The 1,153,433-nt window shown below is 38.1% G+C and overlaps 2 protein-coding genes across 11 annotated transcripts; both read left to right on the forward strand.

The window, feature by feature from the left end:
• The first annotated feature begins 92,404 nt into the window (after positions 1-92,404).
• Positions 92,405-809,952, forward strand: Dgkb (diacylglycerol kinase beta). 5 transcript variants are annotated; one of them, XM_037210503.1, is made up of 26 exons: positions 92,405-92,617; positions 177,530-177,785; positions 263,956-264,032; positions 267,030-267,050; positions 275,067-275,220; positions 293,360-293,500; positions 299,385-299,434; positions 302,662-302,736; positions 306,177-306,296; positions 314,755-314,872; positions 317,299-317,387; positions 317,466-317,582; positions 325,458-325,556; positions 348,212-348,247; positions 355,138-355,254; positions 365,404-365,477; positions 371,806-371,880; positions 392,751-392,836; positions 394,376-394,465; positions 409,471-409,631; positions 523,192-523,256; positions 631,376-631,466; positions 638,315-638,510; positions 775,614-775,734; positions 777,345-777,405; positions 806,357-806,464. In XM_037210503.1, the coding sequence occupies exons 2-26, from the start codon at positions 177,716-177,718 to the stop codon at positions 806,462-806,464; spliced, it is 2,412 nt and encodes an 803-aa protein (XP_037066398.1). In that variant the 5' UTR covers positions 92,405-92,617; positions 177,530-177,715. The 5 variants fall into 5 exon arrangements, with proteins under 5 accessions (XP_037066398.1, XP_037066397.1, XP_037066399.1 ...); XM_037210502.1 differs by lacking the exon at positions 92,405-92,617 and adding an exon at positions 92,679-93,153 and having other exon boundaries at positions 806,357-809,952; XM_028872289.2 differs by lacking the exon at positions 92,405-92,617 and adding an exon at positions 92,716-93,153 and having other exon boundaries at positions 348,215-348,247; positions 806,357-808,210.
• A 147,124-nt stretch (positions 809,953-957,076) lies between these two features.
• Etv1 (ETS variant transcription factor 1) lies at positions 957,077-1,047,588 on the forward strand. Of its 6 annotated transcripts, none has more exons than XM_037210505.1 (13): positions 957,077-957,139; positions 959,148-959,279; positions 960,083-960,170; positions 961,477-961,524; positions 971,424-971,477; positions 1,004,899-1,005,028; positions 1,007,793-1,007,981; positions 1,011,777-1,012,024; positions 1,028,495-1,028,563; positions 1,030,573-1,030,641; positions 1,034,558-1,034,727; positions 1,038,963-1,039,064; positions 1,042,790-1,047,588. In XM_037210505.1, the coding sequence occupies exons 2-13, from the start codon at positions 959,235-959,237 to the stop codon at positions 1,043,009-1,043,011; spliced, it is 1,434 nt and encodes a 477-aa protein (XP_037066400.1). In that variant the 5' UTR covers positions 957,077-957,139; positions 959,148-959,234; the 3' UTR covers positions 1,043,012-1,047,588. The 6 variants fall into 6 exon arrangements, with proteins under 6 accessions (XP_037066400.1, XP_028728117.1, XP_028728118.1 ...); XM_028872284.2 differs by lacking the exon at positions 957,077-957,139 and adding an exon at positions 957,967-958,725; XM_028872285.2 differs by lacking the exon at positions 957,077-957,139 and adding an exon at positions 958,785-959,020.
• Positions 1,047,589-1,153,433: the final 105,845 nt, after the last annotated feature.

The raw sequence follows: 1,153,433 nt of genomic DNA on the forward strand, positions 1-1,153,433 counted from the left end.
AAAAATCGGAATAACTTCCTGTATCTTATCAGACCACCATGCCTTAAAGTTAGACCTCAACAACAACAAAAATTATAGAAAACCCACAAACTCATGGAAACTGAATAATGCCCACCTGAAACATCAATGGGTCAAGGAAGAAATAAAGAAAGAAATTAAAGAGTTCCTAGAATTCAATGAAAATGAAAGTACAACATACCCAACCTTATGGGATACTATGAAAGCAGTACTAAGAGGAAAATTCATAGCTCTAAATGCACACATGAAGAAGATGGAGCAATCCCATACCAATGAATTAACAGCACAACTGAAAGCTCTAGAACAAAAAGAAACAAACTCACCCAGGAGAAATAGACGCCAGGAAATAATCAAATTGAGGGCTGAAATCAACGAAATAGAAAACAAGAGAACAATACAAAAAATCAATGAAACAAAGAGTTGGTTCTTTGAAAAAATCAACAAGACAGACAAACCCCTAGCCAAATTAACCAAAAGGCAAAGAGAGAGCACCCAAATTCACAAAATCAGAAATGAAAAGGGAGACATAACAACAGACAATGAGGAAATCCAGAGAATCATCAGATCCTACTTCAAAAACCTGTACTCCACAAAAATGGAAAACCAGGAAGAAATGGACAATTTTCTGGATAAATACCACATACCAAAATTAAATCAAGACCAGATAAACCATTTAAATAGACCAATAACCCCTAAAGAAATAGAAACAGTCATCAAAATTCTCCCAACCAAAAAAAGCCGAGGACCAGATGGTTTCAGTGCAGAATTCTACCAGACTTTCAAAGAAGAAGTAATACCAATACTCTTCAAAGTGTTCCACACAATAGAAACAGAAGGAACACTACCAAACTCTTTTTATGAGGCTACAATTACCCTGATACCCAAACCACACAAAGATGCAACAAAGAAAGAGAACTACAGACCAATCTCCCTCATGAACATTGATGCAAAAATACTCAGCAAAATATTGGCAAACCGAATCCAAGAATACATCAAAACAATCATCCATCACGACCAAGTAGGATTCATCCCAGGGATGCAAGAATGGTTCAACATACGAAAATCAGTCAATGTAATACACCATATAAACAAACTGAAAGAAAAAAAACACATGATCATCTCGTTTGATGCTGAAAAAGCCTTTGACAAAATCCAACACCTCTTCATGATAAAGGTCTTACAAAGATCAGGAATACAAGGAACATTTCTAAACATAATAAAAGCAATTTCTAGCAAGCCAACAGCAAACATCAAATTAAATGGAGAGAAACTCAAAGCGATACCACTAAATTCAGGAACAAGACAAGGCTGTCCACTCTCCCCATATTTATTCAATATAGTACTAGAAGTTCTAGCTAGAGCAATAAGACAACAAAAGGAGATCAAAGGGATACAAATTGGCAAGGAAGAAGTCAAATTTCACTATTTGCAGATGATATGATAGTATACATAAGTGACCCCAAAAACTCTACCAGGGAACTCCTACAGCTGATAAACTCCTTCAGTAAAGTGGCAGGATACAAGATCAACTCAAATAAATCAGTAGCCCTCCTATACACAAATGATAAAAGGGCTGAGAAAGAAGTCAGAGAAACATCACCCTTTACAATAGCCACAAATAATATAAAATACCTTGGGATAACACTAACTAAACAAGTGAAGGACCTTTTTGATAAGAACTTTAAATCTCTAAAGAAAGATATTGAAGAAGATATTAGAAAATGGAAGGATCTCCCATGCTCATGGATAGGTAGGATTAACATAGTAAAAATGGCAATCTTACCAAAAGCAATCTACAGATTCAATGCAATCCCTATCAAAATCCCAACACAATTCTTCACAGACTTGGAAAGAAAAATACTCAACTTTATATGGAAAAACAAAAGACCCAGGATAGCTAAAAGAATTCTATACGATAAAGCAACCCTTGGAGGCATCACCATCCCTGACCTCAAACTCTACTATAGAGCTATAGTAATAAAAACAGCTTGGTACTGGTATAAAAACCGACATACGGACCAATGGAATAGAATTGAAGACCCTGACATTAATCCATACACATATGAACACCTGGTTTTTGACAAAGGAGCCAAAACTATACAATGGAAAAAAGAAAGTATCTTCAACAAATGGTGCTGGCATAACTGGATGTCAATATGTAAAAGATTACAAATAGATCCATATCTGTCACCATGCACAAAACTCAAGTCCAAGTGGATCAAAGACCTAAACATAAATCCAGTTACACTAAACTTAATAGAAAAGAAAATAGGAAGCACTCTTGAACGCGTTGGCACCGGAGACCATTTCCTAAATAAAACACCAACAGCACAGACCCTGAGCACAACAATTAATAAATGGGACCTCTCGATACTGAGAAGCTTTTGCAGGGCAAAAGACATAGTCAATAAGACAAAAAGACAGCCAACAGAATGGGAAAAGATCTTCACCAACCCCACATCTGACAGAGGATTGATCTCCACAATATATAAAGAACTCAAGAAACTAGACATCAAAGTACTGAACAGTCCAATTAAAAAATGGGCTAAAGAGCTAAACAGAGAATTCACAAAACAAGAACTACAAATGGCTGAAAGATATTTAAAGAAATGCTCGACATCCTTAATCATCAGAGAAATGCAAATCAAAACGTCTCTGAGATACCACCTTACACCTGTTAGAATGGCTACGATCAAATACACCAATGACAACCAATGTTGGAGAGGATGTAGAGCAAAGGGAACACTCCTCCACTGTTGGTGGGAATGTAAACTTGTTCAACCACTGTGGAAATCAGTATGGCGGTTTCTCAGAAAATTAGGAATCGAACTACCTCAAGACCCAGCCATCCCACTCTTGGGCATATACCCAAGGAATGCTGATTCATACCATAAAGATACATGCTCAGCTATGTTCATAGCAGCACTATTTGTAATAGCCAGAACCTGGAAACAACCTAGATGCCCATCAATGGAAGAATGGATGAAAAAAATGTGGTACATATACACAATGGAGTACTTACTACTCAGCAGAGAAAAACAATGAAAGCATGAAATTTGCAGGCAAATGGATGGAACTAGAAAAAATCATCCTGAGTGAGGTAACCCAAACCCAGAAAGACAGTCATGGTATGTACTCACTCATAGGTGGATTCTAGATATAAAATAAAGAACAATCAGACCACAACCCATAGAACCATAGAGGCTATATATATAGCATGGAGGTCCCTAGGACAACTGTGGCTTATAATAAATTTCAGTTTTACTCAAGTATTGAAAAAAAAATAGCCAAATGAATGGAAACACATGAACTATGAACCAAAGGTTGAGGGGCCCCCAGCTGGATCAGGCCCTCTGAATAGGTGAGACAGTTGATTGGCTTGGTCAGTTTGGGAGGCAACTAGGCAGTGGGACCAAGTCCTGTGCTCATTGCATGAGTTGGCTGTTTGAAACCTGGAGCTTATGCAGGGACACTTGGCTCAGTCTGGGAGGAAGGGACTGGACCTGCCTGGACTGAGTCTACCAGGTTGATCGCAGTCCTCATGGGAGGACTTGTCCTGGAGGAGGTGGGAATGGGGATAAGCTGGGGGTAAGGGAGGGGTGGGAGGGGGGAGAATAGGGAACCCATGGCTGATATGTAGAACTGAATGGTATTGTAAAATAATATATATATATATATATATATATATATATATATATATATATATATATATATATAAAGCAATCATAGACAATACTCAAATCAATCAGCACTGGTATATCCCCCCCAAAAAAAGGAAAATTATCTACTCATATTCATCTTTTACATATTAAATAGAATAATTTAGAAGAAAAGAAGTATAATGCTTAGTGTGTTAAAGACATAACCTGAAGTTAATGTTCTGCTTCCTGTGATCAGTTCCGGTTGTAGATCTTTTGCCATTTTTCCTTTCTTCACTGTCCATGGACTCTCCTAGCTCTGACAAATAGTGTGGAATTTCAGACATCCTTTCACAAAGAGAAGACTTTTTCAACTACATTACAAATTTTCCTTTTTATCTCAATAACTACAGTGATCACAGTTTGAGATAAACAAGGACTCAGGTGCATTCTTGGGAATGGTTCAGCTGAGGACTTCTAAGTCAATGGACCCTACCATGGCTCCTCTCAAGATTAAATCCCCATAAAGCATGCTATTCTGATATTGTAAGTAAGCCTTAGCATGCTAAAGTTTAAGGAACTAGGTTTACTTCAAAAATTCACAGCTACACTCACTGTGAAAGTACAACACAGTATAACTACTTCAATGGAATACTTTTTAACTAATTGAAAATTATCATAGCAGTACTTGCCTTATGTAGTACGAATAGGCAATGTGGCACATGTCCTAAAATGCATGAATTCTTTTAGAAATTGTAAAGTTGTTTATTAGCACATTGGCACACTCAAAACAGAGCAGTAACAACAAATATAAAATATTTTTACCTTTGTTTTTCAGAAAACATTATCAAGATTTTTCATCTTAAAATGAGAGATCTCCCACATGGCCGGTGAGAATGCTTTTCTTTATAGTAGCTAGTCACTCTTTGTAAATTCAGCTACAGGGACAATAGCATCCCACAGGTCCTGATTATCTTCCCAAGTGCTGTGGGGCTTAATGAAGTCATAAAATCAGACGCCTATGGACATTGTAGAATGTCAGCAGAGAATGGAAACTGAACAGGACTAAGTGAACATCTGTCTATAGATAAGTCAAAATAGGATTCTACCTTTCCACAATCTATTTAAAGACTCTAGGGAATAGAGAATAAATAATAGCTTTGGGCCGTGAGACAAGAAACAGGCTACATAACAAGTGTATCTCTAGTCTCAAGCAGAATAAGCTATGCTTTTCAACCCGATGTTTGCTTCACAGGGTGTTCTATAAGTTCCCAGTTCTCATGTCTTATTGAGAAATCTATTTGACTTTAAAATTCATTTTAAATATCTGCAAGGGGTCATTTCACCCTTTTCCAGTTAGCATTTTTCCTTAGTGGTAGAACTCAGAGAGAATACAAGAGAAACAGATGCCCAAAATGTATGGATGTATTAAAATAAAATGTATTAGAGCATAATAACTACAGTCTTTCATTAGGAGATAATTTGTTGCCTAGTCATTTGAGTCACAATGATAACATAATTCCTTAGATTCTCTTGTCTTCTTCATGAAGTAATAGGCATCATCTTTATGGGCCTGTGGACTGCACTGGAGCAGGAAATAGGCTATTTAAGATCAACATGTATGTGATATTTAGAAACTGAATGAAGCAATAAACAAAATATGAAACTATCATAAATCACTGCTTTACACTTTATTATCTCAAATAAATCAAATGGCAACCATTTCATGTGCAAACCAAATGTGTTGGCAGCTTCTGAATTGATGCTGATGCACATCCACAAGAAGCCGGTTAAAATTGTTCCCTCTGTCCATGCAGTAGCAATTGCATGTTCGATGGAAATCATTTAATAGCTGCTGTTTTTGGTACACCACTTGTTTCAGGCAGCTCCCCACCAATTTTGAGGAAGAAAAAGAACAAAATTAGAACTGAACTGTTATGCCATTGACAAAATAATAAGTAGGAACCCAAATAAAATATGCTGAAATCACAGAGGCATGAGCTATCTGGTACAGGATTCAGTTTGCTGCATCTCAGTGTAACCCAGTGCAATATTTCAAAGATTAAACATAGACCAGAGAAGTGACATGGACATATTTCAACTATCTTTTTCTAAATAATTCTTTAACATTGTTTATTTTCTCAATGGTCAAATAAAAGAAAAAGAGCTAAATATATTATGGCACCCCCAAGTGGGTGAGGATAACTCCATTAGAGTAGATACTGAAGTAGGCTGCTTTGGGACTAATGCAACAGCATTTCAAGTGGCTGGGATTTGTCTGGTTCACAGCAGAGCCCTTCCCCAGTACTTACTCCCCAGCAAAGAGTAAGCTCTCCACTGGTTCATGCTTCAGTTAGGGGAAACTCTAAGGGGTCATGACAGTACATCCCAATCATCAGATAAATCTGCCCACCTGCTCTCTCTCTGTCTATCCCGTTCCTCAAAACAGGGCCTCTGTCTCTATCTGTCATCTGTTTCTGTTTCTCTCCCTCTCTTTCTCTCTCTCTTTACTTCCTCCTTTCTCCCTCTAACTCCTCTCTGAAGAGCTTTACCCAATACATCAACTCTCTATAAATGTCTACCTCACATTTAGCCTCCTCAAGTGCCTGACCTTGACATTGGCATCCACCTTAATTAATTATATCAAGACTGCACACATTATAACAGGAAATTGGAAATGCTATGCATTTTTTCATTACTTTGTCATCATTTTATTAAAACTTTGCCCATTTGTCTTAAATTTCCTCCAAAGCTTTCCCTTTATTTCCAACTACATTGTTGATCAAATTCTGATCACATCAGGAGTACAGGAAACTGAGTATTTTTTCCTAGATGATAAAAATCATGATTTAATAAGGACAACGGAATTTGAAAGGTCACTGAATCCAATTCGAGTTCTAGTTTCAAAAGCCAATAGACTATGAAAATTCTATTCAGTCCTCCAAATTAGCATTAGTCATCCCAATTCAATGACATCTCTGCCTGACAGTACACTCAAATTTATGTTCCCAGACCTTGAGCCACTAGAAGATTAAGTTTAGAAGAAATAAAGATTTATATCAGGAATATTGCCTAATTTTAATTGCATACAAATAATATGTATTTTTCTGCTGCACATAAGTATGAATAAGACAAACGGTTTCACTAGGTATTGATCACACAGAGGCTGAGTTGAACTGAAGGGTCCAAACTTGTATAAGTCACATGCTATGTGCCAGAGTGGACGTGACTGTACAGCTGGGCTCTGTGAGGCCCTTCTTCTTTCCCTAGTAGACTTCAGGTTTGCCACAGAAAATTTCCTTAGCACAGAAGCTCAGGCTTGCCCATACTTTGATAACTCAACATAGAATTAAAAAAGTTTTACTTTTGCCAATATCATCAATAAAAGTTGTCACAGGTCACCAAAATTTAAAAGGAGATCTAAGAGACTCCACCTATTCTAAAGAGTGCCAAAGCATGTGGGGCTGTACTTAATTTGGACAAGAATGTTATATATTCAGGAAAATACTTTAAATTTTATTTTAGCAACTTATATAAACCTTGGTTTTGAAGCTAAAATGGATTGTTGAGTGAGATTTTTTAAAACAAGATAATTATTTTTCTGTTAATATCTTTTATGCAAAGACATTTTTAAGCTTAGAATCACATTATAGATTAATGCGGGCACTAAAACAAAGTAATATATCTAAGTGACTAATTAAACTATCGGGCTCTTTAGAAATCTCTTACTTATTAATGAAAACATCAATTTTATGTTCAACATGCTAAAAACCATAAATTAAGAGTTACTAATTTGTAATGTGATTTAGTTAAATAATCTGTTATAAACTATGTAATTGAAACTAAATTACATCTGAAATTTTTTAAGTTAAAAGTCACTGTTTCTTTAGGTAAATTTTATTAAGATTTCATGGGTGCAGCTTCTGTATCATATATCCAAGATACTATCTTATATCAGACATCCTGGTTCTCTAGCTCTTTCAACCTCTTTCCTTCTGTAAAGTTCTCTGAGCATTCAAGTTGACATGCAAACATGGATGAAGAAATCTCACAGAACCATATCCCTATGTGAAAAACTGTCCACAATTAATGGCTGCTGTGAAAGGGAGAATCAATCTTCTCTAAGAAGGAGCTCTGTGATAGATAATCCAGTCCCAATTGGTCAGCCTTAAACATGTAAGTGGGCTGGGGACATAGAGTGCAAAAAGGGGAAAGAGAAATAAACACCAGTGTCCATCACTGTTCTCTGTTTCTTTAAGAAGATTGGAAGGGGAATATTTTCCTTTAAAAGTTTCATTGCTAGGAGTCTTAGCTGGGATCACCCTTTTAGATCACTGGGAATTTGCCTGGTAGCAGGTTTCTACCGGACCCTGAAATGTTCCTCCCATTCCAGTACTCTTCCCCTCCATCTACCCCCAAACCCGATCCTCAATTCCCATCTCCAACCCCCATCCCCAGTTGACCAGGAGATCTGTTCTGTTTCTCCTTCCCAGTGGAAGCTCCCCCATCCCCGACCTTGGGCCCTAAGTAGCCTGAACATGTCATCTCCTGTGATCAGGTTGTTAATTACCTCAATTTTCATCAGAGAGCCTTCATCCAGTAACTGATGGAAACAGATACAGAGACCCACAGCCAAACTAAGAGGGAGAAAGGACTGTAGCAGCCAGAGAAGGTCAAGGACATCACAAGAAAATCCACCCACAGAAAAAAGTATCATGGCTCATAGGAACTCAGAGTCTGAACCAACAACTCGGGAGCCTGCATGGGACCGACCTAGGCTCTTGATATATATGTGACAGTTGTGTAGCTTAGTCTACTTGTGGGACTACTAACAATGGGAGCAGGGGTTGTCCTTATTGCTTTGGCTGGCTCCTGGGAACCGATTCCTCATACTGGATTGATTTTCCCAACCTTAGTACAAGGGGAGGTGGTTAGTCTTACTGCAACTTGATATGCTATGTTTTCTTTATAACCAGAGAAAGCCTGTCTCTTTCTGAAGAGAAACAGAGAAGTGGATCGGAGGCAGGAGGAGGGGGGTGAGGGAATGGGAGAAAGGAGGGAGGGAAAACTTCAGTCAAGATGTAAAATAAATAAATTAATTAAATAAAAATTTCATTGCTTTTATTTATTTGTGTATTTTCATATGCCATGGTGCAGATGCGAAGGCCAGAAGAAACTTGCAGTATTCAAAGCTGCAACATTAAATAAACTCAACAGTGTATATGTGTGGATGTGTAGGGGTGTGTGGTATAAAAATAGTAATTATAGAAGAAAAGGTACTGAGTTAGAAAGAGAACTTGGGATGGGAGGACACAGTAAGAGTTAGGACAAGGAGAGGGAGTTGAAAATATGTAAGCCACGGGGTCTGTTTACCTGGGCAAGGGTGTGCCAAACTTGACCAGCCACAGTGAAGGAAGTATTTATTGAGAATATTCCCATAAGAACACTTAAAGAGTCATACACATGCCTTAAAAAAAATCTTTTATGAATGTTGCCTTGTACAAGGACTAAGAAAAGGCTGGACTATCAAAATAATTGGGAAGTCTGTGACATTTCTCTTATAAATTGACCTTTCTTCAGTAGAGAAGGCAGGAGAAAATGCAATGACGGTACATTAGAGAAATGCCAAGTGTTCTTTTCCCTGGAAGCCTTGGAGCCGTTTGTCTTCAGTTTGGAAAGGGAGATGATCTGAATGGAGTTAAAGGCTGCAGCTCGCTTTTGACAGGAATGTGCATCCAAGAGACTGAGTGAGTCATGATCCAAATGAAGGTGAAGTGCCTGGCAGGGTATGAGATTTGCATGATGTGCAACCAGGGGGTGGGAAGGTTGAATAGTTGATGCAAAGTACAGGTACATTCTGAACACATTTCCCTCAGATGTAGCCCACTCAGTGCAACAGCCTATCTCTAAGATGTGGGATGGAAACACTGAGGTTTGAGATCAGACCTCTCATGCTGTTATCAAGTTTTATATGTATTAAACCACAGTCTCAAGTTTTTGGTAGAAATCAATTTAATGTTGGAACTTAATCTCATGTACTTCAGTGCCAGTGATGTTGTCTTTTAAATGGAGACTGAAAAGAACTGACTGTAGCAGCCACCCATCAGTTCTGTTCCTGACTTACGGGAGTGGAGTAAGACGCTCTCAGTAGGCTTTTCCCCCTTTTCTTTTCAATGTATTCTTTCAATTTCTAGGTGCCTGACTTGCCACATTCTGTATTTGCTCGAATACAGTTATTTTTCCTTCTTTTCTTTTTGTTTCTTTGTAGTAGTGAAGAGACAGAACTAAGAGGAAGTAGAAGGTAAGTTTCTTGTAGGAACGTACGCTCTGTTTGATTACTTATTGATAGGCTTGTTTATAGGAAAATAGACTTTACTGAGAAAGAAAAAAATCCATATTTAGTTATTAAACAGCCTAAAGAACATTTAGTAGCTAATCCTTTAAATTATCTCTGATGCTTTAGATAACTGAAACAAAAATATTGGTACAGCTGTTACATAAAACTGTTTTTTAAAACAAAGCTTTTCTTTGATTTATATATTTGTAAATTGTTAAGAGCTAGTGTTTCTCAATTTCCCACTTTATAATTTTCTTCTTAAATTATTACCAAAAAACCCCCACAAAACCTAGAGCATTTGAATGGCATATGCCAAGTTTAAGGATGGGTATCTCCATTTCAGTTAAGCATTATATAAGAATTACGTGAGTATATTGAAACTACTTTGAGCCTACAAGTATGTGTTATCACAAATTATTAAAGGCCTTATCCTGTACTTCTCATAAAACAAAAACACAGTTTGACTACAGACTCGCAGGCTATCAGATTTGGTTGGCATCTCACATTGTCTCTAACACTCTGTCTGTGACAAAGCTCGCTCGGCTGAGCAGACTCCTCACCTAACGCAGGAGTTGAATCAGTGAGAAGTTCTTCAACTGTTGACCATATCCAGTGTATTTATCCTCACAAACATTTCCTTCTTGTCTCCAGATAGCACAGATGGCACTGTCCCAAGGAGTAAAAGAAAAAAAAAAATGGAACAGAACAGATTTTATTTTGTATTTGCTGTGCTGAAAATTCAAAACCAAGTATTCGTGAGGGCCAACTTACCTCTGTTTGCCTCCCTGCCTTCCTGTTCTGAGCCTTAACATCTTAATTAATCATGCGTTTGAGCATCTCGGGGCTGGACGCTATAGCTTGAGAGCTGGGGTTTGGTGTTAGGAGGAACAGGGAAACCAGTAGAAAGGTTGCAAAGCAGAGACCTAAGCTTTATTCGTTTAGCTAACAGTACAGTGGTTTGTTCTATTTTGTCCATAATAAATGTGCACACTAATATGGAAATAGCATTATTTTGATCAGGTTTCCATAGTACTTCCTGAATTAGATAAGGTGTCTTAGAGTTTCTATTGTTGTGAAGAGGCATCATGACCATGGTAACTCTTAAAGAGAAAACATTTAGTTGGGGTGGCTCACTTAAAGGTTCAGAGGTTCAGTCTATTAGCATCATGGCAGGGCACATGGCACCATACAGGCAGCCATGGTGCTGGCTACATCTTGCAGTTAACAGGAAGTTGACTGACACACTGGGCAGTATCCTGAGCATAGGAACTCTCAAAGGCTGTCCCCACAGTGACACACTTCCTCCATCAAGGCCACACCTCCTAATAGTGCCACTCCCTTTGTGGGCCATTGTCCTCCAGAACACCACTTAAGAGAAGCTAAATGTCTTTACCCACAAAATATAAAGGGCTGGGCAGAAAAACCACACATTTGTCCATAGGCAAGTCTAAGGTAGCACATTCCCAATTCTGGCCCTGATAGAAATAACTTGGGAGCTTCTCAAGCTGAGAATTCTGGAGCCCTAGCCACCTGGAGCAAACCTTCCCTGTGATTCAGATATGTGTTAGAATGTGAAGTACATCAAACAGCTTTTCCAACTTGGGGATATGTGTGTGCACAGAAGTTGCTTTTACTCTATGCGCTGACTCACAAGCTCATGCTGTCAGTCAGTATCTGCAATCCCCAACATGCCCACAGTAAAGGGAAAGAGCAGATTGTGAGGCACATGAGGTGTGGCCCAGATAGTTACCATGTTTCTCGTGTGACTTTGGAGAGGAAGTCCACAGTATAGTCACACCTAACTGCAGTGGGCTGAGAAACATACCGTAGAAGAACAATAATGCCCAGGGGCCACAATCAAAGGCAGAGGGAAACTGTTATGGGAATGTTGTCTGTGTTGTGGTCCGATGTCCAATGGAGCTGAGCATTTGGTTTGAGAGTTGGAGTTCACATTCAGCTGGTCAGAATGGATCATGGAGTTCACTGGCAGACTCAGGACAAGAGAAAGAAAGGCCCTTGGAAGAGGAAGAGGAAGGGAAGTGGACACTGGTGCTATCATGGTCGCTTGCAATTATCTCAGGTTTTTATCTTTAATATTTGTTGCCAAGTTTTATTTTATAATAAATGATAAAAGAAATTGCCATAGGAAGCCAGGTGTGTTAATGCACACCTGTAATCCTGGCACTTGGAAGACCCGAGTTGGGAGGATCACTGAATCCAGCCTGACTACCTAGAAAGTTTCAGGAAAGAGTAGGCAGCAGATTGAGACTACCCCAAAAACAAAACAAAACAAACAACAACAACAACAAAAAAAAACCCTGAGGAGAGCTGGCTCAGGGTTTAAGGAAATGTACTGTTGTTAATGCATAGCTCTTCAGAGAATCAGAGTTCCGTTCCCACCATCCATGTTGGACTGCTCACAAGTTCTTATAACTCCAGCTCTGGGTGTCTGATACCCTCTGCTGGCCTCTGAGGGCACTGCACTCACATGCACATATTCACACAGATACATATAGTTAAAAATAAATCTAGCCGGGCAGTGGTGGCGCATGCCTTTAATCCCAGCACTTGGGAGGCAGAGCCAGGCGGATCTCTGTGAGTTCGAGGCCAGCCTGGGCTACCAAGTGAGTTCCAGGAAAAGGCGCAAACCTACACAGAGAAACCCTGTCTCGAAAAACCAAAAAAATAAAAATAAAAATAAAAATAAATAAATAAATAAATAAATAAATCTAAAAATAAAGATAGAAAGAGAAGGAGAGAGAGGCAGAGAGGAAAGAAGGAGAGAGTGGTTAGTACAGGACAAAGGAAAAAAACAAAAGATAAGGGATTTTGTGGATCGTTGGTTGATAGTGTTTGGCATGATTACATGTTTATATTGTAACAATTGGTTTGCAAAGATGTGTTTTGTTCAGTTTTTCTTGCATTCTCATTGCCATTGTATTAATTTAGTTACTTTCTCTTTGTCTCTGACATTGTTCAAGAGGATAATATCACAAAAATTGAAGTTTAAGAAAGCAGGAACAGTTGGTGGTATTAGAAGCTGCTGAAAATGAATTACATGGAGAGTAATGTGCTCTAAATTTGTTATGTTAGAGGCCATTAGCATCTGTAGGAAGGAGACTGTCATGTTACAGAAGGTATGCTGATATAATGTCTTAGGAAGTCAGAAAAAGAACAGAGTAAATTAGTGTGATTTTTAGAAGATCAGCTGTAGAGTGGAAGAATGATAGGGTGTGGTGATATTGTGTTCCCCAATATATCGAGCACCTCAAATAAATTTATCTGGGGTCAGAGAACAGAACAGCAAATAAATTTATCTGGGGTCAGAGAACAGAACAGCCACTAGACAGACATAGAGGCCAGAAAATGGTGGCACTCACACCTTTAATCCTAGCATCCCAGAGGCAGAGATCAGTCTGGATCCCTGAGTTCAAAGCCACACTGGAAACAGCTAGGCATGGTAACAAGAGCCTTTAATCTCAGGAAGTGATGGCCAGAAGCAGAAAGGTATATAAGGCGTGAGGACCAGAAACTAGAAGCTTTTGGCAGGATAAGTTTTCAGGCTTTCAAGAAGCAGTTCAGCTGAGATCCATTTGGATAAGGATACAGAGGCTTACAGTCTGAGGAAACAGGATCAGCTGAGGAATTGGAAAGGTGAGGAAGTTGTGGATTGTTCTGCTTCTCTGATCTTCCAGTGTTGACCCCAGTACCTGGCCCAGGTTTGTTTTTATTAATAAAACCTTTTAAGATTCATGATACAATAGGGCTAAGTGTGGAAAGAGCTGGAGCAGAGGCCTGAGAATAATTACACCTTGTAAAATATGGCTGATGAGGTGCAGCTGAATATTCAGGAAAGGCAGGTTGAGGTTTAATGGACTCCAAACATACATATAGGATGAGAGAGAAAGGTAACAAAAATTTGGGAGACACTTGGGGCTAGAAAAAATACAAGCAGTCCTTACGATAATTGAGTCAGAACGTTTACCGAATAACTGAGGAGTTACTGAGCGGTGATAGACAGTATGGTAAATCATTTGAATAAACCTACCTAAACCCAAGGGAGCCACATATTCATATTACTGTAGTTATTTGGATGCTAAAATGTCCTAACCTATGCATATTAGAATTTCTCTCACTACTGTCTTTTCACTGTAAAAAAGTAATAATAATTCCCCTTTCTGCAGGAAGGAAAGCTAAGATTTCTGCAGGAAGGAAAGCTAAGATATTCTCTTTTGCCCAAACCTGCCTGATGAATCTGTATAAGGTATTCTCTAGTCAGTTTGTTTATAACAAATGCAGACCTTTATAGATTTCAGTAACCTCTCAAGTCTTCAAAGGTTCTCATGGGAGGCTTCAAGAACTGACATCTTTTTATTGGAATTACAGGAAATTCTAAAAGGAAACCCATCAAATGAACCAGTGTTCAGGTTTATAAAAAGATTATTAAGAATACTGCTTATGTACTTTAACATTCAGATTCAGTAATAAGGAGTGAAACCAAAATATGAATTTCTCAATAATTAAGCATCTAATTTAAAAAATAAAAACTCAAAGTGCTTACTTATTGTAGTGTGATCTGTAAACTCATACAGAGCCATGCTATACCGCTTCACAGTATGGATGTTTTAACTATCTCTGCATATGTGCTTTGTGGTGTGTGAATGTGTAGAGTACATATTCCCATGTGCACATATGGAGACAGGAGTCAACATTGATGCCTATCTCTGTTATCCTCTACTCTTTGGGGACAAAACATTTCATTGAACCAGGAGCTCCATAGCTAGCCAGCCAGCCTCTGAGGTCTGCCATTTTTCTTTATTCCCAGTGCTGTCCTCATAGATTACCAGCCAGTTTTTTAATGTGGATGCTGAGGTAAGAACCTAGAACCTCATCTATCTATCTGTCTATCTATCTATCTATCTATCTATCTATCTATCTATCTATCTATCTATCTATCTAATATATATCCACTTAGCTTTCATCTCTCATCTATCACACGTTCTACCCACTCGAGAGAACATTTGTTAGGAGAATTAGCATGCATGATTGCAGCAGCAGAGAAGTTACAGTGGCATGAGGTTCTGCAGGATGGAAACTCCGAACTATGGGAACATTGCTTAGTCCAAGTCAAAAGCATTCACAGAAAAACTAACAATGTGAGTCTCAGTTGAAAACCAAAGTCTTGAGATTCTAGAGTTCTAATACCAAGTGCAGCAGGAATAGGGTCTATACCATATGTCTTAGTCTGTTCTTTCTTTTTATTAAAAAAAAAAAAACTACCTGAAACTGTGTAATTTGTTAAGAGTTGAGCTTTATGTGGGAGTACCTAGTTTCAGAAATCAAGAAGAAAAGAGCCTAGAGCTGGTATTTGATCAGCATCTGGTTAGGTGCTAGGTGCTGCTGGCTCCATGATATAGCTTGGCAGGAAGTGTCACATGACAAAACACACTAAGAAGGTTAATGTAGCCTTTCTTCCTTTGACTGTAAAGACAGGAATGGCCTCATGGGAGTCCCAGTGCTCATTACCTTATCTAACATTAGTTACCCTCACAAGGCTTTCCTGCAAGTAGAATTAACATTTGGGGGCTAAGTCACCAATAAAAGATTATTTTTGATAGGGTCTACATTCAAACCACAGCAGCAGTTGACTTTCCAGTTTAGACATGGAAGATTTAGGCTAACATATTCAAGGAGGATCAGGGTGGGGAGGTACAGTGAGAGAGGGAGTCCCAAGAATTTGTTGACATCATTAGGGGCAACAAATGAAACAGTTCGTGTGGGCTAGAGGTCACAGTAAGGATTGGACTGTTAATCTGGTTAAAGAGATCACTATCTATAAGGGTTGGGCAGAGGAAGTACACTTTGTATTTTTTTCCTTTTATTGAAAATAGTTTTGTTTTTTTTACCTAATACAATCCTAATTACAGTTTCCCCTCCCTCAACAACTCTCACTTCCTCCATAACTCTCCTCCCATCCCAGTCCACTCTCTCATTAGAAAACAAACAGGCTTCTAAGGGATGATAATACAATAAAATAGAATAGGATGAATCAAAACTAACACATTGGAATTAGATACCAAAAAATAAAAAATAAAAACAAAAAACAGAAAGAAAGTGCCCAAGAGAAGACACAAGAAACAGGGACACACTTGTTCACACACTTGCAAATCCCATAAACACTCTAAAATGGAAGCCATACTGTACACACATAGAACCTGAGGCAGACCTGTGCTGGCCCTGTGCATGCTGCTTCAGTCTCTGTGAGTTCATATGTGCTTTGATCATGTTGATTTAGAGGGCTTTGTTTTCTTGGTAGCCTCCATCTCCTCTGGTTCTTATACTCTTTCTGCCTCCTCTTCTACAGGGTTCCCTGCCCTGAGAGGAGGAATTTAATGGAAACAACCCATTTAGGAATGAGTGTTCCAAGGTCTTTCTTTCTCTGCATAATATTTGGAAGTGGGTCTCTATATTAGAAACACAATTTTTGTTTCAATTATGAAATGATTATTTTAGTTGTGATGTACAATGCATTCCCTTGAAGATGAATTAAAATAGAAAACTAGTTACAAGAATGTTTTATTTTGTTTTATTGTTTTATTTTATTATTAAAGACATTTTTGAAGGGAAGATGGTGTAGCCACTCTGGAAATTAATATGTAGAATACTCAAAAAACTCCTACATATAAAAATCCTACATATGACCCAGTTATACCTCTCCTCAGCATGCGATCAAATGACAGATATCCTGCTCCACAGATATTTGCTTGGAGTTCATTGTGCCCTATTCACCAAAGCTAAGAAATGGAAACACCCTGAATGTTCTTCAACAGATGGGTGAATAGTGAAAATGTGGTACATATGCACAATGAAATATATATAATGTAATACTATTTAGCTGTAAAGAAAAATAAAATCATGAAATCTGCAGGTAAATGGATAGACCTAGAAAAGACTATATTGAGTAAATTAACTCTGACTCAGGAAGACAAATGAAGCATATTCCCTCTTAACTATGGTTTCTAACTACAAATCCTCAGAGGTGAATATCCAGCATGGATTAACCACAGGAAGTAACAAAGTATAGATCAGTGGTTCTCAACCTGTGGGTCAAGACCCGTCCTTTCACAGAGGTCACCTAAGACCATCAAAAACACAGTTATTTATATTATGATTCATAACAGCAGCAAAATTACAGTTACAAAATAGTAACAAAAATAATTTTATGGTTGGGGTTCACAACCACATGAAGAACTGTATTAAAGGATCACAGCATTAGAAAGGTTGAGAACCACTGGTATGGAGGGGCCATGATGGGGGGAGGGGTCTTGGGAGGTTACTAGTGGGATATAAATGATAAGAAGTAAAAAACAGAATAATTGAGAATGGGCTCCAACTGGGGTGGGAAGGGAGATCAGTACAGAAAAAAGGAAAGGCTGCATTGTGGAATAATCCTCTTGTACACTGTAAAGATATGCCACTCGAATTGTTTTAATAAAATGCTGATTGGCCAGTAGCCAAGCAGGAAGTATGGGTGGGGTGACCAAACTGAGAATGCTGGGGAGGAGAAGGGTGGTGTTAGGAGTAGCCAACCAGACACAGAGGGAACAGGAGATAAATCTGCCATGCTCATGAAGGTACCACCATGTGGTAAAGCATAAATAGAAATATGGGTTAATTTAAGTGTAAGAGTTAGCTAGTAACAAGCCCTAGCTATTGACCAAACATTTGTAAGTAGTATTAAGCCTCCAAGCAATTATTTGGGAACTGGCTGCCAGGTATTTGGAAACAGGTGGGCAGGAGAGAAATGTCTGATTATAAGGCTGAGGAACAAATAACACCAGGACTGTTTGATAAAGTTCCAAGGAATAATATTACTTTATAATATACCTAAAATTATAACATGTATGTAAAATTAACCAACTTGGGATGACCAAGTTCCCCCCCAAAACCGTGAGCTAACATAACAAAAAACCCAGCACCAAGCATAAGAAATCTTTCAAATGGTTGGTCAGGGTAGTCAAAGTGGCTCCCAAAACAGTATAGATTATCAGTGTAGATGTAGTCCTTGACTGCCTCTCAGAAGTGGGCAACCTGCTATTGAAAAATAGATTGTACACTTAGGGTGAAGAACTCACATGATTCAAGTTGGACCTGACCTTCAAGCCTCTTTGCTGTGGTCTTGCTTCCATGGTTTCAGAAAATACCATCCAAGCTGGTAAAGAAGGGAAATAATTACATAATACTACCCAGCTGCTTTACCTATGAATCACAATAATTACCAACATGGACAATATATATAAAGATTCAATAAGTGGCAGTCACATGGCTTGAGAACTAACACCTGTCTAATTGTACTTATAACCCACTCAATAGGAGGGAAATAATACATGGTACTGGATACTTAGCTTCCTGGGGCCAATGAAGGCATAAACCTTAGAAAGGAGTTTACTACTACCACTGTGCTAGAACAGCATGATTTCTAACTATATTTTAAATTGTATTCTTATACCCAAAGGATACACACACACACACACACACACACACATTTATATATGTGTATGTGTGTGTGTCTACTACCTTCAATAAAGAGGCGTCTCTTTACAGCAAATAGAGACCATCACAGAAAAGCAAAGCTGGAAACAAGAGCAAAGGTAGACACAATGCAGAGATAACCCGGTCTTGTGGAGTCTAGCCCCAGTGGATATATCTGCAGTGCAGGTAGGTCCTTCATGCTTCTCAGGGAACATCCAGGGAAAGGGGACAGAAAGACAGTAAGAATCATAACAGTAGAAAATCTGCTGTGAGGCAGTCTCTTGTAGAAATGGTTGCACAAACAAGACTAGAACAAATGCAATGTCCATGGACATGCCAATGTGGAAGGGGAAAGTTTTGCAAGGTCCCACCCCTAGATAAATAACTACAGGCAACTAAAGACTTCTGGAAGAAGGAGAATTAGCATCTCCAGGGAATGAGTGCATCATTAAGTTTCCCATGCAGAATGATCAGACTTTGTCTTAGTTGTGGTTGATGTGCAATGATGAAAAAACATGACCAAAAGCAAGTTGGAGAGGGCAGGGTTTATTTGGCTTACACTTCCATATCACTGTTCATCACTGAAGGAAGTCAGGACAGGAACTCATACATGGCTGCAACCTGAAGGCAGGAGCTACTGCATAGGCCATAGAGCAGTGATCCTTACTGGCTTGCTCATCATGGTTTACTCAGCCTGCTTTGTTATGAATCCCATGACCGCCAATCCAAGGATGGTACCAGACACAATGGACTGGGCCCTCCCACATTAATCACTAATGAAGAAATTACTTCCAACCGGATCTTATGGAGGCATTTTCTCAACTGAGGTTCCCTCCTTTCAGATAACCCTAGCTTTCATCAAATTGACATGAAACTAGCCAACACAGCCTTGAAACTGTGTACATACAACTAACAAAAGGACTCAGTGGGTTGTATTCATATATGTTTGTGCATGTACATATTTGTGTGTGTATGCAACAACAATAATAAAAAAGAGGCTGTCAGCATGAAAGGGAACGTATAAAGGGAAGAGGAAAGTGATGTAATTGTACTTCAATTAATTTTTTAAAAAATGAAGCTTTAAAAATCAATGTAAAAGATATTTTGGTACAGAGAATGAGAGAGGCTGGATAATTGTGAGTATTCTGGACCTATTTTGAAGTTTTCTCAAGAGATTTTTAAATGTGAATCTGATAACCATAGGACATTCATGATGACTAGTCCTGCCTCCTCACCCTAGAAAATTGTTTGCATAAGGTCCTGAGTGCAAACTGTGACAGAAGCCGAACCCCAGTGGTTTATTAGGATCAATGCAGTTTGACATCATCATTTGAAATCATACAGTGAAACAGATCATTGGATAGAGGAATCTAGGTCTTATTGAGGATCCTAAGGCAGCAAAATGAACTCCAAATTGTCAGTGTACGGAGTCTTTTTAGGTCCATCAAAGAAGAACAGGTCATTGAATGAAGTTTTTTATATCCTTCACAAAAGTAATAAAAGAATATGCGTGCTTTATTTTTATCTAAACTGCAATGTGTTTTTACATTTAGATACATCATGTTATTTTCATCAATAGACCTTACCAGAATTATGATTTGTGTCATTATATAAATTTTCATAGGTCATGAACTCACATGCCTCCAAACACATTTGCTGAGTTTAAATTACCTTGCTTACTACAGAAGCCATCTAATAGATCTCTCCCACCTCCATCCAAACCTTCATTCACCATCATAATTATTAATGATGATTCTGATGTATACAGACTCACCTCACTTACTTAATGGTGGTTATCTTATTACATCTTTTACACAAATTTCAGTTTTTGAACACAATATTCTATTCCAATACCTTTTTACTTCTTCAGTGTATGTAGCTCTGGTTCAATATTAGCTGTGTTTGGTCTCAGTTGTAGTGGTTGGGGACAAAGCAAAGCTCTCTCTCTATAAGATTCTGAATTTGAAATTCAAATTCTAAAATAATAAGTGTTCATGTTCGTATATTTTAAGGTTTTTAGTCCAGTAGTATTTCTTAATTGATAAGAATTGATGTAGGAATTGTCCATAATTTAAATAATTCTTTATTGCTACGTTTAGTAGTCAAATGTGCATTTATAAATGTAATCTGTAAATAAATACTTCAAAGTGATATTACTAGGGTAAAGAAATTTACATTTATCTGGCACATTTTATCAAATTATTACTTATACCACATATAAATATGTTTTCAGTTGTCCTTGGTTGGTCTTTTAATTATCTTTAACATGTATTGGCCTTAGGTGGCTGATGGGTGACTACCATAGGAAGTCAACCTGTTTGGTTCTGTGCTACCTGCCAGCAATAAAAAAAAAAATTAGTCTACCTTCAGTAAAGCATCTCAAAATGAAATCTGTAAATTAAAGTCACCTGCCTCTGAAGGGACACACACCTGGTTTATACAGGCACTAGTCTGGAAGAACCGGAGCACGTCACAGCAATAGCTGACTGCACCTGCTCCTCTTGGGTGGCTTCTCATGTCAATGTGCTTTTATTGACCAGGCTTCTAAAACGTATGCAAAGGTCCTGAAATCCTGGATGTCTTGAGAGTTGAAAATACCTTTCACCTAGATGGGCATAATCTTGGCTGTGCCTCGATGACCCCACCTCACACACACATAAGATTAGAAAGGATCACCTGCACTTAACTATGCTGCATGAGGCAAGACCTTCAGGGATCATCCTCTGAATCATTTCACTGATCCACACTGGTGAGAAAGCCTTTCATTTATGCAGTTAAAATCTCTGATCAAAAATTCACCAGGAAGTCTAATTGGAAGGAATGTTTTTACATGAAAACATAAAATCAGTAAAAAAAAATGAAATGTATGCAATGAAGAGGGCTGTAACAAGACATTTAAAAACACCAGCATCTGGATATCCATCAGTGCCAAAACCATGGCATTCGCTTCACCCAGAGATAGTTCAGAGTGGGCAGATCACAAAGGCAATGTATGTATAGGGATGCTCTTTTATGGCAAAATTGAAGAAGGAGCTTCAAAATAAGTGGGAGAAAATAATATGAAATATGCCTGGAGATACTAGTGCAAATTTATTTCAATAACACATCTGAACTCATGTCTCAAAATTGGACATATGCCCATATCTAGAGAAGACTGTGGCAGAACCTCCATGCAGATGTGTAGCATCAAGAGCCATACCCCCCCTTCTGTGGTAAAACACCCTTTCACATGTACACATGACAGCTGTAGAGAGAATCTGCCATGAAACAGTCTTCTCAACCTGTGCATCATATCTGATCATGAGAAAGAGGAAACAAAGTCAAAGGAAAACCATCTCCTACTACACATCATCTAAATGGACCTATCCCTTCTCCAAAAAGCAAGAATAAAGATTATCCCTGTCTGAAAATGGGCACTGATCTGTTCTGATGTCAGCAACCATAGCACATATCCACAGATAAATGCCAGGTCATTTTGTCTAAAAAACTAAATCCAATGAGCTCAGTTATCTTATAATCATATTTCTCAGCATAAGGATATTTGGTAGGAGAAAATGACAGGATCTTGACTGCCATGGATGCCCCAGGGCTGCTGACAAAAGCAGGACTGCTGCTCTCTGTGCTGTGCTTCACATCAGTAAGCAAATGGTGCTGGCCATCTACCAGGGCCTCCTAGCAAGCCACAGAGGGAGTCACAATCTCTTTGCTTCCATGCCAAGTTTCCCACTCTTCCTTGGGTCATAAACTAGCACCTCCCAAAATCAGGAAGGCTACTGAGCCCTTCTTGATACAGGACAGAGCTAAACTTGGGTCTGTGTCATTATCTACCTGGAGAAAGATGTGGCTGACTCTATCCTCAGACTCTCTTGTCTGCAGCCACATGTAGGAAGGACCCCTTGGGTATGTGAGTACCATGATATTAACTAAATAAGCAGCAATGAGAGTTACAGATTGTCCAATGGCCCGCCTTCCCATAGGTGATATAACTCAGTGGAATGTTGCTATTCTCCAATCCTTTATCATGTCCATGATAAAGGACAGGACTTGAAGGCAGTACTATTGGCCAAACTTCTAGTGGTCATCTTGTCCCTGTGTGGCCTACTCAATGTATTGCTCATCTGCACAATTTATAAATTTTTATGTCTTTATCTAAGAGGTTACCCTTGAGTAATAAACCTTGTGAACCTCCCACTTAACAGATATACCAAATATATAATAAAGCAAAGTCACCTGTGTCTCAACATGCTAAAACCAAAGTACATGGCTGTACCGGGACAACCTTTATCTGAATTATTTAAGTTCCAGACATTATCTCTCAAAACATGCTTCAGTGCTCAGAATTCCAGCACTGGACTTTTTGAAGACACATGTAATGGAAGCTTCATTTGCCTAGTAGAGTACAGATAACTGGTTTACTTGAGAGATCTAACAAACTCCTCCAAGAACTCTTAACGTAAATTACAAAATAACCATTAGATTCCTCAGTGATTCTCTGTCTTGCCCAAGAATTTTAAATCTATTAATTCAAGGCTCTTTGGCTGCATGTCTCACAGGAACATCAAAATGCCCTCCTATTCCATTTCCTTCATTTAAAGTATGTGTGTTGGGATGGGGGGGGGGTTCCTCACACCTGTGATCATAAAGATTCATTACATATTTGGTCCGTTAATAACACATCCTCCTGAGGATATTTAGTCCTATCTCCACTCCATAAGTTATTATACCAGAAGTAAGGCAAGGACTCCTTTGGACCCATTAAGTAAGGGTTTCCCCATGGTTCAGGAGCTTGATAACCTGATATAGAAGCCATTTGAGATGAATCATCCTCTAATCAAAATACCTTCTTCAATATTTGGGTTATAAAATGTGTGGCTGATCCAGGGTTGCCTTCTAGGTCCTTTTTAGTAAATTAAAGTTAATTTTTAAGTTCATCACATTGTGGGCAATCAAGAAATGAAACAGAAAGATCCATTTAATAAACAAAATAGAAGTACCATTCTGAGATAACAAGGAAATTGACACTGTGTCCCATAACGATGGAATGAGATAACCCAATGCTTGGTGATCACAGTGTGGGATAATCAACACTGAACAGTAGGGTCCTGTCAAATGCAGCCACACACTAGGCTGCTGGCTGCTGACTTTGTTACTACTGCTCTGGATGCTCCCAATGCTTTGCAGTTCACAGCTCAAACTTTCCAAGTCAGCCATTGTTTCCACATTGCAAACGCAGACCTTCACATTCCAGGGAATTTGGCTAGCCCTTGCAACTACTGGACTTATCTGGGACACCAGTAACTGTAATAAAGCCATTCAGCTAAATTTGTGGACCTGCCCACAGGCTAACACTGGTCTCCAGGCATGGGTATTTTTATTGATAAATTGTGTGGCATGTCTCGAATGAGAGGCACCTACCCCTGATCAGATTGTTAAACCACACTGCGGCAGATCCTCTCTCATCACCCATCTGGCCCCACCTGGGATTGCAGAGGGCTTTCCGGTGCAGCCACCCCTAAGTTATGCTTTGATTGTGTCACTCCTGCCCTGAGCCACACTGTGCTGCTTCGGACATAGTCGTCGGGCAAATTAAACCAATATCAAAATGTCAATGTCTCTTTTCTTAACTGTGCACCAAGTAAATCTTGACTTAAAAAAGAAAAAACAAAAACACTTAAAGCAAAAGCTTCTAGGCTCAGTTTTGCCATCATCAGTTTTCTATTTTCTTTTTCTTATTTCGAGACAGGGTTTCTCTGTGTAGTTTTGGTTCCTGTCCTGAATCTTGCTCTGTGGACCAGGCTGGCCTCGAACTCACAGAGATATGCCCGACTCTGCCTCACGAGTGCTGGGATTAAAGGCGTGTGCCACACCGCCTAGCTTGCCATCAACATCTTTAAGAGGCTCAGTGTCAATACCAAGAAAGAGGACCCACACCACCTCTACTGTATATACACTTTAAAGGTTTTCCAAGGGGCTGGGCATGTGGCTTGTTTGGTTAAGTACTTGCCTGGCATGCCCAAAGTCTGTAAACAAGGCAGGGCTGTGCACACCTGAACCACAGCACTGAGTAGACTGAGACAATAGAATCCGAAGCCTACATACTGAGTTTGAGGCCAGCCTGAACTACATGAGAGCCCATTCTCAACATATGAAATAATACCGCAGCTGTAAATTATGACTACATGGTCCTGGACAAGTACGTTGCCCTGGAGACAATATCGCCTCAGATAATATCACACCACAGCCAGGTCTCATAATGAAAGATGGCTTCATCATCCATTCTGGATACAACTTCACTCCAAACCCTGTGACCACCACACAGTCAGCACCCTGGGGGTCTCTTCTCTGAGGCTTCCAAGTGGGACAGAGATGTTATTATCTTTTTGCCATTGATAGCAGGGATTCTCTAATATTCCCAACTTAGTCTATTATCCTATGTACTTTGGTGAGTAAAAGAAAATATAGAAAACTACTACTTTCTGTGCTATTCTGAGAACTGAAGAACCTTGAAGTGCTGAACACTGGACCTCTCTCTTCTAAACTTTCTCCTGCTCTTCTTACCAACACTGTCTTCTCCACTTCTCTGCGACTGTGACAAGAACACATAATTCTCCATGTTGAACACAGAAAATGTCAGCAGTCTTTATGCAAGTCTAACTCAACTGTCAATTCGTATCTTTCAACAATGAAGAGTTACCTTAGCACAAGGTATACAGCAATGTAAGATCATTTCCTCTGAAACTGGTCACATTGAAAATAATTAACAACTTATCCACAATGTTGTCTTTCTGGATGTTTGTCAATTATGTAGAACATTTACGGACTAGTCACAAGGAGTCGCAAAGATGCCTCACTTCTATGTGTTGGCTTCTTTTCTCTGCACTTTCCTGAGGAATGTGTACTCTATCCTCTAAAACTCTCTGTTGTGGTTTGATGCTTGAATTTTCAATATAATTGAACTTAAAACCAGTGTCAAAACAATAAGGATGTCAATAAACATAGATTTTTGTTGTTGTTGTGATCTGAGTTCAAGCTCTGTCTTGATGCCAGTCAGCTGTACACGACTGCCAGCTCTGTTTAGCAGTTTCATGTCTGTCTCTCTGTCAATGTCCTCCCATAAAATAGTTTCTCTTTGCACCTTACGAATGTTGGTGTCAATTCAACTGTAAAGCAATTAGAGAAATGTCTTAGCCCTACCCGAAATTTTCTAAAGTGTTAGATTCATCACAACTCAAAAGAGTCACATTGTTAAAAAGAAAGATAATATGACATTTCTACTTCAATACATTCAAGTAACCTAAATGTCAAAGGAAGATTATATTTCTTAGATATTGATTTATCAAAAAGTTCTTTGGCTTAGTATTTCTGTTTTATTCTTGTTTAAATAGGTCTTATCTGCTTCTTTGAAACTCAATATCTTTTTCTTTATTTTCCTTCTCCTATGGGAGTGTGTAGGTATGATATGTGTGCATAGGGAGGGTACGGGACATAAGGAAGTCAGAGGACAACTTTTACTTTTGCTTCTACCTTACCTGGAGGTAAGGTCTGGGGCTTGAGCTGAGGTCTTCCTGTTTGCACAGCATCCAGTTCTTCTGAGGAGTCGAGCCATGTTAATAGTCCTCATCAGTTTTGTAAACCGAATTATTTAAAACAATAGTTGGTAGATAAATAATTTCATTAAAATAATTGAAAATTTCAATTAAAAATTGAATTTTAAAATTAATTTTCTAGCCAAGGGTTGTGGTACTCCTCTAATCCCAGTTCCCAGGAGGCAGGGTCAGGAGGATCTCTGTGAGTTATAGATTAGCATGGTTGACATAGTGAGTTCCAGATAAGCCAAAGATGCCTAGTGAGATCCTGTCTCAGTCACACTTCAATGTCTCTGTGCATAATGTGGCTACTTGCTGCCATGCTGGCCCATTCAACAAAGATCTACTTCATAGCAGAAGTCCTGATGCCAGTAGCCATGTTGGAGGACAACAGGTGAGGATCGAGGTTCAGGGTGTCAGCCCACCAGGAGGCAACCTTCTGGTGTATAGTTCTCGGGTAGGCAAAACCCCTGAGACCACAGACCACAGAATGTCTTCTGCTCCTGCTGTTCTTTGCATGGTTGCTGTTACTATCTTTTCCTAATATCTGGCATGGCAGAATTGGGTGTGGGAAAATTCTCCACTGCCTGTAAGGTAATGTGTTTATCTCATGGAAACTTCCTGTTTTACTGGACAGTTTTGCCTGCAAATTATTATGAAGATGACTTTCTCCCTAAGCTGTACAGTCTAATTGATAATAATGTTAGCTTATATAGAGCTTTGATGAATAAATATATATACAACAGTATGTTTCACAGCTAAAGACCTATGACTTTCACCTTAGGAGCTGCTTTAGATCACAGCTCAGGTTCATAATTCAGAGAACAATTGAATTCCCTGGGAGGTAGGCTGGTCTTAATTCTCTTAATGCTAAAAAGATGCAGTTTTTGGTGTGCATCATTTGGTTGAAATAAACCTCGTAATAACTTCAGATTTGATAAAGTGTTTTGACAATAACTTTAAAATGAAATAACCACAGAAAAACAATCTAATGTATGTAGGATACATAGATGAGGTTAAAAATACAAAGCAGCCCAACTATTAAGATTGGTTGTTGGTCAAAGGTGATTAACTCCTGCCCATTCCTGCCCTCAATCTCTTGCTGTAAGAAACAATTGATAAATGATTATACACTATGAAGATCTAAATTATAGCCGACTGATTGTCTTTTATGTACAAAAGTTTAAGTTTATGATTCCTTTATAATTCCTTGTAAGATTAACTTTCAAAATAAACAGTAGAATTCTTTCTTGGTAGCCTTGGCATGTGGCCTACCAGCAAGGGAGTTGGCTGTAAAAAGATGCTTTCTGTCTACTCATGCTCTGTTGATCTCTAATAAGTTACTTAGATGTAAATGTATATGGGATAGTGGGATGTCTTCATTTTTAAGCATGTAAGGGAGAAGAATAACATGCTACCTGTACTCTGTAGGAATTTAACAAAATCACTGTACAGGCTAGAGATTGGAATGAACAGATGTTTTTCAGAAGTACCTTGACCTTAAAGTATCCTTGTGTAAAACAATGGTTGTTTTACTGAGGAGGCCTTGCGACCATCTCATGAGCTTGGTCACAAGACACTTCAGACACACCTGGGTCTTGTTTCATTGTGTATTGCACATGATACATAATAAAGGACTAGATAGAGTCATGGAGGCATGCAATGCTACCCTTCAGCAAGACACATAAATTAAGGTTAGGGACCCTGGAATGAGGAAATACTTTATATAACAATCTATAAATACACTCTTGTATAGCTGATCAGCCACCAATAGCCAGCCAAATCCAAACCAGCCGGGTCCAGCCCAGTCAGTACACCAGAAGAGATGGATGAATAAACAAGGAAATGATCAAAAGAATGTGAGTGTCTCTTTCCTAATCCCCTCAGAGAGAAAAGGTCTTTGCCAGTGCCTTGGATTCCCTCCAAGCCCTGAGCTATCTAGAGGCAGGTCCAGTAGACAACAATATCCTTTACTCTGAGATTTCTACAATGTGAGCTTAGGAATGTTCTCAGGTGCTTGTAGCTTTGCTTATTGAAAAGAGTTTGTGTAGTGTATCATAAGTAATTTAGGGAAATATTGGTTAATCAATGAGACAGGACAGTCTGGAAGAAAGCAATGGAAAATGAGAACCAAAATATAGCTAAGAGTTAGTGCTGTAGCTAAAGAGTAGAACATTTTACTTGATTTTGTGAAGCAGGAGTTTCAATGTCCATTGTTGGAGACAGTTGACAGAGAAATTCTCGGAGTAGGGGCAAGCATATAACTAGAAAATTCATTTTCCTAAGATAAAGAAGGTGGTTATATATATTTATAATAAAAGATTTAGTGACATTGGTATTTATGACCCCCTGTGTGTGGAGAGGGACTTGTGTATACTAACAATGCAGTGTATCTGCAGATTTGTGTGAACAGGTGTTCACATGAGTGGAGGCTGGAGGTCAAAGTTGTGCCCAGATCGTGACCCCCAGAGAGACCACCGAGTACAAGCGTACCAGAATGCAAAAGCAAGGTTTATTTCTGTTACAAGTCGTGACAGGGAACTCATCTCAAGCACTCACTGGCAGGGAGGAGTTACTCTTTCCTGGGGAAGTTAGTTTTTATAGGCAAAACCCACACAATTTCTTAGAGGGGAGGGGGTTAGTACAGGTCCATCCTTCATTGGTCCAGTTTTTCCCAGGCCTGGACTTTGTCTTATTTCAGCTTATCTGTTTGCCCTGTCAGGAGTTTTACAACCCATCTCTGGGGTCTGGTCATGTTATCTCCAGAGAGGATTATCTCATGGTTAATCGGTCACCACCAGACATCCTGACTTTGTTCTTTTGAAAACACCTGACTTCACCCTCTCCATGAAGGGAAAACTGACTCAGTTCTGTTTATTTTAAGATATCTCTTCCCTCAGCTCTTCTGGGTTTTTAGGAGAACTGTGTCTGGGCCTTTGGTGGAGATCTTTCAAAAGTCAGGTATCTTTTCCAGTCACTCTGCACCTCATATTTGAGACAAGGTCTCTCATTTATTTATTTTATCAGCAAAGGTACATAACCATGGATTTCACTTTCACTTTTCTAGATGTTTTTTTCCTTAGTAAATGTTTCCTAATACAAAAATGCAAACAAAGTAACTATCTGTTTTTCACAACATAGAAAAGCCTCCTTGGATGTGCCTACAAATGTGCCTACAAACTCATAAGACAGCACTACAGAACAAGCATGTCCATTGAGAAGTCCATCTTTGGTGACTGGATCTTGTGATGTAGTTTGCCAAACTGAAGCATGACAAAATTCACTGGTGTAGAGACATGACCACAGTATTATATTTTAGTTCAACACGTTATAAGCTCATCTATAACATATAAGGAAAGTTTTCAAAGTGTGGTGGTGCATTTTATTCCAGCACTCCAGAGGCAGGAGCAGGTGGGTCTCTGTGAGCTCAATGCTAGCCTGGTCTACAGAGCACCTTCCAGGACAACCAGAGATGTATAACAGAGAGAGCATGTCTCAGGAGGAGAAGGAGAAAGAGGAAAAGGAAAGAAAACAAAAAAAAAAGACAGACAGATGGACAGATAGAAAGGAAGGAATGAAGGAAGGAAGAAGGAAGGGTGTTAACGTGAGAATGTTCAATCCTGAGACAGCCTAGGTGTTCAGTCCTGTGTTTTAGCTCAGAGTGTCCTTGAACTAGGTCTGCGCACTGCATGGCATTTGTAGATTAATCATTCTGAAAGAATCATTTGCATATGGCATAGGTTATCTGACATGTGCTTTACGGAAACGAATTGTGCATGTTTATCAGTTAGTTGTATAGTCGCCCTCCCCTCTCCCTCTACTGGTCAAATGGACTGTGTGGTCTTCATTTGTTTATTCTGGCCCAGTCTTCAAATGCATCATATACACACAAAATTGTAATTTATTAAAAGTCTTGGAGCAGAAGAAATGGCTCGATGATGAAGAGCCCTTGTTGCTCTTGTGGAGGACTGGAGTTGATTCCAATCATCCAAGTGATGCAGCTCACAACCACCTGTTACTCTGGGTTCAGGGAATCTGATGCCTCTTTCTGGCCTCTGTAAATATACATATACATGTGCATATAGTCACACACAGACACCCACATGCACATAAGTTAGGAATATAAAATAAAATCATTCAAAAGAAGTCTTGCCTAAATGACACAATCGTCTCTCCTCCTTGTTCTACTTCACAGAACTTAGACTCAGGAGACAAAGTCATCTACTGTGTTCTTGTTACTGCTCTCCTAAGTTTGTTTCAATCCTCAGCTGTGCTCACTCAGAGGTATGTCATGCAAAAGTGGATTTGTGTAGGAGAAATGTGGGCTTTGAGTTGACAATCTCTGTTATGTTCTCCATCACTGTGTAGAATTCTGTACTCCCTGGGTGTCTCCTGAACTGCAGTTACAGGCATCACTCTAGAATAAACCACTCAGATCTCTACTGTTTAGACCAGACTGCTGCCTTCTATAAGGCAGAAGTCCAAAGCAAACTCTCTGGAGGATTTCAAGCCTTCACTTACTTACTTTGCTTTAGTGATAATCTTATGCTGATCTAGGAATGGCTTGATCAGCCTGCTCTCACTTTCTGGGGGACATCGGTAAGACATACTCTGGACTTTGGTTGCCTAGCATTAAAATAGTGTTATATATCCTGGGATTATGTGAAGTTGAAAAGTTAAAATATGCAAAAGGCCCTGACAAATTGTACTCCAAGAATGCTCATTCCATCCATTTTCCTGGGAAGACAGGTGGGGAACATCATGATCATGTGCTATACTCAAATACGTACAAGGTGGCCATCCTGTCTTGCTGAATTTAGTTTCCAGCTCAGAATTCCTAGCAGTTGAAGACAAAAGCTGCTGTTCTGTCTGTCTGTCTGTCTGTCTGTCTGTCTCTCTCTCTCTCTCTCTCTCTCTCTCTCTCTCTCTCTTTCTCTCTCACACACACACACACACACACACACACACACACACACACACACACACAAGTTAATATCTACTGAGTATTTAGAGCTTCCTGTTTGCATGTGTGCAAAGCATGGACAGCCTCCCAAGGTCTCCATCCTTAATGACTCTCCTCCCCCTGAAGTTATCAATAACCCATAGTTCCTCAGCTAGGAATGGGAACCCTGAGCTCCTCCCAGCCATGCTGAGTATTTGTCTGACTTGATCTTGTACAAGTACCTGCTCTCCCAGCTGCTGGGAGTTTGTGTGGGCAACAGTCCTGTCACATCACCACAGACAGTCACTACCTCTGGCTCTTAGAATCTTTCTGCTCTCTCTTCCAGGATGATCATAAAACATTGGATTTAAGGGGTGTGACATAGAGATTCCATGTAAAGCTAAGTGTTCCATAGTCTCATTATCGGCACATTTACTGGTTATCTGTAAATTAATAGCCATCATTAATCGCTTGTCTGATGAACATTGAGAGACTCACTGATCTCTTCAGTATGGCTATTGTGTATGGTCATGTCTACGTCACTCTTTCTGAAGGAAACAAAAGGAACGGCAATGATACTTTTCAGTAAATTTAAAAGAATGATCAATGAAGTGAATAGTTAATTGAAAGTAATCCAACTAAAGTTTACATACTTTATCTTCTATAAGTTGGCATCTTGAAAACAAATCAGAAAATCTTTAAGACATGAACTTTTACTGATCTAGAATTCAGGAATAATAATGCATGCTCTGCACTCTATTTTCATCAAAATTAATTATGCTTAGCAGACAGGGGCCTGTTCTCTGTTCAAGTTCACGTATCCATGAAGACCATCACAGCCTTTTCCACATGTGGCACAGTCAGCCCAGACACAGGTCTCCAGGAGGGAAAGAGAAAACTATATCCCCAAATTTCAGCGTGAGTTCACATAATAGCCAACACCCATGGTTCATTTTAAAATGTTCTTAGTTATTCAAATAATTGTTTATGCATTGTTTTTTATTTCATTCATGAATATAATGTATTTTAAATTATATCTATCCTTACCCTACAGCCTCTTCCAGAATTTTCCTCACAACCCTGTGGAACTTCATTTCTTCTTTTTTTCTCTTTCTTTTCTTCCTTCCTTCCTTCTTTCCTTCCTTCCTCCCTCTCTCCTTCCCTTCCTTCCTTTCTTCCTTTTCTTTTTCCTCCCTTCTTTTCCTCCTGCCTTCCTCCTCTTCTTTTAATAACCTAGATCTAATTAGTTGTGTCCACAATCCCCTATGTGGAAAGTGTCATTCACTGGCCTACGATCAATCTACATTGGGCCACATTGCTGAAGAAAATAAATTCTCTAATTTTTAAATTTTTTTTCTAGAAAATTCAGTTATACCATGGTTTGGTATTAAAAAACAGTTTTTAAATTAATCATTTAAACTATAAAAATGATGATCATATTTCTCTTTCATTCTTGAAGTGCTGATGACATAAAAACGTAGGATGCCTGCTGGAGAGATTCTGCCAATGTTATTTCATTGTTTATCATGATGCCAGCAAGCACGGCCTGAGTAAGTGGTAACTGAACCACTGAACGCAGAATATTTGGCACTTCAATAACAGCCTTTGGCATAAAGGGTGGTGACGGGGAACGTTTTGCCAAAGTTGTGTAGGATGGAATCTAGCATGTGGAACTATCATCGAAAAATCATTCTAGGACTCCAAAAAAATATTTAAAAGGATTTAAAAATAATTAAAATGAGCTCTTGTTGACAGAAAAGCTTTAGTATTTGGCAAAGGCACTTGAGAGAAAAATTCTGCTTCACCACCAGTTAACCATGATTTCTTGGCCATGTTCACCAGTGTCTTGATCATCCCTCGGGCACTTGTGTTGTATCCACATTTCTAGATGTATGTCTCCATCAATTAATCCAATGCCCCTGGCAGCTACTTGACTCCCGTTCACTAGCATATTAAATAGCATATTTTACAGTGTTTCAAAAAATATATACCAGGAATCAGTGCTGATTTTTTTTTTCAGATAAATCCCTGTGCTGATTACCAAGAAGCACTTTGATGTAGCTGTCACTACGACAACTTATGACAAGAACTAGTTGCTGGAAGCTACCTAGTAAAAGAAAATGTCATCTGTATTTCTCAATAAAAATGAGACACATAGGACCAGTGCTTTCATACCTAAATTAGCATAAGAATGGTAAAGGAATGTTAAATCACCACTGGACAAAGAAACACCTCAGGCTAATGAGTCTCTTAAGGTAAGACTTGGATAATTGAAAAATGTATATTGGAATTTTTGGTCAATTAGAAAGGAAAACATTATTTTATAATCATAATATAATAAACTATTTAAGGATATAAGCAGCTCTTTGTTTGTTTATTTCTGCTTTGTGTTTATAACCTACAACTCAGTGAGAGCCATAAGCAGTTTATCTATGTAACCATGCTCCAGAATCTACTGGAAGGTTCTTAGGGGAAGCAACATTTGATTCACTCTTTGTATTTTTAGTGCATTGCATAATTTTTAATTTTCAGCTTTTTAAGATAGAAGTGAGTCATCCACTTGTACTGTTCCATTTTTAATTAAACAAGGACTTAAAGTCTTTTTTTTTTTCCCTAACTTTAAAAATAACTCTAACCTCACGTGTTTTCTGTCCCTTCCCCCCAGGGGTGTCCTACAGAGAAGAAATGCAAAGCTGCTGGAGGCCTGGGAAGCTTCTGCTAGTCTCTCAACACCATTCATTTGCACGTGAACCCTGCCAATACTCTTGGATAATTTATGCTCCATTTTGTGCTTGTTTAGGTTTGTTCAGTAGAGTGTCAGTATTCTGACATTTGCTGTGTAAGAACAGTGTCACCACACGATTCGGCACAGAACGGTTGACAAATGGCAATTTTCCCAGTTATATTTGCCTTTCAGTTTGATCGGAGGCAAATCTGAAACTCTTAGTGGGATTCCTTCTCCGGAGACTTTGTATCGGAGGTTACGATGTACATCACCTGTTTCCATCTTAAAATTCGAATCCTCCTTTGAGAAATTATGAGACCACTACATTCATATATGAATATAGGTTGGAATCACAGCCAAGGTCACTTGGATCCTTTTCCAACTTAGTAGACCCACAAACATAATGTAAAGATGATCATGTTTTTTCCTTCAAAATATATCAGTTAGCATTAGAGACACTGAAAGAAAAACAAAATATTCTTTCTGAAAAATGAGGTATTCTGAGTATATTATTTAATATAAAATGTCAAGAATGTTTTCAGTATTGGGCAAATACACCTATAACAAATGAGAAAAAAATGCAAAATGAAAATTGGAAAATAGCTTAAATTCTCCCCAGTAACTGATATGATCAGATACCTTAGTACTCAATCTATATTTTATTCTATCATTCTATTTTAAAGCTCAGCTAGGCATAGCGTGGCTATTTATTTTAATTAAATAATATTTCTCATATCCTATCATCTATAAAAAGAAGAGGTAAATTTAATTGCAATGAAGAATATTTTGGAAATACCTAAAGAGAATTCACAGAAAAGGTTATATATGAATAAACATAGATACAAACAAGGAAAAAAATGGTCAAATGTCTGCTGGCTATGCAGGCGCTTCAAGAAGGATATGGACTTCAATTTCCAGTGAAAATATTTAAAAATCCATTGCAGAGACATTTGTTTTCTGAGGTATAGTTTCCTTACCAGTCATAGCCTCTACACTAAAATAAGTCTTTAAGAGACCACATTGCATCTCTCACGCAGACGACACACGCACACACCACACCTCTTTACCACCATCCACCTAACCTATTTCACAACCTATATTACAAGCAATATTTATGACTAGAGTAAGTATTCTAGAATGGCTTTGGTGAGAGCTATGTCCCAATATAAAGTGGCCTGAAGCAATGCCCCCCAAGTTGCAAGTTTAGGCATTGCTCTGACTTTACAAAGTAAATAAATGAAAACTCTGATCTGTCCTGGGATCCCCACATGCACTAAGGCCTTTGCTGAGCTTAGCGCTCATGGCTGTTTCTTTTCCTTCACACTTTTCTCCCTGAGTAAGCCTAATTGGCATCAGGAGTGTTTATTTTAAACTCCATTGACTCTGTTAAACAGTAAATAATGTGGAATATTGGCCAGATACTTTTACTCGGCTACAAATCTTGAACTGAATAATCATTTAAAAGTTACTATATTTAACACCCACAAAGGGTTCAATGTCTTGTGGTTAAGGTTTTCTGCCAAATACTCACCACAAGCTCTGTGTGGATGGTACTCAGAAGTGATAAAGGAGGTAGAAATCTGTTGTGCAATGTGAGTGAGTCCCTCCCCTGACCCTGCTGACATCCCAGAGCTCAGTGAACCTAAGACACCTTGAAGTCTATTTATTTATGATAATTGTTCTTTTGATGAGCCCAGGCATTCTCCCACCTCTGAAATACACAGGTCCTATTTACTTGCTATCACCATCTGTCAGGATACATTTGAGTTGAACAAAGCCGAAAAAAGACTAATCCCACCTGCAGATGCTGCGCAACCGAGAAATTAATCCCAACAAAGAAAAGCATCATGGAGTGAGCATAGGCACAGCGCTCTTTTCATTGTGGCATAATCGTTTACCTCACTTGACTCCCTGGGAAAAGGAAAGAAAATTCTAGTTATTTTCCAAGCAAATCTACATTTGAAACTTCACTGTAGGACTTGACATAAAAAGAGATGGAAATCCCTGTGGTATCTTCTCGCTTTTGTTCTAGCATTTGCTGTTCTCTGAACTCCAGTCATGCCTGGGGTCCATGACCAGGGGGATGTCTGGCTTAAGCTTGGGAAGAAGTTTCAGGAATGCGCTGTCTGTTCTTGGGCTCCAGACTGACTGACACCTTTGTTAAAACAAGAGAAACGTGAATGCAACGGCTTTGGGTGAAGGCAAAGGCCAGGAAAACAGGCACTTTGGAGGAGTGTGCGGGCATGTGTGAAGCTAATTCACCTGCCTTGCCTTTGTGGTTGATGAAATGATGGTGTTTTGAGGATGATTTGTAACCTGCTGGCCTTTTTCTCCTGTACGTCATTCATTCAACTTTCCCTCGAGCTATCGATCTTTTATTTTCATGAATACCCTGAACTCCCCTTTGCTGATCATGTTAGTTTTATGACTACTGTGTCGTTTCTCATTGCCCTGTGGTATTTCTCCAGCATCTGTCACCTGTTGGAACTGTCTCATTTGTTTGATACATTGTTTCTTTCCCTCCCAGGAGTGTGAATTGAAGGAGAAAAGGAAATTCTATGTGTGGTTCAACGATGCAGCAATAATCCTCATCATGCCTAAGGGGTTGCAGGCATGCTGAGATGGTGCATGGAGGGTTAACCACCGGCAGCAACAGCTAATTTTTACAAAATACGAAGATGTTTGATTAATAAATGAAAGAGTGAATGATTAAAGTCACACTGTGGAATTTATTGAAATTAATTGGACCCAGATTGTGTCACATAATGATCTATTTATTGCTTCCCCGATTTTTGCTTTAACTTAGCTCAGATTTTCCTAAAGCTAGAGGGTATTTGCAATAAATTCCTCTCTACTGCTCCCTAGGCACATGCTGCTTAGAGATAGATCACCGTCTCTTTCTGCAAGATCTGAAAATATTAAGCGACTATCCCCCTACATTGATTTATGATTCATGGAGCCTGAGAGAGAGCTGCTGTGCCACCAGGCTTTAACATTTGGGATCTCTGGAATCATCACCTGCTGCTCAAGCCGAGGCTGTTTTGTAAGCTGTTTTCCAAACAGCATGAAGCTAGGCATGGCAATTAACACTCAAAGTCATTTCCACAAACTGGAAAACACATCAAGAGAAACAAATGGCTAAAACAAACTACAGCTGTACAAAAATTAACGGAATCCCTTGTATTTGAATTTTTCAAAAATGCTAATACCTACTAACACTCAGAACAATAGTTTTGATATCAAAACAAAGCATACCATGGTACTTGCTTATTATAAATGTAAGGTAAATGTGATAAAAGCATGAAATTTCGTGTGCTATATATGGATTGACTCCAATCCCAGGGAGATAATACAATTTGCTTTCATTTGCATAGGACCAGCTTAATTTATACCATGATTTGTTCCCATAAAGCACCTAACACTCACCATGGAAGATGTTTCAGTAAAAACAAGGAAGCACCCTTGGTAAGCTGGCTGGAAATTCTCTGCAGTTGGCCTTAGGGCTTCATGACAATTCAAGCCCCTGGCAAGTCTAAATTCTGATTATCAGATAAATTCCTCCAGAATTGATGTCCCAAAATAGAAGTCCAAGAAGATGAGTAAGGAAAAACTGTAACACTCTTGCTATTTCCTATCTTCAAGGATAGAATCAAGGATACTTTCCCCACTAAGAGCTTTCCTGAGGACCTTACACTGTCATCTTTAAAACCTGCACAAACCAGTGAATTATCTTCACCATGGACACAAGCAACGGCAGATGTAGCTTGATTCAAATACTCACACACACAATCATTCAGCTATCACTTAAGCTGGGCATAGTGGCACAGCCCTATAACCCCAGCATTTGGAGCCTGAGAGAGGAAGCCTACAAGTTCAAGACTAACCTGGACTGTACAGCAAGATTCTATCTCAAAAGAAAAAACAATTTGAATAGAATATCCTAAGGCCTAAGGTTAGGAACTCACTTAAAAACGCTGCTCATGTGGGGCAACGGAGAGGCAGCTCAGGGTCTAAGAGCTCTCTCTTGCTGCTCTTCCAGTTGTAAGGGCACCATGTCCAGCTGACTGACAAGGGTTCAGTGACCCAGTCCACTGAACCCTTGTCCAGTTCTCAGTATCCACAAGGTACACTTACAACTGCCTGTAACGCTAGCCTCAGGGGCTGACACCTTCCTCTGTGCCCTGCAGGCACTGTGTGTACATCATGCACAGACATGCATGCATGCAAAACACCCACACATGTAAAATAAGATGTATATTAAAAAAATATTACTCCCATTATGTCCAGGCTTTCTTTTGGGCCACCAATCAGCTTCCAAATCATGACAGGAGACTTACTGTTAGTTGTGAATGCTCGGCCGTACTGTTTGCTTGTCCACTGGCTCTTATAACTTAAATCAACCTGTTTCTCTTCATTTATGTTTTGCCTCGGGTCTTTTTAACTTTTTTTCACTCTATATGGCTACTTTCACTGCTTGCTCTGTGTCTGTCTGTCTGTCTGACCCAGGCCTCTCCCTCTCTTTCTCCCTTGTTCTCTCCTCTCAAGACTATATTCTTCTTACTGCTCATTCTCTCTGCCTGCCAGCCCCACCTATCCCTCTTCTGCCTGGCTATTGGCCATTTCGCTTTTTATTAGACCAATCAGGTGCCTTAGGCCGGCAAGGTGAAATGATAGCACATCTTTACACAATGGAGCAAGTGCAGCATAAACAAATGTAACTTGTTGTGCCCAGATCGTAACCCCCAGAGAGACCACCAAGGACGCGCATACCAGAATGCAAAAGCAAGGTTTATCTGTTACAAGTCATGACAGGGAACTCAACTCAAGCCATCTCAAGTGAGGCAGAGAAGAGTTATTCTTTCTTGGGGAAGTTAGTTTTTATAGGCAAAACCCATAAAATTTCTTAGAGGGGAGGGGCTTAGTACGTGTCCATCCTTGATTGGTCCAATTTTTCCCGAGCCTGGACTTTATCTTATTCTAGCTTATCTGTTTGCCCTATCAGGAGTTTTACAACTCCTCCGGGGTCTGGTCATGTTATCTCCAGAGAGGGGCATCTCTTGGTTAATTGGTTACCATCAGACATCCTGACTCTGTTCTTTTGTTCCTGGGGCTGGCGCCATCATTTCTGGGGACTTGAAACTGGCCTGGGTCTATCCATATTGAGATATCTTTGTCTAAGGCCCCCTTTTTGAGACAATAGAGTGAGGGTCTTGTTGTGCCTAGATCACATCCCCAAAGCTGCCACTGGAGACTTTGGGTACAGAATGCAAAAGTAAGGTGTTTTCTAAGTTTACAAGCCTCCAGGGAGGCTCTTCCAAATCTCTCACTCACAGCAGGGAGATTGGAAGGAGCGCTCCCCTTTCTTTGTGAGGCTAGTTCTTAAAGGCACAGACCATATAATTTATTTTAACCCGCCTCCCTTTTTAGTCTTTTGGTCGAATATCCTGACTGTGTTTTCCAAAGTCCCTGTAGCAGATACAGCCACCTGGGGAAAAGGGGTCTAAGTTCTTATCTACACTTAGGAATCCTGGTTTAAGCTTCTCTTTGTCTGTAGGGGATAGAGTGTGTGTGGGGTGGGGGTTTACTGAGGTGTCACATAACTCACCTTTACCCAGCTAAAGTAATATTCCACAACACCTTACGTTTGTTACTTTTTAGCTGAAAATGGGCTTAAAGTAGAAACTGATCATAAGTAAATGGAAGTATCTTTGTTTTATTCTTACACTAGAGTACTCTTTTTAAAAGGGAGAAAAGAGAAAAAGGATCAACCATGTTACAAACAAAGCAAAATAGAAAGATGTTTGTGGAGACATGCACGCCCCCCCCCCCCTCTGAGTTAAGCAGAGGAGGGCAGAAGTAGCTCACAGTGGAGTCACAGCTGTGGGCAGTGGCTGCCCTATCTCATCCTCTCCCCTGTAGGGCTGGCCTCAGATGTAGGCTAACACCACAGTCCTCCTTGTTAGTAGAATGAGCTGAGTCTTTTGACCTCAGCTAGTTCTCCCCCACCCTCCCCTCTGGCTCTTCATGGCCTTTAGTGTGATGGTTATCTAGGTAAATCCTTGGGTAGAATTCATTAGTCTAATACACTTTACTGGCTTTTTAGCATTTTAAAGAAGATTGTTTTCCAATAAAGTGAATTCATGTTTCTTCAATTCAATTACATTTTGGGGAAAAAAAATCTGAAACTAAGTCAATCAAAAGCTCATCTTCTTCTTAATTACAGCAGTCATTCTTCTTTAAAAAGCCAAACTTATGCTTTTAAAGTGAGAAAATACTTGTGACATAGATGAAATAGTTTGTTTACATTACATAGGAGTTATTTTAATCCTTTTAGACTTTTTTCCAGCACATATGGAGTAATTTTTCATTAGAAAATGCTCTCATCTTTCATGTAAAAAATAAATATGCGGTGAACCAGCTGAAGCTCCAGTCTAAAACAAAACGATAAAATTAATTCGGTGATTTGAGTCAGTGATCAGAAACACCATTGGATTGATTCATTCCAAATAACTGTCTCAATTTGGCAACGGTTTACAATGAACAGAATGTGTCAGGATCTGTCCTGAAAAGCATTGCTTCTGCAGAACAGTCCCTCTTAAGGATGAACCCAGACGTCACTCTTCCATCACTTAATTTCTAGATGTTCTACAGTGGAATTTTTTCTCATACATTTTAGTGAAATTCTGTTATTAATGGGAGAATGCATTTTTGTCTCCTCTGATTCTCAACTGTCTACCCAGCATCTCTTTATTCTAATTGACCAAAAGGAGGAGAGAGAGAGAGACAGAGAGAGACAGAGACAGAGACGAGAGAGAGATAGAGAGACAGAGAGGGAAGGAGCAAGGGAGGGAGGGAGAGAGGGAGGGAGGGAGGGAGAGAGAGAGAGAGAAAGAGAGAGAGAGAGAGAGAGAGAGAGAGAGAGAGAGAGAGAGAGAGAGAGAGAGAGAGAAGGAAGGTTATTAGAGTGCCTGAGTGTATTATGGAATGGAGCCAAGCAAAAATTCCAAAGGCATTGGTCATGGGTCAGTGTGTTTCAGTGGAAGCTGCACAGGCTGGCAGCAAACATTATCTATTGGCTGTCCTCCTCAAAACACCAGCCAGGGCAACCATATTAAGTCCTTTCTTGAATAAGGAGCATGATAACAATCCATTGTAATTTTACCTGTGGGGATTGTTACACTTTATCCAGTAAGCATTTTCTATATGATTTTGTATGTGTGGCGTGACTGTGAGGCACTAGACAGCCTTTTAAGACCAAATGCTTCCAGCAAGGGCTTGCCCACTTGGGACACAATTTTAAAATCGAAATTGGATTTTACTCATCGTTTGTAGGAAACAGAAGGGAGCTGTCAGCATGGAATGCCACCCTAAAATGTTCACAGAGGAAGGAGACTATGGCCAGCAAATAGAGTTGGTGAGGTAATAGCAGTGCTGGCAGCAATATGGAGGCTTGGGATGATGGGAGACAATATAATCCAAAGAGGAACCAGGAATGGCTGTTTTGAATATGTTTATATATAAGTTGGAAATGGTTTTCAGTACCTAGGCCTGCTGCCAGATAGTGGAGAACATGGCAGAGCTGAATGTGACTTTGGATGAGAAAACATTTTCATGACATTCTATATTTTTCTTTATGTCGGATCTACATAAACTTATCAAACCATGCATAGTAGAAATAACATCACTCGGTTTTGTTCCATTTCTATGACAAATATAAACCACCACTCTTGTGTAATCAAGAGATAAATATTTTTATGCAGCTTATTTGTTTTATTTAATGTTTATTTTAATTTTTAGAGGAAATATTTTTAGAAGCCATGCCATAAAGAGTGCTCAAGTTTCTGTAAGCAATCTTCACAAGATGTCTTTAAACCATAAAGCCTACTTGGCCAAAGTTTCTCATGTAAAGAGGTGTGCTGAGCTGTAATTTGGCAAGTTACCTACTGATCTGAGCTCACACTTAAGGGTTGATTTCCACTACCAGCTTCCATCTGTTGCCTACATGCTTATTAGAGTGTGTTTATTCTTCAAATATTATTGTCTCCTAAATAGCTTCAACACTAACCCTGTCGCCTCTAAACCTACACAAATCCCCACTGCTGGGAGAGCTCTGTGTGTGGAACATCTGAATTCTATGTCTCTAAAACCAGCTTTGCTCTCTGCAGGCTCACTGCTTACCTCCCAGTCCTCTCCACTTCCCAGAGGAAGTTACTGTGAACAGATTGTGAAAAGGGGCATGGTCGGAAACCACCACTTCTTTTGCTATGCTACCCACTGCTTTCAACTACCCAATCCATAACCTTGCTGTATGCATACAATATCTGTTTATGTTTTCCAAGTTGTATCCATACTGAGATCATGTGAGCCAACATTTCCTCTTAGGCAGAATTCCTAGCCACTGCTCCAGCTACATAACCACACATGCGCTGTCCAGTAGCCAAGCAAGAACGAGGCTTAGTCATCCCAGGGCCTTATGTCCTATATAATCCATATGCTATGTGATCATGTAATCTGTGCCCATGAGTGATGTAGCTATGTAAACCCACATACACATGTGTGTGGGGAATCTATAAAAGCGTGTCCCACATATCCCTCCCTCCCTCTTCCTGCACGATCATTTCCATAGGACTAAGCACTTCCTTTCTGTTCTCCTTCTCCTAATAAACTCTTATTGTGGGTTTTGTTGCACCTTGTGGCTTTTCTCTCACAGTAAACATCGCTGCTTAATGAATAACCTTGCTTGTGCCGCTTAATAAATAACACTCTTACTTATGTTAGTCTGTCTAGTATCTCTCACTGGCAACTAACAGATTCTGAATGCAGTAAAAGCCTATCATGTCCTTAAGTATGACAGATTTGGCTCAAAAAGTTATACTGCTTGCCTTCTATTTTTTTTAATAGCTAATATTTTCATGTTTATTTCTGCTACATCTTTGCCATCAAGCTCTCTTAAAAATGAAAATAAATTCTTTTCATTTCTCTGTAGGTTAATCAACTCCTATTTACCAAATTTCATCTAAATTCAAATTAATTTCAATATAAAATGCAAGTGTTTTTTCCCTGATCTTAGCTAGGTAGTATAAAAACCCACTCCTGTGTTTTACTATTTATTCAAAATGTTTATAATTCTTCAAAATATCTTGTAGTTTTGTCAATCTATGCCTCAACATCATTTCCTTTTTGCCTTAATCTTATTTTTAACTCAATCATGTTCATTTTCTCAAGTATTTATGAGGCATTTCATCTGATGTAAAATCTCTTCCTACCCTCTAATTTTTAGTTTTCCCCAAATATAACAAATCATTATCATTGTGGTTTTTAAATGTAACTTTATTAAGAACAAATATTCCTATGTGGGTATACATAGACACTTTATAATTTTATTTTTTTTAGCTTTGTATCTGACTAATTTTAGTAAGTAGTATTCCATGGCAATGTCTATATGCTATGTAGGTAAAGTCAGTTGGCTAATGTGCCTGGGCTGTGGTGTATTTTGTTAAGATTCATCAAGTCTACTTAGAGAAAGTCTACTGTTACTGCAGAAAAGCCCTGATAATTCCAAAAGTAATTTGAATGAGGAAACAGTAGATATTAAAACCAGGAGGTCTGACAATCTGCATGGAGACTGAAATTGCCTCTATCACTTCCTACGATACCAGATATTTTTCAAACAATTGTCTTGGAGTTTTAGTAAATTAGCTAATTCTAAAAAATCTGACATGTCAACTCTATATATGTGGGTTTTGATACAGCTTTAAATATACATTCAGACTCTTTTTTTCTTAAAGAGGTTAAAAATTTAAATGCTCACATATTTGTTAATTTGTTTGGAATTTATAGACTAAATTTTCTAAGTTCTATCTGTTTCAGTAGCTTTTACTGTGGCTAGTTGATAAGTTACTTCAATTGACAGTTAATGGAAACTTACACCAAGTTAGAAGGAATGAAATAGACTAGACATCTATCAACTTTCCCTAGGTAATACATTAGTCATCATTTTTGTAGGAACTGAAAGCACAATTGTATGTTTGTATATTTATATGTTTTCACACAAAGTGCTTAGCAGAGAAATGAAATTTTTCCATGAGATTTCCCTATTAGTAATCTCCTGAGAGGGCACAGGAGGAAGCTCTGAGCAAGAAAAATCATCAAAGGCCCATTTCATGAATTTTTAAAGATAGAACTATGAAAAAAACAAACAACAACAAAAAAAAAAAGAGCGAGAGCGAGAGCGAGAGCGAGAGCGAGAGCGAGAGCGAGAGAGAGAGAGAGAGAGAGAGAGAGAGAGAGAGAGAGAGAGAGAGGGAATCTTGGGAGGTCACATTGAAAGATGAGACCCTAGCACATGGGTGGGTCAGTGATTCCCCTGGGTTCATCAAGATGGATATTGGAGAAAAGGAAGAAATCCTGCAAAGAACAGTGTGTATGAGAAGTGCAGAGCTGAAGGACTCAAATGGCCCATTCTCTGATCCAGCCACTCTGAAGAACCAGGATAATAAACATCTGGCTGAAGCTGACATCATTGGAATGACTGTCTCAGCAACCATTAGGAAGGTGTGTTACAAATGGGCAGTCAGGAGATTTAATGTTTGATAAAAATAATAAAACAAAAAGAAAATGAAAAGTCACTTGAAATATTTGCTCATTAGCCTTGTAGGTACTATCATGTTTCTGTTCACACATACACATTCACACAGGAATCCATTCATACGTATATATTTATGTTTTTATATATAACTTTATTTTCAATAAACATTAATAAAATTTGTGAAAGCACACAGATAGTTGTTTCATTGTATTTCTTTTGCTTTGTGGTTTTGTGTGGGTTTTTGTTTGTTTCATTTTGTTTTAATTTGAGCTAGGACCTTCTCTACTACGTAGCCCACATTAGTCTCCAGCCTCCAAAACCCTGGGATTAAATAGTCCTGAAACATCACTCTTGGCTTACAGTTGAGTGAGGGGAAACAAAAAAGATATTTGATTAATCAGAATCATCATGGAAGGTTTCTGTTTCTAAACACAAATATCCAGCCTGTACCCTAGAAAGAACAACTTTCTTCACAATCTAGCACTTCGGGTGATTTTGAATTTTGCAGAGGGCAGTTGGTGTATGGCTTTGTCAACTTATGCGCTGTTGCTATTTTAATTCTTAGATGGAAAGCACATGCAATTTCTCTCAAATTCTGCTGCAGAAGTAAGGAATGTCGGTAAGTACAGCTATTCTGAAGTTTCAAGGCAACTATCTACTTCTGACACTGTTGAGACAGGAGACTGTATGAGCTCAGATACAGACACAAGCAGGAATCTGCCTGATGTTTTGATGATCTACAAATAAATACCCAGGAGCCAAAGGACTGCAGGCTTCTGTGTGAGGAACAAGTGAAGTCCTGAGTGATTGTATGTTATGACTGGAGCTATACCAAAGACCAATGCCTCAGACCCACAGGAGTGGCAAAGTGTTCCCTAGGTGGGTCTCAGAGGCATGTCTGGTCTGAGTGAGCATGTTCACAGTTGGTCCAGAAAATGTCCACCACAGCTTTCTCCCTTGGATGTTCATGGTCTGAAGATGGCTCCGATATAAAGACTGCTCCTACTGAGAGGAGCCAAACCTGTCTCCTTGTTTGCCTATGTGTGGTAACTGCTTCCTTATTCAGCTGTGTACCAGAAAGCACATCTCCTTGTTCAGCTGTGTGCAATAATGCTGTCTCCCAGTTCAACTGTACATAATAAACCTGCTAAGCTTTTGGGAGACTGTAGGTTCCCATTTCATGAACCCAGACCACCAGATCCCAGCTCTTTCTGTCCATGTATCTGTGTATGCCAGTCCTTTCTCTACTTCTTCAGTGTCTTCAGTCAGGGTTCTGGACCCAAGCTGTGTAAGAACACAGCATTCCTGTCAAGTTCATAAATTCTGTCAATCCGAACAGACAGGACAAGGTCATAAGTTTTGGCAGTTTTAGATATGAAATTTCATTGTTTTTGAGACTGAGATTTCAAAAATATATAAACACCATCCTGCATTATATATCAAATCTAAGTGGTCATGTGCTTGCATCATGGACAAACAGTTTACTTAGTTTGTCATTCCTTGAGCTAGTGTTACTAGGAGATAAACTCTTTGTCCGACGAAATCTTGATGCCCTATGACCCCTGTGTAGGAGAGACCAAGGCTTGGGTTTAAAAGTGCTAGAAATTTTAATCTGTTCTTATTTCCTATTTAAAAGGGGGGCATGGGAGAATAAGAAGTTTCTATAGGAAGTCAGGTGGTGGTGGCACACGCGTTTAATCCCAGCACTCGGGAGGCAGAGCCAGATGGATCTCTGTGAGTTCGAGGCCAGACTGGTCTACAGAGTGAGATCCAAGACAGGCTCCAAAGCTAAACAGAGAAACCCTGTTTTGAAAAATAAAACAAAACAAAACAAAAAAGAAGTTTCTAAAGGAGAAACGTTCAGACTATAGATTGGTTATTAAAGCAAATTCATGAGCCCAACAGATAAGTGAAAAAGAACAATTGGCATTTATATAGAATCATGTATAGAGAAAGAATGGCTGGAATTTCATCTCATAATTTGTTCATCAGGAGTAAATCTTGGCTCAGAAGTTGTGGTGAACTGGGGTTCACTCACTGGAAACTTTCCTCATAACACTCTTCGGCACTGTGAAAGTGTCCTTCTTTGCAGCTCTATAATTCTGCTTCATGTTGTATTTGAGATACATCAGCCTAGTAAAAAAGAGGGCATCTTGACCATGTGATAAAAGTCACAGAGCCAGGGCCATTAAGAATAATCCCAAATGATTTATTTCTAAAGTGCATGAGGCTGATTTTTATGAGCCATGGGTTTCTACAAGGGAATGTATTAGTAAAGATAGATTTGGAAATTAATATTCTGCCCAATACATTTTATTAATTTAAAGTAAATTTTGTGCATTTAAATATTCAAAACAATGCAAACTAAGAGAAAACATTTTCAAAATCCAGTAAAATTTGAGGAAAAGAGGAAACAAAGCAAACAAAAACAAACTAGTGGATATAGGTCAAAGAAAGAATGGTAGAATAAGGAAAGAGGCTAGAAAAGTAATTTTTTAACAGAATGCATATTAAAGAATCTTCATTGTCATTGATCCCTAGTCAAAACTTACAGTAAGATTAATGTCACAAAGACTGGAATTTCTGGAATAAACATGAGTCCAATAAGCTGTAATATCATAAATCTCTAAATTGGGGTGCTATGTTCATCCATGTTTGTTCTGGGCCATTCTGTCTGAGACTCTAGGTAATGAAACATTTACCAATGGCTCAAAGTGCCTCAATTAGGCAGGCAAGAGAAGTATGTGTTGTGATAAGTTATAGAATCTTATAGAAAAGATAGATTCATAATGCTATATAAGGAACCCATATTGATTTTAGGATGGATGCAGAATAATCTGCTATGTGACACTGGTACAAGAATCCCTCCCTCAGATGGATGAAATAGTGTCACGTGAAGTGTGGAGGGAAATTATCACTATCATGGTCAATCTATTCCTTTACTAGATTTCCTCTGACTTCATTATATAAGACGATTTTGTAGCCTCTGTTCCTCAAATTGCAATATGTAGGTGTTTAGATTTATATTTTCTATTTACATTTGTCTTCCCTATAGTAATTCATAAGGATACTTCTAAAGTGCACTTTATTTGAAAATAATAAAGTTCTTAGGTTAATCTTAGAAAATACCTAGAAAATTAAGTCAGAAGATTGTTTAAAGATCTAGTATATGCAAACATTTTTGATCCATTCTAAAATAACAAGACAAATGCTGGTTGCCGTAAGAACTACAGTACATAAAATTGTAGCTAGAGTTTTCCAGCCTGGCCCACAGTCAGGACAAATCTCTGTCACCCACCAGTCCCACAGCCACTCAGACCCAGCCAAGTAAACAAAGAGACTTATATTTCTTACAAACTGTATGGCCATGGCAGGCTTCTTGCTATCTGTTCTTATATCTTAAATTAATCCATTCCCACAAATCTATACCCTGCCACACGGCTCGTGGCTTACCGGCATCTTTTCATGCTGCTTGTCAGGGTGGCAGCTGGCATTGACTCCTTCTGCCTTCCTGTTCTTTCTTTTCTCCTCTCTGTTAGTCCTGCCTATACTTCCTGCCTAGCCACTGGCCAATCAGGTTTTATTTATTGACCAATCAGAGCAATTTGACATACAGACCATCCCCCAGCACAGCCAAGTGCAGACCATCTCAGACACCTGCACTCAGGCCCATGGTCCTAATCATCCCCTATGTGGACCTGCTGGGTAAAGCCATAAGGAACCCAAGAAGGGCTCCCACAGGACATACAGAACATCTCACAGCATAAAAGTCTCAAGGTTAGGAATGCCCACAGCCTTTCCACAGGAGCAGGGTTTTACACACAGCACCCATATCAGGTGGCCTCACAACTGCCTGCACTCCAGCTCCAGAGGATCCTAAGACCCTTTTATGGCTTCCACAGGCACCTGCACACATGTGGGCATACACAGACACAGACAGATAAACATGGACACATAAAAACAAAACAAAAAAAACAAAACAAAACAAAAAAACACATTTCTTTCTAGAAAGCCTAAAGTAAAAAATAAACTGGAGTCATTTAAAAAAAATCTGAGGCCTTTGCTCTTGGTTCTCACGCCAGTGCTCTGATATACCCTATGGTCTTTAGGCACATACTAAAGAGCAGCGTAGTAGTCTACAAAGTTAAGGAAACACTTTTGGTGCACTACAGTATTTGAACCATGTTTTTCTCATGGATCTTCAGAGCTTATAGGAACAACTGAGGAAAGTTGAGAGTGGGATCTTCCTTACCATCAGGGCACGTAAGCAAAGAAAGGACTAGAGAAGAATGGGACTCCCAAAGAAGCAGCTTCAAACTCCCCAAGGCTAATTTCTACAAGCTATCTTCCAAGTGCTTGTCACAGGCTGGTTAAACAAAACCAGAATAGCTGCTCAGAGTCACCAAGCTTGAGTAAACTGATGACAAAAACCATGTCATCTGTAGCCTTTCCTGGTACAAAGCAAAAAGAACTTCAAAAGGTAAACTCATGGTAACAGTTGTGGTTAGCTATCTTCCATCCCAGACACCAAGCCACTCTAGACTGCCACTAACTGAACAGTTAATCCAGTAATAACTGAAATGTGGTTAACTATTTCCTCCTCAGTTGACTCAAGTAGGTACAGCACAGTTGTCATGCCCAAGGCTAATGCAGAATGTTCTTCTGATGCCTCTGTCAATCAAACCCTCAACGGACAGCCTTGACCCACCCAGTTCCTGTTCTTCCCCAGCTTACCCTCTTCCAAGCTGTGTTAACCTCCCTTTGCACTTTATTCATTAAGATCCCCTTTGCTCTTTCTATTGTGGGATGTTTTGATAAGACTCGGACACTACTAAGACTTGCTGTAAAGTTAAACCTTGAATCAGAGGTCGGAGCTAGTGACTAGCTGACCAAAACTGTCCATAAGGAAGCCAGCAATTTGGATAGAGAAGATGCACAGGAAGGAAAGGGTAGACTTGAGTTTGGAACCTCTTTTTTGGCTCTTGGACACCAGAAGAGAACTGTCTCTTGTAGTTGCAGTGTCTCCGGCCAAAGATCAAGGTCAGCTAGTTGCTAATTCAACCTCTCTGAGCTAGCAGGTTTTCACCCGAGCCTTTGACTCCTTACTCTTATTAATAAATAGAATGAGAGAGACTCTGGGCACAGTACCAGAAGCTTGCCAGGCAGCAGCCTGAGTGGCCAGTGGGGGCACTGACTGGGGCCATGGAGCTGCAGATGATAATTAAAATATCAGTAGATTCATGTGCAGCCACTAAGCCAACAGAAAACATCACTTATGGCTCTTTTTCTGGGAAGGTGTCCTGACCTTATCTGCCTCATCCAACTACAAAGGTCCCAAGTTATATTCTCTTATATTTGAATTTAGAAAGCAAATTGGTCTCTAAGAGGCACAAAAAGGTGGCTCTTCAACTTGTGAATCAGACCTATGGTAACAAGTGACCGGTGATAAACTTTGTCTTCTCTGTGAAAAAGATATAAAAATGATCAATTTGTGGAGAAGCTGTGAAGGAAGAGAAAAGATGAAAATCGACTCACTATGCCTGAAGGAAACTCTGGATGTTTCTTAGTCATATGATAAATATATATGTATATTTATTCACATATTCCTATGCCCATAGTAACTTTCATATGCAGTGGGAAAATATTTTGGGTAAATAGATTTAAAGTGAGGGGGAAATACTGGAGCAAACTACTTTTTCTCTTTCAGTGAAAACAAATGCTATACTGCATAACTTTCCATCCCCCCACCCACCCATGGAAGCATTACCATTACCTCTCCAGACCTGAAGTGTTTAAATAGCTCAGTTGACCAGTGACATCTCCTAGTCTGACATGATGCAGTTACTTAGCTAGCAGGACAGGAGTGTGGTTACTAGGTTGCAAAAGAGTCATGCTGTCCTCAGTGAACTCAAGGGCTGTGAGCACCCAATCAGTTTCCTCCTCCAAATCCCTAATTAAAAAATATTTACTTCAAGAGCTAGAGCTGGGGGTGCATTTGGTTGTAGATCATGTCCTGAGCACTCATGAGCTTGTGCTTAATATGTACAGTGTTCAACCCCTGCAAAGCAAGAGAGAAGGAAAAAGTGATGAAGGAGGGAGGGAGGCAGGGAGGAAGGCAGGGAACTGAATCATAGTGGTGGATAGAATTAAAAAGAGCATATAACTCCTCTCCCAGAACAAATACCCTAAAAGAACCCCCCCCCCTCTCTCTCTCTCTCACACACACACACACACACACACACACACACGGTTTTCAAAAACCTATGTGTAATAAAATCCATAATCCAGGTTTAAACTCAGTTTGTCTATACCAATATCTTTTATATAAACTATGAGAAAATGTAAATGAAATAAAGCTATAAAATATTTAAAAGCTTGACAATAAATATATTCATTTCATGAAAAATTTACAACATTTTACTGACTAATATAAGATTTGAGAAGATATGAAGATAGTCAATATTGCTAAGTGAGAAGACATGTTGGTAAAGATTTCAGGCTTCAACTAGCTCCTGTTGATCTACATTCACTAAAATTCCAAATAAAATAGAATTATGAAAGCAACATCAATGACTATTCAACCCCATCACAAGGATGAATTATAAGAATAATTTCCAGAATGGAACTATGGATTTATGTGGTCAGATTTTTCTTTTGTTTCTGATACAAATCTAGATGAAGTGCTCAGAGATAACTTTGGGCATTTCCTTCTGCATAGATCTTAAGCTCCTCTAAAGTTCCCTGCTCAGGTAGTCAGACTACTGGGGGAAGAGCAAGAACCCCCCCAGAAGAGGAGTAGATAACATCCTAGCTGCATCCAGCTGGGTGCCCACTAGGTACCAGGATTCTTACCTTTTGACAATAGTTGTATTTCAATGTAAGAATCTGCACAAAATGGCTAAGAATGTGCATAACACTCCTGTGGGCATAAATAATGAAACTAGAAAAAAATAAGACAATGGGAATATTGATTAATTAGGGAAGTCATTTTGGGGCATCTGGTAATAAAACTCATCTATAATGGAAAAAGTCAGGCATGTTTGGCTTCAATTACTGGAAATGAAATTTCTTGAAGCGGATCCTTCCTTCCTGTCCCTTTTCCCACTTTTCCTTTTCCTTTTTGGTAATTTATGAGAGTCAGTGTAGTGTGTGAGGATGTGTGTGGGTGCGCATGCAGGGGTATGCATGCTCAGAGTGAGGTTGGTGATGGATTTAATCAGGAAACCTCACCCAATAAGATACAATCGATTCCTCCTGTTAACTCTTTCCGTTTCTCTAAAATCATACCACCATGTTTTACGTAAATGGTCTTGACAGGAAAGACTGTCCTCACGAGAACAGGAGAAGCTTCCAGAGGTCCTCTTAGCTGCATAGAAGAGTTGGACTGCTCGAAGAGAAGAAATGCCTACTGCTGTTAGGCTGCTGCAGTCATGGGCAGGAACCTGATGCCAGACATGACTGGATGATTTAACTCTCTCGAGTGGATGAAGCCATAATCGTTTAAATAATAAAAGGAAAAAAATAGATCTTGTTTAAAGCTTTCTAACTAATGCATCTAAGGGCTGAGTAGAAGGCTCAGTAAGTAAAGTGCTTGTCCTAAGAACGATGGCTGCTTTTTATCTCCACATTGGACATTTAAAAAAACAGGCATGCTGCTACACATTTACCATCTCAGGGCAGGGCACACAGAGACAGAAGGATGCCTGACACTCTCTGCCAGCCAGCCTAGCCTGTGTGGTAAGTACAAGTCCTGTGCCAGATGCTGTTGCAAAAAAAAGAAGAAAGGACATACGGTGGCTAAGAAATCATCTGAAGTTGACCTCTGACCTCTGTGTGTGTACACATGTGCATTTGTGTACAGACATGCGTCTGTACACACAGAAACACATACACATACATACACGTACATATATAAATCATTGCCTTTGAATTATGTATACAACATAACAAATTCTACAGTGAAACACTGCATAAACAGTTATTATTAACTAAGCAATATTTTTTTTGAAAATAATTGTAAATCAATACTTTTAAAATGTATGCTTTGATAGGCTATAGAGTGTGAATTATACTTTACATTTCACTGTATGTTTTCATTTTACTTACATGTCTCCATTAAAATTTCATAAATAGACCACTAACATTAATTGTCAACTATTTATTAATAGGCAAACACATATATTAAGTTTTGGGCAAGGATTTAAAACCCATAATATAGACATAATAATATGAACAATAGTACATTCTATGAATCTCATAAAAAATAAGGGATTACCATGTAAGATGTATGATGATATGGAATATAAGGACTGATTTAAATTATTACATGATAATAGCTACTCAGGGAATACATGCACATGGCTCTATTCATTTTGCTAGACAGTTTTCTGAAAACTCTTCCTTAATAATCCTGGTTAGAATTAATCTCAATCTTTTCCCAATGTTCTTTTGCACAGTAATATCACATTTTATCTTGTGTTATATTTGCTTACACAAAAGATGTCTCCAATACTCAATCATACTATACTTCCCTCTCACGGCAACACAAAATGATTCTTTATATAGATTACAGTAGCGTTCTAAATCTCTCTTCTTGGAATATATATTTACAGAAATCTCCCAAAGCTTTTCTCTTAACTTCCACATATTTGCTGTGGTAATGGTGCCTGCACTCACATACACATGCACCATGTACACACGAGCACAATAATAATAAAAATAATTGTATATGTCTTATTCATATCTTCATTTCCTTTTAATTTATAGTTAACAAATAAAGAAGTATTGGTTCTTTCTGTACGTGATATCAAAAAGCAAATGCACATATGCATGTCCTGTCACCATAAAATAGAAGAGTATTTTACTGTGTGGTATAAGAACTAACATACTTGCCTAGGCAATTGCAATCTCCTGTTAGTCTCGTTTCGCCACGGTTTTTCTCATAGTTTATTCTCAACTCTGTTGCTGGAGTCATTGCTCAGCATGCATATGTAGTCACACTGCTCCTCGGCTAGCTCTATTTATAAACTTCCTTTGACAGAGCACTCAGAATTTGGGATTGCTTAGAAAGCTTTCCATGCTTTTTCTTCTTGTCTATAGCCTCATCTCATTTTTCTCTACTTGACTGTTAATGAAGTCCTACAGGGTTCCATATCTCCGAGCTCAAAAGCCAAAATGGTCTCTGTCTTCAGCAAGAGACTCTCCTTCAGGTCAAACCATAGACATCAGTTGCCAAGTTATTGCAATTCATATTCTTAGCACAGGGTGAACGTTTCAGCATGCATGTGGGGAAGTCGATGTGCAGTCAACATTTTTCATTGTGCAAGGAGAACCATGCATCCTTCCCTTCCCATCTCGGAATAAATTCGGGAACTCATAATGGTTACATGGAAACAATTCTCAAATTAGAGAAGTATTAAAATTATATGTAGAGGATTCAGTAAAATGGAGACTGTTGGGCTCCACCAAGATTATCTTACTTAGTCAGTCTGGAAAGCTATGAAACATTTCGGTGGGTTTCTTATCAGTTCCCAGATGAGGCTGCTCCTGTGGGTCCAGGGACCACACTTGAAGAACCAGTGCTTTTAAGAATCTCACAACAGGATTATGGGAGTGGGACTTAGACATGGGCAAATGTGAGATCCTATGAGGTAATTTCTGCTCCTATCCAAGTTTGAGACATACTGTGAGCTGGCATATATGTTCTCACCTTAGACCATGGAGTATTGTCTAACTGGCTCATTAAAGTTTGTGAATATGTGGTTGTTTGGCTATTTGATATTTCTTTTATAAAGCTATTTATCTCATGAGTTAATAAGAACATATTAACATCTTTCTCAACTTCACGCAAAAAGAGACACTCAGTGGCTTTTTTTTTTTTTTTTTTTTTTTTTTTGAGACAAGGTTCTCACTATATAGCTTGGGATGGACTGGAATTACATATACCAGGTAGGCCTTGAACTAACAAACATCCACCTGCTTCTGGCTCCCAAGTGCTGAGATTACTGACATGTGTCACCATGTCAGCTTTGGTAAACTTTCCTTTTTATTAAATCACTGAAATAATGGAATGTAGAGGAGGATGAATTGGTGAATAATTGAAAATTCAAATATTTAGTGTTCACAAATTATGTTCTTGTGAGACATAAAAAGTCATTCTGTTGAAATGATAGGTGAGAGGTAGAGTGATGGAAACTGATGGAATGGTAGAAAGTAGAGACAATAACTCAAGGCAGACTTTCAGGTTGAAGTAATGTCCAAGGTGACAAAATAATAATGTTTGCAATTAAGTTTTTCTTTTAAAGGCAATAATTTCATCTATGATATGTACTGAATAGAAAAGACTAGAAATAATAGATACATTGTTACTGGCAGAAACTGTGCTGATGCTATGAGGTGCTTATGTTATAGAAATGAAATCGAAGACAGAAATAGAAGCTTGACCTTGAAGGAACGAAAAGCGATCTCTTACTGGAACCTCACAGGCTGAAAGAGTCTACAGTGCTAAGATGAACTAATGTATAGATGAAAATGAAAAGACTACTTTTCAAAAGGGCTGGTTTTCTCTTTCACAATATTAGGTAATAGGAATTAGAAACACAACTGTATTTTTATTTTTAATAAACTTCATTTTTAATAGTTTCATGTTTGCCAAGTGAAGAGAAAGTCCCCATGTACTCACTCAGCACTTCCCCTCCCCTCAATTCTGTCATTAGCATGGCCTGTTGGCACAGTGCGCTGCTCATGGCTGATGAGATGACATCAACATCGCTGCGCTATCAGCCGAAGCACACAGTGCATCCTGAAGCTGGCTCTGCGCTGTTCATTCTACGGGGTTTGACAGATGTATGGTGACTCATATCCAGCATTACGGTGTCATGTAGAATAGTTGGGCTGTTCTAAAGATTCTCTGTTGTTCACCTACTCATCGTCCTTCCCCCACCCCACCCGTGGGCATCTGGCGTCCACTGATATTTTCATTGTTTCCATAGCTTTGCCTTTTTTAGAATGTCACACAAATTGAATCATTCAATATGTAGCCTTTTTCTGATTGGCTTCTTTCTCCTGACAATATGTAATTTAAGGTTCTCCCATCACATCTCATTTGAAATCTCATTTATTTTGCCATAGTTTATCCATTTACCTTTCTAAGCACATCAAATTCATTTTCAAGTATTGACAACTGTGAATGAAAGGGCCATAAACATTTGTATATAAATTTCTGAGTGGAATAGAAATGGGAAGAGCAGAAAATGCGCACATTTTTGAAATGTTTCATAGCCTTCAGAAAAGTTGATGAACTCTTTGGTGAACCTTCATGGTTGATCTCCTATTGTACCTAATAAATAATCTAAGCTATTATGAGAAAGTATATTTATAAAAAAAATAGGATATGCAGTGTCTGGTGCTACCCTTTACTTCAGCCATTCACTGAGGTTATAGAATACATGCCTATGGACAGAGGGGCTAAAAAGGAATTCAGGCACATCACACATACACATACACACACACCTCTCCAGTATTATTTGATTGTTTTAAGCTATTCATATATGCAAACTTGGAAGAATACTTTTGTTCTACAGGTAGTATTATTCATATTTACTAATGATAATATAATTACATTAAGTTGACTGTTGAGTTCTCAGTATAATCTCATTACTTTTATATAAGGGTTCCAGGTTAATATATGTATACTTTGAATATATGTTTTACCAAGTCAAAGAACAACTTTTCAGAAACAAGTATACATGTTAACAATAATTCAACCAGAAAAGAGTGAATGCCAGAAATATAAATTAGAAGATTCATAAGAGAACAGTTTTGTTTTTCCCATTTCTATATAAAGGACTTTGTTTTACAAGCAAAGTAACAAATGGCTTAAAACAATCCCCTTGTTGCTAGGCTCTCAGATACCTAACAGCCCTTATGATTTTTAAGTTTAAGCATAACAGACTGAAATGTTATAAAGATGCTTAGTGAAAAGATGACTCATCACAAAAATGAGGATTTCTTTCCTTAACAGAAGTCCTTGATATTGTATACAACAGACATAACTTTCCCTTTTAGATTTCTTCCTCTCAACCTTTAAAGCCACAACCTTAAGATCCCAATTAATCTTATACACCCACATATGCATGTGTGCACGCGCACACACACACACACACACACACTCACTCACTCAAACTCATACTGAATAAATAAATAAATAAATAAATATAAAAAAGTTTAAAAATATATCCCCCAAAGATGTCTTGATTATAGATTATGCCTCTTATAGACAAAAGTTTCACTTATTCTGCCTGTATGTTTTAGATATAACAAAGAATCATTTGTGTCATACACTCCAGGGAGTGTAACAAAGGCAGATTCACAATAAAGAATTTGGTTCAAATACTAGAGGAGTCAAATAGTGCAGACACCATGAGAAACAAACGAGAAGGGAGCAGAGAAATGAAATCTCAGAACATCTGCAAGCTATTCCTGTTTCATTGTTTAGTAGCTGAGTTGAGGCAGGTCACACCCACTTCACAGTTCCAGTTCAACGTTGGAAGACAGAGGAGTCCGATGCTTCTGTGTGTGTATGTGTGCCATTCGAAGTGTTGGTGGGGATCCTGCTATTGAATTGTATTACAATTTTAAATTTTTTTCATTTAATATGTGGTATTTATTTGTGTTGGGTGGATGGGGGGATTCAGTTAGAACCAAAGATGATAGTCATCTGGATGCAGAGAAACAATGTTAGTATTAAAGCAAGTAAGGTATTTGCCTAAATAATGTGGTACTTAGGAAATAGAATCCATCAATATTTCATTTATTGAACACCCCCTACTCCCTGCCTATTGTTCCGTTTCTGCCCTAAAATTTTGCTGGAGATCTCTTAGACATCAGAGAAATACTAATCAAATTCACGGAGATTCTACCTCACCTTGGTCAAATAGAAGTCATTAGGAAGATAAGCAACAACGTAAAACAAGAGAAAGAAAGAACATGGATTTGAGTGGACAGGGAGGAGGAGAAGATCTAGAAGGAGTTGTAGAGGGGAAAAATATAGTCAAGTATACTGCATGAAAAATATTTTAATTAAAAAGAACAATTTTTAGTGAGGATGTGGGAGGAAGAAACCCTTATGTGCTGCTGGTGAGAATATAAATTAATACAATCACAATGGAAATCAATGTGGAAGTCCCTCCAGAAACTAAAAATATAACTATCATATGACCTAGCTATATCATTCATAGGAAAATAAATACCCAAAGGAGTCTAAATTAACATTTAACAGTGATACCTGAGAATTTATGTTTATTGCTGTACTATTTACAATTTATATATAGTAGCAATTGAATTTTCAGTCAAAAGGATGATGAAATGGTAGCATTGAACTTGCCTGAAAATGGACAGAACTGGAGACCATCATGTTAAGTAAACTAAACCACACTCAGGAAGACAAATATTACTTATGTCTCATGCGAAGAACCTATATTTAAAAAAATATGTATCATGTAAGAGAAGAAGGGGGACTATTTGGAAGAGGAAACAGACTAGAGTGGGGAGTGAGGACCATAGTAATGAAGGTGTGGTGGTTTGAATAGAACTGGTCCCCATGGGCCCATAGGGAGTGGCACTATTAGGAGGTGTGGCTTTGGGGAGTAGGTGTGGCTTTGTAGGAGGAAATGTGTCACTGAGATGGGCTTTAAGGTCTCAGATGCTCAAGCCAGGCCCAGTGTGGCGTTCCCTCTTCCTTCTACCCACCAAGCCTGACTTAAGACTCCCAGTCTTTCTCTAGCACCATGTCTGCCTGCATGTTGCCATGATTTCTGCCATGATGACAATGGACTAAACCTCTGAACTGCAAGGCAGCCCTAATTAAATGCTTTCCTTTACAAGAATTGCCATAGAAATGGTGTCTCTTCACAACAATAGAAACTCTAATGAAGACAAGGATATAAATTAGAATGGAGTATATGTTACACATATATGAAAAATGTTTTAGTTGTTTTGCTATTACTGTGGTAAGACACTATGACCAAGGATATTTATAAAATAAAGTTTATTTGGGTCTCAGAGTTTCAGAGGGTTAGTCTATAACCATCATGGCATGGCAGACTGTCATGTCACTGGAGCAGTTATCTAGGCATTCTCATCTTGAGACACAAATGCAATGCAGAGAAAGCTAGCTGGGAATGATCCTAGACTTTTGAAAACTCAAAGCCCATCTCCAGGGACAGATCTCATCTAAGTAGTCCATACCTACTAGTCCTTCCTAAACTATTCTGACAACTGGGGACCAAATATTCAATACATGAGCCTGGGGTGTGTGTGGGGGGGGCATTACCATTCAAACTATCAGAGAAAGTGTTATATTGAAGACTATCATTTCTATAATGAATAAAAGAAATAAGAAAAAAGAAGAAAGTGTCTTATATGTTAAATATTTAATAAAAATTCAATTTATTGTATATGTAATGAAAATATTTAACTTCTAAGCAGTGTGTAATATTAGTATTCAGTATTTTTCCTGTAATTTCAAGGTTTTATTTTAGATAATTTTATTTTAGATAATTCCTGATAGAGAAAACTAAAAATAATGTTGTAAGTTAGTGCTGAACGCTGTCCATTTGATATGCTGCTGTCTGATTCTGTGTCGTTCTGTCTGTATTTACATCTAAATTACACATTTTGTATTGGCTTGTGTCCCAGCTCTTCACAATAATCATTAACTCATCATTTCAATATATAATTTTAAAATATTGTACCTGAATTTGAGAATTTCATACTTGCAGTAGATTTTTTCATATATCTGGTTGATACAATTATCCTAAACTATTATTGAAATGCTCATCTGTGTTTGAAACATTATGTTGGCTAAGAATTTGAGGGCAATTTTGTCAGTGTTTTTCATAAGACAGGCCGAAGATAGATTTGTCATGTACTTCACGGCATATGGTTGAGAAATTTCTCACTGAGCATCAGAGAAATCCTACATCCAAGCACTGAATAGGAATACTCAATCACTGATTTTAGGTCAGACTGAGGCCTGCAATTAGATAGTTTTATGACTGCTCTGTATATAGACTGGCCCTCAGGAAAGCGCTGAGGCATGGTTCTTCACATGGCTCTCTGATGGACCGAACACAGTAACCTTTGCCTCGATGCCAATCTAGAAAAGAAGAGAATCATGTTTCAGTTCCTCCTCCTCCTTCTCTTTTGGACTAGAGTGACTGATTTGCAAATATGTGATGTTGTTTAGGACACAATTAGTTCGATTTGTAATCATTCCTGTTGACCATTCCCTACTAAGTTCTGTTGACCTGTAATTTGAGAGTAAACAAGTGCCAATACATCTTCATGAAAAAGAAAAAAAAAAACATGAAACAAAAGAACCTAATTGTTCCATTTATATGGAGTGCTGAAATCACTGTCCACAGCGTAGCAACAGATTTATTGTCTTCTAACAAAAGTCTTATTTCAGAAACATTATTTAAAGATAGTGTAACAAACTGTCAAGTATCAATGATAATTTTCAATGGCCTTAAATTTTAAAAAATAGAATTTTGCCTTCTAATCCACATGTATATACAAAAACTAAAATAGAATTAATCAATGTCTTTAATTTTTGTAGAAACACAGCACTTGAAAAGTTTGATGAGCTGGGCATAGTGGCCTTTACCTGTAATCCCAGCACCTAAGAGGCAGAAGCAGAGGCTGGAGGATTGTGTGCATTCTGTACCAGCCAGGACTACATAGTGGGGCATTGCCTAAAAATGTTTTTAGTATTTTTCATTGGGAATTGCTTTGCTGTATGCATGTATACATTTTCATGTTTGTGTACACAGATGCCTGAGAAGCCAGAAGTTGGCACTGGATATTTGCATCTGCCTATTTTTCAAAATAATTTTTAGGTTATAATATAATTACCTCATTTCTCCCTTTCCTCCAAATCCTCTCTAGACCCTCTCCTTGCTTTCTCTCACATTCAAGACCTCCTTTTTCATTAAATGCTGTATTCCTAAATACATAGATACAGCCTGCCTATGTTCTGAGACAGCATTCACTGAGTGAACCAGACAACCTGGACAGAGTGCCCGAAGCACGTCTTTTTGTTTCTTCTTCCTAGTTCTTGAATCACATGCACACACAACACACATGCATTTTACATGAGTGCTGCAGATCACATTGCTGCCTGAGCCATTTCACCAGCCCGTAGAGGTGATTTTGTATTCTTGTCAAGATAGAGTCAAAATTAAATGTACCTTATTGTAAAATACATATTTTATTATATATGTTGGTCTTTTCCTTTAAAGATGTCTTTATAAATTTTATGTTATGACCTGAGACAATGCATCTGGAAGTTTTACTTAGTTGATTTTGCTAGAAAATTCAGTGCTAATTAATTACCTGTTCTTACCAGTCTATCTCACAGGCCTGCAGAAACCTAATTGTTTCAGGCTCTCTTTCTTTTTTGTTTTGTCTCTTTGATAACTTTGTCTAAAATTATAGCCAGAAGCCCTTTCTGAGACTTTTTTAAAAAATAGGCAAAGCTTAGATGTTTCTTCAGCATTTGGTGTTTTGTATGTTCTGAAGATCTGGACATGCTAAATGGCCATACTTCTTCAGTTCACTCTTGCATGGATGTGTGCTTAAACATGTCTGCTTGTTTGTATCTTTGAGTGTTTGTTTATAAATGTTGATATGTATCAGAACAAAAAAAAAAAAAAAAAAAAGGAAAAGGCCACAGAGGAAGTTCAGACTGGGAAGCTTCAGGACATCACATTGCATTATATCCTTTCATCTTACAACTACACTTTTGGAGTTGGTATAATCATCCTTTCATTTTCATGTGTGTAGAGAGATACACATAGTAATGTTATTAGATGAAGAACAATGCACTCAGTTAGAACTCAAGCCATATGCACATGTTAGTATGATTGTCTAGTGCCTAGGACTAAATTACCCATTGTTGCAAGCCCTAGATGGATAAATGACTGGATTCCTATATATTCGTGAATGCATGATTGACACCATCCTTTTAAAGAATACTCTATTTCCATAGAAACTTAACTACAGTCAGAGTTTGGATGCTTATAAAATTGAGCTGTTTTTAGAAACATAGAAAATGCTTTTATCCATCTAATTTTTAATCAATGAAAGAAATCGGCAGACCAACAAACTGATAATATTCATGTGATGATAGTTATGAATATATGCTAGATAATAAATTATATACATATATACACATATGTACATATATTTCTGGTAAATGTAAATCAATCAGATCAGTACTTAAAATACTTCAATAGGGAGTCAATAGAACTAACTACTAACCAGAACGAGAAATTTTTAAATGAATTTCCGTAAGAGTGAATTCTAATTTTTCAGTAAGACCTTAAATATTTTTTAAAGTCAAAACTTGGTTATGAGGTCTGTAAGTTTCGCAAACTAATGTAAGTCATGAGCCATCCACCACTGATCCAGGTTCTTTACTGAACACAGTCCTGAATTTTAGATTTTAATTAAACCGTGCATTTGATCTTTTTTGTTGTTTTGTTTTTTTGTTTTTTGTTTTTCTAGACAGGCTTTCTCTGTGTAGTTCTGGTGCCTGTCCTGGGTCTCACTCTGTAGACCAGGCTGTCCTTGAACTCACAGAGATCTGCCTGGCTCTGCCTCCCAAGTGCTGGGATTAAATGTGTGCACCACCACTGCCTGGTGCATTTGACCTTCCTTAAATAACTTTAAATAAGCTTAAAGATATCTAAGAACACATGAATTCTGATTGTGCTAAGATGTCCTCTACAATTCTGGACAAGTGTCCTGTATCTACTCTGTTACTCCTTGAATGCCTTTGGTTCTTATGCGATTTGTTTTTTCAGAATCTGAGTATTTCATTCAGATAGATTTAAATATTGGAAATACTTTCTTTTCTTTTCTTTCTTTTTTCTTTGATAAAGGGTTTCTCTGTGCAGCCTTGGTTCTCCTGGAACTCTCTTTGTAGATCACCCTGCCCTCAAACTTGAAGATCTGCCTGCCTCTGCCTCCAAAGTGCTGGAATTAAAGGCATGTGCTACAATGGCCTTCATGGAAGCATTTTCTTATTATTAAGATTAACAGTAAGGTATTTGTAACATGGAGTTTCTTATCATTTCACAGACCACTAAATAGTTATACATTATCAAAAGCAAGTAAAAATGATGCTGATAATATGGAAACACATTAGAACTCACAGAAAAAGGCCTGACCTATTAATATATATAACACCCTGTGAAAACTACCTGTGTGGTATGCCTCTGCCTGATCAATACAGAATTAAATGCATGACGTAGCTGAAGGGATGGCTCAGTGGTTAAGGGCACATGCTGCTTTTACACAAGACCCGTATTTAGTCCCAAGTTCCAGGTAGGACAGCTCGCTGTCACCTACAACTCCAGTAGCGCTGTTCCAGGGGATGAAAACCTCTGACTGCCACAAACACGGACACTCCTGTGCATTTACCCACACACATGAACATAATTAAAAAATAGAATATGATCTGAGTTACAGGCATGCCTGGGTTACATTCTGAGACCCTTTCACATGCAAATCAAAGGGGTTGCTGGATGTCTGTTTGTTTGTTTGTTTTTGTTGTTTTTTTAAATAAAAGGTAATGAATAAAATACTCTTCAGAAACTCCCAGTAAGTAAAATAGTTTAAAAGCACAGAATATAAATATTTTAATACATATTTTGGACCTGAAAACTTTAATATCTGGTGAAGGAGGCAGACTAAGACGTTCATGCACAATGCAAGAAGTACACTTAGCTATGTCTAGAAGTTTGAATTTATCTTCTCAGAAACAATGAATAAAATGGATTTCTCTATATTAAATGTCATTCTGTGCTCTCGTGCAACACTGCTCCAAGTTTCAGCATGCTTGGAGAGAACATGGAGACCAGAGTAAAACATTCAACAGGAGCGCATGGGAAGGAGCAAGGGAACTATGAGGCTTGAATGAGAATCTAGCTCTGGTGCTAACGGAAGGCATAGACGGTGCTGAGCGCCCACACTGGCCATCCTTAGGCTAACGTGCAATCCCAGACTCAGCCGTCTCCCATGGCCAGTCTTCTTTTATCCATTTCCATTTGCAATCATAACAACAACATTGTAGGTGAATCGCATTTAACCAAGACCTGTAAGTCCTAAAAAGCATTACAGAATTTACTCTAGAGATGCCCATCTGCCACTTCACTGATCCTTGCTGATGTACCTGCTAGAAGCTCCCAAAGCTAGTCTTCATGGCTATCCTTTGCATTCTGCTCCTGTGATGAGGATTCTTCTCCATTTAGATTTAATGCTTTCAGGGATGGTCTTCATCCAGTTTGGTCTGTTTTCCACACACCTCATCAGTTTGCTCTTTTCTTGTTTGTACAGTCCTTTTCTCTGTGTGACCTCACCTGCCTCTGACAATGAATTCCATCTAGCTTGTCTCTAAGGAGAAATGAAATAAAATGAATCACGCTTGTTATTGTCTCCGCCAGACCATCTCTGTTCCTCCTAATTGCTTTTTATTTAAAAATTTACACCATGTCTGTTATGCTCATTTACTCCTTCCTATTTATTACTCAGGTTTTGGTCTTTGATCCTGAACAAGCAGTAAATTGTCTCAAAAACTCTTTTTAGCTAACAGCTGAAATCCTTGGGTGTTTTCTTCCACAGTCACAGTACCTCAGCTTCTGTCAGAGTCGCCGTTAAACTTTCCCTTCTCTCGCCTCTCAGTTCCTTGATATCTGGGCATTCTCTAAATCTGCTATCTCCATTTCTGCTTCTTCCATAACATTTCTTTGTCTGCTTCAATATCACGAGTATCTTCCATGTATTGCTCCTTGAGCACGTTGTCTTCATGCTACTCTTTAGACATCCATTGAATGGGTAGATAGAAATCAGAGTCTCTTCCTTACTCCAGAACTGTGTTTCTAGTGAGTGCTTAGAGACCCTAACCTATTTCTAGGCTGGTGACTCAATCAAACCAACTAATGTTCCCTGGCAAAACCCATTGATGCGTCTTTGCTTGTATTAAGAACATTGGCTTTCTGCTTATCAGCAATGTTAAAAAGAGCAAGGGCAATACAAACAAGCAGAAAATGTTCTTTGTTGTGTAAACTCAAGGCTCTGGAAAGGGCACTCACTTCCCTTTTTCCTTGCTCAGTCTTCTGGGAAGCTTATGTAAGAAGTATTTTTCTATGGAATATGATGTCTTTGAGATCTTTAGAGACAGGGCAGTAGGAGTGAAGGAAGGAGGAACCCAGAACTAGAGAAGGGTTGGTCGAATGAGAAGGAGAAGGAGAGGGAGAAGGAGAGGGAAAGGAGAGGGCTGGAACCACAAAAGGAGATGAAAGAGAGGGCCCGGGAAAAGCTGCAGAGAACACAGCAACAGAAAACATTATTTGCCTCTTGTATACCCAGATTCATGAAGCTAAAACATGTCTTATAGAAAACAGGGAACATTCTTCATGGTATGTACATGGTGTAGTAGTCAGTTGTCAACCCGACACAACCTAGAGTCACCTGGAAAGCCCGGCTCATTGAAGGATTTTCTAGAGCCCATTGGCCAGTGAGCATGTCTATGGGAGATTATTGTCATTCTGTTCATTAATGTGCAGAGACTCACCCAGTGTCAGTGTCAATCTTCTCCAGGCAGAGTGTCCTGCACTGTTTACTAATGGAGAAGGGATGTGAGTACAACCATTCACGCATTTATTGCTGTCTGTTTCTGATTGTGAGAGTGATGTCATCAACTCTCCAGCTCCAGACTCCATGGCCTCCTTCGATGATAGGTGGTACCCAAGAATTGTGAGCCAAATAAATCCCTTCACTTCTAAGTTGCTGCTATCAGAGTATATTGTCGTAGTAATAGGAAATAGAACTAGTACACATGATATATTCATGAAAATATTCCTTGTTTTCCATCTCTTTATGCAATTATTGCTGTTGTTTGGGTTTGGTATAACCTGTTAGTAGATAACCAATGGAAAGATTCAGTAAAAGTTTTCAGTAAAAATTGTATGTGATGAGTTCATTAAAATATTTTCACTTGCCAGGCAGTGGTAGCACCTGCCGTTAATCCTAGCACTCGGGAGGCAGAGGCTGGTGGATCTCTGTGAGTTCAAGGCCAGCCTGGGCTACAGAGAGTTCCAAGAAAGGCTCCAAAACTACACAGAGAAACCCTGTCTCAAAAAATTTTTTTTCACTTAATCCACACCCTGAAACCTGAGCTCTGTTCTCAAGGCTCATTGAGACTCTTTATTTGTTCAGACTTCTAGTTTGCTGTGCTGCTGTTGCTATAAAACACATTGTGATTTTTCTTCTCTATAAATAGCTTGCTGGGACATCAATATTATGTGTTTTCACAATAAACATTGTCTTCTTTGCTACTAAATCCCTTTAAAAACAACCAGAGTTCTCTGGTTGATAATCTTCCAAAGGCTCTTTAAACTGAGATGCCATTTTCAGACTCATTAGAGCAAACGAAGACATGTAACAGGAACCTGCCACTCATCATCAGCTGGTACTCTGAGGAAAAAGCAGGCCCTTGAATGTTTTCCTGCCCAATAACACTCAAATTGGATCTAAGGCTTATCTCTGTGTCCCTAATGTGCTTTTAGAACCACAAGCGTCCAGATGTAACATCAAACTGTAGGTAAAATTATAACTGAAAAGAAATTTAGTTACATGGGCTTCTTCATGTTTATTTCAGTCACTGGTACAAATATATTGAATCTAAGCAGCAGCTGCAAAGATGTCAAATACAGATCAATATACCACATGGAGCTTTGCAACACATTAAGGAATCGATTGCAAAGGGCATTCTTTATTGTAATCACTTGGCTTTAACTGTCTTTCATCTGCTTTAAGTAGTGTTAATTCTGAAACATATCTCTCAATGCATAATAATTTTGCATGGTAAAATTAATGCATCTTAACTAATTATATCACTTCCGACTTTCTTCCCTCTAGTCCCTTCAACATTCCCCCCCTCCATTCCCACCCATGTCTCCCTCCCCCTCTCAAAGTAGTAGCCATTTTTTTTTGGTTATTGTTTTATATGTGTGTATGTATGTATACATATATATATATATGTATGAATATATGTATATGTACGTACACAAATTTATAAAAACAAACTGCTCAGTCCATTTTTGGTGGTAGTGTATGTATGATTTCAAGGCTGACCACATATTTTGGATAATCAGTTGGAAGGTTCATCCCCGAAAGAGGCTAATTCTTCCTCTTTCAGCAGGCAGGGGCGGGGGGAGCACTATTTGTATCATCATTGTTTGGGTTTTGTTTATGTAGCCACTTCTAGCAGACACAGTCTAACAGCAGACTTCCTGGTATTTTGGCTCTTACAGTCTTTCCACCCTACTCTCCTACCGTGTTCCCTGAGCCACAGATGCAGGAGCTGCTGCAGATGTGTCCACTGGGGCTGGGCTCCTCATAGCCTGGTGATCTCTCCATTGTGTTGAGCTGTGGTTTCCAGGGATGTTTTCCATTTGCTATTAGGAGAAGCTTCTCTGATGAGTAGTGATGGCTTCACTTACCTATGGGCATGAGGATGAGACTCAGATTGTAGTTAGGGATTGCGCTTGTCTATCAAAATAAGGGTAGTAGATTTGCTTCTAAATCCATGGCTTCACTAGTCCCAGTAGTTGGCTAAGTTTCCGGCACCAGACATGATTTCCATCCTGCTGAGTAGGCCTGATGTCCAGTCAGCTGTTCATTGTCATCATGTGAGTGCCCCTTTACAGATATCCTGCCCTGCTGGTCACTGTTGCCATTCATAGGGGTCACAGCTGGATAAGGCTATTAATTGCTTCCCTCCCTTAGAAGCATACATAGTAATTTTTCATACTATGTAAGCTAGACCATAGAAACAAGACTTTCAGGTTAGATCCAGCAGGAATCACATGAATCTTGTATCCTAAGTGTGTAGTGTCTTCAGCAATAGGAGTGTACCTTTAACCTTTTGGGAGGCAGCCAAGAGCACCAGCAATGGTCTACATCGTTTTGCGAGTTATAGTTTCCTGACCAATCACTCAAAAGGTTTCCTGTGCCTGGTACTGGGGTTTTTGTCAATGTATGGTTTTTATGGTGAGCATTGTCAGCCCACTTGGCATGCATGACTTTATTTAATACCAATCTGTAGATATATTAACACAGGTTTGTGTATTAAACCATACGTGTATATGTATTGTGAATAGTTTAGGTAAAAATAAATAGGATTCCTTGAGGTTTCATCTGACAGCCTTGGTGTTATTTTCTCTTCCTCCCTCCTTTTCCTTCTGTATCACTCTCCCTCCCCTTCCCTAAGTGGATCTCTGCTCCTTTCCCTGTTTTTCTTTTCCCTATTTATATTGCCTATATCCTGCTATTTTCCTCTCAAACTCCATGCTATGGATCCTTTATACTTTCCTGCCTTCTACAGTTACTCCATGTTTTATACTCACATCTGAAGACTAAGAACTAGGAACCTCAGATTAGAGACAACATTCGGTATTTGTCTTCGGGGTCTTGGGTAACTCACTCAGAATGATCCTTTCTGGGTCCATCTATTTACCTTCAAATGCCATCTCACTTTTCTTTATAGCTACGTAGTATTCCATTGTGTCTATGCAGCATTTTTCATTGTCCTTTCACTTGTTGAAGGGTGTTTGGTTTCTTTCTACTTCCTAGTTGTGAATAAGGTACAATGAACATTGTCAAGCAAGCGTCTGTAGGGTAGGATGCCAGATCCTTTGGGTATATGCCAAAGAGTGGCATAGTTGGGTCATATGGTAGATTTCTTTCTAGTTTTTTGAAGATTCTCCATACTGATTCCCAGAGTGGTTGACCAGTTTGCGTTCCCACAGAAAGTGAACAAGGCTTTTCCTTTCCTCCAAATCTGGCCAGCACTTGTTGTCAGTTGTTTTGGTTAACTTATCAGTTCTGAATGCAGGATGACCCATATCTCTCACTCTGCACCTAAAATTAACTCCAAATGCATCAAATAACTCGATTTGGGACCAGAAATGCTAAAACTATCAGAACAAAACATAGGTAGCACTCTATAAAATATACAGGTAGGAAAGTACTTTCTGAACAGGACTTCATTTCTCTAGGAATTAAAGTGAACAATGACTTCATAAAACCAAAAAGCTTACGTAAAGCAAAGGAAACAGCAATGGAAGGAAGAAGAAACCCACAGAATGAAACAGACTCTTTGCCAGCTCTACATTTGACAGAGGATTAATATCAATATTTTGTTAATGAATTAATATCAAAGAACTTAAAGAACAATCAAAGAAGCAAATGGCCCAATTAAAAACTGGGCTAGGGGCCTAAATAGAGAGTTCTCCAAAGAAGAAATAAAAATAGCCAAGAAATAACTCAAAAAGTGTTCATGATGCCCAGCAATTAGGGAGAAAACTTTGTGCATTGGAAAGCATGCTATCGACACATTTACAAAATCAAAGCTTTATGGAATACTGACAATAAGATCACTTAATTTTGAAAATCTGTATTTAGTGGTTTCCTACAATTTATAGCTTCTGTAACTTGATGTCTTCTACCAGCACATGTATAATCTTTTAAGGCTTAGGTCCAAAATGAAGATTGAGAGTAAATGAATAAAACTGATTTTTAATTCAATGAGCTCATGATTGGCGGCTGTGTGCTCAGCATTTCTGCACCCAGAGACTTAACAACCCTGCAATTCTTCTGATTCTTGCTTGGTCTCATGTCATAATTTTAGTTTTATATTATAAATGCTTATTTATAATATCAGTATCCAAATGGATAAGGTTTATCTTTAAGGTGACTTCTCTCTGGTCAGCTAAATTTATGAAACAGCTCATTTTAGATATTAGTGGTATCAAGAGAGAATATTATTTTCTCAGTGATCAAAAAAAATGAGATTATTCGTGGCATTATTCATGAAGCATTGAGTCTACCTTATCAAACTTGGAACTGATAGGTAATTCAATGTGTCCTTTCTCCTGGGGCCTCTAACCATCTGCAGATAGCAAAAACAATGGATGCATATTCAGTTCCATAGATTTTCGCTATGCTATGGAAAAACATGACAGCTGGCAGGATGTCCCTTTTCTGCAGAATCAGGACAGATGCCAGAGAGAAACTACTGGGATATCACGTAGGTCGGGACACAGCTTTCCGACGTCTTTGCTTACATGTCATTATGATCATAAAGAAGTAAAGAAAAAGAAATATCTTGTGATTTTTCCAACATCAACTGGACAGGGGCACTTCTGGAACTTTTGAGAGTTAGATATTTGTACTCACTTAAATATTAATCATCATGGAAGAGGAACAAGACAAAGTACAGAAACTTAGAAATGTATGTTCTGACAAAGCTAATCTCTGCTTTTCTGATTAAAGGTATTAAATTAATTCATATATTCATAAGACCTGTATTGCTTTTCTATCTTTGTATATATTCATTTAGGCAATTCTATTGATCAATGACCATTTAACATTTGGGATGTGCAGACAATAATGAGGTAACATTTCTAAACTGGGGGAGCTTGTGGGTGAGACAATTAGCACAGCAATAGTTATGTGGAGAAAGAGGCCGACTGCTGTGATCTTGAGAGAGATACAAATGCAAATGGGAAACAAATTCCAACCACTCTTCACTTAAAGGTACCGTGGGCTATATTCTAAGACGCACAAAACACAAGCATTTAGCATAATGAAAAAAGTCTTTTTGAATCAAATTAGAAAGAGAAACTAAGGATTGATAGATGTAATATACCAATGAAAAAGGAGAAACAGGATTGTACTCTGGGGCTGTAAAATATCTTGTTGTGATGACCAAAATGAAAAATTTTAATGTGTTCTGGTGACAGAGGCAAATCTAATAGAAGACAATTGGTGATGCTTGAGCAGCAGATGGATCTAGAAGCAAAGGTTTATCTTAAATGGAGGAAGCTGTCATAGATAGTGTGCCCCTGCCTGTGCTAGAATCACCAGTTTTATAATATACTCTTTTATACTGGGGATAGACATCTGCAAACTCATTCTATTAGGAGTGTCTTACCATTTAGGGCTTAATGACTTGAGACTGTTAGGTCAGAAGAGCAGATAAGGGCCTCTCTCCTGTCTCCAGCTGCAGCATGCTTCTAGCAAGAGCATACAGTAATAGCTTGTTAGCAGCTGTTTCTTCTAGAACTAGAACAAAGACATAGCACTTCCAAGGTGGCACAAGAATAAAGTTCTGATGACTTTGCTCCCACTGACTCCACTCTACACCTCCAGCTGAATCACCCTTGATCCTACACCAACTATGTGGTCAACACAGGAGTTCAGCTAAAGTTCTATTTTCTGATGATACCCCTAGCTCTGGAGCCTTGGATCTTGTAGTCAGTTTTTGTGGTTCTCATGTTTTGTTTTGGTTTTGGTTTGCCTTTCTAATATGAGTTGTTTTTATGTTAAATGACCTGTATTGAGAATTTCTGGATTAATTTCTTTTTATTAACTGTACCTTGTCTGATAAGGAGCACATTGAAAGATTTGTCCAATAAGATTGGCATAAAACATAGTACTTTACTAAGTATAATACTGTGGGTTTTTTTTTTGTAGGACTAATATATGATAATCAGGAAGAATTTTTTTTGAAGGTCTACTGGTGATTCATGTAAAAATATGATAGGACTTGGTTTTAACAATAGACAAGTCATAGGTAACATTTAAAGAACAGCTCAGCAACTTGTTGTATACAAATCTAGCTAACAGTGAGCTGGAACACTCCCCAAATTAATTCAGCCTGTGTTAATCAGTGTCTGGAAATGTTTGACTTTGAATGAACAGGGAAATAATATGAAGAAAGGGACTACAGCTCAATAGTAGAGACCTTGCCTAACATGCACAAAGACTGGGATTCAATTCACACCACTATAAGATAATAAATAGTAAATGTTTAGGATCAAATAATTGTTTTCAATTGGACAAAGAAAATACCATTTCTCTGCTCATTATTATGAAATGCTAATGGATTAAGTAATCTGAGAATTTCTTATTAACTTGAATATCAGGAGTAATTGTAGGTATTTAGATAGTTAATATTCTATTGTTGTTGTTTTGTTTCTAATTTTTTTAGATAAGGTCTCATGTGTCCTACTGGCCTCAACATGCTATGCAGCTGAATTGATCTTGAACTTCTGATCCTCCTACTTCATCTTGAGACTCTTTATTTCAACATTTTATATTTATCCAAGTCACCTATGCACTACCAATAATAGTCACTTACAATATATTTATTAAGGGAATTAATCTATATATTATATTGTCTACATTTTTATTAACAGTTGCATGAAAAAAGATGATTTAAAATAGATATTTGTTCCCAAGTTGAAAGGACTTCTGCAAGAAAATCTTACTCATTGTTCAAATTCCAGTCTATTCTATTAACTGGCCTTGTGGTGACATCTAGAGCAAGCACTCTGGGGATATATTTATAGGACCAATCTTGCTTTCTCACAGACTGACTCAGAACTGGTGAGAAGATGCCTCCAAAAATCAAGTACACAGTCTAGTTCTTGTACATTGACTATGTACAGGGATCTTAAGCTCAAAGATTTTATAGTGAATTTTGGAGACAAATATTTAGGAAAAGGTAAAATATAAAATGTGAATCAGCTACTGTTAGTTTATATATTTTGAAAAATCTTGAATTCTTTCTGCATTTTCTCTATGAAATAATACAGCTTGAGGAGAAAGAAGAATAATTAAGGCAAGACATGTTATTTTACTTCAGACAAAGCTGGAGGGCAGCATATCCTTGTAAAAGAAGATAAAATATCATTTCAAGGTAGTGTTTGAGGACTTTTTAACCATGATATTTATGTTTCATACTGCAATATTTGTGTAGGAGTTTGCAGTACTTTCTTATGGTTTAAAGTATTGTCATCTAGAGAACTGAAGGAAAACAAGCTAGCTGGCCTTCTTCCTGCACAGATTAGTTACACGTTAAAGATATGTACAGGGTACAGTGGACTGGGTATTCTAACACACCTACTTAGAGAAAGCAAACACAGTGTTCGATAAATGTTTCAACTTTGAAATACTAAACTGGAAATAAGATTAGCATTTAGTGGTCCAAAGGAGATAAGAAAAGCAGGAGCAGAGTGAGCAGAGCCCTGAGCTGGCTTCTCTGTCCTGAGGGCATTTGTCAAAACAGGTGGACGTGATGCTTCTTCTAACCAGGAGAAAGGAGGATAGACACTGTGCTGCCTGTCCCTCTTTGCATGCAACCAAAACCCACGAGGTCTGAGTCATCACTGGAAGTTAGAAGGAGAAATATCCACCCAGGTTTTCCAATCACAGGAACTTGAAGAAAAACTTCCTGTCTTGAAGCATGGTACGTGCTGTAGGAAGAGAAGAAAGACGCACCATGGGGAATTTGTAATGTTCAGAAGGTCCTGCATGTCTGCAGGCAGCATTCCCATTCATTGGGAGGTGGAAAACAGAAAACCCCAAACTGATCAATTTACTTTGGAAAAAAATCAAGTAAAAACAAAACAAAACAAATAGAAAACGAGAAATACAGAACTTCAGGCACTGTGACAATATACAGTACTGTAGTCACAGATTGTCCCACTCACAACTTTAAAAAACAAACAATAGTAACAACACCCTCATCCCTCCCCAATAAAACCGGAACATAATGAGACGATGAGGATGAGGAGAGAGAGGAGAGAGAGAGAGAGAGAGAGAGAGAGAGAGAGAGAGAGAGAGAAAGAGAGAGAGAGAGAGAGAGGAGACGTTCTGGAATACCTGAAAAATGGATGAAAAGAAGACAGGCTGTCTAGCTACAAATATAAATATTCCAACATACAATCAAACATTACATATTTTATCATGAATATAATAACTAAGTGAGAAAAGAAAGTCATTAAATGCCTGTACCAAAACAACCAAATTTTCTAGATGCTCTAGCTTGGATTAAAGGGTCCCTTCAAAGGCTCATGTGTCAAAGCCTTAGTCCTGTGGAGTGGTAGTTTTGAGAGATGACGAGGCCACAGGCGTCCTTATCAATGGATGCATTCATTCACAGTGCATGGGCATGTAGAAGTAGGGCTGGCTTGGTGACAGGCCATGGAGGCTTGCCTTTGCGTGCGGGCGTGCGTGTGTGTTATCTGTTGCTCCCTCTTCCTGCTTTGTGGCTGCAGGAGATCAGAATGATGGAACTACATGCTAAAAACATGGAACCAGGTATCTATGGACAAGAGATCTTTTCCCTCTTAAACTGTTTACTTCTGATATTTAGTCACAGTTGAATGACACAGATATGGTAATTATCAGATTGCATGCCTGTTATATCAGTTCTTGATAGGCTAAAACAGAAAGGAACGAAAGTCCTAGGCAAGCCAGTCTTGCTTATATAATGAACTTGAAACTAGCCTGCCCTGTATCATACCATGCCTCAAAATACAAAAATACAAATAACATTGTATGACTGAGCAGGCTGTACTTACATATTTAGGAATATGTACACATAATGATTAAAGAATAAGAGTCCATGATTTGAGAGGGATAGAGAGAGGAGTGTATATGAGAGAGAATGGAGAGAAGGGGAAAGGGTAACAACTATGCTATATTTTAATTTAAAAACTAAAACTGAAAATACTTTAAAATACAAAAATGAAATAAAAATTATGAAGTCAGTTGAAACCAGTGGGAGGAAAATGTATGAAATATAATGCAGGAATCACTTGAGTTTGAACTCAGCAAGCTAAAATCTGAGGATCTTCTTCAACTTGATACAGAATATACACGAAAGCTTACAGCTCATGTATAGTGCTGAAATACTAAAGGTCCAGGATGAGAAAAAAATCTTTTCTCTTTACTCCTATTCAACAAGATATTGGAACTCCTAGACACTTCAATGCAGTAGGGAAAAGAAATAAAATGCATACAAAATAAAACTACCCCATTATGCAGAATATATGAGTGACTACAAGAAAAAAAATCATGAAATCTAAAACATAAACAAATAAGCAGAATTCTAGAGCAATGCATAAATTTTTTCAAGGTTTAACGAACTGAGATTAAAGCACACTTAACTTGCTTCTGTAAGTACTAATAATGAACATGAGTTAAAATTAAAAGCAGCATCATTTGTAATTGTTTTAACAAAAATGTAATTATAAAAATATTTTGTAATTACTTCTCCAATTAGTTTTTTCCTCCAAATTCTATTCCTTATACTCAACTCTACACATACTTTTTTCTCCACTAAGCATCAGAGGGCACACATCACTTAAGAAAGACGCTTTAATCCCCATCTCCATGTGAGCATGTCTTCTGAAGTAATGTGGCTTCATGCAAGTGAATGGAGCAGTCCTATGAAAGGTCATAAAAGTTCCCAAATTTTGTTTTCCTGTTTGTAAACATTTTCCTGTATTTTTAAAAATTACATTGTGTCTGTGTAGAGGTGTGGGCATTCCCAGTGCACACAAGGTGGTAAGAGGACAGCTTGCAGGAACTGCTATCTGGGTTCTGGGGATGGAATTCAGATTGTCAGGTATGGCCCCCTTGCTCTTGAGTCAGCCCTAGACAGCTTTTGAAAATTCTTGCTCTATTTCAAGTAATGAATGGCTTTTTGTCATATGAGTTAAACAACTAGAACATGTTGAGGGGTGAAGGAACCAAGATTAAAATCAGACATAGTGTGTTGCTGTGAAAGTGACCTTTAAAAATGAAAATTTAAATATGGGAGTTTATTGCAGTTATACTTACAATATTTACAATGTTTCAATTTTTTAAATATGGTTGACACAGTTGTCTGTGATTTAGTTTTTGGCTTCAGTCCCTGGATTCCCCAATACAGTAGTTTAATATTTTCAGAACCATTGTACTAAATATGCTGTGTAGAGAGGCCAGACAGTTTTGTTGTAAGGGGTCTATTCAGAGATGTCGTAGCATCCGAACTCAACCCACTTATACAAATGTCACTGCTTGTCCACTGGCTGTGACAAAGAAGGCATCTTTAGGCTTTGTAAATACCCTCTGGGTCATAAAATAATCCTTTGTGATTCAAAAACACTATGTTACTTAGTCATAACTTTCTCATTTAGACTACATTATCTTCTATTTCTAATCTCAGTTTGAAATAGACATCATGCTTCCTTATTATCCAACCACCTTAAAAATAGTGTGATCTTACAGAAAAATTCATCAAATACCATGGAAGTTACCCATGCTCTCACTTCGCATCCTTTCGGCACACATATATTAGGGTCATGCATGTTATATATTCAATAGATCCATGATTGTTGATACAGTCATTGTTACAGAAATCCTCCTGCCTCAGTGCCAATGTGCTTGAATTACAAGTGTGAGGCAGCACTCTCAGATTTCTATGTGTCGTATTTCTGTATCTTTTTTTATACAGTGTCTGTTTGGGTCATTTTTTAGTTGGGTTATTTCCTTCTGATGAATTATAAGAGTTCTTTGTGGCTTTTAAATTCAAGTGCTTTATTGTGTCTTTAAAACACTTATTTTAATAGTTTTATTTATGTGTGTGTGCATCATCTGGGTGTATGAATGGGTACATTGCTGCGGATGTTTATAGAGACCAGATGAGGGCACCAGTTGCCTTGGAGTGGGAGTCACAGGCGCTCTTAAGTCGCCTGGTGCAGGTTCTGGAAGCCAAACAGCGAGCATTCTAACTACTGAGCCATCTCGCTAACCCCCAAGTTGTAAATATTTATCGCTAACATCTTTTCATTTTCCTAAAAATGACTTTCAAAGAAGAATTTTAAAATCAGACTATGTTTTCTTTCTTGGGTAATGCTCTGAGCAATGTATATCAAAGCTCACAGCCAAATATAAGTCACCTTGATTTTTAACTTATTTTACCTTCTACATATTTTATAATTTTGTGTTCTTTGTCTATGTATTTTATTTATTTTGAATTAAGTTTTGTGAAAGGTACAAAGAGTGTCTAGATTTATTCATATATGCATGTATCCATGCTTGCTTTGGCCACATTGTTGGAAATTATCTTTTACCCACTGGATTGCCTTACATCTTTCTCAAGGAGATACTGACTATATTTCAGTGAGTGCATTTCTGGATGCCTTATTTGATTTGTTTGTTTGTTTTGTTTTTACTGTCCTTTGCCATGCTATCTGGATACTCCTACTGTATAATGTCTTAAAGTCACCCAAAGCCAACTTCCAATTATGTGCACCTTTCCTATTGCTCAATAGTCTGCATCTATTATTGTCATGTTCATAAATACTTAAGAACCATCTCATCAGCATCCACAGAATAACTTGCCAGAGTTTTCTTCATCTTGAAGATTTCATTCCTCAGCTCTAGGAATTAAATTGGGAAGAACTGACTGTTATAAAAATATTGTATTCCTATCCTCAAATGTATTTCCATTTATAGAGATCTCTGATTTCATTTATTAGAGATTTATAGTTTTCATACATATCGTATACATAGTTTTTTTAGTGACTTAGCTAAGAATTTGATTTAGTCATTCAAATGATGATGTGTTATAAAATTCATATTCTAATTTTTTCACTGATGGTTAAATACAAAGCAATTGTTTATTTTATATTTACATATAATTAATGCACATAGATAATTTATGTATTGAATATAATTCATGTAGCATACATTTTACATTTGTATATATCATAGATGTATATGTGTGTAGAAAGGTCTGTGTCCTGTAACTTGGCCTTGTTTAGTGCACCTGCTTGTCTGATCCAGGAGGATTCATTTTGTCAATTCTTTGAGATTTCTATCCAGACAGTCATGTAACTACAAATAAAAATTTAAATTTATATCCCAGTTGTTTTGTCTAGGAACTTCAATACAGTCTTGAATAGTTGTGATAAGAGGAAATGTCCATCTGCTTACTACTGATTGTGATAAGGGATGATGCCCGCTGTAGCAGTACCAAGTTAAAGGTATTCTCTACTCACAGCGGCAGAAGTGTTTTTAATTTTATTGTTACTCTGATTTCCAAATACCTTTTACAGGTTATTTCAGATTTACATTGCTCTACTTTATCTAGCCTCTTAAGATGGAAGTTTAGATGGCAAATTTTAGATCAATCTTGTAGTGATATTGTGTTCCCCAAAATATTGTGCACCCTAATAAACTTATCTGGGGTCAGAGAACAGAACAGCCACTAGATACAGAGGTCAGAAAATGGTGGCGCACACACCTTTAATCCTAGCATTCCAGAGTCAGAGATCCCTCTGGATCTCTGTGAGTTCAAAGCCACACTGGAAACAGCCAGGCATAGTGACTCACGCCTTTAATCCCAGGAAGTGATGGCAGAAAGATATATAAGGCATGAGGACCAGGAACTAGAGCTGGTTAAGCTTTTAGGCTTTTGAGCAGCAGTTCAGCTGAGACCCATTTGGAGGAGGACTCAGAGGCTTCCAGTCTGAGGAAATAGGGTCAGCTGAGGAATTGGCAGGTGAGGTGGCTGTGGCTTGTTCTGCTTCTCTGATCTTCTAGCATTCACCCCAATACCTGGCTTCAGGTTTGTTTTATTAATAAGAAATTTTAAGATTCATGATCATGAAAAGAAGACATATTTTGTGATTTTGGACAAGTCTGTTAGAGATGTCAATTAGGTAGGTTTAGCTGATAGGTGGTAAGAATCAATTCAGTTATACTGTTGCTGATTTTCTGCCTGTCAGCTGTCGATGACTGTTAGAAGACTGTTAGATCCCCAAACTCTAATTGATTTCCTAAGTCTCTTTGTGCTCTGTATTTGCCTCATGAATTTTACTGCTCTGTTAGGAGGTACATGCTAGGACTGTTGCTCCTCATCTTCCTCCAATGGCCTTTTCTTTTTTATCAGTTCTATTTATACTTATAAACATACTCTGTTGTGTGTGTGTGTGTGTGTGTGTGTGTGTTTGTAGTTTTTATTTATTTTCATTTTGTTTTGGCATTTTTTGTTTTAGTAATTTTCTTTAGTTTGATTTTGCTTTATGGGTTTTTGTTTGGGGTTTTGGTGTTCTGCTTTGCTTTTTGTTTTTTATTGTTTTATTTGTTTTTAAGAGAGAAAGAACATTAAGTTGGTAGGTGGGGAAGATATGGAAGGAGCTGTGGAAAAGAATAATATTAAAACATATTATATAAAAATTTGTAATAAAATTTTAAAAATATAATTAGATAAAGGTTCAATGAAAATGAGAGAAGAGAATACAAAGAAAAATTTATAAGAAGTAATTCAAAGGTTACACAGCAGTTAGAAAAGTATGGTAGATGCCAATCTCAACTAACACCCATTTGAATGTGGCTAGTCTAAACACATAGGAGGATTACAGACAAAGCTTCAAAGTAAATAAATAAGTTAATAATAGATATGTTGTGACCAAGAAGGCCTCTCTAAGTATAAAGACTTGGGTTAATAAGTATAAAGAGAAAAGAACATTCCAACCAATAACTAATCAGAATAGCACTAAATTAAGTGTATTAGATTAAGACACAGTATATACGTCAAAGTGAAGAAATTCATAAAATGATAAAAATGCATTTGTTATGATATAATCTGATAGAGAATGACTTAGAGATAAGACAGAAAGAGCGAGATGAAATATTTGATTTTACAATAGCTGGAGCATGAACATCGTGAGAATGAATAAACAGACAAGCATTCAATACCAGTTGCCAACATCCTGTAACCCTTGAATGTCTGTTTCCCCTTTTTCTTGCTTGTTTTGTGTTCAATTTCAAGTGTACCCTTCTGTGATATCTTTAAGCCCTCCAAATCCCTTGTCTCTGCTCAGGCTATTGATGAGGCTCTAGTAACCATCTTCATTTCTATTGCAGCATTAAGAATTTGGTTTTCTAGGACTTTTTTAACTTCCTTAGAGCCTTCCTCTTTCTCTTTACATTACTCGTTCTTCTTAAATGCTCTCTGCTTTTTCACTGTAGCCTTTAATATTAATCATTGTTATATTTTTACTTAATAATGGTTTTGTTCTGTAAAACGAATATGTAATAAATCTAGTGCCACAGACCTATAATCCCATCCACTCCAGTGCCTGAAGTAGGGAGATCTCAATCTCAAAGGCAGCCTAATGTAATTACAGTAATAATAGTAATGGCTCTTCCCAAAATATGATTTAAAATTGGGACTGTAGTGTACTTGTGTAGCACAAGTGTTGCTGAGCAAACAAGTAAGAAGACACAAATAAAGATGTTGTGTCTTATAATAAAACTGAGGTAGCCAGGCTTTAATGTCATAATTTATGCAATATAGCTAGGTCCTGGTCTTGTACTATTGAGTATTTGCCTTATTGTAGTTGCTGGAGGATTAGGTTTCTGCATAATCCTAAGAAGTCAGGTATTTGAATGGCAGTAATAATCAGATCAATCATTATTTTAAATTGTTGCTATATCCAGAGTCCCCCAAAGACCATCAAGAGACCAAATCTGATACAAAAGCAAATAGTCTTTTTATTGTTGTGAGTTAACTCAGGTCTCTGCAGCAGCAAAGCAGGGAAGATCCTGAGTAGCAATGGGGCAGGGTTTTTATAGGGAGTAAAGCAAGGGGGAGTCTTGGGGTCTACAGAGTACATAGGAACAGATTCAGAATTATTTATGCAAGTGGCAATCATGTTAGTAACTTTTAATTGGCTAGGGTTAGTTGGGGGTTACATTTACTTGTTTTGGGGCAGGCCTGGACAAGTCCCAGGCTTTGTCCTTGAGCTGCTGTAGAGACTGGTTGGCCAAGCACATACTGACTGTGGGGGCTAGTTCAGTGGCCCAGGCTTGATGCATCCTACTTCCCTGTCCCTGATGACAAGGACATCAGTGGTTAATTTGTTCATGGCCCTCTCAGAAACTGTTTGCTCAGTCTCAGGAAACTAAAATTTAGGTCTGATCACTGAGAGAAGACTGAGTAGCCTGTTATGGCATCTGCTTGGTCCTTTTACTGTGTCTTCCAAGGAAAGGACATGAGCTGAGTACAGAGTGATGTGTTGCTGTTTGCAAGGCAAAGCAAGGAAGAGTTACAAGACAGAAAAGATACCTTGACTAGGGTATGACAGAAAATGACATACAGTTGTAGAAGACTTGCTGATCCATGGTTCTAGAACATTGTGTGTGAGAGTGAAGTTGAGCATGCTGTGTAAGATCACATTTCTTGTTGAAGTGAAGGGTAATGTCTTCTTTCTGAGTGAGAAGGCTGAACAAAGTGAAAACCAAGATGTCAGAAGGAAATGAGATTCAATAATTAACTTTGAAAAATTAAATAAGTCCAGTGCTTTAAAGTATTGAGGGACAACTTAAACAAAAAAGGATGTTCTGACAAGACAATATGAAAAATTGTCTATAAGTAGGCCAGGCAGGAAGTAGCTTCAATTACTGCCCTAAAAAGAGGCTGGGCCCACTATTGATACAGAAAAATGACTGATTGTGAATGAAGCATTTTGACGAATTTCAACAACAGTATTTATCCCTGACACAGGCATCCAAAGAAGTTGCTTCTCTTGTTGCTGTCACAAAATATCTGCAAAATCAACTTAAGGAAGGATTTATTTTGGTTCACAGTTTGAGACCACAGCCTATTATGGCAGGAAAGCATGGCTTCAGGAGCAGGAGTCAGCTGGTCACACAGTATCCACACTCAGGAAGCATGGCTTCAGGAGCAGGAGTCAGCTGGTCACACTGTATCCACACTCAGGAAGCATGGCTTCAGGAGTCAGCTGGTCACACTGTATCCACACTCAGGAAGCATGGCTTCAGGAGTCAGCTGGTCACACTGTATCCACACTCAGGAAGCATGGCTTCAGGAGCAGGAGTCAGCTGGTCACACTGTATCCACACGCAGGAAGCATGACTTCAGGAGCAGGAGTCAGCTGGTCACATTGTATCCATGTTTAGAAAGTAGAGATAAATGATCATCCCTTATCAGCTCACTTTCTCCTCTTTCATTCCCTCTGGGACCCAAGCCCAGATGCTTCGCAGATTTAGGTGGGCATACCCACCTCAATTAGCCCAAACTAGAAGCTCTATCATGGACATTCCATAAAAGTGCACTCTTCTGTGAGTCTAAGACCTGTCAAGTTAACAATCAATATTAACCTTTATGATACCAGTTTAGTCTGAAGGAACATTGAATAATTTATGACTGACTATATGTAACATTAAATACTTTTTATTTAACTCAATTAAAAGTCTTGACTTCTCTAATAATCTCTTTGGCAATGCTTTTTAACCTGTTTTACTGGTTATCACCTTTCTTCTATTATATTACTAGATGAATCACCGTAACCATTCAATCAAGAAGCCCATTCTTCTTAGGAAAACGAAATGGTCAGTTGTTGCTATGTTAAATTGCTAATGTTATTGCTTACAAATTGAGTAGATTTCTATTATTTAGTATAGAATTTTATCACTCAACAAACAGAATAGTTAAAAGGTTGAAAGATTTCACATATGTTAGTCCCATTAGAAGTGCTGCATAAAAATATCTGGGGGTGGATCTGTTGTGCCCTATAGTGTTGAAGCTCACCCCTCTCTGTCTCTCTGTCTCTCTATCTCTCTATCTCTCTCTCCCTCCCTCCCTCTCCCTCTCTCTCTCTCTCTGGAGAGAGGATCTCTCTGTGTAGCTTTAGAGCCTGTCCTGGAACTTGGTCTGTAGACCAGGCTGACCTTGAACTCACAGAAATCTGACCACCTCTGCCTTCTGAATGCTAGGATATATTTTGAACTTAACTAGGATGTCTCAGCTTTACTCAATCTATTTCTTCTGGGATTTGTATACTGTTTAAGTGAAATAGAATACTTCAATATCTAATTATGTAAAAATGTGAAGAAATGCATATGAGAGAATTCTCTATCAATTCAACATCATTGTCCTTTCATTTGAGATTGAATGACTCACAGTACTCCTGCAAATGGCTGCCTGTTCCTGGCCCTAGATCTTTTTGCTCCCAAGAACAAGTGAAGGCCTACATCTTACTCACACAGTGTTTGGATAAAAATAAAGAAAAACAACAGATTTACCAATTGTTCATCAATTTGTTAGTTTAATTGAGATATGGATAATTGAAAGATCATCTGTTAGATACTGATCTAAATATTAATGAACAGCGAAGGGATTCTCACAGCCCTGTCCTTTGTATGTCTTGCAGATTAGTGTGACTAGCAATTGTCAAAATGCATCAAATACATTATAAATTAATTCTCCTATGATCAATGAAAGAAAAATTTAAAATACAAATTCTTGAATTCTAACATTTGGTTATAAATTTTACAACCTTTTCACTGAAATCCTGAAATAGTTCAGCATTTGGACAGATCCCAACAAAAGCAAGCTAATACTGTGTGAATTTGGACAATATTTCTTATTCCATGCATTTTTCAAGTACCTAAATAGAGACAAGATATGGCCATTGATTGCACAATGAGTTTACAGTAAAGCTGAAGAAATTCATAGATAAACTGCTAAGTATAACAATATAGTGAAATTTAATATATATACCTATATAATATGTTATATATGTGTATGTATTATAAATCCAACATAATTAAGATTAAAATTAATGTAGTTTTAAAATTATTTAATTATTAATGTGTTGTATGATATTTTGTTTGTGTTTTGACAAATAAAGTTTGGCTGGAGATCAGAGGGTGGAGCTAGCAACTAGTTAACCATAGAGGCCAGATAGTGGTGGCTCACATCTTTAATTCCAGCACTTGGGAGAAGGAAGCAGAAAGATCAAGAGTTCAAGGCCACCGGGAGCTACATAAGATTGAACCAGTTTAAATGAGAAACAGCCGCAGAGGTGCGCACACCTTTGGTCACAGCACTTGGGATCTCATGCTTTTGATTGCAGCACATGGGAGGCTCATACCTTTAACCCAAGCACTTGGGAGGCTCATGCTTGTAATTCCATCATCGGGAGATGGAGACAGAAATGTAAGGCAGGTGGAGACAGGATTACCCCCATTCAGTTTGCGGATTCATAGAGGTAAGAAGTCTCTGGCTGCTGCTCTATTTCTCTGATTTTTCAGCTTTCACCTTTGATGCCTGACTCCGTTTTTTTATTGTTAAGATGAAATAGGACTTTATCATGCTTTATTAAGTTTATTTCTACATAGTTATTTATTAGTTTTAAAGGAAGCATATTAGACACAAACTATAAGTTGTAATGAATATGTATATACTTGGAATAGATTATAACAAGAAAAAATGTAAAAAAAAACTTTCAATATGGAGCTTAGTAATGACATTAAGTTGTGTTTAACTTTGCATGTACCTGGCACATATACCAAAACATGCATATGGCACACATGGTAATATTAAATGGTCTTATAGATTGTACTAAGAACTTTATTTTAGTTCTTTTAAAGCTAATATAGATACTCAAGTTACATTTTTTGTTGCTGTGATAAAATATCCTTTTATTTTAAACCATGATAAACTGTTCCTGCAAACTGTGAACCAACAAAAATCTTTGTTGGTTCACAGTTTGCAGGAACAGTTTATCATGGTGGAGAAATCAGGGAGGTAGGAACATCACAGTCAGGAGAAAGAGAGTGATGGATGTTTGTGTTAAACTAATTTTTCCCTCTTCATTAATATGCATTCTAGGATTACAGCCTATAGAATAGCACCGTCTCAACTAATCTGATAATCTCCCACGTATATGCTCAGAGGACTGTCTCCCAGGTGATTCTGTATCTCAATAAGTTGATAATTGAGATTAGCCATCATAATAAATCATTGACATTCCAAGTGTTACTAAATTGTATATTGATTTAACATTGGTTAAAACAGTGCATGTCATATTGCCTTAGCCATTCTAATCTCAGATTCAAATTGTTAGAAGTAGAGAGGTAATATGGCTCAGCTGTTAGAGTACTGAAACCAGATAATGGAGTGTCTTTGGCTCATATGCAAATTCAATGTTTTCAAATAAGTTAGTTATATCCTCTGTTATTCTGCTTCTTTATTTGAATGGGCTTAGTACGTATCATATAAGATACTTGCATATTTAAGTGATATGACATTTGTTAATTCTCTTGGTTATTAGCTTTGTCAAAAATAAAATAGTTTTATTGGACAAAATATGACAAAATATTTTTCCAGTCTTTAAAAGCTTTCCTTGGGCCAGGAGTGGTGGTGTACATCTTTAATTCCAGCTCTTAGGAGGAAGAGACAGGCAGATCTCTGTGAGTCTGAGGCCAGCCTGGTCTACAAAGTGAGCCCCCAGGACAGCCAGGGCTACCCAATAAGAAACAAACAAACAAAAAGACTTTTCTTGCAAGAACTCTTTGAAATAAAAATAAAAACCACAAGTATTAGTATATACACATAAATTTATGTTTTTGTATGAAGCTATAATTGTGATAATATAGTATAAGGGGATCCCATAGTAACCGTTCTGCAGTTCCCCAGTCCTGGTGATCTCCACTGAAAGAATTCAGACAAGACACACAGGACAAAGACTAGAAGACAGGGTTTTCTGAAGAGCAAAGTGGGGCATGCTCAAGGGATGGGCAATGGCCAAGGTAAAGGAACATGCTCCCAAGAGGTAAGCGTGGGTAATATCCAGGGAGACCACTGTTTTAAACATGTTTCCTACATTTGTAGGATACACAGTTCCCTGAGGGGCATTTCTCTGTCCAGATAACTGGCATGCTTCTTTAGATTAACCTTTAAGGTTATGAACAATGATATGTCTTTCTCTTTACCATAAAGCCTTGGTAATACTTTTAATATCTTTAGGGAAGTCATTTCTCTACTTAAAGCAAGAGGACAGACTCAAATCTCACCCTATAGACTTCAAATCAAATCCTGCACTTTTAGTCCTTGGTTTTACCAGCTGCTAGTTACGAGAGAGATCCATACACAGTGAACTTCAAGCCTGTCAATATCCCAATAGCTAGCAACACAATGGGCAACAGTTGTTTGTCCCTGTTTTGAACTACTATTCATGTGAAAGTGATTACATGATTTTGTCTTTCATAAAAATATTTAAACTGGGAAATCTTTTTAGGCTAAATCATTCAAGACAATATTATCTTTGAATACATGCCATATAAGTTGAGAGGAAAAGTAACTGTTTTTTTTTTAAAATATAATTATCCATTGTGTTATTTAGTCTTATTTTCCAAGACATGTAATAATGACTATTTGAAGACTTAAAATGGCATCTTAGTTAGGCAAACCATTTGAGCATCAGCCTGCACATATGTATTATTAAACAAAGTATCAAAATTAAACCTATTAATTGCATTTAATTGCTTAATGTGTATGCTCACACATGAACTCTCTCTCTCTCTCTCTCTCTCTCTCTCTCTCACACACACACACACACACACACACACACACACACACACACACACCATAGCATGCATGTAAAGGTCAGAGGACAACTTGTAGGAATTTATTCTCTCTTTCCACTATTTGGGTTCAGGATATCAAACTCAAATCTTTGTGTTCTCCAGCTTTGAAAAATACTTTTATTTTCATTTCTACAAATAATTAAATTCTATCCACAATACTTCAAGATGAGCTATATAACAGAATTTCAATAACGTAACATATATGTTATTGGTATTGATAAGAATAAAAAACTATAAATAACATAGCAACAAGTAGTAGACTATAATTTACAAAGCCCCTCATTCAAGCAATCCTTTTTATGTTGTTCTTTTAATATGTCATTTTAAAATTGGTTATAATACATGGACAAAAATTATTCACTGTAGGATCAAATGAACGGGTTTTAACAGACATTGCTGTGTGGGTCACATAGATAATTAAGCTTTTCCTTGGTCAACTCTTCAGGCTGGAGGCAGAGAAATTTCACAATAAAAAGTCATCACAAAGAACAGTTGAGTTCAGTTTTAAGTGATTTAATTGAGCCTAAAATGAGGTTTCCTTTTGCAAGCACATTTTATTATCTTAATATCCGTATTTATCTCCCAGCCAGAAGAGACTGAGCAGGTTAATTGAAGAAATGTATTCTGTTTTCTGCAAGTACCTTCAAGGACAAACACTATGCAGATGGCTGATTTTTAACAGTGAGGATAATGATAATAAATTCTGTTATGAAATTTGCACGATCATACTGTATCTATGATTTCAGCAATGTGCTATTCAACCTAACATCAAACCAAACTGCTTGCCTATTGGCTTTGAAGGACTATCACTTGTGGCTGTCAGCCCTGCTGCACATGTTCAGGCTCCTCCTTTCAGCTCATCCATCTTTCTTGTAGTTAGAGAAATCTTTGTTTCAATTCAGTAAAAAAAATTCAGTAACTGTAAAAGATACTACAAAATGCTGTTCAAGGTCTGAACTCAAAAAAATTCTGCATTTTTGCTTAAAGTGTTCTTCTTTAAGCTATAAACATTGCTGTTCAGATGTAATCATTTAAATAGTTTAAAAATAATGTGTTTATTTGATTTAAATTTATAGGTGGTATTTTAACTTAGGTATTAATTATCCAGAAACAATCTGTTCCTTAAAAAAAAATGACATTTAGGATTATTATTTGGTTCTATTGAATTTCAATGCAATTTAAAATTTGAATAATGTCTGGTATAGAACAGTGAACAATGTGAACATATTTCTGTAAATCTTTTAAAGCATCAGAAATTTAGAACATCAGAGAGGGTGAGAGGATTCCTTCAAGAGAATCAGCACAGCACAGTGTTGTAAAACCCACTTCTCCGATTTCTTAGAAGACAATAAAGACAGTCATCCCAGAATATGAATGCCTTGTCTTTGTTATCAACTACTGACCTCAGGAATAAAGTTATGGCATGCAATATAAAATATAGGCACTTTCAGGAACTCTATGTGGACGTCCATTGTTAAATCAATTACATTGTGCTCTACATCCATCATGGAGACAGCCAATAAATGGCTAGACTGTATTACAGCCTGGTAATTTTCCACATAAAAGTTCAATTGCAGAATTACAATTTCTCTGTCTTAGATTTCCCATTTCATGCTCCAAATCCTCTTTTGCTGCATTTTCTGCAGATCCTTAATTATGTACCTAGCTTAGGATTTTTCATACTGTGTGTGCCTATGAAAGTTTGACTGAATGGCTTCTTCATTAATTTGTGTTACTGATTATTCCTGCTCAGGTAACTCTACAACACTAATTACCTTCTTTGAAACAGAGGAAATAACTTTTTGAATCTGATTTAAAGAGAACTGTGCTTTTGTTCCTAAATGAGTCATTTAGATTCTGTGATCTGTACTCAGTTATAAATTCATTTATAAATAAGTAAATTAAAAGTTATTTGAGTCAAGTACCCAAATATTTAACCTTAGAAATGATGCTTTGAATGAAGAGATGGTGCACTGGTCATGAAAACCACTATCCCATGTGTGTATGTACATGCATACGTGTTTCCATGTGTATGTGACATGATCTACTTGTATCATGTGCCTTGGATTCTCCAGCCACAGTTTTATGGGACACATGCTATAGTGCTTCTGTTTATAACTTCACAAGCAAAAGTATGAAAAAGACAACTTTCTCAAGGCCACATCTCCTTGACCTAGTTGGGACTTGAGGTACCTGCAGTTTTCTCAAGGCCACATCTCCTTGACCTAGTTGGGACTTGAAGCATCTGCTGTTTGGTGTCACAGTGGGAAGATCGGTGACATGGCTTTCCAGCTGCAGGTGGTGGTCATCCACTCTGTTACCGTCTTCTGCTGTAAAAGATGAGAATCAGATTAGGTGAGGTCTAAGGGCCCATTCAAATCTAATATGTGAAGGTCGTTGTTCTTTTAAAAATGAACACAATAGAATGAAATCTTTTCTGTACCCCTCCTAACCTCCCAACCTATATACAGTATTCATAGATTTGAAACTAATGAAAAAGTTCTCAGGAGAGTGTTCAATTTAGAAAGTAGTTCTTCTCACAGTTCAAGTCAAAGTTAATAAGACTCAAATTGAGTGACTAAGAATTTGAAGAATTTGATTTTTCTGAACTTGAATCATTCAAAGTTGCATATAAGAATACATTTGTTTATTGAATCTATATCCTTTAAAAGTTGACCTTATAACGAGCTGAACTGTTTCTTTTTCCACTTTTTTTAAAGATATAATTAACATGTCATGTCATTTCTAAGCATTAATTAAAGCTCATACCGTTTTAGGAATACAGGCCCATTCAGAAGTTGTAAGGAGTTGCTTCTCTGAAGCCTCTTTAGTCCAGCCTCCTCAGACTGGACAGAGCTTTGGGAAGCAGTGGGTGAAGGAGGCTCTATAGGCTTTGTGGGATAAGAATATCTTGATTTTAGCCATTTGTCCCTGTGCTTTTTCCAATCATGATCTCAATATCTCTAGCTGAGAAGCCCCCATGGAACTGGATCAGGCCCTCTGGATAAGTGAAACCGTCCATGAGCTTGAACTGTTTGGGAGGCCCCCAGGCAGTGGGACTGGGATCTGTCCTTGGTGCATGGGCTGGCTTTTTGGAACCTAGGGCCTATGCTGAGATACTTTGCTCAGCCTCGGTGCAGGGAGTAGGGGACTGGACCTGCCTCAATTGAATGTACCAGGCTGGGTTGACTCCCCAGGGGAGACCCTGCCTTGGAGGATTGGGGGGAAGGCTGTGAGGTAGGAGGAAGGAGGACAGGGGAATCCATGGCTGACATGTAAAATTAAATTAATTATAAAATAAAAATATTTATATAAAAAAGAATGTCTTGATTTTAGTTCCTTGCTGATCTGGGGGTGAGATTCTAGGAAATTTATTAATTGTATTTGTGGAGGAGAAACTCATTTCTGAGGAGTCTTGAGGGGCAGATATTAATCACACTGTGCTGTGGAGTTTGTGAGTGATAGATCTGAAAGGATACTTGGAGGCCATGCCAAGTGAGTCACATCATTATAGTGCTACATGTATGTACAAGCAAAATGAAGACAGGAAGAGTCCAAATATCTGCATCTTGCTGCCATAAATTATTTTATTTACCCCTGTTTTATTTATTCATAACCTATTGACTCTGGATAGCCATGCTGTAAACCTTTTGACAGATGTAGCAATATATAAGGAAACTATACACACAATGTCTTTTGGTTTTCTTTTTGGTTGTTTTGATTTGTTTGTTTGTTTGTTTACACAATGTTGGCTTTCCTCCAAGAAAGGAGCATTGTTAGTGACTTCAGACTGAGCTGTCACAGGTTGACAGTGAAAGAGATTCAGACAAAGTTTAAGATTGCTTCATTCTAGCTGCTGAGGTAACTATGTCAACAAATCTTTTGCCACATCAGCATCAGGACCTGAGTTTAGGTCCCTGGGATCTATATCAGAAGCTTAGTGAGGGTCATGTCTATCACCACAGAAACAGGAGGACCACTGGTCCACTGAGGCAAGGCGGCCTGGTCAGAGCTCCAGGCTCCTGAGTGACTTGCCTAGAGCAATAGAGGAAGACACTCAATACTGACTCCTAGCCTCCACCCTCATGTGTACATATCTGCATAAGCACTTACACACACACACACACACACACACACACACACACACACACACACAGACATACACACCTAAAAACCAGGATTTTTTGATGTGCCATTTTTAAAAAAATGAATATTTACAAGGCAGTTTTTTATTTTTTTCTCACTAGCTTTAGATTTACTAATTACATAAAGATACTCATGAAGATTTTCATTTAAATCTAATCACAGAAACATGTTAAAGAGAGTCCTGTGAAGCAGTGATTTCAAGTTTTCTTACAAAATGAAAAGTCCTCTAATTGTAAGCGGCAGAACTGAGGATCAGTACTCAGTCCTCTGCTGAAGATTCCCTTCCTCCATCACCAAGCTCTGAATTTGGTCAGAAGTTCTGTTATTTGTTTTTAAATCTCAGCAATGCTGTCAGCAATTTTTTAAAAAAGTACTTAACTAGATTTTAATAGTTGTTACAATTATTTCAATATCTTGCGTCACTTCCATTTTGACCAAGATCAGATGTTAGCATTCAAATGAAAAAAAATTAAATGAAAAATAAATAAATAAAAAATATATAAAATTGAAAAAAATTATTGCTTTTCCTAAAATTTAGATTTCAAAATAAGAGTAAAGGCTAAAACAGAATTGCAAGTGTTAAGTAGTGGTGATAGTTTCTGATCCCAGTCTTTTGGAGACCAAAGCAGGAAGACCATGAGCTGGAAGACCAGGAGCTGGATGACCAGGAGCTAGAAGACCACTATCTAGAAGACTGACCATGAGTTGGAAGATAGACCATGAGCCGGAAGACTAAGAACTAGAAGACAGACCATGAGCCAGAAGACCATGAGCTGAAAGACAGACCATGAGCTGGAAGACCACGAGCTGGAAGATAGACTATAAACTGGAAGACTACAAGCTGGTAGACAGACCATGAGCTGGAAGACCACGAGCAGGAAGACAGACCATGAGCTGGAAGACCATGAGCAGGAAGACAGACCAGGAGCTAGAAGACTATGAACTGGAAGACCATAAGCAGGAAGATAGACCTGGAGCTGGAAGACTGTTAGCTGAAAGACTACACACTGGACTTTTCAGATGCTGGAATATTTGTTAGAGTGAGTTTGAAATGAAATAGACTTTCTCATCAGAATGTGTTTCTCAGAGGTGGAGATTAATCCCTTATATTGTCTGCACTACATATGCGTGAAACTTTAGAATTTACTTTTTGCATTTTAATGATTTGGTTTTTTTATGTGCTACTTAGCACTTCCTCACAAAAAAAGCCATGAAAGGGTGAAATGTGGTATCATATTTTTATTAAAATTTTATACTTAAAATTTCTTAGTATGGTATATGATTTTTCAAATAAAGTATTGATATTTTATTTTCACTATAATTATAGTAAAGTCTGTTTTTTTGTAAATTGATACCTATTAAATAATTGATAAATGCTTTGTTCATTAATTAGTCCTTGTTTATCTAACAGCTATAACTTTCTGATATAAAACAAATCAAGAGAAGATACATTATTAATTCTTTAGGCTTCTTTTTCCTTCTTTTGGATTTGTTATATTTCCAGGGTTTGACTTTTTCATGTTTCTATCTATCTTGTTTAACCTTGATTATATAAGCCCTATGATAGAGTTAAATATGACAGATATGAAAAAGCATTCATAGCAAGGCAGAAATGGTTAAATATAATGCATTACAAATAAAATTAAAAAGATGTAGTTATTTTTAACTCAGACAACTGAAAGCAAACAATAGAGTATAAGTACTGTTCATTAAACGGGTGTGTGTGTGTGTGTGTGTGTTATTCATTATTTCTGATCTATTATAAAACTATAATGTGAACACAACTATTGCTAGATCAAATGATGTTGGACATTAAGATGCTGCTAATCATTTGGGAAGAATGTCTGTAACTTCTGCTGGCTAATAATTTTCATATCATTGTAAATTGAAGACAAATAAGGGCAGTGAGTGAATAAGCAAGGAGAGAAAGTGTGTATCCACAGAAATAACAGGTAGGCTTCACCAACGTTTGCATCTTACAAACTGATGCTAGTATGTTGAAACCACAGTGGATATCCTGCCAGGAGGCTGAGAACCATCACAACACATTCATCAGTGTAACCCTCATTGGAGGAAGTGAACATGCACCTTAATTGCTAGCAGGTTTTGCACACATTGGATCATGTAACTAGATGATATATATATATATATTACCCAATACATTACTTTTAGCACATTATCTGTGTCCTGGTTGGTTACAATTGCATACCATTTTTCTTCTTCATCCCCTGCCTTTGTAGTTGATCCTCATTCATCTTCCATTCACCTGCTCTCAGTCACCAAGCAGGAATGAAGCAACAGAGAGCATTAAATGGATGAGGGGAGTGGGCAATCACCCAGCAGCCAGAGTATACACTTGAGTAATAAGGAGAGGGGAGACAGGCATCAGATTTCTGGTGGAGGGGAAAATGTACACTAAATGACAGCAATTGCAGACAATCCAGCTAGAAGTCTCAATAACAGCTACTAACGCCTGCATTGTCTCCCCCACCGTCTGATCATAACTCAGCCAGCAGTTAAACAGCTGGGAAGCCCTGTCTGCCTATCTTATTTCCCCCGTGCTCAACAGCTATACTAGCAACAGCAGCCTCAGCAGCCAGGCAGGGCTGTAGCTTGCAGCCACGCAGACCGCCGCCTCACCACCACACACACATTGCACACACTTCCCGAATCAACGCGTTCTCACACAAATCCTGGACCAAGAGAGATGAGAGAAGAGCCTTAGGCACGGACAACAGGTATTTCCTCTCTGACAAATTCAGTTTCATTCCTGATGCCTAGTGGTTTGCATAAGGAAACAAGCCTTTGCAATACCTAGCCTGTGCGAAAGACCAGAGGACTGGAGGTGGCCTCGGTAGAGGAGGGTGAAGTGGGAGGAGTGAGATGTGGGGAAGAGGAGATGCCAAAATTGACTTTCAGGCTCCGGAAGCCTACAGCTCTCAGCCTCCGCTGTTTTTGAGTTGCAAATGATCTGGGAGTGGTGGGTTGCAAGCAGCCCGTGACATTGCCTGGAAGAAGACTTCCATCTTTCAGTCACTAGTTCCAACGGGCCGTGTGTTCTGGAAGCGGGTGGCAGCGGGGAGGAGGATGCTCTGAGCAGAGTTCTTGAAGCTCCGCTCTTGGGGGAAGCCGGGCTGTGTGGGAGCCTTCTGACTGAGCAGAGTGCGTGTGAATTGGAAAGGATCCTGAGAGCTGGCTGGTCCCAGTTCCTCTCCGGAAAAGCTGTCGCTCTCGCTTCCGAGATGCGCCTAGCCTTCGCCTGCATCACGCTGCAGTAAGTTCAACTCAGCACGGTTGGTTGGCAGTTTGAGTGGCCTCTGGGTATGTGGTGCGGGGGAAGGGAAGCCGAGAAGAAATGGCGAGGAAAGTTAGGGAAGCAGAGCTTCGGCTTCTCCATGCAAATCTGAAAGCATGTGCTAGTTATTAGTCGCCTTACTGTTATCTGCGGCAGGGAACCTAATGTTAGGTGAGTCTGGGCAAAAGTGCTCAGTTAATTGTGATTACAGGCAAGGAGACTGGCGAGTGAGTGTGATCCCCTGAAAGTTACTGATGAGATGGCAGGTTGCCTGTGGGGGTGGATGGAGAGGAATCATAGAAGCCGGCTTCGATTTTTAAATGGCCCGTTTGTCCTAAATTTCATTCCAGATTCATTTTCTGATTTGTCAACAAACAAGCAAACAAAACAAGCATGTCTTTTATTTACTTTTACAATATTAAAATTAAACGTGAACTTGATCTATAGCTAGCTTCGTAGTGACAGTCTGATCGACACTGATGATATGATAAACATTCAAATTCTTCCCAGTGGGTGGGGTGGAGTCTCCCAGGTTCTTATTGCTACAATTATCCCCACTGCCTGGTTAGTATGATTTGAAATCTTCGTGATTTCCAAGGGATAATTTTCACATAGATGTCATTGTACTTAGCTACTTAGCAGGACTGTGTTCACTGGAAGAAGAAAATGAAGGCTTAAGAACTTTCAAAAACAACTCCAGCCTGTTTGTTCAAACTGCAGATAACCAACTCTTAAAAATAGGTCAGCAAGGGCTAGCCCATTGTAAAGCAAATTACCAAATAAACAAAATGTTGGCAGGATACTAAAGGTCTTTTCTAAAAGGGAAACTAGAAATAATGAACTTAAAACAGTGGGCTTATCTGGCCAGTTTCACTCTCATGGAAAACCACCCCCAATTTTTCAAATGACAGAAACAAACAGAAAGGAGAAATAAACGAATCTCTTAATTAGAACGGGTATGTTAGACTTAGTTGGAGGATCAGTGGAGAAATGACTGTTTCACTATACTGTACTCCAGGAACAATTATAGTTACAGCAGAAGTTTCCTAAAACAGGCTCCAGGACTCCGGGATCTTCAAATAGACACTTGCACTTATACTATCATGGGTTTTTTTTTTTTTTTTATAGGTCAAAGTCATTTCAAACTTTTGAGGCAAATTCTGTGGCCAGACATGACTTGCACCTGTTAGCCTACCCAGTTCTGAAACAGGAGGATTCTCATAAATATGAGACCAGACAGAGTTACACAAGGAGTTTCAGATTATGAAGTGAGACCCTGTCTAAAACTGAGAAAGAGACGACAATTGCTGTAATTGCTGTGAAATGAATGTAACTCTGAAACCCTCTATCACAAGATAAGAGGAAATCCAGGGCTGCAGCTATCCTGCCATTTTAGTTTACAATTTTCTGACTCTGCCTAAACCATCCAATCTATTTCCAAATAAGACAAGCCAAGGAGTAACCAGAGTTGTTTTGTTTAATCATCCACTCACCTCAGAAATCTCTAGATATAAGAGTTCACTTAGTAATGTGGCATTTTTGTTGAAATAACCAATTATTTTAGGCAACCATTCTGCCTATAAAATTTTTTCATGCATAATCCCTAAATGTAACTCTGTGAATTAGTGAGTAACATGTGATCCAGGGAATGTGTTTGTCTTGTGAAGGCAAGTAAACCTTTTACACAGCAATGAGAGAAAGAGAGAGAGAGAGAGACAGAGACAGAGAGACAAAGAGTGAGACAGAGAGACAGAGAGAGACAGAGAGAGATGGAGGGGGAGAAACATCCATACACAAATTAAAATATACTGCTCTGAGTTTCCAAGCGGTTCCATAATACTCTAAAGACACTGAGTGCTTGGAGTTAGACATTCAGCCAACTGAAGGAAAACCAGGCTAAGAACTTGCAGCCATTTATCAAGAGTTCTTCAAAGACAGGAGCTTATTAGAGCCGAGTCATAGCAATGTGTTTTTTTCATACTTCAGGGTGTTGTCATACTGCAAGAAGAGGAGGTACTGTACCTGGGAAGAGGATTGTCAAAATTACTTTGCAGCGAAATTATTTTAATGTTTAAAGCATTAGTCAATTTGTTGGGACAGTGTCTGAAGTAGGCAAGGAGCTTGTGACTCATGCTTTCCTGAGAATGCTGTTGGAAGAAATAGCCGGAGTCAGAAATCTCAAAGTTAGTAGCAGTTCTCTGAGTCTAAATCTGCCTGCTAATAATGACTGAGGTCATGCATGGCTAGAGAAGCCATTCTAATATTATCCTTTCCTGGCTAGCTTCAGGATCTGAGCTGTATTTGTATATGCACAACAGCGACAGAATTCCCTTAGGAGTCATACCTCTAGCCCAGAGCACCGCTGCACACAGGAAGCTCCAGGCAGAGCCGGGAAGAAGATTGTTCCCCTTTCTGTAGAATTTTTTCTATCATGAAACGTTGACATGAAATTTAACCTCAAGGAAGAGTTCTGAGTACTTGTTCATCATTGGGTATTAGAAGGAAGTAAAGTACTTGAAAGCTTCTTGCATTCTTACCAAGTACGGTTTCTTACCACGTGAAGAAAGGGCAATTGACAATTACTACAAATTCAGTAACTGCAAATAAAGCACTTACAATATGTTGTCTTATTTATGGTTCAAAAGCTATAGGCAGAAGATATTTGCTACCGTTTAAGATAAATATGACCCAATACTGAACTTATAAAGAGAATATGTTAAGAAAACACAGTTGACAATGGTAGACTAGGATAGCCTCCCTGGTGTGACTCACCTTCCTAGTCACTTTGTTACCTGTTCTATTAGGAAAGAACTCTGCTGTGGATCAGGTGCCCAAGTGCATCATTTTGTAGGCACTGTTATTTGGACTTACTTGAGAAATCATTCTAGGTAAGAGAGATTACCTTGTTCTCTTTATACTCAAGATAGGAATAACGAAAATTGGAATCTCAGTTGACCCCAAGTCCAAAGCTTGGCATAGCCACCATTTCAATTGCTGGCTTTACAAACTGTAGAAATGAAACTGGGGTTGATGCCAGGAAAAAAGATGATGGGGCTAATAAGGGAGGAAATAATTTGAAAGTTCCAAGAAGGAAGTACTCCCCAGGAGGCTGCTGTAAAAATATGTGTACCTGTTTTGTTCTGTGAGATGTGGAGATATGAGTTCTTTGGGCCGTGTTTGGGGTAGAGACCTTCAAAGTCAAGGACAAAGCAGAGACTCAAACATCTCCTTATAAAGTTTAATTATAAAATTAGATTGGGCTTACCTTTGGGCAATCCTTATGTATTTTTTTAAAAGAGAAAAAAAAGATAAAGCAATATGATGGGGAAGATCCAGATAATGAGATAAAAAAGTGCATGGAAATGCCGTTGGATTTTGCATAATCATTTCTTGAAAAATTGCCAGGAAAGCTAAAGACCATCTTTAACTAGGGAGGATTAGACCAAAGTGGTCAGGTGTGAATGAGCCTAACCTGGTTAATGCCACTTATCTTCTTCTCAAGACAAACACTAACAAGAATAAAATGAAAATGTTATAGGCTTAGAGCCAAACAATATTTTAGGGTTGGTCTTTCTTAGCATGCTGAATTTAAACGGCAGAATTTTATTTTTCTTTAAGGATTATCTGAGTCAACAACTTGAAATGAAGGACTTGCCTTTTAACAGGAAGTTTGCATTGCATTGTAAATTCAAAACACAGAGTTATTGACTCAGTTATTTTTGACTGGCAGCCGCCAATCAGCCAACCACTCTAAATATAAGGACCAAAAGCTATTAACTTAAAATCAGAAAGTGTAAGAATGTGCTCTATAAACAGGGTCCATGCTACAGAGCTGTTCTCACACACATGTGTAATGAAGGAGGTTTGCAAACATATATTCTTGGTCTTGCTTCATTCTTTTGTCATTTGTAACATTTCTATTTGAGGATGGACACTGAGTGTTGAGAGCTGACTTTTAAATAATTATTAACATTGGCTTCCTTGCACATTGGTTTTCACTCTCTTATGACTTAAAGATAATGTTAGCGGAGTGAGTGTATTGTGTGCTTACTACATGATGGTACTTTTACAAGTCTCATACATTTAAATCTTGACAATACCCTTAACTTGACAATCTTCCTTCCCATTATATAAAGGGAAAACTGAAGGATGACAGGGTCAAGTGACTTTTTTACAGTCACAAATTGGTAGATGTAGACCAGAGCTTTAAATCTAGACAGTCTAGCTCTGGAAACCATGCTTTTAAACAAAAAGTTGCAAGCTCACTAACTGCCTGGGCTTAGTATAACCTGGCAGAGTTTACACCATTTCTAACCTCTTTTGTTTCATTTGCTCCTCTGTCTGCAATTTGTTTCTTGACACTCAAACTCCTCTTGGCTTTCCTACACACTGAAGTGTTTCCCTTCAAGATGAATCTTTATGCTTTAAACTTCTCCTGGAGATTCTGTCTGGATTCTAACCACTGGCTCCACAGTATGTGAGGTTACTCCAACTTGTTCTTTCCTCATTGGTAAAGGTGAGCATTTTCCAGTTTCTGTGTTGAGGACCGGAGCCAAGGCCTACTGGTTTATTTCTGAAACATCAGTGCTTTGCAGAACACAGTTTTGGAGAATAGTCAGCACTTTATCTAATCAACTGAATCCAACCCCTTGAATAATAGGGAGACCCACTTATATAATAATTAGAATCAATGTCCTTCTCAACAAATCAAAGAATTGTATTTCAAAAGCTAGGTATAAAGTCTTGAGCCAGAGTAATATTGTGATAGGTAGAACTCATAAAAATACTATAAAATCATTCAAAACACATTTACTACCCTCTATATTTTAGATTGTGAATCTATTTTGCAAAATTCTTGGGATTTGAAGTGTGTTTCATTTTTTGGGGGGTATTTCTAGGCATCAGTATTATGTCTTGGGGGATGAGAGTCATATCAAAGCAAAAAATTCATTTTTTATTTACAATTTGTACAAGTAGCTTGAAGGCTAGTTTCCATGGTATTTTCTGTATGACTGTATTTTGACTTTATGTGTTATTTGAAGTTAGTTGTGGAATTCTCTGTTTCTTGTCTGTACTTAGAAAGCTTTTAATTCAGGGGCATTTAAGATTTCTTATTATATATTTATTATAGCGGGGATAACATTAATATGAAAAATGCATGTATTATTATCAAAACACATAATACGAATATTCATTGATATCTAATTTCTGGGTTTGCAGTATTAAGTTATCTTTAGACAGAAAATAAAAACAAATTTCATAATAAGAGAAGTATAAAATGTTAGTAGTTTGAAGTTGTAAAACAATTCATGGTAGTAATATGGTAGTAGTAGCATGTTATAATTCATTTATTTGGAGACAGGTTCTCAAATAGCCCAAGGTGGTCTCAAACTCATTATGTAGCTGAAGATGACATTAAATGTTCATGTTCAATATTCCTCACTCCGCTTTCTACATATTGACATTATATGTGTGTGCTACCACATCTGGCATGATTTGGTGCTGGGAATGAAACCCAGGGCTTCTTGAAGAGTAAGCAAGCAGTCTACTGGTTGAGCTACATCCCCAGCCAAAAACAAAGTGATGATATTGTTTTATATCTTCTTTTTATTAAAGAAAAACACCTTACATGGTTTTAATTTAAGCATGACTACCTATTGTTCAGTCATTCTACAAGCAGACTTTGCATTCTTCAGTATCACCAAAGAAGAAACTATAGTTAACAGAGGGAAAAATCAGTCTTCAATCTGTCTTCCAAAGAAGTGTGTTCAGTTCTTGGAATAATTTAATTCTACTTTTAATGAGGTTATTGTAAGCTTTTCTTTACATACTTAAATTCCATAATGATGTGAATTGGCCATAGCATGTGACTTTTCAAATAGAAGACTTATTTAACAGTACCTTCTGAGGTCAAATCATTTAATATTATTCTTCTCTAATCCCCATAAATCAGTTATCACATAAAAATTTTAATCAGTAGGAGGACAAGTGGGAAGAAAAGTGTGTTAGCTATTTAAATATCTTTAGAGTTTCATTAACTGAGTAATCACAGTATGATGCTCCCCTTAGCAAAGCAGCTGGACCTTGCTTTATAATTTATTTCCTTTGCCTTTAGATAATTCCACATTTTGATTGTTCATGATGAGATAGAAATATAGATAATGATTTGGAAAAAATCAACTGCACATAAAATTGCTCAATATGCAAAGACTCTAATTTGAATTTTGTTTCATTTACTTCTTATGTATTGTGAAATACCATTAAACGCTTCTAACTGCATTAAAAATGCCTGCCAGGACTCAAATCCTTAATACTTGATTAAACTTTAGTCTATTATTTAAATGCTATGGCTTAGATTTTTTTATACATCAGGCATGATGAAAAATGAAATCAATTTCATATAAATATGTGCTTTAATCGTGTATGATGATGCTCTTAAAAAGAAAATTCATAATAAACAATATTAAAAAACGTTAGACTGTAGAGATGGCTCAGGAGGAAAAGTGCTGTTGTATCCCCTCCAAAGCCCAAGTTTGGATCCCCAGAACCCACACACAAGCTAGCCATGGTGCTTTGCCTCTGTAATCCCAGTGCTATGGGCTATGGAGACAATAGGGTCCCAGGAGCTCCCTGGCCAGGCTGTCCGGCTGGCTGAATCAGTTAGCTCTAGGTTCAGAAAGAAATAGAAAAAAAAAAAAAAAAAAACAATCTGAAAAATAAAAAGGTGGAGAGCTATAGAGAAGACACCTGAAGTCAGCTTCTGGCCCCCATACCCACACAGATGTGCACACATCCATGCCAAGCATATAAAGCACACATATTTATAGCACATATATGCCATATACACAACCTCACACACATTCATAAACACACACACACACACACACACACACACACACACACACACACACACACACACATTAGCTACTTCTAGTCCCAGATGACTTGGAACCTTATTTCTGATATATTAAGGAAAATATTCTAAAAGGACTCTAAATGTTGACATTCCTTATTTTTGTTTTATAGTAATGAATTCATTTACTGACACTTGTAAAGCTGTTTATTATCTTAAGCTTTTTTTCCTAGATTGTCTTCATTATTATTTTACCAAAAAGGATTTTCTTGAATTGTTTAAAAAGAGGTTACTGATAATATAGATAAATCAGAAATGAACTGTAAACTCCCCAAGAGGAGTAAATGACACAGTTAAACATTAGAAATTTTAACATTTTTACACCATTCCTAAAACCACAATGAGAAGTCTTTCATTTTTTTTAGAACTCTGAAAACACTGTCATAATATCCATTTATACTAATCAACATAGAGCAATACAGAGAGCATTCTGTTTTCCTCTATGTTGATTCACCTGCTTTTTTTTTTCTATGTGTACCTCTTGTGTGAGGAAATCTATTACTGCCTAGTGGACAGCCTTTGAGTTATATGAACTAGAAGGAATGGAGTGTCCGATGGGAAACCATCACAGACTCCTTGACCTGAAGACGAAACCTGAAGCAGAAAAGATGAGTTTGTGGTTTTTTCAGCCACTTGTTTTGCTGACACAGAGAACATAAGGAAGTGTTGTTTCCTTGGCTTTTCACCAAGACTCCCCTTTGCTGGCTAATGAAAGTAGAGCTGGAGAATTCTCACTCATCCTGCCTTTCTGCAAGTGAATTTTGGATTCTATAACCAGTCCCCAGCTACTTGTGGGAAGATTAAGAGTCATTTAAATGAAGTTACTAAGATTGTCACCTCAAGAGACAGACACATTAACACCGTGCTCCTATATCTGATGCTGTTTTTCAGCCATTGATAGATTTCCTTTGTGAAGCATCCTGCTGGGGTCAGCAAAGGATGAGTCAGGAAATCCGAGAAATCCCTACAGTGTTCAAAGTTACCCTCACTGCAGTGACTGGGAAGGGCTCAAGGAAACATATTGAGTAATAAGCCAAGTACACAATTTGCTCCCACAGTCTTGCTTTGATGGAAACCAAGAGCTGATACTGACCACAGGGGAGCCACGTCCATGGGAAGACCTGGTCGCAAGAACCCTTAGCCTCCGTCCCTCACCCCTGCTTGTCCCAGTCCCTTGTGTTGTCTTCCATTTCAACTCTACTGTGTGCAGCTTCCAGCGATCATGGGAGGTAACAGTGAGTTCAAGAGGTCATGCCTAACCTGACGTGGTCATCAGACCAAGGCTGATGCATTCAGAGTTAACCATCTTCTCAGAACACAACATTTTCATTCAGTTCAAAACATGACTCCCACATTACCTTTCTTTTCCCTTTAGATTATAGAATTATTCAGCTTTGGGCAGCTCTGAAAGAATAGGAAAATACAAGTACTTAATGTTGCTTAGTAACTTCTCTCGTCTGTCATTTTGGGCTGCACATTAACAACTGTAACTTCCCCACACTTGTCCCAAATTACTAGAATCAAGAAAGCACACAAGCTGATGAGTCACTTTGCTATCATGTTGTTCTTAATAAGAGAGCTGAATATCAGGATGGGTGTTCTATTGTTACATAAGGTTGTTTGTCGCAGCATATGTTAGAACTTTCTCTTTGCGAAATAGAGGTTCCTGCCTGTCACCTGTTAACAAAGGCTCAGCATAAAAACCATTCAGAGGACAACTGTTACTATTTGTTTAAGGCGGTGTTCCTCAACCTGTGAGTCACGACCACTTTGGGATAGAACAACCATTTCACAGGGCTCACCTAAAACCATCAGAAAACACAGATATTTACATTAAATTCATAACAGTAGCAAAATTCCACTTACAAAGAAGCAGTGCAAATAATTCTATGTTTGGGGGTCACCATAACAGGAGGAGCTGAATTAAGAGGTTGCAGCATTAGGAAGGTGAGAACCCCTGGCAAAGTCTCCGGTTTGGAATGTGCTCTATACAAACCCACAGACACTCTGAAACAGCGGACTAAGGTTCGATCTTCAGTTGGAAATCTCGTCTTGTATCTATTGATGTGGCTTTCATCCAAGCTGCCTGGATGCCTGCTTGGTGGAAAATTAGATACTTAACATAGAGATTGTATCTGCATAAGGTTACTTAAAAAATATCTTAAATTTGACTATAATATATTTTTATGATTTAACCAGTGGCCTTTGATTCTGAACATTAGTGACAGTGTTAAACACAACCAAGTATCTGTTACATTTGGTGTACTTTTCATTTCTTAGCAGCACCACATTGATCAGAATATACCAAAGTCACACTGAAACAGTTCTTCTGATACAGTATGTATTAGAGATTTGAAAAGAAACTTCCCTAGTTGTTTAATCACAGAATATCTCATTCTGGGAACATACATTAAAATGTCTTTGAAAATTAGAACACAGTTAGGAAGTACTGATCTATTAGCATTCAATTATTCATTTAAAATATTTTAGCACCTACCATACATCAGAGTAGATGGTTCTGGAAACAAACTTATAACCATAACCTGACCTTGACACTGTGGAGCTCCTAAATAGGGATGTAGAAGGAGACACATGGGTGCAGAAATTAGCGGAGTTCAAGCTGTGTGAAGTAATGTGTGTAGGCATCTGTAGTATAGAGTCATGGAGAGAGAAGACTAATACATTAATGAGATTAATATGATCTGAGTTGAGTCTTGAGGAGAGAATATGAGTTCATTCAAAAAAAGGACAAGGGCACTTATAAAGAAATAGCTAGTGATTATTTTTCTCTTATTCCCTATGAATACCAGCATAATAAAATGAATTTCCATCATTTAGGCAAGCATAATTCTTTAGTGAACAGTGACCTATAATGAACAAAGAGATGAGAACAGCAAACCACAAAAGAGAAATTCATTTGTTTATGTGGTTGGTAATTGAAACATTTGGCATAGATCAGGATATCTGGGAAACAAAATGAATAAAGATAATATTAAGAAAAAATTAGGTACATTTTAATATCTTTGTAATAGACTGTCTTGCAAAGAGTGAAAATGTGTTGTCACAGAGATGAAAAACCACACCAGAAATGAGTGGCATTAAAGGCCAGGTAACAATGTCCTGTAATAATAGCAAAGTGATTGCCTTTGTTAGATGTTACTGAGTGTTAAGTGAGACAGGACTGAAAAAATATCAGTCAAATTTAAACAGAGAGAGTTTCCTGCTGATCTAAAGGTGTAAAGTCATGGGGTGGAAATCAAAGCCCAGAAGAAATGTGCTGAGTGAGTAGGAGTTCAGGAGAGAGAAGCAACATGACTCATTCCAAATGTCTATCCATGAAAGCTTGAAGAAAGAACTGTTTCTTGAGAATAAGTGGGTTTGCAGAAACTCTTATCTTCCTGAAATGGAATCATTTGTAGTATATTTACATATCCACGATAAGATGAGCATGAAGGAAATCATTTAGAAGAGAAGGACATTTAATGGATGTCTAGGGTTATGGTACTGATTTTTAAAACTATGACATACAGGGCTGGAGAGATGGCTCAGAGGTTAAGAGCACTGACTGCTCTTCCAGAGGTCTTGAGTTCAATTCCCAGCACCCACATGGTGGCTCACAACCATCTGTAATGAGATCTGGTGCCCTCTTCTGTATACACAATAATTAAATAAATCTTAAAAAAAAAAAAGAGTTCTCTTAAAAAAAAAAAACTATGACATACAGATATTGTTTGTCTTTCACAAGGGGAAACATTCCCTGTAAATAAAAGGCAAGCGCAGGTCACAATCAGCACATCAACTTGAAGGCATTTTTGGAATTTTAATTTTCCTGCTAGAGTTTTAATAAATTGGAAAACGTTTGAAATTCTGGAAGGTTAGAGAAGACACATAGCATGGTCATAGAGGACACTCTTTGAGTGGGTTATCAAGAATTTATAGAGCAAGTCAGCTCAGTTCCCTGGGAAGAGGCATGGGAAATGAAATGAGTTGATCTATGTTGTTTTATTTTATTTTTCCTTGACTTTAAAAGGCTGCACCTACCCAGCAGGACCACTGGCATCTTTCTTGTTTTCCTTTCTGATCTGGAAATCTGAAGGGCTGTGTTCTTCATCCACATCCCTTCTCAGCACAAGAACTGGTTACAGTGTATAGACTGGGAAGCCAATTGCTCGGGCAGACACAATCTCTGCACTGACTTCCTTCTTCATTGTGTGTTAACCACTCAGATTTGGAATCATGAAACAAAGGACTGCCTATACTCTGTGTCCTACCCTCCAAGACCAGTGCTTCCAACCCTTCTTTCCTTCCACTCACCACCCAAACAAGACCCAGCAGACAGCTTCAATCTCTGTCTCTCCAGATCTTTATTTCTTGTGCTCCTTTTCTTCCATTTTACATTTGGCGAAACCTTCTCAACTGCGCATCCGCGCATCCGAGCGTTCCGCCTTCGCCTCTTCTCTGCGGTGACTGAATGCTGTGCTCCAATCAGAGCTGTGAAAACTGGTGCCCTAATAGATTTGGGATCACTCTTCCTCCCTCAGTTCCTCTTCTGAGCACCCATGCTGTGTTTTCTTTTCCACTCTCGCCTGCAGCGCCTGATAACCCCCTGCCACACCTGAAGTTAATGTTTCATTGAAACCAAAACTATTTTAACGGTGTTCTCTCCACACTATGTTTATTTTGTTCTTAACATTTGAACATCTAAGTTAAATTTTGATTATAACTGGAAAATTGCCGTTATCCACTGTGGTTTAATCTTATTTTCTGCCTGGCTCTGTGTTCCTTGAGTCTTGGGTGCTGGTGCTCTATGGCTACTCTTTCACTTTATTTGAACCCCTGCTGTGCCTGCCAGTTTTTAAATATACAAAGAACAAAACTCAAAGCTTCTTCAATAATTAGAAAAGTTCATGGCACAAACTAGGCGTCTAATACGTACTGAGTTAAATGCTGTGTCAATTTGGACGTCCCTTTATCGGCAATGTTTAAATTGTCTCACTCTGTGGACCAGGCTAGCCTCGAACTCACAGACACCCTCTGCCTCTCGAGTGCTGGGATTAAAGGCGTGCACCGCTGCCACCTGAAATTGCTTTGTCTGGGACAAATTGTAATTGTTTCTCTGGGACAACAATATTTTCACCCTTCAGTCTGCTTCTGAAAGTGTGTCACTTATATTTCTCCCACTTGATACTGAAAGTACTAAGTGTGTTGTTTATTGTAGAGATATCGAATCATACTTTGCGCCTTTGAGCAAATGAGATTATTTTTAGTTTGAGTAAGTAAAATGATTACAGACTTATGTCAATATGTTTAACTACTTAAGTTAGATGTAGTCATTAAGTTAGGTGTGTGTGGGTATCAATGTGTATGTGTGTGTGTACATGTGTATGTGGATGCATGCACTTGTGAGTTCTGTTCCCAAGGAAAGCTGTCAGCTTTGTGTTTTCACGAGGTTTCTCACTGGGTCCTTGGACTTAGAATTAGGCTAGTCTGGCTGGTCAGTGAACCCTAGAGAACCTCAGTCTTTCCCTCTTTAGTGCTAGGATTGTGTATACCACCACATCCAGCTTGTCTTTCGGGGTTGTGGGGATCAAAGTCAGGGCTTCTTACTTGTCTGGATAGCACTTTACAAAAGGAGCTGTCTCTAGCGGTGTGTGTGTGTGTGTGTGTGTGTGTGTGTGTGTGTGTGTGTGTGTGTGTGTGTTTGTGTGTTGGGTGTATTGGTGTTCAGATTGTGAACTTGAATATAAAAATATTCTTCCATAATTTTACCTAAATAATATAAATAAGGTTAGCTGTGACCTAAAAAGGGTATAATTAGTCAATTTTTGGAATTCAGTGTAGTATTGTCCTCATTATTTTATCTGTGATATTTAAAGAATATAACTTTACAAGGAAATGAAAATTATATGAAATGCAAAAACTCTTAGACTACAATATCTTGTAAGATTTATAGTTAGGTAAATCATGGTAAACTGAGGTGGTGTGTGTGTTTGGTTTTAGGTGTTACTGAGAGAGGCAGCCAATGCATTTCAGTATGATAAAGAGGACAATGATGGAAATACAGTTTGAAGCTTGGATAAGTGACTTTCTTGATAGTACAATTGAAGGTCACTTTTAGTCTGGTCAGAATCCCCTCTCTCCCATGTTCTTCAGATACCTCTCATTTGGCATTTTTCCCCCACAAGTAGAATTTTACTTCCTTATTTTAGGATTCTTTTCTTTCCATTTCTGTTAGTTGCTAAGTGATTGAATATAAACGATGATTTGATTCCTGTGAAGACTTATTTTCTTTTTCCCCTGAATAATGAATACAATATTGCTAGCCTATTATTGCCTAGTAGTGCTTGTTCCTGGCTGATGAGTAACCCCAGCTTTCTAAATGGAGCAGCAGCAGTGTGTTCCCTGAGCTGGTTCAGGTCTCTGTGGTGGTGAAGGTTGCCCATAGCCAACCCCACTACACTGAAAGTACTATGAGGTAAGACACAGAGTGTTTTTATTTAGAGCAACAGAGTTCCCCAAAGGAAAGGTGCAGACATGAGGACCTCCCGTTCAGATGGCTCCAGATGCTCCAACTGCCAACATCTGCATCGTGATGGCTAAGAGGATCCCCACCTCTGCACAGGAGGCCAGTAGTACTGAACTGTGAAAGCAACCTCTTGTGGAAAGAGGCAAGGCCTCAGGGAGGATCTTCTCACTTGCATTCCTCATCTTGTGTTTATTCTTTGAAAGGCTTATTTGGTAGTTTGCTAGTGAATCACACTGAATGCTAAACAAGCCGAGTCATGGGCCTCCTCCTTGCCAGTGCTAACACCCAAACCAGCCCTTTGTTCTGACTGGTTTATAGAGTCAAAGATGAGAATGCCTTTGCTGAGCCAGCTCATGGATTCATTGCATGACCAGTGAGCAAGGGGGCCATGAGCAGTGCCTGGCCCTACTTCTCTGGTGCTCCTCTCCATTCGAGCTGTCCTCACCGAGGTGCAAACCATCTAATCTTGTTCATCTTTCCCAGATCATCATGACGGGAAACATGCCTCCAAACTGGCCCTGGTACACTTGTTCTCCCCAACTTGATGGTTAAATGAGAGGATCTACACCACTGGCTACATGTAGGCAACCTTGACGCTTAACTTCATGCTAATATTCTGCCTTCAGTTTTTAGAGGAATGAGGACAAAGAGGACAACTTGAAGAGTCAACAAGCTTTCTCTTTAGATTCCTTAGGTTTTTTTATCTGCATCCCAAGTCACATTGTACTGCCAGTGACTTTTTCATTTCTTGGTTTCCTTGAACTAACAAATAAGAAAGGTTGACATTATAATTTGACTATAACCGCTGAACAAAATGTAATGGATTCTAAACAATGCTCTGTCCTTGTGTGTTTCACAGGCAAGTCTCCTTATTCACACAGAGATGCAAATAGATCCTTTAAGATTTAAGACACAAAAAAAGAGGAGGACGTGTGTGGGATGATGGAGGAAATTCCTGCAGTAGTTTGTAGGAGTAAAAGAACTAACATGTTAGGAATTGCATTCACTGTAACATGATGATGTTGGGGTCTCTAGTCTGTGTCTCCCCTCATTCTTTAGCTAAATATCATCTACTGTCTGTATGTTAACTTCTCCCTAAATGCATTCATAATTACCTAATTATCAAATATGCTTGCCTATTATCAATTCTTCTAGTTTACTATTTTTGGGTAGCTTTACTTCTTTTTGCAATTTTAAACTTCTTTGTCCTTGTTAAGATAGCATTACCCTAATATTGTTTTAGTTAAACAGTTCAAAGTATTTAATAAAAAAAAAATCACTTGAGAAGCTGTGAAAAAATATATACATAAACAATTTCTTGTCAGACTGAGGCTTCAGTTTAATGAGAGTGATGGACATTAATTATCTGTGAACTATTTTAGCAACGATTTTTTAAACGTGTGTGTGCATGAGAAGTGTGGATGCCCTTGCGCCTCGTCCAGTCCGTTGTTCTCTCCTTCTGCCCTGCAGGGGTTCCAGTTTGCAGGGAGGAGAGGTGAGTGTCTTCACCCACGGTGCCAACTCACCAGGTCTAACAAAAACATTTGGCTGATGTACTGACTGGCAGCTTTTGTTCTAGGCACCAGAACTGCTGCTGAAATAGTATACTCACGAATTTTGGTTTTCTTGGAAGGGGTAGAAATGACACATTAAGAATGTAGCAGGATTTTATGCACACATTCACTTATGTGACTGTGTAATGCAGACTTGATGAGATAAAGAAAAAAGTAAAGGCAAGGAGAAAAAGTGCAGAAGGGTGAGTGCTGTTTTCAATAATGTGCCATTTTAGATTCATTTAAAACTATCAAGCAGTCTACAAACAACTGACATTGGAAATGCCTCTGAGCTATTTACGTGCCATTAAAGCAGCAGTAGGCTGTGAGGCTAAAGGAGGGGATTTGTTGAGAATAGAATTGTGGAAGCACATGTAGACCTGGAAGCTGTAGTGATCACACAGGAACAGGGCAGAAAGAGAAGTTCAGTGCTGAGGCCAGTACAAGACATCCCTAAATGAATGAGTTAATTACATGTGTGGTTTTGCCTGTGACCGTGGTGTGTGTTAATGTGCACAGGCATGGTATGTGTTAGAGACCGGAGGACGGCGATGGGGACTTGGTTCTCACTCCCTGTGCTGCTTGGGTCTTGTATTGCTTGTAGTATTAAGGCAACTCCATGTAGTTCAAAGGGAGGTGTATTTTGTGGGGTAACTTGCAAGTAAAGGGATAGGTTACAGGGTCCAGGAAAGGTGTGGTGCAGTCCACCGGTGTTCTCTGGAGAACTCTGCTTGGTCTACCTCCAGTGTCCGGGATCCAGGAACCAAGAAAGCAAGCACATCCGGATCTCGGGTCTTAAGGGCTCCTGTCTCAGCCCTGCCTCATAGGCATGACAGTTACTGGAAGCCTCAATAGGGGTAGTACTTCCAGGTCAAAGCTGGAACAGCTCCCCACTACAGACTTTCTTACTGCTTCGGACTTGGTGGTGCGTGCTCTAGGCCAGCTGGCTCAGGGACTTCTGGGCAATTTCCCATCTTGCCTTAGAAGAACTGAGATTACAGATGTGCACAACCATGTCAGTTTCTTACATGTGTTCAAGGGATCAAACACATACTGCAGACTTTCGTGGCAACTGCTTTTACCTATTGAGCCATCTGCAGGATCTCCTCACAATAGAAAAGAGGCTGAGATGTGTTCCAAGGTGAGAAGGAAGAAAGAGTCTGAAAATCTGCCACCCTAGACGCCAAGTCACTGTTTCAAGAAGGAAGACTGGCGAGATGTGTAGTTTGCTGCTTAGAAGACAAGGCTATGGGTCGGCTATGGGGTAGGCAAAAATAGTCTTTGCTGACCGGAAAGGGCTGTTTCAGTACAGTAGTGAAATAACCAACAGACAGAAATGGATTAATTCTGAATGATTAGCACTGAAGTGGAGAAGAAACAAATAGGAAAAGTCATATAAGTAAAATAGAAAACACACTGGAAATGTCTCAATATGCCTGGTCCAGAGAGTTTCAAGACTTGGAAGTGACCATAAACTGAGCTCGGAAGGATGTTCCAATATTAGCTAGCTATGTGATAATGAACAGAGAGGTATGTAAAGAGAGGTCAGTGCCAGGCAAACTTGAGAGCTCAGGGGAGCCCATACTGACTGGAGTGGGCAGCCATGAGAGTAAGTGGGTGTCAGACGGTACGGAGCTACATTGTCTTTAACTTCAGAGCATCGTGGATGAGTGAGGAATTAAGAGGCATTCCAATATGTGGCCATGTAATGCAGATGTGATGAGATTACACTAGCTTTTGTGAACAGAGTGACCTCTAGGTCAGCCAGATGGGAGCTGGAGATCAGTCAGGAAGCCACTGCTGCAATAAAGGGGAGTGATCACTTTTTTCTGGCTTTCAGGAAAATCCGGTAAACAGAAAGATACATAGTAGTGAAATTTATGAAGGGCAGTTTGGCAGGGTTTATGACAGTGAGTGTGTGTGTGTGTGTGTGTGTGTGTGTGTGTGTGTGTGTGTGTGTGTGAGAGAGAGAGAGAGGGGGGGGGAGCGAGCGCGAGCATGCCTGCTCACATGCTCAAGTGCACTATGGAGGCTAGAAGACTTCATCACTACCCTTTCTGCCTTACTCCTTTGGGATTGCGTCACCCACTAAACCCTGAAGCTCACTTGAGCTGGCTAGGCTTCTTAGCTAGGGAGCTCACAATCTCACAGGTAAACAAGGCCAAGACGAACTTTTTGTTTTGTTTCTACATGAGTGCAGGATTCAAACCCAGATCCTTATTCTTTCTGTGCGTTTCTTAGCCATTGAGCAACCTTTTCAGCTTCATAGTTGGTTCTAAGTTTTGTGAGGGTAATGGATTTTATTTAAATATGTCTGAGAGACTTCTGGGCGTCTTCTAGACTTTTCTGCCTATGTCCTCGAGATGCGAAGGATTGGCTCAGAACTGAGATTGTTAGGTCCTTGCAAATTCTCCTTCTACTATGTGGGTGCCACTCATCTTGGAATGTCCCCTCTTCCTGCACGTTCCCAGTCTCCAGAGTAGCTGTCTCACTCTCTATCACGTGACTTTCCCTTTCTTCTCTGTGGCCCTGTCCTTTCCACTTCGACCCGTCACGGGCAGTCTTAGACTCTAATTTCCTTCAATTCCCTTGACTTCTACACTCTCGGTTTCTAGTCTCGACATCTGCAAACCATTCTTGGCCTGATCCATTGTTTTCCATTCTTAGTTCATTTTTTCAAGAGGAGGTTCTATTTCCTCTCTTCTTACTAAACACGTTGTATATTTTCTTTGGTCTGACATTCAGACAAATAAAAACCCATTTCCCCGTGATTTTCCTTCATCTAGTCACAGCTGTCAGCACAGAGCCCCAAAGCTACATGTTTTAAATCCTACATTTAAGTCCTCGCTGATTGTATGATTCAGATTGACTTATTTAATCACCATTTTCTCATTTTCATGTAAGATTAAATAGAACAATACATTTACTGGGGCATTTTAAAGCCCAAACTCATAGAGCTGTTTTCAAGCACTACCTGGAATGACGCTGGTGTGAGTGGGTGTGTTTTTCGGTTCAGTTCTGCTGCCTCCCACTCATCCCCATCCACGCACACAGGTCTGCCTGACTACTGGCTGAGTACACCTGATAGCTCCCTCTCTGTGCACTTTCCTACTCTTTGTATTCAACTGCTGAGAAGAATTTCCATTTTTGGAGGACTTCCTAACAACACAGTCTCTTCCATGTAAATTCTTTTCCGTTTCCAGGAATAGCTCTCTCTCTCTCTCTCTCTCTCTCTCTCTCTCTCTCTCTCTCTCTAGGAAAAGAACTTTTGTTCTTAACTTTCTCTGGCCCCAAATCTAGATGTTGTTATCCTACTTTGATGCCTGTTGACATATGGTTCATAAGCTCCATAATAAGCACATCTGTACCTGTGGTGCACAGGGATCCATGAGTCTAAGGGAGAATCTCTGTAGCACTCACTTATTCATGGCTGAGAATGATGACTGCCTGAAAGTGGACCGTCCTTCCTACACCTGCAGCTTCTCTTTCCCTTCCCACACAGACTGGCTTGGGTTCCACATTCAGTCAAGGGACATCCAGTGACCTGGCCTAGATCTTTTTCTTAGGGACAGCACCTTTCAGGTCAGAATTCTTCCATACTGAGGAGGGCTGAAGCTCTTTGTCCTGTGCTCTCAGGAACTCCTGACAGTTTTCTAACTAAGCCCTTGTGGCTCAAATGTCACTGCTTTTGTGTTCCAAGTCCTTATGTTTTTCTTCCTCTCCATTTTACATAATTACAAGGAAGCATTTTTAGGACAGGTGGTGAACTAGCAGCTTCATACTGTTCTGTGCAGAGAGACTCAATAATTGAATTCTTTAAAATGGCACAAAGAGGAATATTTAATATCTTTTCTGTTTTCTGCCTAATTTTCTCCAGTCTGAGTTCTCCTGAGCAATGGCCTTAAGGGCATGAACTGAATTTTTTTTGGTTGTTCTGAAATCATGAATCAGGACTGATCCTCATTTTATTCATGGCTATCCTTAGTAATTTACAGAGCCTGCAAGGAGGGTTTATTTTTCCCCACTGAAAGCTTCAGGGATGTTTTTGTCAAGATTGGAGAATGTGCTCCAGGAGCAGAGTGATAAATTGAGTGCTGCCTCAGAAAAAGTCAGGCTGTCAGGGAACATATTTATCTCCGTCCAGGAAGCAGAGCAGGCTAAGTGCAGATCTTTGAAAAGCTGAGTGAAAACTTTCTCAGGTAAGGGAGGTCAATGTGACACGGCGTTCTGCTTATTCATAACTTGTTGGCTGCCTGGATGTGACGAGCACACTGAAGTCCACGTCCACTCAGACACAAGTTTTATTTCTTCCTTGTGCTAGTGTGTTAAAAAGAAAAGATGGCGGATCTTAATGGGACATAAGATTCTGATGTGCTAGCCACAGAAAGTAACGGTAGGACTTAATACAGGATTGCTGGTTTGTATAAAAGGTGAAGGAGTCCTTAACTTTAAGGCAGGTGCTGAGTGGGCAAGAGATAAGGCAGATTCAGAATAAGAGAATGAGAAATATGTTCCTTATAAAGCAACTTTAATTGTGGTTACAATCAAACATTTCACTAACAATATTTCTTCCAAGAAAACATGCTTTTATGCTCGCAATAAGAGGTTTCGTTTTCATGTGCAGAGGCGCTGGGCGGCAAAGCCTGGCCCTACGCATGTTAGGTGAGGGCTACATTGCTGGGTGACTTTCACTGAATCTTCCAGTCTTCATAAAACCTCAGCCCCAGGGCGGGCCAGTAAGTGAGGAAGCTCAGCAGGGACTTGCCACCCGCGCTGATGCCCTGGCTAATCCTCTGAACGCACATATTGGAAGGAGAGAACCGGAGCCTGTAACTTGACCTTTGACCTCTGCATGAGGGCTGAGGCAAGCACATACTGCTCCTTCACACTGCCCACTAAATAAAGGTGGGGAATGAAAAACTTCAGTCACTCTCATCCAACCAGCTCTCAGATATTTAAGGTCCATGTTTTATGTGCAATATAAAAAGGGAATTTAAAATAGGAATATTTCCTTTTTATCTACACCTGCTCTACCGACATCCCTCTTGTGACTCCTATTGTAAGAGGAAGATTTAGTCCTTCCATGGGATACAAAACTTTAGAGAATATGAAACTTTTTTGGAGCAAGCCTCATCAGCTACCCATTCTCACTCTTCTCCTTCTCTCTCAAGACTGAGAACCATGTCCACATTCTATTTATACCATTTTTTTTTTCATTCAAACTATACTTCTCTCTCTAAAAAGTCATACAACTTGAGATTATCAAGATCTCTTGCTAGGGACATGCCCAGTAAAGTGGATTTCAAAGAGAATCTGGTGAAGGAGCCAGAGAGATTGCTCATTATGTAAAGCTGCCTGATGCTAGAGCTGATGCCCTGAGTAGGATACCACTTCCCACACGGTGAAAGAAAAGGAGCAAATATGGGAAGCTGTCCTCTGACCTGGACATGTGCCCTGTGGCAGCTGGGTGCCCCTTCCCAGATATTCCCATCCCTAACTTCCTCTGACATAAAATGTAATACTGAATGAAAAGGAAAACTTGCATTTCAGGGAATAGAAGATACATTCAGTTCACTGGGAACTTCAGTTCTTTGTATATTTTTTCCCTGCTCAGTTAATGAAATAAGGTACCAGTAGTCAGCAATGATTAAAATGAAATTAGAATGTGTGAGTTTGAGAGTTAGCAAACAGATACAAATTAGCCACAAGACACAGGAGCGGTGAATGGAACACAAGGGAGTAAATGACGATCTTTGAGTAACGTAGAAATTATACACACACACACACACACATGTATATGTATATATATACATATATATATATATATCAGAAGTTATTTAAATTTCTTTTAGAAATAAACCATTTAAAATTCTCTCAGAAAATGATTGGCATTTTTTTTTCTTGTTCAATTTTCTACAAGTTAACCATTTACTCTATGAGACTGAAACATATAAGATCGATAGTAATTTAGCGGTGGATCAAGATCCACATTCCTAGAATATGGGAAAATTTCCAAACAGCATCTGCTGTTCAGCAGCCAGTACCAGACGGAAATGATACCCAGAGAGCCACTGGCCTGTTTTCAAATGCTAATAAATGTTTATGATTTTGTTGTTTGCACACTAAGCTGCCTGTCTCCTCTCTAGAAACTCTAAGAACTTTATTTTGACAGCTTTATTACGTAGAATAATTGAATTATTCTTAAGCTTACTTTTATTTAAAATTTCTTTTGTAAAATACATTTTGATCATACCCCCCCACTTCCCTAGATCCTCTTTTTATCCATACCAATCTAACTTTTTCCTCTTTCTCTCTCTGTGACTCTTAAACCACCCCCCCTCCAAAATGGAAATCAAAGTAGATGACAACAAAAAGGAACTTCTAAGATTTAAAAATATCAGAATTAAAAGCTCCCATAACACAAAACAAAACTATAGAGACCGTTTTCTTTTGGTCAACTAATTCACCAATAAAAAGACACAGGTGCTGTGGATATCACTCTATGTAAATAAAACACTGATGGCCAATGACCAGGCAGGAGGTAGGTGGGACAAGGAGAGAGGAGAATGCTGGGAAGCGGAAGGCTGGGGGAGAGACACTGCAGCCACCGCCAGGACAAGCAACATGTAGAGACTCTGGTAAGCCACCAGCCACGTGGCAAGGTATAGATTTATAGAAATGGGTTAATTTAAGATATAAGAACAGTTAGCAAGAAGCCTGCCACGGCCATACAGTTTGTAAGCAATATAAGTCTCTGTGTTTACTTGGTTGGGTCTGAGCAGCTGTGGGACTGGCGGGTGACAAAGATTTGTCCTGACTGTAGGCAAGGCAGGAAAACTCTAGCTACACACAGGCTAACAGATTAAATTAGAAATCAGGACCAATCTTTCTGCTGCACCCAAAAAACATGCCCCACCATCAAGGACAGATATTGTGTTAGGGTAAAGGAAGGAAAAGGTATTCCAAGAAAATGAAATCAAGTGTGCAGGGGTAGCTATTTAAGTCTCTTAAATAAAAAAAGAAAAAAAAAAGACTTCAAACAAAAATAAATCTGAAGAGATGGGGAAGGTACTTCATATGTGTTAAAGGAAAAATCCATCAAAAGGATGTGATGATTCTGTTTATCCACCAATCACAAGGGCACCCAAGTTCACAAAAGAAACACTGTTATCCTAAAATCACACATTAACCCTCGCACAGTAATAGTGGGAACTTCAATACACTCTTCCCAGTAGACAGACCAGCCAGACAAAAATAAACAGAGAAATTCTGGAGTTAAATAATGACACTTCTATAGAACATTGTGCCCAAATGCTAAAGAATACACTTTGCTCTCACCCTCTTGAACTTTCTCCAAAATCAGTCCCAAATTAGAACACAAAGCAAGTCTTATCAGTTATAAACAAAAAATGAAGTAACAACCTGCTTCCGATCTGAGCACTGTGGATTGAAGCTGGGTATCAACAATCACTGACATTCTAATCAGGTCACCAGCCTTGTATTATACTTAATACAAGAAGCAGCTCATTCTGGACCATTTCATTCACATTATGAGATCTCAAAAAGATTTTTAGAAACGTAAATATCGAAACAGAAACAAACAGGACTGGTGACTCGCAACTGAGAATTATTCAGTAATATGAAAGCTCTAGGCATTCCTTAAAAAAGGTAGTTTTTTATTGTGTGTGTGTGTGTGTGTGTGTGTGTGTGTGTGTGTGTGTGTGTGTGTACTCATGTGTTGGCACACAAATTCCATGGCACATATATGGAGATCAGATGACAACTTGCAAGAGCTAACTCTCGCCTTCCACCGCGTGTGTCCTAGGGATCAAATTCAGGTCATCGGGCTTGGCGGCAAGCGGCTTTACCTACTGAGCTGTATCATTGATCCAAAGAATCTAAATATTATTTACATGATGAACTAGATAATTATTCATTACATGAAATTTTGTAAAACTAGAGTCCTCTAATGAGAGAAAGCAAGGATCGGATGTACAACTAATTTGCATTGTTACTTTGAGCACCTGTAGAGAACTTCAACTCATTTAAATGTCTTATATAATGTGATTATTTCAGTAGAATTAATTTACTGTTGAGAAAAAAAAATGAATATTATACTTGAATTTCTTTTCAGCTATAGGTGCCGTTAATATAGATATTTTCTTTCTTAAAAATGGTAGTTGATTTTATATATATATATATATATATATATATATATATATATATATATATATGCAGCATCATTGGAAGAGTGCTTGAGTTTTATATATTACTTATTCCAGATATGGAAAAAAGTAGCCACTAGAGCAAAACCTTATTATTATTATTATTATTATTATTATTATTATTATCATTATGGTTTTTTGAGAGAGGGTTTCTCTGTGTAGCTTTGAGCTTTTCCTTGAACTCACTTGGTAGCCCAGGCTGGCCTCGAACTCAGAGATCTGCCTGGCTTTGCCTCCCGAGTGCTGGGATTAAAGGTATGCGTCACCACCACCCTGGCTGCAAAACCATATTAAATGTACAAAAATTTACATGGAACAAGTATTAATTTATGAGATCCTGACATGCTAAGGTATAAACATTTTTAATACATGAAGAAAAAAGTAGATGCTTCCAGTTTGGGGAACAAGATCCCACATGAAATGATAGAAACAGAGAAGAAATCTATCTCTTTCTAGCAATATGTACTCGACTGTATTACTATATTCGTTTCCAAGCACAGAATAAATTTCATATTATTTCAATAGATATGCTTTGTCCAACAACATAGACATGACAGGAAAATAGAAAAGATACTCAACATTTCAGCTGCTGAATATTTTGAAAATATATTAATACAGATTATTTGTAATTCTTTAGGAATAGTAAAGAATACCATTACTAACAGTGGTGGTTTACCATTTCATATGTATTACTGTTTTGCTGAAACTGTTTCTAGAATCTGCGTGCTATTTTTGCTTGTCTGGTAACCTGATGCAACTGGATTTTAATTTATTATGATCAAATAACTACTTGGACTTTTGAGCACAAAGCTATAATGATTCATAGCATTTATTTTGTTAGTAGTGCTTAAATAGAATTGAATAGGTTTTTGAAGCTAATAGAATGATCTGGGGATCTTTTGATTGGCATCCCTTTTACTAGCACATGTGAGACTCATAAGTTCAATAATAGAAAATCAAGTTTAGTTTATAAGATATTTTAATGGATCATACCATGTAAATTAGAAATATCTACTAATAGAACATTTTATGCCCTAGGAAAAAATAGTGCTTAAAACTGTTCTATCAGCTGGGCGGTGGTGGCGATGCACACCTTTAATCCTAGCACTTGGGAGGCAGAGGCAGGCGGTTCTCTGTGAGTTCTAGGCCAGCCTGGGCTACAGAGTGAGTTCTAGGAAAGGGGTAAAGCTACACAAAGAAACCCTGTCTCGAAAAACCAAAATAATAATAATAATAATAATAATAAATAAATTAAAAATAAAAATTAAAAATAAACCTGTTCTATCAACTTAAGTTATTCAGTACAGTATATAGCTTGGTGATTGACAGGCTTTGAGCTGTATGGGGTGGACTACAGATCATCTACAATGAGAGTAAGAAAAAGTAAATGATTTTACTCTATATCCCCATTTATGGAAGAAAAACAATGAAGACAAAAAGAGGAAGTAGAAATTTGGGGGGGGGTTAGTTATTATTAGCATGGCTTTTTTTTCTTGCAAATTTCAAAGATTTGTATGTGCAAAAGAACATGAAGTTTTTGATTGTCTTTATTTATGTGTATACACACCTATTTTATCAATAATTTATTATTTTTCTTTCTGTTTTGCGGTAATCACAAATATCAGTTTAGTTAGAATGAAAATCTATTGCCCTTCTCTAAAAATTTTGTTACAAATAAAAGTTACGTTTTAAACATATACTCACATAAAATATTATAATAGAAAATATACAAGATGGAAATTAGCCCCTAAAAGCTAGGAGTTTGATTTAATTTTTCCCAAAGATGATTTAATCCTACAAGTCATATTTTCAAAAACCTCAAGAGACTGTTGTTGGTAGAACTCTGCATTATGGAGAATTATTTAATCATTTCCTAGGAAAACTTTAAATTGTACAGCGAGCTTGGTGAATAAACATATGTGTTAAGCATCTGTTGCAAGCTCGGTTCTCTGGGAACTTGTCAAAACAAAACTTACATATACATTCTAAACCACCACCATGCAAATCAGACAAGCCACGCACAGCAGCGAGGCAAGTGTGATACTGGAGTCACTGCCCAGAGCTTTGCAAAGGAAATTGGACTTAAAATCAGAAAGAAGAATTGTCCAAATTCCAAGTTATAGCTGCCTATCACATGTACCTCCTTGGAACAAGGCACACAGTTCTGAAACTTCCTTAGCAGCATCAGCTAGGCAAGAGCTTTATAATTAACTGTGGTCTCATTGATTCTTTATATCTTTGCTTATTAGTCTAAAACTAATAAGTTTATTTTAAGTATCTTTGTAGTCCTTTGTACATAAAATAGAAAAGGAAAATTGAAAACACTGATTAGTTCTTTCCTAAACCAGAAATTTGGTGAGATATCATGGTTGAATGGAACATAGTGCTTGAAAATGTAATTCAGAATATAGTTAGAGCCTGAACTAGCCTTCTCTTGTGATCAGACTATCCCAGTTGTCATCAGAGAGCCTTCATCCCGTAACTAATGGAAACAGACACAGAGAACCACAGCAAAACATTAGGTCGAGCTTGGGGAATCCTGCTGAAGATGGGGAGGAAGGATTGAAGGAGCCAGAGGGGTCAAGGACATCACAAGAAAACTTAAAGAAACTAACCCAGTTCATAGGAACTCACAGAGTCTGAACTAACAACCATGGAGCCTGTGTGGAACTGACCTAGGTCCTCTACATATATGTGACAGTTGTGTAGCTTGGTCTATTTGTGGGACTCCTAACACTGGGAGTAGAGGCTGTCCGCAATGCTTTCTCTGGTTCTTGGGGATGTCTTTTTCATACTGGATTGCCTTGCCCAGCCTTAATACAAGGGGAGGTGCTTAGTCTTACTCCAGCTTGATATGCCACTCTTGGTTGATGGGAGATGGGAGGCCTGCCCCTTTCTGAACAGAACCTGAAGAGGAGTGGATTTAGGGGGCAGGGGAAGTTGGGGATTAAATGGGAGGAGAGGAGGGAGGAGAAACTACAGTCAGAATGCAAAATAATTAAATTAAACAAAAAATGAAAAAGAACAAAATATAGCTAGCTTTTAAACTGTGATTAGTTTTACATGAATATTTACAAATATTTCTACTGCATATCCATAAGCTCAACTAACAGCCAATCATAAAATGTGTGTACTGCTCAAGGAGATAACTAGACATTTATGTCACTAAATAACAATAAAGTGAATGATGTGATTTTAATATTATTTAGAAAAATGAAAGTATAGGAAGGCAGGGTTGTGTTGATTTGAACTTGAGGCAGCCTAATTAAAATAATGTCAAACTAACACTAAGTAGGCACAACTGCATAGGAAGCATTGAAACCTGAGACCTGAGAAGGCAAACAGTTAAAGATAGTTGATTGGATTCTAGCTTCACTTGCCTTAGCCAAACTGAGGGCAAAGCAGTTACAAAATGTTTGCTATTTACTAAGCCAATCCTTCTGGTATATTAGCAGAAAGAATTTCTTTTTTATCCTTACCTGACCTCTTCAATGGACTCATGAAAATTCAATACACATGCATAAAAAAAATTTATATGATTTCAAAAAGTCTTTATTTTCAACCAGAATGATGGTGGTTTTAATAATTTCATTTTATCTACTTTTATCAGTTAATAAATAAGCAAATGAATAAATACAAAAATATGCTATATTGAATTCTACTTGACAAAATAATTTTTATTTGACCAATCATGGCAGATTGATGTATTTTATATAGGTAGGGCATGGACACCTATGTCACTTCGAAAGTCATGATGATTTCTACAAAACAATATTCTTCTAGATATTAATCTCTGAGTAGACATAAAAAGCATATATCTTTTGAAAGCAGGGGATAGTATTTGGTTATCTAGAAGTATGCTACAGAAGGTTATGATCTGGTTATGCCTGGGTTAGAAAACAAAGGAGACAGTGCCCATTTCCTACTCACTTGCCACTTAGTAAACAGAACTTTTGGAGTTTTTGTGGTTTGTTGAAAAATAGTCAAGGGTCTGTAATGGTCTTTATTCACAACTTTATTTATCCTCACTGCATGCAACATATCTGTGACCAATAGTGCCCAAGCTTACTCTACATGAAACTTGTAGAGGTAGCTTCATTTCTCCATAGTTACATCCCTTAATATATCTATTAAGCCATCATTACTATATCTGTTTTTTATTTTATTTTTCACTTTCCCATCTCCCACTCAACCTGATCCCTTCCATTGCTGTTCCCACCTGGTCCCAGTCTACCCATACATTTTATTCTATTTTCCTTTTACAGGAAGAACCATGCATCCCCACAGACTCCTCATCTTTACCTAACCCCACGGTCTATGGATTGTAGCTTGTTTATCATTTATTTAATGGCTAATGTCCACATATAAGTGAATACATATAATATTTGTCTTTCTGGGTCTGAGTTACCTTACTCAGGATGATTTTCTCTAGTTTATCCATTTGCATACAAATTTTATGATGTCACTTTTTTCAACAGCTGAGTACCAACTTTTGTTTATCCATTCTTCTGTTAAGGAACATCTAGGTTGTTTCCAGTTTCTGGCTATTGGAATAAAACTACAATAAACATGGTTGAACAAGTGTCCTTGTAGTAGAATGGAGCGTACTTTGTTATATGCCCAAGAGTGGTACAGCTGGGCCCTGAGGTAGATCAATTCTCATCTTTCTAATGAACCTCCATATTGATTTCCATAGTGTCTGTACAAGTTTGCATTGCCACCAGCAGTGGGGGAGTGTTCCTCTTGCACCACATCCTCCCCAGAATGATCTGTCACTTGTGTTATTAATCTTAGCCATTCTGATATGCATAAGATGGAATTTCCAAGTCATTTTGATTTGTATTTCCTTGATGACTAAATATGTTGAGCAATTCTTTAAGTGTTTCTCAGCCATTTGAGATTCCTCTATTGATAATTCTGTTTAGATCTGTACCCCATTTTTAATTGGATTATGTGGTTTATTGATGTCTAGTTTCTTGAATTCTTTATATAATTTTGGATATTAGTCTTCTATCAAACGTGGAGTTGATAAAAATTATTCTGTAGGATGACAGTTTGTCTGATGTTATATAATATTTTTGTGTGTGTTTTGGCAAATAACGCTTGCCTGGAGATCAGAGGGCAGAGCTAGCCACTAGTTTACCACAGACACCAGGCAGTGGTGGCTCACACCTTTAGTACCAGCACTTGGGAGGCTCACGCCTTTGATCCCAGTGCAATAGGGAGGTGGAGATAGGCTCTGGGGCCCACTTTCCATCTGAGGATTCGTAGAGGTAAGAAGTGGCAGCTGTTCTGTTTCTCTGATCTTTAAGGTTATCACCCTGATATTTGACTCTTGGTTTTTATTGATAAGACTAATCAGGATCATGCTTCAGATTGACAGTGTTCTTTGCCTTACAGAACCCATACAATTCCATTTATAAATTGCTGTTCTTAGTGCCTGTGCTGTCGGTGTTATGTTCAGGAGGTTGTCTCCTGTGCCTGTACATTCCAGGCTAATCCCTACTTTTTCTTCTATCTCATTTTTTAGTATCTGCCTTTATGTTGAGGTCTGTGACCTACTCGGACTTGAGTCTTGTGCAGGGTGATAAATATGGATTTACTTGCAGTCTTCTACATATAGACATCCAGTTTGACCAGCACCATTTGCTAAAGGTGCTTTCTTTTTTCTATTGTATAATTTGGCTTCTTTGTAGGAAACCAGGTGTCCATATGCATTTAGATTTGCCTGGGTTTTCAATTTGATTCCATTGATAAACTTGTTTGCTTTTTAATTCCAATACCATGGTTTATATTGCTATAGTTCTGAAGTACAACTTGAAATCAGGGCTAGTGGGTGATACCTCCCACAGTTCTTTTATTGTTCATATGAAGTTGAGTTTTACTTTCAAGGTCTGTAAAAAATTGTGTTGGGATTTTGATGGGGATTGCACTGAATCTGTATTGCCATTATAACTATGTTATTCCTACTGATCCATGAGCATAAGAGGTCTTTCCATCTTCTGATATCTTTTTCAATTTCTTTTTTCAAAAACTTGAAGTTTATGTCATACAATTCTTTCACTTGCTTGATTAGATTTTCTTCAAGATATTTTATATCATTTGAGGCTAGTGTGAAAGGTGTTATTTTCCTGATTTCTTTCTCAGTCCATTTGTCATTTGTATATAGGAGAGCTACTGATTTATTCAGTTATTCTTAGATTGTGCCACTTCACTGAAAGTGTTTATCAGCTGTAAGAGTTTCCTGGAATTTTTAGGATCACTTATGTACACTATCCTATAATCTATAAAAGATAGTTTGACTTATTGGTTTCCAGTTTATATTCTTTTGATCTTCTGTTGTCTTACTAATCTAGCTAAAATTTCAAGTACTATAATGAATAGATATTGAGAGGGTGGACAACCTTGTCTTGTTCCTGATTTTAGTGGAATTGTTTTGAGTTTTTCCTCATTTAATTTGATGTTGGCTATAGGCTTGTAATTTCCTTTTATAATGTTTAGGTATTTCCCTTGTATCACTAATATCTCCAGGACTTTTGTTAAGAAAGGGTGTTAAATTTTGTCAAAGACTTTTTCTGTATCTAATGAGATGATCATGTGTTGTCTTTATTTCAGTTTGTTTATATGGTAAATTACATTTACTGGTTTTCATATATTGAAATATCCCTGTGTTTCTGAGATAAATCCTACTTGATAATGGTGGATGATCTTTTTAATGTATTCTTCAATTGGGTTTATGAGTATTATTTTCTATAAGTATTATTCATGTTATATATTAGTTTGTAAGTATTATTTGGTTTGTAAGAATATTTTTTGCATCTATTTCCATAAGAGAAATTGGTCTGTAATTATTTTTATTGAGTCTTAATGTAGTTTGGATATGAAAGTAACTGTGGCCTCATAAAATGAATTGTGCAATGCTCCTTATGTTTCTATTTTGTGGAATAATTTGGAGAAATATTGGCATTAATTCTTTGAAAGTCTGATAGAATTCTGTGCAAAAAACCATCTAGCCCTGAGCTCTCTTTGGTTGGGAGACATTTAGTGATTGTTTCTATATCATGAGGGGTTATAGGTATATTTAAACTGTTTAACTTGATTTAATTTTAGTAAGTGGTACCTATCGAGAAAATTATCCATTTCCTTCAGATTTCCTGGTTTGGTTTGATCTCAGACCTCACTTTGATTATTTCTTGTAATCTTCTCTTGCTTACTTCTATTTGTTCTAGAGATTTCAGGTGTGCTGATAAGTTGCTAGAATGAGATCTCTCCAATTTTTTTTTTTTTTTTATGTAATCCCTTAGTGCTATGGACATTCCTCGTAGCATCACTTTTATTGTGCCCCTTACATTTGAGTATGCTTTGTATTCGCTCTCACTGACTTCTAGAAAGGCTTATTTCTTTCTTGACCTGTTTTTCACTCAGTAGAGAGTTGTTCAGTTTCTGTGAGTTGGTAAGCTTTCTGTTGTTGATATCCATCTTTAATCTGTGGTGGACTTATATGATGCAGAGTTATTTCAGTTTTCTTTCATCTATTGAGACTTGATTAGTGTCTGAGTATATGGTCAATTTTGGAGAAAGTTCTGTGAGGTGCAGATAGGAAGATATTTTGTTTTGTGTTTGGGTGAAATGTTCTGTAAATATGTTAGGTCTGTTAGGTTTATTATATCTGTTTGCTCTAGTGTTTATCTGTTTAGTTTTTGTCTGGTTGTTCATGGGGGAAAGTAGGATATTGAAGTCTCCCGCCATCATGTGTGGGGAGGCCAGTATGTGATTTAAGCTGAAGAAGTGTTTCTTTTACAAAAGTTGGTGCCCGTGAGTTTGGGGAATAAATGTTAAGAATTGAAATTTTATATTGGTGGATTTTTCCTTTGATGAGTATGTAATGTCCTTCCCTGTGTGGTTTTATTTGAAGTCTATTTTCTTGGATATTAAAATGGTTACACCAGCTTGGTTCTTAGGTCCATTTGCTTGATATATCTTTTTCTAAGTCTTTACCATGAGGTAATGTCTATCTTTGATGTTGAGGTGAGCTTCTTGGATGCAGAAGAAGGATGGATTCTGTTTGTGCATCCATCCTGTTAGCCTGTGTCTTTTTACTGGAGATTGAAAACACTGATACTGAGAGATATCAATAAACAATGACAATTGATTGCTGTTATTTTGTTGTTCTTGGTGGTGGTGGTGGTGGTGTGTGTACGTGTTTGTTTATGTGTGTTTCTCTTTTTTTTTTTTTTTTTTTTTTTTGCTGGTGTGAAATTATTTATTTCCTGTGTTTTCATGGGTGTGGGTATTAGGCTTGAATTTTCCTCCTAACAATTTCTCTAAGGCTGGATGTGTAGATATTATTTAAATTTTACTTCATCATGGAATATCTGATTTTCTTCCATATGTGGTGATTGAAAGCTTTCCTGTGTATAGTATTCTGTAGATATTATTTAAATTTTACTTCATCATGGAATATCTGATTTTCTTCCATATGTGGTGATTGAAAGCTTTCCTGTGTATAGTATTCATCTATGGATATCTGTAGCACATCTATCCAGGTTCTTCTGGCATTTAGAGTCTCCAATGAGGTTAGGTATAATTTTAATATTCTTCCTTTGTTCTGTATGTTTAGTGTTTTGATTATTATGAGGCAGGAGGACTTTTTTTTCTAGTCTAGTCTATTTGGGTTAAAGTAAGTTTCTTGTACCTTATAAGAATGTGCTTCTTTAGATAAGGAAAGTTCTATGGTTTTGTTGAAAATATTTTCTGGACCTTTGAGCTGGGATTCTTTACCTTCTTTTATTTTTATTATTTTTAGGTTTTGTCCTTTCGTGGTGTCCCACATTTCCTGGATGTTTTGTGTCAGGAACTTTTTAGATTATCATTTTCTTTGACCGATGTATCTATTTCTTCTATGGTATCGTCAAGTGCCTGAGATTTCCTCTTCCATCTCTTGTATTATGTGGTTCAAGTTTGCCTCTGTAGGTACTGTTTAAATTCACAAATTTTTCATCTCCAGAATTCTCTCAATCTCAGTTTTTTTTTTTTTAATTGTTCCATTTCCATTTTCTGGTCTTGGGACGTTTCATTCAGCTGTTTGTTTTTTTCTTAATTTTCTTTGAAGGATTTATTTATTTCCTCTAATTGTTTGTGCTTTCCTTGATTTCTTTAAGGTATTTATTCATTTCCTCTTTAAGGACCTCTATCATCTCCATATAGTTGGTTTTAAGGTCTTTTTCTTGTGCTTCAGCTATGTTGGAATATTCAGGCCTGCTGTGGTAGGATGGCTGGGCTCTGGTGGAGACATGTTGCCCAGACAGTTACTGATTGCATTTTATTCTGGTGAGTAGGCATCTGGGTGTGGTATTATTATAGGTCAAGGTGCTGATTTCTGGGTCTGTCTTTGTTGCATGGGTGTTTTTTTTTCCTTTGGGTTTCTGTTTCCTCTGTGGATTTTCAGAGAGTGTGATGGTTGTGTGTTGCCTGTTTTACTGATATGCTCAACAGTTTTGTTCACAGAGAATGCCTGCTGGTGTTTGAGACTGGGATGCAGTGAAGAGTGTGTGTGTGTGGCGGGGGGTTAGGAGGAGAAGGTCTGTGGGATCTACAGGAGGTGTGGGCAGGGGAGGGAGGCTGCAGCAGGGGTTCTGTTGCAGAGCTAGGGAGGAGACTCAGGGATTGGGTCTATGGGAGCAGAGAGAGAGGAGAAGGTCTGCAGGCCGCCTACCTGGTTTTCGGATGCTATCTTATACTTCATTTGCAATCTCTGTATCTCAGAGACTTCATCTTAGTCTCATCCCATGGCACAGTTCAGTCTAAGAAAATGACTTTTCCTTTTTCATTCATCCATTCTTTCTCTTTTTGTGTGCTTCTTTGTTTGTTTGTTTTTCAAAACAGGGTTGGAAAAACCCTGGCTCTCCTGGAACTCAGATTCACTGAGTTTGACTGCTTCCCAAGTGCAGGGATTAAAGATGTGCATTTCCGGTACTGGGCTTAACTATTGCAGTGTGTGTGTGTGTGTGTGTGTGTGTGTGTGTGTGTGTGTGTGTGTGTGTGTATAAGAAGAAAAACCCCTTACTCTGTAAAGATTCTATAGGATTATCCAAAAATCTAATTGTTGGATTTTTTTTCTTTCTTCTCTTAAAAGCTGGTAAAGAGAAAAAAGGAATTGTGTAAGGTAAAATATTGCAAAGTTATTTTTTCCATCTCCTTTGGAAAAACAACTTTAAAATGTACATGTAGGAGATTGTGTCATCCAAGGCTTTGCAAGGCATCTAATAATAAATCTATGTGGGGGGCTGTAGAGCAGAGCCTTGAAGCTCAGGGTACAATAAATTCTGTCACACTTGTTACTTTTGGAGTAGCTACTGAATAAAAAAAGGAATGTTTCAGACGAATCGAAGCTTTTGTAGCAATATTTCTCTACTTCTACCAGTTTTTCTGCATACAGGCAGCATATTAACTATTCCATTGTTTGTATGTTTTATATAGAAACCCAATTATAAGCTACAGGACACTATAAAATAATAGTATTTATTAATATCATCTCATTGTGAGATTTTGTACATAGAAAAATTGAGATTCTCACGGTTTATTAACCTGTGATTATGTTACTCTAAATGAACGCAAATTTATGTTATTATCTTATTTACTTATTTTTTGAGAGGTGTGTGTGTGTGTGTGTGTGTGTGTGTGTGTGTGTGTGTGTGTGCCACAGCCTGTGTGTGGAGTTCAGAAGATGACTGGATAACTTCACGAGATCCATGTTTTTCCATCATGGCTATTCTGGGGATTGAGCTTGCTTGTCAGAGTTGGCTGTAAGCATTCTTACCACTGAGCCATCTCACAGGCATTTATTTATTATTATTTATCTTAGTGAGCTTAATTTAAAGTATGGACTCTGCACTGTCTCACTTGCTAAGCTGTTAACTAGCTTCTCTCCAAACACTTTCATTATGGTAAATGGATGTCTACTTAAATAAGTGAGGTCAGTGTGGCACAGTAAATCCTGAGTAAAGAGAGAAGTCTCGGGCAACCAAAGAGCTTGAGGTTCCACAGACACACACACTAGCCTTTTACCCGAGAGCTGGAGATCCAACCTCAGGTCTTCGGTCTTGCGTGGCAGGCACTGTTTTGACTGACCCCATTTCCTCAGACCTCACATTAAATTTTGCATCAGATTCTCTCCCTAAACCTTGGGCTCAGTGACTGACCGACTGCCTAGCTGGCATACGCAAGGTATCCTTCTGCCTTTGCTTCCGAAGCTCTGAGATGACACATGTGAACCATCACGCCAAGGTTTGTTTTGTTTTATTTTGTTTTAATGTGGGTGGTAGGGATTGAACTCAGGTCCTTAGCAAGCAATTTACCAATTCAATCATCTACCTGGCCCCTTATTCTTGATTGATAAAATTATTATATCATCTTTAGAATAAAGTTTTTGTGCAATGATTTATTAAAAGTTGTTTATTGTAATATAGACAAGAGACAAGGACAATTACTGAATTGGACATATATTTCTTTAAAATAAAAAAGCTGAAGAATACTTAAATAGTTGTCACTCAATTTAACAGTACTTGTAATAGTGCATCTCTTGTACCCAGAGTCCCGAAAAGACCAAGAGGACCAAAGCCAATGTAAAAGCAGAGTCTTTTTATTGCGAGTTAACTCGGGACTCTCCTTCCTCCTGATGCAGCAGCAGAGCAGGAGAGACCCTGAGTAGCAATGGTAGCAATGGGGCAGGTTTGTTTTGTTTTTGTTTTTTTTTGTTTTTATTTTTTTCAAGACAGGGTTTCTCTGTGTAGCTTTGCGCCTCTCCTGGAGCTCACTTGGTAGCCCAGGCTGGCCTCGAACTCACAGAGATCCGCCTGCGTCTGCCTCCCGAGTGCTGGGATTAAAGGCATGCACCACCAACGCCCGGCTTTGGGCAGGGTTTTTAAAGTAAGTGGGGCTTGGGGTCTACAGACTACATAGGAACAGACTCAGGACTGGTTTATGCGAGTGGAAATCATGTTAATAACTTTTAATTGGCTAGGGTTAGTTGGGGGTTACAGTTATTCGTTTTGGGGCAGGCCTGGACAAGTCGCAGGCTTTGTCTTTCAGCTGCCATGGAGGCTGGCTGGCCTAGCACATACTACTTGTGGGGGCTGACTCAGTGGCCCAGCTGTCACTACTCATACACGTGTAGCTCCAAGTTGATGAGGAGTCCCAGACAGTAAACAATTGTCTGAACCTTGAGCAGTCAAAGTACGTGCAGAAAGGGAGTTTCTGCAAGGACTATGTCTTTTGTTCATGGCCCTCCCAGAAACTGCTTGCTCAAGTCTCAGGAAACTGAAATTGAGACCTGATCTCTAAGAGAAGACTGAGCAGCCTGTTATGGCGTCTGCTTGATCCTTTCAGATCTAGATGTTGGATGGAGATGGCAACTGGTTGGAAATATCAGAATTGAAATTTATCTGTAAATTGTACATGCATATAATTCACCACAAATCATGTTATGTGATGATATGTATATTAGGTGAATATAGCTCTCTAGTAAGATAATATTAAAGATAACTGATATTAAGTTGGTCATTTTTATATTTATTCCTTCCATGTGAATCTTTATGTTTCAAAACCATACTTGTACATCAGGCTTGGTGGACAGGCCTGTAATTCCAGCTACTTGGGTGGCTGAGGTAGTGAGTTTAAGGTAAACCTATGTAAGACCTTATGTCAAGTTTTAAAATATTTCCTTTTTAAAAGAAGTAGAATTGTGCTAATCTGGCATTTGTATCATAGATTCGAACTCTAGTACTTACCACATCCCAAAGAAAAAAGAACCCTAAAATAGTCATCCCTCCCCATCAAAAGTAGGTATACTGTCAAAAATATTAAGTTGTTTGACCTTCTGTCATATGCCCTATAGCTGAGTGGCATTCTAATTTATCATTCTTACTCTTCTCCTGCCTCGTTCACTTCCATGGTGACCAATGTATAGGAAATGAAACCATTATATATTTCAATTATGTGATAGTAATTAGGACATTAGTATGGTGTTAATAATTAGGCTATTATCCAGATTAAGAAATAATGGGGAAATGTCTATTTGCCCTTCACCTGTTGAACAAGCAACATTGGGCGACAGTGAAAGAGTGTTTTAATGGACAACTACTGTGGTAAAAGAAAAGATGCTGTCCATAATCTCCTGTTTGCCAGAGTTATTATCAAACAAGAATCAATGGTTCCTGGACCAGTGAGCTAGCTCAGCATCTACAAGTGTTTGTCCCACATGCCTGGCAACCTGAGTTCCATGCCTGGAACCAGTGGTAGAAGGAGAGAACCATCTTTAGAAAGCTGTCCTCTGAAAACCACATGAACACTATCATGCACACACACACACACACACACACACACACACACACTCACACTCCAACCCCCTAACCACACATACCTCGCATGTCACACACAGAAACCACAAACACAACTGCCCAAATACACCCCACCATGTCTCCCTCACATACCCAGAATGTACATAAAAATATACACCACGCCTCCCCTATATGTGCACAGAAAGATAAATTCTTCTTAGTTACCTGCCACTTTGGAAGAGCCTGTTTCTTAGCCAGAATGCTTTTCTTATCATTCAGTTCTCATTTCCTTTGTTCTTCCTTGGACATGATTCAACCATTTGATTAGTTATAAGTTCCACATTGGAATTAATGTTTTATGATGTCAATAAACTAGCCAATAAATACTCAAGTTTTTACTCTTAATTATGAAATAAAATGGACAATTATTACCTGTTTCATATTGGCTCACATTCTTAAGTAGGACAAGCTTTTCAGATAAATATTTGTTTTACAAAAATGTGAATATTTGAGAAGTCAGGCATCCTTTCCTGTGAATCATGAGTGAGACCAAAATGGCATCTTAGAGAAGGGAACCTAAAAAGGAAATAATTATCTAACATCAAGATTACTTAACATCAAAAAGATTAGAAAGTTGCAGTTTCAGAATTTTTGTGGCAACTTGAGATTTTCTAGAAGTTGTAATGGTAACACAACTGTGCTGTACAAAGGTTCACTCACAGATTACATTATTCACTCAGCCAACATTTCCATAGCTCCAATGCTAAGTCAGGCTGCTCACTGGGCATTGAGAGCACAGTATCTTGTGGCTGAACACTGCTGTGCAGTTCCCTTTTGCAAAGTGAGCATTGGTCAGTGGGTTTCACCATATTCACTGACATCAATCATCTATTAGTATTTACATGAAGTGTTGTATGGGAGGGATTCTGTAGCTGCCTCTGGGCTCAACAGCAAAATACTATAGTATCTAAAACTGTGACTGTGAGTGTTGGGCAGTCAGATAGATGTTAGTGGTAGCCAGTATAATATATATTCGTTATTTTGACTCCATTACATGACTTTTGAGTTTAGAAGTAGCATTTTGTAAAGTGGTATATTTATGTAGCAAGCAGTGTGATTAGATTCATGGCTGATTATTGGTTATATTAAATCCAGAAATAAATTAATAAATTATAATAATTCTTCTTCTTCATCTTCCTCTTTTTCTCTTTCTCCTCCTCCCCTTCTTCCTCCCCCTCCCCCTTCTCCTCCTCCTTTTTCTTCTTCAAAAACAAGAGCTTGTTTTTCTATCTAGTGACTCATCATTCTGCTCTTTGCTTTGCAAAGATCTTAGGGAGGTTCAGAATCTTGAGAATCACACTCCTGTCTCCATGATGTCTTTTTTTAAAAAAAATCCTCAGACATTACAATTCAAATTTCCAAAGGTTAAATGTCAAACAACTAAATGAGTAAATATAAAATTTCATTTTGATAGTGAACAGCTAATATCTGTGTCATAAAACCCACCTTTATATCTCCCCATATATGTAGCCGAATTTCTAAGTGGTCTTATTAAATAAAATTTCTAAGTGGGAGCCAAATATAGAGCTGAAAGCCTTAGACATCAGGGAAATAGTGAGAGCCACCAACCAACCTTACCTCACCAGCTCTGCAACTTCCAAAATGCCACAACTTCCTATCTACCCAGGCTTTTATTGCCTTGCTGTTCTGCCCTATCATTGGCTCTTAGCCCAGCTACCTCACTTCCTTGCCTGTCTGTACAGACCTCCAGGTCTCTATGGTTGGTCCTGGGATTAAAGGCGTGTGTTACCACGCTTGGCTCTGTTCCTTAGTGTGGCCTTGAACACACAGAGACCCTGCCTGTCAAGTGATCAGATTAAGGACGTGTGCTACCACTGCCTGACTTCTGTGTTTATTTAAAACAGCTTGCTATTTCCTCTGATCTCCAGGCAAACTTTATTTATTAACATACAAATAAAATATCACCACACATATATGCCACGTAGCATAGAATTATGGTAATATTTTCATAAGATCTAGGCAGTGTGGAGCTCATTAAATACCTGCTAACAATCTGATGAATGAGTGATCTATGTGTTTCTAAAGTGTTTTCCAACATTGAAAACATTCATGAGAAATAATTTTAACACATCACAGTAGATCTGCATTCTAGGTGACAGTGGCGTAACAAAAACCTTGACCTATTAGCATGTCTCAAAAAACAATGAGAATTCACAAATTAGTAATGAACTTAGCAGGATGGATCGTGATAGCTGAAGACTGACCTCTCCCCTTCCCTTATCTGGCTCCCAAATTTGAGCCTCTGTAAACTGGAAAGCACATTCTGCTGTTCCATTGTGCAGCAGAGTGACGGCAGTGAACAGCCATGTGTTGGATACTTCCACACTTCCAAAAGAATGGATTGCAAAGGTTTTCATCCCAGAGGAATGGTAAGCAGACAAAATGAAGGATTTGCTTATTGAACCATTTGACATATGACATTTTACCTCATAAATGTAGACAATTATCCTGTCAGATTAAAACAAAATAATTTCATAATAACAAGATCAAGTTTGTTAGTCTTTACTAGTTTCCAATAATTAAACAAAGAAGATAATAACTTTTTACAGGTGGTAAGGAGATTATCTTGAGCAAACTCAAAATTATTTTCTGAAGCATTGATTTATTAATTCTTGTTGGAGTACATGGCAATGCAAATTTCAGGAAGTGACAAGATAGAACAGGCAGAGGGGTAGACGGGACACCTCGTGTGGAGTCTATACTAGCTGGAGAGATGAGGCTGCCAGTTGGGATGCACCCTTACATGTGCAGTGAGACGGAAAGCTCTGGGAATGTTTAGAGGGCTCTTTCACCTTGGTGAGAGCAGAAGCCACAGATGTGAATGACAAGTCAAGGAAAAGGTTACTAAATCCTGAAGAAATGCATCATGGCAGGAAATCTCAATATTCAAGATGATAAAAGAAGAAAGTTTCCTACAGGAGAATTCTTAAAGTCAAGAATACAAACAGTTAATATCTTCTGAATCATATACTAGATGTGCTAGATAACTGGATATCAGTGACTAATATTTCCTTTATTATTGATTAGTTCTATGTATGTATGTTTTAACCCATATAGATACTAAGCAAAATAACACACACACATAAACATGCACACACAGTATCATTACTTAAAAGGATAAATTAGTTTTGGAACAAAGAAATATACATTGGGTGTGTAAATAAAAGAGTTCTTTTAATTGTTCATATGTTCCAGTGTGGAGGAGGCCTTACTATGGAACATAAGCTTACCTAAAACTTCTTTTATGTAGCTTATCCTGGCTGGCAACTTACTAAGTAATCTAGGATGGCTTGTAACTTACTATACAGCCTAAGATGTCCTCAAGTTTGGGAGATACATGTTCCTGCCTTCCTTGTGCTGAGATTACAGTCGTGCGACACAGTACCTTGAATGACCTATTTTTATGGAATTAAATAAGAAGAAACTTTCAGAAAATTTTATTTAAGGCAAAATTGATCATTTCCATTTTTTTTTAGTTTTTGAGATGATAAAGTAATTACATCATATTTGCCCTTCTTCCCTTCTTTCCAACTCTAGCATGTGCTCCACCCCCCCCCACTCCCTTCTGCTTACTAACAACAACACAGACTCTAGGCATGAGAAGCCATTTTTTGAGTCAGAGTTGCCCCAGAGATTCCAAACATTATAGGTAGGCTATTGCTATTGCCCTGGGCTATCTGAAGGAGGTGGAAGATACGCCCTTATTGCTAATGACACTATCCATTTCAAACACAGAGCACAGAGGACCTTGAGCTGGATCTGACCTGAAATGCTCCCCATTGAGGACTAGCTTTCCAAGTACCAGAAGGTACTTCCAAAGCGGGGAGGTGGGGGGGACACGACAACAGGGGACGGGGGGGGGGGAACGGGACAGGGACAGGACACCAATAGTCCTACCAAACTATAATTATTATTTTCAGGAGGAAACAATGAGTCTTTCTTTGTCCCTCCAACCAGCTCCCAAATAATGAGACACATGGCTGTTCACTGCCGTCACTCTGCTGCACAATGGAACAGCAGAATGTGCTTTCCAGTTTACAGAGGCTCAAATTTGGGAGCCAGATAAGGGAAGGGGAGAGGTCAGTCTTCAGCTATCACGATCCATCCTGCTAAGTTCATTACTAATTTGTGAATTCTCATTGTTTTTTGAGACATGCTAATAGGTCAAGGTTTTTGTTACGCCACTGTCACCTAGAATGACCTATAATGAGACTTATAACACTCCCAAATTACAGAGACTTATTATTGATTATAAAAGCTTGGCCTACAGCTTAGGCTTGTTCCTGACTAGCTCTTATAGTTTAAATTAACCCATTTCTATTAAGCTACATTTTACCATGTGCCTATTTACCTTTTTTTCATTCTGTATGTCAGACTCCCTCCAGGTCTCATTGGCATCTCCCCTGTTTCTCAATTATCTCCTCCTACTCCCATTCAATACCCAGAAATCCCACCTCTACCTTCTACCTAGCTATTGGCCATTCAGTTTTTTATTACACCAATCACAACAAATATATCTTCACACAGCGTATGAATAGCCCACAACAGAAAGCACTTAGTTTCTTGTTATGAGTTAGTATATTTAAATATGAACATTAATAATACTATGATACGTCATAAAAACTTAAATATTTTCCTCAGAAATGATATTTCCTATTTGGAGGGATAGGTACTTACTTATAAATTTCTAACAACTTAAGTATAATATAAAGGGAAACATTAAAATTTTAAAATTGAAAAGAAATCTCTGGATGTGGTGGCATACATAGGTAATCCTTGCACTTGAGGAGACTGAAGCAGAAAAATTTTAAGTTCCTGGCCAGCCTGAAATACATAGAGAACTTGATCTCATTCAATCAATCAATCAGAAATTAAATACAACCTATCAAAACTATAAGACAAAATAAGTAAGGTTTAATTATTTAATCATATCCAACACAGGATCTCAAAAATCTCCAAAGTGCTGTATGAAACAATGTTGTTTTAAGCTTTATTTTCTGTGCACTCTATCTGTTGTTTAGATTTTCTCCACCAATTGTGATGAGAAACGCATTTTTTCTTTGTAGGTAATATTTCCTTAGGCACTCTGCTTCTTCATCCTCGCAGACTTGGTTATTTTAGACTCTGTCGTGGTGGGGTAGCATTCTTCACATCTATTCATAAGAATTCTGTCAACATTTAGATTATAATATCCAGAAGGGCCATCCGTCCAGTTTGATAAAGATGTTCTATCTTTACCTCCAGCACAAACAAGCATGAGGGGTGCTTCTTCCAAATGCCACTGGGGGACTGTTTTATGTCATCATCTTCCCTGAGGAATTTGAGATTTGCATCCATGCAAGGAAGCATGGAACTTAGAATTTACTAACACTAACCAAGCATTAACTATACAAAAGGGACTATGCTAGATTTTGAAGCCTGTGGAGGAGGGTCCTGTTACCCTGGAACTATACTTCCAAGGTAAATTTACCTTGTCTTCCTTTTTCCAAAAACCAAGAATGGGTAATTGGAGAAGTTGAAGGGGGAACATTCTCTCATGAAAAGTATGATGATGGAGAGAATTAGCAGAAGGAGGAGGACAAAGGATTGGGATGAATGTAGAGTCGGAGCTGATTCAGGCAGGTGTGGAAAGCATAACATCGTGAAGTGAGGCCAAGGTGACGAAAGGGAAAGTGTATCAGAGATGCCGCTTCTTTATGCAGCCACGAAACACTCCATAAAGCTCATATATCAGTGTGAGATTAGTCCAGGAGCCTCCTAGGTAGCTCAGAGCCAGAGGAAGTAGGACCAGTTAGTTATGTGGAGAGATGTTAGGATCCAGGTCCTCTGACTCTCCAGCTCATTGTTCTGTTACTGTATCATCATGCACAGATTTTGAAATCAGCAGTAAGTCCTGTGGGCCACACTTGAAAAAGACTGGAGCATCTACTGTTGATGCTACCTTAGGATGGTTCTAACCCCTGTGGCTGGACTTTTGATTTATTGTTTTGTCATATATTTAGCTTATAATTAGACATCCACTAAAAGTTTGATTCTTATTTTTGTTTTGTTTTATCTTTTCTTGTGGGTTGAAGTCAGGAGTATAATACAAGTGAGCCGTTTCTCATCCCAGGGTGTTCTTTTATTCATTTTAGGGAGTTATATTTCCTGTGCCCTTTCAGTATTATTTATAAAGATGATTCTCAAAGGAGTAAACACCCTGAGTTGGTTCTATATTCTATTAAAAGCAGAATAGAAAATATAATTCATAAGGGATTTGTATGTAGGTTATTTAATTTAATTTTTAATAATTTATAAATATTTAGAGCTTTATTATTTTTACCTTCAAGATTTAGCAAATGACTTTTAAAAATATAATGCTCCAGTTTCAGAAAACACAAAGTGAGCGTTTAAATTTAAGGAGTCATTTAACAAGTACCATTTTCACTTAAAGAAATAAATTAAATATAATATATGTAAGCAAAATATTAGATTAAAATATTTTATACACTGTTGGATATTAGGTCTTTAAATACTTGAGTCATTAAATAGGTAATACTTCAGAAAAAAATTAATTAGAAAACCAATATTGTTTAAAACACTTCCTAAAAAAATGTGTGTGAGTGTGTGAAGACCTGGACCACTTTCTTTCGATGAATCGATGATCCTGGAATAAGATCACCAGCACAGTCCAGCCAGCTTCATCATTTTAAGAGCTAAGAAGCACCAGCCTCCCTTACGGTGCCGCATAATGCTTTAAGCCTGGGAATTGCTTTCTGTGAGCGCTGTGCTGCGCTGCGCTGTGCTGTTCTGTGCTGTGCTGGAGACTCAGCAGATCCTCTGTCACCATGCTGCAGCTTCTCTCACCACGTTCTCACAACAGTGACAAACTCTCTGCGTATTGAAGGATGTCTCCTGAGAACACCTCCACTTAACTCCTTCTGAAAGATGCTGTTCATTATTTTATCGTCCATATATGCTAACCATCATCGTTAAAGTCACTTAGAGATTCTACTTGCTGACATTTTAGAACTTTGACTGGTATAGCTAGAAAAAATTAATACTAGTACATAATGCATTCTCTCTTTGTCATCCAAAAATATTATTTACTACCAACAAATGATTAGAAGTTATCTTTTTAAGGAAACTCTTCAGAAGATCTAAACTAGTGAGAAATTGGGACGTCTAATTAGGCTGAATTGTATTTGAGAACAATTACTATCTTTTTGGCAGTCGCCAGACAGGAACCACAGAAAGAAAACAAACCTCATTCTTGAAAGTGATTAAAATCTGTGTCCATTTAGTGCAGAGTTTTGCGTAGTGTTTTCCAGTTATATTTGAAGGTCATCACAGGATTTCACTGACAACTCTCAGTTGACTTTCTAGAACAAAGTTGTTTGGTGTCAATTTTATTTTAAATTATGTACTTTTCCAAGGAAGAGTCAAATAAATTGAAAACTTAGGAACCATTGGTAATCCAGCCTTAGATGAACTTACCTCAAGTACCTGACATTAATCACATTTCCACTTTGCTATGAGATAGTTTCAGTAGAATAGTTAAGCTGTTCCTAACACTAACAAAGGCTAACTGCTATCTATAAATATAAACGTTTTCTATGTGTCAGAGGCTTATTACAAAACCTAGTCATGAATATAGAGCACCTTATTCCCTTCACATAACTCACTACCATATCAATAAAGACCCACTTATAGTCATGAATATAGATCATCTTCTTCCCTTCATATACCTCACTACCATATCAATAAAGACTCATTTATTGAAGTCCCTTCACTGCTGTGCATCACATCAAGGTGTCATAAAAATTACATGAAATACCAAAAGACATACAAACAAGTAATGTAAAAGAACTAAGTTCTAAACAAGATCGCTGAGAAGATTCCAGGGATTAAAATACACACATTTAAACCTTACCACACTCTGTTTGTGTAGTTCAACAGCTATTGGCTTGGCTTCCGGGAGACAACACCATGTGCAGTTACAGACTGTGACAGCAATCTTAAGTCATTCAAAGAGCACTCTATACTTCAATCCAGTACCTTTAGTGGGAACACTTTTATAATTTAAATGGAAATCTGGTCATAAAGACTTTGTCTTCTGCCAAGAGCTCTTGATGAGAGAAAGCTCATAGAGCAGGAACAATTTCCATACCACATCATAGCTGAAATTCTTTAAACTCATGCATTTTGGAACTCAATGATGTACACATGGCAAGGTAAAATCATTTAATATCCATTTCTCAATTTTTTCTTTATGAAGTAATTGATTTACTTTGATCACTTTTCAATGCCCATTCTTAATGTAGGAAAAAACAAACTCCTAAGAATATTATCTAGATGTAGTAGTAGGCACAAATTGATGGTGACATCATTTACAACCTTAATTAGGATGTTTTCAATAGAGGTTTCAAAAACGATGCTTGATGGATATGCTCTTCAGGATTAAAGGGACAAAGGAATTCAAATAACAGTTCACACTCTCCAAGTCAATCTTCACTTGCTTATTCACCAGAAACATGGTGGAAATTATTTCCAAACCTCATTGTATTTTACACTTTATCTTAATGTATATTGACAAGTCATAAGAAAATATTTAAAATCACAAAACATTGAATTTCGTTCATAAATAACTCACAATAAGGAGAATGTACTCCCACAGAGTACAACATTCAAATTTAACAACAAATCTGTTGCTATTTTTTTCTTTTGCAAATTCTGTATTTCTACAGAATGATTAAGTTTGCAAAACAATGTTTCATGAAGATCAATTATAGTCTCAGAGGAAGTCAAGGAAATGTTGCTTCTTTGATTACTTGACAGTTCAGAGTTAAGAAAGAAAACAAAGGAAGAATGTGAAAGGGAGTGAGGGATAGATAGAGAGAGAAAGGAAGGAAGAAGAAAAGAAGGAAGAAAGAAAGAAAGAAAAGAAGGAAGGAAGAAGGAAGAAAGAGGAAGGAAGGAAGGAAGGGAGGGAGGGAAGGAGGAAGAGAGAGAGAGAGAGAGAGAGAGAGAGAGAGAGAGAGAGAGAGAGAGAGAGAGAGAGAGAGAGAAGATAAAGGGAAAAGGCTGATCTGACCTATTGAGGAACATCCTTCTCCATCCAACTTCACTTTAGAAACCATGTCAGAAAAGTAGAATTACCTACTTAAAGTATTTCTAGAAACCAAACAAACAACCAAGACTTTTTACTTGCTGACACTTGTCCTTGTAAAATGAAGAGGAAAAATATTAAAAGGAAATTAGGACTTTTTCAAACAAACAAAAAGTTAAGGCTATTTGTTGTTGATAGACACATATTGCAAGACTTGTTACAGAAAGTCTTCTGATAGAAAAAAAAGTCAAATAATGAAGGCCAGAAGCTCTACAAAAAGGAAGAATATCAAAGAAAGCAGATGTGAAGTTAAAACAAAAACTTACATTGCCATTGACTTGAAAGATAACATGTTCAAATTATTAGCAATGGTGAACTTACTTGTGTGGACTAATTAATTAATCACTTATGCATAAACAGGTCTGCTTATGTGCAAGTAAAATGAATAACAGCAATAATGCAGGTATATAAAAGTAAAAGGAACTACTGCAAAGAGCAGAGGAAGTTAGGAATATTTTCTTGTAAGTGCTACTATCACTTGTGACTCAGCATATTGACTTGGACCAGTTGTAAATGCATATGCGAAATTCTAATGCATCAATGAGAAAAAAGTTTTAATGAGTGTCATTGGTATATAGAATCAAAAAATGGACAGATAAGACTGCAAGAGGCAGGAAATGTGTGTGTGGAAATTACAAACTGGTACAAAAATAGTAGTGGCAAATGGAAAACAGAAAACAAAGACATTAATCCTATTATGTCAATAACCAGTTTGCACATCTGTGGCATACATGCAACAATTAAAAGTCAGGAGTTGTCATAGTTATCAGAGCCCTGAGGTCAATTATGCATTATTGATGAAAACCCACTTTAAATATAGAGATACAGAAATCAAAAGTAAAGGTATAGAAAAATACACCATGATAATTGTAATAAAAATATCATAGGAAAAACTCTGTGTGCTTTGGAAAGAGAAGACTTCAAGGCAAGAAAATTATTACACACAAAACAAGTTATCACACATAAAAATTATCACGCATTAAAAACTTAACCGAGGGGTTAACTCCCCATAAAAATCGCATATTGTGTATACCTAGCAAAACAGCAGTAAGCGTCATCAGATACAATAAAACTGTAAAGAAAATAGTGACTCTATCATTGGAGATCATCTTTGTCAAAAATGGGAGACGCCATCATGCAGAAAACCAGAAGGACAGAGTTGAACTCAGCAACAACCTAATCAGCTGTGCACAGATGGTAGCTACAGACTGCTTTATCCAATAACAGCAAAACCACAGCCTTCTCAGGCTGACATAGAACACTCAACAACTTAAATCATACTATGACTCATTAAACAAACCTATACAAATTCCAATAAATAAAAATTGTACCAGGCTTTTTCTTTTGGGCCAGCAACCAGCTCCCAAATCATGACACCTCCGTGTATCTTTTAGTTATTGATGTCTAGCTTATTTCCTTCAATTCCATGGTAGCCTGACAGCAAACACTATATGATTTTCTATTGTGGAATATTATTTTAACTAAGCAAAGATGTGTTTCATTTGTTTATAGTTCAGAATATTACTTAATATTAGTTATGAATGCTCGGCCTAAATTAGGCTCATTTCTGGCAAGATTTTATAACTTAAATTAACCTGTTTCTCTTTATCTATCTTTGCTTCAGAGCTTTTTTTCTTTTCTTTATGTATGTCTTACTCTCCTGCTTCCTCCAGTGTCTGTCCATCTGTCTGTTGGCCACATGCCTTCTGGTTCCAGGCATGTTCCCCTCTTCCTCCCGCCTTCTTATCTCCTTTTCCCGACTCTCTCGAGCCTAGATTTCTCCTCTTACTTATTTCTCTGCCTAGCTATTGGTCATTCAACTCTTTATTAGACCAATCAAGTGCCTTAGGCAGGAAAGGTGAAACAAACACATCTTTACATAATTATACACACATCCTTACATCATTAAACAAATGTTGCATAAACAAATGTAACACACCTTTACACAGATAAATTAATATTCTGAAGCATAAACAAATGAAACACATCTTTCCTAGCTAAAATAATATTCCAAAATAGAAAATCATACGTTTGCTGGCATGTCACCATGGAATTGAAGAAACTAAACTAGACATCAATAACTAAAAGAAAACTGGAAAAATAATCCCAAAATAGGAGTGATTAGACAATACATTAGCCAAATAAGTATCAAAAGGAATTTTAAAATGTCCTGAATTTAAATGAAAATAAAAATTCAAATTACCAGCTGCTTTGAAAGCTGAGGCAGGATGAACACAAATTCAACGTTAGACTAAGCAACATAATCAGAATGTTTCAAATTTGTAAAGAGCAACAATATTCAATATGAAGATATAACTAAGTGGTTAGAGCTCATGCCTAGAGTATGTCATACCTTGTCTTCAATCTCATCACTAGAATAAATAAATAAACAAAAAAGGCAAAAAAAAAAAAAAAAAAAACCACATCAAAATTAAAGCAAAAATCAATGAAATAGAAAGTAGAAAACTGTTGGAGGAAACAAAAAGAACCAAAAAAATCAATTAAATCAATAAGTTTGTAGTCAGGCTTATTATGAAGAGGGCATGGGGTATTAATAAAACAAACAAAAAAACTTTTTTATTTTATTTTTCCCACTATAGGGAATGGCCTCTAAAAAGCTAGTTCATGTACCTGGAATTGGTCCTAGTCCCATTGCCAGGGGCCCCACAAACAGATCAAGCCACACACTGTCACCCACATTTAGAGAGCCTAGTGGGGTCCCATGCAGGCTCCTCAGCTGTCAGTTAGAGTCCATGAGCTCCCACTAGCTTGGGTCCACTGTGGTTTTCCACACCATGATCTTGACCTATGCCTTGTTCCTATAATCCCTCCTCGTGCTCTTCAACTGAAGTTAGGATCTTGGCCAAGTGCTTGGCTGCGGGTTGCAGAAAATACTCTTGCAGGCAGTAAAAGAACGTGAAATGAATAATGAGAACAGTTTAATACCCAGGAATTTATAAGACACAGCATGATGATGGTAATTGTGATTATCACCTTGATTGAAGTAGAACTCTCAGAGGCATTAGTATAGCTTACTTTGGGGTGTTTTTCTGAAGTCATTCTAGAGAGGATTAACTGAGAAGAAGAGCTTGTCTGAATGCGGGCAGCATCATCTCAAAGTTGGTGAGGTGCTCAACTGAGGAAGGAAAAGGGACAGAGAACAATCCATGTACCATCATAGTAGATCATGTCATCTATATAGAAGACTGAATGAGAAAACACACACACACACACACACACACACACACACACACGGCTAATAAACAATTGTAACACAACTAAATGGTTGGGGGCAACATGAAAAATCCATGACTTTCTTATATACCAGTGGAAGATATGGAATGTGAAACTGAAAACACAACATAATTAACATCTGCATCACAAATGAAAGGAAACACTTGGCATAAATCTAAGAAAATATGTAATGCAATGCTAGATTTGGTGATGGTGTGTGTGTGTGTGTGTATTATATTTAAAAACTATAAAATACAGATGTATGATAATAAACCTACCAAACAAATGTATGAATAGTTGTATTCATGAATAGGAAGAGTAAATACTATTAAGATGTCAATTCTTCTCAACTTGAACTATAATCTCACGCCAGTTCCAATAAAAAACACAAAAAGTTTATGGTTTGAATCACAAATGTTCCCAGAAATTACAAGTGTTAAGTCCTTGTTTGCCAGATGTTAGACTTCTAAGAAGTGAGGACTTTGGCTTAATCAATGGATAAATAATTTGACAGATTTATAATATTCATAACAGTAGTACTGGGGCATGTTGAAGAACTAAGAAGCAAGGCCAAGTTGAAGAAAGTAGGTCCCTGGGATCAAGATGTCTTCGTTATAGTTTTATTGTTGTGAAGAGACACCATGACTACAGCAACTCTTATAAAGGAAAACATTTAATTGTGGCTGGCTTACAGTTCAGAGGTTTAGTCCATTATTGTCATAGCAGGAAGCATGGTGGCATGCAGGTAGACAAGGTATTGGAGAAAGAGCCGAGAGTTCTATATCTAAATCTGCAGGCCGCAGAAAGAGACATCAATGCCTACCTCCACAGAGACACACTTCCTGCAACAAGGCCACATCTACTCCAACAAAGCCACACCTCCTAAGAGTGCAACTCCTTGTGGGCCAAGCATTCAATCACATGAGTGTATGGGGGCCATTCCTGTTCAAACCACCACTCTAGGAACAAACTCCCATAGTGCATAGCATGTGAAACTATGAGGATGAAGTCAAACATAAACAGAGCACTCCAGGACATTAGAAATGCTAAGAATGCCACAAAAGGAAAGCTGTGGGTCAAGAGTAGAGACAGCAAATAAAGCAGCTATGTGTACTGCCGCTAGCAAGCCCATGGTGGTGAGGCTTCCCAAGACATTTAGAGCTCACATATGCTCACTGTCTTCTCTAGATATCAGGAATGAAGTGGCAGGATTTAACATTTGCCTTTCTGGGATTTGCTCTGGCTTGGGTCCCATCCCTCATAACTATGAGTCATTTCTCTCTGTTGGAGTAGGAATATTCACCATGCATCTTTGTCTGCTGTACTTTTCCCTCTATGCCATGTTGTTCTGTCTCAAAACCAGTCTAGAAACACAAAGGCAAAGTTCTTAACTGAAACCATAATAATTAAGACAGTGGCTTTGTTAAAACAGCAGAAAGATGGATTGCTGAAGCAGATTAAGGAGTCCATAGAAGGAAATAATAATAGTAAACTGATCTCTGACAGAGAAACAGGAAGTCTAATGGAGCAAAGATAATTTCACCAACAAATAGAACAGGCAGACATAGACACTAAAAAAAAAAATGAACAAACAGCAAAGAAGAAGGAGAAGAAGGAGGAGGAGGAGAAGAAGCAGTGAATCTAAAAACATACATTACATCATTTTCCAACTTAGCTCAAAATAGATCACACACAAAACTTACAAAGCATATAGAAATTAATGTAGGAGAATATCCACATTAGTTGGGTATGACAATAACTTTTTGGTCACATAAAAAGCATAGTTCATGGAAGAAATAATTGATCAACTTCATCTCATTAAAATTTAAAAATTAGATTCTACGGGTGTTACTAAAGAATTATAGTAAAATTCATATACATTTGAAAAATGTTACAAAATATACATATGGCTAAAAGACTTTTATCCAAACTGTACAATCAATTTTTAAAACTCAACAACAACAACAAAAAAAAACAAAAAAGACAATTGAAATATGACAGATAGGTCACAAAAGAGATGTACAGATGTCTGAGAAGAATAAGATAAGATGCTCAATTTTCCATGTCATGAAAAAGATGAAAAATTAAAACAATGAGCTATTACAATACAAATAATTCCAGTGATCAAAAGTAAAAACACTGAGAATATAACATGCTAGAGAATGTATGATATAACAGAAAGGTTCATCCATCTTGGTGGGAAAAACTTACTGCCATGTTGAAAATATTTTGTTTAACATATATATGGTCCATTACGTGTGCTGATTCATATTTACTCAGAGGGAAAGAAAACTTTGTTAACACAAAAACTTGAATACAGATGTTTATGGCAGCTTTGTAACAATGTCCAGTAAATTGTAAGCCATTAATGTCTCTTTCAGGAGAGGAATGGGTTGATGAACCATGATGCAATTCATGGCATCTCATTATTTTTTTTTAGTTACCAGAAGGTGAAAAAAACAGGGAGGAATCTTATACACATCAAAATATGTGAAAGAGGCCAATCTGAAAGGGTTACATACTGTAGTACTACAACTATGTGACTCGATGGAAGACAAAATATGGACACAATAAAAGAATGTGTATTTCCCAGAGGGCAAAGGGATGGATAAGTAGAGCAAAGGTGACAGTCCATGCATTGGAACTCCTCTATCTGTGATAGAAAAATCGTCTTAGTCAGAGTTTCTATTTTTGTGAAGAGACACTATGACCACGGCAGTTCTTATAAAGGAAAACATTTAATTGGGGCTGGCTTACAGTTTGAGAGTTTGAGTCTATCATTGTCATGAAAAGAAGCATGGTAGCATGCAGGCAGACATGATGTTTGAGAAGGAGCTGAGAGTTCTACACCTTGATCTGTATGTAGCAGAAGGAGATTGAGACACACTGGCCAGACTTGAGCTTCTGAGACTTGAAATCCTGCCTTCAGTGACCCACCCCTTTCAACAAGTCCACCCTTACTCTAATGAGGCCACACCTCCTCTTAACCGTGCCACTCCAATGAGACAGGCATTCAAACACATGAGTCCATGGGGGCCACTCCTGTTCAAACCACCACAACAATAAAGGATAAATGGCATTGTACATCTGCACCATCCTGTAGAATGTATACAGTCAATCTTACTACATACTGCGGTCTTTGAATAATTGTGCTATGTTAGTGTAGACTTAGCAACTGTGCCCAATTTAACACTCAAACAGAAGATGGGAACATTGTGGGAATGTGTGTGTGTGTACTATAGCAGATGATAAATGAGATTTGTAACTCTTAATTTTTTTTGTTAGTGAACTTTGAGTGGCTATAAAGAAGACAAAAGTTCTTTAAAAATTATGTGCTTACCGAACCCAGACTCTTCTACCCGGGAAGTAATTCTCCCAGCAACACTTCTTATTTCGTCTCCACCAACTTAACTCTGTTGATGCTTACACAGTCTGTGTCAACAGGAACACCTTATTGTTTTATCTCAACACTAGAGCTGCATTTATATTCCACATCTATGAATTCTTTTTTATTTTTTGTGCTGTCTCCCCACTTTTCCTCTCAATTTCCATTTTAATTTCTGATTCTCTTTTGACTCAACACAATCTCATTGAGTAGTCATCACAGAAATGTGCAGATTGCTCTGGGACCGTTGGCTTTCACTAGGTACTCTACCCTGTGTTTATTCCTCTTCAGTGTATATGATTTTCACAGGTCATCCCCTAGATCTTAGGTCACATGCAGAAGACATCTCAGACTTCTGGTAACAAAACAGAAGAAAAGCTGAACAGAATAAAAACAGAAAATCACTACTTCCTTAGAGCTGAAGACACTCTATAAGGTAAAGGTGAGAAGGTTCTACAAGAATCCAGATGTCAGGTGATGCCAGTGCTTTCTGCTCTCTGCTTCCTTATCCTTTGGGGTGTGGGGAGTCTCAGCCACATATTTACACTATTATGAACTGTCATGCCATCCTCAGAATGATGGTCTGTATACTTATAAATCATGAACCAAAGTAAATCCATCTTCCCTGAAATTGCTTACATCTGGTATTTCCACAGCAGTAAAAATAATTACATAATTTAGAAAATTGGAGCTGGGTAGTGGGATCATTATTGTAGTAGACTTGACTGAGTGGTCTATAGCCCTTGGGAACACTTTGGGAGAAGAGCCCGAAGAGTTTGGAGTTCTCAAAAGCTATAAGTTTAATGGGCCATCCTGGTAGAAAATCAGAAGCCAGAATGCTCATAGAAAAACAGTAAAACTTGTGCTCATGAGGTTTCAGAAGAGAATGAGTGTTCTACCATGTACTGGGCCAGAGGTTGTCATGTTACCTCTTTCAAAGACTCTGGCTATATTCTGACTGTATCCTAAAAATTAAACTGAGGCTTACTTCAAAACAAATGTGTTAACTTGTTTGGTGAATGAGATTTCAAGACAGTATAAAGATCAGGCTTTGGAATGATCACTGCTTACTGCTTTCAGTCAGGTTTACAGGAAGAGAGAGCAGAAAAATATGAAAAATGAGCAGTTTGGAGAGTAAAAGCACTGGAGAAAGTATAAAAATAAATGAGTCAGAGACAGCCTAAGGACATGTAATTGTCCAATAAATCAGTGTAGCTAGAGGCTGGAGAGACAGCTCAAGAATTAGGAGCACTTGCTGCTCTTGCAGAGAACCAGGGTTGGAGTCCCATCACCTGCATGGTGGTTCACGACTATCTGTAACTCCAGTTACAGAGAATCTGTCACTCTCTGCTGACACCCTTGGGCACCAGACATACATGTGTACACGTACATACATGCAGATAAAACACTATACACATTAAATGAAAGAAACAAGTCTTTGAAAATCAGTGTAAGTAAAGAGAACCCAAGAACGCTGCCCTGACACCATAGGAAAGGTGACTTGTAGGCAAGTTATCAACCGTGAAGAGATCCAGGGAATAACAAACTACTTGAAAACTTTTTAGTTGAAAAAAGATTGGCTAAACAAAGGGAGCCTCCAGGTCATGTTGTTCTACCAGGGTCACATAGGGAAGTATGTTCCCATCCTTTGCAGCAAAGGTACACAGAGAGAACCGTAGCTGGCTGCAAGGAAGGAAGGCTATATATCATGTTGGCTGAGGAATTTGGGACTCTCTACATGGTGCTCATTTTGTAGACATGGAAAATGCAAGAGTTACAGGCTCACAGATAATGTCCTATTCTGCCTTCTATTACTGTGAACAAACAACACGACTCCAAACAAATTGAGGGAAAAAATAGTTTATTTGGCTTACAGATGACAGTCCATATCATTGAGGGGAGCCAAGGCAGAAACTCAAGGCAGGATCCTGTAGGGAAGAATTGAAGCAGAAGGGACACTGTTTACTGGCTTGATCCCCATTCCTTGCTCACCTTGCTTTCTTTTGCAATCCAGGACTACATGTGGGTGGGAATGGTCCATAATCAATCATTAACCAAGAAAATGCCCACACTGACCTGCCCACAGGACAATCTGATGGAACCAGTTCTTCAATTAAGATTCTTTCTTCCCCGATATGTCTAGATTTGTGTCCATTTCATAAAAACCAATGAGCACAGATAGTAACATCAGGTTTTCTAAAGCCACAGAGGCAAAGGCAATGTGCCACGGTGTGGATATAAATATTATCAAATTGGCAGGCTCTAGAATAATCCAGCAGAAAAGCTTGTGGGTGTGACTGTGAGGGATTATTCTAATTAGGCTAATTAAGTGGGAAGACTCACATCAACTGTGGGCAGCATTGTCTGATATGATGAAATCCTGGACTGAATTTACGGAAGAAAGCGAGCTGAGCATCAGAAGTCATCACACTCTTGTTCCTGACTGTGGGATCCATGACCCACGTGACACATCTGACTGCCCCAGCACCTGAAGCCAAGACTTCCTGTGAGATTCATGACCACTTGCTCCAAGTACCTGGTGCCAAGACTTCCTCACTATGATGGGCCGTAACCTCAAACCTTGAGCCAAAATAAAACTCTTTCCTCCCTAAATTGCTTTTGCCAGTGTATGTCATTGCAGCTACAGGAAGAGTAACAGAGACAAGCATGTTGAGACTCCTTTATGTAGCTTCTGGGGGTTGCGTATGAAGCTGTGAAGGTTAAGATTAATTGTGGAGCCCTAGGATATTAGTAATGCTACATATGTAGGATGCTTTTCAAGGAAAGCTACAGACACTGACCGAAAGAAGTTATTCTAAAAGAGAGGTCACATGTGCCACGGGCAAAAGACTAGAGAGATGAGGAGCCTCTTGGAACCCAGGTAATTTTATCACGAGTTATAACTGCTGGCCCTAGGGCTTCTGGGTTTGCTATTATCTGTCCTGAGTTTCAGTCTTACTGTGTTCTGACTTTTCCCCTGCTATTTCTCACTCCTTCAATTTTAGAATAGAAAACTTGAATCTGTCATTGTGTATTGGGAGCATGAAACCTGTATTTTGATTTTATAGGTGCTCACAGTTAAGACAATGTCTTAAGTTTCAGAGGAAACCTTAGGGTTTTGGACAGTATTGATATTGTTAAGGGTGAGGACATTTTGAATTGGATTGAATGCTTCTTGCATTATGAGATGGCCATGAGTCTATAGGAACCAGGCTGGGGTTAATTATGGATTACAATGATGTGTTTATATATCAGAATGGTAAAGGGTGGACTTCTGATGGTTAATTTTGATTGCCATGCTGACTGGTTAATAATGCCTATGGCATTAGTAAGGCAGTTCTAGAGACATTTCTAGAAAGGACTGATGAGCTGAAAGTGGAAGACCAAACCTAAATGTGTGTAGACTTGTCTTATGTGATGGGGATCCAGATCAATTAAAGAGAAAAAGGAAATCCACCAGAGCACAAGCACTTCTTGCTCTCTGCTTCCCGATCTTTGCGGATGTAAAGATTTCCAGCTGCAAGTTCTGCACCAATAATTCTGCCCTTCTTCCTCTGCCATCATAAACTGTGTTTTCTTAAGCTGGGAGCCAAAACAAATCCTCCCCTTAAAAAAGAAACAAAAAGTTATGTCATCAAACAATCTAGGCGCTGTGGGGAGAGCTGAGGCACAGTCGATGTTCCCAGCATCGCTTGCTATATCCACTTGGCAACAAAACCAAGAAAAAGGGATAGAAAAATTGAAATTTGAGGATGACTAAATATGGACCGAATCTCCAGATATCACTAATCTAACCTATTTTCCATTAAATTTATTCATCCTTAACCTGAACCCAAATCTATTTTTTCTAGAATCCCATTAGCAGAATTGACATTTAGAGAAGTCATGCTCGGCCTCCACTTAGTTAGCCAATAAATAGGTCATCGGTTCTTTCTAGTTTTAACTCTGGAATATCTCCAAAATTGCCATTTTCCCTCTCTACTGATGTGGCCTTTGAAAACCTGTCTTTTCCTGATATAATTCTAATTACGACCCATGCAAATATGCTTGCTAGAAGCTCTGTGTCCCACCCTTCCATGTGCCAGCAGAAGTTGGTTTGTATTATAAATAAAATAATGCAATTTTCAGGTATTTTATTTAAATAGTTCTCTCTCACCTAAGAAATATAAAACATCAACTTGAATTGTGGTTTCACTTATCATCATCATCATCATCATATCATTGTTCATAGCATCTGCTCTCTATGATTAATTGTCTCCTAATGTCTCCAGCTGTTAAACATTTCTCTGTCTTTATTACATATCATTTTGATAGTTATTCAATTTCTAATGCTTTACAGCATTCAGATCAAATGACTGCTTTCTCTGAAGTATCTTTCAGATAGCTGTTTCTTAACATTTGAAAATAACCCATAATTCTATTTAGGTTAATCTCTCTGCATTTTAAATGTGTGTTCATACACCCCATTTCAAATATTCCAAATTTTCAACCTCAACTAGTATTTTCTTTTACTGTGTTGAACTAGAATATGGGCATATGTTAAGCTTATTTTTTTTTTAGATTCGACATCAGTGTTTACTAATAAGGCATGGCACAATTCTAGTTTTCTCATCATCCCCAGAATAATCCAAACTGGCTGGGCTGAGTGTGCTCCTATTCGAATATGTGTGACATATAGACTCTCTTTTTAGCATGATTTAATGAGCAGTGAAAATTCCTACAGTAATGTATCTGTATAAAATATTGTGTAGACTCTAAATGGTCTAGAATAACTCTGGAAGCAAACTAAATTGCTTGAAAAATCCTCAAGTAATTACAATTTTGCAGTCAATGTTCTCCCATTTTCTACTTAGATTTTCCTAAACTTAGCAAGTTCCAACTATAACATAGTCTCACCACAAAAAGTAGGTTGACACTGAAATGTATACATTATTTGCCATGCATGAAACTCTTTATAATGTATTCAGAAATCAAAATACTAACATGTAACAAATATGTATATATAATTAGTTACTCATTCACAAAAATTCAACTATTTAAATTCATATTATAATATTCTATTTTTATTTATATATAAAGATGTAGTATATTTCCTTTCATTTTGAGCTTGTGATCTTTTTTCCTCATACATCAGCTACACATTTTAGAATTAAGAAAAAAGTTAAGTTTTCCACATTTTAAATAACTTTAATACAGATTTTATTGCTTCATATTTTACCACAATTAAAAGATCTGACCAGAATCTTTTGAATTGTCAATGATGAAATATTTGTAAGATAGAATATTCATAGTATGAGGTACAAATGACGACTACTTAGTATGAAACATTATATTTAGAAAATTTGAAAGAAAATATAAAATCTAAGTGGTTTGAACATACAGTTCACACATACAAATGCAAACACACACACCACATGCAACATATATGTACATACATGCATATAAACACACACGCACATACACACAAAAATTGCAAACATTTAGAACACATTCCATCACAGATCTGGAAATTTAAAGACGTAATTTAAAGACATATAACTTTTTGGCATTCTGGATCATTAAAATAATATACATTTAAAATTGTTAAAAATACTGAACATTTAACTTGGGCTCACACCATGACTGAATCTGTAATTTTAAATTAATTGCTAATTTTTTAAGAAAATACTTTTTTAGTACTACATATAATGAATTCAAGAGAAATCACAGGAAAAGAATTTAAAAGTCAATGAAGTGTTTTGTAATGTGTAGAATACATTTCATTCTGTAAGAAAATGTAACTGAAATGGAACCCAAATATTCAAAAATGGCCAAGTAGAATTGAGACAAAACTACTTTATTTATAACAGACTGTAAAACAAAGAAATTATTTACACAATGACATAATATGGTTCCCTTTGTCTTCTTTTTCACCTTTTTTTTTTTTTTGGAAAAAATCTGGTATCTTAATGTAAACATTAAACATTTAGTCTACATAGAAAATTTCTACCAGATTGTGGTAGGTGCAATTGGTTGAGAGCAGAGTAATAAATGTGTGTTGTGAGAATACTAGATTGAATATATTTATCTTTTCTTTTCAATGTTCTTGACTTTAAATTTGAAATACTATTATATCCACAGAGTTGCTATTATCACTACATAGAAATATACCTAAGTTACAGACTGCACTTAACTGTGAGCGCTTGCTGCTGCACGAACATGAGAAACAAAATTCAAATCCCCAGGACTTGTACCAAAGCCCAGCATGCCCTTCTGCTCCCATAGTGTCAAGCACTGGGGGACAGCCACAGGAGGACCCCAGTGTTTCCTATCCAGTCTGTAACCGAAATGGTGACTTGGGGTTAAGTGAATGACCCTGACTAATGAGACATAGATGGAGGGCATCAATGTAGCTATATCAATCAAACCATCACACTGCACACCTTGAACAGACTGTTGACCATTAGCAGGAATTTTCAAAGTATACACTCATTCTCACACGGTGTTGTCTACATGAAGCTGTTCAAATCTCTCCCTCTAACTGTACAATAGTAACAATGTCCTCAAGAACAGATTCAAGTGAAATCAGCTTATGAATTTTTTTCAACACAGCACAGAGCTGCAAAAACCATAGACAACTGTAAAAGCATCCAGTTCATTTCTTCTACTTAATATTCTGCCACTGGTACACATTTTAGAAATTATTTTATTTTCTTTTGTACTGTTACAAAGAGAGAATTAAACAGTAGTTTGTGGGGAAAAAACACAAATTAATATTTTACATTTTATAGTATTTCCTTTCTTGTGCCTTTTTTTTTTTTTTTAGTAAAATTCACAAAATGACACACTGGAACTATATGCACATAAAAATGAGTAGGTAATGGGAAACATACATTAGATTGAATTATTTTTATTTGAGTTTAAATTTGTTTTAAGAAGTGTTTACATTACAAAATAGACCATGCATTGTAAAGCATAGAATTTTTTTTTCTTTTATTTTACAATACAATTCAGTTCTTCATATCAGCCACGGATTCCCTTGTTCTCCCCCCTCCTGCCCCCCTCTCCTTTCCCCAGCCCACCCCCCATTCCCACCTCCTTCAGATCAAGGTCTCCCCCGAGGACTGAGATCAACCTGGTAGACTCAGTCCAGGAAGGTCCAGTCCCCTCCTCCCAGGCTGAGCCAAGCGACCCTGCATAAGCCCCAGGTTTCAAACAGCCAACTCATGCAATGAGCACAGGACCTGGTCCCACTGCCTGGATGCTTCCCAAACAGATCAAACCAATCAACTGTCTCACCCATTCAGAGGACCTGATCCAGTTCGGGGCCCCTTAGCCATTGGTTCATAGTTCATGTTTGGCTATTCGTTTGGCTATTTGTCCCTGTGCTTTATCCAACCTTGGTTTCAACAATTCTCGCTCATGTAAACCCTCCTCTTTCTCGCTAATTAGACTCCCGGAACTTCACCCGGGGCCTAGCCATGGATCTCTGCATCTAGATCCCTCAGTCGTTGGATGGGGTTTCTAGCACAACAATTAGGGTGTTTGGCCATCACCATCACCAGAGTAGGTCAGTTTGGGCTGTCTCTCGATCATTGCCAGCAGTCTATTGTGGGGGTATCTTTGTGGATTTCTGTGGGCCTCTCTAGCATGTTGCTTCTTCCTATTCTCATGTGGTCTTCATTTACCATGGTCTCCTATTCCTTGTTCTTCCTCTCTGTTCTTGATCCAGCTGGGATCTCCCACTCCCCCAAGCTCTCTTTCCCTCGACCCTCGCCCTTCATTACCCCCACTCATGTCCAGGCTGTTCATGTACATCTCATCCATTTCTCCGTCATTGGGCGGTCCCCATGTCTTTCTTGGGGTCCTGTTTTCCAGGTAGCCTCCCTGGTGATGTGAGTAGCAGTCCAGTCATCCTTGTTCCACATCTAGTATCCTCCTATGAGTGAATACATACCATGTTTGTCTTTCTGAGCCTAGGTTACCTCACTCAGGATGATTTTTTTCTAGATCCATCCATTTGCCTGCAAACCTCATGATGTCATTGTTTTTCTCTGCTGAGTAGTATTCCATTGTGTATATGTACCACATTTTATTTATCGGGCATCTAGGTTGTTTCCAGGTTTTGGCTATTACAAACAATGCTGATATGAACATAGCTGAGCAAGTGCTCTTGTGGTATGATTGAGCATTCATTGGGTATATGCCCAAGAGTGGTATAGCTGGATCTTGGGGGAGATTGATTCCCAATTTTCTAAGAAAGCGCCATATTGATTTCCAAAATGGTTTGTACAAGCTTGCATTCCCACAAGCAGTGGAGGAGAGTTCCCCTAGCTCCACATCCTTTCCAGCATAAGGCGTCTTCAGTGTTTTTGATCTTAGCCACTCTGACAGGCATAAGGTGGTATCTCGGAGTTGTTTTGATTTGCATTTCCCTGATGATTAGGGATGTTGAGCAATTCCTTAAATGTCTTTCAGCCATTTGAGTTTCCTCTGTTGAGAATTTCCTGTTTAGTTCTATAGCCCATTTCTTAATTGGACTGCTGGGCATTTTGATGTCTAATTTCTTGAGTTCCTTATATATTCTGGATATCAGTCCTCTGTCAGATTGGTGAAGACCTTTTCCCATTCTGTAGGCTGTGGCTTTGCTTTGTTGACCATATCCTTTGCTCTACAAAAGCTTCTCAGTTTCAAGAGGTCCCATTGATTGATTGTTTCTCTCAGTATCTGAAAGCATAGAATTTATATCTTGTAAAAAACCTGCTCCTTTATAGATTTGCAATTGAAGACATTTGTAAGGTTGTATGCCTTAAGATATCAAAAGTTATAAAATGAAAGCAAATATAGATATATTTTAAATATAACTAAAGCTGTTCTTTGTAGTAAAAATATATAGATTTAGTGAATTACCTGACATATTGTTGCAAAACATCACTTAAGTATCAAAATACAACATTTCTCTTCCATTGATTGAATACTAAATGAAATTGTTTCTTTTTTTCATTTTATTGGTGGCAATGAGAAATAACTAAGCAACATCAGATTGGTACTTTTAAATGCTTTTGATCACATGCAAAAATTTGTGCTTCTTGGCATGAGGAACAATTTTGGCTGGTGCTGAGTCTAATCCATCAGGTGCCCAATGTGTGTACTGAATGTGGCCCAATAGCCTAAGACACCCTTGGCTTTGACACACCAGTTTAGGACAAGAGGTGAGGGAAAAACAGGAACACATTTGTTAAAACATGGAAAGTTTATAGTTGAAGTCCTAGAGGACATGCTGCCTTAAGAGAATATAATGTTCTCCTTCAACAACCTGGTAGAAAAGTGAAGGAGGGAATTTGTGCATTGTAATATCAGTAATGAAGATCAGAGAAAGGCACTACTTCTGGGTGTCTTTCTCAGCTATGCAGTTTATACTGTTGCTTCTTTTCCTGTCCTTACCCCTCAATTTCCTTTATGTTCTTATCACTTATCGACCTCTCACAACAAGGTCCCTATACTCCAGCTCCCTTGGTGAAGTGTAAGAGGTCAAGACCATTCTTCTTTCTCATGAGTTATGCCATCGGCTTCTGACTGAATAAACTTGTGTGCAATGAAATAATGGCAAAATACTGTGGCTGCTTCCACATACAATGAGGAAAAATTGCTGATACTACTAGCAAGAACACCTGCCCTTTATTCTGCATCCCTTTTCACTTCATCCTCTTCCAAATACCCACTCCCCTTGTCCAGTATCAATCCTTCTTCCCAGACTTTGGTTTCCTGTTCCTGATGTCCACCAACAGCACACACATTCTGCCTGGGTCATTTCATAGTTACTGTTGCCGGCAATGACTTCATGTGTTTCATCCTCCTGATGAACAAGTAGTTCAAGGTCAAACTCTTATTGCATTTCCTTTCATAGCTTTTCCTAATCTCCCCAGTCAGAGTCACACCTCAGCACTAAGCTTCGGAAGTGCTGTATTATTCATCAACTGCCTTCTGGAAAGATGAATGTGGTTAAGTCTGCCTTTGAGGATGTACTGAGATCATAGAAACCTGGGACCACTGTTAATTATCTTGTTTTTCCCCAGAGCCTGTGACAGGGATAGCTACTTGCCACTAGATGAGTGCTTGGCGGGGGTGTCTCTATCCTGTCTATCAGTTCTAGTTTTGATATATTGTCTTGATGACTCCCTTAATTTACTTTCTCTCTATGTTGTTGAGATTGCCTTATGTCACTCTTCCTGTGCTTTGCTCTCCTTTATTCTTTCTCTCCCTTTACACCTTTATCTGCTGCCATTTGACACCACAACAGAGTTACAGCCCACATTTTAAGCTGCAGTCTAATGATAACACGTATTCTCCAGGCCAAGAAAGGATATTGCTTTGGAAGCTGCCATTCATTTAACCCATCATGCTCACTTGTGCTCCTCAGGGAGTATCTAATCTCTACAGAGCACACTATTTCTTACATGCATCATCCACTGCCTTCACATATGTTGCTTCTGTACACAAATGCGTTATTTTTTTTCAGGAAAAATTAATATCCTAAACAAACACCAGAACATTATAATCAAGCGTGTTCTTTGTGCATTGCCTTTGCTGTCTAAATCCTTTCATATACAGTCATTTTGAACATGGAGATCTGTTGTGGAAATCTAGTTTAACCAAGAAACACAAACAACTGCAGTTCTAGCTATTTATAGTGAAGAAGAATCTTACTGAGCCAATCAAAACAGCAACAGGCCCTGTGGTGTAGTCCCTGGCTCTGTCTGTAGAGCAGAGCTGTGCTGATTATTGGAAATCAGTTTTATTTTTACATGCCAATTCCTCTCCAGAGTCCTGATGATTTACGTGTATTTTGTGGGAAATGTTGTTATATGTAACAGAGGCAGGAGTCTCAATCATAACTAAAATTTGGTATCCTATAATGTTAGTTGCAAGATGTCAAACAGTTACCTACATAGTTAAACAGTAAATTCACATTAAACACATTTTTCTAGCCTCTCTTTCTTTTTTTTATTATTATATTTTAAAATAAGATATAATTATGTCACGGCCCCCTTCCCTTTGCTCCATCTAGCTTCTGCCATATACCTTGTACCTCACTCCCTTTCGAAATGATGGCTTCTTTTTCTTGGACTACTGTTGTTACAAAGCTCTTGCTCTCTTCCCTCCCCACTCTCCATTCCTTCATTTCTCTCTTTCTGTCGTCTTTTTTCATATCTTGAGACTCATTCTCACTATGTAGCACAGGCTACCTTAAAAATTACTCATGATATTCCTGTTTTAGCCTCCCAAGATAAACTACTTTTCTTTCGTTCCTTCCTTTCTTCATTCGTTCCTTCCTTTCTTTTCTTCTTTTCTTCTTTAATATTAATCCTTTTATTTTAATTATTTGTATGCTATGTATGCACATATCTGAGTAGTGTGTGAGTGGATGTGCCCATAGAGATCAGGAGAGGTGATCAGAATCCATGGAGCTGAAGTTAAAGGTTGTTGGGAGCTACCCAGTGTGGGTGCTGGGATCCCTGCTGAGATCCTTTGCAAGAGCACTATGCATTCGTAACTGGTGAGCTATATCGACATCTTGTAGGATTTGTTTGTTAATAGAGATATTTAGAACTACATGTAGTATTAAAATATATGCTATAAAATAAAAATCAACACATTTAGATAAAGCAGAATTTTAAATCCTGGTAACGGCAATCATTGACAACTGAAAATGTTCATAGCAAAATGATTATATGAAGATTCTTTGTGACAGAAGCAGGGGTCAGAAAGAATTACATTTGACTTTCCAGATTTGTATATCCCTCATCTGTAAGTCAAATAAGCTGCAGGCTGGAACTGTTTAGGAAAAAGAAATTGTGTGTATACTAATCATGTACACTTTGTTGTTATTCCCCAAGAAATACAAAATTATTATTTGAATTACATTTAAAGGTTATCAGATATTAGTAGCAATCCAGAAATGAAGTAAATGCTCATGATAATTTATATAGGACACATACAAATACTATATCATTTTATATAAAGGACTTGTGTATCAGTAAGTGGAGTATCCACAGGGGATTATAGAATTAATCCTCTGTTGATACTGAGGGATGATGATGTTCGCATGGAAACATGAAAAGCAGACACAGGTTCATGACTACCTCAACAGGATATCTGAATATCTGGAGAATACATTCCGAGGTGCTCAGTGTCCCAGACTCTGAAATATCTAAATGAAAACGAAAATAAGGTGTCATGTGACAAGCACTGTGATAGCCGCTGGGTCAGTTTTGTGAACTCCTTGTAAGTTACTCCTGGGTTTTCAGTTTCCAATAGTGCTTCTCACCATTTGTGTAACCAGGAATCGGGCCACGGCTTGCTCTGTCCTCTTCTTAGGATCCCACAAGGTGGAAATATCATAGGGCTGTGTCGTCACCTGTAGGTCTGACTGGAGAAATATCCATTTTGAGCCCCATCAGGTGGCTTGATAGAATGCATTCTCTTTTGATTTGAGAAATTATAGGGGGAGAGAGAGAGAGAGAGAGAGAGAGAGAGAGAGAGAGAGAGAGAGAGAGAGAGAGAGAGAAGAGAAGAGAAGAGAAGAGAAGAGAAGAGAAGAGAAGAGAAGAGAAGAGAAGAGAAGAGAAGAGAAGAGAAGAGAAGAGAAGAGAGAGATTGCTGATCTGGTTTTCTAACCTCTGTTTAAAGAATTCACCTGGTGAGAAGGAATCCTTTCAAGATAATCTGTTTGGATGAAATAAAACAAACTGATGAGGAAACTTCATTACAGATGAAAACCTCACTAAACCCATTATCTGGTGTCAAGGATGAATCTCAGTTGATAGGCTGGTTGCCTGGTACTCACCAAGCTCCAGATGGTTCCCAGCACTTCATTAGCCTTGAATGGTGGGAGATGCTTTTAATCCCAGTACTCTAGAGATGACCACAGATGGATCAGGAGTTCAAGGTCATCACTGGCTATACAAAGAGTCTTAGGCCTGTACATTCTCCCAGAGACACTGTCTCAAACCATCTCAGGATCTATGTCATGTAAGTAGTCCAAACAAAGAAATAAAATTCTATCCTTTGATCATGATTTATTCTGATTAGGATCTTTTGTTTGGGAAGAATTCGTATATTCTCTCACAAGGGAACTAGGGATTGAGAAACGGAAGCAGATGGCCAGAGGTGCTCATTCTCAAGCGGAGCGGTCACTTTTCGTTCACGGGCCCCTTCTGACCTTGCACCTGGAAAACCGGCTTTCTAACTTGGAGGATTTTCTCTTGTGTCTCATTCTCTAGCTCAAACTTATGTAAAGAACCTGATATTGTCTTTTCTAAGTCTTTTGGCTCCTCCCCATCTATGGTTTGTATTACAGTACGGACCAATGCTCAGGTCACCCAGAACTGCACTGGAATACTTTCTCCTTGTCTATGAGCTTTCACTGCTTTTTTGTTTTGTTTTGTTTTGTTCGTTTGTTTTTTCGAGACAGGATTTCTGTACGTAGTTTTGGTGCCTGTCCTGGATCTTGATCTGTAGACCAGGCTGGCCTCAAACTCACAGAGATTCGCCTGGCTCTGCCTCCAGAGTGCTGGGATTAAAGGCGTGCGACACCATCACCCAGCCAATGGTATTTTCTTTAATTTGATCCCATACTCTGGGATCTAGAGTGTCCTTTTCTGGAAATCAATGATTAGATTCTGTTATTAAATCTCAGCATTTTTTGTAGCTGGGCTTTAGACATTGCAAACACCACTTTTTTTAAAAAATTATTTTTTAGGAATTTTTTAAAATTCATTTTATATACCAACTACAGTTCCCCCTCTCATCCCTCCTCCTGCTCCCCCTACCAACCTTCCTCCTCCCTCAACTGAGTGTTGCAGGCTTCGCTAATATCATTCTTTTTTAAGAAATGATGTATCAACTCAGTATGTGGTGTCGGTTTTCCTACTTTCAGGCCTGTATTAGTCCCAGTGCACCTCTTTCTGCAGGAGCCCTCATGTTCTCTCATAGTTTTTTACTCAGGTCTCTGAATTGAGTGCCATTTGGGAACTTTCAGTTGACCTGTGCAGATCTTGTCTGCTGAACCTAGGATCTGAGGACCTGAAAATATGGGGCAGACTGCAATCTAATGCTGTAAACAGCCTTACTTCATTTTCAGTGTGCTTTTGTACATGAATGAAACAAAGGAAGGAATGATCCAAGGAAGATCGTTTGAGTTCATAAAAGCATGGTTAGAAAAGCATGATCATAAAAACATGTAAATAGACACCAATAAGCACATACTAAATATTAAACAGAACAGCCCTTTCCCAGAACTTCCTCAGGACAGACCAATTTAAACACAATTTTGTTGCTGGAGGGCTTCTCTCCAGGTTCCCCAAGCCCCTCAGTCCCACAATCCACATATAAAATAATCACTCAGATGCTTATATCACTTATAAACTGTATGGCCATGGCAGGCTTCTTGCTAACTGTTCTTTTATCTTAAATTAACCCATTTTTATAAATCTATACCTTGCCACGTGGCTGGTGGCTTACCAGAGTCTTCACATGCTGCTTGTCCTGGCGGTGGCTGCAGTGTCTCCCCCCTCAGCCTTCTGCTTCCCAGCATTCTCCTCTCTCCTTGTCCCACCTACTTCCTGCCTGGCAACCTACTTCCTGCCTGGTCACTGGCCATCAGTGTTTTATTTATATAGAATGATATCCACAGCATTTCCCCTTTTTTTCTTTTTTTAAAAAGGAAGGTTTTAACTTTAACATGGTAAAATTACATATAACAAAACAATTATCGAGCAAGAATTACAGTTACAATATTAAAGAAGATGTCCTATCTATCTTATATTTGTGAGTTTAAGCTTTTATATCTAACTTATCTTTTATCATAACTGAGAAAATTACAACTATCTAGACTTCAACCACATCAAAGACCTGAGAAGGAACATAATGGTACCTGAGAAATGGTAGATGGATGCAAGCAACTTTCGGGAATCTTGCAAGAGTAGACCAAGACAGCTGGCAGCCTGGGCAGTCACCTAATGTTTCTCAGCATTGTTGGTGCATTTAAATTGGCTACAGGCCTAGAGTATCTGACAGACCATTTTTAGAAGCAGGAATTCTGAAAGACCATCTTACCCTGTCTTGGCAGAATACAGTGGTCGCTTTCCTTGTGTCCCACTAGTCCAGAAAGGACAGCATTGCATTTGTACTGTCAGCCATCAAGGCAAGGGCAGTTCTTTGCCCAGTAGGCCATTTTGTGCCAAGAAGACAAACTTCCAAATGGAAATGTCTTAGAAGCCCAACATTCTCTCGGGATCAAATTGGTGCAGCCAGGAGCAATTGTGTCTCACGTCAACAGAATTCTAAGTTATTTAAATGCCATATTCTCTAGGTCTATGAAGTGTTTGAAGATTACTTATCTATCTGAAATATATCTATGTATACCTAGAAGACAACTAACATGGCTACAAATATGATTATCATAGATGACTAATTATTAATCTATTTTTAATTATCATTACAATTTTAAATGAGTTACATAAACATAATACCTCAAACAAGAATAGAAATATACATATATATATATATATACATATATATATACAGTATAACAAAATTAACTTCAAGTTTGTATCAATAAACTAAAATTTGTACCAATGTAAAACATTTTGGACATAAACTAAAATCTATACCAATGTTAAACATTTTAAACAAGTTGTTCTTTAAAAGTAGGTTCATTAATCTACCCTTTTATCTTATCATCTCTATATCCTATATATGTATATCATATCCCCTTTTCTTTTTTAGAAAGAGATCGCATTTATAATCAACCTGTTTTAAATAAAAATATTGGGCACCATTTGTTGCTGGAGGGCTTCTCTCCAGGTTCCCCAAGCCCCTCAGTCCCACAATCCACTTATAAAATAATCACTCAGACGCTTATATCACTTATAAACTGTATGGCCGTGGCAGGCTTCTTGCTAACTGTTCTTTTATCTTAAATTAACCCATTTTTATAAATCTATACCTTGCCACGTGGCTGGTGGCTTACCAGAGTCTTCACATGCTGCTTGTCCTGGCGGTGGCTGCAGTGTCTCCCCCCTCAGCCTTCCGCTTCCCAGCATTCTCCTCTCTCCTTGTCCCACCTACTTTCTGCCTGGCAACCTACTTCCTGCCTGGTCACTGGCCATCAGTGTTTTATTTATATAGAATGATATCCACAGCACAATTCCCTGATGTGTACCATAGATTATATGAAAGCATGAAAGCAAGGCAGAGGCCATACCCAGATTCAGGTGCACTGAGGACAGCATTCAGCATATTCTTTTACCAGACTGGGTTCTATAGCTCTGTTCTGACATCTAACGAGAATAAACATGCTTATAAATTGAACGCATATATTTGTTGCAGGAGGTATAAAATCACACCCAAGAACAATCCAGGGAACAAAATGCACCTGAGGCAAAAGGCCCTCTGCCTTTTCCCCTGGAGCCTCTCTCACAGATCCCAAGGCAATGTTCACCACGCCTCATTCTTTTGACCTTGTTCCAACACAGGTTTTCATGTATCCAGACTAGACTCAGATTTAGTGTGTAGCTGAGGATGGTCTTAAACATCTGCTCCTCTTGCCTTCATCTCTGAGTGCTAGGTTTGCATGTGTGCAGCATCCTGAAAAATAAATCCAGGCCTTCACTCATCCTAGGCAAGCATTGTACTGATTGAGCTGCATCCCAGCTCACATTGTTGATTTTTTTTATAACTAGAATTTAGAGATAAAACTTAAATTTCCACAAAGAAAGGATTAGAATAAACTGAGTATATTTGGACAATTAGTACTTTTATTTCACAATAGTGACAATCTGTGATCCACATATAGATGGATATGGATACATGTAAGAAACTGAATATACAATGTAAGTTATGGAAAAGTATGGCAGTGTGATATAAATTATGTAGTTTTAAAAATATACAAAAGTTGGGCTGGAGAGATGGCTCAGAGGTTAAGAGCATTGACTGCTCTTCCAGAGGTCCTGGGCTGCTCTTCCAGAGGTCCTGAGTTCAATTCCCAGCAACCACAGGTTGGCTTTCAAACATATATAATGAGATCTGATGTCCTCTACTGGTGTGCAGGCAAAAATGAAGACAAAACACTATTCATAATAAATAATTTTTTTAAAAAAAGAAATATACAAAAGTTACCATACTGTTTTCATATTATATGTGTTACATAAAAATTAAAGAATAAGGAAGTACAGAAGTAATAAACAGTAATGTCAACATCTGGAATTTAAAAATTGCATAAGCTTGTGAGTGTGAAATAAAACCTTTTGCTTACCTCATAGAAAAAGATCAATTATAACCGTATACTTTTAGTTTTGTATTTCAATGAAAATTGGATTTCAAAAGACAGTTTAGGATTTCTATGTTTTCTGTTCCACTCAGACAGCTTCTGAATTTTAATCTCGGGGTTTTCAACTCTTAGATAAGTGCCTCAAGGGGTTTGTAAGGAATAGGCCAAACTAGTTCATGGAATAGTCAAAACTATTCCATGTAAGGAATAGTCAAAACTAGTTCATGGGCGGGAGATACGACTCTGCTGGTAATGTAGTCAACAAAAGAATGAGCACGTGAGTTTAGATCTCCCACACCATGTAAACGTCAAAGGAAGGAGGTGCGTTTCTGCAGCCCAATGTTAGGAAGACCGTCCGTCAAATGGATTTCTGGAGCTGACTGTTAACCAGACTAGAAGAACCAGTGAGATCTAGGTTCAGTGAGATTCTCTTTGAAAACTAAGGTAAAAGGTGATTCAGAAAGACAGGAAACATCAGCTCTTGCCCTGCCCATGCATATGCATACTACTGCACCTACCCACACATGTCCAGATTTACAAACAGGAATATCCATACACAGCATATACAAACACAAATAAAGTAAGTTTATTTTTTAAATGTCCTATAAGAGTATTTTGGATGCTATCAGAGCATTTTCTACCCAATTAAGTCTGATTTTATATCTGATTCAATGTGGTAGACGTGGTCATAGAATTAGGAAGATGCCAATCATTCTGTAGTCATTTGCCATGTGCAAAAGGATATTGGCACTGTTACCATGTGTCAGTTTGCATGGCTTCCTACATGAAAACCAGGTATAAATTATTTATCCTTTTTCCCTTGAGATAACGTGTGTAAAGGTACCTGTGCAACACTCTTCACCAGCAAAAAGTGAGTTACAACTAAATCCTTTCAAGTCCACATAGATCTTGATATTTAGGATCTAAAATGAGAGCAGAAAGGACATATCTGTGTTTTCTGAAAATATATTCCTGAAATATATTACTTAGTATGTAAAGCAGCGTCTGAGACACGGGAGCTTGGTCACTTACAGCTGGAAGACTGACTGCTGAACCAGCTGCTGACAGATTTCACACCTGTGTTTGTGTTCTTCTCTGTGTGTATGTATGGTTATTTGTATTGGGGTCAGCTGTGTCTCTTGGTTATGGAAATACAAACTTTTATAACAGCATTTTCAGTTCCTCATCCCTTTCTAGTAAACAGTGTGTGTGTGTGTGTGTGTGTTTATATGCCAATGTTTTACGATAAAGACTATGTTCCTGCCGGGCGGTGGTGGCGCACGCCTTTAATCCCAGCACTCGGGAGGCAGAGGCAGGCAGATCTCTGTGAGTTCGAGGCCAGCCTGGTCTCCAAAGCGAGTTCCAGGAAAGGCGCAAAGCTACACAGAGAAACCCTTTCTCGAAAAACCAAAAAAAAAAAAAAAAAAGACTATGTTCCTTAGTGTAAATGGTCTACATTTTTCTCCCCTACACCACATTAAAGAAACTATAGGTTTGTTGGAAGTAAATCATACAAGGTGGCTAAGGTCTTACTTGGATTTCTAAGTGTTGCAATATTTTGGTCATTGGCAGGTGTTCTATTAAAGAGCTGCTGCTCACCAATGTTCTTTAGATAGACCTGGCTGACAATAGTATGGGTGTTTCTAACACTTTAGGTTTTTGTTCCAAGGAGTAATTGACTTTCAGTGTTATTTTAAAGAAACTAGTGTGAGAACCTTTGTGATATGATACAGCTTGTTCCATCTTGCCCATATCCTAGTTCAGAACTTGATTCTTTTTAAATCTCTCTTACTTGTAAGAATGGATAATTAAAAAACATCTTTCTATAGGTCATTAACATGAAATTGACCAATCTTGTTAGCCAGAAAACTACGATGAACTCCTCTAGTTTACAAGGGAACGCATAACTAGTGAAAACACCACTTGCTTTAGTTCAGCTGTTGTTCTACAAAAACGTTTCCTGGGGTGACAAAATACACACGGCTACTCACTCCAGGCAGACATCCCCGGACAGGCAAAGAGTGGACACCACCAAAGTGGTGAAGCAGGAAGTTTCATTGGGGTTCATTCAGGAATGTGGGTGAGGGGTTAATTACAGGAGCGGAAATAACCCAGAGGCAGCTGCCTCACCAAAGCCCACCCCAGCATGAGTGACAGCTCACAGAAGCTGGGAAGCTGAAGCCCACTGCACAGCCCGCAGACAGCTCAGCAGGGTGAAGATGGTCCTTTTCAAGAGACTCAGTTGTTCTAAATCTCTTCCAGGAAGTTCCGCTGGTCTCTGTTTGGTCTCAGAGTCTTTGCAGATGGGCTTGTCTGAGTCTTTGTTGCTTATTCTGGGAAGGAGGAGTGCAGTGGGATCTAAACCAGTTTCACAGACTTCCTGAAGCTTTTTGTGTCCTCTTCTGACTTAAGGAGCTTCCTTGAATGTTGAAATATTTCACTCTGAGAGGAAACTGGTACAAATTATCAGCCATATATTCGTTTTTAATGGTGAAAAATGTGTATTTAGAATTGGACTTAGTTTGGCTCCTAGTTTTATTGGTAATATGCAAGGCACCACAGCCAGGAGCCAGCAGAAGATATGCCTTCTCTGTGTCAGGCCCTACCAGGGCATTGACTTTGGCCCCATTAATGTGGTAGAGTTTCTTCACAGCCTATTGACTAGGTTCTGATTTCATCCATCTCTTCTAATGGACGTGGAGTTTATGGCAGGCACTGAGGCGTTAGAGCCTCGCTTTTTTTTTTTTTGGGGGGGGGTACGATAGGGAGTTCTTCAAGGGTGTTTCTTTGTGTAGCCTTGGCTGTTCTTGACTAATTCTGTAGACCAGGCTGCCCTCCAACTCAGAGTACTGCCTGTCTTTGCCTCCTGAGTGCTGGGATTAAAATTAAAGGCCTGCAGCACCAGAGCCAGGTTGAAAGCCTTACTCTTTATGGCCCTCCCACCCAAGATGAGAATCAGTTGTAAAGCATTGCACATTAAAGTAATAGAATCAGGCCAAATTCACCTCCAAAGCTACCTTACTAAAATGTCCTGCACTTAACCTGCTTAGAGTTTATGGTCAAATAACTGCAGCTTAGATGCTATTCTGTTGGTAACCAAGAACCAGTAGAGGAAGTTCGATATAGGAATCACATACACTCACTCACTCATAGAGGTAAATTGGGACTGGTGGACTGGTACAATGGGAAAGATGCTTGGTGTCAATCCTGATGACCTCAGCTGCATCCTCAGGACCTGCCTGGTGAAAACAGAAATGACTCCCACAGATCGTTGTCTGATGTCCATACCAGTGCTGCAGTACAAGTGCACCATCACACACACGCACTCACACTCACACACACACACACACACACACACACACACACACACACACACGTTGGAAAGGTAAATGGAAGACAGTGTGGGTAATGGAGTAAAGAGAGCTATTACTAATGCTGGAGAGGAATGTGCTAAGAATGTGGTGGAATGTCAAGGCAGAGGAGCAGGGACAGATTTTTTTTTTAATAGATTTTGTAATGTAATATGAAATTTATCTCAGTTATCATTTAATATTTTTTTTAGACAATAATGATTATAATCCAAAAGACTCTCAAGCTAGTTTCTAAAAAAGTGTCAGTTTATGACTAAGAACAGTATATCATTGTTGGGTAACAAAAATCTGATATTGAAATAAGCAGTAGAAGGAAGTATTTATTTTCACTACTTGTAGCACTGGAGAAAACAACATTGTATGTGTTGCTCAGTTGTACGTGTGTGTGTGTGTGTGTGTGTGTGTGTGTGTGTGTGTGTGTGTGTGTGTGTATGTGTGCGGGTAAATTAGGATGTTGGTGGCATGTTCAAGTCAGTGGTGTTTTAGAAAAATAATAAAGCTTCCTGCAGCCCCAATCCATGGATTTTGTATTGCTCTCACCCCTATGTGTATGTTGTATTGACTGCATCTCTGTTTATACTGTGGATTTACTACAAATGCTCCTTGCCTCTCAGAACATGCAGCAAATATCCCCAGTGTTCTTCAGTGCTGGCTTTCCTCGGGCAGTGAGCACTGTATGTCCTTTAGTTCAATAACAGCCTTAAAGTATATCATTTTCAAGGAATTAAAGATTTGAAAGATATTATTTCCTCCCCAGTAGTCATCAATTTCCAGAAAATTCTTGAGACTTAATTTATTCTTTATTAATTAATAGAACCAAAACATATAACCAAATTTGTATAATCAAATTATATAAATGCACATGCATTCAACATAAAATCTGAATAAATATTCCATTCTAGATTGATCTGTAAATGGGCTTAATAGTTGGAGACCTCTTTTTTGTGTGTCTGCTTTCATTAGCTGATCATAGAATGGCACACAGATAAACCTATCAGTGATTGTGTTCTAAGAAACACCTCTTTCCTGTGTCAAACCTCGGGTGGGAGGGACGGAGAAACCATGAGCTGCAGTCAGTCCCGCTTGCCTGTGCTCCACCTGAGGGCGGGGGGAGAGCTGTCCTTCATCCGGGTTGATGTCCTTCTCTACATTTATGCTTATACTTACATTTGTAAAGCTTTATTTTCAAAAGCCAATGAAATAAACTTGTGTTTCTAGGTTTAGAATTTTGTTTTTTCCTAAACAGTGTGTTATGCCAAAATCCTATTTTCTATTCTGTTTCTCATGTCTTTTTAGGGATCCACAGCTGTGAAGTACAAGCCTGGAAAAAAAAAAAAAAAACAGGTTCAATGTTTCCATTCTACTCCATATTTGAGTGTTTGTACTCAGCTCCAAGTAGTCTCTTCAAGGAGCTGGGATGTGCTTTCTTAGGGTTGGCTGGCTAGCTCCTAAGGAGACAGGAAGGCTGAGGGACATTTGCATATTTGGGCAAGGAAGTTGTTTCCCTCACTTCTCTGCTGGCTGTTGTCTAAGGAGGCCACAGAGTCAAATGTCACCATCCTTTGAATAGGTGTAACAGGAATCCAGAAGAGATACAGACTAGCATTGTGCCCACTCTGTCGGAGGTCACTTGCTTGGGTCCTTGGATTTTAAAAGAAATGAGGATACAGAAACTAATAAAAACTGGATTTGTTTATAGTCTGGCTATAACTTGGGAGAAAAATATTCTTAGTTTCTGTCTTTCCTTTAGTGGTATTATAATTCTGCTGAAAAACAAAATGCAATCATAGCCAGGAAATATGCATATGCCAATTTATCTGTGAAATAAGCTGTCAGAACATGAGGAGTGTCTTCCTGAGACCCACATTCCCACTTTGGTAACAGAGCTTCAGTTTTCCATTCCTGGCCTGGAAGTTTTGGAGAAACTTCCCTTTAGAAGGGCCTGTTGTTTCAGGGGACCTATTTCAGTTCTAGGAACATAGAATCTGCCAGACCACTTTACACTTAGGATTTCGTGTTGAGAAATATTCTATGATTATACGGGTTTCTCATTTTCACCCAACCTGCCCAAATCTATTCTGAAATGTGCTCTTAAAGTTGTAAGTTATATGAAAGAGGATTTAAGCTTCATTTAAGCTTTAAAGAAGCATTTTTAAACAGACTAAAACACAATAACAATCCAAATTCAAAACTCTCACTTCAGAACTGTATACAATGCAAAGTTTATGTTTCCCTTTAGCATATCTGCAGATTTCCCTTGATGTTTTTCTTTTAGACTGTTTTTTTTTAATGTGTCAGTAGACTCCCAAAATAACTCAATTATGGATATTCTATTAATCCACCCACATAATCTTAGAAAAGGCTTGCAGATTTTCAGTCATTTACCCCCAGGATACATGCTGTAAATATGTCCAGACTCGGTAGTACATCCTGTACCTGACATACACATATATAAAAGCAATAAAGTAATTGCCTTCATTGAGAACCTATTTGTCATATATTGGGCATGTACAATACCATTAAGTGCTAACACTTCTTCGAGGTGGGTGTCTGTCACTCATTTTTCCTGAGACTAAAGTAGGCTAAGTGATTTACTTTTTGCATGTGGGGATCATGGCTCAGAATTTGAATGGCAACCTAGGTCCAACCGATTAAAATAGAAATAATGAGATTATTTGTCATGTAGAAATTTTGATCTGAAAATTTATCATTTAAAAGTCGTAGGACTGTTATAGTTTGAAATTAAACAAATTGTGATATCCAGTTGGCTTTTAATTTGCCTGGCATCTTCACTGAATGCCTTCATTGACACTGCTTCCTCATATTTTTGTATATTTATTTTCATATTTTCCTGTACTTCCCCCCCATCATTACTTTATAACTCAATACTCTGCTGATTATTTGGACACATTACTGAGAAAACAGGAGTAGTCACCTAGCAAATTTTGATTTCCTAGAGACAAAAGTCTGTAGAATGTGCCTGTACCCATCCTTAAGAATATTTTCAGCTCTTACATGCTTTCTAGAACTAATCCCCTGGCTTTTTAAAGACTTTGACAGACTAGTTACTTCAGCTCTCTCTTAAAATTCAAGAATAATAACTAATAAAGTTAAAATAATTATAAAAATTCTATTTTGGTCATTTCTACCAAGGTAATTAAATGAATAAATAAATGAATAAAAGTCTTAGCTGAATTTCCATTCTTCTGTCCTTGCACTTCTCTCTTAAGTAAGAGTTGATGACATTTGCAGTCCTCAGTTTAAACTCTGCTCCATTAAGGCAGCCTTTGCAGTCTGGCTCGCCTAGCTTCAAACAAATTATTGTGCTAAGATCACCACCATCGACAAATATATTATAGGTCAATTGGACGCTTCAAACAACATTTTATTTAATTGCGCAGCAGCTTTGGAAAAAAGTGACTTCTGCCTTCTCTTTGGAAGGTGCTTTCTTCCTTTTTGGTTCTCTCTCTCTCTCTTTTTTTTTTTTTGGTTTTTCGACACAGGGTTTTTCTGTGTAGCTTTGCGCCTTTCCTGGAACTCGCTTTGGAGACCAGGCTGGCCTTGAACTCACAGAGATCCACCTGGCTCTGCCTCCCGAGTGCTGGGATTAAAGGCGTGCACCACCACCGCCCGGCTTTTGGTTCTCTTTTTTGATACCATACTCTTCTAGTTGTTTGTTAGCGGTGTGGTGGGGTGTGTGTGGGAGGTCTCAGTTGTTAGTGGTGTGGTGGGGTGTGCTGTGGGAGGAGTTATCAGTTGTTAGAGCTGTGGTGGGGTGTGTGTGGGAGGCCTTTTAAGGACCTTGTTTATACCTGTGATAACTCACTCATTACAAGTTTACCCGGATGCTTTTCTTTGATACTAAACTCTCTTTGCACCAGGGGAGTTAAATAATTCTTATTTGCCACCTTAGTAACCTTGTTTTTCTTTTCTCATCTTGCTCTGTGCTTCTCGAGCCTGCTTTATATAAAGACTACACCAAAGATTGGTCATTGACCTCTGGATTATGGTTTGATTTGACCAATGTGATGTAATGAAGGAGACTGGTGACATGGCAAGACTAGTGGAGAATTCACCCCCCTGCTTCCAGCGTGGCCAGCTCACTGAGAGGGTCATGTGTTCTTTCTCCAAACCATGGCTTTTATCTCAGTCCATTGTATGCAGCTGTAATAGGGTCTTTGAAGATGAATAATTTAAAATAAACAGGAATTCATTTCTTACAATTCTACAGGATAAGAAATTCAGTATAGGGTTGCTGAGATAGCTCATAGGGTAAAGACACTGGTCACCAAGTCTGACAACGGCAGTTTCATTTCTAAGACACGTGTGGTAGAAGGATGGATCTGATTAGTGTCTGTTGCCTTCTAACATATGCCACGCCACACATGTGTATACCGCTCATGTGTATACAACACACATGTGGGATAAATAAACAAAATATCTGAAAACAGAAACTTGTAACGTAACTGTCATGGATCTTCATGTTTGGGTAGATGACAAAGAGGGCAAAGAAGGCCATATCTCCCCTTCCACAAGGGTACTAATCCGCATAGGGCGGAAGAACTCTCGTAATCTAATACCCCACCCCAAATCAGAAGAACTCTCGTAGTCTAATACTCCACCCCAAGTCCTACCTCTTTACACTGCTGTGATGGCAATAGTATTTTTTCCGCAAGCTTAGAAGGGACAAGCCTTTAGGCCATCTGTCCAGAGCTCTCCTAGATTTGTTATTCCTTCCAGTACAGAGTCAGTAAGCTTTCAAGCATTGTTAGTGCAGGCCCCTACACAATGCTCTATTAGCCTACCTAAACCTAGCCAATACTTCTTAAATAATCCCGTCATTAAACTCTAACTCAATTTAAGGATGCCATCTGCTTTGTACTGGGATCTTTTTCCAGAAAATACTGAGATGGAATTAGGAATGTAAAGCCCAGAGGAAAGCATGCCTATAAAAGATAATAGAGGAGAAAAGCAAGCCAGGAACAGACAACTTTCTAATTATCATCACATGTGACACCTGTAACTTGAGTGTTTGAGGAAGCTTCCAGTCCAGGTCCAGCTTCATTTCTCTGTGGCCTATGGTCAAACTGTGTCCTGTCCTTAGCAACAGTATCTTAAAATTAATTTCTGGTGGTCAACCAAAAACAATGGCAATGTCCTATATTTTGGGGGGCCTCTGGGACCTCCCCAACCAACCACTCACAGGAAGGTATCTCACATCTGGCATAGAGATGTATGTTTAAGAACGTAGGGCTTCTGGGTGGAGCAATATTTTCCCCAACCCCACACACCCAATAGAAAGAATACTTCTGCTCTAACTTTTTTAAATTTTATTTTAATGAACTTGCACAAGATTTACATATACATTTTTCTACACCCTCCCCATTGCTCTACACTGCTTTCCCATTCTCTGTGGATGTGAACCCTGTGTTACAAGAATAACCAGCCTGGCACACCATATCCACAGGTATAATAGTGGTATGAATTAGGTAACCACCCCCTTATGATTGGATTTGAGGTGTGATACATGGGAGAGAACTTATTTCTAGTACTGTACTTCTGACCAAGGACCCAAGGGTACGTTCGAGATTCTAGGTTTTAGGGGAGAACCTACAACTGATGTTTTACTGACTAGACAAAGAATTCAACTGACTGTAAATACTGAGGTGACTAAGGAAAGTGTCATTTCTTCAATAGTGTGGGCACTGAGAAGTTATCAGTGTTCTAATCAATAACTCCATTTATGATTATACACCTATTTCAACTCTATGGGTCACACTGAAAAGAAATGTGTGTTTATGAGTTGGGTCTACTGGAAAAAAAACAAGGTCTAAATGGTAGAGAAGAGGAATAAGACAAGGTAAATCAGGGTCAAATAGGACTAAAATCCATTATCTACATGTATAAAACTTAAAAAAAAAAAAAAAAACCAGTAAAAACAAATGTGAGAGAGCTTAATGGAGAGGGGAGCTTTGGGATCTCTGTGGACCAGTCAGGAATTCTCACTGGCCATCAGTGGCATCTGTTTTCACCTTTTCTCACTGGCCTGTATCTGAACAATCCAAGTTGGCTTCCACAGAGAGTAGGAGTCAAGGCTCAGCGGGTTGCAGCCTTTGCAGGTGAACGGCGAGCAGGTGAAGGCAGAGCTTTGCTTACAGCGTCCTTGTTGACACATACGGCACACATTTTCATCTCCAGACACTGTGAATGCTGGTCAACATAGAAAATCCTACCTCATCAATCAGTAATTAGGAATCTGATATTCATCGCAAATTTCATAATGATTACAATCAAATTTAAAATGTTCTGCTCCTATTAACCTGATGTTATTCAAGTACTTAGGAATTCTTCAGCTTCTCTTTGTGTCTCTTAAATAATAAGTAATCTATCCACTATGAAATATTGTTTCAAAATTTCACATTATTTTAAGATTTCTTTTCACATTTAATTGAGTGTTGTCTCTGAATACGGTCATCTGTCTGTGTGTGCTGGTGTCTGTGAAATTCAGGCATTGGGCATCAGATCCCCTGGAGCTGGACTCACTGGTATTTGTCAGCTGCCTAATGTGGGTGCTGCTGTGACCCAAATGTGGGTCCTCTGTAAGAGTGGTGCATGATCTCAACTGAAGAGCCATTTCTCCAATCCCTCAAAAATGCATCTCAGCTTCAATGTATTTCCTGCATCTGAACTGCCACTTCCTATAGAGCTGTGAGCTGTCCCATATTGGACTGGTCTGCTAATTGATCTTCCCACTGTTAATACTGTGCTCTCATTTATCCACCGAGGAGATGAACTTCTTAATCCCCCTCACAGGGTTTTATAATTTACTTATAACACATCATATTATCTTTAATAATATCTTCAATATCAAGTTTTAACCATTTTCCAAGTCTAATTCCTATGGCCTGGTATTTCTTGCTCACCAGAGTCTAATACTATTGCTTCTTTAGAAATACCCTACAATTCTAAAATAGGGTTATTATTACCACGGTGAAACACTATAACCAAAAGCAACTTGAGGAGGAAAGGGTTAAGTTTTACAATTCTGCATCACTGTTCACCAATGAAGGAAGACAGGGCAGGAACCTGGAGGCTGGAGCTGATGAAGAGGCCACAGAGGGGTGCTGCTTACTGGCTTGCTCCTCATGACATGCTTTGTCTGCTTTCCTATAGAAGAAAGATCCATCAGCCCAGGGATAGCACCACCCACAATGGGCTGGGCCCTCCCCCATTAATGACTATTTAAGAGAATGCCCTACAACACTGTCTACAACCTTGCCTTAAAGAAGCGTTTTCTCAACTGAGGCATCTTCATCTCCACTGACTCTAGCGTGTGTCAAGTTGTGTGAATAATTTTAAACCTTTATCACTTAGTTTATAGAATCCTTCTTTTGTTGCTTTTGGAATATTGCAAACTAAATCAAGCCATATTTTTTCTTCCATATAAAATATTATTGCCTCTTTTTTTTTTAAATGTAACAGCATAGTTTCTAATCATTTACTATGGCAGTTGGTTTACTTAATTTAGGTCATTCACCTAAAGAAATCTGGGAGCCCAAGTGTCATATCTAATTAGCATATTACTGAATTCTCATTGTTTAGCACAGTGCCTACCTGCTGTCAAGTCTCAAATTTAGACTTCTCAGAGTTAAATGAGTAAGGATTTATAAATTAAAGCATTGATAGTCTGTTTGGCTTGACGCTGCTTTCATTGGACAAACTATGGGAATTAGAAGCTCTTGTATTTTTACTCATTTTTATTTATTTATTTTTTTCATTTTGTTTCCCCTCAGACAAGGAGTTTCTGGTTCTTGAGATCCTGGCAGTAGTTTCCATCCTTGTAACACTGTAAATTTGTATGTGCATGTTCTTTTTCAATTCCCCAGGATGTCTTAAGATTCACTGAATCTTATTTAGTGATTAAAGTCATGACATGCTGACTTCATATAATTATTAAAAACCCACACTGGCCGACAAACTGCAGAATCTTTTATCAAGATATTACTTGGCAATTTTTTTTCTCATGAGGACATTGAGTCCCTCCTGCAATATGGAGATTTTTTTTTTCAGCCTAGGTACAATGGGCCAAATAGCTTTCTTCAGCTCCTCCAATGTAATTATTTCCTGCCACTAACTAAGCAAAGTGGCACATCTGTTGACTAGATGAGAAAGCCAGAATTAGACTGCTTTCCAAAAGCCAGCACAGTGGTTCCCTCCTGGCACTCATTTTGTGTGCCTAAAGAAAGCCGTCTGCAGGGGAACGGAAATCTGCGAACACACCATGGGGATTCCCAATTGAATATTGTCACGTTCTTTCTAACCATTTGTGAAGAGGCAGAGACTGTGAGAAAGTGCTGCTGTGATTTTCAACACCTTCTGTGGCATGAAGCGTAGCTGTGTCTCTGGAGCTGATATTATACAAGCTACATTTATCTTTTCATGGGCTCCATGTATTGGTTCATCTAGTTAGGAGTTTTAAAGGAACATCATTTTTCTGCCTGCACACCACTAATTAAAACTAAGAAACTGAAGTTTAAAGCGACCTGTGACCTGAGTTGCTTGTACTGTGTGCTCAGCATGGTCACACTTGTCGTTCTGTCTGAAATTGCACATTCACAGACAGCATCACCTCTGCATTTGTTCAAATACAATGTTTTACCACCTAATATTTAACTTACACTATTTAATATTGGTCTCCTCATGATAGAATTAAGGGCAATGTGAGTTGTCTTGGGACTTGTAAGTTACTAGACATAATAATTGATTAGTTATCATTTTGGCAATTTGTCAGACTGGCAAATTTTCAGTTCGTGAATATCTAAGTACAACAGGGGAATTTGGAAATTGCCTGTGATAAGAAAAGGAGTTTAAAGTCCAGTTAGAAGCAATTTCCCAGGGAATTATAGGAGGATATGATACAGTTTCGTTTTGTTTTTTTCTAAAATGGAAGATTGCTGAGGTTTTCAAGATTCTGGGTTAGTCCTTCATTGTTGTTGCAGTGTTTTATAATTCTTCAAAGAAAAAAATAGGCCTCTTGCTAGTTTCTCTAAGAAAGCTTTATTCATAGAACAGGAATGGCTTGAATTGGTTCTGCTGTTTGTTATTTTTATATCCCAGACTAATGCATTGAGCTTTCCCAAGCTCACAGCTTCCATCTTAGCATTTGCCTCCACAGTACCAGAAACTCTTTAACACACACCAAACATGCCACCAGGAAGGAAGAACAGATAAAAAGGCTTAATGGGACACTTACCACATTTTATTCCAACAGAACATTCCTGCATGCCTTAATGTACATCTTCTTATTGCAATTCCAATTCTTCCAATTTATTCCAATTCTTCATTCCAGGAACCTGGTAACAGAGTCTAAATGTATATATACACACTGGAGTTCTGTTATCAAGATGTTGAGTATAGAGACTGAAAGGACTAGAGATTAAGTATGGAGACTGTTACACTCCCATGATGCCAATCACTGCATGCCAATTTCCTCACTTGATGAAAGTCTATCAGTGCCTGTCTCAGGGAGCTTGAATGAGAAGACTGCATGCTGTAACACACACTATGTGAACTGTACAGTCTCCTTGATAGCTGATGTATTTTAAGCATCAGCATTATTTTCTTTTTCTCCATGTTTGGCTCTTTGCTGTGTCTCCATTGACTACAATGTTGGATAACAGAGATTCAACAAACTGTTTTAGAATAAATTATGAATTATCATCATCACAAGAGATTGGGGGTTATAAAGATCAGAAACTGATCTGCCCATTTTATCTGTGATTTTTTAAAAAAATTGGTTGATGTATATTAATTGTACATATGTGTGATAGTCTTGGTATGTCTTTACTTTTAATTCTTTAATAAAGGGTCATCACTAATTTGTGAAAGCGACAAGAAATCTGGCTAGTGAGTCAGGCTCAAACAGGAACATGTATCCAACTATTTTTGTAATGATTTAGTTATAACCATTTTTACCCTGTCCTTCACCCACTGCACTCAACATTTAAATCCCTGGGAAGGAGCATGTAATGAGGCAAATGTGACTGAATCATCCGTCTCCCCCTGGATAAGGATGACAGAGTGCATCATTTTACCCAACTGCATGGGGCTGGAGAGCAGCAAAGAGTCAGGGTGAAACTAGTGTTGATGATGAAATCAACAGACAGAAACAGATGGAGACACAGGTATATACATTACGTGTGTCCTGACTGATTTAAAAGAGCTTGGCCATTTGTTAACACATCTGGATTTTTCTCACCAATTAACAAGCTACTGTCTTGCAAAAAAAAGGTACCAAAAATAAAACAATAAATTTTTGTTTGGTGTATTTTGTTTGTTTGTTTGCTTCTCAGTCATGCTATAGGTATTGTGGCTTTTACTATTTGTACCTGTTTTCATAAATCTTCTAATATGTAATTTTAGAGATAAAGTAATTCTTCTCAGGCTTCAGTTTCTACAAAGATTCCAATGCCAGACTGGTTGAGTACTGAGCAATTGATTACAGTCTCTGATAAAACACTGAAACCAGATGGAGTTCACTTTTTGTCTTTATGAATTTGCCAGTGAATTTAAGCCTGTGACAACTTGGGGATTTATTTTAAAATGTGAGTCACACTAGAGTCATTCACTCTCATTAAGGAAGTCTTTCAGACATTTGGAATTACTTTGATTTGGCACATTTATTGAAAATTTTAAAGAGTATAAAACTAAAAGTATTCTCTAATTTAATTGCTATATAGCAATTATATAGGACCCCCAAACTGACTTGCATGATGGTAGATACATACTTTAGTTCTGAGTACCATTCAAGAACACTATTAGAAATCTAGTACATTAGCAAATTGTATATGATTTCCAATCTCTTTAGTAAGTTGGGTCTAGATTCTGTTTTTAGTACTGCTTAGAGATTTTAAAAATTATTAGTTCAAATCATAAAAACAATGTTCCGGTCTATCCTTGGTATGTGGATTTTATAAAACCAGACACAAATACATTTACTTTGGTCAGCATACTTTGATTAAGCAAAATGTTCTTCACATTTTGTACTCTTAGTTACATTTATTTATGTGATTTGGTTTCAGAGAAAGAACATGGGATGCCATTAAAGAATGAAGAGGCAATTAAAGATTAAAAATATGCAAAATAAAATAAATCCATAATGTATTACCTAGGACAGATAAACCTTATCATTTTCTCTTTTTTGTTTTCTCCTTATCATTTTCTTTGTTCAATATTGCTAATCTTTTGATCTTTGTGTTTTTCTTTTCACAGTATTTTAACCCAGTATTGAAACTACAAACATCCACAGCAGTTTCATGTGGTCAGATTGGATATTCTGAAAGCCTGAGGTAGTTCATTATGAAACACACTGTGTAGAATCTTTGAAGCATAGAGCTCTGCCCAACACCTGGATAAGGAATCTCTCCTCTGGTCTGGAAGGCCTTCCTCACGTACACCATGACAAACCAGGAGAAATGGGCCCATCTCAGCCCCTCAGAATTTTCCCAACTTCAGAAATACGCTGAGTGTAAGTATTCATATTGACGATATGATCTAATTTGACATTTTTGTTAAACAAGGTATGATTCATTACAAGAACAGATCGCAGATCCTGTTTGTCCTGTGTACAGATGCAGGCATATCTCTTATATTCACAAGTAGGTCAACTTAGAACTGCCATTTATAACAAGAGAAATGGTATTTATTCCTCCAGGAGTTTCCCAGGTAATTAAGAAGCAAAGCGTATTGTGATTAGAATGCATTCTTGCATAATAAATTGCCATTATCAAAAGTGACTGAAAATATACTCATCATGTAAAAATTACAAGTCATATACTTCTCTCAACATTCAGTATATGGCATTAGCTTAGAGATCAGAGTTTTCATCATACAATTTAACATTACATTAGGAATGAACATTCCTTAATAGTCTATCAGAGAAATAGCATATTGGACTAACATTCTTAATATTTATTTCTTTAATCTTTCAACAATAAATTGTTATTTTAAATGCATTAATGGGTAGTTTTTAAAATAAGTTGTTGATCATAGTTAAATTTGAAACAAGCTAGGACTATGCATATCAAATATTAAGTAAGTGTTTTGTGTGCTTTGAGGGAATGGAGTATGGCTATGGGATACTTAAGAAGATTGAATGATCTTCTGAAACCCTTCCCATAGCAAAATTAAGTCCAAACTGAACACCTGATTGTGGATTCTCCCCACATTACTGCAATAGAACTTGTAACTGTGATACCTCTCTAGACCTCCTGGCTGTTTTCCCAATGGACAAAGGATGAACGGGGTGAAACTGTGATAGCAATCCCTGTAGCAGCCAGCACCCCTGAAGGTGTGTGCAGAAATCCTAATCCTGTACCCGACATTGGGCAACTTTCCTAACATCTCTGTACATTATTTTTTGTACCTTTAGCAATAAAATGATGAAAATAATGGAAGTAATAATTATTACACATATCAAATTGAATAAGTTATGTTAGGGAAGTAAGCAGAATGCCTGGAAAATGTTTACTGCTAAAACTGTTTACAATCGCTGTATTAACATAGAGTTAATATGCCGTGTTGGCCATTTGAACTTATTGTTTGTAATTAAGCAGAAAAGTGCCACATTGGGGGCATGAAGAGTCAGTGTCCTTTTTTTTATCTGCTATGAGACTAGAGCCTGCTCACAAGGTAAACGCCCCTGTGCAATTGGCTGCCTTAGCGCTGTGCTGTCCCCACACATGCTGCAGACAGCTAATGCGAAGCCTGCTGTGGCTGCCTGTGGCATGCTGTGACCAGGCTCCTGTTTAGGGTTGCAGGCTGCGTCACTCCATGGGAAGCATTTTCATTGAGATGTGGGAGGGTAGTCTAATTTCTGTCTCCACACTTTATATAAAGTCATCTGAGCTGTTGTTACAAGACAGAGCGCTCACTCCTGCTGTGTATAGAATTGAGCTTATCTCATTACGGCTCACTATATGCTTCCTGCTGTGGTTTCAGGGCCCAGCAAAGGGTTAAGAGACTCCACGTTTTGTCTTGAGTAGGAATGTCTTCTGAGTACATGAGATGGGATATTTCCAAATGGTTCATTATCTGACTGCTGTCATTTTGGATTAGGCTTTCTGTTTACAGTGTAGAAAGTGTGTTCTACTGCATGTGAATTATTTTTGAAAGGTATTGGGTTATGCGAGAAATAGTTCCAAACATTCATAAATTTCATACTGTTTATAGCAGCTGGCAGTGTAGATTCATGTAAAATTATGGTGAATTGAAGACCAAGGTGCCTAACACTCTGATTCAGGTTATAATTTCTTCCACAGGAGAGAGGTACTCAGATTGACTCCATGGGAAAAACCCTTCAGTTTTATAAGCAAACTTTTTTTAACTTGTTTTAGAAAAGGTCTCATGTATCCCAGGCTGCCCTCAAATTCTAGATATAGCCAAGAATAAAACTGAACTTGGGATCCTCTGGCCCCTACCTCCTGAATGCTGGGATTACAGAGCTGTGCTGCTATGACCACTTTAAGATGTACTGGGGATAGAATCCCAGGTTGCCCATATGGAAGGCAAACACTCGGCCAGCTAGAGTATATACCCAGCCCCCACACTAAGAGTTGATAGTATTAACCCCATCTTGTCTACATCTGCTTAGTGCTATTGTAACTAAATGTAATACATTCATATCTTAGTGAATACAAATGCAAAAGAAGCAGTCAAGATATAAAATGATGGGAAAGATTCATTACCTAAAGTATCCAAGGACAGCTTCCTAAGCAATGATTTCCCCAAACAAAAGGAACATGGGGATTTTGTTCAAGAATCCTATATGTACAGGCAGATCCAGTCCTGAACATGCTCAACTTAAGACCATGGAGATTAAAGTAATGGACAGGAACGCTTCTGGGCATAGTCACCTTGCACCATGAAGTTTTAGCTGACAACAAATGAAAGGAAACTTTGAAGGCCCATTAACACAAGGATCTGCCCCTGAAGATGCCTGTCTCACGTACTGTCTAACGGTATAACCTGGGAGGTGGTGCTTTCACAAATAGATGAACAAACATGCTAGTGAATAAAATTTTTATTTTGGCTTGGTTTCGATGTAACACTATGACAGCCAGGAATGAGGGGAGAGAAAGAGACAAAGAAAAAGATATAGCTAGATGGCCAGGCGTGGTGGCGCACGCCTTTAATCCCAGCACTCGGGAGGCAGAGCCAGGCGGATCTCTGTGAGTTCGAGGCCAGCCTGGGCTACCAAGTGAGCTCCAGGAAAGGCGCAAAGCTACACAGAGAAACCCTGTCTCGAAAAAACCAAAAAAAAAAAAAAAAAAAAAAAAGATATAGCTAGATGATAGAAGAAAGATAGATAGATGATAGATAGATAGATAGATAGATAGATAGATAGATAGCAGGCACTCTCACTTCCCTCCTTTATTCCAGTCTACCTAATTTTCAAAATAATCAAGCTGACAAAATTAAACATCACAGAATGTGACATAAAGTATAAGATTTTCATCTTTTTCAATTAAAAAACATAGACTTTCACTTTGGAATATTTTTATTGTGGTGCTTAATAAAGCATTGATCATCACAAATAACTGATATTTACTGCCCTACTGTAAACAATTTATAAGCATTACCTCACCAAAGCTATAATAATCCTGAGTGGAAAGTAAATTATCTTCCCTGAGAAATAAATCTTTCTGGAAAGTAGCTGGTTTGGATCCTCAGCAGGGTAAATGACAAGATCAAAACAATAGTAGTTTGTCTATATTTCTTATATATATTGTTGCAAAAAAACACATCAATCTAAAATCCACCAGCCACAGTTATCATCTACACTTTTTTTCTTTTTGTTTTACATGCAGGACAGTGAAAAAAAAAGTGTAGCTACTAACTAGAGTGTTGGCTCCATTGTTACCAAAATCTGAGGTTAATGGTTGTCACCTGTAGGAAACATTTATTCAAGGCCAGTCCTGAGGAAAATTAAAGAGACCTTCTATCCCAAATTTTGATTCTGAATATCTCTTGAGATTTGAATGGTTTTATAGGATATGGGGAATTAGAGTGACATAGGAACCCCCCATTGTAGATAAATTTCTAAACAGTCTTTTTAAATAAGAAACACAGAGCCAAATACAGAGGTGCAAGCTGTAGAGATCAGAGCAACAGACACCAACTAACCTTAGTTTACCACCTCGCTGTAGCTTCCCAAGAGAGAGCTTCTTCCTGTCTAACCTGTGCCTTTATTGTCTTCCTGTTCTGCCTTCTCATTGGCTCTAAGCCCAGCCACATGACTTCCTTGTCACTGCTTGTCTATACAGAACTCTAGGTCTCTGTGATTGGTACTGGGATTAAAGGCTTGTGTCACCACACTTGGCTGTGTCCCTGAGCAAGCAGAGACTTTGCCTGCCATATGATCGGATTAAGGGCGCATGCTACCACTGCCTGACTTCTGTTTATGCCTGACTATGACCTCTGATCTCCAGGCAAACTTTATTTATTAACATACAAATAAAATATCACATTTAAGCACAGATAAAGTATCACCACACCCCATGGCGGGTGAGGAATTCCTCCTCTGAGGGTTAGCTTCTTTTCTTGAAAGATGATCCAGGTCTTGACTTCTTCAAGGTAGGATGTAAATTTTCTTTTCAGGTAAACATGCCACTTTTCTGCAATTCACTCCTTATTTCATGAAGGTCAGTGGTTGAGATGAACCGCTGAGAATATCTTGTGAAAAGTGTCCATATTTTCAAAATTAGGCAAAAATATCACTTCCCATTCATTCCTCATGACAACCCCTTCACTCCAAATCTCTGGGAGCTGCGGAAGCATTTCTGTTCAGGCTGATTGAGATTAAGGTGGAAGCAGGGAGTTTTTTAATGAGAAGTCTTGACATGACGAGGTACACGTAGGTCAAGGGAGAAACTGGAGAGGCCAGATGTGTCTTTCCCCATGGGAGCACAACAGTAGTCTTCCTAAGGCTAGTTGATGGAACCCGAAGGGAGGGCTTCCGTTCTGCAGAAAGAAATAGAAAACGGAAGAGAGACAGGGTAGGTGGGGGAAGGAGAGAACACTTTCAAATGAATCATTTTAAACCAACACGCACCGGCCCCCATTCCAGCGCACTGGGGTGGTTGTTCATGAAGCTCAGTGTTGCTCTGTCTGATGGACATGCAGACTTCAATGCTCTACTCCCGTCCATTCATTCTCTTCACCAAGTCTCCCTCACTTTTCCTTCACTATACACACGGAGGGCTGGGAGTAGGATGGAAGGATGTTTGTTTAGTGTGGTTGAGGCCCTAGATTCAATCCCCCAAACCACACACCAAGAAAAGATAAAGGAGAAGAAAAGAGATGTGAGGGAAGAAGAGAGGAAGACGGAGGATGAAGAGGAGAAGGGGAAAATATATACATGGGACAGAAAAGGACATCAACAAGAAGAAAACCATGAAGCATCCAACAATGACATCTTTTTCCCATTTTAAGAGATTTATTCCCCTCCTTAAGAAATCCCTCTTTAGACATGAAAAGCTAATTGTGCCTTTTTGTTATGTTCTGTGCTTTGTCCATACAAGATGACATAGGAAAGAAAGAAAAGAAGCCTGACAGTGTGTGTGTGTGTGTGTGTGTGTGTGTGTGAGCATCCGCATATATGCACACACAGTGTTTGTATGTGTGCATGTGTGTGTATGATGTGTGTGTGTGTGTGTGTGTGTGTGTGTGTGCATTCACCCTGGCTGCGTGTGTATCTAATTCATTGTAAAACAAATTAGATCACATGCTAGTCCTCTTTCTAATTCATCATGCTGAGATTTGCTTTTACTTCTGTCTCGTGCCCTGTGTTAGCTCAGCTCTATTTTGGGAAGACAAGGCACTTACTGGTAATTACTCTCTTCATGCACGTCGGATTGGATGGATAAATGGCACAGTTCCAGCTAACACACTGTCTGAGAACACATAATTTGGTGTCAGATCAAGCTGGACTGGAGTCCTAGTGCTGTGGTGTGTGCCTCGCTTTCCTGGGATAACACAGATTCGGGGGTTCAGTGTGCAGAAGTGTGCCAGGTACCTTGCAGTCAATGAATGCCCTGGTCATGACCAGCACTGCACAGCTGGCGACTGCAGTGGTTTAATTTCAGACAACTTGTCCTTCTCTGTTGACTGAAGCCTTCTGGCTGTGCTGTCTTGGCTTACCTGCCCTGTTCTGACTTTACCCTCACCATCGCCCTGAAATTTGCATTTGAGGACCTATTTTAGATGCATCTCTCATTTCTGACCTTATTTCTTCTGATTCACATCGATGGACTTGCCAGCTCCTGGCCCTGACCCAGACTGTATTTCTGGAATGTATGCTGGCAGCATAACATTTTTTGTCTCATCTTTGGCTCTGTTTGCTAAAGTCTTCAAGCTCAATTTCCTGCTTGTCTGCTTGTCTTTTGTGTATCTGTCACATTCATTCTATGCTTAAATCTTGCAGTAGAAAAAGAAGGTAGCAAGTATATTTTCCCATTATTTTACACCCAGTAGACATGTAATTTTGATGAGTTTTTAGCATTAATTTATTTAACATTTTTAGACTCTCAAAATCAGTTTATTTAAATTTGTGTTTCAATAGACTAATATTGAAGTATGACTTCTGTGGGATATTTGTCAAAATGAGTTCATTATCTGCTTTGATTTAAATGCTCACACTATCTTAGTATGTTGACAAAACAGTATTTTTGTTCCCTCTTCCTATTACATTTATAATTTTAGAAGTTATTTCTGATAAACTTTATTATAAAAAAATTTGCAAATAAGTAAAATCATCACACGCCAAAATTAACCAGATCTAAGATCTGGAAAGTTTAGTGAGCTTCTGTACAGTTAGAATTGAGATGTGAAACAGAAGCTATGAAGCTTAAATTTTAAACTTTCAGTATCAAATGTATTTTGTGCCCTCTAGTTATTTACATTGAATGCAGGAAATGGACAGGAGGTACAAGGAGAATATCACATAAACTGTTTTCCTAGTTCTAATTCTGTTACAGATTTTTTGGTTTGGTCTTAGATAACTGAATAAAATATGCCTTATCACATTTTAAAAATCTGATCTAACATGAGTTAGGCTCAATTTTGTATTCAACTGTAACTCCTGGGGTGATGGAGCAGCCATCACCTTTGGAAATTGGCAGAAGAAAAAGGAACAAGCTTAAAAATTGGTGGCTACCTCTGAGACTGTGTCTCACTGGCAGGGACAGACACAAATGTCTTTGGCCCAAGCTACTCAGACATCTACATTGCACTTTCAGCCTATGGAAGAAGACAGTCATTCCATGTTCTTGTGTACAAAAGCATGCGGTGAAAACCATTACCATGACCAGTGTCAGAGGAGTAAAATACAAACTACTGTTTATTTTAGACCAGAATTAACAGAGTAAAATTAGTTTACTATTTACTTTAGGGAATTACATAATCAATTGCTTCAAATTTCCATTTCTTCATACATAAAACAATAATAATTTCCATATTAAAATGGTAATAAACCATTTTATTAATTACAATAATGCCATCAATTACAACAAAAATATTCTGAAGGCTTGTGTTTCTTTTTTCTTCTTTTTTTTCCTTTTAACAAAATTTTTTATTGATTCTTTGGGAATTTCACATCATGCACCTCAATTCCACTCATTTCCCAGTCCCTCCATATCAGCCTCTCACTCCTGTAATGTTCCTCCTAAAGGAAAAATTTTAAAATATTAATTAAAAACAAAACAAGGTGTCTTAGATAGGGTTTCTATTGCTGTGAAGAGACACCATGACCATGGTAACTCTTATAGAGGAAAATCATATTATTGGGGAAGCTCACTTACACTTCAGAGGTTTGTTTCATTATCATCATGACAGAACCATGGCAACATGCAGGCAGACAGGGTGTTGGCTAAGTATCTGATAGTCTTACATCTAGCAGGCAACAGGAAATGGTCTGAAACACCAGGCAGTATCCTAAACATCAGAAACCTCAAAGCCCGCACCGAGTGACACACTTCCTCCAACAAGGCCACACCTACTCCAACAAAGCCACACCTAATAGTGCTACTCCCTATGAGTGTCAGGCAGAGTGTGTGTGTGTGTGTGTGTGTGTGTGTGTGTGTGTGTGTGTGTGTCAATTTTGTTTAAACTACCACACAAACCACAAAACAACAGGATCACTTTGCTCCTCCTCCATCTTTCCTGCCTCCCCAACATTTGTCTTAGTGGCATTGGAAGCTGTGGTGTGTTGTGCAGTATATCCTTTTGTCTATTCAGCTTTACTTGTAAATGTTCATTGCAGAATGTATTGTTGACCAAGTTCAAGGCCTCTGGCTTCTGGTACATCATCAGTGCTGGGCCCTCTCTGAGACGCCTTTTGGATAACCTGCTGCTGTCTGGAGTCATAGGCTTATGCATCTTAATGATATGCTTTATCCTCAATTTTGTTGTGCTTAAACATTGCTATTTTTATTAGAGGTTAGTTTGCACTCCACCTCACTCATCATCTTAGGGAATAAAGCAGGGAGAAAGTATAAATACAAGTAGAGGACTTAATTTTCTTCCTTCGTCGATCACTGCATGCACCATGCATGTGGTATATTTTCTTCCTAGGCTTCATTTTTATATCTCGTAATATGATATTGAATAGTATAATACTTTTATTTTAAAAGACATCAGTTTATTCAGAGAGACATATGTTATAGTATATAATATTAAATCAATCATTTGAATACAATATACTTAAGACTCTTGGATTTTTACTCAGTTTCATATGAGTAAAAGGTAAAAGGCAATGAGATTTTAATTTTACCTGACAATAATGCAAAGAGGTTAGAGAAGCAGAGTTCATGTAGTTATCACAACAGATACGTAAGGATGGAAGAATGTTGTTTATCAGGGATGAATCTGAAGTACTGGTGGGTATGTGCTTATTGCTGTATAGTATACTTCTGTGTACATGGCTATGCAAGTAAGTCCTGAGAATAGGTGTGAAGAATTCAGCAATAATCACAAATGTGACAGTATGAGTACTTTTAAGAAAAGGTTATCTATTGTCATATGCACTAAAGATGCTAATTTTGGGGGTAGTGAAATAATATTACATTTTATACCGAATGATATATCCAGTGTACTTGAAGAAAGGGACTGTTTGATATGTAGAGCTAAATGAAGTTAAGACATTGAAACAGTGGATAGCAGTCATGAGAGAGAGATTCTGGAGGAAAATGAACAAATGTTCTCTCCAATTAAATTTGAGATCTAAAGAAAAGAAATGAGTCATTTTGATTTGTACACCTAAGTCAGTGTGATTCATTTAATACTGCGATGGAGTACAAAAAAAGTTTAGAGAGAAAATGGAGTATTTTGATACTGAACAATTGAGCTACAGGATTCTACGGGGTTTCATACTGAGGTACAAATTAAATACTTTGGCACGAAGGTTTGAGGCTCAAGAAAGAATTCAGACTTAGCGATACAGTGATATGCCATTGCATAGTGAGTGGTTATCAAATCAAGGCCATATATGAGAAGGCCTAGGGCAGCCCACTGAGAAAGAGGGAAGGAATGGGAGGAAACAATAGGGAACACCATGAGTGAAAGAACTAGATGGGTGTCTTAGTTAGTGTTTCCATTGCCATGATGAAACACCTTCATCAAAGCAACTTGGGGAGGCAAGAGTTTATCTGGCTTATACTACCATATCACTGTTCATTATCAAAGGAAGTCAGAACAGGAATTCAAATGGGAGGAACCTGGAAGAAGGAGCTGATGCAAAGGCCATGGAAGGGTATTGGCTTGCTCTTCATGGCCTGCTCAGCCTGTTTTCTCATAGAACCCAGGACCACCAGCCCAGGGATGGTACCAATGAAAATGCCCTGTAATACAGGCTTGCCTACAATCTGATCTTATGGAGGCATTTTCTTAATTGCAGTTTCCTTCTGTCCGATGACTTTAGCTTAGGTCACGTTGAAATAAAATTAGCCAGCACTGGTTTTATGAGAGACCCATGAGAATGGTCAAGCAATAGTAACTTGAAATAAAGGTGAAAATGGGTAAGTGAAAAGTTAATCCACAATCAAAAGACTAAAGCATTTCATAAGGTCAGGTCTATTTGAACCTGCTGGTGCACACCTATCATTGTAAGGCTCAAAAGACCAAGACAGAAGGATATAAGTCTAGCCTGGTCTACAGATGGAATCTAGACTAGTCAGGGCAACATATTACGGCTCTGTCCCAAATGCACAAAAGCAAACATACAAAAATAACAACACAAACAATGAGCTCTGAGGATTACCACAATGTGTGCAGATTTTAGAACATTTGGAATTCAAGGGGATTGGAGGTTCTCATTTGTTTGTTTTAGTGTCGTGGGTGCAGTGAATTGAATGGAAACAAAGCAGTGGGAGAATATGAGCCCCTTTGCAGGATGAAATGGGAAAAAGACTATTATAGCTAAAGTGCACAGAGTAAGTATAAGACGTCTGTTCTTCTCCATGAGCGAGAAAGAAGGGTTTACAGAGGAGCAAAACTAAAATGGATGATTCTGAAAATAAAAGGGATAGTTGGTCACAAAATATCGTAAGCCTATTGACAAATACTGCTCTCATTTTGGTGTTCATTTAATTTCCTTAGGTCTATCTATACTCTTTGTTTTCCAACTAGTAGTTTGGGGTTTTAGCAAGTGATACAACCTTCTTAAACTTTAATCTCCTCTGCTATGTAATTAAGGAAATAAAGAAGCCTATCTCCAAAGAGTTTCATAAGACACAAATAAAATATTGTATATGGAATTGCCTTGTAAGCAGCAAGCTCCCATGGAGAGTTAATTATCACTTCTAGCATTATTATAGAGTATTCAGAGTTTTTGTTCAACTCTCCTACATTCCCTGGAGTTCAATATCTCTGCTTCTCCCAAGTATATATTCTATTTTTATTATTTGCTGAATAATGTAGTTTGCTTCTTTGAGACTGTGAGATATGGACTTGAGCTAAAGGAAGCTCTCATTTACCTATTTTACACAGTTTATCTTCAAATCCCACAGCTGCTTTATAACCTTTCCCAGGTATCTCAAGACCCCATTTCTCATTCCCAAACCAGATTTTATATGGATGAATACTGCCAAGTTTTGAGAATCTGAGATTTTCCCCTCCTGATGATGTAATAAAGTTAGCATGCTGAAGACTCGTGGGTGCCAGAAGACACAACACCCCTGGGTCAGAGGCAAGGGCCTTCATGAATCATGTCAGAGTGAGCTGCATGCACCTCATGCGTGTAAAGGTTCCTTCCCTGGGTCCCCATAGGAAAATATGAAAAGAGGAGGTCACATTTGCACAGGCAGAGAATTAAGTTGTAGGAAGAAAACGCCGAGTTAAGGTTCTTGGCAGCTTTTACAATGGACAATAAAAATGCCTAATCTCTGCTCAAGATAGTTATAAAACGTTTGATATAAAAGATCCTTGAAAGGCTAGACTGGAATCCAGGCAGTTGGCTGGTATCTCTGCTTGCAAAATCCACAGAACATGAAGGGGGCCCAGGGGTGTCTTTCAGTAAACAGAAGCTAATAGCAGCCATTAACACCATAGTGGCCAGAGGGGATGAGCATGCGCATTTTCCATTCAGGCAGCCTTTCAGAGCAAAGCATTGTTTGTTTGTTTGTTTCTGGTCTGTTTCCTCTCCCTTCTCCCTGCTCCAGGTTATGGCATCCCATTTTTGGCCTCCATTGTCAATGTTGAAAGTTCACCCACTTTCTATATTCATCCCAGGAACAGGAAGCTGAATGAAGTTGTTGAGTGTTTTTAGATCATACTTGTGAAAAATGAGCTTAAATTTATTTTATTTAAAGAAAAGATTCCCTCTCTTAACTCTCTTTTGGACCCCCCGCCCCCACCTTCACACACACACACACACACACACACACACACACACACACACACACAATTTTCTTTCAAGTATCAGTCACAATTACCTTATTTTTAAATGTTTTATTATCAACCACAGAAAAGGCATCAAGTGACCCCCATCTAGCCACATCCTCTCTTTTGCCAAGTGCTTTGCAATCTCAGCAAGGGGATGAATTCCAGAAAGCTGCTGCCCTTTCTTCCAGTGTCCATGCTATGGTGCCTTTGGCAGGAAGAGTGGTACTATTGTTGGAGCTCCTGCAGCTGCCGGGGGTGAATGGCTTCCAGAAGCTATTCAGGTTAGTTATCACAGCTCTGCCACAGAGAGACCAGTCACCCAGATGTTTCCAAACATCAGTTCAGTGTCTACAGCTTATAGTTTCCTTACGAATATTAGAGGTTAGTTATGTTATTTTTAAAAAATTAGACCTGTTGAAATTCAGACTTTAGAAATTGACTTCCTTTCTCTGCTGTAGTTACATGTTATTTCATGAAGAAGTATAAGAGGAAAAGACTCATGGTTTTCATGGAACAGAGGACTCATTCTTGTCATTGATAGGATATGATTTAATATGACTATTATCAAGATCAAATTGACTAATTTTGATGAGGGTGTGTGTGTGTGTGTGTGTGTGTTTGCGCATGTGCGCGCACATGCGCACGAGTGCACACATCTTCCTCAAAAGTCATGGAAAAGGACGTTATCTCCCCAACCCCATTTCACTATTCTTATTTCACAGGTGCAAAATTTAAATAAAGACAAAACAAAAAACATTAAATAACTTGGGGCTCCTTGGGCCAGAAACTACCTAGTTACTTCTAGTAACTTGTTTTTTTTTCTAGGAGTCAAATGATCTCCAGGGTCTTCTCTTCCTGGATCTTAAAGATGGTAAACCCTTCTCTCAACACATCTGGAAGGATTTCTGAAGCCGTGGCCACAGCTGCCACTGTAATGAGCACCTCCATTGTACCGGCTTTTTCTTTTTGGGCCACCACCCAGCTCCCAAGTCATGACATGGAGACGTCTTAGTTTTAAATGCTTAGCCTAGCTTAGGCTCATTTTTTGGCAAACTCTTTTAACTTAAATCAACCTGTTTTGTTTTTAATCTAACTTTTCCATTGGGCTTTTTAACCTTTCTTCCTTATGTATAATTTACTTCCACAGCTTCTTCTATGTGTCTGTGTCTGTTTGTAGACTTCTTGTCTTCTAGCCCCTGATCTCCTCCTCCTCCTCCTCCTCCTCCTCCTCCTCCTCCCCCTCTTCTCCTCCTCCTCCTCCTTCTCCTTCTTCTACTTCTTCTTCTCATTCCTCTTCTTCCCTTGAGCCTAGATTTCTCATCCTATTTATTCTTTCTGCCTGCCAGCCTACAAATCCCTCTCCTGCCTAGCTATTGGCCATTCAGCTTTTTATTAACCCAATCAGGTGCCTTAGGCCAGCAAGGTAAAACAAATACAACACATCTTAACAAAATTAAACACACGTACTTACATGATTAAACAAATGCAACATAAACAAATGCACCACACCTTTACATGGTTAAAGTAATATTCCACAGAATAAACAAATGTAGCAATCTTTGCAAAATTAAATATTCCACAACATTCCATATTGTCCTTATCGAGCTGCTAGTTTTGTGGGAGTTTGTACCAACTTAAACAAGATAGTGTTGTCTTGGAAGAGGGAACATCAACTGAGAAACTACCCCCACCAAGTTTGCCTGTGGGCAAACCTACAGGGCATTTCCTTGAGTACTGACTAATGTGGATGGGTCCATCCTACACTGGAAGCAGCAGCGGTGCCACGCCTATGCTCCTGGTTCTGAGCTGTACAGTAAAGCAGGCTGAGTAATCCGTGTCAAGCCAGTAAGCATCATTCTTCCATGGTCTCTGCTCTAGTTTATGCCTCCAGGTTCTTCCCCTGCTTGACTTACTTCAGTGATGGACTGTGATATGGAACTGCAAGCTAAACTAACTTCTCCTCCCCAAGAAGGGCCACTATAATCATCATGCTAAGTTCTATGCTAATTTTTTGTTGTTGTTTTTTGGGACAGGGTTTCTCTGTGTAGCTTTTGTGCATTTCCTGGAACTCACTCTGTAGCCCATGCTGGCCTCGAACTCACAGAGATCCGCCTGGCTCTGCCTCCCCAGTGCTAGGATTAAAGGCATGCACCACCACCACCAAATTCTATGCTAATTTGATGTGTTATTTTGTCTAGCACCATGATCAAGCATGCAGAATCTACAATGTAAAAACAGTCATTTAAGCAATCTCTGAAAAAGGTCAGCATGGAAAACAAAATTTATGAAATGACCACTGATAAAACTCTATTCAAGATAATATTAATTGTATACAGTTCCACTGTTTCTGAGTCTGCATTCCATATTTTCAACTTGTTTCTTTTTTTTTCTATTCTTTCAAGTGTTTGAAGATTGAAAAAAGTCCCAGTATCATAATTTTTGTTGTTTTGTGGTATTCACCAGAGTAGCCTCAGATGTTTAAATACCACTGTGATACCTACTGACTTCACTCTGATCATACAATTTGATACAAAAGCATGATAAGTTGCCATCAACCTCTCTCATAAGGGGGGAGAATAGTGGTCAGTACTTTTATTTGTTACTTTCCATTGCTGTTCAAAATGCCCTCACTAAGGCATTTAATTGAGCTTATGGTTTCAGAGGGTTAGAGTCTATGATGGTGAAGCAAAGGCATGGTGGCAGGAACAACTGAGATCTCATGTCTCAACCCATAATCCTGGGGCAGAGAGAACTAGCTTGAAATGGAATAACCCTTCTGAAACCTCAAAATCCACCCCAGTGATACACCTCCTCCAACAAGTCCACTCCTCCTAATCCTTCCAAAACAGTTCCACCAACTGGGGACCAAATATTCATACCTGTGAGTCTTGGGTGGTCATTTGCATTCAAACCGGCACAGTATCTAAAACAAGTTAGAATAGATTCCAGTTAGCAACATTAGTCTAATTTTAAGTTAGTATTTTTTAAGCAGCAGGTCTCTAGTCATCTTATAATTTTTTTTTAGTACTTCAGAGTTCCTAGGGTCATACTCTTAGGTTTAAAAACAACTTTCCCTTGAGATCTAGAGAGTTACATCACATTCATTGATGGGAATTGTATGTAATGCCCAGAGATGGAATGAATATTCTTCCCCCTCAGACCTTCACCCAGAATGCATTTTTATTTATTAGGTTAGATAATAAATGTTTGCTTTTGTCTTAAGGTCTTCCAAGATCCCCAGTAGGACACAGTGATCAGCAGCTTGGCCAAATATAATGCTCTGGAATTTTGTGGGAGTCTAGGAAAATACATAATTTACCAACTTTTTGATCCTCACTCTCACCCAAGTGCTCCTTGTTGTGGAAGGTGTCTTTTTGATGGAAATCTAATTAGCTTGATCATGATACCACTCCTATAAATACTAGATCACATTTCAACTGTCTGTTCTACCCATTCTAATCTCAGCTATAAGTCAGACATACCTCTTCAATTGACATAATGATCTTTCCCTCTTGAATTAATGTTATTTTCTTAGTTTCCCATTCTTTTTGAGTTTTTGCTTGGATTTAGTCAAAGCCAGAGAATGTTCAAGTATCTTAGATAAATGGAGTTTGACAGGTAATAGACTATGTGTTGTTGAAGCCAGCTTGTCACTGAGACTTAAGTTGCTCCCTCTTCCAAAGTCTTCCTCTCTAGTGTCATTTCTATAGCTTTCACATATGACAAGATTTTTTTAAGTTTAAATGTCTTTTATTAAATTTTTTATTTATTTTACCTACCAACCACAGTGTTCCCTCCCTCCTCATCTCCCATTCCTTCATCTTACCTCCTTTCTATCCCCCCCCCCATCCACTCCTCAGAACGGGAAAGTTCTACCATGGGAGTCAACAAAGCATGGCATACCAAGTTGAGGTAGGACCAAGCACTTTTGCCACTGCATCAAGGCTGAGTGAGACATCCCACCATAAAAAATAGGTTCCAAAAAGCCAGCTTACACATCAGGGACAGATCCTACTGCTAGGGGCTGCACAAACAGACCAAGCAACACAACTATTACCCACAAGTAGAGGGCCTAGGTTAGTCCCATGCAGGCTCCCTAGCAGTCAGTCTAGGGTCTGTGAGCTCCCACCACAAGCTTGGGTCAGCTGTCTCTGTGGGTTTCCCTGTCATGATCTTGAACTCCCTTGCTCATACAACCCATCCCTCTCTTTGACTGGACTCCTGGAGCCCAGTACTTGGCTGTGGATCTCTGCATCTGCTTCCATCAGTTACTGGATGAAGATTCTATGATGACAGAGTATTCACTAATCGGATTACAGGAGAAGAGAAGTTCAGGCACCCTCTCCACTATTGCTAGTAGTCTAATCTGGGGGTCATCCTTGTGGATTCCTGGGAATTTCCCTGGCACCAGATTTCTCCCTGACCCCGTAATGCCTCCCTCAATTTCCATTGTTCTCTCTCTCTCCATTCCTCCCCTAACTCAGTCATCCTGACTCCTTATGTTCCCATCACCCATCCTCTCTATGCCTAGTTTACCCAGGAGATCCCATTTATTTCCTCTTCCCAGGGTTATCCATACATTCCTCTTAGGCTCCTTGAAACCTAGCTTCTCTGGGGCTGTGGTTGGTAGTCTGGTTATCCTTTGTTTTACATCTAAAATCCACTTATGAATGAGTACATACCTTGTTTGTCTTTCTTAGTCTGGGTTACCTCACTCAGGCTGATTTTCTTTCCAGTTCCATTCATTTGTCTGCAAACGTCAGTATGGTGGTTTCTCAGAAAATTGGGAATCAATCTACCTCAAGACCCAGTGATACCACTCTTGGGCATATATTCAAGGATGCTCAATTATACCATAAGGACACTTGCTCAACTATGTTCATAGCAGCATTATTCTTAATAACTGGAACCTGGAAACATCCTAGATGCCCCTAAACCAAAGAATGGATAAAGAAAATGTGATAAAGAAAATTCCTACACAATGGAATATTACTCAGTGGTTAAAAGTAATGACAAGATTTTTTATGCCTCATATTCTCTTTTACAAGTGGTAAAGAACTTATCCTAGCATTTTTCTAACATTTTAATATTTACTTTTTAGTAATAACACAGACCTCAGGGAAGCTCCTCTCCCTGAATCCCATTTGTGTTCCAGGATCTGTAGTTCTAATGTGTAAGTATGGCTTATTAAAATTGTTTTTTCCTGGAACTTACTTAAAAGTATAATAAATACATTGAGATGTCATCACCTGATAAAATATGATACAATATGTGCCACTTACCAGAGTGCACAGAGAGACTCAATGGATGCCTCAGTTAAATAGTTTCCCTCACAGGCCTCAAATTTTTGCATACATCGCATAATAAATATGCAATATTTGTAGCAAGTCCCTTAGCAAAATTTTCCTACAGGGAATTTCTGTAAAAGCTGTTTGTGATAAACACACATCACTGCTGGTTTCTGACGTTTAAAGTTTAGTTTCCATTAGCAAGTTCATTACTAGAGTCTCATATTGTTGGTGTTTGTCTCTCAAAGCTTTGTGCCTATCTCTTATCGTTGGTGTAAACACCAAGTAGAGCTTTTTGGAACTTTCAGTGGTATATATGAATTTGGCACAAAAGTGTAGAGCATTCTTTAACTTGGCTGGAAATCATGAGTAGTGACAGGAGCTTATGAGCTATGCTTCAAGCTCATAGGCCTTTAGTTCCTCAGGGTGTGAGACCTAAGCTAAAGATTTATACATGTAAGTCTCACTGTGGCATTATTAGTGCCAAGATGCAGGTTTATTTCTCTGTGTTTTCAAGAGTAGACCATGGTTCTGGGCCCTGAGATCTATTACTTCCAAAAATAGAAGTCCTCAACTTTACAAAACTTTGAATGTTAGTGACTCTGCACACAGCTGCAGTTGGGTTCAGATGCCAGGTCTCAGATCTTAACTCCAGTGGCTCGACTGAACTCCTCAGTGACTAGGATCTGCAATCTTATACCCAGCTCTTCAGAGTCTCTCTTCTTCTAGTCTTGGCTCCTCCTAACCTCTGCTCTAGTTGTTGTCTAGAGCACGTTAGCTGCTTCCAGCCATTGTGGTGAAGGAGGCATTCTAGCTCTGATACTCCCTAAAAACCTAAGTAAGATTCAGCACCTTCCAGTTGCTGGATGCAAAAGCCCCCCTTTGTCTGCTCTTTAGGCACTCTACTGTAGACTTCTCTACTCATGATCAAGTTTACAAGCAAACACTCTACTTTAGACTTCTCTATTCATGATTGACATCACAAGCAAACACTCTACTTTAGACTTCTCTATTCATGATCGAGTTCACAAGCAAGCACTCTACTTTAGACTTCTCTATTCGTGTTCGAGTTCACAAGCAAGTGCTCTACTTTACACTTCTCTACTCAAGACTGAGTTCACAAGCAAGCATTAAAGCCCATTTAAAAGACGTTGGGCTGGGGAGATGATGACATGATACAAGGCAGTATGCAGAAATCCTTCTGGGTTGTACTCAAAAACTGAAAAGTGCACAGTCAAAAGGAGGCTGCAGGAGCCAGTGGTAGCTGTGGCAGTTGTGACTCTAGGAAGACCTTCTGTAGACAGTTGTGACTAGAGGAAGACCCTCTGTAGGCAGTTGTGACTAGAGGAAGACCCTCTGTAGGCAGTTGTGACTAGAGGAAGAACCTCTGTAGACAGTTTTGACTCTAGGAAGACCCTCTGTAGGCAGTTGTGACTAGAGGAAGACCCTCTGTAGGCAGTTGTGACTCTAGGAAGAACCTCTGTAGACAGTTGTGACTCTAGGAAGACCCTCTGTAGACAGTTGTGACTAGAGGAAGACCCTCTGTAGACAGTTGTGACTCTAGGAAGACCCTCTGTAGGCAGTTGTGAGTAGAGGAAGACCCTCTGTAGACAGTTGTGAGTAGAGGAACACCCTCTGTAGATAGTTGTGCCTAGAGGAAGACCCTCTGTAGACAGTTGTGACTAGAGGAAGACCCTCTGTAGACAGTTGTGCCTAGAGGAAGACCCTCTGTAGACAGTTGTGACTAGAGGAAGACCCTCTGTAGGCAATTGTGACTCTAGGAAGACCCTCTGTAGACAGTTGTGACTAGAGGAAGACCCTCTGTAGGCAGTTGTGACTAGAGGAAGACCCTCTGTAGACAGTTGTGACTAGAGGAAGACCCTCTGTAGATAGTTGTGAGTAGAGGAAGACACTCTGTAGACAGTTGTGACTCTAGGAAGACCCTCTGTAGACAGTTGTGACTCTAGGTAGACCCTCTGTAGACAGTTGTGACTCTAGGAAGACCCTCTGTAGACAGTTGTGACTAGAGGAAGACCCTCTGTAGACAGTTGTGACTAGAGGAAGACCCTCTGTAGACAGTTGTGACTAGAGGAAGACCCTCTGTAGACAGTTGTGACTCTAGGAAGACCCTCTGTAGACAGTTGTGACTAGAGGAAGACCCTCTGTAGATAGTTGTGAGTAGAGGAAGACCCTCTGTAGACAGTTGTGACTAGAGGAAGACCCTCTGTAGACAGTTGTGACTCTAGGAAGACCCTCTGTAGACAGTTGTGACTCTAGGAAGACCCTCTGTAGACAGTTGTGACTAGAGGAAGACCCTCTGTAGACAGTTGTGACTAGAGGAAGACCCTCTGTAGACAAGCCAGGGCTCCAGCAAAGCCTGGATCACAGTGATCTCTGAGGATGGAGTCAAGGGGGCCTTCCCAATCTTCTTACACTCTCAACACTTTTTCAAAAAAAAAAAAAACCTTTTAATATTCTTATATGATTACAACATTTCTCATTTCCCTTTCCTCCATATAAATTTTTTCATATACCTGTCCTTGATCTCTTTCAAATTCATGACTTCTTTTTTCATTAATTGTTATTGCACATATATATGTATTTCCAAAATATATATTTCCAATGCTCATAATGTCACTACACTTTTTGGCTTAAGAAAGTTTTATGATACTTTAGGTATATATAGGTACATAAAATAGGGTAGAATAAAAATGTACTGATAATAAATTATAAAGAAATTAATTTTAGTACAATACTTAAGATGCCTATAATTTTATAATTCATGAAAGATAAAAGCAAATTTGCATGTTAATACAATGAATGAAACTGTTTTGATATAAAGAATGGTATTTTGATTGAATATTTGATACATAGTGTAGGATCTTCAATGTATTTTCATGATGATCAATGTCATGATTTACAGTTGTCCACATTCACAATGCCATGTCACATAATTACATAGCAAAACAGGGCAGAATTATGTTTAAGATAAACTGAAAAATTGTTGAATAATTCTACCCCTGTTCCTAAGTCAAATTTGCTTATGAATTTCTTTTAAAACCCAAATCAGCAGCACAAATAGAATTTTTAAAATTTTAAATTTTTAAATAAAAATTTAGTAATTTTTAAATTCCATTACAACACAACACTATAAATAGGCACTAATTTGATAAGTATATGCTGAAAGTTTACAACAGAAAAATTAATATTAACAGTGTTGTTTGTAATTAAGCTATGATATTTTTGCAAGAAGGCAAAACTGTGCATGCACAGTAAAAACACTGTAATCTGTAACCTACTCTATAATCTCAAATCTGAAAGAAGTTTAGACAGCATTCCTTATCACAGGAGGTATGACAGCATGCACGGTACAACTGCGCATGCAGTGTCTTCAGAACCAAGATTGCAGTAGAGCTGCATGGATACACACTACCAGAAACACCTTCATCTCACTGAGTGTTGGATGTTTGAATTTTGTTGGTTGTTCTGTTATGTTCAGAAACCTCTTCCTGTTGCCAAATTTTTCATGACCCCTACATTCAGTTACTTAAACACAAATCCTCACTTTCGGAAACTGTGAAGTGGTTTCCTCTGTGAATCTGTGGAGTGTTTAAAGCCTTTGGAATGCCATAAGGACAATGTGGCCATGTACTAAAAATGTTGGCTTCTGGGCTGGCCTGGAGAAGCTTAGCACAAGGCAAGTGAGTGGCAGCTGCCAATTAAGTGACCAACCCCCTTGGCCATGCCAACTTCGTTCATCTATAAATGAAAACATACAAAGATGCTTAAAATAGTGCGAGGGACCCCTGACAGTGGGATCAGGATCTATTCCGGGTGCATGAGCTGGCTTTCTGGAGCCCATTGCCTATGGTGAGAGGCCTTGCTCAACCTTGATGCTGTGGGGAGGGGCTTGGTCCTGCCTTAACTGAATGTACCAGGCTTTGCTGACTCCCCATGGGAGACCTTACCTTGGAGGAGGGGATGGGAGATGGGTCAGGGTTAAGGCTGAGGTGAAGTGGGAGGAGGGATGAGAGGGGGATCTGTGGTTGGTATATAAAATGAACAAAAAATTCTTAAATAAATAAAAGAAAATAAAGACCTGCAATTAACCTTCTCAACAGTACTTAACAGTGCTTAGCCCCTACTCAACTAACCTTAAGAAGTGGAGAGCTTCTGATCTACCTGCTTTAGGTGTGATCTTTCCACAAGTCAGAAATCCCAAGCAATTCCTTCTCCAGTGTTTTCCTGATGATTATTATTGCAATGTACTAAAGGGAGGCTAAGTACAGTTCACATCACAAAAAAAAGAGCAATATTGTGAGTTACTGATCAAAATTACACACAGAGACAAAGGGTAGGAGAGAAAATTTATTCTTTTTATCCTGCAAACTTACTCTGTTTCTCTTCTTTTCACATTAATTTACAACATCTTATCTATGCCCCACATGAGTCCAGTGAGGTTAAAGTTAGCAAGACTCTACTTTGGTGTCCTATGTACAATAGGTCAGCTACTTAATTCCCATGGAGTCATTCTCTGGAAGTAAAAGGTGTTTCATTAGATCTGTTTGACAATCAAGTAGTTCATTTTTGAGAAAAATCAGTCGAATAAATGTGTTTATATGATGATATTTATTGTCATTCAAAGCTTATCTTGGATATAAATACGATAACCTAATACAAAGATCTATTAAGAGTACATACAAGTGATATTATTCTAAGTAGCTGTATCATAACTATACTAACACATTAATAGCAAACCTATAAGATGATGATGATGATTATAGCCATACTGCAGATGAGCAAACTGATATTCACAGAAATTCAGCAGTTTGCTTAAATTCATAGAGAGCTTCAGTTAGAACCTTTCTTCAAAGCGTGCAGAATTCCAATGTTTAGTTGTTTTTTCTATTCTGATTCTTGATATATTATTATTGGAGTAATCACTAAATAAGAATAAAAGTACATACCTGCTAGATTGTTCCCTAACAAGGAAGAGGAGACAGTAGAACTTTCATAAAGGAGCCAGGGATTTCTATTCTGCCATAAATTGAATTATTTATAAAATATGCAAGTCATTTTATAACACTAAGATGATAAAATGTAAAAATATTGGTGTTTCCTGGAGTCCCCTGGGAGTAATGCATAATTTTGTGTATCTAGTATATCCTTGAAGATAGGTTTGAGATGATTCAAGGGAGTTTTGAAGAGAGTTACACATGTATACATATCATTCATAAACATAGACATAGACATACATTTCACAAATTACCCAGGTCAGCAGAAATGGTACTAAATTTTCATTTATCAGCATTGTCCTGAGTGTGCTCCAGAGTGCTGGGTCAGAGCAATTCCTTTATAGGCCAGCACTGTGTTTCAAATGGCTTCAGATGTTCAGCTCACCTCTGCATAGCAATATGCCCTTGTCAGCTTCAAAACTCATCTTAAAAGGCTCACAGTCTAAATGATTTAGGAAATTTCTTCTGTTGATAAATTTAACTCTCTACTCAAAGCAAAGCTATGAGCATTTAGGATGCTGAGGCAGGAATGTGAGTTCAAAGCCAGCTAAGGCTACATAGTGAACGCCTATCTCAAAAATGCGTACACAAATATTAGGTTTCCTGATTAATTTGCCTCTTTTTCTTTTATCCATTACGTGAATTCCCCTCACTTCCCCTTGCACACTCAAGCTGTGGCATCATTGTTCTCCTAGGCAGCCTACTGTATTTTACCTGCTTTGCTTAGGGATTAGTGCCCTGTAACAGGAGGAGGCATGCAGGGAGAGTGAGGCGAGCTTGTTCAGCGCTTACACAACACCTCGCCTGAATCTACAGTCCCTTCCATAAAAGCCCACAATGGATTCTGCTTGATGGAAACATATCTCCTCATGGAATAATCTGTCTATAACTTCTGATTGCTTCATGAGTAACTTTCTGCTTTCAAAATGATTCCAAATTCTCTTGCATCATCTCAAACTTACCTTCAAGTGTAGTGGGTAGTTGCCTTAATATTTTAACTAATATCCAAGGCTATACTAGAAACACAAAATTATCCATTACTCCCAGAGGACTCCAGGAAACACCAATATTTTTACATTTTATCATCTTAGTGTTACAAAGTAACTTGCATATTTTATAAATAATTCAATTTATGGCAGAATAGAAATCCCTGGCTCCTTTATGTCCTATACTATGATACCCAAAAGCAAAGACCAAACCAATTTAGCAGTTTTGAGGAGGTAAAGGTAAATGATCTTAATCTCTATTCTAATCTCTCGTAAATCTCACCTGGTTGTTTCACATGAAACCATATGTAAGATGTCTGTCCATGTTGAGAAATGGCAAATAAAACCTGAAGGTTCTTGAAGATGGTTCCAACTGTGGCCTTTTCATGATATAATGCAGTTTTCTGAATTCTATCAAGGAATAGAAATACAAGAATATTTTGCTATTTTTATTACATGGAATAAATACCTTTGCCACCTCCTCTTTTCCCTAATCTTTTGTCCTTTCCTGTCCCAAGTCCCCTGTGGTGGTTCCTGTTAATTGTCAACTTGACAAATGTAGACTCTCACCGAGGAAATGAGTCTCTGCAAATCCCAGAGAGGGGTTATCTGGATTGCTTTCATTTATGTAGGAAGATCTGTGTCCTATGCTTGGGACCCTTCCCTGGGCAGGAAAGCTGGACTGGGTAAAATGGAGGGAGGGAGCCCAGCACTGCCAGGCACCAGTTCATCATCTCTTCCTATGCCTGCCTTCACTGTGGGTGTGAAATGACCAGCTACCTCCAGTCTCCTCACAGCTCATTATTCCTTCCTTGATGGACTCTACCCCAAACTGTAAGCCAAAACAAACCCTTCCTTCCTTAAATTAAGATAGCATTTGTTAGGTGTTAGAGTGTTTTATTGTAGCAACCAGAACAGCTACTAAGACACTCTCACTTGACCTTTATCCTATATGTTATATATATATATATATATATATATATATATATCATATATACATATATTATATATATGAACAAAATTATATTCCAAAGCATGAAAATTTATGTATCACTTGGTATTATTTTAGGGTGAAAAGAAAAATATTATGACTCTAAAAGAAAAACCAACAGCAATACAGGTTATATTACTAGAGGCAGGTGAGTAAAATTAACTAAAGAAATTAAACTTATTTCTCATTTTAATTTTAATTTAAGTGTATTTAATTTAACTTTAAAAAGTTGCCTTGAGGCTGGGCCTAGTGATGTCTGCTTGAAAGTCCAGCACTTGGGAGACTGAGGCTGGAGCTGGGAGGTCAAGGCCAGCATCGATAAACAGGGGACAGCTCCCTGAGGAAACACAAAACACTGTGATGGCTAAGTAGAGAATGGATTTATGGGAAGGTCAGTTAGTTCAGTATGCATGGGGTCCAAAGGCAGCCCAGAAAATGTTGTCACTGAGGCAAATCGAGGTCATCTAGTTCAGGAGAGGCTTCCTGAGTTTGGAAGAGCTGACTCCTACAGGGCCTGCCCGTCTGTCCTGTGTCTTTTCTGTTGCTCTCCTCAGCACACCCCCGCCCCACTGTGAGCACTCACAGTGGGGACCTGGCTTCCTTCCCAAACCCGAAAATGATAGGGTCAAAGTGACCATCACTTTGCCAGGTGCTGTCCCTTTTCCTCTTCAACTCGGCTCAGGAGCTCCCCTGAGAATTATAGAGCAAGCATCCGGTACTTCTGATACAACATTCAAGCAATTCCGAAGAACAGGGCCCCTTTGGCTTCCGATGTCTGCTCCCCAGAGTTCCGCCATGCTGTTTTCACATATGGGAAAACACAGGTGGAGTTTTCTCTCTGATCTCCACGTGCTCTGGTTAAGTCATGTGCTTTCACTTCCAGCTACTCTGTCCAAACATGTTTTCCCAATGAAGCATTATATTCCCACGAAATAAAGATGTTTTCCCTTAAAACTAATGTTTTGTTTTAAAATAACGTTTACAATAAATTTTATTAGTTTGTGGACAATAACATTATATATCAAAACTAGACTATGGCGATTTTCCATAATATTGGGAGCTATCAACTACAGTTCATTTATGCTGTAAAAAATGTATTTTGGATACATGGTTTCTCATCGAATTTGCTATATGTGGTATATGTTTCCAGGCTAGATCATGCAATTAAATGAATAAAGTTTATAATGACACCATTGTTAAACTTATTCCCCCACCCTCACCCGCCCCAGAGCAAGGACCGAACCCAGGGCCTTGTTCTTGTTAGGCAAGCACTCTACCACTGAGCTAAATCCCCAACCCCATTAAACTTATTCTAAAACAGACACATAAATTATTTTTAGATGTTGATCATGAGAAAATTTTAATGCTCTCAGCCTTACTTCCTTTTAGATTGTTTCATTTAATTCACTTAATTTTATTTTTATTGTGGTGAAAGTTTTTCTGGAATGTTGGAACCTAAGCCTCACTTTTCCGTCTTATTGGTGAAGTCAGTAATCAGGGTTAGTAAGAAGATTTATCATTTTAAAATCTGACATTATAAAGTGAACATGACTAAGTCTCTTAGTTTTTAATTGAGATTGCAAAGTTTTATAATTTTTTATTTAATAAGATATTATAATAACTATTATTATTCTCCAAAGACTGATTTCTAATAATTTGAAAATAGCCTATACTTAGAATGCCTTAGGGATCAATTTTTTAAGTTGAGAGAAGAGTTTTTAATCTAGTGACTTAAGTACAAAAAGTAGTAATTGAGGAAATTAGAAATATGAATTAAGAGAATCAATTAAAATGACATGTTGCCCCTTCTGTACGGATTTCAATAGTCTATTCATTACTTTACTCATTTTGTCTTCTGCATAATTTAATTTCAGTTGGACTGAAATTTCTCTGTTTTCTTAATTACTGTTTTTGAACAGTTTCCTCACTTAATTTACCTTAATGTGAAAAAGATATATTGGACCTTATAATTGTGTCATACAAGATGATATGACATAAATTTATCCTTACATTTAAGATATATTCAATAAAAGTTTATCAGTTGGTTTAAATCTTTAGTGAATTCAGTTGAAATGAATTGCATATCCTGTGGTAGTTAACATATTGAGTAGAAAACACGTTATTTGAAGACATCGATGATTTCTGAGATGAAAGGAGATTGTTTCTGGAAGCAGGTCTTCATGATTACGTGGCAGGTGATTGATTAGTGGTTTTGGGTTTGTTGGACAAATTGCCAGAGACATTGACAGTCCCTGTCATTTGCTAGTCTAGGCTGGTGCTTCCATAGGTTGCCTACTTTCCTTATTCATTGGTCTGGAGGATTTTATCCATTCTCTAGTCTTCTATTCTCATCATTCCATCATCCATATTAACTTGAGAACTGTTTGGCTAATCAGACACAGACTAGACTGTGGGCTTTTGTAGTTAACAACACCTATAGCCACCAAGTCAAGAGTTTTATAGTCAATGTTCTTGAGTGACTTTACATGAATGCTTAAAATTATTTGACTTGCATTACAATACTTCTTCATTGAAAGTGTCTACTTTTTTGCTTCTAGGCTCATGCTTTTAATTTTCTTGTCTATATCTGGAGTAGTTTCTCCAATTTTCCCTTCAGATTCTGCTTATAAACACATGGTTTCTTTCTAGATTATAATCCCTTATAAAAAAACTTCACATTCATTTCCTGTGTGATCATCTGTTCTAAGATTTTAAATAGCACATATGTGGCAGTGTTTCCCAAATTCATTTTTCTAAGTCAATCTTCTCTCGATCTCTGCTCTAAATGTGCAGCTGTCTAGTTGACATCTTCAACTTGATGGCTCATTGGATTTTCATATTTAACTCCTCAAAAATTGAATTTTTTATTCCTTTTGTGAACTATGAACATAAAGTAATATTTAAAATATAAAGTTCCCTGTTAACATCATACATTGAAGAACTTACAGTTATCTTTCCATAAATTGTGAGGAAATGTCTTCAAAGTGTTAGCAAATACATTGTGGATTATTCTCATAAATTTGAGCATGGTTTTCTACTTTGTCTTCTGGCAGTGCACACACACACACATACACACACACACACAGAGACATGCATACAGATCTTATCTACACATACACATGGAAAGACAGAAAGATATTTGCTCTCACAAAGTCCTTTTTCCTTTGTTAAGATGTTACAAACTGATCAACTCTGCAAAAGAAATTAGTACTGTTTATTAAAGAGTAGTTAAATAGAAAAACAACGTCCTAGTTAAAGATTGAGGCCAAGTCATTCTTTTGATCACGTATGTTATAGGATATTTGTACACTGTGTGAAAATATGTCAGTATGACTGGTTTAATAAAGAGCTGAATGGCCAATAGCTAGGCTGGAATAGGTTAGACAGGACTTCCTGGGATAGAGAGCACTCTGGGAAAAAGAAAGGTGGGGACTTGAGGAGACTCAGAACAAGCAGGAGATGCAAGATGAAAGAGAAGTAATGCCTCGTGACAGAACACAGATTAATATAAATGAATTAATTAAGGTTATAAGAGCCAGTTGAGACAAGCCTAAGCTAAAGGCTGAGCTTTCTTAGTTAATATAAGTCTCCATGTTGTTATTTGGGAGCTGACTGAAAAACTCATTATATACTTACAATGTTATCTTTCCATAAATTGCAAGGAAATGTTATTCCTCAAAACAGGCAATCTTTTAAATCTCAAAATAATTTCTCAGTTTTTTTTCTTTAATTTATGAAGCTTTCATTTCAAACTCACCACCATCCCACTTTGAGTAATAACAACTTCCTCTCTCTTTGTTTTCCATCTCCTCTGGATCTCTGTTCCAACATACTTATCTCCAAGACTCGAGAAAAATCTTCAGAAGACTTAAATCCAACTATGTCATTCTCCTATATAATACTTTGAACTTGCATGGTATGTAAAGAAGGGGCCAGTTTGCAACTTGCTGTAAAGCTATGGGAACGCTCATCCCACCTTTCAAACTAGCTGACCGCGTTCTCTTTGATGGGCCTTATTCAGCCACACAGTCCTGCCGTTCACTGTGCTGGTTATGGACTCTTTTTTAATTTTAAGCAGGCAGCTTCTTTACCATCTTTCAAAATGTTAGCCTTTCCTGGCCATTGTACTTCTATCATAAACTCTCTTCATTTTCTTCAATAGTTAATATAGCTCATATTTATGCATCAATTTTCATTATTTCTGTATTTGACGTTAGTGAATTCTTTCAAAAACCTATGTTCACTTAAAAAATATAGTATCTAGTAAGCAAATGCTTAGTAAATATGGATCATGTTTAAGGTAAGGTAAATACAGAAAATAACTTTCGCCTTTTTATGTAGCAAGGGGCACATTAGAACTGGAAGGGGCACTGATAGTGATTAAGTTTTTGGACTACATTTTCACCCTCTACTCAAGGAGTATTTCTACTAATGACTTGGGAGTGAATATGCTTAAAAATTTTAGTGATGAGGTGATTATAGAATAGATGCTCTTCCTGGAGTCTAGCCGAAAACATCTACTAAGAGGACATCTGGCTCAGCATCCTCACTCTAGTCACCAGAATTGCCGCTTAAAAGCCTGGTCTAAACTGACAACCAGACATTTAGAGCCAAAATGTAGACATACAACAGTTTTCCAGGTCTAGCGTCACTTGGCCATTCTATATTTCCTCAGTTTTAGTGCTAAAATGAATCTCAACAATAATTTTGGTTTAGAGGACCTGGCCTGAAATTGAGCAGATTTATGTCAGAAGAGTCATTGTTCTGTGTAGCATTTCATCAATAGTGTACTCACAATGAGCATGTCACTGCTACCCATTCAGAATCCTTGTGTAGCGTTTCATCAATAGTGCACTCACAATGAGCATGTCACTGCTACCCATTCAGAATCCTTGTGTAGCGTTTCATCAATAGTGCACTCACAATGAGCATGTCACTGCTACCCATTCAGAATCCTTGCTGCTTTCATGTTGCTCTGACCTGCAAATCGGAATGATTGGAGAGCTTCAATGAGCTTAGCTGAGTAGAGAAGTAAGGTAACCAGAGACCACCGAGGTAAGCATCCTGGTTGTATGTAGAGGGTAAAAACTGAAATGTTTCATTTGAAAATGTTTTTAAAATGTCCTTATGCATGCTGGGCAGGTACTCTACTCTGACCTCTTTCTTTCTTATAGAGCTACTGGTTTTCAGTCCTAATTGTCACCTGGATTAATTTTTCTAGTCCTAATCACCCGCAGAGATTCTATATCTAAACACCACAGTCAACTTATGATTCCATGCTCTCAAAACCTCACTTTAGGATTAACTGTTCACATGTGGGCCGTCGTGTGACACCGTCAAACCTTATCCAGACCACAGTGAGTTCTAACAGCAGTGAACATGCCATTGGTCTGGTCATCATTTCCTTCTCTCGTGTAAGGAAAAAACTAGTTAAAGCTATTGAGGGTCCCTGTAGTCCCCAAGAAGTGACTCACTTGTTTATTCTCCTTTCTTGTCGCTGCTCCCAAGTCCTCCTTTCTGTTCTTTTGTGTGATAGTTGTTTCCATAGGTCCTTTCTTCGTGTCTTCCACTTACAGTGTTAACCAGAAGGCCTTGGAGTCTGTGGCCGGACGTGAGGAGGCAGCAGGGAAAAGTTACCTGCAGCTGTCTAGTGAGCTGTCCGTCATTACTACTGGGGAACCCAGCCTCATCTAGCTAGGCTACTTAGAGCTCCCTTTTACAGATGGATATTGGTATTCACCAACACTTGCTAGTTTAAGATTCTAGAACTGAATGCATTATGGGGTGTAGAGCTAAGCATTTGATTTAATAATGGATAGAAATTGGACCTCCTCTGACTTCTCCATTTTACTTCTATTTCTGGAAAATACCTTTAAACTACTTTCAATAGTTACTTGTAGGAGGATTATACAATGGCCCAATTTCCTTTGATATTTTCGAAACAAATATGCTTAGCTGTTAAGTGCCCCCCTTGGGGGAGTGTATAGAGGCTTAAGGATCTTAAGAATTCATGTTCTAATCTTTGGGAACATTGGTATTATCACAGTTTCCTGGCAGAAGTCACGATTTTGGCTCCCAAGGGAAACTCTGGAGTTTTTCCCAGTTGGTGACTGAGTTGCATTTAGCTCTATAGCAGAGAACGCAGAATTGGTCTTGGCAGGTACAGGAGGTTGCTCCTGGGTCTGTTCTTTGCTTTTGGTATTGCACCTGGAACTGAGTCTTGTTACCATGCCATACCATAATTTGTATGCTTCTGCATGTTTCTGTGTATTTGTGTTATTATATTTCAGTAGGAACAGATTAAAATGGACTTCTCTGTGTACTGTATCATTATCAAGATCCTTGGTGGAAATTAGGAAATATACATTAAAGATTCAATTAGTTTTGATATTATGTTAGAAATATTGTGTCATTTGTGCTTATTTTAATTGAAAATGTGCATTTCCCAGCAAGAAGAAAAATGTGTGTTAATTAAAACACCTGCGATTCAACTTCCTAAAATAAATAAATTTTTACAGAAGCATAGATGTAAAACACCTCAAAAAATGAAAAAAAAAATCATCCAAATTGCAATTCAAAGTTTGCTCATTTTAAAATTACCTTTATTACCTTTCTTGGACTGTTTATGTTAAAGTTTATATCTTATGCAAATGCATATTTATGTCTATCTAGGTTTTCATTTGATTTTTTAAATATTCTGATGTCTGACTAGATTTCCTTCTTTTATTTGCAAATCAAACTAAACTTTGAACCTGGGATTTTTGTAAACTATTTCTTATTTTTGATATAACCACGTATGTCTTATAATAGAAAAAGTAAAACTTGTAACATTAGGTAAACTCTGAGATATGCCCTGAAGGAGGAAAAAAACTTAAAATACTCCAAAGATATTTAGGCATGCATATGTGATGTGAATGCACATGTACATGTAGTGTGTGTGTGTGTGTGCTTATGTGTGTGTGTGTATGTGTATGTGTGTGTATTTGATGTCTGGGTGTGTGCATGTGCTTGTGATGTGTGTTATGTTTGTGGGGGGGTTATATGTATGTTTGTGTGGTATGTGTGTATGTGTATTGTGGTATGTATGAGGTATATATGTGGGTATATAGGGTGTATGCACATATAGCATGTGGTTTGTATGTGGCAAGCCTGATGCATGGTATGTGTGTGTGTATTGCATGTATGTGCATGAGGTATGTCATGTGTGTGTGTGTGTGTGTGTGTGTGTGTGTTCTGTGTATAATATGTGTCTGTGTGGTTGCGGGTGTGCACAATATATGTTTATGTGATTGGGGGTGTACATAATATGTGTCTATGTGGTTGGGGTGTATATGATATATGTCTGTGTGTGGATGGTGTGTATGACATGTGTCCGTGTGTGGGTGATGTGTATGATATATATCTGTGTGATTGAGGTGTGTATGATATGTGTCTGTGTGTGAGTGTTGTATATGATATGTGTCTGTGTGTGTGTGTGTGTGTGGTGCACATAATATATATCTATGTGGTTGGAGTTTGTATGATACATGTCTGTTTGTGATTGGTATGTATGATATGTGTCTGTGTGTAGGTGGTGGTATGATATGTGTCTGTGTGGTTAGGGGGTATAGAGGGTAATTAAATGATATCAGAAGTGAAGTTCTACAAAGGTTTAGGCAACTCTTAGCCTTTGCTTATTTCTCAAAACCTCCATTAGAAGGCTGAATTTTAGTAGGGATTTGAAAAGAGGACAACCAGTGATATGTACTGTGAAAGACACAGAAGAAACCCATAGCAACTTAGGTTGAATGTATTAAGATGCCCAGCAGTTGGTGCAGAACACAAAGGTAAAGCCATCACCAGCTTATTTCTACATGACGCTTTGCCGATTGGTTGTTGGCTACACTGGGCTCTCTGTGTTGCTGCTAAGACCATAATGACCACAGAGAATGTAGCTGCCATCTGACCATGACACACAATATCCACCAACATGCAAACTGTGCTGAGTTCTTACTTCATATTGGCCTATTCAATCTTTACATCAAGCTCAAAGGATAGTACTGTTATTCCTATTTTTCTGAGTAAGAAAATCATAGTGTAATGAGGTGGTATGTCTTTAACAGACAGACAGATGTGGACCCTCCTGATGTTCTCATGCAGCTGTTACTCAGATGAGTGGATGCAAGCTGAAAAGAACTGGAGACTGAAACATCACAACAGCCTCAATAACCCCTAAGCAGCAACGTGGATGAGACTTAAGATGAGGAAAACATGGCAACCAGCAGCCTTAGCTCAGAGCAGCTGTCGGATCTGGGTTTCGACTTTTCTTTTTCTTTTTTAATTTGACAGAAGAAGGAAGTGATGTTGGCTTCTGGGATGGTAAAAATAACCTAATATTATTAGGTTTCTGGTTTTTTCCATCTCTCCAGGGCTATTTTTGGTGCATGTTTGACCTCAGTCTCTGAGCCATGTAGCTGGAGTATTTGTAGCCAATGTCCAGAAGTTGAAAAACACCATTTTTCTCATGGCTTTATTAGGAAAGAAGATATTTTCTTCTGGAGCTCCTTAAAAGATACTATTCTCTCATCTCTTGACGAACTCAATTGGGTGACTCAGTCATCCCTGAAGCAGTCTTTCATAGTTTTTGATGAGACGTCTGAGAGTAAACACAGGGAAGACATTCACGTTGCCTACTTGGGTCATCTAACAACTAAGAGAGAGGTAAATCAAATATAAACTTAAGGAAAGTCCATAACATAAAAGATTAGAAACAATAATTAAAATAAACAATTAATAAAATGTTCTATATAATTATTTCAAATGTATTCATGGGATAGAAATTTTCAAAATTATTCTTCAAAAGCAAATATGTAATATAAAAGTGAGCAGTTTTTAGTTCTTAGGCCATGCCACAAATTTCCCAAATATTGCAATTAGTATATCATTGTTGTATAATAATGTAATGTATGCAATCTGTTTAAATCACAACACAAGTCCATCAAAGAAAGCATGAACTCAAAGATATAAAGCAGGAAGTTTGAAAACATGAAAGTAGATGACAGGATGAAGTTATGACAGAGTAAAGAGATTTAATCACTCTGTGAATCACACATTCCCTCACTGTGATTAAAAATGGAAGTCCACCCATGCACCATTTAGAACAGACCAAGATAATCCAAGATGAAGAGAAAGGTTAGATGAGCAAGGGATGAGATCCATGTGCCATCAGGAAGGAGAAGCTGGAGACTGACATGCTGTGCCGTGTTTCCCATCCTGGGCCCTGCAGGCCTCCCAAGTGGGTTGTATTCAGTCAGCCTCCTGCCTTTCTCTCTACCATTGCTTATTCATGTGGAAGCTTGGCATTCCTAAGAACAACCTTGGTTGCAGAAAGCTGGGGGAGTTTGCCTGATTGCTATAATGAGTTTGAAAGTACATTATTTATTACAAATGAAGCAAAACCTAAATGTAGTATTTCAAACTCTATCCATCTCTTCCTTTCCCTTTTGATTTGCTGACAGAAATATCCAGAAGGAGGGGACATTGTGTTAGAAAGGCAAACCATGGAAGTCCTTGGAATAGTTGTACTTATTAATAAAATCATCATGCCTTTCACAAGTCTTTGAACACTAAATAGGGCATTGAAAGGCAAGGGAGCAGTCTGTGTTGCTGTGACTACTTCTCAGGATTTCATGGGCTGTGATATGCTATTTTGGGACCAAATTCAGTACTTCGTTATGTTTACTCTTCTCTTTCCTTTGGATCATGTGTCCCCCAAAGCTGTATTTTCTAAAAGGGAAGAGATCGCAATGCTGTGCCAGCTGTGTATTGGGGATAAAGATGGACAGAGGTGAAGGCGAGGAGCACATTCCTGATGCTAAACTGCTCAGCTACAGTCTCCCAAAGCTACATTTAACATAACAACCACACATGGCATTTCAGTTGTTGAAAATATAGTCAATTAAAATAAGTTTTTAATACCAAAAATAGTTCATATGTGGGAGCTGAGAGGAGAATTAATATAATGAAGAGAATTGAAAGTTTGAAGCCTGGAGTATTTGACAGGTAAATTCTAATAGAAACTGTGAAAGTAGCATAATTCATCTGAGGCCCTGGGAACAATAGCTTAGAATATTTTTGGCATTTTTTTTTTAATTTTAAGAACTCAGTACACTAACATTTCTATGTGTAAAATGACTCAATATAAAAAATTGAATCAGAAAATTGACTTCAGAAAAAGAAGGGGCAATCAGAACTAGGACATGAGTGCAGAAAAATTTACAATGCATCTGTGAGACCATTGTGTTTTAATGGAGAGGAAAACTGCATATTTTATCAATACAAAAAGGTGATACTCAAATCTATTTCATTCTAAAGTAAAATATTTGTAAGTATTTTAATAGACTGAAAACAGGACAGAGAAAAGCGGTGGTGGCGCAACCCTTTAATCCCAGCACTCAGGAGGCAGAGGCAGGCGGATCTCTGTGAGTTCAAGGTCAGCCTGGATTACAGAGTGAGTTCCAGGAAAGGCGCAAAGTTACAGAGAGAAACCCTGTCTTGAAAAACCGAGAGAGAGAGAGAGAGAGAGAGAGAGAGAGAGAGAGAGAGAGAGAGAGAGAAAGAGAGAGAAGAGAGAAAGAAACACTTAGACTTTCAGGATTGTGTTTTTTGTTTTTGTTTTGTTTTTTTTCAGGAACAGTTCTAATTATAAAAAGTCATTGGTGTTTGTAGCATGTATCAATTCCTTCAAATCCCCAGGACTTAGATAAATTTAAGGAAAAGAACCAGATGGAGCCTTTAATGATCTGAAGAGTAGCTGAAGGATTTGTGTCTGCCTGACTCTTAACTTGCTTCTGCGGCAGATAAGGTACAAAAGACAGAAATCAATCACTTCTAGATGCCTCCAGTTGGAAGTCTGCAGAGCTACTGTCCTAAAGCAAGGGCATGTAAAGGTGTGCTGCTACCTAGTGTCCTGTAACTAGTGTTCTCATGAACAGCAAAGCTCCTCTGGTAGAGAGGAGATGTGCATGAGATCTCTACAGACTCCCATTTCAATGCCTCCATTTTCCACCATATTTATTTCATTGTCAGTATGCATTGATACTGAGCTCAGCAGTGTGGTCTGTCACCGTAGTTGATAAGTGTTTTTGAAGTCCATTATCTCAGTTCTTCAAAATGATTTTCCATGTGATGAAATAGAATAAAAATAACATTTATTTTCTATAAACTCAAAATATGTAACACAGAATTACAGATTAAGCTATTTGGTAGTTTAATTGGTAATTATCACAATTATATAATCTTTGAAAATTAGTACTTATTTGCTCTTTCTTTTTGTAGTTGAGTGACTTAACATTATAGTAAGGACTGACCATAAAACAGCTAGCAAGCTGTTTTTTTGTCTTTGATAAACAAGACTATATTGTTTATAGCAGTCACACAGAGAAGAGAATGGTTAGTTACAAATATAGTCTGAGGTAAGAAATCTCTACAGTGAGAAACTCAACCTTAATTGGTTTCTACAGTAGAAGGAGCAAAGAAAGAAGTTATGGGCTCAAGTTAAAATGTTTTATAGCTGTCCCAGCCTCAGGCATAGCTTCATGCACTTACAAACCTGTCTTCATCTCTCAACTCTTTATTCTCTCTCCATGGGCTTCATGGTCTTTAGTTTTGTTAGCAGAGTGTCTCCAGCAGTGGTAGGCACCTGACCAAGAGCAGCCCTACACTTTTATTTCTTGGGATCTCCAGAGCTCATGGTGCTCACAGACCCACCATCACATTTGCTCGTTTCTGTAATGACTATGTTGGCTGTACCTTCCCGGGCTTACACTACATGCCCATTCCTAGGACTGTGAGATAGGGAGACCTCTGAAGCAACACAGTCCGAGAATAGACGAAAGCAGGGATGCTTAGGCATACAAATGTGTTAGCTGAAATGGGAGGGCAGCTTATGCATACCAAATACACAGCTTTAATAGACCCCCATGGCATACAAATGTACTGTGGGAAAATACAGAGACATATATCTACAAAATGCTACAATGTGTGAATTAAGTGCATATATATTCATAATATATGTGTTCATATGTTCTAAATTAAAGCAGTATTGGTAATATTGACATATTTTATAGAGTAGAGAAAAATTCTGAAGTGCCTACTTATAACTTCTATTTCCTTTACTTGGAGTCATAGTATTTATACTATTTTCAGTGAATTAATAGGAAAAGTATTACTCCTTTAAAAAATTAAGTTTTATTTATTTTTAATTTTATGTGCATTAGTGTTTTGTCTGCATGCATGTCTGTGTGAGATGCTGGATCCCTTGGACCTGGACTTACAGACAGTTGTGAGCTACCATGTGGGTGCTAGGAATTGAACCCAAGTTTTCTGGAAGAACTAGAAGTGCTCTTAGCCACTGAACCATCTCTGCAGCCCAAGTGTTATATCTTAACTAACTTTTAATATACACAGATATTCTAGGCTTAGATTACATCAGGATCTTCAGTATGGGTTTTTAAACCAAGGAATTGGAGCACACAACACAATGCTAGTCATCTTAGTTAGAACTCTACAAACGACAAGCAGTTGAAGCAGTTTTTGTCTTTCTGAACACTGCAGCACTGTGGAGTACCTCTGCCCTCAGTGAAAACTTCCAATTAAACTGGAGTCTTAGCAAGGAACACATCGAAGCCCCCATGAAAACTTACAGTGAGGGAGTCAAGAAATACTGCACCATTTTGAGTATAAATTTGTTTTTAAGAAGTCATTCAAACTATTTTTAAAGTAGAATATGAGGGTTTATAAATATTACATAAAATAATAATTTTGCTTAAATGTAATGCAAAAACCACTACTCTAAAACTTTTTAAGATTCAAAACTAGTTTAACTTGGAGTGATTTGAGTTAGTAGAACGATGTCTTCTAAAACATATTTATAACTCTGAAATGCTTTAGTGAAAGGATATAAATAAACTCCAGATTCAAATTCCATGAACATTTGCTAAGATTACTCTGGAAGGAAGATTTACAGATTAGGAAAAGATATTGAGCCAAAAGGAAACATAAGGATCATTTTCTTTGAATTCTTATGAAGTTGGAGTTGTAAGTCCACATGCTTTGAACAGCATTTGTTAATGTTGATAAATTAGGTATCGTAAGCATTGAAGAAAATAGTTTTTCTAAAAAAGGAAAGAGTCATCTCTAGAGACCTGTAACTGCAGAGATACACAAAAATACTATACATGCAAAGAACATTTAACCTTGAAAGACTTTGCTTTGTGTTCAAAAACAGAGATAATGAAACTTCATATCCTGTATATGAAAGGAAGCTGAAAGGACCTCAGACAAATGAGATATATGAAGTAAGCTCAAAGGCAGAACCCCCATGCTAGGTGAATGAGGCACACAGAATAAAAGAAGTACAAAAATGATGTGCCTACATCACTGAGCAGCATATACAGACAGAAGAAAAAGCAGATCATATCCAATGGATAGCCCCATTTTTACTGCTATTATTTTCTAGGGCATCTATCTAAAGGGTATAGACAGTATGTCGGCCAGCTCTCAAGGATATCATTCACTTAGTTGTTTAAGTGAATAGGTCCATCGAAGATGTGTGGTAATAGCCCCATGCTGCCATCCTGGAGACAATCATTCATCCACATAAATATTTGTGTAGGCGGTAGACTTTAGGATTGAATAGAGACATATACAAACTTATTTAAGAAAAAGATAAAATATACAAAGAGAATTAATATATTTCGCTTAGAATATACCTTAAAAAACAAGGTATAATAACCCAAAAATGAATCAAAGGCAATACTAATAGAGTACGTTCTAAAATAAATATTAAAAATAATTTTATAATGGCTAAAATTTTAATTAATACAAATAAATAAAAGTTATACAACACTATTAAGGTTAATTAGAATGAAAGGAAGTAAAACAAAGGCATGGATATCTGAAAAGAACCAAAGAAACTTAGAAGAAATAAGTTATGACCCCTAAGATACTGCCAACAACAGCTGAAAAATTCTGAGACTTGAAACGAAAAGCTTAATAAAGCAAAACAGGCTCGAGGGTCATTTTCCAATTATAGCACAAATAAAGCTTAAGATAATAAAGAATAGTTAAAATCAGATTTACCAACTGTAGATACATAATATACAGTGTATGATCATTGGCTGCTGTACCACAAGAAAGTGGAGGCTGAAAGGTGATGTTTGAACAACAAACTCTAAGAATTATCTGAAATCAAAGGAAATTATGAGTCTTCTAATTAAAACTGGACCCTCAGTGCTGACCAGTCAAATTAGAGAGACAGAGATTAATTAAGGATGGAAGGATGGCTCTATGTAGGAATGGTTGAATGGGTCAATTTGATAGAGGAATAAACAGCATGATAGAATACACGTACATATCTGTATTTGCTTATAGACAGAGAACAGACTATTGTAATGTGGAACTGTAGAATACACAACAAGACAGAAAATAAAGCATCTGGAAAGAAAAAACACATTATAAAATTTTGTTTTAGAAAATTCATGACAGCTTTCTCCAAATAAGATGTCAGAAAACAATGGAAAAACAATCCGGAATGCTTGAGAAAATTTGCTATAAAGTATATTTATTAAATTTTCCTAAAATACATTTAGTATACTAATTCATTTTTTGAGGAAAGATTTTTTATTAGTAGTAGTAATGAAATTTATTCATTTATTTTACATTCTGATGGCTGTTTCCCCTCTCTCCTCTTCTTCCATTTCACCCATGGCATATCAGGTCATTAGGACTTAGCTCCTCTCCTTGTATTGAGAGTGGACAAGGCAAGTCATTGTGAGGAATAGGTTCCTGGAAGCCAGCCAAAGCCTTAGGGACAGGCTCTGCTCCAACCACTACAAGTCCCACAGTAAATCAAACTAGACAACTGTCTCACATATGTAGAGGGCCTAGGTCAGTCCCATGCAGACTCCCTAGCTCTCGGTCCAGACACTGTGAGCTCCTCTAGCCCAGGTTAGTTGTTTCTGTGGGTTCCTTTGACCCCTCTAGCTTGTACAATCCTGTTTCCCTCTCTTCAACAGGATTCCCCAGGTTTGGCCCAATGCTTGACTGTGGGTCTGCATCTGGTTCCATCAGTCACTGGATGAAGGCTCTCTTATGACAACTGGGGTAGTCACCAATCTGATTACAGGAAATGGCCAGTTCAGGCTACGTATCCACTATTGCTAGCAGTTTTGCTGAGATCATCTTGTAGATTTGTGCTATATATGAGAAGAACTTCAAGTCTCTGAAAAAAAGAAATTGGATAAGATATCAGAAGATGGAAAGATTTCCTATGCTCCTGGATTGGTAGGATTAACAGTAAAAAGCCAAAAGCAATCTTACCAAGAGCAATCTACAGATTCAATGCAATCCCAATCAAAATTGCAACCTAATTCTTAAATTCTTTACAGAGCTTGAAAGAACATACTCAACTTCATATGGAAAAACAAAAAACCCAGGATAGCTTAAACAATCTTGTACAAAAGGAACTTCTAGAGGTATCACCATCTCTTATTTCAAGCTCAATTACAGAGCTATAGTAATAAAAAACAGCATGGTATTGGCATAAAAACAGACAGGTGAATCAATATAATTGAATCAAAGACCCTGGCATAAATCCACACACCTATGAACACCTGATTTTTGACAAAAAGGATAGAATTATACAATGGTAAAAGGAAAGCATCTTCAACAAATGGTACTGGCATAACTGGATGTCTGCATGTAGAAGAATGCAAATAGATCATATCCATCACCCTGCACAAAACTCAAGTCCAAGTGGATCAAAGACCTCAACATAAATCCAGTTACACTGAATCTGATAGAATAGAAATTATGGAATAGCCTTGAATGCAAGGGCACAAAAGACAACTTCCTGAATCAGTAGCAGAGACACTAAGATTGACAATTATTAAGAAGACCTCATGAAACTGAAAAGCTTCTATAAGGCAAAGGACAATGTCAATAGGACAAAATGGCAGCCTACAGAATGGGAGAAGATCTTCACCAACCCCACATTTGACAGAAGGCTGGTCTCCAAAATAAATTAAAAAAAAACTCAAGAAAATAGACATAAAAATCCCAAATATTTCAATTAAAAAATGGATACAGATCTAAATAGAAAATTCTCAACAGAAGAATCTCAAATGAACGAGAGACACTTAAAGAATTGTTCAACATCCTTAGCCATCAGGGAAATGCAAATCAAAACATCTCTGAGATTACACCTCAGAATGGCTAAGATCTAAAACACTAATGACAACTTATACTGGAGAGGTTGTGGAGCAAGGAATGCACTCCTCCATTGCTGGTGGGAGAGGGAACTTGTACAGCCACTTTGGAAATCAATATGGAGGTTTCTCAGAAAAGTGGGAATCAATATACCCAGCTATACCACTCTTGGGCATATACCCAAAGGATAATCTATAATAATTCACTTAAAGTACAAATAAACACTGATGAAAACAAACTACTGGATATATTTGCAAAACCTAAAAATGAATTCTTGAATGCCAAGAATATCTTATATGGTTTAACATATTAAGTTTCTGGATGGTAGGTGTAAAGAAAAAAAGAAGAAGACCATGGGCCAGGCAATGGTGGCAACACCTTTAATCCCAGCACTTGGGAGGCAGAGGCAGGAGGATATCTGTGATTTAAAGGTCACTCTGGTCTACAAAGTGAGTTCTAGGACATCCATGGCTACACAAAGAAGCCCTGTCTCAAAAAAACAAAGCAAAATAAAAAAAATGAAGAAAGGAGAAAGAAAAAAAGTATGATATAATTATTTTTCAATAATTATAGAAAATTAAATTATTCCAGATATAATAAATATCTTATGCTGGTTATTTATGTTAAGCAGTATGGGAACCAATTTAAAAACTGACTTGTATTTGTAAGGGTCATATTAAGAAAGCATCACTGTTTATCCTCAGTAGCCAGTAGGCCAAAAGAAATGAGCAGAGAAAAAATAATAGTAGACAAAGTGTTTTATAAATTAATGTATTAAGAATATCAGCACATAAGTTAATTTATAAGACACTATTGAGCTGACATTTAATAAAATATGACAGATAGTATATCAACAGTAATATTGAAAACAGAAAAGTTTAGAGAATAAATTCACAAATACCTATTAGACCATTGCTGTTATAACTGCAAATTAAGACTAAACACAGAAACCAGAACTGTAATTGCCATGTGTTTCCTGCTTATTTGAACTGAATAAGTGTGTGTGTGTGTGTGTGTGTGTGTGTGTGTGTGTGTGTGTGCGCGCGCGCATGCGTGCTCCACAGTTCCTTCTTTGGGGAAGAATTGGTGAAATGTGGGTTGTATGTAAGGCAGAAGTAGAACTGTATTAGAATCTTTATTTTCCAATGATTGTGGCTTAGAAGGTGTATATTGGTTCCAGATTGGCATGGGGTGGACTTGTGATGGCTAATTTTATGAGTCTAATTCATCAGTCATGAGTCTGTTCAGATAAAACTTGATTTTTCAATGTGTCTGAGAAATTTGCTGGTAAGATTGGTGAATCATTGAAATGCTGAAGTGAGGGAGCATCGTTCATTGATTGAAGGCTTGGATAGAAGACAGGTAAATGCAAGAGACCTTTATAGCTTTTATTTATGCCTGAGTTCCATGTTTGGCTAGTCTGTTTTCCCTTAGATAGTCAGGATCAATCACTGTGTTATAGCTTCCTTCTTTGCCTGGTGACAAATGAGTAAGGAAAGTTCAAGAATCTGGGTCATAGTCTTAAATTCCAATTTACCAGAAACACATTTTCTGATGGAACCACTTATTACTACAAACCCAGCATTTCTAAGTTAGGAGAACAGAGAACATGGAAAGAGGAAGCAAAACCTCTACCAGGAGATTACTCAATGGAACAGCGTGCCACTCTAATTCTGTCAATCATGTCTACAGGAGTAACTGTACCACAAACACGACAGCAATTAAGACCATATACACCTTTCTGTAGAATCTCGCTCTACCCTAGCTGACATTGTAATTTAATATTACAGCAGTGACTGTAAAGGTTTGTAGTTTTTTCAAACCAGTCCTCTCAAAATAGGAGGAACATGGTACAACTCCATCACTTCCATGGGACCATGGCCACATTTCTTTCAATGTAGACAGACATCATTGATTAGAAGCCTTGCTGTAGAGGTTTATCACCATAGTTGATGAAAGGTCTGAACATCAGGGCGGCAGATTTCAGAATGATAGTTTGAGCAATGAAGACAAGCTATAATCAGCCAAATAAATGTTTATTGTAGTAAAAAGCACGACACTGTCCCATTGACAGTGAAAGCACTCTAATATAATCAATCAGCCATCAGATATCTGGCAAATCAGCTCAAGGGTCTACTAGGGATCTAATGTTGGACTCTTGTCAGCAGACTTCACACTCAGTGGTCTAGTTGCTATTGAAATCCCCATTGCTAAACCCATTTAACATTTCCTCCCTCCCACCATGGCCATTTTGCTCATTGGCCTTTGAGGGATAAAACGGGTCACCAGAGAAGAGGCTGAATCAGGATCATCCCACAATCATGGAAGTTCTCCTGTCCTACCCTATTTGATAGTTTGTCACATGAGACAGGGATAAGTTCATAGTTGTGTTTCTTTCTTTTATATTTGCCTACTCAAGGCTTATTTACATACAGAATCCTCCAACTTATTTGCCATCAATTTTCTAATATTATTTCTTTCAAATTCATGACTACCCAGCAAAACCAATCTTTGTCCATAGAAATATGAACTATGTTATCCTGCATCCTTAAAAGAACCTCTTGACATACTTGAAGCCCTAGGAGTTTCACTGAGATACAAGGCCCTAGAAATGTAGTTAGTTTTGCTTTACACCTGCAACAGGCACATGAATACCAACAACTGTATAGCATGTGAGGTTTCTTACTCAATAGGGCCAGTTAGCAGAATGCGATCAATGACCAGTGTGATACAGTGGAGAGGAGATGGTAACAAAGATTCCTGCAAATTAAGTTAATACACAGAGGATCACAGTCCTCCTGAGAAAAGATGTGCGTTGCTGGTCTTGTGAGCTAAAATAACCTGCTTCTGGTTGACTTTATGGATTATGTGTAGAAAAATGAATGTGCATGGTCAACAGCTGTGTACCAAATACCAGGGTATCAACCAGCTCAAGAAATGAGGCTGCATGTGATGCAGAAGCTGCTCTTCGAATGAACACCTGCTTTCGTCTATGCCAATATACTATTGCTCTGTCGTCTCCATTTCCTGAAAGCTAAATTTCCTAGTAAAGCTTAGCTAGGGTATAGGAGACACAAAAGGGAAAGAGACATCAGTTGGTTTTGAGGGAAAAGGGCTAGAAATTACTGGCGCAGTTGGGTAGCATGAGGGGCACAATCCTGCAATCCTGTGTTCTCTGAATATGTAATTTTAGCTCTCATTTCTGTCTGGTAAATGTATTCCCTAAAGGCTTCTCCAAGAATGGCTGTTATTGTTATTCCTAAATGTCACAATAACAATTATGTGAACTAGCGACTGCACCCACCCCTGGTTTTTATAGCCTCCTAATAAACTCAGGTGCTTCTCCTCTCTCATTTGCACCTTTCTCTATGTTATAAAATGGAGGTCACTTACAAATATGGTTCTATCAGACTACTTATGCTAGGAATATACATGCTCTTTCTTTAAAAATCTCACTTGGTTGGTGCTGCAGAGATGGCTCAGTGGTTAAGTGCATTGGCTGCAGGCTGGCTATCCAACACCCATTTGGTGGCACACAACCATTCACGACTCTACTTTCAGGATATCTGATGCCCACTTCTGGCTTCCTCGGGCACCAGCTACGCACATGGCACACAAGATATGTATACAAATGAAACATAAATTTGAATGAAATGTTAAATTAAAAAAGAATCTCAGTAGGTGTTTGCACTTTCTGAGACTACTTGTGTCTGTGTTTTTTCAAGACTACTTGTGTCTGTTTATTTCTGTCTGCATTTTTCTTTTCTTTTTAATAAAATGTTAGTGTTTCTCCTAAAAGCCTATATTTGCATATCCAGTTTCCATTTTCCTGATTTATGAATTCAAGAAGTTTAAAAAGGAAAATACTTTAAAAATAATTTACATTGGGCACATAATAGAAAGCACATGAACAGAAAAATTATTAAGGAGTAATAATAACAACATAAACTGGTTTCCATATCCATAATCTTAAAATCTGATGTGTGAAAACCCCACAAATCTGAATCATCTTGTCTTAGTTAGGGTTTCTATTGCTGTGAAAAAAATGACTAAAAGTAGTTTGTTTAGGAAAAGGTTTATTTGTGATCTACATCCCAAACACAGTCCATCATGAAGGGAAGTCAGGAAGCAACTCAAGGCAGGAACCTGGAAGCGGAGCTGCAGCAGAAGCTGATGAAGAAAGCGAGTTGGCCTGTTCCCCAGGGCTTGCTCAATCTGTTTTCTTATGCCACCAGGACCACCTGCCCAGTGCTGGACTACTCTGAGTAGGTTGGGCCTTCCCACATCAATCATTAGTCAAGAAAATATTCCACAGACTTGCCTATAGACAAATTCTGTGGAGCCATGTTCTTAAATGAGGTTCTTTCTGCTCAATAATGAGTGCTCGTATCAAGTTGGCAAACATACAAAACACACACAGTAGACCCCTTGAATGCTAACTGTGTTAGTAGGAAATTTCACACTGGATGATCATGGAACATTTGCTTTTAAAACACATGAGCACTAACCTGTTCTATAAAATTACCTTCATAATGTATGGAAAAGGTGTGCATATGAAGCACAGGTGAATTTCATTTTGAGGTTTCAGTCCTTTTCTGAGGCATCTTCTTGTACATAAACAAGTTTGGGAACTTCAAACTCACAATATTTATACTCCCACATCTCTTGGATAAGGGATATCCAACCTGCGCTGATGGTATAGGACCCTTAAGTTAGATCATTTATGAAAAAACATGAAGCATACTTATAATAAACTTTAATATTTTGACATGATATTTATAAAATAATTTTCAAAATTTTGTCAAAATGTTTTAGCTGATCTCTTAAATTCTTTAATTTGAGTCTTCCAGACCATTTTTCCTGCACCTATGAAAACATTTCAGGATACTGGGGTTGTCATATAGGCAAAGATTTGAAAAAGTGCTTGATTTGTCTCAAAACCTGAAATGTCCTTCCTTAAGTTCTAGTCATCTAACTACTTTAGTGAGGATTTTCTAGTCCCAGGTCTAATGGTTTCCAAATATCCCTTCATTATCTAATGCCAAAAATAAGTATGAAAACAATGTCATTAATGATAGGGACTTTTAACTGTGTATAAAGGACAAAATGTGGGGTCAATACCTTACATTCATTATTTTGTTTAGTTTTAGAATATCCTTTTGAAGTCAGCAGCAAATTTATTACAAATAATTGAAAAGCAACCTCAAGTATAAACCAAATAAAAAATAAAAACTCTGTAGTTTGTATTCAAGTTGTTTGGAACTCTGCCTAATTTTCACCAACTAAGCTTCAGTCTTCTTGTACTGAAATTTAAGTAGAACCCCCTTATCTTGTTGCTGAGTAGAGCAGGAAATGAGTTATGGAAGATTCTCTTCAGCAACAACGCCTGGGCCCCCCAGGCATCCCTTTCCTCACCCCTGTTTTTCTATTCCAAATGTTTTTTATTAGTTTCTTATTTAGCCCTCCTTGCCTTTCAAACAATCTAAATGTCTCCATTAGGTCTCTCCTCTCAGCTTGGGGACCCCTGGGGTAGGGGAGGAGGAAATATTGTAGGAGCCAGAGGGGATGGAGGACACCAGGAAAACATGGCCCATGCAACGAATCAGCTAACCAGGGCTCATAAGAGCTCCCAGAGTCGGAAGCAGCAAGCACAGGGCCCGCACGGGTCTGCACCAGGTCCTCTGAGTTTCTGTTATGACTTTTAGCTTTCTGTTTTTGTGAGACTCCTAGCAGTGGGTGTGAGTGTGTATCCGATTCTTTTGCCTGCCCTTGGGACTCTTTTCCTCCTATTGGGCTGACTTGTTCAGCCTGGATATGAGGGCTTTCATCTCTTCTTACTGTATTCTATTTTGTTGTTGTCCCTTTAGGCCTTCTCTTTTCTGAGGGGAAATGGATGGGGAGTGGGTCTGGAAGATAAAGAAGGGGAGAGGGGAGAGGAGAGGTGTGGAGGGAAGAGGAAATATGGTTGGGATGTATTGTATGAGAGAAGAATCTATTTCTATAAAGTAGTAAGGGGTTTTTTTTTTATGTTACTTTCAAGGAGGTCTTAAATGTTAATTAGTCCTCCTTATATTCTCTTCTCTATCTAGCTTATCTATCCTCTAACCTATTATTCCATCTTTTCCCTTTTATACTAATGCATTCTATCTCCCCTCCTTTGAAAGTCCCTCCCCACTACACTGTACATATTTATTGATCGCTGTACATATTCTAAATGAATTACAAATATCTGGAGATTCAGAGCTAACATCCACAAATCTAAGAAATGAGATGGTTGTTTCTTGGGTCTGCATTATTTTACTCAGAAATATTGCTTCCAATTGCATTCATGTACATGTGAATTTCATACTTCCATTTTTTGACATCTGAATAGCATTCCGTTGTGTGAACCTACCATGTTGCATTATCCCTTCATTAGATGATAGACATTTAAGCTATTTCCATTCTCTGGTTATTATGAATAGAGTAGCACTGAACATGGATAACCAGGCATCTCTACAGTAGGACTGTAGGATGTACAGTCCTTTTAGTATATGTCCAGGAATGGTATAACTGTACCATGCAGTAGATCTGCATATAGTTTTTTGAGGAGCACCTCACACAGATTTCCACAGTGTTTTTTGTTGTTGCTGTTTGTTTATTTTGATTTATTCTCTCTCTCTCTCTCTCTCTCTCTCTCTCTCTCTCTCTCTCTCTCTCTCTCTCTCTCTCTCTCTCTCTCTCTCTGTGTGTGTGTGTTTATGTGTTTGCACTCTAACCAGGAGTAAGTGTTCCCCTTTCCCCACATCTATGCCAGCATTTGTCATCACCTAGGCCTTTTTGTTGTTGTTGTTGTTTTGTTTTGTTTTTAGCCATTTTGACTAGAATATGACAAAATACCCAGGTAGCTTTGATTTAGATTTCCTTGATGGTTAAGAATGTTTAACATTTTAAAAAAAGTTTTTCAGATGTCTTTATTTCCTATTTTAAGATAATGCTGTTTATTTCCATGCCCCATTTTGTAATTGGTTTTTTTTTTTCATGATGTTTAATCTTTCCAGTTCTTTCTAAAGTCTATAAACTAGCCATCTCTAAGTTGTATGTCTGGTAAAAAATTTTATAGGGTTTCTCTTCATTTGAATGATAGTGTTCTTCATAATACAGAAACTAATTTCACTGTTGATCATAATGTCTGCACTACCAGGTGTCTGTTTTGAAATTCCTTTTGAGGTCTTAAAAGTGAACGTGTATTCCCTACATTCTCTTGTATCAGATTTAAGGTATCAGATATTGTGTTGAGGGTCTTGATTCACTTGGAGCTGAATTTTATTCAGTGTAGCAGATAAAGATCTAGTTCCTTTCTTCTATATGTAGACACCTAATTTGACCAGCACCATTTTTTGAAGATTCTCTCTTTTCTTTAACTTTTGTTATTGGCATCTTTGCCAAAATCATGTAGCTGTAGAAAGTAGACTTACATGCAATCTTCAGTTTTATTCCATTTATCAATCTGTACAGCTTTGTATCATTGCCATGCTGTTTTTATTAGTATATCTCAATAGTATAATTTGAAATTTGGGATGGTGATAACTTTTTTCATTGTTCAAGATTATTTTGGCTATCCTGGGTCTTTATTATTTCCATATAAAATTTAAGATTATTTTTCAAGTTTCTGAGAAGCATCATATTGGAACTGGATAGAGATTGAATTGAATGTATAGATTGCTTTTGGTAGAGTGGACATGTTCACATTATTAATCCCACAAATTCCTGAGCATTGTGCATCTTTCCATCTTCTGGTATCTTCTTTATTTTCCTATTTTAGCATCTTAAAGGTTTCATTGCACAAGTCTTATCTTTCCTTATCTTTATTCCAAGATACATATTTGAAGATATTGTACTTTCATTCTTTATAAGTATATCACTTGCATATAGGAAGGCTACCAAAATCTTGTATTAATTTGGCATCCTGCTACTTCACTAAATATATCTATCAGCTGTGTATGTTTTATAATAGAGATTTTAGAGTGTCTTATGTATTGAATCACACTATTTTCAAATAAGGACAGTTTGGCTGCTTCATTGAGTCTTTAATGTGAGCTTCTCTCTCTTTCTCTCTCTCTCTCTCTCTCTCTCTCTCTCTCTCTCTCTCTCTCTCTCTCTCTCTCTCTCTCTCCCTATCCCATTTTTTGGCACAGTTGGTACTATATTAACTTTCATCTTAGGGCAGCCTTCATTGTGTGTCATAGATTTTGATGTGTTGCTGTTTTTCAGTCAATTCTAATACTTAAATTCCCATCTTAATTTCTTCTTTGATTCAGTTATGAGTTAGTAGTGTGTTGTTTGGTTTTCATGAGTTGGTGTACTTTCTGTAATTTCTATTGGTGTTGATTCACAGCTTTATTCCACTATGGTCAGAAAGAATGAAGGCCCTTACTTCCCAGGCCCAGTCTCCTGGCTGGGGACCACTCTTCAGGGGGGTGGGTTCATCTTGAGCCATACTAAAGAGATAGGAGGAGAAAGTACCCCTTTAATGAGATAATTTACTTTTCTTCCCAGAATCCCCACTTTCACTTGCACTCCTGTACTCTGTGTTGTGAAGTTTGTTGGACCTGCCCTCCCTTTTGTCCTGATTCAGAATGGTATAATTTTTCCTTCTCCTCATCTTTTTCGTTCTGATCCTTGCCAGAGTCTTAAGTACCTTGTACTCTGCCCCCTTATTTTTTTCCTAAAGCTCCCTTCCTTGCTATGTTGCTACTTGTGGGGTTTTTCTCCCCTCACCAGTGGCTTGGTAGGGGAGGGCGGAGGGGTGAGGGAGACAGAGTTATGAGGAGACCAGCATCGGGTGTAGATCTGGTTCAATGTTATGGTAACTGGCATGTTTGCATACATTAATCAGCTAAGGTCACATCAAGTTACAATGAGCCAAAATGACACACAACCAGTGTTGTATGAGGATGTGTGTGTGTTGGGGTGGGCAGTATGTCCAGGCAGTGTGTCCACAGACAAAGGGCAGGGGGGCAGGCAATGCCCTGGGTTTGGCAACAAATTAGAAGGTCTTCAGTTAAGGGAGACTCATTTATGAATCAAGTGTACCAGAGACTGAGATCTGCTCAAACAGCCCGAGGAGGTATTGGAACCTCGCAAGTTCCCTGTCTTTAAGTGAGGACATGTGAACAGAGACTCACCCCTCAGCTACTCGTTCATGTAGCTGACCTTCCTGTTAGCTTAAGCCATATGCATGCTTCTTCCCTTTTGAGCTCCTACCTAAGAATCTTTAATCAAATTATCTATAGAAAAAGCATCTTAGGTCAAGTTGCTTTTTATGGTATTTGGTAGGAGCAACATTGCCTTGCAGTTATGAATATATGTGTAATCCTAAACTTAGATTTATTTCAAAGTAATTATTTTAATGGTGAAAAGGGATTTATTTTTATAAGTTGCTAATATATTAAAGCCATAATGTGAGATCTTTTGACCCAACATTGCACTCTAAAATTCTGGCCTGTTATTAGTGCCCAAGGCAAAGAAAGAATGGTGTTGGTTGAAGGGGTTATCATTTTTAATACCCAAGCATATCTTAAAAATTGTTGATTTAAAACTACTATTTTGCCCTATATATCATCATATATGACACGCATAATATGGAAAGAAGACAAGGTAACTTTATCTAAATGGCATTGCTTTTAGGGTATACTACAGGGGAGACTAAGTTACCTTTATTGAACATTTTTCTTGACAATATAATGAATCTTCATAAAAATTGTATTACTCTTAATAATTTCCTGAGTAAACTGGAGTCTGTCTTATTTGTAAAGTTTGATTTTCTTTATTTTTTAATGTAAAATAACATTAATTTTTATCTTATAAATTTACTGGACTTTGAGAGTCATGTGACAAAATACATGAAAATTGTAAGGCAAAATAAAATATACAGATAAAGCCTTTCTTGCAATATCTTGCAATAGACTTTTGCTCAAATGACACTTCTTGCTGTTCCAAGAGAGGTGCCTTGTTATCTCTACCGTAAAGTGGAGATAGACATGGATGACACTGTAGAGTTAGATACTCATAGCTTCCTGACTCTTGATGCCTGTGCTATCAAGATTGAGAGTCTTCGTCTTCTGGTACCGTCACACAGAAGTCATATCTCTCAATAATAAACTTGCATTGATTGTTTTTTTTGAGGTTTCAATAACTGTGTTAACATTCCAAAGATCAGAAAGTGAGAAAAATGCAAGGAAGAAGAAAGGAAGGAAGACAGGAAGGCAGAGAGATAACAAAGAGGAAAAATAAAAGAAATTATTTACACAAGAAAGGGAAGAGAACAGAGGAGTCAGGTTACCTTGGAGACTAAACTAACCACTGGAAACTAAGTGGATTTTAAATTATATAAAAATTCCAATAATTTTCTATGATTATCAAAAATAAGTAACTAGTGTCTTATGGGAAAATGCTATATAATGTATAAGAAAGATAAACATGAAATAATTTAAAATCTGTTGTATTATTCATATTTCGCTAAAGTTAGACTTCAAGATTTAATAATAAGTATTCTCTGTATAGTGTGACCCAAGCATAAGTTTGAAGATAAACCATACAAAGGAAGAGAGAGAAGCTGAGAAAAGGAAGGAATAAGGACTGAAAAGAATAAACAAATGGACAATAATAAGTAACAGATGTAATGTGCCAAAACCTGAATGCATATAATCCAGGATAGCAACCCCATTTTAAAATTTTAATTTGATTTGAATGCACTTTTATATTGATTTTCACAATCAAAAGAGAAGGGAAGCAGGGAAGGTGCTGTAGGAGAGCTGGGAAAGCTCAAGTCGGGCGACATCCAACGTTAACGGGAGATGAGCAGGAGGTGCAGCCCTCAGCTACGGAGCTCTTGGCGACGGATAGCTACCGGGAGAAGGAGAGCCAGTTTTCTTTAAGGATGTCTTTCCTGGTACGGTGAGCAAGCTAGAGCGGAAGGCCGCACACCCAAGAGGGCGGGAGAAGCCCAAACTTGACTAACCAAGCAGAACAAACACTAAGACCCGAAGCTAGGTGGTGGGTGGGGAAGGGAGGTGAATCTGGAAGTTAGAGGAGGGGAGTGACTGGGATCAGAAGACATTGTACAAACTTTTCAAAGAATGAATGAAAACTGCAAAAAAGGTCCCAAATTTAAAAAAGTTAAAATTCATGTGAATTTAAATTTATACTGATATTCATGTTTTATAAAAAAAAGAATGTATTTATAATTCAACAATCTTTGTAAAGCAGGAGACTTAAAAAATGTACTTAATCTCTAAAAGTACTTAGAATAAGAGTAAAAGACCTGTTATTTTCAGTGGCAAATCAATGCAAGCATTTTCTTCCAAAAATAGAAATAGGACAGGTGTCCACAGCATATTCTGTTAAACATTGCAATGGAGGTACTCACCGGTAAAATATGGAGTGAAACAAAGGATACAAAGTGTGGCACAGAAACTATCTGAGGATAATTTGTTCATCTATTTTTTAATGTTATGACATTGGACATGTTTAGTGAATTAGTAATTGCTGTAGCTAGGTTAATGATAGTAATAGGAATATAGAATATGTGTCTTCCAGTTTATATTCCAAAGCCAGCAACTAAAAAATATATTTAAAAACAATAGAAGTGTCATTTAAAACAGAAATAAAAATATACATACTATCCATAAATTTAAATGAAAATATAATGGAAAAAAATCAGTATTTCCACAAAACAAACAAAAAACACAAGGAAATTTAAAACAACACCAAAAAACAATTTCAGAGTTGTCACAGCATGCACAGGACCTGTGCATGCTCATGCTTGAAACAATTTCAGAATGAGAGTAGAGGACTGGAGATGAGCATAAATTCCCATCCTGAGTAAGGAGTTATTGGCAAAAGCCACATGGCCGTGTGCATCACAACAAAAGCCACCTGGACTGGCTCATTACCTCAGTCAACTAACTCTGGGGAGCAATTCATGTCCTAGTTTCCTCTCCTACTCTGGGACACAATAAAGCAACTTAGCAAAGAAAGGATTCACTCCAGCTCACTATTGTGGTCATAGTCCATCACCATGGGAAAACCAATGTGGAAGACACTCAACACAGCTAGTCACATCCCACCTGCAATCAAGAGAAGAGAGAGAAAGAATATGCACACTTGCCAGTGTTGTTCTTTTCCATTCAGTCCAGGGTCCAGTCTGTAAAATGGTATCACTCACATTTTGGCTGGATCTTCCCACCTCTACTAACTTAATTAAGGAAACTCCTCACAGGCATTCCCACAGGCCAGCACAGTCCATACAGTTCCTGGGAGGGAGCCTTTCCCAGTTTTTTCTTGGTCATGTTAACTTGACAATTAAAAATGACCATCATAACACACAGTGAATTTTACTGATGTTCATATTAAACAGCTTAAACTGAGTAGAAGTATAAGTGCATGTATGTGTCATTTTTATCATTACGACAAATTTAGTATTTTATGTATATGAAATATATTTTAATAAAAGTAAACACTTACTACTGAAGAGAGACATTGCTGTCATTCCATAGTTAGAAGACATGATTAAGTTATTGAATCTATGATAGCTTCAGTTTATTCATTGGAAAATATAATGTTGCATTACCTTCTTGTTATTTAAATTTCCCCTTTTCTTTGTAAACTGTAAACTCAGTTGAAAAAGGTGCTTGCAAAATAAGTAATGATAAAATAAAAGCAGAGATATTTGTATTTGCAAATTTAATAGTAATTCATGTTCTGGAGTTTTCAAATGAGCAGAATTTGTTATTTAGAAATCAATATACAGAATGAATCCAACCATCAATTCCCTAATTCAAACCAAGAGAGAGAGAAAGAGAGGAGAAAGTTCTATTTATTTTTATTTTATTATTAAGAAATTTTCTATTCATTTTACATACCAAACTACAGATCCCTCTCTCCTCCCTCCTCCCACCCCCCGGCCTTCCCACCAACTGCTCCCCATTCCCACCTCTTCCAAGGCATAGTCTCTCATGGGGAGTCAGCAGAGCATGGTACATTCAGTTGAGGCAGGTCCAAGCCCCTCCCCACTGTACCAAGGCTGTGCAAGGTGTCCCACCAAAGACATTGGGCTTTAAAAAGCCGGCTCATGCACTAGGGATGGATCCCGATCCCACTGCCTGGGCATCCCCTAAACAGTTCAAGCTAAACAACTATCTCGCCTATCCAGAGGTCCTAGTCCATGGGGGCTCCACAGCTATTGGTCCACAGTTCATGAGTTCCCACTAGTTTGGCTGGCTATCTCTGTACATTTTCCCACTATGATCTCCATGTCCCTTGGTCACAGAATTCCTCCTCTCTCTCATCCACTGGACTCCTGGAGCTCGGCCTGACTCCTGGTTGTGGATCTCTGCATCTACTTCCATCAGTTACTGGATGAAGGCTCTATGATGACAGTTCTATTAAGAGGGAAATAAAGTGTAAGAACACATCACACTGAAAAAGTGAATTAACATATTCCCATTCACATAATAGTTTCCAAACTCTCACAGTTCCTTCAGGTATTTTGTGATCAGCAATTCTGGAATATAGATCACACACACACACACACACACACACACACACACACACACCATATACATTTATATGATATGTTTGTATATATGTGTATATACATATATATACATATATACATATATATACATAGATATACATGTATACATATATATATATATTCTGCTTTTTTATCTTGTGTGGAGTAACAAATAAGTGCAGAGATTAGGATTTTCCTAAAAAATCTTGAGTTGCTTAGAGTACAATTGCTCTGCTGTTCACTTTTCAAATACTGTTTATTATGGTCTACTTTTGACTGATACAAATACTACCAGGGAAGGCAGAAAGAAGAACATATGTGATCTGAGTCTTCAAATAGCTTATAGAATGAAAAAAATCCTTAGAAAATATTTAATACCTACATGAGTATGAAAAACAGATGAACTATAAAAATATTTAAAAAGGACAATGTAAAATGTGAGGAATTGGTGATCCAGTCACAGAAGCTTGCTCAGTTTGTCAGTTTGTCTTTACAAGGCATAGAATCAAATTTGTTGGCTTGTTTATGACTTCTCTTTTGAACTTCTCCCCCTTCCCAAAATGTTCACTGCTCTGAATGAATATTCCTGTCTCCCCGATTAATCCTTCCTCTGTGGCACACTCTCCTTTATCAGCTCCATTCTCTAGTATTAATTACTTCTGGCATAACATTTATCTTCTTTTCCTCTTATTTGCTCATCATACATTTCGATAAAAGAGCAAATACCTCTGTGTTCAATGTATTTTCTCCTAATGCTCAAAGGTCAGAAAACATATTTTTGAATCAACAATTCTATTAATTGGCTAGGAAAGATATCCAGAAATTGTGGCATCAGTTAACTGATGGAAGGTTTGTTTTCAAGATGGGAGCAGCATTTTAATATCTATTAATGGCGTCATCTTAGTATTATTTATTTAACTCACTCATTAAATGATTCATATAATTACATGATCTTTAAAGTCCTTTCATGAGGTTAAGTATTTGCTATGATTAAGGATTAATGATGAGCAAACAGTCATACCTTAAGGAACAACGAGTGAATGAATAATTAACCTACACAGAAACAAACAAACAAAAAGCCCACTTCAGTGTTCAAAGTACTCACAAAGATTTGGTTTGACAAATATGCAATCTTGGTACATAGTATGTAGAGCTACATACAACACCATTTATCACATATAAAAATGCTATTTATAACAAACTGCATTTTTTTCAAGTTAGTATGTTTAAACAACAATGTGCTCATTCCCATTTCCTGATTAAAAGTGAATATCTGGATACTTTCTACTGTAATTGGAAAATAAATATGATTGGACACCAAAGCAAAGGAAACAAAAACCCAGAAAAAGAAGCTTGTTTAGGAAATGATGAGTGTAGCAAACAATGGCTATATGTAAGGTCTCTGTTGACAGGAGAGATAAATTGTGGTGGTGTGCTGGTGTATCTGTTGCCCTTTCCACGGCCAGTGTTTTCAGAGGGAAGATTATGCAATTTACAAACATCAGAGTATACCTAATGAGGACCCAGGGTGGAATCTTAGTTGGAAGATGAGCAGTGCTAGAAAAGTCCCATGCCAATGTACTAGGACACTTTGTATCTTTATATCTGCTTCCTTAATGGTCTAAGTATCACACATTTTTCATGTGGCAAAAACAGGAAGGGAAGAGAAACCCTGCCAAAGGCGCTGTTGATGTTTTCTAGCTCAGAGCTGGGAAAGATCATCTTTTTTGTACTTCATATCTCCTCACACCCTTGCTGGTCTTTCCTCCAGATACACTAACTATAAAACAAGGTCAGTGTCCACCCAAGAATGAAAGTGATATTAAGAAATGAGCATTCATCTATTTACTGAGATCCATACAGCATACACAATAGAGTCTGGAACTGACAGACCAAGATAAGTTTTTAATGAAATAGTTACAAACTGTCAGTCATTTTTAGCATGTAGGCAGTAAATTGTGAATATCTTTGTTTATGTTTGAAGCCCATTTCTCATCTTTTATATCTGGGAATCAATAATGTCTTACAACAACAGAAATGGATTAAATGTTTAATTCTAGGGTTTTGGGTGCCTTTGGTTTTGATTTTACATTATTATTGTTTAAATATTTGATCACGTAGGTTTAACAATGTTAATATTAAATGATGCTTATAATTATTACCTTCATAACTGAAAATTGAATAATACTAAAAGAGTTGCTGTGTCTTCTAATGAATAATGGCAAGCCTTTCAATGTTTCATTTCCGTTCATTTAAGCAATTGACATCAGAATAAATGCAGGGATTTCTCTCTTTCTACTAATCTTTAAATATTTTACTTAAAAATAACAAAGAATGAATAACTATACATACCTTCCAAAATTATCTAAGGGTAAAGATTAAAGCTAATTGCTACTATTGGTGATATGCAAGAAATATAAAGCCAACTACTTCTTAGTTGCTGAACATTTTCTTATTAATAACTTTGCATGAAACCATAATTAACTTTTTTCCTTTTTATTTTGTTTAAAAAAAGTAAGGAACTGGAAGAGTGGTTCCATTTGCCAAGAAATATAGAGTAATTGGTAGTGGAAAATCAATTCTTGTTTTATGCGCTTATGTAATGAGATTTGCCTCCAAAACCATCTAGCTTTCTCACTTACAAATTGTCTTTAATGTAACTGGTGAAGTATAAAAATGTGAAGGTTCTATATGAGATGTTAATGCTTTGGAAAAATAAGAAAATCATTTTCATTGTTCTACTGATTTAGTGTTTTAGAATTAAAACATAGTTATATTATACCACCTCCCACCTTCCTCTCTAATTCTGTCTTATTAATTATTGTATGTAATTATGTAGCAAGGCTTATGAACTAAGTGTTTGGTTTCATATATAGAGAGATACAATCAACACTTTCGTCATTGTAAGGACCCAGGACTATATCTGCCTGGTGCTATTGTCTCGTGATTGTGAACCTTTTTCTTTCTCTATCACTGTGCTTGTCTTCCAAGGCCACTTGTCTCCTTCAGTCCTGTCTGTATGGGCACGATGCTCAGTATTCACTATGCTATGAAACCTATGGCATTTTCTAGTAATATCTAGGTCCATGTAGTTACTTCCCAGTGATGTGAAACTGAGTTAATATGGCATTTTATTTGCACATTTGATTATTGATGGAAACAGATATATGCATCAATAAATTATTTTTAGACAATGGATATTGACTGACATGATATTACTGATGATGATGTTACTGACAATGGATGATGCTTCTCTAGAGCTAAAGTTTTCCTGCATGGCCCACGGTCAGGACAAATCTCTCTCACCTGCCAGTCCCGCAGCTGCTCAAACCCAACCAAGTAAACACACAGAGACTTATATTGCTTACAAACTGTATGGCCGTGGCAGGCTTCTTGCTAAATGCTCATATATCTTAAATCAACCCATTTCTATTAATCTATAAGTTGCCACGTGGCTTGTGGCTTAGCGGTATCTGAACATCTCATGGAGGCAGTTGGCAGCATCTCTCTCACTCAGCCTTCTGTTCCCAGAATTCTCTTCTCTCTGCTTATCCCACCTATGCTTCCTGCCTGGCTACTGGCCAATCAGTGTTTATTTATTAACCAATCAGAGCAATACATTTAACATACAGAACATCCCACAGCACTTCTCTGTTGTATTCTGCTATGAAAAAAGAAAATAGTTCAAACCTGTTGAACATCAAGTTAGCAAAACTGAAAAATCTGTGAATATTTTGGTCTTATCTGTACTGTTTTGATGATTTTATAGTAATAATAAAAAGAAATGTGTCTTAAGATGCACACACACACACACACACACAAACACATACTTTCTTACAATTTCAATATTAATTAAAATTTTGCAGTACTCTGAATTCTCAAAATTAATATGCTGGTAAATGAACTTATGACAAGGGTACCTGAAAAAAAACACTGTTTAACCATTGATATTGATAGCATCAAAATATATGTGATAACATGGATATCTATTTAAATGAAACATTTGAAGTAAAAAACACATTATCAATACCATGTAATCTCATCTTTGTAATCATTGATAGCAATTTATTGATTTATATTCATGTTCCTTCACGGAAGATATCCCAAAAAACATCAATATACTAATATTTATAGTCATTTCTGGATTTTGAAATTATCAATAAGTGTACTTCCTCTATTTAATTACTTTTTTAGAGTTCTCTAACTGGATAATATTAATTGTGTAGTCACAAAAATTCCAGTGATTTTGGCTTCAAGCTAGAAGTCACTTGCAGTTTAGCAGTGAAGGAACACATGCCATTTAATCTGGACAGTTAGAGCCAAGGCAGCAGAGGCAGTCTGTTACAGAAAGAAGACCAAACAGAATAAGGGAAAAAGTTAAAGACTTTTAAGACAATGACATTTATTTCTTTAACTCTTATAAATTCAGATAAATTGGCTGACAGTTTTGCTCTGCTGGCCATCTGTCTTTATTAACTTAGACTTGATGAGAAAATCTAATAATTTTGAAACCATTACATATGACTGAATAGAATCTAATGTTGAAGAAAGTATGACTGATTTGCAATCATAATTTAGTTAAATTTTAAGTAATATTTTCAAATGGCTAGTTATTTAAATGTCATTAATAAGAATAATAAGATTTGGGACTATTTTGCTTTCATATTCTCTCTTCTTGGTTTTTCTATCATTTCAGTTTTAAGTGTAACAAATATGCAGTTAGTTGAGAACCATTTCTCCAGTGTTGTGTGTGTGCTTAGATACTTTGCCTAAGGCAAACTTCCTACAAGCTAACATTGGTGTTTGATTTCCTAAGATTTCATCTATTTAAAGAGTTTCTCGTCCCACAAAAATCTTTACCTTTGTAGAAATTCCCTTTCTAGTTTTTGTTAGTCTCTTTCCATTCTAGAGATAATGTGCAGAAGATTTCTACTGTTAGGGTCCTGGAGAAGTCCCACAAAAGACCACAATCCACATATCCTATCAGCAGGACCATTTATTATCTTGAGAAAGCTTCCAGCATGCTGGGGCCAGCCATGGAACACAAACGCAAAATGGCAATGACCCTGAGAGTACCTTGCATGTGTCTTTTAAGCACAGCAAGGGGTGGGGGGTGTCCTAGGGCAGTTAGGTCATTTTCAATATGATTGGCTTAAGCAAGTGCCAATCATATTAGTAAATTTTAATTGGCTAGGGCTAGTAGGGGTTGGCTATGGCTACAGTTTTTCCATTTTTCGGCAGGCCTGAACAAGTCTAAGACTTTGTTCTTATTTGGTTATCATCTTGAGCTGCTGACTGTGGCTCAGGCCTGGCCTGGCCTGATACTGCATGTATCAGGCCTCCTTGTCCTTGTTGTCATGGGTGTTGGAGAATGATTGTCCTTTGTTGGTAAGCACTCTCAGAAACTGCTTGTTCAGTCTCAGGAAGCTGAAACTGAAGCCTGATCTCTGAGAGCAGACTGAGCAGCCTGCTATGGCGTCTACTCAGTCTTCTCATCTACAGAGATCATATAACTTCCCAGTGAAATCATTCAGACTTCAGCTGGCTTTTATGGATCTCTCAGTCCTGTAAGTGAAATCAAATAATACCAGTTATTTGAAAGATATAATCAGGCAATTGTCACAAATTTGGTAACTTACGTCTATTTTCAGAAGCCACACTCTTTAGCAACATGAGTTTATTGCTCAGGAAAATTTTTTCATTGCAGTAAGATTATGCCAGTATGGACAAATGTGAGTTCATGAAAATGTAACTGTCTAATGCTAACATACTTTTATCACACATGTGAAGGCTATTGTATTTTTTGTGGCCACTTATGTCTCCTGGTGATCTCATCTTTTGTTCAGTGTAGAGATTCCCCTATGCTTCCTTGAAGAGCTTTATCTAAACAGAGGTAATTTGATTCTATCTCTCTCTAGACCTCATTATTGGCTCTCTGAAAACAGTGAGGATAGGTTCTTTAAAAGAGTCAACACTGGTGACTAAGGCTGGTCAATATCTACTCTGCTTGATTGAATTCTATTGTTGTTCTTTACTTTTCTTACAATGGATCACTTCCTTGTTGCTTCCTTATCCTTCAATTACTTTTACTGACTATAGAATTTTGATTTTGACTTCTCAGTAGTAATGCGCTTATTTCTTATTATCTAGATCTAGCACATTATTTAAAATGTGTTGAATATTGATTTTCTTTAAGAAGAACTGATACACTATTATTTCTAATAGAAGAAAATCTATTTTTTTTTTTTTTTTTTAGACAGGGTTTCTCTGTGTAGCTTTGTGCCTTTCCTGAAACGCACTTTGTAGCCCAGGATGGCCTCGAACTCACAAAGATCGGCCTGGCTCTGTCTCCCGAGTGCTGAGATTAAAGGCGGGCGCCACCACGGCCCGGCTGAAAATCTATTCTTAACTTATGAAAATATTCAAGCAAAAATGTTCAACTAGTAATAACTATTTAAATACCTGTATGAAATTTACCAAAGACTTCTGTATTGTAGAAAGCACTAAAGTACCAATTACCTAATCTTTAAATATCTAATTATTTAGCAATACATGTGCTTATTATTGCATGGGTGTGAAGTACACAGCAATGCTGTTCTGTATTCAATATAAAGAATGCTTTATTTATAAACAGAAATGAAGAATAAATAATGTAACAGGTACTCTTAAAAATAAAGACAACTAGACCATTACATTAAATGCCAGGTTTGTTCTTATTAAAATATTGAAGACATCCAAATGAAGATTCATAGGAACAAATTAAAAGTTGAAGAGGAAGAGAGATGAGAAAAGAGCTAGTGAAGGCTGAGAGACAGGAAGTAAATGTTTGTCCATATTCAAGAACAAGGGACTAGTGGATAATTTTATCTTTTTGTTGTTAATTTTCTTTTGACTGCAAATTCATGCCATCTATTAACTACTGCCATGGAAAACACAAGTAGAGAACATGAAGCTACCATTCTGTGTCTGTCTCCATGCACTCTGCTTGTGTCAATGCAAAAAGCAATAGAATCAGTGGAATGTGTATGCTTACAAAAGTATTGCACCACCAAGTTATTTTCAACTTCATGGTTTACCATTTTCTACAGATTTGCTTCAAGAGTTTATATCGTCTTCCAACCAAAAACACTGGATTACTTAAACTCTTATATATTGTAATTTGGGGGCGGGGAGCAGTTCTTTGTAAGATAAATTGCTAAATGGTCTTATTAATAAAAAAAAAAAACTCAGACCCAGATATTGGAATGAAAACTGAAAAATCAGAAGAATAGGACAAGCCACAGCCAACCTCACCTTACCAACTCCTCAGCCTCCAGAGAGAGCTACTTTCTGTATACTCAGGCCTCTGTATCTTTCTGTGCCCTGCCATCTTACTTCCTCTCTCAGCCCAGCTGCATTCCTTCCTCTTTCCACCCAGTTCTACCACTTCCTGTCTGTCTGTCCAGACCTCCTGAACTCCATGGTTAACTAGCACTTGGATTAAAGGTGTGTGCAACCACACCTGGCTCTGTTCCCAATGTGACCTTGAACTCACAGAGATCCAGATAAATCTCTGCCTTCCAAATGCTAGGATTAAAAGCGTGTGCTATACTGCCTGACCTCTATGTTTAATAAAGTGGCTGGCTTTTTCCTCTGAATCCCAAATAAGCTTTATTGGGGTGCACAAATAAAATATCACATTTCCCTTTTTTGTCTAAAATTTTAAATATGAGAAAAACTATATACCATAAGTACGATAACTATATACAATATATAAACAATAAATATATCAACAATGTCTAGTTCATTTGTATTTGACAATTTCAGAGAAAATATTCTATTATGTATCCTATCTTTGTAGAATTGTATCTAATTGACCTTCTATCCTAATTTGCATTACCCAAACTCCATATGTGATTTCTTCAATGCCCATCATCTTCTTTGAAGTAGATTGGTGCTGCCAGGAACAGACATGTCTCATAGTCATTATATATATATATAATATATATATTATATATCATATATAATATATTATATATATAATTAAAACATCTTAAATGTTATATTCTGCAGATCTCTGAAGTGCTTGAAAATGACCTGTCTATCTAAAATATATTTCTGCTTGACCTTGAAAACATACCTAATATGACTACAAGTTTGATTGCAATGACTAACTACTAACCTGCATTTTTTTATTATCCTAAATAGTTGGTAATAACTATCAAGGACTAGAAAATTGTATTATATTGTTAAATTAACTGTATAGGTACAATACCTTGAACAAGAGTTTGATTTGATCTTTCTATGACTGCTTGGCCTAGAGGCTTGTGTGGTATACCTGTAATATGCTTTATATTATAATAAGCAAAAAACAGTTTCATTTTACCAGAGACATATGCCTGAGTATTGTCAGTCTTAATTTGTGCAGGTATATCCATGATGGCCATAACTTATACCAAATGCATGATTATAGAATCAGCCTTTCTGGAACTCAGAGCAGTTGCACATTGAAATCCTGAATAGGTATCAATGGTGTGGTGTACATATTTCAATTTTCCAGATTCTATAAAAGGAAACACATCCACCTGCCAGATTTCATTCCTCTGAGTACCCTTTGGATTACAACTTGCTGGTAATGGAGTCTGGTTGTAAAAAAAAAACAAGTAGGACATTTTCTTACAATTTCCTTGACTTGTTGCCATGTTATGGAAAAAATCCTTTTTTAAACCCCTACTACTGACATGATTTTTTTAAATGAAATTCTGAGGCCTCCAGCACATTTCCTATCAATAGTTTATCAACCTCATCATTTCCTAGTGCTATTGGGCCTGCCAGACCCATATGGGATCAGATGTGAGTTATATATAAGAGATGATTCCTATTCCTGATTATATCTTATAACTGAATGAATAATGAAGTTAATTCTGACTCATACGAGATAAATTCTGCTGTTTCAATATGTAAGACCACACTTTCACCATATTGAAACTCAGTAACTATGGTGAGAAGTTCTAAATAATCTATTAATACCATCAGAATAGCATATAATTCTGATTTTTGAACTGAATTATAAGGACTTTGAACCATTTTAATTTTGTGATTTGCTACCTCTCTTTCCTTGTTTGTTTATGTCTGTATAAAATGTAGGGACACCAGATATTGGTGTTTCCCATTCAATGCAAGACAGGACTCAGTTAGCTCTCTTTATAAGTTGAATTCTATCACTTTTGAGATATTTGTTGTTAATCTCTCCCAAAAAATTACTGCAAACTCTTTGCCAGGGTTCACTTTCTGCTCATAATTTAGTCAATCTCATAATTAGTTAAAGGTACTACAATTTCTGCTGTGTCTATTCCTGCTAATTGATGAAGTCTCAATTTTCCTTTTAAAATCAGCTCAGAAATCTTTTTCACATAGGTTTTTAGCTTTTTCTCTTTTTATTTTTTTGAAATATCTATTCCAATATAATATCTTCCCTCTGCATTAAAATTCCTGTAGGATAATGCTCAGAGGGTAAAATAACCAAAATGCAATCAAGCTTTAGATCCACATGATCTACATATGCATCCTATACTTTCTTTTCCACCAAAGCCAATTCTCTCTCAGATTCAGCTGATAATTTTCTTTGACTATTTAAGTCCTGTCTTCCTCTCAGGTTTGGAACAAATTACTCAGTCCATCCTTTTTCACCCCAACAGTGGTCTGTAGATGGGAAATATCTCCAAATAATCTTTGAAAGTCATTAAGAGTCCGTAATCGATCTCTCCTAATTTGCACCTTTGGGGGTCTAATTTTTTGTAGACCTATTTTTATCCTAAATAATTAATAGAATATCCTCTTTGTATCTTTTAAGGAATAATTTGTAATACTCAATAAGGCAAAATTTTCTTTACTTCTTCAAACATTCTTTCTAAGGTATCTTCATTAGAATCAGCTAGTAAAATATCATCTACGTAATGATAAGTTATAGATTTAGGAAACTGTTTATGTATTACTTTCAATGGCTGTTGTACAAAATATTGGCACAGGGTTTGGTTGTTTAACATTCCCCGTGGGAAAACCTTTCATTGATATCTCTTGACTGGCTGGGGATTATTAAAAGTAGGCACCCTGAAGGCAAATCTTTCTCTGTCTAAAAAGAGAATACCTTGTAAGGGTATTGAGAAGAATACCTTTTAAATCAGTCTTTTAAATCAATAACTATAAGAGGCCATCCTTTAGGTAACAGACAAGGCAAAGGAATTCTGTATTATAGAGAGCTCATTGGCTGAATTACCTTGTCAATTGCTCCTAAGTTTGTTACCATTTTCCACTTACCAGATTTCTTTTTAATAATAAATATAAGAGAATTCCAAGGTCTGGTTGATTCTTCAATATGCGGAGCATTTAACTTCTCTTGTACAAGCTGTTCTAAGGCCTGTAGTTTCTCTGTTGTTAAATGCCATTGCTGAACCCATACAGGCTTGTCTGTTAACCATTTTAAAGGTAGAGCTGTTGGTGTCTTTGAAAGATCAGCAGCTGTTGTGCCTCATTCTTGTACAATCTGGATGATTGGTGACTGTTCTTTATAATACCTTCTAATATTTTTCTCAGAAACATATGTTAGTTTATGGTTTGTTTCTAAGGTTGGAGGAATGTTAATCTGGATATTCCATTGCTGTAATAAATAACATCCCCATAGACTCAGCCATATTACTCACAGATGGCTTTAAACTTTCCTCTCTGTCCTCCTGGTCCTATATATTCAACCCATCTTGTACTCTTTCACTTGAGATAATGTTCCAATCTCTAACAGTTGAACATTTACCCCCTGAAGAGGTCAATTTGGGTGGCAAGATTCTGGTGCAATTATTGCTATGACCACACCTGTGTCTACAAGACCTTTAATGAGAATGTCATTTATTTGTAATTTTAATTTTGGTCTTTGTTCATTTATAGACGTTTGCCAAAAATTTTGCCTTATGGTTTCTCCCAAATTTTTTTGTTCTCTCTGTTATAATTGTACTATCACCATGAAGAGTATGTTTTTTTACAATAGGCATTTGGTTATTTAATTGCTCTGAGAAGGGGTTTCTTTTATGAAGGCAAGAAAGGACTGAGCTGAATTTTCCATAGGGGCCTGCAAGGGGCTCCTTGGGGAGTTTCCCAATGGCAAAGGCAAAGGATTACCTTGTTTGTCCCTTGGTGATCTACATTCATTAGTCCAATGTTTGCCTTTACCACACCTTCTGCATAAACAAGAAGGAAGGGGATTCTGTTGCCATTGTCCCTTGAAATAACACTGTTTCTCAGATCACCCTGTTTGTAGTACCTTTTTAGGTAACCTTGTTTGCTGTAATTAAAGCATCTGATCTTATTATTTTTCTTCAAACCTGTGGAAATCACCTCTTCTATCCAATTATCATCATGGTCATGAGATTCATTATTAACTGTATCTCAGATTCATTCCTCCAAGGGTACTAATTGTGCCTTTAATGGCCTGATTACCCTTTTGCATTGTGAATTAGCATTTTCAAAAGCCAGAGATTTAATTATTATCTGTCTAGCTTCTGAATTTGGTATCATTCTATTTACTGCTGAAGACAGCCTTTGTAAGAAATCCATGAAGGTTTCATTTGGGCCCTGTATAACTTTTATAAATGACTCAATTTTCTTTCCTACTTCTTCAATTCTGTTCCAAGCATTCAAGGCTGCCATGTGGCATAGAATCATAGTGTGATCATTATATAAAGATTGTCTTTGAATATCAGCATAATCATTTTGTCCAAGAAGTTGATCCTGGGAAATTTCCATACCTCTAGCCCTACATCACTGTTCTATAGTCTTAGCCTTTTTTTCCCCCAGTTTTTTCCATTGTAACTGTGGATCACCTTTTAGGACAGCTGTAACCAAATCTTTCCAGTCTTGATGGATAATTCTATTACATGTTAATCATGAGTTTAATATCTGCTTTACAAAAGGAGAATGCATACCATATGAGACTATAGCTTCTTTAAATCTCCTCAAATCTAACATTTCCACAGGAGTCCAGTTAACTCTTACACAACCTTGAGCATTTGGCCGTTCCTGTAAGGTGACAGGATAGTTTATGGTTGGCTGTCTGAAAACTTTAGGCTGTTTCTCTGTAACCATGTAATTCAATGCTGAGATAGGTTTAACTTTAAATTCTTCTCTCTGGGTCTGAATTTCTCTATGAATTGTTTTAACAGGTTTTAGTAAAATGTTTATCTTGGCACTCAAATTAACCAAACTTTTTAATGATAAAACAAAAATGACCAAACAAATAATATTCATAATTGATGTTTTTATGTAAATGCCATCAACATTAATTATCCTCTCATTTAATTGCTCCATTTTCAGACTGTCTAATGTGTTATCAAACAAAGACCAAATTCCCTCCATTGTAAAAACATTAAAAATTTTTCTTTTAACTAATTTCTCCCTTTAAGATATCTTAATTGACTTACCAAATTTACTGACACTGATGATTCAGATGGGAGACTGACTCCTCTTCATAGAACAATAGAAGCCCAAGCAGACTTTGTTGTTGTTGTTTTAAGACGGGGTTTCTCTGTGTAGTTTTGGTGTCTGTCCTGGATCTTACTCTGTAGACCAGGTTTGCCTCAAACTCGTAGAGATCCACCTGGCTCTGCCTCCTGAGTGCTGGGATTAAAGGCTTATGCCACCACCACCTGGCTCTCCAATCAGGTTTTAAGACAGCTACTTAGTGTGGTATTAGCCCAAGATGGGGATCCAGAGAGAGCCCACAATCTGCCAGGAGTACAGAAATGAAAGATCTAGCCATCTGGATCCAGCTGGTTAGGGACTCCAGCCCAGGTGGGATGGAGATTCCAGCCATGAATCTTACAGGCTTGAGCTGGGGCCTGTAAGGCCATAAGCAAGTGACTTTTTCCTGAACTCATGCCTCAAACATTGGGGTACTAGATGTAAGATAAATAAATTGCTAAACAGTCTTATTAATTAAAAAAAAAAAACCCAAAGACAGATATTGGAGTAAAAACTGATCGATCGGAGGAATAGGACAAGTCACAGCCAACCTCACCTTACCAACTCCTCAGCCTCCAGAGAGAGCTACTTCCTGTATGCTCATGCCTATATGCCTTTCTGTTCTGCCATCTCACTTCCTCTCTGCCCAGATATATCACTTCCTCTTTCCACCCAGTGCTATCACTTCCTGTCTGTCTGTCCAGACCTCCAAACATCTATGGTTAACTAGCACTGGAATGAAAGGTATGTACCATTGTTCCAATCCCTAACAGCTGAACATTTACCTCCTGAAGAGGCCAATTTTGATGCCAAAATTCTGGTGTAATTATTGTCACATCCACATCTGTGTTTACTGAACCTTCCAAGAAAATGTCATTTATTCATATTTTAAATTTTGGTCTTTTTTTCTTTTTATAGAAGTTTGCCAAAAATATTAGCTTTGTGGTTTCTCCTGAATTTTCTGTTCTCTCTGCTACAGCTGTTCTATTACCCTGAGCAGCCTGGTTAATTCCAACAGGCATTTGGTTATTTAATTGCTCTGAGAAGGGGTTTCTTCTATGATGGTAGGAAAGGTCTGAACTGAATTTGGGAGTTTCCCAAGGACAGAGGCAAAGGATTACCTTGGCTGTCCTTTGTTGATCTACATTTGTTAGTTCAATGTTTACCCTTACCATATCTTCTGCATAATCCAGACAGTAGGCGCATTCTGTTGCTATTGATCGTTGAATAAACATTCTAGGAATTCCCTGTTTACACTCCCTTTTCAAATGACCTTGTTTTCCACACCCAAAACAGCTGACATTTTCCCTCAAACCTTCTGAAATTACTTCTCTTATCCACATATCATCATGGGCATGAGACTCAATATTAATTGTGTCCCTGATCCAATCCTCCAAGGGCCTGATTGTTCTTTTGTATGCTGCATTCTCATTCTCAAAAGCCAAAGATTCAATTATTATTTGTCTAGCTTCTGAATTTGGTATCATTCTATTTACTGATAAAGACAGCCTTTGTAAGAAATCCGTAAAGGATTCTCTGGGGCCCTGTATAATTTTTGTGAATGAGTCAATCTTTTTCATGCTTCCTCAATTCTGTCCCATGCATTCATGGCTGCCATGCAGCACAGAATTGAGGTTTGGTTATCATATAAACATTGTCTTTGTATATCAGTGTATTTGCCTTCTCCAAAAGCTGACCCTAGGAAATTTCCACACCTCTACTTCTACATTGGTGTTCTGCTGCCTCCTCAAGCCAGGTTTGCCACTGTAATTGTGTTCTGAACTCCAGGACAGCTGTTGCCAATTCTTTACAGTCCTGAGGAACAATCCTATTACAAGTTGACCATGAGTTCAACATTTGCCTTATGAATGGAGAATGATATGATACTATAGCTTCCTTAAATCTAACATTTTCACTGGAGTCCAATTAGCTTGTACATGCCCCTGAGCAGGTTGTTCCTGTAAGGGTACCGGATAAATTAAGTTTGGTTGTTTGAAAACAGGCTGTCTCTCTGTAACCTTATAATTCAATCTGGAAATAATTTCACCTTTAAAATCTTCTGTCTGGGTGTGAATTTCTTTATAACTCACTTTTTATAAGTTTTTCTAAAGCTTTTATCTTGGCACTTAAGTTGAACAACCTTTTTAATACTAAAATAAAGATAATTAAACAAATAATATTCATAATTGATGTTACATACATCTCATCAACATTAATTATCCTCTCATTTAATTGTTTCATTTTCAGACTGGCCAATGTGTTATCAAACAAAGACCAATTTTCTTCAATTGTAAAAATATTTCCCATTTTTCAATGTGGGGAAAAATTTTTCTCTTTTAACTAACTAGTTTCCCCCTTTAAGACATCTGACATCTTAATTGACTTACCTAGTCTGTGTAGAACAGTAGAAGTCTGAGGGAATGTTAAAGCAACTACCTAGCGTGGTGGCAGTCCGAGATGGGAATCGAGAGAGAGAGAGAGAGAGAGAGAGAGAGAGAGAGAGAGAGAGAGAGAGAGAGAGAGAGAGAGAAAGTGCCTACTAAAAGCTAAAAGCTAAAGAAAGTCCAGCAATGTGCTCTGGCCTGAGCAGTACCGGGCCTGAGCCAGGGCCTCTGCATCCCCACAAGCAGTCTGGTTGCTTGCAGCCATGGCCGAGTGCAGCTATGGCTGCATGGAGCCCGGATCATTTGTGTCTCTGGCCAAGCCTGGGGGCCTGTAAGCTCCAGCCGAGCTATGGGCCTGTAACCCCTGGCCTGTGAGGCTACCAGTGGTTTTTAAATGAATTCTTGCCACATGGGAACCAATTGCAGATAAATTTCTAAGTCATCTTATTAAATAAAGAACACTGAGCCAAATGTAGGAGTGAAAGTATTAGAGATCAGGGAAATAGTAAGAGCCACCAACTTTACCTCTCCAGCTCTGCAGCTACCAAAAGTGAGCTACTTCCTCTCTACCCACACCTTTATTGCCTTGCTGTTCTGCCTTCTCATTGGCTTTTAGCCCAGCTACCTCACTTCCTTGTTATTGCCTGTCTGTACAGACCTCCAGGTCTCTGTGGTTGGTACTGGGATTAAAAGACTGTGCCACCACACTTGGCTGTTCCCTAGTGTGTCCTTGAACACACAGAGACTCTGCCCACCACATGATCAAATTAAGAGTGTGTGCTACCACTGCCTGAATTCTGTGTTTATTTAATGGCTTACTATTTCCTCTGATCTCCAGGCAAATTTTATTTATTAACACACAAATAAAATATCACCACATTTCAGCACAAATAAAATATCACCATATTTGTCAGATAAAAGCATTAATAGATTTTATTTGAACATACCCTGTAATCAGAATTTTTTTTAACCTAAAACTGGTCCTTTTTGACATAATAATAGTTTATAAGAAGATACACTTAAGTCATTCTCTATAAACTGAAATATCATTTTTACTTGTTGGGGTGTGGACAGTCAGGAAATTTGCAAATTTGTCTTGTATTTTGGATGGGCTAGTGCTGAGTCCAACAGCCAGGATCCTACAACTTAGAATAAAAGAAAGCCATCTAAACCATGTGAAAATTGAGGCAGAGATGGATCCATAATCCAAGGCCAGCCAAGAATTCTGGCAGCCTCCTAGAGGTGTGAAAGAAGGGGGGGACCATGCTCTACCAGCCTCAGCATCAACCAATCTTGCTGAAGCCTTGATTCCACACCTCTGAGCTCCAGCTCTCTGGAAGACTGTGCCTAGTCCTCCTCCTTTTACTTCCTCATTCCTTCTCCTTCTCTTTCCTCCCCTTCCTCCTTCCCTTTCTCCCTTCCTCCTTCTTTTTAGATATTCAAAAGTGTTTAAACAATGTGTGGCAACCTTGGCCCTTTTAGATGAATATATGAGAAATAGTTGAGACACATCATCAAGAAATACAAATGCAGTTACAGACCACTTGGGTAGTACTTTTTTTGAAAACACACTTTGGAAAAGTTCATTTTCAGTTCCAATAAAGAACATCCAGTGTTAGAATAGACTGTAACACATGCCATTTCATGAACCACCAATATTGGTGTCTCTTCTAAGGATATGTCCACAAGATATTTGGAGGAACTAAGGAACTCTCCATACACGTAGTGTACTCCTCCAATCAACTCAATTTTTTGAATTTTTGGTAAAGTACCAAGATTGATTGTCACAATATAATAGAGCTCAACGTGTAATGTAATGAACTTAATCTTTAAGGCAGCTAGATCAAAGCTGACTACTTTTAAATGTATGGAATATTATTCTGAATCTCTTCTGAAATAAAAATAGTAATACTGAGGAAACAGAAATTCTGATACCATTGTCTTCTGGAATGTTTGTTCAACTATACAAAGGTGTATTACATTTGTTTAATTATGTAAAGATGTATTGTTGTTTTACCTTGCCTGCCTGAGGCACCTAATTGGTCTAATAAAAAGCTGAAAGGTCAATAGTGAGGGAGGAATTACAGGCAAGACTTCAGTGTAAACATAGTGGAGTTTTCTATCCCGATCACATGATCCCAAATAAACACACAGAAGCTTATATTAATTACAGAATGCTTGGCTGATGGCTCAGGCTTATTACTAACTAGTTTTTACATTTAAATTAACCTATTTCTATTAATCTATGTATTACTACATGGCCATGGCTTTACCAGACCTTGACAACTTGCTTCTAGGGTGGCTGGCTGGAGTCTCTCTTGACTCCTCCCATCCACATCAGTCCTCAGTTTGATTGTTCCACCTAACCTTTTTCTGCCTTACCATTGGCCAAACAGCTTTATTATCAACCAATGAGAACAACACACATTCACAGTATACAGAAGGAACCTCCCACAGCACTTCAGGGCAGGGAGAGTAAGTAGGAGGAGGAATTTAGGCTTGAAAGAAAAAGAGACACCAGGAGCCAGCTGATCAGACATGGAGGAAGCAGGAAAATAGGACCTACAGAATGAAAGAAAAGTAAAAAGCCCTGAGATGAAATGTAGATGAACAGGTTAAATTAAGTTAAAAGAGTTAGTGGGACAAGCCTAAGCTAAGGCCAAACATTCATAATTAATAGTAAGTCTCCGTGTCTTTATTTGGGAGCTGGTTGGCAGCCCAACAAAAATTCTAACTACACCTTTGAAAAATTTGACACATCACAAAGTCAAGTTCCTTTCAGAACTGAATTCTTACCTTTATCTTTGATCAGCTTACTCAGTAAAAAGTTTAGAATTTTCAAGTATATATATATATATATATATATATATATATATATATATATTTCCCTTCAAATATTGCAATAAGAGTTAAGGCCAAAATTAGGCCTGGGAACACCAGGGGGGAAACATTTAGTGCATCTGGAAATTTTTATTTCAATACAATCTTTGAACATTACAGAATGCAAGATACTGTCCTGCTAATGTCTCCAATATTCAGATATAGAGAGCAGGACAGGACAGGGTAAGGAGTAAATTTTGTGAGAAAACTACTCTATTGGTCATCTAAAAAGCAAGTCTATTTAATGAATAATGTAAATATATAAGTATTATATAATTACATATAATTTGCATATAATATATAAATACAATATGATTATAAAAATAAAATATACAATCTAAAATATGCTGTATTTTATAGTCTTTTTTTTCACACTGAGTCCTTTACAACTCCCTGAGTTATTATAATGAGGTACATAAAGTCAGGATAGAACTGAACAATGCCTCTTCCTCTTGCCTTCCATTCAGCATGTCCTGTATGGTTCTGAGAACTATTTCTCACAGCCAATCTTTTGGTTTTGAATGAGTAATTGATTAACTATATAGTAAAAAAAAATTAAAAGAATCAGTGCGAATTGTGGATAGATAGATTGACAAAGAGTAGGACATAATTAGATTTGATGTTGATACATCCAGTAGAAATTGGCTGGGGACTCCTACCAGAAGGCAGTCAGCTACCATTTCTTTTAGAGTGTCCCAAACGAGTAGACTGTCCTCTCAAAAGAGGCTTCCAAGTGAAAAACCAAGTAACAATGGGAAGGAAATGTCATCAAACTGGATTCACAAACATTCATCAGGAATTGACTGGGGAAGCTGTCAGCTTGAATTGCCAGGTGAGTCTCCATGACTGAGCTCGCATTGGCTGACTTCCTGCTTCTCTTTCCCATCATAGTCCTTTTTTTTTTTTTTTTTTTTTATGTCGTGGAATAAACAATAGTAACTTCTGTTGAAAACGTTTATCTTCTGGCTGTTCTCAAGAACACAATGTCCTACTCGGACTATTTGCTCTTCTCTCTTCTATGGCACAGGATTAAGGGGAGCAGACTATCTCAAGACAGAAGTTCTGGAAGGACACGTTGAAACAAATATTTCTGGGGTTGAAGTGGAGGGAAGGCACCTCCATTCCCAGTCAGCTTTTCAGTGAACTCAGATAACATGTGACAACTTAGCAATGTTGCGCACAATTCACAGGTTCAGGATTTGAGTCAGTATTTTGCAATTTTAACTTCTTCTAAATATGTATACCCAGGAGTATAGCTCAGACATTAAAGGTACTTGATGCCAAGGCAGAAAACCTGAGTTTAGTCCCTGAGTCTCACATGTTGAAAGAGACAACTGACTCCCACAAGGTGTCTTCTGACCATACAAGTAACATGACATAAATACACACACGAACACGCACACACACATGCACATGCACACACACACATGAAATATATATATAAATTTCAGCATATTCAGACACACTTAAATTTTTATGTTCATACTGAGGATTTGAACTCAGTTCCTCCTGGTTATAGAGCATGTGCTTTTTCTCATTGAACCATATCCCTGGCCAAATTATGTTTTTTACAGAATCAGTAGATTTTGGTTTCTACATTTTACTGAATATTATGTCTGTTTCTAAATGTACAGAGAGCTGAAACTTGTATTCAGAAATTAACTGCTAACTTTAACATTTTGCATTGTTCTGAAACAGGATGTTATTAACCGCGTGACTGGGGAACGTAGCTTTGTTGCCAGAACGTCTGCTCTCTCACTAAGTGTTTTCCAACCCACAGAAGAACTTTTAAAAAAACAAAACTGTCAGCTCCTGAACTAGTGTGGGCTTATTTTTTAATAATGTAGAGATTCAAAACAGTAACTCAGAATTCTGTTTCACTAAATGTTTTGATTTAACACATATAATGACTGCGCTTAATTCTGTTGCCCACAGAAGTGAATTTGCTACAACAAAAGATTTTAAACGGGTACATTAAATATTATTTTAGAGCAGTTTATATTACATTCTTTTTCTTTGTTCAGAAAAGAAGCTTAAGGCATCTAGATAGAAAGTAAAATAATACTGAGGAAATTTGGAGATAACCTGAATTTCTGGTTGGAAAAATCTAATTGCAGATATCATAGTAAGACTGATAGCAAAGACGATAATAAGAGCATGCTATCTTGTTCTGCACCAGATACTACCCCTAGCAAAAGCACAAGGATAAAGTGGTTGTTTTTATCCTTGTTGGTCAGTAAATATGGGAACCAGGGCATCATATACTTGGATAAGAGGGCTACACTACCAATGTAGTCTATTAATAATGTGTTATTTAGAAAAAAATGACAGATGCATTTTATATATTGGACAGACCTAATGACAGGAGTTGAAAATAGCATCCTCTTCTAATGACAGCTATGACTACTATCTAACAGGTAAAATCGTTGCCCTTGGTACACACGCATACATGCACACACACACACACACACACACACACACACACACACACACAGGGCCAGATATACATGGCAGAGGCAGGGAGATACAATAAGACTGTCTCAAAAAACAATCAACTAAAAGTATAACTATAGGCACACATGTCATATATTTAAAGATATACATATTTAAGTGTATAATTTATTTGGGAACAATTGAAATCTGATATTCTTATGAAGAAGAATGAGACTGGGCTTTGCCAAACTTAGTGTGTAATACTTTTATAGCTTGTTATCTAGTGGTGTAGCATAAACAAGTTTGTTTATTTTGTAAACTCCCTGTGAGGGCTGAGAAGATGGGTCAGTGGCTGAAGTACCTCCTGTCCAAGCATGAAGATTAGATTTCAAATTCACATGCATAGGAAAATCCAGGCGGATGCTTCATCCCCCTCTAATACCAGAGAAGAGGCAAACCCAGGGGAACCATGGGGCAAAGTGCCTTCCTAGACTAGCCAAAGTGGTGAGCACTGGAGGTAAGTGGGAGACCCTTACTCAATACATAAGGATGAAAGCAATGTAAAAGGAGACTCAGGCTCAATGTCAAATCTCCACAAACATGCTAGCAGCACACGGATATACACACATGTGCAGGTGTACCCTCCCCACAGGTGTATATGCATACAAATATTGATTATGCATATGTATGTGCACACACACCACACACATTCTATTTTTTTTGTCTTATTGAATGAGATTTTTTTTCAGTAAAAAAGCCACATTACCAAAAACAATCTACAGATTCACTGCAATCCCCATCTTCACATACCATAAAAGGACAATGTTCAGCTTCATATGGAAATACACACACACACACACACACACACACACACACACAAAAAAAAAAACCAAAACAAAAAAAAAAAAAAAACCAGCCAAACAAGCAAAAAACAGGATAGGTAAATCAATCCCCAAAAGTAAAATAACAACTTAGGGTCTCACCATTCCATATTTCAATTATACTACAAAGCTATAATTAATAAAAACAACATTATATTGGCTTAAAAACAGACATGTTGATAAATGGAATAAATTTAAAGACCCACAAATAAATCCACATACCAGTGGACACCTGATTTTTGATAAAGAAGCTAGAAATATATACTGGAAAGCAGACAGCATTTTTCACAAATGGTGCTGCTATAACTGGATGTCTGCATGTAGAAGAATGCAAATAGACCCATACTTATTTCCCAGCAAAAAAGTCAAGTATAAGTGTATCAAAAATCTCATCATAGAACCAGGTACACTGAACCTGATAGAAGAGGAAGTGCAGAGTATCCTTGAACTCATTGGCACAGGACACAAATTTCTGAATAGAATACCAAAGCACAAACACTCAGATTGACAGTTAATAAATGGGACATCATGAAACTGAAAACCGTTTGTAAGGTGAAAACCATTTGTAAGGTGAAGGACACCATCATTCAGACAAAATGGCTTTCTACAGAAAAGATTTTTACCAACTACACATCTGACAAAAGGTTAATATCCAAAATATATAAAAAAAAACTCAAAAAACTTGACTTCAAAAAACCAAACAAACCAATTTAAAAATGGAGTACAGATCTAAAAAGATAATTATCAATAGCAGAATATCAAATGGCTGAGAAACACTTGAAGAAATGTTCAACATCCATATCCAGCAGGGAAATGCAAATCAAATTAACTTTGAGATTCCATTTTACACCTGTGAGAAAGGCTAAGATCAAAAACACAAGTGACAAGTTATGCTGGTGAGGATGTTGAGCAAGGGGAACACTCCTCCTTTGCTGGAGGGAATGCAAACTTCTACAGTCATGTTGCAAATTAGTATGGTTGTTACTCAGAGAGATGGGAATCAATTTACCTCAATATCCTGCTATACTACTTGGACATATTCTTAAAGGGCACTTCATCCTACCGCAAGGACACTTGCTCAAGAATATTCATTACTGTTCTATTCATAGTAGCCAGAAATTGGAAACAACCTAGATGTCCCTTGACAGAAGAATGGACAAAGCAAATGGTACATTTACAGTATGCAATATTACTTAGCCCTTAAAAATATGAAATCATGAAATTGGCAAGCAAATAGATGGAACTAAAAAAAAACATCCTGAGTGAAGTAACCCAGACCTAGAAAGATAAGTATGACATATATTTGCTTGTATCTGGATACTAGCCATTAAATAATGATGTTACAATTCATAGACTCAAGGAGGTTAGGCATAGAGGAGGGAATTTGTGGGGGCACATGGATCTTCCTGGGAGGGGAAAATTGAATATATATTATGGATTGACTGGAACTGGGGTAGGAGAGACATGAATGGGAGACTCAGGTGGGAGGGGCGAGTGAAGATGGAATTGATGAAGGGAATGAGGGGAGGGAAAGCTAGAACTGAAGGACACTTGAGGGGTGATGTGGAAATCTCATGCAGTGGGAACTTTCTATAATATAGGAAGGCAATCCTAATGATGTGTTCAAACAATGAGAAAGACGGAATCCCTACTGGCCATATCCTGTCACCAGACAAAGCTTCCAGTGCCAGGATTAAGTGACATCTGAGTGAAATGTTGGCTGAAAATATCTCATGGTTATCCCCAAACAACCCAGGCTGTTAGCAACACAATTGGTAGCTCTTCACATACTGACAGCAGGATCCCATTGGTGAAGGCAACACCTACACAATTCACTGAACATGGATAGGTTTGAGCTGATGCCTACATAAAACCTTCACCCTATGTTCTAGTGTCTATGACATGGAAAAGTATTCTGCAGCCACAAAATCTTTGATCTACAGTCTGTTCTGCCTACAAAATTTGCCAGGACAACGGTAAGCAGTGGCAACGGGTTATCTGATTTGACTTTAAGGCCCATTCCACCATATGTGACACTGCTTGGGTGACCAAGAACCAGAGTCTAGATCGCCCAGAGACCTAGGATAAACTAAATACTACTGGTGTATAAAAAAAGTAATAAGAAAATGGCTCCCCATGGTAATCTGCAATGCTTTAATCAGCCATCATCAGAGAGGCTTCCTGCTGCAGCAGACTGGAACAAATACAGAGACCCAGTCAGACATTACGCAGAGAGACCTTGGAACACACAACTCTAAATGAGATGTCTCCATTAACTCTCTCCCTACAGGGCTCAGGGAACCCAGTGGAAGATAAGACTGAATAAGTCAGGGAGAGAGAGGGGATGTAAGACACCAGGAGAGCAAAGCCTTCTAAAGCAACCGAGTAAAGTTCTTATGAACTCGCAGAGACCGAAGCCCCAAGACTGTGAGAGTCTTTACCAGGTCCTCTGCATATATGCTATAGCTTACAGTTAGCACTTTCATGGGATTCCTGAATGTGCAAATGAGTGGGTCTCTGACTCTTGTGAATTCTCTTGTTGCTCTTTTATTTTTCACTTGAGTTGTCTTGTCTAACTTCGATATGATGGTTTTTGTTTTGTCTTACTATGTTTTATTTTATGTTTTGTGTTATCTGTTAGAAGCCTGTTCTTTTCTAATGAGAGACAGAACTGGAGTGCATCTGGATTGGAGAGGAGGTGAGGAAGAACTGGGAGGAGTAGAGGAGGGGAAATTTTACTCAGATTATATTATATGAGAAAAGTCTACGCTTAATAAAAGAGGAGAAAAAATATAAAAAGCAAAATTTTAAAAATTGAAATAAGGCAAAAAGACAGGTTGAATGTTCTTCCAATGTCTTGTGATGAAAAACTATTATAATGATTATTTATGTGGGAAATTATAATCTGTTCAGCTGTTCACCATTAAGTTTTCTAGACTTACTGAACTATATAGTACCTGTACACTTTCATTTACTAGTGATTTAATTTCTTTCTGATAGAAAAGATAACACCAAAGACCAGGAGGATGTCATTTTATTTCTACTTGGCAAAAGAAAATAACTTTTTTTCTCACATTATAGTCTAATTACCGTCTACCTTCCCCCACTGCTCCCAGTTGAACCCCACATCCCCTTCCATACAGACCCACAGCCTTTCTGTCTCTCCTTAGAAAACAAACAGGCATCTAAGGAGTACTAATAAAATAAGATAAAACCAAAACAAACAAATTGTGATCTAATAAAACAAATAAGCAAAAGAAAATAGCCAAGAAAAAAGCCAAGAAACTCATGTTATAGACACAGAAATATTCATGTTCTCATAGACAGGAATTCCACACAAACACAAATCTGAAAAACATAATATATATGCAAAGGACTTGTAAGCTAAAAAGACAAACAAACAAAAACCAAACAACAACAACAAAATCAACCCTTCCCTGATACACCATTATGAGAAAGAAATTTCAAAGAGGCCACTGAGTTCATTTGGTTGGCCATCTGCTGCTGGAAATGGGGCTGACACTTAAGAGTGGTGTTTGTCCCCACTGGTGAGACTACCTTGGAGAAAACTAACTGTTCATTTACAAGTGGTTTTCAGTTGGAGGTAGCTTCTGGGTTAGGGAAGTGGTCTTGTGTCCACTTCAGCCCTAGGACCCCATCTGGTGCAGACCTATGCAGGCCTGTGTAAGTGCTACAGTCTTTATAGGTTCATATGTGAATAGGTCCTATTGTGTTTAGAAGCTCTTGGTTCCTTAATGTCCTCCAGTTAATCTGGTTCTTATACTCTTTTGACCTCTTCTTCTGCAGAGCTTCTAAAACCCAAGGTGAGATTTGATGGTGACCTCAAACATTTAGGACTGAATGTTCAAAGGTCTATTACTCTCTGCACATTATTTAGTTTTGGGTTTCTGTATTATATCTACCTGCTTCAGGAGGAAGCCTCTGATGATGATTAAATAAGACACCGATGCTTGAGTACTGTTGTTAGGAATGTTGTTAGGAGCCATTTTTTAGCACAAAGGTTCTCAACCTGTGGGTTTTGACCATTGGAAAATACATGTTTTTGATGGTCTTAGGAACTGAAACATCACTCAATAGCAAAATAACAGTTATGAATAGCAATGAAAATAATTTCATTCTTGGGGATCACTACAACATGAGGAACTCTATGAAAGTGTTTTGGCATTAAGTAGGTTGAAAACTACTGATTTAGCAGAACAAAAATATTTGATTTTCCCCTATATCCCTGTCCTATCTGGCATAAGGTTGTTGGTCCCCCGAGCAGTTCTGGGTATGGGTTCCATCTCACAGATAGGGCCTTAAAGACAATCAGATATTGGTTTGTTATTCCCTCAAGCTTTATGCCCACTATTGTACCAGCATGTCTTGTAGGGGGGTCCCCATTGAACATTGGGGGGGCTTGTAGGAGGTTTGGTGCTTACCTCTGATAGAGTGCAGAGTATCTTCCAGTGCCAGGAACACTAGTCCTTAGAGGTGATGGCTCTTGGTAGACACCAACTCAACTTTTCTGTGTTCAAAGAGTTGTGTGGGTGTTGTCTTCAGCAACAGGACCTTACTGTCAGTTTGTAGAAAGTAACCTACAATCTTGGCAACAACCTGGGTGATTTAGGAGTTCCCATGGCCAACAGCTCAATTAGATGTAACCCATTCCTAGTACTTGAAGCTTCACTTAGTGACAAGAGATATCCAGGATGGGCTCTGTCTCCCCTATTATTTGGTGATTTCAGTGATTTGCATATATATATATACACACATATGTATATATTTGTATATACACACACACACACACACACACACACACACATTAGGAAGCTTCTCCTGTATTTGGTTTCTATATACCCCCTCAAGAGGTTTTATGGACAGGAGGGAGATAAACTCGAGCATGCTTTTTATTTGGGCTTTATCTAATTGAATGAATCCTGGGCAAAAGGAGCATCATGGACAGTATAAGAGATTTGAAGTCATAAAATGTTTTGAAGATGCATGACCAGATACAAAGTTGTAAATGTAAAGAGCACAGAATAATTAACAATAAGAAAGATTGTGTCACCTGTGTGTATATCTACAGTGTCAAGGGGAATGAGCTTATACTGAAGTCTAAGTGCGATATAAAACTCTTGAAGGGTGTCTTCAAAGTCATATTGAAGATGGAACAATATAACAGGGAAGATATTACATGTTAGACTCTTCTAGATACACTATTACAAGATTTATATCATTTAGATTTTAAGTATTTGAAAACTGAGCCACAGAATGTTTGAAATATCCATAAGATATCCAGCTCAGAATTCTAGAATAAATATAAATTTAAATGTTTCTATATTTACATTTCTCTATTACTCCATCAGGCATATGAAAACAGTGTGATAAGTATGTTTGTTTTGTTTCAATAAAGAAGAAGAAGCAATAAAATCACATACACACAGCTAATCTGATATGTTACAGATGCCTAAAGGGATATGAGATGACTAAAATATTCCATTTATCATGTAGTAATTTTTAAGACCCATAAGATCCTTTTTCTGATATCCTAATTAGTCTTATCAATAAAAACCAGGAGATAAATATCAGGGTGGTAACCTGAAAGATCAGAGAAGCAGAGCATCAGCCACAAGAGACTTCTTACCTCGATGGATCCTCAGACAGAAAGTGGGCCTCCCAAGGGCTGGGATTAAAAATGTGAGCCACCACCACCTCACCTCTATGGTTAACTAGTATCTAGCTCTACCCTCTGATCTCCAGGCAAGCTTTATTTATTAGAACACAAACAAAATATCACACAGCAATAAGGTATTTTTTAAACACTGTTAAATGTATCTATTCATTTGTACTCATGTCAGAGACAAGCAAAAATAATTTAATGTCCTCAAAGGTTATGCAAAATTTAGAATACTTAGAAATAAGTAATAACAATATTTATTGCCAAAATATAATTTGTTTAATTCTCATGAAATAGCCATCATGAGGCTTCACAGAGTGGGCACTATAGGGCACAAGGAACTATGCTTGTACTAAAGCAGGTTCTGAGACTATATACCATGGAGAAAGCCTGCTCTGCCAGCTCCCACTCCCACAGACAAATCTTCTGACCTACCACATAACAAAGATGTCTGTGTGACTCCAACTTTCAAAATGAAGATCACCTCATTTCCAAAGTGATCTAACAATGATATAAAAGACATCCCTAGATAAGCACATCCTTTCTCTTTTATTTATTGATGTTAACCTGTATTTGCAGAAAATGAATATACTCAGATAAGGATAATATTGGTGCGCAATGTTGTGTAGGGTGTTCCCTGCCCCTCTAGCCAAGCACAGTGATCAATGCATTATTCTCATGTGTTAGAATTGCAAGGTGTGGCTCTCCTTTGATTATTAAGGGACTCAATTATTTTATGTTGGGTATTCATTCTGATCCATATCCCCAAAATTAAACGGCTGCTTGAGTAGTACCAGAATGTTATCCCTTATACATATGTATTAACTGGGAATTAATCTCCTAGGTTGTAGCTGCTGCTTGGGATGACTGTTGCCCTAGATTTCTTAGCATTGCTGAGCCCAGAATCCATCACTGATGTTTGACATGGGGCTCTGGTATTATCTGCAATTTGAGTGACAATATGTCTTAGTATCTTGTCATGTGGATGTCACTTCCTTACCATCTGCCTTGTCCTTAGGGCAGTGCAGATAGGTCATGGATTCCATTCTGTCTCTGTTGATCCAATGTTTTGTGTCTTTGTTGTTGTTATATACAACATAAGCTAGAGCTGGCATAATCAGAAAGAAAGGAATGTTCCTGGTGAGAGCTCATAGAAAGAGATTCAGGAAAGTAGCTAAATTAAATAGCAACCACAGCACAGTATTTTATAAAACACAACAGTACACACTGTACAACCTACTGCAATAGAGAACACAAGCATATATGTAGATAGTTCACTAAGTGTTTTTGTTGAAAGCTTATGCAGTTCAGAGGCTTTGTGGTATCTTATATTAAGTCAATTTGTAGAAGACTCTCTGGACAAGTAAAGTCTCAATCTTGGAAAAACTGGGTCCAAGGGCAAAACAAGAATGAAATAATGTTCAAGAAAATCCAAACTAGATTGTGAGGTCAAGATCAGGTCACAGGTGATCTTAATTCCAAGACATTTATAATGGAAGTTGAAAATCAGCAACGATATGGCTTGAATAGGTGTCAAATCTTCTGGATACAAATTCCTTTCTTAAATCACCAAGGACCAACATCATACTTGTGGCATTTTTAGAAAAAAAAAAATAACACACATTGAGAGTTTAGCTTTTAATTTAGCTCCCTCCCTCCCTATTAACAATGGCATAATGTAACTGGGTGGCAACTTATTACAATCTGACATGTATAATTTGAACTTTTGTAAATTATTGCTTAGTGTGTTATGCAATCCATTATTAAAGAAACTACAATCTGCCAAAGAATGATGTTCCAGAATGAGCGCTTCATTACAGGAGCATGTCTTGGTGACTGTGCACAGCTGTTCTGCACCTGCCTTTATGAACAAGAAAGAAAAAGATTTGCCCACTGAGAATAGCCCCTTATCATTTTCAAAGGATACATTTGCAATAAGGAGGTTTGTAAAAAACGTAAAATCTGATCTCTGTACTTGCATAAGTCTTGACAAGATGCATGTGAAAGCAATCAATGTCATTCTTGTAATGTTAGGACCAAGTCTACAGAAAGCAATCTTAGCTTTGCTGGCTTTTAACGGTGAAGTTCACAGATACTAGGTGGGGCCCACACCTGTCTGGATGACTCCTTTGCTCTCAGCTAATTCCTTGTGTTTGTTTAATTTTATAACTTTAAGTTGATAATAAAACTGAAAATTGTGCCTAGATGCTATGCATATTTCTTTCCTAACATTTCCTAAGATCCAGTGCCTGAGATGACAGCAAATCAACTCTGATCACAGCCAGAAAACGTTAGTAAAATACTTATCAAAAGGAAAAGCTTAGGAAGATGGACAGATGTCAAGCAAATAAACACACCCCCAGAGGATTTTAACAACAAATATGCAAGCAACCCTGTGACAAGGGTCAAAAGAGTTGAATAGATGTTCCTCTTATAAATATGTAAGTGGTCAAAGACTCCGGAGATGGCTCAGGTGTTAAAGCAATTGCTAGTATGAGAATTGTCCAATTCCAAGCCTTTGTGTTAAACTTAGGTAAACAAAACAGGTACATTGGAGGGTAGTGGGGAGTTATAATATCTGGGGTGTTTGGGGATATTTGTACACTGTAAAGACATATTGTGGTGATTTATTTAATAAAGAATTGAAAGGCCAATAGCTAGGCAGTCGGTATAGGTGGGACTTCCAGGCAGAGAAAGAGAAAGAGGGAGATCAATAAAGGCATGAAAGATGCCACTGAGATGCAAAACATGTAGGACACAGAAAATGGGGAGAAAGGTAAAAACCACATGGTAGAATGCAGATTAATAAAAATATGGGTTCATTTAAGTTATAAGAGCTAGTAGGACAAGCCTAAGCTAAGGTCAAGCTTTAACAATTACTAATAAGTCTCTGTGTCATTTTTTTTTTTTTTTTTTTTTTTTTTTTTGTGAGCTGGCAGCTCTTGCGGGCCACAAGAATATATCACAGAGATTCAGTTGTGTATTAAAGCTGAACTATGACTGGCCAAGGGTCTGACAAAGGCAAAGCCATTTATTATGAATATTTGGTGTTATCCAGCCTTTAATATTCCAGCTGTCTTCTGCTATGAAAGCCTTGTGTGCCCAGACCAATTGGTAAACAGTTCAGCTCCCCAGACCTACTGAACTCAGTCAAGTTACTAACTCCCCTGCTGAGCTTAGGAGACAAACTGGTGGGAGACACATAGCTTTGTTTCTTTTGCTAATGAAGCTCAGCCCATTCCCTCCCCTGGAGGAGGCCTAGTGGTTCTCCTGAGCAATTGACTGAGAACAAACGAGGTTTTTACATATCAAGGTTAGAGATAAAACAACGGTCCTGCGGAGTCAGGGAACGGTTTGCACAGGGGAAAAACAGCAGGCATTTTCTCTAGACAGGGACAGAACAGCGCCGTGAGAGAGAAGAGAAGACAACAGAGGGTAAGCAGATCTCGAGTAGAGTTTTCTCAGTGCCAGGAGTAGAGAGCAGCAGAGATGGAGAAAGAGGACACAGAGGACGAAGATGAGGCTGAAAGCATAGGAGTTTAGTCGTTAGCTGGACTATGAGCTAGGGAACTGGACGGAACTGAAGTTATGGAGACAGGATTTCATCCCAGAGAAATAAAGTAGACGGATAAAGAGCTTGGTATGTCTAGAGTTATTCCTGCCTTGAATGCCTGGTGAACTACAGCTGTATTGATGTCATTTTGTCTTAGAGGAATAAAGTTAGCAGACATAAGAACATAGTGTACATAGATTTTTTTTCCCTCAGATATGTCACGCCGGACGTAGCTAAGCCCCAGGATCCTGAGTCATCCATAGGTGGCCCAAAGGGAAGTCCAGTTTACACGGGGGAGGCAACGACAGGGGCATCTCTGGGGCACGCAGACCGACTAGTCAATGTACAAGCTTCAGGTCAAATGTGGGAACTCGTCTCCCACAACAAGGCGATGTCTCCTGAGGCATGAATGGCATGCGCAGCTGCCCATTTGTGCACCTCTCCACACACAGTTAGCTCCACACATGCAAACACACACACACATGTACACACATCAATAATCACATGAAAATATGCTCATCATTCCTTAGCAACTGACTAATTAGATACGTAAGAAAAACATTGCCCAACCACAGATGACTATGATAGATCAGAAAATAACAAGTGTTGGATCTGAACAGAAAGGGTTAAGAAATTATACCCTTTACTCATGACTGTGAGACTATAAAATGGTACGCTGTTGTGAAAAGCCTCGTATCAGTTCCCCAAATGATCAGACATGGGATGACTGAGCACTTCTCTTGCCCAGGAGAATAGAAACATGCTTTCTCTAAAAACTTACATGTTTTTGTGTTGCAGCATTTTTCATATTAACCCAAATGAAATACAAGTCAAATGTACATTTGTTGATAAACTTTCTTATATAATGGAGTGTTAGTCAAGTATAGAAAGGAAAGAAATATGCTTCACATGGTTAGAACTTGAAGACACTACGATAATGGAATGAAATCAGACACAAGAGCAGTGCATGATGAGATTTCATTCCCCTTCCCCAAAAGTGCTCAGAATAGGCAAATCCATAGGCAGAGGAAGTATATTCATTGTGATGGGGCTGAAGAAGAAAAAAAAGGGAAAGAGGAATTAAAGATTCCACACTTCCTGCTCAAGTTGGTGAAAATGTTCTGACGTGAGAGATTATGATGAAAAATATGGAAACTGTGACAGCGGTGCACTGTAAACTCAGATTACTGTCCCCAGACACCCAAACCCACATAAATTACAATATGAGGGAAAGACACCATACAATTCAGGCGAAAGCAGAGTCCACCAAATACATGCAAAATATGCGACAGGATTGGTCAAAGCTTCATTGAAGGGTCAGTTTTTGTTTTTTGTTTTTGTTTTTTTTTTAAGTAAAAATACCTTACTGTTCACAGTTCATGATTACTAAGTCTCAGGAAATATCAGGGGGATTATAATTAAATGCTGGAAAACATTTACTCATGTTCTCATCCATAACAAAGAAGCTGAAGAATTTCGTTTCCCACATTTCAAACTCAACATTTCTTACTCTGTTGTATAAACAAGGAACACTTATATAGTTTGTCTTTGTCTTCTGTTTCTCCAACTTAAGTGAATAATAAATTTCTAATGACTTGATCAGAAATCATAATTTTATGAGAGAATTTATAGCAAAAACTTTAGTAGTAACATTTATCAGCTTCTGAAATTATTTAATACAATATTACTTATCATTTCTCAATGTGAAAGGCTCCTATAGTGTTATTAGTTTTGTTCACACAAAACCTGATCCATTTGCATATTCAAAGCAGCATTATTTAGAATAATCTAAACCCAGAAAAAATTCAAATGTACATGTGCTAATGAAAATATGATATGGGCATAGAATGTTCTTTTACAGTTGTTGAAAAATGACATAATTTACAATAGTGATATGAGAGCTGTAGGCTGCAGTTTGAAGAGGGATGATGATTCTCTTTTTTCCTTTTTAAATTAGGTTTATTATACTCAACTAGATATTACATGATCAAAATACAGGAAAGAAACAAAAGTTTCTTCATTTATTTGCCTCTTATTCACATATAATAGATAGATGTTGACCTGAATCTCAAAGGATCTACTTGACCAAAATACATAGTTTTAGTTCCTTTCATGGCGGGGTCATTATCTTTTATGCCTGAATAGATGTTGACTCTGGAGATGGTACTACAGCCATAGAATGCTTATCTAGTTTGTGCAAGGACCTGGCTTACTTCCTCAGCTTCCCCACTCCCTCAAAGACATCTCATGTGTTAATTTTAAAACTGGGTTTCCCTTGGTGATTATTTATATCATTTATCTTTGTTTTTGAAATGAGTTACATAAACACATTAGAATTATGTAAATTTTTTTGTGTTTTTTCCCTGTTTGTTGTTGTAGATTCTACGAAGAAATTAAAAGACGTTCTTGAAGAATTCCATGGTAATGGCGTGCTTGCAAAGTATAATCCTGAAGGGGTAAAGCTTCTTTTTTTCTTTATCAGTTTAATGATGTGCTTGCTGGGTGAATTTTCTTTATGGAAAATTCTAGGAAAATATGTATATGCGTGTTTACATAAATGCCCACATACATATACTTCTGTATATATATTTATATATATACATATATACACTTACATGTATATATCTCACATACCATAAACCATTTAGCACATTCCATACAATAAAGTTCATAACAAATTGATATTCTGGCAGGCCATTAAATATAGTATATTTTAATAACAACATTTATTGATGAAAATACTTCTAGAGTGTTTGTGCTTGAAAAAATGCTTATCATTAAAATACATTGTTTGAGGGCTTTTTTTCTAGAGTTAGGAAACAGGATTAGGTAGAAGAAAGAAGGACACACTTTAATTCCTACCCTATGATCTGCAGCTTTTAACCCAAAATGGGCATGTAAGGGGCAGGGAGTAATTGCTTTCTGAAAATTATTATTAAAGAATTTTGAGATGGTTATAACCATGTGTCTTAAAGAGCCAGCCAAAGGACAATCAAATTTTCATTTTATCTTGTATATTTTTTGTATATAAAAATTTTGCCTGATTATCAATTCATTTTAAATGCCATATTTTACAGAGTTCATTTCCAAATTATTTATTAAGTAATTCTCCATTTTATATCAGCTGAAAGATGTTATGTTTTGAATGTCTGATCAAAATTACTCTGAGTTCATTTGTAGTCTCACCAACTGAAATTTGGATATATAAGAATAAAAACAGATCTTTGCAAAAACCAATTATGTTTAAATATGTCATCAAGATAGATTTGTTTGCATACTGAAATATGACTTTGTGGTTTTACATATTTATAAGAACATACTTCCTACTTATCTTTCAAAATCTTCCTTCTGTGGAATTTGAAGTCCAACATCTAAATTACAACCTTGGAGTTTTCACAAGGTTTTAGAATTCTCAACACTTTCTCATTGTTTCTCCTTATAGATCAGACCTCACCATGGAACCCAGGCTGGTCTCAAGCTTGCAAACTCTTTTATTTTTTTAAAAGAAATTCTTTTTATCCATTTATACACCAACCACAGATCCCCCTCTCATCCCACCTTCCACCTCCCCCCCCGCCCCGAGTCTTCCTTCCCCTCCATCCCCTCCTTCAAAAGGGTAAGGCTTCCTCTCTTGCCCCAGTTATCCAGGTGTGAAGAGTGCATACACACACTACCACATCTGCCTCTGTTTCGTGTTTTCTTATTCTCTCAACATTATGACACATAATTACACATTTCAAAAGTAGCTCATGCTTTCTTCTTTTAACAAATGTGATTTTGGTGATTTCTAACGATGGAGAATGTATCAGTGGTTTTGGTGCCATTTCCTCTATCCAGTTCTAAGAAAAAACACATTCATGGCCTGTGTTTACCTGCTATTTTGATTCTTTTTAATGTTGCAGAATAAAAGAGATAAAATTAATGGAATGGTATGTAAAACAGAAAGTCTCAAAGTCCAGGAAAATAGATTGGGGAAATAGAAGACAACATTGCTGAACTCCTGTCACACTACAAATGCCATTAAGACTCAATGCTGCAGTGATGCCTGAAAACACACATCCTTATATGTACACTTGAAATATTTGTCCTCTCAACATAGCATCTGATCATCTTTGACTTAGAATTTGTATGCAGAGATATTGTTTGCATTGTAGTCCTTTACTCTTAAGGAATCCTTGGATAAAGAACTAGACTCTCTTTATTACTATTATTTATTTCATGATAATTAACAGCCATCATAGGATTTAGTGCAGTAATTACCAGATGTGTTACTAAATACAACTCATCCATAAATATGCAAATTTATTGAGTGCATTTAGAGAATAATAGTTGGTACACAGAAAGCTGCATTTCATATAGCCTTCTAGTAATTCTAAATTAAGAGTAAGAAGAATAAAGCTACTCTTTAAACTAAATATTAATGAGAACTTTTCCCTTTAAAAGAAAAAAAAAGAGCAATTTTGTGTTTTATAAAAGCCACTAGAAAATAATTAGGAATTCCTATCATTGACAATGAAACCACTTGAGATTTTTTTCCTAGAGATTTCATGTGGTTTATTAAAAATTAAATCAATAATGTGAAACAATTCTTACTCTCAATAGTAAAGAAATACTAGATAAAAGATAATGGACAGAATCAAGTATAGTTAATTTTTGTATTTAAAAACAATTTGATAATCTTTTCTACATAAATTATGCAAGGGAAATTTAAATAAAAGGTTTAAATGTTATCTAAAATTTAAATCTTAAAAATTCTGATGTTCTTAAATTAATTAAAAGTAATATTTTAAAATGAATATCTTTTCAGCAAGACACAGTGATGCTTCTCATAAAAAACAGTGAACTTTGGTATATGAGAAAATACAGCTTGTTTTTGCATGTTTGGTTTTTTGTTTGTTTTTGTCTTGGATGTCAAATTTGATTACAAAATATTTTAACCTTTTAAGGCATTGAGGACAATTTGATATGTTTTACTAATAAAAAGGAACATTACAAGAGAGGAATAAAACAGCTCTAATAAAATTTATAGATACACATCCTTTGTTACCCTCTCTGGAAAGTTTTAATCACACTGTGTTTTATTCATTATATTTGATTCACATCAATAGGAACTATGTCTGTAGTAGACTGGTCTAGTCAATTGTTCTCAATTTTTTGTTTACATCAGACTTACATAGGCCTACTTAAAGCATGGATTGTTGCCTGCCTCCTCCCTGTTCTAAAAGCTTCTTGAGTGTTTCTGGGGTTGGGCTCAGAACTTGCTTTTCTGACATTTTCCCAGCATATGTTGATGCTGTTGTTTTACAACAGCATTTTGAGACCCATTTACCCAGGGTACATTTTATAATCAATACATAATCTTGAACTTTTAGTGAAAATATCAGCAAAATGAGATAATGGGTACAAATTCTCTTACATTAACACATGTATTCTTTCTTTCCTTGCATGCACAGAAACAAGACATTCTTAACCAAGTAAGACATTTTATTTTCTATTGAAATCTGCCTTCTTATTTAGACTATGAATTCCTTACCCATACCACTAAGCTATACTTATATACTAACTAGGCCCTCATAGCATACTAGATCACCTACAATACCTAAATTTGTAACTGAACAATAGAAAATTTCCCAATAAATATCTCCAGTAGAGACCTGATACCTTGATGGGATGAAAAAGTGTTCAAAGTATGGATTTGGTCTTAGAGACTCTGGAGTTTAATTTTCAAACTCTAGTGGGTAACCAAACATATCAGTTTCAGGTAAGTTAATTTATTTAAGGGAATGGTTAGTTTATTAGTTTACAGTGTGTGATTTGAAAACTGAATGTAAAATATAATAGTGAGGACTTTTTGTTTCATTTTTGTCTATAACCCTATGTTAACGTTGTGGAGGAAACAGATTTAACAGGCTCCTGATATTCCCCTCTTGGGAGAAAGGTAAGCCGTCCACTGCATCCACATTGTGTGCCAATGAATTCCACACTAACAAAGCTCTGTTAGTAGTTCAATGAGGGCACAGAATCTCTGCTCTTTATTGGCTGTACTAAATGGATATTTCCAACACAGAAGAAATACTACGTTTTTGTCGATTCAGTAATATTTCTGGACCCAGGAAAAAGGCCCAATACTCCCAATGCTTCTCGTGTAGGTTTAAGGTCCTGATTGCAGGTACCTAGCACCCAAATGAGAAGGCTAGCATGGAAGTGCTGTACAGCAATTCCAATTCTGCAAGGCAGAGAGAGAAAGATCCTGGAAGCTTGTTGGCCAAACAGTCTAAATAATCAGTGAGTTCTAGCTTCAGTGAGAAACTGTCTCAAAGGATGGAGAACAATAAAGGAAGACAGATGGCACCCACCTCTGGTCTTCCATTATGAAAACATACTCATTGCCATACATATGTACACATATACATATATATGTATGTATATATATGCATAGATATTCTTATATTTCTATTGCTGTGACAAAACATTGTGACCAAGGTAACTTAACAGGATAAAAAGCACGTTTGGGGCTTAGGGTGTCAGATATTTGGTTCTGTGATGATCATGGTGTGAAGCACAGTGATTTGTTTCTGTGATGATCATGGTGTGAAGCACAGTGATTTGATTCTGTGATGATCATGGTGTGAAGCACAGTGATTTGTTTCTGTGATGATCATGGTGTGAAGCACAGGGATTTGGTTCTGTGATGATCATGGTGTGAAGCACAGGGATTTGGTTCTGTGATGATCATGGTGTGAAGCACAGGGATTTGGTTCTGTGATGATCATGGTGTGAAGCACAGGGATTTGGTTCTGTGATGATCATGGTGTGAAGCACAGGGATTTGGTTCTGTGATGATCATGGTGTGAAGCACAGCATTAGGCACACTGCTGGAGCACTAGCTGAGAGCTTATGTTTGAAAGTTCACAGCCACAAGGCAGAAGAGGCAGAGACACTGGCAACAGCAGCTTCTAAAACCTCCAGTCTCACTTTCAGTGTCACACTTTCCCCAACAAAGCCACATCTCTTAATCTGTCCTAGGTGGTTCCATCAACTGGGGACCAAGTATTCCAATATATGAGCCAATAAGGGACATTCTTATTCAATGTCCTTCAGTTCAATGAGGATTCATTCCATCAACACACAAGACATGTCATATACCTAGTATTGTCATTATATATGATTAGCAGTCTCCATAAGTATCTAATGTTATCTTTTAAGTTAAGGATAATAAAGTAGGTAGTCCTGACTCAGAAGAATAAAAAGAAAGATATGTGTGGTGTATGTACATTCAAGTATATTCTCCTAAGATGAGGTTTCACTGAGATTGTAGTCACTGACCATAATAACAGTTACCATCCTCCATTGTAGAGAACAGCCATTCATCACTTTGTCTCTCAATTTTGTGGAAACATATTAGCTCCTCAAATTCAGGTATTTATATCGCAGTATTTAACGATTCTTTGGAGGCGGTTGCACAGAGTCTGCCAGCCTGTTCATCACCAACTAAGATTGCTCAGCATCTTTACTCAACAAACACATCTTTCCATACCACCTGCCCCGCCACTTGGGTTGTTCAAAAGTTAGTGTCAGAGTCAGCTCCTGCTTCCTTTTAGTCCGCAGAATGTTTCTGTGTTGTGTTATTGGGCCCAGCCTGTGTTCCATGTGCTAACATACCTCAGCAGGCATCTGATCAACTGGAGAGCAGAATGAGGAGGCCAAGCTGAGAAGAAGCACAGAGAGAGCAGGTGCTAAGAGTGTGAATGTGTTGTTCTGTGTCTGCTCCGTTCCTGACTGGGATGGGGAGTTCTCCACACACATTTCCTGTTAGTAGTGATACTTGACTTAAGGCTTGGGTATGCTTTTACAGCTCCTATACCTTGCCTCAACTGTGGTACTCTGTTTTATACTTTCTACTAAAATCTAGACCTTTCATATTCAGACAAGTGAGATATTCTGATCTTATTCTAAGAAACCTGGAAACTCAAAACATACAGAGCATAATGTTGACAACTAAAGTATATTTTAAATGACTTCAGTAAGGATATTGATGTTAATACAATTAACACTAAAATTAACACTCTTGCAAAATAATATTAAAATAAGATAATTATCCCCCAAAGTCAGTTCAACATTTTCTATTAAATGTGAGAAATGTACAACAGGAAAATGTGATTTTTTTGAGGGACAGTATTTGTTCAAATTCCTCACATCTGCCACCTTCAAAGACAAGCTTTCTGGCTTTAGTATGTTTATCTATGAAATGTAGATATTTTTAAATGTTTTATGTTGGTAAATTTTAAATTTCAAAATAATTGAGGAATATATAACTCTTTGTCTGTTTCAAAGCAGGTGTCACATTAGTGCTGAGTGACAGTGACTAGGACCACACTTTGGGAACAGCATCATTTTACTCAGAACTCCTCGATCATGTACCGAAGCTGTGTGTGAGGATGTCTAACATCTCTACTCCTAACCAATAATGAATTCTCAAATTCCTCAAAGGCTCATTTCCTCATTTCCGCTTAAGTCAAACATAATATCATTGTCCTTTATAGCACTAAGACTGTCTGTTTTCTTGTTAGCAACCATGCTATATGCTTCTTCGCCAGGGCATTCCCTCGTGCTGTCCAGGGACAGCAGCACCGATCCCTTGCAATTTGCTGTTCCACACAACTGTCAGGTGCCAGGTCAGTGTGAACGCCAGGAACACAAGGAGACTGACAGGGCACTTCTGCCTCTCTTCCCTGTTAGCATCAATACAGCTGCAGTGACATTCTTGTCTTACCAATCTGAAGCCGGTTGGAGTTTTGAACACACACCAGCAGACTGCACAGTGCCCTGTGCACCGCAACTCTGTATGCTCTACCTGATAAGGATGATTATCCTTGGAATCTTGGAATTTCCTCTTGGTACATGGGCTCAGTTCTTGATGCCAGATACTAGGGGAATCGCTCTAGTAAAGAAAGAATTCTGGTGCCAAGTCTTGATATGGTATTTATATAGGTACTTATGAGACTGACTATAACATAATGTAATTAAATTAATAGGAACAACTTCTTGGAGATGTCTAATTATTAATTACAGGATCAAGACTCTGCATGTTTACTATGATTCACTATCTTAAGACCTATGGAAACATCGAAAATTTTAGAGTGGACCATCTGCTATAACGTTCCTCATAGAGAGGCTGAATTAATGATGTGGCAATTTAATAGCTATAAAAGTCATGATAAATGCTAGTAAACCACAGAGAAATAAACTGTAAATTAATATGTATAATTCATAAAACAAAATTGTAGCAACTGGGCCAGTTACTTTCTCAACAATGAGATATAAAGGCAAGCTTTAATGGATTTGGAATAACTTTGTTACTTTCCTTAGGTTAACACTAACAGCCAAGTTTATGTGTAGATTTTAGATAGTCTAACAGCTAAGGCTTTGTCTCTTCATTCCTTTGATGACATTCATTAGATAGGAGTTACAAGCCTTCTTAGGGTAAATAGTGCCTTTGAAATATTTAAATGATCTATTGGCTCATTTTCAAAAATAGTTTTATTAATGCTGCCTTGAAACATTGATTATTTTGGAATTTTGTCTGATTATTATTTATATATTTCTATCACTGGAGACAGCACTTTCAGAAAACCACTGAAAGACACTAGAGGAAAGTTCGTTGAGGTATTCTGGTGGGAGGGAATGGAGTATCTAAAATTTTTTAAAGAATTTTAGGTATTTTTAATAGCTACAAAAAAGTATAAATAGTTTTTTTAAAAGAGTGATGTAAATTTTCACTTGTGAACATAATTTCAAAGGTAGCATGCTCAACTGTCTTGCACGGAAGAGGAGATATCATTTACTGAAGCTGTGTGTGCAAGTGCAGAGCCAGGATGTGCCCCTATGCAGAAAGCTTCCAGAAAGTTAAAGTGTCTTGCACTTCCACACCCAGCACAGTAGGACACACTGAGCAGTCAAAGTAACACAACAGTCACAGGTGTTTCCAAAGTGTGCAATTGAACACTGCTTCACTTTTATTTTTATACTTTTTAATTTATATCTCTTACTTTTGAAACAGCAGGCTTATTTACATATAATTAATGCTTTTATCATGAAGACCAGCTGCAAGGCAGATGAGAGAGATTAGAAATCCTAGCATATGGAAGATGGAATCAGGAGGATTAGGAGTTCAAGGATCTCAACTACATAGTAAGTTTCTAAATAGCCTGGAATACCTGAGACACATTTTTAAAAAAATATGAATAAATAAAATAAATATAAAAAGTTGCAAAACATCTTGTAGTGTGTGTGAACACTGAAAATAAGGCCATGAAAATATATTCTTCTCCTTGAAGTTGGTAAAACTTTTAGATCCATGGTGTCAACTAGAAGCATTGATGACAAGCAGTTTAATTCACCTTTAAAGACTTGTCTATAAAAAGAAGCAAAGTTAGTACTCGCCTCTTGATTTTGTGAGGATTCCATCAACACACAAGACATGTCATATACCTACTATTTCCATTATATACAATTAGCAGTCTCTGTGAGCCTCCAATATTATCTTTCAATTTAAGGAAAATAAAGCAGGTAGTCCTGACTCAGAAGAATAAAAAGAAAGCTTAAAGGCTTCTAGAAGAAATAAATTCCCAGACTCAACTGTAGAGTCTTAAACCCTAACTCGCATGTGCTGACCGAATATTTTCCTCTTTCACAATAGGATGTTTCTCTGAATACTAACTCTGGTAGCTGGGTGACTGATGGCACCTTTACCCCAGCACCTGAGACTGAACCTGGTATGATCATTGAGAATTTCATAAATAGAGAAGGCTCCAAGCCCAAACCTGCCAAAGGAAAAGAAAGAGAAAGTGACGCGTGGTTTTATTCATTTTCATGTACTAGAATAAATATTAATGTTACAACTTTAACGTTAAGGGGGCTTTGAGAGAAGAGGATCCACATGGCCAAATATAATAATGAACAGGATGGGGAAGTGTGTTTTGAATTTATGCCAACTTGGCAGTAGCATCTGAGAAGTCTGTTCTTTATAAAATTTTCTGTTATCATTCTAATTAGTCTGTGGCTGCTTCATAAAGAAAAATATTAAAAATAATTTTAAAAATTAAGCATGGTGTGTGTTTATGTATGTGCGTGTGTGTGTTAGAATCAATAGCCAATTTTTCTTTAAATATTCAAGTTCCATGCTGTTTCTTCCATTCATGTTTCCATTAACGAGCATTATAAATGATCTTATTCTATTCAAAAGTGAATTTTCCAAAACTAATGACAGCAGTAAAATTCACATATAAATGTGAAATTTCCCTGCAATTATATATTGTAAAGGAATTATGTAAAGTATATCAGGCACTTATCACTAAAGTCTTATCATTTAGAAGGCATGATTGTAGGTGACACTTGAAATCATTCTATAGAGAAAATAATGGGTAACTCAGAAAACATTGGAAAATATTTCCATGATAACTGTGAGTTGGAAACATTGAGTCAGATAAGTTTGGGCTGTAAGTCATGTGGGTGTCACAGCACTGTGCTGTATATAACATCAGAAGTTCAACAGAAAGATTTGCCCCCAAGAATCCTGTGAGGATGATGGGAAACAACTTCACTTCTTCCATAAAAACTTTCACCTTAGATCTTATGACATCATCTCCTAGAATTCATTGAAGAACTAACAGAACCCTCTATTCTTATTCTGTGATGGTCCTCTTTTAGGAAGTGAGATATTTGAAAATGTTTTGCTTTCTGAACTCAGGAGTTTGAAAGTGTTGCTTGATTACAGAACCAAAAGGAAAAGTAAAGTTTTAATTCAAGAGTAGACAGTGAATTTTATCATTTTTGATCCAATAAAAAAAAAACAAATTCATATGCAAAATAACCCATGTATTTTCAAGACGTAACTACCTTTTATGATTTTTTTTTATTTTACAATGAATAAACCCAAGGTTCTGTAATGTACTTTATACAGATTTTTATTCAGACAACTCTGAAGTGTTGATTTCATATACATTTTTATAAAGAAATTACTAATAACAAAGGTAATGGGTTATTATATTCTTGAGATTACATTCAACAAAAAACAATACAAACTATATATATTATATAGAACTTAATTAATTACTCATACTTTAAAAATTTATGTTTTAGGTGATATCTTGAAAAGATAACAGTTAAGTTTACCAAAAATAATAACCAGACATCAGTATGTTCATACTGATTAACAATATAGGTGGTGCATATTCTTTCTCCTTCTCAAATACTACTAAACATACAAGATGGGAAATTTTTCATTTAAAAAGAAATAGTTTAGAGAAAATTTTCTTATCTTTTAGGTACTCTGAAAAAATGAAAAATAATCCACTACCAGGTTTTCCTGACTTTACCTTCATCTCAGTGTCCTAACTAACCTGGGTGAGGGAAGGTCCTGCCAGGGCTCTGTAAGGCTGATCTTCTGATGCACACTGTTGCTGCTCACTGACCTGGTTTTACTCTGCCTTCTTCTCTGTAACTCTTCTAGGCCTCTTAGCTGATTAGTACACTTCCCTAAGCCTTTCACTGTTCACCACCTGCATCTTTCCAGAAAACACTCCTCTAACATGTTCCCTCAGTCACAGGATTATTAGGCAGGCCTGGTCAATATTATCCACATGCTTTTGTTCCCAGGGCACCCACAGCTGCTCAGTTTCTCTGCAACACTCAGTCATCTTGCCCGTTGTCCTCTGCTTCAAGAAGGCGTGCTTACTGGAGACTCCTGTGTAGTCCATACTAAGCTGGAAGAGAGACTCTGGCTTCTTTCGGTAGCTTTTCAAGGGGACTTGGTACTCTTACTCTGAAATGACTGCCTTCAGATGAATAGGGATTTGAGAAGGGCTAAAGACCTTACAATATGTTCCATTATTGGTATGAATTTGTTTAGTAGGTGATATAGAACTGAAAAAAGATAGCACGTAAAAGGTCTGTATGGACGTTGTGGCATGCTTAATCAATTGGGGTTGGTTTTGATTTAAAACTACTGTCGATCACTTTTTACAGTTTTTGAAAGAAATAATCACCATTGTCGTGAAGAAAAGATGTGGAAGTTCTATCTTTCTGTGTGCCCGCTGTTTAAATATGTGAATCTACATTAGCTTGTTTTGCTAAGTATCTGAGCTACTCAACACAAACCTGGGGGTTTGGAAATAGCAGTCCCAGTTGATGGAGGTAGAAAGAAAATTTCAAAGGGTAAAATTTGATGTCACATGGTTGCCATGGAGATAGAAACATCTAACTAGAAATCATGTTATCTTTGTTCTACACTATCAAAGGGAGACACGTACCTGTCATCGCCAATGATAGCATAGAACTGCCAAGCCTTGGCCTCATATTACTATCTTTCTTTTTTAGACTTGGCTATAGAAAACATCTCAGGTAATTTCTGCTACTAATGATTTGAACACGGTACAATGTCTTGTCACTTCACTGGATCTGAAATTACATATTTAAATTTGTTTTTTCAGACCATAGATTTTGAAGGCTTCAAGCTGTTCATGAAGACCTTTCTGGAAGCTGAGCTCCCTGATGATTTCACTGCACACCTTTTCATGTCATTCAGCAACAAATTCCCCCATTCCAGCCCAAATGCAAAGAGCAAGCCCGCTCTCCTTTCAGGTGGTAAGTATGCTTAGAAATGAACATATAGTAAGCCTTGTAAAGGAGACATGGGTTTCACATCATCAGACTGAAAACTGTCTGTGTGCCTTCAGTGGAATCTATACTTGAGAGTGATTTTTAAGATATCCCAGTACAATAAACAATATAGAAAATAGGATTCATTATGACTTATAATTTGACATGGAAGTCCATGTTTCTGTAATGATCTTAAGAGACATTTTCATCAAATTTGGAAAAAAATTTAATTACTAGACAAATATAAATAACTATATATTTGAAAATATAATAATAAGGAACCTATACATAAGAAACGTATAATATGTATAATCAACTGTGACATTTATCAATATACATTTAGATTCAGATCTGTGAGCTCAGAACATTTTAATTTTTCTTACATTCCTGCAGCACAGTGTGGTTGGTTCTTTGACCATGTGTAGCTTTTAACAGAAGCATAGTGCATTAGTAGCTATTGGTAATTAGTCCAATCAAGAAGTCAGATACTTCATTTCCCCAAGAATATAAAACATGAATTTGTTTAGTAGGTGATATAGAACTGAAAAAAGATAGCACGTAAAAATGAGGTTGCTGGAACAATAAGCAGCCTGTACGGTCCTTAGGTTAGAGGATCTGAAAACCAGAGCCTTGCAGCTGAAACACAGCTCTGAGGTAAGAGCAGTGTTTGGGGGATTTAATCCAGGATATTCTGTGTAGGACAACTTCCTTGGCAGCTTCCTTAGGTCAGTTCAGTGGATTTACCAGCAGACTTGAACCTCAGACTCCTTGAGTACATAAAAGGACAGCTGTGCTTTACGAACTAGCAGGAGATTCATCGTGTCTCAATTAGTGCCAACTCAAGCTGGAGATGGAACACTTCTGCTACCCAAATCCTGTGCTGTGGGATGAAATGCTAAGGTAGTTATTCCAGAAGAAGTTGACGCTGTCCTTGCTCCCATGTCCTCATCTCTGACTGCACCTCTTTAGACCTAAAGGGCATTCAGTTCCCATATTGCATGTTGCAATGCAGTCTTAAAAGATCTTAGGAATATTCCGATTCAGAAAACAAATTTGTGTGATACTTATTAATATTTCCTTCAATAAAGATGAGACATTCTAGAAGTAACATAAATGAACCCATCACAGAACAAAGTAACTCATTTAAAAAAATTACTATCCTTAAAAGCAAAACCAAAGTGATTTTTGAAGCATAATATTCCACTGTTGAAACTCTTTGCATATGGCTTCCTGTAAGTCAGCTGTACGCTCACATCTACATCTGTTTATTTTTGTGTGCTCTGTCATGTGGTCTCTTACATACTTCAGTGTACATTCCTGAGAAAGTGAGGATAAGAAAAACACTTAGTATCGTTAGGAAAATCATTCAGACATCAACAGATCCCCCAAAGCTCTCAGAGTCCTCAGGAGAGTCAATGGTCTGGAGTGTCAGCCATCGTACCACAGACTGCAGTGTAATGACCTGTAGTGAGGGGAAGAGTGTGATCCCTGCACTGTGACCACACATTTAAAAAATGAACAGCTGGTAGAGCTCAGCAGACCACAAGCCAGGCAATCTGATAATTGTCCGGCATCATGGCAGCTTTTGCTGTTTCCATCCACACAAATGGCAATACCAGTTTTTTCAAGCAGAATTGGATGTGGTGCCCTTTCTAAAATCAAGCGTCCATGGGATGATGCTTCATGAGACATGACAACTAGGCCTCCTTATCATAATTAGCTTCTTGCTGTACATTCAGTTATTTGAGCACCACTCACTTTATAATAGCTGGAGGAAACTCTCCATGCTAGCCCCTTGGTTTCTTGGTATATCTTCTTAACAGTTGGAACTGTGCGATCTTTCTGGACTGAACATTTGCAGAGGAGACAGTTTCTACTTCAATCTACAAGCAGAATTCACCAGAGCAACACTGTCCTTGAGTTCCAGGGAAACAAAATACATGTTTATCTGTATCCTACAAATGTATTTGCCTATATTAAACAATGGAAATAGAGACTATTTCTAATGACTTAAGTGGGCTTATAAAGAATTTAGACCTCTAACATCCTGTTTCCCCCAACATCACATACTAGTACAAAATAGGAATGTCCAGTTTAATAGGAAAAACAATCAAATCAGGCTTCAAAATACAGACAAATGAAGCATTATTCAGACTGTACCTCATTTGGAATAACTTCATATCCCGTGTAGATCTACTTGAAGGGAATAAGTGCTGTGCAACTCCCATGCAGAAACAATAAGTCAATGCACATTCCTTTTCAAAGCATGGCTCCTTATTGAAGAACTGAGTGTCCAGTGTCCTTCCTATGACTGCTTCTACCCATCTTTGCAGAAACACTTTTGCTGGTTTTTCCTGAGGAACAAGGAACAATGGACACAATACAGAAGTGCAAGGGCTGGGGTATCGTTGGCTCAGAAATTGAAAACATAAATCTTTTTGCTATTCCTAGGAACTTGTTTTAAAATAGTCTGTTATCTACACAGAATGTAGTTGAATTTGGAAAAATCTCAGGTTACTTCTGAACAGAAAGTTTCTGTAATGACCATGATCACCCTCATGGGACTTCATTTTACTTTGTTAGAACAATGTCAGCAGAAATAAGATACTCTGTGTGTGAACTGAAAAATAGGACCTCCTCAATAAAATAGAAACAAAAAAAGGAATAAAGGTATTACCACCAATTTATTGTGCTCAAATATGGTACATATTATAAAAAAACAAAACATTCAATTTTCCTTGCAGAAAGTTGCTAACTATCATGTATAGCAACGAAGGTTTTGTATGTAAATTTGCATGTGTACAGATATGCTTTGTCACTGAATGTTAATAATCTGTGTGGCATTTTATGAAATAGAGAAATTAGTTTTGTGAGAACCTTTATTGAATCTGTTCCACACTACTTATTGATAGTTAGCCTTGGATTTGGATGTGTGGAGCTGCTCCTAAGGTGGTTGGCGAGTTCTCTGCTGCCACCTCGACCTCCTCAAAGTCTTAGGTACCCTGTGTGCCACTGCAATCACCATCTTCTGATTTCTCTTCCATTCTAAGAAAATTCCTGAATTGCAGACATACCCAGTATGAAGAATAGGTTCCCAAAGCCAGCCAAAGCATTAGGGACAGCCCCTGCTCCCACTGGTACCTAAGTAGATCAAGCTACACAAATGTCACATATATGTAGAGGGCCTACATCAGTCCCATACAGGCTCCCTGGTTGTCAGTCAAACTCTGTGAGCTCCTATGAGCCCAGGTTAGTTGTTTCTGTTGGTTTTCTTGTAGCGTCCTTAACCACTCTGGCTCCTACAATCCTTCCTCTCCCTTCTCTGCAGGATTCCCCAAGGTTGGCCTAATGTTTGGTGGTGGGTCTTTGCATCTGTTTCCATCAATTGCTGGATGAAGGCTCTCTGATGACAATTGGGGTGGTCACCAATCTATGAGTACAGCAGAATATCTTTAGGCATCATTACATTGATATTTTTTTTCCCAATCACATTTGGTCCTATCCTAGGTTTCTGGGTCATCCAGCCTCTGGGTCCTAGCACCCCAGGCAGTGTCAGAGGTGGACTCACTCTCATTGCATGGGCTTCAGGCTGGACCATTGGGTGGCCACTCCCATAATCTCCCCCAGCGCATCCCATAGGTCAGACAGTCTGTAGGTCAAAAGTTGTGTGGCTGGTTGGTGTCCAGGTCCCTCCACTTGAAGTCTTGCCTGGTCACAGGAGATGACCAGTTTAGGCTACATATCCCCTGTTGCTAGGAGTCTTAGCTGGAGTCATCCTTGTAGATTATTGGGAGCTTTCCATGTACCAGGTTTCTATTTGACCCCAAAATGTCTCCCCCATTCCAGTCATCTCTTTCAGTACTCTCCCCCTCCATCCACCTCCAAACCAATCCCCCAAGTTCCCATTCCCACCCTTCTCCAATCCACCCACAAGCTTCCCGGGGAGATCCTTGTGTCCCTACTTGTGGTCCCCTTGTTACCTAGCCTCTCTGGGACTGGGGATTGTAGCCTGGTTATCCTTTACTTTACAGCTAATATTCACTTATAAGTGAGAACATAGCATGTTTGTCTTTCTGGGTCTGGGTTACCTTACTCAGGATGATTTTTTTTTTTCTAGTTCCACCCATTTGCCTTCAATTTTCATTATGCCACTGTTTTTAACATCAGAGTAGTACTCCATTGTGTAAATGTACCATATTTTCTTTTTCCATTCTTCAGTTGAGGGGCATCTAGGTTGTTTCCAGGTTCTGGCTATAATGAATAGTGGCTATGAACATAGTTGAGCATGTGTTATTGTGGTATGATTGAGCATCCCTTGGGTATATGCCCAAGAGTGGGATCACTGGGTCTTGAGGTAGATTGATTCCCGGTTTTCTAAGAAACTGTCATATTGATTTCCAAAGTCTCTGCACAAGTTTGCACTCCCACCAGGAGCAGAGGAGTGCTCCCTTGGTTCTGCTTCCTGTCATTTGTGTTTTGAGTCTTAGCCATTCTGACAGATGTAAGCTGGAATCTCCAATCATTTTGATTTGCAGTTCCGTTATGGCTAAAGAGGTTTGAACATTTCTTTAAGGGTTTCTTTACTATTTGAGAGTCTTCTGTTGAGAAAAATTCTTCTGTATCCCATTTTTTAATTGGATTATTTGCTTTTTTGATGTCTAGTTTCCTGAGTTCTTTATACATTATGGAAATCAGCCCTCTGTCACATATGGAGTTGTTGAAGATCTTTTCCTTTTCTGGAGGCTGGCTTGTTGTCCTATTGATAGTGTCCTTTGCCTTACAGAATCCTTTTAATTTCCTGAGGTCCCTTTTATTAACTATATATCCTAATGCCTTTGCTACCAGTGTTCTATTCAGGAACTTGTCTCCATGCCAGTGCATTGAAGGGTACTTCCCACTTTCTCTTCTATCAGGTTCAGTGTAACTGGATTTATGTTGAGATCTTTTGATCCACTTGGACTTGAGTTTGGTGCAGGTCGATGGATATGTATCTATTTGCATTCTTCTACATGCCAACATCCAGTTATGCCAGCACCATTTGTTAAAGATGCTTTCTTTTTTCTTTTGTAAAATTTTGGCTCCTTAGTAAAAAAATTAGGTATCCACAGGTGTGTGGATTTATGTCTGTGTCTTCAGTTTGGTTCCACTCTTCCATTTGTCTGTTTTTATTCTGATACCATGTGGTTTGTATTACTATAGCTCTGCAGTAGAGATTGAAATTGTAGTAGGGATGGTGATGCCTCTTGAATTTCTTTTATTATATAGGATTGTTCTAGTTGTCCTGTTTTTCATATGGGGTTATGTATTTTTCTTTCAATATCTATAAAGAATTGTGTTGGAATTTGATGAGGATTGTATGGAGTCTGTAGATTGCTTTTGGTAAGATGGCCGTTTTTATTATGTTAATCCTACCAATCCATGACAAATTCAACACCCCTTCATGATTTATCTTTTAAGTTTTAGAGAGATCGAGGATACAAGGAACATACCTAATCATATTAAAAGCAATATACAGCAAGCCAACAGTCAACATCAAATTAAGTGGAGAGAAACTCCAAACAATTCCAGTAGAATCAGAAACAAGACGAGGCTGTCCATTCTTACCACATTATTCAATACAGTACTCAGAGTTCTAGCTAGAGCAATAAAACAGCAAAAGTATATCAAGGGGAAGCAAATTGGAAAGGAAGATGTCCAAGTGTGGCTATTTGCAGATGATATGATAGTATATATATATGTGACCCCCAAAATCCCACGGGGAACTCCTACAGCTGATAAACACCTTTAGTGAAGTGGCTGGATACAAGATCAATTCATAAATTCAGTAGTCCTTCTATATACAGTTGACAAAAGGACTGAGGAAGAAATCAGGAGAACATCACCCTTCACAATAGCCATACGTAATATAAAATATTTTGTGTAACTCTAACCAAGCAAATAAAAGACATGTATGACAAGAACTGCAAATCTTTGAAGGAAGAAATTAAAGAAGATATCAGAAGATAGAAAGATCTCCCATGCCCATGCATTGGTAGCATTAAACTTATTTTAAATTCTGAAAGTTTATTCAATTTTTACCCCTAGTCTAAATATATGATGTATTTTTCTCCATATCCTAAAGAAGACAGGCACTTGGGGTGATGAAACAGCTCAGCAGGTAAAGGCACTTGCTGTCAAAACTTATGTCCTGAGTTCAAACAGCAAGACTCACATTGAGAAAGGAGAATAGACGCAGAAAACTAGTCTTTGATCTACACATGTGTGATGTAGGATGCACCTGCCCCCCATAAATAAAATAAAAGCTTTAAAAAGGTAAAATATAAGAAATTGAAAAGCTTAAACAATTGAGAGAAATAGGTACTCGAACATTCACCCTGTCTAGAATGGTCCTCCTTTCGACTCCCTGTGGTCTTGTTTATCACTAGCCCATCAAGCCCAGTGCATGGCTGTATCAAAAGAGACTGGGCTTTTTTGGAATGTGTTGTTCCTCCATTCAAATGTCCAGCTACTTCTTAGCTCAGTCCACAGGGGTCCAATTTTACTTCTACTCAAACCTTTCTCTACTTGTCTTGATGACTTGCATCTCTTTCACATTGCTCTCATTTCAAAGGATCTGCATAATAATGTATCTGCTCTTCCTTTTCATCTTCTCTTCACTGCTTAATGTGTTTGATTGTTAAACACAGAGTGATTTCAGACTTGATTCTGGACAGGAAAATTACTAAGACACTGAAAAGATCGCTTTACACGAATTCTTCACATTTCTGGCAATTAATGAAATATGTTAATGATGCTCCTCATACTCAGCTCCTATACGTTCCCTAAATCGTCCAGTCCTCTCCATAAAATCTTCTTTAGCCAATTATTATGTCACATAATTAGGCTGTGGGCGTTTACCAGTTCAATCTCCTCCTCATGCATTATGCTGTATCTAACAGTATGTTATTTTCAGCAAATTAGACACAGAATCCCTTCTTGGCATCCCATAACCTTCAGTGATATCTAGGGCAATCCTTTGATCCTGGACTCTGCTCTAAGGTGCGCTAGTCAGTGGTGCTTACAGAAGGGAGGCCCGCAGGAGCCTTCTACATGCACCATCCCCTGTATCAGCGTGCCATAATCTGTCCTGACGCATACCTCTTCACTTCTGCTCTTTCCTATATCCTTTATGCTGTGTGATTCATAAAAGGCACGTCAACACCATGGCTCTACCTGATTTCTATTTCTGAAGAATTTCTCACAGTCATCCCTTATACTACTACTATCTCTCTTCGCTTCTATATTTTCCTATCTTTCTCTTGTTTATCATCTCTAAATCTCTCTAAATCGCACCTCTGGCTCCAGAAGTCCTCCTCCTAATGTAAATCTTCCACTTTATCTCTTATTTCTATAGTGCTCCTCCATCACGGTTTTAATCATAATCATCATAATCATTCGGTTGCGTCATATCAATTCATTCTTTACTCCAAATCAAACTTATACAACACGACCCATCACAACTTGCTGGTAGTTGACGGAATGTTTATTTCTATCGCTCACAGAGTTTACAGTCATCATTCGATGAAGATTACATTAATGATCATCTCCACTTGCGAGTGGGTGTGATGTTTGTTCCTAGTCTCCTGATGCTCCTACGGGGCTATCACATGCTTGCTCGCCCTGCCAGCGACAGAGCTATTAGTCGACAACTAGTCAATAAGTTCTCATAGTCTATTATCATGGTAGCTTTGTCGTTCGCTCCCCTACTCTCGAAGTCCATATAAGTTAAATTATACTTTGATTTATCGCTCCGCGCTTGTCCAGCGTTTTTCTCTGTGAGCTTTTGTATTTATGTGAGCTCGTGATTTACTTATTTTAATTATTCAGTGCTCTGTTAGTATTTGATCGAACTTATCACGTTCTCGATCTCATTACTTAAAATTCTTCAGTTATAGGTACCAGCCTGTTAGCTACTCTCGTTTTCTGTCTTAGTGGTCTGGTGGAGGTTTCATAAGGTGATATTTCACATTGTCCACTCCTGATTCATATGTTTGCTGATGAGAGTTCTCACTGCGTGCAAATGGTCCTTCACGATATTAAAACGAATATTATTCATCAATTAGTCTCCCCTCAGTGACTCCAATTAGGTAACGACTCTTTGGTATAGCCCTTTCACCTGTTTGAACTCGCCTTAATCACCTCTGCTAATTTCCTGTATCCTCGCTTAGAGACATCACTGGGACACCTCTGTGAAATAAGCCACTCACCTTGTACCGTGTGGTACATGGTGACTGTCTTTTTCTTAGAATCCTGGGTAACAAGGTCTCATGGTACTAAAAGGCCATCAGCACCTTTTAAGAGTAACGGTAAAGCCTTTAACACAGGATGAAGAAATTGTATTTTTGAGCTTTCAGATCAGAATGCCCTGTGACGCGACGAGAGGATCAAGAATGTCGTGTACGAGGCAAAAGGCTAACTCTACGGGGAGTCTTTGTCTTTTCTCGCTGATACGATAGGAATTGGATAAAGAGAGAAGTTGCTCAACGCACTGTACTACTATCTGTGTCCTCTACCCAAGACGATTGAGGATGATTTTGGTTAGTCCTTTGCTAAGTCTACAATATTGATAGAATATCTCGGTTGTGAAGAATTTATTTAGGCAGGCGGGCTTCGCTCTTTCCTGCAGGTATGCTATGGTAATAATTTCGCGGCATGTGGCCTCCAGAAGGGAGGAGACCCAGGGTTCATAATCTCTAGATGCACTGCTATACTGTGATTCTCCAAATTGTAGCGCTCGCTGCTGGCCTCCGCTCGAAAATGCTGAGTGAAATAAGTGTTAGCGGAGAACATCTTGCAGGCGACGTGCCTAGTTTAGCAAGGGCGTGTGGATTAAGCTTAGCCCTAGGTGCATAGAGTAAGAGATTTGGACTTATGTCATTACTATCCGTTTTAATGGATCTCTTCAATCCTATGATAGAAGTTTTCTTAGAGATCTCCTAGATTACCCGCACTATTTCGTACTTAGAATTGAGAGACATTTCATGCCAGTGATCTGAAGATGTGGGAATATATGGGTTATATTGTAATTCTCATAAAGAACAAATAATGGTTTTACAGAGTATACTCTTAAGGGTAATATGAGCAGCTAATCTCACGATACCCCTAGTTGGGGATAACTGAAAAAAGTGTTTTAGCTACCATTTTCTTTGCCTAGATATATTTCGCCATTTTTAACTGTCAATGCAATGGCTTAATCAGGGTTTTAAAATCAGATAGGTTGTTGTGTTTAAACCTAGAATTCTCATGAAGAGTAGCCACAAGTAGCAAAGGCCACTATCTCTCTCTCAGATCTCATCATTGATTTTCTATAGCACTCTGAGAATGTGCCTGTCTAATATAACACTACACATGTGCCATACTAATAATGTATGACTGTCAAAAGAAGAATTCTCCCTAAAGAAGATCTATTTAATAGTTAGCTCATCAAGAGAGATTGTTAATGTAAACTGAATGAAGCAGAAGAAAATAAATTAGTGAATGAAATATAGATATGATAGGTGATAAACACTTGATGTTATACTCTCGTGGAATATTTTGTGTATTATATATAGGCCTCTTTTTTTTCACAACTCTAAGACATAGTAGGGATCCATTCTCTCTTCTTAGCGTTAGAGATTTATATTCCTTTCATATACATTTGTCTCCTTCTGAGTAAATGATGATGCTTGTTTGTTGTTGTTTTGTCGCATGTGCAGGAAATGACAGAGATCAGAGCTGTATTTAGTGTTATGTTTGTGTAATCGAATCGTGTTAGTGGGATGCTCATCTTACTTCTATCTACACACATCACCTACCTGAGTGAGAGAGAGTTACGAGAGAAGATAAAAGTACAGGAAAGTACCCAGTACATGATGCCGAGTAAGATAAAGACGAAGAGATCGCATAGATCAGTATAGATCTAATGATGAGGTGAGAGAGAGTAGCACGCGAATTTGCGAGACGCGGATCCGAACAAACGATGGGGTTGTAGGAGAAGAAGAGAAAGTAAGAGATATCCAGTGAGATAGGCTGTATTGTGGTGATTGTTCTAGCGTACAAGCAGCTTGTGATTTATTGTTTATTCCAGTGTGGCTAATATGAGGTCATTCTTGACTTCGTGTGTTTGTCATGAGGATTAGTAGATGCAGGACGGCATGACAGAGTTTTCTTACTCTCACACCTCAATACACACATACGCAGATATCGTCTCTGTATGACATTATTATAAGTTGAACCTCGTAAGACATAGTTTTCTGCCTATGTAAGTCAGGCTATAATCTCCTCTCGTAGTGCATTTTCTCCTACATAATAAGAGATAGATCACTTCATAGTTCTATATATATATTGTTCTTTCATGTTGTATGTAGAGATATGCCTTTGAATGCCTATAGCTAAAAAATTTACTACTAAACAATATCTAATAACTGAAAATAATACAATACTAAACAGCATCTTTCATCCACTAACGGTATACCACTATATGTCTTTATACAACATTGACCGAACTGCACTTCATACTCTTCTTCTATTTATCACTTTTTTATCCATCTCTTTCATAATCCTAGATTTGGTCTATTATTAGATCATGGTCGTCATGAGGTTACACATATGATAACTTATGCAACATTATATTTACTTTTTTAGATATTTAAATTATACTCTTCGCTATTCTCCTGATCTTCCATAACTTTACTTTCTCCTGATCTTCAGACCCTTTACACTATGTTTCCACAATAAAAAGGAGATCTCATTAGGTGCATAATAACTATCTGAGGTGTGTATATTACTTTGTCATCTCTTACTCCATAGTATGTAATTCAATGCTGTCTCGATTTATTTTCTCAATAATTCATCTTCGTGTCTCTTCAGTACGATAACTGTACCATCATTGTTCATATATCACCGTGTAGTCCCTCTTGCAGAAGTACATAGATCTACTACTCTATCTTTACGCGATCTAATATAGCAATTATCCTACTGTTTTATAATTAGAATAAATAGTGTGTTATCTTCTTAATACTTTTTCTGTAAATCTTTTTTGCTATGCATATTACACTCTATACTTCCAGCTAGTTTGCATTAATTTAAATTTTAAGGCAAATTCGAGTGCATTCTGAACTACTTGTTAGAATTAGCTCAGCTGAGTATTTGTGTTAGTAGTCAGCGCGCGAATTATGTGCTTAAGCGTGTGTCCTTCCTTATCATACGACTTTTGGTTTTGGCATTGATGGAACGCTCAGCTAGAGCAAAAATAAGAAATTCAATTAATATTAAAAACACTAGAAACAATAAGTTCAATTGATTGCATCCACTGTGTAGTGGTCTATAGTCCATATGCTTTCCTCCCTCAGTTGATCTTCAACTACGCTCTACTCACTTCACTATAGTCTCGAGTAAGTTGAAATGATCTACATATTACCTTGATAAACATGCTAATGCTCAGTACTTGAACTGTCATCTCTATACTCGACGATATAGAGCTGATCTAAATGCTGTAATCGATGTAAGATTAGCCCTTGGCGATATTAATATCACGAGTTGGTGTGTTTTTAGTAGCATCTCAATGGGCTTAAGCTTTACTCTCGTTGTCTGTATAAATATTACGCTTTTATTTACATAATTATTAATTTCATAAACCGATCGTGTGCACCTGTAATAAACCTAAGAGACTCTTTGGTAAAAATTTTGGAACATATTCTACTTGTGGTGCAGATATCTTGTTCGAGGTCATATATTATATGTGATTTAGTAAAAGGTGTTTATAGTTGCATACACATCTATGTAACAGGTGAGATGATGCTATGTTTCTCCTATGTATGAGAATATGCTGGTTACTAAAGCGGAGTTCTTGCCTGAGCCCAATATGGATAAATTGATTAATATATTCAGACCATCTTAAATGCTTGGTGGCTCTTTTAGTGATAATCTTTTCTTTATTTCTCTCAACGTGTCCTACTGGGGACTATAGGGTCACACATCTTGACCACTTTGTTTCCGATCGTATTGGTTCTGAGCTTTTTTTGATAAAAATCTCTATTCAACCCCAAAATAATTTGAGAACAATTCTGTTGCCACACCATGGTTGGCATTATGGTGTCAGTGACTTCTGCTTGTTAGATAGTATAGTCTGTCATCCCGTGAGTCTACCACTTATTTCCTTTTTGGCGTCCAGTTTACTTTCACACACGAGTGTATGTTTTAATAGTTTTTTTAGGACAGCATGTGCATACAGAGATTGGGACTTCTTTGAAATCGTTCTTAATTTGTAACTTTGTTCTCTTTATCATTTCTTGTTGTATTTTTAAAGATTAAGGGCGTGTAGGATTTAATGAAACGTTCTCTTCTTGTTTATGTCTCACACTCAGGGTAACTTAAAAAGAAGTAAAAAATCATCATGCATGGAAATCTTTAAAATAAAAATAGATACACTGTTAATGATCAATAAATGTCAGCATATCACCACTATGCTTTGAACTAGTGTTTTGGTTTGCACACATCATGATCTAATTTCTCTTTCATTTCATTTTTTTGTATAATGTCATACATTCTGAAAGAGGAGTCATGAGTTTAAGGTGTTATATTGGAATTTCATTCAATATGCAGGCTATGGGTAAATGGAAATTATGCTCCCTAATAAGTAGCTGACATATGCATGTTTATACATACATACATATATATAAACTCCAAATAACAAGAAATAAGGCATCCAACTCTTTTCTTTTTTGGCCAGGTCCTCACAATGTCGCTCAAGTTCACCTAGAACTCATGACCCTCTGCCTTGAAGGCTGGTATTACAGGTGGATGCCACCATGACAAACTTCAGTCAACTTCCAGTTATCGATGTGTACTAGCAGTAATAGAAAAGAATCCTTGGGGCTTGGTAGTCAAACAGCATCTGAATCTTCAAGCTCCAGGTGAAGCGAGAGGTCCTATCTCAAAAGACACAACAGAGAATTTTTAGGAAAACATGGATGTCACCCTCTGGCTTCCACATCCACAACCTGGATGGCAATATACAATATGGCAGCCACTAACTACTGATAGCTACTAAAATTTAAATGAAGCAAAGTGTCCCTTTTCACTCATTGCCTGGTATCTTGTCAAAAGCTCTATGTAGTTTGTGCTGTTGTACTAAGGAGTGCTAACTGGGCCTGCTGTGGCAAGCCTATGACCTCACTCATCATTTTAGAGATAGAAAGTGCAATGTCGGGCGTTCCAGGCCAGTCTCAGTAATCCAGTGAGCTAGAGAGCCAGCCTTGGCTACATAAGACCTTTTCTCAAACAAAATGAAGTGAAACAATCAAACAAATAAAGATAGGCAAAAGAAACAAAGCAAACAAGACTCATTCATTAAATCCTGGACCTTGAGAGGCTGAGGTACCACTCAGGCTTTAACTGCTTGCTCTGCAAGCTTGGGAATCTGAGTTTGATCCCCAGCCTCCACATAAATGGTAGGCATTGGTGTCCCTGTATGCCAAGGGTGGAGAATCAGACAGGAAGGTCCTGGGGACTTGCTAGCTAGACAGTCTAGCTGAATCTGCAAAGTCCCGGTGTACTGAGTCTCTCTGTCACAGGATACACTGGGAGAAATTGAAGAAGACACCTCATGTCAGTTTTTGGTCCCCAGGTGTATAGAAACATATAAACACTTACACACACACACACACACACACACACACACACACACACACACACACAAATTTGGAGCCTTGATGTTAAATTAAATGTAGTCATTAGAAGTACATTTTTAGGCTGAATCAAGTGCCTGAGGTCCTGAGATTGATCCTCAGCAAGAGACCAAAGAAGCAAGTTAAAAAGACAAATCTTTCAACTTTTTCTAGAATGTGAATGTGTCTAGATGAGAACACAATGAAAGTCATGTTATTGCAGAATGTAGTAATAAGCATCATTTAATTTTACTAATGCTTTTCTTATAACTCTGAGAAAAATGTTCATAAGTATATACATATACATATATACTTATAAACACATATGTGTACATGATGACATTATCATTGAAAAACACCCTTAACATAAAAAAATTGTTTATTCCTGATAAAATCAGTAAACTATAATTATACTCCTTACTTTTCTTTTTGGTCCTTCTGTATTACAATAAATATGCATACAACATAGTTCTATACGAAGTATGAATATGTACAGCATGTAGATGCACTTGCTTCAGTTTTCTGGTCAAGTATTAAGTCGTAAGAGCAAGGCAAGTAAGAAATTAAAAAGTTATTTCAATCACATGATATTTAGAGCTAAATGCAACCAGTTGAGGCAAAAGAAACAGGAAATAAGCAATAGGAAGGACCTCCAGCTAGGTAAAGAGAGAAAGGTTAAAAGCTGTACTACAAAAATGTCCTCTCTGGCCAGGCGGTGGTGGCGCACGCCTTTAATCCCAGCACTCGGGAGGCAGAGCCAGGCGGATCTCTGTGAGTTCGAGGCCAGCATGGGCTACCAAGTGAGTTCCAGGAAAGGCGCAAAGCTACACAGAGAAACCCTGTCTTGAAAAACCAAAAAAAAAAAAAAAAAAAAAAAAGTCCTCTCCGAAGAAAAACTGAGACACAATGCCTGCTTTTCAGAAAGTGAAAATATGAAGGGGGATTTTTTTAATCGCCTAAGCAAGAGTGTGTTGGTGTTATAGAGGTCTTGGGAATAGGAATAAACCTGTTTGATTAATCACTTGTCTTTGATTACCCATTTCAAGTTTATTCAATTCTGAGATGGATAAAGTTAGTATCCAGGCAATGGAATGTTACTCAATGCAAAAAGAAATGATTAACTCATAAGAAGTCACGGAGGAAAGTAAACTGCATGCTATTAAGTGAAAAAGCTTCTTTGAAAAGCCTACCATACAATTCCTGCTAAGTGATACTCAGTTACTGTGCTCTGAAATATTCAAATACCAACTTATTTGTTGAGACTGAGAAATGTTTTTAACTTCGGCACAGTGGCGGTGCCTTAATTTACTGCTATTTCAGCCAGTAACTCCAACTCAGCATTGATTCCATAATCAGACTGGGTAATAGAATTCCTGTATAAGTCACTGTGTTAGTTGGGGTTTCTAGTGCTGCATTGACACACCATGACCAAAAAGTACGTTGGGAAGGAAAGGGTTTATTTGGCTTCCACTTCCATATCACTGTCCATCACTGAAGGAAACCAAGGAAGAAATTCAAACAGGGCAGGAACCTGGAGGTAGGAGCTGATGCAGAGGCCATGGAGGAGTGCTGCTTACTAGCTTGCTCCAAGTGGCTTGCTCAGACTGTTTTCCTGTAGAACCCAGGCCTAGCAGCCCAGGGATGGTACCACCCACAGTGGGCCGGTCCCTCCCCAATGGATCACTAGTTAGGAAAATGGCTTACAGCTGGATCTTATGGAGGCATTTTCTTAACTGAGATTTCCTTGTTTCAGCTAACTGGTTTTTTGTTGTTGTTGTTGTTGTTTTTGTTTTTGTTTTTTTGTGTGTGTGTATGTGTGTCCAGTTGATGTAAGAGTAGCCAGCACAGTTGCTAGTATAAACTGGAAGGGAATATCGATAGTGAGGATTTGTGCATAGTGAGGAGGGTACACAGGTGAGAAATGAGATCTTTCTTCCTTTATCATGATTTCCATTTACAAAACAAAGTCTTCACAAATATAGATTTAAAACATTAATAATATCTACTTTGATTTTTTTTTGTCAAAATGATTGTGAAAAATGTCTTGTCTTATCCAAGTAAAGTTTCTTTATTTTATCTGAGTAACTACATGAATCATTACAAAGGGTACATATTTTACCACTCAGATTTGTTTAATTAGTCTTTTGGAAACACTTGTTAGTTTTTCAATGTACAGATTGCATATATGCCCATATTTTTGCACCTTAAAAATTTTAAATATAATGATGACAGTTAAATGCACAATGAAGCCTTTATTTAGAAAATGTTATCAGCACAAAGAGAAATATTTACTAACCTTCAAATAAGCACAATAATAATATTTTCTTTCAAAAAGTGATGTTAAAAATCTGTAGAGACAAGAAGTGGAGGAGTAGTTGTCTGTCACTGAGTAGAGGGAGGCAGTGTAGCTGCCGATGAATGCGGATATTTTGAACAACAATAAAAATTTAACGTTGATGGTCACGATGGTTGCCCAATTCTGTGAACGGGCTAAAGCCATTGAGTTACATATTTTATTTTATCTTTTGTTGAGCTACATATTTTAAATAAGGGAATTGCATGGGACATTAATTTCATATTTGTCATAAAGCTGATATTTATTTACAAAGTGATGTGAAATGAAGTGTGTATGTGTATAGATTTTCTCACAATATACTCTGTACCCTGGAAAGACAAAAAGGAGATGATGTGGTCTCCATTGTCTCCAGTTTACCTTGAATGCAGTATTATGAAAATGAGTAGTCAGACACCTTAACCTTTAAAAATATACAGCTGAACTATCTTCCACATAAATGAGACCGTGTTCCTTCCTTTTTTTCCTTGTTCTATTTGGAAAATTTGTATGAGGGAGTTATAAATTGAGCTGATTAAGTCATCAGGACCCTGGGCTGGGCATTTGGGAAGGAGAGTTAGCTCCCCAGCTGGATGACTCATGTTGTAGTTTATCACCATAATTCACTGCTATGTTTGGGGAATCTTCAAAGGTCAGTACCACAATGTCTTCTATTGTAAGTCAGACACCCTGACTCCAGCAGCTGGATGAACTTTAGTTGGTCAGTTGTAATTATTTGGGGAATTGTGAAGTCCTTTTAAAGCTCAGTATTACAGTTGAAGTTATGCTCCCTTTCAAGTAAAAAGAAATATCAGTTTGTATTGGATGTGCAGTGATCTGTGCATTATAAGGAAAAATTAATTTAAAATGTATAACTCCCTGAGAACTGTGAATGAGAGTGGAGTTGGCAGATAATGAAGAACCGTTTCACAAAGTAAGAACACAGGGAGGAGGTGAAAAGTGTCCCACAGACGGGGCCCTGATAGGCACATGTGCAGGTGATTCAGTCGGAGGTTCTCTGATGAAATTTTAAGGGTGAAGTGAGACGTAATAATCATGATAAGTTATAATAGAAAATATTTATGTTTATGAAAGCCACAAATTATGCTTGTGTGTGTCTATATTAAGGTGTCAATTATTTTCCTTATTTTCACAGTGTCCTGAATGGAAAAATACTACATAGGTTGGCAGGGTTGAATGAGGAAGACAGATGTGTATGACTGGCAGTGAAACTCTGGGGCAGCCATAATCATAAACCTGTTTCTCCTCTGTGAGGATAATATAGTTGATCTCACAAGGTTAATTTAAGTGTTAAGTGAGATGATGCGTGAAAGCCCCTGTTAGTGATTCCTGTCTGATACTAGAAACACTCTAAATGAGGCTTATTATTAGGGGCAATATCAGCAATGATAAAAGCCAAAGACAGTTTTGTAAAGCATTTGATATTTGAGACCATTGAGACACCCAGATGATATAACAAGAAGAACAGAAAGAGTTAGAGTTGCAAACAGTTCTGTCAGGAGGCTTTGTGCCAAGGAAGGACAGCTGGTCAAACTACATTTGGTTCAAAATATTCTTCCCCATAATTGTTGACAGATTAGGATTCCGTGATATACTCAGTCCCCCAGTAACCGTGGTCAAATGCTTCATGGCAATGTATATCTCGGTTATAATTGAGATTTACATCAGGCCTTTTTGGGTTCTCTTGATGTGGTTTCAAAGGCTTCTCTGTGAGATGAATTTTCTCTGTGAAGAAGCTCCTGTTACATCACCATCAGCAGCTGTAAACAAGTATTTAATTCCTCCACCATTGTCTTAGAACAGGACAACTTATGAGATTTTTGGAAACAGGGACCACGGAGATGAAGGCCCAGGCACTTCACCTTGTTGCTGAGCCTTATGATCTGAGTTCCATACATGATGAAAAGAGAAGAGCAACATCCACAAGTGGTCCTGTGATCTCCACATGAGTGCCATAATGTGTGTGCGTGTGTGTGTGTGTGTGTGTGTGTGTGTGTGTGTTCATAATATTTAGTGCTATTTCCTTTAGAAATATTTTAGAGCACAGTGAATATTTTAAATATATGAATATAAATATATTTTCCAGGTCTGAGAATGAATAAGGGTGCCATCACCCCTCCGCGTTCTTCTCCAGCAAACACATGCTCCCCAGAAGTGATCCACCTCAAGGACATTGTCTGCTATCTGTCTCTTCTGGAAAGAGGAAGACCCGAGGATAAACTTGAGTGTATGTTTCGGGAATTGTGTTTACTCACCAAGCTGGGGGTGGGAGTAAGGACTGTGTGTTGATGTAATTATAATTGCCTAAATTGTCAAAGAAATGCCTTTTTTTCAGAGTCAGTCAAAAAGTTACTATGAAATTTAACTGAAAATGCATCTTAATTGGAATTCTGAAACATATTTTGTTAAGAAATGTTGAAATTTGGTTATTATTACGTGAAAATCTATCCATTTTCTGATAATTTATCAAATTACATTTGTTTCCATTGGCTTTTTAAACATGTCTATCCATCATATGGATTCTAAATGTTTTCTCCTTGGCTCTTTTGAGATAACAATAAGTAACTGGATACTTTGAACTATTAGATAGAGAAAATGCTCTAACAAATACCAAATGCCCAATTCCTGCATCACACACACATGCAAGAGCATCAAACACACACACACACACACACACACACACACACACACATACACACACACACACACCTTATACTCTTCTCCATGGCAACCTCCCTTCCGCATCAGGTTAACACTCTCTTTGGCAGAGAACAATTTCTCAAATGCCTCATTTACAGGACTTGGTTCTGTGTGTTATAAATAATTAAATAGTATTTTTGTTTCTTTTACAATATGACAGGTAGGGACTTTGTTCTAAGTACCTAGTTAACACTCTTATTAAACTGCAGTGACTGAGCTCTCTCTGGTGGTAACATGTACACACTACAACGAAAGAGCACACTCTTTAAACACTGACTCAACTGATCACTGATAATCTGATCTCCCTGTAAAGCTCATTATAACTAAAGCCGTTGCTGTATACTCGGTGGCTAGATTAACTGGATTATAGTAGAAATCATTAAAATAAATTAAAATTTTACTACTGAAATAACAGTGAAGGTCATAAAACCAAACTTCAGTATTTCTTAATAAAATTTAAAATATTGTAGTGTATTAATATTATAATTACAAAGCAGTTTAGTTAAATTTAATAAAACTTAAAAATTTAATAATTTTTTTTATTTTTCTCACAAGTAAAGCACTTACTATGCTTATTTAGGAGTCACACCAGCTTAGGTTATGAATAAATCATATGGCTATTATTCTTTAAATATGTATTTATTATTCATAAACATTGAATACTTGCATTTCAAGATTTATTTTGTATTCCTAAGAACGTGGAGAAATTTTTCATTCCAAAGTAAACAGTGAGTTTCTTTTGAAGTGATGGCCAAAAAGAAAGTTTGCTCAGGTGTCTTCATGGCCATGTTTGGGTTGATGATGAAGATAAATATTTTTTTCCAGATCTGAGAATTAATGAAGGCACCATCCATCTCCCCCCAAAAAGAACTTTGGCACTGCACTTTAATTATTTCTATGCCACCTAGAAGAACATTGCTTTTATTTTGGATCAGTAAGAATTGCGCTTCTTGATTCTGTTCTTAACGCCATGCATCCTTTGTCCACAATCGAACATTCACTCATTCTGAAGCACTGGATGACCCCAGTGAAACTGACCTGCTGTTGACTCCTCTTCAGTGGCATTCTTTCTTCTATGAGTTTCCCAGCTCTTTGTCAAGCTCACAGCTGGATTGGGGTCATTTTCCTCAGTTTACAATTATGCCTTCAGACTTTTCTCCAAACCATAGAAAGTTTCTGGTGTTGCTACACTTTTTATCAGATGGCTCAAAGTATACCCTTGCTTTCTGACCTCCTGATTTTATGTCCATTACTATGAATATACATCAACATATTCAGGAATTCTGTGTTTTTACTTTTTCTTTTTAAATGTCCGATATTTTCCCACATCAATGAATCAAATCTACCCTTCATCTACTTCCTTAGCAATTTGTGGGTTTTAACCTGTCTGCGGTTGCACATTTACAAATTCTTAACATTCTTCTACAGTTTCAGTTCCTATAATTATTCGCAATAATATGTACATTAATAGTGGCTAATGAACTACATAGTTACTTACTAAAGACTTATGCTATATTAAACACAATATGAACTGGAACTAAAGAGAAGAAAAGGTATTTATTTTAAAGGAGCATAAGTGGATGTGAAGAACGGAAAATAGTTCCTCGTGAGGGAGAGAACTGAATTTGGATCTTCCGTTGACGTAGCTCACCAAAATGGGACGTGCACACCTGGGTTTAGGTCAGATGCTCTCACACAATTACTCACCAGAGTCACTCGCAGGACCTGTCGACAGGTTACTGGGTGCCCCAGGATGTAGGACCTGACAACTGTCTGATTGAAAGGAACGTGCTGGAGACAGGGCTGCTTTTGGCCCAGTACCCCATTTAGAAGAGGAATAGATTATGCACCTTCTCCTCTGCAGTGACACCTCACCGCCACAGTTTACCTGAAAGGACTGTTTCCTGGGCAGCGGTGTTTAGGATTCTCTCCTGTTGGCATTAGGTAGAGTGCCTACATTGTTACCAACATTCATGAAAGGAGTGTGTCCTCCACCCAAGTGATGGTTCTGACTATTTACTGCTTCCCACCTTGTCCTTCTTCCCGTCAGTTCTTTCCAGCAAGCATTTGTGCAAGAGTCAGCTTAAAGTCTGCCCCATTAAACAAAGCAAGCACTAATGCTGGGTGGGACATACATCATTTCTTCACCTGCATTTGCTTAACCCAGTTCTCATGTTTCTGTCAATGTCTGCCCTACTCACTTGGAAAGTGTGCAACATAGGTACTTGTGGTGGGGATGCAAGAAGATTCCTTCTTTCTTTCCTGGTGGCTGTCATATGTCTGGCTGGTCATATGGGCCAGCGGATCCACTGCGTTACCAACGGCCTCCATATTCACTGTTCTCCCCTAGTGTTTCTGACCCAGCCCAGTGCCACTTGAGGACCCCCTCCCTTTATGAATCCCTCGCCATTTCCCCATATTCTCTTGATCCTTAAGCCTTGTAGTAGTGAAAAGTGTATAAAAGAGAAGTCAACAGGAAAGCATTTAGGAAGTGTATGACTTTCATTAAGAACTGCCTTGTTGCCACTGTGTGTAAAATGAACCTGAAAAATTCTGAAATGTATTACTAACAGGCCCTACTGGCCACCACTTACTTGGATTTCCTATAGATTACAAATGAAAGTAATTTCAGCCACCAGTCTTCTTCTTCAAAGAAGGCTCATGACTTCTGAGCTACAGTATGATCCATTTTTATTTGAAAAATCCAGCAGTTACACTTTTTATTTCTCTTATAGGAAATATGGAAAGAGTATTTTTGCATTATGTTGGATTTCAAATTTTTCTAGGCAATCAATTTTTTTAAACCCCTGTCTTTAAACTTTAATATTATGTATTGAAAAGTAGGTAACTAAAAATTGCATACTGAAGAATTTCCAAATTAAATATCATTAAAATGTATACTTTGTCTAAGGAATTCAGCATTATGTTTTCATAACAGTAGTGTATCAGGGAAAGTACAAAGACTATATATATAGTTTGTGTTGTGTTGTGAGATATTCCGCAAAAAAAAAAAAAATAGAAATTTTCAAGTTTTGAAAGAGGAAAAGTTTTAGAAAGGTAGAAAATTTCTCATCTTACATAATGTGACTCTGCTCTGACCTTTTAGCTAACTTCAAGTGTGGGCACATAACTATTGCTACATAAAGTAAGTTGACATGGGTATAAAAATAGAAAAAGTGGGCCAAGTTAGCGGAAAGCTTCATAGCGAGTCCCCACCTTTGAAATACATCAAGTTGACAGAACAATCTGAATAGTGGGCTTATTTTATTTTGGCATGGAAACATCTATAAATCTATAATGGTCTATCTCTACTTTTAAATATTATGAAGAAAGAGTATTTCTCATATTTAAGGTTCAAAAGCTACTTTTACCAATATTATTTAGAAAGATGATTTTTTAAGAGGAAAAGTCTTCAAAGACATAGTGGACGGAATAACTTTTGTTTTCCATGGAGCTAATGCCTGCCTCTCCCCTATTTGATTACTTTTCTCTCTCCCTGTAACTAGTCAATTTTCAAGTTCTCAACTGTGTATTTTGTTTGAGCACTTGTAATCTTTTTACTTTTTCATTAATAATCTTCCCCCTCCCCCCTCATGATACTTGTTACATTCTCTGGAACCATTATTTGAATATTGTACTTCAAAGGCAGAATTTTAAATTCTTGGTTGGATTTTTTTTTTTTTTACTGTTCTTTTTTGTTTCATTCCACATTCTGGGACATATTTTGCATATCGTGATGACCTTTTCTCTATTTTTCTGATTTTTCTTAATTTCATATAGATTCTGTTTGCATCCAGGAGGAACTTTTTTTGCTCCTATTCTCGTTCCTCTGTTGAAACTTTTCTTATTGAGTCCCTGGGCTCAGCTGCCAGTGGTCAGAAAACTGCAGCAAGTTTGAGCCGTTTGAGTTGGTTTCACAGACGTTTTCTCCTGTGGAAATAGGCAGAGCTGCTGTCCTCCTACTTCTGAGATAGAGCTGGGCTTGGCTTGCCTTAGCCTTTCTTGGTGTGGGACACTTCTCTGGGTAGTCTTTGAATTCTTTTCACTTACAAAAGTATTCTTAGTATTTTCTGCTTATACTAGAAAAATCTTAGATGCTCTGTGTCTACATTGTGGGAGGCTTTCTACCTTTGACTTTTACCATTTTATTCTCAGTTATTGAATATTTGAGGGAGATCAATATTTAACATGGTTAATTATCTTAAAATTCTAACCAACCCTAATTCCATGAATACACATTTCTTCTGGTGTTATATCTTTAAGGCTTGTTTTCCTATTGTAAAAGAAGACGAAGTCATAGTTAATTTGATGACATTGAAAAATGTATAGTGATACACAGAGTAATTTTGTGTCTTGTGTCCATTATGTCTTGGTTGGTGGAATTCTCTAAGCAGTAACTTCAAGAATAATTACAGTGATGCACACTCTCCAAGTTACCAGTGTCGCCGTAAGCATGCAGAACTCAGGCATAAGCTCCTCCAGGAAATTATGCAAACTCAACATAAACCTTCACTTCCACTCTTCTGTTTTTACAGCTGTGACATTCTGCCATGTGTTTGCCTTAAGATGACACCTGCATCCTCTTCCATGGCCTCCTTGGGGTCTGTGAATTATACCAGGGAGCCCTCAGGCCTTGGACTTCTGTTCCACTTTTCCTAGCTCATTAGGAGTGTCTGTGTTCCGAGTGTCTGTACTTGAATAGTTTAAAGATGAGGTACCCAATGAAGTCTGGCTGCAGATCCAACCTGAGACACGAAAATGGTCGTTCTGATACTGTATGCCTAGGAGCTGAGATCCCCCACTAGAGAGAATCTCATTATAAGCTTCTGTTTCCTCTCTCACATTCTTTGGAATAAATGATAATAGTGACTTGTGTTTATGTAGTGGGCTCCAGCTTCTGGGATGCACCTGTGTATCCCATTTCACTTGACTGCCACAGCAAAGGTGAGCCCAGCAGCTGGGTGAGCATCCACATGTTAGGCATAAGAAAACAGTCCCACGAATTCTAAATTTTAACTGATTTCTGAAATTCTAAATTGGCTGTTTTTTTCCATCTCCACTCTGCTCTTTAATAACCAGATGCTGAATATTTCAACTTCCCCTTCATATTTGAATTCACAGCTAAGGATCAAAAAATCAAATTTAAGCAAACAATGCTACTTAATTCTCTCTAGTTACAAATCCTATTTTGTAAACTTAATGTCTGAAATCCAATATTTTTATTAACCAGTTATTTTATTTTCAGTTTAGCAAAAGCAAACAAACAAGAAAAAAACTCACAAATAAAGGTTTTGAGCTGGGGAATTGAAGTATTTGTTTTAAACAGAAACTTAATTTTGAGAAATCTGTCCTAATCCAACATGACCTTTCTCATTGCTAATTTCTTTATTTTCCATTTTTTTTTATTCTAGTTATGTTTCGGCTTTATGACACAGATGGGAACGGCTTCCTGGACAGCTCGGTAACTTTTTCTTCAAACTTCTCTGAAAATTGCAAAATAGTTTCTTTTTTCTTTTTCTGTTTTCTGTTGGAAAGAAGCAATGGATATATTCGTAGTTATCACCATAGTAGGCACACCTCATAGAATTTACTTCTGCTCACACAGAATTTTTGTCATCTGACCAAACAGGACCGTGAGCATGCTATCCAAAGGTTTTGAAAACCAATGACTTTATTTCTGCATTAAGCTTAGTAAACGAGGAGAATTCTAACCTCATGAACAAAACAGGCCAGAGTTGAAACCACCACTTAGAAAAGCAAGAAAACTGCTTGTAAGATTTGCCTCTAAGGAAAAGTAGTGAGTAAGCATGTAGAATCTAAATAGATTGTGAAACTGGTTTATAATTTCCCTCTCCTATAGTATTTTTACTCATAAATGCAGTGTAGTGGATTAAATGGATTTACAGCTTGATGTGAGAAATCTTTTTTGACAAGATCTCATCTAATTTTGTGTGAAGCTTTCATTGTATAGCTTAAGCCAGAGAAAATAGTGAAAGGAAGAGTACATCTGAATGATAATCTGAGAAGTGTGATTAGATGTTTGTTTCATGTATCATATGTGGGAATAGATGGCGGCTTTCCAGGGAGTGGAAATGAGACCCCAGTGTGCACATAAGTGCTGCATGTTGCACTCAGTTCTAGTCTATCTTTGCTGATAATGTGTTTGGGGTCTCGAGGAAACTAAGCAGTAATAGAAGAATTAATGTTGGAGTTGTGTTAGGCATTTCCAAGTGTGTGGGCACATCAAATTCTGTATTGTTGTTTTGGTGGTGGTGTTAACGGTTGAACACAGGGGAGCCCTGAATAGCACACAGTGAGGGAAACGCACACAAGCTGATGAGCTCGTTTGTCAGAGGGCTTTTCTGTTCATCTGATAGGACTTGCTGTGGCTCAAGTAGACCTAAGTATTTTTTACTGTATTTGTTTGTGTATATGTTTATGTGCACTGCTGCTATGTGAAAATGCCGAATTCAAAGGACAACCTGCAGGCTTCATCTCTTTCTTCCACTAGTTCAGGTGGTCAAGCTTGGTGGCAAAAGCCTTAACCTGCTGAGCCGTGTTGCCACAAGACTTTTACAAGGATATTAGTGACGTTAGACATATCTTTCTATAGCACCAAGTAGAATAATTACATGCTTGCTTCTCCAGAGGGAAGAAAAACCCTGCAATCCCTACTTCAGGGAATGAACACCACCGTGAATTGACACTGTGACTCAGGGACTTCCTAGGTTTAAACCACAGAGTTCCTTTGTTCTTCTTCTGTGTATTAAGCTACACCTAGAAATACTGAAATACAGAATGAGCTTACTCATTTTTTCTGGTGCCATTTCATGGAAAGGCATTTAAATTTCTTGTAGATGTTTAAAAATGTTTATTGTATCATTCATGTCTACACTAATGCAAATTATATTCTAATACATCTAATGCACATTTGTTTTATGTAATGTTTCTTTTTAATTAAATTAAAATGATATGTCTCAACTAGGCTTTTAGCCATGGGTTGGCAGCTGATTTGAAAATTTAGTCAAGTGCTTTTTTTTTTCCCTGGATTTTGGCCATTTTAAGGGAACATATGTAGCTGATTGCTGCAAACACTTATAACTAGATGCCCAATACAAAACACTGACTTCAGAATAAATGGATTTGCTCATAATTAGTTCTTAATTTTCTTTTTTCTCTTTTATTTAAGTTAAATTCAAGATATAATCCAAGGGTTTATTTTTTCTACACAGTCCACCAACTTCAGTATATTTCCTTTAATAACTAACTGCTTAAAATTTTGCCTTCTAAAATAATTTACATTGATATGTTAAAGATCTCACAGTTCACTATTTAGAAGCAAAACAGAAAGAAAACTGTTGACTTGAATGCTGACTGTATCTCACACTAATAATTAATAATTATTGATTATTTTCAACACTCTGGTGATGGGATGAATGTATTTCTTATGATAACACATACTATCTTTGTAGTAATCATGAATTTCATTAAGTTAGGATTTCCATTTCATTTGTGAGGCAACTATTAAGAGAGGGTAAATGATTCATCCGATTGACATCTATGAAGCATAGGTTCTGTTCTTTGATCCAGAAGCTTGAGTTCCTCCACAGAATTGAGCAAAGGTGGAGTGAATGAGAGGTTAGTGATTCCACTGAATTGTTAGCAGGCATTGGAGTTTTTCAGTCTCCAATAAGTTGACTTATATTGTATTTTCTATGACAATATTTCTCACATGACATATTTGTTAGTCATATTTCTTCTGGGAGTAGAGTAGCTCTCATTCATTACTTAGGGGATCTCTTGGGTCCCCATGAGTTAACCTCTTCTTACCATATTACTGTTTTTATCTCATGAACTGTGACCAAATGTGACAGGGATTCCAATAGAATATATAATTTCAAACATCATCTTTATATAATTTTATACTTAAACAAATATCACTTTTTAAAATAACATAACTTCTATATTATAAATAAACAAATATCTTATGAAAAATTATAATTATTTTTCTGGCGATAGCTGGAAAGAAAAACAAGCTTTAGGTATAGACATTAAAAATAATTCAAATTCATTTAACTAAGCCATATGTATTCACTGGCAGTTGCTCAAAGAGCTGAGATTAGGACAGAACATGAAAATTTAAACTAAAATTTGACCTTCTCAGCAAATAAATTCTGCATATGCTTCGCCTCCAAACCTTGACCTCACAACACCTTTCTAGTGAAGCATCCTGAGAAGCGGATAGCACAGTCAGTATATTTTCTCAGTGCACAAAAATAAAAATAGACCTCTCAGTTATCTGCCCATGCTTCCAACCCTCAGGACTTCCAGTCACTTCAAATATCACAGCCTGAGAAAATACACAAGTACTCCTGTTTTCTGGAAAGCATGGCTTGATGAAAGCCCTGCTCGGTACTGTGGCGCCCTCTCCTGGTGAAAGTTTCAACTAAAAGGCAAGATGGATTATAGAAATCTATAATAGCTAATAAAATTTAGATTTAGCTACTTTTTTCTATGTTGTTAAAAGGTATCTAAATAACTTCTATGTATGTATATGATTTTAGGAAATTGGTTCATATAACCATTGTACTAACTGAACAAAAATACTCTAAATCCAAGACTAACCAGTTCTTTTCTCTGTCTCCCTCACTCCCTCACACCCTCCATTCCCCCTCCCGCCTATTCCAGGAATTAGAAAATATCATCAGTCAGATGATGCACGTGGCAGAGTACCTTGAATGGGATGTCACTGAACTTAATCCGGTAGGCATATGGGTGGGTGACGTGTTGTCTAATTTGTTCATGGGCTATTTCCTTTTTAGTGTTTTTGGAATCTGCATATATTATGATCATTCATTTTTAAATTTTGTGACTCGATTATTATGTCTAACCAGAAGTTGAGTCGAGTCTGCATGGGACGATAGGGTGCATATGGTGTTTGGCCTGCATGGAACGATAGGGTGCATATGGTGTTTGGCAGGCAGTCACCCCGGCTTTCTTCCTCCTGGTTTTTTGAATGGGGAGGTTACATACATGAGAGTAAGTGGATGCTGCTGATGGACACTGCCGCCGAGGTCCATGCTACAGAAGAGGCTGCTGTATTTATATCCAAGGTGTACTGTGCTGCTCCTGTGCATGTGTTATGTAGTGCCTGTAATTCTTGGATGCACTCTTTTATTTATTCCTTAGGTGGGTGAATTGAGATCAAAATATGTTGAAACTGCTTACTCAAATCTCTACAGCTAGTTAAAAACACAGCCAGGAAATTTTTACCAATTTGTTTAAAGAAATTATGTTTAAAAATGCTTCTAAGAAAATAAAGATGCCTTATTATGTATGAATTTATAAAACTCCAGCATCATTAAAATGTATTGAAACCTTCCCTTTTAGGCAATTTAATTTTATACATAAATAACATTTTGGGAGAAATTGATGGGAGACAGTTGCCCATTTTATTGTTGAAACCCATTAAGTTTATGAAGTGTCCATGAAGAAAGCAATTCAGTTTTATTTAAAAGATCTGTATACCATATGAATCTGGGAAAGCTTCTTTGTAAATCGCCACTCACATTTATACAGCTACTACCACGATTAAGATAGGACACTGAGGCCAGGCATGATGGTGCGCACATTTAATCCCAGCACTCAGGAGGCAGAACTCTCTGTGAGTTCTAAGCTAGCCTGGTCTACAGAGCGAGTTCCAGGACATCCAAGGCTGTTACACAGGGAAACCCTGTCCTGAAAACCAAATAAATGAATAAATGAATAGATAGATAGACAGACAGACAGACAGACAGGTAGATAGATAAAAAAGAGGACAGTGAGGCAGAAGCTCATTTGCTTTCCCCTTCTGTCTTAATCAAAGGGAGGGAAGGCCTGAGTCCTGTGAAAAATGGTAACATAATTCTCCCCACAATTGAGACTTCTTCCCATTCTAATTCAACTGTATTTTAATTTCACTTGTTTGATGGTGGAAATTTGCCTGCTGTGTTCACAGCAAGTGACACTGTCATTCACAACTGTAGTTTGTCTATGGAGTTCGAGGAATTGGTAAATTGTGTATTGAATTTATTAAAGATTCATCTTAGTATTCTATTGAAATCATGTGATTTATTAGAAGTTCTATTGTTCCTTTTGACCGAAAAAAAAAAAAAATGAAGTACCTCTTTACCTTTCTGTGACAAGTGTTCATCTATCAGTGAAGTCTGCTTATTCTCATGGGGGAGATTGAAGGAGGGGATCTGTTTTCTATCAGTTTTCAGAGCAGAAGTGGATACAACCAACTTCCCAGCAAATATAGTTGTGGTGTCTAGTGCTGTGCCAAAGTGAGATATGGACGTTGCAAAGGAGGTAACAGTTGGTGGCTGGACAGTTAACTGAGACTACTATCTACTGGAGATCACAAATAACAACCATGGCATTATTTCTCCTGAGCAATCGATATGTCGGCCTCCCATCTGCATGGTCCAATAGTGGAGTTAGGGAAACAACCTTGCTTTGAATACGTGTTTGCTGTCATAGCTCACCACCTCATCTTGCCTACAGCCTCAACAGCTCTTTCCCTTTAACATTCGTATGCCCTTTTTAGGTCTGCACAAACAGAGCAAAGTGACATGAGGTTTGTAGAAACTAACAGGAAGCCCAACATGTCCTTAAAAAGAACATTTCTTGAGTGAACCTGGCTCTACCATTGGGTTTACTAAACATACATTATTACTGTATGAGGCAGAGGACAATGGTGCATGGTTTCAGTCCCATCATTATGGTACTAAAGAAGGTGAGTCATTGAGCCAACTTGAGCTAATTACAGGAACCCTGCCTCACAAAGCCGAAAAACAGGCATAGGGCTATGAGAGAACTCTCACTGTGCCTTGTTCTTTTATGGTTCTTTGCTTTGGTAGGATCTCATAATTTAGTCTAGTGTTGCTCAAACTCGCTGTCTTCCTGCCCTCGGGTCCCGATGCTGGCATCTCAGGTTTGTGCCATCACAACAAACTCAATTCTCCTGATCCATCATCTCTACTCATCTGTTGATGTACCCAAGAAGCACGATGTCTTAATCAGATCTTATGTCATTTTATCAAATTCTAAACCTTTGGTCTTTTATTTTGAAGATAATGGAAAAACAATGGTGGTGTGCACTTTCTACCATTGAGCATATAGTAAGTTTCTCAACTTCCCCAAAGTCTTCTTTTTCATCCAGTAGATCTGGAAAACAATCTTACAAAAGACACCAAGCAACCAAGCAGAATGCTAGGAAAATACTACTTGCACTTCCAGTTCAAGGATCACATTCATAGCATCTTTTCACATCTTTGTTCTTAAGGTGTTTGGATGTATTTTTCCTAACTGCTTAAAATGTCCATATTGTATAAAGGCAATGCTCTTCCAAGGTTTTTGTTTGTTTGTTTGATTGGTTTTTACCTTCCATGATTTTCCTAGATTGGAAGCTTGTTGCCATTCACAGCAACCAAGCATAACATAATTGGAACTTTTGTGTATTTTATAATAATAATCACTCAAACACTACATGGAACTTTCTGTATATGCCAGCCATCTTTAACTTATAATACATTGTCTCATTATATCTTCACAACCCTTTAAAATAAGTACCCACATCATCACCACACTATAAAGAGGCAACTGTATCACACCTGCATATTGTTGGACATCACTTGCAAGCCATCTTCAAAGAAGTCTAATCAAATGTGATCAAGTCGTTAAGTTTGGGCTCTGTTAAATTGTTATAGGCAATTAAGAACAACTTAATTCCCTCACCCATTACTACTTAACAAAGAATTATTTGAGCTCTTTGCCATGATGTTAATTTGCCCAGACACTTTCTGGCATATATATGAACTTAAAAAATGATCTTGAGGAAGTAATTAGAGACTACTTTTATCCTTACATTATAAGTACCTTTTAATTTTCACTGTGCTGCTGTTCCTTGGAAAAATAGTATAAAAGTTGAGCACCTGTTTCTAAAACTTGATCATCATGGAAAAGCTTGGTTCTAGAAATCATAACAAAGTCAACTATCTTCCCAATAACAGGATTAACATATTTATTTACAGACAATTTTTCCTACTCTCACTCAGTTTCTAGTCACAATATAGTATAATCAGTTGGAGGCAATGGTCTGTTAAACTATAAGGATTTTAAAAATCAATTCTTTGCATATTTTTCTCATCTCCTTTTTCCAGATCCTCCATGAAATGATGGAAGAAATTGACTATGACCGAGATGGCACTGTGTCACTGGAGGAGTGGATTCAAGGAGGAATGACCACCATCCCACTTCTTGTCCTCCTGGGTTTGGAAAATGTAAGCCTTTGCACTGAGCAGGGTGTGTGGCTAGGTCTGTGAGTATGCTCTTTGGCAACATTTGATGATCAGTTGTCTGGGCCATTTTCTACCATTGAGCATATAGTAAGTTTCTCAACTCCTAATAATTCCACCATGTGATTTTGTGAAACACAAAGCCATGTAAAAAGTGTTGCATGTATATGTAGGAAATATAAATGGGATTAGGGCTTAGGAGTATCTGTAGATGTAGGAAAACATAAATGGGCTTCAGGAGACTGGCATTTGACTAATTTCCATCTTGATTTGGTTTTCTGCAGTAAAGTCCAGCCATCAGGTGATTTAGATTAGGACCTTCCAAAAGTACCCCTTTCTCAGAAATTAACATCATAATTTCAAAGCTAAAATTTGGCTATTTTAAGTGGAAGTGATCTTATAGGAGGAGGGGAGGTATGGGATGTGTGGGGGATGGGTGGTTGTCAGGGGCTGGTGCGGTGGCACAGTGGGACAGCACCTGCCTAGCACACCTTAGGCCCCGAGTTCCAACCCGGGCTCCACAAGAAGAAAATCAAAAAGCAATTGCTAGCTTGAGGTGAGGGAAGAAAAAAAGATGGGCAAGATATTTTTATTTGGAAGTAATTGTTTATCAATTTTTAAATCGTATTTTATATAAATACTTTGTAAAATTATAAAAACATTGTATTATTTGACTACAGATCTATAAAAATTTAAATTTTTAGATAGAGTATTTTTAAAGAAATAGGATACTTTTAATGTGACAGTAACTGGATGACCATCTTTTGATTTTAATATAATAGCAGTTAGTTATATGTAGTTTATATAAAATATAAAACTGTATTTTAATATTAATTTTTTATGTTTTTGGTGCAGAAGGATTATTGGAATTAAACAGAAATCAATTGGGGGGTACTTAATCATCGGGACTGTGTTCCTAACAATAGCCACTAGATGGCAGGGCGACATTGCCTAATACAAAGAGCAATTTACGGGATTGGACATTTTTTTTGCTATAAAGAACTATTCTAAAAGAGAAATTTCACTTCTTTTAGTTTTTTGTTTTTTATAAACATATAATGCAACAATTTAAAATCAATTTTAATTAAATGATAACCCCTGTAAAACGTAACCACCATAAACTACATGAACTAGTGAGATAACCCGTAAAGACAACTTAGTGATGAGAGACAGCCACTGTTTTTCGGAACTGAAACTTAACTTCCTTGCTGCGGGCAGGTACTGTGTTCTCTCTCACAGAGGACTGGATTCATGATCCTCTGTGTCCCCTCCACTTCCACCCTGGTCTTTGGCTGTTAAATTGGGAGTGTGGGTGCTTCATCTTGAACTTGGCCATTCATGTAAAGTCTGCTTTGTTAAATTGTCCTGTGCGTTCGTGCATACTGTCCGTTATGACCTTGGGGAGTAGATTCTAATTGACCACGTGCTGAACATCATGGTATATTCGAAAGCGGCTGCAGTGTGCTAGCTACACTGCCCCGACAAGAGTTGCATCCTAGGAGAGCGCGACTCTCATGCAAAGCACGGCGGCACTTGATGACTTCATTGTACTTTATTACTTCTCAGCACACTTCCAGGAGCTCCCCCATTTTCAAGAGTGTCTGCTCTGCTTCCCACACCAGAAGCATCATTCCTCCCGACATGATACTAAATTACCGGAGAGTGGCTGCCGTTTCTTTTCCTGTTCAAGAGTTTCTATTAACTTCACAAAGTTCAAAATCAGCTAATCAGAAACAGACAAAGTATTGCAGTCTCACACCTCCGAGGGGAAATTCAGAGCTTTGTGAGTTCGAGAACCACAAAATATTTACACCTGAGAGTTTTGTCCTCCCTTTTCAGGATTCACATCACTGAATAATGTTTTAGGGTTTTTGTTTCTTTGTTTTGCTTTTGTTTTCTGGGTAGCACTTTTTCTTAAATATTACTTAACTCAGTTTTATTAACAAACAAACAAACAAAACAAACCCCTGAAACACATGTCTTCCAAGGCCATTGTTATACAAGGCTTACTTAAAATAGTATGTTTCATCTTGGCTTTTTTTTTTTTTTTTCACCTCAAAACTTAGAAAACAAAGTTCTCATCCTTACTTCACTGTGCCATTTCAGAATAGCATCCTTGCGAAATCTTGAGAGAAGTCTAAATTCTCTCTGTAGGTCTTCAGGCTTTGAGCAAGGTAGAAGAGCTTGCACAGGATGCCAGAACACTGAGCGCTGGCCAGAGGAGTCTACCTGACCTCAGATGTGGCTATGACAGTACTGAGAACCAGCCATGAGCAGCTGATGGCATTGATTCCCAGCAAGCCTCTTCTCCCTGTCCACTCTCCTGATGGCCCCACAAGCGCTCGCTGTGGCTTTATTTCCCCAAGCCCCAGAAGGTGATTTAACACCAACACACTTTATGAGTCATCCAGAGGTACGAGAGAGGCCCACAGTTGGAGAAAGCTCTCAGGTTTGTGACAGGACCAAGGCTAACATGTTTTAAATTGTCAGTGAACAAACATGTCACTCTTTGTTAACAGTTACTGCTTCTTTAGAGAGTAGAAACTGACTGTAAAGGATCTGAAATAAAATAGGTCCCAGGGCCGCAAGTCTTTATCGAAACTCCCATCCATGCTGTGATAGGATAAAAGCAATCACAGTTCTTGTATCAATGATTGAACAAAGCTGTAGTTCAATAAAACTTTATTTACAAAAGCAAGTTACTAGGCAGATTTGACCAGTGCCATGGTTTGTCAGATTCTGATCTGTTCTGTCACTGTCTTGTTTGTTTACTTGTTTTGTTTTATTTGTAAGGTCTGACTCTGTAGTCCTCATCTGCCTCAAACCTAAAACAATCTTCCTTCCCTCTTGAGAGGCAGAGAAAGGAATCTAAGCCCGTGGACACTGCAACTGTAGGAAGACAACAGCAGCTAGATGTCAGAAGGAGCAGGAAAAAGGGTCGGGAGCCGAGACACCTTCAGACGGACAGCCAGCCGAGCTTTCCTTGACTAAGGCGGTTATTTTGTGATAGGTAGTTAATCTCTCTAGAAAAATGAGAAGAAATGGTCCTGAACATGCCGGTCCTTTGCTGACACTTCAAAGTTTGAGCATTCCTTCCTTCAGATGCCAGAGATAATAATGCTTCAATTCTGAAATCTATGGTCTTTGCAATTTAGTAACATATAATCTATAATTATTAACATTAACATTTTTTTACTATATTCTCATAAAATATCACCACCTACCTAAATAGTTGTCTCCCTGAAATAAGAAACTTTAACTCCTCTTAAGAAATTATTTGGTTTTAGCCAGGCATGGCGGCACAGGCTTCCACAGGCCTTTAACTCCAGCACTCAGGAGGTAGAGTGAGACTTTTAGTGAGCTTGAGGGCAGCCTGCTCGACACAGAGAGTCCCAGGCTAGCCAGGGCTATATAGTGATAGCCTATGCCAAAAAACAAAAATAAAAACAAAAGCAAAACAAGCAAAAATAATTTATTTTATTTTAAATTTATTCTTTGGGAATTTCATACCTGTATACAACAAAAGGTGGTCAGATCCTGCTCCACCCTCCCCTAATCTCCACCTCCATTTCCACTCAGAGCAACCCTCAGATGTATGGGAACAGGGCCACTCACGGGAGCAAGGGTAACATGCCAGCTGCCGCAGTCCCGAAGAATGAGTCTCTCTCCTTAGTACAGTCTTTCTCAACCTGTGGGTTATGACCCCTTTGGGGGGTTGAATCCCTTTACAATGGTCACCTAAGACCATTGGAAGACACATTATGACTCATAACCATAGCAAAATTACAGTTATGAAATAGTAATACAAATAATTTTATGGTTGGGGGGGTCACCACAACTGGAGGAACTGTATTAAAGGGTCACAGCATTAGGAAGGTTAAGAACCACTGCCTTAGCATCTCTCAGCTGCCAATAGCATTCGAGTTAAGGGTGAGATCTCATGGCCTCCCTCATCCGTGCATAGATTTTGGCTGGCTTGAGGTGTGTGGGTCTTGGGCCGATAATCATGTGTGCTGTGAGTTCATGAGTACAAGAGCTATGTCACTCCAGACGACTGTGTTCCCAGCACGCCTCCCCATCACTTCCGCTTCTTCACCGACCTCCCATGAGCCTTCCATGTCGGGGATAAAGATGCCGCATTTGGGACTGAGCACTCACAGACACCTATTCCAACACTGACCAGTGATTGGTCTCTGTATCCACGGCTGCCTGCCTCGGAATGAAGTGTCTCTGACGATGATTTACAGCAGGCCTGGTGGACAGGTACAAACAGAGATACTTAGAAGGCAGTCTCACAGCATGACCAGTTAGCAAAATAACACTAGAAGGAAGACCCTCAACTTTGTGACTGTACAAGATATAGCCGCATTTAGCCTGAGCTGTATTTGGAGGGAATGTTTTCATTTCACTACATGGCTTCAAAGAAATACTGTATTTAGTTTTATATGCAATATCTATGATGCCTTTGATTAATAAAGTTTAAGGGCACATTTTTCTTCATACTTTTGCTTGGATTAATAACAAAGAAAGGATGTGTTCCCTGGTGAGATTTTTGAGTGACAAGCAGTGATGTGCTTTTATTAAACTAAATCATATTTGGAAAAAAACTGATATTCCACATTTCAATTAAAAATTTTAATTTGGTGAGGAATTTTTTCCCCACTCTCTATATTATACATGGATTAATCTATTCAGGAGTTGAAAAAACAGACAAGATCCAGGAAGCCCATTACAGGTTATTGAATGAAAACTATTATCTTATTATACAGTATGGTATGGCAAACACTTTGATTGGAGCCCCAAGGATGACAAGGCCCTGTTCTGACTGCAGAAAGTACAGTCTGTCTGGAAATTAGCAACCAGCTGTGACTCTGCCCAGATGTTAATACACCTCTCTGAGTTCTTTTTGCCCAGACTTAATATGGCCCAATTTTTGCCAAAGAGAACAGCTTTTATTATAGTGGTATAATTTTTAGAGTTACTAGACAAAATATGCACTACATCATAATGGTTGCTCCCTAACAATGGAATTAACTTGCAACAATCACTCTTCTTTGTATTCAAGGCACTTGGTGAGATGTGGGATTGGGGGGATTTGGCATGGGATGTCAGTAAAATATCTCTTTAAAGTCTTTTGCAAATAAATATCATTTAAAGCAGCCCTAATTCATCTGAACAGTGCCTATATCCTGGGAAGTGCTGAGAAAAAAATACTAAAACTTTCAAAAACTATAGAATAAACAGGCAAATAACATCAAAACCAAAGGGCATTCCTTTTTAAATTTTTTTTTTCCACATCTGTTTGACTTTTAGAGAATTGAAGGTTGGGGAAGTCTACTGAGAGCTCTTCCTTGCTCTGGACTTGGTCAGTCTTCCCTGTCATAGGCACAGAGCAGTGTCACATCTGGTACAGAGATGAGGGAGGAAAAGCAGTATTTTACGAAATAAAGTACGGTGCACCTAGAAAGATTCTTCTTGAGTCTTGGATGTTCTACAGTTCAACCCTATGATGGTGATTATATTTGCTGTTTATATAACACTCGTCCTCAAGGAGCTAAATTAACTTCACAGGTATTATATAATGAAAATTCACACTATGGCCTGAGAAAGGAAAGAGTGTGCTTTCATTTTATTAGAGCAGTAGAACAGTGAGACACGACAGTGTTTCCTAGTAGGCCAGGATTCAGGCCTTTTGGATTCTGTGCTCTTCCTTAAAAAAATGTGAATTCCTTCTTGATAATAAATATTTATTTCCTATAAAACATTAATAAAAATGCATTCTGATGATAGATTGAAACTGAGTCTCTCTCCTCTATCAAGTTTACAATCTAAATAAGACAAGATAAGACATGAAAATCCAGGGAGTCGGGGTGCAATTTGCACTAGTGAGAGGAGTTGGCTCTTGGTTCCATTTCTCCTCTGAAAGAAGGCACATGCATATTTCATCTCTGGCATATTTGGGCAGTGCATCAGGCTAAGAGCTACAAAGCTATTTAATTTTTTTTCTTTCTTTCTTTTTTTTTTTTTTTTTTTGGTAAAGCATTTTATGCCTGGGTAATAGATTTGCACATCACTTGCAGCCTGTAACATGGCTAAGTATTCTGATTGACAGAACACCCACGTTCAGACTTGTTTGTTTTTTGATAAGGAAAATGCCAGCTAACTTCGTCCATATGTGCTCTCCAACAGGATGAGGCTTATTCACATGGAATGGACAATCACTTAAAGTGAAATGACAGGGAGTACAGAAACAGCAAACATAGGAAAATTAGAACGCTTCCCGTTCTCCTTTTACTTGAAATTTTCTTAAAGCAATGCACTACTATTTTAAAGATTATCAAAAATCAACAGTCTCGTGGTAATACTTTTATATCAAGATGTTTAATTCTTTTATTATGATAGAAATTAAAAATATAGATTACAAAATATTGCAAAGCTAAAAATTTATTATCCTACTTAGATTATAGAGCTACTAAAATTATGATGATATATCCAAACCAGTATTGGACTCAGAAATTACTTTGAAGCTTATTGTTTTAAATTATGGAGGAAAATATTTAAAATTCTTTCTCCTGATGTGGTCTCTATGATAATCATCTGCATCTTCTCAGAGCTGCTTTAGTTGAGAGTTTCTCAGTCCCTTATCTGAAAGACAAATTTGAATATTGCTAAGACATTGAAAAGGGATCAATCAGTCCAGTTCTCAAGTACCAGAGAACCAGACTCCCTGGGCCAGAGACTTTATTACTCACAGCAAAGCAAGCAATAGGCATTTCCCATCTGAGCTGGCTTGCCTTTCTCCCTTAGTGTGAGGAGACTGAGGAATGTAAACCAAGTAAATGCAGCACTCAACTCAGAGCATGGTCACCAAGCCTCTATGTGGGACAGAAGTCTGTTTGGCCCATCTTCATTAGCAAGCACATTTCTCTCCTCTGGAGAGAGTTGCTCCTCTGTTGTACAAGGTATTTAGTAATCAGTTGTGTTTCAAATGTCTTCTTGGGACAAAAACATGGCAGTACTTCCGCCTTCAAAACTTGCAGAAATTCAAGGGGCCCATTGACAAGTACCTCCCAGGAAGCATTTTCATTAATGTTTCATCTTATGATGCAAATTTGACATTTCTAATTCTAATGTGAGAATTAGTTACTATGGATTTATGGATATTATAAATCAGTGTCCTAGCTCTCACTGTGGTAAGAGAAAGGTTAGAAACATTATTGTTAATATTTTATTCTTAATAAAAAGATAACCTGTGCTTGTGTTTTCCTTCTATAGTCCCCAAATATATAATACATACTCAGACATTAGTTGATAAACACACTGAAAGAAGTATTTATTTTTGCTAACTTGAAAAATTGTGAATTCTGTCAGTGTTGATAGAATATCTATCAATAATTTCAAAATTCAGTTTCACACAAATTGGTGAATGAGATACGAAGGGTATGTAATAATATATAAAATGATGATAACAAATGATGGCAACATGATAACATCATGTAATGCTTTTGGCCCTTTTATAGGGATTTAAACAGAGTAGCATCCTATAAATTTGTGTTATCTTAATCCTGAGCAATACAGATGTAATTAATGCCATTAGTTATTATTGTATAGATATTACTGTATAGATATATTGTATAGATTTACTTAGCATAGTAAACAATATAGCACTTCTCTTTACTAAAATTGCAAGTTAGTGTAAATCCAGGGTCTTATTGTGACATGTAGCTACAGTGATTGTTATAAACATGGTAAGTTTTTATACTCTTACCATCTTTCACTAAGGATAAAATAACTGTTCTTACAAGACAGCCCCAGACATGATCATATAATTATGCCTTTGTCCTCTTCATCAAAATTAGTCTTTAATGCAGCACATATTCTTGAAGCTTCCATTAGGGATCTGTGGGTGACGTCCTGGGATGACCACATCGGACTTGGAAGCACTGCTTCTGCCGTTATATCCCGTTTTGCTGCCTTACAAAATCTAACTTCATTCTGAGTTCTCTGTTTCCCAACATAAAGCCAGAATTGACAATTTTTACAAGTTTCCACTTCTCACACCTGCACCTAGGACTTTTCTCTCTCTTAGGTCGCTTATTTGTGGAATTGTGTGCTAACCATGAGCTGCTCAAAGGCGAAGCTTGCGTGCCCTGCGTCGGGGAGAGCTCTGTTGGGCAGGTCATTGTGGTGGCAGCAGAGAATGCTGTTGAGCTGTTGACATGAGACAAGATTCCCTGGGTTGCTACAGCATCTCGGAATCGTTGGCAGTATCTCATCGGGCTAGAGCACACGTGTCTCTGTGGCGATCTTGAAATATAGGGAGTCAGAGATGAGGGAACAGATTGTCTTGAGACACTTGGGTCCAGCCTGAGCTTTATTGGCACTTACAGATTCTACTGTTTATTTCACTGAGTGCAATCTGTTTCTCTCACGTCCTGTGCAGAATGTGAAGGATGACGGACAGCATGTGTGGCGACTCAAGCACTTTAACAAGCCGGCCTACTGCAATCTCTGCCTGAACATGCTGATTGGCGTGGGGAAGCAGGGCCTCTGCTGCTCCTGTGAGTACACTGGCTCTGCTTGATGTCATCACCTTGCTGAGGGAAACTGAGCTCCTGCAGTCATCCTGTTTGTGTGACATACCCCAGGGCATGGTGCTTATAATGTAGATTTCCCTGTAGCTGCTCAATGCTCAGGTCTCCGGCAAACTTCCTATCAAGAGGAATCAATGATACCAGGCAACTCTTTAGACACTTCTTTTTACTGTAGTTTAATTTTCATGTATTCATGTTTCTCATCTTTCCTTGGAATATTTAGACATCTTCCACTGGTTTCTCATACTTAGCTCTTATTTATATTTTATATTCACCCCGTAAGTTAACCACTTTTTTGTAATTAGCTTTTCGAGGTGAGACAATTCCTTCAAATCTTAAAATAATAAAAAAAAAAAGACTTAGATCAATTGAATAAAAATAGATTTTGTTTATTCAAATGATCAAAAAAGTTAAAGCTCCTTTCACTGAATGAGTGTGTGTGTGTGTGTGTTTGTGTGTGTGTGTGTGTGTTCCCATGTGTGATTGTGTGTTCATGTGGAGGTCCAAGGTTGACTTCCTTTGTTTCTCACACCTTACATATTGACTTAGCTTCTCCTACTGACTTGACCCACATCTCAACTAGTCCAGCAAGCCATCTTTCTCCTGGGAGACTCTGTCTCTATTACCTATGCTAGCATCAGAGATGGTCATTTTTTTTTTAATGAGTTCTTAGGGGCTCAACTCTAGTCTTTGTGTGACAAGTCCTTTACCTGCTAATCTGTCTAATTTCCCCAATCCCTCTGACACATTATTTTTACATAAAGGAAAATTTCATATGGCTTCTATAGCAATAGGAATATAAGGCATTATGAGTGGTGTTCATTTTAATAACTTCAGTCTCCTTGTCTTACAAGATTTGTTTTATTCCAATAAATCCACACTACCAGTTAGAGATTCATTAAGAGGGTAGGTGTGTACATGTGTGTTAATTAATTTATAAAATTATCTAGTATCTATTTAATTTATAGCATTGTTACCTAAAAATAAAGTTGATATTCCCTGAGGCAGAAATGAAGTTCTCCATTGATCCAATAGTTCGGCCATATCGTTTTCTGCATTACAGTATGCTTTGAAATTTTATTTCTCTGGATATATTATTTGACATTAAAACTACACTTAATGTCATAAATGTATTTAATTTCTAAAGCATTAGGATCTTTTATGGTTTCATAACATACTTGTCACTTATCACATAAGAGGAATATTTCTGATGGCCACTTTGGAAGATTCAGATATACTAGAACATTCTCCATGTCCAAAACCAAGCAATCAACCAAACAAAAAAAACCTGTTTCAGAACTTTATAGCTTTTTAAGAGAGTGAACAAATTTAGGATAGATTTAATTGATTGAAACAAGACAGTTTTCAAAGAAGGGGTATGGTGTAATACAAAAAAAACAGATTTTTACCATTTATGAAGTGGTCATCAGTATGTGCTCCTCCTGGCTCTTGCCTAAGGAATTCACAGACAGGATATTTTTGAGTTTTATTAGAAAATGCTATATGCATTGTATGCATTTCATTCATAATTCAAGAGTAGATTTTTAAGGTGCTAGTCTGTTTACTTATATAAACCTCTACATATTTATGAACTCTGAGGTGTTAATTTGGGGTCAGCCTTCAGCTTGGAGAACATCTGCAAGTGCCCCTACTAATATTTAGATGGAAACCGTGAGATGTGGGGATGCACCCCCAATATGTATGATATTGTTTTATGATACAGATTTTACATATATACACATTTGATGGCATTTATTTATGTATATGTGTTTTCATATAAATACTAAGTTTTTCTTCCTAGCACCATAGGTTACCTAGTGAAGGTAGTTGTTTTGGAGAAATAATATCATGATGAAAAATGAAAGATGAACTTCCCTGAAGGCCTGGCATGGATGATGAAATCTGTTTTCTAGAAATAGACAAATCTGCCCTTTAGCGTTTAGATAAGTCAGTACACAAAGCAGTCTGAAGCCATAGGCATTTGCTCCCATGCCTGCCAGCTGCTCTCATGCCTACACTTTGTGAAATATAGACCTCTTCCTTCTAGCAAATGACACCAAGCCATTTGGCAGCCATCAATTTGTCTTTAATATTTTTGTCATCTGGGAATTATTGTGAAAAATTTGAGCAAGGACTGATTTAATTAAGCATTTCCTGCTATGCCATGATAGAGGAGCCTTGGTTTCTCATATGCATACTATTTCCTGTACTAATTGGCCTTTTGTATTCCATGATAAAAACAGCCGACTTGGACTTTTTTCCTTGATGTGGCTGATTGGATTGATTAGGGAACTGTGGATGTGAAATGAGGTTCTGTTAATGTCATTCTCCCCTCATAAAATTTCAATCAGGACCAGGGTCAGCTCTGAATCTGTGTACCTGTTTCCTTTCAGTCTGCAAGTACACAGTCCATGAGCGCTGTGTGGCCAGAGCCCCTCCCTCCTGCATCAAGACCTACGTGAAGTCCAAGAAGAACACGGAGGTAAGTTTGGCGACACGGGCTTTCTACCCATGTCATCCTGGGCACCTCCTCTTACCACCCTGTTCTTCTCTGTTCCAGGTCATGCACCATTATTGGGTTGAAGGCAACTGCCCAACCAAGTGTGATAAGTGCCACAAGACAGTGAAATGTTACCAGGGCCTGACAGGGCTGCACTGCGTTTGGTGTCAGACCACAGTGAGTAACACAAAAGAGCACTGCCCTGGAAGGGCTTCCTGCTTAGAATAAATCAACTCAAACCTTAGGGGCTTCTTACATCACCTACCTGAGATCAGATTTGTCCTCATAGAAGCCAGGATTGTCGGACTGATCTTAGAGCTGACACATTTATATAGCTCTTCACATACGATCCCACAGAGCTCTAGAAGGTCCCAGGAAAGCAATCCAAAACCACATATGAGAAGTTGGCCAACAAGAAGGGGCTCATTTCTATTGGGGCACTGTTGCTTCTTAGGACATCCAACCATTCTCCCAAGCACATTGCTTTCTTTCAGGTACAGTGTGAACTGGAACACAAGAGGTTTTGAAGTAGTACTCATTAAGGTCCTTCATGAGAAGCTCTGGGGCATTACCATGTTGACTGTCAAAGCGCTTCAGCTAACTTTGGAATAATAACAGTTATCAGATGGTCCCACGGTATCTGTTTAATTTCTGAAATGTAACGCAAACAAACATTTCTTCTTCTTGAATGTTTATTAGCCTGGAGGAGTGTTTTGTTATCCTTGCTTTTTGTTTCTCACAGAGTAGCATGTTGGTTCTTCCATTCTTAACAATCTTCCATTTGTCAGAAGAAACAGCAGAGGGCACTGTGTTAGTTATGCAAACTGGTCTTTTGGTAGAGCTACAGGTTCTGCCCAAAGCTACATATTAAAAAGGCTTCATAAGTACACACACAACACACAGAATAATGACAAAAACAAGTTGACTTATGCTTCAAAATGGAATTGAGTATTTAAAAAACTGAACACACCGTCTCTGCTCATTTTCAGCTGTCTTTGAGTAATTTCAGAATTTTAATTTTCAGCAAGAGTAAGGACACTTTTATTAATTTATTGATTTTGTAGCTAGCTGACAGAATATTTAGTTTTATTCATAACTTTCTTTGAGCTATTTTATGAAAATTTTAGCCTAAGACTTCTCTCTCAATTAATGGGACCTATTGAGAAAGCTCTCTAAAGAACTAAAGGCCATCTTCACTGCTGGGAATCAAGGGAGCAGAGGGATGTGGTGATGTCCATAATAAACAGTGAAGGGGCCACCTGTGTGGATTCCATGAGGGACTGCTTATAAGGAAGACCAAATTGAAAGCCTGGCAGAGTCAAGATTCTCCAAAAAGCCATTATATAGTTTGTATGACTTGAAATCATAACTTGAGAGAACCAGATTATTAACATGGCCTCTGTCTCTTGCAAGCTGTACCATTATACCCATGTATTGAATCAGTTTAGGACAATATTCTACATTGTGACATGGACATACCTATCTTATAGGATTGCCATAAGGATTGAGTGGGTAAAATGTCAGTGTACGTGTGTTTAGAGATGGAGCATATACTTAGCAATTGCTTAGTGACTAAACATCAGCTCAGTGGGAAATAGGAGAAATAGGTAAAATTTGGCATGGCTGCCTATGCCAATCCTGGTGTTCACAGAGAACTCCCTGAATGGGATTCATGATATTTATGTCTCATCTTGGGGAGATTTATAATGGGAAACTGCCCAGTCCTAGTCAGAATAATACTTATATCTCTAAGGAGCATAGGGAACTATGTGGCTCTAAGCATCACTAACTTTCATGTCAAGGTCATAGACCTGCATCGTCAAGAGCCACTACTCAACTTTTACTATGCCCCTTACCCTGCTGGTACCAGCATGGATTTCTAGTCACTGTGGTAGTCTGGAGTCAGTTTTTCTTCGTCTTTCATGTTGTTATCTCCTTCACAGAGACTAGTGCTAAGCCCTCACATTTCTTCCTTAAAATATCTCTCCCAGATCGAGATTTTGACTTAATGTTCCCAACCTTAGCACAAACTCTCAGCACATCCCAACTAGATCAGAGTAAGAATCTCTTGGCTCATTTCCATGACAGAAGGTACTTCTCTAATGTAGGCTTCTGTACCACCACCAGAAAAATCTTTGGAAAATACTAATTCGTTATAATATGCCCTCTTCAGCAATCTATAATAATCCCATGCAGCCTCCCTACCACTTACCTCATTTTGATTTTGAGTCCCACAAAGCTCAGACTTAAGTTTGAAGCACACGTTTTTGCATTTTCCTTCCCACTGACTCTTGTATTGGAGCAGGGCTTCTGCTGAGGAACCCTGAGAAGGCTGTGGTTAATTCCTACCTTTTATTTAACCTTCCCACCCCTTGGACTGCACTTGTCTTAAATACTTTCTAGGAACCAACTTCAGTTCTGTATTTCTCTTGATGTTTTCTTTAGTGCTAATATTTTCTTCTTCAGATTTTTTCTACTTTATTCTAAAGGATGGAGTAGATTGTTCTCCAATGGTTTCATTTCTTCATAACATCACTCCTATTCCTCGATTTCCTCCAGTGCCACATGTTGATGGCATACGTTGTTTTCTAATCATCTGAAGTTCTGGTCAGTGTCAGGTTTTGAGGAGGTCCTCGGGTTCACTAGACTGACTAGTGTGCTAATCTTAGTGTTAAGTATTGAATTGCAAATATACTTTCTCTTGAAATTGTATTTCCCAATATCACGTAATTCTCAAACTACATCAGATGGTGCAGTGAATTTTCAAAGATCCATTTCTGCACTTCTGAGTCAGTGGAACCTCATCGCAGCTGAGGCTTTATTGTAGCCTACCGTCTTGTAGGTGTTCAACTAAGTTCTAAGAACGAAGCTCCACATCTTCTGAAGCTTCCTCCTTAGCAAGGAAAGTCAGTAAAAGCCTAGGAAGAGAACAGTGAAAAGCTGTATCTCCCACATAAGCAGCTACTTTCTGTGCCTTCAGCTCCAGCCCTCTGACCCAGGAAAATGTCCTGCCACCATGCAGACCCCACTGCCAAGCCCACAGCCTCTGAGGGTGTCCTTGCCATGGTGTTTACCCTGTGTGCTGAGCTGCTCCTGGTCGAACAAAACAACCAGGAGGAACAAGCAGGAATCACTAGGATGTGAGGTTCTTACAGTTACTGAGACTAATAGGAGAAGGCCTATCTTATACATCCAAAGGACTAAGTTGATATCCTATAAGGAATCAATTTTAATGAAAAGATTAAGCTCCTGACAATGAATTTAAAATTTTTCAAGCCATAGGCAGTTTTTTTTTTCTTTAGCAAATAGCAACATTGAGGAAGTACCCTGTATTTGTAAAATATTGATGTCATGGAAAAGTGTTACCTAACAAAGTTCTTTAGGTCAGGCCACTGAGCTTTTGTTCATAAGGATTAACTTCCTTCTTTTTTGAATCTCTAGATCCCAATAACTAGTTTTCCCACTTTCCTTCCCTTTTTCCATGATTAACTTCTCTCATTAGCTCAGCTCCACTCTATAACACACACACACACACACACACACACACACACACACACACACACACACAAGTTCTTTTTCATCCAAACTTGAGACAGATTTTTCTAATAAACATAGAGCTGGCTCTAAATTAGGTGCTACTGTGAGCTGTCAAATTCTGAAATTATTTCCACGTGTTTAATTCAAGTCCAAGAAAAGCTGGTTCATATTATATGACTTTCTTAGATATAATCCTGTATCTGTTATCCTCAAAAAGAGTTTCTGGGCATATTAAAATGAATTTTTTTTCTGTTTCATCTTTAAAAAAATACACAAAGATAGCTGTGGACAACATTTTCAAAAAGACTTTTGGGAGGTGGCAACTATTCCCTTTGGAAACTTTGCTCAGCAGACAGGATGCATCTGCGCTCTAGTTCATATAACCGCAGGGAAGACCTGAGTATCTCTGTTCTTGCTTACTTTGCACCCACATACATTCTTGAAGACAGTCAACAATCCTTGGCATCTTTCTCACACTATCTTTTTCATACATTCTGACCCATGGAATAACATGGCAGCACGATGTCCTAACCCAATTGTACTGCTATCATACAATACCATGAAGTAGGTAATCTTCCACGAAAAGGGATTTGTTTCTCATAATCTGTAGTTTAAGGATTTCCAGGCCTAGGGGGTATGTCATATTAAAGCTTCTTTCTGAATGGTAACTTGACAGATGACATTATATGTCAAGACAAAATAAATATTTGCTCTTCTGCTTTCTTCTGTTTCATTGTAAGGTTGCTAATCCTCTCACACCTCCATCTAGCTCAAATGAGCTTTCTAAGGCTCTGTTTGGAAATACTGTCCACATATGAATTTAGGGGTTGCTCCCAGTATATGGAATGTAAAAAATGTATTTAAGAAACAGTGCCAATGTTAGAAACTTGCTATTGTTGCTGATGGGTATTAACAGCCGTCTGTCCCTTTGTGACTTCTTTTGAAAAGACACACACTCACCCGTGCAGAAAACACAATGTTACCAGTAAACTAAAGAAAACTGATTTTGTTTGAATTCAATTATGTTGTTTCTGTGTTATTGATACTTGCTTTTGTGGTAGACTTTTTATGTTTAGAGCATCTTACCTTTACAAGAAACATAGCACAATTTGTGTTTGACAGTCTTGGTTTCCAGCTTTCTTCATTTGTATTACTAGTTTCTATTTTGTGGTCAGGGACATTTCTGGGCAAGGGATGCATCAATGACATCTGCTACACAATTTGACTCACAGCTTGTAAAAATGGTCAGGCTTTTACATGTTGCCCACAGCTTTGAACTTTCCCTTTATAAACAATATCATGCAATGGACAGCCATTAGAATATATTTTCCAGATGTTTGATCGTAGTTTTCATTAAAAAAAACAACAACAAGGTTTTCCAGTAAATTGTTACTTAACACAAAGCTTTTTCTTAAGAAAAGTTCCTTTTAGTATGTGTTTTTGTTTTACCTACAGGCAGGATAGTTACTGACATTATGGACCCTGCTTCATGCTGATGCTTTAGGACTGCCTCATGTTGCCCAGAAAACCTCAGAGTTGTGGAATTACGGCAGTACACTTGAAAATATCTTACAGGGTTAGTTATGTCTATGGAGGCAGAATTCCACGGGATCTATTGGGAGCTTCACCCTTACTCACTCTAGTTTCCTGGTCAATTGAATATTTCTACATCCTACTTCTTTCCATTTAGGCCTTAATATGAATTGTGAGCACTAACTGTATTTATTGTTTATATTGGAAATAGATGAGATGCAGGGCCAAGGGAGTTGAGACTCAAATGGTACCTGTGAGTAGTGCTCCTTCTTGACCTGCATATGCGTCATTCTAAATTTCTCAAAGAGGAAGAATCCAGTGCAGCCTCACCATGAACACAAGAAGACTGCTCATCAGAAAGTTCTGAGCCTCTGCCCCCCAATTTCAAGGTGTTTGTACAATCTCAAAGAGTAAAATGTGGTGGTACTGTGTTCCCCAAAATATTGTGTACCTTAATAAAGTTATCTGGGGTCAGAGAACAGAAAAGCCACTAGATACTTAAGATAGGCAGTGATAGCACACGTCTTTAATCCTAGCATTCCAGAGGTAGAAATCCATGTGTTCAAGGATACAGCCAGGCATGGTGACTCATCATGCCTTTAATCCCAGAAAGCAAGCCTTTAATCCCAGGGAGTGGTGGTAGAAAGCAGAAAGGTATATAAGGCATGAGGACCAGAAACTAGAAGCATTTGGCTGGTTAAGCATTTGGCCTGGTTAAGCATTTGGCTGGTTAAGCATTCAGGCTTCCAGCAGCACAGTTCAGCTGTGAGCCATTTGGATACGAGGACACAGAGGCTTCCAGTCTGAGGAAACAAAACCAGCTGAGAAGTTGGCCAGACTCTCTGAGATTCGTGCTACAGTAAAATTTTCATCTCCATGATGAGTCAGGATCCAGAGGAGCCCTGAAACACAGGATCTGCCTTGGGGTTTTCACGGTGGCAGTATGTTCAAAACACAGGATCTGCCTTGGGGTTTTCACGGTGGCAGTGTGTTCAAACCATGGGATCTGCCTTGGGGTTTTCACGGTGGCAGTGTTTTCTAGAGCTCCTATAACAAAGTGTCTTAAGCTAGGTGGTCTATGACAACTTAGATTTGTTTTCTTATCACCTTGGAGATAAGAAGTCTAACATACCAATGTCAGGCAGCCTGCTGAAGGATTTGGGGAAGAATCCTTTGCCTTTTTCTGGCTTCTGATGCTCTCTGGAAGTCCTTGGTGTTGCATGCTTTGTAAAGCCAGCACGCATATCTCGGCCTGGCCTGTCACATGCACCATTCTCATGGTCCAGATTTCCTTCTCCCTAGAAGGCTTCCAGTCAATGGATCTGGCCCAGACAAATCCAGCATGAGTGCACCTTAGCTAGTATATATTAGCACAGACTCTATTTGCAAAAAAAAAAAAAAAAGTTTCACATTCGATGTTATCAAGAGTTAATATTTTGACTTTTACACATTATCCAGAATAGACCCCATTTACCTCACACTTGACAGCTTGTTACCAGTGCATCCAAATATCCAGAACCATATTTATTTTATGAGAATAGCTTCAATAAACTAATAATATATTTTAGAGTTAAGTTAAGGAAGCTGTGGGTTTTTTTTTTTTTTTTGCTCAAGCAGGGTATAGATTTACTTAGCTACTTTGTACAAAAGGATTCAGCTGCTGCTGCTTCTTGAATGCCTTTTATTTCTTGTCGAAAGTCATCAGTGACTAAGAAGATGCCTACCCCACCTCTCTGTAGAGAAGTTTATGTGAGAAAGAGATGCTAATTGCAGATAGATGCGTGAAGATACTTTTATTTCCTATAATGCAGCCTAATGGGCACTAATTATAGTAGAAACACTTGAACTCTGAGGCAGGGCCTCTGTGTGGCAAATGTTTTAGAATATAGGACAGCAGAAATCCTTTTTCAATGCAGTTCCATCACTAACAGTAAATCAACAATGAGCCTGCAGAAATCCTCTTTCAGTGCAGTTCCATCACTAACAGTAAATCACCAATGAGCCTACACTCAGTGCCTAATTAACTGTACTCATGGGGGGGGGTTAGTACAGCTAAGGATAATGGAGTGGACTTCTGCTCATGGGGGGGGGAGTTGATACAGCTAACGATAATGGAGTGGATTTCTGCTCATGGTGGGGGGAGTTGATACAGCTAAGGATAAATGGAGTGGACTTCTAAAATGAGTTGCCAAGCTGAAAATGGCTGTGGTTCTATTTTTTTAACAAGACACATTATACTGTTAAAAATATATAATTTTCCTGAAGTATGAGTATTGTATACTAAATTTATATAAAGTGATGAAGGGAGAAATTTCTAAATTTTTTGAACAAGAATTATTTTTATCAAATCTGATCAAGACTATCACATTGATTTAAAAACATCACTAGTTAATACATTTTATTTTACATAAACTTGAAATTAAACCTGTGATCAGAGTTGATAAAAATATCAGCTAAGGTTCATACATATTGTAAAATAAATACCACATTATATGATTACATTCTAACTGAGTGTCGGGCTGGTAAATACAATATAAAGATACACTTTTATAATCATAATCATCTTCTTTTATTTATATCCTGCTCCTACTGAGATGAATCTCAGGTTACATTTACATATTGAATTACAAAGTTAAAACTAATGATGGGATCAATTATGCCCCATACTGAGCTCTGCACTTCGGAATGACTTTGAGAAAACAGGAGGGTCAAAAAGAAAAAAAAAAAAAAAACCATCCACAGCGCACAGTGGTTTCAAGATCATGCTGAAAGATAAGCAGGGAAACTGTAATGGGAAATGATTTGTGTTTGTTACAGAAAGCAGGATTGTTAGATACAAAATTGGCAGCAGATTTTGTAGCCGCTTTGTTCTTACAATTCTTCTAGAACAGTTATAATGTTGCATTGCATCTAGGCTGCAGTTCACTCTTCCCTGGATGCCATGTCGTGTGGAGTTGATACTATTTCTTTCTCCTTTCCTAGCTGCACAACAAATGTGCTTCTCATCTGAGGCCTGAATGTGACTGTGGACCCTTGAAGGACCATATTTTACCACCCACCACAATCTGCCCCGTGGTACTGGTGAGTTTGCCCTTATCATCTGGACGTCACTTGTGGACACTGGGAATAACTGGAACACTATAGCAATAAGCAAATAATTTTTCATGTGTCAAGACAAAACCCACCTCATCACTCCTGAGCAGAAACCTCTCCTCATGGCATTCTCTTTGTCCTCATGTACAATCACAGTGGGATACAGTATGATAGAAATGCAGCTGATGTGAGTGTTGTCTTAGTCATGTTGACCTTACCAGAAATGATATGGACAGAACACTTCTACATCTTATATATTTTATAGACCTACCTTCCCAGAATAATGAAGTTATTCTTGTGGGTATTTTTGATAGGAATACACATTCTGTGTCTATACTTTTGAAGTTTCTCCCTTAGAGTCCGAGGCTATCTGAAGTGATAACACAGATCTTGTAACATGTTGTGCACTCTCACTAGCTGTTTTTTTTTTTAATTTAACAATAATGTTTACTACATGCAGACTAATTTCCTAATTAAATAAATACAGAAATGAAAAATGAAGGAGAGAAGTAGTTCTGAGAAGGCTCTTGATAAGGATAGACATAAGCGTTCCAAGACAATATTCATTTTCAGAATCCAAAATTATTTCTAAATGGAAGGCTATTTCACAAAACAAACTACTTTGTGTAACACACATCTCATTCTCAAGAACAACGTGGGAATTAAATGGCTGGAACTTTGGTTTTATATAACAAAATCTCAACAACTAAGAAATATTAAATGAATACTTTTGTAAAGGTCAACTGAGAAATTAATCAAATTACTCAATTTTCACCCACTTATGATTCATTTTGTGATTATCTGCAAAAAGCTGATGGTATTTTAAATACCTTTACTTACAAAGTTATTATAAACCCTTATTTTGTCAAATTACTAAAAGAAAATATCTTCATATTGCTGAAGATAGTGCTAACTAATTTTAATTTTTTCTCAATGTAATATTTGTTGAATGTATGTAATAAATAAAATTAATTATAAATACTGAATCATAAAATACTTTAGACTTTAAATTAATTTGTTGTTATCTTTATGCTTTTAGAGAGATGAAAGGATTATAGAATTTTTACATTATTTTTCTTTAAAAATATTACAGTGTTCCTGACTTAGATGAATCGTTGACATGAAGTTTTAATTTCCACAAAAAAAGGCAAATTCATTTTTCTGCCATCAAGATTCAGTTGGGATACCCTGCTCAGTAAGGACTTTTTTTTTTTTTTGCCAGGATATGTTACAGAATGTCAACCATGAGGCTTAGTCTTATTTTTCTATTACGCCTTTCTTTGGGAAATTGAAGACTTATTAACATGTGTCTCATGGATATTCCTGCCTTCCAACAATCTAGAAAAAAATTTTCATTGCTACATTTGAATACTTTTGATTCTGAAAACTTATTTTCTATCATCAAATATTTATATGGTGTCTACCATGCTTTGTATCTCAACATTTGAATCATTGAATCATTCAACTATGGTCTATTCTGAAATGTGTTCCTCTCTGAGGCAAAACTTTATCTACATTTAAATGACTTCCATTATGCCTCCCTCAGTCCGTTCTTATTCTTGGGGCTCTTCCTCTGTCATCTTTTCAGGGGTTATGATGACACCTTACCTGTTATTGGTGTATCACTTGGGTCTGGCTTCTTGTGGCGATGGTTTACACATTTACTATTCTTCCTAAAGGGATCTTATGTCTCTGGTTGATTTTATTTCCTGTACTAACCATAGACATGCAGAGCTGTAACCTAGAAGTTCCATCCTGTGTTCATTGCGGCACATTCAGCATATTATTATTAATTAATGTAGTAACACTAGTGCTTGTTTACTGAGTTCACATACTATAGCAGATGCTGTGTTAAAAGTATTAGTTCATTCAGCAAGCATTATTGAGTGTCAAAGAATATTTCGTGTAGTATCAAATAGTGAAAAGGAAAAACCACACCACTGCCTTCATAGATTTCACATTCCAGTTGGGTGATAAAATGGTCAAGGGTAATACACATAAGTAAATGATTTGCCCCCTGGCTGTACTAAAACACATGGTAACAGAAGGGTGGTTACCAAGAGTTGGGGAAGGAGAAGAGGGTTGTGCTGGCTAGTTATATGTCAGCTTGACACAAGCTAGAGTCATTGTAAAAGAGTGAGCCTCAACTGAAAATATTTCTCTGTAAGATCAAGCTGTATTCAGGCCTGTAGGGCATTTTCTTAATTAGTGATGGATGTGGGAGGGCCCAGGCCAAGGTGGGTGGTGCCTCCCCTGGCTGGGTTCTATAAGATTGCAGTCTGGGCAAGCTATGTGGAACAAGCCAAGCAACAGCATCTCCCCATGGCTTCTGCATCAGTCCTGACTCCGAGCTTTGGCCCCGTTTCAGTTCCTGCCCTGACTTCCTTTAATGTTGCATGATGACATGTGAGGAGAAACCAAACAAACCCATTTCTTCCAGCCATGCTGTTGGTCATGGTTTCATCATAGCAGTAGTTACCGTAACTGGGATAAAGAGCTGTTGTCCAAAAGGAGGAACAATTCCAATTGCATAGGAATTGTCAATTTAGAAGTACAATTTCAAGGGTGATAACTATAAATAATAATGCTATACAGGACATTGAAAAAGTGTAAAGAGACTACATTTCGATTGCCTTTACCATAAAAAATGCCCAGAAGAGTAGGTCATTTGATGATCTCTAGTATTGATATAATTCAAGAATAAAATCACAACAAAGTCATTATTTGCCTTTATTTGTGATTCATTAATCATGATGTTCTCTTTCCAACAGAGTAGGATGAAGGTCCTAACTGAAGTACACAGTGGAATATTTTGTAAGAACAAGTAATACAATGACAGAAGAATAAAATATTACTATCATGTTTAAAAACAGGCATTAAAATAGAGGGACCTTTTTCAATGTATTGACGGAGGCAAACTCTTTATTTTTTTAGAGAAAAGAGTCTGTTTTGGAATCTATTTGCTTCCTTGGGCTTTTGGTTTGTTTGTAAGAATTAACTCTGAGTAACTTTGGTCTGGACTTTTGGGATTAGTGCAAGAGTTCAGGACAATGAAATATTTTCCAATATATTTTATTAAATAATATTGGAATGTTATTTTTAATATTTTATATATACCCAAACAAAAAGATGTATAATAGTTTTAGTGTAAAGAACAAACTAAAAATTACATAGAAGAAATTCTGAATCTACATACAAGAAGGAGTTCACTGAAGAAAGGAATTTGAAGGAGACACCATATGACTTTCTAGGGACAGGGCTTAATAAAAGTCTAGCAAGAACATAATCTCTGAGGCAGGAGACACTGGACGTATTGAAAGGACAATGAAGGATATTAATAGCTGGACCAGAGTATGTAGAGGAAGAATTGTACAAATGAAGGACATTTCATACTGTGTAGGGTGGTCAGACTATTATAACTTACATTTTATTCTGAATTATATTAGAATTTGTCAGAAGATTTTGCCTAGATAAGGCGTGATATGATTTATAATTTTGAGTAAAAAAATTGTCTGCTATGATGGGACAAAGATACAGAATTTACATATTTGGAGAGAGGGAACTGGATCCTTGCTTGTAAGTGGGGATGTTGCAAGATCTGTAAGGAGTCTGAAGATTGGCTAGAAGTTAATTCTGAAGTCACCTAGTAAGATAAAAACTAAAGGGATCAAACAAACCCAGTATAGCTACCAAGGAGTGAGAGGCAACCATCTCTAGTTAACGTCCTGCATTTAGCACATGGCTAGGGAGCTTGAGTGAACGTGGTTCTCTAGTTAAGCCTTACCTCATATTTATTTCTAGGTACATTCCAATTCCAAGAGCAGAAAAGTCAATCCCCGCATAAATGATTCTGTCAACTTATTCCATATGAGGTGAATAGAGAGAATCAGGGAGCTTAAAATGTCTGCACAACAACAATTTCATAAAAAAAAAATAACCTTGGTTCATCAGGGAAATGAGAGAATGGTCCATTGGAGGCTACTGTGGACCAGGTGAGTCGTAGAGTTGGGGTTAATGGCATTAAGGTAACAATAACGAAGGAGCGAGAAAGAGCAATTACCAAAGAGTAGAGTTATTATTGGTAATAAGAAGTACAAACTTATTTGAAAATCACAGTGAGCTCATAAACTCAAGACAGTAATTGTTCCAAGTTCATATGCAAGTAAATAGGGCAATGAAGGATAAAACAATAAATCCACAGGAGTCTGTTTAAGAAGTGTTCGGGAAATTTATTAAGGTAAATTGAGGAAATACACTCACAAATACAGAACAGAGCAGACAACTGAAGTCATCCCCTGATCTGACTAGGAGCAAATCCACCTCACAGGCAGGAGTATTGAGAAGGGGCATGCGACCTTTCCCCCTCTCCTTTTAAGAGGTCACTTACAATGGCAGAGAGCACCGCCTCCTTTGGGCCCTATAGCCCAAGGCCATGGGCAGAGCAAACACCACTACAGAAGGAGATAAAAGGATGACATAGGAGCAAAAGCCAAGTATTACCACTCCAGAACTGCATGGAATCAATTTCTCTACCTTCTTCTAGATTCCAGGCCAAGCCTCCTGTGCGTCTTATCTGAGACAACATACACAAATCTTATCTTGTATTCCTCACCATGAATTGCAAGTTAATCACTGAGTCTGCTATTGTAACATTCATAATCTTGTCTTTTTATGTCCCATGCATCCATGGCAATTTTTCTTTTGGGACTGACTAACCCCGTGGCATCCTTACAGAACGGATTCCTTTCCATACATCTCTAAGCTGCTTTCTGGGTCTACAGTCTAAAATGCAAACATGAAATATATCTTTCATGCAAAAATTAATTGCATAAATTTTCTTATTTGAATTCCAAGCTCTCTTCTATAGTAAACAAAGTTCTTACCTGGATCAACCCACCCAGTCTCTTGCGAACCGCATTAGACACTGGAAATCAAGGATAATTGAACTACTTGTAATTCTCAAAGTACACCTGTTCTTTCAAGCTTCTGCAGTCTTGTATATGTTAATAAATCAGGTGAAATTACTTCATCTTAGGATTCCTCCTGCCTTGCTAAGCAAGAATTAAAGGTCATTTTTGTATAATGGAGTAAATACATTGAATATTACACCCATTAACTATTTAAAGGCTCATCTTTTAAACAAAATAATGTTCTGCTTAGAGAATTTGTTAAACTGTTCAAACAAGTGGCCACTGAACCTTTTCTAACCTGTGGCCCCTCATGACTATACCAGGAATGAATGTACACTGTTACCTGCTATAAAATTTTAATATTTCTTTAAAGAAAAGCAGTAGACCTCACACAAAATAAAAATTAACTAGGTGTTTTTGTTATTGTTGCTTTCCTTTAGTGGAAGTTTCATCCCTTGTAACGTGCATAGCTCAGTTTTTTTGAGATAGTATTCACCATGAATACCAGGGATGTTGAGCTTAGTTATTACGAAATGACTATTCATGTCATCTTTATCACACCATACAAAGCATAAAAGAAGAACTTAAGATACCTAGTTGTATGCTATTATTCCTTAGCTATTTTGATGAAAACAGCTATATTGAAATAAGATACACAGGCCATAACATTTGCCCTCTTAAGGAGCACATTCAGTAATGCTCAGTGGACTCAGAGTTATGCAGCTGAGTCCATTACCTCATCTCACGACAATGTACATATCTGTTTTGGGCATGTCTTCTTTTCTTTTTGGTATACACCTATAAATGCAAGAGTTGAGTTACAGTAGAGATGCTGTTTAGTGTTAGTATTTATCATCAGAAATGCCATTCCACAGCCTTACAACAGTTCAAACGTCAGTGTTTTCCACTGCAGCTGTTCTGGTATCTGAACAGTTTCCTATCATAATTACTCCCCCTTGTTTCAGCTCCCTACTGCAGAAAAGACACGTTACAAGAGAAAGAAGGATGTGTTTTCCTTGTCAAGAAGTTACATTTATTTAATATAAATAGTTGTTTCATGATTAGCTTTGTTTTGTAAAATGAGAAGTTTGCTATCTATGTGATGTTATATAAATTTAAGCATCATTTTATTAAGATATTATTTTACTGATGTGGGCCTGTGATATGCTCAGCCAAAAGACATCTACAGCTGACGAAGTAAGGGAAGTTGAAGAAGATTCTAGCAGACAGCAGAATTTTGGAATTAACCTTATGTTGAATTAGTTCATATGATGGTTAGGAAATCTGCAGCCATGGATCTGGTATAGAGAGTGTTTACTATGTATTTGAAAGTTAAGGAACTCTGAGAATAGTTTATTGGATGCTGCTCCTAACAAAACTCTGAGGCCTTGTAACAACGATCACTCTAAGTCAGTGATGGATGAAGGAGATGGTAGAGCTATTAGGTTTTGTGGGACTCCATATTAGTGCTAGAAGAGTATTTTTAGCTGGAAGCCAATAGCTTCTCTATTGGAACTATAGAACTAGTAGTGGCTGAGAATGTGGACAACCTTTTTTTTTTTTTTTTTTTTTTAGTATTACAAGCAGAGTGACTAAAGAAGAAGATGTAACCAGTTCATAGTTCACAGATCACCCAGAGAAACTTTTGTAAAAGGAGAGACATGGAAGACTTAGGGTAAAAAATAGCATTTGGACAGTGGTGTCAGGATCTTTAATGAGAAGGTGGCATTTAAGTGTGAACCCTGAATATAAGAGTATGACTTTTCCTTCAAAATGTCCCAGAATGACTGATTATATTGAGATACATACTGATTATGCATACATGCACGTGAAATATTGTGTAAATAATACAAAAATCATTAATAAGCAAACAATCCAATTCAAAAGGCCAAGAGACCCAAACAAGCACTTGAAATAAATATGTATATGCTTTGTCTATAAACATTTGTAAGTGGACCTTCTCTCATCACTCATCGGGAAATGCATGATACAAACTACAGAATTATAACACATAGCCACCTGAAATGTAAGATAAGTTAGAAGCCTAAATTTCATCTAAGCATGTGACTGCTCCTCCGCTGCAGGTGGAAGAGTGAGTGGACCTACCACTCCAGACCACACACAGTGAGTAACCTGCGTCTGAGCCCTGACAGGCACGACTTTATTATGCCACATTAGTTAATAACATTTTTCCCAATTTCCCTTTGGAAAATAGAAAGATGTGATAGTTCATGAAAACTGACTTAAAATATACCTAGCATTTCGAAAATGATTACTTTATATCATCTGTTACAATAAGGATTACACTAGAATTTAAAAATTAAATTTTAAACTTGTATTGTAAAATAACAAAATATTCATAAAATCTAAAAAGTCATAAATTTTAGATCTTTAATTCTGTAAAATAAAAGAACCATATAATAAATAACCTCTTTGGTACTTAGATCTTGTTCTTATGTTTCTGTAACTAAATTAGATATGTCAAGTGACATGCTACTTTAATATTTAAAGATATAATTAAATGTATTTCCATGTATTGTGAATTATTATGAGGATTGGCTACATAATGTTTCTAACTAAGCACATCTAAAGTATGCACTGTTTGTGGCTACCTCCTTTCCTATTCCTTATTTAGTTATAAGTAACCCTCTAGTGGATGTCTTCAGAAAGAACACTCTCCTGACTTCTAACCACCAGTACAAAGTATCACTGTCACATCCTGCTTTGTCCTATAAGTGATTATAATTTACAGAGATTTAATTCTTTCTGTACTACAAACACATCTGCAACACAAGGCATAATAGCTGGAATATTTGAAATAGACACCTTGTATTGACAGAAATAACACACTTGAAATTCTAAATTAGTTTCAACGATCATGTCATCTCCATGTAAACTACATTTCACTGGTAGGCATAATCAAAGCAATATCCATCAACAAGAAGTGATGGCATATTAAAGAATATATATCTGGGCAGTGGTGGCGCACGCCTTTAATCCCAGCACTCGGGAGGCAGAGCCAGGCGAATCTCTGTGGGTTTGAGGCCAGCCTGGTCTACAGAGCAAGATCCGGGACAGGCACCAAAACTACACGGAAAAACCCTGTCTCAAAAAACAAAAACAAACAAAAAACAAAAAAAGAAAAGAAAAAAAGAATTGCTATTTCAAGCATTTTGTCTAATTTTAGACAATTGAGACATTCTTTCTGGTGTAAATTCTCACATTATAGTATCTTATTAAATTTTAGTCGTGAAGTCTATACTAATGCCAACAAGATAAACAGTGAAACTTCTTAGATCACAGAAAGGGAAACACAATTATTTGGGGAATTTGGGGTCTATGAATATTCTTCATCTCTGAGTCAAATGGTCTCGATTCCACTTCTCTTTCTTCTTCAGTGTTAACTCTGTAATGTGGCCAATTATGGTGTTACTGCAGCAGCTCTCTACGTAGTCCTACGTATAACACCCTCAGAGAACCATATGCCATATTAACTTCTCCTCTTCCGATCTCTCTCACTCTTCCACAGTTTTAAGAATTCTAAATTATACATTGTAAATATGGTGATTACATCTTAAATAGCAGAGGGTATGTGAAGTCTTCCTTAGAGCATGTGTTAAACGAAGTCACTACTCCACAGAATGTCAGAAGGTCTGTTAGGGAGTGAATACGATATTCGAGTCTTCTTCACAGCTCGGTTATTATGGGATCTTTTTGCGTCTACCTATCACTTACCTCACACAAGTGAGAATTAATAATGACAAGCCCAACACTGAGCATCAGCCGGTGATAGGAGATATACATCTGAATTCCCTTCAGTTCTGAAAGTTGTGAACGGTCTGTAACTTTCTTCCCTCTGCGAGCTCTTGAACTTCCCTAGCTGTAGTGTGTGGTGGGGAGGTGTGAAGACTTGAATGAGGTCGGGGCTTGCTGCTCTGGGTGTCACGGTTTAGCTTTCTACTGTTTAGTCTGCTTCACTCTTCCTTTCCACTTACCTCTTTTACCTTAAGCGATAGCCACTGAACTCATGTATCGCTTTGAAATATTTTGCATAACCTACCTACAATTTGTACTCATGTAGTTTTCTTCTTCACCTTTTTTTTTGTCAAAAGAATGGGGATAAAGTACAATGTCAGTACTCAATAAATGTTTCATCAGTGTCATTACTTAATATTCATTTAATTAATATTCATTATAGGTCAATTCATAATTGTCATCACGGTAATGATAGGCAAAAGGAATCTCATTTTTTTCTATATTTTGAAACTCTAAAAGATTCGGTTTCATATTATTATTCATAAAGGAAAGTTGCTTTGTATTTATTTAATTTTTAGATGGGTGATGTTAAATTATAGCATTTAAATCCCAGTGAGCAATACAGAGCACTAGAGTATTATGGTGTATATAAAATAGGTCTACATTTGTTTTTAGCTTGGTATATTCCTCATATACAATACTAAAGTATGTATCATAGGAAAGGGGGTAACACAAAATGCCATTGTGTAATTATTACATCATCTATGCTGTGAGATCGACCATAATTCATTACATTGTCCTGGTTAGAGTAACCTTGCTATGTTCTGAGGAAACCATCTGTAGGCTGATGTGAGATAATACACACACACACACACGTACGGATGTCATTTTTTAAGAAAAAGGTCATTATTTATGTTGAGTTATATTTGTTTCTACCTAAAATCATAGAGTTCTACTTTTGTGTTTATTTTTAATAGGACTATGACAATATTTCTATAAGTTTCTTTGATGGTTTCTACTTAAAATATAGTAGTAGATACTGCAAGTTATAACTCTTTTTAAGGAAACAAACTGTGCCATGGAAAGTTTATCGCAGCTCATAGAAAAGCCAAAACACAGTGCCAGTAAAACATAATTTGGAAGTTTGATGAAGATAAAATCTAATGGAAATCAAAAATCTGTACCCATACATAAACATATCAAAGGGATTTCATAACAAGATGAAAAACGTAAAATAAATTCAAATGAAACAAAAAAACTCATGTGTGTTTGTGGTTCAAAAATAAGGATGATTTAGGCTGTTCTACAAGTAATTGCCAACAATGTTTAAGGTAGGTCACAGAAGAATACAATATGCAGTAGAAGCATGAGTAAATTCATACCAAAATTGACTGAGAACTAGAGATTTCTGTCACAAAATGTTAACAATTTGACAGTGGTTGTTTGTATTTTCCTAACCTTTGGTTTTAGTAACTTTAGAAAAGAACGAAAGATCCAAGTTTGGTAGTATTTATCTAGAGAAACACTTTTGAGTTTTGCTTTTATGCCATCCTGAGATCACAATATGACAGGGCTAGGCTTTGCCTTGCATCTCATCAATACCACAACTGCCAGTGCAACGTGGAAGTCTTGTTCCTGCATTTTTGTTGTGCATTTTTATAACAATCATTAATCTAGATGTTGAATGACGGCTTATGGCTAAAGTTCATTTTAGTATTGCCAAAACTAGTAATAATTCTGCAGCTACAGAACAAGGAAGTAGCATATTGCATAGATTTTATAGAGAGTGCATGCCTGAAGATTCACTGCATACAATGAAAGAAATGGCAATTGCAATCTTTATTGATAAAGGACATTAATGCAGGATTCTACTCCAAATTAACACAGTTGAAACATAGGACTAGAGGCTGAAGGATAAAGATGGAAAGGAGGAGAGAAAAAATAAGCCAAAGTGTACCAGCATCAGAGTAATACACAGTTAACATGGAGGACAACTGATCCTCCCCAATGCATAGGAGTACTGAGATTGCACTGGATTCCAGGAGAATATTATTCAAGGGGAAGACATCATGCTATTCCTAAAAATAAGAAATAAAACTGAAGGGTTTGCTTATTTTTAAGTACACTGAGAACAAAAAATCCAACTAAAAAAAGGAATCCGTGTCTTCAATTTGACTGATCTCCTTTGGGCAATTCCTATACAATTCTTTTTTGCTTCATGAAATTATTCCAAAGTTACCTGGAAAGGAAAATGTACTCAAGCACATAAAATTGAAAAGAATAAAGAGCAAGACCTATTCTAAGAGTCCTAGCAATATTTTTATCTTGTTAAAGTTGCCTTGATGAAATAATGTGGACATGGGCCTAGATATTAAGAACCAGTGGAAAGTATCAAGACACATAGAACCATGTGTAATAATGAATAATGAAATATATTATGTAACCTCATGTCACATTTACTAGAGTATCAGCCATGTTGAGAGATTATTGTGTAACTACATGGAACACTCAAAAGAAAATTAAATTCCATGTCATGTCTAACCTCAAATAATCCAAATGAATTAAATATTTAATTTCTTAATCAAACCACTATTAGAGCTCCCTTTTTTTTCTAAAAGAAAAAGAAAAAAAGCGTGTTAAAATGTAGGCTAAATCATAAAATTAAATAGTTTTAAATGTTAAATATTAAAATTTTCAAGTCAGGGTAAAAACTTGCTGTTGTACACTATATCTAAAAGGAATCCCTCATAAAATTCATGTAATGGCTAAAATCGCCCACTGTCATCAAATGTGTGCCAAAGTGACTGTTCTAGTAAGACATTGACAAGGCGAACATGCTACAAACTATGGCATGAAGATGCCCTGATAATTTCACTTCTCTATTATTTTTCTGCTTGTCCTCTTCCTGGGGCGATTTGGTGGGCAGGACAGACATCCTGATCTAATAACATCAGGAATTAATACTTTGTATTACTGTCACCTCTTAAGCTTAACATGGTGAATGCAGCCTAAACAAGACTGTCTGAAAGCCATTAGGCATATAAGGATAGATTCCACCGAGCAAACATAATCTCTGGATTTAATGTTTCTTTCTGAGAGAGGAGAGATCACAAAGGATTCATGTCCATGCCTTCTTCCACATTCAGTGTTGATTATATGTTTCTTTTTTCTTTTTTGCTTGAAACTTAAGGACAGATATATGTATATGTAAGTTGTTTCATACACTCTTTTTCATATAGTCCAGGGATCTCCAGCTCTCTCCTATTTTCGTTGCCTAGGTCAACCTGTGTTGCTGTTTACCCAGGAAGTGTGGTAATTCTGTTGGGGACCTCTAGACCCCCTCCTTGCATCAAATCCAGATGATAAAACCTGTCACTTGAAGGTCTCCCTTCTTTTCCTCACCCTTTTCCTGGTTAGTTGGTTTTTGTTTGTTTAGTTTGTTTTGTCCAATGGACAAGAACTAGGTTTATTTGGAAAGAGGAAGCCTCAAATGAGCTGTCTCCACCACTTTGGCCAGTGGGAAAGCCTGTGGAGTATTTTCCAAATTAGGCTGGTCCTTAGTTGTATAAGAAAGCAGGCTGAGCAAGTCATGAGAAGCCAGGCAACATGCAGAGCTCTTCTGAGGCCTTTGCTTCAGTCCATACACCCAAGTTTAGGACTGGAGTTACTGCTCTGCCTTCCTTCAGCTATGGAATGTGCCACGAGAGCTGTAAGCTGAAATGAACCTTTTCATGCCCTAGTTGCTTTTGGTCATGGTGTTTTATCAAAGCAAGAGAAACCTTAAAACACCTTCTCAAGAGATGTAGCATTTCTAGCTTCATTTACCTGAGCTACACCAATCCTAAAGAAATGCTCCTTAGAAACCTTCTCTGGTCTTCTATAGTAAGTTTGCTCTATACTATCCACAAGTGTTTCTCAAATTATTTCCTTCAATTATTTTTCTTCCATACCCATGAATTTTACTGTGTCTATGTGCTTCCCCTTTTCATTCTAGTATTCTCTACCTTCTCTCTTTCTGTAACTAATTATTTTTCTGAATTTATTACACCTATCATAATCTTTCCTATGTTTACACTGTAATTTAAATAGAAAAAAACAAAACCTCTGACCATTCACCTTTCTTATTGGTACCATTGTGTGCTCGAGAGTCCAACCTCATAGAACAGCCATCGTGTCTTGTGGGCAGAGGCATTTCCTGTGTTTGCACATGAATCTGTCTCTTGGCAGTTGCTTCAAGCATACTCAGATGTGTAGATCCATTCTCAAAGGTTTGTCTTTCTTCCTTCTCAGTCCACCTTATTCTTCCTTCTGACTATGAAATCTTTCTGACTCTTATTAAAGTAATTTGAATGTTTCAGGTAGGGTGGCACAGCAGTTGACCACGAAAGAGGGATTTGGCTGTATGTGATTATGAAGGCATGTGAGCTCTTTGGAGGGAAACAAGAAAGTCTTTTGAGAAAAGCAGAGAAGTAGAAACATAGACCAGTTATCGAGAACGTGCTCAGAGGGACAGTTAGCCTTGGTCAGAATTTCACTGGGGAATTAGGGACAAAGAGTCATACCACAGAATTACTCTGAACTACCTGAAGTTCAGGGTTAGGCCTTTCTAACTACTGCGATAGATCATGGATGTCAGTGACCCATTTCATTGATCTCTGAAACCAGGGACATTCCTGGGAGAATCTGTTCCCGTGAACAAAGAATGATTCTCCAGAAAACAGGGCTGGGAGCTCTTAGTAGGGTCTGTGTTCAGTGTAGTGCTTCCTGGAGGGAGCCATAGATGAGCACTGGGCTCCCAAGGGACTTTACTAGAAATCCTTTCTAACTCCAGAGCTGTTTGACATGTCAGAAACACTCTTCTTCCATGTTCCATATGGTTCGTCTACCATATTCCTTTAATTTTAATTTTTCTTCTCCAAGAGTGCTTATGAAAAAATATTGTTGCATATGCATTTCATTATTAAAATACTAAAAACATTTTTATGTTAGAAAAGAACATGCCTCTTGTTATAGAGTTGTCCAACTGTTCATTTCATTATTTAGTTTCCAACAAGATGCATTTAATGTCTGGGTGTAGTTTATGCTAGGATATAAGCAAAACATAGATTCCTACCATATACATATGCATACACACACTCACACACATGTACACACAAATATAATGCCATAGAATAAATATTCTTAAAAACTAAAAGGATTATTTACAAACTGATTGGAGTTTACTCCCAAAAAGCATATGGAAAACAGCAATTTACCCTACTGCTGACCCCAAATTTCCATTCAAAATCAGTATATGTCTGTCTTTTTATAATGAATGTCAAATTCTAATAACAGAACTAAGTTTTATAAAATCTATTTGTAAATCCAATTTTTAAAATATAAAAGCTTAAACAATGAATATATATTAATTTGTTGCACATAGATCTTTAAAATGCTGTTCTGATTTATGACATTGTTCTTTTTTAAATCCTAAATATTCATTTAAGGATAATTTATTTATTTGATACAATTTTATTGAAATGGTCCATAACCCTTGTATTGGTGAAACATGAATAAATAGATTGTAGGTAGATTATTTTCATATGAATTCACACTCTGTTGTGGGAAGCATCACATGTCCTTCAGATTCCTTATGCATTTACTATTTTTACCGTGTTTTATATAATCTGAATGTGTGGTATGATATAATATGCATCGTTTAAAAAGGAATATATTCTTAGGTGGATACATATGTTCAGCTTAAAGAAAATATGGTATTGAAATAGCTTAAGCTAGGTTAAGTGGTTTGGGGTGTTTTATTAAAAGACAAAAATAGTTTGTACTTTTCTAAGTTCAGGAATTTTCAATCATTATTTCACAAGCTTTATAAGTACAAATATCTATTTTAATATCCATATTTGTAAATGAGTATAGGGGATATAAATAGTTGTCTAGATATTTTAAAATTAAAATGATTTTGTGCACAAATACATTCAAGTTCATGATAACATCTTTATGGAGTTTTCAGAAGACAGTGGTGTATTTAGAGGCTTACCCAAGCATTAAAGATATTTTAGGCACTGTCTAATAAATGCTTTTCACAAACATTTGTTTAGTCAGATTTCATAGTACAGTGCTTGTAGCTCCTACTACATGCCAAAGTTCCTACTCATGCTAAATGGGTTTGAACATAAACTGTGCATGCAGATCTCAAGTGGTAGTCTCTTAATAGATGCCAGCCACTCTTTATTGCTACCCTCTTTTATTTCAGTAACATTTTAATTAATTCACACTGATTGAATAAATGTACATTGAGACTTATTTCCTAATGAGGGCGCATTTAGAGGAAAGGTTCCGCATCATCCTGATATCCTGTGGGTAATTATATTCTAATTATATGGTCAGGGGAAAAGAGGCTATAACTCAGTACTGATATTGTTCGCTGGGCCCAATTAATTACAAGCACATAATGAAAGTTCATGATAAGGTTGACTGGCAGTCAGTGTAAATTTTTGACTCAATTCAATTGTACCTAAAGTGAACACAGAGCTGGACTTTAATCTGGTTAGAAAATGCTCTGGCATGAGATCAGTGGGTATTCAGATGGACAAAAGATCAGAACGAATTCTGTCATACTCTGCCTTAAAGGTTTTTTTCAAAGGATGATGAAAAGGAAAACTAAGCTCTGATTGTAAATATTATTATCAGTATTCTTTCATTATCTATTCTGATCCTGAAAAGCAGTAAGAGAATTCTAGAACTAGCGGTATTTTATGAAGAAGAAGAAGAGCAGGTACAACAGACAGTGTATTAGATGTCTTATGGGTAGCAGATGATAGGTATTAATATGTTATGTCAGCTTTTGGAAGGTGGATTCTCTCCTCTCTCCTACTGCTTGGGTGTCATTCACTTTCTCTTCCATTAGACTCAACTGATACATATGCAGATGTTTCCATCAGACATTAATGTGTTGCTCTTGGATGCTTCTTAGTAGCAGAAATAGTGAAGTAATCATAGTAAAAACCATCTCTCTGTATGTGGATGTAGTGTGTGCAGGTGCATATGTATTCTTGTGAAACATTTTAAATGAAAATTTTATCAGAATATTTAAAAGTACATATTGAGAACATAGAACAATGAACGACAATGAGATCAAAATAAAGTGAAACTCAATTAAGAGTAAAATATGTAGAAATTCTTTACCATTTTTTTAAAATTGAGGTCATAATATATCATTTATGCTTTGCCTTTCCTCCTTTCAAACCCTTTTAAGTACTCCTCCTGCTCTGCTTCCAATGAATGGTCTATCTTGTTAGTGTATGCATACATGTACATGTATATGGAAATGTGTCCCTAAATACAACCTGCTCAGTTCATATAATGTTACTTGTTTATTTGTTTTCAGGGAGAAATATTTTTACGGCAAGGTCTTCACTTTCCTAGTGATTGCCAAGTATGCTAGGCTGCTTGGTCACTTAGTCCTAGGCATCTGCCTGTCTCCACCCTCCTGGGGCTGAGGTTAAAATCACACTTCACCATGCCAGCTATTTTCTGTGGATTCTGGGGTTCGAGTTTAGGTTCATAAATTTGCATGTCAAATATTTTTCCAACTGATGTCCACAGCACAAGTAAAATAATTATGCCATTAAATTTCTGAAATACAAGCTTATATACAAACTGTCTTTGGTAGAGAGTGATTAGGCAAGAGACTGCCTTCTCCAATGGCATCTCACACGTTATACCAACCATTCTGCCCTATGCCCAGCCGTCAAAGCCAGCAAGCAACAAACTCAGAGGCATTTTTGGAGGTTCTTTGTCTTACCATGCTTGGTCAGAGCATTGTCTTAACCTTGCAATCATTTTTGTGCGTGTATTCTGTTTTCCAGGCCAATGTTTCTATGGGATTTCTGTGTGTGCAAACACATGAGGTTCTGCAGCTGTATGTGTTTCTTGTGCGTTTTCTTTGGCTCTTTTTCTTTTGTTTCTTTGTTTTGTCCTGTTCTGGTTTGTTTTCTGTTTTATTTTTGTTATTGTGTTTTAGATGCCTGTTTGTTTTCTAACAAGAGAGAGAAAGAAGGAGTGTGAACAGGGGTGGGAGTGGCCTGGGGAGGAACTGAGAGGAGTGGAAGAAGGGAACCATAACCAGAATAGTGTATGAAGAAAAAAAAAACCACTTTCAACAGAAGAGAACAGACTCTACTGTATATGGATTCTAAAGGTTTTATTTTTCATATTTACATTTTAATTGGATATAAGAAGTATTTATAGGAAATAAAAAATAATTTACAGTCCTTTGGACTCACACAATGCATTCAACTGGACTTTACTAAAAGATACCAGTATCGATAGAACCACTTAAAAACTGTGTTGTGCGTGTGTGTCTGAGTCTACACATGTGGGAACCCACAAAATTATGAAGCTTAGATTGTGAAACCAGAATATGAAAAAAAAGTTCATGAGAAACTAAAATGTATTTTTTACCCTGGTTATATCCCCAATATGTTTTATTCTGATGTGTGAGTAAAACATAACTTTACCCCTCAAGCTTAGACTATGTGGCCCATTATGAGCAAATTTTTTTCTTTATTCTGATTTCCTCTTTCTTTTATATTCTTATTTTTTTCCTTTTACTGAAAATACTCTTATCACTGATTTTTTTTAATGTCAGTGACATACGCTTGCATGTAAAAGAAAGCACACAATTTAAAATAGTTATATTTGTGTACTTTCAGAACACCACTGCAGGAAAAGTGTGTTGAATTAATCCATATTGTCCTTTAAGCTATAGGACATCTTTTTAATTAGCTATTGGCATGGGAGGGCACAGCCCATTCTGGGTGTGACCATCCTGGCCTGGTGGTCCTGGGTTCTCTAAGAAAGCAGGCTAAGTAAGCCCACAAGCAGCATCCTCCCATCATAGCCTCTGCATCAGCTTTTACCTCAAGATTCTTACCGTTTGAATTTCTGTCTTAACGACTTTCAGTTATGGACTATAATGTAGAAGTGTAAGCCAAATAAAGCCTTTCCTCCCCCGCTCCCACCAAAAAAAGAGTGCTTTGCATCATTTATTTTTTCTGAATATTTTGAATTCTTCAATAACATTTAAAGATATTTTTTAATCACACAGAAAGTAGAAACTTATTTACAGAAGTAACAGAAGTATGTGTGTTTCTGTGTCTGTGTCTGTGTCTAACTCTCTTTCTGTTCTCTGTCTTCCTCTATCTGTCTGTCTCTGTCTCTGTGTGTGTGTGAGTGTGTGTGCATGTGTGTAAGTGTGTGTGTATGTGTGTGAGTGTGTGTGTGAGTGTGTGTGAGTATGTATGTGAGTGTGTGTGTGAGTGTGTGTGTGAGTATGTGTGTGAGTGAGTGTGTATGTGAATGTGAGTGAGTGTGTGTGTGAGTGAGTGTGTGTGTGTGTGTGTGTGTGTGTGTTGTACTGAGAATCAAACCTGGACCTTAGTATGCTAGGCAACCTCATGACCGTTAAGCTACATATTCAGCTCCAATAACTTAAAATTATTTTTCTGTTATTTGAATACCGAGAGCACTGGCCAGCAAAATGAGTTTCTGTTTCTAACTCAAATTTGAATGCCAATCATTAAAATTTTAAATAGGTTAGTTTGGTTCAATAAGAGAGCTAAATGGGATTTCCGATGTAAAAGCAACTTTCTAAAATTATGAACTTTCATATGTAAGTGTAGGCCTAATTTTGATAATTTTACTTTAGTCTTGAAGTAACTGATGACTCTTTTAATGTGAGTACGGTGTCCCTATAATATTAACTGAAACCTCCAATAATTTCCACCAAAGATTTTTCTTTGTCCTGTGACAATTTGGATTAAATTGTCAATTTAAAATGATTACATATTAGAAAATACAAAGGCAAGAAATATCCTAATACATACTTAAGAATAATAGGATTCTAAAATTTCTTTGATATTAAATTGAACTTAATAAGTGCCCTGAAGGCAAATGCATCTTTTAAACTAATTATCTGTTCTGTGTATTCTATTTAATATTAAAAAGATACTGATTAAATAAAATCAATCACATTCCTCTGTAGTCACATCTCTCATTGATTAAATAAAAATATACAGTTCCTGTATTAATTCTAATTAAAAATATATTACATTGAGAATTATATACTGAAGATAATTTTCAAAACTAAAACATTTATTCTTTTCATCTTCAATATTTAAAAATATGTATAGAAGAGAGGAAAAGCAGTAATATGATATCTGAGTTTGTGTTCTGAGAAGTAACAACTGATTTTTTTTTCTGCCTGAGGCCTTAATGTAATTCAAGAAGGAGCAACCAGTGACATGTTAATTTAATAGCCATCCTTTACCTACTCATTCTGATTCTAAGGATGCTCAGAGGTGGGGCAATTTCATCATTTTCATTCTTCAAGTGTCTCTCAGGAGGCGGAGCACTACCTCCAATGCACCAGCAAGGGGCTGGTGGCTTCCTGGTTTAGGTATCGATGTCTTCACCTGACCTGAGGTAGGCCTGCAGCTTTGCTGGCTTCTCTCTCTCACCCTAGGTACTCGATTCCAATATTCAGAGAAGTTCAGCCTGTTTCTTTACTGTCTCCATCTCCACACCTCCCTGCCAGGCCCACACACTCTAAGTCCACAGCAGTGGCCAGCTAACATCCTTCCGGAGCTAAGGAAGAGAGAGCCTCCATATTAGTATCCATAAACTACTAATTCAAGACAAGTGATGGCAAAGTGATAGAGGGGTTTTGAGTTCCTTTTACAATAATTCTTTTGTTTTGTTTGCTTTTATGTCTGAACTATTGGGTTTTGTTTGTTTGTTTGTTTGTTTGTTTTTACCAATGTGATATATAGCTTTGGCTTTTTTACTTTAGATCATAGCACTCAGACCCCCTGTGAGGTTAACTACACACGTGTGTTTCTTAACCATCAGGCACTGGCATGGTATCAGCACAATGGGAAAAATGCAATACCTGTCTGTGTCAACTCCACCTCATCTGAATGTTCGTGGGAACGGGTTCGTTTTTATCACTCCCACACCCAACTCTCTCTGCTATTCTTTTCCAGCAGCCTACTTACCTGTATTTCTTTATTTGGGGAAATAGAGATTTAAGTCAGCATGAAAACATTGCTTGTTATCTCTCTCCCCTCTATGTACAGCCATTCCTTTTGCTAAACCTAGAAACTTCATTGCTTTTACCAGATAATGTACATTTTTTTATTCTAATACCACTGAGGAAATAATCTAATGTATTTTTAAAACCACGAATAGAAATGTAGCACATAATTTATTTTCTCACAACTATACAATGCTTACCAAACACATTACAGTGAATCCTAGGAAATCTTGAACTTATATTCAATCACTGCTATTATTTTTGTTATGTATTTATAAGTATTTCTTCATATATGAGGCTGTAGAGATTCATTTTAATGCATTTCAGATGAATGAATGTATTTATACAGATAAATATTACATAACATGTACTATGTACACCTATATATGCATAATCTATATTACTTATTAATTTACATTTTTACAGTAAATCACATCTATTGTGATACAAAATCCCTAACTATTTCAGCAAGCACCTTCTACTATTAATCATGATTTTCTGCATAATGAAATTACTATGCTTACACCTAAGAAAATTAGTAGCAATTCCATATAATCACTTGTTATCCTGCTCATATTTAAGTGTGTGTGAGTATCTGAAATATAGGTTTCATTGCTTTCATTTGTTTATTAAGCTGTTAGAGGAATGGGGTGTCATTTTGGACACTTGCATTGTATTTGGTTGTTATCCTGAACAACTTATAGAACTACAGCCACCTCAGTTAGCTAGAAGCTTGCTTCCTCATACAAGACAAAGGAGAATGTGCTTTGCTAAGTTGGAAACCTCTTGCAATTCTGTTCAGGGTCTTTGAGAAAGGTCTCACTTCGGTTGCTCAAGAGTCTCACAATTCCTCAGCTCATAGCATAACATTGGATAAAGATCAATAGGTAGGAGATAGATCGGTAATGTGGCTGACACATAGCTTTGAACTGGCTTTGGTAGAAAGCAACACATTTTGCTCATCACTCACTGGCTTACCTGTTCCATACATTGAGAGGATTGGAAGTCAGGATTATTATTAAAATCAAGAATGTCTCAGTGAAAACTCAATCTACCATTAAAATAACATAAATAACTTCTTTATTTTTTCCTGTCAATGAGATATTTGACCAAAGTTCCTATTTACGACTTAATGGTTTTTTGATCAGCAATTTGTGGCAGTAGTGTTTGCTACTCATGCCATAGAAGGGTCTTCTAAATAGAGTTGTAGTCTCTTCTAGCTGTAATTTCTTCTAGAACTCTCCTAGACATATTTCAGCTGCACCAGATTCCTCCTTCTGTTGTACTGCACAGCTCTGAGGATGCCTGGGGTTTTACCCAACTTAGACATGGGTATACATTTATTATTTATTTTTCATTTCCTGCTCTTCCTAGAGTTTTACTGGTTAAAAGAGTAAAACAGAATTCTGTGTGTCTGTTGTTTTTAAAGTCCACCATGGCAAGCTCACATTATCTCATTATATGCATCTTTCTTCACATGACCTAGATCTTGGGAAATTTAATTGTACGCATTTACATGAGAAATTCAAGTTTGAAAACATTAGGAAATTTTGTTCAAGTTTGAAAACAGTAGGAAATTTTGTTCAGTAAGGCCAACTAGCCTTGCGAAGTGGTGTTTTCTATACTAAGTTCCACAGAAGCCAGGGCTGTAGGCTTTTGGAATTAGTTAATCTTCTCTTTGTTTCTTACATGTATGTGAACCCACAAACAAACACATATGCACACGTATTTCTCACGTGACACAGAAAGTCATGGCAGTGGTAGAGAGTGGAAGATATACTATCATGAAGGCGAAAAGCTTTAGATTTAGCCTAATCTTTTTAAACTACTTTCAAATAAAAAGGTGGTACTTATTTAATTATATATAAATTCTCTAGATTTATGAATAGTAATGGAATTTACTAATAATAATGTTTCCATATTATGGTAAGTAGCAAATACCATTATTTCTGCCTTCATCCAAAAGGGACAGTCTAGCAGAAGAGATGAGAGCATGCTGGAAAATGGAATGTTGGAATTGATGAGAAGAACCATATAAAGTTGTGGGGATTACTGTATGAAGGTCTACTCCAGCTGAGAATGAGTTCTTTCACAAACAAAGCCATCTCTGGAGGTTTCTTGTCTCATTATGTTGTGCAGGACTTTCAAATTTTTAAAATATTTTTAATTGTTAATATGTTTACATACTTTTTCACCCTTTAGGTCCTTTGTGTCAATATTCTGGCTTCTGGTTTTGTGTTTTTCTGGGATTCCTGTGTGTGTGTATGATTGGGTCTCTGTGTCTATATATGTTTCTTATGCTTTTTTGTGGGCTCTTTTCCTTCTGTTTGATTGCTTGGTCCTGTTCTGATGTGTTTGTTTTTGTTTTGTTTTGTTTTATTGTTATTCCCTAGAAGCCTGTTTGTTTCCTTATGAGAGCAGAGAGTAGGTAGACTTCAATAGGAGGGGAGGTGGGGAGACTTTGCAAGGAGCAGAGGAGGGCAAATTGTAATCTGGATATAATATGTGAAAAAAAATCTGTTTTAGTGAAAAAGGAAAGGATTCCTAATGATTAAGCTAATGATTAAATTGATATTAATAAAGTTATCATCGTAATAAAAGGGTGTTCGCAAAGGCAGTGGAAGCCTGTGTAGTTGGCAGGAATGCTCATCAGTGTAGCCTGAAAAAATGAAGTCATCCTGTGGTAAGTTATTCCACAATCTGACATATTCTGCTTTGAGCATTCCTTATTTAACGGAAAGATGAGCATTTATTTAATACAGGGGAACAAAAAAAATACATGAAGAGACCATGGTTCCAATTCATGTATCTCACAGATGTGTGGTTGGGTGGATTTTATTGTCAACCTTGGTTTTTCGGCTTTTATATAAGCTTCTCTTTCTCAGCAGACTATGCCCACTGGAGGAGTTTCAGTTCCTGAGGTATGTAAGAAAAATGTTATAACTGTTACAACTAAAAGTCATGATCATCTTAGATTGGTGCAAGGGATATTTTCAAAGATTCCAAATAATACATGATATTAACACTTTAAAATTAATGCAATAATGTTAATTTTTTATATTGGACATAAAATTCTTTGTATTTTTAATTATGGGATAGTCTTAGAGAATTTTCAAATTACATTTGTGACAAAAATTAGAATTATCAGAAATTATGTGTCATAAAATATCTAGAGAAATTAAAAGTCACTTTGCAAAGAATATGAGCACTATACATCGTGTTCACATATGAAATTCTCAATATCAATGGAAGGACATGACAAAAAAATTCTAATCACCTCCATTCTTGGAGACCATTAGTATGCAGCACTTGATAATAATGTGCTGAGAAACTTTGCTCAATAGGAGCAGCTTCACTTCCAAAAAGTGGCTAAGCAAGTATTATGGAGCATACGGCTTTGTTCGCAACTTCATTAGAGTACTATGAAGTCAAAAGTAAACGCCTTTTGTTTGGAAATAACTGTAAATATTGCCAAAGCTTTTGGTTAACTGTTTAATGAAATTTTATGTTTTGTCATTTAATTAATGAAACAAAACATTGTTCTATGATAATATCCCATTCAATGGTTATTATCTCTATAGGAACTGCTAATTGGGTTTTTATTTGTTTGTTTGTTTGTTTTTAGCATGAAAATCAAATTTACCTGCTTGGGAATGAATTGTTTATAATATATGACTACTACAACAAAACACATTTAATCAGAGAATGGTTTAATTGTAAAAACCATACCTGTTCTACCCTCCCAACAACAAGTAGTTTTGTTTTTTGGTTTTTTTTTTTTTTTTTTTTTTTGATAGGCTCCTAAAAATTATCGTAAGTCAGTTTCAATGAGAAACTCACTAGAAAATGTACTTGAAGATTTTTTTGAAATATGATGTTTATAATCTAAAAGAAATATGAAACAGTGTCTGTAAGTAAATTGACTTCATTACTATCAATTTAATATAGAACAGAGATGCTAGATTATATGCTAAAGTGACAGACAATTTAAATAGTTGATTTATTGCTTTCAGAAGGGTGAGCGAATTGGTTTCACATCTTCATGTCCCTGATTTTATTCCGGCCCCTCCTGTAGGTCTAGCAAGTGACAACAAATTAAAGTCTTCATCATGTAGTTTGGTTCATCTAGAAAGGTACCCATATTTGCCAAAAGTTGTGATTCAGGGCAAATGATTGAAAAGATTCAAAGTATCTGTTATTATGATATGCTATTTCAGTTTTAGAAAACAGAAATTTTAAGTTACTGTATTTTTAAAAGTCTTCCTATAGTATGTTTTATTTTCATAGTGAGATACAATGTTCTCTATAAAATTTAGTTTTTCCCTAACCCTCAAAATTATTCTATATATTTTATTTTCATCCTTTTTTTTTCTATAATATCCTCAGACGCAGGTATGGATATATTCATGAGGGAATGCACACATGCTCACTCCAAATGCATCCTTAAGATCTATTCTATGGCATGACTTCTAACAAGTTACTGAAAATACATTTAAAATATTAAGAAACACAAAGAAATTACATATATATTAAGCATTTAACTTTTAAACTATTAATAACTGGTTACACCTCTTACAAAAGACCCAGAACTTTCCTATGAAGCCATCTTCTAATGAGCAACACACGGCATTTCTTGAATATAGCACAATCTTGTCCCATGGCATTTTTTAAATGCTTGTTTTAGAGTATTACAAAAATCAAGGCATCTGTGTGATAGTTTCATTATTTTTATTATTCATTCCCCAACACAGTTGTGTCTACATATAACTGGAACACTCCCACTCCCTTACATACAGTTTTCAAAATGGTTTCTATCCAGAGCCTCCAAGCTAGTTTTTGTATCAACAAACCTATCAATTTATATCCTAAAATTGAAAGAGTGAATAATAATTAAATTTTTAACTCCTCTTAAGAAAATAAAAAAGTTTACTTAAAATCAGCTGAACTTTTTGAGAATGCCACGGGAGTCGCTATGTTGAACTTTGAACTTAGTTAACAGAGCCAACAAGGGTAAGCGTCCATGAGCTCTGTCTCCAGGCTTTAAGATACTTTAGATGGAAGGCTGTAGCCAGAAGGCAGCAAACATGCAACAGGATGATCAAGCTCATCAAGCTGGTTTTCAGTTATGCATACCATGGTGTTATTTTGTGATTGTGCGGTCATACGTTAGAATAAAGTAAAAATTCAATTACTTAGACATAGGTACTCCCATTCTTTAAGTTTCTTCTTTCCACTTAGGTTTTTTTTTAATGGAAATACTGTACTATATATCCATCTTTGAAGTTATCTGGAGATATATGAAGCCTGTGTGAGATATGTAAACCCATCACATGGAGTTCACATCATAAAGCATGCCTTCACATTTGGGCATGAGTACCACCTAGAGCTACTTTAAACTAGGCTGCAGTTTCTTCAGATTTGTGGTATCCTCTCTCCCCAGGGATACACAATATCATAACAGCAACTTCCAAGTTAGGAGGCCTTGGTAAGCAGTGGAGGCACCAGGAGTGTGCTTCTCACAGCACCGTTTATAACCAAGCACAGCCTCAGCAGCACGTGATGAACTCAGACACAACTTGTAATAAGGCTTTCCTCATTCTTTCAAATTACCGCCACTTACTGAATTGTTATTTAGTACTAGTACCAGTTCCTCCATTTTCTCTGTTTATCCTGGCAGAAATCCTCCCCCTTTTAAGGTGACTTTGCAGTGGGAAATAACGTGCCTAAGCTTGCACAATGATAAGCTACAAGGCATGGAATTGGGTCTAAACGCAATGCAAATGCCTTTGTCCAGAGTTGCTTTTATTTAAGTAGATGCTTATTTTGATTGAGAAGTGGGGGCTGGGAAAACAGTTAGGTGTTTGGTTAAAAGCATTTGCTCCTCTTGCAGAGGGCCCAGGTTCCATTGCCACCATCCACGTGGCAGCTCACAACCCTCTGTTCCACTAGTTCCATGGGATCTCACACCCTTTTCTGACACCCTCCTCTGACCTCCGAGTCACACACGTGGCACACAGATATATATGCAGGCAAATCATATATAAAATAAAATTAAAGATAAAGAAATAAACCTAAAATTAAGAATTTAATAAGAAATAAGAAACAGGCATCATTAGATTTTATGCCATTCCTTTTATGTGTGCTTAACTTTTATAATTAATTTTAATTAAGATTTCTGGCCAACAACTAAATTTTACTATAGCTACGTAGGATTCCCAATAGATTTCGAGGCTTTGGCTTTCTTGAGGTAAATCTCGCCAGTAAAATATTTAAACTGTAGAGCAGTTTCCTCCCAAGGCAGGTATAGCTGTGGAGCAGTTTTTTAGAGCTGATTTGTGTCTCAAAGCTGTTAAATTTGTGAGCCCTGATGTATGGGGAAAAGTCCTTAAATACCATAAACACTCAAATGAAATGATGGGTTAAGATCACAGTATTTCGGGGCGGTTCCTGTGGCCTGCTCCAGTCTCAGAAAGGGCTGTAATCCCATGCAAACCACTCGTGCAGTGGCAAGTTCTGGGATCCAAGTGATGGCTGCTGCTAACCACAGAGCGCCTTTCTTTGTGGCTTTGTATGAAGCCCAGTGCTCAGCGGCTGCCTGTTTTTCATGCTGAGATCGCATAGAAAGGAGAAACTCCCGCGCTGGAGGCAATCATCGCTTGCTGTTCATAGTTATGGAGAGATCGATAGCAGCAGACTTAAGTATTGTCATGAACATCTCTTCTGAGGGAGCAGTTTTCACCAGTGAACAAACCCTACGCTCTTAGAATCAGCATGGGACAGAAATCTTGTTTGTAAAGCATGTATTTAAAACGAAGTCTTTTTATTTCGTTTATTCCATCATTCTGTTTTCTGTGAATGGTGCCTGGCTTTTCTGCTCTGTTTATTATGATGATTATTCTCCTGAAATTCGAATACAATGCATTCCCCCGTTAAAATCTGTTGCGTGACTGGCGGAGTCAGAGAATCACAAAACATTGAATTCTGTATTTAAAATATCTGCATACAAACACAAGTAGTTGATATTTTAAAATGCTCAAATATCAATAACTATATTTTCTACGTTGTGGTTAAATTTTCTATATTCTTTCTTGGTCTTTTAGAGTAGTTCTTTTCAGTGTTTGAATAATTTCTATTGACTAAAGCAATAATTTCCCCACTCTTTTTCATCTAGGATAATTTATCTGGCAGAAGGAAACTTGTCCTAACTTGTGGTTTACAACTCAAAAAGTTGAACAAATGAAACTGCAGGTTAAAAGCCAAGGCCAGCCCGCTCTTGTTCTCACAGCATTTTCCTATGTGGTGTTAGGGGAAAAATGTGGGAAGCTCTTCCTGAAACTGAGTAATTTTAACATTGTAAATTCACTTTCTTAATATCGCAATGGAGTTTGCCAGGCAAGGTTAATGCACTGTTAGACTGGCAGGTGAAACAGTCTGGGTAGAATTTTTCAAGGATGTGTTTCCCCTCCTTGACCTTCATAGGACCAGAAAACGAGTAAGGGTTTTCTAAGTGGACATTAGACCCCGTGTCTAACCACCATCTTGGTTAACTTACATTGCATACATCAAATACCACAAACATGTCAGAGAACTCCTAGACAGGTTGGAAACAGATGTTAAACAGAGGAGTATTATAATAAGCAAACACTGGGGGAAATTAAATGATTCGATTCTCCTGACTTTTTACTTACAGTCTTGATTACTTTTCCAAATTCATCTAACTAACATTTCTCCCCAAACCAAGAAATACCCTTGTTTTTCTTAATATATGTGTTTTTAAATGAATGTTTACCATTTTACCATTTGGTAAATAATACATGGAAATACACACAAAAAAAAAACCCCCAGCATGTAGCTTTTTTGTAGTGTGGGCTTTGAGAAGCAAGGCAAGTGCTCTAACACAAGTCATCACCTCCCAATCTACTGAAGATTTTGGAAATTGCTTCATAGATCACTTTTCCTGTAATTAGGTCTCAAAAATAAAATTCCATCAGCTGAAAACTGAATTTTGAATTTTAATTTTTTTAATGTTTCATAATTTTGTGCTCTACAGCATTTATTTATGTATTAAAAAGAATATTTCTATGTAAGAATGTCCTTCCAAATTACAGAAAGTAAAACCCCACATTAACAAGTATATAGAGCTAATACCACATGTGTGCAAGGAAGTGATAGAAGTGCATGGGCACTGAACCAGTCAAATGGCCATGGCCAGACATTGCTTATCAATTAGCAGATTGTTTCTTATTGAAACCAGATATTACCCAAGAATTCTAAATGCAATGTTTAATGAACTTTAGAAATTTTAGTGTTTAACCTTAGTTGACACTCAGTTCTTTATCTATTTATCTTGACTTATCAGACAGTGATAAAGATCTGTGTATATCAGTAGGACAACATCCTCTTCTATATGAGACTTGGAGTAAAATACTTAGCATTATGAAATTGGTATTGAAACACAGCTTAAAGGAATAGAGAAACCTTCTATCATCAGGCCAGAGAACTGGATGTCGAGACCAAGTTTTCAAAATATCCAGAGCCGGTTTTCCACAGAGTGAAGAACAGTTGCAGACGTCCTGAATTAGAAGGGTAGTTGCTGTCCTCAAGGGGCAATGAGGATGCCAAGGCAGCTGGATAGAGCAAAAGGGAGTGTGTCAGATTGCAGAGTATTGACTATGGGAAGGAAAGATAAAAGGATGTTGGTCCACGAGGTGACTCTCACAAAAATGTAGGGAAAAATGATAATATTGTATTTGCTTTAGCCATTGATGAGTAGTGTGTAGCTGTTTAAGGAATGCTAAGTATTTTGGGTACATACAGGGAGAGACTGAGAGGGCATTTATATATAAGGGCTAAGTTTTAGGATGATACATGAATTGAAGTTATGCGTTTAGACATCTTTATAAAAGTGAAGTTGAAGTTACCTTGGAAGCAAGTATGTACTGTCAGGATGATTGGGTCAAGGCAGTGGCTTACTACAGATCCTGAAGTGGACCAAAGAGTAAGCAAAAGAGACTGAGACAGTACATAGTGAAGTATCTCAAGAGACATGAGCAGGAGCAGTATCCTCAGAGCAGAGTGAGGCAAGAGTTCAAGAAGTAGGAAGACATTCCTCTGTCACAAGCTGTGGTTTAGGCAGAGAAAAACACCATTCAATGGATCAGTGAGAAGCTTATTGATAAATTGAATAAAAGCTGAGTAGTGGTAATAATTGATGATTAATTTAAAAAGAGTAAGAAGAGAGGAAAGAAGCAAACAATTCTTACTCTTATACATATTCGCACACATTATAGGCATATTTATTTGTTCTTCTCTTTATTTCATTATGGAATTAGAAGGAACAGAAACTGAATTTCCCAATACATAAATCTCTAATGTACATAGTAGCTTCAAAATTCATCATTCAGTTAGAAGTCATTTTCAATGTTGAATGTATTTATAAGTACTAATTTTAGTACTTAATCTCAAAACATGCAAATTTAACCTATCTGATTGGTAATGAAAGTAATAAATTTTAATAGTTCTTACATACCTTTAATAATGGGTGCTTCCGGCATTACAATTTTGGTTTCTTCCCCATGTTTTTTTTTTAACTGGTAGAATATTTTGATCATGTTGGTATAAAGTATATTGATTTGGTTGAAAAAAAAAAAAAGCTTTTGTATTTTTCAGAACACATTCCAGATTAGCTATCTGGGCCCAAGTTTATGATCATGGAGATCTTTCAAGCCTCCCTTTAATAAACCATTTCTGCCTCTTAATTTTTAACATAATTTGTCAAATATATTTTATATATTTTTTTTCTTTTTCACAGGAGAAACAGTCAACAGCTAAAAAGGAAAAAGGCAGCTCCCAGCAGCCCAATAAAGTGACAGATAAGAACAAAATGCAAAGAGCTAACTCTGTTACTATGGATGGACAAGGTTTGCAGGTAAGGCTTTTCAGAGTCCAAATTACAGTGGCATTCATATTTGTTACTTTCATATTCTGAGAAGGGCATATGTTCGGTTATCAACACATTCTCTCATCATTTATATTATCTCAGTAGACTTCTTCAGAACGATCATTATTAATTTATCAAAATGTCAGTCTTATATTTGATTGACAGAATGACATTCTGGGTAGATTAATCATTCATAATGTTATCTCCATTTAAAATAAAATTGGCAAAAAATCTTCTGTGAATCTGAAAGTTAGAACTAATATATAACTTTATTATGTGCACATGTGTTATTTACACCTATTATCTGTATCAATCCACTTATAATACACACACATACATACATGCATATGTACACACACATGCACATGTTTTGTATGTGTCTAATTTTGAAGAGTTTATTGATTGTGAAATTATGCCTTTAGGAAAGAAAAACATGCATTCTGTGCAAACAATTTTCTTTTAAATAAAATAATAAAAATGAGGTATTAAGTGAATATATCCATATTTCTACATTTTAAATTAAACTCAAACATCATACATATTTCTAGTTTAGACAAAGAGAAGTGGTCAAAATTTTTTTATAAATCTGTTAATTATAACTATGTCCCCCAACATAAAAAACTCACCCTATCCACCCACATTATAAAATATTTTGTGCAATAAATCCATTTAATTAATTTGCCAATGTTAATAAAAATAAGTATTTGTTAAAGTAAAAAACATCGTTTTAGTCTTTAGAATTGTATGACTATTTCATTTTTTCACCTATAGTTTCTATGAATTGTATATTATTTTCTTCTTAGTGTATTTGAAGTTTCAAACTTCTTAGCAACTGTCGACCACATAGATGACTGTGGCACACATTTACATACAACACATGTGGTTCAAATACATATAATTTTAATCAGATTTAATTAATGATTTTATCTTTTTTAGTTGTTATTTTATGTGTGATACTAGGTATCGCATACTTCATATGCCATAAGTAGCACAGTTAAGAGTAAACAGAATATGTCTAATAATTGCTTGATAAAAATGTTGAAAAGTTCATACAACTTAAATAATAATTGCTTACCTATTGATAATTTTTGTAATCTAATAAGATACACGACAAATAGAAACTCTTTCCTGAATAATTAAACATAAATGTAAAAAGAAATTTTGAACAAAAATTACTATTTTCATGTATATAAAATTCAATTATGAAATACTATGTCTGAGCATCATTTTTGGAAATCATATCCATGTGTTTAACAATATCACATGTGACTCATCTCAAATTTGAAATCTGTCCACAATTTTGATAGCAAAAATTTTACTGTGTGATCCCATAGATTTTTGCCAAGCACCGTCAACACTTATATTTAAAACAAAAATTATAAAGACTGATAAGTTTAAATTGCTAATCACTCTGGATTTCTGCCTAAAAGCTCAATTTGTAAATTTAAGAGCATTAAAAACATGCTTAGGTACATATTTCTCATTGTGAAAAGCAAGTCATTTACTAATGTTTATAAGAACACAAGAACTATGGCACTATTCTACATAAATTTTGCATAGTTTAAATCTGTTTGATAATCCTCTCAACTGACATGAGCTTGGTGTCATTATATATCTTATTACCATTTTAGAAACCATTGTTTTGATTCTCTGAACTTAACAATTTCCCCATGTCCCTGCCAATAGGCAGTGATAGAGCCAAAGTCTGACTGAGGAATATGTTGGCTTACATCCTGTGTGTTTGACTCCTCCAATATCTTTTATCTTACTCAACAAATCCAGACGTGTGTCAGTGTCTTCTTTGTGCAATTTTGTGTTGTGTCAAGGTCTAAGACAATGATTGTTAACTAGAACAGTAATGTCTGTGTCTCTGTTTCCTAAGATTAAGTAGTCAAATTTGAACAGTCTCAGTTTAAAGCAAGAATTGAAAGGTATGTGCAGAGTATCATAAAGGTTTTATATGAGGCAGTAATATAAGTTACATTTTAATATTTATTAGAGAGAAAGCTGAAATATTTAACCTTCTACCAACAGGGAGAGTCATGTTAAAATACAGATGATCAGCATTTTTACACTTGTGGTTCTATGACAATAATAAATTTTCATAACAATCTCGACATGTGAAATTATTAGCTGAAGTTGTCAGTTGGCAAATGCAGACATCAATTCAGACAAAATAGTAGCAAATAAAACTGTGAGTTTCAAATTTTTTTGAGTTTAAATTGGTATATTATCCTTTACATAATTGAGTTCATCTTGGATGTGGGAACTCACATAGTATTGAAGATAATGGAAAAATGGGAAAAAAATCCCTTAATTATTTTATGCAAAACAGAAAATATATTATGGCTGCATACCATTTTTGAAACAATACAATTTTTGTTTTTTGAGGTAAGGTAAAAATATATAGCAAAATAAATTAATTTTCTGTTAGGTTAAAAGGTCTATGTCATGGAAAAGCATTGAGCTGCAGCCCAGTTTGCATATAACTCATTGACAGGATAGGTCTACACTGCTTAAAGAAGATTAATCATAGTTAGGCACATTCATCTTCCTCCTTTTCAGCTAACCAGTATAATGATCAGGATTATTATTTCTAATTAGAGGAAGTAATAGATCATGCATAACCCTAGGATGAGTCTCATTAATTAACCCAAGTCCTAGGGGACTTCAGATAGCAGTGGCCTGGCACTCTGTCTTTGTCATAGCGACACCATAGGTTTACACTTCAAACACAATATCAAATGTAATGGAAATGTCAGTTTTTAACATACGAGAACTTCAATAATAATGAGGGTAATCATATGTGAACAAATAAAGAAAAAACAATAATTAGTTAAACTTTATTATGAGATGTTTATCTTGATCATAAATATAATGTAAAATTTCTGAATCAAAACATCATTGGAGAATGAAAGAATCCAGCTTGTAAGAGTTCAAATCTATGACAAAGTGACATTATTACTTAATATCTAAATCCAAACTGATGTGTTCTTCCACACAATTCATTTACCCTGTTATCCAGTAAAACTTTATGTTTTATAATCACCAATAGACTGAACATAAACATATGCACTATGACAACTACTTAGTATGTATACAAGTCAGTTCATTTCCTTGATCAGTGTGTATAATACCTTAATCTGATTGACTCATTTCTAATTAGTTCTTTATAGTCATTCTAACTCCATGTTTCTGTGCAAAGTTACTGGTCTATAGTTTTTAATAACTACAACTTTTCATCAGGGTACAGGGCAGTGGTGACACATGCCTTTAAAATCCCAGCATTCAGGAGGCAGAGGCAGGCAGATCTCTGAGTTCAAGGTCAGCCTGGTTTATAGAGTGAGTTCCAGGACAGCCAGGACTACACACAGAAACCCTATCTTGGGGAAAAAAAGAACCACAATTTTCAGCTGAGTTCACCTCACCATACATATGTTATGTTATAAATAATACACAAGATACAGAGCTGAGTAAGACAAATACTGGGCAAAAAGTTGGGGGTGTATATAGTTAAAGAGACATCCTAGAAGGTAATACATGGGTAACTGATTCAAACTGACAAGATCATTAGCCATTTGGATTTATGGGCAATGTGTAACTCTAAGCACTGTCAAGGGTATGCCTCCCAAGCTTTAGGAACAGCAAGGACTTTAAGGCTAGAGAGAGACAGTCCACACGGAAAGTTACTACTTTAAAGAAGTAACAAGTACTACATGTTCTAAGTTCTGGAAAGCTTTTATGAGCACTTTAATTTGTGTTGTGAGCAGAAAAAGAATGCGGTTCACAGTATATTTTAAAAGTCTCACTCTTGTTAAGATTGGTTTATTAGAAAATTGGTTGGCCAGTACATAACTACACGGGCAATTAAAGGTGACAGGATTAAAGGCTCACCGTAGAGTTTTGTAGGTAGAGAAATGTTTTCAGAACAGAAGCAAACTGGTAAAATAAGGACTAAATGGAATGCTGGCATTTTAGTCACTGGCAGTGACTAAAATGGCAGAGTTGACATCAACTGAGAAGCTGAAGTGCCTGGATGATTGTGGTTTGAGGAGAAATTCCTAATGCCAAAGAATTTACCACCAAGTAGTCAGACAGACAGGTAAATCTGCAATTCAGGGACAAGAATGAGTACGGATTTGGAAATAAAACATGTCCTCAGGGTTCTCAAAATAAGATGAGATTACTGAAGGCAGGAACCGGTGTTGGGAGGTGCTGCATTGGATCCATAACTAGCTTAACTCCAGAGTCCCACTCTTTAAATTTACTGTACTAGACCGCCCCTATAAAAGAATAAGGAAGACTTAAATTGATGAAATCTGCGCAGCATAGAGGAGAATCCAATATTAACCATCTCTTTATTCATGGTTTTTCACTACTTTGAGAAGACTCAGCATGTCTCAGACATTTCAAGCACAGAGGTTGAGTGATGGACAACTGAGAGAATACCCAAATGTGGCTTTCATCGTTTTCACATGTTGTTCTACTCTACAATGATCTTGTAAGCCATGGGAATATGTGCCTTCAAGTGTTCATAGTTTAGGGGAAAAGAATAAATTTTTGATGGTTATTTCTTTTGTGTTGTCATCATAACAAAATTTACTTATATTTTAGCATCAATGAACGAGTTTTCATTGTAAAAACATACTTGTTTTTACTTTATTTCAAAATGTTTTCATAACAATGATTATTAACACTAATGGGACTTAAGACCCACTCAACTCAGGGAAACTATTCCTGACATTGGAAAACTAGCCCACTACTCTTTGCTAGTGATGTCATGGATCTTGAAGGAGAACCTACAACCCCCACCTTTCTTAACCAGCATAATTCATAATAACAACCTAAGCATTCATGCTTGTAGTCACAAATACATATAGCCCTCCTCCATCACCAAGGAAACTCATCTTTGCAATGCACAATACAGGAAAACACAACCAATCAAAAGGAAGAGTTGTGGATCCCACTCCTCACTGATATATCTACAAAACATTCCCGCACCTAAGGTTCATGGAACATTGCTGAAAAGGCGTCAAAAGAGTTTTAAAGCAAGAGGATTAATGAGTTTGCTGTAAGATTGTGTCTACTCCTAATGACAGCAGCTACACCCATAAAGACTCACCAAAATGACAGCCTAAAACATGAACTGAACAAGAAGAATAAAAGTAGACATGTCAAAATGGATGGCACAGGCCTAGGGGGCCTCGACCCTACACAAAATCTTTGGGAAACTAAAGGAGGCTGACACTGTGAGAAATCTTCTTCCCTAGGGAAGAGCACACCAGTGGGCATTCCAATACAAAATGGTGAGCTCTGAAAATATACACACAAGTAACATTAAAAAGACTGAGCAGGTTCTATTTAGGATATGTATGTATATACATGTACACGAATGCTTATGGTAACAGTCAAAATAAAGAGGCCATGAATTTGAAAGGGAGAAAAGAGGGGTATATGGGAGAGTTTGAAGGATGGAAAGGGAAGGGTGAAATAATGTAATTATATTATAACTTCAAAAAAGTTCCTCGGTAAAGGATAAATTAGATGTAAGAAAGTAAATGAGTATAAATAACATTGATGCATGCCTGTTATGGAGCCCTTAGGTCTTTCTTATTTTACAAATTATCTTAGCAATATACTTTAGGTAAAGGAAACTACTCCAGGGCTGAGGATGAGATTCAGTTAGTAAAGTGCTCAGCTGATGTCCAGGAAGCTCTGGCTGGGATACCCAGCACTGATAAAGTGTAATGGTGGTGTGTGCCTGTAATCCCTGATACAGGAGAATTAAGTTCACTCATCCTCTGCTAAATAGTGATTTTGAGACCAGAACTTATCTCAAAGTAAAGAAAATAAGAGAAGTAAACGTGACAAGGAGTGAGGGGGATAGAACTAAGGAGAGAGGGAAGAAATCAGGAGAGGAAAGGAAAAAGTATATACTAACTCAGAAGTACATTAACTTCTGAGTTTAATGGCCGGACTGAATCAGTGCAAGAGAACATTTCTTCGGGTAGGCAATGATAAAATAAAGAAATAAAGTACAATTTTAGCAATACATTTTTAGGTGGTTTGGTGTAAAAGCTCTTTTTATAGTTCTTGAAACATGTTTGTGAATATGAAATTGTTATAAGAATTTTAAAAAGTTAAAAAAATTTAAAACAATTGTGCGATGTTTCCATAAAACTTTATTCATATATATATGAATCACTCATGCCAAGTTTTAGAAGCCAAGCCAAGTGTTTATGTTCACTTCATCAGTACATATGATTTACGTTATAATACAAATCAGTTGCTTTGGACTGAGTTCTGTCATGGGAAGAACATAATTTCACTGGACAGATCTCTCTGGAAATCAAGATGCAGATTTTGAATGAATTAATAGGTGAAGTACCACATCTAATGATTCATGCTTTCCTTTATCAGAGATAATTTAAGTTATGAAAATGAGTATTCCCATTATCTTAACTGAGGGTGGCATAATGTAAGATAAAAAAGAGGTTTTTCCATGGTTTTGCTATCAAGTTTTAAATTTTTTTCTGAGGGAGTAGGTGTATTAGTATGTTTGATAAACAATGAAGTGTTTCACTGTGCCTGATTCCATATGTATCTTGTGCTGAGCCCTCATGGGTCTTGCTTTCCTTTAGGTTATGCAGCATATAAAAAATTAAAAAAGAATGAACCACAAGGCAGTGGCGGAGCCAAGGTCACCATCACTATTTTTGTCTCACTTACTTGGAGTGCATGGGTAGGGTGTAGGGAGAGCTTCATATTGTCATTAGCAATAGTGCTCAGTCTGTGGCATTTTCGAAGTCACCTTTAGGTCCTCTCAATTTCCAAGTCCCATTCTGGGTAGGAAGGAGAGGGGTCTATTCTCTTCTTCCTTTAGAGAGCACACGCTCCAGCCATCTTATATTTGGATCCTGGGTCTGCAATGACAAAATGTCACAGATATGGCTTATTTTGAGACTTTTCTCCTCACACGGATCAAGGTTTGAGGTGTCCAAGAACATGGAACAGGCAAACTTATTGACTATGAGGCGTCTTCTTTGGGTTTATAGGCAGCAAGCAGCTCATTGTGTGTGCACATGTTCTTCCTGTGTGCCGGGAGAAATGGAGACAGGGGAATGCCATCCTAGCGACTGTCAGTGTACTTCACCAGATGACACATGAGCATGTTTTTCGACTTGTTATTTATTCTCTTACCTGACAAGTCATTGGAAGCTCAATATCTTAAATGTTCATCTATATTTGTACACACATGCATATGGACACACTCGGGTTCTGCAAGCATCAGAAGCCACCAAGATGAAAACAGTGTAGGAAGATCACTCAACGCTATTCTTCCCATTCCTTTTCTCAGAACAGGAAATGTCTTAACTTGTCAAACTTGACAGAGAGTAGACAGCACTGCAGGTCTTTGGCTCTCAAACCTAAGACTTCTGTCTACTTAGCACCCGCATTTACTCAAGCAGATAGGCCTTCTTTTTATAGAAGCAAAGGTTATCGCAATTTTAAAGCTTTTTCTCTGAGCATAGAAAAAAGATGCCAGACTTGTCTGGAATAACATTTCTGGTCTGACAGATATTCTCTGTTCCCTCCACACCTGAGCCTCACCACCAGTGCTTCCTCACCCTCGGCTCAGACTGGAGAGAAACGAGGGATGGGTGGGTTGGTCAGCCTCTACCGAAGGAGCCCAGCTCCACCCTGGCTGGCGGGGTACCCAGATGTCTTTGACATTGTCATATTTTATAAGCGCAGTGGTGTAGAGAGACATGCTGCAGCCAGTCTTACTCCTTCTCTAGTTCCATCTTGGACATTTGACTTTCTTGAATGTGAAACATCGTCCTTCTAAATTCTTCAAGTTCTCTCACATTTCTCTAAGTCATTTTATTGATTATCCATCTAACTAGACTCAAAATTATATATATATATATATATATATATAATTCTGTGTTATTCTATAGAACACCATTGATTTTATGATATGTTCTGTGATGTATTTATTAGTTCATAAAAGCATGGAAATTTGGAACTAAATTTTTAATAATCTTTGTTATAATTTATAATGACACTTACAAACATTTCAATAGCTATTTCAGAAAAACGTTTCAAAATATTTCAAGAGAATTCTGACCAAGAGTGAATTTTAAATATAACATAATATAATAATTAACCATGTAAGAGGTTAAGAAAGAAAAAAATCATTATGATAGATATTTGAATTTTTATTACTTTGCTCAAGCCCTAGTTTATGAGCTATGGAGATGGCTCAGTCAGGAAAGTAGTTGCCATACAAGAAGGAGGACCTGAGTTCAGTTCCCCAGTACCCATCTAGAACACCCAAGAGCAGCACTTTACTGTTGTAATATGAACACTGTGGGTTCAGAGACAGGAAGGCTCCAGATCTTAACAGTCAATGAACTACAGACACTGAGAAATATAGTTTCAAAAAATAAGATAGAGAAGTGCTTGAAGAAGACATTTAACTTACACACACATAAACATATATACATACTCACACACATATGCACATACACCTACATATGCACACACACACACATTATATATATATACATATATATTCACACATACACACACAGTCTTATTTTGAAGTGCTCATGTTTAAAACCAATGAATAACAATGCAAATTAAGCTTAAAAATAAAATAAAATGAACATATGTTATCATTCCTCTTTTTGCATAGGATAAATTTAAGTAAGGGTTCCAGTTTTGCAATATGAAGGAATGTAAAGGAAATTGTATGCAAGTCTTCAGATAGAGGTTTTATGTTTTGATGTTTCCTCATTGTGGTTTTTGATGGGTAAAACTGACATCTATTTCATGCCATCAGGACCAAGGTTTTATGATCGTGGACACTTCATTCACATTAACTGAGCACATTTGTTACAGGGAGGAACAGGAAGTAACTACAGACCCTACAGCTCTCCTGCCCTTGATGACCCGGTTAGAGGTAAAATAGGACAGAAGGACCTTCATTCTCTTTATTAGGGAAAGCAAAACGCAGATAGATACAATGACTAACTTCAGAATAGTTGGTTTACTGTAGAAAAATGAAGGCTATCCCATCCATCATTCACATTTAGCCTATGTGAAGATTATAACATTTCTTCCTTGCCCACACTCATTACAAAGATGCCATTTCACTTAAGATTTGGAGGAAGGAATATTTAAACTGATATCATTAGAGCAGACAGCAAGAAAGGGCATGATGTAATGAAATGATTGCTTTCAATTTTCACATTAAATATTTAAGGATCATCTCTAGAGGAGAAAAAACACCACATCAAGGATAACATAATCTACTTCCTAACTTAATATTTAACATGTCCTATTGGTTTCATAATTTTTTTTGCTAAAATAGTTTTAATTTTGTTCAAAGCTCCATTTAAACATGATATCAATAGTCTTTGAATAATGGTGTTCCTACCCAGTATACATTTATTGGTGTCTACCTAATAACAGTGAAACCAGATACAAGGTTTCTTTTCCACTCTACCTACAATGATCCCATGTTATCACCGCACTGGCACAATACCAGTATTGTATTCTTTCCTGGCCCACTTCTCTGCAGAGTCCAAATTTGTCCATGTGCTTGCTTGTAGAGTGAGGTTCACTTCTTGCTAAATTAAAATTCCACCAGGAAGCCTTCTTGATCCATAGCAGCATAAATAGTGACGAAAGCAGCACAGTGAGAGATCCCTGCCCACACCATTTACAGGAGGAGAGCAGCAGTTAGGAGACTGCTGCTTAGCCAACAGTCAGTGCTCCCTGGGACTCTCTTCAAAACGAGAAAAAAAAGTGTTGAGGTGAGATGGTGTGAACTGAAGTACTAGGTCTGAAAGAGGCCCCCAAAGGAAGATGGATTCCACGTCGAATATCAGCTTTAAGTTAGGGGTACTGTGCAAAAACAAGCTTTTCTATACGTAACGGGTTTCTTTGATCCCCTTAAACTGACTTATTGTTACTAGTTTACGGAATTTTCCACAAACTGTAGCTTTTCTTTTTTCATTTCTTGCCTGTTATTCTGGTGGCTGCAGACACACTTTTAAAAAAGGCTAAGAGATCACAGGCGTCCTCTTCCTATAGCACATACTAATAATTTCCCACTTTTCCTTCTAGATCACTCCTGTTCCTGGCACACATCCACTTCTAGTTTTTGTCAATCCCAAAAGTGGTGGAAAGCAAGGAGAAAGGTATGTTTTAAAAGTTGTGCCCCTTTTTCTATATCATAGAAGTCAAAAGATAAACTACATTCATGATGTAAACAACACAACTTCTCAATGGGTAGTAATTCAAGTGATGCTAGCTAACATTTATACATAACAGATTGATATCAATTACTATTTTTTTATATTTGAAAATTCCATACAATGGCCTTTGTAAGCATTTTAACTATCAGAGTTCATGAATCTTCATTTTTCTCTACCCCATGTATGACCCTTGCCTCTTAGCAAAGAGCTTGATATGACAAAGATTCATAAACAGTGTTGAGTGGAAATTGGTTTTCTAAGTGGTCAACAGGTGGACCCTAGGTGAATCACAGCCCTTACCAAGGAACAGAAATTATATGCAACTACCTGGCAAAATATATTACGGTAATTTTCTGCATACATTTTAGAGTTCATGATACTGTGTTTCCAGGTGAAGCACAGTATATCTAATACAAATAAAAACAAACTAGAATGTCAGGCATCTCAGTATTTATTCTAATCAAAAATACTAAATTTTTCTTTTGTAATGGATTAATAATTAAGCCATAGTATGTAACCAAATATGAAAAGACAAACCACAGGTAAAAGCAGACATTAGGACTGTAGATCAAAGTCCATTGTTGTTTACAACAAATTAGAAAGATTTCCTTTTCAATAATAGGATTTTGAAAATTATTTTTCTGCTGTTATTGAACTTTTTAGTTACTTTGATTAAATGAAGCTTGTTCTTTTGTCTTCCAATAAAATATTATAAACTTTCCCTTTTTCAAAGCATGTAGCTATGTTCTACTCTGGCAAATAGATAACATAATAACCACTCAAAACTTTTAAGTTCTATGATATTTCATTGAAGAGATCAGTTACTTCAGTCATGAAAATAGAAATTAAATAATAATACAAAATTACTTTTTCTGACAAGCTTAATATATTACATGTACCTTTGTAATTCAATTTATTTCAGAACTAATTAAAACATTAAAAATGGTAAATATTAATAGTTTGTCTTGTGGTATTTGTAACACATTGTTTACAATCAGGTTAAACATATCTCCTCAAATGCTTATCATTTCTTTGTGGTGAAAACGGAAAATTCTTTTTTCTAGCCTAATGAAGTGCACATTATCTTTTGCTACTTAACTGGCAATAGCACATCGGAACATTTTGCTCCTATGTAACTGTACCTTAGTGACCATTTATCAACCTTTTCACAGAAGCTTTCTCTCCATAATTATTAGAGCCTTTGATAACTTACAATGTACTCTCACCTCTGAGATTATCATATTTATATTCCACAAGTGTGATCATGCTGTACTTATCTATCTTTGCATAGCCCATTGCACTTAGATTCTAGGACTATCCGTGGGGTGACAAGGCAACAGGCTTCCATGCTCTTAATTCACAGTGAATCTGTACCACACACACTTTATCTGCTCATAAGATGGTAGACATGTTGGTTGTTTCTAGTTCTTGTCTATTGTGAGCCATAGGGCAGTGCAGGTGCTTCTTGAACACATTATTTTAATGACTTGAGATACACCATCTATTAGTGGATCAAACAGTAGCTCAGTCTTTCTACTCTTTCCAAAAAGAAATAATACCACTAATACCTACAGGTGGGGGATGCTTTTTATCCAAATCCTCATCAGTCTTTAGTCGTTTTAATACTAGCCACTCTTACTGAGGTCAGGTGATCTTTCATTATGGTTTTCACTTGTTTTTCCCTAAGGGTTTGTTGTTTTGATTTTCTTTTTTGTATGTCCTATTGGCCATTCATAAGTCTTCTTTTGAGAAGGTCTATTTCACTATATTTCTGATTTTAATCAGAATTTTTCCAATTTTTAAATTCATATGAATGCTGATATCAGCTCCTTATAAGTTGCATAGTTGGGGAATACTTTCTCCTATTCTATGGGTTATGTCTGTGTGTTGCAGAGATGTTTTTATCTATATTAACACGTCAATAAAGGCAGAATATTTTGAAGTCAGATTTTTCCTTGGACCACCAGCTTTCAAATAACAACATGGAGACGTATTTTTAATTACAAAAGCTTGGCCTAGTTTAGGCTTGTTCCTAACTAGCTTGACCATTTGACTCTTTTTTAAAACAAATCAGAAGGTGCCTTGGCAAAGATATATCTTTATATGTACAAAAAGATTATTCCACAACAAGATTTAACATCCTTATTGGAAAAATAGTGAAGAAATTTGATATAGAAGAAATGAACTTGTGCATAGTACAATGTCATTCCTGAACACCTCCCTAATAACATCACAAGAAATGTAGGAAAGCTGATAGCATCTGTTCTGAGGTCATTTCAGACAACCATGTCCACCTCATCACTACTGAATGCAGTCCTGGAAATCTATGCAAAGCAATCCTATAAGAGGAATCAATTAGGACATCCAAATTAGTAAAAAGAAAATCACTCCAGCATAGAAAACACCAAGCACAACTTCAAAAATATGAGCATTAATACACAATCTCTGTTAAAAGGAAGATACAAATCACCACAAAGCATTAGTACTGTCACTACAGGTCCATGGTGAATTATTTATAATAGAAATTAAGAAAGGAAACTCAAACAGTTATTGTGGTGCAGGCCTGTATTCCTGGCACTTAAACTTATGAGCTTAGCCCAGGTTGCATAGTAAGAGTTTTTGTAAGCTAACCTGACTCAACAGTGAAATACCTTCTCAGCAACAATCAACATCATAGCTACAAAAAATCAAATTAGTTACTAAAATACTTTAAATTCAGAAGCCAAAATTTCTGTAATGAAATTTGTAAAACCTTAATTAAATATCTGTTGGCAAAATAAAACATAGGTGTCTTCTCATTTTCATCAGTTGGAATAATCAATTTGGTACTATATATTACCCAAATGATTCTATAGGCTCAATATAATCTCATAATCTCGTGAAAATGCCAAGGATATTCTTTTTTTCTTTTCTTTCTTTCTTTTCTTTTCTTTTTTTTTTTTTTTTTTTTTTTTTTAGAGAGGGTTTCTCTGTGTAGCTTTGAAGCCTGTCCTGGAACTCACTCTGTAGACCAGGCTGGTCTCGAACTCACAGAGATATATATGCCTCTTTCTACCTCCTGAGCCAAGGATATTCTTTATAGACTAGAAAAGAAATCTTAAGTTTATATCATCTCACAGGCAGAAAAAGAAAAGAGAAAGAAAGAGAGAGAGAATCAAGTACAACAAAATGGCTAAAGGGAAAAATCCAGAGAAATTATACAATTTGAATTCAAAATCTACCACAAAGCTATAACTATCAAACTGGCATTGAACTGGCTCAAACACACAGAGCACAACAAAAGAGAATAAAGAGTTTAGAAATCAATTTCTGCCTAGAGAGCCATCTGCTTTGGACAGGGGTGCAAGGATGTACATTGGAGAAAGGCCAGCCTTTCCAGTAAGCAGAACTGGGAAACTTCAGCATCCAGCTGCAGAAGACTACACCAGCTTTTTCACCCTTACCGGTTATAACAATTAACCAAATCACATTGAAGACTTCACAAAATATGAAGCTGATAAAGGAAAATGTCTCAACATGTTAACATTAGTAAAGGATTTTGGACAAGACTCCTCAAAACAGAAAATGAAAGCAAAAGTATCATGAATATTTTGAAGACAATATGTATACTGTCCACAAAGAATTAAACATAACTCTGTTTTGGACACTAAGGATAAAGACTTAGTAGAAAAAATATAAAATATGCTTTTAAAGGAAACTATATTCTTCTACATTTAGTTTGATACCCTACACAATATAGAGTAATCCTTAGCTTAATATCATGTTCCCAATTGTTAAATACGTATTTTTCTTAAGAGCAAGTCATGTAGAAGTACTTTGAAGTCATAAGGATGTCAGTGAGGACAGTGATGCTGTGAGTGCTCTTACACTAGTCACATGTCTTTGTTATTTGTATGGCGACCTTCACCATTAAATGTCAAAGTAAGGGACCTTGAGGGTTTGTAGGGTAATACTAACAGGGAGGCCTAGCTACTACTCTACTCTTGACTGAAGACCAGTTCTCCACCAGGTAAAGCTTTCCTCTTTCACTGTGGGCACAGCCTAAGAAAGAATGAATATGGGATGGTAGGAGAAGAAAGGGACACCCTCCTAACAGCCAGATCAGTGGAGTTAGCCCTAGTTATCAATGGGGTGACTGCTAAAGCATGGGGGAGGATTCTGGGAAATTCTGTCTCCTGAACATGATACAGCTTTTCATTCATGAACTCACACTAGCTATATTTATCTTTATGGCCTGACAAGATCAAGCCAGTTAAAATTCTGGTATAAATGGTGCAAGAACTTGTGAGAACTACTTCTGAGTAGCTATTGTTAGCCTATGGCTGCTGGAGGTGTGTGTGTGGGGGGCATCATTCTCTTGAGGCTGTGATGTTTGATACGTTGCACATGATCCAGTAAATGGTTGCATAGCCATGCTCAGATTGGGAGACCAAATGGAGTTAGTGGGCAATTTTACAAAAGAATGAGAGGACCTGAAGGAGGAGGCAGGTGCATGGCTGATAATCGCTTTACTGATCCCAGGTGTTGAGTTAGTAGACCTAATTCTCTTTTTCCTTACCATTGAATTCATTTCTTCTGAGGCTGTGCTCATACTGAAGAGGAACACCTTGCCTGTCAGAGCAGAAATGGCCTTAGGATAACAGTCGCTAAGTGCCTTTGTTCAAAACTCTAAACAAGCTCTCAAGGCCACTTCTATTTATGTTTAATGGTCAAGTTCAACATATAAATGGCAAAGACACATGCATATACTTAGGAGCTCTCAAAGCAACATTGAAACTAACATTGAAACATTGAAACTCACTAATGAAACCAATGAGTGGAAACAGGTGAGGGGTGATTACGACCATGTTTCATTTTACACATGTGTAAAATTCTCAAAGAATAAAAGATTTGGTAAATAAAATGAAAAGATGTGTTAAAAGATAACTATTTAGAATGTAAACAATTTTCCTGTGAGAGGTTTCACAATAGAACTCCATACAGACATTTCCTTTTAAATTTTTTCTTTTTTTAAACTTTGATATGTTGGATAAATTGCAAAATGTCACAGAATTATATATCCATAAAAAGTTTCTTTTAATAGCCAACAGGTGTGAAAATTTTCACATATCATTTTTTTCAGACAGCTCCTACTAGGCATATCCAAACTCCACTAGTACCTTTTACCACAGGGTAAAAGACATAAGGTCTAGTGATGGGGGCATGTCAACACACATTTTGCAAAACCACATGAAGAATGTTAACACAGAAAGGTTTAAAGTACGGTTGCTATGGAAGTTCAGAGGAGGAAATACTCATGAAAACTGAGAAATCTCAGAATAAGTACTCTTGTATTGGCTGCTACATAAATAGATATTCGCCAGATGAATGAAGTAGAAAGTAGATTCGTGAAAGGGCATGTTGTCAACCAGGAGCATCTCACCAAGGGTGGAGTCGAAGGGGAAGCTTAAGAGATGGGCTGTGGGCTCACGGTGAAGATGTTTGAGTATTACCATGTGACTGACTAGTGGGTAGAAATATCCAGGAGTGAGCGACCCCTTTCCCTTAGAAGGCAAAGGACTGTTCTAAACTTTCTGTTCATGGACATGGAAAGGAAAGTAACTGAGAATGACTATAATGTCTTTGAGACACTATATAATATAAATTAAGGTAAAAAGGTTTGTTTGTTTGTTGGAGATTTAGAGATGGGTAGTAGATTGGTTTCTTTCAGGCAGGAAAGGATTTAAGATTTACATGTTGGAACAATTTGGCAGTTTTGTGAGCTGAAATGTTCATGTGCAGCAAGGAAGCTTGTGTCATTTGCCTACAGGAATGTACATTATAAAGCATATAATCCTATTCCATATGGGATAATTCTTATCTCTATTACTTAGGTCCATTACACTATTAAGATCTGTGGAAAGAAGATATTCTTCTCATAGTCATCTATTAAGAGAGTATATTTAAGAATTTTATGCTGAAATTTTTAAAATATTTATTTAAATTCTAATTAATAAGGAAAGGCTCAATGGAGGACTAGCAGTGGCTGCAGTGTGGCAGCGTGAGCATCAGTTCTTACTTCCAAGCTCCATTATCTTCATGTCTGTGTCCTTTCTGTTGAGGACCACTAGTTCTTTGAGCATTATACATGTGATATTATAAAGGATGAATTCATAAAATATCTTTAAGTAGAAATCGGTATGCTTGTGACACTGAGCTGTGTAATGTTTCTGAAAAAAATTATTATTGGTTTTTACTAAAATCCCTGCCTTCCACATTTTCACATTTGTAGAATTTACAGAAAATTCCAGTATCTACTAAATCCTCGTCAGGTTTACAGTCTTTCTGGAAATGGACCAATGCCAGGGTAAGTAAGCATGAGGATAACTTGGTTATCATTGACTCACTTGCTAGTCACTAATTAAATAACCGGTGTGATACGCACAGAGAAGTCATTTAACTTCTGCGGAGGGATCAGTATGTGAACAAAGTTATGGTAAGTACATAAGGAGAGAAAATCCACATGATGTTCTGCAAAATAGCTAGCAAAAACACTTCAGGTTGGTGTCTGTTCTAAGTAGTGTAAACACTACTCATAATATCACACACACACACACACACACACACACACACACAGAGAGAGAGAGAGAGAGAGCAAGAATTAAAGCTACTAAACCTTGTTTGAAGAATGGCTTTTACTTGTTTAATATTAAGTATAGATTTGTTACAGACTGAAAAAAGAAACTAATTAACAAAGACTAGAAGTCATAATATAATTTTCTCATTTATTATCTGCAGAATCTAATGAATACCACTCTCTGATAACATAGTTTATTATTAATAGGTAAGGCATAGTGGAATAAAATTATATTTTCAACCTGAAACATGTACTATTGATGAAATAAATATAGACCGAACTAAATTATCATTAATTTGGCCTCATTAAGTTATTAATGTCATCCTCTTGCGGTGACCTCTTTTCTCTCTATCAGCGTGGCAGCAACCATTAGACCACATAAAGCAAAGAGAAGCTGAATAAGCTGTAGTGTTCCCTGTAGAAACAAAAGAAAACACAAATGAGTAGGGTTTAAAATAAGTCCTGCAGGCTGTTTCCCAAGAACTAGAAGGGAGTACTCAATGGTTTGTTCTTTAAAAACTGAATAAAGTTTGTATCATGATAGTATATGTAAAATAGTGTTAATAAAGCACAATTATCATAGTATCCCACAACTGTATCTGTCTTATACCCCTCACTGCTTGCCATCCAGGACAGATTTCCAAACACCGAGTACTGTCTACAGGAGCCTCTTTGTCATCAGTGGCAGGGTTTTTCCTAGGACCAATTCCCCAAGGCTGCCTTGTCCAGTTTTATAACTGCCAGCTAGGTTCACAACTGTTCATGGGCATCAAGTCTTCACAAATGACGTCAAGGCCAGGAAAAGTCGTAAGGCTGGCTCAGACACTTTCCTGAGATCACGCTTTTCTTTGCTCTTGAGTCGTCTCTGTACTTCTCAGAAGTAGTTTATTCTGAGGGGTTGAGGAAAACCCTTTTGAATGTTTATCCACTCAACCTAACTGGATCCTGGGTAGCCTAGCCTTTGTGTGCCTTCGGTATCTCACTGTATGGAAAGGAATGAGTTAATGACTTGCCAGGAGAGCTGGGATGTTAAGTGGGCCAGTGTCTTCCAGACACATCTCTGCATAGTATGGCTTTAGTAAAGGACACTCATTTGCAGCATTCTTGGGAGGGATATTAATTGATGGTTAGTAATAACATGCTTATCTTGAATGCAAATACATTGTAATAATATTGAGTTTTAGAAGGGTTTCCTCATTTCAGTTCTTTTCAACTACTTGAAGTATCACATGCTTGATTTTCTCTTTACATTTTATGTATCCTGATATTCTCCACCCTTTTTATAGTAAATAAGAGAAAGTTTTCTAAATCTATAACTGTAATACACCTTCACCACAGAGACTCCATTTAGGGAAAAGTTCCACCCCGCTACCTCTCCTCCTTTATAACTGCTGTGTTTATTTATCTTGTACATATCCATTAAATAATTTACCTACACAACTGCCTGTCACATGCAATCATGTACATGCTTATATTAATAGATGTTTTTATGTAACTTGGAAGATAAACTTAGTTTGCTATATGAATTGTTATTCTCATATTCTCCCTTGAACGAACGTAGGAGAGTGTTATTTCATTTGTGTAGAAATTTACATTTCAGTTTTTCTAAGGGATGAATTAAAATCTATAAGTTAATTATCATTTTCATTATTGACTATTTAGATGTGTTATTTTTAAATTATCAAACATTACCAAATCCACTCTAAGAAAATGTTACTATAAACTTATGTATATTTTTTAAAGTATTTTGAAAAAAATTCATGGAATAAATTGCAACAGGTTAAGTGTCTTGTTTGATAATATTTTAAGTCTTAAAGCTATTTCCTCCTAAATTTTATGAAAAGTTTGAATTAAAATTAAAATTAAACTCCAAAACAAGCATATAATGTGTATTTCTCATAACACTTCACAAATTGACTGTCTTTTGTGGTTTATATAGCTCTGTAATTTGATAGGTGAGAGTCCATAATTATCATTTCTGTGTGTATGTCTGATCAATTATACAATTTTCTCTTCCCTGTATCTTCTTTGCTAGCAACAGATACACAGCCTCCTCATTATAGAAAACCATGGAAAAATTGTGAAGTTTACTGAATTGGGGAAAAATGGAGAATGCAGAGGTTTCAGAACAGATAGGAGAGAGAACAGTTTAAGGAATCAAAATCCTAGAAGTACCAATAGTCCTGAGAAATCACATCTGGTTGGTTTTGCTGCTCTCTGAAAAGCAAGAAAGGAGAGGGCAGACCCCGAGCAGCATGCACATCTGTCTCACTGTAGCATTGTCCATCGTTCCAGCGTGCAGTTGACGGTCTTGGCTACCATTCTATTAAACTATCTAAATAGGTTGTTTCCTCAGAGACAGTGAAAGGAAATCCTGGTAGTGAAAGGCTCTGCCTGTCTCCAACAGTGACAATTACAGCCACGTGCCCTGTGAGTGTTCTCTGGGAAACTCCGTGTAATGACATTTTTTTTCTCTCTCTTGTTTTTTTTTATTGAGTCTCAGCATATACACATTCAAGCAGAAAAATTGAAGCATACCTTCAAATACAAATTTGTTAAAATGATACTTTATTTTTAGAAAATACTTTTTATGTAGCCCATCAAATGGACATGTAGTCAAACTATAGTAGAACAACATATTGTAATTTTAAGCAGAAATTAAAAGAGAAAACCTTTAGGTGATAAACCCCTCCTCCCAGGAAATTTTGTGGGATGACTTGGAGGGAGTGAAGGAAGGAGAAAGATGATTTATTTAAATTATAATTTCAAAATATAAAATAATAATAAAACACCTTTCCCCCCCAAATTGGTCAATGTAACAAATATATTAAGTGATGGGTCATGTTACTTTTTATTGCATTAATGGTCAGGGAAATTCAAGGGAGCTCAACTCAGCTTTCAAAGTTATTGATTCACGGGAAGAACATATATTGGAATTATTTTCTTTTAAAATGTAAAAATTTGCCGGGCGGTGGTGGCACACGCCTTTAATCTCAGCACTCGGGAGGCAGAGCCAGAAGGTTCTCTGTGAGTGCAAGGCTAGCCTGGACTACCAAATGAGTTCCAGGAAAGGCGTAAAGCTACACAGAGAAACCCTGTCTTGAAAAAACAAAACAACAACAACAAAAAAAACAAAATCAAAATGTAAAAATTCTTCTTGCTACTTCAGTACACAGAACATTGAGTAATATTGTACTTTCTATTTTTACATTTTTCTTTACAACCAAATAATATTACATTGTGTTATTTCCTGTCTACTGTGAATAAACATGGGAGTGCAAGTTTCCTTGTGGTAGGATATGGAGTTCCTGGGCTATGTGTTCAAGAGTGGAATACTGAACCATAGTATAGTTTTATATATATAAATATATATATATGTGTGTGTGTGTGTGTGTGTGAGAGAGAGAGAGAGAGAGAGAGAGAGCAAGAGAGAGATAGTTAAACATACTTTTATATATGTGTATGTATAATTGTATGTGTATGTACATGTGTATATGTATATGTGTACATGGAACTCTCAAACTGATTTCCATAATGGCTGTACTGTTTTGCTCTCCAACCAGTAGTGAATGATGGTTTCTTATTCCCTGTTCTCTCCTCAGCATCTGTTGTCTGATGCCTTGAAGATAGCCACTCTGATTAGGTGAGGTGGTGTTTCCCATCCTAGCTGTAGAGCAGCAAAGCACACAACCTGGGCAAATTAGTGGCAGTGCCAGCAGCCAATATCAGATCTATTTTTGTGCATGTTTTCTGAGTGCTATGTACAAATAGCCTGAAAATATCAAGTTGCTGATTTCATCTTCCAATCCAGGGAAAGCATCATTGTAACTCATAGTGGCTTGTCTTTTGTTGCTGTTGTTTCAAAACTTCTAAACTGTTTGTGCTGGAGACTACGAGAATGGGAAGCAATTTCATGTTTATGGGTAGATATCAGCAAGCATGCAATCAATACTCAAGAGGCAGAGGCAGGGGGAATACTGCAAGTTTAAAGTCAACCTGGTGTATATAGTGAGTTTTAGGCTGGTGAGGGCTACCTAGCAGGAAGACACTGTCAGAAAATCACCACACCCCAAACAAAGAAACGAAAGGGGGGATGATTATATTCAGGTGTGTGGAGATGCACCAAGTTACTGAACAGTTTGCTGTCTGGATGTCCCAGATATGACAGAACAGCTGTCACTTTCCAAATAAAGTACTAGTTATTTTCAACTGTTACAAAATCAGTATGTTTTATTACTTCAGTAGGTTGCCATTTTGCAATGAGTGAGCACATCATGTTAAGCCTGGTGTCTTTCTGCCAAAGACTCAAGTTCTACAAAAGTGAATACCTCATGGGCCGAACCTTTCATCAAATGACTGCGGTCATGCACACAGTGCAGTTCATATTTGGTTGAGAAACGTATCAAACTCTTAGCAGTCTTATGAGATACTGAAGCCAAATAAGGATCAAACCAAAGCTGTTTCAAACATGGACCTTCCCTCACACACACTAACCTTTTCTGTGCTTCTCACATGAAACATGGATTCTTTCCTTTTCCCAATCTTCTTTTATCACTTTAATGTTTACTTAAATTTACAAAACCATAAATATTAATGTACTCATTTAGAATTATTCAAATTTGTTCTTTGTAGTTTCAGTTTATAGTTTTTTCTCTCTCTTTTTTTCCATGTACACATTGATTTTTTTTAGTTTCTAGTTCTATGTTAAATGAATTCTCAATATTTTATAATTTGTAGGAAACTCTTATCTGTAAGACTGGGTCATTAAAGTATTCTTCCTTTATTACCTATACATTGCTAAAAATGTAATAATGTATTAGTTATACAGAATACTAGGCTTCATTATGACAATTTCATAACTGTATATAATATACTTCTCTCAACTCTCACTACACTCCTTGTCTCCCATGCTTTTATATACTTTTGATTTTGATATTTAATCCTTTTTCAAAACTGTATTATTCTTTCCATAGAGGTTCTTTAGAAAATAGATAAGGCAGGGACCAAACATATGTTTTCTAGATTTAAATCAAATAGATTCTCCAGAAGCTGTTCATTAGTTCCGTTGGTCAGAATGTTCTGTGTGTTAGACCACTGATAACCACGTCTCAGATGTAGGCCTGCACTTCCCCGTGAAGCCGTCCTCTGCACTCTGCCAAGGCGAGCTCTGCAGGCTGTCTTGTCTCCCCCTGCCCCTTTATCTCACTACCCCGTGGCCCGTGTCGCCTTCTGCTCCTGGTTCTAGCTATGTTCTCCTTGGTTATAGGTCAGTCCCTTTGCAAGTTTCCTCTTCCCACACATTGCTTTTGAAGTGTTCCAATCTGTAAAATCTCTGGGTTAATCTAATAGCCTTTGTAATTTTTACATTTCAACTGAATCACCTTTCTGGTCTATTTCCTCCCCAGTGCTACAATAGATTTGCATATGCACATATATATACATATACATGTGCACTTGTGCATGTGTGTGTGTGCATGCATTGGTGCATGTGTATGTGCCTGTGTGTGTGTGTGTGGCATATCCTCCAAGGGCTTTCTCTATGGTTCTGATTATCATTTTCGTGGCATCTGAAGTTTGAGTGGTTTATACAAGTGGACTCTTTCCTGATAATGAATATAATTAGCTGAATATATTACTAAGAAATATGTTAGTTGGTTAAAAGTGTTATATGATGAATATTGCTCTCTGCTCTTCATAGAATGAGGTTATTTTTCTCCCATGCTATTAAAATAAACAACCATGTCTCTTTTAATATATTCTCCACTTGCTACTGTTACTTACACCAAAGCTATCTCAAGCTTTTTGGCTACCTATAAAGTAGCTGAGAGGGCCAGGCAAATATCTTGACAGCCTGCCCTAGTAACTCAATTAAAAACTAGGCCTCAGTCCCTGCTTCTTGGAACTGAGCAAGCAGTTTCTAAGAGCCATGAACAAAGGACAGTCAATATCCATCACCCCCGAAAGCAAGGATAAGAAGGCCTGGTACAGGTAATAACCAAATTAGGACAGAGCCTGGTATTTGTCCAGGCCTCCCCAAAAATGCAAAAACTGTACCCTTAACCAGCCCCTGACTAACCCTGACCAATTAGAATGTACTAATATGATTGCCAGTCATCTCTGTGATGACCTAACTGCCCTAGTAATTCCTCTTAGCTGTGCTTAAAATTAGTCTACTAGCTTCTCTCAGGGTCATGACATTTTGCCTTTGTGTAGGATGGATGGCCTCAGCATGCTGGTAATAAACACTCTTTCTGACTGCATCCATGGATGGTGATCTTTTGGGGGACTTCTCCAGGACCCTAACAGTAGCTAGTGTATTGTCATTTGACTATAAACTAAAAAAAGCACAGACAATTTATTCACAGATCACCATTAAAAAATTAATTATAAATGTATTTCATGAATTGAGACAAAATATAATATTCTTAAAAAAGGGAAATTCTTTTATACATTGCTCATCATTAATAAGAATATGCTTAATTTTGAGAAATATACTTTTTAGATTATCTTGTTTTATATACTAAGACTAAATATAAACAAGTATTAATTTTAAAATATAACTTAACAGTCAGTCTATAGATTTACACTCAACTATCAGACATATTTCTAAAAGTGAAATCTTGAGAGATATATTCCTACTAACAACTTGGAATTTTTTGTAACAGATTCCACATATTTTGTCATTTTCTTAATTTAAAATATCATTTTATATAACAAACTTTCTACCATATTTTTATTTAAATAAAATCTCTCTTCAGTCAGAGCTTATGACCTCTTACATATGTCTCTTGTTACAGCATCATGTTAGAGATAATGCTGTCACATCACAAAATGCCTCACAAAACTAACAAAGTGCTTAACAGAATTCAACCAAACCCTATTACAACTGTCTACAAAATGCAAAAATCTGTTATTTCCTAATGTAAATATGAAGTACTCATCCCACTTCTTCACAGGAATGACCATAAAATATAATGCAGGCAGAGCTGATACTCTTCTACAATTAAATATATAGGCATATTTCTGGGTTTGTCTTGGGCACTGGAATGATGGCATTTCATTTTCAATTTTAAAATCCAACTTAAAGATCTATAGATTAATGATGGTAAGAAAACATAACAGACTGATGTAATGAATATTACCAACTTTTTTGTCTTACACATATGTTCCCTCACCTGAGGTCTTCTAGTCTTTATCCACTATGTTGTTCATTAATTGAATCAGGACCACAAAGATATTGAAAATTCTGAACTTTTATTGTTCAGACAGTTAAACAATTGGAATAGTATTTAGAATGGTATACGTCATTATTTATAAATAACTATTTATCCAGACTGCAAAAACACTCTAACAATAAAGAAAATATTATAACAAGGATACTCACATGAGTAAATATTTAAACATTAATATCATCCACATGCATGTGTTACACACACACCACAGGAATACACATTTAAAAAAACCTGTGAGTTGCTTTTCTGTTCCTATGAAAAAAATACCATGATCCAGGGCAAAGCCAAAAAAGTCATTTAGGCTTACATTTTTAGAGGGAGAGTCTATTATTGTCATGCAGGGAGCCAAGGAAAATGAGGCTGAGAGATCACACCTTCAATTTCAAAACAGAGAAAAGGAATTGGAGTGAGGTTATAAACTCTGAAATCCCACCCCAAGTTATATACTTTCTTGGACAAGGCTCCATCTTCAAAAAGTTCTACAACTTTCCTAATTAGCACCATCAATTTGGGACCAAATCTCCAAACACAGGAGCCTATGAGGAAAAATTCTCAGCCAAACTTCTGTAAAATGTACCAACATCTACTGCACAACTTAACTGTTAATTTTCTGACAAAGAAAAGTTTAAATTAAAGAAAGACCCATCTAACAGTATCAAAGAGGGGATCCTGGTCATCTCAGAATCCATACCCATAGCATCTCAGCAAAATGTTGACCTAAACGTGAGCTGAACTAAGACAACAGGCATGCCAAAGTGGGTGGAAAAAAGAACACAAGGCATTGACTCTTGGTACAGTAAACTCAGTGATGCTGAGAACTAAGAAATAAGTCTTCCTCAGGGAAGTGCACACCAATTGGTTATCCAATACCAAGTGGTCAGACCTGAAAAGATGCATACAAGTAACATTATACAGAATATGTGTATATATATATATATATATATATATATATATATATATATATATATATATATATATCCATATTTCATGTAATAACAATTAGCAAAAGAAAAATGACCATGAATTTGAAAGAGAATGATGAGGTATATGTGGAAGTCTTTGGAGGGAAGAAAGGAAAGGGAGGAAGAGGAAGAAGAACAAGAAGAAGAACAACAACAACAAAAAAAACAAAAGTCCTCTTCCCCCGCTCCATCTTTCCCAACTCCCCAACACCTCTTCACTTGCCATAGTGGCATTGGGAGCTGTGGTGTGTCACATATTTAACCTTTTGTCCAATCAGTCCCACCTGAAGTGTTCAGTGCAATGAGTCATTGGTCTGGTTCAAGCAAGGCCTTGGGTACATCATCATCACTGGACTAGTTCAGATAGCCTTCTGTGGCCTGAGTCTTGGAGATCCCGTGGTTATCACTCCAGCATGGCCCTGTTGATAGCATGGCTGTCAGACTCCGGCATGGCCACAGCTTGTGGTCTAGACCCTGGGCATCTGTGTCACCTTTGGTAGCAACATGGACCACAGACACCAACACAGACTACAGCTGTGATAGGACCAGAGACCCAGACATGGTTTTTGGCAGCAGCACCATAGCTCCAGGTCTCAGCACAGGCCACTCTGATTAGCGTGGCACCAGCAGCAGCATGGCCCTTGGAAACCAACATGGCCCTACACGGTAGACCAGACCTTTGCCATAAGTATGACCTTCAATTGTATCAGGAGATTTGGACATCAACGCAATATTCTTCTTATTTTTTAATATTTATTTTTTCTAAACCACATATCCTTTCTAATAACCTATTAATCATTTTCCTCATAGTTCCTCAACTTGCCAACTATTTAACTTTTACCCAAACTTCAACATTCAATTCTTATATATTCACTTCTACTGAGAAATGTTTCATTTCTACATAATGTACATTAACTACACTAAAAAATATCTCAAAGTTATTTGGAACTTTTGTCTGTCCTTCAGTAAATCCATAAATTATTTGAAGACAAGAATTGCATTTTGTGTAACTCAGCTCACTTTCTGACATAGAGTCGTAATCCATAAACCTATGCTAAATAATTGAATGGGTGTAGATATTACATGATTTAGGAGTCACTTTCCTGAGAACAATATGTGGATTTCATATATGATTATAAATCAATAATGTTTAACTACTCAGTACTTTTTTTTTTTTTGGTTTTTCCAGACAGGGTTTCTCTGTGTAGCTTTGCGCCTTTCCTGGAGCTCACTTGGTAGCCCAGGCTGGCCTCGAACTCACAGAGATCCGCCTGGCTCTGCCTCCCAAGTGCTGGGATTAAAGGCGTGCGCCACCAACGCCCGACTTCTACTCAGTACTTTTAAGGAGAGGAGCTTCTATAGTACAATTATAAACTTCATTGCACATGTACAGCAGTAAACATGGTGTGGAAACTGCAAAATAAGTTTGATTAACTTTCCTTTCAGGCAAATAATAGGCAGTTTTTATTAATTGATCCTGACAAAGTAAGTTTAATTTTTTCTAAGAAAGTCTAAATGTATATCCTTTCAAAATGTTTTCTTATATCACATTCTAAGTTAACTCAAAAATCATCATATACAAAATAAAAACCAGACTATTCATCATAAAAATTTTAGCATAAAACTATAAGTTTGTGTAGATTTACTAATCTGACCTGAATAGATTAACCACGCTGCTGTTCTTGTATAGAATTAGAAATTGTGAACTTTGAAGCATAAATTATAACTGTAGTTTTTATTTGGAAATATTACGATCAAAGTTCATTTACTGAAAAATCTGGAAGAATTATTTTGTATGTCTTTTAGTACTCTCACTCACTTTGCTATTCATTTATTTATATTACAATCACAAAATAGCATGCTCTTAGGCTAAATACCAAAGCAAAATTGCTTGTCTAAATCTGCATTTGCCTTAAACCCAATTAAACCAAGGTGTGTTCTTGCCTGAAACATGCTCCCTTGGGTAGCTTGGCTCTCTAGGAGCCCTGCAATAAACCAGAGCCCCTGCCCCCAGAGACAGGCAGCAGTGTTACAGTCTGGAAGCAGATGTAGAACCCTGGTAACTGAGTAAACCCATGTGAAGGTACCAAGGCATCCAAACATCTCCACCACTGACATCACAGGCAGACTCCGTGTCAACCATTTAAGGCCATTGCTAGTTCTGATGTGACTGACAATCCAGTCTTCCTATAAGAGTGCTTTCACCCTGCCTCTTTGCTTTGATATTTAGCTATGTTTTCAACATATGGAGGGAATCCCCTTGAGATTCATAGGAAACATTATTCTACTCCACCCCTAAATCTAAAAGCCCAACTGTTGGGTGGAGGTTCCTACCTCTGTCTTGTGACAGCTCTTCTTGAATTTTGATTTCAATTTCCTAAGTACCTTTTTTTTTAATTGAAAATAGATTCTTGTCTCAGACCACAATTTCCTCTCCCTCCACTTCTCCCACCTGTTTCCAACCTCCCTCTCCCCCAGATCTGTTCCCTTTATTAGAGTTTTCACTTCAGCCATACCAATTTAAATTTTTTCAGTAAGTTTTCCAGTCATATAGCTTACATTTTAAGTTAGATTTCCAAAGAGATATATACATATTACCACACACACACAACATATAAACATTCAAAGAAGGAGGCTCATGTAGATTTGCCATAAAATTCCGTGCATATTTGTAGCATAAAGTGCAAAATTAAATACTGAGCTCTGTTAATTGACTTTGAGTACAAGACAACACACAGTTATAGATGAGAAAAATGGCCACAAACAAGCATTGTATTGTGTTCTTCAGCATTCAAAGAAAAAATCACAACCAATCTTGGTGTAATGATCCAACATTCTCTTGCTATTCTAGACTTGGAGGTCAGGTGTGTTGGCACAATCGTGTGGCCCCAGAGTTTGGAAGCTTACAGAGGAAGATTTGGTTTTTTGACAATAGCCAGACCTATAACACCAGTTCCAGGTCAATCTGTGCTACATAGTCAGAACCTCAACTCCTCAAACATAGTTAGGGTTCCTCTTTCTCTAAAGGGGAGTGCATGTGAGTGTTCCTCAGATGAACACAGAGGATTGGGCTCCTATGTAAGAACATTCAGAGAGGTGAGTGAAAGGGGTATCTGTCCTTCCAAATGAGCACAGATGATATGATTAAAGTATCACAGATGTTCCTATCGTCCTGTGTCAGTTAAGCTGCACCTTCCTCTTGTCTATTTCTGTTGCTCTGAATCTCAGTGTTTTATTTTCAGAAACAGAAACCAACAAAACAAATCCCAGCTCATCACAAATCATAGTGCAGCATAGTCGAAAATAAAAATAATCTAGAGTTTTTATTTCAAATTAGCTACTTGGTCCTTAATATAAATGTGTATTTATAACCATTTAAGGTATCTTTCAAAAGTCACTATTTCTGGCTGGGAGGTGGATTAGTAGGTAAAGTGCTTGTGGCAGAACCAATAGGGCCTGAGTTCAGATTCCCTGTAGTAGGGGACCAGGGTCAAGGAAGGGGGACACGTGGATAACTGGAGCTCACTGACAACCCAGTCTAGCCAATCAGTAAATTACAGTTTTAGAGTTGAGACCCTATATCAAGAAATAAAATCTATAGGCCAGGAATGAATGCTCAGGCATTGAATATTGACTTCTCTTTCAGATAACCTAGGTTTATTCCCAACAACCCCACTGGGGTGCACAACTGTCTGTAACTCTAGTTCTGACCTTCATGGGCACTAGGTATGCATATGGCATACATACAAATACACAAACAAAACAGTCATATATGTAAACTAATAATAAAAAAAATTTAAAAAGACATAAAGGGTAGAGAGATGGAAAAACCAGCATCTGGCCTCCACTTGCATATATAAACTTCTACCCCTGCACACACACAAACAAATAAGCATGCACACAGCACACACACACACACACACACACACACACGAACATTTCCCAGCTAGTATAAGAACTTGTGTTACAAAAAGATGTTAGTGAAGGTATTTTAATATATTAATGAACTTATGGATAGTTCTCTATAAGATAAAATGCTTTAACTAAACATTATTCGTTGTTAATCATTGAAAATGACTTGAAGGAAATTTTATACACCTTTAATAATATTTTCCAAACCTCATGCACACTTGTCAAGAAGACAGTTTTACATAACTTATTGTTTACTGACTTCTTGTACTTTTTATAATACCACAAAGATTAATACTTAATGAGATAGCATCAGTGGTTTACAGAAATTAATGCTCACGTGTATTTTCTCACTTTATCTTTTATTCATCTCTCTATCTCTTCTCTTCATTCCTAAAACTGGCATTTGCATAAGCAATGTGTCTGAGATATCAATGGATAAAGAACTTGATGTTTCATTTTTTTATGTTTTACTGAACTATTTCTCAAATCTATGAAATGAGTTCTGGTTATGATGGTAATGGCATTGACTTGTAATTTAAGATCATAAATAAGAGTTCTAATTATTCTGTACAACTAATCTATTTGGCCTGATGGAATGTACCCCCATGTGGCTAAAATTTATCTTCCACACAATAGCTTAGCAACCTACACAAGTCTATTGAAAATGGTTGCATTTTCTGGCATCCAAGTTATCAAATTAAAGTGAGGATGCTTTGACAAGGAAATCATTCTTATAATTAGCTTTCCTCTTGGCTGGACCTACTGGGGAGGGTTATCTTAGGTTAGCAAGCCCTGTGTTCCACACAGATCTTTACAAGTTTTAGGGGAAAATTGTTAAATGAAAAATCTTCTTCTGTAACATCACTTTGTTGTACAAGATGTAGAATGAAACTTTGGGAAAGTTAAATGCATCTTGAATCCATTTTGAGAAGTCACTGAAGTTTCAGTAACATTATCAATGAGTATATGGTGTTCATAGACACCACCTGGGTCTAAGAAAACAAGAGAGAAGCTATGAAGAATCGGCTTTCTAGCTTAGTGTGCCAGCTGATACCTGTGCTTATAGTACCTGAAGGCTTAAACAGGAGCTCATCACCAATTTAAGTATAGCCTAGTTTACATAGTGAGTTTCAGTCCTACCGAAAAAATAAAACTCACTTTTGTGCATTATAAATCCAGTGGCAAAACAAAAATAGTATCACAAACTAGAAATCTACCATGAATTAGGAGGCAGCTACGAAGCCATGGGATATTGTGATTTTAAGAAAAATATGAAAGGGAATACATGCAACTGTGACTATGAATTGAGCACAGTAATAAAAGAGGAGTGTGTATGCTGAAGTCAGAACTGATAACTTTTGAAACGTGCTCCTGAAGTGACTCTATGTGCTAAAGAGAAGGAGTAAAAATGACAGCTGGTGACATGTTGCTGGAGGGCTTCTCTCCAGGTTCCCCAAGCCCCGCAGTCCCACAATCCACTTATAAAATAATCACTCAGATGCTTATATTACTTATAAACTGTATGGCTGTGGCAGGCTTCTTGCTAACTGTTCTTATATCTTAAATTAACCCATTTTTTTTTATAAATCTATACCTTGTCACGTGGCTTGTGGCTTACCGGCGTCTTTACATGCTGCTTGTCCTGGCAGTGGCTGCAGTGTCTCTCCCCCCTTCTTCCTGTTTCCCCAATTCTCCTCTCTCCTTGTCCTGCCTATACTTCCTGTCTGGTCACTGGCCATCAGTGTTTTATTTATATAGAATGATATCCACAGCAGTGAAATGATAATGCTGTTTGTGAGCCCTCAATCTCATAGTTATTCAATGCAAAGAACACAGACATAAATAATAAAATAAGCATTAGTGCTGTCAAAACATTTAAGTCCCTCTTAGTATAAATACTGCCTAATACATACACTACTTAATAACATATACTTATTGGTTCTGTATGTTCAGTCTAGTTCTGACTATTACAGGAATATCTTGTGTAAATACCAATGTCTGTGCTCTATGAATAACAAATTTTAACCTTAGAATCAAAATGAATACCTGAATTTTCTGAAGAAATCTGATTATCATACACTTCTAAAATTATAGTGTGTGGATTAGAAGTCTTTTTCTTTCTGAAAATATTTCTCATCTGTGTTATCAAAATACTGTTGTCAGAAATGAGAGCTTTCTGACATTTACATCTATTCCATCTCAAAACTTAAAAGGAATGTGAGCTTGTGAGAGTAAACATGGACATTGCCCCAGATGCTTTTTGTTGAGTCCAGAAGGCTTACAAGATCTGTCTTCCGAAGAGTGTTTTAAATGTACAGTACCACATTGTTAACTAAGGAGAGATTGTTGTACAGCAGAACTCTACAATTCGGTCCACTTGAATAACTGGGACTTTACAACTTGCTCTAGAGACAGCTGTTGAACATTTGCAGTGGAGCAACTGAGCTCAATTATTAGTATAAGATTGTTTTCAAATGTAACAATTGCAGATAAATTCTCTAGGGAAACCAGTGATGTTGTAGACCACATTGAAAAATTAATGATAATTAATATTCATAATAATCCCTTTAAAGTTTTAGATTTAAAAATTATGCACTTAAATAACCTAGACACACTCAGGTACAAACCAAGATAATTTCCTTGTAAACTGATTATACTCATTGATCTTCCCAATAAAATAATTACAACTGATAGACAGAAAGTGTAGCATAGGTTACTAAACTTTCCACAGAGGCATCCTTCTGGAATCTTCTCAGTACCTCATCCCTTATTACTGGGAGGAAGAATAAGAAGCAGGTGTTCTTGACTGCTGTCCTGGGTAAAAAGATGTAACTTGAGACTTCATTTTGGCTCTTAACAAATCTCTTGAATTGATGCAATATTGTAGCTGCATCTTCTGTTCTGATTGCTGTGAGCATCTTTCCCCACTGTCCACTGGATACTGTTTCCAGTTGTAAGCAGAACTATTCTCTCTGCCCAATTGAGCCTGGACTTTGAGGTTTAGAAAATTGTCTTTGTGGCTCCTTTGCTTCAATGTGGTAGGCAAGAGAGTTGGGAAAATATACGAGTATTTCCTGACCTACAATCACACACACACACACACACACACACACACACACTGGGTAGAGGAGAGAGAGAGAGAGAGAGAGAGAGAGAGAGAGAGAGAGAGAGAGAGAGAGAGAGAGAGAGAGAGAGAGAATAATTATTGATAGTATATCATGTAATCTTTTTATTTATGTATTTACATGTAAAGAGCACAGGAAAGCAGGAGGTGATAATTCCATTTTAATGATAAGCAGAAGAAGGCTCACACTAAGAATGTACAGGATTTTTCTAGCCTCCTATTCAGTGAATGGGTGGAATAAGGAATGAATGAATCCCTAGGGAAAATTGCATAGATTGAGAGAAGAACCAATGATGAGAATTTTAAAAGAGAACAAGACTGAATTACAGGTGATGCAGCCACCTTGAATAGAAGAACGGTGGTGAGTTTGGATGGGTAGACATCACTGCAGTCAGCCACATGACAACTTCTGCTGACATGCTTTGAAAGCTTCTTCAGCCTCCAGTGCCAATGTGTTCAGAAATATAAACGAGGGCTATGATCTCCTACAGAATTGTAACTGGAAAAAGCTGAGTTAGGAAGAATTACAAAGCACATATTTCAATAATATTATTTATATTTAATAATCTGTCAATAATTATTAAAGGGGGTTAAGCATTTAGAACCCTTTATTTAAAAGGAATCTCCAGCAATTGTTTCTATCCAAATGTTACCAGATTTAAGAAACTTACAAAATGATACACATTTCAAAAGTGAAAGAAATCATACATAGTGTATTCTAAGACTTCTATTTTATTTAGCAATATAAATCTGGTAAAGATTTTAATTGATAAGAAGAAAGAGTAAGTCATTTATGACCCTGGGTGTCATTACAGAAGTTGGCAAACAGAATCTTCTTTCCTATAGTCATGTAACTCCACAGTTGCCCATGGAATGAAGAAAAGGCTGCAAGATGTTTCCACAGAGCAGGCAATATGTGAGTGCACATCTTCATAATAACAATTTAAACTAGAGAAATCATACCAGCGTCTGCACAGAGTACTTACTCGTAGGAAAAATACTAGTACAGAAGTAGAAACTCATTTTATTGACCTCCTAGAGTTTACTGATCAAAAAGAGAAGGGGAAAGAAATTTTGTATAACAAATATCATTTGAATTGAATGTATACTAGAATTATTCCATTTAACACAAAGAACAAAAAATGATTAGTCTGTATGAGTACTCACATTTGGCTAAATACTAGAATTCTAGTGAGGAATACGAAACAGAGAAGCAGACCTATTATAAAATTGAAATCACTAATGCTATTTTAATTAGTATGTAGTCCAACTATATGCAAAAATATAAATAAACAAAAAAATAGGTTCAAACAGTAATATGACTGCTTTTATAAACAATATATAATAGGTACATTGTTTCCCAGTGACAAGTAACAGTATCAGCAGACATAATTTTATTTCTCTTTAAAATGCAAACAAAAAGTAATATGACTGCTTTTATAAACAATATATAATAGGTAAATTGTTTCCCAGGGACAAGTAACATTAGTATTAGCAGACATAATTTTATATCTCATTAAAATGCAAATAAAACTATCTGAACAGATATAAAACATTTGTAATATTTGATATTTCTATTCAGAAAATTTAAATTTTATTCAAAAATACTAAGTAATAAGTATATCCAATACCTTATATTCAAATAAGAGGAATTTTATTATACTTATGATTAATTAGTTACATATGTTCAACATTGATTTTTGTTTCTTCTTAATTTTGGAGAATATCAGCTTACTTTAAAAGCATATGTTTATTTTTATTTATTATTATTATTTTTTATTTTGTTTTTTCGAGACAGGGTTTCTCTGTGTAGTTTTGGTGCCTTTCCTGCATCTCACTCTGTAGACAAGGCTGGCCTTGAACTCACAGAGATCCACCTGGCTCTGCCTCCTGAGTGCTGGGATTAAAGGCACCACCGCCAACTGGCTAAAAGCATATATTTGAAAACAAAGAATTTAAGCCAAGAATCTTCCTGTCTTTTGACATATACACTTCTTAGAAAGCAAAAGTGATTGAAAGAGTGTGGTGCTGATGCACAGATGGACAAATTCATGAAAGGGCAGGAAAGAATGAGCTCTCATGCTTTAAAATTAGGTTTAAATTGCAGTTGCTGAGTGGAAACAATTATTTAGTAAATGTAACAGTAAATAAAAACATATAGAAAAACTTGCTAGACTAAAACAAAGGTAGATAGACGATAAGGTGAAAGAGAAACTATATGTGAATCCCTTTCTTTCTTTCTTTCTTTTTTTTTGGTTTTTCGAGACAGGGTTTCTCTGTGTAGCTTTGCGCCTTTCCTGGAACTCACTTGGTAGCCCAGGCTGGCTCTGCCTCCCGAGTGCTGGGATTAAAGGCGTGTGCCACCACCGCCCGGCCGTGAATCCCTTTCTTATTGCAAACAGGGAATGTTCACTTACACAAGTCTTAGTTATTTATCAGATTTATAAATTTGAATACACTACAACTGAATTAATTTTCATTGAAATCCATATCAATGGATATTTGAGTAAAAAGAATGTTCAATTCATAAATGATTTCTACAAAATACAAACTAAATGATTAAAATCAAGACAAATTAAGAAATTTTAACAAGAATCAAATCAATAAAAAGTAATAAAAATTTTCCTTTTAAGGAACTGAAAAGTAAAGAACCAAAATATTGGAGAGAATGGACTAAGTGAAATATATTTGTTAAAACATTTTTGATGTCTTTCAGAAATCAATTGCACTGTCTTGTAGTGTCGCATATTATTATACTCTCCAAGTAAACGCTGCTTGTAATAGTAGGAATCACATACAAAAATCATGGTTATAACAACATGAGTCTACCAGCCCAAGTGCCTCTTGAAATGGATTTGAAAAGCATATTCACATAATTGGAATTTCACACATTAGTAAAAATAAAAAAGAAACAGTTATACATAGAGCAACAGCATTGATAAAAGTTAGTTCCATTGCTGGGGAGAATGATGCAAAATGATGAATAAAGTATACACATGGCAACCCAATATTAAGATGGGCTAAGCGGTGTGAGTGAGGAAGAACTGTTATAGGGAAAAAGGACAGAAGGATATACAGGTGGTTTGGGTGTTCTGCTAAAGCAAGAGAGTGGTGCATAGGCATTTATCACATTGTGCATAGTCCAGGTATAACTAGTGGTGAACGAATGAAAGAAACTGTCTGCAACATATACAAAAGAGAGTAAATATACACATCATAATACCCAAAGGAATGAGTGAAATGTTCATGTTAAATATCTGTGGCTTTTATTACCAGATGATAGGTTCAGGTAAATCTTATGTTTTTTCTAATATAACAGTAAACTGTTTGTATAGCTTTGAAAAGTACCTTTAATAAAACTTAATTTAAATGTAAAATATCACTCATAAAATGTAAATGCTGGTTAAATAACATTAACACTAAACTGAAGAGATTATTAAGGTTTGGATAGTACTGTTCATGGAAAAGTTATGTACCTATGGGAATGCTCAACTATGTTCCAAACAGAGACATTAGATTACACACATACAGTCAACCTGGTGTTTAAAGTCTTGGAAGCCATGTTGTAATATTCAAGGGTTTCAAGGAATTGGACCCTCTCTTTCTACTCCGGGAATCACTAAGAGTGTTAAAGCAAATCTAGCAGAACATTCTACTCTAAAACGGCCTTCACACACATGCAGATTTTCATACAAATGGGACTTGGAGAGTTTCTAGAGTAGTAATTTTTGTAATAGTAAACAAATCTTGAAAATTTATGTTCCTGGGGTCTGAACTCAGCACCTCACGCATGCCAAGGAAGTGATTTTGCCACCAAGCCACTTCTCCAACCCATAATAATGAAATCCCAGACACCGCTTAAAAGGTCATAAAAGCAAATTATTTAATGTTGGAATCTGTTCACTCATGGGACAACTGGCATACAGCGCAATTCCATTTGGAATCATAAAGACTTTCCTAAATAATGGAATCCGTGAAGAATCCTATACATCTGCAGGTGGGGGGGGATACATACAGATGTCTCATTATTGGTTAAAGCTAAAAGATTTTTTTAATGTGAAAATAGTATGGTCTCATTGATGTTTAAAAACGAGCACACTAGCCAGGTGGTAGTGGCACACACCTTAAATTCCAGCACTTGTGAGGCAGAGCCAGGCAGGTATCTGTGAGTTCGAGGCCAACCTGGTCTACAGTGTGAGATCCGGGACAGGCACCAAAATGATGCAGAGAAACTCTGTCTTGAAAAACAAACAAACATACATACAAAAAATTAGCACAGTAGTGATGAAGAGGTGGCGAAGTGATTTAAGAGCACCTGATGCTCCACGAGGGACCAGCCTTTGGCTCCCAGCATCCACATCACGCTGTTGCCATTCACACATGTAGCCGCTGCCCCTGCTTTCCTCTCTCCCTCACTCTTTCTTCATCCCCCTCCCTCCCACTTTCATATAAATAAAATTCTGAAGTAAATGAGATATATAAGATGTATAATGAAGCTTTCTAGATGGCTATTTGTGTATTTGTATTCCACGTAGAGAAAAATGACTTTGGTGTTTCCATACCGTATTGTTTCCAATGTTCATACACGGGACAAGATGAGGAGGGCGCACCAGCTTCTGCTGTGCTTGCATGCTGTATTTGCTATAAAATAGCATGTAGGGTTTTATAATTGGACACATTACCTGCCTTTGTGACTTTGCTCAAGGTAGGTTGTATTAATGAGTGCCCTGCATGCAGCGGCCACAGGAGCAGTGGGTATTTAGCACAGCTGACCCAGCAATTAAGCTTGAGCACTCCCGGGTAGTAAATCTGTTGGCCAGGACAGAGACAAGGTGAATGAAGTTTGGCTCCTGTATTGGCAGATCAGAAGTCATAAGGAAATTCTGAAGGCTAAAATCCTAACTGCAGATTGAACAGTTTCTCCCAGTAATGAAAAAAGTCTAGCATGCATTATGTCGACTCACGTGGTAATCCATATCTAAACACTTTTTCAAAGGACAATGGCTGATTGACAAAGCTTATTAAAGAAATTATACCACATAAGCTAGTCTGGATTGTATGTTTCCAATACATCTGGGAGGACGGCCAAATGAATGTCATAATTTAATATTATATAATTTTTTAATTTGGCTGTTTACAAAAATAAATTACATTCTCTACAGAACATGGAATATATAAATTTAAACAATTTTAAGAAGACAAACTCGAATATATATTCACAAAAATGTATTTGAATATGTCAGATAGCAATGAAACACTTAAAGTTTTCATAAGTCAACCATCTAATTTGGGAGATGAAAAGCTAAGAGTAAAAGACCATGAGGAAGTTCTCCTGAAATGTAAATGTGTCATAAAATACTTATTTTTCAGGTTGCACTTTTTCCGGGATGTCCCTGACTTCAGAGTGTTAGCATGCGGTGGAGATGGGACAGTGGGCTGGATTTTGGATTGCATAGGTATGAAGACCTGTGTTTAATGTGGCTTGGGTGAGACTAGTAATCATACCTTCTGCTGGGTTTCTGTCATCTGTCAATCTTTCTGTCTATCAAGTATCAAGTATCTAGATGGATGAATTCTGAAAATTCTCACATTTTTCTTTCTTTTCAAATGTGTCTCTTGTTGGAATGCTTTAATAGTTTAAGACATATAATGACTTGATATTGAGAAGCTGATAGATTTTAAACAAATATTTTCTTTAAAGTGTTTCAGTCTCTGAGTTGAGTAATTTTTATTAGATAAAAGTTCTTTCCAAAGAAGTATTAATTCAAACAAAGTATGTTCTCTCTATATAAATAATTTTTTTTTTGCTGTTAAAGAAGTGAAAATCAGAACATTCTGTCTTGTTATTCACTGAAAAACATTTCAAATTGAAAATGTCATGATGGGAGTGGCAATCATTAGTCCCAGCCTGGAGGCCAACCTCCCATCCTCCAGGTGCCTATTTGCAGTCACTCAAAGAAAGTACATGTTGTCATCAACACTTTTCTTATAAATCTAACAACTTAAATTTAATCTAACAATTTAACTAATATTTCATGAAAATAATGAAAATTCTGGTATTGAAATTCTAATAAAAGAAATTATTTATAAATATTCCTATGCAAAAAATTAAATTCAAGAATTATAAAAATTTATCAGCAAATACATAACTGGTTATATACTGACTGATAAGGATTTTAAAATGAAAACAGTGGGAATTTTTGGTTCATTGTATCCCCTCAATTCAGCAGTATTACAGTGTTAAACCATAAGTCATCTCATCAACTAATTCATACACATAGCCACACACTGATTTTATGAACTTAGAAGGAAAAAGGAAAGAAAATACATATTTGTGGGGTTCCCTCAAAGTTTGTGATTATTCAAATAAAAGCATATGGAATTGTGGTGACAATCTATACTGCTTAGAACCTAAAAACTATGAGATATAAAGGTAAAGCTAAATAAATAACAAGCAAACAAACCTGATATACTCAGGTAATCTAACAATAATGTTCTGTTCATTTGCTTTGAAATATTGCAATACTATGGATAGGAATACTTGATCAGCATTACTAAGAATACATTTATTTTAGGAATTCTACTCTTCTAAAATAAAAGATTGTCCTTAGATTTAATGTTGCAAAAGAAACTTATATAGGACCCTACCTATGTTCTCTAGGGACATGTATTCCTGTGCTTCATGTACCTAAATTCATGAGGTTTTAATAATGATAAAACAGAAGCAATCTCACACACACACACACACACACACACACACACACACACACACACACGCTCTTTTCTACTTTCTGAAGAATGATATATGATGTATATTTATCTAATATGTCTGTTACCACAAGTGCATAAACACATTGTCATTTGTAATTGTATTTATAAAATTCAGCTTGTTGCTGTTTACTTGTACTTTGTGGATTTATTCAGTGTAAGTTTGTTTGCTTGTTACTATTGATGAACTTGAGTTAAAATTTTTATTTCCATCTCCAACTCCACAGAAAAAGCCAATGTAGTCAAGCACCCTCCAGTTGCTATTCTGCCTCTTGGAACTGGCAATGACCTAGCAAGATGCCTGCGGTGGGGTGGAGGTAAGACAATAGAATTTATCAGAAAAGCAGAAGAGTGCCTTTATTGCATAATAGTTGCCATGTGAACAAAATGGGCTGAGCAGTTTAGATCGGGTGATGGGCTTGAATTAAATATCAATTACAGATTTGGTCTTCATAGGACAAATTTCCAAGCATTTCTTGTTTGGGCTTCTCTTGCTTAGAAAATGAGATACACTTGAAGAACTCTAAGTCAATATTTAGGATTTTAATTTGCGATTATTATCTTCTAGTGTAGAATCTATTTGAAGTTATTACATGCTAATGTGGAACATGCTCAAGGAGTACCAGTGAACAATGGACAAAGAGATCATTTTCTAGACTGACTTTATTACTGATGTGATGAAAAAAACTGGAAAAAAATAAAAACACTAATGTGTGACCTTCTCAGGAGTGAATATACTAAGCACTGTTATTTGAGATTTACATTATGGTAACCATTGGCTTCTATATTTGGTGTGTAAGAGTGAGAGGAGCAAGACAAAATAATAGAAATTTTAGTCATATGTGAAGTCGTGTGCAACACTGAAGACTATCTAATAACAAGTGACTTGATCCCAATAAAGAAAAGCCCTCTCAATCACATAGAGGAGAACACTAATAGAATGGTAGTGATGAGGTCACATAAAAGTGGGTGTGGACTTCATACGTAGAGGGGACAACGGTCAGTGTTCAAGGACTTGGAAGTGCTAAGGAGCCATTTTTACTTACAGAACTGACAGTGGGATGGTGGATCAAGCAGAATGTAAATGGAGACAATATTTCAAGAAGGAGTCTAAGATACTTTCATGAGTCATTATAGTTACCTACAGATTACTGCAGAACCCCTGAACTGATAAACAATAATTAAATTGTAAATATTTTATTTATTTTTATTCTTTACATACATTATATCCAGACTGAAGTTCTCCCACCCTCCTCCCAGCCCCCTGCCACATCCCCTTTTCCATAGATCCACTCATGCTCAATTTCTCTTCAAAACAAACAAACAAAAAAATAGCAGTCCCTCTAGGCATATCAACCAAATATGGCATAACAAGGTAATAAGGCTAGGCAAAGCCCTCATATCAAAATTGGACGGGGTAACCCAGTAGGAGGAAAATGTTCACATGTGTAGGGAAAAGCAACAGAGACAGCCCCCACTCTCACTCGCCAGGGTCCCCAGAAGAACACCAAGGTATACAACCCTATTGTTTATTCAGAGGACCCGGCTCAGACCCATACAGGGTCTGTGATGTCACTTCAGTCTCTGTGAGCCCCTGTGAGCCCTTAGTTGATTCTGTGAGTCATGTTCTCATGGAGTCCTCGACCCCTCTGGTTCCTAGAATCCTTCCTCTCCCTCTTCTGTGCCTTCCCAAGGCTTCTCCTAGTGTTTGCCTGTGGGTCTCTCCTGTCAGTTGCTGGACAACGCCTTTGGGCTAGGCATTGATCTAAGAGAATAGCACAATTATATTAGGCATCATGTCAGTGACTTTTTTTCCAATTGTACTTCCTTCTATCCTGGGTCTCTGAGGTGCCCAGCCTCTGGTTCCTGGACAACCACACAGTCTCAGGTGTGGACTCCTTCTTGATATCCCCCATAGCTAGGAGATTTCATGAGTGTCACACTCATAGATTCCAGGGAATTTTCACAGCACCAAGTTTCTACATTATCCTCCAAATGCTCCCCAATTCCAGTTGTCTCTCCATCTATCCAACCCCCGCCTCTTTCCTGGCTCCTCCTGTTTCCATCCCTACCCACCCCAAGTCTGCCCACAAACACATTTCCTCTTCCCATGGAGATCCATACACCCCACCTTGAGCTCTCCTTGTTACTTTGTCTGTCTGGGTCTGTGGATTGTAACATGTGTAGTTGGAAGTTTCTCCAGTCCTGCCCAGGCCCTGCGGTCGGGATAAATCTCTCCCACCTAGTCCTGCAGCCGCTCAGACCAAAATAAACATACAGAGGCTTATGATTAATTATGAACTGTATGGCCATTAGCTCATGCTTATTATTGACTAGCTCTTACACTTAAATTAACCCATAATTCTTATCTATGTTTAACCATGTGGCTTGGTACCTTTTCTCAGTTTTGCCTTGCTTCCTCTGTGTCTGACTGGTAACTCCTGACTCAGCCTTCTTCTTCCCAGAATTCTCCTTGTCTGCTTATCCTGCCTATATTTCCTGCCTGGCTACTGGCCAATCAACATTTTATTATCAACCAATCAGAGTAACACACATTCACAGCATGCAGAATGACATTCCACAGCTCTTACCCTTTTCTGTCTAATCAAAAAGGAAGATTTTAACTTTACCCTAGTAAAATTACATATAATAGAATAGTTATCAAGCAAGAATTACAGTTACAATACCTAGTCTATTTGTATTTGCCATAATTAAAGAAAATAATCCTATCTATCGAATATTTGTGAGTCTAAAGTTTCATATCTAATTTATCTTTTATCATAACCAAGGAAAATTATAACTAGTCTTCAACTACATCAAAGTTCTCAGAAGGATATAATATTACCTAAGTAAACAGGAAATGCATTGTAAGTAGCTTTCAAAACTCCAGAAATGACAGAGACAGTTGGCTGCCTGGATAATCATCCAAAGCTCCTCTGCAATGTTGGGGCATCTATCTTTAGCCTATAGGCTTAGAGTCTTTTAGTTGCTTCTTCCTGTTTCTTGTAGAATGTCTTGGCAGTTTCTTCTGTGAAGCAAGAACCCGAAGGACTATCTCACCTTGAAAAGTTCAGTGATCACCTCCCTATGGGTCCAACGTACAGTCAAAGTTCACACAAGAGCACTTTTTTGCCCAGTGTCTAACTTTTGTCAAAAAGAAAGCAAACTCCATAATGAGTTTCTTCAATGCCCATTATCTTCTCTGAAGTAGATTGGTGCTGCCAGGAGCAGACATGTCTCAATGTCCAGAAAGACAAATTTCTTAAAACATTTTAAATGCCATATTCTGTAGGTCTTTGAAGTGTTTGAAGATTACCTACCTAATTGAAATATAGCTATGCCTATCTAGAAAACTTAACTAACACAACTGTAAGTGTGATAATCATTGATGACTAGTTATTAATCTGAATTTCTTAATTATACATTACAATTTTAAATGAGTCGCGCAAACATAATACCTTAAACAAGAGTAGAAATATACATAATATACATAAAGTATAAAAAAATCAACTTTAAATTTGTATCAGCAAACTAGTTGTGGGCCCATGTCTCCATCCAGCAGCATGTAGCCCAGAAACCTTTTTTTTTTTTTTTTTTTTTTTTTTTTTATTGTACTAGCAAAAGCTAAATCCAACACCATGCACCATGCTGCACAGCTTGCAGATGCCATTTTGCACAGTGGCAGGAATCCTCCATGCTGTGCTCAAGCCCATATGCCATGAACTCACCATACTGTAGCTCAAGTCTGCATGCCATGGCATCTCTGTACCTTGGTGTCTCTGTGTCTTGACCCACATGAGACATGAAGTAGAAAGCTAGTTTTGGCTCCATTATTGTATGTCTAGAAGCCCTTTTTAAGCTTTAGGCCTTATGGAAATTCAAGAGCCCCATGTTGGCACATCAAATGTAGTTGGAAGTTTTCCTGGTCCCACAGATGTTCAGACCCAAGTGAACACACAGAGGCTTATATCAATTATGAACTGTATGGCTCAATGGCTCAGGCTTCTCACTAGCTAGCTTTTACATCTTTAATTAACCCATTTTTATAAATCTATACTTTGCCACATGGCTCATGGATTACTGGTATCTTTTTTTTTTTTTTTGGTTTTATTCGAGACAGGGTTTCTCTGTGTAGCTTTGCGCCTTTCCTGGAGCTCACTTGGTAGCCCAGGCTGGCCTCGAACTCACAGAGATCCGCCTGGCTCTGCCTCCCGAGTGCTGGGATTAAAGGCGTGCGCCACCACGCCCGGCCGGATTACTGGTATCTTTACATCTTGCTTGTCATAGTGGCGGGTAGCAGTGTCTCCTCTGTTCTGATTGGTTGATAAATAAAGCTGTTTGGCCAATGGTGAGGCAGAATAAGGTTAGGCAGGGCATTCTAACTAAAGAGAGAGGAAGGAGACAGACAGAATAGATCATTGTTATTAACAGTTGAAAATGTACCACATTTTCTTTATCCATTCTTTGGTTAAGGGGCATCTTAGTTGTTTTCAGTTTCTGGTTATTAGGAATGTAGCCACTATGAACATAGTTGAGTACATGTCCTTGTGGTAGGATGGAGTGGCCTTTGGGTATATGCCCAAGAATGGCATAGCTGGGTCTTCAGTTAGAACAATTTCCAATTCTCTTCAGAACCTCCATGTTGGTTTCCAAAGTTGCTGTTCAAGTTTGCATTCCCTTGGAGTGCTGTGGAGGAGTATTCTCCATGCTCCATATTCTCTCTAGCATGAGTTGTCACTTGTGTATGTGATCTTAGCCATTCTAACAGTTATAAGATAGAATCTCAAAGTCATTTTGATTTGCATTTTCCTGATGGCTAAGGACGTTAAATATTTCTAAGTGTTTCTCAGCCACATTGAGAAGACTGTTTAGATCTGCACCCCATTTTTAATTGGATAAATATTTGTGGATGTCAAGTTTCTTGAATTATTTATGTATTTTGATTATTAGCATGCTATTGGATGTGGAGTTGGTGAAAGTCTTTTCCCATTCTATGGGCTGCTGTTTTGTCCTATTGATGGTGCCCTTTGTCTTAGAGAAGCTTTTCAGTTTCACGAGGTTCCATTTATTTATTATTGTTCTTAGGACTTATGCTATCAGTGTTCTGTTCAGGAAGTTGTCTCCTGTGCTTATGCAATCAAGACTATTCCCAACTTTCTCTTCTGTTAGGTTCAGTGGGTCTGGTTTTATGTTGAGTTCTTTGATCTGTTTGGACTATAAGAATCCAAATATGGATCTATTTGCATTCTTCTACATGCTAAGTGCCATTAAAACCAGCACCATTTGTTGAAGATGCTTTCTTTTTTCCAGTTTGTATCTCTGGCTTCTTTATAAAAACAAAACAAAACAAAACAAAAAAAACAAGTGTCCATAGCTTTTTGGACTTGTGAATGGGTCTTAAATTTAATTGTATTGATCAACATGTTTGTTTTTATGCCAATACCACATGGTTTTCATTACTATAACTCTGTAGTATAGCTTGAAATCTAGATGTTATTTTATTGTAGAGTTTTGTTTTAGCTATCCTGTTTTGTTTTTTTTTTTCCATATGAAGTCTATAAGAATTGTGTTGGAATGTTTCTGAGGATTGAATTGAATCTGTAGATTACTTTTGGTAGGATGGCCATTTTTACTATGTTAATCCTACCAATCCATGAGAATGGGAGATATTTCCACCTTCTGATATCTTCTTCAAATTCTTTCATCAAAGACTTGAAGTTCTTATCATACAAGTCTTTCACTTGCTTTGTTAGAGTTACTCCAAGATATTTTATATTATTTGTGCCTATTTTGAAAGGTGTTGTTTCTCTTATTTCTTTCTTAGTTAGCTTGTCATTTGTATACAGGAGGATTACTGATTTTTTTTCTAGTTAATCTTGTATTCATCCACTTCAGTAAAGGTGTTTATCAGCTATAGGAGTTTCCTGGTAGAATTTTTGGGTTGATTATGCATACTATCATATCACCTGCAAATAATGATATTCTGACTTCTTCATTTCTAATTTATATCCTCTTGAGCTCCTTCAGCTGTCTTATTTCTCCAGAAAGAACTTCTATTACTATATTGAATAGATATAGAGAAAGTGGACAACCTTGTCTAGTTCCTGATTTTACTGGAATTGCTTTGATTTTCTCTGTATTTAATTTTATAGTGACTATTGACTTGCTGTAAATTACCTTTATTATGTTTATGTATGTTCCTTGTATAAGTTATCTCTCCAAAGCTTTTATCATGAAGGGTTGTTGGATTTTGTCAAAGGTTTTTCCAGTACCTACTAAGATGATCATGTGATTTTTACTTTCACTTTGTTTATATGGTGGATTACATTGACAGATTTTTATATGTTGAACCATCTATGCATCTCTGGGATGAAGACTACTTGATTATTTTGGATGATCTTTTTATATGTTCTTGGAATTGGTTTACAAGTATTTTATTGAGTAATTTTGCATTCTTGTTCATGAGGAAAATTGGTCTGTGATTCTCTTTCTTTGTTGAATCTTTGTGTAGTTTGGGTTTCAGGGTAACTGTGTCCTCATAAAATCAATTTGGCAATGTTCCTTCTGCTTATATGTTATATAATAATTTGCGGGGAATATTGACATTAGCTCTTCTCTAAAAGTCTGCTAGAATTCTGTACTAAAACCATCTGATCCTGGGATTTTTTTTTTGGGGGGTTGGTAAACTTTTAATGACTGCTTCTATTTCCTTCTGTGTTATATGTCTATTTAAACTGTTTATCTTATCTTGATTTAACATCAACAAGTAGTATCTATCAATAAAACTATCAATTTCTTTTATATTTTTCAGTTTTTTTGGAGTTTGGTTTTTAAAGTATGACCTAATGATTCTTTGGATTTCCTTGATATCTACTATTTTATGCCCCTTTTTGTTTCTACATTTGTTAATTTGGATATTTTCTCTCTGTCTTTTAGTGAGTTTGGATAAGGATTTGTCAATTGTTGATTTTCTCAAAGAAACAGCTCTTTGTTTCCTTTATTCTTTGTATTGTTCTCTTTGTTTGTGTTTTATTGATTTCACCCCTCAGTATAACTATTTCTTGTCATCTACTACTCTGGGGTGAGCTTGCTTCTTTTTGTTCTAGAGCTCTCAGGAGTGCTGTTAAGTTGCTAGTATAAAATCTCTCCAATTTCTTTATGTAGGCACTTATGCTATGAATTTTCCTATTAGCATTGCTTTCATTGTGTCCTATATGATTGGTGGGTATGTTGCACATTCCTTTTCAATAAATGCTAGGAAGTCTTTAATTCCTTTATTTATTTCTGCCTCAGCCCAGTAATCATTCAGTAGAGAGTTGCTCAGTTTCCATGAGTTTGTAAGCTTTCTGTTGCTTCTGTTGTTGTTAAAATTCAGCTTTAGTCAATGGTGGTCTGTTAGGATGTAGGGGGCTATTTCAATTTTTTTTTTGTATCTGTGGAGACTGGCCTTGTGACTGAGTGTGTGGTAAATTTTGGGGAATGTTTCCTGAGGTGCAGTAAAGATGTATTCTTCTTGTTTGGGTAAAATGTTCTGTAGATACCTGTTAGGTCCATTACATTCATAACATCTATTATTTCCCCGATTTCTCTATTTAGTTTTTGTCTAGATGACCTGTCCATTGGTGAAAGTGGGGTATTGAAGTCTCTCACTCTCAATGTATGAGGGTCAATGTGTGATTTTATGCTTTATTTGTGTTTCCTTTACATATGTGGGAGCCCTTGTGTTTGAGGCATAGATGTTAAGAATTGGAAAATCATCTTGATTGGTTTTTCCTTTAATGAGTATGAAGTGTGCTTCCCTCTCTCTTTTAATTAACTTAGTTTGGGAGTCTATTTTATTAGATATTAGAATGGCTACACCAGTTTGTTTCTTGGGTCAATTTGCTTTCAAAATCTTTTTCTACCTCTTACCTCTGAGACAATGTCTGTCTTTGATGTTGAGATGTGTTTCTTGTCTGCAGCAACAGAATGGATCCTGTTTTCACATCCATAATGTTAGTCTGAGTCTTTTTATTAGGAAAATGATTCCATTTGTATTAAAAGGTATCACTGAAAGAATTATTAGTAATTCCTGTCATCTTATTGCTGTTGTTTTTGTTTGTGGTGGTGGTGGTGGTGATCTCTCTCTCTCTCTCTCTCTCTCTCTCTCTCTCTCTCTCTCTCTCTCTCTCTCTCTCTCTCTGTGTGTGTGTGTTTGTTTGTTTAGTTTCCTTCTCTTGATTTTTCTGGTGTGAGATTATTTTTTTCTGTGTTTTTATGGGTATAATTAACCTTGTTTGATTGGAGTTTTCCTTCTAGTACATTCTTTGTGGCTGGACTTGTGGGCAGATATTGTTTAAATTTGACTTTATTATGAAATATCTTGTTTTCTTCATCTATGGTGATTGAAAGTTTTGTTGGGTATAGTAGTCTTAGCTGGCATCTGTTCTCTCTGACAGTTTGCAGGACATCTTTTCAGGCCCTTCTGTCTTTTAGAGTCTCCATTGTGAAGTGTGGTATAATTCTAATATATCTGCCTTTGTATGTTACCTGGCTTTTTTTACCTTACTGCTTTTAATATTTTTCATTGTTTTTTATGTTTTGTGTTTTGATTATTATGTGGCCATTGGTCTTTCCTTTCTGGTCCAATCTATTTGCTGTTCTGTAAGCTTCTTGTCCCTTTATAAGCATGTCCTTTAGATTAGGGATGTTTTATGATTTTGTCTAAAATGTTTTCTGGACCTTTGAGGTGTGATTCTTTTCCTTCTATTCCTATTATTCTTAGGTTTGTTCTTTTCAAAGTATCCAAGATTTCCTGGAAGTCTTGTGTCAGGAATATTTCAGATTTAACATTTTATTTGGCCAATGTATCTATTTCTTCTATCATGTCTCCAACACCTGAGATTCTTTCTTCCATCTCTTGTATTCTGTTGGTGATGCTTGTATCTCTAGTTGCTGTTAACTTCCCTAGATTTTCCATTTCCTGAATTCCTTTGGTTTTTGTTTTATTTCCTTCTATTTCTATTTTCATGTCTTCAGAATTTTATTGGTTTCCTTCAACTGTTGGTTTGCTTTTCTTGGCTTTCTTTTTAAGGGATGTATTCATTTCCTCTTTAAGGACCTCTATCATCTTCATAAAGTTAGTTTTAACTTTTGCATCAGATGTGTTGGAATACTCAGTGCTTACTATAATATTATGGTTGATCTCTGGTGGTGACATTGCCCTGACTGTTATTGATTGTATTCTTTCACTGATGACTAGGCATCTGGAATTGGGGTGATTATAAAACTAGATGCAGATTTCTGATTTTGTCTTTGTTGGATGGGTGTTTTGTTCTTGATTTCTGTTTCCCTTCTAGACTTCTGGCAGGTGTGGCCTATGGTTGATTAGAAGGTCTCTGTCTAAGTTTAGAGCTAGACATCTGATGGCTGGGCTGGCATCTTGTCAAGCAGGGTGTTTCCAACCATGTTGAGGCCTGGAGTTCTGGAGGCTGACATGGCCTCTGATCTAGCCAGGGGTTCTGAGGTTCTGGGTATACATGTGGCCTCTGCTGGAGCAGAGGGCTTCCACCAGAGGTATGGGCCACGTTTTGGTGATGAGGATGAGAGACTGAATGAGGGTAGGCTGGATGAGCCCTGGGGGAGTGTTGTTGGTCCACAGACAAGGGGTTACCTGGCTATCTGTGTGCCTGAGCATCCTCTTGTGGTGTAATGTGTTTTTGTCAGATATATGGCAAATTCTAAATATTTTCTTTTAATCTAAATAAACTTTGAAAAGTTTGGAAGAGTCTCCAAAGACAGAAGCCCTTGGGAGCTTGTTAAAAATAAAGTGGTTGACCCTACCTTCAATATGCTGAATAAAAATCCCTTGGGATGAGACTCTGGCAGTCAACTGTCATTTGAAAAAAAAAAAACTACCTAAGCAAACATAATTTACAACAAAGTTGAGAACTTTTGCTCCATAGACATCCATTTAACAGTTGTATTTGTTACATAGACAGAATTGGAAGTAAATAAAATACTTAGCCTATATTCTATTTGGATTTTCTAAAGGGTGTTATAGTAAAATGATATTATTAGTATTTAGTTAGATACCATGAAACTGGGAGAGGTAAAGAAATAACCATTGCAGGATGTTTTTGTTCACTGATTTTTAGATATGTGTATTGGTTGAAGAGAGGGAATTATCAGTATGTCTTATTGTAGTCTTTTGGCACATATATTTGATCTTTTAAAAAATTGATCTTTGAAAATTTAGTACATTTTTTTGTTTTCTAATTATCAAGTGAATTAAACCTCAAATTGAATAAAGAATTCCACATTTATACAGATTAATTCATACAAAACCACATAAATATTTATATGTGTCAAATCAGATTAAAGATGAATTCTCAAAGTGCTTACTGTGTTCTGGCCCAATAGAGGGGAAATAAATAAGTGACTCTTATCCTTTTAGAAACTAAATCTTCATTAAGTAACATGAACTATAAATCTGGGGGAAATAATATAGATTCAGCAAAGCTCAGAGCTACAGAAGAGTGAATTATAGAAAAGAGCTAGCATTAGCTAGATGGTCAATAAGGTCCTCCTAAGGAGGTCACATTTCACTAGGTGTTAAATGGTAAGGAAGGACACATAGTTCTAGTATTGCGATAACTAAAGGAAGCCTGGAGGGATCATCAAATTACTCATTGCTTAGGTGTTAATATTAGCGTTGGAAGCCTGGACTGCAATGTTTAGTGATATCCTGGAAGTAGAGAAGCTGGATGTAGTTTTACCCTCAAAAGTACTGAACCTGCCAAAAGACTAGAAAGGGCTTCCAGGAAAATCAAGGACCCAACACTCCCCAGCAGAGCCATCTGGGAAATGGGACAACTGTTGTTTCGGATTCTGAAGAAGAGCACATGCAGGTGTACTGTTTCTCACCAGTTGTGCAACACTGAGCATGTTGGTCAAGAACTGCCAATGTTAGGTTCCTCAGAAGAATCAGGAGAGCGCCTAGCTGAGATAGCCCATTTGAAATTATTCAGTTGCTTTGTTCACTACGTATTTGGAGTACCCTACAATCATAGTAACTACTATTTTTCTTAAAATTTGAAATAAAGTACCTCATCTATATAACATTGTTAACTATTCACATAACATAAGTGAAATATATTAATTTGCAGCCATTTTAACATAATGTTTCCATATATTTTAGTTTAACCTATTCTATAATTTGACAGTGAGTCACTATAAACATATCATTCATATTTGTATTTTAAAATTATGTATTAAACAATATATTTTAAGATAGTTCCCAGTAGTGCCTATGTAATCATTATTTATTCTAATCTTTGATTTTTCTATTTAATAGTGCTTAGTTTTAAAATCTGGCATGAAAGTTATAGTGAGCTCCAACAGTGGGATTTCTAGTGTTGCTGTTTGAACAAGTCTATCTTAAATGTAATGTTGTCTCCTTTAGAGAACGTTGTATTTGAGGATGTCTCTTCCTTTTTCTTTTAACCAAGTGATTTCTACCAGTAATACAAATGCTATTAGATGTAATGACTACTCCCAGCTGCTAACAGTTATTTGTTCAACGAATAAACTATTAAGGTAGAGGCCAAAAGTTGGAGACAGAAACTATTTAAAGTGTTACAATTTAGGCTATCATTTTAGGAGTATATGACTGTACATGCATGTGTGCATATGGTTGTAGTAGAGAAAGAGAGAGATACAGCTTTGTAGATGTAACCAACCATCTTATTAAATAAGAAACACAGAACCAATGCAAAGAAAAAAGCCAAGAGGTCAGAGCTAAGGGCCTTACCAGCCTGCTGCAGCTAGCCTCTTAAGCCAAGAGACCTCTCCAAAAGAGAGACCTACTTCCTGTGTGTTTGTCTTTATATAGTCTTTCTGTTCTGCCTTCTCATTGGTTGTAAACCCAAACACATGACTGCCTCATCACTGCCTGTCTGTAGAGACTTCCAGGTCTTCTATGGTTGGTATTGAGATTAAAGGCGTGTGTCTCCAATGCTGGCTGTATCCTTGAACACACAGAGATCCACCTAGCTCTGCCTACCAAGTGCTGGGATTAAAGGCGTGCACCAAGAACGCCCAGCTCTGCTATGGCTTGCTATTAGCTCTGACCCCCAGGCAACGTTATTAACATACAAATAAAATCACATTTCAGTACAAATAAAATATCACCATACAGCTTACTTAGAAGCATTATTTTATTTTTAAATAGTTTTATTTGCTCTTTGAGAATTCAATACATGTATTTTGTTCATATCCACCTCCACTACCCCCTTTCAATGCTTCCTGAAGACCATCCCCAACAATGTCCCCTTTCACCTTTATATACTTTGTGTGGCCCATTGAATCAATTATTCCTGCTAGTCTGTGTGTAGGTGTACACCATCCACTAGAGCATTAGTAACATATACCCCCAAAGAAATGACTATCTCTGCAACAGCTGCCGTCAGTTGACAAAAGTTCCCTGCATATATGCCTCCTGAGCTATTTCCCCATCCAAGATAGAAGGCTGAATGACTTGATCCTCTGCGGGTGATCAAAGCTGCTGGAGGTTCATGAGTGCAGCAGTGGTAGCATGTCCTTGAAGACAGTGATTTACATCACTATTCTGTCCTGCTTTTGAGTTCTTTTTATCCCCTCTCTTGTGATATTTTCTGTACTGTAAGGGAGGGGAGAGTTGATACCAATATTCCAGTTAGCACTCATAGTCACCTCTCAGTGCTCTGACCAGGTATGTGTCTCTGCATTAACTACAGCCAACTACAAAAAAAAAAAAAAAAAAAAAAAAAAAAAAAAAAAAAAAAAAAAAAAAAAAAAACTTTGTTGTCAAGGTGAAAGTAGCACCAAAAAAAATTCGCCAAAAAAAAGTAGTAAGTTTCCTGAGCTATGACCTTCCCAGTTATGGACCTATGTTGTGTTTACCATAGTAGGCATAAATTCCCTCCTACAAAGAAAGCCTCAAATCTAACCAGAAAGCAGTTGATTAACCCTTTAACAGTTCTGATTCTGTATCAGTGAATACATTTTGTCAGGCAGGTATTATAGCACATAGGGCCCAGTGCTGATCAGATTGTTGATGGCTTTTCTCCCTCCATCTACCTTACAGAGAGGCCTCTGGAATTACAGTGATCCAGAAGATATGACATTACTGTTTTGGTTCAAGATTAATTTCTCTATGTCTATTAATCCAAAAATGTGTTGCTTTCAACAATATGTTCCTACCATCAGTTTATTAGTTATGGTGAGCAACTGAAAACAATTATCAATAGTGTGTGCTGTGTTGGGAACTTCTGAGGCTTCCCTGAACAATAACTGCAAAGAGGTATCTCACTCCTTATTAAATTTTCATTTTATGAGTCATGTGTTTTGGGAGTAGCATTGTCCACCAATTCAGGGGATTCCCATTCAAGCTCATATTATTTTAATAAAAGATATTTTAATTAACCCACAAACCAGTAAATTTCCATTATTCTTTACTATATCCCTAGCTTTGCATAATTTACTCTCTATCTTCTCCTCACAATCTTCTTTGTACCCATCCCTCCATAAATCCCTAGTGTGCTTGCAAGCCTCTCCTCTTTCATGTAACACATATTTGACTGTCTCTTCCAGTTTTGTACTTTTTTTAGTGAAATTGTGAAATAGTATATTTCTGTATGGCTTCTTCATATACCTTCATTTTGGTTAATTCTCCTCCCAGCCTCCAGGTTTCTCCCTTCTTTCCCTTAATACCTCACTGCTTAAACATTTCCCCTTTAGCATTCTTCCTCTCTACTCTTATTCATTTTATTGGATTGGTTTATTCTCAGTTATTTTATTTATTTTTATTTTTTATTAAAACATTTTATGTCTCTTTGTTCATCTGCCTGTCTGTCTGTCACTCCCCCATCATGTATGTGGGTGAGGGAGCACACATACCTACACACATAAAAACACATGCAAACACACACACACACACACACACACACACACACACGCACAAGCATGCCATCACACATATGTGGAAGTGAGATTTCAGAAGTAGATTGCCTCTTTCTTTCTCTGTGCTTTGGAAAAACTGTAGTTTTCTAATTATTTTTCTTCTCTGAAGTTCTGGTAAGATTCTGCACGTGATCCCATCTGGTCTTATACTTTGGCTTTTGTGGGGAGAATTTTTATGACTATTTAAATCTCATTACTATTTATAGATCTCTTCAGATTATTTATTTCATTATAGTTTATTTTTTGTACATTTACACATCAAGGAATTTATCCATTTCTTTACAAAATCTATTTTAGTGAAGTAAAATTATTTAAGGTATTGTCATAGAATTTTCTATATTTCACTGGCACTTTTGGTAATGCATCCATTTTCATAATTTTAATTATTTGTAACCTTTCTTTTAGTAAATTTGGCTAAGATTTAATACATTTTTATCTTTTCAATAAATTACTACTAGATGTAAAGCTTAATTAACATGCACAATAACATTCCCCACGTTAGTCTTCAGGCCTCACTGGATGGTATACACTCACAGATAAATTTAAGAGAATATAATATCAAATCACCAGGGGGTTGCACGTTGACCATCTATAGCTAATCCATTAAAGCAGGGATTTGGCAATCTGGCAAGGGAGGCTGTAGTGATAACAAAAACAAACATAAAATGCAATGTACTTATTCTAAGAGAAGGGCAGTTTTGAGCACAGGGGTGGAGTGTTACACTGATGTCCAACTAATGTTTTATGTCGGGAGGTGGCTGCCAAAAGAAGTGTTCTCTGAGTTGAAACCATATTGAAAAGAATAAAAGCAAGCTATCTAGAAAGCATAGGTGCATAGGTCCACTGCAAGTAGATAAATTATGAAATGGAATGTAATATGCCAAAAATGAGCAGCTTATATTCTTTAAAGTTTCTCTTTGCCATCAGAAGGAAATGGGAAGATGAGGGACAGATGGGAAATCTAACATGGTAACTAATTTTGCAGTTTCAGCAATAAGGTGGAAGTTGGTATTTTCTATGAAGGGATACTTAGGAAGTATAGAATTGAAAATTAATTACATTTTAATATATTAATACACAAGTGTCAAAGAATATGTGTATAAATGTTGTTTAGCAGTTGGATAAACAGAAGATTTAAACCACAAGAAAGAAATATTTGTTGCAAGTAAAAAGTAAGCATAAAATTGTGGTGCCAGTATAAGATTATAGTCAATTCTTAATTTACATTAAATTTAAGTATATTAGTTGGCTTCAGAATAATTCATATAATTAAACAGACACATATAAGTGTAACTCCTTATAGTTTGTTTATATTTTATCTCACCATAACATTTTTCATTAGGCTATGAAGGTGAAAATCTGATGAAAATACTAAAAGACATTGAAAGCAGTACAGAAATCATGCTGGACAGATGGAAGTTTGAAGTCATACCCAATGACAAAGATGAGAAAGGAGATCCTGTGCCTTACAGCATCATCAATAATTACTTTTCCATTGGCGTGGTAAGATTTTTTTCCACTAAATCTTACCATTTTTTTTACCTGTCTTAAATAATCAATGAAATGTCATAATCTATGAAAATTTACTGATCATAAAAAATTATCCTAACATTTTGTTAGGAAATACCTTTTTTTCCCTCTTCTTTTAAAATTTACTTACCTATAGTCTATGGGCTACAGAGTTCTGGCTGCATGTATGTCTGAATACCACATGTGTGCATGGTCACATGTAGAGGCCCCCAAAGGTTTCATAGTGAGATCTGAGCTTGCTTTGTCCAGTAGGGCTGTATTAGAAGATTGCTTGATCATGTGTGTAGTTACCAGTTGATTGGAAAGGGTCTGCATTTGACTGTTCTAGGGGGACATCTTTTGCTCTACTCCTTGGCATTCCTGTAAATAGTCCTTTAGAAGAGAGGAAAGTGTCTGGTGGATAATGATCCAGGCCCTCCTGAGGCTATCCTGTGCTTCTGTCTGTTTCGCTCCCCTCTACCCTTCTATCTGATATCTCTTATGCCTTTCTCCTCAAGAGTTCCCTGTTGTAAAATGTGGGAGCCCATCTCCGAGCTGGGCTCCCACACATGGCATCAGGAACAGAGGCACCGGACTTGATGAAAGGAGAGAGGGGTATCACAGTTGTAAGGCGGGCATGCCCAATAAGGAATTAAAAATAAAGATGATGGCATTTTGTTCTCAGGAGTAAAAGTAAGGCAGCTGAATGCTGAAGTTGAAAAGTGAGGCTACAGAAAATATTTCTCTCTATCTAGGTTTCTTTATTTCTCTCTCTCTCTTAATTTCTGTCTATAAAAAGTAAGGGAAAATGTAAGGTAGAATATAGAAATATAGTGTAGAAAAAACTTAGGATAAGATAAGCAACCAAATGGAGGAACTATGTCCTTAATTTTCCAACTATGAGACTATGAATGCAAACTCCTGGAGAAGAATCAGTGAAAAAAAATCTATCAAAGAGGATAAAAAAAAAAAAAAAAAAAAACAGCAGAAAAAGATTCCTGTGGAAGCGTTTGGCCTGTGGACAGCTTAAATTTAAGTTTTGAGTGGCAGAGAAAAGAATTTTCCCTGAGATGGATGCAAGTGAAATAAAACTCTTCACTCCACTAACATTATTACTATATGATAACATTATACCATCGGAATTAGTTTCCTTGGCCACGAAGCCAAGTTTAGAGAACAGAAGTCTTGGAAAAAATTGAAAGCTTTTTCAAGTCTTTCCTTCTCAAAACTCTTTTCTTCCTGTAAGGACAAAATTAAACTCACCTGGAAAAGCTATCAGAATGATAAAATCACCCATATTTGCCCCAGAAAACAAACAAACAAATCCCCCCTTGGAATATGACAAATACTTTCCATTGGCACTGCCTCTCTTTCAAGCTAGAATTCCCTGTGGCCAGAGCCTATGCCCAAGAGGGTGCAGGCAGAAGGCCCAGCAGGAACAGCTTCCCTAGGGTGGAGCTCCAGCAGAGGAAGTAAGGGACCTGGGGAGGAGCTGCTGATGTGAAGGCAGCAATGGAGGCTTTGAAATCCTCCCTCCAATGAGGGAGGCAGGGTCTAAGTTCCTAGATTGAGGACTCAAGACCCTACCCCCAAACAGAAAGCAGTTAGCAGAGAAACTGAGCCTCAACTAAGACATCAGAGACTCTGCATCTTGGAGGACAAGTGAAGACAAGCAGGATATCTATCAGGGGAAAAAAATCTCCTTGAAAAGGTTTAAACTGCTTTTATTTCAAGGACTTTATTTGCTTTCACTAACCTGGTAAGGTGGGAAACAAGCACTGACCCATAAGCATGTGTGGGTGGGCCTGCTCTGGGAAAAATATCAGCAAAATGAAATGTGCCTATCAATGCCAGCTCAGGGAGAACAGAAATCTCCTGTAGTAAAAGAACAAAATCTTGACTCAAAAACCTCCCATGGTTTGTTTGTTTGTTTTCTGGGGCAAATACTGGTGGTTTTATCATTCTGATAGGTTTTCCAGGTGAGTTTAATTTTGTCCTTACAGGAAGAAAAGAGATCTGAGAAGGAAAACTTGAATACAGAACATGTAAAGAGAAATTTTCTCCCAGAACCAGAAAGGCGGCTGGGAAATGTAGTCTGTAAAAGAGATACCTGTACGGCACTGCCCCAAAACTTTGTTTTTTCAGTGTTTATTCAGTTCAAAATGCTATTTTTTTTCCCATAAGCTTTGTTGGCTTGCCTTTTGAGAACTAGAAACAAGTGAACAGCTTTCCTATCAGGAAGCAATTAAAATACGAATACTGTTTGTCAACAAGTCACTTTGAAACCCTTTAGAAAGCTAGGGAAAGAGGTCCATACACTGGGAAATTGCTTTGGGTGTGGAAAAAGAAAAAAACTTATGGGCAAATAAAAATAAAAAATAAGAAACTTGGGTTGTGTTTGAAATGCAAGAGAGAAACATTGACATCATTGAAACAATCATGATAATCTTAGAAACCAGCTTTGAAAAATTAAGAAGAGGGAATTTTACCCTCAGTCAAGTTTAGAGCACTGATGAATTAGGCTCTGACTGCAAACTGTCAGAAAATCTTTCATAATGATATCAAAGCTGACTATGAACTGCAAACTTTAGATGTGATTCATGTCCTTCCATTTTTGTTAATAGTGCAGTTAAGAAATCTTCTCTAGATGCTTGCTAGAGTGGGTAAAGTAGTCCTATAGAGTTTGATTTGAATAGGTTAATTCTGTTAATAATTCTTCTAGATATGTGCTGAAATTTATAAACTAGTTCTATAAAGTTGCCTTTTGAATATAAGTTTGTAAAATAGTTCTATAAAGTTTCCTCTTGAATATAAGAATGTAAAAAGTGTAAATATTGAATGTAAAAAATGTAAAAATTGAATGTAAAAAGTATAAATGTTGAATGTAAGCTTGTAAAAAAGTGTATAGTGATGTTCATATTAGAATTGTTTTTATTGTTCCATTAATACCTGACTATTCTAGACAAATTAGATAGCATTAATTTTAAAGGATAAACCAAATCAATCAAATTAAAGGCAGTTGAAGTTTTTATTACTCTTTTACCTTCAGATATATTTGAATACTTTTTATGATAGCTCAAAATATATTTTTATGGTCTCAGTGGCCCTTGGAAAACTTAAGTGGAGGTGTCATAATTAGGGGAGTTTTTCTGTCTTCTTCCTAGATGTTTCCACTCCTTCTGTTTGTTTACAAAGGGGTAGGCCTCCCACAAATGGATAAGCCTCTCACAATCATGTTAGTTTGTAAAAGTGTCTTTATAATTAACATGGGTTATTGTTTAATTGAGTGGATATTTTGAAGTGTTTTGAAATGAATGTTTTGTCCTGGGAATCAAAATAGTCTCTTGAAATTCATATTGAACATCTGTTAGGAGAGAGTTTTGAAAAGGGCTTGGTGCAAATAACCTGCTGTAGTCATGTTAGACGCATTCCAAAAAGGATATTCCATCTTTATTATCCTCTACTCCTTACTGGGAGGTGTGGCAGCTATGGAGATCACTGTGGATGTTTGCAAGCTCTTAGTAGGGACCTGGACCAGAGCTGAGTTAGGCTCTGTACCTCCTCTTGCCAGAGGCTGGTAGCCAAAGGCGGGCAATTTTCTGCGTGATTGCTTCCTGAATGTATTTATGTAAAATTAATCAAGAAGAATGAGCTAAGATAGGCACAGTCTATCTGAGGGGCCTGGATGGCCCTTTATTATGTCAAGAAGGGGGAGTTCTGGAGGCCTACAAAGGTTTCTTAGTGATAGCTGAGCTTGCTTTACCCAGCCAGGCTGCATTAGAGGATTGCTTGACCACATGTGTGGTTACCAGGTAATTAGAAAGGGTCTGTACTTGGCTGTGCCAGGGGGAGGTCTTTTGCTCTACTCCTTGGAATTTCTATAAATAGCCCTATAGAAGAGACAGAAGAGGATGGTGAATAATGATCCAGGCCCTCCTGAGGCTATCCTGTGTTTCTGTTTCTCTCCCCTTTATCCTTCTATCTAGTATCTCTTATCCCTCTCTCCTCAAGAGTTCCCTGTTGTAAAACATGGGAGCCAGTCTGCCAGCTGGGCTCCCTGAGTCACATGGAGGCCAGAAGAGAGTATGGAACCCTGGGTTGAACTGGAGTTACAGATGGCTGTGAGCCACCATGAGGTGCTGGGAATTGAATCCAGCTCCTCTAGAAGTGCACCAAGTGCTCTTAACTGCTGAGCCATCTCAATGGCCCTTGAAATACCTCTTTTAATGCACAATAATACAGCTTACAAACTCATTTGAAATCAGACAATCAGCAATTGATAAATTTTCATGTTTTTAACAAAGAAACTATATCCATCACTTCTGACTTGTTTGTCTTGTTACCAAATGAAGCTTAGAATGATTGAGAACATACTTACACACTTTTGACTATAGGAATGTGTCTAGCATGCATGAAAATATATCAAATTTATATTACTATCCATAGTACAAATATTATAACCAACCAAGAATGTACAAGATGGCTGCTACTATCCTCCAATTTAAAAAAAAATCAAATGAGTGATTTCAATTCACTTAAAATCCTACACATAAAGAAAAGTAGTATTTGTCAAAAGTTATTTGAAATATAATCATTAAAAGCATTCATTATATATATATATATATATATATATATATATATATATATATCCAATAGGTATGAAGATTAAAATAAGATATTGGTAGTATTACATTTTATTTATTTAACTTCATTCCATGTAAATATTTCTCATGCAAATGCACACTAATAGTTTATAAAAAGCATTGGTTTTTCCTTTGAAATTAATGGTCAAACTTCCATTAAAAATAACTTTATTGAATTTTCAACAGAATATCTATTCATTTACCTTTACTATGTTGTTTCTATTACTCATAATATGATTACATATATAAAACTTGATAGGCTAACATATAATAGATACCAAATTTGAATATTACCAATACTATGATAATTGTTTTTTATTTGAAAGAAAAATATAATATTTTTTCCTATTTAGAAGCCCAACTATGCTTATTCAGGTGAGAAACACAAATTTTAGCAACTTTTTGCTTTGATAACTCATACATAATTTATCATATTTATTTCTCAGTCTTTTGAGAAACATCACTTAATGATTTAAAAATATTATTTCCCAAGTGCATAATATTTTATCAACTAAATAAGAGCCCCAGTGGCCAATTGTGGCTTCCTCCCCAAGAACAAAGTTGTATTAGATACTCTAATGCCCTAATGTTTATGTTTCACTGACATTTCAAAAAAAGATATCATACATTACATCATCCTCTGCACCAGAATTCATCATTTGGCCTGATTTTGAGGCTCAATACAACTAGTATAAGTTGTATAATGCACTTTTCCTTTCTATTGCTAGGTAGTCCATTATAAGCATATATGGCATATTGTTGATTTGAAAAACAGCTGGTGTGCATTTTAATGAGTATAGTCTTAATATTATGAAGAATGACCATTTTAATCTGTTTGGAACTTGAAAACTGTATATATATATATATATATATATATATATATATATATATATACATACATATATATATAACATATATATATTGTGTGTGTGTAATTATATACAGTGTAGTATTTTTTCACAAAAATATTTATGTATATTATGTACTTTGACTATAATCCTTCCATATAATGCATCCCCTATCCCCTTACTACTCATCTCCTTCTTTCTCAGACACTTTCACTTCAATTTTCATTTACACATGAAATTTATGTATCTATGAAAATTCTAGGAACTATCTTTGACATGCATGAGAGAAGATTGACAATACTTTTCTTTTTGAGTCTGAGTTATTTACTCAGTATGATGATCCCCAGTTAATTTTTTTCCTGGAAATGGCATGATTTCATATTCTTTATGGCTGAATAAAACATTCTTGTACATATGTACCACATTTCCTTTATCCATTCATCAGCTGTCAGGCTCCTAAGCTTATTAGACATACTAGTATGAAGAGTATATGACTAAAAAATTTTTTGTTTATAGTTATGTGTATCACTGCTTTGACCACACTGTCTCAAAAAAAAAAACATTTTTAAGAGAGAAAAGGCTTATTTTGCCTCATAGTTTGCGAGCAAGTTCAATACAGCAAGTTATTGCAGAAGGAATTGAAGTATGTTGTTGTATTCCATCCATAGTTTGGAAGCAGAAAGTGATGAATGCTTGTACTCTGCTCACTTTTGCCTTTTTATTCAGCCAGGGATTCTAGTTTATGAAATAGTGAAGCCCTTACAATAGTCTGGTCTTCTCACGTCATTAAAACTAATCTACATACTTCCTCATAGACTTTCCCAGAGGGTAGCCTAATCTAGAAAATCTCTCACAAACATGTCTGGATTTCCTTCCCGCAAACGACTCTAGATTACACAAGTTAGTGATGAAGATTCACCATCATGACCTCATGTCTTGTCATCTTGACATATGAAAACATCACTTTAAACCACACACTTCACCCAGCCTTGCTTTTTCGGGCTCTTGATCATCTCCTAATATAAAATGCATTCAACTGAACATCAAGTCTTCATACTCTTTAGCAGTTCCAATAATGTTTAAAGTCCTTTTCTTGGACTCACTGCAATCTAATTAACTGTGATCTCCTAGATTAAAGAAAAATTACACAGTTCTCATATACAATGGAAACAGGATAAATATTCCCATTAAAAAGGTAATAGAGGGGTAATAGCAAGGAAAGATCAGATGAGATCAAGAATGATAACCAATGTTCAAACATCAAATCCTGCATTCAATGTCTGGCATCTAACTCATATTATCATCACCTAGGCTCTAAAGTTCTAGGTAGCCCTCCACTCCAGCTCTGCTTCTGGAAGCATTCATAGCAGATCTCTTTGTCTCCACCTCGTAACTGCAGCCTTTCTCATTGAAGTCCCCTGGTCCTGACATCTCTAACATCCTGGGGTCCCTACTACAACTTAAGTTTCCTCACAACTTCAGAGAATATCTTCTTTTGCTCCCCTCCAAAGAACTCAACCATGACTTTGTCATCTCCATGTCACACCATCCTTCTGGTATCCTTCATGCATGCCATGCCAGTGATATGTGTAATCGGCTGACTGTGTCTGCTGCCAGCTTGAATAGAGCCAGTCTTGAGCCCTGCCTAAGACTAGAACTATAGTATTGTGTGTGTTGGTGGCTGAAGCTGCAAAACCATTTTCCTGGAGATTTATTTTTGAACAGGAAGCCCTTTGTGGTGTTCTCAATTCAAGCTATCTCCTGTCACATAAATTTGAATTCTCTCTGGTTGGAGCATTGGATGGGTGGGTTTTACCCTCAGGTACCTTTCCTGTTGGCCCAGTGAAGAGAATGAGGTTGGTCATTCACAATTCCCGAGGCCTTGTTTTCTATACCCTTCTTTGCTCTAATAAAGTTGTCTGCACAGTTTTATTTTAAAAACCACATTTTTTTTAAGTTTTTTTGCTCTTCCTCCCTCTTTTCACAGACTAACTAGTAGCCATGCCACAGCAAGAGTTCAATGCTTCTTAAAATTTCCTTCACTAAAGAAATTGATTTAATAATCCTATATTCATTATATTTAATTTCAGGACATTGGTCAAATGCAGCCAGATTCTTTGGTAGGAATATAAAATAAATGGCTGCCTATCTCTGCCTGGTGTGTGTGTTTAGGGGGGTGTCAACTTCCAGCAGCACAGGGATCAAAGGGGACTCCATGGAGTCAGCAAACTATGACCTTTTTGAGGAGCATAGGGGAAAGACATTCTCTCTCTCTCTCTCTCTCTCTCTCTCTCTCTCTCTCTCTCTCTCTCTCTCTCTCTCTCTTTCTCTCTCTCCTTCTCCTTCAAGCTTCAAGACCGGGTTTCTCTGTCTAACTTTGGAGCTTGTCCTGGAACTTGCTCTGTAGACCAAACTCGTCTTGAGCTCACAGAGATCCACTTGCCTCTGCTTCTTGAGTGCTGGGATTAAAGGCATGCACCACCACTCATATCCTCTCTTGATGGTTTCCTTCACACCTTTTCTTTCTCTTCTTTCATATTCTCTATTCTTTGTTTTCCTGGTGATTTCATTCTTAATATTTCCCTTCTAGCTCCTTCTAACTCTATCTTTATTCTCTCCCTTACAGCTTATATACCCCAGCAAAATCTTTCAGGCAATATGAAAATTATAATGTGCTTATATTCTATTTGTCAAGTGAATCACTGCAATAAATACAAATAAAAACAGGATGTTTTTCATATCCCTTTATGATTAAACATTGTATGTATTACATGTGAAAAACAAATTATCCCAAGAACTCACATACATTCATACCCAAACAACTTGTTGCAGATGCAGGGAAGCAAGCTATTCTTTTACTAGCAGGTTGCATTTTGCAATTACTAAAAATGAACCAATCTCTTTATTACTTATCTTGAAAGTAATCTTATAAGGAAACTTAAAAGAATCACAAACCTAAACTTTTATACATGAAAAACAGTAAGCTCTACTTTAAATCTTTAGGATGAATATCCACTCATCAATAGTTTGTTGATATCAGGAGATTAAGGGCAGGAATGGGTACAAGGAATTAATCATAACGTTTGGTCATCAACCAATCCTAGCAAGAAAACCACATCAACTATGGTTATGGGCTGCTTTGCTTTTGTTCCCTGAACTTGGTGAGTTCCTCACTCAACTATATGCCTTTCTAGAATGTTAGATTGTCTTCTTGGGTTTTTCAACTCAAAGCTATTTGACAAAAACATCTCTGTCTAACTTTAAGTTATTTTCCCAGCTTTGTTTTAGCTATGATGCACTCTAAAACCTGTGAACACATCTCCCAACATTAAGATTCAACTAATTTAAGCTAGCTGGTCTTCTGGGACTCAACAGTTTCCCTCAATCATTAACCTGAACTGTGATCTATGCAGCTCCTTAGGTGTAACTCATAGGCCTTAGCTTTGTTTATTTATTTTTATATTTATTTTTAATAATCAAAACTCTATTTAAACTAACATTATTATTGTCAATTAGACAATACATCTTAGGAATAAATCACCTTCATAATAGTCCACAGATAAAATGCCCAGTAGAACAGGATGCTCCCATGAAATAAACACACTACATTACAGGCAGTGGGGATCTCTCCACACCCATTCACACAATACCAAATACAAGATAAAGATGGCAGCAGTAAACATGTAAAGGCATAACAGAACCAAAAGATACTCTGGAGTCTGTGGTCTTGGAGCCTTGCCTATCTGAGATTCATCCATCAGTAATTTGCCTCTTAATGGGCTGACACCCTAAAGTCAACTGCCATCTGCTGCTCCTCTGACATGTCCACCACCAGCCCTCAGTCAAGGTCAGGTCTTTATAGAGTCCTTACTCTACTCTAAAGCCCTATAAGCTGTGCTTCTCCTGTCTGTGTTTCTGTTGGCACCTATGTTCAAGTCACCAGCCACATGGCCCATTGATTTCTGCATGCAGTGCTTTGGGGATTTTGTAGCAAGCAGATGAAATATCTCACATTCCTCCCACAAACCAGTTCCATGGCCATAAGAATTACATGGCCACATTTATCACAGCAGTAACCCCACATTTCTACTTGTTTTCTGTATTAGTTACTTGTCTTCTTGTGATTTGTCAAGTGCAACTTTAGAAAAGGTTAATTTTGGCTCACAGTTCAAAGGTATCGTCTCTCATGGTAGAAAAGCCCTGGAGGTAAGAGACTCTAAATAAAAAGGAGAATGTGAGTTTCACACATGCTGGTGACATTACATCTATAGGCAGGAAACACAGACCTACAGATACATGTCAAAATTCACCTTCAGCATTTTATTCAGTGTGGTTTCCAGCACAGGAAGTGGTACTTTATATCTTATCAGAGGACTTTTTGATATGCTTACCTGTTTAATTATTTCTTAAATGTGTAATACATATTATTATTCTCTATATATTTTTGTCAAAATCTAGAAAGTATGTATACCATTTCTTGACATCTCTAGATTGTCTTTCTTCCACAGGGCAAGGTTGTTATTTTTTGTTGGTTTGTCTAGTGACTTGTTTATGATACTTATTTTAGATATATTTTTCTTTTTGTTTTCATGGATATCAGGTCCCAAAATGATGGGGCAGAGGTTGTACTTAGAGCTTTATTATTTTCTTTGTTATTGGATGAATATATAGGGGTCTGTGTGTGTGTGTGTGTGTGTCTGTGTCTGTGTGTATGTGTAACATTAAAACCTTAGACATTATCTCAGCTTTGGATTTTATATTCTGATCCCCTGTATGTCCTTTGTTCATGTAAAAATTCTTTTTTAAGTGGTGATATGAAAATAGCTGGGACCCTCATTCATGTGTAAATGACTCAGAGGACATGTAAAGACTTCAGGTAGCTAGGGATATGTACATAGTTTGTCATATTCCATTGCATGTGTCTTATCCCCAAGGTCACCTGTTAAATTTGTAGCTAGATGGATGACTGGACACTGGCCCCACATCAGTTTCACGAAGTCAGGTTATCTGTGGAACTCACACCCATCTTCATTGCCCCTCAGATGTCTGATGCTTCAGATAATTCTTGGGCCACAGTTACTTTCTGACTTCCATTTCACATAAAGGAATGTCACTTAGAGTGGACTGCTTGCTTTCCTAGCTTGCCACAGTGTTCTGGGAGTGCAACAGCCCTGTGCCTGAGTGTGAGGAAACAGAACCTGGTACTAGTGGCCTTATCTGTCATGCTGTTTTTCCTGAATAAACATGTCAAAATTTGTTATAGAGCTTTCCAGTGAGTTTCCAGACACTTTCAATGGAATACAATTTCCTGTTTCTAGAGACATGCACAGTTGTTGTAAGACAGGTAGCAAGGTGCTGCTGAGCCTTCAGTGAGTCCCTCAACTCTTTACAGATATAACAAATGATTTAAGGCAAAAAAAATATGTATTGTTGAGTTTGATAAATTCTGGCATCATCAAGCTGAAAAATTAATAAGTTTTAAATTACTTTTATTAAAGAAAAGATATTTAAAATTTTAAATACAAAAATTTAGTTATAAAACAATAATCATCAACACCCAGCTAAATGAACAACTGAAATCAAGTAAGATATAAAATAAAGCAGAGAATAACAATGATGAAAATAATATTGTCTAAATCAAAATTGAGCTATTGAAATAATTAATTAGATACATTATTAAAATAACTTTAGAAAATATTATAAGAAAATTACAAATAAACAATTCAGAATGAAAAAATAAACTGAAAATAAATAAATAAATATTTAGAAACATGCCTGAGCATTTGTCTTGAAATTGAAAATTGTATTTTAGTCCCACCATAAATTTCTTGACAATTGTAGGAGTAAAGTGATCTTGCCAAACACCAAATGGACTTAAGCATTCAGTAATATTCTAAACATTGTTCAGATCACCCGCTCATTAATGCTGTAAAACAAGCTACCTATCAGGAATAAAAACGATAGAACCCTGATCTATATTATAAAAGCAAATGATGTAAATGTTAGAGATTTTAATTTGAAATCAAACATGGGGGTACACACTTATAATTGAAGCTTTCAGAGGTCTCAGGCAGAAGTGTTAAGAATTAAATTTGAATGACAAAATGAAGGACTTAATCAAAATGTGTCAGAGGATGTGTTTAGGATGGTGAGGCAAAGCATTACTAAAGAAATAAGGAGGGGCTTTCATTTAGGGCTTCTTTCTTCCCCCCGCCCCTCCTTTCGCTCTCCTTTTGTGTTTTTTGAAGGGTCCGTGTCCTTTTGACTTGAAGCCATTTGACTCAGTATCACATGAGGAGTAGTGTATGATAATAAGGCTCTCTTCCTGAAAGATGTACAACTTTACACAGTACTCAGGGCTGTGGGCAGAGTGACACACTTCACAGACAGGTCTTTACGAGGTGCCTCCTGTGCAGCAGTTCGCATCCTTCTTCCCTCTCAGTGTATCTGCAATTAAAACAGTCTACCTCAGGCTGTTCTTGAATGGATAAGTCACCAGGTTGGACAGAGTTATTCAGTCAGTCACACAGAATAGAACGTACCAAAGTTAAAGCATGAAAGAAATGTCTCAAATTGTTATCACAGATACTAGACAGCAAAAGATTGACATATGACTTTTATGTACAGTTATCTCAGTAAGATGCACTGCCACTTAAATACAGTGTGATACCATAGCATGATTGTGATATCACTATCACTTTGCCCTGCCATGCTGACTTGGAATACTCTATTATCTGTAAAGAACTTTCTCTCTAATTTCTAGAAAATTTGAGATAAAAGTACACAATAATCTTCACACTTATTATAATAATGATATATGCATTTAATAATAACACTGTGTTGTCGCAATCCCAAAAGGTCAATGGTCTGGTAGCCAAAAAAACAAAAAACAAAAAACAAAAAAACAATTTTCTAGGGCTGAAGATATGGCTCAGCAGTTAAGGCCACTGGCTGCTCTTCCAGAGGACCCAGGTTCAATTACCAGCACCTGTATGACAGCTCACAACTGTCTGTAACCCTAGCTCCAGGGGACCTGACACTCTCACACAGATATACATGCAAGTAAAGCACTAATAAAATGAACAAGTAATTAAGACTGATATTTGGGAGTAAGCCCTGCTTCATCTTGTCAATAAGTAACCTGGGTTTCTTTTATATTGGAGGCTCATCTTCCTTTAGATGACAGTTTCTCAATTTGTGGGTCGTGACCCATTGTGAGGGAGTCAAAAGATCCTTTCAAAGGAGTCTCATGTTAAATATCCTCCACTTCAAACATTTGCATTATGATCCATAACAGTAGCAATATTACAGTTATGAAACAGCAACAAAATAATTTTATGATTGGAGTCACCACAGCACAAGGAACTGTATTAAAGTGTCACAGCATTAGGAAGATTGAGAACTATTGCTCTACATATTCAGAACCTTTTCTGTTCGACAACCAGACAGCAAATGAATGTGGAATGTTGGAGTAGCTTGATTTTTGTTTGTTTTGTGTTAATGGGTTATCCTTCGAACAACTATTACTTCCATTTACTACATAGGTCTGTAGCATTTCCTGCTGTACCTAGAAGGGAGCTGCAAACATTCTGGCTGCCCAAGGGGAAAAATGCAAGTTAGTAAGAACTTAGACACTGTTAATTTCATTTTTTATAATATTTTTCCAATTTAGCCAAATCTGCTGAAGCTGATCTAAAAGATGTTGCTTTAAAATTCTTCTACCATAGTGACCCACCAATGAAAACATGTTTGTTTAGTATTTGTGATACACTAGACACTGTGGGTGAAAAATGAATACCGCCTTCCTATTCTCCAAGCTTGAAGGATAGTGATGTGAGAAACAATTGCTAGGAGATGATGAACAGTTCCTCATTTGATGCCTGGGGTTAAATAAACTAAGAAATTTAACTGCTATCTACCAATTTTATTCTGGTTTTCTGTTTGTTTAACCATAGATTAAATTAAGAATCCAAGGAAGAAATTTTCTAGAAACTGTGTCATCAAGGAGTACATGTATGTCATTAATTTTAATAACTGATTCTTTATCCATTTGTTTAAAAAGCAAAAATAATCAGCTTGTCAGTCAATCTCTCTTATGAACATGGATGCAAAATTCTAAGTAAAAAGCTTGCAAACTGAATTGAAGAGCACATTAAAAAATTATCCATCATTATCAAATCAGCAACATTCCAGAGATAATTCAAAATATAAAAATCAATAAAGAAAATTCATCACAGAAATAGTCTGAAGGATAGAAACATAATCACTCATTAGATGAAGAAAAGGACTTTGATGAAAGCTAACATCTCTGTGTGATAAACGTTCAGGAGAACCTAGTGATACAGGGGCCATTTCTCAGTAAAATTAAGAAAATATACAGGAGACTCACAGCCAACATTAGTCTAAAAAAAAGGAAAAAAAAGACGCAAAACAACAAACAAAAACAGGAAAAACCCAAAGCATTTCCATTAAAGTCAGGAATACGATAAGGATATCCATTCTGTCCTTTTCCATTCAATAATATTGCTAGAAGAATAAAACAAGTAATGGAGATAGAGAAATAAATAGGAAAAAAATCATTATTTGCTGATGATGTAATTCTATACATAAAGGCCCTGAAGACTCCACATAAAACTCACACAACTGATCAATACATTCAGCACAGTAGCATAATACAAAATTAAAACATAAAAATCAGTAGCCTTCCTATACAAAAACAAATATACAAATAAGTCATGAAAACATCCTCATTCAAAGTATCCTCAAGTATACATATATAAAAAATGTATAATAAATCTAACTAGGGAAGTAAAAGACTTGGAAAATGATAACATTAAGACATTGAGTAACAAACTGCAGAAGACACTAGATAATAGGCCGAACTTCCAAGCTCATGCTTGGTAAACTTAATGAAAATGGCAGTTTACCAAAAGATATTTAAAGATCATATTAATTACAGAAATTGAAAAATTAATCAAAAAATCTTTAATTTTATGTATGCACTAAATTTTTTAAAAATTAAAAACAGTAGATTAATATAAAAATAAAAAATTAAGAGTAAAGTCAGACAAATGTTAAAATATGCTAAGAAATAACAAACTTAAAGGAGAAACAATTCTACAATTTTAAATTCAAAAATACTAATCTGAGAGGGTTTGTTATTGCTGCTTTGTTTGATTGATTTGGTTTTTGAAACATGTTACTTCTATATATCCCAGCCTGTCTTTGAACACGAAGTTCTTCAGGTTCAGCATCCTCAGCCTTTATAGACATATATCACTACATCCTGATTAAGTCATTATCTTTTCTTTGATAGTTTCTATACAAATAACTACATATACATTTCTTTGATTGTATACACATGTATATATATGCATATATATATGCATATATATATATATACATCTATACAACCCAATAGCTAGAATACAAGTGAGAAAACTTAAGCATATTGTAAACTGAATACACATTACAAATCATGCCACAGAAATATGAAATATAAAGGTCTATTTATTATCAACAATTGTATACCAATAAATTGTATAATTTAGAGGTAGTAAATAAACTGCAAACAGTCAACTAAGACTAATAATGAAACAAATTGTCTCAGCTCATCTATAACTATCTATAACTAGTATGGAAATAGTATCAATAACTAAAACGTACCCAACAAACAAAAGATAACGATCCAATCCCTGCATTAACAAAATGTGTTAAATATTTAAAGTATGCTAATTCTCAAATTCTTCAAAAATTTTATTATTATTACTATTACTATTATTTACATCCCAGCCACAATTTTCCCCTCATCCACTCCTCCCAGCTCCCTAATACCTCCCCTCTCCCACAGAATCACCCCCTCTCAGTTTTCTCTTCAGAATAGAGCAGAGCCTCCAGAGAGGGCAGCCTAAATGGACAAAACAAGATACAGTAAGACAAGGCGAAAGTCCTCATATTGAGGCTGGACAGGGCAACCTAATGGGAGGGAAAGAGTCTCAAGAGTAGGCAAAAGAGTCAAAGATGCACCCACTCCCACTGTTAGGAGATCCACAAAAGCACGATGCTAACAGCTCTAACAGCCAAGGGCCTGTTGCAGATGCATGCAGGACCACTGCTTGTGGTCTTAGTCTCTGTGAGCTCACGTGAGCCTTATTTAGTGGATTCTGTGGGTGATGTCCTTCGCACAGTCCCCCTGATGTTCTTCATCCCCTCTGACTCCTACAGCTTTTCCTCCCCCTTTTCTGTGGGGTTCCCATCTCGGAAAGGGAGGGATCTGATGGAAAGAGACAATTTAGCCTCTTTCTGCATAATGTCTGGTTGTAGGTCTCGGTTCCTTTTCCCAGCTGCTGTCAGAGGTCTGGACAAGGCACTGATTTGAGTATAGCTATAGCAGAATACCATTAAAAGCCATGTCTTCCCCTGCCCATCTCCAGTGTGTTTGGTTCTACCCTCGGTCTCTAGGTTACCCAGTCTCCTGTTCCTGGCCGTCCAGGCAGTTTAGGTCATGGGCTAGCTCTCAGGGAGTGGGCCTCAGTTAAACCAAACATTGATTTGTCACTCCAACTTATTCTGTCACCATGCCCCAGCACATCGTGCAGGCAGGACAGATTGCAGGTGGGGGGGTTTTGGCTGGATTGGTGCCCGCATTTCTATTTCCATAGTCTGTAGAATACCTTCTCGTGTCAAAAAAACTACATTGTAGGAGTAAGGCTCCAAACCCTCACCAGCTCTCCACCTTCAATGTGCTAAGTAGAAGCTGGCCTTGGCAATGTTGCCTCCTGTCGGTTTTCAGAGGGGACCTTTTGTCTCAGCATTAGTCTGGGTTTTTTAGGGATCTCCACAAGACTCCCTCAGCAAACAACTCAATGGAATGTAACCCAGTCCCACCAGATGAGAGAACACTTTCATGTTTATGAGCTCAGTATCACCTTGAGAACAAAGTCACCTAAAGGCAACAGTATAACAGCAATCTCAAGTCAATGTCACTGATAAGCATAATGCTAAGAACTTTAGCTGAACAGTAGAATCTAGCACCACGTTAAGAGCATAATATACCATGAACAATCATAACTTACCCTAGAACCAAGAGATCATTCAGCATATGAAAATCCATAGCCACAGTACCCACAATGAGAGAGAAAGAGACAAAAATCAAAGGATAGTCTCCTAAGACTTAGATAGAAATACCAATTCTATCTAATGTTCAAAACCTCAACAAATTTTAGTGATAGATCCACAGATACATATTGAACTGATTCTCCAGCAAGGGTTCCAAGAGGAAATAGAAATTTTCTTTCACAAATGGGGCCAGGAAAAATGAATATCCGTGTCCAGAAAAAGAGAACTATAACTGTACCTCAAACCATATACAAAATGTAATGTGGGGTTGACTATGAAGAACTAAAACTGTAGAACTCCTTGAAGAAAGCTCTAGAACTCCTAGAAACAGGAAGAAGTTAATTGACGGGAATTCAGCTGTGACTTTCTGGATATGATGTCAAAAGTACAAGTGACAAAATAAAAAATAAGCAAGACTAAATCAAAGTATAAATCTCTGCCTATCAAAAGAGATGATGCGGGTAAGAAGACAGTCAGTGCAGCAGTAGAAGATGAAGATGTGTGCATGCCGTGTGCCTGCAGAGCAATTAATTCATCTCCAAGGAAATAAACATCCAGACACTAACATCGGAGAATTAATAATGCAATTACTAAGTGGACATGGGCCTTGTACTAACATTTCTCTAAAGAAGATACCCAAAGGAAGAGGTGTATGAACATACACCGATTATCATTATTCACCTGTGAAGTACCAATCCAAATCACACTGACATATAATCCCATCCTGTTAGAATGTGTATTTTACAAATTTGAAGAAAACTAATATTGACAGGCTATAGAGGAATTGGAAGTATTTTACCCATACAGGCTCCGTGATTGTAAGAATTTTTCTAAATAATTACTTAGGTAAAATAGAAATAAGACACACATTAACAGTAACTAGAATGTTATGTAGATTTTTGTCACAGTATGATGTGGCCAAACTGTACAGTAGAAAAAAAATTATAGATGTAATGGATTTGTTGGGTTTTTTAAATTTATTTTTTTTTTGAGAAATTCATACATGAGTACTGAATTCACTCCATTCTCCCCACCCCCAAACCTTCCTAACCACCTCAAATTTATCATCTAAAAATTCATGCTTTCTTTTTAATATTTGTGTGTATTTATATAATTAATATATAATTATACATACAACTATACAATATATATGTATAATTCACACATACACATTGCTGAGTCCATTTAGTGTTGCTTATATGTACATGCTTTTAGGGCTAACCTCTCTATGTTGGATAACTAATGAGGAATCCCTTCTCTAAAGAACACTGATTCCCTCTCTCAGAAGCCAATAATTACCTATAGCTCTTCAAGTATGAGGGGGTCTTATGAGAGTTTCTACATCTGCACTTGCGTATCAACTGGAGTTGTGACTGTTCAGGTTTGTTTTAGGGAACCATATTGTTGAAACTCCACAGATGTGGCTTCCCTGACATTTCTAGGAGACATAGTCTCACAGCAAACTTCCTGATCCTCTGGCTCTTACAATCTTTCTGATGCCTTATGGAGATGCTCCCTGTGACTTAGGTATTTGTGTATTGTGTTTGCACATATGTGGGTAAGTGAATAAAAATACCCCAATATTTATTTAATTAAAAAGAGTTGCAAAACATACAAGAAAGTTAGAGTACAATTAACAGTGAAAATAAAAAGACAAACTCTAATGGCATATAAAACCCAGTTTTCTTCTCCACACAACACACAATAAATGGAATTAATGAACAACTGGCCAAGGTAGCTTTTAGGAGGGAGAAGGAGGGAGCACAATAAATAGGAAGATGTAACCATGCTATGGGAAATAGTTAAACAATTTTGAATGTGTCACCTGTGTTTTCTCAGTCAGTCTGAGAAATGGAACATTTTCACAGATGTGTAAAGAGCTGAAATTTGCTGAGGATGGAGGAAATTTTCCTGTGCCTATCCTCAAGGAGGAAGCAGAATTAATAGGATTTGTTCAAATGCGACTGTGTTGCAGATCTCAGCACTCACAGTTTTTCTCTCGGGAGGTCTGAGGTGACTTCAACGCTTCTCATGTTTAAGAAGTTCCTGGATGATCCCAATGTCTGCTTGTCTGCTATTATGTTTTTTAAGAACAATTGATCTCATATATAGCTGAAACAAGTGTGTGTGTGTGTGTGTGTGTGTGTGTGTGTGTGTGTGTGTGTAGCTACTAGAGCTATAGAGCTATGAACAATTCAACATACTGTAAAAATGAGGAAAATTACGCTTACTTTTCCTTTGAGCATAAATCCTCAAAATTTTAAGATATTTAAGAGTGAAAGTTTGGCCAGGCGGCGGTGGTGCATGTCTTTAATCCCAGCACTCAGGAGGCAGACCCAGGTGCATCTCTATGAGTTTGAGGCCAGACTGGTCTACAGAGTGAGTTCCAGGATAGGCACCAAAACTACAAAGAGAAACCCTGTCTCCTGTCTCGAAAAACCCAATAAATAGATAAATAGATAAATAAATAGACAGATAGATAAATAGATAGATAAATAAATAAATAAATAAATAAATAAATAAATAAATAAAATTTTAAAAACAGTGAAAGCTAAGAGGGTAAGTTTCCCAGTTTATTTTCCATAGCTATTAAAATTCGCCATCCTAAGCATAACTCCCCTCGAAGTAAATTCATCTATGGATATAAGTGTAAAAGTCACAAATGAATTAATCAGCAAAGCTAGGAATATAAGGCCCTGGGATCAATTCTCCAGCATGACAGAAGAAAAGCAACAGAGAACACCACATAATGACTGATGGTTTGTTTCATTACAGAGATGAACCAGAATTGTCATAATTCTTTAAAGAGAAGCAAATGTTAACATTTATTACTAAAAAAATCCATTGCTAGTTTTATCTTCATTAGAGGACTGTAGCAGCATTTCATATAAAATCAGAAAGGATGAAATGATTTTTCTACCATTATTTTAGTTAAATTTTAGAAGGCAAACTGATATAGTGATGAGAAATTTAAATACGATATGCTTGTTTTTATTTTAAGATGACATACAGCTATAGTAATTGTGTATCAATTAAAAATAAATCTAGAAACCAAGGTAATGACCACTGAGTTGATACTTTTATTTAGAAACAAGAACTTTTATATTATATTGTAGGAAATATAGTGTGTGTGGATAATGAAGAACAGTGTAAAGTTACAAAATAAGGACTTAATTATATATTTATTTTATGGAAAGATTTAATGTTATCACAAAATTCAGTGTTCCAGCAAAATTAATTTTCACATTTACATCATTGCTACTGAGAATTGTAATGAGATTAGTGGTCCTATTAATTAACTATAGTTTGTAGTTGGATGAATGTCATTGTACTTTTCTATAATAATGTACCTCCAATGGTCAATGTTGTTGTCATATGCTAAATAATGCTAAGTAACTATAGCTAATATACTGTGATAAAAGTAAATAGAACCAAGTAGAAAGTGAAACTAAATAAGGGAGTTACCAAATGTATATAGAATGTGATATTTAGCATATGCTAAAATTCCAGAACCCTGGATAAGATTGAAGGAAACAGTAAATGATAAGATAGAGTTACTTATCCATGTGAATGAAAATAAATTTGTATCTCACCTACCTATTTATGTGTGATATACATCATTTATGTAGCTATTTCATCTTCCTGTTTATGTGTGATATACATCATGTATATAGCTGTCTTTAATATAGGAGAAATTTGCCTGAGGGATGGAGAAAAATCTCAAATGTTTTAAGGGGGAAAATTACATTTTTGATGGTTTTCCTCATTCAAAATGTATTTTAATACTATTTTAAGTAAACGCCACAAAAATATTTCCAGCCCTTAGTAAACATAAGATTAATAAACTAAAATACACAGTTTTATGTAATCAAAAAATGAGAGGTCCTGGAGAAATGGATCTTTGGTTAAAAGCACTTCTTTTGAGCTCCTATACAATGACTCACAACCATCTTAGTTCCAGGTCCAAGATATTTGTCACCCTCTTCTGACCTCCATGCGTGTGCATGGTGTACACACCTACATGCAGTCAAGACATTCACACATAAAATTAAATAAATCTTTTAAAAATAAACCCCAAATGAGAATCTAATAGCAGATGTTGCGACATATACCTGTAGTCCCGGTACTCGGGGCAGGGATATGGGATGACAGCAAGTTTCTGGCCAGCCTGCACTACAGATTAAACTACTGACTCAAAATATAAAATGTAAAATGATAACTAGATACAGCATCTAATGCAATGGTTCTCAACTTGAGGGTCACGACTCCTTTGGGAGTCCAGCAACCCTTTCACAGGGTTCTCATATCAGATATCTTGCATATCATATATTTACATTACAATTCATAACAGTAGCAAAATTAGAGTTACGAAGGAGCCACGAAAATAATTCTATGATTGGGAGTCACCACAACACCAGGAACTGTATTAAAGGGTCACAGCATTAGGAAGATTGAGAACCACTGATCCAATGAAAATAAAGGACAAGACTGAGAAAAACGAAAATTGTCATAAGGAACAGATGAAAATAGTTTTAATAAACAATGAAACGCAGTGTTATGCAGTTACCATGTTTTATCTTTCAGATTTTGAAAATTACAAAGATTAATCATATATTATTGCCATGGTTGAAAGTAGGCACCTTTATCAAGATCATGATGTGGAGACCTACAGAAACTAGACCAAACTAATGGGAACTCATGAAATTTAGATCAACAGCTGTGGAGCCTCCATGGGACTGGACTAGGCCGCCTGCATAGCGAGACAGTTGTGTAGCTTGATCCACTTACGGGGTCCCCTGGCAGTAGGATTGGAATCCATCCCTGGTGTATGAGCAGACTTTTTGGAGCCCACTGTCTATGATGGGACACTACGCACAGCCTTGAGGCAGAGGGAGGGACTTGGACCTGCCTCTACTAAATATACCTCCCCATGGGAGGTCTTATCTTCTTGTAGGAGGCTGGAGGAGTGGGAGGAGGGAAGACAGGGATCTTTGATTAGTATGTAAAATGAATAAAATAATCTTAATTAAAAAAAGAAATTAGGTACCTTGATATTGTGTGATAATCCTATAAATTAAAAATGTTTAAAAAATGATTTGATGATATTTGTTAAGTATTAAAACCATGTATATTTCCTAAGCCATTATTCTCATTTGTCAAACTGAACCACAAGAGAAAAAGACCACCAACTGAGGGTGTGAGTTATATTTATTGACATATCATTGGGAAGAAGCGAAATAATTCTGAATCCACAAGTTACATCACTGCATTGCATTCATTTCTCTTTCAATGAGAAAAGCAACTTGTCCATGAGTAAAAACTCCTTCTGCTCTTGTTTTGTGAAAGAGGCCATTGTAGAATCTACTTGGAGGCCATAATAAGGATTAGATGATTGAAGAGTGCCTAAAGGTCCCACTGAGACGGCAACAAAGAGAGCAGTGGCAATCACATTTCTGTGATTTTATGAAGCTGTGTCTCAACTCTCATGCTTTAAAAGCCCCACAATGTAATAAGATGTTATCAAAGATATCACCCACTGCATGGCAATATGGAGAAAAATGAATGTTTGTTTCTTATAGTTAATGTGATTTAAAGCTGTGGTGAGACCATAGATGACCTTCCTATTGTCACAATATGATTCAAATATACTTAAAAGCACAATACTTAGAATCTCATTGAGATACTAACTTTTAACCTTATCTGCATCCGTGCCTGCTGTTAACATGAGATATGATGCTGTATCAGTTGCCTAGAGTTAATGGTCGCTGCTGGGCTGACTTTTTCACCCATGTATACAATGCCATGGTTTCATTTGTTTATATATGTGAGTTGTTCTATATTGCTAGTGACTTTTATACTGGAAAGAAAAGAGGAATCAGTGCTCCAAGATGTATGAGCAACCCAGTTCCCTCTCATTGTAGATTTCCCAGTAGGCAAAATATTAAACCAGTGTATTTCAAATGGTCAGAGTTCTCAAATCACAGATGCAAGCTGCTGGGATAGAAAATGACAAAGACAGTTTCATGTGTTACTAGCTGTTATTGTGCTGCCCAATGGGAGCTTATTTGTTTTTTTGTTTCTTATATTGTTATTGATGCATTGCACACAGGGAGTTCACCTATGCTATGCTATGTTGAGTCAATAATAGCAAATTCTTCTATTTCTGTTGTTGTTTTCTCCTTGCCATTTGTTTCTTGAAGCTCATCTCTCCTTACCTATTTCCCTTCAGGGATTCCACATGAAGCACCCCAAAGATGGCAAATCTACTGTCTCACTGATTTGAGTTTCTGACATTCTGGCTCTGTAGACAGCTGTGGCTTCTGCAGCCTGTAACAAACCCAATTCTGCTTTGTCATGTCATATCCTTGCCCTTGTGGCTCTGAGCTGAAATATCAGTTTCAAAAGGACAAAAATGCTTATGGATGTAGGAACTTTTAAATCCATATTGCATGGCAGCTACCTGTGCAAAAAAAATCATTTTTCTAAACTACACAAAAAGGAAAGCATTTCCATACTTTTGTTATTAACAAAGGTTGGTAACAAATTAATGGGAGCTGCTTCATCAAAAAGTAATTTGAAGTTCTTCATGTATTATCTTCATTCTGCACTATAGTACATTTTTACCCAAACAACACACATATTATAACAGAAAGAAGATTTTGTACAAATTAGAGAGAGAGAGGGATTAGCGTGCAAATGATGTTCAGTGTAGGACACAGTCAGCCAGATTCACTCAGTTTTTCCTTCCCTGGACATTCCTTTGGATTCATAAGTGGCATTGTTGTTTGATAAACATTTCTTAACTTCTTACTGTATACTCAATATAGCATTGTAAAAAATATAATTCTGTGTTTTCATGAAAATTTAATACTTTAGTTTTCATTAGTATTTAGTTATTGGCTTCATTTACCAAATCTTTCAGTTAATGTGTTGTAAGTGTTTACTCTAAATCTCTACTTAACATTAAAGAGAATACAAATATAAACATGGAATTAGAAAAAAATACAAATTCTAGTGAAAGTAAACATCATATTCAGAGATCTTCATGTATGGTGAGATGAGATAAAAAAAATCATTGTTCCTAGAGATCATTTATTTCATTCACTTTAAATTGTTAATATATTTATATTACTGTTTATTTAATGCTAAGTTATTATGAAGCACATTTAGCTTTCTGAAAATAAATACATCAGGTTTTAGGTCAATTGTTAGCAACTACTATATTTTCCTGAAATTAGAATATTGCATTGAGAATTTTAAATGAATTTTAGAACATTGGTATTATCTCTCAACTTGACTGGTTAACCATAAAATTTGACTCATACAGACAGCAACTGGATTAGTACTTTTAATAGGGCTTTATCTTTTAATTGTAATAAATGTTAACATAATGAAACCTGTTGTTTTTTTTACTATGTGTCATGTTGGTTATCTTTGCAACTGAAATATATATATATATAATGTGTGTGTGTGCGGGTGCGCGCAAGCACGTGTTTAAAAAATAACTACATATTATCTCCTATCTCTTAGATCTCTGAGGCCAAGTCAAAGAAAGTACATGGATTATATCCTTGTTAACTACCATAGATATAAATTTACCTTGGCTTGCTAACATAATTAGATACTCAATTGCAAGGCAACCCTCATGAAGACGATGCTAGACCAATTCCATTTTCCCTGCACTAAATATTGATTTTGTAGCTGCTGTTAATCATACTAGAAAGTATTAATTGGGACCCTCTACAAATTAGAAGTCAGCTAGGAGGTAGGGACAGGCAAGGCAGTAAGGAACTTCTGCAATGGTCCTCCTGTTTTGTAGAACATTTTCAGAATGCATTTGTGTCATACATAGTAAAACATGCAGTGGAAAATGTTTATCTACATTAGGCCTCCTGAATTTACTCTGGAAGTATTCTCCAAGACTAGAAAAAAATCTGACAAAGACAAATGGACTTTTACTGCACCATGTATATTACTACCTGAATGTTCTATCAAATAGATATTTTCATAGCTATGATTTAATGTCCTTCTGCCTTAGTCAGTCACTAAGAGCCTCTTATTCTGCCAGTGTAGGAAAAATATGACTACATAATTTTCACAGATATAAATTCCAAGTTAGTGGAGCCCTTACTGATCAGAATATCTTCAGTTTTCAGCTCCTTCTAATAGTACGTAGTGTTCTTAATAATGTAATGGAAATATCTTTCTTTAGAGTATAATTTGTCACTGACTCATTTAGAAGGCAAAAATATTTGATTTGGTCTGAAGACCAATAAAATTGTCCTCTGAACGTGATCACTTTTTAGTCTAATTGTATTGTTTGCTCATCTCAAATATATCTTTATTTATCTTTATTGTGAATACATAATAACTCCATGGTAAAACACTTACTTAGCATGTGCAAGTTCCTCAGTTTGATCACTAACACTGAAGAACAGGTAAACACACAAATAATTATTAAAATGCTACAATAACGCACCACTTAAATTGATTTTTTTTGTCAAATTCTCTAGGTATAAATGTATTTTTAATTATCTACTCTTGTTAATTTGATAATCGTTCACTACTAATGATAATTGAAAATTAATACATTAATTTGTTTTGTGCTTATGTTTGCATGTGTGCCATTGGTACATGAGTGGAGGTCTGAGGACACCTTGGAGGTGTCACTTCCCTCCTTTTACCATGTAGATCCAAGGATGATGGGGATGTTGTTCTGTACACTGTGAATATGCATTGCTCTGATTGGTTGATAAATAAAATGCTGATTGGCCAGTAGCCAGGCAGGAAGTATAGGCAGGACAGATAAGGAGAATGCTGGGAAGAGGAAGGCTGAGTCAAGAGTCACCAGCCAGACATAGAGGAAGCAAGATCATAAGGCAGAACTGAGAAAAAGTCAAGATATAGAGACTCCAAGGTACAGAGACGACATGGCATGAGGATTTGAACTACAGTATGGCAGGGTTCATGGCATATGGGCTTAAGTGCAGCAAGGCAGATTCCTGCCACTATACACAGTGATGTCTTCAAGATGTGCAGCATGGTGAGTGGTGAATATAGCTTTTGCTAGTACAACAACAGCATCAAAAAGGGTTTGGGGCTACATGCTGCTAGATGGAACCATAGACCCACTGCTTCCCAGAGGCAGTGATAAGCGTGGTTCCCAGAGCTGGCAGTAAATGTAGTTCTACAATGTTGAACAGCTGAGGTAGGTGTAGTCAACAGCCAAGGCTGCCGCTTCTGTTCTAACCACTCTGCAGTTTAAAGCAGTAGATTTACAATAAAACAGATGCGGATGAAATAAAACTCTAAATGGTTTACAATGTGTATAAAAATGTACATAGGCTTGGTAGAGAGAGGAAAAGGAATAGAGACACATAAAGAAATAAAAATTGTAAAAAATAAGGTCTTTAAAGAGAAAGTAAAAGTAATATAAAAAATAAGCCATGTAAAGATGAAAATTCCACAGAGAGTCTGGATTATATTGTCTTTCGGATTTTTAACTGCAGAAAGAAATTTAATTATAAAGGCTGCTCAGTTATACCAATATGTATATTTTAAAGGTATCTTGACTTCAAAATTTGAATCTAAGGATATGTTGCTTTGGAAAGGATGCTCTGCTTTTGTTTCCACAAGAAGCAACAGGATATGGATTTGCTCCAGGTTAAGGTAGAACAGATTTGATCAAGGCAGACCTCCTGAACCTTAACAGATGGTACCTATCAACAAAGATTGTAGCTCATTTTCCCAGGACTTGACCATTATCTCAAGTTTTCTCAGGATCCAGATAAGATTACCAGCACCCCCCTATCAGCAGGAAATAGCCTACAACACTATGCATACATTCCAAAAAAATGGATTATGGATGTTTGTCTTTATTTAGGTTGTTGGTTACAAATTGTTATTGGTCATAGTCAATCTCTTTCTAAAAGAAGAAAGGGGGATATGATATAGAAATATAGGCTATAGATATGTTAGAATGAAAGGGTAGATTATTGAACCTACATTTAAAGAGTAACAACTTGTTTAAAAATGTTTTACATTGCTATGGATTTTAGTTTATTAATACAAACTTAAAGTTAATTTTGTTATACTGTATGCATATTTCTATTCTTGTTTAAGGTATTATATTTGTATAGCTTATTTAAATTATAACATATAATAAAGAAATAAGGATTAATGATTACTCATTTATGATAATCAAACTTATAGTCATGTTTATTAAGTTTTCTAGCTATATATAGATATATTTCAATTAGGGAGGTAATCTTCAAACACTTCAAAGACCTACAGAATATGGCATTTAAAATGTTTTAAAAACTTAGACTTTCCTGACAATGAGACAAGTGTGCTTCTGGCAGCACCAATTTACTTCAAACAGAAAAATGGGCTTTGAAGACACTCCATATGGAGTTTATCTTCTTCTTGGCAAAAATACCCATTTGGGCAAGAAACTGTTCTTGCCTGGACTGCTTGACAAAATGTTGTATTGACTGGACATGCAGGACCCATAAGAAGGTGACCAATGTACTTTGCAAGAAAAGATGTTCCTTCAGGTTCCTGCTTTGCAGAGGAGACTGCCAGATATTCTACCAGACACAGAGAGAAGCAACTTAAAGACTCTATACCTATAGGCTGAAGATGGATGCCCCAATATTACAAAGGAACTTTGGATAAATGTCCAGGTAGGCAGCTGTCTCTGTCATTTCCAGAAAATTTGGAAGTTGCTTACAATTCTATTCCTGTTTACTTAGATAATATTATGTCCTCTGAGGTCTTTGATGTATTTGAAGACTAGATATTTACAGTTATAATTTTCCTTGGTTATGATAAAAGATAAATTAGATAAGAAACTTTAGACTCACAAATACATGATATATAAAATAAGTTTGCCAAATATAAATAGACCAGATATTGTAACTGTAATTTTTGCTAGATAACTGTTTTGTTATAAGTAATTTTACTATGTTGAAGTTAAAACCATTGTTTTAAATAGAAAGAAAAAAGGAAATGATGGGGATGTCATTTTATATGCTGTGAATATGTGTTGCTCTGACTGGTTGATAAATAAAATGCGGATTGGCCAGTACCACGCAGGAAGTATAGGTGGGACAAGCAGACAAGAAAAATTCTGGGAAGAGGAAGGCTGATTCAGGAGTCACCAGCCAGACACAGAGGAAGCAAGATGACAAGGCAGAACTGAGAAAAGGTACCAAGCCACATGGCTAAACATAGATAAGAATTATGGTTAATTTAAGTGTAATAGCTAGTCAGTGATAAGTCTGAGCCAATGACCATACAGTTCATAATTAATATAAGCTTCTGTGTGTTTATTTGGGTCTGAGCAGCTACAGGACTGGACAGGACACAGAAAAACTTCCACCTGCGCAAGGACCTAACTCAGGTCATCAGGTTTGGAGGCAAGTGCCTTTACCTGATGAACCACCTTGCCAGCCCCTAATGATAAGTTTATGTAGAACAATAAATTTAGACTTTGCATTTGAGAAACTGAAAAGCTATGAGTCATAATACTAATAAATTTAAAACTATAATATCCCTTTTTCTGTAATATTTGTTACAGAAAATAATATTCTAAATCTAGTTGTATTTATTGTAAGAAATCTGTAGGCCTTCTGTTGTTTCTGTTGTTCTTGATATTCAGCTTTAATCCTTGGTGATCTGACAGGATATGGAGGTTATTTAGATTTTCCTGTATCTTTTGAGACTTGCTCTTCTAAGAGGAAAGTTCATGGCACTAAGTACCTCCATAAAGAAATTGCAGAGATCTTATACTAGTAATCCAAAAGCTGAAAGCTCTAGAACAGAAAGAAGCAAGAGCATTTAAGAGTAGACTGCAAGAAATAATAAAGAAATATCAAACTGAGGGGTGAAATGAATCAAATATAAACAAAGAGAATAATACAAAGAAATAAGGAAAAAAGAATCGGTTCTTTGAAAAAAATCAAAAACATAGACAGACAGACCTTTATCTAAACTAACTAAAAGAGAGAAAATATACGAATCAACAAAATCAGAAACAAAAAGGGGGCATTGCAGCAAAAAACAAGGAAATCCAAAGAATCATTAGGAAATGCTTTAAAAACCTGTACCCATCAAAGTTGGACAATCTAAAAGAAATGGACAATTGTCTCAATACCATTTACCAAAGTTAAATTAATATCAGACAAACAATTTAAATAGACCTATAATCACTAGAGAAATAGAAGCAGTCATTAAAAATCTCACTCCCCAAAAGCCCAGTGCCAGACAGTTTTAGTAAGGAATTCTACCAGACTTTCAAAGAAGAGCTAATGCCAATACTCTTAAAATTATTTCACCAAATAGTAACAGAAGGAACACCACCAAATTCATTTTATGAAGCCACAGTCACCCTGATACTCAAACTACACAGAGATTCAACAAAGAAAGAGAATCACAGACCAATTTACCTCAAGAACATAGATGCAAAAATACTTATTATGATAAATCCATGTGAGTCTCATAAATGGGTAACATAATTCATTAAGATTTATATTGAGGATGTACACTCACGATTACAGAATGTAGTAGACAGCAGAAGTCTTCCTTTGATCTGATCAGCAGTGAATCCACCTTTCAGGCAGGAGCAGGGAGAAGGGCAAACTCTTTATAAGAGGTAATGTACAATGGTAGGAAGCACTTCCTCCTTTGGGCTGTATAGCCAAGGTCATGGGTGGAGCAAATACCACTATGGGGCGATATTGTGTCCCCCAATATATTGTTCACCCCAATAAACTTTTCTGGAGTCAGAGAACAGAACAGCCACTAGATAGACATAGAGGCCAGAAAATGGTGGCACACACATCTTTAATCCTATCACATGGAAGGCAGAGTTCCAGTTCCATCCAGATCTCTGCGAGTTCAAGGCCACACTAAAAACAACCAGGCATGGTGACACACACCTTTAAATCCAGGAAGTGATGGCAGGAAGCAGAAAGGTATATAAGGCATGAGGATCAAGAACTAGAGGCTGCCAATTTTTATTAATTTGTATACCTTTTGCATTGCTTCCTGAAGGTAATGGAGTTTGGTTATAGATAGAACAAGTTGGTTATTGTTTTACAATTTCCTTGACTTGTTGCCAAGTGATGGAAAAATCCTTCTTCAAACCCTTGTTATTTATGTGATGTCTCTTATGAAATTCTGAGGTTTCTAGCATATTACCTATTAATAACTGATCAATCTGATTGTTACTTTGTGCTAGAGGGCCTAGCAGACCGATGTGGGATGTGTGTTCAGTATATAGGATGTTCCCTATTTCTGATGATTTTCTGTAATTGTATGAATAGTGAAGTTAATTCTTTATTATCAGGAATTAATTCAGCAGTTTCAATATGTAAAACAACTTTCTATGTATATTGAGAGTCAGTGACAATATTGAGGTGTTCTGTGAAGTCCATTAGTACTATAAGAATGGCATACAATTCTGCCTTTTGTACAGAATTATATTGGCTTTGAACCACTTTACTTAAGTCTCCTAATATATCTTGCCTTTCTTGTTTTATTTGCATCAGTATAGAATGTGGGGTCTTCAGAGATTGGTTTTTGCTGTACAGTGTTAGGAAGGACCCATTCAATTCTCTTTATGAATTCTATTCTCATGTTTTGGAGATAACAACTGTTAATCTCTCCCAAAAATTTACTTCAGGCTCTTTGATAGTATTCATTATCTTTCCATAATGAGGAAATTTCCTCACTAGTTAAAAGTACTGCAATGTCTGCTGGGTCCATTTCTGTCAACTGATGAAGTCTTAATTTTACTTTTAGAGTCAAATCAGAGATCTTTTCCACATAAATCTTTAACTTCTTACTTGGTTTACATGGTAGAAATATCCATTCTAATATAATATCTTCCCTCTGCCTCAAAATCCCTATAGGGGAGTATCTGGAGGGGAGTATGACCAGAATGCATTTAAGTTCTGGATTCACACAATCCACATGCTCCTTAGTATGTATTTTTCTACTAGAGCCAATACCTTCTCAGCTTCAGCTGATAATCTCTTGAACTATTTAAGTCCTTGTCCCCTTTTAGGGTATTAGCCAAATTTACTAGTCCATCTTTAGGTATTCCAATGATAATCTGTAAGTTGGAAAAACTTCCTAACTATTTTTGAAAATCACTAAGAGTTTGCAATTGACCTCTCCTGAGTTGTACCCTTTGTGGTCTAATTTTTTTGTAGCTCTATCTTATATCCTAAGTAATTAATAGAATCTCCTCTTTGCACTTTTTTCAGGAACAGTTTGTAGTCCCCAGTGAGGCAAAACTTTCTTTAATTTTTCAAACATGCTTTCTAAGGTACCTAACTTTGGACCAGCTAGTAAAATATCATCCATATAATGATAAATTATGCATTATGGAAATATCACACAAATTATTTCCAATGTTTTTTTGCACAAAATATTGGCACAGGGTAGGGCTATTTAATATTCCCTGTGGGAGGACCTTCCATTGATATCTCTTGACTGGCTTGGATTTATTATAATTAGGTACTATGAAGGCAAATTTTTCTCTATCCTTTTCTTGTAGAGACATGGTAAAGAAACAGTTTTTTAAGTCAATAACAATAATAGGATATTCTTTGAGTAGCAGAGAGGACAAGGATATCCCATTCTGTAGGAAGCCCATAGGCTGAATTACTTTATTCATAGCTCTCTCAAATCTGTCAGCATTCTCCAATTACCAGATTTTTTTTTTCTAATAACAAATACAGGAAAATTCCAAAGGCTGATAGAATCTTCAGTGTGTTGAGCCTTTTACTACTTTTTTCTAAAGCTTGTAGCTTCTCTTTTGTCAAAGGCCATTGTCCAATCCAGACAAGGTTTATCAGTTAGCCATTTAAATGCTAGGGCTGTTCTGAGAGTTCAACAGCAGTTGTGCTCTCTTTATGTAGAGTCTGAATGGTTGGTGGCTGTTTTTTATGGTATGTTATTCCTAGAAACATGCTTTGGTCTGTATTCCCTTTCTGAGATGGTAGGAATTTTAATCTGAGTATTCCCCTGCTGTAACAGAACTCAGCCCCAAAGATTTGCCACTACATTTGCTGCATATGGCCTCAGACTTCCTCTCTGTCCTTCTGGCCCTATGCATGCAACCCATCTTGAACTTTGTTTTACCTGAGTTAGAGTTCCAATCCCTAGAAATTAGACATCTACCTCTTGAAGAGGCCAATTTGGATGCCATGATTTTGATGTAATTATAGTCACATCTGCACCTATGGCTACCAGGCCCTCTAGAACAATGCCTTTAATTCAAAGTCTAAGCTTTGGTCTTTGTTCATTGATGGAAGTCTGCCAAAATATTCATTTTTATTGTGTTCTTAGAAACTTTTGATTCATATATCAGAGCTGTTCTATCATCCAGTGAAGTATTGTTCTTTACATTAGGCATTGGTTTATTTAATTATCCCAGAGAGGAATGTCCTTCACAGTGGCTGGAAATTTTTGGAACACATTCAGTTTGGGGGCCTACAAGAGGCCCCCTGAGATGTTTACTGCCAGTAAAGGGTTGCCTTGTATATCGATTTTTGATCTGCACTCATTGGTCCAATGTCAGCCTTTACCACATCTTCTACATAATCCAGAAGATTGGGGCCTCCCATTTGAGTTATTTCTATAAGGAGTATTCCTTTTAGGAGCACCTTGTGTACAGTTTCTACTTGTATGACCTGGTGTTCCATAGTTAAAACATTAGGGAACCTCAAGATCTCCTTCCACTTCTGGAAATTGCCTCTCCTATCCAAGCCTCCTTACCATAGTTAAGAGACTCAACACCATTTTTATATTGAATCCATTCTTCCAGAGGTGTTGACCTGACCTTTGATGGTGTAAGTATTCTTTTGTATTCTGCATTAGCATTGTTAAATGCCAAGGGTTCAATTAATACTTGTCTTAGTTCTTTGTCTGACACTGTGTCTTTTATAGATGTGCTCAGCCTTTGTTAAAAAAAAATGAGTAAAGGGTTTTTGTGGGCCCAAGAAAATTGGTTTCCTGGTTCTGGAATTTTTTCCCCAGTATTTAGAGCTGCTGTACAGCATAAGGATATTGTATGCTCATCAAAAGTAGCTTGTATATTTCTATCAGTGAAATGTCCCACACCAAGAATTTGATCTTGGGAGATCTCAAAACTGCTGGTCTTACCCTGTTGTTCTAGGACCCTTGCTTCCTCTCTCAACCAGCTTTTCCATTGTAACTGCTGGCTATATTCTAGAACAGGTGAAAATAACTGATTCCAATCATCTGGTATGATTCTATTTGTGGAAGACCACGTATTTAATATCTGTTTTACATATGTTGAGTGTATGCCATATGTGACCACCGGTTCCTTGATGTTTTTTAAATCTCTCATAGCAATAGGCTGTAAAATATATTTAACATATGGTTCAGGATGTCTGTCATCTGCTGGCCTCTCATGGATGATGACAGGATAAGCCATTGTATGAGTGCCATCTGGAGGTGTTATGACTTGTATGGCTTTGCTCTTCTGCCTATTAGGTCCCTTGTTATTTTTAATGAGAGTTTCTTACAGAGCTTGCAACCAAGCACTGAGGGTCACTTGCAGTGAGTAAGCCTCCTCTGTTGTAAGGGATTCCAGAGGTTTTATAGAATCATGTAACCTTTTATGTTCTTCTGAAACACGTGATTCAATAGACCTTATTTTATCAGTTAATGATAATCTTTCTTCCTTTTAAAGTATCTGAATAGCGGCAACATTACTCTGAAGAGTTATTGTTTTATTCATTAATTATTCATATTTATTATCAATAGAATCAAACATTTATTTATGTACATTTATTATTAATGGATTGAAGTTCTTGTAGTAAGTTAGCAGATTCCAAACAAAGAAGCGTTTTTATTTACGTCTTTATTCCTACTTTATAAATCCTGGGTAGCAGATTCCAGAGAAAGAGTCTTTTCATTTAAGTCTTCATTGCTACCTTGTAAAGCCTGGGTAGCAGATTCTAGGGAAGGAAACTGTTTATTTAAGTCTCATTGCTACCCTGTAAAGCCTGGGTAACAGATTCCAGAGAAAGAATCTTTTTACTTAAGTATTCATTGCTATCTTGTAAAACTTTTATCAGTCCCCAAAATGACTCATGTTTGTTATTATTATACCAGTTTTTCAATGCTATGTGAATTATTATGCTAAATGCTAAAATGGTGTATATCATGTACATTCCATGAAGGTCATATATGTCCTGTAAAAAAATCATTCATCATACAAGCAAAAAAGTTTTATAATTCTTGTTAAGTAACATTTTTTGCCATGTTTTGAGAAATATTCAAAATTTGTAAATAAAATTTTATTAATTTGTTTATTTACTAATCAGTTTTAAGGTGTAAAATTATTAAGTACTTTTACCTTGGATGAAATCATTGATTGCTGGTGTTTCAGTTCTTGTGATTTGGGGGGGGGTATATCGTTGCTTGACCAGTAGGTATTGCAGGTTTAGCATCAAAACCGGTCTGGTACAAGCTAATTCAGGTCCCTGAATGGCTCTTGTGAATTGAGCACTTACCCAGGCAACCCCTGAGCACTAGGTATGGTTGCTAGGACCACAACAAATTGTATACAGCAATGAGGCAATGCACCAATGAGCTGGAAGCACTCAGGCAGTCATGGACCTGGCAGGAGCCACCTGTCTGGTTGTTGCTATGGGGCTGGTGATGGCAGTCAAGGGCAGGGCTACTGGGCCGAAACCAGATTCAGCTGGAATGATTGAAGCCGGTGGTTCAGTGGGAGAGCGGGCCCGCTTTCAAGGGCACTGGTGGGTGCACTCTCCAGGGCAGAATGCCAAGATGTCCTGGAATTGGCAGTTGCCACCCTCAATAATTTTAAAAGTAAAAGAACAGTCTGCTGGTAACTTCTAAAGAGGCAGGAAACTGCGACCCAATCCAGCCACCAAAAAGCACAGAACTAGAAAAGCACCTAGTGCAGGTACCTGTCTCTGGTGCTCTATCCACTGAAGAATGGACGTGCTTCTGGCAGTGGTTACAAGAGCCGCTGCCTTGTGAGTTGCCTGGCCAGAGAGTGATTGACTCACAGGCTTTGTGAACTGCCTGGTCTACAGGCTCCCCACAGGATTGCTGTATGTAATTGGTCACCTAAGCAGGAGTCAGGCCCTTCCTGGGGGGCTTGGGCTGTCTGGGCTCTGCAGGGTCAATAAACTCACCAGCAGCCACCTACATGTGTTAGGGTTCGGTCAGACAAGCAGCCCCTGTGGGGACATGTGGGGCTCAGATCCACATGGTTGGGACTGGATGACTCCAGGGTGCTAGGGAGGCTGACCTTCAGCAAGCACACTAGCCTCTGAGCCAACCTGCAACCCAATAGCCAACAGCAAATTAAATGGAGAGAAACTCAAAGCATTTCCACTAAAATCAGAAACAAAACAAGGCTGTCCACTCTCTCCATATCTATTAAATATAATACTTGAAGTTCTAGCTAGAGCAATAATACAACTAAAGGAGATCAAGGAGATACAAATTGGAAAGGAAGAAGTCAGTGTATGGCTCTTCCCATATGATAAGATAGTATACATACTTGACGATAAGATAGATAAGATAGTATACACCAAATATTCCACCAGGGAAATCCTACAGCTGGTAAACACTTTCAGTGAAAGGGCTCTGTTGGGAGCCCTGCGGTCTAGTTTTGGACCTTTATATGAGTGCTTGTCCAACAGGTCCAGATGAGGTAAAAGCCCACAGGGACAGTCTTACTCGGCAAGGACCAGTGGACTTCAGGATACTGCAGGATACTGCTGGGACCACGCGGCCTGCATTTTCTCTTCTCTCTCGTGATATTGATGATTCTCTTGGTGGATTTAGTGTCATTTTGTCAATCTTGCATGGAACAGATGTGATCATTCCTGGAAACCCAATTTTTCTCCAATATTTTCCCCTAAAATTCTTTGGGAGCTGATGCTTCTCAGGTTTCTTGTCTGGGGAAGCCAGCTGTCTGAAAGAGCCTGGGAGCTGTTCTGATTCAGAGCTGACAGGATCGGAGGCAGATCACCCCTATTTCTGTAAATATGTTTTGAATGATATTGTTGTTCTTGAAAATGTGTGCCTATGTCAATTACCTTTTAGTTTTGTAAAGACAGGATGTACCCAACTCGATATTTGGCCAAGCCAGCAAAATGATAACTGTTGTTTTGGGTTTAAAGATGTTTTGATGTTAAAGTTGGGAAAAACACATTTGACATATTTGTTTTTGCTGGGGGTTAATGGAGGATGGAAAAACCATATTTGTTATTAAGGAAAAGCATGCTTGTTTTTGATGTATAAATAAAGATGGCTGGAGCTAAAAAAAAAAAAATCCCCCCCCCAAAAAAAAAAACCCAAAAAACAAACAGTTGCCCTCCTATAAACAAATGACAAATGGGTTGAGAAAGAAATTATGGAAACAATACCCTTCACAATGACCACAAATAGTATAAAATATCTTAGGGGTAACTCTAACCAAGCAAGTAAAAGACCTCTTGGATTAAAAACGTCAGTTCCTTTGAGCTTGGTTCACTTGCCTCTGTAGATTTCACCATTATGGTCTTGACTCCCTTGTTCATGAAATCCTTCTTTGCTCTCTTCAACTGGACTCCGGGAGTTCAGCCTGGTGCCTAGCTGTGGATCTCTACATCTGCTTCTATCAGTTACTGGATGAAGACTCTTTGATGACAGTTAGGGTATTCACCAATTTGATTACCAGGGTAGGCCAGTTCAGGCACCCCCGACACTATTGCTAGTAGTCTAATCTGGGGTCCTCCTTGTGGATTCCTGGGAATTTCCCTCCCATCAAGTTTCTCCCTTACCCCATAATGTCTCCCTCTATCAAGATATTGTGTTCATTGCTCTCCCACTCCATCCCTCTCCTAGCTAAACCCTGATAAAGCTGGGAGGGGCTTGGTCCTGCCTCAACTGAATATACCAAGCTTAGCTGTCCCCCCATGGGAGAATTTACCCTATTATAGGAGGGGATGAGGGGTAGGGAGGGAAGGTGGGAGGAGCAGGGGGAGGGATGAGAAGGGGATCTATGGTTGGTGCATAAAATGAATAAAAAAGAAAAAAACTTCATTCAAGTCATGGAAATCTACAGAGACAACTGAACCAAGCTTGTGGGAACTCATGAACTTTAGACTAACAGATGTGGAGCCTGCATGGGACCGGACTAGGCCCTCTGCATACGTTAGACAGTTATGTAGCTTGGTCTATTTTAGAGGCCCCTGGCAGTGGGATCAGGATCTATTCCTGGTGCATGAGCTGGCTTTCTGGAGCCCGTTAACTATGGGATACCTTGCTCAGCCTTAATGCAGAGGGTAGGGGCTTAGTCCTGCCTCAGCTAAATGTACCAGGCTTTGATGACTTCCCATGGATGCCCCGACCCTTTTGGAGGAGGGGATCAGAAGTGAGGGGCAAGACTGGTGGTGAGCTGGAGGAAAGATGAGAGGGGGTTCTGTGATTGGTATATAAAAGGAATAAAAAATTCTTAAATAAAAAAAGAAACTAAAAACTAGCTCAAGTCTTTGAAGAAGATTGAAGTAGACATCAGAAAATGGAAAGATCCTCCACGCTCATGGATCAGTAGGATAAACCTAGTAAAAATGGCCCTCCTCCCAAAAGCAATCTGCAGATTCAATGCAGTCCCCATCAAATTCCAACACAATTCCTTATAGACCTTGAAAGAACAATACCCAACATCATATGGAAAAACAAAAAAAACCTAGGATAACTAAAACAATCCTGCACAATCAGAAAACATCCAGAAGTATCACTATCCCTGATTTCAAGCTGTAGTGCTGAGCTGTAGTTATAAAAACTATATGGTATCAGCACAAAAACAGACACATTGAACACATAGAATCAAATGCAAGACCAAAATGTAAATCCACACACTGATGGACAATCAATTTTTTTTTATGAAGCTAAAAATATACAATGGAAGAAAAGAAAGCTTCTTCAACCAACTGTGCTGGTCTAACTGGATGTTGGTATGTAGAAGACAACAAATAGATCCATATCTATTACTCTGCACAAAACATAAATCCAAGTGGAAAAAAGACCTCAGCATAAAACCAGATACACTGAACATGATTGAAGAGACAGTGGCGATTAGTCTTAAATATATTGGCATTTGAGAGAACTTCCTGAACAGAACATCAATAGTACAGGCTCTAAGATCAACAATTAATAAATGGGACCTCATGAAACTGAAAAGCTTCTATAAGGCAAAGGACACAGTTAATAGGGCAAAAAGACAGCCTACGGAATGTGAAAAGATTTTCACCAATCCATATTTGACAGAGCCAATATCCAAAATATATAAAGAAATCAGCAAACTAGACATAAACAAACCAAATAATCCAGTTAAAAATGGGGTACAGATCCAAACGGAGAATTCTCAATTGGGGAATCTTAAATGACTGGGGAACATTTAAAGAAATATTCAACATCTGTAGCCATCAGGGAAATGCAAATCAAAATGACTTTGGCATTCCACCTTAAACCTGCCAGAATGGCTAAAATAAAAATTACATGTGACTGTCTATGCTGGCAAGGATGTGGATCAAGGAGAACACTCTTCCACTGCTGGTGGGAGTACAAACTTCTACAGCCATTTTGGAAATCAATATAAGTTTCACAGAAAATTGGGAATTGATTTACTTCAAGACCCAGATATACCACTCTGGCCATAGACCCACAGATGATCCATCCTATCTCAAGGACACTTGCTCAACTATATTCAAAGCTGTTTTATTCATAGTAGCCAGAAACTGAAAACAACCTAGATGTCCCTCATCTGAAGAATGGATGAAAAAAATGTGGTACATTTACACAATGGAGTATTACTCAGCTGTTAAAATCAATGACATCATGAAAATTGCAGGCCCATGGACAGAACTTGAAAAAAAAGTCATCATGGGTGAGGTAACCCAGACCCAGAAAGACAAACACAGTATGTACTTACTTATAAGTGGATATAAGTTGTAAAGTGAAAGATAAACCATGCTACAATCCACATTCCCAGAGACACTAAGTAATAAGGGAGGTTTGAGAGGGATGCAAGGATCTCCCTGGGAAAGGGAAATAGAACAGAGTGTGTGGGTGGACTTGAGGGCAGGTGGGGTTGGGAACAGGCAGGATTATATTGGGGAAGTTAATACTGGGAGAACCGACAGGAACTAGGGGCATTTCCAGAGCTAGGTGGAAACCCAGTGCAAGGGATATTCCATGGAATCTATGAGAGTAACCCTAGCAAGGACTCTTAGTAATGGGGGACATAGAAGCTGAACTGATCATCTTCTGTAACCAGGGAAGGCTTCAAGTGGAGGGATTGGGACATCAAACCAGCCACAAAACCTTCAACCTATAGTTCTTCCTGCCTGAAGACTGTTCTGGGACCAGAGCCTAACAGGATCTTCAACAAAGAGACCAGAGAGATGGCATCCAGCATCTGATAGGAGGAGATGCAGACTCCCACAGCCAAACATTAGATGGAGCTCTGGGATTCCTGAGGAAGAGGAGAGAAAGTATCAGAGGAACCAGAGCAGGTGGGGGCACCATGACAGCATGGTTCACAGAATAAATTGACCAAGACTCATGGGTGCTAGCGGAAATCAGGGAGCCTGTAGGGGTCTTACCTAGGTCCTCAGCATATATGTTATGGCTTAATAGTTTGGTATTCTTGTAAGATTCCTAACAGTGGGAGCAGTGGTGGTTATTGACTATTTTGCTTACTTAAGAGAACCTTTCCCTTATATTGTGTTGCCTCATCCAGCCTTGATTTGATACTGTGTGCCTGGTCTTATTGTAGCATATAACGCTGAGTTTGATTGATATCCCTGCCCTGGGAGGTCTGCTTTTTTTTTTTTTTTTTTTTTTTTTTTTTTTTTTTGAGGAGAGACCTCAGGAGAATGGATCTGGGGGAGATAGCAAGTAGCAGGCAGAGACTGGTGGGAAGTGAGGGAGGGAAAACTGAGGTAATGATGTAATATATGAGAGAAGAATAATAACATAAAAATAAATAAAAATCAGTAATTAATGAAGTTAAAAAATCTGTAGTGAGTCTGTAGTAGTATGAAATAACTAACTCTCCTGGGAAAATCAACTCCCTTTTTTTGTTGGGAGATTTTTACTAGGACTTTGTCTTATGAAACAGATTATTTATCTTATGAAAATTTGATTTAGCAAACTGTCCATGACAAAAAAAAAATCAACCTTAATATCGACTACTTGGTGATTATGAATGAATCAATTCATTTTACATATAACTTTTTACAAGTTGAATTTTAACTATTTTTAAAGATTTCATACTTTTTTGTTTTAATGATTAGATGACATATAACTCTTCAGTATATAAGTATATTTAGGGAAAATATAAGTAGTTTATTTTCTACAGAGCAGCAGATACTGATACCTTATACATTAAACTAAGTATAAACTACAAGAATTTATTTCAGAAGAAGACAAACAATGATAGATACTATAATTTAATTTGGTTACCCAAATTAAAATGAAGTCTTTAATCAGAGCATAAAACAATTCTGTTTTTACTTCATTAACAATTTGGTATAAGAAATGTTCTTTCATTAAACAATATATTGTTAATATTTTTCAAATTTTTCTTTTCCACTAGAAAATATACCATATCTTAATATTGATTATATATATGGGAGGGTTTGTTTGCTTGTTTTTGTTTTTCAAGATGGGGTTTCACTATGTGCTGGGGCTGTACTGAAACTCACTATGTAGACCAGGGTGGCCTTGAACTCAGAGATCTCCCTGCTTCTGCCTTCCAATTGTTAAATTTAAAGGCACATATGACTATACTTGTCTTAGATTAAATATATTTTAAGAGTTTATCTTTACCTAAATTTTCTTACTATTCAAAGTTTGTCATTTATTTTTCTTATTGAAAAGAGTTCCTGATCTCTAAAGAATATAAAATGTCCTGCAGGATATATTTAAAATATTTACACAATGTAATTTACACAATGTAATATGTAGGATACAAATTTGAATATAAATGGACTAAAAAGTAAGAAAACCTAGGCTTCATTTCTGAGAAAGAACTCTTTATTCCTAACTAATTTTTGCATTTCCTCCATCCCAGGCCATGATTTCTATTGTTGTTACTTTGTTGTTTTTTTTTTATGTTGTTGTTGTTGGTGTTTGTTTTGGGGGAGGGGGTTCTTTGCAATTATTATTTTACCTTTAATTCAGTTTTTCATTTTTGAGATTATACTATTACAACATTTCTCCCTTCCCCTCCCTCTAAAACCCTTTCACATACCCCTCTCTGCTCTCCTTCAAATCCATGGCCTCTTCTTTTCTTTGTTACTTCATCCACTTAATCTATACAATGTTACTTGTATGTATGTTTTCAGGTCTACCCACTTGGCACTGACAAGCAACTCATGTGCACTCCCCTGGGGATGACCACTTCTTCTACTCAGTTTTCTTCAGATGGCTGTAATTCTCTGTGCAGGGTTGAGGAGTTTGTTGGCTGGGCTAATACTGCCTCCCCCCACTTCCTCCTCAATACACACAATTTGGCGTGTTCTTTGTTCAGCTCACATTTGGATAGCCATGTTAGTGAGACTTTATGGGTACTTCTTCTGATATACTAGGAGATACAATCTCACAGGCAACTCCCCCATCTTCCGGTTCTTACAGTCTTTTCGCTCCTCTTCTGCAATGTTCCCTGAGTCTTAAGTGTGAGAATACTTTGTGGCTGTATCTATTGGGACTGAGCTCCACAACTGCACATATTGATAGTTGTTGATTTCTGTAGCGATCTCTGTCTGTTGCAAAGATAATTTTTCTTGACGAGGAGTAGACTACACTTATCTGTGGATATAAGGACAAATGTATATGGATTATTGTGAAGGATTATACTGGTTTAGCAAATTAGTGGTTGTCGATTCTCCTCTAATAACCAATGGCTTCACTAGCCCTGAGCAGTTAGCTAGATTTCCAGATTTCTAGTAGCAGTCATGGTTTCCCTTTCGTTGGGTGGATCTTAAGTGCAACCAGAGAGCTGTTCATTACAGCAAAATTATGTGCGCCATTGCAGCACCCTTAGGGTTATTATGCATGTTAGTCATTGATGTGGTTCATCACATCATACCTGAGTAGGGATTCTGGTTACTGGGCCACATTCTTAAATACGTTTGACATTAGATGAGTAGCTCCGGTGCTAATGACATCATATGCACCATTCCGTGGTACTATATGCTTTACAACGTATAAGCTTGATTTGCTTGTTTTTTTTTTCTTTCTGATTCTCTGACCATCTTGCTGAGAGCATGTCATCTTCAAAAGGTTGTTTTCTTTTTTTGTTTTTTTGTTTTTTTTTTTCCGAGACAGGGTTTCTCTATGTAGCTTTGCGCCTTTCCTGGAACTCACTTGGTAGCCCAGGCTGGCCTCGAACTCACAGAGATCCATCTGCCTCTGCCTCCCAAGTGCTGGGATTAAAGGAGTGTGCCACCACCGCCCGGCAAAAGGTTTTGAATAATAAATTCCTTTGCTCTTATTTATGTTCATAGCAAATGTGTTTTAGTTTTAAACTCTTTCTTCTCTGTGTCTGTTGGGTTGTTTTAATTTTTCTTGAGGATTCAGAAGCCATTTATGAAGATGTTAGTGTTCTTTGTTCATTGAAATCTCTGTTTGACATTTCACTCTTAGCCAAGGAACAGGGTGAATATTGTCTTGGCCTTTTCTCTAAATATTTTCTTTATAGTTTTCTAAGTGCCAAGAAATGAAGATTCACTTCAGTTTTCATTTTTAACATCACCATGCCTCTTCAGGGGTCCCTTTGTTTCCATTCTTCATTCTTGGGTCAGCTAGGTTGTTCCCGGTAGGTCAAGCCTTCTGGGGCACCTGTTTGATGCCAATAGATTCTAAGTTTTGTAGGTCTGGCCTCAGTTTGCCTCAGCTTCACATCGACAAACTACCTGTGGTTTCTAAGACTCAGTGTCTGGACTCTGCTCCTTTGCGTAGGTCACCAGTACTGTCAGTGGACAGCTCACCACCCTGCTGTCATTGAGTGCACTCACGCTTGCTTCATTCACAGCTCATATGGCATATTCTTGCCCAGTCTGAGGACTCATCCTGGACCTCACTTTTTGTAAAATGCCTTTTCCATACCTGTATCATTCTCTACACATTTTTATCTCATACTAACCACATCTAACATCTTGTTCCTTGTCCTAATTTATCTCCTGGTTTATCTTTCCCATGAACCTTTGGTTCTTACAAACAACATTATTGCATTTATGGATTTATGTGTGTGTGTGTGTGTGTGTGTGTGTGTATGTGTGTGTGTGTGTGATTTCATATGCACGACATTCATTTGGAAGTCAGACAACAACTTCTGGAAGCCAGTTCTCTCCTTCTACCGTGTGGGTTCTGACTAAGGTTAGTAGTCTTGTTGGTAAGTGGCTTTACCTGCGGAACCATCTCTTAAGTTTAAACCTGAGACTCAACAATTTTAGGTTATTCAAGAGTACCTAGTCTTATTCTCTTTGGACATAACTCATGGCTAGAGAACTTATATTAGAAACCTAAGACTCTTGGATTAATTCCTAGCATATGAGAAGAAAACATAAATATATCTAATCTTTGCATGCATGTTAACATATAGCATTTATCAAATAAGTGTTAAGTAATCATTCTACTATATTTAAAGCTATCAGTTTCCTTATTTCTTCATTTTGCTGGCATTTGATTACACTTCCATTGTAAGATAAAATACAGAAATTCAAATCTCTCAACATAGTTAAAACAAAACAAAACTTACAAATGCATACACAATGTACTTGTATGTATATGCTATAAGGTAAACTATCCTTTTCAATATTTCTAATATTAAAAGAGGCTTACTATGTGTTCAGAAATTCATTATATTCTATACATTTCCTTACATGTATTTCAAAGCATGAAATTTTCTTGAAAAATACTAAAAAATCTAGTACCAGCTTCGAACTGACTTGAATGATTACATCGAAGTCCTTTATTTTCATACCATCAGTTGATTTCTGAGATATAAGCTTTCCTAATGTTCCATAGCTAATTTAATCCTGTCTTGTTTTAGCTGTCAGATACCTTTAATGACCAAACTTGCAAAGTGTTTCACAACGAAGGATCTTTTACCATTCCCTGTCCTCCTGCTAAGAGCTGGAGTGGTGCAAAGAGACAGTGATAAATGAGGGTGTTCTCCTGAAGATGGAACTCATCTGCAACAGGGTCAGAGCAGCTCCTTAGGTAAATGAAACTAAATCAGCTGTGTAGTCTATCATTAACTTACAAGGTATTAGCGCAAGTGCAACGTTATTAATTATATACGCACATTATGATTTTCTCCATATGAAAGTTGTAATTTGCTAAGTAGTGATTAACAGTTCATCTTAATACTTTTGTCATAGTATCAGAATATAATTGTCATACATTTTCATTTTAATCTATTTACTGTTTTTGTCTGCAATGTAGAAGTAAGTATGCATCCTTTCCTTATATGTACAGAAATGAAAAATTCAAAAATTCAATACTGATATCCTATGGTTAAATTAGATGGAACTTGCTTAAGGTACAGCAGGCTTTTGTGGAATCTTTGAGGTTTTGGAGGTTAGTGTACAAAGCGTTGAGTCAAAGCTAGATGTATTGTATTCAGTCTACATTGAGGGTTTGCTAACAGGCAATTTTTTTGTCATTTCCCATTCTATACATACTTTTGTTTTATTTTATATTGATCCTTCTATATTATTATTTTCTTCCCCCTCTCACATCAATGGCCCCTTTCCAGGATCCTGGATTCTATACATACTCCAAATTAAACATTAAATCTCAAGATTCAATGATAAGATTAATACACAAGTGAGTACATATGATTTTTGTTTTTCTGAGTCTGAATTACTCTTCATAATGCTCACCAGTTCTACCCATTTATCTGCAAATTTCATTTTTTACAACTAAATGAAATCCATTTACCTAAAGGGACTATTTATTCATTGTCCTTTTATCAACTGGTAGACATCTAGGGTACTCCCATGTCCCATGTCCTAATGACTGTGAATAGAATATCTGTGAGCATAAATGATCATGAATCTCTGTAGTAGTAAATAGAATCCTTAGTGGTATGTATACAATACCAATGCATCATATGATAGATTTATTTCTTATTTTTCATAAACTTCACGTTGATTTCTATTGTGGTTGCACCAATTTACAGTCCTACCCAGAGTGCCAGAATATTCTCTGTTCCCAACATCATCACCATCATTTGTTGCCTTCTGTTTTTGTAACCCTAGCCATTCTGACTAAGGAAGGATGAAATATCAACGTTTTAGTAAAGGAACCACACAATACTGTGTACACTAATATGTTAATATACATGCAAAAGAAAAAGGAAAAACAAGGTTAATAATAAAGTGCCTCTCCTGATAATACTAAGTTGTACTATGGGAAATAGTGGGGCATACATATGAATGGGAATAACAGTTGCAAAGGGAAAAAAATGGAGTGAGTATGTGGAAATTTTGGTTGATGCTAAACTAAAAAGAGGAAGGAAAGAAATGTACCCAGATATCATAAACCAGGTCAACTTCTGGGCCTTGGATGATGTAACAGTAAGAGGGAGGGATATGTGGAAAGAGAGAGGAAGGCAGACAAGAAAGAAGAAAAGACAAGGGGCACAAACACAAATGGTTAAAGATGGGAACAGTAGGGAGGTAGTGTTGGCCTGCTACACTCCCCCGGTGTAGTCTGTAAATGCTAAGTAGCTGTGGGGGAGGCGGGAGTGCAGGGCGGAGATGTGCGACAAGGGGGTCCCAGGCCTGAGTGCTGACGTCAGACCTTGGCTGACCCACCGCTTTCTGCTCCTTGTCATGGTTCAGGTTGCACACTGTTGGCTTGTACTGCTCTCATTCCTCCCTGGAGGGTTCCCAGCTTCCTTGTGTGCTGGGTTTTCCCAACTCTTCTGTGAACTGTGGGTTTCCTTGGAAAACCCAGTCAGCGGTCATTAAGCTGTCACTGAGCTGTCATTGAGCCGTTATTGAACTGTCATTGAGCCGCCATTGAGCTGTCATTGAGCCGCCATTGAGCTGTCATTGAGCTGCCATTGAGCTGTCATTGAGCTGTCATTGAGCTGTCACTGAGCTGTCATTGAGCTGTCATTGAGCTGTCACTGAGCTGTCATTAAGCTGTCATTGAGCCGTCATTGAGCCGTCACTGAGCTGTCATTGAGCTGTCATTGAGCTGTCATTAAGCTGTCATTGAGCCGTCACTGAGCTGTCATTAAGCTGTCATTGAGCTGTCACTGAGCCGTCATTGAGCTGTCACTGAGCTGTCATTGAGCTGTCATTGAGCTGTCACTGAGCTGTCATTGAGCTGTCATTGAGCTGCCATTGAGCCGTCACTGAGCTGTCATTAAGCTGTCATTGAGCTGTCACTGAGCCGTCATTGAGCTGTCACTGAGCTGTCATTGAGCTGTCATTGAGCTGTCACTGAGCTGTCACTGAGCTTTCATTGAGCTGTCACTGAGCTGTCATTAAGCTGTCATTGAGCTGTCACTGAGCTGTCATTGAGCTGTCATTGAGCTGTCATTGAGCTGTCACTGAGCTGTCATTGAGCTGCATTGAGCTGCCATTGAGCTGTCATTGAGCTGTCATTGAGCTGTCATTGAGCCGTCACTGAGCTGTCATTGAGCTGTCACTGAGCTGCCATTGAGCTGTCATTGAGCTGTCACTGAGCTGTCATTGAGCTGTCATTGAGCTGTCATTGAGACGTCATTGAGCTGCCATTGAGACGTCATTGAGCTGCCATTGAGCTGCCATTGAGCTGCCATTGAGCCGTCATTGAGCTGTCATTGAGCTGTCATTGAGCTGTCACTGAGCTGTCATTGAGCCGTCATTGAGCTGTCACTGAGCTGCCATTGAGCTGTCATTGAGCTGCCATTGAGCTGTCACTGAGCTGTCATTGAGCTGTCATTGAGCTGTCATTGAGCTGTCACTGAGCTGTCATTGAGCTGTCATTGAGCTGTCACTGAGCTGTCATTGAGCTGTCACTGAGCTGCCATTGCTGGGTTTAGCTCCCACCCTTGCCTCTCCTGGTTCAGGCTCTGATAATGGCCCTGTCAGCAGACTCTGAGAATCCTTTGTATAAAATCCCTGTCGGAGCCACTTTGTAGATTTCCTCGTAGAAGGCTATTCAGTTTACTTGGGAAAAAATGCTTTGGCAGCAGCAAGTGCAATCAGATGTTAAAGAGAGTTTCTGAGGCTGATTGGAGAAGAGGTTTCTTGGGGGTGTTGATTAGATTAATTCTGGAATTGGAGAAGTGGGCTGATGGAGTGATAAAATATTCTTCTCCCCTTTATTTCCAAAACTATTCAGCTGGTATCTTAGTTAAGGCTTCTATTGCAATGATAAGATATCATAACCAAAAAGCATGCTGGGGATGGATGGGTTTATTTTATCATACAGCATGTAGTCCATCATCCAGAGAAGTCAGGGAAGGAAGTCAAGGCAGGAACTTGAAGTCAAGAAATGAAGCAGAGATCATGGAATAGTGCTGTTTAATGTCTTGTTCGTCGTGGCTTGCTTATACAACTCATGATCACCTATGTACCTGGGGAATGGGCTCACTGATATTTATTAATCATTAATCAATAAAATGTCCTATAGGCCAATCTAATCTCAGCTGAGCATCCCTCTTCCCAAATGACTCTAGCCTGAATCAAGTTGCTAAAACCAATCCAGAAAGTCAGTTTCTAGTCTGCCATCTCATCCATAATCTCACCTGGTATAACTTTTATGTCAATTCTGTGTGTCCACATGTGGTCAGGGCTCTCTGACCCACACCATTACCATCCATGTTCACAAGCCCTCATATAGATGTGCATATATAGTATGCCTTTTCTGAAAGGTGTTTGACTGGCAGTGGTGTGCATTATTTTGTTTTAGGGATTTTCCATGAAATAACATAAATGGCCCACTCTGGAATCCTGATGGCACCCCAAAAGAAGAGAACTGAAATATATTTAGACAACTCTAATACTATCATAGCACAGGAAATAATAGAAGAGGAAACTGACAAGCTGCTATCCAAACCACCAAATTGCCTTCCATTTACAAGTGACAATATAGACATCCTCCTTGTTAAAGAATAATAACCCCAACTGTTTTTCATTATACACTGAGCTTTGCCTAGCATATAAGGAGCAGTAAAAATTTATGAGATTAAAATAGGTTATTGATATTTTATATTAAAATTAGGTGAGTTTAAATAAATACTAATGATTTTTTATTTCAGTGGTACAGATTTTACAGTATTTGAATATTACTTAAATCATCCACTTTACCTAATAATAAATATATCCTGATAAATTTATCTACCAGGCTGATGGAAACCATTGCTGTGATGGTAGCATCTGCAAAGGCTAGATAGGAATCATTGCCATACACTTGTTACATTAATTTAGTCAGCAAATATTCTTAGTGACCATCATTCATTTAGTCTCTTAGACCTAAACAGTGAGAATATTTTTGTTTTGTTTCCTTATAACAGGAATCATCCTTCACAAGCTTTATACTAATGTGTGTGTGTATATATATATATATATATGTGTGTGTGTGTGTAATATATATATACATTATATATTACAATATATATTGTATAATAAATATACTATATATATATATATAACACACATATTACACATATATATTTCAGAGTGACAACTCAGGCTTACAGAGTAACGGCTCAGGCTTACAGGCTCTTTCAGGAGAGATGATCATGACAGAGCTGAGGAAAAGCAATGGGAGCCACTGGAAAGCAATTAGAAAGAGTTCCTACAGGAACCAAAGGTGTCGGAACACAGACAAACTTGAGTATTAGAACCCAAGCTCAGTGTCCTCTGCTAGAACTCTACATGTGCTCTTTACCTGGCCGGCTTCTGAAACTTTCCTATATTTAGGATGCCATGAGCAGATCTGTGGATTCATGGAAATCGCAGTTAGGCCGGTTGGTCAGGTGTGTCACATATACTTTTTCAAATTTGTCAGCACATCCATCAATAGTCTCTTATTCTACTAGGGCCTGCATTGGAAGGTTTTTTGTTGTTGTTGTTTGTTTTGTTTTGTATTGTTTTACCAGTACTTAATGACAACTCTATTCAGGAGGGCAGACTATGATTCTCTTCAACTAATATTTTGTATTTAGCATTGTTACTATTGTTTGGTTTGATGCACAATCCATTTAAAAATAAAGTAGAAGCTTGAAATAAGTCAACAGAGTAGAAAAATATTGGAAAACCACACATCAATTAGTAACTGAAACAGTGAGTGGACCAAACTACATTACCAAACTGTAAATGGTAAATCTGTACATTACCATATCAACAAACTGTCAACTGTGATGAGATTGCACAGACAGAAAACACAGGAGGGTGCAATGAGAATTATGAAGACAAAAATCTTTTGAAATGAAATTGTATTGAATTGACGACTTTCGTAACTTCCCCTAGAGCCTTTTGGGTTAGACATCTCTGCTAATTTGGGTCATGAACTTTTGCTTAATTTTCTGACAAAGCACAGTCACATCTCTTCTAAGCCAATCGAGTTATTTCAGGACAATTGTCATAAGATGCTTGCAAAATAAATTACTATTGTTTTTGCCAAGGGCAAGGAAGAGACCAGCCCTTCTATGTTATCATTAAAATTTCATTTTCATAGCAAGTCCATGCATGTTGGTTGGAAGCATCACAGCTGCAATGGCAAGGCTTAAAGCAAATACTTTACTCAAAAACAAGATATTGATGTATGGAAAATTTTTATGTAAGAGTTACTGTCAACTCTATCTATTGAGGATACCTTGAAAAACCAAATGTAGGAACCTGCTGAATATATTTCATATCAGTGAAGTCCACAAATGGGTCATGGAAGAGAGAGTCATGTTCAATATCCTTCATGTGCTTATTTAACATTTGTATTAAAAGCAATTTGTCAAAACAATTTTACAAGTTTTACTGATAATTATAATGGTATATTGTGATCATTAATAAAAATATAAATGGTATTATACTCTTAAGCACATACCCCTGAAGCCCAGTTATGTGCTGTGAATCTTCATTTGGTCGCAGCATGCACATTCTGATCTTAATGAAGCATTGTAGCAAATCAATAGTGTAGAGGTGAATGAAGGACGTGTACTGAATACAAAGCTTTCTAGTGCACCATAGGAGGAGTTCGGTGGTATCTTTGAGCCAAGCTTTACATTACTGAATTACTGTTGCTGTCGAGAAGACCATTTATTATATGAGTTTTGCAATTACAAACGAGATAGTTTTAAAAATCTTGTAGGGAAAGGTGGTAAGTAACCTGCTTAAGTTTCTGTCTCGGCATTATTTTTAAAACAGGCTTTGGTGATATAATTTACACACACTACAACTAGCCTCTGTAAGAATGTAGTTTAGTGATGTTTAGTAAATTTACCATCCCTTGAGGTTGTATGTTTTGTCTTACTTGTTAAGCATTTTTAATGACTACAAATGCTTCCTACACCTTATTTAATGTCATAGATCGAGGAAAACACTGCAGTATCGGGTTTGAATCCCTTCCTCTTGCCATTTTTGAGGTATAATTGGATATAAAATGAAACTACATAATACTGACTTCCTATAATTTCATGAACATGAATTTATATACATACTCATAATACTGTCATTAAAAGTAGTGTGTATATTGAGCGCTTCTGAAAGTATACTCATATCCCTTGGTTCTGGATTTAGTTTTGTGTTGTAATAAGAGTACTTAATGGAAGAGTTACCATATTGAATTTTAAGCATGCTTAACTTATCACTAACTCCAGAAATCACATTGTATAGCAAATTTCTAGAACTTAGTCCCCTCATAACCAGTGAATGATCCCTATACCATTCTCCCCCCTCCTGAGTCCCCATGCCTACTAAGTTCTTTGAAGTCTTTACTTCTCTATGTGCACTCCACAAAAGAAATCACTATAGCACCACAGACTACCTTATTACATTTAACATATAGCCAGATCACTCCAAAGTATTTCAAAATGTAGGATTTTCTTCTTGAGTACCAATGATAGTCCAATAAACCTAAATACCTTATTTTCATTATCCATTCATATGTCAATGGATATTTGTTTTGTTTTGTTTTCTGTCTCTCGACTGTTGTGAATAATGTTGTGAACACAGGGGCAATGATATCTTTCTGGGATTCCGGTCTTTGTTCCTTTGGGATATATACACAGAAGCGGGACTGCTAGGTCATATTGTACCGAGTTTTAAACTTTTGTGTGGAAGTACCACAGTATTTTTCCTAGTAGATCTGCCATGTTACATTCCCACTAACAACATACAAGAATAAGAATTTTTTGCAGATCACCAAAACTCACTTTCCTTCATGGTAGCAATCCTGATAGCTCTAAAGTGCTAGTTCATTGCATTTAGCCGATGGTGAGCAATTCTCAATATATTACTCATCTTTTCTGTGGATAAATGTCTACCAAAGATACACATTTTTTAACTATTTTTTATTTCTATGCTTTATAATTATAGAGAGTCCCTATAAATTTTGGAAATTAACCATTTACTAAATATATGATTTATAAACATTTTCTGCCAATATGAAGACATTGTTTTTATTTTGTTGATTGTGTCCATGCTGGGCAGATACATTTTAGTGAAATGTGATTCCACATCTTTGTTTCTATTTTTATTGTCTGTCCTTTTGGTGGGGCATTCAAAAAAGTAGTTCCAAGAGCAAGAATATTTGTGTTTTTCTTCTGGAATATTTAGTTTCATATCTTATGTTTCTTTTGAATCTATTTTGAAATAATCTTTTGTGATATAAGATAATTGTCTAATTTTATTCTTTTGGATTCATATATCCAGTCTTCTTAAAACCGCTTGAACATGATTTCCTTTTCTAGGGTATAGTCTTGGCACCCCTTCTAAAGATCTGTTGGCTACATATGTGCAGATTAATGTCTAGGCTTCCCATTCTGCTCCACTGGTCTCTGTACCTGCCTTATGTCCTTGTTGTGCTATCTTGATTGCCATAGGAAGTGTGAAGTCTCAGCTTTGTTCAAAGTTGTTCTGCTAATTTATGTATTTTTTGTGATTCCATATGAATTTTGGAATTGTTTATTTCTCTTTCTATAAAAATAGTTTGAAATGTCACTGAATATGCAGATTCTGTTTAAGCGCCCTAGACATTCTAACGCCATTAAGTGTTTTAACCTATGGTCAAAAAAGGTTATCTGTTTGTTTCTTATTTAATGTTTTTATCAGGCTTTTCTGGTTTTTAGAAATAATACTTTGAACACATTTTTCTATGTATTTTACTCTTTTTGGTGCTGTTGGAAATGAAACTAATTTCTTAGTTTTATTTTTCATAGGTCATTTTTGATTTATAGAAACACTCATTTTGTGTTACCGTGATAGCCAGTCTTGGTTGTCACCTTAATACAGCTGAGAAAAAGGAACTTCAATTGAGAAATTGCCACTGTTGGATAGGCATGTCTGTAGGACATTGCCTTGACTGATGCCTGATGTGAGTGAGTTCCGTCCACTGTGAGGGGTGCCACTCCAGGACAGGTGGGTCTGGGCTGTGTGAGTAAACTGACTGAGTGTGAGTAGGGGAAGCAAGTCAGTAGCCAGTGTTCCTCCCTGGTCTTTCTTCAGTTCCTGCCTCCAGGTTCCTGCATGAGTGGACTTCTCTCAACAATAAACTGTAACCTATAAGACAAACAAATACATTCCTCCTCCAAGTTCATTTCAGCCTCTTTTTCATCACGGCAACAGGGACGCAGACTAGTACAGTTATGTATTGTGTATATTGACTGAATCCGTTAGGCTGTTTTTTTCAATTTTGTATTTTCTCTATAGATCATGTTATCATTAAGTAGAAAAGTTTTCTTCTGTATCTGTGATTTGGTAATTTGAACAACTTCTCTTCCTTTTCCTCTTCCTCATTCTCTTTGTTTTTAGTCGTTGTTGAATGCCTTGGCTGAGACTTTCCATTGTATGATGAATGGAAAGTGATAACACTGAGCATCCTTGCTATCTGTAAGGCTTATTTCCACTGCTTCTCTTTGATCAAATGCATACCTCCAAACGTAAAATGAGTCTCTTGTAGAGTATCCTTTGGGAAACTGGAGGTTGCCTACTTTCTCTTCTGGTTTTGATGGAGAAGCTTAATTCATTTACTTTTAAGCACTTTATTGATTTCTGTCTGTTTCATAGTACTTTACTGTGTGCCTCTCTTTTCTCTTGGATGGGTATCATTTTCTACTAATGTTTTTGTTCTTTTCCCTTTACCTTTGTTTATAAGTGTAAGTTTATTTTATGTTTTGAGGCAACGTTGACTCTGTTATATTTTTGTGGGCATGTAATGAATTTTCTTTTATTTCTTATGACAACTTTTTTATTTTGCTCCCTACCACACAAAAACACATTTTATGTTTTGTCAGAAACTGTTTATTCCTAGTTTGTATATCATTTTATGTTTTTTGTAGTTATAATTATTATCACTCTTTGTCTTTTAACTTTTATACTTGATTTAAAAATGGTTTCTTTGCATTTCAATATTATATTATTAGACATATATTTATGTATTTATCTTTATAGGTGAAAATAAGCTTTCCTGCTGCTATATGCCATATATTCTTTTCAACTATAGCAAATTCTGAGACATTTCCTGTAAAATATATCTAGTAGCAACATTTTTTTTTCCTATTTTTGTTTATCTAAGAAAATCTTTCATTGCTGAAGAAAAATGGCTAGGTGTAGTATCTTTGGTTGACAGGTGTGTTTGTTTTAGTACTTTTAACTTACTATTCCACTGTTTTCAGCCCACATGCATTATGGGCTGGGCAATCGTTAGGTAGCTGATAGATATTGACTACTTTGTGATAAGGTTTTTTCTTCAAAATTCTTTCCTTTCTTCTGACTTTAAAAGACTAAGTTATAATGTGTTGTGAAGGATAACGCTTTATATTTAACTTATTTGGGTTTGGGAAGGCTTCATGGAGCTAGATGTCTATTTCTCTCCCCAGATTTAGTAACTTTTGAGTAATTATTTCTTTTAAATTTGATCACTACCTGTTTCATATAGCTTGTTCTTTCTAAAATCCTGTAATGAACACACATAATTGTACAAAGTGGTATTTCATATTTGTTCAATGCATTTATTCCTATTATTTTGACTTTTCTAGGTGGTTACTTGAAAATGAGCAGATTTCAAGTTCCATAATTCTTCCTCTGGATAGGGCATAGTATCAAAAAGCTTTCTTCTGTGTTTTTCAGATCAGCCACTGTCCTTTTCAGCTGGAGAATTTCCTTAACAATTTCTGTTATGTCGGATTCTCATCTTACTGTATTTAGCTGTTTAGTTGTCTATCTCTGTCTTCTTAAAGATCACTGAGTTTATTTCTAAGAATCAAATTGAATTCATTGTCTGGCAATGTGTAGAAATCCATTCCCGTAGGGTCAGTTATATATCCTGTCAGTTTCTATTGGTAGTTTCTTGTTTCCTTTGTTAGTGTTTGTAGTGGTATTAGTACTTTTGAAGAAATGTTGTCTCACTCTTCACAGTCTGTCTTTTTTAGGAAAACCCTGACTACTTAGCTCAGCTTCAGTTCTGAACAAGAAGGGAGTCATGTATGGGAAGCTTCCTTTGTTGCTATAGACCACGGGAGCACACACTTGGTTGGGCTCAGTAGTTGGCCAGAGCTGTCTCACATTGCTCTGTCACTAGGCAAAATTATTTGTGTCTGCATCCTGTCTGCTAAAAATTTCTCTTACTTCTATCTCCCCTAGGTAGTGATACTATGCAAATTTTCCCTGTGTTTCCTGTGAAGTAGAACAGAAATAATCATTTCACATTTCTCTTAAATGTGAAGGCAGATGAACAAACTCCTAAAGTCTCTCTTTCCCTTGTAAGAGAAAATGTATGCTTAGGACAGCCATCCAGGTGTTCACTGTGTTGTCATAGGGAGAGGAACAAACAAACAACTCTCTCTCTCTCTCTCTCTCTCTCTCTCTCTCTCTCTCTCTCCTCCCTCTCCTCCCTCCCTCCCTCCCTCCCTCCTCCCTCCCTCCTCCCTCCCTCCCCTCTCTCTCTCTCTCTCTCTCTCTCTCTCTCTCTCTCTCTCTCTCTGTGTCTCATTCTTTTAGTAAATAAGTAAGATAACCTCTCCAAGGTTGCTGTTGCTTCTCCCTTGGATTCTAGAACATTTCCATTCTTTTTTTCTGCTCATTTGGAAGCAGATCATTTTCCAACTTTGTATGCCAGGAAAATGCATGTCTCACCTCTCCCCAGTTTATTTTCCCAAAGATTTCAAATTAAAGAGCCATACAACATGAAGCTGTTTCTACCAAGTTCTGAAAGACCTGTCAGTAATTGCTATTTATTGCTGAGGAGTTGTGTGTGTATGTGTTGTATTTATGTGGATTTCTCTGTTGGCTGATAATATGTTTTACTTTTTCATGTGCTGGGTGATGGATAGATGTATAACAAGATGTGAGATAGATATATGAAAGATAGATGATACACAGATGTTAGATAAATAGATGATTAACAGATAGGTGATATAGAAAAATGATTGATAGAGATAGATAGATGTTAGATAAAAGATGGGTAGTTGATAGATAGATGACATATAGTCTGTAGGTGGCAGATAGATGGTTGATGGATAGGGAAAGAGGCGTAGATCTATCATCCAGTGTTTCTCAATTTCTTTCATCAGTGTGATAAAATTTTCATTGTAGATATCTTTTCCTCCCTTTTTTAGGTTCATTCCAAGATGTTTTTATTTTGTACGAATAATGTGAACAGGATTATTTTCCTAATTTCTTTCTCATAAGTTTGCCCTTAGTTTAACAGAAAGACTATTGATTTGGGTATACTAATTTTATAACCTGCCACTTTGCTGAAAGTGTTTATCAGTTCTAGTTTTCTGGTATAGTTTTTAGATTCTTTTATAGACAGAATATGATTATTTGCAAAAAAAAGTATGCTACAATATATTCTTATTCTTATCCTTATTCTATCCTTGTATTAATGATTTAGCTAATACTTCAAGCACTGTGAGAGAGGAGCACATGGGCAGCCTTCCATTGTGACTGATCTTCGTGGCTTTGTTCACCCAAATCAGTACATATACACACTATCATTACCTGTGTTTTTCAATTGTCTGACATTCTATTTCTGTGTTCTTCACTTACTTTTACTTATTTATATTAAGTGTTTTTTCAGTATTATTTTTAAGCCTTAGAGTTTTTATAATAATTGAGGTATAATTTAGAAAGCCTAAAATTTACCCAGTGTAAGTTAGTAATTCAATTATTTCTGTGTTATTCACTTTTCAGTTAATATCAACTTAAATCTTCATTCAGTACTACTGATGCATTTATGTCTCTACAAAACAGAGAATATAAATTTTAAAATGTTATATAGTTTTTATTTCACTTTTTGTTTGTGATTGAATTTATTTATTTATGAGCACCTGGGGAAGACAGAGGACAACTTGCAGGAGTTGGTTCTCTCCTTACACAATGGGAGTCCCAGAGAATGAACTCAGGTTGTCAGGCTTGGAAGTAAGTGGCCTAATCTTCCATCCATCTCTCCAATGTGATTCATAATTTTTGATTATTGAACCATATGCTACTATGTCAATATATAAACTATAGCATATATATATATATTTATATTCCTTTTATTGAAAATAGATTCTATTCTCATGTGATATATTCTGATTGCAATTTCCCCTCCCTCTACTCCTCCCAGCTCCTCTGCACCTACCCTCCCATCTGGATCCACTCCCTTTCTGGCTTTCATTAGAAAAGAACAGGCTTCTAAAAGATATTACTAAAATATAGCAAAATGAAATATAAGATAAAACACATAGGAGTTAGACAAGACAAAGAAACAGAAGGAGAAGAACTCGGGAGAAGACTCATGAATCAGAGACCCACCTGTCCCCATACTCAGGAATCCCATAAAAACACACTAAACTGTAGGGCACTATATATGCAGAAGATGAGGTACAGGCCCATTCAGGCCCTAAGCATGCTGCTTCAGTCTCTGTGAGTTCATATGAGTTTGGTCATGTTGATGCAGAAGATCTGGTTTTCTTGGTTTCCTCCATCTCCTCTGGCTCTTACATTGTTTCTGCCTCCTCTTCTGCCATGTTTCCTGATCCCTGAGGGGAGAGATATGACAGCAACATCACATATAGGGCTGAATGTTATAAGATCTCTCACTCCCTATATAATATGTCACTGTGTTTCTCTTTATTTCTTTCCATCTACTGAAGGGGGCAGTTTATTTGATGGTGGCTGGGGAAAGCATTGATCTATGAGTATAGAAGAATGTCATTAGGACTCATTTTATCACTGCCTTTTTGTTTTTCTGAGTTTTTTTAAACTAGCAGCATTTGCTTTTACATCACGTCCATAGGCCATCTAGTTTCTGATTCTTGGTCACTCAAGCAGTGTTGGGTATGGTTTATTTTTTTTGGCGTGGGCCTTAAGTCAAATTAGATATTGTTTGGTTACTTCCACAAGTTTTGTGCCTCCATTCCCCTTTTAATTTATGTTGATTTGATTATTTTCAGCTTGGAGAATTATAAATAGAATACCTTTACAGGCATACTTTGTGTATGTATAACTTCTTTTTCCTGAATGAAGTTCCAAGAATAGATTTTCTGTGCTACATTGCAAGTGTCTGTTAACCATTTCAAGAAACCAAAAGAAATTCAAATAATCTTTGCAATTTTTTATTTTCATCAGTGATGAGTGGGCATTCAAGTCTCTCCACATAGTTTCCGACTCTTATACTGTCTTCATTGCAGTCAATGCAATAGGTATGTAATCACATTCACTGGAACTAGTGAGGAGATTGTAACACATCTCATAATATCATTACATTGATCATCCATTGACATGGCTATAAACCATTGATGTATTCATTTAATAAAATATCTATCTAAATTGAAAGGCTACCAATATTAACTATACATTTTGAATACAACCATTTTCAGACATTTAATTTGAAAATGTAATCTTTTTGATTGCTTAATTGTATCTTTTAACATAGAACAGTTTCAATTTTAACAGAGTAAAAATTTTCTAGTGGTAATATTTTTAGTGTCATACTTAAAATTTCTTTCAGAGTCCTAAATTCAGGATGATATGCTCTTTCTGTGGGAGTATTATTTTCTCACTTCATTTAGTTAAACTGTGTGACAAACTGGCAATGATATTTTTAGATTTATTTTTATTTTTAATTATGTATACATGTGTGTGTGTATGATGGGGTGCATATGTGCATATGTGAGTCAGGTTCCCATGGAGTTCAGAAGAGACCACTAGAAGTTTTTAATATGTAGCTTGAAATAACTTTGTAATTTTCATTGATATCTAATTATATTGTACACATTGTTTGATAACTCTAGTTTTCTCACCTGGTTTGTTTGAGGCCTTTGTCAGAATTCATTGGCAATAAGCATACTCTAATTATCCTATGCAGATTAGTTGAAGCCTCTAGTATTCTCAACTGGTCTGTTTGAGGTCTTTGTCAGAATTCATTGACAGTAAGCATAAGGCTGTTTGCAATGAGATTTGCTGCATTGATTCTTAAGCCCATCTACACATCAATAGCACACTCACGATTTTTACAGCATTCTCTATGGAAAGTTTTAAAATCAGAATAAGTCCTCTGTTTTTCTCTTTCTTCTGAAAAAGGAATTTCACTCTTCTGAATCTCGTGTCCTTTAACATATGCTGTAGGATCGGCTTGTTGATTTCCTTTTTAAAAATTGGTATTTTAATAAGAAATTCATTAATTTTTTTTACTTTAAATATAAAAATTGGAAAATTAGTGTCTTAACAATATATTGTAACCAGAAAATATATTTTTCTTTATTTAAAATCCTCAATTTTCTCCAAAAGTATTTTAGTCCCTTAATATCGTTATTAGACTTTTTGATTGTTCTTGTTTATCCCTCAATATTTTACTATTAAGAACTACAATAAATTGTATGAATAATATTGTATACTTGATTTTATTTTATTCCTGCTAATTTGTAATATACAGATATATTGAAGAAATTTCTACATTGTTTCTTAGTTATAGGACCTTATAACTAGCAATTCTACATGTAAGAGTCTGTCCTCTACAAGGAAAATAGATTTTTTTCTCCTTTCCAGTTGGAATTCCTTCACATTTAAAAAAATTATTTATTTATTTAAACTTTTTCATTTTACATACCACCCACTGTTCCCCCTCCCTCCCCGTCCCCACTTTCCCCACCTCCCCCCATCCCACCCCCATCCACTCCGCATAATGGGTAAGGTCCCCCTTGGGTGTTCAACACAGGCTGGCATACAAGTTAGGGCCGGACCCAGGCTTGCCCCCTTGCATCAAGACTGTTTGGGCGTACCCTAGCCACGGGACCAGGACTTACCCCGGTCCATGAGCTGTTTGGGCGTACCCTAGCCACGGGACCTGGACTTACCCCGGTCCATGAGCTATTTGGGCGTCCCATGGCATCGAGACCAGGACTTACTTATCCCGGTCCATGAGCTGTTTGGGCGTCCCATGGCATCGAGACCAGGACTTACTTATCCCGGTCCATGAGCTATTTGGGCGTCCCATGGCATCGAGACCAGGACTTACTTATCCCGGTCCATGAGCTGTTTGGGCGTCCCCTGGTATCGAGACCAGGACTTACCCGGGTCCATGAGCTAGCTTTTAGAGCCCGTTCCTTCACGTTTTGGAAAACTGCTCTCTTCCTGTTGCTGTCATTATAGTTTCAGGGAAGTTTTGAACATAAATGGTGAAAATGGACATCTCCTTTTGTGTGGTGAAAATGGACATCTCCTTTTGTGTATCAATTGTGTGAGAAATGGAGAAATACATTTGAGGACACAAGCCGCCCTTTACATGTATTTGCCGATATAGAAATGTAGAATTAATTTCTACTTATTTGTGATGATGTTTGATAATGTCATCTTTTTCAACACTATTAGTTAGTGGGGTTTTGAGAATTTTTATTTTTGTTTTGCTTTAAGTTTAGATTGTCTGGGTACACTTGGTGTTTTCTTAAGTTACCTTATAAACATCCATGGGAACATGAACTAGGGAATTCAGTTTGTTCTGTGGTAATGCCACTTCTGCAAGCATCAATCTAATATGAAGATAAAGGAAAGACTTTGTTTAAGAAAATTGCATAAGTGTTCATGCCAAGATAGTCAAAAAGTCAGTTTGAACTACCATCTTGTATCATTTTCATAAATTTGTTATGGTAGGCAGCTAGACTACATGTATATGTTTACGGAATGCCTAATATTTTATAGATAGTTACCTTAAAATAGGAAGTGTTTTCTTAGTCATTGTTCTACTGCTGTAAAGAGACACCATGATCAAGACAACTGCTTTAAAAATGCATTTAATGAGGGACTTCAGTTTCAGAAGTTTGCCCTATTATCATCCCGGCAGGGAGCATAGTGGCCTACATGGCACTGGAGTCCTAGCTGAGAGTTACTTCCTGATCCCCAGGTGTCAGGAAGAGAGAGAAGTGAGCTGACATGGGCCTTGGACACCTCAAAGCCCACTCCCAGTGACACAGCTACTCCAAAGAGACCATGCCTACTCCAACAAGGCCATACCTCCTAATCCTTCTCAAGTAGTGCTACTCCCTAATGACAGAGAGCTCAAATGTAAGAGTCTATGGGGCCCATTTTAATTCAAACCATCAAAAGTTTCTTTTTGTTTTTGACACATAACACCCAGTTTTCAATGTCACCTGTTAATGAAGGAGAAAAATTTTTATATTATGTAAGTTAAAAAAGAGATAAAGAATGCATACTTACTTATAAGCTATTCATACCTTGATAAAGAGAATTAAAAAGAATAAGGGAGGAAGAACTGTGAAACGTGTGTGTGTGTGTGTGTGTGTGTGTGTGTGTGTGTGTGTATGTATATATATATATATATTCTCAATTTATATATTATATATCTTTTATATGTTATATATAATTGCAAACTAAAAGCATTATCTTGATAACAACTGTTTTGTGCTTTATGAAATCCTGTGTTAAATTGTATTCAAAACTAGGAATTTAGATTCACATTTATATAAATCATATAAGTAAATCTATCAGAAAACATAACCTAATAAAATAACATTCTTCTGTAAGAAATATTATTGACACTTTCATGTAAGGTAGAGATCACTAATGAGTTCCAATTAAAAATAATACTTTAAGAATGATACATGAATTAGTTGATTCTTGTAGATTAAATTTACTACATTCAAGTTTTTATTTCCTCTATGAGTAGCTCTTCCAGTCACAACAGTAACAACATCTTAAATGACCACCTATACTATTTTACTTAACTGCATTTATTTCTATTTAACTGTACAAGACAGTATTTGAAATGGATTTCCAATTTATTCTAAAGTAGAATTTGAAGAAGAAAATAGTAGGTTAAACTGATATATTAAGGATTAATCTAAAATAAACCATAGAAACATACACAAAGGGGCTGGAGAGATGGCTCAGCAGTTAGGGGCACTTGAGTGCTCTTGCAGAGGTCCTGAGTTCAATTCCCAGCAACCACATGGAGACTCATCTGGAATGGTATTTTACTCCCCTCTCTGATGTGCATGAAGACAGAGCACTCATATACATAATATACATGAATAAATAAAATTTTTATAAAAAGAAACATACAAAGGGGATATTGTGTTTCATGGAATTTTTTAATAATAAAAAAATGGTAAAAATTTAATAAATAAGTAAACAAATAAATAGAGAAAAGAAGTCAAATTATTCCTATTTCCAGATGAATGGTATTATACATAATAGATATGAACACTTATAGAAACTATCAACAATTTCATCAAAGTGGCAGGAGGCAAAATCAACTTATAAAATCAGTAGCATTTCAATATACCACCAACAAACACACTCAGAAAATGGACATAATACTGTTTACAGTAGCACCAAAGACATAAAATACCTTGGAATAAACCTAACCAAAGATGTTAAAGAACTTTACATGAAAACTTTATATCTCTGAAGTAAGAGACTGAGAAAGACTAGAAAATGGCAAGGCACGCTGTGTTCATGGATCGATAGAAATAACATTGTGATAATGACCTTCCTGCCAAAAATAACTTACAGAGTCAATGCAACCCAAATCAACATAGCTACAACATTCTTCACAGCAACATAAAAACACAGTTCTGAAATTAATATGCATGCTGAAAAGTCCCAATACAGCCAAAGCAACCTGAGCAGATAAAGGAATTACACAGAAATTTCTATTGAAGACTAGAAGATATATTATAGAGCTATCATTATAAAAAACAGTATAGTACCAGAACAAATATATATATATATATATAATATATATAAAAAATTATATAATATATATAAACCAATGGAATAAAATAGAAACTCAAATATGAGTACAAATGACTTTTACCATCTGATATTTTATAAAGAGGCAAAAATTCATAAAAAAGAGAAAAGACAATGTCTACAACAAGACATTGAGAAAATTAGATGTTCACATGCAGATGAAGGAAATGAGACCCACATTTCTCATTCCAAATGGACCAAAGACCTCACTCAGAATGAAATCTGAAACACTTAAACTTCTAGAAGAAAACATAGAAGATACAGGAGTAGGAATGAACTGTTTGAATAGTTCTCCATTTTCCCAGGAATTAAGGCCAAAGTCAACAATTGACAAATGGGACAATATGAAATTTAAAAGATTCTGTAAAGCTAAGAAAACACCCCAGCACTCAGGAGGCAAGGGCAGGCAGATCTCTTTGAGCTCGAAGTCAGCTTGGTCTAGAGAGCAAGTTCTAGGACAGGCTCCAAAGCTACACAGAGAAACGCTGTTTTGAAAAACAAAACAAAACAAAACAAAAAGCTAAGGAAACAATGGATGAGGAAGAAATCCACAGAATGGAAAAGAATCTTTGGCAGCTACACATCTAACAGAGGATTGTTATTCAGAATGTAGAAAGAACTTAAAAAAAAAGATCAAGGAAACAAATGATCAAATTAAAAATGAGCTAGTGATTTAAACAGAGTTCTCAATAGAAGAAAAAAAGTGGCTAAGAAATACTTTAAAATATGTTCACCATAATTAACAAACAGGGAACTGCAAATCAAAACATTGAGGTTTTTGTTTTTTCTTCTCACCCCAGTTGAATGGCTAAGATCAACAGAACTGTCAAGAAATGACGCTTGCGGGCAAGAGGAACCCGTATTTGTTGTGGGCAAGAGGAACCTGCATTGACTGTTGCTGTTGTTTGTTGCCTCAGTTTTCATGGCTGCAGGGATTGACCTAACTGGGGAAGTGAGGGAATGAAGAAAAGACTGTCTGAACGACACAGGAAAGCTGGGATCGAGTGGACCGGGCTGTCTGCTGAAGAAGCTTTAGCCCCTGGAAGCTCAGCGTGTTTATTAACTTCAATTGAACAGGGAGGTGGTATTACAGCCTACAGCTGACTCAAGGGGGCAGCCTTCACGGTATCCAGCTGAATCAAGGAGGCTAGTTTAGCTCTTCTCAGTAGGAGCTGTCTATGTAGGTGAGCAACCTTCAGGCTGTCAATATAAACAGGGAGGAAGCAAGGATGAACAACTTCTGAACACACTATGAACACTCACACACTGACCGGAGGAAGGCTGGCCAGTCCTGGGAGCTCACTGGGATGAGCTTCTGCCATCCCCATGGTTTTGAGGTATTAGGGTTCTTGACATAGCAAAGTTCATGTCAACAGCCCACATTCACTCAAGACTCCATTCACTAGGGCTTTCTCTGTACCCCACAAGTGGGAATGCAAATTGAGAAAACACTCTGGAAATCAGTATGGAAAATTCTCAGAAAACTAAAAACAAATCCACTATAAGACCTAGTTATTTCACAGCTTGGCATATACCTGAAGAACTAACTCTCTTACTGCATAGATACTTGCTCAATAATATTCATTACCGCCTGTTCACAATAGCCAGGAAATGGAAACAACCTAAATGGCCCTCAAAAGATGATTGGATAATAAACATGCATTCCATAGATGCAATGCAACATTATTCAGCTGAAAGCAAAAAATAAAATCATGAAATTCACAGATAAATGGATGGACCTAGGAAAGATTATATTGGTATAATTGATATAATTATGCCAATTATATTGATATATTGTTGACCCAAGTCCAGAAAGAGGAAGGCTACATAAAAGAAGCTTTTCTTTACAGCAAGTGGATCACATCATAGGAAACCACAGCTGGACACAATGAAAAGATAGCCGAACGTGGGAAGCCCAGTCCCAGTGGGTAGATCGGCATCACGGCTCCTACATTCGTGATTCAGGGAGCATCCTGGAATCAGGGCTGGAAAGACTGTGAGAGCAAAACTGCCTAGGACACCCAGGAGGAAGCGAGACCCACCCTACTCGGTGACATCACCGGCGGAGTGGAACAAGGAGACCTGCATGGGCATGGGGCAGCCCATCTTGGGCGCTGAGGCCAAGCCAGGCCACCAGGTGCCCCATGGTGCGGTGCAGTCAGACACTATTACAGCAAGCAAAGGAGAGAAAGAGACAGAATGATCCATGTCCTGTGGACAGACACATACGCGAAGAGGTGAAAGCAGTGAGGCCTGGCCTGATGTGGATGGCTTGATTGCCACCCAGGGCCATGGTGATGTCTGGGCCTCGGATGCTGCCAAGGCCCATGTCTAGTGTCATGTCCCTGTTGCAACCATGTTGATGTCTGTGGCTCCTGATACCACCAATAGAAGAGAGGAAAGGGCTGTACAGAGTTGGCTCTGCCCCTCATTGGCGGCAAAATTAGGGAGAACTGGTCCTACTCATCACTGACTGCAGCACTCAGAAGAGCAGGTCCTATACCTCTCCTGAGCATCACAATAGAACTCACCCTCTTTGGCAAGGCCTGGGCAGGCTGACTCTGACCGCCTAAGAGTGGGGGAGCAGGACCCACCTTCCTCATCTGTCATGCTGCAGCATGGGTGAGGGAAAGATGCCTCTCTGGCAGGCAGAGGAGCTGACCCAACCCCTCACCAACTGCAACATTTGGGAGAGTGGACCCTGTACCTCACCTGGGCAGCACAGAAGAGCTGGCCCTGCTAATGTAGGTGTGGTTGAGCTAACCCTGAGGGCACTAAAGCAGAACTAGCCCAACATCTTGCTCATAGTGCACAGGGTAAACTAGCAGGGCAGTCCTGGAGAACTCCCTCTGGTGGTGAGGACAGGGGAGAGCTGGAGGACTGACCAACCCTGCAAATACCTAGGCCCAAAACCAGGTTTGTGAGTTGGCCCACGCCAACACCCACCCCATCCTTCATCTGTGGGAACACATGAATGGGCATATCCTTCAGATCTAAACTACAGGATCTTTGCTACACAGGGAAATAAGAGACTATCCAAGAGGAGTTCCAATGAGGTCCCAGTATCCATAGTGTAGCAAAAAACAAAGGCCTCAAGCCAGACCAATGACTCTGTGCAGGGAACACTTGAAAGTAAAGATATATGGACGAAAGGATGTACTGTGGACTCACTCTGTCACACTACAGCTTCCATGACGAGATTTTTCTTTTTCTTTTTTTCTTCTCTTAAATTTTATTTATTTTATTTTGGCATGTAAGGTGCAAGGGCAGAGGGAAGGGACAGGGAGATAAATGGGATCGAGATGCATGATGTAAAAGACACGAAGCATAAATAAAAGAGTTAAAAAAAGATTGTAAGAATCAGAGTACTGAGAAGTCAGCTATGAAATGGTCTTTGCAACAAATGCCTGCGTGAACAAGAACAGAAAAATGGCAATATCCATAGACATGATAACATGGAAGGAGAGGATTTCATGACTCCCACCCCGGGACAAGAACTATAGGCAACTGATGACTGTTAGGGAAGTGAGAAGTGACCTCTCCCAGGGATGAGCCCATTATTGGTTATCCAATACAAATGGCCAGTTCTGAAACGATGTATACACAAACAACAAAAAGAGACCCAGCAGGCTAATTTATATATTTGGGCACACACACACACACACACACACACACACACACACACACACACACAGAGGGCAAGTGCTCTTCCACTGGGCTGTGTGTGTGTGTGTGTGTGTGTGTGTGTGTGTGTGTGTGTGTGTAACAATAATAATCAAGAAAAAGAGGCTATCAGTTTGAGAGTAAAGGATCACAGGAGGGTAGGAGGAAGGATACCTTGGAGGAGCTGGAGGGAGGGCAAGGAAGGAGTAAAGTGATGTGATTTTATTTTAATTAAAAATTACTTAAAGTTAAAACAAATTTCAATTAATAACTAATGACACCGAACTTGCCAAGAATATTTTTTTAAAAAAACAACATGACCATGTTTTATCCTAATGCCATCCAGATACTGTTAGACATTTTTATCTGTCCGATGTGAGATTTAAGTGCATCACACAGAGTCTGTTTGTGAGTATATTGCTATTCCATAATTCCATGTGTATTTTTCATATATGACATCATAATCTCTTCATGATGGAAAAATATGATCCTGTATCAGGGCTTAAATTATGACTTTTTCCAGTTGTCTTTCTTTTTCAACCAATGGAAAACTAGCACTTCATTTAAATAGATTTTTATAATTATTAACTTAAATCACAAGTACTCAACACAGTAATTAATACTGTCTCTTAGAACAAACACATGTAAACAGCATCAATTTTCCCCCTTTCATCGCTCCATATTGCCAGCCTTAAATCTCTTTCTTCTGGAGTTTCCATATTAGATGAATTCTGAGAGGAGAATTTTTAAACACTTCTTTTCAAAGCCAACAGTTAAAAAAATTTTTGATAAGCGTCTTAAGTGTTTCAGCATCATCATATATAGTTTTCTATACAGTCTTCATTAAACCTGATATTCAGGAAGAACACCAGGAGAATTGTAAAGGACACCAGCTTGAATCTTATGCATTGAAATCGTGATACACTCTCTTTTATGATGTATTTTCAAGAAAACATCTTGCTGTAGAGCCTAGGCCAGACTCAAACCTGCAAGCATCTTCTCTAAGCTGTTGGAGGTGCTTGTACTGGGTTAGAGTTGTATGTATCACACCCAAGATAAGCTATACTTTTGACTTAGGTTCAGCCATGACATCAAGTGTCCAAACTCCTTTCCTGTCACTCCCAAGTTGTTTACACTCCCCCCTTTAAAATATAATACGCAAAGGAATGAGTTATCTAAAGGGATAACAGCACGTTGAAATGCCTTTTTGCCTTATTTTGAGAATTTTGTACATGTGTATTCAGTGTTTTGACCAAATCCACCCATTTCCCTTCCCTCAAATGCCCTCTCCACCATTTTTTCTTCCCAACTTCAGGGCTTTTTTTTTTTTTAATCTGTCTCTATCTCTGTGTCTGCCACCCTATCACTGTCTGTCTCTGTCTCTGCCTCTCTCTCATTTTAAAAGCATCAGATTCCACTTATTGTTACCTCTTATGGACATGGAACACTTGTTGGAGATGGGTAGACGTTCAGGACTACACATAGGAGGAAAATTCACGCTATCCCCTAGCAGCCACCAGCTGTCAATAACTTCTCAGCTAGGAATGGGACTTCATGTGCCTACCTCACCCATGATGCTGTTCTGATGGGTTGTTCTTGTACATGAAGCCAGTTAACAGTGTGATCAACAAGGAGCTAACACCTCTATATTTTATATGCAGGCCATAGCCAGTCATATTTCAAATATCTATTGATTTTCTTGTAAGATATATATCAGAATTTCATCTATTTATTTCTTCAATGAAACATGTATGTTATTAGGTAAGGACTTACGCTTGACTAGCATAATACATTGACAAAATTTCCTATGATTATATCTTGAAGCATGTATAATGTCTAGTCTGCCATCACTACTTAGGAGAATTATAATACAAATACATTTTCTATGGGTTATTTCAAGTTACCATGCAGTTCAGTGACTAATCACCATGTTACTTGCAATCTTTATATCTTGTAAGCCTGAGGTTTAAAAGACAGAAATAATCAGATAATTAGTCTTTGATTACATAGTACTCACCCTGTTCTTAAGTGTACTTACATGGTCAATAATTACCATGTAATTACACAGCAATTATTGCCGTACGTTCGCTCCACCTTATGGAAGGCACTGTCCGTGATTTCATTCTCTGTGTTTAGGAATTTGTGACTCAGTCACAGAAAGGTTGCTGCAGAGTTCACTGCAGCAAAAATTGTCTGGTGGAGCAGGATGTTATGGAGAGGTAGAGTACCTTCCAGTGCAGCAGAGAAGTCTGTCAGAGAAAGTTGTAGTGCCTGGATTGTAAGACTTTGGACATGCAAATTTATATACCAAACAAAGAGAAAACAAAGACATTACACCAGCTGTTGAAATATTTTTGAAAGCCAGGCGGTGGTGGCACACACCTTTAATCCCAGCACTCAGGAGGCAGAGCCAGGTGGATCTCTGTGAGTTCGAGGCCAGCCTGGACTACAGAGTGAGTTCCAGGAAAGGCGCAAAGCTACACAGAGAAACTCTATCTCAAACACCGCCCCCCAAAAGAAATATTTTTGAAATATAGAAATCTACTCTTTTCATTAAGTCATTTTCTCTAAGGTATTTCTTTTAACTGTACACAAAGATGCTAATAGATTCCTTAATATTAAGTAGTATAAGGTTCACACACTAATTTTTTTATCTCACTTGAATATAGCAAGAATACTCATGTTCTAATACTTGGCACCTCAGAAAAAGATCATAGAACTATTTTTATTGAGATTTTGCATGGTGAGATTTGACAGTTTCTCACTCCGGAAGTTAAATAAAATACCTCTTTAGAAATAAATCTTCATATTGTGTCTTCCTATCAAACTACATTATTCATTAATTGTATAACGTTTTACTATAAGTGTGCTTCTCTTTATTGCAGCCATATTTCATTGAGGAAGCGAGATTACTTCTGTCAGTAAAAACAAAACCTTAAGCTCAAACAAGATCAACGCATTTTAGGACAACAGAAAACATGCCCTTTCTTGAAGCTTCGAAAATGATTTATATGTGGTCACGTATATATAAGATTTCTTGCCGCTAAATTGAGTTGAAAATTGTTTAACAATCTTATTCTCCAGCAATGTTTACAAAGTTGCTAATTCACAACCTATTTGTTTATTTATTTATTTATTCTTGTTCTTGTTACCATTTTTTGGAGTCCCTCCTAAATTAAAAGTAAATGACCACAACATAAGATAGTTCTTAAATATTTTCTGTTCATTCATACTTTAATCAGAATCCATGAGTAAATCATTATGTTTCAGATCACTCTAGAATAATGTTGTGCATGTAATTTAAATTATGTTTATTAAATAACAATAATTTACAACACAAATAGTTATATATACATTAATTCTACTATATATGGAAAGGATACTATATTTAAGTCTAGAAAAAGTAACAATTATACCTCCATCCACAGTCAACATTTACACATCGACAGACAGACACACTCCTAGGCGTCCCTTGACACGTGTACACACATATGAGTGTGAACTCAAAGGGAAGGACAGGGCACCTGCAACCTTTGAAGTTGCTGTTGCATCTTTCCATTTACATCTGAACAACAATTTTAAGCTAGGAACTGATGACAAGTCTCTGTACTTAGTAGAATCTCATGTTTTATTTGGTGGATGTCACATTTATTACTTTCCAAATGTTTTATATTTTATCATTTTGAATCTGGTAAGTTTAACAAAGGGATTATAAAAATCCTAACAAAGCAGTTAGAGCAACTGCTAGAACAGTTCTTCAAAACACTTGCTTATTCACTAAAAACGTCATCATAATAATTTCCATTTTTAATTTAAATGCACACATAATATTTTATATTACATACAATAATTTATATATTGATTTATATAGCACATTAAGAATGCAAAACTCAATTCTATTTCTTTTTCCTTTTTATTGAAATATCTTTTTTTCCTCGTATGATATATTCTGACTATGGTTCCCCCCCTACTCCTCCCAGTCCCTCCCCACATGCCCTCCTATTTGCATCTACTCCTTTTTTGCCTCTCATTAAAAAAACAAACAGTCTTCCAAAAGATGATAATAAAATAAAATATGATAAAATAAAAGCAAACAAGTCAGAATAGGACAAAACAAAGAAGCGTAAAGAAAAGAGCCCAAGAAAAGGCATAAGAAAGAGATGTAGATGCAGAGGCCGACAAGTTAGCATACTCTAAAATCCTGTTTAAAAAAAAACCTGAAAGCCATAATATATACCCAAAAGACAGGCTCTGCCTCTTCTTCCCCTGGTTTTTCTGAGCCCTGAGGGGAGAGATTTGATGGAACATTACATTTAGGGCTGCATGTTCCAAAGTCTCTCATTCTTTGCATTTGTTCCCATGTGCTGCAAGAGGAGGAAGTTTCTCTGATGATGATTATGGCTGAGCAAGGCACTGAGTATAGCAGAATATCATTAGGTTTCATTTTATTGCTACTTTTTAAAAAATAGTAATATTTGGTGCTGTGGAATGGTCCTTGTGTATGCTGTGAATATGTATTCCTCTCATTGGTTAATAATAATGTTGGTCCAATGGAAAGGCAGGAAAAAGCTAGACCTAACAGTCAAATGAGGACTTGGATGAAGAAGGGCAGAGTCATAGAGACACAAGCCAGCTACCCAAGAAGCAAGATGCCAAATGACTGGTAAAGCCAGGCCACGTTGTGTGGTGTACCATTCTGCAGGCACCTTCCTCCTTGGTCACCCAAGCAGCTTCAGGTCTGGGTTCCATATTGGGGAGTGGGCCTTGAATCAAATCAGATATTCATTGGTGACTCTTACAGGCTTTATCCACCATTGCACTTGCATATCTTGCAGGCAGGACAGCACTGTAGATCAAAGTGTTGTGCCTGCGTTGGTGTTTATGTTTCCCCTTTGGGAGTGTGCAGAGGACCTTTCTGTACCAAAAATCTATATAGTAGTGGTGACAGCTCTCTGCTGGACCAAATTGGCCTCTGCATGGTTAATGAGCTGTACAGGCGTTATCTTCACCACTGGGGATTTGCCATCAGTATGTGGAGAGCAACCTATAGTCTTAGCAATAGCCTGATTTGTTTGGGGATTCCATAGGACCACTTTAACCAACAACTCAATTAAATGTAACCCTATCTCAGTACTGGAAGTTTCATTTGGTACAAGAGATGTCTAACTGGGGCTTTGTCTCCCCCACTATTAGGCAATTTCATTTAGATTGCCTTCAAATATGTATATATTTCAGGAAACTTTTACTGTATTAGGGTTTTATATTACCCCTCAAATAGCTTTTAATTTTTTCTGTCCCTCTCCATGTTCCCTCCCATTTGGTCCTCCTGATCCAATCTCACCTTGCCATTCATCGTTAACTATCTATTCTGTTTCTTTCCTAGGGAGATTAATCTGCCCCTCCAGTCCCTTGTTCCATTTCAAACATTTCTTTAGGTTTAGTTACATACAATTCTGTTCTGTTTGAAACAGAAATTGCTGATGGGTGGCATGCTGATTAAAGGATTATCTCCCATTCCACCCATGACTGTGTTCAAGTCTTTCATAGGCCATTAAGTAACGTGTTCTAATGACTCTTAAGCTAGAGACATACTGCTGTTAATGTCAAGCAAACTATAGATGTGGTTCTAAAGATGAAACCAAGCTTCCTGAGATCAGTGCTAATGTATGTGCTAGACAAGCTTTAACTAGAGTTGCTGAAGCATTTTTAGAGTGAGAAAATGTTCATTAAGCTAAATTAATGAATGAATATATTCATATTGGTAGGATTGATAAGTATACAACATAAACCCTATTAGCTATTGAATTGAAAAGTAGGACATCATTCTGTAGATGAACAGTCTTATTAAGTAAGAAACACAAAGCCGATTGCAGAGTTAAAAGCCCAAGTGGTCAGAGCAATAGCTAAGAGCTAAAAACCTTACCCTTCACTGTCGCTGCTGTCCTCCTCAGCAAGAACGCGACTTCTGTATATCTGTCTTTTAATAGACTTTCTGTTCTGCCTTCTCATTGGTTGTAAACCCAACCACATGACCTCCTCGTCACTGCCCATCTACACAGACCTCCAGGTCTTCTATGGTTGGTATTGAGATTAAAGGCATGTGTCTCCATGCTGGTGGTATCCTTGAACACACAGAGATCTGCCTGTCATGTGATCGGGATTAAGGGCGTGTGCTACCACTGCCAGACTTCTGCTATGGCTTGCTATTAGCTCTGACCCCCAGGCAACTTTATTTATTAACATACAAATAAAATCACATTTCGGTACAAATAAAATATCACCATATCATTCTTGTGAAAAAAGAATTATGCATTTTTATAAGAATGAAAGAGAAACAAAGAAGAAAGAAAGAAAGAAGGAAGGAAAGAATGTGACAGAAATAACTAAGCCCCTGTGGGAAAAGTACTTATTCACAAAAAAGTGTGTGTAGTATTTATGTGATCAATTTCAGCTGCCATGTATGAAGAATTAAATTCATCTTTTCTCTAGGATGAACTGCATCTTGGCGTAAACTTGCTGAAATGTGTTGTTGCATTACCATTTTTGTAAAAAGTGTTAGGAACTTGCCTTTTAAAAACTTGCCTTTTGACTTGTTCATTTAACTCCCACAGGGATTTTCACATTCAACACATGACACTTAAAATTATTTTCTACAATTAATTTAGAAAATATTTTTAGTAGGCACACACCTATAATTCAAGCATGCTAGAGAACAGGCCAGATCAAAAATTTGAGGCTAGCCTAAGCTACAAAGCCAGACTACAGTTTGATATACTATTCAAAAAGTTGTTTTGAAAGAAAAAGATTTATTTATTACTCATTTTGCTTTCTGGACACATTATTTCATTGTAGTCCTTTGCAAAGTAATTGGAATTCAGACAGATTCTAAGTCAGTCTCATTATTGAAAGCACCTGTTCATGATAGAGGTGATTTTGCCTTCCAAGACACCTGCTGGTATCCGGAAATAATCTTGGTTGTCAGGATATTGAGGGGTGGGAGGGGCAGAAGGTGGGAGTGCTCCTGGCTGCTAAGCAATAAGTGGAATACAGTGCCACATTGTGCAACCCTCCAGAACGAAAACTGGCCAAGTCTGCAGTTCAATAGCACTGACATTTAAAAGTTCCACTCTGAAAGAATAAGGATACATAGTCCTTGACAATGTGTAGTTGACCGCATAGTGTTATAAAGAATGCATTTAAGTCATTATTAGTTCAAACTTTCCCACGAAAAAATAGTATGCTGTAGAGAGAAGACAAACATTCAATGAAAGTTCTAAGTTTAATATTTCATTAACTGTAGAGTAAAAATTAGTCTGCATAATTTTTGAGGAGTATCAATTTACTTTTAGCATTTGTAAAAAGTCTTTCTAAATTATTTTCTCTAATTATTTAAAATTCTAAATTTTTTCCTTTCTGAGCTCATTATACTTTTCAAATACTGTTTCATTACAATTTAATTTTATAAACTCAATTGTATCATATCTACACATTAACTCATCATAGAAAATATATTAAGGTAGTCATTCACTATGTGAATGATCTAAAAATTAAAATATACTTTTTCTACTAAACAAATGAAATGACTTCACTTTCTCTACTGATTTTTTTCAAAAATTGTATCCATTGTGTGGTAATTGGGCCATCACATCTTGCCTACTATCAATAGCATTATGTGTCTAATTTAAAGGTCATTAGACCATGTCACATAAGTGACCTGCCAAGGACATGCACCCAATTATTAGGCTAACAGGAGAGTATCCCTTATTGGGCAGAATGATTTTTTTTTTGTTGCTTAATGAAGACAACTTGATAACACTCTTCACAAGACAGGGTGTAAATGTAGCAGAAGAGTATAATTTCCAGAACAGTCATTGCTTGGCTAGAAGAATCGAACTGAACCACACAGAGAATCTTCTTACTCACTTGGGACAAAAGTCACATATGAACTCTTCAGCTTCCTGGAATGAGCAAAGATGAAGTTTGGGATCATTTAGAAAACAGTGTTTTACCTGGAATGGAGCGTGTCAGCAGGTTCAAGGGAGCATAGTGGATAAATGAAGAAAAGATGACTTGTGTCTTAGGAGAGCTTGTGCTGTCTATGTCCATGGCAAGGCCACCAAAGCAAAGAGGTAACAGTAGTAATAATTTTAAAATCAACACATTTTTAAAATTCTGGAACCACTCAACTATACCAAAAATGAGAGAAGCTGTGGCATTTGGCATCTGTTCTTCATATTACTAACTGGTAACTCTCAACATCTAGACAGTTTTCTCTCTTACTCTGCTTTTCTTGTGTAAAACATTTTTTTTTTTTTTGGATAACCATTTAGGGCACTCCGCCCTGTCGAAGGCTGATTCTCCATAGTTCAGCAAATTTTTTAATCACAAAAATGATATCATTCTACTTATAGTATTTGAATATGTCTTCCATTTTGTTTATTATAAGAATATTAGTTTTCATTATACCAAATAATATATATATATTTTTTTTTTTTGGTTTTCTGAGACAGGGTTTCTCTGTGTAGCTTTGCGCCTTTCCTGGAACTCACTTGGTAGCCCAGGCTGGCCTCGAACTCACAGAGATCCACCTGGCTCTGCCTCCCGAGTGCTGGGATTAAAGGCGTGCGCCACCACCGCCCGGCTATACCAAATAATATTAATAGACATTGCTCACTAATTTTGTAAGTATGGAAGAAAATATATATATATATTCAAATTGAAATTGTTTTTAGGGAAGCAGTGCATTATATACAGATTGTTTCTGCAGAAGCATGGAGGGGTTTGAAGAGAGAACAGGAGACAGGAGGACAGGGCATGCTTATCACCAGGAAATGGTCATCTTTACGACTTACACCTTCTGAAGTGGGACGAGGAATGTTTATCTGATCCCAGAGGTAGGAGACACTGAAGTCAATGCACCAGGGATGCAATCTCACCAGAATAGTGCAGATTTGGGTTTTCAAATTTAATGTTCAACTATAATGCATTTTCTAGCACATTTGAGAGTGATTTACATCTATGCTTTAATATGGAAAGAAAACTATATGATACATTTAATAAATAGTCCATTTCTATGATTAAGCAAACAACACACATACTTTATGGTGTCAGTATGAGGAGATACAAAAGTCCCAGCTTATTTGATATGTCTGTTTGCCTCCCTACAGAAGTAGGAATTATACAGCACATGATTTACATGGGAATACAATGATGAAGAGATTTAGTATCTAAGTAACAAGATTAGTGTAAAGCAAATAGTTGCTAAATTACAGTGTATCACACAGCTAGTATGTAGTAGAGTTGGTACTCAGTGATGCATCCAAGTTCCACATTCAAGGTCTTTCTACTGCAACAAATAATATTTGATATAAATGCATCCAGAAGTGCTGTATTAGCACAGTTTTCTGCACATAAGCCTCATAAAATATATTCAGAAACAGTTCAATATCTATATGCTTCCATTGTTTGTATAATGCACATGTAACAACAATCTTTGAACTTATACCATAGATATTCATTGATATTATTCATACTACAATGGATGATAGCATAAATATTTATGTTTATATGTGGCCTTAATTTTCAGTATAATTTTAGTAATAATATCCCCCAGATATTCTGAGCTTATTATATGAAAAGCTATGCTGTGGTCTGGTTATTAAAATATGTAAGTCTCACTACTTGTAAGGCAAGTCTCACTACTATAGGTCATGTTTAGCCAATTAAGAAGATGACTAACTGAAAATTTATTCTTGAATAAGGTGAAAAAAACAGACAAAATTCTAGCTACACAGTTTAAAAAATATTAGAAAAGAAACTAGTTACCAAAATTCATAATTATAGTTACTGAAACTGAAAATTTTCTAATGAAAACATTGTATATTTAAGTTTTGAAAAATATCTTACAAACACTAGAGAAAGTAAAGAATTTGTATTAAAATGATATATGAGTCCAATAAAATTAAAACTGTTCTTTAAAAGATTCTAAATAAGAAAATAAAAAGATGATCCAGAGTGGATTTTTTAACAATTCCTATGCATACTAATGAACAGATTTTTTAACTTGCAGAAATAATTACCTTTTCCATACCTTTTCTAAAGGTTTATTATTATTATTTTAAATTATGCATATATGTATATGCCTATGTGTGTGTGTTTGCACATTCATATGGTGCCTGTGAAGGCCAGTTGTGCCTAGTTGCCTGAGCTGGAATTACAGGTCGTTGTGTTTATGACATTGATGCCAACAGATTTCTCCAGCCCATATAAAAAATTCAACTATTAGTATGGACATAATATCTATAATATAGATATATCTATTAATATAGTCGCCTATAAAAAAAACTATCTCTTAATAGTAATGACTAACAACCAAATCTGAATTCCAAAAAAATGTGAAATGATACTTTACCATAGTAGGTATTTCCAAAATTGTATGCTTGTTAAACAGTGAATAATATTATTTATTGTAAGTGTACCTTAGAATTATAATGTACCCCTCCATATGATAGTTTATGCTTATAATCCTGGACCTTATGAAGCCAGAGACAAATCTGACTTAAATGGCATAATGACCTTAATAAAATTGTTCAAAAACTTAATGGAGGTCTATGATATGTTCAGTTTCAATAGAAGACTCAAAATGTAGGTTGGTGCATCTTAAACTGTGATCCATTCTTGGGAATTTGCTAGACATACAGAATATCAGACTCTACTGTAATCAGACATTTCTCTCCCACTTGCCAATTCCCAAATAACCACCCTGAGGCTTAAATTAATTGTAAATGCTCAAATCATAGCTCAGGCTTGTTACTAGCAATCTCTTACATTTAAATTATTCCATAATTCATATGTATGTTTAGCCATGTGGCTTGGTAAATATATTAGCATGGCACATTCATCTCCTGCCCCCTCGTGTCTACTGGCAACTCCAGACTCTGCCCTTCTCCTTCCCATCAGCCTTAGTTTGGTTGACCCACCTATACTTCCTACCTGGCTACTGGCCAATCAACATATTATTAAACCAATTTGAGTGACAAATCTTTACAGTGTACAAGAGGATTATTCCACAGAATCTCTCCCTTTCTGTCTAATTAAAAAGGAAGGTTTTAGCTTTAACATAGTATGATTGTATACAACCAAAAAAGTTATCAAGTAAGAGTTACAACTACAATATCCAGTCTATTTGTATTTGGCAAAATTAGAGAAAATACCCAATTATCTATCTTATCTTTGTGAACCCAAAGTTTTGTATCTAATTTCTCTTTTATTAAAATTAAAGAAAACTTTAACTATCTAGTCTTCAACTCCATCAAAGACCCCAGAAGGGTGAAAGGTTGTCTAATGACAGGGACATCTCACTGCCTAAACAGTCACCCAAAGTTCTTCTGCAATGTTGGGGCATCCAACTCTGACCTACAGGCCTAGCATATCTGACATACTTTCCTGTGAAGCAGGGTAATTTGAAGGAATGTCCTACCTTGTCTTGGTAAAATTTGGCAGTCACCTTTTTTGCATCCTGCTGGTCCAGTTTGGACAATAACTGTCAGCAATTGAGGAAAGGGCAGTTTCTTGCCCTAATGGCTAGCTTTTGCCATAAAGGAATCAAATGCCATATGGAGTTTATTCAATGCCCATCATTCTATTGGAAGTAATTGGTGCTGCCAGGAGCAGACGTGTCTCATTGTCAAGAAAAGTCTAAGTTCTTAAAACATTTAAATGCCAAATTCTGTAGGTCTTTGAAGTGTTTAAAGATTGCCTACCTATCTGAAGTGTATTTCTATATGACCTTGAAAACTTAACTAACATAACGTAAGTTTGCTATTATAGATGACTATTAATCAGTATTTTAATTATATGTTACATTTTTAAATGAGCTGCATAAACATCATACTCTAAACAAGAATAGAAATATACATACAGTATGACAAAATTAAATTTGTATCAACAAACTAAAATCTATATCAACATAAAATATGTAAATTTATAGTTTTTTAATTAAGGTAGATTTAATAATCTACCCTTTTATCCTATCATTTCTATATCCCCTTTATCTTTTTGGAGCAAGATCTCTGAATCTAAACTCCTTTGTTTAGTTTTTTTCCTGACCATTACCAATAACAACTTGTAACCAACTCCCCTAAACAATGACAAACATTCATAATTTATTTTTGGGAATGTGGGCATAGTACTCTAGACTACTTCCCACTGACTGGGTGCACTGGTAAGTTTTCGGTGACTCTAAGAAATATTAGGATTATGGTCAGGTCCTGACTGGAGTATTCTGTGAGTCTAAATCATCTCAGCCAGCAGCCTTGAAGCTGTTCTGGATGCAGAACTCAGAAAACTGCAACAGAGGTGCTCTGAAATGTTGGATCAGATGGGCCATCTGTTCCCATCAGAGATTTTTCAGTCTTCCGTGATCAAACCTGATTTTTCTTAACCTAGAATGAATCCAGAGCCTCTCATTTTCTGTGGAAATAAAAGCAGAACCTCTTTCCCAAAGTAACTTATCTTTTGACTTAAATGTGAAGTCAAGATATTTTTAAAACATATAGGCTTGTTTAATCTAGCAGCTTTCAGAATCAAATGTCTCAGCATATATCACTTGTTCATTAGTAATCAAAAAATTAAAGAAAAGACAATAACATACAGTATCAAGACTATCGTCCATCTTTATGTAGCATATTATGTTTTCTATTACTCTATTCCCCTTTTAAGGACTTTATATTAAAACTATATTTTTAATCTAAGACTGTATATTCTTTCCTTTCTCTCTCCCAAACCTTTGCATATTTTTAAACACATTGTGACCCACTTAGAATCTCTTTTTGTCTGAATCTCTCCTAACTGCACATCTATAAACTTTTTTGTCTGCATGAGCCAAAACAGTGCTGTGTAACTTAGATTATGGCATGCTAGTATTGGCTCCTCCCCCTCGGTTCCCTGACAGTCTAGTCTCATGGTGGAGGTACATTTACCACCAGCACCAGCCATGTTTACCACCTCAACTCTGGGAAGTTTCTAGGTCAATGCTGCCACTAGGGCGTGTGCCACCAGCTTATCATAGACACCATATGCGTGTTTGGTAGTAGGACTTCTTAAAAAAGCCACCTGTTTTTGCCACCAGCACAGAGCCACAAAGTCTCTTAAAGGAGCCACCAGAAAACAGAGCCCACCAGAGAAAAGGCAGCTACCAAAAACCCATGCTTGACTCCATTCTTGTGTGTCTAGAATTCTTTTTTAAGCTTTGTCAGGTCTTATGTGGAAATTTTGGCCACAAATGGGAATGCCATATGTAAATGGACATTTCTCTCTTGGCCTCCAGTTCTGGAATAATCATTTTGAGGCTTATATTAATTGCAAATGCTTGGCTGATAGTTCAGGCTTGTCACTAGCTAACTATTACATTTAAATTAACCCATAATTATTATTTGTATTTAGCCATGTGGTTTGGTAGTTATATTAACATGGCATGATCATCTCCTGCTCCCTCTGTGTCTACTGGCAACTCCAGACCCTGCCCTTCTCCTTCCCATCATCCTCTAGTTTAGTTGCCCTGCCTATACTTCCTGCCTGGCTATTGGCCATCAGAATTTTATTAAACCAATTTGAGAGACAAATACTTATAGTGTACAAGAGGATTATTCCACAGCACCCTATTCTAAACCTATAAGGACACATGGGCACTAGGGCAGGCAACGTATATTTTAACTAGCTCTCTGGGATATTGTGACAGAGGCCACATGTGACAGTCACAGAAACCTTTAGATTCCTATAGGCACAGAAGTCTGCAGCTGGAAGTTTTCCTTTGTCAGGCCTGGCCCGCAGCTGCTCAGACCTAACTAAACACACAGAGGCTTATATTAGTTGAAACTGCTTGGCCATTAGCTCAGGCTAACTACTGACTAACTCTTACAGTTAAACTCAGCCCATTTCTGTTAATCTATGTGTTGCCACATGTTCCGTGGCTTTACCTGTGTATCATTACATGCTGCTGCCTGAATGGCAGGCTGAGGTCTCCTCTGCTCCTTTTGTCTCTTCCTGTCTATCTGTTCAGATTTTCTGTCTGCCTCTAAGCTGCTTTGACATAGGCCAAACAGATTTATTCATCAACCAATCAGAGCAACATATATTCACAGCATATAGAAAGACATTCCCCCATCAGAAGTCTCCCTTTTCTTTTACCCCAAACTTCCCAATTTCCTGTAACTAAAAAGTATTTATAGATTTTTAAAATATGTAATTAATATGTATTTTAAATAAAAATCTTCCAGACATAATGTGTAATTTCACAAAATCCAGTAATACTTGTGTGTCCTCTCGGCAGGACAGAGCTGGGCACAGCATTGGACACTGCTGTTGAGGCGTGGGTTCTTAGCAGTACTTTGAAACACACAACACTTTTTACAATCTTAGTGTCCCCTTCCTGGTCATAATTGCTTCTTATTGTGTATTTCTTGTTTTTTTTTTTTCTTTCTGCATCTTATGCTGAGAATTCCAGCAATAAATTATGGGAGTAATAGATAATTTTTTCACTTGTTATATTGATTTGTTTTGTTTATTCTTTGTTTGTTTTACCAACTTGACACAAACTGGAGACAACTGGGAAGAAGAAACCTCAACCGAGGAATTATTTCCCATCAGATTGGCCTGTGGGTGAATCTGTAGGGCATGTTCTTGATTTCTAAGTGATGGATGCAGATCCTGGAAGGTGCTCACAGATTGTACGATATAGTTCCTTAAACATGTGCTTGGAAGCACTACAGTAAGCAGAGCTCCTCCCTTGTGTCTACTCTAGTTCCTGTCTAAAGATTTCTGCTTTGAGTTCCTCCCCAACGTTCCTCAATGATGAATTACAGTGAGAAAGTATAAGCCAAAATCTCTTTCCTCCCTAGTTGGTTTTAGATGGTGTTTTATCACAACAACCAAAATTAAACCTGAAACACTTTGTTTTTCCTCATGAAAGTAGCCTACCTCTTCCACACCAACAGTTCCTAGCAAGAGGTCATCGTACAGTTCTGAAAAATTCTGTTATTCATGCATAATCCTAGAAGACTTCAGAAAATAGTGAAGGTGATTATTCTAATAATGTAGTGACAGTCTGAGGGTTTATTGGGTAGAATGCAACAATGTTGCTTGATTACTTTAATACTGGACCTTTGAAATATATTAGGTTTCCCTCTACTTGATTTGAAGATTACTGGATCTAAATCATCTATTTAAGTAGTTGATGCAAATTTTAATAGATTAACACATGGTTAAATAAAATTTAATTATTAGACCATTTAGATTGTTTGATTCTGCTTTTTTATGTATTCAAAATAGCAGAGAAAATGAGTTTGGTCTGCCTGTCGCCAACAGCAGCAACACAATCCATCTAAAAGCAAACAACTTGGCTCCTTATCATAGGACCTTAAACACAGCCATCACTGACTGGATTTTTTCCTGGCAAATAATCACAAAATCTGCTATAATCAATTTCCTCAGATACTTGGAGTAATTTCCCTATAACAGCTGATAGAATAAAAATAATTAAACAACATTATATGTTATGCTGTGTTTATGTTTCATCGGTGATTGTTTGTCTTGAGGTGAAAGAGGTGAGCATTTAAAAAAATTGATGCAGACATTTGTTAATTTTTCTAACCCTCTAAACTTAAGAGATTTTTCTTTAGGAAATGCTTAGAGTTGAAAGAATAGCCCAGCTCTGAGGGCTGGTTTTGAGGTTACTAATCCTGCCTGTCTTCCTCCTTTTCTCTTTGTCCTGCTCCCTGCCCCCACTTATAATCATAAGCCAGTAGTGTCTTTCTTATAAGGCTTTGCTACCATTAACTGAAAACACTCATTTTGCTGCTATACATGATACTGCAAAAGTTTAAAAAATACATTTATCTGTGATAGAAAATAAGATGATTTCACAAGTTAATCACTATCTTTATGATTCTGAAAGGCATACATTAGCCTAGTAACGGATATTTAACCCCTAACTGTGGTGGTGGTGGTATAGTTGTGAACACAGCCTCCTTCGAGAAATCAAAGTTGCTTAGGATTTTCATTTTTGTTTTTGTTTTTAAGATCATAATTTGATTAAAACTTTTCCCTTCCCTTTTCTTCCTCCAAATCTACCCATACCTCACTCCCTGCTCTCCTTAAAATTCATGGCCTTATTTTCCACTAGTTATCGCTTGTATATATGTATTTTATATACATATATAATTCTAAATATAAGCCATTGAGTCCATACAATGCTTCTAGTATATATGTTTTCAGGGCTGACTTTTTTGGTATAATTAGGTTAACAACCTGTAATAATGTCATAATTAAATCTGTAAATAAGAGTTGTACTTACACTCCATTTCTATATGATACATATAGTAACTGAGATACTTTCACATCCTCTAAAAGATACAGTTGGTAAAATGAGTTCTTCTAGTGAGTAACATTTCAGAGAGTCAGCTGAGGCAAGAAGACTCCAGCAACAGCTCCATCCAATACCATGTGGCTGGGATGGACAGGATTCAACCAAATGCAACTCTGCACCAAACAGGAGCCCGTCTGGTACCAAGGCGCCAGGCAGTTGGGCACTACCGTGATCTCTTTGCAATAAGAAAGCATGGTCCTGCCCAGTGCCATGATGGACTGAGTCGGGCAAAAAGATACACACACAGGCCTCGGGTGGCCCACCCTGGGCTCTGAGGAGAAAACATGGGCCCAGTAGATGGACACCATTACGGTGAGCAAATGTATAGTGTGGTATGGGAGAGAGAGAGACAGAATGGTTCATGTCCGGGACAGAGGCGGCAAAAGAGATAAGGAGCGGGCGGAGGTGGGCAGCCTGATTGCCAATCATGGTCCTGGTGATGTCTGGGCTTGGCAGCTGCTGGCATGGCAGCTGCTGGGGCCTGTGTCTGAGTTCCTGGCTCTGATACAGGTGTGATCTCTGTTGATGTCTGTGGCTTCTGATACCACCAAAGGCCTAGAGGATAGGGCTGTACAGAGTTGGCCCCGCCCCTCCCCTCACTGGTGGCAGCACTAGGGGTAACGGGCCCTGCCCCTCACTGGCTGAAGCACTCAGGAGAGAGGGTCCTACACCTCACCTGGGCAGCACAAGAGAGCTGACAGGGGCATGGTCGAGCTGGCCCTGATGGTATGAAAATGAGAGAGCAGGTCACACCCCTCTTGTATGTCATGTGGTAGCATGGGTGAGGGAAAGATTCCCCCCTCCTCTAGCCCCTTGCCACCTGCAGCAGACTGGGGACCTGAACCTAACCCCTCACTAGCTGCAGCACTCGGGAGAGCAGACCCTGAGGGTGTGGAAGCATGAGAACCTGCCCCACCCCTTGCTCATTGCTGCAAGGGGTGCACTAGCCAGGGCAATGCTGGAGCTCACCCTGGAGGTGAGGACAGGGGAGAGCTGGCAGGCTGACCAACCCTGCAACATCCCAGAACCATGGGATGGCCCACCCCATTATCCACCCCATCTGTGATCTGCTGGGGTATGTGAAGGGGCCAGTCCTGCAGACACAAAGCTACAGGATCTCCACTGCACAGATCAACAACGGGATATCCAAAGAGAGTCCCAATGAGGGTCCCGTGTGATAGTGTAGCAGAAACCAGAGGCTTTGAATCAAACCAATGACTCTTTGCAATAAACACTTGCAAGTAGAGATATATGGACAAAAGGGTTTAATACATGACTCACTATGTCACACTATAGCTTCCTTGATGAGATTTTTCCACCCTTTTTTTCTTTTCTTAAAAAAAATTCTTGGAGGAGTTGCATGGGCAGAGATCAAGATACTAAGGCAAGGAGAAATGAATGCGATGGAGATTGTGATGTGAAAGACGCAAAGCATGAGTAAAAAGGAAAGTTAAACAAGGAGTCAACTGAGGATCTTGTTTGTATAAAGTTATTTTGAGGTGGGAAATGATCCTCATTTATTTTCATTTGTCTGTTCTGAAGTAAAATTTCTAATTTTGAAAAATAACTTTCTATTCCGTTTTGAACATTTAGGAGGAAACATACCCTATTGATTCAACAAGAAGAATCAAGTTTTTAAGACAGTTGCATTACTATTTAGAACTAGGCAGAAATAGCTTCATTGCTAGAACTGTTTAAGACTTGAGATTTACCTCAAAGCAATGCAGCCATCTCTCAAGTTAATTAGTACAGCTTTCGTCGACATTTTCTAGATATCTAACATTTATTTTTCCATGGACTTTTAAGATTAAAATTAGCTTTGACTTAAAAAAGAATCAGGTTACTTTGGTGGTATTTCAGTGCCTAGAAATGCCAATAAACAAAAAGCAGTCCTGACCAATTCTTGGTACAAACTGGAAAGTAACCATCTTAGGAGTTAGTAACTATCAGAATCAAAAAACTAGACTGAGACCGGACAATTTATCAAATTGTTCATACATTTCTTTTTATTTAATGTTATACTTTTTTCTAAACTAAACATTATAAACAAGGAGGAAGGTATATTACATATCCACAAATACATTAGTGAGCTAGTCAAAGAATTTATATTTCATTTGTATTTCAGGATATATTTTTTTCAGTTTTCTTATAAGAAAAAAATTACCTTTGAGCATAGTGCCTATACATCAATAAGTACTTTGAAAATAATTTTGATTTTAAAATTGTTTTGTTGCTATAATATGAAAATAAAAGGCTCATATTTATTTGAGTCCTAATTGCTCCAAAAATTAGACCATTTAACTCTATCAAACTCTAGTGAATTTACTTAACTCATTTTACTAGGGAAGCAGGTGAGAAGTACAAGAAACATACTCATAATAAAGATAAATTTAACTGTTATCTAAATATGTTAATTAAGTATGGTTGTTCCACATGGACATAACTGTAATGTCCAATATGGATTAAAAAAACTTTTTAGTTTTATTCTTAATTATGCATAGTACCGCCAAATGTGGTCAAACATATTTAATACATGTAGAAGATAGAATAATAAAGTATGGATTCTGTCTTAATCACTCTGTTCTATTAAATATTAAGAGGCTGTTATTAATAGCACTGGTATAATGGATGTCATTTTCTACCTTGAATGAAAACTCCATCTCCTTTCATGTGTTCATTGCTAAGGTTATATAATCTGTTCAATTCTGAATCTTGTACCACGGAGGACTTCTGTTTTTGGATATATGCCATATCTGCTTTGTATCTGCCCAAGTTATTATGTAGTAAATTTTTACTAAGTACTTATTGAATGATCAAATGGCCACATGATTGAAGGACAGCACAAAAACGTAAAATGTCAGTAAGTAAATAGATGTCAGAAACTCCTTTGTTTAGTCCAAATAAGCTATTGTAGGTTTGGGTATATAAACATTAGCTATAGAGTAGATATTATAATGTGTTATGTTTCAAAATCTTAGTATTGGTAAACTACATCATAATTGAACCCTACAATATAATTAAATGACAGAACAACTTATATTGAGTAGGGAAAGTGATAAAATCAAAAAGATTTTGCAATTTGCATGATTCAATTATTATTGGAGAAAGCTGCATAGTATTATTATATTAGCTCCTTTGTTTGGAAATGATGTGCTTGGTAATGCTGAGCTATTCATGGAGTTGCTTGATGACATACACAAAAGAAGACAGAGATGTCAGGAAGACATTTCTCAAAGGTTTAAAATAAACTAAGGCCATAAGTTATACTTGAAGATAAAGGCTACTTCTTCGCAAGGCATTAAATGACAAGAAAAATATTTTCTGGGTAGTCATTGGCTGGATCTCTTAAGACCATATTTCTTGACAGTCAAAATTGGCCCAATGATGCCATCTGATAAATAAAGCAAGAATAGTGTGGACCTCTCAGACGTCAGCTTTTGTGATCTTGTTTCCTGTTTTGCCCACATGACCATGTGGGTATTGTTTTTTGAAGTTTGAAGTCTGTATTTGCTAACCAAGATAAGCTTAACTGACATAAACTGACTAGGAATCAAGGCATAAGTGACAGCATGCTGTCCACTGATTAAAGAAATTCAAATGTCTGTGTCTGCTAAATATTATCGAATGTGGCAGGGCTTTACCACTTAGAAAAGACACAGTGTTGTCTCCATGTTAGATAAACCACTGTACTGCTCTATTTTCACCTAGGGCTCACATGGAAAGTGAATGTGGTATCCTCCCTTGCATCTTAATGTAAATGAATTATTCGGATTCTGTATCCTGACAGTATGACAGGATTGTTGAGAAAACATTGTGGATCTGGAGTGAAAAGACGAGATTAAAATAAATAGCTCACTGACTGTGTGCTCAATAGGTTCTCTAGGTAGGTCCCAGTTTAATACTTAAAAGTGTTTTCAACTTTGCCTTTAAGACTTCTACATCAACTGCTCTAAAAGATACTGTAGATAAAGTGCCTGGCCTAATGGGTAATATACCTACAGCTGATTTATCATTACCCCTAAGAGAGCTCTAGCTGAAATGTTCCTGGGAGTCTTTCACGGTGAAACAACAGAGCTTTTCCTGTAAAGATTTCACTTCAGCCTGCCTAAATAGTCAAACCTGACTTGCCCCTATGTAAAGGAATTTTTCTTAAAAGAGGAACTTTTGTGAAATAAAGTAGCTTAGGTGGCGAGAAGTTAAGAAATGTCCGGCAAATTACTGAAACAGCAGTGATGATCTCTGCTAATGATCAGATCCAGAGATCAGAGAGTCCAGCGTGTTCCCAGGCCCAGGGCTGGTAATAAAGTCCACTAACTCACAAAGAAATTAAAAGGTTCTCTTCAATGGGCAGGCAGGGTCCAAAATGAGCATTTAATATCCACAGCTGGAATCTCACCGGGCTAATGACACTTGGTTTTGTAACTCACTTTACTGACATTTTTCTCAACCTACTGTTTGCTCAGTAACTCACAATGCATTTGTTTTCCCATTATTCACACCTTAGGAAGGTATAATGTTTTTAATATGTTCCTTGGTTGTCTTTTGAGGGGTCACCTGGGTAAAGTGAAAAGCCTGGACACCAACCTTCCCAGAATCATTGCATGCTTGCTAGTTATCTTCAGGAGCCAACGGTGGCTTTAAAAATATTTTTAAAAATTAACCTAACAGTGCTAGATTACTGTTGGCAAATCTGCATATCTGTAAGTATGTGCTATAAGCTTAGGGTGGACAAGTGTTTGGACTTCCATGTCTGGGAATCATGCCATCAGTACCCACAGTTGATTCTCATGTTTTTTTGGCGCTTCCCCCCATGCCATCTGTGTGCTTGGCATTGTGCCTCCTTGTGAGTTGGTCAGACTTGTGCCAACATAATGGAATTTCTATGGGTGGTTCATAGAATGCTATAGGATGTAAGACTGTAAAGAGGAAAACCTGCTGTAGGGAGTACCACAGTGGTTCAGCATATGGCCTTCCATGGATACCTGAAGAGAGAGGGTAGTTATGGAATCCACAGAAGTGCACAAATGACAATGAAAATTAAAAAAAAAAAAACAAAAAACAAGAAATCTATGCAAGACACAAAATAAAAATATCTGTTAACACCTTTATGGATTAACATGTTAAATGTACATGAATTCTCCATAATAATCTGGGTCAGTGTGAGACCATTGAGATTTTTACATCCCACATTCAATATTTCAGAATCATCACTTGTAGCAGGAATCTTAAAAGTTCTTATTAATAAAATAAAACCTGAGCCAGGTATTGGGGTGAACTGGAAGATCAGAGAACCAGAACAAGCCACAGCTACCTAACCTCGTCAGATCTTCAGCTGGTCTTGTTTCCTCAGACTGGAGGCCTCTAAGTCCTCATCCAGAATGGATCTCAGCTGAATTGCTGCTCAAAAGCCTGAATGCTTAGCCAGGCCAAATGCTTCTAGTTTCCGGTCCTCGTGCCTTATAAACCTTTCTGCTTTCTACCACCATTCCCTGGGATTAAAGGTTCGCTTTCTGGGATTACAGGTGTGAGTCACCATGCCTGGCTGTTTCCAGGGCCTTGAACTCACAGAGACGCAGAGTGATTTCTGTCTCTGGAATGCTAGGATTAAAGGTGTGAGTGCCACCATTTTCTAGCTTTTGTATCTAGTGGCTGTTCTGTCTCTAACCCCAGATAAGTTTATTAGGGTGAACAATATTTTGGGGGAACACAATACCACCACATTCACTGACTGTGTGCTTAGAGTATTTACTTCATTTAAACTGGAGATATACTCTAGGGAACTATCGGAGCCTGGATGCTATTCTTAAGTCCTGAGGGCCAGTTAATGAGATACTAGGTTTTGAAGTTAAAATTGCATAGGTCTAATTCAGACGTAGTTACATACACCAATAATCCCAGCATTTGAGAGATATTGACAGGAGAATCAAGGTTGTAAGGATATGTCTTGGCTGTATAGTAGTTTTGACACCAAACCAAAACATGTAATATCCATCTTCAAAGAAGGGCAAGGGTCTAGAGAGATGGCGTGGTGAATAAGAACAGTTGCTGCTCTTCCAAATGAGCAGATTTGTTTCCCAGCATCCATGGTGGCTCACAGCAGCCTGTGACTCCAGTTTCAGAAGATCTTATACCTTCTTCTCTTCTCCCCAGGCTCACGCACACACGTAGTGAATATATTATTTATATTTATATTTATATTTATTTATATTTATATTCAGGCCCACAGACATAAAATAAAACAACATAAATCCTTGGAAAAATAACAGAAAGACATATTACATCTTAAGCCAGTGAGTGAAGGATTTAATTATACAGTTGTTTAGATTCAACACACTGGGGTTATGTAGCAATAATAAACTGGCCTCCAGATTTCACTGGTGTAATGCAATGGAGCCATATTTATTCCTCTGCTCAGGATCTTCCTTTAAGTCACCTAGAAATCAGGTTCCAGCAGAGTGTTTCTGCCGTAATATATTATCATCTTGGTATCATCCAGCCTATAGATGATATGGGAATGATGGCAAAAAGAATGAACTTGGATTATGTAACCACTCCAGACCAGAAACGGGACTTCCTCTTGTGAACTACTGACCATCACCAGGCAGCAGTCATCGGCTGAAAATGCATAGTGAATAGGATGCCAATGTCAGTGGCTTCCACCATATCAGATGGTCTTGGCAAACGTTCTTCTTTAAATGTAGTACCTTACTATATTTAAAGACTAGAAAGCTACAAGAATTTTCTAGTTAATTTCCCCCAAATTTTTACTGTACGTCACAATCAAGGCTTGCTTTCTCAAGGGAAAGAACATCCTCCATGTCATCAATGATTTGAATTCCATTGGTTTGGAAAAGGTCTGGAATTTTATTCCCCAAGCAAAGAATTCTATCAGAAGATTCTGAGTTCCCATGAAAGATGGTCAGTCATGGTGTGTGGTACTTTTATGGACCATTGTGATTTAGACATTATGCATACTGAAATTAATTATGCCATAGAAATTAGAAATGACATAAGATATTTAAACTCTAAAAGATTGGGAATACCTACAGAAATATCTGGACATTCCTGAAAGTCATAGCATTCAAAATCACACTATTGCCATTGGAAGAGTATTGTTCTCTTTAGATTCAGCAAGCAGTACACTGATCTGGACAGTAAACATGTGTAATAAAGATTATGCACAGATAACATTTACATAAAGATGGGAAAGAACAAACAAACTATATATTTGTATGTCTGTTGACTTTTTCTCCACCTGAACAATTTCTACTTCCATTTCTTCTTGGAGAAAGTATCTTGAATTTTGTTTATTGCTTGGAGATGAATTAAAAGGGCACTGAGTCATAGTCTAAAACAAATGATTATATATAGTTTAAACGTTCCCAGAAAGTCAGGTCATCTTGAACCAAAACAAAAGAACAATGTAAAAGCACAAGCTCAATAGGCTAAGACTGCCAAAGACGGGACCTTGTACCTAACTGCTGTGCCTTGAGTGTGCCATGGGATCCACAACTGGCTTCAAGAGCCGTGTCATAGTGTGTTGATGTTGTCAACTTCTGACCCTGCAAGTGCTGAATCCTTGTTCTTCTTATCACTTTGCGGATTTAGAAAGCGTTAACCTATGATGAAGAACATCAGTTGCATCATCACACATTATCCCACATCACCACACAGTTACTGGGAGAAATCATTTGTAGTATACAGTTACTTTTTTTGTTTGGTTGTTTTTTTGTTGTTGTTGTTGTTTGTTTGTTTTTCGAGACAGGGTTTCTCTGTGTAGCTTTGTGCCTTTCCTGGAACTTGCTTTGGAGACCAGACTAGCCTCAAACTCACAGAGATCCACCTGGCTCTGCCTCCTGAGTACTGGGATTAACGGCGTGCGCCACCACTGCCCAGCCTCAGTCACTTCTTGACTGCTAGGGAAATGAACAAATATTAGAAACTGCACACAAAAATTGATGATAATGTTTCTGTCAAGACTGTATTGTTTTAATTATTTTAAACTAAGACTTGATAATTTAATATAATTTAACATGTATTTACCTATTTTATGTGCTGGGATGGGATTATATGTAGGCTGTGGTAGATGTGTACTCAGAGGATAAGGAGGGGTAAGCTTTCATTCCACTCTGTGACTTCCAGGATCTAACTTAAGTTGTCAGGCTTGGTGGGCAAGTGCCTTTACTGGCTGAGACATCTCACTAAACTCCATTTTTAATAATTTTTATTTTATACACTAAAAATTTTATTTAGAGATTTACCTCAGAATATTTGTTCATTTTGAAAGCTCTATACAAAGAAATGCTTACATTTTGCAGTGCCTTAGCAATTACATAGCCCAAGTGGATGAATGATATTCTTTGAATCACAAGGGAAAAGCTATAGGGGAGAAACCAACAAGTTCAATTCTAGATACATCTTTGCTGTAAACCTCGAGCTACATTTCGTTTGTCAATACTGAACTTTAATGAGTCCGGATAAGAAGCCAGTCAATGGCTATCCATTTAGCTAGTGATCCTATGAAGCCCAGCTGATTGTCCTAGCAGCTGTGTGACTTCATTACCATTAGAAAGGCGTGCAGCCAAGGCAGCTGCTACCCAAACCAGCTCCTCCATGCACAGAGCATATCTGTCTGTTAGTTTACACATCAGAATTACACAGGCTCCATGAAAAGTTTGGAGCATAAAATAGAATCTGCATAAAGATTTAATTTAAAGGGCTTATCATTACTATGCCAAGTGCAGCTAGTTTGTTTTGTTTTTGTTATGATATAGTATATTGTGGTTGTTTTCGGTTCTTCCATAAATGCAGCTTACATGCAAAATTTGCATTTAGATACCAAACATAACTGCACATCATAATTTCCCAGTTAAGAAAACATCTTTTTGGTTGTGTTTGTTTTAGTGCTTACAACAGTGCATTTTCATTTTCTAAGGCAACTTGAATAGAAAGTAGTTTTGGGAAGTTCTTAACAGCTAGTTTAGCTCACATCTGTCCCCTGCTCCATACTCCTAATGCCACTTTGCCTAGATCAGGCCTCTGCTTGCATTGCTTTGGTCTTCTGCAAACATTTTCTAACAGGACTTAGCTCTCTACTCTCTTGCATCTGACTCTACACAACAATGATCTTGAATCTTATCCCGGTTCTCTGCAGCAGTGCTTTCTAGTGTGGTCTAGTTCCATTGCCTTCGCTAGAAACAACTGGAACCTAGAAGCAGGTGGAAGGCAGAGTCCAAGCCCCATTACAGAGGCTTCAAATAAGTCTAGGAGTGAATGTTAGTCACACTAACCTTTTCAAACCACCTTTGTAACAAAGATACCATGTAGAATATTCGGCTTTTTACCTCAAGAATGCTTCCAATTTAAGGAAAGGATCAGTCCTATGTGATAGATGAAAATGAGTCAAAATACGGATCATTTTTTAAGTATCAATATATGTCAAGACCACCGAAGTCATCAAGTTGTGGTAACAGTGAGCTAAAGTTGTAATTCACAGTCTCCTCAGTAGACCCACATTCTAGGTAAGGGTGGATCAGTCCCTGGAGGTGATGAAAGAACATTTATGGAGTTCATTTTTAGGAGATTTTTAAGAAGCATGTCTTAGCAGCAGGAACAATATCAAAGAGGTTCAATAGTGTGTCTTAGACAACCATGATCACACTGTCTTAGATATGAGGCACCACAATCACACTGTTTTAGAAATGAGGTGCCATGATCACACTGTCTTAGATATGAGGCACCACAATCACACTGCCATTAGATATGAGGCGCCACGATCACACTGTTATTAGATATGAGGCGCCATGATCACACTGCCTTAGATATGAGGCACCACGATCACACTGCCTTAGATATGAGGTGCCATGATCACACTATTATTAGATATGAGGCACCATGATCACACTGCATTTAGATATGAGGTGCCACGATCACACTGCCTTTAGATATGAGGCGCCATGATCACACTACACTTAGATATGAGGTGCCATGATCACACTGCCATTAGATATGAGGTGCCATGATCACACTGTTATTAGATATGAGGCACCATGATCACACTGCACTTAGATATGAGGCGCTATGATCACACTGCATTTAGATATGAGGTGCCATGATCTCATTGCCTTAGATATGAGGTGCCATGAACATTTCCATCATATAGCTTGCCTTTAAGAGTAGTTTGTACTATTTTAAAATGTTGATACTGTTTACGATGGTACAAGAACTTAAAAGGTGAAATTTTGCAAAATATATGAAAATGCTGAGATATAACTTGTCCACTCTATTATTCCACTTTAGGGAAGATGATAGCTAAGGAAGAAGGAAAAGGAATTTTATACTTAAAACTCTACCCCGAGCCTGAAGAAATGTCCCTCTGTTCTTGGTGCTTGCTGTTCTTACAGAAGACTCTGGTCTGATTCTCAGCACTGTCCTCTGGCAGCTCACACAAGCCTGTGTATTCTAGTTCCAGGGGCATCTGATTTCATCTTCTGGCTTCTGTGGGCACACATATGGCATGCACACAAGCATAGTCACACACATTAGGTTTTTAATCTTATAAAAAGTTCTAATACTAAACATACAGCAAATGTTTAATTTAATGAATAAATAAATAAATAGTAAGAAAATTAGCAATTTTAAATGCTAAGAATATGAGTATATAATTTCAGTTGAAAATTTAGTAAGTACAAATACAAACATCTTTTCAATTTTTTAACTAAAATAATGACGTTTAAAAGAGCTTATAAACTAGGCCAATACAATTAAATGATAATATATTAATAAATTTCAAAATACAAGAAAGGGTTCATTGTTTATTGCTTAAAAGCCAGCATTAATTTATATCAAATAAAAATGTACACTCAAAATTTTAAGATATGAACCGTTTTAAATATGGACAAAGAAACACAATGTATTTTATTGTCACTGATTGTTCAAGAGCTAGCAGATTGCTTGAGTGATGCCATTTTGGCTAAATGCATTTAGCTTTCGAACCTATGGAAGAAGAAACATCTTTTCAGTGTCGTGAGCCATAGAGCTAAGTCAATGTGATGTCACTTATGTTTTCAGCATATGGAAAATAAAAAAGTCATTCCAGCCTTTGTCTTTCTACACTGGTACAGGCTTTGCATGGCTTCTAACATTTAGTTTCCAAAGCTATTGTTTTCTTTACTGCTTACTCTTTGTGAAGATAAATTTTTCCATCTTCATCTCCAGCAGATCCCTCTTCTATGTTTTTCCCCATCAATCACAATATTTCCCCTACATATGGACCAAAGAACCCTTAATGTGAATGAAGAAACTGTACCACAATATAAGATTATAAGTAAATTTTGCCTGTAAGAATTAATATTGTCTCATTAAAGTCCGAATTAGATTGGCTCTCTTTTCTTTGCTGGCAAAAAGCTTATTAGTGTATAGAAAAACTATAATCTGCAATTGATAGAATGGTATACATTTTGAGAAAAACACTCATTAAACTGACAATTCCAGAAAATTGCTTTAAATAGACCTCAATCAAATAAGTTATCATCATATATAAAAAGATGCCTACATTTTAAATGACAAGTCTTTCATTCTGCTCTCGGTTCCATTGGAACCCTGGGTGCAAGTTATTTTGTTTTCTCAATCTATGTGCTTGAATTTCTAATTACTTTTCAAGTTCTCCAAATTCCATGTCTTGTTATTTATCCTAATATAAAAAATTATATCAGTATGATTACATAACAGTATGTGTTAATTAAGTTGGCTGTATTAATCTACCCTTAAAAGAGCAATTTAAGAAATGGGTACTTATATTTATGAATATACGTTAATGAGATTTAAACACATTTCAGCAAAGTCAGCATCTTTAACAGATGCTATTAACGGGAATGTGGAAGAATACAAACTTGCTTCTCCAAAACAATGTTGATTTGCTATAAAAGATACTCATCTCAAATTACAGAGGAATTCCTATTCTATCCAAAGCTAGGAAGAGAGCCTGTATTTATCATGTTTTTAAATTAAAAGAACTTAATGAGAAAGATTACCCAAAACATACAAATAGTTAAGGGTTTCCTAAATATATATTAATATTAAGATAAATGTACAGCATACCTTAGGTTTTACATGTTTTATATTCATGTATTTATTTATGTTTATTTTTAAGGGGAGGGTGTGCATTCCATGGCACACATGTGTAGAACAGAGGATAATGTATTTCTATTATGTGAGTCTCAGGGATTTAACTCAGGCCATTGTACTTGATAGCAAGCACCTTTACCTGAGAAGCCATCTTGGCAGGCTCTGTTTCGGTTTTGATAGTCCTAGAATACCAATGATCTCTGAGAATGAGAGTCGGTAATGGGAAGTAAAATTTTCAGCATCCAATAGTACTACGAAAATAATGTTATCCATTTCTAAGAACAGAAGGAAGCAATTGAACGGTTCAGACTACCAGCTGATTTTGCATTATTGCACGATTTACCACATTGATGGTCCCAGTCTCTTCAACAAATGAATAGTAATAGCAACCTTCAGGAAATTGGTGAGTGATTACTCTTCAGAGTGCCAGGGCAATGCTCTACTTCCTGTCTAGGATCTCCCCACCAGATGGCATTCTCTGTTACACAGTGGGTGCTGTAGATGCTTTCTCGCCTGGCTGCACTGTGCTGAGCACTGTATTGATCCCCTCCATTCAATGTCTATTGGAAGAACTCAGGAGTATAATAAAGCAGGCTAAAGAGGACCTCTCTGATGAAAGGAAAATGGAGTTTTAGAATCTTATGTAGCATTAGATACAAGGTCCAACACTCCTTGTATAAGGCTAGTGATGAAAGTGACTGCCTTCTGCAACGTATCTGGAAGCTTCCTCGCATGTGTTTAGAAATGCATTTCTACTAATATGTTGCCTTTTCCTTCCCTGTATATGGGTCTGAAAAAATAACCAAAACAATGTACTAGTTATCAAATTATTATAATATTTGAAGAAACTCTACTTCTTCAATTTCAGCAATAATGTGAAAGAAAAGCTCAACTGTTTTCAAGAATTTCAGAATAATATCCATGCTTTACTGTCACTGATTCTTTCCCATTAAGTTTTATAAAAACTAAGATGTTAAACAGAATGAGAGCTTTATAAATATTACTTTCCTATGCAAGACATAGGTTAAACTTCATTTTATCATCTAAGAATCTAGTTTGGTATGTGGCATATAATAGGTGGTTGCTAAACATTCTTCAGGAAATAACCTCAAAGTAAGTTTGATTAAAAAAAAATGACCATATATAACAATTGTATTGTGCCATATAGAACTGCTTTTTAATTGTTTTTACTTAATCACTCTTCACTGCAAGAGAAACCCAAAGCACATTTGGGTATGGGAATAGAAGGCCCATTGTACCCATCCACACCTTCTCCTGCTGTATATGTTACTATATCTTTCTTCATAAATCCATGCACAAACTGTTCCAAGTTCTTATTAAACATTTGACCATATGGGCATTGCTTTTACAATTTACACTGTAAACAGAGGAAGAAAACCCAGCACGTACATGTTTGATGAAGCATGGGCTCTGGATTTAAAGAACAGACAAGAAAATGCTACTTCAGTGAAATTTTAAAAAGCATGTGAGTCGTTAGGTTAAATATTAATTTGAATGTCAACAATAATGGGTACCCATGTTATTTAAGGAAGTCATTAGTTTACTGTATAGTCAATAAGCATATTGATTAGAATTAATTCACTACAGAAAGTCTCCAATAATTTTAACATCAGTTTTTCTCTTTAATAATTACCTAACCATTTTCCCCCTGGAGAAGGAGTATTTAGTAACAAATTTGCAATTATTCATTTTCCGGTTGTGGAGATTAGGCATGTCAATCTCATGTAACTCACATGGCTCAGAGGCTTTCTCTGAGCCTCATTCTCTTCCTTATGGAGACTGCTTGGTCGAGCTGTGTGTCTTAGGATGGGTCTTGCAGAGCCGTTTTAAAGGGCTGCATGGCAGCTGTAAAGAGGCACTACATGCTGCTCAGAGGGTACTAGTGACGATATGCCCTAACTTTCTTTTGGCATTATAATAGTTGGACATCTGTTCTGACTCCTTATATGTGAAATAAAACTCATACCAGATAGTAGAATAAATGAAGGGTTTCATTATCTTAAATGTCATAACATTTGTTTGAATTATCATGTGTATATTTTAAATGCTGAAGTTGTCATCTTGGTTTTGTTTCATCTATTTGCAGCCCTTTGAGAAGACTATTGCCTGAACAATTCTCTTTTCTATTGCATTAATAATTTAAAAGAAATAATTTACAATTTATATGTAATAAAAGTGAAATTGTTATAGGTGAGATGCACAGTCTGGTAATTTCTAGAAGCATAAATATTTTACTGAGAAACATACCCTTTTAAAGCACAAAAGGTTTCTTGTTATAATGACATTCTACTTAGTGACAAATAATGCATTTTAAAAAGCCATGTGTTGACCATTATTGTGGTTCTCTTTGTGTAATGGTATTATAGATTCTTATGTGTTCATTTATTAAAGTGCCCCCATTGTGTGTCTCAGGAAGAATTTGTCTCAGAATTCCATGGTGCCGCTGATTAGTGAACACTACCTCTAGACCTTATGGGTCAGCTTGAAACACACAGGGATATAGTTGAAGCTTTATTTTTGGTTATAAAGAACCAATAATTTGATTGTGATCATGTCAACAATGTCAGTCAATTTAATTTGAAATACCCATCACCAGCTCAGCTTTCCTCAGAGGTTCTGGGGAGTATTACCAATCAAGTGTAACTACTGTTGATCATAAAATTGTGAATCATACATCCATTAGGCTTGCAAATGTTAGTGGTCTTAAATGTTGGCTCTCTTATTTTTCCCGTTTCATGCTAAAGGAAATGAACAACAAATAGTTTTCCAGTAAAAACTGGTTTTACTGAATCATGGAAGCAAAGCAGTGCTTTACAAATGGGTCATTTTGAAAATGTGCAAATGTCAAAGGAGCTCTCATCTTGCTTCTCGCTTTGCATATTTGATGTCAGGGAGCCGGTGGTGTTTTGCCTGGCAAATTATTTCAATCCAATGTATCCCATAATATTCTGTTTGAGAAGCCAGTATAAGGAGGTTGTTCTTCATAAGGGAAGAACATTGTGTTAGGCGTATTGCTAATTTGACAAAAGTAAAAGATGAATACTTAGTTTAATTTTGTATTGTTACATGTGCAAAAACATAATTTTTATCACTGGGGCAGTGGAAGCTATCATCCATCAAAAGTCAGAAAACAGACTACATCTCAAGAATTAAATGGATACTGTTTCAAGCTGTTCACGTGCTTTGAATAAAACATCAGAAGTCTGGTTTATAAAATTATAAATAAATAGATAATTAATTAATATAGTGGAAAATTTATTTTAAAGACAAAATTTTAAAGGCCACCATATTTTATTTATATACTGGTCCAAACAAAGGAAGGCTTTTCTTTATAGCTTTATATAAAAGCATTTTAATACATTTTAAACCTTCAGAGACCTTTAAACATTGAAGTTGATACTTTTTTACTAAAATAACCTTTCAGTCATACACAGGTTCACACATATGATATTGGATGATGGAATGGGTCTAAGGTAGCAATTCAGCCTAGTTGATCTGTTTTATAGGTTGACATGAAGTGAAACTCTGATATTTCTGTTTCCTCTTTGAGTTGTTATGTATGAAGTTTTCATGATAGAAGACTTCATAATTTTAGAAGACTTTATATTTTTAGCATTTATTGACTCATCAAGGGTTGGATTACTATCTTTTCCTCTTGTCTTCAAATAGAAATATAGAACATGAAAGTCCATTTATAATTCATAATTTATTTAAACAAATATAATTTAATACATATTTGGAACCCAATCCTAGAACTACTTTGCAAAATCTAATATAAAACTTTTTTCAAGGTAGGTAAATATGCCTCTCAAAGTTTGCATAGAATAAACATTCAAAATGTATTTGTTAAAAATGATCATGACTACATAAATACACAAAGATGGTTCCACTTTTTTTAAAATTTGACTGTGGTTAACACAATAAACTACAATCTGCAAAACTAAAGTAATGTTTTCAACTCCTTTCAAGTTTGACTCTGGCTTTGTGCTCCTAACAATTTTTTATTTACTGCTATTGAATATAGACTATCAAAATAATTTTCACTTCTTAGCACCTATTGCCTTTTGTTGTGAACACTGATCCTTATTTGGGTATTGCTAGTACAAGTACTTTAGTATGAAATTACTTACATATTCAGCAATCAGAAATAAGTGATTATGAAATAGAAGTTAAAAAAACAATATTTAAAGATGTTAAAATGTTAGTAGGCTCCTAGAAGTATATTTATAGAATAATAGAGTTACTGGATGGTGAAGAATGATTCCATACCAGACTTTGGCCTGGAGTAATTTTTTACTCATGATCCTCCTGCCTCTGCCTCCTTCAGCAAATCCTACCAGTGTGCACCACCACCACTGGCTGGAGTAATTATTATAGAGTATATTTATGTGTCATGAACAGGACAAATCCATGGGTATAAACATAGACATTTAGAAAGCAATTTGACAATGTGACTATCTAGCAAAATAATAACCTTAAAGGTTCCCTATGACAACCCCAGCCAGGGGCTTTTGGACATGGTAGAGGCATGAAATTCCTTCCTGTCAGTTCTGTGTGAAATAACCTTAGTCAATGCAGATTCAAAATTCAAGTCAGAGCCAGTCAATTCAGACCTGGGAAAGACATCAGTCTCAGAGAGTCTTTGAAAATGTATTTCATCCCATGGACTGTCAAGAATAATCAAATATCTGTGAAGAGAGGATTAGAAGATTAACTCCAAGATGAAACATTATACATACTCATGCTTGTATTTGCATATTTATATGTGAGTATTGTGTGTTTGTTGTATGTGTGTTCATATTTGTACAAATACAGACATCTGTGCAGGTGTACATGCATGTGCACATATGCAGAGATTTATGTTGTGTTGTGTGTCTTATTTGATTACTCCCCTCCTTTTATATATTCAGGAATAATATCGTTCATTTGAACCAGACTTCTTTCTTTCAGTTAGTCTAGCTGGTCAACTTGTTCTGGAAATCCTCTGTCTTTTGAATATTGGTATTTCTGGTATGCTGCCAAGTCATCCAAATTGATCTGTGTTCATCACACTTACATGGCAGGCACTGAACACCTTGGGTCATCACCATGGTCCTCAAGTCTACACTTATGAAAATTATTTTATATGTTTCTTCTTCTGGTATATTTTGTCAGGAAAAATAATTGCGTACATAAGTAGGTTTCACAGAACAACTGTTTTAAATATTTAAAGCTACAAAATGGATAAACAAATGAAACATCTGAGCAGCCTATACAGAAATGACATTTGAAGTCTATTTTGGAGAAGATTTGAATGTTTAATTTCTATTCATGTTTCCTTTGGCTATTGCTCTTATGTGGACCTTTCCTCTCCTGTTCGTTCTCTGGTCCTTAGGCTCTAATTCTGAACTCACTGGTTTCCCTTACATCATGTCACTGTCTTGGTATTTATTTTACTCTCACACAAGGTGTGTTCCAGATAATTGATATTCTTCTTTCTTCCTCCTCTTTCTTCATGGAGACTACAATTTTGTCTCATATTGTGCTTTACTCCAGAGATTGAGTCTGAAAGTGAGGATTTCTTTACAGAACACAGACAAAGGGTGAAGTTAGTTGGACAACAGCGGCAGAGGGGGGTTTGTCGATGATTGACTGGCCCTTTCCCTGCTTTCACAGAACTGTAGACACTGTAGCAGTGAGGGTCATCCCTGACGATAGTCGGTCACTAACACTGATATTTTGTAGGACACACCCTTCCCACAAGCAATGGTTTTATCACCATGTTTTCAGATGATTTACTACACCTTTCAGGGATTACATCCACATTCTTGGAGGCAAGGTCGTGGTAGTGGCCAATGGAAAAAGCAATGCTTGGACATCCATTAACGGTTACAAAGCAGCCTAGGATGCATTAGCAGATGAGTCAGGCAGATGGCTACCCAGATGAAGTGGGTAGCCAAGTAAACATGCTATGAGCTGTCATTCAGAGGTATCTTATTCAAATCAATCAAGCTATAAATAAAATTATTTTAAATATAAAGAATATAATCATGCTTGAAAAATATTCCTATAATAAAGCTTGAAACTTTCAAAAAGTATGCCTCACAGGTAGACAGAACATGACTGCCTATTATCTACATATAAACATGGATATTCAGTGTTCTGTTTTGGGTGCTCCATTTGATGACTTATGATGCAGAGTTTATAAATCAAATAAAGTAGGCTAATTAGATTGCTTATTATGTAAATGTACTTGCTACCAAGCCTCCTGATCAGAGTTCAAGCTTTGGACCCAACTAATGGAAGGAAAGAACCAACTCCTGTGAGTTTTCCTCTGCTGTGCCAACACACACACACACACACACACACACACACACACACACACACACATACACACACACACACACTCACAAAAATGAATTAATATGTGTAAATGTATTTAAATCTTAATTGAACCATTTTCCTCTAAAACAGTATCTGATCCCTTATAAATTTAGTGAGGACAGTGAAACCAAAGCTATGTATTTTTCTTTTTCTTCAATGCAAACTTGATACTCTTAGCATTAATTTGTGCTGATGAATATTTACATTTTTACTGTGTATTCTCTATTACTTCTAATTCTGTTCACATATATTACTAAGGGCCTTAATCTGATCTAACACTCCAGCAGATCTCTCTTAATTTCAGATACAGTATAATGTTCTCCCCACCTTTGAGATCTGTTCTCATTCCTAATAATAGACAGGAAACTGAATTTCTGTATCCTTTTCTTTGTTATAATAAAATAAAACAAAAGCTAGCACATCAGAATTGGATAATACAAACAAACAAAAGGAAAAGAGTTCAAGAGAAGGCACAAGAAACAGAAGCCTAAGCATTCACCCATGTAGGAATTTTATAAAAAACAAACAAACAAACAAACAAACAAAACACTAAAGTAGAAGCCATAATATATACACAGAACCTGGTGCAGACTGGTACAGGCCCTGTGCATGATGCCTCAATCTATGAAGTTCATATGAGCTTTGATCATGTTGATTTAGTGGGCCTGTTTTCTTGGTGTATTCCATCTTCTCTGGTTCTTACATTCTCTGTCTCTTCCATGGGATTCCTTAATACCTGAGAAGAGAGAGTGAATGGAGATGTCCCATTTAGGGCTGTGTTTTCCAAGGTCTCTCACTCTTTCAATTATATCTACTATGTGTCTCTGTATTATTTCCCATCTGCTACAGGAGGAAATATCTCTGATGATTACTGAGCAAGGCACAGGTCTATGAGTATAGAAAATATCATTAACAGTCATTTTACTGCTATATTCTGCTTGTCTGGTTAGTTGTATTTGTTTGTTTTTAGGAGAATGGGATTTGGTTTTACCTTAGGTTCCTGGACTAGTCTCAGGATCTTAGCCATCTCTTAGTCATCCAAGCAGGGCCATGTATGAGTTACATCTGATGAAGTGGGCCTTATTCAGATCACATGGTGGTTGGTTACACCTTAAGCTTTGTGCCACCACTGCCATAGCATATTTTGCAGAAAGAGAACCATTGTAATTAAAGGGTTGGTGAATGGGTTGCTGTTTATGCTTCTCTTAGGGTAGCATGCGGAGGACCTTCCATTAACAAAGACACTAGAATGTAGGAGGGAAGGTTCTGTATAGGCACCAGCTTGACTTCTCCATGTTCCATGAGTGGTATAGCTTGTGTCTTCAGTAATGCATCCTTTCCATCAGTTTGTAGAGAGTAAACTTTAGTATTGGCAATAACCTGAGTTGTCTGGGGATTCCCATGGGATCCCACTGACAAATAATTCAATTAGATATGACCCAATCTTGGGACTTGAAAATTAATTTGGTGACAAGAGATGTCCAGTTGGGGCCGTCTTCCTCCATCATTATTTGACTGTATTAGATTTCCATACTACCTCTCAAATTTTAAGTAACTTAGGCGTCTTTGCCTGTATTCACTCCTGCATTCCCTTTTCTCCTTGCCTACTTCATTTGATTCTCTCATTCCAGTTACCACCATCCATCCATAATGATTTTTTTTCTATTTCTCTTTCCTAAATAGATCTATCTACCCTTACTGTCCCTTATTCTATACCTGACCTCTGAAGTTCTACAGATTTTTAGCTAGGTTATCACTGACTTAAGAGCAAATACCCACAGATCAGTGAATACATAACATATCCGTCTTTCTGTGTCTAGGTTACCTCACTAGCATTTCTTCTAGTTCCATCCATTTACCTGTGAATTTAATGATTTCATTTTTTAATGGCTAAGTAATATTCCATTGTATAATTACATTTTTTTCTTTATCCATTTTTCTGCTGAAGGACATTTGAATTGTTTCCAATTTGTGACTATTAATAATATGTCAAGATCAGATAAGTACTTTAAACAGAACTATAACCCCTAATATTAGTCATTAAAAGTCTCTCAACCAAAAATGACCAGAGCCAGAGGGTTATAGCCTAGAATTCTGTAAGACATTCAAAAAAGAGTTAATGTCAATATTCCTCAAATAATTTCCCAAAATATAAACAGAAAGAACATTGTTCAATTCATTTTATGGGGCAGCCATTATCCTGATACCCACACCACATAAATATCCAATAAAGAAAGAATTACAGACCAATTTCCCTCATAAACATAGATAAAAAATTCTCAATAAAATATTTCCAAACTGAATCCCAAAGAACATCAGAAAGATCATCAACTATGATCAAATAGGCTTTTTCCGCAGAGGTGCAGGGATGATTCAACATATGTTAATTGATAAGTGTCATCCACCATTTAAATAAACATAGAAAAAAAACACAATCATCTCCTTAGATTTAGAATCCAAACACCCCCTCATGATCAAAGTTTTGTAGATATTAGGGATACAAGGGGCACACCTCAGCATAATAAAAGCAGTTTACAGGTACCCCGTAGCCAACAACAACTTAAATGAAGAGAAACACAAAGCAATTCCACTAAAATAAGGAGCAATACAAGACTGTCTTCTCGCTCCATCCTTATTAAATATAGTACTTGAAGTCTTAACTGGAGCAATAAAACAATTGCAGGAGATCAAGAGGGTACAAATTGGAAAGGAAAAAAATCAAAGTATCATTGTCTGCAGATGATAAGATAGCATACATAAATAAACCCAAAAATTCTACTAGGAAACCCCTACAGCTTCAGCAAAGGAAGTGGATACAAAATTAACTCAAAAATCAGTCACCCTCTTATATACAAATGATAGACTGAGAAAGAAATCAGGGAAACATTACCTTTCACAGTAACCTCAAATAATATAAAATATTTTGAGGTAACTCTAACCAAGTGAAAGACTTGTATAATAAAAACTTTAAAAAGACATTGAACAAAGAAGCTACAAAATATGGAAAGATTGCCCATGCTCATGGATTGATATGACTGATAGAGTAATAAATGTAATCATTCTAAAAGCAATCTCAAAATTCAAAACAATCCCTACCATAATTACAACACAGTTCTTCACACTGAAATTGAAAGGACAATTTCAGCTTCATAGGAAACACAAAAATCCCAGGTTAGTTAAAAAAATCTTTAATTAAAAAACTGCTGGAAGTATCACCCTCCATAATTTTAAGTTGTACTACAGAGCTGTAATAATAAAACCTGCATAATATTGGCTTAAAAACAGACATTGATCAATGGAATTTAATTGAAGATCCAGACATAAATCTTCCACCTATGAACACATAATTTTTGATAAAGAAGCCAGAAACACATACTTGAACAAAGACAGCATCTTCAAAAAAAAAAAAAAGATCATGATCAAACTGGACAGATGCGTGTAGAAGAAATCAAATAGATCCATACTCATCACCATTCCAAGTGGATCAAAAACTTCAACATAAAACCAGATACACTGATTCTGATAGAAGAGAAAATGGGCATTGCCTTGATTTGACTGACACAGGAAAAAAATTTCTGAACAGAGCACTGTGAGTACAGCAATAAGATCAACTAGTAAATGGCACCTCATGAAACTGAAAAAAAAATGCCTGGCAAAGGACACTGTCATCTAGACAAAGTGGGGGGCCTACAGAATGGAAAAAGATTTTTAACAACTACACATTGGATGGAGGGTTAATATCCAAAATTATATAAAGAACTCGTACAACTGGATATCAAAAAAAACCAAATAACTCAATTTTAAAAAATGGGGTACAGAACTAAACAGAGAATACTCAAAAGAGGAAATTCAAATGACTGAGAAACACTTAAAGAAATCTTCAACATACTTAGCCATCGGGGAAATGCAAATCAAAACTATTTTTAGATTTCATCTTACAGCTGTCAGTACAGCTAAGATTAATAAAACAAGTGACAACTCATGCTGGCTAGAATGTAGAATAAGGGGAACACTCATCTATTGCTGCTAGGATTGCAAATTTATATAGCCACTCTTGAAATCAGCATGGCAGTTCCTCATGAAGATGGGAATCAATCTACCTCGTGATTCAGTTATACTACTCTGGGACATATAACCAAAAGATGCTTCATCCTACTGCAGAGACACTTGTTCAACCATGTTCGTCACTGTCCCATTAATAATTTTTGTATCTTTCTTAGATTTTATTTCCTCTCTTTGTTTATGTTCACTGTTGTCTGTTTCACTTCCTCTTGCTGTGGGATGGTCCTTCTGTACTCTGTAAATATGTGTTATTAACCATTGGTTAATAAAGAAGCTGTTATGGCCTATGGCAGGGCAGAATAGAGGAAGGTGGGGAATCCCAGCAGAGATACAGGAAGAAGGGCAGAGTTGGAGAGATGACTGAGTCCTCCCAAGGGAGTAAGATGTAATGGAACACAGATAATGCCACAAAGCCATGTGGCAATACATAGATTAATAAAATTGTGTTGAATTAAGTTATGATAAGCCTGAGCCATAGGCCAGTTTGTAATTAACATAAACCTCTGGGTAATTATTTTACAAGTGGCTGTGGGACCACAGGTGGGAGAGATTTGCTCAAACCATGGGACTAGGCAGAACAGAAAAACTTCAGTCTGCATCCTCCTCTCCTTCCTCCTTTGACATCTTAAATTATTGATTATTGCCTACATCATGGTCATTCACAACCCAAGTGGAATGCTAATGGCCTTCCATGGTGTGGTGGCATATCTTTGCTGGCCAACATGACACACTTGGAAAAAGGCAACCTCAACTGAAGTATGAGTAGTACAGGCACTAGGCAGATGTCTTAGACTGTCTAAGAAAGCTAGCAAAATAAGCTAAGGGGAACAAGCCAGCAAGCAGAGTTCCTCCATGGTCTCTGCTTCAGATAGTGCCTTCAGAATCCTGTCGTGAATTCTTACTCTGACTTTCCTCTGTGACCAACTGTAATCTATTGGAACCTTTTTCTCCCTGAGTTGTTTTTGGTCATTGTGTTTATAACAGCAACTGAGAAATCAAACTATAACACATGGAAGCTTAATTGCATTTATTTTGAAAACTGAGCATCATGATATGCATGACAATGTGACAGGTACTATCGCAGGTCCACACCCTTAGTGTTTAAAACAAGTTTTATTTGCAGATTTAATGAAGTTATATGACACATTTGCAGCTATTACCAGATTAAATGATTCAATATTAACCAAATTCAGACATAAATGTAATTCATGGATCCATTATTTAGATGTGAACTGAAAAAGATACCAGGATCATTGAATATTGATATGATAAAACATTGAAACACACATAAGTGATGGACTAAGGAAAGATAATTTCAAATACGTGGCATTGACCTGACATTTATTAATTCAAGATCTCAGGCAAGTGATGTGATTATAAGATTTTAGCTATTTAAGTTCATTGATTTGTCTTTTGTTTTTCTTTTTTTCTCATCCATTATGTGCTGACCACAGTTTCCCCTCGCTCCAGGCCTCCTAGTCCCTCCCTCCACTTTCTTCTCCCCCCCCCCACCCCAGATCTACACCTACTTACTTTCCCTTCAAAACAAAGTAAACTTTTCAGGGATGTCCACCAATCATGGCCTAACAAATTACAATAAGACTAGGCATGAACCTTCATATCAAGGCTGATGAAGCAACCCAGTAGGAGGAAAAGGTTCCAAGAACAGGTGAAAGAGTCCAAGACACCCCGACTCCCACTGTTGGGAGTCTCACAAGAACACCAAGCTAACAACCCTAAGCTATATGCAAAGGACATAGCTCAGACCCACACAGGGTCCGTGTTTGTCCCTTCAATCTGTGTGAGTCTCTATGTGCTCTGCTTAATTGATTCTTGGGGCCATGTTTTCATGGTGTCCTTATCCCCTCTGGCTGCTAAAATCCTTCCTTCCCTGATTCTGTAGGGCTCCCTTGGCCCTACCTACTGTTTAGCTGTGAGTTTCTGTATCTGTTCCCATTGGCTGTTGAATGAGGCCCCTCTGATGACAATTGGGCTAGGAACTGATCTATGTGTATAGGAGAATACCATTACGAATCATTTCATTGACTTATTTTTGTGTGTGCCAGTCCTGTTTGGTTCTATCCTGGGTCTCTAGGCTCCCCTGCCTCTGGCTTTTGACCATCCAGGCAGTGTCAGGTATGGGTGCCCTCTCCTGGCATGGGCCTCAAGTTGGACCCATCCTTGGTTGGCTGCTCCCACAAGTTCTGTGCCACCATTGCCCCAGTACGTCTTGCACACAGGACAAATTCTAGAGTAAGGGTTTTCTGGCTGGGTTGATGTCCCAGTCCCACTGCTAGGAGCCTAGGAGCCTTGCCTGGTAATAGAAGATGGCCAGGTCAGACTCCATATCCACTATTACTAGAAGATTTTGCTAGAATCATTCTCACAGATTCCAGAGAGTTTTCACAGAACTAGGTACTCTCTCCCTCCATACCTCCCCCTCTCCCTTTCCCCACCTGATCCCTCCTGTTCTCATCCCAACCCACCCCCAGTCCATGTGCAAAATCTGTTCTTGGGAGAAGAAAGATATAAACTATGGGGTAAGAATTATATTACAAGATTTGATGTTTAAGATATATAGTAGATGCTGGCAAGATTTATGAAATGGTCAAGGTCTATACATTTTTTGGTTAATTGTTCTCTCATCAGATGACTTTAGTGAAGTAGAATAATACCAGATGTAGACACTGGAGTCCCTTCTGTGATACTATGCTTTGAATAGTAGTGTTTTAACACTGTGTTCAAGCACTATAACAACAGCTTTTTGTGTATTTAGTGCAGTTTTATAGAAAGAATTAAAGAAATGTATTAATATAATTGCATTCAGTGTTATTGTCAATCTTACAGGGCAAATATCAGTAATTTTGGCTTGTTGAGAGAAGAAACAGGAGCAGAGAGATGATATGCAAGCTGCAGGATTAAACTGTTGATCTTACTGCAAAACAAGGGCTTCTGTTACTAGCCTGCCAATGTGAGAAAGTCTCCTCACACCCCTCAACCCTTAGCTTAACAGTAGTGCAGCTCTCTAGGCCCTTACAGCCTGGAGTATTCACCTCCTAACACTTGCAAATAAGGAGAGTACTGACTCCTTTCCTGGCAAGCACAAAATATTTCATTCTATCAAACTAGCTGAGGTCTTCTTCTGTGAACTGAAAGCAGGTATGTGATGGCTGCAAAAAGGTGATGTGTGGGCCTACCTATAACAACATGGTCCTTCATAGGTTAAAGTTTACATCAGGCTCTGGGTTGACTTTAATTTCCTTGCCAGGTCCATCAAAACTATAAAATTACTAGACATTGTATTTTTTTCAGTAACAGGTATACTCTGACAGTTTCTTTGCTACTAAAGCTCCAGTTTCTTTGTCAATGATATGAATGATACACTCTTTCTTCTCACATGAAGTCCTATAGAAAGAGATCTGCTGATCACATGATCAACTTTAATTTAAGCTGGTATGGGCTGAAGAGATGGCTCAGGGTTAAAGCAGTTGCTGCGCAGATAAAAGATGGAGTTTGGCTCCCAAGACCCCATGTGTATGCCGGGTGGGTCTAGTAGCCTGCCTGTATTCATCCTTGGAAGGCAGAGATAGGGATTCCCTGGACCCCATATTGACAAACTCTGGGTTTGACTGAGAGACCATGCCTCAAAGAATAAAGTGGAAGGGGGATTAAAGTAAGATTCACAACATTGAACAATGACTTCCTCATCATAAGCATACAGTTTCATGTAAACACACACACACACACACACACACACGCATGTAGAAAGAGAAAGGGGAATAAAAGAGAGCAAAGGGCTGAGGGGAGAAATCACATACACACCTACACCTGAGAAGAACTGCGAAGAACAAAAAGTTCCTATTACTCCTGGAGGCTCATAACCCTGCAGGGCTATTCCTCTTATGTATTGAACATATAATAAAGCTAATCATTTGTATTGTGTACTCCATACAATGTAGCCCTCCAAGTCCAGAAAGCCTTAATTAAAATGAGTATTCTGGAAGAAATTTAAGTTCATTCATTCAATAGAAACAAGTTGGGAATTCACAAAGTAAAAGAAAATTTGTATATGGCAAAGCATTTTGAACATTTAGGTCACATAATTGTAGTTTAATATGTCGATAAATTATTATTTCTTCTATAATTTATTTCAAAACTTGAGGCTAATTATTTGAAAAAATTGTTCCAGAAGTTTCTGGCAATTCTAATACCATGTGTTTTGTGCAAGATGAGCAATAGTGAGACTTAGCATTTACGGGCTCTTCTTGGCAGGCATCGCCAGCTTTGCTAAGGACAAGCGTTGTTTTCCAAGATCCTAACTCAGGCGTCCCAGTTTCCAGAGCTCTTCTGTGTGACGTATATGTAAATCAGAGGGACTGTAATGAGATTATTTAAAATATAAAGTAGATATTCCTATTCTAGCCCATGTTTTTAGGTATGGGTGTTCTATTTTGTAGTTGAAACTCAAAGGAATCAGTTGAAGATTTCTGATATATTAATTCATTTTAGATTTTGTTTTTTTCAACTAAGAAAATTTTCAGATGCCATGCAATAGTTTTTCTATTTCATCCATTTAAAGTTTTTTTTGTATATACTAAACATTTAATGCACATAATTTATACTTACTAATACTTTCACTATCTTAATAATAGTGTGAGTTATTTCTAATGGATTTATACTGATGCTTGTCTACACATACAAAGATTTTCTATTCTGCTACAGAGATTGAGCCATGGGTCCTCTGCTCCAAGTTTAACTCTTCACCTCTGTATCTCTCCTCCATTTTCCACCTTACTACCTCCCTGAGGAAGTGTTCTGTCTAGATGATATCTTAGTCATTTTTCAATTTCTGTGATAAGACACCATGAATAAGGCAACTTATAGAAAAAAAAGGAGTTTATTATGGGCTTAATTTCAGAAGGTGAGCCCACGGTCATAACGGCAGGAAATACGGTGACAGGTGTGGAGCTGGAGCAGTAGCTTGGCACACAACCACCCACAAGGCAGAGGGAAACTGCGAGAACTGTGAACAGAATGGGCATTTCAAACCTCAAAGCTTACCTCTGGTGACACATGTCCTCCAACATGGCCATACCCTCTAGTCATTTCCAGACAGTTCTACAACTGGACACCAGTATTCAAGTAAACGAGCCCGTGGGGGCCCTTCTCATTCAGACCACCACAGACAACGTCATAGTTTCTTTGTTCCCTTGTTTCTAATTGAATTGACCAACCAAGTTCCACGGTAAAGGATATAAAAAAGGGAAGTTAAAATCAAAGTTCTTATATTCTTGGCTATCTCTATGAAAAGTTGCCCTGGACTGGATGATTTTTCCTCTCATGGTCATAAACTCTACATAACTTTTCTACTAGATGTGGTAACCAAACCCTAACATTTTACCTATGGACTTATGAGTAGCAATAAGCCTCAGTTTACATACTCCAGTATTTTGTATATCTTATATGATATATTTTGTATATCTTATATACAACCGTCCTTAGAAAGTTAACTTTTCACCAGTTTCACTGATGCAACCACTCAGATTCAAGTGTATCTGCACTTTCAGTGGAGCGATACCAACTCTTCCCTTTCAGTTTATAGCAATCCCTTTCCCAAAGGACTTGTCAGAATTGAAACCATGTAGGGAGATAACAGAGTAAGTTAGGCTCTAGGTTACATATAATTCTTATCTCACATATAAATGCCACTTTGTTCTATAACATGGTCACAGACAATCATATGGCTGTGACCAATTTCACTGAACTTGTCCAAATTGTGGAAAATTACAAAATTCAAAATGTGAAATGCTAGTAATGGTCTGCCATCAGAAGTCCAAGGTCTTCTCTAAGTTACGGCACTATTATTGTAACAATATATATACAGAAATAACAATGTAGAAGGGCATCAAGGGAGGAGTAGCTGAGACAAACATGGCTAAAAACTGATTCATAAATTCAAATACAAAAGTTCTTTCATTTAATGTGCACTTATATGTGTGTAACTACATCTATCCCAAAACCACACTGAAATTACTGTTGAAATAAAACTGTGAAATGTAAATTTATTTTGTTTTAATGGAGTTTATATATTTAATTTTACTTCTTAAATTTAACTAACTTAAAATAAAACTTTTTAAAAGTGAAGGAAATAATAAAATCAATTTAAAAGCCAGGAAATACATATTTGAAAATTATGCAACATTTTAAGCATGTTTTAGCATCCAATTTACTTTCAAGGACATTCTAGCATGCTCATGAAGCACATGAGCATCCTGACTAAATAAAATTTGCTCTGTGGAATTGCTTCATTTAATCACCATTATAACAGAGTAGATATATTTTCTTTAAACATAAGGAAACCCTGACTCTAGATGCATAACCAATTTGTTGAAAGGCACATGGCCTGGAACTCAAAACCTGATCTGAATTCAGGTTATCTATGCTAGAAGTTGAAGTGAAGCTTCAAAAGTGGGTTTTGCTCCTTCAAAACTATATCACACAGAGGCAGAAAGGATAAAATTAAAATGCCACATTTGCATTTTCATATGTGATCTCTCATTAGAGAGTCTTAAGTATCTCTAAAACAATGGCTGCTGAGGAAGTGGCAGCAGCTGGCAGTACTCCTACAGGCCCCTTGGGGTAGAGCCAGAGGGACAGAGTCTAGCAAATTTGGTCTGAATTCTCATCCAAATGAACACCTGCTGTCATTGTCCAGTATCAATCCTGCACTCAACAAGGCCAGTTCTCTTTGTGGTGGAATCCATTCAGAGGGAAAAGGCCTGCCAGTGTTCCTCACTCCTTTTTATTTCTCTCTCCTTTTACTAAGTGGTCAATTGCCTGAGTATCTTGGAGATAGAGATAATGCTAAGTTTATCTTTGCCTAGTTGGCGTAATAATGTTCTACCCTAGGCATTTACTCAAATATATTCTTGTCTTAAGTATTCTTTGGTTTCCTACCCTTGTTATTTCTCTTTCTCTACCAAGCTTAAATTGCTTTTCAAAGACAAGATTTTTATTGCAAAAGTACATACTTGAAAGATAATCACCTATGTCATTTGCAACTGGAAAAAACAAATAACTCAAGTAAAAATAAATTCAATGATATTCTTCCAATGGGCCAAAAGTGTTGGCCATTCACTCACTTTTTCTCTGATTCCAGTTATTTTGCTTTTGTGTAATTGTTTTCTGGATTTATGCAGTTGGTTGGTCCTCCAAGGTCATTTTGCATTCAAGGAGGAATAAAGTTAAGACAAATGCTTTTTAAAACAATTACTGATCAAAGATCATATATACCACAGACAGCCCAGTTTAAATTTCCATATAACTTTGTAACACTGTAAGATAAATGCATGACCTAAAATGTTACTAAGACTTATTAGTGAGTATTTATAAAAATTGCTACAAAATATGCAAAGTTTAAGACCAAAAACTTGAACTAAGTTGTCCATGTTTCATTTTTGTTTCAAAATTACAAGTTAGAAAATCAATCCATGGAGGGTGTTCTGAGTAATTTTTATTGCAAATGCTATTTCTATGCTCGCTCATCTCTACACGTTTGTACCCTTTTTCTTGCAAAATAACTCAATTACGTGACAGTTGTTAGAGTGTAAACTGTATGTAAATAGCTGCAGCTTGCTCTTTCTTTCAGAGAGAGCTTCTTTGCCATCTGCAGCCCTGGTCCCTCTTGTTGGGCCTTGTGCTTTGTCATGCATGAGCAAACACATGAGCCTTTTCATTCATTCATTAGACTTTTCATCCTTGATTAGTGTTTTCAAGACTCTCTCAAATACACAACTTCTTTATTTCTTTTGTGTTAGTTTTCTTTTTCTTTTGTCTCCACTTTGTGGCAAACTTAGAATTCAATCACAAAAGCTCCTTTCTATTAAGATGATTGGTAAATATATTAGTTTCTCATTTGAGTGATTCATTATGGGTAGCTGGAGAATGGGAAACTATCTCTTTACTTGGCATGATACAGCTAACTGTTTCATATTGATTTAAATGGTCTGACTCCAAACACTTGTGTCACAGCCTACCACTAAGCTCACACATTGAGTGTAACTCTTGAATTAAAGAGAAACTCTGACTGGACTGCCAAAAAAAAAAAAAAAATGGCTCCCGTTAGGGTTCAGAACTGCTTGCTGTATTCAGCATCTGAGAGATGAGTTAGAATTGTCAACATTTCTCTGTGACCTTCTCTTTGTTGGTGTTCTCCCTTACAGGAGATGGGTCAGAAAGCTGTGTGTGTTATGAACAGTTATTAATTACACATCTCGGACATGCTGAGCAAACTCTGAAACCAGAGAGTGCACATTGCATTATTAGCTCACCAGCCTCTCACTGTCTTTTTACCACAGTTAATCTCACAGGAGCAGGGACTTCTCTACTTCGTCAGTTTCTCACTTAAGTCCATTTTTTTACTCTTATTTAGAAATACTTTAAACTGCTCTTTGACCTCATGAAAAAAATGTACTACTTTAAGAAGAATCTAAGCATATAACCAAAACTACCAATTAAAAGATATATAAATTAAATAGAAATCAGTTTCATATATATATATATATATATATATATATATATATATATATATAAGAAATGATAGTTTTGACATGTTTTTATAGTCATCCTTTCTTGGACTTCACATGGATTGTACATCTTTCACTAATTTTAGAATATCTTCTTGTCAATAGCATTGTAAAAACAGAATTGATGGAAAAGTCATGTTTATGAATTTGTGTTTCTAAAAAATAATAAAATCACAACTATTCTCCCCCCCCCCCCCATTTCTTCTTTTAGGATGCTTCCATTGCACACAGATTCCATATCATGAGAGAAAAGCACCCAGAGAAATTCAACAGCCGGTAAGGCAACAAGTGATGGACTTTTAATTATGATTGCTATTGGTAACTGTATCATTATAGAAGATCACTATATAGTATACACCCTTTATATGTAAGAGCTGAATGAAGTTCAATTTAGGTGTTCACATTAAGATGAAAGTATAAATGAATGTGTTTTTCTTCTTTGGTTTTAATGGTGTTATAATGCAGAGTGCAGAGGGCACTGTGTCTATTTCCATTTTCATGTGCTTTAAAGTAAGTATTTCAAGCATATGTTGGAAGTGAAAGTTAATAACACACGATACAAGCCATTGCATGGCTCATTATGTGAGAGTGATCATCCTTCATCCACGGGAAAACGTGGAGTTCTGATTTGATAACTTTGAGTGATCTTATTTACACAGGTATGTCAGGCCTACCCTTTGAACCACCATCCCACATTAGCTTCAAGTAAATGCCAGAAAAAATTACCTTTCCAATAATAGCAATAGGATAAATGTAAACAGTGACCTTTGTCCTTACCCAGGGAAACAGGAAAAGCTTGGCTGGTTAGCTTTTATTCTTAGGGGGAAATATGGCCTCTACCCTAGAAAAATTGGGAAAAGTGATAAATCACCTTCTGTTCTTATTATCTTCATTTCCACCTGGTATTTCACAGTGTGAGAAGACCATAATCTGTATGTCCAGTAGACATTATATAATTTTATATATTGGTATTCAAAGCCAAGGACTCTGTTCTCTGTATTGGCTAAGCTGATACTTGGCCATGAATACTGCATATAGTTTAGTAAATATGTGTGTTTATGCTAATTTCACCACATACTGCTACTTGACATAATTTTTTTTACATGTAAACAAATTTATAGAAATAAATGCTATAAAATATATTTCTAAATTTAAGTCTTTCTAAACTCTAGATTGGAAGGTCCAATTTATTGAATTATCTTAATAAATACTGTCTCATGATTAGTCATATCCTCTCTAATTTTTTAATAGATTCATTTAAATATTTCTGGAAAACACACACTTTTAATACCTCCATTGCCTTGAGTTGTTTCTCAGATTACAAATAATAAATTGTGAGCTTATGACTTGTTTCTTCTGTCTTAGATCAGAAAGCTGTAAAATCATCTACTGTTTTCTTTGCAGTGATAGTTGCTTGTTTATCTGGTTTTGGTGATAAGGAAATACTAGCTTTGTAAATGAGTTGGTAGTGTTCCTTCCACATTTAGAGGAGCAGTTTGAGGAGTATTGGTATGAGAACTTCTTGAAGTTTTAGAGGAATTTTGTAGTGCATCCATATGGCCTTGGGGGTTCTTTCTGAGAAACTTTTATTACTGTCTCAATCTTGTTGCTTATTATGGATCTCTTTGAGTATTTATATCTCTTTGATTTAATTTTGGGAAGTTATATGTGTCTTGGAATTTATTCATTGCTTCTATTTTTTTAAATTTGAATATAAGCGTTCAAAGTTTCTTATACTTAAAAGATCTAAATGACTCTGTCAGAAAACTTAGATCTAATAAAACAGCAGAATACAAAACCAACATACAGAAATTGTCAGCTCATTATATACTGATAACAAGAAATCAAAGAGGAGAATAACATTCATGGTGGCTTCAAAATAAGTCAATAAATACCTAGGAAAAAAACCTTAACTGATGATTCAAATGTCTTCTAGACACTGGAGAGAGACCATTGGATGGTGAAATGAACTCCCACATCCATGGATTGGAAAAAATAAATATTTTAAAAGTATCTATACAACTTAAAACGATATACAGATTAAGTGCAGTCTCCATCAAAATTCCAAGGCTGTTTCTGCATAATCATGAGAAGGAATCCTAAAATTCATATTGCAGCATAGAAAATCTCAACCTGCCACAACAATCCTGAAAAGAAACAACAATGTGGAGGCACCACACTATCTGATCTCAAACTAGACTACAGAGGCATAGTTATAAAACCAGCACAAAAAGGCATATTCACAAAGAAGAGAGAAAAGCCCAAAAGAAAGAAGCAAAAATTATAGGAGAAAAATAGGAGCTCTGAGAGTCTGAACCAACAACCTGGGAGCCTGCATGGGACTGACCTAGTCCTTCTACATATATGTGACAGTTGTATAGCTTGATCTACTTGTGGGACTCCTAACAATGGGAAGAGGGGCTGTCCCTAATGCTTTAGTTGGCTCTTGGGAACCTAGTCCTCATATTGATTGCTTTGCCTGGCCTTAGTACAGGGGAGGTGCTTAATCTTACTGCAAAACTTGGTCTGCTACACTTTGTTGATACCCAGGGAAGGCCTGGCCCTTTCTTTACAGAAACAGAGGAGGAGTGATGAGGAGGGGATAGAAGAAAGGAGGAAAATGTGGTAGGGATGTTAAACAAACAAACAAACAAACAAACAAACAAATAAATAAATAAAACAGAAAAGTAAATATAAAAATGGTAAAACAACATAGTTACAGCCTCCTAATTTTTGACATAAGGATCAAAAAAGTTCATTGGAAAACGAAGTCTTTAACAAAAGCTACTGACAGGACTGGACTTCCTCCCAAAGAACAGTGATAATAGCTCGTATCTCTCATTTTGTCTTCAGATAAAAATGGCTATCTGAAAAAACAAAGGATAAGAGATGCTGGGAAAGACAAACTATTATTCACTGCTTATGAGAGTATAAACTAGACCAAAACTCCATGGAAATTGATATGAATTCCCTTCACAAATCTAAAATTACGATTGCCATATGACTCAGCTGTACCAATTTTGAACATATACCAGGAAATTTCTGTGCTAACATACCATGGACATACTTGCACATCTCTGTTTATTGCTGAGTTGTTCACAGTGGCTAAACACTGAGATCAGCCTGGATGTCTATCAAGATGTATATGGATAAAGGATAGACGATGCATATGTATGATAGATGTCTATTCAGACACAAAGAAAACTAACTCGTGACATTTTCAGGAAAGTAGATAAAACTAGAGATCCTTGTGTTAAGCAAAGTAGGTCAAAGTCAGAAAGACAAATGTTTTTTTCTCATATAAAGAAGAAGATTCTGAATTTAAATGTGTGTGTGCATATAGGACAGATAGATAAATAGAAAAAAGGTAAAATGGCATATATGTATGAAGATATCATTATGAACCTATTCTTTGCGTGCTAACTTCAAAACAATAAAGAAAATAAAGTGAAACTAAATTCACAGTATGGATTTTGTCATTTGATAATTCACTTTGCATATTTTGAAAACAAACCTAGCTGTTACTGTATGTAAAACTACTTTATAAGATAGAATACGTTTTCCTAAATGTCAGTCCAGAGAGCATTCATGAGTTTATAATGATCTTTTAAAAAAGGCATTGGCCCAAAGAAGCCTCCTTGGAAGATGTAGCATGTACTGCATTTCCTTTAGAGTTCCATGCAGTAAAAAAACCCATTAAAGGCTTAGAAAAGTTCAGAATGGGGGACAGCATGATATAAGACATTAACTCCACAGAAACATTCAAGAAGGAGAAAACCAGAAAGACAGTGTGAGGAAATATTAAATATGTAGAGTAACATCACAGTGTTTATATTATCAAATCAAATTTGATAACCTATAGGTAAGACTGTAAACATTTATGATCCCCTCTCAAGTGTCAGAAGATAATGAATTCCTTTTTGAAGAATAAAATTATTTTTAATTTAATTAATTTTAAATAATTTGTTAATTATTTAATTAATGTATTCTTAATTTTGTTAATTAAATAATTAAAATTATTTAAAATTAATAATTATATTCTTCTTAATAACAAAGGCTCGAATTATTCATGTCTTTTAATTTCTATTACAAATACAGCTAATAATTTATGACATCTTCATTGCCCAATATGTGATTAGATACTCTTTGCATGTTTCAATGCCTTGATACTTTCAGATGGGAAACTTTATGGAAACTTCTTTGGAAATTTGTGGCATGAATAAACTTGTTTATAAATCAGTTCTAAGGATTGATTTTCTTGAAGCAAAAATAGGATATGTAATATCTATCATTGCAGAAGTTTCCCCATTTTATGATGAATTCAAAGAATATTGGTGTTATTGGTCATTCTTTGCGATATGACAGCTAGACTCCCTCTGCCCTGAAACAGGTCTAGACCCGTGGAAAGACCCTATTTGTAGTTGATTCCAGACTAAGATGAAACACACACACAAAAAAATGGATTGACCTAATAGCAGACCTTGGTAGGGACTCTACAGGTATATAGGGTAGTAGTCTTGCTTCCCTTCTGATGTACTTAGGTGGTATATTTGGAACACATCTGATATTGATCACATCTATAGCATATGTATGGTAAACAGTACATGAGATCTGACCATCTGAGACACTATTAGCTGATTTACCAGCGGATGCCAGGATTTCCCATTCCACAGACCAGTCCTCATTTAACGTTTTCTTTTCCACCCGAATTCTTCCTGTTTCTAACCAACTCCACTTCAGTAGAATTTTGGTTATAGACAGGAAAACTTAGAGACAGAGTTCAACACCAAATGCAAGTTTAGAACCCATCAAGAGCCGTCACAGACATTCAACCACTGCCTGAATGTTCTCACCTTCCAGGGGACTTCTTCTTACCCAAAATTGGAAAGAGAGCAGAATAGAGACCAGATGTTTTGTCTGAGGGTTCTAGTTCAAATAAGTAGAACAAAAATGAGGAAGATGGGGAAGAAAAGAAGGAGGAGGTCTATTTCACATCACTCCCAGCTTTACAAACTTTTAGTCTCAAATCATTTAGCCATTTTTGTGCACTACATAAATTTGTGGTTTTCATCTTATTCTTCCTCAGCATCCAGAGTCATACTACATTTCTTGCTAGGCATGTGAGAGGAGGACATATTTTAACCACTGTAACTTCTTTGCTCTAGTGGTAAATGAGAGAAAAAAGATACTAAGCTGTGTTTGGCCCATCGTGCATACCATACCAGCTTCCCTCTGGAGTTCATTGGTCATGACCTTCTCCTCCCACAATGCTCAGCGTTGGACATAGTGTTCCAGCATGGGATCTTGCTCACAAATAGCTGCTAGCAAGTAGAATTCCCTGACGAATAATTTCACTAATGGGAAATAAGAAATAAGAAGAAATAGAAAAGCGGGCAAAGAAATCTGCCTTTTCTACTTCCACGGTTGCTGTAAACCATCATTTCTACAGAACTTCGAAGCCTGGGAGGGTATCTTCCCCGTAGCTGGTGGACACCTTTGCAAGGCTTCTCAGGAAGTAGTTCTTAACCTGGAAATGTGTCACTTGGCATCCTCTCCCTTTCTTCCCAACCTCTGTTCCGTTTTACTCCACTGGGATGCATAGGATTTGTGTGTCCCAAACAAACATCAGTCTTCAGCTCTTGCTTTAGCCTCGGCATTTTAGATGACTTGAAATGGAATGAAGAGAGAGTATTGTAACGCAAAATCTAATAGGTCTTTTGATAATAAACCCGGAGACAGATATTGGGGTAAATGCTGAAATATCAGAGAGACAAAGGAACAAGCCACCGCCACGTTTCACCTCGCCAGCTCCACGAATCCTCTGACTCAAAGTCTCTGAGTTCTCAGCTGAAAGACCTCAGCCTAAAGGCCTCTAGCCAAAAGGGCTCCAGTTCCTGTCTCCTCACGCCTTATATATATTTCTCTGCCCAGCCATTTCACTTCCTTCTTAGTACTGGCAACAAAGCCACGAAATCTCAAGTGCTGTATTGCGGAGCTGAAGGATGGTGGACAGGAATTCTGGACATCTTCAGGTTCAGCCTTACTCTGGGCCTCTGAGAAAGCATGACTCTTTTGGATATGCCTTTTCCTGTCCTCCCATTAGTGCTCTGACTCAATTTCCCATGACTCTTGATCTGTGCTCCTTGTGGAACCAGTGTATACATTTGGTGTGTATCCTCATTTTCTTCACACAAGTAAATGATGTGGGATGACAGGAAAAGAGAACACAGGACCATGGGGACTTAGTGTGGCCTAGGCACTGCCTGCAGGGACTGAGCTCTCTTTCTGGCCCAACATCTTTCTCCCATCACTCTCTACCTTATTTTTATCTACTTTTAAAACTTCAGAGTTTCTCACTGAACCTGGGGATCACTGGTTGGCTAGAACGGCTGAGCAGTCAGTTCATGGGATGGCTGCCTTCGCTGCCCCCAGAGCCACGCTTAGAGGCAATCAAAAGCACCCATCTTTTCCTTTTCACATCATTGCTAAGGATCTGAACTCGGGTGCTCACGTTTCCATGGAAAGCATTCACTGCCTCAGCCATCTCCCCAGCCTATAATAACTCATCATTATTATAAAGGATAGTATATAAGAAAGAAACAGAGGATGCAGACTTACTGGCTGTGTGCCACCCCACAGTAGTGTCTAAACATGTTCTTGCCTCTAAGGGAGTCATGATCTAGTGGAAGAAATTGATTTTAGACAAGTCCAGAGGGCTGTGGGTCAAGGAGCAGGGGCTCCTGTCACAAGGCAGAGGAACAAAAATGTGCGCTTTGGTATTTTCCTTGCCAATTTTTGGATTTTGAATATTTATTTTTTACAACATATATTTATTGGTTGTTTTTCTGTAGTTTCAAACTTTTATTAGTGTATTTATTTCAGTTTCCTTGTATTTCTTCTTTTTAAAGATCAAAATTTTGAAAAATGTAGAAGAGAGTCTTAGGTGTATAGATCTGACTATACAATTAATAAAATGCTTTAAAACAGAAGCTATCTCTAGCTTCAAGTCAATTAAGTATGTACATTCCACCCTATAATTTTGTAGATGGTTTTCACTTAAAGTCCCAAGATTTTAGGCAGTGCTCTAAGCGCTATTTCAAAAATTGAAAATATAACCATTTTCTGAGATGTTTTTGTGAGGAAGCAAATTATACATAAAACAACTAGCTGGGCCTGGACAGCTATGGGATTTCAGCACCGAGGCCAGCTCGGTCACCATTACACTCTCCTAATTTCAAGAACTTGCAAATGGGTTCTTAGAAGTGATCCCAGTGACAGTGGTTCTCCTCAGAGCTCCGGTCACAACAAGGCATCGGCCATTAATGCCCTACTCCAGCACACTTACCTTAAAATTCAGAGTGTAGAGAACACTCTATTTCTAAAATCATCTTAAGGAAATTAATTACCGATATGTGTGTGTGTGTGTGTGTGTGTGTGTGTGTGTGTGTGTGTGTGTGTGTATTATTTATTATACACACACACTTCGGATCCCTACCTTCTTATGGTAGGAACTGAAGGGATTTGCAAAGACACTGATTTTCTGGTGCTTAAAAAAGTCTCTTTGCGAGGTTTATATCTTCTTTCCAAGTTCCTAGATAGATCTAAGTTAACTGTTAAAATGTAACACACTCTGTCTTTCTAAACTTTAAAATAAAACCGAAAGTATATAAAGACTTCTTAGATTTAGACTCAAGGAAAAATAGTGTTTGAAGTACACATGTTAATACAATTTAAAACCATATGTTACATAATATTGGTATTTAAAATATAAATATAACTTGACTGTTAGTGTCTACAATCGCTTTCAAGCTGTTGTGATTTCACAGATAGCTCACCTCTTCTGGTTATATTTAGAGTCCTTCAAATTCTTGTTTTTAAGAAATGAACATTAATAATTGTTCGCTAGCCATTCTAAAGTATGCTTCTGATAAAATGATAATTATGTCACCCTAATAATTTTAGAAAAAAAATGTAAATGCCAGGGGCAAGGTTACTAAATAGTGACAAGAAATAACAAGTTGGATGAAATTATGCATGCCAAAGGTGTTGGTTATGTTTCAGACCTTCACTTGAGTTCATAGAATTAATTCCCCTTCTTAATGCATTGTATCTGAAATCACTTTCTTGGCATGAACTAAAGGGTTCAGCTTGGAAACAATAAGATAAGTAATTGTAAGGCTATAATCATTTTAGATCCACACTGAAACTTGAAAGTATCTGGTCTCTGATTTATTTAGAGTCATCTTAAGGACAAATCTCTGAGCATATCTGCAATAGATTTTCTAGATTGGGTTAATGAAGATACAAAGATTCATACATAAATGTAAGTGGCATCATTCCAAGGGATGAGCTCCCGAACTACACACAATGGAGAAAGCTAGTCGACACCAGCTTTCATCATTCTCTGCTTCAAACTGTAGACATAGGGTGGCTGACTCCCTGCATCTTAAAGGACCATGTTCCCTTGAACTGAAATCAAAATAAATCCTTCCTCCTTGAAATTGCTTCTTGGCCGATATTCCGTTGCATTAATGAAGAAAGCAAATGCTGTGGAAAGGAGATAACGGGAATGGAGCCGTTGCTATGATAAACCTGACCATATTGTTTTAAGCCTTTGGAGCTGGTCTGAGGGAGGAATGTAGAAGAAATTTTAGCTGCAGGCTAAGGAAGCCCTAAATGGCTGTCAACAGAACTCGGCGGGTCAGTCTGGTGGGAGTGAAAGAAGACAAGCATGCTGAAGGAAACAGACAGTGAAGGTCTGACTCGTGCGACTCAGAGAGAAGCAGGAACTTTGTTGATCACAAAGGACATTCTTTTGTATAAATTATGGCATAGAATCTGGCTGCATAATGCCTCTGTCCTCAGAACTTGAATGAACCTGAATCTGAAAGTAATGGCCTGTTTGTTTGATGGAAAAGTGTCAAGACAAGAGGGCATTCGGATTCAGGCAGCAATGCTGTCATCCAGATCTACAGTGAAAGAGGGCAAGACTCGGGAAAGATAGGAAAATGGGCAGCTTGGCAAGGAGAAGTGTTTCAGCTACCCTTAAAACAGGTGGCTTTTAAAGTGCTCGTAATTGTTAAAGAACTTAGCACCATTAAACAGGTAGCTGGAGCTCTGTACTCTGACAGTGAGAAGGATGCTCTGAGGACAAGACCTGACCCCTGGAAGGCTTCATCTTGTGGTATTGCAAGTTCTAGGAGAATAGAGAACCTTAGTCAAGAGCACCACTGCCGGGTTCTCTGTGGAAATCATCCAGACAAGCATTTCTCAGAGGCCGATTCAACATGTTCCAATGGGGCCTGACCGCACCCCAAGCTGGCAGCAGAATTTGTTAATATAATACATGTATACTGGATTTGCAGTCTTGACATATGAAAGGATCCTGGAGTCTTTCTCCGTGGTTTCATGCAGGCACTAGCACCAGGGTTAGCATCACTGCATTGAAGGCCCGAGACACCGCTACCTAGAGCCACGACAATGAAACCTGGGATGTGTAGAACATTTAGGGGACAAAGATCATCACATGTCTGCCAAGAAGAGTTACAAGTACAAACTCATGTACCCCAAGATGGGCTGTATGTGCTTACTTAAGTCCTTTGAGGTCCAGGCAATTCTATCATGAGTCCCAGGTACCTGACTGGGAGCTCCAGCATTTGTTGATTTCACAGCTGGTTTTCAGTCTTGCTTTGGTCTGATCTTTCCTTCATGTACTTCTCTTACTTCCTTTTGGGATGAGAACATTTACTTTGTGCATCTGTATGTTGAAAAGATGTAACCTATTTTTTATTGTACAGGAGCTCAATGAAGAGATTGTGTGAGTCTCACAAGAGACTCCATGTTTCCATTTTGAAGAGTGTTGGGATTGTTAAAGACTATGGACATTTGAAGTTGGACTGGATGCAGTTTGCATTATGAGATAACCGTGAGCCTGTGGGTGAATACTTACAGCTTAAAGGTCATATAGGCAGGTAGCACGTTGACAAGTGATGAACCTGTGATAGTTTATATTGACCATCAATTTGATGAGAACTATAATCAACCTAGAGACAAATCTCTGGGCTTGTCTGTGAGGGATTTTCTATATTACGTAAGTGAAGTAGGAAGACTAAGCATGGGAAGGTTGATTAGACAGGTCAGGCTGTCAGATTGCAGAAAAAGAGAAAGTGCACTTGAGCACCAGCTTTCATGACTTTCTGCTTTCTGCCTCAGTGTGACCAGCTGTGCTACCTTCCTGTCAACAGGCCTTCCCTGCCTTTGAAGACTGGACTCCCCTGGAGTATAAACTAAATAAAGTCTTTCTCTTTTAATTTGCATCTTGCTGGGAATTATTTCCCAGCGTCTAGGGAAGGAGCTACTACATGTTTATAGATTAGTTTGTCCTTCTTATTCTCCACTTGGTTGGCTAGCAATGTGTAGTGATCAGCTACGTATTAATGTTTATCTGGTACTGGATCAAGGTACAATGTATCACCTCCTATATGTTATGAAGGTACATCTATGTATGTGTATATTTTCATTTTGTAAATTTAATGATGTGGTAGTCATTTGTTTCTTAAATCCAGCAAAATTCAACTCTAAATAAATGCTATCCATCTGGCAAGATATATTAGTGAACCAATATTTTATTAGTCAAAATAAATAGCTCATAAATCATACTTATTGATTTCTAGGATGCCAACAGCCACACAGTCATTGAACTGTGTGGATAGTGCCTATCCAGTCTTAACTGAGAAAGAATGTTATTCTGTATATTCTATATTCCATTAAATGTGGGAAATTATAATGTACAAGATAAGAGAGAAGCAAAATCTATCCATTTTTAAACTTCCTTCTTTGCTGTAATAGTAAAAGTAGAAAGAAAAATAATAAAAAAGAGGGTTATTAGGTCTATTTTATTAATTAATCAATTGTTACCCAGCCCCATCACACTTTCCCCTCCCTCATCTCCTCTCAGTCCCTCTCCCTAATTGCCCCCCACTTCTTCTTCCTTCCCTTTAGAATGGTGCAGTCCTACCCTGTATATCAGCCAGCCATGTCATATCAAGTTGCAGCAAGACTAGGCACTTCCTCTGCTATTAAGGCTGGACAAGGCAATCCCATAGGAGGAAGGGATCCAAAGAGCAGGCAACAGAGTCCGAGACAGCCCCAACTCCTTCAGCCAGGAGTCACAGAAGAGGACCAAGTCACACAATGGCCACACATGTGCAGAGGACCCAGGTCAAAAGCCTTGAACACATTATTTCTTATCTGAACATAAAAAAAAAAAAAAACTTAGTTGAGACTTTCTAATGAAATATGGAGTTGAGTGTAATGAAATGCTTTAGTGAGATGGGGAGTGACTCATTCTTATAGTGTGCTTGCCTAGCATGTACAGAGTTAGCACGAACATTTGATCCCTGCCACTGAGGAAAAAAGCTTTAGTAATGTCAAACTGATGCATCATAATCACGTAATTCTATACTGTAAAGGACCATTGAGAAGTTGTTCCTCCAAATCTGATGAATTAAATTTTGAAACACCAAAGAAGCGTTCAAGTTTTTTATTGATACCATGATTTTATATTTGTGTATGTAGAACTTATTTTTAAATTACTATATATGCACTACAGTCAAATAATACAAGTGAAGACAGAATGAAATCTGTTTCTGATGTGTTTGGTAAGGTATTTTGTGTCTATGTTTTCTGCCTACTAGTACCCACTTCTGTTCTTTAAGAAAACATATCATTTTCCATTTGACTTTGCATGAGTATTCAATTTTATCCTCCATACAAAATTTATTAAACATGTCTCTGGAAAGCATTATTATTAAATCAGTTTTTCTAGATGTATCACATCTTGCTTGCAATCAGTGATGAATACATAAGTAGATACATAGATGATAAATTTATGTAGTCATATATGCACATCATGATGCATGGATGTGTATTTTTCCCATGCATATATTTGTTGAGATTCTACTTTCACATCATCATACTTATATAAAAATTTTCATAGTTATTTTATTTCTAACATAATAGTTTTGGGATAACTTATAAACCATGCTGTTCTCTTTCTAGGTTTTCATTTGTATGTTGAGACTACAGAGGTTTTGTTTGAATTGAACGAATACAAATGTGAGTAGATCAATCAGTAGAGCCCTGCACACAGTGGATCACAGGTTCTGCTTCCCCTGCAGTCCTTATTACTTCCTGATGTCATTACCTGAACACAAACTTCCCTGTCCTAGATATTGAAAAGCTTGTTTGTGAAGTAGCTGCTTCAAATAGAGTCTGTAAGACTGGGGGATGAATAAGGATGAGATTTAGTCATTTTTTCCTCCATTGTTCTTGTTGTTTTCTCATGCTTCTTCTCCCCAGCCACCCCTTTCTTCTGTCACCAAAGTAAACCAAGAAAAAGATGAGTGAGTGTTCAGGGCTTCGATCACCTATTGCTGTTGATATGGATAATTACTTAGTTTCCAGATTAATATGTCCTATTTTAATAGTTGTCATCCAACTAGATGGTGAGTCTTCAGAATCCCTAAGCAAATGGAAAAGTGAACTTAATGTTACAGAGAGAAATTGGTCAGAGATTCCAGGAAAGAAACGAAGGGCAGGCAACTCTCCGTTGACAAGGCACAGAGGAAGAGATGTGGGGAAGTTAAGGTGCCCACGGAGAACTAAGGGATGTACTTTAGAGTAAGGGTGGTATATAAAAAAAATTTATTTCTGGTTTCTATTTACAAGATACTTAGATTTCATTTGTATAGTTTCTATGCAAATATTTTAAATATTTTCCTTGATTTTCTTGTTGTATTCTTAAGCTTTAAATTTGATTTTACATGATTTGCATGTGGTCTATTCAAAACTTTTATGTATATACTTCTTAAGAAAACATGGAGACAAGATTTAAAAAATAGAAATACGTGATTCAGAGATGTCCTCCTAAAATGCTAAAATTAGGAATTATCTAAATATTTTCTAATAATGAAGATGCTTAACTATTAAATCAGTTTTCGAAAAACAAATCTACTCAGTAGTATAGCTTCTATACCTAAGAGTAAATTTTTGAAAAATACTTATCAAATGAAATTGCAAATTAAATACAACTTGTTCCTAACAGTCTGACAGCAAACATATGTAAAATGTATATGAAATAACATGCTATAAATATAAATTTATCTTAAATATAAATTAGTCTGTAGTAAATTAAAAACAAAAACATAAGACTAATTTAAGCAGCAGTTAAAACTCCTTTCTTTGGCTGTGACCCTTACCCTAGTTTATCAAGTATTTGTTGTACTGAAGTCACAGAGCTCTGTCCTGTTCTGACCTCTTCTGTTGGTTAGCATAAGTCTACATCTAACAAGACCAAATTGTGTTCTGGGCATGGAAGAGATTCTCTGAATTAATATACAGTGAACAACCAGCTTTGAGAAGTGAGCATACTTCCCTGACTGTTGTTGATCCAATAATGTTTTCTTCTCTTGTTCATGGGTAGGAGAGCCAGCACTTATAATTGATTAGAGTTCAATTTTTTTTATTTTCTTAAAGTATGTAATCTTTGTGTCATCTCAGTAAGTTGATTTGACATAAAGCTTACCTAATTTCTAGTCTCTAGATGCATGAGGACTCATTATATCAATAATATAATGAAAGTGTCTTGTAGCTTTTCAGGAATAAGATCAATTGGTACTTCGTAGAAATTATCCCAGGGAACAATTTGAAGACCCTTCTTGTAATGTTTCTTTATAGGGCATATTAAATATAAAATAAGTCTATCTTGAACTATTTCCAAAGAGGTTAATCACCTCATTATAAGGTAATCTTACCTAGAAAATAATCCCCTGCCATGGTTAATTGGAACTAATTAACTGTTCTCGGCTGCTTCTGGCTCCACCTAAGCATTAATTACTAATATCTTTCTGTTGGAGACTATGTGGTTACATGGGCATGTACAGCATCATTTTCTGTCTGAACAAAATGAATTCTAAAATATTAGCTTTGAATGGCTGTTTTTCTTTGGGAAAAAAGGGAGATTCCCTCACAGAAATTGTTCTTTGAAAAAAAAATCACATGTATAGCATTTTCAAACTGCATTTTCCTCTCTGGATTTTACATGAACAATATGCATATTAAATAGAGGGTCTAACCCAAGTAACCTTTATACTTCTATATGTTAATGGGAATTAGTCCTAAAATTGAAAGAAAGCATTTTCTTGGTGGGTCAAATATCTGGATATATATATATATATATATAACTTCAACAAATATAAAACTTCAACTTGCTGTGAGTGTCATGTTCCAGTTTCCTAGGAGGATCTGCCTTGTAGCTTTGCCTTCTGGGAAGAATGTTTAAGTAGGATTAACAAATATGAAATAACCAGCATGTATTTGTAATCACTGTTCTTGTCCTTATCACTTGCTTCAAATGAAAACTTCGGCCATGGAGCCCGTCCATTTGGATTCCTAGGACACTCTAACTCCCCTGGCCGTTCCTGTCCTACTTCTTTGACTGTCACTTGAGAGTTTGTGTTAGTCTTTGGGGCCACACTTGTAGTCCTCATGAACAGTAAGAAGGAGAAACTCTGACAGGGACGGAGCAGCAGCAACTGCTCAGAGACTGACTGCTGGGCACCCATGCCCATGTGCTCGGACCCTTGAGTCCTTCTGTCCCGCTGTGACAAAAGGCCTAAGGGAGATAGCAGACATTTGCTTTTGCCTTAAATATATCACCGATGACGACTTGGGGTGAGAGTCTAGTTAGCAAGCATAAAGCCATGAATGTGATCTTTATTCACCAAATAAAGCTAAGTGTGATGGTCCAGATCTGGAATCTCTGAACTTGGGTGTTGGAGGCTGGGGGATCATAAGATCAGGATCATCCTCAACTACATAAAAGTTCAAGCCCAAACTGACTATATATATATACATATATATGTGTGTGTGTGTGTGTGTGTGTGTGTGTGTGTGTGTGTGTGTGTGTGTATGCCTTTGTTCATGGAGTAATAGTATGAGACAGCAGATTTTATGCAGTAAGACTAAGAAAATATATTTGTGGAGGAGAAAATGCAGATTCTTGCCTTGCTTAGAAACTGATGAGAGCATGGATGGGGAAAGCAAGAGAATGGAAATGGAAACGTGTCCACGGAGGATGGATGAAAGCGTGTCCACGGAGGATGGATGAAAGTGTGTCCATGCAGGATGGATGAAAGCGTGTCCACGGAGGATGGATGAAAGCGTGTCCACGGAGGATGGATGAAAGCGTGTCCACGGAGGATGGATGAAAGCGACTCCAACCAATTGGTCAAAACATAGGAAAGGTTCCTCTGGGGCGAAGGTGGCCACGATGCGTCCAATTCCATGTCTGTTGGCTATGAGACATTGACGCACCATCCAGGCCAGTGCTGTGGAGTGCAGGGTCTACTGCAGTCATTAGATGAATTCCCTGATGCACTTTTGTTCTGTCATCTGCAAACTTAGAATGATTCCAAGTAGTGTTGTCTAGCTTGCTCAATTGAATTTGGTTATTTAAAATGTAATAAATGTATTCTATTTGAGATGTTAACTTAAAATCATTGCCAAATTATATTTCATATCTTTTGAGGAAATTTATTAAGCACACTTTGTGATTACTCATTTTTAATTGATATATCAAAAACAATATATTTGAACTATTTTGTTCTAATTTATTTAACAGAATTTCTTATTAAAGAATACAAATTCATCAAATTTTTTGTTTTTTTTTTTAATATAAGTAATGTAGGAATGTAACTTTACTATGATCTCCCAGATGTATTCATGCATAAATTTTGGAATTCAATTTAAAATATATATTATAAGTAAGTTCCCAATATGTGGAGGGGTAGAGGGACGAAATTAGGAAGCAAGGAAAGAGGGGAGGGTGGGAGGGAGGGAGGGAGGGAGGGAGGGAGGGAGGGAGGGAGGGAGGGAGGAGGGAGGGAGGAAGGAGGAAGGAAGGAAGGAAGGAAGGAAGGAAGGAAGGAAGGAAGGAAGGAAGGAAGGAAGGAAGGAAGGAAGGAAGGAAGGAAGGAAGGAAGGAAGGAAGGAAGGAAGGAAGGAAGGAAGGAAGGAAGGAAATCAGTTTTTTAAGGCTAAAGGATTTTTCAATACGTTGAAGAAGTTTTCGAATCCAGCCAGCAGAGGGCGCGAGCGCACTCAGCCTTGCCGCAGCTCAGCCTTCTGGAGAACATTGGATGAGTCCTTGCTGAATATGCTCACTGCCAAAGTCATTGTTTGGTTGTTGCGTTGCCAGGATTTAGATTATTTACATCAGTAGTCCTTCTCATGTGGAAGTATGCATCTCTTCTAACGAAGTGTGATCTGAGTTGTGTTTGAATGGTAGCCAGTGCACTTCAGAGTCTGTTAGAAAATGCCAAAGTTTCAGCAGCGTGTATTGGGGTCAAAGGACATCAATGCACCTCATCCCACTGACTAATTAAAGAGCTTTGATCACACTGGATGAACAAGTCCAGCCTTAACCCTATGTGGAAGGGACTTTGCTGTGGTCAAACTGAAAGTCTCACGGTTGATACATTACTAACTAAGAAAAGCCAGAATGTCTGGTATTATTCTCTAATGGGAATGGAGGGTATTCTTAAAAATGTTCCTTATTTTTTTGTAAGTAAATACATGGAGAAATTAAATGTATCATAGCATTCCTGTGACACACTACACAGCTAATTTTGTTTGTAAACATCCAACATAATTCTGATTTTAGAAATATGTGATGATCTTGCAAAATAATATTTTACAGATTTCAACAATGTAAGCAATGCTATCTTTTATTTAAACATGTTTTTACTAAATTTTGGGTGTTTTAGATATGCTTATCATTACAGTTTTTGTATATCCATTATGAAAGCAAGCAAAGAAGTTAAACACACAAGCAAGCTACTAGCAAAGAGAAACTATTGACTACTGTTCATTTGAGGTATTCAAAACCACCATTTTTTTTTTGACAATGCAGGTCCTTTTCCTGCTGTTAATCAGTGTGCTGTGATCTCTCCATACTCTGACATGCAGCATGCTTTTTCACAGTTACACATGGGAGGTATCCATGCAGCATGTGAAAACCACTGACGTTTAAAAGCTGATGGGAGGCACATTTGTATTTTTTTCTTGTATATTGTCAGTGCTATCACTTGTACTTTATGATCCAACATGGTGAACTTGCAGCAAACAGTTTAAAAACCCGTGGGAAGTTAATTCCAATGTGTAACAGTGTAAGGGGTTCCATTTCTGTTCTTCATCCAATGAGGCTTATAACAATTTTATTTGCAAAGATGACTATTATTTCAAAAGTGACAAACTGTCCCACTGATAGGATATATTAGTTTGCTTCTAAAGCTGTTCCCTGTCTTCCGCAACAAGGTGATAATTGGGTTTTCAGATTAGAATAAAATAATCATGTCACTTATGGAGATGCCTGTTAAAATCTATTCCACCCTCATAGAAATTTGAAACAATTAAAAGCTGTAAAATACATTTCCGTGTGAACTCTTAAAGTGGTTGGAGCTGTTACATCAAGTTAATCCAAGACTGGCATGGCTCTCTCTGGAAGGCTAACAGTGGGAGAAACAAAGAAAGAAACAGTTAACTTTTCAAGATCGGCACCCATATGGAGTTGCGCTAAACTATCCAGTGTATGGTACTTTAACGTGAGCTGTGAAAACACAACTTATAACGCAAAACCACTCATGGCTTCCCAGAGGCAGACCTCTTTAACTAGCTTGGGCTCAATGATAGCACATTGACTTAAGGATCTGAGTCCAATCTTCTCTCTTTAAATAACCAAAGGTAATTTCCTCTCCTTAAAATTCACAGGGTATTAAAAAATTCCCTAAATCTATTTCCTGAACCCAAATGGAGACTGTTCAGTGCACATTCATTTCAGATCCCTTTAAATGTTCCGACTCAATTACATTTAATAGAGTGGAGAATGTTTGGTGCAGCTTGGAGTGCACTGCATGAAAGGTTGGGGCTTTAGTTAGAAAACAGAGAAAATGAGTTCCTGTGCAAAGGTGATCTCCAGAGAGGTGTAAGTAACCAAAACACTACACGGACGGCCACTGTGGGCATGCCCATGGCAGGCAGTTCCCCTGCATTTTTATGGACAGAATTATGGCATAAATGAAGTTATGGTAAGACACTGGCAAGATGAAAACAGAAGAGATTTTTGTTGATAATACACAAAATGCCACATCTGTTTTTATTCACTCTATGCTCATTTCATTGCTGGAGCATTTATACAGCTGTGAAAAGCTAGGGAGCTTTGTACAAAACAATTTTGACAAATGTTCATGATTCCACACCAGTGAGATGCATTTTAATTTCATTCAGAATCTTCTGAGTGCTGTAGCACATAAGCAGCACTACAACTCACACCGAAGTTACTTCTGTGCGTTTGAACCTCACCGTTCAGTCTGTGCTGCCAGTTGCCCTGATGCTCACTGAGAAATGCAAGCAATTCTAATCACAGCGATATTGATGATTTGGAAATGTGAATATGATATCTGGTTTCATAGATAACTTGACCACAAAACACTTCATAATGTCACATAAAAACCACAAGCTTTTAGTTCAGTCTTTTGAGAATCTGGTTCTTCTTCTTCCCAGCTGTGAATATTTGGGTAAATCATTTGTGATTTAGAATCCCCTCCCCCCACTTCACCACTTAGAACAGGGAAGTAGTAGTTCTTAGTCCTTGAGGTGCTGAAGTTAAATTGAATAATATATATGATAAAGCTAGGATAACGCCACTCTTCTTCCTCTTCATTTCCGTAGGAATTTACTATATTAACCACTGTTCAGCACCTGTCATCCTAGCACTCAGGAGGCAGAGGCAGGAAAATCAGAAGTTCAAGGCCATTCAAAGCTATGTAGGGAATTTCGGGCAGAACTGGATTACATGAAACCTGCTCTCAAAAACAGAACAAACCATAAAAATACAAGGAAAAACCTGTCATCTGACTCCAGTGATGAGACAAACTGACACTTTAAAAAAAAAAAGAGAGTACAAAGAGCCTTTAAAACAGTGCTTCTCAACCTGTGGGTCATGACCCCTTTGGGTCCTCTATCAGATATTTACATTATGGATCCTAATAGTAGAAAATTGCACTTATAAAGTAGCCACAAAATAATTTTATGATTGCTGGTCACCACAACATGTTAAGAACCACTGTTTTCAAACATAGGAAAGTATGTCTGACATATTGGCTGACTTTAAGAGTATGAAAATGGAGTTGGAAGCTGGAGTTGAAAACTTCAGAAGTTAAGGCTTTACATACATCTGATTGTAATTCCCCATGGTGTTTCCATGTAAAACAAAGACTGCTATCTTAAAAAAAAAAAAAAAAAAAAAAAAAAAAAAAAAAAAAGCATGACATCAGACAAGGAAGAAGTATTATACTTTTTGATTGCAAAACTTACGTCCTTTGTAAATTGGAAAGTTTTTTTTTTTTTTATTTGTTTGTTTGTTTGTTGAACCCTGTGTAGCCCAGGCTGTGTAAAGATGCCTCACAGGCTATTGTGGTGATTAAACACAACAGTTTGTTGAAACACAGGATCCATAGGAATTGTCTTAAAATGGTTGTCCAACCAAAATCATGGTTAAGATGAGAATATCACTTTGAGAGACACACAAGGGGATGTCATGTGATTAACTGGTCTCTCTAGTGTAGAATCAAGTTTTCAGATATTATATGCCTTACTAAAAGATGGAGCAAAACAATGAGTCCCTGCCAAGTGGGATCAGGGCTTAGCAAACTAGGCTCCACGTGCCAGTTCCAGGCCTCTGTTTGGGTTTAAAAAAAAAAAGTTTTGTTGACACATAGACAAGGTTACTGCTTTCTCTGTCACGTGACCATACAGAGCTGAGTTATGACAGAGACCATATGACCCACAAGGCTGAAAAAATCTTTATTCTCAGCGAATGTGTGTCACCATGTTAGCAGATGGGATTCTCTACTGTGAGGGAAAGTATTCAGAAGGCTGAGGACTGATCCTGGAGCTGAGGATGGAATGGGAACTGCAGGTTCCATGATATGATATCCATATAGTAGACATGGGGAAGAAAAGCAGTGCATGAGTAGAATCCTACTCTGCAACATGTGGGAACTCCAGCAATGATGGAAGCAACTTCATCAAATACAGCACATTCTGGTTCTGATCCACACAGACCACAGAAAACCATGGACCAGAGTTCCTAATATATGTCAACACTGCTTGTTCATGAGGTAGAAAAAAGAACACGTATCAAAACAGAGAATTTGTGTCCATCAGAGACAGTGCACATTCTGCAACCTTCCAGCCAAAGTAAACCTTCAGGCTCCTTTGCTTGGCAGGTGGCCATCGTCCATGCTACTTCATGATATGTCCTAGTCATAGTTCTTTCCCTATAGAGCAGTGGCTAAGTTCCTCATGTTGGGGTGACCCCCCCCCATCCATGAAATTAATTGCTGCTTCATAACTGTAATTTTGCCTCCATTATGAATAGTAATACTAAATATCTGTGTTTTCCAATGGTCTTAGGCAACACAGGCAAAGTGTCCTTTGACAACTCTAAGGGGTCGCAACCCACAGATTGAGAACTGCTGCTATAGAGTATAAGTGAGTAAATGGGTCAGAACCTGAGAACTGGGATATAATAATCCCCAGACCTGTGAACCACAGCTAGTGTTATCTGCACAGGCCATTGTGTTAGCTTATGTTAGCTTTTTCATTTTCATATACTAACTAGACATTTCTCCGTGTGATATGAAGGCATTCTATCTCACTTTGTCATTTGTGTTTATGAAATTCTACATTAAATTCCCCTCAGAGAATTTTATCCACAAATTTCAGGGAAGAAATATTCTTCTCAAGATACACTTATACTCAAGTGATTGCCAAACAATAGATAGCAAAACCTACTCACTCTGCATGTGTTTCTTCTGTGCCTGAGTAAATGAAGTGTCACTATGTCCCAAGAACGGAGGAATTCAAGTCCCAGGCTCATAATCTTATCCTTAATTTCAAAATAGCAGTTGAAGATGATTGTGAATGGTTTGAAATTCATATGAGAACATTGTTAACGAAGTAGGTAATTGCCTCGTTGTTTCTACATTCGAAGAAGGCTGTTGACCTTTAGTGTTGTTGTGTAAATAAAGAAACAGTATACGCACACTGATTTACTGCTTTAGATTTGCACTTATGTAAAATATGTCATGTGATCTTGAAATGTTTACGCCCAGAGATGGATGCCATGCATGCTCTTTTCTATTTGGCAGGAAATATTGCAAGCATATTGATGGTGATAATTAATATTTTCTAAACAGTCAAAAACAGGTGTACCTTTCCAAATAAAATTCAAAGCAAATTTATTGAATGACTTATTTTAAAGAGGGTGAGGAGAAATGATCTTAGAAGTTTCAGATTGGGATGATTATTGGCATCAATCATTATGTTAAACTTTTAAAGGCATAGTAAGAATGATGTGACATCTGTCCTTGTATCTCCATTGCCTGCCATGTGTTGTGGAGAGTAGCAATCAATAGTCATTAAATGATATATAGTTAAATATTTTGGTGGTTTTATGATCTATGTGTTTGTGAAATAGACTTAATGGTAATAATTGTCAAGTTAATTACATACATTTTGAAATAACTATGTTGGTACAAAGCAATTGGATATATAGTGCTCCCCTCATATGTTTATGTAAAAGGCGAGTTTTCTTTCATCTCTACAAGTGACTTTGACCTTGGGTCTCCATTCCCGTTAATGGAGTAATAACTGGATTATCAAATATCTAGCTTTTCTGCTTCTAAATATTTCTCAGCCACACAGCTGCCCAGGTTCCGGAGTGTCTTTCTCTCTTCGCTGGCACTGTCCTTGTTCCCCTCCTGTCCATAGTGACACTTCGGGACAAAGGCCAAATATTTCCTCTTAACATGGGTGCCTTAGGCTCTCCAGAGAAACAGACTGGTTAGAGAGAGCCCACAGTCACCATTTATTTTTCCTAACACCCCTCCTCCTCTTTGACCCTTGGCACTCTTGAGCACTTATTGTGGGAAGGCCTACAGTGTGTGCTACCAGGCTCTAGCCTTCCTTGGATCCACTGGACAGGGAGCCAGTGTGAGCCATGACTGGGTTACTACTCTTGTATAATGGAAATTATTAAAGCAACATTGTCGTCCTGTACATAAGAGGTTCTTCCATGACTTCTCCTAAGATTCTCTGAGAGCCTCATCTTACTCCATATTTTTCTTTCCCGTTTTGACTTGGTGAATGACAGAAACAACATTTTCTTCTAAACTCTTAATTCTATATTTTTTTATGATTTTGGCTCCATCCTGCCACCCAATACCCCTACACACAGCTTTGCCTTCCTAGCTTGGGAGATGTCTTCCACAATGTCTCTTTAGTGTATGGCATCAGTATACAGATTCTTCAGCATTCAGTCTCTTGTATCTTCCTAGTGATCTGCACCTCCTACTGTGGAAATACAAAACTAAAACCCTTGACATTTCCATGAGTCAGAAACAGATGCTTTAGCCTCCTGGCTGGACAGTGAGAGCCTCAGTGAGGACAAATGTGTTGTTGACATGAGGGAGATTGCCAGAGATTCAAGATTTCCTATTATCTAGAATAATCATATATAACTTTATGATCTCAGAAAAATCAGGGTTTTTTGTTATATTTTTTTCATAGTAAAATAACTTGTATTTTATTGTAATTTTTCCATGAAATAATTTATCAAAATATCATGAGATCAAAATTAACCATTGTTGCCTAGTAAGTCATTTGCAATAAAATATGAAGTTTAAAATATGCTCATTATAAAACAATGCATTTCATTGTTTATATTCTACAAGACAATATGTTCACAAAATCCAATTAGACAGTTTCAGTAAAAAAAAAAAAACACAATTCTATTAGAATTTGACACAAAATACTAATCAGAATACCTACTGGTTTGGATAAAATCTTGATCCAAGTCAATGTTTAGTCTCAGTATTTAGAAACTCAAATTTTTCTATTATGTCATGGAAAGAAAGCTTGTAGGAATATGCTATTATTCTAGGAAGCTAAATACCACTATATGGTATTTAGAAAATATCTTAAAGATTTTGTAATGGTAAACTATGTAAGCAGGGCTAAAAAAATGATGCAGATATTATAGGCAAAGGAAAGTAGTAGGTGGTTATTGTAGCTGGAAAGCCTCCCAGAGCAGATGGGTTTTTTGGAGTTTTTGAAGGAGAAGAGCAAGGTGGCCTGCCTGGCATGTATTAATTGGGTGTCTGTTCCAAGTGTAGGGGGTGGTTGAAGAATGTGTGATGTCTTGAGTGGGCGAATGATACAAACAGGCACAACTTCAAAATAACCTGGAATTTATATTTCAGAAACTTACAGACAATTCATAAAACCACAGTTTTGTCTGCAATGAATAAGTAAGATGCTGTGGTACATAAACAGAGTCAATACCACATGAAAAAAGGAATATAGCAAACCATGGTCCACATTTTTTCAGCTTCATATTTGCTTATACTCACCTTCCACAGCAATAATTTCCGAATTAGGAAAAACATTACTGGAGCTATTTGAAGTCTCTATACTTACACATAAAAGATTTTGGAGGGTGCACATCTGTGATCTTAGCTACTCAGGTAATGGAGGTGGGAGAATCAAAAGTTGGAGGCCAGCCTAAGTAAAATTAGCAATATTCTGTCACAAAATAAAAATATTTGAGAGGGGAATGTGTTTGGGGGAATATGAAGGAATTTCAAAGGTATATATGATCATGTTTCATTGTATACATGTACAGCTTTCTCAAAAATTAAAAAAATATTAAATTAAAACAAAATTGTTAGTGATCAGTTAGTAGCAAGTTACTCCCCAATATGTGATACCCTGTGTTTAGTCCATATTTCTAATTAATTAATTAGTTAATAGATATGAGCGAGAGCACTCACTCACAAGATTATTATGAAGTTCTAAAATGTTCTGTTTTGATGGATATTCATTTTTTGAGAATAACAATTTTTACTTTGTATTCATGTTGAATATTTTATCCAAATTTATTTTGAACTGATACATAAAAGATAAAAATCATTTATACATATTTAGAGAGTTCCATATGATATTTTTAATGCATGTATCATTGTGTACTATTTAAATCAGGTTAAATATAGCCATCTCCTCAAATATTCATTTCTTTGGGGTGAAGACATTCAAAATCTTTTCTTCTACTTGTCTGAAGTATGAGGAACACTCTCAACATCTCCCAGCACCTTGCCTCACCATAGCAAATCAGAACTCCTTGCTGTTACCTACCTGTAATCTAGCACCTGCTGATGGACCTGCCTCTCTTCCCTTCCCTTCCTCTGGGCTCTGCAGCCTCTGCTGTCCACTCTCCCACTCTCCAATCTCAGCAGAGCACTGCTTTTAGATTCCATACACCGGTGAGACCATAGGTATCCGTCCTTCCAAAACTGGCTTACTTCACTTAACGTAAGGGAGCTGAGTCCTGCCTGCTGGTGTCACACATGACAAGGTTGGATTCTTTGTGGCAAGTTAATATCTCATAGCATGCGTGTCCCACATGTTCTTCTCATTAATCATTTGATGGACACTTCTATTGTTCCCGTTTCTGGGCAACTTTGCTAGTAGTGCAATAAACATGGACATACAGCTGTCTCTTCGCAAAGCTGGTTTCACTACATTTGCATACCAGCCAAATAACTGGATCATGTGGTAGTACATGTTTGCTTTTGTGTAGTGTGCTGTTGGAGCCTTGTTCACACAAAGTTGATGCATCTCATTATGTCTCTCATCTCTTTTCCTCTAGTCTTTTTCATGGCATCATGTTTCACTTTATGTCTTTAATTCCATCAAATTTACTGTCCAGATGATAAGAGATAGGGATCTGCTTTCATTCTTCTGTATATTTGCATCCAATTTTTCCAGAACAGTTTATTGAAAAACTGCTTTTTCCTGTGAATATTCTTTTAATATACCTTAGCTGTCAGCTAGAGAGGCACGAACTGACTTCTAGACTATCTCTTCTGGGCCACTGAACTTTTATTCTATATCTACACTAATTCCGTACTGTTTTGATTATGACAGCTTTGAAGCATATCTTGCATCAAGAAAGTATCATGCTTCTTGCCATCCCACTTGTGTCTGAGAAGGCTTTGGTTCTTTGGGCCTTTGTTGTGCTGGTTTTCTGCAATTTTTGTGTTCTACAACTGTGATGAGCTCATGTATTAGATGTAGTGTTATTTTTATGGTGGATTCCATTGCTCATCACATGTAAGATCTCTTTACCTGGGAACAGTGACAGTCTGACTTCAGATACCCTTCATTGTTGTCTTCAGTGACGGGCTGACAAAGACATCCTGTGCAGTATGGAGGAAAAGTTGGGATGCAGGTATCCTTGTCGGCTGCGTTTTAGAGAAAAGCCCTTCAGGCTTCCCCTATGCAGCACAGCATTTGCTGTTGGATTTTTACGTTTGATATTGTCTTGCTGAAGTATGTTCCTTCTATATCTAACTTCTCCAGAGCTGTTATTATGAGGGAATGCTGGATCTTGTCACATGACTTTGCTGAGTCTGTTCCGATACAGACTGGTATTTGTCCTTCATTCAGTCAACATGTGCTATCTTGCTTAGTGATTGTTGTTTATTGAACCCTCAGGCACCCCTGGGATGGACTCTACTTGATCATAGTGATAACCTTTCTGTTTTGTTTTGTTTGGCTTTGGAGCCTTTCATTGTCATCTGTTTGCTTGTTTTTATAATTTTACTTTAAAGAACTTTCTTTATCAGCATGACATCTACAATAAATACCACCCCTCCTCCCACTAAAAGCTCATCTCCCATCTCCCTTCTCAGATGCATGATCTCTTCTTCAGTTATTTGTACTGTTGTCACAAGTATACAGACACATGTGGATACATAGTCAACTGAGTCCGTTGAACTTTGCTTCATTAGCTTTGCTTCTGTGTGTATGCCCCTCTTGGGACTAGAAAACCTATGTGGTAGCCTGTTCCTAAAGAAAATGATTCTCTCTCTCTCTCTCTCTCTCTCTCTCTCTCTCTCTCTCTCTCTCTCTCTCACACACACACACACACACACACACACACACACACACACACACATCAGGCATTTACTCCCCCTCTAGCTATTTATCTAGGTGTAAGAGAGTATGGAATCTGTCTTTTCCTCTTGGCATGTAAACTGGTGTTCCCATTGTTCTTGTCTTGTTTAATAGGCCATATTGAGAGTTCATAGACTTACTTTCTCTACCATGTCTAGAGGGTACTATCTACCAGCAGGTGTCCTGGTTCTCTGGCTCTTACAGTCTTTCTGCCCCCTCACCACATTGTGCCCTGAGCATTGTGGATAGCAGTTGCATTTCAGATGTTTCAGTTGGGGTTGGTCGCACAAAATCCCTTTTTCCCTGTATTGTGACTCATTATAGGTCTCAGTAATAGTCTCCATCTGCTGCAAAAAAGAAATTTCTCTGACAAAGGGTGAGAGCTTTACTTATCTGGCCTCACCAACCACAGGTAGTAAGCTATGTTTACCTCATTTCATGAATTCCCCAATACTGAGTAGATCCTAAATGAGAAAGGTGTTGGTTATGACCAGTATATAAGTGCTACTCTTGCACGTTTTAGGATATTTTACCATTCTGGTCATCGCTGTGGCTCGTACGAATTGCGGCTTGATAGGGACATCAACTGTGTTTCTCCCTTGGCAACTTGCATAGCTCCTTCTGGATCCTGAGGTAGATTGATTCCCATCTTCCTGAGGTACTGCCACACTGATTGCCATAGTTGCTGTACCAGTCTTGGGCAATACCCAAAGGATGCTTCATCCTACTATAGAGACACTTGCTTAACCGTGATCATTGCTGCTCTATTCATAATAGTCAGAAGCTGGAAAAAAACTGGGTGTCCATCAGTGTATGAATGGACAAAGAAAAATGTGATACATTTACACAATGGAATATTCCTGTCCTGTTTTAAAACAATGAAATCATGAAATTCACAAATAAACAGATGGAACTAGAAAAAAAAAATGATCCTGAATGAGGTATCTCAGACTTAGAAAGACAAATATTGTCTTATATGTGGATATTAGTTGTGAGGTCAAAGATAGGCAAACTATAATTCATAAAACTACAGAGGTTAGGTATAGGGTAAGGGACTAGAGAGGACAGATACATATCCAAAGAAGGGGAAATAGAAAAGATGGTTATGGGTACACAGTGTATGTGTGTGTGTGTGTGTGTGTGTGTGTGTGTGTGTGTGTGTGTGTGTGTGTAATAGTAGGACCAACTTGGGAAGGGGGAAAGAGGGACTAGGGAAGGAATATTGGTAGTGACAGATAAAATCAAGTACCACTTGAGTGTTCATATGCAAACCTATTTCAGTAGAAGCTTCCTAAATTATATACACACAAAACAGTGATTTAAACAAAATTGCCAAATTACAGGGAATGCAAAACCCCATCTAGACATCTCTCATCATCAAATGAAGCTACAGTACTGGGAATGGGATTCACCTAATCAAGTTATTAGCCAAACAGGTCCCATGGGAAACCACTAACATCCCAGGCTGTCACAAAGGGTATATACATAGGTTGCTGTCCACAAATTAAGCAAGACGCTAGTGCTAAATACATATCTATACAATTCATTGAATATGCAGGAGAAGTTGAGCTGTGGAGCCTACACATATATAGAGCGTTCACCCCTAGGGGTTAGTATTCTTTGTATAAGAAGGTGCTCTGCACACTACCAAAAGAGAAACGGAAGGACCAAACCAGCAACAAGACTTTCAGCATCCAGTGGTGTTCTACAAGCAAGATATGCTAGGGAAATGGTGACACAAAGCTTGTGTGAGTGCCCAACTAATATCTGAGTAGATTTAAGATCAACTCCATGAGATGGATCCTATACTGGAAGTTCCTTGAGTGACTAAGATCCTGAGATTAGATAACCTAAGGACCCAGATAGAAACCAAATACTATTGTTCCACAAAAGGAACATAGCAATAAAATGACTCTTACTGACATTCTGCTATACTTATCTATGAATAACTTGCTCAGTCATCATCAGGGAAGTTCTTCCTGAAGCAGATGGAGACAAATTAGAGACTCACAGCCATACAACATGCAAAGAGTGAGAGATCTCAGAACACTCAACACTAAATGAGATATCTTCATCAATTCCCTCCCCTCAGGGCTCAGAGAACCCTTTGGAAGAAGAGGCAGAAAAAGTATAAGAGCCAGAGGGATGGAGGACACCAAGGAAATGAGGTCTTCTAATCACAATGGGACCAACACACATATGAACTCATAAAGATGGCTGCAGCATGCACAGGGCCTGCATGAGTCTGTATCAATGGGGCCCTGGAGCTGAAAGGAGAAGTAGACATATGCCCTCAACCCTAATCCAGAAGCAATCTCCAATTAGTAACTGTCACAGTTGGTGCACTGTTGCTGTGAAGAGACACCATGACCAAGGCAACTCTTATAGAGGAAAGTATTTAATTGGGACCTGCTTACAATGTCAGAGGTTTAGTCCATTGTCAACATGGTAAGTAGCATGGCAGGATGCAGGTAGATGTAGTACAGTAGAGGAAGCTAAGAGTTTTACGTCTGGATCTGGAGGCAGCAGGAAGAGACGCTGGGACTGGCTTGGGCTTTAGAAACCCTAAAGCTCTGCCCCCCTAGTGATACATTTCCTCCAGCAAGGCCACACCTACCCCAAGAAGGTCATATCTCCCAATCCTTTCAAATAGTGCCACTCCCTAAGCATTCAGTATATGAACCTGTGGGGGCCATTCTTATTCAAACCATCACAATAACTCACTTGCCAATGAAAATTTAGTTTTCTCCAGAGGAGGCTCAACTGGGAAACAAATTACTCTTAAGAGAAGGCTGTATACCCAGCAGTAGATGACCAACAGAGAGTGGATTTGACAGCATCTTTGGACGTTCCTAGTCTCGTAATGGCATATCAAGTCTTTATTTTAATTTCATTTTTTTATTTTTAGTTTTACTTGTATTTATTTATTATTATTTTCCATAGCCCTACAGGTTTGGTGTATATATCATGGCTTCCAGTTTGGTGTTTTTATGGGATTCCTTAGTGTCTTCACACGAAGGACTTTGCCTCTGCATCTATAGTTGTTCCTAGTGCTTTTTCTCCAGCTATTTCTCCTTCTGTGAGCTTGTGCTGCCCTATTCCAATGTGTTAGTTTTTGTTTTGTCTCCTAATATGATGTTATCTTACTTTGATTTTATTATATTATGTTCCTTTGGACTCATGATTGTTTTTGAAGGACAGACAAAAGGGGGTGGACCTGGATGGAAGGAGATGTGGTAAGGAACTGAGAGAAGAGAGTGTAATCAGAATATATTGTTTTAAAGGAAATCTATTAGAAAAAAAGTAGAACCCTGCTTCTAAACCTTAAGGTAAGAAGAAGTGGAAATAAAGCTCAAGAAATTCAAAGGAATTCTGAAAAGAATTATTAAATGACAACTCTGGCCATGGTGGCGCACGCCTTTAATCCCAGCACTCAGGTGACAGAGGCAGGGGATCTCTGTGAGTTCAAGGCCAGCCTGGTCTAGAGAGCTAGTTCCAGGACAGCCAAGGCTATACAGAGAAATCCTGTCTCAAAAATCAAACAAACAAACAGAACTGGGTGTAGTAGCACACACCTTTAATCCTAGCACTGGGAGGCTGAGGCAGGCAGAGCTCTTAGTTTGAGGCCAGCCAGGTCTACAGAGGGAGTTCCAGGACAGCCAGAAATATACAGAGAAACCTTGTCCTTAAAAACTAAAAAGAAATATGTAAAATAAATATATGATGCCTAGAAAAAGCAATAACAACAGAAAACTGAAAATAATACATGTATTATAACATTATGAATTAGTCTAGACAGTTAAAGAACACATTACCAGCTTTGACTTATAAAACCTTTTAAGTGATCCTGTCTTAAGAAATTATTATCTTGTAAATCATATTTTTAAATGAAAAAGTAAGGATTGACATTATAAATTGTTGTCAGCTACAGATAATCTACTATCTCCCTCCAAGGATCTGAGAGAAAAGGAGTTGGAGAAGAATGCAAGAGTTGGGAAATCCTGACAGGGTGACACAGGAATTTAATCCCAGCACTCTGGAGGCAGAGACAGGCAGATCTCTGTGAGATCAAGGACAGTCTGGTCTTCATAGAAAATTCCAAGACAGCCAGGGCTACAGAAAAAAAGATTGTATCTCACAAACAAACAACAAGGACAAAAATTGAGTTGGGGGTGGAGAGAATGCTGTGTAACGCTGTTTTCTGGCCTTGACGTGGGTGTTGTACACATGAACTCACAGACATTGTAGAAAGCCCAGCACAAGGGAGACCAGGCGACAGTCGCTTTTGTTGACCAAGGCATACAGAGGCGCCAAGCCTGAGGTACTACTGCAAGCTAACAGGTGCTTGGAAGAGGGTTAATTTTCCTCCACAGTATTACCACTCTCCCACTCTCAGTTGTAGACTCGCTGGTCAACGGCCTCCCAGCCATAGTCATACAAGCAGCCCTAATTACACTCAGTGGGTCCCCAAACAAACAAACCATGTGGAAGGAGGTTGTTGGTAAGAAAGGGTTCAGTGGGAGGGGGAGGTGGAAGAGGGGATGAGTGAAAAAAGTAACCAAAGTACATTCTATACAGATCTGAGATAGTCAAACAATAAAATAACTTACAAGCTTAAAAACTCTGCTGAGCCATAAGACAAAGCAAAGAATGATGTTTAATAAAGTGCTACAGATTAAAACTTTAAAGATGGAATTCGTGGTGAACTTTTAAAAATGGATAGCTGTACACACTTTGGGGAAAACACCGAACATTAAAGAACTAACCTATTATTCCAGTCTTACACAGCCACCGGTTTATCTTTAGAGATGCAGGGGAAAACACCCAAGTCCAAATAAAAAAAGAGAATTAAGAGCTAATTTCAAATATTGACATAGAGACAACATTCTAAGCAAATTGCTAGTAAACCATGTCTTGATTATGCACACACACACACACACACACACACACACACACACACACACACAAATTGTATGTACATATTTTTGTATATTTATATATATCCAGATTTGTATATATACACACATTTTATTTTAAAAAATATTGCTACATCATGACAAAGTTGGATTGTATCCCCAAAATATAAGGATGATTCAATATCAGGATTTTTATTAAGAAGAAATATATCAAAAATAGTTAATCAAGTGTTAATTAAAAAAATAAATGCAACAGATAAAATTCAATATTCTTGTTTAAAAATTTTAACATATTGAGAATAAAACATGGGTCAACATATAGAATATAGTCTTTAACAAGCTATCTATACTAAAAATTGGAAGTATACTCTTTAGTTTAGAAATGGTATTCCAAACCCAAAATGTTTTAGTCTTTTTAATTAGTTATTTGAGAGTTTTGAGTTTACCAAAAGGTGTCATGATCATACTCACCCTTCTCCTCTAACTCTTCCCAGATCTACACCATGCTTCCCTACCTACCCAGCTTTGTGTCTTTTATTTTTTAATAAAATAATTTAATGGATAGCTGTACACACTCTTCGAGTCCAATACATGTTCCTCAAATAGCCTCAGATGAGTGGTCTTCCACTGGCGCATGGTCAATTTCTCAGTGGATACACTCTTGGAGAAAAGTGTCTCTCCTTCTCCCAGTACCTGTTAGTTGCTATTCACTCCATGGCTCTGGGTGGGATCCCTGAACTGAGATTTGGTGTGTCTCAGGCTCACACGGGTTTTGTGCATGTTCTCTCGATTGCTTTGAGTTCATATGTACAGCTGTGTTACTCTGTCCTGGTGTTTACTTGTCTCTTTGACTGAGCCTGACTCTTTCAATCTTTCCAGTTCCTGGAGCCTTTTGAATAGAGTGGGGCAGGCAGTATAGGTATTCCTTTTAGTGAAGAACATTCTGTAGTCTCTTATTTTATCAACATTGACAAGTTATAGCTCTCTGTGTTAATCACCATGACTGCAAATAGAAGCTTCTCAGATCATGGTTGGGAGATCCATTGGCCTATAGCTATAGCAATAAGTAATTTGCCATCAGTTTAAAACTTAACCATTTAGCAGCATGAACATATAGGTTCTCCCTTAGGGACTATGTCTTGTCTAGGCATGTGTTCTTGGCCTAATAACGGTGCTGGATTGAAACCTATTCTTGCCACCGGCATTCACTGAGACTACTTTACGGACATCTTGCTTTATGGCGTCTGGCTCTAATTTGAGATAAAGTAATGTTCTAACTATGCTGTCATCCATAATTCACAGCCACTCATAGGTGTGGTTCCTTGAAATCTCAACCATGCTCCAACCTTGGTCCTCCTGGAAGGAAAGTTCACAGTGCTTTTCTGTTTTTATTGAAATTAGTGTATTAAGTGTACAGAGGATGGAGCAGCAAACACTAATAGAAATCAGGCTTAATAATATCCCTTTAATGAGTGAGAGAGGATCTACACTTAATTTCATTAGTTTTCCTTTTTAGAACAGTACAAAAAATAACCAAGTGTTCCTGGGGCTTTCTCTAGATTTTTTTCTTCAAATGTTGCAGGCTTTGAAGAATGGTTAAAAATCCAACTTGCTTTTCGCTCTTTTGGCCTGCTAATGCATCTCCATTGAGTGCACAGAAAAGCAGTGCCAAGCTGCAACCTGATGATGAGACAGAAAACCCCAGTGCTGTGTCTTCATTCCGACTATTCTAGTGATCCACTGACAATGTGGACCAGCCATCTGTCCGATTCAAATTAATTTGTCCTAACATCCCTGAGATTTTATTTCCTGTAGGTAGATTGGGAGGGGAAAGCTTGCTGAACAACTTTAAAATACCCCAATCTTTAGTATCAGCAATAAGGCTTATCTGTTCAGGTATTGTAACAGAGCAATGGTTTGGGGCATTTGACACTCTACGAGAAAAGAAAGGTACATTGACTGCTTGATTTTGTAGTTTTGTCATTCTCGGGCTTAGGGAGGAAGTATGAACTTTCAGTTTCTTTCTTATTTTTCAGTTACTTATAAAGCAATAAAGTGTCTTTAACATGTGCCCTGGAATTCTCTACAACACACACTTAGAGTCACTTTCCTGGAAGGAATTAAGTAGAACTCTGTGGGCAAATGTGGAGGTTGCAGTGTGAATAGAGAATTAAGTTTTAAAATCTCGTGATAAATCATTGACAATAATTATAAGTCACTAAAGACTAACAGCAGTCAGGCGGCGGCAGTGGCGGCGCACGTCTTTAATCCCAGCACTCGGGAGGCAGAGCCAGGCAGATATCTGTGAGTTTGAAGCCAGCCTGGTCTACAGAGCAAGTTCTAGGACAGGCTCCAAAACTACACAGAGAACCCTGTCTCGAAAAAACAAAACAAACAAACAAACAAACAAAAAAGACTAACTTCGAGGCAATTCTTTCTGGAAAGATTCCCTTTCAAAATACAAATTAGCACAATTATCTTTAGGAGGTATGCAATTAAAATAATAAATCCTTAAATAAAGAACACATTTTCAATTGAGTGAATACAGCAGTTCTATTTGAAGCTTTATTTTTCTAATCCAGAGACCAATAAATAAAGTGTATTCAGTATAAAAGTAAAAATTTATAAATATAAAGCATGCTATATTTTAAATGATCAAAATAATTTTATTTTACTTATCCTTTGCGGAATGAAGAAAAGATTGAAATGTTAATCTCCTGGAATTGGTTACTGAGCAGTAGGTGCAGTTAATTTTTAATTATTATGGTATTTTTCAGAACCTACATGTTTCTCTTATTAGTTTTCCAGTTCCTCCATATATTTAAAAATGAAGTGGATCTTCATAAATCATTAAGTCTTTGCTTCCAGAAGTATATTTTGTGTATAAAAAATAAAATTTATGGTTTGCTGAGTTTGCACTTTTTTCTTGCTAAAACACACAAATAAGCAAAAAGAAACCCAAAAAGAAAGAAAAGCACAAATGTCAATTCAGGTAATTTCATTAAAAAGGGAAAATTAATTGAGTTAATTAATGGATACTATGAAATCAAGTTCATACTCATGCAGCTTTTAATAGTTCACCCAAGCTTAATAGTTTCACCCTATTTCATTAAAATATTTGTGAAGATGATGCTCTCTCTTTGGAGTGCTAGTACTTTTACTCATAAAACATTGCAACTCTGCTAATTAAAACAAAGGTCAGCATTGTATAATCGGAGCTAAGTCTGGGCCAGCTTTAGTGAATTTTGTGGTTAGAAATACCTGTGCATGTTGTTAATGAATCATTAGGAAATCACTGAAAGTGAAGTGAACAGGAAAGTAGACTTCAGTAGCATTTAATAAGCTAAATAATATATTTAGACTTAAAACAAAATAGAAAACTTCAGCAGGGAAAGCCAGGTGTGGTGGCTCACATCTAATATCTTAGCACCTAGGAGAGTGATCATGGAGTACAACCACAAGTTTGACATCAACCTGGACAACAGAGTAATCTCCTCCATGCCGGGAATAATAATTCTTATCAGTAATTTAATTTTAAGTACAATTCTACAGCTTATTTTGTTTTTCTTGGTGGTGAGACATTGCATGAGATTGACCCTCACTGAATGTTAAGTTATATAAGACATCATTGCTAATTATATGGGAACTTACACTCTGGAACGTCTTCATTTTGCATAATTGAGGTGTGCACTTTCTTAGTAAATATGCCAATACAAACAGTAGTTAAGAAAATAGACACTGAGTTCCTTTTGAAGCTTTTTGTTCCTGAGGAAAAACACATTCTGTTGAACTTTCCTTTGATGTGGTCCCAGTTCCATTTCTGTTCCTGGGACAGAAAGCAACATAGAGGAGCCGAGAGATTGCTTGGTTTATAATTCCAGACTCCACTATGGGGAAGTCAAGGCAGGAACTTAAAGCTTTATGTCCAGAGCCAAGAATAAGGAGAGAACCAGTGTGTGATCCTTGCTTGCTTTTTTTAGTACTCGGCTAGCTTGCTCTACTCTTATTCAGTCTGGGGGCCAGTGAATGAACTAGTTCTGCTCCAAATGGCTATCGTCCTCTCATATCAATTAACAAGGAAGACAATCCCCTTCACACATGCCCACAGAGCAGGCTGATCTTCCTAGTTTCTCGTTAAAACTCTTTGGCTATATTGCCAGGCTGTGTCAAGCTGATAGTCAATGCTAACCAGCACAGATACCATTGTAAATCATAATCTGTTAGAAAAACACTTGAACTGTGCATTTGGGAGAAATAGGTTTTCTAATATCTGCCAAAAGTGAAGCATAATAAATAATTAGTGGGATATCAGAAATAGCTTTTATAAATAACAACTCAAAAGACCTATTCAGACATGATATATGATAGATATTTAGATACTTTCAAAGAAAACCAGTTTCATATTGCTGAAGCCAACATTTTCATTTTTTGAAGATTGTTAAATAAGGAAAGTATTTTATAAGAGACAAGAACAAAAACACCATTGAAAGTGATATGACATTGAATATGATATTAGAAGCTTTCTCAGAACACTATTATATCATTATTTCTTTCAATAAAAACATTCAATAGCATTTATTGAATGTAACACAAATCCTAACTGGTCTTAATAATAAAAACCCAGAGCCAGATATCAGGGTAAAGGTTGAAAGGTCAGAGAGACAAAAGAGAAAGCCACAGCCACCTCTTACCTCATCAACTCTTCAGCCGAAAAAGGAGGCTGAGTACCTGTCTCCTCCTGCCTTATATTACTGTCTCCACCTCCCTAGTCCTGGGATTAAATTCGTGAGCCTCCACCACCCAGCTCTGTTTCTCTTTTAGACTGGATTAATCTTGTGTAGCCCAGGGTGGCCTTGAATTCCTGATTGTCCTGCTTCTTCCTCCCAAGTGTTGGAATTAAAGGTGTGTGCCACCACTGCCTGGCCTCTATGGTTAATGAGTGGCTAGCTCTGCACGCTGATCTCCAGGCAAGCTTTGTTAGAGCACAAACAAAATATCAACACAACTGAATTTCTTTTCTTATCAGAGGTCCTCATGTTCCTTTAGTATTATCACATCCCCTTGCTTTAAAGTGCTGGTTAAGACAATCTTGTTTGCCTAGATGAGATAACTGAGAATTAGTTAAATAGATTTCCCAGTGTTACACACTGAATAAATTGGGGGCTGGTTGATGAATGCCAGCTTTGTAATAATTGTAAGGGTCTACAGTATGCCTTTAAAAACTTTCCAAGATTAGGTTGGCCTCTGGGCACACCTGTTGGGGGGTTATCTAAAAGACCTACCTGAATTTTAGGTGGTACCCTCCAATAGGCAGTGATCCTGAACTGAATGAAGATGTAATACAGTCCATTTATTTACATCCATACTATACCCTTATCCCAAACTTGGTCATATGTCAAAAAGATGAAGGACTTATTTTCCGTATTTTAGTATGAAAACATTTTTAATCACCATACAATTTTTCTTTGCTATACAAATAAGCAAATGATAGTTATAAAATGGCAATGAGAACAATCCTTATTTTCATAGAAATACTAGAAATATGAAGAAAAACTTAATTTAGAATGAAGTTGAAAGGAGAGGTAAAGTCCAGGTCAAGAGCTAGATTAGTCAAGAACAACAACAACAACAACAAACAAACAAACAAACAAAAAACTGGTGAGCAGTAACAAGGAAAGAGGATAGAAATTTTTTTCTTGTTGTCCATGCGAAGGCTTATAAATTAGAAATAAAGAGCTTTTCTGGTAAACTAGGTATGTAATGGGAAATAAAGAGAACAGACTACACAAGACATAGAATAGAGAAAGTGTGGCGGGAGATGTTCCTCCTTAAAACATGGCTGTATAAGAACACATTTTATTGCTCCATCCAATGATTACTGCCATGCTGTCATTGGTTTTTCAGTATGTGTTTTTCTTCTATGGCTGAGATGCTGTAACTCTTGCATATAAACCTCAGGACAAGCTTTCTTGTTGGGAGCCTTTCTATAGAGAGGAAAGCTTTGTGGTTTTGTGGCTTTGTGGCTTTTTTGTTTGTTTGTTTGTTTGTTTGTTTGTTTCGGGGTTTTCTTTTGTTTCTGTTCTTTTGCTGTTGTTGTTTGATGCTCACTGTCTTCAAACAATGCATATATTTGTTAAATGTATTGTCCTGCACATCAAAGATTTGATATGGTCTTAGCAGACTAAAATCAAGATGCCTGTGTGGTTGTGTTCTTTTCTAGAGATTCAAGGAGTGTTCATTCCATCTTTTCTATCATCATCATTATGGCCAGTGTGATGGGCATTCCGTAGTTCACAAACAGAGACTGAACTGAGGCCACCAGGCTTGTGTGGGAAGCACCCTTACCATGGATCAATCTATTGCCATGTGCTTCTAATGTGGCTCCTTTCCTTCATCTTTGAAACAAACCATAACTGGCTGGATCACCACACAACAGAACTCTTGCTATTTCAGTAGACTTACCTCTTTCTACTTTTCTTCTCTTTCCCATTTCTCAAGAATCCTATAGTTCTAAAAAAAAATTGTCTAGGGTAATCTGACTCTCATACCACATTTCTAACATATCTACAAAGCCCCTTTTACAAGATAGGATACATATTTAAAGTATAACATTTTTATAGTATAATATTTAGCCATAGACATATTTGGAGAAATGATATTTTTTTTTGTTGAAACAGATTTAATATTCAGAGGTCAAAATAAAGATAACTTAATGGTATAAAACTCTGTGTTTATCCAGCTTATATATTTTTGGCCCAATAAATGAAACTGAAGATTGATTCTGCAATAACTTATATTATATACTTGGTAAACAGAATTGTTAATAACTTATTTTAATTTTAATTGGTTATTACTTGCTTAATGACCTATTTTAACTTTCCTCGGCATTTAGCAGGAAAAATGTTTACTGAAGATGTAGTCTGTAAAATTAATAGCATTAAATAGCTTATGTAATCTTGCATGTGAGTAGCAGTGTTTTCAGAGAATCATGTCACATAACTCTAAAGATAGTATTCTCATAAGGTATGCACAGTACAGCTGCCTTCATTTTATTATTTTTTCATTTCACATATATATGGAATATATATAATTCATTTCATATATATCACCCATGAGATATACATATGCTTAAGAGACTAAAGAATCACATTGCTAGCAAGTTAAAAATGCTTGGTTTTAAACCCAGGTGTGTGTAACTCTTAAGACTTTTTCTGGTGAACCTTCCGTTGAGGGGTGAGAAGCAGAGGGCTCTAATGAGGATTTTTGTACAGAAATTTTATGAAGATAAGATCACTGAAAAGAATTGATATTCAATGAAGTCTCAAAAAACAAAGAGATGTCAGCCAACATGTGAGCTGTTCTAAAACTTGAAGGACTCTTGAGAATAACTTGAAACAAAGAAAGGAAGTAAATGTCTTCAGTCTTCAGTGCTTTTGGTGACCAGACAATGAATGTCAGCTGCTCACTGGCTGAAGCTGTGGCCTTAAACAAGGTGGATCTCCTGCTCAGTGCTTGCCAACTCAAGTTTTGGCATCTGGAAGACTGACTACTTTAGCCTGCCAAGGTGGAATCCTAACTATGGCCCAAGCATGTAACAATCCATGTCCTTCCCCTGTGTGCTGCCTTCCCTTGCTATGTGAGATTTCCTTCCCTAGGTATATCGTCTTGGCTTTCCTATTCCCTTCTTTCTTCCACTGACATAATCCTGGATGCCACTTGTGATAGAGGGTAGGACTCCCAAGTAACTGAGTACAGAGGGAAGGAAGAACAGAGAGGAAATCACAGCATTCGAGAAGTTAAGGAAGGGAAAAAATAGAGAAATACAAGAAGCAAGAACTTGGGAGAAAGGTGGAGGCACATGTGGAAACCACACCTAAATGTCCTCCGTCTTAAGATGGTGATTAGCGGATTGATTCTTAGGAGCTAGTTTCTATGCTTACACTTTCAAGGGAGCTGCACGAAGGGGAGCGGATTAGGGGATCTTGGAAAGTCACTGCAGGGGTGAAAAGACAGAGGTGGGAGGACAGGAGGGGGGCAAGGTCACAGACTAAGCCCGGATAGTAAATGAGAAGTGAGAAACCAAGGAGCGAGCTGGAAATTGGGCCCATGGAAGTGCATCCATCGTGAAAGAGCAAATGTATGTATAAGTAACTTGCGTTAACCAACTGTGCCACTGGAGCCATAAGGAAACGTATTTGCATCAGATTTTGACATGGATTGTGTTTAGAGCCCTTTTGGGTTTGTTTGTTTGTTTGTTTGTTGTTTTTTGGACAAGAATGAGTTGTCCTGGAACACATGGCTCTTGGAAAATGCCATGATTTTTATTCAATCAATATTTATACTATATATATATAAAACACGAAGCTTTAAAGACATCTTAAATCTTAAATTGGGATTTAATTTAACAAGTATTTGCTGAATCAAGATGTTAGCAACTTGGTATAGAACATAGATTATTATTAAAGAAAATTTAAAATTTTGGATTTAAAACTATAAATGGTTTTAATATCATTGGTTTTTTATTGGAAATAATATTTGGAAACATTGGTTTCCAAAATATTTAAATACTACTAAAAACTAACTGTATTTGGGAACTACTGCTACATTAGTGTTTGGAAAGAATTTAGAAAAATGATGAATTAGCAGGTTAAGATTTATTTCATGTCTCAATGACAAGTATAATATTTAATGAATATTTATATTTATTTCAATAAAAATATTCATTAATATTTAAATTATATATATATATGAAATGGGAGAGAGAGAGAGAGCAGCAACCAAGTTTTGAATCCTTATATCTCAAATGTAGCCTCAATGGCTTTAAATTGGTTGGTGTGCTTTACAGATCTCTTGTCTACTTGTACATTTCAGGCAGAATTAGCAAGTTCCACTTGCTGTAATCCTGCATTGCATATAATTGACAAAATTGCCTTCTCTCTGTCCTACCAGTATTTTGACTATATATAAATCTAACCGATGATAAATTACCCTAAGAAGCAAAAATTCCATTTTCTACTAATGTAAATTTTTAGTTATATTTACAAAAAACGATTTATATCTATATTTAAAACAAAACAAGAAACAGGAGTTTGAGGACAGACAGCAGTGTTGTTTTTGTTATTTTGTTTTTGAAGTTTTTTTGTTTATTTACTTTTTTCCAGGATAGGGTTTCACTGTAAAACTGTAAAAGCTGTCCTGGAACTCACTCGGTAGACCAGGCTGGCCTCAAATTCACAGAGATCTGCCTGCTCTGCCCCAGGTACTGGGACTAAAGGATAGATAACAATTTAAGGGCAGTAATCTAAATTCCTGTGGCTTTTCTTCTCAAAACATCTCTTCAAAATTTGGGTAAAAGATTTTGGTGTTTTGAAATGGCTTTGCTGGGAGTAGAGTAGAACATTATTACCAATCAATACTTATTTCAGCGATTAAAAGTGCTCATTTATATGTACGCTGATATGCAATTGCACTGATTAGTCACCCAAACCACTATTCATCATAGTTGATGGATGTCTAATTACACAATCGTGTCGGTGACTTACTGCAGAAGTCACCAGGTGACGTCTCTTCTCTCTCCCGCTCTTGTGTAAATGCTGAAACAACCCGAAGTGCTTACTCACCCAGAATGCTACACTGCTGTGGTAATCAATATCCACTTCAGCTCGGTGGTGGAGGTGCACACCTTTATTCCCAGCACTCAGGAGGCAGAGGCAGGCAGATCTCTGAGTTTGAGGCCAGCCTGGGCTACTAAGCGAGTTCTAGGACAGCTAGGGCTACACAGAGAAACTGTCTCAAAAAACAAAAACAATGACTTTCTGTTTAATATTGACTCTTGGATTATGGCTTCTAGTGTATGTGTTGTATGTGCTGGATATGGGTAGATCAGTAATAGCTTGATATATAATTGCATCTGTTCTAAAGTCCTTTGTGTCAGGATTATTTTTTATTCAAGTGTATCAGTGGCATTTTTCAGCCATAAGTTATTAACTGATTAAACACTGTACAAGCTGTTGTCTTTATAAAACAAATCTATAATATTTACACACATCTTTACCTTTCTCTAAATATGTGCACTGTGAATAGGGGGTTTTATTTATCATAACCTCAGTGTAAAATACACTGAAAAACTTCTAAATAAATATGCTTTGTATTATGATTGTAATATATTTAAGATATTTACTAGATATTATTTGAGGGAGATTTTAATTCAAAGATCAAATCTGGATAGCAAACAAAGGGAAGTTTAACATCATGAAGAGATATAAATGTTAGCAAACAAAACACAGAAAAATCATTGGAAATTATATAAATCTCAAGTAACTTAAGTAACTTCTGGGCTAGTGTATTTCTAGGTAATATTATCCTATGTATAATTTATGGTATTTATTAGATAAGAAATAAGTATTGGTTCATTATGACTTGATGACTGAGTAAAACCAAAATCCTAAAACATTTGGGAAATGCCATATGCTTCTGTGGCACAGGAGCATCAGCTCTTGCTTAGGAAGAAGCACAGTGGAGCAACCAGTTGCCACTCTTTGCCTTACTTGCTTTGAGTTCTTAGTCATTGTCTTAAACCCTTGAGTCACACACTTCCTATTCAAAAGTGTGAAGAAAAGTTTACTGATAAAGAGCAAGGGCTAGGGGCTGGAGAGATGGCTCAGAGGTTAAAAACACTGACTGCTCTTCCAGAGGTCCTGAGTTCAATTCCCAGCAGCCACATGGTGGCTCACAACCATCTGTAATGAGATCTGGTGCCCTCTTCTGGCCTGCAGGCATATATGCATGCAGAACATAAATAAATAAATAAATCTTTTAAAAAAAAAAAAGAGCAAGGGCTAAAATACCTGTAAATCTAGTAAGAATTTAGAAATAGTAAAACATATTTTAAAGAATTGCTTTGAAGATTATGAAATGCCAAAGGCAATGCATTTAGCAGAGTACCTACAAGTGATGGCTATTATCAGTATGACAAAGTTTCCAGAAAATGATACAGATAACTCTTTTGATTGTGGGGTGAGAGATGTTTCATCATATGATATTTGAATACATCAAAATGAAAGGATATGATAAAAGAAAGCTGGAGTAACTATATTTGGAATGGGAGATAGAATAAACATACAGGTTCGGGGTTGATCTATGTACCAAAGCAGAAGTGAGGCTGAATATGGTATTAATACGGGATATATGCCTGTGATCCTAGCACTTTGAGGTGGAAGCAGGAAGATCATGAGTTTCAGGCCAGCCTGGGTTATATAAGACTTAGTCACAAAAACTCAAACAGAAACAGGAGTGTAATTGTAGTATGAATTCTAAAAACCCAGAGTCAGATATCAGGGTGAAAGCTGAAAGATAAGAGAAGCAGAGCAGACAGATACTAGAAAGACTTCTTACCTCTAGGAATCCTCAGACTGAAAGGGCAGAGCTCCTGTCTCCATCCTGCCTTATCACTTTCTATCTCCAACCAAACACATCACTTCCTGTTTCCTCCTCCCAAGTGCTGGGATTAAAGGTGTGTGCCACCACTGCGTGGCTTCTGTGGTTAACTAGTGGCTAGCTCCTCCGCACTCTGATCTCCAGGCAAGTTTTATTTGTTAGAGCACAAACAAAACATTACCACATTTCCTCTTTTTTGTCTAAAAAAAAAGGTTGTAACTAATATAAGAATAACTGTATACATTAAGTACAGTAATTATATACAATATATACAGGCAATAAATACATCAATAATGTCTAGTTCATTAGCATTTGACAAATTCAGAGAAAATACTCTATTATCTATCCTATCTGAATCCAAAGGGTTGTTCCTAATTCACATTCTATTCTAACTTGAGTTACCAAAACAATCTTTTAATGTCTTTCAACCTTATACTCTACACATCTTTAGTGAATTTCTTTTCTGAATCTGGTAACAAGGAAAATTATAACTATAAAATCTTCAACTCCATCAGAGACCTGAAAAGGAAATAAAATTACCTGAGTAAGCAGGAAGTGCAAGCAAGTGACTTCCCCAAAAATGTGAGAAATGATAGAAACAGCTGACTGCCTAGACAGTTACCCAAGTTTCCTCTGCAATGTTGGAGCATCCATCTTCCAACTACAGACCTAGAATATCTGACAGACTTATCTGTGAACCAGGATTTTCTGAAGGGCTGTCCTACCTTGTCTTAGCAAAGTTCAGAAGTTACTTTCTTTTGTGTCCTGCTTGTCCAAATTGGACAGCATACTGTCAGTAGTTGAGACAAGGGCACTTTCTTTCCCAGTGGCTAACTTGCTACAAAGAAAGTAAACTCCATGTGGAGTTTCTTTGATGCCCATCATCTTCTCTGAAGTAGATTGGTGCTGCCAGGAGCAAACATGTTTCACTGTCATAAAAAAAAAGAACCTATGTTATTAAAACATCTTAAATGCCATATTCTGTAGATCTCTGAAATGTTTGAAGACCATCTGTCTACCTAAAATACATTTGTTTGACATTGAAAACATAACTAACATGACTACAAGTTTAATTGTATTATGTGACTAACTACTAACCTGCATTTCTTTATTATCCTAAATAGTTTGTAATAATAACTTTCAAGGACTAGCAGTTTGCATTACATTGTTAAATGAGATGAATAGGTACAATACCTTGAAAAAGATTAGAAATGTACATACAATATGTTCTAACAAAAATAATCTCAACTTTGTATCAATATACAAAGATCCATATTAGTGTAAAATATTTAAGACTATTAGTTGCTTTTTAAAAGTAGATCCAATAATCTACCCTTTTATCCTATCATATCTATATCCCCCTTTTTATTTTCAGAGTAGATTTAATAATTTACCTCTTTTAGTCTATCATTTCTACTCCTCCTTTTTTCTTTTTCTATTTTATTTTCAAAACAAGAATGCTGAATCTAGTCTACTTTATTCAGATTTTTTTAACCATTACCAATAACAACTTGTAACCAACCTCCCTAAACAATGACAAATATTCATAACTCATTTAATAACCAAAAGCCTCCCACCCCATCCCTTTGGAATGTGGGCATCATGTTCTTAAAATTACTTCCTGCTGTCTGATGGCAATGGCATCTTTAGGGGATCCTGAAAAGAAAAATTAGGGTTAATTGTCAAGACCTAGCAGAGGCAGCTGTATCATTTGTTGTCCAGTCTCTATGTAATGGGAAAGCCTAGGGCTTGTCTCAAGTCCTGGATATAGTAGTCTGTGAGGCTGGATCATCTCAGATAGCCACCTCAAAATTGCCCTGAGCACTGTGTAGTCCAAAGCCGATATTTGGGTGGTGTTTATCAGCTTAGTGGTGTTATCATAGTTCTGGTGGAATTGTCTTTGTGGGGCCCCATCTTCCTTTCAGAGACTTCAAAGGTCACTGTTAGATGTGGGTGGTCATGGTTTATTGAGGAAAACTTAAACACTTTAAATGTCATGTGCAGTAGATCTTAAAGAGGTTAAAGGATCAGTATATGATATGTGCATCCAGAATACAAAAACTTAATTCCTGATAGAGACTCAAATCTGAAATCATGTACAGAATCCCGCTGCTCCAACCCCCAAAAGGACTGCTAAGGTGATGGCAGAGGGAGCCCACCGATCCCATCAGAAAGCTAGATGAAGCCTTTTTCTAGAATTAGTTAGTACTCTATATGACCATTAATATCATGACAAAAAGCATATATATATATATATATATATATATATATACATATACATATATATATACATATATATATATATATATCTTATAAATTTTGAGATATTTGTACCTTAAGAAAGTGTTAAAGAGTCAAATAAAACCAAATAATCATGAGATTATTAGTAACAATAGAATATTCCCTTAATTTTTGTTTTTCTTCTGTCCCTTATCAGGTGGTTCTTCTGACAGACATATCACCACATGTAATCACTGAAAGAAAAATGGGTCATGCAGAATGAGGATTTTAGAAGATATCCTGGTCATACATAGCCTCAGGAGAGGTGGTAGGAGGAGATACTATGAAATAGAATGACTAGGCGAAATGAGCAGGGCACTGCATTAGTGCTTTGGGAAATGATCACAGCGGGTGAGAAGTGGGACCAGTTAGCAACCAACTGCCCACATGGAGGCAAGGGATGATACTGGCTGCACTAAACAGATGGCGGAAAGGATGGAGAAAGACAACTGAATTCTGGATACATTTTGAAATTAATATTGATGGAATTCAATGATTGATTTGATGTGGGATGTAAGAGAGAATTAAGTAATAAAATGTTGAAGATTTAGTTGAAGATTTACAGAGGTAGTTCACCGAAAGGCAACATGGGGCAGGGAGATTGATGGAATGGAGCTTGGGAGTTTCAGTTTCCAGATATTGCCACACACCAAATTGAAAGGTTAGCTTCCTTCTAAATGTTAACTGTGAGTCAATAGTTTTAATGTAATCATCATTGTGTTAAATGTCAATGATTTCAGTTAATTTTTTTTTATGTAGAAATGCTCCTGTTCCGAATTTTCATGTAACTTTATATTGAATCACAGTTTTATGAGTTCAGGGTGGTGAAGCCATTGCCAAGCCTTTTAAACTACATCAAAACCAATTTTATGTACTGGTAAGCAGTAATTACACAGTTAAATTAAAAAAAAAAAATCTATCGTAACTAGATTCCCTGGCTGCTTTAATACTAATTACAGGCCAGATGATATTTGAAAACCTGTTTTTTAAGACTAGAAGTATCTTTCACTGTTTAGGAGACTACTTAAAACTTACTAAATGTCAGATGATTTTTTTTATTAGTTTTCATGTAATTAATATTCTATTGAGTATTTCAAAAGATAAATACCATTATTCTTTTTGAGAGCTATTTTAAAGGTAGGTCAAAATATTTTATCTTACATCACATAATTAAGGAGTATAGCAAATTTCAAAACACACTTTCAGTATAGCAAAGATACATTCTGAATTTGATAATACATAATACATATGACAGGTATATTCTTTCATTCTTTCCACTCTCCAACAATATGGCAATCTTAATTGTGCATTTTTTCATCTAAAACTTCAATAATACATTCTGTTTCTGTTGGAAAATTTAATTTAACCAAATCATGATGATTTCCTCTAAAGTAGAGAGATACATAGAGCTTGTTTATAAGATACAGTCATTATAATCAGAGTAGAATCAGGATCTGGCACTGCCAATAATTGACTGGGTAGTATTGTAACAGACATTTCTTCTTGGATTAGCCCTCCCTGTGGGAATATAGTAAACTTGAGTGGCTTTCCTGGGAATGTGTTGGAATGATATATGTAAGCAAATGAAGGCCGCTCTAGAGAGGCAGGAAACACTCAAATGAATGTTAACAGTCTTTACCCATGTACTTGCTTGTATTACCATCATTACTATTAACTTTGAAGAACATGTTCTAGCTGTAGTGTTTTTAAGAGTGAAAATAAATTTAGTGATTCAATCTTTTATGTGACAATCACAAGATTAAGTATGAAAATGTCTTAATAAAGAGATTTTTTTTCAAAGCAAAGCATAATTATCCTGTGAGAGAAATGGAGCCTCCAGTTCTTGAGATCAAGGATATCACAACAACAAGCCTAGATTTAGGCTGACACAGTAGCATTAGGAGTCCATGGTCAGCCTGGGTTCCATAGAAAGATCTGTCTCGAGACAAAAGTAAAGTAAACGCAACATAAAAAGCATTTCTTTTCTAGGGAGTCCTTTAATATTTGAGCTTATAACATCCGAAGAGTATCTTCCCTTGATGTTGTGTATGGTTAACTGGGGGAAGGCTGAATGGTCTTTATTAAGTGGCATAGATTTCTAACCTTCTTGGTAATAAAGAAGCCATCAAACACAATATGTGTATTTCTTACTAGGTCTGCTCTTTGATTTAGTAACAGGGCTTTTGATTGTACTCAGTTGTTTCTGTTATAGACATTCCCAATAATAAGGATACAAAAGTAAACTTCAGAAGAATATGTACCTTCATTCTGGTTGACAGGAACAGTAGCCCCTGTGACATTTGAGAGACCAACAAGCAGCTCAAAGTGCAGTGAGATTTGTTGAAACCAGATGAATCATATTTAGGAACAATTGAAATGGATTGGATTTAGTTGTTATTTTCCTCTTAGGTTAATGGAACTGAGGAAAGTAATATGATTCAGCAAATTGATAAAGGAGATTAGTCATCACAAGTGCACTTTTAAAAATAGGTGAACATGATATATCAATATTTTATATAAAGTTTCTATAAATATGCTTATTGTTTTCCTGGGGGGCTGTAATAGCTTTTCTGGATGGTAAGAAGTACTTGAAGTAAATTTTTATGACCTACTTATAAACTCCTAAAAGAAGGGTTTAGAATGGAAAGATGATGAGACATTTAATACCAGCACTTAAATAGGTCCTTCTGAGTCCCATATTTGTTTGAAAATAGTAACAGCAGTTAGGGTTTCTCCCAAAGGTGTCTTTTCTTCAGCTACACATCTCTAAGTACAGCAATTCCAACAATGCTCTGGATGCCGGCTCAATGTCAGTACTAAACACCATTCTCCATTATCCTCCTATTCCTATTGGATAACTTTTAAGAACTCCACCCAACAAAGTGTCTGTAGAGAGTCTTTTTGGGGATTAAGAGAAAGTTTGCCATTGATTAAGGTTGAAAGACAGCACATTTCCTTCTTTTGAAAGGAGAAATTCTAGAAGTAAGCAAAGACATTATTTGAGAACAAATTCTATCTGCCTTATCTAAGCATTAAACAACACTTATCATTAATCAGCATAAGCAAATACATTAGTATAATATCACATCAGTTACTATGTGTTTTCTAAATGAATTATTTTAATTCTTAGCAAAAAATTGTGAGTTGTGGGGTCTTCATGATTCTCACTCCTTATCAATTACAAATGATGATCATTTTGTCTGTAGTGAAAGAGCTGGTAAGTGGTGAGCACATGGCGTGGCTGTTCTGAACACCCCACCCCTCTGTTCCTCAGAGCAGCAGGAACTTTTCATGTCACAATGACTGAATTCTTCAATCACTTCAAAACTCAAATGAGCAAATTTGTAAAGTAGGATCCTGTTTTTATAAATTTCTCATCAGCCATAGAATTTTAATTGCTGAATGTTTCAATCAAGTGAGTCATCATCTAGTGTAGATTTCAGGTTTCAAATCAGGGAAACTGAGTACCAGTCCATGTCTGCAATGCTGTCCAGAAGAACCAAAGCTTCTAGCTTTCGATCCTGAGCTCAGCTGGAACCTAAGGAGAGCTAGAGCTCCCCTCTCCTTCAAACCTGCATCCTCAGTGTGTAACCAAGACCCAATAGCCTTTAGAGATACTTTGATGAAAGTAGCACACAACTCAGAAAGCCTGTTAACATATCAGAGACCAGGGGCTGCAAGCCAGCTTTTCTCTAAAGCCATTTTTCTGGAAGTGATGTTGACAGATAAATGGAAACAAATTGCAAACTCTTTCTGTAGATTGTCATTAAAGGACTGAGGATCAAGAAAAGTTGTAAGATTAAAACATACATTTTAGCAATGCCATGGTGAAAATACTACCTATTAAGACCTCAGCATATTCTTTCCCATAAAGTTGCATTAAGTCATTTATTTTCATTTATTTTATTAAAATACGTCCCTTTAAAATACTAGTTTTCCATGCCTAGACCTGTATTTTAGTTAGAGTTTTTCTAAATACTAAGATAAAGGATAAGATTGATATTTGGCCCTTTGATGTTTCAAGTTTGATGTATTTAATAACTCAAATATATCTCACAATTAAAAGTACTTCAGGAACCACTGACACTACTGAAGAAGTCAGAGCCCCACACCCAACCACCAACCAGATTCAGTGGCCACTTTCCTCTATGACATATAGCCAAATACATTTCTCTTCTGAAGTCAATGGAACCCAGTGAGGAACACAAATACTCAGAGCCCACAGATCTCATATTTACAAAATGAGGTGAAGGCTTTGTTTGGTATTTATATCTCTTTTCACATAATTTATAACTTTATAGTGAGCAGCATGCAAAGCTAACTGGGATATTGGATGTCGGTATGTCTAAACAAACTACTTACTTTTTTTTTCTGCTCATAATTACATTAATATCTGCTGGAGACCTTGACCTTCCTTCTGATATATTTTCATGTTGTGCTAAATATTTTTTTGAGAATTTCATATATGCATACTGTGTTTACAACATTTCTATCGCCAACTTTTCTTTGTTCCAACTCTCAACTCTTCCCTTGCCTTCCCATCACTTCCTGGCAAATTCAGGATCACTTTAAAGTATCTACCTATCTGTCTATCTAAATAGGTGGATATAGATATCAATATCAATATAGATACTGATATATCCCCCTGAGTCCATTGATTGTTGCTCCTGTATTTATGTGTTTAGAGCTGACCATTTTGGATTTTATAACCGGTCGGGGTGCCAGTCACTGGGGACGACATTTTTCCTTCTCAGCAGCTATTAATTGATACAGCTTTTCATCTAAGCATGGGGCCTTGAGAGATATCCCCCATCCTTGTTGTTTTGACAGCTGATGTTGTCTATGCAGATCTTGTTTAGATGAACAAATAGTTGAGATTTCACTAGCACAGCTCACGTGTCATATACAGAAGCCATTATCTCGAAGCAAATGCCCCAGTCCTCTGGTTCTTACAATCGTTCAGCTCCCCTCCTCTTAGCAGGAGATGTAGGAGTTGCATTATCAATGTACCACTGAGATTGTGCACCCCATTATTTGTTGTACTCTGTCTTTTGATCGGTTGTGTGCTTTTTTTTAACAGTCTGTATCTACTGTTAAGACCCATCTTCCATGAGAGGTGAGAGCTGCACAAACTGAACATTGAGAACACAGTTAGGAACTATGTGCTGGTTGAGGAAAGTGACAGCAGTCCGTTCTCTAGGACCCGTACCCTTACCAGCCTGAGCGCTGGATAGGTTTACCATAACAGTCATGAATTCCCTCCTATTGCGCACGCCTAATCTAACTAACTCCTCGACCTTGAATAATTTTTTTAAGAGAGTTTCAAAACTAACATGGAACCCACCTAGAACAGCCATTCAGACAGCAGTCTACATCCAAAGTACCAGAGAAGAATCTTCCCTGTGGTGCACTTTTAATTATCCACTGGAATTAATACCAAGATAACTATGCTGTATGTAAATTTAAAAGTAAGATATTACCAGAAACAACTTATAATACTGCCCAATATTCATATTGTGTTGCAAACCTTTAAGCAAAAAGTTGTGTAAATTACCTACAATCATTTGAAATGGTATTTACTAATATTTTCTGCTTAGGTTCAAGAATAATTTTCACAGCAGAGATTAAAAATGAAATTATTTGGGATAGATTTACAGGACTATTATTGATGTATCCAACTCTTATTAAATAAGAAACACAGAAACAATGCAAAAGAGAAAGCCGAGAGGTCAGAGCTCAGAGCCAAAATCTCACCCTTCCGCCTGCGGTGTCCCAGCCTCCCGAATCAGAGCCCTATTTCCTGTCTGTTCGTCTATTTAAAGAGACAGAACAAGCCACAGCTATCTCACCTCACCAGTTCCTCAGCTGGTCCTGTTTCCTCAGACTGGAAGCTTCTGTGTCCTCATCCCAATAGCTCTCAGCTGAACTGTGTTGCTCCAAAGCCTGAAAGCTTAACCAGCCAAATGCTTCTAGTTTCTGGTCCTCACGCCTTATATATCTTTTTGCTTTCTATCACCACTCCCTGGGATTAAAGGCTGGTTTTCTGGGATTAAAGGAGTGTGTCACCACCATGCTTGGCTATTTCCAATGTGGCCTTGAACTCACAAAGATCCAGAGGGATTTCTATCTCTGGAATGCTAGGATTAAAGGCGTGTGCCACCACCGCCACACTCTTGCTATGGCTCTAATAGCTCTGACCCCCGGGCAACTTTATTTATTAACATACAATCAAAATCACATTTCAGTATAATTAGATTACCACAACAGACTATATTCTGAATCTGATGATTCCTCATAACTCTGGAAGTTCTTGTCAATCAAAACGTTCATTATTTAAGTCAATATGGGGAGAAAGATGCATCTTGCATTTTGCTTTGTTTTTAAGTCTTTTTTGTGAATGTTAAAAATTCTTAATTTTTCACAGTTTATTTCCTATTCTATAGTATATCCTTATAGTGTCTCAAAGCAACCTTAAAACAAAATCTATGAAACTGTGGAGCTAGTTGCAACTGTATATATTTAAAATATAGACCCCTAAAACATCCAAGGGAAATGAAGTTTACAAAGCACTTATTTATGATCAGAACATAGTAGCAGAGGGAAATGAACCATCTACCTCAAGGTCACAAGGTAATTGGCTAGAAAAGTAGCATTGTAGTATCTTTATTGTCTTACTTCTTTCCATTGGATATATATATATATTTATATATATCCATAAATCAGCAGCAAACAGGAAGGCTGTTAGAACTTGGAAGCCTCAGGGCATCTATGTCAGGGGGAAGTGTATCCAACAAGTGATGTCTGGTGAGGGGAGTGGTCTTACCTATTGAATTCACTGGATACAACTTGGGAGTTTTCATAGGCCACCATCCAAAGGAAATGTTAAAAAATTGTGCTCGGTGTGCATGCTAAGGCAGACCAAAGCTCCTGCTGAGCTGTCAGCCACAAGGGTTTGGTCTCATCTCTGCCGGAGACAAAGGGGGGTGTCACTAGTTATCACGGGCTTTACTTACATATCAAATGTACTTCAAGCATTTTCCTGTATTATCTGGAAGTCTCCAACAATATGAAAAGATGTGAACCAAGAGAAAATTGACTTAGTCTAAGCGTCTAAGGCATGATGTTATCAGAGCTTTTTAACTGTAGCTCTCTACATAATGGATAATATCTCTAGATATTCTTTGAGTGACTACTTGTACAAATAAACTTAATGGAAGGTTTTCAAGCCAAGAGTAAGCTTGTGGCCAGGAAGAACTTTCAGAGGCATCTATTGTATATACTGTTTGTACTTTGCAGAGTTTAGGAGCAGTGATCTCTCTTACCTTCTAAAAGTTCAGAATTTATCTCCATACTACAAAACGTGTCTGAGAAGCAACATTATAGACTTTTATTCACTTAGATGAAATCAAATCAAAGCAAAGCAACGCCTAATTAAAAATACATGTATATCATGCAACTCAAGGTTAATAATTATTGCTCTGATGCATAAGGCCAAGCTAATTTCAATACATACCAGAAAATAGTTTTATTTAAAGGGATCAGAAATATCTTTATATATAATCACTTTGTATATCATATGCATTATTTATATGCATTTTAGCCTATTTACTTCTACAATTATGCATTTGACTTCTACATCTATTTTCTTTATTGGCACTTTAATTTTTTCTTTAAGCATAGATGACATAAAAAAGTCTCAAAATCACTATCCACTTTCATCAAAGTGTTTAAATTTTACACAGCTGTTAGAAATTATGCGCGCACGAGATAAGGTTTTAATAGAGAAGTTATGCAGGAGATAATGTCGACTGATTCAGCTTGTCAGAAATGTTAAGTGGCCTTCACACATCCCCATGGCTGTAGAATGTCATTTCACACCCCTGCCAATCCACTTAGTAGTCAGTCAGGCAAAGTGTGGCACTTTATCCCATTTACAGAAACCTGCAATAAAGAGTCCTGATAGCACCGTGTTAAACAGACACTGAAGGTTAAATCAATATATTTTTTTTCTTGATATCTTTTATCTTCTTTTGGAAATCTACAGAGTGTTCATGTTGTAAGCACCTTCTAGATGAGACAAGGAAGCTCTCTAAATACACATTGTACACAGCTAAAATATGAGTGAATTAAACAGCACTCCACTTCATTACTGGCAGAGATAGTACTAAACCCTGCGACTGCTCAGAGGGCCTTTTTTAAAGCCACCAGATTACACCATCTCTGGGACAAATCGTGTGCCACATAATATTTAAATGGTGTCCCTAATGACACAGGGCTCTTTTCATTTCAGGGTGAAATATTTTAATTGTTCAAATAAATTATTACACCACGCAAAAACTTGCCTGGTAACCTTTGTTAACCCTTTCCTCCTGCCTTCAGATTTCATACACTTCCTTATCCCTGATGTGTGCCTTTCTCATTGTTCCTGGTAGTGTTCACTTGCTGAGCTCTAGGCATGTAGAAAGGCTGCATATTTCACTCCAATTCATTTACTTCCTCTTTTTATTGATATATAATCAATAAACCTTCACATCTCTATTAGAAATCACTTGCTTTTTCTCTTTTGAATTTTTAAACTAAATTTATTATTTTAGCAATTTTAACCCTGTATATAGTGCATTCTGCTCACACTTACTCTCCCAAGCCCTCTTTACCCCTGTATTCCTTATCAATCCTCCCATCTCCACACAAGTTCCTTCGAATTTCCTGTCCGATTCGCTTTTTTGCTTTTCGTTGGAGACCATTGAGTTTAATCAGCCTTGTGAGCATGGGTGTAACATTACCCACTAGACCATGGGAGACTCACTGTGCCAAAGCCGATGACTCCTCCCCCAACACCCACCCACAGTCCCTAGTTCACCAGAGAGTCCCTCCCCATCAATGATTGAAAGTTTGCTTGCCTACTCTTATGCAGACCCAGTACAGGCAACCACAGCTGCTTTGAGTTCAAGATTGTAATGGTCGTGTCTTCTCTGGAAGATAGTGTTCTATAGCATTCCTCACCATCATCTGTTTCTTAATATTCTTGGTTCATTCTTCCACAATGTTCCCTAGAATTTAGCACTGAATACTCATTTATTCTCAGCACCTAGGGAGCCATAATATTCTTAATTAACTACCACTCGCTGCAAAAAGTTCTCTGATCAAAGCTGAGAGAAGTACTTGTCTATGAATATAAACATAAATACTTAGAAGGACTTTGGACAATAAGTCCATTTAACAAAATAACAACAGTAAGCTCCTTCCCATACGTGAACTTTTGACCAGGTTTACATACAGTACCAATCATTAATTCTCTCCTATAATTAGTAACCAATGGTTACTCCCTTAACTGTCAGGCCACTGTTACCCTGGTGAGCATGGCTTTCCTTGCAGGTTGGTAATGTAGCATGCAGGGTCACCTGCTGGGTAAGGCTACAGATAACTTTTTCGCAGCTGCTGCACTCTACCTTCTGCTATTTTGAAAACTATCCACCAAGAACGAGGCTCCAGCTCACATCCGGCTTGATTTCCCTTGTATCCCACAACCAAAGTGTATGCTGTTTTGGAAAACAGGCCCCTAGCATCAAGTTCTGGTGGGCCACCAACTTCTTTTCCTGAATGAATCCTGGAAGACTATACACCTCTTAATCTAAAGTATGTCTGATATGTTGAAAATGGATTGAATGTTGCTAAAATAAATACTGGGATCCTTAAAACATTGAATTAGGTGAATGTAGAGTTAGCCTTTGACTTCTGAAATCAAATCCCTGTTCCTTACATGTTCACTGAATTTCCACTAAAAGCACTCCCTTGCTTTTCTCACTTCTGCCTTCTGAGTTCAGTTGGTCTATATCTTTAGCTCAGAAGCCTGACATGATTTTCTTTTCAGAAATCCTCTGCTTTCCCATCACATCTTCCTGTTCTATTTGCAGTTTGAAGTCAAATGTTGAGATTATGTCTCTTTCTATGCTTATTGCTTGCTACATAACAGGTTTGTTTCTCTTTTCTTCCTTTCTACTGCCGTACTGTATTTCTAATACAACAGCATTATAGTGGGAATTTATCAAGTGTATTTGAATGGTTCAATGCTTATATACTTCCAATCTCTCTCTTTCTCCACTGCCCCGTGTGTGTGTGTGTGTGTGTGTGTGTGTGTGTGTGTGTGTGTGTGTGTACTATCACACATGTATGTATACACTATCAGGCATGTTCTTAGGCATGACCTAGGTACGTAAATGCCTGCCTTTAAACCTAGTCCTTCCACATATACATGTAAAAAATTGTGTCAGTTAAACACATATCTTATATGACCTGGTTGACTTGGAATATCAGTACTTGAACATTTTTACTAAATAATTTCATTCATTTTTCTACATCATTGCCACATACTCTTTCAGTGTTTGAATCTTACACATCAAGTCAATACGCTCTTATTTTACTTTTAGAGTCAAATCTTGGTTAACAGCTTCATACACTAAAAACATTGTTTATAACAATTCCAAGATGAAAAGGGAGATGAGGAGAAAGATGACATACTAAGCAGATCTCATCTCCCAAGCAGGATCTTGTGAGAGAAAGCATCCTAAGATAAGATTGAACTATTGTGCTCATTCTGCAGCAGTATGGGGAGATGGCTCTTCTGACACCCACTATAGAGAAGGTTAAGATTCATAGTGAAAAGTACTGAGGTTATGATAACAAAGCAAGTGATGATCAATAATTTGAACCCCGTACTCTGATGGCAAAAAGACTTATTAAATATTAGACCTTAGGCATAATTGGTATTCTCAAATGGTCTTATAATAACGTAGGTGACTATGCCTCTCTCTGAGCCATCACAATTACAATGATTGAGGAATAGCACCTTTATCATTTGAACATATATGTATTTTAGTAAATTTCTGTAAGTTGGAGCAAAAGTGCAAAAGTAAAATTTGATTTAGTATTTTTTAATTATCTAGCTTTCTGTCTTGCCACTTTTATTGGTATAATTTCTTTAATTTAATTAAAGTAATCAGACCTTATGTTCATAGGACATATAACATGTGCCTGTTATGTTGGAAATATATACTTATCCTAGAATCATTTCTTGTTCTGTTTTGGATTGTTTCATTGTTTAACACTTATGTGTATACTTTTAATATTATAATCACATTAACCCTTTTATATGCCAAGTTTATTCAATCACAATTTTTACCATTCATTTGAGACTTAACTTCTGAAAACATTTCAATGATGGATAAATGTTAACCAATTCTTGAAGAAATGTGCTTGCAAATATAAACATAGTTGGTTATATAAGTGAATGTAAATGAAATCTATTTTAGATGTTCCTTACTGCATAAAAATGTCTTAGAGATAGGAATAGCAAAAGGTTTTGGAAATAGAGTGAATGTACACATGAAAGGAATTTGGAACAAAATGAATAGAAAGTTATATAGAACTAGACTTTATGAAAATATGCAGTTTTATTATAAATTTTAAAATATGTTAATTACTCTGAGAGAAAAATATAGAATGATTATATATATATATATACAATAATGATAAAAAGAAAAGTTTAGAAAATTGATGGAAGAAAATCTGAGACAATCATTTATAGGTAGAAAGCTTTGAAACTCAAGGCATCATGGTTTTGTTTTTAATGTTTTTTTTTATTACTCTTAATGCTTCATATCCAATGATTATTGAGTATCAAAAAATATTAAATTTGAACCCTTAAATTCTAAATATTAAGAAAGCATTGAATTAGAAAAATGTGATAATGAAATAGGTTAGGTTTAGTAATTTTTATTGAATTTGGAAGGTTCTTACACATGGCCTGCAAGGATATTTGCCCTCATCTCTATATGCAAATTATTTAAATACCTTTCATTCACTCAAAACCCAAGTAATGTTATTACTGTAATCAGGTTCATCTGATCAAAAGGATTGCTTTCTCCATGAATCCTTTCATAAATTAAGGAAGTTCTAGCCTCAGCTTTGTCACAGAACAGCCGAGAATGACTTAACGGTTGCTTAGTAATCCAAGGTGCTTCCTTGTTTCTCTCTGATTCCATGATCACTAGCCCACCAGTGACCACTTCTCCTGAGTTCATACTTGGGCTTATGAATGCCACTCTATAAAGTGCAAACTTTGTTATTCTGTTAAAGCCCTCAGAGACTAAGATTTCAGCTAAGCAACCAATTATTAAACTGTGAGAGGGGTTCTGCTTGCTTTACAGGAACCATCTGTCATTTCTTTACAATTTTGCATCTATGGAAGAGTGTGCTTTCTTGGGTAATCAACAGGTTAAGATCCTAATGAGTATTAGCAAACCTCTTTCAGTTGAGCTTCCTGGGTGTTAGGGGTGTGAAAAGTGGCTTTTATGTCATGCAGCCTTCAGCCCTCTCCAGACTGTGTTCTTTGGGGGACAAGAAGCACGTTGTCGCTGATGTTTAGTGTGTCATCCTATTTATCCCATTTCTCCTGGTTACCACTGTTTTTGACCTCCACTCAGTCCGAATAGTCACAAAGGATCACTGAAGCATCTCTTTTACAACATTTATCTTCATTATTTTCATCATAATTGGAATTCTTCACTCTCTATGCTTAATCACAGATATTGTTATAATATTTTGTAATTATGTTACAAATATTATGCTGAAATATTATGTTAGGAATATCTGATTGCAATTTGAGTCATACAATTTATTTTGGCCGGAGGCAACAGATAGGAATTGTGTTGCATATTACTAGTGTGCCTAGGGTTGCCCTTCAAGTTCTTGTCATTCACAATACTATAGATTTAAGAATTTAAATGTAAATACATGCACATATGTATAAATGCATACACATATACATGCACATACACATAATATATGCATATTATATAACAACAATTAATTTTTTTAAAAAGAGGCCATAAATTTGAAAGAGAACAAGGAGGGATATTTGGGAGAGTTTGGAGGGAGAAAAGGGAAGGCAGGACTAATTTAATTATATTGTTATCTCAAAAAAATAAAAGAAATATCTTTAAAAAAAAGAAAAAAAGAAACCCAAGTAGTTTTATATTTGCCTCCCTGAGCCTAGCTTCTAAAGTGAAAGCACATAGAACAGATTTCTATCCTAGACCCAGGTCCATTAGGACAGCACTCAGAGAGGAGGGTCTCAAGAAAGCCTGTCCTATAAACAATGAATATAGCCAAACTAGAGACCCATGAACATGACTATCCCACGTCACCTAAATCAATTGTTCAAGAGGTCACTAAGCTTACTAGAAAGAAATGGAACCTCTTTTTGATCCTCTCTTGCTTTGTGAATCTCCCAATATTCTGAGGATTGGATAATCCCATAGTCCCAAGGAGAGTCAGTTTACTTCAGTCTAAAAACTTGTGTTTTTGTTTGCTTAGGGGGAACAAAGGACAATATTTACATTTCTTTCCCTGCTTTTGTACATGCAGCCATCATTGAAAAATCCATTTAAAGCCTGAAAGGAGGGTTTTGGAATGTGGTTTTGACAAGGACAACACACAGATCCCCAGTCTTCATCTGAGTGCGCTATGGCTTTGTATCAGTGCCCGGACAGGGGTTTTTGTTGTTGTTGTTTGTTTTTGTTTTTTTTTTTTTTTGCATTTGACTAAAAATACATTGCTAAATTTATTTTTACACTGAGATTAGTTGACAAAAGTGTTAAAATTTTAATCTGTCATGACCTCAGCTATTATTTAGAGCAAACCTGAGCCCTGATTAAAAAAAAAAAGAACCTTTCTCCTTTGCTTACCCTAGTGAGGTTGCTAAGGTACGTAGGGTGTTTTTCCAGCTGACATCTGAGTTCATTCACTCATGGAGCTATCGTCCCTTTTCTCTGAGGCAGTGCCTCTGAGAGCGAGTGTGTCTCTTCAGAGGATAGGACTTCTCTTGAATGCACCGACTACAATTCTGTCTCATAGGGGGTGACTCTGCCTCTGGGAAATAACAACATGGACCGCATCTCCCAGCAAGCAGCAGGGGTAGTGACTTCCTGAGAGGAGGAATCTTACAAAGCTTCACCAGCCGAGTTTGGATTCTTATCTATTCCTGAATGACAACAAAACATTTCCTTTCTTAATCCCTTTGTCTTTCCAGGTGCCTCACAATCACCACGGTTTTTCTGCATCTTTTTGCAAGAGAGGCCCTTTCTCTTTCATGTCTTATCCCAATTATTGTCTTCTACAAAACTGTCCCTTGTTTTTTCCACACTCTCGAATACATAGAACCCTTTGGTTCCCTGAATGGTATGTTATACAGATGTTGACTGTGTTCTCCAATTTGATTGTAGCTCACCAACTGGCACCTAATCTGCCAGATTATCTCTGTTATCCTCAGCACCTGGAAAGAGACAGTTTAAACCTATGTATGATGGATATTTCTCTTGTGAGTGAAAGAAAAAGAATAATTGAAGACATTCTGGTGTCAGCCTTTAGAGAACAACCTCATGTAATTCTTATTATAATCTTATGACATAACTACGTTCATCCAAACTTAAGAAATGAAAAGGAATAACTTTATAGAGATGGGGTGGCTTGTATAATATGAATTATCTCAGAAGTCATAATAGCATAACAAATTAATAAATTCTAGAAAATGTATTTTAAAAGTAACATTTGAGTTTCCTAATGATATTGACAAGGTCATATAGCAAAAAATGTCCACATTTGTTTGTATATGTATTGTCTTAATTATCCATATCTGCAATAATATCTAGGCTCACTGGTATCAGAAGCCTGGGATGAAGTGGATTTGAAATCAAGAACTGGGTTTTAACCAGTATTTGTGAGGTCTAAATCCAGTCACTTGCTCACATTTATGACTTCAGATATGAACAGGCTAGGGCTCCGGTTCTGGTGTCTCCTCTGGTTTCAGAACTATGTGAGATGATTCTGGGCAAGACTGTAGAGAGGAGTGTGGTCTCTCTAGTGTTCAGTGGCCACAGAGACTGAGAAGGACCAGCCAGCGGATAGCCAGATGTGCAAAGCGTAGACATGTGAAGGAAGGAATGATTCTGTAGAATCCAGAATGAGGAAAGCACTGCGAGATGAGATCAGAGCAGAAGACAGAAGCTTTGATAGAGTGGAGGATCTTGGGAAGGAAAAATTGAGCCAACTGTGGTAGCGGAATGGCTAAAGGGTCCAGATTCCACTTTACTGGCCAGGTTGGTTATAAGGCTGCTTGCTTTCCTTCACAGGCAACAGGCTCCCCTTCCAGCACTCAGTGAAGTACTTAACAAGTGTTCATTCCATGCACCTGCATGAAATTAAATACGAAGTTGAAAGGTGCTTTTGAATATACTGTAGTGTGAGTATTCGGATGCTAATTTTCGGTTGGTAGAGCAGCGGATAAGAAGTCTGCTTGTAGACCTGCACTTAAAATGTTGGTTCCCATGGGAGGGAAGGGGTGTAGGTGAAATGCCACAGCAGTTGATAAAGAGAAAGTGACATTTCCTGTTTCATGTTGGAAGAGAAAGATTGACACCGCTTCTGAAAGGAACAGTTTCAGCTGAGATGGCCCGGATGTTGTGTGATGGATCTAACTGTTCTTTTTTTTTTCCTTTTATTTTATTTTACAATACCATTCAGTTCTACATATCAGCCACGGATTCTCTTGTTCTCCCCCCTCCTGCCCCCCTCCTCTTCCCCCCAGCCCACCCCGCATTCCCACCTCCTCCAGGGCAAAGCCTCCCCCAAGGACTGAGATCAACCTGGTAGACTCAGTCCAGGCAGGTCCTGTCCCCTCCTCCCAGACTGAGCCAAGTGTCCCTGCATAAGCTCCAGGTTTCAAACAGCCAACTCATGCAATGAGCACAGGACCAGGTCTGGATGCCTCCCAAACAGATCAAGCCAATCAACTGTCTCACCCATTCAGAGGGCCTGATCCAGTTGGGGGCCCCTCAGCCTTTGGTTCATAGTTCATGTGTTTCCATTCGTTTGGCTATTTGTCCCTCTACTTTATCCAACCTTGGTTTCAACAATTCTCGCTCACATAAACCCTCCTCTTTCTCGCTAATTAGACTCCCGGAGCTCCACCCTGGGCCTAGCCATGGATGTCTGCATCCAGATCCCTCAGTCGTTGGATGGGGTTTCTAGCACGACTATTAGGGTGTTTGGCCATCCCATCACCAGAGTAGGTCAGTCCCGGCTGTCTCTCGACCATTGCCAGCAGTAGACTGCTGGATCTAACTGTTCTTTTTGTTTGTTTGTTTGTTTGTTTTTTGTTTTTTGTTTTTTGTTTTTCGAGACAGGGTTTCTCTGTGTAGCTTTGTGCCTTTCCTGGAACTCACTTGGTAGCCCAGGCTGGCCTCGAACTCACAGAGATCCGCCTGGCTCTGCCTCCCGAGTGCTGGGATTAAAGGCGTGTGCCACCACCGCCCGGTAGATCTAACTGTTCTTAACCCACTCCGCTCGAGACTCTTCAGCGGTCTGTCACTGTAAGAGGAAAATAGCTATCCAACCTCCTTAGTCAGTGGCTAATTTTGCATATCTCACCAAGTATGCTGGCTTCTCTGTGCCATGAAGTTCATTGAATTTCTTTAATTGTGTTTTGGTAGGAAGTTTTATCTGATGTCTAATGGACTGAAATAAAGTGTAGTTTGTGGGACACTGGCATAATGTAGCCTCACCTTTGTGTAAAAGGAAGTTGAAGAACTGGCTGCTGAGTGAGCTAAAACAGCTTATCCCAAGGAATGATTCCCGAGGACCATCAGCTTGATTCTTTACCCCAGAACGGTTCCTGGTTTCAGGAGCAGGCCTCATTGAAGAGGAAAGCATGCTAGTGCAGTGGGAAGATAAAAGTACACAGGAGTCGTACACGAGCAGTTTCCGACGTCTTTACTTGGGAAGTTTGCCTCCTTTTCTGAAAACTAATGGATACAGTGGGACACTAATTAGGATTCCCTAAGACTTCTCCAAGAGGAATCACAGGGAGTTGATCCAGACTGGCAGAAAGCAGCAGAAATTGATTTGATCACTAAAAGGCCTTACATTTGGGGCTGTTCTGAAAGTGGAAAATGGTTCCCCAAAGAAAATATATATCACAGAAGAATTAGAGGAAGAGAAGATAAAGAAAATTGAATGTCCGTCACTGATCAATTATTCAGAATCAATTATGGTTTGCTAGGGAAAGCATGCTGGGCCAAACCAAACTCAAGTAAGCATGAGGATTAATGACTCTCCTGCTTGCACAGGACTGGGGAAGGAGACAGTCTCTGCCAGCAAAACTGCCTTGCTCTCTGGAAGCAGAAAATAATTCTGACACAAGGAGGGAGAAGATGCTCCTTCTGCCAGGCCTCTTGGTATCAAAGAAGGGGATCTGAATTCAATTTTTAAGAGAAGTACATCAGGGTATATAATTTCTTTCAACGGACACAATCTTCATTAGTCGGGTTTCTTCAGAAAAGCAAAATCAAGGGATACACAAGGAATCATCCTCATCCACAGGCATCTAGTGGACTTGATTCCAAAACTACTCGGAAAACCTGTGTGTCTGAGGCTTCTGGAGATCCCTCCATTGAGGTGCTTGCCAGGCTATCACGAGAGCCTGATTTCCCTCCTCTTAAACTGCATTTTCAAAAGCCAGATGTGGTGATGTGTGCATGTAATCTCAGTGCTAGAGAGGCAGAGATGGGTAGGTGCCTGGGCCTCACTGGCCAGCTGCCGTAGATTACTCAGAGAGCTCCAGGCCAGTGAGAGACCATGCCTAAAAGAGTAAAGTGCATTCATGTACACCTACACATACATATGCACTTGTACACACAGTAACGTGCACACACCCTCACATGCACACACACATGCAGCTATGGCAAATATGTACAAGCTTTTTCAATTATATATTTAAAATATAGTACTATAACTATTTCCACCATTTTATACATTATTATTAATATAAAGATTATTTAAAATACAAAAGTGGTTGGGCATATAGTATATGTAGATGCAATACCATTTTATATAAAAATTAATCATATGCAGATTTTTATTTTGAACTGGGATTCTATAACCAATCCACTGATATTGTGAAGACTACTATATGTATACCCTATAGAGGGCTATTTTTTGTACTCATAATCTTCCTACTTAAAGATTTATCAGATGTATAAAATACTATATTTATACAAGGTGTAGACTGATGTTTGATCAGACAACTGGACATCTTGCTTTAATTAACTGATACATGTAATAATACTTACTGTACCTGCTCAGAGCCTAGGTCTAGTGCTGTGGATAAGAACGCTCACATTTTGATGAATATTTTGCACATTGTTTTAATCGTAAACTGTATATAGTCACAACATTATTGCTAGTTAAACAGGGCAAACTTTTACTACAAATATGTTAATGAGGAAACTGAATTATCAAAAAATATAATTCTTGAAGGACAGTCAGGAACACTTACCAATGAACAAACAAGGAAGTAAAAATTATAATTCTTAAATTGTACCTGGTAGCCTATATCCAAAGCCATAAATATCTTACTAACAGGAAGTAAAATCATTAAAAATAAACTTAATAAGATAATATGATCATGGAACTTGAATTAGGCAAGGACATAGTTTTATCATTAAATAAGAGTTATTAAATGGTTTTGGAAGAATAGTTTTAATTTATCTTGAAATGTTTTATTTTAGATAAATAGCTATGATAAACCATTTTAATCATAAGAATCACACTGATTTCTATTTTGGACAGTAAACATTGACAATCATATGAGATAGGAAATGGATGTAAATGGTCGTGGAATCTATGTTGAGTAAGAAGAAAGTGAACCGTGATCATCAGTCCTTTCCTATAATCTGTGGTACCTGTTACCTTCTCATTGTGGGAGATTTAAAATTCTTCCCTCCATACATACCTTCAATGAATAAGGACAATGGTTCTTATTAGCTGAAAAGTGTGTGGTGGGGTGTGCTCATGTGTGCATTGTGTAACTTTTTCTTAACAGAATTTCTGTCCCTATAGGAAAACCTTTTTATGCATAGAGTCATGCATAAGAAAACAAAGACACAGGGCAATATCTCTTTTTCTCATTTGACTATCAGTGACTGACATACTTTTAAGCTGGTAGAGATGAAAAGATCTCTCATTTCCAGAGGGTGAATTGGTTAAGTGTAACACTAAAGGGGACAGTGATGCCAACTATTTGAAAGAATAAAAAAACCTAGCCGATTGCACACGTGATTATGCATGAGTTAATGAAGCACTGACTCCCCCAAGATAGCTGAGTAAGGGGAAGGAAGACCTTTTGCCAATAAAAATCTCATCAGGTGATGGCCTTGACAGAAAGTCCCACCATCCCTGTCAGCCAGAGCTGTTGTAAACAAGCCGCTGATGGGACAATGACAATAATTAACACAGTGCTAATGGGCTATGGAGCCTCACAGTTATTTTTTCAGCTACAGTGAACTGAATGAATGCCAAGTAGTGCACATGGCTTAACCTCATAACAGGTTTCTTATCTGTTTACTGCGGTGATGTTGGCTGTCTAGCATGACAAGTCACAGATACGTTCAGGCTCATGAGATACTCTGTTCTGGAAATCCACTGACTACATTCTCATTACTATGGAATAAAAGTGAAGAAATCAGCTTAGCCTGGACATTGTTTAGATAATACTATGGCTTTTTGGAATTGCACTGTGAAAGACATTTGGAGTTATAACTGTCATTCCTGGGGAGATTTGAGCCAAAAGTTAAAATCATCAGAGACAATGGATTTTGCTAGAGATGCTTTTGCTGGCAGATGAGGTCATGAATGTCACAAGAGGTGCTGGCCACTCCAGCTCTGTGAGTGAGCCCATTGAGTGGTCACATTCAAAACAAGAAGGTCATGTCGCCGGTGCAGTATAGCAGACTGAACTGGGAGGCAATCAGGGACAGGCTGGGACATAGACTCCTGGAAACTCTCTCCATACTGTACATCTCCAGAGCTCAGGTTGACTTGCCTAGGCTCTTCTTTCTGTTCATCTGTCCACCCATTTCCACTTTTCAATGCGATGTTTACGGAACATACAAATTCTTCCTTAAGACACATTTCAGGCTTAAGAAACTACATCTTACAAAAGGAACAAACATGGTACGTCTAGACAAAATTCTCTTTTGCTTCTGCTTCTCCGCTTGAACTCAAATCAAAGGAAATAGCTGCGTTACATAAAACGCATTCACTTGTGGAAAGGGAAATGTTTTGATCTCTATTAAATACTAGAAATAAAAAAAAAAAAACTTTGAATGTACTCTGAAAAGTGGGATTATTTTTACCATCCTGAATGACAAATCTTTCTGAACAGGCTTTCCAGCAATTAGTCTTGCTCTAATGCTATTTCTACACTGGCAAGATGAAGGTGGTTCCTTGCCAGATCTCTGGAGAATATGGTGCTTTCCGTACAGGCACTAGTGTCTGTCCAAATGGCAGAGTATATGCTTGTACTTGGCGAGGGCAGAAGCAGCAGCAGAGTCCTGAAATACAGCTTGAATCTGCTGGGTGATTTCTCTAAGGAGTCACCGGATGACTTCTCTACAAGTCAACATTGTTAAACCTAATGCATGGGCTCTGTGTGCTGCTATTCTGTTTACAGCAGGACAAGGGCAGTGTCAGCTCCCCAGGAGATCACAGGGGTGTTCACACCTCACACTCTCAGTTTAATGAAGAGTCTGAGATGCAACTTCAAGGCGAAATTCCTGAAAGTGTCTTTACATACTCCAGTGTGCAAAAGCATTTTTTTTTTGGTGGTGGTGGTGGTGGGTGATAGTTTGATAAATCACTGGTAGAACTTCCTTTAAAAAGAAATTATATTTTTTTCTTGCCAAAATTCATGGTAGTTTTCATAATAATCTACAAATTTCATTAATATAATTATTCATGAACTTTTCTGATGAAAGCTGAAGTATCTGGCAGTCTAGGAAGATTATTTTTTAAACATTCTTTCCTTTTTATTAGATTCAAAGGCTTGAGAAGCTTCTGTATCCTATTCTATTTTTGAGAACTTCAAGAGAAGCGACTTTTTCAAAGAACACCCTGTTGAAGTAGGTTTTCTTTGCCAATCTAGAAACACAATTTGGACGATGTCCCATACTTGGTCTCAATTTCAGCACTATCAGCTCTGAGTTTTCTTTTATCGTCAGCCAACTTTAAAATTCATTTTTCATGGAAGTAAATATATCAGATAGTCATTGTATATAATAGTTAATTCTCTCTTTTCTCATACTTGAATACTTAGTTATTAAAATAATTTAAAAGTTATTTGTTCAAGTATAGATACCACTTTTCCAGAACTGAAAGGCACTTTCAGTAACCTTAAGTAATAAAATGTAATTTTCCTTTAATGAATATAAAATTAATTAAATTCCCCTATTTAATATTTAGATTTTACCATATTAATAGAGCTACAGATTACCAAAACCTCACAAATGGTAAATTACTTTTCGTACACAAAGTAGATCCTCATACAAAAAATCATGGGTGCCCTGGTCCTAAGTACTGAGTAATCTCTCTTGTCTCCCAGAAATATTTTAAGTACACCCTCAAATACTTGCGACTACTGCTGCTCTAGGGGTGGTGATATTGGTAGTTTGCCAAAGAGCAAATGAGGTGTAAAGGAGCTTAAGCATTAATTCATATTTTGCAATGTATAAGTTGCAGAGCAAACTCCTGGTCATGTTTGTTTACATTTCACATGACCATCTAACTTCAAAATTCCTTTACTTCAGAGCACCGAGGATAAATGTGAGCCATGTAGCCTGTTGCATTGGGGGACCTGACTTATCTCAAAATAACAAGTTTGCACTCCAGATGCCTGCAAAACTTCTTGCATTGAGCTAGCCTCAATGAACGTGACCAACTTGAGAAACTTAATGACTTTTAAAATAACAGTCCCCCAAAGACAACTATTATGTCTCCCTCTGTTGCATGATTCTCTTTTCAATATCAGTCCATGGAGCATCTTGGCCTCCATATTTCTCCATAGATGTCTCTACATAACAAACTAGCCACAGTTCCCTCTAATTCTATTCCCATGTTGAGCTTCTAGATGCCATTCTGAGTACACGCTCCTCACTGTGATCACCAGATTAAAATGCTCACTATAAATTTTACTTCTATAGATGATTTGCTCATTTGAGACAAGCAAAATGATAATAAAAACAACTAAAGAGTTTACCTTCGCATGTGCCAGCCAGTATTGCTTCTTGTGAAAGTAGGATTTAGTAGCTTTTCCTCACTCTTGATTTTCAAAATGATAGTGTGAATTTGTCAAAATCATAATGTGAATTTGTGCTTAAAGCTTTATCAGTTACTCAGGATTTTAAAAAGATTATTTCTTTGATAACCACATATACATCATACCGATGTTCATTATAAGGTGTCCATTTTCATAATTTTTTTTATTACAAGAACATATTTAAGGCCTCAGCTAAAGGAAATTTAGGGACTATATATGTGTGTGTAAATGTATTCTAACACAAATCTCAAAGTGGATGCTGCATAACTTGGTGTTTCTTCACTATTCTCAACTACAATCTTCTCTGGTGGTCATTATCATTGATCAGAATCATTCAAGAAGATGAGATCAAAGCATATACTTAGGTAACTGCAGTAGGTGAGCATTTCTGGTGCTGGGTCGCATTTTCTCCAATGTATAAGGCATTCTTTGAAGTAGTTCCAATGTTTATTCTAAGGCTAAATGTTCAGAGACTGCAGTAAACTCGGCCATTTAAAGTCAGCTGCATTCATCTTAAAAGAAAACAAGCATGAAAGAGGCTTCCAGATCTATGACAACAAAGCTGAATTGATGAGCACTCGGGAACAATTAATTACTCCACTAGAGGTGGAAGACTCCAAGGTTAAACTTGCTTTAAGAAAGCACCCATGCTCTAGATGTTTGAATTAGTTGACAGGAGCAAGGCACAGAAAATCAACATGCAGCAAGACATGATCAAACCAAGGGGAAGGACATCTAAGGAAAAGAGACAGCACAGCATAGAACCATGGACCACTAAGTTAGTGATACGGTGATTCTGTAATGCTAAGGAAAAGCTCTGAGGAAGAGACACAGAAGAAAAAGCAGTGTTTTTAGCTAGGAACAGGGTAGTGCTATGGCCCCAACAGGTTTCTACTGCAAAACCCTGCTACCCATGTGGTAGTTCTGGATACCAAGATATCAAAAAGCTGAATGACAAGAGGACCTAGAAAGACTGCAAAATGGAAATGCAGAGAGTTCCAAATGTGAAGCAGTTCTTCTAACAACCCTGCAATGCACTGCATTTTAGAAGTAGGCCAGTCATAATGATGGCCTGTGCACACATGGGTTTTAGACTATGCTCATTTCTATAGCAATAACCCCCTCATTTGGTATTTTAGCTATTTGTATAGACAAGTATAGTGATTAATGCTTATCATCAAATCTCTTACTGAGAAAACTTTAAATATATCTATTTATGAAAATTTGCAAGAAAATCCCAGATTCATAGAGCTTCAGTGACCTATGAATTCATGCCCAAACTTTTTGTTAAGTCTCTCTTCCTCCCTCTATTCATCCCTTCCACCTTACTTCCATCCCTCTCTCTGCCTCTGTCTGTCTTTCTCTGTCTGTCTAGCTCTCTCTCTGTCTCTGTCTCTCTCTCTCTCACACACACACATACACATACACACACACACAGCATGCATGCACATGGCACACATGCTCACACTGACAGAATATTTGTTTAAGATTTATTTGTATTAATTGTGAATACATACATACATTCCTTCCTTGGAAAGGTACCAGAGGCCCTTTCCTGGTGTCAGATTACCTGGAGCTGGAGTTACATAGGTTTGTGAGTCATTTGACTTAGGAACAGGAACCAAAGTCAGATCTTCTGTAAGAGCAATATGCTCCTAACCAAGTAATTTTCCCAACCCCTCTTGTCAAGAACAGCTTATCTCTTTACTATTTTTATATAGTAATTTTTATAACAAACAATTATATAAATGAATTAGCAAGCATGTTCTCAACCCTAGCTCATTGTTTGGAATTTTCTTTCTTCTACCAGGAAAATAGAGAGAATGGGATAAACACATTATGCCTCTTTACTCAGTGAAAAACCTGTACATTTATATGACCCTATTTCATAGAATTTCATTATTCTATAACTCAATAGATGGTTGCATAAAAGAACAGTCTTAGCTATGAGAGAAGTGGGTATGGATTGGAGCATGTTATTTCTCTAATAGGAACAATGTCCAGAAGCACTTTAAGCACAGAACTTGGGACATGTTTTCTGTAAATGCGATCATTTGTGTTCATGGGTGCACAACTGGACATGTATTTTCAGAAGCCCAAGAACGACACCAGATGTCCTCCTCTGTCACTCTCCAACTTCTCCCATTGAGGCATGGTTAGATTTGCCTAGCCCCACCTAACAAGGAATTACAGGCATCTATAGCCACACCTTGATTTATGTGTGTTCTAGGGATTCAAACTTAACTCTTCATACTTGCAGAGGAAGCACTCTTACCTACTGAGCCATGTCCCCAAAACAAGTGTGTAACATTTTCAACATAAAATGCAGCTTATGTTTAAATAGATTGTCTGGACATGCAATCACTGTTGTTGAATATTACATTTTTTTTTTTTTTGTCTCATATGCAACCTTAGAGCTGGCAGTCTTTTGGTCCATAGCGACATGCAGCCACATGTGGCTAGGGTTCCTCCTGCTTTGGATGAACATGAAAATTATCTTTGCATTTAAATCCACAAATACAAAGCTGACAAAAATGCCTATAAATCAAAACTAGTGATGTTCTGGATAGTAAGCCAGAGTATCTTTCCTATAAAAGATATTTTTTCAGTAATTAAATGCACTAATGTATTCCATGTAAGGTTTTGATGATAAAATGCAGAACACATTTTGCTGCCCTTTGTTTCCCATAAGACATTTTATTTTTACTAATTGACTTTTTCAAGAAAAATAGTTTTTTTAATTTATTTTTTAAATAGTATTTCTCTAGTAACACTTGTAGCCAGAATAAACCTTGTTCATTTGCATTATTAACATTTAGGAAGTGTATTTAAAATATATTGTTTCCTAACCAATAAAGTTATTTCATAAAGGGAGAAAATCAAATCCTAACAGACATGCGAGGGTGACCTGGTCTGCCATCCCCCAGTGACATAGTCACATAATTACAGTCCAGGGGAGCAAACTTTAGTCCGCAGACTGATGACTCACAATGGGAAAACTTATATTGAAGGCACATCTTCCAATGCATATTTTATAACCAAGGCATTTTACTTATTGCAGTGAGCTATAGAGCAGCATGCATTGCTTATGTTGAACCATTTTTCGGTGAAAAAGTATTTTCCTTTTTCTTTGAGAGATCAGTAATCATACAGGTTACATATAGAGCCAAGAATTTCATTTATTTTAAATTTACTGAGTTTATTCTTACTTAAATAATTTATATCTTAATTTACTGAATATAAAATAATGAAAAGATTTAATGGAGACTAGAAACAATATTCATAGATAAAAATTCCAGAATCTAAACTATTACCTTTTGGTATTTATACAATTATGGATTTTTGTTGATGTACATATTTGCACATGGTCATTTTCTAAAATATTTTACTTTCTGAATTTAATAATGTTATCATTCTTGTTTATATCACATCTCTGTATGGTGCATTTGAGGTACAACTTAGAATGAACTATGGCAAATTTTTAGTACATCTTTACCTATATTTATTCTAGAAATAAGCTCAAAATAATGTATAAAAGCATTATCTGTTGAACATAAAATCATAGTAATAAAAATTAGGAAAAAATAATTTCAACCAAAATTAGCTTTCAATTGCAGAGATTATGTCAAGGATTTTGTAACACACAGGCAAGTGTAGCAGGAGGAAGTAGAAAGGGAATAAGTGACAGGAGGAAACATATTTCATCAATTTATTCATTACCATACATCAAGGCACTGCTAGATTTGCCTTTATGTTTAGAAGAACAAGCATTTTATTGACTGTCGTTCATAATTAATAGCATTTACTCTTTAAATCAAATTAGTCCACTTTTCCTATTAAAGCCTTAGTGTAAGATCATTTTTTAAAGTACAAAGTGACCTTGACAAAAATGACGGATCGATAATATGTTGATTAGGAGTCTATTTGCTCTAATAGAAAATGTTTCCTTGCTGTTAGTTCCTGTTGCAACACTCTTGGGGGTCAGAGGTCATTGCTATCTCCTGGCAGTGGTATTCTCTACCCAGAGAAAAAGTTGACCCTACTGAGGAAAAACACTGATGGATTGACTTAGTCATCTGTATAGATTTTCTTAATACTTCTTTAATCAGCTCATTTTTGGATTCATGGTTACGTTAGAGGATATCCATCAACTCGGCAGGAAGAGAACCGTGCTGTTGAATCTAGCATCTTCAGAACTTCTTGAGTCAAACTTAATCAATGAGGGTACGAGAGACATTCTTTACTGCAGAAAAAGAAAGGCTTAATGTGATTGAGGCTTTTAGAAAATAAAAATATATGAGCATCGATGGAGAAATTGATAGCAGGAAGAAAGTTAATACACACTATCAATTTATGGTAAAGATCATGGTTTAAAATGCTGAACAATTTAGCTAGAACATGTTTATAGAAACTACTGGGTCCGTGTGTGAATGTAAGAATTAGTCCTGTGGAATAAGTTTATTTTCATTACAAGCATTTCTCCTAGCTGCTGTCCTACCTGAGCCATGGAATACAAATACTTAAACAATGATCTATTTAATAAATAACAGTCATTAATATATAGTCTTCATCAATAATACATGTGGATGATCTGAACTAAAATAAATCTAGTCAAAGAAGAGTTTGCCTTGGGTAGCCAAGGGGAATGAAGGACAAATGAGATGCAATTAAGCAGAGACAATTTAGTATAACTCTAATAGCAAAATCTCTAATAATGCTTGGTCGCCGATGAATTTGAGTTAGAAATATCTCCCATGTGAAGTTGTAGAAACCCATCTCTATAGCCACTTCAGTTTGGACAGGCCAAAGTTAACGTGCTGAATGAGAAAACTGGGGCTTTGGGAACACGCTAAATGACCCAATCCATCTTCTCCGCCCTTGCTGATTTGTAGATACCAGCAGGAATAAAATTTTAAAAGGCTTTTTTTTTTTTTAACTATTTAAGATAGTAACAAATGAACTGAACATACAAGTGAGTGCCTGCCTTTTAATTTGTCATATAGCTGAGTCTCTAGTCCCTCTGCATTCAGCCTGTGTCTTCGAGTTCATGTTGTTCTGATCACAGGCTCTGGGGGAAGCAGAACCCCAGCTTCTGTCACAGGCCTTGGAATGAGGAGTTCCCTTAGTGCTCTAGGGCACACAGTGGACACTGCATCTCTCGTCCTGGTTCAGAGCCTAAGAAATCATCAAATTTGTGAAAGCATTGCCCTTGCCAGTTCTGTAGGCAAGACTGGCTGAACACAAGAGTTAAATCAATGGTGAGAAGAAGGGGTGGAGGCTCTAGCCCCAGGACACTGTGCTGGCTGTCTCCACGGTAAATGTCTGTGACCCCTGAAAGCAAGCAGTGTGTGGCCCTGGAATGTGCATTAACACATTTTCCCCCCAAAGCCAACATGAAAATAATGATGCTTTGGAAGCCATGTTGCAAAACTAGTGATATTGTATAGCTTATTGTTCTGCAAGTAAGGAATTCATTTCCACATCATATATAGGAATTATGTAAAATGTAATGCTGAGTGAGTTTATTGTATATTGGCTTAATTAACGAAAAAAGTGGACTTTGCTTGGGTCATCAGGCCATAGGCAAACCCCTTTCCTAAAAAATAATTTAGCTATTTCTAATTAAATTTGCTCCTCCATATGGGAGAACATTATAGAAATTATTTCCCCAAACTTAGTGTGAGGCATAAAGGAGTCTTTTAGTCACTTGAACTTGTCTGATAGAGTGCTCTCCATTTCTCATTTTGTAGTTGTGACTGTGTGATGTGCTCTCAGCCAATGGGGTTGTGAATTTTCACACAGAGGTCAATTGACTTGTTTGTCCATGCTCCACTCTGGGAATGCAGCAGACAGCAGCAGGTCTCCTCTGCTTGGTGGATCCATTCCTCCAAAGCCTGTGGGGGCTTCCGTGAGAGCCGAGATCCTATTGCCAAATGTCCTCAAGTCTGTCCTTCAGAAACAAAGTAAAAGACTGAATTTATAAGCATATATGTTGATTTGCTGACTTACTGATTTATTCATTTTTAACAAACATGTGTTGAAATATGTATACCAAAATGCATGTACCATTTGCTGATAATCATCAGGCTGTTGGATTTGTCACAGATATACTCATTATAGAGGTTATTATATAATGATATTAACTTTATAGAGAAATAGAGAGTGCTGATTAGGTTTTTGCCAACTAGATACAAGCCAGGATCATCTGGGAAGAGAGAACTTCACTTGAGAAAATGTCTCCATCAGACTGACCAATAGACAATCTGTGGGGACATTTTCCTAACTAACAGTTGATGTGGGAGGGCCCAGACCACTGGGAGTAGTGCTATCCCTGGGAAGGTTGTCTGGAGTGTTATTTTAAAAGCCTGATGAGCAAGCCACGGGCAGCAAGCCAGTAAGCAGCACTCCTCCATGGCCCCTGCTTCAGTTCCTGCCTCCAGATCCCTGCCTGAGGTGGTATTGTGTTCCCCGAAATATTGTGCACCCTAATAAACTTATCTGGGGTCAGAGACAGAACAGCCACAATATTAAACAGAGGATAGGCAGTGGTAGCACATGCCTTTAATCCTAGCTTTCCAGTGGCAGAAATTCATCTGTTCAAGGATACAGCCAAGCATGGTTACTCACGCCTTTAATCCCAGAAAGCGAGCCTTTAATCCCAGGGAGTGAGGCAGAAAGCAGAAAGATTTACAAGGCGTGGGGACCAGGAACTAGAAGCATTTGGCTGGTTAAACATTTGGCTGGTTAAACATTTGGCTGGTTAAGCTTTCAGGCTTTGGAGCAGCAGTTCTGCTGAGATCCATTCGGGTATGAGGACACAGAGGCCTCCAGTCTGAGGAAACAAGATCAGCTGAGAAGTTGGCCAGGTGAGGTTAGCTGTGGCTTGTTCTGTCTCTCTGATCTTCCAGTGTTCACCCCAATACTTGGCTCCGGATTTGTTTAATTAATAAGACTCGCTAAGATTCCTGCTACAGGCCCTGACTTCTCTTCATGATGGACTGTAAACTGCAAGGTGAGGTGAACCCTTTCCTACCCACGTTGCTTTTGGTCAAGTATTTATTACAATAGAATAAAGCAAATATCCAGATGGCTGGACTCCAGCTCCTTGTTTGTATCTGTGTCCTTATTGAACAGGGAAAACTTCCTAGACAAAATCTGTAGCCTTAAATCCTTCAAATGTTTGGCTCTGGTGAGTTCAATACTAGTGACATCAGAAAAATACACAGAAAATGAAAACAGATAAAATTAATATGCATTTAAATTTCCAAAGTAAGTAGGGATCAAATGTATCTTAACTAACAAGAAGTAGTCAAGTATGCTATGGTACCAGCAGGCTATATGGATTATATGTTTTAAGAAACACATTGAATTTATAAGTTTACTGAAAGTCATCACTTTTATGTAAAATTTTGAATAATTTATCAACTTATTTTCAGATAATAATAAGTTTAATATTTTGAATTTTAATAGCATTATTCAAGAAAAATAGATAAGAATGTCAACTAAGTTTTGCAAATAAATTCCATTATTTTGGTCTAACTCTCGTTTGACATAATTAGTAGAATCTCTCAATATATTTTTTCAACCAATGTACAGAATGGGACCTAGTTAATACCCAGCACCCATTTTATTATAAGATATGTATTCAGTATGCTAAATAGTAAAGAACAGAACATGAATCTCAAGTATCAATATGCCATATCTAAACAGCTATTTCCCACTGCCTTTCTGCCTTCTAGATACTCAGTCCTCCAGTAGGTACAGGTACACAAGGTGATGTGGAGCAGAAGGCTGGCTCATCCTCAAGAGACCAGATCTGACACAGGCATACTCTCCTCACAGGATTCTTCCAAAATATAGTGAAAAAAACGAAATAGAGGAAAACATATTTCCATACAAAATTAGTTGTAGCTCAAACTCTCAAAAGCGAATTAATTCTTTGCAGATCTATTTTTAATTCACCAAAGAACACTAACTAGCTAGTAGAAGTAATAAATAGGTCAAGCTGAATGCATACAAGTTTCATATTGATTTTAATATATTTTTCTCTATAGCAGATGGCCACATAATTCAATGTTTTCTATAAAACAAACTTTCTATATAACACAGAACAAAAAAAACAGTTAAAATAAATCCTATTACTTGAAAAAAGAAATTACAAATATTTTGTCATGACAAACTCCAGTCTCCACTCCAATAGTCATTAAAACCTTCCTACCCTAAATGAGTACCTTTGCACACATGTTCTAAGTCTAAAATACTCCGTGGATGGTTTATTTAAAATAATTTTATTTACCTTTATCAGTTCTGTTACAATAATTTTAGTTGAACACACCCTAAAATGGTTCTAGCTGAAATGTTGACCAAGATATAATGAAAAGCACCAGCAACCCTCAGGGCCTAATGTGGCTTCTTTTTTTTTCTCATAGGGCTTGTTTTGATGAAGAAACTCATGCTTGACAAATACATAAATTCAAACGTTTTTAATGGCCATGAATCTGATCAGGAAAATAACACATTTTATGATGATGATTTATATAGAATATTTTAAATGAATTATTCCAACTTTATCATAACCTCCTAATAAGCCAGGAAACGCAAATGGCATCTGTAGGAGAGTACAGTCCAAGACACTGAGCAAGCAAATGAAACCAGTTCCTTTAAATAATTACTTTGCCCCCTAGCAGCCTCGTTCTAAGTCTGCTCCTCACATTTTCTCAGCAATCATTATTAAAAATTATCATAGTTAAGTCATTTAAACCACAACAGACCTTTCATGTGCTCCTGAGCAGGGAGGACGGCATTTTTGGTTAGAGAGGTCAGAAAGGGGTATTTTAAGTCGCTATTATTGTTCTAAGTCGTGCAGGTATTGAAATGTACTTGAGATGGAAGAGTCCAAGCCCTAGAGGGTCTGACGCCTGGTGTGTATAGCCCAGGCTATCCAGAAGTGATCTAGTAGCACATCCTGTCTTCACTATGCCTCCTCATATCGAAATTATTGTCTCACCCCATGTGGGGGACTTATGCCGTTTGCCAACCAGCAGAACTCGGAGCTTTAATTTGTCCCCTCTGATGAGAGTGATTCAGCGTAAAGTGGGTTCAGAGGGTGCCCTCGTCTTTTTAACTTTAACAGGGACCGCTGATGGATGTGGTCCATTTAAATGGACAACAGAGGGCCGAACTAGATAACGAACTTATTATTTCTCTCGGAGGATTATAGGTTAGTCCCGAAGGAGCGCAGTAAGCCACAGCAAATCCATATCTACTGGAGAAACAATAGCCAGAGGGCTGACTAGAAATATTGATTTACTTTCTAGGCCATTTAGGCCTTAATGGCGGAGAAAAGCTGAAGTGCTGTTTACTTTTCTGCCAGAATCGACCAAACAACCAGTCCATTTTTTACAGGTTTTTTGATTGATTTCGCTTAGAGGAATTAGAGGTGATTTATTTTTAAGCTGAAAGCAAGTCGTAAATATCTCCAACGGCACAGGTTCCCTGAGAGGAAATGTTAAGTGGAAGTACGGAGAGGGACTTTGTTGCAGATCAATGCAGACAGGTACCAGGCTTCGCTGAGAGCCGTCAGGTGTCACCCACCTTTCCACAGACCTGTCAGGACTATAATCTCGTGGCTGCAGCTACTCTTCTTTTGAAAGCTCTCAAGTTCACCAGGCTTGAATAAATTGAATCGCCTGACTGAATTTCAGCCAGATGCACCCTGCTGACTTTCAACGGGTCCTAGATGGGACAGCATAATGGTGTGTGAGGCTCGTAGCGAGCATTTTCGATGTTTGATGGGTGAAAACAGTAATTTATCACACAAGTGGCAATTTTCCATGATTCTTCAATCCCACACACAGAAAATGTGTAACTCCAACAAAGGAATGAAGCAGACACACAAAAGAGGGCTCATCCAGAGTGCCCTCGGGTGAGTCTGACTTTTACACCCTCATCCAAAATGCTGCTTGCTTGTCTGACGTTTACAAACACACCAAGGCTTAAATCCCCGCTAATACTGGAAGATCCACTTCAATAACGACGATGAAAGTGGCTTGTGATGTACTCTTCAAGCTGCAAGGTGTGAGGAGGCCGCGAGGAAAGGCCAAGGGGTGTTCCATGTGATCTTCCAGTGAGTGCTTGCCTTCGCGCCCAGAATGAGTTAACAAAGGGGTGGAGGAGAGCTCTAGCGATTCTGTATAAAAGCTGGCTCCATGTTGGCAGGCGAGTTCAGCAAGCTACAGGTTTCATCTTCGTGCTGTTCTCATCTCACAGTTTTGTCTACCCTCTTCGTGTTTTTTTTTTCTTTCTTTCTTTCTTTCTTTCTTTCTTTCTTTCTTTCTTTCTTTCTTTCTTTCTTTCTTTCTTTCTTTCTTTTTTTTTTGTAAATGGTGCTACTCGGAGATTCCTCCTTTATTTCCCATCATACCAAATCATTTTAAAAACCATTTTTATTAATAAAAACCAATTCAGAACCTCAGCATTCACCAATTTATTTTATTCTTAAAATTTTAGAAGATATACAGTCATCTTTATGTCAAAAGAATTATCCTTGGAGATAAAAGACCACAGATGCATATTGGTAAAACACTTCAATAATACTTCAGATTTTACACACAGAAAATATAACCCATAAATCCCTTCAGCCTAGAAGAAAAGTTGTCTTCTTAGTATTCTTCCTTTCATGTTTCTTCTGTTAGGTATTTGTGTATATTTGCTAAATCTATTTTGGGGGAGAGGGAGTTTTGAGATAGTGTTTCTCTGTGTAACTTTGGGGGCTGTCCTGGAACTCACTCTAGACCAGGCTGACCTGGAACTCACAGAGACCCACCTACCTCTGCCTCCAGAGTGCTGGGATTAAGGGTGTGAACCACCACCGCCCTGCATATTTGCTTAATCTTAAAAAACGAAAGATAAGTGGTGAGTTAAGTTTTATGAGATGTCCCTGCAGTCCCAGCACTCAGGAGAAAGCCAGAAGATCACTGGTTCACGACCAGCCTGAGCTGTGTAGTGACACTAACGAACACATCTGCATGCACAGTCATTCTCTTGCTCGACATGATGCAGCAACATTTGCCTCATCTGCAAAGGAGGATCTTCCATCAGGTCTTGCTAACAGCACTTCCTAATGGGGAGAATTTGCAATTACTTCAGCTGGCAATGTGAAGCTATAAAATGGGAACCAAAGTAAAGGACCTTCTTCCAAAGAGCACTGAGAGGATGAAAAGGCAAGACATCAATGCATATGAAATAAATGATGACCAATTATTTGCGTATTTAGCCCCAAGACTGCTTTCCCCAAACCTGTGTATTTTGGCTTTATTATATGTCCTGTTTCCTTCCTGTTTTCTCTACCTGTTAACTGGCATTAAAATGGAAAACGTAAATCAATCATAAAGTGGAAGGTTTCTGTGAAATAGATCCATTCAAATAACGAAGGTTGATGCTCATAATCTGTTTCGGTTTTCATTTTTCCTGTTTCTTTTGTCCATTGTCACCCTCAAAATGCCTGAACCTTTAGAAGAGGCTAGTTCTCGTGGGCAACAGGGCACACATCTGTGCTCATAGACTTCAAAGCCTGGTGACTGGTCTGCAGAAGCCCTTGCCTGCAGTTCTTCTGGGTCCCTGTAGATCCAGAGCACCGAGAACCTGCCGGCTCACGAGGTTCACGCTTTCTCACCCACTCTTTTCACTAAAACCTGTGCTTGTGCCGTGATTCCTGTGGCCAGAACTACCTTCTCACCACAGGCCCCGCTTGATAAATGAGGGTATTTAATTAAAAGGAATTAGACTTGCTGCAGGCATCATTTGTGAGGGCAAAAGGCCACAAGCAGCCCAGATTCTCCCTACATGTGGAGGAGTGTGAGACAAATCATTTTCTTCTTATCTTGGGAATTTAAACAGAGATACTTGCTAAGAAGAAGTAGGAAATTTGAAGAATTTTTTTTAAAAAATCATATCTGAAAGTGAAATACATCAGTAAAGAAAACAACAGCTGTTACTATGGAATTGAGCTGGGTTTGAAACGCTAGCTTAAGACAATGATTATAAATGCAATATTGCCTCATCCCATCACAGGCTTCCAGGCCTACAGCAGCTCAGAGAAAATTTCCCACATGCCATGTGGAACTGCAGTTCTGAAATATAGTAAAGTTCATATGTTCAAATAAGTTCAACCAAGTCCCATACCTCTCTCACTTTTAGAAATTCACAGTGAAGTTTAGTATTTTCAAAAGCTCTGCTATCTTGTTTTTTCAGACCCTCGTTTTTATTTCAGAAAAATTTACTGTTTTCTTCTGCTTGAATGATGAAAATGAGATTCAGTACCATTAGCAGTATTTGGAACTTTCTCCCTAATAAAAATGCCAGATGTTTTCAGAACGCATTACTGTTGCTGCAAGTGTTGTGAAATATAGTTTATACTCATTGCTCTTTCCACACACATTCTCATAAACAAACCGCTTGCTTTCTTAAAGCATGGGCACAAAGGCAAATTTTTATCTGTCCATCTACAGGTTGTGCCAAGTGACACACTCCATACCATTCTTTCATTTTTATTTACAGTCTGAATACTGGTTTTAGTGCAGGGGGATGAATGCATTTCCCAGCCTCTTCTGCAACATTTCCATGGGACTAAGTTATGGCTGAGGAGACTGTTGTGGGGGACACAGAGGGATACACTTGAAGGTGGTTAAACTGGTCAGAATGGGGCCTCCTTTTTTGCCCCTCAGACACAACTTCACCTGGATTGGAACCCTAAAATAAGGATGTCAAAATGGAAGATCAGCTAAACATCCCATGATGACACCGAGAAAACAGCATATAACACATACTCTACATTTTTTTCTTATTGAAAACTCTCACCTGTTTAAGCCAATATGGTTTAGAAATGTATTCTTTCTGTGGCATAATGTCATCACAAGCGAATTATCCCATACACTGAAAACTGATCCTAAGCCCCACTTGACGATCAGGTGAAAACCTGTCTTCCTTGGGTGTTCTGGTGCACCTCAGATAGCCAAGGCAATAGAAAAGAAGGGGAAAAAGCTAAGAATGATGGTCAGGGGCTCTGTGATCTCAAATAATCTTCCTCAAGAGTGAAATGAGGAGGTATACACAGGAACAATGAACTTTGAACATGTCTGTTGAGTCTCGCTCTTAGCACAGGGCTCTCTCTGCAGTCTGCTCCAGAGTACAGGAGAAAGCTCTGGTGTGCTGTTGACAATGAGAACAAGCAATCAGTGTTCAGTGTCTTCACTTGCCAGGACACTGTTACCATAATTTTATTCTAGTTTTCATTTCCTGGAGGAAACTAAGTAGGAAACTACTGCCTAAGTCAAGGCTCAGAAAAGTTATATCTGACAAGTCTTCATTTTACCCCCGGATGGATTCCTTCTGTTACTTTTTCTGGATCTGTAAGTACAAGGGAAAGCCGAACTTGTGAAATTTCATAAGCTTTATGGTCCTTCATGTCATAAATATTCCTCTTTTAAAAGGCATCCAGTTGGGTCACTAAATGCTTAATTTCCCAAAAGTTCCTATATTGTCCATAATAAAGTGGTAATAACTCCTGACTGGTCAAACCTAAAAATAGGAACATTTAAAATTGCCCCTGGGCTCGTCCTTCTATAAGACAAGCTACAGGTTAGCCCTTTGGATGTATGTGTGCATGTGTGCACTGTACATGGCATGAGTGTACATATTTGTGCTCACACAAAAAATTTAAAAGGATCACTGAGAATCAAGTACTGGTCAAATATCTGTCATTCTAGCAAATACCTGAAATAATCAACTTATCAAAAGGACTGGTTTTGGTTCCCAGGTTCTGCCCTATTATCAGATAGGCCTTATACTTTTAGGCCTTTAGATGGGATTCTGGGTAGCATTTCTGAAGAGAGCATGGCAGAGAAAAATCTGTTCACCCAAGACATAGAAGCTGAAGGTTGCTTGAGATCCTCTGGGCCTATTCAAGACCTTACTCACAATAGTCTAAAGACTTCCCACTATACTTACTTCCTTCAGTTCCCAGCATGCTGCAGTAGATACAAGCTGGAGACGAATCACCAATCCAGGAGCCTTTGGGAACATTCCAGATCCTAATTGTAGTAAATAGATAAGAAATGCAAAAAGTAACATAGTATATTTGAGTAAATGAAAAATGTATTCTTCTCTGTGTCATATAAACCTTGCTAATAAGTCATTTGAAGGAAAAAATGCCATACTCTATGTATCTGTGCACAAGATAATTATAGACAAACAAGTCCAGGGATTGCACACTGTCTCGCCTCTGGGTATGTGTTCTCACCCTTCTAACCAGAAGCACACAGGCAGACTACTAGACTAACAGTGGAGAGATGTGGGATCAACTTGATTTATATTCCTAAAACTGAATTGTTTGATATCCATAAAATGGAAAGTGACAATGACTATTTTGAGCCCATAGGAAATGCATACATAAGGACCAAGAAGAAGGAGTTCTGAGAAAATTAAAATGACCACATTATTACAAAAAGTTTGAAGAATGAAGAACCGGCATTCTGGAATGCTGTGTTTGAATGCTATTGTACTTTAAACACTGGTGGGATTTAGAAATGTGGCAAAAATCATTATGTTCCTAGCCTATTTCATTCAGGAAAATGTTGGTACTAAAATGTAATGTAAAAACAGGAGAAAATTAGGAATACCTACATTCTGACAAGGAGCAAAAGGATTGTTGTCAAATAGATGTAAATAAGTGGAGAATTGTTGGAAACCATTCTACCCCTGAGATTCTATTTTCTCATCTGTAAAATGTGTATGAAAGTTGTTGTGTTCCTAGGGTTGCCCTCTGAATTGAATGTAGTAGTACACGCTGAGCTCTCTTCATGGTGTCTAACAAACTGTAGTCATGTGGTGAGTTTGAGCAACTTAAGTCATCCTCAGAGTGGGCACACAAATTTCTGAGCTAAATTTATTGATATCATGACTATAATGAGCTATCTATAATGATCATAGTACAACATGAGGGGCATCTCAACACACTGGTCTTACCTGAGGATGGCAGTGTAGAGAGAAACCCTGAGTCCTCAGCCTATGGCTTCCTCTTTTATCCCCAATCTGCTTTCTAGACTCTCCAAAGAGTTTTCCTGTCAACCTCTGGATTCCCCAATCTGCACCTGCAGATTTACAGAGTAGTTTTGAGCCTCCCTTGCTGCTAATGGTGCACAATTCACATCTGCCCCAGGGAAGCAAATTGTCTGGGATCTGGAAGAGACCAGAGGTCCAGCGGGACAGAGGAGCACAGGCTGCCCACTACTTGTAGTGTAGTCTTGGAGATTAAAGAGCACAGGACTTTGGGACTAATAAAATCTTTATTCTGGGAACGAGGAAAGAAGGAATGCTTGAGGGTTAAGAGAGAACGCTGAGTGACGTCTTCAGAAAAGACGGAGTCACGGGGAACCTCTGGCTCAGAAAGAGAGCCAGTAACTAAAACTGGACACAATCCTTTGCTGGGATAGAAAATCGAGAACCTAATGGTATATGACTTTTAATTCTCATTATTTAAGACTCATAAATTAGTTGCAATGAATGCCTTCCTCTATAGGTTGTACAAGCATATAATAAAAATAAATAAAAGTGAAAAAACAAATCTAAAGGGAAAGGTGAACCCTTCAGTGAGTTTGGTATGTGTACATGTATATGTACATAATTTATATATTGCCTTGTTTTCATTATTTAGTTAAAAACTGTGTTAACAACTACTAGAACAGAGTATTACCAGCTCAGCAAGTTGAGTCTACATGAAAGTCTGTGTATATTAGCTCAGTTTTTGTAAGCCAAATGTCTAGATAGACTTGCCTACCTTTGTGGCCTGGTTTTCCACACTGTCAGTTCCTGTGGTCTTATCAGGAGTTTCTGGGAAGAGCACACTTCAGATCTATTCAGGGGCAACAGAGTCCAGTTCCCTTCAGTTGTAGGACCCAGGTTCCCATTGCCACTCTGGTCACCATCGTTCTCTCCTTGAGATTCCTTGTCAGTACTGTGTTTAGGCCTCTGCATGGCGGAAATAGCAAGGAAGTTGTGAACTTTCATAATTACCCTCGCTGACTTCTCTTTTCTACCTATCATGTAAGTTCTCTGATTTAAAGACTTACTTTTTGAAAACCTCAACCCAAATTCTAACTTCAAGGTCCCTTTAGCAATGTAGCAAACTACAAGTTTCAGAGACTACATTTTGCTGTTCTTTCCAGCAAAATGCAATCTGAGTGGTCTGAGAAAGGAGAGGACAGCACTGTTTTAAAAATGGAGGGATAGAGATAGTACTGAAGTGCAGCATTTTGTGCCCAATTTCCGTGCTCAGAAAATCACATTAAGTCGACAGATGGGAGAAGCGACAACTAACCCTTTTAAATTGTTTATTTTATTTTCTTTATTCTATTTTTTCAGTACATTGAGTTGAACCTAGAGACCCCTTGTGTTCTACCATAGCAATATCCACAGACTTCTTCTAACTTTCCATTTTCAGACAGGGTTTCAGTAAGTTACCAGGGCTGGCTTTGCTCCCTCTGTAGCTCAGACTCACCTTGAACTTGAGGCCCTCCCACCATAGCTTCCCTTCCACCATGGGATTACGAACTGTGGTGCCAGGCCTGGCTTGAACTTCTCTTTTGTAATAACCGCACAACATTTTAAGTTAACAAGTTAACTATACCTACACTGTAGTCACTAACCATAAAATGGCATAGGTCGGTGGTTTATAGAAATGACAGACCCCACTCCTGTCAGACAGCAGCAGCAGCTTCACAAGGCTCTTGCACCAATAACCAGTGTCATTTTAAGCATTCTTTGGCACCCAAGCATTTCTATCATAGATGAAATCAATGTCATTTTACTTGTAAAAGCCACTGGTTGCTTGGCTCTTTGTCTATATTTCTTAATGGAAATTTCAAATAATTCTGGTTTAAAAAAACTGTTACCATTCTTGGTAGTAAACAAGGTTTTTATACATTAAGAACCTATTTAAAAGTCTTATGGATAGACAGTAGAAATTCTCTCAATCATGACAGATCGTTTTATGTGAGCTTTGCACATAACTAAGTATGTAAAGAGTAATGTGCCACCTAGCATTTGAGGACAGAACCGCAAACACCCAGAGCGCGTGAGTCTCCAGCTTCCAACAGCATTTAGGATGGGTTTCAGAGTGACCAGAGCCAATGCCTCTCAGAGCTTCAGTATCAGTTTAGAAGAATGATTATATTAAAAGCAATCATTTCAAGCCTGCGGAAATTATGGAGTAGAGGGTTACTTGACAATAATCAAAATACTCCCCTACTCTCTTTTCTATTCTCTGAATCACCAAATTTCTCAGGAATGAGCAAGAAAGTGAAAGGAGGTGGGGGGGGGGGGGGCTTCCAGTTTCTCTGAATCACCTAATGACGGATTTCATCGTGGAATTTCTAGTAGCAATGGTACGTGAACTGGAAGTTGGTTCAACAAAAATGATTTTGTACATGGTTAAGGGCTTACAGATGATGAAAAGAAATCGAGGCTCTTATTTAAAGAGGGTTTCAAAACAAACACTTGCTGAATTCAGCATAATGAGACAAGAAAATGAAGCCAGAGAAATGAATTTGATATGCAAATAACAAATTTGGAAAATGAAGAAGTCTAATGTTATGGGGAAAGTCTTACAAATGTGTATGTAGCGTAGCTGTCTCCAGTACTCTTGAGAAGGATGCTGTTAAAAACTGGAAAAAATTAATTCTTTTCATTACTTGACATTTCTCCCAATCTCATTGCAATCTACTTTATTTTTAGTCAGAATTCTCTCCTATCTTTCTAGATTCATTTTGGTAACAACTACTGCATTTTATTTTATGAATGTAAATATTTATAATGGACCAAAGCAAAAACATCAACTGACTTTTTCCATCTTAATTGTATTTGTATTATAATCAAGTAAAAGGAAGAGTGAAGAAAATGAGTTATTTATCTACATTAACTTTCTATAACCCCTTAGTTTTACACTATATATGTGTGTGTGTGTGTGTGTGTGTGTGTGTGTGTATGGTTGACTCATTCAGAAATGTGCATTGCTTGAACACATGATATTTTTCTCTAATGAAAATCCCCAGACACTTAGGACAGGGTCTTAGACAATTTCTATTCCTATACAAATGTTGGCTGAGGCATTGTCCAGAATGTAAGTGACAAATCACTGGAAATACCCCTCCACCATTCAATAATTTTTTAAAGACAATTTTTATTTTGAAATAATTTTAGATTCCCAGAAAGTCTAACAAGACGATACAGAGAATTCCTGTATGTGTTTTATCATGTCTCCCTAAAGTTAGTATCTTATGTAATCATGATATACTTGCCAAACTAAGAAATGAATATTCAACACAAGAAAATAACTTCACTCTGTTTTTTGTCTTGTTTTGTTTTGCGTTACTCATTTTATTTGGTCAAGTGGATTGGGCTGTCGTTTTCTCTTCTCCTGGAAATTACTGGACCTCTAAATCATTGTTCCAATTATTTCTACTTCAAAATTCACGGGGTAGAAAAAGAACCTTGGAGTCTAGAATTGAATTCCCTTGTCTGCTGTTGTGTTGAGCCTTTCTAGAAGCTAGTTATCTGAATGGTCACAAACACAAACAGGTTGGGCTGTGTTGCCTATACAGTCGAAGCAATCTCAAGAGTGTCTGAGGCAAGAACTGAGAATCACAGGATTACAGGGTCCTAGTAGCTTTAGAAATCTAAAAAATTATCATTCTAAAAACTGAAGATTGAAGAGATAGAGATCACATGCATTAAAAGAGAAGCACTCCAAGGAGTGAACAGAATTCCTTTGTCTACAAAGAGCCCTCAAGGGACAGTCCCAAGACAAGGCTGGGAAGGATTCCCTACAGACAATGTGTGGCAGAAGCCAAGGTGGCATTTGTAAGACTTCCAGGTGATCTCAGAAGGGGGAGGGCAGGCATGGGACAAAGGCAGACACCTTATTATTCCCCAGAAAAGTGGGACTCTGCCTGTGGTTATTGCTTTGACATTTACTATTGCATTAGCCCTCATTTGAGGCTACATTTGTTGCAAAGTTATCAGTATACTCTTACTAGTTTCATTTTTATGTTGAAGACACTGCTACATGTCCTTTAAAGATAAGAGTGTGCACTGAGTAATTTTAAAATAAAAACAAAGGCCTGACCCCAAAAGAAAGAAAGCCTATACTTTAAACCATAAAGCAAATCAAAGGAGTTTAACAAGACTACCTGCAATGCAATTTTTCATTTTCATTTTAAATTAAATCATGGGATTAAAACAATTTTCCTTTTTCTTCCTCTTTTAACAGCTTAGTACATTATAATAGCTATGACATTGAGTGATTGCTAAGTTAATGAGCCCATTGTTAGAGTTCTCTACAAGTTTAGAGCTAGATTTATAAAAGGTACATTTGGCCGCCTTGCTGCAAGGGCCTACTCTTGTTCTTTTTTCTTTGAAACAGCTTAATCAGGAAACATTTCCACACAGTGGGTCAAAAGATGAAATTCCTGAAAACAGAACCTCAAAATAACATGGCACAAAATGACCTCAAAGTTAGGGGGTTTTAGCATCCAGAGCCTTGATCCTGTAATCTATGTGCTATACCATCATAGTGCTTGAGCCTCTGAAATGCCCATGCTATTGTGCTTGAATGTCTCAGAAACAGAAAATACCAAGTTTACTAAGTGGTCTTGCCCCCTTGGTTTCTAGTAAATTCTCTCCCCTGAATTCAGGAGCTAGTAAGGGGTCTCAAACTCATACAATTAAAAAATAAATAAATAAAATAAAAGAAGGAAAAAAATAGAAAAACCAATTCCAAATTTTATCATTTATAGGAATCTCCTATCTGCCTCTTAGAATTAAGATTATGTTTGAGTGTCCTCACTCCTGCCAGCCATTGTGGCACACACCTTTAATCCCAGCACTAGGGAGGCAGAGGCAGGAAGATCTCTGTGAGTTCAAGGTCAGCCTGGTCTACAAAGTGAGTTCCAGGACAGTCAGGGCTACAGAATGAAATCCTGTCTTAAAAAAACAAAATCCAAACTAACAGACAAATAATTGCTCTCACTAACCTGCGTCTATAGAAATGTTGAGCTGCCCCATTCAACCTAAAATGAGTCATTTAGTCCACAGTGCGCATACAGTGACTTTACCTGGGCTTAATATTGGTAGGTGATGGTGAAGAAAGAGCCTGGGGTGGGAGAGCCAGCATTTTATAGGCTTTCTATTTCAATTCTAGTCTCTGAAATTTAAAGCTCTGTTACAATGCTCTCATTAATTTGCAAATCATTCAGTGTCATCTCTGCTATAAAGCATTGGACTTTTAATGGGTTTAGGGAGAAAAGAAAATTATTCCTATGGTTTAATTTAAAATAAAAAATTATAGTTAGTAACTGTTAATTTTGGGGAAGAGTATAGAAAAATTTTCATCTGATATAAGATTATATTTTATGATGAGAATATACACATGCTTTCATTAGTTTTGAGAAAAGAAGGATGGAAATGTATCTGAAATAGTACAATAGATTAAAGTTACTTAAGCAAACTAAAGAGCGTTTTTTGAGAAATACAGAGTTGTAGATTGTCACAGCAGGTGACTCCAGTGCATCCTGAGAAGTTTTCTCAGCTCTTCTGACTTTAGTCAGAGCTACTGCAGATGTTTCCTCATTTCAGACTCACCCTGGGTGGGCAGCCCCTCCACAATGTCAAGCAGGATGTTTACCTGCATTCAGCCTCAGGGCCTTCCTCTGCCATTCTGCTTTTCTTGAGCAAAGCCCAGCAAGGAAGTGAGAACCAGACTGTGAACTTGCAATGTACCCTTAGTGTCACCGCCTTGTCCTTTGCAAATACAAAGATAGGCCTGGCACGAAACTCTTTTTCAAAGGCTGAATGTCTCACTTCTGTTAGGCACACGGAACCCATTCAGTTCCTACACTTTTTAATTTTACTCCCTCAAGTCTACAGATCCTACCTGCACAGTGTTACACAGCCTGGAGTCTTGGTTTTTCCTGGGCCTTCATCTGTGTCATCACAGACCTCATTTCAGTGTTCTGACCTGGGTGTGACAAGCACCATGGACTCAAGACTCAAAAGGCATCTCTAGTTCGAGGAGGAAGGAGGAGGAAGATTGAAAACAACTGACTATTCACAAAAAGATAAGATGGAAAGTGTTCTGTCACAAGAACTGGTTTCATTCTAGAAGGGCCTGGGGGCTAGGGATGGCTTGGGACATTCTAAGAGAAGAAAGGGAAAGAGAAACTTCTAGAAAGAAGGGGGAAAAACATGGTAAATGAACAATTTGCCTCTTCTTCATTGGCAGTTTAGAGATATTTGATTGTGATAAAAAGGTTGGTTTATCTCTGGCATCTCCTAGAGACACACATGCATGCTGTTAAACCATCCAATGACCCTCACAATAAAGAATTATAAAGACTTACTGGTCTTCATAGTGTGGAGATTTATTGAAGGTAGTTCATGTAAGACAAATTAAGGAAGACATGTGTGACCACCTTTTATTACCATGAAATTGTTAAGCTAGGCAGGATCTAGATCATGAAGGGTTTTGTAGATTTGATTAGATTGTATCCTCAATTCATATGAAGTCACTGAAGGACTATAACGTTGGGGGTAGAAGAAGGTGGGATATGGAGGACAGGTGGGGTTGACAAGAGTTAATTTTTATTTGAGATATGTTATTTCAATGGCAGTTTCAGATGAAGTGAATTTCAAAGAAAGGTGTTAATACAAAACCAATTTAAGAACTGAAAAAGAAGGTTACCACACCAGAACTACAGAAGAGGAACTTCGCTCAACCCTTGGAGACTGAAAGGGTTTTTTAAATTAGTCTCTGCCAGAAGACATGCTGACTCATTGACTCCAGCTTTTGCAATGGACTAATCGCTTGCTAACCTGTCCTAAAAAAAAAAAAATCAAAGGAAAAATTCGCAAGAGTCTGCTTGGATTGTTGATATACGCCCATTGACTTGTATGTCGCTGTACATAAAGCAGATCTGAGTACAGTGAAGAATGAAACCCTATTGGCAGTCGAGGGCTTTAGTTTGAGAAAGTTGTGGTTCTTTCTGGGTTTAATGTGATAAATCGTGCAAGAGTCAGGTTGGCTACCTGTGAGGCTAAGGGCATGAGGCATATACACTGTTTGAGCATAGTCTGGAATCCTTCAGAAAGGCAAATGGAAAGGACAAAATGGGTTTCAGATTAAGATTTTCCAGAAAAGCAGAAGTGATCAAAATAGACCAGGTTTAGTGGCACTCTGCTTAACCACATTAGGGGACTACAGCTGAGATGTCCCCTATTAGGGTAAAAAGTAGATTGTAGTTTAGGCAAGAATTTCTGGAAAAGGAAAGCAAGACCCCAAAGGGAAATACATTTTTAAGAGAGCACAGCAGTCTTCCACCATGGTGGAAATCAAGACAGCCTATGCTGACGACCTGTGCCCTCACACTATGCTGTAAGTCTGAGATGGTGGATAAGAGGGTGTGGATAAGGAAATGGTGCCAGCCCAGGGAGGCACTGGTGGGCAGTGAGTGGCAGTGTCACCTCTCTCCCCATCTGGAAACCAACTTCATTCTCCCACTAGTGTAAAGAAGTGAAAAGAAACCTTCACAGTAGGAGTTTTAATAAAATTGACACATTAGTTACTAAACTGAAACTTGATTTGGGGCAAAGAGCTAGCACTACAAAATGCACTGGGAAATACATTTCAAAATGTATGTACTTAGGATTGCAATTTTAAATCATTTGTATTTAATTCTATAGTTTGCTTAAGAGATTTGAAGAAACAAACTAGATTCTTTTGTAAATAAGTATTTAGAAAATGGATTAAAGCTTCCCTTGAACATGACGAGTGTCCTGCTGCGACAATAAACAGCTATGGGAGGATGGAGACTCAGGTCCTCCAAGGACCATTGTCCTGCAGCATGCTCCTCACAGGAGCTGGCCAGCTTTGTCCATGATGTGGAGTCAAGGGTCCAAATAAGCAGTAGAGCCACTAACCCGAACCTTGCCACTCAATACAAAGAATAAACACTTCTGAAGGACCTCACTTGACAGTTAAGTGTTTCCATTTTGAAATGACCCCATCACAGTTGATACTATCTTATGTAATATGAATGAGCTGAAGCTCTGTCTCTGTCAGGAAAGGACCAAGAAATAAAATCCTACTCCAGGAGGGAGCATTTTCAAATTGCACTGATGAAATAATGAAGGCAAGCAGTGGTGATGGCTTCGATTAAAAGACAGAAAGAAAGAAACAAAGAGAGAGCAAGAGAAATAAAAAAGAAAGAGAGAAAGAGAAAGAAAAAAGAGAGAAAGAAAAAAGGGTGAAAGAAAGAAAGAAAGAAAGAAAGAAAGAAAGAAAGAAAGAAAGAAAGAAAGAAAGAAAGAAAAGTGGATGTGGACAAATAATTGGCCATACTTAATGGGCTTTGTTGAATACATGCTTTTAGAGGGAAAGATTTGGGGAAAAATATGCATTTATACTATTTATGCTTTCTAAGAAAATACATACACCCCAAAACAATGTGGTTTAAGTGTAATAGATTAATAAATACCAATCTAATTTATATTTAGAAGCTATTCATTATTCTGAGAAGTCACCATTATTCATAGTCCTATTACGTATGTCTGCCCTTAAAGTAAAGACATCCCCAGACAAGCCATGCCACGCCCGGTGATGCTGAGTCTTGCTGTGGCAGGGCTTTGGCAGCTTTTCTTGAACTCATCTGCTACATGTTGCCATAAGTTACGATGCACTTGCATTTAAGGCTGTATGACAAATTGCAACTTCCTTCACAGTTGGTCTTCAAGGAATTTTCTACAGTCTTTAACACAATAAGTTATGCAAATGAAAGCATATTCCTTCACGGAAAAAATCTTTGAAGAAAGCATCAAGACTGTTAATTTTTACTAGAATTCAACTTAATAATTTCCTATATAAAAATCTTCAATCATATGCCAATATCAGGTGCCATAAAATCCCTCTCAAGTGCTGTTTGTCTACTAAACTGAGAGAAGAATGGATTTGACTTCAAGGAAAACAATTTAAATTGCGAAATAAAGACTTATCAGTTCCTTGCCATGCATTAAAATAAATGAAAGAGAAAAAAGGAGTTGGAAAATAACATGTTGTAAAACACATATACAAATGATCATTCCAGTGGATTCGATCTTTCTAGGACAAATGCCAATACCTGGAGGATAGATAGATTTTCATGAGGAAGGAGATGGACTCAGAAGCTACTGCCAGTTAAAGCTCACTCACCACAAGTTAGCAAACTTGGAAGTACTGAGGAACATTCTCTGCACACAGTCTGCATACCAGCTTCACATGGACACGTTACATCATGACATTTGACTGTCTTTCAGCTTCTGTTTTGATGTGGATGATACGTACGTACGTACAACCCCAGACTGAAAAATTGCATTTGTAATCCTAACATGATCAACTCTGGATTCAAGTAATTGCTTTGTTAGGGCTCCCTCCCCAGTCTTGTTTGTTTTGTTTTTGTTTATTTGTTTGCTTTGTTTTGTTTTACTTTGTTTTGTTTTCTTGGGACAGTGACCTCAAATTCTCTATGTATCTGAAGATGAACTTGAATTTCTACCTTTCCCCCTCCATCTCTCAAATGCTGGGATTACAGGTGTGTACAACAAAACTGGCCTATTTGACAGGTTTAAAGACCCAAACACTGGGATTACAATCCTTTGTAACCCCCCTCCAGATGGATTGCAGATATCTTTGAATGAGAAATAAAATAAAGCCTGTAACCCAGATGCATAATGCGTAGGACCAAATTCTACCTTATTTTCGTAAATCTAAATACAACAGAATGTTGACCTGAATTTACATTGCCCTAGTTATGGAATAGATGTCAAGCCTCTCAGACTCCAGGAATTGAAACATAATTCTGTACTTGGACTTCATGTGTGGATATCAGGAGGGAGAAACGGCACCTTCATCAAGTTGACAATGTATCCATGACCCAAGGATAGGTACTGATCTATGCACCCACCTCATGGAATTCCTAAAGCTGTTTATAGACTAGTCAACCTCAGAAACTACATTTCTTTTTAGTGTCTTCTTTACAAAAAAACGAGAGAAAAGACTTGCGGGACATTTCTGGGATTTCTGTGTACATTGAAATGGGTAGAGAAATTGAGGCCAAGGAAAGCTGGGGTGGGAACTGGGTTCTCAGCTCTGCCTTAAGTTCTGAAAGAGACCACAGGCTGGGCTTTGTCTATGATTTGAGGCCCTTACTTCTGTGTTATTTTAAAACAGCTAACAATGTAACTGCAAATAATGACAAATATGGAAATAGCTTTTGTACTAGAATGTAGAGATTGATGCCTGTTTTGTCAAGTTTGCTTTAGAGACATGGGGTTGACTTAACCACTATGGACTTGCGGCCTCAAGATTTCCCCCTGCCTGTATTCTAATTCCTACTGTGCACACCATCCCCACTGTGACTGAGAAATGCATAAAGCTAAGGGTTTTGATGACTAAGGAACAAGCCTCTGAAAAGATGTATCATACTGATTGAATCTCAGGAGACAGTACTTGAATCAAATGCTCTCTCTGGTACCAATTCTTTCCAAGCTAGATGTGGCTTTTTCCCATCTACTGAGGGAAAAAAGATGAATTCTGAAGTAGTTCCCATCTGAAGCAGAGTTCACTAATAAGATATTTTTTATTCTCATCATTAGGCTGCAAATAATGAGTGAATTAAATGCAGTGCACTGGAGAAGAGCTAACAATATATTGACTTGAGTCCTTACCCTCAAGATGTTGCCTGTCTAAAAGTTGATGTGAAACCATAAATGATCATAATATTTAAAAGTGACGAGCTTCAAAAGTAATGTAAAGATTTGATGTTTACAGCCACTGTCATAATGTGCCATTATAACTACCAAATTTATTCATTTATGTGACACATTTACAGATGGTGACCTTCTATATGATAATCCTGGTACATTTCCTTAGAAAATTCTGTTTTTCTGAGGTCTGTTGCTCCATGACTTTTGGTTCTTATGATTTATGCTCCTGTGCAGTATGGGTCTGGGCCTCATTAGCACCTGATTTACCATGAGTGCAGATGGTTGTTGGAAATAAAAAGTCAGCCATTTCCTATGATTAAATCTCTCCTGGGCGGCATCTCCCTCACAGCCACTTCCTCACGGTTACGTATGATTCATCCCCAAGCTGAACAGTGATTATTATATGATTGTTAAATCTAAAGTGGAAAGGAAAGTAGAATATGAGGGAAAGTCTAGTAGCTTATTAATATATATTATGTGCTACAATGAAAATGATTTTACATAGTATTAGCAAAATGATAGATTTATGGAGGATGAGAGAAAATTACTCTATTGTGACAATTGAATGTAACAAAAAGAACTCAGAATTTTCTTCTTTCTCTGTCTTTAGTTTTTGCCCACTTGCCTGTTTTAAGAGCTTATTACTTAAAATAACAATCTCCCCCAAACACATCCTTATTTGGGTCAGTTGAAAAGACTAGAGGCCATTTATTTTATTGGGAGCCTGTTAAGCAAAGGGAGGGAAAGAGGATTGCTATTTCTTTGCCCAAATTTTTAGCTCTTAGACAAAAGCAAGACTCTTTTCCCACTAGAAATAATGCAAAGATAATTTCTACCAGTCACTTGTCTTTTATGTGAAACAATATTAGAATCGGAGACATTTCATCAACCCATGAATTTTCTGTTATGGTGGCTTGGTAGAGTTGGTGACACAGAGCAGCAGCTGTCCTGACTGTAGTCTTGTTCTTTACATGGATGCCTTACTATTTTTAACCACCTATCATAGTTCATGTGAAGGTCTAATTGTTCCATTGAGAGACAACTGTACCCAGAGGTCACTTCTCTAACTCAGGTTCATCATCAGCTTTGTTTCAGTGGCATAGCCAGGACTGAGGGTCTCTCTGTAGAAGTCTAGTCATGACTTTAAGCAGCACTGTTGCTGCTGACTTCTAGGGCAGCTTTGCCATGGTAAGAAAGCTTATGCAGCAGCAACATAAAGCAAAAACAAAATTTGCCTTTAGAAGACAAATGGCATGGTTACAAAGAAATAATGTGCTCTGTGTGTCTCACATAAGCACTGTTACTGAAAATGACCTCCACAAGAAGCTGTGAGCTAGATCTCACATCTGTCCCCTGCCTGTTAGCAAGTCCTTATCGCCCATTGCACTAACACTCTATTCCCAGCTCACAGGTTTTTCTCCTAGCTGCCTTTAGAAATCTGTTCCTTTCTGCCACAGGACCTTTGTACTTACAGTTATCTGTAAAGGAAATGTATTTCCTTCCCAAGAACAATAACTTCTTTGTGTTCTATGCTTATTGTTTGTTTATGTAGTGTCATAGTAATGTTGCAGTATTCTGTCCCCTTGGGTAGAAACTATAGGTCGAGCTTATGGAAGCCATGCTGATAATAACATAGGCTATCCACACAGTAACTGTCATATAATACATTTTCATGTCTTCTATCTGTAATTACACACCACATCACCCACACCCAACAGTGGCCCGAAGCAGGAATAAATTGGTACCCATGTCTGTGGTTAGCAGAGAGTAAACTGGGAGATGAACTGAAGGCAGGAGTCTGGCATTCATCACCAAATTAGTTTCTTTTGTGAGTTTTTTTTTTTTTTTTTTTTTTTTTTTTTTTTTTTTTTTTTTTTTTTTTTTTTTTTACCATGTAAGTATCTACAGTGTTCCAAGAAAGAGAACTTGACATTAGCAAATCCTAAGATCTGGAGCCCGTGGAACATCATTTCTGCATCATTTCCCCGGTGAAACCACAAGACTATACTAGATTCCAGTGGGTAGAGAAAGATTTGCCTCTGGAAGAGAAAAGTAGAAAGTCCCACTCCAAAGAACTAAGTGTTTAGGGAAAGGATGAATCTGAGCTCTTGAAATACTCTTCTAATATGTTAGTAACAATGAAGTAATTGCAAATATGATTGGCACTTATAATAAGCATTCTGGGAATTGGTTGGATTGCCTGGTATGTTTCATGAACTTTGGGTAGGTAGTCTATTGCACACTCAACCTGCTCTAAGCACAAGAAATAGTTCATTAATTATGAGTGTTAGTAAACGATCTATCATTGTGTTTAAATGAGTAATGGCTAAAAGCAATATGATGGCAAAAATTATTTATTTTGATCATTCATAAATTTTGAGCACTATACTAGGGCCTGAAGCAGAAAGAGGAGACATTATTCAGCACTCAGTGGATGAATGTGTGAGTTAACTCTGATTAAGTTTTCTTTACTTGTAATTCTCTTTCATTTTCCTAAGGATATTGCTTTAATTGTCATGTGTTTTAAGTGTCTCGGTACAAATTCCTATTGAAACAGCTTTGTAGAAATAAAGACCCTGCTCACATGTATAGGCCCATAGATTTCTAATAGGAATTTCAGCAAGATTTAAAGACAAGAAAAAATTATATAAATAAGAATATTCTGAATGTTATTTTGTATCTATTGAAACTGAAAGAGCCTCTGGAATTTTATTTTCTTACTGATGGGCTCAAAATGCCAGTAGATTACTTTCACTATATACTCTATATACTCTGATCAGTCAAGAAGCATCTCAAAAGGAGTAACTATAAATAAATAGATATTAAAATTCAGAATGTGATGACTTCAAATCTGTGTCTAGATTCATGTCTCAGGACTTCTTTGTGGCCAGGGTTCCCACTTCATTCTGACCCCATAGAAAAACAGATGACATCTTACTGGTGGAAATCCACGCAACATGCTGTTGTGTTTTAACATAGGAAAAGTAATTATAGCTTGGCAATTTGCTGAAATGCTTATTGAAAACAGCTTTATCTTTAAATAAATGATTTCCACCAGAATTGATCTCCATTTATTAACTGCTTACAGACACAACTTTAAACAGGAGAAAAACTATACTGGCTAGGAATGCTTTTAAAATAAAACAACAGAAACCACGCAAAGGAAAAATAAGGGAATGTCCCTTTCATGCCTATCTTAGAATCACATCACGTGTGTTTGAGTGTGTTGACACATGATTAATCCCCAGATGAGACTGACTACATCTGTCAATTAGTTTATGTACAAGTCAGCCTGAATACTTTATTTAAATTATAGCTTCACGATAGAAACAAAAACAGAACATGGTATTCAGGGAGTTGTCCAGGTCCCTCATGATGTAAATCAGTGACAAAAAATGTAATTTAAACAATATGGTTGTACTGATTCATGTGTTGGGCTACTTAATTCTTCAGTTTGATTTAAAATATCAATACATTCAATATAACTCAAGTAATCTGATCCCTACAGCTTATCATTTTTGTGAGATAATTAATGTTTGTATAACTGCTCTTCATGGCATCATAGAAAGGGAATTGTCCTCTTTTTCAGTTCTAGTGTCAGAGAATTTTTAAGGATCACAGCATTTTCAAAATGCAAAGCTGTGCTTCTTGTTAGGGAACCTGAAAAAGACTGCTGATGTGTGAAAGAAAACGAAAGGAAAACACTTAACTAATTTTCAGAGAATAGAAACAAGTTTTATTATAAGTACTTTTTAAGTTGCAAAGCTGTGGCAGTCCTCACAGAATACAAGTAAGGGAAATAATGTGTGAAGAGGGCAGAGGGTGTGATTTTGTTGCTTGACTTTGTTAAGTTTTATGAAATATAACATTTAAAACTTGGTTAGAAACTACATGAAAATACAGCGGTGCATAGTAAAATAGATTCTAATGACATGGATTATAGAATTAACATGATTCACAGTAACAGAAACATTGGTTTTCCAGTGATGAATGCAAGTGTGTTTGTGTTTGTGTGTAAGTGTATTATGAGTGTATAATGCATGTATGTGTGCATGTCTATGCATATAAATGTGTCTAACTGTATGTGTGTGACTGTGTTCTGGTGTGTATATAAATATATATACTCAACTTTATTTGTCATGGTAACCCTACTATGTTGACACTACTCAGTCAACTTGTTTCAAATAAGTTTCAAATTTGAAGAAATTAAGCATTAGCTATTAAGCAAAGTTATTTTGTTTAATAATAGAGAGCATCTTCAAGTAATTGTTGGAAGCAAAGTCACAAATCAAATCGTATTCTAGTTGTGAAGTTGTTTATGACTGAGGCAGGAAATCTCATTAGACAATTGAAACATCTACACTTAACTCATTTCTCTGGAACTTAGTAAGTGCCCTGTAAATATCTGTTGAACTAGATTATCATAAAATTGAACAGCTTTTTCACTAATGACTGACAGTGGATTGAATTAAGATCAATAAATAGGACAGGAAGAAGGAACTAAGAAAGCCCATGCAAGTGAGTTGTTGAGTGATAGAAAAGAGAGGGTGAAGCAAACTGTGATCCCCTCCCTAGCTCAGCCTATTCTGTCACCATCATCTATCTGTTGCCTGCTGCGGAGGATGGCTGTTGGGCTCCCTAGAGGTTCTGCAGAGATCATGTATCAGGGATGTGATCATGTATCCGCACCTTTGTAAATGCACACAAGTAATTGAGTCCTGGAGCCTAAAAGTGACCAGAGCCTCTCTTACTCATCTTCACAGTTTCACTAACACTGAAGTTTATATGCCACTTAAAATGGAGAGGAAATGATGATAACCCAAATGCACAATTCCAAAATTCAAGATATCACCTTCAAAATCCATGCAAAGCCAAATTTAACTTTCATATTGCTTGATGACTACAAAATCAGAGCAAAGAGATAGAAGCTGAGGAAATTTGTTACCCAGAGTCTTTGGAAAGCCTGTTCAATCTCTGTCTATAAGGAAGTCTTTCCTTTTATCATGTACAAATTTATAGCTTCTCTCTAGCATTTATTACCATTCCCTTAAAATAAGTTAATATACCTTTCTTCATAAAATGCAAGTGCTGTTTCAAATAAAGACCTATTAGACTTTGTATACCAATACAATTTTGATGTCTTAACACTTGAGGTAGGAAATCCGAATATCAAATAAATGAATTTTTGTCTCATTAGAAACAAGATGTTTCTGATGTCTCTTGTCTCTTGATGTCCAGAGTAAAACCCAGACTTGCTAATTGCTGCATTCATAATGCCCTCTTCTTTGGCTTTAAATATATTAACTTATGAATATGATGATTCTTTTAATAATCTACCCATGTTTCCTATTTAAGTGACACAAGTAATTTTAATTTTTTTTTTTTTTTTGATTTTTCGAGACAGGGTTTCTCTGTGCAGCTTTGCGCCTTTCCTGGAGCTCACTTGGTAGCCCAGGCTGGCCTCGAACTCACAGAGATCCGCCTGGCTCTGCCTCCCGAGTGCTGGGATTAAAGGAGTGCGCCACCAACGCCCGGCAAGTAATTTTAATTTTAAAAATTAATTAATTTATTTTATATCCCAGCCTCAGTTTCCCCTCTCTCCTCTCTTCCCCGTCAAGTGCTACTCCCCTCTGTTCCCACCCTCCTCCCACCCACTCCTCCTCCATTTCTGTTTAGGAATGGACAGGTCTCCCATGAATATCAACAAAACATGGCATATCATGTTGCAGTACGACAAGGCAACACCCGCCCCCTAATGTATTAAAGCTGAGCAAGGTGACCCGTTATGAAACGTAGGGTCCCAAAAGGCAGTAAAAGAGTTGGAGACACTCTCTGTTGCCACTGTTCGGAGTCCCACAGGAACTCTCGCATTTATGCAGAGTGCATAGGTCAGGCCAGTACAGGTTCCCTGGTTGTTGGTTCAGTCTCTGTGATCCCCTGTGAGCCCAGGTTAGTTGATTTTTTGAGTTTTCTTGTGGTGTCCTTGACCATTCTGGATCCTGTAATCTACCACCCCACACACATCTTCTACAGGATTTCCAGTGTTCTGCCTAATGTTTAGCTTTGAATCTGCATCTGTTTCTCATCAGTTGCTAGATGAAGCCTCTCTGATGATAATTGGCCTAGGCACCAATCTCTGAGGATAACAGAATGTTGTTAGTTGTTGGATGAAGCCTCTCTGAAGATAATTGGGCTAGGCACCAATCTATGAGGATAGGAGAATGTTGTTAGGCATCATTACATTGACATTTTTTTCCCTCCAGTCCTGTTTGGTTCTATCTTAGGTCTCTAGGTCAACCAGGCTGTGGGTCCTCATGCTCCAGGTAGTATCAAGGGTGAGATTACTCTCCTGGCATGGGTTTTAGGCTAGACCAGTCATTGGTTGGCCACTCCCTCAATTTCTAGGCCACCCTTACCACAGCACATCCCATAGACAGGACAGACTGTAGGTTAAAGGTTGTGTCTGGGTTGGTTTCCCAGTCCCTTCACTTGAAATATTGCCTGGTCACAGGAGATATCCAGTTTAGGCTATGTATCTCTTATTGCTAGGAGTCTTTTTTTAATTAAGAATTTTTTTATTCATTTTACATACCAATCACAGATCTCCCTCTTCTCTCCTCCCACTCCTCCAGCCTCCCCCCCCCCACCAGCCCACTCCCCATTCCCTTCTACAAGAAGGTAAGGCCTCCCATGGGGAGTCAGCAGAGCCTGATACAGTCAGTAGATGCAGGTCCAAGCCTCTACCCCTGCCTCAAGGCTGTACAAGGTGTCCCACCATAACTAGTGGACTCCAAAAAGCCAGCTCATGCATCAGGGATGGATCCTGATCCTACTGCCAGGGGCCCCTTAAGCAGATCAAGCTACGCAACTGTCTCCCACATGCAGAGGGCCTAGTCCACTCCCATGGAGGCTCCACAGGTGTTGCTCTAAATCTCACGAGTGACCACTAACTTGGTTTGGTTGCCTCTGTAGGTTTTCCCATCATGATCTTGATGCCCTTGGCTCATAGAATCCCTCTTCTCTCTCTTTCACTCGACTCCTAGAGCTTGGCCTGGTGTTTGGCTGTGGATTTCTGCATCTGCTTCCATCAGTTATTGGATGAAGGCTCTATGATGACAGTTAGGGTATTCACCGATCTGATTACTGGGGTAAGCCAGTTCAGGCACCCTCTTAACTATTGCTAGTAGTCTAAGCTAGGGTCATCCTTGTGGATTCCTGGGAACTTCCCTTTGCTAGGAGTCTTAACTGGGCTCATCCTTGAAGATTTCTGGGAGATTTCCTTGGGCTAGGTTTTTACCTGACCCAGAAATACCTGAGATATCTAGGGCCTGGGGGAGATATCTCAGAAGTTAAAACAGCTTGGATGCTCTTCCAGAGGTCCTGATTTCAATTCCCAGGAACTACATGGTGGCTCACAATTATCTGTAATGGGATCTGATTCCCTCTTCTGGTGTGCATGAAGACCCAGTGCTATGGATATTGTTCTATATAAATAAAACACTGATGGCCAGTTACCAGGCAGGAAGTAGGTTGCCAGGCAGGAAGTAGGTGGGACAAGGAGAGAGGAGAATTCTGGGAAGCGGAAGGCTGAGAGGAGAGACACTGCAGCCACCGCCAGGACAAGCAGCATGTGAAGACGCCGGTAAGCCACCAGCCATGTGGCAAGGTATAGATTTATAAAAATGGGTTAATTTAAGATAAAAGAACAGTTAGCAAGAAGCCTGCCAGGGCCATACAGTTTGTAAGCAATATAAGTCTCTGTGTTTACTTGGTTGGGTCTGAGCGGCTATGGGACTGGCGGGTGACAAAGATTTGTCCTGACTGTGGGCAAGGCAGGAAAACTCTAGCTACAACCCAGTACTCATATACATAAAATATACATTTTTTTTTTACATTTAGTTGTCAATTTTGGCTAGACTGTATGCATTCCTATTTTGATTTCTAGCAGATAACTTAATTATCGCCACACCAAAGTTCAGACATCACATAATACTTTATTAGTGCAAATATTGCAAGACCATTCTCTTTCTAAATTGGTAGAAGAGGTGTGAGCAGTTATACCATAAGAGGCATCCCTTACTATACTTTTACAGTCTCACTAACTGCTTGCTATTCTACAATGGACTCACTGACCACAATAAAAGCATCATAGGCAAACTGGGGCTACATTAAGAATGGGTGTTTTATGATGGAGTTCCAAGATTATTTCAAATGTTTACATGTGGAAATAATGCTAAGAAAATTTGAGAATACAGAAATTTAGGTAAGGAAAGTAGATTCAGAGATCTTTGCATATCTACTCATGAGATAAACACAAAGAAATGCGGTGAATACAAATCCTTCATTTTAGCTATGTTCTTTCAGTTACTACTGAGTGTCACAATTAGAAAAATGGCATTGCATGGTAATAACACCACTTCATTTAGGGTTTTTCACAAGTATCATCCAGTATCAACCTGTCTCACGTATGTTCTTTATAGCCCAAGAAATGTTTCCAGGAAACGCTACAATCACTATCACATTCAATGAGAGATATTTTCAGAAGGGACAAGAGAACTTAGGAATTTCTTAAGCAAGATTTAGCTACTTTCTGTGAAATGTTAAGCATCACTTGTACACCTCATTGGGTTCAGTAAGACAGTGTTGTGCTCAGTAAGAAAAGTAATTATTCCTATCATAAAATTATATTTACTCTTCCTAACTAATTTCATAAATTCATGCTTATTATGAGAAAGCATTGATTTAAATGTGAAAGTTCTAGACATGTCTGGTCATTGATTAAGCATGTTATGTAGTTAGTTGCAAGTAATCATGAAATTATCAGCACTCCAAGGTATTGACTGTGTCTATGTACCTTTCTGATGATTTGGTAACATCACTGTTTTGATGGTTTTAATTTCACTTTATTAATTAGATCTAATATATGACAAAAAAACAAGAAAAGAATTTTTAGAGGAGCACTAATTTTTAGCAGCATAAACCAAAAAAATTCTGTACATATACACCATTACATAACCATTATATTTTAAAGAGAATTCTTAAAACACTAAAATACCTTATTTCTGAGAGCATATTTTTCATACACTCACATGAGAAAGTTTCTTGAGTCTTGTAAGAGTAATTTAAGTTAAAAATTACATTTGTATGACATTCATCTTTTTTATAAGTCAAGATGGAGTATTATATGAATCTGCCTGAAGTTTCTATAGCTTGTTTCATTGTCTCCCTAGGACTCAACAAGCACATCTTATGACTGAGATAGAGGCATTTTTATCCATGATTTTTTGAGATCCGTATCTCAATCTGTTGTCTGGAAACCTGAGACTTATTTGCTCTCTTTGGTGCGACTATAGTATGCCCCACTGTAGTCATGGTAGAACTTCTTCCATGGACTACTATCAACATTAGTCTCTTATTAGAAAGGACATCAATTGCTGTAAGCAAAGAAAAATAAGTCTGAGGATCTACACAGAGTAGTGTTCTTTACACAATTTAGAACGATAGAGGATAAGTCACTTGTCTCACTGCTATGTTCATATGGGTAGCAATTGCAGAAGTGATATATTACCTTCACATACTTAAGTATTAATACTATAATTTTTAGAATTGGGAGGAACAGTCCCCTTTTATTCTACATTTCATAAATGGAATGGCATTTTTATAATTATCTGCTGGTATATTTATTTTTGCCAATTTAAAACAAAAACAAAGGCCGATGATTTCATTTGAGTGGGCCAGGGTTTAGTTGTTAACACAGGGATGTTGCTAGAGGCAGCACTGATTTCCCAGGAGACTTCAGGAAGTGAGCAAACCTATGCTCCAGTTCATGGCCCTACACCCATGCCCAAAGGGGCAGAACTAAACGTACTTGGTGGGGGGAGAGGAGGGGATTGAGAGGGGAAAGTGGTAAAGGAAGCAGGAGAGGGCTTAAGACAGGAGGCCTCAATTTGGGGTAGACATGATCAAATGATATATGCGTCTTTGAATGTTAAATGAAATGTTTTTAAGAAGTGAGAAGAAACATAAAATACCTCCTTAATTAATTTTCAATTGCTGTGACAAAGCACCATGACCAAGGCAACAAGTAGAAGAGTTCTTACAATTTTAGGGGGTGAGTCTAGGACCCTTATGTCAAGAAGCATGGCCGCAGACAGGCAGGCATGGTGATGGAGTAGTCGTAGCTCAGAGCTTACATCTGGAGATACAGCTTCAAGGCTGAGAGAGGTAACTGGGAATGATGTGAGCTTTTGAAATCTCAGAGCCTGTCCCCACTGACACACCTCCCCTATTATACCCTCTAATCCTCCCAAGCAGTTCTATCAACTAGGGATGAAGTATTCAAATCTACGAACCTCTGTGGGCCTTGGGATTCAGGGCCGCACCCATTCCTGTGCCTCTCTTTGCTGACCCTCTGCTAGGGCTGTTGCACTAAGGAGGTCTGGAGGCCTGCGGACAGACATGCAGCTGCTGCTCTGGCTTGCACTCGCTTGTCTAAACTGCCCTTTCTAGACACTGCCCATTCACTAGTTAAATAAGGGGGGCTTCCATCTGACTCACGGTGTATTTTTTTTTTTTTGAAGTAATTGCTTGCTATATTTGGGAATATATGAGTAATTCTGTAGCCAATGTTTAGTGTAGAGTTTCTTGGCAGTGAAAACAAATAAAAGTGACTTGATTCCCTGCTATGACTGCAACTTTACACCCTTACCATCTGACTGGAAATCAATCAAGCCTTGTGTCTCTTCACCAGCATCGTCAGCCAAGTCCAGGGTATTGGGGGCTTTGGAAGCCTAGAACTTAGGATACCAATCAAGTTATTCATTCTTAAAATCCTTGCCCTTCATGAGAATACCCTTTCTATGTTTAAGTTGATTGTTGGAATACTTCAGGAAGAGGAAAAAAGGTGAAACAAATTAATAAGAATGTTATGAATTTTTGGAGCACCTTAAGTAAAAGTGAAAAACATATTTGACTTGATTCCGTGTGAAAACTAAGTTACTGAGGACATGATGTTTCTGCGTGCGTTTAACATCAAAAATCAAGACTGATTTAGATTTGCATGTGCTGAATCATTTAAATAGTCTCGAAAAGTGTACACATGCCTCCTGGAAGACGTTTGGCTGCATATATTGTAAACGATGTCCTCGTACTTTGTGCATTCCCACTGATTACATAACCATCACACCTGTACCACCCAAACATGACCTTTAGGGATAACTCACCGAATTAAGCTTTCTGCATTTATGACTCAGATTCCTCCGTAAGATAAACAAACGGCTACTTCCTCCCCCCTTTACTGAGCAGCCTTGTTACAAACAGCCACCATGAGTGACGCGGCAGGTCAGGACACTTTTTGCAGAAGTGCTCTGACACTTCATATTCTATTTGGTTTTTTGTGTTCAGAGTATCTATATTACTGAAAAGCTGAAAAAAGATTGAGATGGAAAGAGAGAAGGAGGAAGGGAGGGAGGGAAAGATGGAGGGAGGATGGAAGGGGGAGAGTGGGAGGGAGGGAGGGGGGAAGGAAGAAAGGAAGGAAGGAAGGAAGGAAGGAAGGAAGGAAGGAAGGAAGGAAGGAAGGAAGGAAGGAAGGAAAAGAAGTATGAAAGCTAGAAATATTCCAATGAAATACATTGCTAGAATTTGAATTACATAGTTGAAAGTTAAAAACTTGTAGAACTAAATATTGACTAAATTTCATAATGACCCAGACAATTTTGTTTCAACAAAATGGTGCATAGCTAACACTTCTCTGAAGATATGTAAAATATTAAATCACTCTTAGTGAGAAAATGCCTGGTAAATGGGAGTTTGTTTCTTCATTTTTACCTGAACATCTGGTAACCAACCATTTTTAATATTAATTGCAGATTTACAATTAAATTCATTGGAAAAAAGACTTCATACATTAATGAAGATTATAATTGCATGCCTAACTTTTGCATGTGGACTTTGTGGGACATCTGTCATCTTACCTGGAGTTATAAACCCTGTCCAAATGTGCAATAAATTTGGTTCTATGTGACCATTTCACACAAGTGAATGTTCAGTTCCCATATTCTCAAGTCCAGGGTAATGTGATTTCTCTCACCAGTCCGAGTCTGAATTATTCGAATCATTTTCTATTGTGAATCATAAAAATAGATGGCGTACATGCCTAAATGTGCCTCTTCTGCATTTCTACAACCTGAGGACCAGTTTGGTTAAAAAATAAAATTTAACAGCCTTTAATTTGTCATGTGGATCTGATTCTATGTGTTCTTTATTGCCTCCATATATTTATCAAAGTGAAACATAAAATGGTTGTAATAATGGAGAATTTAAAGTAGCTTTTGCACATGAGCAGTAATGCTAACTAATATGGTGAATAAAGGCTGAATGTAAATTCTCAGGATTTTTGTTTCTTATGAAGTTTTTGTGAAACTAAGTGGGTTTTTGTTGTTGTTGTTAGTTGAAACAATATTCACATGAAAGTATGATGAACTTTGATAGGCAGAACAGAAACCAAAGGGAATTATCATATGTTTATTTAATTTTCTAACTGCAATATAATATTTAGATCACAAAACCTGCAAAATTGTGAGCCATGCTCCAGTGTACCCACTCAGAACTAACCTAGGTGTAGCACACACCACCACAATAGAGACGTATCAGTTGCTGTGGACTCCAATTCTTCCATGTCTCTTAAATTATGCCTCTTCTCCTTTTCCCTTGCCATGGGCTTAGGTCTTCGTTTGCACTGCTCTGCTATGTTCCTTTCAACAGTACAGCGTTTTAATCACCCATGGCTCTGCTCCTAGACTTCCCTGCCCATAAAATAGAGTTTGCTATGTCACTGCATTGATCATAAGCTTCCTGAAGTTTTGTGTCACTCTTAACCTTGACTTTTGACATACATATTTTGAAATAGGCCCCACCCCAGTTGTCTGTATTCAGCATGTCGCTATGTCCAACTAAACTGCAACAGCAAGCCAGAACCCAATTCTTCGTTTTCATTGTTTTCTGCTAATTATCCATTAATATGCCACCACTTTTCAAGCCTTTTACATTCATTGAAGCAAAATGAGTTGAGTCATTTAAGAATCCTCACACAATACTTAGATTTAATTTAGCTAACATTGTAATTATTAATTTATATGCCTGCCTGTAATTTTGCAACATTCTTCATAGTTTGAACATAATCTAACATGAACAATTGCACTTGCTTAGTTAGAATTTAACGCGGTAGCCTGTGGAGGTGAATGGTCCTATGGAACACTTGTTAAGTAAATGAACAAATTAACAATTGAATCCACAAACATTTGGAGATAGAGCTGCCACAAGTGTGTTACACCTGCCAATTAAAATTGTAAAATACTAATTTCAAAAAGCAAAGACATAGAACTTGGGATCAAAATACATTCTATCTATGTGTAAAATTCTCAATGAACTAACAAAGATATTATGTTTCTAAAGGATGTCTTGAGGGCATCTTATATAAACCAATATTTTCTTCTCATCACATAGAAGGCAGTAATTTTATCAGAGTAGTCAGCAGGGAAATACTTCAAATTTTACGTAACTTCAGCTATTGTTAATGTGAATCAGAACATAGGCACAGGTCCACAGCTTGGAATACACTAGTCATTCTTCTTTACATTTATTTCACATATGTTGTATCAGTCCATAAATTAATAAAAATATTCTTTGGGGAAAAGTAAAAGTTTATGGTACCAAGATGCTGTGAAATGTGACACCAACTTTGTTCTTCAACTTACTGGCTTGCATGTAGTTGATATAAGAAGAGCTTGTGTAAATTTTGTAAGCAAATGAAACCCATGTGAGTCTAAAACATTGCTAACTGTATCTAGATAACGTAAGATTATTTTCATACCCTGTAACTTTGTATCAGAAATTTCATTTCAATAAACAATAATAGTAAGCTGAACATTAAGTTACATGTCATATTTCAAAACAATGACTATTCAATAAATTAGTGACACCTTTGCAGAAAATCACTGTCAAAATGTTTCACAATCTAATAAAATGGTTACATATCAATATTTATAAGAAAAATGAAAGAAATTCATGTATAAATATATTCAACCAAAAAAAAAGTTGCCAGGCAGTGGTTGCTCACACCTTTAATCCCAGCACTCGGGAGGCAGAGGCAGGAGGATCTCTGTGAGCTCAAGGCTAGCCTGGACTACAGAGTGAGTTCCAGGAAAGGTGCAAAGCTACACAGAGAAACCCTGTCTCAAACCAAAAAAATATATATATTCACATACTATATCAAATTTTCAATATTGCTTTGATATGTGAAAATATGTATACTATTTTATATCTATTTTCTTCTAATTAAGGACATATTCTTATCAGAAACATGAATAATTAAAAATTGAATTTATTCATAAGAAAGACTTTTAATGTATTATAGGTAGAAAATCTAGCCAAACTTTGTAGAGTTACAGTAAGTGATCATGAATTTAATTACCTGGTAAATAGAGACAATTATAGTCATCAAATGACGGAAGAGAAATAGAATATTACTTTAAGATTTGGTACTGTTTTTTAATATCTTTCTTTTAGCTTCTGGATATTATCTTTCTTGTTTAGTGCTTTCAGACTTCAGCATGATTTCCGGCTATTGTTTATAGGAGAAAATACATTATCTGTTAAAACAATTAATGGTTCTTCTCATAAATTTTAGCTTTATGGTAACATGTGGGTTTTTTTTTTAAATTATACTTTCAACCCTTTCCATTTGTAAAGAACACATAGCTAGCTATATAAAAGTTTTAACTTACTGAATGTTTGTCTCTTTTCTCTCATAAAAATTTCAGAGTATTGCTGTTTTTTTCTCCTTCTGGCTATAGAGTTGATATTTCAAAATCAAGATACTTAAGACACAAGAATTAACAGGATTATGACCACTTTTAAAAATCCAATCAGCCAACAGATACAAAAGTCAAAGACGCTCAAGGCTCTGTAAGATCAGCACATCCCTGTAGTCCCTACAGGGGCTATCATGCAATTTGACACTAACAAATAAGCTTTGAAATTATATGATTATCCATTGCATTTTTGATATCACATGTCCTCAAATGTTGCTTGTTATTTATAAGATCCAAATGTTGATTAGTTTTATATCAGCTTGACACATGCTAGAGTTATTTGAGAAGAGGAACAACAATTGAGATTCTCCATAAGATATACTTATAAGCATGTCTGTAGCAAAATTTCTTAAACAGTGATTGATGTGGGAGGACCCAGACCACTATGGGTGGTGTCATTCCCCATAAAAGTGGTCCTGGGGTACAAAAGAAAGCAGGCTGATCAAGCCATAAAGAGCAAGCCAGTAAGTTGGTTCCTGCCTCCCACACTGATTTCCTGTCCTGACTTCCTCCAGTGATGGACTGTGATGTGGTAGTATATACAAAATAAACTCTTTCTTCCTCAAATTGTGTGAAGTTGTGGTGTTTTATTACAGCAATAGAAACCCTAACAAAGATATAAGGCAAGATAGAGTTAAAATTTTCAATCCCTTAGAATATGATGACTGTCTAAGCTGCTTTTTTTCCTTTTTGCAGAATGAAGAACAAATTTTGGTATTTTGAGTTTGGCACATCTGAAACCTTCTCAGCCACCTGCAAGAAGCTACATGAATCTGTAGAAATAGAAGTAAGGAAAAATGGATTCCCTTGTGTAACAGTGTGAAGTGTCTTGTGTTTTCTTTCTTAGTGTTGTGGTATGGCCCCATTAAGAAATATACTTTTAGCAATACATATAAGTTTACACAAGATTATAAAATATAAACTTTGTCATGCATAATGAATGTATCACTATCTGAAATTAAGCTTAAGTATGGGTATGAATTGTTTCAATATCATATAAAATAGATAAAGAATACAACTTTTGAATGCAGAGTTTACTGTGTATAGCATGAAGAAAAATATGTTAGATTTAAAAAATATTTGATGAAAATGAAAGATTGCAAAAAGAAGTCACATACATTTTCTGGAATGATTATCTCATAACTTTAAGATATTGTGCATTAAAAGTTTCCTTACTTTCACAGATAAATTTTAAAATATATCCTTTCCCATTCCATTCCAATCATTAGCTAGGTTTCTCAGTTCACAAGGTTGCTATTCCCCATTAGAGATGTAGGATGTGAAAGCCCCAAGGAGAGCAAAGATAAGAAAAGACACCTCAGAAAGATCTGGCACAAATAGGTCTACCAAAAATATCTAGACATTGTAGCACTCAAAAGTTTAAAGACATACTCTAAACAGAAATGACATATTGAGGGATTTTTAAAGGCTAAAGAAAAGTTTTATTTTGCATGAATATTAAAGACAAAACAAAGAAAGAATTGTAAAACAAATAATTTACTGATATGAATATAAAAATATTGGCTTAGTCATTTTTAATTTTTAAAACAAATATACAAATTGTCTCCTAGTACCTAAGTTATTAGGTACATTTGTAGGTAATAATTGTGAATCGGAGTGAAAGTTGTCTAAGACACAACTCATACTCACAATTAATTTTGTATTTCCCTTTTTTGGCTTGTCAAGACAGGGTTTCTCTGTGTGGCTCTGGCTGTCCTGGAACTCTGTAGATCAGGCTGGCTACAGACTCAGAGATCTGCCTGCCTCTTCCTTCTGAGTGCTGGGATTAAAGGTGTTCACCATCACATGTGTTTTTTCTGTACTAAATTTCTAATAGTTCTACTTTATGAGTAACAGATACTATGCTTTAGAATCTTGGGTAAATCTATGTGTTTACAATAGCCTAATGTCCTGGCTAGGCTCTACAAAAATCCCAATTTTGTAATTTACTGTTGGTGACAATACAAAATACTAATATTCTCAATGTAACATTTTTTGTTTATTTCTTATCATAATTGGAGAATAAGACTAAATATTAGAAGTAGACTAGATAGTTAAGGAAAAGAGAAACTGTGTTCAGAACCATATTAATTCACAGAAGGTTAGAATTAAAGTCTGTCCTGTATGTTACATACTTTTGTATACATTGACATATGTTTCTGTCTATCATGTAATCATGAGTATTCATAATGTAGACTGTATTATTAATAATGCATGTGTCTTTTAATTATATGTAGTGTAATAGTATATGTAGATGTACATGCGAATATTACTTTGTATTTTATTGTTTTGTGTGTATGGTATACATGTATACATGCTCATGTATATGTCCATGTGTATTTGCACACATATATGGAAGCCATAGGTTAACACAGGGAGTCCTCCTCTTTCACTGTCCCTCATCTCATTTTATTGAGAAAGAATCCAACTTGCTGCCCAGCAAGCTTTTGAGCTCTGCCTGTCTCTGCCTCTGCAGCCCTGGAGCAAGAGCTCACACAGTGCATCCATCTAAGCATGGGTGCAAGGAGCCCAAACTTAAGTCCTCATGCATATGAAGCAAGACTTTACCCACTGAGCCATCTCTTCAGCCCCTATGCACCATTAGATAGACAGTCATTATTGAGGGACACAGAAATTTATTTTTAAATTATCACCTTAATTTCATAAAGCTGGTTTATATTATAGATCCTAAACATTTTTCGTTCTAAAAAAAAAAAAAAAAAAAAACTATCATCAAAGAAAATCTGAAGCAGGAGCCAGACTAAGGCTTTCTGTAGTGTGATTGGAGACCCTAAGCCTTCCTCTGCCCCTTGGTGACTCTCCCTGAGCACAGACTGAAAGTTATTAATCCATTTAACAAAACAATGTGTGTCACAAAGTACAAAATTTTCAAGAAGATTTCATTAAATAGCAATGTGAATTTGAATGAAAATAACCATAGAAAGCATTGGTTTTTAAAGTTCTAAGTACAGCTAAAATGAGTGTTATTACTTCATAATGCTTTACATCTTATCAGGACTGTGATTGTTCAGGATACTCATCAAGAAATATGGACCAGAGTTGAGCTACTTAGCTTGAGTCCCACTTTTCCATGTTTTCCTGGTCTGGCTTTCTGGCTCTGCATTTCTGTTTTTCTCAAAGAACCATTACGACAGCATTTATAAACTGGGGTCATCAGCACTGTGTGTTCTCACCATTATATCATTGTATGTCATAAGCACGTGTGTGTATGTGTGTGTATGTGTGTGTGTGTGTGTGTGTGTGTGTGTGTGTGTGCGGTGTGTAGATAGCAATGCCAAGTGTGCCTTTCTGTTCACATTTTAATGAATCCAGTCTATCATATTAGCAGAATATGACTTTCTACCCTCAAGGTTACTTTATAATTAAATATAAGAAATCAACAGTTCGGAAATTTGATTCTGCTTGCTATTGCTTCCTATGTGGCCTAAAATCATACCAACTATGGTTTGAAAAATGTCTAATGAGAAATAAACCATGGTAGTAACAATAGAACCTCAAGCAATGGTTATATGTTTTACTGGCAGCCCCTTCAAAAACAAGTCATTTTCTGAGTATATGTTTATGTTACAATGCTCTTTCCTGCAGGGAGCTCCTTCTGAATGGAATAAATATTTGGGACGAAATAAATATCCTGGGAAAGTGCTTCATAATAACTACTAAAGTACATGTATTATTAAAATTTACCTTGTGTCTGGTACTAAGCAATATACCCACATTATCTGCTTTAATCTTTATACACACAGTATGAATCAAAGATATACTACAAAATCTTCATTGCATAGTTAAATATTTTAATAATTTAAAAGAAAAAATAATCACATTATTGCCAGAAAAATTAAATAGAAGGGAACAAATCAATGCTATATGCATGTAAATGCAGAGGGTGAGACAGTGATTTAAAAATCAGTAGCTTCAATTTTAAGAAACTCAATTGTCCTCTAGCTTTACTACAAAAGGCAACAATACAAATACAATGAAAATTTTCAAAATTATTAAGAAAAGATGTCAAAAGCAAAGTTTCCATTACTGTGTTTTAGAGGAGGGATAAAGGGTATCCAGCAACCTGAGGTCGGGGCCTGAGACTAGAGCAATCAGGTGCACAGGTTTTCTGTTTTTCTCCATGTGCCGAAGTCAATGAGAGAATTAGAATGTCCATTCCATAGAACACTCAGTCTTTTGGGGTGGTAGTGAGACTAGGAAGATAGTGAATGTTAAAGCCAAGAATTTGCTTTTATCCACCAATACTGAGATTTTTCAAAAATAATTCAGTAATATCAAGACTTAACAAATACAAGAGCCTCATGGAATCAAAATCAACTATAGGATTTGTTCATTAACCTGGAAAACAGAGTTTGTTAAGGCATTGGGCTGTTGTACACGGTAGTCTCAGACGTCCTGTCCTAGCCCTAAGATTGCCTGTCAATGTTTTATGCTTGTTGAGTAAAATTATTAATAACTTTCACTGACACAGGCATAAAAGCTGACTCATTATAGAAAAAAATAAAGCCAGTCGTTGATTATGTCTCCCCAAACTTAAAACCTGTGCTCTCAGCTCTCCAGAGTTTATTAACTAAGGTTAAGTACATATTGGCAGAAAAATGTAATTGTTCTTCTAGGTACTTTGTGTTGGGGATAAGATCTCTGCAGTGGCTCCACAGTGACACCCTGTATGTGCTCTCTCCACAGCTGGCTTAATGACCTTGTGAGACTCACAAATAGTCAGAATTCACTAGACTGAGGCTCTTACTTTTTTTTCCCTCTGTACCTACTTTTTACAAAACTCATAAATCTTCAAAGCATATGAGAGCATTACTCTACATGGACTTACTCCTTGTTTACATTCATAGCCATTACCTCAGCTTTATTTTCATAAACTCAACTGGTGCACTGCAACCCCTAGTCCCATCGGCACAGCATGGAACATTCCAGACTAGTCAACATGATGCCAAAGCAGAGAAAGGTGGCCTGGGCTCCGATCGAGAACTAGAGAAACTAAACCACTCCTAGACACCATTAGTTATTTAAGAACGTTGTCCTGCGCTCAGAGGAACCACCACGCTCTCCATCACTCCTAGTTCTTCCCGACTCCCTGAGTCGCTGGTTGTTGCTTTTCTTTTCCCCAGTTGTCAGAGAATGCCTAACTCGTTTCCTTCAAATGCACATGGCGTTGGCTGTGAAGAGGGGAACACATGGTCGTAGTACATGCTAGAGCGGCTCCATTGTCTCACCTAACTCCAACCAGTTCAATTAGTCAGAAGAAAGACCTTGCAGCATGCTCTCCTTTTCTGCAGATGAACAAAGGAATCTTCCTTCACTAATTCTGAAAGTAACTTGTCACAGCAGGGTCCTAAGGCCTAGTCACATAATTGTCTTAGTGTACTACCTGCTGTGTTCAATATCGAGTGGAAATGGAAGCCAGGCCCCAGCTCCAGCGTATTTCACAATTCTTCTGTTATTTAAATGATTTTAGTCAGTTTGGGGGAAGCCAGACCTTTATAAATTAACAGCAGGGAAATACCAAAGGTGTCAGATTGCATATTTATCATCTTTTTCGTGTAATACTTAAATATGTATTAAGAAGTGACTGACATAAATTAGGCGGTTTTCAGAAGCCACAGGCCGTGGCTTGTAGAGGACCCCCTTCGGCTTGACATTTCATCCTTGTCAAAGATCAAATTATTTTAATTTAGGCTGCAAATTATACGGAATGAAGACTTCTTTGTGGGAATTCCCTGTGGTAATCTGACTTTTGTTGTTACTGCTGCTTGTCAGTGTGCAAAAGATATAATATGCATGCAAATAAGGTTAAAAACTATGTACTATCTAATTATCCAGCCAGTGCGTTCCACTTGAAGACAGTGGGAGGCCTGACACACAGTATGTGTTTGATTCATTGAGGCCTGCAGGGTATTTACACAAGATTACTTTTAATTATGAAATTAATATCTGTTTATCTAGAATATATAGTGGTGAGTGAGTATACACAGGAGCAGAATTCTTTAGTAAAAAGAAATGATCTTAATTTAATACGTAAAAAGGAAGAAAATGCACTTGTTTCTGGAAAAAAAGTGGATAATATCATCCAGAGCTGGGGCCTCTTCAGTGAAACTGAATGAGAATTTCGCTCTTTTTTCCCAATTGTTTCTTCCACCACAGAGTGGGCTCAAGATGGGTTGCTTTATCTTGCTGCATTGTTACTTTGGTGAACACAATGCAGCCCTGGCTTCAGAAAGATGAGGCAAACGTGGAAAAAGACAAGATTCAGTTTGTTTTGTTGTAGTTTCTGTGGCATCTTGATTTCCATGAGAACTAAACTTAGTGTTTAAGTTAGTGATGACTTAATTATAGTAGGCCGTGGTGGCTGTAGCAATCCTTTGCTGAGCTATTGTTAGAGACATGCTGGTCCTTAACAGGGTGCTTTGAAAGAATTTCAAGTTGTAACTCTTCTCTTCTCAGCTTATGATAGAAAATGGGGGGGAAATGTGAGATAGTTATAATGATTATCATTTTGGAAAATCTAAAGCAAAAAATAAAATAAAATAAACAAGTTATCACTTAAAAACTACAGGAGAGGGAGTTGGAGACAAGGCTCAGTGGTTAAGACCCCTTACCGGTCTTTCAGAGTCCCCGAGTTAGATTTCCAGGGCCCATGTTACTTGGGTCACAAGCACCTGGAACTCTGCCACATGAGCATGCGCACACACACACACACACACACACACACACACACACACACACATCACATCACATAATAATATATATGCTAAGGCTACAGACTAACCTCATAATCCTCCACATGTGTCTATCAACAATAATGAACAGAAAATATAAAACCTCTAAAAACTGACCACTTTGGCTGTCCAAAAGTACAGTTGCTTTGCACACTTACTTTTCATATGTAATACGGCAACTTTTTACAAAGCAAAAAGAAAAAATAACAAAACGTCTGTCAGGTTCCATTATCACAGCAACTATAAGTAACATTGTCTGGAGAACCCTGTGCTGCTCCTTCGGACATTTCCCTCACTCAGTTTTGCCTGTCTTCCATGTTCCCCTGGGCAGCTGTCTTTATTTCTGATGTGTTTACAGTGTGAGCTCATCATTTACTCCAGAGTAATTGGGCTCTCTGTGATCTCCTCTTGGTACGGACTTCACTTGTTCTTTATGAATGTCCAGAAGGAAGAAAGGAAGGAAAAGAAAAAAAAAAAGAAAAACAAAAGGAAAGGACACTAAGCCAGCTGTAGAGGCAGAGGATCAGGAGTTCAAATCTGTCATTCAAAAGAGGCAATGATCAGAACAATTTCTGCATTCCTAAACTTGACCTCCTCGGCCCACAATTTGCCTATTGGAGTTGAAGAAAACATGTTCATTTTTCTCTCCCAAAGGTTTCCTATAAAGTATGACACATTGGTGATGTGGTTTGATCATTTTTAATAATTATGAATGGTAACTAGTTAATGTGCCTGTATTTTTCTGTTTTATATTGACATGAATTTAAATAGCTTTATTAAAAGACAAAGAAGTAAATAAGCAATCAAAAAGAGATGAAATACCTTCTCTCTCTCTCTCTCTCTCTCTCTCTCTCTCTCTCTCTCTCTCTCTCTCTCTCTCCAGTGTGATGGAGTACAGATAGATTTAATAAACATCTCTCTGGAAGGAATTGCAATTTTGAATATACCGAGCATGCATGGAGGATCTAATCTTTGGGGAGAATCTAAAAAAAAAAGAAGCCATCGAAGGATAGAGAAAAAAGGCTCTGACAAAAGACCCACGCTCACAGACGCCAAAGAGCTGAAGTTTGCAAGTCAAGGTAAGGTTTCCCCAGATTGTATGTTACATTGCTTGTTCCAAAGGTTACCTTAAAGAAAAGCCTTCAGAAACATATGTATGATTAAATTACAGTGGATCTGAAATCATATCTATTATTTATGTTTTACTTCTTTCCTAGTCTTTCTGTAGTGAGAGATTTTTTTCCTCAGATAAGAAAATGTAAAAGTAAAATAGAAAACACCTTACACTGAGGTCTTTTGGAACTGGCTCAGCCTGGTCAGTGTTTAAGTGGCTGCATCAAGGACCCAGTTGTTTACTAAAAGACTTTACTCTTGTCTCTTCAGTCAAAATACAATATTCAAATCGTCCTGTGTTAAGTTACCATTCCAAGTAACATATGTAAAAGAATGCTTTGATATCACAATATATTTTTGCCTGCTGCTGTTTTTCAGAAAGTTAATATCAACCATTAAAATGCCCGAGAAACAGGGAGCATGGAATACCAAAGCAGGATACATGGCTACAGGAAGATATTTTTCAACCCCAGTGTCATACAGTTCACTTTGTGACATGACAAGTAATTCCTGATAGATGCTGCAATCAAAGACGCAGAAGTGGAGCTAGTCCTCGTAGTTTATGTATAGGAGACTGTAATGTTTTTAACTTCAAAAACATACCTAATATTATTAATAGCACTAGACATAAAGAAAGCTTATTAATATAGGCATGAGTACTCACCACGCCCCCGGAATTCTGTAACTTTGGTAGCTGATGCAGGAGGATTACCCTGAATTTGAACGCACCTTTGGCTAAATAGTGGGTTCTATAAAGTCAGTTTCTATCAAATAAGTAATACATAAATATAAATTCTACCTCATCAGTGTAGCGAAAGCAAAATCTGAAGAGGCTGTAACATTAAAGCCTCAATGTAAGTGGATGAATCATATGTGAGATGGTTGGTAGGTTTGATATTCTCTTCTGTACCTGGCTTTAGTTTAGGCTTTGAGTAATGACTTCTGTTAAATGAAACTTAGTATCACAAAGACTCAAAGATCAAAGGAAAGAATGTCACATCCTCCATAAGACAAACTTACCCTAACCTGCTGGTGACAGGAAGCTTGAGCAATAAACCAATCAAAACACCCTATAGTAAGAATTCAGTACAACTGTAGGAAATGACATAAATGGAATTTTGAAGAATAAATATACAGAAAAGTCTGCAGCATTTTCTATATGAATGAGTAGAAAATTTGTGCAATTATTATTTTGTATAAATGATGGCATAAATATCTGATTTATACTAAATACCACTGTAAATACAAGTAGATTTTTAAGATTATTGGTAAAAATTCTAATTATTAGAATTATCTTAGGACCTTAGTAAGATGAAGCTAAAAAAAGGCCTCTAATTATCCAAATTATATATTATCATATAGTACAAAGTGTTCATTGTTTCTTAACTTACAAATACTTTTATTATGCATCTGTTTTATATATGTAAGGATTTTTTCAGGCTTCTTTTCTAGTCTGTTAGTATAGTCCAGTAAATAGCATGTTCTTCCCACGTCTCTATTCCTAACGTTTCCCCGAGCTGATTTTCAGTGCCTCAGCTGACAGCCACGTTCACCACGGAGCTCTGCGAGATTCTAAGCTCGTGGCTGTGCTCACCCCCAGGTAGATCTGTGAAAAGGTGTGGCTCTGTCACACTTCACAGAACTATTAGACACGTCCTGTTGGGCTGGCCTCGTGACTGCCCCATTCACTTTTTCCTTAAGATTGTGGCTTGAAAGAAAGCCACACAGACTCCAGCCACAACAATTCTCTGACCCTTTGCGAAGGGAAGATTCCCTTGTTCCTATTTCGCCCTTCCCACTGTGGAACGGTCGGAGCCAGGTTCTCAAACGTGAGAAAGGAGGGAGCGGGGACACCGGGAGGTCGTGGATCGGAAATACATGTTTGTACCGCAGTTCTTGAACATTTTCATCCGAGTGGTAAGAGAAGCACGGGCGAGATCGACCGTGCTCGGCCCCCCGCTCCCCGTGGCTTCCCTGCGCTTACAGTCCTGACAAACCTTTCAACTGAATATTTAAAACCCAATTACTATAGCCTTTCCTTTATGTTGATTTTAGAAAGTGAAAATTGTCATTTTGGTGAATTTTGCAACTCTGTAACCAAACGTGTCTCAAAATCCTAAGTTTGGGTTTAACATTTATTCTGTTACTTCTTAAGTGGTATACTTAATGTGGGAAAAAATAAACGTACTAATAAAAGTAGCCTTATGTGCCCTTTTCCTGAATAGTAATATTTCTATTGCTTTATTTTCTTTAATTTCTTGATACAGAAACAGCTGTGATTTTAAGTGTGTCAGAGTCATTACAGACATTGCCTTTTTGTGTGTCTGTGCTTTTTAAATTTGGTTTTATAAACTTCTTCAGAATTTTGTCCTCTCCCACATCTCCCAGGTCCACCTCCTGTTCCAGCCCCTCCCAACTTTGTGTCCTCATTATTTTTAGAACTCTTGTTAAAAAGTCCTGTTAGTCTTGCCTATGTTCTCTTAGGTGTGTGGCCACCCACTGGAGTGTGTGAGACTTCTCTGGGGTCAACCTCTCGGAGAAGACTGTCTCTGTGGTGGTAGCTATCAGTTATCAATAACAATTCTTCAGCTAAGGGTGGGCCTGCATGCCTCCCTTTCTCCTCCATCGAGGTAATTTATCTGGCTTGAGCTTTGGCAGGTCCCTACACAGTGTCACAGCCACCGTGAGTTCATTTATGTCTGAAAAACACTGTTCCTACGCAGTCAGCCACCATCTTTGGCTCTTCCGTCCTCTGTCGCGCCGTCTGCGATGATGGCTGAGACCTGGAAAGAAGTGAGTGTCGTGCCGATGTTCCATTTAGGGCTGAGAGCTCTGCGATCACTTTTTCTCAGTTGTGGTTCTCTGTGTTGTGGTTCTCAGTTGTGGTTCTCTGGGTTGATCACCATTTCCTGCAAAAAGAAGCTGCTGAAATGAGGTTTGAGAGACACGGTAACTTAGGGATAGCAGTCGGCGCTGTCTTTAGAGTAACTATGGTGACATTTTGAACCCAGATCACCAATTTCTACACCAATAAGATACCTAATGAAGCAGTAGGAGACAGACGGCTGTGACGTTCTTCTCAGCTAGGAAACAATTACAGTACGCCCTAAAGCCTCTCAGGTTCCCCTCTGTACAAATGGACTAGGTGCCAGCTGGGTTTTTACTGTGTTTTGGAAGTGATGATACTTGTTTTTCTCAACTTTAGAAAGAGTTTTGGATGCCAGGAGGCATGAAGAAGTGTATCGCTAAGTTCATATAATATAGAGAAATTACTTCTTCATAAAAAGAATTGAGAAAAAGTTTGCACATATTTAAACCATATTTAAAGAACTGTCATAAAACCAAAGTGCAAGACTCGGTGTGGTCCATGAAACCCTGAGTTCTTCCTCCCGGCTGCCCAGAATGGGAGACTCCAGGCAGTTACCTTGCTTGAAGTCTTTGAGAGCACTCATGAGATCAAAATATTTTCAGTCAGTGTTTTGGTTGGGAATTCTACTGCTGACTTAATTCAGAGTTGAACAAAATTATAAGTAATTTGCTTAATTATATTATCATTCCATTGAGACACAGTGAACTATTTGGATACAATTCTGAAACATGCACTCACATTCTCCTCATTAAGCAGACATTTTCTTTATGTGTGTTTATAAATACAAATGAGTGTATTAAATACAGACAGCATTGCCTTTAAGCAAAACTCTAAAGCAGGCCCAGTTATCCTCCACGCTCCTGCCCTTAATACTTCATCTTCCCATGTCTCTGCAGTTGCCGAGTTCATCTGTACCATCCCCTCTTCTAAATTAACATGAGAGGGATGTCTAATAAATTCACTCACATTAATGTATAAATGACTGATTGCAGACAAAAGGAGAGGTATTTGCATTTTAAAAGACATAAAAGCCTTCAGCTAAAACATTATTTTTCATCCTGCATTCCACTGAGTTATAGCTGTGATTCTTCAGCTATTCTTAAAGACTTAGTTCAAATCCATTGCAGCATCTTGGAACAAATTAAAAGAAAACTTTAAGAAAATTAAAATAAATTATTTCTGTTAAAAATTGTTTCTCATGTTAACTATTCTCAAATTATGAATGGACAGATACTTTGGATGGTCTTCCTGTTTTCTTTTATTTTTGTTTCTTGTCTCTTCAGTCAGGAGAATAGATAAGCAGGTAGACTGAAGTGTTAGATTTATAGGGAGAAACACATCATTCCTCCTGCACACTTATTTACATATAGACACATAAGTAGATGATCAAACTTTGTAAAATCTGTTCTGCCACGATCATTTAAAAACAATATATCTCTGAATATTTATTGGAGGAAATGTAAACATGTACTATACATTGTCACCCTAGGACACAGGAACCACCCACAGTTAAAAGATCAAATATTCAAATACTTTTGTTTGTCACAAGATCCAAACGGCACAAAGCAATCAGTGGAAGGACAAAAGCGCAGTGCCAGTGTTTGAAGGACAGAGAAGATCAGTGGTAACAGCACTGGTACTCCTAAAGAAATTGTATTATTTGACTATTTACAGCAGATAACAAGCTTCTTCTTATTCATACACCGAGTGTGTGACCATCAGGGTAGATTCGATTTAAACATGTTCAACACTAAACTACTTGTAAGGAGCCAGGCATAAAACTGAAAATGTTAATTCTATATGCACGATGAAATAAAACTGAGCAAATTGAACTAGGAGTGAAAATCTGAACCAGGCAGCAAATTGAATTCCATACATTTGTATGGACACACATGAAAAAATCATTTTTAATGGCCATCTTGACCAGAACGGTGAGATGGGGTTAGGTATGGCAAACACTCCCCTATATACCTGCCATATATCCAGACATTGTATAGCAGAAAAATTATTAAAATGCACCTTTGAAAAGCATTTTTAAACCAAGGTATGGGGGACCTCATAAGGAACTGAGTCATTTTAGCTCTAATAGATTTATTTGAATGGACAGAGTCAGTCATGCAACTTACCAGTAAGATAATCGTAATTATTACAGATGGCTAAGGAAAAACATGGGAAGTTATTGTTACTTCATTACATATCTGCATATCAGGACAGTCTCAATATCATACAACCAAAATAAAATATTAAAAATGGAAATAAAAAAACCTATGATATTCCCACAGCTCTTTAAAATAGGGCCAACATTCTTAGAGATTGGCCACCTTGAAATTGCTAGCAATTTGAAACTCCAAACTTTGAATTTCTAAAATCTGAACTTTCTGTACTTAGACAACATGTTATGACTTTCTCATGTTTAACTTCTTTACTATTGATTCATTTTCAAGTTGTTGACTGCTATCAAAAGTTTGAAAACTGCTGAGCAAATGTTATTACATTCCAGCTTAGACCCGGAGGTGAAGGGAGGTACTGCCAGGAGCAGGGGGATATCCGGGTTGAGCCCTCACTAAGTAGGAGACTGTCTGCTCTACACATGGATGTTTCTAGCTGGGTACTTCTCACAGGATAGTTTATCTTAAAACAAATTAACATACTATGTCACCCAATTTTTTTCAATGTTTTCACTCACAGTTACTAAAGCTAATTTTTTTTTTTTTTTTTTTTTTTTTTTTTTTTTTTTTTTTTTTTGGTTTTTCGAGACAGGGTTTCTCTGCGTAGCTTTGCGCCTTTCCTGGAGCTCACTTGGTAGCCCAGGCTGGCCTCGAACTCACAGAGATCCGCCTGGCTCTGCCTCCCGAGTGCTGGGATTAAAGGCGTGCGCCACCACCGCCCGGCGAAAGCTAATTCTTTTATTTTGCCAGAATTACCAACTCTGCATTGGCACTCATTGATAGAAAATGGATTATTTACTACTCACTCAATAGTTTAAAACTCAGAGTCATAAACACAGACACACAGACAAAAACAGACACACTGACATAGACACAGACACACACACAAACAGACAGATGCAGACACACACAGACAGACAGACAGACAGACACACAGACACACACACAGACACACACACACAGACAGACAGACAGACAGACAGACACACACACAGACACACAGGCAGACAGACAGACAGACACACACACAGACACACACACACACAGACACACACACACAGACACACACACACACAGAGACACACACACAGACAGACACACACACACACAGACACACACACAGACAGACACACACACACACACACAGACACAGACACACACACACACAGACACACACACACACACACAGACACACACACACACACACTGTGGAGCTGTCATTGTACTTCCCTTATCTTTTTTCCAGTGAGAAATTCTGTTTTTTAAATTATTGATAGCAGGGATGAAACAGTAAAATAATGAAACCCAGAAATACAGAAAGTCATTAGAGAAGGATGTAATTGTGAAGGTAAGCTAAGATAAATTAAGTTTAGAAAACTACAGTAATTAGGGCCAGGAAGAAGGTTCTGTGGGTAAAGGTGCTTGTAGCCAAACCTGATCACCTGACTTCAATCCCCAGAATACGAATAGTAGAAGTAGGGAACTGACTCCCACAAATGAACCTCTGACCTCCACACAAATGTCTTAGCACATGCTTTGCCACATACTAACACTCACACACACACACACACACACACACACACACACACACACACACACACTAATACAAATAAATTTTTTTTTTAAAAGCTGACTATAATAAGCTGATGTACTTCCTCTCCCTCTTGTGCTTTGGGTAACCATGTATGCGCATGCTAAGTGTGAACATCATTTCTATTTGTCAGTGTCTTCCTACATAGAAGTGTCCAGTATGTGAGTTCTTTTGAGACTAAGCATTCTGTGGTGTGCTACCAAACACGCTTTTATCTCACCTGCCTTCTGCGTGCACTGCAGCGCTGTGGAAGTAAGACGGAAGCCGTGGCTCTGTGTGAGCCAAAGGGTAGGTAGGCAGTGTGCGTTCTGATGGGCTGTTAGGGAGTGGCTTCCCGACATGGGGCTTTCCTGTCAGCTTCATAATAAACTGCAGAGATTAGGAAGAGAAAGGGAAAGAATGCAACGTAAAAATCGCGTGTATCCAAGAGAATCATCTGGAAAGTATCCGCAAAACTTTGGCAAAATTTGACGTCTTCTTTTGCTTCTGACGATAAATAAGATAATTATGTCTTCATCTTCTAAGTGAGGATGAGTTCTGAAACATGATTCTAATGTATATATACTGTACATTGCTTTAGTCAGACTGTCACTTTCTGTGCCTTATACAAGTCACACATATCAGCAAGTCACTGCTGAGGACACTTGTCAACCGTTGTTGCCCATTCTCTAAAGATTTCTGCAGGTTATTTAGGGTAATTTAGAAGGCAGTGTTACCTCGCCTAAATATAAAAGCAATGTTCATCTTAGATCTGTAGATGCTGTATTTGGCATTCAGACCCAGGCAAGCAGAACAACTTCCAAACATTTAAATTCAGTGATTAAGTCAATTAAATTTAGAAACAAGAAAAGGATTTCATGCTACACAATTATACCTAGATGTTAAAATTGTTGAAAAAAGATCATGGCATTTGAAAGGTTTCATTTCACACACACAAAAAAAATGCATATAACAATATCATGAAAATTTCATTGGCTGAAAACAGATAGATCCAAACATTTGCTGTTTAGTAACCTTTAAAGGAGATATCTCAAAATGAGTTCTTACTTGTATGTTTTTAAACTACCTCCTTCAAAATGTATCAGCACTGGGAAATGAAATAATTACACATACTTAATAAAGCTACCTAAATACCAGAATTGAAATTTAAGTTTACATTATCTATCTGGGCATCTTAAAGTGATAGCACTGTGATATAATTTTATGGTGCATGTATGTACATGTATGCATGTTTTTATGTGTTTGTGTGCATAGGTATGCATGGGGACATAGAGGACTGAACAGAACCACAGTTGCCATTCCCAGAAATACCCACCCCCTTTTGAAATAAGGTCTTCTAGTGGCCTGGAACTCACTATATAAGCTAGATTGGTTTGCTACCAAGCCCTCTCATATCTGTCTTCATGACACTAGGATTTCAAATGGGCAACAACACATCTGGCTTAATACACACACACACACACACACACACACACACACACACACACACACACACACAGGTTCTGGGAATCAACCAAACTGTCATTTTAGAGGCAAGAGCCACCCCAGAGACCATCATTCTGATAAGTATTTTTTTTTTTAATATGGATACAATCCCAGACAAAATCAGCAGTAGTAGCACAAACAAGTCTAGGAAAGCTTCAGGAAAATGAATTTTCAGTAGCAGTTTCATTTGGAAAAGCAAATCCTTGTCCTAGCAGTCCATATAATGGGATCATGAGAGATAGAAAGAGATTTGTCCCCTTGGGGTTCTTAATTAAGGCTCGTGATGAACATCTTACCTTACTCCTGAAACTAAATTCTTTGGTTCCAAAGCAGTGAACCTTGTCTTAGCCCTTCTGCATTCCTGGTGACTCATTGGAATTGTATCATCAGAGAAAGATGGAAAGGAGAAATGATTCAAAAAGCCACATTGTGCAGTTGATGATATTGATATCAATGACAAAATCATCATCTTCTTACCCTACTATCCTGAGTCTACTAAAAGTAATGCCAAGTTTTTATCCAGATTCAGAGTATGTGTGATTGCTACTAGATTTCAGTTTTGCAGTGACTGAAATGTAAAACAACAACAACAACAAAAAATTCAAGTTAAAACACCATGAAGAATACATGTAGCAACTAATTCACAACCTGTAAAAGAGTGTGCATGTACAAAGGACTCTTGTGGAGTTATACATTCCAAATATGAAGCCACCATTCAAGTTTCTTCAACAGAAAGTGCTGAAGCCATCTTGTCTTTTCAGAGCGACAGAAAATTTGCAGCTGTGGTTATAAATGTCCTTCAAATTATGTATAATGACTTTTCCTCTTGGGGTTGTGGGAGAGACGGACAACAACAAATTAGAAAGGTTTTTAAAAAAAATTGTTAACATGGAAAAACTATCAAAAAGACATGGGATCACTTCCTTGGGGGAACCTGGCTTGTGACTCTGATCCCCTCACTGCTTTTAAGGAACTCACTTTCTTTTCCATCAGGATGAAAGTACTGAGTAGGAAAATCTGTAAGCCAACTCAGAAGTCAACTTCAACTGTACTGCCTTGTGGAAGGACAGTTCCCTGGAAGATTAAAACACCAGAGGGATATTGAACATTCATGCCAGTGTCATGTACAGATTTGTTTCTGATCATTTCTGTTGGTATGATTAAATGGACACCGTCTAGCACTTGGTTCTCCTTGCACACACTTACATAACTCCAATAAATGCTGGAGTGTCTAAAAGAGGACAAAGAAACCTGTTTCTTGAACAAACCAAATCTTGCCATCTACTTATCTTTAAATAACAAATTTGGATTAACCAAAGCAACTTGCCACTAGAATTCCATGGCCATGAATTTGGTTTCCATGAATATAGTCTTTTATTCTAAAGACTTAATTAGCATATGAATAGTAGCTTCTTGGAAAGTATCCAGTCCATTCCATTTTTGTGGAAACTGTTAAAGATTCATGTAGTTCACAGTCCCTCTATCCCGAATAATAAAAACAGTCTTATTGTTTCCCCTTTAGTCATCTATGGATTCATAAAATCAGGCATTCTTTTTAAATGTATGTCTCAGACAGGCTCTTTTTGATGGCTGTACATTATCTGCAATTAATCACATTAAGCTAAACATTGAAGCTCAAATGTTACAGAGTAGCGGGCATCTGAAATAAGGCTAAAAATTTCCATGGATAAACATGGCTATTTTAATGAGCCCTAGGGAGCTTTTTTGAGAAAGTTTAAATGCCTGATGAATTCCACACTGTTACTCTAATTATCCCATAACAAGGCACAAAATAACAATCTCATTTCATCCTTGTATTTACAAAGCTGTTCCCATTATCCTATATTTCACCTGTTCAAGCACTGAAGAATTGCTCCTCATTGAGAGATTCATTAAAAGAGAATAATTATATTATATTTCACAGATTGGCAGAGAGAAAATGTATCTTTGAACAATTCCATTTCCCCAAAGAGTTGTTCATTTCAGAATTGGAGACAGGTCTATTAAGTATTTTCTACCCTTTTTAAATATGTCAAAGCTAACCATTAATACTGAAAGTAGTAATCTGGTTCTGATTTAATGAAAGAGTTCAGTGCTATTTGTAAAATACATTTTTGTGAATGAAACACAACTGTAACCACATTCAAAACATAGTATTTAACAACAAAGTCACAAGAATCTTTATTTGCAGAATGATTTAAACTCATGATTCTTCTCATCAAGTCTTTAGAGTCCCAAGTTTTTCCTGGACTAATGTTTCTTTATCAAAAATCTACACAAAATACATTTCTCACTAAATCTGTAGCATTAATGTCTTCAGAGTATCTTGTTGGAATATAGTAAGAGGACTCACTCAATAACAATCAATTTCATTTTTAGATTGCCTGAAAAACAAGATTACAGAATTGTGACTAGAAGTCTTTCATATTTTAAAAACTCATGAACATAAAATATGACCAGTGAAAAAGAGTTCCAAGATGCATCATTTCATATCAGAAAATGTAAAAAGTACATTCTTGAATATCCTTGTCAGTAATTAACAATAATAAAAATGCTAATCAGTAATGCTTTTAGTTTGTTTCTGGAATTTTAAGTGACAATCCCACCTCTGACAGGTCTCAGCCAACCAGGCCTTACCACATCCCCCATGAAAAGTCCAATCAGTATCGAGTGAGGATGAACCAGACAGGAATTTATTATTCAATATACCACTTTGAGAGACATGAGGACTACCCCCCAAACACTTTCTTCCCAAAAGCTTACCAGGGCTCCAGGATTATAGACAGGAGAGGAGGTGAGATGTTTGCACAGTAAGGCAGTTTGGGTCTGGCTGGTCATTACTGTAGATCTTAGTCTGCAAGTTCCTACTTTCTCTAAGGAATTGGCTTAAATGAGCAAGCAATTTGGCTCCCATCAAGCTAAAAGGGGCAATCTTGAGACTATTACTCCCATAGGGAAGGCCAGTCACAATATGGACTGCCTACCTGCTTTGTTGTTCCTAGAAAAGAAAATACTGTAGTTATTCACAGTGTTTTCAGTCTTAAACAGAGAGTGTAGGTACAAGCAGAGAGGTTAGGTAAGTGTAGGACTCATCAACCTTATATTATTAGTAACTTTTGGTCATCAACTCCTTAAGTGATTCACTTGACTATGTAGTCACACAAGAATCTGACCAAAAGTTAAGGTAGCCAAAGGAACAGTTATTAGCCTCAAATAGTGGTTTTTAGTCAATGGTTTTAGCAAATGGGGACTCTGTCAGTGTTTGTCCAAACTTTCTGTACTTGGTGATAACAGGTATTTAAAGTAGCCTTTGCCTTTACATCATTCCATCTAGATCACCGATACCAAAGCAGCAGAAAAACTCATGAGCACAATGAGAAACAGAGTCAGTGCATCTTTTATCTCTTCCAGATGTAAGAAAGATGCCCTTTAGACTCTCCTAGCCCCCCCCTCCAAAAAAAAAACAGCAATTTTCTCAAATTTCAACAGTAATTTATTTATGAGGAGCTTCCAAAGACTTGCAATGACTGGACCTGCATCTTTTTCCTTTGAGCTGTGCTCGGATCGCATATGAACAGTGCTGCTGTGACTCAGGCTGGGGTTAGGAGTTAGACATTTCTGTCTTTGTGTGTTATCTCAGCATTCTTCAGGAATGTGTTTTCTCTCATATTTTAATTAATGAAGGCATTAACCCAATAGGCTTCAATATTATTAAATACTGTATTTTAGATTTCCATTTTAGTTTTGCGGTTTTTGACTCCTGCTCTTTTGTTTTTGAGTATTTTCTATACGTTATCTTTATAAACATTACTTCTCATCCAAATGTTCATGGAAAAGTCAGCAATCAACAAGCAGCTATAACAGGTGTTTTCAATCTCGAGAAAGTGAATGAATATGCTGTTTATGATAGATACTGAAATTTAATTTCCTTCGCAAATCTAGAAACCACTCTGTGATTCAAAACATGGGAAACAAACAAAAATAAAATAAATAAATCATTTTAGAGATAAAGGATGTATTAAACTAAGAAAAATTTCAGATTAAAAACTCCTTTGGGGTAGATTTGCATAAGAAGACTAATTACTAATAGTGCTCAGATAAAAGCCTTACAAATTCATTGATTTTGCTGTGTGTGTGTGTGTGTGTGTGTGTGTGTGTGTGTGAGTTTGTGTGTGTTTATGTGTGTGTGTATGAGTGTGTGTGTGTATGTGTGTATGTGTGTGTATGAGTGTGTGTGTATGTGTGTGTATGTGTGTATGAGTGTGTGTATGTGTGTGTATGTGTGTGTGTATGTGTATGTGTATGTGTGTGTGTATGTGTGTGTGTATGTGTATGTGAGTGTGAGTGAGTGTGAGTGTGTGTGTGTGTGTGTGTGTGTGTGTGTGTGTGTGAAATGGAGCATAGAATGACATCACTTGACAAATGATTGTGAAGGTCTCAGTCATAGTTCGAGGCACTGCTTTTAACAGAGTGATGAGGCAGAGTGGGGAGAGAGAGGCAGAGCATGGTACACGTTTTGGTTTCATTTTGAAAGTTGAGTGAGAGGGGGCAAAGCAGTGTTCTCTCAGATACAAACTATTGAAGCCATTATCACCAGGGAAAGACAAGAGTGCAAGAGTGCGTAAAAGGGTCAGAGAGTTTTATTGATTGATTGATTGATTGACTGATTGATTGATTTCTTCATTTATTTTTGGTTTTATCTTCTGGTCTCCTCCTTCGAGAACAATGGATTTGTCAAATGCCTTCCTTGTTCTTCCCTTGGACAAGAAATCCCACAGAGGCTGGCCATGTCAGCTGAGCAGTTCAGGCCTTGATTGGCTTGAAGCGGTGAAGCGGTCACACTTAACAGAGTGACCAAGTAGGAACAGCTTCTAAATTTGTAGGAGGACTCACTTCAAGGTGCCATTGACGTTCATTCATTTCAGCTTTGATTTTAGAATTTCCCAGGATGCATATGCTGAAAAACTATTATTCCACTCATGGACACGAAAACAGTGAATTCATATGAAATGGATTAGGTTGTTTCACACAGGGCTCTTCGTACCCAGGCTGCCTTCATTCTGCCATATTCAGCTAAATAAACCCTGAAAACATTTTTGACATGGTCTTTGGATACTGAATATCTTGTATATGAGCACTAGCTTTCAGATTGCTAGATTATAAGTGGATGCATGAAAATTATTTGATTAAAGAGAATTTTGTGGCCTCAGACCAATTAGCTTAGCCAAGTTTGATTACTTTAAAAAAAATACTTACCATGAAAATGTAAAATGGTCTTACTCTTGGTCAACAAAATTTTAAAAATCTAGAAGGCTTTTGCTCTAGAATATTTGAAAGTACTTCCAATGCTCTGCTCATATTTGTAAAGGATGAGGCAGAGGCTCAGAGGTCTTTCTCCTGCTATAGGAACAACAGTCCTTCCAGGAATAAATCCTGAACCACAGGAAGATGAAAATATGTTCATATTTCAGTTCACAGGCAATTTCCCCCTTTCTGAGAAGCTATACTGTAATTAACATGCTAATATCCACAGGTCTTAAAATCCTTACATGTGGTCTAATAATGAGTGGGATTCTGGCCTGGCAAGATGGCTCAGTGTATAAAAGCACTTGCGACTGAGTCTGATGACTTGAACTCAATCTCCAGAATTCACTTAGTAGAACAAGAGAACTGACTACCGCATGTTGTCCTGTCCTCCACAGGAATGCCAGGCACACTTCCCCCCAACACACAAAAATCATAAACCAATAAATGTAAAAAAAAAAATTAAATAATGGAATTGGAACAATTTCCGATCTACCCTTATTTGATAGATTTGTAGTTTGGGCCATCTCTTTAAAATAAGGGATCTGTTTACATTACAGTATTTGTCCCAATAAATATCAACTACAAGGCAGTTGACACAGTGGAAGTATTAAGAATACTTGAAGTGTTTCTTTTACCTAGGATATTTCTTGGTGTCTTTTTACTTATTTATTGCCTTTCCTTTTGATAAAAAAAAAAAAAAAAAAAAAAAAAAAAAAAAAAAAAAAAAAAAAAAAAAAAACTTGGCACATAATATTTGCTGTCTTTATTTCCTTTTATTACAAATATGCCATCTCCGATTTTCTTGAAATCATGGTAAACACAGGAGTGATTCCCTCACACCCACACAAGCAGGTCACCATGACCACCATCTACACTGATCTTGCAGTAAAGTCCATCCTAGTAACCAGTTCAAGTTGTATCTGCTGTGCTTGAGTTCCCGAGGCCCCTCCCAGGAGTACAATACATCCCTGGTAATGCACAGGCCTGTTTACAGGAGCCTTCTCAGAAGTAGGTTTTATGGAGAGTGAGGCTGCCTAGCAAATTAACGCTATTGTGAGCCGCTGCCTGCTTGGGTGAGAATACATTGTAGGAGAAGAAAAGGGAAAGGTAATGGGCCTCAGCTACGCAGCAAAACTCTTTTCAAACTGGTGCCAACTGTGAGCCAACAGATGTGGCAATAACTGTCAACAAAATCTACTGCGCTTTAGCTTGCCCTCAGTCAGAGGAAATCACAGGAGTGAGCATTTTGCTTCAGGTCTAGAGCATGTGCTTTGGAAACAACTTTTCCCAGGTTACAGAGTTGTTAGCAGATCTCAGGGGAACTGGGTGTGGCTTAGAACTTTCAGTAGAAATTCTGTTGTTCTTGTATGTGTTGTTTTTAATGTTGGTGATGGTGTTGGTGCTTCTAACTTAAATTAAAAATGGAAAACTCCCATAGGTTTATAACATTCATTGCTAGGTTCTCAAAATAAAGTATCGTCATTCTTCACATTATTTGACCACTTGATAATGAGTTCGGGTCACCTTAAATGCCATTGCCTGTCTATTTTTCAAGGACAGCCCTGGATAATAATACCCTTCAGAGTCACACAAGCCTTTCAAGAGTAGTTTCCATTGCTCTGACTGCTGTTACTATTGCCTTCTATATGATTTTCTCTCTACCCAAATCTTTCTTGCTCCCCTCACCCACACACACGTAAAACATATTCATACAGCTCTTTTTCCATAAATGACAACAAATAAACAGATTATGCTTTTCTTAACACTTTTTTCTCAACTTAATTATTTTCTTGATTAACGGATGGTTTCTGTCTTCATTAGGAACTGTGTGGGATGGACAAAACTTTAAGTGAAATGGGACTCGGTTCTTGAGTTGAGCAAACTGATTACATTTCATTTATGTTAAATGTGTTTTATTTTTTAAGGTTAGTAAATGTGTTTTTTAAAATATTATTTTACCATATGCTGTATATACTTAACAGACAGATAACAGGGCAAAGTTACATGAAGACAAGCAATGTCAGTGGGCACTAAAGTACAGTCATTGACTCTGAAGCTTAATGTCTAGCCAGTCTATCTGATTTAGAAAGGCCTCTCTCTCATTCAGCCCATTTGAGCCCAAATGATCTTTTGGGTGCTCCTGGAATTCTACAAATATGATACCATATCAGAGCCTTTACATTGGTTTTCCCCGTGCCTGGAATAATCTAATCTGAAATTTCACCTTGGTTTTTGCTTTATTTCTTTGTGGTCTCTGAAAAGAGGCCACAGTTATACACAGTACTAGAAGATTTCTCTGGCCCTCCATCGAAAACACATGCTGTTACTTCTTTCATAGGCCACCGTTTACTCCCTTTTGTAAAGCATTAAGTGCTGTAATGGACTAAAACTTCTAGTAGAACAAATGTACATATTATAGATGCAGTTGATGAGGTGTTGGGTTTTTTTAGATTTACTCCTTTCTACATTATGAAAGGATTGTTTTAGCTCTGGATCCCCCAAGATCAAGTTCTTAGCACAAAGGAGATGTATTTGTGCCCAGAGGGACAATGAGCAGGGAATAAGAGACAAAGACAGGAGACAGAGGACAAGGAAGAAAGCAATAGAAGGGAACAAGGTGGGGGAGGAAGATTTGTCCCTGGGGGGAAGAGGAGGCAAAAGACTTGCCTCTGGATAGAGAGCCGAGGTGGCTCCCAGGGAAAAGGTGATTTATAAAGGTAAAGGGGAAACCCCTTGTTGGGACAAGGTGTTTTATTAACTGGGCATGTTAATTAGGTGAGCCAAAGGGGGCTTTGGATTGCTGCCTTCCATACCTCTGATAGCTGTGCCTTGGTGGTTAGCCTCAGGAGAAGGAAGTGACCAAACAAGAAAGTAGAGCTTGGGGGCTGGCATCGGTAATGGAATCCAGTGCTTTTCAGCACGGCAGAGGGAATGCAGGAGAAGGTCAAGGTCTGCAGAGAAATGATTGCCTTGAATTTATGTTGGCTTACACTTACAGAAGTGGAGTCTGTAACGCCGGGGAAGGCATGACAACATTCAGGGGAGACGGGACAACTGGGGCAGCATGGGAAGCAGAGAGCAAGAGCAAGCAATGGGACAAGGTTCTGAACCTTCAAATCCAACCCCAGAGATACACCTCCTCCATCAAGGCCTCACTTTCTAAGGGTGCCACAACCTCCTCTTTTGGCACCACCAACTGGGGACCAAATGTTCAAATTCTCCGTAATGATCGTGAAGCACACGAGTGTGTCAGTGCAGATCTGCTGTTTGGTGCTGTGAACAGTCTCGGGGTATACACTGAGAAATGAGCATGATGATTGTATCACATGATACACATAGTCACATGATAATTATATCACATGGTAGACATAATTAAATGGTTTCTCTTTATAAATTCCTAGGATCATGCTCAGTGTTACTTTCCAGTTGAGTTAAATTTTTCTTCTGTCATAGTCATAGCTTTGGCTCAGAATCCTAGGAGCTAAATCATGATGCCTTTGCTGGGGCTTTCTACTAAAGCACATACAACATGTTTGCCAAACATCCAGGTACCTAATGCTGGAGGTTCTTCTCTGACTCACGTTTCTAGGCTACCTGCATCTTTGAATTAGTGAAGATTCGTGTCATGTCCTGTATCTACCACAAAGCCCCATTCTTTCTCTGTCACCAGATAAAGGGTGCAGGCCAGCTTTCACAATAAAGGACTATGCTATCTCTAAAATCTGGAAGATTTATCAGTATGGCAGCTCTTTCTTAGTGCTGGAAAGTGCACCCAGGTACAAGGAGAATATGTCCTGGTGTACTGCAGACCACTAGGCAATAAGGTAAAAGGGCCTGTCAAATATTCATAAAGTTTCTCTGACCACATTCTTGGAAGTCATTTACCAAAGGCCCAATATAATGTATTGTTATTCTACCCAGCAAAATAATGTTATTCTCAAAATTTTTGTCTCGGAACCTACTTATAACCTTAAACAGTATAGTGGGCCGCAAAAGACTATTGCTTATATGACATGTCTGCTATAATACATAGTTCTAGAAATTAAATTTGACAAAATAGTTTAAATAAAATTTAAAGGTAATGATAAGTCTACTGTATGCTAATATAACATATACATTTACATATTATGAAAAATTCGTAATTTGGGCAGTATTAAATTGACTTTTTATAATCCCTCTATGGCCCGATATAATAGATGCTGGCTTCTCCTATCTGTTCTATGTTAACATGTACATTTTAGTTGAAGTACATGAAGATAAGCAAGCCTTGCAAAGACATTCAGTTAGAGAAGGCTTTGTGCTAACAGTGTTCTCAAATAGTTTTTGATATTATGTTTTGGCTCTATGTGTAAATTGAACAAGAAATAGGCTCTTAAAACTTACTTGAAATGTGGAATGTGAAAACCTTGATGAATATTTTTTACTGTTGTATAAAATCTGCAGTTGTACATTGAACTTTGAATGGGTTTCTAAACTCCTCATGATTTTAATAACACTGTGAATTAACCATTTGGAAAAATATTAGCTTGCTTTAAGATTTTAAATATCAATACTGCTCATTACATGGTATAAAATGGTGCTTTTGATAATCTCTCACTGTTAAATATAAATCTTTTGAAATTCATCATTTTTATTTTACTTTACTTTTTAAGATAGGGTGTCATCTAAACCAGGCTGACCTCAAGCTCACTCTACAGATGCTGAGGGCTGTACCCTCCTGAGACGTTGCCTTCATCCTGAAGGCAGGACTTCAGGTGTGCACCACCACACCTGCTTTTATGTATCCAGGTAGTGTCACGCAAGGATTCCTGAATGCTAGGCAAGCAGCTGCCAAACTAAGCGGCCTCCCCAGTTTGCTAATTTTGAACAAATAATATCATGTGAGTGTGTGTGTATGTGTGTGTGTGTGTGTGTGTGTGTGTGTGTGTGTGTGTGTGTGTGTGTGTAAGTAAAATAAGTCTTCATGGTTTCACTCTCAGTAGTCCATTGAAGTTCAGAAAGCAAACAAAAGATATTCCATGAGAAGCAATAGCTAGTTCAGCAGTTCAGCACACACCACCACCAAGGCACAAATGTTCTTCTTCAAGCAAGTGCTATTGTTTGATATGTGTCTGAAGTGCATTAGACATTTCCCACTTTACTACAAATAATATTAAAAAAATATGTACTCAGGAGCAAAGAACTAGTACAATGTTTAATCATTTACCACCTTAAGGCTTCTGAAATTCTGTGATTGTTGACAACGAAGAGTGTATTTGGACTTTAGTGTAGCTGCAATTTGTTCCATGCTGGAAGACAAGTTTTATCTCATGCTGTTTTTGTCATATCAGTGAGGATATGAAAAATCTATCAAAATGGTTTTGACTGCATCAGTAGGAAATGAGATGCTTCGGGGACTGCTGGTGTCCGTATTTGGAGAACTGCTGATGTAGTGAACCAATGAGATGTTCTGCATTAATTACTTGTCTTTTCCACAATATATTTGATAAAGGTCGTGGGACAGATGACAGGACACATTAGGCTCTTCTATGTATATATAGCCTATGCCATATAATTTCAAACATTGTAATATTACACATACACACTTGCATTACTGTTTGATTAGGTTTACAGTTGTTCCCTGTCATATACCAAGACGTATTCATATTTTATGATTTCAAGACTGATGTCGTAAGTGGAGATACACTAGCAAACACCACAGTTGCCTTCCTTTCACACTGGTAGATAGAACAGGAAATAGTGTCCTGTACATACAGAACAAGAAGCTAAAGCATGGCATCTATCCAGTGCCAACATTTGTTATCCAACAGTACCTCGGGGATCTTGGCAAGGACCATGTAGTGAGTCTGCAGACTCAGTTATGAGGACAGGAGCCACGTGCAGAACCTGACTACACTTACTGCTTGGCTCCTGTGCACCTGTGTTGTGTTAGGGAACCACGACAACCGTGTAGGTTTCAGATCAGTTTCACCTTTGACTCTGCATCCGGAACCCACAAGCATTCTGGGTGTTTTTCTTTGCCTGGCTCCCAGTTACTTGAATAAGTCGTCCTAGGCCCCCTTGGAACTGGAAAACTTGGCTATGTATTTTTCCCTGAAGATAGATCCTTTTCTTCAGCCAAAAGTCAAAGAATCAAAGTCAGGTCGAGAAACTGGATAAAGTATAGAGATTTGGAGTGGAGATGCTGAAGGAACCTGCCTGTAACCTCAAACATTTGTTCCTGACTTCTTTCTATTGCACATGTTCAGCAACGCCTTCAGTGATGCCCATTTAGTTTGTCTATTGAACTTCTAAATTCTTCTATTATTCTACCTTTCCCAAAGCTTAGGCTCTCTGTTTAACAGTCTATCTCTCTGTTTCTTGCAATAATTACAGCTACATTTTTATGTCCACCAATTATCTCTTCTTGGCATCTATGACTTGGAGATTCTATTTTTTTTCACTTTCCCCAAGAATACATGCCCTATAGCATGATCTTTAACCAGCTTCCGCACAGACTGCAGTTTCTCCTAGGATTCTCAATGACAGGACTCCTTCAGAAACATAGCCCTTACTCTTTGGTAAACAGTGTTCCAGGGCCCATCATATGCATTAAATTCATCTGGGAGATTTTCCACCTTATGTTTTCGTAAGACATTTTCCTGGGTTATAATCATTATACTGAATCTTCAACTCCTCAGGGCAAATACAGAATTTCAGCCTCACTTATCAGGGGGCATAAATTTTTCCAAGCTTGAAATAACTATCCTCGTGGAGTGTCACATAAAACACTGCCTCTTGGGGTGCCAGAATTTTAAACCAGAGACAACTGACTGCTTCCAGGTCAGTTAACTTCCACATGTAAACATACACTGTGTCCATGATTGGAAAGGACCCCTTGGATCCATACCACATTCGCTCTCTCCGCTGTGGGCCCTTCAGCAACTTTGAAGCCAGTGCTTTCCTAGCCCTTCTATGGTACTCTGTGTCCTGGGCTCTGGCTGTGCAAGTACTTGGCTCTCAGCATGGGCCTAGTTTTCCAAAGACGTGAAGTGGGTTCACCCTGAAAGGGATGCTTCTCCCTGAGAACCTAAACTTCCAAATTCTGAATTGCATCTCTTCAGATAATGCATATAGCACATCATAACTCTCATATTTTGGAACTTCAGCTGTATATGGGGCATTTTAACATTCTTTTGCTCTTATAATTAAGTCTGGTCTTGGTCTTCTATTTTTGCAGATTTGGAAGTGCAGAAAACCAGATTTTCTTAAATCTTACATAAAAGACCCATTGGTTTTAGTTTTTAGCTTTAGCTGACTCTTTATCATTATGCTATTTGCTTTTCCACAGATCTAAAAGGAAGAAATTGAAGATCTGTTCACTAACCCCGAAAGATCTACACAGAACAGTACGAACATGTCCCTGAGTTAGAAGGTTATGCCATTAAATCCTAGCAGACTTGACCAAGAATTAATAATTTGCCATTTCCAATACTGAACAAACACACCATTTTTTCTCAAAACCTAGAACAAAATAGCATAAGGATATTAGACAGCAGGGGTCCAAAGAGCTGGCTCAGTGGTTAAGGGCATTGTTGTTCTCCATGGCTCTCAGTTTTATTCCCAGTATTCACATGGTGGCTTACAACCATTTGTAACTCCAGTTCCAAGAAATCCAGTGCTCTCTTTTGACATCTCTGGACACCAGGTACACACATGGTAGACATACATACATGTAGGCCAAACATTCATACAGATAAAATAATAAAATAAATTGTTAAGATACTATTAGAGATCAACTGTGAAACTGAAAATAAATGTCACAAAAAATATGCCTTACTTTTTGGGTTTATTTTAAGAATGAGACCTCACTCTAATTCTATCTCAATGTTTAGGATTTTCTTCTCTTAAAATTTCCACCAGGTTGAATAGTGTTGAGACTCTCTTTTCTGTCTATAATAGAGCCTATTTACTTTCACACCTATGGCTTTACAATTGATTTTAATATAGCTCTTGATAAAAATAAAGATAGAACTTTATTTTTAGTGCTCTTGTTCAGGTCATTAGTTTCATATCCCTTCTTACCTATACTGTATATTAAACATACAACTTTTTTCTGTTGGATTATGAGATTTGCCAGAAAATTGTGTTTAAAAATAAAAACCCATTTGTATTCTTACTAGCCGTTGAACACATACTTTTTTACTCTTAACTAATGCAATAATCTTAGAAATATCTTTTATGAAGGATATTTCACTCCTTTAATTTACCTATTATCATAAAAGAACTCTAGTATACAGAATATAATTTGTATACAAGTATTTTCATTGCATGTAGGCAAATAATGTAAATATTTAAATTGATGAATACCACTAAATAAATCAGGGTATAGTTATGGTTAGGGGGTGGTGTTCGTTTGTTTTGTTTTGTTTTTCCAGACAGTATTTTTTTGTGTAGCCCTGGCTGTCCTGGAACTCACTCTGTAGACCAGACTGGCCTCAAAATCATAGAGATTCTGAGTGCAGGGACTAAAGACGTGTCACCACTACCTAGTTATATCAGGGTATAGTTATAAAAGTGGATTGACAAAAGTTATGAATCTGGGACAGAATTCATGGAAAGGGGAGAGATTAATAGGGGAATGTGGGGGAGGGAGTAAACAGAATGTGTACTGTATATTACTATATATTATTTATAATACACATAATAAAACTTTCAAATAACATAATCCATAAAAATTAATCATGAGTAGAGGAGTTAGGAACAAAATTTAATGTATGGCACTTACCTGGCATACATGAGTCCTGTGTTCAGTTCTAAACACTGCAAAACCCAAAACAAAGTGAAAATCCTAGTCATGGTCTGGGAATGGACTCAGGGGTTTGAGTGCTTGCCTTGCACGATCAAAATCCTGATACCGATCCACAGCATTAGAGGAAGAAAAAGGAACTGACAGGTTTAAGAATTTCAAAATAATATCTGAGAATGTGTATGATGTAGAAGTACATGAAGTAAGCTTAGTATGAAACCACATAGGGTATCAATATTTTATTTTTAATATGTACATGTAAACTAAAATTGAAAAGCAATAATTTTCAAAACATGAAATAACAAATTTTAAAGATCTTAATTTTTAGAGTTTCTAAAATTAGTTTACAACTCTTAAAATTAAAAAAGTTCATATTTTAATGCAACAATTACTTATATGTTTTCTTAAAGCATGAAACCAGTAGAATTTTTATATAAGCTCATTAATACACATGAGTTTAGGTAATAGAAGCATCTACATATTATAATATCTGAATCTTTAAATGGCAGAAAAGTAGAGAGTTTATATAAAATTTTAAATAATACATGATCTTAAAAGAAAAGTAAGTTAATGACACAATATCTTACTGAGAATGAGCACAGTGGATATAGTGGGTAATGGAAAACTGAAACACCTCACTTGCTCTAAACTGGTCATTATTACTTTTAATTCATGGTAACTACAGATGTTAAATTTTCTTTACTAATTAGAGCACTAATGGGTTGATATTTGCTACTGTACATGATAAAGATATGTATTTTGTTTGTATACATCTAAATCTATTTCTCTAAAGAGAAGTTCCAGCTCTTCATTTCCACATGCATGTGCAGCAGCGGAAGGCTCATCTTTCATTGAGAACATCTTCGAGTCTTTAACCTTTACTGTTATTTGACTCTCCCCAATTAATATGCTCAGTCATACATTAGAAATATGTTAAAACTTGAATTAAATGTCTGAGATGAAAGCTTATAATACCACATCATTTTCTGGCAAAGACTTTAATTAATTGAAGTATGAAAATATGAAATGCCTATAAGCATTTTCTATACTATTAAAAGTCTTTTCCTCTTACACATTAGTAGGAAGTATAGTTCGAGATCGTGACAATAGTTGTAAGTGCCTCGATTCAAATACCCTCCAAATACAAAGTTAATCATATCCTTTAATTATTTAATCTATTTTCTTTAATATTGTAATATTAGATTTCAAGAAATATGGTAAATTTAAGGAAAAAGGGAAGAGAAAGAAAGTTAAGTCAGTAATTGGAGTAATGTATATAGGTGACGTAAGTTGAGAAGTTCTGATGATAAATAAAGACAAATGAGGTGCAATCAAATCTTATTGAAAATACTAAAGGAGTTAAGTATGAATTACAGAGAGACCTGAAGCATGACAATGAACTGCTTAATCAAGAAGGTGAGTGGTTATAGTATTCTAAACAAATGCAAGGTGATGAGAATATTTGCAAAGTGGTCTCCATATGAAATCACAAGATAGTAACATGATAATGCTGCTTTTGTTTCTGACTTTCTCACCAATCTGAAAACCTAAAGAACAGCAAACAGAGCTTACCTTGTTGCACAAGGTTTAGCTGCAAAGAGAATACTAGCCCAGTAAATTTGTAAGGTGATGGCTGAGGATTGGGAGACTGGGAGGCTGAGGGGAAAATTGAGTATATCCTAGAGATACTTTTGTGCTTACCTTCATAAACCTTTCTCAGTTGAGGGAGCTGAAACTGTAAGTTCTTTTGGGTGCATAGCTACGTCAGAGGAAAAACTCAGCTCTGTTCAAAGTTGATGGGATTTCCAATAAAGCATGGTGGTTCTTAAGAACAGATATTCCTATTACAACTTGATCAGCCTGTAATAGTTGAGATGTATGTTTGTTTTCAGGGATGTTCCTTTGGTGTTGGATAACCATTAGTGTGCTGTAACCTGCGGAAGACTATTTCTCCCACTCCCAGCATTCCTCCGATGCCCGCAGCTCTTTGTGTAGGTTGAAGCCTAGTGCTCTTTCCCTCATACGTTTTAGCATGTCTGTTGTGTTGTTCAATTCTTGTTTAGGCAGTCGTGCTGGTGAGACCAGATGAGTGTAGCTCCCGACATTCTTAGAAGATACAATCTCACAGCAAATTCCCAGACTGTCTGACTCTTACAGTCTTTTCTCCCCTCTTCTGCAATCTTCCTTAAGCCTTAGTTGGAGGAGTTTTGTTGTGGATATAGCCATTGAGACTGAGCTTAGCAACTCTGCATTTAATTGGACGTTGTTTTCTATAGTAGCCTTCATCTGTTGCAAAGAGAATTGTCCTTGAGGGAGAGTGAGAACTAAACTTACGTGTGCGAGTAATGGCAAACATTTAGACTGTAGCTAGGGATTACACTGGTTTAGTAAAGTGATGGTTCTCCTCCAAGATCTATGACATCACTATCTCTGGGTAGGTGCCTGGGTTATAGTATTAGGCATGATTTCTCTCTTGTTGAGTAGGTCTGCAGAACTGATGGTAAATGCCAAGGTATGCATGCTGCTACTGGGTTATCATGCCATGTTGGCTGTTCTGGTTCATAATCATCATAGGTGAGTGTGACTGTTCATTGCTTCCCTCCTTTGGAGCTTGCATGGTGCAAACTGGCTCACGGGGAGGAGGTAGTCAAGTCTGTACAGATCAGGAGGCTCTGGACCCTGTGTCTCAACTGAATGCTATCTTCAACTTAATAAGGACTTAACATCTACTTCTTGGGGGGCAAACAAGGCCAATAGCAATAATCTGTAATGTTTGGGGAGTCTTTGGACATCCATAACCAACAACTCAAAAGATGACTTTCTCATGTCTGGTGGTAAGGTTTTTGTAGTAGGGTCTTTGGCTGTTGGAGGGAGCATTATCAGCTCAGATGAGAACTTTTCATTTAAACTATATATGTATGTATATTTATGCACAGACTTACATGTATTACAAGGGTTTTTTTTAAGGTAAATAGTTAATAGTATGATTTGCTGACATCTTTACTGTTATCTTACTTGTCCGTCTCCTTCTTCTGTATTTAACTCTCTCCCCTACCTAGTCAAACTCCTTCACCTTTTCCCATTTCCCCAATCAGATCACTTGTACTCTGTTATTTTCCTCTCTATTGCACCCCCCACCCTCCACCCCAGGCAATGGTCCTCTTTTAATTTCCTGGTTTCTGTAGTTACACCAGGATATGTCCTCACATCTGAAGTTTTGAGCAATGTTTGTTTTTCTAGCCCAGAGTTACCTCACACAACGTGATCTTTTCTAGTTACATTCATTTTCCTGAAAATTTCATGATTTCATTTTCTTTCTTTCTTTTATTAAAAGTAGATTCTTTTCTCATATAATATATTCTGATTATAGTTCCCCTTTCTTTATAGCTTAATTGTATCACATAGTGTGTACATATCACATTTTCACTATCTATTTATCAGTGGAAAAACATTTAGGTTGCTTGGGTCTCCTGTCTATTATAAATTGAGCATCAGTGAACAAGACTGAGAAACATTTATGCGTGCGACAACAATTAAAGAAAAAAGAGGTCATGGACTTCTAAGAGAGCCAGAAGGGCTGTGGAAAAGTTTGGAGAAAGGAAATTGAAGGGTAAAATAATATAACTGTATTACAATCTCAAAAAATATAAAATGATTTTTAAAAGGGAGCGGGGAAAGCAGATATGCTTGGCCCACTTTGATCCTGATGGAGAATCAAAGGATGCAGGGAATTCACTTCAGTTTTGTTTCGTTTCGGTTTTTAACTCCTTTGCCATTTGGGCTCCCCACCCTCCTGAGAAAACTCCTGTGACTTTGAAAAATAATTCCCCACATGAGCAGATGATAACCAAAGAGTGCCTTATATCCTATTGATTATAGTTAATATTGATCAGTAAATAACAACTAGTGTTCAAATTTTAGCTAAATTCTTATAAAATTAATTAACATATCTGTACTAATCGAAGGTTTCCACCTTTGAATTTGTTCTAATTTGGTCCATCTTTAAATTTGTTGGGTTTTGTTTTAATTTTTATTTTTGTTGTTGTTCAAATTTGTTCCATCTTTAAATTGTTTTTTTTACTTGTTTATTTATTTATTTGCTATGTGTGTATGTGCATGTGTGTGTGTACATGAGTGTGCATATGTGTGCACTTGTGTGTGCATATGTGCATACGTGTGCGTGTGTGTGTGTTTACATGCACATGTGCATACAGATATATGAGTTCTGGGGATCCAACAGTTTAGGGCCTTACTCATGCTAAACAAGTTTTTTTCCACTAGGAAACATTCTAGCCTGTGTAACATAGTTCATTTTGTTCTTTTCTTATTTTGTTTTAGACTTATGCATTAAGTGTTTTATTGATTTCTAAATTTACCGTGCTGTATTGACAATACTAATTCATGCATATATGCATATATTTGACATCACTGAGATAAAAACCAAATGATTCCAAAGAAGTAAATAATTTCTCAACTTGTTTAACTTCTTTAGGATAAACCTTAAATTCTATGCAGGGGCAGAGGAATAGCTCTGTGAGTAAAGGCTCCCGGGTGTGACCCCTGGAATGCAGGGGTGAATAAAGGTGAAGGCATAGAATTAACTCCCCAAAGTTGTCCCCTTACATCATGGTGTATGTACCTACACACACACACACACACACACACACACCAATAAATGTTTAATTACTCATTTGTTGGCCTGATGATAATATCATCTCTAAGAAGGAGAGAGGGGGAATATCTCACTTAGATATTTCAGTTACAGTAGGTGAATAAATCTGATAGTAAGCTCTAGAATTAATCTAGGTTTCCGTCACTTTTTTTTTTTTTTTTTTTTTTTTTTTTTTGGTTTTTTGAGACAGGGTTTCTCTGTGTAGCTTTTTGCCTTTACAGGAACTCACTCTGTAGCCCAGCCTGGCCTCAAACTCACAGAGATCCACCTGTCTCTGCCTTCCAAGTGCTGGGATTAGAGGTGTGCACCAACACTGCCCACCCGTCACTCTTTTTTTTCTCAAGTATTCCACTGGTTTTATCATCTGCTTATCCCACCTAAATCAACATTAATAATCAGCACATTATTAAATATAAGACTGGAAAAAATGATTTCAAACAGACTAATGGTCATTTTGTTAAGACCCAGGCAAACAGCTGATGATGGGATGAAGTGGGGAGCACTTCCCTAGGATGCTTAGAGTCCTGGCTGTCACCTGCTGCACAACACAATTGAGACAGTCATGGCTCAAAGTGGGAACCCAAGAGATTATAACAATTACAGCCACGAAGATGTTGTAAATGGGGACTTGAAATTCCAGTCAAACAACATGTGGGACCTCTGCTAAGAAGAGTTTCTAATCCCTGAGGTTAGTAGCAATCATGTCACCTGGTGGATAAGAAACCAGTAGGCTGGGAAATCCTTGCTACTGTTGACATGTTCAGAAACCTTTGAGTTTCATCACTGAATAGTAATTCTAAATATACATAAGAGCTCTTCCTGTCGCTTCAGCTCAGGTTAATCATGGTTGTCCTTTTTCCCTCCATGTCAACCTCAGACATAGTTTCCAGAGATTAGCATTCCATTTCATACCATCAAAAATGAGGTGATAAGCCCAAACAGTATTTTTATGTGATGTGCATGCATTTTGGTTGAGTGGAAAGTCATAGAAAATATAGAGAATTTGTGCAAACCAGACTCCAAACTGGGATTTACCTCCATTGGAATCATTCTGTGCTGTTGCCCAAATAGCGCCTGTTAATAATAAAAATCTTTTAATAGTTTTCATTAAGACGAAAATAGGCCTACTGTGCCATGAATGGAAAATTTTTTACTTTATTGAGTACTTGAAAAATTCCACACAATTTCCATTAAAATGTGTAGTATTTTGAAAGAAACATTTTATTTTTCAGCTTAAAAACCAAAAATCAAATGACATTTATGAGCAGAAAGCTCACTACTGGACACTAAATTGGCAATGCTTGCCTAGCAGGGGAAATATGTGTGAGCTGAGCATTGGCCAGCAATCGCAGCAAAACAATCTGTTTGGGCTGTAATGTGAGAAACTAAACCAGCAATTTCTTTTTCTGAAGCTCATCTCATTACCTGGCCTTCTGAGGCAGAAAACTGGATGTAAGTGAACGCTCTAAGGCTTAGCACAAAGTGGGACTGTGGAATGTTATGTATTATGACAAGAAAATCTTGGAATATTGCAGAAATCAAAGTATTCTTAATGGTGCAATAAAAAAAATCTATAAAACACTTCAATATAAAGATAAGCTGTCTCACATTAACTGGATAGAAGGATGCCAATCGTGACACACCTGCAATCTAGGTATGACTCAAAAAAAATAAATGAAATATAAGTAAGAAGATAATTCAACTGAAAAATGATAATTCTAGTTAGAAATATATGCATACACTTGACTTATAGTGTGAAGAACTGCAAGATTATGTACGTGTGTGTGTGTGTGTGTGTGTATACATTAAGGGTTGTGCACAGTGTTAGTTCTGTAAAGAAATGCTAAATTCAACAGCAGACAAGACAAAACCAAAGAACAAGTATATTGTCTTGTTCAGGATCTTATTAAAATGCTAAATTACATGCACATATATCACTGTTCTCCCTTCTAATACTGAAACTTTTTAAAATTTGATTGTTGGCATGATGGCAAAAGAAACTTCTGGAAGCAGAGTACATGAAAACCCCACAGTCAGCCTGGATTACCCCCTGTGTGAAGACATCAAGCTCACCCAACCATGTCCTTCAGTAAAATAATAATCATTTTTCTGAAGCCAGTGTGGCAGCGTGGACCTTTGCAAATTTACTTTACTCCAACTGGATGATCCTGATGCTTGGGAAGTGAAAGCAAGGCCCCTTGACTCATTAGATGTATTTGAGCTTGAACAAAATGTAGTGAAAAAAAATGATCTGAGCAAAGAAATGTCGAACACTGGAAAATAACTAAAATTCCAATAAATACAGTGGTAAACTTTTATTATTTAATACATTTTAAGGAGGAGCAGTGTCAAAAATATCAGTAATCCATAAAACACAAAGTGTATCATGTTAAAGATCAATCGTTTATCTGTATAGTAAGGTAAATATAGTTTTCCAAAGAAGTACATAAAAGTTAGTCTTAACCGAAACACAAAGTTCAACAAACAACATATATAATTCCTTAAATAAAAGTAAAATAAAATATTTTCATTACAAAGCTAAATTTCTGTATTACTGATTTGCAATTCTTGATGAAAGGCTTGATAAAACTACTTAAGAGAGGAAAGAGGGGCTAGGGAGGTTGCTCAGCGGTTAGACATGCATGCTGCTCATTCAGAGGATGTGGGTTCTGTTCTAGCCTCCATGTGGTGACCCACAAGTTCAGACTTCAGAGTCAAGAGAACTGATGGTCTCATCTGGCTTCTCCAACACCACCCCCCACAAACAGACACACACACACACACACACACACACACACACACACACACACACACAGTGCACATACATTCATACAGGCACACATGTATATACATAAAAATAAAGGCTTCTTTAAAGGAGGAAATCTTAGTTTTGACTTCTGGTTTCAGAAGGCTCAGTCTGTGGCTGCTTGAGCCCAGTTCCTTGGGCAGAGCATCATAGTGGTAGGAACATTAGAGAGGAAACTGTTCACTTCAAGGCTGAACAGGAAGCACAAGGTAACAGAAGGATGGCCAGGGTTGATATATCTTACCGACTGTCTTCAGTCCGTTCCTTCTTTCATGTAGTCCCACTTCTTAAATTTCCACAATCCTGAAAATAATCCTACCAGCTGGGAGTTGGGGGAACTATTCAAAACATGACCTTTGGGAGGACATTTCATATTCAATCACCACCAAAATGAGATTTTTTTAATTTTATAATATCTCTGAAAGAAATTCTACATTTAGATGTGACAGGAAGTAAACTGTCATTTTCAAAATTGGCATTGAAAACATGTAAAAAAAAATCTAAGATAATGCTAGAGGTCTGGTCTACCTAACAATCCTTATTGCCTAGCAGCATAGTTGTGCTCACCGAATTGTATATTGGGATCTTAAGCAACCCCTACCCCTGTAGGATAGTAGAATAATCTTTAGTAGTTGCAGAAAGTCTCACCTCATATAATTTTTCTTGATACATGGTTCATTCTGATGATGAACTATATTGAGAATGAAGGGGAATGGTGTATTTGCCATCTAGGTCTTACACAAGTTGAAAGATATGTTAAGCATATAATGTTTTATTATTTGAAGCCTTTTAATAAACAAGGAACAAACAATGTGTTATGGAGTAAGTGGTAGGGTATCAGTTAGTAACTAGTCAAGGAATGCATCTCTGGGAAAGGAGTCATTACCTCGAGGTAGAAGAATGCGGAAGCTATTAGGCAACAAATCGGTAGAAGGGAATGGCTGGGGAAAAGGCCAAGCACCTGTGTAGATTCTGAAGCCGGTAGTAGTGTTTTTAAAAGAAGAGCAAACAAGTTCATGTATCTGTAGCAAAACGAGCAAGAGAGAAAGTGGTCTGTTTCCAAATGAAGACCAGAAAGCACCTGTCAGGAACTTCAAGATGTTTAATGTGCATATAACCCAGTGGATACCGTAATAGTCTCAGTATAAACAGAGCATGCATGTACACAGAGAATTCACTTGGTTATTTATCACAAACTGGTCACACAAAATAGGTAAATGGTAGTGACAGTCTCAAGATATATTTCAAGCTTCTTTCTGCCAGCAGAAGAGCCATTACCTAGAGCATGAATAGAAGTATTTTCGTGATTGGCACTGCGAGCTTTAATACCTAACATATATCGTTAAATACCATATTGTATTTTGTGTGTTGACATGAAATCTTTTAGTTTTTAATCCTTTTTTTCAGTTCTATTACTCCATGTTATGCTTGTAAAGTCCATTCATGTCCCTGTGTTTGGCCTTCCACTGTCTTATTCAGTACAGAGTAGGATCACAAAGGTAGAAAAAATCTGGGCATAACTGCAGTTAATGTGAGAGTCTGACCCTGTTTTGCTCTTATTGCTAAAGCATTGCTATTTGGCCTCTCAACCAAGACGGGAGACAGCTTCCGAAGCTCTTCACTGATGGAACTTGGAGTTTTAATTCTGAGTCTGACAAAAGGGATGCAGACTTTACTGTGAGCACCCCTCCTGGAGTGAAAGAAATTGATAGTGCAAAAGTAGCCATTGTCCCTCGATCATCTCCATCTTTAGCCGATGGTAAACCGAATGTTTGCTTCCGTGTTCACTGCCTAAGATCTCAGATGCTCCCTCCCTCCCCCCCCCCCCCCGTGTGTGTGTGTGTGTGTGTGTGTGTGTGTGTGTGGTGGGTGTGTGTGTGTGTGTGTGTGTGTGTGTGGTGGGGGTGTGCATGTGCGTGTCTATGCTACCTATGCACCTACACATGGGCACTTGAGTGTGTCTATAAATGTGTATCATAGGAAGAATGAGCTCGGGCAAGCGTACTGGCATTCTTATTGCCAAGATTGGGCCAAATTTCTGGTTTATGCTACAATAAATAAAGTCTCCTAACTGAGTTTGTCAAGGGTTGATGACTACTGTTTTAAGAATTGATTGAGGCAAAAAGATCTGAAAATACGATTAAAAATACAGTGAATTCTGCTCTTGTGTATGCCATAGATGAAGCTGTTTCTCTGACAATGGTATTCATTCATAGAAAAGTTTATTTTTTTTTTCTTTTAGGTAGATATCTGGGGACTTGATAATCATTAAGATGTGTGGAATGTGGCAGGTGTGAGAGGAGATGCAAAGACAGATTGTGAAAAATGTGAGATCGAGGATGAAGTATTCCTGTCCTTTTGTTCCTACGGACTACAGCCAAATGAAATTTTTCTTCTTGGTTGTTATTTAACATTTAATTTTAATATTTATCCTAAGACTTTAGCCCTTGCAAATATTTTGGTAAGGTGACACATATGTTAAAATGAGTAAATTATCAAATATCACAAAACAGATAAACTAAAGGAAAAGTGCAGTCTTCTATATTTAAAACTTTGGCTATTAAAATTATATTAAACATGCAAAAGGACATTGCAGGCTCTGGGTGCCATATGAAACATTGATGCCTAATGGTGTAGTAAAGCTCACATTCAAGCAAATCTGCATGACAATAAAGGATTTTCCCAAGAAAATCCATCTGGGTGAAAACAAAGGTCATCTTTAACTGGTGAACCAGTCATGTAATGAATGTCTATGTGAGTGACTCGTTGGATCCAGTCATTCACTCTGTCTATGTGAGTGACTCATTGGATGCAGTCATTCACTTTGGTTGAGATTGAGTACCTTCAAGTTCATTGTTAATGATTAAAAAAAGAAAATCAGACTGACAGAACCAGGAAACTTCATGAGAGTACAGCCATCAGTTTACTCAAACTTACAGCATGGTTAGTACATCAAATAGGTACATAGTGATTTCTACTAAAATAAAAATCTTCCAGAAGTCTGACAAGTGATAAACTGGAAGTTTTTAAAAGTTTATATCAATCCACAAATAATGTGCTTCATGATTTGAGAAAAGTAAGAACAGAGAAATAAGGACAAAGAAATGAAATAGGAAGAGTAGAGAACAACTTGCTATTATGTACTCACATTTAAAATGATGATCACTTCTAAAACGAATCCAACTTTATTGAGCTAACCTTTCAGAAAGTTTATCACAAGGACTGAGAATACAGAATTGCAGATTCTCATCTCTGTGTGTGGAAAAAAAATCACTGCAGGAAAATGATGACCCTGTGCCCTATATTATAGGAACTTGTTTATTCTTTTACATTCAGGATTGTTGTGGGTTTTTATTTGATTTATTTATCTAGTTTTGCTAAAGAACATTCAGAGGTAATGCACATGATTAACTGTAGTTCCCTTGATGGCTCTCAGTGACAAGGAAAATGTCCCTTCATGTTTGTCTCCTTTTCATCTTTTTCAAAACTTCTCTCTCTTGTCGACTTCCCTGGCCAGTCAAACCATGAGACTCTATTTTTGGTTATCAAAATATATTTGGTCACTAAAGTGTTGTGAAGGTTATTGTCGGGAGACTAAAAAGTCTAAAATGTAGAACAAGGCTTTCATTTATTACATATCACAGTTATTGATTTAAATGAAACACCCTACTGATATTAAGTGCACTTGGATCTATCTCCTGCAACAAATCTGGCCATAACCTGTAAGCTCTCTTTAATGTGTTTCATAATTCATATATTGACTCATCCAAAAAATAACTCCTTAAAGTTTATTAGCCGCTGCTTTAGAATTTTGTGACACGTTTCGAAATGGCTCCTGGTATAGAATTATCATTTGACATATTTTATAGACCTTTTTACATAGATATTTCCTATTTGCATTTTGCCCCGAAAAGTGTGCATTTAAAACCAACATAAAACTCTTGTAAGATGATCCTTTCATATTCTATTTTCTATTTTCCTCTAATATTCCAAATACACTGATTCTTCTCTCTCTGTTGTGATTGATTTGAAACAGAGTTAAAAGAATTAGTGTTGGGGTTGGGGATTTAGCTCAGTGGTAGAGTGCTTGCCTAGTAAGCACAAGGCCCTGGGTTCGGTCCTCAGCTCTGGAAAAAAAAAAGAATTAGTGTTATAGAAAATCACATCAAGTTATTCAAGTAAGAGGTATGGAAAAGTAAAAATTGAGATATGTGTCAGAAGCATGAATAATATTTAAACTTTAAGAGAGTTAATGGATATAAATCAACCCAGAAAACCTTGTCTGAGACAATACTGGTGAGACTTCTGGATCCAAATTGCAAGTTTTGGCTTTGGAAAACTATAAGCCTGATGTATGTTGTGTACCTGAATTGTCCTTAAGCCATGACAGAAACCAAAGTTTTCAAGTCTACAACCAGAAAGGCATGCTTGAGAAACATTAACTAGAAAATGAGTTTCAGAAATACAAAATTTGACCTGCTGGTGACATAGCACCAAACAGGACATTTATGATGATGTCATTTCCATGAAGGCTAACAACTCATTCTTTCTTTCTATCAGGGATCTGGAGAGAGCAGGCTGGCTGTCAAGATCTAGATTTACATACTGGAGAAACAGTGATAGACATTTTTTATTTAGTGAACAGAAAAAAACAACAAAGATATTGTCATTGCAGGTCTCTGCCCTCTATAATTGGTTCATCTCCATTTGAAAAATGTGAACCCTCCCTGCACTAGAGAGCATTTGGTTGACCCTTTCTGGTTAATGTCTTTTGATATCCAATGAAACTCCCAAACCTACAGTACAAATCTTCCTCCACTGTGTTTAAAGAGGACACCTGATTTTCATTAGACTGAAAGCCACCACTACCCAGTGAGCCCCTAGGGTCACCCACTTAATATGCTTAATTATCTTTAAGTAACAAGATGACAGACAGCCACAAAAAAGTTTTTGTTTTTGAAGAAATCTATAAAAGGCTAATACAAACATAAAGTCTATGTCTAGTGAGCAGATTAAACTGATATCCGGACAATTAATCAAATGTTTTTTTATCATCTATAAACTGGTTGAATAGATTGGTATTCTATGTGGATGTTTGTCTTGCATCATCTACTTACCCATTTGTAGCAGTACAATGGTTTCAGAATTTCAAGTTCTCTGTTAGCTGAGTCCAGCAGTCTTCACATTCTAGCAGTTATCTTGAACAAGCACAAGACTACCTATATAGTGTCTGAGGACACAGGAGAACCATCTTTAAAGAATGCATGCAAGTGTAGGAAGCAGAATGTGGGTCCTCTGCAAAGAGGTCTATGTATTACTCTTTGAATTCCATGAATATATCATGTTACACTGCAAGAGAAAAATAAGGTAACAGGTGGAAACAAAGTCAATAGGCTTTAAATGACAGCAGTTAGCCTGGATTAAATGGGTGGACCCAACATAATCCCTAGATTTTGTAGGTAGAAAAGAGCAATAGAAGGAGGACCAGCCAGGTAAAAGAGTGAGACTCAGGTGAATGCTCTTGGCTTTCTTGAAAGCCATGATCCAAGCAGTGCAGTAATCTCTGGGAGATAGAAAAGGGAAGGAAGGAGCTTATTGTCTATAGCCCTGCTGTAATTTGAATATGACTGACCCCTGTAGGCTAATATATATTTGAATACTTTATCCCAGTTTGATGGAACTGTTTGGGAAGGATTAGGAGGTGTGGCCTTTTGGAAGAGGTTTGTCACCGTGTATAGGCTTTGAGGTTTCAAAAGACTCATCACCATTCCCAGTGTGCGCTCTCTGCCTCTGGCTCAGATTCCCATAACCAACTTAAAAAAGGAGGGCACCATAGTGAATACCTCTAATCCCAGCCCTGAGGGTAGAAGGTAGAGACACAGGTAGATCCTTGAAACTCATTTCCAACCAGACTAGCTGAATTGATGTCCTTCAGGTTCAGTGAGAAACACTGTCCCAAAAAATAAAAGTGATGAGCTGGATCAAAGAAAGACAGTTAAAACCACTTCTTATAATATCACCTCACTTGTGCCCTCACACACATAGACCACATATATGCCTATGAACAATTATACATACCACATACACAAATAAATTGTGCATACACACACACATACACACACACACACACTAGTGCATACATGCATGGTTACACATATACACAGAAAGTCAGTGACTGACCTAAGAATGGATTGGAAAACAGACAGCAAGTTATAACCCAAGTATTCTGCAATAAACAACCCAAAATGTTTACCAAAAGAATACATGAGTTAAGTTAATTATATTCATGTTCAGCAAACAACAAAATCTCTGAGCAAACCAAAATAAATTTTAAAAACACATTTTAAAGACATATCTATTGATGTTTTTCCTTTTCTCCCAACTTCTCTCTCTGCTCCTCAAGATGGTTTGAATACATTCCTTTGAGTTTTCTCAGTCTCTGAGTCGTACATCCAGAAGACCCAGAATGCACCACCATCTCCTTTTCTGCTTAGCAGCTGGCATCATGTGCAGATGGCCTAACATGACATCAGTAGTGCTCAAAAGCTCTGTTTCTTTCTCTTCTCTTATTTGTTCTTTAATAAAGTATAGCCATTGTCAGAATCAGCAGCTCTGAGAAATCTGATTTCAAAACAGAAGCTTCTCATTCCATGGCTTGAAATCAGATAGCAGGTACGCAGAGGCGTTTTCTAAGTCCATAGAGGTTAAATAGTTCTCTTGGGATAGCAGTAGAATTCCTGTATCAGTAAGACCCCCCCGCCCCCCGAACTGAATTAGAATGAGCCCCTTAATAAAATACAGTCTCACCTGCTGATTTAAGAATTGAGACTTCCAACAAGGGAATGGTATAGATTTGTCTAAAAAATGGTTGCCTATTTGGGAGCTCTGAAACACAGGACTAAAATATTCTTTTTATTTTTGTGACAATTGATAAAGAAACAAATAACCAGGTTTGAATTGCAGTCAATCCAGGATATGAATATGAGCAGATACCGTCCAGCCGACACAGAATGGGAGTGTCGCTGGGACACTTTTCACAGCGTGAGCACACACCGAGCAGCACACACCGTGAGGAAGGCCACACTGGCAATCGGAGGCAGGGCCGACACTGCGGCGCCATTTTCCCAGGGCAGACCCGCAGGAGGGAGAAGGGACAGCACAAATGAGTCATTTCCTACCCACCAGAAAGGAAAGTGAGGAGAATGACAGCGCTTCTCACCGACAGGGGCTTTGAATGCAAACATTATAATTAATACCTTCCCAAAAGGCATGCACAATTATTTTTTAAAACCACAAAATATTAGACCAATATGACCCATCCAAAGTGGGACAAACAGACCGCCATAGTTCCCACTGCTCTCCATAGTGAAGATAAACAATGCTCACGATTTACAGGTGAGCATTTGTCCTTCTGAGATTGTGGCTCTTTTGTAGGAAAATTGAAAAGGAGGTATGAAGTAGAGCAAACAATGTCCAGGCAGGAGTTACCCTGTCTGGAACTCCCGAGATTAGAGCCTGGTTCTCCATGCGGGCGCCTGCTTTGTTGTCTAAAATGACAATGTGCTTAGGGAAGCAAAATGTTCAGGCAACGAGACCTTTGCTGAGCACTTATAGGGGATGTGCTTTTCACAAGGAATGGCATAATTTTCTGCTGACCTGGGATAATTCACCTGGATGTATTCCTAAGATTTACTGAACGAAACTTGTAACTTTCTTTCAGACAGTAAAATCTTAAAACTGAGAGTTTCATCAGAGTGTCTTCAAGATGATTGCCTTGAAAAGGTTCCCCTAAAATAAAAAAAAGTGTCGAAAACAAAGAGCCTCAAGCTTCTGCTACAGTTCAAGTCATGAGGACCCCACAAACTACAGATTCACACCATCTGAAGCAAGCCCACTTTGAATTTACCAAAAGAAGAACCAAACACTCAGAAGGTGTTTCAAGGCCAATTTCAGTCCAAGAAGTAGTCTGATAGCTATGTGAAGCACTCGTGAAATTCTATTTAAAATGAGAGGATAAAAATGTTTTAAACCCTTGTATTTATAAGTGAGAAGACTTTTTGGTTCATCTGCTATTGCTAACACTGAGCAACCTTTGGCTACTTTTAGATAGCACAATGGTTTTTTTTTTTGTTGTTGTTGTTGTTGTTTTTGTTTGTTTGTTTGTTTTTGTTTTTTTTTTTTACCCTCAGCTTCTTTCAAGGTGACTTCCTGGATCTGTAGCTTGTAGTCATTTTGCTTAACTGTGAATCATGATTCATCTGAGTAGCACTAAGCCAGCATTCCCCACTTTGGGTCTCCAGATTTGAGGTTTCCTCTTCCTTATCCCTGGAATATAATCTTTCTGATGTACCTGTGCTCAGCTGTACTTTTGTCCATGAAAGTTTCTCCTGGTAGGTGTGGGAGTTAACTTGTTCCCGGCACCTGTCAATGGCCACAAAAGTGACAGGGGTCCCCTATATGCAAAAGTTTATAAACCAATCAGGTTGTCAAAGTGTCTCCTCCATCCTGACGAAACAAACACCAGTGACCAGGCAGTGTGTGTGCCCTCTCAGCCTGGGTCTTTTCAAAGGAAAGCTGCAAACAGCTTCCAGCGCATTGGGGTTGGACAGGCAGCATGGTAGAAGACCAGGAAGGTATTGAAGTTCTTTGTGCGACAGGATAACTCAGCCTTCCACAGCTAATTCAACCTTCATCTGTCAGAGCTGCCAAAAGAAAGCCTCACAAGTAGTCCTGACTCTTGATGTTAAATCTTGGAGAAAAAAAAATCCATTTCAGTCAGTCTCTGAAATTTAATGTTACAGAGGATATGAGATTTCTAACCTTCTATTTTCTAGATTTCTTTCTTTTTTGAAATTTTATGAAATATAATTTCCTCTGTTCCATCTCTCCATCCTCTCCATGTCCACTCCCTCAGATTCCTCCCATTCTACCACCTTGGCTCTTCAAATTACGGCCTCTTTTTCCCTTGGTTATCACTGTTATATACATACACGCACACACACATAATATATACATTATACATATACATGATATATATATATATATATATATATATATATATATATCTTTGTGTTTAGTGTTGCAGGCATATACATGATGTTAGAGTTAAGCACCTGGTACTGGACAACCAATTAAGGGCTCATCCCAGGGGAAGGTTAATTCCCCTTCTCTCAACAGTCATTAGTTGCCACAAGTTCTTTGTCTAGGGAATGAGGCCTGCATGAGATTTCCTTCTTTAGAATCAGTGTGTCTATTTTTGTCCCGCATTGTTAAGAAACCATGTGTGCAGCTTTCCCAACACTGCTCAGAGATAAACTCACAGCAGACTTCCGGTTCCTCTGGTTCTTACCATCTTTCTGCCCCTTGTTCTTCAATGTTCCCTAAGCCTTGGGAGCAGCAATTTTGTTGCAGGTGTGTCTGTTTGGGGCTCAGCACCCCGTGATCACTTGATCTTTGCATTTTGACAAGTTGTGTTTTTCTGTGAGTACTATCATGGCTCACTTAGGGACATCTTGCTGGGCTGGTCATTTTCGGAGCTCATGGGCTTCACAGCTGCCTAGGACTGTTGGTCGCTTCCCTCCCTTGGCAGCTTACATAGCACCTTCCAGGGCTAGGAAAATTTAATCCTCAGGGAGGAGACTGTCCTGTCAGATCCAGCTCAAGTCCTGTGTCTCAAGTACATAGTTTATTAGCGATAGGAACTTAACTTCGATGTCTAGAAGGCAACCGAGGGCAATTATCTATACTGTTTTAGGAGTTTTTTGGACCCTCACAGTTGGTGCTCAGGCATTAATTAGATGGTGGTATATGGCTCTTGGGAGAGTACCGTGATATAACTTCACTTATGAACATATGCATATATATATAAAAAGGCATCATATGTAACTAGGTAGATATAAAAATAGAAAACAATCTTTCCTTAAGGCTTCTTCAAGCAACCAAGTGTTATTAACCCCCCCCCCCAATCCTTCTGCTATTGCTAACACTGAGCAACCTTTGGCTACTTTTAGATAGCACAATGTTTTGTTTTGTTTTGGTTTGGTTTTTTTTACCCTCAGCTTCTTTCAAGGTGGCTTCCTGGATCTATAGTTTGTAGTCATTCTGCTGTATTGCACTTGCTCTGCCTCTAGTTAAAGTGCCCTCCACTTCCCCATTTTCTACTCCGGGAAATGACCAGCCTGAAAATGTGGGGCTTTGGGAGGAGTGAGACACACAGCTTTGCCCCAGAGCCTGTCACTGGACTGGAGTCAGACCTGGACCTTCACACACTCCTTCCCTGCAGCTCACCTCTCAGCAGGGATGAGAAGCACCTCTAAGACCCAGCGTTGGTGGTGGCCCGTTGTCCATGGTGTCTGCCGAATCTGTGGTACTGTTGTGGACATTCCAAAATGAGACAAAGCATTTGATCTGACTCGTGAATTGAGAAGAATTAATAATTTTCTCTTCTGGTTGAGCATTCTGGTAATATAAATCTAAAAGACAAAAAAAAAAAATGCTGCTGTCTCTCTCCTTAGAGATGATACCAGAACCAGACTTGTTGAATCTTTTCTGTATTATGAAGGGATTTGCTGGGGAGACTAAAGACACCTCTTTCTAACCTCATTACCTGTACAGAAATACTTTTTTTTGAAGATTGAGAGAGCTTTTTCTTATATATTTTCGACTTTATTTTTTATACCACAGTGATAAAGAAATAGAAAGATTTCTTTTAAGCTGAAAGTAATATGGTAACTTCTTAATGGTGCTATCCCTCATGAAAAGACATTTCCTGAGTGTACCCGTATTTTTAGCTCATATCAATCATCTTCAAAGAAGAATGTATAAATGTTATTAAGAAATTATATCTTAGCAGTATAGACTGAAATGGAACTGTGGACTCGTGCAATATATTGTTTTTCTTCAAAAGCAGTTTGTAAAACACATTCAAATATGTCTCAGAAAAACACAACTATGTCAAAACCTTAATGGTGTTTCCTCACATTGCTCTCTACTTAAACACAAAGATTCATGCTGTCGGTAAAGTTATCTTTTTTCACATCCTGAAGAAAATTTAAAAATTGGGGTTTGTCCCCTGAACAGGAGTCTCTGTTACAAGCTTCCAAAATAATTTTTCAGAATGTCTCCAATACCAAGTTTAATAGTAAACCTACCAATTGCTTCTGAATCTATAGTCATTTTGAAAGCCTGACTCTGTAATAAACAATGCATCTTGGGAAGCCTAGCAGAGTCTGTTCTTACACTCTGAAGAAGTATGCCAAGAAACAGCATGCCACAAACAGTGTTCCAAAGCGCTGTCACATCATGTCTCTGCCTCACTGTGTGTGAGGAGGGCTAAGATTTGGCTACGGCCCAGTCCATGCGGATGCTCCTGCAAGCCGTCCGCACGGGAGCAACAGTGCATATGGGTGTAGGCTGTTCTTTCTGGTAGCAGAACCACACTGACCCACAACAACATGTCGGGGAACGCCTGTTTGCATGTGTCTATCTCTGGAGAGCTTTCCAGCTGGTCTATTTGCTATACATTTGGTTGCTTTCATGAAAACAGTGACAACATTGAGGAAATTGCCCATGGAGTCTGAGTAACAACCAAAGGCTGACTTTGGCTACTCTACAAGGACCTCAGTGCTAAAAGCAAAGGGGAAAAAAGGGGATGTGAGTAAGTTAATGGCTAAAAGGAAAACAGAGAAGATCAGGGACAAAAAGTTACCAGGAATAAAGTGATAGGTCATCTTTAAAAGTGCAAGGGACACTTTTTTCCTGGGTCTAGAAAGTGACAGCAGAGCTCATGAATGGCTCAGCAGTGGGTAGAGGGGCTTGCATGGAGGCCTGAGTTTGGTTCCCAGGATGGCAAGAGAGAACTGGCACCCAAGAACTGACGACCTCCACATGTGTTCTGTGGTCCATATGCCTAATCTCACATGCATGCATTCATATGGGCTTGTGACACACACACACACACACACACACACACACACACACACACATGAGCTAAATTAAGAAAGAAATATAGATAGATACATAGATAGATAGAGGATAGATAGATAGATAGATAGATAGATAGATAGATAGATAGATAGATAGATAGATGATAGACAGACAGACAGATAGATGATAGGGAATTTTAAAAGTGAAAGGCAGCAACTGTCAATTAGTGCTAACTCTTGGAAATACATCCTGGTAATCAATAGCTGAATGATTCCTTTTCAACTTAAGAATTTAAATTGGACAAAGAGGAGGGTTTGTATGAACAAGAATTGTTGAGACCAAGATTGGAAAAAGCACAGGGACAAATAACCAAACGAATGGAAACACATGAACTATGAACCAATAGCTGAGAAGCCCCCAACTGGATCAGGCCCTCTGGATAAGTGAGACAGTTGATTAGTTTGATTGGTTTGGGAGGCACCCAGGCAGCGGGACCAGGACCTGTCCTCAGTGCATGAGCTGGATGTTTGGAACCTGGGGCATATATAGGGACACTTGGCTTAGCCTGGGAGGAGGGGACTGGACCTGCCTGGAGTGAATCTACCAGGTTGAACTCAATCCCAAGGGGAGTCTTTGCCCTGGAGGAGATGGGAATGGGGGTGGGCTGGGGGAAAGGTGGGACGGGTGGGAGGGGAGAGAACAAGGGAATCCTTGGCTGATATGTAAAATTAAATTAAATTATAAAAAAAATAAAAATAAAAGTTTGATGGCAGCTTAAAATAGAAAGCTTAGGTTATGGCTACCACAACCCTCTGTTAAAAAAAAAAAGAATTTAAATGGAATGTATGAAATACACCACAGGCATGACACTAGAAATGATTTTAGAATAAATGTATTTAGTGCTACAGAGATAGCTTAGTAGTTAAGACAGCTTCCTGTCCTTACAGGAGACTAGAGTTTGGTTCCAAGCATACAAGCATTAGGGTGTCTGATTCCCTCATGTGGCCTCCTCAGATCCCTACACTCACTTTGTATACACACATACACATAAAATAAAGAAAAAATCAAATTTTAAAACAAATAAGCATATTTTGACCCTTATCTTTGGGTCAGATTTAGATTGGCCACATCAATCTAAAGATATAACAGCTGAGAAATAAGAGTCTCGGGAATGGGCCTCAGAAATTGTCACGCATTCTAGTAATATGCTAATGTTCAAAATTTGAGGCAATTTTTACATGGGTGATTTCTTACATGCTTTCTGGCTTCTGACGTTAACCATCACCTCTGTTTCTAAGCCTTATAGCAAAGAAAGAATGAAAGTTTACAGGCACCCGCTTAGAGAGAAAGCTCTAGACCTGCAGACATGGCTACTCTGTGATTGCCCCTCCATTGCATGCTCTTGGCAATTCCAAAGCGACTAATGAGGAAATGAGTCTATGCCAGCGATAAAATCATGTTTCAAATTCCAGTCTTTCAGATGTTCTTCACAGTGACCTACATAAGGTCAAAATGTTCTTCTAGTAATTAAAAATCAAAAATTGTATCGAGGCACCTTCCAGAAAACTCGACCGACATCTGTTTGATACCCGCATTTGAGAATGGCATGTGGTCACGTATGTGTATACCCACCTTCCTCTCTTCCAGCCTCACTCACAGTCCTCCTAATGTGCGAGGATGCTTTGATCAAAGGCTAGCAGTTGTCATATCTCTGTTGAAGATTCAGTATCATGTGATCCACGCACACTACCATGTACTGAGGAAGACCTGGTTTCCTTAGCTGTCGAGTAAGATTTGCAGGGTAGGTAGGTGAAAGAGAAGAGCAGGAAGATGAGAGGGTGCTCATCTAACATTGCTCTGCTGTATGGCCACCAAATGCCAAACAGGATCACCCCAGCATCCACAGCAACCCAGACATCCCTGGAAACTCCCATTAAACAGTTTGCACATTTGAAATAGGGGCATCAAGCCGCTAGTGTTAGTAAAATAAAGCTGACCTCAGCAGAGGGAAATACTGAAGTATGGAGCACAAAAGTCTTTAAAACCCTCACAATGACAAATACGAAAGAAACTGATGAAGTTTTGGCATCTCTTATCTTCCTTATTTTCAACATTCTTGAAGTCATATTTGAGTTTTTGAATCTGTGAAGTCTAATATTCCATTCCACCTTAATGAGAAATTAATGAATCTATCTTTCTAATGGAAAGCCTAGTCACGGAATCTGAATGCTGGAAGAGTTGGTAGAGATTACATGGTGCTATTTTCCCTCTACCCCAACACATGACAAAAATAAACATGTTTTTCAGAAGTCCATATGTGCATGTATCACTTTACTTAGGAAAGTGTGACCAATAGGAAAGTAATTGAAGTGGCCAGTGTGTTGGTTGCAGGTGAAAAAACGGTATCATTGGTGCCTTTCTGTCCATTGAATTGCTTTTCTAAAATTGTCTAAGGTTTTTGGCACATAGTTTATATTTCTAAAAATAACCAAAATATGTTAAGTTATAATATGCTTATGTATTTATAACTACAGTTATTGAAACAGTCTGGAATCTCAGAAATTATCCAGACATTAAATGTTCAGTGAATTTACAAAAGTTTCCTACAGAAAGATCTGGGGGAAAAAATAAAGTTATGTGTTTTAGAACAGAGTTAAGGAAATGTAAAAATGAGAATTTAGGGCAACGAGAAGGATAAAGTACAAAGAAGAAGGTCAGATGAAAATAAATAAGCAAACTTTGCTATCATGTGAACATTTACTCAATCCTATTCCAACTCCCTCCTCATTTTTAAATAGAATAGTTGGCAAAAGTTACTCAGCAATTGAATTGCAAATTTTGCTTTCTCTCATATTCTTCAGGGCAAGGCTTTGAAACCCAAGTAACACCTTCTCTGTATTCTGTTACTATTCAAAGTTGACATGCCAAAAAGTTGATGTTGCTACCATGCTGACAAATTAAGCTGTATTCTCTCTCTCAAGTTTCCCTAGCTATAAGCACCCAGACCTTCCAAAGAACGATGCTCATGGCACTCAGGAATGGGAAGTGAGACCACATAGCCCTGTGCCAGACTAGTTCACAGGTGTTGTGTGAAATCTCTAAGATAGATTTTTGAAAAGGCTTCCTCTGTTGGTGATAGGGAGTTCTTGACTGTAGTCTGGCACTGATTATAAATAATGACTTCTGACACTGAAACTTTGTGGGTCAGTGGCCAAGGCATTTTCCAGCTTCTAATTGCTGTCATTTTCTAAGGGGAATTAGAAAATAACATAAACTCATAATGCATCCATTGATGCATACAGTCTTAGGTAATAGAGCAAAAGTACTCCTAAAGACAGGTACCTTTGAAAAACATTTAAAATATAAAGAAGGTATTGGGCATTTCAGCATTCAAATTTATTGCAAAAAATACTGAATGTCTATTAAAATATTAAGTTTAAAACTTATCAAATACATTAAATGAAGATTTGACTAATAAGTATATTTTCTTATTTTTAATAACTTATGACAACTCTACACATATGGATGTAATACTTAAAATATACATAATTGTTTCAAAAAATAGAGATATTTAATATTTGTCTTCTCATCCATATCTGTGTGTGATTAATACACAATTTGAATTACCAGATGCAGTTTGGCATAAACATCAGTGAAATAGATGTTTCATCCATGAAATGATCCATGAGCCTTGGTTCTCAGAATAACATTTCCCTGGCTCTGGTAAACATCTATGCATTGAGTTTTGGCTCTTTGGCTTTACTCTGCTGTACTCAATATGCCTTGGAAAGATGGATGGGATGGGCAGCTTAACTACCCAGGAGAAAGGGCATCTTCTCTATGAGACACTTCCTATATTCTTCCGAATGCCTTACTCCAATAGCAATTTGAAGCTGCCCTGTTAGAGCAGTAATTGTGGTGCAGTCAGTCAGTGACTTGACTCTCAACAATCCAGTCCATTTCATGCCCTGGTCAACGTAGCAGCACTCACGTAATAGCAGTATATCTTAGCAGCTCCATTAGAACAGAGGATGCACACATCAAATCAATAAGAAGCATCTAGAGGAGCTTCAGTAAAAGCAAGCTATCTGCATTTAGTACGAATAATCATCATTGCTAAGATTTCTAAGGACATACAGTGAGAAAGTGTACTAAGTAATACTTAGGAGAGGAAAGGTCATATTTCTGTTTGTTTGGTTAGTCAGTTTTTTGAAAAAAAAACAAAACAAAACAAAACTCATTTGTAGCCTTGGATAGCTTGTAGCTTTCTATGTATACCAGGCTGTTTTTGAACTCACAGAGATCTGTCTTCCTCTGGGATTAAAGATGTGTGCCATCACACTCAGCCTAATTCATTGTTTTAAAAACAAAGATGGAACTTTTATCCATTTTATTAATCATTTGTTTTGTGTAAGAGCAATGTATGTGAGTAATCTGAATATTTCTGACTAGTAGCCTTTATTGGGAAAAGCTATCTTCCACTACAGCCCATCCCTCCCCCACCCACTCTGTCCTCCGTTATAGCCCATCCCCCCATTCTGTTTAGGATACTCTTTCCTATACTGTCCTCCATTACAGTCCACCCACCCACCCCACTCTGTTTAGGATACTCTTTCCTAAGTACCAACTTCGACATGCAATGCAATCCCCCTTGCAAATTCCTGATTTTCCTTGAGTTTGCAGGTCAGATCTAAAGCCTCATTGTAGACAAAAACCTGGAATATGTTTCCCATGTTTATTTACATAGTTTTAGAGTTTAAAGGGATTTATATCTAAATTCATTGAAGTTAATGTCCATACATAGTGAAAGATAAGGATCAAATTTCATTCTACTACATCTGCATTCAGTTTCCCAGCACCAGTTTTGAAGAGTCTATGTTTTCCTCAGCAGGTGTTTTGACATATTAGCTAAAAATCAATTGACTTGTTTATTTCTATACCTTGTGTCTCACACTCCATTGGTTAAAGTATCTATTTTTATTCCAGTACTGTGCTCTGTTGCTTACTCTACACCATATTTTAACATCAGACAATGTTGTACCTTCAGCTCTGTTCTTTCTGCCCAGTTTTCTTTGGGATACTTGAGGCCTTGTATTTTCACATTAACTTGAAAATTGCTTTTGTTTCCACTGAAAACAATGCCTTTGGACTTTTGGCAATTAGTATCTTTACACATTTCCCCAAAGAAGGGATACAAGTAGCCAGTAGACTCCTAAGAAAATATTGACCATCACTGATCATCTGGGAATGACAAATTAATGTTGAACTCATAGAGATTCAAAACACAGTGGTAGTTACAAGAGACCGAGAAGGACGAGGGAACAGGGATTAGCTGGTCTCACTGTACAGTACAGAGCTTCAGTCAGAGGCAACATTGAAGACCAGGGTGATTGCAGTCAATCAATTAATCCTATATTTAAAATAACTGAGAAGATTCCAAGTACTTTATCACAAAAAAATGTGCTGATATTTCAGCAAAATCATAAATGTCAAGTAGTAATTTTTAAAATACTCATAAGCACCAAAGAAGCCTAAAAATTATTCAGAATACTACACTATGGGAATTATCTTTCTATTATTTTGTGTATATATTTTCCAGCAATTTTCAACATCTATAGTGTAATGCAAATGTAAGATAGTACTATATATATAAAACTGTATGACAAAATATACCCTGTACTATTTTTCATAACATATAGATATATATGTCTTAAAGCATAAGAATATTAACATCATAATGTTTTATCATGTAAGCACAGGTAGTGATAGAACCTATATATTATTAAATATTTTTATAACGAACAATAAAGGGGGGAAATGTAAGAAGAAACTATTTTTATTATTCCTTTTCTTCTTTTTTAACTGGCGATGAACAGGACCTTTTCCAGGGTAATCAAGCATTTCCTAGTAAACTGTAGCCCCAGCCTGAATTTAGTCATTCTGCAGCTCTGTGAGAAAGACGACTATGGCTACTTGCCTTTATTATAAGGAGTGAGGGTTGTGTGGAGTGGGACAATTGAAAGACTCTGCCACTAAATCGTGAAGCTACAGTTCTTACCACACCCAAATTACATATAACCATTTTAGTTAAGATATTCAAACTTCAGCTGTTTATACCACGGTAACATCAATTTCATGTCATGTCATTTTTAGAAATTTAAAAAACACAAAGTATTTCTTGTGTTATACTAAGCATATCACTAGCGTCCATGAGGTTGGAAACTGAAAGCATAAATAAAATTCGGAACTTAATTTCTTTGGCTTTTGGGATTTAAGAATTAACCACTAACCTAGTGTAAAAAGACATGATCAAATGGCAGTTTCTTGTGCTGTTCACAAAGTGCATTGTTCTGAAGTTTGCCTGGATTTCTCAAGGTACCATGGCAGTTCTGAATTGACATTGAGACGTTTCGTGACTTCTTTATTATTCTGTTGCTGGCAGGGCATCGTTGACAAGGTACAGTCGTTAAACCAAGGCTACTAAGAATTTCTGGTTGATTGTGTAAAAAGTACACTATTTGTTTAAGCGTCTCTTGTCATCTGTCACATGTCTCTGAGAGAGGAAGCATGGCCTTTTCAGCAGGCAGAGACCTTTTGTGAATTAGAGCTATTAAAAGTTCCCCACATGGGCAGCGTTTGACTCATTCTACACGTGCTGCAATTAAGGGCCTGCTAAATGCTGCTCTCCTCTCTCCGAATGAGAAGCAATTAGAGGGAAAACTGAAAAGACTTAAGTGTAAGCCTGCTTTTACCAAAGAGATAGATTCGTGTCGAATTATGAGCAAGGACTGTGTGTTTCGTTGGTTGAAATAAAAAAAAAATGCTCTGATCAAACATTTTAAAGGTTTTCCTAGACAGGATTTTCACTTTGTGACTATACCCTGCCAGTGTGTATGGAGATTGCTGTAACTATGAAGATGTATGAGATTTGGAACCTGCACCAAAATCAGGAATTTTAAAATTTCCATGCCTATAAAAAATAAAATAAAGCAAAACTAACACCTAATGCCAATAATCTTAGATGTTACAAATACTCAAAGCAATGGTTACCTATGAAGGATTAATTACCTCTGCTCAAAAGTGACGGGGGAACACTTCAGAGACGGTAATATCTAATCGGAATTTAATTTATACATGTGAGCAAGGCCTCTTCAAGCTAAATAAAAGGCATTTATAACAAAGTTGTATACATGTGTGGTCGTGGATTAAAGTTTGTATTCTCCAAATACACCAACGCATATTTTGCCAGAGTGATGGTGTTAAGAAGTGGGTCCTTTGGGGCAATCCAATACAAATAAGATCTTTTCATTAGAGTCCTGCCTGGTGTTTGACTGGGTTCGGGCATGTGTAAGCCAACAAAGAAACCCAAGCCTTCTACGATGCCAGGTGAAGAACCTTCGAGAAGACAATGGCTACAAACCAGGAAGAGGTTCTCAACAGAGATGGAATCTGCTTTTACCTTGAACTTGAACCTGCCCGATTTCTAAGCTGGGAAAGGCACATTGTTGTCTAAGTCATCCAGCTATTTTCTTACAGCAGTCTCAACTGAGACACACATAGAGAAAAACCAATAGAGAATGAGAAACAGAAGATTTGAAGTTGCTAAGGAAAGTAGTCATGTGATAAAGAGTTCAAGGAGGACAACTACGGGGGAGCCAGTTCATAAAAGTCTTGTCATGCTTGATAATAACTTTGACTCTGTGATAACAATCATCATTGTCTGTCATCAAGTGGACCTGATGGGTGAGGGATTGGGGGAGTATGCATTTTGCTATGAAAACTCTGGCTGATTATATTAAGTGAATTATTTGTTGTTCAGAAGCAAAACGAGACACTTGGAGGCCATCACCAAACACAGAGGTGATCCCTTGGCATCACCTTCTGGCACCCTCCTGGAACAGATGCTGAAAGCCATGGGGTTGACACAGCCTTCTGAGGAGTGATTTCCCATCAGTCAATGGCCACATGAGCAAATACCTTCTACTATATACCCTTGAACAGTGACACGGAGACCAGGCAGCCATGGTATTCTGATGCTGGTCCAAGTCCACCATGCTTATCGAAAAGGGACATCATTTCTCAGATCAAGGACAAGCTTCCTCAAAACAAAGGAAATATTAAAAACTCTCTAAAAAATAATTTCTGAAGTTAGTCTTGAATAATTTACTGCTGAATATTGCCATGATTATCTATAAATATATATGTATATAGATAATATTAAATGGGACTTTCTTCAATGACACACACATACTCAATCTCATCCTAGGAAATAATAGGAAATACATGAATGAAATTTATTTAGTTACTTATCATTTAGATGTATTTTGATATGCGTTACTAACAACCAAATAGTAGGTGTTTGTACACTTTTAGATGAACCCTTTCAAGGGAAGGGAATGAGCTTAACCAGAGATGACACAGAGTGATCACTCCAATCACACCCATCTTCAGAATATTAGCACTGGAAGACTCAAGTCGATGGAAGCAGAGCAAGTATACCCAGAGTGTTCTTAAAACTAGCACTACTGCCTGTTGTCTCTAAAACATGTGGTAAGTCAGAGAACCCACAGCGCTTGAGGCAGTTGGACTGGGTAACCTTACAGCAATGAGCCTGAATCGCTAAGTTACAGTTGCATGTATGTGCTATTTTTATTATTATCCCTGATATGAGATGGCCAAATACATTATAAGTCCTGCTGGCACTCCCAGCCTGCTTATGAAGCTGGAACCAAGAGTGGAAAGCATGTTGATCTAAAGTCTCTTCATTTCCTCATTCTGATATGTCAGCTATTATAACTATTATCCCAAACCACCCGATGATTTAATGTACTCTCCAAAAAAGGCTTTTATTTTCAGTTCTAAAATTGATAAATTATATAATCTCTTTCCCTTTCAAAAACTGTGAGTATTCAGAAAAGATTTGTAATCAGATTTATTTTTGTATCAAGATGCTAAGGTAGCCAGGCATGGTGGTGCAGGCCCATAATTCCAAGTGCTTGTGATTCTGCAGCAGTGGGATAACAAGTCCACCACTTGCCTATAACACTGCAGAGTTCAAGGTCAACCCAAGCAACTCAACGGAGACTCTGCTTTCTAGATAAAAGTTGAAAAAGACAGGGATGGTTTGGCTCACTGGTAGACACTGGCCTAGCATGAGTGACTGCGGTCGCTGTGAGCATAGGAGGAGGTTGGTTGCTAAGCCTACGCAACAGTTAAAAATCAGCAGTATTTAAACAGCTCTGGTTTCCTGCAAGGTTTACTTTGTTGCATGGGAACAGGAGCCCTTTGTGGGTGACATCTGAGTCAGAGAACAGTGGCTGTAGTTCGGAAGTGCTCAGAGCCACCAGACGAAGATCGGGACTGTGCAATACAAGCTTCCAATGACCCCATGCAGAACTCTGTCTAAGGCAGAAGACCAGGAGCGAGATGATCAGAAAGCGTGTTTTGCTGAACAGAATCTTTGGACTTTTCATATGTTGTGGTCATCTGTGCAGATTTGTTATGTGTTTTTCATCATAGTTTCTTTCAACTGAAAATGTTACATAGACCTATATGGTATCTAGCATTTGTATAGAATTTTTTTTTTTTACAAAAAACTTTAGTCCTAAGAATCTAAGAACAGTCATCCTGTCCACCTGAGTAATATATTAAAAGGTTATTTCACATTTGTATTTATAACGCTTTAAATTCACAGGCTGTGAATTCATCTTGCTCACCAAATGTACAGTGCACTGCCATGTATTCATGAGAGACAGTGTGCAAAAAAGAAATTAGCAAAAATTATTTTTAATCTCCTTTTTCTATTTAAATCAGACTAAGTCATGGATATACATAAAAATTAATGAATGTTTATTCATTTATTTTAAACCAAAACATCAAAGAGAGTAGAAGACAAAAGCATTCTACTTATGTTAGCATGAATAAAATGTTTTTATATGAATATGTGCTCTTTCTGTGAGCAAAATGGGAACAAACATAACAATATCTCCTCTGCTTTCTTTATTCTAGTTAGCAGATATAGGAAGTACACTGTCACTAGAAAATAGTTACACTTCGAAAAGTCATCTTTGCCTTTACCCTTACCCCCTCAACAACAGCAAATGCAAATACACACACACACACACACACACACACACACACACACACACACACACACACACGGATAAGACATGGACAGGGACACACACTGTCCCTGGTGAACTCAATTTATAGGGAGCTGTTTTGTTTTCCTTTGTGTCCTAACAAAAAGCCTTTGTGTTGGGGTATTTAAGCCAAGAATACCTTTCCTGTAGGGTTTTCTTCCAGAGCACTCAGGCCATGCCATGCACTTTGCCATTGTTTAGAATGGTAATGCTTTTCTTTTAAATGCTTCTTGCTTTGCCCCTCAAAGGTCCCATTGTCTGCCCAGGATCCTCAGTTTGGTTGCTTTTAGCCCCTGATAAATTAGTAATGGAACATAGTCAGGAGGCTCTGTGGCCTCAGTGCCCTGTTATTAAACTGTGGTTTGATGCTAAAATGTGAGCGTACACCACAGCCTCTGTAATGACAGGTAAGTGTTGAACTGATTGGACAAACTCAACAGAATCCTAGAGCTATGTCAATCTTTAAGATTTGTTGGTGTAATTATGTAAAGTTCAGAAGGGAGACTAAGACCTTGAGAGGTAGGAGGCTTGTAGAAGATCATCCAAACAGTGAGGTACAAGCAAATTTGCTTGATGAACCATGTGCCTTTTTTTTTTTTTTTCAAATAAGATGCCTTTATGGAATGTTTTAAGTAATTCAACTCATTAAAAATTTTGCTGGGTTATCCATTACTAAGTTATTCTTTACACATAAAAATAGAAATAGTTTTTCTTTGGAGTTTTGCTGTTAAAACATATACTGATAAGTGTGCTCCTTCAAAACTTCAAAGTTCTCATATCCCTTACTACATCACCAATAGTATATAAGATAGGTAACATGCTATTATTTTCACTTTACTTCTATCTATTCTGAACTACAGTAAGTATGTGTTTAAGCTTTCTCTATTTAAAAAAGTTAATTTTATATCATACTTTATGTATTTGCTGGTATAAAGCATTAATCACTGAAGGTTTTGAAGGCACAAGACCTTCTGAAGCATCCCTGGACATCCCACACATCCCAAGACATGTTTTCACAGGTAGCAAGTTTTCAGTATGTCTAATAGTAATTTGCAAGACAAATGCCCCTTTGACCTATGAGAAAACACATCCAACAATGATGTCTCAAGGTCATGTAAATAATGAACAGAAAAGATGTTAATAAAAGTATGTTTAATCTGGTATTACATGGTCAAATGTTGCATTACCCACAGTTCCTTCTGAAAGGAGCGAATGAGCCAGCACAGGCCAGGCATAGTGGAGCATGCTGTTAGTCACAGATTTTCGGAAGTAGAGGTAGGCAGATCTCCAAGAGTTGAAGAGCAGCCTGGTCTACATAGAGAGTTCCAGCACAGCCAGGGATACTTACAAAGACCCTGTCTCAAAACGAAACAGGGTGCTGCAGTCCTTGCTGAGACCCCACGCTCTGCACAGCTTGTACGTCCATCTGTCTGAACTAACTGCTTGGCTAAGAGGCTGACCACATTCTCACCAGTGACGTAGACACCGAAAGGTGAGGCATAGAGAGGGACACCAGGGACTGTGGCTGTCTGTGCCAGCTTTGCAGGACAGAGCCTGAGGGAATAAGGAACTCGTTACCAGGGAGGAAGAGAGAACACCGCACGTGTCCAGGAAAAGGGGAATGCAAAGCGGACTTGTTGGTCAGTGCTCCAGCCTCAGGACTAAAAAAAAATGGTGGGGTGACTATCTTGAGAGACAGTCCATTGCCTCTGAGGGTAAACTAAGGTTAGGGCCAAATGAACTTTGACATTATCATGCCACTATGATTCAAACATACATTAAAAATTAAATCTTTCTATTGTTAAATACATTCAATAATCTCTCTCTTTACAACAGCAAAATATAAATGTTAAGCTACATTTAGAGACAGCCAGAGACATCGATGAACCTTGATTTAGAAAGGCCAGTATCTTTCCATGTCGTTCTCTGGCCTTCCTATTTGTTCTCTTATTGTTGTGCTACAAGATTTTAGTGAAATAATCAAATAGTCACCTACTTAAAAAGTCATAAAACTGCCCATATGCAGTTGATTTTAATATTTATTTTGAACTGATTACATTATAATATTTTTCAGGAGTGAAAGTACAATTTCCCTAACAAATATAATGGAGATAAGTAGGTTGTGCTGAGATAGGGTGTTTCTGAATCTATGACTGCAGTTCAGTGTGGTGTGCTTGCAGCCTTGTGCTGTTCCTTCCTATCAAGCAATCATCTTGACCCAGGATGCCCCAACTCTGTCAGAATATGAGGCTGTATCCTGAGAGCATATATTTAATTTTGTGAGACTCGGAAACAGAGTAAGAGAAATGGTGAATTCAGAGAAAGCCTTTGAAAAATACAACTTTCAAAACCATACTGTGACTGTGGCTTACAGCAATGAAATGCTCAGTACTTACACTGTCACCTCTAATTCAACACCAAACAAACAAAATGAAACTGCGTCTTGTCAATTCTTTCAGTTTGCTTGGAGTTGTTTGAAAATGTGTGCAGAAACTATCTGAGAGTACTTTTGGTAGGAGGTAGAACTTAGTTCCCTCCCATTGAATGTGATATAAACCTGCTGGTTCACTTCAAACAGAGAGCAAGTGGTGCCCCATGCCTTCAGAGGTGAGGTAGGAAGGGGCCTCTCAGTTTCCATCTTCATCCCTTGTTCTGAGGGATGCCTGCTACCTTATCAGTTCAATGGAGAGGCCCACCTACAAGGAGACTAAGGCTTTCTAGCAGCACCCATGTGAGCAAGCTATTGTGGAAGCAAATCAGACCTTGAGTTGTAGTTGGAAGTTTTCCTGTGTCCCACCTGGTCTGCAGCTGCTCAGACCCAAATAAACACACAAAGGCTTATGTTAATTACAAATTGTATGGCATTAGCTCAGGTTTATTACTGACTAGTTCTTACACTTAAATTAACCCATAATTCTTATCTATGTTTAGCCATGTGGCTTGGTACCTTTTCTCAGTTCTGCCTGTCATCTTGCTTCCTCTGTGTCTGGCTGGCGACTCCTGACTCAGCCTTCCTCTTCCCAGCATTCCTTCAGTCTGCTCGCCCCACCTATGCTTCTTGCTTGGCTACTGGCCAATCAGTGTTTTATTAAACCAGTGTACAACATCATTATCCCATAACATTAAGCTTCAGGTAGTAGTTCACCTGTACCCTCAGGAAAGCCTGGGATGAATCACCCATCTCTCACTTTTAGATTTAACAAAATTGTGTTGTATTAAGTGTTTACTATTTCAATATTTTATGAAAAAAATTTTTTTCCTCTAATGGGTCATTGATATATGGCCTTCATAGCTTACAAAGATATCATCAAAAATGATATTCACCTAATTTCCTATTATTAGAATAATTTTCCAACAAACAATTTCCTATCAGAAATGAACCATAAAATATACTCAAAGTCTTCACTATATGTTCAAATATGTCAGTGAGTTAGCATTGCTTCTCTAATTTTTAAATTTTATTACATGTGTGAATATTTCGCTCACTTGTATGTCTGTGTAACATATGCATGCAGTGCCCAGGTAGGCCATAGAGGGTGTTGGATTCTCTGGGACTGGAGTTACAGATGGTGGTGAGCTGCCCTGTGGTCCTCTAGAAAAGCAGTCAGTACTCTTTAAGTGCTGAGCTGTATCTCCAGCCTCTGTGTGTGCCCTTTTTAAAGCAAAGCAGGATTAACTTTCTTCAAAGTCATTTAGTAGCACGATGAAGCCATTTAAAAAGATACATCTTTTATCATAGCCCTTTGTTTCTTCAACAACATTAGTTGGTTTCTAAATCTCAATATGAAACTGTGAAAAGAACAGGTGTTGAGGTGTGGCAACTGGAACCATTAGGCGTCTCTTCCTGCTGTCGGACCCCAAGACTGGCACACTCCCCCTCTGTTTAAGCAATCATACATGCTTCTAAAATGTGTTAAGAAAAGCATGAAATAATGTGTGGTAATTCTACCCCGGAAAACCTCAGTGGCATCTACTTATACATCAATGTCTCTCATGTTGCAAATATTCATAGATACAAAGTAGTTTGTCCATCTTATATGGCAAAGAAAACCCCTACTTAGACCAAAGCAGGTCAAGTTCCTCTCATTCTCAAGTGCCTTAGTGTTGTCAGTGGTTTACAAAACAGTTACGGTGTAGCACAGGGGTACAGTGCTTGCCTGGAACTCTCAAGATCCTGGGCTCAGTCTTCAGCAACCTACTAGAGAAAGAGCGTTGGAAATTATGAAACTGAATTAAAGTGAACAGTACTATCTAAGTAGTTAAGCCGATGTCTGTTCCTTAGTATATTAAATAGCAACCATACTACTAAAGTAAGCAATAAAAACACATAAGCATATGAACTTGATTGGAGAGAATATTGTCACTTTCTTTTGAGCATTGTTGGATAAATAATGTTATCTGGCTTAGCACACTGGTATTCAGAATCTCAATAGCAATACTTAAAAGTTGAGACCCATAGACACTCTCTACCTGGTGTAGCAAATGACATCATCTCTAGTCTTTAGAGCTACAAACATTTTTTTTCCAGACATAGCATTTTATGGATGTTCATCTAAGAATCAGTCAATATATTAGCTTTCTTTAAAGCACACAGCAGAGCAGCAAGCCACGTGTATTTGGTCTCACTGATGTGCTGTGAGTTTCAGGAGGTATGGATTTTTGAGATATTTGGCTGAAACTCAAAATGAAAAATCATTTCAAAATATAGAAAAGCATTTCATTCTTTAAAAATGCTAAAAATACATAATATAAAATGTCATGGTTTGGCTGTAATAGCAAAATTCTTAGAATCAATCAGTCAAAAAATAACTGTGTTATTTAGGCATAATTTAAAGGCATAAAGACTAAAAACATCTTTATAAAGCCATCTTTAGGAGACTGATAGCTTTCACATACACTGATAGCTATTTGCCTTGTTAAAGTAATAATTGAATGAACAGAGAATAAATTACTATGGGGGAAAAGTTGCTTTTTTATATAGTACTAATATATACTCAGTAGCATTTTCATACTTCATCTAGAGTAAAAAAAGAAACTATTTTAACAACCCAAACTGCCTTGTTTACCATTGTTTTCACTCTGTCTCATAAAAAAAGAGCAAGTCACAAACCGAAACTGACATCAACACCCCATTTTGTGAGATATTTTATATCCATACTTTGCCAGAAAAGGGTGCATAGGAGCTTGACATGATCAACCAGGATTTTTATTCTATAATTATACTCAAATGTTATAATGAGCCTACTGTGTGTACGATGTTTTTGTGAAGCCAGGAGTAGAGATAAAGAGACATTGCCCTTGCCTTGAGTACTGCAGACCAGCGGAAAGTGATAGCTAAAACAGGTGGCTTTATCCCAGTTTAGAAAACGTGGTGGCTAGAGCGAGACAGGACACTGTGGTGCACATAGAGGAGCCATGGTGGAGAGGTAAGGAGGGATTTTCCAAAAGATCCCGTGGAAGGACATGTGGACGCTAATGTGGCTAAGGGAAGAATGTCGACAGCACAGTAGAAAGCAGAAATAAGAGTGTCCACCACATAGAAGAGGGGCACACACGTGCTCTGTGCAGCTGGAAGCACAGACAGGAGAGCAAAGGAGTACTGGGTCTTAAGACAATCGATAACCTACGGCCTAAGACTAGGGCTGACACTTTAAACGCAAATGTGAGAGGGGCCGCAGAGATGGCTCAGCTGTTCGAGGAGCCCACCGCTCCTGCAGAACCCAAATTCAGTTCTTAGCAGCCGTGTGTGGTGCTCACAACTCACTGTGTCTCCAGCTCCAGTGGGACCAGAAACCTCAGGCCTCTACAAGTACTGCACTCATGTGTACCTATCCACACAGAGGCAAATAGCTAAAAACAATAAAGATAAATATTCTAAAAGACAATAAAAGAGAGAACACTTCAGACATAGAAAAAATTCCCTGAAGCCAAAAGTATACATGATAGAACAAAAAAATAATCACAAGCCTGCCTGTGGTGTTACCAAATGGAATTTTAAAAAGTGATCCAATGTGTAGTGTTCGTACAGTTTCAGAGCTGTACTTAGTTGATGTCTTCTTGGAAAAACTGAATTTAGACTATAGGATTAGCCCTTGCTACATACACTTTTATAGAGAATGGAAACCTGGATCAGAAAAGTATTCATTTGCCACATACACTGACAGTGTCCTTAAGCTCCTTATATCACACTAGCATTCATCACAAAGTCAACATCGCCAATTTTAAGTTATCTTAGGGTGAAACCCCTTTTCTGGTTAAGTCTTTATTTTAATTCTTCATGATTGAGGTATGTAGTCAGCTCAAATTTTCACTCAGGATGCAGAGGCAGGCAGATCTTTGAGTTTGAAGCCAACATGGTCTACAGTGAAAGTTCCAGGCCAGCCAGGGGTACTCAGAGAGACCCTCTGTCAACAAACAAACAAAAACCATTATGTGTGGTTTAAAATGATAATGGCGACCTATGTCCTGTGACTCAGTGCACTAATTGGTCACAACCTGACAGCTTTCTCCTCCAAATAAAACTTTCCTGGGCTGTGGTCATGTGGGTGTGTTCATGGGCTGAAAGGTCCAAGGTGAGGTGGTTCACAGAGCAGCCATCCATACTGTGATCCAGGAATACCCTGAACTCCTCCCCAATGAGAGCTCACCAGATGAAAGTGGGGAGGCTGCTCCCTTATGTAAAGCAGACATCAACAATGCAAAGCTTGAGTCTACTTTATGACTTGGCACCTGTCTATTGGTGATCTTTATTCACACACAAGACGTGCGCTCCGGGTGCCACCTTCAATCAGAATCATCACTTGCTGACAGCCTTTAGGATTCCTGCTTGAGAAAGCAAACAACAGCCGCTTCCCAGAGTGTGTCATCATCCAGTCAGTGAGTCCCTAGGAGCAAATACTTTCTTTTGCCTTTACTATCAATTTGGTATGGACATTAAAGCCAGCCTGGGAGTATGTGGTTTTAGCTATTGTAGAGAAATTTGGAGTAAAATGAATGAATGCTACAAAACTGGTCCTTGCATGGTCCCTTCCTACATCAGGCTATTGGATACATACTTACACCACAGAGCATAGGTTGCCAGTTGAATACCTTCCAGCAGCATCCAGCCTCAGTCATTCTTCCTCTCCACCTGTCATTAGCAGCTCTAGATGTGTCCATTCCAGTTCTGTGGAACTTTGCAACTACCATGTAAAGTCCTGGGGTCTCTAAAGCTTCTGCTTTTGAGAAAAATCCACCCATGCTTCCTTCATACCCAGAGTGAAAAGCGAAAATGGCATTACTCAGAAAAGACAGTCTGTGACAAGTGGCTGGAAATGAGCCTTGGGCTGAAGTAAATGCACTAGAAGAGTTTAAATAAACACGTAGGTGGTAGGTGAAAATTCATTACCACAACATTTTGCATCCACCAAACTATTAAAGAAGAATATAGCTAAGATGTCTTAGAAATCTTAGTCTAGATTAAGGACTGTGCGAAGTAATAAAATAGATATGCTAATAATCAAACTTAAAGATCTCCCTCCTGTTGAAGGGCTATAGACTCACAGTTGGAACAGCTATATAAAAATCATTTATTCACACCGGGCGGTGGTGGCGCACGCCTTTAATCCCAGCACTCGGGAGGCAGAGCCAGGCGGATCTCTGTGAGTTCGAGGCCAGCCTGGGCTACCAAGTGAGTCCCAGGAAAGGCGCAAAGCTACACAGAGAAACCCTGTCTCGAAAAACCAAAAAACAAAACAAACAAACAAAAATCATTTATTCACATTTATCTTATCCACAATCAGTTTAGTGTATTTTGTTTCCACTTGCTAAGTACAACCCTATTTCAAACTGTCTTATTCTGTTAAATGAACCTCTTTACATAATACCCAGTGTTTGTAATCGTAAAGGAAACTCTCTAATATATGAAATTTTGGAGTTCTTAGCCATACGTACCTACCACTCCTCAGATTCTATTCAAGATATGGTTGTGAGGTATGAAGAGAGTCTTATGGTCTTGGCCACCTCTGTTGTTGGAAAAAGGAAATTAAAACATGTTGAGAAAAAATATTCTCCAACTTTCTTGGCCTCATGGGCCATAACCCTTCTCTATTTAATTGCTATTTCACCAGGAAGCATGTCCAAGTTTAATATTCCTTGTATAATTAGTTGGAGTTGGCTTGCCCATCATTCTGAATAGGCCATCCCACATGCAGTCCCTGTGAAGGTGGGTCATATCCATCTCCTCAGACTGGTGCCATGGCAGGTACAGGATGCAGAAGTCTTCTAGGGCTTTCCTAGAAGAATGAGGACTATAACTGGGTTCCATCTGTCTTAGTCTATTCAGCCTACTGTAGCAGATTATCACAAAGTGATTGGCTTATGAACAGACATTTATTTCTCATGGCTCTGGGGACTAGAAACTCCAAAATGAGGCTAATAGCAGCTTCCATGTCTGCTGAGAGCTACTCGCTGACTCACAGACAGCATCTTTTCAATAAACAATCGTAATGTAGACTAGCCAAATAACATCTCCCGGGTTACTTATTGTTATTGTTGTTCTTGTCATCATCATCACCATCATCATCATCACCATCACCACCATCATCATCATCACCATCACCACCACCATCATAAGGACATTAATCCCTTCAGGACTTAACAGCCTTTTTCATCTTGCTGATTCTCCATACAACCCAGGATCTAGTCAAAGTTTGTGGAGAAAACAAAAGCATTTTAAAAAAATAGATTTTTCTCTCGTACAATACACCCTGACCACAGTTTCCTCTCCCTCCTCTCCTCCCGCTTTCCTCCCCCGTGCTCTCCCAGATCCACTCCTGCTTCATTTCCCTTCAGAAAGAAGCAGGCCTCAAGAGACAACAACCAAAAACAACAGAGCATGATAGAATAAGACAAGGCAAAAGCCCTCAAACAGAGGTTGGCCGGTGCTACCTGATAGGAGAAAAAGAGTCCGAGCATCAGGCAAGAGTCAGAGGTACACCCTCTCCCACTGTTAGGGTTCCCACAGACACCCCAAGCTGAAGGTCCACAGCATGAATACAGAGGAGCTAGTGCAGACCCAGGCAGGTACTCTGCCGCTTCAGTCTCTGAGAGCCACTGAGAGCACTGCTTTGTGGATTCAGTGGACCATGTTTTCCTGGTGTCCTCGATCCTCTGACACCTACAGTCTTTCATCCCTGCTCCAAAGGAAGGCACTCAATGGAAGCGTGTAATTTAGACTCTCTGAATACTGTCTGGCTGTGGGTCTCTGTACCCAATCCCATACGCTTCTGGAGGAAACCTCTGATGATGACCAGACAAGGCGCCGATGCTAGGCCTTCAGCTCCTGGCTTTCCAGGCGGTGAAAAACACTTTTCAGTATACAAAATCCTGTTCTCATAGCCTTTGAAAAGCCAATTAATTGGGGAGCTGCATATAGGACACTTCATTTCTGCTTTGTATTCTCGGCAACATCTAAAGGTGACTGCTTTTTAAGAAAGACCATATAATTAAGTTTTGAAATCAGACTAGCAAGAAAATTGAGTGTTGAGGGTCAAAATCAAAAGCACCATAAGTTGTTTTGCACGACATCCACTTTGTTTATATCTTATATCTATTTAAGAACTAATGGCGTTTGTTGCTTAGCCTTGAATTTTGTCAGGTATACAGCACATGCTGAGTTGACTATGTACTCAGTGAGTTTAGCTACAGAACACACACATACCCCCCCTGAGGACATGAAGTGAAAAAATAAAAATATCAACTCAACTCTCAGCATTTGGTTTTTGGTTTTTTGTTTTGTTTTGCTTTGCTTTTCGTTTTGTTTGTTTTTTCTTGAACAGGTATGTCCACATCTTCTACTCCTTAGCCATCACCACAGAGCAGCAATATTACTACATGTGCACTTGTGTGTTTCTACATGAAAACTGAAGAGACTATTTATACATTTTTTAAATTATTGACTGAAAAGCAACAAAGCCAGCCTGGAACAGCCTGGTTGTTTTCTGTCTACAATGCTTAAACATTTATATTTTGACTTTCTAATTGAAATGTTTTTTTATATTCATTTAAATTATTTTGGCATTGGACAACCCAACATGATGGAAAAAAAAAAACCTTAAAGTAATGGCCTGAATGGTTTATGCATCCACAAGTATTTAGTTCATTTAATTTTCTTTCATTTGGCACATGTAAATACTGCCATTCTGAAGAGGTTGTTCCATTTATTTAATTAATTTGATCAAGCAAAGCTTTGGACACAATTAGTATACTAAAGTCCTAGGTCTATATTTTTTTTATTTTTAAAGATTTCCATGACTTTTTTGTTTCACTAAGTATATAATTGACAATATTCTCCTCTACTTTGGATCATGTAGACAAAAACTTAATGAGCAAGAAATCATCACTCTGGGGACTTAAAGCCAGTTCTAATCACAACCTTACCCAAGTTAAATGTTAACATTTTGGTTAGCAGCAAGGTTCACTAAAAGTGAAATGTTACTATTATTTCTTGGTATTAAGTGGCCACATTTAAGCCGAAGAATTACTAAAATTAACTAGAAATGCCTAGCCGCCTGACCTTTAATAAGCTGGAGCCTCACTCTTAATTATATTGGTAGAAAGTTCCTAACCTGACTGATTTAATGGGGAGTGAAAGCTGAAGCCACTGCCACGCTTTATCAGCTGTAACGATGTCTATCATCTGAATGAGGAGAAATGTCCCAGGTCACGAACAGTGATGAACACTGTGACAAGAGCCTCGTCAGCTCTGAGCTTCCTGGACGGCTGGATGATCACCAGCAAGGTTTAATTTTAAACTTGCAAACAAAATAGCAACTGGAAAGCAATTTGTTTTACTTTTTTTTTCAGTAAAATTATGATGAAAACTGTTCACCTGGGAAAATCCAAATCCATATCATAAACATAATGCTACTTATGAGGAGTCCTAATGATATACTTTATGAATTTTAATTTCTGTTTGGAAGTCAGCAAGTATGCATTCTATAAATGTAAACCATCTGTTGGCACCTTCTAAAGACTAGATTTTAGTCCATCTCAACATGAATTATTTATTTTGATAGATTTCTTTCCTAAGCAAATTCAAGGGTGTGTGTGTATGTGTGTGAGTGTGTGTATGCTTGTGTGTGTGGATATATGTGTTTATATGTTTTGAATGTGCAGGAGGACATGTGTAATTGCAGACTTAGAAGATGAAAGTGCTCAATAATTTGAAATGTGCTTATTTTAAATGTACAAAGTATTTATAAAATTAAGAAATGCCATTTAATATTGGATCAAATACAAAAATGGAAATGCAAAGTAAATAATAAAACATCTCTGTAATTTTCATTTTTCAATGAAAGTAGCAGACATTCTTATTACTTCCTAGAGAAAAGAAGCAAATAACTGTCTGCTAGGAATCATGTATGCACAGTAATTATAGGAATGCACAGAAACAATGGACATTTTAGCTACTTGGACTCTGCTGGATATGAAATTTAAAATATTTTGAATAAATGCATAGAAATTAATTGAAATTACCAGATCTTGTTATAGTGCCAACATTGCAGTATAGCACAATCCTTGATCAATATATGAAACTAAGTCCTAAAAAGTCAATGATTATGGCATACAATTTCACTTTTCTCCTGTAGGATATTTAACATTTGCCCTTGTGAAAAAATTCACTAGGTGGGACAGAGCCATGCTCCTTTATGAACCGTACTTATTCTGAGAGGAAAGAGATGGATGCTCAGTGGTTTGCAGTTTTTTAAGCCCTGTGAAGCAGGGAGTCAGACAGAGTTTTAAAATATATAGGTTATAAAATAGCTGCTGTGAGACTGTTGAGTGAATTTTACCAAAAGAAATGAATCCAAATTCCATATTACAAATTAGAGCACAATTTAAATCCAAGTTTAAAAAGCAAAACTTTCTTAGCTTAAAATAACCGTCTCCCAATAATAATGTAAAAGCTGTTGGTTTTGCTAAGCACACTCCTGTCTGCTGGTGGCTGGGGGATCGGGGAGGACAGGTGGCCGTACTAGAAAGAGCGCCCTTACCTTAGGGCTACGGGTTCTTCTTTATACCACTCCATTTTATACCATGGGAAAATCAAATCAACTGTGAAAAGTCCACTCCTTGCAGTAGCAAAGAGCCAGCCCCTGCTGCACATAGACCTGATTGTGCCTACGTGCATTTCCATAACACTTGTTGCCGTTGGAGAACCACAGCCGCGCCTGCCTCCGTGCCTGCCATCGCCAGGCTCCTCGCTCCCAGCCCTTTCCCCCTCCAGCCATTTTTGTTCCCTTCCACTCAGGCACATTTGAACTGATTAAATGTTCTTGAATTATGCAGGGAAAGTACAGGGCCAGTGGCAGGGAGTCCTGTGACACGTCCCCCTAATTTCAGTCATCTTTAAATACTGTTGGCCAGCTTTGAAATCCTCCACCGATAAATCAAAGTTTACTCAATCCAGACGAATTACTAATGCTTACTTTAAAATTCTATATTGTCTTAACAAGAACAATCAACAGTATTCTTCAAAATTCCTCTACCAAGCAGGATTACCCCCACATTTAACACGGGAAGTCTTCCTATACTGGTTGTTTATTAAAATTCTAGATAAATGGTATTATAAATATTTCTGGATTCTGAAGGCATGGGTGTCAAGTAGTATTTACACTACATCTTTTCATAAAAGAAATCCCATTACTATTTGGTGTGTTAATGGTTACTGTTCATCATTGTTTGGTTACTCCATTCTGAGACACCTACCAATAAAGAATGAACACAGAGCCCATTACCTAATGTATCTCTGTGTTGAAACTCAAATGCAAATTTGATTCTGTATCATTTGATCTTTTCTAAACTATTATTTGTTTAGCTAATGTGCAAAATATAGAGTTTCATTGTGTCAAGCTAGAAAAATATTTCATCTGTGTTTAGTTGAAGGTGAAGTAGCAAGTGACGTTAAGAGTCTAGGTAATTGAAATAAATCCTGGGTCTATTATGAATAACTCTCATTACTGAATGACAAGAGATACACCCAGAAAAGGCAAAACAAAGCTACATAATCACAGGCCATGCTTAGCATTCCCTCATGTTTTTCTTATATTTTAATCACAAGGCTTTACTTTGCCCACAGTGCTTGTTTTAAATATATTTGATTTTTTTTTCTTCAGTATAAGTCATTTCACTAACCACTAACTTCAACGTGTCTCCCAACATCTTCATGGCTCTCATTTACTGTCAACAGAACAAGTAACTCTTTGAAGAATACAACAGGTGATTTCATTCTTCCACTTTATTTTTTTAAAGTTCCATGACTAATTAAAATATCAGTATACCTTAGAAATTTTAAAATATCAAAACCAGAATATGATAATGGATATTATATTATATTATTATTATATTATATGACACACATTCTACACATTCTATAGAGGAAAGCATATCATAGTATTTAGAGGGAAAATACATAAATATTAAGAAAGAAGAAACACTGAAAATGACTTTAAAATGTAATCAAAGCTTTAGGAGGGGAGAAATATAAAAGCAACAAGACATACAAACACAGAAAAATAAATACTCAACACCAGTAGTTCCAGAAAAGGAGAACAACAGAGATTGATGAGTTCAGAAGTCAGCTTAGGAAGTCCGAAAATAGACACATTAAGCACAAAATGAGAAAAAAAGGAGTAAAATTTCATTAAATAGAAAAAAAAATGGAGAGTCAGCATGATGGCTCAGTGACGAAATCTCTTACTTCCTGCCTCACAATCTGAGTTCGATTTCGGAACCCACAAGAAGAGGAGAATCGACTCCCATAAGCACTGTCTGACCCCCAAGCGTGCGTGTCTGGGCCTGTGTGCACCTCCTCCCTAAATGAATGGGAAATACAAACCTTTAAGAAAACAAAATGAATAAACCTCTGCCAAGATTTGTGAATGATTAATGAGTGGGGGGAAGCTATGAAAATTTTATCAAAAGGAGATAAAACTACAGAGCTGTCTAAAACTTGACCAAAGTCAAGAAAACAGAACTGAAGCAGAGGAAGTCAGTGTTGCACACAGTAGGACAGCAGAGTCAATAAAAAGTCAAGAAAACAGAACTGAAGCAGAGGAAGTCAGTGTTGCACACAGTAGGACAGCAGAGTCAATAAAAAGAAGTGTGGAGTGGGCACAGTACCACTCCAGGTGTGCAGATGTCTCGGCAGGGATGTTATTTTTCTGTTGACTAATTCTCATGTTTGCTACAGAGTGAGCATTATCGAATAATCTCCACATATACCTCCTATTTTACAGTTTTCTAAAAAGATCTAAAAAATCTTTATTCTTTTATCTTTCTTCCCACTTAATTAGGGGCCAAGGGAGCTGCTTTGAGTAGAGTGAAATACTGTTAATTGAATTCAGTGTCATGGTCTTTATCACCATAAGAGTATACTGTATTGACTTTGCTGATTGCATTATGTGTAGTAGCAATAGGAGGGTGATTAATATTAAAATGTTTTAATCATTAAGATGCTGCTAATTAAATTATTTTATTTTTGCCAAGTCTTAAAATGGAGATGCTTTAATTTTTTGTTTGCAAGTTGTATCTGTCTTTTGAAGTTTATTGCTTATAAACAATTGTAGGCCAGCCAATGTTAAAAGAAAGCTAAATTAATTGGCTTTGTCACCACATCTCAAGTTATCCTTCATATCTACCTTTTCTGTCATAACCTTCTTTCTTTCCAGAGCTCATTGTTTACCTGGAAACTGGTGTGTTTTTAATGTTCTTCAATGAAACAAATATAGGTCTTCCTTCATCATGTGTTGGCTAACCTAACAAGTATAAATGTTAAGCCTGGTGAGATCACATGACATTGTTCACTCTAGGGAAATCACTGTTCGTTTTGAATATCCACAATAAAAATGCTTTCTGAGATACTGGTCAAAAGAGTATGACAGAGTCATAAAAGGAAACGCTATCTCAATCAGCTTCTATTTGTATTTTTCTTGCTTTGGGGATCAACCAGACCCCACATTGTAGTGGCTGCTCTGGAGGCAAAGCTGGGAAAACAAACACAAAGACAATTGTGAGTCTTAAGAGACTTTTTAAATATTAAGAATAGCTCAAAATGATAACTCAAATCTATAAAGCACTTTGGTGTTGCTCAGAAACCAAGCAGAACTTTCTTGTATAGCACTATGACAATTTAAAATAAATGAAGTGTGATTATAAAACCAATTATGAGTAAACTGAGGTTTAGTTTCTGAGTAATCTCAATAGTATATTTTTGTGTTGAAATTGAAATTCAAATCTGATTCCACATTCCCTTATAGCTAGAGTTTTTCTGCCTTGCCCATAGTTAGGACAAATCTTTGTCACCCGCCAGTCCCACAGCTGCTCAGACCCAACCAAGTAAACACAGAGACTTATATTGCTTACAAACTGTATGGCCATGTCAGGCTTCTTGCTAACTGTTCTTATAGCTTAAATTAATCCATTTCCATAAACCTATACCTTGCCTCGTGGCTCGTGGCTTACCAGCATCTTCACAGGATGCTTGTCCTGGTGGTGGTTGGCAGTGACTCCTTCTGCCTTCCTGTTCTTTTTTTTCTCCTCTCTGTTAGTCCTGCCTATACTTCCTGCCTAGCCACTGGCCAATCAGTGTTTTATTTATTGACCAATCAGAGCAACACATTTGCCATACAGAACATCCCACACCATTCCCTGGCCCTTCTTTTATTATAACTTTACACATACGAATAACAAGTTTCATTGCGACATTACAGTATGTGCATATCTTTTTACTTTGCTGTTACCTGTGCTCCTTCATTGCTGTGTCTTCCTCTGGTCCTTTTAGAATAGCAGTTTTCGTCTCCATTGAGGCTGATGACCATCCTCTATTATTAAGATCAAAGCAATAGAGTCTTGTGTCCAGTCCAGTAATTCACCAGCTGCTTGTGTATTTCCATATTCTCGACAAATAGCTCCGTACCTCCAACGAGGCTGGACTGAAAGCAGAGAGAGCCTCCTTAGAATAATCTGAAATCAGTTTTGGGACACAGTATCACATCTTCAACTCCAATCTATATTCTTCCTTCTTCATAACCTCAGATAAGTTGTTTTGCCTCTAGACATCTATTTTCCATTTGTATTCATCCTCATAAGTTTACTTAAATGAAAATGAAGTTCACATAGTTTTGATTCTAAGTAACAATGTTTGCAAATTGTTTAACAGTTGCAATAGAAAATAACTCAAAAGCTTTTTGCTCTTAGCCTTCACAAACTAGACAAGCATCCTTTGTTTTTGTAACATAGCTACCATTTGTCTTAATGAGATCCTATTCATATGTTTATAGCTGACTGTGACCATCATTGGTTTTTAAATCAAAGGTACACATTTTTATACAGTGTATTTATAAGATCAATGGCCAAGGATGTATCTAATGAAGGGATAATGCCCAATAATTGTGCTCCACTTCAGAAGGTGACTAATAGAATTGAGCATCTCTTTTTCCTTGTGTAATTGGAAAATGAGAGGAAGGAAGACAAAGAATCTTGAAAAAAAGCTGAGTCATGAATACTATAGTTAAATGACATCCCCAGAGTAGATGCATACTTCCAGAAGATAACAAATGATGAGGAAAGCATTTCAATATCCAAGCAGAGCACATCTTAACCAAGGTATTTAAAGTTCTCATTATTTATAACAATATTCAAAAAAGTAATTCAGTTGGATGTCAGAGAGATTTCAGATAGAGCACTAATAACAGAGAGGTGAGAAGTGGTAGGTATTTGGGGTGTTAATAATCATTTATTAGGATTAGTCACTAGGTGTCTCAAGGCAATGTTGGACGATGCAGAGATAATGTTGAGACAGACAGGGGAAGATGCAGCCAGAACAATCAAGAGACTTCTTGAGTGAGCTCAGCAAGATGGCACAATCGGAAGCCTTAGCATTTAGTTCTTCATAGAAAAAACAGTTCTAATAATCATCTGCATATAAGTCTACTCTCTTCACGAGTGTAGAGAAATCCAGATGACAGTTTACAATAATGAGGAAGAACATAGAAAAGAAATGATTCACTGAAAAGGACAGGAAGCACATTATTTACTACCCAAATATTCCCTTCTTATAGTTTATCCAGCATGTCATGGGGTGATGTCCTCTCTGCACATAGAAGAAGAATATAAGCAGTACACAACTTTTCGTGGACCCTGGAAACAGACCTAATTCAGTAAAATGTGGCCCCAGGCAAGCTCACACACATCAACATTCCAAGACAGCTTTAATGGACAAACCATGGGCCTACTCCTGTGTTAGAGGATCCCACAGACCCAGATTCCAGGTTCACTGCTATCATCAGTATTGTCAAGCTTGCGTCTGTGAACCCAACTACCTGGTAGATTATAATGGATCAGTTACGAGGCTGCCCACTCACTGACCTAGGGCAGTAGGTAATTCTGTTGAGCACCTACTCTGGCACCATTTACTGGCTAGTTGGTTTATTCAAAATCTGTGAGAGGGTTAATGTGAGGAAATTTTTTTTTCTTGACAAAGTGTCTATAAAGTAGATGAGATATGGCATCTTCAAATGATAGCGCATGAAAACAAGATTTCAACCATCATAACACATCAGCGAAATGTGATACAATCATAGTAAGATCATAGACAGGTAACTAATCCTAAAGAAACCAACATGGCTAAATTGCCTGGAAAAAAAAGTTCAAATATTCATCTTTTTATTTTATTTTTTATATGTGGATGTTTTGCTTGCATGGATGCCCATGTTCCATTGCCCAAGAAGCCAGAAGAGGGTGTCAGATCTCCTAGAACTGGAGTTACATATGGTTGTGAGCAGCTATGTAAATGCTGGGAATTAAGCCCAGGTTCTCTAGAATAGCAGTCAGTGTTATTAATTACTGAGCCATCTCTCCAGCCCTCAAATCTTAAAGAAACTCAGTGAACAAGAGTTCAACAAAAGAATTGATTAACCAGAAGAAAAAAGTCAGTGACTTCAAAGAATGATTATCTGTGGGAGAAAGAAATAATAATACAATGAGAAAAACCTGTAAGGCTTATCGAACCATATCACACAAAACAAAAACATATCAGGAGAGTTTAATAAAGAAATAGAGCAAGAAAAGGACATGTCAAAAAAACACAATGGCAGAAAACTTCCCAAACAGTAAAACTTCCCATGAAGCCCAAAGGTTCACAAATAAATTATACCCTAAAAAAATCTCTACTGGCTGGGCAGTGGTGGTGCACACCTTTAATCCCAGCACTCAGTAAGGCAGAGGCAGTGGGATCTCTGTGATTTCGAAGCCAACCTGATCTACAGAGTGAGTTCCAGGAAAGCCAGAGCTACATAGAGAAACTCTGTCTTAAAACAATAACAACAACAAAAATCTCCACAGAATGGCATTAAAAATAACGTCAAAGCAACAATAGAGAAGTAAATTATTTCAGACTAGAGAATCCCCGAAGATAATCCATAGATTCATCAATAGCAACTTTTTGGGCTGAGAGAGAGAGAGACAGATAATACATTTAAAAAGTCTTGAAAGGAAGATTTTCCAGTCAAAAATATAGCAACCAGCAACATTGTTCTTCAAAAAGGAGAAGAAAAGATAAAGACTTCTCTACAAACAAAAGCTGAGGGAATTGATTGCCACATGGTCTGCCATGTGAGAAATGCTAAGCAGAGTTACTTAAAGCTTATAAGCGTACTAACAACTAATAAAACACAACATACGAGAGTACAAAGAACACCAGTGGAAAAATAAGAATGCAGTTAAATTTGACACAGAGAAGAGGTTGCTATTCAGAATATCTCCAAAAACTTAACAACAAGGAAACAAATAAATGACTTTTTAAAGGGATATAAAAAGTAAAAGGAAGAGAATTGTGCCATGTATGAATAAGCCAAGCATAGAAACAAAAATGATGCTGGATCTTGCTTGTTTGTGGCATTCAAAATGACCTAATATCTAAAATTAGAAACTAGAAAGGTTCATGCCAATTGCTAGGAGATGGGGGAAGGGTAGAATGTTAATCCAACAGTGATTCAGATTCAGAATGAAAAAGTTCTAAAAATCATTGTAGGCTACAAGCACTACAGAATAAATAACAACTTACAGAAATATAATTAATGGGAGTATCAGAGATTTAAAATTTTCTAAGAAAATAGCTTGCTTATATTCATAGGATGTACAAAGATTATACTATGAGAAAGACATGTTAACTAACTGTGAAATCATCTTATAATGCATATGCATGTACAAATACATACACATAGACACATTAAAATGCCATGCAATGCAACCTAAGTACACACAATGTTTATTCCCTAGGTATACTTCAATAAAGAAGTGGGGAGGACAACTTAAAGGATTAATTTCTGAACCACATCTCCTAAGTTATCTCGAATTCCTCTGTTGAAAAGGAAATAAAAATAACTTCAAACTTTATTGAATGTGTTTTTTGCAACTTGTTACATGGTGGATGAAAGGTGAATTACAACATTCGAAACCCAGAAGATGGCTTTAGTCATTTCAACACAGTCCTAGGGATTGGTTCAATGATTGAAGAGGTGGGTTTGTATGTATACGTTGATGTCATCTTGCTTGGATTCCATTTACCAGCTATGTGTCACTCCAGCACCTTAGTATCATTTACCATCAAAGGCATTTACTTTAAAACACCTAACACATGGTTATAAGAAGCACTTAAAGCAACATCTTGCAACTAATCCTCATTTAATAAATACTGGCCTTTATACTGAGCTATTATTTTATAAAATATACTGATATGTAAAATCTATTCAGACAGAATTATATACCAATCCCTAGACTGACGGAAGTTCATGCATTGCAGAAAACAAGTTTAAGAAGTGTTGCCTGAAAAGCATTTTTACATCAAGAAAGTAAATTATACACAGAATTCTAGGTTTACCTCTGCCATCTTGTTTTCTCTTTTTCCCAGCAGTGTATATTGTAGATAAGCATGCTTCCCATGTTTCTATATTTGTTACTTTTCTGTTGTGGTGATAAAACACCATGACCACTTACAGAAAGGAGAGCTTATTTGGGCTTATTGATCGAGGGGATATGAGTCCATCATAATAGAGAGGCATGGGAGCAAGCAGGCATTGAGATAGTAGCAGAAAGCCAAGAGTTCATACTCTCAAGCACAGCAGGAAGCAGAAGAGAGTCAACTGGAAGTAGAGGGAGGCTATGAACTCTAAAAGCCCACCTCCAGTTATGTGTACTTCCTCCGGCTAGAGCACACCTAAACCTTACTAAATATCACCACCAAAAGGGACCAAAATATTCTAATGTCTGAGCCCAGAGGTGGGCATTTCTCTTTTAAACTATCGCAATTTCTATGTCAGTATTCCTGTTTAATCTATGGCATTCAAGGTCATATCTTCCTTGCCTGACATAACTGCTCAATAATCCTAATTAGAGTTTAGGACTTCAACAAAATTCTCTACAGAACATTTACTTTAGTGTCCAATATTCACAGTATATGGACATGTTGATAGGTCTATAAATATATAGACATATGTGCATTGCTCTAGTAAAAGTAAATCTGAAGACTGAAGTACTTTCAGATTTGAGGAGATGCTTTCATATTCTCCCCAAGAATTCCTTTTTCATTGAAAAAATTGTCCATATATGTCTCTTTTTCCATCTGAGGTGTAAAATGTATAATCAATGAGTATCCTGTTATAACCACTGTGACTGGACCTTGATGACCATCTTAGTCCACTTAGGGTTCAATAAAAATACTAGTGATTTTGTAGCTACTAAGTAAGAGTTCATCACTGTTTGATTTCCTAACTCATCTTTGCTCTTTTCCTTGAAATGCTACAAGGGACGGGACAGTTCTCTTTTATAAAGACTCTAATTCCACTCAAGAGGACTCCATGCTTACAATGTATTTAGTTACATGTATTTAGTTGGGGACAAGCAAGCATTTGGTCAAGACCAGTAGCACTATGCTAAACCATTTTCAAAAAAATGAATAATGAGAACTTTTGATGGTAACAGTAGTTGTAAACTCAATTTACTGCAACCTTCCATTCATTTTCCAAGGCTTCATCTATGTTCTTTCTCCACTTTATGTCTTCTCAATCTTATCATTCTCTCTAGAGTCTCTTTCTTTTGCTTATATGATAATGAGCACCTGGAATGATAAAATTCTCTCTCCCATAACACTCTATTCATATGTAGGAGAAAAATATTCCTATGGAAATTTAAAGGATTTAATCTCTTTGTATAGATAAGTTAGACCAATGAGAAATAGCAAAGATGTCTCAAGAAAATAGTTGCTATGACTATTTTTAGTTTTCAAATTACAATATTAGTTGTAGAAAATTAGCTTGTATGAAATCCTTTGTGTTTTGTCTCATTTGGTTTTAAGCAGCTTTGCTATGTCACCCATACTGACCTGAAATGCACCACCTCTAATATCAGGCTCCTTGGGACCTGGAATCCTAGATGTATGTCACCATATTAGGTTGATAATCATTTCAGTTAAGGATGGACAATTTTCTGAACTCACTCAGTGTGGTGGTATGAATTAAGTTCTCAGACATACTGGGAAAATAACAATATTAAGAAGAGAATTTTTTTATTTATAATAAATTGAGTGGAATATTTTGTTTCTGAGTAAAATGTTCGAAAAACAGTCTGCTTTGCCAATGATTCAAAAGACATTCTTGAACACATTTGCTTTAGAGCAACAGTTCTCAACCTTCCTAGTGCTGTGGCCCTTTAATATAGTTATTCATGTTGTACTGACCACCAACCATAAAATTACTTTCATTGCTGCTTCATAACTACAATTTTGCTACTATTATGAATCATAATGTAAATATCTTTGTTTTCTGATGGCTGTTAGTGACCCCTGTGAAAGGCTTATTCACAGGTTGAGAAAACAACCAATAGTCCTAGCCAGTATAAAGCCTACAAATAACAAAGACTAGTCCAACTAGATATGCCCAGGGTAATAGTGTGAAACTTTTATTTTGGTGACAACCAATAGTTAGACTTACTATCAGCTCAATAAAAGGGTATTTATGCCTGGTCCTGTAAACCTAGCCAACTAACTATGGTTGGATAGGTCATAGACCCTAGGGAAGAATCCACTATTGCCACTTTGCTAAATAGTATCGCTCCCAAGTGTTCTAAATATCGACTCTTGTACTCAAAGATAAGTGAAGCTCTCACCCCTCGTCAGGAAGTTTCTTTGTGGTGCAGATAGGACTATTACAAAGATCCACAACTGATCAAAATGAAAAACATAGGTGACTGGTGGATGTCCAATCTCAGATGATACCTCTACAATGCTACCCCTACACCTAAGGCTCAGAGAAAAATCATGAGGCAGAGGACAGTGATGGTAAGAGCAAGGGAATCACAGTATTTGCTGTGGATAGTGTTTTGTCAAGATGGGGAGGAATATGTGCCCATGAAGTCTCAAAAATATGACTGCTGAAATAAGGCTTGCGTCATGACGACATTGGTTGACATGCCAGTGTGGATTGGGGTATTTACAAGGAAGGCCTCATCTATAAATAAAGAGCTTCAGGAAATCAGTGGCTGTTGAGTATTGGTGGAAATATTAAGGCAACTCCATGTAGTTAAAAGGGAGGTGTATTTCGTGGGGTAACTTACAAGTAAAGGGATAGGTAACAGGGTCCGGGAGAGGTGAAGCACAGTCTAGCAGTGTTCTCTGAAGAACTCTGCTCGATCTACATCCAGTACCCAGGATCCAGGAACCAAGAGAGCCAGCACATCCAGATCTCAGGTCTTAAGGACTCCTGTCTCAACCCCACATTGTAGGCATGACAGTTACCGAAAGCCTCAATGCGGGTAGTACTTCCAGGTCAAAGTTGGGACAGCTACCCACTACACTTGAGAAAGGAAGAATTAGTTTCCTCCAGGAACACATCCCTGATAGCTTATCCAATTTTGGGGTCAGCCCTAAGCATTTAGGAGCAAAACTAAATAGACTCAGAAGGTGTGTGTGTGTGTGTGTGTGTGTGTGTGTGTGTGTGTGTGTGTGTGTGTGTGTGTGTGTAGGTATGTAGGTATATGTTTCAAATAATAATTAAAGAAGAGGTTATGAGGTTGAGAGGGAGTAAAGGGGCACAGGGGGAATTGGAGGGGAACAGGGGGTTGAAATGATATAAATATAGTATACTGTATCAAAATCTCAAACAATTGTAAAAACTAAATGAAATCTCAAAGTTAGTGCCTTGCTATCCTCTGGCTCTAGGCATTCTAAACTGTCTCTGAATATCTCTCCTCACCAACAGCTCCGCCCCACCCTCTCCTTCTTAGACTTCCCTCCCCTGCGTAGGAACTGCAGGTTCTGCTTGGCTCTCTCTATCAACCAACTCCAGCTGGGTTAGGAGTCATGGGGACATAGCACTTCAGTGTCAACTCCGTTTCTGTCACTGTCACAGGCACTGGGCACAATGCTGGCAACATTTACACAAACTTAAAGCAATAAACAAATTTTCACTTAAAAGCCTCTTCAGTTCTACATTTCTTTTCCTGCCTCTCAAACTCTGAAGAAAGGTAAAGCATCTAAAGTCATTGTAGCTGAAATTGCCTGTAGAATTTTTTTTAACCTATTTACATTTAATTTCTAGGACCACTTTCTAAAGAATATCCCCTCTGTCCTATCCTTTCCATCTCCATTCTTCATTCTTTAACCTCTGCTAACTTTTGTGCATACACTTACCATTTACACAAAGTCCAAATCCCAAACATTTGCAGTATTTCAAGGAAACCCAGAAGGCTTCATGCACTTCCTTTAAAATAAAGTAAAATAAAAGCTTTCATATACTTGGCTGTGGCTCATATATATTAACTGCTGCTGACACTTCTATTGAATTTAGAAGCACTAGCATCATCTTCAGTTATTATTATTGACTTGGAGGTTAGGAAGGATATAGTTGAATTTAAGAACTATGACCCTGCTCTGGGGTCACCAATTAAATTTTATGACTTACCTTATGAAAAGCTAGAGTCAAAAGAGGGATAGAATAAGTTTTTCTCCCTCCAGGTTGCAATATAATTTATGAACAACTATGAGGATTTGCTCAAAGTATTGCCACAATGTAAGAGACTGCTTTGAAGGGCCTGGGCCGCAGTGCTGGGTGAAGTCTGACCTAGTTTCCTAAGAGAAGTGTGTCTCCCAGCTCTCTGCTCCTTCCCACACAGTGATCTGATTCTCAGGCACAGAAAGTAGTCAAGATATGTGAGCTTTCCTGTGAATGACATGCGCTGAGCCACAGTAGACGGGGAATTACCTCTCACCTTGCAGAAAGTCGCTCTTGAGGTTACCTTCAAGACAATGTAAGGACAGGTGCCCTCCTGCTTCCTTGCCATTAAGTCTTTCTCTCTAACTGATTTATCCATCCAACACACACTCTGCTCCAGTAACTCAAAGAGACCACCCTCCACTGGAGGAGATCAAGATTGGCTGCTGTGGAGGAAAATTGCCAGCTGAAGGCAGGTCAGGGACTGAGGGAATCAGATGAAAACCTGTGGAGGTTTTGTACACATGAGATATCATCCGTCTAGCAAATAGGAACCAAATGATGCTCATTTGCTCCATTTGGGCCTCCTTATGATGATGTATTTAAATTACTGCAGGTCATCTCATATCCATTGAACCTAAGAGTAATTCACTGTAATGTGTTTTCTTTTATTAAACATTAACTCATAAGTATTTTAATATATTTAAAGACTGATGGTATTTCTCAATGTCTTTCCTATCACACTGTGTGTTTTATCTCTATGATTCTCCTCCCTTCTGTGATTTATGTGTTTTCCTGGTATATTCATATATTCCTGTGAGTCCAGGCAAATACATTTTACTTGTTTGTTTTAATTATTTTCCTACCTTCTCTGTTATAACAAGAAAACCTTTTTTAATTCAATTAAATAATGACTTTCTGACTTGTCATATTTCCTGTTCTCACATGCTCCTTTAAAGTCAACTTGTATGCTGAGAGTTTTGTGACTCACAGAAGTGTCATGCGATGCTATTCAAGGGTCCTTCACATACAAAGCTCTATGATTCGAATTCAGGGACATATATGCATATTTAACTTATGTAGATTCCTTCTTCACATGGTCAGAGTAGCTCAGAACTTTAATACCGTTTATAGAATTGTGGCTAAACATAAGGGACAGGTGACAGTCTTCACGTGGGGCTGGAGGGCTGGCTCAGCAGTTAAGAGCGCTGGCAGAGAACAGGAATGTGGTTCCCAGCATCCACATCTGGTGGTTCAAACGTGCCTTTAATTTCAGCTTGATACAATCCAAAGCCCTCTTCTAGCCTCTGAGGGTCCTGCACACAAGTTGTGTATATACCACATGCACGCACACACACATACACACACACACACACCATTTTTTAATGTTAAGTATGGGAAATCATGTTTGAAGTACTAAATAAAAATTATACTGGTGGCAACTTTATGTGGAAAATATTTATACTATATATCATATACAAATTCATATTATCATTTATGGCAATTGTGGTAATGAACTCAGGCTTTTTCGAATATTCCTAGAAAGAGGCTAGAAGAAAGTTCTATTCCTTTCATTAATGTTCAGAAAGGCTGTCTAGGTCAGAAGACAATCTAAGTGACTTCCAGAACAGTTCTAGATAGTACTCGAGTTTCTAAGTACTAGAGGACATCTGTGAGTCAGACAAAACCACAGAACTGAATGGAGAGTTAGGCTGTCTGTGACCAGAGCTATTTGAAAAGGTGGAGAGCCCCTCTCTAAAAGATGTGATTAGCTCTTAACTTCTACAGATTCTCTAAGCGGTACACATGAAAATTTCCAAAGACCTCCAAGGCCGCCTACGCAAGCATGAATTTGTCTAACCTTCACAGTATCTCGGCTTATTAAGTTAATGAAGAAGCACATTAAAGAGTAAGATGTCAGAGTGGGAAAGTAGCCTCCTGTAGCCAGTTGTTTTTTTCTCTCCTAACTGCTATTGGTAAACATGGGATGTAAATGGCAGAGGTTTGAGGCTTTTGGCTCAATGTCTCCTTTGGGGAGGAACTGTGGATAAGGAGGTTTTCCATACTGAGAAAGCCAGAAGAGAGAGGTAGCCTGTTTCTCCTTAGGAGTCACCATACACACCCTAGCGACACAGCCACAACTCCAATAAGGAAGCTGGAGTTCAGATTTGGAGAACCCTGGACGGCAGGACCAGAGTCAAATAATTTTACTGTTTGTCATTTGATGATAGCTTAGCAATTTTAAAGGTAACTTTCAAAATCACCATGTGTTTGGACCTGGGGAAGTAGATCAGCTGGAATCTGACTTAGATACTCAAACCCCGAGTGCTATTTTGCCTTCAGTACAGTGGCTGCACTTTAAACTACTAAAGGCCGTAGCCTGGGACAGGGAGGAAGTAGGATTCTGTTCCCTCCAGACAATGGCTCTCTTGCTGCTTCTAAAGGAAATCCTAACTAAATTTCTGTTGTTCTAATAAAACTAGAGATCCAAAAGCTAGGGTGAAAACATGCGAGCTCAGGGTTAGAGTGGCAACTGGCTAACTTCTCTCTTCGCTGGCATCCTGGAAGCCTCTCTCCTTCCACACAGCCCCAACTAAAAAACAAAAACAAGCTAAGCTCCTCCCTGCCACTTCCTGTCAACCTATTGCTAACCCCGCCTCTCTGAGCCCAGGTTAATTTTAAAGTAACGCAAATGTAACACATTTTTACCCAGTTAACAAAGGCTTACATAGTTAAGAAAGGCAGCAGAAACAAATGTAACACACCTTCACATAGTTAAAGTGATATTCCACAGCATAAACAAATGTAACACAGCTTTGAGCAGTTTAAATAATAATCCACAACATCCCAGTAAAAGAAAGCTGGTGCAGTGGCTCTGACGTCTAATACTAGCACCGGGGAGACAAAGACAGACAAGTCTTTGGACCCTTTGGCCGTCCAGCCTAGTCCACCTGGTGAGCTCCAAGCCTACACAGAATTTATCTCAAAATTAGAAGTGGATAGCACTGCAGAAGGACACCTGGACTTGCCTTCCGGCCTCCACAACAATGCACATGTACTTTCTTGTGCCTACCCACATATAAACACACATGCACACATATACAAACCATAATCATGCAATTGTTTAACATTAGGATTTTTTTATTTTAAAATTTAATTTCAATTTACATATCAGCCACGGATTCCCTTGTTCTCCTCCCTCCCCCTCCACCCCACCATCCCCTCAGCCCACCCCCCATTCCCATCTCCTCCAGGGCAAAGACTCCCCTGGGGATTGAGTTCAACCTGGCAGATTCAGCCCAGGCAGGTCCAGTCCCCTCCTCCCAGACTGAGCCAAGTGTCCCTGTATAAGCCCCAGGTTCCAAACAGCCAGCTCATGCACTGAGGACAGGTCCCAGTCCCACTGCCTAGATGCCTCCCAAACAGTTCAAGCTAATCAACTGTCTCACTTATCCAGAGGGCCTGATCCAGTTGGGGGCTCCTCAGCTAAAAGTTCATAGTTCATGTGTTTCCATTCATTTGGCTATTTGTCCCTGTGCTTTTTCCAACCTTGGTCTCAACAATTCTCGCTCATACAAACCCTCCTCTTTCTTGCCAATTGGACTCCTGGAGCTCCACCTGGGGCCTGGCCGTGGATCTCTGCACCCAGTTCCCTCAGTCATTGGATGGGGTTTCTAGCATGACAGTTAGGGTGTTTGGCCATCCTATCACCAGAGTAGGTCAATTCGGGCTTTCTCTCGACCATTGCCAGTAGTCTATTGTGGAGGTATCTTTGTGGATTTCTGTGGACCTCTCTAGCACTTTGCTTCTTCCTATTCTCATGTGGTCTTCATTTACCATGGTCTCCTATTCCTTGTTCTCCCTCTCTGTTCTTGATCCAGCTGGGATCTCGGGCTCCCCTAAGCTCTCTTTCCCTTGACCCTTGACCTTCATTATCCCCACTCACGTCCATGTTGTTCATGTAGATCTCATCCATTTCTCTGTCATTGGGCAATCCCTGAGTCTTTCTTGGGGTCCTGTTTTCTAGGTAGCCTCCTTGGAGTTGTGAGTAGGAGTCTAGTCATCTTTGTTTTACATCTAGTATCCTCCTATGAGTGAGTACATACCATCAATCAATGGGGCCTCTTGAAACTGAGAAGCTTTTGTAGAGCAAAGGATATGGTCAACAAGGCAAAGCAACATCCTACAGAATGGGAAAAGGTCTTCACCAACCCCACATCTGACAGAGGACTGATATCCTGTAGCTAGAGTTTTCCTGCCTTGCCCACAGTCAGGACAAATCTTTGTCACCCACCAGTCCCACAGCCACTCAGACCCAACCAAGTAAACACAGAGACTTATATTGCTTACAAACTGTATGGCCGTGGCAGGCTTTTTGTTAACTGTTCTTATAGCTTAAATTAACCCATTTTTATGAATCTATACCTTGTCACATGGCTGGTGGCTTACTGGTGTCTTCACATGCTGCTGGTCATGGCGGCAGCTGGCAGTGTCTCTCTGCCTCAGCCTTCTGCTTCCCAGAATTCTCCTCTCTCTTTGTCCCACCTACTTCCTGCCTGGCCACCTACTTCCTGCCTGGTCACTGGCCATCAGTGTTTTATTTATATAGAATGATATCCACAGCACTTCTCCTATTCTTCTTTTTTTAAAAAGGAAGGTTTTAACTTTAACATAGTAAAATTACATATAACAAAACAATTACCGAGCAAGAATTACAGTTACAATATTAAAGATGTCCTATCTATCTTATATTTGTGAGTTTAAGGTTTTATATCTAACTTATCTTTTATCATAACTGAGGAAATTGCAACTATCTAGTCTTTAACCACATCAAAGACCTGAGAAGGAACATAATGATACCTGAGAAATGGTAGATGGATGTAAGCAACTTTCAGGAATCTTGCAAGAGTAGACCAAGACAGCTGGCAGCCTGGACAGTCACCTAATGTTTTTCAGCATTGTTGGTGTATTCAAATTGGCTACAGGCCTAGAGTATCTGACAGACCATTTTCAGAAGCAGGAATTCTGAAAGACCATCTTACCCTGTCTTAGCAGAGTACAGTGGTCGCTTTCCTTGTGTCCCGCTTGTCCAGAAAGGACAGCATTATATTTGTACTATCAGCCGTCAAGGCAAGGGCAGTTCTTTGCCCAGTAGGCCATTTTGTGCCAAAAAGACAAACTTCCAAATGGAAATGTCTTAGAAGCCCAACATTCTCACGGGATCAAATTGGTGCAGCCAGGAGCAATTGTGTCTCATGTCAACAGAATTTTAAGTTATTTAAATGCCATATTCTCTAGGTCTATGAAGTGTTTGAAGATTACCTATCTATCTGAAATATATCTATGTATACCTAGAAGACTTAACTAACATGGCTACAATTATTATTATCATAGATGACTAATTATTAATGTATTTTTAATTATCCATTACAATTTTAAATGAGTTACATAAACATAATACCTCAAATAAGAATAGAAATATATATATACAGTATAACAAAATTAACTTTAAGTTTGTATCAATAAACTAAAATTTATACCAATGTAAAACATTTTAAACATGAACTAAAATCTGTACCAATGTAAAACATTTTAAACAAGTTGTTCTTTAAAAGTAGATTCCTTAGTCTACACTTTTATCTTATCATCTCTATATCCTATATATCTATATCATATCCCCTTTTCTTTTTTTAGAAAGAGATCACATTTATAATCAACCTGTTTTAAATAAAAATATTGGTTTTTTTCTATCCCACACCAGAGGGCTCTTTTGATTTGGGACATAAGAATCTCTTAACCATTTTTTTTTAAAGCAGTATGTCTGGGTTTAGAGGGGGAGTGAGCCAATTTCACCTCTAAAGTCAGCTTGGTATATTTGGGAATTTGGGTGTAGCATCTCTTACTACTTCCTGTTGGAGGGGGGCGCTGTATCTTATGGGGACGCAAAGAAAATTTTAGGCCTATGGAGTAGTCCGTGAGGCTGTATTGTGTGAGCCAGTTGCCTTGAAACCGCTTTGGATGTTAGATTATCTGGGCCATGGTGTCATCGGAGACCTTTTAGGGGGTCTTGGCTGGTGAAACCTGATGTATCTTAATCTGGAACAAATCCATAGCCTCTGGCTTTCTGTGGAAACAAAAGCAGAACCTCTTTTCCAAAGCAACATATCCTTACATCCAAATTTTGAAGTCAAGGTACCTTTAAAATACACATTTTGGCCGGGCGTTGGTGGCGCATGCCTTTAATCCCAGCACTTGGGAGGCAGAGGCAGGCGGATCTCTGTGAGTTCGAGGCCAGCCTGGGCTACCAAGTGAGCTCCAGGAAAGGCGCAAAGCTACACAGAGAAACCCTGTCTCGAAAAAACAAAACAAAAAACAAACAAACAAAAAAAATACACATTTTGGCATAACTCAACAGCTTTTGTAATCAAATGTTTTTCTTCAGTTACGAATATCAAAGAGAACATAATCCAGATTCTTTGTGTGGTAGCCATCTTTACGTGGCTTATTTTTTATATTACCTTGAGCCTATTGTTTTAAACTGTTGCCTTTTAAGCCTGAAACAGTGCTGTGGCTGCTGGCTCTGCCCCTTTAGCTTTCCAACATGGCGGTGGTACGTTTATTCCACCAGCTCTGGGAGCCATCCTGGGTCTATGCTTTTATCCAAGCAGCGTGTAGCCCAGAAACCTTTTTTTTTTTTTTTTTTTTTTTTGTACTAGCAAAGGCTAAATCCACCATGCAGCTTAATGTGTCACTTGCAGAGGCCTCATTCTCGCTATACTGTAGGTCGATCAAGCATGTCAGGAACCCGCCATAGTAGCTAGTCTGTTCAAACATGCACGCTGCTGCTAACTTGAGAGAAACAACTAGGAACTGTTTTTAGCTCTATTTTAGAATCTTTTTACTCAGGTTTTAGGTGGAAACTCTTGCCCCACGTTGGGCGCCATTTGTAGCTAGAGTTTTCCTGCCTTGCCCACAGTCAGGACAAATCTTTGTCACCCACCAGTCCCACAGCCACTCAGACCCAACCAAGTAAACACAGAGACTTATATTGCTTACAAACTGTATGGCCGTGGCAGGCTTTTTGTTAACTGTTCTTATAGCTTAAATTAACCCATTTTTATGAATCTATACCTTGTCACATGGCTGGTGGCTTACTGGTGTCTTCACATGCTGCTGGTCATGGCGGCAGCTGGCAGTGTCTCTCTGCCTCAGCCTTCTGCTTCCCAGAATTCTCCTCTCTCTTTGTCCCACCTACTTCCTGCCTGGCCACCTACTTCCTGCCTGGTCACTGGCCATCAGTGTTTTATTTATATAGAACGATATCCACAACAATATCCAGAACATATAAAGAACTCAAGAAATTAGACATCAAAATGCCCAACAGTCCAATTATGAAATAGGCTATTGAACTAAACAGAGAATTCTCAACAGAGAAAGCTCAAATGGGTGAAAGACATCTAAGGAATTGTTCAACATCCCTAATCATCAGGGAAATGCAAATCAAAATGACTCTGAGATACCACCTTACGCCTGTCAGAATGGCTAAGATCAAAAGCACTGAAGACAGCTTATGCTGGAGAGGATATGGAGCTAAGGGAACTCTCCTCCATTGCTGGTGGGAGTGCAAGCTTGTACAACCACTTTGGAAATCAATATGGCCCTTTCTTAGAAAATTGGGAATCAATCTCCCCTGAGACCCAGCTATACTACTCTTGGGCATATACCCAAGGAATGCTCAATCATACCACAAGGGTGCTTGCTCAGCTATGTTCATATCAGCATTGTTTGTAATAGCCAGAACCTGGAAACAACCTAGATGCCCTTCAACTGAAGAATGGATAAATAAAATGTGGTACATATACACAATGGAATACTACTCAGCAGAGAAAAACAATGACATCATGAAGTTTGCAGGCAAATGGATGGATCTAGAAAAAATCATCCTGAGTGAGGTAACCCAGACTCAGAAACTTGATTACTTTGGTCAAATCAGATGGATTATCAAAATTCTCAAAATTTTTACAAGTACTGCATAGTTAACTCAGAAAATTTTACATGGAACCCAGACATGGGAAAATTGGATGTTTGGGGCTTTTGTTTTGTTTTGTAGGTTAGAAAGTGGGGGGGGGGGGTTGTCAAAGAAGCATATTGATGAAAGTAATTTGTTAAACATGATTTCTGGTCAGAGAACAAGTACAATTGTTTGCATGTAATTGGAAAGGAAAAATATAGAATGAACATATAACCACAAAAAAAGCTTAAATACCTTCTGAAAAGAGGCAATAAATGGTACCATGGTAAGATGCATATCCTGATGAATGAAAATCTGATTGTTTTTATTGAGTATAGATTTCTTTTCTCTTACAGTATATCCTGATTATAGTTTCCCTCTTTCTACTCCTCCCAGTTCCTCCCCATTCTCTCTCCTTTGAATCCCCTCCCTTCCTGTCTCTCATTAGGAAAGAACAGGCTTCTAAGAGATAACAACCAAATGTGACAAAATAAAATATAATAAGATGTATTATTGGTCCATAGGGTTGAGGAAATTGGCTCAAACCAGTTGCTAAGGCATGCATGCAACATACTTCCTTATGAGCCTACCTGTAGTATGTCTGAAGGCCTAGCAACAGGTGCTGTTGGAGTGCCTGGTCACTGCCAGAGTTCCTGATTATGCAGAGTCTGCCTGAGGGCTTAGCAACAGGAGCTGTCAGAGTTCCTGATCATGCCCAGCCAATGAGGGATGACCACACAATGCCACCAGATTGCGACACAGCCTGGGTGCTAGGAGGAGGGTATATAAGGCCTTCCCTATTACTGAATAAATGAGTCTGCTGTTTGCCTTCCTCTGACTCCCGGTGTCTGTGCTGTTGTTGCTGCACCTTCTCACCCCCTCCCCTGAGGGAGCCATTAGGACCCAGCAACGATAAGATGGCACAAACTTTTTCATACTAAAGTGGGAATGGCAACCCAATAAGAGGAAAAGAGTCCCAAGATCACCAGAAAGACTTATCAATCTCTTTGACAAATGCATTACAACCCATAATATTTAGGGTAGCTTTGGTAATAGTACTACCATCTTCCTCATTCTGATTCAGCATTGTTTTGAAAACATATCCTATTTCAAATGGTTTGGTGGAGGTCTTTGGCATTTAATAAAAGAAAGAGTCATATTCTAAATCTTAGAAATCCTTTACATATTTCAGAACAATAAATAAATTAGTATCTATCGTATAGAAATCTCTGCCTATTTATGATATTTTCAACAATATAAACTTAATCAAGACTAGATAGTAAAATATGGACTTTGTGTCATTTTTTATTATTCTAATTTAATTATTTATAATTTAACTTATTTTTCATTTTGATATTACTGGGTTTAAAGAAAGGAGACTGCAGCTGCTTTTGGGTGGATCGTTATGTTACTGAAGAAGTTAACAACTATATGAAAATTGAAAGTAACAATTACTTTAGATATTTGAAGGTTTAGAAAAACCAGAAAACATAATCTGAATCCAAGAGAGTATAAGTATGTCTTGATTTTGATGTTTTGAATTGGCTTTACATTCCCTGAATTAACTTGTTAAAACTAAATTAAAAAGGACATTGAGCACAAGCTGGCATGTTGCATTAGATACTTAAAGAAAAACACAGTTGGGTGACACCAAGATAATGAAAATCTGGGACATACAGAGGGCTTCACAGAGGTAGGAGCCTCCTCATATAGAGGAAAAGGTTTTTGTACTAGAACACTGGAGTTTAACATTGCTTTATTGGGTTTGGGGGGATAAAGCTGACTTAGAGTCACATGCCAAGCTATGTTCATGTGATCTAAGCTTTCCTAAACATATCTTAGCTCTTTGGCCTGCAGAAAGACATATCTTAGCTCTTTGGCCTGCAGAAAGCCTAGCCAGCTTCATTTGGTGAGGTTTCTCCTGGCTCACACAAGGCTATCAAATAAATATAGCTTTAGGCTCAGAGATTTGTTGACCTTTTGACCTTGCATATCATTTAATTTGCTTTCTCTTTTTTTTTGTGTGTGAAATGTAAAGTGAAAATTCTAATTATCTACCCTGAAAGATGAGAGGACATAATGAATGAGCAAGCATGATAAAACTGTGAAGTGCTTTATAAAGGTGAGGAATCACTATGACTGTGTCACTTGAAATTCTGGTATTAAACTGTGTAGCAAACAGAAAATTGCATAAAGCAATTTGCCACATAACGATTGAACGGTAGTGAGCTGTTCCAGAAAACACTGCTGAGATGCCATTCACCCAAAATTTCAAATTCGTCCTACCTATGAGCTTCGGAGTTTCCTGAATACATGTTAGCATTTTAAAACCTTTTGAAACAAGAGATAATGTTCATAGAAATGCAAAAACATGATGTTCCTACTGCACTTTTTTTTATAAGCTCTGTACCCCTCTCTTGGTTTTATTGCCAAAACAACCCGTGGAAACAAAAGATGCAGAAAAGATATGAAAGGAAGTGATGGCTGCCGAGCAGTTATCCTGGAGATGAATAATAGACAAGGATATAAACAGATGCAAGCCAAGGACCGGTACAAACCAAGTGAGCGCAGCAGGAGCAGCTAGAGGTAGGCACTAGGCATTCGTCTCTACCCCGTGGAAGACGCTTTGTGAGTCACAAAACAAAGTCCTCCTTGGTGATAAAGACTGTGCTCTAGGCAGCCAACGTTCGCTTGACAATCAAAAACACAATTATTAATACCTTTTTCAAAGTAAAGTTTAAATTTAAAATTCAGACAAAGCATGCCAGTTTCCTGCGTGTATTCTTTCATATTTCAACAAGTATAAAATGTAATAACCAAGTGCAATAGGACCAATGCATAGTCTCTCAGCTCCTGCTGGAGCGTGTCTTCTAAGAATTCCGTGTGTGTGTGTGTGTGTGTGTGTGTGTGTGTGTGTGTGTGTGTGTGTGTGTTGAGCTGAATTCATTCAATCTATGTTTACTCTTTTGAGATTGAGTAATAGCTGACTTCACAGTAGAGATAGCTGAATGTCTACTGTGCACACTTCTCATGGATTCTTGTTTTCATGTAGTACAAGTTCTTTGACTATCATAATAGTTTAAGAGCTGCTAAACTTAACCCCATCCAATTGTAGAGTATTTCAATTTCCATTAGATTTTCAAATGATACTGTGAAAGATATAAATTCAATATAAATGAAAATCTTTAAATCAGTATCAGAAAGACAAAGTGGTCGAGTAAAGAAAAATTTCCTTAGAGTTCTGCCATAACAGAATAAAAATGCAGGGTTGTATCACTGAGAAGTTAATTAAGTAACTTTGGGTGCTGCTATAAACATCTAGGAGACTCACCTGGTAGAATCAACTACCCTCTCTTCCAGCATCTCAATTATTATACTATGTAAAAAAATTGTCCCTTCCAGCATGAAGTTCTATCAGGATATTACAGTTTGTAGTTCAGTTACACATCTAGGCCAACAGCAAGGATGTCAAGAATATACTCATCTGCCAGCCCAACCCAGGGAGAAATATCCAGGAGATCCAGTCACCACAGTCTAGACACCCACCACTGGGAACATTACTGAAATACCCCCTTTGTAGTTAAACTTTGCTGGACCTACCTTCTGCACACAGAAAACAAAACCTGTAAATCTGTACTAATTTGAAAGTGGTAGTTTGTTGTAATGATAGCTGGTTTTATTTGTATGAAGAAAAGGTAATCCTAGGAAGGTTGTTACGGTTAAGCCTGAAACTAAATTCTGAGATGCCTGAAAACCACAGCAAGACTAAAAGGTTTAATTCATTCTTATCTCTAATGAAAGGAAGTTTATGAAATTTTCAACCTTTGAAAGGTATTTGTCAGGCCGGGCGGTGGTGGCACACGCCTTTAATCCCAGCACTCGGGAGGCAGAGTCAGGCAGATCTCTGTGAGTTCAAGGCCAGCCTGGGCTACCAAGTGAGTTCCAGGAAAGGCGCAAAGCTACACAGAGAAACCCTGTCTCGAAAAACCAAAAAAAAAGGTATTTGTCACATGGCTATTTTATATGGAAGATACTGGCCGATTGGATAGACATTAAATAAAAACAGATGAATCTTCAAAAGAGAGAGCAAGATTAAACATAAACAATATTAAAAATGTATAGTGCAAATTGAATACTTGGGTTAGTGATGGGTGATGTTGTTCTGTATACTGTGAATATGTGTTGTTCTGATTGGTTGACAAATAAAGCTGTTTGGCCAATGGTGAGGCAGAATAAGGTTAGGCAGGACATTCTAACTAGAGAGAGAGGAAGGAGAAAGACAGAGCAGCGAGACACTGCTAGCTGCCACCAGGAGAAGCAAAATGTAAAGTACCTGTATTCCACGAGTCATGTGGCAAAGTATAGATTTATAGAAATGGGTTAATTTAATATGTAAGAGCTAGCTAGCAAGAAGCATGAGCCATTAGGCCTTACAATTTGTAATTAATATAAGCCTTTGTGTGTTCATTTGGGTCTGAGCGGATGCGGACTGGGTGGGACACAGGAAAACTTACAGCTATAGGTTAGTATGCCTCACTGGTTTTTTGGTTTCCCACAACCTTGCCAAGAAATTGGGAAAATGAGGGGTTAAGATATTATGACTTAGGAAGCAAATAAATGAAAGGTGATTATGATTTTAAAAAATTATAATTAACTCGCAATGTACTTAAAGGTTGAACTGCTTATTGTCATGTATATATATGAATGTGTGTGTATGCGTGTATGTTTGTATGTGAAAATATGTACACTTAATTCCAGTTTTTTTTCTATTTTTATTTTATTGTAAATATTTTTTTTTCATACAATATATTCTGGCTTCCCCTTCCCCAACTGCTCCAAGATTTTCCCTCCTTCCCTCCTACCCAAACCCACAGCTTTTCTGTTTCTCCTTAGAAAAAAGGCACCCAAATAATAATAACAAATAAAATAAAGATAAAACAAAAACAAAGTTGGAATAGAACAAAACAAATGAACAGAAGAAAAATATGAAAAACAACAACAACAAAATCCCACAAGAAACATATATGGATGCAGACACATACCTTTTCACAGAGAAAAATCCCATTAAAACCCCCAAACTGGAAGCCATAAGATATATATTCAAAGGACCTGTAAAGTTGAAAAAAAAAAAAAAGTGCCCTGACAAAATATTGTGAGACAAAGAACCTCCAAAGACGCCATTGAGTTCATTTTATGTTGGCCAACTCCAGCTGGGGACGGGGCCTGCCTTTGAGGGTGGTTTGTATCCCCAGTGAGATTCTAATGGAGGAAACTCACTTTTCATTGATGAGTACTTGTCAACTGGATATAGTTTCTGTGTTAGGGAAGGAAGCTTGTGTCCACCTCTCTTCTCAGAGCTGGGACACCCATCTGGCACAGACCTGTCCAGGCCCTGTGCATGCTGCCACAATCTCTCTTAGTTCATATGTGTGTTGATCCTGTTACATTTAGAAGGCCTTGTTTCCTTGGTGTCCTCCATTCTCTCTGGCTCTTAAATTCTTTCTGCCTCCTCTTCTGCATGGTTTCCTGAGCCTTCAGGGAAAGGATTTGAAGGAGACATACTATTTAGGATTGAGTATTTCAGGTTTCATTTCCATCTGTTGCAGGAGGAAGCTTCTCTGATGATGACTGAGCACAAAGGCGATCTATAAGAAAATGAGTCATTTTATAAGTGCATTCCTTTAGCAGAACAGTAGTATTTGCTTTTCCTCCAGGTCCCTAGCCTATCTAGTCTCAGGTTCTTAACAGTGTTAGATATGGGTTGCATTTCATGAAGTGGGGCTTAAAAATCAAATCCCACAAACTTTGTACCAGTTTTATATTAGCACATCACGCAGGCAGTTAATCATTGTAGCTTGAAGGGTTTATAGCTGGGTGTTTATCTCTTCCTTTGGCAGTACACAGAGTAGCTTCTTCTGCCATGAACACTAGTCCATAGGGGTAAACAGTCAAAGTAGGCACCAGCTCCACTTTTTCATGTTCAATGAGTTGTGTCAGTTTTGTCTTGAGCAACGGGCCTGGCTGTCAGTTTGTGGAGAGCAACCAATATCCTTGGCCTTGGTTGTTTGGGGGTTCCCATGGTAACCTTTGGGCCAACAACTTGATTGGGTATAATCCATCCCTGGTATTGGAAACTTCATTTGATGACAAGAGATGGTCAGTTGAGGTACTACTTTCTCATTATTTGGCAATTTCATTTATATCAACTTCATACCTGTGTAGATTTTTGAAAGTTTCTACTATATTGGGTTTCCAATGAGCCCTCAAGTGGCCCCTAGTCTTAGCTGCCCCTCCCCATGTCCCCTCCCTCAGCCAACTCTTTTCTCCTCCTCCCCATTTAGTTATTCCAGTGCCCCACATTGGCCACCCACAATTGTCTACGCTATTTCCTCTCCCTGGGGAGATCTATTGCTTCCCCCTAGTCCCTTACTCTATACCTAACTTCTATGCATGTTATATGGATTGTGGCTTGCTTATTAAAGACAGCTGTCACACATATAAGTGAATATATACCATATTTGTCTTTCTGGGTCTGAGTTACCTCACTGGGAATGGTTTTTTTTCTACCTTCATCCATTTACCTGAAATTATTTCATTTTTTAAAAACATTTTAAGCCAACCTTTATTCATTTTATTAAATTTATTTTTTTATTTTACATCCTGACCATAGATTCCCCTCCTTCTCCTCCCATTACCTCTTCCCACCTCCCCTCTGCCACCCCCAATCCATTCCTCCTCCATTTCTGTTCAGAAAAGGTCAGACCTCCCATGGAGATCAACAAAGCATGGCATATCAAGTTGCCACAAGACTAAGTACCTCTCCTTATATTAAGGCTGGCATTATTTCATTTCTTACTGACTGAGTACTATTCCCAGTGTGTAAATGTACCACATGTTCTTTATCCATTCAGCTGTTGAGAGACTGTTTGTGGCTACATTCCTGCTAAGCTACTCCTAGCCTGCGCTCCAGAGAGCAGTACCTAGCCCTTATCCATCCTTTGTTTAACCGATAATTTTTGTCTCTTTTTTTTTTTTTTTTGAACTTTTGTTTCTCATATGGCCCTATGTGAATCTTGTCTGAGAGTCTCCCAAGGATCAAAGGACTATGCAAAACTTGGTTCAGGAAACCCAGAATACTGTGGTACCTGAGAAATCAAGGAATTTGCACTTGGCATTGTATCTTTGGGAGCTCCTTTCAGGTTGCTTTGAAGATATGGCAGTTATCTGGCTAAACTGTAAATAGAGAGAAAATAAAAATGCCCTGGGCGAAGGTAAAGTGCTTTCAGTCCTTAGAGATTGGACCCCTCTGCGGCCATGAAAGGCTGAATTCATTCTTAAGATGCCTCTGAGTCTTCTTTCCACGGATCCATGTGCACCCCTACACCTGTCCCATGACAATCGGCTACACAGGTTGTTTCCAATTTCTGGCTGTTATGAATATAGAGCAGGAAGTAACATGGTTGAGCAAGCATCTCTGTAGTAGGATGAAGTATCCTTTGAGTATATTCCCAAAAGTGGTGTAACTGGATCTCAAGGTAGATTGATTTCCATCTTCCTGAGGAATCACTACACTGATTTCAAGAGTGTCTGTTCAAGTTTGCATTCCCACCAGTAATGAATGAATGTTCCCCTTAATCTACATCCTCGCCAATGTTTTACCGATTTTGACTATTCTGATTGAAATAGTATAAAATCTCAAAGAAGCTTGGATTTGCATCTCCCCAATGACTAAGAATGTTGAACACTTACTTCTTCAAGTAACTCTTTGCCATTTTATGATTCCTGTTTTGAGAATTCTCTATTTAGATCCGTCCCCCATTTTTCAGTTGGGCTATTTGTTTTTTTGATATCTAGTTTTATGAGTTCATTGTATATTTTGAATATTAGCCCTCTATCATAAGTATAGTTGGTAAAAAAATCTTTTCCCATTCTTATAGCCTGGCACTTTGTTCATGTGATGGTGTCCTTTGCCATTCAGAAGCTTTCCAGTTTCATGAGGTTCCATTTATTAATTGTAGATCTTCGCGCCTGTGCTACTGGTGTTTGTTTCACAAAGTCTTCCTGTGCCAGTGAGTTCAAGACTAGTCCCCACTTTCTTTTTTATCAGATTCAGTGTATCTGGCCTTGTGTTGAGGTCTTTGATCCCTTTGTAGTGAGTTTTGTGATTCAATTAATTAATTCCAGCTAGTATTGTTGAAATAAGAATTAAACTGACCTGCATGTGATATTATTAGCTTTTATGCTTTTTATGACCATGTAAGAAAAGATAAATTCATAATTAATAATTCTTTCCTGCTATGTAATTCATAGTTGGCAAACAGATAATTGCCTTGAAGTCTTAGAAAATAACTGGATTATTATTCTATTTCTTTCAAATAGGGATATCCCACCATTTCTAACATCGTTGACTAAAATTATAGTAATGTGTTACATCATCAGGTATATGAAACTTGGTTTTCTTGGAAACAAAGCCATGAAACAAAACATATGCTGTTCATTATTTTCACTTTTCCCCAAGTGCTATCACAACAAACACTAGGTTCTGTAGGACGTTAACATAAGGGTCACAGTTTCTCCTAACTTACTACTGTTTCCCCAATGTCTGAAGACATGACTCTATTAGGGTTTTTTCCTCCTGTAATTGACCATTTTCTTCACTGTCCTCTGAAAACTGGCCTGTTTCTGCTGTTTGTTTCAGAAGCAGGATGTGGCCTCTCCTGTTGGTGACACTCTGGGCTGGTGCTTGGTTAGATCAAGACAGTTTTTATATCATTTAATTAATGGTTTTCAATACTAAGGATCCCTTCAAATAATGCCTATAATTTGAAGTCTAATTGAATGATAGACATATCATTTTTAAACTGTTTTTAAATTATGATTAATATGAATATTGTGCAATAATATCTGACAAAAATATCATATAAATTAAGGGGCTCATTTTTTATTGTTTTTGAAACTTCAATTTCTAGTAGCATAACCTGGAATTTGTGTATAAGTTTGTGTGTATGCAGGTATGCAGATGTGTGTGTTTGTGTGTGCCTGTGTATATGTTAGTGTTTATGTGTGTGTATGTTGTATGTGCGTGTGTGTGTGTGTGTGTGTGTGTGTGTGTGTGTGTGTGCAGTGTGTCCTTATAGATTTACACATGTAGGAGGTAAGGAAGCATTCCAGACATGTGGATTACTATTTATGCATATCTCTTATGTTGCCACAAATTTTTATAGCCTCATATAACAGCCAAATTATCTTTAGGAAGCTAAACATTAATACACAACCTTTTAGGTATGCAAAGATAGATTCACTCTTTGAGAAGTTAAAGCAGGTTTAGATGAAAAAAAATCGTCTCCATTTTCAAACACCTTTACCTGTTTGGTGGGATTTTACATTGTGTGATTCCTGATTACACTTTCAGCAAATGCCACATACCATATAGTCTTCTATAAAATTGTATTATGAAAGTATATGAGCTGCTGATTCCCAGATCAATAATGATGAGATATTGACATTTTGCTCTATGGATGAAATTTGACACTATTGATATCCAGTTTTATCTCCTGAAATGAGGTCCCATTAACAAAGCCCTACTCTGTTATATGGAATGACAGTTTAGTTTCTTAATATCAAATTCTTTTGCCTGTTCCAAGCAAAACAGATGGTTAAGATAATTATGATGGAAATGGCATGCTGAGAAAACTGTTGAGAGACCATTCATTCTGGATTTTTTCTTTTCCTCCTGTTAAATATAGTGAATAACACTGGCAAGAGAGAATCATGCACAGGAGTTTGTTGTTTTGCTTTGTTTTTGTGACTTTTAGGTTTTCTCTGAAAGATGATGTATGAGACTTAGGTGAGTTAGCTAACAATAAGGTGGTAGTTTCTTGTGTAAAATCAAGAGGTGGGGGCTTGTTTACCAGGAGACTCTCCCTCCCCCGCAGGGTACTCAGGTCGATGGAAAATGGAAAGGATTCCCGGAAGAGGAAAAGTCAACCTGAGGAAAAGAAAATGGGGTTCCAGCAAAATCAAACCCAAGTTACTTTTTTGTTGACCAAAAGAATTTTTATGCAAAAGGCATTTCAAATTAGTTTAAAACAGAGAGCAGAAATGAATCTGAAATGCCTACCGTATGCTTTTTCAGCACTTTCTAGCAATTATGACAATTTAGGTGGTTATGTAAATTACACAATTCTTGCAAAATGATATAATTATGAAATGTTGGGGCAGAAACAGAAAAGGAGTGCATTGCTTTAAAGTGAATACTGAAACTATACAAGATTGGGAATATATCCCTCCCCCTCAGTCACCTTTTAGAAGTCCCTGGAGATTCTACTCTTCCCAATAGAAAATATCAACATAAAGCAGCTGTCTGTGGAAAGAGCTTTAGTAAAACTTAGATAAAAAGGTGAAATAAACTGAGAATATTTTGAGCTGCTTTATTATTATTATTGTTATTATTCTATTATTATTTGTACTCAGATAATTATATACATTTACAAATATAAGCTTTATAAAATTGTTTTCACAAATACTATCTTCATTCTTAGTAATTTATTTGGCATGTTGAAATATTAAACTCATGAAGAAACATTTGTGACAAGTGTCTCACCTAGCATTGGGAAGCTCTTCTTTTCAAGAATAAGGATTTGGGGAGAGGACAATATTTAGCTTCAAAGATTGGCTCAAGGGTTTTAAGAACAGTTAATATTCTTATGATTTATCAAACTCTTACAATCACTTTCAGGAAAAGTACATAAAACCTCTCGTCCTTATAAATCTACTATAGTTACCTTTCCCCCACCAGCCCTCCAGCTAATGAGCAATGCTAAGAATCTGTATATGTAACTGTGTTTGTGAAGAAGGGTAGAGAATTCTTTTCTCATCACTATTTTGGAAAACATGGTTAGGGATCTGTCCTTTTTCTCCACCCTGGGTAGTTTCATCTCAAAGAGACATAAAAGGAAAGCACACAGGCAAAACTTTGCAGCTTGCAGATTCTGTTACCGGCTTGTCAAAGATCACCACAGAGATAACAATACAGTCTAGGCATTTGGGGTCCTCTGGGGGCGGGCTTTAAAAGGTAAATGTCTCACCATAATTCAGAGTTGAAATAGCCCTTGCCAGGCTTCTGCTCACATGTATGTATCTGTGAGGCCGGGTAGTCACAGAAACCTTATCTCTAGCTTGCTTCCCCTCTCTGGGGGATGAGGGTGAGGTAAGGTTGAGGGGGCCAGAAAGTATGAAGGGTTTCTCCCCACAGCTACCTCTGGACAAAGCACTCATCCCGCACTCTAGTTCCAAAGAACCAATTGCCATTTACTTCTTAAGGATGTGAGTAATTGTAGTCTTGGAGGACCTCTACTCCTGCAAACACAGCTTATACTAAAGTTCTCAATATGTATACTAATAATAGATCATGGATAATTTATAAGAAGCACCTATAATATTAATTTCAATGTGTTCAAATGAGTCCCTGCTTCTTGTTCACTTACATGACCTCGTCACAGTTCTTCCAAGTGACAGAAGACCTAACTGTGTAATATGGACGTCCTGGTGGGGAATATTTCCCACCCCTTCTCCAGTCTAACCTCAGACTTGCTGTGACATCAAAAACAAACTTCTGAAACTCAATTTAAGGACAAGAACAAAGGGCACTGGCATAAAATCTTGCCTTTCAAAATATCAAATATGAGCATCCTCCCTTGGCTAACGTATAAAGCACAATGAAAAAAAAGGACAAACCTTTATAGTGTTGTCACTGAGTGCTTCTTCAGTCTTTCTCATTGGTCACAGGCTCACCAGACAAGTGGGCAGACTTGTCTGAAAACGGCTAGTTCCCCACCCCTTCCTTTCTATGGCCCTATTCTTCTTTCTTTGCTTACACGTAGCTTAAGGCAATCCTGCTTTTACACATAAGCTTGCATTATCTTGAGGATTCTTCATGGGTTCCCCTGCCTTCCAGTTCTAGTTGAGATACCTCAAGAAATGACTCTTCCTTTTCTGTGACCGTTAAGGCAAAATAACAAGCATGGAAAATAAGCTTGAATTGTCTTTGTGTGGCAAAGACAAAATGCCATTTTAAAGTGGCCAGCAGATACTTCCTGTTGCTCTGGCTGTAGTCTAGATCTTAAAATCATTAGATTAGAGCCCTGCTCTGTCAGGGCTTGTGAAGGCTTCCTGCTGATGGGGCGGAGCCTTACATTAGTCCTCAGAGCAGGCACTCCCATTACTCTGGTAGTTGCCAAGGGAGTGAGCATATTTCAACTACCTCTTTGTTGTTTTGGGATTGATAAAACAGAAACTATTTAAATAATCAGACAATTTACACTAAATAGTAAATTTCCTTACTAGCACATTCTTGGTGTTTCTATATTGAATCTATACCCTTCCAAACCTTGATTGTGTATCTACTAAGTTAGACATTTGGTTTGTTCAATTTTGGTGTCTGTTCTATCTGGGCAGGAAAGGACAGAATCACACAAGCATTTGGTCGACTCTAATGATTCTCTTGCCTTTGCCTCCAGAGTCTAGAACACACTGTACCGAAACAAATGTCTAGCTCTCCTGGTAACGTTGTGACTTCAGGTAGGAATGGATGGAGGTACTCCTTAGGTGATTAAAGTTTTATTTTCTGTCTCTTGAACTTGCCCCAACATTGGCAGTAAGGAATTTTGAGAGGGTTTTCATCTCAGAACCACATGACACCTAGAAGTATTGAAGAACTCAGAACATAGTGGACCAGCAGATGGAGGTCCCTGGCAAGGCTTGACTCAAGGATTCTAGAAGAGGATGTAAAATGTCTGCTTCTATCTAGCCTTGTATTCTTTTAGAATTTTAATTCTCTTCTTTTATTCTTAGATCTCTGATTGTCTTTCTTAAATATATAAGGAGACAGGACAAACGATTCAGGAAGACAGTAAAATACAAAGAAAAGTGTAGTAGGAATCTTAAAAGTTCTTATTAATAAAATCAAACCCGAGGCCAGTTATTGGGGTCCATGCTGGTAGATCAGAGAGACAGAACAAGTCACAGCTATCTCACCTCGCAGGATCCTCAGCTGGTCTTGTCTCCTCAGACTGGAGGCCTCTGAGTCCTCATCCTCATCCGGAATGGGTCTCAGCTGAACTACTGCTCAAAAGCCTGAATGCTTAACCAGCCAAAATCTTCTAGTTCCTGGTCCTCACGCCTTATATATCTTTCTGCTTTCTACCACCACTTCCTGGGATTAAAGGTGTGTGTCACCATGCTTAGCTATTTCCAATGTGGCCTTGAACTCACAGAGATCCAGAGGGATTTCTATCTCTGGAATGCTAGGATTAAAGGTGTGAGTGGCACCATTTTCTAGGCTTTGTATCTAGTGGCTGTCTGTTCTCTGACCCCAGATAAATTTATTAGAGTACACAATATTTTGGGGAACACAATATCACCACAGAAAAGGAACTGAACAAACTAGGTTAGATCAACAGAAACTCTGGGACCAGTCTACAGGATGCATCCCCCAGGAAGAGTTGAATGGCATAAACATATTTCTAAGAATTATCAAACTAAGAGGAAAACACAACAAATCATACCAGGTTTCATAGTGTGGGGTTATAGAATGTTAAACACTATAAAAAAAAGCTTAATAATGTTGGTATATTTAAATAATGTTATAGATCCACTTCAAATTGAATGTGTTTTTTTCATTTAGATGTGTCATAATTGTGTCTCAACAAGATTTGTTTTCTTCTTTTTAAAAACAAGACAAGATGACCATCTTTCAAAGATTATTAGAAAATACAACACACTAATTCACTTTAAGTATTTTTATAGGCAGTATGAAGTGCTCTTTCTCAATAAGAAACTGTGCACACATGCATATATTTGTCCATTGCATATACATGAACAATAATACACAAATACTTGTCAACATATACTTAATTTAATGCAAAATAAATGAGCCACAGTACATCGTAAGACTTACTTAACTTTTTGGCTTTGTATTTCCCCTCTTACAGAAGACTTTTCATGTTTTCTTGATAGATTTAGTTCTGGAGAATGCTAATAAGCTATTTTTATTGAATATTTTTTCTTTATGGAATGTTGTCAGAACACACAGAACTTTGGAGAGTTATTAAAAAGTGTACTGTACTCTAATCTTAATGAGTCCACTCTGTTAGCAAGCAGTGAATACTAGATACTTAACCCTTAACCCTTAGGCTCCTGGAGGCTGCAGCATGCTTGTCCACATTCAAATAAGGGCAACTACTTAACTGCTGTGAAAGCATTAGCAGTAGATGTCTATGTTAGGGGCACTCACCTGGCAGGACAGGATAACATCACTTCCCTGAGCTGTTTGACTAGGAAGCCCTGTGCAGAAGGGCCTTTCCAGACAGAGGCGTGACTGTAGGTCTGAACAGAAGATGATTGTTTTTTGACAGGGACTGAAATAAGAGTAGGCATCAAAACGAGAGGAACTAAACTAGTGAGGGTGGTTGTCCAGTGTCCCAACATTGTTCTGAATTTGAAGTCACCTTGTTCAGGATTTTTGATATTGCCAGCTGCAACAGGACCTGGCAACATTGCTTGTATTATAGTTTCTCTCTGTTCCAGCCAGCTTTGCTCTGGAACCTGTAGCCATTGCTCATCTTATCTTGAAGATTAATTTTTACTTCTTGTTGTTAATTTATTAAAGATTCTGACTTTATAGATTTCAATTAATCACACTTCAATTAATGAAATTTCACAATTAAAAATATTTGTAAATATGCACCTTTTTTTTCATACAAGACTTCTTTTTTCCCAGGGTAATGACTTTCCCTCAAGAAATGTATGAAGCGAGTAGGCCATGAAAAGTGTTATTGATGGTAGGGTTTGGGGCAAAAATACACTTACCCATTTGTGTGAAGTCATGTTTCCTAGTAAGAGAAACAATGTGGAGTGAGTTTTAGATCCAATTTTAGAGAGAATGAAGGCAAAACATCTTAGAGAGTATGGCAGAATAGTGCACACAAATTCTATCATCTTTTCTTTGAGGCACTTGAGTTAAACATTCACTTTGCCCCAATAATGTAAGCTCAGATTTATTACCAGACAAATGACTCAAACAAAACTAAAGAGAGTTTTTAAGTGGTACAATCGAATATAGTGTTATGAAGAGAGAAAGGAGAACTGAGAACAGGTGCCTTAATTGGAGTGGGTGGAGAGAAGACAGAGGAGAAGAGGGAACATGGGCAGGGGCAGCAAACAGTAAAAGTCTTTCTACTGTAGATGATTCCTAAAACTTATAGACATATCAAAAAAACTTAAATGAGGTTACTATATAATATGGAGAACAATACCCCAACTAGACATCATATGCTACCAAATAAAACCACAGTACCATGAACGAGTTGCGTAACTTTGAGTTACTGGTCAATGGAGCCCAATAGACACCCCCTAAACACTGCAGGCAATTACCAGGGCTATTGGTTACTCCCCACAACCTACAGTATGACCCCTATTGCAGAAGACACCACATACTAACACAATTATTATTTTATACCATTAAAATTATTTGGCTATCTTAGCATGAGGTAGAATGTAACATAATTTATTATAACAAAATTAACTTAAAAATTTAGCAATATTTTATTTAGAGACAGGTTTCTCAGGAAGCCTGGGAGTCATGAAACAAATACAGAATGCATTCCTCATAAAGAAATTGATCTGCTGATTTTCACATATAAAATAATTAAATTATATGTGTGTTGTAAAATTTGCATTGGCCTTGTTTAGTACAATATACTTTCATAATAACATCCTGTTTTTTCTCCTTTTCTGAATGTAAGGGTCAGATAATATATTCTCCAATTTTCTTCTGGATTCCTATTACCACACACGTAATCACATCATTATGTGTATACACTTGTGTTTATAAGTCTGTGTGTGATTTGAGCACCTGTACCTGTTATTGTTAATGAAATTTGTATGATCAAATTTACTGTGATACCCCCATTTCTTATAGGAAAATATTTTTTAACATTTTGTTGATTCTTTATGGATTTCACATCATGCATCCCTATCCCATTCACCTCACTGTCCCTTCGTATCTGCCTGCTTCCCTTGGAACACACCCCACCCCCCCCCCCCCACCCCCCCCCCCCCGAGCACGCAAATAAAATCTAAAAGAAAAAAATCTCATCGTGGAAGTTGTAGTGTGACACAGTGAGTCACAGAGTATACCTATTAGTCCATACATTTTCACTTGCAAGTGTTCATTACAATGAGTCACTGGTCTAGTTCGAGGCCTCTGGCTTCTACTGCACTATTTCTGGACTTTCACTGGGACTCCTTCTGGATATCCTTCTGTTGCCCTGTGTTGTGGAGATCGTGCCGCTTTGGATCTGCAGGACCAGCCCCTTCACATGCTCCAACAGTTCATAGAAAAAGTTGATATTGCGGTGGGCCAACTCAAAGCCCTGGTTCTGGGCCTGGGTGGAAGCTGGCCTGGTCAGCCTGTCTGTCAGCTCTCCATCATCCTCACGCCCAGGCAGAGCCCTCCGGCATTGTCTGGGCTAGCTCACCCACCCCCAGGCAGAGCCCTCTGGCATTGTCTGGGCTAGCTCACCCAATGCAGCAGGCAGCAGGAGGCCGGGCCAGTTCTGCTCTCAAGCCCTCCCTGGTTCACCCTTACCTACACGACCAGGGCAAGCGCTATGCTGCCCAGGCGAGGGCTAGGGCTCACTCTCTCCAGTTCTGCAGCTGGTGAGAGGTAGGACCAACTCTGCTGCTCTCATGTTCTCTAGGCCAGCTCTCCTGCCGGCAACATGTATGTGTGTGTGTGTGTGTGGGTGGTGGTGGTGGTGGTGGTGGTGGTGGTGGTGGTGGTGGTAGTGGTGACTTTCTTCACCACATGCCACCACGGGGGGGGGGGGGGGGCGAGGCGCCAGCTCTCCCACTCTCACATCCCCTAGGTCAGCTCAGCCACACCCCAGCCAACAGGGTGGGCTCTACTCTGCTACCCAGGTGAGGTGCAGGGCCCAATCGCCCAAGGGCTGCAGCAGGTGAGGAAAATATTTTTAAATGCACACAGACACATACTTAAAGAGAAACTGAAATGCTAGGTAGTTCACAGTTTAGCTGTCTTTAATGAGCTAAAGAAACAGAAGGAAATAAGATTTTACAAGGATGATTAATACGAAGTAGTTGAAGATTTATTTCAGCCTGAAAAGCTGATGTTGCGTCTTTCTCATGATTTCTCTGATGGCCACAACGTGCCAAAACACCTTTGACAGCTCCACATCTGCTCCCATTTCATTTGTTCCCGGTAGAGACTTCTCTGTGGGTGGCACTGTCCTGTCCCTGTCACCTCTAGTGCAGAAGTCGATTCTGTGAGTTCCTTTCTGGATGTGAGCACGCAGCTTACACATATGAAACGGGATGTTGTGGTGGTATTGTGTTCCCCAAAATATGTGTACTCTAATAAATTTATCTGGGGGGTCAGAGAACAGACAGCCACTAGATACAAAGGCTAGAAAATGGTGGCACTCACACCTTTAATCCTAGCATTCCAGAGATAGAAATCCCTCTGGATCTCTGTGAGTTCAAGGCCACATTGGAAATAGCCAAGCATGGTGACTCACGCCTTTAATCCCAGGGAGTGGTGGTAGAAAGGAGAAAGATATATAAGGCGTGAGAACCAGAAACTTAAGCTTTTGGCTGGTTAAGCATTCAGGCTTTCGAGCAGTAATTCAGCTGAGACCCATTCCGGATGAGGACTCAGAGGCCTCCAGTCTGAGGAGACAAGACCAGCTGAGGATCCGGCGAGGTGAGATAGCTGTGGCTTGTTCTGTCTCTCTGATCTACCAGCATGGACCCCAATAACTCATCTTGGGTTTGATTTTATTAATAAGAACTTTTAAGATTCCTGCTACAGGATGTCTTTCAGAATTAGTCTTTGACTGACTGTAGCAATGAGATGAATCCCTAATCAAATGGGCTACTTTAAAAGGGCACGCCATCCTGTTTGCAAGGGGTCTGTTTTCCGTGTTGCAAGGGATCCGTTTTCTGTGTTGATTCAGAATGTGTTGCAGAGGGGTGTGGCTTTTGCCCGGTGGCCAGCAACAGTTTAGTCTTTGTCCTCCAGTGCATTCTGACTCTCGGTTGCCTTCAAAGTGAAGAAGCAATAACACAAAGTGCAGCTGTTTCTCTCCTGTGCTCTCAAAGCCTAACAGGCATCAGTTGTAAAAATAAAAATAAATTACAAAGAGCCCTGTTGTCACTGGAGTGGGTGGGCCAGAGGCGTTAATGATGTAATATGCCTCAGCTCAGCAGTCAGAAATTCCTTATGATACTGAGATTCTCAGCCCAGAGAAGAAGTGTGTTAAACCACTCTGTATGTCAGCTGGTTCAAGAGGGACAATGACTAATACGCACTATCTCAAGGGAATGCATTCTTGTCAACAACAGCATAAAAAAATCCTGACTATATTGTCTCATGTTATCCAGAAGCATATATGGCCAGCCAGGATTAAACTTGTTGCTATTTCATATTTTCATACATGTATACATTGCATTCTGATTACTATCACACCCCTCCCCTGTTTCACGGCCACCCCTATTAGGCCCCTCTCCTCCCCACAGGTGTCTTTTTCCTCATTCACTTGTTTTTAGTTTGAGACCTAATGGGCTTAACCACGCCCACTGTGTTTGTTATGGTAGGTTTAGAACTCCGCACTGGGCGGGTGTGGTGTGCTGCTCACCAGTGGTTCCACAGCTGGTGACAATGACTTCTGTTTCCCACTGCAGCTGTCAGTGGCCACTAGTCCAGCTGTAGTTTTGTGGTGGTGAGAAGGAGGTTTATTTGGGGAAAAGTGGGGTGGGGGGTGGGGTTGGAAGGGAGAGGCACACAGGCCCGCCTGTCTGCTCACCTCTTTGGAGGAGCTATAGGAAAAAGGGGGGGGGGCGCTTTCTTTTAAAAGGGTCTTAGTGCGTGCACGCAGATATGCGCAGACTTCCTAGTGATGTGGCAGCCATAGGACCCTGGGCTGGCCAGGTACCTGCCTGAATGTTAGCAAGTGCGTGCACACAGGAAGTGCTCTTAGTGGCTGCAGGTGAGGAGGACCCTGGTGGACAGTCCAGCAGCGTGATGCCTGAAATGCTAGCAAGCGCATTCATGTAGGGAGTGGTTGTGCTTGGTGACAGTGACGTATTCTGCTGGATCCCCAAGGGCAAGTCAGCGTAATGCCTGAATGCTAACACCAGTGGTGGGTACAGTATGGGGAAGGATGCTCTAGCAAATCTTTCCCACAGGCTGTTGACAGGCCCATTATTATACAGTCTAGGCTTAGGTGAACATAGTTGCATTTGGTTCATGATTGGAATGGCTCTGTCATGCCAAGAAGATGGCTTTCTTAGCCTCTCTCCTCATCTTCTGGCACCGTGAATAGTCATGTGTGTCTACATTTCCCACATTTTACTACAGAGGGCTCTCTGGTTAAGGCTGAAAGTGGCATTTATTTATGGATATAAACGTAAACGATTATAAGGTAATTTGATGCCATGTCAATTTAGCTAAAGATTAATAGGTTCCTCTTTGGAGTCCATTACTTCCCAAGGCAAGAAATTTCTACTGGAACTTACAGAAAAGGAAAGGATTCTCTCATCTGCAGCCAGTCTTTCACCCCAGAAACACTGGTGTCACCATTGAACAACTGGGGGTGTCTTGTCTGCAGGTTGGTTTTTAGTTTATAGAGTTATAGGTGGATGAGAATGTAGGTACTTTCTATTCTCCAGCACCATGCATAGTGCAGGGCGGAAGCCTTTGTCTCACTTGCTCCTAGGTCTCTGTGTATCTTCCAAATGAGATGTTGGGAACCTTTAGCATCTAGTTCTAGTGGATGACCAAGAGAAGTGGCAGGAAGCTGTCCTGTCTGTGGGATGCGCTGGCTCTACCTGACCAGCGAGTTAAAGGAGGTACCTCATACTTGGCACTGGGGCTTTTGTTTAATAACTCACTTGGGATTTGGAGACAGATCTGATCTTGCATTCCAGAGATCAAAGAAGGCAGATAAAATGTTGACAACATTTCAAGTGTCCTTTTATTTTTCTTCCTGATTTTTGTCTTAATAAAACAGACATTATCATATGGTTCATGTCAAAGCTATAACAATCACACAGCTTGTATCCATGCTTTCAGTATCAGCATATTTACTCCTTTTCACACAGGACAATGAAGAAGTGGGTCAATGAATGAATTGTACACATTCTCTCTCCTCTGCCAGCTCTTCCTTCTCCTTCTTGTGTAACTTAACCAAGATCAAACCAAATGAAGCACAGTTACTTTTGAAACAAAACTTTAGTTAAGTCATTTCTGGTTGTTCAACGGGTCTTGGCAAATTTTTTCTGGCTACATTTTTAAAATTAATTTCATAGTGTGATTATCTGTGTGCGGGTATGTGCACATGCGCACTGGTTTCTGAAGAGCACAGACACTGAATGCCCTGGAGCCGGGGTTATCGGTAGTTGTGGGTGGGTACTGGAGATTGCACTCAGTCCTGTGCAGGAACAGCATGCATCCTGAGCACCGAGCCGTCTCTCTAGCCCTTTCTGGCTACTTTGGTTTTCTGTAGACGAATTTCTAAATGGTCTTATTAAATAAAAAACACGGAGCCAAATATAGGGGTGAAAGCCTTAGAGAGATCAGGGGAATAGGGAAAGCCACCAGCCAACCTGACCTCACCAACTCTGCAGCTTCCAAATGCGAGCTACTTCCTGTCTTACCCATGCCTTTATTGCCTTGCTGTTCTGCCCTCTCGTTGGCTCCCTTAGCCCAGCTACCTCACTTCTTTGTCACTGTCTGTATAGACCTCCAGGTCTCTATGGTTGGTACTGGGATTAAAGGCATGTGTCACCACGCTTCGCTCTGTTCCCTAGTGTGGTCTTGAACACACAGAGACCCTGCCCGCTAAGTGATCAGAAGAATAAGGGCGTGTGCTGCCTGACTTCTTGCTTACTTAAAATGGCTGTCCTTTTCCCCTCCATCTCCAGGCAAGCTTTATTAAAGCACAACTAAAATATCACCACAGTTTTCTGTCACTTTTCCTTTTGCACAGGGTGGTTTTGTTACACAGTTTGACTTTGTCTCGCAAATATCTGTAGACTCTTGATAAATGTTTTGGAATGTGAACATTTAGCCACTATGGATGTTTCAGAAAAGAAGTTAGTCAAAGAAAATTGTTGTCCATGTGATTTTAGTTCTGGGTCCAGGGTGCAGTGTGCAGTGTGCAGGTGGTAGAGGGAGCAGTCTTTCAGGCCTTGCAAAGTGAACGTTCCTAGACAGAAGTTCATCAGAGTTATGAAGAAAGCATTCAGAAGGGTGTGGGGTATAACGGACGACAGGTCACAAATCCTGCAGTGTAACCCTAGACTTCTCGACAAATAGCACATTTAAAGCACCTATTTATATCATTTCTGGATGTCAGCTTTCTACTTTTTGAAAGAAAGCCTTCCCACTTATTTTTCTATTTGTTTGTTCTTATGATGATCTCATTATGTGGTTCTAGCTGGACTAGAACTCACTATGTAGAGTAAGCTGGCCTGGAACCCATAGAAATCTGTCGTCTCTGTCTCTCAAGTGCTAGGATTAACAGCATGAGCCACCTGGCTACAAAATTCCTTTCTTAACATGAGCTATTGGCTTTAGAAAATAGATTTAAGAGTTTATGATTTTACATAAATGGAAAACATTAGAAATTTTTATCTTCAACAATCACGAACATGTATTCAAATGTCACAGTTTTTATATGGTTGATTCAGTCCATGTATTATAAGTAAAATGAAACTGGAAATTGATGAAACACTTCATAATTATCTTGAAAACTTTGCTAACATGGACATAGTGAGCTGTAAAATTTAGTTTCATATATGTATGCATCAAAATTATAAAAACTAATGAGTAGTCTATACAAAAATCTGAATTTGTAATCATTCTTCAAGGAAAATACCCACAAAACAAAAAAAATTAAAAATTTTATGAATGCCAGTAAAAATAGTTAATCATCAAAGCTGTGTATAATTGTTTTACTTTCAAGAAATATATATCAAACCCACTTTTCTTCTTTACCAGTTTGTTTTTTCACATTTCAAACCTAAATAATGTGCATGCCTTTAAAAAGTCTTGGAGTTAGAAGGAGCAAAAATATCTATTTTTCTTACATATAATCCTCTTAACATGAACATGCCAGATGGTGTTTCATATCAGGTCAGAAATAATGAAGGAATCTGGCTTTAAATCTAAGAATCAGGGTGTGGGGGAAGGACTGAGTAACTAAAGATTACACATTTATAATAGCATTTTCCCCCTGAAACCCAACCATTTGTAAGAATTTCTGATGTGCTTCTGTCTGAGCCTGTGGATTTATTTTTGCTTACTTCATCTCTATTATACTCTCATCTTGGGATTCTGAAAGGTTGTTTATGATGTGGTTGGAATTTTTTTTTTTTTTTAGTTCTTAGGTAACCAGGGCCAAGTAATCATCCAACCTGCAGATATTTCAAATGGCAACAGATCAAGTAGCAGCTCATGAAAAGGGAATAAGAAAAATTCTGTCAACTGTAGAATAGACTAATGTTTGCTAATTGGTTTAAGAGAGAACTAATTAGAAGGTTAAAATCTGAATGTTTTACTAAGAAACAAATTTTGTCTTTGTAACAAAAGAGCATAATTTATAGTCATAAACATGGTTTATTATATTTAGACAATAAACTTAGATTTCTTACATTGCAGAGTAAGAAAACATTAAAACATAAATTAATACAATAATTTGTTCTTATTGTCTCCATCTCTGGGTATTATTATTTCCTTCCTGATACTCACATGATTGTCTGTGTTATTTGCTAAGCTAATCAAAAAATAATAATTGACAATATTCTACTGATTAGTCTCTTTTAAATATCTATACAGTGATAGTGTGGCACCATCTTCCTGACTGCATTCAAGCTCCACAAAAGAGGATAGATGTTTTTTGAATATTTATAGCAAGATCATTTAAATCTTGCTCCCTACTCCCACCCAAAGAAGGAAAATGTTTATCTTTACTCACGATAGTTTAAGGTGTACAATAGAATGTACAGGTGGAATGTTAAAAATGTAGGTGTATAATCAGAATATTAGAATATATATTTAAATGATTTTCTCAAAATTTATATTATATATGCCAAAATATCCACAGAGTGTTATTGATGGCACATAAAAGTTATGTGATGATAAATAAACATTTACTCAAGAATGTCTCTGAAAACTACTGGGTCCCTCCATTCACAAAATATCTAGTACCTAAAATCCAGATGTTATTTAGAGAGAAGGGTGCTCCTGTCCCCAACCCAGGGACACTGCTCTCATTACATGTTTTGGCTATAGGATAAATGGGATAAAGGAGGCTGAACAACAGACTGCTGTAGCAGGAATCTTAAAAGTTCTTATTAATAAAATCAAACCCGAGGCGAGTTATTGGGGTCCATGCTGGTAGATCAGAGAGACAGAACAAGCCACAGCTATCTCACCTCGCCGGATCCTCAGCTGGTCTTGTCTCCTCAGACTGGAGGCCTCTAAGTCCTCATCCGGAATGGGTCTCAGCTGAATTACTGCTCAAAAGCCTGAATGCTTAACCAGCCAAAATCTTCCAGCTTCTGGTCCTCACGCCTTATATATCTTTCTGCTTTCTACCACCACTCCCTGGGATTAAAGGCTGGCTTTCTGGGATTAAAGGCATGTGTCACAATGCTTGGCTTTTTCCAATGTGGCCTTGAACTCACAGAGATCCAGAGGGATTTCTGTCTCTGGAATGCTAGGATTAACGGCGTGTGCTGCTATCACTGCCTAACTAGTGGCTTTTCTGTTCTCTGACCCCAGATAAGTTTATTAAGGTACACGATATTTTGGGGAACACAATACCACCACAGACTGCTTCATGCATCTTTCCACATGGTTATTTTATTTATAACATAGTGCAGAATTCAAACTGAAGGAGAAAAGATATGAGAAGGATATCAGTAGAGTCACTGAGACACAAGCCAAGTTATAGGTTTTTTCGAAGGGATAGAGGACAGGGAGCTGCGAAGTATGTATGTTCTGGACACTGAGCATATGTCAAACACTGACTTCAGGAGCTGTCTCTTCAAGTGATCCTGTCTTAATAGATCTGCCAGTCCAGCAATTTATGTCCTAGAACGTGAAACAAGAACAAGGCAAGCTAGCTAGTAGTGAGATGGGATGGGCAGAAAAAGAGGAAGTGAAAGTGAATCCTGAACATCCCATTATCACTGCCCTAGGCCTGACTAGGCTACGCACATTCCCCAGGCTGCAATCCATGAGGAGCATGCCAGAAGCTTCAGCAAGAGCAAGAGTGAGGGGTAATGTGGGAAGGAATCCATGTCACCAATAATCCAGCTAGCCACTAAACAAAGAAGAAAAGCTGTAATGTTCTTGGGCAAAGCAAGGGTTCAGAACCGCTAAGATTTATTATCTACAGTGTCAAGTTTTCAACAAAAATGTCTGAGTCCTGAAAGGATACAGGAAAGTTAATTCATTCACTGAGCAGGGTGTAGATGGGAAACGGACAAGAGAAGCTGTGTAGGATTGCAAGGAAAAGACCAAGTACTCCAAACTGCCGTTGAGACTGTCCAGTGAAATGCAGGAAACCAGGGACACAATAGCACATCAGACAAGTGGTATTGGAATAGTAAGGGAAGCTAGTTCTACACAGAGAAATTATCTAAAGGAAGTAAGTTAACCTTCAGTGGGATTGAACTGGAAGAGGAAAACATGGTTGGTATAATGGATTGTAGAATCCAATTAATAAAGAGGAAAATAAGTGAAATATGAAGTCAGAGAAGTAAGGGACACAGAGAGCAGGCAAGTCTACACACATGCAGCATCAGGAGGAGAAGACAAAGCGGCAGAAAGTGTTGAAGACAATGATGACTAAAGCCCAACGTTATTGAAAATCATTAGGTTACACGTGCAGCAAAGTAAGCAGATTCCAAGGACAATAAACACAAAGACATCCCAACACACAGCACAGTAAAAATATTGACCTCCCAAAAGAGAAATATCTTGAAAGCAGCAACAGGTTAAAAAAAAAAGAAAGAAAGAAAAGCAACAACAGCATACTACCTTCCCATGTGTGTTTTAACATTTCAACTTCAAGACAGGACACTGAACTTGAAAAGAACCATGCAACGGAGTCACACATGCACTCTGTCTCTGTCTCTCTGTGTCTGTCTGTCTGTCTGTCTGTCTGTCTCTCTCTCTCTTACACACACACACACACACACACACACACACACAAAAAAAAAAAAAATACTGGGGAACACAAAGTTGCATGTGGCCCAGCACAGGTTGGACAATACTTTGGATTTACAAGTTAATTCAAATAAGATTAACAAATGACTTTTCTCTCAGAGACAATAAGGGCCAGCAGTACTAGGATGACAGGCCTCAATAAATGAAAACTTAACAAGCAATTCCACACTGAGCAGGACATCCTTTCATAAATGAATACAACATAATTATATCCTCAAATAAGTATAAATTAAGAAAATGTGTTGCAAAAGCAAACACATACAAAAAAATCCCTTTTTTTTTTACAGAAAATATTTTAAAAATATTCTAACTGAAGTCAAGTTAGTTCATAAAGTATCTTTGGTTCATGATAAAGAGCAATAATAGAGATCATTATGTAATTATAAAATGTAATTCAAGTGCAAGTTTCTTTTTTTTTTTTTTTCTCTTAGCTCGAAAACTTCCTGGAGAAATGATCACATTATATGTACAGAATGTGTGATGAGACCCAGGATACAGAAATGTAATACATTTGGTAATAATAGCACTGAGGAATTGGGGGCAATCACACAGTATTGGCTGAGGAATTGATGCCAAATTGTAATGTGATGCACAATAACCAATGAAAAGATCTAATCATTATAAACAACTTAATCAGAAAAAAAAAACACAAACATGCACTCCCTGTTCTGTTCTTCTTTCAGCTTCCAGAAAAGATACTAATTACAAATTTAATAATTGTAATGTGCATTTGTAACATTTATACATATAGTAATTAGAAGAATGAGAATACAAAAATGTGGCAAAAGAATGGAGCTATGGAAGAGTGAAATTTATTTGGCATGCAGATGGACTTGGTTCTGATAAGCAGTAGGTGGAAGCTTTAGAGCCACTATTAAGGCTGCTTAAGGAAATATAATAAAAATCATTAAAGCCAAGGAAATTATGCAGAAAGAGAATTTCATTTAGTACAAAGGAAAGCACTGGAAGGTTCAAGTAAACATGAAACATTTGGAAAGCAAACAGTCAAATGATAGGCACGGGTCTAGCTATATCAAGAATGCCATCAACTGGAAGTGGACTGAAAAACTCAGTCAGGAATGATCTGAGTGAGAAAGAGAAGAACTAACATGTCAGTACATGTTGATGATACAATACTTCATAGTCAAACATAAAAGCACACTGAAAGTCAGTGGTTGAGAAAATATCTATCATTCAGATAACAATCACCGGCAGATTTAAGCCCATGTCTTCCTGTTTGTGGATGCACATGTATGTAGATCTGTGTGGAAGTCAGAGGACAGCATCATGTGTTATTTCTCAGTCACCATCTGGCCACCTGCCTTCTTTTTTCTTCCTGAGACTAGATGTCTCACTGGCTCGGAACTTAACGAACTAGACTAGACTGGCTGTCCAGAGAGCCCTACGGTTCCTTCTGCCTCTCCCACCTCAGCGCTGAGGCTACAAGCATGTCTGCATGTCCAGCATTTTGTATGCAGGATGTGGGGATGAAACTCATGTCCTCACTCCTGCAATACAAGCGGTTCACCAATGAAGCGATCTCCCCAGCCTAGTAGGTGGATTTTCAATTGACTTTCAAACAAAGAATGTTACTATTGATTTAAAAGGGCAGAGGTATTGTAATCAAAGTGTCAGTCCTTCGGTAGGACATTTGCATTTTAAATATATGTCTTAACCACAAGATATCAACATGAAGGAAAAACTGAGAGTAAAAAATAGAGAAATAGACAATTCAGTATTCCTACATAAATGACCCAGAGAAAGGGAAGCACACAGTCACACAAAGACATGCAGTAAGTATGTATTTACAGAAACATCGTTCATAACAGCTGTGGTAGGAGTTTTGAGTCACTGGGACAAAATACTAGAGGGAAGTCAACTTGAGGGAAGAAAGATTTTTTGGCTCTCGGTTTCAAAGGCCTCAGTTGGCTGTTGACTGGTTCCTTTGCCTTCAGGCTTATTGTGAGGCCAAGAACAGTAGCCACTCAGGGTGGAGGAAATGCTTACTTAGTTGTGACCATGAAGCAGAAAGACATGGTTGCTTTCATAGCAAGCCACTCCAAAACCCTACAAATCAATCATTGGATGAATCCACTAATATCCTTCATTAGATCCCGTCCAGGCTGCAATGATATGGCTGGGCAGGTAAAGGTGCTTGCTATCAAGCCTTGATGGCCTGAGCTTGACCCACTGGCTGCTGGAAGCCAGGTAGTAGAAGGTCGGGATTGACTCCTGAAAGTTGACATCCATACACATGCTGTGGCGTACTGTTGCCTAAACATATACTACACATGCATAAGCCAACGAATAAACAAATAAAGCAGGAAAGAATGGGTTCTCTTTTAAAGTCTTACCTCTGAATGCTGTTGCAACAAGAGACCAAGCTTTCAACACATGAACCTTTGCGGACACTTGAGATTCAAACTGTAACAATAGCAAATGCCTAAAGCAACTAAAATGGAAGTCAGCGGCTAGCAATGTGGCATACCACTTACCCATGATGCCAGCCACTTTGGGCTTTTAAATGGGAAGATCACGAGTTCTACACAGTAGCACCCGGCCACCTCACCCCATAAAAGTGAAACATGGATGAAATGATAAGAAAAATAGACTATATTAACACAATGGAATCATCCATGAGTGGGGCAGAAGGGAGTAAAGTCCTGATAGATGCTATAACTTGGAGTAACCTAAGGAACATAGTATAAAATAAAAAGAAAAAAAACTATAAGAGGCCACACATAAGACTACATTTGTTAGAACTATTTGGGATGGCCAGATTGATAGAGATGATCATTAGTTTCTCAGTCGATAGTGGAACTCACAGCGGATCAGAGAATGCACAAGCCATGCAGAGAGGATATAGGTTTCTTTCTGAGATTATGAAAATAACCTGAGCTCTACTGTGCTGATGGCTGCATGTATCTTTCAATTTACAAAAATTAATGAAATTTAAGTGGTAAATCTTATAATACATGAATTACATTTTAATCAAGCTATTCTTAAAATCTCTGTTACAAGAATAGCAGTTCAGCATTTTTCTCAAAGGATATTATGTATTATTCTAGCTTAGAAAGTCCATAAATGGACATAATTATGATCAGTTTCTCTTTATCTTCTTTTAAGCCATCTCTTATTCATCATGGGCAAGAGCCACTTCCAAAACAGATCAGGCCTTCCTCTCCATTAGCATTTGGCCTTTAGTCAACTCTGAGCACAAAAAGAGCTTTTGTTGGCAGGCGCCTCAGACCACCAACACACTCACCTACAAGGCTGAGCAAATAGTATTGTGGTTTTCACTTCTTTTTTCTCATTAGACTGATATTTTTATTTAACTATTGAATGGGTTTGTGAGGTGATTTCAATGTTGAGACACATTAATCTGGATCAAGATTTCTAACTTTTAAGCTATGACATAGAAAATATGATTTCAAGTGTCATGGCTAAGTTAGGCTAAGCTCAAACTTTTCTGCTTGTAAAAGATCTTCAATCCCATCTCCATTTCCTCCAAATAGAGCAGCACATTTCTTTCCCTAGTTTCTGTTTTTGAACACATCAATACTAGAGTTTCTTGTTTTTATTTCTTAAATTGCACATTATCTGAGCTCTCTTAAGATGATAATCCCATCAGCACAAACACTGGATGGTGTGTCTCTGTTTATATGAATCCATTATACAAAGTAAAACTTAGTTTACTTTAAAACCAAATCCCATCTAACCTTTGCTTATCAGTGGGGGTTATAATGGTAAATAGATCAAGTGATCAGGATAACTTTGGAAGGTATGTTTACAAAGGCATGTATTACAAAGGTATTGGCAACATGTTGGGGTCAGAGGAATGGAGTCGTCATCACCTATATCTAAATGAAAAAAAAAAAAAAAACAAGGACAAGTGACTGAATGGTAGAGTAACAACTGCCTTGAGAGAGATAGTATTACTTTTCTGTGGAGTGATGGTACCCCACAAAGCCCTTGGTGAACCTTCATGAAATAAGGGAATACAGAGCTTGTGGAAGATTATCTGTAGTATAGGTCTTTATATGAAGGTGTGATGGTTCCTTTTCCTACATGCATCATTTTCTTTATTTTATAATATCTGTTCTGTTCTTTCCTATTTGCGTCCTTAAAGTTCTTGTGGGGTTTCTAGCATGTCTGATCACCATAGGATTTTACCTAAAGCTGCACTAAAAAGGACATGTTGTTATCAGAACCATAGTTGTGAATGAGACTCTCTAAATACAGAGTATAGTAAAAAAGGGGACTCAGGACAAAAGCCTCCTAATTCCGCTCTTCCTCTCATTGTTCAGTGGGGAACAAAAGAAAGCAGAAGAATCTTAAAAGAAATGGTCAGTGGTGTAGAGGAAGGAGAGAGAACACATGACAAAGATTGTCTAAGAGAGAGGACTGTAGGAGAATAATGGGGACTCAGAAACATGGGGACATAGCCACTGAAATGGTGAAAACACTGGAATTTAGCAACTTGAAGGGGCACGACTTACAAAATTAACAAGAGGAAGCTTACTGAGTGCAAGCAAAGAGCCAGACCTGAGTTGTCTAAGAAGTGAGGAGAACACAGTGGTCAGACTTGTGAAGATGTTTGTGAAGAGCACTGGAGAGGACACAGACCTGAGAGGCTCTTCTAAGGAGAAAATCCTGAGTGACTGAGCTTCATTCTGACAACAATGATCTCAGAGGAAGACTGTGAAGACACCAGCGCCTGATGAGCTGCAGGGCAGGAAGAAAGGAGCCCTCTTTGAAATGTAAAATCAGGAGTCACAAATCCATGGACAGGACGCAGAGGGGCTGACTGGGGTCTGAAGGCTGAAGCAGTGGCTGCCACATGGTTTCTGTTCTGGCCATAGGTGGGGTGCTGGTCTCTTGGGGATGGAGAGGTGTGATGACTGGAGAAGTGGGATGTAATCTTCACACGGTTAGAGTTGTTGGGCATGAGGAGTTCATGTGGTGGAAACGAATGGAAGGAAGATCTCTGCCCTTCTTTTGCCTTCTACACGTACTCATTCTGAAAATCGGATATATGTTGAGACTTTGAGCCAAGTCACATTAGAGCTCTGTTACAGCTCTGGCGGCACACAAAAGCCTTGTTACTTTCCTGGCAATAATATCTAGAAACAGGCTTTTAAACCGAAGAGCTAAATGTCTCCAGATTACACACGTGGTTACGTAAGGCAACCAGCGAGGATAAAGCAGTCATCGTGCTGAGTGCTACGTGCTCAGCAGCCTTGGAGAGCTGGCTCACTGCCTGTGGGCCTGAAAAGAATTCCTATTTGCCTGTGTGTTGAATTAACGAGTCGGGCATTTGCCCCCTGAAATGAAACCAAGGCATTGCCCCTTCTTGTCTGGCCACAGCACCACCAGATGTATCACATAAATACCCGAATGGGTAGTGGTGGACTGCGAACACAGGCACTAATGTGAAGCCGGCAGATGCTAGCAGTCAAGATTACTCAAGCTGTATTGAAATTTCCTTTGCACCTGGCACTGGAGGTGTTAGCCATGCCAGTTCAATCCCCTCAACACAGATGTTCTTGTTGTACCACTTTGCATGTATAACATTTAGGTTTCTGCTCAGTTTTGCCATAGCACACATAAATACAGTAATCCAAAGGCCACCCATTTATTAGCGCACCTGCATCTTCAACTACATTTCTTTCATTCTTTTCATTGACTCTTCAATATTTAAAAAAAAGACACCAGTGAGTTGAAAACCTTTTTAATATGCTAGGTTGTTTCCCCAAAATGAAGATAATGATAAAAATAACAATATTCACAACCTTCTCAAAACAATGTTACTAAAACACAGAATTAAAGTGAGTCTTATTTATAGAATATAAAAATATTTTATCTTCTCATGAGTTTTTCCCTTATTCCTCACTAGCAAAGAAATAGAATATATAAATGGTTGATTTTCTAAAAGATAAACTCTCATTTCATCAAGTGAGAAATTGGTAGAGTTTACCTTTTAAAGGACAGATTTTGTTGAGTGTGGACCTCTGACACCCCCATTTTAAATTAATAGGAGTGGAGCACAGTGCAGCTGAAGGCTGCCGATGACCTCCCGAAAGCAGGATAAAAGGCCTTTGGAGACAGACAGGATCATTACTCTAGAGAATAGCCTCATGCAGTTGCTGTCCTACTGAAGGGAGAAAGAACACCGAGACACTTTGATCTTGTTCTTACCGTTGCACACAGTGTCTGTATCTATCCAAATGCCTAACTTTATCAAATATTATGAAAAGACATTTCAGTGATGCTGCATTTTGTTTTGTGGAGAGTTGGGACTGTCTTCCATTATTCAGTTGAAGCAAATAAATGTTTAAACAAGAGATTCATTTTAAAAATTGATGAGTGGCGATTTTTTAAGTTGGTTTTTTTTTTTTTTTTTTTAACCCAGTAGTGATGGTTTCTCAGGTTGACCCTCGTGTCCTCAGTTTATATGCACTGTTTGTTTCCTGAGCAGCCTGTAATTGTATTCTGTCCGAGTGAGGTATGCACCATCTACCACTAGATCTAGATCCTCCAGAAATTGAATCGTGTTGTAAAATGTATTGGCTCCTGACAAGCCAGGTACTTTAGACACAGAGAAGGGTGAGGAGAAGGACCTAAAGGGAGAGTGAAGAAGCAAAGGAAAGATGAGTAAATAAGAGAAATAAGTGTACCATGAGTGAGCTCATGAGTTCCCTTTGTTCATATATGACAGTCCCTGGAGACCTGGGGTGGGAGATAAACTTGAGTGGGGTTTGCAGTCACCAGCAAACTCAGCTTCCGAGGAATCTGATGATTCCTGTGCTCCAAATGTAAAAAGATAAAGCAGAAAAAAGAGAGGGGACTAGTAACAGCTGGCTTCTTCAAATCCTCTAAAATTAATGTAACTAGTTTTATTTTGAACTCTTCTCTTCAATAGACATATGAAGATGGCATATGTGTACACAGACACAGAGAAACCTCAACCCATAAGAGAAAAAAAGGAAGGAGGAGATATAAAAATAGGGAGACGATGGGGTTATTTGGCACACCCTGACTTCCAGTCAAGGGGAGGAGAGTTGTTTAAAGTGGAACATGATCACCCATTAACTCTTCCCTCCTCCTATGTCAAACATGAAGTAGACATCTTAGCCTTACGCTAGAGTCTTCATTCTCATCAAGATTTTAAGGCTCCGAATAGAGCCTACAGCAGTTCATGGATCCTGAGTGCTGTCTCCTGTCTCAATCTTCCAGTTCATCTAATTGATTTTTACTGTTACCTGTATTATCAGCAAACACTAATGGCCCGGCTTATGTCAATCATGCTGCTACTATGTATGGGGAATATTCTCTCTAAATAACGTTTTGATTTCATTTACAAGTGAAAGCACCAGTGGTTAGAAATAATAAATCAAGTTTTCAAGGTCACACAACTGATAGCGTAAGAAGCAGTAATCTATACCAGAACATGTGTCATGAAGCTTGCATGTTCAGTCATGTTAACCTATTCCAGAAAGACACAATAGAACTTTACAAACAAGGATAGGAATATTCAGTTAGCTAAGAATTGTGGTGCTGATGTTCCTAAGTTATGTTTTTACTTGACTTTAAGACAGAATATTGGCAAGCATTTCTTTCTCTGTTTGTTCCACGTACAGCATCACCCTGGCTGGGCTGACCCCTAAGACTCCCAAGTATAATAATGGACAGGAAAAAAAAAAGAGAAATTACCACCTTGGGATGAAAATCAGGGTTCTACATCAGTTGAGACTTGCAAATAATAAGATCCACTCCTTTTCATTTAAGATGAAAAGTGATATCTTTAATATTACTTACCCCAAAGATTCTCCAAAGGACAGAGAAGAGGGGTCAAGAGCTATACAGCCAGAAACTGCTCATAAAGGGCATCTCTTGCTTTTGCCTAGGGAACTTTTCTCTTTCACCTGTTCAAGGGTCTGTATGAAAGCAGGGATGCTAGACAAAGGATGCTATCCCTACAAACTCTGACTCTGGACTCTCAAAAACTGGTTGTCCATGTGCCCTGGCCAGAATCAGTTCTGCCAGTACTTCCCTCTTCAGACTGTTACATTCCAAGCTAAAGCCTTCCATTGGTCTAGCTATCTGTCAAACCTAAGTCACATGCTAGTGGATTCCACTCTGATTCCATGTTGCTGGGTCACCCACTGATGAGTCAAACAGAGAAAAATTACACACTGTTAGAGCTCACAGTGGTGAGTTACATGCAGACCCTAGGGGGCTGGGCTAGTTGACTTCTGTTCTTCTCGCTCTGTCCCTCCCCCACCCCTCTTCTTTTCTCACGGAGCCTGGGGATGAACCCGGGAAGTTGTGCATGCTAGGTGAGAATTGTGCCGCTTAGCTACACCCTCTGCTCACTTCTGCTTTCTTCTGAAACCAAAATTTGTGTTCTTGAAAAAGTAAGGTCACTTAAAATGTGCTGGGCACCAAGATGCATGGCACATGTCTTCAACTCCCAGTACGGAAAACAGAAAGCAAGATGAGGGGTGAACTCTCCCTCACACCTTTCCACCCCAGTTTTTATGATTTCTGTACCATTCTTTTCTTGACTTGAATACCTGCTAATGACTTTTCAAGCTGTGCTTTTCCATCACTGTCCTAAGTGGTGAATATCACTTGTTGCTCGCTCACCTCCTACAAAATTAGTGACAGCATCATATAAACTTTGTCCAGTGCAACTTTTATTTGTACCATAGTTTGCTGAACTATGCATATATTACTTGATTTGATTTTTCCAATGAGTCAATAAGACAATCAAATTTTTTGGGGTTTATATAAAGGGCTACTGGCCTTCAGATAAATAATTATGCTGTGGATAACACAATCAGATTTTTCTCTCCCACCTTTTCCTGTTCTTGGCATGTGCTGATCCTCTTCCATATCATCTCTATTACCTATGTATTCACCTGGTGAACTTCATATTCTTCGGATTGATACTTACATAAATCTTTCTTGAACAGCTATCCCAATTAAATTTATTAATTCCCCTTCCTGAAAGCTAACTAGCACCTTGATCAGCTACTCTAACAACCCCAATTTGGGATTTTGATGGGTGTTTAAGGACATTGTTGGCCTATGTGGGTTCTCTGTACCTTCTCTTTTATTGAGCTTGTAGTCTCTGTGAAGACATATAAGATATATCCTTACCTCAGTAATGCCAGCTTCTCAAAGAATAGATGTCTGAAATAATACACAAAGTATTCTTTTACTCGGTGCCTTGTTAAATTAGCCAGATAATGATTTTGATCAGGAATGTTCTTTATCTGCAGCTTTTCATCCATCCATCTATCAAATAAAACAGACATCTATGTATTCCTACCCTTAGGCTGGTCTGCCTATGGTCAGACATTCTTAGATTTAATAAGATGAAATAAGACTCTGCTTTCCAGTTTCCCATTCTAGCCTTGAAATTTTTGCACAATAAAAGCTATATGCATTTAAGAACCTCAACACAGAAGAGAAAAAGCACAATAAGGCCTGTAGTGAGCTACTTGAATGGGGGCCAGAAATCAAGTTGCTTTGTAGAAGTACAAGTTCTGTCCAAGAATGTTATATACCCCAGACTTTCCAGACAGTCTCTGAAGTACATATGTGTTTTTGTGTGTGTGTGTGTGTGTGTGTGTATGTTTGTGTGTGTGTGGTTTCATGTTGCATGTGGTGGTTGGAACTGGAGAGCAAAGTTATCCACAGAGATGTGTTCACATTCCTCCTTGAATTTACTCACAGGAGTAAATGTTCATCTCCCATACCCACAATCCTGATTTTAGCATGCTTTTCTTTGTGGAGAATAATTGTTGCTGTATTGTGACAATGTAGGTCTTGTATATTTTGAAACATTCTAGAAATGTACAAATTACTTCTTAATCAGTCAACTAAGCATGTGAACCACTATATTCTTGTGGGAAAAGTGCCAATGAAAAATTTTATGAGACTGTTTAGGTCACAGGAACCACTCACCAAATCATAAGCCTTATATTTTCTCAGAAGCCTTATTTTTCCCATCTTAAAATGTGTGAGGAGAGATGGTTTCCTCCAGTGGACTAAACTACGGCTGGTGACTTAACCAGAGTCCCTCAGCTGATCATTGTCTCAACAGAGACATGGTTAGAAGGCATCAGTCATGTCAATGGACATCTGAGGGACTCTGGTTAAGTCACCAGCCACAGTTTAGTCCACTGGAAGAAATCATCTCTACATGAGCAAACTGGGGGTGGGGGTGTAATGGAGGGCAAGGGTGGGGGAAAGAGAGCTTAGGGGAGCAGGAGGTCCCAGCTGGATCAGCAACAGAGTGGGAGAACAAGGAAAGAGATACCATGATAAATGAAGACTCCATGGGAACAGGAAGAAGCAGAGTGCCAGAGAGGTCCCCAGAAATCCACAAAGATGCCTCCACTGTAGACTACTGGCAATGGTCAAGAGAGTGCCTGAGCTGACCTGCTCTGGTGATCGGATGGCCGAACACCCTTACTGTCATGATAGAACTCTCATCCAGTGACTGATGGAAGCAGATGCAGAGATCCACAGCCAAGCCCCAGGTGGAGCTCCAGGAGTCCAAATGGAGAGAGAGAGGAGGGATTATATGAGCAAGAGATATCGAGACCATGATTGGAAAAAGCACAGGGACAAATAGCCAAACTAGTGGAAACACGTGAACTGTGAACCAATAGCTGAGGAGCCCCCATGGAACTGGACCAGGCCCTCTGGTTAAGTGAGACAGTTGATTATCTTAAACTGTTTAGGAGGCCCCCAGGCAGTGGAACCTGGACCTGTCCATGGTACATGAGCTGGCTATTTGGAACCTAGAGCCTATGCTGAGACACTTTGCTCAGCCTTGGTGCAGGGAGGCAGGAACTGGACCTGCCACAACTGAATCTACCAGGCTGGGCTGACTCCCCAGCGGAGACCTTGCCTTGGAGGAGGTGGGAATTGGGGGTGAATTGGGGAGGAAGGCTGGGATGTGGGAGGAGGGAGTACATGGGAATTCGTGGCTGATATTTAAAATTAAATTAATTATAAAATAAAAATATAAAAAAAAAAGAAGGCGCTGGTCACCAGGACTAATTACAGAGCACCGTTGAGGAACTGAAACCCATCAAAACGGTTGAAGTTTGAGTCACATGCAAGTTGAACATGGATGTATATAGGAAGGGCCCTTGTGTGTAAGTTTCCATGTGTACGTTTAATTACTATACTGTCCTCTCATATCCCCAATCACATTCTGACTGTCAGTCCGTACCATCTCCAGGCGTCTATGTTTTCGCATAGAAGACACTGGGAATTTAGTCGAACAAAGGACCAATTGTCCTGCAGCTGACTGGGGAGAACAGGATCAGGTCAGTACTTAAACACCCACCCCTTACTGATGCTCCCTGATGAGAAGCTCCAGGGTGACTAAGTGTTACAGGCCACCAGTCAGCATCAGAGTCTTTGTCTCATACCCACTGAAGTGGAGGAGGACTAGACATCTTTCCAACAGTAACCAAAACATGCCTCATGGAATATTTGATTTTAATGTTTCCATCTGAACTAACTTCACATGTCTCACAGTTCTCTTGTGTTTTCCAGGATCGCCTTAGAGAAGACTATGTACAATTCATTACAAGATGTTTGAGGAGCTTCACTTAGATTAGGATACAGATGATAACTCTTGGTCAGACACAACACAACCAGATCCATGCATGCACAAGCTTATTGATCTTTATAACCTGAAGCTCTTCTTGGTGTTACTGCATCCTTAATGATTCCTATGTAAATGCTTTCGTGGTACATATTCTGATTAGTCATATGGAATCTCTATATGTTGTCCATGCCTATGACTTCTCATACTATTTTGGAATTTATTTATTATTGGGATAGAGAGATATTAGAATAAGGAAAACACAAATACACATACACACATATATATATATAATTATATATGACATATATAAATATTCATCTCTACATCTACTGTTGATTTTGTAGTTTATTATTTATTGCTCAACCCAATTTATGATTGGTTAATCCAATTATTAACATAAAAAGTTGTGCAATTTAGTGTGTGTGTGTATCCTTTAATTAAAGTGTAGAAAACCCTTTGAGGACAGAAAGAATAAATGTTAGAATATCTTTTATGTATATACTGTTCTTTCTGGTACTGGCCCTCAAGCAGAGATGATTCGCACATCTGTTGACTTTTTTTCACGTTGCACACATTTGCACCTTTTTTTAAATGTTGACTGAATCGCTTAATTGTAGACAAGCGTTCATTTTAATGTAAATCTTACAGTATTACATGAGTGAATGTATGAAAATAGCTTGGAACAGTTTAAATTGGGCAGAATTCTGCTTTGATCATAATGTGCCTCTTCAGCATTAAAATAAACTTGCAACATATGCTGAAAAACATGTGTAATAAGTAAGTGCCTCTTGCTGGTGACTTATCTGGAAAAAAATAAGTCATCATTTAATAGAAGTCAAAATCCACAACACACTGCTAGCATCCAGCAATGTGACAGTATGACTAACATCTTACATTGACAAATAGGTACTGTTTCTCCTTCCAAAGAAAGACCTTTTAGCCTTAAGATGTTATTGAGTTTAGACAATTTTTTAAAATATTTTCAAACACAAATCATTTAAAAAACTGTTATTTAACACTCTACTGTATTGCTTCAGAGTTAATCTTAATGTGTTTATGCTATTCAAAGTCAAATGTGGCAAACTGACTTCAATTTTTCAAGTGGTCAGTAAAAGTAAACAAGATATCATTATTCCTGAGTCATTATAAGGATTGAAAAATGTTAGCAAGGCCAGAGGAGCTAGAATTATAGGGACTAGATAGTATTCTTACTGTATAAAAGTGCTTGGAAAGATATTATTAATTAGAGACAGTCAGTCAAAGAATCCATCTCTCTGTAACCTTGATCTACCACTCATAGTTCATGGGCCCTAGACTTTGAGTGAAATTGTAACAAAGAATTTTTTTTTTAAGATTTATTTATTTATTATGTATACAGAGGAGGGTGCCAGATCTCATTACAGATGGTTGTGAGCCACCATGTGGTTGCTGGGAGTTGAACTCAGGACCTCTGGAAGAGCAGTTGGTGCTCTTAACCTCTGAGCCATCTCTCCAGCCCCTGTAACAAAGAATTTACCTTCTCTGATTTTAATTCGTATGTGGACCTGGGTCAGTTGGGAATGTTTCTAGTTACAGGTAAAAACAGTTATACAGCTAGGCAGTGGTGGCGCATGCCTTTAATCCTAGCACTCAGAAGGCAGAGGCATGTGGATCTCTGTGAATTTGAGGCCAGCCTGGTCTACAGAGCAAGAACCAGGACAGCACCAAAACTACACAGAGAAACCCTGTCTCAAAAACAAAACAACCGTTATACATAACAATAACTTACACATAACATATAAACATTGTGTGCTCACATTAAATATGCAAATGTTGGAAACTGGACAGAGCTAGATAAATATAAAAAAATATTGTACAAAAAAAGATTGGATCAGTGTGGTGGTTTCATACCTATAATCCAAGCATTTGGGAGGTGGAGGTTTGGAATATTGGAAATTCAGCCAGCCTCTGGGACATAGCAAGTTTGAGGCCAGTCTAGACATAAGGCTATGTCAAAAAATTGAAAAATACCAAAAAGCAATAGTAACAAAAAAACCAAAACAACACCTAAATTAATAAAAAAAAAATGCCAAAGATAATCCATTGATTATCCTTTCTCTGTAGACAGCTGTATATGGATGTTCAATACAGCCCCCAATTGTCAGTATAACTGAAAATACATTTATCTGGTGTTCTCACCCAACTTGCTTTTCTCCTAACTTTTCCTGCCATAGTTGGTGGCACCAACACTGGAACTGAACCTGGGTGTCCTCATCTCTCTTTAATAATCCCTACCTCTCTGCCAGTGAAGTTACCAGTTGTGTGCCTGGAACAATCTTCATTTTACACATGGATATAAGATTGTTTGATTCCTGGTCCTTTTTCATGAGGATTACCACAGGGCTTCTCTAAATGATCACCCAGCTTCCTGCTGGCAATCCGATTGTGGTGGATCGCATGTCTATGCCTCCTCCAACCCTCCAAAGCCTAGGTTGTTATCCTAACCACAGAGGGAATGATACTGGAAGGTGGGACTTTGGCAGGTGATTAGGTCCCAAGGCCATCATCACTGAGATTAGTGCCCTTATTTAAAGGACAGTAGAGAGCGCCCTTCTCAATCCTACTTTGTGGGAGAAAACAGATAGACACAGGCCCTCACCAAACAGTCCTGCCATTTTGATGCTGGATTTCTTATCCTATGTAGCTAAAAGGAAATGTGTGTTGTTAAATAGCCACCCCAAGAAGATAATATCATATTAAACTCCCCAAATATTCTTTCAAAAATTCAATCCATGGGCTGGCAAGATAGTTCAGCAATTAATAGTACTGGAAAAAGTGACCGAAAGAGACCAAGGTAGAGAGGTATATGGTCAGGTTTTGGGGAGGAAATACACCTACCTGCACCACATAAAATATGCCAACATTTCCAAGTTCTAAGTAACCAAGATACTGTCTTTTCTGGCCTTTCCCTGTACTATTCTTAGCCATGCTTCCTCTAAAAACCTCCTGTTTGTTGAGTTAAACAGCCTCCATTTTCTATGACACCACATCATATTGCTATACTTTTCACACACGTCCCTATTTTAGTATATTGTATGTGTTTCTATGGTGCACAATGTGATTTCATTGGATGAAATAAATGAATAAACCAAAAACAAATTTTATGTACAATTATGAAACTGTATGAATACTACAGCAATAAACTTGAAATACCCCCCCCCAAATTAAAATTCTTGCCAAATTCCCAATCGAGAGGAAATGATAGAGAAAAGTAGAAATCAGTAGCTGTGTAAGATCGGGTGTTTTGTTTGTTGGTAGTGTGGAGGGACAGAGAAGATCAGGCTGAAACATTTGTGAGTGCCATTCCCAACAAGAAGGCCTAGAGGGATGTTCTCCTAGGTGGTGAAATAACCATAGAGAAAGATGATTTCACCCGGGTCCTGAACACTGGGGCCCAACCCGTGCATCTTCATTTCTCTGAAGACTGCTTCACAGAAAAGGTTAATCGGCAAGGGAACTAGAGATGCTGAGCGTTTAGAGCCTTTCAAGGGCCACTGACACAGGTCAGGACATGGGTAATAAAGGCCTCAAGGACGGGCGGCGTCTGAGTAGGGGAGGGACTGGAGCTTCCTGTCCCTCAGACAGTGGCATCAGGCCTCTTGAGAGAATCCGAACCAGCGTTAGGGACAAGGTCTTAGAATTTGCAGAGAGGAGTGTGAGAAATAAAGTCAAGGCTATAGATGGTTAGGTCAAGGTTCTCGCTCTTTATAAAACTCAGAACAATTAAAAGTACCAGGGATGGAGAACAGCTCCACTAAGTGTGCCAAGAACACGTCACTTGGGTGTCATTCGGTTGTAAGTGACACAAATACAACTGGACTGATCAAAGCAAAAAGACTTTATTCATGTTAAATGTAACTATTTAGAAGGCCACAGTGTGGATACACTGGCTCACTTGAGTGAAACCTCCAGGACTAGATTCAAAAACAGCTGAGCACAGGTTCTCTACCCATCTTGTGACCAGAATGAGTCTTCTGATGAACGGGCAGCTTGGACTCCCAGTGGACAGACCTGAGCCCATGGTGGATTATAGACCTGTGCTTCCCCACTTGTATAGAACGGGTCCCTTTTATATCTTGTTCTCTACTGCACACCTTCCCCAGCTTAGCTGACATGTGTAATTTTAATATGCTTCTTTATTATTTTGTGTGTGTTGATACTTGCTTTTGTGATTCCTGAGACTCCAATAAGCTTATAGCAAGTAACAAATGTCTTTTCATAATACTGTTATCCAGGAACTAAGAAATGGTACATTTTATCAACACTGCTACTTTTATTTAAGAAATCATAAATCAATAGTTTAGTAAAATCTTTGTATTCATCTAATAGCTCAACGCAGAGTTTCATTACGCTGGGGCACTACCCACACTGTTTTAAGGAACTTTGTTCTCCTTTAGAGTACAGTCTATTGGCCTTTTTAATTCTGCTTTATACCTAGAACATATCTAGAGTGCCATCTCTCTGTCCCCTCTCCTTGCAGCAATACACCAGTCTGGGTGTCATTTCTGGTCCAAGTTTACCGGAAGCCCAGTGCTGTCCCTTGCCACCTGCAGTGTGCTGGCCTACTTAATCTATCTGCTGTTTGACTTTGTGGCAGGCATGCCCATGCTCCGGGTCTCTTGAGAGGCATCCAGTCTAATTGCATTTCATGTTTATCTAACCCAAGGGATTTCTCTAGCATATCCATTTTTTGTTGTTCTTTCCTTCTCTTTATTCTGCCTCCCACCACCACCTCAATAACTGTAGCCCCGTGTCTTCCACATGAGTCACACACACTTAATTAGTTTACCTCCAATATTTTCCAAGCCACTCTCAAGGAAATGTTGATCCATCAAAAGTGTAGCATTTACAGAATTCATAATTGCATCACTTAGGCATAAAGTATATTTAGTCTAGTGGATAAAGAAAGAGAATAAGCAAGAAAATTACTGTGGGATTGATTGAAACAAGAGAGTTAATCACAAGGTAAAGCATGTATCATTCCTTTTTTAGAGATCTGGTATCTTATCCCAGAAATATTTAATGATTTGCCTGAGATTACCTTTGTAGCTGAAGCAGAAGTTTGGTCTTGGAATCAGAACTTCTAAGACATGTTTCAGTTTAGTACCTTCCAGTTGAATCTGGTGTTCAGTACGGCTGTACCAACAGTTAAATTAGAGAATCATTTCAATACAACTGGCTGTGACCTTCAAAGTGTGAGCTATCCCTCCCAGTGACCTTCTAGAACTAAACTGCCAGTACCTGGCCTATTCCAAGCTTCTGATACGTTTTTCACTCACAACAGTTAGTATCCATTCTCATTGGCCAGTACCCTTGTAGATCCTGAAATATTTTTACACCTTCCTTATTTCAATACCAAGCTGACAGCCATTCATCTTTGACAAGAAAAATATTGATGATGGGTACACTTTCAACCCTGTTTGCACCTAGGAAAAAAGTCAGAATAGGGTTATGCCTATTTCAAAAACTCAAGTTGAACATGGTAGTGCATGCCTGTAATACCACAATTTGGGAAGCCGAGGCAGAAGGGCCAATTTGGTCTACATACCAAGTTCCAGGCCACTGGGGCTGTGTCAGGAAACCTATTAAAAGAGACTCCAAAAGCAATGCCCTTGATTGTCTCCCAGAAACAGAAGATAAATTCCTACTGCTAAAGATACCAAACACTTGTGACCTACTCCTCAGAGGATTTAGTTGTAACTGACTCAAAAATCTTCTCCCTTAGGATTAGCTTTTATGATACCAGAAGGTGCTCTGCTAGGTACTGAGTCAGGGAAACAATCAATAATCCTGAGCAGCTGTGATGCCGATGAACCACAGCAATGACCAATATGATAAGATGTACCTAAAGCTGCAACAGTGGCACAATAACTGACAGACAGCTTCCTAATTGGACTTAATGTCAATTAAACAGGATGGGAATACTGGTTAGTCCTGAAAACCTAACCAGCCAAGGAGGTTAGTTAGGTCATGGATCTTAGAGCAGAGCCTACCACTGTGAATTTCCTAATCCAGTATGATTCCTAATTGCACTCTTAAATACTTATCCTTATACCCACAGAGAAATGTAGCTTTCACTTCTGGTCAAAGAAGCTTCTCTTTGCAGAAGACAGGAACCATTATGGAAAGTCACGACTGGTCAAAAGGCAAAGAATAATTGATTTTATGAGGTGTTCAGACATAACTGCTACATTTGCAATACAACCCCCACATCTAAGATTCAGGAAACTTCATGGAAGAAGGAGCAAAAAGATTATAGCATTGAACCAGAAGTCTGCTGTGATATTTGTGTCTCCTCTAAATGACAGGGAATCTCAACACATGAAATCTCAACAATAGGGTTACCTAAACAAGACTTGAACAATAGAAATACCAGTTGACATGCCAATGTGGATGGAGAAACCTCATGGACGTGACTCCTGAGATATGACTGCTGAGAAAGAGACAATTTGTCTTCACCAGGGAAAAGACCCCTAATTGGTTATCTAATACCAAGTATTCAGCCCCATAAGTACATCATACAAGCAAACTTACAAATCAAACTTGGCATGTATTAATACATTTATTCATATATATTAATAATAATTAAAGAAAATGAGACTATTAATTTGAAGTAGAACAGGGGTATATGTGGAAGAGGTTGGAAGGCTAAAAGGGAGGGGGAATTCTGTGATTCTATTTTAAATAAAATAAAAAAACAAATTAAGTTTGCTTAAACTGAAGTTCTATCTTCAATAACACATCCTACTGTGTGCATGGGAATGCTTCTACATGGGACTCTGAGATCATGGGACTACAACAGATATCTTTACCCTGCCTACTGCTATTGCAATGGGTGATAAAGTCTGAGGTCTTTACCCCAAGATAATGCTATCAGCCTCTACAAAAGTTAAGATGCTAGCTTTCAAGCACGGAAAATTCTCAGGTGTTTCACATCTCCACAGTAGGTGTGTAGTTTCCTAATGAAACTCTTATTCTCGCCTAGGCCAATTTCAGCTTTCTAATTCTTCCTTGTGACCTCTGTTCTCTGAATTCAAAAGTTTTATATAGATTCTATGCAGAGCAAATTCCTTTTTACTGGAAACACAAATTAGCACTTCTGTGTGAATCTGTTTAGTCTCAAACACTGGTTTTAATTCTTTGTTGAGGAAAAGGGAAAAGACTGAATAGATATGGAGGTCAACTCTGAAATGCCACTGGATAATTCATTTTTTTGACCCAACACTTACACATTTTGAGCCCAATGTTATGTATTTATCAGTCTAAAAGACTCATTTGGGTTTGGGGGCAGACTAGGTCTATTCTGGATACAGTGACCTCAGGAGGGAGATGCAGTGACCCACTGAAGCATCTGCTTAGTAGTTCCCACCTTGTTGGACGGGTGCCTGTAAGTGTCAAACCAAAGCCATTAGTAGGTACTCTTTGAAATGTGTATTTCAGCTGTATAGTCTCTATCTGAGAAACAGACCATTCTAATAATATTTTTTCCAATAAAGTCAATACTTATTCTGTAGTTTTTACCTGAGAGAGAAAAATAAAAGAATAATAGGCAAGCTTTCACAGGGCCTTTAAACTAGCTAGTAAAAGTGGCGATCAGTGCAAACACATTAAAATTCTATTTTCCTTTACAAGTGTTTGGTGCAGATGACCCCCACTGATCTTAAATATATTTCTGTATCTCTAACTGAATAGAGGTTTTCCGTACAGCATGTTCTAATGGCACTCTGGCCTTTAGCCAACAAGGCACTGAATAAGGCTATTTTTAAAATACAGAAGCTGGGAACAGCTGCAGCAATCAAATTTGATAAAAACAGAGAGGAACTTTGCTTTTTTTTTCTTCTAACGGTTTGTCCAAGTTTAGTCTTCTTTCACAGAACTGCTTTTGTCCTGCTGTATGAAGGGCTCAAGACCAATACAGTGAAGCCCTTTTAAACAAATAACTTCTATAAGAATACACTAAAAAGAATTATTTTTCTTTGTACCAAGACTATCAATGCAATGGTGTTTTGAGCTATTTTTTTAAGTTATATGTCTTGTATGAGTAGGCAGAAGAAAAGTCAAGTGCATGGGTCTAATCAGAAAATGGGCTGGTTTCCTCAACCCCCCAAAACAACTCCCTAACAGGGAAGAGAACGTCCTTTGCTTCATCATGTTACCCATCTGAAAGTTTCCCTTTGACCCCTCTCTTACCATCCTTAGTTTTGGTGGGGAGGCACTTTCAGAGGCTGGGGGTGCACTTCCAGGGACTGGAGGGGAGTGGGGGATGGAGACACTTCCAGTGGCTCTCTCTCCTTTTCACATTACTATTGGTCAACAGAGTGCTGAACTTTTCTAAACCCTGGGTTCATATCAGAGCAGATCCTTTGCTAAGATAACAAACTGCTTTTAAAATATAAAGGATTCTCTGATTCCTTCATCATGTACGCCTAGAAGTGCTTCATTTTCACTTGTATTTTTGAAACACAAGCTCTTTGGAAACTTGCAGTCCATGAGTAATGAAAACCATGAGATGACTAGATACTGAGAATCTGTGCAGTGGTAGGTGGCTGGTGCACTCGTCTAAGTGATATCTGTGTGGAGTGGATTTCTCTGCTAGCATTATAATTGACATGGAAAAGGATATTGTATTTCTTTTAAGTATTTACAAATGGAATTAATTTAAAATCCCATTCAAATAAAACTGCTTGTGTCAACATTAATTCAATTTAGTTATCCAGGACAATAGTACAATTCTTTTTCTGTAGACATAAGGTCATGAAATAAAATTACCTTACAGCACTGGGAAGAAGAGGCAAAGCTAGCCACAGAATAGGAGTCAGGCGTCCGCCAGGCTATCCGTACTTGTTAATAGGCGGCCCATTAGATAGGATGGCCCATTTGTCAGAAATCTGTTACAAGCTTTCAAACAAATAAGACAAGCTCAGTGGAGTTTTTCCCTGACTGGATACTTCTTTCCTAGAGGCTCCGGTAAGTCAAGAACTGCTCATCTTTGTATAGCAAGGTAATATTGTTAGGAAGGGTATTCTGTGTTTAAGAAAGCAGATAACAGCGCTCATCTGGGTTCATGAGGAGAGATTCACAGTCTTTCATTAAAGCAAAACTTACACACACACACACACACACACACACACACACACACACACACACACTTTCAAATAGAAATAGTTATAGTCTTAGTGCACAGGACCTTAAAATCATCGAAATTTCAAGAGATCTCTTGCAAGACACTAGACGTGAGGATATAATCCTACATATTTTAGGTATTTCAAAGGTCCAAATTAGAATTATTGGGATTTAATTCTGCTTAGCCATGTAGCCTTTGCTGTGAAGACAAACTGCCAGGAGAGTGAGATTTACTTCTGACCAGCCATGCTTTTATGACGATAACCCCAGCTATAATCAAGTCTTTCCATCTCCAACTAGAATGTGCAATATTTATATGTAAGCAGGATAGATTGAATACCAAGACAGCTCTGATATACAGGGAAACACTCAATATAAATCACTGTTTTTTGTCATTATATTTTGTCTTTATTTGAATTCTCATTATTGAGCTTATGAATTCAAGAGTACTATGCGTTTAAGATTTTGGTTGTTGTTTTTCCTCATAATTCTTTGATGTTAAAATTAAGGAACAACAGAAGTATCTCTCTATGCTCTATGTTTTAAGAAAATAACTGATGTCCATCAGTCTTCTAGAGAGTATTAGAAAACCCAGATAGCTTCATGGGAAAAGGGCCACTGGCTCTGTGTCCCCACTAGGGTGAGATTTTAAATATTTGTGTTTTGTTTCGAAAGTAAGGGTTGATGATGTCTCTGCTGGCTACGCTCCTTCACAGGCTTCAGAGTTAGGGTACAGATGCCCCTCCAAAGGCAGTCCAGAATTTGCTGACATCAGCTTTCATTCATGAGCACTTGCTTTGTTCAGCGATGGCACTAATATGAGGAGACACATGAAGTAGCTTGGTTTATAGAGGGCAGAGGAGGCAGTGGGCTGGCAAAACATTCCCACACACTAATGGCTCATTCACACAGAAAACAAGTGAGAGCCTTCAGCCCTCCACAAAGCTCCAAGAGAGCGAGCTGACTCAAGGGCCCAGAAGCACCACTGTTCCATTCACTGCCCTCTCTTCCTCACACACACTGCGCTTGCATTTCCCGATGCTACACACTGCGGGTCAAAGCCATGGATGACTGTGGGAAATCTTTAAACTCGTTCTCTGTGGGTCTTGTGAATGGACTGATTTGGGGGTTGAGTGTCCCGAGATGAAGCTCACTTTTCCAGCAAGCTATAATCAAGTGCTTTATAGTCCTTGAACTGCTCTGGTCACAACCGGGAGGTTGTTGACAATCTACCATACAGGGGTTTCTGGTCTTTTTAGATCTCTTAGGAAGGTTCAGAATTTTAAAATGAAAACCCATAAAGTAATAGTCAGCTCTGGCCAATTGCTTAAAAAAAACAGACAGTTTTAAATGAGACAATCAGATATATTCTTTAAAGGCCATTTTTAAAAGCAGGCATGTGGTGTGATGTGTGTGTATGTGTGTTTGTGTGTGTGTGTGTGTGTGTGTGTGTTTGCATTAATCCTTCATACACTTTTTACATTTTATAGGAAGTTGACTTACCAAAATCATCTCTTTCTTAGATAAAAAAAATTTTGGATAGAAATAATCTCAAAGGATTTTGGAATTTCTTAGCTTTGGCACAGAGGCTTTTCAGAGCTTCAGCACATGTGACTTGTCATAGTCTTCATTAGCAGAATTTTGTGTGTTTGATTGCAGTAATAATATCTAAAATAATTAGTATTATTACTAGAATGACTTCAAGATACAGGATTTAGTAGCTTTCATTATCTTTTTCCATCAGTTCCTCCTGTTGGTAAGTACACACAACAGCATGAAATTGGAGCCAAGCGGGCCTCATTGAAAAAACACAGTTTTCAATCAGATGTGAGATTTCCAACACACGTTACGTTTGCCATCAGTCAAATGAGGAAAGTAGTGCTGTCCTCGAAGGACGTTGGGAGGTTTTGGTGGTTTGTTTGCTTGCTTGGTCTTTGGATTTTTGACTGTTGGGAGTCTTAACTAAGAGAATGCCTATGGAGAGTCTGTTCATAGCAAGCATGCAATATGTATATTGTAATTCTTCATTTCCCTCTGTCATCTGTTGATGATATGCAGTCACGCAGTATGTTCATGGGGGTATTGAACACTTGCCACTGTGTTTATAGACAGTGAAATACAGACTTCGTGATAAGAAGATTTTACTTAAAGTCGCCCCAGCATCAGCCTCCTTCTAAACTCTGCATCTTCTAGATAGTGGGAGCAGGACAAAAGATCACTACGTGTAAACTGAAAATCAGTGGACAGTGGGTGTAACCACTGAGAAAGAATCTTCACAGTGTTCTCATTGGTGGATGTGTCTCCTGTACATTGAACTTGTAAAAGTTTATTAAGGGAATTTGGGGTATAGCTCAGTTAGAATGTGTACTTGGCCTAGCAGGCACTAAGACAGTTGACCATCAGTTTAATCTCCAGTAAAATCATAAATACAAAGAATATATTACTCTGGATCCTCAGGCATGTTTGAAACTGTTGCTAGACAAAGTAAACATGACTGGAAAGCACATAACCTACATATGTGCAAATACAGAACCCCATTGATGCTCAAAGGCCAACTATGGGCTTGATAAGTGGTGATATAATTAGAAATGTACTGCTCTGATAAAATGGACCTGTACCCCACATCTCCCACAGTAGGGCTGCATGTTGCTGGATGCTGTACATGGGGATTTTCCTGCTCTGCTCCACGTCTCCCACAGTAGGGCTGCACGTTGCTGGACACCGTACATGGGGATTTTCTTGCTCTGCTCCACATCTCCCACAGTAGGGCAGCACATTGCTGGACACCATACATGGGGATTTTCCTGCTCTGCTCCACATCTCCCTCCTCTTCCTTCAGGACACATTCTCCTATGAAATGCTACAACCCACACTCAGCCTGTGTTTGCAGTGCCTCTTCTTCTGTTCTCTCGCATATGGCAGTCTGAAACAATTACATAATGAGACATATTATCAGGGCCTGACTGTCAAGACGAAGAGACTATGAATAAATATTACCCACTTATTAGCTCCACTGCTCCTGCGCTCCCGATCTATCTGTGCCTCTGATATTCATAGTTTCCTTTCATACCCCTGGCTTCTTGCAGAATAAAACAATGCAGCATTAACAATATTCAGGAAAGGATTTGAAAAGTCAAAGGCAGGGCTGGGACCGTGGCTAGATACAGGGCACCGCCTATACCGTGTTAGGCCCTAGGGTCTGTCCATTGTAGTACAGAAACAAACACACACCAAGTCCCAGCACTATTCTCAGGAAATGCACTGACTCTTCTAAGGGTAATGCTCAGACACCTGCTCTTTCCTCTTTCATAGGTATTATCCAAAGACCTTCCTCGGGAGAGGAGCACACATCCCACATCAGGACTTCTTTCTTTTGTTTCACACATCCCACATCAGGACTTCTTTCTTTTGTTTATTCAGTGCGTGTGTGTGTGTGTGTGTGTGTGTGTGTGTGTGTGTGTGTGTGTGTGTGCTCGCGCGCCTCTCATAGCTCATATGTGGAGGTCAGAGGACAATTTGCATTCGTCTGTGTTTTCCACTGCCATGTGAATTCAGGGTTTCCAACTCAGATCATCAGGCCTGGCCACGCTTTAAAACAAGTGCCTCCAGCTATTGTGATTACTTGACGCTGAACAGGTGACTTCTGGAAGAATTGACTCACCCTGACCTCTAAGTCTGGCCATAATTTTGCCTTCCTGTCTGTGAGTTCAGTTCAATTTTTCACACTCAAGAAACTGAACAAGAATTTAATGACTGAGCACAAAGGAGAATGTTAGGCTGCCCTAAATCTTTTGATATAAATGGGAAAGATTGCTGTTTTATGATATATCCATATTTAACAAATGGATCATGGCAAGCCTCGCTGAACATGAGTGTGGTGAGACACCATGGTTTAAAGTAGCTGGGAGCCACATGGATGTGAGCAATGAAATGTGTGTCCTGATATTATGTCTTCCAGGCTACTGTGGTGCCATTTTATATCTATAGCGACAAACTAAAGTGAAAACCTCTGTGATCTGAAAGAGTTAATGTTTCTCTTAAGCAGAAGTGGACAACCATTTTTAGAAAGGCTCATACAGTGAACATTTTAGACTTTTGGGGTCCACATGGTCCCTGACACAGGACACTCCCTGTCCTTGGAACCTGCTAGACAGTTACAGAACTTAAGAATGAAAACTAGCTTACTAATAATGAAATTTGACATTTCACATAGTTCTTAAGTCACTATATATTATTTTTGTTAAAATTAATTAATTAAAATAAATTATATAAAAGTTAGTCTTAAATCCTAACTCACACAAAAACAGACAATGCAGTGGATTTTTGCTCATGACCTACAGTTTTCTATAACTCTTCTAAAATATGCCATCAATTGCCAGGATCACATTAATTTGATAAGTGAAAGTTGTCAGTGATTTGCAGAGACCTCGGTACTTAAAGGTTGGCTGGGTATGGGGTGAGGAAGCCTTGATGTTTTTAAGGTACTACAGGCAGAGTCAAAGTCAACAATATATAGATAGCAATTATGTGTCCAAAGTCAATCAAGATCCTGAACTCAAGAATTGCAGACAGACACATGGACACAGCATCAACAGGCCAACATCTTATGGGAGCCAGTTTGCACAGCTCCAATGTAGAATTGTTTGGGTTTTAGCTTTTCCTTTGATTTCCTCCTAAGACCTAAAAATGGGATTTATTTACTCTTGTTCATATTCCTCAATATTTTGCCATTTTTAGAGAATTCTTTTCATGCAAGGGTTGAAAGTACAAAAGCTGAAGTCTTCTGAATTCATGAGGTATATCTTCTTTACTGATTATTAACAGTAGAACTGATTTGCAGGGTATTTTTCATGGAGAAGAAGACAAATTAAAGATAAAATCAGCAGGAGGGTGGTAGACAGTAGCAATATGGTGTGGGTGTAGACAAATCCCTGTGATTCATAGGAAAGTTAGGGCTCACAGATCAACTCTGTTGTGAGAAGCTGCTTTACTTGGAGAATAGTTTCTAGTCTCAGATCATTAGAAAAAAAATTGCATGAAATCTCACCTATTTCGGAACTGAGTGGTATAAAACCACAACCCCAAATATGTGCTCCATCATTGTGGTGTACATTATAACTGTTACCTTGCACACATCTGGGCCCTCAGCATCTGCCACGATGCCACTTTCTGGTTGACATATACCTAAGAAATGCGAACATTAGCACCCAGACTATAGAGCCAAGCACATTTGAGTGCCGGCTACAGCTGAAAGAATATGTTTCTATTCCTTGTCCATCTGTTCTTGGCAACAGAAATTTAAGCTAAAAACAGAGAATAAGCTTCTGAGAAACAAGTCTAAATAGGGTGAAGGCAGCAAGACGGATTCTCTAAGGTTTCAGATCCCAGCCACGGCCTGGTACACCCGTTTTGTAGCTAAATGGTTGTTTTGATTTGGGACCACTTCCTACTACAACTATGGTTCAGAGTTTTTAAAGTAATATTCTCTTATCAGTCAGTTTAAAGTATATTCTGTCTTAAGAGCTTATGTTACTCTTTTTTTAATGATCGTGAGCCTAATGAACTTTTGGGGGTTTCAAAGAGCTGTTCACCACAGTTGAATTCCATTGAACATGGATCATTAACATCTCTGAACTCTGAGCTATCACACATTCCTTAGTAATTAGTGAAAGCTTCCTGTCCAAAACGGATCCCACACAAACACATTTGCTTATCCCCAAGTTCAACACTGATGGTGCAGAACTACCACATGTTTATCTGGTATAATTGCTGTGTCTTCCACTGTGTGGTACCCCCTCCAGACATTTTCTTGCTACTAAAACAGTATCAAATTTATTTACACTTGAAAATACATCAAAAACATTACAAGAATACTGCACTGGGCATGGCCACATGTGCCTTTAAGCCCAGCAGAGGCAGGTGGATCTCTGTGCTCCAGGTCAGCCTGGTCTGGTATCAAGTTCAAAGCCAGCCATGGCTACACATTGAGACCCTGTCTCTAGAAAATAAAGAGTGTCACAAAAGAAAAGGGCCATGTGTGGTCACCGTCCTTTCCGCATCCTACCAGGATCTCAGCATTCTGTGTTCTGTAAATGAGCAAGCCCACTAAACAAGTGTGGGGCCAGGTTCCCCTGAAACTCAGCTGATAGAAGGTCACCCTCTGCTTTCAGCACTAGTCAAACCTCTGGGAAGAGCTTGTAGCTTACAAAGTACAACTTAGGCAAGACTTGTTTCTATTTTTTAAGTATCTCCTTTGCATATGGCTAGTGCACATGGTTTGTGCTTCAGAGTGAGTGAGCTCAACTTTGTATTCATCATGTCCTTAGTCTGTGAACATTTAAAAAGTGATCCTCTCACTTTCAGCTTCTTTAAGTTGACTTAGGACATACTTCACTGAGGTCGCTCCTGTGACACATGCTTGCTACTGTAACATGTGCTTAATAAACACTTAACAGGTGGTACCAGCCCCTTTCTGATGATTCTGTTAATAATAATAAGATGATGTTTGCAATGTGCTAATTATCTCATCTACTCCCAAATGTCATTTTGCTAGAGTATATATTCCTTAACCTCAGGCAAATGTTTCCAGAAACTTCTATCATTTCTTAAACATAGCTACTTTGTGTTCAAACCACTCAATAAAGTAAGACTAAGTCTTGATAACCTATGAAATAAAAAACTTCAACTCCATGATCTCCAAGGATTCTTGTTTGAGTAATTTAACAAAATCATGTCTGACAGTAGATCTGTATGCTTTATTTATAGTGATGAAATGTGTATTTGCTGCCAAATGTCTGATGTGGGTTGTATAGCTCTTCCATGTATACATGTGGAATAACATTAAGTTTGTTGATGCTAAAAACTACTGGTATGCTTTTTTCTTTCTTTCTTTTTTTCTTTCCTTTTTTTTTTTTTTGTATTATTTGGCTTTGAGTTTGTTCTTCCCACTTGTGTTAGAATAAGCTGAGAGCAAATAGTTTTCCATAGAGCCTCAAGGATTACTTAAACTAAGACTTACAGAAGTACTGGGTTTTTTTCATTACTTTTGATTTTCAAGACAGACACTTCATAGTGTGGCCTTTGTGACTTCTGTAAGATGCAGTGGCATTACCGCGGACATGCACATTTACTGTGACTGACCATGCATCTATCTTCTTTCAGATCTGAGTGACCAGCTGCTCGAGGTTGTTGGCTTGGAAGGAGCAATGGAAATGGGCCAAATATACACAGGGCTGAAAAGTGCTGGCCGGCGGCTGGCTCAGTGCTCCTCTGTGGTTATCAGGTAGTTCTTTCACTATAATTGACAGCATACTTTGACATGACATGATCCTAAACTAACTGAAAAGATGCAAGATTTCTGACAGTGATATCTATCTTATTTGTTTCAACTAATCAATGATTAAAGCTTACATATTTCAAAATGATGGAAATTAACAGATTTTTATGGCTTTTAGTAGCTGCTTTTTGTTGGGTTCTCTAGAATCTAACCTCTTATTTACTACCTTGGTGTTTTGGTTATACTTTTATAACTGTGACCCAAAGAAATGAGTGGAAAACATCTTAAAGGAGGCAGGGTTTATTTGCTCAGAGTTGATAAGTATCAGCCCACAGAGTGGCAAAGGTGTGACAGAGCAGGTGGCTGTATCTTGCCAGCTAAGAAACAGACAGGGGACAAAGGCTAGGGACAACATATTCTCAAGAGCCTACCTCCAGTGGTCAATTTCTTCCAACAAGGGTTTCTAAACCTCAAAGTTTCCAAATAGGGCTACCAGCTAGGGAACCAATCTTTAACATATGAGTGTAGCTGAAGTTTTCCTGTGTCCCACCTGGCTCTCAGTCAGGACAAAACTCTCTCACCTGCCAGTCCCGCAGCCACTTGGACCCAAGTAGACACACAGAGGCTTATATTAAAAAACTGCTTGGCCATTAGCTCAGGTCTACTACTGGCTAGCTTTTACACTTAAACTCAGCCCATTTCTGTTAATCAATATGTTGCCACATTTATCCCTGGCTTTACCTGTGTGCCATTACACGCTATTTCCTGGACGGCAGGCTAGCATCTCCTGACTCAGCCTTCCAGCCTTCCCACAATTCTCTTTGTTTGCTTGTCACTTCCTGCCTGGCTACTGGCCAATCAACATTTTATTTATCAACCAATCAGAGTAACACATTCACAGCATACAGAGCAATATCCACAACATATGAGTCCATGGGAGATATTTCAAATTCAAATCATGGGGATGTACCAATTAGCAGACAGTTTTAACATATCCCTGTGTTCATACACACTGAAGCTACTGGAGCACCAAAGTATTTACTGAACAAATTATCCAAAAAATAACAACTGGTCTACTATTAAGTAGTGCACTGTTGTTCTTGTAAAACTAAATAATAAATCAGTATATGGTAAAGTTTCCAAAATTTGAATTTTTCACAATATTTCACCTGTAGAAAAACTTAGGATATATTTTGACCCCAAAATGAAACCACGGACTTAATGTAGACACAACAGATATTATTTTATGAATGTGTTGGTTCGAGAAAGTCTTTGGCACCCATCATGTTTTTATGAGATTTGCAATGAGTGCATGGTTGTGGTGGTGAAAATACATGTGTCCACAGGAGTCCTTTTGTTTTAGGAATTCACAAACCCTGGTATTTTCTTTTTGCCTTCAGAATTATTCTTTGTGTCACCACATTCACCAGGAAGCTTTTAACATTCTTGTGCCCAGGGAAGCTTTCAGAGTGTTCATTAATAGTTAATGAAACCCCCCCTTCCAGAAGAGGTCAGCAGTGATCACATTTGCTTGGACTTATTGTCTTGTGCTTTACAGATAATTTCTTATATTAAATATTTTAGCATTATAGTTACAGTGAAATATTCTTTTCCAGGACAAGCAAGTCACTGCCAATGCAGATTGATGGAGAGCCATGGATGCAGACCCCATGCACGGTGAGTACTGAGTACTGGAGTGTCATTACTGGTATTGCTCTTGCTTTCCAGAGACCATTAATTCCTATGACTAAGTTGCCTCAATAGCTAATCTTTTGTCCTGTCTTCTCTAGGAACTATGTGGCAAGTCTCTTTCTTCCTCTTATTTATGTAGAGAAGCTGCTACATTCAGGCTGAAAGCACTGTCCACTCTTGTCAATGACTTAGCTTTCGAATATATGTTTGAGTCTAACTTCATATACCAAAGACCAACTGTAAACTCCAGGACAAAGCAAAATACTGAGATAACTTCTCTTAATTCTCTTGTTTAATTTCCAAGCACCTAATAAGAAAACTGGTTATGGGACCTTGACACATATTAAGAAAAAAACATGCTGGTGTGTTATAAATTAAATCTTTGTTGTTTGGGGGGCATTTCTTATAGTTACTAGAGTCTACTATTTCCTTAGTAATAAAGTAAAAAAAAAATCTTTTTTTTTTTTTCTTGATAACTTCCATTCTGGTGGAGGTGAGATAGAATCTCAAGTTTGGTTTGCATTTATTTGATGGAGAGTGGTTGGGCACTTTTTCTTAAGTTTATTAGCTCAATATTGCATCTTTTGAGAAAAGTCTGTTCACCTCATTAATATGTTTAATTTGTTAGTGTTTAGATTTTTTTAGTTCTTTGTATATTCTAAATGGTAATAATTGTAAGTTATATAGCTAACAAAAATTTTCTCGCATTCTGTAAGGTTATCTCTTCATTCCTTTGACTAATTATCTTGATGTTCAGGAACTTTTTAATTTCATGAATTCCCTTTTGTTGATTGTTGACATTATTTCCTGAATGAGAGTCCTATTCACAGAGCTCTTCCCTATGTCTTGAAGTGTTTACCCTACTTTCTCTTTTATCAGTTTCATGACTTATATTAAATTCCTTCATTCATTTAGAATTGATTTTTGTGTAAGGGGAGAGGCGGGGATCGACTTTTACATGTTTACCTGTAGATGTGCAGTTTCCTATCACCGTCCGATGCAGAGGCTTGGACAGGTTATTTTCAAATGTTTTCTGCCCTCTCTTGCTGTAAATTACAAATATCCTTTAACTTTTTTCTTTCACTTACTATATGTATTTCATTTGTGCTTTGTCTGGTCTTCTTTAGACTCTGGGAATGGGACTGCCACATTCACATTTATACTCTCACAGATGTTAAGTATTGCCATTGTTACTGATTGCCTTCATTAGGGTCGCTATTGTGATGAAGCATGACCAAAAGCAACTTGGGAAGGACAGGGTACATTTGGTTTACATACCCTGAATCACAGCCCATTGGGGAAAATCAAGACAGAAACTCAAACTAAGCAGGAACCTGGAGGCAGGAGCTGAGGCAGAAGCTATGGGGGTGTTCTTTCTTCCTTCCTTCCTTTCTTTCTTTCTTTCTTTCTTTCTTTCTTTCTTTCTTTCTTTCTTTCTTTCTTTCTTTCTTTCTTTCTTTCTTTCTCTCTCTCTTTCTTTTTCTTTCTTCCTTCCTTCCTTCCTTTCTTTATCTATCTATCTATCTATCTATCTATCTATCTATCTATCTATCTATCTATCTATCTAACTATTTGGTTTTTGTAGACAGGGTTTCTCTGTGTAGGTTTGGTGTCTGTCCTGGATCTCGCTCTGTAGACCAGGCTGGCCTCGAATTCACAGTGATCCGCCTGGCTCTGCCTCCCAAGTTCTGGGATTAAAGGCATGTGCCAACTGCTGCCCAGCTTCAGGCTGCTTTCTTATAGACCCAGTACTCCCAGCTCACAATGGGCTGGGCCCTCTGCCTGCCATCACTCACCAATTAAGAAAATGCCTACAGCCTTACATTGTGGAGACATTTTCTCAGATGAGGCTCCCTCCTCTCTGATGACTTTAGCTTGTGTCAAGTTGGCACAAAGCTAGTCAGTACATTAATGGTGGCAGTAATTGTGCTGTTAGGGATAGTAGTGATGTTTCCAGTGTTGGTGGTAGCAATAACAAAAATGACGATGGTAATGATATTATGGATGTGCTGATGCTCATAACACCAGAGAAATAGTGGTTATGATGGCTATAGTAGAAATTATGGTAAATTTGTAGTCATGATGGTGATCAGTTTTATGATGGAGGATGGCAATGGTCATGGAAACACTAGTACTCTCATCTTTAAGAGAAGACTTGTTGTTCAGTCCTGATCATGAGAGTAAGTAAAAATAAAACACAAAGAGTGGAACCAAAGGCCTCCCTTAGGTCTTTGCATTCTTTCAGATGCTGAAGGGGTCTAGAGTAAAGAAGCAGTAATGACAGTGCTGATACTTTAGACTTCCTAAGATCTTCACATGTGCAAATATCAAAATACTTAATCGGTATTGACACATGCAACACACACACACACACACACACACACACACACACACACACACACACTACATTTAGCTCCGTTTTATGGAATCAACACACTGAAGTGGGAAAGCTGAAAATTTTTCTCTTGTTCTACACAGCTAACACCTAGCAGATTAGTCACTAAAGGCCATGCAGCTGGACCCGGAGGGTGATTCTTCCCCACTGATCCCACTGTCATCCCAAGCTGAGGAAGTCCCCGGGGACTTGAGAGCTCTCTTGGGCAAGGCCCTGGGCAAATCACCAGCTACTGTATTCCAGTTCTGGAAGGACTATGTCTGTGGACAACTAATCAACATTTTAGATAGGTTTAACTGATTTAATATAAGTTTGGATGCTGATTTTAGGTTTTCTTTCAATTAGTAGCAGGACGCCCACTTTACCTATTAATTATTGTAATCTACAATTGTTAAATTAATAATTTTATATAATTTAAATTTAAATTTCTTTTCTTCAAAATATATTTATTCATTTAAAACATGTATTGTAACTCTCAGTGATCCAAGAACTATACTACACAAAAGCTTACTAATGTTAATTTGAATTCTGGAATATTCTACTTTTCCTAGAACCACATGGGACTTTGAACTTTAAATTTTATTTTAACTAAAGAGAATTTTTAATATTCTTAGCAGTGGTATAGTTTAACTAGAGAGAAGGGTTTTTTCCTTCAATAAAATAGCACAATGTTTTTCTTACAGAACATAAGAATTTGTAGAATGTTAAAATTCTTTGCTAAATTTAAATATCCATAAGCTGATATTCAATTTATGAAGGAGTTTCTCTAGTTATAATTTTAGAGGAAAGCAGAAGGTCTGCTTTCTTTTGAATTGAATAGATGGTGGAGAAGGGCAAGAAATGCATATGTCTTGATTCTTAAATCAATTAATACTATTTTTTTTAAATCACGATAATATAGATTCTTGAGCTTTACTGTAGTGATGGTTGCTAACAATGTAAATCTTCTTAACAACACCGATTCTGAAAACATTAAAATAAGTTGTATCATTTATCTGAATGAAAAATGGTAAGTAATGTCAAGAAAAAATCAAATCATGTTTACTTAATGAATTTTACCAAGCTTCATCACAAATATCAAGAAAAGCAAAAACCAAAGCGGTTTAAACTCATACTTTACAATTCCTTTCATTACTTTCTAAATTCTCCCACTAAAGACAATCAACAGATGTTTGTTAACTACCCCTGTCATCACGGTATATCAGTATTCACAACATCGACAAAGAGTGGATTTTAGCCGACTATTTCTTCCTCATTTTAATAAACAACTTTAAACTGGGAGACTGTTGATTCTAGAATGCACATTGAAAGGATGGTTTGGAAGAGATGTCTGTAAGGTGAATTCTAAAGCCTCTTTATTCTCTAACTTCTTCCTCCTGAGCGCACAGAACAGATTGACTGTATTAACAGGCATTCGTGTAATGCAAAGGGCTGCCTGAAGAGTGGAGGGAGACAGAACAGAACGGTAGGATGAGGCAGGGCACAGACTACGTCCGGTTTCATTCCATAACTGTGCAGCCACCGCTGAGAAGCTTTGTCAAGTGAGAATTGACTACACAGAATCAAGAACCTTATTGCAGCATCTCCAAAATACACTGCACACCTGCTCTCCTGCCTTGTCTCCCTTCCAGATACAGAGGATTTTTATTCTTCTCCATGATGTTTTGAGCATCGCCCATTACTTCGCCAGTGTTTCCAGAGTGGGAAATCCAAGTCATCCTACATTACATTCCATATCCCCCAAACCGATAAACATGACCAATAAATATGACCACTTGATCACATTTTTCATTTCTACAGTCATTTCCTTTTTCCCCAACACGAGCACCACCATCCCAGACTTGCCCCCATTACATTTCTGGCTTCTGGAAAAAGACTAAATGTGTTCACATCTCTGCTGTTGTTCCCTTTTAATTTATTTACCTTGCCAATTCCATTTAGCCTAGTCACTGTGAACTGTAATTCCACCATAATACCTTCTACTTAGAATCCTTTCATGGCTTTCTGTTTGAAACCAGGTCAAGTTTGCTGTCTTAATAGTTTCTTCTTCTACTTCTTTCTTTGCATATTTCCATGTACTCCCCAAGAGTCTGTAAAATCTTTCCCCCTTTTCTGCCGAGGGGCAAGGCTCATTCTGTGGGACAGTCCTTACAGCTTCTGGTCCACAGAGCCTTCTGTGGACACTGCCATTGCTGTCCCCTCTTTTACCCCACTAACCTCCAGCTCAGTCTTATGTCTGCTGCCTGGGATAGCACCAACCATATCACATCGAAAATACAATAATTTCCCCTCCCTGTAGACAGAAGTTCCCAGAAGTCATGGACCATCATTTGGATCCCCACTGAGCTCTCAGAATACAGAGCTGCTCCTCCTGCATAATTTGGTTGCCAATACCAAGTACATTTTGAATTTATAAATTTCTTAAATACTTCTTGGGGGTAGTATAGCATTTTAAAACATGCTTTCTACTAAATCTTCTTTCACTGAACATAATGTAGTTTGGCTAGCAATTCATTCACATATTTTTCATATCTAAATACATGTAAAAGTTATTTTGAGCTATCTTTATTCATTATATTCTCAAAGCAAAGAGTTTGAATGTATCATGGAAGGAATACTTTCCCAATCTCCAAAGATTAAACCCTTCTGTTTCCTGTTTTGGTATAACTAAATTTCTCTGGCTACTTCTGTGTTATTACTTGTGTATTTACTGGAGGCTGTATTTTGTAAATGACTTTAAATCCTGATTGCCAATAGCTGCATTTTAGTCAATTACCTGTGACACCTTCTCAAAGCATGATGCCCATGGAATTTTTTTTTTTTTTGGTTTTTCGAGACAGGGTTTCTCTGTGTAGCTTTGCGCCTTTCCTGGAACTCACTTGGTAGCCCAGGCTGGCCTCGAACTCACAGAGATCTACCTGGCTCTGCCTCCCGAGTGCTGGGATTAAAGGCGTGCGCCACCACCGCCCGGCCCCATGGAATTTTAATAGGAGATCTATGATTAAGGACAAGAGGATTCCTGAAACTTTCTTGCACTTTGCAGAAAGCCAAAAACAGACCATAATTAAGTTGTAAAATGACCACAGTTGAAATATGAATGTTCATCAGAATGGTAGCTGACATCCAGCTGACTTTCAAGAGGCACTTATATACATATGCTCTCCCTAGCCCTTCTGTATTCCTCCCCTGGAACTTGCTTGCTCCATTTTGCTTTCCCATGTTAAATGCCTTCAGCATGTAGAATAGCCTGGACCTTCTGATCTGACAGTCCTGAGTTGCCTTGTATGAGACACGATCTATGATGTTCCTCAGGCAAGCCTGCAGCCTGAATTTCCACTGTGCAGGCAACTCCATGAGATGCTCTTCTCTGACATGACTACCAGGATCCTGTCTTGGACTGTCAGCCATTACAGTTGGGCACTGACCACTTCAGCCTTTGCTACCACGCTTCTCTAGAAAGGATTTGCCTTTTTCCTATCGCCCTGCCACTCCGCTTCCTTAGAGTTCATCTTCATTTTGACCCCATAAACACAAATCCTTTAAAAGACAGACTCATTAAAAAGAGGAATGGTGCGGCTGATTAATATTTCACGTAGTGGTTGGTTTTGTTATTAAGAGTAACCATAAGTTTAAATTGCTTACTCTGTATCACTTGGTAAATACAATTTGTCTCAGACTTTTAGGACCCAAAATGGAAAATTTTGTAAATGTGAATTTTTCTCACATACAGCAATTTAGGGTCATAAAGATTAGGGCAAATAGACTTCCAAACATTTGAAATACTTTGAGCTATTCAAAGGGAAGATGGCAATGATACCTAGCATTTATTAAGTAAATACTTATTAATATCCATTAAATGTTTATGTTCAATGTACTCACATTCATTATTTATTTAATTTTCAAAAAAAACTATTAAAATCAATAAGGTTATCATAATTCCATATGACAAATTAAAATAGGAAAACCTGAAGCTGGAGAAGTCAAGTACCTTACCCAAGGCCAGATAATAATAGAGAGAAGCAGGCTGTTGGCTTTACTGCCTTATGAATTCACAGTGGTGTTTTGTCTTGTCATTTGGTCATCTCGTAAAGCCTTAAAGTATATCTAGAAATAATAATTGACTAAACTGTCATTTATATCAGAGTGCCATCTTTTGTCAAATAATATTTTATCATTATTTAATGCATTGAGTTATATTTCTCAATATAACTAAAGCCATTCATCACACTGCTGGCCCCAAGTAACACTGAACACTGCTGTTATGATGCTATGACTCTTGTGATTTTCAAATTCAATGCCTCCTCATTTCCCTGAGAATGCAATTGAGCATCCTTGTCATAGTGTTAAATTATCATCCTCCTGGAGCTGAGATAAGCCATTGTGCACTGTAGGAGTCAGTTCCTAGAGGTTTCCTATTGTTGCAACTTCCTTCAGTGCTATACTTGAAATCCCATTTTTTGTTTTGAGGTTCTTTACTCTCCAACCAGACCACCAGTCAATCAGCAGCCTCTCCCTCCTGCTTTCCGAGACACAGGATTGGCGTACATTTCAGCTAATGTTGACTGTAATTTGTTTTTTTTTATTTTATTGAAAATATACTCTTTTTTTCATATTGTGTGTCCTGATTATAGTTTCCCCTCCCTCTATTCTTCCTAGTTTCCCTCACCTCACCTCACCTCACCTCCAATCCACTCTCTTTCTGTCTCTCATTAGTAAAGAAAAGGCTTCTCAGAGATAACAGCCAAATATAACAAATAAAATAGAATAAGAAGAAGTAAAAAAAAAAAAACTATCATATTGAAGTTAGACATGGCAACCCAACAGGAGGAAAAGAGTCCCAAGAATAAGCATAAGAGTCAGAGACCCTCTTGTTCTCACAGTCAGGAGTTCCATAAAAATACTAAACAAATAGCTATAATATATATGCAGAGGACCTGGTGTGGACCCTTTTAGACCCTGTGCTTGCTACTTCAGTCTGTGTGAGTTCATATGCATCTTGCTTCATTGATGTAGGTCCTTGTTCTCCTGGTGTCCTCAATTTCCTGTGGCTCTTACAGTCTTTCTACCTCCTCTTCTGTAGGATTTCCTGAGCTAAGAGGGGAGGGATTTGATGGAGACCTCCAACTTAGACTCTCTCTCACCTAATGTCTGACTGTGGATCTAGGCATAAGATCCCATCTGCTGCTAAAGGAAGCCTCTCTGATGATGACTGGATAAGGCACTCATCTCTGAGTATATCAGAATATCATCAAGAATCATTATATTGTCATCCTTGACAATAAAGCAATTCCAAAGCCCACTATGGCTACATGAGAAATAATCTCAAAACATCAAAACATAAGACAGTCTCAACTGATTGCTATCTTAGTATTCTTTTACAAATTTTTCCACTACTCCTTAGAACACAGGTATAATAGCTGCTAAATCCTTGCTTAAGAAGATTAATATTTATGTCACCTCAGAGTTTCAATCACTGGCTGCCTTTTTTGGTTTGTTTGTTTTTGTTTTTTATTTTTTGTTTTTCGAGATGGGGTTTCTCTGTGTAGCTTTGCACCTTTCCTGGGACTCACTCTGTAGCCCAGGATGGCCTTGAACTCACAGAGATCCACCTGCCTCTGTCTCCTGAATGCTGGATTAAAGGTATGTGCCACTACTGCCTGGCTACTGGCTGCCTTTTTCCTGTGGGATTTTTTGAGGTTTTTCTGACTATTTATGTGTTATATTCTGAGCACCTAAAACACCACGGTATGAGGTTGTTTTTTGTTTTTTGTTTTTAAATCTTGTTTTTGTTAAATTCCTACGGCGAACATTGGTTTGTTGTCATTGTTCTCATTTTAACAGGGAGCTGGCAGGTCACAAGTGCCTGTCTGTCTTCTCTGTTTACAGAACCAGCTCAGTTTTCAGTCTTTACATCAGTGTTCTGATTTCATCTGGTGTATGAAAGTCCTGTAGACCTGTCTGGAAACCCAGTGGTGTCCATTCTCTAGTTCAGCTGTCGAACATCACTGTGTCCTTGAAAGTCAGTCCATGCTGACTTACCTAAAGAGTTAACACACATAAATTTAAATAAATTTTATTAAAATATAATCATACCACCCTTTTCTCCCTCCATCCCTTCCCATACTCTCCCTATTCTCTCTCAAATTCATGCTCACTTTTTCTTTGATTGTTATTTTTACATATATATGCATAAATATATAAATATGACCTGCTGGGTCCATTCAGTGTTGCTTGTGTGTATATGAGTTCATGGCAGAGTATGTGGTACTGGATAACTAAATGAGGTGCTCATCCTTGGGTAAGACTAATCATCCCTCTCTTAGCAGTCATTAGTGGTCAGTAGTCCTTTGTGTAGGGGTAGGGCAACTGTGAAATGTTTCCCTTCTATGTTGGCTTATCTATTGGTTGTGTCATTGAACAGGTCTTGTTTAGGCAGCCATGTTAGTGAGATTTCATGAGTGTGGCTTCCCTGCTATTTCTAGGAGACACAGTCTCACAGCAAACTCATTAGTCTTCTTGGACATGTTTCTAATATGTTTCCTGAGCCTTGGGTATAGGGGTTGAATCACAGATGTATCCAGTGGTGTTAAGCACCCCACAATCAGTTGATTTCTGCATTGTGTCCGGTGGTAGTTGTCTATAATAGGCTCTGTTGCTGCAAAGAGAACTTTGTTTAATGGGGGTGAAAGCTACATTTCTCCGTGGGTTTGATGATAATTATTTAGACTGCAATTAGGAAGTAGTAGTAGTAGGTTCTCTAAGATCCATGACCTCGCTAAGCACCTGTAGCTGCCTAGCTTTTCAGTTATATACATTATTCCCATCCTGCTGAGTGAACATTACATCCAATTAGACAGCTTTTGGTAACTGCCAGGGTAGGAATATAGCCGGAAATTTCTCCAATCCTGCCTTGCCCAGAAATCCAGACAAATCTTTCCTACCCATGGTCCTACAGCCACTTATAAAATAATTACTCAGAAGCTTATATTAATTACAAACTGCATGGCCTATGGCTCAGGCATCTTGCTAACTAGCTCTTTCATCTTAAATTAACCCATTTTTTTAAAGATTTATTTATTTATTATGTATACAGCTACAGTGTTTTGTGTGCATGTGTCCTGCAGGCCAGAAGAGGGCACTAGATCTCATTACAGATAGTTGTGAGCCACCATGTGGTTGCTGGGAATTGAACTCAGGACCTCTGGAAGAGCAGCCAGTGCCCTTAACCTCTGAGCCATCTCTCCAGCCCCAAATTAACCCATTTCTATAAATCTGTATGTTTCCATGTGGCCGTGGCATTACCAGTCTACTGATATCTTGTTGCTCCTTCAGTAGTGGGCTTGAGTCTCCCTCAACTCCACCCTTCTTCCTCTATTCTTCAGTTTGAATGTACCACCTAACCTTATCCTGCCCTGCCATATGCCAATGCAGCTTTATTTATTATCCAATGGGAGCCACACATATTCACAGCATACAGAAAGACATCCCACAGCCTATGAATGCCACCAATGCACCTTTAAGGACACCTTGCTAGTCATTGTTGGGCTTCATAGGCACCACAGCTGCATAGGACTAATTATTACTTTCCTGCTTTCGAATCTTGCATAGCACCTTCTTGTATTATATAAAGCTAGACTTCAGACAGGAGGCTTTCAGGTCAGATCCAGCTCAAATTGACTGAGTCCTCTGACCAAGGTATGTAGTGTCTTCAGCAACAGGTACTTCTCTTCACCCTCTGGGAGGCAGACAGTAATTATAGCAATAGTCTATACACTGTTTTAGGGGGTTTGTGAAATATGTTGGCAGTTTTTCCTCCCTCATCTCCTCTCAAATCTTCCCTACCTTCTCATCCATCCACTCACCCAATTCCACATCTTTTCCACTCTCTTTAGAAAGCAAACAGGCAAAAGAAAAGAAAAGCATGCAGAACATTTAAAACGGAGCTTACTCTGAACACTTGGGGGATATAGACAGACAGGGCTTTTCCTTGTTCTTCTGAGGCCATAACTTCTCTATCAGAGGAGAGTTCTCCTCTTCTGAGTTTTAGGCACCTGGCTCTGCCATGCAGTTGAAAGGAGACAAGATGGAAGGCATTAGAGTGGTGTGTGTGTGTGTGGGGGGGCAGCAGTCACCTCACTAATCTCTAATGCAGAGGGTTCTTGCTTCCTACTCCTTGAATAAGAAAAATACAATTTCTCTTCAGCCTTCCTGGATGTACTTGGGATGCACATCTGCTATAAATAAAATAGTTGTCTTTAAATGCAAGCCAGGAAGTACAAGAAAGATGGGGTGGCACTCACAAACCTTGTGCTTAATTTGGTCCACTTCACGCTCTGAATTTTCCCCAAATCAGCCTGGCTGGCTTTTCAGCCTCTCTGATAGCTGCCTCAAGCTGTCTGTCCAGGGTCTGCAGTACTGTCAGGGAGAGTGCAGTGCCTCTGACTTAATTTTTACTTAAGGAAGGACCCTGCCCCTCTGCATCAGGTTTTATTGCCTAGGGCTGTTTTGAGATCTGTTTGAATTCCCTCCATCATGTCAGCATATTATCCACAAGTGTCCATCTGCTGACTTGGAAATTTCACAATATATTTTCCACTTCCATATCTCTTTCAAAACCTCTAAACAAGTCTTATAAATGCCCTAAAACTTGACTAAGTTAAAAATCATATTCATTCTTAAAATTTTCATTTTTTTTTTTTTTGCCACAACTTAGCACTGTATTTGGGCAATTTAAGACAGTGTCTACCTTGCTTGAGTGAAAATTCTTGACCATAACAGCTTTAACGCTCTCACACTTACCTATAAAGAAAACGTTACTATCTCAGATATTTCTGTGCTTCAGTAATGATTCAGTAAGCACACAGATATTTTCTTTGAAGATTGTTTTGTATGTGGAAACATTTCCATGACTATTGGACATGACAGAGTAGGAGACTTTTAGACTGTGAAGTTCAGGTTAAGTGCTATCCAAGGTCATGAGGCAGAGTTATAGGACTCTTGCCAAGCCCCTTTCCACTGCTCTTCATGTCATCTGGTCTTATACTTGTTTGCCAAAGGACAGCAGGTTCAGAGAAGAGAGGAGCCGGCCTCAGAAGCTTTCTGAATATTGCTGATAGGAAAGAAGCATGGCTGTCCAATAACCAGTCAGTCCAGGAAGATGCCGGCCACTTCCTCTTTGCCCTGACCAGGGTATTGATACTCAAGAAGCTAGTTTAAGAAGAGGTTGTTTTAATGATCTTCTCAAAGTCTGTGCAGTTGAAAGGCATGAAATTGCTCTCTGTTTGGAAATACCATGCAAATAGGCATTTCATACCTGTTTTGTTTTATGTGTTTATATTGCTTTTGTTTTTATTTTTTATTTCATTGTACTTGTACAAGGTGTTATGTAACCACAGTCAGGCTTGTTTCAACTGTTGTATAGCTAAGACTGACCTTGAATTTATAGTTTTCCTTCTCGATCACTCAACAGCTCAGAGTCCAAGGCTATGCTATCAAGTCCAGATTGAGGCAGTGTGGGCCATCAAGCCCAGGGCTGCATGCATGCTAGGCAAGCACTTTACCAACTAAGCCACATTCCTAGATCTTTGGGTTTTTAAAAGAATAACAACAACAACACACATTCTTAAAGTCAACTCCAACATGGAGCAGTTCCCACCAAGAAATTCCTTCATTCAAATAACAATACCCGGGAAGAATTAGGAGAGAATGGGACAGATTTGAGCAACAAAAACCCCACTCTGGATTTGTCCTTTTTTAATACAGCATTTGGATCTCCTTAAATTTACTATTTAAGTCACGACCCCCAGCCTGAGGACTAAAGACAGATTAGAAATTCTAAGGCCTTGCCACTCTGTTTGACAGAATCACAGCCATTTTGTTAACAACTTCTTTTCATCAGTTTTTATTTGAAAACCATTCTAGGTTTTACTATTTTAAATGTTATTTTGAGCAAGCTGGCATCTGCAACCGAAATAGTCAACTTTTCTTGCACTTTAGCAGAAATTGCATGCAGTCAGAAGTTAAAAATACTTTTCACTCCTTGAAAGCAATGTTTTATGGAATTTCTGTAAGGAGGGAGGGAAAAAAAAAAACCCACTTAGGAAGTTAAGTGTCTCTCCCTCTGGGTAAAGGGGAAATAAAGGCAGTCCAGAGCACAAGGTCTCCTCTTCTGTGGTTTACATGGCCTCTGGGTTTAAGAGTTACTTAAGGTTCTTGAAAAGACTCTCTTACTACTGACATCAATTACTACACATCACAAGGGGATAGTGTAAGGTTGTTGAGATTATGACTGATGGTATTTAGTAACACAAAGAAAGAAACAATGATTTTATGGTGTAAGTTTAGTACTGTATTTTTATAGTACTTTTAATTTTAATTTAATGCCCTTGAAATTTCTTCCTGGGTTTTTGTTCCTTTATTGGTTGGTTAGTTGGTTTTTTTTGTGTGTGTGTGTGTGTGGGGGGGGGGTGTTGTTGTTCATTTGTTGTTTGGTTTTTTTTTTTTTTTTTGGTTTTTCGAGACAGGGTTTCTCTGTGTAGCTTTACGCCTTTCCTGGCGCTCACTTGGTAGCCCAGGCTGGCCTCGAACTCACAGAGATCCGCCTGGCTCTGCCTCCCGAGTGCTGGGATTAAAGGCGTGCGCCACCAACGCCCGGCTTTGGTTTGGTTTTTATTTCTTTGATTTTGTTTGTCGTTTTGGTTTTGGTTTTTTGAGACAAGAGCTCACTATGTAGCTCTGGCTGTTCTGGAACTATGTAGAACTAGACTGGCCTTGAACTCACAGAGGTCTGCCTACCTGAGTGCTAGGCTTAGAGGTATGTGCCACCTCACCTGACTTCTTCTTGTTTTATATTTAGAGTAACTTTACCATAATCTTAGATGGAACTGGAAAGAAGAGGAAAAATCCATCTGATTTTATGATGGGACAAAGTCTGACATATATCTAAGATTTGGACAGTGTTACAGAAAAAGAAATAGTGAGTTTCATTGTTTTCCACTAGAATTTGCAGATGATCTCACAGGAAAATGACAGTATGACACAATAATATAGATTATGTTTAATAATCATCTAAAAACAAAATTAGATCAGAATTTATTCAGAATAGATGAATGTTGTAAAATTATCGGTAAATTTTCCTCACTTGAATCTCTTCAGGCCCTTACACTAAACTGATTAACTTTAAGTACTATTAAGTAATGGCTGAAGCACCAGGTTGATCATTTTCTCTTTGACAGTTATAGAGCTACTGTAACTTGGCTCTCCTGTGTTGCACAAATCCTAAATGGCCTGATAATAAAAACCTGGAGCCTGACATCATGGTGAAACCTGAAAGATCAGAGAAGCAGAGCAAGCCACAGCCACTACCTCTTACTTCACCAACTCCTCATGTGACAGAGCCTCTGCAACATTGGGGCATCCATCTTTGGCCTACAGGCCTAGCAAATCTGTCAGGCTTATCTGTGAAGGGCTGTCCTACTTTGTCTTGGCAAAGTTTGGCAGTCCTTTCTTTTGTTTCCTGCTTGTCTCATTCCTGAGTTGACAGATATTAGTTTCAGAGAATCTTGTACTGTTCTAATCGTTTACTTTATAAGGGTGTGGAACAGATCCAGCAAGAAGCAAATGTATTTTTTTAGTTATGAATGAAAATGAGTAATCCATAAATTATAAGTAGAAAAATGCAAATAGTGAATTTGTGTGTGTGCCTAGAAATTGGACTGGGCCTACACACGTTTCCCTGACGACTGACAGTTAAGAGTTGTTAGAGGAAGAGATGTCACTTTCTCTAGTGGTGTAGCCAATGATACATGGGACATTGCCTATGTTCCAGTAAATAATCTTCCCACCCACACCCATGTAAATAATCCTAGTTGAACTTAGTAGGACACACACACACACACACACACACACACACACACACACGATAAGAAAGTCGAAGAGAGACCTGCTGTGAAAAGGGTTTCAGCAGGAGTGGGGAGCATGAGACAGGATGATGGGGTGAAAAAATCATCATGTACAATAATGAACCTGTCAAAGAATAAAATAAGTAAATACATAGCAAAGGAACAAAAGAAATGACATTGGGCCTAAATATGTAAATACAGAAAAGTGATAACTCCCCACTGAAGGAAATACTACATTTTGTTACTTAGTGAGTATCTGTATTCCTATTTGGAGGACTGTGAAATTAACATGAAATACACTTGATCAAGCAAAGTGCTGCTACTAGGGGTGCACGACAATCTAAGGTGTCAATAGAAAGAATGCTGCAAACGAGGTTAAGATAAAGCACAGTGCACGCACCCTTTAACTAAGTCTTAATTGGTAAAGATGTTGCATACATTTACATTTCTAAACTTTAATTTTTTTCAAAGACTGACAAGTTAGTGTTTAGGCGGGTATTATTTTATGTGTTCCTTTGTTACTTGTGCATTAATTAGTTCTGTTTACCTGTACCTAATTTTTCCTAATTTCACAACAGTTGTTGTTTTTTTGTAATTGACAATGCAATTTACTGCCTGCGCGGTCTGGCCCCCAAACAAGACTGGCAAGGCATAAAGCTGCCGTCTCCTCATTTCAGGTTGTTAAAGGAAAAAAACGCACTGGTGGTGACTAATTTCCAATTAATTTTCAGTGGTTACAGGGGACAAAACAACTGCCCCTCCTAATTAAAACTTAAAATATTCCACAGTGTCATCTCTAGGTGTTTCTGGAATATATAATTTCCATTTCGGTTCATTGCTTGACAGCTCTATTAATTTAAAAACCCAGTAATACCTATTAGTATAAAACATGAAAAAAATATCATTAATCATTTATTTTAATTTTGCAGCTCTGTCATTTTCTTAGTATGCTTTAAAATGATGATGACACCATAATGTGCACAATTCAAACTGGATGAAGGGGAAATGGATCACACTACTTAGGAAAGATACTGAAGTACATTATTAGAGCTTAATTAATGCCTAACTGATTAAATTTGATTGCAATTCAAGCAAAATATTTTAAATAATTTTTATTGCCCTATTATATTTTTTAAAGTTATCCCAAATGCTATGTTTATAATTAGACTTACCTGTCTTATAGCTCTTTGCCTTAATATGTTCAGTTTAAATATTATGAATAAAACTAAAATGGTCTTTCATTCCTTATTTTCAAAGAATTGTTGGTTTCATTTTGAAAATTAATTCTATTTAGCTAAAAATAATAATCTCTCATATTTAAACCTTTCAGTAAGAATTCCAAAACCAACTGGACACAATATGTAAAAACATGCTACATAATGAGCAGTGTACCAATGCACAGTACCTTACGCATTTAGAATGTTGTGATGCAAGACTGCAATTGTTACAAGAGAGAGAACTAATTGCAACTAACATAATTCTGGACACAGCAGACAGGGAACAGAGAGCAAGGAGAGATGAAGTATTAGCTTTCAATAGCACCAAAATATGTATGTAGGCCAGATTCTAGCATCTTTCTCTACAGTGGGTCAGCTCAGAGGTGTATCCTAGCTGATGTGCATCAGTAGACTGACTCACAGGATTGAGTTCTCTCAGCAATTCAAGACCATCTTCAGGTGGATAGCCAGACCCGAGCCCAGCTCTTGTCTCACATTTGCCTTGTGCCCATTTCGCTGCTGCTCTGTTAGCTTTGATTTCATGCAGTAAGATTAGCAACTAAGCTAATGTACTATAAACTTTTCATAAAGAGGCAAGCAACGGTAATGATTCCAAAATAAGAACCAGTATTTCATAAGAATCTTAACCATTACAAATTTAATGACTCTTAATGAAAACAACCTGCATAGAATTTAAAATTTTATTGTTTCTATTTATTTGAAAATTCTGAACACAGTTCCACAGGCTTTATTTGAGGTGACAAAAAGTGCAACCTTCAGATATTAACTGCATCATCCTCAAAGTAATTCTGTGGAGTCAAGAGACTGAATATCTTCAAACAAGAGTGTGCTCTTTGGTCTTGTCAAATTGACACAAACATAGACATTATCTGAAAGAGGGAATCTTAAAGAAGATGACTCCATAAGATTTGTGTGTTGGAAACCCTGTGGGGTATTAGTACGATTAATGATCTCTATGAGATGGATCAGCCCTCTGTGGGTGGCACCACCCCTGGACAGGTGGTCCTCGATGGTATAAGGAAGCACACTGAGCAGGCCAGGAGGAACAAGCCAGTAAGCAGCACTCCTCTGTGGCCTCCGCTTCAGTTCCTGCCTCCAGGTCACTTCCGTGGGTTCCTGCCCTTACTTCTCTGGATAATAGACTACAAACTATGAAGTAAGATAAACTCTTTCCTCTTTAAGTTGATTTTGGTCATGGTGTTCCATTACAGCAACAGAAGCCCTAATTAATATAATGATAGTCAACTCACTAAATAAAAATTAGTAAGAAAATACAACTATCTTATCCCAATCAAGTCAAAGGATCAGTAATTCACTTAAATGTTCCTTTGTCAAATGTTTATTAATGAATCTCATATTAATAATATTGATAACACTTTATTAATGATGTTTTATGAAGGTGCTAACATTTTTCTTATAGTTTTATAATGGAAAGGTAAAAATTCATGACATGATTTGTGAACTGAGTATAGATATATTCTTCTTAAATAAATTTGATATTTTGTAATTAACTAAGGTCTGTGAAGGAAGGTACCTAGGGTGCAATGGGCTGAAATATACTATTGGGCTATAGTTCTGAGGCAGCATAATAAAGAGCCTGGGTCTGTATACTCTTGGATATAGACCTGTATGAAGTTGTGAAAGAACAGAGAGAGAGAGAGAGAGAGAGAGAGAGAGAGAGAGAGAGACCAGGAAAGCTTTCACAGAATTTCAAAGCAGACTGAAAATCAATAGATGAATAGTAAATAACCAATCCAAAGGGGAAGAAAACATGGCCAATAGGGGGAAAGTAGCAATGTGGGAAGGTGTATGGCATGCAAGGATCTGAGAGAAAACAAGACAGAAGTTGAGCTGAAAGAAAGGAGCCCTAAGCGAAGCAGGTAGTTCAGTAGGAGTGATTCCTGTGAAGCACCAGGGCCTTGAAGCCCACAGAAAGAATCTTCAGCTTTGGTCAAGAGTCATGTTGAACTGAGGAGAGGTTTGAGCAACAGGGATGCAGGCTGAAACGATCGTGTGCACGAGATCGTGAAACGAGACTGTGCACGGGGAGTAACCAGTGTTGCAGGGCTTCTGCAACAGTAGAGCCTAAACACAGAAAATCAGCCTTGTTCAGTAGGAAACTGTTTAGAGAGGTAAGAAAAGGGTCATTTAAGGATGAGCTAAGTTTCTGAGTCTTCCTGAGCAGCTGAAAATGATGGAACAATTCCTTGATATGGGGGGGGCAGGGGGGGCAGAATCTGGAAAACTATCAGTACTTTTCTTTTTACTTCACATTAGGCTAACTAGAGTGCGTTCACTCATCAATGCACTAGACACATTGTTGAGAATGTCAACTATCATGGCATCATACAATGGACATTCTGTAATAACTGTGATGTCAAAATTGTATTACCTTGAGGAGCCTTAACACTGAAGGCTGAGTTTTCTGATCATTGCCATGATAAACTAGGGCATGGCTGAGTTTAGGAAGTGGACACTGTTGGTTAAAAAAAAATGCTTTTAATAATTAGCAAATTCCCCATAGTGGTATTTTTCTAGTATTTCTTTGGGTAAAAGGGGAACCTAGCATGTGTCAGAGACGCCACCAGCTATCAGAGTGAAAGCAGGTAACCATACTATGCAGCATCTTGGTGACCTCCAAGGAATTTGGACATTTTTATCTTAGATGGAAAGGTTGAAAAATGTGTTTTTCACTCGAAAACACATGATTATATTAAAAATACAAATAAATTGCTGCTGAAAATTAATAGCAACCATTAATCATATATACAGCATCAAGTGACATTTGCTGGTTATCCTCCTGGGACAGATAACGACTCAGTAGCACACACAGGGCATCCTTGACCAGACTCCAAAAGCTGGCTGCGTCCAAGTGCACCAGAGGCGAGCTCAAGCCTTGCTTTAGGTCTTTAAGTCCATGTTGTCTGTTTGTCTGTTTGGCTTTACTAGATGAAAAAGACCATACAAGAAATTCACGATGAAGTATAATTCATGAAAAGTGAATTATGAATGTATTTTTGTCATTAGAAGGGGGAAGTCTTGTGTTATTCTCTTTATCTTGTTGTTGGTAGTGTTTTCTCATAAGACTAAAGATTTGATGATTCTTGGAATAAAATTGTCGATATAATTCTCACTAGAGATACAGGAATAATAAAAATGCTTTAAGAATGTCCTTGACCTTCCTGGAAACCAATTAAGGCCATAAAATATTTTTTGAATGATGAACAAAGTTTTTATCTTAAAAGAAATTTCAAATCCAGGCATATAACTATTTCTCCTTCAGCATGATCAAGTGGCTCATTGACATCAGGGAAAAAATTTCTTTTATCCTATGTATTTAAAATTCCTATGCATTGCATTAGCCAGGAAGACTCTCAACTTCATTTTTGAAAGACTTTTTTTTTAAATATTCACAGTGACATCTTTGAATTTGATGCTATTAAAGACTTAACATTAAATTTGGAAATTGTTATCATCCCAGAAAATGGAATTGTAAGGAAGTTGGGAAGATATTTCAGAAAATTGTTGTTTCATTGCGCTCGCTCGCTCTCTCTCTCTCTCTCTCTCTCTCTCTCTCTCTCTCTCTCTCTCTCTCTCTCTCTCTCTCGACATTTATGGATCCACAAATTATTTTACCTGCACTTTTACACCCACCACAGTCACGTGGCTTTGTCACATGTTTGAATTTAAAAGGGTTGCCCTTGTTGGAAGGACACAATCTTATTCTGAAATCAAACTAGGTAAACTTTTAATGTTTCAGATAATTGCTAAATTAAGCTCTCCCAACATATTTTATGGTATTTCCTTTGCTCTGGATGCTCCATTCATTTCTAAGGCAGCTGAATAAACCCAGTGATAATAAATTCTTAAAGAGATGAAGCAAGAAAAGAAAATTTTGGCTAGGCTTGGTGAGAATATTTATAAAGGAAGATGCTCCCTCCTGAGGTACATCTTAAGAACCATGGTATTATTAAGCTTAACCTAGTAAAAAGCCATGAGAATCAATTAGAGACATTATTACTGAAGCCAAATATAATCAATGTGTATATTACCAAACTCAGAACTGTTAGCATACATTCTAATTGAGAATTTTTTACTAAAGAAATTCTGAATGACAGCACTTAATATAGCAAAGATATACCACTAAAAATTATTTTCATCATGCAGCTATTGATCATTTACTATAACATAATTTTAATTTTAAAAAGGTTTCACTTTGTAACTCCCAGTTTAGCATTGGATTTTTTTCAATATAGAACTTAATTCCACTAAAGGTCACCAAATTGTGCCCATGTTTTATATGGCTGCTTATAATAATGGTTCTCACGTAAATGGTAAGAAAAAAATCAAAAGAAGAGTAATGTTTCATAATGTGAAAATTTTATGAAGTTCCAATTTCAGTTTCCACAAATAAAGTTTTATTGGAACAGTGATACTCCTTGATTTTCACATAGTGCAACAACACTGAGCTGTGGTAGCAGTGTGGAGTGGATCAGATGAAGACCACATAGCTCACAAAGCCACAAGCATTTACCATCCATCCCTCCACGGAAATGTGGACATTGGAGTGGATCAGATGAAGACCACACAGCTCACGAAGCCACAAGCATTTACCATCCATCCCTCCACGGAAATGTGGACATTTACCAGCTTCACAACTGTGTGAACATCTGCCTAAACACCCTGCCACATTCAGCTCTCACACACAATTTAAGTATTTAGAATGAGGTTACATGTTTTAATAGCTTGCATACATTCTATGCAGACTGTTGTGAAACATCTCAGCATGCATGTCCTTCAAGCACACGTGCTCTGGAAGTTACATACTATGTAATCGATAAGGACTAGCCCACAGTGAAGACAGAGCAGAATATGGTATCGCTGTCTTTCAGGGATCACTCTCACTTCTCTGGCGAGCTGTAGTCATGTCTTTCACAAGATGTTATTCTCTTGCTTCAGCTGTCAGTGTCAATATCCTCCTATTAAAAAAATCATGAACATACATTTCACACACATTTGCTAGGGGGTCAGTAACCTATTCTGGAGTTATTGTGGGTACGTTAAATTTACATATTCCTTCTGAACTCCACACCCATGAATCCAAAGACATTGGACCTCTCCTTCAGAGTGTCATACTCAACACTGACATCACCAACTTCCCAGTCGTCACTCCTGCCAGAAGTGCTTTCCTTTCTATAACTTTACACACAGCAATTCAGATTTAGAGGCATAGAAGACTTAAAAACACATTCTCCTTTTCCAGTGCCCAGCACAACCAAATCACATGTTCCATAGGCTGTGCCTGCTTGGCGTCTCTTGACTCTGCCCCCGCTAAATTCAGTTTGGCACTCCCATAACTAAAGTCTGTTTCACTTCTTGAATGGATCACGACCTTTCCCTGCCTTCTGATTGTCCTGCCTCACATCTGGCACCCAATCCCCAACTACGCTGATGAGAACAAAATGCAGATTCCACCATGACAAATTGCCTCTTGACAGCATCTCTGCAGCTCCATGCACAACACACACAGCACTCCTCTGTTGTACTTTGGCTATCATCATCAGAAAGGAGGAGCTTTCCAGGAAAATAGATGATAGCAAGGTACAGAGTGGGTGGTTAGCAAGGTGGAATCAGGGAGGGTCAATTCTCAAACTCTGTTCTTGCACTTACAAATGAATGTGTTATTCAGATTACCGAAACCACATTTATTTAGCCTTTTACATAAAACAAAAATGTTGACACACACAGCTTATGATTGATGGATGAATAAAATCAGATAAAGGAAAATGTAAAATCACGGAATTAGTGTTTGCAAAGTAGGTATGCTTACCAGATTTCTTTCAGCTTGATAAAATACTCAAGAGAAATAATGCATAGGGAGGAAAGGTTTACAACCTCAGAAGCTGTAGCCCACAGTTCCACGGTCCGGTTGTTGGGTCTATGGTGGTAGTGAATACCATGGAGCTAACACCAGGCAGAGAAAGCAGCCATTAAACAAAAGAGAGAGAAGGGACTACATGTTTCCATATCACTTTAAGAGCACACCCCCAGTGACCTAGCTTCCTCCCATAAGACCCCATCTCCTAAAGTTCCACTGCCTCCCAACAGCACCACAAGCTACTGAGTAAACCTTTAATGCCTTTGGAGATGCTCAAGACTGAACCTATAGCAATCTGAGAGTTCCTTAACGAAATGAAGCCCACCTCTGTTCCAGTCTTATCACAATGATTGAAGAATTTATTTTCAGGGGAAAGGGTGTTGTATAGCGTGTGTTCAGACTAGAAAAGCAAGGTAAACTCTACATTTCATAGGAAAACTAGGTAGAAATATTTGATGCTAGGTGACAGGAAACCACATAAATATTCACCAATGACCTGAGCCACCTAATGTTTAGAAAGTAAGTAAAGAAGACTCATCTCTCTTCTCTCCTGCTCTACGTGTGTGGCAGTAAACCTCTGAAGAAAGCACGAATGCCATGCTCTGAGCACAGGAAGGTATCAGCCCCTTCCTTTATCACTTTCATGAAATGATACTTCAGTTCTTTCCCATAACACAGTTTATTTTCATTTGCATGACTTTTAGTGGAGGCCAACTCAGACCTGGATGAACCAAGCAGAATCCAACAGAATGTGCAAAGCACTTAGCAGGAATCTTACTACAATAAATCTAAGTAAATCTTCATATATTCTTGCTAATGTTCTTTAAAATTTTTACTTACCATGTATAAACTGTTTATGTATGTGCTATTATTCTTAATTTCTGACTCATATATGTGAGGACTTGCTATCAAATTCTGGAAGGTAGTCAAAAGGAATGGCAATAGCTTATAATATTTGGGGGGTCTCTAGGACCCCCTGGCCAATAACAAAAGAAGTAACCCATTCCTGATACTGTGGCTTTCATTTGACAGCATGTGCTAGCTAGTAGGGATTCTGTTCCCAGTTACAGAGTAACTCATTTGAACTCTTTCTCCCTCTCTTCCTCCCCTTCTCCACTATGTTTCACCCTACCTTGAAGTTTCCATATGGAATTTTCTATTTGAGACTGGTTCTAGCCAGTTCTCTTCCTGCCTCAGCCTCCTGAGGGCTGGCATTACAGGCTCATACTACCACCACCATCACACTTGAATGAGTGGAAATGCCTTTCTTTCTTTCTTTCTTTCTTTCTTTCTTTCTTTCTTTCTTTCTTTCTTTCTTTCTTTCTTTCTTTCTTTCTTTCTTTCTTTCTCTCTCCCTCCCTCCCTCCCTCCCTCCCTCCCTCCCTCCCTCCCTCTCTCTTTCTTTCTTTGTGTGTGTGTGTGTGTGTGTGTGTGTGTGTGTTTCTTTGCTGGTTGGTTTGGTTTGGTTTTTGGTTTTCCATTTGAGACTGGATCTAGCCATGTTCTTCCAGCCTCAGCCTCCCAGGTGTAACAATTATAGGCATGTACTATGCCCCACTCAGAAGAATTGACTTTCTTATCCCACTATAATTTTCTAGAAGAGTAGAATACCTGGCCATTGAGGTCAACATTATCATCTTGCACATATTATAGTAATGTTCTTTGGTCTTCATGTGTCTACATACTCAATGGGATTGTTTTTACTTCAGCTAAGTACAAAGACATAATTATCCAATGAGACACTGTATACTAACAGCTTGGATATATGTTAGAGAGTTTATGAGTGCAAATTTCTTTCTTGTTATATCTTCTGGCAAAAAGGAAAATAAAACCAATTGTTTCTTGTTTTGTTTTTATAGAAATAATTTATATTTTAAAAATATAATAGTGTACATTGACCATAGGAAAGGTCAAACAACCAAGAGAACAGGTTGCAGATAATCACAAAACCAAAACTGGCTAACACATGTCTTCTAACCTGAAAATGCAAACTGAGCATAATGGCCCTGTTATATCAAAAGGACTGAGTGAGATGTTATGCTGTTTTTTGATAGAATAAAAACAAGACTTATTCTTTTTAAATGATGTCCAGTATAACAGTCTCTATTCTTCATGTGAACTGTTGGTTGTACTTCATCCTAATTCATGCTGATTTTATGTGGCTAGAGCTATTTCTTTGAAAATATTAGCAATATTGCTGATAATTATCTCATTTTCCAAAATGACCCAATCCTATTAGAACTGATAATAGATGTAGACCAAGAACTACAAATACAAAATTTATGTTTTTATTTTGGTTTGAAGGTAGAGTCATCATGTAAGTAATATACGATAACTACTTCCTCAGGTGCTCATTAAAAAACAACATTTTGCATAAAATGATTCAACTTCAGAACAGAAAAATAGTCCTTTTCTGGTTAACTTCCTGTTTCAGCACTTATGATACTACTGTACATGCTTCTTCATTTCTTTCTTAGGGCACTATAACTTCATGACAACAATGATTACATATTTTATTTACTCTAATTTCCTGGTACAATGTAAAGTAAAAGTAGGATAATTTCAACTAAGTGAGTAAGTGATGAATGGTGCTGTATGAGATCCCATCAAAGGGATCCAGAGTTAAGTCAGTTGCTTTGAGACTGAGCCAGTAAACAGTGAGGATGGAAGAGGAGTCCCTTACCCACTAGAGAGCCAATGGTAATCCAGGGTCCCTAGAGGAGAGGACGTCTTTACAGGTGGAGCTATTGGTGAGTTAGCTGTTTGCACTCCAGAGGATAACTTAACACCCACATCTCCATAAGTGTCCTGGCCGTGCTAAACCACCGTGCCACTCAACAACAAGAAGAAGACAGCGTTTCCATTCGTTTGGCTATTTGTCCCTGTGCTTTATCCAACCTTGGTTTCATCAATTCTCGCTCATATAAACCCTCTTATTTCTCACTAATTAGACTCCCAGCGCTCCACCCAGGGGCCTAGCTGTGGATGTCTGCATCCAGATTCCTCAGTCCTTGGATGGGGTTTCTGGCACAACTATTAGGGTGTTTGGCCATCCCATCACCAGAGTAGGTCAGTCCTGGCTGTCTCTCGGCCATTGCCAGCAGTCTTTTGTGGGGGTATCTTTGTGGATTTCTGTGGGCCTCTTTAGCACTTTGTTTCTTCCTTTTCTCATGTGGTCTTCATTTACCATGGTCTCCTATTCCTTGTTCTCCCTCTCTATTCTTGATTCAGGTGGGATCTCCTGCTCTCTTTCCCTCGACCTTCGCCTTTCATTGCTCCCACTCATGTCCAGGCTGTTCGTGTAGATCTCATCCATTTCTCCGTCATTGGGTGATCCCCGTGTCTTTCTTGGGGTCTTGTTTTCCAGGTAGCCTCACTGGTGATGTGAGTAGCAGTCCAGTCATCCTTGTTTCACATCTAGTATCCTCCTATGAGTGAGTACATACCATATTTGTCTTTCTGAGTTTGGGTTACCTCACTCAGGATGATTTTTTCTAGATCCATCCATTTGCCTGCAAACCTCATGATATCATTGTTTTTCTCTGCTGAGTAGTATTCCATTGTGTATATGTGCCACAATTTATTTATCCATTCTTCAGTTGAAGGGCATCTAGGTTGTTTCCAGGTTTTGGCTATTACACATGAACTATGAACCAAAGGCTGAGGGGCCCCCAACTGGATCAGGCCCTCTGAATAGGTGAGACAGTTGATTGGCTTGGTCTGTTTGGGAGGCATCTAGGCAGTGGTACCAGGTCCTGGGCTCGCTGCATGAGATAGCTGTTTGAAACCTGGGACTTATACAGGGACACTTCACTCAATCTGGGAGGAGGGGACTGGACCTGCCTGGACTGAGTCTATCAGGTCGATATCAGTCCTGGGGGGGGGGAGGCTTTGCCCTGGAGGAGGTGGGAATGGGGGGTGGGCTGGGGGGAAGGGGAGGGGCCAGGAAGGGGGAGAACAAGGGAATCTGTGGCTGTTATGTAGAACTGAATAGTATTGTAAAATAAAAGAAAAAAAAAAGAAGAAGACAGGGAAGCAGGAAAAGGACTTGCTGAAGGGAAAAGGTAGTTGGTCAGGAGGAAGATAAGCAATAGATGAATGAAACTTTCAAAGAATAAACAAATAAACAAGAGTAAAAACAAGTCAATTGCTTAAGATTCAGTGTGCTAAGCTGTTAAAAATAATGACATCATGAAATTTGCAGGCAAATGGATGGAAATAGAAAAAAATCCTCCTGAGTGAGGTAACCCAGACCCAGAAAGAAAAGCATGGTATGTACTCACTCATAAGTGCGTAGTAGCTGTAAAGTAAAGGAGAACCAGGCTCCAATCCACAGACGCAGAGAGACTGGGTAACAAGGAGGGCTCAACAGGGGACACGGATCCCCTGGGAAGGGAAAAGAAAAGAGATTTAGTGAGTGGGCTGAGGGCTGGTGGGGATGGGAAGATGAGTGATCAGGTATGTGTGGAGGGAGGCAGACAGGGGGGAGAGAGTGCTGAAAGAGACTACTGGAAGGGAGGGGCATTTCAAGGTCAGGTAAAAACCTGGTACAAGGGAATCTCCCACAAATCTACAAGGATGGCCCCAGCTAAGACTCCCAGCAACAGTGGACACATCTCCTGTGACCAGACAAGACTTCAAGTGGAGGGAGTAGGAAACTGATTCAGCCACATAACCTTCAACCTACAGTCTGTCCTGCCTATGGGATGTGCTGGTGTAAGAGTGGCCTAGAGATTGAGGGAGTGGCCAACCAATGACCTGTCTGGCCTAAAACCCATGCCAGGAGAGTGAGTCCACCCCTGACACTGCTTAGATCACCAGCACCCAGAGGCTGGATGACCCAGAGACCTAGGATAGAACCAAACACAATTGGAAGAAAAAAATGTCAATGTTAATGATGTCCAACGATATTCTGCTGTACTCATAGATTGATGCCTAGCCCACTTGTCATCAGAGAGGCTTCATCCAGTTACTGATTGAAACAGATACAGACCCACAGTCAAAGCTTAGGCACAGCTTTGAAAATCCTGCAATGGGGGAAAGAATTGTAGGAGCCAGAGGGGTCAAGGACACCACAAGAAAACTCAAAGAATCAACTAACCTGGACTCATAGGAGCTCATAGAGACTGAACCAACAACTAGAGAGTCTGCATGGGACCTGCCTTGGCCCTCTGCATATATGTGACAGTTGTGTAGCTTGGTCCTCTTGTGGGTCTCCTAACAGTGGGAACAAGGGCTGTCTCTGACTCTTTTACTGGCTTTTGGGATCCAACTCCTCATAATGGGTCATCTTTCCCCCCAGCCTTAACACATGGGGAGGTGCTTAGTCATACTGCAACTTGATATGCCATGTTTTGTTGATATTCATGGGAGACCTGCCCTTTCCTAAACAGAAATGGAAGAGGAGTGGATTGTGGAGTTGGGAACAGAGAGGAGCGGGAGGGGAGAGGGACAGGGAAGAGAGGAAGGAGGGGCAATTGCAGCCAGGATATAAAATAGATAGATGAAAGACAGAAAGAGAAAAAGAGTAAGGGAAGAGAGAGAGAGAGAGAGAGAGAGAGAGAGAGAGAAAGAGAGAGAGAGAGAGAGAGAGAGAGAGAGAGAGAGAGAGAGAGAGCTAGACAGACAGATAGATAGATGATTAAAGACCACAAACAGACAACTAGCCAAACTAGTAGAAACACATGAACTGTGAACCAATAGCTGAGGAGCCCCCATGGTACTAGACTAGGCCCTCTAGATAGGTGAGTTGTTTAGCTTAAACTGTTTAGGAGGCCTCCAGGCAGTGAGACCGGGTCCTATCCTTAGTGCATGAACCCACTTTTTGGAACCTAGTGCCTGTGCTGAGACACTTTGCTCAGCCTTGGTGCAGGGAGGAGGGGCTTGGACCTGCCTCAACTGAATGTACCAGGCTCTGCAGACTCCCCAGGGGAGACTTTGCCTTGGAGGAGGTGGGAATGGGGGATGGGTTGGGGGGGAGGCTAGGGAGTGGGAGGAGGGAGAACAGGGGAATCCATGGTTGATATGTAAAACAAATAGAAAATCTCTTAATAAAAAGAATTCAGTGTGATAGAAAAATGAATTAGGGAAGTTTGGTAGAGATGATTTTTAATCTATATATGTAGTGGGTATGTTGACATATTAACTGATGGCTATCAATTTCTCATTTCATAGACAATGAAAATAAAAATAGATTTAGCATCCACAGAATTGTGGCCATGCTGAGCATATTGGCCTTTACAAAGGCAATTTATTTTTAAAATAAAAAATATTTTTTTTCAGCATAGTCTGCTTCCAACATATTTAAAGTTTTTTGCTCATTCGGTTTTTTTTTTTTAAATATCTCTCTAGAATGTGAATTTTCATTTCCCAAAAGTCCTAATACTGATTTAATGATGTGATTCACGTGACAAACATCTATTTTCTTTGCTTCATTGCTATTAGTGAAAGACAAGTGAAGAATGTCAGGTATGCACTTTCAGAGATACATTTTTTCAGCTTTTAATGAGGTGGTGATTCTTTTTGAGAGGAGTCCTCATCTCTGGTGCGGATGCTGCCCAGGTGACAACTGATATTTAAGAAGTGATGGCTCTTGTATTAGTCGCAGTTCGCTAAAGAAAATGTCTCAGATTGCTTTTGAAAAACTCGTAGCGTCAGTAGCCCAAAGGCAAGATGTGACCTTTTTATTACATAATGAGAATCATTTATTATCTTACAATGTATCTTAAAGTCACAGACAAAATGCCACTTTGATAATTGCTTTCAATTAGCTTTGAGCATAGCATATATTCATAAAATGTCTTCTCTAATTTAGAGTTGAATTAGAGAAAATTGCAGACATAATCTACTTTAAGGTTGTCTCATTTAAGGTGATTCGTGGTTTCATATCACAGAAATCAACATGAGTAGCTTGAGAACACTGCCTCTGAGTGTCTGAGGCTTCTTGGTGTCTGATTCTATTGTATCACCAATTAATTAACAAATTAGAAAGATCATTTCTGACCTTTGATGCATGTTAACTTTTGACTTTCATTTCTAATGATTGTTTGGAAATGAAGCCTTGCAGCTCATGTCCAAAGAGAGAAACAATCTGATTAAAAAGATAAATAAGGTTTGTCAAATGCTAAGTACCTCCTAATGCTGGGCCATGGTCAGGACTCTGAATACAGTAATGGCGACTCTTTTCCTGTTTCAATAATACAAGACTAAGGTTCAAGAAATGACACTGGGTAATCATGCACTCTGAAGTAAAAGTTCTGGGAAACTGAAGTAGGACAAGTGAGGTTAGCTAGATATAAGACCATATTGAAATCGTGACTTCAACTAATTTCTACTTTGGGTTAACATTTGGGTACCACTGAAATGTATATCCTTGTCTTCCTTAAAATATTTCTGAAATCATGAAACTCTGAAGTTGAATTTTAACCTTGTGTTATTTTCGTTACTCATGAAATATAGCTGAAGAGTTCCTCAGAATTGGTATTGTGTCCTCATATCACTCTTCCTCTGTTTTTCTCTTTCCTAGATAAAAATTACACACAAGAACCAAGCCCCAATGCTGATGGGCCCTCCCCCCAAAACTGGGTTATTCTGTTCACTCATCAAAAGAACAAGAAACCGAAGCAAGGAGTGACCCTCTGTCAGGAGAAATTTCAATAGGATGCACCATGGAACACTTTGAATGATTTCAAGTCTCCTGCTCTGACAGAATCATGGAATTAACAGTTTTTGTTATTGAGTTGATGTAAAATTTGGCTATTAGGAAATTTATTGTCTCTGTTTTTATAGGCATCTCTGCATGAAAAAAGTAGATGTTTATATGACATGATACTGCAGATTTCAGTTGCATGCATTCCCAGAGGTTTTCTGTCTCCCATACACATCTTACCCCCATGTCCATTTACAAACTGTGAGGAAAAACCTGTGAAAGAGCAAGGAACTCTGACGAGAAATGATTCTTGATGTAATTGCTGTCATTGGCAAGCACTAATAAGTAAGGCTGCAACGATCCAGAATGCAAACTGCCATCCTTTGCCCTGCTAGAATCAGTGTATCCATGGTATTAGACCTGTGACTCAAGGAGGAGCTGAAATCAAAGATTTTATTAAGTAGCTGCCTAGGATACCATGCTACATCTAAATAGTCTTTCTTCAACATCTTTACTCTTCTGAATGGACATTAAAATATCAGGCATAAGATTTTTCTTGTGCTAAAAAATAGAAAATGTTTTTTGTTTAGCTTTGTTTTCAGTTCCAAAAAAATGAGTGAAAATATGTTACTGGCAGTACTTGTGATAATAGAAAAAGCCTTAGTCCTTTCTGCATGAGAATCTAGACACAGATGTATAATCACACTAGTAGCCAAATAGATGTTTTAAACTATGTGCCTACTGAATCCGTTTCCCACCAAAGAATCAGAAAATTATAGTTCTTATGAGTTTGTGAAAAGCAAAATGTTGGAAGAGAGTGAGTTACCCACTTGTATTAAAATGCTCACCATTCAAAAACAGTAAATCATACAACACGATCAAAGCTCAACAGCCAATTTCGTGGCTCTTTGGTCCCGCTACCATATATGACTAATTCTTAATGGCTATTTTAAGAACACTTCAAGAAGGTGAATGACTGCATTGGTTCCCTTCTAGGGTAAATTGGTGCCTGCAATAATATTGAGCTCAACAAAGCAAATCATGCATGCAATTAGCCCCTTACTTCCCGTTCATTCCAGCCCCATCTCTATGACGTTTCAAATGTTCGGGAATATAGAATGGCCTAGATCACTGTTTAAGGTGTTCGTGGCATGGTTTGAGTCTTTGGTTCTTTAAAGATATTGTGGAACTATTACTTTTCATCGTGTTTCTTTGAGGCTATCATGTGAAATGAAATACTTCTGAACAGCCTCAGTGTAGTTCAGGCGTACTGACCTGCACCTCATCACTGCAAGTTTTATGTTTCCAAACACTCTAGCAGGAAAACGTGTGCTTGAAATGCATGATTTACCAGCTTTCCTCTCTGCTCGGCATTACAGTGCTAATGATTTATCAGTTCTATTTTTCTATTGATTCTTTCATCTTTGAATAACAAATAGCAGTTAGTGATTCTGTTGAACACAACCCTGTGCATGGATCTATTGATTTCAAGTGAAATTGCTGTAATTTTAGTTCTTTGGTTTGAAAACTCAAGTGAATGCTGTTGTATCAAATAGCTGCTCTCAAGCAATGTCTTTAATGGAAGATTATGTAGAAAGTGTATTCCTTTAGTATTCCAGGAACACGGGATGCTAAATACCAATCAACAATAACTTTAATTGCTTTAAAAATAAAAGCTTTTGAGTAGAATTCAGACATAATTTAGCTTTCCCAGGAAAATTATGATTAAAATTACAAATCAAGTACAGCAATCAGTTGTCCTAGCATAGTAATAATAAAATAGTTATTCAGCAGAACAGTAATCTAGACCAAAATAATGCTCCAAACAACCAGAAAAGCATTACTGACATAATGTCACATACCACACCCACTGCTGTTGTCCATCTCTGATTACAGGTGATAAATATTTTTACACGCATTGATGAGTTTTTCTATAAATAGGGCAGGCAGGCCTTGTGTCAAAATATTATTCTGAATCCACATACAAATGTATGTTCAGGAGGACACTAGGGCAGGAGCAGTTTCTCAATCCTTTGTAGCATCTTTGCGCTGGAAAACGACTGTAGAAAATTAAAGAGCTGGCCTGTATGGTTTCAGGAGCGGAAAAAGTGGGCTCTGCTGCAGGATCACAGTCTGTGCTAAGAGGCACTACATTTCAGTCCATTGGATTCATGGGTAACACTAATAAATCTTCAAAAAGAAATCAAATTTGACTTTTCTAAACTCATTTTTTTAAAGATAAATGATGTGCTGGTCCTTTGAGTACACTACTCCTGGGGTTTGGAAAGTAGTTTTTTAAAAATCTACTTTGATGATTTTGAAATAAGAGAAGATATTCTCTTCTTTTTTATGACAGCTTCATGTGAAGAATATATATTTTAAGGAAAATTCTAAATGGAGAGTTCTATGGCATATTAAAATACTGAATAATGAATGTTAGCTTTAGAAATGGAAACTTTTCTTCCAGGCGTGTGGGTGTTGGAGGTGTTGAGTCAACCTCTTTTAGCTAGAGTAGGCATACTAGTGATAGAGTTTTAAGTGAAGGGGTGTGAAAATGAATACTGCCCAATTTACAAGGGTCAGGATTTCGAGGATGGAGTTTCATACCCTGCTACACACTGCCATTCACTAAATTGTTAATGAGAGAAGACAGATGCCAGAATTAACCTAAAACACACACTTTCAGGAAACAGGAAGGATGATATCTCTGTGGAACTAGAATTTCAAAGGTCACGTGTGTATTTTCTCACTTCCCACCATGTGCATATTATCTGTAATCGATGTGGAAAGTGATGATCAGGATTTTGAAATAGAGGGGAAAATCTTTTTACTTTGAATGGGTCATGTCCCTGTATTCATTCCAGATGTAACTGATCAGGTGTTCAGTCTAGACAATCTCCTGAAGGAAAAACGTAAAACAGTGAGTACTAAAGAGCCATGCACACATTCCCCAGTTTGTCCAGTTGTCTGCCTTTAGGGGCTGGGGGCAAGTACAGTTTTCAGGGTAGAATCTGTTTGAGTCTGAGACTGTCTATGCTACTCAAGCAAGATCGGACTTTTCAATGGCCCCTTTCTTTTTCTGTTAGTGTTAGCTGGTTTTCTGTTTGTTTTGAAAAGAAAAGTGTACTGTTTATGGTACAGATAACCCTCGAAGAATTACTCAATGTATAACTTATATTTCACATTAAAAGGTAAAGCCCTTTAAAGTATATTGAGGCTGTGTAATTCAATAAAAATGAATAAATAAATCTCATAAAAGTCTTTCATTCTGTGAAAGACAGAAATCACACCCTTAAACCAGCCAATTGAATTGCATTGTGTTTAAAGGTTGGAGTAACTTCTCATTTGAATCTTTCTATATATTCTTATTGTGTCTAAAACATAGGGTTTGTTTAATTAAAGTATCTTAATTATTTTCTCAGAAAGTGTTATGTATAAATCCTGGCTTTTGAAATAAAAGTGTTAACCATTCACTTGTGTATCATTCATTCTGCACCAAATCCTCCCTTATTTTTAATATCCTTGAGAACATCCTCAGAAGCTTTCCATTAGAGGACCTGGACCAGCTACCCTGCCTTTATCAGGAGCAAGAACTATGTATTTAGGAATCAAACTACTTTGTGTTTTAGTTAAGGTTTTTATTGCTGTGAGGAGATGCCATGACCATGGCAACTCTTATAAAGGAAACACATAATTGAGGGTGGCTCACTTACACTTTCAGAAGTTCAGTTCATTATCATCATGATGAGGAGCATGGCCGAGTACTGGCAGACGAGGTGCTGGAGCTAAAAGTGCTACATCCTGAAGGCAACAGGAGTTAACTGAGACACTGGGTGATATCCTGAGCATAGGAAACCTCAACACCCCCCCACACACACATACACACACAATGACACACTTCCTCCAACAAGGTCATACCCATTTCAACAAAATCATACCTCCTAATAGTGACACTCACTATGGATTATGGGGGAAAATAGATTTAAATTATCACATTCCACTCCCTGGCCCCATAGGCTTTCAACAATATTTTAATATAAAATTAATTTAGTCCAACTTCAAAGTCCCCATAGTCTATCACAGTCTTAACAATGTTTTAAAGTCTGAAGTTCAAAGCCTCTTCTGAGATTCATGCAAACACTTAACTGTAGTAATCTGTAAAAATCAAAATCAAAAAGCAGATCACACACGTCCAACCTATAATGGCACGGGCTATACATTACCATTCCAAAGTGCAGGGAAGAGAGAATAGTGAGGCTATGCTGGACCAAAACAAGACCAAAACCCAGCTGGGCAAACTCCAAATTCTGCATCGAAGTGCTCTCCAGATCTCCAACTCTGTTCAGCTTTGTTGTCTGCAACACAGGTACTTCTCTTGGGCTGACTATACTCCCTGTCAGCAGCTCTCCTCAGCAGGTACGCCAGCACTCAGGCACCTCCAACATCGTGCTTGCATTCTCCAAGGCAGTCCAGGCTTCAACCTCACAAATTCACACAAGGGCCTCTTTAGTAGGCCTCCATTCAGGGACATCCCCGACACATGCCTGGTCTCAGCAGCTTACTTTAGGTGCGGAAGCAAATTCCATAACCTGTTTCTTCCATCCTTATCTCTAAAACCAGAACCACATGACTGAAACTGCCAAGTTTTGCTACTTTCTGCCAAGTTTTGCTTCTTATTGGGGCTAGAACATGCCCCCCTCATTCAATGAGAACTTCAGTGGCTTTCTGTCCTTCACTATCTAAGCTTGGTTGTCTTAAAACTGGATCTCTAGACCAGGCTGGCCTCAACCTCAAATATCCACCAACATCTGCCTTCCCAGGGCTGGGATTAAAATTGTGCCCCACCTCTCCCAGCTCTAAGTTTTTCTTTAGTTCCTTTTCTTTTTCTTTCTTTTTTTTTTTTAATTGGGGTCCATGCTGGTAGATCAGAGAGACAGAACAAGCCACAGCTAACCTCACCTGGTCAACTTCTCAGCTGGTCTTGTTTCCTCAGACTGGAAGCTTCTGTGTCCTCATCCCAATGGCTCTCAGCTGAACTGCTGCTGGAAAGCCTGAAGCTTAACCAGCCACATGCTTAACCAGCCAAAGGCTTCTAGTTTCTGGTCCTCACGCCTTATATATCTTTCTGCTTTCTACCACCACTCTCTGGGATTAAAGGCTGGCTTTCTGGGATTAAAGGCGTGTGTCACCATGCTTGGCTGTTTCCAATGTGGCCTTGAACTCACAGAGATCCAGAGGGATTTCTGTCTCTGGAATGCTAGGATTAAAGGCGTGTGCTATCACTGCCTAACTAGTGGCTTTTCTGTTCTCTGACCCCAGATAAGTTTATTAAGGTACACGATATTTTGAGGAACACAATACCACCACATTTCCTCTCTTTTTGTCTAAAATTAAAGAAAGCTTGTAACTAATACAAGAAAAACTATCCAATAAGTATATACAATATATACAGCCAAAAATTACATTAATGATGTCTAGTCCATTAACATTTGACAGATTCAGATGAAAACTCCATTATCTATATTAACGATGTCCATTCCAGTAACATCTGATAAACTCAGACCAAAAAATTTTCATCACTTAACTCATTTAAAACAAGTAGTTCCTTTTTAAAAGTGGATTCCATAATCTCCCTTTTTATCTTATCATATCCATATTCTCTCTTTTTTCTTTTCATAATAGATTCAGTAGTCTAACTTTTGTCATTTTTATATCTTCCCCTTTTTCTTCAGTGTAGATTCAATGATCCACCTATTTATCCTATTATTTCTTTATCTTTTTTCTCAGAGTAGATTCGATGATCTATCTCATATCTATTTTCTCTTTTTCTTTTTGTTTCTAGGGGTGAAGATATCTTTAGGGAATCTGGAAAAGAAAATTTTGGGGTTAGTTGTCAAGTCTTGTATCATTTGTCCAGTCTTTGCATAAAAGGAAAGTTCAGGGCTTGTTTCAAGTCTTTGTTCAAGTAGTCTGTCAGGCTGGATCATCTCAGCTAGCCATCTCAAAATTGTCCTAAGCAGTTTGTAGTCCAAAGCAGATCTTTTCGTGGTGTTAATCAGCTTAATGGTTTTACCATAGTCCTTTTGAAGATTTCAAAGTTGCTATTAGGTGTGGTCATGGTTCCATGCAGACTTTTTTTTTTTTTTTTTTTTTTTTTTTGTGCCTCCTCTGTGGTTTGGAGCAATCACAGTCTGATAAATGTCTGTCTCTCAGAACCATGAACACTCTTCCCTAGAACAGAAAATATTCACAGCAATTTCTTCCCACCATTTTTCTTGCCAAACTTTTCCAAACTGACCTTTGCCGATGCTTTCTTGTAACACGATGGTCCTGGCAATTCTTCTCTGAACCAGCAGCAGTAAACCCTTTGTCCCAGGTAGCAGCATCACCACAGTCACCAACAGGATGAGAAGGAGCTGGCAACGTGGAGCAGTAGCCACTGCTTCCATGGTCCCACCACTGTTTGTGGCTCAGTCCAGGCAAAAGCTTCTCCCAAGCCTCCTAGGCCGGCCTTAAACTCGGGATCTTCCTGCCTCTGTCTCCTTCAGCAAATCCTACCGGCTTGTGCCACCACAACCGGCTGAGTGTAGCTTGGGCCTGAGCTGGGGCTCACAAGGCCACAGGCAAACAGCTTTTTCATGAATTCGTAACACGAACATTGGGAGCCAGATGTAGCAGGAATCTTAAAAGTTCTTATTAATAAAATCAAACCCTAGGCGAGTTATTGGGGTGCACGCTGGTAGATCAGAGAGACAGAACAAGCCACAGCTAACCTCACCTGGTCAACTTCTCAGCTGGTTTTGTTTCCTCAGACTGGAAGCTTCTGTGTCCTCATCCCAATGGCTCTCAGCTGAACTGCTGCTGGAAAGCCTGAAGCTTAACCAGCCACATGCTTAACCAGCCAAATGCCTAGTTCCTTTTCATAGGTTGGAAACTTATCTGGGTGGGATCCTGCCCTGAGGTCACCACTCCCTATATTCCATTTCTTAATCCATTTTTCCTCTTTAACACAGGACTTATCTCCATTCCACTTCTTGGTGCTCAAAAGTTACATTTTATAATTTTCCCTGCTTAGCTTGCTTTTCATTATAACTCTTTATAAGCATGAACACTAGTAACCACATGGTAGATTCTATACTAGGCTGTTTTGAGATTTCCTCTGTCAATGGAATTAATCCAAAACTCTTCACTTTAGCCTCAGCAGACTCTTTGGACAATGGCAAAAAGCAGCTACTTTTTTCACCAAAATATCACAAGAACAATCTCTAGGCAACATACTAAAATTCTTCTCCTCTGAAACATCTTGAGTGAGCACCTCACAGTTCATCAGTTCACACTCAGCACCCACTGTCTTCCATGCTCCTATTATTATGTCCCATTAAGCAGCACTTAAAATGTTCAACTGCATTCTAATTCATAGTCCCAAAGTCCATATTACTCAAAAGAAAACATAGTCATGCCTCCCACAGCAATACCCCAGTCCCTTTTACCAATTTTTGTCTTAGTTAAGTTTTTTATTGCTATGAAGGTACACCATGACCAAGACAACTCTTATAAAGGAAACATTTAATTGAGGAGGCTCATTTACAGTTTTAGAGGTTCAGTCCATTGTCATCATGATGGGGAGCACGGTGGTATACAGGCAGATGTGGTGCTGGAGCTGAGAGTGCTACATCTTTTGGTCAACAGGAAGTCAACTGAGACCCAAGGAAGTATCCTGAGCATAGGCAACCTCTACGGCTTTCCCCACAGTGACCCACTTCCTCCTAACAGGCCATACTCACTTCAACAAAGCTACACTTCCTAATAGTGCCACTCCCTATGAGATTATGGAGCTAATTACATTGAAACTACCACACTTTGTGATGCTTTTTGCCCTACACTGTATCTGTGATTGTATAGTATTTTTACACATCCCAGAAAAGCCACAAGCTGAAGGAGAGATTGAAAAGAATAAAATTGAGCATGTATCCTTGTGGTATGATTGAGCATTCCTTGGGTATATGCCCAAGAGTTGTATAGCTGGATCTTGAGGTAGATTGATTCCCACCAAGGACACATGCTCAACTATGATCATAGAAGCATTATTCCTAACAGCCAAAACCTGGAAACAATCTAGATGCCCCTCAACTGAAGAATGGATAAAGAAAATATGGCACATATACACAATGGAGTACTATTCAGCAGTAAGAAACAATGGTATCATGAAATTTGCAGGCAAATGGATGTAACTAGAAAATATCGTTCTGAGTGAGGTAACCCAGACTCAGAAGGATAAACATGATATGCACTCACTCATAAGTGTATACTAGATGTAAAGCAAAGGATAACCAAACTGCAACCCACAGCTCCAGGGAGGCTAGCTAGCAGGGAGGACCCTAGGAGGGACACATGGATTGCCCAATGAAGGAAAAATAGATGAGATCTACATGAGCAAACTGGGGGTGGGGGCTAATGGAGGGCAAGGGTTGGGGGATGAGAACATAGGGGAACAGGAGGTTCAAGCTGGAACAGGGACAGAATGGAAGAGCAAGGAGATACCATGATAAATGAAGGCATAAATGGGAACAGGGAGAAACAGAGTGCTGGGGAAGTTCCCAGGAATTCACAAGGATGACCCCACCATAGACTACCGGCAATAGTGGAGAGGGTGCCTGAACGGTCCTATTCCAGTTGTCAGATTGGCGAATACCCTAACTGTCATCATAGAGCCTTCATCCAGTAACTGATGGGAACAGATGCAGAGATCCATGGCCAGGTGCCAGGCTAAGCTCCAGGAGACCAATTGATGAGAGAGAGGAGGGATTCTTTGAGCAAGGGACATTGAGATCACCATGGGAAAACATACTGAGATAGCCAACCAAACTAGTGGAAACACATGAACTGTGGACAAATAGCAGTGGAGCCCCCATGGCACTGGACTAGGCCCTCTGGATAGTCGAGAGAGTTGTGTAGCTTGAACTGTTTAGGGGGCCCCCCAGTCAGTGGGATTAGGATCCATCCCTGGTGCATAAGAGGGCTTTTTGAAGCCCAGTGCTTATGATGGGACACCTTGTGCAGCCTTGGTGCAGGGAGGAGGAGCTTGGACCTGCCTCAACTGAATATACCAGGCTCTGCTGACTCCCCATGGGAGACCTTGCCTTGGATGAGGTGGGAATGGGGTGGGGGTTGGGGAGGAAAGGCTAGGGATGGGAGGAGGGAGGAGAAGGGGAATCTGTGGTTGGTATGTAAAATGAATAGAAAATCTCTTAATAATAATTTTTTTTTAAAAAAAAGTATGGCTAAAAAAAGAATAAAATTGAATTTCAAGATGAAATTAATTTCTAAATTTATTCAATAACAGGCCATTAGTTACCACTGTGCATTGGTTGAAGAAAGTATTTTTCAAAAGGTCTGCAACTATCATAAAATGTTTCTCAAGGACCCATTCTTTTCCCTAAATACTTACATCTACTACAAGAGCTAAATGTGTTAATGACTACATTACATGGTTGAGTTCTGTAAATAAAGTATGATTTATGTCTAAGGGAAATGATGGCTTTGCCCTCAAGAGAATGTAAATCCACAAAGGATATTTGTAAAGATCTAGAATTTTACCAAATAAATAAAAAATAAATAACTATAATTAAGAAAATTCAGAGTAAGAGAATATGAGCACATGGGACATCAAGAAATCAAGTCTTGTGTGCTCCATTACCTTGATTCAAGGCAATCACCTCTACCTACTAAGTCACCTTAGGATTCCCCGTTATACTTTTTATAAACTATTGACCACTTCAAGTTTCAGGCCTGGGACATTAGCTCCTCTTTCTACATCCACCAGTCAAGTTATATTCTTAGCATCATGCCTTCTTTTTCCTCATCCCTTAGTTACATTTTCTTGATAAGTGGTACCCACAGATACTATTTTATCACACCTAAACACCAGCTAGAATTCTCTAATTTATATTTCTTGTCTAACCCATATATCTTTTACCTATTTCTACATCTTAAACTGAATTCCACACAGGCACAATAAGCAGAAAATCTTCTTAAAATATTTACCTGAACTACCATCATTGAGCTGTTTTACCTCCCAGTTTGACCTACCCTATAAATTTCATAGGTACCCACTTTGTAAGTCAAACAGGTTAAGATGAATGAATAGCTCTTTGAACCTGAGATTTAACTAATATTTGGGGATGGTTATTCTTACCCAAGGTTTGACAGAAAAAAATTACACAAATGTACACACATGTTTCATATAGCAATATAGAAGAAATCCAAGTGAAGCTTCACATTTCACTTAAATGATTCCCTCACCTCCTCGGGTGAAGGGACCATTCTTTGAGGAAAGCACTGACTTGCCTGGTGGCCCAGAACCTACTTCAAAATGGCAAAGTCACGTGCTTCCTGCCTTTCCACCTGGACGTTGCAGAGGTGCTGGGAATCCCCTTGCACAAAGTCATGACTGACCCTCACTCTCCCATGACCCCATGTATGTCTGTGCTTGCCTTCCATCTCATGAACGCATGGCCCATTCGAGATACTTCATCAGTCCCCAAGACTTTTCTGTCACATTGACTTCACATCTTTTCTAGGGGCCTTCAGGGCTATTACCTCTTATCATCTTTGTTCGTGTTTTGTTTTGTTTCATTTTGAAATAATATTTCATTCTTTTATGTAGACAAGGCTGGTTTCCAACTTACAAAGCACCTGCCTCCCCTTCTCAAGTGCTAGAATTCCAGGTATGAGCTTTCTTCCTTCTCTCTTCTTTGGACTAAAAAACAATTTTCTTCTTTCAATTGGTTTTTATCACAGTACAAGAAAATTTTGTGTGCATATCTGTGTGTTTGGTCTATATATGCATGTGAGTATGCATGAGCATATCTGCGTGTATGGTCTGTACATGCATGTGAATGTGGCTGTCCATATCTGTATGTGTGGTCTGTACATTCATGTGATTGTGCATGCACCTATCTCTGTGTGTGGTCTGTATATATAAGTGAGTATGCATGTACATATGTGTGTGTATGGTCTGTACATACATGTATACATATCTGTGTGTGTGGTCTGTACATGCATGTGATTGTGCATGCAGACGCAGAAGAGCACATCCACCTTATTCCTTTGAGCAGGGTCTCTCACTAAGCCTGAAGTTAGGCTGGCTCCAGGACCTGCCTGCCTCTGTCCCTCTACACTGGAGTTACAGGGACACACTGCCACATGCTAAACATAAACAGTGTCATACCATTCATCTGAATAGACCCTCAAACCTTCCTGTTAGGCAGTATATTACCAATCCCCACTATAAACTTGAAAACAAGAAGGTAATAATGGTCAGCCCACAAACTGAGTGCTGAACTGCCTTGAACTTTGCTCTTACAGATCAATTTGCCCATTTCCCGTAAAATCATCCTTCCTCAAAGTCTCAGAGCATGGATAAAATATGTATCAGTGCTATTTGCCTAGAAAGAACATGAGCGGCCTCTAGTTAAATTCCCAAGTCCTCCCTTCCACCTGAAAATTCCTGAGCGCCGACTTCATCAGTGCGTCCTGCTCAGCAATTCCTGGTCTTCCAAGCTCCCAACACAACTGAGTATTTATTTACCTCTTACTTCCATCATTCTAGGGTTCCTCCGCATCTGTGAGTTCTCCAGATGGTTTCCACAAGCAGGTTCCAAAGGCTTCATAACTACATGACCTAGAATCCCTCCGGTGATTCTGTCCCCGTCCCAGTCCCAGCTTTATTCACTGCTGTGACAACGAATCTGAGGGAACTATTCAAGACAGATTTCCCATCAGTCTCAGGGGCCCTGGGAGGAGGGGCTGGAGGACAGAGCTGTGGCCACCAATAAGCAGGAAGAGAAAACTTGAGTCTCCTGCTTTTCCATTTCCGTTTTTGTTGCATCTGGGTTCCCAGCCTAGTACCATACACATCCTGAGTGGGTTCTCCCACTTTGCTTAACTGTCTCTAAGAACGTTTCATAAATGGATTCAGAGATGTGCTTTCCTAATGGGAGACAAGTTAACAAACAGTATCAACCCAAAATGGGACTGCATTGTATCACATTCGCATTGTAATCTGTAGAATGACCGAGGAACACCAGAGTTCAGACTCTTCATTTACAGAATGAGGAGAAAAGTCCTTCTCACTGAAACTTCTTTTACAAAGAGCTAACATACAGCCTGACTCAAACGCACAGTGAACAAAAATGCTGTGGCATGCTTCCAGCCCTTCGCTGATTAAGCTACTGAATACATTTGGAAAAAGTGATTCTGTGCTTTAAAAAAAGTAAATTATTTGGATTTCATAGAAATATGAAAAGTTTGTGTGTAACATTGTATCTGTATTCCTTTGCATTATAATAAAATATTTTGAGTGAGTAAAGGACAAAGATAATGAAAATACACATGAATCGCATTTTCTCAACAGCACAGTTCTGAGTTAATTACAGGAATGCAGGAATATTTAGCCTTTATCACTATACCACTATAGGATAATGGCCTAGAAGGCCAGTGCAACTCACAGGTCTCCAAGGAATTCCCAGATTGCTGCCCTCATATTCTCTTTATCTTCTTCTGCCCTTGCAGCTTTAGAAAATGCATCCCTTCCATATCTAATTGTTAAGTGAAAAAGTTGTCAGAACATTCAAAGCTTGTTTCACCATATCAAGCCATTAAACACATTGTGACTTATAATGAAATTTGTGTATAATTAATAAAAGGAGTTTAGTGTACTTCGCCATATATAAGAGCTGCAGATGGGCTAAATGATATTTTCAAAATATTTATACGTGTTTGTAACTCTTTCTGTGCTCTCTAGCAACTACATGCTGGGAACTCCTCTTGCACAGCTGTGAAGAATTAGTTGGCTTTAGCTTGTAATATTTAGATTACCTTAACATATGTAGTTCTAAATATCTGGTGTTCTTTTGAGGTTGTTGTGTCATAGGTTTTTTTTTTTCCCTTATGCTCAATGTATATATTCTATCCTCAGAAACTTCTTTAGAGAGAAACACAAAATTTTCTAACATTTGTTCCCCAAAATTTCTCACACACAAATTGGTAAATTTGGTTGACAACTAGAAGGAACCCAGTTGTATATCATCTATATCAATGGCAAGTCACTGAAATTCATAATAAGGGTAAAAATCTTAAATGTTATTGAAAATACTCCATCTTGTTCCCTTACATTTTTTATTTTAAAGCACACATCACCAAAAACTGCCACCCATTTTTTTCATGCACCTGAAATCTCAAAGTAATGCCATGGTAAATGTGTTTTGTGCCCTAGTAAATACAAATTTAAGGTTTCATTGAGAAACCTTCTATTTACAAATAATTTTACCCTTCTTTGCTCTCATATTTCTAGTCATCAATGTTTGTAAATTCAAGAAAAAATCCTTAACTGTTTTAAAATCTTTTACTGGGTTTGAGACATATCCATAGTTTACACATGCTCTTAAACCCCTGACAACACAAAGTAAACATTTGAAAATAAGCAACAAGAACATCAAATGAGAACTCTTTACTCGTCCTTAATCTCCTAGAGATTTTTTTCTTCTTCTTTTGTTGTTGTTAGTATTTTAGTTTTGTTGTCTACATTTAGAGAAATTTTTCATGTATTTCCTTATGTGGGGGGATGTGGAAGTCAGAGAACTAGTTGAAGGAACCAGTTTTCTCTTCCCTCCATGAAGGTCCCAAGACTAGAACTCAGATTGTCGGGCTTTGTGGTGAGTACCTTTACCTACTGAGCCCAGTCTCCAGCCATGTGTTTATCATTTCACTAGATTTGTTTTTGCAAGTTTTGTGCATACATGCAATATACTCGGATGACTGTCACTCTCACTGATGAGACTCTCTTATCTTCCTCCATCCCCCGAAAAAAGGTATTTTCCCACATTGTATTCCTAGCTTTCTTTGTCTTGTTTTGGGACCCCCTACCCCCAAGTTTAACCAGTGCCATTTGTGTTAGCATGAGTATGAAACTATCCATGGGTGAATTCCTCAATGTCTACACAACTGAAGATAATAACTTCTTCTCCTTAGAATCCATTAGCAACCAATTGCTCAGCAAGGCAAGGTGAGTTCTTCTCCAACCCATGATTAACTGTCCAGGCCCAGTCTTGGGCAGGCCCGGTACAGATAGCCATAGGACCTTTGCGGTCATGGTTGCAATCGCTGTCATGTCCTTCAGACGTTTGACAGATGCTTCTCTGTCTCTCACATTCTTTCCACCTCTCCCTCCACAATGTCCCTTGACCTTTAGAGGGTGTGGTACAAATGTTCTCTTTGAGGCTAAGCACACAACAATCACGTGTTCTCAGCACCTGGAGGAGTCATGATTCTCTGCATTTACCAGCATTCATTGCAAAGAGACGCTTCTCTGATTCAGGTTGAGAGTAGCATTGTTCCATGAGTATAAACCTGAGTGTTTTGAAGGCAGCTTGATGCCATGTCAATTTAGTGAAATTGGAATAGTTTCAGTTTCACCCTCTCTCCTAGTTTCACCCCATGGCCTAAACCCTCTTCAGTCATGGATGTGAACTAGGGTTATAGTACAGGCATACATTCTCTCCTATGGAGTGTGTCTCACAAATCCAATCAAGAAGCAGACGTTACCCTCATAATTCCCACCAGCCTGAAAAGGTCTTTCCAGCACTATGAAAGGCAGCCATCAGGAAGCAAGCTTCAAAGCAGTCCAGTTCCATCTTAGTTTTTCTCTAAGTTCTGTAATAAAAGTTGGTGGTAACTTTACCTATCAACTGGTTCTGGTCAGCAATCAGAAGGAGTGGCAAAAGACTTTTATTTTCAAAGCCTTTGGTGCCTACAGAGGCTAAAGACATTGAATCCTCTTAAAGCTGGCATTACAGAGGGTTATGGACTACCTGACTGGGTTATGGAAACCCAATGTTGGGTCCTCTGCAAGATAACAATATAAGTTCTTAACCACTGAGCCATCTTTCCAACCTGTAATTTGCATTTTATTTGGTTTACAAAGTAGTACGTTTCCATCATGCAGCATTCAGTTTGGTTATGCCTCCTCTGCTCTACTCTCATCTCCTCCATCTCTCACCTCCACTCTTTATACTTTTCTCCCTACAATATGATCCTTCTCTACTTTCAGATCATCTATACTCTACTACCGCCACCCCCCATCATTTATAGAATTTCCTACTCCAACCAACCTTTTCTAGATGCCTGGTTTCCACAAGTACTGCAAGTTAAACATATGAAACTAAAAATCTTTAGTAGGATTTACACATGAGAGAGAACTGTAGTAGGATATTTTAAAGTGTGTTACTTTTGTTTATGTTGCATTTGTTTAACTCTGTGAAGCTGTGTTACTGTGCCTGTGTAAAATACTCGATGGCCTAATAAAGGACTGGCCAATAGCAAGGCAGGAGAAAGGATAGATGGGGCTGGTAGGCAGAGAGAATATATAGAGGGAGAAATCTGGATGAATCTAGATGGATCTAGGATCTAGGATCTAGCAGCCAGAGGAGGAGGAGGATTCCAGGGGTCAGCCACCCAGCTACAGAGCAAGCTACAGAGAAAGAGTAAGACTTACAGAAGTTAGAGAAAAGGAAAAGCCCAGAGGTAAAGGGTAATCGGGATAATTTAAGTTAAGGAAAGCTGGCTAGAAACTAAGCCAAGCTTAGGCCGGGTGTTCATAATTAAGAAAAAGCCTCTGTGTGTGATTTAATTGGGAGCTGGGTGGAGAGCCCCCCAAAAAAAGAATAAAATACCAACAACAGAGAATTTGGAGCATTTGTCTTTCTTGGTCTGGGTTACCTCATTCAGCATAATTTTTCCAGTCCCATCCACTTACCTGTAAATTTCATAATTTTCTTTCTCTTTACATCTCAGTAATGTTTCGTTGTATATAAATATCTCATTTTCATATCCATTCATCAGTCAATGGACATGTAGGTTGATTCCATTTACGGACTATTGTGACAGAGCATCACTGAGTATGGATAAGCCAGTGCTTCTGTACGACAATGTAGAGACTATTGGGTACATGGTCAATAATGCTAAAATAGGTTATATTTCTAATTTTTTCAGGAACCTCCATACTGATTACACTCACATTGCAATCAATAAGTTTTCTCCTTCCCCTATATCACTATCAGCATTTGTTGTCATTTTATATATCAGTAATGACCATTCTGACTGGGATAAGATGATCTGAAAATAATTTTTATTTGTTTTTCTCTGATGGCTAATGTTTTTGAACAACTTTAAAAATTCATTGGCTTTTTTCATGTCTTCTTTTGAAAACATATTTAATTCTATAGATATTTTAATTAGTTTTCTTGATCATCTGCTTTATGAATTCCTTGTGTATTACAGATAACAGTCCATTGTCTGATATATAGATTGCAAAGATTTTCTTCTGTTCTGTAGGGTGTTTCTTAATGTTATTGGCTGTTTCCTTTGCTGTCCAGAAGCATTTTATTCATGAGGCTTTATTTGTGAAATGTTGGCCTTATTATTTTAGTGACCCGAGACCTATGTAGAAAGTCTTTACCTATGCTTGTATGATTTAGTGTGCACCCTAACTTTTCTTCCAGCAATTTCAGAATTTCAAACTTTACATTAACTTCTTTGATTTATTAGGGTTAATTTTCATACAGGGTGAAAAATGTGAATTTACTTTTATTCTGCAGTCTTCTGTTCAACATTTGTGAAAGATGCTGTTGATCTTCCAACATATATTTTGATATCTTTCTCAAAAATATGATATGGTGGTGCATTCCTCCAATCCTAGCATTCAGGAGACAGGAGCAGGCAAATCTTTTGGTGTTCAATGTTAACCTGGTCTCCACAGCATAAAAGCAAGTCAAGGCCACATTGAGAGAATGTTTCAAATAAATAAATAAATAAAATGACTATAACTTTGTGATTTTAAATATTTATCTTCTGTTCTATTTCATTGATCCACATGTCTGTTTTAATTACTGTGACTCTGTGGTATAGCTCAAGATTAGGTGAGGGAATGCTACCAACATTATTCTCATTTTTTATAAAAATTTATACCTATTAGTGTATGTATCTATGTCTGTGTTTGTGTGCTCATCTGTATGTGAGTATACACACATGAGTGCTAGTGATCATGGAGGCCAGATGAGTGAGACACCTCTGGAGCTGGCATTAGAGTTGCTGGTAGCCACCTAACCTTGGTAATGAGAATTGTACTTGGGTCTTCTAGAAAAGCACTATGTGCTTTTAACAATCAAGTCATCTTGCCAGCCTCTAATTTTCTCAATTTTAGAATCAGAAAAGATTTAGAACTAGAATAATTTCTTCCTCAAAACTATGCCTGATGTCTTCCTTAGGGTTTCTACTGCTGTGAAGAGACACTGTGACCATGGCAACTCTTCTAAAGGAAAACATTTAATTGAGGTGGCAGCTTATAGTTCACAGGTTCAGTCCTTTACTATCATGATGGGGTGCATGTCAGGGTGCAGCCTGGCATGGTGCTAGCTACATCTTCGTCAGGCAACAGGATGTTGACTCAAACACTGGGTGGTATCTTGAGCATAGGAAACCTCAAAGCCTACCCCTACATTGACACACTACCTCCAACAAGGCCATACCACCTAATAGTGCCACTCCCTATGAACTTATGGAGGCCAATACATTGAAACTACCACTCCTGGGTAATCCTTAGGTCATTGTTCATCTTAAGAGTTACCTAATGACAAAGCTCAGAATTGTAATCCTATACATTCCACAATAAACTCTGGAAATAGTTCAAATTTGAAAAAAATCCTCATAAAAATCTGAAGCTTTTAGAATTATTTTAATGAAATCTAAATTGTTAAATAAATTTACATGACACAAGCTATTTATGAAATATTTAATTTTAGAGAATATTTTGATTAATTTTATAAGAATCTTACATAATGTACTAATCGCTATCACACCATTATTAGCAAATACCTAGAGAAAGTATAGGAAGGAGGAAATATTTCCTATGGGTCATGGTTTCAGGGTGCTCAGTAGATGTTCACTTGATCTTGTGAGCTTGGCCAGAACACATGGCAGCAGGAGAATCTAGCAGAGGCTCTTTGATTGACAAGAGGCAGAGAACAAAGCAGGAAAGAAGCAGGTGTGATGTGCCCTTAGGACAAGCCTCAGTGACTTCCCATTGAGCTCCACCTCCTAAAGTACTCACAACCTCCAAAAAGAGTGCCATCACTTGGGGACCAAGTTTCAAACACCAAGGCTGTGGAGGACACTTCAGATTGTACCAACTAACATCTTTATTAGAGGAATATTCAAATTAACTTGTTTCTCCTAAATAAACTATGCCATATGGTGATGGAGATAATTGAAGAGTGAGGTTGATAGTTGTTGGGGACGTTTTTTTCGGGATTTTAATTTATTGTGAATGAAATGCAAAACCTGAAATCACTATAGGTCATAACTAAAGTTATAATGGAAATAAATACAGAAGAGCAACAACATCAGAAGAAAATGCTATTATGGACACACTCTGAATAGGTACAGAGATAGTATTAGTAAGTCATAAAATTTAGGATCTTAAGCTCTTTTAAGTTTGTTTGGTTTCAAGACCTCAGTTTAGAAACATCATAGGAATTTGTGTGCGTCTGTGTGTCTGTGTATGTGTGTACATGCATGTGTATGTGTATACTTAGCCACTATGCTAAGGAAAATTACAACTAGCATTCTATTATCACTACATTTTAGAGAAAAACATACTCCTCTTTATTTTAATAAAGAATAAATTTATTTACTAAAAATAATAATTTAAAGTAATTTTACCAATAAATGTGTTCATTAGGTTATCACTTTCAAAAATAAAAATAGACATCATTATGTGTATTTTGTAATATACTCACGCATTTTTTTGCTTTTCTTTTACAAATTTAATATGGACCAATATGGGCAAAAGTTGTCTCTAAGATTAGTCCTCAGCATTTGTTTTATTTTTTTCCTCATGGGAAGGAAGACAAGTGATCTTGCTTGTGTTATCATTCCCTTCTTGCCTACCCTGATGATGATGTGCGGCCCATGTGCCAGTGTGCAGGACCAACCCAGTCTTTCTGGTGACATGTGGACTGATGCCTGTCTATACTGTAGGGCATATAGAAGTCCCAAGCACAGTCTCAAATGCTGGCTTTCTCTCCCCTATAATGCTTGCCCATTATTCTCCAAAATACGACACTAGGCATGGTTTGCTCCAGAGTTTCCCTGGGTAAAATGCATGCTCATATCTACTATCTTATATTACTCCTTAGGCCAGGGTCACAAGTGGAGAATCCAAACTCCTTTTTTCTTCAAGATTATTTTATTTGGGGAAACTTTTTCAGATTGTAGGCCTCATTGAGAGCATTCGACTCTCATCTCATGAACTTTCATCTCTCAGGGGGCTGAATTCCTTCTAAGCATGCCCACCATCTCCTTCTTATTTCCTGTGACCAGTACAGAAGAATGAAATCTCCAGGAAATACGATTTCTACGATGAGTCATTAGAGAGTCCATCAAATCCCTCAGTTGACTTTGGACCATCGTCATCTCCTATCCCTTGTCTTCCATAACTCATGCCTGTATTTACCTACATCTTTTATAGGTGCTACAAATAAGTAAAGACATTCTGCCTGTTCTAGTCCCCTTTGAACACCAGGCTATGTATCCAGGTGTGGTCTGCATCAAAATTGCAAAGTCTGCAAAATATATCTTCTTTTATATTTTTTCCCCCTCTATAATCTCCCTGCCAATGTAAACTATAGATTTGCATTTTTCCAAATGTGGTGAATGTTTCCTCTTGAAAAAGATTTTACTGTTTTAGAAGTGAAACAATTGAGGATCTTGCCCATGTTAATGGAGAATATTCATAACCATATTACACACACACACACATATATATATATATATATATATATATATATATATATATGAGTTATCTTTGCATGTGTTTCATTTAAGAAATACCTAAGGTAACAGAATGCTCACTGTGCTAGCAATGAACCAGGCTTAGTTCCAAGATCCTGATAGAATGAAAATCACCATGAAAGAAAGGAAGGAAAAAATAAATGAGTGATGATGAATGAGCACTGGATTTTTGAAAAATATGTGCAGTGAGACTATTAGAGAAAAGGAATTCCAGAGGGAACTATTTTGACTTATACCTTTTTAAAAGGTTAACCTGATCCATAATGAACCAGTTGTTATAAGAAGCAAATACCCATGAAGAATTTTACTACTTAGTTTGATGAAAGGAAGCATCATCTATGATCACTTCCTTCCATGAACAAGGAGGCTGCCCAGGGCCATGGGATTCAAGCCTATGGTGTCTTAAATGAAAGTTCTAAGTAGAAACAGGGGACTCTCAGAAGTGCAGGATAACTATGGTGTATCACAGAGGAAAGTTAGATGTATTAAATGAAACAGAGAAAACAAGAGTTCACATTTGTAAACTTCAGTAGGTTTTGAAATACGCACTTCCTCAAAGTGGTTTACAAAAGCAGTACTTTTTAATGTTAACTTTCTAAAAGTTGGTAGCTTTCTAGAATATATTAAAATGTATATGCATTTATTTTACTGACAGACATGTATTTATACGCATACCTAGCTTTTCAACCTTCCTGCGTGAGTTAATTTATTGTCCTGGTGATGAAGTCTTACATTTCATAGGTAGCTGTCATCATCAGGTAACATAGAAATAACACTGGCAATTTATCAATCATTCATACTTTAGCATTCTTGTTGATTTCATATACTTAGCTTGAACATCAACCCTGAATGATTATTTTCATTTTCCTGTAGATGTTATCTCAGTCATTTCCTAGTGGTTTAACTTATTATTTCAGCTAGAAATGTAACTATTATTTAGGAATTAATTCAAAATAAATAAATTCTCATCAGACCCAGGTTTTGGTAGGCCAAGTGTGAAAGTCAGCAAATGCTGCAGTCTGCTTCTCCTGTGATTTACTAAAGTGTCTCCTGTGTCATAAATAATTTAGAGTTCAAAGTGAACTATGCTTCCACGCGCTAGAAATACTCAACTCACGTTTATTTCTTTTGTTAATGTTTTCCTCATATAACCAAAACCTGAAACCACTCCACTTGACCTTTACTTGTAAATGAGAGCCCTCTGAGAGTGCCAGCTTTATGGATTCTGAAAAGGGATGGAAAAGTAAACTAAACATGAAATGTAAATTGATTATAGAGCAATTTTCAAATGGATTATTACTAGTGACCACATGATTTTACATGTAATTAATACAGGGAGTTCTACATTTAATATGACCATTGCAAATCAAGATACAAAGTCAATCAATATGGATTTATTTAGAAAGGATGTTTAACAGTACCATCTAAATGGTAAAAGAATTAAAAATCTGTACGTAATTTGAGTTAGCATTAATAATTCCAGCCTGCAGCCATTCTAAGAATAAAATTGCCAATTCGTTTGTTGAATAGTTCTTAAAATAGTATCTTGTGTATAACTAAAATATCTACGTTAGCAGGCGGTGAAGATGAGGCAACCCTTCTCGGTGGGAGGGAGGGGCATTTTCTATTTTATCATGATTATGCCTTCACACAGAGAAGCATACACAAAAGCTACCTTACTTTTAGTATGTGGCCTGAACACGTTTTAAAATGATGATGGGTCTAAAAGAGTACTCGATCCCTATTCTCATTTCCACGATTGATTCAGAAAGAGAGGTTCAAAACCTTTTCACTTTGCCAAAGTTACAAAGTTAGACTGCAGTAGATTTTGAATCAATATTCCAGGATTCTAGTGGGAAGATCTTCCTTCGGCTTCTTCTAATTGACTTGGGACTTTCTATGGTTCTGAAAAATACATGCTACCAATCAGTGTAGGGTATCATTATTAAGATGTCATTACAAAAATAAAAAAGAATAGCTTCTTGTCAGTAATGCAGTTGTCTTAAGTACTTACTTGAAGCTAAAATATGAATAATTCTTAGGTTTCTCCTATGACTTAGTTCAGACTGGGAAACTGTCAGTCAGTTTGAGAAAATTGACTGCAACTTGCCTATCTATTCATCAACTGTGTCTGCTTTTCTTCATCTTCAGTCTGTAATGAGAGAATATTGAGTACAAATCTAGAAAAAAGACACTATAAGTATTTCTACATTTGTTTCCTCATCTGTAACATGGGTTTTACTGCTAATGCTGTCCAGAAAGAACACGTAAGAAGAGTTCAATAAACTCTAGTTTTTAATTATTTTACTAATGAGTAGTCTTATTGAGTCATTATCTTATTCTAATATTGCTGTGGAATACCGTTCTGTATGCTGTGAATGTGTTGCCCTGATTGGTTGATAAATAAAATGCTGATTGGCCAGTAGCCAGGCAGGAAATATAGGCAGGATAAACAGACAGGGAGAATTATGGGACGAGGAAGGCTGAGTCAGGAGTTGCCAGCCAGACACAGAGGAAGCAAGATATGAATGCAGAACTGAGAAAAGGTACCAAGCCATGTGACTAAACAAAAATAAGAATTGTGGGTAAATTTAAGTGTAAGAGCTAGTCAGTAATAAGCTTGAGCTAATGGCCATACAGTTCATAGTTAATACAAGCTTCTGAGTGACTATTATGTAAGCAGGCCACGGGACTGCAGAACCCGAGAAACTTCCAACTACATAATATCTTCTGGTTCAATTACTTTCTCCTTTACATGAAACGTTGTTTATTCTCATTTACATAAACTTGTTAGGGGACACAGATCACTCATTTAACTAGTAGCTCCATAACTATTGAAGGAAAGGAGACTAACATAATGCTTCTGTTACAACAAGCCAAATACTGCCATGTGTGTTTCCATGCTGACTTTCCTAATAATCTCATATGATAGCTATTAAAACTTGATACAGTGATATTGTCTAAGACTGAGCACTTGTTCGTAGAAGGATGACTAAAATTCCAGTACATGAAACTGGAAGCCATTTTGGGAAGTGAAACAAGCCAGGCATTGAAGACAGGTACTATACCATACCATCTCACTCAGTGGTAAAATATGTAAACATTGACTTTATCAAAACTAAGATAGGAAAAGTTGTCATTCTTTAGCGTTTCCATATAGATTCTCATCAGGAAATGTCCAGATGCTTCAAGGCCCTCAGGCTCAGGCAGCATCTTTAGCCTCTCTTACTCTGAGACTTCTGGCTCTAGAATGAACAGTTCCCGGTTACCCCAGTTCTGTAGACTGCAGGCAGGCAGCCATTGCAGCCGTTATCTAGCCTTGAATCATTTAGATGGATTGAAAATAATCCCCTCTGGTAGCTGTGTATAGATCCCATTGGTTCTGTCCCTCTGAAGAGCCTGAGTGACACAAACACCTGAAAGTCAGTTTCTGAACACCGTTCCCATTCCACTGGGCACTCAAAGTTGAGGTGCTATTGGAGCCTTGGTACGCCAAGCTTCATCTTGCACATGACTTCAGATGCTATGACACTGCTGCCCTTTCAACCACATGCCAGATTCAAACACACTGCCACTCACTGCACACCAGTTGGTGGTCTTAGAATGTTTTTCTCCCCTAGCAGTTTGAACCAAAAGCTGTTTCACTTCTTTCTGTGAAAAATTTTATGGTTGGTCTCATGACCACCTGTCTCCAGTCAGTGTTCTGCCTTACATGTCTACACAACATGAGCGAGGAACCTATCAAGTCCCTGTGAGGGCCAGCTGACCGAATGCAAGATGGACTTCCAGATGCTTTCTGAAGTCTTTTTTAACCCTAGTCAATCGATCCTTTGTTTCCAGATGTTTAAAAATCAATTCATGGCAAGTTTCTGTAGCCTTCATATGAACTGATACTTGCATTCTTTTAGCAATGTGTTTTGGTTAACATGATAAATGCCTAACACATATGTTAGTTGAATGTGTTACCACATATATCAATTATAATAACTCTCTGCAACTGATGCTATTTTGTATCCCTGTACTGGAATTCTCTCTGCCCATGACCTTGGGCTATCTGGCCTGAGAGAGGTGGTGCTTCTTATCTGCCTACATGACCACTAAAGAGGGAGGAGAAAGGGAGTCTCAGTCTCTTGGGTGGTGAAGACTGGATCAGGCAGTGTGAAGCAGCATGTGATCTGTCCCCAGCTTTCCAAGGACTCTGCAACTGGATTTACCTTATCCTGTATCAGTGAGTCTGTTTTCCCCCACAGAACCCCTTAATAAATTGATGCAGATAGACAATTGAGGCTCTGGTTACATGTCTCTGTCTCTATTTTTGAAAGTGTGAAATTGGTAAAGTGAAGAAAATTACCAAAGCAACAGAGTAAGTAGAGAATCCAGTGAGGAGGTCTGCTTCCAAGGTCTTCCAGCCTTATACTTTACATCAGATAAGCAGATGCCTGAGCAGATCAGACTTAAGATGAGGATTGTCACCTGATGGTGACATATATCTCCATCATATGTGGAGGAACTACTTCCTCTTACCTCCATTCTCCACACTTCCCAACAAGATAGAATAGAGATAGAGAATCAGCCTCTCAAACCTGGATATATTAAAAATGAGAACATGTTATATGATATGGTCAGCTTTTTATGATTTTTAGGTCAAGACAATTTTATAAGCCAACATCTCTAATCAGTAAAAGAGCCTTTGTTTCATAAAAACAGAACAAAAAAAATCAAACAACCAAAGAAACAAACAAAAACCTGTTACCATCTATTAAACGTGCTCACTCTAAAACCCAAAGTTTATGGAAAACAAAAGGAATAAAAATCTCCACAAACTTTACTCTCTAAAAATGCCCTAGATTTACTATGCACACTGTCAAAAACTTCCCAACTGGTGATATAAAAACCTTTCAAAGTTTAGTATGATGCATGTTGTTGAGGACATTTTTGGACTCATTCTATTAACGCTCAGATGGCTGTAATGAATACAGCTGCTGGGAGACTTGGCAGGTGTACAAATGACGTTAGAAATGCACGTGTTTATCGCTTAGAAGCCACATACACTTACTGTTCTTCTTCACCAGGAAATAACAATTCCATACTTTATGGGCAATTGTCGTTCTTACTTTTTTGTTCCAGAGTCTTACCAAAATTCAATAGTTTCTTTTAGTGAAAACCACCTTGCTGCACTCAGCATCCTGCCTCAGCAAACTTTCCTAAAATAAAACTAACAGTAGCAGAGTGAACAGAGCGAAAATGATCACGAGCCCATTCCTTTCCAAATGAGCTCATTACTATTAATTTCTCCTGTCCTTAGAGAATATTTGAAAAAGCAAGTTCATCAGGAGAGCCAAATGTAAAAACAAAGTTGGTAAAGATATCGCTTCCTTCAAAGTTGTTTCCCGAGTGAGGCGGTCCCACAGGACTGTAACTCTCAGTGGCACAGGACATGAATAGATATGATAACCAATTAGCTATGCTTGGTTCTGAAAGCACACACGGAGGTTTTGACATTGGGATTGAACAGAGGCTAACTGCTTATATAACTACCCCAACAAACACATTACTCAGTGGATTCTACTCCCAGGAAACTTCTGACTCTCCATACTTGAAAATCTAGGGGAAACAAACTATAAAATGGGAGAAAATAAAATAGTAGATATCAAAAGGTATAAATACATTTAAAGGCTTATCTTCAGTGGATCAAAGTTTCTGGTTATCCCTACTTCTATGAAATGAGGACTTTACTATTCATGACAGAAATATATGGATAATGACCAGAGCCTGTATATGATAATCAGGGTGACACAGCATTTCATTTCCTTGATCCCATCACAAATGACCCTTTACAATCCTAGGTTACTCGCTTTCCAGCTATGTGACGTTAGACTGCTGGGTTTTAGTGCTTCAATTTAATATCTACAGAATGAAGGCTGTAGTGCTTCCAACACTATAAGGAATAAAATACTATATACAAAGAGCTTAGCGCAGTACTGGGCAGAGTCAAGGCAAACAACGGCTGTGGACTTGGGGACTATTCCACAGTCTCCCTTCCTGTCTCCCCTCCCACGTGGAGAATGTGCCGAGACAAATGTAGACTTCCTTTTTGGCCTCTGTAAAGGTTCATAGGTCTAGGTGGGGTTTGGAGACTCGGAAAGGACACAAAGAGATAGCCTCTATTTATTTCTATGGGTGAAATTTCTCAAGTGTCCTCAACAACAAAGTAGATTAGTTCATTTTCAGGTCTAAGATGAAAAGGAGGAAAAAGATAAGGTAGAATGCTTGGCTCGATTTCAACTGAAATTTAAGGTTAAAAATAAAGAGAACCTTCTGGCTCTTGCAAATTTTAGTCTAGTTCAGATGATGAAAGGGAGAGTAAGCAAAGGTTGGGGGTCACTTGTACCAATTTCTACTGTACACTTTCCTTGGAAACTTACAATACTAGAAAGCCACAAACACTGGACATTTGGAATTGTTGTTGCCTAAATGATAACACTTTAAGATATCTCCCTTTCTTTCTGTATACTCACTTATCTACATTTAAATGCTTGTTTTTCCCAGCAAAGAGAATTTTTATTATTATCAAAATTTCCTCTGCCTCTTTTACCTGGTGAGGTTACTTAACAACATACCAGCTCCAAGCTAAGCCTGCAAAGCTAGAATGCGACTAACTAGCTGTCTGAATAATGCCCACAATAATTTCACTATTCATTAGTTCTCTGTGCACAATACATAGGAAGTGGACTCAACCTAGATGTCCATCAACAGGTGGATGGAGAAGGGAAATGTGGTACACATTCACAATGGAATGTTACTTAGTGTTAAAGTAAAATAAAATCTTTAAATTTGCAGGTAGTGGGATAAAACTGAAAGACGGATGCTGTAGGCTGTCTCTCCTGCACAGAGTCTGGCTTCAAATCTTTTGCTTTATGTCTTGAAGCTAGACACAGGTAGAAGTCGGGGAACTAGAAAGGGCATGTTTAAGGGAATTGGGACAACAGGTTTTAGGAAAAGTAAAGTAGTGAGGTGGAATATGGGGGCAGAAGGGTTTAAGCTGGGAGCACAGCAGGACTATGAGGAAAATCAGGATGTGAAAGGGAGGACTAACCAAAGGAAAGGTTATGAAAATCCACAGTGACACTTACCATCTCATAACCAACATGTAACAAGTAACTTGAATAATAGAACATATGTGAAATGAAAGAAGATGGGGAATATTGAGGATTAAAATCCTCAGTGAAAATGGAGGTGGGTCAATTTGATATAGAAATCTAGGATATAGATCTGATAGGGTAAAAGGGTAGATTATTGAATCTACTTTTAAGAACAAAAATTGTTTAAAATGTTTTACATTGCTACAGATTTTAGTTTATTGATACAAATTTAAAATTAATTTTGTTATAATGTATGTATATTTCTATGCTTGTTTAAGGTATTATGTTTATGTAACTCATTTAAATATTAATGGATAATTAAGAAATATATATTAATAATTAATCTTCTATGCTAGTCAAACTTATAGTCATTTTAAGTTTTCTAGTATACATAGATATAATTCAATTAGTTAGGTAATCTTCAAACACTTCAAAGACCTACAGAATATTGCATTCCAAATGCTTTAAAAACTTAGATTTTTCTGGACAGTAAGACATGTTTGCTCCTGGCAGGGACGATTTACTTCAGAGAGGAGGATGGGCATTGAAGACACTCCACATGGAGTTTATCTTCTTCCTGGCAAAAATAGCCATTTGGGCAAGAAACTGTTCTTGCCTGGACTGCTTGATCAACTAGACAAGCAGGACACATAGGAAGGTAACCACTGAACTTTGCAAGGCAAAATGGCCCTTTGGGTTCCTGCTTCACTGAAGAAACTTCCAGACATTCTACAGGACACAAAGAGAAGTGACTGAGAGACTCTAAGCCTATATGCTGAAGATGGATGCCCCAACATTACAGAGGAACTTTGGATAACTGTCCAGGAAGCCAGCTGTCTCTGTCATTCTAGATTTTTGGAGGTTGATTACAATGCAGTTCGTGTTTACTTAGATATTGTATCCTTCTAATGTCTTTGATGTAGTTAAAGACTAGATAGTTATAATCATAATTTTCATTGATTATGATAAAAGATAAATTAGATATGAAACCTTAGACTCACGGATATAGGATAGATAGATTTTTTTCTTTAATTTTACAAAATACAAATAGACTAGATATTGTAACTGTAATTCTTGCTTGATAACTATTTTGTTATAAGTAATTTTAATAGGTTAAACTTAAAACCTTACTTTTGTTTAGACAGAAAAGGGGAAGTGATAGGGGAATGTCTTTCTGTACAGTGTGAATATGTGTTGCTTTGATTGGTTGATAAATAAAGTCATTTGGCCTATGGAAAGGCAGCTTAGAAGCAGGCGGGAAATTCAAAGAGAGACAGGAAGAAGGCTTGGAGAGATGCCAGCTAGCCACCCAAGGAGCAACATATAATGGAACACAGGTAAAGCCACACAATACACAGATTAATAGTTATGGGCTAATTTAAGATATAAGAGCTAGTTAGCAAAAGGCTTGAGCCATGGCCATGCAGTTATAATTAATATAAGCCTCTGTGTGTTTTCTTGGGGGACATGAATGGGAGAGATTTGTCCCAACCGCCGACAGGCTAGGGCACAGGAAATCTTCTGGCTACAGTAATTGGAAAGGGTAACAGGTGAGTTAACCAAAATTAAAGATTTTAGGAAAAACTAGTATTGAGCCCATTTCAATATACAACTTAAAAAGAAAAGAATTTAACCAGAATTACCCTGCATATTCAGTTAAGATCAGTATCTGAAAACATGGGTTATTAAATGAAAATCACAGTATAATGGAGAGTAGACCTCCATACATGAGTTTTTGGTCATGGATCTCCCAGAGGTCTCCAAAACAATGCAGCTTTGTCATGATTACCCAACTTAACTACATGGTAAAACCTTATTGCTGAAGATACTGCACACGTTGGCCACAGGACATAGAGAAATCAATCTCAAACTGACGAGGAAACTTCCTCTCTGATAGCTAGCTTTAATAATGCTGGGAATTGCTGTGCAGGCTGCTGGGGGAGAAAAGGTATCAATGGTCTTACCCAGTACTAGGCCTTGCATGCTGTAATATTGAACTACCAGGCAAGGTGTGCACATTGGTACAATAATTGCACAACTTTCATTGGTTAATTAACCACTTTCTGGATTGGATTTGTTCCCTGCTCCACAGGAAGGAACTTCTAGCCCCTGTTATTGCTATTTTGCTATGTGGCCACGTTGACAAATTGCCTTTCATCTACTATAACTATGTTTATACCAACAGACCTTGGCTGTTCTCAGCTTTGTTCAGAGAAGCTTCTTTTAGCAGTAAACAGCAGTGGAGTGCTACCAAAGAAGAGGCAGAATGAATATAAGAGAAGAAAGATGGGTAAGAATATTGTCAAATGCTGTCTTATGGGATAGGACATGACTAACACAATAGAAGTTCAACCCAGCCAAACTCCTGACATATATGGAGTAGATCATCTCCAGGCTCCACCCCTTATAGAGGAGCAATTGGTGATGAGTAGTTACTGGGGAAGGAGAGTCTTTCTTTCTTTAGAATGTGGCTACTAGTAAGTTTCCCATGGTCCAGTGGATGATCCCTTACCTGTTCATATGTGGGCAGTATTAACTGGACTTAGGGCATTATCAAAATAAACAAAAACAAAAAAATAACAACAAAAGACATGGAGTTGAGAAAGTGCCTGTTTGCAAGATATCTTGTACATGGAAGAGGTTAGGGGAGGTAAATGAGAGACAGATAGGATCGTATTTCACTATGCAAGTATGAAATGCTCAAAAATTGAGAAAATCTTTTTAAAAAGAATAGAAATATGCTTGTCAAAGAAATGGTTGCTTCCCTTCATAAGCATCCAAGCTGTAAACAGAATAGAAAATGCAGAGTGAGAACAGTGTTAGTGCAGCTGGACATGAGGGCATGAGGGGTATCTCATTATTAAGAGAGTTGACTGATGGAGGGTTGCTTAATGTCCAAATCCAAAGCAAAATATTTGATAATGTTAATCATGAATTCTAGTGCTTGCAGTGACAGTTAAAATGAACCACTGACATAGGTTTCAAAACAAAACAAATGGTTTTGTTTGTTTGTTTGTTTTGTTTTTACCAAGAATAAGCTTATGATTGAAGGTATGTGCTTAGTTTCATTTCATAAGAATAAAGTTTTCTAGGTTACAACCTTTCTAAATTTCATCTGACAGATATTGCCTGATAATGGTATAGATGTCAGGCCTGAAATGAAAGCTTCCATTTATGCCACATATTTCCCTACCCCTATTGTGTTTTCTAAATGAAGCCATGAAGAACACCTTGCAGGAAAAGGTTTTTCTCTGTATCAACCAAAATATATACAGGGTTTGAATAATTTATCTAAAGCTGTCAATGCATATGCCCTGATGTACTCTTTCAACACAAATGCCCTGCAAGGTGAAAGAACCAACCCCTGGTTGTTCTTTCAGGCTCAAACATTTTGCCACCGGAAAATATCCAGACAAGAAGCCAAAATGCCTTTTTTGAAGGAGGAAATCAGAGTCTTCTTATAATCTAAAGTTTCAAAAACAGAAAGCACCTCTAAATGCAGTTTTGTTTGTACAACATCAGGCATCAAGCAAATTCAGAAAACTGAATCAATTTTACAATTAAGAATTTAAACCTTTGGAGTTCAAGTCTTCCCTGATTCAATTCATTGTCCACATTTATTTGTTTGGTTTTATTAAATGTCTATTCCAAGATGTAACCATTGTTGTTTACTATGAGTAAATAAAGTCCAATAAATGGAATGGCTTTTTCCAACCATACTCTAGTCGAAAGCTAATTGTATGTTATTCAAAATATTTAGACTGCAATTACTGGTTTACAAATGTTAGGAGAAAGACATTAGAGTATTGAGAATATTCTTTGTATGGTTCTGCTGATTAGAGACAGTTTAGTATAAAATTATCACAGGGAAAGTAATAAGAATCTGAGCTCTAGAGGAGAATGCAAAGTGCAAACAGTATCTTCCAGAAAAGGACAGTGTAGTGCTGAGGACTTTTGAACTTTTAACACAAATCAAATAAAACCTCCTTGACTACATGTACTCAACTCTGCACATACAATTAAATGCAGGCATGTAGGAGAATGAACCAAAACACAATTCGATGAAATGTTGCCATTATTACATGGCACATACTCTAATGCTTCTTTTTATCTCAACCCATCCTATTCTATTTTGTCCCACTGGAGTCAGGGCAGCCTTTGTACACTAAATACTGAACATGGCTTTTCTTATACATAGAGGTAGTAGGATTAACTTCACCTCTATCTAGTATTTCTCGTTTTGTTTTGTTTTTTTTTTCTGCTCAACCACAATTTCTTGGGTCTATATGAGAACAGGGTCAACCATTCTGATTAATGCACAGCCTTCAGAGCATGAAGCAAATATCATGTTTGAAGGTAATCACTGTGTATTAAGGGACTGGAGCCAACAGAAAAATTTTCTCTTACATTCTTCTAAGGTGTTTTACATACACATTTCCAGGAATAACCCAGTAGGATCTAAGCACCGATGTCCACGATGAGAGTAATACATGAGTCTATTTGAGTTTGTTTTTTGTTTGTTTGTTTGTTTGTTTTCTTCTATTTTGCTACTCTTAGCTTCAAGTACTACATAAACTAACTTGTACATATCATCTGGTCTAAACGTCTACATTTCAGAGAAACCAAAGGTATCACTTGATTGAAGAGAAACAGTGTTGGTTGTGAATAGATTTTATGAATCATTAACATTAATTTGGAAACCCGGGATCTTTGGGAAGAAGAAAACCTCCAGTGGAAAGAATGGTTTGTGGTTTATGATAAAAACAAAGAATTCTCATATAGACTGGAGAAGCTAGGAAATGACTAGTGAAGGCTATTCAAGAGGCCAAGTGTATTGAATATAATGAGAATGTATTTATTTGTCCCACTCACTATGCTCTGCCTCTATGATTTCCTGTGAAAACTAAATGTAAGCCTTGTATTTCAATCCCATTTAACAAGTAGTTGTTGAGAGTCTACAAATATTCTAGAATATTTCTAAAGAGAAATGGTCTCGAGAGATGACTTGGTTGGTAAAGCATACGCCACACAAGCATGAGGAACTGAGTTTAGGTCCCTAGCACCAACTTTCAAGGCTAAGCATGGTGGCACATACTAGTGATTCCAGAGCTGGGAAGGAAGAGAGAGGGTCCGGGGAGTTCTCTAGCCCGCCAACATGGCTGAGCTGGTGAGCTCCAGGTTCAGTGAGACATCCTGTATTGACAAGTAAGGGATAAAATAATAATGGAAGAAATGTGATGCCCATCTCTGGCCTCAAAAGTATCCATGCAAACACACATGTATACTTGCAAGCACAAATGCACATGCATACACACACACACACACACACACACACACACATACACACACCTATTACACAAATACAAAGACACACACAGAGATGAAATATACATATTTCCATGATGATAAGAAATTAGAATTTATGTGGACACTGGCAATGCTTTTAACCATTTTGTTTGAAGGAACTAGAGGCCTGAAGGAAAATAAAGAAATTGGAAGTGAAAATATAAGAAGATTGGGACACTTTGGCTTAATTTAGTGTCAAAAATATTTTTTGCCCTCATGTATCTATGCTGCAGTGTGCTCAATGCTGAGATACATTGATGGAGGCCCTGCAGGTGTTAATACAGGCAGTGATTTGTAAAGAAGTGAGAATGAAAACTCAGTTCAGATTGATTTTGTCAACCTGAATGAGACTTTGGGGAGTCTAATGCCAGGCGGTTCACTGTCAGCATATTTAAAACAGAGTACAATTTCAGAAAAGATTTCAAGGAAACTATAATTCTGATCCAGGATTCCAGGCAACAATCATTCTCATCCCAGGTTCACAATAAAGCTTAAGGTGTGACTATATAGAAATTCTTTTATGAAGTACATGTGACCTTGAAGGTGGGTTCTATAGCTAAAGGGTCCTAGAGTCTATTGTGGTCTCTGACTGTGGTGATATTGTATTTCCCAATACGTTGTACACCCTAATAAACTTATCTGGGGTCGGAGAATAGAAGACACTAGATAGACATAGAGGCCAGAAAATATTGGCAAACACACCTTTAATCTTATCACTTGGGAGGCACAGATCCATCCGGATCTCTGTGAGTTCAAGGCCACACTGGAAACAGCCAGGCATAGTAACACACACCTTTAATCCTAGGAAGTGATGATAGGAAATAGAAAGGTATATAAGGCATGAGGACCAGGAACTAGAGACTTTTAAACTTTCAGGCTTTTAGCAGCAGTTCAGCTAAGATCCATTCAGTTGAGGATTCAGAGGCTTTCAGTTTGAGGAAACAGGATCGGCTGAGAAGTTGGCAAGGTGAGCTTAGCTGTGGCTTGTTCTGTCTCTCTGATCTTTCAGAATTTACCCCAATAGCTGGCACTGAGTTTTTAATTAGTAAGACCATTTAAAATTCATCTTACATCTGACTGAGATAGCATAGAGGTCTGCAGGCCATAAAGTCCATGTGACATATCACCAAGGACGGGTAATGGGATAATCATTCTGATGTCTGCTTCTATAGCAAAAGGTGGATGAGGTCTGCCTCCACAGATAACACAGTGGCTGCCATTTCATTAACAAGCTCCACTCCCAGACCTCTGGGTGGGAAAACAGGTATTTTATCACCTCCATTGAGCAGAGGCCCCTGTGTACTTAATATTCCTGATTTCTGTAGTGCTTTTGCCACAACGACCTTCATGCCCCCAAACAGTGCATGAGGACACAAAGCATAGTTTTTATTCTCAAAATGTTCTGTCTACTCATCTATCTATAACTGTTCAGTTTTGCAATACTGGAAATCAAGACCAGAGCCTCAGACATGATAGGAAAGTATATCACCACTTAGCTGTATCCTCATCCTAAAAAGAATATCAAAAGGGAGAAAAACTAGCTGGGTTGTGGTGGCACACACCTTTAATCCCTGTCTATTTTCACAAGTAAAGTTGTACTGATGTACACACACTTATTAATTTATTTACGAATGTGACTACTTTTGAGCTACAAAGTCTATTTTGTGCCACTGTAGAAGGCCCTGTGACCTACAAATCTGAAATAATGAGTATGTTGCTCATCACAGACTGGATGCTTGTCCACATGTGCAGGTATTGGCTGTCCTGAATGGGAGATTGATGTTTAAATGTATTAGATAATTTTACACCCTATGTTACCTAAAATTACGATTACTTCCTTTTTCCAGTTCATCTTATAATTGATTTTTGAATGTTCATAACTGTGCTATTATTTGTTAATAAAAGCAACACTAACTCATTAATAGTTACAAAACTCTCAGGGTGATCCACCCCCCATTCAACTGCCTCAGGCTTCTTAGTAACCTCTAAACATCACATTGTAAATCTACAGATTACTCGGGCTTTACCACTATTTCCGCTCAAAACTGCACTTAAATTGATTAGAAGGCAATTGAACGATAGCACTGTAACAATAGAACCTATATAATGAGGTAATGTTTGCTGGATATTTAATGTTAAATTAATGAGGATTATTCAACCGTTACTACTCAGAGAGTGCCAGTAAGAGACGTTTTATTCTGTGACTCGAGAGATTCCATCTCTGCTTGTAACTGATTGATCTTATCAAGCTTCCTAAAGAATTAACTACTGTGGTGTATTTTGAATTCAAACATGATGTCAAGAACTAGGAACTTCTTTTCCAACACAAATAACTGAGGTATATAGCTCTTTTTATAGTATTTAAAAGACCATTTATCCAGGCATTAGCATTCAGGCACATTCTTGCAGAAGTTCATATGTCCGGACGCTGGAAATGTGACAGTTGGTTTCTTTATGCTAATTAACCTGCACAAAGGCTCTCACGGTCCTCTCTCATTGCATTTGTGCCCTTGTGTTGTGCTGTCTCACTGCTTGCACAATCTGAAAATGTTATGGAAATGTTAAACATGATGTCTACTGTTAGGACAGAGAAGATACTGCCACTTCTGCTGGGTACTCTGGAAAACCACTGTGGGCAAGCAACTGTTATTGCACAAGAACTTTTAAGAACCTTTATGGGCAAGGAACATGGTAAGTAAATGTGACCGCTTGCCGAGAACCAGCAACAGCTGTCCAGGTGTGTGACAGTGACCTACGAAGCAGATTCTCTGGGTACTGCACTTGTGCGATCTATCAGTGCATGGTACTTGAACTGATGGATCCTTCAGAAGCAACCAAACTTTTCAGTTTTCAGCTATCTTGACTGTCCCCTCATGAAAGCCAGAAGCACTCAATTATTCTGCACCCATCTCCATGAGCAGCAGAGAATGGAAGATGATAAATGCACCGTGAACCCTGAGTTTTAGAATCAATTGTTCTGCACATTTGATGACAATTAGAGCAGTGGTAGTCTGCCTGAATAGTGACAGTGCCTTTTGCATTTGGAATCTGGGGACAGAACTCTCCAACTCAAAGGCCATTCAACAACTTAGGAAAATCTGATAAAGGCTTGCTCTTTGGATAAGCTCAGTTCTATCTGGGTCTCTGACTTAATGCATGGAATGCTGCAAAGGGAAATATTTGGGATGAGAAGATAGCAGTTATCATTATTGAAAATTATTGAAATTATTTTAAGGCACATGACATTGAACATGACAATAACTTCTAAACTTGATTTTTAATAAATTTTAAGTAATTCAGTTTTTTCCTAAGTATAATAAGGGGAACACACGTGAAAACATGTTTTAACACTGAAGAATTATATCCCATGTCAGTGATTATAGGTTCATAACAACTAGTCTAAAATATGAATGCTGCATCCTCCTTGTGTTCTTTACGTGTTTATTTTGAACTTAATTGTCAGATATATATGTGACTCATATAATTGCCTTTAAAACTTTTTCCACTATATGGACATGGGTATCTATTTTATTTAAATCTCAGCTTTACCACTAATGCCTCAGAAAGGACATTCTTGTCTTACAAAAGCAATTCTCATATTTCCTGCCAAACCATTTTCATGCTGGTCTGTCTAGCAAATTTAAGAAGATTCTGGATCTCCGATATGTTTATCTGTATTTATCCTAAACTAAGACCAATCAGAGTTAAATATTCACAAAGAAACAGTTTTCTAGTCCATGTTATTCATAAATATAAAAAACATAAAGTTTCATAATGCAAACTCAATTATATTTATTAGTAGTAAATGTAGTGGCATCGTTCCAATAGAAACCACTAATATTTCTACTCAGCATCAGGTGCTACTGATATAGGTACTAGAGATACAAAAGAGAATCAAGAACAAAACACCTGCTTCCACAGAACTTTATCTGATGAATGAGTGCACAGAGACTACAAACAAACTCTATGAAATATGCAGCATAATAGATTGTGCTATTAATAAAAATGATGGAAAGGATTTTTGAAAGCACATGGAAGAAATATTTTTTAATTTCTCAATATTTCTGCATGTAGAAGATGACATTTGAGTGAAGATACAGTGGAGTTTAAAAAAAAAAATGCCATATGGATCTCCAAAGGAAGAGCCACCACAGCCAATGAAGCAGCCTATGCAGAGGGCCTTGTGTGGGAACAGGTTTGATTTGTTTACATATGGGGGTGCATATCGCTGAAGCAAAGTGAGCAAGGAGTATTGTAGTAGATGAGGCCAGAGGCTTTAAGGGGAATCTTTTTTTCCCCAGTAACTTGGTTTTGAGTGAGATCAGAAGCCACTGAACAACCTTGAAGAGAAGACTGATCTAATTCAATTTCTGTTTTATAAGCAATAATCTGAGTTGTAAAGAAGCCAGACTGAAGGTACTAGGGTAGATGCTGATAACTCTGAGGATGCCTAAGCACTGACTCCAGGGAATGACTATGGGCTCCTGGAACAGGACGGTAAAAGCAGAGGTGGGAAGAAAAGGCCAGATTCGGCATGTACTTTTAAGGCACAGCCAAATGGTTTGCTGACAGATTGAATTGGGGTGTTAGAGAAAGAGGTTTATTCAAATATTTTTGGCATAAAGAACATCATTGATGGAATTGTCTTTAAGTGATGAGAAAGACTAACAGGAAATTAACTTTTGAAATTAAGACTACAAGCATTGGTATCTTTCATGTGTTAACTATGAGATACGCAAAGGGCCCTCAGATATCCAGGTGAAAATGTCAAGAAAGCAGTTAGTTATCCACCTTGGAGGCCAAAGGTGAAGTCTGGGATAAAAAAGTCCATCTAGGATGAGAAAAGACATAAATGAACTTTAAAATGATGCTTTATTAAGAAACGAGGAATAGAAAGGTTCCAAGGTCAAACCTGGAATACTTGCATTTTACAGATATCAATATGGAAGCCTGAGAGTGAGGCACCTGAGGACTGGAGAGTGAAATAACAACATGGAGGTCAATATCCTGGAAGCAAAATGTGGGTGGCATTTCTAGGACAATACACCCTCAGCTCTGTCCAGTGCAGCTAGGTGGATGAGCAGGTGGGAACTGAGGACAGAAACAACTCAGGTCAGATGTACCTTGGACAGGACCGAAGGCCACGGAGTTATAAGCACAAAGTCCTGTACACTGTGAGTTTACAAAGACCGGAGTGGAGGAAATGGGAGAGTGCTGGTGAAAAGGACCATTTCCAGAATTACGCCACCGATGTATGTGATGAAAAAAATTCATTGTATGACCAGAAAAAGGAGAAAGATCCATAGATAGCTATCATAACTAGGAGACATTACAGAAAAATTTTGTTTACCAGGGAAAAACAAACTCAGTAAAAGAAAGACTGATGGAGAAAGGGAGGTTTTCCAGAACAATGTGTGTGAGTGAGGAAGTAAAACCTGGCACAGGAGTTGGCATTTGGTCATTGCTCAGTGTGAAGGTAATTTATCAACAGGCAGAGGTGATGACTGCTCATTGTACACCTTTGTGGAAGTTATTTAAACTTCTCTCGGGATTGTTTCCATATTCTCAGAAAAAGTAGCACATTGGCTATGAATTTATTTCATAAAGGTAAGTACTGGAGTCCTGAAGAATGAAAAGCCCATTTGTAATAGTCATCAAGAGCTGGGTGTGGTGATACACACCTTTATCACAGCCTGCAGGAGGCAGAGGCAAGTGGATCTCTGTGAGTTTAAGGCCAGCCTCTTCTGCACAATGAGCTCCAAAACAGATGGGAAACATAGACTTACCTTGTCTCAAAGCTCACAAACAAACAACAAAGGCAAGCCAGCAAACAACAGCAACAAAAATAGTTATCAGGGACAAGAGAAGGGTAGCTGAATTAGGAAAACGCAGCTGTGACTTCCAGGCTTCCTTCAAAGCTCACTTGAAACTTTTGATCATATTTAACGTGACAAGATGTTTTTCCAGTCATGTTCAGTTTATTGTCTGTGCAAGCCTGTAAATGGAGACCTGCTGGATGTACATATAGCACACATTGGCTTTTCCACAACAGTAAGCTGAGGAAAGTTCAAGGGAACTGAGGTAGAATCCTAAGGAGTAAGTCCTTAATCAGGACAAAGAGGAAGATAAAATATAAGGGAAATGGGGATATGGAATGGACATGAGTCAAATGATTATAAGGTTCATGAGTTAAAGGGACTAATGGAAGTAAGGTTTTAAAACCAGTAAATTAAACTGATGCTGGATAATAGGATGCTTGTGAAATTGGTAGAAACCGCCGTTATCAGTAATGGCAGGTTTTGACACACAGTGATTATTTGGCTTTATGCATTAAAAGAAAGAAAGTCACCGGGTGGTGGTGGCGGCCACGGTGGGGTGGCGCACTCCTTTAATCCCAGCACTCGGCGGTAGAGGCAGGCGGTGTTCTGTGAGTTCAAGGCCAGCCTGGGCTACCAAGTGAGTTCCAGGAAAGGCGCAAAGCTACACAGAGAAACCCTGTCTCAAAAAAAAAAAAAAGAAAAGAAAAGAAAAGAAAGAAAGAGAGTCACACAACGTAAGAAGATCCAGGTGTTGAAAAGACTGTATAAGAGGGTATTAAAATTCTTAGTTATGGCACAGAGTGTGATGGAGTGACTGAACCAAGACTAAACTCTTCAAGGAATGAAAAAGGTAATAAGACACAAAGGAGTCCTGGATCAATTGGTCTGAGGCAAATTTCCATCTACCATGAAAGTAGAGAAGTGTCAAAGAGTATGAGAATGTGGTGATCTTACTGATGACTAAATATAGTCACCAATTGCATGTTTGTATAGCCCACTCATTAATAACTTTATTATAAGTTTGTATTAGTTATTTTTTTCATGTTCATGACAAAAATCTATTAAGACATATTTTGGCTCAGACTTGGAGGATGCAGTTAGTTGATCACAGCAAGGGAATCGCGGCAGTGAGAAGGGCTGTGGTTGTGGCAGCAGGAGGAAGGTTGTGTGCCTTGGGATGGTCTGTATGGCAAATGTGTTGCTCTGATTGGTCAATAAATAAAACACTGATTGGCCCATGGCTAGGCAGGAAGTATCGGCAGGACTAACAGAGAGGAGAAAAGAGAGAACAGGAAGGCAGAAGGAGTCACTGCCAGCCGCTGCCTGGAAAAGCAGCATGTGAAGATGCCGGTAAGCCACGAGCCAGGTGGCAAGGTATAGATGTATGGAAATGGATTAATTTAAGCTATAAGAACAGTTAGCAAGAAGCTTGCCACGGCCATACAGTTTGTAAGCAATATAAGTCTCTGTGTTTACTTGGTTGGGTCTGAGCGGCTGTGGGACTGGTGGGTGACAAAGATTTGTCCTGACTGTGGGCAAGGCAGGAAAACTCTAGCTACAGTTGTGGCATTGCATTGGCAATCAGGAAACAGGGAAAGATGAATGAATGTAGCTATTCAACTTGCTTTCTGCTCCTTTATATTCAGCCCAGTACTCCAGTCCATGGGATGTTGCCACCCCCATTCAAGGTAACATATTCTCCTTCAGTTAAATCTCTCTGTTAGCTCCTTCAAACACACACACACACACACACACACACACACACACACACACACACACACACAGAGTCTCCTAAAGGATTCAAAATCCACTCAAACTAGCATTGAAGGCTAATCATCACAGCATCAAAAAAAAAAGAAAGAAAGAAAAAAAGAAAAAAAATCATTTAGAGAATCTGAAGAGACATCTTTGTAGTTAAAATGGTTACTGCACAGCCATAAAGACCTGAACTCAAATACCCAACAACCTCATAAAAAGCCAAAGGTGGCACCATACATCCATAATTCTAGTGATGGAAAACAGAAATGGGGATCTGTGGGGCTCGATGGACCATCATTCTAGCCAATCACCAGTGCTGTGAAAGTTCAGAATGAGCCTGTTTCAGAAAAATTAAGGTAGTGGAGCTGAAGAGATATCTCGGGGGTTAAGAGCACTTGCTATTCAGCAGCCACATGGTGGTTGACAAGAACCTGTAACTCCATTTCCTGGGGATCTGGTACCCTCTTCCAATTTCTGAAGACACCAGGCTTCCATGTGGTGAACAGACATATGTGCAGCCAAACATTCATGTACATAGAATAAATAAATATAAAAAATGGTTAAGGAACAATTGAAGAAAGTATCCAATACCAATCTTTAATATCCACACACATGCACTCCCACATGCATGTACACCTACACATATGAATATGTACACACACAAACAACCTCAAAATAGTAAGACCAGAAGATGACAAGCATACATACATACATGACATACATACACAGGAACTGTTGAGCCAAAGCTACAGATGGTTTGCACTGTTTTATCTAGAGCTGTACACTGGCAGCAGAGGGTGATGAAAGAGAAGGCTGAGAGGCAGACCGGCTCCAAGCTGAAGTGAACTCTCTTTATCTGTACACCTTCTCAGTCAGCTTTTTAAAGATTTGTTTTATTTTTAATTATTTGCATGTGCTTGTGGTGCCCATATGAATTAAGGTGCCCCCAGAGTTCAGAAGAGTATGTTGGATTCCCTAGAGCTGGAGGTAGAGGCAGCCAGGAACTGCCCAACATGCATACTGAAAACTAAACTGTGTGTCCTCAGCAAGAGCAGGACAAGCTTTAAATGCCAGGTTTTAGCAGCCCAGCTGTGTGGAAAGTAAAACAGTGCTTTAAGATCTGGGGAGTAAGATACCAACTCTGGTATCAAAGTAAATTTGACAAGATGATAATTATATTTTCAAAACAAACAGCAAATTGATACAATTGAAAGAACTCTCCACCAGACAGGAAGCCCTTTGCTCTCAGCCACACTCACTGGCCAGACTTCGACTATCATGCATATTGGCAAAAAGCATAATATCAGATAAATCCTAAAGTCCTGGCTACAAAATTATTAAGTTCTAGCTTTACTGCAAAGATAAATAATCAACTTATTTCTCACACAGTAACTTTGTGCTTCATCTACATCCAGGTAGTATTTGAAAACTGTGTTCCTTTGCCTCATTGAAAATGTAACTCTAAAGCTTCCTCCTGCAGCAGACAGGAACACATAGAGAGACTCACAGCCATGCTTGCAGACACCGAGAAACTTGAAACACTAATCTCTAAATGGGATGTCTCCATCAAATTCCTCCTCTCAGAGTTCAGTGAACTCTGTGGAAGAAGAAATGGAAAGAGCATAAGAGCCAGGGGACATGGGGGTCACCAGGAGAACAGGACCTCTACATCATCATGAGAAAAGTTCACATCAACTCACAGAGACTGAAGAAGCATGCACCATGCACAGGCCTGCACAGGTTTGCACCAAGTCCTCTGGGTATACATTAGGACTCCCAATTTAGCATCTTTACTTGATTCCTGAGTGTGTGAACAAGTGATCTCTGATTCTTGGGCCTTCTCTTGAGTTCTTTTCCTTATTTTAGTTTGTCCTGTGAAACTTAAATGTGATAGTTTTGGGTTTATCTTATTATATTTCATTGTACTATATTTAAAAAGCAAATTTACACTCACCATGTGAAAGCAAAAAAAAATTGTGACTCTATTTAAATATTAAATAAGTATTTGTACTTTTGTTGTAGAACACAAATGTGAACTCAGAATAAATAAATAAATATACTAAACAATATAAGTGATAAAATATATTTTTTCTAAATTCCAAGTAAAGGATAGCATATTTCTATTTATTTCTACTCCTAACCATTCCCAAACTTATCATTCAGAACTATACTTGATTTTCTGCTAATTTTTAAGCAAGGTAGGTAAATCTTCCAAAGAAGAGTGATAAACATTAGCATAGATGATATAAAGAAAAATATGGCAACAATAAATAAAATTGGAAAAATATTTTTAAAATAAAATCTTAACCCAGTCCTGGGAATATTGTGCCTGTGAGATTCTTTCATCTGCCAAAGGTCCACTCTCAGGGTAAAGACTGATGATCTTGATCCTTTACATTCTAAAGTCATGTTCATAATTGAACATGTTCATCAACATGTTAATATTTGTTTTGATTAGACAAATTTTCATTTTAAATATTAAATGTTTTCTTTATATATGTGTGTGCCTGATATGTGCACATGCACAAGTGTACATCCTAACAGAGGTGTGGTGGTCGGAGGACAACCCTGCAAGGTTAGTTCTGTCCACCTTTAGTTGGGTTACATGGACAGAACACAGGTCGCCAGGCCTGAGTGGCAGGCAACTTTATTTGCTGAGTCAACTCCTCGGTTCCAATTTTTCATTTTTCCATTAAATCCTCAGAGAAAGATCAAAAGAAACAAGTTGGAAGTAGAGTAATATAAAGAAACAAACATTTCCCCCATTTTTAATTCAAAGACAGTACAATAGAGAATTAAAAATTCTAACATTGTAACTAAGTATTATTATTTCAATGTATTTATTGCTCCAAAACTTTACTCTTTTAAAAGCAACTTCCATGTTTTAATTCTCATGTTTTCCTTGGTTGACAGGCTCAGGAGAAGTGAGGGTGGAGAATTCTGGCCTGAGGTTTCCCCGGATGCTTTTTCTGTTGACAACCTCGGTTGACAGAGAGTGGCAGGGACGACCTAAATGTTTCCTAAGAGGTCACCTAACAAAATCCAGGGCTCAGTCTACCTTTTCTTGGTGACAGATTCGCTCCTACTTTTTTCTAGTTATTTTTAAATAAACCACCAAAGCCAAACAGCTCTCTCGAGCTTTGTGACGTAAACACAAGGTGAAAGGAGCTCCAGTGTCTTGTGACTGTGAGGTAGATGCTGGGGTGAGGCGATTTATAAAAACGTAAAGTGACAAGGTCACAGAGAGATTTTCAGGCGCCTAGTGTACGTGTGGTGTGTGATGTGGGAAAAGGAAATTGAACTGATCAGTAGATGATGCACAATACAGACCTTGCACGGACTTTCTCAGGAACAAAAGTTATTTTTTCTTTTATTTCTTATTTATTTTCATGAATAATATATGATGATGATCTCAGCACTTTCACATAGCAGTCTCCAATCCTCTCATTTTCTATCTGCAGCACCGAGACGTGGCTCTGCTGTCAATACAGGCGGTGGCATCAGTCACACAATAAAAACCAAAGCCATTTTTAGTATGGCTTACTTTTTGAATTACTCCACAACAAAAGGAGGGATAGTCTGTGCTGAGAGATGACATCATGCAACAATTTCTCAGGGACACAGGGGTAAAGTTATCTAGCAAGCCAAAGCTAAGATTAAGTCATTTCTCTACAAAGAACAGAGAAAGCAAATGAAAACTATTACTTTAATCTCTCATAGCATATTAAAAATATATACAATTACCTACCAGCAAGGTGTGTGCCAGCTGCCTCTCAGAAATGGTATGTGTGTGATTAGTGTATTTGAAATTGAATTTCTAAAGCAATTTTTTTGTTTTTTAATTTTACTCTTTAAATTATTTTAATTGACACACTGAATATTAGATATCATTTGAGCACTTTCTAACGAAGTGTGCCCTGGTGGTTCTTCCTTCTCATCTCCCTGTCCTTGACTTCCTGTTGCAGCCTCCTATCTGTCTCCCTTCGGCTTTCACGTCCTATGTGATGTTTTACCTTACCTCTCTCACTTCCTCAGTGCCTCAGTTTATGCTCTCCATTTCGTTTCTAACTTTCCAGGTCTTACCCACGTTTATACTCGTACATTATAACTAATAACCTGGAAGGAGACTTCTGGTTTTGTCTTTCTGGCACCTCACTTATTTTATGCTTTCCAGATCTATCCATTTTTTCCTGAAATGTTCATAACTTCATTTTCCCTTATTTGTGAATAGCATTCCATTATGTACAGGAGCCACATTTCCATTATCCATGCATCCGTCCACGGCATCTAACTGGTTCTGGCTCCTTCCTGTTGTGACTTGGAGCAATAAACAGGTTGTGCAAGGGTCTCTGTGGTAGGCTAGAGAGCCCTTTCAGGGCATGCACAGCAGTGCTCTGGCTGGGTCCCATGCCTCTTCTCTTTTCGATTTACAAGCCAGTTTGCTGACTTAATTGTTTAGCCAAAGCTAGAGAAAACTTTAAATATGTAAATATCTTTGCCATTCTCAAGGCAGATTTATGCTGTACTTCCCAAAAAGATTATGGTACGGGCAGATCAAAGGCTAGCATCAAGAGAATTTTTACTGACACTGAGCATCAGAAACTTCAAAACCAGTCAGGGAAGAAAAAAACAGAAAAGGACTGTCCGTCCAAGAATGTTAGTGAGCAGTGTTCCTCCAGAGAGTTGAGTCACTTCCCATGGGTTAGTTGTAAAATTGATATTCTAACATATTGAGAAAAATTTTTATGAAAAATAGTTTTAAATTCAACCGCTAAAAGGTAAAATAATTATTGATGTGTATTTTATACAATTTGCAAAAAATCAGACTCCCTTGAATATAACCCTGATTTCTCTTTTTATTTTAGAGATGAGCATTTTGATATCGGACTATTGTATGTGTTAGACAGTTTTATGACTTAGGAAAAGAAGATATTAGCTAATAATTTATTCCTATGCTCACTGAGAGACTTGTAGAGCACTGGGAAATAATGAAAATTAATTTATGTGTTTCTATATGATAAACTAATCAGCAGGACATGGTAATAATTGCCTATAATCCCAGCACTGAAGAGGGGAAAGCTGGAGGATACAAAGTTCAAGGTCATCCTTGGTTAAATACAGAATTTTAGTCTAACCTGATCTATAAGGTGAGATACTGTCTCAAAGGAGGGAGGGAGGGAGGAAGGAAGGGAGGGAGGGAGGAAGGAAGGAAGGAAGGAAGGAAGGAAGGAAGGAAGGAAGGAAGGGAAAGAAGGCTCTCATTTGGTTGATCAGGAGATAAGAATCAATCACTAATAATCCTGTGTCCTTAAGTTTAACTCAGCATTTTCCAGAAGAAAGGTTTAGTAGTGTGATATTCCATAAAAGAAAGAATAATTGAATTCATTGATAATTTAAACACCCAGAAAAATTATTTTAGAGTTAAAAAAAGCATTCGAGTTAGAGATAATCTCTCTAAAACTCTCAGAGAAAAATACAATTACTTTGAAAAAAATCTAATATGATACAAGATACATCAGACCAGCAAAAGCGGACATTTGCTCTAAGAAAACACTGCTCATTGATGCTATTTATTTTTAAAAATATAACAGGCCCAGCTGATAAAAAAAATATGAGCATTTGTTTAAAATTAAAATATTTCGATGATGAGGCTAAGTAGGAGCACATGCTAGATTCAGTTAGTGTAGCCCATAGAGAACCGGGCTGAAAAGAGTTAACTTGAAAACTTCTGTGCCATTTCAGGAGGATTGGAGAATGGAGGTGCTGTTTGATATTGCAATTCAAGAAGTATCAAAGAAGGTACAGGGTCAAACTCAAGCTGAAAGCTTCTTTCTTTCATCTAAAAGGCAGGTCAGATCATCCTATTCCTCTCATTTTTTTTAGAGGAGAGGATAAGAAGGAAGCAAAGAAAATACTCAAAGTGAAGAAGTAGACAGGCAAAGGGAGAGGACCTCCAGCTTCCCAAGGGTGAGAGACAGGGGGATTTTGAGAAGTAGACATGATAAAGGAGGAATGATATCACCAGTGTCCTGAGCAGGGAGAAACACAGATATACAGGAGTCCCACTCTGCGATGTTGCAGAAAAAAGCAACTATGAACAGTCCTTGGGAGTAAATTAGGTGACAAAATATAACAGGGTTTAGGAAAAACTGTGATCTTTACAAAGAATTTTTCTGAAGATTTTTATTTCAGCAGAACTAAGAGACTGAAAGGATAAAAGGTAGTTTTCATTCTGACAGATTTTCTTTGTTTTTACCCCTTTTCTTGGTAAGTTCATTATTCTATTATTTTTTTACAGAGACCAGAGAGATCTTCTCCCTCTGAGATATCAACTAATCATTATCTAGATTTCAAATAGATGACAGATAGATAGATAGATAGATAGACAAATAGTAAAAATAAATAGAGAGATTGATTGATGATAGGTAGTTAGTAGACATATAGATGGTAGCCAGATAAATGGCTAAAAAGATACATAGATTAATATATTTGATGGTATATAGGTGATAGATGGATAAATAGCTAGAAGATAGATGATTATTAGACAACTGATAGATGATTGAATGTTGAGTGGTTTATGTGTCAACTTGACACAAACTACAGTCATTGGGGAAGGATTCTCATTTAAGATTCTCCATAAGAATAACTTGTAGGAAAGTCTATAGGGAATTTTCATAAATAGTGATTATTTTAGAAGGGCCTAGCCCACTGTGGGTGGTGCTGCCTCTCGAGTACGTGATACTGGGATATAAAAGAAAACAGACTGGACAACCCATCAAGAGCAAGTCAATAAGCAGCATTCCTCTGTGGCTTCTGCTTCAGTACCTGCCTCCAGTTTCCTGCCTTGAGTTCCTGCCCTGACTTCCCTCACCGATGGACTGTGATGTGGAAATTTAAGCAGAATAAACCTTTTCCTCCTCAAGTTGCCTTTGGTCATTGTTTTATCACAGCAACAGAAACCCTAACTAAGACAGAAACATTTTTAAGAAACCTGGCAGAAATGTGTGGAAGCTCTTCAGCTTGAATAGAAATAAAACTAGAATGCCGCATTTGAAATCATCCATGCTACCAAAGAAGTTTTAGAGGAGACTGGTGTCATTTCTTGAGTAACAACAGACACAGCCACTGTATCTCCAAGCCTACGTGACATGGGAAAATAGGTATCCATAAAGCCAGGTTACTACGATGGGACTGGAAAGTATTAGGTCAATTGTGACTGAGAATTATAAATGAGCCTTAAAGAAACATAATTCTTAACATAAATAATAAGAGGTTGTCACTGACTTAAGCAAGGACATGACTAAGCTGTGGTTTAAGGTCCAGCTCTTCCCCTGTGTTTGTAGTTACCTTGAAGAACTCAAAGATCCTCACAGTAACAAAGCTGTGTCAAATTTAAGTTGTTTTCCTGTTCACAATAATTCAGTATAGCTTTTGAATATTAAGGAAAATGACTATTAGTTATACAAAGTATTTTTGGTATTATGTGTATCTTAAGTACAACATGGACTTTATTTGTATATGAAAATCATCTAAAACTTTGGAAATACGAAATGGAAACCCAAGGTTTCCTCATTTAAGATGAAACAATACAAAACAAGACCATGAATAATTGGAAAATGTAACAAGAGTGTAAACTATAACTTCTTAAAAGACCTGTAAACTGGCATAGAATAGCACAAAATAACACTCTTAAGACCTTCTTAAGCCCCTCTCAATGAAGAAACCTCAGCCTATGGAACTGCTTCATGGTGGCCTGCTATGTTGAACACACCAAATTTCTTGAACTCAAACTCAGAAGACATGACTTTCTTTCTTTCTCTTATTCATGTTCTTCATCCCAGCAGCTGCCAGGGTGTATAGCTTGCCTGCTAGGTTTTTCTCTAAAACTCTAATAAAATTGTCTTTATATTTTCAGTACGCACACACATACACACACACAAATATATATATATATATATATATATATATATACATATATATATATACATATATATATATATATATTGCATCAGATGAAGAGCTAACAGTTTGATGATGAGAATGGTCTGAAAAACTTCAGATTATAAAGAAATGAGAGATGTGGCTTATAATATGAGTGGTAAATCATAAAACAAATTAACAATCAAGAGTGCAAGTCAAAATATTTTAACATTCATAAATATGCAATCAAAATCTATGTGCAGAAGGTTTTGTGGATGTTTAACTCAGCTTAGAGGCTGTCAAGAGCTCCCTTCAGATGAGACTCAAATCAAAATCAATGACTTGCAAAGCCCCAGTGTCTTTTGAAAACCGGTAATGTGGACGGACAAATAGGAAGGACAAGCCCCAACACCAAGAGTAGTAGGGCAACAAATGTCTTTTTAATGAAAAAACATGAACTTGGTAAGGAGGGAGGGATGATCAAGGAGGAGTTAGGAGAGAGGGCTTAACGAATGATTAAATTATATAATGATGCAAGATTGGTACTTATAGTTTTATTCTCAATGCTTCGCTAAAAGATAGTGCTCTTAACATGAAGAAAGAACATGTAGAAGTTGTACAAATATAACAATATTTGAGAGGTAAATAGTTTTTTATGATTGATTATAAGGAACAAGTATCTGGTTTACACCAAGAAATGGCATTGATGCCATCATAAAATATAGGATTCAATAGAAGAGGATCAAAGACAGTATGGCCTCAAATTTAAAGTGTTATTTTTGAAGAAGAGAAAACATTAGTGGTTTGAATGGATATGTTGAGTCAAACATCTGTATGTGAAAATAATTCCAGAGGAATTTCTGAGATATAGATATTGGAGCCCATTACTGTTTACAGTTTGGGCAGGAGTTGAAGAATTGTGCCAGGTAACAACCACACGCTACTCATCCCAGCACTTGGGAAGTGAGTCCAAGAGAATCGGTAGTTCGGGGTAATCTTTGACTGCATGACACATTGCAAACCAGTTGTGCTGCAGGGCTCTTGGGACTGCCTGCATGAGGTCTGCAAAAGAGAGGAAAAGAGGCAATGAGGGTAGGAGGGAGACGACTTGGGCAGAAGAAGAGGTTCAGCCAGAAAAACGGGAGGTCAGGAAAATTTGGGGGTAATGGATGTAATCACAGTACATTACATACAAGGGTTATACTGTCTAAGGTTTTTTTCTTAATTAACTTTTAAAATCCTACAATAAAAAAAATGAACTTTAAAAATGAAAAAGTTGGAAAAATTTTGCCCGGCGGTGGTGGCACACGCCTTTAATCCCAGCACTTGGGAGGCAGAGGCAGGTGGAACTCTGTGAGTTCGAGGCCAGCCTGGTCTCCAAAGTGAGTTCCAGGAAAGGCGCAAAGCTACACAGAGAAACCCTGTCTCGAAAAACCAAAAAAAAAAAAAAAAAAAAAAGAAGTTGGAAAAATTTCAAAAATTCCATGATGTAATTATACTATAATCTCAAAAAATAAAAAGTAAATAAAATTTAGAAGTGATAGTAGTAACATTAATTAATTAAAACACTAAAAAGAAACAACCAGGTCCCTAAGACAAAAACTATGAGGGCCTTGTATTTTATGTCTCAGAAGATGAGGAAAAAAGATAAGACGGTAGTGTAGAAAGATTCTGGCAGGTAAATGACAAAGATTTTTAAAAGACACCTGATTTTTATGACATGGGGCACACATTGCTATAGTTCTATTGCTAATCAGAAATTTCTAGAATGAGACCTTACTAGTTTTTCAGGTTTTCTAGAACACAAAATATTTCTATTGTGTTGACGTTTATTTTAATTTCACAATATATTCACAATCTCTTAAGAAACCATTCATTGATTTGGGATGCAGTCATTGAACTAGCATTATTGTTAGGTGCTCCATCTCAGTGCAGTTGTTGAATAATGAATGAATAAGTCCCACAGCAGGTGCCGCCGTCACTGCAGGAATCCGTCCAGAGTGGAGAAGATTCTAAACACTCTCCAAAAGTGCAGGACCATTTATGAAGTGTAAAAATCCATCACAAATATCTTGTGTAGCACATTTTCTATATGAAGTACTGTATCTATAAAAAACTTAATACACAGCTCTTTGGATTGATAATATAAATTTAAATTCGCTAATGCAAAATTCAACATATATATACAAAATGTATGATTGACTATTGTTTCAGAAGCCAAAACAAGCAAAGAACAAAAACATCACTCAAAGTAATAAAAATGGAACTCATTCACTAATTCAACTTAAAACTATGATTCATTTTGTCAGATACTGTTGTAACAGTTTACAATGAGAAGCCGAAGTTGAAGAAGAAATAAATACATTGATAATCTTGCAAGTCTTATAAAGCATTATTACTATTTTTTAGAAAAAAAATAGTGCATGCTGTATACATGTGTGAAAATATCCCATGGAATCCCATCAGTATGTGCAGTAATGTGGCAATCCATATGAAGTATTTTAATATATATTCATTAGTAATCACAGAGTAGTATAATGACATATGAACCCAACAAGTGCTTGATGCCAAGTATTTCTTTACTTTCAGCTATTCCAAACTCTTCTATTTCTTAAGGTAACCTCAGGATAATAATAATATATTCTCCCTCACTCCTGAAATGCAATATAGCAATGTAGCTGTGTAGGTGACAGAGTCCAGGAAAGTATCTCCTTGGGATTGTTCTATTTTGTGTTTTTGGTTTTGCAACAGGGTGTCGCTATGTAGCCCTAGCTGTCCTGGAGCTCACTATGTAGGTAGACCCAGAGATCCTTCTCCCTCTGCCTCCTGAGTGCTGGAATGAAGAGTCAACATCACCATGCCTGGCTGTTCTAATTATTTTTACTTTCTGGATCAAAAAGAATCTCATCCTTGTACCATTACTCATCTTGTTCTGACAGAGGCAGCCAGGAAGTCAACAGTACTGGGTGCCAGTGAAGCCGAAGAGAAAGCAGAATCAGCAGCCATTGGCCACTAGGAACGTCAAAGCTTCCATGAACTACTCTTTGGTTTAGCAGTCTGAGCTACAGTAGATTGTGTAGGAGTGATGAGGAAGACATTTACAAACCAGATTCAATAAGAAAAAAATTGTGAAATGAGTCCTCGTTTTAAATGGGACAATTATTTCCATTTATCCTATAGGACTAGTTACTATTATATAACAAAACTGACTCCAAAAGCATTTTCAATCAGAAGAGCTGGCTATAGGTTCTTCTTTCTTTTTTATCTTACTCTTCCCTCATACATTACATTTGACTGTAGTTTTTCCTCCTTCCACTCTTCTCAGTGCTCCCTCTAGACCTCCCTGCTTCCACAGATCCATTCCTCCTCACTTTCTCTTCAAAAAAGAGCAGGCCTCCAAGGGATATCAAGGCAAAATGGCATCACAAGTTACAAAAAGATTAAGCAAAACCCTCATATCAAGACTGGACAAGGCAAGCCAGAGGGAAGAAAAGGGTCTTAAAATCAGGCAAAAGAGTCAGAGACACCCCCCACTTTCACCACTAGAGTCTCATAAGAACACCCAACAACACAGCCATGATGTACATGCAGAGGACCCAGCTCAGACCCATATAGGGTCCATGGTTGTAGCTTCAATCTCTGTGATACCCTATAAGCCCTGCTTTGTTGACTCCGTGGGCTGTATTCTACCAGTGTCCTCAACCCCTCTGACTCCTGCAATCTACCCACCCCTCATGTGTGTGTTGGGGAGGGTCTCCTTGGCTCCACATAGTATTTGACTGTGGGTCTCTGCATCTGTTTCCATCATTTGCTGGATGACACCCCTCTTATGACAGTTGGGCTAGACACCAATCTTAGTAATAAATTCATTGCATTTTTTCCCAGTTGTGTTTGGTTCTATCCTAGGTCTCTGGGCTATTTAGCATTTGGTTCCTGGCTATTCAAGAACTGTCAGGTGTAGGCTCCCTCTCCAGGCATGGAACTCAAGTTGGATTACTCATTGGTCGGCTACTCCAAGCTCTGTGTTACCATTACTCCAGCACATCTTGGTGGCAAGACAGACTGTAGGTAGAAAGTTTTGTGGTCCAGTCGGTGTCCCAATCCCACTGCTGAGAGCCTTGCCTGACTATAGAAGATGTCAGTTCAGGCTTCATATCCCTCATTACTAGAAGTCTTCCCTGGAATCACTCTTGAGGATTCCAGGGAGGTTCCACTGCACTAGGTATCCACATCATCTCCCTCCCCAATGTCTCCGAATTCCAGTCATCTCTCCCAGTACCCTCTTCATTCACTCATACAGCCATACCGGATTCCTTCTGTTCCCATTCTCAGCTTATGCCAGTTCACCACAAAAGCTATTCTCTTTCCCCTTCCCAGAGAGATCCATGTGCTCCTCAACACACACACACACACACACACACACACACACACACACACACACACACTTGAGGAATTTTTGTTAATCAGCTGTGGTATTGTATTCCATCAAATATTGTACATGCTAATAAACTTATCTGGGGTCAGAGACAGATCAGCCACAATATTAAACATAAAGAATAGGCAGTGGTAGCACACACCTTTAATCATAGCATTCCAGAGGCAGAAATCCATGTGTTTAAGGATACAGTCAGGCATGGTGACTCATCATGCCTTTAATCCCAGAAAGCAAGCCTTTAATACCAGGGAGTGGTGGTAGAAAGCAGAAAGGTATATAAAGCATGAGGACCAGAAACTAGAGGCATTTGGCTGGTTGAGCATTTGGCCGGTTAAGCATTCAGGCTTTTGAGCAGCAATTCAGCTGAGACCCATTCCGAATAAGGACTCAGAGGCCTCCAGTCTGAGGAGACAAGACCAGCTGAGGATCTGGTGAGGTGAGGTAGCTGTGGCTTGTTATGCCTCTCTGATCTACCAGCATTGACCCCAATAACTGGCCTCGAGTTTGATTTTATTAATAAGAACTGTTAAGATTCCTACTACAATCAGCCTCTCTGGGTCTGTGATTTGTAGCATGATTATCCTTTGCTTTATCTCTAATATCCACTTATGAGTGAGTACATACCATGTTTGTCTTTCTGAGTCTTGGTTATCTCATTCAGGATGATTTTTTTCTAGTTCCATCCATTTGCCTGAATATTTCATAATGTGACTGCTTTTAATAGCTGAGTAATATTCCATTTTATAAATGTCCCACATTTTCTTTATCCATTCTTTTGTTGAGGAACATCTAGGTTGTTTCCAGTTCCCAGCTATTAAGAATAAATTGAATATGAACATAGTTGAGTAAGTGTTATTATGGTAAAAAGGAGATTCATTTGGGTATATGCCCAAGACTGGTGTAGCTGGGTGTTGAGGTAGATAGAGTCCCAATTTGCTAAGAAATAGTCATATTGACTTCCATAGTGGCTATACAAGTTTACACTCCCACCAGCAATGGAGGAGTGTTCTACTTGCTCCATATCCTCCCCAACATTAGCTGTCACTTGTACTTTTAATCTTAGCCATTTTGACAGGTGTAAGATGAAATCTTAAAATAGTTTTGAAATACATTTCCCTGATGACTACGGAAGTTGAACATTTCTTTAAGTCTTTTGTGGTGATATTTTATTTGTGATTAAATGTGATATTTTATTTGTATGTTAATAAATAAAGTTGCTTGGTCAAATAACCATTAAGCAGAAATCTGGTGGTGATAGCACACACTCTTAATCCGATCACATGGCAGGCAGAGTCTCTGTGCGGTCAAGGACACAGCCAAGTGTGGTGACCCGAGCCTTTAATCCCAGTACCAACCATAGAGACCTGAAGGTCTGTATAGACAGGCAGTGATGAGGAAGTCATGTGGCTGGGCTTAGAGCCAATGAGAAAGTAGAACAGGAAGGCAATAAAAACACAAGTCAGACAGGAAGAAGCTCTCTCTCTGGGGAAGCTACTGCTGGTGGTAAGCTAAAGCTAGTCATGGCTATTGCTCTGTCTCTTTGGTTATTAACTCTGTATTTGGCTCTGTGTTTCTTATTTACTAAGACTGTTTAGAATTTCGTCTACAGTCTTTCTCAGCCATTTGACTATTGAGAATTCTGTTTAGATCTGTACCTCATTTTTTAATTGATAATTATTTGACTTGTTGATATCTAGTTTTTTGTGTTCTTTATCTATTTTGGATATTAGCCCTCTGTCAGATGTGGAGTTGGTGGAAACCTTTTCCCATTCTGTAGGCTGCTGTTCTGTCCTGTGCACTGTGTCCTTTGCCTCAGAGAAGCTTTTAGGTTTCATGGGTCCTATTTATTAATTGTTGATCTTAGTGTCTGCACTATTGGTGTTCTGTTCAGGAAGTTGTCTCCTCTGTAAATGCATTCCAGGCTATTCTCCAATTTCTCATCTAATAAGTTCAGTGTATCTGCTTTTATGTTAAGGTGCTTGATCCACTTGGTCTTGAGTTTTGTACATGGTGATAAATATGGATCTTTTGGCATTTTTCTACATTCTGACATCCAGGTGGATCAGCACCATTTTTTGAAGATGCTTCATTTTTTCAGTTGTATATTTCTGGTTTCATTATCAAAAATCAGATGTCCATAGGTATATAGATTTATTCCTGTGTCTTTAATTCAATTCCATTGATTAACCTGTCTCTTTTTCTGCCAATACCATACAGTTTTTTATTACTATAGCTCTATAATACAGCTTGAAACTGGGCATTGCAGTATCTCCAGGAGTTCTTTTATTATATAGGGATGTTTTTAGCCATCTTAGGTTTCTTTGGTCTTCCATATGAAGTTGAGTATTGTCCTTTCAAGGTTTGTAAGAATTGTGTTGGAATTTTGATGAGGATTGATTTACTCTGTAGATTGCTTTTGGTAGGATAGCCAGTTTTGCTATGTAGATCCTACTGATCCATGAGCATGGGAGGTCTTTCTGTCTTTTGATATCTTCTTCAATTTCTTTCTTCAAAGAATTGAAGTCTTTATCATATAAGTCCTCACTTGCTTGGTTAGAGTTATCCCAAGATATTTTGTATAGTTTGTAGCTATTGTGAAGGGTATTGTTTCATTATTGATTTGTCTCAACCCATTTGTCATTTGTATGTAGGAGGGCTACTGGTTCTTTATTGTTGTTGCTACTGATTCGTTGTTGTTGTTGTTAATCTTGTATCCAGCCACTTCACTGAACCTGTAGGAATTTCCTGTTAGAATTTTGAGATCATTTATGTATGTTCTCGTATCACTTATGAACATCAATACTTTGACTATTTCCCTTCCCTTCCATTTGTATCCCTTCGATCTCCTTCAGTTCTTTTATAACTCCTCCTAGAGCTCCATTTTGAATTGAAATGGCAGCCTTGTCTTGTTCCTTATTTTAGTAGAATTGCTTTCAGTTTCTCTCCATTTAATTTGATATTGGCTATCTGCTTACTATAAATTGCTTTTATTATGTTTAGCAATATCCATTGTATCCCTAATCTCTCTAAGACTTTTACCATGAAGAAGTGTTGGATTTTGTCAATGGCTTTATCAGTATCTAAGGAGATGATCATGTGGGCTTTTTTTTCCAGTTTGTTTATATGGTGAATTACATTGACAGATCTCATATATTGAACCATCCTTGCCTCTCTGGACTGAAACTCACTTGGTCAATGTATATGATGTTTTTGATGTGTACTTGGATTCAGCTTGTGAGCATTTTATTGAGTAATTCTGCATCAACATTCATGAGGGAAATTGGTCTGTAATTCTATTTTTTTGTTGAGTCTGTGTATGGTTTGGGTGTCAGGGTGTCTGTGGCCACATAATATGAATTTGGCAATGTACCTTCTGTTTCAATTTTATGGAATAATTTGAAGAATATTGGCATTAACTCTTCCTTGAAAGTCTGGTAGAATTCTGCATGAAAACTGTCTGCCCTTGGGCTCTTTTGGTTGAGAGACTTTTAATGACTGCTTCTATTTCCTCATGTGTCATAAGTCTATTTAAACTGTTTATCTGATCTTGATTCAACTTTGATAAGTGGTACCTATCAAGAAATTAGTGCATTTCTATTGGATTTTCCAATTGTGTGGTATACAGGATTTTAAAGTAGGACCTAATGATTCTTTGGACTTCCTTGGTGTCTGTTGTTATGTCCCCCCTTTTCATTGCTGATTTTGTTATTCTCTCTGGATATTCTCTTTCTAGCTTTTAGCTAGTTTGAATAAGGGTTTGTCCATCTTGTTAATTTTCTCAAAGAATCAACTCTCTGTTTCATAGATTCTGTGTATTGTTCTCTTTGTTTCCATTTTATTGATTGCAGCCCTCACTTTGATTATTTCCTGCAGTCTACTCCTCCTGGGTGTGTGTGCTCCTTTTTGTTCCAGAGCTTTTAGGTCTGCTGTCAATTTGCCAGTATAAGATTTCTCGAATTTCTCTGTGCAGGCACTTCATGCTATGAACTTTCCTCTTAGCACCACTTTTATTGAGTCCCATATGTTTGGGTATGTTGTGCATTCATTTTCACTGATTTCTAGGAAGTCTTTAATTTCTTTAATTCTGACTTGAACCAGTAGTCATTCAGTAGAGAGTTGTTCAATTTCCATGAATTTGCAGGCTTTCTGTTGTTGAAATCCAGTTTTAATCTTTGTGGTCTGGTAGGATGAAGGGGGTTATTTCAATTGTCTTGTATATGTTGAGACTTTCTGTGTGACTGAGTATGTGGTCAATTTTTTGAGAATGTTCTGAGAGGTGCTGAGAAAAAAATATAGTCTTCTGTGTTTGGGTGAAATGTTTGTGGGTATCTGTTAGGTTCATTTGGTTCATAACCTCTTTCAGTTCCAGTATTTTTCTGTTTAGTTTTTGTCAGGATGAAGTGTTCATTGGTGATAATGGGGTACTGAAGTCTCCCACTATCAATGTATAAGGTTCAATGTTTGATTTAAGCTCTAATAGTGTTCCCTTTGCACACATGGATGTCCTTGAATTTGGAATATAGACATTAAGAATTAAAATCTTGGTGGATTTTTCCTTTGAGCAATATGAAGTGTCCTTCCCTTTCTCTTTTGAGTTGTTTTGACTTGATATATATTTTGAGAGATAGTAGAATTGCTACACCAGCTTGCTTTTTGGGTCCATTTACCTGGAAAATATTTTTATATCCCTTTACTCTGAGGCAATATCTATCTTTGATGCTGAGGTGTGTTTCTTGTATGCAACAAAAGGATAGGTCCTATTTTCACATCTCTTCTGTTAATCTGTATCTGCTATTGGTGAATTGAGTCCATAGATATTGAGAAATACCAATGACCAATGGCTGTAATTTGGTGGTTGTGTGGTAGTATGTGTTTGTATTTCCCTCTTCTGGTTTTGCTTGTGTGAGATTATTTATTTCCTATATTTCCATGGATACAGTTAACTTCCTTGGGTTGCAATTTTCTTCTAGTACCTTCTGTAGGGGATTTATGGATAGAGATCATCTAAATTTGACTTTATTGTAGAATATCTTGCTTCCTTTTTTAAATTTTATTTATTCTATGTTCTTTTCACATCATGTATCTTGATCCTATCCATTCTCCATCTCTTTGCATCCATCCCGTTCCTCCTCCCTCCCCCCAAGATAAAACAGTATTCAAGAGAAAAAAATGAAGAAAATAACATGAGAAAATTTTTTGAAAAAAGAAAAAGAATTAAAAAACCTCATCATGGAAGCTGCAGTGCAACCCAATAAGTCATGAAGTATACCTCTTTGTCCATACATCTCTACTTACAAGTGTTCATTGCAAAGAGTCATTGGTCTGGTTCGAGGCCTCTGGTCTCCATTACATGTTTGATGCTGGGTCCCCACTAGCACTTTTTCTAGACATCCTGCTGGCACGCTGTATTGCGGAGATCCTGCAGCTTTGGGTCTGCAAGTCAGGTCCCTTCATTTGCTCCAGCAGATCATACATGGGGTAGATGTTGGGGCTGACCAAGTCATAACAATCCTGGGTCTGCGCCTGGGTAGCTGTAGGGTTGGTCCACCAGATGGGAAATGGGGACAGCTCTCCAATGGAATATCTTGTTTTCTCCATCTATGGTGATTGTAAGTTTTGCTGGGTATTGTAGTCTGGGCTGGCATCTGTGACCTCTTAGAGTTTGCAGGACATCTGTCATGATCTTTTAGCTTTTAGAGTCTCCATTGAGAAGTCAGGTGTAATTCTAATAAGTCTGCCTTTATATGTTACTTGACCTTTTTCCCTTGCCATTTTAATATTCTTTCTTTGTTCTATATGGCAAGTGTTTTGATTGTTATGTGGTGAGGGGACTTTCTTTTCCAGTCCAATATATTTGTGGGTCTGTAAGCTTCTTGTGCCTTTATAGGCATGTCCTTCTTTAGGTTAGAATTTTTTTGTTGGAAATATTTTCTGGGTCTTTGCACTGGGATTCTTCTCCTTCCATTATTCCTTCTATTCTTAGGTTTTTGTCTTTTCATAGTGTCCCAGATTTCCTGGATATTTTGTGTTGATATTGTTTAGACTGAACATTTTTTGACCAATGAATCTATTTCTTCTATTGTATCTTCAATACCTGAGATTCTCTCATCCATCTCTTGTATTCTGTAGGTGATGCTTGTGTCTGTACTTGCTGTTTCCTTACCTAGATATTCCATTTTCAGAATTCCCTCAAACTGTGTTTTCTTTATTGTTTCTATTTCAATTTTCAGGTCTTTAACAGTTTTATTTGTTTCTTTCAACTGTTTGTTTTTTCTTGGGTTTCTTTGAGGGATTTATTGATTTCCTCCAATTTTTTGCTTATCTTTTCCTTTATTTCTTCAAGGGATTTATTCATTTCCTCTTAAAGGACATCTATTGTCTTCATATAGTTGGTTTTAAGGTGATTTTTCTTGTGCTTCAGCTATGTTGGAATACCAATGGCTTTCTATAGCAGAGTGAGTTCTGGTGATGACATATTGCCTTTGCTGTTCTTGGTTGTGTTCTTACACTGGTGTCTAGGCATCTGGGTTTGAGGTGATTGTAGGTCTAGGTGCCGATTTCTGAGTTTGCCTTTGTTGGAGAGTATGTTGTTCCTTAGAATCTGTTTCTTATTTGGTCTTCTGACTGGTATGGTCTCTAATTGAGTAGATGGTCTCTACCTGAGTTGGGAGCTAGACTTCTGATATTCAAGATGCCCCCTGGTTGTACAGGGAATTTCAGCTTGAGTTGGAGCCTGGAGTTCTGGCAGCTGGTACATGGTCTCTGTTCCAGCAGGGCGATACCTTGCCAGAGTGGTGTTTCTGGTGGTGGAAATTGTTCTGGTGGACTTGAGCCCCTGAGCAGAGATATGGCCTCAAGTTCTGGCAGCAGGCATGGCCTCTGGTGGGGTAGGAGCTGTTACAGGAATTCTGTTTGTACTGTAGTCTGTTATTCAAATAAATAGAGTGCTTGGTCAGAGGCAGAGTTCACACTCAGCTGGCCAGAATGTATCAATGAGTCCTTGGTAGAACCCAAGAGGAGAGAAAGAGTGTCCCTGGGGATAAGAGGAGGGGCCAGAAGTTTGTGAGGTCCTTTTGGAGCGGGAAGGCAGTGTGGCAGGAGCATCATGGCCATGGTAACTGCCTTAGGTTCTTATATTTGTCCTCAATATTTATAATTAATATATGTTAAAAAAAATCCTTTCAGGGGCTTCTGAAAGAGTTGTAAGCTATGGATTCTTCTAAAACATGTGCTGTAGTTAAAAGTCAATAAAATTCACATCCACTAAGCTGGTGACTTCCCTGTTAGTCATCTTTTCATCACTAGACAAAATAACTTGAAGTAAATAACTTAAAGGAAGAAAATGTTTATATTAGCTCATGGTTTTAAAGGTTTCAATTAATGGCAAACCCAATTTTGGGAAGAACATGGTGAAACAAAACATCCTGGTGGAGGGAACATGTGGCAGAGAAAGAAATTCATTTCCAAGTAGATGGGAAGCAAAAATAAATAAAAAGAAACAAGTGAGGAAGGAAGGAAGGAAAGAAGGAAAGAAGGGAGGGAGGGAAGGAGAGAAGGAGGGAGGGAGGGAGAGAGGGAGGGAGGGAGGGAGGGAGGAGGGAGGGAGGGAGGGGGAGGTGGAAGTTGGGGACAAACCACACCTTTCAGGGCACGATCCCACCCCACACACACACACAATGACCTGTCTCCTCAAACTAGTGTCTATTTCAAAGTGTTTCCTCCACCTCGCAAGTTGTGATCCATAAGTAGATTGGGAGGCCACAGGCATCCATCATGCACCAAGACCTCATCTCTGAGCTGCTAAATTAAGTGCCAAGACTTCTGCCCAGTTTTGTGAACAATACTTCACATTTAAACTTAATTGTGCAGCAAGAAAGAAGCATAAAGTCAAGATTAGTAACATGAACATCAGAAAAATATCGCATGTATTTAACTGTCACTTGATCTATGTCTGACTGATGAAATTACTTAGACATTTTGTGCCTTTCTTCCTCAATGTAAATAGACATTGAAACAGTATCTTTCACACATGATAGGTTATGGACTAAAAAAAATGGTGTATGTAAAGTACATAGAGAATGCCATTATTATGCTCTACCTAAATATTAGCTAGAATAAAGAATAGCTTCAATAATTTTCCTACTATTTTTGAAAAGGCAAATTCAATTGCTCTTAAAAATTTTGGTGATTAATTTGTTGGACAAAATTCAACCATCATCTGTTACAGATCATCTGGCAAAAAAAAAAAAAAAAAAAAAAAAAAAAAAAAAAAAAAAAATCTTCCAGAGACGACAACTAGAATGTGGGGCGTGGGATTCACGCCTTTATTCAGCATGCAGTTTTAAATGCCTTCTGTGTAACAGGTGCTATTCAATTTTATGATTAAAAACAGCCATTTTTTCTCAAGGGCATCTCCATGATATTTGCAAACATGTAACAGGATACATTACATTGTAAAGTGATGTGCAGTAGAAAATATGTGTGGAAGTGTGCCTGGGAACTGGGGGTGCCAGTCAATCAATCATGCCTGCTTGCTGGGTCAGAAGGGACTCAGGTATATGTAAGTTCTAGAAGCCTGTTTCAGAATAGTACCTTCAGTATCAACAGGCATGAAAAAATGAACTCAGGCCTTTGAAAGCAGGTTGATGGCAGAGCTTTGCTTTGTCAACCATCCTAAGACTTCAAGTGAACAACACCCAGGAAGCAGAGGCCAGAAGATCTCTGTGATTCCGAGGCCAGCACTAGATCTAGAGTCTCAGCTCTTTCTTGGTTCCTTGGAGCATAAGTGACTTACACTGCCTAACCTGCCTTTCCCACTTCACCTATCTTCACAGAGAAAATGAAATGACAGAAACATTATCCCCAAGAAGTAAGAATGTAATATTCTGTTACAGAAATATTTGAATACCAAAATGTACTGAGATGGCAGAATCCTATCAATGAGCACTTATCTAAAGGATAAATGGAACCGTAGGCAGTCATCATAGCATCTATCTTTTTTCTGTATTTTGTGCTAATGTACAAATCCTCTTTCATCAAGTTTGGCTTGGCAGGTGCATCCCACTCAATATGAAGGCGTGTGGCAGAGGGAAGAGAAGCCAGTCAGTTTGCAGAAGAGAGGGATCTCAAGCCCTTACCCATCTCACAGCCCAAAACCTCTCCTGATACACAGCACTACCAGCATGGAGAGAGGAGGGCTGGAGAGGCTAGCCTTCATCTGCAGAGCACTGATGAGTGTCAGACCAGCAGAGAACGCAGCACCGTAAAAGGATGCTTCCTTCTTATTACTAACCTCCCTGCTATCCTCTATGTAAAAAGAGACAGGGTTTTAACTCAGGGAAGAGCAAATGGGCTGCCCCTAAATCCTTTATCTAACAGATAGCAACATGATTTAGCAGTACTACATCCCAGAATCTTCCTGGTGGCTGTAAGTGAAAGTTCACCTTTCAAATTCTGGCAGAAGGAATTTTGATGCATTCCCAAATTCAAGAACTCTGAATTCATTCCTTCAAATGCAAAGACCAGAACTGAAAATGTCAATGATACCTTCAGACTTTCTGCATGTCTAGATAATATGGGCCCACAGTTTATTTACACAGCTATTGAAATAAATCTCTTCGAGGCATGTTTCCTTCTAACATTACACTTCACATTACAAGTTAATTGCCTTTTCAGATTTTACTGAAGTTTTATCTCTCACAATAAGAGCAAATTCGGGGCTATTTAGAACATTTGCTGAATCAGCTTCACAAATCACATTTTCTTGTTTCCACTACAGCTTACATTGGGCTTGACAACTGCAATTTTCCAAGCTAACATATAATATCACAACTCATACTTTATTTATGGAGAATGTGAGTTTCTAGGTAAGACCACTAATAGTTTGAAGGGATCTCCATGGTGACCAACTAGATTTCTGTAGAGTGCTTTTTTTCCATAGAGAAACATAATTGTGCAGGGCTTAACTGGAACTTCATAGGCTGCCAATTCAAGAGGAGAACACAAGGCCAGCATAAAATGAGGCTGCTGAGTGACCGCTTCCCCCAGCAGTCCAGTGACCACCTCTAGCTTCCTACTGTGTAATACTCACACTCTTAAATAACATAATTAGAAACTGCCATGTAAGACAGACCTCTGCACTCCGGAACCCACATAAACCTATGTATTAATCTACCTTGTCAAGAGCATGCTTTGTCTTATTGTGTCTGCCTCTGGTCTATTTGTTAGAACACATACCTTATGCCAGTTGAGTTAGCGTGTGATTTAGTTCTATAGGATGAACACTGGGAGACCTACAAAGGGCTCCCAAGCCAACATCGCATGTTACATAACCAAACCTTTCTTCTTCTCCCACTTTCAACTAGCAAACTTTATACTGTAGATTTGAGTCCCCTCTGAAGAAGCCCTTCAGTGATGTATTTAAAGCATTTTTATGGTCCGCAGAATTTCAGACAGCTCATTCCCAGAGGAGAAAGCTCATGTCTGTGATCTCCTCCTGAAGTTTGCTCTCTGCGGTTTCTCCTTCTATCACCAGGACTTTGATCCTGCCTCCAAACACAATTTTTGTGGCTAAGTCAGAAGTCTTCTCCTCAGTTGCTTACACAATTCTCCAGGTTCATGATGATCTTCGTGATTCTGTCTTCTACTTGTCCTGCTTGGCAACAATCTTTTTGTACTGGAAATGTTTCTTTTCTATAGGCTAGCCTCCTGCTCTCTATTAATACAATTTAATCCATAATTCTACTGATGTTTTTGAGCTTTGGCAACTTTTTTAACTTGGTTGTGTATGCATTACATCATATAAAATAGTGTATTTTTACAACTGACACAATCTATTTAGTTAGTGGAACTCAAAGTAAAGCTTATAAGGACCAAGAACTTATGGGTCAGTCATAGTTTAAAAAGTAGTGCCTATAACTTATAGTCTGTTTTCTGTTCTAGCATTCCATATACAATCAGGAATGAGCTTCCAAATATACATGATATAATAATAGGTAACATTTTGCATTTTCCGCTTGCCCTCTCATTCATGTCCCCCAAAGAATGCAAGAGTTTCCTTGCAATATCAAAATACACCAAAGACAGAATCTAAATATTTTAGTTACACGGAAAAAATCATAACAATTTGAAACAGAAATATTTACTTTAAAAATCTCATTGAGGAAAATGATGGACTTTCTATGATCCAAGACTTTGTAAGACATTTACCTTGCTGTTTGAAATAAGAGGAAAGGAACTAGTTTTTAAAAGAATATTATGTTTTATTTTATTTCATTGAAATGTGTTGCCATTTCAGTGAAATAAAATAAAACATTTATATCAAATGTGATAATTCTTTTTAAATGGACTTAGGACATGTGGTATAGACCCAACTGGTGAGGTCATTCTCTGAAACTCCAGAGTCTGGAGTTTGTAAGGCAGTATGATGCTAGCCTGAGATTGTCAAAGACAATCTCTTCTTATAAACTGCAATCTGAAAGGAAAATGAATCTGTAAGAAACAAAGATGAGAAATGAGCACAAGAAGTCTTGTTTCAGCATGCCTGACCACTTGCACTGGCATTTTATTTATAAAACTCAAAACATTTTATTACTCAAGTGAAATAAACAGGTGATTAAGGTTTATCTGTCATTAGGGAAAATCAACAGCAGGAAATAGAGGGACCAAAAATAAATAAATAAAAGAATTAAGTCTGTAAAAGGGACGCAAAACATAAAAGGACTTTTAAAATGATCATTTCTGAGAAGCATTTTGGAAGTTTCTATGACCATAAAAACAGATCAGATGGTATTTAAAAAGAACGGTACAAGAACAACAAATGGTTAAATCATTAGCAAACTACAATTCTACTTTAAAAACACCAGTGTGGCTCTGCTTCTTCCTTAGGATGGTTGGCTACATTGGTCCATGAGGGAGGAGGGAGCAGAAGCAGGAAACAGAGTTCAGACAGCTGTGAATACAATGGAGATGGCCCTCCAGGAGATGGTTTCAGTGAATCAGCTCAGCTTTATTCCAGAGTATAGGGAATATACAGGATTGAGGAGCCTGGGGACAAACCCTAATTTGCATTAAGTGGCATGCTCCTATCATAAGGCTTCATATGTGACAGCAGGGTCTTACAGCAAAGCTCCTAGCACAAGTCTTAGTTACCATATGTGCAGTAGAGTAAAGGCTTTTAGCAGGAAACTGTGCCAAGGGCCATGCTAAAAAATAAAATCAGACATCCAGGCTTTGAGACAGCTTTCAGATAAGGTCAGTCCTCTGGGCCCAGGGACATTCTCCAGATAAGGACAGGTAGAGATCAGGAAGTCACCCTGGGGAGGGAGTCTCCATATCATCAAGCTTTGTAAAAAGCTGCCAGGTCATGATAGACTGCAACCTCTAACCAGTAAGGCCTTCTTTCCAACACACCAGAATATATTAATATAAAATAAATCAGTACATCCTGCAACCAAAGTGTGTGACATTTTCAGCAATATGGTATCACCATCTATTTATGGTGAAAAACTAAAATCAAAGAATTTTCAAACTGTAGAGCAAGGACAAAGAAGGTGAATTTCCACTGTGTCAGAGCATGAAAGGTGTATTCGGGGACTGAAAAGATGGTCAGGGGACTTGATGCTGCTGTAGAGTACCTGGTTCGATTCCAAGAACCCACATGATTGGTGCCCTCTTCTGGCCTTTGTTTTCTATGGGTACTGGGCATGCATATGATATACATGGAGACACAACACCCACACACAAAAACAAAATTTTAAAGGTGTTTTCAGGAACTAGATGTCTAATCCTTTGAACAATGGTTCTCAACCTGTGGGTCACAGCCCCTTTGGCAAACCTCTAGCTCCAAAAAAAAATTTACATTATGATTCATAACAGCATTAAAATTACAGTTATGAAGTAGCAATGAAAATAATTTTACACTTAGGGGTCATCACAACATGAGGAACTGTATTAAAGGGTTGCAGCATTAGGAAGTTTGAGAACCACTCCCTTAGAAGATAAAAGTAACAATAAAAATGACTTGATGGATTTTTTTCTTTTTTTATGAGGAAACAATGTTGGGTGAGTATGGAAACAAAGTTAAGTGGATCTTTAAGTCTTCAGATATAAGTGTAGTCTTCACACCTCATGAAGGAAACATCTCCTTACAATAGACAAAGACCACTACAGAAAAACTACAACCAATCAAAATGCAGGGTTCCGGAGCCCAGTCCCAATAGACACATTTTCAGGACATCCTCTCACCTAATGCTCAGGAAACATCACAGAAGGGGGAAAGACTGTAGGAGAAAGAGGACTGGGACTTTCTGTGAGATCGTGTCTCCTAGTAGTATCAGAAGCTAGACCCATAAAGCCTCACCAACATGACCACCCAATGTGAGCTGAGCAAGGAGGACACCAGCGAACATGCCAAAGTGGATGTCGAAAAGCCCACAAGGCCTCAACCCTACACAAAGGACAATAGGTAACTGAGTAAAGCTGGAAGCAGGAGAGGTGATACACTCCAGGGAAGAGTGCCAAATAGTCAGCCCTGAAAACATACATACAAGTAACGTTATAATGACTCAACACATTACAGTTTAAAATACATAAGTATATATGGATACATATATGCATAAAATAATAATTGACCAAGAAAACGGGTATGAATTTGAAGAAGAACAGGAGAGAAGTATATGGCAGGGTTTGAAGGGAGGAAAGAAATGTGGTTCAGTTATAATCTCAAAAATAAACAAAAAAATTTTAAATAAGAATACAAAGTTGGGTTGATCTGGAGGAGATAGGGGAGGGGTCCAATATGCTCAAATTACAATATATAAAATTCTCAAAAAATTCACAAAATTAATTTTAAATAAAAAGGAAGAAAAGACAAAAGGAGAGAGAAAATAAGGAAGGCCAGTAGAGATGGGAATAGAATGTGAAAAGATATAATAAATTATGAAGCATATATAGCTGATAGTTTTTTTTTCAGTACTAACTATTGAACCTAGAGTTTCAGAATACTGTATATGCTAGATTGAAATTCCTACAGTTCAAGATAAAAGCATAAAAGGAACAAGATAAGTATAAGAAAAAATTCTAAAAATATTCCAATAATAACATTTAATTAGCTTTTTAGCATTAAAATAGGCATTAAATTTGTCATCTGAAAATGAAAAAAAAACACATTTTGTCATTAAAGTACTTCAAATCTAGTATAGGCAGAATAATATTTAAATAGATAATGAAAAACAAAGATGTTTTCACATGTACGTGATGTACAGATTATTATTTCCCTTTAAAGACATGTTTCTAGAACTAGTTAATGAAGTAGATAAGAAAGGAAATAAGCGAGGTTTTGGTTGAGGTTCCCGAAGAAGCAGATCTTGAAGGAGATGTTGAAGCATGGACTCTCCGATGTACTTGTTTCTCAGGTGAACAATAAAAGGGAAGCAGAGTGGAGAAATGGGGAAGGCAAAGGAGAGGAAAGACAGGACAGAAACAACTACCGGAAGTTACCTTTCCAAATTCATCCTTGCTTGGGATAGAGGTCAACTGGCTGGTGTCTCACATAAATGACTGTTCAAAAGTCTAGTCTTGAGTCTGGAGAGATGACACAATGAAGAAAATCCAGGTTTGGTTTTCAGTACCCACAGTGGTTCACAAGTGCCTATAACTCCAGTTCCAAGGGTCCTGATACTTCCAGCTTCTGCAAGCTCCTGTGCACACACAGCATACACAAACTCATGTAGACACACACAAACACACAAAGATAAAAAATAAAATCTCAAAAGGTCTAGTGTGAGAGGAAAATGAAGACCTTTATTCAGACTCCAGCATTCATTCGATTGGGCTTAGGAGTTACCGCCTTTAACCATCCTGACTTTCAAGCTTAAAAATGGCTACTATCTCTTTATATAACCAAGAAAGAGGCAATGGCATTTGAGATGAGAGATTAAGAAAGCCAGAGAAGCAGCTCATAAAGTGATTCCAATGTGTGCTCACAAGTCTCCAACAGAACAAGCCTTTCCATGGTTCTTACTAATATATGTGGATGGAGAGAGACTGGTTTTTATTAGAGTTCCATAGCTATAGACATTTGTAATAGTCTTTTTTTAGAGACGTAGCAAAGCAGTTCGATCATTTAGCAAAACAAAGCAATAGGTTACATGGTCTCCCAGCGGTGGGCTTTTGATTAGGTTTATAGTAGAAGGCATGAAATCCCTGCTGTGGGACAGGCTGATCTCCAGTTTCAGAACACTTGTTTACCCTCATGACCACCATGCCACTGTTGAAGCAGTATGCACATCTGGATTGCAGGAGTGTGAAGTGAGAAGAGGATTCGAAGGGCAGCAGTGGTGGCCGGATGTTATCAAAACATGTATAAATGTAAAAAATTTCAAAGAGTAAAAATGTGTTATTTTTTTAAAGGATATGGCAATATTCTGCATGGGTGGAATGTTCTTTGAAAGAAGGAACTGTAGAAGAACATTAACAGACAACTATGTACCTTTATCAGGAAATCGTTGCACTTATTTTAGAAACCACTAAGTTAAAGTTCTCTCCTTGACTTCTTAAATTCCACACTAGTAAAAGAGGGATAGTACATGTTATTACCCTAGTTTTTAAATAATTAGAGTAAGCTGCACTTTCACAGATAAAGCTAAACTGGAGGTTCTGTTTCTTAATGCATCTTCCACACAGCTCCTACGTATTCCCATCACTACAATTTTTGGAATGGCCTCTCATTTATGATAACTTCACATTTCTCAATCTCCAAAGCAGGGTGGTTTGATCTTTATTGTTTCTGACAGTTTTCTGGGCTGTCCGAGAGCTCTCAGCGATCCAAACATCTGGAAATGAAACCTTGCAATTACCAGTCACATGTTTGTCACTGGGAGTCACGAGCTTGTGAGCATCTTTGCTGTTGCCGCTCCTCTAGGTATGTTGAGAAACTGTACCATCTGGGCCTAAGGAAACAGAAGTGAAAACAGCATCCAAACACTCTCGCCAGAGCTCCCCAGGGCATCCCCAAGTCTTATTTCATCTAGGCATTGCTTTTACCTTTCTGGATGCTGAGAGATTTTTTTGGTTTTTCTTTTTTAATTGCCTATTACGGAAGTGCTACTGACACAAACTAGGTACCAATGACCTTTCAAAATATTCAACTTTACATGAACTGCAGTTGTAAACATAAATCTTCACTTTAAAAAAATATGTTAGTTTTATGTATCTAGTCTTGTGGTTGCTTGAATTAAGTCAAACGATTTAGGAATTTCATCATTTCTCTTGGGTGTCACACAGAAAATAATCTAATTTATGAAGCTTTATACCTCTGCATCTCTAGTTTGGGCTTCCATAGTACAGAAATAGAAAGCAACAAACTTGTTTTGTGTAGAGGCCAGAGGTCAACATGACGTGTCTTCTTTTAACTGTTTCTCTCGTTATTGAGAGATTGTTTTTTCATCAAGTCCAGAGTCAGAAACCAAGTTCTGGAGATCCACTTGTGTTTGTTCCTAGTTCTGGGTTTATAAGCACACACTCGAATGCTTGGCTCTTCACCTAGGTGTCTGGCCCTTTATGTGGGTGCTGGGCTCAAACTCAGGCCCTCTTGATTGCAGGGCAAACATTTGCCCAGTCAGCCATCTCCCTACCCTCAGTGGCTTTACTTTTATGTCTCTTTGCCCTGAAGGTTTGCCAGGACAACATACAGAATATATTTTATTTAATTCCTTTAAGTGATTAACTAGACATTCTCTGGAGTGTTGACTAGGTTTTTGTGGGAATTGTTTAAATGTAAACCAAGTTTTCTACTTAGAAATTTGGGTCAGTAAATGAAATTGGAAATTGTTGATTCCAGTTTTTAAAATTGAGCTAAATGAATTTCTAGCAATTTGAAAAACCTTTTTAGACATGGATTTGATTGGAACAAGAGTGGGGAGACTGTAAATAAGGTTCCTATGAGATGGGGGTCCCTATAGGGTCCCTATGAGATGGGGGTCCATATTAGAGAACTCTGACTCTTGTCTCTTTTTCATATTAAGCTTTTTTAATGACTTAAATTTAAGTAAACTTTTCAAGACTAAAAATTTAGTTAAACTTCAATGTTATGCCAGGCCTAATGGTGCACACCTTTTATGCCAGCAATAGGGAGGCAGAGTCAGGCATACCTCTGTGAGTTCAAGACCAGCCTGGTCTACAAAGTGAGTCATAGACCAGCCAGGGTCACACAGTGAGACCATGCCTCAAATATTTTTATAAATTTTTTGTTTTTATAATAATAATAAATAAATAAATAAACTCAATTAATAATGACAATAAAAAATAGCTAACAGATTTGGCAGGTATGGAAAGTGTAAGGACCAGTATCCACTCAGGACAAGACCAAGTTCTCAGCACAAAGGAGATTTATTTGCCCCAGAGAGACAGGGGCCAGGGAATAAGAGACAAAGACAGGAGATAGAGGATGAACGTGAAAGAGAAGGGAAGAAGTGAGTGTGGGAAAGGACACTTGGTAGGTGAGGGGTGGGGTGCAAAGGACTGCCTCTAGATAGAGGAGACAGACATGGCACATAGGCAAATGGTGGTTTATAAAGACAAAGAGGGGAACCCAGTGTTAGGATGAGGCATTTAGTTTTAATTAAGCATGTTAATTAGGTGAACCAAAGGGGGCTTTCATAGATGGACTTCAATACTTCTATAGCTGGACCTTGATAGTCAGCCTCAGGAAGAGGAAGTGGCCAAATATGGCATCAGACCTTGGGGCTAGCTTCAGGAATGTAATGTAACCATTTTTTGTAGCAAGGCAGAGGGAATGGGCGGGGATGGCAAGGCCTGCCAAAGCTGTGTTTGAAATATTCCTCCTTTGGGAGGGATTGGAGGGAGGATACCAGGGAGGGGCTAGAGGGAGAAAGGGAAATGATGTAATTCTATTCCAACTAAAAAGAAAATCATTTTTTTAAAATCTCAGGGCTATCATACATATGTATATGTCCCAGAGGCTAATTCACAGCTAACTCATAGCAAATTTGCAAAAGTATTGCCTTATTTTATGATTATTTTTTTTAACATGGAGCAACTGAGGGACTATATAAAATATAAATAGAGAATCCAAAAGAAGAAACCATTCATTATATTACTTAAACTGAAGAATTTTCACAACCTTTTAAACAGCATACAGGTTTGGAAGAGCAGATTGGCTGGTCACTGTCGATACCTCTCCCTGCTCTATAACTGATGGCTGTAGGCCAGCATGCTCCACTAGGAATCATCAGCTGAGACCGCTATACTATTTCAAGGAGGAAGAACCTTCAAGAGGTTTGCACCAGTGGGACGCCCTGGGTCATCAGGAGTTTGCTCCTTGTTCCTCATTCAAAGAGGAGCCATTTGTTCTTCCATACCCTTCGGCCATGATGGGACTCCATTCTCCTCTCTCACCATAGCAAAAGACAGGAGGATCACCAATGTTAACCTTGAAATTACAAAACTGTAAGCTAAATAAACTCCTCTTCTTCATAACTAGCCTGCCTTAGGCACTTCATGATAACAAGAAGGCTTAATATTATTATCACTACATGGTCTTTAGAGCTAGCTCAATAACTAGACACACATTTGACGAGCTCAAATCTTTATCATTCTTTTGTGTATGTGTGTTTGTGTGTGTGTGTGTGTGTGTGTGTGTGTGTATGTGTGTGTGTGTGTAAAACAGAAGTTTATGTGGGGTGTTTTTATCAATCACTCTCAGATTTAGTTTTGCTTGTTCTAATACAGAGTCTCACTCTCTGACCCTGGCAGAGCTGGAATTCACAGAGGTCTACCCGCTTCTGCTTCCTGAGTGGAGGGATTGAAGGCATGCATGATCATGACTAACTCCATCTTAGTTTTTGAAACAGGTTCTCTCAGTGAACCTGGTGCTTACTTCTCCTAGCCTGGCTGGTCTAGCCTGGGATTATATGCCTACAGTGCCACCCCTGGCTTTCTACGTGGGTAATGGAGATTGAACTCAGGTTCTTATGCTTATCTGACAAAAACTTTACCAGCCGAGCTATCACCCCAGTTCCCTGCTGTATCTTTTACTGAAAACCTCAAAACGATTCTGAAAATTCTAACTTCAACAAATGGAATATACTATTGTCGATATTTGCTGTTCCGTGTGGTATTCGCTATTCTAATTTGCCATCATTCTCAAAAGCATGTATGACAAACATGCACTGCCTCACCTGCCCAGGCAGCTCTTGTTTGCTGAAGACACTTCTTCTACAGTCATGTTACAGGAGACGGTGACTAAGTCTCTAACAGTAAGATACAAAGAATGCAGTTTGGGCTCCAGTGTGCAGTGATTCCAGTGAAGTTACAGATTCAGGAATCCAGTGCTCCTGTTGATCACTATCTACTTGTTTTGCGGCATTGCAGAACCAAGTCGATAATTAAAATATAGTCACAGATCACATTTTGTTCCTTTATAGTCACTTGTCAGAAGCTCATATGCATTTAATCATAGAAGTGAATGATGGAGCAATACTAGCTCAAATATTTGAGTATTTTTATTATTAGTTTGGTAAATCCTATGTTTCTCTAATCTTTACCCATCTGTGCTTTGGGGCAAGAGACAAGGGTTTCTTAAACATTTTCACTCATAACTCATTTTGGTTTGAGAACTGTTTACACATCCTTGGATATATAAGTATTGGTTGTAGTATTAAGGCAACTCCATGTAGTTAAAAGGGAGGTTTATTTTCTGGGGTAACTTACAAGCAAAGGGATAGGTTACAGGGTCCGGGAAAGGTGTAGTGCAGTCCAGCGGTGTTCTCTGCAAAGCTCTGCTCAATCTACCTCCAGCGTCCAAGATCCAGGAACCAAGAGAGCTGGCCCATCTGGATCCTTAGGTCTTAAGGACTCCTGTGTTGGCCCCGCCTTGTAGGCGTGACAGTTACCGAAGCCTCAATAGGTGTAGTACTTCCAGGTCAAAGCTGGAAGAGCTACCCACTACATCTAAGTATGTAAAGTAGGAATATAGTTTAAGCATTCACTAATAATAAACTGTAAAGACATTTGTTTTAAAACAATGTAGTTGCTATGTATAGAATTTTACCCTTTATAAAGAATAAAGCACTTTTGCATACTAATAAAATGTATGTGCTTGTTTATTTTCACATAAAGAATTAAATCTTAGATGGATATTCTACAGTGTAGGATGGGAAGTATCTTCAACATCCTTGAAAACTGATCTCTACCTACTTGGAATCATCAATTCTGAAGACACTAATTCCACAAATGCACAGTGCAAAATGGCAAAAATATGGTTTGTCCACTTCAGAAATTATGGGAAACAAATTTTTCTGAAGGTAAAAGTCACTTAACAATTTTTTAATGAAATTCAAGCTGGCAAATCAAACAGCAATTCTAGAACTCCAACATTCTAACCTACGTACAAAGCAGGCTATTTTGATACTTGTATACAGAAGAATGATGGCAGGAAAGTAGTAAGAGTCTTTAGTTTCTACACATAAATCTGTTTTCATAAGAACACAAAATTCTGTACGTACAGTACAAACATTGCAAATCTGTACTGTGTGACAGTCTTGATGTGTGCCGAGACAGTTAAGGGGTGTGAACTGTTGATGAGAGGTGTGACAGTACACACCATGCAGAGTGCTCAAGTTGTGTGTTCAGAACTAAGGGTGCAATGTGACAATGTCACAGTACAGTGCTAACTACATTCACATGGCTGTGTAACACATATCCAATATGTTTCTATCTTGTTCTACACATTAAAATTCTATTTCTGATCTCTTTCCCTCATCCTAGACCCTGTCAACCATCACGTTACTTTCTGTTACTGTGACTTGATTACTTTAGATATCTCCCACAAGTGCAGTCATGAATTGTTTGTTCCTGTGTGAATGGCTTATTTCATTCAGCATGATGACTTCTAGGTTATAGATATTCTTCTTTCTAGGTTGAACAATGTTTCACTTTAGCTATATATTATACTATTTCACCCATTTATTTGTTCTATCCTGCTTTCTTTTCTTGGATATTATAAATAATGCTATAATAAGCATAGTTGTGCAAATATTCCTCTAATACCCTGATTTAATGTGTGTGTGTGTGTGTGTGTGTGTGTGTGTGTGAGATCTATCCCCAAAGTAAGAGTGCTGGATCTTGACACAAAAATCTTTAGGATTTCTTGAAACTTGGCACTGTTTTCAATAGAGACTTCACTGATTTACAGAACCAGCAGCAGTCAGCATTGCATAAGAGTTCTGCCTTCTCCACGTCCTTGCCCCTACACTTACTGCTTTTGTAAGAATAACAACAAAACCCAGTCCATTTCACTCATGGCCATGTTAATGGATATCCAGTGCTAACTCACTGTAAATTTGATTTGTATTTTTCTAATTATTAGAGATTTTTGAACATCCTTTCATCTGATTTTTCGCCTTTGTCCTTTTGTATATAGTATTTAGAAAAGTGACTTTTCAGGTCTTTTGTTCTTTTATAAACAGATTATTTTCACTGTTGTTGAGTTATGTTGACATCACTTTTGTCGCATTTTATTACCTTTGCAATATTAGTTCTTTACCCAGAAAACAGTGTTTTTACATATAATGGCCAGTGGGACAATCAGCATATATTCTTCTATTTTAGTAGCACTTATGCTTTTAACCATTTGTTTAATCATAGCCCCATTTACTGCACCCATTGGGGACATGGTTACTTATTAACACTCATGAATGCATGTGTGTTGTGATAGCTGCTGCTACCATGACTGTAGTTCCTCATAAGAGCATGAGTTCTAACACAGTACCTCACCCAAGAGCATCTGAAGCAAAACTGAAGGAACCCTTGTTTTCATGCCCCACACCACCCTCAGGGAGAAAGAAGACTGTGTGAACATTTTCCCTTTCATAACACCCCCTTAACTCACTGCACACTCTCAATAACTACCTCATCTTCCTTCTGTTTCCAACACAAAAATTTCCTACTGAGAAGATACAGGCTAGAGATTCTCTTTTTCACTCCAGTCCCAATGACATCAAGTTGTACTGAGCATACAGAAATGGGACCATATCTGCCAGGCAACAAAAAAAATATTTCCAGGTTTTTGACATTTAATATATGTATATTCCAGATCTTGATAACAACATCAAATAAAATCATCAGAGAACAAAAAAAAATCACCTTTCTCAAACTTTTCATAGCATTTTTAACACACTGGGAGAGAGATTATTTTTTGGCAGATGTCTGGGTCTGAAATATTTTGACTCAACTCTGCCTAACACTGTACTGTGGAAGTAGCTATCAATACTATGTAAATGAATATGTGAATGTGTGTGACTGAGTTACAATAAAGTTTTATTTAGGTAATCAGAAACAAAAAAACAAACAAACAAAGTTCAGGTCATTAATAGACACTGTTTATTTGTTTGCTTTTGCTTCATCTACCTTTAGGAAAGTAGCTATAATCCAGGCACCATTAAGTCTGGAAAAGGATATATATATATATAGTTTTTATTTATATATATTATATATAATATATATACATATATACACATACATAACTCTGGATCACACTATTTTTTTCCTAATCCCCAATTTCAACACAAACCCATAGCAATGTATCTAATGAGAACTGTTAGTTCTCTTGAGTGTTGACAATAAAACATGGGTCTAGAATGAAGACTTGCAATCCTTTGTCATCTACAACTTTTCAAACAGGTGTTTTCATTTCCCATGTCAATTTTTATTTTCCCACTACAATTTGAGGTAATGAGAGATATAAAAACTCCACTGAGAGTAATGTTTCTGTTTCTTCAGCTAAGGCTGCAGGAAAAGTGTTTTGTTCTGATGAAATTGAATTAGGAGGATCAAACAGCTTCAATATATTTTATCTAACAACCTTGGCAGTGTTAGTGGCATTGACTACAGCTGGTAAGCATAGGCATTCAAACCAAGAACATGGATCAAGAATTGTCCATATCCATTTAAGTATCTTTTCCCCTAGCCAAAGGTAAAAAGCTTTTGGCAAGAGTGCGCTGTAGACTTTATCTTTTCTTTCAGCACACAGGGTCATTTTATGAACAGTTTGGGCTTTGTGAGAAGCCACCACTGTATACTGTCATTTGACATGTCATTGTATGATTTGAATTTTCTTATGTTCATTCATGTCATAGACCAAAGTCACCACCACTTTGAGTTCCAACTACGAAATCTGTTTCTTAAATCCCATCACCTCAGATACTGGCCTGAGCTTGACGTGCTGAACACCACCAAGCCTTTGATTTTTCTGTCAGAATTCCCATAGAGATTTTCAAAGTGATGTACAACCACATAGGGTCCCTTTATGGTCCATTTAGCTACTTTTCTAAAATAAATGGAAAATCCAGGAGACGGTACAGATTCAAATGGTGGGTCATTTGTCTCTAGTTCTATTGGTACAAGGAACACAGACTCTAACTTGTCTCTTACATGAATATTTTACTATGAGCTGGATGTAGAGTAACTGATTTTCATTCCAAGTTTTGACACTTGCTTCTGGAACTGCTCTGTGATCCAGGCCAATCATGAGGCATCCTTAGGCAACTGTTCAAAAGCTATGCCCATTTACCCATAGTATTAAGAAATGCCTGAGGAAGCTCCACTGTGGTCATAGGAAGAAAAGATTCTTACTCATTAACACAATTACTTGTTTTCCATTGTCCTTTGCAGGGATGCTGATATACCTATATCTACACACATGTACACATATACATGTATCTGTGTATGCATATGACATTTTATTTCATCTTATGAGAGCATTTGGGGTCATTTCTCAAGTCTTTGAAATATTGTTCTGAAATTATCAATGCTAATGGGTACTTCAGGTATTGATACTGTAATAATTAAGTCATTTCCTTACTTAGACTGTTCTATCAGAGGACCACTTAAAAATATGTAACCATCTATCAGAGAGCAGCATCTGGTAATGTTATAGTCCAAAATGACAAAGTCACCACTGAGTAGCATGGTCTTTGACTTTGTGAAGATTAGATCAGGACTTCCCAATACTTTTAATGCTGTTGTAACACAATAGGACCCATACTCCCAACAGAATATATATTACAGCATCTGGTCTGTACATGTTCTCTCAAAGTCATATGTTGAAACCAATGCAGTAAGATCAATGTCAGGTGGTGGCACCCTTACCAGCATGCTGAAAGGGAGATCCCTTGTTGCTTGCACTATTTGGGGACATAGCCCTTACTTCTGCTAATATAGAGATTTGGCAGTCAAAGGCTGTCTTCAGAATGGAGAGCAAGCTCTTAACAGAAGACAGACCTACAGAATTTGCTATATAAATTTTCACCTTCCTCGAAAAAAAAAAAAAAATTTCACCTTCCAGAACCATGAGAAGTAAATTTCTATTGTTTTATAAGTTTCCCAAAGTAAAAATGTTTTGTCATAGCAGCAGCAATAGGCTAAGACAGATGACATAACTTTGTTTCACACAGCAAATATGAACCTGTATGTTCATGATGAAAGACAACCTGATCCACACACTCCTACTTTCATTTTTTCTCTTGTTCTTTGTTCAATCCTAACACCCCAAGATTTTATTTGAAATCATTGCTTTTCTGTCTGAATGACTATTTATAAGAAAATATCTAAAGTTCTCTTGTATCTGAGAATGTTTGTATCCATTTAATTCCTGAAGGTCAAGTTTTCTCAATATGCAGCTCAGAGTTGACAGCTTTTTTTGATCCTCAGACTCAGATAAATTTTATTGGGGGACACAGTATATTGGGGGACACAATACATCACCACAGTCACCCATTTTTTAATTGGATTATTTGGTATTTTGATGTCTTGTTCCTTGAGTTCTTTATATATTTTGGAGATCAGCCCTCTCTCAGATGTGGGGTTGGTGAAGATTTTTTGTCATTCTGTAGGCTGTCATGTCTTATTGACAGTTTCTTTTGCCGTAGAGAAGCTTTTCAGTTTCAGGAGGCCCCATTTATTATCAATCTTAGTGTCTGTGCTACTGGTATTGTGTTTAGAAACTGGTATCTTGTGCCAATGCATTCAAGGCAACTTCCCACTTTCTCTTCTATCAGGTTCAGTGTAACTGGATTTATGTTAAGGTCTTTGATCTACTTGGACTTGAGTTTTGTGCTTGGTAATAGATATAGATCCATATATATTGCCATGCAGCTTTTTTTATTTTTTCTTTGAAATATACTGCACCACTAGCTCTGGCCTTCATGGTAGCAGGTGGAAAGAAGTTCCTTGAAATACTGTTCTCCTGGGGCTAATGTGTTATCTCTCTCTGGCTGTTTTCAAAAGTTAATTATGAGTGTCTTTGTGTGTACTGGTTCCAGTTCATGCTTGTTGGGGTTCACTGGAGTTCTTGGATCTGAAGGTTTGTGTCTCTTCCCCTTATTGTAAATTTTCCATTCATTAATTCTTTGAGAACTCACTCAGTCTCACTGTCTTTCTCCTGTTCTGGGATTCCGGCAACATGAATAGTATATTCTTGTTCATACATACATGTCTCTGAGGTTCTGTTCATTTTCCCTCTAGTCCCTTTTCCTTGTTGTTCAAAATAGGAAAACTTTTCTGATTAGTCTCCAGTTCACTAACTCTAGCCTCTCATCTCCAATCTACCATTGAGATAATTTAATAAGTTTTAAGTTCTGTCATTATATTTTTTTTTAGATTCTCCCCCCAAATCTCTCAGTGGTTCTTTTGTACAAATTCCATTCCCTTAAAACTTTTATTTCCTTCTTGAAAAGCAAAATGAGTTTCAGAAAAAAACATAATGCATGTGTGTCCCATGTTCCTCAGAGGGAAGATTCATCCTAAAGAGGTTACTATAGCAAGAGCATAAAAATTGCTCTGATGCACTGGCGCCCCTCAGGCACATATTGGACGTGAGAAAATATCACTGCCAGGTAACCATTTCACCACTGTCAGAGAGGTTACAGAGAAGGGAAAGGTAATGCAACCATCTTTATACATAAATGTATCCATGGAAAAGATACTCTCAAATATGAGTGCATTTATAAAAATAATTGACAACCAATATAACAGGGCATATGCTGTTTTCTTTTTCTTTCATTTTTCTTTATTAAGAAATTTTCTACTTACTCCACATACTATCCACAGGCCCCCCCTCCTCTCACCCCCAAGCCCTCTTTCCCAAGCCACCCGGCATCCCCACATCCCCCAAATCGAGGTCTCCATGGGGAGTCAGCAGAGCCCAGCTCACTGAGCCTAGGCAGGTCCAAGCCCCTTCCCACTGCACCAAGGCTGTGCAAGGTGTCACACCACAGGCACCGGGTTCCAGAAGCCTGCCCACAGACCAAGGACAGATTCCAATCCCCCTGCCTGGGTGCCCCGCAAACAGTTTGAGCCAAACAACTGTCTTCTGTATCCAGAGGGCCTAGTCCAGTCCCATGGGGCTCCACAGCCACCAGTCCACAGTTCATGGGTTTCCACTAGTGTGGTCATCATCTCTGCATGTCCTCCCATCATGATCTCAACATCCCTCACCTGCAGTATCTCTCCTCTCTCTCATCAACTGGATTCCTGGAGCTCAGCCTGGTGCCTGGCCATGATGGCTGATCTCCAAAATATATAAAGAACTCAAAAAGCTAGACATCAAAATGCTGAACAATCCAATTAAAAAATGGGCTACAGAGCTTAACAGAGAATTCTCAACAGAAGAATCTCAAATGGCTGAAAGGCATTTAAGGAATTGCTCAACATCCTTAGTTATCAGGGAAATGCAAATCAAAACAACTCTGAGATACCATCTTACACCTGTCCGAATGGCTAAGATCAAAAACACTGAAGACGGCTTATGTTGAAGAGGACATGGAGCAAGGGGAACACTCCTCCACTGTTGGTAGGAATGCAAACTTGTACAACCACTCTGGAAATCAGTATGGCAGTTTCTCAGAAAATTGGGAATAAGTCTTCCTCAAGACCCAGTTATACCACTCTTGGGCATATACCCAAGGAATGCTCAATCTCACCACAAGGACACATGTGCTATTTTTAAATGGTGTAGTAAAAGTGGCACCTATGGAAGGTGGTACTGGAGCTGAGATATGAATGGTGAGATAGAGCTTGTCTGTGATGATATTTTATTTGTGCGTTAATAAATAAACCTTGCCTGGAGATCAGGGGGGAAAGGCCAGCCATTTTAAGTAAACAAGTCAGGCAGCACACACCTTTAATCCCTTAGCAAGCAGGCTCTCTGTGTGTTCAAGACCACAGTAAGAAACAGGGCCAAGCATGGTAGTTTACACACTTTAATCCCAGGACCAACCATAGAGACCTGGAGGTCTGTACAGACAGACAGAAAGTGACAGAGCTGTGTAGGAAGAGGAAGTGAGGTAGCTGGGCTAAGAGAATCAATGAGAGGGCAGAACAACAAGGCAATAAAGGTGTGGGTAGACAGGAAGTAACTCGATTTTGGAAGCTGCAGAGTTAGTGCAGTAAGGTTGGCTGGTGGCTTTCCCTATTCCCCTGATCTAAGGCTTTCACCCTTATATTTGGCTCCATGTTTTTTTATTTAATAAGACCATTTAGAAATTTGTCTACACTGGTCATTTGAAAAGCTTATTTCATCATCTTTCTTCCATGTACAGTCAACATCAAGAACCCTTGTCTACTGACTGATATGCCTAATTGGGAATTGTGATAAATTAAAGAATCACAACATGGAAATTTTGAATGCAAAAGTACCTTGAAGAACTTTTTGGAACTGACTCTGAAATACTGGAAAATGTAGTTTTCTTGAGCCAGGTGGACAGATAAGCAGATGCAGCAACGATGAGCATCTCAGGAGAAGCCCATGGGATGCGAGCTGATATAAACAGTGAAGGAACTCAAATAGGGAGAAGACTGAGAGAATCCAGATCCAACTATTTCTGAAGGCTGAATCATCAGAGAGCAGTCATAAGTTTTGAGCACATCATAAAATTACAGAAAAAGTTAAAATTATGACTAAATCTGGTAGGTGAGAGTAACCCCCAAAACTGCAATAATAATAATGATCCTCAACGATGCCCACCATACTTATATGCAAATGAATACCGCTGAAAATTCCACTGTAATTAAGTTAGCATGATGAGTCAAACACTTTCTATCCTCATATAATCCTCTGAGATAAACATTGCTCCTTCCTTTCACAAATGGTGACTGAGGTGAAGAAAGCTAAGAGAGCCATCCAAGTCCCTGTTGGCAATGAAACACGGAGCTCAGTGCAAGCATATCTTCAGCCAACACTGGGTGTTATGCTATGCAGCCATAGGTTCCTGGGTTTTTAAAACAAAAGTATGAATAGATGATATATTTGAACTCATTTATTCAATGTTTCAAATTTTGGCCCAAGATTTCTAAGGAATAATTGAATTCTTCATGAAACACTATTGGTTAGAGAAATGTACTTAACAACTTTATTATTAATAAAAGCAAGGCATATTAATGTCACTGGGTCTTTGTTTTGTTCTTATTGCTTAAAACAGGGTCATGTATAGTACAGGATACCCATCACAATCTCTATGTAGGTGAGAATGACTTTGAACACCTGATCCTGGGGATGGTGTTCTGCTCACTGAGGACTGGGACAGACATGTAGCACTCTGCCTGGTTTTATTTCCTGTAGGAGATTTAAGACAGGGCTTCCTGTATGCTAGCAAGCATTCAACCAACTGCTACATCACTAACCAAAAATTTCATTTTGATATATGTATTTTTGTGCTGTTCACACAAGTTTCTTTATTGAGGCCCTGTGGTAGATGTTAGGATTTCCTCCTAGCATCTTTTCTTAACCTTCATTTTGCATGAAAATCTATTGGGAATTTTCATACTTTCTTTCTATTTCAGTTTTGCTGAATGGTTAGGATTTTAAACACCTTTGGCTTGTACTTTAATTGTATCATTGTACTTATAAATAATGTGTTGAAGATAAAGTAAATATCCCCAAAATACTGTTTTAAGAGCATTTTTGCTAGAATTAGCATACTTTTAGAAAAACATTAAGCCATATAAAGAACATAGTTGAAAACTATTGACTTAATTCAGGAGAAAGCATTTCTGTGGTCACCCCAATTGTTTCCCCACTTCTCCTGACCAAAAACACTCATGCCGTTACGCTTTCTACCTCTACATAATACAAACACAGACTTTGCTTGAATGCTATTTTCAGAATATATTTGAAGCATTTTAAAAGCTTTACTCATGTTTTATTATTTTATTCACAATCTGATCTTAGAATTTTCAACTATAAAAGGAGAAAAGTATTCAGTTAGACTGTTGTCTATGTGTCTCTTTTCAAAGTCACTCTCTAATGTGGTATGATCTAGCCATCTTTTCTTTGAGGAGGTTAATATTTAGTTACTAATTTCTGATGACCTGCAAATACTGTATTGATTGCGTACTATGCTGTTTAATCAGCTGTTCTCAGTCCAGCTCCTCTTGGTCTCTATATTCTGAAAGATGTTTATTTGTAGAGAGTTAGCTGTACAGAAAATTATTGTGCTTTGCTCTTCTGGTATTATGACATAATTATTGATTGTCAGGCTACATTTAATTCTTTGTTAACACACTCTGCATAATTTAAATTTTTATTGTATTAAAATTTCCTCAACATATTCCAATATGTCCTTTCTAAAAATATCTGTTCTATATTTTTATAGAAGTGCGTACCAAAGGTAAATGGTACAATATATTTTGAACCTGTCACTGGTGTATTTAATGACTGAGTACATTTAAATATGGAATAGAGAAGAGGTGTAATACTTTCATGCCTATTTCCCATATTTTATATTTTTTGATGCTAAAATAATCTAGTTTCTATGACTGATTCTGCAGAATTAGTTGGACATTCTTCTTAACAGAATCAATAACTGTATAAACACTGATGTTATTTTGTGACTTTTTTCTTAAATTAAGAAATTGAATTACATTCCCAGATTATATGTTGTACATGAGAAAAATAGCATGTTTTCCAGTTGGATAGATTAGCCACACGGCTACCAATCCCTTAAACAAAATAGCCAAATCTTATTTGGAAATGTATTCCTTTACATACCTTTGCCTGAGGTCATTGATTCCTGAGCTTGAACAAAGCTAAAATAGAAATAGGGACACATTAAGCTTCTCTGAGTCAGTTATTCCAAATACCCTTAACCTTAATTATATTGGTTTGCCCTTCTCCGGTGGCTGCTAAATATTATACTATGCAAAACTATTCCTGGGACTATTGACAAATGTGTCAAAACTTGTGCTCATCAAAACTGATCTAAGTGTCCTGTATCTTGGCATATGCAGGCAGTTGTAGACCTTTACATTAGTTTCATGAACTTCTGTGGAGATGGATATGTTCAGAAACACCAGAATCTCAAATGGAGGAAGTATTTTGATGCATCCTACCTGTTTGAAGCTAGCTCTTATGATCACAGACAACGCATTCATCTAAACCGGTGTGGGAGAAATGTCATTCATAAGTGAGAAATATCCATCTGAACCAAAAAAGAAAGAAAGCACAGTAATCTGGACAGGGAAGTTGTAATAGGAAGAATTATTAAACAGTGATAAGGGTTAAGCTATAAGAATGGAGAGGGAACTCCGCAGGTTTATCAAGCCCAAAAGAAAGTACACAGGAAATAAAGTCAACAGGAAAGGTTGAAAGTAAGTTTCCAAGGGAGTAGAAGGTTGTTGCCTTGCTCATGAAGATAGATTTGCACTTCTCTCGATAACTCAGGTCAGAGGTAGTCAGTAATGGCTGGGCAGATGAGAAATAGGTGGCAACAAGCCAAAGTCCACACATGGGTGTGCAAAAAGGGGTGAGAAAACGTGGTGTGTGTGTGTGTGTCTGTGTATATGTGTACCCACATGTGCTGTAGCACATGTATTGGCCTCCAAACATTCATACAATAAAATCTACCCATCAAGGTGTTGAGATTGGAATTGAGATCTTTGGGAGTCATTAGATCGTGATGGTAGGGCACTCATGAATGGCATTAACATCCTTATGAAAGAGACTCTCCCAACATGCAAGGACAGAGAGAGAAGGTACCATGTTTGAGAAAGAAGACCCTCACCTGATCCCTGCTTGCATCTACATCTTGACCATCCCTGGCTTCATACCTGTTATAAATGAATTTTTGTTGCTTAGGAATTCCTTGGTTTATGATGTTTGGTCATAGCAGCCCCAGGGAACTAAGATATTTCATCTGTCTGTCTATCATTGTCTTTATTCATTAAATGAAAAACCTATAGCCACTTTTCTACATTGTCCCTTCTCTGTAGGCTCTAACTTCTTTCACAAGATCCTTTTTTTTTTCAATCTCATGAAATATTTTGCACTTATTTTCACTGGATCACTTTCAGATTTTTTCATAAATTCCCTTTTCAGTGTTCCAACATCAAAATGGATTTAATGTAAGCCAAAAAAACCCATTTCTCTCTATAAAAAAATAAACCTAAGAAAATTTATAATGGAAGAATTGTCTCCTTGTTCTTCATTTAAATCATCTTTATGTGCTACTGGAGACCATCATAGCTGTGAGTAAAAGACATACAACTCAAACAAATTTAAGAAGAAGAGGAAGTTCATCAGTCAGATATGTGAAACCCTTCCAGTTACTGGTAGATGTTTGGATTCACATGAGCGATCCATCCTGCTTGGCTCCCCAGTCACCTGTCTTTTCACACATACTTTACTATACATTTCTTTAGCTACGTGACTGTTGCTTTTTTTTTTTTAACCAAAAGAGCAACTAATTTAGAGATAAACGTTCTTTGTAATTGTTTGTATATTAGATGTGCAATTTATATGATTTATGTTGAGACTGGAAAACATCTTGTTACTTCCTCCCTCTTTGTCACTTCTTGTAAATATTCATGTATCAGTATCTCACTGTCAAGGTCCCCTCATGAGGCACCTGTCAATATCTGGAGACATTTTTAGTTGACCTCACTATGTTTACAATAATAATATTATCCAAAAGCAAAGGCCAGTGGTTGTACTAAACATCATAGATTACACAGAGCAGCCCACAGCAATGAATTTCCGGCTCTGAGTGTAGATTTCACCCGAGCCTGAAGCTCTGCTCTACATGACTGGGCTTCTTCCCCCTCCACAAACTCATTTGACTCAACACAGTGTCCCAGACAACCAGTACAAGTAGGGACCGTACTTGGCATTTAGAACAAAATCTGGTTTCTCTGTAGAGATTCTTGGGAAAACAGCAATTATATTAGGCTTCACCACTCCTTTGATTATAACAGATGGAGGCCCCGTTCCATCCCATAACCAACAGGACATGACATAACTGGAGTGAGGTGGAAATGTTGTTAGGCTCTCCTGTGTGGAATGCAGTGGGCACGCTCCTCAGTCCACATGACTGGAATGGGACTGCTTTACTCACATGGCTTGGGAAATGTATACCACAGTTTTTATTTCATGTGATGTTATTGGGTGGACATGGGTGCTCAGCACATGTAGTAGCCTCACTGAGGGGGATGCCTGTTTACAGAGCTCCCTGGAGAGATACATGAGTCAGGCTTCTACAGAGTGTTCTGCCCATTGAGCGGCCATGAATGACAATTGAAAGTTGTGTATGTAACACATCCAAGTCTCTGCCAAGTCTTCTTTGCAACTTCCTTAAGGTTGTTAAGAACAAGGCTCACTTTTTACAATAACGATGAGATTGATACACTAATGACCAATCATATTTTACTTATTCTGTTGTGTTTTTCTAATGACGGAAAGGTTAGAAATAAAAAAATCCAATACACAGAAGAATCAATAGGTTAATCACCAATTAAGATGATCAAGCATAGATTTATACAAGGTCTAGTTAATGAGATGCTGTTAATTGTTTAATGCACAGATTAAAGCAGTTTAGGGGAAGAAATATTTTCTCACTGTGTCATGTTTATTCTCTCATCAAATATGCATTTGATGCAGACGATGTTTCTAATATTCTGCTGTTACTGGAGATATAGAATGAACATATTTCTAAATCATTCTGTGAACTCATTTTAGTAGATCTACATGTTGTTCAGACTCCCTCTAATAGGAATCATTTCTTCCATGGATTTTAGCCAAGTATTTTAGCCACTGAAGGTCTAGACCTCAGTTCCTGCCGAAAACTATCTCAGGCCTTCTGCTTGTTGTAATCATAGCCTCTAGGCCAGCCTAGCCAATGACTGGTAGACATAGGACAATAATGGACAACCTGGCACCTGCTTCAATTGGTACTACATGGTTGTTCCCATTATCCATGGTAGATGTGTCTCAAAGAGGTGCTCAAGACTCCTGATAGTACCCCAATCTCCCTGCCTCTCTCTCCACATGTATATATGTTTATGTAGGTAATTATGTGTGTATATATATATATATAATATATGTGTGTAGCATGAATCTTAAAAGTTCTTATTAATAAAATCAAACCTAACCCAGGTATTGGGGTGAATGCTGGAAGATCAGAGAAGCAGAATAAATCACAGCTACCCCACATTTCTCCAGTTCCTCAGCTGATCCTGTTTCCTCAGACTGGAAGCCTCTCAGTCCTCATCCAGAATGAATCTCAGCTGAACTGCTGCTCGAAAGCCTGAAAGCTTAACCAGTCAAATGCTTCTTGTTTCTGGTCTTCACGCCTTATATATCTTTCTGTTTTTGCCATCACTCCCTGGGATTAAAGGCTCACTTCTTGGGATTAAAGGTGTGTGTTACCATGCCTGGCTGTTTCCAATGTGGCCTTGAACTCACAGAGATCCAGAGGGATTTCTGCCTCTGGAATGCTAGGATTAAAAATGTGAGTGCCACCATTTTCTAGCCTTTGTATCTAGTGGCTGTTCTGTCTCTGACCCCAGATAAGTTTATTAGGGTACACAATATTTTGGGGAACACACTACCACCACATATGTGTGTATATCCATATATAAGAATATATATATTCCTTATTTAACTTCTGATGCCTCTTTTACATCATTAGTCATATACTTTGGGATAATTATTAGATAAATTAAGAGTTTCATTAACAATCACCTTGACACCAAGAAAAGTCAATCTGATAGCAAGGGTGATTACTATGTAACTAATAAGTAGGTAACACATATAGTGCAGTCTCCTGGTGAAAAATAGTGGTGTGATATAAATAGTCATCATATCCGTAAAACAGTGTGAAAGACCAGCACTAAGAAACCTGAGGAGGGTGGATCTCTGTGAGTTCTATGTCAGCCTGGTCTACACAGTGAGCTCCAGGGCTCAGACAGTAACAGCCAGGGCTATAGAGAGAGAGACCCTATCTCAAAAGACAAAATAAACAAAACCAGTGTGAGAAAACCTGCATGATGGTAATGGGTGTAATCCTAGCACCCAGGAGAGTAGTCAGGAAGATCATGGATTCAAGATCAACAGGAGCTACATAGTGTAACCTTGTCTCAAAAATAAACAAACAAGCTGCTTCTCCATGCAGGGGGCATGGATTAGGATTACCGACCACAGCTACTTCTGCAGACTATTCAGCAGTGGGTTTGGGGGCTGCAGTTGTGGTAGAGGCCTTGGCTGTGGTCTAGGCTGAGATAAAGTCACTACTGGGGACTACAATAGTCATGTTGGCTTGGTGTAACATATGCCAAGGAGGAAGCCACTACCATCTGAGGGGCCACCGTTTTATCGAAACTTTCCATTATCCCTGTGCAGAGAGGCTACTGGGGAATGAGACTGTCAAGCCCTACAATGTTCCATGCAAAGTGACAGACCACTGTGGCTCTGTGCTGAATCACATCATCCCTGCCCCCAGAGACACTGATGTTGTCTCTGCTCCTGTGACCATGAAGCTACCGATGATGGCCGGTATTGATGACCGCTACACGTCAGCCAGGGGCTGCACTGCCACCCTGGGCACCTTCATCAAAGCCGCCTTTGAGGCCATCTCCAAGACCCACGGCTACCTGACCTCTGGAAAGAGACTGTGTTCAACCAAGTCTCCTTACCAGTAATTCACGGACAATCTTGTGAAAAGCCACACCAGAGTATCTGTTCAAACGACCCAGGATCCAGATATGAATCAAATCTACTGAAAAAGAAAGAGAAGAAACAAACACAAACATTTGATGTAAAACTTCCCAGGATTTTTTTTGTGTGTGTGTGAAATTGCTATTTAATATTTCCATATAGCAGTTAAATACAAGTAACTGAACCCACAAAATGGGTAGCAAAACCATGTTGGGGATGTGGTTCAATTTTCAGAGTGCTAATTATCTTCTAGAGTTTACTTGCTCTATGTACCTATCATCTATCTATCATCAGTCTATCAGTTATCATCTATCTATCATCTATTATCTATCAATCATCAATCTATCATCTATCAAAATAGCTATCATTCATCTATCATCTAACTATCTCTATCTATAATCTATAATCTATAGTCTATCTGTCTGTCTATCTATCTATCTATCTATCTATCTATCTATCTATCTATCTATTGGTTTTCTGAGAAAGAGTTTCACTCTGTAGCCCCAATTGTCTCAAAATTTCATAGTAGAAGGGTTTATGTCAAATGTTCCTGTGTTATAATGTTCAATCTTGCTAGTTCTCAAGGAGGAAAAATATTTAAAAAGAAAACTTTTTCTATTTATACTCTTTTACCAATAGAATTGACAGAATTTGAGAAAAGTTACTCTGGCAAAAATGCACCGATGTCAGGGCAGACACTAATGAACTCTTAGTGGCAACATTAATTGGCATAATCACTTTCTCAAACATGTTGGCATCATTGTGCAAAGTCAAAGGCGGCAAATCTACTGAAGCAAGTCCATTCCTAGGCCCCCACTGTCTGAGCCTCTGCACTGTGTTACAGGAGACACATTGTTCTTAAGAACTGTGCATACTAGGAAAGACTAGGACCCACCACCCAGGAGGAAAACAGGCAAGCAATGACAGCAAGCTGGGAAAGATTATATAGCAGTAAAAAGGAGATTCCCGCAGCCACACCAACAATATGGATGAACTTTAGATACATTATGTTGAGTTAAAAGGAAGCAGAATGCATTATGTGTTGTTTTTCTAAAGCTTCAAAACAAGCAAAAGTAAACAACATATTGTTTGAGGACGCATGCATATGTGGTAAGACTGTATTTAAAAAATAAGAAAAGAAAGCAAGAGAATAGTAAGTACAAGCCGGTGGGGTGCTCACTTCTCACAGAAAAGCACACCGATAGGACAGCCGGGGCAAGAAGGCAGCCCTCCAGGGCGTGGCAACTCAGGCCTACATACCTGCATTCAAGGTGTTAGGGCAGGAAGATGGCTCCAAGTTCAGGGTTATCAGGTTACAAAGTGAGTTCCCATCCAGCCTGAACAGTATTGAGATGCTGTCTAAAGAACCCATTCCCATTCGTCATTTTCTTCAGAGGTGTAACCACTGGACAGTTGCCCACATTCCAGCAAATAATCTCCCACTCTTACTCACGTAAGCAACCATAACTACACTCAGTGGGCCACAAAACAAAACAAAAACAAAATGAAAGTATTTGGGGGATTTGTAGGGAAGAATCTGGAGAGGAGGGTGGGAAAGGACTAAAGTGTATTATAGCATGTATAAAATTATCAAAGAGTAAAGAAAAATTTAGAAGAATCTCCTCTCAAGAAAAACAAACAAACAATGAAAAATATGAAAAACCTCCCCCAAGGACTGAGATCAACCTGGTAGACTCAGTGCCTGGAGGAGGTGGGAAATGGGGGGTGGGCTGGGGGGAATGGGAGGGGGGCAGGATGGGGGAGAACAAGAGAATCTGTGGCTGATATGTAGAACTGAATTGTATTGCAAAATAAAATTAAATTTTAAAAAAGATAATAAAAAATAAAAAATAAAAATACATATATATCCATGCAAAGAATACGCCAAGTTTAACACACACACACACAAAAAATGAAAAACAAAACAAACAAACAATAACAACACAAAAACAGGTGAATTGCTGTGTTGATCAGTTTTAGCTCTGGAGTTGGGACCATGGGTACCACTATTTCTCTATGATTGTGCTTCATATCTTTTATATGTCTCCTTCTATAAGTACTAACACTACAGAATGTGCTTTAAAAGAGAATTGACTGCGTAATTTGGACATTAACTTCAACAAACCTACAAAAATACTAGGACATCAGGGAGGCTGGAATTCTAAGTAGCATTTAATGATGTTACAGGATTATTAATAATTTCTTTGGTATGTATATCATTATGGCCACAGTGCTTTAAACCTCTCATTTGAAGACACCTACTAAAATGCTTACAGAGTAAATAGAAAATGACTGGATTTAGCCTTAATATAATCCAAAGGTTAAAAAGAAATAACTGAATCTCTAGTAAAACAAGACCAGGCCTCTACTGACCATTTTAGTAATAATAATAGAGGAATTTATGTATTTCCAAATAAAGTTTTTAGTAAATGACTTTAAGTTCTTCTGCTGAGTGATTTATTCTGTTTCTTAAAAGTACATCCTAGGGGAGGAGCTCACAAGCCTGGATCCCTACCTAAGGAGTCATTGACAGTTGATGGATTCCAAAGGAAGGGCTGTCAGCTTGAAGGATGAGGTCCCGGTAGGCTGATCATGCTCCATTGAACAGCCAATGAATACAGAGCCCATGACTACACAGCCCAGGACTACACAGCCCAGGACTATGTAGCCAGCACAGGTTAGACTCTGGTGAGTAGGGAGGAAAGGGATTGGGCCAGAGAAAGCAGATATGGAAGGAGTCAGTGGGAGTTCAGATGAATCTGACCAAAATACAATGTATGGATGAATGAAATGCTTAAGGAATTAACAGAAATATTGTATTTAATTTAAAATGCCTCCACTAAAGAAAAGACACTATCACCTTTCCTTTTCGACTTCCCCTTTTGTCAACAATTTTATCAGTTCTTTACCAGCTCAACCTAAAATTGCTAAAAATTTATATATTTTGTAACAACATTTAATAAATCAATCAATCCTAACCTGATAAATGCCTTTCATCAAAATATATTTTGTTTACCTCAATTTTTTTCTTCCTTTTTGTTTTATACAGTCTATTCCTCTTAAATATCCATGAATTTGAAACCTCTGGTCTCTAGAGTCTAGAGGCTCTCATTAGCTACAGAAAAAAAGATCATGAACATCTTTGATTAGCCTTGATGGCCACCTCCAATTGACCATTTGAGGCTTTCTCAATGTTGGTCTTACTGTCTTTTCAAACTGGTCCACCTACAAAGACCGCTATATGGATTAGCCCTTCTGTCCCATGTTCAAAACCATGTTGAAATTATTCTCCAATAAGTAGCCTAACAGTTGTTCCTTCCTGTTCTAAAATCTATTCACATTTCAAGATAACTTTTCCTCAACTGATCTTCCCTACCATCCCGCCTCATCTTCCATAACCTCCTTTTAGAAACACTTTCTTTCCATGGCACCCACTTAGAGTCACAGAACACTCCTGCCTGGCAGACACTCTTCTCTAATATTCTCCTTGCTGCTTCCTATCTCACTCACTACCCTCTTTCCCTCAGTCCCTCACCCCCCTTAATCTGAGTCTCCAGGACTTTCTCATTTCTCATTCCTCTCTGCAGCGAACCAGCCTGCCTCATGTTGATACTTTTATTTGAACACTAATGACTCTAAGAATTTCTATCTCTAAACTTACTATTCTGACCACTCCTTTTCTCTCTCCTCTATGACTCAGTCAGTGTTCTGTGGTTGTGGAGAGGCACCACAACTATAGCAAATCTTATGAAAGAAACCATTTCATTGGGGCTGGCTTACAGTTCCAGAGACTTAGTCTATTTTCGTCATGGCGGGTGCATGGTGGCAAGCTTCTTACATGCTGGTATCCCCTCCTTGGTAATTAGTATTGTTGCACACCTAGCTGTTCAAGGCAAGCTCTAGCATTAATATCCTTTGTGTGTGTGTGTGTTCAAGTATGTGCATATGTATATGGCACACATGCATGCATGTGTGTGGAGGCCAGAGGCCAGTCTCAGATATCATCCCTCCAGCTCCACAGCATGCCATGAATTTGTCATCACTGGCATCTGAATTCACATGCACATACTTGCATGAAGACACACCCCCATGAGCATAACTGAAAATAAGAAGAAGCTTTTTGTTTTGTTTTGTTTTGTTTTGTTTTGTTTTGTTTTGTTTTGTTTTGTTTTAGACAGATCCCTCTCTGTGGCCCTGCCTGTCTTGGAACTCTTATCACCCTTGGCCTTGAACTCAGGAGGCTTTCTGCCTTCTGAGACCCGAGATTAAAGATGTGAGCCACCATGCTCAGCATCAATGTTTTTTTAATGTAAATTCGGTCTTATTGTTTCTCCTAATTTTAAGAATTTTCTGAGCAGTCAGTCACCATCCCACCCAGTTTGTACCCAAGATTGTCACTGCAGAGGCTCAGCTCTCAATAAATGTTTACCACTGTATTAGTTTCATGAACCCAGGAGAGCAGGGCCTAACAATGAAGCAGACTAAAGTCTCATGCAGCAATCAACTTTATTCTGAGCACTGGGCAATTTATACTCTGAAGGTTAAGAAGAATCACATGAGTAAGGTGTTCATCACAAGGACAAGCCACGTGTGGCAAAAGCCTGTTTTTCCCTAAAGGCCTATGAATAACAACAGGCAAAGTAAATTCACACGTGTCTGCTCCACCTGGGAGAAGCAGAAAAACACATTCCAAGACCATTCTGTGTTTTTTAAAAAAAACATGGTCACAAGACTCTGGTCTTGTTTTCGTGGTGTTTTCTCACAAGTACTAGGAATTCTCACACAACTCCTTTCTTGGACTGTGTTCCAACAAATAAGCACCCTCTGCCCTTCAACCAGGATCCCGTAACCACACTATCATGTGTTTGCAAATTCACACAATCACTGCACTGACCTGTACTGTGTGTTCCCAATCTTCACCTAGCTGATATTATTCTTCCATGCCTGTCTCAACCTAATCCCCAACTAAGAGTCTTTCCCCTCCAAAACTGCACCTGGCATCTAATTTTAATTGTGCACATGATGTTTATTCCGCTATGAGAGTTTCTTTTATTGACTGCTTTTCTTATATTCCGTTTTGAGTTTAATACCAGAAATTACCTTGCTTATTGTGTTCTTTTCCATAGCTTATTGCCTAGGACAGTATATGAAGGAAAATGTTGCTCAGTAAATATGCAGAGAATGACTGGTCACCTTCCTGTGCATTATGATAATTGTGATATTTATTATATCATTGTACCCTACTGAATACAGCAACTGAAATACCGTAATTTGCCCACGACTCTCATTAGTCATGCCTTGTTGATGGACTACTGAATTGTAGTCCAGTCCATAGGAACCATTATGTAATGCATGAGACAGTCCTGTCATTGTCACAGATGGTGTGATGGGCGTATGTCTGAAGACAGCCAAGTCTCCGACTAGCCCATTGCCTCAGCTGTGAAAATGTTTGCTAAAGAAGAAGCTATCTCCTATCATGTCCACGTAAGATGCAAACAACAGCAGACGGTGGCGAGAACTGGAGCTCAAAGACCACGCAAGGCAGAAGAAAGAGTGCGGGATAAACACTGGAGGGTGGGCTGAAGTAGAGGTAACAATCCACAAGAAGGTACACAGCACAGACTGAAGATCTGAGAGGCAGGAAGAGAAGAGCAAGACCCACCCAGAGTTGCTAAGTTAAGTTGATGGTTCGTTCTCACGGAGCCATAGCCCTCAACTCTTCCTGATAAAGACCCCTGCACCAACATGGAGTTACAGTGGAGTAAATCTCAAATTTCTTATTTTGCTATCCATGTACTCAGAATCACTTCCCGACAACTGGGGTAAGCTTGACTTCGTTACCTGTTCATGCTAAAATGAATCCAGCTACTCAGATCATTTCTCTAAGTCCTGTATTTGTGGCCTGTCATGTCGGACAAATAATTGTTTTAGCCATGCCACACTTTAAGCAATGTCCTAGGTTTTAAAGTGGTGTATATACATAACATGCAGACAGTTACACATACACATAAACTAAAAATAAATACATCTTAAGAAGGAAAAGGAGGTTTGGAGACATAGTTAGGAACACTTTCTGATCTTTCAGGGGACTCAAGTTCAGTTCCGGGCACCTACATCTGATGATTGACAGCTACCTGTAAGTCCACCTTCAGTGAATCTGACACCTTCTTCTGGACTCACAGCACCTGTCCCACCCCCCACACAAGCATAATTAAAAATAACATAAATCTTAAGAAACAGAAGAAAAAGAAACAGTAGCATCTGCCTTATCTGAGGTAGAATTTACATTTTATACTCAGTAGAGGGTAATTAACAAGTTAATGGACAGGTTCAATGCCTCACTTCACCATTTGAGAGAAAAAAACACTCTAATTAAAAATATGGAGGAAGACTTGAACCTCTGCCCACTCATTGTCTAGAAAGCTGACGTGTACTTGACTTCGCTGTTTACTACTTCAGCATGCTTTCTTGCAAACCTAGAAAAATCAAGCAAAAATCTTCAAAAATTTCAATGACTACTCCACTAGGTGACAAGAAGGTCTAGTGTGCCACACTATAGAGTGTAGTCCCAACAGACAATAGCACCCAATGCTACATTTCAAAGATCCAAAGGGAGCTAGAAAGACAGCTCAGCAGTTAAGAGTACATGCTGCTCTTCCAAAGGGCCCAGGTTCAGTTCCCAGCGCCCACATGGTAGCTCACAACCTGCCGTAACACCAATCCCAAGAGGTCTGTCTTCCTCTTTTGGCCTCTTTGGCCATCAGGCATAAAAGTACTGTGCAGGTACATATGCAGACAAAACACACACACACACACACACACACACACACACACACACACACACTAAAAAATAAATAAAAGAACAAATTTCTAAGGGTTTTGACATAAAGAAATGAAAGGCTGTTTGAGGACATAAATATCTTTTGTCTGATTTAAGCATTACTCAATATGTTCATACAGCCAGCATTATACAATACCACTGTATATACAATTTCTATGTGTCTGTGCATTAGTCAATATTCAAAATACATTTTTAATTTAGCTGGGTATGGTAGTAGCTTGTTATCCCAGCACTCTATAAATGAAGCCATGAGAATTAAGAGTCTAAGCTCAGTTCATGCTACATAATGAGTTAAATACCAGCCTGTGCTATTGGAAAGACCCTGTCTCCAGATCTTCCTCTAAAAAAAAAACAAAAACCACAAAATCTGTACATTATGAGTTGTTAAATTGTAGGATCTTGGGTAGTATTTACCATTAAAACATGGAAACCATGTTTTCCAGAACGAGGGCTGGTAGTTTGTTTAGCTATCATGTATTGGGCCCCAGAATTGAGTCCCAGCACCACATACCTCCTCTATTGAATGTAAGCTACTAGTATTTTGGACAGTGGCAATCCTTTTTCTATGCCTATAACATGAGCCTTGGCCAACTTGGATGAGCTCTGAGTTTATTGGCCAACTATGTCTCATGCGTTCATTTCATCAAAATGAAAGTTTTAGACCTTCTAAATATAGTTACTCTATTTGAAAGCATATTTATTTTTAGTTTAACCCCTCATAAAATGCACCTTTAAGAGAACTCCCCATGGAGAAATCGAAGGGCATGATAATATCTATTTTAGTAAACAGATTGTGGTTAGAGAGAAAAATGGCATCTACTGTACCATAAATTTTTCAGGCAAGATTAAAGGGCACCTTTTTAAATATCTCCTCTTCATCCTTTCTCTCCTCCTCATGCCTTCTGCCTACCCTGTAAGTTGAGGAAAGATAAATACATGGAAAAAGAAATCAGAAGATCCTGGGTTACATAATACACAAAACCTAACGTACACACAAATGACTTCACGGGACCCATAATACATAAGGAATTTGAAGGCAGCCTGTTTCTAGACTCATTTTAAAAATTAGGTTGATGACTCTTTGAGCTGTTGTAAGTAGCGATAGACTTATTTTTGCTTGTCTTACATTTCTCTTTGAGATTTTCATACCCCATCTGGTGATTTCATAATTCCTCATAAAACATTTTGAAATACAATAGTTAACAAAAAAGGCTGTCCTTGTGCTAAAAACTAAAGCTTTGGGCCAGGGAGATGACTCTGTGCACAAAGGCAATGGAGCTAAGTCTGAGGATCTGAGTTGATTTCAGGGACACATCAGTGAAAAATAAAAATAAAAATTTACAAAAGTAAAAACCGGAAGAAAGTAATAATGCCTCAATGATTCCTCAGGGATTAAGAAAGAATGTGAAATTTTCCCGGTTACTTTTTTTTCTAAAATTAAAGACAGTATCCTCAAACACAGAAATCGATACAGATAGCATATCCAAGTACTCCAATCCAGTGCAAACTTCACGATTTTTCTTTAGACTTCTAAACGTCACAGAAGCAACGTTATCTAGGACATCTCGTAGCAACGGTGTCATGGGATACTGAAGTTCAAATCAGCGAAGCTCTAATCACCCTGGAAGACTGCTGCTCATGGAACTTCAAAGGCACCGTGAAGTCTCCCTGTCTGTCCACAGGCAGGCCCACATCCAGACCGCAGAAACACTCTTCTAGAAGCTCATCAAGCTTTCCTTTTTTGTCTTCAGTTTTTGAGACAGACCTTCCCTGTGCAGCTCAGGTTTACCTTGAATTCACAATTCTCCACCCCCAGCCTCCAGGGTCCCGAGATGAGAGGTCTGTAACACCATGCACTTTCCTTCCTGACGGGAGCAGCATTCAGTACCGCACTGCTACACCTGAATGGGAGAGAGTTGCTTTCCCTTATGACTTAATTTATATTACTTTCAATCATGTGCTTCTTAATTGATCTCTGTTTAAATTTCGTTTCCTGTTGCTGTGATAAAGCCTTCTGACGAAGCAGCTTGCGGGAGAAAGCTTTTACTTGACTCTCAGTTTCTGGTTACAGTTCATCATGGCAGAGAAGTCTTAGCCACAAGAGCCTGAGGAGGCAGGTCACACTGCATCTGTGGTCAAAGAGGAGAATTCGGAAAGCACAGGAAGGCTCAGTGGGTAAACGTTTGCTGCAGAGCCTTTCTTTCACCTGAATTCCATGCCTGGAACCCACATAAAGGAGCAAGGAGAAAAGTGCTGTAGCTGGAGAGTCTTCTCTCCGGGTCCCACCAAGCCCCAGCAGTCCAACAGCCCACTGATCAAATAAACACATAGACGCGTATATTATTTAAACTGTTTGGCCTAATGGCTCAGGCTTCAAGCTATCTCGTTCTTACATCTTAAATTAATCCATTTCTATAAATCTATACCTTGCCACGTGGCTCCTGGCTTACCAGTGTCTTCACATGCTGCTTGTCACAGCTGCAGCTGGCAGTGTCTCCCTCTGCCTTCCTGTTCTCTCAATTCTCCTCTCTGTTAGTCCCGCCTATACTTCCTGCCTGGCCACTGGCCAATCAGTTTTTTATTTATTGACCAATCAGAGCAATTTGACATACAGACCATCCCACAGCAAAGTGCCTCTAAAGTAACCCTTTGACCTCTGCTCATGTACCAGGGCACACACAACCACATACACTCACACTAATAAAGTGTTCATAAATGAAAAAGAATAGGAGAAGAAAGAAGGAATGGAGGGGAGGAAGAGAAGGAAGAAGAACACATCAACATCTATGTTCAAGTCTCTCTCTTTCATTCAGTTCAGCATCCAGCATACAAAATTGTCCCAGCCAAGATTAGGATGGGTCCTACCACATCGACCAACATAATCAAGGAAGTCTCCCACAGACACTTCCAAAGTCCCATATCCCACATGAGTCTAGGTTCTGTCCAGGTTAAGTTAAGCATCACAAACTTTGTTGCAATGTTAGTTTCAGGATATATAAGAAATTTCTTCCCAAACAAATTTTGTCTTGTCCTTTAAAAAAAAATTGCCTTTAAAAAAAATAAAATCTTAGCAAAACATAATGACTTCGTGCAAAATACAAAACTGTCAGATTCTTAAGCTGTTTTTATGCTGTATTACAGAATAAATTTTCAGAAAACTATTTTGAAAGGCACAAAGCAAGATACATGTGTTTATAAAGGATACTAATTACAATAAAATGTGGATCCTGATGACATTTTCCATTGTAAACTCTATTAACTCATTAGATATCTACCATTTTTTGAAACAAACATCATGGACCATAAACAGTCAGTTGTGATTCCACTATGAAGCATGACTTTGCAGTTCTTCTGATCTCTACTACTGATAAATTACACTTAGTCCTTTTTATGTTGCCACCTATATTCATAATTGGAAGAAACACTAACTTTATGTTGGAAACTAATGAGAATAAATCTTTAATTTTCTCCATTGAAGTTCACAAGTCTGTAGAAATTGATTATGGACCCTGGCTTTGATATAACTCAGATCCTAACATTCTAATATAGAATTTCATATTTGACAAAAAAAATGCTTTCTTTACCATATCTTTTATTAGTTAGCTTTCCATCATCTTGCAACCATCTTGGACCAATAAACTTAACAGAGAATTCTTGCTCAAATTTTGGAGGGTACAGTCTGTAGCTGGTTGGCCATTTGTGCGATGGTATAATACATGGTGGCAAGATTCCATTACCCTCATGGTAGCTGGAAATGAAAGAAGAGAAGAGGACAAGGCCCCAATATCCCCTCTGAAGCACATACCCAACAGTCTAACTTCCTTCCACTAGTCCTTCCTCATAACGACCCTCCCCTCCCACAGTGTATCACTGAGGGCAATCAAGCCCTCAGCAGATGGACCTGTGGGGGCCACTGAATCATACTCAAAATAAAGATGCAATTTGGAGAATCACCCAACTACTCCCTCAGTTTGAGGGATTTCTTTTGTAGTGGATGCAGCTTTGATTTCTTCCTTCTCTTTCTTTCTTTAGCTAATAATATACGTAATTCAAATGAAATAATCTCCATACATTAGAAGCTTAGAAAATTTAAAAGAAAATTTAAAAAGTCTCTTCTTCACCACTTTCTCTTCTTCTTACATGGCATGAGTGGAGACAGGTTTAAGTCAGGGTAAATACTGCATGGTTTCCCTATTGTGCATACGTTGGCTGAAGGTAGACAACTTCTTACTACAGGAAGTTCTACAACTTCTCTAGTCTGTCTGTGCCATAGGATTTCACTTCGATAACAGGGCTGAATCCTCACCTGCAAGTATGAATAAGACCTTGTTTGTAGAAATGATGAACAAGGTTCTCCACTTCATGTATCTTGAGCTGCTTTGAAGAGAAATAAGAAAGCTGAAATGCTGAGCTTAAGTCATTTAGAACTAAATTACAATTATTATACAGTTAAATCTCAATCTGATTTTCCAAGATTCAGCTCAGGGACTCTTATGCTCAGTAATTTATACAAAAGATTTTCTAAAATATTTCTCAAGCATAAACATTTTAATGAAATTGCACATTTTTCTTTTCTGGCAAGTTATTGCTATTTATCATCTATTTGGTATAAAAAGTCTAGTTTATTGTGATTTCCATTTGTTCATTTTAAAACGTCATAATGATCCACAGAGACTCTAACCTGATCTTTTTTATGTATAACATGTGAGTTATGATCCTTTTTAAATGATATGCAGCACTTTTAACATTTTCAAGTGTTTAGAGGAGTTCAAGATGTAAGACTCTTTTCCAGTATAGACCTGAACATGCTCATTGTTTGAATATGTCATACAAGTAAATTACAGCATGTTGAAAATTGAAAACCCAACATAAAAAAAGAGAAATGAGATAAAATAATTTAAAAGCAGAAAAATAAGCTGGGTAGGAGTGGTGCACCCTTTTAATCCCAATACTCAGAAGGCAGAGGCAAACGGATCTCTGGTTTCAGGACCAGTCTGATCTACAGTGTGAGTTCCAGGACAGACAGTGGGATGGTCTGTATGTCACATCTGTTGCTCTGATTGGTCAATAAATAAAACACTGATTGGCCAGTGGCCAGGCAGGAGGAAGTATAGGCGGGACAAGGAGGAGAAGAATTCTGGGAAGTGGAAGGCTGAGTCAGAGAAACTGCCAGCTGCCACCATGACAAGCCGCATGTGAAGACACCGGCAAGCCAAAAGCCACGTGGCAAGGTATAGATTTATGGAAATGGATTAATTTAAGCTGTAAGAACAGTTAGCAAGAAGCCTGCCATGGCCATACAGTTTGTAAGCAATATAAGTCTCTGTGTTTACTTGGTTGGGTCTGAGCAGCTGTGGGACTGGCAGGTGACAGAGATTTTTCTTGACTGTGGGCAAGGCAGGAAAATTCTAGCTACAGAAGAAGGAGAAGGAGAAGGAGAAAGGCAGACAAATAAAACACTAAATTCAAAACGAATATTTCAAAGGCAGCCTGTCACTTCACACACAGAACTTATTTTGAGTTTTCTCCTACTTATTCATGATAGAAGCCATCATATGAATGTTGCTTCAACAGATGTGTTTGATATTTGTTGTGTGACATTGTTACCAGGGAGACATGAACAAATGTCTGCTCATCTCTAGGCAGAGAACCAATGACAGACCAAAGGATGGGAAGTATGGACATCACCAAAGTCCAGTTCGTGAAGCAATGAGTATGACTGGGGTTACTCACAGGAATGTGTATGAGGGGAAACTTACGGGAGCAGAAATGACCACTGGACAGTTGCAGCACCAAAGCCCACCCTGGTATGGGTGATAGTTCTGGAAAGACGGAAACCTGGAGCACACTGCACAGCCTAAAGGAAGCTCAACGGGTTGACAGCTGTCCTTCCCCAGTGTCTCGGGTGATCTGAGCGTCTTGCAGGCAGCTCAACTGGTCTTTGTTTCCTATGGGCAGTTCAGCTGGCCTCGGCTTCTTTCCGGCTGCTTCTTCGGAGCTGCTTCCAAGCAGCCCAGCAGGTCTGAGAGTCCACCTTGCAGTTTGCCTAGTCAGAGAGTCTTTGCAGCTCAGCTTGTCTCAGATTCTTCTCTGCTGCTTGCCTTGTCTGAGAGTCTCTCAGGAGTCTCTAGTGTTTACACATTCTTGAGGAGGGAGGCTCCTAGTGAATCTGTCAGTTTCAGGGACTTTCCTGAAGCTGTTTTAAGATGTTTACTTCCTATCTCCATGAGGTTCCCTAAAAGATGGAGTGTTTCACCTCCTTTTTACAGCTGGTCGGTTCATCTTCAGGTAAATATCTTCTCTTTAAATGCCCTGTTCTTTCACTTCCCTTCTACATTCTTTGTCTTGAGTTTTTTCTGAGGATGGAGGGTTTTAATCTCAGAGGAAACTGTTACACAACAATAGTGAGACATTGTGATAGATGATTAGTAGTGTAATAATGGAATATGAAATGACGTCTATCATTTAAAAACTAAAACAATTGATTGACTCATTCTTTTAGCAGTAACTTCAGCATACCCGTTATGTGATTCTTCTTAAAGATCCTCTTTTTAAGAATCTTCATTCTAGCACAGAGACAGATGAAAGTAGGCAATAAATGCATAATTTTGGATGTTGGAATGTGCAATGAAGATCACCATGAATAAAAGGGTGAGGGGGTAAATAATAATAATAATAATAATAATAATAATAATAATAATAATAAAGAGGGAAGTGGGGTCCTACTAGTATGGACTTGTGATGGTTAGTTTTCATCAATTTGACACAAACTAGAGTCACTCTAGTAGAGGGGACCTCAGTTGAAGAACTGCCTCTGTCAGATTGGACTTGCAGCAAGACTGTCAGGCATTTTTTTTTATTTATTTATAACTTACATTGGAGGGTCCAGCCGTCTGTGAGCAGTACCCGCCCTGGACAGGTCATCTTGTGGTATAGAATCAAGCAAGCTAAGCAAGCCATGGACAGTAAGCCAAGCACAACAAGCAATAAGCAGCATTCCCACACAGTCCACTTCAGTGCCTGCTTCCGGGTTCCTGCCTCCAGGTTCCTGCCTGAACTTCCTGCCCTGACTTCACTCAGTCAGGGATTACGATCTGGGAGTCTGAAGATGAAATAAACCCTTTTTCCATCTAGGTGGTTTTGGACACCATTTTATTACAGCGTTGGAAAGCAAACCAGGACAGCACTCCTCTGAAAAAATAGTGCTTGCATAGTGATTTTAAAGAGAAGCCTTAGAATCTGCCTGTGGAGGGCATGAAGACTAGAGCAACAGCATCAAAAGTCCTGGAGATAGGAATGCACTTACATGAAAAAGTACCAAGACCATTTTCCCTGAGCTACATGAAAGAATGTGACATGGAAAAGGAGGTCAGGAATGGGAGCCTTTGCTAAGGATGTTCGCTTTAATGAGAGTGTGTCCCACACCCTTAAAGTTGTCAAGCTTGAATTTACTGACTTTTTTCACAGATGCATATTTGTGTGTGTTAAGGAAATACTCAAGAAAATTTTTTTTATAGGACAAGGTATATTTACCTACTGTATATGGATTTAAGCCCATGGTTGATTGAGCCCATTATTGTGGGGTCTGTGTGAATCAGCATTCAAGATTGAAGTTGTGTGGCAAAGCAAAGTTTCTATAGTTTGGATCAGAAAATCTCTCCTAGTTTCACACATTACAAACTTGGTTGGCAGCCTTTAGCAATAAAGGGAAGTGGAGAGTCCTTTAAGAGGTCATTCCTTATGGAAAGGGTGCTGTTGTTAGAGTGTGTCCTTGAAGGAGCTATTGGGACCAGATCTTTTCTTTCATTTACTCCCCGACATTCATGGTGTGAGCCTCCTCCTCTACCACACTCACCTGCCCTGGGGCCAAAAGTTGTGAAATTGGATGATCCTGGTCACAAAACTTTGAAATCATCATCCACAATAAACCCCTCTTCCTTATAAGTTTCTTTATCCCAAAGATTTATAAGAGGGATACATTATTTCTAACATAAAAGCCATTCCTGCCAGAGTCAGGAAGCATAGAAGAGGGAGAGGAGGAGATGGGGATCCCAGTTCCCCCTCCAATGTGTGCTTCTAGTATCCAAAAGCTCTCTCCCTAGGATTCTCTTCTTAAAGTTTCAGCCACCTCCCTCCAAATAGTGAAATGGACTGGATACCAAGCCTTTAATAAAGCATAGGATAATGTCTAATAAAAGTGGAAGATGGACTGGAGCTGTATATAGGTGGCTCAGAGGCTAAAGGCACTAGCTGCTCTCTACAGAGGACCAGGATTCAGTTCCCATCACCTCCATGGAATTTCACAAGTATCTGTAACTCAGTTTCAGGGAATCTGAACATTTTCTAAGACAGCAGACAGACTGCATTAGTACTTAATATGGCTACATCCTGTTACTTCAAAGGCCCTACCATCACGGGTAGCTGCATTTTGCATTACTGAGACTAAACAACTCCACACATGAATCCTGAAGGGACCGAGATCAGTTCCCCAAGGTGGGAAAAGACGAGAGCCACCAAACGCTTGCCCTCACCATCTTCCTCCTTCCCAGTGCCCAGTCAAACCAAGCACTTTATAAAATCATTACAAGGTTCTTGTAAGATGTACGCTAGCATTGCGTACAACTTCACATAAAAAGTTAAGACTTATCCAGGCGTGGTGGCCTAAGTTTTTTATTCTAGCACTTGCGAGGCAGAGACAGGCAGGTGGATCTCTGAATTTGAGGCCAGCCTTGTTTACAGAGCTTGTTCCAAAACAACCAGGGCTGAACAGAGAAACCCTGTCTCCAAAACAAAAACAACAACAAGAGTGAAAACAAAAAATATGTAAAACTCAGAAAATTTGCCTACGATAACAAGTACATCTATTTTCAAATTCTATAAGATCAGCAACTATATTATAAATAGAGATAAATTTGGGTGAGGGGTAATTTTTTTTATTCTAGGAAAAATGTGGGCATTTTAAGATTGTTCATGAGGCCAGCGAGATGCCACTTGGAATCACGTCTAACACTCTGAGTTAGATCATTGTGATCCACATGATAGAGAAAGAGAATCAAGTCCTACAGTGTGTCTTCCGACCTCCATACTTGTGCCAAGGCATGCACCTACACATACACAAGTACATGTAAGTGCACATACACATACACACAACAGATAGCTGATAGAGATAGACAGATAGACAAATGGACAGATAGATAGACAGACATTAGATAGATAGATGATAGATAGATAGATAGATAGATAGATAGATAGGTAGATAGATAGATAGATAGATAGATAGATAGATAGATAGATGATAGAGAGATAGATGTAAAAAGACCAATAGTGTTACTTCACAGAAAATGGGACAGAAAGAATATCAGGTCAAGAGGATGGGAAGATGTGTAGTGAATAAGTCTGATGGACATGATATGACTTTTGTACTTATGCACCCAGTAGCTCTTGTTACCCATACAAGATCTGTACAAGACTACATTCCATAATCGATGTGGGAGAGGGACTTTTGACCCCTAAGGGTTTATTGGTAGTTAAAGATTGTTGGGTGGGGGCGGCCATTTTCTTCAGTGCTGTAGCTACTGATAAATTTCCCTTGCTACCTGAGATAATTTTCAACTCACAGGTGGAAAAGCAACCCTACTTAAACTCAATCTCTCTCTCTCTCTCCCTCTCCCTCTCCCTCTCCCTCCCTCTCCCTCTCCCTCTCCCTCCCTCCCTCTCCCTCTCCCTCTCCCTCTCCCTCTCCCTCTCCCTCTCCCTCTCCCTCTCCCTCTCCCTCTCTCTCTCTCTCTCTCTCTCTCTCTCTCTCTCTCTCTCTCTCATGCACACACCCATACACACACACACACAAGAGAGACAGAAACAAAGACAGAGAGACAGAGAGTTTGGTAGTGATACAAAAACAAAAAAATCAAATATAAATACTGTCATAATTTGAATCATAGACTTTGATGAGCTTACATAAGCTGTTGGTACTTACAAATGTCTTTAATGATCTCAGCTCCTTGGGAAAGATACAGATCATTATTGGGAAAAATTAACGGAATTTTTTTTCTTTAAGAAAGTACCATGGTAAAATGAAGACCACATGAGAAAAGGAAAAAACAAAGTGCTAGAGAGGCCCACAGAAATCCACAAAGATACCCCCACAATAGACTGCTGGCAATGGTCGAGAGACAGCCGGAACTGACCTACTCTGGTGATGGGATGGCCAAACACCCTAATAGTTGTGCCAGAAACCCCATCCAACAACTGAGGAATCTGGATGCAGAGATCCACAGCTAGGCCCCAGGTGGAGCTCCAGGAGTCTAATTAGCGAAAAAGAGGAGGGTTTATATGAGCGAGAATTGTTGAAACCAAGGTTGGATAAAGCACAGGGACAAATAGCCAAACGAATGGAAACACATGAACTATGAACCAAAGGCTGAGGGGCCCCCAACTGGATCAGGTCCTCTGAATAGGTGAGACAGTTGATTGGCTTGAGCTGTTTGGGAGGCATCTAGGCAGTGGTACCGGGTCATGTGCTCATTGCATGAGTTGGCTGTTTGAAACCTGGAGCTTATGCAGGGACGCTTGGCTCAGTCTGGGAAGAGGGGACTGGACCTGCCTGGACTGAGTCTACCAGGTTGATCTCAGTCCTCAGGGGAGGCTTTGCCCTGGAGGAGGTGGGAATGGGAGATGGGCTGGGGGGAAGGGGAGGGGGCAGGAGGGGGGAAAACAAGAGAATCCATGGCTGATATGTACAACTGAACTGAATGGTATTGTAAAATAAAATAAAAGGGGGGAAAAAAGAAAGTACCAAAAGGTACAAGGATGTACTTGCTTCCTATTGTAGAGGAAAATTGTTTTACAAGAAAATCTATCTTAGCCTAACCATTTTCACTGGAAAATTGTATGAATCAGAAAAACATAGGACTTAAGCTACCTTTCAGTTAGTAAAAATTAAAATTAATTCAGGTCAGTGGCATTTATGAAACTGACTCATACCCTCTGAAACAAAATTTTAGTACAACATATTTCAATTGAATTATTTCTTTATAACAATACTTATGCTTCCTAAATATAGAAATATGTTTACTCTTTTTTATAAAATACTTCTAGAATCTCATCTCAAAAATAAATACCTTAATGATGTACTATAAGAAAAAAATGTTACTTATTATTTTGCAGAACATTTATTCCAGTGTTTTTTGGGGGGGGAACAGAAGAATTTATAGGTGGCTACTGCTGACCAATTCTTTATAGAACACAAAGGTGGAAGAGGGACGCATTCACTTGCTCGCTGGTGATGATGTATGCTCAGATCAATAATATAACGCAAGAATATTAAACAATTTTACTTCATGAGAGGTTGTGGAAAGTGACCACACTTTGCATTTCCTGACTTTGTGGTGGTTTGGGGCTTTCAGTGGCTCCATCAGCAGAAAGAAGATGAGAGTCTAGTGAGCTTCACTTCTGCATCACTGTAGAAATACTCGGAAAATACGACGAGCAGGAGGAAGCAGACAGATCTATAGCGCAGCCCCACTGCCAGCCTGAACTCCACCCCATGTATACTTTCATGCTATTTCAAACTTCTAAGCAGTTCAAGCCAAACTATCAGCTCTTGAATGTGTTAGGTCTCACGATTAATGATGTGGCACTGTCTTTGAGCAGAGGGAATGTTCTTTGGCATTCAGTTAGTTAAACTAAGTTCACTAGGTTCATTGTTTGACTGATGAACATCATTTACTGTCATTGAATTAGCTTTATTTACTGAGTGAAATAAAGTTCAGAATTAAGAAGCTTACAGGTTCAGCTTATCCTTCTCAAAAAAATAACTGAACTGATATAGTCAGGATGCAGCTGATTAATTAATATGCTAGTAATCTAACATTCTGACAAAACCAAAAGAGCTACCAGGCATGACATCATGATAGAACATGTATTGTATTCGAGGCCAAACTCTGCATACCAAGACCCAGGCCAGTCAGGGATACATACAAGGCCCTGTCTCAAAATGTAAATTAATACATATTATGTAATTTGCATTTAAGGGTGGACAATTAAATAAGATACTAGTAAAAGAATGAAACACATGCCATTTAATGTTAAGACTGTTAACATGATGACTTTTATTACAAGACAAAGCAAGAAAATTAGTACTTGATCTCCATCTTACTGATAAATTCACTGACAAAAGGATTCTGGATTCTACCAGAAGAGGAATAGTAGAAGTGAGTGAAATACATGTGCAGAGCAGAAATACATGAAACAGAAAGGCAGAAGGCAGTACCAATGCAAGACCCTTGTGATAGTAATGCTGTAAAATGCCCTGCCTGAGAATATCCTGGAGTCATAGCCTTCTGTGCCTAAACAAACAAACAAATAAATAAATAAGTTTCTCCTCTTCTGATTATTTACTTATTTATTGCCTGACTAATCTAGAGACTTACCAGCAATGATTGCCAAAAAAAGTATCTAGACAAATTTTGATTTAAGAACAGATGATGAGCACCAATGAAAATCACCAGGAATTTAGGTCATCCTTGATCAGAGTTGGCTAGGGGCAGAAGCTTTGAGGAATATACAACCAAGGTAACATACAGTTCTTTTATTTCCTGGTGCTGTATGTTATCATGGGGATGTAAACATTCTTGTATGCATTCCCCAAGTAAACTTTCGAATTTATTGAAATTTAATATGGTCCATGCTGAACTTTATCTATGACCTTTGCTCTACAGAACACAAGAAATGAAAGAATCTATTTCAGTCTGGTTTAATTTTATTCCATGATTTCATCTCAGAAGGTTTAAAAGATATTTAAATTCCTGGTGTACAAAACCCTACATTATTTTGATTAATATGTTGGCAGTTTTACAAAAATGTTTGTTTTTAATTACCAAAAAGAACCAATCCATATTAAAAATTAAATGGTTGCATTAAAAAAGAGAAAGAGAAAACTCTGGCTGCTTATTAAGCTAGAGTTAGCCATAAAAACATTTTTGGCTCCCCTACAGCAAGAGAAAGATTTATCTAAGCTACACTATTAAAATATCCATTTGGGCTGTCAACAAGTATGTCAAATATCAACCGAATATGATTTAAAGTTCCAAAGCCATAAAAGAGAAATATTCCTCAGATTCTTGTAGAATCTGCATCGTTTCAAAGAATTGGGGAGAATGCCAAGCTGGCACCAGCTCTGAGGAAGATGGACAGCTGTTGGGGTAACAGAGCTGAGAACTCAGCCCGGCTCCCTGTCTCCCTGCTTCCTTGCCCAGCCTCAGTGTGACCTCTGCTTCTCTAGTTCTGATGCTTCTCTGTGCACACTCCTGCTCAGGGCCTGCCAGTTCACTTTTACAATTACAGGTTTACTAGTCCCACTCCAAGTGTGTTTTATACTGTAATTATATTTCCTTTCCCCCCAGGGCGACTTGACATCCATCAAATGCATGGGCATTGATCATTTACCACAATTTTTAAGGATGAAAAGGGACAATAACGTCATTGTTGTCCTTGGGGATCTCATAACATAGCAATCATCTGGTAAAACCATTAAGGGAAAACTAGACTATGAATTTTTCAAATTTATTTTATCCCTAAACTCCTCTAAATAGTTTACTTAATCTTCCCAATCTCTGTTTTCATAGGTCAAAATGATTAGTATCATAAACACATAGCAACAGAGCATGCCCTGACTTTCAACCTACTGTTGTGTCCACTAAATGAATAGTTGTAGTATAACACATGTGAATGGATTTTCAAGCAAGTGACATTCTTTAACTTCTGAGTGAGCCTGATGGTTCACTTTATTCCCTTTTAACTGCATTCCAATGTCTTTTTAAGAGTCACATTTATATTATGGTTGCCTCAAGAACAAAACAGACCAATGGAACTTATTAAATAAAAGTGAATGACACTATTTAGTGAAAATATTTGGGGAAAAATTTATACATACAACTGATAAATTGTTATTATCTAAAAATACACAGAGACCTCAAGCAACTCAATAGCAAGATAAATAAACAAATAAATTACCTAAATAAAAAATTGGCCAATAGCCTTAAAAATATGTATGAAATGGAGACATACAAATGTGTGGGAGGCATCTGGAAAAGACTCAAGATCAGTAACCATCAGGGAGATGCAAAGCAAAGCAACAATGAGCTGTTCTCTTGTAGGCACCTCACAGAGGTTTCAACAGCTAGAATCAAAGGATGACAAATGTCAGGGAACCTGTGGCAAAAGGCAACCTTCATATACCATTGCTTAGAGCATAAAACAGTATTAAAGTTCCTCAGGAAAAAAAATACAACTACACATGATCTAGTAATCCCACGTTGGGTTGGTTGCCAAAGGATGTGAAATCAGTGTTTTAAAGACACCTACATTCCAATGTTCATTTTATCACTGTGCACATTAGACAAGGTACCCAATCAACCTATACAACCTCCATGGATGGGAGAAGAAACTGGGCTATGTAGTGGAATGCTACTCATTCTTACAAAAGAAAGAAATGTAGAACTGAATAGTATTGTAAAAAAATTTAAAAAAATTTAGAAAAAGAAAGAAGTGCTGCCTTTTCTATAGAATCTGTGAACCTAAAGGACACACCAGCAAAGTGAAATCAACCAGGCATAGAACTTCCAATACCACATGGTTTCACTTACGTGTGGAACTTACAGGAGTTAAGCTCTGCAGCAAAGAATACAGTAGCAAACCAAAATCAAATGTAGAAGTGGGGAGGAATGGAGAGAGACCGATCGAAGGGCCAAATATTTCAGTTAAACAAAAGGATAAATGTTTGAAGCGCACAGGTCCACGTGGTGACTATACTCACTAATATGTATACTTGGAAGACTGAGAGACTCAATGGGAAAACACTTGCCTGGCTGGTGGTATAGCTCAGAATTAAGGTCATGCTTACACATATGAGCCCTAGGATCTGTTCTCAATGACAAAGGAGTTGGGGGAACAAGACATACAGAGCAGAAGCAGTAGAATCCATGCTCAGAGAGTTAAAGGCAAGCAAGTTTCAATATTGTATTCAGTTTTCTGGGTGTGAATAAGTTGCTGGGGATTCTGACTGTTGATAACTTAGAATAAAGACCTTTTATTTAGTGAAGCTAAAAGGGAAAATGAGTATCAATCTTGAAAGAGTTGTTGTGATTTTCCAACACTTCCTAAGACATGGGGAAGGAAAACTTAATCCTTTTCCGTCTGAACGTTGTCATCATAAAATTCTAAAGTAACTTGGAAATAAGAATGTGAATTCCTTAGAAAGCCCAGAGAGAATTAAAAAATACTACTGCGGTTGTATGAGACTAGACATCTCTATTAACTAAAATGCCTCAAGAAAATAGAGCCAACAATGAAACTCGGAGAATCTCCAAGTAGAAAAAAGTTAGCACCATCCATGGACATTGCTGCATCATGGCTTAGTGATGTCTGAGGAATGCATGAGAGTCAGTCAAACCGTCTTCCCAAGGACCAACAACAGTTTCCTCCTCACTCCAACTTCTCAATTCAAACTATATCCTGGTCTACACTTCATGGTGAAGAAATTCTACTGGGGACATATTTGAGCCTAAGTTCTCCTGTTTGTACCGAATTTATGTTTTATATGTTTTGAGTTGAGCCTGCAGTCTGTATGAATCCTTGAAAATGCCTTTCTTTCTTTCTTTCTTTCTTTTTTTTTTTTTTTTTTTTTTGAGACAGGGTTTGTCTCTGCTGTTTTGGTGCCTGTCCTGGATCTCACTCTGTAGACCAGGCTGGCCTCGAACTCACAAAGATCTGCCTGGCTCTGCCTCCTAAGTGCTGGGATTAAAAGCATGCACCACCACCACCCTGCTGAAAATGCCTTTCTAAAAATTAATCTGTAGAGCCAGGTGTGGTGGTACACATCTTTGATCCCAGCACTTGGGAGGCAGAGGCAGGTGGATCTCTCTGAGTTCGAGGCTGTCCTAGTCTACAAAGCAAGTTCCAGGATAGCCAGGGTGGTTACACAGGAAAAAAAAAAAAAAAAACCTGTTTCAGAAAAAAAAAATTATTCTCCTTGTAGACTTCTGTCTACTAAACTTATCATATTGTTTTTGTGCCAACAGAGAAGCCTTTTCAGAAATGTAGATGTCTCTTTATCAAAACTTTTATCATTATCAGACTTGAGTCAGCCCCAGGTAAAAGCTCAATAGTGAGGGGGGAGCCCAAAGAGTCCCCTGAGAATTGTCTCCCTTGGTTCTTGGGCCTGGAGTTTTGCCTTTATCCTGCCACTAATGTAGAGATGGATTAGGTAATGCAGCATCCTCCTGGCTGCTTAGTCATATTTCTCTCTGAAGTGACTGAATACACACTCAGTTAAAAATGCACGAGACTGAAAGTAACCGTAGATTTTAACCCCGCAGCGGTGCTAATTGATCCTCTCTGGGAAGATACACTGTTGGGATGCTGTGGTAGATGGAAAACTCAGGGGGGAGGGAGGCTTCGAGCCTGAATAACTCTGACCAAGTCATAACTTCACAAATAAGAATTTCAGGTGAAAACGATTTAAGAGTGAGAGAGGAATGAGGTAAAGTGGGTTTTCTGAATGTAGAATCACATTTTCCATGCAGAGCCAAATGCTGAGGTGGCCCATGTAAAATCAGTGATTGTGGATTTCTCTCCCTTCCTCTGCTGGCCCTTTGTTAGACCCCGCCTCTTATTCCTTTTCCAGGGCCTCAAATCTCTCTAAGGTTCTGATCTCTCTGTCTTTTACTCTGTTCTCATTATAAGCTGACAGTTGAGGCGAGTCATTCCCAGGCCAAGCATGATACTGGCCCCTGCTTTACACTCGCTAATAATTGTAAAGATACATGGAGATTTAGGATTTGAAGACATAATACAACCCTGCATCCTAAACTCATTCCATATTTACATCCTTTCAACGTATCCACAGCAAATGTGTTCCAACACAAATCTAATGCATTCTGGGACTGGAAACTTCCCAATTATTTTAAAGACTTCCTCTTTATGTTGGGTATAAATTGACTGTTTGAAGTCTCCTTCTTCATATTTCATATGACTAGTAGGAATAAGAAATGCAATCTCATTTCATACTGTATCAGTCCAAAGGTCCAAAAAAGTATCTACCATAGCTCTTTGCTGTGGTTTAAGAATAATCGTCTTTTTTAAAATCAAACATTTTTTTGTGTGACATAGTTTGAGAGTCAAGATACAGTAGACTATATAGTAATAGCCACGTTCTCTCATTCTTTGTGTATATATATTAGGTTCCAATAATAGGGAGATGTAGTTTGGTGATATACAAGAGTTTTGAATCTGAGTTGGTCTTGTGGCTTGCTTTGACCAGGGGGACACATCAGAGGTGATTTTTCTGGATGTTTTAAACATAAGCTTGTAATGACATTGTCACTCTCTTGAAACTAGCCTTACCACAGTGAATGTAACTCAACTGTCAGTTACCACTAGTCTCCAAACACTTAGAGGAGGCATCCAGCAACAGACTGATTTGCTGACTGCAGTTGCTTGAATGAATCAAAACAAGACCAGCAGCTCAGTTGACCAAAGTCCAAACTGAGGATCCCCCAAAGTAGTGACTGGTGGGGGAGGGAAGAGGGTAGGAGAGAGTAGAGGGATGAATGTGACCAGAATGTCTTATAGACATGTATGAAATTTTCAAATAAATTCTAAAAAAAATTCATGCTTCTGCATAAAAAACCCAACCTTCTAGTATATATTGGTGTGTGAGGTACCAGCTACACAATGATAAATTTCCAAATCGCTTTCTCCCTGTCTTTCTGAACTTCCTTCTATCTCATCCTCTCTGATTTCTGCCCTCCACTCCTCTAAATTGTCCTGCTTATTATTAGGTAACATTAGTCAGCTACACATCACCAATTAGTGTACAAGAGACTCTTTTAAAAGGCACACTAATTTACAGCCTGGATACTAAATAAATGAAATTATATTTGAAGAACAAATATACAACAAAAAGCAAAAACAACTCCCTAAGTGTGTCTTGATAACACACATCCATAATTTGAACATCTGGGATGTTGACAAAAAAGGCTCAGGTGTTCAAAGTCATGTTCAACTTCGTCCTCAGTGACCGACCACAATGCCAGCCTGGTATATAATGAGACTTTATCATCAGCTTCCTTCCGCTGATTTCCCATCTAACATTTATGTCTTGTTGCTTTATTTTTGTTTTGGCTTTATGACTCACTGGGTTTAAGCAGGGCCACTTGTGTGGGCATGATGTGTGTGACGACACTACCTGTGTGTGAATCATGAGTAATTCATCAAAGGATGTGACACTGAAGACAATAGCAGAAGCAGCCTAAGACTACCATGATTTCCCTAATTTCCCATGAGCCTCTATCCAAATCCATAACAGAATGTTTACTGGTTCAGTGTTGTACAAGCCTTATGGAGGTAACAGCAGCTGCTCTGATTTCAAGGGAGCCATGGACATGCCATACTCATAAGACTGTCTTCTGGCCTTCCTCCTTATTGCCCAGCTCTTCGATTCATTTTCACCCCTTCATGATGTTCTCAAAGCCTTTGAGGAGGTGATATGGGTGTCCCCTTGAACACTGAGCATTCAGCAGTCACTTGTTCTGACCACCTTGAGACCCAGCCCCGAGTCTGCATGAACCACATTCACTACAAATCAGACCTTATTTGATAAAAGCTGAGGACTGAATTAACCTGTAGATAGAAACTGATTAGAACCATACATTCTTTAAGGGGAGTTTCCACTAGCTTTAGGGCCAATTTTCTAAAAATGAGGTATAGAAGAGGCCCCCAAGGCCTTGATTACCTTAGTTGCTGTTCACTCCTTTCTTGGGCTCCTGTTTAGATGAGTTTCCCTGCTTCCCTGCGTTCTGAGCTTTTCCTGCCTGCTGTTTATTCAGATGGAGCCTCAAGGTCCTGCTGTTTATGGAGATTCTGCTAAGATGGTGCTGATGCTGAGGAAGTAGGGATCTAGCTGGTAAAAGAGGACAACCTATACAGCTTGTGTGTGTCCTGTAAGTGATGCCTAGTCTCCCGTGAGGGTCTTTCATCTTAACTTCTCTGTGAACTGATGCCTCTGAGTGCTCAGTCGCCCCAAAGTTTTGCAGCCTGAAGTGTAAGTTGGGTCACTTCTGCATGACCCTTTCTGCATAACTTTGTGCTCAGCCTCCCCCAGCGATCCGAATTATTGGGTTACTTCTCCCCACCTTCCTTGCAGACAGAGAATCCTGTTGTGCAGGTGCCTCTCCCCCTGGCCTTGACAGACTTGTGCCTTTCCACCTATTAAAATTAGTATTTTATTGGGAGTTTTAAGGGAAAGGGTAAACTCATCAAAGGTTTTGAAATACTCGTTTATATTTTAAAAAACATTGAATGTGCTATGTAAACCCTACATTGTCTAGTCCCTTGGCTTTATCTCTTAAGAATGATGGCAATGATAATACTGAAAATTAAAGAAGAGGAAGAAAAAAGAAAAAGAAATTCTCAGAGGAGGTAAAGATAAATTGCCAATTTGGGGGGACTATAGACATCTTAAAATGGTGGCTTCAGAGTTTGATGGAAATTTTATTTTAAAATGGGAGCTTTACTGAATCACCGCTACACACGTGGAGATACTAATCCCTCAATCTGCTGTCACTGTGCTTGGGATCAGAGTGCCAGGCCCCATGGAGCTGTCCTCTATTTTTACAAAGGAATTTACAGCCACTTGTGTGTGTGTGTGTGTGTGTGTGCGCGCGCCTGAGTGTGTGTGTGTTATCACTATAGTTATTTTAATTCTACAAACATCAACCAATAATCACATCTGAACTGAACAGTTTCTATTATCTGACACTTTACAGAAAACCTTGTTGGTCCTGATTATGGTTACACCTCAGGAATAGAAGTCTAACTTCATTATTAAATGAGAAATAAATCAAATAAAGTAGAGAATCAAAGTTAAGGAGAAATGAGTGGAAAATTTTAGTATTGTGAGCTAAAATGTTTTTTTTTAAATTATGTTATTTAAGTATAAAAGGTGAATGAACAACATAACTAGGATGGATTATATTTGAAGACATTAAAATCAGGTTCTCTTGCAACAAAACTCTTGGTGCCATTGTTTAATTACATAATGGAGCAGTGGATCAGAGAATCTGATGTAATTTCTTCACCATAACCTCAGTAGATACAGCAGTATATGAGAAAAACAGACACCTGGGTTTGTTTCCACTCTGTATTGTTTGCAAACACCGAGGCCTTGGACAAATCCTGGGTCCTCTAGATCTCAGTCAGCTCTCCACAGAGGCAGGGGGTTAAACTGCACAGCATTACACTGACTGTGCTCCTCTCAGGTTATGAAACAGCAGGTAAGAGCGTCTTCCCTGGTGGGAGGTGATCCAGTGTTCTACTTATTTGAATATTTAAAAGAAAAGCATCCAACATTAAACTGAGGAATACTGAAACTGTGGATGTGTTATGTGCCTATTCTTTATTTGGATTGCCTTAGAAAAATCATTTATGCAATTCCATGCTCCAGTTTCCTTTTCACTAAAGCAGCAATAATAGTGTTTGTGTCTTTAGGTATGAAGATATACTATTCTTTTGGCAAAGCTATTTGGAATGATTTGGACCCAAAAAAGATGCATAAATACTAAATTCTTGTTTCAAAATTAATTTTAGGTTATTACAATAATTCAAAAATACTTAACCTCGCCCTTTAGAATTCTGCATAGAAAATGCAAATTAAATGCTAAATTCTGCATAGTCCTTACTCATGTGTGAAAAAATTAGATATTCTGCATCGTAGACAACTCTTCTGAAATAATGTCACCATGTAATATCACTGTTAGCTTTCCCAGCTGAGAAATGCTGTTTTCATGAATAGTGATAAGAAAGGAATTTGAATGAAATTTTACATTCTCATGCCTTGTTACATAAAATTGTCACCCAGGACTATAAATTTTATCCCTTTTATACCAAATATAAACTATCAATTTCATATGTATAGTATAGATTTAAATGCATTTCTTTCCATTTAGTTTTTAAATGTCAGATAAACACTGTTGAATAAAAAGAACTTACAATATGATTAGCTAGCATCAGATATATTAAATAAAGCCAGGACCCCCATCTATTAATATATTAAAATCCTTGCTATTTGTGTAATCCATAGCAATTGAGAATGTTTGCCTTAATAATCCAACTTACAGTAACATTTTTAATATGAATATTTTTAAAGGTCTGGACCTTTAAAAATGTGATAAAACTACTTCTTTTTAAATATTCATCCTTAACATTTGATATTTATGCTGTTAATTAAAGTACTCAAAAATTATGTTGATATTTCATCAGAAAATGTGATTACCTATAATATGAGCTATGCATGTTTGTGAGAGATTGTAAATTAATTTTAAAAAGTACTTTAAATAAACATTCTACTAAATCAATTTTTTAAAATGCATTTATCTGTATATAATGTAATGATCGGGAAAGTGTAGGGCTTTGGTTGAAGATCCTGTCATTGTTTGCTGAGTCGAAATTGATTATTTAATATTTATGAAGCATCTATGAAGTTCACTGGAACCCATAAAGCCTGATCTTTGTCTGAAGGAGTGTATGCTAACATAAGCAACCTTTAAAAGGGGCTTGCTAATGAAAGAGCAGGGAGAAGAAATACCTTATCAAAACAGAGTTCTGACAACATTTTTCTCCTCTAGACCTCAGTTTGTGTTGAGAGTCCATCAAAGCTAGTTATCGTCATTCACTGTTTTAATGTGACAATTGAGAGCCGCATCTTTGGTTTTTCTTCCACAGTAATGGTGTATTTTACCTGCACCCTTTCAAATTAAGTTTTGAACATTCGATGTAAAGTATGTGTGTTTTTGTCTCTCTGTTTACTTTGCTTTCTGAGACGTTGTCTTCTGTTCCCCAAATTAGCGTCAAATTCCCTGCACAGCTGTGAAGGGCCTTGAACTCCTGGGTCTCATCCTAAACACAGGGATTATAGCCCAACAGTGCTACACTACAGCCATTTGTAAAGTATCCCCAGGGTGGGTGTGGTCCTTGCTTCAAACTCCTGTGAAGCTCAATCTGGGTAGCTTTCGTAGTTATTCCTCTTTCCTCCTTTAAAAATGTGTAGCTATACATTTTACACATCCTATCTGAATCTGTATTTTAATATTTACGCAGTATTTTTTGATCAATCTAGCATTGCAGCCACCATGGTATTTTATCTTAAGCAATGAACAAGTTCGGGACAACTAAGATAACTTCCCTCTTGTTAGTCCAGATGTACCAAAGCCCCTGGCCAGCCAGCTCCTTAGAACTCCTGAAGTCCTTTGCTTTGTGCACAATGGTGAAGACTCACAGTGATGCACTGAGTAGCCTCCTCTAAGCAACAGCTTTAAAAAACATGTGACTGACTTCAAAACAGTGGAGTCCTGTGAAGTTCCCATGAAGTCACTACCATGCCGGTCACTTCAGGTAACTTCTTAGGACTTGGATACAACTTTCAAGAATTGAAAGTAACATCACACGTTTGGCCCGATGTCATGAAAGGGTATGACTCCCATATGGGAAAACAAAGAAGCCGGTAAAATGGAAGCCCAGCGATCAATAAAAAGTGACGACAAGGGATAAAGTCAGATATGTAATGAGGAAAGGAAGGAATTATGTCGTAAGTAGCTTTTATTATGGCTCTTAGTGTTGCCTACCTCCTGACCTTAATGTTTTAATTAACGCCCACTCTTGAGTGGGGCTGATGGGCTGGACCCAGAGAAATGCTCTGAGAAAAGGTCAATTCTCAGATTAGTGTATAAAAAAGACTGGTTTATTTTGGTGAAGTTGTCTCACCATTTGTCCACTCTTTCTGACAGAAGCCAGTTGTCACAATGTGAGCTGACCTACAGATATGCCCATGAAAAGAACTGAGTCCTCCATTCAGTGACCAGCAGGCAACTGGAGACTTGTAACAGCCACATTAGAAATACTGGTGAGGACCTTGACAACTGGATCCTTCCCATCAGACAACCCCAGCTCACACCTTGTACAAAACCCTAAGTCAGAGGAATGAGTTAGTGAGCAACTAGATCCTGACCCAGAAAAGAACTATGTTACTCACTTCTTAGGACTTGGATATAACACGAACAAATATTTCGTGTCTGAGATCATGAGGTTACAAGGTAAATTATTATGAAACATGTGGATACATCATATAGTGCAACATCATATAGTCCTTTGAATTTTGTATTTCACTGTGGTGGTTTTCATTCATCTTTCTGGGTGAAATGTGAAACCACTGGATAATTTGGGGAATGAGCGTGAAGAGCATTTTGAAATGATCTTGAGGTATGGTATACACACTTGCAATGCCAGAAACCAACAGGCTGATATGAGAGGATCCTGAGTTCAGATTAAACCTGGACTTCATAGAACCTATATCAAAAGAGATGGGAAAGGGAGAATTACTGTTGCTCCCATACTGTCATACTGGGCACACTTTGGGGGGCAGAAAGTCAAAAGTATCAAGAAGTATTAAGAAGCCATTGCCCTAGTTCAAGTGAGAAATGATTCAGAGCTGACCTAAGGCAGAAGCTGTGGAGATGAGAAGGTGTCAGAGTCTAAAACATCTGCAAGAAGAGCCAAGAGCAGTTGATAATGGAATATGGTAAGACATGAGAAAGAAGGAAGAAATCAAAGGTGTTTCCAAAATATCAGAGGAGACTGAAGTCTCAGAGATGGTAAAGGCTGTGCCAGAAGTGGGTTGGAGGTGAAAGATGCAGAGTTGCTTGGTGTGAGGGCTGTTCCATTTAATATCCATACTAGATATCCTTTGTGCAGTTCCAAGTGATTAGCTCAGTATGAGTCAGATGTTCAGGGCAGAGGTCCAAGATGCAAATATGACTTTAGAAACATTTGAAATGCAGGCAGCATTTAAAGTCCTGAGTTGAGTCTGAGAGACCATTGAGAGGGACATATTAATAGAAGCAATACAAGCACCAGACCAGGAGGCACCGTAAAGATTAGAGTGCAGAGGTATCCTCAAGTTGGGCACTGAGAAGGAGCAACTATAAATAAGTAAGAAGATAAGGAAAGTTCATGTCTTAGAAATCAAGAGGAAAAATATTCAATACGATGATGTGTGGATGCATGTGCTCCGTCCAGTGCTGCTGACAGGCCATCCAGAAGTAGGACTGAAAATGGAGCTTTTACTTCATCAACATGGAAATTGTCTGTGCTCATGACAGGAGCAACTTTGGGAGCGCCAATGGAATGAAAGAAACAACGGGTAGGTGGAAAAACACTTAAGAAAGTGTTGACAAATATCCACTAGAGCTTCACTGTAAAGACGAGAAGGGAGAAACTATTAGCTTAAGGAATACATGAGATCAAGAAAGGCTTTTCTAAACCAGTAAAAATAAGGAGTCCAGTTGAAGAGAGGGAGGAGGGATTGTACGAGCAAGGAGGGTCAAGATCATGATGGCGGGATTTGGTGGGGGGACCCACAGAGATAGCTGACCTGAGCTAGTGGGAGCTAGTTGGACTCTGGACCAACAGACAGGGAGCCCACATGGGAACAATGTAGGCCCTCTGCATCTGTGTGACAGTTGTGTAGATTGGTCTGTTTGTGGGGCCCCTAGCAGTGAGATCAGGACCTGTCCCTGGTGCATGAGCTGCCTGGGATGTCTTGCTCAGCCTTGATGCAGAGGGAGGAGCTTGGTCCTGCCTCAACTTGGTATGCCATGCTTTGTTGACTCCCATAGGAGGCCTGCCTCTTTTGGAACAGAGGAGGAGTGAATGGGAGGGGCGGTACAGACAGGTGGTGGGAAGGGAACAGGAGGAGAAGAGGGAGGGGAAACTGTGGTTGGAATGTAAAATAAATGGAAAAAATTTAATTAAAAAAATAATAACAGGAGGTTTGCATGCTGATAATTCATTTAAAGAATAGTTGTCAAAAAATGAAGCAAAAGTTGGAAATAGGAAGTCATTTCAAGAAAAAAAATAAAATAAAATACACAGACACACAAATTTCAAGGAAGAAACTAGTCTGTCATAATGAGTTTTTAAGCTAAAAGAACAGATTTTCTGAATTCTACCCAATGTGTAGAGTGAGCAACAACTCATGCAGGATCACAGCCTGATAAGAAAGGAATAAAGCCCTTTGTTCTTGAGTCTCCCTCCCTCCCTCCCTCCCTCCCTCTGCCATCTCTTTATTTTAAAATCTATTAATGAAATGTTTTTGTTTAATGGTTGTTTAGCAAATAGTATCTGTTGTGTGATATTTTGTTTGTGTTCTGACAAATAAAGCTTGCCTGGAGTTCAGAGGGCAGAACTAGCCACCAGTTAACCATGGAGGCCTAGCACTTGGGAGGTGGAGACAGGAATATAAGGCAGGTGGAGACAGGAACATAAGGCAGGTGGAGACAGGAATATAAGGCAGGCAGAGGCAGGATCTCACCCCCACCCTGCCCCCCATTCGGTCTGAGGATTCACAGAGGTAAGAAGTTTCTAGAGGCTGCTGCTCTGCTTCTCTGATCTTTCAGCTTTCACCCTTGATATCTGAATGCTTATTGATAAGAGTAATTAGTATCACGTATCAGGTATAACTCCTCATTGTTCAGTTCGTGCAAATGATGTTGTTTTTCATTTTCTATAATCTTTTCTGATAATTCTGTGACACCACATAGTGTGCTGTTTTTCTCCTCTGTAGCTATAGGGATCTAATGGGGCAGGGAGTAAAAGCTGCTAAAAAGCCGGTGCATATTGAAGCTTGACCTTCCACATGTCCGGACAGGGATTCAATAGGCTTGGGATAGTTCCAAAGAATGTGCAAGTTTAACCCAATATCCAAGTGGTTATGGTTACTTAGCCATGGATGAGTGTGGTGGGAGTTCTGGACAGAGTTAGACTCGTTGGTGTAGGCCTTTAAGCTTAAGAGCCCGTATTTCCGCAGACTGCATGTACCGCTGAGAACTAGACAACCAAGCGGACTGTTGACAGGGCTCCCACTTCTCCATACCAGACCACATGGGAAAACATGTGCATATTTTATGTACTAGTTCATTGTTTCTTTGACTCATTTAGTACATCCCACGAATGCCAAGAAATATTAACTAGTTGGGTCTTAACTAAAACTAGAGAATTACTAGTGGGACTTCACTTTGTATCTTGAACCTAAATAAATAGGAACTATCTTTGTCAACAGAAGCTTAAAGTACTTTGGGACATCGTAAATGTCTGCTCTTAATAAGTGGAGGTTCACTAGTGTTAAGTAACTGATTCGCAAATATTTACAACGATGTGCCCAATTGGAAGATTACCCACATCCATCTTCTACACTTTCTGTGCATAGTAACAGACAACCTAGCATGAAGTGAAGGTACAAAGACAGCAAGCATGAAAACAACCCAGGATCAGATTCCTAGAATTCTTTTTTGCTTTACATTTTCAGAATTGAATATTCTGAAGAGAATACAGTCGGCCTTGCAGAAATGAGACAGTAATCAGCATTTGTCAACTAGAGTTATATTAGTTTAAGAGGTGGAGACCGGCACTAGACATAAATACCCGGAAGTAAGCCACACGGGGTTGATAAGACATAAATGCTAAGTGTGAATTTGCATATCAGTGACAAGCGTGAAGGAGCAAAACAACAACAAAACTTATTGGCATCTTTTTTTCTGGAGGTGCCCTGCTAGAAACTTAGCATATTAGAGCACATGTCTTCAAAAAGAGTTTATAGTTTCTGGAAACTATTCATCTAGAATGACAAATTACAACTGCTGTATGATTTCCTAAGTGCTGTGCTGGAGTAGCGCATGACAGTCTGGGAAAATTTAGGAGGAAACCAGCTTATTCTAAGGTGTAAATGGAGAAAGCTTCTTTGAGATAATAGTACCTTGGTTCAACTCAGAAAGACAAACATGGTACGTACTCACTTATAGGTGGATACTAGACGTAAAGCAAAGGATGACTAGACTGCTACTCACAACTCCAGGGAGGCTACCTAGTAAAGAGGACCCTAAGAAAGACACGGGGATCACCCAATGACAGAGAAATGAATGAGATCTACATGGGCAAACTGGACATGGACGGGGTAATGGAGGGCAAGGGTCAGGGAAAGAGAGCTTAGAGGAGCAGAAGATCCCAGCTGGATCAAGAACAAGAGGGAGAACAAGGAAAGAGAAACTATGATAAATGAAGTCCTCATGGGAATAGAAAGAAACAATGTGCTAGAGAGGTCCCCAGAAACCCACAACGATACCTCCATTATAGACTACTGGCAATGGTCGAGAGAAGGTCTCAACTGACCTACTCTGGTGATCGGATGGTCAAACATCCTAACTGTCATGATAGAACTGTCATCCAGTGACTGATGGAAGCAGATGCAGAGATCCACGGCCAGGCTGCAGGTGGAGCTCCAATCAGTGAGAGAGAGAGGAGGGATTATATGAGCAAGAGATATTGAGACCATGATTGGAAAAAGTACAGGGACAAATAGTCAAACTAGTGGAAACACATGAACTGTGAACCAACAGCTGAGGAGCCCCCATGGAACTGTACTAGGCCCTCTGGATAGGTGAGACAGTTGATTAGTTTGAACTGTTTAGGAGGCCCCCAGGCAGGAGGACCGGGACCTGTCCTTAGTGCATGAGCTGGGGTTTTGGAACCTAGGGCCTATGCTGAGACACTTTGCTCAGCCTAGGTGAAGAGAAGAGGGGATAGGACCTGCCTCACCTGAATCTACCAGGCTGAGCTGAATCCCCAGGGGCAATTTTTGTCTTGGAGGAGGTGGGAGTGGGGGGTGATTGGGGGAAGGGGGGGTAGGAGGAGGAAGGACAGGGGAATCCATGGCTGATATGTAAAATTAAATTAGTTATAAAATTTTTTTAAAAAGTACCTCTATAAAATGTCCCCCACAGGCTCTGCCATGCTGTATTCTCAAGGCTGCAGACCTGCCTGCCAGCTTCCTGAGGATTCTCCCATCTCTACCTCCCATTTCACTATAGGATCACTGAGATTACAGATGCTTGCCACAACATCCACCTGTTCTACCTGAGGTCGAGAGGTCAAACTGGATCGGTCAGGCATGTGACCACTTGCCAGACTGATAGATGTGCCTTTCACTGGAAGCCAAGGAATTTAAAGTTTAGTGTGAAAGCTTCCTGAGGTCAGTGAGTAAAGGACTTTGTAGCGGACTGCGCTTACATGTCTGCTTGTTCTACAATACCCCTGTTAACAGAACTCAGCAGGCTCTTGGTTTTTCTCTAATTTGGAGTTAGCTAGCTCCTTAAAGCCACAGAAAGGTTCACAGCAAGCAGGAGACAAATGGGAAGGAAAAGGAAATCAGTGGCCACGGTGCCTGCATGTTGTTTAGCATAGTGTTGGGACAGAGGTGATTCTGAGGAAAGTTTAAAGAAAAGGCATTTGCAATGGTCTGGGGGAAAATAATAACTCGACAGAAGTGGTATTTGTTAATTAGTCGAAATTAAAAGTAACTTCATCTAATACTTTGCACTTCTCTAGCAGAAGGAAAATATTACTCCATGAAAAAAAGACTGTTCATCAAAAAGCAAATAAAAGCTCTTCAATTGAAAATGGAACACACTGCCATCATCCTTAAGAACAAACCCAATCACAATGGATAGCTACTACATTTGAAAGGAAAAAGAAAGAAACCAGAATTAATGGCAGATATCAACTCCTAATCTAACACATGAAAACATTTTATTTTATCTGATTTTATGGGGAAAATATCCATTAATATCTCCTCCACCCCAGGAAATCTAACTCAAACTTTCCTCCAACTTGCTATGGCCAAGAATGACCTAAGAATGACCTTGAACGACTTCCTGCCTTCATTTGGCGACTTGTGGTGCTATACCCACCATGTTTGGTTGATATGGTGCAGCCTAGACAAGCACTCTGATGACTAAGCCATCTCCAGCCTCATTATTACCTCTTCTAGCCTGTTTCTTCATCTGGACAGAGTTGGCATCCATAGTAGGTTCACTGAACTTGAAATATAACCCATCAACTTTAAATATTTTTCATCATTCCTTTTTATCCAGGAGTATGAGCTACCTCTGCTTCCAATGTCACAGGAAATAGAGGTGTCTTGTCCATCTAAAACAATATAGCTGTTTTGGTCAAGAAGTAGTTGGAAAAAATAAAGTTAAATCTGACTATGATTATGTTTTATTACAGACCATTCCGTTAGACAATTAGTGCTTAGGCTTTATGATCATGAATTTATTTTGAGATGTCAATTTTGAGACAGAGTGAAAAAAAAAGTGTTCAAGGCAATGATAATGTCCCACTTTAAAGTTCTTATGTTTTTGCTTAAATGGTTATAATAACACATGCTGTGGAAGTTTTCTATATTTATTTTGGAATTACTGCTATGTGCATATGTATTATTCTTGGTAGGATGGGCATCTTCATATCTAGGGCATCCCACTATGATGGCTGATTATGTTCCAGCTGGTCTTTCTCTACTTAGGAATGAAATTTTTTACTGGAGTAAATTTAATCAGGCAATCTTGTTAAATGTGGCACTGGGCCCAATCAGTTGAAACTTTTGAAAAGAGGAAGACAAGAGGAAAGACAAAAGCTCCAGCTTTTAATATCATGGATTTCTCCAGTGTGAATTCTGAAGTCAGAGCATCTTTGGTTCCTACTCTGATTGTGCCTTACACAGACACTGTGATTGCTCAATCTCTCCACTTTAGGTTCTCACTAAATAGGAAAATAATCTCAATAACTGAATCTTAAGGTACCGTATAAAGGAGATAATGAATGTATGCTTGTCCAACATTGGATAAATGGGAAGTGAGCAGTCAATGTTTCTCTTTATTGTTACTGTTATGATCCCCATCTAGGGCCAAAGTCTGATCTATTGACAACCAACTTCCTCATCACACAAGAGACTTATTAAACTAAAGCTTATTTGGAATTTTCTAACAATTAGTACTTTAAATGCCCTAAAGTTGAATCCCAGGTATGTGTAGTTTTAGTAAAAACCCCAGCTGATTCTTATGCACATTAAAATTCCATGGTGGAAATACCCACATTTCACTTGTAAAACCTGTCTTATAATCTTGAAGTATTAGAAAGCTTCTTTTTGATATCTGCCTCAGGTTCCATTATTGAAATTATGCCTCCCAGAGGAAAATGGATCACATTGCTGGAGTCTGTGCAGAAATGTTCACACTGTGGACTCCGGGCCTGGCAGAAGTGTCTCTCTCTGTCCTCCACGCTCCTGACTCCTTCCTTGTCCTGAACATGAGCAGTGAACCCCTCTCCACAGCAGCCCTCAGGAGCTCTTCCTAACCTTGCAGCAGTCATCCCCGCATTTACAGATAAAAACGTCTGTGCCCCAGTTCAGCTCTCACTCCATGCAGTCTCCGACACAGAATACCCCACTGAAATAGAAAACTCTTCCTCCCCACTTTAAATAAGTAGGTTTGCCCCACTTTCATGCCCTTCCTGCAGTCAACAAATGCTCACCAGAGAAGCATGTAAGCCTCATGTGAGTTTTGTGGATTAAGCACTTTAAGATATAATCTCCAGATGTGCACATCAGGAAGCACCTTGGGAGGAGGTGGCATTTGAGCCAGATCTTAGTGAACATGATTTCAACAGAAAGAAGTTTAAGAGCATCTCCAGTTCCCGTGTTTTTGAGACAGTCTCCATTTGTGGCCCGTACAGTCCTTTAACTGAGATCCTCCTGCTTCAGCCTCCTCAGTACCGGTATTATAGGCCACAGCAAGTGAGATGTAATTTATATGTGTGTTGTTGATCTGGGGACCAAACTATACAAGTAGCAACCACCCAGGACCTGATTTGATTCTTTGGTGTGGTACTAAAATTAAAAAGAAAATGGATTGATCTCATGTTGCTATTTTTGCCTATGTCTTACTAGTTCACAGAGATAATTTGACCAAGTCCATCATTTTTGCTTTTAGAATGAAATCCTAAGTCACACGGCCAGGTATACAGAAACATGGCAAAGATAAATGACCCAAGAACAGCAATCAACATAACACAGAAATCTCTGTAACTCCATGTTATTCTTGAGACAATTATTTGATATATGAAATAAATACAGTATCTCAAAATACTTATTTCTAAAGATAAAATTATGTATATATTTCTTATTAGTTTATATGCAACCTGTAGGAAAATAGGCAAAGTAAATCACACAGATATTTTCTACTGACATACCATGAGATAAAAAAATAAGTTATATTCTAACTGCATACTCAAAAAGCTGTCTACATCCCTGCTTATACGAGTCATTCCTTATTCTCATAACTCCACTAGTGTGGGAAAAATCTAAGAAATTCATTCCTACAGTAGTTAATTGAGCCAAACTGATGTTTAAAAATATCAGTGTATTCTAGCTTTATTTTCTATCTGCACTAAACAGAAGAATGAAAAGGTACATATTTAATCGACAGTGATGACAATAATTAAAACATTGCATGCCGCTAACATGTTTACTACTTACCTTGCTTAACTCTGCTATATGATACCCAAACTGACAAGCTCCTTAAATCCCACCTTAAATAAAACATCATAAGGTGTGTCTGTATAAATATATTGAAGCATATTTTATACATTTAAGGAGGTCTCTATGTTAACATAATATTAATTATACAAAACACCAGCATTTAATCTCAACACTGCCTGGAGAGCCATGGACCAGAGGCTGGATAGCCCAGAGACCTAGGAGAGAACCAAACATGTCTGCCCCTGCCAAAAAAAAAAAAAAAAAAAAAAAAAAAAAAAAAAAAAAAAAAAAAAAAAAAAAAAAAAGAAGAAGAAGAAGAAAGTCAATGAAACGATTCCTAAAGATGTTCTGCTATACTAACAGGAGCCTAGTATAATCATCAGGGAGGCTTCATCCAGCAACTATTGGAAACATACAGAGAGCCACAGCCAAACATTAGGTGAAAGAGGGGTGGGGAAGGATTATCAGAGCCAGAGAGTTAGAAGACATCACCAGAAAGCCCACAGAATCAACTAACCTGGGCTCACAGGGGCTCACAGAGACTGAACTGACAATCAGGGAGTCTGCATGGGGCTGATCTGTATGTATGTTATGACTGTACAGCTTGGTCTTCTTATGGGACTCCTAACAGTGGGAGTGGGGTCTGTCTCTGACTCTTTTGCCTGCTTTTAGAACCTTTTCCTCCTACTAGGTTGCCTCATCCAGTCCTAATATGAAGAGAGGTGCATATTGTCTTATTGCATCTTGTTATGCCATGGCTGGCTGACATCACTGGGAGGCCGGCCCTTTCCTGAAGGGAAATGGGGGAGAAGTGGGGTTGGGATAGAGGGGGGTAAGGAGGAGAGACTGGGAGGAGACAAGGGAGGAGAAACTGAGGGCGGGATGAAATAAATGAGAGAATAAATTTAAACAATTTAATTTAATTTAGTCCTAAAGGGTATTAAGAAAGGGTTAAATTAGGATGGAGGATGGGTGGTAAAGGTAGAATGGATATGGGGAGGGGTAAATAGCACTAAAGGCCTTTTGAAAAAATCATATGGAATCCTACCTTCTATAGGAGCTTCCTAAAATATAGCATGTAGACATATATTTAAAAAATCCAAAAATGTATGACCAGCACAAATAGTACTTTATGAGTTAAAAAGAGAGAGGGCACGCAGGTGGCCAGAGGAGAGGAGCTGCATCTGGGAGGAGAGGAGAGGTGTCATCATGATGAAAGTACATTCCACACAGTTCTCAAAAAGACTAGTGGAATAACAGAAGAGAGGCAGAAGCACCACACCACAAATAAATAAATAAATAAATCCTGCAATCTTTCATTTGATGATGGCAAGAAAAATAAAAATGGAAGAAAGTATAATGGGGAAAACAATATTTTCTTTCATAAAAGAAATAAATAACATGTATTGGTGTGCATATGTTCTTTGTCTTCATATATATTATATTATGCATATACATAATATATGGGATGTTTTATATATATTACATAATGTATATATAACTATATATAACATAATAATATATACATAAAGGGATAAAGGAGAGGCCAGCATGAGAGGGGGAAAGAGTCATGAGGCATTTGAATGGGAACGAAATAAAAGGAGATGTATGTATGGAATTGTCATAATGAAGCACGTTATTTTGTATGCTAAGTAAAAAAATTAATTAAAAATAAACTGTTAGTGTAGCAACATTTAAGGATTAAATACTAAATTCTCTCTAAATTTCACTTCATATGTTTGATTGCTATTAAAAACATTAACCCAGTTTTATAATAAATGTCATGACAAGCAGCCTTAACACGTTTTTTCCTCTTGACACAATTTAACATCAGCTGGTTCTGCCTTTTCTCCAGAAGTTGTGAAGGTGATTCATAAAATTTCCAAGTAACAATATGTGACAGTGGGAAAGATGCTGTCCCACTCTGTCTCTAAGCTTCTTTTATGCTATTTGTTTTGTTATTTTAGGTGTCTTCTGTTTGTTCTGAGGCAGTCTTACTCTTTATCCCAGACTGGTCTCCAATTCATGGCAATCCTCCTGCTTTAGCCTCCCAAGAATTGTTGGGATTGGAGAAGTAAAGGAAACACCCACAGATAACCTCATCATATCTAATGCCTCCTGGGGTGCTAGGTTACTAGCATATTGTCATGGAGTGGGGGGGGGGGTAGTCCAGGCTGATGTCAAACTTTAAAAATATTCTTGAACTTGTGAACCTCCTGCTTGCTACCCTGAGCACTGAGATTACAGGCATGTACCACCACACTCACTTTAAGCATTGTTTTAATACGTCAATATCCACAAGAAGAAGAATACAAAGTGTATTCTTAGTGTATGTGATAGGTGAACTGGTGAGATATGAATTTATGATTTTTTCACTATATTGTAAAGATCAGAAAGAATTCTGACTTTAAGAAATATTCCCCCTGTAATCAGATCGGTGAATACCCTAACTGTCATCATAGAGCCTTTCTCCGATAACTGATGGAAGCAGATGCAGAAATCCATAGTCAAACACCAGGCTGAGCTCCAGGAGTCCAGTCGAAGAGAGAGAAGAGGGATTCTATGAGCAAGGGCATCAAGATAATGATGGGAAAACCTACAGAGAAAACCAAACCAAGCTAATGGGAACTCATGAAATTTAGACCAACAGTCATGGAGCCTCCAAAGGACTGGACTAGGCCAGCCTTCTGCAGAAGAGAGACAGTTTTGTAGCTTGATCTGCTTAAGGGGCCCCCTGGCAGTAGGATCAGGATCCATCCGTGGTGCATGAGCTGGCTTTTTAGGGGCCGAGTGCCTGTGGTGGGACACATTGAATAGCCTTGATGCAGGGGGAGGCATTTGGACCTGTCTCTACTGAATGTACTAAGCTCTGCTGTGACTCCCCATGGGAGGCTCCACTTTCTTATAGGAAGGAGTTGGGGAATGGGTTGGAGGGGGGGGAGGCTGGAGGGCCAGGAAAAGGGAAGAGGGGGAATCTGCGATTGGTATGTAAAATGAATAAAAAAATTCGCTATCTTCTCATCATGTCAGACTTTGTTTTTCATTTGTTACTTGAAGATAAAATTCAAAGCCAGGTGGTGGTGGTGCAGGCCTTCAATCCCAGCACTTGGGAAGCAGAAGCAGGTGGGTCTCAGTGAGTTCAAGGCCAGGTTGGTCTACAGAGTGAGTTCCAGGGCTGCACAGAGAAATCCTGTCTTGAAAAACTAAACCCAAAACCAAAAAAGAAAGAAAGAAAGAAAGAAAGAAAGAAAGAAAGAAAGAAAGAAAGAAAGAAAGAAAGAAAGAAAGAAAGAAAGAAAGAAAGAAAGAAAGAAAAAGAGAAGACAAAATTCCTTCTCTTCCTTGTCTCAGTGAAGGGTGATCAAGAACTAGAAACATAAGACAGATGATAAAAGCCCAAATCATAATAGAAGAGAAAGTTGAACTAAGTTGGAAAGGGAGAGGGATTTACTGACCCATAAGAGCCTTTGTGCCCCCATCCTTAATGAAACTCAAAGGTTTGAGAGAACTTGATGAGTTAATTGAATGTAGTGAACTTCTGGGTGGGCTAGTCCTGAAAGTCTTGGTAGAGTCACTTGACCGGCACTGTCTACCTTGAAGAGGAAGAAGGCTTAGCCATCGAGTAGCAAGGCCTTCTCCAGTTTCCCACTGGTTCTATTGTTCCGGGAGCCACTTGGTTTGCAGGCCCTGGCTTTGGGTCTGACCACTCACTTGCATAGAGAAAAAAACCAACATAAAATAAAGTAGATTCGTGGACAGCTTGGGCCAAACCTAGAAAGAGAACCAACCAAGCCACCTGTCTCTGCCTTCCCCAGAGCAGTGTCACAATTTCTAGAAAGGATGAAATCAAATGACAGGAAACACACAGATCAAAAGTTATCTGGGGTCTCGGTGCATTATGCTGGCAGGTAAGTCTTGATTCTAGCCTGCTGGGTTCTTACTGTCCCCTCCAAGTGCATGTTTTAGGACTTCTGAGAAAGCTACCTTCCCTCTCAGCATATTTCCTGAAACATAAAAGACAATTTAAAATAACAACAATAATAAACTACGATCTAGGTATTATCGCTCACAACTCTGATCCCAACATTTGAAAACTGAATCAAGAGGATTATCTAGAGTTTATGAGCTTCCTATGCTACAGTATGAGAACCTGTCTCAAAAAAGCCACAAATAAATGTGAATTTTGTTGGAGCTCAAGTTAAGCTGTGAAACTCTAGAGTTCTGGTCTGGCCCAAGAAAGGAGATAGAGGTTGGCCAAATGACTGAGGTTGGCTCTTACTAGCCAATCAAGATGGGGTTGGAACCAGATTCACTTTGATTTAATAACACAAACATAAGGTAATGCTTCTATGAACTAAAACATAATATAATGAAATGGCTGAAATGAATGATCAATAAAATATCCATTGAACATACAGTTACAAATATAAATCTAGATGAATAAGATCAAAAACTCTTTGGGTTGAAAACAATGAAAGACAGAGTTCAAGCTCATACAGTACAGGTACAGATTCCAGTAGAATGGGAAGAGTGACACATTGTGAGAATAGATTCTACGGCTAGTCTGTAGGAAAGAGTTCTCCAGAAGTTCTCAGTGTACTGAAAACTTGAAGCTCTTGTGCTAGTTAGGTATATCTGCAAAGACCAAACCCACTTAGAGGAGAAAGAACTTATTTAGGAATCAAACTACGGCAACTCGCAGAAAACGGTGGTGGAAGGAGGCAGAGGCTGCCCTTCATTTCTTAGTGTACAGAAACATGAAGGGGATACGAGAAGAGGCCAGTGAGCTGTATGGCCCCAAGGACACATCCCCAGGGAGCTAACTCCTAACTAGGGCTCACTTGTGTATTTCACTACTGCCCAATAATACTATCATAGTATAAGTTGTGGGGGACCTGCCTCCACCTTTATCCCCAGGGTACTCTTGAGGAGTGAGAGATAAGAGATTTAGATAGAAATATAGAGAAGGGAAAGACAGATAGAAACTAAGGATAGCCTTGGGAGGGCCTGGATCTTCATCCACCGCGCCCCCCGCCACCTGTCTCTTCTAAAGGGCTTTTTAAAAGAATGCCAAGAAGTGGAGCAAAAGACCTCTAGCACAGCCAAGTGCAAACGCTTCCAAATACCTGGTAACCATGAACGTGGTCAGTCCATCCCCTTATGCAGCCCTGCTGGGTAAATCAAGCTCAGATCTCACTAGGAAACCTCTGTGGGCTCCCATAATAAGTATACCATGTAGTGATCCTTCTGTTAGGTCAGAGTCCTCATGACAACCAAACACACTCCGAGATGTGACTTAATAAACCCCTTGGCTTTTCCTTTCCATCTTTTCTGTTTCCTTCTCCCCATTGCCCCACTCCTGCAGGTTCTGTTTGATTGATTGATTTTAGGACTCTGATGCTTTTCAAGGTTTATTATGTGTCTCTACCTGTGTCTGTGTGTGCCACCTGTCTGATGACACTTGTGTGTTGGGTCCCCTGGAGTGGGAGTTACAGGCAGTTGTGATCCACCTGACTTGGGTTCTAAGAACTGAACTTGGCTTTTATGGAAGTGGTTTTGTTTCTCAGTATCTCTGTGTAAGGTGTGCATGTGTGTGTGTGGAGGTGGACTTTGCACATGTATGCACATGCATGTGGAGGTCCATGGCTGACAGTGGTGTCTCCACCAACTGTTCTCCTCTTGCTGCCCCTGGAGCTTGTGTTTGCGGCTGGCCTGACTGACCAGCTTCTCCAGAGAGTCCCCATCTCCTCCTCCTGGGCTCTAGGAACAGGCGACCCCTCCACTGTGAGCTCATTATGTCTGGTGCATGTATTTTTCCACATTGTACTTTATCAATGGGAAATTTAAAAAATAGTTGAATGAATAAGATGGACACAGGCACTTGAACTAAAAATACTTGAACTTCTATGTGCTTCTGGGACGGGACGGGAGAGAAAATAGAAAAATGCATTAAGTTCATTCCATAGTTAAGGAAATTGAAGGATAAGCTTTGGCTTGTGTTTAATTGTGACGTGGGCAATATTAAATTTAGAACTCAGAGAATCATATATCATTTCATTTCAAAACAACAGGTATTATAAATAAATTCAAATAGATTAATTTCCTCAGTATATCTTTCTGGCCATAGTACTTACTAAAGTTCAAGACTATTTTCAGCTTGAGACTATTTTCACATGCTTTTAATCCCAGCATTAAGCGGGGAGAGGCAGGTGGATCTCTGAGTTCAAGGCCAGACAAAAGTGAGTTCCAGGAAGCCAGAAGTACATTAAAAAAAAAAAAAAAAAAAAAACCTGTCTTGAAACAGAGGAGTGGATTAGGGAGGTAAGTTGGGGGAGGAAATGGGAGGAGAGTAAGGAGGGGAAACTGTGGTCAGGATGTAAAATAAATGAACAAATTTAATTAATAATAATAACAAATAACTACCTAAAAGTCTAAAAAGAAAAGAAACCCTGTTTCAAACAAATTAAATAAATAAATAGATAGGTAAATAAAAGTAGAATATCTGGCCGGGCGGTGGTGGCGCACGCCTTTAATCCCAGCACTCGGGAGGCAGAGCCAGGCGGATCTCTGTGAGTTCGAGGCCAGCCTGGGCTACCAAGTGAGCTCCAGGAAAGGCGCAAAGCTACACAGAGAAACCCTGTCTCAAAAAACTAAAAAAAAAAAAAAAAAAAAATAGAATATCTGAGTAATAAAGTAAGGTTTCTCTCATTCTATAAAGAAACTAAACTATGAACAACTAATGGGGTGTAGCGTGGTGATAGAATACTTGCCTATAATGGGCAAAGTTTTGAGTTTGGTCCCTAACATTGCCAAAATAGAGACAGTTAAGGCCAATGAGAGGGAAGGGTCAAAGAGATGGCATACTGCTCTTAGAGAAGACGTGGATTTGGTTCCCAGTACCTACATCAGACAGCTCATAACTCCCTGTACCTCTGGCTCCAGGATTTTCCGATGCCTATGTGGACACCTGCTGTCACATGCATTTACCTCCAAGCTAATGTACACACTCATTTTCAAAAAGATAATGTCAAAGAAGTATGCAGCATGTTGTACGGAAACATCTAGGAAATTTTTATCTCTAACCAACAAAGGAATTATATCTTTTGTTTACTCTTGAACATAAGCCAGGTTGTCAAACTCTAATAAATTTTTTATGATGGAAAATGTGTCATGAATATATTTCCTCTTTCCTCTTTATGCTTAAAAGATATATGTGTGTGTGCATAAAATGTTCTCAATTCTTTCTGTTATAGACCCAGAAACTGTAGATTCACACCCATATATATGTGTTTGTGTATGTGTGTGTGTGTGTGTGTATGATTTAAGTCAGAAAGAAGATTTTTTGCGATACTGTATTAAGCTGCCTCCTAGTAATATGAGCAAATCTTCCTTAAATTCTATAAACTGTATCCATTTTACCAAACAGGAAATGTATATTCTTTTTTGTGACTCTCCCATTAAGCACATGCCTCATTTTTTAACAAGAGCCAGCTATTATAATGAAATTATGCACACAAAATATAGGTAGATATAGTTCACCACATTTCATTATTAAAAGTATAGAAGGGGCTGGGCGGTGGTGGCGCACGCCTTTAATCCCAGCACTCGGGAGGCAGAGCCAGGCGGATCTCTGTGAGTTTGTGGCCAGCCTGGGCTACAGAGCGAGATCCAGGAAAGACACAAAGCTACACAGAGGAACCCTGTCTGAAAAAACCAAAGGAACGAAAGTGTCAAAGGGTAGAAGAGAATGGGAGAGAATTAGATGCATTGAAGCAGTTTTGCCCATAGATTCCTATGGTGATATTTTATTTGTACTGAATTGTGATTTTATTTGTATGTTAATAAAGTTGCCTGGGGGTCAGAGCTAATAGTAAGCCATAGCAGAGCTAGGTATATCTCTGTGTGGTCAAGGATACAGCCAGCACTGGAGACACACGCCTTTAATCCCAATACCAACCATAGAAGACCTGGAGGACTGTACAGACAGGCAGTGATGAGGCATTCATGTGGTTGGATTTACAACCAATGAGAAGGCAGAACAGAAAGTCTATATAAAGACAAAAACACAGGAAGTAGCTCTCCTGGCTAAAGAGGTTAGCAGCAGCAGACGGGTAAGGCTTTTAGCTCTGATCTCTTGGCTTTCTTCTTTGCATTGGTTCTGTGTTTCTTATTTAATAAGATGGTTGGTTACTTCTACAGATTCCAATCAGTGGGACCCAGTGCTCTCCCTGGACTCACATGCTGCTCATAAAGAAACACAACCACAATATTATTGTGCTTTTTGGTTTTTGTTTTCAGTAATCAAAGTGTTTTCAGTTTTCTCAGACACTAGGTAATTCAGAGGCTTGAAATACTATTGAGTAAATTATAAAGAAAACAAACAAAAAAATTGTGAACTGGAAATTTGGTTGGGTGATTGATGTTAAAACAGTAGTTTCTCAATTTTGGCTTGCAGTCTAATGTCCAGACAAAGCTCTCACAAGGGTGTGGAAAACTAAGAAGAACATATGCACATATGCATGCATGTGTTATGAAGCTATCCAATTCCTCTCTGGGAGCTTACTCTAAGTATTAAACATCCTCTTAGTATGCTGATTTTTGTCGTTGTTATTAAAATGTATTTCTCCTTTTGAATCTTGCAGTGCTGTTGTTTGTGTGTTTTGAGGCAAGTGGACCTCCTTGACCTGGAACTCACTGTGTAGTTGGAGCTGAACTTTTCCTTCCCATCTGTCTCCTGAGTTCTAAGGTTACAGGTATGCACTGGCAGGCACACTTGGCAGAGCCTGTTCTTTTATAGAGTCTTACAGAGTCAACTGATTGTCTAAGATATGTAATCTTCTCTATCACCTTTTCATTGCTTTGGAAAGTTGAGAACACTGTGCATGATGTTTTCACCTCTGCTCTACAAACATTGAGGGGAACTGGGAGTCTGAGCAAGGAAGATCTCAGGTTCAAAACCTGCCTGAGCTACACAGTAAGACCCTGCTTCATCTTCCAAAATGAACAAGCCAACCAACCATCTCTGCTGTGGATATCGCTCTGTATAAATAAAATGCTGATTGGCCAGTAGCCAGGCAGGGAGTATAGGCAGGACAAGCAGAAAAGAGAATTCTGGGAACAGGAAGGCTGAGTCAGAAGACGCTACCAGCCACCGCCATGAGTACCAACATGTAAGATACTGGTAAGCCACGAGCCATGTGGCAAGGTATAGATTTATAGAAATGGGTTAATTTAAGATGTAAGAACTAGATAGCTAGAAGCCTGAGCCATTAGGCCAAACAGTTCAAATAATGTAAGAGTCTATGTGCTTATTTTTTAAGTGGGCTACCGTACTGCTGGGGCTTGGCAGGAGCTGGAGACAAATTCTCCAGCTACACATCTCCTAGATTTCCAAGGAAATTTCTTTGTAGAAATTCAATTATAGACATAAACCATTAATCCCCATGTTTTTTGTTGTTATTTCTTGAGAAAGAATCTGACTGTGTAGCCCAGGCCAGCCTCTAACTATTGACATTTTGTCTCAGTCTCCCAAACTCTGAGATTGCAGGTGTCTCTATGAACTTCTAGGTGAGAAAGAATTCTTCCAATTTCCTGAGTTCAAGACTACATAGGTGTTTTGTATGTTGGTAAAGTTAGGGAACGATAGAAGAAATTCAAAATGGAGAGAAGAAGACAGAGTGAGAAAATTGAGCCTCTGGCTTCTGTTTCAAATATTGATTGACACCAAATTAATATTCTTCTCATTAGAACCTTTCCTTGGAAAAGGCATCATTTATGTCCCCATGGTGACATCAGTACTATCAGCCAGCCATTGCAGTAAATTCCCTCAGAATTGGCTTACTGTGATCCTAGTCATTTCTACATTTTTTTTTCATGAAACATAGCTCATACAGTGTTAGTTAATAGAGATGTCAGGCCAGAGCAAAAGATGTTAGATAACCAGATAGATGTGTCTGTAAACTTTAGTGCTGGCTCTCTTCAACCTCACCTTCATTATCCTTCCCATCTCCTAGAGATGCTGTCTTCCCTACACCAGCTCCTTCTGAGGTCTGAGTCATAGACTTTAGTTCTGATAATGCCAGATGGCTTTTTGTTTTGCTACAAATTCACTTGTATCCAACCAATCCTTTCTCAAATCTTTGCTTTTTTGTTTTCTTTCCAGATAACATCATAACCATTTGTAACTCCAGTTCGAAGGTGATCCTATGCCTCTGGCCTTCGCTGGGCTCCAGGACATGAACATTCACACACACACACACACACACACACACACACACACACACACACACACACACACACACAATGTATAATAATAAAGTAAATTTTTTGTGCAGGGAGGTGGTGGTGTAGCCCTTTAATCCCAGCACTCAGGAAGCAGAGGCAGGCAGATATCTGAGTTTGAGGCTAGCCTGCTTCAGAACAGGCAGGGCTACTCAGGGAAATCATGTCTCAAAAAACCAAAAAGAAAAAAAAAAAGAAAGGAAAGCAGGAAGGAAGCAAGAAAACAATTTTATATGGATTTAAGCACTGGCATTAACAGAAATATAGGTATTTAGGAGAAGGATATGACACACCAAATGTGAGTATACACTTTATAAAAGCTGGTCATGCCAACATGTATTTAATATGTGAGTGGTGTGTGTGTGTGTGTGTACCTATGTATGTATGCATATGGTTTTGGTGGCTTCTGAAGTTACATAGTTCTAAGATTTGTGGATTCATTTAATAGTAACTGAGAACATATGGTAGTTCCTAGAGGCACTGGATAAGATTACTGGCTGTTAAGGTAAAAACCATAGGTCGCAAGGGTTGCACAAGAGAGTTAAGCACATTTTTACTGTGCATAAAGTTTATAGTTTTGTTTTGAGATTCCCAGAAAACGGCAAGCTTACATTTGGGAAGGAGTAAGGCTGTTCTCAAAGGTCATGGTCACTTAGACATTAAAACATGGCTTGTTTCTATTTGAACATTCTTATTTGAAATATCGTTATATAAATGGAATATTGTTTCTGTTCCAGCAACTTCTAGAAAATTGTAGTTGTGCAAGACTTGTAGATAGATAAATAGATAGATGATAGAGACAGAGAGAGATAGATAAATACATAGATAGAGAGATAGATGGATGGATAGATAGATAGATAGATAGATAGATAGATAGATAGATAGATAGCTCATATCGCCTCTGCTGACCTCAAACTTCCTATGTAGTTGAAGATGACCTTGACTTTCTGACTATCCTGTCCCCAGCCTTCCCTGTGCTGGAACTGAAAGCATGTATCACCTAGCATGATTTATGCAGTGCTAAGGATCAAATCCAGGCTTTCACACATGCTAGGCAGGCATTTTGCCAATTAAACTACATACCTAGTGCTGTGATGAAATTCTTGACTACCAGTGGACAAGAAACCAGACTCCAAGGTGAGGAGGTTTCTCTCTCTCTCTCTCTCTCTCTCTCTCTCTCTCTCTCTCTCTCTCTCTCTCTCTCTCTCTCTTAGCTTTTCGAGACAGGGTTTCTCTGTGTTGTTTTGGTGCTTGTCCTGGATCTCGCTCTGTAGACCAGGCTGGCCTCAAACTCACAGAGATCTGCCTGACTCTGCCTCCCGATTGCTAGGAATAAAGGAGCGCACCACAACCGCCCAGTGAGGTTTCTCTCTTATGTTCCCTAGACTTTCCCTTTCTATCTTGTGTCAGTAACCTCATGCCTTGTAGCTAGAGTTTTCCTGCCTTGCCCACAGTCAGGACAAATCTTTGTTACCCGCCAGTCCCACAGCCACTCAGACCCAACTAAGTAAACACAGAAACTTATATTGCTTACAAACTATATGGCTGTGGCAGGCCTCTTGCTAACTGTTCTTGTAGCTTAAATAAATCCATTTCCATAAATCTATACCTTGCCACTTGGCTCGTGGCTTACCTGCATCTTCACATGCGGCTTTCCTGGCGGTGGCTGCCAGTGACTCCTTCTGCCTTCCAGTTCTTTCTTTTCTCCTCTCTGTTAGTCCCGCCTATACTTCCTGCCTAGCCACTGGTCAATCAGTGTTTTATTTATTGACCTATCAGAGCCACACATTTGCCATACAGAACATCCCACAGCAGTGCCTAGCCGACTCAAGCAAGGCACTGGCCTCAATTCTTAGAACTTAAATCATGTGTAAATAAAGGAGACTAAGAATATAAAACAAAAAACTAAGGAAATGAAGAGGACTTGGCATAAAATAACAACAATTTTCATAATGCTGAGAGGTAAGATCTTAAGCAAACACATAAGTAAAACAGAATAGTATAGTCTGCATAGCATGAAGCATGTTTGATGTTTGTGTGGGTGTGCATGCATAGAGTGAGGAGGCCATTGGTGAACGGGGTAGTAGTCATGAAGCATGCCTGTGTGAGTATGCATGCACACAGTAAGCAGTATGCATGCACACAGTAAGTCTTCAGGTGCTGCTTACTTTTTTATTTATTTTTTAATGGGTTCTCTTGAAATTGTGGTTTGGATGTATTGTATGAAAGAAGAATCTATTTTCAAACAACAAAAATTGTTCACACACACACACACACACACACACAATGCTCTGTTACTGTCCTGAAGCTCACTCGGTCCCAAGAGCCTTCCTGGCTCTGTCTCCAGCACTTGCATTACAGATATGCACACCGTGATCAGTGTTGTAGTGTGAATTCTAATTGGTCTTAATAATAAAAATCAGATATCCAGGTAAATGCTGAAAGATCAGAGAAGTAAAAGAACTAGCCACAGTGACTTCTTACATCTCCATCTCCTTAGTCCAAAAAGGGGCTGAGCTCCTGTCTCTGCCCTGCCTTATTACTTCTTCTCTCACCCAACCATATCACTTCCTGTCTGTTGTCTATACAGATTTCCAGACCTCTATGGTTAGCCAATGGCTAGCTCCACCTCTGATCTTCAGGCAAGCATTATTTGTTAGAGCATAAACAAACATCACCTCACAGTGTTGTTTCACATCACGCTCACATAGCTGGCACTTTACCAGTTGTTCTCTTTCCCAATCCCTGCACAACGCTGATGAATGCTAAAGAGAGAACTCAGCATGAGAAAGTAAGTTGAAACTGCAGCACATGAAATTCCATTTTTAATACACAGAACTTCATCTTACAATGTCAAATCCATAAATGATATTGTATCTTGAAATTCTATGTTTCCTTTACCTGAACAACTTTAAAAATGATCTGCCGTGGTAGTGCATGCCTGTAATCCCAGGACTCGGGGGATGAAGGCAGGAGGATTGGAGTTCAAGGCCAGCCTAAGCTGCACAGCAAATGTGAGACCAACCTGGATTCTGTGAGATCCTTTCTCTGAATGAAACAAATACACAAAAATGCATTTATCAATTGCTTCAACAACCATTTCATGTCTCTCTTTGGATGTTGCTCCAGAGTGATAGCGGTGTAAGCTGAATCTGGTAAAATCTCTGACCTGGAATCTAATAGCAGAAGAAACTTGTTCAGTATAGAATGTGCTGTGTCTCACACATTGAAAAAAAAAAAAAGATTCTTTTGTCAGTTTGAATTACTGGGAAAACCAGAGTCCCCTCTTAGGATTCTTAATCATGTTGATAAAGCAAATTGAGCAGGGACTCAGAAGAGAGCTCTAGAACAATTTTATTAGTGTTTAAAAGAAAAACCCTAGGTCAGCCAAGCTAGAAATCTTGACAGCTGCCCAAAGGAGGGAGATGGAGATGGGAAAGAGAAAACCATGCTAGTTAGAAGTAACTACATGGTGGACAAGCAGCCACCTGATGGGCTTTGGAGAAGGAGTGAACAAGTCCATAGTACTGGAGAAAGCATACTTAGATTTTGGCCACAACCAAAAGAACAAGACAAAAGAAAGGGGTGGGGTGGGGGAGGGAAGCCACCATTCTGAAGACAGACAGACCTGTCAGAACTTCATGGGGGGACCTCAGAGATTCTGCTAAGAAGTTTATAATCTCATTAAAGGGGTAAGTATTTCTCCCATCTCTTTCAATGTCTTTAGATGAATCAACTTTCCTGGGGAGTAGTCCCTTTGCCAGGTAACTGACCTGCCCAACAGAACAGCAACGGCATGCTTCTACCATGGATAGAGTATAGTCTTTTGACCAGAGTAATATCTTTCCCGTAATGGGTTTGGTAATTTGAATGCAATTGGCCCCCATGAGCTCATAGGGAGTGGCACTATAGGGAAGCATGGCCTTGCTGAAGGAAGGGAGTCACTGTGGGAGCAGGCTCTGAGGTCTCCTTTGCTTAAGCTTTGCACAGTGTCACAGTTAACTTCCTGATCAAGACGTAGCCAGCACCATGTCTGCCTGCATCCTGCATGCCATCATGCTCCCCGCCGTGATGATAATGGACTGAACTGCTAAAACTGTAAGCTGTCACCTCACTTAAATATTTTCTTTTATAAGAATTGCAGTGGTCATCTGTAGACCCAAAGCTGCAGGATCTCCACAACACAGAGTGCCAGCAGGATGTCCAGGACGAGTCCTAGTAGGGACCCAGCATTGAACTTGTAGTGGAGACCAGGGGCCTCGAACCAGACCAGGGATTCTTTGCAATGATCACTTGCAAGTGGAGATGTATGGGCAAAGGGGTGTGTACAGTGTGACTTGTTAGGTCGCCACCACACTGCAGCTTCCGTGATGAGATTTGTGATTCCTTCCCTTTTTTTCAGGTTTCTCATTTTATTGTCTTCATTTTTTTCTCTTTAATTTTGTTTTACACAGGGGGTGGTGCAGGGGCAGAGAGCAAAATAAAGGGACAAGGAATGAGTGAGATCAACATACATGATGTGAAAAACATATAGAATAAATAAATTTTATTTTAGAAAAAAGAAGAGTTGCTGTGGTCATGGTGTCTCTTCACAGCAAACCCTAAGACAAAGGCCTTTCAATGACACTAAAAATGTGTAAAATGGCCACTAGTGTTTCCAGCTCCTTGGTCACTCTGTCTTTGTCAAGTAGGCTGATAAGTATAAGACAGTAATGAATGAAGTGACAGTGAGTCACTTCTAAGGTGAGGTTGGAAAGACTCCATTATGAGCTCTCTCTTTGGACTCACACAGGGGGCCAAATGGTGAGCAACCTTTCAGAGAAACCCACACTCAAAAAGCTGAGGTTATGTGAACAACTGTCAATGAGAAACAGACTTGCCAATTACCACGAGCGAGATGATTGGCAAAGTTCCTAGCCCCTGATGATGGCAACAAAATTCTAACAATTTAGCTCAGTTTACCAGAAACAGGGTTTGGAGAAAAGAGAAACAGATTCTACCTTGCCTTGAGCACGCTAAGGTCTCTAGTGACCTCCATGGATTAACATGTGACAGAATGCCTGAGTTAGCAGAGTTGTCTTAGTTAGGTTTTCTATTGCTGTGAAGAGACACCATGGCCATGGCAACTCTGATAAAGGAGAACATTTAACTGGGGTGGCTTACAAGTTCAGAGAGTCTGTCATTATCTTTATGGCAGGATCTGATGGCATGTAGGCAGACATAGTTCTGGGGAAGGAGCTGAGAGTTCTACATCTTGATCCAAAGGCAACAGGAAGTGAACTGTACCTGTGGGGTAGCTTGAACATAGGATACCTCAAAGCCCACCCCACAGTGAAACACTTCCTTCAACAAGGTCACACCTTCTAAAAATGCCATTCCTTTCATGGGCAGGGAGGCCCATTTTCTTTCAAACTACCACAAATGTTAATGGACAAAATTTTACCAACTTGGATATGAATGATTTAATTAGTTTTTTATTTACTATTCGTGAACTCATCGATGTTCAGTATTCTAAGTGGAAAAAGGACATCAGTGGGTTGAAACCCATAGGCAACTTTTAGAAGCAGAAAAAAATAAATAAATAAAGATTGGCCACTGACAACAGATTGGTCATTTTTCTTATGAGGACACAAAAGACTCATTGCTGGGGAGGTGATCTGGGGATCTTCCAGATTGCTCATGAAATTACGTCTTAGAAATAAACTGCTTGGAGTTTGGTAAGAAATGTGGAGGCTCAGCATAAGTGATGCCCCCATTTTTTAGGTCTGCTGTCTTTTCCTTAACAGAGAAACACGACAGATATCCTGGAAGCTCCTTTGAGAGACATTTTTCTATTTTATGTCTCTGTTCTTACTTTAGGATCCTGATTCAGTGACATATGATATAGTAATGCATGTTGAAGAAAGTGCTTCCTGATTCTTAAGTCAAAGTAATGTGGTAACAATGACTATAGATTGATTGGAGCTTCTAAACCTCACACTAACCTATAACTCAAGAGTGGATAACACATGCCCTTCAAGTGCAGATAACTTGAGAATTAATAATTTAGAGTATTTTTGACCACAGATCAGGTACTGGAAGCTTAAATAAAATGGACAAGGTATTACTAAGTATGGATCCATGTATTAAAAGAAAGAGTAATTATGACATTGATGATGCTGATAACAAACTAGGTGAATAAATGATGCACTTCCATTTACAAGATTGAATCATCTAATAAACATCCCACATTATATCAGGAAAGAACCATTTATAGCTGTTTAATAAATGTCATGATCTCTTCCTCCATTTTAACTGATAGCATATTATTTTTAAGAATCTACAGGGTATTGTGTTGTATGCCTATACTCTCAGTACTCAGGAAGTGGGGGCAGGAGGGTCAGGAGTTCAAAACCAACCTCTACTACATAGGGCGTTCAACATCAGCTTGGGCTACACTGTAAAACCCTTTTTCAAAAATGAAATGAATAAAAGAAAGAGGGTGAAAAAACAGAGGAATGGAGGGAGGGAAGGAGAAATGGGAGGGGGAGAAAGGGAGGGGGAGGAGAGGGTGAAGGGAGAGGGAGATAGATCTGAGTAGATGTCAACAGGAGTAGTTGATAATGTGTGCATGCTTAAAAAATAATACCCATGTTTTGACTTGAAATGTAAATACCTGAAGAATTGGGGTCTCTTCTTGAAGGCCTTTCTGATAATATTGCCGTTTTTATTAGCCCAGATGATGCCAGAAGCATCACATGTCAACCATCTTCCCTCAGAAAGATGTGCCTCCATTCATAAGCAGCATTTTTCCAGGTAGATGATGTTGCTCCCAAATACAAATGATAAACCAACAAGCACTAATATTATTTGACTATTACTCCTTGTACCATTGCTACACGAAGTAATTGCAATCTACAATCTAAAAATGAACCAAGAACAAAACCCTGAGTTTTATTTAGAGCATGCCACACAGATACAAGGAAGATTTGTAGCTTTCTTTGATGTGCTCACATGAAATGCCTGTAGTCAAAGGGCTATTTTTAAACTTGAGAAGAAACTCGGGACAAAAGGAACATTTTAAATATAAAAGGGAATTCAGGAAGATCACAAAGAAGTAAAATCACTATTACAAAGTTCAAAGACACATTGTTCTTCAAATATCAAGAAGCTGACTTAAATATCATTGGTGACCCCTATTCAGGGGAGACTTTCTAGGGTTTAAGGAAGTGGTGGACACAAGGCCACTTTGCCCCCTTTTAGAGACCGCTTGGTTTTGGACCACTATTATGTTTTACTTCCTTGCAACCAAGTCTTCTGTTGTGCCAGCCTTTTGAATTTAGAAAGGAGATCTTAACTGCAAGACAATGGGTGTGTAGTGACAGGCGTCAAGTCAGCTAACCACCAAAGACAGGGAGAGGATGCTGAAGTGTCAATCCTCTGAGCAGCAGACAATCCTTCGTCTGTATTAGGAACCAAGAATTGGCCCCTGCATGGGCAGGAGCCAGAACTTCATTGTCACTGTGAGAGAATATCAGGCTGCTTCTGTGTCAAGGATAGGCCTGCCAACCCTCCACAGGATTGTATGGATAGATCTCAATGAAGAATTGCCTAGAGAAGAGGTTTCCATTGTGCTGTCAGAAAACTCTCCAAATGTACATGGGTGGCAACTTGGGTGGGACTCCTCTTCTGCTAGGCAATTCAGTTCCTTGGTTTATCTTGTCCTTGCAGAGATTTGGGGGGAAAAATCTTTATGTGCAATTTGTAAATGACACTTGGAGAGAGTAATCTGACCTGTATCGGAGCTAAACTTCCTTCTAGTCAATGATTTGTGAATGCTTTCTTTCCGGTACTCTGGTGTTGTGTGTGTGTGTGTTTGTGTGTGTGTGTGTGTGTGTGTGTGTGTGTGTGTGTGTGTATTTCTTTTCCTTCCAACTGGTATGCTCAGGAAAGCCATTTATTAGGAATATAAAAATCATAGGATTGCTTTAATGGGGGTTCATGAACGTCTATTACAAGCCTTTCATTTAATAAATAAGAAATCAAAAGAGGCCCTAGTGTGGCTGGGATGGTGAGTCATATACTTCAGACACTTTGTTGTTACATACATCAATATCGTATCTCTAGAGATCAGAGAATATATGTTTCTGTGCCAAAAAAAGAAAAGGAGATAAACCTATACATTTGAGAAATACACTGAGCTCTGTATCACTTTTAAATCATAATTTTCCAATTATTAGAGCAAAATTTATTTCCCAGCTTTGTGGAAGTGAGAGTGAAAAATAAAAAAAAGGTGCATTAATTTAATGTACATAATGAATTTTACTTTCAATATTATAGTTGAAACCTGGGACATCAAACACATTAGTCAAGCGCCTCCAACTGAGGCACATTCCCTGCCTCCTTCTCCTCTTCCTTCTTCCTTCCAAACATTTTATTCATTCCATCATCATCATCATCATCATCATCATCATCATCATTTTTTTTTTTATTTTGTTTGAGACAGGTTTCTCTGAGCAGCCCTAATTGCCCTGTAACCCATGCTGTAGATCAGGGTGACTTTAAACTCAGAGATCTGCATGCCTCTCTGCCTCACAAGTGCTGGGATTAAATGTGTGTGCCACCATGCCTGGCTCAACTTTTTTATTTTGAATCAGTCTTACTAAGTGCCCACTGTAGCCTTGAAATAGTGATCTTCCTGCCTCAATTCCCAAGTAGCCAGGATTACCAGTCTGCTCCATCAGATTGAATTTAGTTTTGATATGTATGTATACTGTGAAATGATTGTTAAACCAAACTAACATAGCTATTAACTCATGTAGTTTTTATACATATATACATACATGCATACATACGTGTGTAGCTGTAAGTTTCTCTGGTCCTACCCGGCCCTGAGTTCCTGTGTTTCTCCAGTCTCACCCGGCCCCGCAGTCCCTCAGCCACTTACACAGAGACTTATATTAATTACAAATTCTATGGCCTATTGGCTCAGGCTTCTCGCTAGCTAGCTCTTACAACTTAACTCAGCTCAATTCTATTAATCTGTGCATTGCCAGGTGGCTTCGTGGCTTACTGGTACTTTCACATCTTGATTCTTCTGGTGGTGGTTCACCGAGTCCGCCCGACTCTCGTTTCTTCTCCTCTCTCCCTAGTTGGAAGGTACCGCCTCACCTTATCCTGCATTGCCATAGGCCAATGCAGCTTTATTTATCAACCAATCAGAGCAACACATATTCACAGTGTACAGAAAGGCATCCCACGGCATACTTGCATGTATGCATCCCTTCATGTTAGGAGCATTTGAAATCTGCCGTGAAAATCAAGGACAACATTGTTTTTCTTGACACAGAGATCTGGCTGTTTATTCTGACAGGTCTGCGCATCAGAGACTCCTGATTAGTTAGATGACAGGCATGCACTCTCATGCCTGCAAGAACAAACTTTTATCTTAGGCCATTTTCTATGCAGATATTTGGTCTTAGTTCTCTAACGGAGAGTTTTGATTTTATGTTTGTTTGGTTGTGTGCTTCCACGACACCATCATCCACACAAGGCTTGGGCTATGTGCTCGGTTGTTTTTTGTCTACTTGACTCAAGCTAAGCTCATTTTAAGGAGGGAAGAAACTGAGGTTGACAAAATGCATCCATCAGATTGGCCTATAGGCAAGTCTGTAGAGCATATTCTTGATGGATGATTGATGTGGGTGTGGGAGGGCCCAGCCCAGAGTCCAGAGCACCACCTCTGGGCAGATGATCCTGTGTTCTATAAAAACAAAACAAAAAACAAACAAACAAACAAAAACAAACAAACAAAAAAAACAACAAAAAACTGGCTGAATAAATCATGGAAAGGAAGCCAATAAGCTGTGTTCCTCCAGGGCTTGTGCTTCACTTCCTGCCCCTGGATTTCCTGCTTTGAGTTCCTGCCCTAAATTCTCCTCATGATGGAATGTGCAAGCCAAACAAGTTGCTTTAAAAGTGTTTGTTTGTTTGTAGACTTCTTTATCTTTATGAGTGTTTTGTCTGCATGCATGTATATGCACCACCTGCATTCCTCATGTCCTTGGGCATTGGATTTCCTGGAAATGGAGTTATATACAGTTGTAACTTGACATATGGGTTCAAGAAAGAGCCAAACTCTAGCCCTCAGCAAGAGCAGCAAATGCTCCCAATCAATAAGCTATCACTCCAGTCCTTATCCCCAACCCCCCAAAACACATCATGTTGCTTTGGGTCATAGTCTTTACCACAAAAAAAGAGAGCAAAGCAGTAAAGGCCAGTATCTGAATTCTGTTTATGTTTTGGAGGAAGCCATTCAGAAACACGCCATCTATTTATTAACTCATTCACTTGACAATATACACACAACTGTCCATATGTCTGCCACTAAGAACATTAGAGTTCTGTGTTCTGGGATACTTGATTGCATTGTGACACTCTGAGACTGTTAATAAAGTTAAACCTTGAATCAAGGGGTGGAATCCATAACTAATTTACTGGAAATAGCCATAGAGATTTTGGAGGACCCACATAGAGAGGCACAGGAAGAGATAGGGAGGGGCTTGGAGAGGTTCTTGGCTTTTTTGATCTGGGAAATGTGGAGAGAGAGTGTCAGCTGGTTGCTCCTCTGGTGCTTTCTTGATCTATCCAGTTTTTAACCAATATCTGACTCCCAAGTGTTTATTAATAGAACAATTTAGGTAAATGCTTCAGTTCTGAGGAGTTTATCAGTGGATAGATGGTGACAAACGTTAACACAGAACACAGAGCTCAGAGAAACGCCCCTTAGAAATCAAGTAGTGTGGATCTCTCCAATGCTCCAGTGTTGTTCAGAACTAGATCTAGAAAAAATGTTTAAGAATATGTATGCTGTATATAGGTACATCTGTCTTTACTCACACTATCTTCTCTTTAAAAAACAAAATACATGGTACCATAGATTGTGTTCCCTGGTTTGTTTTCTTCACTACTTCTTTGAGAAGTAAGTCACAAAGACACTCGAAAACATAGACATGCACACATACAGCTAAAATCATGGGTGGCACATCAAAACAGAAATTACAGAAGTGCATAAGGACAAAACTGAGAGCCCATGTCCCTTCACAAGGAATGTTAGCTGCTTTAAATAGCCCTTCCTTTTTGTATTTTCCACCCCAAACAAGTTATTTTCTGTAGGTGGAAGATTCTGTTCTACAAGCCACTCCCAAGTAGCCGACACTGAGATTCAATATTATCTATAAATGCTTGGCTAATAGCTCAGGATCCTTACTAGCTAACTCTTCCATTTTAAATTATCCCACATTTCTCATCTACGCTTTGACATGTGGCTTGGCACCTCTTCTCAGTACTGCATGTCCATCTTGTTTCACAGAGACATATATTCATACAGTTTAAAGGAATATTCCACAATTTTCTGCTGCAAAACAACCGAATTAGGAGTTCTGGCCTGTTAAGTTTCAAACCCTGGCCAAAGGCTGAGGTGCCCAGTTAGCATATCAAAGCCTTCTGGTCTCTAGGTTCTCCCAGCACCCCTCAGTTTCTATCTGTTAGAGAGTATCTGTCATACCTCACCCTCAACCTTGAACTCTCCATCCCAAGGGTTGGGCTGTCCTTCCTTGAGGGGCTCTTCTTTATGTAATGCAGACATTTTCATTACCCACCCGTTTTTGTACCTTTGGCCTCCTGGCTGCTGGGCCTGGACCCTCTCTCCCCTCTCATTTCCCCTCACATTCTCTTTACATGTCCCAACTCGGTCTGGTCATGTCCACTCTGGACTCTCCCAGATGTCCCTGCCTCGGGCTATGCTCTCCCACAAATGCATAATAAATTTCCTCCTCCACCATACCTAGGGGCAGCCATGTCCTTCCTCTCTTTTGTGTTCCTTTTTTTTATTCATGGCCCAGTGTTATCAGTGTTTGGTTTGCTTGCAGGGGTGCTGGTATGGGTTGTTAGATATAATTTGAATTTTAAATGTTGTCTGTGAATTCCCTGTGAAAGCCAATGTGTCGGTCAAGTAGAATATGTCTGTCTGACTGGCACACACTGAGAGCTTGTCCTTGGACCCCTGTAGAAATCAGCCCATGGTTCAGATCCCGGCACCCTGGCTGCAGCCTACAGTGCCCAAGACAGAATGCGTCTAGGAACCTGAATTCTTAAGGAGTTTCTTATGTAATCTCATTAGAGAATCAGGAAAATCACATAGAAAAAAGAAAAGAGAACAGATAATCACAATTGAATCCCAAAGCATATTAAACCCATTGCTTTATTGGTGGGATTGGATTCCATCTAGAGTTTGCTTTTTTTTTTTTTTCCTAATAAATACTTCTGTGGCTGTTGTGGAATTTTTCAAGTCAGGATTATTTTTGACTCTAGCTTAGGGTTTAGTAGGTAGTTCCCATTTTAAGGACCAGGAGATAATGTAAACTTACCTTTACCAAGTTACATAAAATCCAAGCTGCAGTGTATGTGACTTCCTTCACTCTGTCATCTACATTCCTAGGGATTAGGAGCCATTTTTTGACTGCATGGTGAATAGACTTTTGGTAGGTGACAAAGGCAATGTCACTGGCAGGAGGACAATGTCTTCTACTCTGTCTTTCTTTGATGCTGTTAACCGCCACCTCGAATTCCTGCTTCTCTTGTCAAGGACATCCCTGTGAGGTTATCAGCTATCTTTCAGCATGCTGCTAAGACACCATATTTCCCCTTGGGTTATTTTCACATTGCTCATAATTCTGTATAATGGTATACAGAATACCTTATCCTGATCTATTTGATGTAGTCCTGTTAAAAAAAAAACTAGGTCATCAACAATTCACTTATATAGTATTTTAGTAAAACAAATTACAAAAATTGCTAGTTTACTTAATAATACAATTTTGAGGATTTTTTTAAAATTTTAATTATTCTAGTAATTTTATTTTACTTACATTTTTTTTTCTCAGAGTGAGGGTATGTGTCTTTCTGTATCCTTGACTGGAACTGCTTTATAGACAAGGCTAGCCTCAAACTTGCCCCCATTCTCTTGTCTCTGTGTCCTGAGTGCTGGGATTACAGGCATGGGCACCTTGCCTGCATTCTTAAAAAAGCAGGACCACAACAGTTCGTATTTTTCTAGACATTTTTTAGAAATTAAATTACTTAACAATGTGCATTTTCAATGTCATAAGTCAACTGTAAAAAAACCACTAATGTATATTATTTTACTTTATAAAATAGCAGCAAAGGAACCATAACGCTTTAAATAGCTTTATATGCAAGTTAAAAACTTTCAAAAAAAAAAAAAAACCCACAGGACTTGGACTTGGGGAGGGGGTGTGTTCTTTCAAGAGCTCTTATTTCAAAACCCAAATGGGATTTCAAAATACAAGTAAATAAATGTCAAAGCCTCTTGGCCTCTACGCTGCCATTCTATGTTTGAAATATTGCCAAAATGAAATTTTCCATTCAAGAAGGACTGAAGTGTACTAAACTGATTTAAAAAGACAGTCTCAAAAAGTGATGGAAACTTGAGCAACCCCAGAGTGCCTCTTCTTATGCACACAGCTGCTTCTGCAGACAGTTTTCATCTCTGTAACACAATTGAAAATTAAATTCTCAACCCTTTGGTTACCTTCTGCTATTGGATCTATTGGATCTATTGTTCTTTTCCTCAGTGACAAGCATAGACCATAGCTAGGCGCCAGGCTAGCTAGTGTTTCATTCAGTAGCCAGGAGCAGAGCAAGCAAGAGAGAGAACGTCTCCTTGACTATGAAGCCAGAGGAAGCTTCGGTGAGAAGGGTTTCTGGTTCAGATAGATGTCTGGTAACAAAAAAGCACATTCTTAGCTCGGAGGTTCAGTCTGCTTAGAGGAGCTGTCGAGAGAATGGCAGCTTAGTCACGTAAAAACGTCACTTTCAACCACTGTGAGAGTCAGCAAGGCGGAGATATGGAGCCCCTGCAGCAGGATGGACCGTCCTAAGAGGTGAAGGGGCCTGTGTAGGGTTGATGGACTTCGGAAGCCGGAGCTAAAACTGCCAGTCATTGAAAACTTGGACTAAAAGAAGCTGGAGAGAACATCACACTGGGATAAATCAAAAGTAGAATTGTAAACAAAAGGACGTTAAGAGGAGAACGCTGAATACTGTCTGTAGAGACAGCTTGCACGCTTAAACAGCCTCTTGATGAAGAGCAAGCTGAAGTTGCTAGTCCTTTCTAAGCTTTCTCCCCACTCTTAGTTCTCTGTTCTTTGGCAGGATTTTCTGCAGGGCATCCCGAAATTACCCTCTGTGAGTGTTCTTTTTACCTGGACTTCGTTCTCCTTACTCTCTCAGACCCCTTAGACCCAAAGTCCTTTTCCTCACCTACTGTCATTTGTTACCAAGGGTGCATAGGGGAGGCAGTGGCGAATAAAAACTTTTGTGGTGTTGGGAACTTGGGCCTTTGTTGTATCTTTTTCCTTGTCCCTCCACGCCCCTAACCACGTGACCCAGAGAGATTGGGATTTTTGTGAATGGAGCCGAAAGGTGGTTAAGGGGAAGGCACGGGCAACACCCCCTGCTCGAAAGTAGCCAATCCGCTGGCGGAGCGCTGCGGGGTCAGCAATAAACAACAATGGACTGGAAATCTACGGTTCCTCATTGGCTGCAGGGACAGACTCGCGGGGCCTTTGGAGAAGCTCCGCCCTCTCCCGGTTGCCCTGGATACCTGTCTGGTTCTGGCCTCGGAAAAGGGCTTTGGAAACTGTTGCTGTCTTGTCCGGGTTTGCAGGTCGGCTGGGTACCCGCGCTATTGTCCCCTGCTCTGGTTGCAACCCCACAAAGCAATCCAGAGCTTCCCGACTCCAGCTTCGCGGCGCCCCTAACGCAGCGGTCGCCCAGGTTCTGATGCAGCTCTCTCTCAAAGGGGACGAGAGGTGCTCGGACTAGTCTCTGGGCCAAGTATTGTGTGTGCCCTCGAAAACTACACTTTCCCCAAGAGGAAACGCAGAGTGTTTTGTCATAGACCTCGCTCTTCCTCGGCGGGTCTGGAGTGCCAGGCGCGCACGCTCCGGTTTGAAGGTCTCCACCATGTTCCATTTAAGGAAAGAAACTTTTCAGATAGAAATAGAGAACGGCAGCACGTTGTCAACGGGCGAAACAGCTGCCGGAAAAGTCCTCTAGTCACCAGCCTAGGTCGCCGCTAGGGTCTCGAGTGACTTTCAGCACCATGAGGCTCCGGGTCCCCTCCTCCCTCCCTCCTATCCCGGGTGGGACAGCAGCTGGGGGGGGGACATCTGAGCTAAGCCCCGTGGGCAGGCGGCTTCAGAGATGTCCTTGCTTCCAAACGTCCCATCATTGTCCTTGTAACCCGAGCTCTCCCCGCTCTGCCCTCCCCTCCTCGGTGGAGGAAGTGAAATCCTCAAGTACAGTAAGTGACACTCTCCGCCTCTCTGTATACATAACAAAAGCTCCGGAAACGGCGGGTCGGGGGTGGGTGGGTGGGGGACACATCTGAACTACCCAGTCCTCCCCCACCCCTCTGTGGCCTGCAGGAGCTTTCTTTTTTTTTTCTCAGCACCCGCCAGAGTGAATCTGATTTTTATACTTTCCTCGCCTTCGCTGCTCCGTACTCCTCCAGATCCTCCCTCCTGATACCACCTCTCCTAAGAAGCAGCTTCTCCCGCTTGCTTTCCTTACAGTATTTTTAAATCCTACGGACAAAGGAGGTCGTTTGAGTTGAGAATGTATTTCTTTTAAAGGTCCAATAATCCCTAGTGTTGGTTAGTGTTGAAAAATGAGAAAATAGCTTGGGCCGAAAGCTAGTGGGGAGCGAGGCTGGAGCGTGCGGTGGGCTCCGGGTCAGAGGTAGAGAAGAGGGATTAGGGACACTCGCTTTGTAGATCTGTACCTGAACCTCACGACAGGGCTTTAAGGACATCTGCCTAATAATGGATCAAACACGCTAGGAAAGAGAACTGGTGGGCTCGGTACACTAGGTTTCACTATTCCCCGGGTCTTGACCAAACAGCGAGTTAGAAAGGTTTCCTTGGCGGCTTTTCTGGGTGCCGACCCTGCGCCTCCCCGCAGAGCGGTCGCATAGGCAAGAGGGGCGCAGGAGACCCAAGGGAAGGGGCCGAAAGGCGCCTGATTGACAGCCCGAAATCTGATCTTGTGAAAGAGACGTGGAGCCAATGGGAGGCAGCGATCCATCAGTTTGGATTGGAGGCCCCTGGAGGAGAAGTAGAGGAAAAACCACCGAATTGAGCTCGGTCAGAGGCGCTTTCGGCTTCCAAGGGGAAGTGCTGGGCAATAATTAATGTTTTTATTAAATTTGGAGGGAATTTTTTGCAGCCGTTCGCCTAGCGTGGCCTTCAGGTGGGTCTTTCCAACAACTTTTTATGTCTCTCCAGATAATTGCATGGTTGTGGGTTGCAAAAACTATCCTTATGAAAGAGGTGTCTCCTTCTCTTTAGTCCCGTTAGGTGAAAAGCAAGTCTCGTTGATCGCCATTGCTAGTTTTGCACACGTTTGCGAATCAGAGCTGCCTGGGATACACTGACTGAGCAGGGAACGTCCAGAGTGTAAATAAATACACTGCCTCTTGTTAGGATTTTTTGATACGACCGAAAATATGTAAATTGTGAACTCTCTTAGCTCTCTTTGGATCCAGGTGAAGAAGGCGGCGTAGGGGAGGGTTATTTTTGTGAATGGGACTGTCGAGGGCAATTAGCTATGCAAATGCAAGAGCTTCATTCATGATTTTTTTAAAGCCTAAAAGCCATCTTGTTCCCCTCTAGGTTGATAGAAGTCCAGATCCCGAGGAAATCTCCAGCTAAATGCTCAGAATCTAAAACACTGAGCTAATATTTGCGAAGAGCAGCAAAATGGATGGATTTTATGACCAGCAAGTGCCTTACGTGGTCACCAACGTGAGTGATCAGTTCGAAAGTTGCTGTTTATAAACTTGACTCGGACGGGGGTGGGGAGAGCGAGAGATGCGAAGGGAGGCGGCAGGGGTTGGGACTGCAGACACTTTATCTGCTTTGTTGCCACTGTAGGGCGACTCTGCTTCTTGAAGACCCATCTACAAAATGAGCTTACCTTTGAGTGATTTGGATAAGGCATAGTTTTGTTTTCAGACCCCTTCTGGTCAAAGTGCCCACGATGAGTGGAAGCGGAGACGACGGAGGGCAGCTGCAGCTGTACTCAAAGTTTGTGGCTGGGTTTGTCTGCCACATTGAAAAGAACGAAGTTGAGACAAATGCTGACACTTTTTGTTTACATGGGGTGTCTTGGGGTGGGGGTTGCTTTTCTCCCCTCTCATTTCCTCGCTTTTTCAGTTTTCCATTCTTTGGGCTTCTCTTACTGCGGGTGGGGGTGTTGTCTGAGAGAGAATGGAATCACCGTTTTAATCTAGAGTTGATTTAGTAAAAAACATTAAGTGTTCTAGCTTAATGTTTCGATGCTGAGATTACATGTAACTATGACGCGAATGAGCAGGAGTGTTGGATCTGCTCTGGGAAGCCACTCTCCTTTGCTGATGAACTCTCAGCCTGGGCTTTCACTGTCCAAGTCCGACAATACATAGTGGAGTTCTCCTATGAACGCCAATATTTTTTTTTCTACTCAGAGAGAGGATCCAGTAGGCTTATGTTATGTATGCATGTTTTTTTTTTTTCATGTGTGACATCTGAGGTTTATGTTTTAAAGGATTTTATCTTTCCCTTTGTAGAGTCAGCGTGGGAGAAATTGTAACGAGAAACCAACAAATGTCAGGAAAAGAAAATTCATTAACAGAGATCTGGCTCATGATTCAGAAGGTGAGGTTTGACTCTGAGCTGAACCCCTCTCTTACTGACACCCTCCAAAGAAGAGGCCCATTTCAATCTCATCTAAAAAATAACAAACATTGAAACTCCTGAATTTAACATGGACTTTACACGCAATCATTCCCACACTGAGTTTGCCTTGGAGACTATTTTATGGTCTGGTCACAAACTAATGAAAGAAGGAAATTAACACCTAACAGTGACCTTCTTTTAAACATTATTTAGTGTTTGTTCTTGTCCATATGGCATATAACTGTTAATCCCCTACATTGAGGTAACAATTGAAAACTATCTAACAGCCTGGGACAAAGTAAGCACCTATGCACACTGCTTACGTTTTTCTCTCAACTTTATTACAAGTTAAACAATATAAATGAAGCCATATACTACTGTTGAAATTTTATGAGTGAGCTTGATGACTATATTGTGAAGTCATAACATCTTGTTAATAGGCCTTGAAGTGTTCATTAGATCAAACTTCAGGCTTAATGAGTAGTTATTATATTATTTGGTAAATGAGGCTTCAGATTCTTCTATAAACTGTTGGTAAAAGGTCAATGTATTAGGAATTATTTCAATTCTGTGTGGCATTCATACCGGACTGAAGAAACTTAGACTCAGTTACCAAAGTTCAGTTCGAGGAATTTAAATTAAGTATACTGAATTCTGAAACTTCATCAAATTTCCATTCTTATTAGATACCTCCCTCCCTCCAAGCCCACCCCACACCCCAAATGCCAGAATACAGTTTGGAATTGATAATAAAGCAAAGCCAGGGCACTGTCTGTCTTCGACTTTTGTAAGTCTGCTAATGCAGAAGTTTTTCTTTAAATGCCTGGATATGAAGTTTCCCCTGTTAGTGTCGAGGCATTGGGCTGGAAAATATAACTTGGGAGTTGACTCAAGCTCTGTTGGGACTTTGTTTATAAACTTAGAAGATGTTTTGTCTCTCTAATCTTTACCCTGGTCCTATTTTAGCAAGAGTTAAGTGTACTTAGATAATCTTTAGTTCAACACCTGGGTGAACTTTGGTGCATGCGTGTTTTTCATTCTCTCTGAGCTTACTTCTTAATTACTTGTTAAAGAGAAAAAAGATAACTGATATTATTTAGTTGTCTAAAGAGATCTCCTAAGTATCACCTAATCGATGTCATAAGTAAGCAGGATTATTCAAATACTCAGCGATGACTCCTGTGTTCAGTTGATGTTGTCCTGAATGCCAGCATCATGACAAACGTTTTCAGTTAATGAAGACTGCAGACTGTTGAGTCTTACGTGTCTTTTCCTTGCTTTTTAGAACTCTTTCAGGATCTGAGTCAGTTACAAGAAACATGGCTTGCTGAAGGTAAGGCAAAAAAAAAAAAATGTTTTAAAGGGGAAAAGCAGCTCTAGAAGGGGATGGAGGGAATCCTGAACTTGCTGCCTTAATGTTCAACCCAATTAATTGAGCTCTAAAAGAGCCACCTCATGTGTCATGAATACATTAGAGCCTCTGATGAGCTTGTCTTTGGGGACTCTGGGGCTGCACTACCCAGTGTCATCACAAATTACTAGGAGAAATTGCTTCCAGCTCACAATCACATCTGCTTTTGGCAAGAACTAATGCACCAAGACTTCAGGTTCTAAGTCTCTGTTCAGATTTTAATTGCAATTGATCAGGTTTATATTATTGTACCTCGAGAGACCTCGAGCCAGAACCGGCTGGCTTGCTGTTTCCTTTAGAGCAGCGCATATGATTATTTGGTGTTCTGGTGGAGGACTTCTCTGATGGCAGAAATTAGTTTCTCTGGGCTCATCAGGACGGGATGCTTCAAGATTTAAGTGCAGGTGTCTTCTTCCCTCCGTGTTCACAGCACAGAACCTTAGGTGTGTATCTCACAGTTAGGAAATCTGTGGGTTTAAAGCCAATCTTTTAGTGGGAGTTGAAGATTTTAAAATTGTTTTGTGTGTTATGATGCATGTAATGTTTGTCGAAGTTTGACTTTTGATGTCTTGTCACTTTTATTAGGATTTAATGTGGAGACATTTAATGGCATTTTGGATTTAAAAAAAAAATCATGCAACAACCTATTATATCTTTTATTGTGTGCAACTTTGTTTATAGGGACAATGAGATGTGACTTAGTAAAGCTTGACATATGTTCAGATATTCTTAAGGTAGAAGGATTTTTGTTGGTATCTACAATTTTAATATTTTCTTTTGGAATTGCCATGTTTGTGAGATGTTATTTTAAGATTGTGTGTGTGTGTGTGTGTGTAATGAGAAAGTTGCTGATATTTAAATATTTAGTATATTTTGTTAAATATTTAGTATATTATGATACATATATATGTATATATACTTTCTGTGGGGAATCTGACTCTGGCAACCGATTTTCAAGATGGTTTAAAGTGAACGGGAGAGTCTCCACATGGGACCCAGGACCGCTGGAGCTGCTCTGAGGTAGACAGATGAGCGTTTAGCTATGGTCTTGTGTGCAGTTGATCAAGTTGCTCTTAGCATGTAAACAAGTTTCTTTGTCTTGCTGATAATTCCAGTTCTTCAGAAGGCTTTTACAATCTTAAATGATTCAAAATCATTTAAGTTAAATAGCTCTTAATTATCCTTTGAAAGAGGGATTGCATTTATATGTTAATGAATGGTAAGTATTAGTTAAAGTTTTGTTTTTTAAATTTAAGGTCATTTTTGCTTGTCTTTAAGTGAAACTTACTGCAATAGATTACTTAGTATTGCAACATAAACCATGTATTGAAACAGCTAATTCATGAAAAATTGCAGAGGCTCTTGCATTCACTTTTATATGTCGGGTTTGCCAAGCTGAAAGTTATTTAGAATTTTGTTTATTCAAGAATTTACTTGCTTATCCAAAATAAGTTATCATACTTACCTTAATTGTTGTGGAAGATTTATTGGTTCTTAAGATGTTTAGATTTGAAAACTGAATCCAAGTCAGTGCACTGGCTGGCAGATTTTGAATGTGCATAGCAGCTGTTTCTGGAATTTTAAAATGTGGATCTGTGGCAGACTTTTATCATTTTCAGTACATTTTCTTTCTTTCATTTTTCACTTATCCCTTGTTTTATTTGTGTCTTAGGCTTCAGATAAGAGAGTTGAATAATTTATCCGAGTTTGTCTTTTAAAACAGTATGGAATATTCTTATCTCTTTATTACCTGCAAATCAGCTCTGAAGACTTATCTTTATAAAAAGTAAACCTAGATAAGGACTAATGTAGTTGGAGGAACCTGGGCTTTTACTTAGAAAAGAATTCGTAAGCTTAATTAAATTCAGAAATTAAGTTGGAGGTTTTTTATTGACTACCCAGGTGTGCTACTATTTACAAACTGCATTTTAGAATAATATAAACATTTTCAAAGTAGTTACATTAATTCATCCAGTTGTGATGCAAGCAAAATTTATTAAGATAATTTTTAAAAATCTAATAATAAGGTTTCTTTAGTGTTAATAGAATACACATTTATTTTTTGTCCTTAGCAATTAAATATAATTATTGTGCACATATATTTTAATTTGGCTTATCTTATGACTTGAACAATAAGAGATTTCCAAAATTAGACTATTTAATTTGTTGCTAGTTTTGTTCATTTCTGCTCTGCTGGACAGGCAGATATTAATGGATTACCTAACTGGCAAACTATAAACTTATTTCTTTTCTTAACATTCCATAGCTAAGGAAATGATCATAGAATTTTAAGGCATTTTGATCTCTTAAAAAGACATCATTGACAATTTACCTAGTTTCTTCCATGAGTTGGAATCCCTCTGGAAAGTCTAACAGGTCTCTAAAAGTCTTTTCGGACATGAGAATCCAGTTTGCTACAAAGTGTCATATGATAATCACATTAAAAAAAAACCCCTCAAAGTCCCTAGATAGAAATGATGCATCTTAGAATTCTGAATTTTTTCTTGTAAGAATTTTTATAAATTATACACAGTACAACATATTGATTAGACATGAGTTAATTCTTGTGGGTTATGAAATATGTTTGATCTCTGAAGAGCAGTTGAGGTAGATAAGACAGGACTCTCAGAGGATAATGATAGAGTTTGTGTATTCAATCTACTACAGTCCTCTATAAAAAAAAAAAATTGCATTCTTCCCTGCAGCTTCATCCACATGCAGAAATCTAAAACATGTTTATAGGATGCAGCTTCACATTATAAGCACTTTCCTAGCACTAATGCTGCAATTGAAAGGCTTATAATAAACATAACACAACGCAAAAGAATGTTTTCAATGACCACAGTACCAGATAAAGGAATAGAGACTACACTTATTTTAAATGTTACCTTAGCTGCTTTATATTGGACGTCACTATGGACAATTCTTTATTGATTCTCAGTCCTTTGAATTAGATTGCTACTGACAGGCAATTGGAATTATTTGATCCCTTGAAATAACTAGTTCAAATATCACTCCTATCAACATCGTGGCAACTTTTTGTTCTTAACTTGTTTTGAAAGCTCTATATAGTTAAGTGCTGTCCAAAACTTTTTATTTGGGGAACAGAAGCAGAAGGGATTAAGAGACAAGTCAAAGAAGCATTGCATATTTCTACAAGTATTCTATCAGCATTTACCTACTAACACAACTTACAGGAAAATAATGTATTTCAGCATACATTGTATGTGAAACATGACTACTTTTGTCCTATTTTCTTATGGTCTTTGTGTCTTGAGATTCTCTGTGATGAATGAGCTTGAGGAGAAAGTCACCAGTGGTGATTCACCACCACCAGGGTAAAAGGCTTTCAGTGACACAGTGAAGCCAAGTTTCAGGGCGCAGTTACAGCTATACCTTAGAGTTTTATCACTAAAAACAGTGTTCCACACCAAACTTCATTATTATCTCATACAAATAAGGAGATCGCCTTTTGATCTTATGAAATTGTCAAATAATGGTCATGTTGGTCTAGAAATAGAGACGGACTACATTTTCCTCAGTTTGCTTCTTTTACAAAATTTATGTCCAACCTATGTCTTTATGGTACTTACTGGGAATATGAGTTGCTGTTATTCTCTACATGTGACCTCCACTGTACACATTACTCTTGAGGTACTCATTTGATTGTTCAAACACTCTACTTTAAAAATAAAGTAGAACACAACATTGGCATTGGATGTGCTCATATTTCTTTTTCTTATTTGGTGCAGTTTTTATAGCTTTGGTATTTTATACAATTATCTAAAATAGGATCTGATAGTTCAGCATTAAGGAAGTCCATACAGGTTCTTGGAATTGGATGGGAGATGATTCTTGTGTGTGTGTGTGTGTGTGTGTGTGTGTGTGGTGTGTTAGAGTAGTGGCTGCTACCATGGCCCTGTTTTGTTGCACCAGAAAGCTCTATCAGATGTGACAGAACCCTCAGTGGGAGTAAAGGTAGCAGGTAGAATGAATGCATTTTACTTATAAATATCCACTGGAAGAATGCAAATGTAGCTCATCTGTGATCTACTTACAAAAGAAGAGAACTTATTTTTAAATAGATAAATTTGATTTGGTGGAGCACAGTATAGGGTTTTTAGAAAGTGCTGACATGTGAAATGGTGCTGAACTTTTCCAGTTGAGTTACAGAGAATGTGTAATATCTTGCATGTTGCAGTGCAACTTTATTTCTTTGATTTATGTACAATTTTGTAATTAAAAACAAGAAGAAGAATGATAGAGTCAGGCCTGTGTGGAAGTAGAGGGAGAAGATCTGACTGCAGACTGCCCCTGCCTGGCTCCGGGCTTCCCTTTTCAGTTTTTAAGCCACTGAAGGTCAGTTTAGTTAGAAACTGAAGCTGACTTGAGACCTTCCTGTTTTCCTGCATACATAAAGAGTGTGTCCAGCATTAAAGGACTTTCTGTCTAGGGAAGTGCCCTCCCCTTTCTACTTAAATATGTTTATATTTCTGCACTAATTAATGCTTTTACTTTGCAATCATTTTAATGTTAAAACCGGATGTGGTATAAAACTAGGCTTAGTGGATGCATGATTATTTTGTTCCATGGACTGAAGCCTCATTTTAGGATTAGAAGGAGTACCACAGTGCAAATGTTGATTTTCTTGTTTTACTGAAAATAAAATTTAAATTTCTTCAGATAAATTTGCTCCTAAACTCTGGATCCGAATGCTACAAACCTCAGCAATAATATGTTACATTCTTATGACTCAAAACTTGAATGACAGACAAGTGAAAACAAAAGTCCATGTGTTTATTTTATCACTGATATTATTTTGCTACTGAGAATCAAACTTAGGGCTTCCCACATGCTCAGCAAGTGTCTTACCACTTCTGGTACCTCTACGCCTTTGAGTGCCCCTTTCTTCTCCCCTCCCCCTCCTCTCCTCTCCTCCTTTCTCTTTCCTCCTTCCTTCGTCACCTTTCCTTATTGTCCACTTTCTTTCCTAAGTTTTGTACATCCATGGTTTTGGACCAAGGTACCCCGTAAAATATGATGGATGAAATAAGTGTGTGTACATCTTGTGTTCTTGTCTCCCTCCCGTCCCCCCTCTCTCTCTGTCACTTATTTTAATGTGTTTCCTAATGGATCTGTTGGAGACAGAGCAATAAAATCCGTGTTTACGCAGCAGCAAGTTCAGCTTACTTGCTTTAGTTCTCTGGAAGGGTGTGACATGGAACGATTGTGGTTGGGCCACATGGTTCACGCTGGACTGTGTTTTTGTGAATGGAGGCAGAAATCCAGTTCTGCCTGCTTGTCTTGAGGAAATGCTGAGGAGATCAGCTGTCTCATTCACGGGTAGAAAGAATGAGTCATACATCTTCCGCCTTGTTTGGCTCCAGGTCATTGTTACAGTGGATAGAACTGGTTTTAATTAAATATTAACCCCTTTAATACTTGACATTTGTTTCATTTGTAATTTTCCCAACTCCCTCCACACTCGTTGGCTTTAAAAGAAAACTCATCAGACAGCTGTTTGTAGGAATAAGAGGGTTTTTACTTGCCTGCAGCTAAAGTTGAAAAAATTTTAAACATTCACCATTTCTTAAGCAATGAATATTGTTTTATTTAAAAGTTGGAAATCGGTATAAAGCAAAAGCAAGCTGTATTTAAAACTGCTCTTCCCCAGGGCACTGATGCTTAAGAACCGATAGTAAAGTCTGAAAGTAGGGCATTGATTCTGTGACATTTTGGTTGCGATTAATACTTTTATGAATCTCTTTCCTACAGTGCTGCTGTGTAGAAGCAGGAAAGAGTATTAAAGAGCAGCATTGGATAGGAAGCTAGAGAAGGCCAAAGCTGAGAGTGAGTGCGGCTGCTATCCCTTTAAAGCAAAGATTCAGAGACTCAATCGCAACTGGTCCATTAATGTGCAATGAACTGATAGAGTTGCTTCAGCTATTACCAATAAAATCTACGTGCTCAGTGTTCATGAAAGCCTTTACTGCTCTTTGCTATATATTTTCTCCCCTTCTCCATTCTTTTCTTCTCCTCCCTCTTTTATTACATTGTGTACTGAAACATTTTCATTCTCCAAAGACAATCACTTCAAGCATAGCTTAGACTAGACAGTAATGTAATAATAAAAACATTTAAAAATAATTAGATTGGCTTATATTGTTAATTTTCAACTTTGGGTTTGGTATGGCTTGCAACAATATTTCAGGCAGCTGTAGTCTGCTCCTTCATAGAATTTTTGTGAATTAAGGAAGAAAATACATGATACAAGAGTGATGATACTGTGTCATAGTTTCCTTGCCGAAATCCAAATTGTGTTTTTAGTTAAACGCTTTCCTTTTACTCCAGCTTGAAGTTGGAGGTAGACTTAAGCCTTTGTCTATTTCAGTAGCGTGCTGTTTCGTTCAGTCTATTCAGTTTCTTAAGATTAGCTTCTGTGAAAATGTGAGTCATATGTTTTTTGTTAAAATTCTGTAATATGTTCAAGCATAAGTGTGAAGTACTTATTCAGTATGCTAAGGAGTTAGAACAGAAATAGCATCCTTCATCCTTACTCTTTTTACAAATTGTTAGTATGGAGCTATTTTCTCTGTACTGTGAGATACACCTTCTAGATTCTCCTGTCCCTTACGTATTTCCCCTAGCCCCATACATAGGCCAACAACCAGCACATACCACACACCCACTGGGGCCTTTCATGCCGCTCCTCATGTGATCTGTTCTATGGAGCTGCAGCTCTGTCCTGCGAAACTGAGGAAAAGGTCTGGCTGAGCATATCCATGCAAGCATATTACATTGCGAATAACTCACTACCTGTTTTCAACCATTCGTATAAACAAGCATCAGATTTTCATTAGATTATTGTAAATGATATTTTATTTTATTTAGTTTATTTGTCTGCTTTGTGCCACTACACTGGAATGAAGGTTGACTTTAAATAAAAAATGATGTCATTATTTTATGTGTGTGAATACTGTGGCTGCAAGTATGTCTGTGCACCATGTGTGTGCCTGGTTCCCATGGAGATCGGGTCCCCTGGGACTGGAATTGTACATGGTGTGAGCCACCATGTGGGGTGCTAGGTGCTGGGAATCGAACATGGGTCCTCTGAAAAAGCAGCAAGAGGTCTTAACCACTTAGCCATCTCTCTGGCCCCAAATGTTAGCTTTTTAAAAGCATATTTTGTACCTCAATTGTTATATCTGTTTTGCTTTTTGTTTTTTTGGTTTTGGTTACTCTGGGTAGCCCTGGATATCCTGGAACTTACTCTGTAGACCAAGAGGGCCTCAAACTCAGAAATCCACCTGCCTTTGTTTCTCATGTGCTGGGACTGAAGGTGTGTGTCACCATACCTGGCCTGTGTTTGTTTAGCTATTAATTTAGAGGAAAAATTAAAATATGGACATATTTTCTAAAAGGTCAGTATTTGATTATTTATTTGCTATTATTAAATATATTAAAACATTTGTAATTATTTTATATGTAAAAAGACATTATAAAGTACATTTCTTCATGTGTAATTCATCAATCTGAGCAGAAAGTCAAAAACTATGTTGTCAGTAGCAAAAATTCTTTGTTAATAGCCAAGAGAATGCTAATTCAACCCCCTTTTTCTCCTCTTATCAGTTTTTTTTTTTTAATTTTTTATTTTTTGAGACAGGGTTTCTCTGTGTAGCCCTGGGTATCCTGGAACTTGCTCTGTAGACCAGGCTGGCCTTGAACTCACAGAGATCTGCCTGCCTCTGTCTCTCGAGTGCTGGGATTAAAGGCATGCACCACCACCACCCATTTTGTTCAGTCATGTTTGTTAGACATAAAAACACTAAACTGGCCACGATAATGCTTGTGAGTGCATTTATGAGTGTGACTTTTTGGGTGGTGGTGGTAGAGATTGTAAAGGAGAATATATCTAATATCCAGTTATCTGGGATCATGCTTAAACTATTCCATTTATTGGTTTCAAAAATCCCCTTATTGTTACATCAAGTTGCAGTGTTGGGGTGGCAAGTCATCAGTCTGTGAGGTGAAATTTGTCTGACTTGAAAGTTGTTAAACATAGCATCAAATATCGGTGGAATAAGAAGAAAAACTTGCTTTTAGTGTGGGCTGATCAAGTTGGTACCAGTTGTGACTTGAAATTATTGTTGGTTATTTATTTATTTTTTATTGGCAGTAGGGAATGGTATGTCTTCCATAAAGTACAGGTATGAGGGAAAAAATAGTGTGTCTTTCATAAAATATTGGTATTAGAGAACAACTCTGTGGTATATACATTTTAATATTAGGCAAAACTATCCTGGGATAGTTATATTCTTGACCAAGGTTACATATGTTTTATTCATCAAAATGTTTCTATTTACAAAGATAAACATAGAAAAGAAAAACCTATTGAGACTGTCTTCTGTTTTTACATGGAATTATATCATGAAATTCTTTTTTTTAAATATGGATTTTTTCTTAAGTCACTTATCAGCCTGAAACATTTTAACAGAGAGTAATTATTGCTATTGTTGTTGTTGTTGATATTTGATTTTTAACACAGAGTCCCACCTTGCAGCCTAGTCTAGCCCGGAGCTCACTATGTGCCTCATGCTAGCCTTACACTATGGATGAGCCTCAGCCTTCCAAATACTGCAATTACATGCCTGGCTAAGATTGATTATTTTAATTAACATTCCCCACACAGAATAAGTTTGTTCAAACAAAAATTTGATTGACATCTGTTTTAATATAACTTGATCGGATAAAAATTTACAGTATTATACAATATTAATAAAGTATTACTAGCTAATGAGATCACATTGAGAGCTAATAAGGATGACAGTTCATTACATGTTTACCAAGTTACAAGTAACCTGATTTCTGTTCTGTGTAGTTTGTTTCTATAAAAGGTATGCATATTTGTGTGTGTTTGAAAACTTAGTAATATCCTACGAGATTGAACAGGTTATTTCACTGTCCACATCTAAGGCAATAAACACTGCAAGGTGAAAGAATGGACTTGCACTTTCGTTGCAGCCAAATGTGTTATGTTTGCCCAATTAGTCCTTTTCCTTTAATAAAACCGGAAGTCAACTGACCATAGGGGCTGACAAATGGTGAGATTCCTCAGTGCTGGCTAGCATAGCCAGGAAAATATTTTGCATGAAAAGATGACATTTGTTTTATTGTATGTTATTTTTATTGTGAATACAATTGTTAAAATATATTGCTTTGTTACATGTGGCCCAAGCCAATGACGCTTTTTTCATTTTTAAAGCTTTATAGCTTGCTTTGAACAAATTTAGGGCAAATGTGTTTAATTATGGCAGTTATCGGCAGGAGACAGAACTTACCCAAAGAAATCATTTCAAAAAATGTGGGGGATTTGTATGATTGCTGCACATCACTTGAAAAAAAAGTCCGCATAGTTCACTGCAATGGTCTGCTTCAGCACCAGCAGTGGGTGAATGCACATGCCTTTAGCACAACTTCGTGTGCAAGGTGCATCCGTGTGCAAGGTGCATCCATGCAGGACCCAGGAATCCTGCACCTTTTATTTGCCGTCTCTTTAATTCCGTCTGGCAGGGGAACCTCAGAGGGATCACACCTGCCGCCATGGTATTTCTGACACACGCGTCTTCTCCAGTTGCATCCATGGACTTTTTAGTTTCCTCTTCCAATGCGGTCAAGACAGCTTTAAAGAGGAGGCTATTGGCAAGCAATCACAGGCCTGAGCTCCATCAAAATAGGCCTTGCTTGACACAGCTGACGTGACATTCCTTATGTCTTGGCGGTTCCTCTCTTAATTTTTAAACACTTTGTTTTTTCTTCTTCAGCTCAGGTACCTGACAATGATGAGCAGTTTGTGCCAGACTATCAGGCTGAAAGTTGTAAGTACAGCATGACTCATCTCTTGTGTTTCCCTTTGTCTGTCTCGTTTCTTTCATTCATTCTCCATGGTTGGGTTCCTCTTCTAGTGTCTGTCTTTGCACGGTGCCAGTGCTGTGTCTGGCTTCCAGTCGTGAGGTGTTTTTATTTGTCAGGTTGTGACATCAGCAGACTCTGTGCACGATCTGAGGGAAGCTTCCAGGGGTGGGCAAGGAAGGCCGAACTGTTGGGATGCTGGCCCCATGCTCCATACTGAGTACATTTCCTTGGAGAGAAAACAGGGTGTGTTAGGTGAACCTGCAAGTATTTACTTCAGTTTAGCCAGTGCGTTCACAAGGAAAAGTCTGGATGCTGATGGGAGGCAGAGTAAAAACCCACGTGAAATTAGTTATCCTGTAAGTTGTAAAAAGACTTTGGCTCACATCCTTGGTTAATTGTAGTACTCTATATCCACAAACTTTCACCTGCTTTGATGTACTTTTTAGCCTGAAGTTTTCAGCTTCCAGGTTGCAGCAGCACAAACAGAAGTAGCCATTGGCTTTTTACAGCATCTCTTTGTGTTCCTACCCCTGAGCCATGCTCCAGGGCCTGTCAGAACACAGGAAGAGTGATTCATGGATACTTGCCCTCCCTTAATTGCAGAGTGAGCATTTTGCCGCACAAACATAGTTGCCCCAGGGCTTACTGCTGATATTTATACTTTGCAATTCTAGCACTAACCGAAGCTACTGACCCATGAAGTAAATCCAAAGGAGAAGCATAGTTACTCCTCATCCCCCAGGGACGTGTTCCAATAGCACTGCTGGATTCATGTCTCCATGGATAGGTAGCCTTGGACCTTGTATTCTAGAGGCTGTTTTCGCATTGTACATACACCTCTATGATAAAGCTTAATTTATAAATTAGTCGCAGCCAGAAATTAACAGTGGTAATAATAAACTAGAACAACCATAACAAAGCTCTATCAATAAATCTATTTAAAATTATAAATTATTTCTAGAACTTTCCTTTTAATATCTGGCTTGTGGCAGGCCACAGAAAACTAAGTTTGTAGAAAGTGAAACTGACTGTGAGAACATTATGTCATAGTATGAAACTTGTCTGATGTATTCTTTTTCTTTTCAGTGCTGTTTAAAGCTCTAACCCGTTTTGTGTGTTCAGACTGTTGACAGTATCAGATGAGTAGATGTCAACGGGGACAGATTCTTACTAGCTTACACCTCATGAAACCCATATTGTAGACCTTGATCTCCCGAGCACCTGTATTACTTTAAGTAACAGATGTTTGCTGGAAATGTTTGTTTTCCATGTCTGTTATCTGTTTGGCATAGAGCGTAGTTAGGGGTTTCTCAAGAATAAAAGCCACTTAAGAGGTCAAAAGAAGAAAAGGTATAAAAACATGACCTCCAGGTAGTCTGTTTGCTCTCACAGCTGCCGGGGTACTAGAAGCTTCATTCATTAAGTGACCAATTTCGCTTGTAGGAAAAATATAATTCAAATTCCTCATATTATAGCCTGGTTTTTAAAAGTGTTGTAGTGACGTGTACATAAAATAAATTCGATCATTTCAAATGATCTTAAATGTGGAGTGCAATGGCATTAAGTATGTTCTGATGGCCGGAGTATCATCAAGACAGTTCGGAATTTTCAATTAGCCCCGAAACCCTATACTCACAAAGCAAGAGCTCTGTCTCCTTGGCCCTGCAAATGTTCTTCTGTCTCTTTTATTTTGACCAAAGAAGAGAATTTGTTGTGCTGTTTGGTATCTGGGTACAAGTATTTCACACATCTCTGGAACATATTACTGAGACTTCAGCCTTAAAAACTAGAGACCTTCCCAACTCTCAGAAGGACAATGGCCAGGGACAGCAGCCATGCAAGGCCACACTTCCTGCGGAAAGCATGGGAAGGGGACGGTCGTGTTTCCACCACTTCCTGTCCCGTGGAGGCTCAACCTGTCCTCTGAGTGAATGATTAAGTCTCATTGGATCATTTCGTATCCTAATAAATTTCTGAGGATTTCAGTACTGTGTCAGCTGCCAGGATAGAACACAATACCCAAAGGTGATTCTTATTCCTGTTCTTATTCTCTGTCTTTGTCAGCTTTCACTCTTGAGTGTTTCATCCGTCAAACCCTCAGTGTCAGCAATGTGACCCTTCTCCTTTCTTGCTCCCTGTTGGTTCCCTTCTTCCTCCCCCCACTGTCCATCTGTTAAGCTGATGATGTGTGGCTAGTGGGACCACAGAAGTGAATTTTTACCTTCAGTTAAATTACTTACTTTCATTTGAGACTCACATGAGTGTTGGTTAGTGTTCTGATCAGCCAGGCTCTGAGCAGCCACACCCACCATCTTATTATTATTTCCATCTTCTATCTCTTCTCTGCTGTCTCCTCCATCTTCTCCCCTAACGCCCCACAAAGATGCTCTTGAGGATACCTCTGGAATATCCCCTCACCTTCTTCTGTGCATTGGTGAAAAACACTGTTTAAATCAACATGAAACTCTATAGAGAGTTCACATAGGAAAGACCAAAGTTTTACGGATTCACACTTTTATTTTTATTTATATTTTTGAGATAGGTCTTATAAGTTTCCAAGCTGGCTTCAAACTCACTATCATGGATGTTCAGGGAGGATCTTGAACTTCTGATTTTTCCTCCACCTCACAAGTGCTGGGATTACAGGCATGCGCCACCACCCCGCCTGGCTGGAACAAATGTGTCTCTGTAGTTCTGCTGTCTTTCTAAATGAAGAGACATTGCTGTCCAAGCTGGAAATTCTTGGTTTGCACTGTCCTTTCGGTTCTGCCTCTCAGAAGCATCCCAAATCTCTGACCTGTGCCTTTCCTGTCCCCCGTGCTCCTGGCTCCTCAGGCGGCGGCTGGCACAGAGGTTGGGGACAGGTTTGGAGGTTGGTTTTCTTGCCTTTACTCCTTCCTTTCTTCCAGCCTGCCCTTTGCATCCACACACAGTTGTCTGGCCTTGTTAATTTTCTCCTTGCACCTCTGGCTGGCCAAAGTCCCGAGGCTTGAGCGCTGCAGAAAATTGTTCTATAACCCAGACCTCGACCTTCTTTTCAACTCAACTCTTGACTCTTGTGCCTCCAGTTCTCTGTCCCCTCCAGCTGTCTCCTCACCTTAATTGTTTTCACTTTTCAAGTCTTCAAGCATGACACAGTTTTTATGTCTCCTATTGCTTTAAAAGATTTCACTGTGAGCTTTCAGTGGTCCTAGTTCACACTGAATTCAGACTGCATCTTGTCCATCTTTCTTGGCTTTTTCTTTCTGCTCTGTCTTACGGCGTTACCCTACAACATCATGTGTCTCGTATCTACTGGATTAGAGAATTGTAGATTTCTTTTCTTTCTTTCTTTTTTCTTTTTCTTTTTTTTTTAAGAGACATGGTCTCACTACTTACTCTTCAGCCTGTGCTAGCCAGGAATTCAGTACGTAGACCAGACTATTTTCAAACTCAGACTCAGAATGTAGACCAGACTATTTTCAAACTCAGAGAGTTTGTCTCTGTCTCCCTCTGCCTTACGTGTGCTGGCATTAAAGGGGTGAATCATCATACCTGGTCCAGGGATTGTGAGTTTCTTAAGAGTGAGGGTCATGTCATATTCAACATGACTGGCATGTTACAGATGCACTAGAAGTAAAGACAGTTATCCCAATCATCTTAATGTTACTTTAACCACTGCATATTGGCAGGTTAATGAGATTTGAGACTTACAAGTGAAACATCTTTCTTTATAAAAGAAATGTAAACAAAGGGTAAACATAATTCTGAAATGGTTTAATAAAACTCAAGGCATAGTTTATTTCAAATTTTAAATGATGTAACAAACTATCTGTTCAGCTAATTCTGTCCAGCTAATTTCACTTGGTGCTAAGAAGAGAACAAGACAATGACTTGGAGAAAGGAGTAGAGTATTTGGGCTTGGAATGAAGGAAGGATTGCTTCATAAAGACGCTCTCAGCAACAGGACTGGAGAGTTCATATGGTTTCTGAAGAGCATTCTGTCTGGGGATGCTTAGTAGGACAGGCTTTTACTTCTAGGTACAGGAAGAAACTGTTCACTCCAAATGCGACCAATCATTTCGACATTTGTCCAAGATGAACACAGATAATTGTGTTCCCTTACAGACCTCCATGAAACAAGCCATTTCTGTGTTTGTCTTTATTGCTACAGTCCTTTGGTAAAGCAAGGCTAGCCAAGTTAACAGCAAACTTTTCCTCTTTAGTCACACCATAGAGCATCCATGGGACTATGCCATATTTAAGTACAGACGGAAGGTAAGAGAAGAGAAATTTCAAAATTGTGAACACATATAAAACTATAACACTTGGGATTTTCTAAAATATTTTCTGAACATTTCTTATTTTTATTGACAAAATGTTTGAATTAGAAATCTGGAACCCAATGTTATGCTGTTGCTTGCTAATTTTTGAGAATTTCCAAATTTTGAAGCAAGGATAGGCATTAAAACAAAAGCAAATAACTTTTAATTAATTCATTTTAAGAAACAAATGGTTTGAACACATTATTTGTTTTGCACCAATATATTTCCATAATTTAGACAAGTGTAGAACACATAATCACTTTATGATATACATTAACTTTAGTTACTATTTGTTATTATTATTATTATTATTAGGGAACTATTAGTGTATCTCTTTAGAAAACAGACTTCGACTGGCGTTTTAAAATGTAATGGATGTATAGTGAGCAACATGTCTCAGTGGATGAAGACACTTGCTTCCCGGTCTGATGACCTGAGTTCTATTCCCGGGATACACATAGCAGAAGGACAGAACTGACTCCCCAAAGGATGTCCACATGCACTGCATGTGCACGCACGCGCACACACACACACACACACAGAGAATATCATTTGAAAAATTAAAACTGCATAGTTGAATCTTTCTGTAGTACATACAGGTGTGCATATGAACTGAATTTTTTATAAATATGGATTTGAAATTATATAAGTCGTATATCAACTCGCATTTTAAATGGTCATATCACAATAGTCTTTTAAAATCTACCCTTCATTTTGTTCACCATACACCTATACATTATTTTTGTAGCTAGTTTTTTCTTTAGGTTACATTAGTCAGTTCAGTCTTTCTCAGTAGGGATTGATTTGCAGGATGGTCCATGCTCAGGGTTAGGTTTCTCGTTCTCCCAGGATGCTCTCTGGAGTTCTGCAGCATTCCCGGCAGGGCACACCTTGTAGCTCTGCCCTGTCATCTTACTCTCAAAGGGACAGTGGAATGTAAGGCAATTAGAAGGATGCTATTGGAGGAACGACCTAATATGTTTATGAAGCTAATTATTTTCAACCACCGCACTTTATCTGATACGTGTAATAGGGTACTAGTGGAGCATCTACAATTAGTCAAGGCAGACTGGCGTGTAGGGAATCGGTGATTTTAAAGCATTTTCTACATGGTGACACCTTCGAGTAAACGAAAGCCATAAGAAAATTTTTCCCAAGTTTTTTTTTTTTTTTTTTTTTTTTTTAAACAACACCCACCTTGAGTTTTGGGGCAGTAGAGGAGGTATACTTACATGTTCTTGTTAGAAATCTGCTTCTTTTCCAGTCTTCTCTTGAAGGACAGGTACTGAGGCCTAGCCCAGGGCTTTGCATTAGCTGCACACACACTTTCTAACAGAGCTGTGTCGTGTGCCCGTAGATCTATTCTAATAGTTCTGTGAAGACTCTCTCACTGACTAATTTGTTCGGGAAAATTCCACTTATGATTTGTGTTTCTTTTTTTTTTTTTTTTGGTTTTTCGAGACAGGGTTTCTCTGCGTAGCTTTGCGCCTTTCCTGGAGCTCACTTGGTAGCCCAGGCTGGCCTCGAACTCACAGAGATCCGCCTGGCTCTGCCTCCCGAGTGCTGGGATTAAAGGCGTGCGCCACCACCGCCCGGCGATTTGTGTTTCTTAACTTTTTGCCTTTCTAGTAACCTACAACTTTCTGCACACAGTGCAGACCTTTGTAAAAGCTTGCTTCTTAGCGCTGGTCTCCACATCTTTCTCCGTCAACTAAATGTGGGGTTTGACTGGCCAAGAGGACTTTGTGGTCTCCTTTCATTTCCTTTGGCCAAAGAGAGAGGGTGTTCTCAGAGGAGTTCCATCACTACAGTTGTAGACCACGAGTTTGTTAGTGTATTGTTGACTCTTTCTCTTCTTTCTTTCTCCCTCCCCTCCCTTCTGCCTTCTCTCTCTTCTTCCTTTCTCTAAACGCTTTTGTTGGGAAGGGGCAGGATCTCACTGTGTAGCTCTGGCTGGTCTAGAACTCAGAGACCTTCCCGCCTCTGCCTTTCTCTGATTTTTGAGGCAACATTGAGCACATTGCCCCAGTCAGACTCATTTCCACAGTCCTGTCTTCCTTCGGCTGAGGTTTCCTGGCCGAGGTCTGACTTGAGCGTCTGCCTCTCCATCATCGAAGGTCTGTTGCTGTTAGCTGGTTGGTTACTGACCTCACTGTTGCTGTTCCTCCCTTTTCACAATTCAAGTGTCTCACCAAGGCAACAGGCAACATATCCACAGTGTTGGGGTACATAAAGTCATTCCCTGTGCCTGTGGTTCCTTATCTCAGAGTCCTTCCTAGAGATAAACATGTATTTCTCCTCTCTCCGGCTGTCTCCAGTGTCAGATAGTAAGCAGATATTGCAGTCTCCATTTAACAGTACGAGCCTGGAGTTCTCACTTTCTTCTTTCTAAAATCGTATGTGTCTGTCTAGGTGTTCCACCTTCAAGTCTGTCTGTGCACCCATGTGGGTGCAGTGCCTGCCCTGGTCAGAAGAGGGCAGTGGATCCCCTGGGATTGGAGTTACAGATGGTTGTGAGGAGCCATGTGGGTGCAGGGAATTGAACCTGGGTCCTTTGGAAAACCAGCGAGTGTTTTTAACTGTCTAGCCATGGCTTCAGCTCCCCTTTCTAGTTTTCTTTTTTGACGGGAAGAGTGTTTTGTGCTGGTTTATGTTTTTGAGATGGCGTAGTTGGCTATGACAGGGAAGGTACGGAGGAAGGAGCATGGAGCTGCTTGTTCAGCTCAGAGCACATCGAGAGCCAGAGCTGAATGCTCACTCTCATCTAGCTCTTTCCTCTTTCCCTTTTTCTTTTTTTCTTTTTTTAAAGAGTTTGAGACAGGATCTTATGTAGCCCATGCTGGACTTAAACTTGGTATGTAGTCAAAGATGATCTTAAAATCATAAACCCCAGCTGCAACTAGAGGCATTAACTACCATGCCCAATTCTAGATTTCATCTCTTGCCTGTTAAGATAGATACGGACAAAGAAATGCTTTGGCTGAATTTGAATTTCTTTATCTTATAAGAGATAGGGAATTCTAAAACATGGCCTTCGAATCCCTGAGGGGTTGGTAGGTGATTCCCATGTAGGCCTAGCATGGAGTGTAAGGTTGGACATTTTGCCTACCCTGTCATGTGCTCGCTCACCCAGAGTAAAGACAGCAGCATGGGTCTTCTGCAGTAAGCTGATGGTCCCTGATTTGAGATTATGTGTGTATCTAGACGTCATTATGCAGCCAACATGGCAAGTTTCTAACCATACCATCTAAAGAGTGTATCTATCATCCTTTTATTCCTTTAAGCATACTAGGGAATTACAAAATGTGATTTGTATAAAATATTTTAAAATGTTTCTCATTTGAAAGCTTTGCTGTAGTAAGTGTATACTTTCCAATCCCAAAGCCTATTTCTATTTACGTTTTCTTTCAGTTTTGAGAGTCACTGCTGACTCCAGTAGAGAACCGTGAGTGGTTGAGCAGTGAATGCTCTGTGTTACTTAGAGAGAAGCAAGGCGCTGCTGGCCACACCCTACTGTGTTTTTCTAGCCAGGATTCTCATCCGTAACAGCTCCGTCTGCTGTGTGCAGGTGGGACCCATGTCTGTCTGCACAGACAGCCCACCCGACACGCTTGGAAGAAGGCAGAAATCCTTGTTCGGTCCCTGGTGGTTTCATAGGAAATGCATTTTCTAATCAAGGTAGAAACCTAGTGACTAGTCTCCAGACACAGCATCACGGTTGTGCCGTGTCTCCTCCTCTCTCAGAAGCTAAGCTAGGCTGGGCCAGTACTTAGATGGGGAAAAGTCACACAAAGTCTGCCTTGCAAGCATTTTTCTTTTAAGTGATATCAAAATCCACTGAGTTCAAGAAAAGACATAAGACTAAACCACCCACTTTGAGCATGTCAATCAAACTTGGCTTAACCATAGGATGGGGAAGAGCTGACTGATTTTTTAGGCACAGGCCACATTTTGGTCTTATGATAGTTTTTCCACACAAGAGAAAGGGTGACATCTAAATGTGGAGAAACACGTGCCTGAACTTATAGGTGGATTTCAGTTAAAAAAAAAAAAAAAACACATGTCATTAATGTAAAATAGAAATTACTATAAAGGGCTATATATTTATAACTAGGAAATTTCTTTAGTCTTGGTTTTAATGCACTCTCTAGAATTAAACAAAAACATTTGATTTTTCCCAGTTTCTTCTTACTAAGGTAGATAAGTCAGGCATAATCCCAAGAGAAAAACTGAAAAGCAAGAGTGTGAGGCTACCAGCCCTGAGGTTTACTGTTCCGTTGTAGCTGAAGGTTGAAGGTGTTTGTTTCAGCTCAAGTCGCTAGCTTTGTCTTTCCTCGTCTCCCTTTCCTTTCCCTTGCCCAGGATGCAGCAGCATGCTCTGGAAACTTCCCTCTGAAACGTGGTCAAAGGAAGTATGGTAACAAGTACTTTCCACTTTTCCTGCCTATAATTAGTAACAAATTCTTTTAAGATGAATGAGTGATCAGTGACATCCCTCTTTGGTTGAAGTTCACTCAATATTAAATAGACATGTCGTCATGCCACAACTGGATTACTAGGGATGAAACAATCTGGGTAGAGGAAGAGGGTGGAAACAGTTTGGTGTCCTGATTCCAGAGTTTTGTCATGTATTCACAGTATCTGCTCCAGTCTTATTCACTGTTTGGTCTAGTATGTGACGTTTATTAGTACTTGAAAATATTTTTCACAAAATATGTAAATATTATCAAATCAGATGTAAACTGGAAGCAATCTGTGCTAAATGAGTGCATGGGTACATTTATGTAGTTTTGTGTATTGGCTGTTTCTTAAGGGTTTTTATTTCTGTGTTTCTCCCCCTTATTTCTATTTACCACAAGAAATACCTGCTTAGATTCATGGTACATATTTGTATTTGTTTGTTATTGGTTCTCTTTCTCTCTCTTTCTTCCTTCCTTCCTTTCTTTCTTTTTTACCTGAGGCTTTGTGCTGTGTCTCACAAAGTAAGAATGTGGGTTTGATATTGTTGCTTTTTTAAACCTAATGAGTTATACTCTAAAATACTATTTGCATTTGACAATAGCTTAGGGGTATTATTAGTTATTGATTTAATTACTCATAAAATATTATAAATGAGTAGAGGAAAAATTCTATTTATAGAATGCCTGGTGACACTTTAAACAGAAATAAATGCTTAGGTGAAATGTTTTTATATGCAAGCTTTCAAAATTGTTTTATTTCATTGATACCAAGTCTCACACTGTAGTCCTGGCTATCCTGGAACTCGATCTATAGATGAGGCTGGCCTGACACTCACAGAAATCCACCTGCCTCTCTGCCTCCCAAGTGCTGGCATTAAAAGCGTTAATAAAGGATGAGATAAGTGGATTAATGCCACGATACCTCGCTCAAATATTTAAAAATGGGATTTAACAAAGAACCCCTTTTGCTGTAGATGACATATCAGGCCATTTAAAAACATGTATTTTACAGTTGCCTACAATTATACTTGTCAATTGTGATACAAATGATTTTGGATCCTGCAGAAAAGTTTTGAATTATGATTCCTTGTTCCTTATCTCCTGCTTTTCAGGGGGATTTTGTATTTATATTTTGTTGTTGTTATCTTACTGAGGATTGAACTTGGGGTCTTGTGCATGCTAGGCAAATGGTCACCCACTGAACTACAGACTGGAATCTTTGGCTATATTTCTGCTAGTAATATTGAGATAATTGTGTTCTTACAAGTGTCAACCTGTGACGTTAAAGTATGAATAATATATTTTAATAGTGAAAACAATTCTTAAATTCCTTGTTAGACAGAGTGTCGTGCAGCCAGTCTGGCTTTAAATTTGTTATGAGCTGAGGATGACCTTGATCTTCTGGTCTTGTTACCTTCATCTGGCAAATGCTAGTTCTGGCATTAAAGGCACACACCAGTATGTCCAGTTTACTTCCTTTTGTGAGATTTGGGAATGCTTTGGAATATGCAACAAGTACTCTACCAACTGAGCTCACGCTTTAGTCTTACTTGTATTGAATACATGATATACAATAGGTTTATAAGATCGCAAGCTTATTTATTCAGCAAATATGATTTGAAGCCCTGTTTTGTGCCTGGCACATGGTGAACAACCAGATCAAACATCTCTGCAATGGTAGCATGTCTGATCTTACTGCATCTTGTAGATAAATGTGGATCCACCCCATTCCTATTTATGTTAAGTTGTATAAGGGGAAATGTCTATGCACAGTAATTATTATGTATTTGAATTTGGATCTATTACTGTATGCAGAAAAAGAGTGGCTAAGTCATGTCTCTTCAATTTTACATTTATTTCTACAAAGTATATCTTGCACACAGGAGTAATTCCTGGGTCTCCCAGCCAACAACTCAGTGTTTGTAATCCAACTTCTTTGTGTTACACCAATAACTATCCTGTGGATTTTTAAAGATTATACACTGTAACTTGTAGTTTCTGGCTTTTTACTTTGGGTTTGTTTTGTGCTTCAGAGCTGGATATCAGACTGGGACCTTGTGCATGCTGTGTGCTTGGCAAACGTGTTACCTCTGAGCTACATTTGAGTTAATGTTAATTAAAATTCACAATTTCAATGTTCATTATTGCTGAGTACAGAATTCTGTTCTCTATGCTTCTAGGCTATAGTGGTGCTTTTTTGATCCATTTCAGATAGCACTTATTCTTCAATGTCTTAGACTTAGTAGCTTCTCTGTGTCAGTATGTGTTCATCTACATCCTGATTTGACTTCTCTTTTGATTGGCTTCTAGTGATGGGTCATGTCCCATCCATCTTTGTCTGAATCACACACTCTAGGTCTTCACTGGGTATTGATTGGTTGATTGACTAAAGTCTTGGGTAGTTAGATTTTTTTCTTTTTTAAACCTGCTTTATTTTTCTCCTTCATTTTCTTATGAGGAATTATGGAGATATTAATTTATACTTCTATCTTGAAATACATTTCCAAGTAATCTCTATTTAGTACCAATACTGAGAATTTATTTGGTATTGTTCTTGTTTTATTTAAAGAGAAGTTCAGAGAGCGTAACTTCAAATGAGTACAGCATGTGATGAATGACGTCATGCAGCTTCGCTCTCAGCTCCCAGTTGCTTAGTTTGTGTTAATCTTCCTTCTTGGACAGCCAGCCCTTAGACCACCTCCAAGTATCAAAACTACTTCTACCTTGAGAACCAAACAAAACAAAGCATACATGGCAATGCTATGAAAATTGCTCAGTGGGAGAGTAACATGCATGAGTCCTTGAGTTGGAGTCCTGGCAACAACATACATACACACACACACACACACACACACACACACACACACACACACACCCCAAGACATTTATCATTAACAAAGATTGCTCGTACAGGGCACTGATTATTTTGAAAATTTTTCTCATGAAGATCTGAAGAATTAAAAGAGACGTAGTTAAGGCAGAAGAAATCTTCTAGCAGGTAATAGGCCTTGGAAAGATACCCTGGGAACTCATTTGTTTTAGTTGTGTAAACAAGATGGTAAGCTTGGTGTTTGCAAACTTCAGCTGTCATCTGGGAAGCTGTGCTCAGCTTTCACTGTCTTGAAGATTGTTTTTCTTGTTTATTCATAATGTGAAGGATGTTTTTGAAAGTACAGTGTATTTGCATGCTAGTAATGCGGAGGTGTTGGTTTCTGAAATTAAGGAGGTCTGTGTGGGCCTTGGAAGTAGCAGCCACAGCAGGAGAGGCATTGAAGGGAATGCTAGAGGGCACCGGCTTGTGAGCCCAGTACTGTGGAAGCTGAGGCAGGAGAACCACAAGTTCAAGACTAGTCTGGGTTTCATGGCAAGACCCTGAATCAGAAGCAAAGAAGCAACAGAATTCAAAAAAATAAACTGAGGGGGAAAGAAGAGGAGAGAGGAGGAAGGGAAAGAAAAATCAGCAAGCCCGCTGGGGGGACCGGAGCACTCATGAGTTCCCAGTATCTAGTAAATCAGTTTTCACTGGAGCCCAGAGCTTTGGTTTCAAGTTAATGATGTCAACATTTGAAGTTTAAAGATGAAATACTGAAGTCCAAAAGAGTTCTTGGGGTCTCTCTGGTTTTAAAAGAAGATTGCATGCCCTTAGTTATGTTCTGGGGAAATAGAAAATAAAAAAAAAAAAACTGTAAAACTTTTTTTTAATCAAAATTGTCTGTTTGTAACATTGGAATATGATAGTGTACATTTTCTTGTTTAAAAATTATATCTATATTCTACTGCCTTATAAGCACAAAAGTAAAATAGATGAAAAGATGAATCAATGCAGTTTATTGCTATGCCAGCTTTTTTGTTTGTCTACTTCAATTATTATATATATATAATACACTATATATTATATATATAATATATATAAAACAATCTTAGTTAACTGTCATTTAGAGTGTTTACATTAGCTGTGATCAAGACCTATAAACCCATTTTAGGTTCTTGATAAATTCAGATTAGAAACATCCACTTTTCTCCACATTTTCCCCTAAACTTTTCACCACTGACATTTAGTGCTGAAGCTTAAGAGGCTGCTTTGAGTTTCCTCTAGCTGCAGACTTGCCAGCCAAAGTTCTGTCAAACACTGTGAAGACCACAGGCCTCACTTACAGTGACCCCTTTCTAGAAGATGTATGGACAACATTGACTGTGACTGTGCGATGTTCACTTTCCCTTTGAAAGGGAGGTCATGCTGTGGAGTGAACTTTCATCGCTGGTTGAGGTTGTGTCCTCCTGGACACAACATTCTTACTCTGTTGATTGGATTTGACTTTCCATTCCTTGGCACAGGGCCAGACTGTCAGGTGATGCCGTTGTCATAGGCCTGCCGAGACAGCCATGTAACTGGAGGACATTGCTCTGTTTTTTTCTGGATGTTTCTGCCAATCTTAGGTTTCTCCTATTGTGTTTTCTTCCAGGATAATCAAACAATGTTTTCCTTTCTGAAAGCCCTGCTTTCATTCACTGTTTTACTGTAGATTAAAGACTGGTACATTAGAAGGTTATCAGTTAATCAATAAGCTTCAGTCATGCCATTTTGTGATGAAGATATCCATTGATCAAAGTGCAAATTTAGGTCCTGGGCTTTTAGATGGCAATTTAGAAGGTTAAGAGAGTTCTTGTGGAATGTATAGGCCTATCCCAGGATTTGTATTTAGAAGTTGGGCATGAATTTATGCATATGTATAACATATACAAACCCGTATATAAATGCCTCTTTTTGTGTGTAACATAAAATCATACTCATATCTCTTAGTTTTGTGTTAAATCTTAATCATCAGCCACTCTTTCCACATTTAAGTGTGTTCGTCTGTGTGTGTGTGTCTGTGTGTGTTTGTGTGTGTGTGTAGAACAAGAGGAGGAAAAGGAGGAGGAGAAAGAGGAAAGGAGAGAGGGGGGGAGAGGGAGACAGAGGGAGACAGAGGGAGAGAGAGAGAAGGAAAAACCTTCACATACATATGGAAGGATAGTAACATTTTTTTTTTTATTTAAGTATAGTATTGTTGTATCTTCTAAGCCCCTTGTGATTACAAACCTTGTAAATATGGTTTTATTCATATGAATTATATAGTTAAATGAGCATGGATTTTAATAAGGTTTATCTTCTTTATTTTGACCAAATTCAGTTTGTCCTTTTAATTACATCTGTACTGTGGCTTTTGTGGAAAGAGAAACAACTTAAGCAGATGTCCCTTCACAGTGCCAGGCATTGAGCCAGGTGCTAGGAACTAAATCCTGTACTCGTAGTTAGCACTGATCCTCGGCTTGTGCTTGCCTTCTTAGAGTTTGAGGACCCTTTTTACATTTCACACCTGATCGACTTAGCAACGTGACTTTGGTAGGCAGGCATTCTTGTCAAGACTCACTTGCTCTCCAGGACTCATGTAGGACAGCATCAAGACTCACCTTAGGGCACTTTCTTTTCTGTAAATTGCTAGCTTGGCATTCACTGAGTTGTTGTTACTGTTTACGTGAGTGGGATATATGTAAGTAAGTGTTTCTGATACATGCATGTATGCATGCATACATTTACATGCTCATCAAATGCAGTAAAGGAAACAGAAAACAAGAAATGTATTTTCTTATTTATAGGATCCTTCTAATTCCTCCCGAATGGACAAAATAATGCATTCATAGAAAGCAAGGGTGGAGTAGACAGCATCCCGAGTTCCTTATTAACCTATGAAAATCTCTGTTCTTGGGCTTTGAATTGGAGAAATGTGGTTAAGTCCTGTGTATACACAACTGCAGCCTCAGGAAGCCTGAGTGTTTGCTCAATAAAATAATGACGCTCCCCAAAGAGAATTCAAAGTTTTAGTTTGGACACTGTTTATCTTTGGGCAATGTATAATTAGGACAACACATTTGCTAATATTTGCTAAAATTAATTGAATGCCACATTTGTTATCATATTTTATGTGAAACTGCTTTTAAAAATTCTTTTTTTGCTACATGTAGGGTTGATGCTGTAGACACTAGAGCCATGTACTGTAATCGTCATGGTTTTCCACTAGGAATCAGAATGCAGTATCCTGTCCCTGTACTTCTGAGTTTAAATCTCCATTGTTGACTGATATGTGACCTGGTACAAGTAACTTAAGATCATTGTGACTTAATTATCTCATGCATAAAAAGGACTAGGTACTACCATATGATGGGTGGCCCAGATATAACATGAGAATATATTTGTGTGTTTCTGTAACATTGCATGTGTTTATATGAAATCTATCCATGTTTGGGACATAGAAAACAAACACCATCTAAACTTTTATTTCGTATAAAAATATAGTACGTGAGCTATCTCAAGCTTACTATTCATATTATTAAGTGAGTTCATTGCGATCAACTTATCACTTTGCACTACATATTTTGTTTGCTTGTCCACATGTTGATGACTGGCATGTACAACTCGTAGCCTTTAGGCCACACCTGCAAATACTGTAAAATGGTTGACAGAACAGTGAGTGGCCCTTTCGGGTGATCACACTAAGTAGCTCAGGTCTTACTAAGTGACTACTAAGTGACCCTGAGAAGAAACTCAGAAATATTGTTTCAGACCTGCTGACACACTCACTGATCATGGGAATGCATAAATAGAAAGTTCAGCTAGACCATTCTGGTTCTTGTGATACAGACAGTTATAGGATTTGCTAGCCTCTTATGTTTCAGGTTGTGAATTCTAGTTGATCAAGGACATACTGATTTGTGGATCTAGTAACACTGCCCACATCTTCAGTATTTTTGTTGATTTTGAAGTTGATGTATTCGTTGAGGGAAAAACGTGTTAATTTCTCAATTAAGATGCAACCTTTTCAATGCAATGCATAATAATTATAGTGTTCACTCAACCTGAAGAAAAACGTTTTTACCAGTTAAATAGTAATAATCAAGATGAGAACTGCATCAGACGGGTGTTAATTTTATGATCATTTCTATTTAAATAATAAAAAATCCACAGGACCATTGCTGGGGTACTATTCCTTTAGCTGGTATTGCACTTTACATGCAGCCTCCATGAAATCCACTTAAAAGCAATTGGCTGCTGACATTGTGGGTGGCCAAAGATCACCCTTGAAAAATAGATACTTTCCAGCTGCTGAAGAGTCACTTGCTTCAACAGGACTAGATGATGAGTATCAGTGATGGCTCTTAACAGCCTTAGGGAGGATCACCAATCACAGGAAAGCAACTTAGATTTGAAGTTCCAGCAGTTGGCGTCTGCATGCTGAATATGTTTCAGAGTGCATGCTAGGTTTCCTCCCTGCCAAATGGAAAAGCCAGCATTCGAGGACTATTTAGCATCGAAGGAGGATCTTGAAACAGCTATGAGCTTAGCAAGAGCAACACCTCTGTCAGTGTAGCGTGCACAGGTCCAAGATCAGCCCTGGATTTACCACTTATTTCCAGTTTTCTAAAGAAAAGGTGAAAGTAGTCGGGCGAATAGGAGGAGTGGTGGTGCTGCATCTTGTCAAGATTTCAGCACCTCGTCTGGAAAAACCCTGTGGAACTTTGACAGTACCAGCATCTATATAGATGTTCAACATAAACTGTTTTGAAGGTCAGAGAATTTCATAAGCTACATTCATAGCAATGAGGAATTAGGTAGTGATGCCAATAGCCCAGTTGGAAACAAATGTGAGGTGATTGTGTTTGATTGCTGTAGCAATCAAAGACTGTTTTCTGATGTCATTCCTGATACACATGTGAGTAACACACATTCTTAGGCTGGTGTAATTCTCATTAGAGATCAGCTGCCCTACCCGTGAAAGGGAGCAAGTACTACAGCTCCAACAGTAAATTCCGAATTTACGGAAGACCCTGTTCTCTGTTTGTGCCTCGGTGTTGTCTGAGCACAGTGTTCTAAGTGTTTTCTTTATTATCTTCATGGTTGCCAGTGGAGTAATAGCAACAGTAACAACAACAAATGGTTTCCTCAAGAACTCACCATTTTTAAGCCAATTTGAAGTTATTTGGTTTTACTTGTATGATTAGCATGCCAAGATAATGGTTATTCATTCATATGGGAAATAGTTTTTACGTTAAAAAAAAATCTTAATTCTTGCCTTCAGAAAGCATTCAGAGAAGCTTGAAGAAAGAATAGAGGCTTGTTCCAAATATTTAAATAACAGTAGGGTAGGATAAGTTCAGAGAACAATGAAGTCCTGCAAGTCAGGCTCAATTCCCCCTTTACTTCTTTCTTTTTATTTTGTTTGTTTGCGTGTATGGGTACATGTGCGGGTGTGCCATGACTCACAAATGGAGTTCAGAGGGAGTTGTGAGAGTCAGTTCTTTCTCTCTATTACATTGTTTATAGAGATGAACTCAGTTTTTCAGACTTGGGAGCAAGCTAAGCCATCATGCCACCTCTACTACTATGATCTTGGTGAGTCACAAAACAACGTTCCATTGCTCCCATCTCTGCATCTTCCAAAAGGTGAAGACAGAAAGGATGGAATGAGGATAACTTTGTCCAGAGCATTAATTATTACCACAATTACTATGATATTCACAATAAAACCCAAGGACAGGTTGCTGGTATAGAACCTAAGTTCTCTAGTTTGTTGTTTTTCGTTTCTCCCTATTCAAGACATCAATACAGATTGGAATAATTGAGAAAAGCCTCATGAAGAAATTGAAGCATGCTCTTCAACTATAAAGCAGGTTTATAGGCAATTAGAAATGACATGAACCTAATGATTACCCACCCATTATGTTCGTACTTGCTGGACACTAATAGCTCTTGCCTAAGGCTCACTGGGTGTTGGGTCTTCGTCTAAGATATATATATATATATATCTTAAGGCATTTGATTTTTCACAACAACCTAATTTAGTAGAAACTATCAGGTCCTGTTTTATGTTGATTTTTTTTTTGAGGGATAAAATTATGTTAGAGAGAAGTTAAGTGTGGCTAACCATGACCAGCTATAGGTAGATCTTCCTGGAGAATTACTCTTAACCAATGCCCATCAGATGGAGCTGTGCCAAAACTGAGATTTCTAAAGCAAAGCAGTTTGGTCAAGGTAGTAAGTGGTGCTAAATACTGACAGAAGTAGATTAAGATAGCTAAATAGTGACAGGCCTCTTGCAGAGAACTTTCAATATATTTGTGTTTGCCACTCATTTTGTATTAAAGGGAAGGTCTGCAGGGTAGATGAAGACCAGGTGTTAACACTGCTGATAGGCAAATGTGTTTCCTGCGTTTTCGAAAGGATAGACTCAGTGTCTGGAGAGAGAGAGAGAGAGAGAGAGAGAGAGAGAGAGAGAGAGAGAGAGGTGTTAGATGATGGGGGAAAGGCAGGTATAAGATTCATAGGTGGGACTAAGTAAAATTCTGTGGACTAGCAAAAGTATATCAGATGAACCTGGAAATTTCTCAGGATGAAGTGAGCTAATCGCAGCATTGAAAAAGAGGAACAATAAAACCAAGTGTTTCTTTCAAGTATATTTTAGCATATCAGCACATTTGTACTCAGTTAACCATATTTCTAAAAATACATATTAAATAATGAATATACTTTGGGAATTCTATAATTTCTTTTGGAATCTGATGCGATATTTCAGAGAAGTATGCACTGGCTAAAATTCATGCTTGTACAGTAAGGGGAGCAGAGAAGCAGGCCCATCCTATGTACACCTTCAATTTACAAAGCTCTCTTTACTTCAAAAGGGCCAGGAGGAGAATGCAAAGCAGCCTGTTTTGTTTGGGATCCTATGATTGTTTTGCAGCTGGTATCCATGTGCTTTTTCAAAGCTTATCTTTTTCTTACCTTTTTTATTTGCACACTTGGAAGCAGAGCAGAGTGCTCTCTCGTCTTCTTTTTTTTTAGTTTCTTGGAACTATTAATTATAAAAAGGACTGTATAACACACACACACACACACACACACACACACACACACACACACACACACACACACACACCTGTAAGTGCTAGTATAAGCTCCTGAATCTGTCAACTGTCTCTAGCATTTTATGTACCTAATGGCCCCTTACATCTGGAGACAGCCAATGATTCTCTAAAGAATGAGGTTATGATTTGGGGGGGAAACCAGAAGGGAAATGTAGAAGGAAAAGCCATTCTGTCCACAGTCTCCTACGTCATGTGGTGTTGTTAAACAAGAAGACTAGTTGTCACTCTGTTTGATTACTAAGTTATAGGAAAATGATATGCCTGCAATCATGACCTGCACTGGTCATTATATTATCTAACCTAACATGTAAGAGTCTCAAAAGGCTAAATTGAAGTAAAGTAGGTTGACATAGCAATAAATATAATTTGACAGTTTTAAAGAAGGCATCTAAACATTCAAATACTTTAATGCTTAGATACATCACTTAGGCCTTATCTAATAACAAACACATCTTTTCTTTTGGAAATTCAGAAGCTGCTAGTCAGAAATATTTATCTGAGTGAACTTTTTGGGAAAATAAAATGTTTTCTTTGTAGAAGTTATTTTCCAGTTAGTGCCCTTATATACACCAAATAACGGAAAATCTTGTTTTGTGAAAGGATTACTACTATGTGTTTTGATGGTGTCACAAAATGCGCCACTCAAGACAGAAGTAAAGAGTTCTGAAAAGCTCGAATGTCATTGTGTCTGTGGTATGATTTTCCATTTTGGATAGCTCCTGGACACTGGCTACATGGCTACGCTCTGTGCTCTACAGTTTGTGTCTGATGCTCTAATTTAATTTATTCTGCTTTGTAGTTAGCAAGTCAAAGTAAAAAAAAAACAAAAAATATACATTGGAGTGTTGCCGTGACACTTGTGCTGTGCAGTTAACTGAGTGGCAGGGGACGCACCTCTGTTCTCCTTGGATCTGGCTCCGTTCCTAACGGCGCTTACTATGTGGAGAAGCCCTCTACTGCAGCCTCGGGAGACTTGTGGGGATTGTATCAGGAAGGCCCTAGAGCAGAACAGAAGTGATAGGAGTCCTTTGAACTGGCCTCTGAGAATTGACATCAGTCAAGTATAATACAATTCTAAAAGTAATTTTCTATATATTTTATAGAGGACTCTGATTCTATAAGCAGAGCAAAAATTAAGAACATCTCATAGGTCATAAGCATAGGCAATAATTAGTATATGGGTAACTATTAGTTATAAATTCCAGGTACTCCAACTGTTACACAAGATCATATCATCTAAGTCAAATATAATCTTAATTTTGTGTAAATGTCTTCTTATGTTGCTGTAAGTTACTGAAATCAGATTTAATAAGCTAAATATCCATGACTAGAGTGCTTCTAAGTAACTGTTCATTCTCAAGCTTGTGAAGGTGATGAGAGTTCTCTCTTAAATCCCTCTTGAAATACTGTAATATGACCTGGTACCTTTGTGATTTTAACTCTCAGCTGGATTCCACTTTAAAATGAGAGATTTGTTCTTGCAGAAAAAAAAAAAGTAAAAAAAGTGACTATGTCAAAGCAATTGCAAAAACTGTTTACAAAAATGTAGTAGAGTTCTGGAATTATGTATTCCAGTATCAGTTTTCTTGGAGTCTAATATGTCCTCTAGCTATGGAAATGTGAGCCCTGTGTTTGCTGACTGTCTACAGTTTGTTCTTACAATGCTTGCAAAGTCAGATTCTTATGTAAGTGTCTGTCCAGTGCTGATGCAGTGGTTATGGCGAAGCCTATCCAAGTCTTTCTTGTTTGGTTTCCTTTGTCATTGTGTTTGGTTTGTTTGCTTCCTGATTCCATTGTATAGGCTGGACTCGTCAGGAGAGACTTAACCTGATCATTTAGTGTCACTCTTGTGCAGTAGCTGTTACTGTTGATGGTTAAAAACGATGAAATGGGGGAACTGGTTGACTAAAGAACGTGGTCCTCCCGGCTCTACTCTCTTCCCTGTCTCCTATTTCCTCTTTTTTGTGAGGCTGTTCTCTAGCTGTGTGTTTGAGTCCTGCTCTTGTTACATAGCCGTGTTGGCCTCAGACACCAAGTCCTGCTTCCTCAGCTTCCGGCAGGGGCGAGAACATGGGGGAGAACCACCTGCCTAGATTGCTCATTTTTTTAAGATTTATTTAATGTGTATGAATATTTTGCCTATATGTATGTTTGTGTCCCACATGTTTGGTATCTGTAGAGACCAAAAGAGGGACATCAGAAGCCCTGGAATTGAAGTTACAGACAGTTGTGAGCACCATCTGGGTGCTGGGATCCAAACTCAGGTCCTCTCCGAGGGCAGCCAGTGCTTTTAAATGCTAAGCCGTCTCTCCTGCCCCTTTAGGCAGTTCTCAGTCTGATAGCGTTACAGGAAAATGTTTAGAGGTGGTAAATGCTTCATGCAAAAGCATTTCTGTAAGAGTGGTGACATGCACACCCTCATGCAACAGTGACTTAAACATTACAAAACCTTTTATTTTATTCATACTTATTATGTATCTGTTATTTAATGTGTGTGCATGTGCATGCGTCACACATGTGTGGAGGCTGTCGGAAGACAGCTTGTGGGAGTCAGTTCTCTCCTATCACTACATGAGTCCTCTACAGAACTGAGACCATCAGCCTGGGTGGAGGGCACCTGTTCCTGCTCAGCCATCTCACCCACCTGTTAGGAGACATTCTGAAGGACCTTTCTCAAATTTATTTTAGTATATAAATTACACTTATGTTGTGTCAAGTTAATAGTTGTTTTAAATAAAACGCACTCAGAGTATTTACCTGAGTCAGAATTAACAGCTGTAATGTAGCCGGGTGACAGGTCATTTCTGAAGAAGGTGTTTCTTGTCAGGGAGATCGTCAGGTTTCCTTCGTGATCACTGTATCTTTGTTATTTTGGCAGCCAGTGAAGTTTTATTGGTATTTACTGAAAGGTATTTTTTTTTTTTTTTTGGCTCTAGCCAGGTGGCTTTCTTTTTTCCAAGGCAAACTTTCTTAGCTCTGGTATTGAGAACATGTTTTCAGCTTTGATTGTCTACTGTTGGGGTCTTTTTGAACAAGGAGCCGAGTGACTAATAATGTTTGAATTGATGTCAATCATGTCCTTTGTTGGGTCACAGAGAAATGCTGCAGGTGTGCTGTAGCCCTAGGAGCTCTGCTCAGTACTTACGCCGCATATTATTTTGGTGCTAAAATGGTCAATTTAAGACTATGCAAATTGCAGGCTTTATTTCCCCCCACACAGATGAAAAGAAAAGCATGTGAACTTATTAATCAAAGACAAGGATTCAGTGACTTACAAAGAAGTGGAATTATACAAGTAGTAATGAGTTACCAAGTAATCAAAAGATCATTTTGAGGAGGTACATATGAAAACAGTCAGTGCAAAAAAAAAAAAAAATCTAAAGTAACAGAATAATAAAAGTTTGTTTGACTTGAGTGCGTTGTACATTATAGAAAGGAAGGTCAGGCTCTCCCCCGCCCCACTCCTCTCCCCCTCCCTGAGCTCTATACCCTGTCTCTTATTCCTGGGTTTATTTGAAGCCTTGTCCAAATCATGCTAATATATGTGAGATGACTTCTAAAATTACAGTCATACTGCTCTACTTCTGAAGACTTTAGTGAGTGAATTCACTTAAACATGCATTTGTTTCCTACTTACGTCATTACATTTAATATTGAAAAATAGCTTATGTTTTCCTTCATAAAAATACTGGCTGCTTGTCAAACATTTTTGGCACGTATTTATTCATTTGTGTGTGTGTGTGTGTGTGTGTGTGTGTGTGTGTGTGTGTGTGTGTGTGTGTGTACCCATGCCACTGCATGCATATGGATGTCAGAGGACAACCTATGGGAGTTCTCTTCTCTGTGTGAGTCTTGGGGATTGAACTCAGATCCTCAGGCTTGGTGGTAAGTGCCTTTACAGGCTGAGTCATTTTGCTCAGCCTGACTACTTGTTTTTTGTGAGTAAAACTTACAAGCCCCAAGAACTGTTGTTTGCTATTTATTCCGCAGGGACAGGCATGTTAGGATTTGGCAGGCTTTTGGAGTAATGTAATATTATCTTAATTTTGTTTTGCATATTACTATGGCCCATAGTTAAAGTAATTACTGTGAAATTTTAGGTTAGATTTTCTGTGTTCATGAGTTAATTAAAAGGGAAAATTGAAGGTCACATTTATCACTTGTCACTTTTAAGCAATACAATTTTGATGCTATCATTTGCCTTCCGTGTTTTCTTTTGTGTATTTATTATCTGCTTTCTTTACTCTTTTCCTTCCTTCCTTCCTTTTTTATAGCAGTGTATTTTGAAGAACAGAGTTATACCCCATTATCAAGCTATTTGTTAGAAAACTGTCCTCATTACCTACTGAGGGCAGCACCCTAAGATTTGCTCTAGAGGCTGGAGGAGGTTGGAGTGCCGGGTTCCTTCTGAAAGGAGGTGGTCTTCATGACTGCATAGTGGTGAGGCCAGAGAACCCCTCATGTCTGGATACATAGGCCCGTGTGATATAACAATCCTCAGAGATTCTTCATGCAGGATGGAGAGACACCAGGAAGTATTTGAATCTTCCAGGCTATTCCCAGCTAAGAATACTAACTTACTTCCTAGTCATTCCCAGAACCAGCTACCTGTCATTTGAAAGGAACTACAGATGAGAATGCATGGAAGTCATTTTTCTTTGGGGGATTTTGCAGGTCTTCAAGAGTATCTGTATTAAAGCCCAGTGGGGCGGATTCAATAGAAGAGTACTTTCCGGGTTCAGAAAGGTTGGGGTTAGGACTTCATTAAGCAGGAAGCTCTAGGGAGGTGGATTTGGATGGATATTCTCATTTGGGAACTTCATTTCGATTGATTAGATCTGTTTCTCAAAGAGCTGCATCTTGTTGGGTTTGCTCTGCCAGTTGGATGTGGAGTGCTGTGTGTTTGGGCTCACGGCACAGAACTGGTTTCCAAAAACCAGTGTCGTGCTGCTTTCCATCTACTGGACCAGTAGGGGTGGGAAGATCTGACTCGAAGCCAGTGAAAAATGCAAAAGTGTTTCGATTTGAATCATTCCTCCATTAGAACTTCCTTTCCCTGTTCCTACCCTTTTCCAGATAGAAGAACCTGTTCCTCCCAGGGTACTCTTGCTGGCAATTCGCCTGGGAAGGTGAGGATCACTTAATACTACTGAGCTGAACAGCCATTATATGAATTCTGGGCTATAAACTTAGATGAGTGAATCAACACATTGTGTATTCAGTCTCTTTATTTTTCAATTAATGATGCTTTTAAAATTAGGAAAATACCTTTCTGTTTTTGATATGGCTTTTTGTTTTATTAGTATAATAACATCTTACTTTCCCATATCAACCAGAAAGTAGGTGGTCCATGTAATCTAATTTAAAAGACATTTAAAACACCTTTGAAAACAGTGAGTGCTTTAAAATGTCAGCCATATTGCCTGCACAGCTTTCTCATGTGCATTATGTACCTTCCTTGCTTAAATACCTGATTTTACTTTTTTATAGATATTCAGGTTCATTGCAAATGTGAGTTACTATTATTTCCACCGTGCAAAACACCCGGGGCAGAGTCCAGTGCCTGTTTTCATAATATGACCCCAGAGAAACATGCCCTGAAGTCTTGTATCAGACCTTTGCCATTTTTCTCTTATGTCTGCTCAGCAGTAAGTCTGCTACTTCTCATTGCTGCCTGAGGAAGGCCTGACAGGTATATGTCATTGACGTAATATTTATGATTAGGGCTGGTGTGTGTGTGTGTGTGTGTGTGTGTGTGTGTGTGTGTGTGTGTATGACAGGTAGAAATATAGGTAGGTAGATAGATAGATAGACAGACAGACAGACAGACAGATAGATAGATAGATAGTGAGTGAGTGAGTATGAACGTACATGCCAGCATGTGGACACACAATGACTTACGTGTTATATAAGGGACAAGGTACTCACATGCCTAGCAGATAAGTAGGTGAAGTGAACTAAATGCAGATGTTGCTGGAGATTGGGATGGGGGCAGAAGAGCGTGTGTCAAATATAAAAACCCAGGTCTTGGCAGAAGGGATCAGCTGATATGGCTTAGTCAACTACTGACCTGTATTTCATGGTGGAATGTTGACCACCACGAGTGACATAGTTCTGTTGTTATTATTCATTTCTGGAGGATTCTTAATTTTGAATTTTTAAAGCATAAAAATAATTTGAATCTGATATGTTAAATTTGTCACAAGTAACCAGATGTAGTTGAAACCAATGAAATGTTGGTGACCTAATTGAGATCATCAGAGCTGGTAGGAAAAGTCATTTTAGTCAAGTGAGAGAAGTCCACTTTGCATGCCCACCATTTTCTGAGGAGAGGGGTGACACAAGTAGACCCAGAATACATTTCCATTGTATTCTGCTATGATACTGTAATGGTGCTTGGCAATGTATGAAAGTTGCAATAGTGAGTCTACTTTTGAGGATGAGCCCCCCCGAGCTTGAGCTCCACCAAGAGGTCCATTCTGCAGACTGTGAGTATTCTGGGTTTCTAGTTCAGCTTTGCCTTCAGGTCCTCAGTCTGTGGACATGTGATGCTGGATGGGGCTGTGAGTTCCAGGGTCACTGTTACCTCCAGGACCTTTTCACGTGTGATCTCTTCTTTGTTCGGGTCTGCCTCCAACAGAATTATTCAGAAACCTGTGCATCAGAGAGCACGCTCACTGCTGCTGATAGGAGTCACTGAAGGCTTCGATCCCTCTCCTAGGAAATGTATGATTCCACCAAGATTTCCTGCTGGCAGCAGGTGTTGGCTATGTCCACGCTGACCTGCTCTCCTCTCAGAATCTTCTTCTTGATGTTCTTGTATTCAGAGGGTTCTGAAGGTGAAACCAACACTGTCTCAGTCTCAAAACTTTGACCATATGTAACATCATTTTGAATTTAAAAATTCTGAGGTGCAGAAAACAATGATTGTTTCTCACGATTACTAAACGTCTTTTAAGTTGTTAAAACGTCGAGGGGCCCGCTACACAGTGGACTTCTGTGAACCAGCAATATCCCCTTAAAATTTTTGTGTCATCTTATAACTGTTTAAAGAATCTTATTTAAGAAAAAAATGGATATCATGTTGCTGTGCAATGGCCCGAATTTCTGCCTCAGAGATATTATAGGTGAATATATTTCCAGATGCCGCAAACAATGGAAAAACCATGAAAGCTCAAATCAGGGTTCCTGCCCTTAAATGTGTTTCAGTTTGCATTTTGATAGCAGTTTAGAAATGTTATCGCTTGTTTTGTCACAGACATAATTCATATCTTTCTTCAGGCTCTGTAAACAAGAGAAATGGTTTAATGGCCCCATAAAGGCACTCTGCTGATAGCTCAGATTAGGCTCTTTAGTAATGGATGTCAGGGTGTGTGTGTGTGTGTGTGTGTGTGTGTGTGTGTGTGTGCTGTGAGGGTAGGGAGAGTCTGAAGAGGTAAATGTACTGAGAAAGACTCTTTTGAGAGGCTCAGATGGAGCTCAAGGACGCTCTGAGCTTCTCTACTTTGCAAGGTGTATTTACAGAACATACGACATTATTGTCCTTACTTGTATAAGCCTTCTCCTTTGCTTCTGAAATTTAACGGAACACTAATTGAGGTCATTGCCATCCATTTATCACCTGAACTTGAAGTGATACCAACTTAAAGTGAATGTTTCATCTACTGAGTGTACTCCTAACTACATATATTTGTGTAAAAGGCTGCATGCATTTTTCATGGTGTACTTGTATCTGGTCTTAAATAATCTAATTTATGTATACCATTTATTTTTTCACCTTTTACAGAGGTTTTCCCTCCTCCAAACCACTTCCATAGCCAAGTATTTTTTTTTTCCATAAGCACTTTGATGTCTACAACATGATTTGTTTTTATTTTGATTTTTTCAGTTATATTTTCTAGACAGGTGTGCAAAATTCTACATGTTATATGTCCCCCTGGTCTAAGTAAGTGCTCTGAAATTTCTCATGCCTCATAAATTGGTAGCGTTTTAGTCTCAACTGGGTGCCATTTTTCACCAGCTTGTGTGTACAGCGCTGTGAACTGATTCTGAGAGGCCACACAAAGTGTTAACAGATTCCAGAGACCTTGTGGTCTAGGATAGCAGTGGATGTGAATACACATCACTCTGCCAGCTTCCCCCATATTTGGTTTCTCCCTTATCACTATAGATCAGGATCTGAAACAAGGGTCAGCAAGCTGTTCTCTGGAAAGAGTCAGAGGGTTAACGTTTAGGCTTCCCAGATCCGCTGGTCATGACGACTCAAGTTAGCCACATGGCACAAACTAGACAGATTGTCCTCCAATGAATGGGGTGGGAAAGAGTTGTATTAGAAATGCATTTATAAAATCAGGTTGTAAGTTGTAGGTGACCACAGCTTTTCATTTAAGAAGTCTTCAAGTATCATATAGTAGACTATCCTAAACATCATGCTTTGGTTTTGGTTTTATTTTCTTAATAGGCCAGAAGTCTAAGTACCAGGATGAGGAGACTCTTGTGAGGAAGCTGCAGTCCTGGCTTATAGCCCTTGAAAATTGTAGATTTGGCTGGGCAGTGGTGGTGCAGGCCTTTAATCCCAGCACTCGGGAGGCAGAGGCGGGTGGATCTCTGTGAGTTCGAGGCCAGCCTGGTCTACAGAGTGAGTTCCAGGACAGGCACCAAAGCTGCACAGAGAAACGCTGTCCCAAAAAACCAAAAACAAAAACAAAAACAAAAAAAATTGTGGATTTGTTTCAAAAACCAGGTTCTCTTTTGAGAAGAACTGAAAATAAATGTTTCTTCTCCTAGGGTAATTATTTTATATTCATAGAAATGACTATTCTGTTTTACTCTTAGAAGAAATAAGGGATTAGGAAAAGGGAAAGGTCAGAGCCAAGCCCACCTACTGCTTATTTCCATTTCCTCTCCGTGTCTAGGAAGAGACTTGCATGTCATTTGTGACGTTTTGGCTATCCCAGGGTAGGGAGAGTTTTCCGTGTGAGAGGACACCGTCTTTGCTTTGGTGTAACACGAGTAGTGTGAAATTCTAAATGTCTTTGGTCTCAGGAATAAATTGAAAGAAGGCAGAATGCCTAAAACAAACACAAATGCTCTGAGAAGTTTTTGCATTTAGATATAAGTGCCAAGAATATATTAGGAAGGTCATGCATACAGCTGTGTGTATCACACACACATGAATTCATCAAACAGAAGGAATACAGAACAGCCTAAGATTTTCCTAGAGGAAATATTTGTTAGAAATCTAAATGAAACTCTGGTTGGACCCATGTGTGCACTTGACGGTGTGAAGTCATCTTGTTCAGCACCTGCACTCCATGGTTCCTATTGCTTTCTTGCTCTCAGCACCCATTCTAACAACTGGGGCCCAGCAGATACAGTAATTACCTAAGGAAGGAAAGGCTCCGAGATACCTGATGTGATTTTATGTAATGGTGGAGTGTGTTCGTGAACAAGAAACAGTATAAGTGCAAGTACAAACCAATTTGAATTTTATTGCAACCCAAATCCCACGGTCCTTTAAAACAATTGTTTATTTGTTATTATTTTTAAAGCACGGTCTCTTGTAGCCCAGGCTGCCCTTCAGACCTTAAACATCTGGTCCTTTTGCTTCCATTCCCCAGTGCTGGGATTATAGGCATGTAATAATACTTCAATTTTTAAACTATGTGTGCTTTATGTGTGGATGTTTTGCCTCCATGTGTGTCTGTGAACATATATGCTTGGTGCCTGGGAGCGTCAGAAGAGGACATGAGATCCACCGAGCTACAAATGGTCATGAACCACCTTGCAGGTGATGGGAATCAAACCAAGGTCCTCTGCAGGAGCAACAGGTCCTCTTAAACACTGAGTCATCTCTCCAGCCCCCAACTAAGTCTTAACCTGCTATAATATAGTCTCAGATCTTTACCAAGACAGCATGCTTACACTTCTTTATGACTATGTTAGCTTGCTATTTCTGTGACTAAATACCCAATAAAACAAAGTAGAAAGATTTATCTTGGCTAATGGCTTTGGAGGTTTGAGGTGGCTGGCTGTGCTTCTTTCATCTGTAGTACACAATGTATCATGTCACAGAGACTTCTTAATTTAGGAAGAAAGAGAGGCACCAGTGTCTCAAAGTCCGCTCCAACAACCTTCCACTATTTTTACCTCCTAAAGGGTCCCTCTCTTCACCACAGTGCCTCAAACTGGGGACCAAGACTTCAACATCTGAGCATTTGATTGACAGTCAAGCCCAACCTTAAAACCACAGCAACAACAAAAGCTACCAAACTTAAATGGTTCAAGTAGAATCTGGTGGTTCTTTGAAGACCGTAAACTATCATGTAAATTTGAGTTACTTTCAAACATGGTTGCCGTTTCCCATTAGGCTTCTAAATGGAGCCATACACAGAAACTCCATCTATTTGTGGATGAGGGTTTAGTGGATAGCTATAACAAACATGGTCTGTTCTCAGCAGAAGGTTACAGGGAATGCCTTATTGTCGTGATTATGAAAGTATGCTCCTGAGAGAATGTAACCCATTCTCTCTACCTACATGTTACTTTACATTGTGTTTCTGCACAATCAAAGATGCGCTTTGCAAGTAGCATCCTCGCTCTTGGAAAGCCAAGGGTGTCTCGGTACTTCTGTAGTGTTCTGACTGAACTGTTTCTCTTTCTAAGATGTGGGTACGAAATTAAAGGAAGTATGCATGTCTCACAGTTCACAGTTCTAAAATGAGAACAATCACTAAATTACCAGCCACTTAACAATGAATACCGAGAGTAAACTCTCGGGTTAAGAAGTGGTTAAATTTTTTTTGTAAGTGTATATTTTTAAGTCCCGGTATTTTGGAACTCTTAAATTTAACCACTAGACAAACTCAGTCATCATTAGTCAGACTTAAGACATGGTTTCAAAGGTCAAGCTTCCATCAAAGCAAAGAATGCAAGGCACATCTCTTGAGTGTTCTAGTTGTCTCTCCCTAGGAGAGTTGATTGCTAGAACTGTGGGTCTTCATAGTTTGCACAGGAACCCTCTTTGAGGAATGCCTAGGGTGAACTGTGAATTTCATATATAGATCAATGATTCGAACTCTATGAAGTCAGGAATAAAGTATCATTTGGAAACATCATTTCTTTGTCAATGAAATGAAGAGGCTAACTCACTTGATTTAATTCACTTGAAAAAGGAAAGATTCACTTTAATTAAACTACAAACAATGCCGATGCCTGCAGGTCTGTGTTCCAGACCCAGGGACGACCGCACTGCAAGCGGAATGTAAGCAGCCTCTGCAGCAGGCTGGAGCCGTGTTCAGTGAAAGTAATTTAATTAGTGTTGATCATGACTCCAGATGATGGTGATTTGATAAGGAATAATTTAGTACTTAACAGCCTTTTACATGCACCAACTCCATGTGGGAAGGTACAGCAAATTGCACGAAATGAATGTGCTGCTTTCTCTTGCGCTGGTGCCAATGATCTGGAAAAACCTCCTATTAGCAGACGCTAAGCCTCGAGTCCTGTGATGAAATATACCTAGCCAGCTTCCAGCTCAGCCCTCTCTACCCAGAGTCTCCACATCCCCCATGCAAAGGTTAAAAACAGAAGTTGTATACATGAAGTCATAGGTAGGGTCCCCAGTAGGCAAACAAGCTAAAATGAGGAACATAAGAGAAACCTCATGTTCCTGTGCTGATAATTGAAGTCTTCAGTTTGGCTTTAAGTTTTATTTCCCACCTGCAGAAATTAAACAACAACAACAACAAACCTGGAAAAAAAAAAAAAAAAAAAAAAAAAAAAAAAAAAAAAAAAAAAAAAACAAGAAACCAAAAAAACAAAAATTCCTGGGCATCTTAGATCTGTCCCGTTAGTCATTGGGCTTCTGACTAGTAAAGACAAAATGAATCCCTGGCCCATGATGGTTAACAGCCCCACATGCATAGACTGAAGCTGTAAAGATAGCCAAAGCCCTCCACTGCTAGAGCTGGAGATCTACAAGATGAAGAGCCTACAGGTGCTGGCACCTGGATGGGTTTTTCAAGTGCTGGATCTGTTGAATGCAATGTACATTGGTGTTGCCAAGCCTCACGTTGGAGACAGCATTTGTCCAGTTATGGTAATCCTCTAGAAATTTCTGTAATATAAAATCATTACACAGCCAGCTTGGTGACAAAAATTACTGAGAACGGGGCATTAATTTGATCGGGCTACAATAACGAAGTGTCATGTCCTGGGTGGCTTAAAAACAGGTATGGCTTGTCTTAATTTTCAGAGTTTACAGAGCCACGTGAAGATGTGAACAGGGCTCTGAGGAATAAGATCTACTCCATACTTCTTCCCCCAGTCTCTGCCATGTTCTTGTCTATCTTTAGCATTTCTTGGTTTGCAGAATCCTCAACCTTGATGTCTTCCTTCAGCTTCATGGGATGCTCTCTCAAGTCCATATCTCTTGTCCACATCTCCCCTTTTGGTAAAAATGCCAGCCATGAAGTTACAGCTTAACTTAGAGACTTAATTTAACTGAGCCTCTGAACAAAACCACATACTTAACACAGAAGGAAAGCTTTACACTCCCAGTTAGCTTTGTTTTGGAAATTGCAGGGCTTAACTCTGTAGCTGTGAGAGCATCTGTGTTTGTGGACCCGTTGGAAGGCACTTTATTCCTGCTATTTCTGAATGTTCTTTGCCTGCAGATGCCATGGTTTACTGATTTACCTCCACCAAGGAATATTTAAAACATTTTTAGTTTTCTTTTCATGAATAAACTCTCACAAACATTTCTACATACATCTTTTGGGGAACATATGCACTCCTTTCTCATATATGCATACACACATACATGAGAATACATATTAGTGTAATTACTAGATCATAAGGCACATTCATCTTGTACCTTGAAGGTAGACACACCCTTTTTGGAGATGCTTATACCAACCCATCCTCTTAGCAGCATAATTGAGAGTGCCAATTATTTTTTCTTCAGTATCAGTATTGTTAGAACTTACATTTTAGTTTTCTAATGAGTATTTGGTGATAATTTGTGCTTTTATTGGCAATTTCCTGATGAGCAAAATTTGATTACATTTTTACTTATTTTGTTATCCACTCTGTCTTGCTATTAGGGTATTTTCTCTTATAACCACTTGTCCAAGTCTTTTGTCCGTTCCAGTTGGTCATTTGTATTGCTATACAACAATTCCTTCTATGTTAAATAAGAATTATTTAGAAGATCTTTCTGTTGCAAGCATTGTGGAACTCATGGCTTTTCCTTCATTCTTCTAATGGTACAATTAAAGAGACAATTTTAATTTTAGTAAAGCTTAATTTGCTAATTTTTTTTTCTGTTTAAGTGTAGTTTGCAAGCTGTATTTTATTAATCTTTTCATACCCTTTGTACAAAAAAATGTAGAAATATAGCATCTTTGGTCTTCACAAATTTTTATTCATGGAAATTAAATCTGAGTTCCCAGATCTCTAAGTTTCTTCTCTGAGGGCAAATTGATTTAATAGAATGTAAACCTAGGTTTTAACTCAAGGTGCTAGAAATTTAGTACATGTATTTTGTTGTCTATGTTCACAGAGCTAGTAAATAATTAAGTTTTGCCAAAGATACCAATAAATACGTTGCAACATACATGTTTGTTATTCTAAGAATTACTGCAAGAGTGCACACACATGTATCACATGTATACAGGAGGAGAAAGTTTTCTTAGTGGACACTGTGAATGCTTTTGTGGTTTTCTTTTCCATGGATCAGATTTTTATCATGGACATTTAATAGTGAAATAAATCTAAAGTGAAAATAGTGATCCCTTGAGTGATCATCAGACTTTTAAAAATACAGTGAAATTTATTAGTTGGTTTTATAGTCATAAAATAAGCACATTTATGTGAATATATGTATATAGATTTCCTATAGTGTATATTTTATGACATAATCTATATTAAATTAAGCACAAATGAATGTACGTGAACTGTTACTGTGCTTTAAACACAGCTACACACTAAATTATATGAACAAGGAGAACACCATTTGATACAGAATAATTTTTATTACAGATTTCATATAATGAAAAACTTTCATGTATCATATTTTATCTTCATAGTTTTGGTAAACAGATAGGCAGGTAGTTCAGTTTCTGTTTGAAAAATAACTATCAGCCTCAAAGATGTCAGCACTTCTCCTGACTATAGGATTTCCTTTGGACCTACACCTAAGAAGTTCTTTGTCATGAGTCATGAAATCGTTGCTACTGAAGCATTACTACTGAATAACACCTAAAGCTTTACTCCAGCCTCGACTCAGTTGCATTTTTTTTCTCTGTTTTAGTCATTGGAAATCTTTATGACATGTTTTCAAAACTTCTTTTCTGAAAACTGAGCTTCTAGAATTGTTAATATCAGCAAAGCAAATTACTACTGATTTGATTTACTTTAGCAGAAAAACATTTCAGGCTTGCATTTTGTTATACACCATAAGCAGAAAGGGGGGGGGTAACAGAGCACAGAACATTTCCAGAATCCTTTCAGCCTCATGGATTACCAAATTTCATTGTTCTTACAAGCATAAGTTACTATGAAATGTTAATGATGCTTTAAATAAGAGACTAAAACAAACTAATAGACTTAATTCCTAATTGAATTGAATCTTTATATGGATATTTTTGTTCTGTTTTTAGTGGCTTTTCATGGCCTACCACTGAAAATCAAGAAAGAACCCCACAGCCCATGTTCAGAACTTGGGTCTGCCTGCAGTCAAGAGCAGCCCTTTAAATTCAGCTATGGAGAAAAGTGCCTGTACAGTGTCAGGTAAGCAGGACGGTGCTCTTAGAGAGAGCAGCATTGCTTTCTGAAACAGAAAGTACAGGGTGATATAACAATCTCAAGTCAATTTTATGGGTTACATCTTCATTCTATAATAAGCTAATTAGGTAATGTATTCAGCAGAGCTCTAAAGACCCATTTGCCATACAATCACACATGTTAGTGTCATTTTAAAGTAATAATTCTCATCTCAATCATCAGTTGTTTTTCTGCTGTACTGAAGCATCATGGGTTTGAAAAGAGGGTCTTACTTGGCACAAGCACCTTTGAAGGTTCCCATCAGAATGAATGCATTATTTACTTTAGGTAAAGAGTTTGTCAAGAAAAATACAACATTTGGCAAGCAAAAGCAGTACATTAGTTATCTGATACGCTTTACAGATGATCTATAAGATGCATTCATGGACAATTGCAATAAAACTAGAGTTTTATAAGGCCTAGCCAAGGCTATTATTATCTATTAAAAAGCCAGTTGTTCTTGAGAGATAATAAAGGGTGGTGCATTGGAAGAACATTGTTCATTTGCTAGAAAATTTGATAACACATATGTTCATTAAAAACCCTTTCTAGTGAATTGCATGCTTTTACTTTTCATCTTGGCCTCTAATTGCATTTAAAAAGAAGTTGGCGCTACCTATTGACTATTACTCTCGATTACAGTAGAAACTTAGTTCTTAAAGGGAGGTGGTTTGAGAACTTATAAAAAAATGATTTCAAATATGTGCCCTGTTTTATAAGATGTATCAATTCAAGCTCATAATGCATTAGGATCCTGAGGAATCTTTCTTTCGCATCTGTGAGATGTAAGACTCAAGAAAATTAAATTGTAACATCTCGTGGCAACTGACCAATGTTGAGATCTTTTGTTCCTGCTTGTTCTTGAAATTTATTGCTTGATATCTGATTTCCTAAGAGGCTCACTGAACTTATGGGGCAGCTTAGTTGAAACTACAATGTTTTATAAAACGTATCTATTGTCAAAGTGAACTATGGAAGCATATTGTGTTCACACAAGATATTAATATGTGTTTGTAGATTTAGTTTTGTCGTTTGTATTTTCTCCTCAAGGCTTGTATTCACATCACAGTTATTTGAACATTGGAGAATTTCCAGTCATTGAACAGGTTAGGTATAGAATTCGCTTTTCAATTCAGCACTTATCATTATGGTGACAATAAAAACACTATTTAATCCAATAATATATTTCTGATCCATAAACTAACAGTTGAGGAACTGGCTGACATTTGGAGGTTTTGTGGAAACCAACTTCTCTCTCAGCATATATGGTATATACAATACATTCTAGTACTTCCATCTCTCTCTAAATAATAAGATTTAATATAACAGCTTATGGGGGATGAGAGTAATATCTTAGGATAATTAGTCATTTGTTTCTTCTTTATGGGAAAGACTCGACAAAGCCACTTTATGAAAAGAACATGTTTTTGTTCAGAAATATCAGTAAAGAACATATATAGAACTAAACATAAGTGAATTTCTTACTGTGTATAATGTGTTTTGATTAAATCTATTCCTCTATTCCCTCCCTTCCAGTTCCTCTCTTTTCTCCTCCACTAATTTCCCTTCCCAGTGTTCTGTATATGAGTACAGATTGCTTTAAAGCTGGATTAGATGTATGTAGCACATGCCCCTGCACTTCTGGAAAGCATATGTAAACTTGAATATAATTCTGTTGTAGTAATAAAGAAACTGTAAGTTATTCCACATTAATCTGACAGAAATAGCTATTTTCAAATGTCTATCACTGTGTGTATATGAGATGAGATCTCACTGGGCAGCATTGGCTGGGGTGTAGAACTCAGTCTGTAGACCCAGCTGACTCACAGAGAACTGCCTACTCTCCTATGTTTAAAGGCACGCACCACCTTACCCAGTTCACATCAAAATTTGTATTAGAAGAGTTAATCTAAATACTTTACATGGAAATGTTCTTTGTTGTTGTTCATAAAATAAAATCAGATTTTAGTAAGGTATTTTTCTAGATTGGAGACATAAGTTCAGTCATATTCCAGAGAGCCACACATTGGGAAGCAATTTAAATTCATAATCTAAAACAAACAGCTTACTTTTTTTTTTTTTGCTTTGTAATTGAGAATGGAAGTTAGTCTAAGCTAATAGGATTTTATTCTTAATAATATTATTTTGCACTCATAATCAAAGAAAGTTTAAATATATCTGAGACATTTTAATTTGCCTCATTAATCTTTATTATGCCACATGAGGAATTCAAGGCCAAACATCGTTTATTTAATATAAAACATCCACATAGGCAACAGCACTGCCTTACAGTTCTACCACAAATAAAGGCAAATCAAATATGGTCTCTCTTATTAAGCTAATATTAGGTCTTGTTTTAAAATGTAATATAGAGGGAGAATTCTGATCAGGTACCTAATGGTTTAGGACAAATCTGTCCAGCTTACTGAAAGGTGTATGTGGAGAATAGATGAAGCTGATGGAGAGTCCTCAGCTGCAGGGGTCTTCCTTAACTAAGTTGTCTAGGTACTAAAAATTTGTGTTACAAATATTCATGTTGTTATATGATTTCATATTCTATTTTCCATTTTGGGACTTTGAAGTTTTTAAGTTCTAGAATTAAACAACAACAAAAAATCCAAAGGTTTTAGCTTCCTTATCATTTATGCCTAAGATATGTTTTCTTTCCGAGGACGGGAATCTTTAAAAATTACTCCAATGCAACCTGTTTTCTCTTTTGTTCTCTGGGTAGTGCCTATGATCAGAAGCCACATGTGGGAATGAGGCCCTCCAACCCCCCGACACCATCCAGTACTCCAGTGTCCCCACTACATCATGCATCTCCAAACACAGCTCATACTCCGAAACCTGACCGGGCCTTCCCAGCTCACCCCCCTCCTTCTCAGTCCATACCAGACGGCACCTACCCCATGGACCACAGGTAAGCGGCAGATGCCAATTCAGACAAGACAAATCCAAACTTCCACCAGTGTCAGCTTTCATGGAGGACATTACTCTTAGCCTCTGTGAAGATCTATAGTATTTTAAGCTAAGCATATTAATTTGGCACATCTGTACAAAATAGTTCTAGTAAAGCTTGCCCTGTCTTATCTAAAAGAGAGTTTGTGGAGATTTCTTTTATAAACAATTAAATTGGCTGCTAACATGGAAAATCAATCTGTAGACTGACAATTGAACATTTCTCCTTCACTTCTTGAATCACTTCACTCAATTTTTACATCAGATCATGCTTCTCCGTGAGCATATGTGTGCACTTGCTCTGCAAAGTTAGTAGACTGATTTTAGTAGGTGGCTTATGAAATTAGATTCATTACCGTTCATTGAATTATTTGGTTCTCCATAGTCCAAGTCTACAGAGTATAACTTACTGGATTAATCTGCGTGCTTTCCTTTTCAATGACTGTTTAATGTCAGTAGACCCATGACTGTGGACCCTGAGAATGTGCTTCAGAGACAGCCGCCAAACGACTGTCGCTTAGAAATGAAGACGGAGAGGAGTGTGGAACTGGTGGGAGGGTGGTGGTAGGAAACTGCTGACTTGCAGAGATGAAGAAGCCCAAGTATAATACAATGCTGGAGGAAGTACTGCCTCAGCATGTGAGTTAGGACACAGGGTCCCTCTGCCCGGGTAAGTTCCTCCTGCCTGCATTTCCCCCTATAACCAGTTCTGTCCTGGAAAATCTTTAACAATAGTCTCCATGGGAGAAAACAAGGCCTTATCTGAAGTGTGTACTGAGTTGATGATAAAATAGATGTCATGTGTGACTATCTTTCTGAGAGCCCTGAATACTAACTGAAAAGGAACGTGTGTCACACTCCACTAGGTAGTATCTGTAGCCTGTATTCAACTCTAAGAGCACAAGCAGGATGAAATCATTAGGAAATTCAGAGCTTAGAGTTTCTATTGCCTTTTAATGGAAAAGTTGTATAATTAGATTCTTAATATAGGATTACATTAGCAATTGGTCCTCCCAAATCCCAAACATTTATCCATGAGCAGCAACCTTAACTGACTGAGGCACATTGCTGAAAAAAACAGCTGATTGAAAGGACTCCTCCTAGTCCACAGAGGAAACAGGTGAACCGCAGGCTAAACTGGATATGTAAAGGGACACTTTACATCTCAGTCTCAAATACAGCCCCTCCTTGCTATAAAGGAACAGGATGAAATCGCACTTTCCCGTGTGAAGCCCAGTCATGTCTTCTACCTTTGCCCCGGGACCCAGGGCCCCCATGCTTCTGTTACTAAATGCCTCCCGTTGCCTTTCCCTTTGCACCCGGTAGACTTGAGCAGTGTTTAGAGTGAAGGGCTGTGTGCGTCTGTGTAAACAGCTTTGTAAACACAGAGGAAAGAATGCCTATTGCAAGGTGGGCCTTTAAAATAGAAGCAAGCGCATTGTGCAGGACCAGAAAGAAACAGCCGGAGACATGCTACACTATCAAAGTTGCTTTTGCCCGCTTCTGAAGACCTCCCCGAATTTGTCAGCACCAAGCCCCCCGCAATTCAAATGGGCACTGGATCATGGGTTCTATCATCTGCCCTCTGCGCAGGCTGGTTATTTCTAAGGCAAGGGGACTGCTGAGTAAGTAGTGCGCTTGTTTTTAGATGACCTAACTGGAAATGCTTCAGCCAAATCCATTTTGGTATCTCAACTTGAAGTCAAGTACTTGAGACTGCGAACAGCCGGCCCGGAACTACCCGAGGGAAGCTCGGGGTCTTTTCCCAGTGCCCCCCCACTGAGTTTTGAGGACCGTACCAGCTGGCCAATCCCAGGAAAATCTCAGAAACCTTATGTTTCTGATGAGGATTTCTTAGAGGGCTCTGGACAACAAATGGCAGTCCCTTGGTTATAAATGGCAATTTTGCTCTGGGAACAGATCCCTCCCCCAGATAGCCACCTCCAGCCCCGGCACCCCACCTTACTCTGGGAACGGTTTCTAGCCAGCTGGCCTGCACCCCGCTTCCTCCCCTCAGCCTCCCCGCACACCTCAGGCCAGCCCTTTGGCACTTTTTCTTGAACCTACTGTGCAAGGGACCTGCCTGTTTCCCTCAGTGGTGCCCCCAGTGCATTAGCATACCGTCCTCCACCACCAAACTTTCCTCTCCATCTCTCTCTCTTTCCCGTTGGTCAGTGGCTCATCAGAATGACACACAGACCATACATCTTGCTGGGAAGTGTGTCACCGACACAAATGTGGCCTCGAGCTAAGAACAAGTACAAATCAGGTTGCCTCGTAAAAGCAAGTGACTTGCTTCCTTACAAAGCGTTCAGTACAGGCATTATTAGCTTCCTTTTAAGGCTTCACAAGTGAGCTGGCTTCTTATTTTATCTTCAAGTTACAATTTTCTGATTCACTCCTTGACAGTTCTTAATGATAATTTCTGTTTCTTTTTTTGGCTAATGAAATAAGCAAGAGAAGGGAAATGAATGCAGTGCCAGCCAGCCTTAGCTGTTTCACAATATCCAAGTTTCTAAGTTTATTTTGTGCAGGTGTAAGTGGAATTTCCGTGCTTTTCATGGCAGCCACCGGTACACCTAGAGTTAAGCCCTGGCATGGAGCATGCTTCAAAATGCTAAAGCAATTGCTTTGCCATTCTTTGGCTTTTACCTTATTTTCATTTAACATTACTGAAATTAAATGCTAAACTTTCAAAATTAAAGTCTCATGAATGCTTTTAGTGTGGGGGGGTTAATAGGTTGATATTTGCTTATGGATATGTTTTAGAGGTTATTTTTTAAGCACTCTGAGGCATTTTTAGAGTACTTTTAAATCTTTAATTAGTCCACATCTTTGTGGTGGGTCAATGATATTAGGGCTCAGATACAATTGTGTGATTAGCCAATCGTTACCAAGAACGAAGAAGCTTGGGCCTCACTTCTAGCTCTCGGCCTCGGCCTCAGAGCTCCCTCAAGCCCTCACAGGCCGGCTAACCCCAGACCTGCACAGCCTCTGTGTATTATTATCTTCATCTTTGGTGGTCGGCTCTGCACATACGCTTAGTTGTTAACCAGCTCAATAGTTTGGAACTTGTGGAAGCCAGTATGTCCTGTGCTGCTGCTTGACAGGACGGAGATAGTCTTTAAAAAAGAAACATAAGCCCTATAATCCCAAAATTTATTTGTTACAAGAACACGTTGTTAATTTGGACGCTGTTGAAGAATTTAAGGGCCTGCTGATTTGAGAAGAGATTCGGTTCTCTCATGCTTCCCGCATTAGTGATGGTTATGGAAGAAAGCCAGGAAGTAGGTTTTTGTCTGGCTGCTGATTAGTTTGGTGACAGAATCTAAAGAGAAAGAATGCATTGGAGATCAGACCCTGTTGTTCCTGCCTTTTCTTATGTCTAATTATTTGAGAACCCTTTCTTCCAGAAGTTATGTAAATGATCCAATTAGTTTAAAATTGGTCATTTCAGCTGTTAGGGTTCATATTTATTCCAAACAGTTCATTGTTCTACAGCAACTGGCAGTACACCTTTAATTGCATGATCTGCGGAAGTGTTTGCAATGGATGGATTCAAAGGGGAACACACGTCATCATGTGATTTCAAAAATCATAGCACTACTGTTCTAAAAAACAGAAATCTAAGGTTCATTAAATCGCTTCACATTGGACCGTTTGGTATTAAACTGCTCCCTTGCAGTTAGGCATTGTATCAGTCCTTTCAAGACAATTTGATGTTATCATCTCATCTGAAACACTCTCTCTTCTCCAGATTTCGTCGCCAGCTTTCTGAACCCTGTAATTCTTTTCCTCCTTTGCCGACATTGCCAAGGGAAGGGCGTCCTATGTACCAACGCCAGATGTCTGAGCCAAACATCCCCTTCCCACCTCAAGGCTTTAAGCAGGAGTATCACGACCCAGTCTATGAACATAACACCATGGTTGGAGGTGCAGCCAGCCAAAGCTTTCCCACTCCTCTGATGATCAAACAGGAACCCAGAGACTTTGCATATGATTCAGGTAGGCCTGTCCCTTGATGGAGTTCTATGTAAATCATCATTTCTCCTCCTCTGTCCATCTGATTACTGTTGTCAGACTGGGTGGCTTCTGACCACTGCTTTGTAAGTGGCATCTTCTGATTTTATCCCATATGGTTATCAAATGACTTGGCCATGTGATGGTGATCAAAATAGTGTCTGAAAATGAAACCACTTCAAAGAAGGTACGAAGTATAATTTTACACACACTCAACGTAGAGCAGCAGATTATAATTTCTTTCTTGATCCTGTATTTTCTTTTTTCTTTTTTTTTATTTTGCTATGGTAATGTTATTTAGAACCAATGCTTGCAAAATAATAGTCTTTTATGTTAGGCATTTACACTTGATAACTTGAAAAATTGTGATTGTGGTCAAATATTCTAGTGGCCCTCAAGTAAGAATTCTTACACATTAGAAAGGGAACAGAAAAAAAAATCCAGGTTTCAGCTTCTTTCATAGGGTTCAGCTTGGTCTCAGAGAGCTAGAAAATTCTACTACATATCATCCATCAGAGGAAAGAGGTCTTCCCGAAGGTAAAGGACGCTTAAAATTGACTTCGAGTGCTACTGCCAAGTCTGGCCATCATTTAGTTTGAGACTCGAAAACTTACTAGCTCATCTCTATTGAGTTTTTCCTGCCACAAATCTGTGAAATTAGGACACAAGCTTTTTACACTTGTAGGTATTTTGAGAAGATGTGTCAAATAAAGGGTAATTTTTATAAGGAGGGCACCGTACACCTGTACATTTTTATTACGAACATTATTGTAGCTATCAGATGTGGAGATACTTGAGTCCATCACAATTCCTTCCATCTGGATTCAAGTGTATGGACATCCTTTATGGAAGAACTATTTCACCCACGCTAGTAACTGCTGAGTTCTGCTTGAGGGGCCAGAAAGCTGCTTCCAGGTTTTAAGTTGAATAAAACAACCTGCTTTATTATGAATGTCCCTTAGAGTTCAACACAAGATGTTCCTGTGACTCAGAGGCTCTCCCTCAGCTTCTGTAAAGGACTGAGGACACTGACCACTCTAAAGCATGCCTCAACATCCTGGAAACAGTAATTTCCCAACAACACTGTGTTTCCTGTCCGGCTGACACTCCTAGGGCCTGAGTACATTTCACCTCAGGTTTGGTTTCTTGAGGGCAGAGCCTCTGTTTGTGACCAGGTCCAGAGGGCCTGCCAGGGTCAGCTGTTTAAGAGAGCATGGGGCAGAACCAGAAACTGCCCTTCAAGTTTTTATGTCACAGCTTGCCAGGTCTGGATAAACACTGGGTTGAGGGATAGGAAGATGCGTGGCCTAGTTGCTGCAGAAACATTGGTTCTATCCTGTTCCAGGGCTAACTTTAAGAGTTGTTTTTTTTGTTTTTTGTTTTTTAAAAGCTATATTTATTTGGACTTTTGGGTTGTTTTCAAGGAAGAGGGGAAAAAAGAATAAATATCTATTTTGTAGATGGTTTACAATTTAGAAAAATAAGCCCGTTGAATGAGGGCTGGCATCTTTGAAACCTGAAATTCTTCCTAGGGATTTGAGTTTAGAGACTTTTCCTATCTGCCATTGGATCTCTGTAATTAAGTACCTTGTAAGCCAATGGATTTACTGTAGGTAGGAAACATTTCTCTCTGTGAATTTCAAATTCTGTTAACTGCTATTATACTTATCTCTAACTGTATTTTCATTTGCTGCAGTACAGTTCATTGATGATTTTAAATAAGTACAGATAGAAATTATATAAATTAATACAAATAGTCAATCAATGGGACTTGTATAATATATTGAAAATTTTGTGGTTTTGCTATGTATAGTGCCAAAAAAAAGAGTAAAATCAAACCTTTTTTGTGATTCTGTGATTTGTTCTACATGTGTCTGTCTCCTCATGTTTATATTGCAAACACAGATATGCATAGTGTAGAATAGAGTATTTATACTATGTGAACCAAGCAGGGAGAAATTTAAGGAGTCTAATGAGGCAAAACTTTAAGGGGAGGGTCTTTAAGAGATAGCTGCATTACCTGTGGGTCAAATACAGTGTGGATGTTAGAGTCGGCCACCGTGTGTGCCTCAGGAGCACAGTGCTTGCCCCTCCCGAGTTTCAAGTAGAGGTCCAGCATCCTGCTTTAAGTATGGATGTCTCTCCTAAGTGTACCATGTATCTTGCAGTTGGCTTGTAAAATGCTACTTAACTTCTGAGAAGCTATTAATTTTATGCTACCACCCAATTATGTCTTAAATTGACACAGTTATCCAACATTTCTTAGTTTTAATTTCAGTTTTGCCTGTAGGTTTCAGCTTTATTTGAATAGCTAAATAGTAAAGGTTGAGTTTTGGGTATGAGTTAAAAGAAAGGACTTTGGGATATGATTTAGAAGAAAATCACTAATCTGTCGGCATCAAAATGCATTTTGCTGCTCTGAAGCTGATCCTTTGTATGTGTCCTTATTGCAACCAGCAAGGATGACCTCTGGATATTTTGTTTGTGGTCATTAGCTCGCTCATTCGTCTTTCCCAAGAGCACATTAAACTACCTTTTAGGAACTCTAATGTATTTATCACTGAGTCACCACTCTCTTTCCTATTGGTTTTGAAACAGTAGCATATTAGGAAATACTTTATATGTGATTTTAAAACAAAAAATTGTGTTTTTCTAAGCAAATAATCTAGAATCTATGACACAAAGTTATCACTTCAGAGGGATTCTAGGATACTTTATTGGTTAATTCAATGTACTATAAATGTTGTGACAATAAAAGATGTCTTAAAAGAGAAAAGACAGCATGATTGTGCTCTAATAAAACCTGACATTAATTATGACATGGGAAATGGAAAGTCTATTAGTTATAATTATAATTACAGGAATGCAATTTCAACTGCCGAATATTTAAGATAAAAAATTCAAAATATTATGTTATTAAAGTAGAAATCTTTATTCAAGGGATGAGGCGGGTGGAACTTGGATCAGAAGACAGAGAAGAGAAACAACCAGATAGTCAGGGAGCCAGAGCGTTAGTCATACAGTGTAGCAGTTACATCATGGTACTACGCTGGAAAGTTAATGCAATATGTCTGTTCTGTAGATTTGTTCCTCTCCACTAGCCAGGTAGTGCTGTGTAAAGCACCACATAGGTTTTTGTTTACTAGTTAGTTGCTTTCTAGAATTCAATGTATGTACAGCACTCATTGCCCAAGTGGCCACATATAGTTAAGATGTGTCGAGTGCCTCATCTGGAGTGTGTAAAACAGTTACTTTAGGCAGCATCCCATTTCTGTGAGCTCCTTTGCCCATGTCTGTAACTATCTACATCACTTGAGAATGCCAATGAGTCAGATGTTTTATTATTCACCTTATATGTTTATTTTTGTGACAGTCTTGCTATATAACCCCAGTTGAGTTGGTTCTCACCATGTTGACCAAGTTAGCCTTGAATTGGCACAATCCTTCCTCCTCAGCCTCTGGACTGCAGCTAGAATTGGTGCATGACCACCATCCCTACACATGCAGCAGAGATATATGTGTGTGTGTGTGTGTGTGTGTGTGTGTGTGTGTGTGTGTGTGTGTGTATAATACAAATTTTTACATGTATTATTATTACTTACCTTAATCTGGATTAAGGACATCTATATGGGTTAAAGGCTCTCTCTGAGCTCTGGGGCTAGAATAGTGTCAACTGCTTTCAGATCTGGTGATATGCTTCCCTAATTTAGGAAAGAACGGATTTCACCTGGGCCAGTGGTCGAATTTTACTCTAATTTCAGGTGCTCACTGCTTTGATGTAGCAAATTATCAGACCTCAAACTCTGTAAAAGACTAGGTTGTATTCCCTTCTTTCCTTGCTTTCATGCTTTTTTTTTTTTTTTCTAACAACTTTATCTCAAACTTTCTCTTTCCTTTTGAGACAGGGCCTCACTGTGTAGCTCTGCCTGGTTTGGAATTCACGATGTGGACCTGGAAGTCAGTGAATTTACAGATAGCTGTCCCCCAAATGCTGGGATTAAAGCTGGGTGCCACTTTGTCTAGCTGCTCCAGCATTTTTAAGAATTGAGTTTATCAGCGGCTAGAGAGATGACGCAGCTGTTCAGAGCGCTCACTGCTCTTGCAGAGGACCTGGATTTGGTTCCCAGCACCTTCATGGCAGTTCACAGTTGCCTGTAGCTCCAGTTCTAGGGGATCCGAAGTTGTATTCTGGCCTCTGTTGACACTAGGAACACATGTGGTGGAGGTACATACACATTAAATAAGAACAATCTTGAAGGAAATCCAGAAGAAAAGAGTTGACTTTATCAATAAGGTGGCTCTTTATAAAGTTCTCCTGGCAAAAGCTCAATAATAATTAGAAGAAAGAAAGCAAATTAATGGCCTACTAACTTCAAGTCCTTTGTATGAATTTGATTTTGCCTCAGTTCTCTTACCAGACTTCCCACTTTTATTTGAATATCCTGATATGTGAGGCATACAGTTAAACCAGAAGAGAGGACTTGAGACTTCTGTCAGCTGGGTTCACTTTACATGAGCAGCCTTGTGAGGTACTGCAGAATCTGAAACAGATGTAAGGAAACTCTTAGAAGAATAGCACGTCTCTTTTCTCATTCTTCATTGCAAACCTTTTTTCTTTCCATCCATTTTTACCTGGGCAACCTCTCTTATATTCCACATATATTTATTACCTTAGAAAAAAGTAAAGACTTATTTTCTGTCATTAGCTAGTAAAAATATGATATGTAGGCAGAGAAATGGGAAAATGAATACTTCCAAAATATTTACCTCATGTTAAATATGTTAAAACTAACGTATGTTTTATGTTTCTACTGTCAGACCTGACGTATATGTCTATATTCCATTGGGCCTTGGCTGGCACTTTAACAAAGGGCTCTGAGTCCTCTTCAGTTTCAGAAATGGGGCTAGTGGAGGATTCTTGTGTTGTGAATTCTGTTCTGTGTTTTGCTGTGTTGGTGGATCATCATCCTGAGCATCTAAATCAGTGATTCTTAACCTTCCCAATGCTGCAACCCTTTAATACAGTTCATCACGTTGCAGTGACCCCCAACCATAGCATTATTTTTGTTGCTACTTCAAAGCTTGACAGTTTGTTACTGTTATGAATTGGAATGTAGCTATCTGTGTTACCTGATGGTCTTAAGTTGTTCAACTCCCAAGGGGTTTGAGTCCCACAGGCTGAGAACCACAGATTCAGATGGACAGCGGCAAAGTGAGTCCTAACCGCATTGATTGAGTGTATCTAGGTTTTTAAGTTAAGTGAAGTCACTGAGAAAGGCAGGAAGAACAATGACATTATTTTTGGCATTTGTCTAAATGTACAGAGGCCTTTATGTGTTTGGAAGTGATTTGTCAGAAACTTAATTCACTGACTAACTTTCTTAAAACATTTTTAAATAATAATAAAATTAAGAAGGCTAGAACTACTCACGGTGCATCTGCAGATTTTGACTTCTACTGTTGTTACCTCCTCATTTAACAATATCCCAAAGCTCTTTCCTCATCAATAGCAAGCCTAACACAAAAAACTGAAGAGAAGGGAGGATTTATGTTGGATCAAACTTTTGATATGTCAGTCCACAGTCCATGGCAGTATTGGTTCTTGGTGTATGGCGAAACAAAGCATCCTCGAAGTTGGGACATATAGGAGAGGAGGAAGAGGAGGAAGAGGAGGCTGTGCTGGTCCATACAACCAGAGATAGGGAGGGTAGGAGACCACCTAGAACCTTCAAAGTTTCCTCTCTGGAGACTGATTTCTTCCAACTCCTAATTTCCACCCCTTCCAAATAGCACTGAATGGGAGACCAAGTCTTCTGTACTGGAGCCCACAGGGGATATGCATACTTCAACCATAATGTGAGGATATGCTTGCTTTAAAGAACAATTTATTATTAGCTCACAGAAAGAGACATATATTCTAGCAAAATCAACTTCAAACACACCTTCTCACAAATTGTCAACAATTGGGTATTTTCAGGAAGAAAAAATATTGTCCAGTAAATCAAGGAATGTAATGATCACAAAAGAAAGTTGTCAAAAATTCTAACAGAGTCAAGTATAACACAGGATGTAGCAAGCAATGGTTCTTGGTATTTGTTGGACTATTCTAAGACATCATAAAATATCTGCCTTCATTGTTTTCAAAATGCAAGAAATGTGTAGTTTCTATTTGGTGAACATTTTTATACCAGTGGTAATTCAGTGATTTCATACTGAAGAAACCATTTTTTCCATTTTTAGTTATTTTAAAAATCTAATCAGAATTGGGTTCTACTTAGATAGTTAAGTGGGCAAAGAAGTGGGATATGTTTTTCTGCTTAAAATCCCTAGCTATGAGAGTCACCACAGCCTTCCTAATGTATACCCATGGTCATCTCAGTTCACCTCATTGTGGGTAGAATGGAACACCTAGAATAGGAAAAAACCACAGTATCTAGACCTGTTTAACGCTTCAAAAAATTACAGAGGTCCCTTCATGTATGATGAAATTATATATATTTGAACAGATTTAGAAAGAAAAAATAAGTAAAACCTGCTTAATATGTTTAACTTACATGGCAGTATACTGTGTTATAGTTTTTAGTTACCGTGTTATAGTTTGCCTGTCTTTGTGGTCATGTGACTGATAAGGAAGTGCAGTTCACTGCCCAGCATCACAAGAAAGAATTCAACTATTTATCTCCAACCCTGGAAATGACCAGAATTCAAAATTTGCATTAGAGCTCCTACTGAGTGCATGTTGCTCTTGCATCATCACAAAGTTAAAATTGAGTAAGAGGTTGTCTGCATTTCAGTAGAAGTACTGAGTCTAAATCACTAATCAACAGGTAAATATTTGAATATCCATCCTCCAATAGTTGTTAGGCTATATTCCATGGACCGTTGCAATGAGGTTTCAAAGGAATTGAGTCTCAGAGGCAGTGCAACACTTTAAATTATCAAAAATATGAAGTAATGTTGGGTCTGGTGGCACATGCCTTTGGTCCCAGCACTGTGGAGGCAAAGGCAAGCAGAACTTCATATGTTTGAGTTCAACCTGGTCTATGAAGGAAGCCTTAGGCCATTCAGTGATACATAATGAGACCCTGTCTTTTAAAACAAACACCACATAAAATGATGTATATTTATTCATCAGTAGTGCTCTGTATGGTGGGTTACTCTGCTCTCCCAGGCATGACATGCTTCCCTAGCAAACTGCTCAGGTGTCAGATGGGGTCTGTTGATTGCAACTATGTTCCCACGTGGCTTCAAGTCACCAGGAAACAGACATGTTTTCTTCCCTCAACAGGCAAAGGCCAAGTTACAGATTGCATGTCAAACCATGTAACACTGCTTGGGTTAGCACCAGCCCCTCCAGTTCATCCCTGTGACTGCTTAGATTAGATAAGTTTGAACATTGTCATTTTTGGTCATTTCCAGTGCAATGATGATTATGGTTCCACGAACTCTGGCTTTTTGTACCTGAGATGTGACACTCACACAGGCTGAGCTCTGGCCCTGTTCCATATGAAGCATGCTTACTTAAAGCCACATTTTATTTCATGGAATGATGCAGCTTGTTTTTTCCCTAACTTTTAACACTGTTGCTTGAAGCAAAGCAAGTTGGGAATCACTTGGGAATTTTAAAGAAGGAGCTATTGATTCTGGGAAAGATGTTAACCTCCTATCTGTCGCTCTAGCATCCAAAGATAGTTTTCTTTTACCCAACCAGGGATTTGTGGACAAGTAGGATGATGTTTTAGGTGCTCCAACTGTGAGAAGTGACAGTGGTATTTACCTTATTGATTTCATTATTATAATAGTTGTCGTGGGTCAGCCTCACAATTTGACTGCTTTTAATTGCCTTCCCATGCCTTGTGTGGGTTTCTGGTTAAAATAGCAACTCTTCCAAACCAGGATACTGGTCTGTGCTCTCAGTTTTTCTAAGAAATGCTTCAATATACTCTAAATCTACAGTTACTGTAAGTGGCCCTGGCGAGTGATTTGATTTGAGAATTGAGACTACAGTCTGGATTTACTCTTTGTACATTAACACAGGTCAAATGGACAGGGACTGCATTTTAAGTCAGTAATGGAAGGCTGAAGGCTGTCTTAAACCAATCATATCAGTTTTGCCCATGACTGATTGATCCCTGGGGGCAGAGCCTTGTAAGCATTTCTCTTCCATGAATGGACTCCACAGAGCCTGGAGTTTCATTCATAAAATGGAGCCTGAAAGGAAACACACACACATGCACAAGCACACACACAGCCTGGCTCTCTGGAATGTCGTTTATATAGAGCTGGAGGGTGTAGTGTTCCATCAGCGGCTGCTTTGGCCAGTTGACTGGAAGTAATGATTAATGCTCATTGGTCCTGCTTGCTTGTAACCTGACACCATTTATGGCCTTCCAGAGTTCCTAATGTATGGTCAATGAGAAGACAACATTCTCAAATCAGAAACATAAACAGGAACTGGTGGGTCTGAATTCCATTCAAATATGTCATCTCAGGCCCACTGTGTTGGTCTGTCTTGGATTTTACAGGCAGGAAGGGGGGAAGGGAGGGATACTGCCTGCGCTTGTTAGTTGTACTAACTTGGAAAAGGGAGGGAGTTTGAAGGGGGTGGAGTACACTTTTATAGTGTGTAATTTATGGTTTCTTTTCTAACAAAATAACCAGGACACAGGCTTCGAGTTGCTTACCCCCAGTGGGTGAAATGAGCATATAACTGTTTTTATAAGTGGAGCTGAGATTTGAAATTAAGGGAAACAGTTTAAAGACCGTTGGCTATCTCTCTGTGTCTAGTGAATATGAACAAAAGAGGCAAAAAAAGATTACCTTCTTTTCAAAACTCTCTCTCTCCCTCTCTCTGTGTGTGTGCATGCTTATTGGAGTGTATGTTTTTAGATTTTAAATATTCTTATAAAATATTTTGTTACTCAAGGACTTCCATACTCAAATGCTAGTATAGAAAATAAGAAGTAAGAGCTAGGTAAGAGAAGGAATGGGTTTCATAAATATTTTCATCTAGGCAGGATGCAAATAACTTGAAATAATTGTCAAACAATTTGTGTTGGGTTGAATAGATGCTTATCATTTTCGCTGTGTGTGTATGTTTTTATTTAATTGATTTTAATAGTTCCTTGTACATTCTATAGGACAAGTATTTCAAATAGGAAAATAATCACAAAGTAAAACGAACTTGAAAAATCAGCAGTCCTATGGTTGTGATTATTTAACAGGTCTCTTTAACTCTTAATTTTGAACTCTGACTCCTCTTTGTATATGAGTTCTGAGAATCTGTTGCTTTATCTACATGATCTGGTTTTGATTTATGCTCAGCATTAAACAATAAAACCACCTATTTGCTGTGACATTCAAAAAATACCAACTTTTGGGTCTGATATTGGTTTACCATTTGTATCATATGGAGCAAGGTTTGTAGTTTCTTTTGGCCCTCAATTTACTTATTTCCAAAGGGGAAACTAGTGTTCTTGTAAAGATTAAATACGGTTATGATTGTGAGGTGCCTAGCTCAGTGTCTGGCACATATGAAGGGCCCCGACAATAATGCAGGGCATTCATTGGCGTGGTTTTTAATAGTGATTTCTGTAGATTGCTTCAAAGATAAATACGTCATCTAACAAGGTGCCAAACTCACACTTGGGTTAGAGGACAAGTTGAACTATCTGAGATAGTCTACTGAAGTCAACATTTATAAACCTAGCCTTCTGCGTCTGACACAATTCATGCTAAACTTTGTTAGTAGTTTCATTTTTGTTGGAAGCAAGCAGAATAAATTATATGCATATTATATTATAGCCAAATAAGGTAGGAATCCCAGGAAAGATGAACTCTACCTCAGATATTTTTTTTTTCAAATCATACAGATTCCAACAGGAAACCAAATAGGGCAGACTGAGTACTCAGCATCAAATCCTCCACTGCAGAATGCTGTTGTGGGTCAGCTAGTGGCATTGGTTCTCATGTTTACTTTTAAACCCCATCTTAACTGCCAGAGTATGGCAGTATCTAATAAATACCCTAAGTCACAATAATGCTTGTGCCTTTTGCCACTTGAACTCTAGTTTAATAAAAATTACCAGCCTGTAAAACTTATAATATCCTGAGTTCATAATGTCCATATACTGTTTGGGCCTGCTCAGGTTTTGTGTGTGATACTGTCCAAAAAGTGTCTCAGAAGCTTATGAGAGATCTTGGTTTCAGAGGGAAAATTCTGTGCTACTGTTTGTCACTGGGCTGCCTTTATGTCTCCGAAATCCTGAATTCACTCACTGCATTACTTCCTCCTTCCTTCCTTGATTCAGTGTAGTGTGAATTTAGTTTCTTTTGTCTTCAGTTTTCTGAGAAATATCCCAAGTGTGGATGAAGCAATACTAAATTTATCCCTCCTTTCTTAAAACTTAAGCCATGTCCAAATCCATCATTTTCTTTTTTTAGATGTGCTTATTTTATTATATGTCTATGAGTGTTTTGCTTTCATGTATGTTTATGTGTCCTGTGTGTGCTCGGTGCCCAGAGAGATCAAAAAAGAGTGTTGGAGCCCCTGAAATTAGAATTAGGGATGCTTGTGAGCCGCCATGTGGGTGCTGGAATCAAACCTAGGTCCTCCAAAAGAACAAAAAAAAAAAATGGTCTTACCCACTGAGTCATCTCTCCAGCCCTTCCACCTCATCTTCAGACTATTAGGTCCAGACCTTCATGATGGAGAACCAGCTGGTCCATAGAGCATCTCCGCTTCAACTCCTTCTTTGTCACCTTTCTCATGGGAATCTAACATACTACTGCTGGAGCTTACTTAGAACTAATAACTTAGAGATTTCGCCAATACAGAGCAGATTATGGGTGCAAAACCATCTTTTACATGATGGGGTCTTTCATGAATCTATAAAATGTAGTTTTCTTGATTAACTATACCAAGTTCATTCATGCTTCAATTGTAAAAGCAGAGTTAAGGGTAACGTGGGTGTTCCTGCATTTGCATTTATATGTATCTTCATGAAACGTGTTATTTATGCCCTAGACACCCTTGGGGTTTTGAACATAGTATGTGATATTAATAGGAGTGAGAAGAATAAATAAACCTAAACTAGTGAAGGAAGGACTTGAAGAGCTGAAGGGAATGAAAACAATCATGCTCTAATGTTCATTTTTCTTGAGATAAGTTGGTGTCATCAGTTGTTGCTACAGCTTATGTCAGGATTTTTTTTCTTCAGTGCTTGGACTTGAACCAAGTACTTTCTGCATGCTAGGCAAGCACTCTACCACTGTGGATATCACCAGCTACGTCAGGGTCTAATACATCGATTTTTAGAAATTTGTTAACTAGTAATACTAACAAAAAGTGGTTAATCTTCCAGGTTTGTATTGAAGTGCACACACACACACACACACACACACACACACCCCTACACCTTTTACAGATTTGCATTGTTTTACAGAATACATCATTTTTGATTCTATATAGTTAACATTTTAAATTTTCTTCCATTATCCGAATGTGTTGAACAGAGCTTAGCATGGTGGTTCATGCTTGGTAGAGTCATTCAGGAAGAGAGAGTGAGACCCCATTTGAAAAGTGAATGAATGAATGAATAGTTCCATATGGACTCTATGCAGACACATCACTCCCACAAGGAGTTAAAGTGTACAGCCAGTCAACTTCTGTGTTCTAATTTAAAGGAAAGCAAAGACAGAGTCATGAGCTACTTTTACTTTCCTGGATTTCTCATTTACCTTAAGACATTAGGAAACTGGATTAAGATGTACATTGACTATTACTGCAGGAATCCAGTCAGAAGCATCAAATGAAGGAGACTCCCTTCCCAACCTCCTTGTTGGTTTGTTATATGAGATAATCCCAGGTTTGCACACTGCTTGGTAACAAGGCAGTTTCAGCAACCACTAAAACTGCCCTAGCCAATCATGACTAATCTTTCCTCTCTGGGTCTGGCATGGCCTTTGGAAGCCTACACAAATGATACCCTAAAGGGGAATTTTCGTTTTGTACAACTGAGCAGCAAATATGCAAATCACAGGAGTGCCTGGCATATTACATGTGCAGAATTCAAAGCTGCATTTTGTGGTAAAACTTTTGGTAAAGCTTCCCACGTCAGTATTGTGTTTTCCAGCACAGCTTTACTTTGTAAGGCAAAGAGGGAGAAAGCAGCTTTTTTTTTTTAAGTTTCTTACACATGTATCATGATATGAAGCGATACTTTCTGTATTATTTCAAATCTGACACCTTTAATAGTGATACTACATGAAGCCTAACCCAAGGGGGCCGTTTGGAGACTTCCGGTGCTTTGTTCCTGATCCCACCTCCATGCACCGAAGCCTGGAGATGCCAGCAGCACTTCACTGCTTTGAATTTTTCCAGCATATTAGATCAGCTTTCATCACGACAAGAGCTCATCTGAAACAAATTACGGGTGCTGTGATTTGTAAGAGCTGATTTGGTCAGCACTAATATCGAGTTTTAGAATGCTTTGATCCACAAGTTCCTACATCAATAAAAATCCTTTGTCCTAAATTCAATTTACATAATCCAATTTATAGACTGACTTTTAAACTTCTTAAGCCAGTGTTGTTTAAGAACAAACAACAAGGGTTAATATTGCAAAAATATGACGTTCAAAGATGGATTCTTGAGTATTTAAAATGTGTGGTGGAAATTCCAGCTTAATCATAAATTCATGACTGTTCAATCAATATATTTTTAGATATCATAGATTAAGAGATAGTGACAGAGTCTATTCCAAAATAGTTACACTAGTAACCAACAAATCAACCAGCTCATGGAATTTAAGAACATGAAATTAAGATATACAAGTAAATTATTGAAATATGTAATTATATCCTAAATCCTTTGCTAGTGGAAATATTACAACACTTTTTAAAAGTATCACTAGCACTCTCATTTTACAGATGATAAGGTTGAGGAAAGATCTGTTAACTAACCTGCCAAGAGCTACAATCCCTTGAAACAAGAGACCTTAGACTTGAATTTGTGCCTAGTAGGTGACAAAGTGGTTGCTGGCCATCACTGTGCTGTGTTGGTCATCCTAAAATTATAACCAGAGGATGCCAGACAGAACAGTGTAAATGTCCCGCCGTCCTGGCGTGTTTGCGCAGGTCAGGCTACAGTAGGCTGTTCCAGACAGAACAGTGTAAATGTCCCGCCGTCCTGGCGTGTTTGCGCAGGTCAGGCTACAGTAGGCTGTTCCAGACAGAACAGTGTAAATGTCCTGCCGTCCTGGCGTGTTTGCGCAGGTCAGGCTACACTAGGTTGTGGCTCTTGCATTGTCCTTCCTTCCACAGGAAAGTGGAAGGCCCTGCCCAGCGACACCTCCATTCTCTGTCACCAAACATTGGCCTTTGAAGTCCCCACTTAGCCCAGCTTGGATCTTCATTGAACATTTACAAAAGTTCAGATGGAATGCCAAATCTCACCAGTTGGACTTTTTTTATTAGATAAGGTAGAAATGAAAGCAGCAGGCAATTTAATTAGCAGTAATTTTTCTGGGCAAGTCATTACTTTGATGAACTTCAGAGCAATGTTTACGGCCCCTAATTAACCATGTTAGTCATTTGATTGAATAATCACTTTGGAAATGTTTCTACAATTTGATTAGAGTCTGACCCACTCTGATAGTCATAAATTAACTGATATCACTTTAGAATAACATGACTTTACTTATTCTAGTGAATAAACCTCCTAGCCCTTTTCTTTTATTTAATTTTTTTCTGGCTTCTCTGGACTATATAAATGGCATCAATTTTAAGGGCAGACTGGATTTAAAAATGATAGCCAAGGCCTTGCCTTTTAAAACTAGTTGCTAATTTTATTTATTCTTATGTAATAATGGCAGGAATTGGAAAAGCACAATTCCCTCTATAAATTGTTACCCATTGTCTTCTTAAGAATGAAAACCATACACTGGTCTTTTGTAAACTAATGAAAATTCTACCTGAACCTTATTATGTGGCACTGATTTTTTTAAAATAAATTTTAGGGCAATCTATTTTAAATATCTAGATAGACCTAGAATTTTTGAAGAACAGTACAGTCTAAGAGCAGCTGTTTTTCTAGCTGCAGGAGAATTAGACAAATTGTGCATAAAGTATCTCTCTGATGCTGTGTCTAGATTTCCAGGATTACACTAATTTTACACCGTGTTAGAAGACTCTCCATAAGTGTCCTTCAGCCTTGCATACTGGGTTTTTCAGAAATAGTTGTGTTTCCTCTTTCTCCTGCTCTGGGAAGGAAAGCACATTTAGTCACACTTATATGTAATAGACTTCAGCCTCTGTCTTTTCCTCTAGCTGCCTCCGAGCTCGCCAGCTGTTCTTACAGCCGTGCTCCAGGTGTGTAGCAGTCAGTACGAGTATTTTTGTGGCGTGGTGTCAACATCAGTACAGCAGAGAGCTTGCCTCGGAGCAGCTGTTGCTCCGACGGCAGTCATTAACACCGTCCCTTCCAGGCCCAGCTGTTTGGAGGGACCTTATGCCTGGCAATAAATCAGAATAACGTTAAAAATTAATTTCAAGGTCCCTCATTAGTTTAGTTGGAAAAGAGTGGATTGCTAACTCTTTGGCCTATTATCCATTCTGTCAGGAAAAGAATCACTTTACCTTCATAGACTCAGAATTATGCACTATATAATACATTGTATAAGCTGTGTTATAGAAAAATGTGTGTGTGTGTGCAAGTTTTCCACTGTCCTCACGACATAGACTATGCTTTCTCATGTACTTTTATTTCATGTAAGTATTGGATTTTGTTTTTCTGGTGCTGGGGACTGTGCTTAGGGCCAGTGCATGTTATACCAGGGTTCCACTGCTGAACTCTATGCCCAGCCTCCTTGGCTTGGTTTTGTTTTGTTTACGCTTTGAGAGAGTCTCTCTGTGTAACTCAGAATGGTCTCAAATTCACAGTCTTTATTCCTCAGCCTCTTGAATATTGGGACTATGGTGTGTACCATCAAAAACATACTTTTTAAATGCTGTTAGATTTATGGCTTACTGGTGAAATGTTTTAGATTAAAACCGAGTGAGTTAAAATATTTTTATGTTAATAATTGCTCATATTTTTGTTGACATTAAACCAAAAAATTATCACTTGTCATCAGACTGAACAAACAAAAATACTGACTCTGAAAATGGGAAATTCTAGACCAAGGGAAAAACCAGAGCAAATAAAGGGTATTGATTATCTATTGTTACAACGAGTGTATAGATGGATAGATCTGAAGAGACTGGGTTTGAGATTCATTCTTTAAGGATGGTATATTTGAATTACAAGCAGTGGAAAGGAGGGAATTTTTTTTTTGCATTAAGTATTGTATTTGTGGTACACATTTAGATTTTCTTTTTTATGTTGGAAAAAAAAACCAAACTAGTAAACCGTACATAGGTTCTAATTGACTTGATCAAGTGTTTATACATTCAAGGGTAGGACTCAGTCTGGGAGATCTGAAACTTGTGTTTTGAGGAACTAGATTTAAGAAAAATAAATAAAAATGAAGTACAAATATAGGTATTAGCCAGGGCTCAGAAGAGACTCCTAAAATATGGGAAGACCCTTAATTTTGGGGGCTGTTATACATCTGTCTATCCTCAGCACCTTGGAATTGAAGAACTGTAGTAGGTGCTAAGGAATATGTCTCAACCCTTTATTTTATAGAAATGCAGGTAAAGGAAGGTTTGTCCAAACTTAAGTAGCTTTTATGGTAATAAGGACTTGAATTTAAATCATATGTCTCCTGAGCCATATTTATTTATTTTTCCAAGTCATAATCACTGACCGTGTTCAGTTCTGAGTTAGCACTGCGAGTTGGGCTCCATGGTTAGCCATGCTTGTTTTTCCTTCCAGACCCCTTAGCCCTGTAGGTGGAGCTTTTTCTTAGCACCGGCACTGTGAAGCTGTTTATTGTGTACCGTTTCTTTATTAGCTTTGAACATGATCTATATTCTTAATAAAAATGAAAAGCCAGATAGGCTGTTATCTAATAAAAACAATTAAAAACCTTAAAAGTCTCAAGATAACTCACGAGATTTAATTATCCTATCTTTTCTTAGTCATTTCTGTCTAATATTTGTGAAGTCATCCATAACTGAGCCTTGGAGTTTTGCAGTGTGCATAGCCAGAATAATGTGGAGTATATAAATTAATTCCACTTGCCCTTAAACAGACTGGTGTGACATAGTGTGGTATTGCTGAGCTTCAGTAGAGTTGAGTTGGTAAAAGTATGTTCACCTGCTTACTGAAGAGTCAAGCTTCACTGTAATACCTTGAGCTATAAGTTCTTGGAGGCCCCCTGAAAATGTTCCCCGTGTACTGACAGACTCACTCTTCCGGACTCTTGATGTTTCTGTTCATTTCTCTCTACCTTCCACCTGTCCTGCTCTTCTAACCTACCTCTCTTTGACAAATTTTGTTTCTTCTTTCAGAAGTGCCTAGCTGCCACTCCATTTATATGAGGCAAGAAGGCTTCCTGGCTCATCCAAGCAGAACAGAAGTTAAGTTCTCCATGTTTTAAAATTCCTTATAATAACATTAAAAATAATCACCCATTCCAAAATTGGATTGACTTACTCATTCATTGTATGCTTTGGGAAAATGCATTTGTGATCCTAAAACATTATTTTGAAAATTATCCTTTGGGGTTGGGAATGATCAGTGGCAGAGTGCTTGACCAATAGACCCAAGGCCTTGGCTTCAGTCCCTAGTAAGGCCAAAAACAAACAAACAAACAGGAATAAAAGAACAATGACAACAAAAACACCAAAACAACAACCCCCACACTCTGTCTTTGGAAAATGAAAGGATGGTCTTTGATATCCTGGTAGCTCGTACTTGGTTATTAGCCTAAGTCTTTTCCACACAAATAACTGTGTTCTTTCCTGCCAGCACCTGGCAAACTTTTAAACTAGAAATTGCTCCTTACAGATTACACATCTTCCTCCACTCTGCCGACATATATCCTGGAGAATATTCAGCTATAACTTTATAAACCGAAGTGACAGTTTTGTAGTAAAACATGGTAGATTGATTTCGCCTGGATTTTGTACCTTTTGGAAAAGTAATTGTTAAGAATGGATTCACATAAGCTGTGCAGAGAAGGAGTTACTGTTTCAGGTAGCCACAGTGGAACTCTCTGCTCTAATAGATTTTGACATCTGCAAAGTAATAGACAAGAAATGATTTTATCTGGATATTATCTCCACTGAGGGATTCCTGGAACTATGACTTAAACAACATGTTTGTTCTTTAAAATTGCCTTAGACACAACCTTTTCAGTTAGGATTAATATTCATGATTTTATATGAATGATATTAATCAATGTTTAACTGACAGCAGATGACAATAAATTTTAAAATACTTGAGAGCAAAAGCTTTGTACCAATGTGTGTAATTGCTTTTGCTGATGTTGTTAATATTATAAACCTACCATAGAGAACATTGTATTTGATGAATAAAGCTATGTTTAAATTGTACACAATTTCTTCCTATAATTAAAGGTGACAATTAGGTGAAGGCAAGTACATGAGAGAGAGAAAATGATTATTAAAAGATATCAGTTTTACTTTTTCTGTGAGCTGAGGTGTTGTACAGCACAAAACAAAAACAATGATAAAACCCCCTTTCTTACTCTCTCGGGTATTAATGAAGAGAAGGGATTGGTGAGTCACATGACTAAGTGAATAAATGTGCTTGCTACCCAGCCTAGCAGCAGAGTTCAATGCACAAACCCACATGGCGGAGGGAGAGAGCTCACTGCCACAGCCTGTCCTTCAGGCCCGTGCTGGGATGTGTGCACAGCACACGCACAAAGTATAATAAAAAGGATTTTGAAGTGAGAAGCTTAGCTTCCCAAGGTATTTCCACAAGGAAGTAAAGGGTAAACTAAATCAGTTTCAGAGCACCAGGGGCGATACCAGAAATCAAGGACAATCCCAGAAATTCACGTTGCTGTCCCTTTCTTGAATAATGAAACAAACCAGAAAACAAAACAATGCATTATAAAGCCTAGGTCTGCCAATACTTTGGTAAGGTCTATGCTTAGGTCAGCAGTTAAAAATCTCTGATGGTTACACATCACTGTGCTATGGCACCCTTCTAAATTGGAGTGCACGGAAATCATCAGTCCTTACAAAAGCACTATTACTCTCATCCCCCTTGATAGATGGGGAAACTGAGGCAAACAGCCAAACTAATGTGTCCAATATCAAACAGCTGGAACGTGGCAGAATCTTTTTCAAAGTATCTTCTTGTGTTAGTGATTAAAGAGTTTAGGTGGGTGGGGCGGTTGTGGCACACACCTTTAATCCCAGCACTTCGGATGCAGAGGCAGGTGGATCTCAGGGAGTTCGAGGCCAGCCTGGTCTACAAAGAGAGTTCCAGGACAGCCAGGACTGTTACACAGATAAACCCTGTCTCACAACTCCACCCCCACCCCCAAAAAAATACTTTGAAGTTTAATTTCATATTCTATCATTAATAACCATGTCCCGCTCTCCCCCCACAGGCTGCATGTTTGAAAAGGGCCCCCGGCAATTCTATGACGACACCTGCGTTGTTCCAGAGAAGTTCGATGGTGGGTTTCTCTCAGTTTCATCATTTGATTTTTAGGAGTACAGATCACACTTTCCTCTTCTGAAAGCAGTTAACATTTGCACTTAGAGGTTTCTGTGCACGTCCTTTATCACGCACTAAGGACAAGCGAGCAAACTGAACGTTCCCTTTGCTCCCCGCTCCCTTTGTTTCTCTCTTTTCTTTGGTTCCATGAGAGCCCCCCCCCTTTTTTTTTGGAGATGGGACTGAAGAACGTCATTGTTGCTGCGCTTTGTGCAGAGCAAGGCATCTTTCCATTGCCCTGCTGAGCGCATGCAGCTTGTTATTTGAGATTTACTGAAAGCTGATCCTGTAATTAACAAAGCAGAACAGAAAGCATGCTACTGTGGATGCACTGATGACTAATGCAGCCTCCTTTCTTTTTATTGTTCATGAAAAGATGCATTATGGAGCCCAAGAACAACATAACTGCCCATTGAGTTTCCTGATTGCTTGCCCCCACACTCCCACCAAGGAAGATGTACATTACTAATGTAGCATTATGTCGTAATTGCTTAAAAGGAAGTTAGGAAAGCATTACCTTTTAAATATCTCTCAATAGTGCAATGAAAGGGTCCCAGATATTAGAAAAGAGCGTCAAACTAGATAGAGTCTTCTTTTCTTGACAAGCGTGGTGGCAGAAGCCGACATTTACAAGGAAGGTTGGAGGAAAAGGGAACAGTTGATTCACTTACTGGGTCTTCAGAGTGGTCTCCATATTTCCTGCTTTGATTGTCAGACAGGAAATGAGCAGGGGCCCTCTGATTAGCTGATTGCAAAAACTTTGTGGATCTCGGCTGTAATGACTTGGGCGCTCTCAGAGTTTTTAATTGTCATTATTTAAACAGCAGAGTGCATGCTCAGATTGTTATTCAGTCTCACATAATTACTTGAGGGCTTAACCGCCAAGCTTCTTGCTGCTCTTGTAGTTTTTGGAAAGCAGGGTGAGTTTTAGGAAAATCTATTTCCTTAGCCTCCCTTAAGATGGCTAAATTTATTAAAGGTCATGGACATGAACCGCAAGGGAAGCACCCCTTTGGCTTCCTTCTGTAGTAGTTACATACTCTTCTATTTTAGAAATGTGAGTTGTGGTAACTACCCCTATTAGCATGCCATCGCAGTTCTTAAAAGTCCTCCTTTTCTGTTGACATGGAGCCTCAAACTTGCTTTTGGAATGTCATTTGTTTCTTCTTTTTAGTTATTGTGCGTTTCATGTGTTGAATAATCTCAAACTCAGTAAGGGTATATAAAGAGGGAAATTATCTTAAAACTATGGCAAAATAGAATGCTGGAGCTTAGGGAACTGGCCGTCCTGGTTTGCTTGCTTTGACTTTAAATGCTGCAATTTCATTTTAAACATATACAGACAGATAGATAGATAGATAGATAGATAGATAGATAGATAGATAGCATATGTCTTACACTTTTCAGTATTAGAGAACAAAAAGAAGAGCAGAGGGGATTTTTTTTTTGCATGTAGCTAGTTGAATAAGTCACATTTATACACAGCAACCATAGAAACTACATCTCACAAGGTTTCACTCTACATGATTGTCCACTTGCCTCCATGAAAAAAAAAAATTGTAAATAATAGCAGGAAAAATCTCAGATAAATAAAACTGACTTTGAAATCAACATGACGATTCACTCCTCTATTGCCTGGTTAAGATGAAAGGATTTCATGATTTTTTAGTGGCTGTTAACTGGACGATTGTGTGTGTTTGTGTCACTGTTTAAGTACAGCTTTTCTTTTCTGATGATGTGATGAAGTGTGTTCCTACTTACTAACTACTGGAAATTCTTAGAAAGTTTGTGATTTAGTTTATTTTGTTGTCACACTTAGTGTGAGTAGAGCTCCTTGACTATAATCTGCCTGAATGGTTTCTTCAGCAAAGAAGAGGTCTGGTCTATCCTGCAGCATTAGCCATGCAGTACCGGTTGCAGGCAGGTCCACTTAGTTTTGAGATGCATGGCTGGAGTTAGAAGGAAATGATTCGTGGTCACAGCACAAAATCTTCTGGTTTGGCTTTTTGCTTTGAAAAGCCAAGACAGTTGTATAGCAAAGGCATTGTTAACATCTTTATTCATATTCGATTCTTACGCTTTTCTATACCAGGTAAATAGAGCTCACTTTTTTTTTCTTAAAACATTTATTTTACAGAATGTTCTGGTATATACATTCCTTTTTGTATTATTCATTCTTCGCTCACACAATACATTCTGACTGCAGCTTCTCCTTCTTCTCCTTCTCCTAGTCCTCCCCACCCAGTTCCACTGTTCCTCCATTTCCCTTCCTTTCTGAAAAAAGGGTGGACCCTCTTAGGGTTATCCACCAAACATGGTATTACATGATGCAGTAAGACGAGGTATACACCCTCGTATTAAGGATGGAGGCAACCCAGTAGGAGGAAAAGGGTCCCAAGAGCGGGCAAAAGAGTCAGAGACAACCCGACTCCCACTGTTAGGAGTCCAACAAAAGCCCACAGCTTTTATGCAGAGGACCTAGTGCAGGCCCAAACAGACCCCATGGTTGCCTCTTCAGTCTCTGTGAGCCCCAATAAGCCCTGCTTAGCTCATTCTGTGGACTGTGTTCTCCTGGTGTCCTGTAGGAACCCCTGGCTCCTACAATTATTCCTCCCCCTCTTCTAATGGGTGTAGGTCTCTGTCCTGGAGATTATATCTTTAAAAATCATTTCTCTCAGAAATCATTTCTCTCTCTCTCTCTCCCTTTTTTTCAGTAGTGCTTCATTCTCCCCAAGGTCTCTGGGCCAAACTTTTTTTTTTTTTTTTTTTTTTTTGAGTCAGGGTTTTTGGTGCCTGTCCTGGATCTCTCACAGACATCTGCCTGGCTCTGCCTCCTGAGTGCTGAGATTAAAGGCGTGCACCACCACCATCACCACTACCACCTGGCAATGTGTATACATTTTTTTTTTCTTTGTTGGAGCTGAGGATCGAACCCAGGGCCTTGCATTTGCTAGGCAAGCACTTTACTACTGAGCTAAATCCCCAACCCTGTGTATACATTTTAAATTGACCTTTTAAAAGAAACATCAACAAACCTGGGCGGTGGAGACCGCCTTTAATTCCAGGGCTCAGGCAGCAGAGGCAGGAAGATCTTTTAGTTCCAGGCCAGCCTGGTCTACAGAGCAAGTTCCAGGATGGACCAGGCTACACAGAGAAACCCTGTCTCAAAAAAACACAACAAAACAAAAGACCAAGAAACTAAAAATGAGTGAAAGGCAGGTAAGATTCCTCAAGAATGTTGTTTCCTTTGTTGGCCAGTGAAAAGCGGTGGGTTCCGGAGGAAGGCGTTTTAGGTGGGACCATGACGTTGTTGATGCCCCATGAGTGTCAGAATTCATAGAAAGTGGAGGCCACTCACACTTTATGATATTGCCAAATTTACCTTGAATTATGTGCTCTGAGATTTACAGTAGTTTGTCATGTATGGGTCAATAGATATTTGCAAATTACAATTTGTAGAAATTAATTTATACAAATAAAATGCCCAGAACTTAAAGCTGATTACACCTTCTGAGACAGACAAACGGGAGTTACGAAGCAAAGGAGTGTGATTAAGTTCGATGGTTTATAAAGACGTGAATGAAAGACAGACAATTATCCTAGGTTTTTATAAGTAAATGGTACTTATGAACTTAACTCCTTACTGGTGCATTTATATTAATGAGAATGCATGTTGTTATCCTGTTTGCAAGTTTCTAAGTTTCTGTAGATTGTTGGCTTACATTTAGTCATTTGATTATTTTAAATCTGTATTTAATAGCATTGTTACAAAATCCATGAAGTGATTGTGTTTAACTGTTTCCATGGTAGATTTGGTGTAAATTTTATATGAATGACATAATGTTGCTGATAATAGTTGTTTTTTTTAAACTTAGGGGATATTAAGCAAGAGCCAGGAATGTACCGGGAAGGACCCACATACCAGAGGCGAGGATCCCTTCAGCTTTGGCAGTTTTTGGTAGCTCTTCTGGATGACCCTTCCAACTCTCATTTCATTGCCTGGACTGGACGAGGCATGGAATTTAAATTGATTGAGCCTGAAGAGGTGAGTCTAGTAGATTCTGAATAGGAAGCCAAAATTTCCTATAATATAAACAGACTTGGTTAATATGCCAGAAAAGTATATAAAAAGCTTGAAAACTGTATAGACATATTTTAACTTTGAAAGTAGGTCAAAACAATGTAAAGTTATTGATTTCGTGGTTTTTACTATTGAAGGCAATAGTCTCTCCCAGTTTGCAACAGTTTGCATCTGTTCAGAGGGCTGGTTTTGCAGTAGAGTCCTGACTTCACACCACACACACAGAGGAATCAAGAGTGGAAAATACCACTGCTAAATGTTTGGGTGTTTCAGTTTTGTAGTGTATTTAAAGCTCCATTTGGCTGTAAAGAATCTTTGGTTTTCTGTAGATGTACTTAATTGATGTAAGAGAAGAACCACAAGAATATGGTGCAGGCCACCGAGACTAAAGATGCCTAGCAAAATAATCTCAGAGGCCTTTACCATAATGGGAATGTGTCCTCCCCGTCATGGAAGATTTTAATAATCAAAGCAAGATTTGGACTAGGGAAGTTCAACAGGGATTTATGTCAGTTAAACAGCCATTTCCCACCACCTGTGATTAAAATAAACTCAGCAGAAACAGAACATTTTACTTTTGTCACATTTGTTAGGACAGGAGGCATTACTGAATGATGTCAGTAACATTTGAGCCCCTCAGAAGAGCCCACATTCTAAGAGGGATTAAGTTCTGCATACAACCACCCATGGCATTTAGATGTTTGATTCTGGATAGAAGAATGGAAGATCTGACCAGCTGGCCAGTTAGTGCCATCATTCTGAGTTTTTGTGATCATTTAAATGTGAGAGAGATATGCAATCAGGTCTGTTTCATACAGCTGACATTTCAACAACTCTGCTGTCACAGGTGCATAAAGTCAAAAGCAAGACCCAGTAATTCAGTCAGTTGACTGTTTCCAAATGGTAACTAGCTCAGTGGGAATTGTGCAATAGGTACTACATGTCTCCAAAACTCTTGTTCAACATCCTTTCCGAGGGGCGTGGGAAGACGGCTCAGTAAATAATGTGCTTCTGCACAAGCATGAAGATTTGATTTCTGTTCTCAGCAGCCATGCTAAAAGCCAGGTGTGACAGGATATACCTTTAATCCCAATGCTCTAGAGGCAGACTGAATCAGCATGATCCAGGTTTAGTGAGAGAACCCTGTCTCCAAAAGTGAGGTCAACAGTGGTTGAGGAAGACACTGTCATCAGTGTCTGACCCCCCCCACACACACAAATGAAGAATGCAGTATCCTCTTTTTGATTGCTGCCTAACTCACACTCACCACCAGACAATGACTGTGTTGTCTTTTCCCATTTCTTCTTTGGAAAGGATCTGTGAATTATTTTCTTCTGAGTGGACCACAGCCCCTCTCTTATCCTCTGCTACATAACTGATCTTTCAGTGTTGACTCCCACAGTCCATGAATGATGTCTTGGAAGCCACCCTATTGTACTTCTCACAGGTTTTATTTTCTCATGTTTCACCTCTTAGTTTAAAATGATAATGAGTGAACTTCCGAATATGTCCTGCTTATCTGCTCGGTGAGCTTGGATGGCATTAGCAAACTCTTTCAGATATTTGAGATAATGGTATATTATTTCCAAATTAATCAGTGGTGCTAGGGAATTGTTTCTAGAAATATTCCTTAACATAGAAAGACACCTACCAAATTTCATGCCACATTCTTGATGAATACCAGGAAGTTAGATTGCCAGACCCCAATTCTAGGTTTCACTGTCCCATGATGTAGGTTACTGATACAGTGCTTGGCTGACACACACAGGGCCCTGAGTTCGAACACCAACACCAAAAAGATACATTTACTAATATAATAAAAAAGATGACTACATTGACTCACTTCATGTACTTGACAAGGGTGAGTGCCATGCTGCTTTACTCTTTATGCTATTTCCTAACAGGGTAAGCTCTTACTTGAAAGTACTTCATGAGAAAGTCATTGGAAGTGTTGGCCTCACCGTTGAGACTTCATGTTGAAAATTATACCTTAGTTTTAAGGGACACCATGTATGACATTGGTGGTGTTTATGGGGATCAAGTGTACTTGGTCAAGTTTTGGGTGGTCTCAAAGCTTTATCCTTCCTATTATTTTAGACCCATTTGTCTACAACATATAGGCATATTGTTGTCTTTTTTCCTTTACTTTGTGTCAGTTATGATGAGGAAAAGTCAAAGTACATACTTGTTAAAGCCTGGGCTAATAATTCATAGTGCTGAGAATTAGTTGGCATTATAGGGACCAAAATCTTACGACTCTCTCTTACAGTACTTGCAACTATCACATGAGTCTCTCCAGAGACTTCTATGGTGCCTTAAAGTTTGTTGCATTTTAGCTTTGAAGTGAACTCTGCTAAAACTCTAGTAAAGTCTCATTTGTAAATGAATGTTTTGGGGAGTTGTTGCTTAGCAACTTTTTTTGCATTCCCCAAGATTTGCATGTTGTATGGTGGGTTGTGTCTCTACTGAGCCACTGACATCACTGCTGCACTTTTGAAAGATTTTATTTAAAAACCAAAACCAAAACTCACTCCTCCTGTTCTTCCTTCCTTCTTTCCTTCCTTCCTTCCTTCCTTCCTTCCTTCCTTCCTTCCTTCCTTCCTTCCTTCCCTCCCTCCCTCCCTCCCTCTCTCTCTCCTTTCCTTCTTTCTTTCCTCACCCTCTTCCCTTGAGTTTTCCCCTCCTTTCCTTTCTCATCGACATCTCAGGGTTTCGTAGCCCAGGGTAGTCTGGAACCCTTGATTCTCCTGCCATCACCCCAGGCTCATACTCAGCTCCCTGGTGCTTGCAATTATTTTGTATTGCCACTTTTCCTTGCTCTATTCACTGTTCTTAGAATATTTACTGTAAAGTTCGTGGAAAATTAAGATGTATCCGCCCCACCACTATGACTTTTATCTCGAATGGATAGTCTTGTCCCTGCTCCATCATGTCACTTTACTCTCAAAATAGTATACCAACCTGTGTGATTAAAGACCATTGTATATTCATTCCAAGAATACATATTAGTGACAGGAAGACAGAAAGGATCAATGTTTTTGAAGGGTGCAGGAAACAACAGAAAGGTTGATGCTAATGACGAGGAGAGGAACAGAGATGGTTTGAGGTGTTCTTTCTTTGTATGGGATACAACAACTAGGAATTTCATGGAAACAAAGGATTGTGTTCTGTTGGAGAATGCTCTCCTGGCTTTGCTTAGGCAGTGCCTGGTTTCTCCTCAGCCTACCAAAGAGTGGGGATTAATGAGATCATGACATCAACTGGAGTCGGAGAAGCAGGGTCCTCGCTCTCTCTATGCCTTCATCAGCCCAGTGTGATGGTGGAATGGCACCCTGGGAGGAAGTGCTTCCCTAGCTCTGCTGGAGAGCTGTGCCTGAGCCAGACCCAGAGCCCCACCATGGCCACATACTAAATACTTCTGAGACCTTTACTAAACCACACTGGACATTCTGCTTAAAAAACAAACAACAAACCCCCCATATACATGGTGACTTTTCCACTTCCATCTTATTTTTAGTACCCAATTAATGTTTCCTAAATGAGCTTAATTTTCCAGTTTGGTGTTGACTCTAGTTTTCTTCAGAGGCCACTTTCGGTAACAATTATTTGTAGTTCAGCTTCTTAATCGGCATACTGTTTCCTCAGCTGACACACTGCCAGTTCTTCTTTCTTTTGCACAATCTGAGCAGTTTTTTTTTTTCTCCTCTGATTTGTCACAAATGCAATAAAACACCTTTACAAAGGGATCATTAAGCAAGCAGTTCTTAAGCTGGAATTTTTTGTCTGAAAGTTCAGGAAGGAAAAGACTGATGGTGTATTGCAGAAGGGAAACTCTGCCTTGTTTTGGTCAATTGCAGCCTGTTCTTTTCTGATGTAAACACATTCCCTTATTTCCATTTAATTTCTACCCCAAACAATGGTGACAAAGGATTCTATTGTGACGTTTAAGAAAGAGGACTGCAAGCCTGGTTTAAACCAGGACACAGGAAACTCAGATCACGAAGGCTGTTGCTGCTTTCCTTATGCCTTGGATTTGGACATGTTTTTGTGGGTTTAGAAGTCAAACATTGATGAATGTGTGTGTGTGTGTGTGTGTGTGTGTGTGTGTGTGTGTGTGTGTGTGTGTGCATGCCACTAACACTGAACAATGTGATTGACGAAGACTGAACACTAACACTGTGGTTCTGTTTTGGCGGCAGGTGGCCCGGCGTTGGGGCATTCAGAAGAACAGGCCAGCTATGAACTATGACAAACTTAGCCGTTCTCTTCGCTATTACTATGAGAAGGGGATCATGCAAAAGGTGAGGTGATATTACATTCGAACTCACTGTGATGTGCCCACCACTGGTCTCCAAGTCAGACCTTAAAGTCACATTATCACTGCCTTGGTCCAGCCAGGCTTTCACCCATGTTAGTCGATGCTCCTGCTTGGAGTATCGCAAGTTTGTTTAAAAGTCATGGACATTGGAATTAAATGTATAATGTTATCTACCAAGTGAGAAGCTTTCTGGAAGTTTCCACTTTACTGCACATGGTAAACAAAAGTTATTTCAGTATTAATTCTAGATCTCTATGTCTCTAGAAGCTGCAATTTTGCTGTACTCCACAGTCAAACGTTTTTGAAATGCTTGTATTTTTCTTTTTCTGATTCTTAAAACAGTCAGGCATCACTTGTACTTATTAGAAAAAAAAACAACACTTTTTTTCTTGCTCCATATCTTGCCTGATTTCATCACTTGACAGTTTAATATCCCAAACCACTTACTTGAAATAAATGTTTCATCTTATGTGGTTATAGAACAGAGTTCAACATATTTTAATTCAAATGAGCTTCTTTTAATATTTAAAAGTTGTTCTGTGTAAAATACAAAAACATGGATAAAGATAAAATGTACTTAAAATATAACATTTATAAAGGGAGCCATGAATAAATGAATATATAAAGATAAAACATTTGGATATTTGTTATTATTTCCTTCAGCCTTGGGTGGTTTACTGCTTATTTAGGCACTACAGTTTGATGTGAATACAGCACAGAACAGACTTTTTGGATGCCACTGTTTGGCACAAGAAAGGCAGGTTGTTTACCATGTAAGCATGCAGAGCTTGGACTGTGCATGTAGCTGGGTAACCAACCAGGATCCCTTACCATGTTAGCAAGTACCTTTAACCTTTGCATATGTATAATCATTTCCCTTCTGTTCTAAGACCACTCATGACTCTTGTGGGAGTTCTTTCTAGAATGTTCTGCCTTTTTCATTGTATCTATTACTGTGTGGACCCTTCTAATGGTTAAGTAAATTGTAGCATAGTTTATTGAGAAGACCTCTATGTCTTACTACCTTCCCTTCTTACTACATAAAAGCTATATAATGGGGAATTACATTCCAATTTTGTATGATGATATTTGATCATTGGCTTAAAACTTTAATTAGGCATTTGTGATGTATGCAAAGAACAATTAAATTAGAAGCTTAGAGAATAAAATACAAATAATGAAATGGGCTAATACAAGTAAAACATTTTAAATGGTAATTAATTTCAATAATTCTGAAATAGAAATAAGAAGTATTGGAAAAAACTTATTCTTTGTAGATAAAATATCTGCACATCTAGTTAAAAATTTAGCAATACTCATAAAAATGTATAATGTTTGCTTTTTTTTTACTTTATCTTTTACATTTGGCATTTTATTCATTTTACTTAATATTCATACACAGAAATATTTTATCTTTGTCAAATATGCCCCCATTCCCTCTCCTCCAAATTTTGAAAAAAATATTGTATTTATTCAGTATGTGTATGCAAGTCAGCTGACAACTTGCAGTGATCAGGTCTGGCTTCCCACTATGTGGGTCCCAGGGATTGAACTCAGGTTGTCAGGCTTGGAGTCAAGTGCCTTTATCTGCTGAGCAATCTTGAAATTTTAAAAGTTGAATTGCAATTTAAATATGTGTCTAGGCTTTGACAGCACACCCACCTCCCTGTTTACATCCGAGAGAAACCTCCACAAAATGCTTGTGCTTTTTCATCGCACTGTTGCATTTAGGTTTTACCTAATATACAGGATTTCTCACACTATGAGAAATGTATCCCCAACAAAGGAAGGCATCATTTACTTTGTCTGTCTGTCAGCTCCTATTCTAAACTCAGCAATATCTAACAGTGGGATAAATACAGGAGTAACACTAAAACTGTTTATTTAGAGAAAAGTAGAAGGAAGCAGACGGAGAATTCCCTAGGAGATTTTATAATTTCAATTGCATCTTGAGCATTTAAATTCCTCATGATGAAATGTTTTTCCTTTATTACATCGCTTCCAAGTAAAGACAACCTCAACACATTAGACAAAATGACAGGTCCAATACCTAAGGCAAACAATTCTTTTTTGCAGCCCCAAGCTAAACACAGTGGGCTATAAAACACTCAGAGGCATGCAGAATAAAGTATTTATTTTACTTTCATTTCCTGAAAATACCTTGAAAAATAAAGAAAAAGAGAAACCAAACTAAGATTTACTATCTCTCAGCTTTTGTTTGATACTGCCTGGTTTTCAGTTTTGCAGTCATTTCATTAGTTCACTTTTTTTAAATGAGGACCAAAGGAAGAGAATTATGCTAGATGCCTCTATTTGCTTTGCAATGTGCTAGAGACTTCCCTCTATGTATCACAGCTGGCTTTCCAAGGAGCCCTTCCTGTCTCCATTTCACAAGACAAGGAACTGAAGGGCAGTTTAAGAAACATTCCAGATTCCTAAACATTGCTCAGTGTTGGCTCTTTCAAACCTCTGCATATCCAGATAATTTGGACTCTAATGTGGTTCCTTTTACTTCAATTCAGGGCAACAAATATTCCAAATCTGAGTCCAGAGCAGCAGAAATCCTTGGCAGTCATTCCTTCTCTCCCAAACATGCACAGAGAGTTTATAAACTGTGAGCACACTGTTTCCCCAGGTCACAAATCAACTAGCAAGACCCTTTGACACAGAAACATGAGACATTCAATCCTTTTCAGCTTTCTGAAACGGTGACACACACACACACACACACACACACACACACACACACACACGACACCGAAGTTAACACAAGGAACTAACTGCCTTTGTTCCCCATTGCACCCCAGAGTCTTGAGTTCCTCAGGATTGTCTATTAATGGCGGGTACATTTGTCTCCTTCAATTGTTTATCATTTTCTACAGATGCATTACTCTTCAAAACTTAAGTTTGGGGCATGTCTTTCCCTACAAATTATGCTACATCTCCTTTATTTCAGGCAGTTGTCACATTTCCTTTTCTCATTTCCTCCCTTCCCAGTGTGTATTTTAGATTCCTTTCACTTTTTTTTACGCCTCTTACTTCAATTTGACACTTTACACACATCCTTAAGCTTCATCTAATGTATCTTGCCTTCATTTTAAAAAGTGATGTGCTCAGGATAATGTCCTCTTGCTCCATCCTTCATTTAAATAAGGCTATGTATCTTTGGGGTTTTCTTAGATGAGAATACACAGTGCCAGGGGAAAGATGAAGGGGGCGGGGAGCAGTGCATCTTGGGAATTAGTGATCACTAGTCTAGTCTTATTAGGAAGAAAGCATATTTTCCTTTTAAAACTTACAAGTTGTAGAAATATAATAGGGGGAGGTAAACCTTAAAGACGTTTTCAAAGCATAGATATTACCTTTAAAACAAAAATTTCAGTGTAAATTGCTTGCATTACATCGTTGATTTTTCTTCCCCAAATGACAGTGTTAGTACACCTTCATGTTAAAAAAGAAAACTGCTGAGTTCCCTAGCTATTTGTGAAATAAATTAATTATTACTCTAGTTCAACATTTTGTGTTTCCCTTGATTGAACCGTGGTTTATTTCACAAAGTAAAGACTTTCCCTCATGAAGATGTATCTGTTATTTAATCAAATGTTCTCTTTTGCCCTCCATCCCTGCTGGTGTATTAATCTGTGTTTGTTTCTCTCTCCCCTACCCATGTGGGGACGGGGACACTGGGCTTTTCCATGATATTCCCAGGTGGCAGGAGAGAGATATGTCTACAAATTTGTGTGTGACCCGGAAGCCCTTTTCTCCATGGCCTTTCCGGATAACCAGCGCCCACTGCTGAAGACGGACATGGAGCGTCACATCAACGAGGAGGACACGGTGCCTCTGTCTCACTTTGATGAGAGCATGGCCTACATGCCAGAAGGGGGTTGCTGCAACCCCCACCCCTACAACGAAGGCTACGTGTACTAAAATGAGTGACACTCAACCAGGGCGCCCCGCGCTTCGCATCTTTTTGTCAAGATAGAGAGAATCAACAAATTCTCTCCAATCTTTGTTTTATTTTTGTTGTTTGTATTTTATTTTTTAAATAATAATACAAACGGGGGCTTTTCCTGTTGCATTATTCTATGGTCTGCCATGGACTGCGCACTTTATCTGAGGGTGGGTGGGAGTAATCTAGACATTGATTCTTTGTAACAGGAAGATGGTGGGCGAGTGGGCAGAGGGAACTGGGGGATTCCTTTTTACTTAGGCTTGGGATGGGGTCCTACGGGTTTTCTGTATGATGAAGCTATATCATGTTTGGTCGATTTCATAATAACATGAGATAATTTTCTCGGTATCTACGGTACATTTGATTTCACATTGTGTAAATATCTACTTGGAGACTATTTGCCTTGGGCATTTCCCCATCATTACTGAAGTCTTTGCAGGTGTACAAAAATCTACTGTAAATGGCAGTTTAATGTTAGAAATGACTGTTTTTGCACCTCTTGTAAAAAAAAAAAAAGGTATTTAGCAATTGCATTTGTTGTTCTTTCTTTTCCATTTTGCTTTACAGACGACTTGTAAGAGATAAGCATAAATGTGGGCAGTTCTCTCTGAATTTGAGTAGTTGCCTTGACTGTACATGAGGGGCACAGTTTTGGACTCTGGCTCCCGTTGAGTCATAGGCCAGTAGCATTACATGTATCTGGTGCCATCTTGCTGTTTCAGTACAAAGACTGTCTTTTCAATATGTTGATGCCCATTTCAGTTAACTAATGACATGTCATGATCCTTTGTAACCTTCACTTACGTGTTAAATCTGGGATCACAATGAAGCAAAAAAAGAAAAAAATTACCTGTCTCCTTTCACTATCTTCAGTACATAAATACATTATTTAATCAATAAGAATTAACTGTACTAAACCACATATTATGCTGTTCTAGTTACAGCAAGCACTCTTTAAGAAAAATATCCACTACACTAAATAGGTACTATAGTAATTTTTAGACATGGTACCCATTGATATGCATTTAAATGTTTCACTGCTGTGTTCTGTTGATAACATATATAAATATTAGATAATGCTAATGCTTCTGCTGCTGTCTTTTCTGTAATATTCTCTTTCATGCTGAATTTACTATGGCCATTTATAAGCAATGCAGTTAACTACAGATAGCATTTCAGGACAAAATAGATGACTCAAACCATTTATTGCTTAAGAAATAGCTTACACCATGCTATGCTATAAGCAGCTTTTATGCACATTGACAAATGAAGAGTGAGCTTCAGCTTGCTAAGGGAAATTGTGGAAACTTTTGTAACTTTTGGTGAAATGGAACATTGTTTATGAGCTGTTAAAGAATACGAGGAAGTTGTGTGACATAGAGTTGGTACTGATGTTGTCCATCATCGCCTCCTGGACACGTCTGTAAATGTGATCAGATTGTATGAAAGAAGATTCAAAGATCTAAAGTTTCAAAGTTTTGCCGTTGTTTTTGTTTTGTTTTACATTTAAAAACAACAGAATTGAAAGTATGCCACGTTGTTCCATTCACTCTGAAAACCATAAGGAAATGGTGTCTTAATAACCCTGAGTAGCAGCTTTCAAGATCCAAGCAAAGGAAATGAATTGTGTTAAGTCTGTTACTATTCTGGAGAGCAACTTTGTAAAGAATCTGTACGAAAATATTTAATTTTTAGAAAATCCTTAAACACAAAGCCCAAATAAACATAGGGAAGCATTTCTGAGCACGAGAAAGACCTTGTGGAGATAAGCCCTCGGTACTCATTTTCCCATGCTCAGCAGATCACAGTTGTTTCTCTAAATCCACAGTTCCTTCCTTCGCTCTCCACACGCCCAAGCCAGTACCAGCTACATCCTCCAGAAACGTTTTGATGCCTAGGTATGTCTATAAATGATTTCACTGACTGTGCTGCGTGTGTGTCCCTTGGCCTTTCACAGGCTGATATATGCCTTAACAATCAGGACACCCACCGTGACCATGTAGCTCCTTACAGCACTTAGAATAAAAACCGACTTTCTAAATAACCAGTGAAATATTACCTGGACAGACAACTGAGATGTATGATTGGGCTATTTGGTAAAACAGAAGGAAATTCTAAGTACATCTTTAAATGTAAATCATATTGAGGAGTCTTTTCTTTTTCTATTGTTCTTTTTTTTTTTTTTCCTTTTTAATATTCTTGTTTTAGTAAGTCAGGGATGACGAACTGGACCCTGAGCTGTTTTAAAGGATCACAAGAATGAAGGTATTAATTCTCATATCTAAGGACAACTACAAGTTCTGTTGTCATAGGTAGTGACTTAATGAACTAAATAAGTCATCAGCAAACATTAAGTTTATTCCTAATATGGAAAAATTCAAAATAGAGCATCGTAAGTTTAGCAAAATGACAAAAAAATTTGATTTTTTTTCTGTTTTCTTTTCTGTTTCTTTTTCTTTCAGGTAGATTAATAAATATAGCAGCTGATTTCTGAAGATTCTTGCATTTTGTAATTTGAACAGCATTGGCTATCAAACATACAAATTAGTAAAGTAATGTTTGTCTTCAACTTGGTAAAAGAAATGAAAAGATATATCCACTAATGTTTGATGTCTCTCATTGAAGATGTGCACATATCCAACAATCTCTTAAAATGAAAAATATTACCTTCCAAATAATCAGTGAGAAAATATTTTATTAGGGTTGTTTCAAAATGAAACTCTACAAACCTGAGAGTGTGCAGTATTTCCTCAGATCACAGAAACCTTGCTACCTGTAGATGTTGTAACAAGTGACTTACTTTAGTATCAACACAAATTTATCTTCTTACAGTTCTGGAGGTTAAATTTTCTTTTTTTTTCTTTTCTTTTTTTTATTTTTCTATTTAAAAAAATTTTAAATTCATTTTACATACCCCCCCCACTGCCGCTGCCTCCATCCCCTCCCATGAGGGGACAGCAAAGCCTGGTACATTCAGTTGAGGCAGGACCAAGCTCCTCTCCCCTACATGAAGAGTGAGCAAGGGGTCCGACCATAGGTAATGGGATCCAGAAAGCCAGCTCATGCACCAGGGATAGATCCTGACCCCACTACCAGGGTCCCCTCAAACAGAATCAGCTACACAACTATCTACCATTTGCAGAGGGTCTAGTTCGGTCCCATGCGGGTTCCACGGAGGTCAAAATTCGAAAGTCAGCCTTAAAGGACTAAAACCAAGATGTTGGCAAAGCCACTTCCTTTTGGAGGCTCTAAAGGGGCATTTTTTTCAGTTTCCGGGCCGCCAGCATTTCTTGACTACTAGTTATAATGTTTCAATGTTGCCTCCCGGGTCACATCCCTTCCTCTCTGCTGTCACATCTCCTGACTTCCTTCAAGGAACTTGTGATTGTCTTTAGGGTTTACCTAGAAAATCCAGGTTGATCTGGCCCTCTCAGCCTCCTCAATCACATGTCATGTCCCTTTTGACAGATAAACACTTCATAGGTTTCTGGGATTATAATGTGGTTATGGGGCAATGCTGCTGAAGGCTGTTTATTCAACTTTGTTCAGCTTCCCACACAGATAAAGACCCCAGGGAGCAAATTCCTAATTGATTTATTCATGAACAAGAAGTTCTATTGAGGTAGATAGGATTAGTATGACTCGTTTTTGTCATTTACCATTCAGATTATCTCCCCTTATTTTGCATAAATACTTTTGAAAAAAATCTCTGGGTTAAAAATTCACCTCTTCTAGTAAATTTTCTGGGTTACACATCAAGCCTTTATAAGATTTAAAGATCCCTCCTATCCTGGTCAAGCATACTATGATAGGAAAAATAACTAAGCTGTGATAATAACCATAATAATGGCAGTAGCACATTTACATCTGCTCATGCCATATTATGTTTTCAAAAAGAATTTTTTAGTATCAGTAATGAGTTGATTCCTTATGATTTTCACATCTGCAAATGATAACTGCTTGTTCAATAAGAACGATAAACAAAATGTGTCTTATTAATTAAAGGAACAATTGTAAAAACTGAGTCGACTTCTCTTTATATGACAATGAAGGACATTTGTTGCCCGATGTCACAGTATTTGGACTAGATTACAGCGTTCTAAAATGAATCATGTTTTTGATCATGCAGCACTTCCCAGGTTGTAGGATAAAACGTCATGGAAAAAAAGCAGTTGAATTGCCTTACAATTTTTTAAGTCAGAAACAAATAGGCTATTTTCAGGCAGTTTGGTATGGAGAAGAAAGATTAAAAGTTGGCAAAATAAGGGAAAGAATCAATTTATTAACAGCACAAATGTATGCTGGACAATTGCAACAAGAATTGTGACGAAGCTAAGTTTCATAGAGGTGTTTGTGTCCCATTTGATCTTAAAGAGTCAGGCAGGTGCTGCCCTAGCAGAACAGAGACATGGCGGCTGCTACCTGGGTTCTTTGGAAAGCTGATCAAATTCAGTGAGGACTCAGCTAGTTCTTTTAGGCCCTGATTTTTTTCTTAAAGTGAGACTGACTTAGACACTTTATTTAAAAAAAAAAAAAAGCAGTTTATGGAAAAGTATAGTTTAAGAACAAACTGCACTTAGAATAGTGGGTGCCTTTATGGAAATATTGATGGTTTGGGAATGTTCCATGAAAATGTATATATAATAGCTGTGGTTTAATAATCCATATATAAGATAGGTTTTCTTTTTGCATATAAACTCCAATATTCTTAGTTCCATTCAAAAATTATGTTTCTATGGGGGAGATTTTTTTCTTAATTTGCTTGGTTGTATTAAGATTATAATTACGGTTTGAGGAAATTATGAAATTCATGTGGTGATAGCAAATTAAATATGCTTAAAATTTAAGTATAAAATAAAAGCCCAGAAATTGAAATTGTTGGATTGTTGTGGTCACTTGGAATGGTGGCACATCCAGATCCTATGAATGTCCCCTTAGTTGTTGATGTCTGCCTCTTAATAAGTTACAGTTTGAATAATTTATGACCAAACTGTAATATTCCTGCAAGGGTATCATCTCTCCTTCCATTTCTGAAGGACTTAGACACCATGACACTCAACACACTTTTCCAGTTGGGCTCCAATTTCTTTAGTTACATTTGGCTAAATCCCAATAAACACTGAGGAGAAAAAAAAATGGAACTTGGGAATCAACAAGGATTCGAGACTTGTCTGTTTTAGCTCTGTTGTGACTCGGTGTGTCTAATGAGCTGACAAAGAAACATCACTGTGTTGAGATATCAGGAGATCACAAGCAAATTCGTAGCTTGGACTTAGCTATATTCTTGTTTTAGCTTCTCATGGCATGAATGTCTATTACAATTACGTTGGGCTGAAACAGTGTTATTCATTGGTTGCTCGGCCTTACCTTTTGAACACTCCTTGTAGATAGAAAAGCTAAAAAGTAAATCAAACACCATTTAACACAACAGCAAAGACAAATGAAAATGACCACAGTACCCTTTGATTCTTTGCCATTGGAGAAGATTTCAGACGAATGTTTGCCAAAGAAGCACATATCCACACTCCACTCTTCAGTGAGCTGTTCACAGAAGTTAGTTGGGGGCGGGCGGGGGCGGGGGAGTCTTCAGGAAACTTCTGAAGCACAAAAGGATCAATCACATGATTTAGAAGAAACAAAAGTGGTTTAAGAGCAGAACTGAACAAAATAGGCGGTATTACAGAAGCAGGACTCAGCTGTTACTTCCTGTTTTTGCAAAGGGGATAGCAACAGCATCATAGACAGGTTCCAAGTCACTAGGAAAACCATCTCAGAGAAAGCTGAAAGTGAGGATGAAATTTGCAAAGACAGCAGGAACAAGAGACAACGTGTGCGCGACAGGACTTTTCAATCTGCAAAACGCCATCAATGTTCAGGACTCCAGCTCAGGCCTGGCATGCACAAGGCAAGGCTTTGGTGCCGGGCCCCACCCCAACCACACTGTTCTTCCGGTTGTAATGGACCACAGAAAGATTTTCTCTGTTTTCACAATAGTTCTAAAACTTAACTAGGCAAAATTTTCATCCTTTAAGAAAAAATTTTAAAACCCATTCAAATTTAAATATGCTTGCTGAGCAGGCAGTGGTGGTGGTACATGCTTTAAAGCAAGTGGATCTCCTTGAGTTCGAGGCCATCCTGGTCTACAGAGGAGTTCCAGGACAGCCAGGGCTGCAGAGAGAAATCCTGTCTCAAACTCTGTGCCCCATTTAAAAAAAAGAAAACAAAAGGGAAAACAATCTGCTTGCTAGACAGCATCTTAGCACTCAGTGTCATTAATAATATTAATTACTCCTAGATTGGCTTAAATTTTATTTTATAAGATAGTTTGATATCATAATTACAAAAAATAAAAATGTCTAAATAGTCCAATAGTTGTGTCAGGGAAAACAAATCATACCTAAATTGTCAGCTGATGGAGTATTTTTAAACAGCTCAGCCTTTTAAATGCATGCTAACAAATGCAAACAGATCGCCAAACAAACCTTATAAGGGCTAGTATTGATGGCTCAGAGGTAAAGGCACCTGTGGCCACCACAGGTGACCTCAGTTCCATCCTCAGGACTTAGGCCTGACTCCTTCCAGCTGTATTCCGACCTGCACACGTGCGCTGTGGGAAGGGTCTGCCACCCCGCCCCAATAAATAAGTGTAATTTATATTTTGAAAATCCCTACCAAGCAATGAAGTGGCCTTTTGCTTTCATTTTTCGTTAGTTTAAATGGAAAGATTTTTATTAATAAACAAACTCTAGAGTGGGATAAAGCTTTCTAAGATACCTGTAATTTAGATAACTTTTTAAAAAAGAAACAATTTCAAAGCATATCATATTTATGCTGGCATGTAATTCATCTGAAATTTGGCTGCTGGGTAAAGTGGGTAAGCCTTTTCTGCCCTTCACTATGTTTTTGTTGAAACACTAAGAACTTCCTAATTTAAATCACAATGAATATTTTCTTACCCCAGTCTTCCCAATTGTCTTCTTTAACTATTTCTTAATCTGTTATAGACTAGAACTTAGTAGAAGCTAAAGTGATTTAAGAATTATACGGTGTAGATTTTTTATTCATTAGTTAAAAGACATCTAAAAATATAAAATTGCTATGTCTTGTTTACCTTCTCCTTAAATACCTTTAAAAAGTCTTTACTGTGTTAATCTATTTTTTTGGGAATTTCATACAGTATATTTTAATCATATTGTTTCCTGTCCTCCAAATTATCCCACATCCTCTCCACCGAACTAATATTCTTTCTTTCTTACAAACAAAAACAAGAAAAGTGCCATTAAAAATGTGGAATCTAATTTGTGTTGGCCATTTATTGCTGTGATGGCCATTTACTCCTGCCCTGGAGTGTGGCTGATATACCCAGTGAGAAGCCACTGAAGAAAACTGATGTCCCCTTTTCCAGCAGCTATCAATTGCAAATATCTTCTTGGCAGGAGTTGGACTATGTGCCCACTTTCCCTTCTTCATGCTGAAATGTTTGTCTGTCTGTCTGACATTTTTCTTGTCCTGTACATGCTCTCACAGTCTCTGTGAGTTCATATGCTCATTTGCCCTGTTGTGTCTGGAAATGTTACCTTAAAATTACCCACACATCTGGCTTTTACAATCTTTTAGTGTGCCCTCACACTCCTGATCTTTGAAGGGAGGGGTGTGATAAAGATACCCCATCCAGGGATGAGCACTCCAAAGTGTTTCACTCTCTATACATTGTCCAGTTGTGGGTCTTATACATATCTTCATTTGCACCTAAAGTAGTAAATGGTACAAGTGATCTGAATATTGTCATTCAAATTAATTTACATGCTTCTCTCTGAAATTCACTATCAAGAATACCATGAAAAACAATCAAATGATGAAAAAGATTTCCTTCCAGAATTTCCAGCGTACTTACTTTCACAAGAATTCATGATTATGAAGAACCCCTGAAGCAATATTTCTACAACTAAAACAATGAGAAATATAAAAATGAATGGGTCAATCCTTTACCTGATTGGATCATATACAGAAAGGATATTACTTCACTTACACTAGGATGGATTCTAAATTACTTGTTTCAATTTTTTTCTGTACTGGAAATACATATTCCATATTCAAACCCCCCATATCCCCACATATGAATCTTGTAAGAATTAACATTGAACAGTCATATAAAATCATTTACTTGCATATTTTGTCCAAGTTGTCTCCCATGTAAAGTAAATTTATAGAAAATTATCCTTGTCCTTAACTATATAATATAGATCTAAAACACTGATGAGTGTAAATTGAAATACATCATTGAATGCTGTCTGTGTTTGAGACTTTATACAAAAGTAGTTTTTATGATATCTAGTAATAGAAGCACAAAAATATTTTTATTCAAATTAATTTGGAAGTTTAATAATGCCCATTGCTGTGACATAAAGCAGTTAATCAGTAACTATAAATGCACATGGAACATAATGTGCAGGATATGAAGATTTAAGAATCAAAGCAGTGCAGGCTTACTTATTAACTTCTAGATTTGCCAAATGCCCACTCCAAGCATGGGCACATCCTGGGACTCCTCACTGTGCAGAGAGAGGGTTGTTGTGTTATTCTGTGTTGTTAGCTCTAAGCAACAGTAACCAACTGATGTGCAGAGTGTCAAGCCAAAGGTCCCTTTTGTAGATGGAGCGGCTATTTTTGGTATATCACTTAACAACTGGCCTCCTACCCTGAGCCTATCTATCACAGATGCCCACCACAGGCTATAGAGATGAGTCACAAGATCATCCCCACAGTGGCTGATTTCATTCCCTTATCTCTCTGCCCATTGACCTGACTCATAGCAGGAAACTCAAGTTGGTATCCACCCGTGTTTGTACCTTGTGTGGAACACTGTCCTCCTGCCTGACGCCATCTCAGCTCACACCTACTGCCCCTGTCTAACATTAATAGTGCCCAGTCTTACACTCAATGTAGCCGGAGTCAAAAAGCATATCTAAAATACTCGCTTGAGGTTGCCTTGAGTAATTTTCACAACTACTGCTCCAGCCCTGAAAGTGATTTTTTTCTAAATCTGATAAACTTAATCTATTTCCCCGTTCTATATATGGTAACCCACAATGAATACTATGGATTTAATATTTTTTATATTCTAAGATATTATGATATCAGTCAAAGGAATGGTGAAATGTAGCAATTAAAGACATCAGAAGTTTGAGGCCAGGCTGCTTACTCATTCACTTCTGGACTACCTTTATCCTGATTGCCTATTGAAGAATGTTTATCAACTCTTGCCAGGCATCCTCATTACAGTGACATGGTCTTTAAACCTTGCATGGCAATCCATGATGCCCAGGGACAACAAGGCAACCTGGAAGTCCAACTACTTCCTTAAGATCATCCAACTCTTGGAAGGCTATGGTGCTGATAACTGAGAATACTATGATGTGTAAGGCCATTCTGGGGCATATGTATAACAATCCAGCTCTGGAGGACCTGTTGTCTCATATCCAAGATTAGAGACATCCTGTTGGCCAATAATGTACTGGCTGACACCTGAACTGGTATTATTACACTATGTGAGGTCTCTGTACCAGTCCAGAACACTGGTCTGGGGCCTGAGAAGACCTCTCTTTTTTCCAGCTTTAAGAATCAACACTAACATCTCCAGGAATACCATTGAAATTCTGAGTGATGTTCAGCTGATAAAAGTTGGAGGCAAAGCAGGAGCCAGGGAAGCCACACTTCTGAATATTGTGATGAATAAGAGGGAGAGGAAGAAAGAGAAAGAGGAAGAGAAGGAAGAAGAAGAAGAAGAAGAAGAAGAAGAAGAAGAAGAAGAAGAAGAAGAAGAAGAAAAGGAGAAGGAGAAGAAGAAAAGGAGAAGGAGAAGGAGAAGAAAAGGAGGAAGGATTTATTAAGTGCTAAACTGAATGTAATAAACAATACAAATTAAGGCTTATGGTCTCTGGATATGTTTCCATGAAAATGAGGAATGCCCTTTGTTTGGTTTTTGAGACAAGGTTTTGCTGTGTAACAGCCCTAAATGTCCTGGAACCTGCTCTGTAGCCCAAGAGCCTAGAACTTACAGAGATCCACTTGTCTCTGTCTTCCAAGTGCTGGGATTAAAGGCATGAGCCACCATCACTCAGTACAAAGGGCAATTCTTCTTCACCTGTTTAGGTAGAAAAAGGAACCTGACTAGAACAACAGCAAATAAGGGACACAACTTTCAGAAATCATAAGAATTAAGCTTTAAAAATCTCTGACTTCAAGAAATAACATTGTCTACTTAGTACTTAGGTTCCTAGTGCTGAAGTCAATGACCATTAACTCTCTTTTTGTTCCTGTATCACTCAGATTGGGAACCTAGAAAGAGAACTCCAGAACTTTTTCTTGATTTGTGCCAATACCCCTTGCCTCCTAAGACATGAAACTTACAGTGCCAGCAAGCCTTGGCCATAGCTCCCCCCCAATCCTCCTTCCCAGTTCCTCTCCCCCATTCTCCCCTCCCACCCTCCATCCCCCTCCTCTCCTGTCTCCATCCAGGAAAGGGCAGGTCTCCTACAAGTATCAATAAAACATAGCATATTTGCTTTTAACTAGGATAGACTAAAGGGAAAGTGAAGGAATCCCTATGTACAATTAAGGCTCCAATCACAGTACTTTCTGGTATGATGAGTGTAGGGAAAGTTGGGTAATATGACAAAGCCATCCCCTTTATTCCCAAGAGAATCAAATTCATTCTCATGCTTGTTATCTTCTCACAAATAAATGCCTTTCCCCCCTAAAACTGTTATAAGGAAATTAAAATAAAGTCTACTAAGAAAATGTAGAGATAAAAAATGGACAACCGAATGATATAAGAACAAAACAAACAGAGAAATAAGAAAAAAAAAGTATTGAAAACGAATACTGTTCTTTAGGCTTTAGGACCCAGAGGCTAGCTAGAAAACATGAACATCCTGAACTCAAATCAAAAAGTAGATGAAGAATTTGATTTGAACACTGTTTATCATTTAAGCACCATTGAGCAGTGAGCTGTGTGGGTTGACACAGAACAAATCACGCCAAATAAATCTGATTGCTTTTTTTTTTTCATTGAATTACAATATTAGTAGATGAATGCAATGTGGGAGATGTAATACATTTGAAGTTCAGAAATACATTTGATATAGCATTTCATGAACTTTGAAATGCATTCAAATAGTCAGGAATATTAACACCAGTGCAGGGAATGAATATTAAAGAAAAGATTGTAAAAGAAAAAAAAAGTAATAATGGACCGTTGATATGGCAGCTTGGGAACACATCATTATAAGGTGCTACAGTGTGTTACAGTGATCACGGGATTTATTCAGTACACGTTAACATTCACACAGTTTTCTTGGGCTTGTGGAAGAAAAGACTAAGAATGCACCCCATGACTTCAGACAATATACACAATCAATCCAGATTTGGCGGCAGAAAAAAATAGATTTGGCCTCCTGGATTTTTACTGCTTTTGACAGCAGCAATTACTTATATCACTGGATCGTTTTAGTCTCTACATGCTCTTTATGTCTTTAGTCTCTACATACTCTGCCACGGATGCGCTGTTGATTTGGACTTTCCGTGTCTCAGAATGAGCCACTTTTTTAAGCCACTCAATTGTCCTGGCGTTATATAAAGGTTCACAGAAAAGACAATACAACCTGTCTTGATTTCCTGACTCTGCAGTGGTCAGGTTTGATCAGGTTTCTTGATTCTACCACACCACGTGAGTACTTTGTGTTGACACTGCTTTTTAGGTGCAAGTTGAATATAAGACGGAATTAAATAAATAGGAGGGAGTAGAAGCATTCCAATGAAATTCATGGTTGATTCTAAATTAGATGCTGCTAAGGGCAACCAGGCCAGTACCATCATAGCAGTGCCTGGCACAAATGAGAAATGCCTGTATTAAATACAAAGCATTGGAATAACCAGGAAGGGGAGAAATGTGGAGCATTCATTCCTTGGATGTAAGGAGGTGACAGCAAACAGAAATTTACTTATGAGTTTATGGCATCAGGTATCACCCAAGAGATGCAATGCGATGTTTGATCTATTAGAGGAGGTTCAAGATGATTCATCAGCTTCTGAATATATTACTAAAATCACTTCTAGAGGATAGGATTTATGCTGTCTAGAAACATTTCTTTTCGGGATAACAAAGAGGCACAGAGGGAAATCAGAGCACACATGAGAATGACTATGAAGTGTCAGGAGCAGCGTGTAATGAAAGATTGAAATGCACACACAATTACGAAACCAAAGGCAGAAAGTCACCCTACAGATGTTTTCTAAAAGGGAAGCAAGCACACTGTGAATGCATACACTTATTCTTACATTAATAACAATTAAAACTTTAGTTGGAAAACACTGTATGTCTGACAAATCTGAAGAAATGGCTTGAGAATGTGCAATGAAATACAGAAAGGTAATGTATTTCTGAGCAAAACTTTGTCAAGAATATGAACAAAATCCTCACAATTGATAGTTTAAGTAACATATTTGAATAAAGAGTAAAAATTCCAGTATATACTCTTCATAAATTCACTATGAACATAGCTGTTGAACTTGCTTTTTCACTATTTTTTCCAAGGTAGTCTCCTTGCCAATGCCTCATTATTTGGACTTACGATTTTTCATAAACAGAACCCATTGTAGGAGGCATCCTATTTGTAGACCTTAGTCACTAGATGCCAAGAGGTCTCTCAGTAACTGGCAGCCAACTCCTGAATGCATGCATACACACATGTACACAAGTATGCACACATTTGTCATGCCCCTCTAGTGTCACTCACTTCATAAAGGTTTAAAAAGCTTACATACAGTCACCACTTGAAAGCCATGGTTAAGGCTTTCATACTTGAGTTCATTGCCATCTCTCTTTTTTTATAAATGGATTTTCAGGTCTCTGATGTCACAAGAGCCCTTATCATTTAAGATATACCAATTATGCAATAGGGCTTGCAAATCTTAAGTTTATTTTCTTCTGTCTTTACATGTTCGTCCTGGGTCAATTTCAGACTTTACTTTACCTTTCTGGTAGTGTGTTCTCAAGTCCGAACAGGTGGTTACGGTATGAGAAAGAGAAGTTGCTTGTCTGCCTTAGTTAGGGTTTCTAATGCAATTATAAAACACCATGAGCAAAAGTAGCATGCAGAGGAAGGGGATTTATTTCACGTATACTCCCACATCACAATCCATTATCAAATGAAAGTTCTGCAGGAACTCAGGCAGTGCAGGAACCTGGAGGCACAAACGGATGCAGAGGCCACGGAGAAGGACTGCTTTTTGGCTTACTCCTCATGGTTTGCTCAGCCTGATTTCCTCTAGTACCCAGGATCACCAGCTCATATGTGGCACTACCACAGTGGGCTCGGCCCTCCAATGCCAATCAAGAAGACGCACACAGACCTGCCTACTGATCAGTCTGATGGGGGCATTTTTCTCAACTGAGATTCCCTCTTCCAATACAGTTCTGGCTTTGTCAAGTTGACATGAAACTTGCCATCTCAGCACCCGTCCGCTGGCACAGAGCGTCTCCTCTGAGGTTTTGCTGGTCACTTCTATGCATAGTGATGTCACGTAAATAAATCGCGTGGGGAAGGATAGAGCATCTTGTTTTTAAGAAGAGGTAATTAAAATGTATGAATTGTCTACTTTTTACCACACATTTTTGATTTCAAGGAAAATATTATTATTAATCTTATAACTATTACAATGTTAATATTATAAAATTGTCCTAGTGGAGATGGTGTTTTTAAATGAGATCATGGTCACTACAGTGATTTTCCTGTTTCCAACTGCTGTGTAACAGACCACATAATTGATTAGTGATACAATAGGCAATACCACACAAAGCCTTGGGCTATATCCTACTTCCCTATTGCTGTTACTGAGGTATTTTCTTTACTGTGATTATGAAGGGTGTAGTTCTTCCTTACTTCAACACAATGTATTGAATGTGCTCTGGGTATAAGACAGATGACAGAATCCAGGTGTGATGGCATTCAGATATGATATCCTGGTGTTCAGGTGCTGAGGTAGAATCTTAGCAATCTGAGGCCAGCCCAGGCTCTATAGCAGGACCCTAGTTCTGAATCCAAGACTTGCCTGATCTCTATAAGACCCTACCTCCAAAATAGTGTGTGAGAGGGAAAAAAAAAAAAAAAAAACAAAGATGAAGATGCATAGAAAATTCTCAGACCTGTTAGACAAGAAGATACAGAAGGCACTGATTATAATTCAATGTGGGAACTTCGTATTATAAATATCTAATAAGTATTTGAGTACAGTTATGAGAGCAGTTAATCTTTCCCAAATGTGAATATGGAGACATCTTTATAGAAGAGCTGATATATGATCTGGATGTTTAAATTTGATAGACAATTTCGGGAGGATAATGGACACTGGCAGGGAAGAGAAGTAGTGGAAAAGGAAGAAAGCTCAGATTATTAAAACCTTCTGGAAAGTATTCTTAACCCTTGCTTTCAGTCCCCCACCTCCAATCACAACAAAAAGCTGGAGGCATGCTGAGTCTGGTCAAGCTCCCAGAACCATGCCAGCACAATGTCAGTCTGTTCTCGAAACCAGCACATCCCCACAATTAAACAACCAGCTACCATTAGAACCACTTAGGGATTTTCCTCTAAAACATACATTCCTGAATTTCATATTCAGCATTGGAATATGCTGCAGGAAATGATCTCATATTACCACAGACTTCATAGATGAGAAGGCGGATACTGGAGAGTCAAACCTGATCACTGCAAGTTGTCATCTGACTTGCACACATATACTAATGGTACACACACTCACATGCACACACTCACACACACACACACACACACACACACACACACACACTTTCTTCTCATCAGTTGTATAGAAGAACGAGCTTTGGCTTTTAGAATAAGCACCATTGCCACTATTGCCTCCATGTTTCTGTACACACTCTTCCTTCTTCTACTTCCACTTTGAATTTCTGCTCATATTTCAAGACTTTTTCAAATACCTTTGATTGTCTATCATCACACGTTAGATATTTTGTCTTTAATAATTACATTTTGGTCACATTTATAATACATTATAACAACTAGAATCATGAAGTGAAATATTTTATCTTGTTCTTCTACATCCTCTTAAATGCACAGGGAATTCTAGATATTTTTTAAATGGACAAATTGAAGACTGAGTGAATAGATATTTATTTTAGATTACAGAAAATACATTTGGTTTGAGATCAGTTTGGAACAGGAAATGGCTTCTTCTCTGGGAGGGATCCACAATTACTCAGTATGTAGAGGACAAGTACTGTAAACCTAAATTATTCCCTGTGATAAATGAGGTGAAGGGAGAGCACAATAGAATCAGAAGTGAGCCCAGGAGAACCAGCTACCAGGAAGCAGCAGAGGTGAGTTGATTGGTCATCCAAATACCAGTGTGCTGTCTACATTATTTTGAAATTTATAACATAGTGATTCTTTTTATTTCTGCTTGTGGTAGTTTGAATGTAATTTGTCCCCATAGTCATAGGGAGTGGCACTATTAGGAGGTGTGGCTTTGTTGAAGTGGTTATGGCCTTGTTGGAGGAAGTATGTCACTGTGGGGGCGGACTTTGAGGTTTCCTATGCCCAGAATACCACTCAGTGCCTCAGATTACTTTCTGTTGCCTGCTTCAGCTCCAGTACCACATCTACATGCATGCTGCCATGCTCCCCACCATGATTATAATGGACTGAACTTCTGAAACAGTAACCCAGCCCCCTCAATTAAATGTTTTCCTTAAAAGAGTCGCTGAGATCACGCCATATCTTCATAGCAATAGAACTGTAACTAAGACACTGGTGAAATTTCTTTGAGATGCCATTACAAATTAATTTAAGGGAAAAAATGTTAAATTGAAAACATTTGATGCTCAACATTTCTTTGGAGTGGATAAGTATGATAGATTGCTGCCAGGAAAGTGCTTTCTTTCTTTATTCATATGATAGGTGATATATTCATTGAAATACATCAATGAAATGAGAGACAAAAATGTATGCCTTGTGGATTGTGCATTGTAATAGTGAGATGGAATACATGTTACAGGATAGTTGTGCCAGAGAGTGTTGTATTCTGTGTAAAGAGCTACAACTCAGAAAGGGGTTTGGGGAATAAATGTGTGTTAGTAAAAATTCGAATAGTGGTAATAGAGAAAACTCCATGAAAATGGAATCAGTTGGATAAAGAATAGAAGCAGTTGAATACAGGCACGAAGTTGGAAGTTCTATCACACAAAAGGCTCAGTCAATGCAAAGATACCAAGCGGGTAAGTGCCCACACTATTCAAAGACAGTAAGGAGGCCATGTAACTGAATACTGTTGGTGAGAGACCTAGCATGTGAGTGTTGGAAGAGAATAGTTAACTAACAGTAACTATTACTGCTGAGGGGAAGAGCAGCAGTTTGGTTTCCCACAGTGCGAGACATCCAGTGGAGGAAAAGCACCCCTGCACGGGCAGTTTGATATTTGCATGTGGCCCATTCAGGGGTTCCTGGATGGATCTGGTTATTTCTTAGAACATTCAAATGAAACTTGCTTATATAAACTTTACGTCACATTGTGGGATATAAGCTTTATTTCTTTAATCGTACTTACTTCAGTTCTCAGACGGTAGGCAGACTAGTCTAAAAATAAATTATCTGTAAAACCTTGGGTAGAGTGGGATGTATTACACACATCGTGTAGGTCACCATGACTACTGCTTCATGCAGAACTTTGAACTGTGGATATCTGTTTATAAATACGAACCTGTGCATGTGAGTGCATGTTGAGCTCCACCAGAGACAGTCCTGTGCTTTTTGCAGTTTGGACATAAGTATAGAATCACCGCTATGAGTTAGTTTTGTGTGTTCCAGCCCTATCTTCCCAAGAGTAGTAAGATTGCCTTTCTACACTGTAAGACATTCCCACAGTACACCTTGGCCATAACATGTTCTAGAATAAAATTGACACCTCTCCTCTCCATAGCTTGACATCATTTGATCCTTGCCCTCTTTGTTCACTACTGAATAATGATTCCAAGCCCAGACCTGAACTCAGCAGATCTGCATCAGAGTCTGCTTCTAACCTCCAGCTTGTAAATGGACTTGAATCCCTGACTTTCCTCTGAACTCCAGTTTTTTTCAATTTGTAAAAAACAATGAACAATTGCTTATTCTGCAAAGGAAAATAAAAATTAATATTATCCAGTAGTAGTTTTTAATAGAGACCAATAAAAATATTCAGTTTCTTATATAAATGACTTACAGGAGAAAGGCACATTGTTGTCCTTCTTTTGTAAAACAGATACGTTAAAAAAACACGGATTGTTTGGTAGCAATGTTGTAGTTTGGATAAAGTATGGTTTAGATAGAATCCGCATGTCTGTTACTTTGCTCTCTAGCTATTTGCCATATATCAAGGACTGTCAATTGTATTCCTATAGGGAATATAATTACACTGTCAAATATTTATTCAGGTTTCATTCTGTGGCGGATTGTGGCAAGAAATTAGGGTCTCTGTATTTGATTGGCTTACTCTCTTTTGAAACCTATATCCTTGAGTCCTCCTGGGATGAGAAAAACTTTCCACATAGAACATGGACAGTAGCTGAACAGGGCTGTTTGACATTGGCTGAGCATGCACGTTTGTCTCAGGATGGACTCTGCGAAACTCAGTGCTGACTGACCCTTCATCCTCTTTCTCCATGACTTGGAAACACATTCTCCAGCCAGGTGTTCTTCCAAATGAAGTCTCCAGAATAGAACATCAATCATTTTTAAACAAGCATTTATGCATTTTCATATCTGTGCCATATGCTGTACTAAAGGTTCAAAATACAGAATGAATAAACTGGAGTTTCTTGGTCTTAGCAATTATACAACATAAGGAGATGCATTTTACCCATATTGTTATGTAAATGAAGTGACTATTGATTACTTAGGATGAATGAAAGGTTGAGACCCGACTGAGTAGCACTGGGTTGGCAGTTACGTGGGAGGGAAGACTGTAAGTTGGTCTCTCAGTCACAAAACAGACTTCTTTGCCTTAAAAAAAAAAAAAGAAGGGTACAATTAAAATCATGGAAGTTTAAAAAAAAAATGAAAACAGGGTCCTTTGCTAACTAAGTTCTAGGATTTAAGAGAGGTACTGAGGTTGCCTAGGCTAAACTGGTGCACTTAGATATAAAGTTTTGAAAGGAGAAACGTATGGGCGATGCATTCTAAAGAATACAGTGGAAGTTCAGACAACTGTGGATCATTGAAGAGTGTGGAAGTTCAGATAACTGTGGTATCATTGAAGAGCATGTCAATAAGTAGCAGAGCTGGCCAGATGGACTACTGATTTTAATTTTATTCAGAGTCATAGGAGTCTGCAATATGAGTTATAAATACCATTCTGAATGAATTTTTTAAGATGAAAAGGTGGCTCTACCTCTACAGAGAAAATTATCAGACTAAATAGAATTCACCAATAGGTGATGACCCTAGGACAGGCCACTGGGTAGCCTTGACTTACCTACCCCATTGTCTGCCTTTTAATTGATGGTTTCAAAGCCTTACTGAAGAATGTCCTAGAAATGTATCATCTGGAGATAGGAATGGACCGACTGAATATCTGGGATTCTCTCACTGTCTCTCCTCCCTAAAACAGACCTTTGATATGATAGCATAGCAATTCCCATGATCCGGAGATGTAAAGACCCAGCATAGGCTATGTTCTGAGTTTCATTGCCTGTGTAGATGAGACTCTATCCTCCAAGGCAGCTTTGAAGAATGGGCATAAGGTGAATCCAAGGCTCTTTGTCTCTTGCTACTTACCTTGAAGAAACTCTTTGTGTAGCCATTGGAGACAGACATTTGGAGTCATTATATTGGACAAGGAATATATACAGGAACCAGTACACAGTGAATCTACTTCAATTCACAGTGGTGTTTGTAACTTGAAAGGTGGGATGTGATTAGAGAGCAACATCAAGCCCAAGACTCTCAGAACTGACCTGCCAGATGAAAAAATACCACAGATGCCCTTGTTATTTGTTTCTATAAAGTCCCATGGACTTTATGACTAAGATATGGGAAGGTGGACAATGTAAAATTAGCTTTCCAGGAAACTTTATGATAGCCAACAATGGACAGCTAGAATTTATTGTTTAACCTTTTGTGTTTATCTGTTGTGGAATTTTGCACAATTAAATCATTTCTCTAGAATGAGTTTTCCACAGCTAAACTTCAGGAGAGTTTTTCCTCCAGGACTTGAACTGAGAATCAAAGGGCTAAGACAGGCAGACATCATCAGCTAGTGCTCTAGGAAACACAACTGAAGAACAGGAGTCGACCAAACACCAGAGTGAACACAGTTCGAACCACTGAAGACTACATTCATTACTGGTCAGCATAAGTTCCCAGTGTTGAATGATACAAATAAACAGAAGCATCTTCAGCATCAGATATGAAAATATCACACTGAACAGTTGTCAAAACTCACCCTCCAACTTCATCTCCATTCATTTTATACATATTCAGGATTGCTATCTTGTTGCTAACTGAATTTGTTAATCTACAGTGTGCATGTTAATAAAGTATGAAACAATTATGCATAAACATTAAAACTGCAGTCTGATGAACACAAATTAGGATAACGGAGTAGTGGAATTCCATGTGTCTGTGTGTAGAGGAGCGGTACCCACAAGCTGGGTAGTCTATAGCAAGGCTTTCCTGAGCTCAACGGAGGATAGGCACTGACCTGCCTGTTACTTCCATCTGTCTCTGAGGCTAAGAGGAAAGCCATAAAGGTCATTGCATAATCATCCTGGAGTGTGTTGTCTTGGCTTCTCAGATCTGGTTTGCTCTCCTTAGTCTATTGTGGGTCGTTTTGGGCTATTTCCTGATCCAAAAGAACTCAACAACTTTGGTTTGTGCACCAGACTGTATATTCAAGCTTTTTTTATGCACAAGAAAACTCTGTCCTTGGATTGGATAGCAAATATGTTTAAGAGGGTTGACCAACAGGAAAGGGGTAGATAAAAGGAAATGATCTGCACAATGCTGAAAGTCTCCCAGGCGTCTACACAGCTTGGTAAGGACTGAAATTGACTCCTCAGCATAGCAAGCAGAGGAGATGACTGCGGCAAACATTGGATTTGTTGATTGGCCAGGGCAAGAACGTTTTACAAAAGCATATGTTTACTGAGAGTTATTGATATGTAAGACACTATAATGAACCAATCCTGAAAGACAGGAAACAAATAGTATTCTGGATATTGTGCACTTTGTTGTAGCAGGCTTTCCTAACAAACTATCTTTGGATCGACAGCCTGCAACTAATGACCCAGAGTCTTATTATTAATTATGAAAGATTGACCTTAGTTTAGGCTTTTTCCCAACTAGCTCTCATAACTTAATTAACCAATATTTTTTTTAAATCTACATTCTGTCACTTGGCTTGGTTACCTCTTCTTAGTACGGCACATTTGACTTGTTCCAAGTTTGCAGACAAAATTGCACACCTAGATTTCTCCTTCTAGTTTCTCTTTCTCTTCCCCGGAAGTTCCTCCTAAACCTCCTGCCTAGCTATTGGCCATTCAGCTTTTTACTACACCATTCACAGCAATACATCTTCACACACTGTACAAACATCCCACAACACTTTGTGGTTTCTGTCAAGAACTTCTCTCTCTTTTGCATTCATTTTCCTTTGAAGGAGAAATCCTAGCTAGGCCCAGCTTTTCCAACCTACTCTCTGGAACAAACCCATCTGCTTGGATGATGCTTTGTGTTATCAGTACTCTTGCACAGTACAGTTTTTCAAGTTGTGTAATATTAAATTTGATACATATTCTGTAATTTATTATACAAGTTTTCCGATGTTGAACATTCTGTTGCTCTTGGTTTTGCTTTATTTTGATTCACTTTTTGTACTATCATAAGTCATATGATTTATCTATGCAGTTCTGTGTTTGTGTTTAGTTAAATTCTTAGAAGTGGAGGTTCTGGGTCACAGGATGGACTGCTGTGCCTTTATTTTAACTTTCATTGGAGTTTAATCAACTAGCGGAAAATCCTGTCAAGGCCATTTTAGAGAACACAACAAAGCTATATCCTTGCATAAAAGGTAACCATGCAAAAACAAATCAATGAAATCTTTTCAGTTAAAGTTAGTGACTGGGGAAGTTCAGGGAGGCTTATTGAGTATGAGAGTAATTGATTTATTTCTAGCTACAGAGAGATGTAAATATGTTCTGAGCTTATGAGGAACATTGGTAAAGGCCTCAGAACATTGTCTTTTCTCTACTTCTAAAGGAAAAAATAATTTATTTTCTTAGAATGAATAACATCCCATATCTAGAGAACTGGGGAATCCAAAAGTACATGCAGACCTAGGAGTAATTATTCATATAGAGAGGAAGTGTTTACAATGGTGTAGCCATAGCAGGAGCAAAAGCAGTTTCCACTGTCTGATCGGAAGTGATGGCAGCCGTGTAGAGGAGTACCCAGAACAGAAAAAAGCAGTGAGTAACATGAGCTCAGGCTGTTTGACAAAGACACGGGAAGCACTTAGCCTAGCAGAAAGCTTCTGAAACTTCCCATTTAGGACCTTTTGTGCTTGAGAAATTCTTATGTGTCCTTAGGCTCAGAGATATATAAAATAGGTACATGAAACAAACATTTACTGACAACAAATCATAATGAAATTTATTTTAAAACAATTAAAATGTTATAAGTATACTTTTGTTATTTATTAAAGATGAAGGTAAATCTGCATATTAATATGGTATACTTTTTAATTTTCACATAAGGAATTAAATTTTGGCTGAAATATTTGATTCTGCAAAACTCATAGCATCTTCAGCATTTATCAGACTTGACTGATACTTTGATTTTATGATTGTCAATGCAGAGAACACTGCAGAGCATAAATATATATTATAGAATGGCAGAAATGTGTTTAAGACCTTTTCACAAATTGTTGAAATTATATCCTAATTGCAAACTAAAATTCACATATAATTCTATATGAAATAAATCACTAAACTAATTCATATTGTTATTTTGTTAAATGTTGATATTGTCAAGTTGCATCTTGTCTTATAGTTTCTGTAGTTGTAATAAGAATAATATGACCAAAAGCAACTCAGAAAAATAAGGTTTACTATCTTTATGCTTACACATCATAGTGCATCATGAAAGTCAGGGCAGAAATTCAGGCTAGGAACCAAGAGGCAGGGAATGATGCAAAGGCTGTGGAGGAGTTCTGCTTATTGGCTTGCTCTTGTTGGCTTGCTCAGGTTGCTTTCTTATAGAACCCAAGACCACTACCCCAGGAGTGGCCACACCCACAATGGCCTTGGCTTCCCTCATCAATCACTAATTAAGAAAATACCCTACAGACTTGCCTACAGCCTGATCTTATGGAGGAATTTTCCCAACTGAGGTTCCTTCCTCTCAGATTACTTTAGCTTTGTCAAGTTGACATTAAACTAGCCAACACTCCTTTTAAACATTTTTCTTTATACCTTTAGACCTGAGCTGCTCTCAACTTGGGTCAGAATCACTTCTTTTTTGAAGGGGTTTGAGTCAATGCTGAAAGGACTAACCAGCCAAAGTGCTGAGAGTAAGAGATTAGTGCTCAGCTCTAAGTGGGACATCTTTCTCATCCCCACCCTGTTTTAGTCAGGGTTTCTATTGCTGTGAAGAGACACCATGACCACAGTAACTCTTATAAAGGAAAACATCGAACTGGGGCTGGTTTACAGTTTTAGAAGTGTAGTCTGTTATCATGGTGCTGGAGAAGGAACTGAGAATTCTACATCTTGATCCACAGGCAGCAGAAGTAGAATGTGTGCCAAATTGGGTGTAGCTTGAGCATATGTGATCTCAAAGCCTGCCTCTACAGTGACACACTTCCTCCAATACAACTTCAATACACTTCTTACTTTTGGGCTGATTCCACTCCCTGTTAGCAGCTGTTTTTAGCAGGTATCCCATGATTCTAGCATCTCCAAAATTTTGGAGTCTCCAAGGAAATTCAGGCTTCACCTTCACAGCTTCACACAATGGCCTCATTGGGCCTCTGTGCAGGGGCACTGCTCTGTACATTTGGCCTCAGTGGCTTTCCTAACTTATGGAGGGAGATTCCAAAACCCCTTTCTGCTATCATTGACTCTATAGCCAGAATCATATGGCTAAAGCTGCTAGGTTCTGCTGCTTGCTGGGGCTAGAACTTTGCCACCTTGTTCAATTACATCTTCACCAGCATCCTGGTTTTGATGGTTTCCCCTACTGCTTAAGCTTGGCTCTCCTGATACTCAATATGTAGATCAGGCTGGCCTCAAACTCAGAGATCTTCCTGCCTCTACGTTCTGAGAGTTGGGATTCAAGGTGTGTACCACCATACCTGAACCTATGCTGTGGTGTTTTGAATAGTTATGGCCCCCATAGACTCATGTATTTTGATGCTTAGCCCATAAGAAATGGTATTATTAGTAGGTGTGGCCTTGTTGGAGGAAGGGTGTCATTGTGGAGGTGGGCTTTGAGGTCTCATATATGTTCAAGCCATGCTCAGTGTAACAGTCTCCTTCTGATGCCTATGGATCAAGATGTAGAATTCTCAGTTCCTTTTCTAACACCATGTTTATCTGAATGCCACCATGCTTTCACCATGATGATAATGGACTAAGACTCTGAAACTATAAGCGCACCCCAATTAAATGTTTTCCTTTAAAAGAGTTGCTGTGGTCGTGGCATCTCTTCACAGCAATAGAAACCCTACCTAAGATATAAGATGTTCTTTAATTCCTTTTCCCAAGGTGGAACCTTAGCTGGGTGGAATCTTGCCCTGAGGTCACCATTCCCTTCATTCCATTTAATATCAGGCTTTACATTAATCTGTTTATCTTCTTGAACACAGGACTTAGCTCCATTCTACTTCCTTGTACTTCCTTCATCCCCAAATTGTGCATTTCGTATTTTTCCTTTCTCAGCCTTTTCCTTTTCATTGTAGATCTAATAACCACATGACAGAGTTAATAATAAGCTGTTCTGAGATTTCCTCTGAAATTCTTCACTTTAGCCTCAGGCAGAGTTTTCAGACAAGGGCAAAAAGCAGCCACATTCTTCACCAAAATACCACAAGAACACTCTCTAGCCAACATACTAAAATTCTCCTCTGAAGCCTCTTGAGCCAGGCCGCCACAGTTCAAATCATCCTCAGCTCCACTGTCTTCCATGTTCTTACTAGCATGGTCCATTAAAGCATCCCATTAATGCTTTCCTAATCCAAAGTTCCAAATCCCACATTTCTCCAAACAAAAACATGGTCCATCCAATCACAGTAATACCCTAGTCTCTGGTACCAACTTCTGTCTAAGGGTTTCTATTGCTATGAAGAGACACCATGACCATGGCAAAATTTATGAAGGAAAACATTTCATCGTAGCTGGCTTACATTTTCAAAGGTTTTGTTCATTATTGTGAGGGCAAGAAGCATAATGGCATTCAGGCAGACACAATACTGGAGAAGGAACTGAGAGTTCTACATCTTGATCCACAGGCAGCAGAAGGAGAATGTGTGCCACACTGGGCATAGCTTGAACATATGAGACTTCAAACAAGCTCACCTTCACAGTGACACATGTCCTCCAACAAGGCCACACCTCCTAATAGTACTACTCCATATGGGTCAAGCATTCAAACTCATAAGGGCCATTTCTATTCAAAACACCACACTCTCCCAACCAAGGCTCAGGGAACATTGAAGAGGAGGAGGCAGAAATGTAAGAGTCAGATGGTGATGAGGAATGCTGTGAAATGAAATTTCTGTACATGATGTGCACAACACAAACTGTGGTTACCTGCACAAAAACAGCATATGATTAGTTCAGCTAAAATTCTGGTATATATGGAGGAGGAGCTCTTTAGGTCTCATTCCTTACAGAACAGTTGTTTTCAGCTAACAGTGGCTGGGGTGGGAAGATGCAATTTTTTTTGTAATGTGTAGCCGCTGGTTTTCCCATGTTCCACTGGACGGCCCAACACCCATACACAAGGCTTAGTGTGTTATTCAAAACAAAGGCTATGTAGATGATGACAGCCTAACTCAAGAGGTTTCAGAGAAGAAATGGCATAGAGACCATTCGTAAGATATTTTGGTGAAGAATGTGGCTGCTCTTTGCCCTTGTCCAAAAACTCTGCCTGAGGCTAAACTGAAAAGTTTGGATTAATGATGTTAGCAGAGGAGATTTCAAGACAGCCTAGCACTGACTGTATCATACAGTTACTAGTGGTCACTCTTATGAAGATCTATATTGAAGAAGAGCAAATTGAGAAATGAAAAATACAAAATATACAGAGTGAGGAGTAAAAGAGCATGAATAAGTTTCATGGAGATAAGTATAGGTTTCAAAGAGATTAAAAGTTTAAAGAAAAGCCTAATGCTAAATGGAATTAAAGGAGTGGTAACCTCAGGGCAAGACCTCACCCAGCTAAGCTTCTAAATTGTGAAAAAGGATTAAAGAATAGCTTAAGCAGTGAAGGAAACCACTGAAAACAGAAAACTGATGTAAAAGTAATTGAAGGAGGGAAACATTTTTCAGCCCCAGCAAGTGGCAGAACTTGGTAGCTTCGGCTGAATAGTTCTGCCTTTAGAATCAAGGATACAAGAAAGCAATTGGGGAATCTTCCTCTGTGACTAAGGAAAGCCACTGAGGCCAGATGTGTGTCAGGGGTGTCCCTGCATGGAGGCTCAGAGAGGCCATTGTGTGAAGCTGTGAAGTTGAAGCCTGGATTGCCTTGGAGACCCCAAGATATTGGAGATGCCAGAGTCGTGGGATATGTGCTAAGGGGAGCTGCTAACCAGGTTTGGAGCCAGCCAAATACAGAGAAATGTATTTCAGTCAACAAAGCTGAAAGGAGTTGGAAATATGAAGAGTGTTTTGACTTTAGATGTAGAGTTTAGAGGTTGGAGTTTGCCCAGCCAGTTTTAGGTCTTGTTTTGGATCAGAATTTCTTCACTCTGGTTCCTTTCCTACTTTTTGGAATGGAAATGTATATCTGCTACCATTATATGTTGTAAGAATGTAATCTTTTTTATTTTAATTTTAGAGAGGGTTACATTTAAGAGATTGTCATGGGTATCAGAAGAGACTTTGAACTTTGAACTTTAAACAATGTTGAGACTATGATAGACTATGGGGATTTTTGAAGTTGAACTGAATGCATTTTTGCATCATGATATGTCATCATGATATAAGCCTATGTGGGCTAGGGAGTGGAATGTGTGGTTTGAATAGAAATGGACACCATAGGTGCATATATTTAAATGCCTAGAAAATGGCACTCTTAAAAGGATTAGGAGGTGTGGCCTTGTTGGAAGAAGTGTCTCACTGGGGATGGTCTTTGAGGTTTCAAAAAGCCCACTACAACTCCAGAGTCTCTCTCTTCCTGCTTCCTGCAGATCGGATGTAGAGCTCTCAGCTCCTTATCTACCACCATGTCCTCCTGCATGCCACTGTGCTGCCCACCATGCTGATAATGGACTAAACCTCTGAACCTGTAAGCCAGCCCTAATTAAATGTTTTCCTTTATAAGAATTATCATAGTCATGTATAGATATAAGTTTCTCCAGTCCTACCCAGCCCTGCAGTCTCACAATTGCTTATAAAATAATTATTCAGCGGCTTATATTAATTACCAATTCAATGGCCTATTGGTTCAGGCTTCTCACTAGCTAGCTCTTGCAACTTAACTCAGCCCATTTCTATTAATCTATGTATTGTCACATGGCTTTGTGTCTTACCAGTACTTCCACAGCTTCCTTCTTCTTGCAACAGCTCGCAGTGGCTCTCCAGACTGCTTTTCTCTTTCCTGTTTCTCTCCTTAGATTTCCCACTTGCCTCTAAGCTGCCTTGTCATAGGCCAAAGCAGCTTATTTATTAACCAATGGGAACAACATATAGTCACAGCGTACAGAAAGACATCCCCCAGCAATCATGTTGTCTCTTCATAGCAATAGAACACTGACTAAAACAATTATTCTTTGTGTTACAGTTTGGAGGGATGCTTGTTTCTTCCACTTATCCCCAAACGTATCTCCTATCTCTCCCCAGAAGAACTTGTCTTACTTTGAAATTCAGTTTATCTGATTGTCTTTCAGTCCTCACCCACTGCTAAGTTAAAGAACATGCAATTTTTATATTGTTTTTCCTCTCTTTCTTTTGCACGCCTGTGTTTGAGGTCGGTCTGTGTGAAGATCAGACACAGCCTCAGTTTTTGGCTCTTGCCACCTTGCTTCAGAGAGGCTCTCTTTGCTGTTTCAGGCTAGCTGGCCCTGCACCTCATGGATTTCTCTTGTCTACATTACCTGTCTTACAACATGAGCATTGGGATGGCAGCTTTATGTGGATATTGGGCATCTGAACTGAGGTCTTCACATTTGCATGGCAGACAGGTGCTTCATTCACATTAAGCCATCTTCCTAGCCTGATATTTAATTATATATTATCTTTTTTTAAATGTTGTTTGGAATAATGTTCTGGTGTAAATTTCTCCATTTTCAACAAAGCTGTGTGTGTGTGTGTGTGTGTGTGTGTGTGATGCTGAGGCTAGAACTCAGGGTGTTATTCATGTAAGGTACAGTTATTCACTGAGGTACATCTCCAGGCCCTGAAGTCTGAGATTTAAGAAAATGACTTGTAATTTCCTAATGTAATGTACAGTAAACTTGTAAAGAATGTTTTTAGTAATAATTTCACTAACTTGAAAATACTGTGTTTCAAGTGATGTAAAGCAAATAAGTAATTCTGTGATCTTGTATTTTCCCCATTATCTTTGAGGACTGTGAAACTTACCACTTGAGAAAGTAGATGAAATAAGAATATTAAATAAAGTCCCAGTAGTTCTCAAGGGCAATATCTGTTTTATTTCAAATGAAAAACAGCAAACAAATCAGTTTTGTCTGTTAAAAATTCCTCAGCACAACATTGAACTGATGACTGTAGTCATCATTTTCTATGAAAAGAAACCAGAGCAACTTAGACACATGGACTCCATCTCTTTAGAGGACCTGCAAAACTTGCTGGTAGACAATCTCTGCATAAAGCTATGGAGAAAACCGTCAGAAATGTGATGTACCAATGAGACTTAACTCTAAATTTTGAGGCTGCTTGAACATCAACCACAGTAACTAAACTGAGCTGAATGTGTGATAAGTATATTGTAATTGATTAGTAAGCTTTAAACACATGTATTGCGATGTTATTCACAAATGATAGACTCATGCACTGGAAATGTACTGAAAGTAGTTTTTAGTGTATTCATAGGTTTCAATGATCTTATCAGTCAATGTGACATTAAAAAAAATACCTGTATCATGAATCTATTACCCTCCTCATCCCATCCCTCTAGTCTTCAGTAATCACTATTCTACTTTTACTCTCAATAGATTTCCTTCTCTGTACATTTATATGCATATGCATTGCTTTGTAGCTGGATCCTTTCATTTATTTTCATCCATCTTGTGTTATTATTTACTCCTATGTGTGGACCAGGCATATTTCTTGTTAATGAAATATTGATTAGAACAGGGGATAGGAACTTGTCAAATAGGGCAGGAACTCTAAAGTAGCATCAAAGAATGTCCTTAGTGGAGACCAGAGATACCAAAAGCTCTGGTTCCTGGCTCTTTACTACCTGTTATTCTTTCTGGAATTCTTAGGTGAGGATGTGACTGAATTGGAGAGGAGGCATCTGGACATGTTTTGGTCGTGGTGACTCTGTGATCAGCTCATCCTTCTCCCTGCAGCTCACCCAATTGGTGCTATACATTTTTTTCATAAGCCCACAGACTAGCAGCAGCTATGTGATACCCTGCTTCCTGGGACCAGGCCCAGCTAACAGAACCTCTGCTCTCTTGCCTACCCATGAATCTATAATAAACATTCCTCTAAAACACTCTCTGTGGCCCATGAGTTTACTTCTTTGAATTCAAGAGATGACAAGCTAAAAGCTACCGACTCAGGATGCGTGTCTTTAGTGGCTTTCCCATTTTCTAGGACCTTAAGCTAAGCCCCTTTGAAACTAAAGGCATCTATCAAATTCAAAGACACTCAAGATTTTCCTGTGTCAATGTCTATGCAGACCATTTTCAAATAATGCATTTTGTCTTCCTATTATTGAACTATAAGAACCATTTATAAATGTACATGATTGGGGAAAAGGTCCTTACCAGAGATATAGTTACAGATGTTTTGTCTGATGCTATAGGTCTTCTTTTACTGGTGATATTCTTTCAAGCATGAACATTCTCACTTTTGATGGTCCAATGTTTCTGTTTTTTCAGTGCTTTTTCCCTGTTATATTTAAGGATCCAAGTCATGAAGACTAACCTCAATGATTTCTTATGATTTTAGAGTTTTAGTTCTTATACTAATGCCTTGGATCCATTTTGAAGTAATTTGTGTCTACAGTGGAGGGCAAAGTGGCAATTAGTCTTTTATTCTTTTGTACATGGATGCCAGCTGTCTCTTTTCCATTTGATGAAGAAACTATGTCTCTCCCATTGGATGCTGTCAGTGCCTTTGTTGTAAATCAACTGGCCGTAGATGTAAGGGTTTGCCAATCCTTAAGTCTATAAATAAACATAAAGGGAAAAACATAGAGAACATAGAAAAGAAAATTGGCCAACATAAAAATGAGTACAGACAGAATTTGTAATTTTGAAAATTGTTTACTAGACAAAATCAATTGCTCAATCATTTTTCTCTTCCTACTGACTAATTAAAGAGAAGATACTTTACAAAAATATTCCAGATTATAGATAAAGAATAATATAATCAGAGTATGATAATTTTTCAATTCACACTAGTGAATAGATATGTATCATGTTAAATAAGATAAACTTGATTAAGAAAGACAAATATATATTTTCTTTCACATGTAGAATCTAGAAAATATACATGTATTTATGACATGGAAGTAGAAAGGAGACAATTTGGGGGAAAGAACAGGAGAGGGAGGATGCAGAAAAAAAGAGCAGTTAGGGGTGAACTTGAGGAAAGTTAAGGATATTCACGTGTGCTGAGATAGTTAAAGCCATTATTTTGCATGCTAATAATTTTTTCCAAAGCAAAAGTTAAGATAACAGACACAAGTATTGAGTATTAAGAGCATATTCACTCATACCTCATTTCAACTGATAATATATGGGAAAAATAAAAACTGGCATCCAACTGAAGATCACATGACTAAGAAGGAAGAAGTTAGAAAGCAGAATTCTATGACACAGTCGGTAAAGAAGGTGGAGTCTCTGGTAAAAGTGATGGCAATTTAAAAATGCAACTAAGTTTTATTTGGCATTCCATTCTTTATATTGAGAACTGGGGGGTAAAGTTTTGTTTTTGTATGACCGAATTCTACATTTGAATGAATGTGTTGAAGTGATGTCATGTGACACTTAAGTTACAGTCAGAAGAGGAAATACTCTCTGCTGGTTTCCTTGAAACACTGTGAGGAATTTTGTGCAGCATGGAAAGACAGTTTTCTGCTTGATACACCAACATCAGTGACACATGGGATGACTTTGGCTTCAACAAACCAGTTGTTCTAACAAGAAGGAACCCTGAGCAAACTGAATGGTCCCAAAGTGCAACTCAACTCTTAGAATACAGAAAAATTAGAAAAAAACAAAGTCACACTAATTTGGAATGATTTACTTTCTAGTTACAGATGACTGGAGCAGAAGGAATCTTGTCAGAGGAGATCCAAGAACTTGATCTTGGTTGACATTGTGATGAGATCTAGAATCAACTAAGACACACATCTCTGGGCAGGTCAGTGAGGATGTCAAGGAAGGACTAACTGAGGAGGAGAATCCCCTCTTCCATAGTGGACAGAATCTTCTGATAGCCACCCAGATATAGATACCTAAGGGGAAAGCAGTGTTGCATGTTCTTTTTGTCTCTTTCTCTCACTCCAAAATCCCAAAACCAAACCAAACCAAACCAAAAAAAAAAAAAAACAGAAGTCAAAAAAATAAATAAATAAAAAAACCAGAGGAAAATAAAAACAAAACAAAAATCCCCCGCCCCCCCCCCCCCAAAAAAAAGAATATGTGACATTTGTTTCACGTTGGCATGAAGACATCCCAACTCCTGCCCTGGGGAGCCCTTAGTTCTCCATGGGATGTCTTCATCAACTCTTTCCCCTCAAGGCTCAGGAATCTAGATGGAAGAGGAGGTGGAAAGATTGTAATAACCAGGGTGGTGATTGACTCCAAGAAAACAGCATCTTCAGAAACAAGAGGACTGATGCACGTATGAACTCACAGACAATTTGGCAGCATGCATAGGGGCTGTTTGCAGATTCAAGCCAGATTGGGTCCCAGCACTGAGAGGGCAAAGAGAACCCAGGGGTCCATGCCTTCTGGGAAAGGGAAAACATTTTTCTCCAACGGAAAATCTCATTGTGGTTGTTGTTGTTTAATTGGTGGTGAGTGCGGAAAACTCCTACTGGACCAAAGTGAAGAGATTAAGTGACTGCTGAGTGCTCAGCCTTCATCGGACATCTTATCACTGGAAAGAATGTAAGAGCTGGAGCATGGCGAGGAATGCGATGAAATGCTGTCTTCTAGACTTGACATGGGAGCTGCCTTCATGAACTCACAATATCTCTCTGAGGAGCTATAGTCAACTAATGGTTGCTGGGGCAGGAAGAGTCATACTCCTCCATGTTGCAGCCACTGTTAAGTTGCTCAAATAAATAACTACAAGCTAGGCTTATGGAAGCCACCATACCCAATCCAATGAATGTGTGTCGCGTCTTCCCCCCTCTTCCACGCGCCGCCTCTCTCTCTCTCTCTCTCTCTCTCTCTCTCTCTCTCTCTCTCTCTCTCTCTCTCTCTCTCTCTCTCTCTCTCTCTCTCACACACACACACACACACACACACACAGACATACTCAAAGATATAAAATAGAAATGGAACTTTTGACTAAGAAAGGTGGGTTTGGAAGGTATGAGGTGGTGATAAGACAAGCTAACGACTAATGGGGATAAAAATACGACCAACTGTAGTGGGTAGCCATTCTAGCTTTGATCTGGAAATTCCAACCCCCATTGAGGCTTTGGTAACTGTCTCCTCTACAAGGCCGGGCCAAGAGAGGACCCTGAAGACCCGAGATCCAGATGGGCCACTTCTTTTGGTTCCTCCAGAGAACACCGCCAGACTGCGCTACGTCTTTCCCAGAACCTACAACCTACCTTTCCCTTCATGTATAAGTTACACCACTAATAAACCTCCCTTTTAACTACGTGGAGTGGCCTTAATAATTTCACCAATAATCAACGTCCTATATGTGTGTATTTGTGTGTGTGTGTATGTATGTGTGTTTGTGTATGAAATTGTAAAAGAAGACCAAAAATAAAAAAATACCTGATTTTAAAATTGTACCCTGATTACACAAAAAATAACCACATAATTAGGAAAATAATACTAATTTTGGTTAAAGGCAATTATTTTTTGCAATACTCCTAATTTGTGATGGTTGAAAATGCACACACACAATTGTAAAGAAAACACAGAAAGGTGTTAAGTGCTAGTGAATTGGAGTAAAGAAATAAGAACATTTTTATAACATCATTAGAATCTTTATGAAATATGGGAATTTTATTCTCAAATTTGAAAACATGAACAGCGTGCGCGCGCACACACACACACACACACACACACACACACATGCTAAAGTGATTCAAGGATGAATTTTTTTTACTCAAAATCACTGAGGGGGTCCCTGCAAGTACCACAGCAGGCAGAGAAACAAACCCCAAAGAGGTGGGAATGCAAACTTGCTCAGTTCCATTTGATTTATTCAAACTGGACCATTCCTAGAGAGTCTGAAGCAGTTGGTTTATTGCCAGCATATGTAAACACAATAAAATTTGAAAAAAAAAAAGTTCCCAGTCAACAATCATTCCAATTCCAGGTTCACAAAAAAGCAAATGGTGTGACTATATAGAAACTCCATTGCAAAGTACATACACAGGTGCGTTCTATAGTTAAAGGGCCCAGAATCTAGTGTGGTCTCTGACCAAGATAGCATAGAGATCAACAGGCCATAAAATAGATGTCACATCTTTCCTAAGAATGGGTTCTATTAACTGGGAGCTAAAGATAAAGGTCTAAGGAGGGAAGAGTCTGGAATAAACATTCTGGGAGATTTGGGTGAAGTCTGCCTGTGTAGAATACAAAAGGTAGGTGAGGTCTGCCTTTATAGATAGTGAAAGGTCACCAGGTCATTAACAACATTCACTCCCAGCTTTCTCAGTGGAATGCAGGTATTTTATCTCTTCTGAGTGTTTAACATTTCTGTTTTCCCTAGTGAGCTATGGGTGTAAAGACCTTTCTGCCCCAACAAATCACAACAATTGTTCTATCACATAGCATCAAAGACTGACTGTGGAGGTCACAGCACTAGAAAAATGTAACTTTAGAATCTGCAAAACATGTTTTCTTGGCAAACACCTCTGGTTCCATGAGATGTTAATAGGCTTACTACAGCATTCAATTGATCCATCTTTGTGTCTTCAGTTTTTAGTTAAGAGGTTTGCATAAAATGACAGCTGTTGGTCAGAACACCTAGCAAACCTTTTAGGAGGTGCTACTGAGTAACTTGTACTTGTCTTTGGAATAATAAAGCTAGAATATTGTGAAGTTAGAAATATGAGGCTCCAGGCATCCAGGACTCAAAATAAGACAGCTTTCATGCACAGGAGATAATAAGATAAAAATACACAAAACTAAACAGAACTTATTTTTAAAAAAATCCATATGACATTTAAAAATAGGTATTAAGTTATTTGTTTAGTCTCTCTTCTTCCCTGTGTGTGTGAATGTGTGTGTGTGTGTGTGTGTATGTGTGTGTGTTTACATGCACATGCCTATGCCACAGCACATGGGTAGATATCAGTAGATAACTTCCAGAAGTCTGCTCTCCTTCTATCATGTATGTCCTGAGGAATTCAATCACAGTTCTCAATCTCTTGAGTATTTCTTCCTCTATTCTGGGTACCTTTTTATTCTTTCAAGTCTTCTTTTGTTTGCATATAATTACTAAATTTTATAGTCATTAACTTGTTACACATTTGTTTATTGCTTTTACTTTGTAACATTCCTTGACATATTAGCAGTTATCCTAGACATTGCAATACTCCTTAATTGATAAACACCTAGTATAAATTACAACTTTCACCCTATTCCAGACAATGTACCAACCTCAGAACTATATATCAATCCTAAAACACTAGAGTTCTTTGACAATTTCGTTATTTTACACTATCTCTATCCACTTAATCTTACATACTGCTTCTACCACATCTGTTGCTCATTCAAGAATTTTCTGTTATCTTTGCTTTCCTCTCATGAATTGTATCTGTCTAAAGAGATGCACGGAGTGTTTACCTAGGGAGAATGTGGTCCACAAGAGTAGAGCCTCTGGCAAGGCAGATCAGGAGAATAGCAATGTCTGTGTTTCTCCACTAGAGGCATGGGATGGTACAAGGGCAACAGGGAGAATAAACATCTGTAGAGATCTCTTTCGAATTCTGACTCCATACCACTCTGCTAGCTTCAGATTTTGACTTTAAAATCCTAATACTACCTGTCAAATGTGAAGGCTTTTATTTGAGGTACATCGACTAAGAATCACATTGCTTTCTCTCCAGCAATTGATTGGGCTTACTTACAACCAAAACAGTCTTTCCAAGGTCAAAACTTGGGTTCACTAGGTAAGTTCAAACTCAAGAGACTGCAAACTTTAAGTAATAATTATGAAGTGATCTGTTATGAACAAAAATTACCTCCTAAATATTGTGTGTTTTCAAATACCTTGTAAATTGTAAAATCTCTACTTTTGTTTTATCTACCGATGTGCAAAATTTTACACACCAATCCTGAATCATGTTGCTGGTTTTATTAAATCAAGAGCATTTGGTATTTTGAACACTGAATGCCAATTCAGTTCATACATACTCATTATAGCTAACTATGTAAGTTATTGACAATGGTTCAGTGCTTTTTGTCTACACTATTCAGCTGTAACATTCCTTTGAGCAAAAAAGCACTTCATGTTCTCAGCATAAAGTTCTTTGTTACCAAGAGTGTGCCCTGCCCCAGTCTGAACAGCTGGAATTGAGGTTTATTTCAAGTTTCATGTCTGCTTCAAAGATTGTTGGCATGCAAGCAAAGCTTTATGAAAATACATAGACATTATAAATGCCACGAAAATGTCATTTTTCTGCTCTTGAAGCCTGTGCCTGTAAATGACAGTTCATTATTGATTTGTTGGTACAAAAATACACAAAAAGCTCCAAGACCTGTCTGACATCTTAATTCATGTATGTCTTACAGTTAGCGGAGGAAAAAAAATCACAAATAGCATATACTTTTCCCTCCATAGCTCTTAAACAATACCACTCCTATCCATCCCTCCATTTTGAATCTGGAACTGCTTGCTGGAGTACGCCTCTTAGAACAAACTCTAACTCTCTAACATAGTCTATGAGCTGAAAGTAGGTTAAATGATACTTTTCAAAATATTCTACTCAAATGGAAAAGAAATGGTACTCTTAATAACTAAGGTCTACTGAAGGACAAACAGACACAACTTACAACAATATATATCTTTATCTGTCTGTTTCATCAGAGAGATGGAAACACCTTCCTTCTCTCCATACCTTTAATCTCATCAAAAGCTGTCTGTTCATAGGCTTTCCAGTGTAGCATTATCCTATTGCATATTGATTGTGCTGGAGGGCACCTCCTTGTGGAGAACAATTGATTTTTCTTTGTTAGCAAAGTGATTTTAATAGTCTTTCTACAGGCTGTCAGGTCTCAAGGCCCCAGAAGCAAGATGCATCCGTTAACTAGAAGTTACTGATCAATGTATAACCCACAGAAAGTGTGCCTCTCTGCTGGGAGAAAACACCTCCACAGCAGTTACTCAGAAGGGGACTTTAACTCGTTTTGATAAATAGGTTGCTTGGGAGTCTCAGGTGGATTGCTGAAGCATTGTTTTAGCTGAGCCGGAAATGAGGCATTTTGTTAAATTGTCATGAAGATAGCAGAGTCCTATGGACATATTTTTGTCATTTAATGTTACTTTAGTCACTTTGAGACAAATGTCCTTGCAAAAGAAACAAGCCCAAAGTAAAGGTCCCAGATCTGGAGAGTGAGTGATGAAAATAATGTTGGTTTTGTCCCTGATGTCTGAAAATGGTGTTTCTGGTTAATGGTATGAAATACATAAATGTCATAGGTAGGGTCTGCAGCCCACTGTGGCACACCTGTCTGTTCTGTTTGACCACTATTGACACTGCTTCCTTGATCTGACAGAAAGTGTCTCTTGTATTGTTTCTTCTTGAATCTGGCTCAAAGCTTTTTCCTCTGTGTATGGAGACTTTCCTCTGACTTATGGTCATGCCAAAATCCCAAAACACTTCCTGCAAATCCTGAGGAAGCTTGTGAGTACTACTAATGATTTTTTTTGTCTGTTTCAAAGAATATATCACAATGCTTAGGAGGCTAAATATGTGAGCTTAAGAAACTTCTAGTCCAACCCTCAAGGTAGTTTTTGTCCACGTCATGTGAAGAAATTTATGACATATTTGTAAAAGCACAAACCATGTCATGTTATACCCCTAAGCAACTAGATCAAGTGGTCACTCAAGTCTACTTCCTTAACCATGATATTGCAGGATTTCTAAGCATTGTGATGTAAGTACTTGCTGGAAATGTAGAGGTCCCTGTTAGAGTTCAACTACATTAGAGCCCCTGAGATTTCTAGGGTGTAGAAGGTCTCTTCTTTGACTCAGTAAACATTTCCCAGTGTCTACTGCATATCAGATAGTGTGATAGACTTCAGGATAAAGTGGATAATGGAGAAAAACACAATCTGTTGAGTTCAAGAAATTTGTGGTAATATGGAGAGGGAATTGTCTCTTTCTCTTGGAGGTCGTGAAGTGTTTTTTGGTAAATACCACTTTTGTATCAAGCTTAGAAATAAAAAAAGTTTTTTATCCTTAACAATGGCTCCCTTCAAATTTGCATATTGAAGTAAGGCCTAATACCCTGGAATGTGATCTTACCAGGAAATAGGGTTTTTGCACACATTGTCAAGTCAAGATGAGGTTATTAAAGTAGGCTCTAATCTAAAAGACTTGACTCATTATGAAAAGGAAAAATCTGGATGCACATACAGAGGAAGAATGCCATAAAAAGATTGAACGAATGAAGCTACAGACAGGTCAGCAGCCAGTTCCTAGGAGCTGGAAGAGATGAACAGATGGATTCTCCCCCACAGCTCTCAAAAGGGAACAACCATTTCAAAAGGGAACAACCATTTCAAAAGGACTTCAGAACATTTACTAAACTTGATCCTAACTTGTAGCCCCCAGAACTGTGAGGCAATAACTTCCTGCTCTTTAGTTGTTCACCTTGTGATACTTTGCTGTAGCAGTTCTACTGAACTAATCATTGAGTTTGGACCACAGAAGGAAGTGGTTTATCACGAGGAAGCAGTGAGGAGTCGTAGCATGCGTTGTTTTTCCTGTAAGTGGCACAGTGGTGTTTTCAGAACTATGCTTGACCCAAGTGAATCTCATCCCATGGGAAGAAGACTGACAAAATGAAGATGCAGGTGATGAGTAGACACCTTTGTGGGTGGTAGGTAGCAGAAAGAAAGGATGGATGGTTGCTTTGAAGAAATTACAAAGCTTAATTTTCTTGGAAGGTAACAACCCTGATTCTTATGTCTGTGAGAGAGATGTAAGGAAGAAAGCAACTCTGGTTCTTTGGCCTGAAGAATCAGTAGCAGGAATAAGAATTTAAGAAAGTGAAGAGAAGGGAAAACATCCCAGACACTTTTCTTTGGCTTTTCCCATGTTCAGGAGGAAAGATTGAAAGACTCAAACTGAACATAGAGAATCAACAGATTAGGATTTCAGATTAGCAACAAACTGTGTAACAACTCAGATTACTTCAGGCTTCAGGATTTCAGTATTTTTAGTGAAAGGAAGTAGCTTCTTTCCTTGCCACTCAGATACAGTGTCTTTAGGGAATGTGTAGATCTATTTTCACTTTAGAATGTTTGATGTCTCATTCATTTCTTGGTCTTTTATGCTGTTTCAACAAAATCAAACTTTTCAGTAAAATCAAACCCTGAAGAGTTTACCTACCCAATGCTATTCTAATTATTTATGGTACTTGTGGAATTTGTATAGGGCCCACAGTCACAGATGATGCAAGTTTGGATGAATATGTCACAATCACAGCTCTAAGAAGGAAGAGGAACAGAAGTCACAGATCTAAAGGGGGAAAAAAAGGACAAGTTACAAAATCAAATGACAATTCAGGAAAACAGAAAGTAGCTAAGTAGAACCTGGGCAAAAAGTAAGGTAGGCTGGTGGAGGAGGAAGAAGAGCAGGGGCGGGGGCAGCAAGCAGCAGGCAGGTGACAAGCAGGTGTGCCAACAGGGCCTGCAGTCATCTATCTGCTCTGGAAAATTCACATCCAGGCTCTGCTTCTGGCTCTGCTCCCCAAGGGACTGGCCTCACTCAGCGAGGCCGGTCAGCGGGGCTGGCTGAAATTCAGCTTGACAGAAAGCATAGCAGCGGTGGACGAGGAAGAGGGTGACGCAGGCTTGAGAGCTGTTTGTTTTCCTAAGAGCGAGCAAATCATTTGCCACAGCAGCTCAAGGAGGCAAGGGTGCAGCACACTGTGGCCTATTGGCCCCATCTAGCTGACTTCCGTTTTTAGAAATAAGCCTTGGTTGGAACGCCGCCATGCCCATTTGTATACAGATGTCTTCGACTGTTTTTGCACCACAATGACAAAGTTAAGTTATTATGACAGAGACCATATGGCCCCCAAGCTGGAAATATTTACTATTTGGCCTTTTACAGAAAAAGATCTTTGGCCTCTGCTCTAGAAGCTTTCTAACATAAGCTCTAGAAAATTCTGAGCCCTTCCAATCAGATTATTTAAGTTTTTTTATTGCTATCTCTGTGGTCTTGTGCTTGGTATGCGCCCCCTCCATTCATCCTACAGTTATCTTTACATACAAAGTAGGGTAATAATAATTTTCCTTCAAACACTGCAACCAAGCACTCCAGCTCCCATGTCCAGCATCCCGTTATTCCGGGCCGTTTCCACACTGCTGCCTCCCAGAGACCACAACAGTGTCTGGCAACTCTGCTCATGCTTCTCTGGACCCTTCTGTGACCTTCGCCTTCCAAGGGTCTTCCAAGCACAAAGCTTCACAGATGCCCCCTGTCAGTGAGAATGGAATGGCCAGTGCCACCATTTAATGTGAGTGGGGACCAGTAGGCCTGCTTTTGTTTGCAATTACGTTATTCTCTGGTTTTGCCCAAGACTGCTCCCTGTGCTAAACTCAGAAGCATTTGGTCCGGGGCTGCAGTCATGTGCTCTGGAGTAAAGGTTGGCCACTGACTGTTCTCTCTTGGTTTAAGATTTTGGGTGCCTTTCCAATCTAAAGGCTTTGCAAGTTTTCACTCTTGGAGTCTTCATGATTTTTTCAGACATTGCCAGGAAGTTCTGCATTCTAACAAATGACAAGATGTATACTAAAGCAGAAAACTTTCCATGTTTTCTTAACACTTCTCTCTCTCTCTGTGTGTCTCTCTCTCTCTCTCAGTTTTGTGAGTTATTTTGTTTCCCAGCCTCTTCATGAGACAAGTCTCACACTATCACACTATAGCTCAGACTTAATATTCACCATGTAGGCCAGACAGGCCTTTAATTGTGGTAATTCCCTTGCCTTAGCCTCCCCAGTGCTGAGGCTGTAGGCACAAATCATAATGCCTTACTCTCCTCATAGACTGTTAACTTTAATAGTTTTCAAAAGAGTGATTCCCGTTTACATTTAGACATAGTTTATATAATTAGTAGTGATTGGTGACATTTACTGGACATTTGCTATGTGCTAGCTGCTGAGCAATGATTTTGGTCTACTCATTTTGGCCTATTATTTTATCTGACTTTCAGTAGTTATTAGCTACTCACCCTTCTTACTCCATGATGAAAAACAAGGAATTAATATGAAAGTAACACACGTCAAGGTTCTTAGTTCCTAATGTAATAAAGTCTCAACCTGTTAGTTCTTTCGGGGTCTCTTAGTCTACCGTCCATGAGCTTGAGAATCACCTATTATTATCTCTCAACATGAGTAATTGCTGTGGGCTGACTGGCTGCAACATACAAAAGGTATTTTACTGTGACCTGATTTAGAGAGAGTTGTTGCAGACATCACTAACTTGGCGGTAGCCTTAGAAGAGCAGGTTGTGCTCCTAATGCAGCCGTCCTTCTAGCCTTCTAGTAAAGACAGAGATACTCAGGGAGATGGCCTGCAAAAAGCAAGGCAGAGCTCAGGTTGGTGGAGCTATCAGCTGAGCAACTGCAATATGAAAATTGCTAGCAAACAATCCAGTAGATAGAAAGGGGCTGCAGAGGCTCCCCGATGTGGCCCCTCAAAGCGTGAAGACAACAAATTTCTGTTGTTCAAAACTACCTGTCTTGTAGTATTTTATGATGGTATCCTCAGGAAGCTAATACTAGCTATATAAATAGAGAAGCTATAACAAAAAAAGAAGTATCATGCATGGGCTAGAGAGTCTTGAATGGAGCACAAGCCAGAAGGGACCAGGGACTCTAAGCAATGTTCTAGCCAAATGTGGTGTTGGGTACTCAAAGTTCCAGCTGTTCTGGAAACTGAGGTTGAGAGATGGCTTCAGTCAAGTCATGTGAAGCCAGACTGGGTGATACAGTGAGACTCTAACTGAAATGAAATGATTCAAAAACCCTACAGTTACTAAATCATGTATCTGATAATATCTGATTTCAATGAGATGTGTAAGAAAGAAGAGACACAGCACAAAGAAAGATAAGTATAGAGAACTTATCCTAACAAGGTTACCATTTGAGGATTTGGTGCTAGAGACCTGGGATGAGATATTATAGGTAACTAAAAACCCAAATGAAACAAAATAAGAATTGGATATCTTTTGTGTGCATTCTGTGATATAGCCCAGGCTAGTCCCTATGGAGCTGAGACTGGCCTTGAACCCATGTCCTTCTCAGACACTGGAATTACAGGTGAACACCATCATACCCAGCCCTACTAGATATAAAGTTTAAAGTTAAATGGTTGCCCTGTGTGTCACTGTAGAAAGTGGCTTACAAAAGATAAAAAGTAAGCTCAAGCGATAGTGTAGGCCATCAGCTATAAATTGCTAGATGTATAATAGCAAAAATTGCTTTCTATTGAGGTAACCTACAATCATTATTTACCTAAGGTGAACTCTATCTTTTTCCAATACAGGAATGAGGCATCATGGTCACCTGCTCTTCAGTGGCTTAAGCCAATTATTACTGACTCCCAGGTGCTTCAAGTCAAGGAACAGGCACATTCTTAGATGGAAGTGCTTTCAAAGAGTCTTAGAAATACAGTATACTCAAAGACGTGCTTTTGTCATTTTATTTAATGTCAAGAGGGTCAGTCTGCTTATGGTAATTAGAAGTGTACATTCAAGAGGCGTGCAAAGTCCCAGATGTGAGAATGAATGGCCTGCATTTAAAGCCACACTTTCCCCCTTCTCTTGGCCTCTGCAGCTGCTTAGATTTCTTGTCCTCCAATCTTGCATTTCTAACAAATTTTATTCCTTCCTTAAGACAGAGTTTAAGAATCACTTCCCCATGTTGCCTGTGAGGGCCGTGTGGATGCCTGGGCTCAGGTCAGCCACCTGAGTCCATGTTGGTGGCCAAAGGACATGCTGCAGCTGGGGCCATGCAGATAGATCTAAGTGGCCTGAACTACTACCTGATGCTATGGTGACATCTGGGACAGAGCTGCAGCTGAGGGCTATGTCTGGGTCTGTTGTCCTACTGCAGCCAGGGTCAGTTGATGTTCAAGGTTCCTGTTACCATGAAAGGCCATGTGGATGCCCAAGATCTGGGGCCAAATTAGTGTCCAAGGGCCATGCTGCTGCTGGGGTCGATCTGAGTGGTCTGCACTGCCACCTGGGGCAATGATGACATCCAGAACCATGCTGAGGTATAGTGGTATTTGCTCCGCCCATGACCTTGGGCCAAACGGCCCAAAGGAGGTGGTGCTTCCTGCCATTGTAGGTGGATTCACTGCCCCTTCTCCCTGCCCCTGCTTGTGAGGTGGATTCAATCCGGATCAGATCAGAGGCTAACTTCAGCTGTCTACTCCATTCTGTGTTCGGGAGTTTTCGAATCCATGTGGCAAGCAGGATCAGGAAGAAGGGGCATGTGACCCTTCTCCACTGCCTCCTTTGGGCTGTTTAGCCCAAGGCCATGGGCGGAGAAAATACCACTATACTGCCGAGGACCATATCTGGGTCCACTGTTCCACTGCAGCGAGTGTCTGTGTTGCCAACAAAGGTTACACGGAAGCCTGTGTGCGTAGCCTATGGCGTTGCTGGTGTCTGGTAGGTATGCCACCACCACAGCCATCCTGATCTGAGTGGCCTGTACTTCCACCCAGAGCCACGATGTCATCCGGTCCCAAGCTGCTGCAAAAGGTCATGTCTAGTTCTGGGGTCTTGCTGCAGATGGGGTCTGTGGCCCGTGTTGCCTCATGTGGCCATGGGAATCATGCATGATTTCCATGCATGCTAAGCCAGCCCTGGCTAGCCTTTGCTGGCCCAGGGATATCTGGTCCTGCCCCTCGTTGGACTCTGCAGCAAGAGAGCTGGCCCTGACCCTCCTCATGGGAGAGCTGCCCCTACCCGCTGCACTCGGGAAAGACGGTACCACTCCTCACCACGGGTGGGGAAGAGCTGATCCTGATGGCATGGCCATAGAGGAGCTGGATCTGCCTCTTGCCTGAGGGGTTTGGCCCCAGTGGCCTGGACTGACCAGCTCAACTACCACAGGACCACAGCCAGGCTTGGGGTTGGCCTATCCTAACATCTACCCCTTCTAAGGAGCTGCTGGAGCTTATGAAGGGACTGGTCCTCTAGAATGATAACTGCAGGGTCTCCATGACTCCGGCGGCTGTGGGATATTGGAGAGGAGTTTTGGTGAGGAACTAGTGATGATGGTGTACCAGAAACCAGAGGCCTTGAAGCAGACCAGTGACTCATTGCAATGAACACTTGCAAGTAAAGTTGTTTGAACAAAAGGGTACACTGTGTGACACACAGCAGCTCAAAATGCCACCAGGACGAACGAAGGGGTGTTGGAGAGGCAGGGAAGACAGAGGAGTGAAGAGGATTTTTTTTTTCTTGTTTGTTTGCTTGCTTCTTGCTTTTATTCGTTTGATATTTTTTTAAATTTTCATTTAGGGGGGTCACTGCAGGGGAGAAAGTATGATATGGAGGGAGTGGGATGTGAGCAGAACCAGGGTTCATGATGTGAATTTCCCAAAGATTCAATAAAAACATTATGTTTAAAAAAAAAAAAAAAAGGAATCCCTCCCCATGTGAAACCTTGCAAAGTGCCCATTTTTGACCCAGGGCTGCAATTCCCTCCATTGGTCCAGAAATATACTTTTCACTGTTACTTTCTACAATGTCTGGAGATCTGTGTGCCAGCCTGAAGAGCATGAGTGCTTGGAGCAAGATTTCTGCTTAAATATGTAACATCTAGCACACTGTCTGACTCATGACGTTAAGCTTAGTGGCTAGGACACCAGACCCATACCTAGCTAGAGTAAAAATAGACAAATGGACTACAGAGGAAAGCCTAAAGACCTTCTGTACCATCAACAGAGTAGCAAAGCAACCTACCAAAAAGAGAGACAGCCTTCCTGACTGGGACAAAGTGGTACCTCAAAGTAATTATAATTTGCATTTCCCTGATGGCAAGTAATACTGTACATATTTTAAAGTAGTTACTAGTCAATTGTGTTTCTGTTTTGGGAAACTACCTACGCACTTCATTTGCCCGTTTGTTGACTGACACTTTTACCTTCTTGGTATTTGGATGATTAGTGGGTCATCTGTTTGCTTTGCTGGTTGTTTCTTCTGCAGTAGTGTCAGAACAGCTTGCTTCAAAAATCTGACATCAAATATTAGAGGACGTGGAGAGCAAGGAACCTTTACTTACTGTTGGTGTGGGTGCAAATTAATACAGCTATTGCTGAAATCAGTGTGGAGATTTCTCATAAAATTAAAAATTAGAGCCACCATATGTCCTGGCTCTTTCACTCCTGGGCGTATACCATGGAATTCCATATCCTACCATAGAAATATTCGCAACCCTGTGTTTATTGTGACTTTGTTTACTGTTACAAATTACTAGAATCAACTTTATTTTCCATCAGCAAATGAATAAATAATGAAAACACTATATATAATAGATTACTATTCACTCTAAAGAAAAAAGCAATCACAAAATTTGCAAGGAAATGGATGGAATTAGAATGCATTAAGTGAGGCCACACAATCTCAGAATGAAAACAAAACATTATAATTGCTCTCATATTCAGTACCTAGCCAATAATATATGCACACACACACATATGTACATGTGGGTACAATGTAACAAGAAGAAAGAGAAGAAGAAGGAGCAAATATGAGAGATTCACAAAGGACTCAATGCAGGTAATAGATACAAATAGTGAAAGAGGGTATGGACCAATTGTTTCTCTAGTTTGAACTGTCACGGGTGAGTGTTGGTGGTGAATAAGCACATAAATATATATTCAGCTGTGAAGTGTAAAATCCAAGGTGAAGCTTCATAGACTCAGGATGCCTACTCTAACTGTATAGAAGCTCATTAAGATGTATAGACTTTTGGCTTGGTTAACTTTGGTGGGTGATGTTTGTTTTATAGATAAAGTTAATTTTTTAAAAAAGAAAATATTCACAAGGTAGATACTATAAAATGGGATAATCTTCAAAATCTATTATGAACTACCATAATTTAATATCAAAAATTATAATTAAATTAAAATAAGCTTGTCCCCAACATAACAAAAGTGACCAGCAGGTACATGAAAAGATGTCACTAGTTGTCACAGAAATGGAAATCAAAACCACTATAAGGTATTGTATTACATCTATTAGCATGGTTATCATGAAAAAGTTCAAAGATAAGAGTTGGTGACAATGAGTAGAGATTGGAACTTTTGAAGATTATTCGCAGAGTTGTACAAGGTGGCTGTTTCTGTGGAAGACAACAGGGAGGCTCATTAGAAAGTTAAAAACCAGGGCTAGAGAGATGGCTCAAGGATTAAAAGCATAGAAAACCCAAGGTCAGTTCCTAGCACCCACTTTCAGTCCTCCTAATCACCGGTAACACTAACTCCAGGGGATCCAATGCCCTCTTCTAGACTCTGTGCACACCTCACTTGCATGTGCACACACCCAACATGGACACACATATATATACACATGACTAAACATATAATAAAACATTTTAAAAGTTAAAAATCAAAGTACCATATCTGTCAGCTATCTCTCTGCTGTATCAAAAAGGCTAGAGTTGGGACGTTATCAAAGTCTTAGCACACCCATGTTCACTCATAACAGCAATAATAACTACAGCCAAATCAGAGAAACAACAACAGTGTCTGCAGACAGATGGATGAGTAGAAGAAAGAATAGGTGCTGTATGTTTGCAGTAGAATATTTCTCAGCTTTGAAGAAAAACATCTCGCAATATGCAGCAATTGGTGAGGACATAACGTTCTGTTAAATAAGATCATCACAGAAGGACAAATACCACGTGATTCCATTTATGTGAGGTATCTACAGTAGCCAAGCATTAGATAAAAGAGTGTGTGATGGTTGCCAGGAGTTGGAGGATAAGGAAATGAAGAGTTGCCCATCAACCGATAACACTGAAGTATTCAAGGTGCATAAGCTTTAGAGGCTGTCTATGAAGCACTGTGTCTATAGAAAACAATACTACACTGTGCATGTAAACATCTATGAGCTGGGTAGATTTTGTTAGTGTTTCCTACTACATAAAAGTAATACAATAAAAAAATGGGTGAACAAGAAAATGAGGAAAATGTTAGAGAAATGTGAAAGAATTTGTCATTGTTATCTAGATATGATCAAGGATAACAGTAAGAATGAAGAAATGCTGAAAGCTGATTCTTTTTCTATCTTGTGTTTAAAGAAGGTCTTGTTAGGAAATGAAGCCAAGGCCAAGATTTTTGGGTTTTCTTTTTCTTTTTCTTTCTTTATTTTTTTTTTATTTTTATTTATTTATTTTTTTTGAGGGTAGCTTTGGCTGTCCTGGAACTCTCTTTGTAGACCGGACTGGCATCAAACTCACCGAGATCCATCTGCCTCTACCTCCCAAGTGCTGGGACTAAAGGCACGCGGCCAAGATCAGGTCAAGAATGAGTTTACTGAGATGGGTACAAGAAGCACCCGGCAGCCTTCCATAATTCAACCCTCTAAAAGCTGGTGAACGATATTTTGAATTCTGTTGATTCATGATATGGACTAAGAGTCCTTTTCCGTTGCTTTTCTTGGCATCATTACAATCAAACACAGGCCACCATGCACTTTAGAGAATACAATGGCCTTATTTTCAGTTCATTTCCCTGCCTCAAGTATTTTTCCCCATTCATTCATTTCATACACTGCTTTTTTGTGCCATTCTTTTGTTCTCTGTTGGCCTACAGATGAAACTTTATTTTCCTTAACTAATACTTTAATTTAAAAAAAGTTGCTTTTATTTCTTGTGTATGTATTTGTGTGTATGTATGAACATGCATGTGTGTGTGTATGTGTGTGTGTGAAAGAGAGAGAGAGTGAGAGAGAGAGAGAGAGAGAGAGAGAGAGAGAGAGAGAGAGAGAGAGAGAGAGAGGTCAGAGGGCAACCTAGTTGCTGAAGAAGTTCTCTCTCTCCTCCCACCATGCCTGTTTTGGGGACTGAACCTAAGTTGTTAGGGTTGGCTGCAGGCCTCTATACCTGCTGATCCATCTCACCATTCCTTTACGTACACGCTAATGGATCCTTTAAATCTACACACTAGACAAACCACGTTTCTAGTTACCTATCTTATAATTCCCAGGTAAGTCTTTTTCTTCTCATTTTATTCATTTGAATAGATACAATCCAGAAGAAATATCATGAAATCTGATTGGATTTTTTTTTTCTTTGAGGGAATATTTGGACTACTTATCACCAACTTCTAACAAAAGAGTCTGATCTTCAAACCTCAATTCTTTCTTCTAATTTTTTTCATCTTAATATTTTTAGGAGCTGCCTGCAAATTCTTGCAAGTCTATAGCTCCATCAAGGTCACTTTCTATGCAGGTGTGCTGGTGCCAGCCTCCACTGAGCTGTGTCCACTGACCTGGGACATCACAGATTTCCTTCACTAAGGGGTAGTGCAAAGTGGATGGATCTACTGTATCACTATCAATGGCATGTTATTGATCTCATGACATTCACATGCATGTACTGTCACCCGCTTTCATGTTTAGCCATCCTGCTTGACTGGATTATCTGCTAGTAATACAGACTCATCATGCACTCCTGTATTACCAGGAAAAGGTTAGAATTACACATATACCGTAATTGTTTCTCTGCAAAGCTCAAAACCACAGTGGTCAACCTAAAATACTTGCGTGAGATTTGCACTGTGAAGGAGATTCCCCGTTATTTCTCTGGGGTGGAGGAAGCTGGGCTTTCAAGATAGACAAGCAAGTATTGGATGATTGTCTTCTTGGTTCAGACTGTCCATACAAAATACTGGAATCTGGGAATCCTACATAACTTATACTTCTTTCTCTTAGTTCTGTAAGTCAAAAGGTTGCAGGTCAGCCTTCAGCATGGTCAGGCTTGGCTGAGGATCCTCTTTCCTGGCTTGTAGATGGCTATCTTCTCACATGGCAGAAATGTAAGAACAATATTTATAACATGAGAACCACCCTCTCTTGACTTCATTACATCGAATTATCTACCAGGGGCTCCAAAACTATCAGGACAGTATTAGATTTCAACCCCTTGAACTAGGAGTATGAATTGATTGATTCGTAGCTGAGATAATGGACATATAATATTATAGAGATTCTTGAAGTCATATATTGGGAAGATTTTGCAAAGCTCCCCTTTGGTACCATAGGCTAGATTGAAGAGAGTCATTTTCATGACTTAATTCATCAGCCTCTTATTTCCTATATTGAAACTCTTTTGATTTTAGTTTTTCTCAACTGACTTCTGATACGTACACCAAATTTAATAATTTACAATGAGAACACTCTGTTCAAGTAACCAGTTGTGTTGACTCTACATTTTCTTAATTTCCAGACCTATCAACCTATTCCCATACTTAATATAAATATTCTCAAATAAACAGGTTGTTATCATCTATACTGCTAAATAACACACTCAGAATAGTTTAACCCTGAGAACACTTGACACTTGGGCTGAGCTCTCCTTGCACAGACCCTAATGTGTGTTGACACTGAGAACAACAGAAGGTGCCTTAAATGGATACATTATGTCTTGCATTGTACCTTAAAAATCTCATTTCACATATGACTGTTGCCAGCTGGATTCTTCTCTGCCTCTGGAAAGCAATCCGCATGTAAGGATATAGAAACTTCTAGATCTTTTTAAAGGAGATGGTCAGAAATTTGAAAGGAGATAGCCTGGACTTTTGATTGCAGCCCACACATGACCTTTCTAGTGCTAAATTTGAGCTTATGATTGACACTGTGGAAATATCTTTCACAGGATACTGGATGGTCTGTGTGTCGTACTTACATGCCCAGGTTGCAAAGTACTGTAAGGAGTTCTTTCCTAGTGCAGTGTCCACAGACTCCGGTTTTAGAGGATTAAGAAGTGTCTTCCTCCATGCCAAGGATCAGCTAGCATGGCCATGTTTAGTATTTCTCTGGTGTAGCCCAGAGCTTCAGGCATCTGTGTGGGCACTCCCTGTCTCCCCATGAGTCTGGGAGGAGGCAGCATGAGAGGCTGACAAACATGTTCATGCTCATGCTTCTTGCTGCACCATGCATGTTTAATGACGTCCTTTGTCTCTTCACCAGGACTTTCCTGGCTTCTGCCATCACCAATGAAGCAAAAACAGACTGGCTTATTAGTTCAAAATAAAGTCAAATTCCACTTAACAAATATTTGACACCATTTGTATCCCAACTGCTGCAGAGAGGCACCCAGAGTAGTGTATTTCGTCTGTTAGCTGAAGGGCTTCAGAAACACAAAAGTGTGCTACTTTATTCCATTCTTTTTATAGTCTAAGAAAATAGTCCATATATTTCAGGAAGGCGTTAGCACTGTTTATTGACTGAATTAGTGAAAGTATCGATACTCCCTGATTTAAACATTCATTTGAAAACCTTAGAAACAGAGGGACATATTTTGTGACTGAAATTAAGACTTAATGACTTTCTGAGTCATTAAGAATTGTATTGTCTTTACTGTGAGGATAAATAAGTCAGGTTTGGTGAGGCCACTCTTCACTTACAGATTCTCATAATTAATTGAATTCGTCTCTACTTCTTAATTTCCAAATCACTTATTTCTTAAACCATATACAACCTCTGTCCTCTGGGCTATTTTTCTCATATGAAGAATAGTTAAAAATAGTTGCAGTTTTCTTAAACCATTTTGCCTTGATAATAAATAGGTGGAATAAAATAAAACACTCATGTCCACTCAGTTTAAAGCATCCCTCCCTCTCCTGCTTTCATGTCTGCTGTGTTATCTGGTGGTACTTGGGACCTGGTATCTGACATTCAGCAAGTACTCTACTACTAAGCTACAGCCCAGCCCTTCTCTTGCTACCTGAAGGACAGGTACCATGGCTAACATCTGTACTTGGCAGAGAACATTGTGTAGGAAATGGCTTCGATGGATCCTCTCCTCAACTTTTGTTCTGCCTTTCTGGAACACTATGTTTAACTTTGTTATTAGTGATTCCTACAACAGTGAAGACAGTAAGTTTTCAGATTAAGAGCTGTTTCCAAACAATAAAAGGTCTCCCATACTTATATGGAAACACTCAGCAATTCGATTGTCTGTCTCTATCCAGGAGAGATTAATTCTGGGACCCCAGTGAATATCCAAACCCATCAATGCTGAAGTTCCTTGTATACATTGATATAACATTGCGCACAACCTATGTGTTCCCACTACTCACTTCAAGTCACCTCTAGATGACTTAGAACAATTAACACATTGGTGGTGCTATGGAAGTGGTTTTCACACTGTATCATCTAGGGAACAATTCAGACACAAAGTCTGTGCATGTTCAACACAAATACATTTTGGGTTCCAGTTGGCAGTTGCTCAACAAGGAATACTTGCAGGAATACAACCTGCAGATATGAAGCACTGATCCTTCATGTCCTTGGAAACTCCTTGCTGTCCCTTCAAGCCTTACCGCCACCCAGTCTCTGTTCCCATAGCTGGCATTCATGGTTTGCTGGCTCTGCCCTAGCCAGGCTTGGGGCAGACCATTAAAGTAAACCAGTGGGTGGGAACCAAGTGAAATGATCCAGAGTGATGGCTTTGCCAGCCTCTGAAGTAAGAGCTCAGCTCCTTGGTTTTGGAAGGACAGAACACGTTTTGGTTTCAATTTTCTAATTTGTGGTACAAAATACCTCAAGATTTAGTCAAGGATTAAGCCTGTGGTTTAACTTCCTTCTTCCTAAGAGCATGAAGTGTTTGAGTCAAGCCACCAACCCATATCCCTGTAAATGAAACCTATTTGCATTTCTCATGTGTGTAAGCCCAGCAAATGCTGATTGCTTCCAGCTCACTGACACAGAACCATTCTGCTTCCATTCTGTTACCGAATAACGAAGTCTCAAACAGAGGCCGTCTGTGGGCTTAACAGGAAGCATGACTCACGCCTGGAACCCGGAGAGCCTAAAAAACTGCAGCCGCGCTCCTAACGGCTGAAAACGGCCATTCCCATCGGCTTTGGAACATAGCTCCAAGTGGTGGTCTTCCCCGCAGGCTTTTCTAGGGACCAGGGTTGAGGGCCAAGCAGAACGTAATAGTTCCTACTGGCCCCAGTGGAAGCATGCTCACAGAACTTTATTTTTATTTTTCAGCACCCCTGCTTATGTTTTACATTTTTTCCCTGTTTTTAAAATGTCAACAATCAACCAACAAAAATGACACTAAAAATTATGCTTCACATTGGTTTAACCACTCCGCTCATACGTGTTAGTGGGCTTCAGGTCAAGTTTGATAACCTGGCTTCAGCTCTTGTGTCTAGTGAACGTCTCTCCCCTTGCCTGTCAGCTCATTTGTTTTGTGATAGGAAAATGGCTTCAGCGCTTCCAAAATGCCCATCTTTAGCTCCTGCATTTATGCAGCTACAGAAGAAAAACGTCACACTTTATAGATTGAACAACATTGCATCACGTGCCTGTCTCTTTAATAGTCATAAATAACCAGTCATTTCTTGGGTCTGGGCAAAGTACAGGCAGACTGGACAGACTGGACAAGGCCACTTAACCCTTTCAACTCCTTCCTCGCAGCCCCAGGGTCCCATGGCCTGGCTCTTACATGACAGACACACGGAACAAAAACGCAGGGCCGCAGCGACAGTGAATCTAATTTAGCCCCCAAACTGAGCCTTGTGTTCATGACTCCAAATTCAGCAAAATTTTCTTGTAATTTCTCCAGTTCTCTTAGACTGTCTGTTCATTTCTGTTTCACAGAAGCTCTTTGCTACGAAACTGCTCCTGGGCTTCCGCTTTGTGTATATTTTCCCCCTCAAAAGTTCTAATCTAGTTTCTGCAACATCAGGACCAAAAATAATTCAGTAGCTTTAAATGCCATATGGAATAAATAAATGTTTCAAAACAGATCAAATCTAATTTCTTGTAAAAATTCTCAGCATTGGTTACTCTGATTAAATATGGAAGGGCAGCAGAGGCCCCAGCCTTGGCAGGCCTGTAAAGGAGAAAAGAAAGGAATTAGAAAGCAAAAGACTAAAGTCACTCTGTGAATTAGAAAGTGATGTAGAATTGTTATTTTTATAGCTTCCCAGAATAAAATAAAAACTATGGGCTTGCAGCTGAAAATTGGCTGGTGAGCACAGCCTGGCAGGGTGCAAGGGCGCATGCGCTGTGGATGGCGAGCGTGGGCTCTCAAGTATACCGCAGTACACATTGAAACCAGCTACATACGGAGGAAAGTGGTACCGACCATTTCAATAATACTCAGGGAACAAGCGCCTAGTCAGCCAGCACTGCGTCCCAGGTGCTGAAAGGGAATCAAAAAAACAGGAGGAAGAGATGGCGCTTATCGGACTGGAGCTCCTTCGGTGAAGAAAAATTAAACAAACAAACAAACAAACAAAAAACCAAAAGCCGCAAGCCTGATCATAGAGGAAGGGCGACCGCACTGGCGGAGGGGCTCCTCAGCGATGATATCTACCATGTGCGGAGAAACAGTGACTGACGAGAGTGTCTACGACTTTTCTATTACTGAGCACAAAAGCCAAAAACAAGTTATTAATTAAACATAAATTGAATTTATAGATAGTGTACAGGGGGAATGGGAAGATATGCATGTCAGGAAGAGCCGTATGCTAGGTGTGCTTTTCCATCAACCTTCCTTTTGTGTGCTGTGCGGTCTCCTCGGCATTAAGATTTTGAATGTCTTTGTCAAACATGGAATTAGGTGGAAGAGTGCAGAACATCCACAGTTGTTACCGTCAGGGCCACACTCTTGTGGATTCGGATTCCGGTTTGATTAGTAACTCGGGAAGAAGGGATTTGTATTTGATACCTATAAGCACACACACACATACACTATATATATATATATATATATATATAAGAATATATATAAGAATATATATATGAATGTAGATTTTGTTTTTCCTCTACTATCCACAAGGAAAAGAAAATTGTTCTATTTTCGATAGATTCAGGGAGTGAGTTCTTTACTTATCTGCCAGCTTCCTGTTAGTCACCAGAGAGATGAAGATAGAGGCTTTCGTGCCTCTCTCTCTCTCTCTCTCTCTCTCTCTCTCTCTCTCTCTCTCTCTCTCTCTCTGTGTGTGTGTGCGTGTGTGTGTGTTTTGTCTTAAAAATCTTTATAATAAAGCAGCACCAAATTCGTGATCAGTTATAACCCACTGGAATAGTCATTATAAACCACAGTTGCAGCTTCTATGAGAGGAGGGAAGTGGGAGCAAGGACTGTGGAGCTGGGGAGGTCTGCAGATGGCTTCCCTGAGGGTTGGGTGACTCACTCAGCTGAGGAGAGGAAGTGAGAGAGATTTCCAGGCAGGAGACCTACTTAGAAAGATAGAGGCTTTGATAGAGGCCATGAATACTGATGGAGTTGAACGGAGACACACACTGGTCTAAATGATATACGTTAGTCTTTTTAAAGTTTTTTTCTATATAAATGGCCTCCAGAAACTTGATTGTGAAGTGGATCAGTACATATTTCTAAATAAGAACATCCAAAATACGTGCAATTTCCTGACATTATCACTGTCGTCAAATATTGTAAATGTAGATAAAGCTTACCTTGTAATGAATTAAAAACCCAATGTCATTTAGTGATAATTGCTACCAGTTATTGATTGTGGTAATTTGAATGTAATTGGCTGCTATAAACTCATAGAGCATGACATTACTTGGAGGCATGGCTTTGTTGGAGTAGGTGTGGCCTTGTTGGAGAAAGCATGTCACTGTGGGGGTGGGCTTTGAGGTCTTCTTTGCTCAAGCTTTGCTCAGTATGACGCTCAGTTCACTTACTGTTGCCTATGGGTCAAGATGTAGGACTCTCAGCTCCTTCTCCAGCACCATGTCTGCCTGCATCACACCATGTTGCACCAGGATGATAATGGACTAACCCTCTGAAAATGGAAGACACTCCAGTTAAACATTTTTCCTTTATAAGAGTTGCCTTGGTCATGGTGTCTTTTCACAATAATAGAAACCCTAAGACACTGTTCAAGAAGTTTTTCACAAATGGTCCAGTGACTTTCTTTTTTCTTTTCTTTTCTTTTTGTTTTAATGTGCGTATGTTAGTTTACAGCATTTGGAATAACATTCTACGGAAGAAATAGCCATTAATCCCACTTTGCTAATGAGAAAAATGCAAATGCAGATATACATTTTAACCTTGTTTCCCTATAACCCATGTGTGGTACTTCAGAACTACGGGCAATAGACAGCCGAGGCCAGGCGTGATTGTGATTTTAAAGACATTTTGTGACTTGCTTGATGAATACTACATGAAAGATTACAGAGAAGTGCTTGTCTCTGTATGTGTGTGTGTGTGTGTATGTGTGTGTGTGTGTGTGTGTGTGTGTGTGTGTGTGTGAGAGAGAGAGAGAGAGAGAGAGAGAGAGAGAGAGAGAGAGAGAGAGGAGAACAGATTTGTTGAATATCAGAACTACGAAATATATTTGACTCACTCCTAGGTTCACAGCCGAGACAGCTATTTAAAAACAGACAGATTAACAAGAGAAAGACATGCAGATTTTCTTAATGTAAGTTTTACACAATCTGAGAGCCTTTGTAAATGCAGAACAAAAGAAACAGGAAATCTGTTTTGTATCTTTTTATAAACAGAATCTCATTATTTATCTATGCTGGCTCAAGGGCTCAAGTGATGCTCTTGCCTCAGCCTCCAAAGTGCTGGGACTATCACCAAAATGCTCAGCTAAATTCTCCATTTTCATGCTTAGGGTTGATAAGGAGTGCACTGCCTGCAGGTACATGACTGAAAAAAGAAGAGCGGCTTACTGCTGATTCATGGGGCGTGTGGCTGGATCTGCTTGAAGTCTTCTTTGAACCCCCGTGACTTTTAGGGCATAAAGGAGAACATCTCTGCAGTAAGTTCCACCACATGGTTTAGGTGAAGGTCACAGTATCTCTAAAGTGAACATCAAGTGTCAGTGATGGGAGAAGGAGACAGTGACCTCGGAGTTTCAGCTATTTCGTCAAATGCCACTGTGCCATATTTTGGGACAGCACCACATGAATTCTATCAATGGTAACACAATTTCCTCCATTACTTCAGATCGATGTTTTGGTGCTTAAAATAATTGTTAAGCCATTGCTTAAAACAAATGACTTCAGAAAGGCTTTTAAAGTTGCTATTGATTAGATACCTCTGGTTTTTTTCCCAATTATTTTTCAAAAGAGCATTTACCAAATTGTGTATTCATGACATTTTTTTATATAGAAAATTTGGACCAAAAGAAAAATTCATTGGAAAAAATATCACACAAGCCTATTGAGTAATGCAAATAAAACAGTGCAGTTTTGATGTATCCCCTTTACCAGTTATGGGATACCTGTCTTCTCTACATAGGTGTCATCCTTTAGTGAAGGCCTCCCTCTACCTCCCCACTCCCTTCCAGATCAGCTGCATTTTCATTTGAGTCTGGTAGTTATATTTATTTTTTGTTGTCTTAAAATATATTAATTTCATCAGATTAACATTAAATCTATTTTTTAAATTTACAAGCATTTGTGCATGTTGTGGGATAATCTTTTGTACACTGTAAAGATGTGTCTCTGCCTAAGGTGCCTTCTGATTGGTTTATTAAAAAGATGAATGGTCAATAGAGCATATTGAAACTACAATGGCAGGAGAGGATATGTGGGACTTCCAGGCAGAGAGAGAAACTGGGAGGAGGAATCTATGTGTGCAGATTTTGCCAGCAGCATCAGAGCAATTTGGACATGCCATACTAAGGAAAAGTAAAAAGCCATGTGGCAGAATGTAGATTTAAAAATATGGGTTAATTAATTACAAGAGCTAGTTGGAAACAAGCCTAAGTTAAAGGCCAAGCTTTTATAATTAGCAAGAAGTCTTTATGTCATTATGTCATTATTTGTGAGCTGTCAGGGTGCTTACCTGTGTGTGTTTGTATGTGTGTATATGTGTATGTACATACAGGAGTTCATATGGCATGGCATGTGAGCTCAGAGGACAACTTGTGGAAGTCGGGTCTCTCCTTCTGTGGATTCCAGAAATTTAATGTGAGTGTTCAGGCTTTAGAGCAAGCACCTTTACCTGTGGAGCCATCTTGTCAGCCCTAAATATATTTTTTTGGTTCTCTAGATAAAAGAAATTACCAGTCCTTTTTGCAGGAACTTTTTTTTTTTTTTTTTTTTATAAATTCTTTAGAAACTCTCCTTTTTTAAATGGAGGTTCTAACCCTATTTCTTTGTTTTTCTAAATGAAACCTATATTGTTTCTGAAAATCTTTGAAAGATGAAAAAGAATGTTATTTTACCCATTCCAGCATTAAATTAGAGATGTTTGCCTACATACCAGAAAGTTCTATAGCTATTGAGAAGAATAGCATGTACTGATGACATTCATATAAAAATATGTAGGCCTCCAGGACCAGGTTTGCAAAGGAGATAGAGAAATCACCAAGACTTTGTGCCTAGGCCAAGTACATGTGAAATATGGAACCTTACATGTTTATACACTTCAAGACTAGATGCAGTTTACTATTGGGGCTCCTGGCATATGCCTTCTAGGGACTAGAGTGAAGCAGGATATTGGAGATAGGCTAGAAAAAGGAGTTAGATTATGGGCATTATCAATGACATTTAAGGAATGTAAGATTTCTACATGGAATTCAGCAAACATGGATTAAAAAACAGTAACTTTACTGTAGTTTGCTCCTAATTTTATTTTTATTTTTGCTACAACCAGGGATTAAAAGTAGAGCCTCATACATGCTGGCAAGCATTCTCTGTGATTCAACTCCAACGTCTAGCAGTCATTGTAGTTTCATTATCTGTAATAATAATTACAACTAACATTTATTTTCTAGAGTTGAATAATGTCCTTGACTGGGGAGAAAGATGTGGTGTAAAATTAGGAGCATAAACTCCTCAAGCGTGGTCCTGTTCTTAAAGCATTTTCCGTGAAGTCCTTAGAGGGATGATGGAGGTCCTTGGCAGGGGGAGGGTGTGTGTGCTGTTACATCATAGATCTTTGAATAGCAAGACTAGGAGTTGTCTGTTCTCTCTCTGTGCTGACATTTGCATTCATGATGCACAACTCAAGGCTGATGCTCTTCCTTGTGCTTCATAGAAATAAAGGCGACAGAACCAAATGTTCTAGCAATTTCCATGTGCCGTCAAAAGTGTTGGCCTTCATCCATAAGAGAGGGAATCATAAAAATATTAGCCTTTTTTTTTTTTTACTTAGTTTGTGTTAAGGCATGTGAACTATTCACACTGAACAGCTTCTAATCATCTAGACATAAGAGTAGTTCCAATGAATGTATTACTGTGGTTGCTTCAGTGCGAGAAGAACCAGCCACATTTTAAAGGAATCATTGGCTTTACTAGCATGGTTGACTCACAAAAACTATGGCTTTTCAGGCTCGGGTTGTAGACAAATTTTCATGACCTTGGAACTTCTTATTTCAAGGAAAACTACTGAAACTACTGACAGGTTTTGTTGCATGGACAAGAGGCAACAGTCAAAAGCTACAGCACACTCATGAATTTTAATGTGAAACATCCCAAAATGTTGGGTCTCGTATAATATGCTAAACTAATTCGTTTTGTTAATGCCAATGGTTTTAACAATCTCTATTTCTATCCTCTTGAATTGATTGTCCTGTTTTTGTTTTGATTGACAAGTTCATTCTAATCAAAATGTTAAGTAGGAACAAGTTGATGAGCAAGCAACTCAAGAATACAGACTTTGTAAACTCCATGCCTGTATGTAGCCTCTAACCATTCTCCAGATACTAAGAGTATTTCAGTGTAACAGATCAAGTCTAAAAAAAGGCACCAGGTGTTTCCCACTCACTGAGTAAAGACTGGAGTTTATGTTTTAGTGTGAAATTTAAGCCCTAATTTCAGTGAGAATGTCCCTAACTGTCCCAATCCTGATGGAAGCTAAAATGCTTTTTGTTACTGATCCAGAACCCTGCCCACTGTTTGAAAAAAAATGCACAACCTCTCTGGCACTCCCCAAACCAGAGCAGTAAAAAAGAAACAGATAATCAAATCATTAACTAGGAAGTTACCTGGATCAGATGAAGATCAGGATAATGAAGGAGAAGACATCTCACAGTTGACTTCTCAAGAGAAATGTCAATCTCATCTTCTCAGAAAAACCGCCCTTCAGAGACTGTCAACTAAACCTCTATTCAGTAGATGTGTGTGTATAAAGAGACAGGAAAGAGCAGGGATGGTTGAAGACAGAAACTGTCTCTGGGTCCCTAGATGCTTCCTGCTGCATAAAGCCACATACAGAGTCTGACATTGATGGCAATGATCTCCCCTGTCCACAACCAATGCCATCTTCCAGATGGATAGAAACCATCTTGTTCAGCCCCTCTGCTGATAATTTGATGCACAGGTATCCATTGTAGGCCATGAAGCATGAGAAAGTAGCTGATGATCACCTAGATGATATGCAGCATTGTCTGTAGGAGGTAGGAGAAGCTTGGCTGCCTCACAACAGGTTGGCTCCACTTGGTCCTGGGACAGGCTTAAAATCATGTGAATGCTGACTTTCAGCTTGTACAGCAGACCCTCTAGGCAGTGTTTCTCAATCTTCCTAATGCTGAGACCCTTTGATACAGTTCTTCATGTTGTGGTGACTTCCAACCATAAAATTATTTTGTTGCTACTTCATAAGTGTAATGTTGCTATTGCTATGAATGGGGATGTAAGTATCTGTATCATGTAGCTATCATGGTCTTAGGTGATGCCAAAACAGGTTGTGACCCACAAGTTGAGAATCACTCTTCTGGGGCTATATCTAGTCTGTCATAGAATGTTGCTAGTAAAAACACTGCTGTTAAAGCCATCTCTCCAGGAGTATTCATTACCAAACTGGACAACAATAGTTCCACATTCTTAAAGCCAAAGCAGAAGGCTGTAGCTATTACCATCATCATCCTGCTTCTGTCTCCTCCACCTTGGGAGTGTGAAGCCAAGGGGATCGGGGGGATAGTGATGTGGCATGGTGCTATTGTCCACGTGGTTCATCCCGACATAGAGGGAAGGATCGAGGAAAAGATGAGAGTCAGCACAAGCATGTTTGTGTTCTCAGTTCTCAGCAGATATGTCTACATCTAACCTGTTCCCTTCTCAAGGTGTTTAGGGAAGCTTGCTCAAGCTCTGAGTGAGGGAGAAAGCCTGCAGCAGGAATTCATATTGCTACTCCAATAGTACCAAGATGGATGTTCTAATCCAGGAAGACAGTGGCTTTTCAAGTGCACCAGATCCTACATTTCCAATTCTCAGACTGAAATATTGAGGAAGACCCATTTCTACTTTTCTCTTCCTTATACCTAAAAATGGCCATGTAAAAAACCCATGAAAAAAAATAACTTCCTTCAAGAATGCAAGAAAGGCTGCTGGCAGTGGTCGAGAGACGGTCGGGACTGACCTGCTCTGGTGATGGGATGGCCGAACACCCTGATAGTTGTGCCATAAACCCCATCCAAGGACTGAGGAATCTGGATGCAGACATCCGTGGCTGGGCCCCTGGTGGAGCGCTGGGAGTCTAATTAGTGAGAAAGAGGAGTGTTTATGTGAGCGAGAATTGTTGAAGCCAAGGTTGGATAAAGCACAGGGACAAATAACCAAATGAATGGAAGCACATGAACTATGAACCAAAGGCTGAGGGGCCCCCAACTGGGTCAGGCCCTCTGAATGGGTGAGACAGTCATTTGGCTTGATCTGTTTGGGAGGCAGCTGGGCGGTGGTGCCGGGTCCTGGGCTCGTTGCATGAGTTGGCTGTTTGAATCCTGGGACTTATGCAGGGACGCTTGGCTCGGTCTGGGAGGAGGGGACTGGACCTGCCTGGACTGAGTCTATCAGGTCGATCCCGGTCCTCAGGGGAGACCTTGATCTGGAGGAGGTGGGAATTGGGGGTGGACTGGGGGAGGGGGAGGGAGCGGAGGGGAGAGCATGGGAATCTGTGGCTATTATGTGGAACTGAATGGTGTTGTAAAATAAAAATAAATAAATAAATAAATAAATAAATAAATAAATAAATAAAGAAAGAAAGAAAGAAAGAAAGAAAGAAAGAAAGAAAGGAGCTCACCCATATTCTTGAGTTTTTTGTTTATTTTGTTTTGAAAACATTAACAACAACAAAAAAAAACAAAAAAAAAAATTACTGAAACGTTTCAGTGTTGGAGTGAACAGAACTAGGGAGGGTTAGAACTTTTCCAATTACACACTCTACCCTAGCTTACAGTTTAAAGGGCGCTGCTGACACAGGCTCCAGCCCTCACACACCCTTTCCAGTTGTATTGTTGTTTTCACAGTCAGCCTTTACTGCTGAAACCAGCGCAGTCTTCCCAGGCTGAGCTCTGCCACCAATGCCTCCCTCTGTCAACTGATCCCCTCATGGGTCAGGACTTCTCCGGAGATCCCGCCTCCCTAAACTTGTTTCCCGGACACTGTTGCTCATTAAACTTTGCTGTGATGCTGGAGAAGAGTCTCCATTTCTTAGAAGAGTTGTTATCTGCTGTCCTGATTCTTAACGGTGTAGCAGTATGAGGCACGTTTTTTCTTTAATTCAGCCAATATAATCTGTTCTATAAGATTGCTAGAAATGTAAAAGGAGTAGATTCAGGAGCCATGGGCTGGGAAATGGCCTCTGGTTGATTTACAAGTTACAAAATGCATTAAATTTTGCTAGTCTGATCAAATGTCGATATTGTGTGTCTTACCTAGAGAAGTAGACTAAGGTATGTGTCACAAGTATTAGTGGCTCCATGTATGAATTATTTATGTAGCAGGTAGATAGTATGGAAAACATAAATACAGATTAAAAAAAAGGAAGCTGAGGACAAGTTTAGCATCCTTGGGGCACAGAATGTTAAAGAAAACCAGAAGTGTGTTATTAGAGAATGTTTTGGGACATGCCATAAAATGTTCAAGGCACAAATTTGAAATGCAGCAGAAGGAAAGTTAGAGGGAGCGTGAAGGGAGCCTGCTACTCAAGGCCGTAGTTCTTCTATCATTGTCTAAACAACAGTTTTCAAATCTCAGGTACTTCAATGACCCGCAGGGCTTCTTCAAATAGGGATGAAGTCAGAGTCCTAGTTTTTCAGTATGGCTGTAGTAGGGTCTCACAGAGCCGTGTATGTTTCTAAGGGGTTCCCTGGGCTGTTGACCCAGATAAGACATTTGAGGAAATGCTATTCAGGCAGACAGAGTGTCCCTACCAATCTTTCCCAGAGAAGCTGAAGAAAGAGGGAGATCAAAGTGTAATGACGTCATGGAGAGATCATACAGTGGACCAGGCACTTCACATGTAAGAAACTCAGGTATAAAACTGGGAAGTAGGAAAGGAATTGAAAGATATCAGAAAGTGTATTTGAAACCGCGACAATATGATATATAAATAAACACACGAATACCAAGTTAAAGTTGTCTTACCTGATTTAAAGACAGCATAGGCGTGGCTGGTGACACAGGACTTCAGGGACATAGAATAGAGGTGTAGAAACTGACGTTGAGAAATAGGACATTTGATCATAAAGACACCTGTAAGGATGATTGTCTTATCCTAGGTGCTCTGGTAACTGCTGGGTGTTCATAACCATAGTTAAAAAAATTCAATAACTCTCTAGGGTCGGGAGGAGAATTTTTTTCAAGATGAGTAGAAAGGAAGAATGAATGATTTATCTATAAATTAATTGATGTCATGATTGAATTTAAAAGGAAATTACTGAAATTTAGAGCAGGATCATCCCTTGGAATGAATCAGTGAAGAAGGGGACCCTGCTGGATTTTAAGCCAGGCAACCACTGGTGTGAGCCCCTAAAAACCCCATTTCTAGATATTTAATATCTTGTTTAATTTTCTTTACCCAAATATGGCAGGACCTGGTAACTTATTTTAGATGAAAATTAGAGAAAGGATAGAATGTTATCTCCAAGATTATTTCTTAAAAAGACTAAATGCAGGAGGCCAGACATGTACTGCTGGTCTGTGGCCACCTTTGGACCTCACTGATTTAAACCACCACGAGTGTGTAGAGCTGTTTTTCTTAGCAATGAAACAAAACCCACCACTTGGTAAATTCCATTTTGCATACACAGACATAAGACTTTAGTTTATATGCTCATCGTCTTAAGTAAATATATCTGTGGCTTTATCATTCTCATTTATGATTATGTGAAACTCTTGTATAATTGACCTGCCCACATATTTTGTATCTGGTAAAAACAAATTTGCATGCAGTTGTGATGAAGATGTAGTAGAATGCACATTTCTTACCCCACAGATTAAAATTTTTAATGCAGCCATTTGGATACACCTACGTCCTTCTTCATGCTGAACTGAAAACACAGACAAGAAAAGATACTTCTAAATTTGTGAGCAATATTCTTATTACTTCAGTAGACCCACCTTATTTTCTCTAATTGAGCTTCATAGGATACAGTTTGTCTTTCTACCTATTCAGCCATCTGTCTCTCTCTCTTTTTTTTCAATATATATTTATTTATTGAACATCTACTGGACTTAAGTTCACTTGTGTGGGAACAGGTTCTGCTTTGTGGGGGTCCTTCCAACACTGCTATTCTAAGGGAAAGAAGGAACAGAGATATTTATGCTAAAGCAAATATACATTGAAATGCTATGGTTTGAATCTGATATATTCCCAACAGGACCATGGTTTCAATTCATGGTTTTCAAGTAGTGGTACTAGTTGTGTGTGTGTGTGTGTGTGTGTGTGTGTGTGTGTGTGTGTGTGTGTATGTATATGTGTGTGTATATGTGTGTGTATGTGTGTGTGTATGTATATGTGTGTGTGTGTGTGTGTGTGTGTGTGTGTGGTGGGGAGGCTTTGGAACTTTTTGTAGACAGAACCTAGTAGGCAGAAGTAGTTCTGAAGGGCTGGGCTTTAAAATTCCAATTATGTCCTCTGCTTCCTGGCCTAGCATGATGCAAATAGCATCTATCGTGCATGCCTGTGACTGTGAACTGAGCTTCTCTGCTGTGTCCCTGCCACGATGTCCTGAACGTCTCTGAAATAATGACCCCAAGTATTTTTCTTCACTTAAGATGTCACCAGGTGTGTGATCACACTGACAAAAAAGCAAAGCATACATTCAGTATTAGGAAATCGAATAGCATTTAAAGTCCTAGTTATCAATGAACTTTCTGCATTTCCTTTTCTTCTTCACCTCCCCTCCCCCCTTTTTTTTCAAATATGTGCATCCATGAGAAACACCCGCAAAATAATAGGCTCACATTATGTGCATGCATGTTTCTGTGCACACGTTACATTTTATCTTCTTTTAAAATGTATCTGCCAGGTACAATTATGTGACAGGTATATGTCTCAGAATAAAGTAGTCATGACAAAGTCAAGATAGATACTTTCTGAGATGTGAAGAGTAGTAGTATTGAAAATGACAAATCTAAATTGTTTGCACAAGAAAGTAAACTAAACAAAACTACAAAGGTAGATTGTCGATTTATGTACTCTTTCAAAGCAACCAAAGAAACTACTTTGTTAAGTTACTTAACAAAAAAAACAACTTTCCTCATTTATTATTTAATGGGTGAAAACACTTTAGACATTTAGGTTATCATCACAACCAGTTTTAATGAAGGAGAAGTAAGTCAATACTCACTCACTATCTCTACTTGAGCAATATGGATTTGATAAAATGAATTTATAAGAAGCCTCAGCAAAAATGGGCAATACTGTTATCTTTTTTAAAGCTAGACTGTCAAATTTAGGGTAAATGATGTTCAAAACATTCTAAACAGTTTCCTCATCTTTGCTCCTATAATAAAATAATCATAGATGTGCTTTCTCACCATGAAAGCAGATGGCTCTAATGATTTTCTTACCACAGTTAATTCCTTTGCAAACAACAGAGACAGGTTGGCAAATGTGTACTGAGAGAGCAATGTCACTGTTCATAAATGCTCTGAAAGTTTATTTTGTTCTGTCATTACTGGAAAATGGTGTTTGCCTAAGCGAAATGATTTGTGTGAGCCATCCCTGAGACAGTACTGCTGTTGTGATAAATTACCTGTAAAGGGAAGGAGCATCACCTGGGTAATGTGGTTGACTGGCACCATTGACTTCATGGAGCAAATGAGCACATCTCTGTTCTCTGAGTTAAATTTTATGAAGGAAGCTACCCTTTCCTATTGGAGATACATCCATTCCCATGTTTAAGATATCCTTCAGAAGACAGCGAATATAGTGTATATATTAGTGAAAAGTACTGAAGGAAAAATGCTTTAGTAAAAGTTTATTTGATCAACACAAATATATATTAAGGGACTATTAAATCTAGCCAAGGTTTTTGAAATTACAGAGATATTTTCATTGTTTTTAAGTTGTTCACGATCTCTGGCTAATCAGTGAATGGCATAAGTAAAATACACATATACACCTTTTTAGTAATACCAAAAAAATTCCTAAAACCAAATTGAATTACTCAGAAAACAAAATATTTGGGTTGTATGTTTATCATCATCTTTATGGCCCCAAAGTTAACCAATGATGAGAGATTTTAATCTTGTCCATACTTTCCATTACAGATGCATCTAAGGGATAAATATTCCATCACAGAATAACCATTTATCACTTATTGATGTGAGCAATGTTTCCAATTAGGACACACAAGCCTTGTTTACTTTCTTAGCTGATCTTACTTAAGCTAAAACATGTTTCATGATTTGTGATTGATGGTTTGCCAGATAAACCATTTAAAAGGTAGCAGGGATAGACAAGGTGTTGGGATGCCTCTGACTATAATAAATAACATGAGATACGTGTTAAGAAAACTGTGAAATTAGATATTGAAGAGCACTGATGCTTGGGGTAGTGGATGCTTTGATTTGAATTGGAATTATAAACAAAAGAAAGTTGCATTCTAAATTGCTTAGGCCAAGAAAAGTTACAGGTGGCATTTGTGCTGGCCTCTCATATATGTCCTGAGGTTAGATAGGTCTAAGAACTGTCCCCTTGACTCACAACTCCAGGAAAGAGTCACCTCTCATGTTGTAAAAAATATTGGCTTGTATATTTGTACATCACTCTTCTAAGGGATTACTAAAAAAGACTATTGGTTTTAAATTTCTCCAAGAATTTGAGTACACTTAAAATACACCAGAAGGTTTTACACAAATACTTTTTGTGAGATTGCAATATTAATTTTTAATTTTAGAAATAGCATTTGCACCCCCAAATACTTCCTTTTTCTTATGACTGTATATCAAAATCCATGAAATATTCTAACAATTTGCATTAAAAATTCTATAAATTTATTTTCAAAAAAATAATAGAAAACTAGTGTTTATATTTGTGAGGTGTGAAAAGTAATATTTTTCATTCAATAGTCATTTGTTACCAAATTTGCTCTGAGGGGATGTAGTTTTTAATTCATCATTTTGTTGGTTTCTATATCTTCTACAAGAACATGAATTTTTTTGAAAATTAAATCTTCCTGCATCCCAAACAATTGGCCAAAGAAATGTAGTTATTCCCAGATTCTTTCAAACTTTCATTTAATTAATTTTTTCCCCAATGATTACACAGCCTCATACAGATGCCAGGCACAAGGTATAAAATCCTGGACAAGGCAATGTCCTGAAGAGACTATAGTCAGACCCCTTTGGCCTGCAACCCTTTATGCCACCATTTATTCATGAAAGTGTATGGTATTTTGCAATTTATCAAGCTCTTTTACTTAGTACATCAAGTGAGGTATAACCTGTCATTTTCAAGCATGGTATGCGCCTAACACCAGTTGTTTTAATGTCAAGATTGTCAGGCAGAGCATGATGTATGGAAATTCCATGCTTTAAAAATGTGTTATCATACTCCATCAAAAGAGAAAGCATAATCTCACAAGAGCAGGCTCTCTCTGTAGGAAAATATTTAAAAGAGCAAGAAGAATTCAATATCAATTTAATATCATGTGGTGATAGTGTACCAATATTTTTAAAATCTTGACTTTGAGACCCACAGTGAAAATTGTAGTTAGTACCTAGGAGGTAAACCCTAGGAATGCTTGGCTCTTGGAATTAAGGTTTCCCTCTGAGAGAGAAATGAGACACAATCGTCACAAAACAGGCAACAATAGCCAGCTATCGAAATGGCTGCACTACATAATAATGTGGCTGGAGTGTCTACAAACAACCAGTAGCAAACTTCAGCTAAGAAGGTGTGGAGTGAGTGCCCTGGTGTGGCCAAAGTGCTCACAAACTCAATTTTGATTCATCTCATCTGTTAAAAAAAAAAAAAAAAAAGAAAGGAAGAAAAGAAAGAAAGAAAGAAAGAAAGAAAGAAAGAAAGAAAGAAAGAAAGAAAGAAAGAAAGAAAGAAGAAAGAAAGAAAGGTATGTTATTATGAGTGAACTTGAGAAACAAATCTTGACAGCAAGGCTCATTTTGAAAATTCCCATTTTGGAAAGAAAATATCACTCTGTACCTTGTTTTGCCTTTCCCAAAGAGTAACCCAGTTGATAACTTAGCATGGTAAGATAGATAACATGCATGTCTTGATGGCACCATTCCTGGGTGTTTTCTAGTAACTTTAAAGGCTGCTTAGGGGTAATTTGTGTACTAGGACTGATCTAAGACATAGTGTTGTAGCTTCTGGCTAGAGAGAGGAAAACCTATCTAGACATAAAGGAACATATCTGTAGGCTAAACTCCATTTATAGCAATGACTGCTTACTTTTCACTGGAGTAGGAGTTTATAGGGGATCACGTGACTGGAGTTTAGAATTCTTTCCCCATTTTCTCGATGCATGGAAAGCAATTTCTCATGATGATTAAGTGTTCATGCAGACACAGGTCTGTGAATGTCCAGAACAGGGGTGCAGCTTGCTCTTCTACAGGTGATAGCTATCTTTTATTGTGTGGACTTTCATGTCATCATCATTCACAGTACTTCCTCAAGAAGAAAATTTTTGAGCTTGTAGATTTGTTGAGAAGATTTGAACATTAAAAATACTATTTTAGACCGTTGTGATGGCATTTCAAAGTATTCTGAGTTCAGGTGCTATTAATTTCTTCAGTCCTGAAAAAGCTTATTGTTAAAAGATGGAGCTTACAAAATCTCTAGGCCCATGATGTTTCTAATCTCTCAGAAAGACTTTCAGGGAACAAGAGCTACTCTAGTGATATAAGAATATGAAATGTGGTTTAGATGATAAATTCATACAAAAATTTTAAAGGTTAAAAAAGAGTATAAGTCATGAGGATCTTATATTCGCTTCTGACTGATCCTCTTTGTAGAGTGAGTTAAGGGTAGGCTGGATGGGCCTTTGATCTCATCTTACACACATGCCCGGATTATCCATTAGAGTTTACCCCTTAAACCTCACTTCTCATGATATTCCCCTGTACTAAATGAAAGAAGGTCTTTAAGAATTTATAATCTGGCCCAAGAAACATGGATGTTATTGAACAATTGTGGAAAAGGGGACTCTGATTCTCTCTCTCTCTCTCTCTCTCTCTCTCTCTCTCTCTCTCTCTCTCTCTCTCACACACACACACACACACACACACACACATTAATATGTAGCCTGGGCTGGCCTCAATCTTGAGACACTTGAAATTAGCAGTATCTGTCTTCTTGGATGGTGCATAAGTACAGTCCTTGGAACTGTGCAGCCATTTCAAGAACTTGAAAGTGAAGATGATCCTAAGGAATGGATCACCATAGAAATGGAAAAAAGAAAACCTCTAAATGATAGCCTTGACATGTTGAGTCAACCCAAATGGGAAGCCCTATCTTCTATCTCTATCCACATATGTAAGCCTAGATGTTCTCTTTGGGATAGAGTCAGTTGGCTGGAGATTTTTCACTCTTAAAAATGAGAATTCTTAGTGAGGTGGTAGTTGGCTTCCAGACATTAGCGTTTTTTCTCCCATCTCATTGTCAGATGAGCATAGATCACTTTGCAGTCACTGATCCTATGTCCCCAGAGCCTTTCCTGTGGTTCATCTTTGGCTATGGATGACAACTATTGCTCTTGATCTCAAGATCACTGGACAGTGAAGACGACTAAGTTTTCACAGTTAGACCAAGAAGTAAACATCATGACATACATCTCGTAAACAGGATTATAGAGTGCACTCAAAACAATGCAAGCAACCTCACTATACACCTCACAATTTATACTGCAGACTGATTGAAAATCATACACAGAATTACTCATTTGTAAACAGACAGATTCTCTACCGTGCAATGACTTTTATCTCACCTTGAGTGGAAACTAGTAATTCTCTCTTCTTTGTGATTCTCTAAACTATATCATTCTCATTATGGGGAATGTCATGAAAAAAAGACAGCAAGCCTCTGCATGAAGAGCTGTGAAATTCATCGGTGGGTAACAGCAATCAGCCTTCTTATCTGACACAGTGCTCACAAGAATGATGCACATGCCCAGAATTCAGGGAACAACATGGAAAATGGCTAAAACTGGTCTACAGGAGATACATTTCTTAACTGGTGGATGGCAGGTCAGAGTGTCAGTCTGGCATGCAGACACCGTGTTAGCAGGGAGAATTTAACCCAAGTCTTCATGTATACAGCCAGAAAAGCAGCTGGTGGTACAAAGGAAATCTAGCCCAGTGAGGTAGGATAGGAGATAGGTTGCCAGTTTGCAAAAGAAGTCTTGGCTTGCAGTTTGTCTGTGGAATGAAGGCGATGTGGCACCCTTGTGCTACTTGGGACCTGAATGCTGCCTTTCTGTTTGAACACAGGTCTCTGTGTTCCTGTAAACAGGGCATTTTAGTGAAAGCCAGAACAACTAGGGTGAAATAAAAGCTTAAGACAAATGGGAGCAGACAGCTGATGTTTCACTGACTAATACAGAAAAACCCAATATGAGAGAAATAACTTTACATGAAAACATTTTACATACCATATCCTGCTGTTGGGAAACATGTAGTAGCAGCTTTTACATGGCTTTGGACTGCAGATGATGCTTGTGAACCATGGTCTCGGGTCTCTCAGGGGGCAGCAGTTTTCTGTATGGATAACTCAAACACCTCACACAGTGTACTAATATGTCACAGAGTTTTAAGAGCTTACAATGTTAGAATAATCACTGAAGCACAAAACAAAAGGCAGGGAAAGAAACAGTCAGGTTTCAAACTACAAGATAACCATTTTATAAATGTACCTGGCTTTTAAATAATAACAATCATCCTCAAAAAGATTGGACTTTGCACAGAACATTTTTACTCCTTTTTCAGTCCTTGATGTCTGTCTTGATGAATTCTTACTCACAGGTATTTCTAATCCTTTTTCTCTCACTGTTATTTTTCAATAGGCTCTCTTCTGGAAGCTTTCAGTAGCCAAAAAGCTACCAATTCAAATTTGGTAATTTGCTTCTTTAAAGATGTGATTTTTAACAGCTCAGTGGGGCACCTGGTCTTAAAAATATGCTGAAGAGAATGTTTTGCCAGTAACAGTGTCTGAAAGAGCTAGACAGGAGAGCAATAAATATGGAAGGAAAGTGGCTACATTTATGGAAGCAATCAGCTGATAATAGCAAGTAGTAGTCAGAAAAGGTAATACATCCCAGCTCAAAACGTCCACATTAAAATGTAATGTTTTAGCTCTTGGCTGAGCTGCCCAGCACATCTTGTTAGGAAATAGGGCTGATATGGGCTCTTGGAGCATTCTATGCATCAGGAAAGAAATTTTCCTATACTCAACTAATATTTAGTTAATGGAAATAGAAACCAAGAGATAGATCTACCGAAGAACAGATTTTTGAAGAATTTAAATAATAGAGCAACTGACTCATTTTTGATGCCACAAGTCATTGTCTTATGGCCCATGGGTTTATAGCCGATGCTTTGAGTCTGTCATGACCTGACGGCCTGTGTCACCCTAGAAGACTCAGATGTCAAAATCTAATCCTGATAGAGGGCTGAGGTGATTAAATTGTCCATTGGTAATTTTGCTTATTTATTTATAGTTGTATTTTTTTTTTTAGTGTAAAATACGAACTAAAAGGTTCACCTGTTGCTGTCTTAATCTTGGACTTTTCATCCCTCATAGTTGTGAGAAGTAAGTTTCTGTTGTTTTTAAAATAACCAGGTTCCCGATATTGTTGGAGTAATTTATGAATACTAAGACAGGTTTGTACTCTTTGTTTCTCTTTGTCACTTTCTTCAGATGGGTATTATGTTCCCTTCTGACGTATATGCAATGACTTGGAGTATAGCTAACCTTTTATATGGTTTGTTTATAATGTATCAGGATATGCTAACATAATTTTGAGCTGTCTTCTGATGAAATAAAGTGATAGGTTTCAGAGTTGTGTAGGGATTTGTTGTGTTATGTAATTTCAGCCAGGCCAGAGTGTTTCTTTTTAGAGTATAATATGAATGAATCCTAGCACCCTAAGGGCAGAATGCAAAAAAAGCAATTTTATTTTGATCTGCTTGCTTCCTAGAATTTCTGTAAGGAAGACCCCTATTCCCATTTTGATTTGTCATGGTTTGGATTGACTAATATTTCCCCTTCCATTTTCAAACATGGACAGAAGACTCACATGTGGCCAAAGAAACTAATATCTCCCTGATGGAGCAACTGCTCTGACATTTAACATTTATGATACTTACTTAACTTGAATGATAATTAACATTGCAATCAAGATTGAAACAGAACAACTGGAGTCATCAGGAAGTCAGTGGAACTGGCTTGTAAAATATTAGGGAAATCATATACATTTCTGGGAAAATTCTCTAAGTAAAGGAGTCTAAATCTATGTCACTTTGTCACCTTCACAGTTCATAAGAAATTTTCTGACTTTCATAATCATATAAATGTTATTATTCCTATCCTATAAAGTTAGTATGAAGATTCAAAGGGATGACATATACATCAGCCGATGTCTCTGTCCACCTTAGAATAGATCTAACTCAGCATCTAATGATAGATAAATTCTGATATCTAATGAATTATATTTCTTTCAAACATTGCCTATATTGTAGAATTTGACTGATTCACTGTGTCTAATTATTGTCATATTTGAATTACTTCATATTCAATCAAACAGAGATATCATATGGATATGTATACATATATAACATAAAGAATGTGACAGATACAGTAAAAGATGTCCATCAGTTGAGAAGTATTTAAAGACTTACTATTTTTAATTTATGTCTGTCTGTCTTGCCTGCATGTGTACACATGTACAGCACATTTATGAAGGGCCTGTGAGGTCAGAAGAAAGCAGTAGATCCTCTGGAACTGTAATTACAGAACCCATGTCCTTGGAAGAACAGCAAGGGCTCTTCTCCTCCATATCCAATGCTCCAGTTTCATCAGTAACTCTGGAGAAGACTACCTGCTGTGGCCTCTCCTCACTCTGAGTCCCCATTCCCTGGTAAAACACTCTACTTTCCTCCCCATGCTGGAACCCCTCCACCCCACTCTTGGTGTATCCTAATTCCTAAGTCTGAGTCTCCAATACCTAGAAACAAAATTTACTGAAAATTCACAGTGGTCATACCTAGCAGGATCCCAGAGGAATTCCCTACCAGGCAATACACACCACTACACTCTTCTAAGAACCAGAGAGAACAACAGAAGACAAGGAGAAAAGCATACACCTAAAAAGGACAAGACCATATATCAGCACCTAGAATTATAATTATTCCAAACCCAGCTGCCTAGATCCTAGCATAAAAATGCAATCAATAACATCCAAGCTAATATGTATCTACTAGAGCCCAGAAACCCCAACACAGTAGGCCTTGAGAGTTTGCAACATAGCTGAACCTTAATGAATGATTGGAGTCTTTAAAGAGGAAATGGATAAATCCCTTAAAGAAATTTATGAAAATACAAGCAGTGGGAGGATACGAATAAAGCAGTTCAAGACCTGAAAGTGGAAATAGAATCAATAAAAAAATTCAAACTGAGGGAAATCTGGAAATGAAAATGTTAGGAACTCAAATAGTAACTTCAGAGGCAAAACTCATGAACAGAATAAAATACAAAGAAGAAGGACTCTTTGGTTAAATAAAATGTTAAATCCAAAGATATTCTAGCACAAAAAATCCAGGAAATCAGGGACACTATGAAAAGACCAAGTCAAAGAACATAGAAATAATAAAGGAGAAGAAACCCTGGTCAAGGCCCAGAAAATATTTTCAACAAAATTATAGAAGAAAAATTTTCTAACCTAAAGAAGGAGATGAACATCAAGGTACAAGAAGCATACAGAATACCAAACAGACTGGACCAGAAGAGAAAGTCCCCTCAGAACATAATAATAAAAACATTAAATGTATGGAACGAAGAAAGAATATTAAGAGCTACAAGGAGGATCTGGCAAGCAAGAAGAAGACAGGGACCTGCTTGGTGTGCTTGGTGCCATAAAAACCAAGTGGCAGTCCCCAGCAGTAGGCCAGTAGGTAAGAGTCCTGCCAGCAGGCCACTCCACCACCACCACCGCCCACTGGACACTGTAGCCTACTCAAGCCCACCAAACCCATCTTCTTCTCCCTGGCCAACCATCCTCTGAAACATCAGCAGCACCTAGAGGCACAAACACCACCTACAACAATTGGAAAAAGAGGAGTCTCCCAATGAACAGCCCATTCCAGAAACATCAACAGACCCTATAGACACAAGTATCACCCACGTCAGTTTGACACAAGCAAAACCTAAACCAGTTGGAAAAACAGACTCCATAGGCTCAGGCACAACCTACATCATTTGGAAGAATAAACCTCATAGGCACAAGTAAAGCCCACACCACCCAGAAGAACTGGACAACACACTGGATCTAGGTATCTGAACCCAAAAAAACCTCAGCTGAGACAACCCTACTCAACCTGACAACCAGCCAATCACCAGAACTCTTGGCCATTCAGGCCAAAGACAATAAAGGAAAGAGACAATAAAGGAACAAAACATCATCCAAGACATCAGAAGAATCAATGCCTGTACCTATATTTATCCCAAACCCAGATGGGTAAACATCAGTATAAGAATACATCTAGCGAGTCACTGCCAGCCGCCACCATGACAAGTAGCATGTGAAGATGCCAGTAAGCCATGAGCCACGTGGCAAGGTATAGATTTATGGAAATGGATTAATTTAAGCTATAATAACAGTTAGCAATAAGCCTGCCACGGCCATACAGTTTATAAGAAAAAAAAAAAAAAAAGAATACATCCAGCAACATAAAGAGCAATATGGCACCACCAAAACCTAGTGGTTCTACAACAGCAAGACCTGAATGAACATGTCAATGCAGATGAAGTAAAAGAAAACAACCTTAAAATAACTTTATGAAAATGATAGAGGCCATTAAAGAGGAAATGAAAAGTTCCTGTAAAGAAAGTGAGGAAAAGACAAACAAAATTTGAAAGAAATTAATCAATCCCTTAAAGAAAGCCAAGAGGAAAAAAAAATCAAACAGGTGTAGGAAACAATTCAACACTTGAAAATTTAAATAGAAGCAATAAAGAAAACACAAACTGAGAAAATTTGGGAAATGGAAAACCTGGGTAAACAAACAGGAAATACAGATGCAAAGCATAACCAACAGAATACAAGAGATGCAAGACAGAATATTGTATTGAAGATACAATAGAGGAAATAGAGGCCTTGGTCAAAGAAAATGTTAAATCCAACAAATTCTTAACACAAAACATCCAGGAAATCTGGGATACCATGAAAAGACCAAACCCAAGAACAATAGGGATAGAAAAAAAATAATTCCAAAGGCACAGAAAATATATTCAACAAAATTATAGAAGAAAACTTCCCCAACCTAAAGGAGGACATGCCCATGAAAATATAAGAAACTTACAGAACACCAAATAGACTGGACTGAGAAATAAAGTCCCCTTGCTATGCCATATAATAATCAAAACACTAAGCATACAGAATAAAGAAAGAATATTAAGAAATGAAAAGTAAAAAAGACCAAGTAACATATAAAGGTAAACCTGTCAGAATTATATCTGACTTCTCAATGGAGACTCTGAAAGTCAGAAGGTCTTAGACAGGTATATTGAAGACAATAAGAGACTATATATGCCAGCCCAGACTAATATACCCAGCAAAACTTTCAATCACCATAAATGGAGAAAACAAGATATCCATGACAAAACCAGATTTAAACAATACCTATCCACAAATCCAGCCCTACAGAAAGTACTGGAAGAAAAATCCAATCCAAGGAACTAAGCTGTGCAAAACTACAGGCAAGAGATAATCTCATACCAGCAAACTGCCAAGAAGTGAAACACACATGCACACCCACCACCACCACCAAAACCAAAAGATAACAGTAATAACTGGTCATCAATATCTCTTAATGTCAATAAACACAACTCATATATAAAAAGACACAGGCTAACAAATGGATACGAAAACAGAATCTATCCTGCTGCATACAAGAAACACACCACAATTTCAAAGACAGATACTACCTCGGAGTAAAGGGCTGGAAAAAGACTTTACAATCAAATGGACCTAAGAAAAAAGCTGGTGTAGCTATCCTAATATCTAACAAAATAGACCAAACTAAAATTAACCAAAAGAGATAGAGAAGGACATTTCATATTCATCACAGGAAAACTCCATCAAGATGAAGCCTCAATTCTGAACATGTATGTCCCAAATACAAGGGTATCCACATTTGTAAAAGAAACTTTACTAAAGCTTACATCACACATCAAACCCCACACACTATAGTAGGAAACTTCAACACCCCACTATCATCAATGGACAAGTCTGCCAGACAGAAACTTAACAGAGAAATAAGGAAACCAACAGATGTAATGACTCAAATGGACTTAACAGATATCTATAGAACATTTCACCTAAACACAAAAGAATATGCCTTCTTCTCAGCACCTCATGGAACCTTCTATAAAGTTGATCACATACTAGGTCACAAAGCAAATCTCAACAGACAAAAAATTGCAATAACCCGCTGTATCTTATCAGATCATCATGGTTTAAAGTTAGAATTAAATAACAATACAAATTACAGTTAGCTTACAAACTCATGGAAACTGAACAATGCTCAACTGAATCACCACTGGGTCAAGGAAGAAATAAAGAAAGACATTAAAGACTTCCTAAAATTCAATGGAAATAATTGCCCAACACATCCAAACTTATGGGACACAATGAAAGCAGTGCTAAAAGGAAACTTTATAGCACTAAGTGCCTACATTGAAGAAATCTCACACTAGTAACTTAACAGCACATCTGAAAGCTCTAAAAGAAAAAAAAAGCAAACTTACCCAGGAGGAGTAGACAACAGAAAATAATCAAATTGAGGGCTGAAATCAATAGAATAGAAACAAAGAGAACAATACAAAGAATCAATGAAACAAAGAGTTGGCTTTGAGAAAATCAACAAGATAGACAAACCCTTATCCAAAGTAAACAAAAGGCAGAGAGAGAGAATATCCAAATGAATAAAATCAGAAATGAAAAGGGATACATAACAATAGACACTGAGGAAATTCAGAGAATCATCAGGTCATACTTCAAAAACCTATACTCCACAAAATTGGAAATTCTAAAATAAATGGACAATTTGCTGGATAGGTACCACACACCAAAATTAAATCAAGACCAGAATAAACAATTTAAATAGACCTAGTACCCTAATGAAATAGAGACAGTCATTAAAAGTTTCCCAATTTAAAAAAAAAGCCCAGGGCCAGATGGTGTCAATGCTGAATTCTACTAGAATTTCAAAGAAGAGCTAATACTAATACTCCTCAAACTGTTTCACACAATAAAAGCAGAAGGAACACTGCCAAACCTTTTTATATGAGTCTATATTACCCTGATACCCAAACCACACAAAGATGCAACAAACAAAGAAAATTACAGAATAATTACCCTCATGGACATCAATGCAAAAATACTCGATAAAATATCAGCAAACAGAATCCAAGAACACATCAAAAATATCATCCACCATGATCAAGTAGGTTTTATCCCAGATATTCAGGGGAGGTTTAATATACAAAAATCTGTCAGTGTAATCCACCCTATAAGCAAACTGAAAGATAAAAAATGCATGATCATCTTGTTAGATGCTGAAAAAGCCTTTGACGAAATCCAACACCCTTTAATGACATAGGTCTTAGAGAGATTAGGGATACAAGGAACATAACTAAAAATAATAAAAGCAATATACAAAAAACCAACAGCCAACAAATTAAATGGAGAGAAACTCAAAGTGATTACACTAAAATCAGGAACAAGAGAAGGCTGTCCATTCTCTCTATATCTAGTCAACATAGTACTTGAAATTCTAACTAGAACAATAAGACAACAGAAGGAGGTCAAGGAGATACAAGGTGGAAAAGAAGAAGTCAAACTTTTGCTATTTTCAGATGTTGTGATAGCACACGTAAGTAATATGGTAATATGGCAGGATACAAGATTGATTTAAAAAAAAAAAAAACAGTTGCCCTCCTATATGCAAGTGATAAATGGGCTGAGAAAAAAATCAGAGAAATTACACCCTTTGCAATAGCCATAAATAATATAAAATAACTTAGGGTAACTAACCAAACAAGTAAAAGACCTGTATGGTAAGAAATTTAAGTCTTTGAAGAAAGAAATTGAAGAAGATATCAGAAAAGGGAAAGATTTTCTATGCTCTTATATAGGTAGGATTAACATAGTAAAAATGGCAATCTTACCAAAAGCAATCTACAGATTCAATGCAATCCTCATCAAAATCCCAACACAATTCTTCACAGACCTCAATAAAACAATACTCAACTTCATATGGAAAAACAAACAAACAAACAAACAAACAAAAACCTCAAGATATCTAAAACAATCCCGAACAATAAAGGAGCTTCTGAGGCATTACCATACCTGACTTCAAGCTTTACCATAGAGCTATAGCAGTAACAACAGCTTGGTATTGGCATAAAAACAGACATGTGGATCAATGGAATCAAATTGAAGACCCTAAAATAAATCCACACACTTATGAATACCTAATTTTTGACAAAGAAGCAAAAATTGTACAGTGGGAAAGAGAAAGCATCTTCAACAAATGGTGCTGGCATACTGGATGTTGATATGTAGAAGAATGCAAATAGATCCATATCTATTGCCATGCACAAAACTCAAGTCCAAGTAGATCTGATATAAATTACTGGTAAGCCACAAGCCATGTGACAAAGTATAGATTTATAAAAATGGGTTAATTTAAGATATAAGAGGTGGCTAGCAAGAAGCCTGCTATGGTCATAGTTTAAAAATAAAATAAGCCTCTGTGTGTTTATTTGGGACCAAGCAACTGCCGGACATGGGTGGGAGAGATTCTGCAGGACCAGAGAAAACTTCTGACTACATGGATCAAAGACCCTAGTTACACTGAACTTGATAGTAGAGAAAGCAGGAAGAAGCCATGAATGCATGGGCACAGGAGATGACTTTCTGAATATAACACCAGTAGCACAGACACCAAGATCAGCAATTAATAAATGGGACTTTCTGAAACTGAAAAACTTCTGTAAGGCAAAACTTCAGTAAGACAAAATGGCAGCCCACAGAATGAAAAAAGATCTTCACAAATCCCACCTCTGGCAGAGGGCTGATTGTTGCTGGAGGGCTTCTCTCCAGGTTCCCCAAGCCCCGCAGTCCCACAATCCACTTATAAAATAATCACTCAGACGCTTATATCACTTATAAACTGTATGGCCATGGCAGGCTTCTTGCTAACTGTTCTTTTATCTTAAATTAACCCATTTTTATAAATCTATAGCTTGCCACGTGGCTGGTGGCTTACCGGAGTCTCTACATGCTCTTCTCCTGGCGGTCGCTGCAGTGTCCCTCTCTCAGCCTTCCGCTTCCCAGAATTCTCCTCTCTCCTTGTCCCACCTACCTCCTGCCTGGTCATTGGCCATCAGTGTTTTATTTACATAGAGTGATATCCACAGCACTTCCCCTTTCTTCTTTTTTTAAAAAGGAAGGTTTTAACTTTAACATGGTAAAATTACATATAACAAAACAATTACCGAGCAAGAATTATAGTTACAATATTAAAGAAGATGTCCTATCTATCTTATATTTGTGAGTTTAAGGTTTTATAGCTAACTTATCTTTTATCATAACTGAGGAAATTACGACTATCTAGCCTTCAACCACATCAAAGACCTGAGAAGGAACATAATGGTACCTGAGAAATGGTAGACGGATGCAAGCAACTTTGGGAATCTTGCAAGAGTAGACCAAGACAGCTGGCAGCCTGGACAGTCACCTGATGTTTCTCAGCCTTGTTGGTGCATTCAAATTGGCTACAGGCCTAGAGTATCTGACAGACCATTTTCAGAAGCAGGAATTCTGAGAGAACATCTTACCCTGTCTTGGCAGAGTACAGTGGTCGCTTTCCTTGTGTCCCGCTTGTCCAGAAAGGACAGCATTGCATTTGTACTGTCAGCCGTCAAGGCAAGGGCAGTTCTTTGCCCAGTAGGCCATTTTGTGCCAAAAAGACAAACTTCCAAATGGAAATGTCTTAGAAGCCCAACATTCTCTCGGGATCAATTGGTGCAGCCAGGAGCAATTGTGTCTCACATCAACAGAATTCTAAGTTATTTAAATGCCATATTTTCTAGGTCTATGAAGTGTTTGAAGATTACCTATCTATCTGAAATATATCTATGTATACCTAGAAGACTTAACTAACATGGCTACAGATATGATTATCATAGATGACTAATTATTAACCTATTTTTTAATTATCCATTACAATTTTAAATGAGTTATATAAACATAATACCTCAAACAAGAATAGAAATATATATATACAGTATAACAAAATTAACTTCAAGTTTGTATCAATGAACTAAAATTTATACCAATGTAAAACATTTTAAACATAAACTAAAATCTATACCAATGTAAAACATTTTAAACAAGTTATTCTTTAAAAGTAGGTTCATTAATCTACCCTTTTATCTTATCATCTCCATATCCTCCTATATATCATATCCCCTTTTCTTTTTTAGAAAGAGATCACATTTATAATCAACCTGTTTTAAATAAAAATATTGGTTTTTCTCTGTCCCACACCAGAGGGCTCTTCTGATTTGGGACACAAGAATCTCTTAACCATTTTTTTTTTTTAAAGCAATATGTCTGGGTTTAGAGGGGGAGTGAGCCAATTCCACCTCTAAAGCCAGCTTGGTATATTTGGGAATTTGGGCGTAGCATCTCTTACTGTTTCCTGCTGGAGGGGGGCGCTGTATCTTATGGGGACGCAAAGAAAATTTTAGACCTATGGGGTAGTCCGTGAGGCTGTATTGTGTGAACCAGTTGCCTTGAAACCGATCTGGATGTTGGATCATCTGGGCCATGGTGTCATCGGAGTCCTTTCAGGGGGTCTTGGCTGGTGAAACCTGATGTATCTTAATCTGGAACAAGTCCACAGCCTCTGGCTTTCTGTGGAAACAAAAGCAGAACCTCTTTTCCAAAGTAACATATCCTTATATCCAAATTTTGAAGTCAAGGTACCTTTAAAATATACATTTTGGCATAACTCAACAGCTTTTGTAATCAAATGTTTTTCTTTAGTTACGAATATCAAAGAGAACATAATCCAGATTCTCTGTGTGGTATCCATCTTTATGTGGCTTATGTTTTATATTACCTTGAGCCTTGAGCCTATTGCTTTAAACTGTACCATTGTAAGCCTGAAACGGCGCTGTGGCTGCTGGCTCCGCCCACTTCAGCTTCCCAACATGGCAGTGGTACGTTTTCCGCCAGCTCTGGGAGTCATCAAGTCTCAGAAATAGTGGGTCTAAGCTTTTATCAAAGCAGCGTGTAGCCCAGAAACCTCTTTTTTTTTTTTTTTTTTTTTTTTTTTTTAAATACTAGTAAAGACTAAATCTACCACACAGCTTAATTTGCCGCTGGCAGATGCCTCATTTCCGCCATACTGCCGGTCAAACGCACCCGCCAGGAACCCGCCAGTGTCCAAACTTGCATTTTGCCGCATCTAGCCGTCCGTATGAGACAAGAAGTAGGAACCTGGTTTTGGCTCTGTTTAGAATTGGTTATTAAATATTCTCAGGTTTAAAGTGGAAACTCGAGCCGTTGGGCGCCATTTGTTGCTGGAGGGCTTCTCTCCAGGTTCCCCAAGACCCGCAGTCCCACAATCCACTTATAAAATAATCACTCAGATGCTTATATCACTTATAAACTGTATGGCCATGGCAGGCTTCTTGCTAACTGTTGTTTTATCTTAAATTAACCCATTTTTATAAATCTATAGCTTGCCACGTGGCTGGTGGCTTACCGGAGTCTCTACATGCTCTTCTCCTGGCGGTCGCTGCAGTGTCTCTCTCTCAGCCTTCCGCTTCCCAGAATTCTCCTCTCTCCTTGTCCCACCTACCTCCTGCCTGGTCATTGGCCATCAGTGTTTTATTTACATAGAGTGATATCCACAGCAGCTGATCTCCAAAATATATAAAGAACTTAAGAACCTAGACATCAAAATACCAAATAATCCAATTAAAAATGGGATATAGATCTAAACAGAGAATTCTCAACAGTAGAATCTCAGATAGCCGAAAGACATTTGAGAATTGCTCAGCATCCTTAGTCATCAGGGAAATGCAAATCAAAATGACTCTGAGAACCATGTTTCTTCGCCTGTCAAAAAGACTAAGATCAAAAAGGCTAATGACAGCTTATGTTGGAGAGGATGTGGAGTAAGGGGAACACTTGTCCACAGTTGTTGGGAGTGCAACCTTGTACAGCCAGTTTGGAAAGCATTATGGCAGTTTCTCAGAAAATTGGGAATCAATCTACCTCAAGACTCAGTTATACCAATCTTGATCATATACCCAAAGGATGTTCAATCATACCACAAGGAGACTTGCTCATATATGTTCATATCAGTATTATTCATAATAGCCAGAACCTGGAAACATCCTAGATGCCCCTCAACTGAAGAATGGGTGGATAGAACAAATGTGGTGCATGTATACAATGGAGTATTACTCAGCAGCAGTAAATAACAATGACATCATGAAATTTACAGACAAATGGATGGAACTAGAAAAAATCATCTTGAGTGAGGTAACTCATACCCAGAAAGACAAACACAGTGTGTACTCACTCATAAGTGGATGGTAGACATTGTAGCTGTAAGTTTTCCTATGTCCCAGCCAGCTGGCAGTTGGGACAAATCTCTCTCACTCGTGGCCTCTAAGTAAGCACACAGAGGCTTATATTAATTATAAACTGGATGGCCTATGGCTCAAGCTTCTTGCTAGCTAGCTTTTATATCTTAAATTAGCCCATAACTATTTCAATCTATATATCACCACATGTTCCATGGCTTTACCTGCGTGCCATTACATGTTGCTCCTTGGGTGGCTGGCTGGCATCTCTCATTCAGCTTTCCTCTTCCCAGAATTTTCCTTGTCTGTTTATCCCACCTATACTTCCTGTCTGGCTACTGGCCCATCAGCATTTAATTTATCAACTAATCAGAGCAACACATTCACAGCATACAGAGCAATATCACCCATCAAGACACAAAGGGAAGGATACCCTGGCAGTCCCAGAGAAGCTAGGTAACAAGGAAGACCCTGAGAGAGATACATGGATTGCCCTGGGAAAGGGAAATAGATGAGATATCTTGGATAAACTGGGAGTGGGGGTGCATAGAGGGGAGGGGATGAGGGATGAGAACATGAGGGAATAGGATGGTTGAGTTGGGAGAGGGATGAAGAAGGAGAGCAATGAAAGAGATGTCTTGATAGAGGGGTTAGGGGAAAACTTGGTGCCAGGGAAACTCCCAGGAATCCACAAAGATGACCCCAGCTAAGACTCGTAGCAATAGTGGAGAGGGTGCCTGAACTAGCCTTCTCCTGAAATCAGATTGGTGACTACCCTAATTGTCATTATAGAACCTTCATCCAGTAACTGAGGGAAGCAGATGAAGAGATCCACAGCCAAGAACTCAGTGCAGTTCTTGGAGACCAGTTGAAGGGAGGGAGAAAGGATTATATGAGCAAGGGTGGGTTGAGATCTTGATGAAGAAACCCACAAAGACAGCTGACCTGAACTCATGGGAGCTCTTAGACTCTAGACCCACAGCTAGGGAGCCTGCATGGGCCCGCCCTCGGCTCTCTGCATGTGGGTGACAATTGTGTAACTTGGTGTGCTTGTAGGACCCCTAGTAGTGGGGCCAGCATCTGTCCCTGGCTCATGAGTTGGCTTTTTGGAACCTATTTCCTATTTTAGGATGCCTTTCTGAGCCTTGATGCAGGGGGCAGGGGAGGAGCATGGTCCTGCCTCAACTTGATATGCCATGCTTTGTTGACTTCCATGGGAGGCTATACCCTTTTGAGGAGTGGAGGAAGGAGGGAAGTGGAGAAGAGTTGTGGAGAGGGAATGGGAGGAGAGGAAGGAGAGAAAACTGTGGTTGGTATGTAAAAATAAATAAAAACTAATAATAATGATAATAATAATAATAATAATAATAATAATAATAATAATAAATGAGTACTAGAGATAGACGTGCACATGCCCCCTAGAGAAGTTTGCTCTGGGTAGGTGAGAAGAAGCCATAAGCCTGCCTGAAGCTCACCATTATGGTGAGCATATGTATGGTGGGGTATAGGAGGGAGAGAAAGGTTCATTCTCTTTAGAGTGAGGTGATTCTGAAGAGGAGAGGGCTGTGAAGAACAGGCTGATGTGGAAGGCCTGTTTGCCAGCCAGGAACATGATGTCCTCTGGTCCTGGGCTGGGCCCAAGGGCCATGTCTGGGTTCATAGCCCCATCCATGTCGATGTCCATGACCCCTGTTATCACCAAGGGCCATGAGGATTCCTGGGGTCATGGCCTCCACATATGCCATGTAAATGCTCGAGAACTACACCCCTGCAGGGACCATTCAGAACTGATCAGCCTGGGCTGCTTCCCAGGGCAATGGAGTTGTCCTGGGGGCTTGAACTGAGTCCAGAAGCCATGTCTGAGCCCGATGTCCTATAGCAGCTAGGTCCGTGACTATGCGCATGGCCTGTGTCACCACCAAGGTCCACATGGATTCCTGGGCTATGGGTTACCACATGTGGCTATGTTGGAGACTAAGGGACATGTTGCAGCTGGGACTGTGACAATCTGGGTGGTCTAGACTGCCACCAGTGACCATGGTGTCAACCAGGCCCCAGCTGCTGCCGGGGGCCATGTCTGGTCCATGGCCCTGCCACAGTTGGGATCTGTGTTGATGTCTGTGGTTCCTATTACCTCTGAAGGCTAGGTGGATGCCCAGGTTATGGGTTAACACCTGAGGCCATACTGGTGCCCGAGGGTCACACTATCTACCACCTGTGGACATGTTGGAGTCTGAGAGACATGTTGCTGCTGAGACCATGCCAACCTCAGTGGCCTGTGCTGCCTACCACCTCTGGCCATGGTGTCATCAGACACCAAAGTGCTATCAAAGGCCATTTCTGGGTCCGTGACCTCACCACAGTCATTTTTGTGTCAACATCCGAGGACATGGTTGCAACTGAAGGTAGTTTAGGTGCCCAGGGTATGGACCAACACCTGAGGCCAGGTTGGGGCCCAAAGGTCATGCTGCAACCAGGACCTTACAGATTAGGGTGGCCTTCACTGACACACCTATATTGGGGCTATATTTTTGCCTTGGCTGAGCTGTGGCTGGGGGCCATTTCTGGGTCCATGGCCCTGCCACAGACAAAATCTATGTTGAGCTCCAAAGCTCCTGTTGTAATCAAGGGCCATGTGACTTTCCAGAATCTGAACTGCCAAATCCAGGCAGCTTGGATCCCAGAGACCACACTGCTGCTGGGACCATCTGGATCTAAGAGGCTCACACTGCTACCCAGGCCATGGTGACAATCGGTCCCAAGAAGCTGTGATGACTCCATCTGAGTCCCTGGTCCTGCAGTAGCTAGGGTCTGTGTGGATACCTATCGCCTGTATTATAACAGGGGCCAGTGCAAACCATGTGTTGAACTATCTGTTGAAATATGAGGGCCCTGCTGAGCTGATCCCAACCCTCACTAGTTTGGAGTGACCTGCCTCCCCCTCACCGGAGAGCTGACCCTGAACCACTTTGGCCCCGGGATCTAATGGGTAACTATGACCCCAGCCCAGCAAACCTGGCCCTGCTGCCTAATAGGACAACTATCCCACCCCCACACACACTTGGGAAAGCTTGCCCTACCTCTCACTATGAGCCTGGGAGAGTTGGCTCTGACCATCACATGAGGGGAGTGCCCTCAGCAGCCTGGACTGACCAACACAGCTGCCATGCAGGCACATATTCAGGGCTTGCAGTATATCCACCCCATCTATGACCTCCTGGAGTATTTGAAGAGACCGATCCTATGGAACCATGGCTGCAGGATCTCCGTGACTTGGGGCAACAGAACATATCAGAGAAGAATGTTGGTGGGGTCCAGTCCTGATGGGGTACCAAAGCCAGAGGCCTTGAACCTGACCAACAGCTCATTACACAATGAACATCTCCAAGGAAAGCTCTTTAGACAAAAGGGTATAGTGCATGATACACAGCAACTCCCAGTGCCACTAAGATGAATGAAGAGGTGATGGAGATGAGGAAAGATGGAAGAGCAAAGTGGTTTTTATTATTATTATTGTTTATTGTTAATGCTATTTTTATTCTTTTTTAGCTTTTCTTTGGGAAGGACACTACAAGAGGAAGGAGTAGATATGGAGGGACTAGAAGATGAATAGGCTTGGGGTGCGTGATATGAAATTCCCAAAGAATTAAAAAAAAAAGGTGCAAGGGGAAAAGGCGAAGTAATAGATGAAGGCAGTCCTATTAGAATAACACTTGGCTCTTCAGTGGAGACTCTAAAAGCCAGAAGGACTAGGACAGATGTTCTACAAACTCTAAAAGACCACAGATGCCAGCCTAGATTATTATACCCTGTAAAACTTTCAATCACCATAGATAAATTATGATATTCCACAGTAAAGTCAAATTTAAGCAATATCCACAAACCCATTTCTACCGAAGGTGCTTGGGAAAACTCCAATTGAAAGTGGGTAACCATACCCAAGAAAGCACAGAGAATAAATAATGCCAGACTATCACCTCAAAAGAGGGGAAACACACACACACACACACACACACACACACACACACACACACACACACACACTCCACCACCACCATCACCAAAACGAGAACAAAATGACAGGAATCAAAACACTGTTAATTGATAACTCTCAAACACAAATGCTCTAAATTTCCCAATAAAAATTCACAGACTCAGAATGGGTGTAAAAAGGAGAAACCATCCTTTTTCTGCAGGCAAAAAACACATCTCACCATCAAAGATAGACATCACCTCAAAGTAAAAGGATGGAAAAAAGTTACTACAATTAAATAGAACTAAGAAGCATGATGGGTAGCCATTTTAATATCTGACAAAAAACCAATCAGAAGAGATAGGGAAGGAGAGTACATGTTAATTAAAGGAAAAAATATCCACCAAAGGACATTGCAATTCTAAACATCTATGCACTGAACACAAGGGCACTGAAGTTTATAAGGGAAAATCTACTGTAGCTTAAATTACATATTGACCCTCACACATAGTACCCCACTCTCATCAACAGACAGATCATCTAGACAAAAACCAGAGAAATTCTGGAGCTGACTGAGGTTATAACCCAAATGAACCTGACAGGTATTTACAAAACATTACACTCAAACACAAAAAGAATATATGTTATTCTCAGCACCTTGTGGAACTTTCTCCAAAACTGACAACATACTTGAACACAAAGCAAGTCTCCACAGATATAAGAAAATAGAAATAACACTGTGCATCCTATCTGACCACCACAAATTAGAACTGGATATCAACAACAACAGAAACAAATAAGCACATGAGAACTGAGCTACTCACTACTGAATGAAAAATTAGTCAAGAAGGAAGTAAAAGACTTGCTAGAATTAAACAAAAATGAATACATAACATACCCAAAAATTTATGGGACACAATGAAGGTGATTCTAAGAGGAGACTTCATAGCACTAAGTTCCTACATTAAAAAAAAAATTGGAGAGATATCATGCTAGTAACTTAACAGCACACCTGAAAGCTCTAGAACAAAAAGTAGAAATGTTACCCAAAAGTAGATCACAATAAATAATCAAACTTGGGTTAGAAATCAATAAAATAGAAACAATAACACAACAATAATAAAAAATACGAAGAATCAATGAAACAAAGGGTTGGTTCTTTGTCAAAATCAATAAGACTAACAAACCCTTATTCAAATTTATTAGAAAGGTGGATTGTGGGAGATATCCAGATTAATATAATTAGAAATGAAAAGGAGGTCATAACAGATACCAAGGAAAATCAGAGAACCACGAGGACATGCTTTTAAAAACCTGTACTCTACCAAATTGGAAAATCTAAAAGAAGTAGATATTTTTGATATATACTACCTACCAAAGCTAAATCAAGATCAGATAAGCAATTTAAATAGAACTATAACCCCTAGGGAAATAGAAGCAATAATTAATAGCCTCCCCTTCCCCCAAAAAAGCCTAGGGCACAGAATTCTACCAAACTTTCAATGAAAAATCAATGCCAATGCTCATCAAATTATTCCACAAAATAGAAACAGAAAGAACATTGCCCAACTCTCTTCATGAGGCCATATTATCTTGATACCTAAACCATGTAAAGAGTGAACTAAGGAAAGGAAATTACAGACGAAGTTCTCTTATGAGCATAGATGCAAGCATTTTCCATAAAATACTTGAAAACAGAATCAAGAACACGTCAAAGATATCATCTACCACAATCAAGTTGTCTTTATCCCAGAGATGCAGAGATAGTTCAACATACATAAACCAGTCAGTGTAATCCACATTACAAACACACTGAGGGGCAAAAAGTCACGTGATCATCTCATTAGATGCAGAAAAGGCCTTTGGCAAAAATCAAACACCCCTTCATGATAAATTCCTGGAGAGACTAGTGATGCAAAGGATATACCTCAACATAAAAAGGCAGTTTATAGGAAGCTGACAGCCACCATCAAGTTAAGTAGAGAATAATTTAAAAAAACTTCCACTAATCAAGAATAAGACCAGGTTGTCCACTTTTTCCATACCTATTCAATATAGTACTTCAAGTCTTAGCTAGGGCAATAAGACAAGTGAAGAAGATCAAGTGGATATAAAATGGAAAGGAAGAAGTCAAAGCATCATCACTTGCAAATGATGTAGTAGTATGCATAAGTGATTCTAAAATTCCACTGGAAAACACATAGAGCTGACAAACATTTTCAGTAAAGTATCTGGGTACAAATTTAACTCACAAAACTCAGTAAACCCCCTATATACAAATAACAAAAAGAGAAAGATATCAGGGAAACAACACCTTTCACAATAGCCTCAAATAATAAAAACATCTTGGGATTATATTACTTTATCATGGAAGTGAAATATTTGTATAATAAAAGCTTTAAGACATTGTAAAAAGAAATTGAAGTAGATATTAGAAGATGGAAATCTCCCCCTGCTCATAGATCAATAGGATTAATAAAGATGGCCATCTTACCAAAAACAATGTACAATTTCAATGCAACCCCCATTAAAATTCTTATACAATTCTTCAGAGATCTTGAAAGGACAATTTTCAGCTTCATATGGAAATACAAAAAAATCCAGAATAGCTAAAACAATCTTGAATAATTAAAGTAATTGCTGGTGGTATCATCATCTCTGACCTCAAATTGTACTACAGAGCTATAGTAATAAAAACAGCATGGTATTGCCACAAAAATGTTCATGTTTGGAACTGATTTGAAGGCTGTGACATAAATCCATACACCTATGAACCCTTGATTTTTGATAAGGAAAGCAGAAATACATACTGAGAAAAAGACAACATCTTCAACAAATTGTGCTTAACAGCTCAGATGACTGCATGTAGAGGAATTCAAACAGATCCATACCCTAGACATGACTGAAGCCCAAATGGATCACAGACCTCAACATAAAACCAGACTCATCAAACCTGAAAAGAGAAAAAGTAGGGAATACTCTTAAATTCCTTAGACCAGAAAAAGATTTTCCAAATAGAAGACCTTTAGCACAGGCACTAAGACCAACAATTAATACATGGGACCTCATGAAACTGAAATCTTCTGTAAGGCAAAGGAAATTATCATTTGGAAATTGGGGCAGCCTACAGAACATGAAAACATTTTTACTAACTATACGTCTGATAGAAGGCTAATATCTAAAATATGTAAAAACAAAACAACAACAAAAAAAAACCCAACAACAACTCAAGAAACTAGACATCAAGAAAACAAGTAACCCAGTTAAAATGGGATACAGATCTAAACAGAGTTTTTGAAAAAGGAAAATAATCAGGGAAATGCAAGTTAAAACTACTTTGAGATTCTATCTTACTCCTATCAGAATGTCTAAGATTAAACAAAATAAAACAAATCAAACAAAAAAAAACCCATGAAAAACTAACAAACAAAAACAAAAAACAAAACAAAAAAGCCACTTCTCCAAAAAACAAATGATGGCTCATGTTAATGAGGATATGGAGTGTGGGAACATTCGTTCATTCCTGGTGGGAGTGCAAACTCACATGGTTCTTCAGGAAGGTTGGGATCAATCGACTCCAAGATCCAGCTATACCACTCTTGGGCATATGCTCAAAGGACACTTCAGGCTACCACACAGACTCTTGTTCAACTATGTTCATTGATGCCCTATTCAGAATAGCCAGAAACTGGAAACAACCTAGATGTCCCTCAACAGATGAATGCATAAAGAAAATGTGGCACGTTTATATGTGGAGTATTACTCAGCCCTTAAAAAATGAAATCATGAAATTTTCAGGTATATGAATGGAACTAGAAATAAAAAACATCCTGAAAGAGGTAAACCAGACCCAGAAAGACAAATGTGGTATGGATTCACTCTTACATGCATATTAGCCATTAACTCAATCATAACTGAGTTACAATCCATAGAACCAGAGGTTAGGTGTAGAGTAAGGGACTAGGGGGTGGGCAAAAAGATCTCCCTAGGAAAGGGAAATAGAATAGGTAGTTATAGATGAATGGGTTTCTGAGAACTTGAACAGGCATATCAAGTGGGGAGGTTGGGGGAAAGGGGTTGAGGAAGGGAATACGAAGAGAGACAGATAAATTTAAGTGCCATTTGGGGGTTAGTATGGAAACCTAACATGGTAGAAGCTTCCTAAAATATGTACATGTGTGGAGGCAACCTCAAACTCCAACTGGCCATCTCTTGTCATCAAATGCAGCTTCAATTGCCAGGGTTACTTCTAATTGAAGTTTTGTCTAAAGAAATAAAATATTTTAAAGAAGTATGTATATATACACATACACAGACATGTTTGGATAAATGAATTTCTTCAACATAAAATACTAAAGTGTTCAGGACAGAAGTGATGTATTTAAAAAGTACATTCTTACTTTCTTTTATGACAATAGTTAATAGTTTTTAATTTAAATTTTATTTTAATGAATGTATCTTGTTCTTGAACATGAAAGTTAATGATGTGGTAGAAATCATGTCCCTGAAAATTTGTTCATGATTTGGAGCTAAGCAAGCTGCCAAGAGAGAAAAATACAGTATCAAGTAAAACATGTTTTAAAATGTATGTTATGGTTTGAGAAAAAGTTACTAATATGACTGAGTATGAAGAATTCTTGCTGTATACTTTAACAAGAGAAGAATTGTCTTTAATTTTGTTTCTTACTAGATAGATAAATGGGATTTTAGCTCTTTGTTGAAAATCTTCAAGTAGTAAATTGTACACAGGGTAATTCCCCAACCCCCCAATTCAAAGCCATATTTAATAATCATAGATTAGTTTATGTTTTTCAAATTAACTTTTGGAATACTAAATATATACAAGAATTTTGATTTGATGAAGAGAAAATTGAACAAAATTTGCAGAATTACATCATTATGCCTCTCGTTTCCTTATTGCATTTCTACATCAGTGTTCGCCGTGCTTCCTGCCTTTAACAAATGATCAATTATGGATATAAATTGGACAATCTTTGACTAAGAATTTACAAAAGCAATGTGCTGTTCAAAACGGTTGTACCAGCTAGGGTTAGCACTGGGTGATCTGACCTCCAAGCACTGGCTATGTACACATACACACAGACACGGAGAGTCCTAAGCTTCTCCTTCTACAGGAAGAGTGCCCCTGTTGTTTTATTTCTGATGAAAGTCATGCAACACAAATGAACATGGTTCTTATTTTGTGGCTGTCAGCTTTGGGACCCATTGGGAAACACTGCTGCAGTCATCATTTTTGCAGGGAGAGCCAGAGGTGTGCCCTTGCCACGTGGTTAGGGAACTAGACACTGAACGAAGCCAGCAGCAGCCCCTGTCTAGGTCACTATAATTGGTATTTGGTTTGGAATCATTATCATTATTGATGTCAATATAAAAATTTTGATTCATTTCAGCTCCTCCAATGTAAAATGCAAGTGATAAAGAAATTTAGTTCCTTAGGATAACTGTCTGTCTACTGCTGGCGTTAAGCCTCTAGTAAGCTATGAAATACACAAAGGCATTCCTTTCCTATTTATGAAGACTATTACTTTTTCTATGACACTTTTAAAAAAAAGTGACTTTTTTTTAAGTGACTCTTAAATACTAATGTTTTACTAAGTTGTATCCTACTATATTGGAAAAGTTGTAACGTCTCACATTGATTTTTATAATTAATTTTTAAGTGAGGATACAAAGTGATAGGCTTTCATTATGGTATTTTCACATACATGCCTATATTTTGTTTCACACATTGACTTTTCAAATGGAACAAAGAAGTAATTTGGATTCCAAAGCCTGTCTTAAAGCATCGGATGGTACAATAAGAAATGAGAGAACTGGTTCTGCTCTTTTAACTACTCAGCTGGATGCACACAGGGAAGCTCAGACTTTCCATCAATAATTTTGTTTGTTTTATATGATGTACATCAAAGTCCAACAATGTAGAAATCATTGTATTTTTAAAGTTGAGGCAAATAATTACTCAGAATGGGTTGTCCCATTATTGGGAAACCTGCAGACACTCATCAGAGTTGGACTGGCTATTCAGGGGGCCCCTGCCAGTGGCTGCTGTGGGCAGGTCCCACACTGTGTTTCACAAAATAGAACCAGCCCCTGTTTCTTCTTCTCATTCTCTGACTTCCACACTGGGAAATGCTCTTTCAATACAGTGTAGTGAAGAGGGAAATTCCAGTAATATTGTTTTCTCTTTTTATTAATGGATGGTGAGAACAGGGTTATTTACTTCTTCCTGGGCTAACAATACACTTACTTGAAAACATGTTCATGAATTTCATGTAATACATTACATATTTTCTCCTTCAATAGCTTGTGATTTTCTTGAGAAAAGAGGTCACTGTCTCATTTATAATGCTGGGGGTGTCCTCTTGTATATGCCGTGCACCATGTATAAACAAAGGTGTGAAAAGTGAATCCACAAGCTCCCATAACTAAACATTGAATGATGAAAGCTTGAAATAGAACACACAACTAAGGAAGGAAGACCTGTGCCACATAACCATATGCCTTTAGAATGTCCCTCCTCTTGCTACAGGACTACAGAGAGGGACTTCATTTGGAAACTGCATAGTGACAGATGAATTAAAGTGAACTCATCCCTCAGGACGACAGGCTGCTAATGCAATATGACTGTGTCCTTACAAAAGGAGGAAGTAGACACAAGCACAGAAGGACATTGTGTGACTACGAAGGCTGAAATTGGGTGGTGTGTTCCCAAGCCAAGAAATACCAACGATTGGCACGAGTCCCCAAGAGGCAGAGCAGACTTGACTCCATTCTTCTTTACAACCCTCAGCAGGAATCAACTCAGATAGATTTCTTGTCTTTGGCCTTCAGTATTCCAGTACTATGGGGGTTAGTTAAGAACATGACCGTTTATGGTACTTTGTTATGGCACCCTCAGAGAACTCGAAAAATTGCTTCGCAGGTTCCCAGCTTGGGTAATTTTATCTTGTAATTAAAAACATCATGTGAACCTGATTTGTTCCCATTGTGTATAATTACAAGGAAAAACATCTTCTTCACTGGCTTCCTTTACAAGTTCTGAACCTTCTGCTTTTAACACTGAACTCACACTCTTCTTATCAAGGGCGTCCAAATGTATAAAAGGATTGTGACATCTGGTGCCAAGACAGATTCTTATTTCAAACACAATTAGTTTACTACAGTTGAGCAATGACTCATGGAGTTTGGGGGGAAATTGTGGAAACAAATAAGAAAATCATCTTCTAATTGTTGCTTTCAATGAGGTGCATTTCCTGCTTAGAGTTGTGTGGACAGCCCATCCACATAACATGTCAAGCAGTTTGATGCTGCATTCCTTTATAATTCTTTAAACTCCATCTTAAAAATATAACAAAGCCTGTTAGCGCCTTCCTTTGATCTTTTCAGAATGCTATGAAAATAATAATAAACTTCTTGGTTGAATAAACAATCTGCCTGTGACAATTGCCCAAGTGCCTTCTGGCATGTCTAGTCCTTTCTGCTCTCTTTAAAGCTGCAAAGTGCAAATTGCTTTGCAGCAGTAATATATTCTGGTCAAAGTGAGGGGAAAGGAAGCATGCCACTTATAAGTTGAGACTGGAGACTGAATCATCTAAACTTCATCAGTGTCTTTGTGAAACAGTCTGTTCTCTAAGAAAGTAGCTTTTGCCTACAGATCAGACTTTAAACTACCATTTTTTTTTCCATAGGCAGAAAATATAAGTGTGGAAACATACAGTGATGTAACTTATGTTCACCTTTTAGAGAACACATTTGCTCAGAATGTTATGTGGCCTGATAATATTCCATGTCCCACAAACAAGTAATGTCCTATACTTCTGTTATAGGATGATGAGCCCCCCCCAAGGGTGGCATAACTGGATCTTTGGTGACAATGTTTTATAGACCCAAGACAATAATAACGTGGACAGTGCCCCTCCCTACACCTCAGCTCTGTTGCTCATGTTGCCTTGCAGTGTTGCTAGTCTTAGGAATTGTTTCTAACAGGGAGTTATTTGTCTTTATTTTTACTTTTTATTTATGTGTATGCACATGAGCTTGCCTGAATTTATGCCCACCAGGAACCCACAGAGGCAGGAGAGGGGTAGTTTATTGTGGTGGTATTGTGTTCCCCAAAATATTGTGTACCCTAATAAACCTACCTGCAGTCAGAGAACAGAAAAGCCACTAGATACTTAGGATAGGCCCTGGTAGCACACGCCTTTAATCCTAGCATTCCAGAGGCAGAAATCCATGTGTTCAAGGATACAGCCAAGCATGGTGACTCACACCTTTAATCCCCAAAAGCGAGCCTTTAATCCCAGGGAGTGGTGGTAGAAAGCAGAAAGGTATATAAGGCATGAGGACCAGAAACTAGAAGCATTTGGCTGGTTAAGCATTTAGGTTTTGAGCAGCACAGTTCAGCTGAGAGCCATTTGGATATGAGGACACAGAGGCTTCCAGTCTGAGGAAACAAGATCAGCTGAGAAGTTGGCCAGGTGAGGTTAGCTGTGGCTTGTTCTGTCTCTCTGATCTTCCAGTGTTCACCCCAATACTGGACTCAGGCTTGTTTTATTAATAAAGACTCTTTAAGATTCATGCTACAGTCTATCCTTTGGAATTGCAGGTAATTCAGTTGTAAGTCACCGTGTGGGTACAGGGAACTGAAGTTTCCCCAGACTCTGCCGGCTTTGCAACCAGCTGTAGCATCAGTGAGTGCTCTTAACTGCTGAGCCCTGGTGTTGATCTTTTTGTTTGATTGTTTGGTTGGTTTTTTCATGACAGGGTTTCTCTGTGTAGTTTTGGTGCCTGTCCTGGATCTTGCTCTGTAGCCAGGCTGGCCTCGAATTCACAGAGATCCTCCTGCCTCTGCCTCCTGAGTGCTGCAATTAAAGGTGTGCACCAACACTGCCCGACTGCATTTATCTTTTAATGATGATATTTCTCCATCTTTTAAAATTACCCGTTTTATAATTCAATGTACACTAAGCATACAAAAATGTAGAAAATACAGGACAGTAGAAGGCAACTGATGCAAATGTATACATTTTGTTTTTCTTTGTTGTTAATGTACCTAATTATTTTAATTCTTCCTAATATTATATATCAGCTTTGTGCTTGTTCTCTTATGCACTATAACATGATGTTATACCTGATGTTCCCAATTGTCAGATCCTTTTCTGGTCCTGAGTGTTTTGTCCTCTCTGCTGTATATGCAGGGTAGAGCCTTATTTCTTATCCTCTTGGCTTTGAGTTCAGAACACTTAGTCCTCTGTCTGTTGGATTGATTCTACTTTTTCTACTCCTCCATCTTCTTCAGTCTTTCATGATTATTGGAGCATCTCATCTAACAACACAGTTACATCCATCCATTCAGTATGTGAATCTTTCCTGAGCACTGACAACCTGAAGTCTTTCTCCTCACTAAAGGCTTGGCACATAAGGAACTTACAGTTGGTGTGCTGAAACGGGAAACTTCCTCTAACAAATCTCTCCCCAGACCCCATGTCTTCCACCCAGTTGAAGGAACTCTTTGACGTAGATACTAAATGAACCAATATTGTGCTTACCAAACACACTATTTGTCACTAATCATAATTTAGTACCAACCATTCTTTCTGCGGCCATCATCTCAGTTTTTATCATTGTCTTGTTTGCCTTTTTTTTTTTCTTTATTCATTTAGTAATTGGCCTCCTTTACCAATCAATCAAACCAGCTCAACTCAGCTGCTGGGAACTATCATTCAGAAATTGTCATTTGAACACATAAATCTCTGTTGAAACTCTTTCAGTGTCTTCTTATAAGTATGGGGGGAAACCCCAAGATTTTTAATTGGGAGCAAACTCTCTCAGGCTTGATACTTGCAGTTCTTAGTTGCGCCTTTCGCGACCCCAGCATGACAAACCTCACTTCTGTCATAACTACTGCCCATTTCCTCCGCCTTGTGCCTCTCCCTCTATCATTGGGGACTCTTCCTCGTTTCCCTTCACTGATTGCTAAGAACTTCCTCCAGTGCCATTTCTTCTAGATGCTTTTCAGCCAAATGCTTCTGTATTCCCCTCAGGGTAGAGAAGGTGCTGGGTAAATATTTGTTGAATGAATTACTCCACTTCAGTTTGTAGATCTAGGCACTGGACGATCTGAAAACATACCAACATAACATTAGGATGACTTATTCAATTAGTGTCAAATTGGGGTGTACCACATTTGCTTATTCCATGTTGACTATAGTAGAGATTTTTTCCCTAAAAAATTGCTTTTAAATATGATATAATTAGTCCCGCTTTGTAGCATATAGTTTGTTGACACATACAAGAACATAGAAAGTGTTCATATGAAAGTTCTGTGAAAGATGCCAATTAAATCTCTCTTTGAAATTTGGGAAATTAAGATTTAATTCTGACAACTAGGTGTAATTTAAACTGTGTGTTTCTTGGCTTTGGAAATTAATTTATAATGGCCTTCCGAGAAGTTCACATTTTATATGCAAATATAATGTGTCATGGAGAAGCTACATAAAATGTATAGAAATAAGCATTAGCTCTTATCATTAATGTTTAACTAGACTGTGAGTTCCAGCAATGTATTTTCTTATTACAAAATAAGACATTGGTGGGAAATTTGATCTCTAATGTCTTTATGTCCAGTTTATTCATTATATTGTATCGTTGAGAGTCTTAAGTTTTGGGAAACCTATCTAAAATGTTTCAAAGTTCAGATTATTCTAGGAACAAAAGTGAAAATCTTCATAGATGCCAAGCTTGCTTTGGCAAGGAAATTGATGAGTAGAAGGTCTCAGAGATTTCTGCTTGCTATTTCAGTCAGGATGAGAACTTAATAATGCCAATCAACAGATTTAAAGAGAATTTCCCTTTCTCTATTTTTTTATTAAATAGTTGGCATATATATATATGATGTGTATATAGTCCATGGAACATGTCATTAAGGTAATTGTTCCCGACAGAGTGATACTCAGTGCTAAGAAAATCCCACTAGCAGCACTAATTCTATGGAAACTGTGTAGTCCAGCCACCTTGGTTTCTATGGGACCTGCCCAGGGAGAATGAGGAGACCAGCTATTTTTTCAATGAGCTGTCATATTCTAACTGAAACATGATTGAATCCTGGATTGAATCCTGAATTGCCAAAAGGAAAGGGATGTGCTGCAAATGAGTCATTTGGTACTCTTCCTTTCACGTTGCCCTTTTGTACAGAGCTCTTCTGTGGAATTCAGCTGTTTCCACCGCTTCCCAGTGGTCACCTGCCTAGTCTACTAGCATGACTCTCTTGAGAGTAAAGTGACTTTGGGGTTGGAGGGACGACTGCCTGGTACCCCAGGAGGAGGTGTTTCTTATCTGTGTAGTATTGGAGAAGGGAAGTAAGAACAGCTATGGTCCTGTCCCTGTGGCCACCCCTCTAACTGATGCTAACATAATTTCTAAAATAGGTGAAACACTGGCCTGGCACAAAAGATACCCGAAGTGGCAGATGGTGGATTGGGTTGGGACCAGATTGTTCATGCCCAGTCTCGTGTCCTTATGCATTTCAGCTGCTATTTTTCATTTGTTATAGAAATGCCATTATCTTGACCAGTAATGCAGTTTCCCAGATATTTTGAAATCCTTAAAGCTTGTTTTTTTTGGGGGGTGGGGGGAGCCTGGGCTGGAACACCACCAGCTCTGCCTCGTGTGCATCGTATTAGGCTAATGTAGGGTGGAAAGAGCAAATTGACTTTGATAACGGATTTTCAAGTGTGCTCTTTGCGGATGAAATGCTGTTTCACTTATTATGATTTTTGCAGGCAGTAATTTATTTGTAAATGTCTTGACTGCACTTTAATGCCGCTCTGTCTCTGGGGGTGAGTCTGTGTTACAACCAGTCACAGAGATAACAAGGTTAGGGATCCATCCTCACGGAGCCTTTGTCTGGGGCCTGAAACTCTCCTCTGCTGTGACCATGTGACAGGAACGAATGATTCAACAAGCTTTAGCAGCAGGAGAGTAGAGAGGTTCCCCATCAGCATATGGATGCCACAGCCATTATCTGTGCGGGCTCCTTCCACAGGGAAGTCGGGAGCTGATTTCAGACTGTTAGAAGCCTGCTTCCCCTCTTTTCTACTGATATGGCTTTGAATTCTTCCTGATGGTAGGCAGTTGAAAAGAGTTGAAAAGCCCAGACACATTACCTCCAAGTGACAGGGATTCAGGTCCAGGGGACTGCTTTCTTAACACACTTCCTAGGTGCTTTCACTCATTTCTCAGACTAGTGAGAAGTTCATCTTCATGTGTAGGTGGGTGCAGGAAGACGTGATCCAGCCCCGAGTCGAGGAAGCTTCCTGTGTAACAGTCATCTGGGTGTCCACTTTGGGTGGTCACATGATCTCTGTTATAATTACTTCTCTGACGATGTAGTGCAAAAGTGGCTACAGCTGCCAATAATGTACCAATGAATCAATGAGCATGTTAGATGAAAGCTTCCTTGTTTGAAGGAAAGGAAGCTGTGGGAAAATTTAGTTCAACGTTCTAGGTTAAGTGGAATGTGGTTTCCACTCGACATGTTTGCACACCACATTTCCACTCCATTTTGAGTCATTGTGGAAGCACCCTGTAGCTGGAGGGCAAAGGCCGACATTGGACCAGTGAGTACAGATCAAAAATAGATATACAAGGCAACCCTTTACTGGCGGGAAACTCCTCAGGGGGCCTCTTGCAGGCCCCCAAACCAAACGTAGTACGAACATTCCCTGCCACTGTGGAAGAAACTCCTCTCCAGGTTCCCCAAGCCCCGCAGTCCCACAATCCACTTATAAAATAATCACTCAGACGCTTATATCACTTATAAACTGTATGGCCATGGCAGGCTTCTTGCTAACTGTTCTTTTATCTTAAATTAACCCATTTTTATAAATCTATAGCTTGCCACGTGGCTGGCGGCTCACCGGCGTCTCTACATGCTCTTCTCCTGGTGGTGGCTTCAGTGTCTCTCCCCCAGCCTTCCGCTTCCCAGAATTCTCCTCTCTCCTTGTCCCACCTACCTCCTGCCTGGTCATTGGCCATCAGTGTTTTATTTACATAGAGTGATATCCACAGCACTTCCCCTTTCTTCTTTTTTTAAAAAGGAAGGTTTTAACTTTAACATGGTAAAATTACATATAACAAAACAATTACCGAGCAAGAATTATAGTTACAATATTAAAGAAGATGTCCTATCTATCTTATATTTGTGAGTTTAAGGTTTTATAGCTAACTTATCTTTTATCATAACTGAGGAAATTACGACTATCTAGCCTTCAACCACATCAAAGACCTGAGAAGGAACATAATGGTACCTGAGAAATGGTAGATGGATGCAAGCAACTTCGGGAATCTTGTAAGAGTAGACCAAGACAGCTGGCAGCCTGGACAGTCACCTGATGTTTCTCAGCATTGTTGGTGCATTCAAATTGGCTACAGGCCTAGAGTATCTGACAGACCATTTTCAGAAGCAGGAATTCTGAGAGACCATCTTACCCTTTCTTGGCAGAGTACAGTGGTCGCTTTCCTTGTGTCCCGCTTGTCCAGAAAGGACAGCATTGCATTTGTACTGTCAGCCGTCAAGGCAAGGGCAGTTCTTTGCCCAGTAGGCCATTTTGTGCCAAAAAGACAAACTTCCAAATGGAAATGTCTTAGAAGCCCAACATTCTCTCGGGATCAATTGGTGCAGCCAGGAGCAATTGTGTCTCACATCAACAGAATTTTAAGTTATTTAAATGCCATATTCTCTAGGTCTATGAAGTGTTTGAAGATTACCTATCTATCTGAAATATATCTATGTATACCTAGAAGACTTAACTAACATGGCTACAAATATGATTATCATAGATGACTGATTATTAATCTATTTTTAATCATCCATTACAATTTTAAATGAGTTAAACATAATACCTCAAACAAGAATAGAAATATATATATATACAGTATAACAAAATTAACTTTAAGTTTGTATTAATAAACTAAAATTTTTACCAATGTAAAACATTTTAAACATAAACTAAAATCTATACCAATGTAAAACATTTTAAACAAGTTGTTCTTTAAAAGTAGGTTCATTAATCTACCCTTTTATCTTATCATCTCCATATCCTCCTATATATCTATATTATATCCCCTTTTCTTTTTTAGAAAGAGATCACATTTATAATCAACCTGTTTTAAATAAAAATATTGGTTTCTCTCTGTCCCACACCAGAGGGCTCTTCTGATTTGGGACACAAGAATCTCTTAACCATTTTTTTTTAAAGCAATATGTCTGGGTTTAGAGGGGGAGTGAGCCAATTCCACCTCTAAAGCCAGCTTGGTATATTTGGGAATTTGGGCGTAGCATGTCTTACTACTTCCTGCTGGAGGGGGGCGCTGTATCTTATGGGGATGCAAAGAAAATTTTAGACCTATGGGGTAGTCCGTGAGGCTGTATTGTTTGAACCAGTTGCCTTGAAACCGCTCTGGATGTTGGATCATCTGAGCCATGGTGTCATCGGAGACCTTTCAGGGGGTCTTGGCTGGTGAAACCTGATGTATCTTAATCTGGAACAAATCCATAGCCTCTGGCTTTCTGTGGAAACAAAAGCAGAACCTCTTTTCCAAAGCAACATATCCTTAAATCCAAATTTTGAAGTCAAGTTACCTTTAAAATATACATATTGGTTTAATTCAACATCTTTTTTGATCAAATGTTTTTTTGCAGTTAAAAATCCCAAAGACAACACAATCCAGATTGTCTGTGTAATATTCATCTTTATGTGTCTTTTTACATTAATTTTTTGTCTCTTTCAAGCCTACGTATATTTTACACACATTGTAAACGATGTTATCTGAATCAGTCTTTTTGTGAGCCTATTGCTTTAAACTGCATCCTTCTAAGCCTGAAACAGCGCTGTGGCTGCTGGCTCCGCCCACTTCAGCTTCCCAACATGGCAGTGGTACGTTTTCCGCCAGCTCTGGGAGTCATCAAGTCTCAGAAATAGTGGGTCTAAGCTTTTATCAAAGCAGCATGTAGCCCAGAAACCTTTTTTTTAAAAAAATACTAGTAAAGACTAAATCTACTACACAGCCTAATGTGCCTCTGGCAGACCCCTCATTCCCGCCATACTGCCGGTCAAACGCACTCGCCAGGAACCCGCCAGTGTTCAAACCTGCGTTTTGTGGCGTCTAGCTGCTCATATGAGACAAGAAGCAGGAACCTGGTTTTGGCTCTGTTTAGAATTGGTTATTAAATATTCTCAGGTTTAAGGTGGAAACTCAAGCCGTTGGGCGCCATTTGTAGCTGGAGGGCTTCTCTCCAGGTTCCCCAAGCCCCGCAGTCCCACAATCCACGTATAAAATAATCACTCAGACGCTTATATCACTTATAAACTGTATGGCCGTGGCAGGCTTCTTGCTAACTGTTCTTTTATCTTAAATTAACCCATTTTTATAAATCTATAGCTTGCCACGTGGCTGGCGGCTCACCGGCGTCTCTACATGCTCTTCTCCTGGTGGTGGCTTCAGTGTCTCTCCCCCAGCCTTCCGCTTCCCAGAATTCTCCTCTCTCCTTGTCCCACCTACCTCCTGCCTGGTCATTGGCCATCAGTGTTTTATTTACATAGAGTGATATCCACAGCACACCCCATCCCACGTAATCCAAGTTGTTATGTCCTGCCACTCGAGGTCCTTTTTCTTTCTTTTCTTTTCATGTACTGTGTGTGTGTGTGTGTGTGTGTGTGTGTGTGTGTGTGTGTGTGTGTGTGAGAGAGAGAGAGAGAGAGAGAGAGAGAGAGAGAGAGAGAGACAGAGACAGAGACAGAGACAGAGAGACAGAGAGAGACCTGTGGAGGAGAGAAGAGGCTGTTGGCTCTCTAGGAGCTGGAGTTATGGACAGTTGAGATGCCCCCAAGGTGCGTGCTGGGAACTGAAGTTGTGTCCTCTGGAGGAGCAGTGAGTACTCTGAGCCAGTGAGCCATCTTCTCAGCCTCTTGGGTCCCTTTTTATACCTGTTAAAATTCCATACTCACTTTGTGCATCACCATCATTCTCTATTATTAGGCCTCCAAGTGATTTGGGTTTGTTATTAGTATACGGTGTTATTAGCATAAGTGGAAGGTAATGGCTTCATTGTGATGTTCGCACGTAAGCACAGAACATACTTTGATCGCATTCACACTCTGAATTTCAAACCTCATTTTACCTCTTCAATACCCCTATCGTCTCCCCTTTTCCTTCTATGCTGTTTCCCTCTTCTAAACTCCAAACAGGAGGGAAAATATATGATACTTCCCTTTCTGAGTGTGCTGGTTAATTTACTAACTTTACACCAACTAAAATGATCTAGAAAGATGATAGCTCAATTTAGGAACTCTCTCCATGCTGTGGGATGATCTGTATGTCCTGTGGGAGCCCTTCTTGGGTTCTTTGTGGTGTTACCCAGCAGGTCCGTATAGAGGATGATTAGGACCATGGGCCTGAGTGCAGGTGTTTGAGATGGTCTGCACTTGGCTGTGCTGGGGGATGGTCTGTATGTCAAGTTGTTCTGATTGATCAATAAATAAAACCTGATCGGCTGTGGCTAGGCAGGAAGGATAGGCAGGACTAACAGAGAGGAGAAATAAAAGGACAGGAAGGCAGAAGGACTGGCTGCAGCCGCCGCCATGACCAGCAGCATGTGAAGACCAATAAGCCACCAGCCACATGGCGAGGTATAGATTTGTAGAAATGCGTTACTTTAAGATATAAGAATAGTTAACAAGAAGCCTGCCATGGCCATACAGTTTGTAAGCAATATAAGTCTCTGTGTTTACTTGGTTGGGTCTGAGCGGCTGTGGGACTGGCGGGTGACAGAGATTTGTCCTGACTGTGGGCAAGGCAGAAAAACTCAAGCTACATCTCCATCTGACTAATTTTAGGCAAACCTGTGGGGCATTTTCCTGATTAATGATTGATAATGGAAGGCCCAGCCTACAATGAATGGCACCACTCTAGGCAAGTGGTCTTCAGTTGCCTAAGAGAGCAAACTGGAGGAGTCATGGAAAGCATGCCCATAAACAGTGTTTCTCCATGATCTCTGATTCAGTGACTACTTTTGTTGTAGCCACATTGCAAGACCCTCAAGCAAGACCACCACAGAGCCGATATCTGATGCAAAATACACAGGGGTTTATTGATAACAAGCAAGCCCAGGCTTGGTCTGTGTCCAACATCCAACACAGCAGGTGGAAGAGAATGGCCCTGAACTCTCAAGGTAAGGGGTTTCTAAAGGGAAAAACTGCAAGCAGGATGGTACAAAGTCTTTGCATCATATGATTGGGTGAGGGTGTGTAACCTTTGAATTTACTGGTTGGGGGTTACAGTTATCACTTTTTCGCAGGCCTGGACAAGTCCCAGGCTCTGTCCTTGAGCTGCCATGGGGGCTGGCTGGCCTTGCACGTTCACATTGACCCATGTACACATATCTCTGAGTTGGTGAGGGGTTCCAGACAGCAAACAACTGGCTGAAACTTGAGCAGTCAGAGCTACTGCAAGGACTATGTCTTTTGTTCATGGCCCTCCCAGAAACTGCTTGCTCAGTCTTGGGAAACTGAAATTGAGGCCTGATCCCTGAAAGAAAACTGACAGCCTGTTATGGCATCTGCTTGGTCCTTTTACTTTCAGGCCCCGAGTTTCTTCTTTGAGGGAGTGCGATGTGAAAATGTAAGGCAACGAATCCCTTTCCTGTTCAAAGTGGTTTTGGTCAGTTTTGTTTAGTCACATCAACAGAAAGCAAACTGGGACACCGAGTCTGATTTATTTCACTTGCTATGATTACTACTTCCGTTCCCTTTCCTGAATTATGTAATTTCATTCATACCTGTGACTGAAAAAATATTTTTATTGTGCATGTATGTTGCATTTTCTCTGTTCTCTCATCCACTAGTGGCTAACTAGGCTGATTCTTTAACTTGGTCACTGTGACTACTGCTCTAAATGTGGGTGTGCAGATAGCTCTACTCTGTGTGGACTTTGATACCTTTAGCTATAGATCCAATTTCTGGATCATGTGGTAATTACTTAAATTTTTGCTCTTATATTTATTTATTTAATTTTAGAAAACCTCATACTTTTTATCCAGAGTGATGGGACTAACTAACCTTTTTATCAACAGTGTTAGAGTTCGTTAAAAAAATTATTTTCAAGAGTTCCATAGATAACTATTATGTGTTTTGATTAAATATTACTCTCTTCCCTCCAACTCATTCTATAAGGCCAACACTCTCCCTCCCATCTTCATGTGCTTGTTTAGATCCACGGAGTGACCTAGCATTGCCGGTGTATGTGTGTTTAGGATCATCCACAGGATAATGGGTAGCCGACAAGGGCCACATTGAAAGCAAACTGGCTATCTTTCCTCCAGGAGTCATCAATTGCCAATAGTATTTTAGCTAGGGGTGGGACTTCGTGAGTTCTGCCTTAAGGATTCATTTGTACTTCTAAATTCTCACTAGCATTTATTGGTTTTTTTTCTATAGTTTATCAAAACAAGGACTTTGTGCTTTCTAGCAGAGATGTGCTATCCACTGAGTTACAGTTCTTAATAAGTGGTCTGAGCTGGCCTTGAATTCTCTGGGTAGTCCAAGCTGGCCTCCTCCTGCCCCTGCCTATCTGAGTAGTCATGATTATAAGCCATTAAAACCATCCCTAACTTGATTGTTTTCTTTAATGATAGAAATTCTGACTGGGGTGAAATAGAATCTCAATGCAGGATTTTTGCTGTTGTTATTTTGAAACAGGGTCTCATTCTGTAGTCCAGCCTGGACTTAAACTCACTATGTTTTTCAGGTTGGCCTCTGACATTCAGAGATCCTCTTGGCTCAGCCTCCAAGTGATGGTATTGCTGGCACAATCCACCATGCTTGGCTCAAAGACTTACATTTTGCTGATGACAAAGGATGCTAAAAACTTTTCATATATTCATTGGCCATTTTGTACTTCACTTTGAAGTGTTGTTTCTCTCATTTGGATATTTATCGAAGGGATTATTGGTATTGAATGAAGACAATTCTTAAATGATGCCAGAACAGTCTTAAAAAAACCACTTTATGTGTATGACTGTTTTGCCTGAATGTGTATTTGTACACCATGTGTGTGCCCGGTGCCTACAGGGACCAGAAAGAGGATGAAAGGATCCCTTGGAACTGAGATGCCATGCATGTGCTCAGAATGGAATCCTAGTCCTCTGCAAGAGCATTGAGTGCTCTTAACTGCTGAATGATCTCTCCAGCCCCACAGAACAATCTTTTAATGTTAACAACAATCACATAATTGAAGTCCTTTGGAAAGCAAGCTATTACGGCTCCAGGCAAAAGTTTACGATGGAGGGTGACTGTGTTTTAATATACTAACCTTTAAGAGCTGAAGTGAGATGACTTCATTTTCTCTTTGTCTTTGTCTCTTCTCTCTTCCCCTTTGCCTCTTGACTGTATCATACTGTGTGACTGGTTACTGAGGTGGTGTGTCGCCTTCTGTATTATTGCTTAATCCTTGATTTCCTGTGAAGTACAATGAATCTTACATTAGACTCTTCTGAGTCAGGTGGTATGCCATCTGTTCCCAGACCTGGAAAACATGAATAACAGAGTCACAGAAACCCACAGCTCCCTCAGTTTTCAATAGAATCCATGTTCACACACACACACACACACACACACACACACACACACACACACACACACACGCTGAAGGAGAGAAAGAGAGAGAATTCCAATCTTCAGTGGGATCTTACAATCACCTAAAATTTTACATGAAACCTTTAAAATCTTTTTAATTTTTTTTTAACCTGCATACACATATAAAATGGGGTGAGTGAGCAGATGCCTTTGTTGTTCTGGGCTGATGTTAGACTTAAGTGGTTGGAAATGGTCGTGTAATTGTACATAATAGGTGCATAGCATGAGGCTGCTGGGGTACAGGAGAGCAGCTGGCAACCCTGGGTATTGAAGCTGATAGCAGGTAGCATGCAGCAAATTGAACGAATGGAGGCCAACCAGAGCCCGGCTGCCAACTGGTGATAGCATTTCACAGCCTTCACCTACCTTCAGTCATAAAAACGAGGAGTCATTTACCATACAACTTTAAACCCCAAGCCAAATATTTAACTACAGACAAAAGTCTTTTAACTCTATAGCCCCCCCCCCGCCGCTGAAATTTATTCAAATGAAAAGTAAATTGCTTTCTATAATACACCTATCAGTTGAAAGATACAATAGATATGAGAGTTGCCAGGACCCATGTCTATCATGCATTAAACTCCTTATCCTCTTCCCCCCTCCCCCAGAGATCATTTATTTGTTTGTAACTTCACCTTGATTCCAAATACATTTATTCCTGAATTAGAGTTAACTGAATCTGAGTACTTCAATTCACTAGCTGGTAAAAAGTAAAAGAAGATTGGCAAACTTAACTCTGTTTTATATTTACTCCATTTGCAGTACAGTATCAATAATAAAAGCTTTTTATGTTTTCCTCATTTTTTTTACAAATTTAGTAACTTTATCACTTAAACCATCTATTACAAAGAAATAACATTTTGAACATTATGCACATATTTAGAATATTTATTTCAATAAGACAATCTGAAACAACCAAGATTTCCATGTAGATAACAGTTATTATTATTATTATTATTATTGTTGTTGTTGTTGTTTCATTCAAATATGTGTAAATCAGTCTGCTTGGCTCTTAGTAAAGTTCAATGCAATTCTGTAGGCCATATCTGTAATTCAATGTTATTGACTCTAATAATGCCTAAATAAGTTATCAGAAAAATGGTAAGCTTTTACAGTAAGACAAATAGCAGGTATCAACCAAAGCTAGCTTAGGTGGAAAAAAAAAGATTCGATATAAGATTACCAAAATTATCTTGAAGTAAGTCAGCGTTGGAAATTTTTAAAAACAAGAAATGCTAAGTTCCCAAATTCTTCAGTTGAGTTGCCATCTCCTATATGACACCCTCAATTAGTTTGACTCAGCATATTAAGTTGCTTTCTTTTTTTTTTTTTTTTCAAAATCAACCCATCTAATTTAACACATTAACTAGAGGAAAAAGTTTATATGATTTTATCAATTGATGCTGAAGAAATTATTTGATAACATCCAATATTCATTCAAGATATAACATCTTAGCAACAAGAAACACAGTAATTTTCTTCAATTAGATTTAAAAAGATGCTATGAAACCCCAACCATTGACATCATCCTTCAGCCTCTGGAAGTCTAATGTGCAATTCATCACACCATGGAGCAACCCTGTGAAATCATTCTTAATGACAAGAAACAGGGTGCTCTTCTCTAATATTTGGAATGAGGAAGGAATGTTCACCAGAAATCTTTTTTTTAAAAAAATTGGAAATAGATAATAGATTCTTCTCTTATACAATATATCCTGACCTAAAATATTTTTATTTCTTTTTTTTTTAATTGATTCTTTGGGAATTTCACATCCTACATTCCAATCCCACTCATCTTCCAGTCTCTCAGTATTTGTCTCTCATTCTTATAGTGTCCCCTAAAATAGGAAAGCTAAAAAGGAATAAAAATAAAATAAAAATAAACATTTTTTTTAACAAGGAAAAACATTTTGGTCCTCCGTCTTTCCAACCTTTCCATCACCTCATCCATTTATCTTAGTGGCATTGGGAGATACAGTGTATCACGCAGTACACCCTTTTGTCCAAATAGCATTATTTGCACATGCTCATTGTGTATTGAGTTGTTGGTCAAATACAAGGCCTCTGGCTTTAGTACACCATCAGTACTGGACCCCTACCAACATTCTCTGATATTCTGCTGTTGTCCAGAGTCAGGGAGATCCTATGGCTATGCGATAGTTCCACAGGATCAGTTCCTTCAAACACTCCAGCAAGTAATGGATGCATGCCTACTCCAGGCCTTGTATGTGTGCCTGGGTAGCAGCTGATTTGATAAGTCTGGGCTGCTGGGACCATTCCTCTCAGGTGAGGAGTGGAGCCAGCATTCCCAAATGCAAGACCAACTCTCCTATGAGGGATAGGCCAGCTTTCCATGCCAGGGTCTGGACCCAGGCATCTACATTGCCTTTGGTGGTAACCAGAGCCTGGGACATCAATGCAGACCCTGACTGTGGTGAGGCCACAGACTACAGACCCAGATTTGGCCCTCAGCAGCAGTTGGGGCAGGATGATACCATTGCCACAGGTGGCAATGCAGGCCACTGAGGTTGGCATGGTCCCAGCAGTAACATGTTCCTCAGACTCCAGCATGGTCACAAGTGGTGGCTCAGGCTGGAGGTTCTTGTGGCCTTTGGTGACAGTGTGAACCAGTGACATTACCACCAGGTGGAAATAGAACCATGGATCCAGTCATGGCCCCTGGTGGTAGCTTGGGTCCAGTGAACACTACTGTCACTGGTGGCAGTACAGATAGCCTAGATCATTATGGCCCCAGCCACCACATATCAGTCACCACCATGGCCACAGGTGGTGACCCAGAATCTGGGCATCCATGTGGTCCTTGATGGCAACCTGGACCATAAACATTACCATAGACCCCTGCTGCTGTAGGACCACAGATCCAGACATGGTTCTCAGAAGCAGCCCAAGCATGGATGTCACCATGTCCCTGGGTGGCAAGCAGGCTTCCCACATCACCTTTGGATGGCGGGAGCAAAGCGACCCTGGATGGACTTATTAATGTCCTTCAGCTACCAGACCCTGTTGGCAGCTGGCAGACCCGTGATTCCTCTTGCTCCCTCTCCTCTTAAGGTCATAGATACCCACAAAATGCGCTAATGACTTCCCAAGATATTATGTTGCTTCACAAATGTGAAAAATTAAGACATTGAGAAATTATTTAAAAGTGTTCATTGAGCTTGTCATACTGTTTTCATTTATACCAGGTGCCCTAGAGAACTATCCTAGACCAGGAATCTACAGCATTGCTACAATAATCTTAGAAATGTGGAACCTATAACAATAAATGAGACAGAAAACTGCTCCAGCTGACTCCATCCAGACACCGCTGTCCTATCCCCTCGGAGCTCAGGGCACCACTGTGGAGGCGAAAGCTATGTTGCCTTCAGCTGTGTGGAGCTAACACAGATGTCGTCAAATTTCAGCTTGAAATGCTCCAGTTGAGTCCCTGTTTTCCAGGGCACTGGGCAATGGTGAGTTTTCTAATTGCAGGAGCTTGTGAGACAAACAAACTCTGTTTTGGACCTAGATAGATTCAGGAGGTCCCATTTATTAATTGTTCTCTGTGCTACTGGTGTTATATTCAGGAAGTGGTCTCCTGCGCCAATGCGTTCAAGACTTCTTCCCACTTTCCCTTCTTACCACGGTCAGTGTAACTGGATTTATGTTGAGGTTTTTGATCATCACACTTAAATGTGAGTTTTGTGCATGGCAAAAGATATGGATCTATTTGCATTTTTCTATATGTCAACATCCAGTTATGCCAGCACCATTTGTGGAAGATGCTTTCTTTTTTTTTTCATTGTAAAATTTTTGCTTATTTGTCAAAAATCAGGTGTTTTTAGGTGTGTGGGTTAATGTCAGTATCTTCAATTCGATTCCATTGATCCACATGTCTGTTTTTATGCTAATACCAAGGTGTTTTTATTACTACAGCTCTATTGTAGAGCTTGAAGTCAGGAATGGTAATGCCTCAGAAGTTCCTTTATTGTAGAGGATTGTTTTAGCTATCCTGAGTTTTTTGTTTTTCCATATGAAGTTGAATATTTTTTTTTTGAGATCTGTGTAGAATCATGTTGGAATGTTGAGGGGGATTGCATTGGATCTATAGATTGTTTTTGATAAGATTGCCATTTTTACTGTGTTCATCCTATCTATTCAAAAGCATGGGATATCTTTCCATTTTCTGCTATCTTCTTCAATTTCTTTCTTCAAAGACTTAAAGTTCTTGTCATACAGGTCTTTCTTTTGCTTAGTTAGAGTTACCCCAAGGTATTTTATATCATTTGTGGCTATTGTAAAGGGTGATGTTTCTCTGATTTCTTTCTCAGTCCATTTATAATCTGTATTTAAGAGGGCTACTGATTTTTTTTGAGTTAATCTTGTATCCTGCCACCTTACTGAAGGAGTTTATCATCTGTAGGAGTTTATCATCTGTAGGAGTTCCCTGGTAGAATTTTGGGGGTCTCTTATGTATACTATCGTATCATCTGCAAATAGCAAAAGTTTGACTTCTTCCTTTCTAATTTGTATTCCCTTGATCTCCTTTTGTTATCTTATTGCTCTAGCTAAAACTTTGTGTACTATATTGAATAGATATAGAGAGTGGGCAGCCTTGTCTTGTTCCTAATTTTAGTGGAATCACTTTGAGTTTGTCTCCATTTAATTTGATGTTGGCTGTCAGCTTGCTGTTATAAGGTCATCAGAATAATTCCCCTAGGTTTTCATTGATTATGAAGATGTAATTTTGGGCAAGGATTGGAAAGTTGGGGGTCACTGGGAAATAGAAAGTGTGATGTCAGATTTGTGAGCATGGAAAGAAAGAGTTAAGGAAATAGTGCTACTTAAAACAAAACACCACCAACAAAATCTGAGTAAAACCAAACTACGTTCTCACCCTTTACCGTTTTAGTAGTACAGGTCCTAGCCAGTCTATAAGTTTCTGCTTTACCTAATTGCAACTAGAATAAAAGTGGACACAGGCATAGCCCATTAAGAGTTATTTTCTGATAATGAGATCTGCTCTGCTTCTGGAACCCCAAATGGAGCCTTGATACATTGGTAACCATCTTCAAGAAGTACAACATCTCTTTGTTGCTATAAACAGCACATAGTTTATTTAGAAGTAAGTCTTCACTGTGGAGCATGTTATCACCATTCTACCTCTGCTGAGGGTATTTGGAGTGTGCAGAATTCATGTAGCAATTTTATGTGATTCTTAATCATGCGAGTGCTTTATTTCCACCTTTTCCTTAGTATGTGATCCTTCCTTCGGTGGAATTTCTGAACTGAAGTCCTTTGACATTTCTCTATACAGCCTTTATGTTAAAATCTATGTGGTTTTTTGGACCAACAAGTTTTTCGCCACATTAAAATAAAATAGGATTTCCAATCTCTAATGTACACAGCTATGATTTTCACATATCCAAGATTCACACTTCCAATTGGGGCAGCCTGTCAGGCAGCCTCAGACCTGTTCTAGGAGAACACATTGAGATTTTGCTTTCTGATTTCATTCATATTTCCATTCATTTGACAATCATGGAAATCAGGGACTCCAAAATGTGCATAATGTTCACAAAGCTGCATGCAA

This window comes from Peromyscus leucopus, chromosome 14, assembly GCF_004664715.2.
Source record: "Peromyscus leucopus breed LL Stock chromosome 14, UCI_PerLeu_2.1, whole genome shotgun sequence".
NCBI lineage: Eukaryota > Metazoa > Chordata > Mammalia > Rodentia > Cricetidae > Peromyscus > Peromyscus leucopus.

Excerpts from the sequence above, each read along its gene's own strand:
- Etv1 (XM_028872283.1), top strand. The coding sequence starts at position 959,515 with ATGAGTGGAAGCGGAGACGACGGAGGGCAGCTGCAGCTGTACTCAAAG. Across the intron at positions 959,602-960,082 it reads GCCACATTGAAAAGAACGAA|AGTCAGCGTGGGAGAAATTG; the intron begins GTTGAGACAAAT and ends TTCCCTTTGTAG. Across the intron at positions 961,525-971,423 it reads AGAAACATGGCTTGCTGAAG|CTCAGGTACCTGACAATGAT; the intron begins GTAAGGCAAAAA and ends TTTCTTCTTCAG.
- Dgkb (XM_037210503.1), top strand. The coding sequence starts at position 177,716 with ATGACAAACCAGGAGAAATGGGCCCATCTCAGCCCCTCAGAATTTTCC. Across the intron at positions 177,786-263,955 it reads ACTTCAGAAATACGCTGAGT|ATTCTACGAAGAAATTAAAA; the intron begins GTAAGTATTCAT and ends TTGTTGTTGTAG. Across the intron at positions 638,511-775,613 it reads GCTGAAGTTTGCAAGTCAAG|ATCTGAGTGACCAGCTGCTC; the intron begins GTAAGGTTTCCC and ends ATCTTCTTTCAG.